This window comes from Canis lupus, chromosome 5 (assembly GCF_011100685.1).
Source record: "Canis lupus familiaris isolate Mischka breed German Shepherd chromosome 5, alternate assembly UU_Cfam_GSD_1.0, whole genome shotgun sequence".
Taxonomy (NCBI): Eukaryota; Metazoa; Chordata; class Mammalia; order Carnivora; family Canidae; genus Canis; species Canis lupus.
In genome coordinates, this window is record NC_049226.1 from 7,441,309 (window position 1) to 8,594,741 (window position 1,153,433).

Here is a 1,153,433-nt window from a genome sequence, read left to right on the forward strand (position 1 = left end):
AATCCAAATGCATCTGACTCAAAAGAGAAGGATTTTCATGCTTTTTTTCTAAGGTATATGTCATACCATAAATTAATCAGTGTCAAATATAGAAAATGAAAAAATAATCAACAGAAATAAGTTAACTCTTCATATCTTCTACTGTCTTCTCAAACTTCCAACAACTCCTTCCTTCCTTACTCTTAGCTAATGACTTTCCTTCTTTCTCTGAGAGCTAGTGAAGACCTTCCATAAAGCTGTATCTACTCACATCTGAGCCCTTATTCTGATTTCCCTTATGTTAATCATTGAGGAACAGAGTTTACTACTAGCTCAAACCAGCTCCTAACCCTGGGTACCAGATCTCCTCACCTCCCCGCACTCACGAATATCCCTACACAAATTTTCTTCTCTCTCATTCAACACCCCTGTTTCCTCTCAACTACTGAACTATTCCCATGAACATCCAAGCATACTATATTATTTTACATTAAAAAAAAGACTTTTTAAATTACACCTACATCTTCTTCAACTTACTGGTCTATCCCCCCTTTTTTTACTACTCCATTAAACAAAACTGCCTGCAAGTATTGTCTGTATTCACTGTCTTTGATTTATTTTTTTCTATGCCTTATTGAATATTTTCCAGTCTGGCTTTCACACCCTCTGCCTATTTTCAATAAAACTGCTCTTATCAAGGTCAACAGTGAGCAAAATAAAGTTACATCAACTTCAAATTTTCAGTCCTTATTTCATTTGATCTATTAGCAGCATTTGATAGGATTGATCACTTCCTCCTTGATATATTCTCTTCACTTGACTTCCAGGATTCAAACAAACATTTTGGATTTTCTTTTTACCTCACTGGTAGATCCTTCCTGTTCCCCTTCTCTGGTTCCTCCTCAGTTCCCTGATTTTTAAACATTTGAGTGTCCATTGGCTGGAGCCTTAGTCCTCTGCATTCTCTGTCTACATTCATTCCTTGGGTGATCCTATCTGCACAAGGACTTTAAATGTCATGTTCATGTAGATGACAACCAAGTTTATATACCCAAACATGACATCTACTTTTAACTCCAAATATTGGCTGTCTAATAGACATCTCAAACTTAGCATGTCCCAAACTGATATCCTTATGTTTGCCTTTCAAGCCACTCCTCCCTCAACTGTTCCCATGTCAGTTAAAGGCAACTCCTTTTTTGTTTGTTCAGGCCAAAACCATGTTTTCATCCATGATTTCTTTCCTTCTCTCATATCCCACAGCCAACTCATCAGAACTTTTGTTTTATTTTGTTGTGTTTTACCATCAAACCATTGAGAACATGACTTCTCATCAACCATCTGTTCCAACCTTGGTTCAAGCCACTACTATTTCTCACTTCCTAAGCAGCCTTTAGTTTCTGTTCCCATTCCCTACAGTCCATATAGCAGCAAAACACATTAAAATATATTAATAGATGTCACTTTTAAAATAAATTAAATCATGTGACTATTCTGCCCACCTTCTAATGGCTTCAAATCTTGCTTAATGGCTAAGTCAAGTTATCATTTTTAGTATTGCATTTATGCACTTATGAAATCATGACCAGAATGCTACCTACCTCAACAGGATAATTATGAAAAGTGAATACAATGATGTTTGTAGCTTGCTTAGGATAGTTCCTAGAATGTTCTAAAAGCCTCCAAATATACATTATCATCATCATCATCATTATCATCATCATATATGTATGCATATACACTGATAATAGAATCAATAGTATCATATGTCTACAAAATATAATAAGATTTAAAGATACGGGATGCCTGGGTGGCTCAGCAGTTGAGCATCTGCCTTTGGCTCAGGTCATGATCCTGGAGTCCTGGGATCGAGTCCCACATCAGGCTTCCCTGTGTGGAGCCTGTTTCTCCCTCTGCCTGTGTCTCTGCTTCTCTCTTTCTGTGTTTCTCATGAATAAATGAATAAAATCTTTAAAAAAAAAAGAGTTAAAGATAAAACTAAGAATTCTGTTCTACTTTCTGTTCAAGTATTCTAAAGAGCCAGACTTAACATCAAACACATCATAAGCCCTCTTAGGCATGGGGATAAATAAGATTGCTCAGCTGGCAATGAAAATTTCTAGTGGAGACAAAAAGGTGATGACACTAATAACAAAGCCAGTGAGGTAGAGAAAGTCAGTGACAACCCCCAAGAATTCGGACAGGAAATCTATCCTGGGCACATCCGTCCATGAGCATTCTGTCTCCCTGACTTTTCTTCTGCCAACTCTCAACTCTGCAGCCCTGCCTCTTGAACAGAAGGCAGTCAGACATTCATGACAATCTGCAACTGAACCTTTCAAGTCCCTCATGCTACCTTCCTGCTCCCTCTGGGTTCTGACATCCCCATTTCTGCTCCTTCCCCAAGTCCTCCCATTGGGCCCCTCTCTAGCATTTCTTGAAGAGAGCTGTGTCAGCTCTGTACCAGCTGGCAGAGAGACCCGCAGGAAAAGGTGAGTGCATCTTTGTGCTAGCGTCTGGTGATTTTTCCCTGTGTGTGTGGTTTCTTTTTTTCCTCTAAATTGACTATTACCATTTTCCTATTTTTTTTCTTTCCTATCTGAATGGTTCCACTAATGCAGTGAGAGAGAAAAAGAAAAAGAGCCAAAGCCCATTAAAATATAACAACAAAATAACCTAAGGCTCAGAATGCTGAGGTGGCTTCAAGGAGTCCTCCTTTCCTTTCTCATTATCTCTCTAATTCAGCCACCTTCCCCCCAAATCAAGGCCCTCCCTTCTCACTCTCCCCTAATGTTTTTATTTTCCACATTTGGCCTCCGAATCTCCCACATTCTCATTTCTTCCCTTCCATTGTCCCATCCTACTTTTCTCCTTCCCTCCTTCCCTGGAAGATTTCCCTTTACAGTCTCAGCCTCTTTTTTCAGCCATTCAGAAGCTATTGTTATAGGGTCCCTGTGTTATTCTCACAAGAGCAACATCCTGAGGACACAGTGAGGATGGGGGTGAAGGAAAACCAAAGGATGCAGAAGACTAGCTATTCCACCTCACAGCAACCCATTAGCAGCAGATGATGAAAGACAGGTAAAAAGCAGAACTGGGGACCCTGCTGGGGAGTGCAAAGATCACAGGGCTCTGAAGCAGCAAGTTGTATAGAATAAAATTTGGACCAGGAGAGAAGACAGGCTCTGCCATTGAGTTGCTTGGTTAACTATATACAGGTGATTAAACTCGTGAGCTTCACCTGTAAAATGGGCCTCATGAACTTAACCTACCTCTTAGCCTTTGTGAAGATCAAATGAATGGTATGTAGAAGAAATTAGTATAACTACAAACTGCTCTACAAAATGGGGTGGTTCTTATTATTACATGGGAATCTCTTCTGAGGACAAGATGTGTGTTTATTTATCCTTGTGGCCCCAGAATTAACAGACAACCTTGCCCATGGTAGACAGTGAATTGTGGAATACAATCAAATTGAATTCCCATTCTTCTCACATACTCTGGAAACTCCCTTAATGTTTATTTCAACAATAGCCATTTTTTTCTACTTCTAAAAATTACCAAGACTAAATAAAACACGTTATTGCGCTATCATTAAATAGCTTCTATGCAGCCATTAAAAATTACCTGTTTTAATGAGTTTGAATAGTCTCACAAAATGCTCCTATTATTTTGTTAAGTTTTAAAAACAAGATACAAAACTGTACATATGAAAACTGTACATCAATTATTTGTGTCACATATGCATATACTCCAAATATTACTATTAATATCCAAAATACTAATATGCTAAAATGGCATTACTCTAAAATATTGATAGCAGCTATTTCTGGATTGCCAGGTTATAGTTGTTTTGGGTAACTTTTCACCCTTTATCAGTTTTCAACAATGATTAAGTCATATTTTCATATTTAAAAAAACCCCATAAAATGCTATTTTCAACAAAGATTACAACGGCCAAGAACAACTGTATGTACCTTTGCCCACTCCCACCTTCTTCATAGTTCTAGGTTCTCCCAAGATGATGAAAGAATGTAGGGTCAGAAAATTCATAAGACCCTAATGAGCAGATGAGTTACTTAATTTTGGGGATATCATACTTAGAAATTTCATTGTCTCAGTACCAAGAACTTCATCTCTCTTTGTAGAAAGTTTGAACTGGAGTTTCATGTTGGTGAGTCCAAAGATGACTTACCATGAAGTAAAAGGCAAAGGAAGTAGGTGTCCATAGTCATAATGCCTGTGAACGTCTTGAGGTCTTCTCTCAATCATCTGAGGTCATTCATTTCTACTTATCCTTGGAGATGTGCTTCTGATCACTGAGGGAGGGTTAGCCAGTTGTTTTAACCAGTGCAGAATCAACGGGGCTAACATATCAAGGCTTTGTTGGTGGGGTGCCACCTAAGGTAACTTAGGTATAATAGGGCACTTGATAATGGACAAAGAGGAGGTAAGATTTATGAAAAGCACCACCTTTCTGTGAAAAATCTGTATCTTGATGTGCTCACTCCTCTTCTAAAAGATATAACATCTATCCAAATACCCATGTATCCAATACCAAGCTCCCAACCTTCCCAAAGGCAGTGTGGAGCGTTTCCTCACAATTGTTTTATATTTTTATATACTAAAGGCTTTACTCCTCTTAATCTAACCATCTTGGTCCTATTATTTGTTGGAGAGGGCTTGTATCTGCTTGTCTGGAACCTTTCCTGTGTTAAGTGAGGCATACCAAAAGTTTCTGCTTCAAGAAAACTAAACAAAGGTATCACCTTAAAGAGAAAAGTTAAACATTTCAACCTTCCAGATATTGTAGTATGAATCAGAAGGAATTACATAATGCAAAATCAAGGTCAAAAACTAGGTCTTCTATGAAGCTATGACTTGAAATTTAATACAACTACCTAATGGGAAACTAATGATTGGCAAAGTTAAGCAAGGACTCAGAAGATAAAGGGAAATTTCTTGGGCTCCAGGACTCAAACTGTTCCCCAGAGGTAGAATCTGTGCAGAGAAAGTTCCATTCCTGGAGCAGACTTTTTTGGAACTCTATCCCTGGAAGACAGTTTTTTAAAGCATCTAAACAAAAATGTGCTTATCAACTCTATTAGCCCTGGACTCATGTCTTCTAACAGGAAAAACACCTCCAAATGAAAGAATCTCAGGTAACATTCTCCCGTGTATGCAGACATTTCACAAATTTTAGTTTCCTAAAAGAATTTTATAAAGAGGATATAAATTTATAATATGGACCTAGAACTTATCCTAGGTCTTCTTTATATTTACAGAGCACATTTTCGTCTGATATGGCTGCATTTCACTGGACATTCCACCTCACCTGATCCTTTTCTTACACTGAAATGATGTATGGGAAATCAAATAAATATCTTATGCCAAAATCCCAGCCCCCATGACAATAAAAGATATGGTAATCCTTTTCCCTTAGGTTAATCTGATACCATATATCTACACACTACTCCTAGTATGTTATTTTTTACTTCAAACTTTTACCTGAGTTAACTCAGCTCTCACTAATACCGGAGTCATTTATCTTAGCATGGACTCTAAAAAAAATTTTTTTAAGCTTATAAAGCTTTCAGATTTTGGTTGAATACTGCTCCTTGGACACTTCTCAACCTTCGTAATAAATCTTTCTTTTTGATATTGGGTCACTGGGTGCTTCATACCTTCCTACAAAGCCATTTATCTTAACCAACGTATTTTCTCATTGGCTGTATAAATACATATATGTTTTCTTGTTTTATTCACCTTGCAGTAGAGGGGGAAAAAATGAACTCTGACAATATAATGTAGTTATTCCTCTTCTGCCACAGTCACAGGAAGAAAAAGTAACACAGAGAATGTCAAAACCTGGAGAATGCCTGAAGTGCAAAGCCTTTTATAACTAGATTTCACAATATAAACCACTTTGAGAAGCTTCCAGAATGGCAAGCACAATAGTAAATCGACAGTGCCATCTGCCAAATGGCCTGGAGATGCAGAGAACCACTGGACTCATTAATTATTGATGACAATCAGAGTCAATTTGACTTCATTATGGGCCAAGAAGAGGAAATCATTAGGAGCTTGTTCTTAATGGACCTAAGTATAATGCGGGGTATAATGGGGGTGGGAGTGTCCATCTCCCCACCTCTTCTAGTCCGTCTCCTTGAAAGTAACATTGTAACCAGAACTATGTGGAGTGTCTAAATAATTTAGGCAAAAGTCAAGTGGCAGGAGGCCCTAAATTTCCAAAACCTAACATCTACCTGCATGCATGGCTCACAGTTCATCAGATAATCATATTATTCTCTCTTGCAGGGAGGGGGACTGTTTAACCAAAATTGGGTTTCTTCCATAATTTTTACCTGTTTTTATTCCATCTCTTCAGAGGATGATGCAAACCACCTCCCTGAAGATAAGAATGAAGAAGTTAAGTCATGCCATTCAAGTATGGGGAAGCAGGGGTATACTGAGGCTCTTGGTCACACATACTCAGCTTCCTGGCCTTTTCACTCACTCTTTGCATGTAGCCTCTATTTATGATAGCACAGACTTTAGAAAAGAAATGAAGCTGAGTACCATATCTGATTGGAACTGCAGGGGGCTTTCGGTAGACAGGATGCAATTACCCAACTTGGATTTCAGCCAGAGCCAACACTCCTGTGATCATTCCGATTCCTTTGTATTTCTCTAGCACCTTCTCTAGCACAGCTCATTGCAGTTCTCCCATCTGAGCTTAAGAAGAACTTCAGTGCTTCCCCAGCAGCTTTTCTTTGAAACAATTCACTTCAGCTAAACAACACAGAGCCTGTGATATTCCCCATGCCGTTCAAGTCATTCTGGGAGTTACAAGCAAAGTGTAAGGCACAATATATGTGATCAAGAAGTTTAGTCTATTTGTGTGAACAAAATCCAAACCAAAAAAAAAAAAATCAGAGAGCAAAAGAAAACACAAGAAAGTACAAAAACAAGGGGCCCCAAGCTAATGTTATTGTTATTCCCAGGTGGAAAAGGAAACGTGCACTCTCTTCTTGGCTACAGGGAACACAAAAGCTGATTTTGAATCTAGTTAATTTGTTAATGGACATATCTAGACATTGGAAAATTAATTGGGATAGCAGAGATGTGGTTTGATCATCTATACTATCCCACTTCATTTCTCAGTGTGTAGACCTGGATTTTGCCTCCATTCTAAAACAGGGGGTTTTGGGGCATCTGGGTGGCTCAGACATTGAGTGTCTCCCTTTGGCTCAGGTCATGATCCTGGGGTCTTGGGATCAAGTCCCGCATTGGGATCTGTTCAGAGAATCTGCTTCTCCCTCTGCCTATGTCTCTGCCTCTCTCTCTCTCTCTCTCTCTCTCTCTCTCTCTCTCTGTGTGTGTGTGTGTGTGTCTCATGAATAACTAAGTAAAATCCTTTATAAAATAAAAGAAAAGAAAATAATAAAACAGGGTTTTTTTTAAACATATTTTTCTAGAATCTTTCTTTAGCAAATGGCTTGGTCACCATGATATTCCATACAGATCATCTTCACTCAAAAATAAATGTGTTTTGAGCTTCTAGCAACACAGATGCTCTTTGATCCTTAACATGGTGTCATTTTACTCTTATAATCTGATTATATATATATATATATATACTCATGTACCTTTCTCACTAAAAACTATAACAAATTAACTCATAAAAATCTCTTCTGCTCATTTTTGAACTGTCCTTTGCAGTTCACTTATATTCATTCTTTAAAATTACTACTTCAGAATTTTAAATGGACATGAGATTTATTGGACATTATTATTCAGTCTAATAGGAGGCAAATCAAATGCAATATTGAGAAATTTCCATGATCATTAGTGCCCAAAATGCAGCTAGTGTGGTCCTTCCCAAAATCTACATGAGAAAAAGCATGTTTAACTCTACATCTGGCACTAATGATGTTCTATATGTTGGCTAATTGAATTTAAGTTTTCAAAAAAAGAAAAAATAGGTTTATTTGAAGAGTATTTCAGGAAGACTGATATTTTTCAGTATAATAAAGTACCTTTATGACTATTCAAAGTACTTGCACACACATTCTCATTTTTGATTCTTACAGAGATACTCTGAGGTAGATAAAGCATGTTTTATTATTCTCATATTCCTGGCAAAGAAACTGAGGGTTAGTATGCTTATGTGACTTGTCTAAAGTCACATTGCTAGACAGTATCAAAACTAGCTATTCTGACTCCTGGTCCAATGCTCTCTTTGCTGCAATCTCTTGTGACATTCTTAGATTCCAGATGTCAAGAATGGAGAAATTAAATGAGACAGATTTTACACTATTTGTAAACTGACAGATTAGATTGCCACAGTTTCATGGATGGTGGCAGAAAATATGAAACTCCTGGTTCGGAAACAAAGGACTACTACTCACACCAATCATCACAGTGAGAATAACAGCATTTTATCCTCAGTTGCCATAACCCCGTTCCCTCCATGTACTGGGCCAGATGACTCCTGATCATGCAGAAAGCTCCATTATAGGAGAGTAACCCTAACTGTTGGGAACCCAAGGCTTTTATAACATGCATTAAGCATGTTTGACCTTTGCTCTAGAAGGAAACATTATCTCCATTATACTAGACAGTAAGAAACCTCCCCTTCCCTTCAGATGGATGTTTGTTATACATACATTCTTCTAAAAAGAGTCTAGAACAAAGGTATCCAGAACCTACCCTTGCAAGCTGTGCAGGAATATAAGAGACTGAAGAAAATTGTCTCACAATACTAAGTTGTGCAGGAATTATGGTTGGTTCCAGTTTAAGCAGCCTATTCCAAGTGGCAGAAACTGGTAAGTGGTTGAGTGGCATAGGATTTCAACCTATGTCTTTTCACTCTGAGTTCCATATTCTATTGTTCTCTGCTGCCTGTCCCAGGATAAGGCAATATTTGGGGACAATGATTATCTCTACATGCTTTAAATCATACCTTTTGGTCAACCAAAAGGTCTTCAGTCCTGGTGTAGTGGAAATACCAAACATCCCCTTCCCATACATATATTCTACACCCTATATGTAGCAGGAAAATATATTATAACTCCAAAGAAAATAAAGATAGAAACAGATGGACTTTTGATCCTTTGAGCTACTTGTCAAAAGTGTAAGTCTAAGATTTGGAGCCAGAGAGAAGGATATTACATTGAATTAAAGGGTAAACAGACATTGAAGTGGGAGGAGATGGTCTAACATGGGAGAGAGAATACCCACAGAGCCTGAGGGTTAAATGGAGCAAGGGCAGATAACTTAAGAAAACATATTTATCTAATAGGAAGTTCATGCTTACATTGCACCCTAATGCTGTTATAGGAGTAGCGTCTTTGGGATGCTCAGCACTTCTGAGTTTCATTTCTGGGTCTCCATGGTTTAGAGACAGTGTCAATGAAAGGGTTCTGAAGGGAAGGGAACCAAAAGATCTCACCACTCCAGAAATTTTCCAAAGTCTCAGGAAGGCTCACAATGTTTCCAAAGATGCTTTGTGCTACAAAAAGTCAGCCTGTATGGCCTACATCAATTGTCTCCCGTACCTTCCAGCTTCTAGTTGGGTTCAGCAAATGGGATGAAGCAACCAATGATCCAGAGTGCAAGAAGAGACTGTCATTAGAGTATTAATTTCTCCAGCTCCTTCCACAGTTGACTATCTCCCTCTACCTAAGTTCACAGTTCTCATCAGGCCATCCTCTCCAGACACCTACTCTCTCTAGCTTCGTATCTTGATCTCAAAGAAAGTCCAGGTGCCATCATGATAGAGTAAAGGGCCAGTTCTTGTGTTCTTAATTAAGCTTCAGTACTTGCTACCTGTGTAACTCTAGGCAAGTAATTTCTTTGTGCCTGACTTCTTTATGTGTGAAATTAGGCTAAAGATACTTCAGGGTGGGAGGTGCCTGGATGGCTCAGTTAGTTAAGTGTCTGCCTTTGGCTTAGGTCATGATCTCAGGGTCCTGAGATCAAGCCCAGCATCAGGCTCCCTGGTCAACAGGAAGTCTGTTTCTCCTTCTCCTTCTGCCCCTCCCCACTGCTTGTACTGTCTCTTGTGTGCTCTCTCTCTCTCTCTCTAATAAATAAATAAAATGTTTTTTAAAAAAATACCTTAGAAGGATGTATGAAAACTAAATAAGAGAGTCTTTACTGCAGTGCCTGGCATTTAGTAAATATTGGATAAGCATTAGGTCATTTTTAATCACTTTAATTATTGTTGCTGTTGTTATTGTTATTTTTCAACATCAACAGTGTGAAAAAGAAGAAGGAAGTTCTGCTCTCAAAGGCCCATTAACTTTTAAAACTGAAAGACCTAGCTAGGGACCCAGTAAATGTCAGTGAACATATGGCCCTCCTAAATAGAAAAATGTCTAGAACCTATCATATTCATAGCATATTCAGAGCATAGGTTGCAAATATTTCAATTGGTATGTCAAATATTAACAGCCCATGTTTGAATATGTTCATTCAGTTCTAGAAAGATGTCATCTCCATATCAAGGGATTAAAATCATTGTGTGAATGTTTCCTCTAAGCTGAGAATTCTTGCACATTATAGGATTCTCTATTATTAATCATTTTCTTTAATATCTTAATAATGTGATAGGAAAATCAAATTAGGCTGGTAGAAATTTCCCATCAAATCATATTAACTGTCTACTAAAGACTTCAGTTTTCTTCCTAATGAAAATGCTAACAGCCAGCTTAGTCTGCACATTGCATGGATTGGACAAGCTCCCAACCCCTCTTTTTTGGAGAATGTATCAGAGCCATCTTGGAATTTTTCTTCTTTGTTGCCATTTACAACTGGTCAGTTTCCAATGTTTGTCAATTCTGCCTTTATGCCAACTTCCTATTCTCTTTCTCTGGACAGCTGCATAGGCCCCCACTAAATCTTATCTAGGTGACTACCAGAGCCTCCAACAATGGTCCCTACCTGGTCTTTTAATGCTCAAATCAATCTTCCACAATGTTGCCATATTAATTATCTAGACATATCACTGATTATGTCATTTCCCTGTTCAAAAGTCTTCTGTGATACCCCATTACCTACCAATGTAAGCAGTAGGACACATTCTTAGCATTTCAAGCACTCCACGTTCTGGTCTTAAATTACTTTTCCAACCTCATATACTCTCTTCACTTTCTTTGATAGCCCAACTGGGTTTTTAAGCTATGCTGAACATTTTCACTTTGCATATTTGTTCAATATTTCCAAATTCACTCTCTACCTTCTCTGTGCACCAGGAAGCTAACCAATGGTGGCTTTCTTGCTCTTTCTAACTGGGTTTGGCATTAGAAGCACAAACAAGAGATCAGAGAGTTGGGGAAAAATTAGTATAAGGTCCCTCTAAAAGCCAGAGGTGCTGTCAGGAAGCTTTCCCCATATGGCTTTCTCTATTGGTATTCTAGTAACTTCCCTTTCCTTGCTCTCTAGGCAAGACTCCAGATAACTAGACTAGCCTTTGTTGGTCTCTCTAAAGCCTGTTCACACTTTTGTAGACAATCCCTTTATTAAACTCTCTTCAACTACACATTTCAGTATTTGCATCCATCTGTTTCCCGCTGGCACCCTGGGTGATACAGTAACAGGGACCAGGAATGACTCCAAGAAATCAACCCTCAAGTGTGATTCAGGAGATGGATTTGAGGGGCACATGGATAACCTGGAACCAGGAAAGGGGACACTGGTTATCTGGATATCAGTGGCATTAAAATTTCTCAAGTTAATAACCACGATAGCATAGGACAGGTAACAATCAGGATAGTATGGCAGACAATAGCAATTCTAAAGTTGTGAGATCAGATGACACCACTCCTGCCAGCCATAGAGAAAGTTCTCTGGGAAAAAAGACATACTGCAGTCTGATTTCCAGCTTAGTCCTTGAATAGAAAATTAGAAAGACTCCAGACAGCTTTGAAGGAGGCCCTTATCCCTTTAGTTGCGGGGCAGATATGGCTGAGCAGGGTCACAGTGACAATTAAATATCAAAATTTGCCAGGTATCTCCTGTTAAAAAAAAAAAAAGTTAAGGGCGCCAGTGGAGAAGGAGTTGAATCCTGTGAAATAAGGTGAGGACATTTAGGCAGATGAATCAGAAGAGCCTGAGAACTCTGAACCAGGTAAATCCCCCTGTACCTCCCTCATCATTAGAGGCTGCTACCCCTCATTCCCATCTTGTCTGATAGAATCCACCTTTCCCTGCATACAAAATTGTAATGACTTACATGAGGCCACTACTTCAGAAAACAATTCTCCCATCACCACCACCTGAATTGCCTCCAGGACCATACAGAGAATCAGAGATCAGAAGGAGAAGCACAAGGCCCAATTCAGGAAGGTATGGCCTGTGCAGAAAGAAGAGTTGAGGACTTTGCCTGCTTGTAGTGCACACGGTACAGAAATCTAAGACGGCAGGTTCTAAGGATATTAGGTCAAGGTTGCCATGGGTAACGCCATCCATCTACAGAAAGTTAGAACTCCTGTCAGAAGAACCTCTCCCCCCAGCTCCCTTCCCTGGGTTTCAGTATAACCACTTCCTCCTCTTCCCCTTCAGGCTCAGTGGATGTAATGGCTCCCCATTGTTGCCAGCCCCAAGGGCCTGCTTTACCACCTCTTTGACTTCACTTAGTTCGGCCCACGACACTGAACTTGCCTTAATTACCCTGGCCAAGTGGGCTGATTCCTGCCAGGACCCTGGCTGATCCACTTTCTGGTTTCATGCTTTCTTGCCACGGTACTTCTTATTCATGCCATCGCCTCTGCTCAGAATTTCTGCCTACTCATCCTCCAAAGCCCAACTTAAAAATCAGTTTTGAAATGATGCCTTCCTGAAAGTGCTACTGATTTATTCCTCCCTGGAACCGTATTTGTCTTCCTATATACCTCTTTGATGTTTCTTAGCAATTTCTTCATTGCACCGTTGCTATTTCTGAACATGACGTAGTTCCTTTCTCCATCAATAAGCTTCCTGCAGGCAGTATTCATGTTTAATTCTTGTTTTTATCCTTAATTGGCCTTGTCAAGCTGCTGATAAATAAAACAACCTTATCTAATTATTTCTGTGTTTCAGGCACTGTTCAATGCCCCTTGGATATATTAACTGATGTCATCCTCCAACAAACTCTAGAAGTGACTACTGTTATAATGTCCATTTTTTAGAGTAGGAACTGAGGCTTGAGCAACTTGCTCAAGGTCATATAGCCAGTCAATAGCAGGACAGGCTTCAAGCCTAGCATATACTTTTAACCACAGGAATACAGCCTTCATTCAAATGAGCAGAAACAAGAAGGAAAGAAATTCTGACACACATGACAACATGGATGAGCCTTGCAGACATTATGCTAGTGAGATAAAGGATTCACAAAATGGCAAATAGGATTTCAGTTATATGAGATCAAAATCACAGGGAAAGAAAATGGAATGGGTGGTGTCTAGGGGCTGTGAGGAGAGAGGAAAGGGGATTTATCACTTAGTGGGTATGGAGTTTGAGTTTGGAAAGGTGGAACATCCTAGAGACAGATAGTGGTGGTGGTGGTTGCACAATGAAGGAAATGTACTTAACGCCAAGGAACTGTGTTCTCAAAAATGGTTAAAATGGTGATTGTGATGCTATGTATAGTTTACCATGATTATTAATTAATTAATTAGTGAATTAATTTTAAAAAGTGAGTGGAAGGAATACATGAGTCAATTAACAGACCAAATAATTAATTAGTAATGAGGTAGCTTGTGGAGTAGACAGCAGCGAGCCTGAGAAGGTGAGTTAAGACCATCTCTCTGCATCCAGTCTCATCCCACAATCCAGGGTCAACATTGCTCTGGGTTAGGTTTCTATATAAGCACTAACGTTTATCATTTGGGGACCCTAAAAATAATCATATAATCACATAGCCTAAGGGAGAACCCCACCATTCACCCCTAACCAATTAAGAAAATGGTTAACTGTCCTAAACTGTGAAAGAACTAATTATATCAGATTTTTCTAGGAATATTGTCTTATGACTAGGATCATCATGAGTAGGTTCCCTTAGAAAAAGGGAAACCACCAACTCTACATAATGGAAGTCCAGGTCCCACCTTCCTTCTCCTTCTCTTGTTATTCACATTCTCTCCCAGAGTGTTAACTACCCTCTACCTGCCAGGGATTCTCAAATCTATATCTTCAACCTTGACTTCTCCCTAGTTCAGATTCAGATTTCAACTGCTTACTTGACACCTCCACATAGACATCTTAATACCTACCTGTTTTGGTCACAAAGTGACCAAACAGAATTCAGTTCTGCCCCTGTATCCTTCCCCTTGTGGCAGTCTGCTCCTCACCCCAATCCTCCCATTAACACAAATGCCGTCACTCCCTAAACAATTGCTCGACCTTTAAAACTAGAAGTTATTCTAAACTCTTTTATTCACTGAATCTACTTGCTCCTATATTGTATCCAAGTTCTCTCTACTTCCAAAATTATCCAAAACTCTACTATTATCGCCTTTATCCAATTCACCTCCTGTTTCTCCCCCACACTACTGCAGTAACTCCTAACTGGTCTCGCCTCCACTCTGGGCCCCTGCAGATCATTGCGTACACAAAGAAGCCAGAAATGTAATTTTAAACAACTTAAAGAATACCATGGCAGTCTCATGCCTAAAATCGTCCAACCATCTCCATTTGAATTTAGAATATAATCCAAATTCCTAATGCTGCTTTACAAAACCCCATGTAATTCGGCCCCCACCAACAGCTCATACTTCACTTCTTATCACTTTTCTACTTGCCAATTACACCGCAGCCTAGCTGGCCTTCTTATTATTCTTCAAATAAGATAAGCTTATTCTTGTTTTATAGCCAACTGTTCTCTCTACTCATACTAATCTTCCCTGTGATTATTCCATGCTGACTCCTTTAAGTGACTCAGACTCTGGCTCAAATATTACTTCCTCAAAGATGCCTTCCTTGACCACTCAATCTAAAGTAGCCACTGACTTACTCATTAGTCTTAATTAATTTCATTGTCTCCATAATATTTTTCCTCATCTCCTTCCTTCCCTTTCTTCACTCTCTTTCTTTCTTTTTCTCTTTTCTTATTATCTATCTTCCCAAGTAGAATGAAGCTCTGTAATGAATAAAGACCATTTCTATCTTAGGTGTATTCTCCACAATATTAAACAGTACTTAGCACATAGGAAGCACTCGATATATATGTGTTGAATGTTGATTGTATATGGCATTGTCATTTCTAGTAAACCAGTTGTCCAAATGGAGTAAGACATTCACTTACACTTAAAAGTTTATTTGAATTTCATTGGCCTTCTAACCTGGGAACAAAGCAATAAGGTTAAATTCCAGTGTAAGATGTTAATCATAAAAGTCAAACATGGAAGCAACCTATGAATCTACCAACTGGTAAATGGATAAACCAAATGTAACATATCCATGGAATGAAAAATTATTCTACAATAAAAAGGAATGAGATACTAAAACATGCTACAACATGGATGAAGCTCAAACATACATGCTAAGCTTCAAACATGAAGCTAAGTTTAAACATGAAACTAGTTACAAAGTGCCACATACTACATAATTCCATTTCTACCAAATGTACAGGCAAATCTATAGAGACAAAGAGTAGATTAGTGGTTGCCTGGCGCTGTAATAAAAATGGGAATTAACTATCAACGGGCATGAGCATTCTTATCAGGGTAATAAAACTGTTCTAAAACTGGGTTACATTGATGCTTCTACAACTTGGTAAACTTACAAAAGAAATCATTTAACTGTGCACCTAACATGAATGAATTTTGTTCCTCAGTAAAATTTTAAAAGAATAAAAAGAACTACTTGCCACTCAACCCTTCACTCTCTCCGGATCCCTCTTCCTCCCCCAGAAAAACCCCAGTGAAAGCATTTGAAAAACCATTCCCAAGTATTGCCTGTTTGGGGATATAGATTCTTTCCTATTTTTAACTAACTAAATTGATTTTTTTTCAGTCAGAAATCTACAGTTTTTCCCATTTACAGTGGCATCATGCTTAGCTCATCAACTTTTTTTCAGCTCTTTTCTTTCACTGACACTTGGCACCTCTATTGCTGTAACATAAACACGGAGTAATGAGTTGTAGTTGCAATTTATAAGGCCCACAGGAGGAGCAAGAGATTCCCAGAAACAGAGATTTTAAGCAATAACATGTAAAAATATCTCACTCATAAATGGCACTTTTCTAATCTTATACTTACCAAATTGGTAAAGAGCTATATTTTATTGCCTTTTTTTTTACCTTAAATAACAGAGATAAATTTTAGAGGGAGCACATCCTCTGTTAACACACAACTCTCCACCCCTCTCCACGATCAAACTCTAAATAACTAGACAAAAGTTTCCTAAATGCAGCTTCCCAGACTTAAGTAAGGAGAAGTGAGAGTGTCAGAAGCACGTGACATCAAGCTATCCTGGAAACATAGATAGCCTTATGCCCTGGGGATAATGTGATGGAAGAGCGAAAGGCTTTTAAGGTACATGGAACAAAAGAATCTGGAGGCTAGAGATTACTTTAAAAGTCAAGAAACAAGAGTTAGTCGTGAAAGAGAATCCAAGGTTATCGTTGGGTATTATGGTCCTTGTATATTACATTCTTGTTTTTTAAATCATAAGATAAATAGATCCTTACCAAAAGATTTCAACTCTGTCCATTGTTCATTCACATAACAAATATATACTGTGGCCCTACTACGTGTCGAACAATAGATTATGGAAAGCATAATGGTGCCCCATAGGGGAAACAAAGTGGCATGTTTGCTGGGTAGAAGTTTCAAGCAAGATTCCTCAAGGTCAGTTCTGGGCTATTCCTTTGATTAACTATAAGAACTGAGGTAATTTACTTAGCCTCTTTAAAAGCCTCATTTGTAAAGTGGTGATGATATATGACCTACCTCCTAGGAATATTTACGGAGTAAAACAAGAGAATATATATGAAAGTCTCAGCACAGTGTCTGGGAAATAAGCATTCAGTAAAAGTTACCTTTTATTTATTTTCTGAGTGTATGAAGAATGGTATTATTTTTTCTGTAAATGTTCAGAGAAAAAGCCAATCTGGGCCTGGAGTTTTCTTCATGGGATAATAAATTGAATTGCTTTAATAGGTACAGGGCTATTAAAATTTTCTATATCGTGTTGCATCAACTGGTAATTGTATTTTTAAAAATATTTTTTTCTTTGGGACACCTGGGTTGCTCAGTAAGTGAAGCATCTGAATCTTGATATTGGCTCAGGTCACGATCCCAAGGTCATGAGAGTAAGTCGGGCTCTGTGGTGATCATGGAGCCTGCTTAAGATTCTCTCTCCCTCTGCCCCTGTGCACTCGTTTGCACACTCTCTCTGTCTCTAACTCTTTAAAATAAAATAAAATCTTGGTTTCCTTCAACTAAGTTGTGAGTTTAATGCCTGGAGTTTAATGATAGGAATATTAAATATTATTAAGTAATAAACCAGTAGTTTTAATATTCCCTTATTATATATATTGTTTTTAATATTCCCTTATTTGTTTTTAATATTCCCTTATTACATATATATGACATGTTTTTAATATTCCCTTATTATATATATATGACATGTTTTACATATGATACATATGTAATATCTATTATACATTATATATTATTATATTTCATATATTATATGTTTGTGTGTATACATGTGTATATGCATATATATCCGTGTATTCCTGTTGTTTTTTCTTCTTGGTGAGTCCAGCTAGAAGTTTATTAGTTTTGTTGCTTTTCTTCATAGAATCAACTTTTGGCTTTGTTTTTCTCTATCTGTGATTTTCCTATTTCATTGATTTCTGCTCTTATCTATTATTTCTTTTCTTACACTTATTTTGGGTTTACTTTGATCTTTTTCTATTTTCTCAAGATTAATCTTAGACCATTGATATTATACCTCTTTATTTTTTTTTCTAGTGGAAGCATCTTAGTGTTATAAATTGACTTCTAGGCACTGTTTTATAAACAAATTCTAATATGTTGTATTTTCATGGTCATTTAGTTATATTTTCTAATGTTCTAGATGATTTCTTCCTTGACTCATTTATTATTTAGAAATTAGTTGTTTAACAAACATTCAAGTTTTCTAGCTACCTTATTACTGGTTTAGAATTCAATTCCATTGTAGAGAACATGTTCCGTATGATTCCTATCTTTAAATTATCGAGGCTTGATTTATGGCCCAAAATATAGTCTATCTTGGGGAATATATCATATGCATTTGAAACGAATGTTATCGGCAGTTATTGGGTATAGTAGTTTATGAATATTAATTAGATTAAGGTTGTTGATTGTGCTGTTCAGATATTCTATATCTTCAGTAATTGGGCAGTGGTGGGGGGCGGGTTTCAATAGTTTTGCCAATACTGAGGAAAGGATGTTAAAATCATCATCTGATATTCTGGATTTTTCTGTATCTCCTATCTCCTTCAAATTCTGTCAGTATTGTATTCATGCTTTTTAAAGCTGTATTGTTAGGTGCATAACCCTTTAAAATTGTTATATGTTGTGGTCCTTTATATGGACCATATGTGGTCCTATATGAATTGATTCGTTTATCGTTATGAAATGTGTTGTTTTATCTCTGGTAATACTCCTTGTTTTGAAATCTACTTTATTTGATATTAATATGGCCACTCCAACTGTCTTATGCCTCCTCTATGTTATATCTTTACCGATCCATTTTCTTCCAACCCATCTGTATCTCTACATTTAAAATGCATTACCTAGCAAATAGCGTATAACTGCACCCTGCTTTTTTTTTTTTTAATCCATTCTGCTACTCTCTGCCTTTAAACTGGAATGTTTATAGTCCACTTACACTTAATGTATATATTAAGTTGGTTTTAAATTCACAATATTATTTATATTTCTTTCTGTTGATACGTTTATTTCCTGTTTCTTACTTACTTCTCCCCAGACTTTTTATTATTTTTGTTTTAGACTTAATTTAATTGGTCTACTGGTTCTTTAAATTATGCCTCTTTTCATCTTATAAAAAATATTAATCTTGCAACTACATGGATGTACTTATAACCTGCGCTATAAATACAGGTTATAGCGCAGTCCTTTTTGCTGCCCTAAAGGACTGGTCCTTTTTGCTTTAATTGTCATATATATTATAACTACATATGTCATTAACCCTACAATGTAATTTTTGTTTAGTGACATGAACTTTTTATAACTATAGATCAAACTTTTATATTTATCATATATTTAGCATCTCTATACCCTTCACTTCTTCCCGAAAGTCAAGTTTTCCATAAGATGTAATTTTCTCTCAGCCTGAGTAACTTCATTTAGTATTTTTTTGTCATGCAAATCTACTGGTGATAAATTCTTAGTTTTTGTTCATCTGAAAATAATCTTTATTTTGTCTTCATTTTAGAAGGATGTTTATACTGAAGGTAGAATTCTGAGTTGGCAGGTTTTGCCTTTGGCACTTTAAGGATGTCATTTATCTGACCTCTGGCTTCCATTGTCGTCTTAATTGCTATTCTCTCTGAGTACTATGACCTCTTTCTCTGGTTGCTTTCAAGATTTTCTTTGAACTTTTGGTTTTTAATAGTTTGTCTTGTTATAGAGGTGTGATTTTCTTGATCTTTACCATCAGAGTTTTCAGAGTTTCTTGAATCTGTAATATATGTTTTTACCAAACTTGAATTTTTTTCAGTCTTTGTTTATGCAAATAGTTTTTCTTTTTTTCTTTTAAAAATATTTTGTACTTCAAATTAGATAATTTCTACCGACATATTTTGAAGTGTACTAACTCTTTATTCTGTTTTTCTTTTTTCACTGCCAGTATGCTCTTAGGCTCATTAAATGAATTTTTTACTGTAAAATTTTATCTTACTGTATTTTTTAATTCTAGAATTTTCATTTTCTTAATTTTATACTTATAGTCCCTCTCCTGAAACATCCTACTTATTCATTCATTATCATTTTTTTACACCCTGAACTCTGTATCTGCTAAATAAAATATCTGGATCTCTCTCTTTTAATTGCCTTATCTCTTTAATATAAGTTGCTACATTTTTATGTTTTGTCCTATGTCTAACAAATTTTATTTTTATTTTGTTCCAGGCTTACTGAGTTATGATTGGCATATAATATTATGTAAGTTTAAGGCATACACCATGGTGAGCTGATAAACTTACATATAAAATAATCACCACCATAGCTTTAGTTAACACCTTCATCATGTTACTTAATTGCCATTTCCTTTTTGTGTTGATTGCATTTAAGATTCTCTTTCAAATATATAATACAGTATTATTAACTATAATAACCATGTTGTACATTAGATACTCAGAAGTTATTCATCTTATAATAGGAAGTTTATATGCTTTCACCAACATCCTCCCATTTCCCCTACCCACCATCTCCTGGTTATAACTACCAATCTACTATTTCTGAATTCAGCTTTTGTAGATTTTGCATTTAAGTCATATCATACAATATTTGTTCTTTCTCTGTCTGACTTGTTTTACCTAACATAATGCCCTGGAGGTTTATCCATGTTGTTGCAAATAGCAGAATTTCCTTCTTTCTCAAGCTGAATAATATTCCGTTCTACATTTATACATCTACTTTATTCATTCATCTGTTGGTGAACACATGTTTTTTTTCCCCATATTTTAGCCACTGTGAATAATGCTGCAGTTATCATGAAGGTACAAATCCTCTTCTAGGGTCTTTTCGTTTCCTTTGGATATATACCCAGAAGGAGGATTGCTGGATCTTATGATAGTTCTATTTTCAATTTTTTGAGAAACCACCATACAGTTTTCCATAGTGTGTCTTGTCAAATACTTTTTCATCTGTTAAGATGATCATATGATTTTTATATTTTATTCTATTAATGTGGTATACTACATTTATTGATTTGCATATGATGAACTACCATTGCATTTCAAAGATAAGCTCCTCTTGACCATGGTGTATGTTTTTTTTTATATTAACTTAAATTTGGATTGTTAAATTTTGTTGAGAGTTTTTGCATTCACTTTATTTTTTTTAAGTTTTTATTTATTTATTCATGAGAGACACAGAGAGGTAGAGACATAGGCAGAGGGAGAGGCAGGATCTCCACAGACAGCCCAATGTGGGACTTGATTCCAGACCCGGGGATCACAACTCGAGCCAAAGGCAGATGCTCAACCTCCGAGCCACCCGGATGCCCCTACTGGGGAAATTTTCATCAGGGCTATGGATCTATAATTTTCCTCTCTGGTGTCTTTATCTGGCTTCGGTATGTGGGTAAAAGTGGCCCTTTAAAATAAGTTTGGAAATGTTCTCTTCTATTCAATCTTTTTGAAGTTTGAGGATTGGCATTAATTTTTTAAATGTTTGGTAGAAGTCACCACTGAAACCATCTGGTTGTGGGGTTTTCTGTGTTGGAGGTTTTTGTTTACAGTTTCAATCTTCTTACTAATTATTGATCTGTTCAGATTTTCTATTTTTCCATGATTCAATCTTGGTAGCTTGGATTTATCTATTCCTTCTAGATCATCCAATTTGTTGACAAATAATTATTCATAGCAGTCTCTAACAATCTTTTGTATTTCTATAGTATCACTTGTAATGCCTCTGGTGTCATTTCTGATTTTAATTATTTGAATCTTCTCTTTCTTAGTCTAGCAAAAGTTTTGCCAATGTTTTTTATCTTTTCAAAAAATAACTCTTATTTTTGTTATTTATTTCTACTGTATTTCTGGTCTGTATTTCACTTACCTCTGCTTTGATCTTTGTTATTTCCTTCCTTCTTTTGATTTTGGCCTTAGCTTGTTCCTCTTCTACTTCCTCAAGGTGTAAACTTGGGTTTTTATAATTTGCCATCTTTTTTGTAATGTAAGCATTTATCACTATAAACTTCCCTCTTAAAGCTGCTTTTTCAGCATCCCATAGGTTTTGATATGTTGTCTTTCCATTTTCATTTGTTTCAAGGTATTTTTTATTACCCTTTTGATTTCTTTTTTTGACTCACTCTTGTTATGATTTCCAGTTTCATACTAGTATGGTCAGAAAAGATACCTGGTATCATTTTAATCTTAAATTTGGCAAGAGTTGTTTTGTGGCTTATCTTATGGTCTATCTTGGAGAATGTCCCATGTTCACTTGAGAAGAATGTATTTTGCTGCTGTTGGATGAAATGTTCTGTGTATTCCTTTTAGGCTTATTTGGCCTAAGATATTGTTTAAGTTCAACATTTTCTCATTAATTGTCTGTCTGGATGATCTGTCATTGAAAGTCAAGTATTAAAGTTTTTACTATTATTGTACTATTGTCTGTTTCTTCTTCAGATCTTTTAGTATTTGCTTGATATATTTAAGTGCTCTGATGTTGGGTACATTTATAATTACAATTGTATCTTCTTGATGAACTGAATGCTTTATTACTATATACTGATTTCTTTGTCTCTTTTAAGCATTTTTGGCTTAAGATCTGTTTCATCTGATATAAATATAAATATAAATATAAATATAAATATAAATATAAATATAAATATAGCTACCCCTGCTCTCTTTTGGTCTCCACTCACATGGAGTATATTTTTCAATCTCTTCAATTTGATCCTATATGTGTCCTTAATGTTAAAGTGAGCTTCTTTTAGGCAGCAGTTAGTTATATCTTTTTTTTTTTTTTTTTTGGTGTTTTGGGGTTTTTTTTTTGTTTTGTTTCGCTTTGTTTTTTAGACATCTAGTCACCCTGTGTTTCGATTGGAGAATTCAATCCATCTACATTTGACATAATTATTGATAGGTGAGATGTTAATACACCATCTTACTAATTGTTTTGTGGCTGCTTTGTAATTTTTTTCTCCCTTTCTTTCTCTTTTACTGCCTTCCTTTGTGAATTGATGATTTTCCATAGTGCCATGCTTTGATGTTCTTCTCTTTGTCTTGAGAGTATTTACTATAGGTTTTTGCTTTGTGGCTTCTGTGAGGCTTGCACAAAACACCTGACCAACATAATAGTTTATTTTACACTGACATACTTGTGATCACATATAAAAGCTCTTCTCTCTCCTCTCTCTTTTATGTTGTTGATGTCACAATTTATGTCTTTTTGTATAATATGTCCATTAACAAATTATTATAGCTATGGCTATTTGTAATACTTTTGTCCTGTAACCTTTATACTAGATATAAGTGGTTAACACACTACCATGCTAGATTATTACAAATATTACATTATTTGAGAATTCTGAATCTGACTATATCCTTACCTTTACCTTCACATTGTATATTTTCATATGTTTTCATGTTACTAATTAGTGTCCTTTCATATCAGCTCAAAGAATTTCTTTCAACATTTCTTGTAAGGCAAGTCTAGTGGTGATTAATTGTCTTAGCTTTTGTTTGTTAGGGAAAGTCTTTATGTCTCCTTCATTTATGAAGTATAACTTTACTGGGTAAAGTATTCTTGTCTGGCAGTTACTTTCTTTTAGCACTTTGAATATGCCATCCCATTCTCTCCTGACCTTCAAGTCTCTGCTGAGAAATTTGCTAGTAGTCCTATGGGGATTCTCTTGCATGATATATTTTTGTTTACTTGTTGCTTTTAAAAGCCTTATTTTGTCTTGATTTTGGACAGTTTTGTTATAATGTATCTTAGAGAAGATTATTTGGGATTAAACTTTTGGGGAGAACTATTAATTTCATGAACTAAGATGTTCAAATCTATTCCTGGGTTTGGTAAGTTCTCAACCATTTTTTTTTTAAATAACCTTTCTAAAAAAATAATAAAATAATAAAATAAAATAAAATAAAATAAAATAAAATAAAATAAAATAAAATAAAATAATAAATAAATAAATAACCTTTCTACCCTTTTCTCCATTCTTTCCTGCTGGGATGCCCTTTGTTTCTTTTAGTAGTGTCTTTAAGTCCCATAAGCTTTCTTCATTCTTTTTCATTCTTTTTTTTTTCCTCCTCTGGAAAATTTCAATTGATGTGTCTGCTAGCTCATTGATTCTTTCTTCTGCTTGGTCAAGTCTGTTGTTGTAGCTCTCCATTGAATTCTTCAATGGAGGCATTGTATTTTTCAGCTCCAAAATTTGCTTGGTTCTTTTTACTTTGTTGAATGTCTCATTTTGTTCTTGAATTCTTTTCCTGATATAGATAAATTATTTATCTGTGTTCTCTTGTAGCTCTCTGAGCATCTTTAAAACAATTATTTTGAATTCTTTGTCAATTGATTTCTGGACCTCCATTTATTTGGAGCCAGTTACTTGAGGTCACTATATTCCTTTGACAGAGTCAAGTTTCCCTGATTCTTCATCACCTCTGTAGCCTTGTGTAGGGATATGCATATTTGAAGAAGTCACCTTTTCCAGACTTCATGGACTGATGTCAGTAAGGCAAGACCCTACAACCTGTGGGTTGTAGCATTGTGAAGCATGTTGTTGTCCTAAGTTTAGTAGTGCAGGGCACCAAGTTCAGAAATGAGTGCCAGCACTGGATCAGAGGGGCAGTGGGTATGATACTCTTTGGCTCAGGACATTGTGGTCCACAGCATCAACAACTGTGTAGTAATTAGCAAGCATTGCAGGGTTCTCCAGTACCTGCAATGAGTGTTGGGATCTTCAATGGCAACCCCAAGTCCTGGCACAGGTGCAAGGGAAGGCAATAGTGATGGTCAGAGTTACTGGTGCACATACATTCAGATGCAGGGTCCAGCTGCAGGTGGCTGTGTAGTTCCAAGGTTTAGTTGCAAATAACCATGTAATGGTAAGGGGCAAGGTGGGCAGCAAGAGCAGGTGGCTATCTACAGGCTCATTGGTAGCTGTGGGGGCCTCTGCTATCAGGGTGCATTATCATGGCTGCTAGGTCTCACTGTGAGCACATGGTAGTGGAGGTCTGTAACAGAGGCCAAGCCTGGAGTGTGCTGATGTATAGTTTTGCATGGGGTGCTAACTGCAGATGAACAAAATAGTGTAGGCCAATGACAGGAGACAGGGCTTGATCAGAGCCTACAAGCATCTCTGGAAGCCCTGGCTATTGATGTGCTCTCCCATGACTACATATTCTTCCCCTCCCCCTTCTCTTTTCCCCACCCCCATGCATACTACAGTGGAGGCTGATAACAGGTATCCAGGCCAGCAGTATACAAGAGAATTTAAGAGGCCAGCCCCAAGTGCACATCTGGCAGTGGGGATCTAGATTGATGTCTTACATTGGCACAGCTGCAGAGGTCTGAGCTGCCTGCTAAGGCAATTCTAGGGCTAAGGTAGCGGGGAGTAGGGACTCAGATGGATGGCATTAGCACATGCAAGTATCTATGGGGTAAAATCTGATGAAATCAACAGGGAGTGAACAGCAGCTTGGATGGCCACTGACTTCTTTGGTGGTGAAATATGCTGGGTTTGTCTCCAAAACAGGTCACTGGAAACTGCAATTGCTGCGATTATGGTTGTTACTGGTAGCCCTGCTCTCCTTCCTTGCTCCTAGTCATGTCTATACATCTCAGCTTTGATGGTCTGGGTAGGTGAAACCAAAGCGGGGCCTTTGTGCAGTGCCAAGAAAGGCTGAGGAAGCCAGTTGCTCACCCAACTCTAGCAAATGGAACCTTTTCTAGCTGGGAAGTTCCCTCTTGGCACTGAGCAATACTGGCTTGAGGGGTGAGATGATGCTGGCAAAGTGAAGTTATCTTCCTTCCCTCCTTGTGCAGTTATTATCAGTTTTGTTGTTTCCCTATGTCACTGAAGTTTCTTAAAGTATACTCCAGAGCTCTCCCAGAGCTTTTTTTTTTTCATGGATAACTCTCTAATTACTGATCTTCATAGGAGCACAGAAACAGGGGTCTCCTATACCACCATTTTGGTCTATGCCTAATAAATTTGAATTGTCTTCTAAACATTATATGTGACACAGTATAGAAACTGGACCCAGACACATCCCTCCAAAGTCTTTATAGTTTTTCTTTTATTGGCCAAATAGGTAGACATAAATTCAAAGTTCAATCTATCTTTTAGTGGGAAGGCCCTGAAATCTCTGTCCATTCTTCATTTCTTAACTGGGATGGTTGATGTCTGCCCTGTGCATGCAATTTTAAGAGGTTACTATAGATTTGGGCAAAGCTCGTTTACACATAGAATATGGGGGTCCCTCTCTCCTGTACTATCCTTCCAAGGATTCCTCTCTTTCTTTCTTTCTACCAGCTAAGAATGCCCTAAACCCCATCCTCTGATTCTTTAAGACAGCATGATTATAGTCTTCTCTCTAAGCTTCTCTCACTTTACCTAGTATGTACTTGGGTCTGTGCTTAGAAAAAGCAAACAAGTGTAAAAAAAAAAAGTCATTTGAGAATGGATTGCATAACATTGCAAAAATTAAATTGAAAAACCTATCATCTAATTAGCAATAAGGGAGTGTGGTAGAAATCAAAGATATGCACAATGCACACAGCTTCTCTTGCCTAGAAAGCCTCCCTGTCCTTCTGCACACATCAAAAGCCAATCCATCCTTCTAGGCACAGCTCAACCCGCCATGCCTCATCCACCATCACTTATTTCCACAAGACATCAAGGGGGCCTTAGATTGTGTAGAGCTGTGTGTGGTATATACCTCACACTATCCAAGGGGATTTCGAGCTCTTTGAAATTAAAAAAAAATGCTTTATTCATCATTGTATAGTCATAAGGCCTATCACAGAATAGGTTCTCCATAAATACCTTTTGATTAATTGATTCTCCCACTAATCTCACCTCACAGTGTCCCTGATAATATAGAAATAGCTTCTAAGCATCTTTAATCCTCATCATGACTTCTTAATACTTGCTAAACCTCCTCTCAGAAGGAATCGCTCGCTACTCTTGCTATCAGATTTGCTCATCACTTTATAGTATCATGCCCATTTTAAAGGGACAGAAGAAATACCGCACTGAGAAGAGGAAACTATTCTTTTTGAGTAGCTAAAGACCCGAGGAAATATACTAGGCTGGTAAATATGTCCCTGTAGAATGACTCTAGCAGTGCTATGATTGTCTTTGATCAGAAAGAAAAGGAACACAAGGAAAACATTGTCTATAGCCATAGGGCCCTCCTGTTGGCCTTTACCTGTTGATACCAGTGCAAAGAAATTCCAACTCTTAAAAATGTTGATGCATTACATTGTAGGCATAATAAATGTTAATATGCAGCTGCTCACCCAAAGGCGTCTCAGTATAAATAACAAATGCAAAATTAAAATAAATAGAGGCCCTGTACTTCTAGAAAGTTCCCAGAGGGTGGCAAACTGAAACAGCACAAACCCCAAAGCAATAGTAACAGAAAGGAGAGCCAAGGTGCCTTGGGTCACAAAGCCCTCAAGAGCCCTAGCAAGGCCAATGGAGAGAGCAGATGGAATCTCGTATGAGAGAAGCCCATGACTAGCTGACAATTTGATGGAGCCTGTTTTAAAACTACACACACACATGCACTCACGCACCACGCACGCACGCACGCACTTCACCCCTCCTGTAATGAATGGAAAGAGGCAAGTCCTGAGATACAGAAAAGTCTCCAAACCTTATTCACTTTATCTCTACAGTGCCAAGATTGGTCTGATTGAAGAGAATGAATTGTTTGGAAACTTCCATATTAGAAGGATGAGATTTAGGAGCCAAAGCAGAGATAAAGTAGGACCAGAGTAGAAGTAGAACAGACCAGAACAGAAGCTAGTTACTGCCCACTCCCCTGCCTTTATCACCACAGCTCTGCTTTCCACACCTCTCCTGGGTTTACAGGTGACAATGCAGCATAATGTGCCCTTCAGCCTCTCCTGGAATTTGACTCATGAGTCCTGTATCCATTCTTTATTAAATAGCCCTGCAGTAGCACAGGTGCTTCTGAATCCCCTGTATCTTAACATCCCCGAAGCCTCCATGACCCTGGCCTGGGCCAGGGATGTAATTTATTTCCTAGTCTCACTCTGTTACTGGATTATGAGCCCCGTGATGATAGAGATGACACCCAAGTCATTCTTGCAACCCTCATGTTTAGGAATACTGAGCTTGGCACATAGCACACAATACATGCCTCTTGCTAGCTTTGTGCCTTGTTTCCTCATCTTTAAATAGGGATAATTAAAATACTTAACCCACAGTATCTCATTGTTATGAGATATTAAATGAATTTAAACATTTAAAACATTAAACCAATGCTGGTCCATAGTAAATATCCAATAAGTGCTATTCATCATTATAATACTTGTTATCATAACATTAAATTGAATCATTGCAAGTGACCTAAAAAGACCTCTCATTTTAATATATTTTCCTTACTGAAATAAAAATTCCACATATAAAGATTCATATATAAAGATTCCATATATAAAGATTATATGTCTTTTATATGAAAAAAAGTTTCTCCTTTACTTACTGATCTTTTTGAACATAAAACCTCTGGAAGAACACCTTAAGCTCCAAGTTTGAGTTTTTAATATGGTTTTTCCCCAGGCAGAATGGAAGCGCTGAGAATCTTGGAAGGGGCCAGGGAGCAATGCAAAGATAGAAACCATGAGTGCAAAAGAAGAAGAAAGACAAACTTCTCTGGGGTTCAATTTTTTTTCATTTATAAAAGTGCCTGACCTACAAGATTTCTAATGTGCTTTAATTTCTAATAAGCCATAAGCTCATTTAATCAGCTAACCTGGTTGAACTTAAAATTTCTTCTACCCTCAGACTTGCCAGTTAGGATAAAATCCAGCTCTCCTGGCTTTCCTTCAGAAGCTAGCCTGAAGGGGCTTCCATTTTTTTTATCTTTAAAATGGGTTGAGCAGAAAAACAGGGAGCCTCTCTTACAGTATGGGTCACAATGAAGAAAGACAGAGCTGTTCCCAGTCTCAGCAAGAGCCCCACAATAGAAATTCAAAGCATAACTACTACTATTATAGTCAATTACCTGCAAACCTCTGCCCATCTGTTCTTTCTTAGATCTCTGTACCTTTGGAGTTCTCTGTAGGCAAGTTCTTCAATATAATATGACTTTGCTCCTGCACTGGTTATATACGTGTGCACATGCATACATGCATGAATGCAGACAGGCATGGCACATGCAGAACAATGCTACCTAAGAATGTATTTCCAGACATAGCTTTATGAAGACACAATGCGTTATGCCCATTTTACAGATAGAGAAAATTATCTACAGAGTCCTACCCAAACATTTCCCCAAGGGCCAATCCTGAAGATACTAGTTACATACCTGTGAATGGGTCCTTACATTCTTAGGAGTAGGCTTTCCACAAGAAGCACTCAGTAACATCTTGGGAATGAAATACATATTTTCTTTTTTCTTTTTAAAATTTTATTTGTTTGTTTGTTTATTTATTTATTTATTTGAAAGAGAGAACACACAAATGCAGGTCAGTGGGGAGGCAGAGGGAGAAGGAGTAGATTGCTTGTTGAGAAGGGAGCTTGTTGTGGGGCTCAATCCCAGGACCTTGAGATCATGACCTGAACCAAAGGCAGAGGCTCAACTGACTGAGCCACCCAGGTGCCCCTGAAGTACATATTTTTAAGGAGTAGAGATTACAGGGCCAACATAAAACTAATCAGAGCCTACATTCCCATCAATCCTAACTCCAGAGAAAACTTAAACTGAACTATAAAATATTGCACACTCCCCAAAGAGCAGTTCAACCATAAAGGCCAGAAATCCTCTGAATAGGAAAGATTAAAAAAAAAAAAATCCCTGGTGTTACATCTAAAGATGCAAATGAGACCTCGTATATAACATCGTGCCTGGCTTCACTGATGGTATCCAGACTTCTGCTTGCCCATTCCAGCTGGTGAGGACCAACAGCACTGCTCCAGGCTGAGCCCTCCTTCTTTGTTCTAACCGTTGGGAAGATGAAGGTGCCCGGTAGATATTTTCAATCATGCAGTTTCCATACCTCCAAACTTAAGGAAAGGAATTGGGGGTAGGGAGAAGGTCAAAGTGTCAACCTTTCCTCTCTTTTCATTTAGCTTTTCAAATGGAAAGAAAGGGTAAAGGGGAGATATTTTGGCTGATATCCAAGCCAGGAAAAGAAAGATCTGAGGCCCTGCTCAGGAGAGTAAAGAAAAAGGTGTCTTATGTCTAGAGGTGAATAATGAGGCATTTCTGCTTGCCAATAGACCCTAAGGAAAACCCTGGAAGATGCCCAGGCCTCTGGGCTTCTTGACTGGAAGAAACTAGCTCACTGACCTCCCATTGGCTGTTCTGGATAATTTAGAGAATTCAAACATGGAAGTGCTGTAAGTAGGAAACACCCCCTTGCTTGTGCCTTCCAGAAATGGCAACAAGAAATGGCTCCTGAGTGCTGGGGGCATGGAGCTTTGGGCCCCTATCATGGAGTATGTGAGGAGCACCCCCACAAGAAAAAAAAACGGGGAACTTGGGAGAGGAGAAAGTCTTGCTGAAATCCTTGGATGAATGGCAAAGCCCTGGCCATGACAGCAAAGGTGAGTCCACACTGAAGGGGATTCCAGACAGGCCATGTAGGTCCTGGGCTCCCAGAAAGTATTATAGGGCTAGAATAGAAAGTCTCAAATTAATCTGGAATGGGGATGGCAGCAGTAGTGGAAACTAAGCCATTGCCCTGGAAGATCAGGGAGAGAAGGGACTCCATTCAGATGATAGCTGGCAGCGGGGTTGCTGCGGTAAAGAGAGGAGCCACAGACTGGGTCTCCAGGATACAGCTCAGACCAGAAGCTCTTGGATAATTCTTGGCAACCAAACACCCATGTAGAGTGAGCTCAGTACCTTGCCTGGAACCTTCCTCCAGATCAAACTGGCAAGGGAAAGGAAGGGATTGGGGATGTAGAATGACTTTCCAGGGGAAAGATACTATAGGGAAGCTTTTTAAAGGCCATAAAATTTGACTCTGTTCAGTAGATTCTTTTCAACAATGTGGTGACAAGCCACACCTTATTGAATTCAGGGGAATTAAGAAGATTTCTAATGCTGGAAAGTAAACAAACATGAGTGTCTATTTAATAAGTCAATTTTTTTATAAATTTATTTTTTATTGGTGCTCAATTTGCCAACATATAATATAACACCCATTGCTAATCCCATCAACTGCCTCCCTCAGTGCCCGTCACCCAGTCACCCCCACCCCCCACCACCTTTGGGATGACACTGTTTCCTTATAGACCGAGCCCTTGGTGAATGGCCCAGACCTGAATGAACTTTTCCATCTGAGGCCTTCTGACCTTTCCTGTATTCATCCAGTTCCACCAGGTGGTAAGAAAGGTAATAGCGCCTTTTCTCTCTTCTGTTCTCCCAATTCATCACCGTATCCTCAGTTCAAGTCTATTACCTTTGAAAAGATCATGAAGAATTATTTTCCTTTTGTCAAATCAAATAATCTAATGCTCTTATTTAGGCTTTGCAACTTAACTGGCTTAATCTCTAGTATTACCTGCTAAATACCTATCATGGCAACTAAATTACTGTCAATTTGTCAAGAGTTCATTTTTTTGTTGCTGTTAATTAGACAGTTGTTACCTTGGCACCCTTTACCACCCAAAATTGAAGGTTACTTGGACCAAATGTTATAAAAATGGGGCTTCCTTAAAGGCCTTCAGACATGTGTCCATCAGTCCTAAGGGCCACACTCAATCATGGAAGCTTTCAGAGAATGGCAGGAAATTTGCCTGAATTTCTGATCTTCCAGATTCTTCTATGGGTGCCTCCATTATTTGATCAAACACAAACACTATTAAATGACATCTTTTTTACAAAAATGAATGTGTAATAGACTGAGTGAGTGAGTGAAGGAGCACATACACGAATACATAAACAAATGGAAATAGCAAACTAAAAGTGGATTAGACTAGAAGCATTTGAATTGTTCAAACTGTCAATTCTGGGGGCGTCTGGATGGTTCAGTCAGTTAAGTGTCTGACTCGGTTTTGGCTTAGGTCATGATCTCAGGGTCCTGGGATCCAGCCCCATGCCGAGCTCTGAGCTCAGCGGGGAGTCTGCTTGAGAGTCCCTCTCTTTCCCTCTGCCCCTCCCCCATTCATGCACACAGGCGCTCACCCTCTCTTTCTCTAAAATAAATAAATATTTTAAAAATTGTCAATTCTATACTCTTACAGTTTAGAGAAGAAAGGGGTTGAGTATTGCTTGGGATAGTCCAAGAACTTTATTTCAGGAAGAAAACTTAGGATTTAGGTCATTCTCTTCTCTGTAGCACCATGTCACTTGATGTTTTCTAGTGCTCTAAATTAAAGTCACCTAGACAAGACAGAAACCAAGGAAAGCACCCAGGTCCAATGCATTCACCACCACCACTCTCCCTAGTTAGAAAGGTGTCCGGGAATTTTTGAATATAGCAGTGTAAGGCGTTCCAGAAGCTACCTTTCAGCTCTTTTTTTTTTTTTTAAGTACTCATTTATTTTTGTTTCCTAATGTGGATGCCAATCCACGAGGCATAATGCACCTTTTAAACACAAATTTTGCCTGACACTATATTCTCGGAGAACAGTCAATAAATACACATTTCTCTAAAACACATATAAATGGCAAAGAAAAAAATGATTATCTATCAAACCGGGTTGACATCAAGAAGAAAGGTTTACATTAAGCCTAACGGTCAATAGCCTGAAGTCACTCAAAAATCTAAAACTTGGACCTAAACACTGTGTTCCTGGAGAAAAAAAAATACTGTTCAAACCAGAGGACTGATGGCAAGGTGCGAGAACAGCGATGTGATTTGAGCCACACGTGTTCCTGAGACTGAGGGATGGAGGAAAGCAGGGAAAGGTGATTGGCCACTTGACAGATCAGGAAGGAAAGTTAAAATTATTGAGGGCATCTGGTCCACTGATTGTTGTGGGCAAATCCTATTCGCCTCCCACCAACTCCAGAAAGGCCGCTGTGCACTCAGAGGCCTTCGATCAGCCTCGGCCAGCTCCACCACACCTTCACCAGAACTGACAGCTTGACAGACAGATGGCTCACATAGTGACAGCACAGACACCCGGCCCTGCCGCCTCACTGGTCAGCCGTCAGCACTTTAGAAAGGATGCAGAATGTCTCTTAAAGGAAACAAAGGAAAGAAAAGAGGGAAGAACACATCTCTTAAAAAAAAAAAAAAAAGCAGTCATAGAATTTGCTCTGGTTTGAGCCCTACCCTTCCCTTCCCTTTTAATGCCAGTTAGATTTGGGCCCTCCTGCTAGCATGACCTTGACCAAGGGCTGTTTTACAGTCTGCAGGCCAGCATGGGCCGCTTCCTCATCCAACCAGTCATCCTGTGGGTGGCTCGAGTCTTCACCGCTTCCTGCCTTCTCCCAGCTGACCCAGGCATGCCCCAAAGCACGATCTTCACCACGATCTTACGGTCCGGACTACTGAGCCGTGTTCCTTCAGCCTGTGGCTCATAATTCTGCTCCCTGAGCCAGGAACCCTCACGATCCCAAGAGGCAGTCTGTACTTGCCGTGTTCGGTTATAACTGTGGTTAAAAGACTGTAAACACAGGCCAGATACTCAAATATTTCTTGAATGAATGACGGAATGAGTAAAAATGTCTGTGACAGTCAACTGCAAGATGGTCCAGAAGTCTTGAATTTACTATCTCACAATTCAACTGGGTCTGGATGGAACATCACCCCTTTGAACCCTCACTTCGTCTATCCTTTATAGGGCAGCTGCCACTCTGATTTATTATGGCAAGTTATTTTTAACTTAGTAATGAGCTCTTTAGAGCAGAATCTGGGCTTGCTTCATCTTATATCATGCATTCGACACATGTTTGTTGAATACTAAGTATTCTAAGAGTTCTAGAGAATAAAGAGATGAAATAGGTCTGTATTGTTTTCTCCAGCATGGATGTTGGTTGGAGGTACTAGAGGGAAAGGAGGTATGCCTGAGTTGAAAGATACGGGGAGTGGGTAGAAATGGATGAAAAACCGATAATTATGTTTACTGATTCGCAAGTACCTTGCGAAATGCTTTACAAGAATTTCCTCAATCCTTTACAAGACCTTCATGACATAGGCATTATTATTATGCCCATTTTACAGATAAAAAAACTAACCCAGGGTCACCCAAAATGTTTAAGTAAAGGGCAAGGCAAAAGAGCCAGGAAGACCTTTCTGGTTGTAGAACCAATCTCTCTCTCTCTCTCTCTCTCTCTCTCTCTCTCTCTCTCTCTCTCTTTCCCTCTGTCTGTCTCTCTCAGACACACATACACCACATACACATTTGGGGGTGAATTTATATTTTAGTGACAATAACTTCTCTATTACTTGAAAACCAGTCTCACATGTGGAACTATTTTATTAAATGAACTGGACTTAATAAAGTACATCCAAAAGAGCAAATTTATTCTTTCTTCCATAGTCCCTACAAAATCACTCTGGATTAGTCTTCTCTATCCCTGGGATAAAATTTCAGGGAAGTCTTAAAGCTGCCCAAGCTCCTTTTAATCACAAAAGTAGTCTCAATCCAGTAATTGAGTCCCCAAACATCCAGTGCATTGTACTCATCAAAATGCCCAACTCCATTCAACTTTGGGATTCTCCTTAAGCCCCAGTCTGAGTCCTTTACGGCTGGCAGCCTGAAGCGAGGCAGTGGGTGTGCATATCTCTACACCCCATCCCCACTGCTGTCTCACTGCTGTCCTCCTCCTCTCCCAGCCCCAGATCCTGCAAGACAAGAAGGAATTAGCAGGAAATAATGCCAGTTTTTACAGAAGGGGAAGACACAGCTATAATCTGGAGAAAGGCACCCTCTGGGTATCAGAGGTACCATTGGTAGTCTTTTTTGCTGTATTTGTTTTCTTTTGTTTTTAAAAGCCTCCTACTGGGGCTTATCACTACATCTCCTTGATATGAGCAAAGTCTCTCCTCTGGGGACCATATAGGAAGTCCCTTCCAGAAATCCAGTTCACCAACTCTGTGTGTGGGAGGGGTGCCCCTTTTAAGCAAAATCCCATTGAAACATTCCCAGGGCAGCCCCCTATCCTCATCTCTGTGGAGTCCACATCCAGGCACTGGGACACATCTCTTTTTGTACTGGGAGAAGAGAAGTCACTCCCAAGAGCCTGTCTGTGCTGGCACCAGGCCATCAGCCAGATCGCTGGCCAAGGATAGTCTTCCCTGGCTAGAAACTGAAGACCAGTCCTTAGATTTTCCAAGCTCCAGAGGGCTCCTGACAGGCTTTCTGAGTAGCCCCTTTGAAGTTTTTCTCATTTGCCTTGAGATAAGAAGGAAGAATATTCTAAAACTCCCTCCCAGCCTCTCTAACCATTACTGCTCCTATGTGCTGGATGAGGTGGCCCCCTACTAATGAGGAAGCAGCTTTAGAAACTCCTAGCAAGGCCTACGTAGGTGATCTAGCACTCCCTTCTGGAAGCAGAACTGTTTGGCCCTTATGGTATGATTCTCAGACCATAGGGCATCAGGAAAAATTGAGCCAGAGTCACTTTACCATCTTGTCACTCATTTCCATGTAAGACTCCCACACACCCCCATACAAAGATTTAAGCACTGGTAGCAAAACTGTCTCACCTTTACAAATAGATGCCCTTGCACTACCATGGTCCAGATTCTTAATATTTATTCTCAAGCCAGTTTTCCACAGGTCACAAAGGTCATTCCAGCATGCTGAGTGTGGCGCCCGTGCCCTAATAATGTCATACTAAGACCCAACTCTGGAGGGCTCTCCAGATGAGGCTGATTGTCTTCACATGGGCACTGGCAGTCCATGCTTCTAACCCCCAACCAGGTGAGGTAGGGGTTACCAGTTTATAATTCTGGAATCTAGAAGGTGGACAGACATGAGAAAGGAAGAAAGCACAATGAACAAGTATCTCAGCTAAGAAGGCCAAAATAACTAGGGGAGGAAGTTCGATAGAGGAACCATAGAGCAAAATAACCATAATAACTGACTTTAATCAAATATTTGTTTGCCAGATATTGTTCTGGGCACTCTACGTGCTTTGATTTATCTCTTTGTCCACTCCTTAGAGGTCTCTACTACTAACTCCATTGTGCAGATGAGAACACTGAGGAAAAGAATCTACCTAACTTGCCCCAAGTCACACAGAGAATAAGTGGAGAACAGGCCAGGGCTGGCTCCAGAACCCATTTTTGGAAGAGGTTCACTCATTTTCCTCTCATAGATAAAGTAGTGGGAATTCAGAGGCAGACAAGGTGTGCGGAATGCCGCTTGTGTGTAAGATGTTTAGAGTCATCCTCTGTAGGTGTTGGCAGATGATGGACTATTTTTGTACAGGCCATGAACTGAAAACGGATCTTTATATTATTAAGGGATTGTGAAAAGCAACTCCAATAATAATAACAACAAGAATATGTGACAGAGTGACAGATAGTATGGTTATTGGCTGGCAAAGCCTAGAATACTGACTATCTGTCCCTTCAGGAAAGGTTCACTGAGCCCCGGCAAAACAATGGTTCTCACATGTATCGTGCTGAGTTTGGGGTTCTGCTAGGATCTCAGTGAGCACTACCAAGGCAGTAGATAGGGAAGGCTACCAAACAGGAAATACTCCAGATTTCTCCCTCAAAATCCCCTAAGTGGAACAGCTCTGTATTTTTAAAAATTCAAGTTCTGCACTCATATATTTCTTTTTGAGGATACTACCACAAAATGAAAACTGAAAACCAGTGCCCTGGCCTACAGGAAGCCATTGTTGGCCTGTACCTGGGGAAGGCAGCGACAAAGCAGAAAGAAGCAGAGGCTGGTGGTGGTGTTCAGGACCAACTAGAGCAGGAAAAACTCAAAACAGGAATTAGAAAAAAGTTAGGAACCTATTTTAATAATACTACCTGAGCCTCAGGACAGGACAAGAGTGGCGATGACAGACAGCAAGGGGAGGGCCTGGGAGACGCCATGCAGGAGGAAAGATAGGCTTGTTCCCGCATGGAAGAAGATGGAAGTCTCAAGGCTGATGCCAAGATTTCAAATGTGAGTCCTTGGAGGAAAATAATTCTGCTGATGGAAGTAGTATGACAAAAAAGTATGATGAGGAAGACCTGAGCTGGTTTGGGTGAAAACATGGAGCAAAATCCATGTGTGCGCTTCCTGACAGACCCTTGGAAACTTGGTGGTTATCCCTTCTGTTGCCCAACCCGAGGCTCACAGGACAAGAAAGAAGACCTCGTGGAAGCAAGCTAATTCTGCATTCAAAATCCGGTCAGCACAGGGAATTCACAGATATCCCAGCTCTAAGAGGGCTGGCCACAGCATTCCCTCTTAGTCAACCTTTTGTGGAGGAAGACCTGGGGTGGGCTTTGGTTGCTTTCCTTCATACCCTTTTTTCTCTTCCAAGATATGTTTCATCAACAGATAGTAATGCACAACAATGAGATCAGATGTTTTGTTTGCATATCTGAAGTGGCATTCAGTGTGATGTGACCTTAGCCCCCGCTCCCTCCAAACAATGAGCCTTAGAACTTTCTCTTCTTTCAGGGACACTCACAAGCTGCAATGGGTCCCTAGTCCTGGATTCGACTTCCGGTAAAGAATATAAACTTTGAGCCAGAAGACTTTAATTCTCTCCCATTCCTTCAGAGGAGTACTCTGTCAGCAGGGTACTATTACAAGAGACTTTATTACATTTTATCCAACTGTTGGCAAGTTCTGAATCTTAAAGAGAACGGTTTTGTAGTACAAAGATTAGAGTGCTCCATAGAATACTAAAAAGAAAAAGAGGGAAAAAAACTAAGTCATCAAGAAAGTTTCTAAAAACCTTCTCTGCATATGCTTATTTGAAGAGCCTGTATTATGCACTTGGAATTTACTTTAATTATTAACATTGGAGGAAAAAGTTCTTCTAAGCATAGAAACTTCAAAGGGTAAATAGTCATCAGGGTTCAGGTACCTTCTCCTTTAAGTGTCTCCATAATAGCTGTGGCAGCGAGGAAGCTATTTGGAACTTTGGTTATTGTTGTTGCTGGGTTTTGTTTTCTTTTGTTTTGTTTCACTCGGTGATTGCGAAGTGCTTTATAAGGAAAAAAAAAATCAATAGGGCTTCTACCCAGTTGGAGTAACTGAGATACAAGCTATGACTTGGCCCCAGGTCCTTCTGCCAGTCCTCAGAGAATGCCCTGTTGTCTACATTCATCACCAGCTGAGGAGCTAGCTTCCAAGGGGAGAGTAAAAGAAGGGATGTATGTGTGACAACCTGCATGTGAGTATCTGAGACATGCCAGGGATACCAATGCCAGGAGGGGAGGGATTGATCAGTGAGACTCAAAGTCAGAAGGATGAAAACTGCTGTTGGAAACTCACAGCATCCAGCTAGATATACACACATGACCTTGGATGTCCTGTAAATGACATGTGGTTCCCTAAAGCAATCTCCACCGTTGGTGTGGTTTAAACCTCAACTTGAGGACATGCTGGACCTCCTTCCCCAGGGACAAGAAAATGACCCACTAGCCTCTTTCAGTTTCACATCTAGGTACTATGAAGCAGAAGTCCGTCTCTGGTGTGAAACCATGGCTCAGAAGTCAGAGAAGAAGTCATCGAGGTAATAGTGATCTCTTGAAAAAGGCCATTATCTCATGACCATTTTTCTAGTTAGGGGGCAATTATTTTCCCATCTGGCTCATATTTTTGCCCAACTTTCCCTGTGCTCCTTAAACAACCATTTTCACCTAGACTGCCCTTCACCTTGTTATCCTGAGCTGAAAGAGTTCTTTTCAGCTGTAGTCTCTTGACCTTGTCTCAGCCAATTACATTCTATCTGTGTCTCCAAAAGTAACCTATATAGGAGAATGTAGCATTTATGCTCATATATCCCTGTAGGTTGCTAAGAGACCTGTTACTAGAAATCCACAGTCACCTATTTTTTATTTTGTGTTGGGAGACACACACACACACACACACACACACACACACAGTACAACTCAACATTAGTGTTTTTCCAATGGAGTTTTTCCATGTGGATGTTGATGGATTATTTTGAACATGGAAGAAGAATAAAGAAGAAATCAAGGCACAAGCAACACTGATTTGCTCACTAATTAATTCATTCAACAAAAATTTCTTGAGTTTGTAAACTTTAAATATTCATTTGTACACCCTTGTTCCTCAACGAACTTGCTTCTACACAGAGTTCAGCAGAACCAATTATCTAATGAAATCAAGCCTCACTGATTGACAGTGTCAGCTAAGCCAACTCTGTCCTCTCTTTTCTTGAACATTTTGTCTTCATTTTTAGAGAAATGTAGACTCCTAAGGCCAGCTCTACTTCCAATAATTATCACACATTCAGCCTAATTTCAGGTTTCTCATCCCTAATAATGCCCATTTAATTAGTGTCATCATTGCCACTGTCATTGTCATCAATAAATATTTATGGAGCAACCACTGGGTATCTTGTACTAAACCAAAACCCTTAAGGATTTTATAACCCAGAGGATGTGCAGTCCCTGCTGTCTAGAAGCTTAAAGCAGTAGATGTTAAACAGATTAGCTAATTAATGGCAGACAGTTGTTGAGAAGCTATGGAGCTAACCAAACTTGAAAAAAAAAAAAAAAAAAAAGCAAAACACATTCTCATGTATAATCAGTTATTTTGGATTTGTGGAAAATATTCTCTCTTCCCTTCTCATAACAAGCAGAGAAATAGCTAGTTTCTGTTTCGCCCATAGGGATCTTTGCATACAAATAATTCAAACAAAACTAAACTTTCAAACTTCATGCTTTCCCAAGGGAATCATCTTTTATTAGAAATAGTCACTTCAAAGGTTTGAGTAAATGTGGGTTTTTTTTTTTTAAGCACTGCAAGCAATTTACATTTTTGTGTGCACATTCACTAAATGATGCTGATCAGATTCAGGGAATTTATCCTGCCAGGAGTGCTGTGAAAGTGTGAAACTTCATAGCACAGCGATATCAACCAATTAGTGACAGAAATTGGCGGGGTGTTCAAATCCCCCAAATAAACTTTGGATCAGATGAATTTCTGACCCAAACTCAAGAAATGGTAGTAGGAGTTTGTATGTTTGTAAAACCTCATCTGCAGCCATATCAAGGTCTTTTAAAGACATGCTAGTTTCTGACAAATGTCATTTATAACAATAAGAACCTGACACTTTTTTAGCACCTTACCAAAGTTTACAAAATGTTTTTTTCACCCAGTATTTTATGCATACCCTCTTTAAACAATTCCATAAGTGTAATCTTATTATTCATCTCATTTTACGATCAGAAAACTAAAGATTGAGCTCGACAAGAATTGCACAGCTAAAACATAAAGGAACAAGATCTTGAAGCCAGATTTTATTTTAATATATTGGAATCTATCCTAAGCTGTTTGGGCCTGAAATTTTCAGATGGTTTTATATCAAACAGTATAGGGAGAGTAATGGTGATGGCAAAAGGAATCTAAATTACCCAGAATGACAGTATATGCATTACAAATATTCTAGATTAATGGTGACCTTTTTACATCCCTTGATGCTAAGCTGAACCACATCAATAAAGACTTAAATCAAATTGCTAACTAGTCCTGTCTCCCTAACCACTAAAACCATGCAATGTGGATAAACTAACAAAGACCTGAGACTCAATTAATATCCAGAGCTGATAATAATGGGTACATGTTGGTACAGCGAGGCTAGTTCTTAATGACTAGCATCCTTTCTGATTAATGAGTACATGCAATTAAATCCTAAGTGCTTTATATAAGCCTGACTCTAAGTTGTGTTTTGAAATTATGGCTCCTAGAACACTTACAACACCACTCTGTGATAAGCATCAGCCTAATGTTTTTGTTCCTCTTTTTTGGGGGGGTACATCTTAAATTGCAAAATTTGTGATGATAATGTTCTGTAACTCATGCAGTCTGTAGCTATAGGGACACACACTAAGAAAAGCAGAAGTCAGCTATATTTAGATGGAGGGGAGTGGCAGTAGGTATTTCATACTAGGGGCAATTATAACCTATTGTAGTCATAGTAGGAGAAATGTGTTTTTTTAATCTGCTTATCTTCCACTTAGGCTTTACTTGCCTTTGACAAGACCTCTCTCTTAGCATAGTCTTGCATAATATACAGCAGAATGCCAATGAAGCATGGATAGTTCTCAGTCCTAGAAATCCTTAGGAAATCATCAATTCCCCACAGAGACTGGAGTCATTGGTTCCCTCCTGGGAACTGCCTTTAGAAAGAATGATCTCAGAGGAACTTAGAAGAAGCATTAGCTCTGTCAGTGAGCCCAGAGGGGAAAAGTAGAGACAAATTCTACTTTCAATTCAATTCAATTCAGCAAGTATTTATTGAGCCTAACATAGTCTTCAGGATGTGAAAGTAGAAGGCAGTGCTTGACCTCGAGGAGTTTGCCATCTTAGGGGAGGGGGTCGGGAGGATGATCCCTACTCAACCTCCTTGAGCCTGTTTCCTACAGAGTGAACCTATGTTGCCCCCCAAACAAGTTTTCTGCTCCCAGTTGATCCACTGGATGAGCTCCTTACACACTTGCCCACCATGTTTTCCAAGCCTTTGCCCACATTGGCACATCCCTGTAAGCGTTTGGGGCATATCTCACCATGAGCCATTGATACTTTCCAGCTCTCTCTACCTACATCCTCCCTCTACTCTGTTCATGATAATTTGTCAGCTCCCTTTTGTATATTATGCACCCTTGTTTAGCATTGCAAGCCGATAACCATCTCACTGTGGTCCCTGAACACTGCTTTTCTCATTGGCTTCTCTCTTTTTTTTCTTGGAAAGGGCAGAAAGATCTAGAGTTGTTCTTTCCTTTGCACCTGTTTTAACTCTGGTTTGTGTTGTATCTACATATGAATCAAATTTCCTAAATAAATAAAGCTAATAAAGCTTCAGTAGAACAAAAAAGACCTGTCAGACTGGAAAAGTGCATTGGAGAAGAGGCTTATGGACCAATTAAGAGAATGATTTGGAAAGGGGAAAAAATGACAACTTACTTTCTACCAATGAGTGTAAAATGTATGTGCAGGTCAGAAAACACTAGTCAGGGGTGCCTGGGTGGTTCAGTCAGTTAAGCATCTGCCTTTGGCTCAGGTCATGATCTCAGGGTCCTGGGATCAAGCCCTGCATCAGGCTCCCTGCTCAGCGGGGAGTCTGCTCCTCCCTTTTCCTCTCCCTGCTAGTGCTCACTCTCTCCTCTTAAAATAAATAAATAAAATTTAAAATAAATAAAATCTAAAAAAAAACCCACTAGTCAGATAATTAGATCTATGTCAACTTCACATGCACACCCACATTCACATACACTTACACGTGCAAGATACAAATTTTATCAGCTGAAAGTAGTCCTGCCTCTCTGCATAGTGGGATTTATGTGAGAGGAGACCCAATACATGTCTAAATATTGAAAAGCTTTAAGCAAAATAATAATCTGGGTAAAATCTGTGCCATTTTCCTACTGTAATTCATAATGACCTGAAAGATCCGATTTGAATTTCAAATTGTGGCACTCCTCCGAGTCCTACGTGCAACCTGGCAGCAAGGAGAGACCCCATGCCTAGACTGTACCCCTTCTCTTCTCACCTCTGGCTCTGATCCACAACATGAAGGGCCTCACACATGAGTCTGTGGACCCCAGGCTATACACCCAAGCATCATCCCTACCCACTTCCAACAGCCTCCCTTGGTTCCCCTGATCCATGCCTAGTATGTGCACATCAGTGGCAGAGTCCACCCTCAGAAGGACAGAGTAGGAAAGAGGCTCCATTCAGATGCAGTAAGTGAACTAAGAGCCTTTTGGTGGAAGATCTGGGGATGCTGAGTAGCAACTAGATTGTATTTGGATATAAACCTGAATGCATTGTAATCTTAGCCATGTTTCCCTCCATTAAAAGCCAGATGGGGCAAAAAGGTTTGGAGGGGGAAAAGTAATAAAATAATTGATAAAACGGCAAGTGGTTCCCTAAAGCCTTATCGGTGTGGTATGATAAACCTCAACTTGAGGACACGCTGGACCTTCTTCCCAGGGACAAGAAAATGACCTGCTGGTCTCTTGCTGGTTTCACATCTTCCCATCTGCAGTACTAGATAGCAGAAATCTGACTCTGGTGTGAAACCTTGGCTCAGAAGTCAAAGAAGAAGTCATTTAGGTAACAGTGATCTCTTGAAAAAGGTCACGATCTCATGGGTAGCCAAACAATGATCTTCAAAGGGGACAAAGGCTTAGAATATGTACAACTCCTTTACCCCCCAGAGACCTTCCCCATGGGGAGAAACAGGACTTTCTACTACCTCAAAAATTGAACCAGAGATTAACATCATCCTCATCACCTGGGAGATTCACACTGCATTTTCATGAGACCATCAGATGAACCTAATGAACAGTGAGGCTTAAAAAGTGCTGCCTTAACTTGTAGAGCCCCAAAGCAGCCTATCTTGCCTTGGACCTCAGGTCAGCACTGACCATAAGCAGTGTCTGTCCCTCTCTTACTCTCCCACCCCAAAGATATACACAGAGTACAGAATCAATGGTCTGGGCTTCTACTTTCATTGCCTGACCACCTCCCCATACTGGATAATGGCTAATGGTAAATCTTGATCTCAGCTATGAAGCATTCAGCCACAAATGAGGCTGCCCACTTATTTCAAGTCCACTTTCCTGACCCTCAAATGCATGTGGGAGAGCCTCGGAGATTATCACCAGAAACACAACTTCGATATCAAAGAAAGTGGCTTCCTTTGTGACCCCAATGCAAAGTAGGTCAAGAAACTCAAAGATAATCAACACATTTTAAATTGGAAATCAGCTCCCAGATACCCCATAATGGTTTACAAATGCAGGCTTGTCTCTTTCCTGTTTAATTCCTTTTAGTGGGTGCAGGTAGCGAGAGTCTCCTTTATTCCAAAACATTCTTGAGCCAAAGCCCCTGGACTCCAGTTACCGCAAACATTACAACATTGATCAGAGCTATGATTCGGAGCTAAAGGGTATCTATTATTGGAGGGCCCTGCTGCTAGGCAACATTAAGAGTGCTAGAGGGACTTTAGAAGGACATTAAGAGGCCCTAAGACAGGAAACGGTTCCCCTGACTGTCATGCTTCCAAGAGATAGATCCCTGAGTGAGGAAAGGCAGAGAGAGAAACAAAAATGTAAGAAAATGAAGACACAGGGCACCTGGGTGGCTCAGCTGGTTAAGCATCTGCCTTCTGCTGGGGTCATGAGCTCAGGGTCCTAGGATGGAGCTCAGAGTCAGGATTCCTGTTCAGTGGAGAGTCTGCTTCTCCCCCTGCCCTTTCCCCTGTTCATGCTTTTGTGCTCTCTCTCTCTCTCTCTCATAAATAAATAAAATCTTTAAAAAGAAAAAGAAAATGAAGACACTAACCTGGGAGATCCCCTATTTCAGGTAGTTTCCTCCAACCTGTTGAATTCTCAATGTTCCGGTTTAAAGAAGGATCAAAAGGAATTGACCTCAGGTCTTAGGAAAATTTCTTTGTCTGCTGGGAATACCTCTTCTGATCTAGGTAAGGCAACAAGGCTGTTTTTGACACTTTTGCAGTTTTATCTTTATAAGGAATTTATATATGTTCCCCCAAATTCAGGATTTGTCATCTGCATTTTCCAACTTATAACCAAATAGAGACATTTGGAGGATGGGATTTTTGTTCTGATATTTAAAGTGGGAAGACATGTTCCAGAAAGTCCATTTTTAGGAAAATGACTAATTGATTAGAGTCATTACTAATAGAACAGGTTGACATAACTCAAAGTGGAAAGCAGGGAATTATCAAGATAATTTATAATTCAGCCCAAATGTGAGCTAGAATATCTGCCTTAAAATCCCAATCCACTACATCACTGGTTTTCAAAGTATGGACCCCAGACCAGTGGCACTGATACCACTTACTGAGAAATTGTCAGAAACACAAATTCTCAGACTCCACCTCAAACAGGATCAAAATCTCTGGCCACAGAGCCTGACAATTTGTGTTTTTACAAGGCGATTTTGATGAACAATAAATTTCACTGTACTGGATCACTGGCTGTCAATTGTGGATGCTTATTAGGATTACTTAGGAAGCACTTAAAAAGTACCAATGCAGGGCCCACCTTAGATCAATTAAGATACATGGGGTGAAGCCCAAGCTTTTTGGTAGCTTTTAAGCTCCCCAGATGGTTCTGGCACGCAGCCAATGGTTGAGAATCCCTGTGCTGGATAATTTTAGTTTGATAGACCTAACTAACATGTACTTCTAAGCAAACTTTCAACTAAGAATTGGCAGGCCATTTACAAACAGGGGCATATTATAAAAGACCTATGCCACCAAGGTATGATCACAAAGTCCACCTGGGCTTTAGATATACCTCGCTCAAAACTCCTCTATTCCAGGCTACCGAGCATCATTTGCACAGCTACAATTATTTCAACCGTGGTTAAAAATGAGAAGAGAATTAAATTAGCTTGCAATCTTTTTACATGTTTCTGGAGAACATGTCACCTGTCACTCGGAATGAGATGTGCTTCTCCCTCTCTCAGGATGTGGTATAATGAGGTCTCTCTCTGAGCTCTGAATGCAGAAATGTATTTATGGCACAAAGGGAGATTTATGTATTTTCTAAAAATCCTGGCAGCCAATAATAGCCTTGACTGACTCTCTAGGGCTCCAAATGCAACTAGATTGTATTTGGATATAAATCTAGATGCATTGTAATCTTAGCCCTGTTTCCCTCCATTAAAGGCCAGATGGGGCAAAGGGGTTTGGAGGGGGAAAGTAATAAAATTATTGATAAAATGCATAAGAATAAAATACTAAGCCAGAGAAGGCCATTTCGGTATAATCTGCAAAATTCTCAGAGATATCATGCGCAAGTACCATCTTAGTGACTATGCTAATGAAGTCTGGGATAACAAGGATTCTATACAATCACAGCTTGGTGGGTAACATTTTTTTTTTCCCTTAATGTCATCGAAAGTTGTAAGGAAAATGTATTCAGTAAAGAATTTGTCCCAGGGTAGGGAAGAGATTCCAAAACTGTTTAACATCTGCCATCTGATATTTCCTCTCTCCTCAATCATTTCATCATTCAAGAAAGTATTAATAAGAGAATGAAAAGTGAGGAATAACAAAACTTGGTGCCCAGTCTGCAATTGATGGGATGGCCCTCAGTCTCAAGAAGGCTGGGAGTGAGGCAGGTGGAAGACAGTTCGAGAATCACTGGCTCAGCGATGTGACATGGATTTCAGCAGCTAAATATTAGTGCTTAGAAAAAAAATAACAACAACTTAGAGTTGTCACAAGGCAATCTCTGAAAATGTGCTAAATAAGTAGCATAATCACTATAAAAATTCAGACAAGGACATCTCAAGCTGCGTCCTAAATGGTACCAGAATCTGCCAGTTCCATGAGACCTAGCCCCTTCATCAGGACAGAGCATTCTTGGAACTAATTTGTTTTTAGAACTAAGCATCTTTCTGCACTGTTGAATCCTGATGAATTGTATTCATGGCCCATGAGTTGGAATCAGCTATAGATTCATGACCACACACAAGGACACCAGCAGAGGCCCAAATCTGTGGAAGCTGGGTGACAGAAGCCCGAGGGCCATTGTAAGTGCCCCAACAGAGAGTAGCAGGTCAGCACTGCCATAAACTGTTACCCTGGATGGTGACCTATATTAATTTTGGCTACTGCCATTTGGGGACTTGATTAAAAAAAAAAAAAAAAAAGTATCTGTCCTATAGAGCAGAACCAAGAGTAGCACAAATGCCCTAAAGACATTTTTCCAGCTAAATTACATGCATTTATTTTTCACCATGGGGGTCAGAATCGAAAAAGCTAACAGGCTCCAGAGGGACAGTGCATGCTAATTCCACTCATGGTAAAGGTCCTTTAAAATGCCACTCATGCCCGAAGCACTGATGAGTTTGCTAGTTGCCAGGCTTGAGGTATGCTGCGCACGCTCCCATTGGAACCCATTAGATGGCCTACAGATAGATGAGCTCTGCACAACCGCGTGTGTATACCCACCATTCAAAAGTTTTTTTAAAAATTACTAAGCAATTACACAGATTTTCCAGCTCTAACAACAAGGCTAATGGCAGCCCATTTGCAATTGAGTACAGTAGATTAGTATGGCACTAAGAGAGCTAAACTGTTTAGCATTGAGCACAAAGCTCCCATGGACCATGTAAATTATATTCAATTGCAATTCATAGAAAATAACGGGAGGGATTGTGTTTGATGTCGAAAACTTTGGGTCCTACACTTACCCATGTGGAAGCAGACCATCAGCAACCCCAACTGGAGCACACCAGAAGCTACAGAGAGAGATGCTTTCCTAAACATCTTCTGGAACATATAGACTCATAAGCACGATCTTCAGGTACTCATAAAGTAGCATAGACATGCCAAGCTGACAGCAAATCTAGTTTCCCTACCCTTCATTTTACAAATAAGGAAGACAATGAGACTTCCAAATTTATACATTTGTATACATACATGTGTATATATATATACACATGCATATATATATAGACACATATACACACACACTCACACACACATGAGGGTGACTAATGGTCTCACTTGGTCCCAGGACTATCCAAGGTTCTGCATTCACAGTTCCATATGCCTCTCGGATCTGGGTAAACTGGGACACTTGTTTACTGCAACACACCTCTCTAATGAGCCCTGTCTAATGTAAAAAAAACTTAAAAATCTGAGTACTGTCAGAGACTCTCCCAAAGAGGTATCATGCCAACAAAATTCTCTTCATAGGAAACCTAACCCAATTCCCCAGGTTGGGTCCCTCTGGGAGCCAAAAGCACGAAATGCAGAGACACTATCCAGGTTTCTACCTATCGTCACATAACTCAGAGCACTTAGTACAATTGTAATTAATGATCTACTGCACAGCAGCTTGTTTAATATCTGCCACTTGCTGCTGTAAGTTCACGAGGACAAAGTGTTTGTCTACTATCTTACGCCCAATGCCTAGAACAGTCTCCGAGCCATGATAGGCATTCTATAAATATTTGTTGCACTAAAATGAACAAATTAAGAAAAATCAGTGGGGGTTGTGGTAGGGTCATGAGGGGTGCTTACACTGGGCAATCCCAACAATGTATTTCTTTTCTTTACAAACGAGAAACCCAAAGAATATGCAGTTGCTCTTTCACAGGCAAAAATGGCCTCATCTCATCCTGCAGCCCTGATCTTAATCTATGATTGCTATGAATAACACTATTACAGCTAATAGTACTAATAATAACATAGCAAGAAGGTTGAGTGTTTTCTACATATCAGTTAAGTATAAGGTACAAGTTTCATCCTATCTCAGGGCAGAACCACCATTCTCATGATGCAGGATATTTGAGGAAGGCTTTGTCACCCTCCACTGTGCCATTAGTCATTGGAAGGGACAGGCTGGACATATTTCAGGAAAGTTAAATCTATCACTGCCCACCTATCAAAGGGGTGGTGGGCAACGTCAGGCTGAGCTCTTCTCAGGGCATTTGAAGAGCACCAGCACTGGGTAGGAGTTCAAGAATGTTTGCTGGTGGAGAGTGGGAAGGGGGAAGGAAAAGTAATAATTAAAGGAAGAAAGCGAATGATGACAGGGACGACGTCTTGCTTACTTTGGGTCTCCATTTCTACCAGAGAACTGGAAAGTTCTCAATGATAGAAAGGGAGAGTAGGGGAGATTTCCATTTTAAGCTCAAGCACAGCTTCCTGAAATCTGAAGAGAAGAATCCAAAGTGATGAATGCTTTGTTTCTTCAAGGAAAATTACCTGGTCCATCAGCTCAGCAAAACGAGTGAAGTGTCCTGATGTAACATGCCTTGCCCATTGGACCCTGCCATTCCCTCCATCCTGTTACAAGAAAGCTCAGCATCCTGGGGCCGCCTGTCTGCTCTGTGTCTCCTCGTCTGTTTCATTTCCTCCTACAAGACCAGCTGCAGCTCAGTTGTGGACCATGTAATTCAATAGATTCACAGATACGTCTCGAGTCAATTTTAATTCTATTTAAAGGACAGTCGATAGAGTCATCTCTGGGGCTTCCTGAGATGAATTTCATATCCCATACGCTGAATGAAATGAAAGGGAAAAACACACTTCTCTTTAAAGATATAACGACTTAAGTTTCTAAGGTGTTCCATGTTGGTCCCACTTCTCCAATTCATCAAGACCCTGGTCAGACTTAGGAGGTTATGCAGGAAATCTGAATGGCAGAGGGCGCATGCATGATGTATCCATAGAAAGTTTCAGACTGGCCACTGTCCTTAGAGTTTGCCAAAAGGGAACTAGTAGTCACTGTTTTTCTCAGGGATTTCTCAGCCTTGTACCTTTCCCTGAATTGATGCTGTTCCTTCTGTCCAGGATGCCATTCCTTCCCTTTCTATATGTTCTCATCCTTCCATGCTTCATGATCCAGCTCAAATGCCACACCCACCTCGAACTTTCCCTTGTCCTCCTCCCTCGCTCTCATCCTCACTCCCATGCTGGAAGAAACCTCCCATGAGCATTGCCTCTTGGGCACTTACTCATGCTGTATCTCACACTTTCTCTATTAAATATATTTGTTTTATTTTCCGAGGTCAGCTGTAAGCTCCCTGAGGGCAGGGTTTATAGATTTGATTTACTTTTGTATCCTCCTGTATTAGGTTTCCAGGCTGTTAGTTTGCTGTTTTGATGATGTATAGCAAATATGCCCAAAGTTTCACTGGCTTACAGCAAACATTGATTTTCCTCACTTGTGAGTCCAACAATCAGCTGGGGCAACTTTTCTCGAAACCGAGTTGAGGTCTGCACCAAAGGTCTCTCAATCTGGGACCCAGGCAGGTGAAGCAGCAGGTACCTGGGGCAAGCTTTTCCTTTGGTGAATAGCAGGGGAGCAAAGGGTCAGGCGAAGCCACGCAAGTATATTTAAAGCCTCCACTCATGTCACATCGGCTCCCGCACCATTGGTCAAAGCACGTCATGTAGCCAAACCCAAAGGTAGCGGCAAGGGAATGTATACTCTGTGCTGCAAAGTCACACGGATGCATAAATCTACCCCATTTACCTCACTGCCACAGCCCGCCAGCTTCTCGTGATGCTTGTCTGAGTACCTGGGAAGCCCAGGGGATGTCCCACCTATTCCTAGGAAGCTTTTACCCACTGCCTGTACTTGGCTCTCCACAAACCTGCAAGTTGTTTGGGAGTTCAACACATAAGCATGCGAGTAGGACCTAGAAAGTGACTTGTATGTGACACAGACTAGCCCCCTTGGTGACCTCCTAGCCCAACGTGTATACACAAATAGGTAAAAGGGTGGCAGGAGAAAGCAAAAGAGCCATTCCTAAGTAATGGTGGAAAAGTTTTGGGAAAAAAGTAATCCATTGTAAGATACGAGTACCAGCAAAAATATTGCCACTGGCCCCTGTGGCCGGAATTCAGGAGATGAAAACAAGATCTTTGCTATTTAAGATTTTCATATGCTCCTGCTGCTTCTCCCCACCTGAAGTGTTAATCCTCTGCTGGCCTAGTCGTTACCATCTCTGTAGCAAGACTCGCTGCGGTGTCCAAATACTCGATTGTGGGTTCAGGTGGCGAATGACCAGCAGGGGTGTTTGAAACAGACAAACAACTATAATCCCAAAACCTCTAAGACTGTAAAAAATAATAATAATAATAAAATAAAAAGAGGGAAAGACTCTTCTCTAGGGAAGAGCCTCTTGCATATACTTGACTTAGCCAAGTTCAAAGTGTTCTCCCTACATTAATTCATGAATACTGAAGAGGAAGTAGAATGGAAAGAAAGTTCACACACATCTGCTCTTCCTCAAAGGATAAAAAATAAGGCCCCAGAAGAGGCCAAGTCACTTCTGGAGGTCAGGGGGATTCAGTGGCTGGGCAAAGGTCTAGCATGTCGAGATGGCGGATCCCAAAGGTGCTGTGCTTGTCGCCAGACCACACTCTGAAAACCCTTATTATTAAGGCACTTATTTTGCTATTGGGTGTCATTCCAGCCAGTGTTCAAGCAGGTTGTTGACTGTACGATAAAGTCCATTTGTTCAACCCGCCATCTCCGCTTTCTAAATTGTGTGTGCTCCTGTTCACTCTAATGCACGCCGCTCACCGCTCAGCAATTAGTCAAGGCGGTCCCAGCCCTTAGTGTAAATTAATGAGCAACTACCAGAATGGGCTTCTTGAGATTTTGATGAGACATGAGAATGGTTCTCCCTGCCCTCCTCCACTCCCATGATATATGATCAATTTATTTAACTCAAATTGCATTTTCAATAGCCCTCTCTTCCCAGAGTCAGCACGTCTGCTGTAACTTAGACTTGAGGAAGGGAGTGACAGGGTGGTGTGGCTGGAGAGAAGCCGAGTAGAAAATAGGAGTGTTTTCCCGTATGCTGCCTTGGAGAAGCACAGTGACACTTTGAGCACAAACAAGAATGTCAGTGGCAGCCACGGTCCTCCGCAGCCAGGAACAATTACCTGGGGAGCAAGGTGTTGCTTGGGCTTTCTGCGAGATCTCCCGATGTGATGTTATTGGAATAATTAATGGGGATCAAAGTGGAGCCCGGCCCAAGTGGATATTTAAACAGTACACCATGTTCCCTTGTCAGATGGTTTACTTTTAACGGCGTGGAAAGCCCAAGTGAACATTTACTTCCCTATTATGCCTTAGAAATGAACTTAAACGTCACTAATAATAGCATCACTTTAAAACATAAAGTCGAGAGAACATAGTCTCCAGTGTCACCACCACGGCATATTTGTCTTCTGCTTAATTTGCCCTCACTGTGTATTATTAGGAGTTAACACTGTAGTTTTGTTTAATAACTGGCTTCACTGCCCATGGCTGACTCCAAACTGATCACTCAGGCCTGCTGATGAAAGTCCTAATTCATCCTTGTTAGAGCAATTAGAGGGAAATTGGATAACCATGCCGCTTCTTGCAAAGGTCTACGTGCAGCTATAGCCTATCCCCCAAGAGGTTAAACAAACGCTCACTTTGGCTGCAAGTGGAATAGATACTTTCCTTGTAAGTGAGATAGTACCAAATTAATTTAGACTTCAAGAAGTTTTTAAGTGGGAGCTGGAGCTCGACTTCTATTCTCCTCCTTCCCCCGTTCCTCTCTCTGCACACAGCCAGGTTAAATGTTCTCTGCCATTAGAAATCAATTATGATTCCCTGCTATATTGCATATGCTGTTGTGGCATGAGCTACATCTCAGCATACTGCCTTCAGCTGCCTTTTCTTCTTGCCCTTGACATTCGAGGAGTAATTTGAAAGTGGAAAACTTCTCAGACCATTACGACACATCCTGTCTCAGACTGATTACATTTGCCCGATGGGAATGTAGCCATACACGGCTTTGTCTCTGACTGGGAAGGTGGTGTTTCTGCTGCAGATGGATAGAACCAGGTTGGAAAGGTTCAGGGGTTGGGGAGACGGTTATGAGAGGCTGGAGACTTGGAACCAGAGTGGAAAGGTTCAGGGGTTGGGGACAGGGTTATGACAGCGGAGACTAGGGATGGGAGAAGAAATGCAAAAGTCAGGTGCGGTGTGAGGAGACATGTCTGCTGGGTCGTCGCAGAGTTGGTGTGGACACAGGGCACAAAGGAAAAACAAGAAGCAAGTGCCACCAAAGTTTCATGTGATCTCGAATCCCTGGGCCAACCTTGCTGCTAATTTTGTTGTGAGCCTTGGGTATGTCATTTAACTTGTTGGACCCAAGAAGTTATCTGTTTTCTTATCTGTTAAATGAAACACTTATGATCTCGAAAGTTCCTACTGAATCTGCAACCATTAGGAATGCGTTTTGCCACAAGTTATAGAACAAATAGGTTGCTTTGTTTCACATCATAAGAAATCTAGAGATAAGTGGCTCTTGACATTAGTTCGGCAGTTTGTAGTTTACCAAGCTCAGCACCTCTGTGCTTTGGGGCTTTTTGTCATCTGGCCACCTGATGGTCACCCAGGTGGTTGCCGCCTTTCAGCTGTGACATCCAGGCTCCACACAAGAATAAGCGAACAAGCAAGGAACCTCCTCTTCCTGAGGCTCTGTGTTTTTTAGGAAACAGATGCTCTCCCAGCAGATTTCCACCTATATCTGGTTTCCCTAGAACATGCGCCTGGCCACCCCTAGGTACAAGAGAAGCTAGGAAATGTTCCATTTTCCAGTCTCTGCAGAAAAAGAGGCAAAGTAGAAGGGTGTTGAGATGGGTGCTACTCAACCTGCAGTATCTGCCATGGGCTTGGAAGGTGCCACCCCACCCCAGCCTGCCCATCACTTTGCCTGTCTCACACACATGGAGTAGGGAGTGAGTAAGCATTGTTACTGCTCAGAAACATTCCCGAGTCTTCTCCCTCTCGGGCCACATCAGAGACAGGTGCAGCCAGGTAACTTGCTCTGGCCAATAGCATGCGTGCAGACAGGACATTTGTCCATTCCGGACAGAAGTACTTGTGAGCCAGGGTGCCTTCTTAGTTGCCCCTCACCTCCCTACCCCTACATCTAAAGACGTTCCAGATGGCAGGGGCTCCCTCGGCCTGGGTCTGAGGCGACGATGAAATGGAGCAGAGCCTCTGAGGGCACACACGGGACGCGCAGTAGGAGTGCGACTCAAGGACCTGCTAGCACAGGTAGCACAACCTAGGTGTCCTGACTGCAACAGCTAGGCAAGGAAGACATGCTTATTCTCGAAAATTCCACAACCGCTGTCAGGCCCCCGTCTAAAGCCCAGCATCTGCATCTTGTCCTGATGTGGATCCTTTCCTTGGCTCCTTCCTTCACTTCTGCGCTGCAGCCTTCAGAGCTCCCCAGGTGACCGAGGGCCCCAGGAGCCACGGAGACACAGTGACTGGCATTCGGCCGAGATGCGTGCCTCTCAGAGCCCTGCAGCTTCGTGCTGTGGTGGCGCCACACAGAGGCCTTCCTCTCGGCAGCTTTTTTGTGAGATTCCTCGTGGGCTCCTCGAAGCAGGAGACACTGGGGCTGTTTCCCAGGCCAGAGCAATTGAAATCGTTTTTGCGCTACAGCAAATCAGATGATGATGATGGTAATGGTTTTGGAGCAAAGTTGCGTGCGATCCATTACCACCATCACCGCCGCCACCACCAGCACCATCATCATCATTATTGTCACCTCTAATGGCAGTTGACACTCAGGGAGCACACCCACTGGACTGGGGGACTGGAAACATACAATCTCTTCCCACCTCACGTGCATCTTTAAGAAGCCACCAGGCTAAGCAAGACATCCAAACCCCAAGGAAAATGGATATTCTTCACTTCTAAGTGCAAAGAGAGACAGTAGGGCTGTGGGGAAGGGGTGCAGCAGGCATTCAGGAAATCCATTCCTCACTCATTTGTAGACTAACCTCTGTTATCTAAACAAGGCTCTTCTCTTTTTAGAGTTCTATTTGTCTACTCTGCTATTAAAAATAAAGAACACGTCGATGCACACAAGGCGCTCCTGTATTTTAATGAACCCAGAGAGGTCAACTTTGGCCTAAGAAAAGTCCCCATTGTGGTCAACTTGCCAAGGCCAAGTGTACGGGTGCGGGGAGTGACATCACGGGCTCCGATCACCCTAGTTAGTGGAAGATGTGAGGCAGAGTATGCTCGCCCTGCCCTGTGGGAGCTGTTTGCTTACTTGGAAGGAGAGAAGTGAACGGGCAAGTAGGAAATGGCTAAATAGCATTTGGCTATTTATTTGCAAATATGAACAGTCCTGTGGTGTGTGTTATGCGGGAGCACGTTGGATGGGAAAGACACAGCAGGGCTGGCCGCAGTAGTTCACCAGCCTGGAACTCCTCATCTCGGGCTACAAACTCCCACGCATCAGAGGACACATTAACACTTCACGGCCTTCCCGAGGCAGCTTGCTAACTGAGCGTGCTTGGCCCAGGACTTACACCTGCTCAAGGCAGGCTCCGTGGCCTCAGAGCACTCTGATGAGCTGTGGGCTTCTCCCCCCTTCCCTGTGCCAGGGGCATATTTCATGGGCAAAGAGACCACAAGCGTGCTCAAGTCCCCTCAGGGCCTATCATTTGGAGGCCAGCCTCCCCTTGAAAGGAAGTATGGGCATCACGATGCCTTCCTGGGATGCTGCTTTTCTTAATCTGCTTTCCTTCACCCGTTTTTCCGTCCACATCATTTTTTCCATTCAAAGATACCTCACTGCATTTAGTTGTCGTGTCTCCTTTGTCTCCTCCAACCTGTGATAATTTCTTGGTCTTTCTTGATTTTCCACAACTGTGGCAGTTTTAAAGAGCACTAGCGGAGGGTTCTATGGAATGGCCCTCAGTTTGGATTTATCCGAAGTTTTCTCATGATTTGATTGGAATGATGGGTTTTCATGACGAATAGCACTATAGGTTAAGTGCCCTCCCATCACGTGTCAGGGGGATACATGGTATTAACATGACCTATCACTGATCACGTGAACATTGATCACGTGCTTTATATGGTAATGGTTATGTGGTCCAGTTTCTCTGCTCTAAAGTTATAATTGTTCCGTTTCTGCATAGTTGTCTGCTCTATTCTTTGGAGGTTCAGTCTGCACTCAAGAAGGGAATTAAGCTCCACCTCCACTTCCTAATTTACATATACTATTCAAAATTCTTTGGTAAGAAAGATCTGTCCCTTTGGCACCATTCATTTATTTATATTAGTATGAACTACATTTGTTTTAGCCTTTGGGTTATAATTCAATCCTTTGTTATTTATTTTCTTGCTCAGACTATTCCAGCTTTGGCCATTGGGAGTGCTTTTGGGATGACTCCTGTGTCCTTTTGATAATGCCTCCATTTTTCTTCCTTTCTTCCTGCCTTCCACTCCCCTTGATCCCTCCGTCCCTCCCTCTGTATCTCTCTCTCTCCATTGAATATTTTCAGCATTTCCTAGCTGGCACTAGAACATGCTCCAAGCTCACCTTGCACTATCAGCAAGTATTTGTCCAAGGAACCCTAGTTCCTCATACTGGAGAATGGTATATAGAAACCAAATCTTGTCCTGAGTGTGCTTCTTTTCACTGGGATGTCATTGCCTTTGGACCATCTCTGCAAACTGAGCCTGGAAATATACGTACGCACACTAATGCATGTATCCATGCACACATAGATCTGTCTGTATTTACACGTGTGTATGTAGGCAAACATGAGTTAATACTGATGCCTCTGGCATGAGCTCAGCACCACAGGATTTGTTCTAGCCTTCCACCCTGACTTACTGGAAACTTGTTTTTCCAACAGTTATTGCCATTATCTAAAATCCATTAACTTATTTGTCTAACTCTTAACCTCATTTTAAGTCTCTCTAATCCTTCCCCCTCAGTTGGGTTCCTACGTATAACCTCTCAGCATGCCATTCGTATCTTACTCATAATACCTGGCACAGAGTGACTCCTTGTTTGACATCTGCCTCCCTGCCATGTTGAGTTACCTCAATGGCAGGACCATGCTGACTTGCTCTGTGCAAGAGTTTACTAAATGAATGAAAGAGCAAGGTAAGAAGCCTGAGGCGATGGTTGTCTTTACACGGCCCTCCTGGGCTATAATCCCATTGTATAGATGGAAAGATTTGTGACCACACTTCACTGGATCACGTTACCCTGTTTTCCCATCTTCAGAGCAATTATCTCCATTACCTCGATTGTTTTCTGTCCCCCCCTACTAGACACTAAGCTCCACATAGGCAGAGACCTTGCCTGTCTTATTTACCTCTATATCCTAGAACAGTACATGATCCAAAGCAGATTCTTGATTTTTTAAAAATTGCTGAATTTGGGATACCTGGGTGGCTCAGTGGTTGAGCATCTGCCTTTGGCTCAGGTTGTGATCCTGGGGTCCTGGGATCGAGTCCTGCAACAGGCTCCCTGTGGAGGAAGGCCTGCTTCTCTCTCTCTCTGCTTATGTCTCTGCCTCTTTCTCTGTGTCTCTCATGGATAAATAAAATCTTTTAAAAAATAAAAATAAAATAATAAAATAAATGAACAATTGCTGAATAATGAAAAAAATTGCATTATTAGCAGTAAGTAGGAATGTTAGTAAGATTATTGGTTTTCTTAAATTATATCAATGCAGATATTCACCAGATGTGGTTAGTATTGTTATTTTTGAAAACTGTTTTGGTGACCTTATCATACAGCCATGTATCATACAAACAACAACAAAAAAAAGACCTAAACAAAGGAAGATAAAATAAAATAAAACAGAAGAAAAGAAAAATAAACAAAAGCCCTTAAGAGCCAATGTTAGCCTTCGATAAGAAAATAACTTTTTACAGATTGCAGGTTTTAGAGGTCAAAGTTCAAGTCGTTTACAGCCGGGTTGGGGTTTTCTGACATTTTTCTGTAATGCTCTTCATATTTATTTGTACAACATTGTGCAAACTGCTGGTTTATGCTCTTTCCCATTTCCCCTTCATCATCCATCTTTCCCTTTCACAAAACTTGTGAAACTTATGAAAAAATATAAATCATTCAAAACACAAACTAACTGGAGATGTGTTGGCTGAAATAAAACAAGAAAAGATTTGCCCAGGGTGGCAATGGTGGTCAGGCTTGCAGATGTCCCCTGCTGATGACTTCAATCCTGGGTTCTACTCCCAAGTCCTTGATCTGCAAATGAACTCACTTTTAGAATTGAAGCTTATTAAACTGGACATTTTTAAATCAACTTTAGGAAATTTTGGAAACATGCCAAGAAAACGTTTACCACTCTTTGGAAAAATTGTTTTCTGCTCATGCTTCAGGGTCACCTGAGATACTCACTAAAATACAGATTCCTGGATATCACCCCAGACCGAATGAGGCAGACTCTGCAGAGATTCAGCCTCAGAACAGAGGCTTTAAACCCACTCCCTTAGGTGATTCCTATGCCGGCAGCCCAGACGTAGGCTGGGCCAACTACAGATAATAATACTATAAATGAGTTTGTAATAATACTGCTTAAACTAAATAATACAGCCTGTTTTCAAGAAATGAAATTGTGTTTCTTCAAACCTCTAATTAATTAATTTTTGAATGTTGTTAAATAAGGAAGCCAAATTGATTTTTTACTACAACCTACAGGAAGAAATATATTTCACATTGTGTTCCACTATGCACACACATACACGCATGTGTAAGCATGTATATAGACCAATAGAAAATTCACAAAATAATATAGACCAAAAATGTGATTAATGCTAATTATGATTTTGATGTGATCAAATTTCAAGTGTCACATAAAATACAGAAATAATCCCAAATAAACAATATAAGAATATTCTAGTTAAAAAAAAACCATAAATACTGATTTTGTTACCCACTAAGGAGATTGATTCTGTGGTTTGAAAAACACTGAACAAGAGGTACCTGTGTGGCTCAGTCAGTTAAGCATCCCACTCTTGGTTTTTGGCTCAGGTCATGATACATCAGATTCCATGCCCAGCAGGAAGTTGGCTTGGGATTTTCTCCCTCTGTCCCTCACCCCACTTATGCTCTCTCTCACTCCCTTGCTCTGAAATAAATAAACAAAGGGCACCTGGGTGGGTCAGTCAGCTAAGCATCTGCCTTTAGCTCAGGTCATGATCTTGGGATCCTGAGATTAAGCTTCTTGTGATGTTGTATATTATTCCAGGCATTACAAAGTACTTACAGACATCAAAACTGCATGTAAATAAATTTAAAATTTGGAAAACAAGCTCAATCAAATTCTGAGGTGGTCTTGGATTTATGAAACTACTTCAAGCACTTTTGATAAAGAGAAACACACCTGTTATGATGTTTGTCCAAAATACTCTTACCTTTTTAACTCTAAAAACTCACTTAGAGTTCTCTCATTTCCCATCATGGTTTTTCTACTACTTGGACTCAGTTTGGACTCTCGGTTTTCAGGTATCATTTACTCCGTAGAGACCAGAGTAGAAGTGACTCCAGCCCTACGTCGTAGACACGCTGTCATAAACTGTTCTCTGCCGATGTCCATTGCACCTTGTGCTTTCTTGTTGGTGACTCATTTCTGTGAAACAGGCAGCAATATCCCTTTTGACGTCACCTGTCTGCTCCAGAACTCCGCTGAATTCCTACCTTCTCTGCACAGTCTTAATCAAACAAGCTCTGTCCAAAGCAACTACCCTGGCCACAAATCTCTTCATTTTCTGTTCGAACACTGTCTTGTGCTCCTGAATGCTGCTAACTGTGCTCATCTGCCTGCTGACCCTTGATTCTTCAACCTGCCCTTCACGCTGCAAAGTTCATGGCATCAGGGACAATCACTTCACCTTGCGGACTAATAATACCAGAGATGCTAATACTGATGATGATACAGTATATTTATTTCAATCCCTCCTCCAGCACCTTGGGACATCTCAAGCTTGCAAAAATACTATACACAGAGACTCGTTATTTTAGACTAGAGGAAATAGGGGGAAAAGGAAGCATTCTTTAAAAATCTGAATTTAAAAAAATTTTAAAAAATAAAATAAAAAAATAAAAATAAAAAAATAAAAAATAAAAATCTGAATTAAAGGGATGCCTGAGTGTCTCAGTGTTTGGTTGAGCATCTGCCTTTGGCTCAGATCATGATCCCAGGGTCCTGGGATTGAGTCCTGCCTGCATCAGGCTCCCCACAGGGAGCCTGCTTGTCCCTCAGCCTGTGTCTCTGCTTCTCTCTCTCTCTCTCTGTCTCTCATGGATAAATAAAATCTTTAAAATAAATTAATTAAATAAAATCTGAATTAAATACATACAACAAAGAAGTTCAGCTTAATTTTTAATACAATTAATAACAAAACCAGGTTGAAAATTATTGTTGAATATAAATCCTAAGCGACTCGCTTTAACATAAGTAAATGCTATATGCTTGGCATTTCACATTTGATCTTAAACCAATGTTAAGTGCCAGTTTTCATAAGTAGTAATGGAAATAGCTGTTAGCAGATGCTCATTGCGAATTGCTTTATTTAAGCCTGTCTACAGTGCACTACAATTTTATCCACTTACAGACTCAAGACTGAGATGTTAAGATGTAACCAGCCCAGGACACCTAGGTGGCACAGTTGGTTGAGTGTTGGACTCTTGGTTTCAGCTCAGGTCATGATCTCAGGGTCGTGGGATCAAGCCCCATGTTGGGCTGTGCACTAGGCACGGACTCTGCTTGGGATTCTCTCTCCTTTCTCCCTCTGCTCCTCTCTTGTTCTCTCTCTCTCTCAAAATAAATAAATACATCTTTTAAAAAAAATTTTAACTTGCCCAGCGGTGCACAGCTAAGACATCTGCTAAGACTTCCTGGGACATAAACCCTAATTTCAGAGCCCTTGCTCTTAATCTCACTTCCTAAAACTTTATTTATTCTATTAAATTTCTTTGAAACCTCTGTACAAATAGGCCAAGTTCCAAAGCTTTATCCAAATCATGAAGACTTTGGGAGGAGAGTGGTCACAGTTGGTGACAGGTTTCTGTAACTGCCTTAGGATCTAGGAAATGAGAGACTGAATTGCTAAAAACAACTCCATCCTTTCAGACTTTGAAAACAATTCCTCTGTGCACCTTTGTTTTGAACTCTTATAAATATTACCAGATCAATTCTGTGGGGATGCCGCTTGCTCCCGCCTCCCTTTGACTCAGAGGAGAGTCATTTTGGAAAGTTCCAGCCAAAGCGGTGGTGCCCTTTGTGAGTTATAGGCTTGAGAAAAATTAACGTGTTTGGGTTTGCTTGTTTTGTTTTGTTTTTAAAAAGTCAAGACCTTTTTTCCCCCAGCTCCCCATAAGTCACAAATAGCTTTTCTTTCAAAGTTCAACCTTGTCAGGCCGTTAATCCTCCATGAGGAAAAGTGCATGTGATAGGTTTGGAAAGGTTTAGCTTTCAAATAAGGAAGTTATTAACTTTTACATTCCTGTTTGGCGCCTTCTCAATGGTTCTAGAAATCTCTTGGGGACTAAATATCCCAGAAGCTCCTGAACTGAGGCAGCTGCAAAAAGCTTTTCCCTCTATGACCACCTGCTCTTCGCTCTCTACTTTCTCCATTAGGAGAGAAGGCGTTCTGGCAGGAGAAGTCACCGCAGGGCACAGAGCAGGCCAGGAAGAGGACAAGCTTCAGAAAGGACCTTCGGGGGCTGGCCAGCCTTCCCGGATGAGATGCATAGCAGGTGGGTCTCAGGAGACTTCTACTCATGGAGGCTGAGGAGCGTGATTAGGCCTTAAATATTTTCGGGCACATTCCCCTTCAGCTTCATCATCCAACTGTTTCTAAGGATATTACTAAACCAGACTTTCCAAGGCTACTCTGGAAGGCATGTGGAAAACAATAGGGACTTTCAATCAGAAGACCTGCCTTTGAAACCAAGCTCCAGTTTCAGGTAAATCAACACTCCTGAGCTGGTATTTCCTTACCTATAAAAAGGGTATAATAAGGTTTTTAAATTGGTAATAGTTGGTGTTTATCGAGTGCTTACTGTGTGCCGAGCACTGTGGGGGGTTTTTTGCTGTTTTTATTTAACCTTCCAACAATCCTAAGAGGCACACACTGTCATTATCCTCACTTTCCAGCTGAAGAAGCAGAAGTTCACAGAAAGAACTGTTTGCCCAAGAGAACAGAGAGCCTTTCCAGAATAGTGCAGTTGAGCCCATTCACTTCGCCATGAAACATACAGCCTCCTGAGGTAACGAATAGGAGAGTGTCTTGGACATTCTAGAAGGTTGCACAAAACCATTATTTTTCAATAGGTGGCATCCTGAGTAGAATTCCAGACTCTTGAAGTGACCTCAGATGAAACCCAGCAAGGCAGAAGGAGCCATGAAGCCCTGGCAAGTGATTTTGTGTAACGTGGTGCTTCTTAAACTTTAGCATACTTTCAAAGAATCACATGGAGGGGTTCCTAAAATATAAGTGATTGGGCCCCAAGCCCAAAGTCTCTGCTTCGGTAAGTCTGAAGTGGGGCCCAAGAATTTGCATTTCTCACAAATTCCCAGATGGAACTGATGTTGCCGACCAGGACTCCACTTTGGGCACCACTGGTGTAGTGGTTTAGAACATGGTTCTTGGGACCAGGAGTCCATTTTGCTCCTTGTTGACTGCAGTTCTCCGGGTCTCGATCTTCTCGTCTACAAAATGTGAAGAAAACTAATATTTACCTTAGTAGTGAGATAAGGGTGAGGGTAGAAAGCATATGACACCGTTAGACTCAGATCTAGAGTTTAGGAAGCATCATGGTGGCTGTTGTGCATGGGGGCCCAGCTTTGTATTCTTTACAGAATTTAACCATCAAATCCTGAAAGAGTTAATTAAATAGACCATTGTAGTTTTGCCTTTCAAGATCTGTAATTTCATTTTTCATTGAAAGGGGGACGAAGTAATATTACCATGTTGTATCAGTCAGGGTCTCAGCAGGAAACAGATGGTAGACTCAAAATAGGAAAGCTCCAGGAGGGTTTATTTACAAAGGGGCTGTTTCTAATGTGTGGGTGTTGGGAAACCACAAGGGATAGTACAGTAACCTGGAGCTTAATAGTAGGTAAGGTGATATCACTCCAAAGCCATAAGGAATAAGGAGGGAAGAAGCAGTTATTGGAGCCATGGTGTGAAAGAGCTCTTTAGAGTATGCTGCTTGAAAGCAGTGATCTTGGATCAAGGAATACAATCAGTAGACTGCCCAGCAGGAAGAGAGCCCAAAGAATTAATATTCACTCTCCTCCCTCCCTCCAACACCTGCCAGAACTCCCAACTAAGTGCAAAGGTGGACTCTGTTCAGTCCAACAGAAACCAAACTCAACTGCAAGCTGGAGACCATGGGAACTAAAGGAATCCAGCAAACATGTGTTGGCATGTATTATATCATTTAATCCTCCTGCCAACCCTATTTTCTGCCCGTTTGACAGATGAGGAAACAGAGTCAAACTAGTGTTAAGTAACTTGACCAGTGTCACACGATTTGGAAGTGGCTGGGTACTCAAAGCGAGACAATCTTCTTCTGGAGCCTGTCAGAAGAAACTGAAATGTTTATTCTTGGTCAGTACAAAATCAAATACTGTAAATGGTGGATATTATCTAATAGTGGAATCTAGGGCCTCAGTGACCTCATCTGTCTTGTTCAGCTTTAAAAAGAAAAAGAAACAACTTTTTCTGTACACCACTATTATAGGCTGGTAAAATATGCATATGGCAATTGATAGAGTTGGCAATAATAGGACATTAGGATGATGAATGATTTTCTTTTTATTTTCCCCATTTCCTGGAGTTCTGTAACACGGCCAGATTGAACTTCTATATTTTAGCCTAAAAGCAATCAAATAAAAATTTTAAAAATAAGGTAAAATGAAGGCTGAACCAGACAATTGCTAAGTTCCCTTGAATGTTTTATGAGCCTACAATCTTGATGTCAATCTTTCTATCTCTCCTCTTTTAATATTAAAGCCATCCTACAAACATGAATAAAACTCCACAGAATCCATGTCAAGCCTGTAGGTCTGATTGTTTAAAAAATAAGATAAAATAAAATAAAATAAAATAAAACAAAACAAGACAAAACAAAACTAGGGTGGTAGGGGTGAAATTAAAGAGGTAGGACAAAAATGCAATGAAGCCACCCAGAGTAAAAAAAAGTTGTTTTTGTCCTCTGGCTACCCCTGATCCATCTTCTGTAAAATTTCTGTGACTTTTAGAAAGGTCATAGAGATTTACAATAGGACTGGACAAAAGTAATCTGGGGAGATAGCGTGCTGTTGAGACATCCCCAGTAGAAGCTGCTGCTGGAAGCTTTAGTTCTCAAAATGGGAATTGGAGTGTCCTGAGATGGGCCTCTTGCTTGGCACATGGGCATCACTAACCATGGCAATAGGTTCTGGAAAGGCATCCAGGGGAGGTCTGGATTGAGATGGACCTGAAGGGATGGATCAAATGTTGTGTGACTGGTACACAAGTAAGAGAATTCCAAGTGGCAAGACTACTACAAATCAAGAAAGGACTGAAGCCAGAAGCTTGGGACAAAGATTAGCTGGACTGAAATAGCTCATAAAATGCTTGCAGGTCATGCAAGGGAAACAAAGTCAGAGAGATCGGGTGGCGCCGTGTTGTGGAGGAGCCCGAAAATCATAGCAAAGAATCATTGGAGGTGATTGAACAGAAGATCTGCACTCCAAGAAGAAAATTTGGACAAAATGTGAAGATCCGATCTATGTGGAGACAGTTAGGAGGCGGGGGGAAACCAGGCAAGGTTATCTCACTGATCTTAGCAGGAAGTGGTATGTCCTGAACCAAGCAGACAACAATTAGATAACAACTAGATGAAGAGATCAAACCTAGGAGCTTTGACAGCCTCTGTATGTTTCACCATATTGAGTGACATCTTCTGACAGTCGAGATGTGTACATGGCGCTTACCGGGTAGAACTCAGCCCACGTTATTCTCAGCGTGGTGCGAGGTAAGAGAACATGAGCGAGTTGCTAATGGAAAGGTATGTAAATTCTCCCCAAAGAAGTTTGCACCCACAGAACCAGTGACACAGTAGGTGACCACTTAATGACAGGCTTCTGATTCCCCAAAAGGTGATCCCTAGGTGAAACTGACCGGGAGGTAGAGCGGAAATCCCACGTATATTCCTCTTCCTTGACACTTATGGTTGCTGGTATCTGTGAGGCTCCATGAACCACCACTCACTTGGAATTCAACCATCTGCAAACCCGAAACCATATTTGAAATTGCTCCCACATAGTACACAAACAGGCCCTTAGAGCGATTAAAGTCCTGGGCCTCTGCTCTCTTGCAGACTAATTGGCCAACGTGCAGCATGCAGTGTTGTGAGTCTAATTGCTCCGGGGGCAGCAGGCTCTTTAGGCCTCCTGACCTAGATCCACCGCATGGAAATTGCTCACCCACCACCATCTCTGGTGAGCACGTCGCCCCGGAGAGGTCCCGTACTTCATCGGTCAGGTGGAGACCTTGCCGCCCCGTGCTGTGGCAGGCAGCTGTTTTCCTCTTTAATTGTTGAAGATTAAGGTTTGCAAACCAAAAAATAAAAACACCTCCCCCAGGCAATAATAGCCAATCAAATCACAGGCCTTGGGAAGATGATGCATATACATGTATACCCTCACATTTCCTTGCGAGGCAGTAGCCCTCCCCTGAGTTCACCTGCCTATCGTGCGTTTGCGCTTCCTTCAGCTCCTTGTTATCCCTTTATCTCTTCCAAAACAGCCAGGGAGGCTGGGGACTCTGTCCTCAGGGAATGTGTGTTTTTTCACTCCCTCATGTAGTCAAAAAACCTATATCATTCCAATGTCCCAGTGGTAAGCACCGTGTTAGACACAATGATGGATAAAAGTGGAGATTCAAGTGTTAGATCACTTCTAAATGAGAGGAATCAGGGAAGTCAACTTTGAGCTGCATTTCAAGACTAGGAAGGATTTTAACAGGCAAAGATGAAAAAGAGGACACTCTTTGGTGGAGAAATAGTCTCCTTAAAAAAAATCAGGCAAATAATTACAAGTCATATTTGGGGCCCAGTATGGTAAGCCAGATTGGGAGCATCACATGAGCAATTACATGCAGTTTATGCCTGAATTATGTGAATAGATGAATAGATAAATCTTGGATTGTTTGCATGACTGATAGAACAGCAATAACCCTTTTTATATTTTGTGGAAAATGTGCATGATCTAAAAACACTTCAAAGAGTTAACTTGGTTGCAGAACAATGTGCAAAATCAAATTAAAATTTAAAACACACACACATACACACAAATTCTAATTGTCCTATAAAAGGAAAGAATTGATTTATCAGCAATTGTTCCTAATTAGACAAGTCCACTCCACTGTCTGGCTACCCAGCTGGCAGACACAATAATCTTTATGCATCCACACTTGGCAAAAATGAGCTACAGTTCATTTTCAATTTCCAAGTTTGATTTGAAAATATATACACCCCTTTGGATCTAATGAGATACAATCTGAATGATAAATATCAGTTGATTAATGTATACAGGGCTTCGGTTTAATAACAGTTTAACAAAAAATTATTTGGTTATTGTTAAATCTTAATAAATGTTTTAAATAATAAATTGGCCCGTATTAACAGCTGGCTATTAGCTCTGTTATTTGTTATTATCTGGTCGCATAGCGCTTTAGATTTAATACGGCATTTATCACTGTTTACTTTCACAGTTATTGCTTACACCTAATACTGCATTTCTATCCTCCAGATTTTCAGAGTTCTCGTCTAATATTAACAATGACTTCTCTCTTTTCCTAAACCTCTGATGACCGCCACCCAAACACAGCTATACCACCGGGCTTGTTCAAGTACCTACCTACTCAAGTGAAGAATCTGCTTCCAGAATTCTATCAGACTCTTATCTTTCTAGGTCATGGTTTTGACTTGGTTTCCATTTCAATGATGCTTCAGGATTTACTGCAACCTGCGTCTCCTTCTGGAGATAGGCGCCTCTTGAAAGGACTTCCTGCATGATGCTCACCATGAATGCGAATTCCTCTTCTGTCCTCTTATTGTGATGAGGGGGTTGAAGGGCACATTTAATGAGAAAGAACCTGTGCTATCACAGCAGAGAAAAGGGCCCATCAAACACATGACGCTAGATCTGATGGGACTAGATCACAGCCCTCTACTGGAGCCTCTTTCTACTTGAACCCTTGGAACAGGTCTCTGTTCCTTTAAGAGCCTCCAGTGAGAATTCAATAATTGTCTCTGTGGAAAGTACGAGTTCCCCCTAGTGCAGCATGATAAATCTTGGATAATAATAGCTCTTTCCAAAATAATCCTTAGACAGAAGCAAAATCCAACTGAGAAGGTTGTTCAGAGTCAAAACGTGGGACCTGGATCTGTCTTTTATTTAGCTCTATAAATACATTGAGTGTTTCTTTTGTCACTGCTGTTGACATAATGTATTATTATTACTATTCCGCTATTATTCCCTTAAATGCCTATATTTGTGTGTGTGTGTGTGTGTGTGTGTGTGTGTGTGTGTGTTTCTGTTTTTCTATTTCAGGTCTTCGTTCAATAGGCCAACTGTCCACATTTACCCTTAGTCCTCTGCTGGCCAGATTGTAGTTCTAAGCCTCTCCACTTTTACTACCAAGAGTCAATACCAAATTTGGGGAGATTTCTAGAAACATTATCCAAAGGAGGGGTGGAGCAGACCCAGGTTTCAAAATTGCCCTGATTTTCACTCCATGATGGTGGGAATTATTAGGGACAGGTGTCTGATTATTTTCAGACATAATCTCCATATTTGTTATCTTTTCACAGTATAGAACAAATTGAACTTCTTGTGTCTATACACAGAAACCCTCAGAATGACCTCCAGCTCTGTTCTGACTATAACTCATTGTGATGGTTCATTTTATGTGTCAGTCTGACTGGGCTAAAGGATAGGTACCTGGTGAACGTTATTTCTGGGTATGTCTGTGAGGGTCTCTGGAAGAGATTACCATTTGAATCAGTAGACTTAGTAAAGATCTCCCTCACCAATGGAGGTGGGCATCATCTAATCCCTTGAGGGCTCAAACAGAACAAAAAAAGGCAGAGGAGGAGCACATTTTCCCTCCTCTTGGGCCAGGGTGACCATCTTCTCCTGCTCTCAGACATCAGAAGTTCTCAAGCCTTTGGACTTGGAGACTTGACACTGTGGCCTTTCAGCTCTCAGGCTGAAGCCTCAGACTGAATCATATGATCAACTCTCTTGGTCTACAGCTTGCAGAAGGCAGACTGTGGGACTTCTTGGCCTCAGTAACCACATGAGCCAATCTCTATAATAAATCTCCTCCAGTGTATATCTACATGCATACTATTGGTTTTATTTCTCTGAAGAATTATGACTAATATACTCATTATCTTGGATTGGCTGGGATTGGTGATAGTGTGATTTACTTGGCAAAGTTATGGAAGCTTTACCAATGGAGTGTGCAAACAGAGGGTGACTCACCATGCAGTTCACAATCACGATGCTCTGTGGATATGACAGCACCTTGAGGAAGACCAGGCACCCAATGCTGAAGACTTCATGTCCCTGACATTGCTATACCAAGATCCCCCTGCTGTCTCAGGGGGCACAGCTACCCATAACTTACTAGGTTAGGCCCCATCATCAGACACATTAAGCATAAAACCTAAGTTTCTAAGACCCTGGGTTATTACCTCATCTACAAGTTCATACTTTGCCTCTTTTTTATTTATGGGACAAACCAGAATCATAATTCTATTTTAAAATATCATAAGGCAGATTGTTTCATTTTCCTTCTTTAGAGTGTAATTATTCCTAATTCCACAGTTACTTTGCAAAGTGACAGTGTAGTGATTAAGAACACTCACTTTTAGAAAAATTTTTCCTATCACCAAACTCTATAAAAATTTAACTTCCTCCCAAAAATTATGACGTTGTTGGGTAGTTTTTATTAGACAATTTTGGGGACTTGAAAATTCTTTGTGACTAGTTCTCCCATACTCCAGCACATATATAATTATAATTAATTGCTTCTCTGCTCATTTCCTCTTTCTCTGGAAGGAAAGAAATAGTTTGGGGGAAAATAAGAACAGTAGGAAAAGCAGGGAGGGGCCCTTTTCTTTGTTAATTGTATGGGGCTGACTGCCTGTCTAGTGTACAATAAGCATTTCAACCAGTCCATCTTTTCAAATCCTGGCTCTACACAGCTGGACTGTGCTATGAGACACAAACTAGAAGAAAGGCCATGGTATTGCATGGCTTCAAAACTAGCAATCTGTGTCTCCCACTCTCTGTATCTCTCTCTCTCTCTCTCTCTCTCTCTCTCTCTCTCTCACATACACACACACAGAGTACACACACGGATTAGGAATTGAACTATCCCAGAATCTGTCATGATGCTGGATGATATGTGCTTTATAAGCATGTGCATTGGCAGGCCCATGCCCTTGGCCTTCTCTGAATCTCAAGTCAGACCTGAATCTGAAGCCAAGCAAAACCTTGGAAAACTAGAGGCTGATCACTACGTTGTGTGTCCCCTAGAAGCCCTGGGATTGTGCACACTCATGGTTTGGAAAATCAAGCTGCAGGTCTAGAGCTTCACCCCAGTATGAGCCTGTGAAAGAAGATGAGAGCTAAGATTCAGATGCCCAAGGAGCTCATGGCCTCAGATGAATAGACTTACCTGGTCATCAGCTTACTCCCATCACCACAACAGAATCAGCTCTGTTCAGGGGCAGTTGTCACAGGTTAAGAAGAGACCAATAGGCCTTATTTATCTAATGCAGTAAAAGGTCTATAGAAAAAATACATAGTCTGACATTAGATGGAGACCAGAGAGATGAATAAGTCCCCCTGTTTGGGATTCTTAATTATCTGAGGCTCAATCAGATCTGGTTAACCCTCCCTTCATTATTTCTGACCCCAGCTTGCTGACTTCGGACAATGGAATTGGAAGCTGAAAGCTGGATGAAAGGCAGGGGTACATATCCTCAGACTATTTCTAGGAGGAAGTGCCAGGGAGAGCTTGTGAAGCTTCCGTTTTAGCAAGCCCAAGAGGTAGGATAATAATAGCTCACGGCTCTGTGTGTGTGCGTGTGTGTGCCAAATGTGCTGAGTGCTTCTTAGACATTAGCTCATGCAGCCTCCTGGTTCCCCTAGTGCAGCAGGTGAAAAGTTCTGATGCCTCTTCCACATGCATTGAACATCAACAACCAAAGTGGAAAACCTCAGAGAAAGTCACCAGTGCCAAGCGAGCTGTTTCCCTCGGCAACACCAAGATCTAATTAACAAACACGGATTAAATCTCTGCTCTGTGCCTCAAATTGCTCTGAGCGAAATAGACACACTGGGAAAATGGGAGATACAGCCCTTCTTCTTGATAATCCAACTCTTTGAGGTCAGGAAAGAAAGCAGTATATATATGTCAAGCATCTAGGGAAGAAAAGAAGACAACATGGCCCCATGTAGGAGAGCCGGGGTATGGGCTATAATTGCCTCTGAAATCCTCATGCTTTGGGCTCCAAGGACGGCCTTGGTAGGAGACTGTTGTGTTTCTTGTTTGAATGCTACAAATAAGCCATGCGGGACCTGTGGGCTCCCGTGTAGAACTGCTATCATGACTTTGACTAGAGTAAGACTTGTGTGGTTTTGTTTTTGAGACTCCGAAACTGCTCTCAAGACTTGGTCTCCCTTGAAGTCCTCCAGCCCAGCTACCACAAGGACAAATGCACGTCCTGAAAACTGCTTATGGCCCCTCAGAGACGCAGTTGGAGCTCCAAATGTTCCGGGTGGGCAGCTGATGGCCTCCGGTTGGGAGGGCGCACGTCTTCCCGTGAACTTGCACGCCGCGGTTCTTCCATTAACGAGCCCATGGGTCAAACCGGGAGGCAAAGGTGGAGCACGACTCTGCACCGCCCTGGCCTCTCGCCTTAGGGGTGCGGAGGGGAGCCCCAAGGGCCCAGCTGGGCGGGGAGAGGTGTTCCCCCCCTGTCTCTCTGTCAAAAATAAAATAATAATAATAATAATAATGTTGATGATGAAAAGCCCATTATGGCTTGAGGGTGAAAATAACATTTTCATTCTAAAGTCTATATGAGGCATCAAGACATCTTCCCGCAGAAAATGATGAACTTGCACATCGGGAAGTGCAAAGAGTATTTAATCAAAGCCTTTAAGAAGATCAAACCTAATCATGAGATGTTAAAAAAATATACAAAAGCAGATAAGAAGAGGTTTTGGCTGCATGACCAGAATCTAAAAAACCAGAAAAGAGCCTTTTAGGTTCCTCCATGAAGAGGGAAATATGTCATTTTTTTTTTCTCACTCAGCAATCCAATTTACTCACTACAGTGGGGACGAGATAGGACTTAAATAGCATGGCCAGCCAGACAGCCTGGAAAACTGAGATGCTCTCACCAGGCTCTTGTTCTCCACATGGTTCATTATCAACTGTCCCCCTTTCCCTATTTTGATTCATTTTATACATAATTCTTTAAAAGAGGGAAAGATAATAGAGACATTCCACAAGCTACCAATGAGTAGGCTCCATGGAAAGCGTAAGCAAGGTCTCAGAAGGATGTGGGGGCCCATCCTGCTGGCCCCTAGAGAGGCCCCAGGGTTCAGGGCTTCACCTTTAGGACCAGACCAGGGTCAGCCTCACAGAAGACCCAGTCTGGACAGTGGGATACAGAAAAACAGAGAAAGCCTATGGAGCAACCAGGGGTGGAAACATCACCACGAGGACAAGATCAAGGATTTAGGGTAGGCCAAGATGTTAATACAGTGATGTGTGGATTTGTTACCATTATTAATATGTCAGCGTGATCGAAGACCATTAGTACAAAATGAAGTGTACCAGGGACGGTTGTACAAGAGGGAACTATACCAATAGCTACCATTGAGCATTTATGATGTGCCGAGCACGACCTCAGCACTTTTGTACATCACATCTGATTCTGCCAACAACCTCCCAAAGTAAATACCCTTTAACTCATTTTGCCCAGAATCAAAAAGTTTAAATCACTTGAATGATCTAAGTCATAGCTAGGAAAAGCAAGACCTGGAATCCACCGCAGATCTGCATCATTACAAAGGCTTTGCTCTTTTCCTTACTGAATAATGCCCACCTCTTTTAAAATGTAAACATCTCTTTCTCTAACCACCTCCAAAACCAATTCTAGAAATTTTACAGAAAAGTAGTTGCACTTTCAAGCATACATTCTGCAGGCAATACTTGGTATGCATTCACCTTCATGGCCCTTAGCAATCTCTCTGCAGCCCCAGAGGCTGTCATTCCTCATTGCAAAGGACTGCTATCAGAAAAAAAATCCTGAGGAAAGCAAACATGAGCAATGGGCAAGGCTTCACACACTCTCGCTCCCACGACACCGCTGAATAGAAGAGAGAAAGAGCGTCAACTAGCAAGTAGGCTACAAGATGTAGCAGCAACCTCCATCCCTCCTGGCATCCCCTCAAGCTCCTTACCCTTTTGTAATATCCTCTTCTTCCAACATGTGTTCCAGACAACTGCTTTCCTGCCATTTACTCACCAGCCTTCCTTGATTAAGACAGCTGCTGTAGTTTCTTCTGGTTTTATGATCAGAAAATCATGGGGCGATTTCTCAGGCTCCTCAATCTGCTAGGAATGGCTCTGCGTCCAGTCTGGTGGACAGGTAAACACGTAAAGTGCACACACGTAAAATCAGTGCATATAAGGAATTTATAAACATATAGATGTGTGAATAAATAGAAACATATAAACCATATATGATATAAGCACACGCATACATATGTATTAATAGTACTAATTACTATAGCATAAAAATGTACAGAATTACATGACTAAGAGTATGGGGCAAATAGAGGAATGGAAGCCACATGAAGTTACTCAAAGAGGTTTTACTTATGGAAGGAAATGAGTTACGAGCAGATTTTGAATGGAAGAGAGAAGATAAAATGAACACTCTCACAAGTAAAAGTAATCACGTAGCGATTCAGGGAGAATGTAGAACAAGAGTTTTGTTTTTTGTTTTTAAATTTATTTCTATATTTGAGAGAGAAAGAGAGAGAACACGAGTGATGAGAATGGGGAGAGGGATAGAGAAGCAGACCCCCCAGTGAGCAGAGAGCCGGACTCGGGGCTGGATCCCAGGACCCTGGGATCATGACCTGAGCCGTAGGCAAACACTTAACAGACTGAGACACCCAGGTGCCCCAGAACATGAGTTTTGATATGTTTATGTTTTAGCTGAGGACAAATAAATAATCCACATTAATAGAAGAAAAATTAAAGGAAATAACATAAGGAATCCTATAAAATGCCCCTAAGTTTTGTTCTCTCCATGACCTCTTTCTTTCTGACCACCTCCCAGGAGAAAGACTACTCGATGGGGGTTGGGGGGGGTGGGAAAGGTCCCAGAAGGAAGGCTGGGCTTTCGCCCTTTCTTAGCTTCCTGTTCCATCTTCTTCTGAGCCCAGGTCATCCCGAGGGAAGGCCAGCAGGGCACACGATTTTTGACCCAACATCACTTTGGAAGTCACAGATGTGCCCCTCCTACTTGGAAAAGGGTAAAGGTGAACACAAGAGGAGGCATAACGTCTGCATGTGCCTCCATCCCGCTCCTGCTCACCCTGACACCTCTGAAGGAAGTGAAAACAGGCAGCAAGCAGCCTTTTGGAAGGGAGTGGGTGCTGGTTTGGCTCTGCCTTCTGAGAGCAGCAGGGTGTGACCCTGGTGCCTGAGCTCCCTGGAAGGACACGAGTCCCTGCAACTTTGAGATAGCTTTTTTCACTCTCCTGAGAACAACATGATCTTACAATGAGCATGATTTTATGATCAGAAACTATACCCGAGGGCTAGCACGCTCTAAAACTTTCATCGAGAAGCCTCCTACCACTTTGGGGAAGTTGCCTTTAATCTTTTCATATCATATATACAGACAGAAGCACTTAGAGATTAGAGACCCAAATCCTGGGACACTGGTGACCAGATTGGGGAGTTCTGGATACCAGGATATTTAGAAAGTTGTTATCTCCACATTGCTTCTTGCTGCTTTCTCATTTCGGTAGCCAGATCTGGCTTGGGGGGAGAATGCTACCCAGGTTCACTGAGTGCCTCTCTCCATTAAACCCCTCCCACAGCCACAATCTGCCTTCAGGGGACACGGTACTACTGTCATTACTTTACCAAGGAGGAAATGAGGGTACCTAAAGTCAAAGCAGTCCACAGGAGTTTGATTCAAGGGTAGATGGCTCTGACCCACACCCCAGATTCCCCACCACAAGATGTTGCAAAGATGAGAACACAGCATAAAGAGGTGCCTCCTCTTTAGAAGGCTCATGGGATAAAGGGATGTCCAGAAAGCACAGGTTTGAGGAGTCAAGCATTTAGGATAGGTTGATCCACATTGTGGGAGCAGAACGGGCCGCTGAGTTGTTGGAGGGGACAGAGTGGTGAGGCTGGTGCCAGCGGCGTCCCAGGAACCATACTGTGCCCTGTTGGGCCCCATGGATGCCACCTGGCTAAAGACCCAGTCCCTTAGATCTTCTGCAAAATAGCAGAGCCAGAAACTGGCTTTTGGTGTGTCCTTCCATCCACTTCACTTTCCTCTCCACCTTCACTTCCTCCCCCAATATGGATTTCAAACTCTTCCCCTATCTTCTTTCTCTCCACATTGAATTTCTTAGATGTGCATGGCCTTTGTTTATGCTCTTCCCCTAACCTTGGGTCTTCTAACTATTGCTCCTTCTCCATTCGGTAATATTCCCTTACTTCTTGCTCTCATTTGCCATCCATTTTTCTCTCCTAAGATAGCAAAAGAACAAAAGAATGAGAATGGGAGCGAGCCTTTGCATCTCCCTGAATGATTCATTGTTTGAGGTTTTTTATTACATTCTTTGAATGAGCTTCATAAGATCTATGGTAACTAGATACCCCATTTGTGTCAAATGTTCTTTTGATATGTTAGCACTGTCTCAATGAGCATTTCAGAGCATCTTCATCCCCCTTTTCTCTCTGTCACAAGTCCGATGGTTAGGCTTCCAGCTAGAGAGAAGAGAAGAAAGGAAAGAGAGAAAAAGATTTACAGAAAGGCCAGCCCATTCAGAGAGCAGGCCCTTGTATTCCCCAGGCTATTCAGGCCTTTGTATTCCTTTGGGAGGGCAGGTGGGTAGGGAAGAAGGTCAAGACACGCCACCCCAAAATATGGCACTTTAGTATATTGATTACTTTGAGCTGAAGACACTTGAGAAACTGCAAGTACAGGAAGGGCTCTCTGCCCTCCCCTTTTCTACCCAAAAGCAGGTCATAAAATTTCCCATGAGACAGAAGCCCTCCCTGTTCCAAGAAAAGAAGAACATTCTTATCGCCAGAGACAGGGAGTCAGCAACAAACTGGATCTGCCCAAACAGACCTATCAGAATAACCCTGATCTCCCATTAGTTTCTCCCACATATTTCCTAGTCACTGTGCCACAATTTTCCACCCCTAAAAGCTTAAATCCCTTTTCCTTTGCCTTGCCACTTCTTCACAAATTTATCTTTTTTTGTTAAAAAGGTATATAAACACTCTCAGTCCTAATTGCTCTTACCAGTCTTCATTCTTCCCATGAAGGTTTCCCGGTGCATGTAAAAGTATTTAATAAAATGTGTGTGCTTTTCTGCTCTTAATGTGTCTGTTGTCAGTTCAATCCACAGGCCCCAGCCTCGGGATGAAGAGGGTCGAGGGAAATTCTCTTCCTCCCCTACAGCAGCTGTGCGTGTGTATGTGCACATGCACGCACACATACTCCACAGAGTCTGAACATGTTGGAGTTAGAAATGTACAGAATCACGTGGATCAGCCCTTTCATTTCAGAGCTGCAGAAACTGAGACCCAGAGAAGCAAAGTGACTTGAGGGAGATCACACAACCAGCTTATGTTCACACTGGGACTGGAATCCGAGCTCTCTGCCTCCCGTTGTTCAGTGTTCTTTCCACTGACTGACCCATCTAGAGATGGAGCTCGGAATCCTTCTGACTTTCCCTTCAGTAATCATTTTTGGCTCTATTATCCATGAACTTGTCTGAAGTCTTCTTGAAGCTATTTCTGTTTTCAGTGTCGTGCTCCCGAGCAAGAGCCTGAAGCCACTGGGACAGAGGAAGAAGGGAATATGAAGGGTTTTATTTTCATACTCTCTCAGATCCATGGCCTCTTTCCTTCTGAGAGAGTCAGAGGCCTTGCAACTTAGGAGACAGATCTAGAGGTGAAGCACTTTGTTTTGGGGGGGCCTCAGTGCAAGCTGTTAGAATTTCCCAGGAAATGAGTTACCATTCATCCTGCAGGTAGAGGTTGGCAGCAGATAGTGATACAAGGGGTAATCTGGTCTGACTCTGCTCTTGGCTCCCTGTCTGGTTCTTACATTATAACCATCAACAAGCTTAGGGTCACAGTGGCTGGTCAATGGTTGCCTCAGCTGGGGACCCAATTTACATCAAATCTTTATCAGGCCCTGACAGACAGACATGGGGCCAAACTACCCACACAACTAGCCTCTAAATACTATGAAAACTATCTGGTGGGAAACAGCTGGTTCCTTTTTTGGTACAAGATCCTGGGAGAGGCAGGAATACAACTCCAAGGTCCTGATTCCCAGGCAACCAGAGCAAGGAGGGCTTTGTTAGGGAGAGGTCTGCTTTGTCCTTGTCAGTGGAGAGATTTTTCAAATGTCTCTTAAAAATCAAAAGTTGGGAAAGGTCTCCTTTTTAATGATCTCAGCCCCTCTTGTTAATTTCCAGGCAATGTGGTCTTTCATCTTAACTCAGGTTCAATATAAAGGGGCTTTGGATGGATGGAGAAAGAGATAGGAAGAAGATAAACCACAGGACCAGGAGCTGGATTCTTTCCATTTAAACTACGAAGATCCTGGTGGCTTGGGAGACTTGTATAATTAAAGGGGCCTATGGATGCAAAAAACTGGGGTGACCAGGGTGACCAGGGATGAGGAAGTCTACCTAAGGGGTGGGGGTGGGCGGGTAAGAGACTGGGCAGTAAAGAGAGATGACAGGTCTTGCCACAGGTAAAAGAACCAAATTGTTCCCTTTCTTCTTAAGGAAATTATCATTTCAACTTTGCTCTGTCTTCTCTGTGACCATTTAGAGGGAGGAAGGCTCCCAATCTGCATTTAAATGGAATGATTTCAGGAAGCACAGAATAGAGTGTAGGCTTTTCACCCGCCCCTTCAGGAAAGGGCCTTAGTCGCATTAAAATTGACAGCTGCTCTTTGCAAACGGAGGGCAACACTCACCCATTTCCAGTGGCCCTGACCGACCATAGGCTGTTGTGATTTGGTTTTGGGGATGGAAAAGGTCCTTTTCTCAAAGGAAAAAAAAATCGAATGCTGTCTGGAATCCCACCATTTAATTTAATTGAACTTCCTCTTATGTTGCTTTGATCTGGTTTTAAACAGCAGATGTTCCAGAAGGGGTAAAACTCTAACCTGTTATCAGCCATTTACATCTAGGTATGATGGGGGGGGGGGGGGCGGCTTCCAGAAGAGGTTTTTGTTCCTTTCACAAATGTGTGAGAAGCAGCTCAGCCAGGCAGGCGTTGCGCTAGTTGCTGAGAATACCGAGGTGAGCAAGGCAGGCCCACAGCCAGGTGGTGGGCTTTGCTGCTCAGGGTAAGGTGAGAAAGGGAATCTCAGCTCCATGGCAGGAAACGGGGAGCAGGAAAGGGGATCTGGGGAGCAGTGAAGACACACGTTTATGAGATTTTTATGATTTTTCCATTTTTGGCATGGGCTAGTGTTGTCTCTGATAGATGATGGCTCCCCGCCCGACTTCTGGGGAAATAAGGCACCTGTCCTTACGCTGCTATCCCTGAAAGAAGAGCAAGGAAAGAGGGACAGGAGCTATTCCCATAAGCTAGGATTTTCTTTCAATGTCTCCTCCCTTCCCCCACCCTCAGGGCCAATTCGCTGCCCAAAGAGACTCCTGTCCTCTTATTAAAATCTCCCCTCCAGTTTGCTTGGTCAGCACGTGAAGGACCAAGGAATGTGCCTTTTCATTAAGATTATTTCTATTTCTGACAGGCCCCCGGGTGGGTCATGGGGACAGACGCCTCTGTCCAGCACTGACGGATGTCCTCCTGCCACCATCGCTCTCGGTAATTACTTTTGGAGCTGGCACTTCACACACCTGCAGTGCCTGTGGGCCCGGGAGGTCCCGCAAAGGCCTCGGAGCGGCTGCTGGTGACACAGGAGGCAGTGGTGGGTGGAGGGCTGTGTGGAGGGGCACGCACTGTGCGGTGCCAGCGTGAAGGCAGGGTGAGTAGGGGAGCCCAGGCAAGCACCGCATCCTTGGCTTCCAGAAGAGATGAGTCAGGGCTCCCTGAGGGGTGAGGGGGATGGTGGCACACGACTAACGGCCTGGAAAATTCAGCACAGAAACTACCTTTCAACAGGCCGGGCTTCTCATTTGCCCCCTAGAAAAGATCTTTATTCCATTCTTTCCTCCTGAGGAATGAATTCTGAGCTCTGGCTTTGCTACTCAGGCCTGGGGAACAGTTAGAGGTGTATTACAGAGTCATGCATGGGGAAAGGCGGCTGGCCAGGGGCTGCTGGAGTGTTGGGGACAGGAATCCATTCAGAACCTCCCAAGAGGGTCGCCATCCTTGCCCCTCGCCAGCTGGTAGGCCATTGCAAGAAGTTGGGATTGGCCAGATAGATGAGTAGAATTTCCAGGGTCCAGGTTGATGGTCATGTGGATCAACATCTAGGCCAAAGCACGCCTCACAGCCTGATGACATTGATCGGGCCTGCGTTCAAGCAGGAAAGAGCTTTATTATGATTATTTTTCTTTTATAGCTGAGTTACATAAGATCCCAAGCAACTACATGATTTTCCCAAGGCCTCTTCGGGTGGAAGAGGGGGCTAGAATCCAAGTCTTCCACCAAGCCCCAGGACTGGGATCCTATGAAGCCCTCGCCTGTTTAGGGCTTAGATGATAAAGAAGTTCAGGGCAGAGGAGCCAGGGCCGCTGAACAACCATGCTCAGTTTCTGGGGAGGAGGAAGCCCCCGGAGGTCCTGCTCTCTCGGACCTGCAGCGTCCTACTCACCCTCATTGGGCTGCAGTCTGTGGAGGCTCTGCAGGGAAGCAGGCGTCCTCAACTGAAGAGCCACGATGGAGCTTCTGCAACGCTCCTCTTGGGAACCAAAAAAGACATTTTTCACAGTTGTTTCTCCTCCTACAAATGATCTCTAGCTTAAGACAGGTGCCAGAAACTCACGGCCGCCAAGCCAACTGTGTTGGTTATCCATACGTTCATTTTTGAGCACTCTGGGGCAGAGGACAGCTGGGGGCCACCAAGGGGGCCTCGTGGGGGACCTAGAGATGAATGGGAGCGGACCCAGCCCACCAGGAACTTACCACCCAGCAGAGGTGATGGCATCACCTCCCTCTCTCTCCAGGAGCTAATCTTTTGGGAGCAAGCTCCCATCACAGAGCGTCGGTGTTTCACAGATGTCACGTCCTAACTCAGCGCAAGCCCACGAGGTCACACGATGTGCCCGAGCGGTGATGCAAAGCTGGTTCTCTGCTGGCAGAGCCTGTGCCTTTAGCCCTGCACTGCACACAGGCAACCAGGCAATGCAGTGGGGTGGGAGCGTCAAGAGAGCATCGTGGTGTTCAGGAACTATTTCTCACTCCCCAGTCTCCTGGGAGAGGAGGTTGTCCCTCCTCTCCTTCCAGGGAGGAGCATCCCAGGTTTTCTGCCTCCTAGAAGTAAGACAAATATTTAAACTGAGAATGGGCCTTAGAGGTGGACTAGTCAACGAGACCACTCCCGCCCCCAAGTTTACAAGGAAGGAAACTGAGGCTCAGCTCAACTTCTCACGGTCACGGTCAAAGGCAAAGCAGGAACCCCAGCCCAGCCCTCTGTGTTCCAGCTCCCTGCCATTTCCCCACTGGAGCTAAACCAGGGAAACACAAAGTCAGACTTCTTAAGGAGACTGGCTGGCTTTAGCAAGTGCCATCTAGTAGGTCAAACCGGGGATAAATAGAGAAGCAGTGATTTGGGAGTCTTAGCTTCTGTCAATCTCACCTTTTTCCCAGGCCTGACACTCGCCGAACATCAGATTCTGAAAACTCCCATTTAAAGGAAATCTCTCTCGGCTGATTAGCGCTGTGCTTTATCCTAACCAACAGCCTTTATTGAACACACCCTGCTAAGCTAAAGGTCTCTGGAGAATTGATTGTACAGTCCTTGCTCTCCCGTTCAAGGGAATGAGTCTTTGGCAACACCTGGACTGGAATTTCTCTCTATGGTCTGGTTTCCACACTCCCTCTTGTCAACCCCATCAATGAATGTGTAGGGATGAGCCATTTGGGGATGTTTTGAGACCGACCAAGTCTGGCAGTCTGGAGTGTGTGTGTGTGTGTGTGTGTGTGTGTAAAATTAACTCCTGCAGCCACAGGTTTTATGAATGGGGACCCAGGGTCATGCTGGATTTTGAGTTTGGAAAGGATGTATTATTACCTAGGGTCGTCCTCAGTAGGAGAGGTTGTGACAATAGCAGGGAATGTGGAAGGGACAGAGGTGGTGGAGATAACATCTCCACCCCAAAGAGCAAAGAGGATGATTTACAGGCCCGAGAGTCTAGTACCTGATTCAGCAGAAGCTCTTTGTTTGATTGCACCCAGTGAAATTCAATCATTCCCGGGACGGGCCTTTGCCCAGGAAAGGTTGGGGGTGGGGGTGGGGGGAACCAGGCTCTTGTTAAGTTAGGATGAAATTGCTGATTTCAGCAAATGAAAACTAAAGACCAATACTGGTCTCTCATTTGCGGGTGGGGAGCTGAGGTAATTCAGCCTCCCCAGTGAGGAGGGTTTGAGCGGGATGAGGGTCTGGCTGAGCTTCTGGGGGTGGTGATGCTTCAGGCAACTCAGCCTTACCTCTTGGACTCTGACATTTCAAAGGACAGGTTTCTTCCTGGGGCTTATTTTCTTTCTGAGTCGGCACAGAGGGGAGAGAGAGGGTAAAGATGTGAGCCCAGGTTTCTGGAACTGTTCCCCAAGGGGTGTCTTGTGCAGGTTTTGTCACAAGTGGCAAATCTGTTAACTCTGGCCATGTGCATTGGTGTCACCTCATCCAGCTTCGTTTTGGAAAGCCTGGATATATGTCTACTCCCTCCCAGCCCCCCAGCAGCAGATCCCCCCCACACCACCACCACAAGGGCAAGGGCATGTCCAGGATCTGGGGTCCCCCTCTCCCGGAAGAGCAGAAGACGGCTGCCCTAGTATAGGGGCAGTATCAATTTTCTGTCTTCAAGGATCTCCATCTCAAACCCAAATGTAGCTTAGGCCAATACCTCAGCAGGCAACACATTAGCTTGGCTAATAACAATCAAATGATATTAAAAATGAGGCTTAGCATCCGCAATAATGATATTATCCATCGAATAATTACCATGTGCCAGGCACTATGCTAAGCTTTCCACAACATCTTTCTTCCTTCTTCTCTTCCTTTTTTCCTTTCTTTCTTTTTTTTTTTTTTTTTTTTTTAACCCTCACCACAGCTCTGAGGCCGGTACTGCATTTTATACTGGGAAAGGTTCTGCAGGACATCTAGGCTCACACACCAAAAAAGTTGGAATCAGGATCGAGACTTAGGTAGTCTATCTTGCCCTTTGCCACAGGTGCTGAGGGTTGCAAAAAAAGTGGGGGGGGGACACCAGAAGTGGGGAAATTTTGCCGCAAGGAGACAAGGAAAGGAACAAAAGAGAGTGTGATGTGATGGAGCAGTTAATGCGCTCAGGGTGGCACAGACCCTGATTCGAATCTCAATTCTGATATCCTTGTTCCTGCTTTGTGTGATCTTAGGTGACTGGCTTGTCTCTATTGTCAGTTCCCTACCTGGTAGACAGGGATACTGATGCCGCCTTCCACCCACCTATTCTCAGGTCTCTGCTTAGGGGTTTCTTGCTCTTGGAAGCTTCCCTGACCTTTCACCCAACACCCATTTTACCCTCCTCTGAATATATGATCCATGCAGTAGACACATCATGCTTCCTCAAGCACAGTCTGTGAAGACAGGGAGCGGATCGTGTTCACTGTTCTACCCTCAGTACCTCCTAAAAATGAATGAATGAATGAATGAATGAATGAACTAACAAACAAGCAATGGGGATAAAATAACCTGAAACACAGAAGACATTCAGGAGATTAGCTCCACCTGCCCCTTGGCAATTTTGCCTTCAACTTCAATGTCAAGGCTGAGAAACACTGTTGCAAGAGGACAGCCATTAGGACAAAGAGACTTTCACTTTTGACGTTTCCCAGTGTTGGGAATTCTGGTTCTGGGACTGGGGCAGAAGTGTCAGGCACAGTGGTGATGTGGCACTCAGAGAGTGGAGTTTCTCGGCGCCACCAGTGTCTTCTTCAGTCTTGCCCTTGACCAATCATTCCATGAATGTTGAGTTGACTGAGGTGACATCTCTCCCTTGGTGTGTGTGGTTACCAGGATGCTAACCTCATCCTGAGGCCACAGAGAGGAAGGAGTCTACATGGTTCAGAGTTGACAGGCCACAGAATAAGCACAGCCTGGGGAACAAGGGGGTCTCTGTGGAAGTGGATACAGGTGAGTTGGTGGGAAGGGTCTGACACACACAGCCGACCAGGCCTTGACACTTTCTGAACCTGAAAAGGAAAAACCTACAGGTAGCACCCCAGGAAGGTGTGTGGGGCAGGTGGATAGGAGAGAGGGTCAGGGCCGAACAGGCCCATCCTGCAAGAGCCCATGCTGCCTCCACGCAGGCAGAGAAACCTCATAAGGACCAATCCCTCTTCTCCACCTTCCTTTCCTTCCCAAATTGCCCCTCCAACCCCCAACTAGTTCACCTCCACATCATATGCTACCCATCAGGCTCTTGCCTCCACAAAGTGCTATGTGGTAGCAAAAACAATAAAAGCTAACATAAAGAAGAGAACATAATGTGCCAGGTCCTGATCTGAGCTCCCACAATAACTCTCTGAGGTAGGTACTATTATTCTCCCCATTTTTACAGATGAACAGAAAACTGAGGCACTGAGAAGTTAATTAAGTAGCTTGCCTAAGGTCACACAGGTGGAGAAACCTGAAATCAAGCCCAAACAGTCTGGCTTGAGAGTCTATGCTCCCAGAAGATAGAGGAAGAGGGCACAGGAAAGGAGAGAGGAGATTATGTATAAACAAGTAAATGAAGACGTCCCTGGGCGGGCAGCGTGGGTCTTTAAAGGGATGTGCACCTGTGTCTCCCACTCACTACCAGGGTGTTACGGTGGTGAGGGAGCATGATGTCAGAAACGTGCTTTTCACCTGGAAGGCAGCCAGTGGTATACTCTGTCCTCCAGGTAAGTGTCGAACCTGTCCCCTCCCCTGGCAGGCCCAGGGTATAGAGACACCCCTCGGCCAGTTGGTCCAGGGTTCTTCAAAGATGATGTAAGTGAGCTGAGACACTGAGCCTCCCAACACCCACCCTTCTTCCTCCTACACACACACACATGCCCGTGCACACATGTGCATACACACACACACACGCACATGCACACATGCAAACACTTCTACCTTAAGCCTCACCACAGGTGTCAGCGGCTCACCTTCACAGGGAGTGGAGCTGTTGCTGTGTGCCACGGGGACAGCCTCCCTCCCATGCACCTTCCTCACCCGAGTTGGCTTTTTGACAATCAGGCAGATATTTTTCAAACCACTTTTGTTTTTTACTGAACAAAGAAAAAAAATGTTCCTGTCATTGTTCACTGTGCTGTTCCTTCCTCCTATTAGCTCTGCTGAGATGCACCCAAAGAAAAGAAAATACAATTGCATACAATTAGCAATGGAAATTATTAATAGGAGCAAGAGATTCAATCCATTCTACAAGTAATTCTGTAGTGATTTTAGTAATTGATAGTAATTAAACACTAATTAATTCATTTCCCAACTAATGTATTTACTTTATTTATGGGGTATTCACTTTAATTACATTTGTTTGCATTCCTTGGGTTAAGTAATACAAATTTGCTCTTTTCTGAAAATATTTATTTGGGCTTCTTTAAGTCATTCTTTGAGAACATGTGGGAGCAAAGACTAATTGCTTTGAATTGCAGCAAAGCACATTGATTTCTTCCTTTGGAATGTGGAGCTAATGGAAAGTGAGGCTTGTGGCCTCCCCCTACCAGATGAAGCCTCACCTCTGTTCTCCTAACTTGCGGTCCAGCTGTCCAGCCACATTCCCCGTGAGTTCTCCTCAGAAAAGACCAAAATGATGTGGAAATGTTCCCCCAGGGAACTGGAATGCCAGGGAATGAAAATCCCATCCCTGGGCCTCATGTTGACATGAGTAGGATGACCCTACGGAGCCAAGGCAGGCATGAGTCTGTTCTTTGGATTGAGTGGCTATTAGCTGTGTTGGCGAGTCTCCCAGGACCAGAAGTACAGCACAAGCACCTGCTCCCCATCCAGCCACTCGGCCGATGCTCACATGTCTCTATCAACTGGTCATATCGCCTGTGTGGACAGTTCTTCTGAGGGGGCACTCTCCCCACTCTTCTGTTTCTGGACAGCTCTAGCTATTAGAAATTCTTCCTCACACTGACCTCAAATCTGTTACTTGGAAAGTATCTTCTTCCCTGACTACCCCCTGACCCCCAACTATTCAACCCACAGGCCACAGAGAGTAAATTCAATCTGTTTCAGAGGTCAGCCCATCTGATGCTTGACAGTTAACATGACAGCACCAGATACTCCAATTCATTCAACCATTCTCATGTAGAATGTGTTTATAACCCTGCAGGATCCTGTGGACCAAAGGAGGTCTAGCCTCTTTTCATCTCCCCTAAAATATGCAAATGGCTATGGTCTGATGCTTACAATGGAAAATGGAAATGACCTCTCTCAGTCAAGATTCTGTACTTCTATTAATGAGGGACTTAGCTTGGGTTGGCCACATAAAATAATGACCCATTTGAGTTGTTGGCCCTGCTAAGAGCAAGAGTAGTGTGCTGAGTGTTTCTGAGGTCTGTTACGAATACTGGCAAGGTCAAAGCGTGAAAGAGGCTCCCAGTCACAGAAGAGGTTTGGAAAGCCGAGCCCTGGCATCAACCATAGAAAAGAAGTTTGTCTCATTGCACCTTTTCATACAAACCATGTTTTACGTCAGACTGGCCGAGAGCAAAGTAGGTGAGAGGTCACCAAGGGAGACAAAACATGTAGGATGAGGCAGGCAAGCAGGCCTACACTCACAGTGCATTATTTTGGCAGCAGATTTGTCCTTGGAATCCTCATCATCCTGCACCTCAACCTCCCCTCCCCTCTGTCCTGGAAGAGAAGGAGGATGAGGTAGGGGAGCAGCAGCTGAAGTAGGAAGGGATAGGATGGCTGGAGGAGGGGGATATGCCTTCTGGGAAACCTTGTGTTGAATGAAGGTCTGTGAGAAGTACATGACGCTGATAAGAGGTAAAGTCCCAAATACACTTCCATCCTACACTGAGGGGCGGCCCCGTAAGACCATGATGGGATGTGTCTTTTTTTTTTTTTTTTTTTCACTAATTGTTCTGGATGGGGACAAAATGAAAAGCTGAGGCTGCACAACTGGCTCATTGCTCATTCACTGGCCCGGGGACGCAATGGGCCCCTGCACCTCCCAGTGGAGCCTGGCCGCAGGAAGGGAGCTGAAGCCCAGGAAAGGCTAGGTCAGAGGGTTCGGCCCTGAGCTGTCCAAAAGAGAGTATGTTGCATCAGCCCTCACCACTGAGCAAAGAGGGTCTGCGGCAGCTGCTGTCAGGATCTGACTTCTGGCAATTCACCTTTTTGCAGAGGGCAAGATGTGGTGGAAATAACCACACAACCAAATTATGACAGAATTATGATTGGGGTTTGAATTGCTAAAAGAATTGTGTTGGGTAGGGAATCCCTGGGTGGCTCCACTAGTGGTTTGGTGTCTGCCTTTGGCCCAGGGCATGATCCTAGAGTCCCAGGATCAAGTCCCACGTCGGGCTCCCTGTGTGGAGCCTGCTTCTCCCTCTGCCTGTGTCTCTGCACCACCCCCCCATGTCTCTCATGAATAAATGAATAAAATCTTTAAAAAAAAAAGAATTGTGTTGGGGGGGGGCCTGGGTGGCTCAGTCAGTTGAGCATCAGACTCTTGGTCTCCACTCAGGTTATGGTCTCATGGGTCACATGGGATGGAGCCCGTGTCTGGCTCCATGCTCAGTGGGGAGTCTGCTGGAGATTCTCTCTTTCCCTCTGCCCCTTCCCCCTTCTGAAATAAATAAATAAATAAATAAATAACAAAAAGAAAAATTGTGTTGGATAAGGGGTTGAGGGAAAGTCCTCAAAGAAAGCCCCCGTCCTGGCCTGGAGAAACACATGCACATGCCCAATAAAGAGCCATCATTCCCCTCCATGCCTGATCCAATGTCTTTTCCAGTGGAAGAGAACCTTAGACTTCCAATTCTCCCTATTATTGCTCCATCTCTTAGAAACCCCTTTCATCCTTTTTTTTTTTTTTTGAAACTGCAAAGAGGATTTTCAACTATGTAGAAGTGAATATATCAGAAATGTGGATGTATGGGATCTTAATGAAAATTGGGTGTGTGTATGTGCGTGTGCATACCATCTAGAGATACACACTAAGTGGGTTAGTTTCACCCACATGCAGTGTAGGATTTGCATCTGCTAATCAGTTCAGGATCCAGAAAAGTAGCTTCCGATAGAAGAATTCCATTACTAGTCAGCCGGCTGTGAAATACTGTACCTGTTCCATACCTTATAAAGAAAGGCCTGTTTTCATCTCCTGCACACACACACACACACACACACACACACACACACACACACCACGTTATCCTGACATGCCACAAGGGAAATCAGCCAAGAATTCATGAAAAAGTCCATGAAAGGGGAAAAAAAAAATCAAGGTTCTTTGAATTTAGTTTTTCTATGAACTGGAATGAGATTTCAGGACCAGAATCTTTAACATGCTGTTTTATAATGAGGGAAGGAAGGGAGGGAGGGATCAAGGGAGGGAAGAAGGAAGGGCGGGAGGGAAGGAGAGAGAGAAGAGAGAAAGAAGAAGGGAGGAATGGCACTCTCACAGACACAGGAGTGAGAGCTCAATAAGAAACTGCTAAATTGAAACAATAATTATGGGAATAAAGTGCATCTGACCAATAGAGGTCAGATCCCCTCATCCTCTTTCCATCCCTCGTCAGCTTTGGAGAAGTGGCATTTAAGTATTGACTGGAGTTGCATCCCCTGGGCCATTGCTTACTGGGATTTGGCTCTGAGAGTGTAATGTTAACTAAACTTTAAGAAAATGAGAGTATTAAAGAGAAATCAGATGGAATATAATGGGAAAAAAAAAACAATAGGACATCACCGAGGATGAAGTCTATTATCCTATTTGCTGCTCCTAATAATCCTTTGCCTTAGCTGCCTCTTTCAAAAATAGACCCTCCCGCCCCGCCCCCCACATTCACTATGAGTTGTGCATTTGACTAAATTTAGGGAAGGAGATCCCCAGGCCCAAGAAAGTAGGTGGAGCACAGCCACCCCTCTTTAAAAGGAATAATTCAGGCAGCCCCAGTGGCTCAGCGGTTTAGTGCCGCCTTTAGCCCAGGGTGTGATCCTGGAGACCCAGGATTGAGTCTCACGTCAGGCTCCCTGCGTGGAGCCTGCTTCTCCTTCTGCCTGTGTCTCTGCCTCTCTCTCTATGTGTGTCTCTCATAAGTAAATAAATACAATCTCTTTAAAAAATTATTTAAAATGTTTTTAAAAAGGGAATAATTCAAATTGCCAGTAGAGCATCATCCCCACCGTTCAGCGTCTAGGCTGGAACTGGCGAAAGATTCTGACCAGCTTTCTATTTAAAGCGAATTGCATAATCAAGAGGCTAATTACTGAAAGGCTCTCGTTGACATGAGACGAGAACTGGGGCAAAGCAAGTGACCTGACAATTTTGTACCTAATAAAAGACGAGGAGCTGAAAATGAAACAAACCGAGCTGAGTCAAGCAGACAGAACCTAATCAAGGTTGGGAACCCAGTTGAGGGTTTGGGGAATCAACATAACAAGAAAACATTCAGTTGGATATACATTTGTTCTGATACGTGATGATTCCACTGAGTGCTCTCCACGCCCCCCATTACCAATCTCACCCCATTTCTTTCCTATTCCTTGCTTATATAATTGTCCCCCATCCAGATGCGTGGATGCACACCCACACCCGTGCATGTGGCTGCACCCCTCTGAGCACACCACCTCCACCTATGAAACCTGCTGTTTACTCATCCTCATGTGTTGCTTTCCTGCATTTCACACTGTTGATCATCCCTTTTCCCTTGATTACTGGCTCACTGCCTTTCCTGTTTTCTTTAAACTCCATGGAGTTGAATGTACCAGTGACCCAGGTGTGCGTGCATTTCAAACTCAACTCTGTACGTGTGTTCATGTGACCTAGGGATACGCCTCATCCTCTTTCTCTGCCTTTTGCTCAAATATAAATATTTACCTCTACAGGTGCTTGAATTCTCTCTTGTGTGTCCTCTCATAACAACTGCATTCATTTGTAAGGATTCAACTATCACCTCTAAAAATACGATTGTCAAACTTAACTTCCATCCTGAAATCATCCTGAGAACCGCTTCCAAATACTCAGTGGTTTGCAGGACTTTGCCATCGGCTGTCCCCACCAGGACTTCACACTCAATGCACCCCAACCTAAGTTCACTATTCCTCCTGTACCACCTTAAAAGGGAAAGCAGATTCTGAGTGTCTTGCCTGTGTCTGTTGTGACACCTCCACCATCTCAGGTCCCAGGCCCTCATCATCCTCCTTTCTTCTCCACTCTGCAGCAGGTCCAACTTTGAGCTTTGTTGGAGTTGGCTTCATGATATTTCTTTTATCTGCCTCTGCCACCACCCTATTCAGACACTCATAATCTGCCCTCAGGTTCCTACAATAGCCTCTTAACTGCTTTCGATGCCTCTAGTCTTCCAAATCTTTAATTCATTTTACAAATCCCTGCCAGAATGATGTTCCTAAAGCCCTACTCTGATCACCTCACTTACCTGCCTGAAAACGTTCCACATCTCCTGATTCTCGCTCAGTCCAGAAACAAACTCCCTAATCTGCATCCTCAGCCCTCCCCTCAGGTCCTCAAGATCTAGCACAAGCTGACCACATCTCCCAGGGATCCCTTCACCCACCCTGAGCATTTCAACCTGAAGGAACCACTTACTATTCATTATCCACTACCATTTCTAGGCCTGTGCCTGCCTTCCTGGGGCTCACTTGGCTGGGGAGCTGGTGCCCATTTCTACAGATATGAATCTCCTACTCAAGTGCCATCTCCTCCTAGATAGAAGTTGTTCTTGGTCTCTGGCTGAAAGCGTGTTCTATTCATCTGATCTCATCTACCTGTTTTGCCACGCCCCCCGTATAGACTTGGTATTAAAGTTGCAAAATTGTATCTCATCTCTCTTTTTTTTTAATCTCTTTTAGAAAACTGAATCTCTTGAAAATAGAGCGGACATGTTTACCCACACAGCAGTTGTTTATCGCTCAACACTTACCTGTGCCTTCTACACAATGAGTGCTTAATAGGCACTAAATTAATGCATACATGTACGAATAAATACAGATGTATAAATGCTCACTAAACATGCAGCCATCATGGCGACAAAAATATGAATCAATCACAGCACAAATCAATCGCTTAGCCACAAATTTACAACATTTCTGCCATGTGTATACAATTGCATGCCCCCACGCACTCATGCTTAAAAAGACAGAAAAACTAACTCTTCGAACAAATGGCCAATGACTCTTTCTCCGAGTACTGCAAGTCATCCTAGCATGAGCACCTGTGCAAAAGAAAAAGAAAACACTGGTGTTTCTCTGGAAATGCCAGACCAGGTGAGAGAGAGCCTGGGAAGGGAACAACTCCACACACACTGGATAGATCTGCAAGCCAGGACTGGGGCCAACCCAAGCTGCCGCTGATGGGGTAAAGAACCCCAGCACAGGAATGCGATTAGGGAAAGAAAGCTGAATTCTGCAGACAGTCCCCAGATGGCTCCATGTGACACACAGCCTCCCAGATACACAGCAGACCACATTGACATGGCTGACATGTAACTGCATGTGGGTGTGTGGATGGGGTGGGGAGGGATACGGGAATGAATGAATGAATGAATTCAGGGCACCCTGATAAAATCCCCCTGGGATAAAATCCAAATGTCTGCTTCTAAGAGATAAACAGAAAGCTCTGCTCCTCGGAGGCATGGCCAGTGGCTGAAACACCACGCTAATCTCCTCTGCACCAGGTCCCAGGCACCACGGCAAATGTGTGTCAAAAGAGAGAGAGAGAGAGAAAGTGAAAGAAAAAAAGAGAAAAAAATGGAGGCAAAAAAGAGAATCTCACTAAAGGCAATAATGTGAATTCAAATACTCTTTGCAGTCTGGATGAAGGCAACCAAAATTGATGTTGTTTCAAAGAGGGTATAGGAGCAAGAGCAGAGAAATAGATTAATTTGGCCACATAGATGAAGAGGACTCCCCAGCTAAGGGGTGGGGCCAGGCCAGCCGCCAATGAGCATAGAAACACCATACATTTCCCAAACACTTTGTACTTTTCAGAGCACTTTCCCATTTATTGTGTCATTTGATCTCCCAAGCACTGCAATGATGAGCAGCACGGGTGCTATTATCCAGCCTCCCACCCTATGGAAAAAGTTAACCGAGGCCCAGAAATCCCCCAGACTGGCATTTCCTTTGGGCCTAATCCAGGGCTTTGGCTGGTACTTCTAAGGCTTTAATGTAAACATCACCTGGAGAATGAATTGAAATTCAGAGTCTGAGGTGAGGCCTGAGACTCTGCACCTTATCACACTCCCGGGTGAGACCGAGGCTGCTCGTTCAGGATCACACTTCCAATAGCTTGGCTTTGGATGTCCTATCAGGGGGACTTGAAAGACTTGTCTCAGGAGAAGTCCAAGTATCGGCTCTTCATTTGGTAGGATATCATTTAATTCACACTACTGGATTCCTAGCACGGATGTCACAAATAACTCCGAGCGAGGACTGCGTGGCCTTCAGCTCTGACGTGCATCATCAGCTGGAGAAGATGCCCTCCCCTGCCAGATTGGAGAATCTACAAAGGTCATAGGCCCTCTCTAGGTGTCTGTTCTCCATGTGAACAAAACCAAAGCACATCCTCTCCTGTACCTCAGTGATCACTCGGTGGAAGAAGCCCAGAGAAGACTCCCTGTTCTGATTGAGTTGGCTCTTGAGAAGCCCTCAAGATGTCCCACCAACACTGTGACTCCAAAGGAAGCTCGGGGCACCATGACACAAAGCACATTTGATCCTGCTTCCTTTTTTTTTTTTTTTTTTTTAAGATTTTATTTATTTATTCATGAGAGACCCAGAGAGAGAGGCAGAGACACAGGCAGAAGGAGAAGCAGGCTTCCTGTGGGGAGCCCGATGTGGGACTCGATCCCAGGACCCCGGGATCAGGACCTGAGCAGTCGCTCAACTGCTGAGCCACCCAGGTGTCCCTGATCCTGTTTTCCTTCAAGAATCTCAACACTTCATCACCATCTTCATGCTCCTTGTAGGGTGAAAGCAGGCAGGTATCATTACTCCAGGCTTTCCTGAAGAAGAGCACAAGGAGGGAGTCCCCTGGAGCAGGGTCAGGCTAGAACTCTGATGCCCTGATTTCTAATCCTGTGCTTTTAGATCAGAGAACAGAGGAAAGGCCAGTTCCCTCACCTTTCCTTACTGACCAAGCACCATACCTGCATTCCATCATTTAAAACATATTCTTTTGGGATTGTAAGGGTTGGTTTTTTGTTTTTTTTTTTTGTGTGTGTGTGTGTGTGTGTGTGTGTGTTCTGAGCTTCAGAATATGGTATAGATATACAATAGAATTTTTTTTATTTTTTAAATTTAAACTCTATTTAGTTAATATATACTGTATTATTAGTTTTAGGGGTGGAATTTAGTGATTCATCAGTTGCATAGAACACCGGGTGCTCGTTACATCTCATGCCCTCCTTCATGCTCATCACCCAGTTACCCTGTCACCCCACCCACCTCCCTTCCAGCAGCCCTCAGTCTGTTTCCTACAGTTAAGAGTCTCTTATGGCTTGTCTCCCTCTCTGTCACCATCTTATTTTTCCTTCCCTTCCCCTATGTTCATCTGTTGTGTTTCTTAAATTCCACATATGAGTGAGATCCTATGGTATCTGTCTTTTTCTGACTGTCTAATGTCACTTAGTATAATGCCCTCTAGTTCCATCCACATCATTGTAAATGGCAAGATTTCATTCTTTTTGATATTCCATTGTGTGTATATATACATAGATGCCACATCTTCTTTATCCATTCATCTGTTGATAAACATCTGGGCTCTTTCCATAGTTTGGCTATTGTGGACATAGCTGCTCCAAACATTGGGGTGCAGGTGCCCGTACAAATCACTATGTTTATATCCTTTGGACAAATACCTACTAGTGCAATTCCTGGGTCGTACCTTCTATTTTTAATTTTTTGACGAACCTCCATACCATTTTCCAGGTGACTTCACCACTTTGCATTCCCACCAACAGTGCAAGAGGGTTCCCTTTTTCAGCAACACCACCAACATCTGCTGTTTCCTGTGTTGTAAATTTTAGCCATTCTGACCAATATGAAGTGGGGTCTCCTTATGACTTTGATTTGTATTTCCCTGATGCCAAATGATATTGATCATTTTTCACGGCCATTTGTGACATACAGTGGAATATTACTTAGCCTTAAAAAGGAAGGAAATTGTGTCACATGCTGCCGCATGGATGAACCTTCAGGACACTATGCTGAGTGAAATAAGCCAGACACACAAAAAAGACACATACCATACGATTCCACTTCCATGAGGTATGGAGAATCCTCAAATTTGTAGAGACAGCAAGCGGAATGGTGGTTGTCAGGGGCTGAGAGAGGGAGGGAAGGGGAGTTAGTGTTTAATGGATACAGTCTCAGTTTTACAAGATGAAAAGAGTTCTGTGGGCAGATGGTGGGGATGGTTGCACAACAGCGTGGATGTGCTTAATGCTCCTGAATTGTACACTTCAAAATGGTTAAGATAGTAAATTTTATGTAATGTGTATTTTATCACAGTAAAAAAAAGGGGAGGGGAGCATTTTTTCTGAAACATAAACATTTCTGGGAGGAATGTTTAACACCTCCAAACGCTAATCATTTGACAACTCTGGTAGGATTCATATGTTGGATTCCTTGCGACAAGCAGCAGGCACTAAGGTCCTACTAGAATGAGATGTGGGAGAGGCATCCCGGGGTAAGGGAGCAGCGCCACAAGCCGTGCTGAGAAGCCACCAAAGGCTACCATTGCCCGCCTCCCAGCCTTGCAGAAAGCTGGGCAAACAGGATCCAGCCTTGCCTGCCCCCAGGACCACGTGGGCCCGGCTCTGGGTGCCCGGACTGACCTTGGATGTCTCCCCAGCCGGATGTGGTCCTCACCCCCTACCCCCCCCCCCCACGGCACCCGTGCTGGGCCTGAGCTAGGATGCTTCGGGCTGTGGGGCCCTGGGGCCTCCACGCTGCGGGTTGGGGAGAGACTGTTGCTCCACGGCGGCGTTTCGGGTCGGGAAGACTGGGTTCACTGATTTTGCAGCAGCTCCAGCCAAGCAGGCCCTGGTGGCCCGGCGCACTCTCAGCAGGCTCGCTGAGAAGATGACAAAGAAGGAGAACTCCAATATCTTGATTCCCCACTCTCGGGCCTCCTGCCTTGGCCTCATCACCAGCCCCAAATGCCCTTCAGAGACAGCAAACCTCCAGGAAAAATTAAAACCTCACCAAACACCCTTTAATTTTATCCACTTGGCTTAATGAAGGTTCCGGTATTAATGACCTCGGAGGCTTTCTGTCTGACAGTTCTGCTGGTAACTAAACCCTGTGCTATTTTCCCCCCACCCTGCAGCCTGAAATCTCAAGCATCGCCTCTAATCTTATTTTCTATTTCTGGGCTATATTGCATTAGCACCTTTTTATTTCTCCTGGCATGTTTGACAGTGAGTTCAGGCTAGTGAGAATCATCTCTTTGTGCTGGCAAATGGGGATTGCATCAGTTGTTTTAGAATAATGACTTATAGTTAAAATTACCCCCAGGATATCATAATTACATGGTTGCAGCTTTCTTCTTTGACAAGGTGGAGGGAAGGAGCTCAGGTGGCCTAGGGGAGGTTGCTTGGGGTAGAAGAGAGAAGGAGGGGATAAACACCTGTGTTCGCCGAGGCCCCCAGGAGGCCCGAGGGCAGGGAACCCCCATGATGGGGAGAAAGCTGTTCGTGCTCCCCCACCATGTGCCTTCTGCCCATCCAGATGGAAATGGGAGACCCACAACCCCGGCCTCATGGAGGGCAGCACACTTTATAGGATCCCCCAAATCCCCCATAAGCACGGATATCATGCCCTATAGGATGCACCAGGCTATCTAAAATTTACAAATGAAATTTCCGTTTGGCCTAACTCCTTAAACAAAAGGCCTCTGCAAAGAGGGAAATGTTATTCAGGAGGGGCCCCATTATTAACATTAATAGTTCAGCCTAGATTAATTCATGGATACTCTACAGCAATTCTTTTGTTTTTTTTACACACGGCTTCCAGTTGTGAGATAAACATTATTTTACATGAACCGTAGAGTTGAAAGCGGTGGCTCTACGGTGCTGCGGAGGGATGTCTGTCCCCTCAGCCCTCCACCCCCAGGGGCCTCTCATCTATGAGGAAGGGTGATGGGTTCCCACCTTGACAGCCATCACCCTGCTAAAACTTCTAGCAGGGTCCTGAGGGGGTGATGATATCCAGAGACCGGGAAAGAGAAAGGTTGAAAAAGCCGATTCTGTCCAGGTAAGAGGTCCAAGAGGAGGTCAAAGGTCTTGGCCTTGGCCTTGGCCAGGGTGAGGAGGGTACGATACCCAGGGGAGAAATGGCATTGGGCCAGAAAAGGAGCAGAAATGGGACCAGGGATAAGGTAGGTGCATCCTGGGAAGGGACAAGTCGCACCAAGGGACCAATACAGCCTGTAGATCTGGACTTAGGAGGCGGAACTGGGATCTGGGATTTTGACCCGTGCTTCAGGGCAGATGACCTAACTTCCCTGAGACTGAGTTTCCTCGTTTGTAAAGTGGAAACCATAATGGAACCTAAGAAAATAGAACCAAATACGTAAGTACAAGGCAACGTGCTTCAAACAGCACGTGGCTCGTGGCTTGGCCTTGACCACCCAACGCGACCCCATCCGTGTGGTTACTTCCATGTGGCTACTGTTAGCACTGGACCCCTCACGTGCCCCCCCACAAATTGCCGTTATCTTGCTCTTCTCATTTACAAGTCCCCCAAATGCTGCTTTCAGCCCCTGGGAAAGGGGGTCAGGAAACTATCCCAGGGGAGAGGTGGAAGTTGAATTTGAGTCCAGACTCCTGCCAGAGTGAGGGCCGACCCCTCACCCGTACCCGGGGTGTATTTAGTTGCTCAGGAGGGTGACCAGGAGCCCAATGAGTTCCTAGCAAGTGAGGTGAGGCCCATGAGAAAGATGATTTTGTTTTAAACACGACTTCTAATCTGTGTAATTACTTCTAATCTGTGTAATTACTGCCACTGGGCCAAGGCACAAGAGAGGAGGAACCTTGTAGACCATCTTCTCTTTTTGTTTTCCTCTCCATCAGAGAGACCTTGAGACCTCCCCAAGGTTTTGAAACAAAATTACATTTTTCTCCTACCGCAGGGCAGACTCAGCCTGCAGGAAGGAGCGCGGCGGCCTCCTGGATTGCCAACTGGGGCTCCAGCAGAAGCAAGTGTGCAACGGGCCATTCTTCAAATGACACTAATTAATATGGGATTATTGGAAGAGCAAATCTACTTCTGCTCCTTGATTAAAACCCTCTGTGCTCTCCAGTGACCCCCGTCTGTCCGATGGGCTTTGGCAGCACTTGTGCTGAGGCCGCTGCCTGCGGAGGGAGGTGCGCTGTGTGATCCCGGGTCTCCTGCCCAGGTCTGCAGCTGAGGCTAGTCTGTCACCTGAGAGCCTGGCTCAGGTTTCATCTGGCCTCATGAGAAGGAGGGTGGAGGCATGGAGGATGGTGGCAAAGAGGCTGTGTGATCTCATGCAAGGACCCAGAAGACCCAAGTTTAAAGCCAGTTTGTGTTTCACTGGTCAGGCTCCCGAACCTTCGTGTCCTCCACGGTGGTGATGCTGCGCACTGTCCTCCCTTCTGCTGGGGGTGATGGGTCCTAACCAGCCTTCTAAACCCCAAAGCCTGGCACAGAGTGATGCTCAGGATGGTACTCAGAGACCCAGGAGGAGTGGAAAATCCATCCAGAGCCACCATCATGTGCAGTGTAAGTCTCAGCACAGCACACTTGGGGCCGGGGGGGTGTCCCTGGCTAGCGGGCCAGTCGGGTTCACCATGAATTTCTCTGGCAACAGCTGTACAGGCGTGGCATAAGAAAGATAAGAAAGGGCTCCAGGCCCCTCAGATCCCTTTTCTGACTGAGGATGCTGCCCCTGAGAGATCCCCCTAAGCCCTGTGCCTCTGAGATGCAGCCCCGAGGACCTCAGGGCACAGGGAGCTCCAGTGCTCCCAGAACTGACTCCCCACCAATGGACTGTCCCTTCACTTTCTTCATGTGGACGTCTTGCCTCTTCACCGCACAGAAAGGTCTTCGAGACTCTGTCTGCAGTACCCTTGGCAACTGCGTGCCCTCATGGCCCGGTGCCCTTGGCCTGGTGCATTTATCAGCTCAAAAGCAGATAATTGACCGATAGAGTTGAGTTCTTCCCCAGCGATCTCAATGCCTGGCTTTGTGAGGACTCCCCTTGACTTCTTTGTTTCAGGAGTCAGGCTCCTCTCTGGCTGCAGGAGCCTTGCTGAGGCCCAGAGCCCCTCCGCGGTGGAGATGCCTGTGCTCCATCACCGTAGGGCCAGGCTGGAAGGCCGAAGGGCCCCCCACACATCCTCTCCTCCTGAAGAGAAGTGGCACCTTTCCCCAACTGCCCATGCCCAGCAGGGAAAGAGCCAGGACAAGGCTTTGTGGTGCAGACATGAGAAGAAGCTGTCATAAAATGCGGCATCCTCAAGTCAGCAGAACTAAATTAGAATTCTCTTTATCATTAGCTACTATTCTTTTTATCTGTCCTGGCCTTGATTTCCGCATCTGTAAGGTAAAGGGCCTGGACCAGGTGGCCCTGCAGTCCTTCCCACCTCTAAGACACTAGGGCCCAGCTAGAGGACAGGAAGGCAGCCAGGATTTATATGAAAGAGGCTTAAGCCCAGAGTCTGTTCCCCCACACAGGGGCTTCAGTTCTGGAGAGTTCTCCATCCTACTCTCTTTCCTAACCACAGACAAGAAGAGGAAATAAGCAACTACTTGACAACGGCTGAGCATCTGGATCTAAGCTTAAAGGGTGAATGTGCTTTTATGTAGAAGGATCACATCAGCCCATGCCTTACACATTGACCTACACACACACGCCCTATATTGTGTCAATTGTACCTTAATAAAATTGGTAAAATTTGAAAAAAAAAAATTCTCGGCTTATCCGAGAACATCTACTTCTCTCTCACCACCTTTGCAATAACATTTTGCTGTTTCTCTACAGGAAAGAAAAAAGAGAGGATTGTGCAGGAGGCTTTGTCTGGGTCCTGTTTTCTTGCTGTGTTGTAGTTCTGGAATACAGTGCGTGTTATTCTAAGGGTGAAAAAAAAAAAGAACATTAAGCCCTTTGATTTTAGAGTTGGCACCTTGCATTCAAATCCTAACTTTGCCTCTTATGAGCTGTGTGATTTGGGTCCAGTGACACCTGCCCTGATCCTCAGTTTACTCATCTGTAGAATGGATGAGAGGTATGCTGTCAAATGTTCCTATGTTAATGAGGAAGTCATGCCCTTGGTGCCTGGCATATTGTTGGTACTCGAGCAGTAGTTCTGGGGCAAAGCCGGGGTCTGCATGGGAAAGTCACACCCTGCTTCCAAGTTCCAGCCTGTAACTGTGAAATTTTTTAGGTCATTTTTTTTAACTGGAAGAAATCTTCAAAATTACTCTTCAGGATCCAACATTATGAGACGTGACATATTGGGGTCCAGTGTTAGCGAGGCTGGCTTCTATCTGATATCCTAGGGCTTCTTCGCGATTTTTTTCCCCCTCACACAAGTTCTTACCCTATTTTTTTTCTACCGTGGCACCTTAAGCCCTGCCTCTTCCCAGTCTTCTGAGCCATCCTGCCTCAGAGGTACCAGCTCCCGGCGGCAACCCCCAATTCCAGGGGAGAATGCAAACAGTTTGATTTCTTGGCATCTTCAAGCTGTGTCATGCCCCTCTCCTGAGATGGCAATTTCTTTTCTGTTGTTCTGTTGAATACATTTTTTAAAAAAGATTCCCTTGGCCGCCGCCGCCTCGCTTTTCTTTGTGGTTAGGATGCAATGACTAGAATCTTGCACGTACTTACAAGTCAATTTTCCTTTAATGATGATTTTACCTGCTCTGAAGCTTATCAGAAGGAGGGTTCACGCACCCGGGGTCTCGGCTGGAAGCTTTCAGTGGGCCTCAGCAGCTGTTCTATAGGCAGTGCACCTGTTTTGAATGTCATCAATGAAATGCTAATATGCAAAACGATTTGTGGTGCAGGAAACCGGAACCAACAGCAAAAGACACTGTGTTTGGGATTATAAATCACTTCCCCATCAGCTGCTGAGCTTTCTTTTGGGATCCAGAGGAGGAGGTGCGGCGGACAATGGGACCCTGCGACATCCCCTCTCCTGACTTCTGTTCTCAGAGAGAAGGATCCAGAGGGACATTGTTACATCTGGCAAGAAGGGATTAGAAGAGGTTACAGTGGAGGAGAGGTCTTTAGCAGAAGGAGGGAGCAAGGAGGAAGGCGTTTATTAGGCAAAAGGAATCAGACTCGTGCTTAGCTCTGCTTCTAGAGCTGTGGTCAGCAGCTTTTTCAGAGGTTTCGCACAGAGCATTCTGAAAGGGCTGCTCTATATCCTACCAAGAAGAAATGGTGCCATTAGGGTTCATTAGAAACTAAAGTTTATAATCCCCACCCCAGACAACCTTCCACTTCAAAGAGTTGCTCTTGTGATTTTGAATTAACCTACTTCCATTAGCCAAACAGGAGAGTGACAGCTCAGGTCCAGCGGGTGATAGAGATAGCCTGGCTCGTTCCAAAGCTGAGCATCCCTGAAATGCCGTCAGGGCTTGGCTGCCCCAGTTGGTACATCTGTGAAATGGGTACAAAGCATCTATTGAGGTCCCAGGCTGAAGGGTCTCTCTCTGATGAGAGCCATGCAGATTAGGAGGGCCGAGCTCACCTCCTCTCTTGTGGAAATTATGTGGGTGGGTACAGTAGAAAACGGTACCTGACCATGGGCCATAACTCTAAAGACAACCGCTGCCTTTTCCTTGTCACTTAATGTGCAAGCTCATCATAATTGAAAACAAGTTTAGAACTAGGCTACAATTCTTTATACCAAGCCATAGAGTTCACACTGGGTTTGGCAATGCTCGCAACTGAGAATTTTGTAGAAAGTTTCAAAGGAGGTGTAAGTTTGGGGACCAGAGTATGGTAAGCTGGAGGTGGCAGCGGGTACGAGGGGCCACTTTATATCTAGGATGTTCCTATCTCTAGGATTAAATTGAAAGTTGCTGGAGGATGTCAGCTCTGTGGGATAAACAAGCCTGGGGCATCTGCTCCATGCAGGACGCCAGGCAACCATCCACCCTCAAAGAGTTTACATAGCCATAAAAAGCTAAATGAAAGCACAAGGTGGCATATCCCAAATGTAAGATCCTTAAATGCTGTAGGATTTCGAGGGAAGAAGAACTTATCACAGTGTGGGCAAAGAGATGAAGAAACTCAATCTGGAGCATACAGACCTGGCACGGAAGTAGTGGAGAACATTCTGGGCCAAACGAGTGGCAGGAGCAAAAGTGTGGTGATAACATGAGCATCAGGGGCAGGGCAACAGGGGTAGAAGGTGAGGCCTGAGGAAGCAGCAGAGGCGAGGCTGCAGAGCAAGGGGGGCTGGTGAAGACCCTGCGTGGGGGGAAGCAATCAGGGGCAGGTCAGCAGAAGTGGGGTGGGTCAGCGCAAGACACCGAATTCCGACTCCCCGAACTGCTGGCCTCACTCCTGTGCGTCCGAGACACTGAGGACAAGGGAGCAGGTGGGGAACCCACCAGAAGTCCCATCACCCCAGCAGGCAGGTTGTGTTTTCACAGCTGCAAATAGTCTGTTTTCATCAACACTAGAGGGGGTTAGCTGGCAGCGTGAGAACCCGCAGGTGTCCCTGAAGAGCCTCTCCAGCACTGCTCTCTCCAGGGCCCAGCTGGGTCTCGTCCACCTGAAAGCGAGGATGAGAACCACCCAGGACAGTCAGAGTATGCACGTCCCCTGCTCCCAGTCTCAGTATCAACGTTTTCAAAGCTGCAATAGGACTGTGGTCCCTCTAGATTTTCTGGGAGAAAATAGTTATTTACTTCTGGGTTTATTAAAAATGCACCCATTACCTGAATGCCTCCAGGCAATAGAACAAAAAAAAACTTTAAAAGGATGAGGATTCAATTAAGCAGGGATGCAAATGCATCCTCCAGCAAGAAGGCCAATGAGACTGTCCCCCACCTCAGATGGATGGCAGCCCAGAGGCGAGACATCCTCAGTATACTGAGGCTCCCCGAGCCACGAGGGGAACAGCCATGCAGGCCCCCCAGGTGGTTTATCACCTTCTGCTCTTCCCCATTCCAACCTGGGGCTTCTGCAGTGCTTCTCAGCCCAGATCTAGTGTCTTTAAGGCCGGGAAGGGATGGGAGGTCTCAGGGAGCTCAGATAGAAATGTCTAGGGATGGGATTTGGAAAATACTGTCTGTCCACTGCCTGTATATTATTTTAGCCTTCCTGCTCAGCCATAATCTGAACCAGGTTTGTGGAAAGGCTGTGGCCATTCCTGCAGAAATCTTGTGAGATAAGAAGTAATCTTTCTAAAACTCGAAGATGATAATGTCCCTAAGAATCTCCATAGGTCCCCAACACGTTAGGGTCCCTAACGTAGTATATGCAGTACTTTATGATCTGACTGCTGGCTGACGCCCCTCACGCCCCCACTCCCAGTCTCTCACAGCTCTTTATAGATCCTCAAACTATATTCAGCTTGTCTGCACCTCCAGGTTACTGAAACTCTCACATCTCTCTAATATCTGGGATGTGAATGTTATACTTCTGCAGCCGGGTGATTTCTCTCCGTCCTTCAAGTCAGTGGAGACACGTGCTCCGGGAAGCCCTCCCTGGTCTTCCCTTCTGGGATAGGAGCTCCTTCCCACACCCTGAAGAGCCTGCATCATACCGTATTGGGACTCTTTGCTTACCAGTCTCTTTCCCTCTGGCCTGAGTATGAATTACTCAAAGAGAAGATCCATCTCAAGATGTCATTCACCTTGTCTTCCATCTCAGGTGTCCCAATATTTGGCACCTCCAAGTTGAACATCCAAGTGAAAATCGAGGCCTGCCTCTGACCCTTGAAATCTCTAAACATGAGGCCCTCTTCTATGAAATGGAGGTGATAATAGTTTTTACCACATTTAAAAAAAATAAATTGTGAGGATGAAGTAAGACACTACATAGGACAACCCAGCTCCAAGTCTTGTACCATCACCATCCATGACCAGCGTTGACAGACAAAGGTAACAAAGCCATAGTTTATGTCCTTAACATTTTCAAAATAGGAGATGAAGGCTCAGAAAAGAGAACTTACTTGCCTAAAGTCACAAGGAAGGTAAGGAGGTGGCAAAACTGGAATACAAACCTAGGCTTAGCTAACTTCCAAGACCCTGCCCAAACTTTGCATCACCCTCCCATCCCACCCGACCCCCTTCTCTGTAGACCAGAGATACCACCCTGTGACCAGTCTCCACCCAGATGACAAACCCATCTCCCTGACAAGGGAAATGCAGACTTCTGGGTTCTTCAGGCTGAAGAATTCATGGAAACTTCTTCATCCTAATCATCTAGGGCAGTGATTCTGAGTTAAGTTGGCTGTAGACTTATTTGTGTATATCTGGAAAACATGATAGTTTAATGCAATGAGCAATGGACCCAGGTCAGCTGCTATCCATTGAACAGTGTTATCATATTTGTTCCTTTCTAGCCATTCTTTTCTTCATTGTGAAATAAGGATTTTGAGGGATGCCTGGGTGGCTCAATGGTTAAGCGTCTGCCTTCAGCTCAGGGCGTGATCCCGGGGTCTTGGGATTGAGCCCCACATCGGGCTCCCACAGGGAGCCTGCTTCTCCCTCTGCCTGTGTCCCTGCCTCTCACTGTGTCTCTCTCATGAATAAATAAACAAAATCTTTCTAAAAAGAAAATAAGGATTTTGGAATAAATTACCTCTATCGTCCCACCCAGCTCTAATTTTCTGTGCCATATAAGTGAAATAAAAGAGCTAATGGATCCCAAAGTCAAAATTGGCCTTGGGTTGCCCACTCTTGAATAATACACTGCTTCCGTCCTTGAGTTCGGATAATCAAAAGCTGGCAACGCATTTCTGCTGTCCACCAAGGTGAGGTCATGGCAGTGAGTGTGCCAACGGGAGAAAAACGTTCGTGTCAAACAAAGATGGTTCAAGCCTCCCTGAGTTCCATCAGTCTCTTGAGGAGAGGGAAGCAAGTGCCAGCTCCAGGGCCTGTACTGTCTCCCAGCACCCTGCTCAGAGGCCAGTCCATATCTGCCCCTCTGATCCAGGGAGGGGCTTATCCTGGAGAAGACACTTCAGAAAATTGACACTCTCCCATCAGCTGTATGCAAGAGATTGATGAGCTGCTGGCCGAGCAGTTGCTACTAAGAGACCGTTCTCCACTGAGGATCGCAGCTGTGTTTACATTAACTGTCTAGGGTGACCTGCCTTCCCCAGAGGCTCCCTCACACACTCAGCCCCAAGGCTCAGCTCAGAGAAGGCTTTGCTTTCAAGGAAAGGCGCATGTTTACCATCGATGTGATCACTCAACAGGGAGCCTGAGACCTGCCTGGCTCTTGCTGCAGCTGTGCAAATGGCTATCATAAAGTTTGCTCTGTCTGGCCCAGATCACCTAGAGCTATTAGATGACCCTCCCTACTTAGCAAATGGTTAGGGTCAGGGAGCAACCATAAAGATGTCATCTCCACCATAGGCTGCCCTTGATTGACCCAAAGAGAAAGCCCCAGAGTATGGGCCCTGCCCTTGGAGCTGCAGGCAGATGGTGCTCAGCTGGCTTCATCTACCATCATTTCATTGCCATTTTATCCCCAATAGAACCTACCTCATAAGTTTGTTGCAGAGGTAAAAGGAATTAACACAGAGGTGCCCAGGTGGCTCAGACAGTTAAACTTCCCACTCTTGATTTTGGCTCAGGTCCTGATCTCACAGTCATGGGAAGGAGCCTTTTGTCAGGCTCCATGCTCAGTGTGGAGTCTGCTAGAGTCTCTCTCTCCCTCTCCCTGGGCCCCTCCCCCTGCTCCCTCTCTCTCTAAATAAATAAATAAATAGAATATTTTTTAAAAAAGGAATTAACACATTCAAAGCTCTTAAAACGATGACCGGCACAGAGTATGTTCTATGAAAGTATTAATTCTTATTTTCATTCCTTCGCCCAGTGAATATTTAGAGAACACCTACTATGTGCCAGGTACCGACCGAGTCAGGTACTGGAGATAAAAAGTGGGAAATGAAGACCTATTTCCTTCCTGCCCTCGAGATGCTGAATCTCAATGGGCAGCATCCTCGAGAACCTCCTCCAGAGCACAGAAACCTGCCCTATGGAGAGCGAAAAATGGTCATTCAAACTCCTGCTTTCCAAGGTCATATGTGAGAAAAGTCACTCAAGCTGACATCTGCCTTTGCAGGCAGAGGAGATTCCCACCTTCTGAGCCTCCCCTCCCCGGGGCCCTCTAAGGCACCAATTGTCAAAGCTGGTCCCTTAGACCGAAATCCTATCCCATTTTGTCTCAACCCTGTATTTATCTACTGAAAAACTACTTTTCGTCAAGGCTTTCAGATTTCATTTCCTAGCAAATCCATTCTAGTTAGAATTAATCCCCAGCCCAACCCAGTCAGTTGTCCTTTGTCTATAAGAAACAGGCCCAAAAAAAAAAAAATTAACACTGAAGAATTCTCCCATAGGCTGCTTTAATCATCTAATTTTTGGTACAGCATAAAATCTTATTGTTAGGTGATGATGTGATGTTAAATGCCCAATCTCCCTACAGTAGCTAAAATATTTCGGCCTGGTCTCCTTCTCTGAAGACATGGAAAGTAGCCACCAGTGTCCTCATTGGATAACCCTGGGGGCGGTGGAGGTATCCAACTCTCTGAAATGCCAAGGACATATAGAGGAACATCTAAGATTCCTCTTAGGAATTAATTTTAATTGATCCATTATTCAACAAATATCGACCACATAGTATATACCAGATAGAGGTAAAAAGGTTAACAAGAAACTCTTCATTCAAGGAGTTCACAATCCTATAGGAGACACAAATATGGGAAAGCTACAATACAGATGGATGAGTCTGATGATAGAAATATGCGCATGGTGGCTACTTACTGCAGAGTAATTTGTTAAAAATGTTATTCTATTGCTAACAGGCTTTCCATCCCCAACAACTATTCTCATCTATCCTCTAGAAATGCCTTGGGTATGCCATGTTGATTAATTCCTTTACCTGCCATGCCCTTCCCTCCCACTCCTGGTTCATAGGACAAACTCCTATTCATCCTTTAAAACTTTCTTCATACTATCACATGCATTTTAATCATCCCCTTCCCAATACCACTTCTCTACATTTTTTCATATTTCTCTTTTTTGCACATATTATTTTAGATTCTGATTAATCATTTGCACATACTTATTCTTTACTGGAACATATGTTTCTTCAGGGCTTTAATACAGTACTAGATATTCTTAAATGTTCGTTGAGCTGAACTGTGTATAACAGTATAATGATATTAATACAATGACCAACATCCTAACTCCTATTTTGAGTATTTTTATGAATCAGACATTATGATAAGTCCTTTCCATACATTCCTCAATTTTCCTCAAAACAACTTTGATAGTAGGAAGTATCACAGATGGTTTCTCCAATAAGCCACACCTAACACCAAGAGTTCATTGTATGATTTGTTACTTTTCCTTCATTATTCCCCTCTCTCCCTCTCTGTCTCTCTCTTCCTCTCCCTCTCTCTCTCTCTGTCTCTCTCTCTCTCTCACACACACACACACACACACACACAATCTGATAATCTTATACTATTTTGGAGTTGATATGTGACTTGGAGATCTCATTTCTGTATTCCCATAGTGCCCTTCCTATGTCCATATAACACATATTAAGCTAGTACAACTATGGATTTGGTTGTTTGCAAGTCCTTCTTTAAATTATAAATTCTTTGAAGTCAGGCATGCCTCATTCTTTTTTTTTTTTAATCCCAAATAAACATCATGGTGACTAGAAAACAGTAAGTGTTCAGTGAGTATTTATGGTTAAAGAAAGTAATGAAGGAAGGGATGGAGAAAGGGATGAAAGATAGGAGGCAAGGAGGGAGGGAAGGAGAGAGGGAGGGAGGAAAATCAACATCTGACACAGAGCAGACGAGTTACTTAGGTAGAAAATACTATTTCTCATAAAACCCAAACACTCTTCATCTAGGCAAAGGAGAATCAAGATCAATGAGCACACTGGAGTCTGGAATTACTGAGTGGACCAACCACTTGATACAGGTCACTCATTATAGTGGCCTCATTTTATAAAGAGAATGCTGGTGAAGTAAAAGGCCTTCAAATCCTCAATGGACTTTGGAATCTTTAACTTCTAGCCTGTTGCTTTAACTATGGGACCCAACAGTTTTCAAAGACAGACCCATTGGCTTCTTGCATGTTCTAGCTCTGTAAGCAAAAGTGGGAAAGAATTGGAAATTGCACATCCAGGTCTTTTTTTTTTAATTTTTTTATTTATTTATGATAGGCACACAGTGAGAGAGAGAGAGGCAGAGACACAGGCAGAGGGAGAAGCAGGCTCCATGCACCGGGAGCCTGACGTGGGATTCGATCCCGGATCTCCAGGATCGCGCCCTGGGCCAAAGGCAGGCGCTAAACGGCTGCGCCACCCAGGGATCCCCATCCAGGTCTTTAATAACATTTTTGTCCACCCATTCTGTGCCCAGTTGTCTTCCAGGCACCAGGGACACAGAGCCTGTCCTCTGAGGGATCCTGTTTCTAGACCCGACAACTATACCACCATTTCATGCTTGCTACTTACTACCCAAATCATCCAGAGTTAGCACCCCTACATGTCAACATCTGTGTACTCAACTGGCCGATACAAAGTTTAGGCTTCCTTAATGGGTAAGAGACAGAAATAATAAATATCTGACACTGCGTTGGCCTCTGACTTTAGCCTAAGAATTGGAGTGACTTGGGGAGAAAAATTATGTATAGCAATGAAATGTAAAATGTGCCTACTTTATTCTTTTCCTGCATCATATCTAACAATTATTCAGATGGTTTAAAAAAATAAAATTAAAATAAATGAGTAATGGAAAAATAATTATCTGTGAAAAATACCTCTCTAGAAGAAATACCTCCAGATTCATTCGAAGCCACCTGTGGACTAAAGGCAGGCGACCTACCCTCCCTCCCCCTGTTCCCACACCCTCTATTCTGTTATCTGACTTGGTACAGCTCATGTCACATGCCAAAACATCCTTCTCCTGAGATGGGGGGAGGGTGTCTGTGTGAAGAATTCTCATGGATGGGGATGCTCAGAGTAGTCCACCATCCTCCTTGATCTCTTTTCCTATCTTCTTCACTTTTCCGACTTCCATGGGAGAGTCACTCAAGGTCAGTCTAGATTGTCACCCACTGCCTCTCAGGTGGTAATAGTTTGAAGGATGAGCCAGATTCCCACGTAAGCTGAGGAGGAGGAAATCCAGCTCCCTTGAGGTAGAAACAAGCACTGTCTCCCATGCCGAGACTGCGGCTCACTTTATCCTTCACCTTGCACCCTCCCAGCCACCTGTGGCTACAAAGCCCATGGCAAGTGTTAGGTTGTCACACCAAACCTTGATGCCCAAAGTGCTCCCCACCTACCAGGGCTGCTCAGGCAGCGGGAAGGCGATTAGAACCTGTAATTTCTCATCTCGGTTAGCAGGTGACAGGCTCCGATAACATGGCATCCATATGGTGTCACCCCTTCTGTTGAGCACAATTTTAGGGCAAGATTCATACCGCTTCTCTCTGTGCTCAAAATAGATGCCCAAAATTGGGATAGAATTTACATAAGTTGGCTGAAGAGACTGTGTTCAATTAAAAAGCTTTTGTCGCCAAGAAATTTTTTTAGTTGATACATATGCTCCTTTATTGCAGTCCTATGGGGGGAAAGATTTTGGTTCTCTCTCTTCCCTTTTCCTTCCTCCCCTTCTCCTTCCATCAATTAATAAATTAAGGAGGGCGGGGTTATCTGACCCCAAGGCTAAGTGAGCAGCAAATGAGGATGCAACCCATATGGAAATAACAGAAACCTGGCCCAGGAGTAAAAGAAGCAAGTGGTGCCCTCCTGCCTAGCCCGGGGCAGGGCAGGCTGCAAGGCTCTTCTCTGTGTGTCATCTGGGCTCTGTCCCAGAGAGAATGGGTTGTCCCACTTTGCAGTCACCATAAATTCAATGAAATGTGTTTTCAATTGCACTGACGCTGAGGCATGAATTTAAAAATATAAAACATGGGTATTTTTTCCCCATCCTGTAATAATAGCGTTCTTGGGCAAAAATTGGGAAATGGAAAAATATAAAGGAGAAGAAAACGCATTGGTGCTTTTACTTTTCAAAGATGAAACTCTGTTAACGTTGAAGTCTACCTCCTTCCAGCCTTTGTTACAACTGTGTTTAATCATACAAACTAGAGATTCCAATATACAAATCCTTTTGTATCTCTGCACTTTTGTGTTACGTTGTACATTTCTAGGACACAGCATCACTTTTAATGGACGTACCATCTCTCTTTTGGATATTGATATCATTTCCCATTTTGGAAATCATCCTTCTACAAATTTTGCTGCAATTAGCAACCTTGACTTTGTATGCACCTCCGACTACTTACCTAGGATAAATTTACATGGGTTGTGATTCCAGGTGTCTATTCCATAGTGAAGACAAGTTGTACTGAGCTTTTCACATGCTTTGGGACTGGTTCATCTTATGATTAATGCATGCATTTTTTTTTTACAATGCCTGTTTAGCATCAGAAATGAAATCAGTGTTTAAGAAAGTAATTTGTTTCGAGTGTTTTCCTATGGAAAGCTAAATAACTCTGGATGGGACATCTGTTGTTTTTGCCTGTTCAGCATCCACCCTCTCCCCTCCTTTTTCTACATAAGGAATGTATGTACAGTTGTCTCCAGTCTCCGTTCTTGTGGCTCCAGTGGAGCTAAGGACCAATCACCTTTGGATTCAGCAGTGGCCAATCAGACTTGCAATGAGGGGCAGGCCTTGGGCTTTCATCAAAAGTTCTCTCTTTCCTCTGAGTTTGATTAGTGGGTGGAATATATAATCCCAAAGATGCTAGGACTCATCTTTGCCCCACCATGGGAATGGTCCACCCAAGTATCAAGTTGGCGTAGGAAAAAAAAAAAAAAAACAGAGATGGAAAAAAAAAAAAAGATTCCTGACAACATTTACAAATTCTGATCTACCTGTGCCTAAAGCTGAGGAAATTAATGCCACAGATTTTTCAGTTCTGTGAGTCAAAAAGTCCCTTTGATATTTAAAATGATGTCAACTATGTTTCCATCAGGTACAACCTAAAATGTCCAGCTAGCAAAGGCCACCTTTGGGGAATCAAACTTAGAGCCTCGGGTTCATCATACTTATGTCCTCTGCCAATACCCTCACTAGCGAACTATACGATTATCTAACACCTGCTGTGGGTGGAGCTGTATGCTAATATTCACTGGCAAAACTCCAGTATGACCAGCTCCAGGCTTACAACAAACTACAGGGCAGGAGATAGAATCATGAGAGAGGAACCACTGGGGGGTTCAGAGGAGGTGTAGGTCATGCCTTACCAAAAGGAATAGAAATCATTTTGTTTTGATGGGATTTAACTTGAGCCTTGGGACATTGGTAGAATTTTCATGGGTGGAGCTTGAGAATGAAGAAATAACACGCCTAATTAAAACAGCATGGGCAGAAGGTCAGAAGCAGGAAAGCATTCATGGTAGGGTGATGGTGAGCTTGGAGATTTGTCCGTACTTCCTGAAGTTAATACACCATTAACTGAAGAGGGAGCTAACCATTACTTGTAGTGCTATAATTATGAATGATAATTACCCTGAATTACATCTTGCAATGATATATTCCAAATGTTTTTTCACCTACTGAAATGAAGGCTACTTGAGGCTGGGCACAGCCTTTCTTCTGTACACCAAGCTCTTAGCATATTGCCCCATTGTACTGCACTTATTCCCGAAAGACTCATTGACCAAAAAATAGCTTAAAGCTAATTGCAATGTTCGATTGAACATAATCTATTAGACATTGAGAGATAACATCCCCACCTGGTGTCAGTACCCTTCCTTGGAAGTAGGTCAGGCAAGTGAGTGCATTCATTGTTTTAAACCACTAAATGCTCTGCAACTCTGATAACTGGCTCTTTTGCTTTCCATGACATTCTCGACCTGACATGTGGGACCTAACAAGGCACCTTGCTCATAAATAAGAACTCAATAACTATTTGGAAAATTGAATTAATAAGTCCCAGACTTTGTTTGTTCATCTGGTCCCTCCAGCTAGCTACACTCTTCGCCTTCCCCCTCATGACCTTATCACATCTTCTGAAAACAGCTATTCTGATATTGGGGGCAGAGCTGACTAGTGAGGTTTCTTGGCAGAATTTTCTGGCCCAACATTTATTTCCCAAACTATTCTGATCACGAGAATCAGCTGGGGTGCTTGTTAAACGCACAAATTATTGGGTCTCTCCTCTGGGAATGCAGGTTCATAGGCCTGGATTGGGGTCCAGAAATCAGGGCTCTGGACAAGCACCTGAAAGATGCTTTTGGCAATTTTGGGGAACCCTGCAAATCAACAGAGCTCTCCTGGCTCTGTTAACTAACCATAATCACAGCAGCTAGTTAGCATGTAGGAAAGCAGTCCTGTGAAGTAGAGAGACCACTATCAAGGGAATCCAATATCTTGGACTCCAATCCCAACACTGAAACTTGCTAGTTGGGTGAACTTTGAACAAATTATGTAGCCTCTTTAAGTGTGTGCTTCTGCCTTTGTAAAATAAGGAAGGCGCTACTTGCCTCTTCCCTGCCAAGCAATCTAATTACATGATGCATGTAAAAGTGTATCATGTATAAGAAGAATTTTTAGTTTTATGTCTTGACTGGAGGCAAAACCCAAAGGATGATCTGTCTGATGGAGGAGATAACGCTTGCCCCATTCGCCAGTTATCTGTAAATATTAGCTCCACAAAAGCACTCATTGCATGCTTGTTTGGTGCCAACACACCAAAGCTGGAAGGTCATTTCAATAAATAACAATTAGCATTTATTGAGCACTTACTCCATGTCAGGCATAATCCTAGATGAATTATTCAGACCGATCAATTTAATCCTTACAACAACTCTGTGAAATAGGTGCTATTTTTATTGCCATTTTTTTTTTAGTTGAAGAAACAGAGATGTACTGAGGTATATTTAAATAATCTATCCAAGGTATAATTGGGGTATAGTTAAATAATGGGTGAGAGGTGATGCAGCTATTAAGAAGCAGAGCTGGGCTTTGAATGCAGACATTGTGACTCTATAGTCCCTGACCCACTAAACCACATGGCTTCTCAAGACCACGGGTGATCCCCATATTGATACCCAGAACATCCAAGGTCTCCACGAATTTATTTCATTATCCCTCCTTTAAAAGAAATGCAAAAGGGATCAAGGAAAGAGATAATTGGGCAGAACACAGAAGCTTTTGGGCGCAGTGACATACTCTCTAGGGCACGGTGGCGGTAGATACATGTCATTACTCATGTGTCCAAACACATAGAACGCACAACACTGAGAGTGAACGCCATTGGGAACTATAAACCGAAGATACTAATGATGTGCCAATGTTGGTTCATAGATTGTAACTAAGTCTCATTCGGTGGGAGATGCTGGTTGTGGAGGAAGTGATGCCTGCGTCAGGGCAGAGGACATAGGGCAACTCTCTGTCCCTTCCTCTTGATTTCGCTGTGAATGGCTCTGGAAAAAAAAAAAAAAAAAGTAAGTCTATTAAAATAAAATGCAAAAAAGTCGTAGTTTTCCTACAGATCACTCCACTCCATCGGCCAAGAGTCATTATGGAATATTAGCATCTGATGCATGTTGGCAAACATTGAATCTGGGGCGGAGGGCGGGGGGTCTCAGACTAGAGGCCCGCGTACCAGATGTGTCCCCACAACTCTGAAGTGCTCTCGAGTTCAGAAATGCCTTTCGGGATGGCGCGCACTATGCACTTGGGCATTGGCCACACGTGGCCATCCACACCTGCGTTACCCACCCGCCTAGCCCCTGAAAGCACTTGAGTTTGCTCCCTTAATCCAATCACATCCCTCTAAGGGGGAAACTAAGAGCCCAGACAAATGAAATGGATTGCCCAAGTTCAAAGCAAATTAACAGCAGCGTCTGGAATAGATCCCAGCTCTCCCAGTTCCAAACCACAGCAAAGGAGAGACCACAGCAACGTCCTGGCCATCAGAAAACACAACAAAATAAAGGAAGCATGAAGCACAGTGAGAAAGAGTGTGAGGATGGCTGGAGGGAACAGAAGCCATGTAATGGTTTCCAGGACTGCCTAGCTCCCCTCTGAGTGGACTTGTCCTGGCAGGGGCGGGGAGGGGTGAGGACAGGACAGGTGCCCAGAGAGGCCGCTCTGCCCTCACAGCACCAGTGGTGGCATGTCCCCTCCACATCACCACCCCATTGTTTATCACAGCCCCAGGAAGGTAGGAGCACTGGGGAGGGCCCCTCCATCCAGCGAGGCAGGAGAGGCCAGGGTACACTTTAATTGAAGCTGGCAAAGGAGGAGTCTGGGGCCTGGGCCTCCTCTCTTTGCCCAATGAAGAAAGGCGGTGGGGAGAGAGCAGCACAAAGCCGGGCTCCCTGGGCTGCCTTCGGATTGCCGCCTCAGAGCGGCTTGTAGCTCTGGAGAACTTTTAATAGAAATCTGCCGAGTGAAATGGGCTACAGCTGTTTGCCTTGATAAATATATTTTATGCTACATGCCTCAGCCGCCATCTGTTTGCTGATATGAGCACTTCTTCGTGGCAACTAAGGAGAAGTCATCAAAAGGAGTAGCAGGGGATGGGTTTCCGAGCAGGTAAAGAGGGTGAGGCTGGCAGGCCCAGGAGCTGGTTCCAGGCCGACAGGGACCAGCCCGAGGGTGAAGGAGGCAGCAGGGGGCAGGTGAGGAATTGGGGTGCACTGGGCAACTCAGAGAAGCCGCCCCCCATCCTCTCTCCCAAGATTTTCCAGCATGTTCTCCCAGAGTCCCCAGTCTCTCTTCCCTCCACCTTCCACCTGAGGTCTTGAAAACTCAAAGCAAGATGATGACAGGAATTGCAGGGTGTCCCCCAGGCCTGGCCAATGGGAAGCACGCCCAGTGGCACCGACGTGTGGACCGCTCACCCAAGTCACTCCTGGCCGGCAAGAGGCCTGGGGCCCCTGCACCAATCCCACTGCCAGTGAGCTCAACTCCTGAGCTGGGTTGGGGTGCAGGCCAGACCCGGAGAAGGTTCCAGGCTGGTGTCCCGAGAATTCTATCACCCATTCAGGGGCCACCCGAACCTGGGAGTAGTGGTGAAGGACCTTTGCCAAGCCCTGTGGACACACAGCCACCCAGCCCGGGAGCATCAGAGAAACCGATGCTCAGCAAACCATATTTGCTTAGAACAGATATGAGGGAGGAGGGATTTACCTGATCCGGGTCTCTCAAGTATTTTGGTGAAAGGCAACAGATTTGTTTGCTCTCAAACCATCAAAGCAAGAGAAGACAGGAATGTCCTTAAGAGAAACCAGCATCTACAGGGACAGGCTTCAAGAGTTCGAGATTTCCAATTTCTGAATACCTCTGTGAACTTGTCTGTCTTCCTTCCTTCCTTCCTTCCTTCCTTCCTTCCTTCCTTCCTTCCTTCCTCCCTCCCTCCCTCCCTCCCTCCTTTTCTCCCTCCCTCCCTTCCTTCTGTGCTCAGGGACATATGTGAGAAGCCCATACGACTCACCGCTGTCCTCAGTGGCTCCTATTTCTGGCATCTCGTGGCATCACCTCTGTCTCCCACCCACCAGCTCTCCCGTCGCTCCGCTAACAGAAAGGCAGCCTGGCTGGGAAACAGAGTGAGCACCACACGGGAGCAACCCCACCCCCGGGGGGCTGTCCGTGGCCCCCTCTCCTTCTTCCACCCCTACCTGAGTCATGGCAGGGAGGACACTGCTCTGACCTCTCCCACCAGCAATAAAGGGGCCAAAGTATCACCACCGGCTGCATCCTGGCACCTCCCTCCGTATCCTCATGGGGCCTCGGAAATCCAGAACGGCCAGGTGGGAGTCGGTTTGGATGCTGCGGGGGAAGAGCAAAGGAACCACCCGGAGACGGGCTGGAGTGAAAGGAAAACGGGATCTGTGATCGTGGAAAACAGGACACAAGCTTCCAAAGCATATTAGTCAAAAACAAACTGGACCGAGCACCTGCTGCTCAGTGCCACCTCCTCCCAAGGACGTGGGCAGGGTGACTGCTGGTGACATGCTTTGAGACACTCTGACAGAAGGCACTAAATCATTGTGTACTGAGGATTGTGATTTTCGGTCCAAGAAACCAAGTGCTTTGGACGCACTTGCAAACTGCTGGCTGTTAATCGGAGCCAGAGTGAGCCTCCGGCTCCATCGGAGCACCAGCCCCTGGTATTAATAAGTGTTTCCATGGCACTTGATATTTTACAATTATCTTTGCTGACACGTCTGCCTTAGCAGAAGTCGCCGGCCAAATGTAAATCCTTCTGCCCTCCCTGGCGCCTGCCAGCTTTGGGGGAAGTGGTCCCAGCTCGCTCATACACCTTGAGAGGAGATTCGTGGGTCCTGCCAAATCCCCCAGTTTGCAGCCCTTTCCGTCCACACCCGCTTGCTGGCTCCACACTCTCTTCTTCCACTCCTCCGTCCTCATTTCAAGTTCAACTCAAGGCCAACTCCATGGATCCATTCATTCATCCGCTTCCTCATTCTGCGAATATTTGCTGAGCACCTACTGTGCACCCGGCATTGTTTTAGGCCCTGAAGGTACAGCAGTGAATGAAAGGAAGACAAAATAAGCCTGTCCTTGTGTGACTTAACATCCAGACAGCAGGTAGATAGACAACAAGCAGGTAAGTATTTAGTGAGGAGTAGAGACTGATTGGGAAGGATATTGTCACAGATCTAGTGATCCGGTGGCCTGACATCTGAGCAGGAATCTGGATTAAATGAGGGAGTAAGTCAGGCATCCAGGGAACAGCATTATAGGCAGAGGAGCCAGCAGGTGCAAAGACTCTGAGGCGGGGACACAATGAGTGTTGAGAAACAGCAAGGAGGCCAATTAGGTTGGACTGGAGTCAGGGCGAGGCCTGGGTTGTCATGGTAATGTACGCAGTCGGGGACGGAGCCTGGCTCTGATCAGAAGCCCTGTCTTCTGCACTCAGTCCAGCCCCACTGGCTCACCGTTTTTGGGAATTCTATGTTGGCCTTGCCTGAAGTGGCTCCTTTGGACCTCATCAACACCTGTTTTATAGCATCACTGTCTTATGCACTTGTGTTTCCTGTACCCCCAAAGCACATGGAGGTTCTTCAGATTTCCTTCCAGACTCCTGTGTCTTCCCCGAGCACCACGGTCAGCCTAGCCATTCTTCCTTTCTAACATCCCGAGCATCTTCCCATCGCCCCCTTGAAACCAGATGTTGTGAAAGAACCTCATGTCATCAGTTGTATGTTTCCAGGAACCCATCCGAATACTCCATTAGCTTTTTTTTTTTTTAAATCTGTATGCTAGATACTGTGTTAGATGCTGGGGATGAAAAGATGAGGTTTGCTCAGTAAGCACCAAGTCTAGTGGACACATGAGTCATAAATTAAAGAAGTAAACACTAACAAAAAAAAAAAAAAAACACAAAATAAAGGGCCCGGAGAGCCCAGAGGAGAAAGAAACTAGTTTTTAATTCTTCGTGGAGAAGACAGGGAAGGCTTTACAGTGGGGAGACCGTATCGGCAGGCCCTGAAGGGTGAGGCAGTGTTTCAGAGAGAAAAAGGAAGAAAAGGTGTTAGAACAGGCGTTCTCGACCAGGGGTGATTTTATCTCCATGGGACATTTGGTGAGGTCTGGAGACATTTATGGTTGTCGTGGCTGGGCGGCGGGGCAATGCCTCTGGCTTCTATCGAGGTACAGAGCAGTCTCCCCAGCAAAAAAATACCCTTCCCCAAATGTCAGTAGCACCGAGGTTGAGAGATCCCCTAGTAGAAGCAAAGGGATCGCCATGAGAAATACAGAGCAAGTGAAGGCGGTGGCAGGACATGATGCCAGAAATGTAGGTTGAGCCAGAGGAAGGAAGGCCTCGTATGCCAAACTATGAAGTTTCACTCTGTAGACAATAAAGAGCCAACGAAAGAGAAGTCTGAAAGACATAAAAATCACAGCTGCTAGTTACTGAGCTTGTGCTCTGGGGCAGGTGCTTTACTGCATTACCTCTGATGAGAGAGAGAGAGAGAGAGAGAGAGACCCAGAGAACAGTCATTTATCTCTCTACTTTACTTTACAGGTGAGGAAACAGGGAAACCAAAGCTCATAAAGGGGAAACTGCTTGCTCAGAGATAGTGACAACAGATGATCCCGATTTGAGTGAGATCTGTCAGTTCCAGAGCCAGGGACACTGGGACAAACAGCCTCTTCCGAGCTGACCTAGGGCAGCGCCAGGAATCCACCCTGGCTACTCCATGGACAGCTGCTCCCACCCAAGGGCTGTGCCCATCGTGCTCTGAACACAGCGGGCGCTGCATAAAACCCTTCTGAAGGAAGGGGGGCACTGGGTAATATGTAAATCTCCTTGGGAAACATGTGGCATGCTTCCATTCTTTTTACTCATTGGCATATTTTGTGGGTCCCTGGAAAAGTGCTTTGATTATTTCTAGAGAACAATTGGGGATTTGCTGATCTTTTCCTCCCTCCCTCCCTTTCCTTCTCTGTGTTGAAAGGATGTGCTTGGCAAACTATGAATATTCACTAAAATTCATTTCTGTTTCCTCCTGAGCACACCACCAAATGACATTTCCCAGCTGCCTTTGAAGCCGTGCGATGGAATCCCAGCCAACGAGACCTATGTGGAAGTATCGTAGTACTACTGACACAGCCCAGAAAGATCACCCACATGCTATTCCTGCTCAATCTCCCCACCCGCTGCCTGCATAGAGAGGACACGGAGTATATATAGTTTGGCAGAGAAGGAAGTCTGGGGAGGCCTGCTTGCCAATCCCTAATTTGCTGCATTAGGCCTGGCGTGAATGACGCCTATATTGGGTGAAGCCAGTAAGATTTGGAAGTGTGCTTGTCATGTAGTTGGATTTACCTGCCCCACCTAATTCGGGGAGCATGGGCGGGAGGGGAGGTAAATAACCTAAGACTGAGTTTCCCACATACACAGAAAATTCAAACAAGTGGCTTCTTAGGCAGAAGTCCCAAAGGTAAGTACAGGCAGTTGTAACGGCCACCCGGAAATCAGTGTTCTCGGGCAGCCTGGGTGGCTCGGTGGTTTAGCGCCGCCTTCAGCCCAGGGCATGGTCCTGGGGACCCAGGATCGAGTCCCACATCGGGCTCCCTGCATGGAGCCTGCTTCTCCCTCTGCCTGTGTCTCTGCTTCTCTGTCTCTCTGTTTCTCATGAATAAATAAATAAAATATTAAAAAAAAAAAAAAAGGAAATCAGCGTTCTCCTAAACGTCTGCCTCACTATCTCCAGGGATGTTATTCTGTGTTCATACAGGCCTCCAGATCCAAACAGATGTCACATTTCAGGCAGAAAGAAGGAAGAAGAGCACACAGGTGTCACCCCCAGCTGAGTCAGAGCCCCGTCAAAGGGCTCGCCTCACAGCTCCACCTAAGGGCTTCTGCTCAGGCCCGACGAGCCAGGCCTCCTTGCAAAGGAGGCATCTTGTCACCTGGTATCGTGTCACCCAGGATGAAATCAGAGTTTTCGAAGGAAGAAAGGGAATGCTTACTGTGTGGGAAACTAAGAGGCTTTATTAAAAGAAGGCAGAGGGGCGTCCGGGGAGCAAAGGCAGGTAGGCCTCTGACTCTTGGTTTCAGCTCAGGTCACGATCTCAGCATCGTGGCATCAAGCCCCACATCCAGCTCTGAGCTCCACACAGGGTCTGCTTGAGGTTCTTCCCCTCCCCTCACCTCCCCACGCCTCCCTCTGGCTCCTGCTCTCTCTCTCAAATAAATAACTCTTTTATAAATGAATGAATGAATGAATGAATGAATGAATGAATGAATGAATAAATACATACATAAATACATAAATAAATACATAAATAAGAGAATAGTGGTTTTGAACCAGAAGTTTCTGCCGAGGCCGGCTACGTGACTGCTGGCCTCCCCCTCTGCACTGGGCCGTCTCTGGTGTCAGTGGCCCGTGGGGTAAACGTGTGGGTGTCTAAACTGGCTCTGCCCTGGAAAGGCCCACCCTCACCTCCCTTCCGTGACTGCCTCTGCGACAGGTTGCTTTCCCCGCTCAGCCCTTTGCACTCGGCCCACACCCCTGGGAGCCCGTCCTGCCTCTCGGCACCCCTGCCAGCAGATTCTCTCATAGCGCAGAGCACCGGGGCTCTTGGGAAGCAGCCGCGTTGGCGCTCCTGAGCACTGGCTGCTTTTCACCCCTTCACAGTTAACACCATAAAAACACACAATCTCCTGCCATCAGACAAAGCCAATTTCCAAGTCCTATGCGAAGTTAACGCTGCTCTCTGCCTCTCCCGCTCGGTGTTGCTAAATGCTGTTCCCTGTGGCACTCGGCACAGGCCTGCAGGGAGAAAATAACACAGAATTAGCCTTGAACATAGGTGTGGGGGAGAAAATACAGCTTTACCAAGAGGTGGATAATAAAGGGCCAGTAATCACCCCTTTAACGTTAGTGCTTTGGGGTGCCGCATGGAAAAAAATCATGCTGGATTTTCGAAATTTATAATAGGACTTACTGGGGTTGATTAGTCCCTCTTCTTCCCACCGGTGTGCCCGAGCAGCAAGAGCCAAGAGGCAAGCTGGAGAAATGGAAGTAACCTGCCCTGGTGTCTGTTGCCCAGGAAGCAGGCATAGGAGAGGAGCCACCTGACTCCCCGTGCAGCAGGTCATGGACCAAGGCCGACCCCCGTAGCCTGGGCTCTGGTACCAATGTGCTGGGATTTTAGAAACAGACTTTACATAGTTTGGTATAGTTCCATGATTTCCAAAAAAAAAAAAAAAAAAAATTAATGCCTCTTGTTTCCCCTACATCTATTTCGTTGATTCTAATTCCTTTCTCTCCCTCTTCTCTGAGGAATACCCCCATTCACCCATCAAGGAGACCTTGGTAATCCGGGATGGTGCTCCTCAAATGTGAATGTGCGTATACATCACATAGGAGATCTTGTTAAGATGTAGAGCTTGGGGTAGATCTGAGATTCTGAATTCTGACGGGCCCCCAGAATGCAATGCTGCAGGTCCAGGGACCATACTTTGCTTTGGCATCACTGACAAAGAAACTTTGACTGGGTTAAGCAACTGAGATATTAGAGGTATGTGTGTTAGAGCATGGTCTAGAGCACAATCAGAACCTTGGATAGAAGACTCTATGCTTTTAAGTTTTTATTTAAATTCCATTTAGTTAACATACAGTGTAATACTGTGTAATATTAGTGCCAGGTGTAAAATAAAATACAGTGATTCAACACGTCCATACATCAGCCTGTGCTCATCACAAGTGCCCTCCTTAATCTCCATCACTTATCTCCCCCATCTCCCCACTCACCTCCCTTCCGGTAACCATCAGTTTGTGAAGACCCTATGACTTTTAGAATTGCTGATCCCTACACCTCAAAAGGTCACGAGTCTAAGACTTTGAGGCATATTTGAAGTCAGAGCACTCTGACAAAGAACCGTTCACGATACCAAGGTACATAGCAGACAGATTCATTGTTTCCAAGAGGCACCAACTGACTTTACATAGACTATGAGCAGGTGAATCTTCGTTGTATGGTGGAGCACGCTGGAGAGTTTGGCTTATAAGTAGCCTCCCAAGCAGAGGGGCCAAAGAACCTTACGCTTCCTCCTCTACTTTGAGATCAACAAATGACTTGGTCAATAGCACCCCAAAGACTGATAATTTTGGGGAAACTAAGGCAGGACACAAGGTATTCATCTGGAGGTGATTTCCTTTTAAACTAGCCTCCTAGTGACCACCTGACAGTGTGAGGAATAATAGGGCCCAGCTCGGCACTACTTCCCAGAGAGTCCGTGACCGTCTTCCAAGCATACACCGGGCACCACATGGGAGGGTCTCTCAAGTCTAGAGAATCCACAATGATAAACTGAACCGCTTTGTCCACCTAGCTCTTTGCCCCTCACCTGACCTTCTTTCTCTTCTCCTGGCCACATAACTACCTCTGTCTCTCCTAGGTTCTTCCAACTGTGCTTTATGTTGTCCTTTGCTTTGCTCTTTGAATAGGATACAAGCTAATGCCTTTCCAATTACAACCGTGTAGCTTCCATTTCTCTTGTCTCCATTGCTGACTTTGGGGTGGGAAATATGTCCTTTGGCAGTGTCAGGTCGGACTCTTCCCCCTCCAGACTCTCTCCCAGGTGATCCCCTCCATCCATGGTTTCAGTTCCCGTCCATGTGCTGAGACACCCCAAATCTCCATCTCCAGACCAAAGCTTTTGTCAGCATCCCAGACACACATACCCACGGGCACATCAAGTTCAAAGTGTTCTGAACTGTGCTGATCTTTAGGTCTGAAAGAATAAAAGAAAGAAGCAGGGAAGGAACCTGCTCTTTTAATCTTCTGTCTCCTGAAGTGACACTGTCACCGTCCCACCTGCTCTGGACGCCTGGGAGGCCCCCCTCACCCCTCTTCTTTCTCAGCCTCCCACACAGCTCAATCAATGGTTAAGCTCTGGAACTTCTTTCCTCCACATTGCTGTAGAACCTGCCATGATTTTTTATAATTCTAGTGTCTTCACACAACCTTTTCTCTCTGTTCGGGTACTTTTCATCCTCATCTTAAATGGCTTATCGTTAGCCACCTGGAGGACTATAACCCCATCATCTTCGACTCACCTGGAGTGCTTTACTGTCTGTTACAGAAAGAATGGCATGAGAACACGAGGCATTGAGCGACTGAGCTAGGAAAGGCTCTTGGGATGTCGGGAGTTTTACCTGGAGCGATCTTGTCCTTGGCATTCGTGTCATCTCACCAGCACTGTCAAGGACACTGTATTTCCCGCAGGAGGATTATTCCCAATTATTCCAAGAGAGAAGAAATCACCCCCGTGACTCAGCATAGAACAGCAAACTCTTGTCCACTCGTGATGCTTTTTTTTTTTTTTTTGTCTCCAGAGAGCACATCCCAGCAGGTAAAAGTTTATTGCACAAATTCCCCTCTGACTTATTTCTTGTCCACAGAGAGATAGGGGAGATTAGAGGCTGTTTGGAAGAGGTTAATGAGTCCACGTGCTGGCTGTTCCAGGAGCATTGTCTTCCTCCCCTTCTTTTTGCCTCTTCTTCTGTCTAGAGCTTCTCACAAAAGGGTCCTCCTAGGCTCTCAGCTTTCTCCAATGCCTCCTTCACTCCATTCCCCAAATGCTTTACAAAAGCTGCTGAACGATGCAGACAAGTTACATAATTTCGTGCGAACTAGAATCTCAAAATGATTTCAAAGCTCCGGGTCTGCCACTTGCCTGTGACACACAGGAGGGCAGGGTCACCTAACATCTCCAGGCCTCAGTGTCTTCATTTATAAAACAGATCCCTGCCCACCTCAGTTACTATGCTAATTATCACAAGTATTATCAGCATTTCACAAATTCTAGCGCATGCTGCAAAAATAAATGTTACTACCACCGATGACAGTCATAAGTTATAAACAGGTTTTTATTTGTGGAGGTGGTTACAAACTGCTCAGAAAGCATTAAACATTTCGAAGAGAAGAAGATAAAGCAGAGGGAGGATGAAAATAAATCATAAACAGAGAGTTTGGTGATGGGAAGGGGCCAGCACTTAGATTCTGGAAATTGACGGTGGCAGGAGGTAGGTGTGGGGGTTCTTGCAGACCTGTGGAAGCCACGTTATGGAGTTGAGATGTTTTTCTGGAGAGTCAGGGAGTGATAAAAGTGTTTTAAGGAGCAGAGCATCACGAGGAAGTTTTTATTTAATAAAGTCTTTTGTGCTGCGCTGTGGATATTGGACGTGGGTGGGTCAACACTGAAAGTAGGAAAACCAACCTCAGGACTCGCAGTGACCCAAGTGAGAGGCGGCACTATCAGGGCTTGGAGAGTAGCAGTGGGGTTGGGGAGGGATGGATGGATTCGAGAACTGATGGGCAGTGGGACGCCTGGGGGGCTGAGCATCTGCCTTTGGCTCAGGGCATGGTCCCAGGTCCTGGGATTGAGTCCCACACTGAGCTCCCTGCATGGAGCCAACTTCTTCCTCTGCCTGTGTCTCTGCCTTTCTCTGTGTCTCTCATGATTTTTTTTTTTTAAACAACTATCTTAAAAAAAAAAAAAAAGAACTGATGGGCAGTATCATCCACATATCATGATCTCATCTGAAATTTCAGCTCAGCAGCTACAAAGGGGGCTGCCCCTAGGAAGGAAGACACTGGACTTCTAATCAAAAGATCTATGTTGGATCCCTAGACTTGCAGGTCATTAGTTAATTAATAATTAGCATCCGCTTCGGGGATTTGGGCAATCCAGTAACAAGCCTCAGTGTTCCCATCTATAAAATGGGGATAATCATGCAGGCCCTGCCTCGTTTGTTGCGTAGCTGTGACACACGACTCAAATGTGACACGTGAGAACTGCTTTGTAAGTTGCCAAGCACTGGGTAGTTGTAAAACAGCCACAGCATTCTCCAGAGACCCACACCAACCAAACACAAACAGGATAGACAGGAGAGGAAAAGAACATTCAGCTCCTCATCTGGGCCTCCTGCCTGATGCTTGCCTGGCCTACCTTGACTTGTATTAGGCCAGGTCTTACTTCCATCATTCTTTAAATTTTATAAAGCCTTTTGTAATGAGAAAACTTTGCGAGAATCTTATTAGACACAGCAAAGACCGAAATCAGCACAAAGCTCACATATACAAGCTTTAGGAAAAAATAAGGATTTCTCTAGAGGCTCTATATGTGCTTAAATGGCGCAGAGAGCTAAATTGCGAAATTACAAATGAGATGCGGGATGGCATATTTGATTATACGGAGTCATCTGCAATGCCTCATAACATGTAAGAAATTTGAGAGACTGTTTATGTGGCACTGAGCTCTGGGAGGAATCTGCAAGAGAACTGAATAAGCTCTAATAGGGCATTCAGAAGACAGAGGGTGTGCTTTGAGGAGGACCACATGGGTTCATCTTCCCAACCTGGGGCCCCAGATCCGTTCCCCCTGCCAAATTCCAAAGGCTCACATGGACTTTATTTGAAATGCCACATTTAAGAAGAAATGGAAAGATTATCCCCGTTTCACAGGTAATGAGCCTATGTCTTAAAACAATTATAAGGCATGGTCTCTACTCTCAACCAGTTGACAATCTAATAGGGTCCATACGATAGGGGTCTGATACAAATAACTACCCTCCACGGCCCAGTGCTAACAAGGTGTTGTACATGCGGTGGCAGACAGGAGAGCAGAGGCTCCAAGCCAGGCAAACCTGCAATTACATCCCGACTGCTGCTCGCTGGCCTTGAGGCCTTGGATGAGTTGCCTTAACCTCTCCAAACCTTGATATCGTCTGCTGTGAAGCACAGAGAGCAGGCCTTGTCCTGCAGTGTTGGTGGAATTAAATAACATGGTCGTGGAGGGTGCATACCCAGCGCCTCCCTCACTGGAAGGGCTCAATTAACATTCCGTGTGTGTCCTGGGTTGTTACTACTCTACTGATGTAGTGGAAAGCCAAGCAGGGAGCCAGAGACCGCACAGAAGGGAATACTGGGCCTTGTCTGATGCCTAGATCAGCACCATGCTCTTCATCAAGTCCCAAAGATCATTTAGGAACCTCGCTCGGGGCCTAGCCACGGTATCCCAAGATGCAGAGGTTACAGTAACAAGCAAAGGTTCTGTATTCCTCAAGCGCAAGGCAACAGGATCAGACAAAAGCAGGTGCCCCTGCTGACCCAGCTTCCGCTGGAGCACCCAGACCCGGTCTTGTCTCCCCACCCATCCAGGCCTCTGAGAGGCCCAAAGCTGTTTGGCCCAGCTGGCTTTGGAAGACCGGCTTCCAGGGCTGCTGACGCTGCAACCAGTGCCCAGCAGGCAGGTGCGCTGGTGGGAGGCGCTCGCAGGAGGGAACAGATTGAGAAGGGCTTCGGGAAGTCTCTGGCACAGATGCCAAGGCAGAAGGGAAACTTTCCTGTGCTCCATCAGCCTGCCCCTCCCAGCAATGCAGGCACAGGGGGCAAGGAATTTGAGATTGGAGCAGTACCTTTGGATTCAGCAATGTCTGGTGGCTTCTCTTCAAATCCCGGGCAGCGGAGGCTGTGACCCTGGAGGCCAGAGTCAAAGCACGTGTGTCAAAGCCCACACACCACAGAGGGTCCACACCACTCTCAACCACAAGGATTTATAATCTGACTACAGAAAGCACAGATGACAAACAGGTAATCTGTGTGTGAGTGAGTGTGTGAGTATGAGCATGTACTGGGATAGAGAGGATGAGAAGATAGGACACTTGCATATTTTAATTTGACTTAATTCTTAATCACCATTACGAGGATGAGGATGGGACTTGGAGAGAATAAGGAAATTGGACAAAGGCATAAAGAGAAGGATTTTTTCCTGTGGGACCCTCTCATTTTCCCTCAGGCCATAGCTACCTCTCAAGGGGAGTCTATCACAGCGTTTCCTAAAATTATTCCATGTTATAACTCACACGGACGTAGGAGCACACATACAAGATTTAAGGAACATTTCTCAGTTTGGGACACACTGTTTGTTTAACCTTTGGCCTTAGAGCTTGTCACAGAGGGGCACCTAGGTGGCTCAACCAGTTAAGCATCCTATGGCTCAGGTCATAGGATCCAGGGTCCTGGGATCTGCCCCGTATGGGGCTCTTTTCTCAGTGGGAACCTGTTTCTCCCTCTCCCTCTCCCTCTGACCCTCCTCCGCCTTCATACTTTCTCTCTCTCTCAAATAAATAAATTTTTTAAAAAATCTTAAAAAAAAAGAACTTGTCACAGAAGTATACTTTAAGAAACTTTGGCTGTAAGATCATCCTGGATAATCAGACCGCACCCCTTCCTAGACTCTGCTGTTCCCCCCCAACTCAATCAACAGAGAGACGTTGAATGCCCACCAAGTGTAGTGTCCTATACAAGAACTTCCATAAGATACAAGAAGGTCTGAGACTATTTTCTCTGCAGCTATGATCAATCACAAAGCTCTCCTGATCTGCTCTGCTAAATGTATCTCTGACCTGCCAATTCCTTCCTGTTCCCACCGCCCTCATCTTCCTCCCAGACCTCCAACTGCTCAGCTCAGTTGCCAGGTCCTCCAAGGAAACTTCCCCAACCCAACCCCTGGCTTTGTTCGATGCTCCTCGTGTGAGTCCTCAGAGACCTTGAGTTTACATTTTTGGTAGCACTTACCACATGATATTAAAATACAGTGCTTTTGGATCCGCCTCTGATACTAACCTGATCACAACCTCTGGAAGGGCTTTGTAACCCTTTAGGGTCTAACACAGCGTCTGCCACTCAACGGATGCTCCAGTATGCCTGCTTGCCTCTGTCATGGCATGCGTCACTGTGTCATAATTATGTAGCTGGCTGTCTCACCTAGCCCCCTGTGGGCCCTGTAAGGACAGTCAGGACAGATCCCTATTCATCGTGGAATCCCCAGCACCTAACACAAGGCTTTGTGCCTTATTACAAACAAATGGACAAATGAATGAATTACACATGAATGAACAAATCTCCAGATTATGATTTCTCCGTGGCTCTTCCTAATTCTAGAATAAGAGTTTATGTGTACCACATGAGTGCACAGACAAGAAGCACTATTACATTTCTCAGGAGGAGAAGATCACTTTCAGCTAGAATGATCGCAGAAGGTCTCAAAGAGAAAATGAGATTTCAGCTGGGGCTGGAGGTTGCATAAGATCTGGGTGTGTCGACAGGGTATGAGAGGAGGGAACCTTCCAGGAGGGAGGAAGAGCAGGAGCAAGGGTGCTGAGTGGAGAAAGAACAATCCCAGTAGCCACTGGGTTTGTTTTCTGTGTCCCACCTGTATGGAAACTGGAGAAACATTTCCGTTGTTGGCTATGCCTCTGTATGTGCTTCCGAGCTAGCATGTTACCCGATTTGCTCTTCACACTTGATCTTGCTTAACTGAAGTTCCTGGCGTGTGGGGTCGGGAGGGTCGTAGGGTGACCATCTGTCCTATTTGTCTGGGATTTGTGGCTTTCTAGGACTCAGGACCTCCAGTGCTGAAGCTGGAAAAATCTCAGGCAAAGAGGGATGAGGTGATCACCCCAGCCCTGGTGAAGATACAGAGGTAACTGGGAGCCACATGAAGCTCGTAGAACCTCTCTGCGCCTCTCCCCCTACTGTGGATCCTAGCTCCCGGTTCATTTTCTCCCCTAAAGACAAAGGGAAATGGTTTTACAATTGAAGGGAAATGTTTTACTCTCTCCAGGAAACTTTCACATCTTCCCCTCCTGAAGCATGGGCACCACCTCAACACTCCTATAGGAAAACGGCTATCATGCATTTACTGGCTACTATGTGGTGGTGATCTTCTGTCTACGTTTGCCCAAAACATCAGAAACTCCTTGCTGGCATGGAACGTGCCCATTGATTCTTGCAGCCTCAAAATACAGCGCCATACAGACCATCCAGTGCCTGTTTGTTGAGTGGATGAGTTTATTGGTTGGCTTATTGGAGGGCTAGATGATTGTGACTCATGATTTGAATACTCCACAGAAACCAGTGGATCCATCCTACCATGACTAGTGTAGATCTTCCTGGAAACAATCAACTCTACCTGCCATCGTCCATTTTAAAGGGAAGTCTGAGGCAGCTTTTGCTGTTGAGCAGAAATATGTGTTACACCAGCTCATAGTCTTAAGGACCAGCTCTCTGAGGCTGACGGGCTCAGCAAAACCTTGGGCCACCGAGGCCCTATAACTCCCCAGACACTGTGTTAGGTTCAGTGATGAGCCCAAACAGCCTTCATAATGGTCCCTGCTGGTGTGGCGGCACACGCCTGGGGTGGCAGCCGGTGGCCAGCCCTCTCTGTTGACTTGTTGGAAGCCTTGTCCCCAGTGGGCCATGAGGCTCCAAGCAACTCTTGCTACATCATACTAAGAATTGGGGGAAGGGATGAGCTGCAAGGGGAGGAATTTCAATTTGGATACAGGAAAAAGAGGATTTGTGGATGAACTAACTTCAGCTAAGCGTATCATCCCCAAGTTTTTATTTTTTAAAATTTTCAAACCTCTAGAAGGTTGAAAGTATAACAGAAATGAAAATGCATATACTTTCTTTCCACTCCATTCACTAATTGCCAACATTTTCCTGTATTTGCTCGAGATGGCTCTTAATGTTTTTGCTAAACCATTTGAAAATTAGTTAAATTAGATGTTTTGAGATTTGACCCCGGAAACACGTTAGCACGTACCTCCTAAAAACTAGCCATTATCTTACATAAACACAAAGTGTTTTGTTTTCACTCCCAAGACATTTACCTCTAAGACACTGATACAATAAAATCACCTAATAGATTGCCCATATAAAAAAGTTCCCACTCGCCTTAGTTAGTAACAGTCTTTACAACAGTTTTTTCTGATCCAGGATCCAATCCAGAGCCATCTGTTCCATGTCATTGTCATTCTCTTTAGTCTGGTTAGTCTTTTGATCTAGGACAGTCTCCCACTATTTTGTTGTTGTTGTTTTATGATGGGCAGTTTTGGCATCCAGGATAGTGTCTTGTAGAAGACCTTGTAGACTAGATCTGGGTGCCTCTTTCTTCACTATCAAATTTGAAGCAGATATCTGTGGTGTAAGTACTACATAGGTAATATTGTAGCCTTCTCGTCGTCTCTGTATCCGGAAGCTCATAATATCATTTTGCTTCAGTGTTGACAATGATCCCACAAGGCATGAAAGCCTCCAGAGCAAGAATGAGAGAGGCATCAGTCAAGCTATTCTTTTTCTGTCACTTGGTTAAGGTGAGGTCTGCCAGATTTTTCCACCACAAAAGATCCTCTATTCTTTGTAGATAATGAGTAATCTATAGGGTAAGACCATGTGAATAACATATTCTCTTAACAGCGTGCCCCCAATGGATTTATCATTCATTCATTAGTGGTCTTTGTTTGCACTAGTGATTCCAAGTGTTGAGTCTTCAAATCCTATCACTTCTTCTATTTAGACAGGCTAGCATTTTTCTGTAAAGAACACCATCCCACCGTCCACTCACAGACATGCTTATCTGCTAACTTTTGATCTCAAAATAATGACAAACCTACGATAAGTTACAAAAACATTACAGAGGCCTCATGTACCCAACACCTAGTGTCCCCCAATGATAACATCCCACATAGTATATTATCAAAACCAGGAAGTGGGGATGCCTGGGTGACTCAGTGGTTGAGCATCTGCCTTTGGCTCAGGTCATGATCCAGGGTCCTGGGATTGAGTCCTGCATTGGGCTCCCTGAAGGGAGCCCGCTTCTCCCTCTGCCTATGTTTCTACCTCTGTGTGTGTGTGTGTGTGTGTGTGTGTGTGTGTGTGTGTCATGAATAAATAAATAAAATCTTAAAAAAAAAAACAGGAAGTTGACGTTGGTGCCATGTGACTAGCATTACAGATGTCACATGGATCATGCTACTATATTTTAATTTTTTTAAATTTTATCTGAATTATGCACCATCACTTTGAACTCATTCTTTTCAAGGTATTATAATCTATTACCATTGTTATTCTTTTCGACATTCAGACTGTCTCAAGTTTGACCTGCAAGAACCCCTTGGAGCCAGTTCATGCATCTTATCGTGAGCCACCTCAGTCTTTGAACTATATTCTTTGGTTTCTGGTACAAGATGTCTCAAGCTCCCAAGACTTGTAATTAACCATTTCTCTAAGAAGCCTTGGTTTTTCCTTTCTTTTTTTTTTCTCTCAGAAACTTGGTCCTTATTCCAAGCCTGGGTTTCTTTCATGGGGAAATGATATTTAGGTAGTAAGATCTGGGTGCCAGGTGAGCTAATTGCTACTGGACTTTGGTCTTCGATGGGTAAACCCAAGTTCACACTGATTCCTCCTCTTTCTCTCTCCATGCCATATTTGTATACCCCCTTCGGCCTGGTTCCTATCACCATCAATATATTTAAATCATTCATTCAGTCCTACAATATACTCGAAATTACTGGACTTACTGTACTAATATATCACCGAAAGCAGACCTACTAAGTAAATTCGAGGTGTCCTTATGGATCTCTTTTTAAAAAACCTACTCAGAATATACAGTTAAAACACTGTGCTTGAGTGTTTTGAATTAATGATTTATTTTCTGTAAGTTTGTGCTATCAATTTGATATGTGGTTGGCTTCCTTCGTGTCATTACGTATTCTGTTTTAAGGCTTGCTTTGTATTTATCTCTACTGATTTGATTTTATTTTAAAATATAGGAAACATTTATGTGATTTATAAGTCAAAACTGTATGAAAAGATGTATTCCAGGAAGTCTCACTATTGCCCCTAATAATCCCTGCTCCCTTATTCCCACATACCTCACGTTTTCATTAGTTTCTGGCTCATGCTTCCTGCATGATATGAATATATATATATATTCATTTATTTTAGAGGGGCAGGAGGGGCAGAGGGGGAGTCTTAAGCAGACTCCCCATTGAGCACATACCTGACACGGGGCTCAATCTCATGATCCTGAGATCATGAACTGAGCTGAAACCAAGACTCTACTGCAGCACCCAGGCACCACTCCTGCATTACTTTCTGGAAAAAACAAGGAAATAACTACATGTTTTCTTGTTTCCCTCTTACATAAAAGGTAACATACTCTATTTACTCTTCCATGCCTAACCTTTTGCTCTTCACATATCCTGGAAATCATTCCCTATCATTTCATAGAGAGCTTTTTCATTCTCTTTTACATTGTGTGTATTCTCTAGTGTGGATATACCATAGATTATTCACCATATCTTCTAGAAAAGAGCATTTAAGCTGACTCCAATGTCTTCTTACAACAAACAGCATCACAATAAATAACCTTATCACAAGTGGTTCATATTTGTGGAAATGGATCTCAGGGTAAATCCCAACAAGAATAATTGCTAGCTCAAAAAGCAAATGCAGAGTTTTGTTCAGTATGCCAGATTTTCCTCCATGGAGATTGATCATTTTATTTTCCCATCTGCAATTTATGAGAGTGCCCGTTTCCCTGCAGCCTCGTCAAAGTGTGCATTGTCAACCTTTTGAATTCTGTCAATCTGACAGATAAAAAATGGCATCAAAGTGTACTTTTATTTTGCATTTCTCTTATTAACAGTAAGTTTGAGCAGTTTTTAAAAATATGTTTAAAGACCCTTTGTGTATATTGTCCTCTGAAGTATCTGCTTCTTTTGCTCATGTTTCTTTCTAGTTTTTGGACTTTCATTTCTTGATTTTCAAATATTCTTTAATATTACAGAGGTATTAGCTCTTTTACTATGATATATATTGCATATACTTTCTCCAAGCTTGTGGTTTGTTCTTTTGGCTTTGTTTGTGTGGTTTTGTTTTGGGTTTTTTTTTTCCCACTATGCAAAATCTGGGGTTTTTTAAATATTTAAATATTTTTAAAAATATGTGACTTAAATCAATCTTTTTTCATATGAAACATGGATTTTTATTCATGATTGGAAGTACTTGCTCCACACTCAGATTATAAAGAAATTCATTCACTTGTATGGTTTCTTTTCTTTTTTTCCCCCACATTTAAATCTCTGATCCATGTGGAGGATATTTTAGAAGATGGTGTGAGATACAGATCTATTTTTATGTTTTCCCAAATGGCTATCCAATTGTCCAATCCCTTATTAAGAAGTCCATCTATTTCCCAGAGTTTCTTGAATCTAGAGGCCTTCTGCATCCAAGTCCCACAGCCAATACTAGGCATATCAAAAACTAGGCATATCAAAACAGAAATTGAGGGACACCTGGGTGGCACAGTTGATTAAGCCTTGGACTTTCAGTTTCAGATCAGGTCGTGATCTCAGAGTTGTGATCTCAGGACCATGAACTCAGGGTGCTGAGATCAAGCCCCATGACAGACTCTATAGTCAGCGGGGAATCTGCTTAGGATTCTCTCTCTCCCTCTCCCTGTGCCCCTCCCATCGTGTGCACTCTCTATCTTTTCTCTCTTTCTCACTTTAAAATGAATAAATAAATCTTAAAAAAAAAAAAAGAATAGAAATCAACAGTTAGAGAATTTTCTTTCTGTGTCTATTCAGTGTGATACTGCCAAACCTTGAAAGGAAAGGAAGATGCTGGGGATGGGGAAAAAACTGAGGGTTAGGAACTCAAGAGTTTCTAAATTATATATTTTGCTTAATATTTTTGAGAGACATATGCTAATGACAAAAATTTCAAGTTGAACAAAAGTTGTACATGGAAAGTAAAATCACCCTCTTATATCAGATCTCTTTATAAATCATGAGGGCTGCCAATTTCCTCCATATCCATCCACATAGTATACGTCTATGCAGGCAAAGAAAATGAGAGTGAGAGAGAGAGACGCTTTTAATGAAAGAAGAGGAAGGTGAGCTTATATCTATTGAAAGACTCTTAAGTGTCAAGCATGGACAAGTTATAACTCTATCAACAATCCATACCTTCCAACGGTTGTGTATTTTCTTTTTGTTGTTGTCAGAGATTTTATTTATTTATTCATGAGAGACACAGAGAGAGGTAGAGATATAGGCAGAGGGAGAAGCAGGACCCCTTGGGGAGCCTGATGTGGGACTCAATCCCAGAACCCCGGGATCAAAGGTAGATGCTCAACCACTAAGCCAGCTAGGCATCCCAACAGTTGTATATTTTCATTCCACTTTGCAGAGGAGAAATTGAGGTTCAGAGTACCTGTCCAAAGAGCTAGTGGGGAGGAGCTGGGTTTGAACTTCCACTGTCCTCTCTGTACTGTGATGTGCATATGCAGGGAAGGGGTGGTCACCATAGGTAAATGTCTGCTTGGAACTCATAGTGGCACTCTCAGTAGCATTCACAGCCCTCAACAATGACTTGGCAGTAGGAGCAACGATTGTACCAAGAAATGAACATGTCATGTCATATTCACATGCTCCTTGACTGGGTGGGAGCTTCCCATTGACAGTAAGGGTGGTTCATGTATCATAGCAAAATATCTCATCCCCAAACACTGAAATTTTTCTGTAAGCTCTGCTATCAGGAAAGGAAAAAAAAGTCAAAATAAAACTGGATCGTGTCAAGAAACGTTAGCAGCTATGACTCAAAGATACATGGGGGGCAGATCTGTTGACTCAGAGGGTCCATTTCTTAGTCACTTAGCAGCTTTTACCACACTTTAATCTTTTAGAGAAAGAAAGTGATTTGCAAAGTGGGGGGAGGTAAAAATAAAGGACTGCAACAGAAGGATTTGCTTCTCAACAGCAGTTCCGTGGCAGCATGCAAGGAAAATATAGAGGAGAAAGCATTGTTATTCTATTCCAGAGAGAGTGCTTTTGAATACCGAAGTAGATGGGTGTCAATTTCTGTATATTAAAACATTCAAAACACAACTCCATTCTCACAAAAGTTCCCTCTATTGTAGCAGAAATGTATTTTTTTCTCATCTTTATGGATTACAACTCTGTAGACGTGAACACGCTAAAAGGGGCTGGGGGGATGGGGGAACAGCTCTCCTGGAAAGTGCACAAGCTGTTTTCCATTTCCCTGGGGATTTTACCACTTCTGGACTAAGACTCTTAAGCTGCTCCATTCCTTGAGATACTGCAGTATTGATTGAGATGGGGCTCTCTGATAGGCACTTCATTAGTACACGGTAGATTTCTAGTTCACCATCAGTCCCACCTCATCCCATCCCATCTCCTTTCCACTACCCCCAATTGTCCCCACCAAAAAAAAAAAATTGGAGGTACTAGGACTCTGGATTCTGTACTTGAGCTAGACATATGTATATTTTATCTACTTTTTGATCACTAACAGCCTACCTGCACTTCTCTTACAAGAACAATGTAGGCCTTGCTTGGATACCCATTCTTGCATGGATGCCCATTCTTGCATGAATGCTCATCTTTGGAGAAATGTTTATACAATTAGCTGTTTGCTTGAGGACAACTTTCGCTCTAGAATCTAACCTCTGATCTCCCAGCTTTGCATTAATTCTCCTCCTTTTCTCCATCCTTTACCTAATTCCCTTCAACTTGTACTCTACTTGACTCAGATTCTAGCCAAGAAAATGTGCTGTTCCCACTCATCTCTATAGTCAGGAATATTCCTCTGCTCTCCTAGCAGGTCTCCACATCCCTTCCCATTTAAAAATTCTACTTAAAATCCATGATTTATAACAAACCTCCTCTGAGTTTTTCAAAATGTTTCAAATAACTCCATTCTTACCCTTTAGCATCTGTCTATCCATCCATCACCTAGTGCATTTATTAGACATGTGCTATGCACTAGACATTGCTAATATGATGGAAAACTACATTTGTATAATGCTTTACAGTTTTCAAGGAAGTCTCACATCTGTTTTCCTATAGGATCTCCACAATAACCCCTAAAGTAGGAAGGACAGACTTAGTTACTGATCCCATACTGCAGATCAAAAAACTAAGGCCTAGAGAGGTCAGGTGGGCACTACAAAGTGACAAATCCAAAATTTCCAACACAGATTTTGTTCAAAAGCTTAGGTGCTTTGTATTAACCATAAAGATTATGTACGTGGCCATCCACACATCCCTTCCCAAAGCCCGCACACACAAACACACACAGAGTCTATCTTTGTAGCTCCAATTTGCTGTAAGCATGTTTTTCTGTTTTTCTTTTTCTAATGTGTTTATTCTGTCTTCCCTTTAATCAATAAGGTCCCCACAGACTGGAGCCCAGAGTGGCTCTCTGAGCCTGGTGCTGAAAGGGGTAGGAAAAGTCACATAAATCCCCAATACTTAAGAGCAAAGCTGGATAAAGGTTTCGACTTCACAGATGCTGTCCCATCTGAAATTGCAGCTAGAGGCACCGAAAGCCCATCCAGGTGGGCTCCCTGGTGTTTTACCCATTTAATAAGTATTAGCATTTTTTTTTTCAAAGCAATCTCCATTCTGTCAACACAGCTTAGGATGACTCAGCTCTAACATCCCAGGCATACTCCCTCCATAAACGCAAAAGCCAGTGCACAAGAAGAGCCCCCATGGTGGGCGTATATCTACCATCAAACTGCACACCCATTTCTCAAGGATCCTTTTGCATTGCTAGAGACCGGGATTAATCAGCACAGGCACAATGGTTTTTGCATCTCTTAATTTACTACCAAACACTCCTTCTCTCCTGAGAGGAGATGTTTTGTTACGTGTAATTAGACCATGTACGCAATCCTACGTGGGACCTGTTATTTTGGCACAGGAGGATTACAGAGCTGTCTCCAGGTGGGGAATGGTGACACGCTGTATGAACAAAGGTATGCTGCGTGTTCATTTGCAAACCTCCTCTGGCTTGGCGCAGGCTAGAGTGGGGAGATGTTAGGGCTGGAGGCACACGTGAGCTCAGCAACTCTGACTAATTATCTGGGGCCTGGAGGTTCAGAAGATAATGGCTGAAGCATATGGTTTCCACTGCTTCTAAGGTTTACTGCCTCCTGAGAGCCAGGCCGGCAATAGCCACCTCAAGGCTGAAAGGCCTGGCAGTGACTTCAGAGCCTCTCCTTTGTTGGACACAGGCTGGGGACAAGGAAATCTTTACGCAGAGCTCCATCGGCTTTTAGGGAACAAAGAGGTGGCTGGGCTTCAGAGAATGAGTGTCCTTCAGGGTCTGGAGCCCTGATCTTGGGGCTTTTCCTTGTGAAAGCCTGAAACTCATAATTCCTGGGATCACCTGAAATGAAACTCTCAAAGCTCTGCCTTATACCAGAAGCAAAATAAAAAGAAAGCAAGCACTGTTTCAAAAATTCTTCACTAACTTGCTTGGAACTTCCACTCATAAATTGTACTAGGAAAAGCTGTTCAGAATCCGAGTCAGTCGGGAAAAAAACATACCACATTTGCATTTGTCCTCAGCTATCTTTTTTTTTTTTTTTTTTTTTTTTCTGTTAATAATGGGGAAGCAAGACCTGTTGGAATGACTTAAGGCCAAGTATTTCACAGAAGCCAGAAGCATGCTGGTCAGATGGAAGGAGGGAGGTAGTTGCCACCAACCACCAGACTCATGGCTAGGAAGTCCTAGAGCATGGGGATGCTTTGAACCAGAGGTTCCTGGTTCCTGCTTCATCACGTACTAGCTGTGTGACCTTGGTCAAGTCATTGAGCATCTCTGAGCCTCCATCTTCTCAGATACCTGAGGGCGATGATAGCAATAACATCTGCCCTCCCTCCCAGGGCCTTGGTGAGAATGAAATGAGAAAAGTGGCCATGAAAGAGCTTGGTAAACCATATTGTGCTGCACAAAGGGAAGGCCTTGTTATTAATAACGGTGACTCTTCCCGCTGGTGATAGCTCTAACCTGGGAGCTGGGGAGGCAGTTGCTCCTCCAGTGCTGTCTGGCTCAATTGAGTCCCTTTGTGGAGGAACAGCACTGAGGAGCCATGCGTGTGCCCATCACTCACCAAGGGACTGCTGCTGGAGGAGAGGCACCGAGGCCTTGTGTTCCTCAGCTTTGACACGGCATAATTGTTTTGACATATGATGGAATTTGTCCTCGCATGGGTCAGAAAAAAGCCCAATACTGATGCTTTTCATCTAATTTCAATTACAGTCATTAAAACCCTTACTCCTGAGTCAAACCTTCCAAAAAGCCATCAATGACAGCCCATTACAGATGAGTTATTTATAGCAGCGCATGTTAATTTTACAGCACCACAGACCAATGATTCATGGCTTGGCATTCATGAGAGACATCATTCACTGGGCTGAGTGATCTCTGACATCACAAGCACTGCTCTGTGTCTCTGCAGGGACAATTCAAGGCCTCGGACTCAGAGGCCAGACCCTGCACAGAGCAGAATAACCGGAGCATCTTGGCCTTGACCCATTCTACCCATGGAGAACGTCTGCCTTAAGTGGGGAAGAATGATATAATCTGCTTTGGTATTGGAGTGTAACATCTATAGGATTCTGGCCAACATGATCCTTGGCCTGGGCCAGAGTTTCTCTTTTATTTCTCATAATCACAGCTATTAGTACAGGCATTCAGTAGACCTCATAGTATTTGCTGCTATTCAGTTACTCTTGGGGGATCTGATATTCACCTGGATTTGATGGAAAAAAAGTGGCTCTGGGGCCATCGAAAGCCCAGCATCCTTTTATCCAAACTACTTCAACCTCAAGTTCGTAAGTGCCACTTTGACCGATCAATATTGGGCCTCTTGATTCTTGGTCTATTTGTAGCTGAAATTCTCCCCCTTGATTAAAAATTCACCAAGAGGCAGCCTGATGTGACATTTATGAGTTCCTGGAAGTCCATAAATGTTGAATGTTAAAAATTAGCACCGAGTTGCTTAGATGATAAAAAGCAACAAGCAAGCAAGAGGGCTAATATTCAACACTCCTATATTTTTATTGTCTGTCTATGGAAATTCGTGGCAAAGTGGAACAACTAGAACTTCCTACAAAGCATTTCTGTATTTGATGAACCTTTGTACCAGTGCCTACCTCTAAATTAAGTCCCCTTCCAGTGAAACTGAGTTAGTCTCCATGAAACTGACTACCCTATTTCCTTCTGACTTCCTAACATTTTGGCAATGGGTAGCCTGCCCAAGTTCCCTGATCTGTTCTAATATGGGCCATGATAAGCACTGAAATGAATTACTTTTGCTCTTTCTTCGTATAATAGTAGCTCTGAAATCATTGGGAGGATAAGTTGGTAAAAATAAATTTGTGACCTCATTATTTGGGAGTTTTCAACCACAGAACTGTTCCACACTCCATCCATAATTATTTCTTTCAAATTATCTCCTACCCACATCCCAGCACATTTCTGAGACTCTGTTCCCTTCTTTTAAGCTACTTCTGCAGACATTTCTATAATGTCCTCCCTGTAGGCCCTTCTGGGCCATCAATCATGGTTCTTGGAGCTTTGCACACTTCCTAGGAGGCCTTGTCTAGTCGAGGCTGAAGTCAATGATGACACGGAGAAGGTTAAATGACTAAGACTCTAATCACTACCCTGAGTACCATTCTACTTTTACTGCACGGCCATCCAGAGAGTTTGTATCTGGAATTTCAATTCCGCCAGGTTGCTGGCACATTTTACAAAATATAATGAGACGCTCTTCTTGACTCCTGAATGGAGAAACCTAGAAATGTGCTATATTATGCATAGATGCAGGAAAGTGCAATGGGAAGAGGATAGAAGATAGAACCTAGAGCCAAGTTGTTTGACTTATCTCCAAGCTCTACCATTTCTGGGGTTTGTGACCTTGTTCTTTACCTTCTCTTTGCATCATTTTTTGTCTTCCGTAAAATGAAAGTAATAATGGTACTTGTCTCAGAGGGTTGTTATGAGAGAGTAAATGAGCTAATATTTGAAGGCATTACCTAGCACATAGTAAATGCAGGGTAAGTGTTGGCTAAATAAGAGACTTTTTAATTTAAGAAATACTTATGGAATACCCCTATATAATACAGAGTTAAGCAGTGAAGAAATGTAGAAAATGAACAAAGTATGTTAGCCTCTAAGGACAATTTGGGGAGGGGCATAGAAGTATACTCAAAAAACCAAGACAGTAGAGCTGAGACACTCTATTTGCACACAAAGGTGATGGGGGACATACAGTGGAGGGTAGGACCACTGTACCTGGGGGGGACCAAGAAGGTCACACAAGACGAGATGATATTCAAATCATTCTTGACGGAATGAGTAGTATTTTCAAGGGCACTTACTGTGGAGCAGTTGGCAGAAGGCTATCCCACACACCTGGCACCAGCACAAAGCCAAATTGCTACCCTCTGTGTTCACTGATCCACTATTTGTCTCTCCTGTGTGCTTTGTTTCCCCAGGTCTACCTTCCTTTCTTCCTCTTATTCAAGCCCTCTCTCCCCTTGCAAAATGTCTACCACTGACCTGTTTTTTTTTTTTTCTCCAAATGCTTTCTCCTTATTTTATCTCTCTTTTAACCTCAAAAGTAACACAAGCAATTTTCAAATATATCAAATAACATAAAGGCCATAAAATGAAAAGCAGAATCTTCCTCTACCCCCTACTCCCTAGAGGTAACAATGGTGTGATGGTTATGAAATGTGGCCAAGAATTCTTGATACTTCTCCCTCTGAAAGGGAGAGTTTGGTTCCCACCTCGGGAGCTGGCTTACAATAATTTCCACCTATAGAGAAGAACAGAAGTGACAGGGTGTGTCTCCCAAGGCTAAGGCATAAAAGCCATGGGGCATCCCCCTTGTTCATCCAACAGTCTCTTAGAGCCATGAGCTGCCCCCTAAGAATCTCAACTTCCCTGAAGTAGCCCTGATAGAGAGGCTACATTTGGACACTACGTTGGACACAAGCAATACTCTCGGCTGGGTTGGCCAATGTCTCAGCTTTCTCCAGTACTTACACAGCTATGTCTCTTAGTTAATGCACACCATTGCACAAGTAAACCACAATTTAATTTCACTTTTAAGGATAATGTTGTAGTAGCTTCTAGTTTCTTGGCATTACAAAAAAAAATCTGACAATGAACACTCTTATCCATATATCTTTGTGCATCATATGGGTGTGCCTGCAGGATAAACTCCGAGAAATAGAGTTGCAGAACCAAAGAGTATGTGATCTAAAAAAAAAAAAGTTTTGGTAGATACTACCAAATTGCTCTCCAAATAGACTGTGCCAATTTAGACTTCTTCTAAAAAAAAAAAAAATTTAGACTTCTGATGATGATGAATAAGAGTATCTGTTTCCCTGTAACCTCACCAACACTGAGTATTATCAAACTTCTTCATCTCTGCCATTCTAATATGTGTCTGCCTTTGTTAGAATGTGCCCTGGCCATGTACAGAATAAGCAAGCTATCCCAAAAACGTGTCTTGTCCAAACCTGCAAATTCGAGGGGCTGAGGTGCATGCAGAAATAGGGAGAGGGCATTCAGGATGGTAAAGGACAAAGATAACACAAAAGTGCAAGCTATTAATAACTTAAGGAGGGGAAGAACTAATTTAACATAAAGATGAGCCACAGAACATCACAGATTTGCAGAGCAAATGTATCAGAACATAATGAAATTCAGCTCAATGACATTCTGCTAATGGCAGGTGCTATCGGAGGTCCAGAATGACCCAGTTGGAAGAAGAAGGTTAGGGGCTTATGAAATGAGGGGAGAGGAAAAACGAAGTTCTCTCAGTTAATCAAAGTGCTCACTGGACAGCTGACTATAAATGGAACACTTTATAATAATTTATTTCAACTTGGACAATTCCACAGCGCAGTCAAGAATAGTGGTTCCCAATCCTAGCTGCCTAGCAATATTACCTAGAGTATCTTTTAGAAAAATACAGATATTTCATCTTTCTTACCATCAACCCCAAACACATACACAGTCCTCATGGATTCTGATTCAGTTGGCTTGCCCTTTTGACCTACCCATCAGGCAGAGCAAAGGTGAGGACAATTTTTCTGGAGCAGAGCTTCTTAAACTTAACTATAATCAGAATCACTCAGGGAGTGGTTATAAAAACCCAGATTGCTAGGCCCCACCACAATAGCTTCTGATTTGGTAAACCTGCACTGGGCCTGAGAATTTGCATTTCTGACAAGCTTCCAGGTGATGCTGGTCCAGAGCCACAGCTTGAGGACCACTGCCATGGCAGCAGCACCAGCACCAGCCACACTTGGGAGCTTGCTGGAAATGCAGAATCATAAGCCCCTCCTCAGAGCTAATGAATCCGAACCTACATCTAACAAGATCCCCCAGTGATCTGTGAGCTTATCAAAGTTTGGAAAGCGATTCCCTGTAAGTCTTACTTCTATTGCCTTGGATACTGTCCAAGAGAGAGGAGGTCTGAGGGAGTAGAAAGCTGCAGGACAGACCTAGGTTCTGGTTCCAAAACAAATCACTCTATCTCTAATGGTTTCTAATTCCTTATAAATAAAATGGACATACGGGGCTAAGTGATCTTTTAGATTCCTTCCTTCTTCCCCCATGATTCTAATTTAGTAATTTACCCATTGTTATGGATGAAATTGTCTACTCCCAAATACATAGGTCGAAGTGCTAACCCGCAGTACCTCAGATTATGACCATATTTGGACATAGGGTCTTTAAAGAGGTAATTAAGGTTAAATGGAAGTCCTTAGGCAAGGCTGCAATCTGATATGATGGGTCTCCTTACAAGAAGAGGCAATTAGGATGCAGATATGTACAGAGGGAACATCATGTGAGAACACAGTCAGAAGTTGGCCATATACAAGCCAAGGAGAGAAACCTCAGAGGAAACCAGCCCTGGCTGAGAACTTGATCTTAGACTTTTAGCCTCCAAAATGGTGAAGAGATAAATGTCTTTTGTTTAAGCCACCTGGTCTGTGGTCGTTTGTTATAGCAGCTCTGGCTGACTGATACACACATATTGAGCTTTGTAACTAAATCCAGATTAGATTCTAAATACTGAAGTCCAGCTTCTTATTGCAGCTCATTTTCCCATCAAACTGATGAGCTTCTGTAGGCAGGTTCTCTAAGAATGCCAGGGCTTTCCATATGCAATCCCTCAGGTTTTCAAAGCAACACCAACACTGGTGGAAATTCATTTCCTTGGATTCCATATCCAAGAATGATGGGACCCCATTAACACTGAACACTCATCCCACTTTCCCTGATCTACTTGTCACTACCACGGCCTGCCTACTTGTCACTACCACCAGCCCTTCCTACTTATCTACTTGTCACTACCACCAGCCCTTCCTACTCTGCCTGGAGTTACCTTTACATTTTGATCTCTGACCTCTGATCTCCTTAAACTCCTCTTTTCACAAATCAAGCAAATGACACTACTAAGCCCTAATCCTGGCTGTTCCATCACACTTTTACCCAAAAACAGATTGATATTTATTGCATTTTCATTCAGATCACTTGTTTCTCTGCTAAACCAAAGTATTCTTACAGTGTACATAGAAATGAGAAATATGATGAGGACATGAACCCTCCAGTGTCAGGCTCCACTTCATTTTAGTTCCTAGAATAATGCAGTTAGAAATAGGGATTCTAGAATTTTCTACTCAAATGCAAAGACCAGGCATCAAAACATTAACAGAAGAATTGCCATTGTTTTGAGAGCCCTAACCATAAGGCTATTTTTCATAAGCAAAATATGTAGGTACCTTGGACATCTTTCAGTAGACACAAAATAGTCCAAGTCACACAGAAACAAAAATGTTTAGTCCTTTTCTTAGCAGTGGGGAAAATGTCAAAACATTTTGTTTTTTGTTTTCCCATCAAGATAGTCTAGAGCTGTGCTTCTCAAATGTAAATGTGCATGGCCATCTGAGGGTCTTGTTCAGTAGATCTGGGGTCTGAAAGTCTAAATTTCCAAGAAGCTCCTTTTTTTTTTTTTTAATTTATGATAGTCACACACACACACAGGGAAAGAGAGAGAGAGAGAGAGAGGCAGAGACATAGGCAGAGGTAGAAGCAGGCTCCATGCACCGGGAGCCCGACGTGGGATTCGATTCCGGGTCTCCGGGATCGCGCCCTGGGCCAAAGGCAGGCGCCAAACCGCTGCGCCACCCAGGGATCCATCCAAGAAGCTCCTGATGGAAGCCCACACTGCTAGTCCATTGATTATACTTTGAATAGCAAAGACCTCATGGCAACAAGATTGGATCCATGGTTTTTGCAGATTCATTAACAGCTGAAGTTTGAATTCTAGGATTTTCTTTCAATGAGTATTGCCACCTTACCTTGATAGAGGTGGGTGTTTGAGAGATACAAAACCCTGACTCCATCATCTCAGGTTCTTGATATCACCTGAGCTTTTAAGAGGCCAGTGAGACTGAAAGAAGGCATCCAGTTTGGTGGCTATTATGATAAGTGGTCTGTCCCAGCTCATGCTTCTGCACTGACATGAATAAAAGGGAAACAGATGATAAAGGCAACCATAAATTTAAGTTTTAGAACCTAATAAACATCCTTCCCTACCTTTCCTTGTCCTTGGAGACACACCCGACGCCAGGTTATAAAAGCTCAGGAGATTTCTCACCTGATCCCAGAGGGTAAAGGGACTACACTGCCATAACTAGAGGTACCCACAAGAAAAGACAATCATAGATGCCCTTTGTAATTACCGGGTTTCTTAGTAAACCCATAGAGCAGTTTTCGAAAGTTGTCCATACATTGGGGTAACCTGGGGATATTCAAATATTGCTATTACCTGGTATAGCCCCAAAATATTGTGATTTAATTGGTCTGGAGTGTGTCCTAGGCCTTAGCACTTTTTTAAAGAAAAAAAAAAAGAATTTTTTAAAAGATCCCAGCCCCAACCCCAAGGTGATTCAAATGTGCAAACAAGTTTGAGAATCACTGCTATGAGTATATTGATTTGATATCCAATGATAATTATTTTTCTTTGATTGACTTATTTCACTCATATGTGGAATTTAAGAAACAAAACAGGATCATAGGAGAATGGAGGTAAAAAAAAAATAAGATGAAATCAGAGAAAGAGACAAACTATAAGAAATTCTCAACTACAGGGAACAAACTAAGGGTTGCTGTAGGATGGGGGGAGGGGTAACTGGGGGATGAGCATTAAGGGGGGCATGTGATGGAATGAGCACTGGGTGTTATATGCAACTGATGAATCACTGAACTCTACCTCTAAACTAGTAATACACTATGTTAATTAAATTTAAATACAATAAAATTCAAAAAAAATTAAATTTAAAAAGAAGAGTATACTGATTGAGTGCAAGGATTGAAGCGAGAGAGAAATTAGTTTTCTGAAAGATTCAAGACAGCTGCCACTGAATTGTTCATTCATTCATGCATTCATTCATACATGCATGCAGGCCTATATGCAAGAACTAATTAGTGAGAACAGACTGCATCAGTGCTATTCTGGGTCCTTAAGATTCAAAGAGAAAACACATAGCCCCTGCCCTTGAAGGGTTGAGAGTCAAGGTGGGAGAAGTAGATGAGTAAACAGACAACCAGATACAAAGTGAGATATCTACCCCAGGGCCGCGGAATATCTGAGAGATGGGCACCTATGACACAGAGCGATGTCTCTTGTGCAATTACCTCTCTCAGGTTCAGGCAACCAGGTAGCAGTTCTGATGGGAAGAGCATGCTACATTCATCCATGCAACCAATATTTAGTGAGCACCTATCATGTACCTTTCTTGGGAGTAGTTGCTCAGGAGATGATAAATGAAGTAATAGACTCAACAAGCACAGAATCTCATGCTCCTCTCAAAATTTCTGGATTTCATAGAAGGGCAGGTATCTCTTGCCTTTACCTGCTTGCCATCCATTCTCCTTTCCACTACCAGCACTCAGAACTTCCTCTGAGGAATGACTGCTCCACTATTCTCAGTCCACGTTATCTGGGAGAGATCCTCTCCTTTCTGTGGAGCATCAACTCTCCCTGGCTCTGATTTTCTCCTTGGACTTAAACCAGGTGTGTATATAGACATGAAGCTATTGGCCTCCATCTTGCAATGAAGGGATAGAAGCTGAGGATGAAGCCAACCTGGTGAAGAGAGCCAGGAAGTAGAGACTGCATCCGACTACACTGTTTGCCTGCATAGAGCCATGCCTTTATCCTTGCTACATATGCTCATAAATTCCCTCTGGAGCCTAATCCAGTTTGAGTTCGTTTTTCTGTTATTTGCCACCTAACGTGTCCTAGCTGCTACAGCTAAAATGGATTTTTTCAGAAACATTTCCATTTGTGATTAAAAAAAAATAAACAAACCCATTACTATCTGTTCATGAATTGCTCAGTTTCCTGTTTTGTGAAAATGTGTTTTTTAGAGATTCTATTCTAATATGTATTTAGGAGTATAAATGGAACTCTGTAAAGTAAGTCAGATCATGAGCTCAAGATGTTCTTCTGAAAGTATTTAAATGATGCTATACCTAGTCAGTGGCTGCCAACTCAAGACTCAAAAGAGCAGATGGAGAGAAAAACTTCAGGTTGTTTTATTCGTCTTCTAACAAGTACCTGAGAAACCTTGGTTGAAGGGGTTTTTACTGTCTGGATAGCATTGCTGTGAGATTGGAATCACAGAGGAAGAGGAGCTGGGGAGTACCAACGTCCTATGGCCAATCCAATCCACTTGGAATCCCAGCAGAGGGTGTGCTCAGCTCATAAAGGGTCAGGATGTCCCGAGCCCCAAAGTACACAGTGGTCCCCATGAAGGTTGCAAAGATTGTGAGATGAGCTGGAGGCTAGATTGCTGGACTAAGTTTATCTCTTCACCGAGTACTACTGGTCCTTCTAAATATCTCTAAAATTACAGTCTTGATTCCAAACATACTAACATTTTGTCCAAATTCTCATCATCATTAGCCTAGACAAATACAACCATCTCTTAATTGTTCTTCCTGTCTTCCATAGCACAGCCCACGTCCTTCACCCTGCTGCCAGAGCCATCCAATCACACTACCTAATTAGGAACCTCCATGCTTGTCCCATTACCTACAGAATAAGGTCCAAGATCCCTGCCAAGGTATATTTTGTCTCTACCTGCCTATCAAGCTTCTCCATCTAGTTCCCAGCATGTGCTGGGCTGTTTTAAGTATCTATACCTAAGTCCTTCGCATTCATCCTCTCTTCAAACCTACTTGGAAAACTCTTCTTCATCCTTCAAAACCAGTTCCTTCTTCAGGAAGCATTTCTTAGAATCCTCCAACCTTTAAAGCCAATTCTTCCATCCTCTATACTAATTTCTAATTACTTTTGTCCTCTAATGTTCTATTATACTTCTGTCTAAATTTGAGCCCCTTTAACATAGGACCAGTATTTTATTCATTTCCCTATCTCTACTATCCAGGACAATGCCTGCCAGATAGTAAGCACTCAATAAATGTTCAATGAATTAAACTGATTGCCTTTACCGTCAAGTCAGTGTTGAGGGTAATTTAGAAATAAGCATCCTGATAACCAAGGATAAGATCCAAATTAGGTTAAGATGTGATATGTAATAGCTAAGAATAATGTCAATATCTTTTCTTAAGCATTATCCAATTTAATATGTAAAACTTGCCATAGTTGTCTTTTGCATTCAAAGTAATATATTGTGACTAATATTGAAAGAACATATATTTATAAACTGTGTAGGTTTGAGTTGAAATCTCCATAGAAATCTCAAACACAAATACTTATACCCAAACACCTTCTACTTCACTCTGGGAGAAAATGGGATTCTAATTACCTACCCTGAATTAAGTAAAAATGTCTAGGAGAAGAAGGAATTCTTAAAAAAAAAAAAAAGACATTCCCTAATTCCTAATATGCAAAACTAAAATTAAATAGTTGAGCCAATCTGGGCTGAATCCCAGAGAGTCAGAGTCGGCAAAGAGAGAGGACAAATCCCCACCACCAGCCTGCCATCCCGACTCAGGCGACTGGGTCCCTGAGCAATGATTTCCAAACAACCTGGCCCAGAGCCAGGGGCATGAACCAGATGGCCCCTCAATTTGTTTTTCTGAGTCTGCATTCACCCTTCCTGGAGAAGCCTTGCTGGATGTGGGTTGTGTTTATTCCTAGTAACCATTAGAGTTACAACATCACTTCAAACTAGCTGCAGTAAAAGAAGAAGGGAAAAAAAGCAAGCAAGAGGGAGCCAGAGATTGCCTTGTAAAATTGGCGAAGACTTTCACTTGCTTTTTGCTGGAGCTTTTAAAGTCAAGGCTAGTTTTCATATTCTGTTTTGTTAAGGTCCTACACTCAGCTGAAAAGATAGGGAACTGGGGCTGGTGGGGAGGGGGGAGGACATCCACCCCCACTCTCACCCCCATTTTACCTCTTTGTTCACATCACAATTTCCTTGTTAACACACAATTAGTCTCTCCCCACAGTACACATGGCTTCCTCCATGCCAAGGACACAATCGAGTTCATAAATACATTAAATCCTTAAAAAAAAAAAAAAAATCAGCACTCAGGAGACAAATGTAACAATGTGGAATTTCTGGATTCTCTACCAATCTAATTACAATGGCCATGAAAGGACATGTGCCTAATTAAACTGCCAATCAAGCCAAAATTATACGTATCCTATTTATACAAATGTTTACTCGCGTGACTTGAACCAGTCCTTTTGATAGAAGAGGTGGCAACCAGTTAATGATTAAAAAGATAAGCAAGAGCAGGCATCTCCACCAAGGAAGAAAAGTAACTCAGCTTTCCTTAGAGGCTCAAATACATCAGATTCCTTTTTATTCCTCTAGAAAGATCTTTTTATTGAAAATGCGAACATCATGTGTGTAGTTTGCCCAATGTCCCCAAATCAAACACATACATTTCTTCACACCAGAGAACATGTCCAGCACCCCCAAAGTCCACCACTTTCCTCTTCCTGTAACTTCTCATCTTCTCATCAGAAGTAACCACTATCCTCACTCACAGAGCTTAGTTTTGCCTGTTTGTGTCCTCTGTGTAAATAGAATCATAGAGAATATACTCTTTAAGTGCCTGCCTTCGTCCCTTAGCAGGATGTTGTGAGAGCCACCCAACAGGCTGTGGTCACATTGTTCACTCCTATTGCTAGGTGGGGTGATTGTGGGACTGTACCACAATTCCCTGATCCAGTCTGCTCCCAGTATTTGAGTTGCTTCCTGTTTGGAGCTATTATACATACAAGCTGACCCTTGTACAACATGGATTTAAACTGTGCGGGTCCAAGTCCATGCAGATATTTTTCAATAAATACACTGGAAAATATTTTTGCAGTTTGAGACAATTTGAAAAAAAAAAAGAAACCTCCCAGGTGAACCACATAGCCTAGAAATACTGAAAAAATAAAGAAAAAGTTAGAGATGTCATGAGTGCATAAGCTATATACAGATATTGTCTATTTTATCATTTATTACCATAAGATATACACAAATGCATTATGAAAAGTTAACATTTATCAAGATTTACACACACAAACACTTACAGACCACACATCATCTTTTAATTTGTGATGTCTAGTGTTAGTAATGCATGTAACATCTTGCAGGGCTTTGTATCACATTAGTATTATTGTAGGTACTGACAGATGATTCATCTCGTAAACAAATGACGTAAACTTACAGTATTGATAAATACAGCACAGCACCACAAGTGTATTTTCTTTACCTTATGATTTTCTAAGTAATATTTTCTTTTCTCTACCTTACTTGATTGTAGGAAGACAGTATAAAATACATATAATATACAAAGCATGTGTTAATGGACAGTAAGGCTCTGGTCAGCAATGGGCTATTAGTAGTTAAGTCTTGGGGGAGTCAAAAATTAGATGCAGATTTTCAACTGCGGGGGAGGTTGACACCTCTAACTCCTTTGTTGTCCAAGGGTCAATCGTATTGCTGCCATTAACATTCCAGAATATGAGATGCCTGGGTGGCTCAGTGGTTGAGCATCTGCTTTTGGCTCAGGGCCTGATCCTTGGTGTGGGAATGGAGTCCCCCATTGGGCTCCCTGCATGGAGCCTGCTTCTCCCTCTACCTGTGTCTCTGCCATTCTCTGTGTGTCTCTCATGAATAAATAAATAAAATAAAAAAGAAAGAAAGAAAGAGAGAGAGAGAGAGAGAGAGAAAGAAAGAAAGAAAGAAAGAAAGAAAAAAACAGAAAACGACGAAGAGAAAAAATAAGAAGAAGAAAAGCAAGAAAGAAAGAAAAACAAGACCGCCAGACCTCACTCGCCTCCCACCAGAAGCAAGCCCTAACACCGAAGAAGCCAGACAGCAAGACAGCAAAATAACGCATCCCAGAAGAAAAAAGACAGCAATCACGGCTGTTTGAGTTAAGCCACTAAGATTAGGGAAGGTGGCAGAGGGAGTACTTGTCACCTAGCATAACCAAACCCATTCTAACTGATACAATGAGAACATTTAGTTTTGCAAATCTAGTCATAACATATCTTGACAGTTCCTAAATTTTACCTCTTACCTGATCCTAAGCCCCAACTCCAAGCCCATTTACCTTACTATCTAAATTCTAAATTTTTTTAGACTCCAAGCCCATTTACCTTACTATTTAAATTCTAAATTCTAAACTTTTCTAAATTCTCTCCCGGAACACTAATATATATCTCAAAATTAGATGTGTCCAAAGTGGAAAGCCTGATCTCCACTCTCCCCACAGCCTGAACCACACACAATCTTCCATATCACCATGAATAGCAGCTACAATATTTCCATGACTCAGGACAAAAACCTTGGGAATATTCTTGTCTCTTCTCTTATACCCCACATTGACTCCATCTACAAATCATGCATGCTAACTCCACTACCAAAATATATGCAGAATCTGACCCTCCCTTGGTTATATAATTTAGACACCGTGATCTTTCCAAAACTGCATTCTCCTGGATATTAGCATTTATACCCCCCTTCCTTTGAAACTTCTCATAACATGCCCTCTCACCCTGTCCCCAACCCATTTGCCATGACATCACACTCTCTAGGGCTCCTATACTTCTTTCCTTGTAGTTCTCTAGCCATGATCTGTCCCCTACTTGAGCTTCTTGATCTTTCTACTACTTTATTTCTATGAGAAAATCAGAGCTTCTTAAGGCTTTAATTTTATTTTTACCCATGTTTCACAAAGTGTACAAACCATGTGTAACAATGATGGCCCCGGGAATGATTTTAGGCGGTATATGGATGAATATTTCTATTTTAACAGTTAGTTTATTTTAATGTGTATTAGACAAAATATAATAAGCACATAAAGCCTGAGATTTCACAGATATTACTGCTCAGCTGAAGCCAAATAATTCAGCTCAAGTCAAATTAAAGTAAAATATTAAATAGACAATACTATAGGAGGTATGAAGTAGGGAGAGCTGTATGTATGCACATGAAGTTTAGAGAACACGGTATGGATCCTCAAGTAATAAATGCAGTCAGTTCTTTTCCATGGATGAACACTTCTCCGCCTGGAGAGCTCCATTTGTAGAAACCCACCATGCCTTCAAAATCACTAGATAAACCTCAACTGGATCTCTCCCTAAAACCAGTCCCCCTACTTCTTCAATGATACCCCCTCTTCCAGCGAGCCAAGCCCAATAACTGAACATTATTTTTCTATCATTTCTATCTTTATTCACTAGATTTTAAGATCCTCAAGTGACTGTCATGTTTATCCTTTCTCTTTTATTTTCATTAACATCATTCCAAGCCATGACCCAATTACCTCATAGCCAGATTACTGCAATGACCTCCAAACTTGTCTCCTGTCCATGTAAATTCAATTTTGTTCCGCCGCCAGTGCCCTAAAATCATCATTCCCTCATTCGCTACCTTTGGTAGCATCCCCCAAAGGCGATGTCCAAGATCCGTAACCCCGTGCTAATAACAACTAACATTTACTTAGTTTTCTGTGCTAAAAGCCTTATCGGAATGCTCTTTTTTAATCCTGACAACTCCATGAGGTTGGTCTTATGGACAAGGAAATGACTTACCAAGAGCTGGTAAGACTTCCATCCCCAGTAGCTTCCTGCGAGTAGCTTTAAACAACCACACTACATTGCCTGCTGGCAAATTTAAAATTATTTCATCATATACTAGCTTGGTGTCCTCTGTCCTCTTTCCTTTCCCCCTCATTCCTGCATAGATTGGGGCTTTATCAAGACCCACCTGGGCCTTGGTATTCTTTCTGCTGATCCCCCCACCAGTGCACACCACCTTCCAATACAACATTCAAATGTACCTCCATGTTATTTGGGTCCCAACTCAAACTCAACCCCATACATGTCACTAAAGCCAGAATTATCACTGAAAGAAATAGATGGCTGTCCTTCCTGGTCTAAAACTCCTTTGCCTGGGATCTGAATGTCCGGTTCCATTGCCCATGTTAACTGGCACTATGGGCAAATGGCCATAAGGAAAAAGCCAACACTCCCACCCCATCCCATGAACAGGAGGTCCCTTCATCTCTGACTTGAGAATATTTCAAAGTAATGCAAGCAGACACAGTTCGAGGCATTGTTTTTCTTTTCTTGCTTTTTGAAGATTTTATTTACTTATTCATGAGAGAGAGAGAGAGAGAGAGAGAGAGAGAGAGGCAGAGACATAGGCAGAGGGAGAAGCAGGCTCCCTGTGGGGAGCCCGATGTGGGACTTGATCCCCGGGCTCCAGGATCATGACCTGAGCCAAGGCAGAAGCTCAACCACTGAGCCACCTAGGCATCCCCAACGCATTGTTTTTCAGTGTTTTATGTGCACAGGACCTTTGTCGGCTCCCTATTCTTTGTATTTAATAAACACTCAGTAATTATAATAACAGGCTGATTTCCAAATGTGCCAGGGTTTCAGAGAACAAAGAGTCCAGATATGTGTCCCACCCAGAGAAATCATGGACTTATTGAGCATTTGGTCCATCAGGATATCCTCTGCTCACTGAGCTTTCTTCAGTTGGTCAGCTTGAGTTGCTGTGTTCTTCAGAGAGCAGGAAAAGAAACAAAGTTGATAAAGACAAGCTGTCTCTTCTGTTCTTTTTTGTATAATGAAAGGCCAGCAAAAAACAAAAAGCAAACAAACACACAAAAATTTCTTAGAATTGGAAAGGAATTTAGACATCATCTAGTCCCACACATTCATTTCGGAGATAACAAAACGAAGGCTCTGGCAAGAAAGTGATGCACACAGAGTCACACACACACATTCACACAGTGGCAGATCGGTTTTGGAACCTGGGACTTTGAGTTCCAGTGCAGATTTTATTTATTTATTTTTAAATATTTTATGTATTTATTCCTGAGAGACACCGAAAGAGAGGCAGAGACACAAGGCAGAGGGAGAAGCAGGCTCCCTGCAAGGAGCCTGATGCAGGACTTGATCTCAGGACCTTGGGATCATGACCTGAGCCAAAGGCAGACGCTCAACCATTGAGCTACCCAGTCATCCCCCAGTGTAGCTTTTAAATTCCAGTTCTACTTAATGGGATTATAGGCTTATAAACATAGTTTAGCCACGTACTATTTCTGGGATTCTGTGTTCTTAATTCCGCAATGCAGAAAACAGGAATGATTACATCTATTTTGAAGGATTGTTGTAAAACTCAAAGTCAAATGGGAATAAGTAGTAGGAAAGAATCTAACACATAACAATTGCTCAGTAGAAGTTCATTTATTTGTTCAAGTGATTAAGTCAGCTGATATGAAGGAAGAATCTAGAAAAGACATATTTTAAGAAATAACTGAAAGATTGGGTATCTAAGCACACAAAGTTTCTGAGAAGCTGAGAGAGCTTTGGGATCAGGGTGGGGAGAAGGGGAGGGAAGAGGGGTATGTTAAATGGTAAAGGTGTCTCAGCTGTTTGTTTTTTAAAGAAAAGGTGTGTGTCAGCTGGGTGACTCATGAAACACTAATTAAATTTTTGCTTCTTTTTATCCCGCAAAACAAAACAAACCACTTTTAGCAATGCCAAGCTTTCTGGAGACCCAAGAAAATAATTGCCTGAGTCTCACATTAATTGCTTTAAAAATTAGTTCTAAGTTTTAGTTTTGGCTTTGTTTTTCAAGATGTTAAATGAGTACTAGAACCAAGTTGTGGGTTAGGTGATGACACCTAATCCAGAAGGAGGAGAGGCAAAACTGTGGGGACTTCTTCCCAATCCTGTCACCTTGTCTGAATATAAGATCTTGTCTCCTTGCTGGGGGTCTGTGCAGCACTGGTGAGTGCCATGCCTGGTCCCGGGGCTGAGATGTCACACCCAGCTCTACCTTAGACCTGCTAGAGGCCCTTGGAAAGCAGTTTCCCTGTTTCTCTTTCTGCCCTTGTCTGCTTTTCTCTGGAGACTGTCAGGCTTAGACCGAAGTTTGTGAGTGCTGATGTTAAACGATCAGGATAATTCTGATCTTGCAAAATGTTCCGAGATTTTTAATTACGAAAAATGTATATATGCAGAAAAGTACAGAGACTCATTTAACAGATACTCATGTGTCACTCAGACCTGACATGGTAAGGGATTTTTTTATTCTATCTACTTTAGAAAAAAAATAATCGAAAGCAAAAATTTAGATAACGTTGAACCCCCCACGCACCCCATCTCCCTCCTTCCCCGAAGATAATCATCTTGCAGTTGAAATTCAGCTCTATATTGTTTATACTTTCACTGTTTATACTCACGAACAATATAAGTATTAATTTATTCTTAAATTTTCTATAAATGATATCATCTGCACATATATTTTTGTAACTTGCCCTTTTCACTCAGACTTGTGTGCTGGAGATTTATATGTGTTGACACATTTGAATCTAATTCGTTTTGTTTCAGCTACTAGAAAATATTTCTTTGTATGTACAGACTACACTTCACCCATCACATTATTGATGGACATTTAGCTTGTTTCCAATTTCTACAATGACTAATAAGGCTGAAATGAATATCCTTGATCATATCGGCTGGTGTACATGTGCAAGATTTTCCCTAGGATATACATCCAGAAGTCAATTCCTGGATCATAGGGCATTCATATTTAGCTTTACTAGATATTGACAAATTGTTGTCCAAAGAGGCTGCACTAATTTATGCTCCCATCTCCAGTTTATGACAGTTCCTCTTTTCTTTTTGGTACTTGATATTACAAGAACTTTAATTTTTTTCCTAACCAAATGGGCATAAAAATGACCTTTCTTTGTTTTAACAGGTATTTTCTTTTTTACTAACAAGTTTACACATCCAAAAATGTATATCAGCTATTTGAATTTCTTCCTCTGCAGATTTTTTGTTTGTATTTTCTTTCAATTTCTCTCTTTTTTAAAAATATGCTTGTAGAAAGATATTTTCAATATTCTGGGAAATAATCCCTTGTTGGTCATGCAATAATGATTTCCATGTTCCTGGACTCTCTGTTATTTCTGCTGGACCCAAAGACTCAAATGTGAGAGCAGCCATGGATTAGCCCTCATGTTCAGCTACCCAGGTACAGTCTGTATGGAATAATCACAAGAGATCTCTAAAGCAATATGGCAGAGTGCCTACGGCACTGGGTCTCCGAAGCCCTGGTTTTCTAGACTCAGTTTGACCCTTGATAATCTGAGAGTTTTCAAGCCACTTTTTTTTCATCTATAAAATCATAATATTAATGCCAGCCTCAAGGAGTTTTGTGAAAAAAATATAAAATATGCAAAATTGAAAATACAAATGTTAGCCATTATTAGTAGCAATCATTCAAATACAAGGTCATTGTATTAGTCTGTGCAGGCTGCCATAGCAGAATACTATAGGCTGAGTGACTTAAATAGTAGAAATTATTTCTCTAGAGCTTGAGAGGCAGGGGGTCTCAGATCAGGCTACCAGCATGATATAGTTCTAGTGAGAGCTCCCTTCCTGGCTTGCAGATGGCTGCCTTCTTGATGCATCATCACACAGGGAGGAGTGCAAGCTCTGATGTCTCATCTCCTTCTTACAAGGGCAGCAGTCCTATCGAATTAGGGCTCTACCATTATGACCTCATTTAACCTTTATCTCCTCTTCATAGGCCCTATTTCCTCCAAACACAGTCATCTTGGGGGTTAGAGCTTTAGCATAAGAATTTTAAGGACATAATTCAGTCTATAGCAGTCATGGTACACTGATACCCACTTACTTATTTCCAGATGGACCTAAGTTTCTTAATTTTTCATCAGGACTAGTTGGGAACACCATTAATTTTGTGAAGAAGTTTCCTTTGGCTCTCTCTATTAAAAAGCATTACTGTTATCAAAGCAAAGTTTTACCATTTCTGCGACTGTCATCCATAAGAGACAACCCATGCCTGTCAGCTTAAAGGTGGTTGGCTAAACAGCAGAGCAGCATTATTCACAATAGCCAAGATATGAAAGCAGTTCAAGTGCCTGTCAGTTGAGGAATGGATAAAGAAGAGGTGGGTGTGTGTGTGTGTGTGTGTGTGTGTGTATACACACACACACACGCATATAATGGAATATCATTTAGCCATAAAAAGTAATGAAATCTTGCCATTTGCAACAACACGGATGGAGCTAAAGCGTATTATGCTAAGCAAAGTAAGTCAGACAGAGAAACACAGATACCATATGATTTCACTCATAAGTAGAATTTAAGAAACAAAACAAATAAGCAAAGGGGGAAAGATGAGAGAGAATAAACGTAAGAAACAAACTCTTAAAGAACAAATTGATGGTTACCAGACGGGAGCGGGGAATGGGTTAAACAGGTGATGGGGAGTAAGGAGTGGAGTTCTTGTGATGAGCACCGGGTATTGTATGGAAGTGTTAATCATTATATGGTACACCTGAAACTAATATCACACTATATGTTAACTAATGGAATTAAAATAAGTAAAAACTTTAAAAAGTGATTGGGTAAAAAGACTAGATCAGTACTCTCCAAGAGAACTTTCTGTGATGTTAGAAAGGGCCTATAAAATCTATACTCACACAGTAGCCACTAGCCACACATGGATCCTGGGCATGTCATATGCGACTAGAATCACTGGAGAATTGTAATTTTGATTTTATTTAATTTTAGTTAAAAGTAGAATCAGACCAATAAATACAGAGAACAACCTGATGGTTGCCAGAGGGAAGAAGGATAAAGGGATGGGCAAAAAGGGTGATGGGGAATGGGAGGTGCCAGCTTCCAGTTATGGGATGAATAAGTCACAGGAATAAAAGGCACAGCACAGGGAATACAGTCAATTTTTCTCGTAATAGTGTTGTATGGCGACAGATGGTAGCTATACTTGTGCAGAGCACAGCATAACGCATAGAGGTGTTGAATCACTATGTACACCTGAAATTCATGTAACACTGCGTGTTGACTATACTCAAATAAAAACATTAAAAATAAGTGAATGAATGAATTCAATGTAAAGAGCCATTCAATGTAAAGTGCCTACTGCAGTAGGTAGTGTGGATCTACGTCATTTGTACTCCCATCGTGAAGTGACTACTGCAGCAGCTGACTTTTCCTCCCTTATTGCGTGCTCTCAGATCCTGGATCTGGTGCCAAATGGTGCCTGGTGTCTCCCTGTTATTTAACAGGAATATCTGATGGCCTAAAGGAGCAAGAACAGAAGTTTGGGGCTCACAGAATTCCAAACTAAGGTACAGATGTGCAAGGGCTGAGGCTTAGAAAGTCAGGAGCAGTCGGAAGGAAGGAAGGAAGAAATACTAAGGGGAACAGTCCCCCCCATAAAGTACAACACTGACGTGTGCCTTGAAGGTCAAGCATTTGCTAAAGATCAAATTTTTACCTTTCTCAACTTTTCTTCTACTTTCAGGGAATCTGTGAAATAATCCTTAACCATAGAGGGCTTCCAGATTCATAATGGACAGGCCCCCTTGCAGCCACTCAGGACTAAAAATCTGATGCGCCTGAAATGAGAATAGAAAAAAGAAAAAGAGTCACTCATTATTTCAAAAGTTTTCAGCTTTTAAAATGGCTTTCCCGGGGATCCCTGGGTGGCTCAGTGGTTTAGCGCCTGTGCCTTTGGCCCAGGGTGCGATCCTGGAGTCCCGGGATCGAGTCCCATGTGAGGCTCCCGGCATGAAGCCTGCTTCTCCCTCTGCCTGTGTCTCTGCCTCTCTTTCTCTCTCTCTCTGTCTATCATGAATAAATAAATAAAATCTTTTAATAAAATAAAATGGCTTTCCCTGGGTCCCAAACAGAAGAGGAACACAGAGCAGAGACAAGTCAGTCACCAGACCTGCCATCCCCAGTCCCTTCCACCTCGGGCTCTGTAATCTGCTCCCAGCTCTGGTTAGGATGCCGCATGGAAGGTTTACAAGTGCAAGTCTCCGGGTTATCTGAAACCAAGAGCAATCAGTTTAAATGAGCAAGGTCCCCTTGGCTCATTCGTAAGAGAGAACAATATCCTAGATATTTATGGAAGTTGTGATTCCAAATCGTTAGTCAAGATGGAAGATGGACTGGTTCAAATCTGGTCTTGGAGAGCAAAAGAGAATACCAGATTTTTGACACAGTGTTTAGAATCTTGAAACCTACCTCTCCAAACACTGAGGAACTTGAGCTCCACCCCCCCATCTCTTCTCTTTGGCTCACACACACACACACACACACACACACACACACCAACACACATGCCGACACACACTCCCAAATTGTATTTACTGGGTTCGTGATTTGGCAAATGCCTTTGTGTGCCTGACAACACAGGCGTTCAAATTATGAGAACTATCTATTGCGTTCAGATCAATAGGAAAAACCCACACTTATTTTTTTTTTTAGCTCAGAAAAAGCTTTCCATTTGCTCCCCTAATAGCCTTGAACATTTGTGCCAATAACCAGGAGGGCAGGATGAACTGTCCCACAGATTGAGCAGGGAGGTGGGACAGGAGCCGCGGGTACACCTTCGTACAAGCCACCAGAGACTTAAAGTTTCGGAGGTCCCAGAGGAAATTTCCCCTTCCAAAGTGTCCACTCCCTAACAAAGTCACCCACGCACTCCCTCCTGCATTCCAGGCACTTCTGAGGACCACCAGGTGGCCTTGCCCGAGTGCCCTCGCTCATGGCTCATGGCTGGGGCTCTCCAAGGAGGTGTCAGGATCCAGATTACTACAGTGACATGATCTGGGCCACTTTGGAGAGTAACAAAGCCTGGAGAAATCCCAGTGACTTTTCCAGAGTCTTATCCTCACCCTACTATTGACTTGGTGAGCCCCGATCGCTGTTGTTATGCCTCATGATATGTTCTGGCCCCCCCGCCCAAGAATAAGAATAACCAGCCACATCTGTAGAGCCATGTACAGTTAATAACACGCTTTCCTGAGAATGGAAAGTGCCCTCTCCCACCAGCCAGCCCCACTTGGGCCTTGGGAACATTCCTTAACCTACCTCAGCCTCCTATGGCAGGAGTCATAACAGTAACCCCTCTCATATGGCTATTGGGTTATGTGAAGGAGAGTTCTCCTTCCAGGGGCCTCCACAGGCACGCGCAGGCGCTGAATGTGATTCCCTGCCCATATTAAAACTTCCAGAAGGTGAGGTAGCACTGTTTCTCACCACCTCTTCTCTCACCTAGACTCAATAACAACAAATCATGATGGGTTTAACACTATCCATGGTGGTATTTGGCCATGTCTTGCACCTGTAAGTTTGAAGAAAAAAAAAATAGAAAAGAAAGAAAGGAAAGAAAAAGAAAGAAAGAAGAAATAAGAAAGAAAGAAAGAAAGAAAGAAAGAAAGAAAGAAAGAAAGAAAGAAAGAAAGAAAGAAAGAAAAAGAAAAGCAACGACCTCACTTGAGCCGAACCACGGAGTGAGCGGAGAAGAGCTCAGGGTGGCACTGTCAGCCGAGCCCAGTCTGGGTGCCTTCTGCAGCTCCCCATCACCTTATTAACTTGCTTTTTAAACTCACCTACACAACAGTGTGGGCCTCTGAGGGTCCAGCCTTGGGGGTCCCCAGGCCTCCTCGTGGCTGGCAATGACTCCTAAGCCTGGCCCTAAGACCCAAGGTGTCTCTATCTTACCCACACAACCACATTCCCACGAGCACTTCCAGGCTTTGTCCCCATGCCTGGCTGACCCCATAGCGACAGGCAGAGGCAGCTGGGAGCAACAAAACTGTTTTTTTTTTTTAATTTTTATTTATTTATGATAGTCACAGAGAGAGAGAGAGAGAGAGAGAGAGAGAGAGAGGCAGAACACAGGCAGAGGGAGAAGCAGGCTCCATGCACCGGGAGCCCGACGTGGGATTCAATCCCGGGGCTCCAGGATCGCGCCCTGGGCCAAAGGCAGGCGCCAAACCGCTGCGCCACCCAGGGATCCCAACAAAACTGTTTTTAATTCAGAAGACTTGGCAGGTGTCCTCCCGGCCTCCTATCATGGCCTTTGGGGGTCACCAATCAACGGCCCACTTGGTAATTCTTCCTGGAGGTTCCTAAGACTGCATAGGGCATCCTAGTGAATATGCTAGAAATCCTATCTGTGCTGAGCAGGGCCGCGTCCACCTACTGGTGAGAAGCAGGAAGAGACCCTCAAAGCAAGGCCAACTCCGTGCAGGAAACAGCCAAGAAAACCAGCCCCGGATCATCAGAAGAGAAAGAAAACCAGACAGAGAAAGGCACTTTTAAAAGGAGAGGGATCCCTGGGTGGCGCAGAGGTTTAGTGCCTGCCTTTGGCCTAGGGAGCGATCCTGGAGACCTGGGATCAAATCCCACGTCGGGCTCCCGGTGCATGGAGCCTGCTTCTCCCTCTGCCTCTCTCTCTCTCTCTCTCTCTTGTGTGACTATCATAAATAAATAAAAATTTAAAAAAATAAAATAAAAGGAGAGATGCAATGCTTAGGGGTAAAATTCGCTTCCAATTATCATTGCACATGGGAGGTGTAGAAGTAGAAGGAGTTTCTTTCCAGAGAGGCCTGAATTTAAGACATCAGATTCAAATGTTAGAAATAAGGGGAGGTGCGGGGCGGAGGGGACGTGGGAAAATCAAGCAGCACAAAATAATTATGGGTTGTAGACAAGCTGATCCTTACTGTCTCCTTAGGTTTCTTTTTTTTTTTTTTTTTTTTTTTTAATTGAAGAAAAATCGGGTCCAACTTTGTCTTTAGGGGAAAAGGAAAAGTCTGGCCAGCAGCAAGGATTTACAAGGCAGTCCAAGGGACCTGGTGCCCTGTGTGCTGTGTGTCGTAGCCCCAATCATGACACCCTACCTCGCAGGGGCCCAGCCCGCTCCCCACCGCAGATGTGCAAGCAGGAGAGCTATTTTTCCCAGTGCATATGTTGATATGCAGAAAGGAGGGCAGCGCCACTCCTGCAACTCCTGCAACTCCGTGCAAGCTGTCCTATTGAAGCTCCGTTTCCTGTCAATCTTCCTTTTTTTTTTTTCCCCCATGAAGCTTTAATTTTTTGCCACAGCACTTTCTGCGTTTTAGTTTCCTGCAAACCTCAGGAAATAGCCTGAAATTAATATCGTCAGATGCTTCTAAAAGTGCTGGCTTGGCGGCATCGCAGAACGCTTTTGGATGCCGGGTTGGTTTTTTTTTTTTTTTTTTTTTTTGGATTAAAATATACTAGTTATGCCCCCATTGTTTGTAAGAGAGGTCTGTGCGTAGCATTGTGTCTGGGATGGGACTGCACGGAAATGCCGGTTTAGACAAGTGGGAATGGAGACCCGGCTTCTCAGAATGGGCAAAGGCGACAGGTAAATAAACTGGAAGAGCCAGCCGAGGAAGACACACGCCTTCTGGGGAGTCAGAGGGCGTTCTCAGCACCCCAGCAGCGGGGAAACTGAGGCCAGGACACCTTACTCTCATGTTCATGTAGAATTTTTAAGCCTTGGGTACGACCCTGGTGCTCTTGTGCTGCAGATCTGGCTCCAGAGGGAAAAAAATGTGTCATGAGAAATAAAAAGAATAAAGAGATCATTTATCAGCCCATATATTCTGGAGCTAGTATGGAGCTGGAGATGGGTGCACACAAATCCTAGCTTTTCTCACTTCTCGCAGGCCCTGGGGGCCAGGTTAGCAGTTGTGAGAGCCAGCCCGGCCCCTGTCTCGCCAGCCGTGATACTTTAACCACATCCCTGCTCCCTCGGACTGTAGTTTCTCTGCCCGTCCACTGGGGCGAGGTGACATGGTCTTCCCACCTCATCGTGCAAGGACATCACAACCATGAACTTTTCACAGCCGTGCAAGCATGCTGTGGGTTCTTGAGGGGGAGCGTGTGGCATGAATCGAAGTTATTTTTATTATTGTTGGCTTCTGTGTCTATGACTTCCTAAGAGTGTTAGATGAGGTCACACTATTTCAACATCTCCAAAAAAATCTATTTTGAAACCTTTGTAATATTGAAGAATACTCAGTCTTTTTACATCCTTTGTGTTTTATTCACCTTTTGGATCAGCCAGCTACAGCTTCTCCCTCTCCAGCAATGCAGCCTCCATTCGATCAATCTGGGAGACCTATTGATTGCACAACCAACTCTTTGTTCTGTGTCTCTATGCCCCTGGTTCAAGTCCTCACTGCCTTCTTTCTCTCCAAGTGTAGAAACCACGTAATTGGCTTTCCTGCTCTGGGCTCTTACTTGTGTGGGCAGTGTCCACATTACCTCCTGCCATCTTCCTAATACATTGCTCTAGTAGGGAAACAGTGGGGCTCAATGGTCCTTCAGAGAGCTTCTAGGAAAACCCGTATATTTTTTAAAGTGAGGACACTGTTCCCAGAAAGGCTACATGAATCACCCTGAGTCATCTTGCTAACCAGGGGTCAGAGCTGGCTGTACTAAAAGCAAAGTCCCCCTAATACCAGGTCCAGACCACTTCTTATCAGCCCTCGGTGGTGCCACATACCTCAGAGGATAAACTCAAGCACTCAGGCACTGGACTAGTACATATGCATCTTCATGTAACAGAAATAGGGCTATTGAGGCTTAAAAATCAAGGTTCACTTTTTTCACATAAAAGGAAGTTTCAGGGAGCCTTGGATGGCTCAGTCGGCAAAGCGTCCGACTCTTGAATTCAGCTCAGGTCATGATCTCAGGGTCGTCAGATCAAGCCCCATGTTGGGCTCTGTGCTGGGTATGGAGCCTGCTTAGAGTTTCTCTCTCTCTCTCTCTCTCTCTCTCTCTCTCTCTCCCTCCCTCCCTCCCTCCCTCCCCAGTGTGTGTGTGTCCATGCGCACACGTGCTCTCTCCAAGCATGGGCTTTGCTTCATGGTGACAAGATGTCTGGTCCACCTTCAGGCCTCAAGTTCACAGTCTAGATGGGAAGAAGCAGAGGCAAGCAAAGGGCTAAAGGCATGAGCCAGATGAGTCCCATTTGATCAGCCCTACGCTGGCTCTCCCAGAAGCCCAGCTAGTGGGCTTCTACTGGCCCGTTGTAGGGCAGACTTAGGTCACGTGATGCTCCTCTAGCTGCAAGCGAACTGGGGAGTTTCATGGTTTTAAATGGAAACAAAACAAAATTGGGTTCTGTTAGGGTACAAGGATAATGACCGCTCAGCAGGTAACTGGCCATCCCAGCCCCAAGTACGTTACTGCTGTCGCTCAGATATTCTCCGGTTCCACCCCGACCGACTTCCTTGGTCCCACTTCTTCCCATCCCTCAGCACCCGCTCTGTATCCCAGCCACCCCAAGGCTTCCCCGCCCTTCCCCGGCAGGTGCCGTGCCTTTCCCACCTTTCAGTTTTCTCTCACTGTGTTGCCCACCACTTCTTTAAATTCACCTCTCCTTTGAAGCCCAGCCAAGACACCGCTCCGCTTATCCTAATGCTCGCAGGTGCAGTCAGATGTAACCTCCGACTTTTCTATTCTTTTGTAACATATTGTATTTATCTCTACGAAAGCACTAATCACATCCCACTTGGAACTATCCTTCGCCGTGCGCACATCTGCCTCATCCAGCAGAATGTAAGGCTCAGATGAACCAGGATCGTATCTTGTTTATCTTCCGCACAAAGTTTTAAGACACTGTGTCCCACAGTAAATGCCTCAGTGTTTATAATTGAAATAGTTTTTTTCCCCCATTTTGCTTGCTTAGCTAATGACAGGTGCAAATGAACAGCTCATAAAACTGTCTAAATAAAAAAAAAAACTGTCTAAATAGAAAGGCTGGGGCCTCTCGTCCCCCTGGGATAGCCTAGCACTGCCCCCTTAGAGGCAAAAGGGTGAATTCTGGAATTCTCGTCCAGCCTGTGGACTCTACGATCCTGTTGGCACCCAAAAGATCAGGACTCTACAATTCAGTGACTGGTGGCTTATTCTGCATTCTTCAGGCTCTAAGCTCATGATGGTGACATGGACCACTGTGGCTTTGCCCTTTTGATTTGATCTGAGCCCTTGAACCTCTGCCAGGTTTTTCTGCTGTGACCTGCTTTCATTTCCAGTCTGAATCGTTATTAAGCTAAGTGACGGCTCTTCCCTGCATCCCCTTCCCACCATCACACCGCCGGGACTCATTCTCTGACCTTCCTCACTTTGCTCTGTGCCCTGAGGTGCTGACTATGTGGCATTTATCTCCAGATTCCTTTTCCTCCTGATGTCCAGTTGGATTCAGCCATCAAGAGTCACCAGAAAGAGATGAGAGTACAGGAGGGGAGAGAGAAGGGACAGTATTTCTTCCTCTGCTTGCTTTCTTCTTCAGGGCTAGGTCCTGGTACTGGCGGCAGCCTGTCCCTCTAGGACTAGAGCTCCTGCCAAGTGGCACTACCCATGCTTCGGTTGTCAGAGGCTCCAGTGACACTGGTTCTTCCATTCACTACTTCAGGGCTAGAGCAGTAATGGCTTCACCACTATTCCTCACCCCTGAGACCCCTAATACCAGCTCTTACTGACTCCCTTCACCTTGCCCACACCTTTACACATAGTCTATGAAATTTCCTTCAGATTCCCAACTAAGCTATTTAACACCAGGTTGCAGGCTAGTATGACTACCTAGGCCTTTGCTCCAAGAGTTGCAATAAACTTCTTCAACATAACAATTAACCTGAATTTTTTTTTAAAGGTTTTAATTAGGGATCCCTGGGTGGTGCAGCAGTTTAGTGCCTGCCTTCAGCCCAGGGCGTGATCCTGGAGTCCCAGGATCGAGTCCCACATCAGGCTCCCTGCTGCATGGAGCCTGCTTCTCCCTCTGCCTGTGTCTCTGCCTCTCTCTCTCTCTCTCTCTCTCTCTGTCTCTCATGAATAAATAAATAAAATCTTTTTAAAAAATAATAAAATAAAGGTTTTAACTATTTATTCATGAGAGACACAGAGACCGAGGCAGAGACACAGGCAGAGGGAGAAGAAGCAGGCTCCCTGTGGGGATCCCAATGCGAGACTCCATCCCAGGACCCCAGGATCATGCCCTGAGCCAAAGGCAGACACTCAACCACCGAGCCACCCAGGTGCGCCTCAACTAATCTGAATTTTGAACTGGCTCCACAAACATGCTTTCAATGATAGTCTCCAGAGAAGCCCTGGGCAGTGTTTTCCTTGCATTCTCCAAGGATTGAGTGAAGCTTCACCAAAGACTCGGATCAGATGTTTGTTTCTACAACTGCACTATAACTTGCATATCCAAGGATTAACCTCCTTCTCTGATCCAAAAAAAAAAGGCACCTGTCCTAGGGTGGGGAGCAGAAGATATGTGCCCAATGGATATTAAACTCTCTGGTTAATTGGATCTAAAAGCCAATGAATTAAAGAATGTTTTCCCAAAGATTTCATCTTTCTCCAGAGTCGAAAGGTTTGAATGTGGAGAGCTGATCTAATAAGCATCAGATGGTCACTCTGAACTCAGGACAAATCCTTTTCTGCTTTGTTTGTGCACTCCTGGGTAGGCTGAGAGAATGGAAGCCCCCAGATTCTCCCCCCGAGGGGCACCTGAGAAACTCAACCTCAGGCACGTAGAGGGTAGAGACGGTCTTTTTTTCTTGCCTCTCTCTCCCTCCTTCTCTCTTTCTTTCTCTCGCTCTCCTCCCTCCCCCCACCACTCTTTCTTTTTGCAGAAAAGGGGCAGTGGTAGAAAGAATATGACTAAAGAACTTTGTAGAAAGAAAGAAAGAAAGAAAGAAAGAAAGAAAGAAAGAAAGAAAGAAAGAAAAGAAGAAAAGAAAAAAGAAAGAAAAGAAAAGAAAAGAAAGAAAAAAAGAAAAGAAAAGAAAAGAAAAGAAAAGAAAAGAAAAGAAAAGAAAAGAAAAGAAAAGAAGAAAAGAAAAAAAGAACTTTGTTCATTTTTGCGCATAGAAAGTGATGAATGATTCTGGGATTGATCGTGATGAGTTCGAGGTGAAGGCTGTCTCGCTCCCTGAGGCCTGCTGATCATTGTTTGCCTGTGTGTTTCAGGAGTTAATTTTCGGTCCCATTTTCATTTCCTATATTTTGGGCCAGATTTAAAAGCCTGGAGTCTCAGTCTGGCTCATATTTTCCCCTGTGCCTTCATCCTTTCCCTTATGCCCCCTCTCCCTGACCAGGACAACGATTGCCGCTTCACTGGGAGCCTGGATCAGATATGAATGAAAGAAGCAAGTCTTCCCTTGGAAAGCAGAGAACAAAAGGAAATGAACACTTCCATTTCTGTTTCCTTGAGGCATATTAAAGCAGACTACTATCTTTGGAATCTAAGAGATATATTGTTAAATTCAAAGAAGACATAATTGCAGAATAATGTATATCATGAGTGGTGTCATTTATGCATGTGTATATCTAGCGCTTGTTCTTAGATACATATATAAGCACAAAACAAAAGACTAGAAGAGTCTACACAAAACAGTGGTTATCTCTGGGAGTAAATTTGGGGTGAGGATTGGTGAAAGAAATTATTCACATTTTACTCTGTATGCTGTAATATTTGATTGCTTAAAATGAGATTGTCTTTCTTAGCTTTTGCTTACATAAGTAATATATGACTTCAATCACCAGTAGTGCATTCTTTAAAAAAAAAAAAAGTTAGGTCTTTTCTCTTTTATATTCTACAAGGAAGAACCAAATCAATTTTTTTAAGTTAAAAAAATTTGAGATTTCTTCACTTGAAATACATTCTCTATCTTGTTGGGGTGTCACCGTGCTTCCTGGTGATGATTTAAAATAGATAGTAATGAATCATCTTCCACAGCAAGTTTGACTCAGTCAAGTAAAAATGATTCAAAGGAAATCAAAATTAAGAATTAATCTCATTCTCTATTACAATTTTGCTTCACCTACCAAGTTTTCTGGCTTGTGTTCTGGGAGATGGAACATGAAGTGGGGAATAGGGGGCAGTGGGTATCAGTGTCTCTAACTTTAACTGGAATTCAGGTCACACTTGAACCCCGTCCCCTCCTGCTCCAGATGAGGCCTTTGCGACACCTGTCCACCCTGCCCACAACAGACACTCCCTTCTCAGAGCATCCGTGTCACTGGATGACTGTCAGCTTACCTCAAAAGCTCATGTTATTGGCCTCTATGTCTTACTAGACTGGAACAGACTCTCTGAGGACAGAATGCAAATCCTCATCCTCTCTATGCCGCCAGCACCTGCATCTAAGGCCTGACGCAAAGCAGGTGTTCAATAAATGTGCCACTTGAATATTTGAATAAGTAAATGGTTGGATGAATAAAACAATATGTCTGATGTGTGTCTCCACTTGTATTGGAAGGTACTTGTGGACAAGGACCAGTGTCTTCAATCTTCCAAGTCCTCTATAGTGTCCTAAAAAAGGTAAGCATTCAACAAATATCTGTTTATCAATCCCTCCTACTTTATTTTAAGATTTTATTTATTCAGAGAAAGAGAGAGAGAGAGAGAGAGAGAGAGCAGGTGGGGAAGCAGGGGGGTGGTAAAGGGAGAGAAAAGAATCTCAAACAGACTCTACGCTGAGTGCATACAGAACCTGACGTGGGGCTTTATCTCATGATTCAGGGATCATGACCTGAGCTGAAACCAAGAATCAGATGCTTAATTGACTGAGCCACCCAGGTGTCCCAATCTTTCCTGTTTTAAAGCACAATAAGAAACATTCACAGTGATTTATATTTCAATTTTTTTGGCCAACCTATTGACAAGCAAGAGAAAAAGAGATGTATTTTTTCCCTCATCGTAGATAATTCAAACAAGGTACCGAAGAGTAGGAAATGTTGACAAAAGAAGAGAATGGAAATTCACCTCCTGACCTTTTCAGGCTATTGTCTCAGGACTTGCCTGTTCCCCTGAAGAGCCTACTGTTTTCTTACTGTGTACTTTCTCCTCCCTTTCAGGAAGCATGCTAAAGCTCAGCAGAGAGCCTGTTGCTGAGTGATCTCTGAATTTCAGGTAGTTAAAGTAGAAAGTGGCACTTCATAATTATATAGTAATGGCATAATTATCTGAAGGTACCTTATAATTACATCCCTTGTCCCCAAGCTCCTTGAGCTACTTCAACTGGGATCCATGGTTCCTGTCCCCTTCCTGTCCTGTGTCAGTGCAATGCCACTGGGCCAACAGTAAGCGTTTAGCAGGGATGGTTGTATCTTAATAAAGGGGGAACCCTCCAGTGGATTCTCTCAACAACTCAGAACTCATGGGCTATCATGGCTCCTATGTGGAAAATTTCATTTCAAGTCATTCTGCACATGGCGCCAGATAAATGAGATGGGAGGTTGAGAGATCATTGCGAAGCCATTAAATCTAGATGCTTCTTCAGTATTATCTCAAAGGGACTCTGTGACCTCGGTACACCATCCTGAAGAGCACCCCCGGACTGCCACATGCAATTTGTCCTTATTTGTGATTTCTAATCCCTTGACAATCAGATTTCCTATCCGTTTAGCTTTGAAAGAAAAGAAAAAAAAAATCACCACCACTCTCCACCAAAGAAAAATATCTACATTTTTCCTTCTTCTTGAGGTTGGAATATAGCTCCAAACTGACAACCTCTGAGCAAGAAACACACCCAAATATAAGGCAGAGAATGAAAACAATCAGCTCAGGGGGGAATAGCAAGGGAAATTTCAGTCAATAGCATACATCACCCGCTTTGAAAAATGGCTGTCTGAATGAACACCCCGTCTCAAGAAAGGAAGGGCCAAGGGAGTCATTAATGAAAGCAAAAAACTCAGTTTTACATCTCATTCAAAAGATGGATTCACTGTACTCCTCTCGATCCAGGTGGGTGAGTTAGTTTAGTGTGGAATTTGTCTGCCCTCGCTGAAAACTCCGGTTAGGCAATGAATTATTCCAAGTAAATTAAGTGTATCGATCCCCTCCCCTTTCTGACACTTTGCAGATATTGCTATCAAATCATGCTCCATGCAAGTGTCAGTTTTTGCCACAGACATCTGAAAAGGGGAGCAAATATTCTCCTGAGTTTCTCAGAGCCTAATAAGTACTCGTGGGTCACAATAGAAGTGGAGGGAGGACCAGACAATGAGATTCCCCCTATGAGGAGACTGGCTGGTTAACCATGGAAGGGTAGAGCATTCAGTTGATAAGAACAAGGTCATGGGTATACTCCCATACTTCTCAGGTAGTACCAGGCCCCGGGCATGGGTTGCATCTGGACTCTGGCCCATTTTCATGCAAATGCAAGTGGAACCATAGGAGAAGATCAGCAAAAGAATATGGAGAGAAATTGAGACTCTATCACAATTCTAGGAGAACAATCAGACCCCATAGGCTATGAATAGGACATAGCCTGAAACTTTTACCAACTGTAGAAGTCAGCCTCTTTCAAGGTGAAGGCGTGAATCATTTCATTAGGGGCCTCAACTGGGGTTTGTTTCTTTGATGATAATTTTTCTTTCCCATCATAATGACCAGACTCATCCTTTTCTGAATGATAAATTCTTAACCCAAAAAGAAAAAAAAAAGATATTTCTCTGTCTTATCTAGTTGAGCTGTCTTTTTTGGCCAAGAGCTACCATACAAAGGCTGTGGAATGTATTTCAAGGATGAATTGTCTAAAGATGAATGGTCTGGCTCAGATATCTAACAAATGTATACTATAAAGTATTATTTTCATCCACATTAAAGTCCCTTATCGCGTTATGAAATACTTATGGATGAAAGGATGTGATGTCTGAATTTGCTTCAAAATAATCCAGTGAGATGGGAGGAAGCAACGAGGAGAGATGAAACAGAATTGGCCATGGCTTGATCATTGTTGGGGCTGGGTGATGGTCCATGGGAATTCTAATACCAGTGGTTCTCAAACATTAGCAGGCATCTGAATTATCAGAAGGCCTGTTAAAACACAGATAGCTGGGCCCCCACCCAGGCATTCTGATTCCAGAGGTTTGGGGTGGGGCCTAAGGATTCGCCTTTCTAGCAAGTTCTCAAGGGGCTGCCGATGCCGCTATAGCACCCAGGAAACTCACACTGAGAACCCCTGTATTATACTATACCTTCCATTTCTATACAATTAAAAAAAAGTTAAGGGGGACTGAACTGGGCTGGCACAACAAAAAAAGCCTGGGAAGGAGTTTCTACCTTTTCCTGCTCTCACTCTCAGACAGACGGCAGCCTAAAAGAGACAGAAAAGAGACACAGACAGCAGGAAACAAAAAAACACTGAACAATCAACTCAGTTCAAACAGGACTGAGTTTGGAGAAACCCATGTTGGCTTTCTTCATATGCTTTGAATCTGTGTCCATATAATTGTTATGGAATGTGCTAACCTCTCCACTGGTTTGGGACTGTGCAATAAAGCAGTCTGAATAACCAGGAATTCTAATTGTTCTTTTAGTACAGGAGCTAGAGTTGGACTGTGTTTTATACAGAAGGATGGCACCACTTCCCGTATTTGCCCGAGACTTGGGTTTAAAATGTATAGTCAGAGATCTTTCTCTCCGGTTTTTCAGATGTTGGTTATGTTCCAGATAGTTCTAGATGACGGATACGGAATCCAGCTCTCCCTGGGTCTAAAAGCATCAGAGGATTAAGAAAGAAAATCTCAAGCTTGAGATTGGACAGTCATAGGAAATACACTAGGACTTTTTCAGCCTACCTTTATTTATTTATTTATTTTTTTGAGATCTTATTTCTTTATTTTAGAGAGAAATAGAGAGTGCAAGTGGGGGGAGTAGTAGGGAAAGAGAGGGAAAATCTCAAGTAGACTTCGTACTGAGCATGGAGCCCGACATGGGGCTCAATCTCATGACCCTGAGAAGCATGACCTGAACTGAAACCGAGAGTCGGATGCACAACCTACTGAGCCACCCAGGCCTCCCATTGGCCTAACTTTATTTTGTTTAGAATCAGTTGCTGTGTGCCAGGCATGGAGCAATATACTCTGCAAAAATAAATCTCCCCAAGTGGTCCTTGACCTTGAGGATCTGACGTAGAGTGTCCAAGGTAGATATTTAAGTAAGTAACTCTGTTAATAGTTCTATAATAAGAGCTCATAAATGCTGTGGAAACTCAGATGAATCAGCTGCTCATTTTTGACTGAGGGGAGGAGGAGGGGAGCAAACTTCTCATGGGATGAGAGTCCAACTGATCCTCGAGCAATGGGCACCTATTATTAGGCAAAGGGGCCAGTGAAAGAGGAAAGGCATGCCAGGAGAAGAAATGGCATGAGAAAGGTAGAGAAAAGTTTAAAGTGGCTTCTGCCTCTAATTCATGAAGAATCGTCTGACTTAAGGGTGGGTGGTGAAGGAACGGGCTGGCAGTGAGACAGAAACGGTATGTTTGACAAACCCCACATCACGGGATGGAGACTTTATCTCCTTTCATAGGGAGCACGCACATTTTTAAGCACAGGGAAGATATTACAGAACTGAATTTCAAACAGACATATGTGGTAGAGCAGTGGGTGAGACTAGGCAACGAGCTGAGGGGGCTATGGATTCAGGCAGAGGTGATGAAAACTGGATCTCGGGCTCCAGATTTCAGAATATTTAGGGTAGGAGACCCATTGTGAGCATGTTAATAGGAAAGGTATGTGTGTGTGTGTGTGTGTGTGTGTGTGTGTGTGTGTAAAGGTTTAAACATCCATAAACGTATATAACTTCATAAAGATGGATGTGTGACTTTTATATCTATCTATAGATAGATTTTTTTTTTATGGACAGAAGGAAAGAAGAAAAGGCAGGGAGGAGGCAGAGAGAAACCCAGGAAGGAAGGGAAAATAGTGTACACAATAAGCAAACAAGAGAAAAGAAAGTTTGTCCCCAGGGAAAGAAGCTGGACGGGCCTTCCTAGTGAGGTGCATCTGTTCCCCCGGCTGCTGTAAAGGTTTACTAAATTCTAACATCAACCCAGGGGGTATGGGCATGTTTGTATGGGGAGGGGGTCATGAGATAGAATAATGGGGGAAAAGAATAAAAAGCAGCATAATTTCTGAGACGTTGAATACCACAAATGAGTCATCAAGTGGAATTTCACTTTGTCTTTCCATATTTCCACAATTAGCCTATTCATGTACACAAAAAGAGCACACGGCACATTCCAAAATGACACAAGACTTGTTTCAGACACTGAAGAGGGATGCTGAGACTCGCCTTCCCTGCCATCCCTGGAGCATGGACAGAGGTCCTGGCCTCTGCACTCAGCCGGCGACGAGACAAGGCATGGGGGCACCACCACCTCCTTTCAAAACGTTTCTCATATCTTTTCTTCCCTGTAAATTATACTCTCTAGGCGTTTGCTGGGAGAGATAATGCTGCTCCCATGTGAATTGAATACCCAGTGCCCTGCATGCATGAGTGTGTCAAGGCTAACCAGGTCTATTGTTCTTAAACAGTGCTGCCAGAGAATTGTCTCCTTGTTCAGAATGATGCTGAGGAGATAAAAATATCTTTCATTTCTATAGTGCTATGCATCTTAAAGTGTGTTCCACATTTTGCAAACTATATATAGGCTCAATTCATTACCCATCCCCATAAAATACAGCCAGAGCAGTGGCAGGCACATGCCAGATGTTTGACAATGGTTTAATAACGCAGCAAAGAATAAGTTAAATTGGATTCAGAAAACAGGAAATAGGATGTGGGGCACTAGGTAAAACTTTGCCATTCATTCACCATTATGTGTTGAGTGCCTACCACCTGCCAGGGCAAGAGCTGGTACACAGTTGTGAACCGGGGAGGCCCCGCCCCTGCCCTCTTGGACCTGCCAAGATATCCAGGAAGATCCACGAGCAGACACATTTTCTAGTTAAGTATGGTTTGTATTAAGACCGAGTTAAAAATTCAAGGTGTCATGGTCCTTACTACCTTTAAGGGGAGTCTTTACAACTAGCCACCCTGGCACCAGCTTTCCCTTCCTTTGATAAAAGGTTCACACCCAATGCAATTAGGGGACTTACGTTGAAGAAAAGCTGATTCTGGGACCCAGAATCCTGGCTGGACGTGGGGCACGGTTCTGGGAAAAATAAGAGGAGGAAGGAAAACACCAGTTGAGCAAGTTGCAGAAAGACCTGAGGACAGAGTAAGAGGAACATGGAAGAGTCTGGGGAAAAGCTGTACCCAACCCGAGCAGAGGGCTGTCCGTAGATTCCACGGTGGCCATTTGTTTGCTTTTGGGCGAGGATCAGTCACCCCCAATCACTTGCCCTGACACTGAGGGCACTGTGCAAGTGCCTCCAAATCTCTCCAGCCCGAGAGAGGTAACCTCTGGGGAGCAGGCAACAGAGTTTCAGGACCGGGAAGGATCCTAGAGAGTCACTGTCTCAAATCCGTCATTTTCATAGATGAAGAGAGACCTGCCAAGATTCCTTAAGTGGCTGCAACAGTTCCGTGTGTCCAGGCCAGACAGAGCCCGGTCAATAGGCCCGCCTCACTTAGGATCCCCTCACTTAGGCTTGGTCTTAGGTGAATCAAGGGAGACAGTTTCATCGTGTCCTTTGGGGGATGTTTTCAAAAGCTGCTGACCTGGTCCTCTGGGCCCTTCTGCATCCCTGTGAAGAGACTGACCACAGGAATCAGGGCTTACCCTCTTATAATCCACCTCCACAGATATTGTAAAGAAATCTGGCTCAGATAATGAAAAAGAAATGGGCTAGAAGATTGTGACTGTCCAGCTCAGGTAGGCTGCCACCCAGGAAGGACCCCTGAAGACCACTTGGTCTCTGGATGTATATGCGGCTTTGAGCTCTTATTAACTTACTCAGGACGGAGAGTCAGATTACCCTAAACTCCCAGAAGAGGCCTGCTCAAGATGAGTTTAAATCCCCGGACAAGAAGGTATTAGCCAGTACTGGCAGGATATATGAAAAACAAAGGGAAATGTGGTTTATAATGTATCTGCGCAACAAATATTGTGAAGAGGCATTAAGCAGGAAATTCTCCCCTCATGATGATTGCCTGTCTCGTACAACAGCCTCCCCCTCTTCACCTCTTTATTCAGGGTAAAGGCACCTCGAGAATACAAGGAGACAGACAGAGAGAGAGAGAGAGAGAGAGAGAGAGAGAGAGAGAGAGGGTGCCCTGCCATCAAGAGCAGTGGTGGGAGAGCGAGGAGGGCAGGGCAGTACAAATACAGGACCCAAGGTTGGGGGTGCTGTCTGCACCTCAGCCCCGCAGCTTCCTGTAGGACCTCAGGCAAGTGGGCCTGGGCAGACCGACCTAGAAAGGATCCCGCCTGACAGATGACCTCCAGGGCAATTTCGGTCTTATTAAAAAGCCAATGAGATGTTTCATAAATTTTACCCCAAAGTATCCACCTGTGTTTACTTCTTCCAGCTAGAAGACAAACTTCTTCCCAACTACAAGACATCTGTGTATTCATGTGTATTCATTCCACGCGTCTTTATTAAGTACCCACCCCCCCCACCCCTGCAGGCCTTTGCCCAAATGGAAGTAATAATAAATACTACAGACATCCAAGGGAAAGAGGTCCCTGGAAAGTAGTGACCAGCTAGGGTGTGCAGGGTCTGTAATAAACTCCGGCCTCCTGGGCACCGAGCTGCAGCACCTCCCACCCCCGCACCGCTGCATCTGGACCCCCTCCTGCCTCCCTCTCTTTGTCCCAGACCTCAGAAAACTCTGGGGGCACGCCGGCTGCCAGGAGAGCAGGGCTTGGAAGCAGTCCTGCGGAGACTTGGCCCTTCCGAAGCTTCTTGGCCGGCGAGCAGCAGAATCTGGAGCCAGCCCCCGTTCCCTACAGGCTGCGGCCTCCGCTAGCTCTCGGCGGCCAGAGCCCGGCGGCTCAAAGGACACAGGACTGGGCACCGAAGGCCGGGAGGGGGGTGGGTGGGGGCTGGGGCTGCTGAACTCGGCCTCCCGGGCTGCGGTCCAGGAGAGGAAACGCTGGAGAGGATGCCACCTGCTGGTGAGGGCCCTCGGCTCGCGCGGTGGGCGCCGCGGAGGCCCGGCGCCGGGATGTGCAGAGCCAGTATTTGGGCGGTTTTCCAAGAGCTTGGTTTTCTGCGGTCCCTTTAGGGCTGTCACCTCCACGGGCCCTGCCCCGAGCCCCGCTGCCTCGAGTCCCGCGTTCGGGACGGGCGGGGTCCCACAAGGGGGTGGGGGGGGGTAGGTCTTCCTCCTCCCTTCCCTCCCCTCCTTTCCCCTCCCTCCGCTCCCCACCCCTCCCCTCTCTCCCTTCCCTCCACTCCTTTCTCCTTCCTCCGCTCCCCTCTCTCCCCTCCCCTTCCCTCTCTCCCCTCTTCTCCGCTCCACTCCCCTTCCTCCGCTCCCCTCCTCTCCCCTCCCCTCCCCTCCCCTCTCTCCCCTCCCCTCCCTCCGCTCCCCTCCCCTCCCCTCTCCTTCCTCTGCTCCCCTTCCTCCGCTCCCCTCTCCTCCCCTTCCTCCCCTCTCTCCCCTCCCCTTCCTCCGCTCCCCTCCTCTCCCCTCCCTCCCCTCCCCTCCCCTCCCCTTCCTCCGCTCCCCTCCCCTCGGCTCCCCTCCCCTCGCCTCGCCTCGCCTCCCTCCCCTCGCCTCGCCGCGCGCCCGCAGGTCTAGGACTCTGCCCTCCTCTCCATCAGGTGGAGCCGTCCGCGCCGCCCGCCGCCCGCCCCGCCCCGCCCGCGAACCGCGCGCAGGCACCTTGCAGCGCCGGGAGGTTAACCGAGGCCCCGGAGGAGGTGAGGCCCCGGAGCGGCGGGGCGGAGGTGGCCGCGGCCGTCGGGGCCGGCGCCAGGGCCCGGCCGGCTGTGGGTCCCGCAGGTACCGCTGTCGTGCTCGCCGCCCCACGTGGTGGCTGCCGAAGATTGCCGTGGTTTTTCCGGCACTCGGGCTTGAAAGCCTCCCGGTCCTTTTAGAGGCAGGCGGCTCACCACTTAATACAAGATTTTTTTTTTTTTTCCCCTTCTGCCGGGGACCGGAGGCTGCGGGGAGGGGGCGGAAGGGGATTGGGTGGGGGGGCTGGGGAGGGGTGGAGGGAACAGGCCCAACTGGCTTGGTGGGGATTTGAGCCAGCTGCAGGGTCGTGAGGCCAGTCTCAGGGACCCGTGCGAGGCCCAAACAAGGTCCTGCCAACCCCGGGTTCCCACCATCCCTCTCCTGTCCGAGACTGAGTGTGTGTGTGATGCGCACACGCCCCTACCTGGGCCTGATTTCCGTGTGTTGCACAGTTCACTAGCTTCACGACCCTGGTTTTGTAATATTTCCCTGGGGCCTGAATTAAGCAAATCCGGGCCCCAGGCCACTTAGGAATTAACAGGCAAAATGAAACAGCAGCTTAAAAGATAAATGGTAGTTAAAACGTCCGGTGTTGCTTTGCGAGGCACAATCTACATTCTAATATTATGAGTCTCACTCACTGCAAGGCTTGCCTCAGGGCTGGTGCCCAGACCTTCCATTTCCCCCACCCCCCCACCCCCACCCCCACCCGGGAGACTTCATGGAGAGCTCCTACTAAAGTTACAGCGCTCCACATGCCATGTTCTCACTCTTAATATGTTGTCTGGCATAGGTTGTTAAGAATCATCCTCCGTCTTGTGCATGTGTTTCTGATCTGCCCCTTTTGTTTCACTCTATTCTCTGTCATCGAAGCAGCGGGGCTGAGGCTGTGCTGACACTTTGCTTCTGTACCTTGTTTGCTCATTTAGCGGATGGGGGCCTCTTTGGGGTCCTCTTTAGTTTCTGTTGCTCAGCATTTCTTTTCTCCCTCAAAGCTTGCGTACACATTTCCCTTTGATATGTTTAACAGCCTCGAAGGGATGCAGTTAAATAAACTATTAAGTTAAGAATAGAAAAGTCAACAAAGCAGACACCTACTAATTTGTAGATCTTTGATGTCAACTACCAGATGTAAGCTCCTACCAGCGCCCGCTTTCCTCACTTTTCCTCGTGGGGCCCTACTTCTCTTTTTCTTGTTCCTCACTACCAAGGGATACATTTTTAAAGTTAACATCCACATGGAAACTTGGAGTTGGAATATGCCTCTAAGTCAGTAAAATCCCCAAAGTATGTAATAGTGGATGGAAGGAAGGCTGAGAGTTTCCCAAAAGACCTCCCCAAGGTCCAGTGAGTGAAGAAAGCAATGACTGATTTTATGTTGAAAGGCACACATCAAGAGGGCATCTTTCATTTTTCCCCCCTACTCTTTAGTCCACCCCTTTCTTCTGTAAAATGCTGCATATTATATGCAGTTGTAACTATCCTTATAGTTTGTATCTTAGGTGTATTCTCTGCTTCCACACCAAACTGTGAGCCCCTGAAGACATGGTCTGTTCCCTGTGATTTTCATTACCCCCAGTGCCTGCTTAGCTCAAGTATCTCTACCTAAACATCCATCAAGAAAATAGATGTAGATAAATTCACTTTGTTACCCTTTAGGAAAAGAGTTGGATTTGAGTGTGGGCTTCATGACAGGGGACAGACCTGAAGCTTCTTCCCAGGCAGTTGCCTATGACCTTGGCCTCTCCTTCGCAACAGGATTCACAGCACCTCTTGGAGAAAAGACACTCTGAGAGTGATGGAGGGCTTATTAGAGGAGAGGCTGCAAACGCAAAGACAGACTGCTCCCCTCTCCTTGTTAGGAAATGCACAACCCAGGATGGTAATAATAATAAATGGGCATGTGTCACAAACCTGCTCGATTTCCCTCCTAGTTCCTTCATTTTGTTTGGGAGGAGTGGTGCAAGGCGAACCAAGGTCTAAACGTGCAGGCTTTATTCCCTTACCTCTCCCCCTTCTAGGAAAGTCTCCAAAAAAGGTAAAAAAAAAAAAAAAACGTGCTTATCTCTTCCACCAACTCCGAGACTCCCGCTGCACACATTGGCCAAGTCCTTCCTTGAGAGGGATGCATCCCACCCCCCACCCCACCCTACACACACACACACCCCACACTCGCCGCTCTGCTTTTCCCTTTCAACCGGTTTCCAATCCACCACCCTCACCCCCCCCCATCCCCGTGCAAAGGCAGGGCGTGCATATTTATAATATGCATCCTTAACTTCACTCCCGCTGCACAACAGTGTGTGCTGTGGACAAAAAGTCACAGTGGGCTCCCCGTTCCAGATGCCTGTGGGTCCATCATGGTGACAAAAGCTGAATTTCCCCCTCTTTGGGGGGGAAAGGGAGCAGGGAAGGGAGCGCGCAGCCTCCCCCCTCCCCTCCCCGCCCTCCGCGCTGCATAGATCTCCTTTTCTCCAAGTGTTTCCTCTTTAATTATGACCTGTTCCCCCCCCTCCCCCCCCCACCCCAGCGTCAGTGAAAGGAGCCCTTCTGTCACTCGTCACTGGCTCCCTCGCCCGCCCGCCCGCCCGCCGTGGGAGGAGCCCGCCGGAGGAAGCCGTGCGCCGGGGCTGCACAGAATGGATCTGCTCGGAGCGGGGACGTCGCTGAGCAGCCCGGCTTCCCGCGGCGGCTAGGAGCCGGCCACTGGCCTGGGCGGGCTGCGGGGACCGGGCCCCGGGAGCACCGAGGCGCGACCCCGGGAGCATCGCGGCGAGGCTGAGCGCGGCCAGCCCCCGGGAGGACAAACTCACGGCCACCCCAAGTTGCGCCGCCGGCCCCCCCTCGCTGCGCTGAGGAATGAGACCTCTCCAGCTCGATCTGCTCTTCGTGTGCTTCTTCCTTTTCAGTCAAGGTAGGACCCCCTCCATCACCCCCACCGCGCGGGCCGGAGTGGCCGGGACCGGTCCGCGGGGCGGCGGGGCGGCGGGCGCGGGCGGGGAGCGCAGCCGGGGGCGGGCAGGCTGGGGGAACCGCGACCCGTCCTTTGCGCCCGGGATGCGCCGGCCGCGCGCCTTCGCGAATGCAACAAAATGGTCCCGTGTCTTCTCCTCCGGGAGCTTGGGGTGCGGGAGGGGTGGCTTGCTCCTCTCACTTGTCAACATCCAGCTCAAACTCTCCGATGCAAATGAGTTCTTTATGCTCCCGGAGCGTGCGGATGCTCCCGGTGCGTGCGGGAGGCAAGCCTCCCGGCGGGGACGCCGCTCTCAACTTCTGGGCGCCTCCTCGCCTCCGGACTCGGGTGGCAGGAGGACAGACAGCTGGGTCTAGGCGGCTGCTCCAGCTCCACCGAGGTCCGCCTCGCACACACGGGTGTAGTCGGAGAGCCGGCGTGTGCGGCTGCACGGCTGCAGAAGGGGCCGCGACTCGCGGATGCACCGTGGGGGTCGTTTGCAGCGGTTGGGAAAAGCGTGTAAAGAGTTTCATTGAATTGAACCGGGGTTGTCTGAATAAGGCTGCATTCTGAATCCTACACAGCCCTGGATTGAGAGCCTAAAGTGAGCATTTGGCCGCTGGTGCTAATTGTTGACTTTGTGCAGCCTGGCAGGGGAGCAGAGCTGCTGGGGGGACTTGCCCTAAAGAACTTCGCTACCTCTGGGCTGGCTCCCTGCCCCCCTCCCGGGAGCCCTGGCGCTGGCAGTGCTGGAGGGATGGGGAGGGAAATCTGGGGAGGCACCGTGAGTGCCTCCTTAGCCAAAGGCATCGAAAGTCACCTGTGGAATTGAGTTCGAAAGGGGATGAGTAAATCGGCTCCTTCCCACTCCTTTGGAATGCCCGAGCTGCCTCTGCCATCTGAGACAGCACTTGTGCCAGCCAGCACAGCTCTGAGAGGGACAGGACTCTCAGAAAAATCCACAACAGAGCATGTCCATCTGTTGATTAAATGAAGGGTAAAAGTTTTCAAGGAAGCAGAGCACCGCCATGGGTGGCTGGCTCTGCAAGCAAACAGCACGTCTCCTTTTCTTTCCCTGTCAGGGAGAAGCCAAATGTAAGCAGAAACCCACGCCTCCTTCCTCTGCTCTGCCATTGGTACTTGTGGTCACTGCAGATTTTCCCCTTGTCAAACTTTGCTCAGGGCCACCCTGACGAAACCGGAGGGGCCTTTCCCCCATAGCAGTGTGTATACACCCACGTCGGTATGTAATTATAATGTGTGCACACACACACACACACTCATGTATTCATAGGGTAGTGTGCATCTCACCAGGGCTCCCTACAACAGCAGGAAGATAAATTGCCTTCCCTAGAGTTTTCAGGCTGAATGAATAAGAACTATCTGAGAACACTGGTACAGAAACAGTTTGGGTTATATTACCATTTTTGTGAGATCACTCTCCTTGGATGCCTGTATGCTTGCTTATGGGCGCGCACTCGCACGCGCGCGCGCGCGCACACACACACACACACACACACACACATGATCTCCTTTCCCTCTTTCCAATTTATTTGGGAAGTTGCCTGCAGAATCCTTAAAAGGAGGAGCCCGCCATCCCCCCCCCCACCAGCCGCCGCCCCACTCCACAAATGTTCATGGGACCCATGCACATTTTAATCAGCCCATGTGTGGTTGGAAAGCTTGAGCTGTGATTCTCCTCTAGATTGGCATAAGAAGCCTTTGGTGTCTTAAGTGCCTCTCTGGCTGTCTGAATCATCACAGTGTGCATCTTCTGCTTTTCTTATCCCTTTCTCAGTACCGAGCTGTTTCTTCACTGTCTCATAGGAGTCTTTAAATATTTACCTATGGAGGTTAAACGCTCCGTTTCATCTGCCCTTAGCCCTGAGAGCCCTAGGAAGAAACCACCGCGTCCTGCAGTGCCTACTTGCCTGTTACTCCTGAGTGTTCTGAGCTTGGGCAGCACTGCCCACCCTACCAAATGGCAGATGTCATGGCCCACGGGGCTCCAGAAAGGGTCTAAAGAAAGATGATGGGACAAAGCGGAGGCAGCCGGTCCAAATGCCCTACAACACCGGACGCTGCGGGTTTCGTGCATAGACAGCCCCCGATGACCGGAATTAAGGGCCAAGTGGGATGATGTTTCTGGACTTTTGTGATATGCTATCTTTTGACTTGATCCATAGACCCGTGTTTTACTGTGGGTGTTGTTTTGAGTATCGTGAATTCCCCGGATGATTCCGTTTGATGCTACACGTATGTGATCAGTTCGCGTGCTGTGCCCACCCCTGCCTAGCGCCATGCATTTCTCAAGTCATCAGTTAGGGCGCATCCACTTCCGAGAGGTCGTGAGAGGACCAGCCCGCAGGCTCTAGGTGACACCCACACACGTCCCCCTCACCGAAGTGGCACCCTGCCTGGGATGCCCCGTTGAGCCACCCGTTTGACCCTCATGTCCCACAATGCTTCCTCCTGGGATACTTTCCAAGGAAATGTGCAGAGACTCAGGGATGCCCCTCCTCTCAGAGAAAACAAATGTCCAGGGTTCTTTTTAAGCCTTTATCTGGCACTCCGGTGACACATCCATCTGCTGCCCAGCACCTCTCCCAGTGGGAGCCTATGTGTCATTTTAGAGTTTCTGGAAACACAATTCTCATGCTTCCTGCTCCCGTTGTCTTCGTTGCCTTCCAGAGAGTGAGCTCCAAACAGTGCTCTGAAGACTTGCGTGGCAAAACCTTTAAGGAAGAACTGTTAAAGTCCCTTTCAGTTGTCCTTTCTCTCCTGACGTGTCCAATGTTTATTTACATTCCCATTTCCCTGTAACCCTTTAGAGAGTGAAATGCACGTATAAGTACTGTCAGTGCTATGCTGTGTCCCCTCTCCCTTTCAAGTTTGGGCTTTGCGTGTAGACTGAGATGAAATATTTATTTATCTTTCCTAAGGTGGCAGTAGAAAGGCCAAATGGCATCCCTCCATTTCCGCCCCTGCCAGCGTCCCTGGGCCACAAAGAAATGGAGAGCTGCCAGTGTGTGCTGCTCGTGGGTTTCTCTCTTGCTGGGGATGCCTCTTCCATCAGCTGGCAGGACCGCGTGCTTTGTACAGAGAGGGATAATGTCACAGCACAATTTGCCTCCTGCAGAGAAGAGGCATGTTCTCTGCCCCTGGGTGAAAAGGAATCGATTCTCTTGTCATCCATAAACTTAGAACTTGCTATATTTTTTTCCCTTTATCATTTCCATTTGCCCACAACTTATTTCCCTCTGTGCCCTCCTTCATCTTCAAGAGCCATGCCAGCCAGCCTGCACATCCACATCTTAAGTAGCTATGAAGGACTAGTGTTCCCTGCTTCCCGGCAGATCTCAGTGTTGAGACAGTCTGGAGGGTGTGCGGTGATAACGGAGTTGGTGCCTTGAGCTCAGACACTCCTCAGAAGGGTGTTCCCCTCCTGGCTCACTAACATTTTCCTCTAGCACTCCCAGACCTGGCCTGTCTGGCCTCATAACCTTGTGGGGTCTGAAAGCTCTAATTCCGGTGAGCCCAGATCTCTTGTGGGATTTACACGTACTCCAGGCTGCTCTCGAACATGTTGGGGTGATAAACAAAAACTTACACTTACCTGTCAATGACATCTCTGAGTTGAGGATTAATCTGGGGTGTCACCTCCCCATTGGGAAGAATCTGAGTGACTTGCTCTCCTGACCTGCTGGCAGGAATCACCGAAAGGGCTGTCAGATGGCTCCCAGAGGGGCAGAGGTTCGTGCTGACATGACTCTCCAAGGGAATAGAAGAACCTGAGGCAGACACAGGGCAAATAACTTGTGAGTGGAGAGACCCAGCTAGGATGAGAGAAGCCACAGGGATGGCAGGAAGCTTGGAAAGGAAGGATCAACTGCAAGAACGCCTGAACTTGCAAGAAGCTCCTTTGGAGAGGGAAAGGAGGGAGAGGGAGAGGAAGCGGGGCACCAGAAGATACATGAACACGTAAGAGACAGCTAAAAGAATGGAGGGATCATAGGGGGTATAGGCTGGGAAGGCATGAGAACAAGGAATTGGGTGTGAACAGCAACTTAGCAAACAGTTAACCTTGCCCAGAACTGTCCTATAACAAAAGATGAGGCAAGTAATAAGGGTGTTGCTCCCCCCACTGGCACCCCAAGTGGTATGACGGCTTGTGGAGGAGAGGAAGAATGGTTTCTTTTGTCCTGGAAGGTCAGTGCACAACTGCCAAGGGTGTGGGACCACTTCTTTAGCAACATCCTCCGGGTGAGGGGAACTGGGATGTGTCTGTTGGGCATGGGGGTGGTCTCTGTGTCTGCTGCCCAGCGGGGAGCTCTCTGTTTGCCAGCCAGACCTATTGAGGAGGGAAAAGAAACTCCCCAGGGGGAGAGGGGTGCGGGGTGAGGTCAAAGCCCACACCCTACACTTAGAGGATGCAATGGGGGCCTCCCTCTTGGGTTACAAAGGAGGATCTCACTTGGAACATGGCAGCAGTGAGCTAGGCATGGTACCAAGGAGCAGCTCTCCCTGGTGTGCCTGTGTTGGTAGGAGCCAGGGCCAGCAGGAGACGGGGTGGAGCAGGGGATTAGGCCTGAAGATGCAATTTTTCTTTTTTTGTTCAGCCCAGTGGGGGTGACTTAGGCGGCATTATATTGCAGACCCAAAAAAGCACATGAATAATCCAGAGTGAATTCAAGAGATTTCAATAGCAAAATAATAACAATACTAATGATACCTTTGATTTGCAGAGTACTTTTCTTCCAAGGAGATAAAAAGATAAACTGTTTTGGAAACATGAACAAGGAAAAGAAAATTGCTTGTGATGGAGGAGTGGGAAGGAGGGCCAACAGCATTCATTTTAGGGTCTCATGTAAATCGGGGGTGGCCGGGATGGGCGGGGAGGGGGGATGTTATAGGGGCATAGGCATCGTTTTTTCAGCTACAGTCCTTATCCTTCTAAAATGGTGAAATAACTTTTAGGTGAGAAACCAGCGCAGGCATTTTTAATAGGGGCCCACCAGAAGGAGCCAGGCCCGGTACCCGCCCCCTCTCCGGACTGGGAACCGCTACCCTCTGATGCGCCCTCTGGTTGGGCAGGAAGATCACAGCAGGCCCGAACCTGCACTTGCACTTGGACTCTCACGAGGGCAGCAATCCTGATTTTAATGGTGGTGCTTGCAGCACAGCGATTGGGGCCCCCATCTTCCCGCAAGGTCAGTGGACACCCCGGTGTTCACGGAGCAGAGTCTGGTGGGGGCTGCTGCCCTGGGGGACGTCTGTTCCCTTGCGCGTCGCATCACTGCTGTCCGCAGGGACTGAGGAGCAAAACCAGGTGGGAATCCCCTGGCACCCCTAGTGTCAGGCCACACTAGCTTCGTCCTGCATTCCAAATCGAGGGGGGTTTATTTCCAGCGAGGGGACTGTTACGGGGACCCCCTCCATCTGTGGAGGCACAGATGCCATTGCGTCATGTTTCCTTTTCCCAGGGGGACACCCAGAATGGACAGTTCGGTGTGCACGTCCAATATGAATGTAGCTACCGCGGATGATTGTGATCCTTCTCTCACCTTCACTGCAAAGAATGCCGCGTCCCGCTTTCCGCCCGGGCTTGAGGGTGCCGGGGTTTGAGGATGCTCTCTCCGCATCCACACTGTTGCCATAGAGGGAGGATCTCCACCACCATACTTAACGTGAACTTTCATTAACTTTCTGCTTCTGAGCTGCTGAAGGAGCTAGGGATCAAACATTGTGCTTTTCCCGCCCCCCCGCCCTTCCTCTTCTGATTGTGAAAATGAGTACTCTGGCTGTATATTTCTAGAAGTCAGTAAATGTCAATATTGGATAAGTGTTTCCTTTATATCACTGCAATTTAGCATAAGCTGCTTGGAAACAAATGTCTTCCGTAAGCATACAATGTTTCCGTGAGTACACAGTCAACACCACTGCAAGGATTAAATAAATGTCAGCTTTCCTCGGGTACACTGGTAACAAGTCAAAGCCCTGGAAGTAGTGGCCAGCCTGGGTGAATCCTGCTCCCTGCAGAATTATTCTGTTGCAGCCCTGGCTGGGGCTTGGAGGGTGAGAGGTGCACGCTCCTCCATCCCATCCCATTCCTTGACAAGGAGGCAAGGAAGTGGCCAGACATAGATGCCTGCCACAGGCCATGGGAAGGTTCCCTGCCCGCCCCCACGTTATCATGCCCTCTCCAAATCTTTCCCGTCTGTGACCCCCCTTACTGCTGAAGCGCAGTCCTGTCCAGAACTTAGAACAAATCCACCATCTTCCTCAAACAGCAGGTGAGAGCTCACCTGGTGTGGGTATCCTCCTAGGCAGAAGGAGGTAGATTTACCTGAGGCCGTTTTTTGTTTGTTTGTTTGTTTTTTCTTTTTTTCTTTCTTTTTTTTTTTTTTTTTTTGAACGTTGAAACCAAAACTGCAATGGCACAGGTGGTCAGTATTAAAATGATGCATGACTATCAGGCTGAATGATCAAGACGGCCTACTTACTTGGCCTTGTGTTACCTGGACGGTTGTTGTAAGTTCAGTTTCTTTCTAACGTATGCCTAGAAGATGGGAATTTGAAATCTGACCCTGACTTGTGGCAGTGACAACCAAGGCTGGCATTCATCATTCCACACGTCCTCCTCAGGGGCTCCATCAGAGGGCCACATTCTCTTGTCCATCCTTTGTCATCAAATAGCACTTGAGGACACCAAAGCTCAGCCCTTGGCCTGTCGGCCTGTGCTCACTATAGGCCTACTGTGTGGTGGGCACCACACCAGGGGCTTCTGATGCCAAGACCCCTAAGACCGTATTTCTGCCCCTGGGTGGGGGGCTCTCCATCTGGTTAGAGGAGCAGACACATTGACTCATGGTTCCAACGTGATGCGCTCAGAGTTGTCAAGAGTATTCTGAGAGCAGCTGAAATGACCGAGGGTGTCAGGACACGCTGCATAGAGACAGTGATTTGATGTCACAGGATGTCTGGGAGCCCTCCTGGGGAAGCACAAGAGCAGTGTTCCCAGCTTGCCTTGGAGTGTATGCAAAGGAAAGAAGGCAGGACAGAAAGCCATATGTTCAGAAGCAATGGGTGGTGTGGGTGGCTGGAATATGAGTGCGTTGAGGATAGTGAGAAGCTTGGGAAGGGGATGGTCAGCTTGTCATAAATACCATGCCAAATGTTTTGATGATGGACTATCAGAGTTAAGTCTGTTCTTCAGAAACATTGCTAGTGGCTTATGGGCCTGTACTCCTCTCTCCGCCCTGGGTCTTCTGGATTAAAAGAGGGAAGAATCCATATGTTACTCATTTTTTTTAGTTTGCCTTGTTTTTTATATGGGGCTTTAAAAGTGTGGAAATGGATGGAACTATGCCCCTCCTTCCAGCCCATCTGCCTTCACAGTTGGTATGTAAAGGGGTAGGAAGGTGAGCAAGAGAGTAAGTGTGCAAAAACTGACCTTCACTGTTGGTCTGCACTCCAGAGGGAGGCAGACGAGGACAGCGATTAGACGTATCCTTAAGGACGATCCGCCGGATAAAGAATGTGGAGAGGAACCCAACACACAGGAACAAGGATGGCTGAGGCCACACTGGGTTGTTAGTTGGATGGTGTGTGCTGAGGAATGGGATTTACCCATTTCAGGGGTGCAGGGAGCCTGGCCTGACATTGAGGACGAATGGTAAACCTGGAAGGGAGACAAGAGCAAGGATGAGATATGTAAGAAATGCCTAGAGACATTTCGCTGATGATTCTTTGTTGTTCTGAAGAGGAAGCTAAGGTATGCTGGCTTTGGGGAAAACAACAAGGTTACAGCTACGTGACTCTACTCAGAGGACGTTAGACATGTTTATGAGTCTCTAGCATCAAGGGTAAAGAAAGTCATCTGATCTACTTAATGTGTTCCACGCTTGGGCCTGTTCTCCCCAGGAGTTAGTTGGTGAGGACCGGCAGGACAAGCTCAATAGTGAAGCAAAAACCTGCACTGCTCTGCAAGAAATAGGCAGCGACATGTCTAAGACCGTCGATATTTAATTCCAGCATCTGAGGCTAGCCCACTGAACAGTCTCCCATTGCTGAAAGTGCTCTAAGAGTAGAATTTGGGCCACCAAGATTGGAAGAGTCAATTCCCAAGCAGTGGATCAAAGAGTAGACAGTAGACTAGATGTCTACTCTTTGATCCAAATCCTCACCATGCCTACAATTTGCTGAATATTATCTATTAGCAACAACCTATTGATTTTAGATAATAAATCCCTAGGAGATTCACAGATGATGTGAAACAGATGTCTTTGTCCGGCACATACTCTTGTAAGTGCTGGGCAAATCCTTTCGGTGGTTGATTATGGTAGTGGTGGCAATAGTAATGTTTTTATCATGATGATGATGATGATGATGATGATGATGAGCACTGGGGTAAAGTTTCACAAGCTGTAGAATGCCCTGCACAAGCACTACTTCATTTCATCACTCTGATAGCAATATCATCACTGTCATGCCCTCCAGAAGGTCACGTCACTCAACCAAAGTCACTCTCATCTGGTTCACTTTTTCGTGTGCCTCGATGCTTCTCAAGATGCTGGTAGATGCAGCTGCTCCAAATCATCCGCACTGAAAAATACATGAGAGGGATCCTAAGCTGTGGCATAAGATGGAACGTGTTCTGATAGCTTGTGGGGATCCTCGATGTCTAGGCATAACAAGGGATTTTAAGGATTTCCCATGAAAACCAGGGAGCTGACCTTCAAACCACGACCTAGCCTTGCAGCTCTATCTTTTGATTCCAGACTCTTTCTGAGTTGGTTCCTTCATCTTTTGGCATTCAGCTCTACCTTGAGGGCACAAGGTTTCCAGGGGGAATGACAGGCCAGCCTCTTGGGCTGAATAGCAATCAAGAGGATGTTGCTTGGGTAGTTATTTTTGTGGCTGTGTTGACAAGAAAGAAAGAAAGAAAGAAAGAAAGAAAGAAAGAAAGAAAGAAAGAAAGAAAGAAAGAGAAAGAAAGAAAAAAAAAGAAAGAAAAGAAAAGAAAGGCAAGGGCAGGAACTTTTATTCTCTTAATTAGTTGATTAAACTATCCATTTCTTTTATCCACCACCCTGGTGCCAGGCATGCTACTCCGCACATAGAAGACTCTGAGTAAATGTTGAAATATTGAAATGAATGGTGAGAAACAATGAAAGGAAGAGAAAGCAGTGTTTCTGACATCACACGTGCGGGGGCTGACAGGCTCCCACAGGAGGGCAGAGGAAAGATCCCAACTATTCGGAGTGGGAAGTCGTTCTTGTCTGAGGGAGGCCTTGAATGACCAGTGGGTCACCAGGGACTCTGCCAAGAGAAACGTCCTCTGGTGAGCCACCCACTCCTCAGTTTCAGCAAAAAGGCAGCCCTGCCCTTCTGTTCTTTAATGCATGTCGGTGCCCATCTCTGTCAATCATCTGCAGGTGTCACAGGTGACTCGGTTCTGATGCAGTGTGACAGTCCACCTGTCACCCTTGGCGATGCTGGGAGCTATGACAGCTTCAGAGTAATGCTGGGACCCGGCTGGCTCATCATGCAGGCAACCAGAGGACAGAAACTTAGAGCTTTCTCCTGGACTCCCTTCCAGGGTACCATGGGAGAAGGGAGCGCCACCCTCCCTGCCTTCCTGACCTCATGACAAAGAGAGGGGAAATTGCCAATTAACCTCCCAGTGGCTTTACCCCCTATATTGTAGGACTGGCACTTTTCTGCGCCTCCCTGAGGGGTGCGAGGTCTACCCCCACGTTCATAGGGACTCCCATTTCATCAGAGAGCTGGGCCTTGGAAGCCTGTTTCTTACAGAGGACGCTACACCTGTGTGAGGGGCCGCGGGAGCCAGAGGGTCTGCTCTTCCCTTGGGTCCCCGTAAGGCAGGAGCAGGTGCAGTGTTTGGGGAAGCGAGACCCTGCGAGCGCTGCAGTTCCCGCAGCAGCCTGATGGTGGCAGCAGCAGCGCTTGCAAAGCCTGAGCGTGAGCTGAGCTAGGCAGCCTCCTCCTCCTCCTCCTCCTCCTCCTCCTCCTCGGAGGCTGGTGGGCCTGGGGTAGCTGAGCCTGGAGCAGGGAAAGGGCATGGAGGGAAAGAGCAAGCCTTCGGATGGCAGCAGCCACCCCCCCCCCCAACCTCCCCCCAGGAGGCTCAGGTGCTTTCTGCTTCTTTCTGATGGACGTGAGGGCAGAATGCTAGGGGGCATGTCCCAGAAGAGGTAGGTGGGTACAATTTAAAATGCCCAGGGGTGTGAAGAGCTGCAAAGAGAGGGAGCAGGGGAGACCCCAGCCAGCCGTCCATTACCGTGTGGCAGGTGCTTTCCCACGCTGGCCTCTCTCCCATGGGTGATGAACGCGTTCATCCCCCAGGGACGGCGGGCAGCCAGGACCCTGCTCCCTCTCCCCAGCCTCCAACCTGGGCCCACTACCCCCTCTCCCCCGGAGTCGCCTCTTTCATGATCCGGGAGCCAATATTTCAGCCTGTACCCCTCTCATGCTGCAAGAGCAAAACAAACAGATACTAAAATTAGTCCTCATTATTCCTGGTCTCCCGGGCAGGCTGAAGAGGTGCTACTCTGTTTTCATCTCTGGACAGAAACAGACACCATTACAACAAATCACCGTCAGCTGTGGTGGTTTGTTGCAGAGTGCAACACCAGGCAAGGTAACCAGATCCTAATGGCAGGCCCTGGAAGCCCATGCCTGCCCCACTGGGGTGGCAGCCTGCCTTCTTCACCCTTTGAAGGTTGCAAGTGAGATGTGGCTTAGGCCCTGGCGTCCATCTGTGTGCAGCATGGACCAAGATAGTGGGTCAGGGGGTAAGGGAAGGGTGAGGCCATCACCAAAGCTGCCCCTTTCTTTGTCTTCTCTGTGTGGCTCAAGTGGCCGGTAGACTGGCCGTTTATATTGCCCGACATCACCAGATGCTGCTTGATATCCTTTGGGTCTAGGTGGACTGTAGGACTTTGGATAAGGCTTGCTTAAACCCAAGCGGCCTCCCACACCTGACTCCCCACCAGAGCCCTTTGCTGCTGTGTCGCTAGCAAGGTGAGTTGCCACTGGCCTGTCTGTCCATCCTCACCCTGTCTGTCTTCCCCGGGGGATGGGGGAGTGGAGGAGGGGTGCGCAGGGGGGTTGGAGAGCAAGTAGGACTGCTCTGTCCCTTTTATTAATGGAGCGCCACTGGCACGCGGCAGGTGACTTCTTGAGCATCTCACGTCAGAGAAGAAAACTCTTTTGCCTCAACTGTGCAAAACCTTATTTCAGACTGTAGATTTGATGCTGCACAGGTCAGCCAGGCAGAATAGAACCACAGGATTTGAGAAGTTGCTAAAAGTAATGGAGATTAATCTCCTCCCCGTAGAAAAGGATGTGATGCCAGCGAGGTACGTGCTGTCATTTCGGCTGCTTTCCTGGCCCCTTGGCTTGGCCACCTGCGCCCCATTCCTCCTTCACAAGCGTGACCTGCGTTAGGGCTTTGGGAGTCCCCGGATGGACAGCTGAACAGGGGAGGAGGGGAAATGGTGAGACTAGAAGAGAATGGACCCCTGTGTTGGTCTCCAGGTGCCCACTTCCCAGTGGGTCTCTCACCACTACTGAAGCCTCACAGTCGCTGACGTCAAGCCAGCCACGGGGAGGTGTCATTGAGACTTAGAGCTTCAAGTGCATTCCCTAGGTCGTCTTCCAAGCAACCCAATAGAGCAGGATTGTCAACCCACCTGCCAGTGAAAACTACTGAGGCCGAGATTCCATAATTTGCCCACAGATTCCTAACGTTGCCTCTCCCATGGGGAGTGATGGGACCGCCGTTTGGACACCTGTATGTACATCCCTCCTCCCTTGCTGCTTCCCTCTTGGGGAGGAGTTCCCCTCACCCTGGTGGCTCCACAGCTCTGTAACAGGCAGTGGGCCGCAGACCCCTTGGCCTGGCCTATGATCCTCCTCTGTCATGACTTGTAGGACTTGGGAAGAAGAGCTGAGCAAAATGGGGGAAACAGTCTCCCCAAAGACAGAAGCTGAGTAGGGATTCATGAAGCCCTGCTCTGTGGCCGGCGGGTGCTCATTACTTTCCTAACCCAGCTCAGTTTAGCTGAATGTTTTGAAAGGCAAAGGCTGATTTCTTAACAGGAACCCATCGCCACCTAACTTTCCGGCGGGGGATTTAAAGAAGAAAAAGAAGGAGAAAGAGAAGGAGAAGGAGGAGGAGGAGGAGGAGGAGGAGGAGGAGGAGGAGGAGGAGAAGGAAGAGGAGGAGGAGGAGAAAGAAGGAAGAAGGAAGAAGAAGAAACCCCATCCTGCCCAGGGAGAGGTTAGCCTGGTGTTAGCTCTGCCGTGTAAGAATGGAGCTACTCTACATGAAAAGGCATTGCAGGACATCAATACCCTCCTTTTTGTCACATCTAGAATCGTCAAAATGTCAGGCGACCACAGGGTTCTGAAGTGATTAACAACGGTCCTTAGGGAGAGGTAGGAAGGACTCTCGGAATGTAGGAGAGTCTGAGTGCCGCTCAGGCTCGATTCTCCTCACTTACGCTCCAGCAGGTACATCTTACCTGGCGACAGGAATCATTTCTGAAGATGGCATGTATCTCCCTAGACCATGCTCAGGATCAGAGTATTAGTTTAAGATAGACAAGATAAACCAGCAAAACAGAAAAGTTCCTTGACGTTTTCAAAGGTCCTTTAGTTTGAGTCGGAGGAACACGGAGCAAGAATGCAAGGCAGATAGATCTCTGCATGGAAGACATAAAATTCCTTCTTTTTATGCCACAGTCTGAGCCTTTCAGCAGAACACACGGATCATGTCAGCAGGTGCATTGTCCGCTGTTGCCAGGGCTCCGAATCCGCGTGGATGCCCCTTGCTCTGGGCATGAACTTTGCTTTGGGTTTTCTCTTCATCAAACCAGGGCAGGGGGATTCACAGATAGAAATCCATATTTTTATAAGTGAAAACAACTGAACGCTGAGCTGATCAGACTCAGAGAAATGCCATCCAGAAAACCTTCTTCCTCCCCTCCCCTGGGCTCCTGCTAATAATAATAGGAAATCTGCATTTACCTCTCATTATCCGCAGATATTTATTAACAAAGATCCATACCACCGAATTCTTGCCAAGGAACATGAAGCTATATGCACCGCTGTATTTTTTCAGTTAAATACTTCTTGTGGTGCATGGTCTGCCTTAAGTATTTGCGCAGTCAGGGCGGGGATGCTTAGATTATTCCTAAGGGCTGTTGCAGCCATATGAACCGAAAGAAATCTTTCTTAGTCAAAATAGGAATACCCTTTGCAACAGGCCAGTTTGCCCCTTTTTACGGAATAGTGTTCGGAGTATTTGAATGCTCACCTGGCATGGATGCGTGGGGCTTGGAGGTCGCGACTTCCTTCGCAGTAAATGTTGAGATGCTTTAAAACAACTGCTTAGGAGAGACTTGTCCATCGAAAGGAAGAAAGAGTATCTGGAAGAGTATCTGGTGGGTGCATTTCTGACATAGGAATCACTGGCAGCCCCTCTACACCCCACTACCCCCCGCCCCGTCCCGCCCGGCCTACCCTGCCAGTGCATACTGCTTAATTTAACTTGGCTGCACAAGCACGCCTGAGAGCAGTTTTATTTTATTTTATTTTATTTTATTTTATTTTATTTTATTTTATTTTATTTTATTTTATTTTATTTATTTTATTTTATTTTATTTTAATTTTTTTATTTTTATTTTTTATTTTTATTTTTTATTTTTTATTTTTTATTTTTTTGAAAGCAGTTTTAACCAGAGGAGGTTAGGTGGCTCATGGGAGGTGCCTTGAAGAGTTTTCATGTCACATTACCTTAGGATGACTCAGGAATCACCGTGGGTCCTGAGCATAGGAAACCAAACAAATGATAAGGCCAGGAGCATACCGTTTGGAACGTGATGGCTTTGCCAGTCTCTCACTGACGTCACTGCTTTCCTCACTCACGACCGACAAGAGTGCGAGTCACTCCTCTCCGTGTGACTAGCAGCTTGTCCCACCTTAGGCCGGCCCGGGAAAGCAGTGTGACCGTCTGTGCTGACAGGAGAATGTGGCTAAGAGTGGCCATAGATTTTCTTGCATCTGTACTTCAGAAGGTTTATTTTACAGTCAACGCTGCACCCCAGAGATGCTCATGTCCATAAAGGATGGATTTTCTGCTTTGCACGGTGAAGAGATTCAGAATGTATATAATAATGCACTCCGAGAATTCTTGTTCTGTTTTTTTTTTTTTTTAAATCTTCAAGGTCAATACAACCACAGACATTGATGTTCACTTCGTTGTGAGCTGGGATCTACTAGCTGCATACTGTCATTTTATTTTTCAATTCATAAAAAAAAAAAAAAAGAGAGATGTTCTCATCACTAGGCCTCTGGGCCTCTTTATTCAGCCCAGATCACCGGTGGGAAACCAAATGCAGGAACTGACGAATCCAGCGAGGGAGAGGGGGGAGGCAGAGCCAGCACCAGATTTGAAGCCGCCCTTGACCCCCATCCTGGCTGCTGTGTACACATTGTGCATATTCCCGGATGGATGATGTAGTGAAGGAAGAGAAGAGGAGGAGCAGAGGTGCCTGTGGCTGTCAGGCTAACAAGGAGAGACAGATGGACAGACAGACAGATTGAGCGAGCTGAGATGTGTGTAGAGGACAGACATTTTGGTCTCCTGGAGACTGTAAGGCTGTCTTGGTCAGAGCTCCGACTCTCCCCCATCCAGATGGGGACCATGAAGGCACACTCTTGTACACAAGAAGGTTTTGAAGTTTCCATTCATCCGCTTAACCATGAAGATAGCCAGCATGCCAGATTTCAGGGACACAGAGGGCTCTGTCTTTGGATGGTTCCCTGTTCCTTTGACAGCGTCCCAGCACCTTCAGGAGAAAGCTCTCTCTTCTCCTCCTTTCTCACACACCCTTCGCTCCAGCCAAGCCGAGCTGCTGGCATCTTTGAGTGTGATCTGCTCCCCCACGCCTCCTGGCTTTCTCACCCGTCCTTCTTCCCTCTGGAAGGATCTCCACTCTCCGCCATGTCGGTCTGGCTGACTTCTACCCTGGGGATCAGCTCACTTTGCCTCCTGGAGAAGACTCCTCATGTATCTCCTCAGAAGCCAACTTAGGAGGCTTCCTTCCTTCCACAGCCCTCCAGAAACCCCCTTGTAGAGCCTGTAACAATAAATTAAAGTGGCTTTTTCCTATCTCCCTTCCCTTCTAGACTGTGAGCTTCTGGGAGGCAAGGGCTGGGTCCCGTCGAGCTCAGTGTGTGCAGGACCTGTGTGACGTGGGTGCCCAGCCAGCACGTGACCAGTGATCCTTGGTGGCTTCTACCTTCTGTGCCTGGTATTTCACTTGCCAAGCTGTGAAAGTGCTTTATCAGAGAATACATCCTACTTATCATTAATATTGCCTTCTGCAACTAGAGTACCTATGAGCACAAAGTAATCCTTGGGGAAAAGGTGATAATAATTTAATCCCTCCTTGCATTTATATAGCACTTTATCCCTTCCCAAGCCCTTTCACATTTATTATGGGCGACTCTCATCCCGATTTTGAAAAATAAGAAAAATGAGACCAAGTGATGTTAAGTGGCTTCTCTTAGGTCACAGAGGTGGTAAGTGTGAAAGTTTAGACAAAAACCCAGGATTTCACAATCCAGGCCCTGGATGGTTGTCCTAGCCCTTTCCCCCATGCCTCCTCCCCCTGGGTTCTTGCCTCTGAAGAGCACATGCCTAGAGGGCATGGAGTGGGCTCCCAGGGGTGTTTCCTGCATCACCCCATGGAGCGGGATGGGGTGAGTGACTCTATTGAGAGGCAGGATAGCAATTTATGAGAAGCTCAGGCAGGGATGCTGGTGAAGTAGTGAGGGCTAGTGGCACCTAAGGGACAAAGGTCTCTATGCAGAGTCTAGCAAAACCAACTGACCTTGATTGAGGTTCTCTCTTGTAAATGAGGAATAATAGAAAGAACAGTAGCTCCACTAGAGTAAGGGCTCTACCAGTGCCCGGTAGTAGCCTGGAAGCCTCTTCCAGGGCCACCTTTCATTGGGCACTTTGGCCCTGACCCTCCTGCCACGAAGTGCACCTGTCATGAAGTATCAGCCTGTCAGCTCTGCTGAGTCACCCTCCACAGCCCCTCATCCCAAGCCCATGACACAGGCCATGCACCGGAGGCCAGGAGGCCATGGCCTGTCACATACCTGTGGCATGGCCCTGGGCATGGTCTCCAGGGGCTGAAGGGACTCGGGCTTTGTCCACTACCTGCCTCACAAAGGAGTTAACTTACTGAGAGGTGCTTGGAAACATCATGGAGGAAACATTACAAAACACTCTGTGGGGTGAGGTGCTTCCAGATGTGGCGAGCTGGTGCCCAAGGACAGAAGAGAACCATTCATCGTCTAGAGTGTCTTTTCAAGGTGAGAGACTGTGTGGCTTTCCAGGGGAGCAGGTGAGGCCAGGCAGCCTTTCTCAGCATGGTTCAAAGGATGAAGCTCTAATGCCCTCAAGGCAGCCATCGTTTTAATGAAATAAACTGTTGGTTATGCATCTAAATTGGTGCCAGTTATGTGCTCTCCTTGAGAGAAGGAAAAAAAATACAGTTATTTGTATTATTTTCTGGGTTCTGTGGTTCAGAAGAGAAACTCCAGTTGAGTTTCTCTGCTGTGGCCACAAGAAAACCTGCAGTGGCCTATGATGACATTTGTGTCATCCGGGTGTCAGAAGTCTCCAATGGGTCTCACTGGGCGGAAGCCTAAATTGGTTCTTTCTGGCGGCTCCAGGGGAAAATTGATGTCCTTGCTTCCTCTGGCTTCCAGAGGCCACCTGCATTCCTTGGTTTGTGACTCCCTCCCTGCATCACTGCGACCTCTGGTTTATGCCACATCTCCTACTGGAGCTGGCCCTCCTGCCTCTCTTTTCCATGGATTTGTGATTATACTGGCCCACCTGTATAATCCCGGATAATCTCCCCATCTCGGGATCCTTTAACTTGACCACAGAGGCAGTCTATTTTGCCTTGTAAGGTCACATCTTCACGGATTAGGACATGGACATCTTGCTGGGCTCATTATTCTGTCCATCACAGGAAGGAACCAGCAACTCAGTGGAGCTGAGTGGCCCCTTCCTTTCAGGACAGTTGTAGCCATTCTTATCCTGTGTCTCCAGAAGAGAAATCTGTGCCTCCGTCTCTCTCTCTGTAGACAAGATGCTCTTTCTGCCCACTTATATTTATAAAGCACTTTGGGATTATCAAGTAAAAGGTGCATAGTATGAGATGGTTATTATGATATGATACTATGACTTGGTGTACATTATGGGTACATTAATCAGTGGAGCTACTACTAGATGCAACTATTGTTGGGTCCCGTGGGGGAGACATTAAGGGGAGCATCTATTAGATTCTGTAGTTAAACCTCACTAAATGATTCTTAATAGCAATTTACTTTGGCTTCATTAGCATGGAGTATGGGAACTCTCCTTTAAAATACCATATAGCTCAGCCTCCTCCTGTCTTTGGAGTAATTGAAATGAAACAGAGATAAACAACAACAACGATAGTGCAAGACAAAGAAATAGGCACTGTGTGTGTGGTTGAGTTTCTGGCTTTTGACTGAGGATCTGGCTAGGAAGGAGGCACAAGGGAGTGGATATAAACTGTGTGGCAGCGAATGTAGGGATGCAGGCTCAAGGATGAGTTTGCATGTCCTACCATGTGACAAAGCAAAGAGGAGCGTATCTTCTGATAGTATTGGATACTACTTTGGATCATTTAGGTCGTAAGATTCAGTTGACATGCTTTCAAGGCTTTATGAGGTCTCTCTCAGGTTACAGGTTGAAGAAATTTGGAAGCATAGCCCTTCTCTGCCCCCCACCACCAGATGCCTCGGGATCCTGTGGGAGGTTTGGGACAGTGAGACCCCCTCCCTTGGTGTAAGGGAAGGGCCAGACTGACTGACTCTGTTGGAAGCCAGCTCTTGGGCCTCCAGAAGTAGCAAAATGTGAGGCCCCCAGACAGGTGTCTGAGTCTGGCCCCACCCATCCCGTACTCACCCTGCCAGTTCCCCAAGAGTGTGCCTTGGAAGCCCGGGAAGAGACACAATCAGTGGATGATGATAGCATCTTTAAATAGATTTATAAAATGTTCAACCCTCGAAGAGCCTGTGTCCAGGAAAGGTTATGTTGCTGCTAAACAGTCCCAGGGAGAGCATCACAGCCAGCTCTGGTCCTCAGGGCTCTGGGGAATTAAAGGAGAGAGACAAGCCCTGAGAATGATTATAATCCCATTATGCAGAGCTCCCCCTATTTATTTCTTCATATGGATGAATTTGTATATATTTGCATTTTGTTCTATCTGATAATATGCATAGAATTCAAATTGAAATGACTTGAATAGATTTGAATATTAATGAGGCGTTTAAAGGCTGCCATCCCTGGCAAAGTCCCTGCAAGGGAGTGTGTGGCGCGCAGAAGCTCAGAAATCTCCTCAGGCACCAGCACCACCAGGCAGTGCCACCAGAGGCCCAGCTGGGCCCAGGGCGTTAGAGGCGGAACACCCTCTGGGGTGGAGTTAGAAGTCTCCCCTACAGCTCCCAGGCACCAACCCGGAGCCTACTCCACTAAAGGAATGTGTTGAAAACAGCCCCCCCCACCCCCAAGTGTACGTGGCTTGAGGTCTTTTCAGACATATGGTTTTAATAGTGCCATAAAATGTAAGATGTTTTCCCATATTAAGAAAAGCCTAATTGCCTTCCCCTCATAGCATTGGGTAGAAAAGGGCAGAGTCATGTTTCACCCAGAGGGGTACAGGTGTGGAAGGTGCTGGACTCTTTTCTGCCTGGAGTCCTATAGCTATAGTATGCCTAACACCTCCTGGTTGTTTTTCTGCAGGATCATGGCAATTGGTCAACCTACTCTCAGTGGGCGTGGAGGCCATCAGTCCTTGACGCCCTAGTAAGGAAATCACTTGATGTTGGTCACTGCAGCCCCTCAATATTAACATCTGTAGCATGCCTAGGCCCTGGGCTAAACTCTAAGAATAAATAAGATAGAATGGCTTGCAAACATGAGAAAGACCCACTGAGATTCAACTGGCCATCGTTTTCTTTTTATCAAGAGACTTCAGTAATAGCTCATCCTCTTAGGGCCTCTTAACTGGGCCTATGGTGAGACTTCAGATTACTTAGCCTGAAAATATGTAGGCCCATCATGTAAGAATACCGCTTCATAGCAATTTCAATTGGGTTACCAGTTGTTCAAAGTATAGAGCTCTAAACCTACCATCATTCACTGCTACAAAACTAGAGATTAGCATTTTTAAGTGACCCCAATTGTTTTATCTTGCCCTATCGAATCTTGGTAGTACCAAGTTTACACTCCTTGTACCCATTCTACTGGCCAATTAAGAGAGCAAGGAACAATGAAAATACACTTGTGAGTCATTTAGTTTCCTGCTCTATGAGAGTCTCGTGTCTACTCATTGTCACTTCTAATTCAACAATCTGAAAACTAAACTCCTCATTTTATCCCCCAATGTAGTCTTAATCTCAGTCAAGAGGAGCCCCATATTCCCAATAACTAGTTCTGAAACCTGAGGCATCACCAGTCCCTCCCCTCCCACATCCGACCAGTTCCTACACAACATATTTCATCTGCGTTTTTCTCTATTGCCCTACTCATCCTCATCATTTTCTTCCAAAATATTAGAGCCTCCTATCAAGTCCATCACTTTTTCCCAGAGTCATCCTTCACCGCTGTCACTCCTCACTACTTGCGTCTTCCTAGGTCACCTGTCAGATTCACTCTTCCACATCTCAGCCAGGTCCATGGGGCTGGCGTTGGCCTATAAACCAGGACCCAAATGCTTCCGTCTGGTATCTAGGGTCTAACTGTCACCCCACATTTAAAGTACTCTATAATCTGGCACCGACTGTCTTTCCAGCATCATCTCCTTTCTGTTCCTCCTCTTCTCCAAGCTTTAGAAAAAAAAAATAATAATAAAGAAAAGGAAAGGAAAAAGATATTCCCTGGATGTACTATTCGTGACTTTATTTATGCTGTTCCTTGGGCCTGGAATATTCTTTCCTCATCATTTATTGAAATACTCTTCATATTTCAAGGCTTGGCTCAAGCGTCACCTCTTCCAAGAAATTATTTCCTATTTCCAGCTCAGAGTCGCTCTTTTCTTTGTCTTCCTGTGACATGATACATGTATTCTGTTGTATCACGTGTTCAATCCTGTCCAGCTTGTTGTTTACTTGATAGCTCACCAACTCAATTGCGAGTACCATAAGGAGAGAAGAAGCTAATGTTTTAACGCCTTCCATACATCTATGATCATCTATCATGGTGCTCAACAAGTGTTTAATGAGTAAATAAAATGAACATGTGGGAAAGTTTCGGTATTGCTTAGGGCATGTCCAGGTCTCCACAACATCCTGTGAATTCAGCCCTTGCCCTTCTAGAGCCCAGCCATCTGGAAAAGACACTAACATTTATTTTTATTTTTTTAATATTTTATTTCTTTATTCATGAGAGACACAGACAGAGAGGGGCAGAGACATAGACAGAGGGAGAAGCAGGCTCCTTGCAGGGAGCCCAATACTGGACTCAGTCCCAGAATCCTGGGACCATGACCTGAGCCAAAGGCAGATGCTCAACCACTGAGCCACCCATGCATCCTGACACTGACATTTATTAAGCACCTGCTACATACACCAGGTGCTACCCTTATGATCATTTGATTCACCGCAAAAAAAAAAGAAAAAAAAAAAAAAGAACAAAACAAAACAAACAAATAACAAAAAAACACTGTGCAGAGACCCTTCTTTCCATTTTGCAGGTGAGGAAACGGAGTCTTACTGAGGTTAAGAAATTTGCTCCAGGTCACAGTGGGTACTAGAGCCAAAGGGAAAGAAAGCTCAGGCTTCCTGACTCCCCATCTCCAGGAAGTCTCCCCATCTTGCCGGCACCTGGAAGCTGCCTGGCATCAGCCAGAGAGCAGCCAGGCTCTCCGCTTCCCCAGACTCTGTGTCAGGCTTCAGTGCTCTGGGAGAATGAGTTTCCCTCAAATCAATCCTGGATGCAGTTATTATTTTATAGGGATGTTGTAAGTTGATAAGGTAGCTGTTATATGTTAATAGCTATTGTAATGTTGTTCTTAAGGCCTATTACTTGTGCTAGTTTGTATTTTAATGTGTGCAAAAGTGATTACAACTTTAATATGAATGTTAAACAGATTAGCTGATTTATATGTAAAATAAATAAATAAAGGAAACTCATACTCTCATTTCTATTCATTCCTCTGCCCTTCTCTATCCCCCCTCTGTCCAAAAGCAGATGTGGTCTGTGGAGCATTGACAATGGAACAAAAAGGGAGTGTTTTCTGGGTGATAAATAATGGTTATAGACGGGTCTTTTGTTCCAGGTGAATTTGGACTTTCTGTCCTTAATAGCTGCTTGTCTGAAGCATTGTGCTTTGGACAGTGTTTGGGAGTTCAGTGTTGTCTGAGAGGTGTGCATTTGCCATTCTTTCCCTTAAATCTTCTCTCCCACTTCTGCTAAGCTCCTGTTGTTTTCTCGTGCCCGCTGGAAAGTGTGCCAAACTTCCAGAAAGGCACGTGTGTGCTTGTGCATCCCAATGTATCTGAGGGTGTAGGGCACAGAAGGGAAGACAGATAAGAACACAAACAGAGTGCAAAAAGAAGGGGGGCAGGGGAAGGTCTGCACACAGTTGTTTCTGTGGGAGCAGGCAGGAGGGATGCTAACCTGCCTGGTGTGGGGAAAACGTCTTCCATGAAGCAAAGCCCCAAGTATGAGTTGAAGGTAGCTAAGAAAATGATCAGAGAGAGGGGTGGAGGTCAGGGAGGCAGAAACTGCTCAGGGGAAGGAAAGGGCATTCCAATCAGAGGGAATGGCATGTGCTAAATCAGGAAGCATGAGAATGCAGCCCATTCAGGGATGTGCACGGATCTCAGTGTGGCTCCAACCAGGGCCATTGGGGCCATTGGTTGCACCAGAGAGTTAATATACCATACACATAACCAGAAGTCAAGAAGCCTCCCAGCCTGGGGGAACTTGAAGGAAGATGAACACTAATCTTAGGAGTTATAATAAAAACAGATGCTGGGCATGATCAGCTACCTTTCCTAGGCTGCAGGTCTATTGCTGAAATCCATAGAAAGGAAAGATATTTAAAAAGATGGGTGATCAAAAGAAAAGGTGGCTACAGAAAGATGGGAGCTTCAAACAACAAAACTGACTTTGATAGTACAATGTACATTATCTGATGAAGGCAAGGAGGTAGCATCTGAGGAAGACAGCATGGCGGCACAGACAACTGTCCAAGGAGCTCAGATTGTAGAAAGACATGTACAAAGGATGGAAGATGGGGCATCAAGCACAGGGTGGGGATAAAAGAGGAGAAAGGGGTCTGTAACAAAGGTGCCAGGTGATATAAAGAGCCAAGGTTGCAAAAGAAAGAAAGAAAGATGACCATAAGAAACAACAAAATGGAGCTCTTTAGACTCTAAGAAAGAAGCATAATATGAATCAGTTGCAAGGAACTTCTCAACTTCTCCTGTGGTACTACACCTCTATGATGCTTTTCATGTTTGAGGGAGAATGACTTCGTGGAGAAAAGGAAAAACCTAGGATGGGCATGTGATAATAAGAGGCTCTTTAAGGCAATGGATGGGTCACCTGGATCAATGGTTAGGTGTCAGTAGTAACCCCTCCTGGCTCAGTGTAAACAGAGATAACAAGTATATGTAAGTCAAATGTTTGCTGAGTGGATTGAAAGATATGATGCAAGTAAGACACTCTATGTCTGACATATTAAAAAATTCAATGAATGGTAGCTATCATGTTGTTGACGATGATGATGGTGAGATGCTTAAAACAAATCTGATTACCAGGTCCAGTGTAATATACCTCCCAACATATTGAAATAATTTGAAGATAGGATCCAGGAACCATTCTGGGTGAGCAGAAGTAGTCAAGAAATACTGGAAAGTAGGAGAATCTGGAAAAAAAATACAAAAGTTTCCTTTAAAATAGTGGTATAGATGGGAGTAGGTTCTAGAAACAGTGGACAGGTGGACTTCATATAGACCTCCATAGGAAAAAAAATCTGCAAGAGACTAATTTCATGGTTCATAAAAACCCTGAATGTCACCCATGGTCATTGGAAACCACCTTGGGCTTACTCAGAGCAAATCATGCTAACATCTCATTTATGAAAAAAGAGTCGGCATTATAATTTCATAATCTGCCTCTCCTTTGTATGTTGTATTATTCACAGATTTGATAAACAAATCTTTCTCTGTCAGGTGTATTATGGAGTCTTAATTGAAGAAGGTTTATTTATTGAAATCTCAATATGAGTCAGCAGTGTGACATGGTTACAAATAATGGATGCTTTGGCTTTGTCAATAGAAAGGGCTGTGTTCATAGTGGGGACACTGGCAATCCTATGGTGCTGTCTGCTGATTTGACCACATCTGGGATATAAAGAAGGCATAGAGAGCCAAGATGGTGAAAAGCCTGGGAGTTATGTAATCTGAGGGAGGGTAGAGGAATTTAGCATTATTTGCAGAGAAGGCAAGACTTAGGGGTTCTCCAGTTTCATTGTGCATGAGAATCACCTGGGGTGTTTGTTTAAATTGCAGATTCCAGTGACTCCAATCCCTAGATTTGTAGAGATTCCGATTCATTAATCCCAGGAGGAGACCAGGAAATTACAATCGAATAAACATTCCAGGTGATTCTCATTCCAGTGATCTAAGGACCATATTTTAAGAAACATGACTTCGAAGAAATAAAATAACCATTCTCAGATAGAAAAGTTAGAGTCCCCGATGTATTTGGAGGACAGAAGCCTAACCAACAAGTAGTCGACTCTACTGTCAGCCATCAGAGGGTAGGAACATGGTGCTTTCATTTCAGTATCTCCAGTTTCCAGTGTGGTGTCAGGACTACAATAGGTGGTCAGCAAATCCTTGTTATTCGAAATTCTAAGAAGGTCAGAGAAGTAACCTTGCAAGAATGAAAGCTTATTGAAAATGAAGCAGGTGTCCTTGCTGGGCAGCCAGCCTGCCCTCAACAACCATCTTTATGGGGATACTGGATAATCATGGGCAAAAGACAGCATAAAAGAGCTGGCTTTATTGGAAGAGGGGTTCGCTAAGGTGACCACTGGCACTTGCCACACTCTTAAAACTCAGTTGAAGAAATAGAACAGATTGGAAAAACTCTTTGATGGCATGGTGGTACAGGGATAATGGAGTCAGAGAGGTATAGATAGGAAAGAAAACACGGTGACATGCATGATAGAAAAGAGTAAGAAGCAAACATTTGAAATACAAAGAGATGATGGCGTCTGAAGAAGCACTGATCGTTTCAGTTGTGGATGTGGCACCTGCAGTATTTTACATCATAGTTCAACTCCAGGCATTCAATAGGCACCTACGATGCACAGGTAGGAAGCAGAATGAGTTGGTCTCTACCCTCGAGGAACTCATAGGATAACTGAAGAGATCGTGAGCCCTGGTCTGCCTCCAGGATCATAGAACATGAACCTAGGTCTCCTAGTAGGGAAAGACAATGGGAGTACCACAAGGGAAGGTCATTATCTGTTCTATAAATAGCCACACTCCCAACACTTAGAATGTACCTGGCATATTGGGGGCATCAATAAATATTTGTTGACTGAATCAATGAGCCAGCGAATGAATCAGTGAGTGAATGACACTAGTGTTTATTGAATCCCGCCTTGTCAGACAGCGTGTTGCACACTGTGTATGCATCATTGCTCTTAAGCCTTCCAAATCTGCCAAAAGTATTACTATCCTTCTTTTACAGATGTCAAGAGGGAAGCACTGTTGGGTTATGTGCCCAAGGTCAGAGACTTCTAAATGACAGCTGAAGTTCTTGAACTTGAGCAGTCTACCTCCTAAACTTGTACCATTCTCCCACACAATCCCAGTCTAGACTCCTTCTAGACCAGAGAATTGAGGCTCAGAGAGATGAAATTACTTCCTTGGGGTTATCCTGATAGTGTGGAGTAGAAGCGGGTCTGGCCCGAAGCCCATTGGTTTTGGGAGCTGCAGGAGCTCATCACATGGCAGCAGCTGAGCCTGCTCTACCCACTGATGTTTTTCCACTGACCTTCCAGACCCTCGGCCTTCTCATAGAGGACTGTGTGCTTTAGCCAGCTCTCTCTTTCAGACTGCCTGGGTGCACCCGAGGCTGCCTCCGCATTGCTTGGGTCAGCTTGAACTTGGCAGGGGGAGGCTAGTAATATGGCAATGTAGAATTTCTAAGAAGACTCCCCCACCCTAAAAATGAGCAGATTTTTATGCTCGGGACGTTCAGCTTGTTACCCAGAAGACTGTGACTAACACGCTCATGCAGATTGGCCTTGGGACTCCATTTCTGCCTCCGTTTTTTAAAAATTTTGAGTTAGCAGTAGGATAAGTATGTATACTAAATTGTTCTCTAGTCTCTGTGGGTTCAGCTCCGCCCTTACTTATATAAACATATTTCCCATTGACTTTGGCCAGCGTCCTCCTTGAGTGAAAGGGAGGGCAGATTTAAGGCTATCAACTCAATCAGTAGCATATTGTTCCTTCTTCTCTGTCTCTTTATATGTAGATGATGGGGAGAAATGAAGAAAAGCCTTTTCCTCCTGCTGCTGTGCAGTTGTTTTCAGCTGGCTGTAGCATAAGGTTTTTTCAACTTAAGAATAGGCAAGGAAGAGAAGGTGCAGGTGGTGTGGAGTGTGTACCCATGCGCAGACATGCATGGATATGTTCACACTGTATCGGTCAGGGGCCTTAGTGGCAAGCCAAGGGAGCCATCTGGCTGGTAGAAACAAGCAAGAATATCAATCAGGTCATGTACTTGTCAGAACAGCTGATAAATCGGGCCCTGAGGTGGCCTAAGGAAGACCCTAAATCATCCTGCCAGCACACAGGGCTGACCCATGCATGGGTCTTGCCGCAGCAGCCAGCTCTGCTGGGAGGGATTCTCTGCCTGACCTTTTCTCAGCATCACTAAGTGTCCAGGGAGGCTGAGTTTCAGAAATGGGTCAAATTAACAGTGACTAGGTCCTGGGCCTGCCCTCTAGCTGCAAGGGAGGCGGGGAAAATCAGGACCTTCAATTTTGCACCTATTACCTGGAGCAGGAAGGAGCCTATTTCCCACTGAGACTCATCAAATCATGAATTGCTCCCCTAGTATAAGAAGGGCAGACGAAAAGAATAATATCCACCATAGACACACCTGATGGGGCTTTTACTCTTACCTTTGGGCGAAACACAGTGTGTGAAGGAATATGTTTGTGCAATCCTCTCTACTAGGCCTTTTCTACCCAATCCTAGGTTTAGGAGATGCATACAAATTAATTAAAACCCTGTGATATATTTCAGTGAGAAAGGAGAAGGGGTGTCATACACTCTAACTTATCTGGAGTTCCGAACTTTCCAAACAAAAGAAACCGGATTAGCTTCTGTGTCGCTTCCATGCCACGGGTTTATAATCATAAATTGGAGAAAGGGTTGTATGAATTCTCTACCAGGAATCTGTCTATCCTAGACTGATTGAATTTTCATAAGTCTCTTATTCGATGGGCTCCATTTCTGGCCATCCTGTCTGTACATGGTACAAAGCCCAGGTCATGCAGAACAGGCATGTTTGGAAGGATCGCTGCAAGTGTATCCTTAGAACGTTTTCAAATAAATCACAAGATTTCCCTACCTCTTACCTACAAGCCTTACAGAATGGAGGGTATGGAAAAACACAGAAGGACTTCCTTGGTGCCCTTTGCTCATTTGGGTTAGAGATGTTCATCTATTGTTAGGTGCCTTCTTTTATAACACCTTCAAGCTGAGGTCAAAGCAGAGAATCAGAATGATGTTTTCTCACTTCCATGGTTCTGTTGAAAGCTTTTACTACAGTAACGCCCCCTTGTAGGATTTCTGAGTTGAGGCAACGTGATCCTATTTTTATGGGTGCAAAAGAGAAAGAGTCTCAGTGATATGCCAAAGGTCAGATGACAGCTTGGGGAGACAACACCCAGAGCAGGACAGAAAAAGCCTGTCTGGCTCCCAGTGGCTTCTGACTTTCACTTTCCCATCTAGCTGCTATCTTGAGACTTTCCAAGCAATTTGTAATGATTACAATCTTTTAGATAAAGATCATTATTTCTGAGGTATAGCTGGGAAAAGTGGGATGCTGAATGGGTTGCCTCTGCAACCCCTTTCATTCAAGAATCAGAAACATACCTTGATGATTTTTCACTAATGGTTTAACCTCCCCCAAACAGTGTACTTTTCATGATGTTTATTCAGTTTTGTTTCTGGGATTTATGTCACCAGAAATGTAGATTATACATGCAGTTCATAAATAGTCAAATACCACGTAAATAAGAAACTGCTTCTTAGAGGGACATGACAAAGAAGAGATACAAAGGAAGGCAAAGGCTGTTGTGTTTGGGGGATAAACAATAAATTAAAGAAAAATTGAAAAGCATTATCTGTTTAATATTTCACATCCTAAAACTACCTGAGCCTTTCACAGCCACTGTTAAGTGAAGGAGGTAAGGGACCCTCGAAACCTAGGTAAAGGCCACAGCACCACCACAGTGTCTGTCTGCCCTTCCGTCACTGTGTAGACACCTAATAGATACTCCTCAGATTCTAATGCGGAAACATTTCTACTATTCCTTAAATATCACTCATTTGGAGCTCAGCAAACATTGTTTGCAGGGAAGCAGTGTTCTAAATTAAACTGGATTCGTTAGCCAGTCCACAGGTTCTTACCTAACTAGGAATGTGGTTGAAATTCTGTATGTTCGTAATTTTAAATAAAATAGAAAACACTCCTGTCACATTTTCAGTAAACTCATTCACAGTTCAGTAATTGAATAAACAAAAATGAACTCAAAAACAGTGTGTGATTTGGTATTTAATAAAAATAAGAATTTGTTATATGATAATATATTGGTGCAATATATTCATGACTTTTCTGGACCTTCTGAGAGGTTGACTGGACCACTTTTAACGGTTTTATTTTATTTTATTTTTTTTAATTTTATTTATTTATGATAGTCACATAGAGAGAGAGAGAGAGGCAGAGACATAGGCAGAGGGAGAAGCAGGCTCCATGCACCGGGAGCCTGACGTGGGATTCGATCCGGGGTCTCCAGGATCGCGCCCTGGGCCAAAGGCAGGCGCCAAACCGCTGCGCCACCCAGGGATCCCCTTTTAACGGTTTTAAAGATTGATGGTGATGGTTTCTTTCTGTCTGATTTTGCTCCAAACGGTTTTCTGCTTAATTGATAGAGCTCTATCCCTTAGCTTTGGACGTATCTGTCTGTAATTATTAGAATGCTGTTTAATAAAGACAATGGGAGAGAACAGAAGAAAGGGGAAGAAAAGAAGAAAAAAGGAGAGAACTTTCCAGGGAATCAAATGAAGAAAAACAAAAAGGGAGCTAAAGAGAAATGTGTATAACTACAGAAAACACAGTGACCGAGTAGAATTAATTGAGCTGTGAAGAGTGAAAACCAGGAAGAAGAGAGGACTTGTTAAGTGCACAGTATCCCTGAGGACACAGGGGTGATGGCAGAGAAGGTGTTTTTTGTGTCCCATCCCCAGTTGACAGTGTCAACCTAGGGCAGCTTGGCTTTCTGTGACTTGGGTAGAAGGAAGCTCTTTTCAGCCAACTTTTGTTTTGTATTGTGTTGTCTTAACTCAGGTAGAGTCTTACGTTCATCACGTTGACACAAAACTCTCTTTGTGTCCCCTCATCGGTTTTGTTGGAATTAAATGCCAACCCTCCAAAATTATTTTGTATATGTGTTGGGGCCCCAGCCTTTTGCAGTCCTTGGATGTCGATACTAGGGAAAAGGTAGAACAGGAGAAGACTTGGAAAGGCTTTCCTGCTGCCTCTTTTTTTCCACCCAACAAGAGAAATCCTGGAAAGAACTCATATCCAACTTGGAGTAGATCCGCCAAAGTGAGCCACAGTCAAGGATGTCATGTCTCTTCCTCAGTTAACTCAAATTAGCCTTGTACCATCAATAGTTGGGAAGAACATCAAGGCCACCCTGACACTTCACTGAAGATTCTTTCTCTACTTAAACATTTCTTCTCTTTATTCCCATGGGTGGGATTTGCCTAGGTGGACATCTCCATGTTCTACTATGGGTTTGGGTGCACTGCCATGTGCGCCATGCTGCATTGTCACCCTACTCACAACCCCCCAGTCCTGACAAGATGTTCTTACTCTCTCTGCCCTGATTCACCTCAGATCATTCTCCCAGACTCTGTACCTCCTCCGTAGATTTCTTCTACTTCTTCTGAGAGTCCCCAGAGCAGCCATGCTTACCTCCATCTTAGTGCTCACCACATCACACGGAAGTACTAATACGTTAGCCCGAGTGGACAGCCTCCTCTCCCTGGAAGACTAGTGTTTCTAAAGATAGACATCTTCTCTCTCCATTCCTGGTGCCTGTGGGAGGCACTCAGCAAGTGTTTACTGAATAAGTGAATGAAATGAATCTCCCTTGACCACAGCGATGTCTCCTGACCCTTTTGCTCCCAACCTGTTTTCCACCGTTTTGAGGTGGCTTACTTGGCCCCTGCAAGCCCTCCGCTGTCCAAGCAGAAGTTTGCTGTGCCGTGAGCCTGGCTCTCTGATGCATGGGTCACGGAGCACTGGTCCTCAGAAGCAGCCTGAAGCTGTTGCTTCCCTTCAGACATCCATTCAAGGATAAGGTAGTTTTTTGTTTTTTTTTTTTTGTATCTGATAAGACTGTCACAAAAACACATCTAATCATCACCTGTTAGAGCTGGAGGGACCACAGAGGTTGTCCAGTCACACCCTCTCCTTTTACAGAGGAGGGACCCAAGTCCCAGAGTCACACATCGAGCTTACCTGGCAGGCCTGTGACAGGAACTTTCGTTTTTCACCTTGTCTCATTTCTATTGCAAGGTCCTGGTGGGCCCAATTCCTGATTCGCGGGCTCCCAAGAGCCTTCCCTTAGGATAAAGTGAGCAAAGGAGTGCCGTCTTAGAAATGGACTAAATAATAAATACGGCAGCTTACCTATCTTCGAGCAGCTTTCTTCAGGAGGAGCTCAGCGCATTTAATAGGGTGCTTGTAAACAGGAGCAATTTGAATAGTTTCTCTGGCACACTGTTAACATTTATATGGGCCCCATTTCATCTGTAATCTGTTTTTATAAGGCGCTGGTGAGCCTTTGATGGCAGCACCGAATGACCCAGACGGCTTCATCCCAAATGTTCAAACCGAGCTAAAAATTTGGGAGAATCAAAGGTATTCATCTCCGTGTAAAAAAAAAAAAAAAAAAAAAAAAAATCCAAATACATCGACTGAAATTGCTCTTCTCCATCCAGATACATTAACTTTTTCTTCTTTTTCCCTTTCTTCCTTTTGCATTTTGCCATTACCATGTTCTGGTTATTGCCCACATCTGGAGCATGGCAGCTGTCCTGTAATGTGCAAGCTGCGGTATGTAATTTGGAGAACTTGAATACAAATATCTGTTAATTAAAAAAAAATACAGAACCATGTTTGTCAGCTTGTAATTATGTAAAGAAGAACACCAACTCCCAAACTAATTTGAAAAGCAAAATGAAAATAACTTTACCAGCGGCTTTATAAAATCCAGCAACTCTACGCTTCGAGATTAACTTTCTTCTGAGCATCCCAAAGTCCTTGGTCGACGTCTGTAAAGTTTCTTTGGGGAGGGCAGGTGAGCCCAACAGGGCAGCCAGGAGAACAGGACTGGGGCTGACAGGCCATTGGATTTTGCTATTTGCCCCTTTCTGACCTTCTGATTAGTCTGGGGTAGGGTTTCTCCACCTTGGCACTGCTTTTACTTTGGGCTGAGTAATTCTTGATTGTGATGGGCTGTCTTGTGTGGTGTAAGATGTTTTGCAGCGTCTTTGGCCTCTACTCACTAGATGCCAGTAGCCAATAGATGCCCTCCTCCCCAACTTCTGACAAACAAATATGTCTCCAGACATGAACCCATGTCTCTGGAGAAGGAGAGAGTTATCACCCCCAGTTGAGAAGTGCAGTAATTTGCATTTGCTGTATAATGAAGGAAGGAGTCCAGGCCTTGGCCTTGAAAGACTTAGATTGAAGTCACCATCTCCTGATTCTAAGGATGTGCCCCTGACCAGATCTGCTGGCACTTCTCTACACCTGCTTCCTCATCTCGGAGGTGGGTTGTGGGGATTAAATGAGATGTATATAAAAAGGTCATTTTCAATATAAAAAAGGTCATTATGAAAATAAGTTTTATCATCATTATTATTGCAAGTTGGCCCCTGAAGTGAAAGGTTGGAGGGAGATCCTAAGACAGGTTTGCCCCAAGGGAAGCCACATCCTTTTAGGACTTGGACCTCATCAGGACAGAGCCCTCTGCCTTCAAGGCTTGAGAGGCAGGTGGAATGTGGCAATGGTCTGTGCAGACATCTGTGGGCATGGTGAAGGATCCTGAGGGAAATAAAATTGCTGAGGGCCAGCTCATAGCAGTGGAATAACTTTATGTACACAGGAGGGATTAAATGAGATGCCCCAATCTCCTCTATACCTACTCTTCTCCCCAGAACAGGTCGGGGATGTTTGACTTATTCAGGCATCCATGGGGTTGTGTTAAACTCTAGGCTTCAAGTCAGAGAGAATGTCAGAATCTTTTCAGTGGTCTCTTAAAAGTAAATAGATTGTCAGCTGTCTGGGCTGATGGGAGGGCAGGTGGACGGATGAGGTTGCTTCTTGAGGGTCTTTCCAGCCCAGGAGCTCCAGGATTCTGGGTTTAGGGCTCGGTGTTCTAGAATCCAGGCCCTCCCTTAGTTAACCCACAGATTTCTGTAGAGAGCACTGATAGTAGCGGCTGCCACTCACGGAGTATCGCTCAGTGCCAGACAGCATGCTAGGTGTTTTCCGTTTATTGTCTCATTTAATCTTCCAGATGGTTCTATAAGGTGGGTATTGTCCCCACTTCACAGATGAGAAAGTTGGCATGTGAAGCAACTGGTCACAGAGTGTAAGTGCTGCGTGCAAGAGCATGTTGGTCAGTATCTCATCTGAACTCGTTACAAGAAGGGCCTGTGCCTTGCCTCTGGACTCCAGGCACACAGGCCCCTGGGGGAGGACCCCAGGAGGGTACCCGAGAGGAGGATCACCAAGCTGCCACTCGCAGACAAAACCAGCACGCCCAGGCATACCCAGGTCTGCTCCACTGACCACTCCCCTTGGTCCCACGGCCTCAGGTTTGAAGGCCAAGCGGTAATGTGAGGGTTTAGCAGGGTGCTGTGATGTTAAAAATAAAAAATAAAATAAAGACAGGAGGGAGAAGCTGACAGCTTGACTGGAGCACACACAATCAATACACCCAAGATAACAATTTCTGCAGAACAGTGCCTTGCTTATCCAGACCCCCAGGAGACACGTGCAGCTCTGACAATCGGCAGAAATTCCGACTTGCTACAGATCTTTTCATCTCCTGCCTGCTCTTGCCGACTTTTTCATTTTACATTATTAAATATTAAACCCTGTAAACACTTTCGTTTGTCTGTACCACACTGTCAGTCAAATTACCCTCTCGTAGCAGTATCAAATCGTATTGGTATCACTTACTTCCCCGAGTAATTCCAAAATCTTTTTGCAGGATGAAACAATGATGTGCCTTAACTGCTGGGGGTCAGGGATCCTAAGTTCTCTTTTCAGACCCTGGCATCAGCTAACCGTTTATAGCTCTTCAAGTCAAATTGTTTCCTTTCCAAGTGAATGGAAGGGACATGCTATTAAGACTCCGCTCTTTCCCTCCAACTGATTTGAAGGCGATTGAAATAACTTTGAAAATTCAACATTCTAGAAGTTGAGCCCCATCAACTCAAGTACCTATCTGTGGATTACACAGAGCACCTCATCAAGGCTACAGTCTTGATACCCAGAACATGTCACATGCTGTCGCTTCTCTGTCTTTCATTTCATTTCCCTTCCTGGGCTCTGGAATTGCTCCTTATTTCCCCGTGTTTAAATATCCAGAGAAAAACATAATGAGGCCAACTTGGGAAAATAATACATTCCAATGTCAAAAGGACATAAGATTGTTGAAGTGGCTGATGTTTCAGATTATCCATGTCTCTGTCCTCTCCAGTAGCAGAGATAATCAAAACTTTATAATATTTAAAATTCAGTTTTGAGAGAGTATGAAAGAAAGGATAATTGGATCTGTGTGTTCAAATGCCAGTTACTTGCATGTTATTATTTTATGATGTTTCTCAGTACCAGCATCCCAGGACCCTACTGTGAAAGCCAAGGAAGTCTGGAGAATTGGAATCTGATGATAACTGCTGTACAAATAGAAGAATAGTCCATGAATCCATTCCCTCCCAATGACTACCAATGTGCTTTTTCTTGAGAGTTGGGTACCAGTGTTCAAAAGGTAGAGCTTATGATATGTAAATACCTAAAATCATTCTTGTAAATAAGCAATAAAGTGGATCATCCTAAGTGGATTTGTCTACAGTGGGAAATAAGTTGCCCAAATTGAAGTAATGAAATCATGTGGATTTCTGATTTTACCAGGAACTTTAATGAAGCACTGCCCTGTAGATCTTTGCTAGTCCCCCCACAACTCCTAACCCCTCCCCAATTGATCTTCCCATTCTTGTGCTGTTTTTTTTTTTTTTCTGTAGTCTAAGTAAAATTATTTAACCTTTTCTTGGCTTTAATGATCCATCTGTTGAGTTGGGAGAACAAGATGCTTATACATCTGGCAGAGGATGGTGCACTTTAATGAATGTTTGGAAAGTACTTTGAACATGAGTGCTCAGTATTAATAATGCTTTCCAGTGCCCTAGACAGTCTAATGAAATGGTGTCTTAATCTATGCCACAGCTAATTCATTTTGGAACTGAGTCTACTGAATACAGATCTTAGTTTGGGGGTCACTGGGAAGATTTATCTTTCCTTGGGGCAAATATTGACCTCCTGAGCCTCCATTAATATTTACCTCCTGGGTCAATAAATCTCAGTGTTGACCTTGATAAAAGTCAACATCTCCCCAGAACCTCGGGGTCTTCTTGGTCTGTGATGCCTTAGCTCCAAGTCTGTCACTTGGCTCTGTTCCAATAAATCTTTATTTGCAGGACTTTATAACTCAAGCTGTTGGCATGCCCTCAGGGGTAAAGCTGTTGGGTATATCTCTGGGCACTAGTGTAGAAATGCTGAGGTGAAGCTATCAGAGTGCTTCTAAGAGAATTCCTGATTGTGAGCTCATCCTCTTCTTCTCACAGGGACGGATTTTCCAGGAGGGTGTACCTAACATGCAATAAAGTGCATACGTAGACAAGCTCACAGTAGAGTCTATGAGATTAGATAGTTCCATTCACTGAATATCTGAAGCCTGTCCCTGTATTGGGGAGTAGAGGGCGCTATGCAAATGCGACCTGGCCTTGGACGTTAATCTGGATACTCTGACTGTAATCAATAATGGCCTTCTTGACCAAAGAGTCCATGTAGCTCTCACTCCAAAACCAGAGTATGGCTGGAGTCATCTCTCGGCTGGACTAAGGTCTATTTTTTTTTTTTTACAGTGCAGATTTGTCATTCAGTAGTTGAATTTGTTGACTATTTTTCAAGAACTACTTTGCACAAAGAAAATCCTTGCCTCCTCTCAGCCTCCACACATACCCACTACCTACCAGGAGCTGAGAATACAAAAATGCATGACACGTGGCACTCACACTGAGGGAATTTTTCTCTAGGACATGGTCGGAGGTGAATGGCTTCCTCGTTTTTTCTATAGCTCACCTCATGCAAATTCTCGCCCCCGTGCCTCTCCCACTGTGAATGCAGACTGGGAAGCCGATGCACGTGTAACTCTTTAGCATTGGAGTCATGTGCTGACAGGACTGAGGAAGGCCATTCACTCCAGGGACTGCTCCAGGGACCGCTCCTCTAACCAGCTTCGGACATTTTGCCAGCATCACATCATCTTCAGTCTTCAGGGAATGGTTGGGGAATTTGCCTTAGCTGAAGCATGAGAAACACATTTTCTAAGAGTAGGAGGTGTCTGCCTTGTAAGGCCTGTGGAGGTGGGTGACCTGTGAAGGGGGTAAGGGCAGTGTGAAATGCCACGTCAGTAGTGTGGCTGCTGCGTTCATCACGTATTGTCTTTGGGATTTGAATTTCATTGCTTTCCGTGTAGATTTCAAGCAGAGAGGATGGTTCATCACAAAGTATTTTGTTCAGAAATGTTGCACAGATAAACAGATTTCCAAAATAAATGGATGTAAAAAAACCTCAAAATTCTGTCCAACGTGTCTTATGATAAATGAGACTTTTTAATGCATTTCCCATTGATTTATCTGCTTTTAATGGGCCCATTTGTAAACAGCTGTGCTTCCAAACTTTCAGGGATGAGGTGTGTGTGTGTTTGGTGAGAGATAGTAAGGGAGAGGCTAGCAGATCATTCCTATCAGAAAGCTAACGTTGGATCCCTTCTATAACTGTTCTCCATGATTCTGTTGATGCTCTCAGTAACTCGATCTATCAAAGTCAATTCTTGGATTTGCCTAGACATTTCTATAGTTGAGGAAAATCGACTGGTGAGGAGATGAAAGGGAAGGAGACTCTGGAGTTGTTCACAAGTAGGTTCTATGTAATCTGCCTTTTTACCTTTATTTGCAGCTTTCCATCCTATGCTTTACTGGTGTACTGGCTGCACCGTCTCTCCAGGAGCCAGCTCAGCAGTCTGGCCTCTGGACTGTTAACAGCTGCCTGGAACCACAACTCAAATCAAATCCATCTTGATGAGTTTGATTAATAGAACTTCAGGAGTTTTCTCTGTGCTGGTCCTTTGAAACTAAGTCTTAAGATCCCAGGCGGCGTCTGTGGGGAGAACTTTAAATATACCCTATGGTCTCTTTAGAGAGATTGGGTTTGCTTCGGTGTCCTAGGCTCCATTTCTGAAAATGGCAAGCAAAAAGAAAACCAAAAACAAACAAACATAACCTCTGAGAGCAGAGCTTGTCTTATCCCACAGGGGGTACGCAGGATGTTAGCTACCTTGCTCTTAAGATAACTACTTGTTTTTGTTTTCCTCATTTCACATTTAATCAAGGAGAATTTGCCTTTTATTTATTTTTGAAAGTTAAATGAACTTCTTTTTCCATTTCTTGTTTCCTGAGTCATGCCAAGCTCTTATCACATGCTCTACCTTCCTTCCTGCTTCCCATAGACTTCCAAGGGAGGTCTTTCATTCATTCAATCAATCATTCATCCTCAGACAATAGTCATTCCTTAAGTATCTGATAATTGTTGAGTACTTTGCTGGGAATTGAGGGGGGGAAAAATCAATCAGGATTTCTGCCCAGAAGGCAAACAGAATCTAGCATAGAAAGATAGGCCTATGCAAACATGTGCAGGACACAATAGAAGAAATGATAAGGAATGACTTGAACTGGGACTAATGGACATTGAAGGTAGAGTTGAGATGTGAGGGGACTCAAGAGGTTAAGGGTACTGTCCTTGACTAGCTGGATTTAGGGAGTGTCAGATGGATGGCCCCAGAGCGGGAGGCAGGGCCTCTCTGAAATAGGGACCAGTGCAGTGAAGGTTAAGTCTGTGTAGACAGTGCTGCCCTCTCCTTTGGCTGGGGTGGGGGAGTGTGTATAGAGACCTCTGAGGAAGGAGATTAGGGTGATGATTGAATATATGATATTAGAGCTGGAGCTTGGGAGGGATCTGGACTAAAGAGAAAGGTTTGCAATTTTTCAGCATATGGGTGGTGGGTGGTTGGAGACTTGGGAGTGGGTGAGACTATCTGAGTACAGCATGTGGAATGAGGAGAAAAAATGGTAAGACAAAGCCCCAGTAAAAACCAACATTTAGGGGCATAGTAGGGTTCTCCACAGAAACAGAACTCCACATATATAGAGAGAGAAGGGGAGAGAGAGAGATGGATTTATTACAAGGAATTGGCTCACTTGATGATGGAGGCTGAGAAGTCCTACAATCTGCCATCTGTAAGCTGGAGAACCAGCAGAGCCAGTGGTCTCAGTTCCTATTCAAAATCTAGTGGGAAGAAACCCAGGAAGAGCCAATGTTTCGGCTGCAGTCCAAAGGCGGGAGAAAGGTGATGTTCCATTCAAGCAGTCCGGCAGGCAGAGTTCCCTTGTACTCTTGAGAGGGTCAACCTTTTTGTTCTAGCCAAGCCTTCAAATGATTGGAAGAGGCCCACCCACAGGAGGTGGGGAGGGGCGTCTGTTTTACCCACCCTCCTGATTAAAATTGATCTTATTGATCAGTTCCCTCACAGACACATCCAGAATATTGGGTTTGACCAAATATTGGGGCACCATGTGAACTCGTAAAGTTGGCACATAAAATTAACCATCATGTTAACCATGCAGAGGAGAAGGGGCAGCAGAGACAAAGAAGGTAAGAGAAATAGAAGAAATACTCTCATTTTTATGAATAATCCCCCAAATACCTTAAACCACTTTCTGCTAGACAGATTTTGCATGACTATTTGCATTCATGTGCACACATTATCATGACTGAGCCAAACAAACAAACAAAAAAGTGTGAAAGGCACTGGTAGGCCATCTAGGTATTGTAGGAGAATTCATAGATCCAGAGGATTCCATGCCACCCAATTTAGTGATTGGGGTAGGAGTGTACCCATAGGTAGAATCGAAAAGCGAATGAACATGCCCATGGGGCAGGGATGGGATTGATTAAAGTGCTGAGTGAGGGGCACCTGGGTGGCTCAGTGGTTGAGCATCTATGCCTTTGGCTCAGGGCGTGATCCTGCATTGGGCTTCCCACAAGGAGCCTGCTTCTCCCTCTGCCTGTGTCTCTGTCTCTCTCTCTGTGTGTCTCTCATGAATAAATAAATAAATACAATCTTTAAAAAAATTGCTGAGTGATGCTGAATGTCAGGCTAGCAGGTGTCAGGCTCTTGATTGTGGGTCCCTCTTCGACCTCTCCATGTAGCAGTAGGGGAGTGGACCCCTGAGCCAGATGCCAAGAGCTAGGCTCGTGTGGAGGAGCTTCTCATAGACTCTTAACCAATGTGAAAAGGAGGATATTTCCATGGAACACCAGTCCATGTGAACTTCATTTAGGATCTGGCCTCCTCTGGAGACAATCCCAGTACTTTTAACATGCTGTCTTTGCGCTTGATGAATGGTTGTGATCACACCTTCATACTCACATTCCCAGAAGCTTTTTTATTTTATTTTTTAAAACTCAAAACCATAACTACTAGAAACTAAGGTAAGTTAACATTTGTTAGGTGCCGGGTGCTGTATCCCATGTACATGATCTCCTTTGTCTCTTGGAGCCATCCTTTGAAATAGTCCAGCAAACCTAAAACTCAATCCACTTGAGATCATGAGAAGCTTTAGGGCTTAAAGACAACAGAGACCTCTATTTGTTGTGTTTTGTAAACTGCAAAGCAGCACACAATTGAATAGTATTATTACCAAGGGTGACGCAGCAGCCTTTGACAGAGGTGGCACCCTGCCCATTTTATAGAGGAAGAAACAAAAGTTCCTTGAGACTGATCAGCTCTAGTGAGTGTTAAGCAGCTGGCACCAGACCCAGGTCTTTAGACATCTAGGGCTGTTGATATAGCCTGGCCCTTCGAGTGACCCTATGGTCCTTCAGGTTGCTCACATAGGAAGAGGCCAAGGCTTGGCCTCAAATCTCTTCTGTCCAAGCAGAAGTCAGCACTGACTCAGCAGGCAGCCTGAGACCTGCCACAGAGCCAACCTCTCCTCTTGCTTCTTAGAAACTTCTCCCATCCAAGGACTCACTAGACTGTCACAGTCCAGCCTTCCTCTGCAGCCCGTGCTGTCAGCCTCAGAAACTGCAGTGCTGGATGCTCTAGCCTTAGATATCCTGAACATCGAGGAAGGTAGGTCTGAGGTTCCACCTTCCCCTGGCAATCTTTAAAAAGCCTTTGCCATAACAAAATCACATATTAATACATGACGATTAATCTCTGACTTGAAAGAGCCATATATACCATATGTGTAACCTCTGGACATTTCAATTTCCAATCTGCACAGTGAGATAACATCCTGAAAATGAAATGTAATCATCAATTAGCAATGTTCCTGAGGACAGACGGATCTGCAGGAGTGAGCGGATTTCCTGATCTGAGCAATGGCCGATTGATTATAAGCAAGGAGCAGGACAGTGGCAGGAAGAAAGGAGAAACGAGTATTTGGGCCCTGTGATCAGTCCCGGAGGCTGGAAGGTAGAAAGCCAGCTGAACTCCTAACTGACTCTGTCCTCGTGGGCCTGAGTTCTGCAAATTCATGTGAGCCATTGGCTTGGTCACAGTGGGGTTACCAGAGAGGGATGTCAAAGAAGCAGAAAATGTGGCCCCTGCCATGAAGATGCTGAAACTGTGTTGCAAAATCAGATCATATACAAGATGGGTTAAAACCACTGCCCAAGTTAGCACACACATGAGTATGAATTGATACCTGGCCTGGTGGTCAAAGGCCTGTTTTCTTGCCTCTGTGTCACCAAGGATGACACCTGGAATCTGCCTGGCAGCCGTTGTAAAAAGTGCTTGTAGATCCTTGGTGAGAAGTCAGCAGCCTGGAACAGTGCATTGTGTTTTCTTATTATATTTAATGGAAAATTGAAGCACTCGGATATTTCCAAAGTGTAATTTGTTCTGATGGGTAGGCCGACAGTGAATTGGGCTGCTTCACTAGGGGAGAGGCAAAAAAATAAATTAAACAAATTAATGACTGTGACGCATTCCAGGGGAAAGAAAATGCTGTTGACAGTCCGCCCCCACTGCCACCCCTAACCAAAACCATCATTTTTATTGCAGTCACATCTCCTTGGGCCGCCGCTTCTTGTGGGTATTTTTTCAAGAAAACTTCCCCTCCAGTTCTTTCCTTTAGCCCAATAAGCACAGTTGCTAATTTTCTCTCATTTGGAGATTCCCCCCTGGAACCATATGCCATTAAAATGCTTAGACATGTGGAAATGGACTGATGAAGATATGAGGAGACAGGGAGTTTCAGACAAGGAGAGACTTTGTCAGATGAAATGACTCTGACAGCAGATGCGCTAAGCAAAGGAGAAAGATGCCGCCAAGGGAGGGCGAGGAGGAGAGCCATGCGTGTCTCTGGAAGGGTCCAGAAGGTGTTCTGTTCCCAGGGCGCAGCTCAGTACCCGGCCTCTGGCCAGTGCTCATGGGCTGAGTGAGTGAATGAATGAATGAATGAGTGAGTGAACGAGACAGATGAGCATCTGAAGCAGAGAGGCAGACGGGAGGGGTCTGGGAAGCTGGTCACAGTGGGAGCCCCAACCCACAAGCAGTGGGCATATGTGGCCTCAACAGCAATGGGCAACCCAGAGCACAGTGCAGAAGGTTTCCCATAGGCCTCCGGTGCCATGTGCACCTGCAGTTCCCTGTCCCCTTCTTCAAAAAAACGTTCAAAAAAGAGAACTTTTTTTTTTTAATTTTGCATTTAGTTGTGTAATGAATCAGTTCGAGTTTCCCGGGTAATATTCAGACTCAGGAAGGACCAGGGTAGTGATGGCATCAACCGACCAGAGTGGGTATCATCATCAGAAGGACATGGGCAGCCCAACACCTGGACAGATGGCCATCCCAGAGTAGAAGCCCTCGGGGTGTCTCTCTCGGAAAGCCTACGCTTTCCGAGAGGGGGTGTTGTGTTCACTTTTATATTTCATATGAAGCCTCGGTGCCTAGCTCCAGCCTTTGATAGGAATAGAGTCCTCGGTGTAGAAGCCGTGCCGGCTCTGTGTGTAGTAGCTTCTCAATAAATCCTGGTGGAAAGAGTGAATGTGTTACGTGAGGATAGAATGGACTGGGGCGGGGGGTGGTGAGGGATAGTGGAATGAGATGTAGCCTGGCCTACGGTCTCCCAGGCCTCCCCACACTGCACAGCCACCTGCCCTCCCTCGGGGGACCCCCTGGGACCACCCTAGGGCCTGGCACACACAGAGAAGGAGGGCAGAGGCAGATTCAAGTCTAGGGGCGGCGGCCAGGGCACTTCCCGCAAAGCACCTTCCTCGATGTGGGTAAGTAAGCCTGTTAATGCTCTCCTACTTCCTCCCCTTTGTTAGGGAGCCGGGTGTATTAATTAAAAACTGCAGGCAGCTGTAAGTCTCTCCAGAACAAGGATTAAGCCAGCTTTCTGTCAATTGCTTTCAAAGAGATTGCTATTTGCTAGAGAAATGCTTTCTTTAGGGGTTAAAGCAACTTGTTTTCTCTTTCCCATGTCCTCCATTACCTCGTTACCCTGCCAGCCCCTTTCCCTAATTCCTGCTGCAAACCACTGCAGCTGGGGGATCCCTGGGTGGCGCAGCGGTTTGGCGCCTGCCTTTGGCCCAGGGCGCGATCCTGGAGACCCGGGATCAAATCCCACGTCTGGCTCCCGGTGCATGGAGCCTGCTTCTCCCTCTGCCTGTGTCTCTGCCTCATTCTCTCTGTCTCTGTCTCTCTCTCTCTCTATCACAAAAAAAAAAAAAAAAAACCCACTGCAGCTGGAAGACCAGAGGGAAGTGGCACCTCTCTGTGGCAGTCCCTGCTCAGACACAAATAGCTGTCCCGGTGCCAATGTCATCAGAGAGAGGCCAGAGCAGTGAGCAGGTCAGTGCCCCTGCTCCTACCAACCCCTCAGCCCCGTCGGCCAGCTTAAGGCAGTTGGAACATTTCATTTCAACCGTGTTTAGGATGCCAGTAAGGGGGAAAGCCCGAGACAGGGTTGTCTCCTCCATAATGTGTCTCCATCAACCCTTCCTTTTTGCACCCACTCCATTAAAGTTACTTACTCTCTGGCAGTGAGCACATCAAGAGGGACATTTCTGCCTCGTACGAGGAAGAACTTCCTGATAGAGCCCTTTGATAGAGCCAGGCCGTCTACAGAGATGAAGGCTACCATGGTAAGGCCTCAGTAATGACTGTTAAAATGAACTGCCCATGAGATTCAACTAGATGACCTTTAATGGCCCTTCCTGGGTTGAAATATAATGTTGTGAATCAGGCTGTCCCAGGAGGTTTTCGTGGAGTTGGGAAGACTATCTCCCCTCCTCCCTAGACCACAGACAGGGTTTTGCACTTTCTGGGCCATCTGTTTTGTCTGGCCTGTATTAAGGGCTAGAGGGGGACAGGGCGATGTGGGGTGGGAGATAGACAGGAGAAAGCACAAGAAAGGGCAGAAGCAAGCATTTCTGAGCCCCTCAGACGATTTGTAATTGCAGGATTCATGTAATCAGCAATGAATATCAAGTAAATCAATAAATTCTCCATTGAAGTAATAAATAATCAGCTATAATAGCATGAAATATGTCTGAACTCAACTCTAATGTGACTATAAAATAAAATGTCAAATTTGAGGCACGCTTTTTTTTTTTTGAGAGACAGAGAGAGAGAGGGAGAAACCTGACATGAACTTCCCAAATTCCCCTCTAATCTTCACTTGGGTACAAGCAGTGACTGACTGTCCATCCTCTGGGCCCTATGGGGAGGACTTCAGTACCTCGATCCCCCTCATTTGGAAACCTTGAGAAATTATATACAATACAAGAGATGTTCACGACCCCTGGTGAGAATCCAGATTCTGTGTGCACACGCACACTTGCACACACGCACACGCACACACGTCTGGCAGACCTGCACCTCTTCTGTATGCCACTTAGCAGATTGTGCTGTGAAACCTAGCCTCAGCAAAGAAGGAAAGGGGAAAAGAAAAGATCTAAATCAGGATAACATAAATAAGCCTGTGGCAGGCAGAGAAAAACCCAAACAACTAATAACACCAGGGAGAAGTCACTGCAGAATTTATATTTTAAAAAAAGTGTATCAGAAAAGCTGTTTGAGAGACCTCTGAGAGGCAGAAATCATGAAAACTCTTTCCTGCCAGCCTGTGGCTTAAATGTGTAAGAATTACTCTTTTGTGAAAAATCGGTCACCGATTTGATTGTTTTCTGCCAACAATCAGCCTTTTTGTTTGTCATCGTACTTGGTGGATTGGCTCTCAAATGTGTGTATACGCGTGCGCACGTGTGTGGTGTGTGTGTGGAGGGGGCTGTTTTTAAGTTATATTTGCATCTTTGGTCTTCTCTTTGGTTCTACTCTTTGGATTGTCATCGTGTTTAAGTCTTGAACGAATAAATAACTATTCCTCTCTTGTCTTTTTTCCACCTTTTACAAGACAAATGTGTAGGATAAATACATAGATAGTTGTTCTAGAAAACTTTGTTCTTAAAGCATAATTTTGGTTCTTTATTCCCTTTTCCTTTGGTCGATTGCTTTTTTCCTCAAGAAGAGCTCATCGCTACAGACTTCAATAAAGCAGAAAGGCTGTCCAGGGAGCATTTGGCCAATTCCTCTGCTTTTCTGCAGGATTGATTGGACCAGTCGATCTGTGGTTCCTGCTTTTCCTTCCATCACTCTGAGGCTTAGTTTTCCTTCTGGTTGCTTTGTCTCCAGTGTCTCATATGCCAACATAATGATTGGCACAACTGTCTTGACACTTTGAGTACAATTTCATCCTTCCCATGAGGAGGAGAAGGTAGACATGTGTTCCTCCTGACATAATCCAGTCTTTTCATTCAAGATTGTCTACTAGTTTGAGACATTCCTAAGTAGGATGCACCCATCTACCAGTAGTAGATACCCCCGGTAGCTTCCTTGTTATGTCTAACACCCACATTGGTCAGTAAGGCATTGTTGAGCATCTGCTGTGTGTTCTACAGAGAGCCAGATGTTATGGGCAACAAACTAACAATTGTAAGACATGCTTTTTGCCCCTTTGATGCTCATGTTCCCCCCCCTTTTTTCTTTGATGCTTATGTTCTAATTAGAAAAAAATCCAAAAATGTGAAAGCCCATTATCAAATGCCTGAAGTGTTTCTATTTTTTAAAAGATTTTACTTATTTATTCATGAGAGACACAGAGAAAGAGGCAGAGACATAGGCAGAGGGAGAGGCAGGCTCACTGCAGGGATCCTGATGTGGGACTTGATCCCAGGACCCCGAGATCACACCTTGAACTGAAAGCAGATGTGCAACCACTGAGCCACCCAGGCATCCCACCCAAAGTGTTTCTGCTTTTAAACCTCAAGTTTCCAGATTATTAGGCCTTTTCTGTTTCTTTTTATTTTGTCCTGTGTAGCAAAAGGTATATGTGCTCCTCTATTCCAAGGTTATTCTTAGCACATGTGCTTTGTCTCTTGTAGTAGACAGATGATAACCCCAAACATGTCGACATCCTAGTCTCTCGAGCCTGTGAGTACATTACCCTATATGTCAAAAGTGACTTTGCAGGTGAGTTTTGGTTACGGATCTTAAAATGGAGAGATCATCCTAGATGATGTGGGTAGGATTAATGTAATCACAACAGTCATAATATAAAAGAGGGAAGGGCAAGTGGCAGCAGAAGCAGAGCTTGGAATGATCTGACGTCATGAGCCAAGGAATGCAGGCAGCCTCTAGAACTTGGGAAAATCAAGGAAATAGACTGTCCCCTTGAGCTTCCAAAAGACACCCAGCCCTTCCAACTCCTTTTAAAAAAATTTTTTTATGTAAATTCAATTTAGTTAACATATTATTAGTTTATGGATTTCAGGAGTAGAATTTAGTGATTTATCAGTTGCCTATAATGCCCAGTGCTCATCACATCAAGTGCCTGCCTTAAAGCTCATCACTCAGTTACCCCTTCCCCTCACCCACCTGCCAACCCACTTTTTTACTTCTGACCAACAGAAATGTAACATAAAAAATTGGTGTCTTTTTCACCTACTGAATTTGTGGCCATTTGTTGTAGCAGCCGTTGGAAACTCATAATACCGATTGAGTCGTCCCTGGTTACCTGACCCACATTTGCGTCTTTGGTCTTTCACCTTCTTTTCCGCAGGCAGTGGGTGGCCAACAAGTGTAGGTTATAAATAAACACAGTTCCATTTGTTTTTAAACTTTCATGGTTCCTCTTCCTTCTATCCTTTTTCAACCTTTTACAACCAAGCTACTTTAAAAACAGTCTGAGGCAATGATTGTCAACTCTATCACCAAAATCACCTGAAGAGTTTTTCAATAGTGCAACTGCCCAGGATCTTCCACAGACCTGCTGAACTGGAACTCTCTCACCCCATCCACTCACTGAACTGTGGCACCTACCACACCAGTGAAACAATTCATGAGAAAGGGAATGTTTCTCCTCCTGCCCTCCATCTTCATAATCACCAAATATTGGCACCAAATTCAGTCTGCAGACTTCAAAACTCAGCTTCATTTAACTGTACCAATATCTTCTTTCCGGAGATTCTTTCTTGGCTTCTAGGTCCAGAGGTCATATGTCCCTGTGAACCAGATTCAAAATGTACCCTCAACATTCACCAGAATTCTCAATTCTTCTTCTGACAAGTTTTCAAAATCTGTTTATATAGGGCACTTCTTTTGGAGGGCAAGGGGGCTCTGAGGGTCTAAGTCCATTACCATGCTTATGTTTCTTACTAAAGCAAAGAGTGAATATATTTAAGTGTGTACATCTCAAACATGAGCTGTCCACGAGAAGATATCAGCTTTTCTCGGGTGAAGTATTTATTTCTCTGTGTAAAAATTCCCTCAGTGCTCAAATGAAATGCTCATGAGGTCTCCTAGACCAAGTTCACACAGAAGAAATTGCCCTTTTTCTGCGCTGGGGAATTTCAGGACAGGGAGCATTTATGTCCACACCCATCCCAGCCCCAGGTATCTGGCAACATGATTCTAGGGCTTTGTCAAAGATGATTTGAGTGTTGACACACTATATAGAACTTGGGAATAGTTTGCTCTGGCATCCAGAAACTGGTTTTTCTGACCAGGACACATATCTCGGAGCTTTCTTATACCTCCCAGTAAGAAAGCCCTCTTGGGGCAGGAACCCTCTCTCTAGACTGGGCTAGGCTTGGGAACTCCCCTTTATTTGGGAGGATCAATCTTTCCTTCCCCAAGAAGCCTTTCAGCACAGGTCTGGTTCGTCATTTTTTCTACCAAGAAGTCTAGTGTCTATGCAAATAGAATGTCTTAGTATCCAGTCCTAGCACCCCAGAATTCCAAAGATAAATATGCAGATGGTGGCTTCCCCCACCCTTCAGTGTAAGGTGAGATGAGAAAAGAGAGAAGTCAGCCCAGATCAGCACCAGTTGGCACAGGCACCACCAGCAGGACCTCAGAAAAGGATAGACCTTTCCACATGGAGGAAGCAAGTGGAAGCTTCCTATGTAATGCATCAAGCAAGAGTAGAGAGCTGCAGAAATAAGAATGCAGGATGGGAGAAAAGGGGCCACAGTAAAGAGACCACCCTGGTTGAGCTGGAGCATTTAAAAGACATGAAATTAGTTGAGTACCCAGGCTCAGATTCCAAAGGATCTTAAACACCAGCCGGTAGAGATTAGCTTTGGTGTTAGGGACACTAGGGATCTTTGTCTCTTTTAAAGCTGGAAAATGATCTAATGCTTAGGTTTCCATAAATAACCAACCAAAAGGAAGAAGGAAAGAGTGGCCAAATGTCTTCAGTTCCTCTTGGGCCTATTGCCTGATTTATCTTGGACCCCAAACACACAGACATGTGCAGATTTTCTTGGATTATTTATTTTGGTTTTAATGTACACAGTGGAGAACTCGATGTGAGCTTGGCTGGATGCTTCAGAGAAAAGGGCTGTGTTGTGTATGCATCTGTTGATGCAACTGGTGCAGACCATCTGTGGGTGGTTCCTGCCATTCTTAGCAGCCCTCCTTCTCTCTTGGAGAATGAAGGCTCCTACGCTGAGTCATTTGGTGGCCACTGAATTTTATTTTAGGAACGTGTCCTCAATACTGCAGGCTTCCCACTCACTATGCAGAAGCGAATGCCTTTGAGAAGAGGATTCCTATTTGTCTAACAACAGCTTGCTGCTGGGGCGATTTCTCTCTTTTGTCAACAGCTGAATGGGTAAAATGCTTAGCCTTTGATCTACAAGGGTGAGAGCATCTGGAGAAGAAGCTTAGCAGCCCGGAATGGTTTGAGTCTGAAATACATCTTTATGTCGCTCCACGTGAAGACGCATGTGGATCACTATTGCAGTGTTCCAGAAGAATCAGAATCATAAAGCTTAAAAACTGGAAGGGACCCAAGAGTCCCAACTGCCTACAAATCACATGAAGTCCCTTTACAGCAGTCCTAGTAAGGGGCCACCCTGCTTCTTCTTGCTAGCTTCTTGCGACAGAAGACTCACTACCTTGAAAAGATTTCTAACCCATGGTACCCAGGAAGTTCATACACTGTTTCTGTAAGCACTTTTCGAGAGATTGAGTTATACGTGTTAAAAGCACACCAGAAATCATCCCTGCAGAGCCTGCAAATTCATACCTAGGAATGTATCTAAGGAAATAAATGAATGAATGAATCAACATATAATGTTCCTCTCTGTGTCCAGTAGTAAGGAGATTAAATGAATTAAAAACCATGTTGTAGAATAATAAGTATTAATATGCAAAAGTGGTAATAGCTATCATTTTAAGTACTCTTTCTGTGCCATTTCTGAGAGCTTTCCATGTATTATTTTACTTATTACTCATTTAGTCTTGGTGTTTTGTGGTGTGTGTGTGTGTGTGTGTGTGTGTGTGTGTGTGTGTGTGTTTGGAGGTTGGAAAGGTCAGGGATTCTGTGAACACTTTAGAGTTTATGAGGACGAGCTGGTGGTGTCTCCCCCAACACTTAGGCTAGCTTTTGAATTGCCAACCCTGCCCCAGCTGTGTGCCTCCCTAGAATTGAACAAGACATTTCCCCACTTTGCTTCTTATCCTCTGGTTGGTTGGCGTCAGTCACTTTTCTCCTCCCACCCAGACAAGACAGGTTCCCTGAAGAGTTAGGATTTTTTGGAAGACTTTGAAGAAAGCAGGGGAATATCATTGGGTAAAGCTCTGAGGAAGGGAAACTGAATGATGATGGGTCTTCTAAACGCATGCTAGTGCTTAATTGTTTCTGATGGTCTTTGGGCAGCCTGAGACTCTCCTAATTTTCTTGATCTCTCACCCCTGGGGAAGTGCTGCATTATCTGTCACAATGGACCATGAACCTGGCTTCCTCATGACAGTTCTAGAATGACTCTACTGTCTTTCTAGCTATGAGCTATGACTTTCCTGGACCTTAGCTAATATCACAATGGTTGGAAGAGGCTTTGGGTCTCCCTGAGCTCTCGTTTGCACAGAGAACCTTTGATAAAAGGGGCCAGATTGGTGCCAGAGAGTTTTTCTCATGTCTTGTTTGAAACTTGACCAGTTTTTTTTATGATAAAGTATAATTTTAATAATATAGAGTTGGTTTCTTATTAAATCAAAGGAGAAAGATATCAAGCGTGATAGGTATTGTACTTTAAGTTGATTACAAAAAAGCATTTATTGAGGGTTAACCACTAGACAATGGATAGAAAATCAATTACACGGTAGTTAAACATCCAATAATATGTGTTTTAATGAACAATTCATATTTAACACCTCTTATGAAATAATGAACTGTGTTGGAGTTTTGGGGTAGCCAAGCAGCAGCTGGGCTAGAGGAATTAACTCTTGAGAAGCCTGACACCATGTTTTGTCAAATAGCATCTCGTGGCATCATGGTATATGAGGGCTGTTTCACTTCCCACTCCAGCATCTTGCTTCCCAACAGCTTAAATGACCACATAGCTTGTTAAGAGTCACCCATCTAGACTGAGATCCAAGACTGCACTGACATCAGATTGGTATAAAAGAGCAGGTCATTATTTTGAGCTCACTAAGATGATGCCATGCATTATGAAATTAACATTTCTGTATTTCTTTAGATAATATTGAGTCGGAGGATCCTTTTTTCTTCCTGTCCCAGTCTATAGAGACCCATCTCTCTGTTGTCTGCCATATTGTCTGCCCCATGTAGGTGAGAACCTGACTCAGGACTCTATCTTTTTTTTTTTTTTTTTAAGATCTTATCTATTTAAGAGAGAGACAGAGAAAGAGAGAGAAAGCATAGGAGACAGGGAAAAGCAGAAGCCCTGATGGGCAGGGAGCCCGATGCAGGACTCAATCCCAGGACCCTGAGATCATGACCTGAGCCGAAGGCAGATGCTCAACTGACTGAGCCATCCAGGTGCCCCAGAACTCTGTATTTTTAAATGAGATTTGCGTGGACTGTGTTCATGACTAATTCAATTCAGTTGCTATTCATACTTTTCCTTCTTACTACGCTGCCCAATCAAGTATGATTTCAAGATAGGAAGGGGCCATCTAGTTTCAAAACCTGCCAAGCCACCCACACCTCTGGCTTCATTGAAAATTGTTCTGGAATTCCCTGTCTCTACTTCTGCTCTGGGTTCTATAATGCGCAGCTAGCATTTTCAAAGGAGTTCACAGTTTGTGCCTCTAGAATCAGGCACAAACTGGTAGTGTCCTTCGGTTTAGCCAATTCACAGATGTTTTGCAGAGTTACAGGAGAGGTGAAGGAGAGAGCAAAGAGTAGAAGACAAGAAGGAAATAGCAGTGTTGAGGTGGCAATTGAAAACCAGAACCAGTGAGGCAGGGAGAATACAAAATGGCTATTTCATGGGTAGAAGAACACTATGGGGATGGTTTGCTCATGAGTAGAAGCTGAGTGAGAAAAGGACAGTAGGAGTGTGTAAGCTATTGACTCAGAAAACACTGGCTTTGGCTGACATTATGAGACTCAGAAAACTCAGCTGAGGTAAGTAGAAGGTTAGCAGTTAGGAGCTTAGGCTCTAGAGCCCAGCAGACTAGATTTCTGGTTCTTTCTGACACTTGCTAGCTTACGTGGCTAGGAAGTCCTTTAACCCCTCTGGGTCTGGAGATGCAAAACCTGGACAGTCATACCACATACCTAGTACAATGTCTGCCACATTCTAGTCACTCAGTACATATTGAACAACGTGTGTACACTTTCTATGGTCATTTTATCCAAATAAATTGCAAAAACCCAGGTAGGACATTTAATGTAGGACATTTAAATAAGTTATTTACATTAAATTTACATAATAAATAACTTATCGTTATACTTATGTATAAGTATTGTTATACTTATGTATAAGCATACATGTATAAGCATACATAAGTATAACAATAATAACGAGAATTATAATTGTACCTATTTTTAAAAAATACAAACACTCGATTTTCTGTTGCCATCTGATCTTATTATGCAAATGATGTCTTCCTGTTATCAATATTGGGACCTATTTTGTGAGTTCTTATCATAGTGACTGACGTAAAACATGTTTTAAGATAGGTCAATTAAAGTAATCAATTGTAGAACTGTAGAGTGGGAGGTCACGTCCCTGAACATCGAGTCTAGCCTCTAGATTTTATAGGCACAGCCTGTAAATCCTTTTCTTGCCACATAGAAATCCCTATTAGCAGAATGGCATTTGGTTCATGAGGATCCTGAGGCCCACGGAGGCTAGGTGGTTTGGACTAGGTGACCTGGTTTGTGAGGATCAAACCAGAATTATATCCCTGATCATGCAGTTCCCAGTGTGGCAGCAACCAAGTCTTCCCTTCTAGGAGCAAAGGTGGCCACCAGTTGTAGAACCTGGAGGCCACTGTCTGAGATGTGACAGTGCCAGGGGCCTCACTCTCAATTCAGAGGAAGAACTATGACTTAGAGCCCCTGTGAGACCTGGTATCTAAGTTTGGGGTTCTTCTTCTCACAAGGGGGTTGAGCCCTGGTACTAGGGCACTGGGTTCCAGTGTCGAATTCTTGGCAGCTCTGGGTAGGATTCTGGACTCCCATCTGAATTTCTAAAATGCCAGCTCAGGCTCTGAGGTCTGAAGAGGCCCCAGTCTAGCAGCAGCTGCCATAGGTTGTGGGAAAGGCACGTGACATGTGCCAGGAGTGAGCCAAAAAAGGTGGCGAGTAACAAGGTCCTTGTAGCAGGATTAAGAATCAAATTGAGGGACACCTGGGTGGCTCAGTGGTTGAGCATCTGCCATTGGCTCAGGTCGTGGTCCTGGGTCCTGGGATCAAGTCCCACACTGGGGGCTCCCCAGGAAGAACCTGCTTCTCCTTCTGCCTGTGTCTCTGCTCTGTGTCCCTCATGAATAAATAAAATCCTCAAAAAAAAAAAAAGAATCAAATTTACATGAGACAGATTAACAGGAGAAAATCAGACAATAAGTCTATATATGGGGAATCCACATAGACATGGAAATTCCAAAGACCATCAGGCAAAATGAAGTATACATGTCATCCTGAACTAAGAAGGGGGTGGGAGGAAGGGTGTGGGACTTCAGAGAAAAGGAATGCACTTCATGGGACTCTAAGAAGAACAGATGTTTGGTAATTAGATGTTTGCCTGATGTATAGATGGGTCACTCAGCTAAAATACATCTGTTAATAGCTCTTATTCTGGGAGAGACCCCCAATTTAGATTCTTTTGTGTGGTTACAGGAGGGACCCAAGTTTCTCCGGAGCCTTCAGGGTCTAGTTGCTTTCTGCTTAAAATAATCTACTTGCCAAAGTGGCACACTCCGGGTGGGGGGCTGAACCCCATCAGAAGTCAGGGCATTTGGGGAAGGAAGTAGTAGTCATGTTCCTTAGACAGTGCATCCCTACTTTTTATGGCTGGTGTGCTGGCTTGATCAAAGGGAAATTTGCCTAGAAGCAGGAACTGGGAGAGATTTGGAGCACAGAGCACAAAGGGAGAAGGTTATGTGAGGACTTGCATCCAAGAAGCATTGGGTCCTGGTTTCCTGTAGCCGCTCCCCCCTCCGCCCCCATTCCTTCAGGACTTCAATCCCAGGACCTCTTAGCGAAAGTCCTGACACATGACCAGTACTCAATATGTGTCTGATGAATGAATGAATGAATCCATGCATGAAAAGGATTTTAGAGCTAGAAGGGACCTTAATGAACTTTGAGTGATGATTATAACCAATACCGTTGCAATTATTAATTCTGAAAAAACAACTCCTCAAGACCTAACAAAAGCTTGAAAATGAAGAGTTTATGATCATCAACATGCTTCTTGTTGTCACAGTCATGCTGGTGGCCTGCATGGGACTTTCCCTCCTCTTTTCCAGATGTTTCAAGTTGATGGGAAGGCTTCAGTGTAGGAGCCCAGTGCATGCGGGACATCTGTTGTGAGTCTCATGAGGCTCTTAGGCAGCAGTAGGGCAGCAGCTTCCGCTGACGGCACCAGGGGAAAACCTGAGCTCTGTTTCCCCACAGCCCAGGGGAGCATATCTAAAGGTCTGCTACATCTCGAATACAGATCTAAAGATCCTGAACAGCCCCAGGCCACATTCCCCCAGGGACCTTGTGGGGACATGCAGGGTTAGGGGGACAGTGACTTCTTTCCAAAGGACCAGAAGTGCCGGCTGGAAGGAGGGTGAAGGGAGCAGGAGCAGAGATGGGTCTGCAGTCCCTCCAGGAAGTGAGGGAGGGCCTCTCCCGCCCCGACGCAGCCCATCACATCGCACCTGGGCCTGAATGTCGCTGATAGTGGCCGAGGAGCTGCAGGCTGCAGACACCGGGATGCCCGAGAAGGGATTGTGGTGGCCTTGTCATTACAGAAATCACACCGGACAGCAGCAAGGTGGTGGGGGTGGGGTGCAGCAGAGAACAGGGCCCTGAGAATCTTCGAACATGTCAAAGCAGTTTTGTCATTGTGAGAGCAAACCCAAAGCGAAGCATAATGGAGAACTCGAGGCAGATAGAGTCTGTCAGTGAGATTTAATTTGTTTCAGAACTGAGAGAGTTGCGAGAGCCCCCATTCTTGATTGGAGTGGACAGCAGAGAGGTGGGAGCGTGCAGGGCTGGAGCTATTCATTCCAGATAGGACTCGGGTAAACCAATCGGATAAATCTCTTCATTAGGGTCTTGAGTAAAAGGCAAGTGGAAAGAGGGCAGAGCACAGCCTGTAGATTAAATTTGGTCAGAGCCAATATCTGACAATCCCCCATGCTGTTATCCAAATGAAAGCTAATGCAACTATGAATTAGCAGCCCCAGGAGCAATGGAGGAGGGGATTTGATTCTCTCCAGCTCTGCTCTAGTCTAGACTGAGAGGAACCACGGGAAGCTGGCGTCTCGCTCCTTCAAGACATGCAGGTATTGGCAGGGAGTGGCGGGGTGCAAGGTGCCCCACTTGGGCTTCCCCGCTCAAATCTCAAGAGTGTGGGCCTCCATCACGCCTTACGTGGGATCAGCCAGCTCCGAGAAGGCCCAAGGTGAGCCCTACCTCTTCTGGAAGGTTTCTGCTGCAAGGGAGCCCTTCCCCTCTGTGGGAATTTGGTCATTCATCCTCTCACCTTCCTCTTGCCAACCTTGAGCATGACTCTCCCGCCGGTGAGCCCTGGACAGAGCTCTCTGGCTGGCACTTGAGATCTAAATCAAGAAGTCCCCCTGACGGGAGCTACACTTGTGGCGAGCACCGTAGAAGGTACAGGATCGTCCGATCATTACTTAGCACGCCTGAAACTAATATAATGTTGTGTGTCAACTCTACTGCAATTAACAACAAACAAAATTAAGGAGTCCCCACCCTGCTTGAATCAGTGATAGTGTATCACCCTCCCCTGGTAACCTTGAGAGCAGCCATTCCTCCACTTTGTTTTCCACAGAACAGAATGTTAATGAAACTAAGAGGACATAGGGGACCACGGATGGCCTTCCCTCCATTTATGGAGATTGCTCCACAATGCTTCCCTTAGATGAGATGCCTGCCCTTGACCCCTCACATCTGTCATTCTGGTCCCATTGACCTTGCAGTCATGCCCTTTCCCCCGCCTTCCAACCCACATGACACTTACACTCAGAAATGTATTCGATATGAATGCATTATTATTCATTTATCTTTTAGTCTGTTGATTTAATCTTGTCCTGGGCTCGTCCTTCACCCGTGAGCCATGGTATTGTGTAAATAGGATCTTAGGTTCCTAATAGGCAAAGTCAGCCGTGTCTAGGCAATTCTGTTTGTACAATGCAATCTCTAAAGGCGCCTTCTTTTGATGATGTTGGTGATAATGATATCAGATTGTACCGAGAAGGGCAGAGAAAAGCCATGATTAGTTCCAAGAGTGAGGCGTTCAGTGGCAGAGATGGAATGTCCCTCCATCCCTCCCTGGGACAGGGCTTTCACTCTCAGGGAGTGGGTAAAAGAAGAGAAAGGATGAAGATGAATGCTTTACCATGACGGCTGCTCAAGGCCCAAAGCCATCTCAAAAGCCAATCCCCGAGAACCCCAAGGGAAAGGCCCAGTGGAGCAGCACCAGGGCTTATGGCATTGATGGGAACATTTATCAGAAATCTGTGCAAATGAGAGCACTGGAGCAGAGGCTCGTTCCAAGAGACTTTGTCTACAGTGGGTGGGGGTTGGGGGATATCTTAGAATAAAATCTTTTAATGTTCCTCTCCACAGCAATATAGGCTCCATAATATGACAAATCGGAGCTCCTGCCATACTTTACTGCCTGCATGTTAATGAGCCAATCCCATGTAACAGAGCCATTGGGTTGGGGGGGGGGGGCATTTACAAACAACTTGGCTTTGAGAGAGAGAGAGAGAGAGAGGAGATAAGATTGCATTGAGAGCAGCAGGCCTAGAAGAGGAGACTACCTCCTTGTGATGCCTGGGACTTACAGAGAGAGCCCCCTAGGAGAGTCTCTGCTCCTGGAGTGGCCACATGGTGATGGCCAGGAAGGGCTTCTGAGACTCTGAGACTGCATGCCACTGAAGGACCCCATTCATTAAAATAATATGCAAAACACCCTCCAGCACATGCCACCAGGCTCCCAGGATGAATGCAGGTCACTGTCACCAGCCAGCTGCCACTCTGCAGTGCTTGAGTGACCCTCTCCAGCTTGGGAGAGCCAGGGAGGGAATGGGACCTAGGCTTTTCACAGAGGGGGTCAGCCCCTGTTCAAAAGCAGGTTTAGGGTTATGTCCAGATCCCTTATTAGTAGGTTCTCTTGGGGTCACTTTGTTACCTCAATAGGGTGATACAGTGGCCAGTGGGATTGGGCCTTTTGGAACACTAGAGATCTTGTTATAAGGACAATGATGATGGTGATGATGATGATGGTGATAATACATACTCAGTGCTTGCCATGTGCTGGGCTTGGCACCGGGGGTTTTAGATGCATGGATCATTTAGTCCTTATTCTTAATACTTGTTAATACTGGGATGCCTGGGTGGCTCAGCAGTTAAGCATCTGCCTTAGGCTCAGAGTGTGATCCCGGAGTCTCAGGATCGAGTCCCACATCGGGCTCCCTGCAGGGAGCCTGCTTCTCCGTCTGCCTGTGTCTCTGCCTCTCTGTGTGTGTGTGTCTCTCATGAATAAATAAAATCTTTTTAAAAATACTTGTTAATACAGTTATTCCATTTTTATGATGAGTAAACTAAGGCTCGAAGACATTAATAATAGCTTGATCACAATTATAAAGCTCCTCCGTGATGTAGAATGCAAACGTATTCCTCATGGGAAGAGCCTGAACGGAGCTCCCTTGAAATATGTCACATCACAGAATACTTAAACTGGAAGGAATTTGGACATCATCTGGCCCAGCCTTTCTCATTACTCAGGTGAAAAAAACAGCAGCCTGGAAAACACAGGCGATCTCTGCTAGGCAAAGCCACCAGGAAGTGGCAAAGGCCACTCTTCTGAATTCTGGTGCTTTGTTCTGTTCACTTTCACACATTCATTCTCTTTCAGTTTGGCGTGTTGCGGGATTTTCGTTTTTAGGTAACGAGTTGATGGCTGGTGGTGAATTCAGTGCACGACAGAACTAAAACACCTAAAATTGGGAAATAACCAAGGGGACAGCTCGGGTCCATTGAGCAGCTATTGTTGGGGTGAGATAGAGACCTGGTATGCCTGCCGTCTCCCCAGGGACACATCACCTGAGATGGGAGCAGCCCCCTTGGGGCTGTGAGAGATGGAGATACTTGGGTCTGGTCCTGGGGTCCTTGTTCATCCAGGCTTGTACCTGAATACTCAAAGAAGACCAAGGCCACAGAACAAGGAGGTGCCCAGAGATGGGCCTCCTCTCTTGTCCACCTGAGTGCACACAGCCCAGGCTCTCGGCTGGAGCGATGTAAACACCAGTTTATGTAGCACGTGGGCCTGGCTGCCTAAGGATCACCCTGGAGAGTAATTTAAAGGCAGATTCCTAAGCCCTACTCCCAGACCATCGGATTCAGTAAGTCTAGGTTACTATTCATCTCTATTTTTTAAATTGCCTCCCAGGTGATTGTGATTATCAGCCAGAGTTTTAGCCACTACTGAAGGCTCTGATGCCATCGGGCAGGAACACAGCAGCAGGCAGAAAGATCAGCTAACAAGGATGGCCAGCTAAATGTAAAAAGGTGGCAGAGGGTTTTGGGGGAGTTTTCTTGGTTTTGTTTTTTGCTCTAACCTCTGAGCTCCTGCCAACAATGATGCTGAGCATGGTTCTGATGTTGAGGAACCAGAGAAAGTGGACTTATGAGTAAGGTCCATGATCTTAATGCAGATGAAATTTTCAATAATTACAACTTCTTGTCAAACATGAAGGCTCAATTGAAAGGAAATCATGGACAGTGTCTGAATCGTCTCGATCAATTCGCCTATGTGTGTATTATCCCCGGTCGTCAACAGATAAAGCACCCATCATGCGAGGTAATTATCTGGATAAGTGAGGCAGCTAATAATAGCATAATAGCAAAGACCAATTCGGCAGTAACCCAACCATGAGTGAATTCCATGGGACAACTCAGGCTGATGTAGCTGGAGGAGACGAGAGCAGAGCACAGTCCAAATAGCTCCATGACAATCATGGCCTCATTTGGTGCCATCGGCCATAATAAAGGGCTAAGTCACTGCCTATGGGAGCAAAGAGGTAAAGACAAGGGTGAGTTAGAAGAATTGTGAGACCTTCCCTCAGGTCTCCGGCTGACAATGTCCCTAAGGAAGGCATTACGAGCCACGTGACCAGAAGAATATGGCAAACTCGATATTAAGAACATGGCCTTAGCACGTAGAATGAATGTCTGGCTCCTCTTGGTGAAGCAGAGGAGCATGAACATGCACATGCACGCATGCACATGCACACGTGCGCACGTGCACACACACACTCTCTGTGGAAATGGGGAAAAGTTACTTCTCTCTGCTGTAAATTTAAATGAAGTCCGGAGTAGTGAAGGCCATTTGTAAGGTCTGCTGAGCTAATGGATTCATAATGACTTTTAAAGCTTCACTCGGGTAAGAAATACTGTTCATTTTTTAATTGCATATAATTATACTTTTTCATAATCTAGGGCAGCATAGAAAAAGTAAATCTACTGGCTTAATTATAAATCTTTTTATTATCTGGAACCCTGCTGAAATAAAAGGAAAGAAACAACTATTGTTTTATATATATCAAGTAAAAAGAATTTTTTAAAAAATACCCTTAATGTTAAATGAGTTACAATGCTTTTGACGGGAGAACACTGGTTTGTTTCAACATTTGATACTCCTTTGGGGGAAGGCTGTTTGTAGAAGTGCCAGGGCATTCTGACCTGCCTGTGGTCCAAACTGCTTCTTGTCCTAAGGGAGTGGGCATTTGCTGGTCTGTTCAATAAGCTAAGAGTCCCTTTTTATCTCTAGAGGCAGACTCTGGGAAAAGCTTCAAGCTTGAAGGGGCAGGAGGGGGGGCAGTGCAGTGCTCTGGGAAGAGGTGAAAAGTTTGAGTAGCTGAAGCTCCCAGGAGCACAATCAGTTTACTCTTTCCACTGGGTTTCCCCCTCATCATCTTCCGAGGCCCTCGTAGGAGCCTCGTAGGACCCTGTGGCTCGCTCACAGTGACCCTGGGGAAAAAGATGCACCTCTGAAGGACACAGGATGAGAACTTGGCCAGGAACATTCACTGTCCTCATGGAGTTAAGATGTGCTGCACTCTTCGTTTCTGGTGCAGTGGAAATGCGGAATCGATCCCATATAGGAAAAGAGCACCATCTGGGAAGAGAGAGCAAGTTTGGGCCTACTCACCTGTGTCTGAGGGAGGGAGAGGAGACTCACAAAAAACACAGGGCGGTTCCCCAAGTTCAGCTCTCTGCTATGTTCTCCCACAAACAGGTCAGAGGACCTGTGTCCAGGAGACAGCCATCCGGGTGGGCGCTCGAGCTCCCCGGCAGCACCACCTGAGCCCTTTGCTGAACAGTCCTGAGGACCTGGCTTCTCCTTGACCCAGAACTCCACGATCCCTTGAAAAGGCATCAATCCTTGGGTGCCTTGTTTAAGGGACTCGGTTATTCAGCCGTTGTTGGGGAGGCAGGGAACCCACAAAGAAAAACTAATGAAGCTCTTAAAGGCTGAGGAACCCATCTGGGCCATGATAGAGACGGATGGTGGGACAGCCCATCCTCAGAAGGGGGACCTGACTTTCTGAACAGAGCCAGCAGGCAGCAGTTAACATGTCTAAATCCCTCTGATCCCTCTGAACTACTTTAGACGAGCCTGCCCCGATTCCAGCCACACGCACAGACCCCCGTGGCCCCTTAAGAGCCCTGCAGGCTACCCTTCCTGGGCTCAGAATGACGAGCACCACTGGGGATGCGCGGCATGTGTCTGGTGCTGCACAAGAACTGCTTGTCTCTCGGAAGCCTGTGCCCCAGCAGCCCCCCCGGGCTGCTCTCAGCCCCCCAACACGTAGATTCCTTTCTCCTCCTGCTCACTCCAGGCTCCACACTGCTGTCCTCAGGCCTGAGCTGCCAAAAAAGGGGCGTTTTCACTTGAACCCCTCTCTGGAGAAAGAAGCAGAATGTCACCTCTCCTGGGGAGAACTCCCTTGATGCCCTCTGATGCCTGCAATTGCTGTGGGTTTCCTGGAATAGGTGAACTTTAGGGTACAGAAGTGGTCACGCACAGTGAAAGGACCATGGACAATCGTGTCCAGAAATTTATGTTATCGTGTAAAGTAGGACCTTGGCCACACCCGTGCAAGCACAATGAGTTTTGCTAGCCAACCTGAACCCCACTAGGAATCACCCGGTCCCATTTCCTGGCATATCAGGCTTTTAATCACTGCTCACTTAATCCTGGGGAGCGTGCTTTTATTCCTCTAGGCTCATACCCGACAAGACACATGCCAGTTGCGCTCACTTGGGCAATGTTCTGGACCTTCCCAACCTCGGTGTGCTCATCCATAAAATGGGTGTCATCATACCTAATTTGCAGAGTTATAGGAATTAGAGAAAAGTCAAGTACCTAATGAAGTCTGAGGCCTGGCACCTACTCAGCACTCCACAGGTGGTTCCTGTTGTCGTCCCCGGTGGTTACCACGTTACTAGATTCAGAAAGCCGGGTAGACACACTTCCTGGCAGTCTGACCTTGGATGAGTGGCATAGTTTTCCAGAGCCTCAGATGGAGCGTCTGCGAAGTGCACCTTATGATTTCTATCTTACCAGGTAGCGAGAGGTTTGGCAACAACAAACCAGACCCACGCGCAATGATTGAAACAAGCAGTGAGACTCATTCATCTCACTTAAGTCTTGCGGGGAGATGCTGCTACAGTGGGTTTGGCAGCTTTACCATGTCAGGACAAGCATCTTCGGGACTCCCTGGGGCTCTTAGGTCCTTTCGTATGGGCTCCTCCCTCCGTGGCCCCAATATGACTTGCTGTCCCGTAAAGGTCCCATCCCTGATCCAGGCACAGGGAAGGGAGGAAGAGGAAGGGACAGAGGACCTGCCTCTTGTGTCAGAAGAGCCAACGCTTTCCCCAGAGCCCACCCAGCAAATAGGTGCTCACATCTCATTGCCTGCAACAGGAGGCGGGTCGGGCCAGTCCACCAACAGCGTTTGCCGCACAGCCACTGATGGGGCTGCTGGGAGAACAGATGGGCTCGTGTATGTTCAAGCTTTTTGTAAGAGCTTTATACAACTAAGTTATTATCCTTACTCTGGCTCTTGTACAGAGGAGAGGCCAGTCAACTGGTAAGTGATAACTATATTGTTCAGGCCTTTTAACCCCCACTGAGATAAATGGAAGGCATTCGGAAGGCAATGGTTGTTTTAGTACTGGCCCATAGGTCATATCCTCTTTCTGACCAAGCTGGGGGTTATCCTGTCTCACTCTGCTGGTGAGATGATGTTTGAATTGGGCTTGGTGACTTCAATTGTCTCTGCTTGACATAAGTAGGAGGCTCTGTCCTAGATAAATAGAGCGACTTTCTGGTACCAGCAGGAGGTATTCCTGAAAGGCTCGTTCGCCAGTAATGGGGTGATGTTAAATTAATCATAGGTAGTCTCCTTAATGTGTGCCCTCCCATTCACGTACCCTCCTGACATCCTTAATAAGCATCTGCTATTTTTAACAGCTTTATTGAGGCATAATTTACATACCATAAAATTCACTATGTGTACAATTGAATGATTTTTAGTAAATTTACACAGTTGTGCAACCATTCCTACAATCCAGTTTTAGAATAATTTAGCCTCCCCTAAAAGGTGTCCCCTGCCCATTTCCGGACAATCCCCACGACCCCAGCCACTCCCACCCTGCTCCAGATTAACTACCAAGCTACTTTCCATCTCTGGATTTCCCTTCACTGGACATTTCACGTCAATGGATGGAGTACAACTATGTACTCTCCTGTGTCTGGCTTCTTTCACTCAGCATGTTGTTGAAGTTCATCCACGAAGTTGTAGCATGCGTCAGTAGTTAGTCCCCTTTTGTTGCCAAATAGCATTTCAGGGATAGCATTTGTAGGGATAAACAGTAATAAACATTTCAGTTCCTTCCATTTTTTTTCTAATTATGACTATGAGGCTGTGAACATTCACGTATATGACATTTTGTGGACACACATTTTCATTTCTCTTGAGTAGATATCTAGGAGATGAGTTGCTGCATCATATGATAACTTTATGTGTAACATTTTAAGAAACTATCAAGCTGTTTTCCACGTTTTACCAGATTGCTGCATTTGTTACCATCGATGAACCTTCCTGGACACACTATTACCTAACTTCCATAGTTTATGTTGTAGGGTTCACTCTTGGTGTTGTACACTCTATTTATGAGTTTTGAGAAACGTATAATGACATGGATCCACCATTAGGGAATTATACAGAATAGTTTTGCTGCTCCAAAAATCCTCTATGTTCTACCTATTTATCTTTCCTTCTTTTCAACCCCTGGCAACCACTAATCTTTTTACTGTCTCCACAGTTTTGCCTCTTCCAGAATGTCATGTGGTTATTCATAAAATATGGAGCGTTTTCAGATTGGCTTCTTTCACTTAGCAATGTGCACTTAAGTTTCCTCCATATCTTTCCATGGCTTTTTCAGCTCATATCTCTTGATCCCTGAATAATATTCCATTTTATGGATGTACATTTATTTATCCATTTATCCATTCCTACTGGAGGACATCTTGGTTGCTTCCAAGTATCGCCAGTGATGAAGACAGTTGCTACTATAAAATAATCTAGGTGCAGGTTTTTGTGTGGACATAAGTTTTCAATTCCTTTAGGTAAATATGAGTATGCTTATTGGATCATAAGTATATGGTTAGTTTTATAAGAAACTGCCAAACAATCTTCCAAAATGGTTGTGCCATCTTGTATTTCCACGAGCAATGAAAGAGAGTTCTTGTGTCTCCACATCCTCGCCAACACTTGCTATTGTTAGCGTTTTGGACTTTGACCATTTGAATAGCTGCATAGCGGCATCTCTTTGTTGTTTTAATTTATAATTCCTTAATGACATATGATATGGAACATCTGTTTAAAAGTGTATTCACCATGTGTGTATCTTCTCAGGTGACGTATCTCTTCAGGTGTTTTGCTCATGTGTTGACTTTCTTATTGCTGATTTTCAAAAGTTCTTACTGTATTTTGGATAATAGTCCTCTATCAAATATGTCTCTTGCTATATGTTCTTTCAGTCTGTGACTTGTCTTCTCGTTCTCTTTTTGCCCATTTTTAAATTAGGTTGTTTGCTTTCTTATTACTTTTTAAAAGAGTTATTTCTATGTTCTGGATACATATTATTTATCAAGTATATGATTTTCAAAATGTCTTCCCATTGTGTGGCTTATCTTTTCATTTTTGTAATGATATCTTTTGAAGTGTAGATGTTTTTAATTTTGATGGAATCCAGTTCTTTAATGTATTCCATTATGGATCATGATTTTGCTGTTTATCAAGAAAGTCTGCCTCACCCAAGGTCACAATCATTTTCTACCATGTTTTCTTTTAAAAGTTTTATAGTTTTAGCTATAACACTTAGGTCTGTATCAATTTTGGGTAAATTTGTGTGGTGTGAGGCAGAGGTCTAAACTCATACTTTTGCATGTGACTATCCAACTATTCTAACACCATTTGTTGAAAAAAAGAAAAACTATGCTCCCATTGAATTGCCTTGACATCTCTTTAAAATGTCAGTTGGCTGTAAATGTATAGGTTTACTTCTGGACTTTGAATTCTGTTCCATTGATTTAAATGTCTGTCCTTATGTAAGAACCACACTGCGTGGGCTACCATAATATATTTAAAAATCAGGAAATGTACATTCCATAGTACTCCAACTTTGTTCTTTTTCAAAATTGTTTTGACTCTTGTGGGTTTCTTGCATTTCTGTATAAATCTTGAGGTTGGGGGAACCCTGGGTGGCGCAGCGGGTTTAGTGCCTGCCTTTGGCCCAGGGCGTGATCCTGGAGATCCAGGATCGAATCCCACGTCGGGCTCCCGGTGCATGGAGCCTGCTTCTCCCTCTGCCTATGTCTCTGCCCCTCTCTCTCTCTCTCTCTCTCTCTGTGACTATCATAAATAATAAATAAAAAAAATAAAGTTTAAAAAAAAATCTTGAGGTTGGGAGGTCATATTTCTGAAAAACAAACAAACAACCCTGCTGAAATTTTAATAGGGATTGTGTTTCTAATTAGAGTGATTTGGGAACAATTGTCACTTAATATTTTTGAATCTTCCTATCCATGAACATGGAATGTCTCTCCACTTATCTAGAACTTCTTTAATTTCTCTCAATGATGTTTTCTGGTTGGCAGTGTATGAATTTTTCACTTCTTTTGTTAGATGTATTCCTAAGTGTTTTATTGTTTTTTATACTATTGAAAAGATTTTCTTAATTTTTGGATTTGGATTACTGCCAGTATGTAAAAAGAAAATTAATTCCTGTGTCTTGATCTTGCATCCTGTGAGCTCATCGAAATCATTTATCCTAGCAATTTTTTTGTAGACTCTTAGGATTTCTCACCGTAGAATGAGCTACAAGTAAAAAGTTTTCCTTCCTTCTTCCTTCCAGTCTGGTTGCCAAGTATCTGTTATTCAATTTGGAATTTCATAAAACATTCAAAGAAAGTGTAGAGGAGGTCTCCAGGGAAGACCAGGTGAGGACTAGGGTGGGCAACAGGGCCTGCAAATTGGAACTGAGTGGCAAAAGACACAGGGAGTTTCTCATTAGGCTGCAATGAGTTTAGAATTCCTACTCATTTCCCAAGGAGCTTAGCATGAAGGAACTGCCACACACAAGGCATGCCTGGGTTTGACGATAGGGACTTCGATGAAAAGACAGAAGACACGTTGTTGTCGAGGCCCTTTCAGCAAAATAAAACTACTCTAGGATTTTTTACTTTGTTCCACGAAGAAATGATTCATTCCTCTCCCCCATTAATCTGAATTTCCTTCTCTGCTAAGCAAGGGCTGGCTGGTACCCCATCTCTTCCAAATAGAGATGGAGAAATAGTGACACAAAGGTGGCCAAAGAATAGTCGAGAAGGCCTTGTGTATGTGAGTCTATCTGCCACCACAACAGTAATTCCAAACTCAGAACAGCCATGCTTCCTCCTCTCCAGTGGAGTGCCTTTTAAATAATCTCTCATTATTTAACATGCAATGGCTATTACTGCTATGTGAGCTGTTATCTATTTATGTTGACTATTAATAAATTATTAGACCATATTGTGTGGGTTTTAATAACTCCATAGGAAGAGAAGCGTGGCCAGGAGGTGAAATCTCAGGCAATTACAAATTCATAGGTTGAGTTAATTTTTTTCTAACACACAGAAGCTGTTCACTTACAAGTAAATTAAATACAGAAGCCTGTTGCCCTTACTTAGAATTCTGGTCATGCAAAGAGAAGAAACTCACAGCAGATGCACAGTTCCTGGTGGGGAGAACCTGCGGGGAGTAGGCCAGAGCAGGGACTGCCCAAGGCAAGCCCTGATGCTTGTTAGGTTGCATGCATTGAGCCTTGCCCTTCTGTGTGGGCCGAAAACCTCCATCAGGACATGAATGTTGATGGTCGTGGTCATATATGTGTGAGACCAGGCAGGGCTTTTAAAATGTATTCTTCTAAATCAGCCTTGAAATAGGACCCCCCAAATTGGCCCGCTTGACTGCTTCCTAGATGAGACCCAGGACCCCACTCACACACATGTCCGTGCTTATTCTAGACAAACCAGGGAGAGGCCATTTGAAAATCAGGATTAGAGTGTCAGCCAGGGAGATTCTTGATGAACTCTGCTCTGAGAGGTCAGACAGAGGCAGAGAAAGCACCATGCTTCAGCCGCAAAATGGAAATGGACTCAAATCATTTTCTTGTCAGCCAGGATTTTAAAATCAATACCCAGCCTCCTTGATATATTCTTATTCTCTTTCTTCTTTTCTTGCTGTCTGCTGAGGGTGATGATAGATTTCCTTTCCCAAGTAGCTGTGGAAATAAAATCCTTCTCCTCTCCTTGGGACAAGTGTGCTGTGTCCACACCCATGGAGGTGAGAGCAAACCTACTTTCACAGCTCTCCAGGTGGTGGCACGCCTTGGCTGGGCACACCACTTGTCATCATCTTTCCCTCTTGCTGGGAGGGGCTGACTCCACTTTGCCTCCCTCATTGCTTCCATCTGGAAACCAGTGACCATCTTTCCTAAGATATCATGAGGAAGAATGAATACAGGAACATGGCTGTTTCCATTCCACACTTGAGTTATTTTGACAAGTGGTTCTACTCAAAGATCTTCACTCTTATCCTTTTCTGCTAGAAAACAGATTTGGCAATAACATGGGTTCATTCTCTAGGATAGCCATCCTAGGGTGTCTATGCAGGGGTACATTTGAAAGAAACCTATTAGAAGGTTGTCCTCAGCCTGGATCCCACAGGGACATGGGCTCCTGGAGAATAGGGAGGTTCTTTTTTGTAACCCCTTTCCTGTTCAAAGAACAAAGTGAAAGTTGCAAAGTGATTGACAGGAAGGGAGGAAGGGAAGATGGGTAAGAGATTCTAGTCTGTCCATTCATTCACTCAGTCTTGATTGCAGGACACACCATGTGCCAGGCACTGATAGATAGGTGCTGCACAATACAGTAGCACCCAAGACATGGCCCCTTCTCTCAAGAAGCTTATTGAAGAGCTGGGGAGGCAGACAACAGAGGCAAGCAGACAAACATAGGTCGTACACCTCAGCTCTGTGCTGGGATAGCCATGGAGGGCTGCGGGTGCTCAAAGAGAGGGCGTTCAGCCCCTCAAAGGTTTCTGATAGGTGACATCTACACTCGTCATGTGTGAGGGTAGGAGATGAGTGTGTACAGAAGCCTGGAGAAAAATGATTGGCATACCCTGGCAATTTCGAGTTGTGCAGTGTGGCTGAGAAAGAGCATGGAGAAGAGAGTGACAGATCATGAGGCCAGTGTGATACGCAGTCTATAGATCATGAAGAGCCTGGTTAAGATGCCACGTGAAGGATTTGGAACACGGTCCTGAGAGTAAGGGCCATGGAGGCTCATAACAGGGGGAGTAGTGACATGGCCAGATAACTGTGCAGTAGGACCTCCAACTGCATTGGGTGTGGGTGCATGGGATGGAGAGAAGAGAGGTGGGAGGCTAGTGTGAAAGAGGAGAGTGGCCTGGACTGGGTGGTGGCCTGGGAATGAAGAGAATCCAGGAACCCAGCCCTCATCCTCAGCGAGATCCTGGGCATGGGGTCCAGACAGTCAAGGTGGGGAAGAACAAAAGACTTAAACCAAGCAACTAGATGTGTCTGACAGAGACAGCTTTTATACTTGGAGGAACTTTGAGGGAGGAAGGGGAGACCCCTGCCACGGGGCTCTGGGGAGCTCAGGAAAGTCAAGAGAGGCTTACCCCAAATGCTGGAGTAGAACAAGTAGGTCATGGGCACCCAGCATGGACTTGGAGACAGTTGGGAGTGGCCCAATTCCAAGGCACCGAGCACAGGGCTCAACAGGCAAGTGTAGGAAAAGAAAGCTTCGGAGAGCACAATGAGTTTCATTCATGAACTTACCAGGTTGCTCCTGTTACCACAGTAACATGTCAAGGGTTTTGCAGATCTAGGAGAATAAAAAAAAAAAAAAATCCCTGAGTTACAGTACTCAAAGCAAATTAGGTCACTGTTACGAGTTATTAATTTTAATGTATTAAGAAAAGGGTACAGGGGGGAGTGAAGTGTGTGTTTTTTTCAGACACAGCAAATGGGAAACAGCCAAAAGTACAACAATAATTATGCTGCAAGCAAGTGAAGTGTTCCATAAAATGTAAGGAATGAAGAAATTGTACACCCCTCCTCCCACCTCCCCCAAGCGTGGCTCAGAGTCGGTGCGGGAGGTGAGCCACTCTCCTACAGCCTTCCCCTCCCAATGCAGTGACAACGAGCACTCATTCCCAGGCGTTACTCAAGCCCAGAAGAAATGCAGGCTGGAAAGCAAGTGCACAGGGGCATTCTTCTTGGCTGAGTCATGTTGAGTGGGATGGCTCTCAGGCAAATGTGCTGTCTGATGAGGGAAACTGGAAGCCGTGCATAGACTCTCCAGGAACTTGGGTGCCCACGGCGATTTGGGGTGAGCTAGGGTTTTTGGCTGACTTGCTCCCCCGATGGAGTTCTGCTCTGGGCCTCCCAGCTGCAAAACTGGGTTGTGCACTGCACCAGCTTGAAGAGGCGGCATTGTGTGGTTTGGTCCTGTCTTACTGACTTCCTTTTGCTGCTGTTGTCTCAGTGGACTCTTTTCTACCCGATTGGTTTTGCTTTTCAGTTTTGGAGACAAGTCAGAAACTCCTCCTTCCAGATGGCGTCGTGTGTGGAATCAACATCTTTTATTCTAGACACGGAAGATCTTCCTCCCACCCCGGCCCTGCACCCTGCTTCCTGATCGTGTCCTCATCACCCATGTGCCCACATCTCTCCCCCATCGCTCCCCATCTGGGTGCCCTTCAGGTCCTTGGGTGCATGTTAGGCTTGGGAGGAGAATCTAGGCCTCTGCGCTGCATCATCACTCCTGACCTCGTGGGGACTGAACACTCTGTCCTACTTCAAAGACTCCTCTCCTCTGCCTGTAAGGAAATTTCCTCTCATGTGCCTTTTGTCATCTCCCTACTCTGTGCTTCCTCCCCACCCTTGGACTCCTGCTCCCTGTCCAAGCTCTTCAAAGCCCCAAAAGGGATCTGCAATCTGGACTCAATGCCTCCCAACCCCCAACCTCCCAACCCCCATCCCCTTCTCCGTTTGCTCCTGCTTCCTTCCTTCATGTATTCATTCACTCTCTTTACCAGACATTTTCTTGTGACTCCCAAGCCCCTGATTGGGCCTTAACCTTTGACCTAAACTCAGAAGAACCAATGAGGTGCCACCATCCACTATAAAACCACTTGTTCTGAGACTAAACTTAGCTTCCCCTCTCCTCAATGGCCTTTCCTCCTCGTTTTATCCTCCCCCAGCAAACAAATAAAACAAAGCAATATAAAAAAAAAAATGACTTCTCTTTTATTTCTTACCATCATTCAAAAACATCCTCTCCCACCCCATTGCTCAAGTGACGGGCCTTGAGTTTAGCTGCGATTTCACTGCTCTGTGGGCATATGGATAATGTTTCTGAAGTGGCCCACCACCCTCCCTGGGCCTCTCCTGCCACTGTCAGGTCTGGGTTCCTGTCCTCACCCTCTCTCAGCCCATTTATAGCCTCTCTCTCAGACAGAGTCAGTCTGCAGGGCCTCCCATCCCTGAGCCATTCTCAGCACTAATTTCAGAGTTTTTTCCAAAACCTGGACCTGACTGGGGCATTCCCTGCCTATGGGCCTGGAATAGCTTCCCGTTGTCTAAAGATGAGGTAGGAGGCATTGCCAGGCCCAGGGAAATCTGGCTTCCACCCGTCCACCTCCCCATTCTCATTTCTGGCCACTCGTCCCCACCGCACGATCTAGTCACACACCTGCTCTTCCCTAAATGCCCTGTGCATATGCATATGTCTGAGCCCTTGATCCCCATCCTCCCTCTGATGGAATCCATCCTGTCTCGAGGATGAGTATGTAGAGAACTAGCAAACTCTTACTCATCCTCAAGACTCCATGAAGCCCCCATGAAGACTGAGTCTCCCTTCTCCGGACTCTTGCAAAATAGCTGCACTATAGCACTTACCACAATACTTTGTGTGGGTGTACATTTCTGGCTCCCTCATTAGATGGTGAACCCCTTGAGAAGCACTGCCTTTGAACCCTCACCCCAAATGGGAACACTTAATTCTTAGTTATTCTTTATTCATGTCTTATTCTTTTCCTCAACTAAGATCTCCGCTTATAATGGAAAAGTTGTGATATTTTATCATAACCTACTTAAGACTGTTGATCCCAAAGGTGGCAAGACCAAAATGGAATGAGAGACAGAAGGATTGGAAGTATGGCTTGGGTGGTCTCCTTCTGGATGACAGTCTCTTTCTAAGGTCACATGTTCTAAGAATGGATACTCTGAGATTCTGAGAACATGTGAGAGCTCCAGATGGGTGACAAAGCCAGTTCCCGTGCTTGGCTCTTATGTGACTCTTGGTGGAGGTTCAGGGTCTGGCGGGTGAGGGAGCGAGGGGGAGAAAGCACTTGAAATCCTGGCTTCTCTCCTATTCTGTTCTTAAGTGGCTGTAGTGAAAGGCATGTCCACATTTTTCTGTAGAGTCACCCAAGGAGAGGGTGGTCAAAGGAGAACTTTCATTTTTCATTTATTAAAATAATGCATTGTTTTTATGACAAAGGCAGCAAGAAAAACGTAAGTCTGGTAGAAACTCACAGAAGTTGGACGGATCTCATGTCTGGCATTGCTGAGTGGGAACAAATAGAGAATGGTGTATGTAATTGGACAGTACATAGAAATATATCCGTGTGTACACACGCAATCAGAAATCCACCCGATATTTATTGAGTAACCACATGATGAACCAGGACTGCAGTGTGTGTGCACACGTGTGTACGTGTGTGCCCATGTGTGTGCGCACGCCCACATGTGCTCTTCCTTTCAGTGATTTGTACAACTCCATCTCATCTGTCTGCCACATTCTGGACACTGGGCACGGGGGAGCAGATTTTTATTTTTTCAGAAGCTGATTCACCTTCTGAGTGGAAAGCTCCATTTTAATTGATCCTATCTCTCAAGATCCAAGTAACCTATAATCTCAGCTCAGTTGTCAATATTTTGCCCGCATCATCCGTCGGCCTTTAACATGCAGATCGGGCAGGCAGAAAGTCGCTGTCACGGCTCCCAATGAAAAGCAGGAGCGGCTCAGGGTAATAATCTGCTTTTGATTTTTTTTTTCCCTTCCTTTTCCTACATCCTCTCTCAAATCCACTAAAACGGAGGAGGGGGGGGAATCCATAGCGATTAGAAAAACTTCTGACCGAGACATCGTTCTCCTTCCTCTTTCATTTTTTTCTTCCTGCCCTCGTTAGTATTCAGGAGCTTCCCAAACATCAGAGGTTTCCACGATGCTGGGCTGTGCTCGGCATCCCAACCAGAGCGGGAAAAGACATTCTCACTGGACATTTCGCAGTTCCTTCCAGGCCGGTGCCAGGTGCCTTCCAGCACACTCCTAGGTGAGGTTCTGGCAGCAGGTCACTGGGGTAGTGATGACAATGGTCTAGGGCCTTCTGTGGAGGCAAAGAGGGCATGTAGGGTTAGGAAGTCGGTGGGGGGGGAGGGGGGCAGTCCCTGACTGTACACGCTACTTGGAGAGAGTCTTTCAACAGCCCCTCAGAGCCATGGCTCAGTCTGGGCAGATCCTGGAAGGTGAGCCCTCAAGGTTTGGGGTGGCTTCACGGAGAACCACACAATCACCTATGACAGGGAAAAAAAAAACTTGGATTAACAGAGGAGGCTCTCTAACGATACCGGGTATGTGCTAAGAATGCTTAATGTTAACACGCATCCTCAAAAGCCACGAGCTAGACATTCTTCTCCCCATCTTCCAGAAGAGGAAACCGAATTGCTTGGCTGCAGTGGCACAGCTAGCACGTGGCTGATCCAGATTTCAAACCCAGCTGCACCAGGCACCTGGCCTTTGTTTCAGGCGGGGCAGCAGGAGCCTCCACTGTTCTACTAAGCAGTATCTCCTCCACTGCTGGGGCAGTGGGCTGGGGCCTGTAATGTGTGCCGGGGAGTTTCAGGTAGGAGAAGGGGAGGGTCGTGCAGGGCTGGATGCCAGGGAAGAGAGCCAGAGCATCTCAGCACCACGACTGCCCGGCACAGGACAGGTTACACTTCTGGAAGTGCATGTCCCAGCTCCAGGCGTGTCTGTTTCTGTCAGCCTCCGCCTGGCAGAGAGCCCTGTTCTCTGATTGCCGTGGATACAGCAAGGAGGGGAAGTGCTGGAAACACACAGCGGCGGAAGGGGGAGGAGAGGACAGAGTCTGCCCTCACGGGACCTTGGCCAGGCAGCAGTGGAAGACATGGGAGGGAGGAGGGGGAGCTGAGAGGACCGTAATGCTCTTACCTTAGCCAAGTCCCTGGTGGAGAAGACTCTGGGAGGTTGGCCATCCTGAGCACTGTGGAGAATGAAGCTGGGAGACTGGCGGTCATTGACGCAGGAGGACTTAATGCCAGGGAGGAGAAGGCAGACCGGGCAAGCTCCCAGCCACTGGCACCTGCTCTCCAGCTCAGCCCTTATGCTGAGCTCAGTCCAGCCGGATGGCCTCTTGCGTTTAATCCATAAGTCCCCCTGATGCCTCAGGTGGCCTCTGTGACTCCTTGCCTGCATCATGGGGCAGCCCCTGAGTTTTTCTGCTCCCCACTCCATCCCTTTTTCATTCCCAGGCTCCCATCACTGACTTGCATGCTGGAGAAAAGCAGATGCTTGCTGCTGCCCGGCTGACACATCATGAGCGTGTGGCCTCCACTCACCTCTCAGGACACGTGCACATGCGCCGCAGATCCCGCAGCATTGACAGCTTTGGGAAAGGGCAGGAGAACCTTCCAGTTATCAGTGGGTTGTAATGGCGTGCGGCAGGGGGAGAGATGGCAAAAGTACCTTTGCAAGGGCCCACGTGGGACAGTGCCTTTCAAGACTGTGTGTACCCCCTTTTGCTTCCCCCTAGAGCATAACTCCTAGGGATTTCCTGTTATTCCTTTGCGGTCTCCTATGCCACACCAAACACACACATGCACACAGAGCCATAGCCTCCATGAATGTCCTTGCTGTTGCGAAGTGAAACCTGCTAACAACACTTGCATTCTCAACATCCAGAGAAGCAGACCAGGAGGGGTGGAGAAATGAGGTGAGCGTGTCAGTGGTACAGGGATGAGCACACAGCCGGTATCTAGTCAGTCACCAGAGTCGAACAATGGCAGGCGTGAGGGGGAGCATAAGGGCAGTCACATTTGCTTGGGGATTTTAGTGAAGCATAGCTTCTGTTTTTTTCTTTAACCCTTCTTCAAATCCTCAGATGACCCTGCCTTTAAATAAATGCTGCTCTGGGCCAGTTTCTGCAAGAGAGTAAACTGAAGCTGAAGAGTAGTCTGTGGGTCAGGCGTGTGAAGCCAAATATGTTCCTTATGACAGAGGAGTAAATACAATAATGACATAACATTAATGGGCATTGGACTTCCTGTGTTTCTGGAAATCCTCTTATTTTAGATCCAGATCATTTTTTCACTGAACAAATATTTTTGGAGCACTTGATAAGCATCTGGCACTCTTTTGGGTGCTAGGGGAAAACTCTCTGAAGGATATAAGCTGGAGAGTTAGAAGACCTAATTTGTGTTTTGAAAGGTCATTCTCTCTATCCTGAGGAGAATGGATGAGCCAGAAGAGGAAACTAAGGCAGGAAATCATTTCGGTGGATTCATCCCAGTGAGAGATGATGGTGGTCTGAGCTAGGAAAGTGGGGAAAGAATAGAGGGGTAGAGTCAAGAAGTGTCTAATCCACCAGCCACCAAACTATTTGATGACTATCTGCTATCTATAAGGCACTGTGACAAATGCTCGGAATAGAGAGGGAGCAGTATTTATGAGTACAATAAGAAGAACGTAGCGATTGACTGGCCATAGGGAAAGGAAGGCATAGACACTGGGTGGACAGAAGAGCCACCCACGGTGATTGTGATCATGTGAGGAGAATGTTTGGAGGCAAAGCTCTGAGTTTCATTTTGGACACATTGAGCTGGATTTGCTTATGGGATCTCTACTAGAGGTGTCCAGGAAAAAAATTTGGCTTTGTGGGGCTAGAGCTCAAGAAAGAAACCTGCTCTGGGCTTATAGAAAGAAATTCAGCAGAATTCTCAGTGAATGCAAACATTTAAGAAAGGGGTTAAAAAAATAGGAGTCTGCAAGGCAGACTGAGAAGAAACATCCACAAAGTAAGAGGAAAGCCAGGAGAGCGTGCTGTCTCAGAAGCCAAGGCAAGAATGTTTCAATGAAAGAGAAATAACTCTAGTGACACTGAGACAACTGGTGGCCATTGGAATTCAGGGCAATGAGGTCGTTAAACCTCAGGAAAAGATGTATAGGAGGAAGGGTGGATATGGACACCAGAACATTGTGGGTTGAAGAAGGAGTGGTGGTAAGAAATGGGTATAATAAATACATGCAACTCTTTCAAGACATCCAGTAGTAAATAGAGATGAGAAAATAGGGAAGTGACTGCAGAGGAGTACAGTGTGAAGGGACAGTTGTCGCTGCCCTGTTCCTTGGATGGGAGAGATTTTTCACATATATTAATCCTATGGAGAAGAAGGAGAGAGAATAAAATTGACAGGACAAGTTCCCTAGAAGTTGGAGGAAAGAGAATCCACAGCCTGGATGGAAGGATCAGCTTTATATAGACAGTGGTACACTTTTTTCATATAATGGGAGGGAATGTGGGAAGGTTGAGTACGGGTAAAGTCAAGATGATGGGTTTGGATACAAGACGTTGAGAAAGTACTTATCTGTTGATGTCTGCTTCCCCTGAGAAGTGAGGAGAGGCCCAAAGTTTAAGAAGAGTGGAGAAGGTTTGATTGAGCCTTTGTGGGCAGCGACAGATCTGACCACAGAAGCACAGAGATGTTGGAGACAGTGTTGCAGGGGCCAGTGGAGGTTGAAGATCGTACATACAAAGGGGCCAATCTGAGTGTTGGGGTGATTATGTCCAGTTCCTCTCAGCTTTCCTGACTTAGGCACAGAGAAGGGAAATCATCAAGTGACCTGGAGTTGGGATTTTCCAGGAAGGTAAGATTAAGGACAAGCCACTAGTGCAGTGGGCAAAGTGATGGACCAAGGGATCTGAGCTGGATTGGGAAGAAAGTGAATGCACAGAGGCCTGCAGGGAAGGTAAAAAGTAAGGAGGCCACAGAAGGAAGTGGTGACAAGAACGTATCTGTCTTAAAACTTATTCTGAGGGGATCCCTGGGTGGCGCAGCGGTTTAGCGCCTGCCTTTGGCCCAGGGCGCGATCCTGGAGACCCGGGATCGAGTCCCACGTCGGGCTCCCGGTGCATGGAGCCTGCTTCTCCCTCTGCCTGTGTCTCTGCCTCTCTCTCTCTCACTGTGTGCCTATCATAAATAAATAAAAAATTAAAAAAAAAAAAAAACTTATTCTGAGAGGGGCACCTGGGTAGCTCAGTTGGTTAAGCGAGCTAAGCATCCAACTCTTGACTTCAACTCATGTCATGATCTTGGGGTCCTGGGATCAGGCCCCGCATTAGGCTCCCTGCACAGCGGGGTGTCTGCTTGTCTCCCTCTTCCTCTGACCTCCCCCTTCCCCTTCTCATTCTCTCTCTCTAAAAATAAATAAATAAATCTTAAAAAAACAAACAAACAAACAAAACACCTTATTCTGGAAAATAGCCAAGTGAGATCAAGAAAATAGGAAAGTGTGAACAGGAAATAAAATGTCTGCATTTATCCTTCCAGAAAAAAAGGCCAAGGCACTGCCCCACAAGAAAAAAAAAAAAAAATGAATCCCAATAGTATATCCTCACATGATGACTTCTCTAATGGGAATCCCAAATCCAGATAGCAAATGGATTAAATTCCACAGTGAAGTGAGGAGGATCTTTGCATTTAGAGAGATTTAATTGCATTTTTTTGTTTATCAGTGCAATGATTCCATAACATTATAATGCTGTGCTTTTATCTTTGTCCAATCAATAGGTTTCTTGGGATCTATAGAGACATGTTATAGTGATTTAAAAAAAAAAAAAGACATTTTATGGATAGAGCCAGCAGTGGGAGATCATATAAGATTGTGGAAAGCCAGTTAAGCATGGTAGTTATGAGCAGGAATTTGGGGGTCAAATTCCTAACCTGGCCACTTATTGTCACTTTGACTTCAGAGAAATGATTCAACCTTTTAGAGCTTCCCTCTATACAATAGGGAGAAAGAGTGCTTTATGGGATTGATACGAAGATTAAATGATATAATTATCATGAAAATAAATAAGAGAATTTTAAACACATTCAGCATCATGCCAGGTATGTAGTAATTGTTCAATAAATGACAGTCAGTGATAGCGGTAGTTTTGTCACTGCTTAAGGCAGAAGGAAGGGTAAGTTAGAGTCTCGCTGTCAATATCATGCCTGCGTTTACTGTTGCCAACTAAGCCAGGCCACATGTCCTCTACAATGCCACTCCTGCCTGCTCCAGCAGCTTCTGCCTGCCCTTTCTGGAACTCTTACATTCCCCAGCAACCAATCCGAAAGTCACGTATTCCTGTTTAGTCCATATCAGGCCAACTGTTTCTCTTCCAGACCACAGCCAACTGTGTGAGTTCAAAGAGCTTCTGCACAACTGGCTTCGCAAAACTGAAGCCTGTGCTCAGCACGACAGGTTGAACAACCAACTAGCCCCATCTCAGCTCTGTTATCTGCTCCAGCCAGAGAAGCAGGCCTCTGCTGTGTTGAGACCTTGGGTGATGGCTCTACATCAAGGATCTGGGTATCAATTTTTCTAATTGTTATTCCGCACCATGGCCAGAGCTGCCAAGGTTTAAAGTAGCTTCCATCCTCCAGATCCATAAACTTGCCCTTGGCTTATTGAGCCAACCATACTAGTTTAACAGAAGTGATTTTAATTAGTCAACTGGAACTACAGAAAGGAGGAAGTGAGGAGAATATGTGGCTGTGATCAGTGTTTAACCAAAGGGCCCAGAGTTTCCCATCTTGAGAGTGAAGGCATTAATGATGGCTACACTGCCCGCGGTGTTAGGTCCCACCCACCGTGTGTGAGCATCCTCACCGAGACATTGGGACTTATGGAAACTTCGCAAAGCTCTTGTATCTCGATTCTGTAAGTTACACCACGTTTACTTATTATTTGGAAGATGTGAAAACCTTAGTGCTTGCTATAAAACCATATTTCCTTTGGTCTGTAACAATATACCTCTTCCCCCCTGCTGGTGTCCATGTCTTCCAGTTCTAATTCCCACTCTCTCTATTGAAAATAGACCAGGAATGGCTGGCACATGCTTGCTACAAAGTAATCAGTAGTGCCCGCCTGGCGTTAATGTAGAAAAGGATGCTGATAAGGAACTCTATACTCGATTAGTAATGTCTGCCACAGGCACAGGAATGAGGAAGGAGCAATCTTTAGCTTAGGTTATAAACTCCTTGGTAGCAGGGGATGGATCATCTTAGTTCTCTGTGGAAATGTGCCTAACATATGTCATGAGTTACTGATGCTGCTGGTGAAGAAAATGTATGCAGAAATACAGTAATTTCACTAGTTAGCTAAAATCTGGTGATTGCCCTCCAAATCATGAGCTTGTTCAACATCTTATAAGAGAATAAGCAAGTCCATTTACAAAGATGTCACTCCTTACACTAAAACTACTTCAACAGCCTAAGCACTGTCATAAATATTAGACACCAAATTGTCAACATAAATGAAGGGGGAAGTTTTGTGGTGTGGCAAATTCTTCTCTTCTACTATTAAATCATGTTTTTTTGCTTACTTGCAATTCACTGGATGTCCCCAGCTTCCAGTGATGTTTTGGAGGCTCAGCTGGACACATGCAGGAGAGAGAACAGCATTATGAGCAAATGAATGACAAACATTCCTTTTGCTTCTGTACCATCCATCTCACTCAAGTTGTGTGTCCTTCAACAGCTGGGCCGTGGGTCTCTGTCTCTCCTCTGAGAGGCATGTATATCATTGTACACTAACCTAACCTCATATTTCTGAGAATGCACAAAATCAGTTTCCCAAGCTGCAGTAAACATGCCACAGATCTGTGTGGAGTCTTACGGAAGCCTGGCTTGAGGAGATGGGTCACACAATCTAAATTCTTCCCTGGCCCCATAAGCTGCATAATCCCACATCAAATGAGATAGAGGGTTCAGCCATTACCAGAGGCACAGACAAGCTGGAAGGAGGAATAGATATACCACTGCTTCTGTCATCCCATTCTCCAGAAACTTCACCCTGACTCTGAAGACCATGCCTAAGCTTAGGAAATTAGGAGAGGGCACAAAGTGAGTATCTGTTGCAACCAGAAATCATGGCAGCCACCAAAAATCTCATCGTGGGAGCTAGATTTTTCCAGATCATCATTTTTTTTATCACCACAAAACTTCCATCTGTGTGGTGATCCATCGTCCCTGTGAGAGCAGCTGCTAGAGCAGCCCCGTCTGCTGTCTTGCATCATGGCCTGTAGCAGAAGCATCAGATGTCAGGAGAACCTGGCACTTCCGGTCAGGCATAATCATTTGTCTAAACCTTCATCATCCTTTTTACAGGTGTAAAACTGGAAAGGTTGGATCAGGTGGCCACTAACATCCTTTCCAGTTCCAGAATGTCCATTCAAGACCTAAATATGTATTTGGAAAAGTCTTAGCTAAAATTCATTCTAAGTTGGAATCCCCCATTCTGTGATCTACGTTAGTAACTTTGTTTTACTTTTTAATGAAGAAGGAAAACGCCTCCTGCAATTAAATTTCACAACCCGTCTTTCCATACTGGTCAGTTGAGTGTGATAACTTAGTCATAGTCTCAGAGAAGGTTCAGAAATGTCTGTTTCTCTCACGGGCCTTTGTTTTGCTCTTGAGAGGATATGACCTTGATGAGTCATTTTTCTATAGGATGTTCCCAGGACCTGCAGGATCAACATCACCTGAGAACTTACTAGAAATTCAGATTCTGGTGCCTCCCCCAAAACCTGTGAATTGACATCCTGGGAGCACTCAGCAGCCCTTGTTTTCATAAATCTTCCAGGTGATTTTAAGGCATGCCAAACCTTCAGAAACAGTGACTTATTTGAAAAAAAAAATAGCATATGTTGAGAATCAGGTGACCTGTTTTCCCATTGACAGCCACAGGATCTTAAGTTACGATACCTGGCCCTCAATTGCTTTGTAAGTAAACTAAGGGTGACTTTGCCTTTGTTATCTACTCAGAGTATCAGCAGACTACAACTCATCGGTAGGTGTGGAAGTGCAGTGAAAGGTTGAATATATTTTACATATGATTAGACTTTCATTCATTCGTTCATTTAACAAAATATCATTCATCATCTATCTGTGCCGGACACTGTTCTAGGTGTGAAGGATGCTCCATGAAGAAGACGGATGAGCTCCTTGCTGTCATGGGGCCTACATTCTAGAATGGATCCTTTGTGAAACATTCTGATATCTGCAAACAGTTATATGATCCATTTTGAGATTAGGTTCAGAGCTCTCAAGGGAATGAGAAAACATGAAATGCACTCACCTAAGAAGAGTAAGATCAGATTATGTTAGGAATAACAAGGAACGAGTTGGCTACAATACAATAAGCAATATCATCCGGGATGGAACATGGGGAGTGATTTAACACTAGTCAAGCTGGGCCTTGCCTTGATGACGCAGGAGACTTGGATGGATGGTACTCTAGGTTCCATCTAGTTTGTGATACCGCCATTTTACCCTCTCCATGTGAGTCAACTATGCTGGCTTGTCTTGCACAAAACTGTATATTACAAAGTGTAGAACAAAGTGTATAGATAATTCCTGAGCTCTTTTCCAGAATCATAATTGGCCAGATCTCTACCATCTGAGCTATGGGCCCAATGAGAATAGACAAATGTTCATCCGATGGATGGACCCCAAAACAAACTTTTAGAATTGGGGTTTTAATCCTTGGCTACTATCATTGACAAGCAGCTTTTTTTCTTCTTCTTCTTAAATCCAGAGCTAAAATTCAATTTCCTAAATTTTCTGAAAAGAAATGAAAAATATGCTTGGGGGAAAAAAGTGGCTCAGGAGAGTTTTTGGACTTCAAAACCCTCAAAAATCTTTTAATGATTTAACTGTAAAGGAATCAGAAACATACTGATGAAACCTCCCTTGATATCCACATGGTGCTTACAGATTCTGGAGGGAAGATTCCAGCAATGAAATCTGCTGTTTTTTATCAAACCCAAACCATTTGAGATGCCTGGTGAACTCCAATATGATGTAATCTTATCTTTTTCATAACAATCACTTCTCCCCAAAGGCAGAAGGGGAAGGAAAGGCCTAATTAAGGAACGTTGGTTTTTAAGGTCAGAGTCTTCGGGGGTGTCAAGTTATCACATGCTGAGTTGCTTGTGATGTTTACACTGACCCGCAGATGTGCCGTGAATCTACAAAATTAAAATGTTAATTGTCTAATCTTGTGCTACTTTTCAACATACATTTGGCAAGACTTGTTGCATGTTAAGTTGGAAAACAGTAAATTTCCAAGCTGTCATAATATTGAGGTCTCATGTGTATTGCTTGCTCTGCATAATTAATTGTAAAGTGATAATTTGTACACTAAGATATTTCCATTCAAACACGAAAGTGAAAGTCTCAGCATCTTCGCCTCCAGCAGGCAGAAGAAAAAGTGGGGTGGCATGGGGTTCCCCCCGGCTTTTGCAACACCCTTCCTCTCACTGAGGGCGGCTGATGAGGTGAGCGGGGAATCTGCAGGTGCTCAGGCCTTGGCACCTGTTGTCAACCCCACCACTTTCTGAGGCTCATACATTTTTGAAGCTTGTCCAGCTAGTGTGCTCACCTCTGGTCTCCTCTCTGAGTTCTAGAGCCCCCGTGATCTGTGTGTGAGATGTCCCCAAATTCCGTACTCTATAATCCTTTCTGGTGCTTCTTGTGTTTGTAAACTCGGAGAGAACAGAAGCCGTGCTTCCTAATTCTGCATCTGCCGTATCACTTCATAGGGTCCTAAGAATATATCCTGCATTAGCTTGGCTGCCGTAACAACTCCAGAATCCCAGTGGCCTGCAGCAAGAAAGATCTCCTGCTGGGTCATGTCATAAGTGGGCTGTGGGGCAGCTGTGGCTCTCCACCACATGACTCTTCATTTTAGGGCCATGGTTGAAGGAGTAGCACCTTACCTGAGATGTTCTTTTCTTACGACGGAGGGCAGAAATTGGCCAAGCCAAACTGGACAACCTGTCTTCAGAGTGTCTGCTCATAGGTGGCATGTGGCAGGCATTATGTTCATCACATTCCATTAGCTGGAGCAAGCTGCAGAGAAAACACCAATGCAAACCTGACAAGCAGGCCAGGAAGAAAGCTTTGCCTAGAGGGAACACTACCAAGTCATATGGCAATGGCAATGGTTGGGAGGGAGGTCAAGTAGTTGGGAAGAGAATACAGTCTGCCCTAATCCTGCCGTATCAGTGTATTTGAGGTGGAGAGGGCTGACCTGTTCTTCATGAGCCTGGATTAACGTGCTGTTTAGTCATGAACTCCCTCTGATTCATGTCTAAAGGTATCAATCACAGAGAGAGACCCTTCCTCTTCTTCTCAGAAGTTCTCACAATCTGTGTGCACTCTGCTTTGCCAGACACTTCCAGTGCTCCTACATGAAGGTTTTTTTCCCAAGCCAAGTTGGGAGGAAGTCCTTTTTCTTGGGAAGAGGAAAGCATACTTTGGGCTTCAAATAATAAAATATTTAAATAACTCTTGTTGCCTATAGCCACAAGAAGCTTTGTTGGCTAACAAATCAGAAATCCAGATCTGGGTACTGTTGAATGAAGGCACTGGGCCCATTCTTCTGTCTTTATCTTAGCCCTTCTTCGTGGAGTGCCTTTCCCCCATGCTGGCCTCTTTCATGGTCACAAGACAGCTACTGAGAACAAGTTAGGTGGTATGCTGCTAGATTTACATCCATCACTCTGCAAACACCCTTCAGCAACCCTCTCTTGCATCTTATTGATCTAAATAGGGTCACTAGCCCAGTTTTGAACTGATTGCTGAGAAGGGGCATTAGAGACCCCTTCAACCAATCAGGCTCATTCAAGGAGCTGGCCATTTTTGTAAGCAATATTGCTGCTATTCAATGGAGGAGAAATGGAATGAATTTGGGGGAAGAAACTATATCCCTCAACCATTTGGAAAATCTCGTATCATCTGCAGTCACTGTTGGCCCCAGGCATCTCATGGAGAAGGGATATTATAGGAAGATGGGAACTATGAGCCCAGACTTCCCGGCTCCTGTGACAGGTGTTCAAGAACTGTACATTCTGATCTCACTGGCTAGGTAAGGCCAGAAGTGCATTTGAAATTTCACCTGCCTACCAGCCACTTCAATGAACCACATTCTCTTGGCTGAGAGCCTCTTCAGGAGAGCCAGTGATTCCCAAAGGCATTGCCTCTCCTGCCTGTGATGACTGGTACACCCCAGATGTCACCACTCAGCACCCTCTTGTGGATCATCCTGATAAATTGGCATCGGTAATTATAATAATGGATGAAGTTCATCACTAGTTTCCATTATCCCATCAAGTCCATCTTGGCTACGCTTCACCTGCCAAGCCAGTGAAATGAAGAGAGAGGCTGGTAATTAGGTTGATACAGCAGGATACTTTGTGGAGCCTCGGATTCAAAACAAAAACCCTGGAAACATAATGAATGGCAGTAGCAGGAGCCCCATAGCTACACAGCATGGCCTCATGGAGGAAGGCACTGTTCTTCTCCCTTCCTCTGCTTATCAGGATCTTATTCCAAACTAATGGACGAAATGAATTATTTCTATCTCACAGCTCATGGTGGGTTGCTTGGTGTGTGTGGGGGGAGGGGGGGCGGGTGAGTGAGATATCTTCTTGGTTGATGCCTAATGTGAGAGATGCCCAGGCCTGGAGCCACTGAAAATCTTAAAACAAGCTCACTGAAGCTGTGCGACATGCAAGGGCATGATTGATGTGGAGGGAAGTGAAGAGATACTTTGGAAGGCACCATAGATCCAGAAGACTGAAGACACAGAGGGTCTGAGGAGGGAACACTAGCTCAAGGCTAGTGTGTGAGCAGCACCTTTAGGTCCATAGAGCCACTCTGGGCCAGGTGAACTTGCTTGAGGGTACAGATTGTGAGCACATCTCCAGGGAGTGTGTCCATGCGTCTAAGACTAGAGCTTTTGCCCTATCTTGACTTTCTGAAAGGAGAGTTGGTCCCCAGACTCACCTTCCAGAAGTCTAGATTCACTCTGCTGGGCCTCCAGACTTAGCCTCACTCTTGCCAGTGGTCTGAATGATTATTTGGGCCTCTCCAGAAGCACCTGGGGCTGGAAGAAGGTCTGTGGGGTTCTTCTTCTATCTCTACTGAGTTGTCCCACATGTCATCCCTATTAAACATTCCACCATCCCCAGGGGGCTGGAAGAGGAAACTCCTTCATAATAGCCCCCTTGGCCCCCATCCCCACTTCCTACCCTTATCACTTCCTGGGGGTTTGTCCACATGTCAAATTATTTCCCTTGTGGGGAGAAATCTGGGCTGAGCCTTCCCTTTTCTGGCTGCCAGTGGCCAGCAAGGCCATGGAGGTAATTTAATGGCTGGGCAGCTTTAATACCAGAGTGCCCTTCTCTGTCTCTACAACAGCATACATATTGGATCGGGCCATATGGAGACTTTATCAGCAGATGCATTGGCCGCTTCCTCTGTCTGCAAAATCTCCATTAAGTTTTTTTAATTAGGCAAATGTCAGTTTTTTATTCGAGGTGAGAAATTGTTTTCTGAGTTTGACAACAATGCCATTTTCAAAGAACAATCTCAGCACCAATACCCTCTCTTTCTGTCATCTCTTGGAGTTTCATGCTTTGGGCTCCTTCCTCTCCTTCCCATCTTCTGAACAAAGTAACTTTCTCCCCCACCAAAGATAAAATACAGGGAGAATCACTGTGGCCCAGGGCAGTGGCAGAGAGGTATTAGAAAGCCTGCCCTTGGGCAGTCCCAGTAGCTCAGCGGTTTAGAGCTGCCTTTGGCCCAGGGCGTGATCCTGGAGACCCGGGATTGAGTCCCACATCAGGCTCCCTGCATGAAGCCTGCTTCTCCCTCTGCCCGTGTCTCTGCCTCTCTCTCTCCCTGTGTCTCTCATGAATAAATAAATAAAATTTTTTTAAAAAGAAAGAAAGCCTGCCCTTCTTTCCTCCTGGCAGTTGGAACATGTATCTTCCTGTCTTGCTCACTGTTAAGCCCAAGGGGCTTGTCTAGAGTCACTGTTGGGTCTGTTCTGCTATTGACATCATCTGATTGTGAGGATATCCAATGGTTTCCTCCATCAGGCATGTTGGCTTCTACCAAATGAATGTAACCTAAAGGGTTGACAATTTACTGTATTCTCTCAGAGTAATTATACCGTTTCTTGGGAAGAGAGGCATATTCTGGCTCATGCATTCATGTAGATTGATTTGTTGGGGTTTGAACCCTAACACAGCTGTTCTATTAGCCATCTGATTTTGGAGTCTTGGAGACACTGAGAAACATGTCCAAGTTTTCCCTCCAAAAATGGGAGAATCGATGTGATTTACCTCATGGGATTATGTAAGAATTGAATGGATTAGTTTATGGAAATATGTCAACATGGGATCTGGGCCTTAGTAAGTTCTTAGTAAATAGTAGGAAGATTTATTGTTAAAATTACCCACTGATGAGATACCACCTCACACCAAGCAAAATGGCTAAAATTAACAAGACAGGAAGCAATGAATGTTGACAAGGATGAGAAGAAAGGGGAGTCCTCTTACATTGTTGCTGAGAATGCAAGCTGGTACAGCCACTCTGGAAAACAGTATGGAGGTGCTTCAAGAAGTTAAAAATATGTCCCAGCAATTGCACTACAGGATATTTACCCAAAGATACAGATGTAGCGATCCGAAGGGGCACCTGAACTCGTGTCCACGGCCCTAATGTCCACAAGAGCCAAACTGTGAGAAGAGCCCAGATGTCTACATCTACACACAATGGAACATCACTCAGCCCTCAGAAAGGATGAATACTTACCATTTACATCAACATAGATGGAACTGGAGGGTATTATACTGAATAAAATAAGTCAATCAGAGAAAGACAGTTTTATGGTTTTACTCATGAGAAATATAAGAAACATTGCAGAGGATCGTAGGGGAAGGGAGGGGAAAACTGGGAAGTTATCAGAGAGGGAGAAAAACCATGAGAGACTCTTAACCATCCGGAAACAAGCTGAGGTCTGCTTGGAGAGGAGATGGGTGGGGGGATGGGGTAACTGGGTGATGGGCATTAAGGAGGGCATGTGATGTGAGGAGCACTGGCTGTTATACACAACTGATGAGTTATTGAACACTACATCTGAAACTAATGATGTACTATATGTTGGCTAATTGACTTTAAATTAAAAAATTTAATAAAAAAATAAATAAATAAATAAATCCATCCACTGTCTCAGGAATCTGACCATAGTTCTTCTCAAATCCTTGTTCTGCCCCTTGTCACTGCAAAGTCCCAATTAAGGATTTAAAGACCTTTTCTACTTGCTCATCACCAACCCCAAAAAGGCCTAAAGATTTCCCAGATGATCCATTCTCTCGAAACAGACAGAGTGGCTCCTTGGTTGACCCCTCCTCTTCTTTTAAATGAGAGTCTTTCTACCAGGGGCTGTGTATGCATCAAATAGCTGCCTCCTTCTCCTTCTGAAGCACACAAAGTTCACCTCCTCCAGGAAGGCACGAGATTGGTCTTTTCAAAGCCTGGATGCTCCTGGGAGTGGACGATTGAAATGTGTGCCAGGTGTAGGGGAGTCAAAACACTATAAAGAAAGTGATGCCTGGTGACAGACACAGGACTGAGTTAGGTTTGTTGCTTTGAGTTCAGATAGACAATTTAGGATGGTTTTAATGACTCTGAAATGTTTTATCTTTTACAACCTCTGGAACTGCTGCTCTGCAACCTTAACAAATTGCTGGCTTTCCGTTCCTCGCTCCCTGTCATCTTCAGTTAATACAGGCTCCATTAGGAGTTGAGAAACTTATTATTGCAATAAAAAAATATATCCCATCCATATCACAGACCATATATCTGAATCTTGCATAACACCCTCCCAGGGATTAATCCATATTTTAACCAAGTGTTTTATAATGGCGGTGCTTCGGCCCCATGCACGACTATTCCCGTGAATGCCGAGAGGATAATAGCCAAAGGTCATCTCTGAGGTCTGGATACTGCCTCTCCTAGGTTTATGGAGAACCAAGAACATTTCTCCTTCCTCTGGCAGGCTTCCTAGGAGTCTCTTCAGCTGCTGGAAGAGTGGAAGGCACTGCAGAGACGGGTACTATTATTGTGACCCCAGTCCCCACAGCCCATTTCCGGTTGTCCACTACCCCTGGATGCGGTATGAGGGGGGTGCTTACCTGAACTTAGAACACCCTCTCGTTGGCAGAGCCACACCCCGTGAGTTGGCACTTAGCAAGTGCTGAAGGAGCTGGTACTACCTTCACCCTGTGGGCATCTCTTGGGTGCACTTACCAGACATTTCTGTAATACAGTCTTCCATGAAAGAGTCCTTGCTCTCCTGCCTTGAAGAAATGTTAGGCTAGTGAAGAAGCCCACATTCAATCCCATGGCTATGGTCCTGGGATATAAAAAGCTCTAGACTGAGAGCCAAGTTTGGGTTCCATGACTTCCATTAACTCCTTCCTCTCCAACCCCACCCCTGCCCTGCCCAAACTTGGCTAATGTATGCTTGACCTTTATACATGCTCAGTCTCCATAGGCATGCTATTTCTCCAAGGATGCTTTCCCACTTCTCCTCAGCCTCTTGAGATTATGGATTAGGTTTCCTGTCCTTCAAGGTCATGGTGACCTTCATGGCTCTCATCTAGATTGTGATTATATATTTAACCTGACTCTTTGTTTCACATCCATTACCCTACTTGGATTACAGGTTCCCTAAAAGCAGGAACTATCCTATTGAATCTGTTGCAGAATCCCCAGTGTCTGGTATATAGGAGGCACTTAAAAATACTTACTTACCAAAAAAAAAAAAAAAAAAACACCAAAAACTTACTGAATGAATGAATGAATGAATGAGTGATTTTGAGCCGATTACTTTTCTCTTATGGCCTTTGATTTTCTTAATAATTCTCATAGTAGCCAGTTTCTATAAATGCTTATCCTACACCATGCTTCTTGTAAGTCTTCTATAATAATTATAATTATTAAGTTATTATAATTTATAATAAAATTGTTACAATAAAATTATCATAACTTAATCATTATAATTAATCTTCACAAGAATCCCATGGGAGGGTCTCTGTTATTTCCTCTATATTACATATGAGAAAACTGAGCAGAGAGGTTAAGTTATTTATTGAAGTTCACACCACAAGTAAAGCATTGTGCCCAGCTTTGAATCAAGGCAGTCTGGCTCCAGAGCCCCTGCTTTGGTTGCACGAAGATCTCCTTAGCTTTTGGTGTTTAGGAATTTAGAAGCAACCAATAGGAATGCCCACCTAGATTCATTTAGTTAGTAAATATTTCTTAAATGTCTATTCTGTGTCTGGGAACTGGAGGGAATGCTGTACAAACAAAGATTCCCTGCTGTCATGAGACCGACATGGTCGTGGGAGAGGGGGTGGTACGGGGAGATTGGGATAAAGTAAACAATAGATCTGGTAGGTTAGATCCTCTGTGCTTTGGAGGCTGGAAAGAGGCTTGGAGGGTCTTGCAGGTGGTTGTGTTATTTCATATGTGGTGGTTCAACAAAGACTGTTGAAAAAGTGCCGTCTAAGTCAAGGTCTGAAGACACAGAGTGAGCAGGCCCTGCGAACACTTGGGGGGAGAGCATCCCAGGCAGAGAGAGGAGCAGTGCAGACACCTTCAAGAGGGATGGGGCTGGGGGCTCCTGGGTGGCACAGTCATGAAGCATCCGACTCTTGGTTTCAGCTCAGGTCCTGATCTCAGGGTGGGGAGATCCAGCCCGGCTCTGTGCTCAGCAAGGAGTCTGCTTAAGACTTTCTCTCCCTCTCCCTTTACCCCTATCCACACGCCCCTAACATGCTCGAACTATCTCTCTCTGTCTCTCGAAAATAAATAAATAAATCTTGAGAAAATAAAAAAGTTTTGTTGACTGAAGGTCTCTTATGTTTTTCAACCTGTCCTTCTAGCGAAATACCTGGCCTGGCATCTGCAAGATGTCTTTTTCTTATATTTCAGTGTGTTATGTGCCATTGGAAATGACCTTCCATTTCAATTTCCTCTCTTTTGCAGCTGGCACAGAGTGCTAAAAGAATATCAGAAAACTCTGATATTCTTTGGTAAAAAGACTCATAACTATATTTGACACAGATGATGATTTGATAAAATGCAGACAGGCCCTCCTCCCCCACCCCAGGAGGTAGCACCGTGTTGAGGGCATCTTTGGCAGACGTGGGAGGCATGGGGAGCACGGGCTCCCTCTTTCCATGTCTAGGGAAAGAGTTTGAGGAACATTTCTTGCTGGAAGAGAGGTGGTTTCACATTTTGACCAGGTCGCAGTCAAGTGCCCTCAAAGCAGTAGCAATGGTCACACCATTTCCTGATGCATTCATTTGTTGGTTGCGTGCCAGGCACCACGTGGAGTGATACTCATGCGTGAGAAAGGTACCTGCATTTGTACAAGACAAGGGAACTCCAGATTCCTTCTTAGGTTTGCTTCCTCTTCCCTTTGGGTGTCCAAGTGATGAACCTTCCTTCGTGCTTTTCCTCTGTCGAACAGAATAACTCAGAAGCAGAAGATTGGGGCGGGGGGGTGGTTCAGTCAAACCACTCTGACTAGAAGGGCAGAGCAATCCACAGTGAGGCAGACCCACCAGAAGGAAGCCAAGAGCTGCCTCATCTTGGGGGGCTGCCCCCGAGAGCCTCAAGGTCCGAAGGGATTGTCAACTTCAGGATCTCATTTGTTTTGTAATGTGTGCGACGCACATCTTCTTTTTTTAATACTCTTCCTGATTATTAGTGAATATAACGCTCCCCAAAGTGCTCAAAACAGTGAAAGGAAATGGTATTTGAAGCAAATAAAACAAATAAACAAACAAACAAACAAACAAAAACCCCACCTGATTCCTGGGGCAGGAGAATCTGCATAAACTTATCTGCGGGAAGAAGATCCAAGTTACTGGTCAAGGGAGCAAAGAAATCATTATTCGGGTCCTTGCCATCTCGTAGGGTCTACAACTCATCTCTTTGGAAGTAATCTCCTTCTCTGGGCCTCAGTTTCCCTCTATTGATAAAATACTAAAGATCTGGGTTCTCTTTCTTTATTTTTTTAAATTTTTTTTAAGTATCTAGGTTCTTTTCCCACTCCTCCCTACCTTTTCACATGCTTCTCTTTAACAAAATTAACACCACCAAGGAAAAGCACCTCTACAGCCATGTGTGCGTGGCAGGATAACTGATTTCAGAGCCTGGGAGTCACGTCTTTGAACCTCCTGCCTCTCCAGTGGTCAGCAGCAGAAAGAGGGTCTGTCAAACAGTCTTTAAAGGAAACAGAGAGCATGGGGAGAAAGAGGGCCAGGGTCTGCAGTGAGAGGATCAGGGAGAAGCCCACAGCAGCATAAGTGGAGCCCAGGGCTCTGCGCACCTCCCAGCCTTGAAGTTGGCCTAGCATTTTGTTCTACAAAGTATCTGGTTTAGCAGATGAAATGATTTTTGACCCGCAGACCTGAACTGACAACTTTGTGTACAAGCCCTAAACAGAGTCGCTCTGCCTGTCAGCCTGTTTTGTCTCCCCACTTGCTCCGTTGTACCAGGAATTTTGCACCTGTTAGGTGTGGACAAGGGCCCCTCTAGAGCACGTTGGAGAGTCACACACCCCACTCCAGCCACTCACCAGTGCACTCCTTAGCCACCCAGCCTGGACTGACAGTCGGCAGGTAGGGCTCCCTGTCAGGCCAAGGAGGTGCGCGACAACTCCATTTCATGTACATTCTCTGGGGTTTGTTTTGTTATGGGTTCACATCCAACAGGTTAGACAATGGAGAGATGCCTTTCAGCACACTGAAGCACATGCCAATCCAGTGCATGAGATGAGGCTTTTAATACGCTTGCACGTCACACGTGGGATGGGTCTGATAAGGCCTCTAAAGAAAGACACTCTCCCTACCATCTGGCCCCTGAGCAATGAACAGTAAATGCCACACATTCTTTCCTAGGTGTTGGAATCTCCATGAAAAAGAGAATTATGGAAGCACCTACTTAGCATGTGATTCTCAACTGAGTTGATGAATTGCGGTTCTCTAGGGCCACTTACCCCATGGTGCTATTTTGAAAATGAGAAAACAGGGCAGTTGAAAGTTAGAGATTTTGCATTTGTCTATAGGAAGCCAGTATACCTGGTTTGGAGTCTCAGGTAAAAACATTGGCACCTCCCCGCCCTCCCCTCTCCACCTGCTCTTGGCAGTTTACTGGAAGCCAAGTCCTGCCTTCAAGGAGAAAGCACTCTGAGTCAAGCCTTCATCTTCTTCTGCAAGCTGAGCAGGGTGGCATCAGTAGCACCTTTGTGAATGATACAGGGTTGCTGCCTTCAGGACACTTCATAGCCATGAAGCCTAATACTGTCCTTTTTGCCAAACCAGGGAATGATGTAGACTCCCCCAGGTTATTTTCTTCCCTGAAGCATTGCCTCAAACACATCCAGCTGAAGATGGGTTTCTAGGTTACTTACTATTTCTTCATCATCATAGCATCATCACCATCATCTATAGCCAAATATTTATTATGTAATTCTAGCTATATTGGGAGCTGTCTTAGACACCTTCAAAGAACATTTCATAGTTTCTATTCTCTGGGGTCTTAATGTCTCAGAGGGATAGCACTGATGCTTACAGACGCAAAGAGAATGTTACAAATATTGAGTGAACATGGAATGAAAATAGATAAGGCAAGATTAAATATGTACATTATGCATGCCTCCTCTCTTTACCCCTTTTCCCCCAAGCTATAGATGTGCTAAGCAGTGGCAGGGGACAGATTTTCTGGGTCCAAGTAGGAATAGTCTTAAAACAGATTATTTCTTTGCCTGCTGTCAAAAACATATATTTAAAGTCATCAGTAGAAAGCTGTCAGCAGCTGAGCTAAGAAGTGTGGTTAGGAAATTCTAAGGACATGTTATTAGGAATGACCCTTTATTCATAAAAGGTTTCGTGACCAAAAGTCAGCTACATTGATGTTGCTCCAGACCTGGTCTCTTTTATCAGCTGTAATATCCCTACCAGTAACCAATCTGATTGGAGTTGGAACTGCAGTAAATATCAAGGCACAATTTAACCAGCAACAGCAAAATATCAAATAATCACAAGCATGGGGGCTTTTGGCCATTAAGATGCATACATTTACCTTGAATGTTGATTTAAACCACCTAGATTTTGTGCCAAATGAAGCTTGAAATGTATCATCCAAAGTACAATGTCCACTTGATAAAAAATAGTCCTAAAAGCTTTACCTTTGTATCAAAAAGAGGTTCCAAAAGGTATGGTCCTCTTAAAGCCAGGCAGTTTGCTCACTGCTGTCTTCATCAAATCATAGCAAAAGACTTTCAGGGTCTTATAATCCAGCCCTCTCACAATGTGAAAATCTCTGCTTGAACATTACCTCCACGCCAGGTTGGAAATATGCTGCCTACCCAGGCCAGGGTCATAGGGTCACCTTGGGGAGGATCCGTTTTGTTCCAGGGTGAACCAAGGGACTGCGCTCATGGTTGGGCACCGAAAGCCAATGCAAGCCCACCAAGCAAGATGCCCAAATAATCCAGTCTCTCTGGAGGAGATGGCAGTATGACTTGGGGTATATTGAATTTTCTTTCCTTTGGGACCATCTTCTTCTATCTTTAATCAGCAGCATCCATTGTAATGTCGACCTATTAAGTTGCCTCTGGGAAGCGTTGGTGGTCCAGCGTATCTCATTTTCATAATTGCCAGCCAGCCACCTGCAGTTGCAACCTTTTGAACATGTCATAAATCCAATAGACTGAATGACTTCAGGAGCTCAGCAAAGAGGCTACAGCTTTTTTGTTTCCACTGAGGCCAGGGTTATGAGTAGTAATAAACCCAGCAGTCGAGGTCAGAAACGTGATTATAGGGGGAAATGAGAAGAGAGACAACGAAAGAAAAGCAAGGCCAGAAAAATGCTCAGTTCTCCTTGCTTTGCTGAGTTTTCAAATTCATTAGCAACCTCAATTATTCAATTCCTCAATTTTAATCTGTAATTAAACATTGCCACAGACACTGTATCTACCGAGGGTGGAGTTTGAGTGGCCTCTTAACAATCGTGCAACTATGATCCTTGCATTGTTAACCCGGGGCGGGGGGGAAAAGAAAAACAAGTTTATTAAAAAAAAAAAAAAGAAGAAGAAGAAAGAAAGAAAAGAAAAACATGAGTGTATAAACCTCATACCAAAGGTAATTGTAGAGGGATGTTATTTTCCCTCTAAATATAGCAAAGATGACTACAAGGCTTCCAGCATTTTTCTATAATAATTTCTTAAATCAAAAGCATATTTGCCGATAAGAGGGTGCTTTACCATAGCTATTCTTTTTCGAATAATTAGACAAGCAAGAAGCCAACGAGCAGAAGTAAAATATGTTGCTGGGTGAATGTTGGTACTATTTTTTGCTTATTTCACAAGGTCAAAGAATCCTGGGCTTCTTTTTTAAAAGATTATTATTCGAATGAAGGAATGAAGTAAATATAGCAAAGACGTTGGATGGTAGCATTTCGGTAACCAGATTTCTGTTTATTTAATGCAAAGAGAGAAGGAAGTCACATCCACATATCCTCCAAAAGAAATGTGATTCAGACACAGGTTGGAGGAAAACATAACACTAAATTGCATCTCCTCCGTAATTAGAACTAGATTTTTCTGTGCAGAATATTGGAAGGAAACTGTGTGCTGCTCCTTGCCCAGCTTTCCATCCACTTCCTCCCACACTACACCATTTCCGTTTTCTCGCTCACCTGCCCCAATAGATTGTGGATTCGTAAGGAAAAGTATGCCTTTCCCTTCTGTATCCACAGGAATTAGCACTTTACCTGACAACTGAGCAAGCACCAAACAAATGTTTGTTTAAAGAATTTGCCCCCTTGGGGTGGTATAGTTATGAGCACATTCTTTTAAATTCCCTTTTATAAACCCATTGCATAAAAAATACATAGTTTAAAATTGTGAGCAAATCACATTATGTAAATACTATGTGTGTGTGTGTGTGTGTGTGTCTGTGTGAGCGTACGTATGTGTACTGGCACAAAAACAGACACATAGATCAGTGGAACAGAATAGAGAATCCAGAAGTGGACCCTGAACTTTATGGGCAACTAATATTCGATAAAGGAGGAAAGACTATCCATTGGAAGAAAGACAGTCTCTTCAATAAATGGTGCTGGGAAAATTGGACATCCACATGCAGAAGAATGAAACTAGACCACTCTCTTTCACCATACACAAAGATAAACTCAAAATGGATGAAAGATCTAAATGTGAGACAAGATTCCATCAAAATCCTAGAGAAGAACACAGGCAACACCCTTTTTGAACTTGGCCATAGTAACTTCTTGCAAGATACATCCACGAAGGCAAAAGAAACAAAAGCAAAAATGAACTATTGGGACTTCATCAAGATAAGAAGCTTTTGCACAGCAAAAGATACAGTCAACAAAACTCAAAGACAACCTACAGAATGGGAGAAGATATTTGCAAATGACATATCAAATAGAATAATTCTATCCAAAGAATCCAACGAAGAGTGAGCCAGAAAATTTTGAGCAATGGGAAGGAACCCCTTCTACTCTAGTAAAGACACAAAAATCTCTTTCATCTGCCCAGGAATTGAGTCTCTTCGTCCATTATCTAGACCCGTCTACACAGGGGTGTTCCCTAGCCAGTGTCAGCCACCTTACGTTTAGGTGGAATAGGTGGTTGGCCAAGAGGACCCAAAGCCCTCTGCATGTTCCACCATGGTCATGCCACCAGAACAAGGTTCTGTGGGTGTTCCTGACCAAAGGGTGATACCCAGAGTCCAGGATGTGCACTGTAGGCCAGACTGCTGGGCCACTGGAGGGTGTTATTCACTGTGCTGTGGAAGAAAAGAAGGCTGCAGAGGCTCTGCTACTCATGAGATATTTCACACTGCAGTAGGGGTCCCAGAAGCCAGCTGTCAACCAGTGGGGTTCACTTGAGCTATAAACTCTAGGATGGCACCAGGGCCAGGTAAACTCATTGGTTGTTTCTTTGATTCTTGGAGGACGGTGGGGTAGGGGGTCACTCGAGATTACAGTTCCGTAAGGGAGATGAATTGAAATTACAAATCCATGTTTGGGGCCAGTCATCCTCTTGTGAGCATCATAGACAGTGGCTTCAGACACTCAGGTTGTGACTTCACTAGGAAGGACTGTGGTTCTCATGATCAGGTGTGGTATCAAGGGCTTTTAGCCCCATGAAGAGGTTCCCTTGCAGAGTCATGACTATCCCCAGCCATCCCCCATTCTTCCTCTGGTCACTATCCTATTTCATTACTAATTGAATTGTCCCTGGGATCCTCCTGACTCTTCATGCTGCTTCCCAAGAGAACGGGGCTGCATTTGCTGAGACTGCACATTATCCAGACTAGCAACTGAACTGTCTCCTCTTCAAGAAGCCACTCCTCCCCAAGGGAAAGGGGACAGCTTCTCGCCGCAAGGGTGGCAATGAGCCCTTTGTCAGCTCTTCCCACAGAAGATAAAAATGATGAGAGCAGAACACTAAAAAGACTCTGTAACTAGAAGCAGGTCCCGTGTCCTGGTTTGAGCCAATATCCTGGATCCCGGTTCTTGGTTCCAGATTTTGGTCTCTGTCCCTGAGTTCCATATTGAGGCTCTTCCGGGTTCCTTTCTTGTCCTCTACCTCTCCCAACCCGCCCTCTTTCCCTTTTCCCAAGTAAAAGCAGTGGCTCCGCTTACCCTGTGACTATTTTGAAAGCGCCTTTAAATAAGTGCAGTGCATTCCCTCCAACAGAATACTCTGAAAGAGCTCAGACAGCCCTGAAGATATACAATCAATACTTCGCCTGAACCATTGATACCCTTGCCCATCACTTAAATATCATTACAGGAAAGATTTCAACAAGATCACGGCACATTATACTTTAAAGTTTGACTTTAAAGGATGCCTGGGCTTTGCTGAAAGGCATTAGTAATGGAATTCTTTATCTCTGAGCTTAATTTATTCTAAGGAGAATAGGGCCATTATCTTAAATCTATTTTTTTTTCCAACAGAGAAAACAGGCCTCAGAAGTCCAGCACTTATAAAGAAATCATTGTTTAATTACTTTTCTGTTTAACCCTTTGCAGAAGGGAGTGGGAGTGCATTATAGGAAGATGAATGTGCATTCCTGTCAGGTCGCCATCGACAGACTTGCAGTATGCTTTTTTTTTTTTTTTTTTTTTTTGTCATTTCTATTCCTCTGCTTCTGTACATTTTCCACATATAAGGACCCTGCAGTCAAGTTGTTTGCGTAGTTCTGGACCCCAGCTGAGTCCACTGTCCCCCAATCATCAGTGATGGAGGGCTCTTGGGTTTTAAGAATGCAAGGATGGGTAACCAAAGGAGTGGTGTTCTGGTATTTAGCTACTTGCTATACATCAGGCGCATGAGAACTCTGTGTTTGCACACATGGGAACAGATACGCTTGCATTTAGCCCCTTGACTCTGGCAGTGTGTCTCCACTGTGCAAAACAACTGGTTTGAAGAGTAGAGAAAATGATCTATCAAACGACTATTCCTTTTACAAAGCACCAGCCACCAAGCAATTAATATGACTCATTGTTGCTTCTCTCTACCAGTGAATCTGCAAAAACTGAAGAGTGGTTATAACTTTGTAGGAGGTTTGTGCTCTGGGAGTGTCTCTAAGAAGATGCTATATGTCTGTGACTACTTCTGGGGCCCCTACTTGCTCATTTTTTCTGTTCTAGTATGTAAAAAAAAACTCTGCCACCAGGTCTCCATGACACATTTGGGGCCAGGTTTGGGGATCACCTGTGAACTAAATGATGTATCCAAATGTTATAGATCAGGGACTGCTGTTTCATTAGCCTTAGGCTTAATCAACATCCCTGCTCAACCCTTTGCTTGGTAGCACCTTTCCCTACCGTTGCTTCTGGAACCTCAGCCCTAGGATTCTTCTGCTTGGATACACCAGTTGGTGAGAATGTCATGGTTTTCCAAAGGTTGAAGGTGATCCAGCTTTGAGGAAGTTTTGTCTTTCACTGCATTCTTGCAATTGGTTAGTGGGGGGAGAAAAGTAGGCACCATTATATTTCCAGGAACAGGAAGCGTTCACTGTTCCACATCTGACTTCTAACTCCTTCCTTTCCTTTGTCAGGATAAGTGACACTTTTCCCCCCTGTTATTATCAGAGATTTTGTGTTTAATGGTTACTGGGTCACATTTTCACAAGTGCAAATAACTGCTGACCTCCTTCTACTTGGCTGTCTTCATGTCTGCAAAGAGTGAAAGCCTATAAAGAATTCAGACAGGTTCCTGTTTTTTATCAGTATTTCCAGGTGATCATTACACCCAAGTCAAAAAGTCAGTGCACTTCCCAAATCAGAGCCATATATATATACAGGAAATCTCTGTTCTACAATAGTATAGTGCTTCTGTTGTTTTTTTTCCATCTTGGTGGGTCAGTTGGTTTTTAATTGTCTCTAAATGACCTTTTACCTACTGTTAGCCTTTATTACCTCACTCACAGGGAGCTCAGGAAAGGGAGAGGATGTCCACCTGCTTTTGAATCCCCTCATCTCCTAGCATCCCCACTGATGGACCAGATACATAGATTTAGAGGACAGTTGAAAAAAGTGATCCCGGATTGTAGCCATCAGAACCACCATTTATGTTGGTATTTACTCTGTGTTGTAAGGTATCTGCTATTTGGGGTGGGGGGGGGTATGTGCTATTTTTAAATTGAATGTAAGCTGCAAAGACTTGGGTTAATCGTATTTCTCAGCTTATGGCACATTATCACCCATCTAAAAACTCTCTACTCTAGATTTTTCTACCTTTGTCTCTGGTCTTCATACCTATGTCCCTTCTCCTTCCTGCAGGCAACTGTTCTATGCTTGACATAGTCTTTGAATACATGTAAATATATGAACAAATGCAAAATATGTAGCATTTTCTATGTGAATGACTAACTTCCCTAAATAACACTCCACTATATATATATATACAATATATATATATATATGTAGTGATATATATATTGTGTGTGTGTGTATATATATATATAATTGCTTCTTCTTCCACCCAGCTCTGCTTTTAAGAATTGTTCATATGTTTAGATTTTTACCCGGTTATTGTCTCTAATTGATGTATTAACAAAGTTTTATTTAGCCATTCCCTTTTGTTGGATCTCTAGGTGGCTTCTAGTCCATTTTCCACTCCCATGAAACTATTTGACAATTCTGGCATTCATACCACTGGATAAGATTTTTGCATCTTCAGATACCTGATTTCATTAGGTATTGCCAGGTATATTCTAAAATAATTGCTCAGTTTACATCCTTGCCATAAGTTCTCAAAGGTGCCAGGTTCCCCACGTGCTCACGGACCCTTGGCATCCATCCCCCACTTCTGTAATCCTTGCTAACCTAATTGGTACACAGCAGCCTTTCATCATTATTTTCATTTTCCTCATTACTACTCAAATAGCATCCAGGGATGCCCGAAATAAAATGCTTGGCTTCATAAGGCAACTCTTGGAGCTTCCCAACCTGTGTGAACTGCAGGGCCTCCTGAGGACAGCTCAGCTTCTGTAGGACATGGGGAACCCAGTAGTGTCTGAGAGGCTTGACAACCCGAGCATCTCCTCCCCCTGCCTGAGCAGAGGCAACGACACGGCCTGCCCATCCCAGCTGCATCTCGAGGTGTCATCCATCAGTGGATATGGGCACACTCACTTGGTTTAACGTTTCTGTCGAAGTGGCCCACAAGTGCCATCTTATCAGAGGATCAATTTTATATCAGAGGGTCATTAAATTCTTTTTCATGAGAATAAAATGGGCTTCTGCCGCTGCATGTTGTACCGCTGCTCGTCTGAAACTAGAGAGGAAATCACAGTGGAAGAGATTTAACCAAATTATCCATCTTCAGAAAATAAGCTCCACTGCAAATGTATTTTTGATGTGGCATTGTGCAGCATGGAGAGAGGAGAAATAAAAACACCCTAATGGGCCTGTTATACACAAACGGGAGGAGGCTGTGACTTTAACCCTCTGTCGCCGCACGGGGTTTCCCTCTCCTTCCCACTGGCAGCGGGGGGAGGTTCGGGTGGGGAGGACTTGGCTGCATGAAAGGCACGCTCTAAAGCTCCAGGTGGACTGAGGTCCAGTGGTTTGCACGGTCATTTGTTGTCTTTGTTCCAGAAGCTGAGAACACTTGGGGGAGGCTTTTAATCTCCTCCAAGGCTTTCTGGTCCTTCCTGAACTGTGTGATCTCCCCCCCATGGTCCACCCACGGTCCACCATGAGCCTTTTCACCAGGGATTCCATGGGACCCTGGGTGGGAGCACTGAGCAGCCTCCCTCCTGCACCCACTGGGCCTGTGCCCAAGCCCCTGTTCTTCCCAGCGGGGCCCTGCGCTCAGCAAACCCACTATGGCCAAGCAGAGGAGTAGGTTTGGCGGTGGTGGTGTTTGCAGTCCACATTCGGGAGATCGTTTTCTTTCTTCGTCAGTCACTTGGGGAGTTGCAAGAGCAGGGAAGAAAGATATTGAGACACAAAAGGTTGGGGCAGCCTGTTTGAGGGAGTTCAGCACAAGGCAGGCGCTTGGGGGGCACCTGGGAGGGCTCAGTCGGTGGAGCATCTGCCTTCAACTCAGGTCATGATCTCAGGGTCCTGGGATCAAACCCCAGGTTGGACTCTGTGCTCAGCAGGGAGCCTGCTTCTCCCTCTGCCTCTGCTGCTTCCCTTGCGCATTCTCTCTCTCTCTCTCTCTCTCTCTCTCTAGCAAATAAGTAAATAAAATTTTTACAAAACAAAAATCCAGGCAGACACTTTGGGCGCTGTATCTAGGGAAACAGGTGCTTCCCTGACCGCCTGCTCCCGGGTGCCCCATGACCACGCAGGCTTGGAGAGCTGACTAGCAGGGTCTGCAACGTCAGGCCAAAGCCAGGCAGCTCCTGTTCCAGTAGCTTCCGCTCGCGGGGTGCAGGTATGATTGGGTTAGCCAAGGGTGGGAGCCATGAGAAAGGACAACATGTATTTGGATAAGACCTAAGGCGGCAAACAGTTACACAGATGAGACCTTTGGTGTCAGAGGTGGCCAGGGTGAATGCGGGGTCACGCTGCCCCTCGCCCAGACTCCGAGAAGGCTCTGGAGCCTCCCTAGCTATGCGGTCTCCCTGCACTGGACGCGGGCACTGCAGCCCAGAGGGGCCAGGCCTTACATTCTCCGCTTCCCCAAGGCCTCGGAGCCAGGGTCCCATCCCCTGGGAGGGCCCTCAGCTCTGCCTTCTGGATGTTTGATGTTTTCTCCATTCCAGGTGAACAGCAGAAGTCTTTAAAAAGCTTGCCTGGCCTAAGTTCTGTGACAGACACGGGTACGTGGAGCGAAGGTGAAGGAGAGCCATGAAGCCTGCGTCAGGGCCCCCAACCTAACCTTGAGGGGACTGTGAGAAGCCTCCTGACCAGCTCAGCCTGGCTTGCACGTGCTGCTCCTGCCCGGGGATCAGCCTCCTCCTTGCAGACAAGCCAAGGGGCAGGTCTGCCTTGGATGGTGCCTTGTTGGTTTCTCAGATAGGCAACTACCTGGCAGTGGATTAGAGGGCCCGCAGTGTCCTGGAGAATGACTTCTCCGTGATTAATGGTCGCCTTGCCTTGAAAACAGCCCAGCTACATTTTCTATTTGCCATAAGCCGTGCATGTGCTCTTCAGAGAAAACAAGAATAGAAAAAAACTATTTGCAAGATAAGTAAAGAGAAATGTAATCCCTGAGTGGAATGAAGGGTGCTTTGAAATGAATGGGGGATAATCCTTTTGTTGTCTATTACAAATGCACTTTATTTTTACATTATCTGGCTATGAGAATGTGCCATTCGCTCTAGTGACAAAGCCACCGCAGTTTCTTCTCTTTATGTCATATTAAGTGTGTACTGCAAGGGGCGTTTAGTGCCTGGGGCCTGAGGCCGCCTGCCCAACGCGGGCAGCAGGGCCATGTGGCCACCGAGACTCCCGACAGAATGAGCTCTGTATCAGGCTCAGGATGGCAGTAAAAAGGAGGCTTAGGGCAGTGAAGGAACAAATGTCCACCCCCACCCCCAACTGCTCCAGAGGCTGGAGAACTGGAGAACCCAGCGCTCTACTCACATAGGTTTTCAGTAACTAGCAGAGTCATAACTCAGTCCCTTCCTCCGTCTGAGACCTGGGACTAATCTCTCCGTTTCATGATCTGGCATTAAGTACCCTTAAAGGGACACCAAGAAAATTCCAGGGCCTTGTGAGACAGCATTGCAAGGAGGATCCTTGCTTCCTCCCCCCTCTCCCAGCAGCCTGTCTGCGAGGAACAAGCTGCCACACGTGAGAATGTCTGTCGCCGGGAATGACTTTTCAGAAGCTTATTTTTGGGGATGCCTTGGGTGACTCAGTGGTTGAGCATCTGCCTTTGGCTCCGGTTGTGATCCCGGGGTCCTGGGGTCAAGTCCCGCATCGAGCTCCCCACAGGGAGCCTGCTTCTTCTCCCTCTGCCTGTGTGTCTGCCTCTCTGTGTCTCTCATGAATAAAGAAATAAAAATTTTTTTATAAAGAAAAAAAAAACCTCCTTTTCCCCCTGTGCTGATCTGTTGATTCTTACAGAGTGCCTTGGAGTCCTGCACCCTGCACATTCCCAGAAAATGGAGCATATTATGAATAATCTTAATATATCTCACACTTTTGGTGGGTAAAATGACTCCTATGTTAGTACCTAGAACACTCGAGAGCTCATGTGATCACTGGTCAGGAAAATATTATGGGGAGGGCATAAGTTATCATGTCACTGTCCTGTTGAAATCCTTCAGGGCCACCCATGGCCAAGGACACACATGGAGGTCTGTGGCATGGCCTGCAGAGCTCTGCATGGTCCAACCCCAGCCTGACCGGACGGGAGCTCCCAGAGCCACCGTCCTCTTGTTCTTTCAGCTCTTTGCTACTTTCTGTCCTGGGACCGTCACCCCTGCTACTCTCTCCCTACCAAGACTGCCCTTCCCTCCGTGTTCGTCTTGGAATCCTGACTCATCCCCCAGAGCTCAGCTGAAGCATCACTCCCTGCAGGAGTCCCCTGTACCCCACTGAGGTCAGGCTATAACCTAAATTTGACTTCACATGATTAAAAGTAAAGAATCGGGGGTGCCTGAGTGGCTCAGTCAATTAAGCATCTGCCTTCGGCTCAGGTTATGGTCCCCGGGTCCTGGGATCGAGCCCCACATCAGGCTCCCTGCTCAGTGGAGAACCTGCTTCTCCCTCTCTCCTGCTCGTGTGCTCCCTTGCTCTCTCTCTCTCTCTCAAATAAATAAATAAAATCTTCAGGAAAAAAAAGTAAAGAATCAGTTAGGGCATTGGCTGCTTGCTATGGTCTCCCCATCCTGGAAAGTAATCTCAGGAGATGGAGATCTTCCCACACCGGGATAGACACTCACCAAGTGACTAAAGAAATTAAGACAACTTAGCTTTCTCCAGGTTGTGCATATACCTCTCATTTCATCACTCCCTTCACTCCCATAGAATGAAGACAGGAAGGCTGATGCTCACCAGTGTCTCTCAAAACCACCTCGTCCTGAGGTCACCCCCAACATGATGGTTGGGGCATGAAATATGTTTTGTCATGTCTTTCGACTGAACCTGGGGAGATTTCTGCTCAGCAGGCTGCTTGTACCTCATCATTGACATCTCCACCATTCCTTTATCTACAGCAGTATCCAAAAGCCCACCCAGAACCACATGTGGCTGAGCCACATGTGGGCCGGGGGTAGCAGCTTACAGACACCAGCTAGTGGGCTCACATTCTGCCTCCCAAGAGCTTACAGTTTCGGAAGCAGAAACTCCATTTCAGCAAATACATCCCAAAATATGCTGACCGCATAATGGAAACATGAAACTATGGACGTGAAGGTACTTATAACATACCTAGTTTAATAATATGATCTTTTTCTAATCGAGAAGAAGCAAGTTTAAGTGCATTTGGAGGTGGGAGATGAAAGTCGGCCAGCCCAAAAAAAAAAAAAATTTAAAAAAAATTTAAAAAAAAGAAAGTTGGCCAGCCAAGGCAATTGGGTAAAAAGGATGGGAGGCTTCCAAGTCCAGGGAAAAACAAATGATTTTCTAGCAATAACCCAGAGAGCCTGGCCTTAGAGAGGGTCGATCTCACTCCTAGCCCTTCAGGTGGCTGGTTCACTGGTTCCATTTAAGGCATGAGCTCAGCAACAAATTAAGTAAAGTGTCCCCAATAAATGCTAATAAGCCCCAAGAGGAAACAGGGGCATTCCCATGCATACCAAATATACTCATTAGCATCCCTGCTATTATGAAGAATAGCAAAATGACCTTGCAATCATTAGAAGCTTAAAATGCTATGACTTAAGTTTAGAGGGACACATACTACATTGTAAAACCTAATTAGTGTTACCTTTGCTAATTGCCACCTAGCACTAAGCTAGATAAAATAAATGCATGATGGACGTTTGGGGACATCAGAGATAACCCCATCACCATTTTTAAAGGAAGTGAAATTATAGGAGAAGAGCCGTCTGAAAAGACGTTTATCTGAATTGTCGTGGGTGGTTTGAGGGAAGTGGGGGAAGCCTGTGCAGTCCGTATATTTATTTGTGTGAATCCTAAATGCTGAAATTTTCTCCCGAGAACACTGTTCTTCTCCTCCACTTCTCTAATGTGAATGCCGGGACGCCAAACAATAGGAGGAAATTACTCCAGCACCAGAATCCATCCCCGGCACGAAAACAGGTGCGCGGGGATACAGTGAGGTTCTATCTCACAGGCAATCAGAAGATTCAGCCCTTTCCAGCTTAGCCCTGCAGCCAGGAGGTCAGGCCGCACTGTGTCCAGGGGTGGATTTGTCTGCTAGACGAGCTCTATTTAAGTCTCCTGTTCAGCCCGGAGGCAGCTCAGGGAGCTCCATGCACTTGTAGAAACTCAGAGCACCTTCCCAGCTCAGGGTCCTTGTGGCCCTACAGCCAGGGGCACAAAACTCAGGTCAAGCCCTAGTGTCTCTTTACCCTGCTGCTGCAAACAAAACCAAAAATAGTCAGAAAGGTTGAACCTCTGGCCACACCCGCCCACCCACCAGAAGCGCGCGCGCAAGCGCGCACACACACACACACACACACACAGCTGTGCCTTCCAGCTGTGTTCAACATTCATAATAAGGTTGTGAGAGGGAAATTATTTTCCTAGGGTTGGCAGGGTTTCTTTCCTCCTTCGGAAGAAATGATAGCTGGTTTTTTTCCAGAAACAAGTCTGTCACTCGTGCTTCTCTCAGGGGCCCTCCTGAGTGTATCCTAAATGGTACAGATTAAAATCGAGTCGTAAAGTTTTACAGCCAGCCATAGTCATAAAGTGAGTTTAGAGCTTTGTTTTCATGCTAGGTTCTGAGGAGGGCTGTGGGTCCTCTGAGGTCCCTCTGCCTCTGCTGGGGCAGGAGGGAAGGAGGGAGAGAAAACCAGAGCAGGTCAGGCCTCCTTCCGCCCTGGTGTAGCCCCTCTTAGCCACTTTAAATATTGAGTTTTAGAGTCCAATTTCATTTGGAGAAGCAGAACTTCCACTGCTAAAAATAGCTAGAAAATCTCTGAGAGGCCGTGGAGCACCAGGGAGGCTATGTGACCTCCCTCGGGTGCACCCGGATGCTGGCAGGGCCAGAACCAGATTCAGGCCTCCTGGGTCCCCTGTTCTGTCTCAGAGGTCGGGGTTCGAGGAACGCGAGGAGCAGCAGCTGCTCCCAAAGTTGGTGGTGCCTTGGAATCCACAGTGATGGACTTCCTAAAGGACGTCACACTCCAGCCTCACTTTAACAGATAGTCTTGAGCATTCTTTTTTTTTTTTTTTTAAGATTTTATTTATTTATTCGAGAAAGAGAGAGAGAGAGAGAAACAGGCTCCATGCAAGGAGCCTGATGTGGGACTCAATCCTAGGACTCCAGGATCACCCCCTGGGCTGAAGGCAGGTGCTAAACCATTGAGCCAGCCAGGGAATCCCAGTCTTGGCCATTCTTAAATAAGATTTCCTTTCACGGGGATCAATGTGCCAAGGATGGCAGGGACCTCACTTGGTGAGGCAGGGAGTCCTATTTTGCGTCCTGTGGCCCCAACATCACTTCCAGCACTGCCCTAGCTCTGGGGATAGCAGATCCGGGTAGCCTTTCTTCTTTGATGCAGCTCCTCAGGGCTGGATTTTAGAAGCTCATCCGGCTCGGTGTGATTTCTGGAGTCGGTGCATTTACCTTGATTATTAGGCCACCTGGCTTCTCTAAGCTAGGCTCCTGTCAGGTGCTGCCTGACAGTGTTAGTACCAGCAGGACAGATGAGCAGCTTCCCCCTCAGCCCCGGAGGGCCTCTGTACACGGATGGCAGGACATCGTCCCCAGAAGCCCCGACACAAGACTTCCGTAGCATTGCCCCTTCACCTTCCTCTTCCTCCTCCTCTCTGTCTTTCCTCCCTCCCCCCATTCCTTTGTAATAGCTGAAGATTTTTTTTAATGGAGCTGCTGATAATTAAAATTATCTTTATTCCACCAATATATGAAACTCTGGGAAGTCATTATCAGAGTCAGACAGTGATATTTTGATATTCTAGAATCTTTTGATATAGGGAATAAAGTTCTAAGGCATGAGGAGATAGAGCGCCATGCTATTTCTTAATCGCCCTTTATAATTTGCAGTATCTTGGGATGCTTCTCAGATGTTTCCACTGTGGCTTCCATACACTTCAAACCCATGTGCCGTTAAATGCAGAAGCTAGGTACTGAATTAATGAAGGCAGCTTCAAAAGCCCACCTCTTTGGCAGGCTGAAGATCTAAGAGCAAACTCAAAGAGGGTGATGGGGCTTTGGAAAGTACTAAGCATAAACAATAAACCTCATTAAATAAAGTCAGCAGAGTGGGCTCAGAACTGTAATCAGGTAAGTGGGGGACAGAAGAGGTGACAGCCTGACGATTGACTGTGTCCAGGAGCTGCGGGCCGGGGGAGGGCTGGAAGGAGGGGTTGTGTTTGGGACACAAGTAGAAGCAGGGCTAAAGGAAGCGGTCAGGAGGGTGTTGGGAGACCACAGGACATAGGCAGGCCATCGTGGTGACCGGCTGAGGCTGGCCTCCTGGCGGGAGAGGGACCTGTGGGCCAACAAGCACCCCGAGTACAAAAGTGGGGTCATTGGTTACCCCTCCTTTACCCACCTCAGTTACTTTAGTAACATCTCAAGAAGGCAGAGCATTTGAGCAAGGCCTCCAGAGGAGGAGAGAAGCTGACAGAAACTGCTCGGCCATCAGAATGAATTCCCCGAGGCCCTGTGCCAGCACATGTGGTCACTCCGTCACACAGAAGTGGAGCAGGGGCTTCTACACCTCTTAGGGGACCTCTGCACACAGCCAGGGAGTAGGCACATTGGGGACTCAATCACTGCTAAATGGGAAAATTCTTCATGGGATTCCGTCGACAGCTATCAGCACGTTGGACAGTTACAGCACCAGACCAGTGTGTGGGTTTTCAGCAGTGGGTTGTGGGGCCGCTGGGTACATAAGGGGAGATTATATTAGGACACAGCAGAGGCAGGAAGAATTGCTGCTCAGGGTTTGGGCCCCATGCTTTTCCCTCTAGACTCCTCCTGCAGAGAAGCAGACGGCCCTGCCCCAGCCAGGGCTGGCCCACTGGGATGGCCACTGCAGACCCTTCCTGGCCATCGCTGTTCGCAGGGATGCCCATCCTAGGTACAAGGCGCTCTCTGAAGGCTTCTCCATGAGAAGCCTGGTTCTCTTTCGTGGACCTGCTGAGCACCACATCATTCACCTCCTGTTCCCACCCAGCTGCCTCTAATAACTATGTCTCCGTTTTAATTCAAGAATTTAACTATAGAGATTACACTGACCCTTCCCCACAGAATGAAAGGACGTGGGATCCTCCACCAGATAGTTATTTGTGACTGTGGCTGGGGGTTTATTTAAACTAATTTTATTATTCATGACACTGACAATTTATTGCAGTGAATGCAATTATAGGCTACGATTGGCTGCCGCAGCTAAGGGCTAAAAGGCCACTTCCTGGGATATGCAAAAAAGAAAGGCAAAGGATATTAGAAAAATAGTCACAGCAATATTTTTTTATAAAGTGTTCCCCCCCACCTTCATTTTAAAAAAAAAGTTAATTTCCCAAACACCCTGCAAAAGATATCTAATTATCCACTTCTAAATTGCTTTCATAATTTTTCCAAAGTTCTCTATTGTTTATGCCTTTGTGATTTCGCCTTGTCTACAAGCAGTGAAGCTACTGTCTCACTGCACGTGTCCCAACGCAACCTACTCGAGATGACTCCTGCCGATGCTGTGCTCAGAAGTCCTGATGCTGCTTCTAATTTGTTAGCTCATTGAATCAGGAAATATTTGCAACCTAAGACTTGAATTGTCATCATCTACAGTTGTAGGAGGCATGGAAGGAATTGACCATTTTAAAAAAAATTACTTTGTTCTAAGAGGAAAACTTTATTGGACCTCAAATCAGAAAAAGTTGTGGTACATCCACACAATGGCATGGTCCTGAGCAGCAGCAAGGAAGGAAGTCCTAACACAAACAATAATGCAGACGAATCTCAAAATAGTTATGCCAAGTGAAAGAAACCAGCCCCCAAAAGGGGTTTCTACTATATGATTCTGTTTACATAAAGTACTCGAAGAAGCAAACTTGTTCTTTAAAACAGAAGGCAGAGGGGTGGCGCAGGTTGCTCAGAGGTTTAGCGCTGCCTTCGGCCCAGGGCCTGATCCTGGAGACCTGGGATCGAGTCCCACGTGGGGCTCCCTGCATGGAGCCTGCTTCTCCCTCTGCCTCTCTCTCTCTCTCTCTCTCTCTCTCTCTGTCTGTCTTTCATTAATAAATAAATAAAATAATTTTAGAAAAAGAAGGCAGAAAGTTGCTTGCCTAGAGGAAGGCCTAAAAGGTAGAGATTACAAGAGTGCATAAGAAAACTTTGCAGGTGATGGATATGTTCGTTATCCTGGTGACTGTGATGGCTTCGTGGTGAACTCAAGTCACAACTTCTAAAATTGTGCACCTTAGACAACGTACAATTTACTGTAAGCTGATTATCCTTCAATAAACCTGTTAAAACAAACACACACCCTTCATTAAGTCCTGGTTCCACCATTTACTAAGTATGTGACTGTAACTTCTCTGGACAATAGTTTACTCACCAGTAAAATAGGAAGGATAAGGCCTGCCCCACAGGGGTGTTAGGACCATCAACATGAGAAAACAACAATCCAGGTATATATATATATATATATGTATATATACAGGTATGTGTGTATATATATGTATACACACATCCATGGATTGTTGTTTTATTTTAGTAGTGTTTTATACATTATATATTAGTATATATACGTAATTCATTATATATACACACATTAGTATATGTTATATATATTAGTATAGATTATTAGTATATATTGTTTTATTAGCATATGTTAGTATATATATTACGTATTAGCATAATATATTTAGTATATTATATAGCATATTATAGTGTGTGTGTGTATATATATACATATATACTAATAAATTCATGTATGGCCTTCATCAGCTTGAAACACAGTAGAAGTAAAAGGATTCAAAGCGATTACTCCAGGGCCTAGCCTATTACCTTGCCGAGAGCCAGTACTCCCATCTTTGTTTAACTGAACTGAAGGACATCTAACACATAATAAACCTCAACTGACACCACAGAGTCTAAATATTATCTAATCATTGAACATCTGATAGGAAATCATGGAATCCTGAAATGATACATCGCAGGATACGAGGGAGACAGGAGAGCCCCCGCCCCACATCTGGCTTCAGGTAGATGAGATGGAATAATGTCTAGCACCTGATTCAGGGGCCCTGGCCTTGCCTTTACAAAGGATGCTCAATGAAGGAGAGAGTGGTGAATAGGTGATGGAGTCGAAAGTTCTGGAACATCTGCTGTACTCTCCTTCACGCTTCTCTATTGTAGGAATTGATCTGTAGAGAGCCTGGTAAGAGCCCTTTAAATTCACAGCACAGCAAAGTGGAATTGAGGTGAGGGCTGAACTGAGCTCCCTTGCTTCAAAGACTCTTCCAGGCCCCAGTGAGCTCTGAATTGTAAATTGTCTGATGCCAGCTTTTGTGGCTGCTGTCTGGATTAGCAGCCCAAACTCTCAGAATTTTCTCCCCAGCTTCCCAGCAATCAATTCAGCCCACTTGATCACACACCTGCCTCACACCGGCCTGTACTCTGTTCGTTTAAGTTGCCTTTTGCAGATTCCAAAATACTTTCACAAAGTTATCACATTTAGTCCTCACCTTTGTTCAGTGGGGTAGCTAGAACAGGTCCTACAGGATTCCTGTTTACAGTCGGAAGCATCAATGCCAGTGTCAGTTACAAGATGTGCTCAGGATCCCTCAGTGAAGCCAGGAGAGAGAAGAGTCCCATCTCTACCATCTCCCGTCTGTTCCTGTGCTCTTTCTCCCGTCACCAGGGAGTTGAATGACATCACCCTTGGCTAACTGATTCTGAAGGTAACATTATGCCTGTTGCCATTTTTCAGATGTGGCAGAGAGAAGTCATGTGACTTACATAGGGTCAGGCAGTAACTGAGTCAAATTTAGATCCTGCCAAACGCAGCCTTTGGCCACGGTACCAATTTCATCTCCAACATTTGGTTCAATTCAACCATTATTTCCACCATGCGTGTCATTCTGTTGTCTCTACATTCTGGGCCACAGTTGGGGACACCTTGCGGTGTTCAGGGGTGATGGGGAGGAGAGGGTGAGAAACGCAAGCCTACTCCGTAGGCCAGCCCAGGTCTGTGCCTCTCCCATTTCTTCCCTACAAAGATGGATGAGCTGTAGAATAACATACCTCACAAGTTGATGAGGAATAAGCAGTGACCCTTTTGACTTCATGAATTTGGAAAAAGACCAGCATGGAAGCTAAATTTGGGCAGATAAGAGAATCCTCCTTGGAAGGCATGCTGACCGTGACCATCATCAGTAATGCTTCTTACTCCTTAGCCTCCAATCCCCAAAGCATCCCCCACCGTTCCACTGACAAGACATGCTTGTCTTCTAGTCTTAGGATGATGAATGCACGCTTGCTCTAATATTCATAGGCCACATTCAAAACTGAACCTGAGCGATTGTCAGGAGTTTTGGAAAGTCAGACTCAGATGTCGCGGATGACATGATACCTCAATTACTCCAAAGCAGCCATTTCCGAACCGCCTTCTCTAATTTTGTGCCCAGTTTACCTTGAGTGGATGCCTGCATGCTCCCCTCCACCACTGCCCCCTGCCTTTCCCAAATTCTTCTGGGAGGATAGTCAAGGTGAAGTGGTGTCGGGCAGGGAGACAGATCTCTGATTCCCATGCTAACCTCAGATTTTTACTTTCCTGAACCGACTCAGAACCATGACCCTCTATTCTGAATGTTGAAGCTTTCTTCCTGCCCCCCCCCACCCCCGCCAAGGAGACATTTATAAAACTGATCACCACTGGAATGTGAATTTTCCTGTCAAGGGTGGGATAGAATAAAGAATGTGACCATTATTCTCTGTTCATAAAAGAGGCCTCCCTCCAGCTGTTATTCAAAAGCCAATCTAAGCCCTCCTGGCACTGGGTCACCCTGCAGACTGGCATTCCCCAGGCAAGGACCGGGCCAACGCTTAGTGCACAGGACCAAGGTGTCCACCGAAGGCAGAGCTTGGCTCTCCAGCCCAACTGCTCAATAATGCTCTAATTAACTACTGCAAACTTCAGAGGACCCAGCTAACTATAATTGAGAGATCAGTTGAGGCTGCATGGAGTCAGACATGCATACTAATTACTGAATTATCCAACACCTGTTTGGGAATGTAGCATGGAAACATGGCTGTGTTTTCAGGCACGAGACCTTTAGTTTAAGTGAAAAGTTTGTCTTTGCTGAGAAAAGTGAAGCCCTCTACTGTCTGATGAACCAGACCCTATTATTGACACTTGTAGGTGATCAAGTGAGGACTAAGGGAGTCCACACAAAGGTATTAATGAAATATCCATACACTTAGACCTCAGGAGAGGGATTCTGAGGGGGAAGAAAGGGAATGCTTAAAATGGATGTAAATGACCACATTGATGGGCACCTGGGTGGTTCAGTGGTTGAGCATCTGCCTTTGGCTCAGAGTGTGATCCCAGGGTCCTGGGATTGAGTCCCACACTGGGCTCCCCACAGGGAGCCTGCTTCTCCCTCTGCCTATGTCTCTGCCTCGCTCTGTTTGTCTCATGAATAAATAAATAAATAAAATCTTTTTTAAAAAAATGACTACACTGATGTCATGAAGGAAGCAGAGCTCAGGGTTGGTGCATTTCTGGGCTCTTTGCATCTGGCTCCTCCCTCCCTCAGGACACAGGGTTTGCCTCACCATGGAAAGTACTAATAATGAAGGGTTCTTGATGGGCTAACACCACTTAGCATTTTCTTTAAGACCAGGTAGAGGGGAATGGGGGCAAGGATCTCAAACCACCCTGAGGAAAACAGAGTCTAAAAGAGTCAGGATCTGGAGGTGGAGAAGGGCAGAAGAGCAAGGGCCGAGGGAGAAGAGAGAGTGCAGAGTCAGGGTGAGAAATGAGTTGAGCAGGGGAAGGAAAGGAAGTCTCCCTTAGTCCCATTTCTCATTTTTACCGATTTGCTTCCATAACCCATCATCAGTGAACTCAGACGGTGGTAAAATCACGCTTACCCTGTGAGCCTCACAATTTTTTAGATGGAACATTTGTTGCCAAATAGAAAAATGAAACCTTTTTTCAAAGCCCCAGATACCCTGGAATTACACAAAACAATGGGACCATGCCCAGGGCTGAGAACCCAAGGTAGCCGGAGACCCAGCTGGCCGCCCTCTGCTCTGTGCCCTCGATCACGGAAGGTGTCCTGTTCAGAAAAGAAGGGACTCCCAGTTGCCATGAAAAAATGAACAAATAAATAATTTTTAAAGAGCAGACTCAATAGTGCTGGCTTGTTCTCAGTTGGAAGAAGAATGCGTTATGAGGATAATGATGATGACAGCAGTAATGGAGATGATTAATATGATCACGGGCATTCACCACCAACACAAACAAAACTTAAATAGATCTCAGGTCTGCTGGGATCCTAGGGTGGTCTGTACTTCAGCAGTCTTTCCTAAGAAATCCAATACATTGAATAAAAAATAGGGCTGAAAATTTCTCAGGAGCACAGTCTAGGTATCCATTTGCCATCATTTCTTGAGGAAGGCTGTACGAATAGTGAAAGCCATGTGAAAAGGTTCTCATGGAAAAAAGAAAAATTAACTTTATACTGGGTACTCCTTTAAGATGAAGCACCTCAGAGGGGTGGTGTGGGGGATGGGTGAACGAGGTGATAGGGAGTAAGGGGTACATTTACCATGATGAGCACGGAGTAATGGACAGAACTGTTGAGTCACTATAGCATACACCTGAAACTAATAGAACACTGCATGTTAACTACACTGGAATTAAGAATCTTTAAACTTAATAAAAATAATACCAAAGGCAGCGTGGACATAGCAAAAGATGTCAGCACCCTGAGATTCCTTATGTGTCCCACCATATTCCTACTGTGGACCCCAGTGCTCTTGAAGGTGAATCTTTCCAGACTTGATGCACTTCTGCATTTGAAGTCTTTCTCACCACTGAAATGTAAAAATGAAGAAGTGATTGTCATCCAAGGCTGAAGAATAGAGTTCCTCTGGACGTCCGATTCCTCTCTCAGATTCAAGGCCTTAGCAGTCTTTGAAATGACCTTCTATCCGACTACTGTCCAATCTCCATGTGGAGCTTCTGTACTAATTTTGAGTCTATGGAAGGGTTTATACATTTAAAAATAATACGGGGCTTCTGGGTGGCTCAGTCAGTTAAGCATCTGCCCTTGGCTCAGGTCATGGTCCCAAGGTCCTGGGATCGAGCCCCATGGTGGGCTCTCTGCTTAGTGGGGAGTCTGCTGCTCCCTCTTCCTCTGCCCCCACTCTTGTTCTCTCACTCTCTCTCTCAAATAAATAAATAAAATCTTTTAAAAATGGTAATAATATACAGTACTCTTAACTTATTGTCCTTTCACCCAAAATTTATTCACAAATAGGGTTGGTTGAATTATCAACTCCAAAAGACATTAAACTTTGCAGGTGTTGTCACGTATTGCTCATTTAATTTGAAGACATCCTATTCCTAAGCAGCCACTTTGCCTCTTGTTATTTCTCAGATACTTCCTGACCACCTCACCTCTGTGCCAGAGTACGGTTGCTGTGCTTTTCCTGTTGACCTTTTCCACTTCCTTAGCCTCTCCTGAGAGGTGACATCATGGCGTCTGAGCTCTCCACAAGCTCAGCAAATCTCTTTATCTCATTTCTCTGGGAATACACCTCAAAATCTGCCATCTAGTTGATCAGTTAATTAATTTTCTGGGTTGTGATCTTTGCTTGCTCGCTCATTTGTCATTTTACCCTGTGGACTTCTGTATCACTTTTGTGTGTGTGTCATTATCAACCCACCCAGGCTTTCTCAGAGCTCCGCAAGCATTTCTCTGAGATAGCCTTTCATCCCTGGTAATTTGGCTTTGTAGACCTACACTTCTCTCTGTACTTGAACCTTGAGCCCAAATTATAAATTTTTTTTACTCACCCATATATCAGGGGATACCTGCAGGTTGAGTTAAGTTCATGTCAACACAAAGAAAAATTGGTCTCATAAGAAGACTTAAGTCCATTGATTGGCACACTCTATCATTTCTCCAACGGTCGTCTTGGAACTGCTTTCAACAAAAATATCTAAAGTGATTGTTTAAAATGCAGACTTCCAGTGACCCCCTCCACATTCCTGAGCAGAACTGTTGTTCAGAATGGAGTCAGGATTTCTAACAAGCTTTGCAAGTGCATCTTATGCATCCTGAGAACCATGCTACTCCAGGACTTTTTTTCTAACTAGTAGAACCAAACAATTATGTACTCATTTATACAGGCCTAACACTTCATGTTATCTTAAAATCGAAAAGTATATAAGTATTATTGAGGTCATTTGCGCAATCTCCCGAGGAGGCCAGACACTCTCCACTTTAATACCTGCAAAGCTAGGGACCTCATGACATCATGAGCTGCTCTAATAACCAGAAGCTTCTTTGTACTGACTCAAAAACCTGTATGTCTGCCTCTCAGTTTTTGACTCCAAATAAATGCATAATGTGTCTCCTTTTATACAACATGCTTTCTAATATTGGATCATAAATTCAAATTATCAAGCATCTTTGAGCACTTTTGATGAATCTGTAAACCAACCTATGGTAGTCTTAGGAATTCCAAACCTAAGTTTTGGACCTAATACTTGTCCATGAGAGCCTCATAGTGTGATGCAGGGAGGAGAAAGCTATATGCCTAGGGAAGAAAATGCCAATGTAGAGGTGCTTTGGGAGTGCTAAGTGGAGAGCAATGAATAAATGCCACAGAATTTGTGACATTCTAGAATACTCACCACGGAATAAGTGCCCTTCCCAAAACTTGAAGAGCAGTGGATTTTTTTTGAGGTGGAGAGAATGAGTAAAGGACATTCTAAGCCGAGGTGGCAGCATGAGAAGAGTCATGGAAACTGTGATAGTGACCGTGTGCTTGGGACCAGTACAAAGCTCTGTGTGCACAGGATCAGGAAGATAGGGATGCAGGAGAGAGAGGTGAGATGCTCAGGAAAAGGCAAATTGCTTTAAATGTTATCCTGTTGGAAGATGCCTCTCCTGCCTCCTCTGGTCATCTGCTTGGCCTTTCCTGTTGGCACTTTCCTCTTAACTGTTGCTGGCTTCTCCAGGACTCTCTACAGCATGTGGTGACCTTCCTGTCTCCTGCTCAGCTGCCAAGAGTTAGGTCCCCGAGTCACTATCTGATTCAGTCCCTTTTTCAGAAGAGTAGAGTGAGGAACCTTCCAGTAACAAATCCTACTTGCTTTCACTTGAACCAAAGGACATTCATCCCCTTTAAGGGAAATGATACTTGCTGTCATGGGAGAATCATGCATATCCCCTGGAACCAGGCTCTTAGCAGATGGGCTCAGCAAGCAGACCTTTGAGGTCTACCCAAACTCTTACCTCTTGTCTCCACTGCGCGGTCACTGAGCATCTCAGCAGGTCGTATCAAGGCAGGTGAGGGTCTCTGAATCCACAACCCCAGAAACTCCAAAGGTTCCTTTGTTTGGGCGACTTTTAAAGTTTCTGTGGAATGGGAAAACTGCTGCTCAAAAAGCACCTATTGGTCTAAGCACATGATAGAAATGTTCCCAACAGTCACTGTAGTCACAAAAGAGGGGTGAAGTTGGCTCTTCGTTGCACTTCAGGCAGGTGGGAATGTCAAAGATGGCCTGTTGCCATTGCAACATTTGTCAGCATCACCAGAAAGCATGAAAAATCATGGAAGGAAAATTGCTAAGAGCAGAGGGTTTAGGGATATAGTTTGTCCTTTCATTCTGCTTTCTGCTGGGATATCTCTCTGGTTTCCTTTTGTACTGAGAAACCAGAGCATTTCCTCTGGCTACAGCCGTACACTCACATAAAGGGCAGAGTGGACAAGCCATCCCAGCATTTTATAACAGCAAAATGCAAATAAGGAGTGGTGATTTGCATTTCGAGTTCAGTTAGGTGGAGACGTAAATATCAAAAGTAGAAGGTTCGATTTATTCACACCAGACAGCCCTACTGTGCATGAGCAGGATGAAATTCTAAAATGTGTCCCATACTGCAGAGAAGGGCTAGAATTACTAATCTAAATGAGAAGGTGATGTGTGCACCTGCTCATACTTTAACAAGTGGTTGGCAATTTTTAGATACATTTGAAAGGATCCTTTAGTGAAAAGTGTTCTCAGAGAATGTCAAGAGGGCATGAGTCAGGGTGAACATGAGGTTTCCAGAACTAAAGTGCTCATTTCCCAGATGTTCCGCAGCACGAGAAAATGATATAGAAGATGACCTTATCAGGGGCCTATTTAGGACTTGACCCCAGGAAAGCTCCCGAGTGGGGGGCTTCTTATCTCCCAGGCACCGCTTAGCTCATCCTGATTCCTTCGCAATTTTGGCACTTGTTTTACAAAACAGGGCACCTTCCCCCGCCCCCCCCCCCCTTTAAGTTGCATTAGGAGCTTTGGGTAAAAGCAGCCAGTTGCTAAGCAGGTCCTAGCCTAGAACTTCTTGTCTCGGTGATCTCATGACCAAGGAAGGTACAGCAAGGCTTATTCTTAATGGATTGAACCAGGCCCCTTGGCTGGGAAGCCTGGACTGAATGGAGTTTGCATAATGCCAGCCCGTCTTTGGGCTCTGCAGCCTTTAACACAAGGGCACTGCTCTGGAGGAGACTAGAGAAAGAAAATGGGATCGGCTGGCACCTGAGAGAGGCCCCATTAGCCGAATACGGGGAGGGGGAGAGGGAGCCACACACAAGGTTCAGCCCATTTATGCCACTTGGTTCCATTCTGGCTAATAAAAGATATACTCCCCTATTAGGTACATTACACTGTCACTGTGATTGGTGGAGGGAGCAAAGTACTTATCAGCTGAGTGAGTATTGGCTGTCACTCCTGTTATCAAGCTGCCTGCTTATTTGCGATTTTATTTTCAGATGTGATTGACAGCTGGATGGCTCTGACATTCTCGGTGCAAACATACAGCCTGTTATTATGCTTGCATTAACATTTTGATAAACACATGGTGCAGCATTGGAAAAGTAATTACATGTCATCACTTCAGTGCTTCATCAAAGAAAAGTTTACTGTGTAATTGCTCTGTGATTTACCTAGGTAGAATGTGTTACATTCCACAAAGGCTCTCTCTATTTAATAGTTTACATTTACTCTTTAAAATACACAATATCCCTTCCCAGGGGCTTCCGTGGTCTAAAATAAACTTGGCAATATAATTTGGCTTTCCATAAATATACTTAGATATTACTGTGAAGTACTTTTGCATAATAGTTATTTAATGCTAAGTGTAAATATGCAGTGCATTATATTGGCTGAGCTATCAAAAAAAAAAAAGAAGAACTTTCTGACAAGGAAAAATAGAATATTGTTACCTTGGTTTTCACATTAGGAAAAGGGCCTTTTGCCCTTATATTTATATCCATGCTTTTCACAATGACATCTAATTTTACAATAAAGTGACTTGAGCCGAAGCGCCTAGCAGTAGAATCTAAAATATTGGTTCTTGTTAGTATTTAAAGAGCTCTTCTGATGTGGCACTGAAAGGTGTGCTGGAGGAAAGCACAAATTATTGCAGGGTGCTTGGGAAACCGAGACGAAGGGATGGTTTCAGTGATGTTCGCTAGTGAGATCTGTCTGAACAGTTGGATGTCTAGGGAGCAAAAGGTGGGCATGAGTAGATCGAAGCAAACAGTTGTTGGAAACCCCCAACAGAATCTCAAAATATAAATTGCTTTTATGGCTGATATTGGTAGGGCACTTTGAGTTGTCACGTGCTTTGTAATTATTGATGAGTAAATCCTTACAGCTGCAGCCAAGGTCAAATAAGCAAAACCTTTCTAGGATGTGTAATGATCACGTGCACATCTGGGTTAGTCTCTACCCAAGAAAGAACAGGCGTGGGGAAACGTTAGAGAGGAATGGGATGCACCAGATTACTCTCGCTGTAGCTCATACCTTTAGGTTTTGTACCCGCGAGTGTTCCTCTCTGGCGCAATGCTCCCCAGCAAATACCATGGCTTCCTTCTTGAATGACTGAGATGGAGAGTGAGGAGCAGTGGCCTGTTCTGCGATGGAAGCCCCAAGAGAGGGCCAACCACTCAGGAAGGGGCATGGTGTTGCAGGTCTCTGGAAATAGAATCTTCTGGGTCATGAGATCAGTTGAGCCCTTGAGATGGCCTTCACCATTAATCTAAGTGATCTCCCTGCCAAAGGACTAGTCTCTCCGAGGATCCACTCAAGGACCAAAGTGCCAAGATTAAATGACTGAATCACAAAAATCTGGGCAAAATCCAAAGCCTTTTGATTTTCTGGCTGTTTTCCATTCTTTCGGGAGAACTCACGGTGGCGTGGAAAGTGGTTTGGCAGTGAGAGAATTGGGAGAAATGGACGAGATCGTAGCCCGATCTTAGAAATGAAGGTGGGAAACTTCCCTTAAGACGAAGACAATGAGGAACGGTGAAGGGATCAGAAGGGGGTGAGGACCGTGGTCAGGACCAGAAGGGCCTGTGGTTGTCCCAACAGCATGACATCTGCTCAGCTGGGTCTAAAGAGCGATGGCAGTGTTCTCAGCTGCCTCTCCCGTGCAGCTGGCAGCCACAAAAAAGAAACAGTTAAAATACCCATTTCCAGATGTGTGTAACGGTTCAATAATTCCACGTTAGTGTATATTAATCCTCTCTGGAAATTGGCATTAACTCGGCTTTAGCACTAGTCTAAATAAACACATCAGCTCTTAGAGCAGGAGCTTCTTTGCATAACAGCTGCATATAGCATCTGCATCCTGGTTATAGGTTCCCTCTACATTACCTCTAAAATGAACTCCCCTTTCCCTCTTTACATTTAGCTGGACTCAGAATATTCCTTCCTTCTGCTGTCAGCGATGGGAAGAAAGATGCCATTGTAATTGCCAGTTGGCCTGTGGAGTAATGCCCTATAATTGACAAAGATTGCTTAGCTACAAGGAAGAAAGATACACTGATTAGGAGAGATCGTTTTTAATATTGCATTTAACCTACACTTTTTCCGCCCTTTGCTTCTCACCTGAGCCCTGTAAAGGATGTCTGGCATTCTTTGCTGTGTCACTTCTCTTTGACGGAGAAAAAAGAAGTGCGGTGAAGTCCACAGGAGAACACTCGGTACCTTGGGAGTCATTTCACTGAGACGGAGGGCTGAAAAGCTTTAATATGGATATATGCTGAACTACCCAAAACGTGAATCTGTTCCCCTTCACATGGAATGTAGCCCTTGACCTGCCAATCCCAGAGGTGGCTGAGGCCTTTTTGCCTTTTTTTCATTCGTACCTCAAATTACTGGGTCAGATCTTTAGATCTTCATTATTCTTGGGTGTTTGGGTTTTTGCCTTTGCTTCTAAATTCAGGGTTTTGTTGCATTTTTTTTTCCTTCACATTGACTCTTTTTTTTAGAGAGAACTTTAAAAAATTGCACGGTTAGAAAAAATATATATATGGGTTCAAATGCATTTTTCATGTCCTTTCATGCTCTATTGATTTTTTTCTCTCATTTTTCTTACAAAAGAAAGTTTTAATGCAGTTTTGGGAAAAGAAAAATAGTCAGCAGTTGCTGCCTCCCCCAGGACTAAAAATACTGGACACCTTGCTTAGAAATGCCTACAGTGTATATCTCTCTTAGCAGTCTGCGCCTCTGAGGGTGTGGGAGGGGGTGAAATCCCATCAGTCACCTGTACGTAACACTGTTCTTCTCACCACACACTATTTAAATAGCTACAGGGGACTTCTGACTTGCCACCGTATTTAACTCTGCAGTGAAGTTTAAATGTCCTACAGGGAGTTTTTGATGTAGCTATGGGACACTTGATCTGAAGACAGAATAATTGTGTCTAAAAATTACGCCACCTAGAGAACATGTATTTATCCATCATCTCCCATCCACATACCTACTTCTCTGTCTGTGACTGAAAGATTGTGTGTAGAGTAGAAAAGCACTGGGTTAAGAGTCCAGGGCATCTAGGTTTGAGTCTCAGCTCTAAGACCTTGAGCAAGTCACCTTCACTTCTTGAAGCCTAGGACCCATCATCTGTGAAATGAAAAGCTTGGGCTGTATCTATATCTATATTCCTAAGGAGGAATCCAGCCTTGACACTGCAACGGTTTAGCATCTAGCATGCTAATATTTTGTTTTCTCTTGCCAAAGAAAAAAATGTGATTGGTGAATTCAAGATCCCTCTGTTATTACATACTGTATGTTACTTCCTTTATGTATATTGTTTCCATCACCCCTGCATTTTTGTACAGCATTCTGCACCCGGGAGATATTTTGGCAATAATTCACCCAAGCTCTCTCCTATTCGAAGTTACACTTGCATATACACGGGTTATACCAGCCAAATCAAGTTGATAAATAGGGGTAATTTTCCAAATACCCAAGTCAAAAATGCTTTCATCTAAATCAATTGATGCTGAAATTATTTCCGCTCCCAGTATAATTTCCTTTATTTCTCTGGGCTAGACCTTGTGCGCATATAAGAGTGCCTGGGAAGTTGAAGAGGGAGGTGAGTGAAGGAGAGAGAGTCTTTCCATTGTAGGATTGAAGACTTGAAACAGACGGCTTGCGGTTCATAGATCAGATGATCTGCTTTCTCTGGCCCTTTACCAACCCAGCGCTGTCCGTTCAGACTTGCATTTGACCTGAAACCACAGGAAGATTTGGAAAATACATGATATATGCAATCCGAAGTTCAGATCCAAGCCCAGTTCCAGGTGTAATTTCAGCCCTCGGCTGGCTGTCCGTTCCGCGAAGAGAACTCTTCCCCCCAGTGCATCCAGCTAAGAAACATGACGGGGGCTCTCTCTCTCTTAACAGAGCTGGACATCTGCTTGGCTTCCCCCTTCCCGTTCGGAACAGCTGCCAAGCCTCCTATCTGCCCAGCAAGGGGTCAGCAGCCCTGCTTGGCCGAGTGCCACAACCAACTTTCACATTTATGCAAACTCCAACAGCCTTCCCGCCCATTTCTTATATGTTGCTCCTTTTTCTTTGTCCTCTCTAATCTTTTTTTTTTTAATCTTTGACATCATTTCTGTTAGTCCGCCTTAAAGGTTTCTGTCATTTACTGCATGAATTATCAGTTATGAAATATTCCGGCTTAATGACAAAGTCATTATTACTTTTCATTTGTCAAAAAATACTGACTGGGGATCCCTGGGTGGCGCAGCAGTTTAGCGCCTGCCTTTGGCCCAGGGCGCGATCCTGGAGACCCGGGATCGAGTCCCACGTCAGGCTCCCGGTGCATGGAGCCTGCTTCTCCCTCTGCCTGTGTCTCTGCCTCTCTCTCTCTCTCTGTGACTATCATAAATAAATAAAAAATAAAAATAAAAAAAATTTAAAAAAAAAATACTGACTGAGTGGGGGCACCTGAGTGGCTCAGCGGTGGAGCATCTGCCTTTGGCTTAGGGGGTGATCCCTGGGTCCTGGGTCTGAGTCCTGCATCGGGCTCCCCCAAGGAGCCTGCTTCTCCCTCTGCCTGTGTCTTTGCCTCTCTCTGTGTGTCTCTCATGAATAAATAAAATCTTTAAAAGAAAATTCCTTACTGAGTGGATACTGTGAATCAAACACTGTGAGAGATGCTGAACTCTAGCAAAGAACAGAGCAACATAGTCTGTGCAAACCAGCCAGCTCTGTGCCTGTTTTTCCCTGAATGTGGTGTGAGAGCAAACCATCCAGATGGCCGCCAAGCTTCTTTTTACTATATTGATGCCCCATTTCCACATTTTTCTTGTCTCTAGTCAATGCCTTCAGCCTGGGAAATGGATTCAGTGATCCTGCATCTGGCAGATACGTTCCTTCCTGGACGGTGCCTCTAGCAGGCCAGCTACATAAAGCCTGGTCCATGGAACTTGCCAATTCTTATTCTTGGGAGGGAAAAAAAAACAAAAAACAAAAAAACCTCAAGCCTTATCTCCATTGTCTGTTGAGCCAGTAGTATCTAGGCCAGAAAATTCTGAAGGTTAGAACAGGTAGGCTTAGAAGTGACTATTTGCCACAGGAGGTCCCGTAGCCCCACCCCCGTGTGTGCCCCTCCCATCATCAAAGTCAAGCAGAGGCCAGGCTGCCATGCTGTGCTCTCCACCTCTAGGGAATCGGAGATTTAATTTCCATTTCACCTCCAAGCTTTTGCCTGTTTCTAACATCTTATGGTATAGGGACAAGTTCTCCCATGAGATGTCATGTTTTCTCTCAAAGTTTTCATTTCATTAATGATCACACTGTGGTATTATGCTTTACCGGTACTATTCTATAGATCATTTTTATTATGTAGATACAAACTCTTTGATATTGTAATTGTGAAGTACATATTATGAAGACAAATGCATTGGGCATAATGAGAATGGATTGCCAATAAAAGTTGAAAAACAATGAGCCATTTTTAAAAGCTAACCCTTATCCGGAGCACTGTCACTTTGAATGCTCTGTAGAAAGGCCTTTGGATGGAAGTAGCTTATTTTAATCTAACGTTGATAAAGGTTTGACTTTGGTAGCATCTTAATTATCTGATAAAAGCCAGAACCCTCTGCCGGGCTCACCTCTAATGTCTAATGCCTTCTGCTGGCATTAAAATTATTGCCACGACTCCAGAGAGAGAAACGAGAGATAGCAACGTCGGATTTCGGAGATGTGAATTAGAGTTTAAAGAGTCACTTGGTTTTGTTTAAACAAATTACAAAAATAATGGGTTGCCCTTAAAAGGTCTGTTTCATGTATTGTTATCCTTCACGCGTGACTCCTCTGACAGCACCATTCCCCATATTATGTCACCCGCTAGTCGCCAGGGGAGAACAGTGATTTCTTGGGGTCTCATCTGTGCTTCTTCACTTTGCTTCTGATTCTGAAGAGCTGAGAGAGGATGAAGGCAAAGTGAGTTGATGGTCCTGTGCCCTGAATCGAGGGTCACACATGGAGCTGGGCTGAAGAATATATTGATTGATTGGTTGATGTGAATTCACGACATCTTGTAGCTTCAAATGGGACTGGGGGAATGTGAAAAGGAGCCAAAAGTTGAGATTGGGTTGCCTAGAGGACAATGGGTGCTCCTAAGACATGGAAAATAATAAAATAAATAAAATAAAATAAAAATAAAATAAAATAAAATAAAATAAAATAAAATAAAATAAAATAAAAAGCAGGCATAGACCTCCTCCAGGAGAGGCTGTAAGGTCACTGGAGGGCACGATGTAGACTGGGCTGTTAGCTGTGTGACTTTGCCCAGGTCACTTTCCCTCTCTGTTCCTCTGTATCTTAGCTACAGAACAGGGAGCCTGGATGGATGTTGTCCGAGATTGCTTTGCTTTTAACATTTCAAGAGCCTCTGAGGGCCGGGGGCTCTGCAGCCATGACTCCCAGCACAGCCAGCCCATTCCGAAAACCTCCCCTCTCAAAGAGTTTAAATATTTGAGGAAACATTTTGCCAGGTTGACCCAATCCCCACATTAAGAAAATAATGCCCAGGCCCATATGGCTAATTCCTTCCCAACTGTTTATTTGCCATCATGCAGACCTACCCTGAAAATAAAGCGTCTACTCAAGTTTCAGAATCCAAATGGAGTGGAATGCAAATGAGGAGGATAATGGTGAAAAGTACATTTACTTTGAAAATTCTTTCGGGTGCAGTCATGAGCCGCAGAGGCGCCACCAGTGTTGATTTTTAAACTACGCTGCTTCGCGATTCGAGCGTGTAATTTTTACCTTGGAGAAGAGGTGTCTTTTACCAAACGCCTCCTCCCACTCTTATTTTTTTGACTTGTTAAATTTTTATTATTTATTTTTCACTTTCAGGTTTTTTGCTTCAGCCAGCATTTACCCTTGCTCGTAAGCAGTCAGAGAGCTGAAGTACAGGCTTTTCTTTGCTCCAATTCTGAACTATGACCTGGGGCGCCTGGGTGGTTCAGTGGTTGAGCATCTGCCTTCAGCTCAGGTCATGATCCCGGGGTTCTGGGATCGAGTCCCACATCAGGCTCCCTGCGAGGAGCCTGCTTCTCCCTCTGCCTGTGTCTCTGCCTCTCTCTCTGTGTCTCCCATGAATAAATAAATAAAATTTTTTAAAAAGAATAATAAAAGAATAATAAAAACAATAAACTATGACCTGAGCCCTAGAAGGGTAGGAGAGCTCCTGAGAGCCATGTAGCTGCTTTATCTCAGTGTCCTCCCTCTCTGGTGCCTATCAGAATAAGAAAGTGGAGAGGGAATTAGGTTTGACAAATGTCACCAGGCCAGAGGGTTTCATTTAAGTAATAAATAGTTGGAGTGGGTGCCCTGGTGTCACGTCGGTCCATCAGGAACACAGTGCAGAGGGATGCAATGCTACAGACATTGTTGGGTTAACCTCTGTAACACAAACCACCAGGCTGGAGAGATGGGATTCCTTAGGAGTGATTTCTGGCCAGGGCAGAGTGAGAGCTGGGCTGTGTGTCCCCATCTGCGGCCTGGCTGATTGGATTAACCTTATAATTTCAGATCTTGGCATCTTTTTGTACTCAGTACACCGTGCTGCTTTGCCTGGAAACAATTTCTGTCTAGCACACAGGTAGCGGAGTGAGGCTGGGCAGGTGCCTGGAACCGCCCACCCCCCCTCTTTGGGGGCAGCAGGTCCTTGAGTGCACAGAGGTCTCCAAAAGGTGTGTTTGTTCTGGGTGTGAGTTACTCCTCTCCTTAGCTTTTAGTGCATTGGAAAATAATTTTCTATGGGCTGGTAATTATATAAAAATTGCTTTTGCTTTAAACAAGAATTATGCTTGAACCTTTTGAGCAAGAAGAAAAATGTGCAGAGGGAATCATTAATTTTGAATAAAAACACTTTACTGTAGCCAACAAGGGAGGGAAACGTGAAATTGGTGTTTTCTACAAACAGCCCAGCGCCGTTCCCGGATCTGTTTGCTTGATCTATTATGCAGTCACCTGCAAAGTTGAATGTCTTGTTTGGCCTGAATCTGACTTTTTATTCTTTTCCCTCTACCTATTTTTTAAGGGCTGTGCTCTATGCATACCTCAGCCTTCATTTGCATCACATTAGAGTAAAACATTTTAAATTTCTTCACAGCAGAAGTAAATCTGACAGACTTTATGAAGCTATTATACCTGCAGGTATTTTATACTTTTAAAATACATTCTTGTCAAGCTATCTTAATTATATTATTATATGTACTTTTGAACTTGTATCCGCTGTTCCGTGATATATTACACTTTTGACAGAACCGTCCTAAAAAGCTACAATTTATATCAAAGTGCCTTGGCGGAGCCAAGATGTATCTGTTATGGATTTGGGGAGAACTTGCTCATTTACATGCTGGCATGTGGCACCTGTGACAGAGCAGAGCAGCTTTAATGTCCCGTCCAGGTGCTTATGGAAGGGGGTGCGTCCCCCTCAGCCTTGGGGAGCGGTGGCCCGAGGAGGTCATGTCCAGCTGCCCGACGACTCCGCTCCAGCAGGTGAATGCTGGCATCCCCTGGATGCCCTCGGGGCCTGCTCCCGGAGCCAGGCATCCTGGCCACTCTTGTCGCAGTGGCATCATTCGGCACATCAAGGAAATACAGGGCTGACAGGTATCTGATTTGCTCTTTGCAGCACGGAGCAGGAAGGTGGCCACAGTCCCAGAGATGGAAACAAGGCTGAGGTGGGGTGCGGTGGGGTGGAGCCAGAGAAAGAAAGGCTACACGCTCCAGATAACTTCTCCAAAGGTACGAGGGACTGAGGTCCCTCCAAGCGGTGGCTTGGGTCCCTGTGTAGCTGTCCTCTCTGTACGCAGGGCAAAGAGCAGCCCGATCAGATTGGGGGGTGTCCTGAATTGCCCAGGTCATGCAGCCCATCAGATGTCCTGAATTGCCCAGGTCATGCAGCCCATCAGATTGGGGGATGTCCTGAATTGCCCAGGTCATGTCTCCTTCTTGCTCCCTGACGTTGAGGAGGCCAGGAGGGGGCAGGCCCGGGGGATGTAGCAGGCCCTTGCTGAGATGTGCTGAGTGAAGGCAGAGCTACTTTCAGTTCCAGATGCACAAGGCTTCCAGACCATTCTCGGCTCAGGTCCTGTCTCCTCTCAATGGCCTGCCTTCCCTCCCCTTACTGAGGACAGCACTCCCACTCCGATGGATCCCTCCCCCACACACTCTAGACAGACAAGCTCATTATCATGGATGTGCTCGTGGGGATGCCACAGAGGGGACTCCTCCTTCCTGGGAGAGGCTGGTGCAAATGACAAAAAGGCCCTTTTCCCCTCAGGTCATCTACATCCTTCCATAGCAGGTCTACAAGGTAGATCTGCAAGGGAGCTCAGCTCTTCTGATGAGAGGCCAGGAGAATGACTATTTTAAGCTTCATTCAGAACGCTTATCCCTTCACTTGGGTAAGGTTTTATTCCCTTCTTTTTCATGGTCTCCCAAACCCTGTGAGGCGTATCTGTATCTGAGATGATTGAAGGTTCAAAGAGAGTAGGAGACTGACCAGAGTCACACAGCATAATGTAGCATGACGTGACCTAAACAACCCAGCTTGCCTACCATTCATGCCATGGGCCTCCCCCTGGATTTCCTTTACTGTCAAAGGTGGCCCTACACATTCCCCTCTCACTCAGAAGTCTTTTATAAATGGTGGTGTTGTTGGGGGGGGGGGGCGGGGCGATCACCTGTTCTTGCTTATTCTTCACACACACAATCCAAACCTGGGCATCAGAACAGATCGTGGTATGCCCAGCGTACCCTGGCCGGCAGACCACAACAGTTTGAGGGCTGGAAATGGCTTCTAAAGAGTCTATTTGGACTGTTTTCAGCATCATCTTTACCAAAGAAGGCTCTTGATGTCTGCCCCTGGCTCTAGACCCCACGCCAGGCTGGCTTCCAGGTCAGAGGCAGAACTGCTAACCTAGAGAAACGTGCTCCATGCCTCTTGAGGGCAAGTGGAAGAATTTGGATCCAATGTCTCTCTGAGGCAGGGAGGAAAAAACATCCCATTGCCCTGTGTAGAGAGTACACATCGCAGTGTCCCAGTTGGCACTACGTGCACTACAGTCTCACATTTGATGAGCAGAGCTCCAAGGCCTGAACTGAGCATTGGCTGTGGTGAGGGCACCAGCTCCTACTGCTCTGCATGGTTCTCCCCCTCGGTGATAGCAGGAGGTGGCTACGCCGCGGGCCTCCTGGAGTTCATGCTCACATTATTGCTGCTGCCTTTGCAATGAGTGGAATTGGAAGTGAGGTTAAGGGAGCATCTGTCTGTCCAATTTGGGGCCTGCCAAGCCTGGCACGATGAGGGTGTGGTTGGAGCCAGGAGGGCTCACCGTGGGGTGGTGGCGTGGGCTGGGCCAGGAGAGGCCAGCTGGGCCTGGTGAGTTGTTTGCCTCACACAACACGGTGTCTGACTTTTCATGAAGGAGTCACTTTTCCAAGAGACTTAACATCTCTAAGGGTTGGGGTTGGAAGCCTTGGGGAGAGCTCTCCAGCTCCGATTTAGCCCTCTGGCTCTGACCCAGCCATGGCAAGCCATCTCTGAGAAGTGATCCACTTGACTAGATGGGGCCTCCAGCCACCCTCGGCACCGGAAGCCAGCCCGGCTCGGTTGCCACCTTTGATAATTATATGCTCAGCAATAGCCAGCCATCTAATGGATCAGCTGTCAAGTGTGTGGCACAGGCAACCCTGGCAACTCAGGGAGGGTGTGTGGTGTGAGCTGTGCTGCAGGGGAAGGAGAAGAATGCACTCTGCACCCTGGCAGGCTATGAGGCTAGAGCAGAGAGGACACAGCCTTGGCCTTGGACCATGGACAGGAGCCCTGCTGAGGACAGTTAGCACCAGGGCCACACACCCACCAGTACTCACTCCTGCTCGTTAATGATGGTACTCTTGGGCTCCAGTTTCAAAGGAGGTGCCAGTCTGCACACGGGCTGGATGATCTTTATCAAGATGGGCCATTTGAAACTGATTGAGGAAAGGGCGCTGGTGAGACCGTTTGAAAGGCCACTCAGGGTTGGTACAACAGGATAAATAAAATAATGAACTCATTATAAGGCACTTGTGAGCCACTGTGGCTTTGGTAACTGAACTTCTATCACTTTGGAAGCCAGAGAAAGGCATAGGGATTAACTTGCTTTTGGACAGAAGGGTATTTTTTTCTGCTTAACATGATCCAATTTAAAGACTATTCATGGAGCATCCATTCTGTGAGAGGGACTCACAGTAAAGACGTGATGTGGCTCAGCCCCTGCTTTCAAAGACTTGACAACTCTAGTTGGGAGTGAGAGGAGGTAGGGGGCTGATTAATCAGATACTCAGATGAGTGTACCAGAGAGGGGTACAGTCCGTGTCCTATGAGGATGCAAAACACTCAGGGCTAATAATCTAGATATTATGAATGAGTTGACCTGGTTTACTATACTTGGACAGTTGGGGGAATTTATCTGTTGGCAAATATATATATATATCTGCAAAAAAAAATAAAGACTATGGTGTCCTACTTTGGGTTCTCCCAGAAATAGACCCCAAGATTCAAGAGTAAGCAGTTCATTTGGGAGGTGGTCCCACTGTAGGAGGGCGGATAGGAAGAGGGGAAGGGAAGGCATCCAGGAGAATTCTTCATCCAGCAAGTCACCATGGGGGCAGCCAGAGCTCAAGTCTGCGAGAACAGACCTCCAAATCATCCCAGCCAAGGGGCCGAGAAGCAAAGTATTTATCCCCCTGCCCTCATCTGTCACCGGTTGATGACTGCTTCCTCCTTGTCCTGGTAGGATAAGATCCCTTAGGTCAAGGGTGCCACCATCCGCAGCCTTCCGCATGTAGAGTTGAATGCACCTAAGAGGACAGAGCAGGGCACTAGCAACCCGAAATATATACAGGAACTACACTTATCCCAGATGCTACTGTTTTTTTTATCATGCTTTACCCTTACGACCAACTGTAAGAAAGCCTGAGCAAGCACCATAGCTTGGTGACCATCATGAGTAGTGGCAAAGTGCAAACAACTCCTGATCCCACCATTATGTTTCACTAAAGAGTGAAGGTGATGAATCAGGGTCAGTCTCTCTCTGGTGACCACGTTCTTCTCTCTGTCTCCCCACCCAAGGCAATGTTGCCCATCCTCAAAGTCTCCACTGGCTCTACCTTCTCTTGAAGCTCTCTCCCACCACACCAATGACCTACATCGATCTGTGGGGTCTTTTCATTCCCTTTTCTCATGTTCTATGCCTTACAACCCAAAGCCCTCACCGAGGGCAGCCTTGCTTTGCTTTCTGGTTGCAACTGCCTCCAGGCTCAGCCTTGCCCCCTCCATGACAAGAAGGTTTTCCATTCTCTCCTGCCCTCCATATGTCTTCTGTGTCATAGTCCGTGCTTAATGGACATCTGCTTGACTAGTTTGAAGTGGTCCAGCGTTAGACTTCCCTGAAGAGAAACTGGTTCTGCCTTCCCACCTGGACCCACCAGTCTTCCTTGAGCTCTGCATTATTTAGGCCTTTCCATAATGAGGAGAGAGCAAAGTGCCCAAGTCTGGAAGCCATCTGGCCAATCGATGAGTGATCGAGTTTCTATTGAAAGTCTATTACGTGACTAGCTCTGAGGTTAGGTGCTGGAGGGATTCAGAGCTGTAAGGCACGTGTGGCCTCCTTAGGGAATTCAGTTTTATTGTGGATCTAAACTAAAACCTAAAAATCAGTTACCTCAGAAGTCGTATTGGACTGAGAGGCAGTAAAAGTAATGGTTAAAGACTCATTAAAAAAAAAAAAGGTAGATGGGCAACGCAGGTGGCTCAGCGGTGTAGTGCCGCCTGCAGCCCAGGGTGTGATCCTGGAGACCCGGGATCGAGTCCCATGTCGGGCTCCCTGCATGGAGCCTGCTTCTCCCTCTGCCTGTGTCTCTGCCTCTCTCTCTCTGTGTGTATTTCTCATGAATAAGTAAATAAAATCTTAAAAAAAAAAAAAAAAAAGGTAGAAAGTCTGAGTTCAGATTCTGGCCACCTTACTTACCTCCCAGCTAAATCGTAGCCTTAGATAATGACCTCACATAGGCCGAACCTCCTTTCTGTCACCCAGAAATATCCACGGCACATCCTGCCGTGGTTGTTGTGAGAACAGATAGAGGTGCTGCCTGGAAACCACCTGGCGGCCAGCGATTGCTCAACGACAGTTCTTTTTTATTATTATTATTATTAAAGATAGAATTTCTTTTTTTTTTTTTAAGATTTTTATTCACTTATTAGAGACACACGCCCCGGGCTGAAGGTGGTGCTAAACCGCTGAGCCACCGGGGCTGCCCAACAGTTCTTAGTTGTGTTACCTAATGTTCATATTATTTCTTATCTAATTCAAGTCACTGCTGACTCAGAGTCTTTGGAAGTTTGGGGAAGCAAATAAGCAGAAAGAGCGGCTCTGTCATGGGAAGAGTAGTGGACGAAGTGAGTGTGAGCTTGGCCCTTGAAAGAGTTTTAGAAGCAGGAGCGATTGCAGGCAGGGAGAAGCTACATGGCAACGGCAGGTAGTGTGCAGGCACCTTGAGGTGCATGGGGCTGCGGGGTGCATGGGAAGAGAGGCACAAGAGCCGGTCCTACAGGCCCCGCACACCTGACAAGATTCACCTGGAAAATGGTTTTAGGCCCTTTGACGGGTGAATAGCATGATAGGTGCCAGGTTTCGAGAAGGTAATTCTTACAGGGGTGTAGGATGGTTGTAAGTTCAGGAACCTAGGAACAGGGAAGAACACACAGGCTGTGACACCCTGCCAGGGTAGGTGGAAAGGGAAGCGGAATCTCCCTGAGAGACCCAAACCACTTTCCCTGCGTTCTTTCTCCTCCTCGCTGCTGGGAAATGTGGTTTCTCCCTATACTCAGATGAGAGAGAAACCCCCCGTGCCTCCATACCGCAGTCACTGCCCTCCGAGCCCAGTCCGGATAGACAGCAGAAGCATACATATTTCCCTTTCTTCTCTTTTTTTGTGTTCCAAAGACGGCCTGACATTGGTAAATCACTGCAGCAGGCTTTAAATGATGTATGAAATGAAAAATCCCTTCCCTGTGTATTGGGAGCCTCCTGCCTAGCAGTGGGTTGTCTCTGCTGGGCTGGCTACTGTATTATTCAGCTCAGAGGCAGCCGGAAACTCAGCGGAGGTGAGAAGCTTGGGATCACAAAGAAAAACAAAGTTTAAATGTAAAACAAAGAAAAAAAAGAAAAATATCTACTGAAACATATACAAGTTTCTTTCTCCTTGGCCTTCACCTTCTTAACTATTTCTGCTAAAGCTTTTTAGCCAGGGAAACTTTTTCTCTACTTCCTTGAACATGTTTCTCCTCCTTGTTGCCTCATCCCTTAGCTTTCGAGTTATTAACAGCTTCCGAGTCCTGTATTATTGATTATATATATATATATTTTTTTTAAGATTTATTTGTTTTAGAGAGAGAGTGCATGCAGGAGGGGAATGGGGCAGAGACAGAGGGAGAGAGTCCTAAGTAGACTGTCCTCTGAGCACCAAGCCCAGCCCCATGTGAGGCTAGATCCCATGACCCTGAGATCACGACCTTAGCTGAAATCAAGGGTCGGATGCTTAACCGGCTACATCACCCAGGCACCCCTACAATTGATAGTATTTCTGTTCATTTCTCAATGACCTTTCTCAACTCCCACCAGCAGCCCTGGATGGTCAAGGTGGGAGAGATATCCATAAAGGATTTGCTCAGATGGGCTCCCCTCCCCAAGGAATCGTGCCGTGTGGCCCTGCAGGGTGTGCAGGACGGTTGTTGGTACAGCAACCGAGTCTGTCTAGAAGAGCCGGGGGGGGGGGGGCATTGCCTGCCTGACCTCGACCTCGGGGTCTGCAGATCCCAGGCTAAACGCATCCGTGACCCACTCCCTGAACCCCGTCAGTGCAGAAAGCAGCAGACAGCCTCTTGCCTCTCAGACTGAGCCACAAATAGGCTGAGAGCCTCCTGAGTCTGCAGAGAGAGCAGGCTTGATCAATTTGCTTTTAGCCGATGAAATAATCATTGATGTTTAGACGGACTTCTAATCTTGGCGCAGAACAGTCAAGAGGCATTTTAGCTATGGATGGTAAAAGGGTTCATCCCGGGATATATTTAGCAGCGTGGCCTGGGGGCAGGAGAGAAACAGGCCTTGGGATCCAGGAAACCTGTGGGAGCTGAACCTGCTGTGTGCCCGGAGGCAAGTCCCCTAGTTGCCTCTGCTTTCTCTGAACGGGCCCTGGGCATGTGCGAGAAGGGCCGGGAGGAGCTCTGTGCTAGGGACAGGTGTGGGACTGAGACCACGGCATCTGTCCATGCCTATCGGCCGGGAGGGAAACCGGTGAGTAGATGATGGTGGGTGACCAGCGAACGGTGTGGGTGTGTGGTGACAGGGAGGAAGGGTCCAGAAGGCTCTGGGTGCGCACCCTGGAAGCACATTGCCTGGACTGGAATTCTGGATGCACCAGTTTTAGGGTCGGGTACCTGGGCAACCTTGCCCTTCCATCCTTCAGTTTCCTGATCCATAGGACGGGAATAAATCTGTATCAAAGTCATGGGTTTATTGTGAGGGACAAATATACGTAAAGCACGTCCTGCAGTGACACAGAGGTCGCTGCTTCTTATGGGGGGAAGAGCAAGCAGGGCTGATCCTAAGTGCAGTCTACACAAGACCAGTTCACACCGAGCTTGAATCTCATATTGTGTTTAACACGAACAGGGCTGCGTTCTTTCCGAGGTCAGGGATTGTTCGACTCCGCCACTGCTCTCACCGATACCGTGTGGCCGCACATGTCGAGGCAGCCGGACAGTTGTCATCAGAGCCATAAGTAGCCATGCGAGGGCCACTTCCACCTTTCTCTAGACTTCACAGGGGAGAAGAGAGGGCCGAGGCCCCAAGATCCTCTCACAGGGAACAGAGATCCTGGGATGGAGTGGGAGACTGGGTTTGAATTAGGTGCAACTGGTTCCTTCCTGGACTCAAAATGGGAATAACAACCCCATCTTCTTGACATCCCAAGGGAAATAGGTAGGGAGAAGGCTTTTACAAACTGAAGTGTGCTCTGTACTTTATAATATACTTTTTCTGGTCAGACTGCTCCCCTCGGCCAAGTGTTTGGCTTCAAGCGGGCTGCTCAGGGAAGGAGGAGGGAAAGGCAAGTCGGTGCCCCCTTTACAACCTATGTCATCCCAACCCAGCCTGCAGTCAGTGGGCTGACACGTGGGACAGCCAGGTAGCAGCAGTCCTCGTAGAACTTGCTCGTGGCCCAGGGGTTCCAGCTTTGGCGACCAGTCACACCTGCAGCCTCGCTTCGTTGTATGGTCTTTGGCAAAGGACGGATGCAGGATGGAGGAATGGCAGCTGTGTAGGGTTTTGGAAAAGCCACAAAATCTCCCCTGAAAATCCAGTTTTAAGTGACTTCTGAGCCTCGCAGGCTCTATGCGGTTCCCCCCACAATGCATGAGCGCACACACAGGCACACACACACATGCACATGCACGCCCACAGACACACCCCCACCTCCACTGACCCTCCTGGGACCCAGACTTTGGGCTGCTCTGTCTTCCTGGGCAGCTGGCCCCCAGCACAGAACAGTAGCTGAGCAATCCTGCCATCTTTTCCCCAGGTAGCACGTTCCTAACCAGCCGCCCAGGTGCTGCAGAAACACCTCTGTGCTTTCTTCCACACCTCTGTGCTGAGGAGGAAGGCGGTGAGGCCACAACCGCTAGGCATCAGCGGGAGTTGCTGACAGCCTTTCAGACTGAAGGGAGCGAAGAGGAAAGGGTGAGGGCAGTCCCTAACCATCACACTTCCTACGCCTTGAATTAACGCCTTGTCACTCACTGCTCCGTCTCCCAGTGCTGGCTGTCACGGCCACGGAGCAGGTGCGATGTCCAGGCTCTCTGTGGTCAGAGAGCCACAGCGAGAAACTGCCAGCAGAACTCCCACTCTGTCTGTTTCTTGAATGCCTGGCAGTGTAGACTCAGCCTCCAGGGTCTACACTGTCAAATGCGTCACTCTCTGGCAAACTGATTTCTCTGTGCCTTCTCTCTGTCTCAGGATCATAGACCGCAGAACTGGGAGGGCCCTGTGGTGTCACTGATGAAGTAATGAGGTCCAATGAGGTTCGAGTCGACGGTAGGGGTGGTTGATGGAAACTAGAGGCCAGAGGTCAGATATCTGCCTCCTGGTGCAATGCTCTTTCTGGGGCCTCGGCACGGAGAGCATTGAACCTGTTCATTCACCAGGGCTTCTCGCTACCATCAGGGGTGGGGGCCAGAGTCCCCTCTCCAAGCCTGCCGTGCGCGTGCCCATGCCTGTTAAACTGGCACACCTGGTATCTGCTCGGATGGGTTCAGATTTACCCAGTGGAAGAAAGCAGCAGCTCCCAGGAGGAACAGGGTTTTGTCAATACCCACAGCAGAGAGCAGGCTGGATTTCCAGTAAGAGTCAGTGAAGCTGGGAAAATGACTCATTACAATTTTATTGATATTCACTTCACTCCGCAAATGACGTGGGACGGTTCTGACAGGATGTCTCCATGGGACTGGCTGAGAATCCATTTGGGTGGATGTGGGTTAATGGGGCTGAAGAACCTAAAGGTTTCAACTGAATTGGCCCGATTACTTGGGCATCTCTTCTGTCATCAGGAGCAGACGACATGGGATGGAGCCCGCTACATGCCCGGAAAGTCGCCGGTACTTTCCTTTCTCTCTCTCTCTCTCTCTCCACATCACCTGGATAATGTTGAACCTCTTCACTTGGCTGAGGCTCTATTCATGGGGGCTGCCCGCCGCCGCAGAGGGACCCTCTCCAAGCCTGATGCCACCTGCCCGTGCAGGTTAAACTACTTCTACCACTAATGGTCTAGAAACTCATGACTAGATGAGGCACCCGCGTGGGTTGATCAGTTAAGCATCTGACTCTTGGTATTGGCTCAGGTCATGGTCTCGGGGTGGTGAGATCGAGTCCCACATCTGGCTCTATGCTCAGTGTAGAATCTGCTTGGGATTCTCTCCCCCTCCCTCATACTCTCTCTTGTCCATCATCTCCCAAATAAATAGATTTAAAAAAATTTCTTTAAAAAAGAGACACATCACTAGAGTCTCATCTTGTGCAGAAAGACTTGTCATCACCTGGGCGTGAGCAGAGGGCTCCCAGACATGAGTGGCCGCCTGCTGCATGGACCTGTCCCACGGACGAGCGCCGGGCAAACTCTGCGAGCCCTTCCGGACTCCAGATCTGGGCAGGGGGAGAATTAATGATGGAACAATTAAGTGTGGGATTTCTCTAACTGCCAGACAACGCTCCACCATACCAGCACACCCAAGTTCAGAGCTACATTTGGGAAGCTTGCTGTAATGCACGAAGGGCCTTGACATAGACCGTTGTTCCAGCTGGAGGATTTGTGTGAACCTGCTATACGGGTACCCCCTGCCCTTTGAAAGTTTGTGGGGTGCCACTTTACTTTTATGAAAGAGCTACATTAGTGCCTGTTTGCTAAGTGTCATGGAGGTGGCACACAGGTACCCCGAGCAGCACGAGTGGCCCCGTCAGGTCCTTCCCCAGGAACCACAGGCTCAGCATCTCGGCAGTCAGCCACCAAAGCTTAGAACTGTGTCTGTGATTCATCTCAGTTTATTTTGTGCATCCATTAGAAAGATGTGTCCTAAGGAATCAGAAAAGCCTAAGAGAAGATTGCAGGGGAGGGTGTATGAATGCTCCGAATTTTTTTCTGTACAAATTAATGGTAATCGCTGCTTTGCTTTATGTCATTTTGGCTTCTTAGGGTTTCCTAGAAATGCTCTGTTCCTCTTTCAGGCGACAAGGGGAACCTGCACTGGTCTTACAAACTGATGTTTGCAAGCTCAGCTGTATTCCCCACTCTTCGCCTGCAAACTGTACTTTCCAGACTTCCTTCCAATCGATTTCCATGCAGATTTAGGCAGTGCAGGCTCTAGCAGGGGTTTGAGCGTGGTGGGGAGGGGCAGTCAGGTTCTTTTCATCCTGCCTTATCAGCTTGTGGGGGTCCCTAAGATGGCAGGTGTGTCTCGTTGATGGTCTGGGTTCCCACCAGGTGGCCTTGTCTCTTGAGTTTGGGGACTATTTCTCTTGTGTCTCTAGTCCCGGCCCGGACGCCACCTTTCGGTGTCCTCACTCTCTCTTTTTGGACTAGCTGGCATGGGCACTGTTTCCCTGGCTGCAGCCTGAGTGATACGTCCCCAGAAATGATTACACCAAGCCCCTAAGGCAATCTAGGTATGAAGAGCCGTGGCCCTAGTGCCGAACAAGTTCTCATGCTTCCAGGCCCAACCCATGTGAGGGCAATCCAAGAAAAGGAGTACTTGAATTAACACAAATCTGTGGAACCCAGAGAAAAGCAGACACAGAACTGAGGAGCAGAGGGGATGGAGAATTTGTTTACGTCTGGGAGCATCGGTAAAGACTTAGTGAAAGAGGTGTCCGTCGAGCCTGGTAGGATGTGAGTATACTGAAATTGGTGTGAGGAAGGTACTATTTCCGAACTGCAGAGGAGGATCAAGTGTAGGCTCACTCTGCTTTCAAAGTGTCCCTGGCTGTTAACCTGCGTTCGTACTCCCAACATGGGCTCCCAAGATGCTCATCCTTTCTCACTTGGACCAAAGCTGCTGCGGTCTCCTCACTGGACTGCCTGTCTGTCCTCCACCCACTGTCAGGAGTCTGTCTAAAACACACATCCTGCCAAACCAGTCTCCAGTCAAGAAACCTTTGGCAACTCCCTGTTGCTTATAGGATTTGGCCCCAACTCTGGAGCCCTTAATCCAAGTCCCTTGACCATCTGGCTCTTCTGTCTCTACACAGCCTGCTGTCTGGCCACAGTGGGAGCAATGGCCAACTCTTGAGTAGGTCATGCATTTCCTTCCCTTTGCTCAAACTCTTCCCTCTGCCTGGACTGCCCTTCTTCATCCAACAAATTTCCTTCCCATCTTTTAATGTTTCTTAAATGATATCACTTCTATAACTCTCCCTGGAACTTCTGCTCAAAACACATAAAGCACACCTTTCTCTATGCTCCCAGAACCCACTGCTCACACTTTCGTTATTTTTTTTATCAAATTGTCATACCGTTGTGTATTTATGTGTCAGTCCCTGCACCATAGAGCTCACAGCCTGGTGAGGGAGAGCTTGTCTTCTGCATTCCCCAGCACTGAGCACCAAGCAACTGGCACATAATAAATGCTTGTCAAATGTTTGTTGCCTTGAAATTAATTCCAGTGTCATCCCTCCTCTTCCTTATCTCCCTACTCCTTTCCTGAACTCCTCCTACTTCAGCCACAGGTCAACAGTGTCTTCCTTCCAGACTGTGATGGGCTGTCAGGATCTGGGGGCTGTGGTCAGATGAGAATGCTGAGCGACCAGTGGCCCAGACACAACTTTTGGGGGTTGTGCTTTCCCACACAGTCACACGTTATCAGAGTTAAATACAGCTATATGGTTAAGCTGGGGAGAACAAAAATAAGAAGAAAATTCTAAAAAAAGAAGATATTTGTTTTCAACTGAGATAGGTACAGATTTAAAAAAAGGAGGGGAGTGAGACAGGAAAGCTGGCAAGAGGTGCTGTGATGTGTGAAACAGGAATAGCAAGACTCAGGGTGAGGTTGGTGCTGCAACAAGCATCTCATACCTCATGGCCTCTCAGGGCATCTGCCTTTCTCTCTTCCACCCTGGCTCATTTGGAAGTTGCTTCCTCTTCCAGAAAGCTTGGTGATGCCTTGGGAAGAAACTTCTTTCCACAACTGGGTTTCTTCTCAGGTTGGGTAATAGTTTTATCTCTAATGGCAACTAGACTTCTAAATGTTTTAGTCCGCGTTCTAAGTCTGTTCCCTGTGTATTTACGTGTGTGGTTTCCCCTGTTAGATTATTAGTGAACTACACCCCCTTTCCTTGTCCCTCCCTACATATGGCTCCCTCCCGACCCCTAGAGACTACTGTCCCCTGTCCAGTCCAATCGCCTCTGTGTCCAGAGAGGTTACATAGCACTGTGGCTAGAAACACAGACTTCTGAACCAGATTGCTTGTCTCCAGTCTGGGCAAAATGGAGCTCCAAGGCCTTGGGTGAATCTCCATGTCTCAGTTTCCTCCTGAGTAAAAATGGAGATAATGGTGGAAGCTCCTTCGTGGGTCCCTTGTGAGACTAGAATGAGCTAATATACGTAAAGTGCTGAGAACAGTACCTAATACAGGATGGTCATGTGTAAATATTTGCTCTTAGCATAATTTTTATTTTACACCTGCAGGCAGCCTGTCTTCCTCTGCCCTTCCCACTCGAGGAAAGGCCAGGAACAAGGGTTTTGATGCTATATGCAGTCTCCTTTACGAGGCTCTGCCTGTGGGGGTAACTCAGCACACATTAACTGTTGTCTTTGTCTAACTTCTTTTAATAAAAAATGTGGGCCCCAGCAGCTGATCAAATGAATTTGAGGGAAACCAGAATCTCTCAGTGGCTGAGATCTCTGTCCTAAGACACTAGCCCTTCAACCCAAACCAGGAGCCCCAGCTGGACCAGTGCAACAGCCTTGTTCAAAGGAGGCTTGCTTCCCACTGCAAGTCTTCTCCCCAGCAAAAACCGTAGCTCCTGCCAGCAGCCTGACATCCAGCTAAAGAATGGTCTGCTTTTCCAGGCATAAAAAGAACTGTGACCGACATGGCTTGGAAGACAATCTTTCTGCCAGCATCACTTTGCAGAAGACTCTGCATATTGGCTGCCTCTCTACAGGCCTTTTTGGCATGTCCTCCACCACCAGCAATCCTGCCCTTCCTCCTTCTCAGGACCCAATAGAAAACCACACACACACACACACACACACACACACACACACTGCTACTGACCTGACCTTATAGGAGATCAGCTCCAAAAATGTGTCTGCCTTGTGGATGGTGGGTGAAGATTCATGCTGGTGCTGAGCACCTGTGTGTGTGTGTGTGTCTGTGTGTGTGTGTGTGTGTGTGTGTCTGTATGTGAAAGAGAGGTCGGGGTGGTGGGGGGGTGAAAGGGGGAATCATGCTAACCTCTTAGGAAGCCAGAATTGGGACATTAATCTCTAGCTGATGACAAACAACACCGAGCAGCACCTTGCCACATCATGCCCTTCCTCGCATGCACCCTTCTCAGCACTTAGGACAGCTCTCTAGTGCATTGAGAGGGAAAGTGCATTTGGCAGTGCTAATGTGTGCTGTTCAAGTCCTGTGGCCTCATCGAATCCAGCCGGGCAGTCTCTCATGATGGCCGACTCTACAGCAGCCTTCAACAGGATGTGCATTGTCCTCCAAGGTTAATGAGAGAAAAGCTCCGTTGGATGAATCTGGTCTATATTTGTATATTTTGCTGCCATGACATGATAGCTGAAATGGACCAAATTGCTTCCCAGCATGAGCCCACAGTAATATTTCTTGGGCTTTGGTACATGAGCCTCCTGGCCTGTTTGGCGGGGGCGGTTTGGGCTATAAGTGGGGCCTTGGCTGGTTGCCTGTGTGATAGAGTAGCAAGCTATTGCTTCTATTGCTTATTTCATCTTCAACACGAGCTCTGTGCCCTTCTACTGTCTGGAGCAGGACTAGGGCACCCACTTAGATTAGAGGAGGTTCATTTTTTCGAGGTGGGGAGGGGAAGCAGAGAAGCAGGGCTTCCCTCGTCCACCTAAGGGCAGTGCATTGCCTCTAGGCACCTGCAATGCTTCCACCACATCCCAGGCCCAGCTAGAGGGCCCAGCCTTGCCCCTGCAGCCAATGACCAGGGCTGTTCAGAGGCTGTCCTCCATATCCATCTGCTGCCACCTTTGGAATCAGACAAGAGATGGTGATAGAAACAGTGTCCACTCTGGGGTCTGGAGGATCGCCATTCACATCCTAGATATCCTGCTTAAGAGATATAACCTTGGAGGAAGTACCTGTCTCAAATCAGAGGCTTAGTTAGATGCAGTCCCTGGACAAGGATTCCTGACTAAGTGCTCCCAGGAGAAGCCATATGGAGAAAGGGTAGCAGAATAGAGACAGGAAGAAGCCAAGCAAGAGTGGGATTTTAGGCAGAGCTGCAGAGTCCCGGTCTCAGCTGATCTTGCAGAGAGATGCTCTGGAATGTAAATGCACGTTAGAGTGTATCTAACTCTGAGCAAATACTCATCCTTCACACCAGTCGTTGGCTGAGGGCCCCCAGGGGCATCTCAGGCACTTCTCATTCTCTGCAAATTGGGGCAAACAGGCCAGGCAACTCGACTGACTCATGGACACGCATGCACATATAGAAACACACACACACACACACACACACGCTCTGTAGTGCATGGAGAGTTGCAGGTGTGGGCCAGGGAAGCAAAGCACGCGGGTGGGTAGAGATGGGCACAAGGGGCCAGCTGAAGGACACAGCGATCTGGGTGGAGCAGCAGCTGTGTCCCTTCCAGCCCCATGCTCACTAGCTTCATGGTCCTTGGTGTCACTGGAAAATACCAAGTGGTACACCATAGAGTTGATGTGAGACTAACAAGCAGTCGTTTACGTAAATGATCCCACACCTGTAGGTGAGCGTAAATGCCAGCTCCCGTCTTTTCCACACACCTTTCAGGTTTCCTACCTCTCGCCGACAGTTGCACGCAGTTAGGAAAGTGAATCCTCATGATACGATGTGCAGTGGGAAAAAATTTCAGAATGTAAAATTGTGTCCCTGACATGCTCACCATCTCATAAAACATAAAAAACATATATGTACCTAGAAAAAAGTATTAGAATAAATTCGGCATGCCCATAGCAATTATCTCTGGGTCCTGGAATTATGAGTTACTTATTTTATCTTTATACTTCTCCTGACTTTTCTATCACAAGCCAGTGTTATTTTTTTTAAAAAAGAGATACTTTAAAACACTGAGGCTTAGAAAGATCAAGTAGTTTAATTAAATACTGTGAGAAAAAAAATTTAAAGGCCATCTTGTCTCTGCTTGTTCCCAACTCCTACATTTAGATGCAGAGGCAAAGTTGTGAGGTAGATAGATTTTTATCTTTGATTTTTAACTCCTACCCTAGTTATGTATTTGCATTTTAATGGTGATCTTGGTGGATACTGTGGCTTAAATGAAGTTAAACAGGTTTCTTTACTGTTTCCCGAAACTTCACTGTATGAAAGTGCACTAAAATTCTTCTGGATGGATGGATAGATGGCCTTGGAGGTATTCCCTTGGGAGCAGTGGAGGCAGTTTTATTCTTGGGACCAACTTCGGAATACCAGGCTTGAGGCAAAGGAAAGGTGGAGCTGTCAAGTGTCCCTTCAGGAAATTTTGGGGGGCACGAGCAAAGGTGAAAGGAGGGAAGAAAACATGGGCCATCCTTCCAAGATGGGGCTCATTGTGTCCCGGGCTAGACCTCACCCATACGGGGCCACAGAACCATGAGGAAGGAGCCTGCAGGACCAGAAAGCCTGGGGACAGCACCAAGGAGAGAGACAGAACCCCGGCTCTCACTGAGACTGGCCGCAAACTATGAACATAATGCTGCTTCTTCACAAAGCGATCCTTAGTGGTAAAATAGCGAATTTGTAAAATCCGGTTGCAGAGAGGCTGGCCTAAGATCAGTTTGTCTGACAGCCAGTGTAACACAATGGTGATGTGCCCAAGCTCTAGAGCCAGACTGCCTCGAGATGAGTTCTGTCTACACCATGCTCCACACTCCCAGGCAGGGACTGATTCACCTCTCTGCCTTGGACTCCTTGTCTGTATCATGGCCATTAAGGACAAAGATGAGTCTACATCTGTGGAGGATTATTTTAATCAGGGCTAGTTATCTATGTGGAAAGGGAGGAGGGCTGCAATGACCATAAGAAACAACATGGAACCCTGGGGCATGGCCGGTAGGGACGTAAGTGGTGCAACCACTGTGGAAAAGAGTATGATGGTTCCTCTAAAAAAATGAACATGGAATTACCATATGATTAACAATGTCACATTTGGGTATTTACCCAAATGAATGGAAAGCAGGAACTCAAACAAATATTTGCACACCCATATTCATAGCATTCTTTACAACAGCCCAAAGTGGAAGCAGCCCAAGTGCCTGTCAACAGGTGAATGGATAAAGAAAATGTTCTATATGCCTACAATGGAATATTATCCAGCCTTAAAAAGAGGAAATTCTGACACCTGCTACCACATGAGTGAACCATGTCGTCCTTATGCTAAGTGAAATAAGCCAGACACCAAAGGACAGATGTTATATGGTTTCAGTTATGTGAGATCCCTGGAATAGACATATTTATAGAGACAGAAAGGACACTAGTGGTTGCCTAGTGCTGGGCCTGGGAGGGAATGGATAATAGGGAGTTGTTATTTAATTGGTACAGAGTTTCAGTTTTAGAAAACGAAAAGAAATGCATATGGATGGTAGTCATGTTTGCACAGCAATGTGAATGTACTTAATGCCATTGAACTGCACACTTAAAAATAGTTAAAATAGTAAATGTTGTGTTATGCACTTTTACCAAACTTAAAAAAGAAAGAGAAATAACATTAAGGAGAAAAATGCAATCTAAAAAAGTTTTTTAAAAAGCACCTGCATGAGGAGTTGAAGCCAAAGGTAGGGAGAAGTTTTGCCTCTTAGAAGAAGCTCCCCCCTCTGAGACTGGAAGGCCCTCTCTCCCTCCATGTTTTCAGAATAGGCTTGTGTGACACAATTCCTGTGCATTATTTGCTGATGCAGAGGACTGAACTAATTGACCTTGGAGATCAATCGCCATGCATTTATTTTCTGCCCCACTATCAATGTCATTAAGGAAAGACTGAGAAACATATTGCTAATGTCCGACATGCAAAGTCTCCGTCAAGTATATGGAATGAAACAGAGAATCATGGTTTCTGCAAAATTGGCCCAGAGATATTAAGAGATCCTAAAAAGTGGGTTTTTAAAAATCTTTGTAAAAATTATTTTGATAATTATTGCTCCAGTATTGTTACAACTCCCTAGGAAGCATATGCATGGTGACAAAAATTTGGTAAATATGAAGAGCTATCTTAGGCTGGCGGAACTGTGGGTGGATGTTTTCCATGTCTTAATTTCTTTTGTGGTATCAAATATTGTTGTAATGATGAATAAAATTGACAAAACAATAACATTTTGAGAAACTAAATGCATAAAGAGCATATTAAGACTGACATTGCTTGTCTTACCCCACTTAAAACCCCAGACATAGGAGTGGGGTAGGATGAAAGCAGAGGTACTGCTTATTACAAATGTAGACCTGTCTCCTTATATTAAAGATTCAAATTATGGCCACAAGATAACTTCATGAGGTGGCAGTTCACAGAATCAATAAAACTCCAGTTTGTTTGGAAAGCCAACTTGCCCATATGCCAAAATACATATTTTGCAAATTGCTTAATTTACATTTGAAAGGACCAAACCTTAATTCTTCAAGAAGCTTAGTGGAGGGATTGAAAGTGAAGGGAAAAAAAAAAAGAAAAACCACCATGCATTGCAATCTAAGCATCCTTTTATGGTTTTGCAATAGACGTAATTTGATTGAAGTTGATAGCGTTTAGGAAAAGGAAATATTTTTCCACGAGGAAGAAAAAAAAAAAAAAACAGCAACAACACGAAAGCCTTGCCAGAGTTACATAAAGTCTTTGTTGTCAGTGAGCTTTTTATGGACTCTAGAATGGAGACAACACATTTCCAGAAGGAATAACACCCCCACCCCCACCCCTGGCCCAGCAGAAATTACCTCTTCCATCCAACAGGTGCATTTGGCAAAGGACATGGAAAGGGCTGTTACTGCCTGGACCTTGTCTGAAGACATCTTTGTTCCAGTCCAGTCCAAGGACATGAGGCTTCTGCTCAGGGAGTCTTCTTCCTTTCCAGAACCAGGAAAGAAGCTAAGGGCATGGGGACCCAGGTTCAGAGCCTGCCGCTGCTTTGCTGTGGGATTTTTAGCACAGCACTTTGACCCCCATCATCAGTTTCTTCTTCAACAATTAATATAATAAAAGCACAACAGATATTTTGACCTCAGATGTAGTGTCTTAAATGTGTATAGGGATTTAGAATCCACCAGGTGCCTTCTCTGCTGTCACCATGTCATCGTATCATGGATGTCCCCAACTGGTCATATTAATAGTAGACAGAGCTCAGGCTGTGGAGCACAGAGCTGGGTGACTTCCTATCTCAAGAATGAGTTTCCTGGTTGCAATGAGAAGTGAGAAAATATCTATTATGACGTCTGGCCCATAGTGGGTACTCAGGAGTAGTCAGTGTGTTCCTTTCCAAATCATGCAAGTTGAATATCCTTTGATTTTACAGATGGGCTTAAGGGAGATTAGATGATTGGTCTCAGGCTGGATAGCTAATAAATAGCAGGGCTGAGACTAGAACCACGAGCTTCTGAATCCAGCCAAGCCCAGTGGTTGTTCCACGTCTTCTTTCCTGCCTTTTCCTCTTACAATCCTATAAAGTCATGCTTCCTGAAAGAAAGGCAAGTGGAAAGCCAGCGCGGGCAGGCAAGGAGGTGGCAGCCGCTGAGGACTCTGGCAGCCACCTTCTCGGTGGCGGAGAGGCCATGGCCTGTTTTATAGCTGCTCGCCAGGCTCCCAGCCTGTTTATTGCAGCCACCTGCCTATATGGGCTTGGAGGGCCCCTAGGGAGCTCTGAAGAACTGTCCAGCTTTATGCTGTCCCATCAAAAATGAGCAAATAAAGAGCTTGCCTCCCTGCCAGGATGTCTCACTCTCTCTCACTGGGGATCTGAGTCTACGACTTGTGTCCTGTGGGCCAGAACACAGAGAGAAACACTCTAGGAGATTGGTGGGGGGGTGGCCTGAATACAGGCACTTAGGGCTTGGCAGGGCTACATATGCAGTTCCCAGGCCAGAGGGAGGGGGTGTTGAGTCTGCTTTCTCTGACCGAGACAAGCTGTGGGATGAGAAGACTGGGGAAAGGGTAAATAGCACCCAGATGACTCCCATAGGGTGCTGCAGAGTAGTTTCAATAATTACTCCCTTTCTCCATTTTAGCCACGAGTATCTATATGCTATATTGTTGAGGAAGCTTCCATGAAACCACGTAGAGCAGTGCCTCCCCCAAGCGTAGGAGTCACATCCTGATCCCTGGTCCAGGACTTTAAGGGCAGCACAGCCCCATGACCCACACACTCGGGTATCTGAAACACGACGCTTTCATTCAGTACATCACGTAAAAACACTACACACACACACACACACACACACACACAGGCAATCTGGTCCTATGTGTAATTGCACTTGGGCAAATGGTCTGAGATCAAAGTTTCCTCTGTTCAGATTCCTTCTTCCCAACCCTTGGAACACCCACCAGGGCAGCCCAGGGCCCTGCCACCTTCAGAGAGGGGCACCAGGGACCTACATGGACCAGCCATATCAGTTATCTGAACTTCCAAGAGTGAATTCTGCTCTGCGTTTGACTCAGTCTGTATTAAGATACAGACTTCCCTTGCCTTCCATTCTCACTGCCTCTTTGGCCTGGCTGTGTATGTGGGGACCCCAGTGAGCCAGATGGAGGTCTCTCCTACAGGGCCCTAGTCTATCAGCCTTAGTCTCTCTAAACAGCTGGGGCCTCTCACAGGCCAGATTCCCAGGTCTGACATTTCCACCACTTGAGTCCTCCCTTGGTTTTTGGTGATGAACGTTGGCTGAAATACTGTCTTCTGGAGTTCCTGGCAGAAATAGTCTCTGTTGGCAGCAGTGATGCCAACCAGGGGCAGTCCACTCACTCCCACCGCTTCACCCTTAGTTGAGATGGTTTGCTTGTGGTCACAGTGGAAGGTGCAGAGAACATGGCCCCAGTGAGATGCAAGAAGAGGCAGTAGTTTTAGGGGAGGAGGGGACAGGCCTGGGTTAGCTTTGCTACCCCCAGCCAAGGGGAGCCTCCCTCTGGTGGTTGGGTCTGGTCAGCAGGGCAGGTGCTGAAGGCCCGGCTCCCCAGAGGCAGGGCACCACCCCGGGGAAGGGCTGCCACAGGTGCAAGACCCCTACCAGGTCCTCTGTCTGCCTCCACTTCCTCTTCTGAAAAGTGGAGAGAGTACAGGGGCCTGACAGGGTGGCCAGGCAGCTCACACAGGGTAGCATGGGTGAAATCTCTTCAGAAATCCTACGGGGTCCTGTCCTAACTCCGTCATTAGCTTATTACTTCTGACTCCTGCAACCCAGACTGGACCAGGTGGCAGGGTCCTCGCCTTCTGCTGGTGACTGAAGGAAGACCCACTCCCACTACCTGACAAAACCAGCTTGTTTGTGATTACTATTCACCTCTTACTTTAGAAAACGAAATGCGTAAAACGTATGCAGGTCATGGACACTAAAGAGCCTTTTCATATCAATTAGGGAGGAATTGTCAGTTTTGATTTATTAAGTAAAGTTCTGAGACAGGCTGCTGGCGTGTTGTCAGTCTCCTGATAATGGATGGGCCTCACAGCTGGCTGCCCTGTGACGAGGCTGCGGCCCAGCTTCTCTGTCTTCAAGAGAGGCCGCCATGGAAAAGGCAACACACACATGAAGGCAGCCTCGCTGGTGTGGTGGCTGCTGCCCACTCCCTTTTGCCCCTCTGCCTCTGGTATCTTCCCTTCTTTTCATTGTCCCGCACCCTCCCCCACATACCCCCTCTACCTTCAGCCAAGAGTTTGTGACTAGAGACATCTCTGGGAGTTCCAACCCTGTCTCTTCCTCATCTGTTGGTTACCTGTCAGGAGGGACAGGGTGACTAAGAAGACCCAACCTGAGCAGGTTCCCCTTCAACCTGAGACCCCATTTCTTGGCCATACTTTATGGCCTTACTCATAGTAGTTGGTACTCGGCTTATCAGTTTGGCTCATTAGGGGTTCATGGTACCACTGGTTGGGTTGTGAAGAGTCTCTGAGGGACAAGACTCGGCAAATCCAAACCAAATGCAGGAATAGGGAGCTAGAATTGGTCCCTGTTGTAATAAATAACAAAGTGGGTGAGCCACCTTCTCCAACACCTACCGTGAAGTCTCTCTCACTCTAAGGATCTCACCAAGACCTCTACACTTGGAGATCTTCCAAATTCCCTGTAGCTTCAAGGCAAGATCAAATCCTATCTCTAGACCTTCATGCTTGCCTTTCATGTGGTAGGGACACAGTTTATCTGTACCAGTGGATTTTCCATTAGTGTTTTTTTCTTGTTTTGGTCTCGCTCAGAGACTGTGTGTTCCTCCTGGAGAGCTGTTCTGTGTCATCTCTTCCTGGTCTGATCTTACAGGATATTGTCCTATAGGGCAGGAGAGAATGAGGAAGCTGCAGAAATCAGGACCGGCCTCTCAGTTTGGCTTTAGATTGTGCAGTTAGGCAGGGAGCCCATGGATCAGATGAACTCAGAGCTCTCAAGTTCTTCAGAGCACCAAGTAAAGGCTTTGCCTTTGCAGACAGAAAAAAAATATATTTATCTGTGATGCTTGGTCCCTCTGAACTTGACCCATATTCTCTCCCAACTGAGAGGCCAACTCTCAATCGGACTGAGAGGATGTCATACTGAGTCAAACTCATGGTCAGCCCAGTGTCTGTGGCAAGGGCTCAAAGGACATAGGCTCTGTGGTGGGTGGTAGTCTGCTTTCTGAGAACAAATCTATGTCCTCTTCACCAGTCACTTGCCCTTCACAGGCCCTTAGCTGTGGCTCTAGCATCTCTGTGACACCTTCTGTAGGAATGAGTTCTCTAACTTCATTGCATAAACCATCAGGTGGGGCCAGAGGCAGGTCTGACCATGAAGCTCCCCAGATTCTTCTGCCTGAGGAGGGACCACCAGTCCTGTTCTAGCACTGTTTCTAGAATTAGATCCCAAGGGAAGGTGGCCATGGTGGATATTAGGGGACTTAATCTGAAAAAGAAAAGAGTGAGCCCTAATATAATCACCGTCTTCCAGGGGATCAGTGCCTATTACAAGGAAGAAGTGCCCAGATGTTGGCTCTCTCCACTTGGAACAGAGGAGATAGAAAGGATTTGCATCACAGCATCCTAAGAGATGTAGACTGGATACAAGGGATAGTCTTCTCATCACTGACAGAGTTAGGTCCCAAACCAAGTTTATAGAAGTTCACACATAGACAGTTGAGCAGATGGATCCATGTAGCAAGGGTCATACTGGACTCAGTATCATCGGTTGGATGCACCGTCTAGGCCTCTAGTCCGTTGTACTTGATGCAGAGCCTGGATACAGTACCTTATGGACCTGAGCCTACCCTCAGCAGCTCTATCAGGGCAGGCTCAATGACTCCTCTCCCTTCCCCACAACCTTGTCCTGAAAGTGCGCTCCTCTCTCTTGTCCTGCCCAACCATTCCCTGCCCCCAAACCCCAGGGAGACCCAGAACTGGGGGAGGAAAGAGAGAGGGAGTGTTGGTCCCTAGGACTATACCTTATTCCTCCTTGTTTTAACCCAAAGGCCTTTGACCCTGGCCTTTGTCTTTTCCTGCAGAGCCTAAGTAGAAAAAAGACAATTGTTGGGTAGGTACACCTAAGAGTAAAACCTTTCTGGCCAGTGGAGAGAGAATCAGAAAGACTGTTGTCAATAGTAATTAAAAAGGGTACCTAGACACTAAGCATGCCTCTTAGGAACAGAGACGATACTATAGGATACAAAGGAGCTAGTCATTTTCAGATTTATTGTAATTAATTGAAATGTAATGGATATAACTTTCTTCCAAGAAATAAACATCTATCAAGTACTTATGGTGCTTGGTCCTAGGATCAGTAGAATAGGACTTGTGCCTTTGAGGGCCCAGCCGTCTAGCAAGCCAGACTCACATGGGAGCAAATAATGAAGTATAGTGACCTTACAAGTGCTATGAACAGATTTATGTAGTAAGCTGAGGACACCAGAGGCAGGATTCATACTGTAAGGCCTTCTCCATGACTGGCACTGTTTTGGATGATGGGGATGCGTGCTAAAGACGTAGATATAGGCCTTGCCTTCATGGGCGCTTATGGTCAGATGAATACGCCTCACTCTACCTGAGGAGCTCAGACAAAGCTCCACGAGAGAGGGCCTGAGTCTTGAAGAAGAGAGTTTTAGTTGTACCACAGACAGACAAGGGGGATGAAGGCTGCCTAGACAGAGGAATGGAAAGTACAAGAGCATATTGTACTCTTGTACAATATGCAAAGGCATGGCCTTCTCTATTATTTTGTAACCCCACCCACCCCACCCTCACCCCTTCCAACTTGACCCTCAGATTCTGAGTCATGGGAAATAGGACAGTGTGCGGAGATGCAGCCTGAAAATGTTCACTGACATCCTTAGGCTTCACCCTGGCACTGGAATGTTCTGGAAAAATTTTGACTAGCATGAGCCAATCCTCATGTCCATGAGATGCTTACAGAAATCCTATAGAAACAGAAGAAACCCATCTGGATTTTAGTAAGTTCCAGACTTGAGATTTGCACGAGTTGCCTCTTTCTGCTAATAAGAGGGATAAAATAATAACTTTCTCCTTACACTCAAAAAATGGCATGAAAAGGACTGATTAGTAGTGTCAGTAGACACCCAGATAATTTAATCCCCATAGTGGATCTTATTTTTTTGATGTGTCACTCTTCCAGGCCAGACTGCTCTATAGGCATGTCCCTGGGGAGAAGTTGATTTTGTTGCTCTAGCTGTGTGCACTTTCCTTCCTGAAATCAAGACGGTAGAAAGCATTCTGTAAGACACCCAACCGAAAGAGGATTCATCCTTGTCCACTTAAACATTCATGACAGCTTGCATTTTGGTTCAAAAAGACACTTGTTTATTTAGATAAGATTTAATTTATTCATAATTTACCTAAATTTGCAGGAGCGTGCATGTACATTTTAGCGTGTAAGTGGCATAATACATAAAACATTACCGAAGCATGCAAATAGTACAGTGACAGCAGCAGAACCTGCCTGGATGTTTTGGGGAGATAACACGTTTCCACCAGAGCAGAGACCTTAACACAATGGCCTGGGATTATTTTCTGGTAATATGCTGACTCATCACTATCCTTTCACACAAGGCAAACTTCCCATTAAAAACTAAAATGTTTATACTATGGTGTGTTGTTGAAGACCAGCTTTCAGGAACCAGTGTTGTACTGTTTTCTCCCTGGTCAAGAGTCACTTCCTTCAGGGTTATATAGCCAGCCCCTTCCCCTCCAACAACCCCCCTCCCAAAAAAATAAAACAACAAACTGGAATGCCCTCTACATTTCCAGTTAACTAATGACAACTTTATATTCACATTCGCTTGTCCATTCATTACTAATATGCATTGTTCACTTGTTGCATACCAAGACTATTCTAGACCACTTCACCAGCCACAAGACAATGATCTCTCCCAAGGCAAGTGCTGTGTCTCATTCACCCAGGTATGACAGCATGACAGCGGCTGACCCTGACCCTGGCATATTATAGGTGATCCATAAATGTGTTCAGTGATCTTGGTCATTATTTTCAGCAGCATATGGAAATTCCTAGAAACAGAGTGGGGGAATAAGGAACTTGCCACGGAAGTTTTCTCCATGAAAAACTTTCTCATGGCTAACCGTTGGCTATGAGCCTGATGTGCCCTTCATCCTGACCCTACAGAAGAAGAACAGCCCAGTCCTAACATACAGCCACCCAAGGGTGTGGTCTTTCCTTCTTGGTATGCAGGGTCTCTTCAGCTGGAGCACCATTTATAGGCTTTGAAGGAGAAATTGGAGAGACACATTCTGAAGAGAGTATAAGAAGATTTAAAGGAAGGGGATTTGATTGGAGTCTTTGCTACCTAAAGGCATTAAAACTTTATAATGCCAAACAAGTCCCGTTTTTCTTTATTTATGGATCATATATTTTCCCCCTTTATTACTGCCATACATTTTTTCCAGCCTGACAGCTGATAACACCAAAAATTCACTGCTAGCAAAAAATCCCATTTACCACTCTCCCCAAGATAATAATTTTTAAATTAAAGAAAAAAATACATATACATCTCTCTGCTAAAATCTCCATGTTTATATTTAGTCCCTGAACCCACAATCCACATGGGATATGGATTTGGGGTTGAGAATCACATGTTGATCAGAGTTCAGGGGGATTCTTTTAAAAACACAACGCTCAAACACAACACTGAAACATAACACTCTTTTACCTGTTAACTATTAACTTGGGGAAGAAATATCGGAACAGGCCATCTTGGTTTCCCAGAGTTGGTGCAATTTAATTTCAATTTGTCAAACATGGCACTATGGCAGAGATTTGTTTTTTCCCCTTGATTTATTAGAAATGTTCTAAGAGGGGCAGTCTGTCACTTAGGTTATTTCAGCCAGTCCCCTTGAAGTTTCTTTTCCTTTGGCTCTCAATCCAGATCCACAGGAAGGGGAGAAACAGCCTAAGAGATAAAAAACCACAAGGGGGAAAAAGAGAGAAATCAATGTGCTTTAAACATGATGACAGGATGGGTTGTTTAAATTGCTTCTGCACATTGATTTAAAGCATGCCCAGTAGAAACCTCTATTATATTAACAATCTTTTCCCTTCATTTCAATCATTGTAGTTCAATCTTATTACCTTCCAGACAGATGATGTCCAAATATAATGTTGAGTACTATTTTTTTATTATTATTATTTGTTAGAGGAATGATGGGCAATGACTTAGAGGTCTAGGGACAGGATTAGTACCATAAAGAATGTGAATTCCAAATAACCCAAGGTAATGATAAATCAACTGCGCATTTAACTATAGATTATATCCCAGATGTGTTTCTATAAATGGCAGTTCTTTCAGGCTTCAGAAGTGTAGAAAGATAGGATGAGATTCTGGCCATAGACTGTGAGTTGTTGGAAATGGATAGCAAGTTGCTGTCCTGTGTGAAATAGACAAAGCTTCCCGTGTGAGAGGTTGTGTTGTGCTTTGACAAAATCACCTTTAATCTCAATTCCAGACTGCTGACATCTTTTGTAAAATTACTTTGAGCTGGACTACCCGTACTTCAGTTCTGAGGACACCAAGCCATTATCCCCCAGGGGGCTTTGATATTTTCATACCAGAGTGATTCTGTGATGGTCATAGGATTGGAAAGGGTGGAGAGGGGGCTTTCAATTCTGGACCTATATCTTAGATGAGATCTGGATCCTTCGTAATTATTACTAACTAATCCAATGATAGAGAATCCAGCCCCACAATTCACTAGGTTTCTATTCTTACTCTGAGTCTCAGAGCATCCTTATAGATCAGGATCGCAGATTTTCCATTCCAGGTCTTGAAATGTTTTCTGAGCTAAACTTGGAAGTTTTCTTTTTTGCATACTGAGTAAGTGTTTTCACATATGTTGTCTCCCTCAGTCTCACAAGGCTGGGTAGGTTAAACCCATTAAAACTCAGCTGAAGAAACTGAGTTTTAGACAAGTGCCATTTACCCAAAGTCACACACTTGTAAAACAATGAGATTGGAATTAAACCAAGTGGTTTTATCTTACAAAACTTCTCTTCTTTCCTCTGTACTGCACTCGTCTGAAGCTGTTGTTTTGTTCATTATTTTTTTAAGACATGTTGTTTATTTATTCATGAGAGACACAGAGAGAAAGGCAAAGACATAGGCAGAGGGAGAAGCAGGCTCCTTGCAGGGAGCCCGATGTGGGACTCGATCCCAGGCCCCTGGGATCCCACCCTGAGCCAAAGGCAGACGCTCAATCACTGAGCCACCTAGGTGCCCTTGATTAATTTTTAAAAGTTTTTTTGTTTGTTTGTTTTATTTTGTTAGAGAGTGTGCACAAATGGGGGTAGAGAGGGGTAGAGGGAGAGGGAGAGAATATCAAGCAGGCTCCACACTCAGCATAGGGTTCAATCCCACAACCCTGAGATCATGACCTGAGCCAAAATCAAGAGTCAGATGCTTAACCAACTGAGCCACCCAAGTGTCCCTGTCCATTCATTCATTACTTTGACAACAACAACACCAATAATAACAACAAAATACTCAATACCTTCCATATGTCAGGCACATGGATAGTCATGGTGCCTAAGATCAAAGCAAGGGCCCACTGACCCTGCTATTAGGGATCACAGGTTTTGTCAGGGGGTAGTACACAGGTAAGTTTGGTGTGTCCTTAGCAGCTGAGGTCTTCATGATCACTAGGGTCGGGAAGAACTTCTGGAAGGAGGGACCCTATCTGAAATCTCATCATGAAACACTCACATGCTTCATCCCTCAGAACAATGTCCATCTTGTGCCCTTGGAGGTTATAGTTCATAACTAGGGGAACTATTGACTTGTTCTGCGATGAGGAGTCAGGTAAAAATCTCTGCATGTTTTCTCTTGTCTACACAAGTCGTATACACAAAGAGGAAGTTGGCTTTCCTGCTATCATGTCCTTTCATGAGGTAAAAAAGGAAAGAAAGGTAGGGAAGGAGAGAGGGAGGCACAAGGAGAGAGAGAGGAAGGAAGAAAGAAGTGGAGGGAGGGAAGAAGGGAAGGAGAAAAGGAAAGAAAAAAAAAACCCAGCTCCATCCTCTGGGAGTCTGAGTCAGGCATCTTTAACCGAATTGTCAATAGGGTAAAGACTTTTTGAACCGTTTGGTGTAACTTAAGTTCAGACAGTCTGTTCATCTTCCTTATATCTGCTTGGCTCAGATCCTTATCGTTTACCTTAGAATCCTGGTAAGGAGAACAAAGGCCATTTATCAAGGCTTTGTTGGAGTCAAGACTTCTGCCAGACGAGAACCCTAAACGGAGCAGGTGTAATGGTTACTCGGTGGCACCTTTATCCTCTACCTACCAAACTCGCACTCACCCTTGGGCTAGTTAGACCACCTGAACAGTTCAAGGAACCAGTTCCCCCGAGAGACTACTTCACTTCTGACATCAACTACAAGTTCAGGAGTGTCCCCAAAACTACCCTCAGGTTTGATCATTTCTTAAAGCAATGTACAGAACTCACTGGAAGCTATTACACTCATAATTAAGATTTTCTGCAGGGAATAGATTCAAGCCAACCAATGGAAGAAGAGCTCAAGGCAGAATCTGGGCAAGTGCTAAGTGCAGAGCCTTCAGTTGCCCTTTTCCTGTGGAGTCAGGGTGTATTACCTTCCAGGCCTAACAATACACGGGGAGTATTACCAGCCAAGGGAACTCACCAGAGCATCAGTGTCCAGGGTTTTTATCGGGGATCTGTTACATAGGCATGATTGATTGATTGATTGATTGATTGATCATTCACATGGTTAATCTCAGTCTCTGGGTTCCCTGATGCCATACAACCTACCTATAGGGTCAAACACAAACTGAGTGTTTAATACATTTTAGTTGAGTTGAATTTTTCTATTTTATGAGCAAACCCATCTTCGCATGGATTTGTAAGGAGTTTGGGTCCTACTGGCTGGTTTTTATTTTTTCTTTTTTAGCTCTCTGGCCGACATTTGACTTTTGTTAGATGTAATTCTTTCCTTACATCCAAGTGCAGGACATCACACATTTTTTTAATTTCTACCAGCCTGTAAAACCCGTGGCTGCCTCTTAGCATCCACTAACAGTCACAGAACTTTCTTAAGCCTGAGCAAGTGCCATAGAGTTTCCAGAGCATGTCAGTGAAGTCTACAGGAGAAAATTATTTCCAAACCCTGGGAGATACAGAGTCCAAAGCAGCTATTCCTCGCTTTGTGTTGCTTCTTCATGGGGTGACATTATTAAAGATAAGTCTGCAGGAGAACTCAGCCCACTGAGAATCAATCACAGGACCTTGGGTAGAATATTCCACGATGATAGAAACGGAATATTGCAAACAAAATGTAAAAAGTAGAGAAGTGGCAGGGAAGCCTCTGAGAAATGCACAACTAGATGCACCTGGTGTTTTTTTTTTTCCCCCTGATATCTGTTTGTTGTCCTATGTTTGTTGTCATGTGGGTGGAGTCGCTCTGTTCTGAGCATGATCAGTAGGAGGAACACTCACAAAAAAAAAGCAATGATTTACTTGCACTGAGCTTCTAATTATGTGCCAGCTGTGGAGTGTTCCTAACGTGTCTGGAAGGGAGCACGGATCAGGGGCCACCATGCCAGCTGTGCCTCCAAGAGCACTGCTGGCAGCGCAGGGCATGCAGCCTCTCACGGCATGTGTCAGAGAGCAAGGACTGCGAGTCAGTGGCTGCCGAGACTCCTGTCATGAGAATGCTTTTCTTTACAAATTGGGATAGGGCAAGACTCTCGGTGGCAGGATTTTAAACCAACAGCATCTCCAAATAATATTCAGTAATGGCATTCAGAGTGCCCCTGAGTAATCTCATTTCTAATCTTTTCTCAATAGTGAGCTGCTGAGATGATCTACGGTGTCATTGGTTTGTTCTCTCTCCTGCCAAGAGCCAGAGTCTGATAGAGGAGATTCTTGGGGCTTCTAAAAGGAAAGTAACTTCTACATCATGTCTGTGACTTGGGCTTTCCTCTTAGCCCCGAATTGGATAAGGTGTTAACTGCTGTACCAATGAGTAGTTTCACTGTGGTTTTGACCTATTCTGATGGTTACAGTCATCTGGAAGGTCAGCCCTTGAAAGTTATTATTCCCCACCCAAATTTGGTCATGTGAGCTGCGGCAGCCTCAGCACCCAGCCTGCAGTAGGAGGTGATATGATGGGATCCTAAGACCCTACAGAGTGGCTCCAGGAATTATAGGTGATACAACGCCAAACTACAACTTGAAAATCCATATATATGTGTATATATATGAGAGACTCAATCCCAGGATCCCAGGATCATAGATAGATAGATAGATAGATAGATAGATAGATAGATAGATAGATGCATTTGGGCTACCCCTGGTACAAAATTATAACCTAGAAAAAAAATCTTAAGTAGATGGAAGACGAACTTTCTCACAAACATACATTTGGGTAAACGCGTTCAGGGTTGCAGACGCTGAGATCATAGAACTAGAAAGAAAAGATGAGGTGGGCCTAGAGGATTGAAACAAAATGAGGATTTCCACCGGGATAACACCCCAGGAACCGACAGGGTATTTGTTCTTTCTCACAAGTCCGGAGTCGGATGGAGGCTGAACATCATTTTCAAAAGTGTAAGACTTAATTAGACCTGTAAAAAAAAATTAGGAACCAGAGAGAAATGTGGAACTCGGGAAGATGGCACAATCTGTGTAAGGATTTCAAGTCAGGTTTTGTGGAACAACGCTGAGAGCTCCACGTGTCAGCAGCTTGTTCGTCTACCTGAAGATAGGCCGTGCTTGGGGGGCTGAAGGTGTGAGGACGGACATTCTTCAGACACGGGAGTGTGTCACCACCTGTCTTCACGGAGGGATTCCAATTTGCATGTTTCGATGTAAAGAAACACTTCGCAACCCATTCCACGGGTCTCCTCGCGGAATGCTGCTGCTACGCGGAAGGTTGCTTAATAAGTGGGAGCCACCGACGAATGGTTAACAAGACAAAATTTAGCGATACAGCAAATGTGCGGGTAGCGTGATCAGATGTGTTTCTTGGTCAGGAGGGAGGTGGCCGTGTGGACCTGCGGTGCAGAAGTTGGCGTCTGGACCACCAGTGAATCCCAGGATTTTAGCTGGTATTCGTGTGTGCCTTTTTGTGACATGTAGGTCTGCCTGTTTCATGCTTTCAAGGGCTTGTTAGGTCTGTAAGTAAAATACTTAACAGAGAAAGGAAGATTGGGGCCCCACATTAACGCTAGTTTGCTTTATCCTTGTGCTGTTTTCAGGAAGAAGGGTGGAACTGTGTGACAAATCACTTCTGTTCGAAGTAGTCAGAGCCGAGCATCTAGGAGACTAGATAAGAGAACTTGAATGATCCTATTATAAGGATAACAGCAGTGAGAAGAGTCTACGGACAGCCATACATGGGCACATTTGGTTGATTTAAAGGTGGTATGGCAGCCCGAAACTTGGAAATGTCTGCTTTGGGTTGCTTCCATGCAGACCTTTAACATTATTTTAACATAGCTTGATCTGAGCACCACGGTGAAGTCTACTTGAGCAAATCCGTGTTCAAAGGAATGTGCCATATGTGCACCGAACAGTAGCACAAAATCAAGCACTGTTAGGTCCTCGAAGAGTGAGGGTGCAGGGAAGGAGTCCAGACTTAAAGGGAAGAGGTTTTCTGTTTTCCCAATTGCTAAGTTCTGGGCCACGCTGACCCTTTCACAGCCCACATCTGCTCATTAACACATTCCCAGCATGCAAGCCCAGCACTGGCCTGGAGAGCAGGGCCCTTCAAAATGAAAACCCTTTACGAGCATACATTTGCAAGGGTAAGACTGCAGTACCATGAGTTCATCTCTCCATCCGGTTCTACCCTAATGAGATACACAGCCTCAGCTCTGAGTAATTCTGAATGTGCAAGGGATCTGCTGTCTTGAAATATACTCCTGGCTCAAGCTTTCCTTAGGATAATTTCAGCTTCTGGGACGGGGAGGAGGGTTGCCTTTATTATGTACATGCTCTTCCAGAGGTCTCTTTATAGGAACAGGTTTATTTATTTATTTATTTATTTAGATGTTATTTATTTATTCATGAGAGACACACAGAGAGAGGCAGAGACACAGGCAGAGGGAGAAGCAGGCTCCCTGTGGGGAGCCCCATGTGGGATTTGATCCCAGGACCCCAGGATCACGACCTGAGCAAAAGGCAGATGCTCAACCACTGAGCCACTCAGGCGCCCCTGAACAGGTTTATTTTAAAGTGATTAGAAGTTTCACATGTTCATTTATTGATTTTCTCCATAACATTTATCTCTCTAGTGTGTAATCATTGTGTGAGCTTCACTTTGAAAACAAACATACACTGACCCCTAGGCCTTACATTAGTAGATGCTGCTCATTCTCATTTGATACAGCACTGAGCCAAGGGAGAAACATTTATTCACACAGGGCACATACCTACGTTCATTCTGAACATACCATCAATCACATAAATAATTTGACCCTATTGTTTCATTTGGACCCTCATTTACTGTAGAATCTGGGACACATGGCTCTTTTTCCTTAGGTTAAAAGAAAATGCAGGGACGCCTGGGTGGCTCAGTGGTTGAGCGTCTGCCTTCAGCTGAGGGTGTGATCCCGGGGTCCTAGGATCGAGTCCCACATCAGGCTCCCTGCATGGAGCCTGCTTCTCCCTCTGTCTGTGTCTCTGCCTCTCTCTGTATGTCTCTCATGAATAAATAAATAAATAAAATCTTAAAAAATAAAAAAGAAAATGCAGAAATATTGGATGGAGAAATAGCATTTAACCTTTCCCCAGATTTAAATAGTATAAAACCAATTAAACTTCAAGATGTAAGGAGTATATTATTTGTGCGGTTTCCATAGATAGATAGATGAATTAATATCTGCGTGTCTGCCAGTTTTACGCCATGGAGGCAATTTCTATATAATTTCTACAAATAATAAGACTTTCCAAATGCCTGGCTGGTAGTACACCATGAGTTCTTTGGTCACCTGCCGTGTCTACCCATCACCTTGAATAGTTTTCACAAACTTACACCCTGAGGTTGTTGATTTCATGGCAGGGTGTTAGGATCCCCTCAGGAAATATTCCAGTTCCAGCACACTTCAAAGACCAAAACCAAAACAAAACAGAAAATAGATATTTTCTGTCATGTGTAAACCCAACTTGTAAGTTTGGGGTGCAAATTATTCAGGAATTGCTGTGCCAATTAAGAAAGGTTGCTTTTGTTGCTTCCAGAAGTGCCTTGAGACCCTCAAAATTACAGAAACCAATTTGAAAAAAACAATGGTTCCAGAGAATGCTTTTAGGCTGTGTAGAGGTCACCCAATGGCCTAGATGGTTATCCAGAATAGAAGAGAATGGATGGACACATGGATGGTTGGATGGATGGATGGATGGATGGATGGATGGATGGAGAGAGAGATTTAACAAATAATGAGCATATCCCCTGAGAAAGCTGTGCCCTGACTTAATTGATTGAACCCAACATTTCTCCAGCCTCACTCCCCTTCTAGAACATTATCTTGGTGAAGGTGATCTTGCATCAGTAAATAGAGGGGATAGTGGCAATCTCAAAATTAAGCTTACCTGATAGCTATCAGATAGCACCTTACACCAGTTATCTGATACTTACCCAGCAGCCCTAAAGTAAACATCACTATCCATGCTTTACAGATACAGACAGTGACCCATACAGAATGAACAATTTGCTTATGACCAGAGAGGTAGTGAGTAGCAGTGTTCAACCCCAATTTTCCATGATCCACAATCCATGCTCTTTAAGATTTTATTCATTCATTCATTCATTCATTCATTCATTCATGAGAGACACAGAAAGAGGCAGAGACATAGGCAGAGGGAGAAGCAGGCTCCCTGCAGGGAGCCCAGTGTGGAACTCGATCCCAGGAACCCCCAGGATCACACCCTGAGCTAAACTCAACCACGAGCCACCTAAGCATCCCACAATCCATGCTCTTAATTCCTATTCCTAAAGCTCAGCATCTATACAGTCTGTGTGATTTTAATACCAGATTTTAATTAATATTTTCACACCTGGGCAGCCCGGGTGGCTCAACGGTTTAGCACCACCTTCGGCCCAGAACATGATCCTGGATCCTGGGTCTCCAGGATCAAGTCCCACGTTGGGCTCCCTGCAGGGAGCCTGCTTCTCCCTCTGCCTATGTCTCTGCCTCTCTCTCTCTCTCTCTGTGTGTCTCTCGTGAATAAATAAAGAAAATCTTTTAAAAAATAAGATTTTCACACCTATGGAAAGATGTGTGTGGATGTATTCTTTGGCCATAAAGCAGCATTCCACTAGTTATAATGTGATCTTCCTTCTGATTGTTCTAATGAAGGACCGTCCAATGACAAAATGGATGGGGGCTTCAGGATCCAGTCATGGGTGACATAAACAATAATACCACTTCTTGGCACAGGAGGTGTACTGTTTGGGAAGAAATCATTTCAAGAGCTCTCACACTTCAGCTGCTCTGCTAAGTTAGTTTTGCATCCAGGCAGTTAGACAATGAATGCATCTGGCACCAACACCTTCCTAAATGCCTGCCTGTCCAATCCCTGCCTCGCTGGCTCTTAACAGCCTCACTAAAATCGAAACACTAAGCGGTGACTGTCACCAAGCCACCTGTAGAATCCAGGGATGCAAAAGGATAAGCCCCTTATTTAATTGTAAATGCGAGCTCCTTGCAGTCCAATTCAGAAGGCCGTCACTTAGAAATGTTAATGCTATTTATTGTAGCATGCATGGGATAATGGCATTTCTCAACATCTGTTTTCATTTAAAATTTCCAAGTTGCCTTTGTGCTCCATTCTGCGGGAGCCACTTGGTAATGATGCCGTTCATACTTATGAAGCAGGAGGATGGAAGGTGGCAAGTGGGAACCCAAACAAAATATTATTAATGAATATTTGCAGCTGCTGGTGGGACTTGGTGAGTAGCTGCCAGCATCGATGACAGAAATGTACCTATGATAAATATCAACTAGGAGTGATTAGCAAAGGTTGTTCATTCATGAATGACTTGCAAGCAAACCAGCAATTTGATTGCCACCAGCAATGGGATGTATTTTTTTCTCCTTTGTGAGGCAAACCAGGGGCTTAAGATCGTAACATGGCCACCATTGCCACACTCTTGGCTTTCTTTTTCGTGCCTTGAGAGGTTGAGCCTAGAAGAAGAAAATAAGAGATGCAGAAGCATCTGCGTGTTTAGAAAATGACTGTGGCGAGACCGTGCACATATGTCAAGGCTCAAGTCAAAATTCGTTTCTTCCCAGCAGCCCTTTCGGCAACTTTAGCCTCATAGAACCCTCCATGCACGATCCCCCTGAACTCATCTGACTCTGTTGCATTCATTTAGCATGTAATCATATTTTGCCTTTTTATGGTAAAGTCTTTCACTCATGCAGTTCTTATCTTCCTATGTATACTGCAAGTTCTTAAAGTTCTCTTACCTTGAGAGGTTCTTTTACCTCTTCCCACCATCGTCTTGACCCACCGTAGGCCCCATGCTTGGCCCCTGGCACCTAGAAGTTCTCATTAACTATTTCTCTTTTTTTAATTGAAGTTTGATTTGCCAACATATAGTATAACACACAGTGCTCATCCCATCAGGTGCCCTCCTCAGTGCCCATCACCTAGTCACCCCATCCCCCACCCACCTCCCCTCATTAACTATTTCTTAAATGAATAGCTATGTGAATAAACACATGAATGGTCTTCCCAAGCCAAGCTGACCAACCAGCAAAGGTTTTTTAAAAGATTTTATTTTTATGTAAATTCTATACCCAACATGGAGCTGGAACTCACAAGATCAAGAGTTGCATGCTCTATTGACTGAGCCAGCCATGCACCCCTACAAGCCAAGGATTTTAAGTAACTTCAGGACAGGCAAGAAAGTGGTTCGACAGCTAAGGAATATAGTCAATAATGCTCTAATAATATTGATGGTGACAGGTGGTGACTACACCTATGGTGGTGAGTGTAATGTACAGGATTGTTGTTGAATCACTATGTTGTATACCTAAAACTAACATACCACTGTATATCAACTACACTTTCATAATAAATTTTTTAAGTAGTTTGAATTCCGAGGCCCTTGAAATCACACCTGAAAAGCAAATAGCTTACTTCTGACCTGTACTTTAATGCCTGTAGAATCTAAGGGGTGACTCTTCGTCAAAAAGATTGACCAAGATCTTTTTAATCACCCAGGAGTGATTAACAAAGGCTATTAATTCATGAATGACTTACACACAAATTGATTTCTTTTCACATCCATTTCTACATCTTGTGACTTTTAGTCTTTGTCCTTTCTGGGGTGGAGGAAAAGTGTCTTAGCTTGCCATTGGTGCCTGGTGACCCATCCCATAGTTCTAGCTCAGAGTTTTAGCCCAAACTGGTCTGAACAGTTTCATGGTTGCTCAAACTCCCCTCTTGCTTCCATCCTACCAGATGGCTATTTAGAATAGAGGAGACCTCAGAGCCTTTACCAATACCACAGGAGCCTCCTCAGCCTGCCTACAAGTAGGCCTGGAAGTGTCAGGAACTCACCACTCCCGGGGACACCCCCAACCAATGGGATATGGGCACAGGTGGGTAAACCATCCAGCCTCCTTGCCTTTGAGGACAAATCTGGGAGGCATTTCCTAGGAGGTCCCAGATCAACATTCATGGCAGCAATGTCAATAATGTGCTCCCCTACTGGCTTTCTTCTTTGCCATCCCATGTTCCCACTCCTTTATACCTGCTTTGGGGATCCCCTCTTAGTAAACTACTACACTCAAGCCCTTGTCACAGACCAACTTCCAGGGGAACCAAACTATTCAATATGACTCATCTCTGACCTAGGAAAGAAAAGAAATAAATTAATTAAGTCCCAGAACCTGGACATCCACAGGAGGATGCCCTTCAAATTCAGCACCTTTAAAGGCTGTTCATCCATTCCACAAGCTGCCATTAGCCTAAGCATTTCTGAGAGTACCTGCAGAGCCTCTTTACAGGGCTGGGCAAGGGTGCAGCAGTGAGGCACCTAAAATACCCGATGTAAGTGCAGATTGGCGCTCGAGAGTGGGAGGCTCTCCTTAGGTAATCCAGTCCTTTCCCTTGTCCTTGCCATTTACAAAGCACATTGAACAGCCATTCCTATTCTTAGGATCTCTTTTTATTTTAAACCGTTGCACTCTAAGAAATTCCAAGCCTTTATGCAAGGACTTCCAAGATGCCTTCTTAGCAGAGAGCAAGGGCACATGTGGGGACAGGAGTCCCAGAGGCCAGAGGCCAGGAGAGCTGCCTCCTGGTGTGCCCTCCAGTCACTAACTATGCAGCCTCCAACAATCATGCCACCTGGCTGTTCTCAATTCCAGATGGGAAAACTATGTCCATTCGATAGGGTGGGTATATGAATTACCTGGGAGCCTATAAGGTAAAGCATACAGAAACTCTAAGAGGTAAACAAAGATATAGGGTGAGGCATTGGATGAATGACTCATTTTTTAAAATGCTGTCATTTGATGAATGTTTACCAGGTATCGTGCACTTGACTAAATACTTTGCATACTTTATTCCACCTGGTGCCTATAATAATCCTCTAAGGTAATTAATAGTATCCTCATCGTACAGATGAGGACCTAAATCAGAGAATAAGTAACACTTCCCTGCCAAGGTGACATGTCAGCTGAGATTGGACCCGAATCAGTCTGATTCAAAAGCCCAATGCTCTTAATATAATGTAATTTGTTGGAATTTTATGCAGGGAAGACCACATGACAAGAGGGTGCCAGCTACTCTCTTGGCGTAGTTCAGGTACAGGCAGGAAGAAAAGTGCTCCCCTCTACCACCTGTAACTTGAGGCTTTCCTTCCACTCCTGGCACCCCTTTAACTTATGCAGGTGCAAATCAAAGAAGGTGACATGGACCAGAACTTATGCGTCCTCTCTAAAGCCATCACTTCCTATTTAACGGTGCAGCCTATACCCTTACACAGTTTCAGAAATCCTTTAGCATTATTTTAAAAACTGGTTCAAATGAATATCCTCTCAAGTACATTACTATTTATGTCAGCCCCAGAAGAGACAACGCTATCACCTTTAAAACAGTCCAGACTGTCCAAGGCAAGAAATTTAATGGAGCAACAGAATCTGGGAAGACTTTCAATGGACCGTTTCCTCAAGTCAGTTCTTAATATTCAGGAGCACAAAGAGGTGGATGACATTTGGTTCTTCTCTGTTATTTTTCTAAACACTGCACCAAGCAGTAAAACAGGAAAAATTCAAACTAAATCAAAGGCAGCTAGGACAGTGAGCACCCCAAAACTAATGCAGGAAAGCCCCCGTCCCTACCATAATCATAATAGAGGGTGTTCCCTGCTTTTGCTGCTTCGTTTCAACATAGCAGCAAAGAAGCTGTGACAGAAACGCTCCCTCCCTGGGTCAGAAATGACATGCTCTCTTGCAGACATTGTGTTTTGGCGGGGGGCAGCGCCTTAGGCATGATGATAGATACCTGTTTGTTGCCTTCCCATCTTAGAGCTACATTCCTAGAGCAGAGTAGAAATGGTAGCATCAGGTTGAAACCTCACAGGCTCCCGCCTTTCGGCAGAGCAGAACACATACGTTTGGAGGAGAGCCAGCATCCACGTTGAGTGATGTCTCCCGACACCTCAAACAGATATTTCCCAGAACATCCGAATCCTGGAAGTTCAAAGCAGAAATAGCGTTTGAAAAAATTGGAGGAGATTCAGAGGAGAGAAAGAATGATGATCCAAAGGCCTGAGAGACAAAAGGACCCATTTCATAAACAGCCATCAAAGAATCTTCTGATTGGTTACATGGCAATGTGGGGGCAGGGTCAAGTGAGTCCATAATCATAGCGAGGAAAGACTGATACCTCTAGGACAAGTGGTTCATTCATTCTCCATTTGTTCCTTCTGCACACAGTTCTGGGCACACAGGTTAGGGGTTGGGGATCTAAGGGTAATCAAACCCAGGTAGAGACCCCACTTCATGGCACTCACTATCTAGCAAGAGAAATCAATGTTAATGGAATGATCACAAAATTAGAAGTTCACAAATAGAGTAAGTACTAGGAGGAAGAGACATCCAGAGCTATGGACAAATGTAAGGGGCACATGTCTATTCAGGGAAGACTTCTCTGAAGAGGGGAGATCTGAAGGATGACTAGGAGTTAACCAGGCCTAGGGAGGGAAGAGCACTCAAAAAAATCTAAAGGAGGGGGAGTAACTAGGAAAGTAGATGAGGAACAGAAAAGACCTTGGGAGGAAGAAAGAATAGGAAGCAGATCCACCTCAAAGGGGGTAGGGCCATTGGGGTCCACCCCGCCATTCTCCTTGTGGTTTCTGACCCGGGTGAACTGGCCAGAGGAAGACTGGCAATGCTCCTGTGAGGCTGAACCCAATTAGGGAGAACCCAAAGGAAGATTGTTTTTCATATGCTATTTCCCAAGAGGGCTGCCGAGTCCGCCATTGGAGAGAGGAAGAGAGGAAGAGAGGAGATAACTCATGTCAACTCTGATCTTGGGCAAGATTTTAATCTCCCTCTGGCCCATTTTTTTTTTCTGTAAAATGGGGATGGTAGGAGTACCTACCTCACTAAATTATTGTGAGGATTAAATGTGTAAATACATGTGGTATGCTGAGCCAGGGGACTTCAAGGGAGCCAATGAATTTGAATGAGGGAAGAAGTCACATTCTGTTTTCACTAACTTCTAATAGAAGCTTATCACGGCTCTATAAAAACAAACAAAAAAGACAAAAGTCACAGTAGTAACAGCACTTACTGGTGACATCGTCACCAATTAAAATCTCAGATATTTTCATGACGCACTATTGTCTTCGCAAAATCTCAAAATACTGCTTATGCTCGTCACTATTTGAAATCATAGTAGATATTAGGCCTTTATTAGATCTTATTGTTTACTGTATTGACAAAGAAGCACTTTTCCATACCACACATTTGTTTTCTAGTATTTTTATGATCGTATTTCAGTGTAATTGCTTTCTTTGGTAATCCTATATATTTTGTTTTATATCTGAAAACATTATTCCGAGAAGAGGTCCACAGTGTCACCAGACTGCTAGTCATTTAAGAATTCCCACCCTGGGTCAAGTGTTCAGATCCTAAGCATAATGTTGAAGATATTTCATCCCCAAGAGCCCCATCTTTATTGTCCTACCTAGACCACAGTGAAGGTAGCCACTGGATGGTGGAAAGCAGACTAGACTCAGAGGCAGAAGGCCCAGATTTAGATCAGGGAAACTCCCTGTGGCTACATGTCTGACTTTGGGCAAGTTATTGACCCTCTCCAAATGTAAGTGTCCTCATAACAAATCTTAGGTAATATACTCTCTGCCTCACCCAGTTGTCATGAGTATGAAATGAGGGTATTTCTGTGAAAGCTCTTGGCAAAGCTAGGCCCTCTGTAAACACACTTTGAATCTGATTCAAGGCTGTGGGTTTCTGGGTCATTTGCATATGTAGACATCAGCTTGGTAAGTTGAGAATGCTTTTCTGTCTCCCTCCTGCTGGGACTGGGGGGCCCCTGGGATGCTTGGGGATGGCTCTGACAGCTAGGTGCCAAGAGGAAACCTGTGCTTCCATTTCCAGCCCTGTCCCCATGGGCGAACCACACTGAGCCAAGGAGTTCACAAAGATCGGCATGAAGAGGGAAAACAATTTGTTCAGGGACCCTAGAGTCAGGCACTCAGCATGCCAAGCTTGTGGGGTTTTTCAGCTTTCATCAGCATCAACTTGATCTCATTTTGAGGGAGGCTAACGAGTCCAGAATATCTACAGGTAGCTCTGGCCAGACACTCTAGCTCTCCACCTGGTCCCTTCCCATTCCTGCCTGCCCTCCTGAAGGCCACTTGGCACCGGGGTGCCTGGATTGCTCTTCTAGACTCAGTTGTCATCATCCTCCTCCATGGCTCAGTTGTCATCCTCCTCCACCTGGGGACAGCATGGCAGTAGAAATTCTGTTTTCTCTTTCAGGCTTGTCAGGTCGGTTGTTTTTTTGTTTTGTTTTGTTTTTTGTTTGTTTTTGTTTTTGTTCCCCCCCCCCCTTCTTTTGTTAAGTTCCATTTTTCTGAAAAATAGTTTATCGTGGCTGAAAAGACAGCAGACAGAGAACCCTGGAGACTGATTTCCCCCTATTTATCCAGCCTGGTGCTAGAGATGACAAAGCCTGTTCCCCATTGCTGGAACCCACCAACAAGACTAGCCGGGCTCTGGAGTTAAATAGGCTCTGTTCTCTGAGGAGCTCAAAGCACTTTAGAAACATGAGTTCATTTGGGGTCCATTCTAACCTGGATTCAAAGTGCTCCAGGATCCTCCCAGGATCCTCCCAGGATCCTCTAAGATCTCCTGCATTCCAGCCGAGGTCATTCTGTCGGGCCTAGAGTCAGAAAAATGGAGGCATAAAGCCCAGGGCTGATGAGCCTACAATGAAAAGCAAATGCCCTGGGGGTTAGATGAGCAACTTTCAATTGGCACCCCACGGCCTCGGCCTCGAGGCTCTGGTTTGTGCTTTAGCTGAAGCATAAAGCTTTCTTTTCAGAGAATCAAAATAAATCATGAATATTCAAGTGCCTAGCACAATGAGTTGCCAATAGTAAATACTCTATGTTAGTTGAATCCAGCTTGTTTAGGGTGGTACAATCCAATGAGTTCAGTTGTGTTGCTGAGAAGAGAGCTTAGTCCCATACAATCATCTCCCATTTCTCTTTCTCTGGGTTGTCTCTAGTGAACCCTGGAGACTTGTGGCCAGTTGGAGAGGGCCCCAAAGTGCTTGACATCCTTCCCATTGAGAGGTGCCATCATTGGATCCCATTGAATCTGGGTGGGACCTCTGACTGGTTTGACCAGTAAGAAATGGTGGATGTAATGCTCTGTATTTTCTGGCCCAACCATTTAGAGACTGCGTCTAGAAGCCCTATTCTGAAGAAGTCCAAGTTAGCCACCTGCAGAGGCCGTGGAGAAAGAACCACGCCGGCAGCCCCCAGCTCATTCAGCTAGCCCAGCACAGGCACCAGGCACATGAGTGAAGCTGACTGAGACCTTCCACTTGGACAAGCTGAATGACTCTTTGGAGCAAAAGAACCACTTGACCAAGCCCTCCCTCCCTGTCTGAATTCCTGACTCATGAGCCATAACAAAGTGGTAGTTATTTTAAGTGTGGTTTGTTGTACAACAGTAAAAACCTCAATGTTAACATGAGTCACAGAATTACCCAGGGTCAGACCACCTTCCTTAAGGAGACATATATTAAAATTAGATTAAGACAGGAACGGGATAACGTATGTAAGTGCAAGAGCCTCTGAAAGAGCCATCTGTGCCCAGCTTGTAACTGGGGCCCCCTGCACTTAGAGGAAGAAAGGATCCTAGAGCAGTAGCCTTGTTCCCTGCTCCCTCCTCGTCCCCATGAAACAAAAATAGTCATTGTTGTTATATTTGAGAACATGCTTACGTGCTTTATGTAATAGTAAAGCCATTAGCCAACACTTACGTGGCCCTCCCCATGTGTCAGGAAGTATTCTGATCCTTCGCACATATTAGCCACTGGTTCCTGGTAACAGTCTCACTAATTATTATCACCCCTATTTTACATTTGAGAAACTGGGGAACAGGGAAGTTAAGAGCCTTGTCCAAGGTTACAGATCCAGAGGTACATTATAATATTTAATTCCTCCATTAACTCGCCATATTACTCTGCTACGGTTGCTGTAACAAATTGCCAGTAGCTTATTGGCTTGAATCAAACAATCCAAATTTATTATCTTATAGTTCTGGAGGTCAGAAGCCTAAAATGTATCTCACTGGGCTAAATTCAAGGTGTCAGCAGGGCGGTGATCCTTCTGGAGGCCCTAGGAGAGAATTAGAGTTCTTAGCTCTTCCAGCTTCTAGGGGCTGTGCACATTGATGCCTGGTGTGTGACTCCCCAACTTCACCTGCAAAGCCAACAACGACCAGTCAAGGCTTCCTCATGCTTCACCATTCTTGAAAGAACTCTCCTGCCTTCCCCTTTCACTTATAAGGACCGTGGTGATTACACTGGGTTACCTGGATGATATAGGATAATCTCCCCATCCACCTGATCTAGCAACCTTAATTCCATCTGTAACCTTAGTCCCCTCCTTGCCATGTAACATAACATATTCACATGTTCTGGAAATTAAGATACAAACCTCTTTTGTGAGGGGGGCATTAGTCTGCCTACCATTCCCTATAAGAAGGGAATGATTTTATCTCTCCTGTTATAAATGAGGAGGCTGAGGATTGTGGTAGTTGAAGAATTTTTCAAAGGTCGCACACACAAGATGCCACTTCCCCCAAAAACTGTCAGGTCTCAAGCAAAAAAGTATTCTGGAAAATGGCCAGATAAGCCCTTCCCAGAGGCAGGCATGTTGTTTGGAAGTAAACTAAAAGATCCTTTCCACCAACTCATGGAAGTATAATTTTCTATCAGCTTTATAGAGGTGAGAAGCATGATTGGGGCTTTTCCCCCTACCAGCTCGTCCAGACCTAACAAAAGAGACAGAAGGCTTGTCTGGGAAAACCCCTCTGAGATTGCTTGCTTATCTGTCCCCGAGAATTGAAGAAATAACATTTCTCATATCCAGTAAAGCCTTCTGATAATGAACTCTCTGATAAGGAGCCTCCATTCATAGTGAAGCCACAAATCGTTGCAGTGCATCAACCCTTTCAGTCCCAAGAGATAAAGAGGCAATGTTTTGGAGTTCTTTTGAAACATTTTATGTGCCCATGTTATCACAGACATAAAAACTCAAAATGTGCCCCTCGCCATACTTGGCTAGCCCTGCCCCAGACACAAGGCCTCACTCCGGCCAAGCTGCTCTGCTCATCCTCCTGCGCATGCCATGAAATGGAGGCCACTCACTGACCACTAGCAGTGAGCCAGGCACTTGAGATGTGGGACCCTAAATCCTCACCAAAACCCCTCGACGTGGGTGTTAACCTGTCTCACCCTTAGTTTCCACATCTGAAAAATGGGGATAAGTAAGCTCAAGGCTTACTTATCAAGGCTGTTGGTCAACAGCCAACAAAGGGCAAAGGTAGGGTTTGAACCCAGGTGGGTGTTTGGCTGGGGCCACTTTCTATTCTGCTTCTAATTTTCCTTTCTGCCTCTAACTTTCCATTCTGCCTATAGCCTGGGCTCTGTGCCTACTCTTCCCTTGTCATTCCAGAAGGCTCTCCCCACTTATGTCATCTATCAGAACTCCTGGCCTGTCTACCCCTGCCCCACCCACCATGAAACCTGCCCGGGATGCTCCAAATTTGCTTCCTCCTTGCTTTAACCAAAATCCTGTGCCTCTTAACAATGTGAGTCTTTATTCTTCTGTATCCCTGGGTTTTATTCATTTCCCAGCACAGATTGGGAACTCCTCTGGGACACAATATATACCTTACACAGTATCTCGCTTGAGACTATCATGGAACCCACCATAGGATTTGCTGCAGTTGTTTGATAAGGATACCCTGACCTGCAGATTGACCGACTTTATCTTCAGCATATTTTTATTATTATTTTAAAGAGGTTTACTAAGAAGTGACATTCAAAAAAATTAAGAAGCACATCTTGCATCCATGCCCCGTTTATTGTTGGGTCAAACTTGGAACGTACGTGTTCCATATCCCAACTCCCTCTGCAACATTCTCTCTACCCCACAGGCTAGCTGTCATCTTTTTCTTTCTTCCTTTTTTTAAGAGATTTTATTTATTTATTCATGAGAGACACAGAGAGAGAGAGGCAGAGACACAGGCAGAGGGAGAAGCAGGCTCCCTGTGGGGACCCGATGTGGGACTCGATCCTGGGACCCCAGGATCATGCCCTGAGCCGAAGGCAGATGCTCAACCGCTGAGCCACCCAGGCGCCCTCATCTTTTTCTTAAGGATAATTACTACACAGATATAATGAGACAGGGATTGTTGTGTGTGTTGTTTGTTGGTTGTACCCAGAATAGTGCCTCCCCTATGGGAGGAGCTCTAAAAATATTGCATGAATGAATGAAAATTGTTGAAAATGTTTTGAATAACAAACTCCAGATGAGTCCTTTAATTAGCTATTAATTAGTCAATTAACATAATTATCCCTGATCAAATGCAATTCAGGTGTTCTGGACTTCACGCAAGTGTAGAATCCAATTCTGAGTGTTTGGCGTGGGGTCTCGAAAATGCTATTCTGAGTGCCCTTCCTGGATAATTCTGATATTCTCTGAAGTTTAAGAATTGCTGCTTTATTAGAGGATTGTTCGTTGTTGGTTCTGAACCTGGCAAAAGGCTGTAAGTCACACTGATAACTTGTCTGCAGGTAAAATCCTTTGGACGGGGTTGGCCAATCGGACTCTCTGACCCGTTTGCACCCTTATGCTCAGAGAGGGGGACTGCATCCTCTGGGCAGCCCACCGAAGTTGGACCCAAGGCCCACCCAAAAGACCTGGCGCAGTTGTAGCTGCAAGAGGAGCGCCCGTGAAGGGCTCCTAATTGGGGTGGCTGCACATGTCTAATTGGGAGGCAGCATGGAAGAACCATCTATCAATTCCACCAGTGATAAATGGCAGGAAGGAGCAGCCTCCCACACAATGGGCCTGCCCACTCTGGCGCGTCCACACCTCATTATGCCTGAGAAATTAACATTCGAGTTGCTTTGTCTTGACAAGCAGGGTGGGCCAGTGTCAGGTAGACGCTTCCTCTTTCTTTGTCCTCATTCTGCATGTTGCCTGGGTGTCACATGGGGCCGGACCTGTACTCAGAAAGCTGCTGGCATGCGGAGGATCCCCGATTTCCTTGCCACCCATCTGTTGATGTGATCTCCTGAAGCCTCCCTGCCTTCCTTCCTTCCTCTCCTCTCCCACTGGGCTGCCCATCCTTCCTCTCCTCTCCCACTGGGCTGTTGGGAGTCCAGACACCTCAAGATGCTCCCACCTCTTCACCAGGAACTGGGCCATCCTCCGGCTCATTTTCCCAGGCCTGCCAAGTAGATTCAGTTCAGTTGAAAAACATGTAATGAGGGTTCACCATGGACTGGACTCTGGGCCAGGGTAGGAATGTGGGGACACATCCCCTGCCATTGGGGGACTCACCCTCTCATAAATATCTCCTATCTAAGGAAGTTGAATGGCTGTGAAATCCCTGCAGAATTTGGAACCAGAGATGGAGGGAGGGATGGACTCCAGGTTGAGGCAGACCTAGAATCAAGAAATGCAGTAACTTTGTAAAATCTATACTAGGTTGAGGGTTGGGGCATGGGGGGATCCTGTCAGTCAACAGGGACTTGCTTCTCCGTAATAATTCTTAAGCCTCCAGGTAAGTCTGAAGAACGCCCTCCACACACACACACACACACACACACACATACACATACACTTCAATTTCTACTTTAAACAACACACGTGGTACAGTAGAGTGGTTAATCTTTTATTGATCCCTACAGCATTCTATGTGCTTTGTGTACGTGCTTTTATTTAATATGTGCAACCACTCTGTGAGACAGATGTCACCCTAATTGGGTGAGGAAACTGGGACTCGGAGAGGTTGGGGAACTGGCCCAAAGCCACACAGCTAGTAAATGGCAGAGGCAGGATTCAAGTGTCCTCTGCCTTCCTCCAGAGCTGGTTGAGGCCCTCGTGCTCTGCCACACTGCCTCCCGAAAACATTTTCTTCCCCATCCACTCTTCCTAAGATATCTTTTGCCTTTTTAATAAGTCAGAAGCAACTGCAAAGAGCTGGCCTGTAATCTGTGCCTTTCCTTCCTACTGGAGTCACCCCCTGCCCGACCTCCCCAACTAAGAACACACTCTGTCTGGCACCTAGCTGACTGCACACACACACACACACACACACACACACACACACACACACCTCCTGGCTGTGTGGTGCGTCTGGCCCTAGACATTGAGACTTACCTCTCGAGCTGATCTTAGGCAGATGCTCTTGCCCACCTGAGAGAGCCGCTGTGCCCATTGCCTGCTGAGTCTCCACATCCTATAAAGGTTCCTGATCGCCTCCTCAAGATTGATCCACACTTGTGTAAAGCACAGTGACCTAATCAGCTTGAGCTCTTCCGAGGTCCTCTTTCTGCTGAAGCCAGTGATTAGAAAGCTGACTGGCTCACCAGAGGCACTTGGGAGGAGAACTATCCCACAGCCAAGCAGAAGGGACACCGAGGTCAAGAGTCTGTGCCCTTGGGTTGTTGCTGGTGAACAAGTCAGAGCTTCTCCCCTATAGGTTATCAGTGGGTCAACATAATGACCCCTGCAACCCTCAGATCAGGGTGGATCTGGGGCAACCAGAGCCCCAGAGAGTTAAATCCAGGTATGAGTCCATCACCTGCTACTCCATGTGCCAGCATACTATTATTTTTTGTGGCTGTCAGGACATGAACAAGTTTGGGGGGCTCTGAGCACAAACTCTGTGCTCAGAGCTCCATGTAGCCTTCCGATCCCTTTGAGAGCTGACATTTGACATTGGATCTGTTTGTACTTCTGTGTGTCATTTCATGAGTGTCATTTTGCTGCCTCTTGGACTAGAAGGGATGAAAAGGCAAGGCATCTTCACCTGTTTTGGGGGATGGGTGGTAACTAATGCAAGGGTGCCACCAATGGGGCATCAGAGGCTTGGTGATGTGGATGCCTGATTGGTCAGAGGTGTGGGCAGAGTTGGCCCATCCCTCCTCCCGCTGGCCCTTCTGTTGAGAGAACCAGCAAGCAGCATCATTACCCCATCCTCTTCTACCTCTAGAGACCAGGAGGCAGAAGCCCCTGGGTACCTGCAATTCTTGGCCAACACACTGTCATCTAAGTCACCATCAGCTTTTGCTAACTGGCCACCACCCTCAGCGTGTCACATCCTCCCTCCTTGGAAACCCATGGTGACTCAGACAAATCCTCATTTCCTACTTTTTCAGTTGACAGATGCAAAAGTAAACATCTTAGACATAGCGTGAGTTGTTTATTTCTCCTACCTTGTCCGGTCTCAGATGGGCTGCTTTATATTCTTGGCTCTTTTGCTATGTATCTATGGTCCAGCCATTTATTTTTTTTCTCTTTCCTGTTAATTTGAATAGCGTTGGTTTTTTCTTGTTTGGTCTTTTTTTCCCCTGCACTCCCACAACTACATGCTCCTTACCTTAGACCTATTTTTAATGCAGCGGGTTCTACCTTTCATCAAGTAACATGTTCCCTGTAACTACTTTTGATTGTGCCCAGTATATCTGCATTTGTTTAACGAGGCTCTGCTCAGCTACTCCTCTTAGGTGCTAAGCCTATGATTAGAAGGAATGTCATGCTCATGCCATTTCCAGGTGCCTTTTCAATAAATCAGTTATTTCTCTTCTCTGAGTTTGTTTCCTGGATTATTGATTGTGGTGAGCTTCCCACAGCTCCTAGAGTGGCTTCAGTCTGTAGACCTCAGTCTGGAGAGCAAGACTGAACAGAGTCTTAGATTTTGCTTTCCTGGAGCCTCTGACCTCCCAGCTCGGAAGGTGGGGCTGAAAAGGAGAAGATTGATGAGCATCCCCGAAACTTTGTGTGGGAACACTTGGCAGATCCCTGGTTTCAAGATTTGTACCTATGTCTAACCTTAACATTCAGCCTTGGGATTATAAATAAAACTGTAGCCAGGATTGTTTTTTTCAAGAGTGGGTCTCTACCTCTACAATTCAAAGCAGTTCTAACACAGCTAATTCAGAACTGAGGCAAAGAACCCAGAGCAAGAGAGAGAAAACCTGCCATGAGCCCACTCCTGAAGAGAGCGGCCGTTATAATGCCATTGGCTTGTCAAACAATGGATTCCTCACTCAACCTCAGGAAACTGTAAACTCAGAAAGAAGTCTTCCTCAAGAGGAGAAAAACAATTTGCCTATTGTCTCTGCAATTTTAGTATAATCGAGCTGACATTCATTTGAATGATAATGAATAAATACTATTCTTATTTGTTATTTATCTACTTTCTCATTTTAACACATAGCACTAGTGATAATTACCAAAGTCTATATTTATAGAAAACTGACTCTTTCTTAAGAACCCAATGGGGCAATTATCTCCATACTGTATGTGCTGTTTTTCTGTAAATGTTGAAAATTCAATAATTACCACTAGAACTCACTGTGGCATTTTGAATACAGATACATAATAAGGAAGGAGGTCATTTATTCATTAATATTCAAAACACACACTAATTCTCCCTTTTCTGTGGTGGATGAGCTCAGCTTTGGGTTTTGTAAGAACTTTTACATAAGTCAGTTAAAAACTCTGCGATCGGGATCCCTGGGTGGCGCAGCGGTTTGGCGCCTGCCTTTGGCCCAGGGCGCGATCCTGGAGACCCAGGATCGAATCCCACATCGGGCTTCCGGTGCATGGAGCCTGCTTCTCCCTCTGCCTATGTCTCTGCCTCTCTCTTTCTCTCTCTGTGACTATCATAAATAAATAAAAATTTAAAAAAAAAAAAAACTCTGCGATCCTGTGGCTTTTGTTTATTGAGAGTTGATAAAAGCTGTACCAAAGGGAAAGTAGAACAAGAATATATCTTATAATAAAAATAATAGCTCACATTTATTGAATACTTAGTATGTGTCAGGTATTGTGTGATTTCAGAAATTGTTCTTTTCATTTCCTTGATATCTTTACAAAATAGGCACTATCCTTCCCCCATGTTACAGAGAAGTAGACTAGGGATTCAGAGAAGTTAGCGATGTGCCTGGGGTCACATGGTTATGGGGATGAAAGCCAACAACAAGGCAAGGTCTATGTGGTTCCCATAGCCTTGCCCCTTCTGTGGGAATCTAGAATACACCCAGTCATCTCAGTGGCTGAAGTGGAAGCTTGATGCACCCAGACTTGACTCAATCAGGAGATATATATAGCATGCTAAGGGTTCTTATGGAAATGAACTCCTAAGGAAGGGCCACTTGCTCCTTATGTTCTTAGAGAATGATGAAAGTGTCCAGAGACTTGTGTTGTCTGTTTCAAGTAAGCCAACACCATGAGAGTAGACGTCCTTTTTCATATGGTTTTAGAGCCAAAAGAATGAGTCAATGGGTTTAGATGCTTCTGTGTCACTGATTAGTCCTCTGGATTTAGGGTATAGTTGCAGGAAAGTGACCTAAGAGAATCCACTCTTTTGTTTTGTTTGGGCTTTGGTTTTCTTTTAACACTTCATAGATTGTGAATATTAAGCTCTGAGTTAATGACCCTGTTCACTTGCTCATGATTGAGACCTCTTTGCTTGAAGTTCATCATCTCTGTATACCTCAGTGTCAATTATCTGTACTTATGGTCCTAATGGCAAAAGGGTTAATGGTAGTCAAGACGGTTATAAAGATACTAAGCTCTAAATGAGCTAAGGAAATTCATTTTTCAGTCATTCTCTGGGCAGAATTCCCACACACTGCAGTGTGAGTCAGGTGGGCAAACTCTCAAGGTAATATTTTGGTCCAGAATATTTATAATTTTTTAACCAAAAATATCATCTTGGCAGCGTGGATGTAAGATCAGGGGATAAGTGAGGAGCAACCCGAGGAGCTGCAAGCAACAGGAATCAGAGGTCCCACCAATTTATTTGCTTCATATGCAGGTGGTGAGAGATGCTTTGGACTAATGAACATGGTTTTAATGATTTTGAAGTGAATCCCAATGCCTTGTTAATACTCCAGTCACAAAGGGAAATAAGGCTAAAAATGCCTTCATCTCCCTGAGTCCTGCGTCTCTGAAGGCACAGTCCTTGAATCAAGTTATTTTCAGCTCGAATGCATTGCTGAATCATTTCATCTAAATTTCCACCACCTCCCTAAAGTCTTGCAGTTATTACAAGGAGAGGCAAGTCCTATTTCAATGATGGAAGTCAGTTAATGCGTCTGAACTGGGGAAAACAGGCCCTGACACATAGTGAGCTGTGGCTAATGAAATGGAGAAGAGGCATTATTGCCTTGATCTGCTCATTATGTGCACAGTGTGATCCCACCTGGCCATGAGCTCCAGTGGGAGCCCAGCTTCCTGTCAGTGCAGAGGTGAGCAGGCTCCCCAGCCCAAGTTCTCAGGCAGGTGAATGGGGATTGTTCACATAGCACCAGAGCGACAGCGCTCTGCCCAGAACCTGGATTAAGGTAGAGGTTGACCAAAATGCATGGGCTGATTGATTGAGTCTAGGTCTCAGGGAAGCAGTGACATAGCTGTTCATCTCAACCCAAAAGACCTGAACACCCAGCACAGAGTGAGAGCGAACTAACACCTAATCACTAACCATGACCTCTCAACCTGAGACCTGCCAGGTTAGAATCTAGTCATTAAACAGTTGCTGGCATTTGTGCAATGTCTACCATGTGCTGGATGCTGAGAACTGGGGATGCAGAATGGACTTGTGTAGATGTGTTGTCCTACCTTCCTAGCAGGTAGGACACTTCCTACTAGCGATGTATCATTCATTCCCTTTCCTGGGCAGTATTCATCATGGAGTGCTGTGAGAATCCATTAGGAAATGTGAAGAAGTTCTGAAGGGAGTCCTGCAGACCACACCCAGAAATAGGTAGCCTGGGGGCACACCTCATCCCTCTACTTGTTGCCGCTATCAATATCAGCTGCATCTTCAAAGCATAATGTATTAATGAGAGCCTACTAGATACACAGCTTTATCATCATTGCCCCAAAGGTCCAAAGTTGGGACAGCCAAGGTCTTTGGTCTTCTATTATGATCATAATAGAAAAAATAAGTTAAGTGCTAGAAAATGACAAACTGTGTGCTTAATAGGCAGAATCTATTATATCTGGTCATCAGGATAAAAAATTCACATGTCAGTTGAGGTTGAAAATTCTCCAGTACTGCAAGTGCCTTACCCTCATCTCTACCAGTGGCCATAGAAGGTCTGTAGCATGTCAATATCAATGCTGGGATACTGGGAGGACTGGATTCAGAAATAGTCTCGACTTTTAATTAATGTCTTGACAGCTTAGTCTGATTTCTTTTAGGCCTAAAGGAGTTCATTGCTAATGCTGAATGGTTTTAAAAGAAGGCTTAGTTGTAGCTGGCCCCATTGCTGTCCAATGAGCATTGGTCCGCATTCACTTATTCATTCATTTTCCACCATGCCTTCAGTCAAAAACAACTATTTATTGAGAATTCTCTATGTACCAGGCACTTTGCAAGGTTCTAGGGGCATGGCAATAAGCAATCCAGACACAATCCCTTCACCCTTTTGGACGTTACAAGCCAGCAAACCCCCGAGGGAAGTCCAGACAAGGACTGCATGATTCCATAAGAAAGTCATTTGCTTTCTCGATCAGAGTTCTCCCTGGAGAAGAGGGATGATGGAAGAGAGGGGACGAGAGGAGTTAGGGAGCACCTCCTTGAGAAGAGCAGCTTTCTCAGAGCAGGACAAAAGAGGTGATCGTGCCAAAGGGTCCTGGTGGTATCCCAGGCATGGAATTCCTTGCTGGCTTCTCAGAGCCTGCCCACAGCAGGAGCCTAGAACATTCCCCCCCATTCAACCCTCACCAGGGACCGGTGCCTTGCCCAGGGGTGCAGCCAGAGCAGGGGGAGAGCCTAGGTGGCCAACAGAATGGAACAGATGGAGTTGGTCCAAAGGGCTGCATGGCTCATTAGTGCACCCCCCTTTCCTGCACAGGCTCCCGGGCACGTGCAGACACCTGCAGCTGTCAGGGCTGGAGCTCGGGGCTTGGGGGGCTTTAGACAACCTCCAGAACAGCGATTACGCTCTGGGGTTCCCAGCCAGGACGGCCACAAAAGGTGGAAACTGCTCTCTCTTACTCAGCCTCCCTGATTAATTTGGTGTTTCAGACCCAGTAGCCCATGCGGTCTTCATCTCTCTCAGTTACTCCTCCAAACAGATGTCCGTGTTATGAGCCAGTCCTGAGCCTTTCCTTGGGAGCCAATTCCCCTCCTCCGCATTAATGCCTCTCTGGCTTCCTCCAGCCTCGAAAATGCTAGAGATGATGTCCGGGTGCAGGGCTGAGCCCAGAGAAGATCCCAGGGCTTATCATTCTTCCTTGGGGTTCCCCACTCCCGCCTATGGGATGTTTGCGAGCCACTCAACCTAACGAGAGAAAGCCCGTTACAGCTCGACAATGTGTGGAAACCAGACTTTCTGGAGGGAGACCCTATGGGCCTCGGGGGTTTGCACGACATATTTTTTCAGTGCTGTCCAGAAAGAAGGCCCCCCACCCCCAGAAAGGCCTCGCGGGTGTGCAAAATGCTAACACATAGTAATCAGGGCAGTGCGGCGCGGCTGTGGGTTTCGACAACATTACAAGGAACTTATCGCTGTTTTCCGCTGTTGCTGCATATTCCTGGAATCTTTGCTCGATGGAGAGGCGTGAATAGAAGATTTATTTTGTATTGTTAGACTGTCAAGGCACTCCGGAGCAACAACTTTCAAATGATAACTTTCCAAGCTACAGAAGTTGTGAATTACATGCTTTTAGTCCGGTGTGAGCTAGGGACTGACAGCTCTCCCTCGCCCCATCATCCTTCACTTTGCCACTCAGTGCCTTATATGATCAGTGACTCAACACGCTGCCCTTCCCAGACCCCAATGGGGCCATTATTAAGAATGGCAGAAATCTATTTCTAGCCATGAAGCAAGCCGCGGAGACTGACATGTCATCACAGGAAGGGAACTTTTTGACCCTCGGCCCCCAGAGCCCCAGGAGAAACCTCTTTGCCAAAATTCAGACCATCTCAAGTTAAGTGGATGTGAGAAAGGATTCTGAGGTTGGGTGGGGAAGGGAAGTGGCGGGTAGGGGTGGGGGGAGATGTGATGAGATGAGAGGAAGTTTCAGGGATGTTTTTTCTCTATAATGCCTTGGCCGGTCACTTAGATCTTGGGGAGAAGACAGTGGATGTGAGCCTTGTATGGGCCAGGACCTGAGGTGCTTTGTCTCTGACCTCTGAGCAGCTGAGGTTCTGTGAAGCCTCTAGCTTCTCCAGCTATCAAAGTGCTATTGAGCTAATTAATTAAGTAGCAACGAATTTCTCCAATAGGGTTACCACTCAATCATCCTTCTAAAGACAAGGAATGAGAAAATGTAATTTTCTACTCCTGCCTCTCTTTTTCTCCTCCTCCTCCTCCTCCTCCTCCTCCTCCTCCTCCTCCTTCTCAACTGCATAGCACTTAGAATCTTTGTTATTCCAACCAGTGCATAGACATGTACTGACATGTCTATCTCTGCCATCTGACCCCCTGGATTATAAAATCCCCTGGGCGCTTGGTCAGGACCCTAACTTGTCCTCTGTGTCACCCAGCACATGGTGCACTGAGTGCACAACTAGATAAATGGCATCTGGTTGAATTAGGGTCTCCTCCGAGAACAGGGCTGATGGTTTTATGGTGCTCCTTCTTGAGCACTGAGAATATTGCCTTTTCCCCTCAGCTTCTTGCTTTAATTTCATTTGCTCTTAGGGCATGTGAGTCAGGGCTCGTGTTCAAGACTGGGTGATCCTCTTCTTCTCCGCTGCCCCTTAATGAAGGTTCTGCTGAAGCCAAGGGCTCCGTGTTGTGAAACTGTTATTGTAGTGTTACTCGGGACTGCTGAGCAGCTAGCCATGCATTTGGGTTTATTATTAGAGTCCTGTACACAAGGGCTGGCTCCTTGCCTGTTGTTGTGTTTTTTTTTTTTCTTTCCTAAGGCAGTTGAAAACAAAATAGTTGCATTTGTTTTGAGGGGAAAAGAGAACAAGAGACTTTGCAAACAGTTATGAAAAAAGCAGAATTGGTCCATTTTGGAACCTCCCGACCTTGACAGTGTCCCTCTAATGCTATATAAACATTTGTTTTCAGTATTTAATAAGCTGCCAGCTGACAAATTGCAGAACTTTGTGCAAGAGCCCCTTATCTTTCCTAGAACCACTGAGATGGCAAAATATATTCTCTGTCTCAACAATTCACTCTATATTTGCATGTGGAAATTGGAAAGCAAGTTGTTTTTCTTCGTTTGCATGACAAAACTCAAACCCCAAAATACAATTCAGCATTTAATTTGAGCTAGTTAGGGAGTGCAGGAAAGGCCCCCAGCCAGTTTGGCTCAGGTTTGCTGCCTGCATTTCTGTTGTTACAATTAAAATTGATTTATAACGCTAAGGACATGAAATACCTCCTTGAGTTGCACCGCGGTAAACCTGGGGAGTTGGCTGCCTCAGGAGGTCACTAGGAATAATAAAAAAAAAAAAAAGCCCATGAGAAACCACCTTTATTTTAAGGCCTTAATAACTCAAGTTACAGCCTGGCAAAGGCTCGCCCACAGCAGAGAGGGTGGCCAGTCAGCCGGGGGCAAGGATAAGCTGCCAGTGTAACCCCATGGAAGCTGCTCCTGATCACAACTTGCCAAAAGCAGATCAGGGAAAAGAATTTAGGATATTTAACTCTTTTTTTTTTTAAGATTTTATTTATTTATTCATGAGAGACACACAGAGAGAGGCAGAGACACAGGCAGAGGGAGAAGCAGCCTCCTTGCAGGGAGCCCGATGTGGGACTCGATCCCAGGACCCCAGGATCATGCCCTGAGCCAAAGGCAGATGCTCAATGCTGAGCCACCAGGCGCTCTCAGGACATTTGATTTTTAAATCAGTGCCTGGTCTCCTTTGCCAGTGTCTCCTCCTCTTTCCTCCTTTGCCCTCCCAGGTTCAGGAGGGAGCTCCTTCTCCAGACTGCACACTCTTGTCCCTCACCCCCAAGGCGGGACCTGCATCCCTGCTGCTTACAGGGGGTTGGAGGCACCCACCCTTTGCTGTGAGCCCTCCTTGCTCACCTTCCTCCCGACCCCAAGTCAGGACCTCCATTCACTGTGTCTGCTGGGTGCTGACTGGGGGCACCGTGTGGCCAGGTACAGAGGGACACACACACACACACCGTGCCCTCAAGCTCTACAGTGAGACACTGGCAAACACACAGACACTGGTAACACTAAGCTAAGAGTCTGGGAAGTGGATCCTTGGAATCAGAAATTGATTCAGATTCTGACTGACACACAGAGGGCAGGTTCCGTCCCTAACTTGAGCTTCCTTCCATCGTCTTCCTCTGAGAGCTGTGATGACCATCACTGGAGACAATAGACACGAACCAGATGACCCAGTATCTGACACCCGGCAAGCCCACAAAGAAGGGTACCGGTGTCTGTACCAATAAAGAATAGCAGGGCCTCGTCCTAGGGCCCCCCGCCCCGTCCCCACGTCTCCAAATAGGCATGTTGAACAATCCCCAACGCCTTCTGGAAATGGCTTGAAAGACCGTTTTGCAAAATCCAGGTGATGGGTGAGGGGAAAAGACAACTCAAGCAGGAGAAGTAACAAGTTTCAAGACACGAAGATGGGGAAACAGCACAGTATCCTGTGTCCCCAAAAGGCGTTTCATGGGATGACAAACAGGGGCGCCTTTATTTTCTAGTGTGGTGTGGACATATCACAAGGGGCAGGGGGCAGGGTGACCATTTCAATTTTTTAATCCAAACACATTTTTAAAAAAGATTTTATTGATTTGAGATGCAGAGAGAGCGCAAGTGCACCAGCACGTCAGAGGCAGAGAGGGAGAGGGAGGGCCAGGATGCCCCGCTGAGCAGGGAGCCCGATGTGGGGCTCGATCCCAGGACCCCAGGGTCATGCCCTGAGCTGAAGGCACACACTTTCCCGGCTGACCCACCCAGGCTCAGGGAAAGACTTTTTTTTTTTTTTTAAGATTTTATTTATTTATTCATGAGAGACACAGAGAGAGAGATGCAGAGACACAGGCAGAGGGAGAAGCAGGGGGAGAAGCAGGCTCCACACAGGAAGCCTGATGTGGGACTCGATCCCAGGACCCTGGCATCACACCCCAGGCTGAAGGCAGGTGCTAAACTGCCGAACCACCCAGGGATTAAATTTTTCATGGTTATATATGCATTTGAGTGGTTAGACCTGGTGCTAAGGAGAAGGTCTCTGACCCGGAGGCCAAGGGTCAGCGTGAGCGCTGCCTGCCGGCTGCATGGGGAGACAGGGCCCGGTGGCCTCATCCACCAGCACCATCCTTTCCCCCAGTGTCTCTCCCGCTGCGTGGAAGTGCAGCCAGCGTTCACCGGAGCCATCTGGCGGCTTCCGGCCCTGCCCTCTGCGATCTCAGCGTGGGAAGTTCCTTCATTAGATGAGGAGTGGAAGGTTTATCAGTGGGAGTCAGTGTGGTCAGAGGGAGGAAAGCTCCAGCAGGGCCTGGGGTGGGCTCTCCATCCTTTCACCCTCCCTGGATCCTACTCGCAGGCCTGCCATGGACGGGATGGACTCCTGTCTCCTGTCAGGGACATCCCCTTGGCAGTGATCCTTCCTTAATGATGCTGTTATTATTCTTAAAGGACAGATTTAGGAGCCCGAGGCATGAGGGAGCTCGAGTGACTTGCGGGAAGTTATACACAGCAGGGTACTCACACCATAGAACGGGGAGCTCAACCCCGAGAGCGACGCTCCACGGCCTGCGGAAAGTGTCTGTGCCCAGAGCTCCATCTCTGGCTGATAAAAGTCTTCTCTAATTACAAAAACTATCAGACCTCCCTGTCGTGGGATCACAGACACCGAGGTCTGTAAAGGACCATTCTCTCCCCAACCAACCCCCTTGTGTCTACACAGAGATCTGCAGGAACAAGTGACTGCTTGCCCAGGGCCCCGGGGCTACTCGGGGGCAGTGCCAGTCAAAGGATTGTATTTGGAGGCAATATATTCCTTTTTTTTTATTACCATCACTATTAGTACTCAGATTGTTGTTGTGAGTACATGAGGGAGAATATTATTCATGTTTTTATTACCTCCATGAGGCCTATCAAGGCTGAAGAATCAAGACAATAGCTTTCCCCGAAGATCTTAGCTCGGTTTTCCTCTTACTTATTTCCCAGCCTGTCTTTTTGTCTTGTGGAAGTCTGAAGTCAAATTGGGAGAGTCAAGGCCTGAATGTTTGCATAACTGCTAGGCGGGTGGCTGTTCAGGCGTTTAATTTGGCAGGTGATACGGTGGGTGTGGATTTCTTTTAATGTGTTGAAATGGTTGAAGGGGGAAGCTGGGACTCAGGCATGTGAAGGGGACAGGGAAGGGGCAGGTGATGCTAAGATCCCCAGGCCACTCAACTCACACTGCCCAGGGGGTGGGTTGGAGCCTCTGGTCTCCTTGATGTGGGGTAGGGGCATAGGGAAGAAGCTGAGCTGAGAAACTCAGGAATACCAATAAGTCCTCCTTCCCTCCCTCCATTCCTTCCATCTTTCTTTCATTAACATACTAAATAGATATTTAATGGCTATTGTAAACTTTGTAGTGTGGACATGAGCAATCACCCCAACAATAAACGTGCTCTAGATGCCAAGATGACAGAGCGAGGAACTACTGTTTCATTTATTCACTAATTAATGGATTAGAGATGACAGTATGCAATCCAGTCAAGGCTTCTTTTGATGGGAAACCACACCACACCAAACATGGGAGTTCAAAGGGAACCAAAATGGTGTGGGTGGTGGTAGTTGGTGTAGGAAGTTGTCCAAATCGTGCACCAGGACCTTTGAGGTACATGAGCAGAACATTTGAGTCATTAAAGCCACTCCATCCTGTATGGTTTCTGATGGGTTAATGTCTTCCCCCCACCAGGCCTGTTTATTAGGGAGAAGTAGCCCTTCCTCAGACCTGCAGTATGAGACCTAAATCTATAAAAAGGTCTTTTGATGGTTTTTAGAACACTTGTCATCACCACATTTTTTTACGTATTCATTCACAAAAGAATCTGAAAGCAATGATGCTGTTTTAGTACATTGATGTACACATACACAACTCTTTCATTTCAAGAATCATCTCCTAAAACTCATCAGACCTTGAGAACTGCACTCCTTGAAATAAGCTCACCTTTTAAAAATCTCAGTGCCTCGGGGCGCCTGGGTGGCTCAGTCAGTTAAGCATCTGCCTTCCGCTCAGGTCATGATCCCGGGGTTCTGGGATGGATCCCTGTGTCTGGCCCCCTGCTCAGGAGGGGAGTCTTTTTCTCTCTCTGGCCCTCTTCCCTACCCACCCCTACCACTTGCTTGTGCTCTCTCTCTCTCAAATAAATAACATCTTTAAAAAAAAAAAAATCTCAATCCCCTGTAACCCCACCCACAATCACACATCCATCCAAACACACTCACCCTCTGATCTCAACCCTTAGCCAAGAAATGTCCAGTCAGTCACTAGAATGTGATCGTAGACCTTTTATGTATTAGCAGTCTCTTTGAAAACCTAATTAAATCCTGGAGCTCACTCCCTAGAAAAATGCACCCAACATTTGCTGATGGCTCCAAGTAGTTCCTCCACTCTGAGAGATGGAACATTCCCAGGCGGGGAACCCCTGCTTGGAGAAGAGACTGTTGTACACCAATGACTTTCTCATTTCTGTTTGTAACTGTTGTAAATGTGGTCTGTCTAGTTTTGTTCAGCCTAAAATGCCCATGTATTTTTTTAAAAAAAAACAAAAAGAAGTGATTAAGCAGGGAGGTATATTACATAGTTTCTCTTTCACTAAAAACTTTTTTTGTCAAAAGATTATTTACCCGTATATCACCTCCTCCCATTCGTCCCCAACCAGAAACCAATGTCAGATCTATTTCTCAAGGTGAAGTTCATCAGAAGACTCAGCTTCACTGCCTCTGACATCTTCCCATAAGCCCCTAAATGAATGGCTATCTTCTGCTTTCCACAAACAAGGGAAGATTTGCCATAGGAGAGCACCTTTCAGTTTATAGACATTTCCTTTCCACCCTTATGTATTTAAGGAAGAAAATTGCCACTTATTTGTACAAAGTAAATTGGCTTATGCTCCATAATAGGCTTCTCCACTCTTTCCTCTGCCTGGAAAAGGTCATCCTCAGACTTTTGCACTCTGCAGAACTCAGAGATTCTTGACAGCGAGTAGAGAAATCACACACTCCTAAACTGTAATTTCCTTCATGGATTAAGACCTCAGTGGTCACAGGTTTTTGGTATCAGCAAGTTCATTTCTGAGCATATTGCTGGCTGTTGAGTGGGAGATAAATTGTACTGCGTGTGCTCTTAATGAAATACAGCCAGAGCATCTGAAAAGTACACACACACATACACACTCAAACATGTAAGTATGCTCCCAGGCAAACACACATGCATACTCAGAAACATAGACACATGCATGTGTGCACAGAAACACAGACATACATGCAAGTTCACGTGAAACTTGTGGTTCTTTTCAGTTTTGATAACTTTTTAAAGATTTTATTTATTTATTCATGAGAGACATGGAGAGAGAGAGGCAGAGACACAGGCAGAGGGAGAAGCAGGCTCCATGCAGGAAGCCCCATGTCAGACTCGATCCCAGGACCCCAGGATCACAACCTGAGCCAAAGGCAGATGCTCAACCACTGACCCACCCACGTGTCCCAATAACTTTTCAATGTACCCCTCAGCTGTGTCCTACTGCAAAGGGCCCCGTCCCAGCTTGTTATTAGCCATCACCTTAGCAGCAGATACAGATGTTGTATGTGGGGTGATATGATCCCAAGTTCTTATGTGCCTCTGACTCTTGAGAGTAACTAGTTGATAGCTGAGACAAAATGAACATAAAACAAACAGATTAGCAAAGAGGTAAAAGCCCCACAGCACAGTTGACAGCTAGTGATTCCTCAAAGAGCATATATAGAAAGCTAGCCCTGCTCATAGTGGGATGGAAGGTCCCCTTTGATTAAGAGACCATCTTATCCTGGGGACTTAGTGACTTATAGGAGAATCTCATAGTAGCCAAACATTATAATTTTTAAGCATCATAAATTTAACTAACAGTGAGTTTATAATATATGCTCTTCCAATCCCTTGGGAGGAGGAAAGGCTTCCTCACTGAATCCTGTGTTAACATTCATGGGACTAGATGCTGTTCCCAGAGAGAGATTCTGTGCCTTTGCATATGCTGTTCCCTCTGCTGGCAATGCTGTTCCTTCAAATCCGCCCTGGCTGGTCTCTGAATCTCATTTTCAGGGCCCAGCCCCATGGAGTTCATCTCTGTGAAGCCTTTCCACACCCCTCTAAACAGGATGGATGCATCACACTTTCTTTGCAGTCCCACTGTGCTAGAACATGCCGCCATGGGAACTTACGCTACATTTAATCAGCTAATCCCTGATTCCTCAGACTGGGTGTTTCGGAGGGCCAGGTGTGCTCCTCAGGCTCCTCTCTGCTCCCCTCCATAGGATAGCACCTGGCACCCTGTCTGGGCCAGCACTTTATTTTCACATGCTCAGTGTTTCGGAATTGATGAATGAAGGAATCAATGAGGTAACTCCATAATAGCCATTTAGGAAGCTCCCAGGGAGTACAGCTCCTTCTATATAGGAACTGTTTCTCTGTGCCGTGTGAACAATGAGCTCTAGTACTAATGCTCTCTCCCTTGGCTGATACTCCTTTGTTTCTGCTTCCACCTGCCTGCACCATGCCTACTCCGTGTGTAGGACATTCAACCTCTCACTGGTTAGCTCCTCCAGTTGAGGTAGGACTGAGAAAGAAAGCAAGAGAAACCACAAGCAGATGATTAAGGCAGGAGGTAGAGGGGAGTCTTAACTGTGACAGGGAAACAATTTCTGAATGTCTGCTGGCTTTGTGTACTTCTCCATCATGGCCACAAACTACTGGTTGGTGGTGTCATTTGCCTGCCGAATAGCAGTTCATCAGGTTGTGATCAACTGATGGGGACTTGGGGTGTTCTGGAGCCAATAGAGTGGAATCTTGTTTTATTTTTACTTCTTTGAGATTGAACTTTTTATTTTAAACTGATGCTGCCAGGCAGCCTGGGTAGCTCAGCGGTTTAGCACCACCTTCGGCCCAGGGCGTGATCCTGGAGACCCAGGATGGAGTCCCACGTCGGGCTCCCTGCATTGAGCCTGCTTCTCCCTCTGCCTGTGTCTCTGCCTCTCTCTCTCTCTCTCTCTGTGCCTCTCATGAATAAATAAATAAAATCTTTAAAAAAAAATAAACTGATGTTGCCTAAGAAAGTATCCCATGACAGGCACCATGCAGGCATATGTGTCTCTTCTTCCTGTCCCATGTTGTAGGGTCCGTGTTTTGATTCCATCTTGTTGGTGACAAACAGGTAATGGAGGTAAAGTGCCTGGCCAAGCTCCTGCAGCTCGGTGAGTGGCAGCGTGAGGATCTGAACCCCGGGCTTCTGACTCAGGGCCTTATGCTCTTTGGACTGCATTCCAGGGCTCACATGGGTCATATTGGAAGAGAATTGTTCTCTCATTTGATTTCCACATGTTAGAAATCTAGAGAGAGATACCCTACACAGAAAACTCCATGAGTCGTGGAGTCTCTCTGAGGCTGTGTGCTCAGGGGTTCTATCATCCACGTCCGTGCTGGTGTCTATGGCAGTGACGTCCCAGCACCTTGCATGGTGTCTGACTTAGAGTGGAAACTCAAGAAATCTTTGATGAGAAATGGTGTATTGTCCGAAGTCCCCAAAGACTCTGAAATCATTAACTCTCTGCTAATACTTAGGATAGGAAATAAAGCAAAGCAAGTATGTTTTGTTAAAAAGACATTTGTCTATAAACAATGGAAACTATGAAGGGGTGCAGTTTCTAGTTAATCCTTGGTTATGCCAAATAAACCTTGTTAACCAGAAATCCGTATCTTTTTCGAGCATGTGAGTGAATCAGAGTTTTATTAAAAATCAGAAAGCGTAGTAAGATGGAAGTTTGGCAAACGTCAGGTCCGTGGGCCTGCATGCACCAGAGATATGAGGTGTTAAAGCAATGTGCACGGTGTCCTCAGCCCTAAATGGGCCTGTCCCTCACCAACCCCTGGCAGCCAGCAGACATCCTATTAACTAGAGCTTCCTAAAGCCACAGCTCAGACCCCAGCCACTGCGCTCTGTCATCCCATTATCCCCGGTCTCAGCTGCATCTCCTCTATAATGATCCCTGGCTTCCTGTTCACTCCTTCGTCGTCCAGGGCTTGGAGAGGTCTGTTCGGTCAGAAAGCCTGGGGTTCACGCCTGGCCCTTAGAGTGTGGCCCGTTTATGTGTTGGGGCCTGAGTGTTGCATCTCAGTCACTAATGGAGCTGAAAAGGTGCCTGGGGCTCATTATTCTTGAGGTAACCCTGAAGGTCACATTCCCACAAATGCTGTCTGCAGGCAGAAAAGGCAGGAGAGAAGCGTATTTAAGATATTTGAGAATCCTAGCACTTTTTTTTTTTTTTTTTTTTTTTTTGCACATACAAGAGGTATAAGGTTTCTGATATTCTGCTGCAGCTGAATTTTAATCAAGGGAGAAATCCCTCCCTGGAGACCTCTGTACCTGCCTTGTGTGCCATTTACACGAATACCTAGTCAGGCTTGATTTCTATAGGGCCCCGAGCCCCTCCTGCCCAGGTTCCTGTCGTACAAGACCCTGCTTCATTGTGAAAACCTGGCTTTCCCCAAACGAGAAGGCGAAGCAGGAGCTCGGCAGTGGGGACACAGGGACGTGCCAAGTGAGATGGTAGACAGAGATAGAGGCTCTGGGTCCCACTGGGTCAAATTCCACATGGCCCGACCTAGTTTCCTGTTAGCCTAGGCCACTTCCCTGAAGTCTCCCGGGAAATTCTTGACGATGCCAAGCCCATGGGCACCATAGAATGTGGCCTGCCTGCAGCCCTTGGAAATCTGGTTACTGGTGACCTGGGGCCATGTAAAGAATGGGATTTAAGAAAGAAAACAGAGGAGCAAAGGGGAAGGGAGGGAAAAATAAAACAAGACGAAGTCAAAGAGGGAGACAAACCATAAGGGACTCTTAATCATGGGAAAGAAACTGAGGGTTGCTGGAGGGGACGTGGGTGGGGCACTGGGTCACTGAGTGATGGGCATTAAGGAGGGCAGCTGATGGAATGAGCACTCAGTGTTATATGCAACCGATGAATCACTGGACTCTGGCTCTGAAACTAATAATACAGGGTGTATTAATTAATTGAATTACATTTTTAAAAATAAAGCGGAAATGTTTGGGGGGAAAAAAAAAGAATGGTCCTGAGTTCCGGCTCCCAGAGCTTAGAGTCCCTCCCACAGAGACTCTGTCCAACTGGTCTGGACCTGGCCTGGGGATTACTTGTTTTAACTCCTCCTGTGATTCAAAGGACAGCACAGAGCGGGGACAGTCCTCCGAAGCCTTCCCCAAGGCCCAGTTCAGTCTCTCAGCTCGGCTTCAGTGCCCCTAGGCCACCCCCTTGCCCAGGGCAGACTCAGCTCCTTTAGGTGTTCCCATAAGAAATCTCTCACAGCAAGCCTTCTGGCATTCTCCTGGAAGTTCATCAAAATTAGGGGCAGAGGGCTTTCCAGGAGCAAGGGAGAATTTCTGCCCTCTTACCAGCTCTTCCCATTCCTCCTGTCTGACACCCATCCTTCCTCCTGGCTCCCCTCTTGGTTTAGAATAGCACCAGCTTCTCCCCTAGGTCTCTGCTGACTGGAAGGCTCACCTTCATGGAAGTCTCATGGTTCCCCTAGCTCTTGTCATCTGGTTTTCATGCACACCCAACAGAACTCTTAAGGGCACCTGTTAATATAATAACATTTCTTCTTACACACACACACACATGCACACACACACCCCTCTTTGCAGTTCCCAGGACACTGTCATGTAAGTCCTTATAGGGACCCTTCTGTGGCAGGCTCTACTGTAATCTTCATTTTACAGATAGAGAAACTGAGGCGCAGGATGATAAAACCACAGAGCCATTGAAGATTTGAACCCAGCTTTAGACCTCAAACCGAAGCTCCCTTCTCTTAGAGCATTTGCCTCCTCAATCAAAAAGCATTTCTTAAGCTAATGCTACTCCACATCATTTCTCTTTAGGAGATGCCCCGTGCTAACCCTGAAACACGTCTGCCCAGCCAGTTCGGACAACAGTAACCAAAAGGACCTATGGGATCCTGGAAGGGCAGGACCAGAGCCAGATATTTAGAGACTCTACATGTTGAGAGGGCTGTATGATGCCTTCCTGAGCCCCAGGCCAGTGCAGATGTTTAAATAACACTGATCCATAAAGAGCATAAAAAGGAAGACCTGCAACGCTGTTTTCCTTGATGGTGATCTCTTCAGTTCTTCTAATGAAATATCAAGTGGCAAATTCTTTCCCCCAAAAGATGTTTTCCTAATTCTTTAGTTACCTCTGCTTTCCTGGGACCCAGCGCATCTGTTTCTGTGGCTCACTGGACGCCCAGCCCCGGGCTGTCCTCACAGGAGGCTCCCTAGACACCAGTCAGCAGGTTGGGAATTCCAGTGGGCAATAAACTCAGGTTCTGGCAAAGGAGAAAGCTGAGACAGGGAAGGAAGGAATGATAGATTTTCAGAGAGAAAGGGGCTGCATGCCAGGAACCTTAGAATGGGACCTCTGGGCGTCTCTCCAGGCCCCCTCTTGGAGGGGCATGAATTAGGGAAGTGGAGAGGGGGCTGCACAGATGACTACCCAGGGCCCCCAGCACAGGGAGATTTTTCCTCTCCACCTGGCTGTGATGGGTGCAATGAGCCATGGCTTCCACAGTCATCATATTCGCACAGTGGGGAGTGGAAATCCACCTAGCTCCAAGATAGCTGCCTTCCTCCTCCTTTCCAGGCACACACGGGAGGTGGAACACACAAAATCCAGGCAGTGCATTACTTTGCAGTGTCCACATGCCCTCAGGATTTGCATGTACATGCAGACGAATTGTTTCAAGTGAGTCAGAATGCAATTATTTCATTTTCCTTCCCATTCCAAATTGTTGATGTTTAGAAATAAATTGCTCCCGGTGCTTCTGATTTACAAGGACAAAATGCGAATGCAGAAAACAGGTTCAGTGGAGTGATTTGAATTTCCATTACAATTACAGTTCTTTTCAACCATATGATTCTGTGCTTTCCTCATATACATCAGCCCAGAGCTGGCTGCGCTGGGTGGGGGCAGAGGCTGTCGCTGCCACGGGCCATTGGCAGCTGAGTCATACAGCCCCAGCTGTCGCAGGCCACCAGGTGGATTAGCACGGAGCTCCCCAGGCAGCGGGTAATAAAACAGGAGGGCCCAACAGGGCTCACCTTCGGGGCGGGGCCAGCAGCGGGAGGGGGCGTGGTCAGCAGGGAGGAGGGCGTGGTCATCTGGGAGGAGGCGGGGTCAGCCGGGAGAAGGGGCGTGGTCAGGGGAAGAGGGGCGTGGCTGAGTTCCTTGGGGGAACAGGTGAATGTGGCCCCTCTGTACCCAAAGGTTGGAGGGCCCTGGACCCTGACCAGCAGATTCTGGCTTCCATCCTGCAACAGCCATGCCATCAGAACTAGTAGATCGAGGCCTCCTCTGGGCCAAGTGTCGCGCTAAGAACTTGACATATTTTATGCTCACAAAGGCTCTCTAAAATAAGATTATTATTAATTGTTTTATGGATGAGAAACTGAGTCTCAGAGAGGTTGGATAGGTGGCAGAGGCAGGGGTTGAATGTGAATGGGTCAGATATTCAGAGCCCAGGCTGGTGATTTCTGCACAATGCCACATCCCCCAAATCTGGTGGCACAAGGTCCAGAAAGCTACAGTAACACCCCCAGAGTTCTAGGTTGCTGATTCCAGGTCGTCCTGAATGTGGGCTTCAGGGAGTCTGACTGGCTCTTTGCCCTTCCCTTTTCTCACAGGCACCAAGTCCTACCCCAGACAGGATGCAGAAAGGCTGCAGGGCATCAGCCTTTCTGACCCTGGCCCTGATAGGAAGCATCGAAGCATCATCTTTGGTATCTGTCCCCTCTCAGTTCTGCACTACTCACCCCCACTATCAGGCAGGCCTTTATCTGAGTCCCAGCGCTCCGTCAGACACCCGGGGGGGCTCTAAGCTACAGGTCTACTTGGGAGCGGCAACCTTTAAAAGGAGCAGGGGAGAGGTCAGTGCCTAACACGGAAGGAACCCGTGCAACTTCTCTAGTCGGCAGTGTCTTATCCACTGGGTACCCGCTCACGCTTCCCACAGGGAGAAGGAGAATTTAGTTTTCGGTGGCAGAGATGCCAGGGCTTTCTGATCACATCACTTATGCAACCTGCTGTATTCAAGGCGAGGGCCAGCCATGCTAGCATGGTTGTGGGATCCCTCCTTCAGCCATTCTGACCAGGCTGTCCCTGTGCTTCCTCCTTTCCTGGAGATGCAGCACTGCCCACACCCAGTGCAACAGAATGAAATCTCTCCGTCCAAGACAGTCTTCAGCCGGGGACCAGGAAGCCAGGGAGCTGAGGGATGGAGCTCCTCCTTGTTAGTCCTAATAACCAGGTCTTTGGGGTTTTGTTCACCATTTTAATATATAAACAGGAAGGTCTTATTTTGTGTCTTGCATTTGATCTTTTTCCTTCCCCCAGCTGCTCCCCTGGTCACCTATAGGGACAGAAGCATGTGTTCCAGATTTCAATTTTATTGCATTAGCAAAAATAAAATAAAGCCTATGTCCCCTCCTCCCGGAAACAAAGGTGTCCCAGTGAAAGGTTATTCTAAATAACAAATTAAGTGAAGACATGATAGCAGAGTGGCTTATTATTGGCTGTATGAATAGCAAAATAACCAGACAAGGTAATAGTTCAGCATGAAAAATGTGCTGTCATTTTTGATTCATGCTTTTCCCGATGCCTGTGTGAGTCTTTACCCAGGGTGGAGATGAGCCTGGCATCACAGAGGCTGGGCTGCAGTGGGACAGCTAGCATACTCCTTCCTAAGAGTTGTTTCTCTTGGGATACAGGGTAGAGAAGAAGAGTCAGTGGTTCAAGAAGCTCTGTAATTAATTTTTTTAATTAATAGGCTTTGTTCATTAGAGCAGTTTTAGGTTTACAGAAAAATTGAACAGAAAGTACAGATAGTCCCATCTACTCACCCCTGTAGCTTGTTTCCCCTGTTCTTAGCATCTTGCATTAGTAGGATATATTTGTTATTACTGATAATCCAATACTGATACCTTATTATTAATTAAAGCCCCGGATTTACATTAGGGTCTACTCTTTGCGTCATACAGTTCTGTGGGTTTTGCCAAATGTGTAATGTCATATATTCACCATTAGTGTATCATACAGAAGAGTTTCACTGCCCTAAAAAGATCCCCTGTGCCCTACCTGTTCATTCCTCCCTCCAACCCCCCAAGTACTAATCTTTGTACCATCTTCGTAGTTTTACCTTTTCCAGAACGTCGTGTAGTTAGGATCATACAATATATAACCTTTTCAGATTGGCTTCTTTCACTTAGCAATATACATTTAAGCTCCTCCGTGTCCTTTCATGACTTGAGAGCTCATTTCTTTTCAGTGCTGAATCGTATTCCATTGTCTAGATATACCACAGTCTGTTTCCCCATTCACCTACCAGAGGACATCTTAGTTGATTCCAGTGTTTGGCAATTATAGGGGGCAAAGCAGCTGTCAACATTTGTGTGCAGGTTTTTGTGTGGACCTGACTTTTCAGCTTCTTTCAGTAAATACGTCACGAGTTCAATTGTTGGATCATGGTTAAGAGTGTGTTTAGCTTTGTAAGAACCTGCCACAACTGTCTTCCAAAGTGGGTGCACCATTTTGCATCCCCACCAGCAACGAGTGGAAATTCCTGTTGCTCATCCTCACTAGCATTCGGTTGTAATTTATTTTCAGAAACATCCAGATGATAATACTTTTGTATTCAGACAGACCAACATACTGTGACGTTTTCATGCATTCCTCTTTTGATTTTGTTCCCACCTTGTGAGGAAGCTTCTGCTATCCCCATATTATAGATGAGAAAACTGAGACTCAGAAAGATTGTACAGAGAGCCCAAGGTCACACGACAAGTGACAAGGGCAGGGGCTGGGGTCTGGTCTTCTGGGCACAAAGTCCGTGTTCTCTTGCTCCTATCCCATCGAACCAGCCGAGGAGATGGTACCCAGGAGGGAACTATGGAACCGGGCCAACCTGCTGTACCAGAGGTAGATGACCCAGGACATAGACTGAACGTGTCCTACAGGCACCTAAAACATCTTTCGGATATAACTCTGGTCGTCATGACAAACCTCAGAATGTCATTGGACTTCCTCGCCACTGGTTTATGTCTTAAAACTATTTGCACTTTAAAATAACGTAGGCAGATACCCCTTAGCCTCCCCACCCAGCATCAGAAACTCAGTTATTAGAAATGCATTCATTTAGGCCTTTATGCAACTCTCCACATTTTTCAATAAGCACCTATTAAAATACAGGTACTGGTTGACAGTGAAGAGAAGCAACATGTGCATTTGGATTGCAAATTTATTCACAGTAGAGCTCAGATATGCAGAGGAACTGGAGTTATTCGTATCTGCCTCTTCCTTATCTGGACTTCTCCCGAGCAGGCGTCTGGTCCACTCCAGTACACTCAGTCCAATGTAATAATTTACACATTTCCCTTAGTTAATTCTCAGCCTCTTTGGGTGAAATTGTTTAGTCTTTCAAATTGCGCCCTCTTCTGCAGCTCCTATCACACCTTCTTGGGAAAGACTTGCGTGGATTCTTCCAGGGGGGTCACAGCAGGTCAGTGAAGACCTGCATTTGGTGCCCGTGAGCCTTCTGCTGAGCCCCCTAGTGACATCTGGGGCTGGTCTACCTCGCTGTCATCTGTGCCCCCTTCTCTCTTTCTCCCTCACCCTCTGGCTAACTCAGCAGACCCTTGACTCAGCGTCCCTGTCCAAGAGGATTCAGGGAGGCCTGAAAGCCAAAGTCAGTTCTTCCACAACCTGACCTGGGATCTGGCGGTGGCACTCAGGAGGGGCGGGGGACATTGCTGTCAGATCCTTCTGCCTACGAAAGGCTTGGTCCGGGTCTCCTGTCGCCACTCACTCATTTTTCCTAAGTGCCCTAAGAATTCATTCCTTTTGAGAGAAGACTACGAAAAGGAAATAGATTTGCATGATATATACAATTTTCTGCAAATCCTGTAAACGTCAGGAGTGGCTGGGCTTTCATTTCCCATGAGCTGAGGCCCAGATGAAACTCCTGTGAGCAGAAAAGCCTGGTGAGTTGGTTGCTAGCTGCATTCGACCCGGACCAGAGACGAGGAATTGCAATTTTTATTATAACAGTGTCTGCTCTCCCTTTAGGATTTAATACCTGAACTATTTTCCTGTCTCATCAGGTCAACAAATAACAAAATTGTCAGTATACCCCCCGCCCCCGCCCACCCCGCTGCACCAGCACCACCAAAGTGTGCTCTTCCTTCCGTAAGGGCTTTCCTAACCACAGACCTTTCTTCTGAAGCAGACAGACAGTGCTCAGGAGGCAATTTCTGATCTTTTGTTCACAGAGATGGCTTTCCCCTCACCCTCCTAGCAATAGACAGAGGCCATTCCAAGGACCTCTCTTTTTTTTTTTTTTTTTTTTTTTTTTGCCTCCCCAAACCTAACAAGTTAGCTCATTTTCATTTGCATTCTCATTTGTGAATCCTCCACACCACCCGATTTAGTCAGTGTGCTATTTTATTCACAATTTTTAAAAGAACACAGACTGTTTCTAAGCGGAGCACAATAGGCATTGTTCTTGTTTATGATGTTTCTATCCATCACTTGCCCCTCTGGGAGCTGGAACAGGAGCAAGAGACAGTGGCAAAGCCCAGCTGGTGGTAGAGACAGACAGGGACGGCAGATGAGCGCCCCCTACCTGCACCGAGCCCCCAGGGTTCCCACCGCCTCTGGGCTCAGGTCTGAAATCACTCTTTCCTCTCAAGCATTGGTGATGAGGAGTACTCTATATTTATTCACTTGTTTGTATGCTGTTTAGGTTTACCTTGGGCTGAGTGTAACACATGCCAAAACAACAGGAAAAAAACAATCAAATGGTTGGGTTGTTCGTAGTATAGGGTTTTTTTTTCTTTTTTTTTAAATTAAGCATGAATTGAGCACCATGTGCTCATGCTATTGGATCCTTATAATAATCCTATGAGTTAGATGTTACCAGACTCTTTCTATGGAGGAAGATACTGAGTCTGAGATTAAGATTAAGTCCTGTGATCAGGGGCACCAGATCAATCAGAGGAGAGCCTCTGGCCATGACTTTGAGGCTGCAACTTCTGATGGGGAATCTAAGACTCTGGGCCTTTCCTTCTATTATCCACCTGTTCTTTCATCCATTCATCACCCAACATACATTTACTGAGCACATGGACCAAGTCTGTTCCATTAAACAGCATCTACTTTGGACCAGGTACAATGCCTGACAATCTCAGATGGGGGGGAGAGAGACAAGCAGACAAGCGAGAGGATCAGTGAGAGGGGCCCCTCAGGGCAGGCGAGGAGGGGAATCAAAGACGGCACTCAGATTCCTGGCTTGAGCAGTTAGGTGGACACAGTTTTTAGTTACTAGGATTAAGAAGACTAGAACAGGATGTGGTCTGGGGAAAGCAATGAGAATAAAAAGGTTGGTTTGGAAGATGGTCAATGTGAGGTGCCTGGGAGACATTCAAAAGAGGGTGTCGAGTAGGCAGTTGGATATCATGGCATGGTTTGGGCTGAAGATATAAAGTTATGGGAATTATCAATCATGTCTGATGGAATTGATGAGATTCTTAAAGAAAGCACAGCATAGAAAGAGAAGGGTCAAAGCAAGGGTCCTGTATTTAGGGAGTGGGAAAAGGGAGACCCTACCAGGGAGACCGAGAAAAAGCCAAGAGACAGGTGTGAGTGGAAAGCAGGAGAGTGCACTTGTCCCTGAAGAAAAACGCATTCGGAGAAGTTGGGAGGAGGAACATTTCCTAGAGCCGCACAAGATGGAACAGAGGTAGACAGACCTCAAGATTTGGCAACTTGGTCTTGACAAGAACACCTTTTTGTAACCATACCGTATAAACCAGAAAAGATTGGTTCATGTGTGAATGGGAGGAGGCAAAGTGGAGCTATTGGGTATACACAGCTTCTTCCAGAAGTTTGCTTGAGAAAGATGCAGAGGAACGGGATAGTGGCCAGAATAAGGTGTGAGGTTTCAGGGAGATTTCAAGAGTGGAAGATCATTGAATATGGGTTGGCTTTCTTTTTGCCTAATGGGGATGACGCGGGGAAGAGAGAAGGAGTTTCGGGACGCAAGAGAGAGAGAGGAGATAATTTGAGGAATCCTTGAGAAGGCAGGAGAAGGAATGCAGAGCACGTGGTGAAGAGGTGGCTTTTGCCGTGAGACACTATATATAAGTGGACAGAAGAAAAGAAAAAGATGAATGCAGGTGTAGGTTTGTAGATCTTGTGGCAGAAATATCCAGTTTCTCCATAAAGCAGTAGAGTCATCAACATTTAACAAACTCATGTGAAAGGCGTACTGAGTCCTGGGGATGCAAAAGGAGACGAAGAGTAGTCTTTGCCCCGAAAGAGCTCTTGGTCACATGGGGGAGATCGACACCTATATTACAACCTCATTACATGATTAAGTTTGTCATCACAGGATGTGGAGTGCGGGGGAACCGCACAACCCAGGCCATCATCGGGTCAGAGGAAGCTTTTTGGTTTGTTTGGCAGGGTGCCCAGTCTCACATACTAATAGGTGCTTGATAGATGTCAGTCTTTGTTGATAACAATTATTTAGAATTCTGATTTTTTACGAACAGAGGTCACACTTTGGGAACTGAAATCTACAAAACAGCTCATTATTTCTCCCTCCTCATCCTATGACCCTGACAGTGTACTTCAGATGGAACTCTGACTATCTCCAGATCAAAACAATCAGTTCCTCTGATAGTGATTGTAAATCCTTTGGGGTCAAGAAGCTGCAGACCTGGTGATGGTGAGTCCAGTAAGGCTAAAGCGAGCTTTTAACCCAAACATCATAGAAGCTACAGTGTGATGTGGGCAGAACAGAAGTCCTCCCTCCATCCTTAAAGCAGGCCTCTCCAGGTGAGCTGAACTCCATGTCTCACTCCAATTCAGCATCCCCAAGAAGTGGCCATGCAGCCCCCTGGGATCTCCTCGATGAGTGGGCTGGCACTCTGCAGAGCTACTGCCAGGCATAGGTCAGGGGAGGCAAGACAGGGAACCCAGCCCCACCTCAGCCTCAAAGCCAAGGGCCACAGACCCTGAAGCAATGCGGACTGCAATTCGTACACTGTCTGTGAGTCAACGCAGTGAGCACAATCAATCATACGTCAGCCAGTGGGAATGGAAGCCCAATGAGACTGAAATGGATGCTAATGAGCTAGGATCTGCAAGGCAGCCCCGGGAGCTACAGTCCGTGAGAATGGAAAAGAAGGACACCTGAGTGGCTCAGTCAGGTAAGCATCTGCCTTCAGCTGAGGTCGTGAAATCGAAGTCCTGGGATCAAGACCCAGAGTTGGGCTCCCAGCTCAGTGGAGAGTCCGCTTCTCCCTCTCCCTCTGCTGCTCCCCGCTCTTGTGCTCTCTCTCACTCTCAAGTGAATAAATTAAATCTTTTTTTTTTAAGATTTTATTTATTTATTCACGAGAGACAGAAAGAAAGAGGCAGAGACACAGGCAGAGGGAGAAGCAGGCTCCCTGCAGGGAGCCCAATGCGGGACTCGATTCTAGGTCCCCAGGATGACAACCTGAACCAAAGGCAGACGCTTAACCACTGAGCCACCCAGGCATCCCATAAAATCTCTTTTTTTTTTTTAAGAAAAGAATGAAAAAGAAATTTCTCACCTTTCCCAGCCATCCCCCACTGCCCCGCACCCACAGTGCCTAGCCGATGTTAGGTGCTAGGAGGGGCAGGGTATGGTCGAGGCTGAGAGTGTGGGCTGTGGGGCCTGGCTGCCAAGTTTGTCACAGATCAGCTGTGGCCAGCTCTCGACCTCTTGTTTCTGTGTCCCATCTGTAAAATGGGGAGGAGGAGGATGATGGTGATGATGATAAGAGAAGCTACATCATAGGGCTGCTAAAAGGAAGAACTAGAATAGTTCCTGGCACTTAGTAGATACTTAATGAATAAAAACTGGATAAATGCAGAAGAGGAGGATTTGTCAGAGTCTACCTGCTGCCATTGTTAGGAGACGATCCAGGGAGGCCAATTCATCGGGAGTTCTCCCTCCCAAGGCAGGCTGTCTCCGCTGGCTGAGGGTAAGGCAGGCTCAGAAACAAAGGCCCAGGCGAGAGCATTTGTGCTTCACTGGGTGGTGAAATGGAAAAGAAATAACAAGAAGCAAGTTGATTGTATTTTTGAGACCGGCTGTCCAAGCTGTACGGGTTCCTTCCGCCAAAAGTAAGGAGCTAAAAGAACATTTACATTTATTAAAAATTTATCTTTCCAGGGGGATGAAAAGAACCAGTCTTCTTTTCCTCTCACGAAAAACATGAAAAGAAGATTCCAGGAGTTGGCACAAAAAGTTGGGTCTCCCTCCTTCAGCTTGGGAAGGAAAAACACGAGGGAAAGTTGTGTTGCGGGTTTGGGGTGTGATTATGTTTTTTGGGGTTGGTTTGGTGTGGGTTTATTGTTCTCAGCATTTGGCCAGGATTGAAATGATGTGAGTGGCAGACACCATAAGGCCACTGGCCCTTGCGATACTACTAATTGTGCCAACTCCCCACGCATTAAGCAAGCTGTTTGCTTGTGGTCCACACATTGCAAATCAAAGAGAATCCTGAGAACATGAACCACGGGGGGCAATAAAATGTGGGTTGGTTGGCTCCATTATTCTATCATTCTGTCATTCGTGACATCAGCCGTTCCCTCCTGTGAATGGCCCCCTGGCTCAGCTAAAATTGCATCTGGCCCATCCTCCTACTGATAGCATAACCCCCCTCCCTGCTCCACACACACCACCACCCCTAGCCCCTTGCTGGCCCTTTCCTTGCTTTTAATGTGGACAAAAGCCCAAAGCCCAACATGCTCCAGCAGCCAAGATTTCCTCTAACTGCAGATGAGGAGATACAGAAAGAGCCACTGCCTCCCCCTTCAGACCCCCACTTGCAAGAACACCTGCTATGCTGATTGCTCATTCAAAACCACCAACACCATTTCCTGCTCTCCTTTCCTACTAGCCTCCCGTGACTACTGGCCACCCGTCTGGGAGCTGCAGCCCAGCTAGGGAATCAAGCGAGGGCCTCATCCATGGCCCCCTGCAAGCTGGACCAGCCCAGCTAGTGCTCCATCGCTTCAGCCCCAGCAGCCCGGAGGCGGGTGCATGGGCACAGGGTGAGGCAGGGCATCTGCTCCTTGGCTGCCCGGCCGTGAGCAGCATGCAAGCCTGCAGTTGGCCAGCTTCCCCCAATCAAGCCCAGCTTGACCAAACTCCAATCACTTTAATAAGGAAAAACCACCCAAACCCGATCCTGGAGGAAGTCGGTACATCCGTGTTAAGAAAGCATTAAGCCATTCTTGCTCAGGCTGTGTTTCTTTGGATGTTATTAATTTTTATGAAGGTGCTTTTATTATCAATGGCCATTATTATGCTTTTCTACACTTACAATGGAACCCCTTTCTGCTCTTCATACGCATTGGGGGACGGGACTTGACATATTTTTAAAATAATTTCTTCCATTAGGATGTAATATTACCACATCACAGAAAATTTGGAAAGTAGAGAAAAGGAAAAAGAATCAGCTCAAATCCCACCAGTCTAATACAAACACTGTTAGCATTTTGGTGAATTTCCTTTGAGTCCTTTTCTTATGCATATTTTAACATAATGGTAATTATCTTTACTTATATTTTTTATCTTCCCTTTTTTTCACTTAGCATAGCTATCATATGCAATTTTCATATTACATAATTCTCATAAACAATCATTTTAAGGGTTCCATAATATTCCATCAAGTGCTATGAACCATAATTTGTTTAACCATTTCTCAACGGTTGAATATTTAGGCTGTTTCCGCTATTATGCTTATAGATGTTTTGGTGTGTAGAATAATTTTCTTAGAACAGATTGACAAGGGTGGGATTATTGGAGTCAGAGGGTCTGAACATGTTTTTGAGTGCTGATTCACATCCCCAAATTGCTTTTTTTGTCAGCGTTGTTGCTATTACATTTGGGGGGACATAGGACCGGTGCATTGCACTGATATGGTGACAGTTTGGTCTATCTTGCCCCTTACAGAAAAGGCCCCTGAAGAAGCCCCTTCTTACTCCCCTAGAATGGTTCACACCATCAGGCAGTGTATGGACAAGCAGAAGAGATGGGTTCCTTAGCCATGCTGGAGGTGAAGACAGCCTCGGAAAGAAACATATCAGTGCATTTCTTTGTTAGGGTGAAAAGCTGAAAATTAATTTTGGACTTGTCATGTGTAGCTTCAAAAGACTGTTTTTCCTATATTCAGAGATTTCCTTACAGAGAGACACCTGGCTAGCTGTCATGGGGCCACATGGAAATAATAAAGAACAACCATCTGAGGACAGAGCTCTGGAGGGATACTTCCCTCCACCTCTACCCACCCCCCCAACCCCACCTCCCACACTTCTTCTTTGTCCTTATGGAGGTTTAGTGGAGTTTGGTATAAGAGTCTCTCCCTACTTTATTTTGGTGGGTAAAATGTAAGTTAAGAATGCCTTTTCTAGGGATCCCTGGGTGGCGCAGCGGTTTGGCGCCTGCCTTTGGCCCAGGGCGCGATCCTGGAGACCCGGGATCGAATCCCACGTCGGGCTCCCGGTGCATGGAGCCTGCTTCTCCTTCTGCCTATGTCTCTGCCTCTCTCTCTCTCTCTCTCTCTCTCTGTGTGACTATCATAAATAAATAAAAATTAAAAAAAAAAAAAGAATGCCTTTTCTATAAGAACATCAACCTTTTTGATACTCCTGGTTCGTCTATTCCCGAACAGGCAGAAAACCAGAGCTATAATTCTCCAGGTTTGGGAAAGCAGTGCTTTCCTGAAGATGAATCCATTGACCATTGGTGGCTTGTGATATTTCTCCCGGAAATTCATAGGTGATCCCTCTAGTATACCCATTTATAATGGAACTGACTCTTCTTTTGTTTTTAGCACGAATTAGTAATATGTTCCAATGCAGGATAAGTTCAAGGCAGAACGATGATAGAGGGTAATTTTGACTTTAGGGCTGCCACATAAGGTTATGGAGGCTGTTCACTGCCAAGAGCAACTGGTTGGTGGGGGATGGGATGTAGAGTAAGTTGAGATTGATACTCCACCTACTAAAACAATTGATAATCACTATTCAGTTCATGTATCAGCATGAGGTGATAACCACGTATTACTACTATTCTAGAAGTATCATTTTTTACAATGAATTTTTTATTCGAGAATAGTTTTAAAATTACATAAAAGTTGCAGAATGGTTTGAGGAGTTCCCATATACCCCATATACCCCATACCCTGCTTCCTCTATTGGTAACATCTTACATTAGTATGATACACTTGTTACCATTAATGGATCAATGTTGATACATTATTATTCTTCACTAAAGTCCATACTTCCTTTAGATTTCCTAGTGTTTACCTAAAATCCTTTTTCTGTCCCCGGATTCATCTAGGATACCACGTTGTCTCCTTGGGCTCTCCTTGACCGTGATGGTTTCTCAGATTTTGTTTTTGATGACCTTAACCACTTTGAAGAGTACTGGTCAGGTATCTGATAGAATGTCCCTCGACTAGGGTCTGATGTTTTCTCATGACGTAGGCTACCAATGGGTTTTGGGGGAGACCACAGAGGTAAAGTGCCATTTTGATCACATCCTGTCCTGGGTATGTTCTATCACCGCAATTTGTCACTGTTAAGGCTAAAATCGATCACCTGGCTGAGGCCATGTTTGTTGGGTTTCTCCACCATGAAGGACTCTTCCCCCCCCTTTCCCTATTGTTTTAAAAGGGCATCACTCTGTGCAGCTCACATTTGAGGAGTAGGGCTTTCTGTTCCACCTCCTCAAAGACAGAGTATCTATAAAAATTATTTGGAATTTTCTGCACTAGAGAGATTTGTCTTTTCTCCTCTATTTGTGTACTTATTGGTGTATTTATCCAATCATTTATTTACAATATGAGTCCATACTGTAGTCCACAGGTCAGTATGGAGTTATGGATATTTATTTTATACTTTGGGTTATAATCCAACATGACTTAATTTATTTTGTTGCTCATTGTTGAATCTTTGGACATCAAGCGGTCTTCCACTTGGCCTCTGTCCCTTTGGTATATGCCCCATCATTGTAGGGTTTTGGGACTATATTGAATTGTGTCCCCCAAGCAAAATATGCTAAAGTCCTAACTCCCAATGCCTCAGAGTATAACCTTGGTTTGAAATAGGGTTGTTGTGCTCGCTTCGGCAGCACATATACTAAAATTGAAATAGGGTTGTTGTAGATGTAACCAGTTAAATTGAAGCTATATTGGGGTAGGGTAGCTAATTAATCCGACGTGACTGGTATAAACATAAGAAAAGGAGAGAGGGGCACCTGGGCAGCTCAGTCTGTTAAGCATCTGACTTTTGGTTTCAGCTCAGGTCATGATCTCGAGGTCCTGGGATGGAGCTCCGCATTGGGCTCTCTGCTGCACTTGGAGCCTGCTTGTCCCTTTCCCTCTGCTCCTCCTCACACACACATACTCTCTCTCTCTTTCTCTCTGTCTCAAATAAATAAATATTAAAAAAAAAAGAAAAGAAAAAGAAAGAGACACAGGGAAAAGATTCACATGTGGTGACAGAGACAGAGATTAGAGTGATGTGTCTACAAGCCAAGGAACACCAAAGATTGTCCATAAACACCAGCAACTAGGAAGAGGCAGGAAAGGATTCTCTCTTACAGGTTTCGGAGGAAGCAGGGCCTTGCTAACACCCTGATTTTGGACTTCTGCCCTCTAGAACTATAGAATGATCAACTCCTATTGTTTTAAGCCACCCGGTTATTATAGTAGCTCTAGGGACTAACACAGAGCACTCCCTTATTTTCCAGCACTACAAGATGCTCTAGGCTCATCTTGTATGTGATTTCCCCCAGTCCTAGAATCAGCCACTTCTTCCAAGGATCTCTGGCTCCTTCTATTAGTTAACAGTATTAGAAGCCAAAATCTGGATGCTAGCTGTGTTTTTTGCCACTGGAGTGTTGTTGCTTCTAGGCCTTCCCAAAAGACAGAGAGAGGAAATATGCATGTGAGCTAACCCTCGCGTATATATATATTATCTATAAATATTTAATATGTAACATCTCTATTTTTATGAAGCTCAACATACATTCATGCTGATGTCTCTAGCTCTAATCCATTACCACTTTCTAGCCACCTCCTTCTGCTTATCTGTAAGTTTTACTCCAAAAGTGAGAAACCTTGTTTCCAACTAATTGTTCGACTCCAGGGTACAAATAAAGCAGATCAGAATTGTTAACCTGGGGGTTCCTCTTTAAGTTCACGCAAAAGATGCTATATAGACTGGTAGCGTCTCTGCATCCCCTCCAAACTGCATTTGCTCCCTGCAAACTCTGTACTCCTCTCCCTCCACCCCACTCATCTTCTTTAATATCAGACCTAGTCTTTCAGGGCACCTGGGTGGCTCAGCGGTTGAGCGTCTGCCTTTGGCTTGGGGCGTGATCCCAGGGTCCTGAGATCGAGTCCTGCATCGAGCTCCCTGCAGGGAGCCTGCATCTCCCTCTGCCCCTCTCCTGACTTGTTTTGTCTCTCTCTTAAATAAATAAATAAATAAATAAATAAATAAATAAATATCCTTTTTAAAAAAATTAAAAAGCTCCATCACTTGTTCATGACTAATCAAAAGCAGTTCTACAATCTGCTTTTATTCTCCAGAGCTCAGGTGGCAAATGAAAAGTGGGTAGGCCAGGTGGGTCATGGAGCCATCTGATATCCTTGCATGAAGCGTGAGCCAAAGGGAATTGGGGGTGCCACTCAAGAGCACCTTCCTTCACATGATTTCTGGTGTGTCATGGGAGAATAAAGGTTTTTAACAGAAAGGAAGCAAGCCCCATTCTTCATAAAATTCTAGTCCCAGAAGGAATCCTTAAAAAAATTAGGTCTAAGTAATTTTTAAGGACATGGAAAGCTTATGGTCATTGAACTTAAGTGGAAGAAAAAGTATGAGACAAACCCCTACACATGGTAAGATTTCCCTCTGCAATATATTGCGTACAGAGAAAGCGGAATATACCAAAATATCAACGATGGTTTCGCTGGGTTGTGGGGTCATAGGTGTTTTTAACGATCTCATTTAGACTTTTACGTATTTTCCAAGCTTTCTGCACTGCGTATACATGACCCTTATAATGTGAAAAGGAACACTGAGAAAAAAATTTAAAAGATGCCCAGTCCAGCTCACTTCCCCATCATGGGTGTGGGAATGCACAGAGAGATTAATGCACAGAGAGATTAAACGATTTGTTCAACATCACACAGATACTAAATGAAAAGATCACGAAGCAAAGTGCTAGCATAGCTCTTTATTCTTCTCTAAAACTTCCGTTAGGGAGGACAGCAAATGTAGGCTCGGCCCCAGGGGACCTTCGCCCCCCCTCACACCCACGCCACATGCACATCCACACACACCCCTTCTCACTCCCATCCCAAACTTCCAGAGTTAAAAAACGTTTCTGAACCCTCCCTCTATTGTAGTCCAGAGGCCTGGGAGCTCTTGCAGTCTCTAATAAGGCGAAAGGAACTTTTAGCATCTGAGATAGGCAGACACTGCACTGGAAGTTTATAACTCGCTGAGACCCAATAACAAGAGCAGGGAAAGGAGGATAGGGAGAGGGTGACCAACGTTTGAATTTACAACAAACCAAGCCATACGGCTGCTTCATCTGCATTTTATAGATGAAGAAACCGAGGCACACTCAAGGCTATGAGTGGCAGAGCAAGGATGCAGACTCATCCCAGGCTTTCTGGCCCAAGGTCCTCGTGTGAACATCATTACCACTGAATTTCACTGCTGTACTATGTTTCGGGTGCATATTAAAAGCTCCATGTAAATTAGTGGGATGCATGTAAAGACCACAGATTGTATCTTATGCCTGGGATTTCAGTACACCTCGCCCTGGAAACACCTGTCAGCGTAGCACAGATGGCCTGGCCTGCGTCCCGAGGTGATAGACACGATGCCAGATGCGGACATCTGGCCACTTCTGGGTACCCGTTTACCTTTGCACAGGACATCCCCCAGGCTTGAGGCCCTGTCAGAAGGCTGCTCGGGGAAGATATATACTGATGAGAAATCTCAGCCCCCAAATTCATTTTTCAAAGAAGCCAAGCAAATCTAGTGATTTATTCTCTGTCATTTGGATCCCAGCATATGTTCCACATCAGGTAAGTGAGATAGAAGGGATGGTTCAGCAAACATTAAGTTAAAAGAAACCCTGTCAGGCTTCCCCCGAATAGCTGGGTTTTATTTAAAGCCACAAAGTAATTAATTACATTGAGTAAAAAGCTAAGGCACTCTCCTGCACGACACTTCTCCAGTGTTTTCAGCAGAAGATGCTGCGCTTACACAATCGTACACACGCCCACACTAACTTGAGTCCGTGTCTCCTCCTCTTTCTCTTCCTTCTTGTCTGCAGCCTGTCCCGGTTTTCCTATTTAAATCCGCATCCCTCGCTGCCTGTCTCCCTCTGTGCTTCCTGCCCGTCTTCCCTCTCCTAATCCCTTTCCCTCTCTGCCCTTCCCTGCCACTCCTGTGTCTGGGCCCCGAAGCACATTCCTCCCTTCCACCCAGAACAGGACGGCTCCTGTTGGTAGATGAAGCCGGGCCCAGGGCAGCCTCCCCCTCCAGCTCTGCTGCTGCTGCTACTGGCCAAGAACTTGTTCTCTCCAGCCCCGCCAGCCCTGGCTCCTCCTGAAGGTACATATGGTGGCAGATCCCTTGCTTCCATTGATTCTACTTAATCCTGGGAAGGGAGTGGCATGGCATGTGACTAGTTCCTGGAAGCTGGAAGACCGTCCAAGCTTGCTAGCCTAATGACTGTTGTGGAGGGAGCCCTATAGATGGACAGATGGAAGGAAGGGAAGAAGAAAGGATGGAAAGATATCGGTCCATTCATACAGTCATTTAAAAAGCATTTACTTTAGGGATGCCTGGGTGACTCAGTGGTTGAGCATCTGCGTTTGGCTCAGGGAGTGATCCCAGGGTCCTGGGATCGAGTCTTGCATTGGGCTCCCTGCAGGGAGCCTGCTTCTCCCTCTGCCTGTGTCTGCCTCTCCTTCTGTGTCTCTCATGAATAAATAAATAAAATCTTTGTAAGATAAATCTGATTTAAGAATAAATCTTACAAAGATTTTATTTATTTATTTATTTATTTATTTATTTATTTATTTATTTATTTATTTTATTTTATCTACTTATTCGAGAGAATGAACCCACCGTGGGAGAGAGGCAGAAAGAGAGGGAAAAACAGGTTCCCCGCTGAGCAGGGAGCCCAACATGGGGCTCCTTCCCAAGATCCCGGCATCATGACCAGAGCTGAAGGCAGATACTTAACCAACTGAGCCACCCAGGGTCCCCTCAAAGAGCACTTATTAAGCACCTACTGTACTGCTTAGCTTCATGTCAGGTGTTGAGAGTATGGACATAAAGTAAAACAAGATTCTGCTTCTCAACAGTCTAGTTGGGGAGATACACACGTAAACAATCATTACAACAAAAGGGGAGATTTGTTACAAACAGTGATGGTGCAAGATTCGGGGTCTACAGAAAGAGAAGATACTATTGCTCAGGCAGGGCAGGTAGAAAAGAGCACGAAAATAGGTTTCCCGGGAGACACTTCTGTGGACAAACAAGGTAGGAAAGGAAACAAGTGTGTTTCAGGAAGAGAGACTAGCCCTGTCCCAAGCCACAGAGGACTAAAGAGCTGAATTCTGTTCAGAGACTCGCTAGTAGGGAAGGGCTGGGGCACAGGTGTGTGGGTGATGAAGCCGCAGGTCTCAGGACCAGATCAGGGGACCTTAGAAGCCTTACCAAGGAGCCCAGACTTTACTGTATGGCCCGTGGGAAGCAGACAAAGACGGAAGCAAGGGAATGACATGGTCCATCTTCCATTTTTTGATAAATCACTCGGGCAGGTGTATATAGATTGGCTTGTCGGTGGCTGCAGACAACTGTCCAGGTGAGAATGATAAGGGCTCTACCCACACCAGCAGTGACGGGCACAGACGGCAGGGGCATCTGTGGAGTGCTGGGCACTGGGCTAGGTGCTTTTATACCCATTACCTCGTGTGTGTGTGTGTGTGTGTGTGTGTGTGTGTGTGTGTTCAGAAGCACGTAAACAACTGCACAGCTTATCGTAGCAACACTGGGAACACACATCTGGTAGACTATCGAATAATAAGAATGACAGTTCTTCTCCGCTGAAATGATATAGATGGGTCCTTTAATGGAATTGAAATAGCTTGTCTTGGTGTTTACACAGACTAAGTGATAGCTTTTGTTCAAAAAAGAGCTAACGTGGCACTCTTCATGGGCGGCTTGTGGGAAGCTATGTTGGCACAACCTTTCTGGAGAGCATGATGGCCATACTTTGCAAACGCTGTAAAATATGCAACTTTTGTTCCAGTGATTCCTATTCTAGAACTTCAAACTAACGGAAAATTAGGGAGGAGCGCAAAGATTTAGCTAAAAGGATATTTATGGCAGCGTTGTTGTCGTTGTTGTTGTCAATGTTGTCGTAGTAAAATACAAATTGCAACAGTCCGAGGCATGGTTTCCTACACTGTAGCCTAACTGCATAGTCCTCAGACACGAAATGCCATGGGGTGGAAGTATATTCATAGACATGGAAAGAACTTCACATCGACTTAGCCCCTCTTCAAAGATGCAGTCTAAATAAAAACGGGTGATCGCTATGCAAACACGGCTTCAAGACAAACTCTTTGCACTAGTTTCCAATGTATTTTTAAGTGAAGAAGCAATATACCGAACAACATATATAGTGTGATACCATTTTAATTAAAAAGAAAAATATGCGTATGTGAACCTCATGAATATACAGCCCCAGAAAGGGCGGCAGGATATCTACTGAAATGTTCTCTGTGTTTATCACTGTGCAAAATCATAGAGGTTGGGTGCTTTTAATTTAATCTTTTGGGTTGTCTGTAGGGTTTTTACAAAATCTTTTTATACCATGAGCATGCATTTCTTATATTTTTAAAAAAATGGAGAACGAATGGGGGAAGGAAGCCCTCGCAGTCTGTACAGCCGGGCAGCGTGTCAGTCTACCCTCCCCCGTTGCTTCGTGTATTCGGCCGTCCTTCTTGATGTGCCTGCTATTTCTAAGCACCCAGGGATGTGCCAGGGATACATGGATAATCAAGCATGGGTCTTGGCCTCAGGGAATTCATAATCTAATGAGGAAATTGATTGCTAGATGAATAGTTATGACGTTATAACTTGTTATGACGTTATACATGTTATAATGGCCTGGTAGGTAAAGCAGTGATAGAACCATTTGCATGGGGGCACCTGGGTGGCTCAGTCGGTTGAGCATCTGCCTTCGACTCAGGTCATGATCTCAGGCTCCTGGGATGGAGCCTTCGGCTCAGGTCATGATCTTAGGCTCCTGGGATGGAGCCCCGCATCGGGCTCCCTGCTCAGTGGGGAGTTTGCTTCTCCCTCTCCCTCTGTGCTCACGTACTCACTCTTTCGCTCTCTCTCTCACTCTCTCTCAAATAAATAAATAAATAAATAAATAAATAAATAAATAAAATCGTTTTTACATGGCTTTATGGACTCACAAATGAGTCTGATTTTTATCTTGTAGGTGGTAAGAAGTGACATGCATTGGGTTGCTAAAATTCTACTCTCCAAGCCTCTGCCCGGGTCTGATCCAAGAGTGGTGTTGAGGGTAGGGAGGTTTTGTGGGGCGAGCACTGTGCTGGGAGTCAGCTCTAGCCTGGCCCTTCCGCTCACCCAGAAAGTCTTTGTTGTCTGTGGAGCAAAACTTCGTCGTTGCTGTACGAGATCTTTTCCTGGCCCCACCTCCATTTCCAGCCTCGCCTGCACCGTTGCCTTTGTTGGCTCCATGTTCCCGCTCCACACCTGAACTGCCACTGTCCTGTAGACCTTCCAGACCCTTGAACGACTTGATGCCTTTGAATATATTGTCCTCTTCACCTCTACCCCAGGGGTTTTCCACCTCTCGACACCATGGGCATTTGGGGCCAGACAGTTCGTGACTCTGGGGGTCTGCACTGTTTGCAGCCTCCCTGGCCTGCACTCACTAGAAGCAGGAGCATCCCTCCAGTCATGATGATCAAAAATGACTCCAGACCACGTCAGATGTCCCCAGGGGAGCAAAATTGCCCCAGATTGAGAAGCACTGCGGTCACTAACCATGAGACCTTGAAAAGGTCAGTGACCATCTTTGGGCCTGAGCCCCCCTCCAGAAAGTCAGCCCTTAAAATTAGACGTCAGCTACGTGCATGCCTATGGCTCTGGGGGTCCGTGGTTCTTTCTGTGCTCACTGGGCTCCTCTCACCTGCTCAACATCATGCTGTGGATGAAGGGGGCACTGGAAGAAATCGGGATCCTACCAACAATTTGCAAGCAGCAGACTGCAGCGTGGGCGCGGAGTCCGGCTCAGAGGCCTCGAGTGTTCCAGCACTGCGGTCTGGCTGGTGATGCTGCTCCGGGGTCCTGCCGAGAGGAGATAGTGAATTTCTCTCTTGACATCTGAAGTGTGGTCACACCCAACAGATGGCAGTGCCGGCATCTCTCAAAAAGCCACACAGGGCACCTGTGGTTGCAAATCCAAATTTCTAAGACCTCCCCAAGGCCTCACATGGACATTGCTCTCCTGGGCTTCATCTGGGCTGCTCCCTAGCCAGGAAGGCTAGGGTGCTGCCAGCTAAGTGTGAGCCCCCAGCCCCAAAGGCCCACGAAAAAATTCTTCCCATGGGGAGAAACATTAGGCAGAAGACTTGGTGAAGCGAAAAAAGGGCATTCCACTAAGGAGCCTTGGTGTTCTTGTCAGATGACTACAAAATTTTAATTGTTTACTCCTGCAACTCCAAAATCCTCGGTTTGTCCCAGAGACTGGTTCAGCTTATGCGAGCTTTGGAAGGATGCCGTGCATTGGGTCAGATGAGGCCCTATGACTAGGAGAAGACTCAGTCTCTCTTAAGGGACCTTGATTTACCCTATTGTTTGCTCACCTGGTACTGAAACCCCAGGTAGACCCAGTCTTGCAGCCTATGTCCTGCAGGGTATATTGTTACGGTGCCTACACATCCTCTCATCTGATTCTCACCAACACCCTGAGAAAGTAGGTGGCAGTGTCTTCATTCAGCCGTTGGTTCTGTGAGGCTTCATCACCTGCTGAAGATGGAACAGATGCCAAGACCCCAAACACAGGTCTTCTGACTCTTCCCGTGCCCACTGCCCAGTATCTCAGGAAACTTCATCTGGAACTTGCAGTCCATTCCCCAGGCTCTTAACCCCTCCCTGTGTGAAGTATGAACAGAGCCTCGGAGAGACTGGAGCTCCTCTTGCAGTGGGCCTAGGGAGAGAAACCCCCTGTACGTAGGCTGGGTCAGCTTCTGGAGGCCAGGGTCCCAGCAGGGCTGGTGAGACACAGAAAGCCCCCAAAGTGAAGGGGGCTCCACAGGCCCCCAAGCCAGCTTGACTGCTCTCTAGGGCACTTCTCTAGAGACCCCCTGGGCCTCTCTGACCCATAGGAAGGGCTGGTGTTCTCCAAGCTACAGAAGTCAGGGTTCTTGAGGCAGCCTGTTTGTCCGAGTCCTGCAGGTAAAAAGAACAGGGACATTGCCAGTGTGGTGTGAGAGCCCCCAGACTTTGCTTGAGAGAAGACAATTCAAATCCCAGCTGGGCTCCCTCATCTAGAAGAAGCAAATTACAGCATTTGCCCCTCCAAGGTCCATATCAGGCTGAAAAATAAAAATTTAAAAATCCCATCCACAAAAGGCATTTTCTAGGACATGAAAAGCAATTTCTATTAGGAAACATTTCTTGACCACTTCCTATGCAGCAGAGTGACTGGGACAGGCTCAGGGCTCCCCCCGAGGCCTGGACACTGGACAAGGCCTGGCTGGGCTGCTCAGATGAGTCTTGAGGGATGGATAGGGGATGCTCAGAGGAGAGACATGGCCGTCCTGGGAAGAAAAGGGAAGTGACACTGTCCCAGGACTCCTTTTATCTCCTAGGGAGTTAAGATGGGCACCTCGATGAAGGAGTTACCGCTGCCTGTGTACCTTAGACAAAGTTAACTTAATAAGATGTGTCCATGCTGCTGGGAGAGATATGTGACTTGGTGCTTAGCTGAGTGGGACTGGGGAGATTCTATTTTGCCATCGGGCACCAACGTCCAATCTATCTGAATTTTTAAATCAATAGACTCCTTAAGTGAGTACATCTGGCAAACAGCTTCTTTTGCTCGCCTCCCACGGTTTTGCCTTTTTTTTTTTTTTTTTTTTTTTTTTTCAGAACCGCTGGAGGTGGAGGCAGTGATTTCTAAGAACGAGTAGCTGTTCGGGGACCTGGGAGTTGGGTATTTGTTGTTTGCCCCAGCTGCGTAGACATACTCAAGTGCACTGGACAGCTGGTTATCAATAGCATGTTGAGAAGCTCAGTCATTATTTTCTTAAGATGAACCACATGCCAGAGTTCTGGGGCCCAGCAAGGGGCTCATCCCAGGGTGCTGTGGGGGTCAGGAAGCTTACAGACCGTGTCCAGGCCTTGTTAATAGAGCAGCACCTTTAAAAATAGAAGCTTTGCAGAGTGTGAAGCTGTGTTGCAGCAGGAGCCGGCTGTCAGCTCGCCTCCCATTGAGGATGGCAGATCCCATTGGCTCAGAAGATAGGTCAGCGTCTCGGAGAGAGAGCCCTGCCCTGGAGAAATCCACCCAGCCCAAGGGCCCAGCTGTCCAAAGGAGAATCTTTCCAGATGGAGCTGAAAGAACTTGACGGGAGCCCCGGTCTGCCTCTGGGGGAGACGCAGGTCATGCAGATGCAATATTGGGGTACAGGAGGCTAAATCCACCCTCGGCCCTCCCCTGTTTGTACACTGCAAACATGCACGCTGCACTTGGTTTGGGTGAGGGCACGCATGGTGTCCTGGGTATGAGTATCCCAGAGCTCTGAAGACCAAAGCAAAATGCCATAATTCATAAGTCAATCCTAACCCCTCCTGAGGCCCCCTCCGCCTGTGTATCTGAGGGCAATGCCCATCCCAAAGGCCCCAGAGGCCCCACTCTGCTGCCCAGGGGACCCAGTGCATGGGCTTTGGGCACCACAGCTAGAGGCGACTAAGGTGACCTAGCATGGACCCCGAGCCCCTTCTCCCTCCTGGTATACATGAGGTATTCCTTCCGAGGGCTTTATTTCCTGCAGGGGTTTGGGTTAGGCTTTAAGGGCCCTTGCCCCTAACTCCCATCTCTGCTTCCTGCCCCTTCTTCATTTATTTTTGAGAAAGTATTAACGTCTACTTCATTATCTTGACATGTCAGACCCTGTACACACATACCTAGCAGAGCACCAGCCACAGAAAAGACATTTGGTAAAAGGAGCTTTTGTGTTCAGAGGCCCTACAACCCCTTTCCCCGGCCTCTTTCCTATCTGTCAAGATACCTGAGGGGTACAAGGGGCAGGGAGCAGAGGGAATGGACTAGAATGTGTCCTGCTGCCTGAAGCTTTGGAAAGTGCCCAGAGGTATCCAAATCATGTAGAGTCACAAAAGTTTTTGTTTTTCATCTGTCACTCACTAAATACTCTCTGCCAGGTTTCTTGTTAAGGACTAGGACTATAGACAAGCAAAGCATGCAAGTCCTGGGCTCCAAAGAGCTCACAGGGAAACACACACATGTGCATGTGTACACACACACACACACACACGCACAAGCCTGACACCCTTCCTGTGACAGAAGCTAGCGCTCTCCCTGTAAGAACTGTGAGTTGTTTCCAGCACTTTTGCATTTCTGCCCTGACCTAGGTTCTAAACCCAGTTTTAATTTGCATATCTCATTGGACCTTGAATGAGTCAGGGTTCTTCAGAGAAAGAATCGACAGGACATGTGTGTGTATATATATATAGAGAGAGAGAGATTTATTTTAAGGAATTGGCTTACATGATTGCAGAGCCTGAGAAGTCCAAAGTCTTCAGGGTGGTCCCAGAAGAGTTACAGCTCAAGTCCAAAAGTGGTCTGCTGTCAGGACTCCTTCTTGCTCAGGGTAGGGTCAGTTTTTGTTCAACCTGGGCCTTCAACAAATTGGACGAAGACCATCACAAGTAAAGCACATAGGAGGCCACTCTGCTTTATTCCAAGTCCACCTACTTAAATGCTAATCTCATCCCAAAACATCTTCACAGAAACATCAAAAATATGTATGACCAAAATTCTGGGCACCATGGCCTCACCAAGTTGACACATGAAATGAACCATCACAGCCCTATAACGTCAGGAACCTGAATGGCAGTGATTTCAAAGATTCCTTCATTTTCAGGACTTTAGGAGTCTAACAGCTCTGGTAAATGAGATGCGGAGAGTCCTTTCCCTGTTGGAACATTGCAGAGAACCAAACTATCCTTAGCAGTTTGCCCAAGATCACTGATGCCACCAAATAATTGCCTAGCTTACTCCACATGACGAAGCCGCAGGACGTAACTTAGCTCGGTGGCCCAGTTCTAATGTTTGTGAGAATCTCCTGGGGAGACTTCAACCAGGCAGACTCCCAGCCCTGATCTTGATTCATTAGCTGTGGAATGAGTATTGGGGCCTGGACCCTACAATCTGACCAACAAGGAAGTAGCCACTTGGAACCTGGGAAGAAACACACCCAGAGCAGGTGGCAGGAGGCACCATGACTGTACCCCAGGAAGCTGGGTTCCTTTAAGGGACCCCCAGGTGACTTCATCACAAGTGGTCTGTCGGGACACTTAGAAATGCTGGCCTGATGCTGTATGTTGGCAAATTGAACTCCAATAAAAAAAAAAAGAAAAAGAAAAAAGAAATGCCAGCCTGGACACTCCAAGGTATCCCCAGTGGAAGCATTGGGGGTGGGGGTGGGGTGAGTACAAAGAAGATAAGGCACCTTTTGAAAAATGATTAAAATCCGTTAGCAGCTTGCCCTTCCCCTTTGCTCTTTCCTACCTGCCTGACTGCTGACCCTTCCACCCTGTGACTGAAGCTTCCTCCTCCCAAACCTCTTCCGATTACAAGCCATCCCTGTGAGGCATGGCGCTTGATGCTTCACCTGCATACTTGTTCTCTATCTCAGAAACTGTCACAGCAGCCTCAAGTTTGACGGTCTGCTCTTGCAAAAAGAAAAAAAAAAAAAAAAAGACCAAGAACAATTGGTATTCTTCCTGAATCTCCCTACCCAAAATCTTATCGTTGTTTTTTGTTTTTAATATGCAGTACATCTTTCCTCCCAACTAACACTTGGAGATTTAGTCAAACCTGCCCCAGCAGTAGTCTAGGACAGATGAGAGCCTGCTCTGGTTCTCTCTGCCCAGGGAATCCTCTGGAGTCTCCCTGCCCTCCAAGCAGGTGAAGAGATTGTGGTTTCCAGAAAGTACCCCCTCCCACCACCTTAGACAGGAAGCAGGTGCAGAAGAGGGTTTTCAGGAGGCAGGACTGCATCTGAGGATATTATGATACAGCTGAGGCAAGAGGATGCTGTTTTCTCTTGATCAACACTAAGCCCATTAACTGAAGAATTGTGGAGATAGGTCTCAGGTCTTTGTTTCAGGGGTGGATTCCTGCAGGACAAAAGCCATGTCTAGCTAGATTAGTCTGGACCAAATCTGTTGCTGCACATGACAATGTCTTTGAATAAAGATGTTGATTGACCACCAGATGATCTTACGTTGGTCACTCCTAACATTCATGGCTGCAGAGGAAGCCAGTCATTCATTCAGCACAGGTACTTGCAGGCGTCAAGGCAGAAGCGGGCAATACAGCACTGACTATGAAAGACAGCGACACCCTACCCCGGTAAAGTCAACCACGGAGCTAGGAAAAGAGGCAAACAAGTACTAGATGAAGGGATAATGAATAACAGTTTTAAACACTGAGAGGGAGAAATGCAGGCAGCCCCGTAGAGTGCTGGGCTCTCTGGGCGCTTCAAAGTATAACCCTCACTTGGGCCTAATGGCCTCAAGCAAATCATATAACCTCTCTAAACCTCTGTTTCTGCCTCTGTTAAAAAAAATAATAATAAAGCGGGAGGATAAAACTTTGCTTGCCAGTTTGGTTAGGGATGACGGTGATCACAGGAGCGAAAGCCACTCACATGAGACTTAGCATATAACCCTTTGTGGAAAATGTCAGTTCCTGCCTCTGCTCCTTCCATCTTCGAAGGGTGCTGACCAGCCTTTCTCCTTCATGCCCAGGATGACAGGTGGAGCCAAGGCCCAGGCTTTGGGAAGAAGCCAAAGGGGGTCTTCCTCCAGCATCATCTTTGAGGAGGAGATCCCAGGATGATAGTTGAGGGACTCTTCTTGTTCGGCATGACTGGGTGGAAATATCAGGTCATTCAAAACCTGTACATAACAGCCGCCTCCGTAATTACTTGCAACAAGAGGCATGATGGGTTTCGCCTTCCATTTTATAACCATCAAGGCATTTTTAAAAAGATTCTGTTAATTGCCACTTGCAGACGATTATTATCTATTCAGAATCCCCTGGCGCAAATGAATCACACCATACATGTGTCTGAGCTCTTTCAACCCACTCACTGACCTCACGTGCCGCTGAGGCTGTAGTAAGGAGGAGAGGAAGTGACTGACGGGCGGGGACAGAGCAGAAGTCTTGGAAGCAACCAGAAGGCTCTTCCGGGTGTCTGTAGGTCAAGGGGAATATCAATTTATGATCTGTCTGCCGCACCCTGAAGGCAAGAGAAGAGAAGGGAAGTAAATGGGTGGATTCTGTTCATAACTGGAGAAAGAAGGAAGGAAGGGAGGAAGGAAGAAGCTGGACGCATGTGCAAGGAGTCTAACTAGGAGGGATTTTTTTTTAAGATTTTATTTATTTATTCATGAGAGATACAGAGAGAGAGAGAGAGGCAGAGGAAGAAGCAGGCTCCATGCAGGGAGCCCGATATGGAACTTGATCCCGGCACTCCAGGATCATGCCCTGGGCCTACGGCAGGTGCTAAACCGCTGAGCCACTCAGGGATCCCCTAACTAGGAGTTTTTTTTTTGTTTTTTTTTTTTTTTTAACTAGGAGTTTTTAATGGGATCTGCAAATCCTCCCATAGAGGGATCTAGGAAGAACAATATCAATCAACACAGTTACTCACAGAGCTCTAGCTGTGTGCCCAACACTCTGCTGAGTCAACCCTACTAAGTATGTATTACTACCCTCATTTTATAAATGAGGAATTCAAGGCTCAGAAAGTTGGAGTCAATTGTCCAAGGTCTTACCACTCATCAGAATCCATACTGAGACCCACCTCTTCTGATTCCAGAACCCGGGCTGGAACTGATTGTATTCTCTCTCTCTCTTCCCTAGGAGCCATAGCATATGAACTCACCAAGGACAAATTTCTACTTCCTCATCCTTCACAGGGCCTAGCATTGTGCAGGAGATTCAGGAGACACTTAATTAAAAGTTGCTAGATGAAGGAAGGAACTAGGGGACTGAGAAGTTTGTGCATTTCAGTGTTAAATGGAAATATGCAAAATGCATGAAGATCATATGCAAATCAGCATCTATCACGCTCATTAACTGCTGTGTTAGTGTTATAGTGGAGAGAGGGGAAGATTGCATGGTTTCACTGGGGTGGGCTCCCCTTCTTGATGACAGTATCTTCCCAATCATGTCTCATGTTGACTTGAGCAGATATTGCAAGATTTGTATGACGCTGACCTCTCTTTATCATCTATCAAAATTCTATCCATCCTTCAAGATTTACTTCCATGGAGTCTACCCTGACTGCTGGCCCTTATCAAATCTATTAAGCCCCTACCATGTTCCAGGCACTTTGCTAGAGGAGACACATGTAAGCTGGTAATGGCAGTGTATTAGACTTTGTGCAATATTAGAGATGTGTATGAAGCACAGGAGAAAGAAAGAGGAGGGATTGGCAGGAGTTAGAGCCTACAGGAAGGCCAGGGAAGGCTTCGCAGAGGAAGAGATGCCTGAGTTACATCTCAAAAGTCTGCATAGGAGACTGATAGGTAAACAAGATGCAGAAAGGAGATCCCAGGAGACAGCCAATGCAGAGGCATGGAAATGTGTATTTTGGAAACTATAAGTACTGCTTGTTTTAAAAGATTTTGAAACTCAAAACAGATCACGTTACTTTTCTGCTTAAAACACTTCACTGGCTCCCACCCACATAGAAAGCAGTGTCGACACCTTGCCATGGTTGGCATGGCCTGCCACATTCTAGCCACTGCCTTCTGCTCAGACATCATGCCATGCCGCCTTTGCCCCAGGCTTATCAAGCTCCAGCTGTGGCAGCCTCCCTGAAAGACTCCCAGCCCATTCCCACCTCCAGACCTTCATTCACGCTGGCTTTTCCACCCATCTGGAACTCTCTGTCCTCAGCTCTACTCTCTCCATTTTGGGGAGAGGACTCTCCCAATTCAGGTCTCAGCTCAAATGTCCTATCTCTACCCCATCCAAAGTAGACCTCCAACCTATTTCTAGTCACCAATTACCCTGTTTTACTTTGTCCTTTGCACTTTTTGTTGTTTTAATCTATCTTATTTATTTATGTCTGTCACTTCTCAACACATTAAACCAAGTTTATAAGACCTATAGCCTGCCTGAATAATCACATGCCTTCTCAGAGATGTGAGATATACAGTATCTGCACATAGTAAGCACTCAATATTTGTAGAAAAAGTGGGTGGATGGATGGATGGATGGATGGATGAGTGGATAGATAGATGGAAGGGGGGATGGGTGGAAGGATGGATGAGTAGTTGGATAAAATTTTTTTAAATGAGTGATAGTTACTGGACAAGGCTCATATAAGAAGCCATAAAGTTTTAAAGTTTGGGGGGGGGTTAAGTTTTAAAGTTTTACAGATGGAGAGATATTCAGGGAACTGTGGATCCCATGAAGATTATTTGGACTTCATCTTATTGCTTATGGGGACATTAGAAAATTATCACTAGATAATTTAACATTTGATTACCCCTTGCCTTGCACTGGCTTCTGAGCATTTCTTATGTCTGAACCTTACCTCACCAATTAAATTGCCAGCCACAGAGTATTGATCAATTTTTGCAGCAAATCCTACTTAATCTTTTACTTTCATGACTTTACTGGGTTCTTACTGGCAAGTTTCCTTTCTTACACCTCTCTAGCACTGGGTTGAACATTTAGGAGGTTCTTAACCTCCTAATAAACACCTGTGGATGGAATGTCTGAGGTGGTCTTTTAAAACAGTAAGAAGAAAGAAATCGAAGTTCAGTAACAAGTGTTGGTGAAGATGTGGAGAAATAGAACCCTTGTGCATTGTGGGTGGGAATTGGTGCAGCCACTTTGGGAGCAGTATGGACACTCCTCAAAAAAAATTTAAAAACCAACAACCATATGATCCAGCAAAACCTCTGAGTACTTACTCATCTGAGGAAATGGAAACTAACTTGCAGAATGCATGCACTCTCATGTTCATTACAACATTATTTACAATAGTCAAGATATGGAAGTATCCAAGTGTCCGTAGATGGATGACTAGATAAAGAGATGTGGTGTCTACATGCAATGGAATATTACTCAGCCACGAGCAAAGGAAATCTTGCCATTTGTGACAACATGAATGGACGTTGAGGGCGTTCTGCTAAGTGAGATAAGTCTGACAAAGAAACACTATGAGATCATAAACCGTATGATCTCACTTATATGTGGAATCTTAAAAAAAAATTAAAAAGCCAAATTCATAGATACAGAAAACAGATGGATGGTTGCTTGTCAGAGGTGGGTTGGGAGACACAAGATGGGTGAAGGACGTCAAAAGGTACAAAGTTCCAATTATAAAATGAATAAGTCCTGGGGATATAATGTGGGGATATAATTATATCCTGGGGATATAATGGTGGCTATAATTAATGATACTTATTGTATATTTGTATATGCTAAGAGTAGATCTTAAAAATTCTCATTACAAGAAAAAAACACACACTGTAACTAAATATGATGATGAAGGTTAAGACTTACTGTGGTGATCATTTCACTAGGTACATCAATATTGAATCATTATATTGTATACCTGAGACTAATATAAGGTCTTATGTCATATATATATATATATATATATATATATATATATATATATATATAATCATGTTTACATATATATATATAATTAGATTGGTGAAAGAAAAGAAGGAAGAAAGAAAGAAAGAAAGAAAGAAAGAAAGAAAGAAAGAAAGCAAACGAACATGTCCCCAGCACTATGATACTGCGATGTCTGGGCACTGGGCTGGGTGCTTCCAGAAGCATCGGTTCCCACAGCTGCCCTGAGCAGCATGAGTTACTCTCCGCATTCATGGGTAAAGCAGTGCTTCTAGAGGACAAGCTGCCTAGACAAGCAATGAGGCCACGATTCTGACCTGAGGCTCAGGACTCCCTCCGTCATTCCTTGCTGCCCTATACTCAGTTGTCGGCCCAGGTTTCTGGCTTCAGCAGGCCCTGGGAATGTCTGTCCCCAAAGCAGACTCAGGCCACAAAGAAACCAAGAGCTCAGAGGGGCTCCCTCAGGTCTCTGAAGCCTGATTACTAATGGCAGGAGCTGCCCCTTGCCCCAAGCATGGTGCCACCAGCCCCTTCTTATCAGATTTGGTAGAAAATGCCCTTGCCCTTTCCAAGAGGTCCTTTGACCCTTGGGCTGGGTGCCTAGTAGAAAAAAGCTCAGAAAGTGAGGCTGATTCCTAGGCTTGTTGTCTCTTCCTGTATCCTAGTGTGTGCCACTGGTCCCTTTGTCTCCCCATTTGAACCCGATGCCCCCTGGGAAGCCCAGCACTTCCACTGATAAGCTTCCAGCATCGTTCCTCAACATCCACATGCAGCAGGAGCTCCGGGGATCTCTGGACAGCACATCTCTTTGCTGCATTAAACCAGCCCCCTGTATCTCGTGCTGAATATGCACCTTACCCAGGAAGCAGCCCCTTCTGCACCCCCTCTTCCATGCAGAACCCTCAGTCTGTGCACCTGGACCAGTCTCTGTGGCCGGACAGGACCGATGCTTTGTCTTTGACCTCAGCCCTCTATGCCTCAGTTTGTCCACATGCCAGATGGAACAGTCCCTTTCTCCTACCTCCACAAGGGAGTCCTAGGGACTAATTACTGTAAGCAAATCACTTTAATTATCATAATTATCAACAGCACTTTATGATCCCCAGTCAGAAAGATGATCATTAAATTTTGCAGCACCCCCTCCCCCTGCCCAAGGCAGAAAGTTAATTCCATAAGTGCCTGTTGAGATCATGAAAGCCCCAGCAAAGCACGTCCGTGAGCCTGCCCCAGTTGGGGAAATGATAATGGAGCAGCATTGCTAGCTCCACCGTGAGGCACAATAATCTCTTGGACGGTTCCCCAAGACCCAAGTGAAGCCACCTCCTTCCCTGTAAACACATATGCTGGTTCGGGGATACACGGTTGCACGCTTGCTTATCTTCTTAATGGAACATGAGAAAATGAAAGAGGAATAATGCCATATCCCAAGAGGAGAAAATGAGGAAGAATGCAAAGTAGCACAAGATTCCAGCCCTGCCCCCTCTCTCCCCCATTTTTTCTTCTCTATGTAGGAGTGAGTGTTCTAATTCTGCAATGCTGTCATTACTGTAATGGGCTTGGCAGGCCCATATTATAGCACCGAGGCTGTCAGCAATGGATGACACGCTGTCTGTTATGGGTTCCTACTGTTCTCAGCCAACCGAGGGCCAGGAAGATACGGGAGGAAGGGGAAGGGGGGAGGTGTGGGGGAGAGAGGCTCCAGTTAGTTTAGGCATTCTAAGACGTGATCCTTTTAACTCACTCACAACATTAGAGATGAAATGATACTAGATGCCACCCCTGGTGGGCTGGGATGTGGGAACTGGAAGTAAACACTAAAGCAAAGGGGTGAATTTACTTGGCTGAGAGCATCCTTCTGGTGTGGCCAAGCTCAGATTGTTGGCAATGGATTCTGTAACATAAAGTTAAAAGGGAAATCACAGGCGCTTCTGGGTGGCACAGTCGGTTTTTGCATCTGACTCTTGACTTTGGCTCAGGTCATGATCTCAGGGTCGTGAGATGGAGCCCTGTGTTGGGCTCCATGCTCAGCGGGGTGTCTGCTTGAGGTCCTCTCTCCCTCTCCCTCTGCTCATGCACATACACGTGCATGCACACTCTCTCTTTCTCTCTCAAATAAATAAATAAATCTTAAAAAAGAAATCTATAACATGGGGACGCCTGGGTGGCTCAGTGGTTGAGTGATTGCCTTTGGCTCAGGTTGAGATCCTGAGGTGTTGGGATCGAATCCCACATGGGGCTTCCTGCAGGGAGCCTGCTTCTCCCTCTGCCTGTGTCTCTCACTCTCTCTGTGTGTCTCATGAATAAATAAATGAAATCTTTTTTTAAAAAAATCTATAAAATGAAAACTACAGAGCACTGGATTATGGGGTTTGGCAAGAGAAATGCTTCCCTATTCAGGGAGAAGAAAAAAAAAAAAACACTTAACTGGGAAAAGAAATGGTTAACTTAAACCTAGCTGGAGTACCCAGCTCTAATCACTTTCTCACATTTCAGCCAGGCTACAGGATCCAGAACTAATTCATCACCCCGAGGAGAGAGTTATGTTTAACTGTCCCAGCTGAGGTCAACTTTGTTGCTGTGTCACTCCTTCTAAAACTGCCTGACTCCCTTTGCCTGAACTTAGACCTCATTAGAGGGAGACAGTGAAGAAAATTATAGGAGTGCCCTCTTCCTGGAGCCCAAAGAATAAAAGGGCTTTCTTAAATAAAAATAACAGTAGAAGTAAACAGTGATGACCCGACAATTACCAGAACATTGTTTATTCCGTGGCTAAATGCGGAGCCACAACCCCACCGAGACACAGTGTCACAAACACCTATGATCAGAAAGCTCACAAGCCGTGTGCTCCGTGAAGGCTGGTTGAGCAGCTGCAGCCATGGGTTTGCTCATTTTGACGCCGTGCCTGGGCCTCAGGAGAACTCGAGCAGTGTTGGCACCAGCCTTTGCTCTGCGCTGCACAGCCTACCATTGGGAGCTTCCCCACAGAGGAGAAATGCCAGGAAGGGAGTGGGGAAGGGCAGGGGCAGGGGCTTCACTTTGTGAGATTGCAGCAAGGAGATAAATCTGTAGATAAACCTGAACCCAAAATTCTCCTTATGCCAGCCCTGCAGGGCTGTGCCGCATCAAGGTCTCCATTCTACGGATGGGGAAACACTCATCTGTAGTCACTAAAATGACTAGTCACTAAAATGAGTTTGTAAAACCACGGAATATAATTGGGCCAGGGGGTATGTGGGGATGGTCAAGGGGCTTCTCCATTACCAACCTGTGGCCACAAAAGGCTTGAGCATCCCAGATACTTTTATCATCCTCTGACCTTTAATGAATGGCTTCCTTCTTTTATGTCTAGACAGGCCATGATCATCCCCCTCAAGCTGAAACCTTTTACTTTCCTTTACTTTGTGTATTGTTTGTACCCTTGAGTTCTTCAAACTGTGGCAAGGAACTCTTGTGCTTGGCAAGAAAAGCTGAGCCATGGAGGAAAAGGACATTGGATGACTCGTTGGAGAGGACCCAGGCCTGGAGTATGGGGCTTTGGACCCAGGGTCCTGTCTAAAGGGGAGCTACCCCAGGGTGCCTGGAGTTATATTTATTGAGCGTTATATTTATTGAGCATCTGCCTTTGGCTCAGGGCATGATCCCAGGGTCCTGGGATCAAGTTCTGCATCGGGCTCCCCACCGGGAGCCTGCTTCTCCCTCTGCCTGTGTCTCTGCCTCTCTCTCTGTGTGTCTCTCATGAATAAATAAATAAAATATTTTTTTAAAAAATAAATAAAAGGGAGCTACCCCTTGGAAACTGATGCAGGCCAGGAGTAGCCATGTGTTTGGGTCCCAGCACAAGCCCTAAGCAGCTGAGTAGTAGTTTGCACTTGAGTGTGATGTAAGAAAACCAGCATTCAGAGTCTGCCTTCCCAGAGAGTAGAGGAGTAAGGAAGGATCACATAAACGGAGATGCCAAGGACGAGTGGGGAATTGTTGTAAGGACTGAGATCCTCTTGTCATCGGCTCCCTGAGCGGCTGAGGAACCTCATGAGGCAGTGGGGTGCCACAGAGGAGGAGGTGGGCATCAGAGCTGGATGGGAAAGAAGAAGGTCTTCAGTGCTTCTGGAAAAGATGTGTCTGCAGAGAGCAGCATAACCCTGCGTCCACACGCCACCGCCCTCCACCCCCCCAGGAAGGACAGAACTTTGTAGGTTTCGTTGAAGGCAGAGAGCGACGCTCAACACCGTCACTGTCTCTGATCTACATCCAGCTAAGAAAGAGATGGTGAGAGGCATGACACACGACAGAATCGATATTTGCCAGGGCTGGCGGCACTGCTGCTGGCGGCCCGTTGACCAGAATGACCTGCTGTCTGATGCCTTTCGTGGAGAAACTGAGTTATGTTTCATTTTGCCCCAGGGTGTGTGGGTGAGTGGGTTAGACAGGGGGAAAGTGAGCATTTTATTCATTCTGATCTGAATCCCTTTTAAAACTCAAATGGCATGCATAATCTTCCCCTTAATTAAAGCTTCTGAAATATCACTGGGCATCTGTAGAACCCCACCTCGCCTCGGCCTCTACAAGGCGGGATGATGGGAGAGCGGTACAGGAGCGGGGTGGGGGGAGCAGGGTAGCAGGGAGGAAGGTATGGGGAAAAGAGAGGAAAGGTCCCAGAGGCAGAAGGCAAGACGCTGGGAACGTCTGCTGGAAACGAAGTGGGAAATTTAATCAGGTAGAACAGGTGGGGGATGGGGGAGCATTAGGATCCACTCACACCTACTGTGTGCTGGGTGCGTAACCACGTCCCCTCCCCGTGTTTGTACATGGGAAGGGCTATTTCTAGTCTCCTGATTTTACAAGGGAAGAGACTGAGGCTCACAAGCTCAGAAACTCACTCAAGGTCAGATGGCAGGAACGAGGGAGAGTGGGTTTCATGACACACTTGCCTCCTGCCAAGCCCCACTTGTGCTTTGGTCTCTCCGTAGGGACACATTTCTTAGGTGACTTACTAGGCTGTTCTACAGGCATCATGGGGCTCTACAGAGACTAGACTCCTCAAGAGAAGCACCCCCTCGTCTGTTGCCTCCATAATGCCTCTCACTTCCTTCGCCCTCCCGCCCTCTCCGTCCCTGACACCAGTCTCTGTTCAATGCCGAGCAAAAGATGAGATGTGAGGGGAACTGCTGAGACCTTAGCACAGACATGGACATTCCTGGGGTCATTTGCTTCATGTATTGAAGATGATGCTGCAGCCACAAGCCTGGTCGTGGAATTGTCACTTTGCAGCAAGCTGAAGTTGGAAGGAATTCCAGTCGTCATCCAGCCTGACTGGTTCCCTTAGCACTAGGTGGAGGGGAGTTGTGCAAGATCACACAGTGGGTGCATGGCGGAGCCAGAATCAGCTCTTAATGGGGCCCCACCCCTCTTTCCTCTCTGCCACATGTTGAGAGGAGTGTGTGTAGACATTGGGGGTGATCCTCCTGGGCTCCTGCCTCTGTCACAACTTTCAAACTTGAATCCCCAGAGCCCTGGGGAGGAGTGGCCTCTGAGAGTCTGTCTCCAGAGCTGTCAGCCATGACCAAAGGAGACAGAGAAACAAAGCAGAAATCCAGGACCAGGCGTTAGAAGGGTCCATTGCAAGATGACCCCAAAATTCAATCACATTTTTGTCCCTGGTCCTCCTACTTGACTTTTGGCCAAGAAGAGTCTGCAAAGCAGGTTGATGAAGGAGAGCATGACAGGGTTCTCCACTCCCAGGCTCTCTGCTGACGACCTGGTCAGGGTCATGTGGCAAAGGCCCAACTTAATGTTACAAACCAAAGTAAGAGTTCATTCCTCTGTCACAGGCAGCCAGCCGGTGGGCCACCGAGCACAACTCCCAGCTCTAGTCCACAGAGATTGCTTCAGCTCCCACTGTCATGCCCAGATCTCAGTCCACGGAAGGAGGACACACTGAAGGAAAGCACCTATCTTTCTTTAATCCAGGGGCCCAGTCCAGAACTTGTGCCCATCCCTTCCACTCACACCCCATTTGCCAGGACTTGATCACATAGCTGCAAGGGAGGCTACCAAATGTGGAGCTTTTTCTGAGCAGCCATGTTTTCGCCTACACACAGTGTCCTTTGGTCGTAGCTGAAGAAGAGTCGGAGAATGGAAAATAAAAGACAGCTAGGAACTTTTGTTTCAATGGACCCGGTTTCTAATGAATGTTGCCTGTCTGCTTCAGCAACCAGCACGGCCCTGCTCCCCAGCCAAGGGGTCCTGTCCCAGGATGTAGCACTCACCAGGGTAGCCACAAAATGAAAGGTGAGCAAAGCCAAGATGAACCACCAGGAGACCCGGACGAAATTCAGTTATGGGAAATTCAGAACTATGTATCAGAAAATGAGATTGAAATCAGGGAGCTACCTCCTGGGGAGGCTCCCCAAGAGATTTTATAGTAATGAAGATAAAACCAAAAAGAAATAGTGCAGATGATAACTCTGCTCAAGCCCCCAGGGGCTGAGTGGGGGAGCCCACTGGTCTACCTTATAAGATCTAGTGATATACAGAAACTACACCATAATTACATTTCTACAGGATTAGTCCACATTAAGAGCAACTATGTCCCAAAGTAATAACAGTATAACCAAATAATCTGCTCTGTGAGTTAGGATTGCATTTACTTGCTAAATCTCTTCCTATTTACTAATCTTGACACCTCAGGGCATTTATACTGAACTATCAACTGCTAATGTCCCATTAAAGGGCAAAGAGCAGGGAATGGGATGGGGCTTGTGTTGGGCCCAGGAGGAGGCAGAGGAAATGGACTCTAGACCCTGCCCTCTGCTGGTGATCTGCAGGCAAGTCACCATACACCGCAGGCCTCAATGCGTAAAAAGAAGTCCTGAAGGATAATCTCCCACAGTCCCCTCAAGTGATCCTCCTGAAAGGTCTCTCAATAGTCTTTGCCTGGAAAGAGCACAAGGGCCTGACAGTCTGATTACCATCCTTCTTCCTTTGGGATGCATGGCTCCAAGCTCCTGTCAACCCCATTGCTATCCAGAGCTTCCATTCTTTTCCAATGTGTTAGGACAGGGATTCCAAACCCTAGCCAGCTCTCCAGAAGAATGGATGGGGTGAAGTGAGCCACTTCCAGGCCCATCCCTGTGTCTCCCATGGTCCAGCATCAAGGAATGTGCAGAGGGAGTGACCTTCAGCTTTGCACTTGCAATTATATTCAGCAGTATTGGTCCTAGATGAGTGGAACTGGACAACAGAGCAGAGCCTTCCTTACTCATCCTGAAGTGGACTAATCACCCTCCTTTAGCAGTAATTCCTGAAGTGTGTAGAGCACTTTCCAGCTTATAAGGCATTTCCACACACACTGTTTTACTGAATCCTCAAGAGGGTCCTGTCAATAGGTATTACCATTTTTACTCTATTGATGAAGACACTGAGACTCAGAAAAGTAGTTTGCGCAAGGCCATAGCACTAATAAATGATGGAGCCAAGACCAGAATCATGGCATCTGGCTTCAAGTCCTAGACTTTCTCTAGTATTTCACAATGGCCTCCCAACTCCTTAGCAGATCCTGAATAGCACTCTAGCCCTTGCCCATATCCTGCCATGTGATAGTGTTCCTATGTACCACACATTCTTCCAACCACCGGTATAAGCTCAATGAGATTAGGCAGCAACTCGGAGGTGCTTCTTTGGATTGTTCCAGCATCAAGCCCAAGATCGAACAAGAAGGAGGTCTTCAAAAATATATGAGATACTTGTTGATGGCCCATAGAATTGTAAACTATAAGAACCCACTAGAATATAACACTCTGAACGAGCCAGCTACCAGGGACAAGTGAGGACAATGCAGATAGGCTGGGCAGAGAAGGCTCCCTCTCTGAATGAGAGGTCTCACCTCTCCTCCTGCTGTTAGCTGTCTGTCTGAACCCGATTTGATGATCCAGACTTCTCGGTAGGGGAGCAGTGAACAATAAATAGCAGCCACGAGTTGGCAGCCTCCCAAAATTCCAGCATGGAGACCTACGGCTGACCCCCCCAGACAGAGAATAAGTGGGAAAAGAGAATCTCAGGATTGTCAGGACCATGTCTGGCACATCTTAAACACCCAGTAAACATTTGTGATTCAGTGAATGGGGAGCAAGAGCAAAAGGCTAATGGGGATAAGGAGAACTATACTAGATAAAAATCAGTTGCATGGGAAATCTCTGAGGTCTTTCTGTCTACATAAGGAGTGTCTGGGGGTGGGGGTGGGGTGCCTTTGGACATAGGCCAAAGTGTTTGGGCTTGCTTATCTGGTATTATTTCCCACTACATTCTCATCTTGACCATTCTCTGAAAACACCTCATCCTATCTTATTCTGGATGTATTGCCCTACCTCCAAAGGGAACTGAATCTATCATTCTTGACTTGAAGAGACTATATGGATAACTGTAGTTTTTCAGAAAAGCATATTTCTTTATTGTCTGAATAAAAAGATGTGTGAAATGTTAGATATAGTTTACATCCAATGCTTATAGTCTGGCTTCTTTATAGTATAGAAGTATCATCTCTGGCAGCATTTTTGTAGATACAGCTAATAAGCTTTTCCTTCTAGAAAACCCTCCGTAACAGTAGGTCATCCTCCTGGCCAGCATAATATGTGTTGTTTGCTAATGATCGCCAAAGATTTTTCTTTTATCATTCACCTCCATGAACAAAAAGTTTCAGTATTCACCCAGAATGTATGCTTTTTCGTTTAAATTATATCTGTGTATTCCAGTCCCAGTGTATTATATGCATAAAGTAAAAACACTTCTGCAACACAGGCAATAAAGAATTAAGAGAGAAAATACTTTCTTCCTGCACCCCAAAGGGTCAAATGACTTCCTGGGATGCCTGCAACCCACTTTGGAGGCCACTTGCTTACACAAATGGTCCCCAATGCGCCCAAAATAAATATAATCAAAGAAGCTCTCTTGTTTTCTTGGGTAGCTCCTGTTTTCCAAATCATTGCCCAAACATCCCACTCTGAGATGTTCCATTCCATCTTGTAAGGGTTAAAAAAAATAACAACATGCCACACTTCATATCAGTCAAAGCTTTTTTGCCACAGAAGCAGTTTTGAGGGAGAAATTGTCATCCAGCCCCACAGTTATGCAAATGTGATAGTTATTTTTGACACTGGTAAATAATAGTTCTGTATGCAGAGACACTGTTTTCTTACCTTATCATGCAAGGTCTCAAGTCATAATTTAGATGTTCGTAAGTGATTAGCATTTTGGGGCAATGGCAAGTAATTTGTGCAGTGTTTCCCATCTATCTTCTACCTCGAAAAGGTGATTAGCACTTGGGGGCGGGGGGGGGGGGGCATGTCTAACAAATTGCTTCTCTGATCAAGGCAAATCAAGCTCTCTGATGGGATGATTGGCTGACATATGTATACAAGCCATACCCTGGGCTATCCCATGTTCGCATTAGAATCAACAAAGGCCGCCTTTATCAGAAATTTATCCGATTTCTCTTGAGATGGTGTGAAGATTACTACCCCTCAAAATAGAATTACTACAAATTATTTGAAGCAGAACAAAAATAGAATGAAAAATATACATGTGACATTGGTAATACAACAAGCATAGTACTGTTATAAAAATCTTCAGAAGACTGCAAGACAGCATTTCCAGCCCACTCTAAAAATAGCTAATTGAGAAAGATTTCTTTATGCTAATGCTCTTAATTGCCTGGGCAGCTTTCTAGAGAAGTCAGTTAGTGGCTAGTACTTTGAGAGTCTTAATAGCCCAAACCAGGAGCCCAGTTAAATAATGTCACAGCGGGAACCCTGGTGGCTTCCTGCAAGGCTGTACTAGAAGTCTTTCTGGCTAATTAGTGAATCGCAGCCATCATGCAAATGAGCACGTCCTGATTGGCAACAGCTTATATCTTTCTCCACCACCCATGCAAATGAGGCCAACAGAACAGTTGTTTGTAGTCCAACGCAGAATAAGAGAAGGATAAAATTTTAGAGCAGTCTCCTTCAGAGATCACATGGTCGAACTTCCCGACGTATTAGATAAGGAAACCGAGACTTCAGAGATTAGGATCCTTGCCTAGAGTTCCTTACTTAGCTAGTGATAAAGCCAAACTTAATTCCAGGCTTTTTTTTTAATTTCCAGTAGACTCTTTTTCCCTCCTCCTTTAATTTTTATTTCATCTTGTAAACTTTGAGATTTGCACACAGAAACCCATGAGATTCTATTATAAGGATAGAGAGACTAAGGTTGATGTGTGTAATGAAGTGACACCAGGTCAAGGTTTGAGGGAACCCAGGGACCCCTGTACTCACTGCCCATCATGTGAATCTTAAGCCTTCTCCCACAGGAACACTCCTGTGTCTTTAACCCCATGGAAAAGGACATGAACGTGACTTTCAAGAGCCCTTGAAACACCTTCCCCACGTAACTTAAATTTGGGATCCCCAAGGATTTTGGATCCCCCAAAATCCCCAAGGTTTTTCTCTTTTTCCCCTAAAGGCCTGAGCTGAGGCCAATGGCCAATTGGCTTCATAGCAAATTTGTGCGTTGAAGTCTCTGAGCTTCTGAATTGTTGGAGCTGTCCTTTCCTTCCCTTTGTTTTCCTTTCCTTTCCTTTTTTTCCCCCCCTTTTTCCAATTCCTTTGTAATCATCTCAAAGCCAAGTGCTCATTTCCACCAGAACTTTAAACATTGTGCCTTTATGTAGCACAGCTTTTAATTTTCCTCCCTAACAGAAGTGATTGTTTATGTTGTAAATGCCACATTAGTCTCCATGAACTGGAGATAGAATTGATTTTCATTTCAGAGATTTCACAGCTTGCCCCAGAACTTTATGCTTGATTGCCAATGCTCAGAAATGCATGGGCTTCTGAGAGGTTCAGAAATGATGTGTGTAACACGGCATATAAAAATGTGAGAATTGGAGCTGCGTTCTTTGGGAGACAGCCCCCCTGTGCCTGCGTAGCGGCGTCTGGCCAGACGCTCAAAGTAACCAATGCCTCGAGTACAGGTGACACCTTCAAGAAGCAGACTTCCAGTCCCAAGTCAGCTCATCCGCGGTACCACCAACTTTCCCCGCCAGAAGGCTCTGGAACATGTACTCTTTGATCCCTTCTCTCAGCGAGTGTTTCCTGAGCACCTGCCCAGAACTGCTTAGGCATCGTAGGAGTAAATGGAGGGGTGGCACACACCTTGAGAAGCTTAGGGTCTAGCTGGGGAGAGAACACACAGGATGCCACCCGCGAATTTGGCAGGCACATGTGGATTCCAAAGTGAATTCCGAGTATACGCTGCTCAAAGCAACAGGAAAGCTACACGCACACATCGGGGATGGAGATGGAACGGAAGGCAGATGTCACACTGACCCGAAGAAAAGGTTTTATTTTTGTTTTGTCTCCCCTGCCACCTACAGAGCCGCAGCCCCCTCCTCCTTGGGAACACTGTTGCATAGAACTGCCGAAGCCAAGATGACAGATGGTTCCACTCTCTTCCAGGGATGTGAGATAATGCCAGTGGCATCCCACGGGCCTGCACCCATGATGCATCTGTCCTGGTCTTGGCCAGCTGTTGACCTGATCATCCGCAGGACACCCCCCTCCCTCCCGGGGGCTCTTCATCCTTTCCTAGGAAGCCCCTTTCCTCCTCACCAACTCCTCCCAAACTGGGGTTTTTAGAACTTGGTGGACCTTTAATACAAACGAGTTAAGACATCCACTATCGTTCCAGTGACCATTTACTGCATTTGACAGACCATTTCAAAGGGTGCACATTTAATTATGGGGTGGGCAGAGTAGCATCTCAGCAGCGCGTAATTCACGTGGCAGGGCTGGGGGTGGCGTAGGCTGCTGGAAAACATCAAGAGGATCTTATTTTGAATGATTACCATCATTGTTATTGTGAACATTTCTACTTAATTATGTCTAGCTCCATCGAGCTATAAATATGTATATATTAATGTTAACAATATGAGCTTTATTGGCGAAAGACATAATCGGTGATTAAAACAGAAATCTCCTGATATGTCTAAAACTGCTACCCTAAATTAATGATAGGGTATAAAAGAGCTCCAATTCCATTGCTACTCAATTAACGAATATATATATATATATATATATGTATCAAGATAACGGACGTGATTTAATATTCCTCGGTGAGCCTCCCAGATTGGATGGCTGGGTCACTAAGGCTGGTGGGTAGCTCTCTCGCACTCTCCCTGTCTGTCCATCTGTCTGTTTGTCTGTCTCTCTGCAAGTGGCAGATGGCAAGCACACATGGAGGGTAGGAGTGAAGGGAGTGGGAAAAAGTGCAGATAAGTGGCATGGAGAAGAGTTCCTTCAAGCTGTCAGGGAGAGACTTTTGAACCGGGAGAGCTGGGATGAGGGGCTGCCAGGGAGAAACTCTGGAGCCCTGGGATGGGATGGGGTTGTGAGCTGGAGGCAGGGCAGGGGGGAGGTGGGCTCAGTATGCAGACTTTTTTGATGCAGGCCATTTCGTTCTCCTTTTCTGTTTTTTGTCTTGTTTGGGTCTCTCTCTCTCTCTCTCCTTTTTTTAAACTTTCTGGCATGTTTCTCTTTTAAAGAGAGCTGGGATAGGAGGTGGCTTTATCAAGCCGAGTTCTCATTTTGCATCAGAGAGCAGTATTGATTTTTCCACCCATGACTGCTGAAAATTAGAATTTCTTCATGAAGCTGGGTTCTTTTCTTGTCGTGTTCCTTATCTTTTAAAAAATGATTACCTGCACTTTAGGGCTTCATGGCTAAAATCATAATGAATATGCCCACCCACCACAGCGGCAGGGACCCAAAGGGAACTGCCTGCAGGCCCCTGGTTGTGGCTATAGGAGGCCTGTGCTGCCAGAAAATTTTTTCCCTGCTGGTTACTTAAGGCCGTATCTTTGGGCCACAGGCTTATTGACTTACTACTAATTTTCTTGTCAGGATAATTCTTCCAATCAAGATTTAAAACAAACTAGGAGGGTACCAAAGTGCTGGAGATTAAAGCCTAATGCTTTTTTTTTTTTTAAATTTTATTTGATTAAGATACTCTTATCTGGGTTCTTTGGGCCCAATTTAAACTTGGCACAAACCTTCCTTAAAGGGCCAGGCTTGTTTGTTTCAAGCAAACACGTTTCCTTCACATCTGCCTCTCCTGCTGTGTATTTGCTCGCTAGGAAGAAGATATAGATTATTCCCACTGCATCAACTTTTAGGCAGCTGCTCAGTGCAATTTTCTTCAATGTCTTGCCATGGAAAAAGAGACCAGTCATTTCCTAAGTGGTGATTTGAGGTGACCTATATTTTAGGAAACTGTTGGATTCACACCATCAGCTCTACTCCTGCCAACCTGTAGGCCCAACGCCTTGCATAGAGAACCACGATGAGGGGAGAAATTATTGAAAAGGGGGCAAGAATTCAGGAAGAACACAGCAGAGTCACCCGACACCACTAGATGCCCGGACTCACTTTTAAGGTGATCATTTCATTTATTTCTGATTCCCATGCTCTGCTTCTTAAGGGATCTTGATCCCCTACATCGGGATCCGGTGAAGACGTTCCCTACCTGATATAGCCCGTAAACCGAGTAGACTTCCCCCTTCCCCTTCTGACATATTCCATGCATGTGAATCAGAAAGAAAGCTCTCCAAGTAAACATCCAACCCGACTGACTGCGTGGTCTGAGTTGAAGACCAGAGACAGACGGTTCGGAGAGCGTAAAGCTGTAGAGGTAGGTCTCGGGGATGTTGTTTTCAGCACTGAACATCTTTATTTCCCATCAAGTTTTCTTTTAATCTTGCTTTCTATTAAAAGTCTTCTCAAAGCTAATGCAATAAATTTAGATCTGTAGCCAGATGCAAAGCAAAACTTTTGGCAGGGAATACTCTATCAAAAGACATTGCAAATGAAATATGCTCTCCCTTGGGGATTATTCTACAGTTTAATTTAATTTGATATTTCAAATTAAATTAATTCAAATGGTTATGCAGTTTCCAGGGAAAACAGACTTCATTTATGATGCTCTGCCACCAAATTGTTTAGCAGCCATCATATATCTTACATTGTTAACTAAGAAAGATAAATAGTGACAAGGTAGGCTCTTACCCTCATTTCTCAGTCCCGGCCTTAAATAGCACACAAGCAAATCCTCCGTCACCATGTACTCCCTTACTGGGTAGCATACATATTTATTAAGATCATTATAGTTAAGACTAATACTATCTGTGGACTCTGCTATCTAATCATTTCCGTGCACGTAATGAAAATACAGGGAGCCTCCTGAGAGGAACAGATGTGATGATTCCCATTTTATAGACCAGGAGACAGGTGGTGGGGGGATTGGCCCAGCCTCATACGGGGAACCGGGATGAGAGGCAGGAGCTCAGATCCAGTGCCCAGGTTCTCAGCCTGCTCCTTTATCAGGCTTTGCTCTCAGTCTGTATCTCCGGAGTAGGTCTTCATATAATCTGAACTAGGTATGTGCCGTCCAAGAAATCAGAAGATCGGAATCATTCCTGAGTAAATGAATCAATACAGACATTCCATTTGGGCTGCTGGAGAGAAGACTCATGTCCCACAGCTGCCTTTTATCTACTTTTATCTTTAAAATGACCATACAGTAGAATTGCCTTTTTTTTTTTTCAGTTACCTTTCTCCCCACCCCACTCCCCCATAATCTAGGCTAGCAGCATTCTTTTGTAAGTGTGTGTACCCGGGAAGGAAGCCCTGTGTCCCCATGGTACAGGATGGAGGTTTTCACCCCCTGGGATAACTAGAGGGCCTTCCTGTCTGGTTCTGGAAAGTCTAGTTTGCTGAGAGCGGGAGAAGGCACAAACCCTCTGAAGCAGCAAGTGATGCTTTGGTCTCTGATGCTAGGTCACTTTAATTTGAGAGGCCTCCTCTGGTGTAGACAGTAGGCAAGTAAACATCTACCAACATGTGATGCCTTGGGGAACTGTTTTGCCTGTTTTCTTCTCTGTTTGTTGGATGTAAACTGTCCCTTGGTTCCACTGTCTTGTCCCTAAACCCTCATATCCATATTGACATGAAGGAAGAACCTTTGGTGGAGGACTTATCTCTGCCACAGCCTGCCATCCCCATTGGCCACATGGAAACGTCAAGGCTTTTCTGCTAACATAGAATTTAATATTCTCACAAGAGACTCTGGGAGAGAACAGAGAGCTAGATTTACTGCAGTCCATTGCTACTTTCTTCAACAAAATGTTCACATTTTAGAGAAAGAAGGTTTATCTCTACTGATATCTCCTCACCACCTCCAACACCACACATTCCAGCTCCATTTCCTAAGACCCACAAGGCAACATGTAGAACCAATTATTCTCTTTCATACTCTCCCCTTTGAAAGAGTTCTCCTTCAGGGGTAGAGTTAGGAGAATCCATTGCTTTAGATTTCTTTGTCAGAAGAAATGGAATTTGCATTCCTTTGACATGTGAACCTTTTTCGGGGGGGGGGCAGGGGGGTATATTAATCATTAGAACAATGATGATACTTTACACAATAGATGCTTATAATTTGTACCTAAACTTGAAAGGGTTCAGGATTCTATAGTTCTGTGTCCGTTTTCAGGTACAACACCCAGTGGGCTTATTCTTCTGTAAGGATAATGCTATTATGCTATCATTATTATTAGCACAGTAATGATCATGTTAATTCTACAGCTACATAATTAACTCACCAACCAGTTAGCACTTAGGATCTCTTGAACTCATAAATGCCTAACTAATCCTCACAGTTTTTAATCGTTTCAGTTCTTAGGAGAGGAATCTACAGAAACCCAAAGTGAGGAGGCTCTTAAAGACCTCCTATCTAACCAGTTACCCGGCTATGTCCCTAGTCAGCTACAAGGTCTGGAACCCCTACCATGAGCCTGGAGAATGTTTAAATACAATATCCATGCTCTTCTTCACAACCCAGTGATAGAGTTTGGTTTTCTTGATAGAGTTTGGTTTTCTTCTTTTTGTTTTTCTTTTTTCTTTTTCTTTTCTTTTGCAAAAGAAGAAACAGAACCAGAAGGAGATGCAAGTAACATGATCAAGGTCACATCACAGTCTAGGCAGAGCTGGGATCTAAAACTAATTCTTTCTTGCTCTCAGGCTCCCATTCTTACTGACCGTAGCACTCACCCACACTGCCTTACAGAGAAATGCTAATTGACAAGGGTCGCCTTTTGTCTCTCTTTCACTATTCATCCTTTTTCGCTTTACTGTTTCAAGTTATTTCCTCTCTGGCTTTCTTCTTATTATATTCAGACAAACACTGGGATTTAGCACTAAGTTCATGCTCTTTCTTTTCCCTTTTGCGCTCAATGGAAATGTTTCGTGAGAATCCACTTGCAGTGGGTATTGTAATAATTACTGTGCACAGCTTTTAACCAATGGTCACTCTTGCACCCTAAGATCTCACATTCCAAAATTATTGTAACTCTCTTATCAAAGGCCTGGTTGCATAGAAAATGGTCTCTCTCTGTGACAAATACTAAACGAATCAAGTTTATTTAGCCAGCGGAATAGAGACTCGAGGACTGTTTTTAAAACAGCTTTCAAGTTCATAACAGAGATATTGAAAACTTCCCAGCTGTTCTCCATTGCAAGCAAGAATAGAACAGAAGGAAAAGTGGTTCGCTCAGAGCAATAGACATTCCGATTATGTATAAGAACTTTCTGGCTGTGAAGAATTGTTAGACAAGGAGGTGGTTTACTGAGGAAGATTGTCCTTGAAGACCTTTAAGAATAAGATGGTTTGCTTCCTGGAGCATTCAGTTCTAGGGAGTGGGCTGAATGAGCGGAGTAGAAGGGTCATCCACTCTGAGTCCCGTGGTTCTACAGAATGCTTTCAGGCAGCTTGTCTACACTGTCAGCATGAAGTGGGAGTTCATCAATATTTTGGTTAGTCTCCAGCACCGACGTAAGATAAAATACACTTAGTCTAAATGATCCAGATTGATTTCCCTGTCCATATCACATGTATACACCTCCATGTGGAGAAACTAGACAAGATCATATTAAGATAACAAACTTAATTGGATTTATAAAAATCTTTAAATGTTTTTAGCTCCTTAGAGATAGGCACCATGTAAATGAAAGCCGTCTCTAGAGTGATAGCCACTGAGTATTTTATTAGCACACTCAGGAAAATGGAAAGAGATAAGCTTCATTCACTAAGGACCTGGGTTCTAATTCTTTTTTTGGGGGGGGGGGGTTCTAATTCTTATACTGCCATTTGCTTGTGTATACATTTCATATGATGTATCTGAGCCTCCTCTTCCTTATCTACAAGATGAAAAACATTACACCTACTTCCTGGTATGGGGAGAGGGAGGTTAAATTAAACAGTGTTTGTAAATCACCCCGAAGAGGGGCTCCTGGGGGGCTCAGTTGGTTAAGCGTTCAATTCTTGGTCCCAGGTCTCATGGATCGTGAGATCGAGCTCACATCATGCTCCGAGCTCAGGTGGCAGTCCACGTGGGATTCTTTCCCTCTGTCCCTCCCCTGACTCGTGCATGCTCATGCTCTCTTTCTCTGTCTCTCTAAAAATAAACAAACAAGTCATCAATCAATCACCCAGCAGAATGTTTGGCACTACAGGTGGTTCCTTCTCAACAAAATGTTCCATGGAACTTCTTCTATTCTGGTGACCCTGGTCCAGCCCAGTAGCCCTCTCAAAGGCCTAGCTGCTACAGTCACTGGCAAGTTCATACCACATTCCTAAAGCTCTTTCAGCCAAACCTCTCTAGTCTAAGCCCTTGTTTCCAAAGAGGCTGGGATAGGAGGACATCCCTCTAGCTAATCTCACTTGTAGCTCCAGGGTGGACTTGGAGCCCCTCTGCATTTGAGCATTAAGCACTTATACAGCCAGTGTGTCCTAATAGAGAACATTCTCATGGCACCTTCAAGGAGTAGATGTGTGTTCAGTGGGGCAGATATTGAGGAGATAGCGCCAAAGTAGAAGTGCTGAGCCAGATAATAAAACACCCCAGTTCCGGCCCCAGGGTGACCAAGGTGACTTTGAGCAGATCATTCCCCTGCTCTGTGCCTTAGTACCAATTAGCATGTATTCCATGCCTATGGTGTGCCAAGGACCGATTGATTACATTCATTATTTTCAATATCCACAGTAAGCCCCAAGATGGAGAGTTCGACCTTCATTTTACAAAAAAGAAACTGAGCAAAGTTGGGGAGTTTAATGAAGGACCTCTGAGAGCTCATCCATAGATGAGTAGACACTAGCACGCAAGACACATGACATCAAAATACACTCATACTCGGCTAAGCAGCCCTGACTCAGTTTCCTCATGTAGGAAATGAGGGTGGACTGAGATCTCTGAAGTCTCATATAGCCCAGATAGTTGATAAATATCGTTCTGGACTTCTTCCCGGCTTTGGCAGCCAGCCCAAGCACATTAAGGGTAGAGTTAGGGAAACGATCACAACAATTTCCATCTCTCACTCCTACCTTGTGATTTTCTCCTTTCCCCTCTAAAGACTATTTGAGAGTTCTCCTTTATTTCCTTCTTGGGGAAATAATTTGTTGACTTTTCTTTTTCTTTTCTTTTCTTTTTTTGACTTTTCTTTAAAAAAAAAAAAAGACTGTTCAGTAGAGAGGGGGCAAGAAGAATTGAAACAGTACATTGGTGAAGAAGTCACTTGAAAAATGATCCTATTGCCTTTGGAAATGCTCTTGTAATATAATTATGAGCCATCTGCTCATCTCCTCTCCCCTTGTACCATCATCCTGGTTTTCAGCCCCTGGTGTCCCTCAGAGAAAACGGGCAGGGCTGGGGGGCCTGGGGGTGCTGAGCCCTTCCTGTGACGCGTCGAAGAATCGGCTACTTGAGCAAGACTGCTCGGTGCCGTTTAGCAAAGGTGTAGAAAAATCTCAGCCAAGCATAAATACCAACAAATGTTCTAGGGATTAGCAGATAAGTCGTATCAGGAGAGAGCAAGAGAGCCAAATTTATATAGTTGAGAAAGGATCTGGCTCCGAGGGAACACAATCATGGTCTATAAATACCTCCATGAAAACAGTATAAATGAAGTAAGGGAATTAATCACCGTCTCCAAAGCCGGGAGGACGAGGTGCAATGGCCCTCAGCGTGGCACGGGAGATGGAAAGCACAATCGTAGAAAGTTCAGAGCTTAGAGAAGCAATTGGGCACAGGCCCCGGGCTCTCCAGGGGAGGTGGCCGCGCTCCAAGAGGCCTGGGGACTAGAGGCAGAGGAGATTAAATGCTAATCGGAACGCAAGTCCAAGGAGGCCCAGGGAGGCTAGATGGAGGTCAAATAAGATGACCTAAGTGGCTCTCCCACCTATGATTCAATGAACGGAGGAGTAATTACTTGCTCTTGCAAATTGCTTGGTAAATACGCTGAGTAAATCAAAGCAGCCCGTCTCAACAGCAGCGTCGCGGGGACTGAGCGGCGACTCTGCAGAGATCCCACGGAGAGCTGGGTCCGTCCCTGGGCCTTCTGAGCCTAACGGTGGATGGCACACCTGCCCCGGCTTAATCCAGGTTTATTAACCTGAGAAGTAGCTTCCCTTGTCAGATGGCAGGTGCCCCGCCAAGGGCCACACCGCCGCGGCCTGCCCACCCCGACCCCCTTCTGGAAGAATCTTCTCCTTCCCTCCCGCCCTTCCTGCCCAGCCCTGTCCCTTCAGCAATATTAATGGCTCCTGCCTAAGTCCTGGGGGCCTCTCCCCCCACCAAGCCTGGTTAGAGGAGGCCTGAAATGCCTGCTGGGAATAGTTCTGCCTGGAGGTGAGCTCAAGAATTATTGATGAAATAACCTTTTGGGGCGTGAGTCCGGGGTTTTGCAGATGCAATGGCAAGATTATTGTTTAAGTGGGGACTTGATCAGGCGGTGACCTAGAAAACATTTAGTTCTTTTATTGCTTCCATAGCTTCCCGGGCTAACGCTGCCTCTGCCTGGGACGCAGGGCAGCTTAGTGGAAGAGGAAGTGACGGGGGCAGGCGGTGAGACCCGGAGCTTGTGTGCAGGCCCAGAAGGACAGAAAGTACCGGGGCAGCACTTCGCCCTCGGAGGAGAGGGCTCTGGGATCCCCTGGAGTCACCAGACCTGGATTGGCAGAAAACGGTTCAGTGTTGCTGTTTTTGTCTTGAAAGCTCCACTTCACCAGATTCCAGGAATGGATTGATTGATTGATTGATTGATTGGGAGGCAATTATTAACAGAGCAGCCCCTCACAGGGGCCACGGTGCTAGGCATGGTTTGGTTGGAGACTAAGACATAGGAGAGAAGAAAGTGATCTGGGCAGGCCGCAACCACGGCCAGAGGGACAGGACAAGAGGACAGTGTCTTCTCTAGCATAGGCTTCGGGCTGACCACTGGCCACTCAGGGAACCTTCTGCAAAGAACAGCTCCGTAGCACGTGGAACAGGATGCAAGGGTCCTTTCTCTACTCTCTGCACATAGCTGTTCCCTCTCCCCACTCATTCATTCCATGCATTTTTAATGGGTGCCTCTCCCGTGCCAGATACTTCACCAGGTAGAGAGATTCCAGAATAAATAACACAGCCTCTAGTTTCAAGGAGCTTGAGGGAGATGCACTCTCAGTCTTACCTGGTACTGATATCACAATAGAGGATATCCGAAGCCTTCTTGGTGAAGACAGTGGCAACTGCAGAAAGCACTGCTTTTCAGAGAGGTAACATGTGAACGGGCCTTTGAAGTCTGAAGAGGAGTTTTCCTGTTAGAGAAGGGCAATCCACATTGTGGCGCTGAGGTTGCATGACTTAATCCAGGAAGAGTAAATGGGATTTACCGGGATGTAGAATGCCTAACGGAGAAAGGGTGTGAGATCACGAAGCTTTCAGGATCGAGGTCTTACTGCATGCTGGATACTGAGCCAAGAGCTCTGCTGCCATTATTCTAGTTAATCCTTGCAACACTCAAAAGTGGAGAATGATCGTATGACTTATTGAGAGTCACTGCTTGTCAGGATGGAGCAGGGAGGTGAGGTCCGCTGGCCCGGGATGAAGTCACACACCAAGCTGTACACTAGAAGTCTGGCAGGAGGGCTAGGAGGCCTGAGGTTTTAGAATCTGGTGCACGGAGCTGCAAAGCACTTGGAGGCCACCGAAGCTGAACCATTCATTGGGAGGGAAGGAAAGCTAGTTTCACTTCTGAAAGGATTCTGGTCATGTTATAAAAGGCAGTTAGTGCCACGGTAAGTAGTTCAGAATCACTGGAGGTTTTTAAATCGACACAGGACATGAGCGACACTGGGTTTCAGAATACACCCTGGCGGCAGTGTGGACTCATGAAAGCAGAACGGGGCTGAAGGCAGAGAGACACCACCACTCCAGGGTGTGGTGCAAACCACCCATCTAAGGCCCTTTCCCAGACCCAGCAATCCAGCCTCGCAGGTGAGGGGCTGGAGAATATGCTTGCAATGAGTTCCCCAGGTGGTTCATAAGCACAGAGGGGATTGAGGCCAATGCACTAGGAAGCAGTCAGGACACTCAAAATACTCCAGGTGAGAAATAGCAAGGGCCCGATCATGGCACTGTAGGAAGGAGGCAGATCAGAACTTACACAGAGATACAGTCATCAGGACGTGGTTGGGTGAGGGAGAAAGAGAGAGGTCCAAGATCACTCAGAGGCTCCCCCTTGGGTGGTTAGGTGGCCGGTAGAGGTGATGCTCGGAAGATGGAGTTCAGTTTTTAAAAAGTCAAGTCTGATGTAGCGGCCGGATACACCAGTGGAGAGATCTATTAGGTCGTTTGAAATTCAAGTGTGGAGCTCACCGACAGGAAGTAGGTCATGGCTGGAGAGCTGACTTTGAGAGTCTTGACATCTCACCACCTGCTGCGTAAAGTCGGTCCTGATGCACCAGGCAAATCACTTACTCCTCTTCCATAATGCCTCGTACAGCACGTATCACACCACGTTGTCTGTGTTTTATGAATCTGCTCCTCCACTAAACCACAGGCTGATTAAGGGCAAGGACCCATCATTCGTTTTCATATCCCCAAATACACGGCACCGCGCCTGGCACATGTAAGGCCCTGTGAAAATATTGCCGAGATCAGAGAATGTAGGCAAACTTGAGAACCGTTCTGAGGACCTAATCTCAGGGACCAGCAACGTTTCCAGGGTGGGAGAAGAAAATAAGACTGCAAAGAAGCCTGACAAAGAGTGGCTGGAGTGGGATGAGGAAAAGCAAAGGAGAATTAGGACAGGCCGCAAAGGAGTAAGGCTGGGGCTGGTACCAAGATAAACACCCAACTCCAGGCCTGGCCTCCAGAACTTCTGGATGGTTCTTTGCTTGCACACATCATGAGGGTGAGTGGTGAAGCCAGGAAAACTGCTTGGCATTTTTGACATTGCCCCTTGACATTGTGTCAAGCAATTAGGGGCCAGAAGAATCCAGAGGCCCACCACGGGCTCAGCTTTCACTCCAGCCTCCAATGGCAGCGAAGTCCAGTGCTTAGACCACCTGAGACTATCTGGATACTTTTCTCTGATCTGCTTATCTGCTTTTCTTTTCTTATCCAGTTTTGGCCTTGTAAGCTTGTTTTCATACAGGTCTTGGGGATTTGAGGGAAGAAACAAAGAACCACCAGGAATGGCCATAGCAACTATACCAAGTATTTACTGTAATACAACCAGTTCTCTGGGTGTTCTATTTTGTCTTGTTTTGTTTATTTTTCTTTTCTCTTTTCTCACGTTGGTCATGTTTCACTGGTCTCAGCTCATGTGACCACACTGTAAAATTCCACTCTGTCTTTTTTTTCAGATGTTGAAAAGTGAACCAAATGCTGTTTTTAATGAGCTAGGAAATTGTTCAGGCTTCTCTCTCTCTCTCTTTCTTTTCTTTTTTTCTTTTTTTTCTTTTGAATTGCTATAGGGTGTACCTCAAAGCTTCAGTTGGAAGCCTGCAATTTCAGAGTGCTTTTCTTTAGGCAAAAGAGGCCATCGTGTATCACAGAGATATCACCACAGCTCAAATTCAAAGAGTCTCTAGTGGATGAAGTAGGATACGGGGCTTGGAAAGTGGGAGGATGATGTTGGGGGAGGCTCCATGAGAGCCTCTCAGGGGGATGGCCAGCGGCAGGGTGAGTGGCCAGGGATGGCAGAGGTGCCCACTAGTTCCCAGGGGTTTCCCTCTAGTCCAAATATCCAACTGCCCAATGGACATTGCCACCAGGATGAATTCCATCACCTCGACCTAGTATGTCTCGAACAGACTCAATTACTTCCCTCAGGAAACCAGTTCACAGTTATTTTTTCAACCTTTTGTTTCATGTCCACTATGTAGCAGACATGATTTTAAGTGTTGGGGTCACAGTGGGCAACAGACGGACCTGGTACCTGCCTCCTGAAGCCTACACTCCGGCAGAAAAAGCAGATTTGAAATGTTGACATGGTCATCAGTGTCATAGATAATAGTAGTAAGAGGAAGGTTTATGGAGTCCTTACCGTCTACCAAACACAGTGGCCAGTACCATGGGACATAGGTCAAGGAGCCCTGGCATTGTCTGGAAGGTCAAAAAAGGCTCTGAGTCCATTTCTTCAGCTCTGTTTAGTGACCCCACTGGCCCAGATATTCTTCTAGATGCACACACTGGACACTGAGGTTTCTGCTTCTTCTCACACCCTCCCCTCTAATGCATCACCAAGGCTGCTTCTGTCACCTTCCCCCCCCACCCTAGTCCAGTAGCCTGTCACCCATCCCTGGAATATTACAACAGCCCTGGCCTCCCTGCCTCCAGCCTCCTTTCTATCCTCTCTGGTCTGCCTGTCTCCAGATGCACTTTCCAGAAAGGCTGCTCCCTGCTCAACATCTCCATCACTTACTCAACAAATATTTGTCAAAAGGGTTACCTCCACCCCCCCAAAAAAAATCAGATTATGTGTTTCAAAAGAGAAATGGATGCCAGGTATGTCCCTTAACTAAAGATAAGCCAGCCTCCTTAGCCTGGCACCCAAAGCCATCTCCCGCCAGGCCAGCTTCCAGGTGTGTCTTCACAAGGGGCCTGTTTGCCATTCCCCCCAGCACAACCTCTGCCTTCCTTGGCCCTCTGCCCCACTCCATGTCAAAATTCTACCTGTCATGAAGATCCCAATCAAATGCCACCTCCCCCACAGAGCCTGCATATGCATGCCTGTGTGTGTCGCACGCTCTCATGTATGTGCCGCACACGCTCCTGAGAGCTTGCAAATCCGTGTGTGTACCTGCCATTGGTGAGCCTTGGCGTTAAGCAACTCAGCCAGATTATCTCATTATATTATCTCATTAATCATTACAACCCTCTTATGCAGAGGGCCCCATAATAACACCCCCACATTATAGATGCGATCAGAGGTTCGAGGAATCACATAAATAAGGTCACACAACTTGGAAGTGACAAAGCAAAGGTTCAAACCTGATTTTGACTAAATCCCAGGCATGTGATACCACACTGCCATTCACCAGGAGAGAATTCTTCTTTAAAGGATTATGGACCCCGGTTGCCTTGTGTAGTGCTTTGCATGTAGTGTGCACTGACGATCCTGTCCCCGGGACCTGACGCGAGGTCCAGAGCATCTCCTGCATGTGCAGCACACCTGTGAGTGAGTGAACGGAACAGTTGCTGGGCGCCTCCACAAACCTACTGAATCAGAATGGCTGAAGTTGGGACCTGAGAGGCCCTAGAGTACCAAACAATCCGGGTGGTTCTTATGCAGCCGGCCAGTGCCTGTCTACAGAATGATATTCTAAAAATGAATCCAGCCATCCTGTTTCATGAAAAGGGAAACTGAGGCCCACAGTACTTAACTAACTTGTCCAAGATTAGCAGCCTGCCTCCCATCCCCAAGCCATCTCTCTGGCTGGACCTTTTATAGCCAGCTCCTCTCATTGTCATCTTAGCCCTAAGATAAGATACTAACATAAGGCAGAAAACAAGTGCATATCTCCATCTGCTCTGTCTGGTAAAGGGGATCTTAAATTGGTTTTCCTGCCTCTTCCCTCCGAGGAGGTCCATAGTGAGGACCTCATCTTCGATAAGCTGAGCAGGGGGACAGCCTCTGAGCAGCTGACCTAGAAACTCCAAACCACAGTAAATCAAATCTTTGACCTGAAAGTGCTTTGCTTTTGGGTTTTGCTTCATGCAGATCCATCATCGTCGGGATCCCCTTCTTGCCTCTTTGGAGAGGAGCCATGTTGCTCAGCAACCAGTGTGGCAGTGATGTGGCCAAGCTATTGATCGATAAACTTCTGGCCGTGTCACCTCTCTCTAAGCTGCATTTGGCCTAGCAGGTTCTAAAAACCGCTGTGTGATCATTTTGGAGCAGCTGAGTGTTGTCTCTGAAAGAAAGTTTGAAATTAGGCATACCTGGTGTTGATGTCCCAAATCAACCACACACTGGCTGTGTGACCTTTTAAAAAAAAAAAAAGATTTATTTATTTATTCATGAGAGACACAGAGAGAGAGAGAGAGAGAGAGAGAGGCAGAGACATAGGCAGAGGGAGAAGCAGGCTCTCTGCAGGGAGCCCGATGTGGGACTCGATCCTGGATCCCGGGATCACTACCTGAGCTGAAGACAGGTGCCCAACTGCTGAGCCACCCAGGCGTCCCTGGCTGTGTGATCTTGACAAATCACTTGCCCTCTCTGATCCTTGGCTTCGTTATCTCCGTTGTGAAGGGGAGTAATTGTGGAAAATCTCTGGCTCCTTCCAGTTCTGACATCTGTGTTCTGTGTTCCATCACCTGGGGTATGAGCTGCTCCCATGATCCAAGTTTAGCCTGATGAAGACATTCAGTTCTGTTTCATGTTGGCCATTCCGTGTTAACAGTCCAGCCCACTGAGGCATGAAAATAAATCAGAACTATCGAGAGGCTCGGATTTATTATCCTTCTGTGAATACCACCCTCCTCCCAACTCCCAGTATTGCCTTGATAATAAAACTCCTTTGCGTACAGACAGACAGCATGACTCCCTGGGAAATCCTCAAGAAATGTCGTCCATATGTTTTTAAGTCATTTACACTGAACCCATCATAATATTGTTCTTTGAAGATCCATTTACATTTGTTCTAAAGGCTTATTTTAAAGCTTATGCAAATGAACTAGATTAAGGTTGCATTCTGGAAGCTGAAGCTGGAGAATGGGAAGTTCATTTTAAGGCTTGGTGTAAATAGAGTTTCACATGTGTTCTAAATAATTCTCCCCTCTTAGCCCACGTGTGACCGGAGGTTCTCTGTGAGGGAAATGCTAATTGAGGGCAGTTAGGAGAAATGGAAAGAACAAGGGAATGGCAGTCTCATCGTCCCCCTTCACTAGCCTTATGGCTTTGCCTGAATCACCCAGATGTTCTCAGTTACCATTTCGTCATTTGGGACCCACACAAGAACTCCCTGGTTCCCTGGTAGCAGCAGCATTAGAATTCCCTGAGGACCAGATGCTGGACCTCTCACCCCGACCTACTGCTTTAGAGTCTCCAAGAGTGAAGAAAGACCCAAGAGTCTGGGTTTTTCACATGCTCCGCAAGTAATTCTGATGTGTGCCCGGTATGAGAACCACCAGACCGGGGAATCTGCATTTGATAATCTGATCTCTCCTCTCTACCTACAAGATTCCACAACTGGTTGCTGAAATACCCTTCCCATTCATCCCATTCATATGGCCCCTGTTTGGACTCTCAAGTGTTTGCTCTGAAGAATCTCGACGCACTTGCTGAATTTCAGTTAGATGTATGAAGCCATCACTTATCCCCCTCAGCACACCCTGATAGGGAACCGGAAGCTTCGAGCTCAGTATCTGGCCGCATTATAGGCCCTTGAAAGAATCATCGTACTTGTCCTGTGGAAACTTGCAGCAGACCCACGGGTGAACAAACAATACCGCGTCAGTGCAATCACATACGTATTAACATCCATATGCACATGTAGGCGTTGGCTGAGTAGCATTTGGGGGATCTGGATGAGAACTTGGATCTGTGCTCCAGAGGGTTGGCAAAAGTGGAGATGGGGGGAAAGCACAACTCAAGGTCAGAAACTAGGGAAGAAAAAGAAGCCTGTGCATAGCAAAGAACGCCTTGTCTTTGACCTAAATTGCTGCTTCCTACCGTTGAGAAGCAAGGTTGGCTTGTGTTACATAATGCTCGGGGGTGGTTTGCCATTGAGCGCCTGCAGAAATGAGCTCCTCGTGGTGAAACCTTCTCCCTGGCCTGCCACTTCCCCTCTTCTCATAGCCCCAAAGTGAGCACTGTCGGGTAATATTTCCAAGAGCTTTGTCACTTGTTATACCGTGGGGGACTCTCCTGGAACAATGTACATCTTCTGCTCAATGAGTCTGGCTTTTTCCAAGGAGCATGACCTCATTTTCATGTAAATCTAGCCAGAGCTACCTTCTCTGCTCCCAACAAGAAAAGGATATATCTGAGCCCAGTGAGGTGGAATTAGGGATGTGTCTCAAATGGTCATTCGTTTCTGTTCCCTACCCCGAACCCCTTCCTTGCCCCCCAGCTCCATCGAGGCACCAAGGGCCCCTCTACTGGTCCTCCATCTCAGGCGTCTCAGTCAAGCTTTAGAGTAGGGTCTCATTAGTCTTCTCTTCCAAATTAAAAGAGGATGTTGGCAGAGAGCAATGCTTTGTCCATAGGAATAAATTGCCAATATAAGCAAAGGGCTTCCCAGGTATGAGAGAGATTTATAAGCAAGGGGCTCTCATGTCTCACCCACAACAGAGTGCGGAGTCACCGCTGAAGGCTCGTCAGGGTTGTCCAGATGGGCTCTTCTCCAGACGATTTCCAGATGATTGCAGCACCCACAGTAGAACGACTACTATCTCCATTGAATCTAGAGATAGACCACTTGAGTCTCTTTCAGTCCTATTTATAAAACCGTATTTTACAACGTTGCTTCAATTCAATGCCATCTGCATTTTCTCCCATTAATCCCATAGAACTCCCCACCACAGCCTTCATTACCTGCTCAAAATGAATGTGGAGATAAAATATAATTAGATGCCACTTTTTAAAAAATAATACCTGGAAAACAGAGCGATGACTTAAATAAAATAGGAGGGAGGGAGGAAAACACACACTCACACAATTTGAACCAATGGGCAAAATTAAGTTGGATTTTAAATCGGTTTCTTCTTTCTCTCCTTCCTTCTCTGCCCCCACCCCTCCCGCGCATCATGACAAACGTAGAGCTTCGGCTGGATGGATGATTAGATTTCTCTGTCTGCACTGAAACAATGGAATATTTCTATGATATTAAACCCGTCAAGCTGATCAAAGGGCAGTGTCAGAATTCTAAGTGCTCCTTCTTGCCCAATCCCCTCAGCTCTGGCAAAATCCAGCACATTTTATTTGCTGGCCCTAAACTCCCTGGGGTTTTTCAAATCCGGCACACGGTGCCTGATTTGCAGGTTTTCTGCTATGTTTCTACTGTAGGCGTTCGCCAGCATAGGAACCGGTGGCAGGAATAGTTGTTGTGGGCTCCCCTCCTACCGACCACCACCCCACCACCACCCCACACCTCTTGCCTCTTGCTTCTCCTTCTCAGCCCCACTTGACACACAGACGTCACAAGGATGCTGTCATACAAAGCAGCTGAGCCAGGTGACAAATCCTGGGGAAGAGAGTGTTAGCGGGAGACCCGGAGGGTCCTGATGGTGCTGCTTGGCACCCTGACCGCCAGCCCGAATACTACTCTAGAGCTGCTCAGCTGCTTTGTCCATAAATTGAGAGTAACCCCGAGATGCCACTCCGCCTATCCCACAAGGCTGCAGAAACGGAGGAAAGTAGAGTGATTTAGGGACACACCTGGAACTGTGCCAGTAGAAGGTGGATTCCATATTATTGCATCATCTGATGCTCTCAAGTGGGCAAATCCCACGTTGGGCGATTCACCTGGGTGGGATCCACAGACAGACGGGGGGACATGAAACACTGGATAGAGCCCAGCTTCAGGAGCCCAGACAGGCTGGATTTGGGTTTCCGCTCTGCCGTTTGCTGGCTGTGTGGCCTTGAGTGAGTTACTTGGGAGCTACTTGGTCTTTCCGAGCCATGCTTCCTTTGTACAATGCAGATAATACACACCTGCCGTTCCAGGTCACCGGGGTGTCATGAGAGCCAAACGAAACCTATATTCAGGCGCTCGGAACACAGTAGGCACTCAATAAATGATAGTTTTATCACCGAGAGGATCCAGTCTACCAGACACTGTCTGGGAGAAAGAAGAAACAGGAGACGCTGCTTTCCCTTTTAGGGGCTTCTTGTCTGACCCCAGATCAGGCCTAGGGGAGGGCAGGAGAGGGGTAGGTAAAGGAGTTCATTTCTTTTCTTTTTTCATGAACTTTTTTCTCGGGCACCCACTTCACAAATGCAGCCATGAACCACTTTCTGGGGTGGTTGCTGCTTTTTTTGTGGTTTTTAGGTTGGGTTTTTTGTTGTTGTTGTTGTTGTTGTTGCTTGGTCTTGTTTGGGCCTTCTGTTCCTGAGACCTGTTAAGGCTGAAGTAGGAAAGGACATTTCTGGGAAGGAAAAAGGAGGGAAGGAGACAAAAAATGGGGTGAACACAGTGATTTCATTTCTTAACAAATGAGAAACAAGCTCGAGATGCACAGATTAAATGCTATTAATTACCACCCAGCAAATATTGAACCACAGTGTTGCATGCCTAGAAAAAAAAAAAAAAAAACAGGACACTCAGCCTGAATATTAACTACAGGGTTCCATTAGCACGCTGTGCAAATCCCGCATCTCGCTCACACAGCACAGAGGCCACCAGGGTAGGCCCAGCCACAGCAGGCTGGGTCTGGCCCAGCCCTTCTGGAAACCCACTTCCATCTGCTGCTTGTGTCTGGGACCCCGGGTTAGGAGCACAAGAGAGAGCCCCCTGCCCAGAGGATAGGCAAAGGACCTGGTGTGGTGGGGGAGTAGGATAGGCTCCTGGGGGCTGCTGACAGCTTCCCACCTGGGGATGAAAGACATTCCGAGTTTTGTTCCTGGGCTTACAGTTGGCCTTGCACACTTTCTAACTAGCACGCAGGACGCCGTCGGTCTGCTAGTTCATTTTAAATCTCCTGCCCTGACCGATGTTCTGCATCCCGAAGCCTCCTGCAGCTCTCCGTGTCCACAAACGCCCTCATATGCTGGAAGACTCGAGGTTGGGTTTGGGGTCAGGAGGGAGCACCAATGCGTTCCCTGTGGCCGTGCTAAGTGTTCAGGTCAGTGATCCCACTCCGCCCGCCACTGGTGTGATCACCGTGGTTATACCAGCAGAGACACTGAGTCTTTGAGATGCTGACAATTTGCCCAAGTCCTGCACCAGCATCCACGGGTGACCTAGAAGCTTCCTCTCCACATCCTGCTCCCCGCAGAGCCCCGGGACTGGGGGAGCTGCTTGGGTGGCTGTGCACAGGGGACAGGGTCATGAGAGCGCCGCAGAGCCACCCAGACCCCCTCCGCCTTCCCCTGGCCCACTGTGCACTCAGTGCCCTGCTGCTGAAAGCGGGCGGCGGGCACCCTGCCCTGAAGGTGTCCTGCTTCCCTCCCGCGTTCCCGGGCCCCAGCCCAGTGCGCTAACAGCCACCGCCGCCTCTAAAGCAGCCTCCAGGGAGGAGGACACCCTCATCCTCCCCTTGGCAAGCACCTGCACTAGACAATTGCTAAACGGAGCAAAGTAAGAATCTTACTACTTGAGAAAACTTTTTTCTGGTTGTTTTTTTTTTTCCTGAATTTTAAATAAGGGCACTGCTCCTGAGGATAATGCTTTCTGATGTAACAAATCGCTGGTTCCTTCGGTAACTAGATAATGCCTTTCCATGCCACGCTGCCTGACAGCCAGGGTAGGGCACACCCTCGGAGCCCTGCTCCCAGAGAGCACAAGGTGTGTGGGAAGGGCTGTGGGAGAAAGCCGGGGATGCCCATGGGCCTGTGTCCCAGTGAGGTCAGCGTGACCTCTGGCCCTACCCTCACCCCAACTCCCACCTCAATTTCCTTATCTGTCAGTCAGGAGATTGGTCTGGATCTGGGTTTCTGACATTTCCAGTAGGCTGCTCCATTGTTGGGGCGGGGGGCTCTGTAGGGTGTTTGGCAGCATTCTTGGCCTCTACTGACTAGATGCCAGTAGCACGCACCACCCGCCCACCCCTCCACCTCGTTGCGATGACCAAACATACCTTAAGACACCGTCAGATGGCCCCTGGGGAACAAAGTCATGTCTTACCTGAGAACACTACCCTAGATGATCTCCCAGGGTCCTTCCAAATCTCAAGTTCTCTCCTTAGAAGGCAACAAAAAGGGACACCTGGGTGGCTCAGCAGTTGAGCGTCTGCCTTCAGCTCAGGGCATGATCCTGGGGTCCCGGGATGGAGTCCCACATCGGGCTTCCCGCAGGGAGCCAGCTTCTCTCTCTGCCTGTCTCTGTGTCTTTCATGAATAAATAAATAAAATATTTTTTAAAAAAGGCGACATAAACACTCAAAAGAGCTTGGGCTGGGTTGGTTGACGAGACATGGACCTCCATTCAAATCCCAGCTCTAGCACTGACATGTGAACTTCTGACAACTGGTCAGATCACTTCTCTGAGCCTCAGTGTGCTTATCTGCAAAATGGAGATGATACAGTTCCTGTTTCGTAGGATTGATGAGATGATTAAATAAGAAAATGTATGTAAAACTTCTGGCACTTAGTATATTGCCCAATAAATGGTGCTATAAGATTGTTGGGATTATGATTGAAAGTAAAGCAGACCATCTGCTTTTTCTAGACAGCCCCTCCTAAATGACCAAATTCCCACGGATGCAGGGTAGCCAGCCAGCGGCGGTAACTATGCAATGGGAGAAACTAATATATGTATTGAACATCTACTACATGGTAGGCACCGTGCTAGGCAGTTTCCTACAAATTTCTCCAGCTAAATCAGGAATTGAGACAGCAGTGGGAGCTAATAAATGCAGGAGAGTACATCCAATAAATGGACGTACCCACCGCGCTATCAATTGCTGGTGCCCACCGTCAGGATCTGGAACTATTGGGCTGTTTATTTTGTACCTTCATCATCAGGAGTAATTCCTTTCACTCTCACCATTAAATTAAGATTATCTTACCCATCTGTTACCCACGATAAATGCCATGGATGAGAAGGGACAAAACGGAGAAGTCATTTCTAGCTGGATTTATTGACTCATAACAAGTTCGTGTCTTCTCTTTGGTTTGGTTCTGCCCAAAGGGCAATTTACTTCTGTTCATACAGAAAGAGATGAGGAAGTAATATCTGTCCTTAAATCTGAGTTACAGGTTTCGATTATCTTCTGCTCTCTTTTCCCATTTGCCGGGTCCTTACAGCTGTCTGTTGCCTCCAAAGCCACCTTCTCCAGCAAGCCCACGTTGCTGAGAGCACATCCCTGGGCTGGCCTGCCCCTCAGAGAGGTTTTTCTCTTCCACACAAGTGTTGCTCTGTCGCTGGGCGCCAACAAAGAGTGGGCGGAGGCAGCTGGAAATGGGACCCCGAGGAAGCTGTCTCTTTCTTTCCCCCTGGTTGGTCATCCGGCAGGTGCCCCTTGCTCCGGTGTCCCAGTGATGCTTACCTGGCCCGTTCTTTTCCTTGTCTTTGCTCTGATCCACTTTCCTGCCCTGCGCATCGACCTCACATTCAAGCTCAGGTGCAGTCAAGTTGCAACTCGCCTACTGAGTGCCAGCTGCTTTCACATCTTCGATCTCATCCAGCCTTCCCAGGAACCCATTTTACAGATTTTACAGACAGGTAGAGGGTACTCGCCAATAGGCCACCACTAGTTATTGGTAGAAAAGGGGTTGATTCGTTCCTCCCAACTCCCCAGTTCCAGCACCAATCCCTCTGTCCGGAAGCAGACAACCATAGTCCCAATGGGAAAACCCTTTTTTCCCAAGGATGGGGAAGCACCCCCTGAAGAGCCTCTATGCTACAGCTGCTCTGATTGCTCCAAGCATTGCCCTTGCTTGACTAGCACCAGAAGCAGGGCTGGACCATACGATAATGCCAAGCCAGCCATAAACTCCACCTGAACCTTGACACATCCATGTCATTTAGCCATTGCCCCTTGGCTTCAATTAGCGCTATCCTCCCCAACCACCCCTCTCTTCCACCTGGTGAACACCTATTCATCTTCAAGAATCGGTTCAAAAGTCACCTCTGAATTGACAACCTCCCTGTCATCTCCATTAGTCTCCACCTCAGGGTGGCCTTAGCGCCTGGCACACGTGGCTGTTACAAGAGGCGGCGCTCTGCGTCTTACCTGTCACCTTCTGTAACTCCTAGCAGGTGGCGGCACTCAATAAAGGTTTCCTAAATGAAGGAATGGATGGACAGGGAAATGGGGGCAGTCTTGAAGCAAATAAGGAACACGGTGATGGAAGCGTTCATTTAGAAATGGGCCTGAGAATCTGCCATAGGTCCTGGGGGCATAGATTTTATTCCCATAAAAGCCTGGGAATTTTGAGAGAGAGGAACCCAATCTCTTGCCACCCGCTGGCTGATTTCATGTAGTGCCATGCTTTGCCAACTGTACTGTGCACACCGATCCCCCAGGGATCTTGTTAAAATGCAGATTCTGAGGCAGTGGTTCTGGGGGCGCCGGGGCGGGGGGCGCTCCCAGGTGAGCCCGAGCTGCAAGACCACACTCCGAGAAGCAGACTCTGATTTCTTGTGGGCTGCGTCCTACCTCGTCTGAAGTTGCTGGCCGTCACTCTGAGCCCCCAGCAGGGCCAGGACACCCTGGCATCCCTGTGCCAGCTTGGGAAAGCAGCTGTCTGCTGGTTTATTTATTCCCTCCCATTATCACCAGGGGAAGAGAATCCGTAGACATGCCACATCTTGTTTACAGCGAGCCTCAGAAAAGTTAACAGTGCAAGTTAAAAAAAAAAAAATTGCATCAGCAGCCCCTTAGAATCACACATATTAGGGGAAAAACGGGCTAAAGGAAATTCATAAAATATTAAATGACACTGTGTCAAGACACAGATAGGGGCAGAACAGTAATTAAAGTAAACAGCACATCAAAACTCCGGCTAAAGCCGTTATTTAAATTGAAAGTAAATGTAGGAACTGATCATGTAGCCTTGTATAAATGTGTTTCCAAGAGCCTTTTAGGAATATTAATGATTATGGAAGAATAATGGCTGAATATCAATGATCATTTTTACAGCAAGTGACAGCTCAGAGGGAGAAGAAAAGAATCTGGATCCTTTAGAGGATACCCGCGGGTTTGATCTGCCCAGCACATCAAGTCCCTCCAGGGAACAGAGGGAGGAGGATTAAGGTGTCCTGAGCTCACGACGCCGCTTTCCAGCAGGTCTGAGGGATGGGAGGCTGCGTGGACGGGGTGCTTTGGCCATGACCCTGGTCCTCCTCCTTCTCGTCCACGATGCCTGCTGAGCTCCTGCTGTGTGCGTGGGCCCTGGGTCCTTACCATCCCTAAAAGTACTTTCCCCACCTCGCTTTAAAGTTTCTGAGAAGTTCAGCAGCCCAAAGCCAAAAGTGAGACTGTCGAGGACCAGAACTGGCTTTTCCACAGAGGTCCTGGAAAGTGCAGCTCTGACTGGTAAGGTTGTACTTCTACCTCCAAGGTCAAGTGTGTCTCCATGTGTCTCCAAAAGCCACCAGAGCCCAGGGTCCGATTCCCTCACTACTCAGGATGGGCTCCAGTCCTCCCCCTTTGACATTGGATTTCACCAAAATGGGAATATGGGGAATATGCCCCAAAATGTTTTGGGGGCCCGAACTGAAACACTCAAGCAGGGCTGTAGACCTTAGGTTCAGCCTCATGCTAACTTCCGGTGTGCTTGGTTTTCTGGTGACACGAGGAGCTCCCACTGCTGCCTCTTCTGGCCTAGAGCCCTGTGGGGTCAGATCCCAACGCTCTCCTGAGCATTCTCCGTAGGCAAAATCTGCTGCCGGGCAGCATCCCAGCATTCAAAGGTCACCTTCCTAAAAGTATCTCCCCTCTCCTTCCCTATGTTCTCCCAGATGGCAGCCAAACCAGAAGTGGTGTCCTGGTTCTAGGCCAAGCTTCCCAGGCCAACTCCAGCCCAGGACTCAGAGGGAAATGCTCACTATTCATTGTCTTTCTGTCTCTGGCTCCAGCCTTCCAGGGGCTGGTGGGGCATTGGATTGGCCATTGGCGTGAAGCTGCTTAGGCCTGACTTGCTTAGTAGAAAACACAGTCCCATCCGACTGACCAGAGAACCCCAGAGTTTTGAGGCCAAGCCCAGCTAACCCTAAAGCATTGCTTTGCTTTCCTTTGTGTGCTTATATTTTCTCAGTGTGATCTCATGGGAGGAGGAGCTACTTCAGCAGTTGGGCATTCGTGCGTCGCTGGGCTTAATAGGATAATGTCTTAAATTATCGCATTATTATAAACTATAAAATCATTTCATTGTTAATAAGAGTTTCATAGTAATTACTGTATGGTTCTAGCCATTGCCTGTAATCCTCCTTCCCAAATTTCCGCCTCTGATCGGCATTCCTGTAGCAATGAATCCTCAGTCTCCTAATGGAGCAGATTGCTGAGGCTTCAGGACAGGGTGGCAAGGAGGTGAGATTAATGAGATCCCCCCATTCCTGGTGCTCCTTGGAAAGCCGCCACCAAGCAGCTAGTGAGGCCCTCTCTCTTCATGATTTCATTCAGCCTTCTGGCAGCCACTTCTTTCTCTCCTCCCTGCTGGGGGCTCAGTCCTCAGTTGCTCCCTCAAAGACTTGCCTGCATCAAAGTAGCTACTGTTGCCAGCATCTTTCTTTCATAGGCCTTTTTGTTCTTTGCTTTTGATCTGGCATATGCTGGGGGGCCAGGCTTTTGTCTTTCGGCTTGTGAATAAATGGAAGCGCTTAGGGAGGCAGCAGCAGCCAGACATGATTCATTTCTTGTTCTTCTCTGCCTGGGAGCTGGGCAGCAGGGGAGGGTCAGGGAGCAAAGGACCTACCAGTGGCCTCTTTGGAGCCATCGAGTCTGACGAGCAAAGCATCACTTGGGAGTCCAAAGACCTGAGTGCCAGGCGTGGTCTTTCCAGCAACAAGGTATGTGAAGTTGAGCCAAGCCCACTTCCTGTACCCATTCACTCACCAGGCACGGTGCAGGGCACCGGCTCTGCAGTGCTGATGAAGTCACCTCAAGAAGACTGCAGAAAAGTGAGACGTAGACCTCAGAATTCATGCAAGATGTGGTGGAGATGACATCCAGCTGAGTCTTGAAGGATACATCAGCAAATACCAGCAGTGGGCAAGGTGGAGCGGACACTGGGACAGTGTCCTGTGGGACTTGAGCAAAGGCCTAGGGGCAAGAGAGAGCACGATTTACTCAGAGAACTGCACATTATCCAGTTTCGCCAGAGCAGGGTTGGGAGAGAAATGGAAGATGGGGCTCCAGAGGGGGTCAGCAGGACCCAGGCCCCAGAGAGATGGCACACCACGCTGAGAAGGTGGGAAATGGAGCCAGGCAGACAGATTTGTTGATCAATTAAGAATTCTCTTGGCAGGCAATGATGAGAGTGGCTTGAAGGGGGGATCAGATGGCAGAAAGACCAGGTAGAAAGTGGGGCATAGTCCCAGCCGGGGGTTCTTTAGCTCTGCACCATCGACATCTTGGACTGTGAGCTCTTGGTTTCAGGGACCATCCCGTGCACTGTAAAATGCTCAGCATCTCCGGCCTCCACCGGATGGATAGATGCGAGTAGAGCCACTCGGTCATGACAACTAAAAATGTCTCTCTTACTGTGTTTTGTACCAAGACTAGAAATCTGCATTTAAACAAACACCTCATCTAATGTTTGAAGGCCATTGGCTTGGAAGAGCTGAAATTGAGCAAAATCTGATGTGAACGTTAAAGCAGTAAAAACCCATTGGACTCAGATGCCCTCTCAAGACAAAATATAGGCCAATATATCAGTCGCAGGGTACTATGTATACAGATGCAGGTTTCAAGATAAATGGATATACCTTGTGATAAATAGATGAGGTAATTAAGTTAGAAACCAAATGTAGTTGTATCATGTCTACACAAAACAACCAATTTTGTCCTGGAAACGATAACACGTACTCTTTCATGTGGACGATAATTACACAAGCCTCTTTGGCTATTCAGTCTGTTCTTAATATGAATAAAAACTACGCTCCTTACCAATTAAAAAAATGTCAAGGCACCTGGGTGGCTCAGTCAGTTAGGCATCTGACTCTCGATTTCAACTCCTGTCATGTTCTCAGGGTCACAAGATCAAGCCCCAAGTCAGACTCCAAGCTGGGTGTGGTGCCTGCTTCAGATTCTCTCTCTCCATCTCCCCCTGCCTCTCTCCTCCCTCTATTAAAAAAAAAAAAAAAAAAAAACAAACCTGTTTCCAAATGTTGCTAAATATCCCCAAGAATGAGCAGTAAGATTCATTCACCGAAGCAAAGATGGCTTCGGTGGCTCCTGAGCTAGGGTATGAGCACAGGTGCATGGACAGGCACAGACTGAAGGCACATTTGGGAGTTCGGCTGGGAGGGTGACTGCCCAGATGTGCAGGGTGGAGGCAGGGCTGAGGCCAGGAGGACCCCCAGGTTTGGAGTGGACAACTAGGGCATGCTGACGATGCACTGGGACGGGGGGAAGCAGAGGTGGACCTCACCTGGTGGAGAAGGTGATTTGGTCGTTTTAGGCTCATCACTCTTGAAGGACTGTGAGTCCCCTGGGTGGAAAGATCCAGAGGCAGCTGGCTCCACGGGGCTGGGGTGCAGAGCCAGGGCGTGGGTGAGAGACAGATCTGAAAGTCTCGGTGCCTGCCGAGACTACCCCGGGAGGGGCATTTGAGGGGGAAGAGAGCCAGTGATGGCACCTGGGCACGTCAGCATTTCAGTGGCTGGACCAAGGAAGGACAGGCCACTGGGAAGAAATGGTCAGAGCAGCTGATGGAAAATCAGGAGGACAGTTCCCAGAAAGAAGACAACAGAAGTGTGTTTTCAGAGGAGAGCCGTCACAGAGCCAAATGTCACAGAAATGTCAAGGAAGGGAAGGGCAGAGAAATGTCTGTCGGATACCTCAAAGGATTGTTTTCGGAGCAGATGAGCTTTTGGATGTGAAAGACCTGGAAAAGGTTAAAAGCACTAGACAAACATGACATGCGATCAGTGATTATTAGGTTTCCGTTGCTAACCAGGAGCTCCCTGGGCTCCCGGCCGCAGGGATCTCCCATCAAATAGCAGGCGTGTCCCCTAGGGGCTGCGCTGCACACTCTGCTGGGCCTGGCGTCCACGGCGGCACCCAGGCCCACCACCACCTGTGTGCTCCCCGCCGTCCCTGCAGCCAAACCCAGGGAGCTGTTCCCTGTTTCCTGTAGTGGCTTACAGGGAAAATCCCCAGACAGATTCAGGTGAGTCACTCCCTGGTGCAGCAAGAAGCACCTGCCGACCCACTCATTCCTCCTGTGGCCGCGACCCGGGCTCAAATTCCAACCGTCTCTCCCACCGTATGTCTCTCAACTGACCTCAACAGTGGGCATCTTCTGTTCCACTGGCAGCTAGGGCAGGACCCAGGTGGGACACAGGGAGAGAGCCCCTCGGGTCTCCTAGCCTGAGACGTGTGGCCCCCGCCTTGGCCCGGGGCAAGCCTACCAGGGTGTACCAGGGTGTATGCTTGCTCCAAAGCTGCCCCATGAGCAGCCCAGGCCCCGCACCTCCCTTCCCACCTGTCCCGCTCTGAACCTGGGCTCTGCCCTGGAGATAGCACCCAGGGAACAGTGAGGTCCCTGTGAGACACGTGGAGCTCAGGGCAGCAGCCTCGGGAGAGGAGAGGGGCTGTGGAACTAGCACAGAGGGCTGGAGGGGCTGGGGCACAGAATCTGTTATCCCAGGGGACCAGGTGACTTACTAGACGGGTCTGCCCCCTAAACCCTTACAGACCCTCACTCCTTTGAGGGCCTCGGGGCTTCCTCTGCCTCTCTTCCCCCACCCTCCTATAAAGTCAGTGTGGTGCAGGGTTTCTTGGATCCTACACTGGCATCGCTCATCCTGGAAGCTAAGAACTGTGTCAGCAGGTGGCAAGCGATTTAACATAGATCATGTCAGCTCAGGTCAGAGAGCGCCCCTGTGCCCCGATGGGCCAGGCAGGGTGCTCAGCACTGGGAATAAAGCAGTAAGGGAGACACACCTGCCCCTCTGGGGGCCCATGTTCCCGTGGGGAAAACACCTCCATGGACACCTCATTTCAGCATGGGGGTCAGTGGGACCCGTGGAGTAGAGGCATGCACGGGTGCTGCAGGAGCGCATCGATCCATGTAACACCCCCACGCCTATTCTGTAGAGGGAAACTGAGGCTCGGAGGCTTCCAGTGACTCACTCAAGGTCACGTAGCTATTCAGAGGTCCTCTGCCCCTGCCCCTCTGTGTTTGTTTCACTGGGGCTGGCTTCCCTGCTGTGATGACCACAACCTATGGGTGCGGCCCCGGCCCGCAGCGTCACTGCCCCGCGGCATCGCTCCCCAGCCCCTCTCATTCTGCCCCCTTTGTGAGACTACTGTGCCCAGTGATGGACGGCCTCTGTAGGATGTGCCAGGAGGCTCCCAGCAGCTCTGTCCTGCTCCTTCCGGAGCTGCTGCATGTGGGGTCTGCGGGGTGGGGGGGATGCTCACACCTGGGGTCGCTGAGTTCCAAGTTAATCTTCTCTTCCCTCTGGGTCTCCTCATCCCTGGACTTGGGGGACCCGAGGCAGCAAACCAGCCTCGTGCCACCTGCAGATGCCTGTATGGGAATAATCCCTCTGACACCGCTGCGCCCCCCAATGTCCCCCCCCGCCATTGGAAGTCATAAGTTTGGCCCTTTGTCCTCACCCTTACTGTGTTTCAGTAGCAATTGTGGAAATGCATCGAGCTAAGTCAAATCTGATTTTCTTTGGGAGGAAAATCAAATTCTCCCCTTTGTGAGGCAGACAGAGAGAGATGGGAAGAGGGAGGACCAGAAAGACACAGCTCACCCAGGGTGGATGGCCAGGCACCCGGAGGGGCAGCGGGACGGGCAGTGCGGAGGGGAAACACCAACCAGGCAGCGTCAGGCACTCGCTGGGGAGCTCTCGGCCTTCGGGCCTCCAAGTCAACACAGAAGCCAGGTCTTCCAAATTGAGACTCAACACCAAGCCAAGGGACTACTTGTCCATTCACTTGTTTGACTTTAAGATCTGTCAACTCTGTGGCCTTTGTTCTCAGGCTGAGGCGACCAAAGAGGAGTAGAACACTTGCTTAGCAGGATGGGAGGTGAGGAGGAAGAGAGGGGGCATCTGAGCCAGGCCTTGAAGGATGAGTACAGTTCTCCAGGAAGAAAGTGGAAATGGGGTGTTCCTAGCACACGGGTAGCGTGAGCAAAGGTACAGAGGCACAGAATGCATGGCAAGTTCAGAAATGGTGGGCAGTCCCGTGCAAGTGTCCCTGGGAGAAGGGGGTATGGGAAGAGGCTGGAAAGGTGGACTGGGGACATTCATAAAGAGGCATCCTGAGAAGCTTGATCTCTGCCGTGAGGCCAGAATTGATCCCCAGAGACGTCATAAAGGAAACACAAGGAAATTTCTGAAGGAAAATTCTAGAAAACGTGTCAGAGGTCTTTCCTAGATTTGTGAGGGACTTTAGGCTTCATGGATCCCCTGGGATCACTGGATGTCAGAGCTTGAAGAAACCTAAGTTAATCGGCATCTGTGGCTGTCAAGTCGGGTTCAGGAAGCCTGAGGGTTCCAAGAAGGGCCTTAGGGACCCACCCCATGAGGCCAACACCACGAGACAGGCCTTTGATTCCTGAGTCAGCCACTGTCCACTTTGGAGGGCTTGCCCCCAAGCCCTCACCTCTCTGAAGCTCAGTGATTTCATCTGTTAAGACAAGAACGAAAATATCACCACTACCACCGAGCACACTGCCTGACGCAAACTATACGCATTGGAAAGCTTTATCAAATGAATGATTCATTGACTGGTTGATCTGTGATAAAGAAGAAAGCAGGATCATTGTTATTACGGTTATTCAGAGTCTAGTAAGAACTCTGGGTACGTAAGCAGGTGTTGGTCTTGCTTTTCAAGCCCAGCATTCAAAAGACGAGTCATTGGAATTCAAGAGGGGAAAAGCCTCCAGAAGGTAAAACCTACACCTGGATTCAATTTTGGCCTGACATGTCTACTGAGCCGCCGAAGAGACCTCGGCAGCCCTCAGGGAGAGAAAGGTTTTGCTCCAGCTGGAAATGCATAGAGCCCACCTCTCTCATCGGCAGCCCCTCCCAGATCGGGCCTGGATCTTTGGGAGAGGGCTGATCGGGAGTGACATGGCTCGGAACCTCCGGGGTGCCCATCTGCTAGCTCATTCACTCCACATCTTGTCCAGGAGAGGAATGAGCGATGACAGTACATCTGCCTGTACGTGTGCATGTATGACGAACCAGCGTCAAGGAGAGAGAAACAGGAAATCTTACACGGGAGCCAGTCTTCCCCCCTCCCCACCCCTGCCATGGCAGAATAGACACCAACCTCCAAGGGGTCACGTGGGGGTGACTTTCTTCCCCCTCACTCTCTCTCAGGTCTATCCCCGAGGCCAGTCAGGGTAGGTGCAATCTCTGTCTCTGTCTCTGTCTCTCTCTTTCCTCGGCAAAGGCCTTGGTTTTGACAAAGAACCAGGCAAGACACAAAAGGCTCAAAAGAGAGCTTCAGCATTTCTGTTTCCATCACGCGTGGCCACGGATCCGCCTCCACCTCCCATCATCATCATGGAGCTTTGTGAAAGCAATCAGATCAGCAGGCTAGGTTTTTGTTTTTTCTGTTTTTTTTTTTTTTTTCAGCCGTGTTCTAGAATAGAAGAAAACTCTCAGGGACCCTCGATGGGGAGACAACAGTGATGGTTTTTATCATCTTGTTTCCCAAGTTCCAGGTCCCAGCAAGCGTTCATGCTGGTCCCTTCCTCCCTGCTTCCCCTTCTCCCTCCCTGTCTCAGCTCGTGCCACGCTATCATGTAATCCGGCAGAAATTAATTGAGCATCTACTATGTAATCAGGCACTGATCTCAGAACTAAGACTATAAATAAATAAGATGCGCTCACGACTCTCAAAAATCTCAGAATAGATAATATTATATTTCTTTGGTTGCTCTCCGAGGGCCTTTATTTTAAGACCATGGAAAAGAAGCATCCAGGGAATGCTCAGTCGCGAGGCACAGAGATGGCTTGCCCCAACTGCCTCATGATCACAGAGCACGTGAGGCAGGAGGCCAGGGACAACTGGTTTTAGGACATTGTTACTTCTTCATCCTGGAGTGGGATAAAATAGAGTATGTCCCCTCCCTTCTCTGCTTAACCATCTCTGGCTCCCTCGCCGTAGCCCCCGCCAGAGCAGCAGCCTCTGGTTCAGCCCTGTTCCCTTTGCCTTCCGTTCATTCCATTCCACAGTCACGGCTGAGCCCTCTTGGGGCGCCTGGGGGCACAGTCAGTGAGACGTCTGACTCTTGGTTTCAGCTCAGGTCATGAGCTCAGGGTCGTGAGACGGAGCCTGACATCAGGCTCCGTGCTTAGTGCAGAGTCTGCTTGGGAGTCTCTCTCTCCCTCTCCCTCTGCCCCGCCTACTCATGCGCACTCGCTCTCTCTCAAATAAATAAATAAATCTTTATAAATAAGTGAATAAATAAATAGGAGGGCTACCGAGGTTTCCGTGAGCAAGTCCCGCTGTGTTCGCTGCGCACCACCACGGACCAGTGCCGCAGGCTCTGAGCCGGATGCCTGGGACAGGGATGACAAACCCACGGTCCCTGCCCATGAGGACATCAGTCAACTGAAGAAGTCTTCCATGTGCCAAATACTCAATACCATATTCCACGTGCAGCCATAGAAAGCTACTTGAGAGCATCCTGTCATCAGCCCTCCTTCCGTGCTCAGGCCTCCCGACCAGACCCTCTGGCTCATCCTGCCCACTTCTCCCAATGTAAATCTCAGTCTGCAATCCTATCACCATCTTCTTGAGGAGCAGGTTTCTTCTCTGTTGTCAGAGAAGCACTTGTCCTGTGCTGTGCATGCACCGTGCTGGATGCCTGGAAGGCATTATTTATTCCCCAGATCTCCTTAAGGATGGCGCTATCACCCCTCATTTTGCAGATGAGGGAACCGCGGCAGAGCAGAGTCAGTGACACCCCCACAGTCCAAGTTCCTGAGCGCCAGGATGTGAGACTAAGTCTGTCTGGACTCCGTGTTCTTTCCAAATCACCGTGCTGCTCCTCATTCAGTTGGCCCCAGAAAGCACTTGGGCTCCCTGCCAAAGCTGTTCTCGTTTCATGGCCCCGCCCCTGCCAGCTCGGCTAGTGTCTGATGAGCTTCTTAGGAATCCCATTTCTCTCTCATCTGTCAGGCCTGGGAAGTTGACCCTCTCCCAGAACTGCTTCCACCCTCTACCCTTCTGATGTGTCAGACCAGAGACGCCCCAGCACTTCTCTGCCCTCTCCCAGATTCTCCCCCTCTCTCCTGGTCCCCTCTCTGCTCCCCACCCCATTTTCCCGAGCATCTTCCCCAACCCCAGCCCTCCAGCATCATCTCCATACCTAGCAGGCCTGGCCACTAGCCAGCCCCTTCCTCCCCGATTCAGGTGATCATACGTGGTGTGCCCAGGACAGGCCTGGCTGATGCGTATTGTCTTGGGATACTTATTAATAACTCCCGTTCACTTCCCAAAGTGTCTCTGTCTATACAGTGAATGTCTCCACCTGGACTGGACAGGAGAGGGAACATGAATTTAAGCCCCTTGGATTTAAGCTGAAAATAATTTTCAGTTCGTCCCATGTTCTATCCATCTAATGCTCTTATTTCCTTACATGCATCCTGAAATCTAGCCGATTTCCTTGGGGTCTGATTTCCTTGGGGTTACTACTGTGGTGACGTCCTCCTTGGAAGGATTTGGGGCCTCATTGGCAGTATCTGCAGGGAGCCAGGCATCTTGCCCCATCTCGCTGGCACGCCCCCTTCTGCACGCAAACAGCACTGTGCAGGGTGGTGAAAGAGACAAGACTCCAGAGTCACCCTGAGTTTCTCCCTTCAGCAGATACTCACTGGGCACCTCCTATTCTGAGCCCTGGGGACACAGTCGTAGCCAAAACAGATAGAGCCCTGGCCTCAAAGAGCTGACATTGCAGCAGGAGGCGAGAGAAAATTCACGAATAAATATATGATGCCGGGTAATGGCAAGTTCAAGGGAGAAAAATAAGGCAACGTAAAAGAGATGGCAGGCAGGAAAAAAAGAGCGAAGATGGAGACCCTGACATGAGAGCCCACGTGGGGTGTTTGAGACAGATCGAGAAGGTTAGGGCAGCTGAAGCAGAGTATGTAAAGGGGAGACTCACGAGCTGAGACCAGAGAGGGAAGGGGGCCAAATACTGACCCTGAGCCATTGAAGGCTTTGAACAGAGGAGCAACAGACTTCTGTGTACGCCGCACAAGGATGGCTCTGGCCCCTGGGCCCAGGAGACAGTAAGGACAAGAATAGAAGCAGGTCACCTCATAGGAGCTAATGCTCTGTTCCAGGTGCAAGATGCTATTGTCTGGGACCAGGATAGCAGCAGCGGGGAGGGTGGGAAAGAGTCATTTTCTGGATAAAAGAGGGAACGGGAAGTGTTAGAGAAAGAAAGGCCGCGAGGATGACTTGTGAGGTTGCAGCTGAGCAACAGGAAGGACCAAGTTGCCATCAACTGCGAGAGGGATGGGGCAGGGGGCAGGGGGTAGAGGGGGCAGGCTGGGAAGCAGCAGGTGGTTTTGGATGGCTTACATTTTCCATGCCCATGAGACATCCAGATGGAAATGTCAAGCCAGGAGAGAGTCTTCAGCAGGCAGACGGTGCCGAAAGCCTTAGAATTGAATGAGATCATCGAGGGAGTGCACAGGGGCAACACAGAGAAGTTCAAAGTTCCTCTAGCACTTGGGAATAAGAGGGATGGGGAAGAACCAAGACTCCCACTGTGAGATAGCAATGAACCCAAAAGCAATCGCTCTCCCAAAAGAGACTGCTCTCCCAGAGGCTAAAAAAAAGAAAGCGTTCAAGTGGGAAGAGCTGATCAACCATGTCAACCAAGAGTTGACCATTGGATCTGCCAGTAACCTTGAAAAGAGCTGTCTCCATGGAGTGCTGGGAGCAAAATCTGAGTGGGTTCAAGAGAGAATGGATGAAGGGGAATTCGAGGCAGGGAGAGACAGCTCTTTTGAATTATATAAAAGAGAACACAGAGAACAAGCTGTCGCGGGAGGGAAACCAGGGTCAAGGGAGGTGTCTCCATTTTTAAAACTTAGAGATATTACAGCATTTTTGTAAGAAGATGGTTGAATAGAGAAGGGGGATATGACGGCGCCGGAGGGAAAGGCGACATATATTTGGATCACTGTCCTTGGGTGGGAGAGAAGGGCTGGGTTTCAGCACCAAAGAGGAGGGTGTGGCCTCGGGGACAGGACAACAGAGTGATGCCCCTCTAGGAGCTCACCCTGGGGCGGGTGGGGGGGGGTGCTGGCCAGGCCGGTGTTTCCAGAGCCCAGAAGCTCTGTGAGAGCCTCTGGTGACCTTGATGAATCACCTATTATCTAATTATCGCCTTCATTGTCTTAAATATCAGCTCACCAAGCCCACCTCCCATGATCATTGGGAAGGGTAAATAGAACAGTGCAGAACACAGGGCTTATCCCATTGTAGGGGTTCAGTAAAAGCTAGGTTCCTTCTACCCTCCCTCCCTTGATTTTCCCTCCAGCAAATCCTCCTCTGGAGACCTGAGTCATCCTGAGAACCTGGATGGCCCTTCCGCTTCCATTGCTGCTTAGAAGGCCAGTGGAGCTGAAAGCAGGAGCAGCCGTGAGCTGTAGCTCCTCCCCAAACAGCCCGTCCCTACATTTCTCAGTAGATTTGTACCTGCGAGTTTGAGGAGTTACTTTCCTATGGATATTTTTCATTTCTGGGCAGCTGGGCTCTGTAACCCGCACCTGCCTGCCATTGGGATCTTCAAAGAGCTACTGCCCCCTGAGTGGAGCCCAGCCAAGAGCCCCTGCCCTCCTGCCAGGGCCACAGTGCAGGAGAGGTGGATGTCCGGCTGCAGTTCCAGGCCGGCCTCGCCTGCCCGAGCCGGGGACAGAGGACAGAGGGCAGACACACAGATGCAGGTGGCGGAAGTCTCCCTCCTGACACAGACTCAGGCAGCCCCAATGCAAGGGAGGCCCAGACCCCAGGATGCTCCCCTTCTCTCTGCCTAAGCTGAGCAATGCTCCCCTGCCCGGGTGGGAGATCCATGAATCCACGACCCAGAGAGACAGGGCCCTTGTCACAAGGAAAGAGTCATTTTAACTTCCAACCACGAACTTCACAAGGGAAAAAAAATGTAAAGTTCTGTCAAAACAGGTTAGCATATTAGCAATCATGGCTCACTACCATCTGTATTTGTTCCATTTGAGGCGTTTATGACGGTTATCCACATTAATTATTTCGCTGCTAAAGTCCCTTCTAATTTCTGAACGCTGTTATTTCTAAGAAAGATGGATATTAAATATGCCACACATCAGCACAGGGTGGCATTACAGCATGCTATTAAGTTCAGATGCTGAAGCTCGGCAGAAAATAACTTTGCTATTTGTAATCACAATAAAGTGTTTTATATCGTGGCTCAAAATGAAGAGCAGCATTGATGGAAGCTGATTTCTCAGTTGCGCCATTAGCCTGAAGTCACCGAGAGCGGCAGGGGCCAGAGGTTGGGGTGGGTGGCCACCCCAAGGACCGAGATGGGTGGGGATGGAGGAGAGCTGTGCTGGAACAGTGAGTCCCAAGCCTGACGGCACCACAGACCACCCAGGGGAGGTTTTTAAAGGACCAAGGTTCTAGAGAGAACTCCCAGAGATCCTGGTTCGGTAGGTCTAGGGTGAGAGGTAGATAATGACCAGAACATTCTGTGGCCCCTGGTTCACACAGCTTCTTGAGCCCCAATGAGAGAATTTACAGAAGGGTCAAGAACAGCGGTGCTCCAGAGGACAGCCACCACGTTCACATTCACGATGCCTTAGTTTACAGACTGCGTCCACGCATCCACTGTTCTGCTGGACATCGTGACAGCCTTAGAAGGGAGCTTTTATTATTATCATTACCAGGACAAAACAAGACCTGGGGTCTTCCTCCTGACTCCCAGCCCCACCCGGGCCCCACCCCACAAAAGGACACCATTTAGTTAAACAACTAAAAACACCAAGAAGGCCGTCTTGAAGGCGATGTCCAACGTGAAGATCCCCAGTAAGCAAAGAAAGCTCTTTGCTAAAAGCAACATTTGAGGGGCACCTGGGAGGCTCAGCGGTTGAGCATCTGCCTTCAGTTCAGGGCGTGATCCCGGGGTCCTGGGATCGAGTCCCACATCGGGCTCCCTGCAAGGAGCCTGCTTCTCCCTCTGCCTGTGTCTCTGCCTCTCTCTGTGACTCTCATGAATAAATAAATAAAACTAAAAAGAAAAAAAAAGCAACATTTGAGACTCCCATCTGACTGGGGTTTGGTAGGATTAAATGCTTCTTGAAGATCCCTTCCTGCTCAAGCGTGCATCCATCCTCTCACTTGCTCGTTCATTGATTAAAAATGCACCTCACAGCTAGGATGCAGGCGCTGGGCCAACAGAACTGAACGAAACAGGCACACCCTCGCCTTCCCAGGGAGGCAGACAGAGCCCAGAGCCCACCAGCGAGCCCATGAGTGCAAGACTGAGCTGGGGATGCAAAACAGACACTGAATGAGAATTAACAGGTGAATCCCATTTAGACGGGGTCCAGGATAAAGTAAAAGCTGCTATGATTCAGCTCCCTCGACTGGCGCCTCCCCATCTCCTCCCCCACCAAGGCAAGCTAGCAAATAACTTCTTTGCCTGATTTGGCTATTTCTTAGAGCTGGTGGGTTCCTATTTCTGCTGGGAAGATAGTGCCCCCTGGTGGGTGGAGGCCTAAATTGTTACATGCACTGTAGGAACGAGGGTCCTGAGCTTTGGTCCAGAGCCCAGAGATGCAGAAAAGCAGGAGCGAGCCTCTTCCCCAGGGATGGGCCCAATCCTGGATCGTCTTAACCTTCCCTGGTTTGAATCCCAAGCTTCCTACTTGCTCCATGTAGTGACCTGGGGGCAAAGTGAGCTTAAGTTCCCGGAGCCCCCAATTCCTCACTTATCTAAAAAGGAGGGTGATAGCATCTCAGTAAGGTAAGGAAATGACACCTGGTTCCACGTGTGGCACCTGGCAGGGCCTCCGTAGATGTCAGTTGCTTCCTTCTTCTTAGCTCAAGATTTCCTAAGTCTGCCTTTCAGCTCTCCTGCCTCTCCTCTCTCCTTACCTCTTACTCCCAGGTTCTCACTCTGTCCTCTCTTTTTCTCTCCTTCCTGTCTCCCTCCCTCTCTCTATCTCCTTTGTTTTCTCGGCTTCTCTCCCGTCACCTCCCATCCCTGCCCCCCCCCCCCAACCTTCCCTTGCACGCTTCTCATGCCCGACCCCTGGCCCAGACACCTGAGAACTAACACCGGGCCTGCTGCCGGCCTGTCCAAAGGTGAATCGCATCCTGTGCTGAGTCAAGGAGGAGCGATTTTTCTGTTAGTCAAGAACACCGCAGGTTGCTCTTGGGGTCTTCAGAGGGGCACCAAGAGCTTTTTTGCACACTTCACACAGCACCACTAGCCCCTCGGCCTCTGGGCTCATCTTCAATGAGGCCTGCACACGCTCTGGCTTCCCTCTTGCTTTCCTCTCCCCGAAAGGCTCTCTGAAGGCTGCTGCTCAGGCTTCCTCCTCCGCTCCTCCTTGTGCCCACCTGCTCCATCCCTGTTTCTCACTTCATCTCGCTTCCCTCTTTTGCACCATTTCACCTGCTCCCTGTCCCTTTCCTCGTGTGTTTTTTTTTTTAATTTGCAAAATGGCCCATGTTCCCCTGGATCCCCAAACTACATTTTCTCAAGCTGCCTGCGATCTCTCTTCCCTGTCACTGTAAAAGCTTTTTCATCTCCATTTGGAGCCATTTGCCTTGATCATTTCTCTCTTTGAGATCACACTGATGAGCCCATGTGGTCTTTAGCTGTCAACAATCCCCAGGAAAGGAGAGCACTTACTTAAAACTCGTATTTTAATTTGGGGACCCATCAGGGGCTGGCCGGGGTAGGATGGAAGCCTAGTGGTTGCCCAGAATGGCCAAATGTGCACGGAGAACTTTGAGATGGAAACTGAAAAACACAGAAGAGTTGAGTTTCTTTCCAAGACAGATGGATGGAAGGAAGGAAGCCAAGATTGCTTTTCTCAAGTGATTCTTCCTCTGCACGGTTTTCTTTAAGGAGGAAGGAAACAGAATTATCAGATGATGAAACAGAAACTGTATCAGTTGTCTGGGCCTTTTTCCTGGGGTGGAAGGGAAGTAGGCTTGCACATGGAACCAACTGTTAGGAGTGTAGAGTCCGCAGCAATGCAGTCACACAGAAGGGTGGCATCTGAGTTTAGAATTCAAAACAAACCAAAAAAAAAAAAAAAAAAAAAAACTCAATAAAACACATTAAGCCCAGGTCTTCATTCTGTGGCTTAAGGCCTAAGGTAGGAAAAAAAAAAGATCCAAATAAAACTCTGCTAATTATACAGAAGGGCTCCTCTCTGTACAATGGGATTCAGTACATGTCCCTTCCCACATATCTTTGGGGCAACTGAGGGACATCCCACGATCTCGTTTGGGTCCCCCAAAAGCAGAATCTGGAACAAAGAATCAAATGCACATAGTTGGGGGCACCTGGGTGGCTCAGTCGGTCAAGTGTCTGCTTTCGGCTCAGGTCATGATCCCAGGGTCCTAGGATCGAGACCCACATTGGGGGGGGGGGGTCCCAGCTCAGCAGGGAGTCTGCTTGTGTCTCTCCCTCTACCCCTCCCCCTACTCATACATGCTCTCTCTCACTCACTCACTCCCTATCTCAAATAAATAAATAAAATCTTTTTTAAAAATCCCCATAGTTTGTTTGGGGAGTAATGCCAGGAAACCCTGATGGTGGGGGGTTGGGGGGTGAGCAAGAAAGGGAAGGAAAGGGGCCAAAGGAGGGTTCATTGTCAAGTTAGACCCTCTGCTCGTGGTTGTATTCAGTCCCACCATGCAGCTCTAGGGCATGGCCTTCTCCCCACTGAGAAACAAGGAAATTGGGCTATTTATCCCCACAAGCCCCTTATCCATCATTTGTTGAGGGCTGCTTCTAGGGCAGCAACTGCCCAGCACCTCCCACCTGCCCTGTACATGAACTGAGCATGTTCCTGCAGCTGAGGACTATGCCCCCCTCTGCTAGCCCCCTGCAGAGTCACACGTGTTCGCACAGGTGCCCTCTGCCTGTAGAGCTGAGTGCAAAGGGGAGGTGGGCTGCGCTCCAACAGCATCATAGTTTGGCTGGTACCACATGACCCCCCCCAAACCTGTGCTCTAGGCCAGAGGGGACAACAAGCTTTTTCTTATTATAAAGGACCAGAGGAGCATCTGGATGGCTCAGCCAGTTCGGCATCTGCCTTCAGCTCAGGTCAGAATCCCAGGATCCTGAGGTAGAGCCCCACGTCGGGGTCCCTGCTCAGTAGAGAACTTGCTTCTCCGTCTTCCTTCTGTTTGTCCTCTCTCTCACTGCCTGTTTCTCTCAAATAAATAAAATCTAAAATAAATAAATAAATAAATAAATAAATAAATAAATAAATAAATAGCTAGATAACAAATACTTTAGGCTTTCCCACCAGAAGCTCGTTGTTTCAATTTCAGTTGACCTTTGAACAACACAGATTTGAACCACACAGGTCCACACATACACAGGTGCTTTCTTTTTCTATAAAGGAGTACGATTTTGTAAATGTGTTATCTTTTCCTTATGATTTTCTTAATAACATTTTCTTTTCTCTAGCTGACTTTGTTGTAAGAATCTAGTATATAATAACACGTACAAAATATGTGTTAACCTAGTTTATGTTATCGGTAAGAGTAGGCTATTGGTAGTTAAGTTTGGGGAGAGTCAAAAGGTGTGCGTGAAGTTTTTCCTACATGGTGGAGGTCAGCACCTCTAAACCTAACATTGTTCAAGGGTGGACCATACTCAGTTCTGCGCCGGTAGGGAGGGAGTAACATAAGGCAAGTAAGGTGCCTCATGTACCGAGCAAGGGACATGCTGGTTGCCAAGATTGGGGCTGGGTGAGGGGAGGTCCTCCTTAAATCCTGCACCCCGGACACCTCCCTTCCCTTATACTAGTCCTGGCCTGACAGTGTGAAAAAGCCACATCCAAATGTGTGCATGGATGGGTATGGCTGTGTTCGGCTGAATGTCCGTTGACAAAAGAGGCAGACAGCTGAATGGGCTGACAGGCCGAGGTTGGCCCACCCCTGCTCTAGCCAGACTAGCCATTAAGGTCCTCTAAGCACCACGCTTCCTCCTGCCTGCCCTTTCCACATGCAGCTCTGTGTCCCACCAGCCACCTCACCTCAAGGAAGCCTCCCCTGCGCCCTTGGCCAGAGCCCATCCTCCACTAATGGCCCACACGCTCTTCTTCAGAACACTTCTCACAGTGGTAATTGCATTATTAATTGTGTAATTAGTTGTCTAATGTCTGTCTCCCTCTCCAGAATGTAAGCCCTGTCACTTCCCAAGGCCTGTTAAGTGTGTCCTCACCCATCTGGAGTCCTTCCCATCCTCACTGCCTCTGCCCGTGGTGCCCTGGGCCTGGCCTTCAGTACATCTTTCCAGGCCCCTGTGATGCTTCCTGACCAACTCCTGGATGTGTTGCTCCTCTGCTTGAACACACCCAGTGCTCCCTTGTGCCTTGTGAGAGTGTCCACACATCTAAGAACCCATCCAGCCCTCGTGTCTCTGCCAACCTCGGCCAACTCCCCTTGCTTCCACCATGCTGGTCTACCAGTTGACCCGGACTTCCTACATGAGAATGCCTCCCTTTCTGTGTTTCCTAACATCAGTACAGGCACTGGGCTTCCCTAACAGACCCTTTGTCCTCCCCCGCCACACCCCAGCCTCCGTTAGCTCCCAGCACCTCCACACCCCCAGTGCTTACTTGATCTCCCCTTTCTTACACTGCATTACAATGCACGATTTATCTGACTGTCATCCTTACTAGACTCTGAACTCCCTGAGGCCAGGAACCAAGAATCTAGCACCCAGCACCCATCACTCAGCACCTAGCACCCTGCCAGAGCTTAGGAGATAGTAAGTGTCTGGCGAATGACCAAAAACCCTTGGAACACCTAAATTATGGTTTCTCTACAGATGGATGACAGGGCATTTGAGTGGCCTCTGGACCACCTGTTAGTTTGTGGGAGGAATAAGGATTGGGAAAAAGGGAGCCTTGGCTGAAACGGAGCACTATCCCCTCCTGCTTCTTTTCTCTACTGTTTGGAGGGGGGCAGATTTGGGGTTGTCACAAACCTCAGAAAGACCCCTACTGCCTTCCTCTCCTTTCCACAAGCCCCAACAGTGACTGGACAGAAGCAGTGGCTTCTGATGCCCAGAGTACAGGGCATCGGGGCTGGGCCCTCACCTGTGTCCTGGCTCCTAAGGTGGAGGTGTCAGCACCAGGAGAATAAGAGTAGCAACCATGGGCCTCCATTTTACCTTCTCCTACATCCTTAGGAAATAGAGTTGGGACAGGCGGCAGGAGGGGCTCCTTGCCTTGAAGAGGTGCTGGCCTTCTGCTGCCCTAAGAGCAGACAGACAGAGCAGACTCTAAGGGACTCGTCCATCTCAGGCCTTTCCTTACTCAGAAAGCTCCCCTCAGGAATTGCTTTGGTGAGGACAGCCTGGCCCCACAGTGTGCACACACACACACTCACACACACTCCCCACCCCCTTATCTGCGCCATACATTTCCTCCTCCAGGCTCCCAGCAGCCAGCTGTACTGTCACTTTTATGATTGCAGATAATTCACATTCAAACAAACTCTGACTCACCAGAGACATAGAAAGGAAAATGCTCGTGAAATAGGAACATTGCAGCTCACTGTTTGCTTCCCCCTTCCCCCCGGCATCTTTCATATCCAAAGAGGACCATTGGGACAGGGGCCGGGCCAGCAATGGTGAAAGCCAGCGACCACTGCACTAAGGAGAAGTAGGTCAGTGCCACCAGGGAGCAGCCTTCCTGGACCCCAAGGGAGGCATTTCCAGTGGAACATTAGCTCTTTCATGTCCCTGGAATATCACCCTCTTTGAAATGTTATTGCTTTCTACGATGAAGCGCTTCATTGCTGGCCATGTGGCATGATCACCTGGAGAGGTGCACCTCTGGTGGGAGGTAGCTCTGTGGCTTAAAGAATTCCTGGACTTTGCCAACAAAGCATCATCAGGCAATGGGGCCCAGACTGAAATCCCCCCCTTACTAAATCGGACCTCTTAGCCCATCTCTTCTAGATCTGATTTTCTATGGGACAGGACTAAAGTTTTCCTTTTTCTCCCCCCCTACAGCAAACACGATACTAGTTTTGCCAACTAGGTGGGAACTGTTGGTTTAATAAACTAGTTCAAGAAGTCTTAAATTAGGGTGGTTACTTGCTCATGCATCAGGCAGGACGGAGATGATTTTGTAGAAACTCCCCATCTCTGCCACCCACTTGGTCCATGAAACGATGGAGCAGGGTCTTTTTCTCTAAGGATGTAAAAGCACTTCAGAGTCTCTTGGGGTTGGCGTTTGACACTTGAAGGTGAGAAACCTGTGTGTGTGACTATTAAATGGTTAACTTGTTTAGTGTAGACCACTGATTTCTCTTGAGGGAAAGTGGACTTGGTCAGTGTCGCGCCATCATCAGCCAAGCAGAGGCACTGTCCCAAGGAGGGGGCATCTGGAACCCAGGGCTCCCGTGCCCATTCTCCCCCATGAATCTCCCCCTCGCGCCCCGCTCATTGTGAAGAGATACAGCCGGGTGAGACTGTTGCCAGGCATTAATTAAGGCCTCGTTAATTATTAAAATGGTATTTATTGAGGTTTAGCAACTCTGAAATAAGATTTCACATTTGTGTCCTTTGTTGAACTTTGGTAATTCTGTTCTTAATAATCGATTGTGATCTGTTTGACTTGGAATCACTTTTCTTATTAAACCTCAACCAAACCTTTATTTGAGACACTTAATTATAAGTGAAACTAATGTGCTTCCCCTCAGGGCGCCAGGGACTCTTAAGTCCATACTGGCATAGGAGAATCCCACTCTGATGACAGAGAAGGGCGCCCTCCCTGGTAGATGGGAAGGGTGATGGTTATTCAAGGAGAGCGCCATTTAGAGAAATATCCCCCCAAGCTCCCATCTGCATACACGTTAGCTGTGTTCTCATCTCATTAGAATGTCAGCATGCCGTGGAGGGGTACTTGAGTGATACTGAGCTGTCTCAGGAAGCTAAGGTTGGCTCCCCATTTGGTATTTCTGGGACCAGGCTGAATGTAAATACGAAAGGGAGGTGGTTCCGTGTTTCGGTGAAACGAACCCTGAGTTGCTTGTCCTTTCCTCAACCCTGTGAAGTCCTGTGTTTCTGCCCCGTGAACTTGGTGGCACGCCCTCCTGGACAAGGCCCTGCTCCCAAAGCCTACCTGATGGTCAGAGCTCTGCTGCCTGCGGACGGGTCTGGGATCCACTGATGCCAGTCCACCTGCTGATTAACACAGCGTAGCACAGTAGAATGAGCACAGGCTTCATCGGGAGGGCACTGGGGTTCAAATCCTAGAGCCGATGCTCACTACCTGTGTCTCCTAGGGAGATTTATTCTCATTCTGAGCTTTGGATCCCGTAGCTCTGAAATGGCTTTTGACAGTAACTACTTTGCAGGGTTCTTGTGAGGATTAAAGGTAACAAATGTGAGATGCTCATAGAGTCATGTGGCACTTGGCATATAGAAGATGCTCAATAAAAGTACTTCTTATTATCATCACCTACCTTCATACCCCATTGCCCCCCTCCCTTTCTTTGGCCAGGACCTGCACGGGCTCCTGCATTAGTTTTCTGGGGCTGCCATAACAAAGCACCACAGACTGGGTGGCTTCAACAAAAGAAATTTATTCCCTCACAGCTCTGGGGGCTAGAAGTCTGAAGTTGGTTTCTTCTGAGGCCTCCTTCCTTGGCTTGAAGACATCCATCATTTCCCTGTGTCTTCACACGGTCTTTCCTCTTTATGTGTCTGTGTCTCTAGTGCCTCCCAATGTGACACTAGGCACTAGGGTTGGGACATCAACACATCAATTCTGGGGGACACAGATCAGCCCATAACAGCTCCTACCACCACCATAGCCACTCATTGTCTGGACTTTACCCAGTTAGGTATGAACTCTGCCTTTTTCTGCTCGATGTGCTTCTGCCATAGGCCCTGTACCTCCACCCCGCCCCCTACTTCCCCTAGAGAAGAGATAGGTCTGATTGGAACCAAGTTCCACTTGGGATAGAATATTGATAAGGCCAGATAGTCAAATCAGAGTCATACTATAGGGAGAGTTTCAGATGCCAGGAATGGACATAGAATTATTCCAATAACTTCTTAATCTTTTTGCTCAAAGATAATAAAACAAAAAACAAAAAAAAAACAAAAAAAACAAAAAAAAAAGATAATAAAACACATTTCATAAGGTTGCTGACAGTATTAAATAAGTGAATAGTATAACACAGTGTTCAATGCAATGTAGGCATCCAAACATTGCTGTCCTTCTCTCTTGGCAGGAGGGATATGCTGAATACAGTCTTAAAGAGAGGTCCATCTGACCATGATGACAAAAACTGTAATGGGGGTGGGGTTGGGGGGCAGAAACTATTGGATTAATAGGGATCAGGGCAATCACCGTGGGATAAAGAAGAAGAAACATTCAAGAGACACCTGAAGGAGAAACACTGACTATAGGGGCAATTTAGTTACAAAGGAGAGGAGAATGAAAAAGAGAGATCATAGTTGATCCCAGGGTCTTAGGCCTGGCTTAGTGGAGAATGGTGCATTAGCCAGCAAGCTGGAGAACCAAGAGAAATGGTGCTGATGAAAGCCACAGAGGTCATGCTGCATGTGAGGATAAGATGTAGGAGACACTGAAGAAACGGAGAAGGAGGTTTGCAGCCATCCGCTGAGATTGCTGCTCTTGGGGGCCTCTACTAGACCTTGAACCACATACCTTTCCCAACCAGAGGAGGCCCAACTGGGAGCTGCAACTTGTTAATTAAGCTGTTGTTACTGATGGTCATGACTGTGGTCTTGTGTGCCCTGGGCCAGGGTTTGAGACCTGAGATAAAGGACTCCATTTCCAGTCCTCCCCTCCAGTGATTCCCTGTAAAAGAAAATAGGGTATTCACAGCCGAATTACAAACCTGATTTCCCATTTTCCAAGAGGAAAACAAATAGAATTCCTAAGCAGGAGAGCCTTTCTAGCTAAATGCCCTTGGTGAGTAGGACATTGTTATTCCAATATTGTTTATTTCAGACTTTCCAGGCCTTCTCAGATGCTTGACTTCACATCTCATTTTGCCTGCATTAGTGGCAATTTAACATTGTAAACTGCCAGGAAGAAAAGGGAAGTAATAGGCAGATGAGTTTTCAAGAGACATGAATATTTTCTGACTCCGGCCAGGGATTTCTTTCCCATGTGAAAAGTAGGTGGAAGAACGAGACAGTTTATTTCTTGATCATCAAGGACTCACGGGTACTTTAGGACCTGTGGCAATCATCACCTTACTCAGGAACACCTACACGAGGTCCATCAATCTCCTGGTTTACTTTCCACTTACCCCGCCAAGCTACCCCATGTAATATTGCAGGTGAGTGAACAGGCAAGAAAATGAATGAGTATGGATGGCCCATGAAAAGAGAACTATTTTCCCAGAGGAGGGAAGGAGAGGGAGGTGTTGGCTCGGGGTGGAGGGGTTCCAGGAAAGCAAGAAAAGCTAATCACAGTGACCAAGAGGAAGAGCTTAAGAGCAACTATTGAAAGGCATTTCTCTACTCAGGGAGAAATGATTCCAGCGAAGGGAAACTTTCTAAAGAAGTGCTGTAAGGAGGCTATGGAGGAAAAGAATGGGTTAGAATAGAATGAAATGGAAGCATTATATTTGGAGCTGGCAACAAAGGCCGAGTACCCTAGATGCTAGCTCCAAGAGGAAACTGCAGTCCCAGAGGAAATGCAGGCTGGAAGAGCTGAGAAGCAGACATTAGGTACGGGCTGCCAGCAGAGAGATCAAAGGAACAAAACAGAGCACGGAAATAGACTCAAATGTCTATGTGGGCAGATAGCAGATGAGAAAGGGGTATTGCAAAGCAGTGGAGGATGGGGGGAAATCAATTAATAAGTGCTCTTGGGCAACTAGCTAGATAATTGGAAGAAAAAAGTTAAATAGAATCCCTTCCTCACTCCTTATAACAAAATAAATTCCACCTGGATGAAAGGTAGACAAATAAAACCATAAGAGAAAGAGAAAATGTATCGTGTGTGTGTGTGTGTGTGTGTGCATGCTTGTGTGTGTTTGTACACAAAGTCAGAGGGTAAAAAAAATCATCTGTGAAAAAAATATCTGTAACAGAAATGATGAAGGGCTAATTTCTTTCATTTTGTCATCTGAGAGTTCTTAAAATACAATAAAGGAGAAAGTTCTTATGAGCCAGTAGAAAAACTGGGCAAAGGACATTCACCAAAAAAGAAAAGGAAAAAAAAAAAAAAGCTAATAAACATATCAAAAGATGTATCACTTCAGTCATCATTGAAGAAAAGTAAACTAAAACACAACACGGTTGAATTTTTTTTAATCTGTCAGACAAGAAAAGATTAAAAGTTTGATTATATCCCCATACCCTTGTAGGCAAGGGTATAGAGAATCTGGCTCCTTCATACATTTCTGGTGGAAATACAAAATGTGGCAGGACCCCTTTGGAGGATGATTTGGCAATATCTACCCAAATTTTAAATTCACACATCATTTCATAAGAATTTTAATTTTAGGAATTTAACCTAGAGATATCTGTTTATCCATGTGCACAGATACACGCATATAGGATGTCTATCACTCTGTCCCTACAAGGATATAAACATAACATAAATGCCCCCTTTCTTATGACATGAGTTTTAGCTATTTGATGAATTAGTAGGTGATTATTAAAATGAATAAAATCAATTGACATTGTTTTAGTTTTCTATTTCTGTGCAACAAGCCACTCCCAAACATAGTCACTTAAGACCAAAGCTGCTATTTGCTATCTTTTGTGGTTCTGTGGCATGGCTGGGTTCAGTCGAGTGGTTTATCTGCTCTGTCTGGTATCTATAACCTGGGGTGCTGCCATCATCTGAAGGCTTGACTGGGCTGGAAAGCCCACTATGGCCTGGAGCTCAATTGCACTATCAGCCGACTGCCTCATTTCTCCTCCTTGAGTCTCTCTGTGTGATGTGGGCTTCTCACAGCATGCTGGCCAGATTCCAATAGGAAGCACTACGAGCACCTGAAAGCAGAAACAGCGGATCTCTTAAGTCTGTGTCTCAGATGTGACACAACATTGCTTTCTCCACCTTCTGTGGAGGAAGTAGCAAAATTTGGGGGGCCATCTATAATCCTCCATGGTGTGTTTTCCAGTTACACACATACACACATATCTATCTCTACCTATGTGTACCTGTAGATACATAGATATAAGTAAAATTTCCAGAACGATGCACAAGAAACTGGTTATAATTTTGGCATCCATGGAAAAGGACTGACCTCTTCATATTATTGTATTCTTCCTATAAACCTATATCTTTCTGGATTAAAAAATAATAATAATAACTTTTTTTGGAAACCAAATCCATTTATTGACCCAAAGCAAACTATGTTCAGTGGCAAAGCTATCAGTTTACTACCCCCTTATTGAATTTGGTCCTGGAGTTCCTCCCACTCTGATCGTGCAGCTTTATCTTCCAAGGAGTTGGGTGATTATTTACAGAGGCAGAATACTGGCCTGTCACAGAGGATAGAGACTTTGGCCCAGGGACATGGTTTGAGGAAGAGAACATTGTTTCCCTGTGGGTGATGGCCTACTGTGAACCCCCAATGCCTGCTTTTTGAGGGACCCCTGACTATTTTTGTCACCAATTTCAATGTGGTTTCTGTGGGAAGCTTCGGGACTGGCGTAGGTGATGAGGCCAAAAGCACCTTGCTGGTGAAGACATCCAAGCAGTCATGGAAGCCCGGGTGTCAGGAGGGACTCAGACTTCCCTTCTTAGCTCCAGCTTGTGGAAACCAAGACATCTTAAAACAAAGTGCTGTCAGTGTGTGGAAAGTAAGCCTGATACACGCGTCTGCACCTGCAGGCAGATGGGATGGCCTCCAGCGGTAGAACCGTGGTCCCAAAGCTGAGACTGTATTCTGCTGAGGTGTCTCAGCCAGACCCTCTAAGGAAGAAGACCATGAGCCCCCCATCTTCCGGGGCTGACCCTTGAGGTCCTTTCCAGGCCTCCGTCCTGATAGTGTTCATTCCTTCCTGCCCCCCATTTCCCCCTCTACTTCCCCCTTCACACGCACCTCTTCCTAGTGGTTGCTCTATGCCACTGTGCTCGTTTGGTTCTGCAGTTAAATGGACATACATGTTCAGTTTACTGGGCCTGTGGATCAAGGAGCAGATGCTAAGTGACACATGTAAAGTGTGCAAATATGTGACTAGAGAGTCTTATCTAATTGAGTGTATGAGAGAGAGAGAGAGACAGAGAGACAGAGAGAGAGACAGAGAGAGAGACAGAGAGAGAGAGAAAGAGAAGGAGGAATGAGTCTGGTGTCAATCTCTCTGGAATAACAGGCCTGGCAATTTTGGAGAATTGGTCCAAACAATCTGAAAGCTCCATCTCTCCTTCCTTTTTGAGAAAGGGGAATGAAGCAAAGAATACATACGCTCCCAGCACAGCCACTGCCAACACTGGTTCCTGAGTTAAGATTCATGACCTGTGTTATTGGAGGAACCCAAGACAAGGATGACGGGGCCCAGGGAGAAGGGCTCTCCTCCCTCCTTCCTTCCCTTGGAGAGATGGGGTTCTGATGTAAGGGCCCTGGACCAGGCAAAGGGCCCAGACTCTGGAGTCCTGGCTTCATGCTACCCCTCAGTCTCTTGCATAGTAGAGGAGGATCAGGAGCATAGACTTGGGAATCCGCTGGCCTTGAGTTCAGATCACAGCTCCATCACTCCTTGTCTGACTAGCCTGAGCAGGTTGCCTAATCTCTCTGGCCTCAGTGTTCTGGTCTATAACTTGGGAGTAAGGTAATAACAGTACCTACCCTATGGAGTCTGGGGGAAGGTAAAATGTAATGGAGAGCCTGACACAGAACAGGTAAAGGACACTCAGGTTGCTGCTGCTGCTCACAATGATTTTATGTGTTCCTCACCAGAGCCCTGTGAGCAAAGCTGTTGCATGGTACAGCCCTCTGATGCTCCATTCATCCGGTCTGTGCAACTGCCAACCTTTACACAGCCTGCACAACCATCCATGGTGGCCTGGCCTGTGAGATAGGCCAGACGAGATGAATAGGCAGGAAGTGGCACAGCTGGAGAGAATCCAGGCTTCGTAGCCCATTATAGTGGTTCCCCCTCTGCCCCAGCCGCCACTGGCCCCATCGGTATTCATAGTTTGGAGACTCTACCATCCATAACCCTCCTCCCTTCGGCCCGCACTCACCAGATACCACCCTTCGTGCCACTCTGAAAATCAAGAGGCTCATCTAGAGGAAAAGCAGAAATTGTCCACAGGAGCTCCAGCCAGAATGAGAGGTTGCATCTGGTGCGACCCTTCAATGAGCAAGGCGGACCTGGGCCTTGATTCCTCCTTCAGGCTGTCGCCTCCTAGGGGACAGATTGGACACGGGTGGCACCCCGATCCATCAGCCCCCGGCCGGGGACGACATGCTCCCTGTGCGATGGAGCCTTCTAGGGCAGGCATCCACGGCACACACAGAGACACATGGGGGCATCCCCAGGGGGCCTGGCAGGGAGGACCGTGGCTGTTCCCCGAGCAGGAGGACACAGGGAGCCTGCTAGCCTCCTAGAGCCCGAGCACCTTCCACCCGGCAGCCACGGGTATTTCGTTTTGCCCCTCTTTGTTCTGGAAAGTGTCCGCCGAGGGCAGCACTGAGAGACTCGGAGCCCGTGGCCGTGCTCCTGCTCCCCTCAGCTCCCTGGCGCCCGCCGATCAGAGGAGGCTCTGCTGAGCGGCTGCCCGGGCCCTGAGTCACGTGGGGATGCCCACTGCACCCGGACTTCACAGGGTGTGACATACACCATAATGATGACAATAATCATACTGTCATACGCCCGTGAGTTCCGGCGCCCTTTCCGAGGAGATCTCGCTTGCCTTCATTTGTTTTCAGTGCAAGTACAAGCTCGTGTAAATACCTGCAGCTACCGGCCCTCCGTGGGCTCCCTGTGCATGACGAGCCCCCTGCCAGGCGTCTTCCTCTGCATCTGTTAGCATTTCGTTCTCGCAGCAAATCTAGGAGGCATATATGGGTCCCCGCCCCCGCCGCCTTTTTACAGATGCGGATCTCGATGGGACACAGGGTCCTAAGGAGGCCTCCCCAAGGCCGTGTGGCTGATTAGCACAGAGCCCAGAGTCAAAGGCGGGTATCTGCGACCCCACGCCCACACTCGCAGTCGTCTCGCTTTATTTGTAAGTTCAGTAGGGACGTGTGTTATGATTTTGTTATGGAGGAAGGAATCGAGGCCTCACAAACATTGACGAACTGGCCCAGGACGACACAGCAAGCTGATGACGGCTCTAGAACCCAGGACCTGGCCAACACTGACCAGGCTAAGGGTCTTAACAAAATAAACTAAAAACAACAACAACAAAACACCCAAGGGGTCATTTATGGCACCTTCTAGGATGTTTGCCTTCCCTCCTTATAGGGCAGGACCAGAAGATTCTCCCAGATTCTCCCAGATTCTCCCAGTAAGGATGGCGCTTGGCTGCTCAGGGGCTGGGAGCAGACTCCTGGAGGCGAGGCTGGTGGGGTCCCCCCCAGATCCCCTCTGCCTTTCCTGTCTTCCCATCTCTCTTCCTCTCGCAAAGGGAGTTCTCTGGTCCCCTGCTCCCCTTTGCTCGCTAGCTCAACAGGAGAGAAGCTGCTTTTAAAGGTGCCCAACCTAATGACTTTCTGAGGAGTCTCTGTTTCAACATGACGGGCCGTAGGATGACAGGTTGCAAGCTCAAAGCCACCGAGGAGAAAAGGCCATTGATTCAGAGCGTCCTGCCTCCCTGCTGCTTCTCTTGGATGTCCTTCTGTAGCAGTAGGAACACAGTGCCCGCTGCCTCTCCCACCATGACACAGAGCCCAGGGGAGGGGGGGTTCCGTGTTTCGGCCTGTCATGTTATGTGGCGATGGGCGCATAGACCAATCATGGGTGACAGCAGCTCACCCAGGAATCCGTCATAGGAAGGGGGGTCCTCATGCGTGCAAACACATACACGCACACCGATCCCACCGTGCAGCTCATTTATTGTCAAAGGGGCTGTGTTACTGAGAAATGAACCTTGGTGTTGGGAAGTGATTGAAATACATTGAGATAATTTCTCTGTAGCTACTTTGTTCAAATGGCCCTTTTATGACAATACAGTGTGGTTTTTGCAAAGAGACACTGACACATGCCCAGGCTTTCAGAGGCTATTTTGGGATGAATGGACTGCTGGGCTGGCTTTTGTGGGTTCTCGTTAAATGAAATGAAGCTGGAGGCCTTAATTCTGGGCTTTGTCTACACGGCCGGACACACAAAGCAAGGAGTTGCTGGAAGGGCTGAGACCAGAGCTGGATTTAAAGGGATGGAGCTCATTAGCCCGGCACTGGCGAGGAGGTGTGCACATGAATCCCCTGCCTGTAAGGAAGGTCTCAGGGTGGTATTAGCCCACCACAGATTTAGGCCTATTGGTCATCACGGGGCAGGGAAGGGGGTTGCAGGAGAAGAGATCGAATGTGCTGAATGGTGGGATGAAGACAGACAGACGGACAATACCTGGCCCCACCACCCCCAGGGTCCCAGCTGCTTCTTGGGACCAAGAAGCCCTTTGAGAATGGTACCCACCACATTCCCTCTGGGACTGGATCCAGCCAGGGAGGGATTCATCCTGGCAAGAAGGCCAGCACAGCCCTGTATCATCCAGAGGCAGAAATTGGTAGAAGGACATCATGGTACATGTAGCACAATGCAGTGACGTCTACTAGCTTTCCAGGCCCGCTGCTCACAGGCCCTGTGCTGGGTGCTTAGGAAGGAAGGGGCCAAAAGGAAGGGAGAGCAAGCAAAGGAAGAGTGTAGGAGCTAAGGAGATTAGGCTGCTGTGGGAGGCGGCCTCACGGCAGCTCTACACAAATGGCAGGAGGGTGTTTTCCTCTTGGGAGTGTAAGCATCTCCAAGTTCCTGTGAGATGCACTGCTCATCCCTGGAGCTGGAAGCGGATGATTGGAAGGGATCATGGCTGTAACCCATATTCCTTAATCAGAACCACAAAAGGGTGGGTTTGGGACCTTCATGGGCACCTATGGGACCTCGGATTCAACAAGTCAACTCCGAGCCCCTGTCTCCAGGAGCAGTGCCTTTGGCATGTGGTTCTTTTTACAACGCTCATTCATTCTGCCGAAGTCTCCTGAGTAGCTCGTGCATGTCAGGCACTGCGCCAGGGCCTGCGTGATGCAGTGATAAGCAGTGATAAACAAGACATTTCCCCTGCCCTTGAGGAGTTCCCAGTCTGGGGACAGATATGGACACTTGAGTCATTAAAATTCCATAACCAATTGTAACAAATTATCATAAAAGGCAGAATGGGGTGCTGTGACACTCCATTAGGTGATACCCCATGGGGCAAGATCTAGGAAGCTTTAACAGAAGAAGAAATTTTGAGCTGGTGTTTGAGGATACACAGGAGCTAGTGAGGAAGAGGGGAAGGCGAGGTCATTCTGACAAAAGGGAGCACGTACGAAATATCGGAGGCAGGAAAGAGCGAGGCGCTAGCAAGATGCCAGAGGCGGCCTTCTTCCTGGCACTGTTCACCACCACGAAGGAAAGGCAGCAGCCAGCAAGCGGCCTTTGAGGGATGCTCCAGAGCCTTTCATATCCAAGATTTCATTTGGCTCTCCAAACAGCCCTGTGGGTATTAGCCCCATTCTACAGATGAGTAATGAGCTTGGGGTTGCACACAACTCATTAGCTGCAGTGCTAATGAGAAGGGCGGAGGGGAGGGAGCCGCGTACAATCCATCCAGTCTTCTCCCACCAGAGTTGCTGCAGAGGGAGTGGGAGGGCAGGGGGAAGCAGGGGAGGAGGAGGGATTTAGCCAACCTATTCTTTTCATCAATCCCAAAAGGAAACGAACTCCACCTTATCCAAGATCAGTGGCTCCAAATTACCAAACATAATCTATGCGTTCTCTAGACCCTAGAAGCCGTAAGGCAGACAGGGAATGTTAGGATGTCCCTGCACCTGCCCTTCTGCCTCAAACCACCTTGGACAGACCCTAGAGCCTCCCAGGAAGTGTTCGCTCTCAGCAGAGCAATCATCCCTGCTTCTAGACATGCTAGCACTGTCCTTCCTGTCATCCAAGCTCAAAACCCTGGGAATCAGGTGTGACCACTGCCTTCCTCCTGCATCCTCCAAGTCGCAACAATGAATGTTTAGTACCGCCTACCTCCATCCATGCCTTTCCAATTCCATGACCACCATGCTGCTTTAGACCTTTAATTCATCAACACTGTCCACTTCTCTGTGTCCACTTCTGTCCCCTTACCCTAGTGCAATCCACCCGGTGTGACCCCAGGAGATCACAAGATTGTGATCCAAGGCAAAGCTTTGGCCACCACGCTTCCCTCTTTAAAACCATCGTAGTGGGCAGCCGGGGTGGCTCAGCAGTTTAGCTCCACCTTCAGCCCAGGGCCTGACCCTGGGGACGGGGGATCGAGACCCACATCAGGCTTCCTGCATGGAGCCTGCTTCTCCCTCTGCCTGTGTCTCTGCCTCTCTCTGTGTGTCTCTCATGAATAAATAAATAAAATCTAAAAGAAAAAAACATCGTAGCACGTCGTAAGTGCTCTGTAAATGTTGCGTGAGTGAAATACACTTGAGCATGTCTACACTCCCCGAGCAGTAACATGCACATCCCTCCATCTGCATGCAGAGCGGCTTACAACCCAGTCTCAATTCACCTTTTCAGCCTTATCTAAAACTATTCAGTCACACTTGGCCCTCCCTACGGATAATTAGGCCATTGTCCTTCTCCATAAGGAGCTTGTGCTTTTCTTCTCTACTGTGATCGTGGCTGGTCCTCCAATAAGAAATCCCCTCCCCACTACCCTTGCCCATTTCTCTGTGGCCAAGCGTGTCCCATCTGTCAAGACCCCAGTGAGCTGCTCCTCTGCCAGCCATATAAGGTCAGTCCTAAAAGATGTGTTTAAGAAAGAGGGAAAGAAGCATGTTAAGTTATTTCCCAGGTCACAAAGTCACTTTAGTTCTCTCAATCTCATTTGTATTCATCTGTTTAAAATTTTTTAAAAATGATATTGACTGTCCTTATCTCAGAAAACTGCCAGGAAGATCAAGTGAGATCATGTATGTGAAACTATTTAGCAAATGATTATCTGGAGTTAAACAATAATCATTACTATGCACATATTATAATGATTAGTGTAAATACATTTTTCTCTCCCTGATAAGCTCAAGATTTGCATTAATACAGTAACCACCAGCCACATGTGGCCAGTGAGCACCTGAAATGTGGCTAGGCCAAAGTGAGATGTGCTGTAAATATAAATACACCTACAAGATTTTCAAGACTTACTACAGAAAAAAAAGTAAAATATTTGATATTTTTACTGATATTTTAACTGATAATCTTATCAATAGCTTTTATAATGATCACAAGTTGAATTAATATTTTGGATACATTAACTTAAGTGAAACCTATTATTGAAATAAAAGCCACAGTCTCTTTTTGCATTTAATGTTTCACATTCTATATGTAATTCTGGTTGGATTTCTCTCAGACATCACTGCCCTAGAGAACTGGAGGCATGCTGTATCATGTCCTCTAGCACCTGTGGGAACACCATCCCTATTTGTTGGATAGATTATGGTGTGAGTGCCCTCTTCCCTTCATCCACTTGGGAATGCTCTGGTAGAGGCTTGCAGATTAGATTGTGTGGGGACGAGCTGGGCGGAGGGGCCACCTCTTCCTCTGAAATGTCCAGTCTGTCTGTGGCGATAGGTCACACCCCACCGGTGCCTACCCCGCCGCCCCCGCCACCGCACCTCTCAGGCCTCAGAAAGCATAGGCACCTGACCTCACTTCTCCTTTTCCCTGGCCGCCCTCTCCATGGTGAGGACCCACTTACTGGAAGAGGAGGGGAGGTGAATGATGGTGGGACCTTTCACGTGCAGCTAGGATGGAAGCTCACCGATGAATCGCCTGCAGGCACCTCCCAAGGAGCAGCATCCTGAGATCACAGCACCCAGGCTTCGCTTTCTAGGCAATGGGGAATGGCAAGCACTTGCCCCCTGCGGGCAAAGAGGCAGTGACTTGGGCGGGAAACCTGGAGCCTCTCCTACTGGGGTACATGTTGAGGCCACCTGTCTTCTCTGGGACTCACTGCCAGAGCAGGGAGAGAAGCCAAAGGCAGTTGGAGTCACTCAGACGTTGGACGGGAACCTGGGCAGCACTCCCCAGCCCACATTACTGAGCCACCGACGGGGGCCACGGGCCCTCCCAGTCCCTCCCAGCCCTTCCCAGCCCCGTCCTACTCACTTCTCCCCTTCCTTTGGGTTCTTCTCGCTCCTCAGGCAGCAAAACCTTGGCTTTGACACGAGAGACACAGTAAAGGGACAGCCCTGAGCAGATGCTTTGGCAGCCGGCCACCTTCGGGATACATGGGCCAGTGTCTCCACCCAAGAGCATCACCACCAACCCCCTCCTAGCCGCAGCCAGTGATGACCTGTCATCTACTCAGGGCTGACCCACCAAGACAAGCCTGCAGACGACAACGCCCAACGTGGGGGCGCTGTGTGGCCCTGCCTCTTTCTGACTCCGTAATAGCATTTGAAGAGAGTATACGACTTTTTAAAATAGTCTTAGCAGGCCTGGGAGAGGGATTTGTCTCTCCTGAGTGTCTTTTCTTCAGGATATGTGTCAGAAGGATTCTTAAATCTTCAAAAAACCTTCATCTCTCCGTGAGATGAGAACGTGGTAGCAGTAAGGCACAGTAAAAAACCTGCTGATAGACAGATGGAATGGTGTAATTATACGCAGGAGGGAGAGAGGGAGCGTTTGCTGAAATTATTAGTGTGGGCAGACAATTAGAGGCTTTTCCAGAAGATTACACTTTTCCCTCCCATCTGCGCTCCATTTAGGAGTTTTTACATTCACAATGCTATTTCCTCCTCAGCTGTGCCATTTGCCATTTTGCCCAAATTATTATTGTGCTTGACTTTGCGTTTGTTCAGACTTCCCCAGTATCCCGTCTCCTCTTCTTGGCACACGCTGGCTCTCGGAGTCTGCTCCCGCTCTCCTTCTCGTCCTCCCGATGTCTCTTCCCCTCCCCCTTCCCCTCTTCCTACTTCTCTTGCCCCTCAACGGAGACTTGAAAATGTCTACCAAGAGTAAGGCTGCTTTTTGGAGGTTGGGCAGGATGTGATCTGCTGTAAAATAAGAGAAGATGATCAATGCAGTCTGTGGCACCGCCTTCAGCTCCTGGGGTCCCACCCCAGAGCCATAGGGGACGCTAAGCCTCCCAGGAAAGCAAGACCAGATCAACATTCAGAACCCCATGGTTTGAATGCAGAGGAAAGAACCAGTGTCCTCTTTCCATCTAGTTTTACTTGAGTTTGGGTCATTGGGATTGGATTGAATCTTCTGACCCTTCCATGGACACATGGCTCTCAATTCCAGCCCCGCAATTACAATCCCTGTTCATTCATTCATTCATTCATTCATTCATTCAAATACAAAGGCATTGAGCATCTATTGTGCCCCAGTCTCGAGACTTAATCCTGGGAGGGTCAGAAAGAACCAACGTGTATTCCATGGCTGCTCTGAGTCAGGGTGAGTAGGAATTATTGTCTTCACATTCCAGATGGGAAAAGAGGTTCTAAGAGGTTGAGTTACTTGCCCAGGTCAGAGACAGAGTGCCACAGCCTAGATCTCTGACTCCAAGACTGAGTGCTCTCTACCGTATTCGTGTGGTCCCAGATAAATAGGTGAAGTCCCTGACTTCTAGTACCGCTGTCATCGGCTGGATAAACAAGCACATAAACGATTGCAATAGTAAATAGGGAGGGCCATGACCCAGGGAAGCAACAGCCTGCAGAAGCCAGGAGGAAGAAGTGACTGAGCATTTACAAGGGAGTCAGAGGGGAACATGTTAGAGCAGCAGCCTGAAGGGTGAGGAAAATTTGGCGAGAGAGGGGAGCAAGGAAGGGGCATCGTGGGCCAAGTGGACAGCAGGTGTGTAAGGCAGATGACTGAAGAGAAGGACCCAACAACACTTTTCTTGAATGCATTTTTTAATCCAGCCTCTTCCCATTCATTATACCATTTTATCCTCAGGCAACTGTAGGATAGCCATCACTATCTCCGCTCATGTAGATAAAGAAACAGAGGTTCAGGACAGGTGAGTAAGTTGCTTAGAGAGGAAGTAGCACAACAGCCCCATAGTCTGAACCCTGGGCAGTCAGACTCTAGTCTAGCTCCTGACCTTTGTCTCCAGAGAGCTGAAGTGTGTTGGGATAATGGGAGTATATTTGGTGTAGCCAACACGTAGTACACATGGTGCATGCGGGAGGATGGCGTGCTTCTGAGGAAAGAAGGGAGCCACATGTCCACTCACCAACAGTCATATGGATGGTGCAACATGTGTGGCCCACCCTGCGGCGATGTGGCCCCATTATGGGGTGTGGTGTGTTGGTGGTGTGATACGTTGGTTGGCTGGCAGTTGATGGAGGATGGCCAGGAGGGAGAACCAGCCCTGAGGTGGGGAAATCAGTTGGAACGTGGTCCAGGGGTCAAGGTAAGAGGGGATGTGCCTGATGGAAGGCTGTGGAAGCAGAGGCAGGATTTGGAATCTGATTGGAGGTTGGGAGGGAGGGAGTAGCCAAGTCTGAGGACAACTAGAAGTAACAGCCTGAGAATCTGGGTGGGCAATGTTGTGGTTAACCAAGCAAGGGATTCAAGGAGGAAGGAGGAAGAGAAGGTTCGGGAAGAAAAGGGAGAAGAATGAATCAATCAAGAAGGAAGCTTTAAGCCATCAAGGCTTTCCTAGTCAAGGCATCCAAGGAGACAGCAGTGCCAGAAAATTGGGAACGTTCCCATGAATCGTAGATAATCTCACGCCATCCTACTAAAATTAAATTAAAAAACAAAGTTTTCCAGGTGACTCTACATCTGGCCACATGCTTGCATGTTTCCATGGGAGAAGGAGAACCCTCCTCCACTTTCTTCTCCTCTTGCACCTCTACCTCAGCTCCCCTTGGCAGTGTTGTGGAGCCTCAGAGACATAGAAGCCTCCAGATAGGCAGGCACGTATAGACAACATCAACCAGCAGGCTCCACACTGGGGAAAGGGCCTGGCCCTCTCAGAATTCTGGAGGATGAGTGGTGGCCAACCCTACTGTCTGGTGAAGAATTCAGGAACAAGGGGACCCTAATAGTTCTGGAAGGGTTTGCAGAGCCCGGAGAGATGGGGGTTGCACTGACAAGGGGTATGGAAGGTGAAGCCTTGGGAAAATGTGGGAGGGACGGATGCCAACTTTGCCAGCCAGTGGGATTCAGGCTGCCATGTGACTGAGAGACGTGGGCAGTGGATGGCCGCAAAGCTGATCCCTGTGGCTTTTAGTTCTCTGCAACAGTACGGAGACCACAGCAAGCACAGGGCCAGGACTCAGGAAAGCTGATGGCACTTCTAACTCAAAGACACTGGCTTGGTGATCTTGGACAGGTCACTTTTGCTCTCAGATCCCGCTGGCATTTTATAGATCTGTGATTCCTCTGATCACACAGATGAGAGCAACCCCAGAAATACCCACGAATAGTGAAAGGTTCAGCACACTTTCTCTATACAGGGCCAGATAGGAAGTATTTCTGGCTCTGTGGGCTATACACGTTGGTTCACAGCTAGTCCTCTCTGCCTTCCTAGTGCAAAAGCCGCCACAGACTGAACACAAACAAACAGGCTTGGCTGTGTTCCAATACAGCTTTATTTACAAAAACAGACAGTGGCCAGATTTGGCCATTGTTTGCTGACCCCCCTGACATAGAGCATTCAGGGTGCAGGGACCCTTGCCATCTTCCAATCAAAGCAAAGAAGTGAGGGAGACCTCATCCCTTGGAGAGCCTCTGGGCATGCTGCACAAGTCCAACAGATGAGGTTAGGTGGGGAGCTAACCTGTCCCTTCTAGCTGTCCTTAGATGGGGGCTTTACATTTAGTGAGCACCTACCTATCCAAGGTAAGTCCTTCCACATATACAAAAGTTTTCCATCCTCAGTATTAACAGCAGGCCTAGAGGCACCTGGGTGGCTCAGTTGGTTAAGCCTCCTGACTCTCAGTTTCAGCTCAGATCATGATCTCATGGGTGGTGAGATCTAAGGAGCCCTATGTCAGGCTCCGCACTCAGCACACAATCTGCTGATCCCTCCCTCTCCCTTCCGGTCTACTCCGCCCCCAACTCACTGGCTCTCTCTTTCTCTAAAATAAATAAATAAATAAAATCTTTTTTAAAAACCAGCCCTCTATTCATAACCTCTTTAACAGATTTTTTTTTTTAAGTGTGGCTCATAGAGATTAGGCAACTGTCCTAAGATCACATTGCTTAGGGTAGAACCCAGATAAAACTTCAGAGACTGGAAAGGCACACCACATTCGTTATCCAAAGAAGCAGACTCTTCTCTGTGTGAAGGCCTGGTCACGGCCCCCAAACCTGCCCTCAGAGCAGTTTTCTCCACACCCACCCAGAGCTGACTTGACCCAAGCAGTAGTTCTCCACACTTTCCTTGCTTCCTCTGCAGTATTTTCTGTCCCCGTTTTCTGAATGGCATGGAGTGTGATGCTGACACAATCACTCAGAATCCCCAGTTCAGACAGCCCCACAGCCAGGGGAGACACAACTCCGGCACACACGCGCTGGGATACACTGGGAAAGTGCAATTCACTCTAAATAGATTCCCATAAATAAGCAATAAAACAGGAACAGCCATTTGCAGTGAGCATTTCCAGGGTTTGATGAGCTAGGAGTTCGGACGAAGGGGAAAACAGAGTCTTTTTCATTATTTCCTCATCCCTGCAATTTCCCTTTACTGCCTGATGACTTTGAAAGGGGGGAAAGTGAATGTGGCCCCTTAGGGATGGAGCCAGAGTGCCCATCTCCTGCTCCAGCCTGTCAACTTCCCAACTGTCCGAGAGTTACTTTGTGAGCTACACCTCTGTCCTTCCACTTCTTTGACCTGTGGCTGCCTTAGCCTGCCTCCCTCCACCAACAAGGGTGGGGTCCTGAGGAGGGGCAAGAACTGGGGACTGAGACAGGAGAATCTGAGTCTTATAAGGGTGTATCTAGAAGGTAAAGGGGGACGGGTCCAGCCGAGGCCAGGGCACGGTCAGAAATGTCTTCATTTCATTTCTCTTTTTCTCTGATATCAGATGTGATTCCTTTGCTAGGAGTGAACTCTACCTCAGTTTATCCCCTGGCGGACAGTTTTACTTTTGTAAGCTCCCCTGACTTAAAATGCTACACTCTAGCTATGGGCATGTGTGTGTGTTGGCATATGCACCCGTGTGTGTGTGTGTGTGTGTGTGTGTCCATGGCTCAGCACACTGGCATGTTCAGTCTGTTTGGAACCATGTCCCTTACCATGAGCTACATGTTTCTACAACATTCCAGCACCGTCTCTCTTCCCTTGTGGACTTTTCAAGCATTCTTCCTCTCCCTATAGGAAGTTTCCATCTTATGACTTCCTGCCATCCATCCAGTCTTACCCTATATTTCAAGCATAGCCCGCTGACAACCTCCTTTGCCTTTACTCCTCACCTTGAGTCCCAGCCATGCTTAAAACCAAAGAATCAGCTCTAACCAAGATCTTAGTTTTCTACTGGTATCAAGCCATTCTTTCCATTCCTCTGAAGTGACTGCCCCTCGCAGAACTGTTTAGTGGGTGTGGAATCCCAGCAGAGTGGCTGCTCGGTCAAGCTCTCCTCAACAGCCATGCTGCAGATTGACACTCCACATGGGTCACACAACTTAACATTTGATTTTCTATTACCAGTTATTGTTCTCACGTTGTTGTATGTGTGTTAGTCTGCTAAGCTGTCTGAATACGAAAACTACACACCTTCCTACGCACATTTCTCAATCATCCTCTCAGTATCAGTTAGCTATTGCTGTGTAAGAAATAATGCCAAACATAAGGGCTGAAAAATAATAAGTATTTCTTATTGCTCATCTAGCTGTGTGTCAGCTGTGCAGTTTTGCTAACCTGGGCCAAGATCATCTAAACTTAACTGGACTCAGTCACCTGTCTGTTGTTACCTAGAGGGTCATCTTAGGTGTCTAGTGATAGTGTGGCTGTTGGCAGCAGTGATAGAGGTCGCTGGGCCATATATCTGGCATCATCCAGCAGGTTATCACAGGCCTGTGCACATAGTCCCAGCAGGGCTCCAAGGGAGTGTGGGGAAGCATGAGACCTCTGTTCAGAATGAGAACACCCTAACCTACCCCCCAGTTCCATCGGCCACAGCAAGTCATAGGACTAGTTGAGTCCAAGGAATGAGAAAATAGACTCAGCCCCTTGATGGGAAAAGCATCCAAATCACATTGCAAAAGGATACAGAAGAGGGGAGAATTTTCTGCCATGCCCACTACAGGTCAACTCCAAAAATTGGTTCTGATAGAACTATACCCATTTATGTGTTATCATCCTTGGTATCTAGCTCGGATCTCTTCCAAGTTTGGCCATGGTGTAATCATCCCAGGACCCAGCTCACAGGGGGTGGGGCGGGGGGAGGAGGTCTTTGTTACTGCCAAATAGGTAATCCAATTGAATAGGATCATCTATTGTTTGATAAGCCAACTTGTGAATACATAGGATGACAGTAAATAAAATATGAATCCAATAGGTTTCATTACTTCTTTTAATAAGCAATAAACAAGCATTCAAATCTTCTTCAGTCAAAGATACTAGCCTAATCTTTAAAAAAAAAAAAAAAACAAGATTTTATTTATTTATTTGACAGAGAAAGAGATTGCACACATACAAGCAGGGGTGAAGCAGAGGGAGAGGGAGAAGCAGGCTCCCCGCTGAGCAGGGAACCCAATGCAGGGTTCATGGGGATCATGACCTGAACTGAAAGCATACACTTAACCAACTGAGCCATCCAGGTCCCCCAGTTCTAGCCTAATCTTTCCCAGAGAACAAAGCAAGGATCAAAGAGAAAAGACACAGATGGGACTGTAGCTTATGGCCTCTGGCCAGTCTCCTGCATGCTCAGACTAAGTAATCATGTGCTCCAAGGTTTTCTTTCTTTTTTATATTTTAAAGATTTTATTTATTTATTCATGAGAGACACACACAGAGAGAGGCAGAGACACAGGCAGAGGGAGAAGCAGGCTCCCTGCGGGGAGCCCGATACAGAAATCCATTCCAGGATCCTGGGATCACGACCTGAGCCAAAGGTAGAACCTCGACCACTGAGCCACCCAGGTGTCCCTCCAAGGTTTTCCTCACTCCAGATCAGGGTCATCTGGGTGGTTTCCATTTGTGGCCTCCGTCTCTTTCATCAGTACCAGTGACTCACGTTGAGACACAAATGAACTAAATACAACCTCTCACATACTCTCATCTTTAGTCCATGAATGGCTCATTTTATTTTATTTCTTTCTTAATTTATGTGTTTCTTCTTATTTTTTTTAATTTATTTTTTATTGGTGTTCAATTTACTAACATACAGAATAACCCCCAGTGCCCGTCACCCATTCACTCCCACCCCCGCCCTCCTCCCCTTCTACCACCCCTAGTTCATTTCCCAGATTAGCAGTCTTTACGTTCTGTCTCCCTTTCTGATATTTCCCACATATTTCTTCTCCCTTCCCTTATATTCCCTTTCACTATTATTTATATTCCCCAAATGAATGAGAACATATAATGTTTGTCCTTCTCCGACTGACTTACTTCACTCAGCAGAGTAACCCTCCAGTTCCATCCACGTTGAAGCAAATGGTGGGTATTTGTCATTTCTAATAGCTGATGTGTTTGTTCTTATTTATGTGTTTGTTCACTTATGGATTTCTTTTGTTTTTGTTTTTATTTTGTTTTGGTGGGGGAATTTTGGTTTATTGGTATATTGGAATTTTGTGTAATAAATTTTTTTTAAATGTTGAACTGAGACAGAGATCCTTCTCTTGAACCTTTGGCAGTAATTTAGTGAGTTCTTATAGTATAGCTCTTGCCTTTTCTTTTGATTGTAGTAAAGAAGCATAACGTAAAACTTACCATCTTGGCCATTTTTAAGTGCACAGTTCAGTAGTGTTAAGTCTGTTCCCACTGCTGTGAAACAGAGCTTCGGAACTTTTTCATCTTTATACCCAATAAATAATAAACTCCTCATTTCTCCCAGCCCCACCCCTGCTAACCACCATTCTACTTTCTATTTCTATGAATCTGACTGCTTTTGATATTTCATATAAGTGGAATCATCCAGTGTTTGTCTTTTGGTGGTTGGCTTATTTTACTTAGCATAACATCCTGCAGGTTCATCATGGTGTAACTTATGTCAGAATTTCCTTCCTTTTAGAATAGTATCCCATTGTATGTATCTCCCACATTTGTCTATTCATTCATCTATAGGTGGACATTTGGGGTATCTCCACCTCTTGGCTGTTGTGAATACTGCTGCTATGAATGTGCTGTGCCCCTACTTTCAGATGTTTTGGATAAATACCCAGAAGTAGGATTGTTGAATCATATGGTAGTTCTATTTTTAATCTTTTATGGGAACTCCATATTGCTTTCCATAGCAGCTGCACCATTTTACATTCCCACTAACAGTGCCCAAGATTTCTGATTTCTCCACATCCTTGCCAACACTTGTATTTTCTGATTTTTTTTAATAGTAGCCATCCTAATGAGTGTGAGGTGATAACTCGTTATGTTTTGATTTGCATTTCTCTGATAATTGAGAAATGTTGAGCAGCTTTTCACATGCTGGTTAACTATTTGGATATTGGAGAAATATTTAAGTTGTTTGCGTATATTTTAAATTGATTCTTTTTTTGTTTTGTTTTTGTGGTTGCATTTATGTATTTTTTAAATACTTTCAGAAATGTCCTTTCAATCATCAACAAACAAGAAAACTAAAGTATTGATCTCACCCTGTATTGGATCTCCTATCTTCCTCTGCCCGAAGTAACTAAGTGCTATCTTGAATCTTATATTCGTTATTGCCTTGCTTTTCTTTTCTTTTTTTTTTCTTTTTTTTTTTTTTTTTTTTTTTTTTTTTTTTTTTTCTTTTTTTTTTCAAATGAAGTTTTATTATAGCTACATATTTTCTTTTAAAAAATAATATTTTGGTCTGGATTGATTTTAACTTTATATAAAGGGTAACGTGCAATATTTATTATCTTGGGGCTTGCTTTTTTTTTACTCAAATTCTATTACCAAGACTAATCCATATTGTTGCACGTAGCAATTGCTCATTCGTTCTGACTGAGGTTTATTATTGTATTATATTACCCACACCACAATACATTTATCCATTCTCCTGTCAGAATACATTTGTATGGTTTCTAGGGTTTTGCAGTTTATGAATAGTGCTGTTGTGCACATTTTCATCCATATCTTCTGATGGACATGTGCATAAGCTGCTCTTGCATATTTTTTCTAAGAGCAAGATCACTGGGTTGTAAGGTATTTGAATGTTCAACTTCACAAGATGATGCCAAACTGTTCCCAAAGTGACTGCACAATTTCACACTCCCACCAGCAATGTGCAAAAGGTTCTGTAGATCCACACTCTACCAACACTTGATATTGTCGAACTTCTTAATTTCTGACAGTCAAATGGGTGAGGATGGTATCTCATTTGCCCTTGATATGCATTTCCCTGATCATTAATGAGGCTGAACACCCCTTCATATGTTTATTGGCCATATGTGTTTCTTTAATCAAGTTGAGAACTTCTGTTCATCAAGACACTGCGAAGAAAGTGAAAAACAAGTTACAAAGCGAGGCGAGTTATTTGCCACACACATAGCTGACAAAGATTTAGTGTGAAGAATATAGACAAAAAGAGGACAACTCACTCAAAAGAAAATGGGCAAAAGAAATGACAGGCATTCACAGAAAATCCTCCTGGTTATTACTGTTAACTATAAAGATGTGTTTGGATCCATACCAGCAGCTAGTTATAGCGTGGAGTTTTCTCACATCAATGGAAACTTTCCTTAGTGTAGACACAACTTTCTAAGGCCTTGTCTTTAGCTAGTTCAGAGATGAGTCAGAAAAACCTGCTACTTTCTCCCTTGCCAGCTAGAGAATTCATCTGAGTCCAGAAGAAGTGTTCACAGGTACAAAAGCTCAAAGCCAAGATACTCTCACACATGGTTGCCTAGGGACACTCATGCCTTTGAAAAACCTATAAATTAAGGTCTGAAATTATCGTCCTTCCCAAAGAGAACTACTTAACACTTTCCCCATCGGCAACCTTCCAGAGTATCCCCAGGGAAGGTAGGGAATCTTTACCTCACTCTTCATGCACCAAGGAAAGAGAGACCATTTCTCTTGCTCTAAAACTGCTCTCAGACTAATGACAAAAAAAAGATAATAATAATGATCATCAAAAAATAATAATCATCATCATCATCACCATCCTCTCTATAGAACTAATTTCTGGGACATGTGGGTGGCTCAGTGGTTGAGCATCTGGCTTCAGCTCAGGTGGTGATCCCGAGATCCTGGGATCGAGTTCCACACTGGGCTTCCTGCAGGAACCCTGCTTCTCTCTCTCTGAGTCTCTCATGAATAAATAAATAATTTTTTTAAAAAAAAAGAACTAATTTCTTTCTAACATGCCATGGAGCCAAAGAAATGGTTAAATATTTAGGCTTTGAAGGACTTTCCCTGCCTGGATGTGTGTTTCTGGCGAAGAGTAAGGAGAAGGACCATCAGAGGTCAGCAAATAAATGAATTAAAGGCAACAAGCACTAGCTGCCAATAATCTTCAACATAGGCTGCAATGCCACGGAAGCCACGGGGCTCCACTCTGGGGTGCAGCCATGGCTTCCTTACCAGGCGTCCCCCCATGCCTCGGGAGGGACTTGGAGAAGTAGGGTCCAAGGTGCTCCAGGACAGCATGGAGGGACAGAGGTAAAGAGAGTGAAATGAGAGTCTGCTCTCCTGCCCCTGCTTCCATGTCACTAGCCAGCTTCCTAACACCTTGCTTGCCATTTGCGGTTAATAGCAAGTGTCTTCCCATATTTATTCACTTACCTGTCAGGGGTACCTATTCCCCGTGCAGCCGTGTGAAATCTGAATCGCAGATTATGCCTTCGGTGCTAACCTGTCAGTCCCAGGATATCCTCCGCTGAGACCCAGGCAGCCACAGGAAAGTGACAGGCAGACAGCTAGCTAGTTGCACTGACTGGAAGCAGAGCTGTAACTAAAAGCTGGACCCTTGCGATGGAAGCTACCAGAAGAACTGGCTAACAAGACATCCTTTCCAATCTCCCAGCTGGGTCGGGATGGGATAATTAGACATGTCTACCCTGGGGAGTGTCAAGGTAAGACGGAGCTGGGTGACAAGACAGGCAGCTAGAGAGTCTGAAGGCTTCTCCTTCAGAACAGAGGAGACATCCTCTTTGGAGCTTGGAGGAGCTGGCGTGGCCCAGCTCAGGCTCTCCAGCGCCCACACACTGCGGGGGCGGGGGGGGGGGGGTTGTTAAAGCACATGTCACCCGTGCGGGGCCCCTGGATTCCTGTGTGCAACGTGCAAGGCTGGCTGATGTGGGTCATCCTCCAGGTGACCCATTCCCCCCACATCTAGACCAAGCAAAACCTGCACCACATGTTCATCTCAGAGGCCGCCGGCAGAACAGTCTGGCTCATTTGAAAATCATCTTAACTATTCCAGGATGCTTTCCAGCCGCTAAAACAGCGAGTCACGGGTTGTTGACATTTCCAGCAAGATCCCCGATCAGTTTATTCACCTGGTGAAGCTAGGGCGCTTCATCCCCAATACATCATTACAACTCATTCTCTCTCTCTCACACACACACACACGCACGCACGCACACACCACTTCTACATAGCTTCTTTATAGCCAGCCAAACAAACACAAGACTGTAAACAGAAAAAAAAAAAAAAAAATTCCCCTGTCCAAACTTTTTTTTTTTTTTTTTTTTTTGGCTTTTATTTCCTTCTTAATCATCTTCCCACTCTTGTTTGGGGCCTAGAGAGTTCTGGGTAGTTAGCATTCGATGTTCTTAAGCAGAAATTTCTTGTGACAGCCACCATGTCATCTTGTGGTCTTTTGGCACTGGCGGAGACAAGAACAGAGCTTATAAAATACACACATTTCCTTCCTTATAGGAAACTGGGACAGCAAGAGAGCTTCATAAAATACACACCGTCCTCCTTACCGAAAACTGGCACTGTATTGAAAGCAAGTAACAACACTTCCTTCCTGTATTGTTTAATTATGAGCTGACGCAGCCAAGATAAAGGCCCAGCCAATCTAGGCCTCAAAATGCCAATCATCCTCTGAAGAAAGCTGAGGTTTACTCTCTCCTTTTATTATATTTGTTATGATTTTAGTTTGTTCAGCTGTAAATGCAATATTGACATTTAGAACCCCCAGAAAAAAAAAAAAAAGCAAAAGAAAGAAAGAAAAAGGCAACCAAAACATTGCTAGCTTCAAATATTTGAGCAGTTTCCAACCGGAGGCCATGGGTTTTTCTCACTGGGTTTTTAATTTTATTTCCCTTACCGCCTCCTTCCCCAACATTTCCACGGAGGCATATCTTCCAGTCAACAATGTATTTGCAATCAATATCTCTTCTGTACAGCATGCATGCAATCATGTTCTAAATGGAAAATGAAGGTTATTGAGTGCACTCGTTGAGATCATCTGACTGTGGCCAGAGCTTCGTGAGGAGCTAGTCAGACAGTGGAAACCGGACAGCAGGGAGAAGAATGGTCTCCCCGTTACTAATTTACGGTGCTGGCAATCCTGCTGAGCTCTCCAGCTACATCCATCTTTAAAGCCCAAATTATTTTAGGTTTCTTGGTATTGACATACTAGCAGAGGCAGGAGTTGTTCTCAAAAAACTAATGCATCTCCTTCCCCTTGACATTTTCATAAATATAATTATTTATCTCCCAAATCTAACTAGTGCCCAGGTTACCTTTTATAGGCATTGAGCCCTTTACTTTATTTTATTAGATTTTTTTTTTCTTTTTGGGTAAGTAGGAGGGATTCTCCTTTGCCATCGGTGGCATCTGTGGCTCAAGACTAGGTCTCCTTAAAGTCCTGCTCACCCAGTGATTACCCTGCTTCTCCCTCTGCCCCCATTATCCATGGACTTTTTCACTAGACTATGAGCCTCCTGGGAATAGAGAGGCCTTGTGGAATTCTTCTTCATATCTTCTTCATATCTCCAAAACAATGCCTCACATGTAGGAACAATGTGAATTTGTTGAATTAAGAAATGAAAAAAATGCAGAAAAGTGAACATGTAAGAGATGGTAGCAGGAGAATGTTCTGATAAATTGTAAAATCTGCTTGGAGCTAATAGACAAGTTTGTACCCTCCACCCACTCACCACCACCACCACCCCCAGTACCTCCACCACCATATTGTCTCCAGAACTGGCAATTCCAAAGGGTTGGAGGAATTCCTAGAGGCCTTGGTCTGTATTCTTGTGGTTTTCCCACACAAAAACTTTCACTGGGTGGGATCACCTTGTTTCTAAGGTGTAATAGTTCAAAAATTAAAATATTTTAAAAATAGCTCTGGGCCAGGTGAATTGGGGGCTGTTATGTTTGGGAGGCAGTGAGCCTTCTTTCCTCTCTCTGCCAGTCTGAATGGGATTTTTTATTATTATTAAATATGGCACCTAAATCAGGGAAACTGTCAATTAGCTTTGGCAAGAAAGCTAGGAGAGAGAATAATGGCTAGCTCATTGCCTAGCACGAAGCAAGGCCCAGCAAATGTTTGAGGTAATGCCATATAAATTAATCAGCTCCCTTTCTGTGGCATGCTCCTTGCACGTACCCATTCATGAACTTGAGCCCTCTTGGGCATGTCCTGAAGTCTGACATGCTCTCACTACATCTGCAGCTTCGTCCTTTGCCACTTGTGCCCTTGACTCCAATAGCCAGACACACTCGTGACTTACAACTCCAGGAATGCTAAGCCCTATTGGGCCTTCATGCTTTTGAATGCAGTGCTTCCTTTTGTCGATGTGACCATTCTGCTATTATCATCTCCATGATAGCTCGTACTTATCTCTCAAAATTTAGCTTAGGGTCACAAGCCCAGGAAACTGTCCCTCACCCACGCTCCTCTTTCTTCAATGACCCACCACCCCACTGTTGTCATAGCAACCAGCACGGTTTCCCACAAACTCTCAGCACACAGGACTCCCTTTGTCTGTACGCCTTCCATTCTGTTGGTTGGCAAGGTTCATGAGAGTAAGCTGATGTCTTGTCTCTGTAGCCCTGCTCCAAGCACAATGCCTAGAATGGTCCATAAGTGATTACTAATAAACAAATACATGGATGAATTAATGAAAGAATGCTAGACCCTGAAAGAAGTTCCGAGATGACCTTGGAGAAGCTACACAGTACGCAGAAAGCTGCCTCTAGGCATGAACATGAGTCAGAAAACAAGAGCAGATAGATGGGTTGTGAGGGAGAAGCTCAAAGTGAGGAGGAATGCAGAGGGAAAGGAGAAGTTCATGGAATCGGGGGTGCCTGAGGTGGGCTTTACTCCAACTGCTGGGATAGTGCCCACAGAGCCAGAGCAGAGAACCTTTCCCTGAGGTCTAGAAGGCTTGAGAATGAGCTATCACATAGAAGGGAGGTAGAGATGGAGTGGCACCAAATGACTGAGGCTTTCCTGTGGGAACTGGATTTAGCACTCATCGGGTACAAGCTGCTCTGTGAAGAGCCAGCATGAAGGAAGAGGCTCCAGTAGCCTCTGACTCCAGTGAGCTCGTCATCCCATCCTGAGGGGTGTAGAGTGGCTCTGGAAACTGAATGATGTGTGGGCAATGGCTCTGAACAGCCACGATGCTTCTAACAGTGGGGAAACATTCACCGTCATAAGCAAGAGATCAAAATGAGATGGAAATAACATGTCACAGCATTTTAATTCAGCCTTTGTATTTTGGAATGTTTTAATTAAGGTTTATCTGTTACCATTATGACTGTAATCCTGAGAAGCGCCAAGCCTGCCCTGGCAAGGAGAAGGGAGGAGGAAGACACGTCATCATTAAAATAATTATTAATCTAATCTCATTAAGTACAGATTATTAATTATTGTTGCTATTATTATGCAGCAGGGGCAGACCCCTTCGTGAACCTGTCTCATCTGTTTGTGCGGAGGTAGAGGTAGAGTGCAGCAGTGCCTGGGAGAGCCTTTCTTTGGCAAGGCAACTGCTACCCCATGTCCTTCCCATGGAGTTCCTCCCCCCAGATCTCCTTTGAGAAGTTCTGCACAAAATCCACACCGTGCTGGGCCTGAGAGAGGAGTTCTGTGTTTGGTTGTGTACCCACCACCCTGCTCTTCACTCCCCAGTGTGGAGCTGGACGCTCATTCTGCTCTCAGGGTCCCCTGCAGCCTCCTTACTGCACCAGGCTTGCTTCCAGGTCTTGCTCCCGCAGTGGGCTGGGAGCTCCTTGAAGAGATTTACTGTGCCCTTCCTCTTGGCATCTCTGCCAACATCTCTTACCATCTCAATATCTGCAGGGAAACTGTCTAATACTGCTTCAACATTAGAAGAAAGGAGGAGGAGGAAAGGAGAAGAAGAAATGGGGTGGGAGGATGGTTGTAAGATTAAAGGCAAAGAAACCTGCCCTGCTGAAGACCATTGGTGACCTGGACCAGCAGCCTCTCCATCTTCCCAAGGGTCTGTCCGCCCTGGGCCCAGTACCCACACCACGCACATACCCACGTGCTCCTGTACACACACACATAACCTGCTGTATCTTTCCATTCTTCATAGGTGTAAGTGACTAATGAATATCAAAGCAAAGTGATTAGGTGGCCTTTACAAGCTTCAGTTCCTACCAAGATAACTATAAGTCAATCTGGCATCATAAATGCCTGCTTGGGAAATGTAAACAAAAGAGGAGACCAACCCAAAGAAATGAATTTAATTCTAATTTTAGTATATTTGCTGCCGAAGCGAGCACATGAATTTAATTCTAAAATGTGTACTTTGAACTGGATCGTCTTGTGAGCCAAGTGAGACTTGCCTGGATTAAAGAGTTCTAGACCCAATTCCAATGTGTGGCAAGGAGGGGGTCTCCCACACCACCAACGATCTGTCCTATGCTCCAACTCAATTCTGACACTATCTACCTGGAGACAGCTTCAGATTCCGCAGGTTAAGGACTGGGTCCCATGAGACTGCCCCACTTCAGATGCCAATCACAAGTAGCAGGTCCCCAGGTTACCCACAACTCTCTCTCATGTGGTTATAAATCAGAGGTCCCCACGAACCCCTCCTTGCGTTCTATTAATTTGCTAGAATGGCTCACCAAACTCAGGGAAATGCTTTCTTAGGTTTACCTGTTTATTAATGGACATGATAAAGGGTATAGATGAAAGCTGGATGAGTGGAGCAAAGTCTAGGAGGGTCCCAAGCACAGAAGGTTCTGTGCCTATGGAGTTGGGGTGCATCACCTGCTGGGGTGGATGGAAAGATCAAGCTTCAGCCTTCCCAGGGACTAGCCATGGGCTTGACCATGGCTTGACCTTCCCAGGGACTAGCCCCCATCCAGGAGCCCACCCAGAGCCTCCTCATTAGAACAGAAGACACTCTTATCACTTAACGAAATTATGAGGGTTTTAAGAGCTCTGGGGAGTTGCTGTGCCAGGAACTGAGGGCATAGACCAATATGTTTTCTATTTCTATTATCTCACAGGAATATTCATCAAAATAATGAAAGGACACAACTAGTCAGATGAAGTCATACAATAATGGATACAATTTACACTGATGGTTTCTCCAATGTTCCTCAGAGCCCTGAGGTTTCATGGAAGTGCCTTAGAACCACAGCAGTGGGGGAGGGAGGCTGGCGGGGGAGGCTGGCTTAACCAGTCTTGCTTTCACTGTTTTATGTAACAGTTCTTTGTTTAGACCTAGTTTGTGAAGAGAGTTCTCAAAGCAGCCACTCTGAAGCCCCTAATCTAGTCCCTTTCCACCTTTTGAAGAAGGGAATTAGGTCCTCAGGCTCAGGGGCCCCATAGCTGGGCAGTGGCAGAGGTGGGCATAGTGGCCACATCAGTGGGCCCTGCAGCCCCTCCCTCCCCTCCAGCCTGCATGTGTGTCCTGTTCCCGGGCTCTCAGCAGCTCTCCCAAGAAGGCGGCCCACTGACCAGGCGTGAGGTTCAACTCAGCCCTGGGCTGTCAACAACCGAGCTGTTCCACAGGACCTGCCCTCAGAAGGGAGACCCAGAGGCCCAAAGACCCAGACCCACACCCCCAGGCCTCAGCCCTCCGCAGCTCCTGCAAGGGGCCAGGCAGCAATCACCTCCTGCTCCCAACAGACTGATGATTGACCCACTTGTCCGGGGCCTGGCCTGTGTTTCAAGAATACATCTTGTTTCTACTCTGTAAGCAAGTTTACCTCCTGAGAGAAAGGAGGCTGCCCGTCGCGCTGAATGGAGCCTAATTGGCTACTTTCACTGCTTGCAGACAGAATGGAAAAGGGGCTGATATCAGCATACTTATTTTCAGCTCCTGTGCTTCAGACCCACATTCCTGAGGTCTCTGTGGTCCTTGTGCTCTGCAGCTGAGACCCTAGCTAATCACTAACGTTCGAACACTGACTGCGTGTCAGGCAAGGTGCAAAGAGCATTACGTGTTGTCTTCCCGAGCCTCTTTAAGATGGGAACCACTGGTCTTACCATTTTTCAGAGAACGGACAGAGGCTTGAGAGGTCCAGTGACCTACCCAAAGTCAGAGATCCTGTAAGTAAAAAGCACTGGATTCTCCAAACCCATAGCTCCAAGTGAGACTCAGAAGTGTTTCCCCTTGTGGATCACAGCTATCTGGAGGAGACTCTCATGATGTCACATAGTCTGTTCCACTTATTTACAAACCATCACACTCTTCAAACATTCCCATGCTTCAGAATCCCATTTCCACCTCCCGGATCCAGTTTATGCCCTTGGAAGTAGCTCCTAAGAACTCTTGTCACACCATCTGTCCCAGTGTTGAGGTCAGGAAGTTTGCATCATAGTACCCATACAATATAGACCGAAGGGCTTGACATAGATTCTTATCTCTAAAAATATCTCATAGAAAAGTATCTGAAATTATATCATGAGTTCATCTTTTTTTATAATCTTAAACATTAATCCTTCCTGCAGTATTTTCTTGAAATACCAATACCACTAAAGGGTAACATAGTAGCTTCATAGCATCTTAGACTGAATCATTGACCGGATTTCCTATCCCCTCTGAGAAGGCTGACCAAGGAGCTCACTACTCAAAGATGATTGCTCATCTGTGGAAAAGGGGCCTCATGCCCATTTCTTTTCATCTTGGTGGCAGCCCTAGGAGGGAATATTATGATCCCATTTTACAGATGAAGACAGTGTAATTCAGAGAGGATGCAGTACCCTCTCATTGTCACCCATTCTGGGCTAGAAAGAAGAGAGAGTGACTGTGGGGCTGGTTAGGAGAGAAGATGTTCAAGGAAGGCTTCAGGAATAGACTACAAGATTTTGAGTCCTAAGGACCCACAGGCCTAATGCACATAATTCGGCACCCACTCCATACCTACTCTTCTTTCATACAGGTCCTACAGATTACTTTTCCTATGGTTATAGGAGGGAGGAATATTTTACTGCTTTGCATCAAATAATAGATAACACATAGCTTTAAATCCAGAAATGACTGTGAAGATTTAGTCCCATCTCGACATCTGATCTCCTGATTCCCAAACTAATATTTTCTTTCTTCCTACCAGGTTGTATGACGTTTGAAATCTAATGTATAAGAAAAAAACCTTCTGAAAAACCTTTCTGTTGCATGATTTCATTTTTTTAAGGTACATTTGATTTGCTTGCAACGTATTTCTTGTCTCTCAGGACCCAGGATTCTGAAAGGCAGATTCCTCAGGAATACTGATCCAATATTATTAGCTTTGCAGGGCCCTGAAACAGAAGAGAATGTAAGTGGGATTAACACTAAAAGAAACCCAATAAACAAATGTCGATTGAGCACCTACTGTGTGTGAGGCACCAAGAGAATTCTGGTGACAATAATTTGCAAAGCTCAAGCTTTGACCTCCAAGTTATATGGCTGATCAGGAGTGTGTGTATGTGTGTGCACGTGCACATACATTTCTGTGGGCACACACATAAGCAAGTTATTGCCCCCCTCAGTTCTCCACTTTTCCCATGGTGAACTGAAATGAAGAAATCCCCATAAACTGCCTCCCTCATGAGCTACCTTGAAAATAAGTCCTATTTACTAATATTTCATCAGCCCACCTACCTCAAGCCCTACGTTCCCCTGATGACTATAGAATAACATGAATAAAACTCAGAATGAGTTCCTTCTGCTAGGCATCAATCATAACTTTCCTGGGCAGATAAGAAAGGCCAAGGCTACTCTTGAAGGTGTTAGGAAATGTCTGCAAATTCTGAATGCAAAACCCCACGATTTTTGGGCCTGGACCCTAGAGAGTCAGTCTGGAGAAAGAGGAAGCCGTATCCAAGCTGGGGACAAGGGGGTACCTTTGGCAGGCTCCTGACATCATTTCTCACATTTTACCACCTAGGAGGGAGCTACAAGTCCCTTTAGTCATTGCTGCAGGGAAACGTTTTGACATGAACTCTCATACATCATGACGGAGGTTAGTTACCAAAATGCACACATTTGCCTTAGCCGATTTCATTTACTACCCTTTAAATTATTTCTCAGCCTTGCAAATCTTGCTGTGACAGACAGAGCGAGGGGGGAACCACTAAGTGTTCATTTTTCATATAATATATTCCAATCCTGTTAGGTCGTGCTGCTGAAGGTAATATTTCTGGCATTCATTTAATGAAATTGACATTGATGAATGGTTAATTATACAAATTACATTCTTATTAAATCCCCTAGAATCAGTGCCTTAAAATTTCCTAGCTATGGGCTTCTTATGGTTGATACCCTTTTTTTTTTTTTTTTTTTTTGCTCTGAGTATCTCCTCTGTTGGCTGCTATAAGACTCATTCTGCATATTTTTCCCTCCTCTAAGAAACTTTGAAAAGCATTAAAAATCCCCTAGTTAAGGCAATTACTGCAGATAAGTTAATCTGCACGGGATGTTTAAACCCCAGATCTTGCATATGTTTATTTGGATTTGTTTCCCCTCTCTAGACACTTTCTGCCCTAGAGGTGGTAGGAGGGAGGGGAAAACTTTACCTACTGCTGAATAATGGTCTGATGGCTGGGAGGGGGAGACAATTAGCTGTGTGGCCAACACCCTTCCATTGGCTGCTGGCTCTGTATATATAGATCTACTAGAAGAGCTGATGCATAGTAGGCTAACAGGAAAGGATCGATAAGTGGGCCCTAGCAGGCTAAGTATCATTGGTTGACACATGTTACCAAGAGAGCAGCCTGTGTTTTGCCTTTTCGTTGGGGAATAGAAGGATGAATCTTATTCATTAAGAGAACATTTTTTTTCTATCACCCTGAGTGGTCACAAAGGCAGCAGATTTTCACTGAGCATCTGCTACACAGCCGGCATTGGAGTCGTAGGCACCTCAGGGAATTGGGAACAGTCTCAAGGAATTCATGCATTTTTCAGGGAAATTCTTGTCAAAGAACAATTGCAAACTTGGATTGTTTCCTCCAAAGTAAGAGAGGCAATGGAATTGTGTCTGGGAGAACCAGACCCAGTTTGCAAAGCCATCTCAATCTTCCTCAGTGCTCATGCCATGGAAGGAGCTGCTTCTTGCTCTGTACTCGCAACCCGCTAGGTGGGCTCTGATGGGCTCCACAGGCTCCCTGGGCATCTCGAGGGCTGCTCTGGGCGTTTTTCTCCTTGCATCTGTGTTACTCTCCTACTGTCTCATTGGCTGGGGCAGGATATGTTCATTTCAGCCTGTAAATAAATGTGGCTTGCTTAGACTCTTTGTGGTAGGTTGGGACAGGTCACATCACCCGTTAGCCTGAAGTACACCTCATTTCAGTAGGTCAGGTGGACCAATTCTTTGATTTATGCTCAGTGCTATTACATCAGCCAGACTCTAAGCAATGCTCATTTCCATGCACACTGGTGCACTCAGGCGAACGATCTGTGAGGTTACACAGTACAGTTGACTATTAAACAACGATGGAGGGGTTAGGCACGCCAACCCCCCACCCCCGCAGTTGAAAATCTGTGTATTACTTTTGACTCCCCTAAAACTTAACTACTAGTAGCCTACTATCAGTCAGAAGCCTTACTGATAACCCAGTCAATTAACATGTATTTTGTATGGAATATGTATTATACACTGTATTCTTAGAGTAGAGTAATCTAGAAAAGGAAGATGTTATTAAGAAAATCATAAAAGAAAATACATTTATATTGCTGTACTGAAATAATCCATGTATAGGGAGAGATGCCTGGGTGGCTCAGTGGTCAAGTATCTGCCTTTGGCTCAGGTTATGATCCCAGAGTCTGGGGAATTGAGTCCCACTTCAGGATCCCTGGGAGGAGTCTGCTTCTCCCTCTGCCTGTGTCTCTGCCAATCTCTGTGTGTCTCTCACAAATAAATATTTTTTTAATCTTTAAAAAAAAAAAGAACAAACAATAAGAACAATCCATGTATAAGTGGACCCACGCAGTTCAAACCTGTGACGTTCAAGAGTCAACTGTCCAACAGTTAATAGCGCTAACTCGGGTATAAATCCAGCCTCTGCTATCTCCTGGCTGTGTGACCTTATTGCACATAAAGCCAAGTGTGCTCATTTACAAAATGGAGGTAATAATAACACCTGCTTTGAAGGGATGTTGTAAAGCTTCAAAATGAACATAAAGCACTTAGCAAAGACATCCACGTGGGTCTCAATAAGAGTCATTTATATTATTTAGGAATGTTTTTCAACTAAAAGGAACATAATGCCCTTCGGACTATGGCTTAAACCATAGGGACATATATTGTTTGCTTAACAAAAAGTCCAGAGGTAGATGGTCTCACAGTTGATCTACCAGCTGAGTAATGTAATCCAGAGCCCAGTCTCCTTCTATTTCATATTGTACCATCCATGGCCTGTCACTTCCTCTATTTTTTTCTAAAGACATTATATTTTTTTAATAAACCTTATTTTTAGAGCAGTTTTAGAATCACAAAAGGAAATTAAAGTGGAAGATACAGAGATTTCTCATATAACCCCCAAACTCCAAACATGCACTGCCTCTTCCATTAGCAACATCCACATGCTACCTTTTCATCCTCATACTTACAAGGTGGCTGCCAAAATTTCCAAGCATCACATCCACATTCAGTTCAGGAAGAAGGAGGAAGAAGCACCAGCAAACTCTCAGAGCAAGCCTTTCCATTTTTTAAGAAAGCAAAATATCTTTGCTAAAAATCCCTTAGCAGATTTCTCCTATCTCATTGCTCAGAACTTGGTAGGGAAAGACTCCTAACACGGGGAAACGAACTAGGGGTGGTGGAAGGGGAGAGGGCGGAGGGTGGGGGTGAATGGGTGATGGGCACTGAGGGGGGCACTTGACGGGATGAGCAATGGGTGTTATTCTGTATGTTGGTAAATTGAACACCAATAAAAAATTAATTTATTAAGAAAAAAGAACTTGGTAGGGAAGAGGAAGTTGGGAGTGGCTTTTGAGTAGCTCTATCATTCGTATCATCTAATTCAGCTGTCACACCTTGTCTCAGTAGGTGAGGTTAGGCCCAGACATCTTTCTGCTGATTCAAGGGTACATGGCCACCTCCTTAGATATGCACTCTCCGAGCAGGTTTTGCCACTCTCCTGCCAGGAGCACAGGGATGGGTAAGACCAGGGGAAGGGCACCAGGCTCCTTTTCTTTTACTTCCTTAGAAGTTCATTTACTTGAGTTCATTTACTTCCTTAGAAGCAGTTCTCATATAAGCTTCAAGGGATCTGACTCCACCACTCTGACCCAGGAAGAAAAGTCCTTCTCTACTTATTCTCTTAGCCTCAGAACCCATGTCCATCCGTGCTGGCGTCAGCCTGTGCAATCACACATTACTAGTTTTAATTGTCTAGCAAGGGGGAAGATGGGAGATATTAATCAGGTGCTGTAAGCTCAGAGAGTGAATGTAATAAATAGACTATTAAGTTAACCAAGTTTTCGGCTTCACTAGTGAAAGCTGCCATCTATCTTGTGTGGTTTTCTGCATGCTTCATTACCACATATAACCATACTGAAAAAATATGCCTTATCCCTTATAATGAGATGATAAGTTCCCTGCGGTGGGTGTAGCAGAGCTCTGATTCTGAAGCTCCACGAAGCTGGAGCGTGCAGATGGGGTGTCTAGCTGTGTCCCAGGGCCTGGCAACCGAGGCCGAAGAAAGGCAAGGGCTTGGTGGTGACAACAGCCTGAGTCATCTGGTCCGGAATATTCCCAGGGCACCAGGGTTCCTACCACTCCCTCCCTGTCAGGGAGAAGCAGTAAAAGAGGGGAGTTCACTCCAACCCCTGGGTAACCATCCAATTGTTGTTAGAATCCTCCTGCTGCTCTGATCCAGCAGCTTCCATGGGACCAGGCAGGGGAGAGCCCACTTGTGCAGGCTGCTGTGGGGTGCTTGTCTTCTGTCTCCCACTCTGTCCTCCTACAGCACTTCAGCAGATTGGCTGAGTGCCAATCTGACACTACTGCTCACTGTCTGGGGGCCTTTGGCCAAGCAGTTAATCTCGTTAACCTCGGTTCTCTCCTCTGTAAAATGGAGTTGATAAGTCTACCTTCCAGAGAGGTGGAAAGAACTAAGTGAGATCATAGAAAAGCTCTCAGCACTGTGCTTAATATCTATAACCTTCCTCCAGAGTGAAGATTAAGTTATCAGATGGGATGGTGAAATCTGTAAAAATTATAGTAAACCACATATTGTTTGGTTCCGTTCATATAAATGTCCAGAATGAGGAAGGCTACAGAATCAGAAAGTAGAATAGCGGCTGCCTGGGCTGTGGACACAGGGGTGGAGGCTAAGTCTAAAAGGATAGGAAAGGGGTTCCAGGGTGGCTCAGTTGGTGAAGCATCTGACTCTTGATCTTGGCTCAAGTCATGATCTGAGGCTCCTGGGATCAAGCTCCACAGTGGGCTCTATGCTCAGCGTGGAGTCTGCTTGAGATTTTCCGTCTCCCTCTGCCTCTCCCCCCACTCATGCTCTCTCTAAAACAAATAAATAAAATCTTTTTAATTAATTAATTAAAATAATAGAAAGATAATAGCTAAACAGAGTGGCATTTTTCAGGGAGATGGTGAAAATGTTCTAAAATTGACAGTGGTGGTGATTCTACAAATCTGTGAATACACAAAACCTGCAGAGTTGTACATTTTAAATGGATGAATTGTATGGTATGAGGACTATATCTCAATGCAGCTATTTTAAAAAATAATAAAGCCAGGGATGCCCAGGTGGCTCAGCGGTTAAGTGTCTGCCTTTGGCTCAGGTCATGATCCCAGGGTCCAGGGATCAAGTCCCACATTGGGATTCCCGCAGGGAGCTTGCTCCTCCCTCTGCCTGTGTCTCTACCTCTGTGTGTGCGTGTCTCATGAATAAATAAATAAGATCTTTTATATATATATATATATAAAACAAAGCCATCAGCTCTTACTAGAGAGCCATCTCAAACCCAGTGTGCCCCAAACCATACTCATCATGGTCTCCCTTTCTCCTACTTCCTTATCCTATGCATTCCTCACCCCATGTGTTAACCTCATGGTGCATTCAGTTTCTCAGACTAAAAGCACAGAGTCATCGCCAGCACCTCCGTCTCCTGTCTCTTGGTCAACAAGTGTGTTCTCTTCAGCCTGCTAACTCTCTTCCTCTTCTCTGCTTGGATTACTGCTGTGGCCTCCAGGCTGCAAAGCTCTCCTCACTAATCCATTACCCATACAGCTGCTGGAGGGATCATTTCCCCCACTTCAAATGGCTTCCCGTTGCCTACAGAATAAAGTTCAAACTCCTATGCATGGCTTACTAAACCTTTCATGAACTGACCCCGTGTGCTCATCTCTTTTTACTTCCTGCCTCCACCATGACCAGCTCCCAGTCAGCCAGCAAGCAGGCTCTTTGTTCCTGGGAGTGACAAAGGCAGACAGTAGGCATCGGGATGCCCCCCACCACATGCTGGTGAGTGACCTCTTTGTCCCCACCACCCCCAACAAGAGAAAAATTGTCAAGTACCGCTGCCTGCAGGCTTCAATCTTATGATAGCAAAACGTGTCTCCCCCCACAAACCCTACTCCATCCTTCGCCCCCATGTGAAAGCAGACGTAAGCCAATGCTAAATGTTTTTCACTGAAGCCTCAGTCCAAAATTGTGGGCTTTTAAAATATAGAATTGAGCCATAATTAGTGATATGCCAAGTGTATAATCACAGAGCAAAGCAAGGAAGGCCCAGCCCATTAGGTCAAACATGCTGAGTGCTGTGGACTAGCAGAAATCCATTTCTAAAGACATGAACAGTAGCTGGAAACATAAAAGGTCAGATCATTGGCTCAGTTGGACTTGATTATATGAGACTAGTGTGTAGATAAAGGCCCCAAAACTGGGATGGTGTGTTTAAGAGATAAATGAAATCAGCAGGAGAGGGGTGGTGCTGGTGTCATTCCCTCAGAGGATCTAAGGGGCCAGCTGGAGTGGGCAGACAGCAAGCCTGGAGGTGAGGGCCGTCCATAAACACTGAACTTGGAAATGACCCAATAAAGCCTCTTGACCCAAGGTAGACCCCTATGTGTGTTTTGTGGTTAACATACCATGTGCAGCACTTAAAACCATTCCCTACTTTTTTTTTTTTTTTTTTCAGATAGAAATAAAACTCACTCTGGCATCTCCACAAGCCACCCAATGGTATAAACAAGAATAACATGATTTCATGGCTGTGGAACTAGAGGGAAGGTTCAGAAAAAGCAAATCAGTTTCTTAGAATCTATGGACTGGGGGCAGCCTGGGTGGCTTAGCGGTTTGGCCCCGCCTTCAGCCCAGGGCGCGATCCTGGAGACCCGGGATCGAGTCCCACGTCGGGCTCCCTGCATGGGGCCTGCTTCTCCCTCTGCCTGTGTCTCTGCCTCTCTCTCTCTCTCTCTCTCATAAATAAATAAAATCTTTAAAAAAAAAAAAAGAATCTATGGACTGTGACGGTCGCTTAAACAGAAGTTCAAATTCTTCGCCCCCAAGCAAAGCCCCTGCCATCCTTCCCCGCTAGCCTCTTGGAATGCCCTTGCTGCAAAATTTGAAAGAAAAATAAAAAGAATATTTCCCTTTTGTGGGACCCCAAAAGTACAAGGGCTTGGGTAATGTCAGTATTTGGGGATGGTTTCTTGTCTGGGATGAGGAAAGAAGATAGATTCTAAGCCATAGCGTCCGGGTTCTGAGAGCAAAGGGGCAGACTGTTGGGAGCTCTACCTCACTGAATACACTGAGCACCCGCCCTCCTCTTTACTGTTGACAATCTGAACCTGTCCTTGGTGCCACTGCATTGTCCAGACACCTCATTATGGAATCAGGACTTTCTAGCACAGGGCCTGGCACGTAGTAGATGCTCAGTGAGTACTTGTAAAGGCTGTGAAATCCTGGGCAGAGACTACTTAGTCTGCCTGTGAAATCCCCCACCTCCACCCAAGATATAAACTGGGGATAAATCTCACATGAAGATAGAGTCTTTCAATTCCCAAAATATTGCTCAGAAATGGGAGACCTGGATGGCTCAGTCAACTAAGCATCTGCCTTCAGCTCAGGTCATGATCCTGGGGTCCTAGGATGGAGCCCCACATCAGGCTCCTCTGCTCAACGAGAACCTGCTTCTCCCTCTCCTGCTGCCTGCTGCTCGCCCTGCTTGTGCCTTCTCTCTTTTTATGTCAAACAAGTAAAATGAAATCTTTAAAAAAATATATTGCTCAGAAAATAGTTGCCCCCTTTTTTTTTCTGTAACATTCCACCAGAGCCAGACCATTTCCAGGGCAGACCCGGCAAGCACTGAAGATTGGGGCTTACACGTCCTGCCATGCACACCTCTCCATCAGTGGGTGAGGACATGGAGATCCAGAAAGAGCTAAGGGGTTCACCCAAGAACACACAATTAATGGCAGAATCATGACCAAAAGTTAGCTGCATTCTCAGAGAAGCCTTCAAATAGATGAGCCCTACTGGTATAAACTAAGCTCGGTATCCCTCAACCCTTCCCGTTGTTGACTAGTGAAAAAAATTAAATAGGGAAGGAGAAAAATCTGTCCTGGTGTTTAGAGCTTCTTTAAATGCTTCTATGAGCAGAGCAAGGTTTGATAAATTTCCCAGCAGAGGAAAAGCCTACAGACCCCAACCTAGAATTGTTCCTGGGTTAGGAGACTATTCCAAAAAGTCCTCGCTGTTCTGCTCCAGGAATCTCATATAAGGCACATGTGTGATGAGTGAGGCCCTGGGCTCCTCTTCGTTTTTCCTTCTCCAGTCCCTGTGCCAGCCCCGACTGTGGCAACGAGTGAAAACACAGATGAATTTTGGAAACATATTAAGAAGCAATTATGAATTCTTTGCCTTTAGATGCCTCCCTTTTCCCCTTGGGTCCCAAGAATTAACATAAATTCCTTGGTCAGGAGAAGCTATCAAAATACTATCCATCTGGATCTAATTTCCAGAGCTGCCGGGCTACAGAGTGACCAGAGTTAAAGGTCTATTCATAAATTTCCCTCCCGGTGCTGCCTGCCTGAGCCCAAACTCTGCCCGCAATCCGCCTGTCCGGACCAGATAACAGATGGGACTGGCTCAGATTCTGCACACGCAGCACAGCTCTCTCGCTGACCAACTTCTCTCTCTGCCCTTCTGAGCCAAATATGGCCTTGTTTCCTTGAACTTCATTTGTCTGGGTCATCTCCTTCCCTGCACATCTTTGCAGGTGTGCCCGTCCAGGTTAGCTGAACACAACCGAATACCCATTGTCCAGATCTTCTCCTTGGCTGTTCGAGCCCTCGGCTGCATTTCTCCTTCCCAGCTCCAGCTCTACACAGGGGGACCTTTTTTCTTTAATGCTGTTCCCAGAGAGTGACAAGACCCAGAAGAGGAGGATACCCAATCCTCTTTATTATATATTCTATGTTCTATAACTTGATGAAGGGAAGATTACTAAAAATCGACTAAAAATTTTTTTTCAGACTTAAGAAAAGGTTAACACAAGACAATTCAAACATAAGACAGGGAGTGAGTTAGTTGCTTAGCCCATTAGTCAAGCGGTTTATTAATTTGGTCAGGTGACAAGTAAGGGAGGAACTCATTGCTATAAATATAAGAAAAGAAATACTGTACCAGTTATCTAACTAAACAGCAAATTCCCTAGGTATTCTTGGGGATGTTTTTATTATCTTTGTGTCCTCCTAGCTTTGTGCCTGGAACCAAGGATAAAGATATATATATATTTATTTATTTATTTATTTATTTATTTATATTTATATATTTATAAATATTTATATATTTGTTATTATACCACACCGCCATTACAGTATCATACAGAATAGTTCCACTGCCTTGAAAAACAAATTCCCTGTCATTCATCTATTCAACTCTCTTCCCTACCCAAGCCCTTCGTACCACTTATCTATTTCCTTTCTCTATAGATTGGCCTTCTCCAGGGCCATATAAATGAAATCCTATTGTTTATAGATTTTTCAGACTGGCTTTTTCCACTTAGCAGTATGTATCTAAGACTCTTCCATATTGTGGCCTGGTAGCTCATTGTCTTGTATCACCAAATGGTATTCCATTAGATTGATTTACCCAAGTTTGTTCATCTATTCATTTATTGGAGGACATCTTGGTTGGTTCCAGTTTTTGATGGTTATGAATAAAGTTGCTATAGGCATTCACGTGTTTTTGTGTGCAGAGAAGTTTTCAAATCCGTTGGGTAAAGACCTAGAAGTGAAATTACTTGATCCTATGGTAAAAGTATATTTAGCTTTGTAAGAAACTTCTGGACCATCTTCCAAAGTGGCTGCGCCATTTTGCATGTCCACCAGCGAATGAGAGTTCCTGTTGCTCTACGTCTTTGCATGGTGTGGTCAGCTTTTTCAATTGTAACCATTCCAATGAGTGTGTAGAGTATCTCATTGTATTTTTAATTTGCATTTCCATAATGGCAGATGATACTGAGTATCTTTTCATATGCTTACTTGCCATCTGTATGTATTCTTTACTGAAGTCTGTTCAGATCTTTTGCCCATCTTTTTAATTGGGCTGTTTGTTTTCTTACCAATAAGCTTTAAGAGGTTTTTATATATTTTGGGTACACGTTCTTTATCCGATATGTGATTTCCCAATATGTTCTCCCAATCAGTGATATGTCTTTTCAATCTTTTTTTTTTTTTTAAAGATTTTTTTTATTTATTCATGAGAGGCAGAGAGAGAGAGAGAGAGAGGCAGAGACACAGGCAGAGGGAGAAGCAGGCTCCATGTACCGGGAGCCCGACGTGGGATTCAATCCCGGGTCTCCAGGATCGCGCCCTGGGCCAAAGGCAGGCGCCAAACCGTTGCGCCACCCAGGGATCCCTCTTTTCAATCTCTTAAGGATATCTTTAGCAAAGCAAAAATTTTTAACTTTAATAAAATCTAAATTACCCTTTTTGTTTGTTTGCTTAATAGATCTTGCTTTGGTGTTGTGTCTAAAAACTCATCACGAAACCCAAAGTCACATGGATTTCCCGCTATATTTTCTACTAAAAGCTTTACAGTTTCATATTTTACATTAGGTGTCTGTCCCATTTTGAGTTCATTTTTATGTAGGATGTAAGACCTGTGTCTAGGTTCTTTTTTTGTATAAAGATGGCCAGTTGTTCGAGCACTATTTGTTGACAAGACTGTCCTTTCTTTGTTGAATTGTCGTTATGCCTTTGTGAAAAAATCAGTTGAATATAATTGTGTGGGTCTATTTTGTCTATTCTTTCCACCCATCTATTTGTCTATTCTTTTACCAACACTATGCTGTCTTGATTACCTCAGCTTTATAGTAAGTCTAGAAAGAGAGTAATGTGAGTCTTCTAGCTTTGTTCGTCTTTCTTAGTGTTGTGGTGGCTGTTCTCAGTCCTTTGCCTTTTGATATACATTTTATGTTCAGTTCGCCTCTATCTACAAAATAGCTTACTGGGATTTTTATTAGAATGGTTTTGAATTTATAGATTAAGTTGGGAAGAATTGACATCTTAATAATACTGAATCTTCCAATCCACAAACATGGAATGCCTCTTTATTATTTAGATCTTCTTTTATTTCTTTCATCAGTTTTGTAGTTTTCCACATAAAGATCTTGTACCTATTTTGTTAGGTTTATCCCTAAACCTGTCTGTTTTTCTTTTTCTTTATTTTTTTTCCTTCTTTCTTTCTCTCTCATTCTTTGCTATTATGAGTTGCTGTTGTTTTCATTTCAAATTTGTAGAGTTTGTTGCCAGTATATAGTTAAGCGGCACTTTTTTTGTTTTCATTAAAGGTATAAATTTTATTTCCTGCCATTCAACTGTGGATTACATGCCATAAGAGTTAAACTGTAGTTTTCAGGAGTGAGCCAAAGTAGGCAGCATGCCATGATTCTGACTTCCCATTGAAAGCAATTAACTTTCGTATTTTCACCTTGTAGTCTGCAACTTGCTATGCTTCCTTATTAACTCCAGGATATTTTTTATAAATTCCTTGGGGTTTTAAACAAAGACAATTGTGTCCTCTGTAAATAAAGGCAATGTATCTCTTCCTTCTCAACTGTATACTTTTTTCTTTTACTTGTCTTATTGCACTAGCAAGGACTTTCAATGCAAAGTTGAATAGAAGTGGTGAATAGATAGAAGCATTCAGTCTTTCACTATCAAGTGTGATATGAGCTCCAGGTTTTTCTTATTTTCCTTTTGTTAAAATTATGATAGTCTCTTTTATCCCTAGGTTTTTATAGCTTTTATTGTGAATGGACATTGAATTTGGTCAAATACCATTTTGTTTTTAAAAGATCACTGTACCTGCTGTGCAAGACATGAAATTTCAGGGAGCAAGAAAAGGAACAGAAAGATCAGTTAGGAAAACCAGCACAAGGGCCCACACAAGAGTTGGTGGTTTGAAGTGGGATGTTGGCAGCAGAGAGAAGTGAACAGATTCTAGATGCATCCTGGATCAAGAGCCAATAGGACTTGCTGACATGTTGAATGTGGTGGGAGAAGGAAAGGGAGGAATCAAGACACACTTTTAAATATGAGACTTGAGCAGTTGAATGAATGGTACTGAAATATACCAACACGCCAAAGACTGGGGTGGAGGGTGGAGGTGAGAAGTCACTTTGGACATGTTACAGTTTTCAATACCTATTAAAGCTCTCCAAAAAGATTCAAAATGGCAGTTAAGTATACAAATTTGGAACTCAGAGGACAGGTGCATGCTGGATTTATAATTTTAAAAACCATTTATATATTAATGGTGTATAAAACCTGGGGATTTCATGCTGTTACCTTGGGAAGAAAAAAATTAAGTGGAGAAGAACGGAAAGCCCACAGCTGAGCCCTGGAGTCCTCCAAAGTTGACTTGCTGGCTGTGTAGTCTGAGTCACAGGAGGGGTTGAATGAGTCAACCACGGAGCTTGCAAGTATTCAGTGTATGCTGCTGAGACCTATAGTCATATGCTAGAAAAGATGGATTAATTCCAAACCAGGAGTTAAAAATCTCACCATCCACAGTTAAGAGAGGAGTCCTTAGATACACATAGCTAATACAAGAATTAACTAAAGATATGGAAAGATGAGAGAATATGGTAGTGGGTTAAAACCAGATGGGAGTCAGGGGCGCCTGGGTGGCTCAGTGGTTGAGCGTCTGCCTTCAGCTCAGGTCGTGATCCTGGGATCCTGGGATAGAGTCCCACATCAGGCTCCCTGCAGGGAGCCTGCTTCTCCCTATGCTTTTATCTCTGCCTCTCTCTCTCTCTCTCTCTGTCTCTCATGAATAAATAAATAAAATCTTTAAAATAAATAAATAAGATGGGGTTCAAGAGGGGAAGGTTTCAGAGGAGGTGGCCCAAGATCTAAAAGCTAAAGTAGAGGCAAGGCCCTGAGGAGGGGAAAGACCACATAAGTGTCTGAAATCACCTGGGGGAGAGCTTGCCTCAGGGTCAGGACACTAGATCTAGAAGCTCCTTTTACTTTCATCTGTATAATAGGTCTATCAACTTCCCCTAGTCATCAAAAAAGGAAAATTCTGCCAAAACAAACAAGAGAAAGATCCACGTGGCCATGTAGGAGAAGTAAAAGAACAAAGAGCCTACAAGTTGGGGTGATGAAAAATTCTCTACGTGGCTCGGTACCAGAAATCTTTTTGCCAGGAGGAGAGATGGAAAATCCTAACATGTGAATAAAACCTCAAGATATCCCTGGCAACTGCCCCACCCTCACCCCCACTTCATCCTAGGTGCTCTGGCTTTTGGTGTACATAACCTCAACCATGGGCAAGAAGGGAAGGGAAAACCTTTCTTTAACTCTACAATAACCTGATGTGCACAGGAATAGATTTTTAGCAGCACTCTCAGGGCTAGGGGGTTTAAAATGGAGCAGAAAGTTATTAAAAACCCAGGTGAGTCACCTGGGGGAATTAAATTTAAAAAAATGAATGGCCTGCCAAAGGCTCTTTATAGATTTGAGACTGCAAATGGCACATTGCTGGCTGATTCTTAGCCATAATGAAAACCCAAGAAGGGATCCTTCTGTCCTCCTGGGGAGTTGGGAGGAAACTAATGAGGAAGAGTAGGAGGAAAGGCTTCCACGCTACCAGTTGACAAGGCTCTTCTCCCCCTGGGGAAGCTCCCCAAGCGTGGGCAGCCGGTCAGACTATGGGGGAGGAAAAAGCAGTCTGGGCAGAGGAAAGCTCAACCCCTTTCCTTGGCTGTGGTGCTGAGGTTGCTCAGAGACAAGATTCCTGACATCCGTGATCCCTAAAGAGTGCGACCAAACAGTCCTGGAGAGCAGAAGCTACACGGTTTCTGTCCAAGATGCAGGGGTTCTAGGATGTTAACAGCTTTGTCCCGAGATCAGGAAACACCAACATCCCCAGATCAGACAGATCCAGGACTTCAGTGCGACATGTGGAGGGTTACTGCATCTGCTTCCAGTGAGGAGGCTTCCCTAAATATCCTCAACTTGATTTGTTCTCTGAGAAAATCACACACACACACACACACACACACACACACACACACACACTCATGCACACACACACTTGTCAGAAATGTTAGTTGTGAATATCTTCAATGAGGCCCCCAGGAGGGGGTCTCGGGATTTGGGTAGAATGACTAGCCATCCAGCTGAGCCAGCTTGAGCTGACATTCTGTTTGGGAGCAGGAGCATGGACCAAATTGTTTGCTGAGTCTGTCCTAGCAAAGAAGTCATTATAGCCATGACCCTCAAGGGAAAGCAGGTTCTGAAGAGGCCGCCCTCCTCTATTCTCACCTAAACTTCCCGCCACCTTGCTTCCGGAGTTGAAAATTCATCCTTAAAAACCTGCTGCTTTCCAGGCAATTCCCTTCTGCAAAACTCCGTTAAACACATAAGCTACAACTGTGTGCAAACAACCCAGTTCTCTCCACAGCCACATTATTACTTTTCCAGCAGCCACTTCTAAGGCAGGCAGTTTTGATCTGAAATGTTTGTCAAGCAACTTAATATCCAGCCTTGTGCATACAGTACTTCTGAAAGATATTTGCAACTGGAAATTGTTTGTCTAGAATTCAAGGGAATAGAAATGGACTTTTGCTGTGATTGAATTCATTAGAAGTACATTCTCTGATTTTTTTTTTTAATTTCCTATAACTCTCGACTTTCAAAAGTTATTTCCTTGAGCTGCTCCATCCTGGAGTGGCTGGAACTTTTTTTTTCTCATTGTTTTTTTTAACCAAAGTGATATCTTTCTGTGAAATAAATTGAGCAAAAAGATACAGAGCTATTGACAAATGAAAGTGCTTTGTTCAACAAGCTTCTTACTGACTGCAGTAGCGTTTCCTAGGATTGATGTCGGGGATCTGAATCTTGTAGGACTGGGGGGACCCTGGCCCTGAGGCTGTTGATCAGGACTTCTCCCTCCCCAGGAATCTTTCAGCAGATATTTTTGTGTTCCAGACCCAGAACTCACAGTCACCCCAGCACTGCCCATTGATCAACACATAAGCTCAGTGACTAGCTCAAGAACATGTTCTTATTTTTTTTAATCCTTCTGATGAAAGACTTCACAGTCAATACAAATAAAAATGGGAAAAGCAAAAACTCACCAGAGAGAAGAGAGCCACATTCAGCCCTAAGTGTTCATATCTCGCAGCAAGCAAATAAGCCAAGTTGGTAAAGAGACTGGATAACCAGGCAGCACAAATCACTGATATTGTCTTCCTTGTGCTATGAAAGTGAGAAAAATGTGTCTTCATTGTTTCTAAATGAAAGAAATGGGTTATTGTTCAATAAGCTTTGCTGTAACTTTCTTCTCATTAGATTTGTCCCATCTTGGTAAACCCTTGGAAGGCTCAGCAGCCCCCAGAGCTCTCACGGCCGCCAGCTCACTATTTCTCAGTAGCTAGTTAGGCGGCGGGTGGATTGCACACACACTTCCTTCCCTCGTCTCCTTCATCCCTGGAGCTCTTCCTTGCTCACTTTCAGCCCCTGCAAGAAGAGGAGCTGGTGCCCGGACAGGAAGTGAGACCCAAGACTGTTAGCGGTAGGAGGAGGAGGAAGATGGCAAGCCAAGCTGAATGAGTTTGCCAGTGAGAATTGGATCCCAGGAACCTGTGCTCTTCCTGGTTAACCAGGTCCCACTGCACTTCACGTTTTCTCCTTATCTATGAAACAGACAATCCAAGAGACAGTTGGTTCTGAACCAAGCATGCAAATAGGAATCTCCTGAGCAACTCTTCCAAACCAGAAACATCCAGATCATACCCTCAGGGATTCTGATTCAGTAATAACAACAGTAGAGACAATAGGGGTTTACACTTACATAGCAGTAAGTAGAGGCTATTCTAAATTCATGCAAATTACCTCATGTAATCTTCAATAACAACCCTAGGTAGTAGGCTCTGTTATAATCCCATTTTGCAGATGAAGGAGTGGATGCATGTAGAATTTAAGGAATCTTCCCAGGGTCACACAGCCGGTTAGTGTTGGAGGTGGGCCTCCAACCCATGTATGTTCCCAAACTCTACTGCTAGGGCTTGATCACTAAACTATCTCCTGAAATACACATCCTGCCTAAGAACCACCATCCTAAAATGTATTTTAAATAGTCCCATAGTAGAATTTTTCCATCGAAGCTGGCAGCCCCACATGGCAGGACACACGAGTGGCACAAGTAGAATGCATCCACTGCGTTGTCCCACAAACGCCGATTGCAGACTGGATTGGCTTTGTTCAGATTTTCTTGTCAATGCACAGCAATTGCTTTGTCAGAAACAGCGATGAGGTTCACTGCAGATAGGGGCAGGGGAGTTTACAACAATTCAACAAAATTTAAGCAGCTATCAGTTGTTTTATAAGCCTTGCCAGTTAACATGGAGGATACAGGCTGCATAAAATATGGTCTCCGCTCATAGTGAAGGGAACAGAGACACATGCTCAGATCTTCATGATATTACAAATGATATGTTGAAGGTTATGGAAACCTAGAGTAAGATCTTAGCTGAATCTGCCTGCAGGGCAGGGGATGGCAGCTTTCCAGCTGGCCACTGAGGGATGAGCTCCAGCACCTGTGGGTGAAGCCGGGAAGGCATTCCTTCCTAAGAGGAGAGTATTCATGTCTAGGAAGCAGTTTCGTGTGGCTGCAGCTAAGGGTAGAAAGGGATGCAGTTCCACAAGGTATCACGGAACCGACCTTTCAGGGACCTGAAACAGGTTTCCAAGACAGCCCACAACTCAGAGAACAACAGCAGGCATCTCCAAGAGGTAAGTGGTATTGGGGCTGTAGAAAGGGCACAGCAGAACTTCCAGAGGAGAATAGCACTGATACAGAAATGACCCCAAGAGGATGAGGCCTGAGTTCCCTCATGCCTTCCAGCATCCCAGTCCCAGCAGAACACCTGCTGATTTCCCTCCCTGAGATGGCTGCAGCCCAGTGATATTTAGAGTACCTGGTCGGGACAGAGAAGGGGGTGTGAGGAGCAGCTCATCTCAGTGCTGAAAAGCCAAGTCCACCCCATGAGATGTCTCCGTTCTTCACACTCCTACAGGCCTCCTCTTTTACTCATTTCCTGCCCGGCACCTCAAACAAGGGCAGGCTCTGTGTGATCCTCTCTGGACCTCACCCACTGTGTGTCATGGGTGCTGGGGACAATGATAATAATGTTGGTGAGATTAGAACTAGCCCCAGCAAAAGTACACGACCTCTCCGTGATCCTCAGATTGGTAACGGGGGCAGGGGGGGGGAAGGTACATTACAGATATTCCCACTCAACTTGCTCTAAACAGCTCTAGTATTAATGGAAATTTTAATGAAAAACTAAGCCTTGATTAGGTTGCCATGCAGAATTCCCACATAAGCAGAGTCTGGTTAATTTCCCTTGTGCCAGGGGCATGGGCTCAAATGCACACGCACACACACACACAAATCTCTCAGCAAATTCCCTCCAATCTCCAGGCCAATGACCCTCATGTTTTCTTCTGCTGGCCTACTCCTAGAGTTTTATACAGGGCCGTGGGGCCTCCCCCATGCTTTAATTGGAGCAGGCTCAGAGGCTAGGAATTGCCAGAGAGCTCCAAAGGGAGTGTCCAAGTTCTCTCGGCCTCCTCTAGCTGCTCAGATGGAATCCGCCAACTGGCTACAGGGAGCAGTGTGTTTCAGAAATGGAAATGCAAGAGGCTAGGTGCTGTGTCCCCTCCTAAGCTGGGCAGCCCGGTGCTCCCCACTCCCTTGGGACCCAGCTATTTGAGTAGCTTCAAAAAAAATAAAAAGAAAAGAAAGGAAAACCAACACACACACAAAGGCATGCACTCCCCTGAGATGTTTTAATTATGACAAGCAACTCTGTCTATCCCTTGTAGTAGAAACTGGCACCCCCCTAGGGAGAACCAAGAGTTGTAGGAGAAAAGCAGTCAATGGCTTCATCTTGTTAAAGCCAGAAGATATGGAAACCTCCCTCCTACCACCACACCCTCCCGTCTCTGGGTCCTCAATCATCTCGCAGGTGGACTCTCACTGGCACTCTTCCAGACGCTTCTTCCTGAGCCAAGCCTGAGCGGCGCCCTGACACCTGCACGTTGAAGCATCTCTGCTGAGAGGTCAGTGAAGGGAGAGCAGATCCCCGGCTCCTGCTCTGAGTAGAAATAAATGAGCAATTAGAGAGACGAAACAAAGAAAGAAGCAAGAAGGAACCAGAAAAAAGTCAACCGCTACACTCTAGACAGCTGAAGAACCCGAGTGAAGCGGAGGGTTTCCTCCTCCCTGGCCCTTATGGTGCCTCCTGTCAAGTCACACATAATTAATTAATTTCTAATGTCACCTTTCTCCAAGGGGCCTGCCCCATTTTCTGATTTCTTTGATGGTCAAGAAGTCACGGGCCCTGTCCCATTTTCTGGTTTCTTTGATGGTCAAGAAGTCACTCACAGCTGATACGATAATGGGCTCTTGGTCAGAGCCGTGCGTTTTTGGTCTGAGGAGTCCCCAGTGCTCCTGTCCACCAGCTGCCTGGCTCCTCTGTGACCGGCATGGAAACACTTCAGTCACTACGAGGCGGCAACTCTTTCCAGGGGGTGAGGTGAACACAGCTTTCACCTTGCAGACCCTGGTTGCAAAAATCTCTTCAGGGAAATCAACCTTCTTTCTCTCCTCTCAATAGGCTTTTGGCTCTCTCTCTGTTGCTCTCTTTCCCTCTTCCCTTCCCACCCGCACCTCTGTCCCCCCACTGCCATTTATTTCCTGGCATCCTGTAAAGATGAAGAGCGCTATTTCAAAGGCTGGGTTTGATCCTCAGCTTTGTGAAGTGAGCCGGGGCCTCCCAGTTCACTCCTGTCACAGTAGAGCCTCTTGCCTCAGACTTTCTCACCTGCTTGCACATAGAATCTTCTAGGTACTTTTTAAAATTACCTGCATTCGGGGCCCACCTCAGACCAATTAAATCAGAATCTTGGGAGGTAGAGCCTGGATATTTATATTTTTTATGCTCCTCTAGGTGATCCTGTGTAGCTAGTGGTGAAAACCACTATGTCTAGTCCCATACCCACAGCTATCGACAGACACCTGCCCCCAGAACCCTCCCTGGTAATCTTCCCAACTCACATCCTCTGGTTCCGATAGGGAGCGGGGCGAGGGGGTGACCTAGAAGAAATCAAGTCAGCAGAGCCCCAGGCTCCCAAGAGACCTACTGAAAAGACCCTATGGGACCAGAGTAACCCCAGACATAGGCTTTCTGACCCTCCTGAGTAATGTATCCCCTCTTTCAATTACCTGTCAGCCCAGGTGATTCATCTCTCATTATTTAGGACAGAACACAGAATTGTAAAAGTTGTAGGGGACTTCTCTCCTTCTTCTTGCAAAAAGCAGCTCATGAGCCTGTCTGACAATAGTATCTGTTCTCTTTGTGATAAACAGCATACAACCAAACAATACTTATCAGAAACCCACAGGAGGCATGACCTACTGCTAGTTGCTATTTATTCTAAGAGACAGCGTCTTTGCCATTTGGGAGTTTATGTCATAAGAAAAATGACACCATCCAAAACACAGTTACCCAGAAGGCAGTTACAACTTTGTGCTGTCTTTTCTCTTTTTTCTTTTTTTTCTTAGTATGTTTTGGTTTTGAGATCTGTTTGGGGTATTTCACCAAGATATTAAGTGACAGAAGAGTGTGTTTATGGCACATAAACATTGGTGGTTTCTTCAGAGTCTGGGTTTCTACAGAAGCTTAATCCTTCCAAGCCTTTTGTCGGGTCTTAGATGCTCTCCCCACTGGCCCCTATCTCATCCTTGCTATGCAAAAGTCAAAGCAAAAACAGAGTCGTTTGCCAAATTCCCATCCCCTGTAGCTTCCTGGATGGTGTTAATACACAGCCCGGGGAAAACCATATTGCATCTTCTATTGGTTCTTGGAATGGCTTCATCCTTTACTAACCAAGCCTCATCTTTCTCAGAGTCACTGCATGTTCTAGCTGTGGGACAGTTTTATGGTTTACTGCCTTGGCAATCAATGTAACATGCTGAACAAGATTGCTTTCCTCTGGCCTGGTAATGGTCAGCTCATCCTTAAAAGTTTGCTCCTCCTTCGATGAGCAACAACCTGACATATCCAAATGTTTACTTGGCACTCTCGAGGAACTCTTATCATCCAGGCAATGGGTTCCCTTCTTGGAAACAGTCCAAGACACACAGTCAGTTCTCAATTAGCCATGCTAATGAAGATGAGCAATGGTGCAGATAATCCAAAATAGCAGATTATCTGGAAATCACTTTTATTGGCTTTGGAATAAATGTAGTGATGCAGTGCATGTAAGTGTGTATGCATTAGTGTGTGTCCCAGCAGTGTCACATTTTCTGTGGACTGTCTGTTTTATGTGTATCGGAGTTTGCATTCTTGAGGTAGCATCATTGGAAAGTGTAGTAAACATCCCAGCTGCATCATGAATAACAGAGGGAAACTAACATGGAGTTAAAAATGGTATCTACAGAGGCAATGAAAATAGCCATGGGCCTCTGTTTCAGTAGTTTTGTGGTGGACACTGCAAGGCTTATCCCTTCCCATCAGGGGCCCCATTTTGCCCTGCATGCCCCCTGTGGGGTGACTAGTGCCCACTATGTGCCCCAGATCCTGGCAGGGCTATCTGGAGGAACTCCAAGCCATAATCTCTCTACAGGCTGCAGAGTTGCCCCTGCTTGTTGGCACACTAAATTTGTATTGCCCCCCTATAACACCAGAATGCCACCTGGTGCTCCTGCAGAGTAAATACCTGACAACTTCCAACCTTTCTTGGAAGTTTATTGCAAGCTCTTGATGGTGGACTTGAAAGGAGACGCTTGGTGGAAAATGGTTCTCAAACTTTATTGAACATATAAGGAGCTTGTTTTAGTTGCAAATACGTGGACCCTACTCACTGAAATTCTAGTTCAGATGTCTGGGGTAGACCCTCTAATTTGTACTGTTGTCAAGTGTGCCACCCTGTCAGAGATATTCTTTGAGAACTCTGTTTAAAGAACCATTCTGACTGCTGCTGATCTGATGTTGGGCAGTAGCTTGAGCGTAGATGAATTGGCCTTCTCAAGATCTTTTCCTCCACCAACTACTGTGCTTTGGTTAAAGTCTAATTTATGATGAACCTGTAGGGACTATAAATATGGGTGTGGGACAGTCCTCACCAGGTGGGCTGGGCAAAGTGTACAGACACTTGGGCCAGAATACAGTCTTCCCAGCCTGTGTCCAGAAAAGCATGGCCAACCCATAAGTCACAGAGCTTTCTTAGATGATATAATAATAATAATAATAATAATAATAATAATAGCTACTGTTTGTTGAACACTTACTAGGTGGCCAGCATTATTGTAAGCGTTCCACATGAATTTTCTGATTGAATTCTCTTAATCCTATGAGGTGTTGTTCTCATTTTGGGAGGCCCTGTGGAGAAGCTATCTCAGTCTTTGTAGAGCCAATTTTAAAATAAGAGAAAAAAAATAAACAAACCCAGCATGTTTGAAATTCTTGAAGAAAAGACAGCATGTAAATCAACTAATTATTATTAACATTCATGACTATATCCTTGCAGGCAAAAGGAAAAAAGTATGATTTTCTGTAGTGTTCAAAGAGGTGGTTCAGACCAGAGCAATTAGTTAGCTAATTGACCAGTTGGAAGGTTTTCAGTGATCCTCTTGATTTTTGCCCACTGGCCTATTCTCCTTGTGAGATATAAGGGTAGGTCAAATCCAGCAGCTGTGACCAACTGCCTAAAATGGGGTTGCTACTCCAGACAATTTCCCACACCCCAAAGATCAGAGTGGATAAAGTCATAGTAAGTCCAGTTGTTTATGTGATCATCAACTTTCAAAAATAAGCAGTAAGATCCATGGTCACATAAAGTAGGGTCACATCTACCGTACTCCTGGTAGATTAACCAAATATTATCAGGCTTCAGGCAGAATCAAGCAGAGTCTAAGTGAAGGAGAAGCAAGTGGAATAAAGCCTAGAGGCAACAAGAAGAGAAAGCTGTTGATAGTGAAGCCCTAAAGACAAAGAAAAGATCTTAACGAGATGCAAATCCCATTCAGGAAAGCTCTCCAACTCAGTAATTAAAGTACATCCAGGAATGTAGGTCTGGCGGGGTATAAGGGATCAATAGGTTAAATACTTTATGTTGTTTAATCAGATACTTAGCACAGATCAAATATTACCTTATTGAGGTTATTAGGCTAAATGAGGGCACTGTGATGGTGAGCATTCATTACAGAGATGCCAATGGATCATGAAAATAGCAAGGTACAATCCTGAGTCACCTCTAGCCCCAAGATGAGGAACAAGGAGGCCAGAAAGCCTGCACAGGACTAAAGTGGCATCTGTGCTCTTCCTGAGGAGTAACTTGGGAAGTTGGGGGTGATAAGTTTTCCCAGGGAACTAAGGTACCAAGTCTTGAAATGGATAAAAATAATGTTCTCCTTGAAGCTGGGTGTACCTAGTGTTGTGCAAAAGTGAAGCAGGTAGCCGCGTTATTCAGGACCATGGAAAGTACCCTTGTTCTTGTTCCTCCTTATTCTGTTTATTTGTATCATAACAGACATGACTGTGTTGGGGGATTGAAGCCTCAACTCTTAAACATACTTTCCTGAGAAGGGGCCCCATGGCAAAAGAAGCCCACTAGACTTCTCCTGAACTGGGAGAGCTGTGACTGAGCCACAGAGGGACCGGTAACCCTTCGGCTTTGGCAATGCCCATCTTCTTTGCTAAATGCGTGGATATGAAGGGGAGACCTTTGTGGATTGATCGTTAATTATGCTCTGCCGATGTTGTTGGCCTTGATCCAGTCAGACTATTTCCTTGTCTTTTCCAATAGGTAGATGTAAAGCCAGATTGGAACTTTGCTGAAAATCAAGAGGGAACAAAAAAGGAAAAAAGCAATAAATTTACAAAAGTATCACTAAAACAGGTGGCTGCATCAACAGAGAGTCGCACAAGCTCCACCTGACCCCAGGCGCACAAACCCCAGCTGACCCTCACTCCTCTCCAGAGCCCACTCAAGGTCCTCTCTGGGGTGGAAACAGATTGTCCCTGTATTATTGTCCCATTCTCTTATTCCATCTCATCCCCAGCCCATCTGCAGGCCCTGAGTTTCCACAATTCCTGGTCCCCACTCTGGTTGGGAAAGGGAAAAAGATTCTGCTCTTTCTCTTCCAAAATGTACATCCTTGGGCATCAGTTCCACCAGCAATTACCCGGCAAATCTGTCTCCTGCCCCACCTGGAGGTTGGTTTTTTGTTGTTGTTGTTGTTGTTGTTGTTGTTTTTAAGATTTTATTTATTTATTCATGAGAGACACAGAGAGAGAAGCAGAGACACAGGCAGAGGGAGAAAGAGACTCCCTGTGAGGAGCCTGACGTGGGACTCAATCCCAGATCCTGGGACCATGCCCTGAGCCAAAGACAGATGCTCAACCACTGAGCCACCCAGGCGTCCCTCCACCTGGAGGCTTCTGATCCATTTCTCTATGTGTTGCTGTGCTTGCTTTGCTAAAACATTCTAACTAGCTGGGTGTTAGGCAGAGCTCTACTTTTTTTTTTGGAAATAATCCACCAGTAAATTTAATAATATTCCAGTTTTCTGACTGGGCCCCTCAGAGCCTTAGGGTTCCCAAAAGGTCCAAACTGCCTCTACAGACAATCAGTGGGGAGGCTGAGTAGACAATGCCCAGGACCTAACCACTGCCTGCCACCCACTGGCTTAGACTTCACTTGTGCCAATGTGAAATGTTGAAATTCCATGTAAAATATCATCTGAAAAATAATGCACTACTTAAGATAAAAAGGTTTGAGGTCATTATTCAAGTTTTTCTAGAGGTTTCAATGATAGTATCTTTTATTCTATTTCCTTCCCCAAACATAATAAAACAGCAATGATACAATGATAATTGTTGAAGGCTTCTTGTATGCTAACAGTTTTCAATACATTGTCTTATTGAAATCTTTTTTTGCAAAGGAAAATACTTTATTCTACAAATGAAGATGCACAGAGACTGTGGTTAAGAAACTAGCCCAAGATCTCACAGGTCTGAATGACAGAAGCCACAGGCATCTTTCCGACCTCAGAGTCCAGACAGCATAGTCTTGCCTGACCCCACTCACATTCAGACACCGCTCCTATGAGAGTGGAACCTACTATGTTCCCACTCCAGAGACATCTCCAGTTCTTGACTTCTTGGCAGAGCATAGATAATGGACAGTTCCCCAGTCCAGGGAACCCACCTCCCCAGGTCAGATTCTCATTTCCACCCACTCTGGAGAGTTCTAATTAGCTTCTGACATTTCCTCTCACCCCTTCCTTGGCCCCCACCCCTCCTCAAGGGCCACCATGTTTTATTATGGAGATACTCTAGTCACCAACAGTATCAGGAACAAAAAGAATAAGAGAAAGTTAATTTTGTCCTCAAAATCCACACAAGGGCTAATGTTTGTTGCTGCTGCTGCTATTGTTCTGGGTGGGTGGGATTCCTACCATGTTATTGCCACACAGAGACCCGAGCCCAGACAAGCCTAAGAAGACCAGGCCACCGGGACTCTCCCCCTCATTCTGCAGCCCACTGACGCGTCTAGAACAGCCTTCATGGAACTCTCCAGGGTAGACCAGCACACCCTGCACCAGAGACCACAATAGTGCTGTGAAAATTGCAGAGCCACTCTCTTCTCAGAGTGGCTTCTAGTCCCCAGAGTGATAACACAGTAGCTTCTTTCCCTGGGTAGGAAATGAAACAACTTGATAGGAGGAGGGAAAGCGTTTGAGTTGACAAGTGAAGTGATTTTTTAACCTTCCAAATTCAGTTGTTTGTGGGGGGAGTGCAAGGGTGAAGGAGAAAAGAGGCAGGCGTGAAGGCTTCAGCAAGTCAGACTTTTCAGGGGAACAAAGAAGGCATTTGTCAGAGCAGAGAGCTGTGTAAACCCACCGAGAATTCAGACAGTTAGCACCTTGGCGGGCCCCTGCCTTTGCAAGCTGTGACCTAATTTTGAGAGATGCTGCTCTTATTGTTTTCCAGATAAAAGCAAGCAACAGCAAAAGCTCTCTCGGATGAGGCTTTGACATCAGGAAAAATTATCCTGACTCTAGTGACTAATCCCCCCTTAGCCCTCCTCCTGCACCCCAATCTGACACCCTTCTATCCCTCTTGCGTTTCCCAAATCTTTGGCAGAATTGTTGCCAGATCCCCAGCCATCAACACCAAGAGAAGGACAGATGTTCACCATCACCACCTGTCCACTGTGGGTGGGACCCATGTTTAGCGTAGTCTTTGCCAGTGGGTGAGCTGGGAATGTCTCGCAGGGCCTTCTCCCATCCCAATTAAAATCCAGCCATTTAGCTGCCATTTTCAAAAGGCCAGGAAAGAACAAAGGGTTACCTCTGGGGTAAACGAATAGCCTTCTGCAAACCCCTGTCCTTTTACATAATAGGTCAGCGATAATATGTAGGGAGAGGAGGCAAAAACTTCAGAAAAGCAAATCCTTAAGACACTCAACATGTGAAATAAAATCAGAAGCAGTGTGGAAGGCAGAGGGAGGAGAGATTCTACTGAAGTTCAAGAGTCAAGAGTCTGTGCTTCTAAGGGGCTCTGACCTCCCACGACATCAGGCTCTGTGGCTGTCCAGTTGGAGGGACATGGTCCAAGCGAAACAACCCCTCCAGACAGAAGTGGAAGGGGAAGTGGGGGCCATCAGGTGCTTAAGTGGGCCAAGAGAAGGGCATCCCTCCAAAACAGTGGAGCCTCCTAGATTATACAAGCTCCTCTTCATCTCCAAGTTACCATAGATTAGTCTCTTCTCAGTGGAAATTCCTTCCTCAGAGTTCTCCCCAGAAAGACTAATCTAATCCTCTGCCCATCTTTAACATTTTAGAGGCAGATGTGCAGAGGTTGGAAAAAAAGGACATGTCACTCCCTTAAAATTCCTTTCAGGTTACATATTCTGGATTCATCAACCTGAGATTGATTCTTCCTCCTAGCTCTGAGGTAGTAAAAAATCTTGGATGCTCAGGAGAAAATATCCTTTTGCAGCGTTTAGAGAAACAGTGTCCCTGGTAGAGAAGGTACCCCACCCCCGACCCCTGCCAGGTGACCTAACCACAAGCCTAATGAAACTGAATGCAGAGATGTGAAGACACACAAAGAGATTTTCGGAGGAGAAGTGAATGGTTCAGGCCCCCTGGGAACCAGAGGCCCACGGTAGGAAGACTCAAGGCCATTAAACACTAGAATGGAGGGTTGTGGCCTCACTGTGACGGAGGTTGAGATATGTGCTGGGCTTTGGGCCTGGTGGGACAGGTGATAAAGACACAGGGCCCTTACCCTGAAGGCAGTCCCCCTATGGGGAGACATTGTGGGATCTCCCCCTGGGTCCCCATAGGGGCATTTACAAGATATCTTTTCAACCCTCCTTTTCAGTATGACTGAATAAGGCTAGAGTGGAACAAAGGTGTCATTTCCATTTGATAGCACAGGAGATGACAGAAATGTCAAAGGCCTCCCTGCCTCTGACTACTTCCATCTCCAGGGCTCATCATGCACCCCCTCTTCGAGTCAGCGAACATGCAAGGTCGGGCCCTGGTCTCATCACGTCTCGCCCAACTTCTCCCACTCGTCAGATGGGCTCCGCTCATTGCCCTGGCCGGCAACGTGGTACCCTGCATGCTGCGGGGACAGAGCTGGGCCCCAGTTTCCAGTGATCTTGCAAAGAACTCCAGTGTGGCACCTGGAGATGCCTCTGTGTCAAATGCCTACCCCTGGGGTGGTTTTCTCCGAGATCCAGAGGCGGCAGCACATTTTGCATCCACCAGAACAGTTTCCTCTCCATTGCCCTGCTTGGATTTCATGGCCGCCCCTGTGAGGTGTCATTATCTCCATCTTCTAGGAAGAAAACAAGGCATCAGAGAGCAACTCCCCTCGCAGTCAAACACCTTCTCACTGATTGAGCCCAGGAGCCTCCCCTGGAGTACCCCTCCTGCCACCCTGTCCCTGCCCACCCTTCCCTGAGCACCTCACATCCCACTTCCTCTAGGCAGTCTTCCTGGACCAGGTCCCAGGACTGGCTCCTCCATTTGACCACAGAGAGCTCAGCGCATTATTATTATTCACTCAGCTGCCCGATTATTTACTCACTCTCTTGTTTACTTACCTTCTCAGGTGTGCACATATATTCTTTCCAAGAAAATTATAAACAAGGTGTCTGGCATGAGCTTTATTATACCTTTATCCCCTCCCCCAACAAAACCCAATTAAGAATGTAGGAGACATTTAACAAATGCCGCTGCTGGATGCATGAATGAATGACTTTTTTAATCAAATATAAATTAAACTGGCGCCTCATCCAAAGCGGAACTTCTTTTTGCGTTAACCCCTGTAGAGCTTTTGCTCATGGCAGGAGGACACCCGTGAGGTAGCTGGTCCTTACGTTGCTGTTGCAAAGAAGAACCCCTAGGGGAGGAAAATCTAGAGGCCTCTGACCTGGTGGGCTGCCCATGGAGTGAAAATCTAATATTTCGGTTTTTGAGAAATGTCACTTTTGAGAAAATTAAGATTTCAAAAAAGAGTAACTCTTCAAAGTTCCACATTTGGAGAAGTGATAACAGAGGCAGTCATATTGAGGTTATAGGAAGAACCTTAGTGTTTGGGACAAATAGAGGAGGCTGTATTGCCTAATACTATGTGCAGGGTTGCAGAGTCAGACATCCCCAGAGCTCCAGCCCCACTGTGTCCTGATCGAATGGATGGCTTTGAGCGAGTTACATGACCTCTTGTCCACACTCCCTTGACTTGTGAAGTAGAGGCAATGAGAGCATCCACATCATAGGGCCGGCGGGGGAATGAAAGGATACACTGCGTGTAAAGTGCCTAACACTGAGCCTGACTTTACATCGTGCCCAAGGTGTGATAGTGATTGTGACTACTGCCATAGACTCCCTGAGCAGTCGTGATCCAGGCCCCCTCTCCAGCCTTGGTTCCTCCTCATGCCCTAAGGAAAGGAGTTTACTTCCCATCAACCCCCAGAGACTCTAGCCCAGGCTCATTGACCAGAGGGTGTCAATTCCACATAAGGAACCAAAAGTCATCAAAAATACTGAGGCCCGATCTGAAGAAGTCCATCCTTCCATTCTGAGGAACTGAAATCCCAATTTGCCTGTGATCCCCAGGAGCTTAGGTTCTTTTATAGGAATTCTCCGGACAGATCAGATACCATGCATGCCTGTCTTCCTCCTGACCCAGAGCTAATATGGCCTTGCTCTTAGAACAAGGTCGACTTTCCCTTTCCGCTTCTTTCTTCCCATGGCACAATGACTTCCTCCACCTTCTTTGAAATATCTGAATTCAAAAATGTTAATTAGGGACTTCCCATGACTTTATGGAGGTGTCATGATTAGACCTATTATTACCACCCCAAATGGGGAAATTGAACATCTACTGCTTTATGAACCCTTTATCACAATTAATGCTGCCTCCAAAGCTTCCCATTTATTGGGTTCTCTGGTATAATCATTCCTTATATGTGTTTCAAGACCTTGTACAAGTACAAATAATTTAAACTAATTAGCTTATTATAAAAAAGGAATGAAAACAAATGGCACATGAATGAATTGTGAAGTTTCATATGGAATTAATATCTCCCTAATACCCACAAATTTGGTAAATTCATTATGCATCTATAATCAAACCTGATGAATCCCCTAGGTAATTCAGAAGTAATTATGCATGAACTGCTGCCACTTATTTTAAAGTGCTACCAAAATAAGAGATTTATCCTCAAGATCCAGTTAGGCTCCAGGATAACTAGCACTAACCGGACATGTCCTGTCAGAATCAGCTATTAGAAATTACACTGTCTTTGCATTCCCCTGAAATCTATAGAAAGCAGCACGAGCCTAAAAAACATTCCCTGCTTGAAACATGGAGTTGACTTTTCCCTAGGATTTGTTTGTGAGATTTGGGGGAAGGACAGAGAGGGATCCCCAGTTGGAATAGCTGGCAAGATCCAAGGAAACCTTGCCCATCGTACACGGTCACCAAGTTCTCAAGAGCCATCCTTGGTCTAGTTGAAGGGTCCTGTAGCCAGGGGGTATTTGCATGGATTCCAGCTCTTTTCCAATAGTAGTCAAATCAGGACCATGATTTTCACAAGCTCATTCAACCAGGCCAAGTGAAATTTTCTACCCTCTGAGCTACCATAGCTTTTTATTTCTAGCTCTCTTAAAATATAACTCACAATTTATTTTCAGATATAGCTCCTATTTGATCAGATGTTTCTCTTTTTTTAAAGGTTTTATTTATTTATTCATGGGATACACAGAGAGAGAGGCAGAGACACAGGCAGAGGGAGAAGCAGGCTCCATGCAGGGAGCCCAATGCAGAACTCGATCCCAGGACCCCAGAATCAGGTCCTGACCCAAAGACAGACGCCCAACCACTGAGCCACCCAGCTGCCCCAGATCAGATGTCTCTCGAAGACTATGACAGTGCTATTTATTATGTTTATTTATTATACATATGTATGTATCTGTATATAAGAAATATTTATTAAATACATCAGTAAATAAAGCAAACAGGTATCTAAGTCTTCATGGAGTTGACATTCTAGTTGGGGAGACTAAAAGATAGCAAATAGGTAGATAAATAATATATCAGATGGGAATAAGCACTGTCAGAGAAAAATAAAGCAGGTAAAGTGATATGGAAACAGGGATGCAGTGGAGGAGTGGGGTGTTATTTTTAAATAAGGTAGTCAGTTCCTGAGAAGCTGACAACTGAGCAATGTGCTGAGGAAGTGAGGAATTGAACCACATGGATAACTAAAGGCAGAACGAACGTCTCAGAACAAACGTCTCAGACAGAGGGAAGGGCAAGTGCAAAGGCCCTGAGGCAAGAGCATGCCTGGTATGTTTGAGGAACAACAAAGAGGTCAGAGTGATTGGAGCAGAGGCCACAAAAGGAATAGTAGGGGATGAAGTTAAGAAGGGAACAAGGAGGCAAGACCATGTAAGGTGCTATAAATCATGAAAAGGGTTTCGGCTTTTACCCTGAACTGAGAAACCTCTGGATGCTTTTGAACAGAGAAACAACACCATTGGACTTCAGTTTTGTTTTGTGGGGTTTTTTTTTAAATATTTCATTTATTTATTCATGAAAGAGACAGAGACACAGGCAGAGGGAGAAGCAGGCTACCCGTGGGGAGCCCGATACAAGACTCAATCCCAGTACCCCAGGATCATGCCCTGAGCTGACAGCAGACGCTCAACCACTGAGCCACCCAGGTGCCCCTGGACTTCAGTTTTAAAGCATCACTCAGACTACTTTTTTGGGAAGAGAGTATTGGGAGGCATGGGTAGAACCAGGAAGACCAGGTAGGTAGGAGGCTCTGGCAATAATTTAGATGCAGGATCGTCATAACTTGGCCTAGTACGTAGTAGCAATGGGGTGTTGGGGGTGGGGGGGTGAGAAGATCAGATTCTGAGTTTACTTTGAAGAAAGAGCCAACAGGATTTGCTGACAGATTACATATTTTCTGTAAACTTTTCAGCTCCCAGAAGAGCCCCTTAAGCCTAGAAGGTGCCTGATAAATGTTTGCTGAATGAATGGAGTAAACATGTGCATAAATGAAGTATTCATATACGTTGGGCCTCACTTAGAGGGGCTGGGGTTGAATTTGATTAGAGGAAAAAAGCATACCTCATACAACTGAGTCTTTCTCCTGGGGCTGAGTTTCCTTACCTAGTAGAAACTCATTAAATATTTGTTGAATAAGTGAATAAATGAGTTAATTAAAATAGGTGTGCAAGACCCGGGACTTTGTTCTGACTTGCAACTGAAACCCCAGCAGATAGGCCCTGGGTCTGGGGGATTTTCTTTTTCCATAGCCCTCGGCAGAGTTTCAGGGTAAGTCTGGGTTCCATAATTATGGCGAAATGGTGCCGAGGCTGAGATCCCCATTGGACTTGCGCAGAAAAGTGTCTAAAATGATCATCTGGCCTCCTGTTTGTCAGTGGTGGGAAGATGAGAAATACTTTCTAAGTGCTTAAATGTCATCATCATTACTAAATTGCTGTAGGAATAAAAATTCAGTTTATACTATTGAGGATCATTAAACCCTCTTCTGAATCTGATGCCAAAATTGAAATAATTGGCTCGTCGATGGTACAACATGGAATATAACTACATTGGCTGGTGGAAAAGTGTTTCAACATGAAGAATGGAACAGGAACTTGGGTAGGTAGATTGGTTTTGTTGGCAGTGTGTTGCTGTGTTGCAATCACAATTGACAGCACAGATCATGATTAAAAATACTTGGAGCACAAATTTAGAGTTACAGGAAAATAAATGGATTTTGCAATTAAGCAAGAGTTTTAAGTCCATTGGATTTTTCAAGGCATGGCTAAATTCTGTTTGGAGAGGTCAACTGCAGATCACACATCCTGATACTGGGCACAGGGAAGGTCCTAAACAAGAATAAAATAAATAAAGGAAATAATAGATGGACTACAGTCCAAGAACAAAGATGTGTTTTAAATGAAAATCATTACTCACAGATGCTGGAGCACAAACCCAGATGGATTCAGTGCTGACTCTAAGGTACGAGAGAGACCCACTGGGCGATCATATCGCTAACCTGCAGATGCTAATGCTGACCTGGGGAGGTGGGGGTGGGGGGGCAGGTTAATTAGCTGCCGGTTGTAAAGCATTATTGCTTTGCTGAGTATTATTATTTTAATAAAAGAGGCTCATGAAAATGTCTCTGGTGGTAACTCATGAGGAATCATTTTGAGGACAAGAGTACTCGTACATCATTCTGAGTGCCGCCTATGTATTTGAGTATCAACAAAAAATTTACTGTTTAAACATAAATCTCTGGAAGAAGTTGAAGTTAATTAAAAAGGTTTAACAGCATATGCATTAGTATTAGTCCTGGCCCTCTTTAGCATGGAAGGAAGGAAAGGAAATAAAACAAGGTATGTGAGGAAGCAGTCAATGTAGGCATTTAATTAAATGTGGTCCAAAGCATAGGCAAAGATACCACCTTATCTGCCATTCAGTCCAAGGAGAGAGAATGGGAGGCAGGGAATGTTCCCTGAAGAGCTATTCGTGTTTTTAATTAACAAAGGCTCTGAGAGTCCTTCCTATATTCTTTTCTTTAGAAACCCAGAATTTCACCTTGTGCCATGATGCTTTCTGTTCGGGTGTGAGAGGCCCTTGGCTGAGCACTGCAGCCCAGTTTAAGTGCATTGCCTCTGAGTCATGCCCAACAGTTACTCATTGATTGGCTCCTCCATGACACAAATATTGGTAGAGCTCTCACTCTGTAGGATGCGTGGAGCCCTGGAGACTGAAGGGGTTGCCCACCTGGTGGTCTCTGTCCTGCAATGACTGACAGTAGAGCAAGAAGGACCAGCTCACCAACTAGCCGCGCCAAGTGGCAAATACTTGGAGACAGATACGTATTCAGGATCTGGAGATCATAGATGAGGATGTTCAGGGTCCATGTTAAAACGAAATACTTCAGTCAGCCCAAGTGCATGACCACAGGAAGACCCACCTGGGGATAGTTTTTTCATTGTTGACTTCTTACAACATCAGCATGCCTGCCTCCATCTTCCAGTCCCACTGTCTTTACTCTTCCTTCCTCTGTAACTCCCAGCCTACACCTCTCCTATACCAGTTTCAGAATATGCCTTGTTCATTCCACTTCAGTTCATTGGTTCTGTCTCCTACTGTTAGGAGTGCTCCTCTCCCTTCACTTCCTATCCCTCCCCTAAGGTTCACCGGAAGTCAGCCTCTTCCATGAGGTGTAACTTGACTCTCCTGGGCTGGAACCTGCCTTGTGAGATTTGGAATGTTTGCTGTTTATCAAGTGGCTGGTCAAAGGCACCAGACTCGAGCTACGTGTGGCCAGTACTGCACATTGTAGCACTTAACATAGTTAATGTTTTTATAGCTTACTGATTATTACTTGTTGCATAGATATCCTTCAACTTCAGGCTTTAACTCTTCGAAGCATTTAGTAGGAAACCAAAAACTTCATCCTAGATATTGTTTTCCCCAGCATCAGTTCAGTTTAAGATTTATGCCTCAGTAATTCCATCCATTGTACCATCTCTCCATCCTTCTCACCTTAGCCCTCCCCTCACTTTTGCCTCATTACCTTCGCCTTCGGCAACTGCCAATCTTCCCAAACTCCTGACTCCTTCAATTTCAAGCCTTCTTCACTGCAGTGACCTCTGTCTCTACCCCTTCTGCATCCTGAAACACACAACTCAGAGCTACTAAACATTCAGATTTTTAATTGTCAAAATCACCCTCTATCCTCACCTATTTTCTCACTCCCTCTTGACCTGCTATCTGGTTTTTCCTTGGCCTTCGTACTTCCCTCCCTTGCTTTCTTCAGTCTAAGCCCTGTGACCACACATTTTACCTGGACTGTTGTGAACACTCTGGAATCCCTCATCTTTTTGTCCTACCTACTTGGCTTTCCAGTCTCCTATTCTCAGGATCCTCTGGATCCACTTCAAGTCCAGCATGTTAGTCCCATAAACTAAGCATTATTTTAGTGACTTCTCACCCATACCCTTCCCTCACATTGCCAGTCATCACCTCTGAAATGGCTCCACATTCTTATCTCCGTTTGTAGACTACGGCCCGGCCTTCAAGCACTTGAGAGAGAGAAAGAGAGAGAGAGAGAGAGAAAGAAATCCAGCTACATATTGAATATCTGTACATGGATTTCCTTTTTTTTCTTAAAGATTTTATTTATTTATTCATGAGAGACACACAGAGAGAGAGAGAGAGAGAGAGAGAGAGAGAGAGAGGCAGAGACACAGGCATAGGGAGAAGCAGGCTCCACACAGGGAGCCCGACATGGGACTTGATCCTGTGTCTCCAGGATCACGCCCTGGGCTGAAGGTGGAGCTAAACTGCTGAGCCACCCAGGCTGCCCTGTACATGGGTTTTCTACAAGATTCCTAACTCACCATCTAGAGCATAGCTTATCTTCATCCAAAAACTAGTTTTCTTGTTCTATGATCTATAGTTGGCCTCATGGTCTTCTAATTTATCTCTCCCTAAATGCTCAGGGTCAGTTTTGATTCTATCTCTCCTTCACTACATCCCATTGGTCACCTTCTATTGACTCCGTTTCCCTTCCCTTCATTTTTACTATCACCAGTTTTGTCAAGATCCTCATTTAAGCTCACTGAGATTGTTGTTACCTCCAAACTCATTTCCCTGTCTCCAATTAATCTCTATTACAATCCTACTCTTTAATTGCCACACTGAACTTCCTGAAAAATGGCCATTCCGTTCACTAATGATACACTGTTGCCTGAGGATCAAGCATATACTCTAGTATAGCAATCAAGGCTCGCCCCAGTATAGCCTCAACCCATATCTCAGTCTTATTTCCTACTACTTGCCTCTCCTGGAGGTGTGACCTACTCTTTCCTGCTTCAATGCTCATGCTGTTCCCTCTGTCTGAGATAGCTTTCTTCTACACTTATCCGGATTTTCTTCATCCTTCAAGGCTATCTCAAATTTTGTCCCTCTCAACTGTGGACCTCTCTGTTGTTTCCCTAACATTTCTGTATTTATAATTCATTTTTTCAATGAATATTTACTAAATATCTACTATGTATAAAGAAATTTAGTATCTATTTTTGTATTTAATCCTCACATTAGCCCTATAACATAGGTATCATGAATATTCTTGTTATATAAGTAAGAAAATTAAAGTTAAGTGAGTTTAAATTTCCTACCCAATATCATGGAGTTAGTAAGTGGCAGAGCCAGTTTGCAAGCCTAATTCCTGTGCTCTTGACATCAGCCCAGAGCTACCCCTCTTTTTGTACAATTTGCCTTGCCTTGGATGGAAAGAAAAGAGGGAAGGAGGGAAGGAAGGAAGGAGGAAGGGAGAGAGGGATACCCAAATGCCTTTTTTTTTTTACTCCTCTAGAGTATAGGGTCTTTGAACTCAGAATCATACTTAATTAGTTCACCTTTGAATTCTTCACTTAGAGCCTGACATAGAGGAGATGTTTGATACCTAATAAATGATGCATGTACTGTTCAGAATTTTTCACATACAAAATCATAAACCTGGAAGGAACATAAAGACACTCTGTCATTCATCCACTGCCTCAGAAACACTGTAACTATGCTGCTTTCTGATCCCATCTACTGCCTTCTGTGTCATTACTCCCTAAAACTCCAATATGTCCATAACCACTTTTCCTTTCAGGTGCTCTTGACTTTTCTGAGGTTTCTTGTTTGCTTCTGGCCTATTCCCAAGTCAGACCTCTTCTTTTTAGACTGAGAGTTTGCTTGGAAAAGACAGAGAAGAGGAAGAGAATAGAAAGAGGAGGACAAAGTTCACATTCTGTGAGTTTAGCTCAAGCTGGGCCACATGGTGGGTGATCTCCTCTCACAGAGAGACAATTTCATCCTCTCCCTGTTCCCTGTTGGAGTCCTAAAGCAAACTCAGTGTTGTCTCCCATGAATGCTTTGCCTGGATGGGCATAGCCACAGTATCTACAGGGAGGCTTGGCACAAATAGAGCTTCTTGCTGGTCTCAGAAGAGGGAACAGTGACAACTAATCACCAACCCCAGGGAGATCGGCACAGGGAGGATTTTGAAGTTGGTACTAGAAAGCAAGATAGTATATGTCAAAATCTGTTCCTTGACATGCTAACAAGATTGTTGGCACTGCCTCTGCTCCCATGGGCTATGGAGATCTTCCCTTTCCAGAAAGACCTTTGACTGTCCATGAACGGCCCAACAGTTGCCTGCTGAGACCAGGGCTCTATATGAAGCATCTAAGGACATCTGCATATTTCACAGGGAGACTCCTCCCCCCTGAATACCTGTCTTTTGTATAATGGAGAGAGGGCCCTTTCAGGGCTGCCACTTAGAATTGCAGAACTGACATGTTAGCCCTAAAAAAGAGTGGAAGCTGAGGATATGCACATCCAAGCAAGACAACTGGAGGGGAGAAGTTCAGTAGGCATTGTATGTTCTATATAGAATTGGACTAACTCAGAGTCCTAAAATATCCTGTAAATTAATATTTAAATGGCATCTACCATTTAAATATGGTGAACATTCTGGATATTGGAGGAGGGAGAGAAGGAAGGAGGGAAGAAAGAAGTCAAAAATGACAGAAAGAGACTTTTGTTATAAGTTAAGGAAATGAAGCTAGCTGCTAGGATGAGGTGATTCATCACATAGTCCCAATCTCCCCTTAAGAAGCCTTTGTTGAGTACAGTCTTGGTGAGATATATCCCACTGCCTGGGACTTTCTTTGCCTGCAATCTAGATGGGAATAGCAATTTCCTACTTTCCAACTGTTACTACTATCAAAAGTGTCCTTTTACCTCAGATTTTTGTGACCAAAACCTGTAAAACTCCACATGAGACCCTGAACTCTGATCTGATAAGAATGACAGAGAATAACTTTGTGACCACTAAGAGGCTCCTCTGAGGCAAGATCTGGAGTAAATATGTCCTGCTCAACCCAGAACCATGAAGAGACTACAGCAATCATCTGGACAAGAATGATGGTGGCTTGGACCAGGTGGTAGTAGAGGAAGTGGTGAGAGGTAGTTCGTCTATGTATGTATTTGACAGATTGGGAATGGGTATGAAAGAAAAGAGTTGAGGATCATCCCAAGTTTTCTGGCCTAAGTAACTAGAAGGATAAAACCACCATCTAAAAGGTGAGGAAAACTGTAAGAGGAGCAGGTCTGTGGGAAAAGGTCAGTTTTCTTTGGGACATGTCAAATTTGAGATGCCCACAGAGGTATCCAAGTGGAAGATGAGGAGTAGGCAATTGGAGATATGAGTCAAGTTAAGGGGAGCGGTCCAGGCTGTGGATGTAAATATGAGGGACATCAGAGCAGAGTTGATGTTTAAAGCCATAGGATTGAGTAAAGGCCAAGAGAAGAGATCTAAGGACAGAGCCCTGAGGACTGTGCTGTCAAGGGGAGGAGGAAAAGCTAGCAAGGAAAAGAGTTCTGTGACTTAGGAAAAATGACCAGAATAGGGAACTCAGAAGTATTTTTTCATACTTGCCTCTCTCAAGGGCTACTCCTCGTGTAGTGAGGCATAGTCCTAAATAAGAATGTCCCCGTGGTGCACACTGAGCTTCAGGAAGAGCCTATGTGAAATAGCACCATGAGAGGGTGTACCTTTAAGACCAAATTGCATGGTTCAGACCAAGGGCTATAGGTGTATTTATCTGACTGCTGGACCTTCTTAGCCATACTTTTCAGGTGCAGACAGCCCAGGAGGAAAAGCTGACTTAATTCAGAGGCCAAATTCTTCCCTCAGATCTATGCATGTAATGTATGCAGGGAGCAGATTGGAATGCTTTTGATGTTGCTAATCTGAACTGACAGCCTGTTTGCTAGTTCCAGATGAGGATGACTCTCAATGTGTGTGTGTGTGTGTGTGTGTGTGTGTGTGTGTGTTTGCAATGTTCAGTTAGTCTTGAAAGCCTTCTTTCCCACACCAAAGTGGGACCCTAGGGCCGCCACCTCTCCACTGTCCATGTCTATTCCTCAGGGTGGCCCAAGCCAATCTCCATTCTCCAAATGATAGGTCCCCTCACAGGGACCACTCCGCAGCTGAAGGGAAGTTATGGCCTCAGAAAAATCACAGAGCTTCTATGCCTTATTTTTTTAGTACAGTGCAGGGGAAAATAAAACAGTAATGGCTTGGGAAGGTGGGAGATTAATTGTCTTCTCTGGGCACGTTCATTTCATATTCATTGTCACAGTACTGATCGTAATGAACTTACTTAGTATTCATGCAGATGTCACATCAAGTTCCTCCATAGATGTTTTACTGTAATTTAGCATAAGTTAATGGATATCTATATTAAAGTGTTCCCAATTAAGCAAGCGGCCTTTCTATTCTACAGGCCAGATTGGATTGGATGGCCATGAAGTGTAAGCAAACTAAGCCTTCTCAGATCCCAGCCTCAGAGGTCAAACCTGAAATGAGTTTAGCTCCTTCTTGTGTCTATTTCACAAGAATCCTAGTGGCTCAAAAATAACTTTGTAATTGACTGATCCAGACAGATGAGTTGGAAAGTGGGTGATTGATGGGCCCAATATATTTGAACAAAATCAACACCACAGAGAATACTAATTGCACCAGGCAGGCCAGCTAGCACAGCGGACATGAGAATAGAGTCAGGATTAGCTGATCACATCTCCAGCTTGCAGAACCCTGAGACTTGCCAGCAAGTGTCCTGGGATGCAATTGGTGGTTGTTTAGCATCTGCCTTCTGAACTCTCCTGGATTAGAAGCTACAACGTTGGAAATGGTTTATTGAGCTCAGTGGAGGTTACTTTTCAAGGCTTAAGGGATTGGGCTCCATTTTTTAAAAAAATACAAACAACTTTTAAATTAGGTTTGGTCAAGCAAAGGAATTATTTTTTCCTTCATGCTTACCCAGAAGTGGAAAAAGAAAAGGACCAAAAAATTCAAACAGAAATACAAATAGCTATCTAGACTTTCATTGGAGATAGAACTGATTCAGTCAATACATAAGGTTTCTTTTTTTTAAATGTTATCAAAAGGTCAGAGCCAGTGGCCTTTGAAGGCAAATCTCATCTGACAGAGGTGGCCCTCCAGAGCTTTAGTCTCCAGATCCATTAGCACTGAAGTGTTGCATTTGACTGGGCTTTGGGATGATTGGGGGCTGGCCAAGTCATAAAGAAACTGCAGATTTGAACAACACAGCCTAGGACTGAGAGACACCAGCAGGACAAATGGAGATTCTTCTTATATTACTTTAGAGTCTTAATTCAACCAACAACAACAAAAAATCATTAAACTGCATTGTCCTGGGCCCTGGCGATACAGTAGTGAGCAAAACAGAGCTTATATATTCTAGGAAAGGAGATGGGTAACAAATCAATATCCAAACACTATGCCTTCTATCACTGGGGCAGTGGGAGACTAGATGATGCTTCAGGCACCACCCGGCTTGCTTTTGCACAGTGCCCCACACACACACACCTTTAGCCTTCTCCTCGAGGTTCCTACCCTGAGTGAATTTCAAGCCCTCAGCCTGGACTTCCACTCACCACGGCTGAAGGCAAAATGGCTTCGCCTCATTTGAGTGCCTCCACTTTTTGCTAACATTGCCCTATATCCATACAGCAATTATTTGTCTTGTGTAGACACTGTGAGCCCACTATAGAGTACAGAACAGCTCTCAGAGTCTTAAGCTTAGTTGAAAAGGAGGGTTGGTGAAACATGAAGCGTTTCTGGGTCTCCTGAGGAGATTGACTTTAGTTGCAGCCAGAGGACAGACAAGTTTTTCCAACAACAAGAGGTGATGGAATAAAAGAGGAAAGTGGTGAAACTTTGGATTCTTTGAGAGTAAGCAAGATGTTTCTATTCCAATGTCTCTGGCATGTTTTAGGAAAATCCTGTCAAGGGGAAGTGATATTACCTCAATGTTCTGGGTTCTGTGATTCTGAGGAGTCAATGTTGCATTCCAAAGTAAAGTCAGTAATAATTCCTGTTGTGATCTCCCCATTCCCACTACATTATAATTCTCCCCACATACTGGAGAAGGTATAGGCATTATCAAGATTCTGGACCTTACTGATCCTGGGACCACACACGTGCTAGTGAATGGGGACTCTGCCAAGCTAAATTTTCTTCATTCCTCAATTTTATTTCAAGTGTCCCCTTCCTGAGAGAAGCTATCCCTCTCTGCCCACTAACTCAGATGTCTCTCCTCATGCTCCCAGTGCACTCATAACATGTGTCGCACTGTGCAGTGATCATCGATTTACTTGTCAGTCTTCCCAGCTACCATCTGTGTGTCCCCAAAGCCCAGTGCTAAGCTTGGCACATTGTAGACACTCTGTAAATATTTATTGAATACATGGAAGGGTGGATGGGTGGATGGATGGATGGATGGATGGACAGATGTTGGAACTACTGATTATTAGCTTTTGCTAAGGAGAATCTTTCTCTGCATTTTTATCCTTTTTTTAGTGGCCAATATTCAGAGGCATCCAGCCTTAGGGAGAGAAATAGGTCCCCATTCTCCAAGGAGGGTTTTATTAACCTAGACACGAGTAAGCCATATTTTTTTTATCAGGATTTAGACATGATTCATTTTTTCCTTTCTTCTAGCACTAAGAATTGAAATAAATCCATAGGTGGAATTTGCAAGAGGACAAACTAACTAAGTGTTCCTGCTGGGTTCTGGGCAAACATGTAGGCAGAGGCTTGGGTAAGAGGTTAGAGAAGAGACGGGAGGAGGCTGACAGAAACTGACCCATTGTGCTAAGTAGGAAACATGGCATCTGCAGTGGGAACATGAGGCCAAAGGCCAGAGGAGGGTAAGACAGTCTTAGCAAAGGCATTTGGAGCATGCAAAAGAGAGGAGGAGAGGGTGGTTCAACATGATTCACTAATGTTGCTACTGCTAATTACTGAAATTTCCCAGTTACTCTGAAATCAGCCCATATGGAAATCAACACAGCACATCCATGAGGAAGCTCTGTTTTCCACTCCTAAAAATAGGTCCAGCTAAAAATCCTACTTTAGGCTGGATCTAGGTTTTCCAGAGTATAATGAGGAGATGAGAGTGATGCTGTAAAGGATGAAAAGTAGGTCATGAGTCATCTTAGAGGAAAGGCAAGCTCCCCACCTTGCCCTTTACCCCTCCCTTAAGCAGGCTTCTGGACAGGAGGAATAAGAAGAAAAGAGAGGTATTGAGGAGGGGAATAAGGAGGAGAAAGGTAGTATTTACCTACCTACCTTCCTAGATTCTTTCATGTTTCTCTTTTATCCTTCAGTAATGTAATGAGAAGAGTGTACATGTGGTGTACATTACTCTCAGTGTCCTGATGAGGATACAGACTCAATGACATTGAGCAACTTGCCTAAGGTCATCCAATAAATGGTTAAGCCATGATTTAAATCCAATCCCAGGTTATCTGGATTCCCACTATGGTATTATCCCCATACTCCCCCACTCTTGGGAGGCACAGAGAGACCAGCGATTAGGCCAAGACCATAACCAGCAGCAAAAAAGGGATCCTAGGCAGGTATTAAGACCAAGAGAACACTGATAAGAGAGTACTGGTAGGGGAGCACTGGTAAGGGGTATCGAAGCACAGTGGACAGAAATTCTGGGTCCAAGAGGACAACACAGAAGACAAGAAGCCAATATAAGAACCAGAAGGCAATGAGATCCAGGAGGCAGGATGAGGTGCAGACGCTCAGCATTCTGCAACGTGAGCCCAATATTAAGGCAGAGCTTTCACATATCCCATGACTTCATACAATTTCTTTATTAGGGCCAATTCCAAGGTCTGGGCAGCACTGAGCCCTCAAAAGAACAAGTGCAGTAAACAAGAAAGAAGAAGACAACCCATTTATAGGACACATAGGTGCTACTTATTCTCACTTTAATCTTCCAACTCTGAAATGGGTATTTTTTCCATATTAGGCAAAGATAATTAGCTCAAAAATAACAATAATGGTCCACATTTATTGAGTACTCAGTAATGCCATGCCCCATGTATACCTGTACATCCCTGTCATAACTCTATGAATATATAAAGATAGTGCTATTCCCATTTTTACAAATGAGAAAACTGGAATTTGGAGTTTTATGTGATTTTCCCAAGGTCATAAAAATAATAAGTAGCAGAGCTGCGATTCCCTGTCTGCCACATGACAGGAGCTGGCTTTTGAGAGCAGACTTTGACTCAGACATATTCAAGTGTTACAGGAGACCCATCACTTCCTACAGTGATTCCTCTCACTACCTGCAGGCTTGCTGGCCCCTCCTGTGAGTTAAAAATATACAAGTTATTCCCCAGAATTCTTTATTGTTTTCAAATTCTTTATTGTACTTATTGGAGATGAGAAACAAAGGAGGACATCTAAAAGGAGAAGTCAGGACCTTGCTTTCACACCTCATGCCTGGCCACACTGATCTTTACAGGGTATTTTGTGCACTCATTGGCTCTTCAGACTCTCACAACAACCTCCTGCAGTGGGTAGAGCAGGTATATCCATCCACATTTTACAGATGAGGAAGCTCAAGCCCCAAGAGATTTCACAGCCTGACCAAATATCCAGCTGGTGTCAAAGCCATGTCTTAAAACCTAGATCTATCTGACTCCTCACATAGAATCTCTGTTGTCTCTACCATCTGGCAGGGGTGTCCATCCCTGGGGATACACAATGGCCAGCTTGGAAGGTATTTCAGCCTCTAGCTTTCTCTACCCCTTCCTAGTCTCTTCTTCTCCAACCACCTCCTGCACCAGGCCTTTGGTTACTGTTCAGCCCTCCAGCCTTACTCTTCTGTGGCACTTGAAGCCACCCAACACCCCATTCCTTTTTTAAAAAATATTGTATTTATTTATTTGAGAGAGAGAGAGTGAGAGAGTGCAAGTGGTGAAGAGGGGTGGAGGAAGAGGGAGAAGCAGACACTCCGTTGAGCAGAGAATCTGACACAGCTCAATTCCAGGACCCTGAGATTATGACCTGAGCCAAAGGCAGACACTTAACCAACTGAGTCACCAAGGTACCCTCCAATCTGTTTTTTTTTATTTTATTTTAAAATTTGTATTTATTTATTCATGAAAGACAGAGAGAGAGGCAGAGACACAGGCAGAGGGAGAAGCAGGCTCCACACAGGAAGCCTGATATGGGACTCGATTCCTGGACCTCAGAATCATGCCCGAGCCAAGGGCAGACTCTCAACCACTGAGCCACCCAGGTGTCCCTCCTCAATCCCTTTTAATAAAGAAGATTCTCTGTTCCCTCTAACCCTAATGTAATCCTCAAATCCAACCTCTATAGGAGAAGGGAAGGAAAAAAACGGAGATAGTGATTTGCTCTGGACTAGAAGGGGATATGCCGCTTGTCTTTGAGATTTAGAACTTCTTTTAAGGTGAGGAAAAGTATTCTTTGTGCTCATTCTCAAACCTAGCATTATTTCTGATGTATTTCAGAACAAGTAGTCCAAAAGCTGGAACTGTCCCTACTTCCTAACTAAGTGTAGCAGCTATAGGGACTGCATGAAGGGCTGTGCTGGCTTTCTTCCCTGGATGCATAGACCCTCTCCTCTTTGCTCCTCAAAGAAAAATAAGCTCCTCTTGAAGACTAGAGAGGTAAGAGGCATAATAGGAAGAACACCATTCAAGGCCCACCATAACCAAGAGGGGCCAAACCTGTAGCCCAGTGCTGAGGGTAGTTTTTTTTTTTTTTTTTTTCTGAGAAATCTGTTTCCTGAACAAGGAGAAAGTGGTCACAGCTGGCTCAAAATATGATATGAGGAGGACTGAATGAGGGAGAACTTTGACCTGCCAACTTTGATTGGCAGGAGCTTTGATGCCTACCAGTTGTACCCAGGGCAAGGCTACCCAAAGATGCCTGTTTGGCATCTCTCCCCCGCCCCCCCCCCAAAAAAAAAAGAAAAAAGAAAGGCAAACCATAAACCCTTGGGATCCAAAGGTCAGGCCTCCTTTCCTACATGAAGCCACCCAGCCTTTGTCATTCAAGTGGTCCTTCCCCTCAACTCCACAGTTGTTGTACCCTACCCATTTTACTCACCCTCTGAGATGATCACCTGCTTCACCTTGGTTAAGGTCACTCGGACATATGAGTGAGGGCAGATATTCACCTTGAGAGGCCATCAACTATACTATCGTGAAGAGCACAGGCTTTGGAGTGGAGGCCCCTGGCTCTGTCCCTGGCCAGCTGTTAAAAAGGGAGAAAAAAATGCACCTTCCTCATTTAATTATTGTGAAGACTAAATGGAAAAATTCATGTCAAGTGCTTATCACAGAGTCTGGTACAAAGTTCATGCTCAAGTGTTAGCTCTCACCACTCAGTGAGGGGAAGTAAGTCAGGTCCAATTCTGCTCTATCAGTACAAGCAACACACACATACAATCTGCACGCAAATTGACCTTCTACACTGGATCACTCCAGAAAAAGAGACTGTTTCCCTTTGAACAGGAGCTTTGGAGGAAGCTCCAGTTCACTAAACCAGACCTCTGCAGAGCGGGAGAGAAAGGTTCTCCTGTGGTCAAGTTTCACTCACATGGAGTAGACTGTATTTCCTGACAAGGTGAGGATACAAGAAATGGTATCTTAACAAGGACCTTGCAGCATGAGCATGACTGAACCATGTGAAAGAAAATCTCTACGGGATACATGCATCCTTTCTGTCCTTTCTGCATCTACACTACAGATAAGTTGCCAGCACCCATCATCTGCCTAAATAAATATATTTGCTGGTACAAATATATGTACTGATTGATGATTTAAAAAGAAGACAAAGTAGTGTTTAAATTGAAATTTAACAGCTAAGGAGTGATTTTTCAAAACAAAACATTTAGATCCCAGTGGCGCAGAGAAAGAAGGACCAATGAGGAGTCCTAAGTGTACTCCTCGCACCTACAGCTGATGCAGTTGAGGAGGCTGGGAGCTGTCCGAGGTTCTGACAACATCCCTGTGTAGCCTGAGTGTCCAGAGCTCCTGGGAGCAGAAATGAGGAACTCAGATGAGTAACATGTTTTTTCCAGAACTGGCCAGTGAGAGACCGAAACTAGCTTCAAAAGTATTGAAAATGGATACAAAATAAGAAAACACTGATAATCCCACCTTTTGGCAGGTTGTATCGACCCTGTCACAACACCACACCCACTGCGTCTTTGCATTGGGTGTGTGTCCAGGTCAGCTCACACTTCTTGTGAACAGCTGAGCTGTAGTGCGCTGCCCCTGAGTGGACATACAGGGGACTTGGGAGAAATGAAAAGTGAGGAAGAAGTATGTCAGGAGGCCTCCCGCGATCTCCCATCAGTTTGACCAAGGGGCCTGGATGAGGTGCTCCACCGTGGCTCCCAGGACTCACTCACTACGTTACTTCCTCCACAGGCCCACTCTGTAGGCAGAACAGAAAAGAAGCAGCACAGGGAAAGGGGCTGGCAGCAGGGAGGGGGTGAGCAGGAAAGGATGCAGATAAGAAAGTAAACGCGCTGGGAGCCGGGAAATGGGAGGGTAGAGAAGGTAATCTGTGTTATTGCCAATGTGTCAGTCACAATTACTCACCAGCGAGAGAAGTAATAAAGTTACATTATTCACACATTATGTGCAACAAGCTATTCAATGCTGCCTTCCTCCCAGCCAAATATTGTGATAATTTTAGAGATCATAACTTAATTGAACAATGAATTAATAATCTCATGTGTGGACATTTTCCTTTAGTGTGTATGAATCAAAAAGCCTGAGGTTTTCTTCCCATTCTCTGGGCTACACAGCAGTCAGTCGCTGAAGCAAGACACACACAAATTTCTCACCTCCAGGGGAGACCCATAGGGGCAATTCTTTCTTTGTCAGGGATTTTCTTAGCCCACGATACAAGCCCAGGTGAGGGAAATCCAGGTAAAAATCTACAGGACATTTCTTGATATCAGTAGTTCTCTAAATATGTGGTTCACCAACCAACAGCAGCACGTGGATACTTTTATAAATGCAGATTCTCAAGGCCACCTGGGTATCTCAGTCCCTTAAGCATCCAACTCTTGGTTTTGGTTCAGGTCATGATCTCAAGGTTGTGAGATCAAGCCCCAAACCGGGCTCCACACTGGGCACGAAGCCTGCTTAAGATTCTCTCTCTCTCCTTCTCCTTCTGCTCCTCCATCCCTCTCTCTCTCCCCCCCCCTAAAAAGAAAGAAAGAATAAATGAAAGAAAAGAAATGCAGATTCTAGGGTTTCCAAGACCTCCTGAATCAAAAACTCTGGGGTGGGGCCCAGAAATCTGTGATAGCCTTCCAGGTAATTCTGATGCCTACTAGGATGTGAGAACCACTGCTTTATATAGTCTTGTTGGCCTGGAACCCAGGAAGAAAGGGTTTCTGGGAGTCTAGGAAGCCAATTCTTTCTCCAGATGGTTCAAAATCAGAATGTGATGAAGAAGAAATCAAGGCTCAGATCATAAAACTAGGAGTCAGTGATCCAGGTTTTCACCCAGGATCCTCCACTGGGGAAAAATTATATACCTCACTGAGCCTGTTCATCTGCAAATAAGGATAATAATTCTTGCCTCTTTGTAAGACTGTTGTGGGGATAAAATGAGCTAATGGGTTTGAAAGTGCTGTGAAAACTACAAAGTGCTACACAAAAGTAAGGGATTGTTATTATGTCAATACAGGAAAAGCCTGTGACAGCGTGACATGTACTCCCTTCAGCTATGGATGCAAATCATCTCAGGACAAAGTGGCTCCACCTGCACCTGCCCCCCCCCACCTCTCTCTCAAGGCTTCTCTCCTCATCTCTCTCATCTCTCTTTGTGCACACACTAGTTACACCTGCTCTGAACAGAGCCTATGGCAATGTGGCTTAGGGAAGAAGGAGAGAGGGAATCTGCCCAGGACCCGTTTTACTTCTACACAGGAGCAATATCAAGTTGTCTACAAATAGAAACATCATGCTAGGGTTTGAGAGGACAAGTTCCAGTGTTGGACTACTGGCTTCAAACCCTGCCATCCAATCCTTGACAGATTTGTGGCCCTCAGCAAGCCACTCCTGACTCCCATTTCCTCCTGTGTAAAATGGCAGTAAGAAAAGAACATACTTGATACACACATGTGAGGATGCCATGAGATAATGTTTGCAAATTCAGGCACCTAGAGGTTGCTCGATGGCAAAAGAATAAATTAATAAGCAGATGAGTGAATACTGACCGAATGTACAGCCTGCTGAATGTAGGGTAAAATGAAGTAGCTACTGTGGCGTGGTGGATAGGAAGAAAGGTTCATTCTGTATTTGGTGTGGCAAGTGCTGGGCAGCATAGAAGCTCACATTTTTGGCAGGACACATCCAGGAGGAAGTGCCTCCTTCTCCCAGTTGGTCAGGGAACCCCCAGTTGGGTGAAGTGGAGTGGAAAGAGGTATGTTGAGGGATAAGCAGACCTACAGTACAGCCTATCACAGAGTCAAGCTAGGGACAGGCTCACCTTGTTGGGCCACTGTGGATGGTACCAAAACTTGAGTCCAGGACCTGTAGGGTTGAGGACACTAACCCAAACCACTGGCCAAAAAAGGTCAGTCAGGAGTCAAAGGTGAGCCCTTGACTGGAGCAGGGCATGCTTCTAAAAGGTCAAGGCCCTGGAATGAAGCAATCAGTCAGCTACACCAAGATCAGAAACCCTACACAGGGGCTGGCCAGAGCAAGGTAGGGAGGTAAACCATCACTGGATGAGAAGAATCTGGAAGCCTGGCTGAGAGGCTCTATCTCAGTAGAGTCTTTCATACCCTGAGATCAATGCCCTTATTCACTTCCCCACAAAATCCTTGAAATCAGTCTTCATAGTCGACAGGGAGCAAACAAAAGAAAAATGGAATGGAAAGGGGAGAGATTCCCACCAACTGTCAGAATACTTGCTTTAGTTCTTTGCTATATATGAGTAAGCCAGACCTCAAATTCTTGTCAAGTCACTCAACGGCAGTGGCCTTATCTATAAATAAGAATAGAACCATAACCTGCATAAAACATTCTGGGGAAGAATGAACCCCATTCCCACCCACCTCACCCTACACACACACACACACACACACACACACACACACTCACACACATACACACAGGGCTTATGTCATACACTATAAAGACCTTTGGATAAGTTTGGGGACTATCACTGGGAAGCAAACTCACTAGCATTTTTCCAAACCCAATTCATCTATCTACTTGGAAATGGGTCCCTTTATCACCAAGACTTTGCATTCTGTTCCACATCAAAGCTGGCATCCCAGGAACAAGCTGAAGCCAACGGGATACCTCTAACCATGTGTCCAGTAAAAAAGAGGGGCCTGGAAGAGAAGAGATTTTTGTCAGGATCCTGGCAAAAAAACAGATGGCATATGTGAATTGGGTAATAAAGAGGGCGTTTAATAAAGGAAGTGTTTCCAAAGTTGTGCTTGGAGAGTACACAAGGAGTGACAGAGGACCCTGGGGCTAGGAAGAGAGGCAGCGCCTACCACCCCATGCCTATAAGGATGAGGGGGAGGGAGTGGTTAATAGAACCAGGGAAGGAGAGCATCTCTTAGGGTAACCACCTTAACAAGAAATTGTGAACGTCAGTCAAGAGACGGACAAGCCCCTGATCCCACAGAGAAAAATCCAGGGGAAGCAATAGTTCAGCCTCATTATCTTGCTTCCCTCCAATATCCTACCAAGGCCTCCATATTGGCCAGACCCAATCCAAAGACTCTGGCAAGGAATTGTACTGATGGAGTCCACATGGTTCGGATCCCCAGGGCACAGGGTAGAGTGAGTGAATCAGGAGAGCAAACAGAAGGTATTTGCAGCACAGCAGGCCCTCCACCCCAGAGAAAGCAATGCAATGCCTTTTTCTCACAGCTGCTTTTGCTCCCCACTCCATTTAGCCATTTGGAAAGAAAAGTGTCACGAGAGGCCCAAGAAACACCCCTTTGGCCCGGAAGTCCCTCAGCTGGTCCCCAGAGCTTCACCGCAGGAAACTCACGAGGCTGGCAGCTGCCACTTATTCATGAGCCGCTTGGATCCCCACTGTGCTTCCTGGGGTACAGACATCTGCTTGGCTGTGGGCAGCACAGTAAAATCCTGGTCTGCCCTCACACATGTGTGCATAGCCTCTGTCAAACCAAGCCTACACAATGGGCCCATGTTAAAGAAGAGCTCTAAATCCCCCAGAGAGCAACTTAGTCAAAGGAAATATGAGACACATTCCTTTTGCACAGGCCTGGTCCAGAAGCAAGAATTATGCACTATTAGGGTTTAGGGACAAAGGGAAGGAAAGGGGAAAACTAAAAGGACAGAAGAGTTTTAATTAAAATCTTTAGCTTGCATTTCATGGCCGGTCATTCCCAGCTCCATTCATTAGGATATGCCCTGTAAATGCTCATTATCAAAGATTTACGAATTGTATAGGTTGGGTGGCTCTGCTGGGTTGAGAAAATCTGCCTTCCTGCTATAACCAGACACTTTCACAACATCTTCAGTTGCTCAGACTTTACCCAAGATAGACCCTGTATAGGAGCAAAGAGTTGAGGCTGGCAGCAGGGAACTGGCACCAGATTATAAGCTAGACTCAGGGAATCTAAAGTCTAGGGTAAGATGGGATGCTCAGTATCACCCTTCCACTATACGGGAAGAGGATGGCAATCCAGTTTCTATCTTCTGGTAGAGACAGACAAAGAAGAAACAGATATACACTGCCCCAAGGGAGATATAGATTAGCCCTCAAAAGGAGTCCTATAGAAAGGTCAACAATAGATAAAATTGTTGAGAAAAATTGTGAGATCACCCACCATTGCTGTGAGAGCTGCAAGAATGAGATATACCTCTTTTCCTACTGCCTACTATATGCTGCCAGGGTACAGAGTCTAGACATGTGCTCAAAATCCAGCGTGGGGGGTTGCTAAGTATGTCCACAGTCATGGAAAGGTGGGCTATGTGCCCCCAAAGCCCAGGGTGGTGCTCCAGCAGCCAGAGGAAGGAGAGCATTTCCTTCTGAGATCTTCTCATGTTCCTTATCAGGGAGGCAGCGAGGGTGGATGAGGCCTGTGAGGAGGGAGAGAGTTTGGCAGGATTTAAGAGGGTTGTTACAATGAGTGATGAGATGATACAGGCAAGAGGCCCTGGAAAGACAGGCAAAGTATGTTCAGAGAAATGCCATAGAACTGATCTTGCCGGAGCAAAGAATGCTCCCCAATATCCCCAAATTAGAACCATGCTTTGGACTTGTAACTTCATAGTATTTAGGGGTTTTATCCTTCAGAATGTCTGTTTTCTCGTTAGAGCCACTCAGCAAGCCTGCAAGGTAAGTTGGGCTGCGATCATCCCCATTTTTCAAATGAAAAGACTGGGCTTTGTCTTGTCTATTCAGTCTGCTGTAACAGCTTACCATAGACCATGTGGCCGAAGCAACGGACATGGCTCTGGCAGCTGGAAGTCCAAGATTAGTGTACTAGCATGGTTGGATTCTCAGTGAGGACCCTCCCTTTTCCTGGTTATGGCTTCATGTGGTCTTTCCTTCATGCATGTAGAGAGAGATCTTGTTTCTTCCTCTTATAAGGGCTTTAATCCCAACATAGAGCTCCACCTCATGACCTTATCTAAACCTACTCACTTCCCAAACATCTACCTCTAATACCACCACATTGAGGGTTAGAGCTTCAACATATGGAAGTAGGGGGACACCTAGCCCTGCTAGCTGGTAAGAGAGATAGACTGAGGATCCAGACCTCCCAATTCCTGGCCTACTATTCTATCTACATTGCCTCCCTCCTATCCTGTCATACACCAAGGAAAATAGAAACCCACGGCACTCTGAGTTGTAACTTCCACTGCACCCTGAGTTCTCTCTGAGCATCTGACATCCCTCTAAGCCTGCCAACACCTGCCCCCCCCCCCACCAAAGAACATCCCTCACCCTCCACCCTGCTGCCCGTGCCATCTCCCTTCTCTCGAGCTAATGAGGCAGCAGGCCCCATGCAGGGTCCCAGTGACAGCTGCTAGGAGCATGTTTACTGAAACCAACCGCTGGACCTGACAAGACGTGTTAATTAGGAGATGATGTACCGTGGTAGGACACATCGGCCACATGGCAGCCGGATGGGCAGCGTCAGTCACCATGGAGCCAAGGAGGCTGCCATGACATTCCTAATTAAGGAGAAGCTTGTCTTCCTCACCAGGTGACAGCCTCAGCCTGGGTGAAGACAGTACCACTGGTTGTCCCAGCAAGGGACACCCCGAAGCCTGCCCAACAAGAAGATTTGGCTAGAGGGCTCCCTGTGGGAACAGAGATGAGCTAACCATGCTTCTACATGGCTTTCAAGGTCCTCTGCAACCTGGCCTCAACCTACTTCTCCCTCCCCACAGTCCCCAGTGATTCCAAGCATCATCCAACTGCCTTTCCCAAACAGGCCCATTCATACCTCAGTGAACCCACTCCGTTCCCTAGGCCTGAATTTTTTTTCTCTCCAACTCCTTCTCCTTATACTGAAATACATATATAAGTCTAAAGTTCAGTTCAAATGCTTCCTTTTTATAAAAGCTTTGTCTCATTCCTTTATACACACGTACACACACACACACACACTCACACAACTTCTTTTGAGGGTGGGTTCAATATTTTGCTGTTCTTTAATTGTATTTACAGGCTAGTATGCACCAGTATGGCAGTAACAGGGCCAGTTGTTACAATTCTGTGATATTTTTATACTGACTGGTAAAGAGTGACTATTCCAAGCCCCTTCACCCAACATGGTTCTACTGTTCCTAGACCTTCCTTGAAGACATCCCTTACTATCCAGGACCTAAAGAGCTATGCTTGCCAGAAGGACTTCTCTTTGGCCAATGCATATACCATGCCAGTGAATAAATATTTGAATATCAATTGTGCTCATCGGTCTGGTGTCTATCAAAGCAGGGTGTGCTGATTCCTCTGTTGGAATATCAGCCCCTGTTCCCCAAGGGGTCTTTGGTTGTACTTTAAGCTAAGGCCCATTGTTTACAAAGAACTTGGTGGTAAGAAGGCACACCCCTCAAACCCCCAAATGATGCTGAGTTGAGGCACTGCTTTTCTGCCTCTAGGTCTCAATCCTGTGTGGGTCCATCCTGGCCCCAGGACTATAGAAACGTGTGTTTCCCAGGGCCAACATATGCCCCCTAAACCGTACTGATAGTTATTGCCCCAACAGCTTTCTATTTGAATATACATTCTCCTATTCATTGAATAAGCACACAGAGTACACTAACTGTGTGCCAAGAAGTAGAACATAGAAATGAGAAAGCCTGGGTGGCTCAGTCAGTTAAGCAGCTGCCTTTGGCTCAGGTCATGACCCCAGGGTACTGAGATTGAGCCCCGCTGAGCAGGGAGCCTGCTTCTCCATTTCTCTCTGCCTATAGCTCCCTCTGCTTGTACCTACTCTCTATCTGTGTCAAATAAATAATTAAAATCTTTAAAAAAGAAAAGAAAACCAATACAGTACAGCAGGAAGGCTGTTATAATGAAGATATGATAAAGGATGTGCAAGGTTCTGTGGGATCTCAGAGGAGCAGCTGCTCCTCACTACACAGAAGAGGCAGGGTGGTTCGCAGGGGCAGTATGGAACTGGCTCTTCTTAAGGATGAGTAGGAGTTTCCTCGGTAGCAGATGGGGGAAAGCCACTGAGGACGGAATTTCATATATAAAATATGCAGTGGTTAAAAGGGCATAGAATGGCGGGCAGTCTCCAGAGTGACCTGGAACAGGAGGAACAGGACATCACACTGAAGACAGGGTGATGTTGTGAGGATCATGCCAAGGAGTTTACCCTGTCAGCAGAGCGGGGCTGACGGAGGTCTTTAGGCCAGAAGTGACAAGATCAGATTTGTCTTATAGCAAGATAATGTGAGTGGCAGTACGGAGACTGAATCGGAATGTTGGGAAAGATGGGGCAACCTGCAGAATTCAACTGAAGTGGGGTTTGACTGTAATTGATTTCTTACAATTATTAACCCTGAGGTTCTCACCGAGCTGTTTTAAAAGGAAATATTGCTTGTTTCAGGCCATATATTCAAATAGTTTTCGGAGATTCTATCTAAAGGTGACTGGGAGTAGACCTGGATGCTAGCCCAGTCCATGACTGCCTCACTGTGTGACCTTGAGCAAGAAAATTAACCTCTCTGAATGCAGTCACCGGAATCACACACTAAAGTAGTCATTTGCTCACATCAAGCAGGGCACTGGGTGGGAGCTGTGATCCGACGGCCCGCTCCTGCAAGAGCAGAGGAGTTGCGCTTCATTATTATTGGGGACACATAGTGTTCCCAGTTGAAGGAGGGAGAGGAGATTCACCCTATCTTCTGCAGCGAGGTAGGGTCTGACTTCCCAGGGCCTGGCAAGCTTTTGAGCTAAGAGTGTAGGTTGCCCATGCTTTCTAATAATCAGTGACCTTGGTGATGAGTCACTAGGAAATGCTGTCAACAGTCACCTCTGCTTTGACCGCCACCACCCTGCCCCACCCCGGTGCCCACCCTCCTTACCTGGTAAGGTCTCGAAAGAGTGCAAGCCACCTCCCGAAGCCTGGGGTCAGCAGCCAAGGGCCCCTTATGGCAGCCCCGCCCTCACAGTTGGCCTCAAGTCAAGCATCTTGAGGTCGCCCCACATTACATCATGACAGGTGTTATTGATGTTTGGGAATTACTCAGCCCTTTGAAAAATCACAGCCACAATATTTGTCTCCATTAACATCCATGGCAGCACTTCAGTGAATCAATAGGATACTTAATGCTGAATTACACCACATGCCCAGGCAGCCTGCCTCTACTGGAGCATAATCTGTCAGGTGAATAACATGAGAGAGTGTTCCAAGATCACTGTGAAGGCACCCGGACCGGGAAGGGGAGACCTGGATTTTTATACCAGCATAAGTATGCAACTGTTTACCTGCTATAAATGAACCACAAATTCTTGGGCTTTCCAATTATAATTGCCTTTTCAGCACCTGATGGTGCTTTCATCGTCGTTCTGGTGTGATTCATGCTTCGTGGTCTAAGACAGACCTGGGGTTTTGTTTTTCTCCTCGTGGAAATCAGACAAGAAGAAAAGAATAATCTGTTTAGTGAGAATAACAGATGATCCCAGCTGCACAAACTTATCACCATTCTCTGACCCTCCTATCTTTCATTCTGGCTTTTTCCCTTTGAGTGTCCTGGTCCTTCGTGCCTATTGATTTGACTCAAAATGCCATTTTCCTTGTTAGTAGCCTGACCTGTCCTCCAGGGATCTCAAAGCACTAAATCAACGTCCATCACCAGCAAGGATGGTCCTTCCTCCAACCAGGCCACAGGTGAAAAAGCAGCCATTGCAGATAAAGCAGAAACTAGCTCCTCCCTCCTCATGTGAGCTTCTGTCTCTTTGATTCTAACTAGTACAAACATTATTTACTGGATTCAAACAGCTTCTATTCAAGTTCTATTAACTTCTGCATGGGCTGAAATATCTACATGCCAGCTCTTCTGAATGGGGGTTGGGGGGGGTAGGGGGAGGCAAAATTGGTATTGCTGGATTCAACATAGGCCCAAATACATGGAGAAGGACTTTATTGGCTGGTTTGTTCATTTTCTTGAGGACCTAGGATTTCATCCTGTCTTTGCATTTAGTCAGTGACTTTCTCCTTACCTCCGTTGGCTGGTCTGTTGCTTTAAAACAGAAAGAGGGGATGCCTCACACACTGCCCTACCCTGACCCCAGGTACCCTCTCCTTCCTTGTTGGCCCATCTTCTGATGTGCTTTTTACCTTCCTTGTTGCTCTTGGCTCATTTCTCTTCCTTCTTCATCATTCAAGAATCACACAGATGCTTTTCTGATTATTCCAGTGGCTGCAAAAAATCTCATCAGCACATCAAGCAGTCAACATCAAAAAATACCAACATAGTCTCTTCCTTCAAAGACCTTGGAATTATAGTGAAGGAGCAACAAGCTGAGAAAAGCACATTGGAGGGGATGCCATGGAGATGCAGGAGAACTAAGAGCCCCCCTTCCCCTTGATCCATTTGTGCACAATCCAGACTGAGACCATTTGCTGCTCCCCAGGGGACTTGTCTCACACACCATTAAGGAGGGACGTGATTTCTAGTGAGGCAGACCACGCATGTGTAGAGGCCCTTGGCTTCTCTTTTAAATGACATGGTGGTGTGCCTTTCATGGGTATGTTTAGGAGAGGAAGAAAGCTGTCCTGCTAGTCAGTTTGGGTTGTGTCGCTGTAGACAAATGACTGCCAATTTCTGTTATCTTGCCTCTACAATGGAACCAAAGGTTGTTGGGAAAATCAATGATATAATTGGAGGGTAATACTTTGTAAACTATAAAAGTGATATAAATGTAAAATTAAGAACCTGGACCCTTGAAATCCGATTGCCTGGGTTTGAATTCTGGATCCACCACTCCCTTAGTTGTATGAACTTGTACAAAATACTTAGCTTAGATATTTGGTGCCTCTGTTTTCTCCTTATAAAATGAGACCCGAATATCCTCTGCCTTATGAGACCCAGTGTAAGGATGAAAAAAGAAAGAATATAGATAAAATACTTAGAAAAATGTCTGGCCTGTAATTAACACTATAAAGAGTGTGGCTGTTGTGATTATATCCTGCTTTCAGAATTTGAGGTCCTGGGAGTCAAGGACTAGTCTCCCCTCCAGTGTAATGATGGTGCCAACTTAATTGCATTGATACCTAATGAGAGCGTGTGACATCTTGCTGTGATCACAGGAGCCCCTGATTGCTGCCCTGCAGACAGTTTTTCAGTAGCTTCCCTGCCTCCAGGGAGATCAGTGGCTTCATCCCTCCAGAACCACCAGAACCAGCTACTCTCCTCTCACCTGCAGCAAGACCTTTATCCATAGAATGGGTACTCAAAGATCAGCGTGTGATAAAACTTACCACCATTTTTAACAGCATTTAGAAGGCAACTTTAAGAAGAGTAATTAAAATAGCACCCACAGGTGGTAACTTTCTTTAAGAACACCAAGTTCTCTGCTGGAGGGTTTAGCATGTGAACAACTGCTGTCTGCAAAGTACCTGGAAGATGCAAGTACTTCCCCCAAACCCCCAAGAGAGATTAGCAACTGTAGCAAAATTGTGACATAAATGCAATCCCAGGTGTAGTCTCTAATCTGCACCGGGGCCGATCCCCACACCCACCAGCACCCAGCCAGCACATGGACAGCACTCCGAGCTGTCCACTCCAGAAATAACACAACCCACAATTCCAGGGACTACAAACCACTTCCCTCGCCCCTCGGTCCTCAAGTCTGTCAGCAGCCAAAAATTTTCATTTTTCACCCATGTTGGACAAGATAATTATCTCCATAAGTTTTGAGAAACATGATGATGTATCTCATTTTATATAGCACATTAAGGTTAGAATTTAGTGCAAGGCAGTAAGACAAATCTAAAAATATAAGGTAATATAGTAAAATCAATAGGTATTATTAGGAGCAAAGTGTTATATCTGAAGCGATAAAGCCTTGGAAATGCAAGAAAACAATGCTCTAGTAAAACTATAACAAATGACTATGATTTAATCACTTGGCAAATAACTTGGTATTTCGATGGGTTTTATAGTTTCACGGTGTAAAAAAAAAAAAAATGTATGTTAGGGATTCATCCAGCATGGTTCTTACAAAGAGTGTATCCAAGAGTAGTCTCATTTTGACAATTTATGCTTTTAAATAATAGTATATTATTTTCTACGTAGATCTACTTTTTAAGCCTCTCCCATGCTTTTAAGATTTCACTTGCCATTAGGCTATCATTCTGCAGATTCAAGTCTTTGAGCACATGAAATTATATTATTCACTACCTTCTCCCACTTCATAGAACAGGCAGGCTTGGGAATTCCTAGAGGAACATGATCTTCCTCTTTTTCCTTTAGCTGGATACTAATTCCAAATGTTAGTTTAGAAACTACGAAGTCATTTTACTTGAAGTTCCCATCCCCTCTTTAAATAACCCAAATCAAAAGGGGCTCTCCCCCTCCCCCACTCAGAGCTATCCTGAATAGTCAAATGAAGATTAAACTCTTGATTTAAGTAGCTACATCTTGGCAGTAATTAACATGTACATCAAATACTTTTTTTCCCTTTGATATGATATGGTACTAGAATTTAAAACCTGATGAAGGTGCCAAAATTAACTGCAATGGGAAATGAATAATAATTCTTTCAAGATGACTTTGCCCTTTGCATGAGCTCACATTCAAGCCCTTTACCAGACTCTGTGCTCTGCTCTTAAGAAATCTGCAAGCCAGGCACACAGGTCAGCTCCAAAGATGTATGAGTCCAGAAAAAAAAAAAAAAAAGAAAGTAAGAAAGAAAGAAAAAAAGAACCCTCAACTCTACGCCCATTTCTCTATATGTTCTCAATCTGTTCCTTGGACACAGCTTTCGTCGCTAGTCTCTTCTCTAAGAAAAAAAGCAGAGCTTGTCTTCTCTGGGTTTGGATGATTTATAAGAAGCTAGAGAAGGAATTTAAAGTGGGGTATGAGGCAGGAAGAAGAGATCAAGAGAGTTGTAAAGGCATTTGAACAGGCGGGAAGGGAATGCGTGTGGGACTAAAGAAGAGGCTAATTGTAGCTTCTCCTTAGTGTAAAAAATCCCTTGATTTAACTTTCTAAAGCAGTGGTTCTCTATTTTTTAGGGTGATGACAATTTGAGACTTGAATGAAAGCTATGGCTTCCTTTTTGCCAGAAATGCATACATAGCACACATGCATCAGCATCGTGTACGGGGCATGTAGACCCCTCCACGAACCCAGAACCCCCATGTGAAGAAAGATTAAAGATTTGGCCTACTACTCTTCATCGGGGATGCCCTTGGAATTAACAGTCCCTCTGAATCCTGAGCTGGCCAAAAATGTGTTTGATTTTGGATACCACTTTTTTTTTTAAGATTTTATTTTTGTTTGAGAGAGAGAGAGCATGAGCAAGGAGGAGGGGCAGCGGGAAAGGGAGAGGAGCCTGACTTGGGGCTCAATCCCAGGACCGCATGATCATGACCAGAAACGAAGGCATATCCATGACACTTAACTGACTGAGCTCTCCAGGAGCCCTGGGTACCACATTCTTGAAAGGATGTGGACAAACAAGAGGCTGGTGAAGGAGGAATGATCACAACAGTGATGAGTGTAGAATCCAGGCACCAACTGAAATAATGGGGGAAGTATAGAACTGAGAGGAAATGTGATAGCTGATAAAAATTTAAAGAGCCCCGTTTGGGGTTTTGTTTTAGTTTAGTATAGTAGTCATTACTAGAGAAACCACATTTGATCAGTAGAAGGAATAATCTCCCCAACAATTAGAAGTGCCTCTTTGCAATCCAGAGCATCGTTCTAAATTATGAATCAGATCATGTCACTTTCCCATTTGCACCCATCCAGTGGCTTCCCACCACTTAGGATAAAAGCCCAAGTCCTCACTATGATGGGGGTGGGGGCAGGACCTAGACTGCCCGGCCTCAGCCTTCCTCTCCAAGCTCTGCTCCTCCCATCCTCCTCCTAGCTGACTGAACTCCAGGCCATTGGCCTTCTTTAATGTGATGAACTGAGGCTCACCTCAAAGCCTTGCCATCTCCTGTTTCCTTGGCTTCAGATCCTCTTCCCTAGGCATTTGGAGGATGGATCCTTCTCAGCTCAGGTGTCACCTCTTCAGCAAAGTCTTCCCCTAACAGTTCAATCTCAAGTGGTTGCCATGCCCGGGCTCCCTCTGCTGCTCTGTTCCATCACTTCCAATGCATTTATCATCACCTGAAACCCTTGTTTATTTACCTTTTAAATGTCTGATACTTGGGTGCCTGGATGGGTCAGTGGTTGAGCATCCGCCTTCGGCTCAGGTCATGATCCCGGGCTCCTGGGATCGAGTCCTGCATGAGGCTCCCTGCGAGGATCCTGCTTCTCCCTCTCCCTGTGTCTCTGCCTCTCTCTGTGTCACTCATGAATAAATAAATAAAATCTTTTTTAAAAAATGACTAATACTTGCTCCCCTGAGCAGAAATCAGGATCTGTGAGAGCTAGGCCCTTATCTGGCTTGCTAGCTTCCAGAATCATGTCTGACACATAGTAGGCATTTATTAAATATTCCTTGGGTGGTCAAATGAAGGATCAAAGGTAGAGTAGAACTTCTACCTCATGGAGATAACTAATGAGTCTTCCACTAGGAGAGGCAGACAGATCAAGACACAGCCCTTCTTGGGGATACTCTGGGAGGGTTCCTTGCACTGGATTGGTAAGTCGAGCTGAACTCTAGCTTTTAGTTCTAAGGTTTGCATATTTCATAGCCTCATGCCACAGACAACCCAGAGCATGAGTCTTTAAGTCAGATAGGCTTGGGTTTAAACCTCGGTTTTGTTGCTTATGGTGGGCTCTGGGCAGGTCAGTTCATCTCTCTGGATTTCAGAACTCTTCGCTAAAAACTGGGAATAAAAATACCTATCTTGCTGGGTTATGAGGCACATTTAAGAAAATACTATGTGTGGGGCATCTGGGAGGCTCAGTGGTTGAGCATCTGCCTTCTCCCTCTGCGTGGAGCCTGCTTCTCCCCCGCCTGTGTCTCTGCCCCTCTCTCTCTCTCTCTCTGTGTCTCTCATGAATAAATAAATAAAATCTTTAAAGAAACTATATGTAATGTACCTAATACAGTGCCACACATCTAGTAGGGACTTCACAATGGCAGGGCTAGTGGTGCATGACCATTTGCTCAACAATCCATAAACATTTGATAAGCAGGCCAATTTGTTGGCAATATTCAAGCTAGGAGACCTTTTAGAGTGCCTTAGTTTCCCTAGAAAATAATATGCCTCTGCAGATTCTTTTTGAAAGCAGGTAAGTGTAAATTCTGAAAAATAGAAATCAGAATGAGTGTCCAGCCTTGTATTTCTGTTCTAAACATCAGCTTACCCATGCCCTAGACAAAGCTCTGGACTTCTCTGCAGTAAATCTGGAGCTCCTCCCCCTACCTCATCCCCTCCCTCAGAGTTAAATGAGAAAAGGGGCTGTGTTCCTTCAATGACCCACCATCTAACTTCATGGCACGCCTCCCGACAAAAATCCACATCTGTTTGGTGATGAGGGCACCTTCCCATCCTGCAGGTGTCCCAGATTCTCCCATCCTGTGGGTTGAGAGTATGGCCTTAGCCTGGCTGGCCTGGGAGGACCTCCCCCTAGAGTCCATGTGGAAGATCCACTGGGCTATTGGCCTGTGAGAGCCTCTGCAGAAAGCATCCTCCCAAATCCCCAACAAGAGTCCAGACTGCCTGGAGTAGGTCTCGTCTGGAAGAGAGTATGATATAGTGAAATGAACACAGGGTTTAAGTCACATTAAGATGACACTCTCACTCTTGTTTCTAATCTAATCTTCAAACCACTCTGAGCCTCAGTTTTGTCATCCATAAAATGGCAGTCCTATCACCTGTCCCATCCATTTGTGATCAGCAATAAATGGGCTAGTGCATTTTAGATGCCCAATTCTCCCATGTTCACTGCTTTCCATGTCCTTACCACCTCATCAACACCCCTCCTGGCCCTATACAGAGAAGGGGTTTTCTGGGACACCTCTCTGCCTACCCAGTCTAAGAGGAGGGGCACCACTGTGTCTAACTAAATTCCCTCTTTCTACGTGAGGCTTGATGTTGGCCATGTGAGACAGCAACGCCACCACCTTTAAAGCAACACACATCATGTGAAGGAGTCCCCCTGTCCCACCAGCTCCTCCTCCCCTTTTCTCTCCCTCATCTCCCCTCGCCCCATGCTAGCCCCTCTCCCGCCTATCCACCCAAGCCTCCATCTCCCGTAGCTTCCCACTAATTGGCAGTGCCATCTCCGGGATATTATTTCTCTACCTCCAGCTACGCCATCACTTTGATGGAAGACTCCCTTGGAGCACTCCCTCCTTCATCAGCTGCTTCCACCCTCTGCCATGCACCCCAAGCCACACAGCGATGCAATCACTGTGCCTTTATGAAATGAACAGAGACGCTAACACAGAGTGTCATAGCCCAAGCGGTCCTGCGGCTTCCCCCACACACCCCGACTCCACTCTCCACTCTGCCCCAACACCAGTGGCATGCAAAGGAGTCTGCTCCCCTGGTTTGTGACCATGGGGCTTATTAATGAGTGCAGGCAGGTGGCTAGAGGGGGCCGTAATACCTGTTCCCCAAAGATGACCTCAGCTGCCAAGGGAGCAGTTCCTCACAGGGCCCATGGGGCCAAAGGTAGTGAGATACTGCCTCTGGACCAGGCCCACAGCATGCTTACTGTTGGAGCTGAGGTAGGGATTGATGGGAGAAGTTACCAGAAGACCCTGGTAACTCTAGAAATCTGCCCCACTCCTCGAGCTAACGTCATCTGGGCTCATTCTAACTCAGTCCACGCTCAGCCATGGCAGACGAGGTCATCCGAATAGTTGTCTGCCTTCAACCTGAATCCCTCCAGGGTTGGGGGAGCCCCCATCTCCACACACAGCCCACTTGGGGTCCCGGCAGGGAGGGTAGTGCAAGAGTTAGGAACGTGTGTTTTAAGTCAGACAGGCTTGAGTTCACATCCCACCTCTGCTACGTACTGGCTGCGATTTTGCACATCACTTAACCTCCCTGGTTAGGAACCTCTGGTTTCCTTAACTGTGGAGTGGAGGAGTAAATATACCCACCTCTTAAAGCATTGGAAGGGTCAAAGGAAATAAGCAAGAAAAGTGCTTTGCATAATGGGTATTAATGACAATTGTAGACATGACAATAAACATCTGTTGAGAACCAGGCCAGGAACTGGATTATGTACTGGGAACACAGAGATGAAAAAGATAGAGTCTCAAGGTGGAGAAGATGGCCATAAAAGCAGGTGATGGGGACTATGGGAACACAGCTCTATATTACAACAATTCTTCCTTATAATGCAACAGAATCTGTTTCTCAGCCCTCCACACACTGCCCCAAGTTCAGCCCCCTGGAGCATCGAAAATCACTCCAATCCTTCTTCCACATGACAGCCTTTTAGCTTCTTGAGGATGGCAAATCATGTCCTCAAAGTCCCCTCTTTTCCTGGCTAAACAGTCCCGGTTCCACTCTAAAAGTAATAAGCCTGCCTTATCTTCCTACATGCCTTTCTCCAAGGAACAAAAGGTGTTTTAGCAGCCCTGGCTCATCCATCTGCTCAGCACCACGGGCCCACAAAGAAAGGAAGATTTACCTGCCCCAACCCAGGCCTGATACTGAGAGAAATTCAATTCTGCTTGGGATCCCTCCAGGGGCCCCCAGCTCAGAACCTCAAGGGCATGACTGTGGTCCACCTGGCTGTGAGCACACCTCACCAACCATGACTGGTGAGGCATCACCACCCAGCTCATAGCACTGGGCAAACAGAAATCCAGGGGAAACCTTGAGATCATCTGAACCAAGGATTCTCAGCCCTGGCTTCCTGTTAGACTTACCTGAGAAGTGTTTAGTAGAGACAACAATGTCCAGACCCATTCACTCACCCACAAGAAATTCTGATTTAGGGATAACTCAGGGGCTCAGTGTTGAGCATCTACCTTCAACTCAACTTGAGTTTTAAATCCGGGGTCCAGGGATCCAGTCCTGCATCAGGCTTCTTGCAGGAAGCCTGCTTCTCCCTCTGCCTGTGTCTCTGGGTATCTCTCTGTGCGTGAATAAATAAATAAAATTTAAAAAAAGAAATTCTGATTTAATTGATCTAAGGGACTGAGCATCAAAATAGTCTTCAGAGCTCCCCAAGGTATTGTCATGCACAGCCAGGATTAAAAACCTATTCCTCTAGGGCAGCTTTTGCACTTGCAAAAATAATCCAATGAGCAGAAGTGATCTGCCCAAGGTCACAAAGCTAGTTAGAGGGGGAAGGGAGATTAGCAGTCCTAGCTCCTGCCTTACAACCTGGCATCTTTTTCACTAGAAGACCTAGAGGTTAACTTCCTGACCTCAAACTAGAATCCCAGGGATGTGCCACCAGATGCCATAGAGAAATAGATCATTCGAGCTAGCTCTTCCAGCCCCTAACCCCTCTGTGTTAGCCCCTCTCTCTAGGTCTGCTTTACTTCTCCCTCACCACTGAACCCCAGTCTTAAAACATGGTGTCAAGGGGTGCCTGGGTGGCTCAGTGGTTGAGCCTCTGCCTTTGGCTCAGGTCATGATCCTAGGGTCCTGGAATCAAGTCTCGTATCGGGCTTCCTGCATGGAGCCTGCTTCTCCCCTGCCTGTATCTCTGCCTCTCTCTGTGTGTCTTTCTTGAGTAAATAAGAGTAAATCTTAAAAACAAAAACAAAAACAAAAAACATCTCGTCAAAATGCCATCCTCGAAGGGAGAACTCGCTTCAGTTTTCAGCCAAAAGAACTACACAGGAAAGAACCTCATTGTGAATCAAGAACCAAAAGCAATTCTTAAAACCAAATTAAGATCCTGAGCATTCAGCAATGCCTCTTTGGAAATCAAGCCTTCAGGTTCACTCCCCAGCTAGATAAAAGCTATTGGGGGGGAGGGGGTGTTGCAGAGTGAGGGTGGGGAGTGAGGGGAGGAATGGTATTAAAATCCCAGAAATCTAATGTGAAATAAATAAGTGATATTTTCCGGCCAAGGTAATGCAAGGGTTTTAGTTCCCAATGTGATGGAGCTACTTTACATTTTAATAAATGCACATTGAGAAAATAATATTATTGCTCTGATATTGGGAGATTATTTGTGAACATAAAATATTAGAACTTGTCAGGAAGGCATTTATTTTCTTTTTCTTTCTTTCTCTACTGTAATATTCTTTCACCTAATAGAAGATGATTGCAAAAATAATTATATCAAACAGTGGCCAACACACACAAAATAAATGGGAAAAAATGAAGGTTATCTGGCATGAGATTGCAAACATGAGAAGGGGAAGCAAGTATCGGAGCAAGGGGAGATAATTGCACATCAATCAGATGATTAGAGAGTGGGTGGAAAAAATTAAGGGGACTGATTGGCTGCTGAATGTTCTGATCCCAGATGGAAATCAGAACATGGATCGGAACTCATTAGTCAAATTATCCATTTCCTATATTCATGTGGAAAAGCCAAAAATGCGGATAGAGTTCTGTCTGTGAAAATAACCTAACCTTAAAATGCTGCCGTGTGTGAGCCTGTAATCACAGAACATTGGGATCCATAGCCAATTTCTGATGTTTCTTAAACCTCCGGAATTACATCTTCACATATATACATGAAAAGGGATCCTATGGTTTTTAAAATATTTCTAAAAGAGCTGTTTATCAAAAATAAGTAAAAAAATAAAAAATTAAGAACCAGTAAACTGGTCCGTCCCCTTCATTCAATAAATTAAAATAAATAAAGAAAACTATTCCCAGAAAACACTTTGGCATTTCTGCCAGAAAATTAAACATAGAGGTACCAAGTGACCCAGCAATGCCACTCTTGAGTATATACCCAAGAGAAATGAAAACCTATGTTCATGGAAAAACCTTACACAAATATTCATAGCAACTTTATTCATAATAGCCAAAAAAGTAGGAACTCGAATGTCTATCTCATGATGAGCAGATAAGCAAGATGCAGTCTACACGTATAATGGAATATTGTTCAGCCATAAAAAGGAATGGGATGTTGATGCATACTCCAATATGAATGAGTCTTGAAACCATTACGTTAAGTATCAGAAGGCAGTCATAAAAGGGCCACATATTATATGATCCCATTTCTACAAAATGTCCAGAATAGTCAAGCCCATAAAGAGAGAAAGGAGATTAGTGATTACCTACCGAGGGGTAGGGACTGGGAGTGACTGCTAATGGGCACAGGGTTATTTTTAGGGTGAGGAAAATATTCTGGAATTAGCTAACGGTGATGGTTGCAAAATGTTGTAAGTATACTTAAAAACCATGGATCCATACATTTTTAAAGGGCGAATTTTATGTTATGCGAACTATATCTCATTTTTAAAATGAGCATCCTAAAAAGAAGAAGAACTATCTCCAGGGGGGTGGGAAAAAAAAAAAAAGAACTATCTCCAATGTTCTACTCCCACATTCAGGGAACAGTGGCAGAGCCAGGTAATAGGGGAGGAGAATGAGAACAAGTATACGATAGAGAAAATTAATCCAAATTAATGTCCTATGTATTTATTCACGCAAAGTTTGATGGAGCACTTATTATATGCCTGGCATGCCTGGGCCCCTGTGACACTGTCGTGAACACATAGCCATACCCTTGCTCTCTTAGACTGACATCCCGAGAGGGTGGGGGAGACAGTTCACCAAATACACAATTATTGTGTGGTTACAACAACAATGGGAGAGGCAAAGGCAAAGCACAGGTGAAATGAGAATGTATGACGGGGTCAGGGGCAGGGGAGCCTTCCTGGAGGAGGTGGCTCTGAGTAGGGTAGGACAGGCATGTTAAGGAACTGAAGAGCCTTGCAGCCACAGGCACCAGAGGAGGACAGAGGGGAGTAGTGAGTTCTAGAGAAGCAACAGGAGCCTGTAGCTGGGTTTAAGAACTCGGTCTTTAGCCCACACTGACTGTGATCTGTCCCCAAAGCATCTGACTGACTGATGTCTGGAGAACGGTGGGGGGGGGGGATGCAGCTCTGACATGTGCACACAGAGCATGGGAGGCTACCGTGGTCAGAAAAGTAGTCCAGGGACAAGGTGTACCCCACATGCAGACAGCCCAGCCCGGAGAGCAGCTAACTGTGGGATAATTAGGAGGAGGACCCAGGAAGGCAAATCTGTGCTGATTCTGTTACAACGTCTGGACTCGGCCACGTCATTCTGCCTGCCACAGCTTCAGGAGAGAGAGGGGAGCCAGAGCACTGTAAAGTGAGAATAAGGACAGCGAGGTGGGGCCTTGAAGACAGCCTGCCGTCCTCAGAGCCCGGTTAGAAGACCCAGCAATTCCACTCCTGAGTGCTGAGCAGCACCCAAGAGAAATGTTGGGTGCTCAGCAAGGAGATGCACAGAGCGAACATGGGCTATGGAATCCATCAAATAGAGAACTAGCCTTGAAGTTTGCAAGAAGCCAAAACCCACAAAAGCCCTTCTCCCTCCAAGTTGTTAGAAGCTGAACATGTAAACAGGTTATAGAAGGAAGATAATGGAGAAGGTTTCCTTGATGCTAATAACAAGAGCCAGGGTTCATTGAGCGTTGTGAGCGAAGACTTGGGCTAAGTATGCCACGCGGACCCCCCTCCCATTTAATTTTCCCCTGACCCTTGGAGGGAGGCCCTATTGTTATTGTCACCTCTCAGGCCAGGCCATTTGGACTTCGGTTAAGGCACTTTCCCAAGTTCACAAGGCTACGAAGAAGAGGATCCAGACCTCCCCATGGGCATCCCCTCCACCTACCCCCCTGCCCCTCCTGCACCTGCTCTCAGCCCCCAGGCAGCCAGCTTTTCCCTCTGAGTACCTCCATCGCAGGCTGCCAGACGTGTCTGGGCTCCTCCTGAATCTTAGAGCTCTGGGGCCAAAAGTCCCAACCTTCAAATCCCTTGCCAGAGTCAGGCCATGAAGTCCCAAAGCATCTTAGGCTCTGTGAGGGGCTGATACTCTCTGCAGTCTGAGGGTGAAGCTCCTGCCAGCGCCTGAAAGAGCCAGGGAGCCCGCAGGCAGCTTCAGATGGCCATGAAGGAAATGGTCACCGCCAGGTGACGGCATGGACAACTGCTTCCTCTTCCCCTTTGCCCCGTCTGCAGTCCAGTCACCTCCAGGCTCTTGTGAGCTACCTCATCCCCTGGTTGATGATAGCCCCAGGGCCTTATATTTGTCGGGTGCTTTAGAGCCCACAGAGCCACATGGCAAATATTCTGTCCTGGCGAGTGGAAGGTGGTCAAGAAGGGAAGGAAAAAGTTCCTCTCTACTCTCAAGGTTTCCCAGCTGGACTAAGAATCAAATCTGCGACAGATGAACAGGAAGAGAAAAAAACTGGTTTTATTATGTGGACAGGGAGACCAGTTATGAAATCGAGACAAAGAAATGACCAGGACAGGCAGTGTTTATACATTTTAGACAGAGAGGAAATAAATTCATGAGGAATTTACAGGATAAGGAAAACAGGTGTTTGGCCTGAGGTAGTAGATTAGTAAAAAGGAACCAGGCTGGGGCCCTTGGGTGGTTCAGTTGGTTAAGCATCTGACTCTTGATTTTGGCCCAGGTCGTGATCTCGGGGTCCTGGGATAGAGTCCCCGCATCGGGCTCCATGCTCAGCAGGGAGTCGTCTTCTCTCCCTCTCCCTCTCCCTCCGCCGCTCCCCACTCTCCAAAATAAATAAATAAATCTGTTTTTTAAAAGAGTAACAAGGGTCATTTCTGTATTTAAAGTATTTTGACTTTAAAGTCATTATCTCGTGATTTGGATATCTTTTTACTTCTTAATATAGGGAGGATATTTTCATAGGGGAGATTTGTGTCCTGCTTTCTGGGGGACAGAGGAGGGTCTGAGGGTCCTTGCACCAGTGTTCTCTTAAGTAACTTTCATTTAAAATAATCAATAAGCCAAAGTGGAACATTTTGGGAGCCTGCCCCTGACCCCCACGTCAGTAACCCCGTCTCGCTGGCTTACTCTGCGATCCAAAGCATGTCCCTTTTGTCCTGGAGCCCAAAGGTTCATTTGTTCATACGAGATGTCACCTAGGAAACTGCTTAACAAAATCCTCTTACAGACAGGACATCAAAATGCCCCTCAGCCTCTTGCCACCATTCGAATCCTCTTATGAAGTGGGATGTGGTGTCATAGAAAGGTTTAAGAATACAGGTTTTAGCACAGGTGGCTCAGTTGGTTAAGAGTCTGACTCTTGATTTCAGCTCAGGTCATGATCTCAGGGTATTGAGATCGAGCCCCACATCCAACAGGCTCCCTGTTCAGTGGGGTCTGCTTCTCCTCCCCACCACTTGTGCTCGCTCGCTCTCTCTCAAATAAATAAATAAAATATTTTAAACATTAAAAAAAAAAAAAGAGTATGGGTTTTAGAGTACAGCCTAGCTTTGCAACTGAATAAATGCATGACCTTGGGCCAGGTTACTTCCCCCCGCCAAGAGAGTGGGACTTCTTCATCTGTAAAACGGAAATGATAGCATTTTCCAACAACACTGGAATCTGAAGATTTGCCAAAACTACCTACATAAAAAATCTTCTCTCTATGCCTGTCACGTACTAATATTTAGTGAATATTAGCTGCTATTATTAGTAATGATTAACAGGGAAAAAAATGGTCACAATAATGAGTTGGAACAGTGGTTCTCAACCTTTGCTGAGTTTTAGAATCACCTGCGGAGCTTCTAAATTCTCATTGGGAGTTAACCCCATGCCAATTAAATCAGATCTCCGTGAGAGGAGCAGTTGCCAGTATGTGTCAAAGCTCTCAGATGATTCCAACAGGCAGCCAAAGTTGAGAACCACTGGAACAGACTAACCCAGATTCCAGGTCTTTCTCGGCTCTTCCCAGCTGAACGAAACAGCAGTAAGCCTACAGGGAGGTTCCCTCAGCTGAGCTGAACATGAGGCTGTGCCCTCAATCACAGGCACATTCAGACACCTTCACCCACCCCTCTCTGCAGCCTGCGCCCCAGCATCTGCCTTTCAGGGAAACACTCTTGGCCTCAGAGTCACTTCAAGTAGGGTGAGAAGAAAATCTTCGGTCACACATGTCCCCAGACAAGGCGGGAATCACTCTGGTCAGCTAGCCCTGATGTCAGGCTCAGGAAAGACAATAGGAAATCATTAGTAATTGATGCTACATAAATATGCAATGAACCCAGCCCCCAGTCCCAGGGGAAGACACGCATTAGCCCTCCTGACTGGAGGCTAAACGGAGACAAGAAGGAAGCCGCCCCCTTCCTCGCACTCACCCCCACCTTCACACCCCCCCAACCCCCGCCTGAGGTCCCAGGCTCAGCAGGAGTGATGTGCACCAAAGCATGTGGACCATCCTTAATTTAGCACAATTAAACGTGGAGTTTGAGTTGGCAGTAGCTCAGCCCTGCCTGTCTCCATGGGAGATTTTTCCAGTTTTCCTATAAGACTAATTGCACTTCTCGTCCTGTAACTGACCCGCTGGCCTGAGCGTTTCTGCTGCGAACCCCAGCAGTGATCACTTGTGTATCTGGGGCTCAGAGCATCCTTAGCCTGGCTCAGGAGCTGCTAGGCCAGCGCCCTCTCCCGCCCCAAGCGACGGCCTCTCCACTGCGCGTCCGCACTGCCCATGCCTGCACCAGAAGCACACCCCACGCACCACTGCCGTTAGGCCCCCAGGAACTGCAAATCACACGCCCCAGCTACCAGCTTGCAAGGGTGCCCAGCGCCTCCCTCCTGGTTGAGTTCCCTCCACCACCCAGGACCACCATCCCCGTAGGCAGTGGGGTGGAGGGAGCCGGTGAGGCTGTGTGGATGGATTGTTCGGGATGATTACTGGCTCAGAAAAAAAAAAAAAAAAATAGCTGTGATTAAGAAAGCCATTTTGGGGAGGAGAGAGGTGTGTTCCTAGAACACCTGCCTGGGAACGCACTCTAGTAAAGCCAGGCGCGCACCGCCCACAGACGGAGGAAGGGCACCGGGGGCTAAACACAGTCAAAAAGCAAGGTTAGTGAATTTAATGAGGTGATCTTAGGCAGCTTAATTCAGCTGGATAGCCTGAGCTAGAGGAGGAGCCCCGCACGGGAGTCAGAAGTTAAGGTTGTGCTAATGAGATTTCACAAATGCCTGTTACCCAGCCTGCCCAGTGGAGGGGAGGCTCCCGGTGGGGGCTCCAGAGACCCCCACCCCACTAGTTGTCTCCAGCCTTTCTCTCCCACCTGCCCGGATCTGCACGTTCCCACCCCGACCGGTTTTCCTGGAAGTGGCACCCAGCTCCGCCCCATGGGGTGGTCTGCAGGGTGTGGACGGAGCACAGCCACCCAGCCTTCTCCCCTGGTTGCTAAGTCGCTGGCCCGGCAGGCAAAGGGGGCAGCAAGAAAGGCTCAGGAGAGATCTCCGTGGCTCATCCTGGCCCCAGTTGCTGCACTGGGGCCGGGTTCCTTTCCCCAGCCATGACTTTGACGGTCCTGTCCGAGGGCCCTGTTGGTTGCAAGCCCTGGAGGACAGCCCCCCTCTCCCTTCCCCTGTGCGCCCAGCAGGCCTAGGACTCAAAGAGGAAAAGGTCCCAAAGGGGAAGGAAGAATGGCCCATCCGGATGGATTTGGTCTTTAACTAAGCAAGGAATGGAAGACTCAGTTTCTCCATCTGTAAAATGGCTCATTGCAGGAGGCCTGCAGGGAGGAACATAAGTTCAGACTCTTGCAGGAGTGAAGCCTTGATTTGACCTTGCTGCTTGAGGGTTACTCCTCTAAAAACGGGGGGAAGCCACTCGATGCCTACGTGATAATAACAGTGAGCAATTAATAAGGACAATAATAGTTATTTGAACACAGAGGGCTGCCTATCTGCTGGCTTAGAGCAGGAGCCGAGTTCCCGCTCCCCGGAGACAGCCCCACCTGTGGAGAGGCTGCTCCCTCCAGTGGAAGGCGAAGGTTATGGTCAGCAAACTCCAGCCTCCTGGCCTCCCCCTCCTCATCTGGCCTCTAGCGCCTTCTCTCCCAGGCAACAGTGTTCAGGGTCACATCAGAAAACCACTCGGACCATCGCAAGGTCACTGGGTCTGACACCAGCATGTGATAAAGCGACCTGAACCCTCCCCCTTGCCACCCAGCCTCGGTTTCCTTTCCTGCAAAAGGAGATGGGCCAGTCTCAGTCAGACTGCTCCATTGTTCCCCTGGGATATGGAGCCAGAGCCCCCACCTGTCCCCTTGGCCTGGACCCCCACCCATTCCGATGGACCCCTGGGAGGCACCAGCTATCCCTAAGGCCCAGCCCCACGGCTGGCTTCACGGCCGCCCAGGAGAGCCCTTTGGAAGCCCCTAACTGCTCACAGGGGTAAACCTGCTGCGGGCAATGACAGAGCCCTGAAATGACAGGTCGTGTGGCACGCAGGTGCTCAAACTGCTTACTTCTGCTTGAAATCACCCCGCTGCGTGGATCTGAGTCTTTCCTCCCACCGCACTCAGGGTCTCCCCACCCCCACCCCAAATCCCTCCCTTCTTTGCAAGGTCTAAGCATTTAGGAGGTGAGGGGGGAAGAGTGCGGAGGAAAGCAAGCCCGTTGGTGCGTGGCAGTTCAGGGAAGCTTTAAGGCCTCTGCAGAGCTAGAGGCAAATGTCCCCAGAATGCTAAACGTGCCCCCGGCCTCCCCTCCCCCACCCATCGCTGCCAACCTTGAATCTAGTCCCTGGGCTTGGGAACTCGGTCTGGAGGTCTCGCCCTGCTGTGCAGCAGCCTCACAGCAACGTCTAGGGTCTTGGCCTTGATCGGCTCTGCCAGGAGTAGGGCCTCCTAGGATGGGGCCAGGTGACCACCGCTAGGGTGGTGAAGCCAGGACTCTCCTTCCCGTGGCCCTCGAAACCAGCAATAACAATAGGAATCACTCCTCAAGTGTCAGGGCACCTGGGTGGCGCCGTTGGTGATGCATCCAACTCTTGATTTTGGCTCAGGTCATGATCTCGGGGTTGTGGGATTGAGCCCCGCATCGGGCTCTGTGCTGGACGTGGATCCTGCTTGAGATTCTCTCTCTCCTCCCTCTGCTCCTCCCCAAATTGCTCCCATGTGCTCTCTCTCAAGTAAATAAATAAAATCTTAAAAAAAAAAAAAAGAAAGAAAAATTATTCCTAAAGTTTCATTACAATGTCCAGGGCTGTTCTAGAGGATTTACTCATCTAACTTATTTGATCCCCACAATAAGCCTAGGAGATGGGTGTTGTTTCTTCCCTGCATTGTACAGACTAGGAAACGGGGACACAGAAGAGTAGTGTGACCTGCCTAATATCACACAGCTAGTAAGTGGTAAAGCCGAAATCTGAATCCCAGGGAGTGCAGCTCCAGAGCCCACGCTCTTTCTTCATAAAAATAACATTTTAAATATTTAATTATGTTAAATACCATGTTTAAAATATTTTAAAATTAATCTTGCTGGCTCTGCCTTGAGTGCTTCAGATGCAGGGCACTGTGGCCATGCCCGGGGATGCTCACGACGGTCCCGCGGGGCAAATGCTGGTGTTGCCTCTGGCCCACAGCTAAGGCAGCGGAGGCTCTGAGAGGAGGAACCGCTAGCCCAAAGTCACAGAGATGGTGAGTAGCCGACTGGGGTGCCTTCCCAAGTCACCCCAAGTCTAGAACCTGAGCCCACCTGGCCATTTGGGGTGCTCCCCTGGGAAGGACACCGTCTGAGTGCCTGCTTCCCCTGCGCCAAAGGATGAATGCAGGGTTCTCTGGGGCTCCCCGTGTGCCTCTGATTTGACCCTGGAGGTAAGGTGCAGGGAGAGGAAATACCCTGCTTCACGCCCAAGGAGCCTGTCCCGCTGGCCCAGACCTTCACTCTCTACTAAGGCACCCCATGTTTGCGACCCTCTCCCCCATTCTTCCCTCCAGCTCCCAACATGCCTGCTTAACCAGGCGGGGATGCACAACTCCGGCCCCAGCGTGACAGATATGTATGGCCAAGAATGGTGATGTATCTATTAAGTGAAAGCGACAACTTTCATTAACCCGAGGAGACATTATTAAAACGCGCTCGTTGTCTCTGGGAAACGAAGTGCCCGGCGCAGGCTGGAGCACAGCCCCTACTTGTTTGCTGCAAGCTGCCGGGTGCAGGCCGGGCCTCCCTCTGGCATCCTGCATCTCATCCATCATTTCCCAGGAAGCCGGCCCCCTCCGAAGCCCCCACGTTACTCCCCGGACGGCGCTCGACACATGTCTTCTTTCTTCTTTCCCTCTGACATCCCCGTGTGTCAGGAATCCCAGACCCAGGTGGCCGGAGGCCCGGAGCCCAGGGGCACCCCATTACTCCCACTGCCCACACCTGGAGATGGAGCTACCCACCACCCCACCACACCCCCAGCTCTCTGATTGACCCCATCAAATGCAGAACTCTAAACCTAAACAGAATCCCAGCTGTGGCTCAGGGGGCATCACTGGAGATGTGGCTTGGTGGGGTCCCAGCTTTCAGGGCCACTGGAGTCTGTTACAGGGTAGAGTTATCCACGGGGACCTCGATCGGGGCAGTTGGGAGACCAGAGATGCAGGGCGAGGCAAGAGGAGGGGAGGAACTGGCTTAGAAAGGGTGAGCCTGGGAAGGGTGGGAGTCAGGGCTGGCGGGGCAGGGCCACCCCTGCCTGGTGTCTGTGACTGCGGGTCTTTGCCAAGGTCGGACAAATGGCAATAGTAATCGCAGCCACCTCACAGACTGTCTGGTTCGGGCCTCCCAAGCCCTGCCGTGAGGGAGCTAGCACCGGCCTGCTTTCCCTTCTGTACCGGTGATGAGAGGCAGCGCGGAGGGGTTGAGTAACACAAGTGATTGTGCAAAGTTGTAAGCGGCAGCTCCCAGCCAAGTGCCTGGGCCTCTGACCCTGCGCCCAGCACTGTTGCCAGGCTTCACCTCATCTTGCGGGTCTTTTCTTCAGTTCCACACACTGCTGCCCGGCGAGGTTGAGATGCTCCCGTTTGGAGCACACCATTCTGTGCAACCTTGCACCCAGGCCCTGGTGCGCTACTGGTCCCAGCCATGTGCCGGGCACACCTGCCTACCTGCCCCTTAAGGCCGCGGGTCAGACACCCATAGCCACAGAACAAGCACAGAGGAGTGCGGGGGTCACGGCTGGCCCGTGGGGATGGTGCTACCACTGACCGATCACAGGACACCACCTCCTTATCTGTGCGGTGGGTTCTCTGCACCTGTTGGGGCGGCGGGGGGAACTACACGATGGTGCAGGCCTGGCACGTAGTAGGTGTCCAACAAAAAGTGCTCGTAATGTTCTTAAAGAACAGCAAAACCACTGGACAAGAGTGCAGTGTGGCCAGGATTTATTGAGTCCTCGGGTTTCATCCCGGGTGAGGACTAGCATGCCCCGTACTTTCACAGATGGCCTCCATACTTGCTCCCTCATGTGTGCTCACCCTTGTCACCTCTGTGTCCTCCTCTTGGTTCAGAAATACAGTCGTTATAATCCTGGACACCAGGAGGAGACAGAGCAAGGACAGGGGCTGTAGCTTCTTCACCTCTTATTTCCACTGCCTGACATCTTGTTGATGTGATGGATTATCAATAAATGTTAATAGATGGACAGGAGGAGGAAGAGAAAGGCCATAGAAACAAAAAGCAGAGGGGTGATAAAAATCATGACAGTCTTTGGGGCCACTTGGCCATCTCAACAGACTCAAGCTCCTTGGCAAGACAAGACCAAACAGCTGGTCTCTGGGCCAGCAGGAGGAGGGGTATCCACTGGGGGAGCATGAGCAGGAGCCCTATGTTGGGGGACGGCAGGGCCCATCCCTGCTCCCTGGCCTGTACCTCTTTTCTCTTGTCTTCTGCAGGCCTGGCCGATCCAGAGCTGCCAGGCCTCCAGAGCCAGGACAGGTGACAGCCCCAGATCACCCACCGGGTGGCTGCAGAACCCAGAGACCATGTGGCCTGTGCTGCCCCCAGCAGATGCTGTTGCCACGTTAGTGTGGCTCCAGCCCAGTGGCTCAGACAGCCAAGACCCCATGTTCTTCCCTCCCATCGTGTCTGTGGAGAGAAGGAAACAGAGGCAGGACTCGGATGGGGGCCATTTGCTGAGATTTCTGTGCTTTCCTCTCCCTTTCTACATCCCTCTCTGCTTTGTCGAGGCCTCCTGCCCTCGGTGCACTTCAACACTTGGCCCTAGTGCTACCCCTTCCCATTGATGTAGGAAAAGAGGTTAGGGTTTGAAGCCAACAGCCAAGAAAAAATTCTTGAGACATCTTTGGTGCAAAAAGGTGAATTTATTAAAGCACAGGGACAGGACCCGTGGGCAGAAGGAGCTGCACTGGGGTCATGAGGAGCAGCTCCGTATATACTTTCAAGTTGAGAGGGGGGTAGGGAGAGCTTAAGTCTCTAAGGAACTTTGGAAGCAAGGTGTCCAGGACCTTGAGGGGGCTAGCTGTTGTTGGGAAGGTCGTGTATTACCGTCCAATAAAACCTGAGTCCTGAGGCCCTTTGGGTGTCTATCGGTGGGCCACATGCTTGGGGGATGATGGCCAACATGTATCTTGGGGCGTAGAGATAAAGGAAGTTTCTAAAGGAATCTTTATATGTCAAAGTGAACTCACAGGATCCTGGGGGTCGGGTCCTTAGCAAAGTATTAACATGCGGGAACGTCACTCTGCCTGTTTCAAGGACTTGTCAATGGGTTGGCTGTAGGTAGTAAGGAAATTCAATCATCTTTCTTCTGCCTTTGTTTCCCACATCACCACGACCTCTCCTTCCCCAGGCTCCAGAGTGGCCATTGCTCCCTTATTTATGAGGAGCTAGGGCTCTCGCCACAGGCAAGGAAGATGTTTCTCCTCCAAACCAGCTGCTATGAGATGATGCCAGGAAGGAGCGGGAGCTGGCGTGAGCCCCACCTGCCTGCCCACTGGTCCCCAACGTGAAATTATTGTTTTAATCAAAGCACTGAGCTAAATAGGGAGCCCCGGTATCCTCACCCTGGCATGGGGGCTCAGCAGCTCTGGAAGGTTCTCAAAATGACAGCCTACCTAATGCAGAAAGGATTCCTCTCTGAGTGTAGCCAGACCTCCTCCCCTGCTGAGTGGCCAGGAGTAGGTGTGGAGAACCCCGGGGTAGGTTCCTTGGCATCAAAGCCAATAGGGACAGCATCTCATGCTGGGCCCTGCCCCTCACCCAGCCAGACCTTCAGGGATCCTTTATTGAGACCCCTGCACACGTGGCTGAGAGAGGCCAGCCCGGCGCTTGGCGGATCTTCCTCGGGTTGACCCTCACCATGGCCTTGAACATTCCCAGAGCGGTTCCTGAAAAGCTCAACGAACTGCCCCCAGACAGAACAGAAAGCTCAGGGTCAATGAGTTCATATCAAGCTATGGTTCCAAGGTCACCACTTGGAACCCAGCCCCAGTGATTCAGGCCCAAAACTGAGACACAGCTTGCACACTGACGATGCAGCCAGCACTCCCTCCTTCCTGCAAGGCAACTGTGATGGAGTGAAGAGATCAGAGGCACAGAAGCCAAAAGACTGACAGGCTGTGTGACCTCAGGCAAAGAGCTTGACCTCCCTGAGCCTATCCTTCATCTCTCTGACGGGGATGTGTTGGCGGGATGTGCTGCAGGATCCACGATGGCACTCGCACTCGACAGAGGCAAGTGTTGCTAGTACTGTGGCATCTGTGGCCCAGCCCGAAAGTACAGAGGGCCAGGGGCCGGGCCTGGGGAGAGGAGTTGAGAGGACCTGCTGCCGCCAGAATAACCCCATGCACCGCAAGCTCCATAACCCTAGAAAGCTCCGAGGGCTAAGGTCGCCCGGCTGGAGCCACCTCTGAGGGCGGCACACAATGAGCTCTTCTTCAGAGCAGCCGGGGGCCGCATTCATCAAAAGGCAAACAGAGATGCTGCTGGGCCTGACCTCTTCGCCACCGCTCCTGGGAAAGACTTTGTTTTGTGAAGAGGGAGGGGAGCCATTCCTCATCTCGGTAAACAAACTCAGCCATTCAATTAGCTCCTGCCTGGTGCTGAGGCTGCAACAGGAAAAGGCCGTGGCCCTGCGCTGCTCGCCTCCGGACTGCGCTGAAGAGCCAAAGAGGCAGCCTTGAGTGACCTTGTCTCATCTCAGCCGCTCCCAGGATCCCTTGTCTCCTAAAACTCCTGCTGACCCCCGTGCATGCTCTCCGGCCAAGGTGTCCACTTCTAAAATGCAGAGTTCTGAAGGGGGGGGGGGGCAGATGCCAAGGGGCCTGGGAGGGAAGGCCCTGGCTTTGATTGGGTACCTACTGTGTGCCAGTCCCAGGTGGGCCTGAGATAAAGAGAAAGGGAGCTGCCTGGCGCCGATGGGGAGGGTGTGGGCCACTGGCTGGGTATGCCTAGCCTTTCTGCCCCCTGGGATCCTGCATCCTCCCTCCTCCATCCCACAAGCAAGCCTGGGCCTCCTTTTGAGAAGATGGGCTGCATTTGGAGGGGAAGAGGGCATAAGGAAACCTAACTCCCCAAAGAGAGTGCAGCAGGGGAATCTGTGTGGGGATGAGCAGGAGGCAAATGAAACTGCAAACAGGTGGGAGGACTCATGGCATCGTGGGTGACAGAGAAGACTGGACAGGGCGCCGGCAGCCCAGACCAGGTGGGGAGGCAGGGAACATGCCAGGTTCTCTCAGGTGCCACAGGGAGAAGGACTAGAGACTGGCGAAGTGGAAGGCTTCTGTTTACAGCCATCTATCTCCCATAATTAGCCATTTAGGAAGAAAATAGCCTTCAAATTCAAAGGTAAATTGACTTACATTGGGATAATAATGTTTGATTGAGCACAGGAAGTTCATCTTTAGAGTATGAGAGCAAACAAATTGCTTTTCTTCCCTGGCGCTGGGGAAGAAAGTAGATGAGATTGCAGGTGTCCCCGGAGCTGTGTTCCCATCGCCTCGGGGCATTAGCAGGCCCAGGGCGCAGCCACCAAACCCAAGGTAGGCACAGCTCAGTCCCTGCCACTCGTTTCCTGATCCTTGTTTTAGAGAGTTTTTAAATTATACTGCATCGCATTGATGCAACAGCCAGTTATTATTGTCAACAAGAGCATGAAGAGACATAAATTTCCTCCCTTAGATAGAAACTGGCTCATAAATACATTTCTTTATTGCTTCCCAGATTGGAGAAATTGCTCTGCTTTGGCTTCCTCGAACATCGGGGTGGGGTTGGGGGGTGCAGAGGGGCTTAGATTTTGCTTCTGATTAAGGCTGTGAAATCCTGGATGATTTCCTCTAGAAGGCACTGCATCCTGAGCTTCCTGGACTGGGATGGGGGGTGGGTGGAGAGGAAGGAGAGTGAAGAGGGAGCACACAAATAATTAAACTATAACGTGATATGTGCAGGGCTAGAAATACGAACGGATGTGGGACTCAGAACTCGCTGGAGAAGTCAGGTAATTTTTTTTTCAGGGGAGGAAAGTTTGAGTCAAGCTTCGAAAGGCGAAGTGTGGGAGTGAATTATCAGAGAAACGCAGAGACCCCCACGGCCTCCTTGGTCAAGCCCCTTCTGGCATTTCGAGTTCTGATGGAAATTCAAATTTTACTTTGGTTACTAATAGAAACCAAGAATCACCTCAGTAGAGCTTTATCTCAGCTATGTCTTTCTTCCATTTATTCTGATAATGTATTTTTGGGATAGGGGTGAAGGGATTCAGGCAGTCCTAGATTTGAGAGTGTGTGTGTGTGTGTGTGTGTGCGCGCGCGCGCACGCGCACACAAATGTACCGCCTTGGTGGCTCAGAGACATGAAAGGTTTTATGTCCTTGAGTCTAAATATAAAGGAGCAAATCAAAGACGGACTTTTAAATTTTTTCTAATTTAAATTCAGTTTGCCAACATATAGTATCATACCCAGTGCTCATCCCATCACGTGCCCTACTCAGTGCCCATCACCCAGTTACCCCATCCCCCCTCCCCTTCCTCAAACCTTTCTTTGTTTCCCAGAGTTAGGAGTCTCTCATGGTTTGAAAGACAGACTTTTTTAAAGCTAAGGAGGACTTGTATTAGTTATCTACTGCTGTGTAACAAGTTACCCCCAAATTAGCAGCTTAAGACCATACGTGCATTTATGATCTCAGAGTCTCTGCAGGTCAGGAATCTGGGCATGGCTCAGTGGGGTCCTCAGCTCTGAAGGCTGCAGCCAAGGTGCTATAGTCCTCTCAAGGCTCACCCAGAGGAAGGATCTGCTCTGGAGCTCACACACATGACAGTTGGCTGGATTCGGTTCCTTGTAGGCTGTTGGATTGACGGTCTCGGCCCTCATTGAGTGTTGGCCAGAAGCCCCCCATGCCCCCACCGCGTTGTTGCCACATGGGTCTCTCCAACCTGGCAATTTTCTTCTTCAGAGTAAGCAGCCCAGGGAAATTCAATCATTCGTTTATGTTATTAATCTATTGTGTGCGCTGGAGATAAAGGAGGGAACGGAGTTCCTGATCTTAGGAACTTACCATTTAAGGAGGCGCAGCCTGGGACACCTGGGTGGCTCAGCGGTTGAGCATCTGCCTTCACCTCAGGTCGTGATCCCGGAGTCCTGGGATCCAGTCCCGTGTCAGGCTCCCTGCAGGGAGCCTGCTTCTCCCTCTGCCCGTGTCTCTGCCTCTCTCTCTTATGTCTCTCATGAAAAAATAAATACAATCTTTAAAAAAAAAAAATTATGTGAGCAACCAGGAGACAGGAGAGAGTGTGGGTGCCAACAAGACGGGATTCAGAAGTCACAGTCTTTTGTGACTTCATTCCCGTTGTAACCTCTCATCCCTGGGGTTGTAGTGTATTGGCTAGAAACAAGCCTTGAGGTCCAGGCCACACCAAAGGAAGAGAACACACACACACACACACACACACACACACACACACACACACACGGGTTTGAAAACCAGGAGAGAGCTCATTGGAAAGCTGCCTCCGCCTCCCGCCCGACCTTGGCCATCAGGACGAGTCCCCTGAGTGCAGACTAAGAAGGTGGAAACCCAGCGGAGAGTAGGAGCCAGGAGCAGAGCCCCCTTGGAGCCCAGAGAAGGTCGCATCTCAGGAGGGCGGCCCGTGGAGGCGCCAGAGCCGGGGGAGGTGTCCCGGAGGAGCAGACCCAGAGCTCACAGACCCAAAGGCGTCGACAGGTCCCTCCCAGAGGCTCCTGATGACCCCGGTCTCCTCACCGGCACGACGGGCCCCCAGAGGTTTTCATTTGAAGGAAAAGCCGAGGGGGCCCCAGTCCGCCTGCAGGCGTCCCCGTGCCTGACCCAGCTGCAGCCAGGTGCCGGGAGAGAGGGCAAACGGAGAGCCACCCAGGGGCCGGGGGACAAGCGGCCCAAGGAGAGCAGTCCCCTCGTCACTGCAAGGGGTAAAGGCAACAGAGAAGAGGAAGAGGGGGGGCATGAAATCGCAGGCGCGGCCTAGAGCATGCCTGCCTCAGAGACAGTCCATCCGAGGCCAAGCCAGGGCCGCGAACAATCCAGCTGAGGGGGCGGAAGCAGCCAGAAAGCCCCTGCAAAGAGGGTGCCCAGACTCCCGCTCTGGGGCATCTTTGCAAATTAATAAGTCTTTTGAGGATTTCCAGAAACGTGTCCATGAGTCAGAGCTGAAGAGGGGCCCAAGCAGGGCTCTTTGAAGCCTCCCTTTCAGCAGCTTGAAACAGCGGCCGTCTCTGTACCCGGCAAGGAGGGCCGAGGCCCGGAGGAGCCCCGGGAAGCTATTGTGTCTCTAGAAAATGGGAGCCCACAAGAGGACTGTCTAACAGGCCTGAGCCTGCCACCGAAGCTGGAAGGCAGGCACAGGCCTCAGTCCAGGAGCAGTGATCCTGCACAACCATGGCAGGGCGGCGGCCGGCTCGCATCCGAAAGCCAGGCTGCAGCTGAGGTGGGGGCCACACTCACAGGCCCTGGGAGGAGGCTCTCAAAGTCACAGATAATGTTTCCGAGGGCCAAACAAGAATTATGATTTCCATTGAAGAGGGAAGGAAACCGAAGCTCAAAGACATTTAATGACTGACCCAAAGTCTCTCACCAATAAACGGTGGTAGGAGTGGGTGGTCGTTAGGCAATGGTTGGGCATTCAGTTGTTAGCAGCAGGGATCCAGAGTGCCCACGGCGTAGACAAGCGAGGGGTTAACTCTATTTTCAAAGAACACAAAGTCTAGAAGCAGGCAGGCAGCCCAGCCTGGGTTCGGGTAGCTCCTCATGGTCATAAAATGGCTGCTGAAGCCCCAAAGCATCAGCTTCACATTTCAGGAGGGAAGAAGAAGAGGAAAGAGCAAACGCAGTGCACCCCCGGGGAGCTGGCCACCCAGTGGTTTCTGGTTGTAGCTCAGTAGCCACCTTTCACTTTTCAAGGGAGGCTAGGAATCCGTATTTTGGTAGCTTAGTGACATTCCCACTTCAACAATATAAGGATTCTGATGGCACATAAGTGGGAGAGTGTAAATTACATAGACAAACAGTCCTTCTTGCCACAAGACTCTAATTTCTTTTTTTTTTTAAGATTTTATTTATTCATGAGAGACACAGAGAGAGAGAGGCAGAGACATAGGCAGAAAGAGAAGCAGGCTCCATGCAGGGAGCCCCATGGGGGACTCGATTCCAGGACCCCAGGATCACGCCCTGGGCCAAAGGCAGACACTTAACCACTGAGCCACCCAGGTGCCCCAAGACTCAAATTTCTTGAATTGAAACCCAGAATCTTTCCACTGTCTAGACTGCCCATGGCAAGCATGAACCGAATGGCCCAGACCACTGGGCACTACCATGTGCCCTGGCCTTAGCACAGAGTCACTGTCTACACTGAATTATCCGCTGGATTATCCAGCATCCTACTGCCCAGCATCAGGGCTGAGTCCGGGGCCCCAAGTATGCATTTTCGTGCCTGCTCGATCTCGCCTCTCCACGCTGTCCTGCTTGAAGACACACGAGCCTCAGCTTCTCTTAGGGCTTTGTCAAACCAGCCCTAGGTCTTTGCTTTTACTGCAGGATCATTACGGGCTGTCGAAGGGGAATCCAGTGCCTGTCGTGCTCCGTTCTTAGACACAACAGTGTTCCCCAGTCATACAGTGTTTGGTCAAGTTATATTAAAAGAAAAAAAAAGTGCATGCAGGAGTGAGAGCAACAGGAAGTCAGTTACACATTTATTAATTTTTTTTAATTCCCCAGAGATCAGAAACAAGTGGCCCCATTCTACCCCACTGATACCAACTTTTATTCCATGTCAGGGAACACAAGGGCCCCGTTTTTCTCTGGTGCAGCAAACAACCCCAAGACCATCGTGGGGGGAGGCGCTGGAGAGAGCAGAGTGGGGCACTTGCCCTCTGAGACCAAAATAGTTCAGGGCTTCGAATGGAAAGTGTGAAGCTGATGGCGGAACGGTGTGACAGGGCCCTCCTTCCCACTGCCTTCCTGTTGCCCCGTTTCCAAATTTCTCCCTCTGACATTTCAAGTTACAAGGCTCCCATCTCAGAACTTTGACTTTGAATGTCTTTTCATATTGGCCTTAAAGAAGATGGTGTCATCAGTGACCTTTTTAAAAGACCACGGGGGCTTAATTAAAAACTAAACTTGGCCACTTAATTCAGACGATCCTGTCGAGTCCTCGGCACTGAAGTGAACTCAGCCTTGTCAGCGGCTGCAAGCAGGCTGCTGGCACTGCCCTGTGGTGTCCCGGCCCTGCCGAGCCGCAGAGTGACAGGTGGGCGCTGGCCCCAGGCCCGGGACCACCGACCGGGCTCTCAGTGAGATGGGGGCCCGGCCACTGAAAGCCCCGGGGGCTCTGTGGAGAGTGTAGGAGCCCAGCAGGGAGACTGAGGCATCTGTGCAGGGAAGGCCCTCCACGGAAGAGAATGGGGACCACATGGTTTTCTGGTGACGGCGGTCTAGAGCAAGGGAATTTCTCCTATGACCTCTCCTCCCTCTGAGTGACTCAGTAGAGGGACCAGGGCCCACATAATGACTCCATCCTGCTCCCTCCTCCTGCTTTAAGGATCCTTTTCTGGCTCTGCCTCTCTCCCCCAGCCCCCATCACCAGAGGTCATCAAGCTCATCCTCAACACTAAACTGGAGGGTTGTTTCTGTTCTTCGTTAGTAGTGGCTTTTAGTGCCCCTTCTCCAAAGAGGAAAGCAGGAGGGGCTTCTGGGGGGCTCAGTGGCTGAGCATCTGCCTTTGGCTCAGGGCGTGATACCGGGGTCCCAGGATCAAGTCCCACATTGGGATCCCTGCAAGGAACCTGCTTCTCCCTCTGCCTGTGTCTCTGCCTCTCTCTGTGTCTCTCATGGATAAATAAGTAAAAACCTTTTTAAAAATGTGAGAGGAAGCAGGGCCCAAGGTGCGTAGGTTAGCTGGGAAGAGTATCATGCTCCCTGCCTCGGGTCTCTGGAGCCAGTCTGGAGAGGTAGCTGACACCAGCAACTTTGCCCGAAGTAGGCGTTCACCCCTTTCCGGACCCTCCTCTCTGCTAAGTGGGTTAAGAGCCTCTGAAAGAGAAGAGGAGGTTGATGAAGTAGATCTTGAGTGCTCTCCAGCCGGCTGTCAGCCCAGGGACCTTGTCACGGCCCCCCCAACCCCCACCACTGGCTAGGAGGACACGATGCCACCAGTAGCTGAGGGCAACTTTGCGCCCGTCATCAGTGCCTACTTGGGAAGGGTCCCTCATTCACAACAACCAGGAAGACCTGAGGTCCCGGGCACCTGCAAAGCGGCTGTTGCCAGGAAGTGCCAGTGGTACAGAGGATGAGGACCGCATGACCGGAGGCTTGCAGCAAACACCCAGCCACTCCTAAGCACAAGTTCCTTCTCTGAGCCCCCCGGAATTTTTGTAGCTCTGTGGGACGATGGCCTCTTCTCTGTTCTTGAAGAGAACCCGCGGCTGGAGGGGGAAGGGAGTTGGCCAGGAGTGTGCACTAGAAATCAGAGAATTTTAGAGTTGGCAAAGGTCTTCAAGAGTTTCTGCTGCTGTGTCTTTGGACCCTTGAGGGTCCCACTCATCAGGCCTCTGAGGCCCGGAGGGTTAAACGACTGGCCTGGCAGTTCCAGCAGTCATTTGCCGCCCTGCTTGGGAAGAAAGCAAGTGCCTGTGCGCCCCCCCACACACACCAAGGGCTGCCCTTCACCTCCCTCCTCGGTTTCTAGCAGGTGCTCCATCCTTGGCAGTCCACTCCTCTGCCTTCCTCCTCCTCCAGGTGAATGAGCCCTGCGTCCTCCTGCAGGTTGGCATCACACAGACCCCATGACCAGTGTAGGGGATGAGGTCTTGAAGTGGAAGGGAGGTACCAACAGAAGGGGGTCAGCCAGCAGAAAGGAGAGGAGGCAAGGGGCTCTGCAAATGCAAAGTAACCTCCACCTCTTCTTGCAGTTTGTCAGTCGGCAAACATCCACCCATCCCGGAGCATGGCTGAGGAAAGCACAGGCCTGGCCTTGCCACCTGGGGGGACAGTCAGATGGCATTGCCTGACGCCCTGACCATGGAGGTAACAGCAACAATCGGTGGGCTAACCTGCAGACTTCTGGCCTCGGGGGCAAGGGGAGGGCAGTGACAATTCCTCTTGAGAATCTGCTCAAAGCTACGACGGGCTCTGAACATTCTCCTTCCTCAAAGTTAGCATGCACACTCACTCTACATTAGGGCATTGCACGCCTGCTGCCAGCCACCCTACTATGTGCAGATCTCCCCCACCTCCGAGTTGAGGACACTGTTCTAGATTGTCTCACCCATACAGGGCGAGATGGCCCTGAGCAAACCAGCGGCAGGCCGGCCAGTCGGCCGATGGGTCAGCAGGCAGTGGGGCCAGGAGGGCCTTCCATCACCCCCCCTGAACCCAGAGGGGAGGCGGCCCACTGGCAAGGCCTGGCCTGCCCGCTGTGCCCACTTAGCACCCCGCCCTGTGCCCGCGTCGAGCTAGGGACCCTGTGACAGGCCTGCTTGCTGCCGTCAGCCAGAGAGCTAGTGGCTTGGAAATGCGGCGCCCCTGCAGCCTCCCGATAGCCCTGAGCAATAAAGGTGATTTTCAAGTTACTGGTTAACAATAGCTGAGCGCGCAGGCGGTGACCGAAGGGTCCGTCCATACCGGGCGAGCTTCGGGGACCTGCTCAAGGAGCCACCCGGCCCGCGGTCCGCGTGCACACAGGGATGACCTCGGAAGCCCAAAACATTTGCTTCTCCAGCGCCGTGGCATTTTTTTCCTATTGAAGAACCATCGGGATAAGCCACACATCTGCAGAAAGGCTGGGCCCCGAGCGCTCTGGCTGCGAAGCTGCTCGTCCAGCCTCCTACGTGGCTCCAGCCGGTGCCTCCTCCCCGTTAGCCGCCCCCAGCCCCAGCCTGCCCCTGGCCTCTGTGCCCTCTGCTTCCCTGAAACAGGCCTCCCCACACTCAGCCGGGATTCGCTCTCTCTCTCTTCTCTTTCTCTCTCTCTCGGGGCCCCCTCCCCCTGTACCGCAGCTTCCCCTTCCCAGAGCACACGCAGCCTAACCCGGGACTGCTTCCAGACTCACTGCCTCCCCAAGGCCTCCGCAGTGGCCCTGCTGAGCCCATTCCCCTGGCTTTCTCGACCCTGGCCGCCCCCCTCAGCCAAAGGGCTACTCCCAGCCTCGGGCACGCTTGTGCGGGACGCTTACAGGAGGTACTGAGTTTTCTTTGCCATGATCCTTTTTATCCTGATGGGGTCTGTGTCCTCCCCCTGGACCAGACTCCTCAAGGACACTGCCTCCTCTAGAATGCCCTCTTCCTTGGGAGGCTACACGGTGTAGGAGAAGGAACTAGAGCTTTGGAATTAATTGGCATTGTCAAATCTTCACACACATACACACACACCCTGCCTACTTCCTAACTGTGTGACTCTGGACTTTGCTCAGCCTTGGTTTTTCTCATCCATATAAAGGAAATGAGGTTTACAATAACCATTTGAAAAATACCTACAACAGAGCCTGAGACATCATAGGCGCCCAATGCATTTAAGTCCCCATTTGGGGCCCAGTGGAAGGTTCTGGAATTTTATTTCATGGTTCACATCGGGGGCTGTGAACAAGCCCTTAGCTCTATCTCAGGGACTCATCTCTGAAGGATCCAGGGACAAAGAGCCCCCAGCCTAGCACTGCAGGCCCCTAGAAGGTCCATGCCCTGAGGGGCCCAGCAAGAGGCCCCGGGGCTGCTTGGCCTTCAGAAATGATGAACTGTGTGACCTTGGGCAAGACACGAAACCTCTCTGAGCTTCCATCTCTGCATCGTAAGGGACATCTCAGGCGTTACTGTGAGGAGCAATGGGAGCATCTTCAAGAGTCAAGAGCTGGTTCCATGAGAAGCAATGCCCTGGACGGCAGAAGCACTTAGGGTTTGCACTGCCAGGAACTCATGCAATTTCACCCTGGGATTTATGCCTTTAGGTTAAAGGCTTCTTTTGTTTAAGTGTTTATACCCTTGGGTTATGGCTGGTTCCAAGCATTAAGCCAATTGTTTGACTTTAACACCTTAATACCACATTAGTGCATTAGATCACTTTCTAATAAGGCAAGTTCTCAGGGGAATGGGGTGAAATGAGACCCGCAGGATAGATCAATCGTGGTGAGGGAGGGAGGGAGACAATAGGGAAGGAAGGCCTGGGTGGGGTGCCCAGCAAGGCTGGGTCCTGGCTCTGAGGCCCTGGACACCAAGGTGGGGTGAGGGAAGAGGCAGAGCAAGCCGGGAAAAGGAGAGGGTAACACAGACAGCTTTGCTCCCCCTCCAGCTTTTCTGGGGCGATTTCCTACCTCACTTCATCTCTCTTCCTATTGCCCATCCCCACTGCCAACCCTCACACTGCAGAGAATGGTCAGGGCCTCACAGTTACCCGGTCAGAGAGCCTCCTATGATGCTCCCCCTCGCGCTGGACAGACTGGCGCACTCCTCCCTCCACCCAGGAGGACAGAGACTACTGTCTGTGTCCCCAGCCTCCTTGAGCAGGGGACGGCAGCCCTACAGGCACCTCTCGGGCCCTAATTACACCCTCCATCACTTCCCCACTGAGGCTGAAATGGGGACAGATCGCTCACCGAGCAGTGGCAGTGACCTTCACAGACCATTTCACCTCCATCCAGCCCCCTCCTTTCCGGGACCACGTTCTCTTTCATCTGGAGCCTTCACCGAATGCCTCCGCAGGGCCAAGTGCAGCCATCGGAGACGCAACCCGCAGGGTGTGAGAGGGGGCCCTTGGCCACACAGGACAGCAACAAAAACACATCTGCCCATGGCGGCTAATTTCTGGAAGACTTGGAGCCTTAGGACTGGCTGAAAAGCCTAACAATGGCCAATCCTGGAACATGCAGACCGAAAAAAAAAATAGTCAGTGCAATCTTCGGTTGCATTATTTGCAAAATGATGCTCAAAATGGGGAGGTGACATGCCCCTGAGCTCAGCTGAGTCAGGCCGCATCTGGAGTTTGGCATGTAGTTCTAGAAGCCTGTTTGAAAAGGGATATTGACAAAACAGACAACCCCACGGTGGTTTAGGAAAGAACTATGCCACGTGAGGAAGAGGTGGGCCGTACAATGCTTGAGAACACGGATCCCAAGAATCAGCTTCTTGGGTTAGCATTTGAGACTCAAATAAGCTGGTATTTGCATTCGTATTCGTTTTTGCATTAATATGGGTACCCAGAGGGCATGCTCTGCTGCAGCTGGGCCCTGGCTGGTATTCAGAGGGTGAGCTCCCATTCCTGAGGATGAGACACCCTAGAAAGAGGGGAGCCCAGCTGCTAACTGAAACAGGCCCTCAGCGAACAGCAGGTGCACCGGGACGGGACTGGCCCAGACCACCCTGGCTCGGGCAAGGATGCTTGCACGGTTAGGCCGGGGGCAGGACCCCAGAGGCTGAGGCACAGGGCTCTTCTCCCAAGTATCAGTAGCTAGTACAGCAGTGGAACCTGGGGCCACACTCATCCCCAACTGGGGCTGCTAGCACCATGCGGGCCCCTGGGTGCCTGGGACGTGCTTTGAGTTCAGAAACACGGGAGTTCCTGCCCCCACACAGCCAATTAAGGAGCCTCGTGACCCAGCGCACATTACTCCACTTCCCTGAATTGGCTTCATTTGGAAACAGCAGTGGGTACTTCGCAGGGCAGGAAGAAGGGGAGAGCACTTACTTAACAAGACCAGCACCCCCAGACCCTGAAGGAATGCCAGCTGCCACTCCGTGCCGCTTAGCAGTTTCCCAAGGACCCCGAGCCATCAGCGGTACAGCTGGCGCCAGCCCGGCCTGCAGGTGGGTTGGCGGATGGCTGGTTGCCATGGCCCTGCTTCCTTGGCTCAGAGTGACAATGGTCACGGACAAAGCGGCCACAGCCCAAGTCCTAGAACATTCAGAGGGAGTCCCTTTTATTCCCCTCCATGCAGGCGCGGAGGTAGCCCGGACTCCTCCAGCTCTGGAGGGCTTGGAGGGCCCTTCATCTGCCGTCCTGTTATTTGTTGTCCCTGTTGTCATGAGGAACAGGAGAGAAATAGCGTCTCCAGCCAGAGCCGCAGGAGGCAGACACCTCGAGAGGCAGCGGCTCAGGGCTGCAGTAATTGCTCTGATAGGAAGGCATTTTGTCAGGTTGCTGGGAGGGACCGGGGATGCGCAGCAAGTGGCAGGTGCCCAGGGATTCAGGGAAGATGCTGGGGGCTTACAGCTCCCTTGAAGAATGGGTGCCGAGTGCCAGGCACCAAATTGCTCTTATTTCTTTCTCCCTGCAGCAAGCGCCCTGCTGGAGTGACTGAGGCTCTCCCATTTTCCCTGGTTCTCCCACCGTCTCCCCAACCTCACCTCAGCTGTTCTCAGGAGACAGAATTCTAGCCTCGCTCATAAATCCATTCATTGGACATATTTCCTGAGTTCCTACTAACTGCCAAGCTGTGTTCTGGGTGCTTGGGAATCTATCAGGGAATAATAGGGGTGGGACGGACCCTGGGTGGCTCAGATGGTTAGGCAGCCGACTTTGGCTCATGATCTCAGGGTCCTGGGATCCAGCCCAGTGTCAGGCTACTTGCTTCTCCCTCTCCTGCTCCCCTGCTTGTTCTCTCTCTCTCTCTCTAATTAATTAATTAATCAATCAATTAATTATTTTTAAAGGTTAGTTTTGTAGAATGCTACAGTGTGCCTCATGGAGGAGGAGAGGCTTTGGACTCCAAGGGAAACCTCCCCGGAGGGCTTCTCCTACCCACCCCTCCCTGCAAAGGGCCCCCCAGAAAGGCTCCACCAAACCACTCCAGGTTGTTATTTCAGCGAAGGAAACCCCAGCCTTCCCCAGACTCCTATTTCCACCCCTACCAGCCATGGCAGCCCTTCCAGGTGCCCAATATTTTACAAGTCACTTTTTTTTTTCTTTTCCTTTCAAAGATCCATTCACTTAGTTTAGAGAGAGAGAGCACCTGAGCAGGGGGGAGGAGCAGAGGAAGAGGGAAAGCAGACTCCCTGCTGAGCGGGGAGCCCAGTGAGGGGCTCTATCCCAGGACCCTGAGATCATGACCCTAGCTGAAACCAAGATCTGGGGACATCCAACCTACGGAGCTACTCAGGTGCTCCTGCAAGTCACCTTTAACATGGAAAATCCCATTTCATCCTATGCCCAAGGTTACGCATGGCCAAGTACACTTATTTCCATGAAACTGGGACTCTAGGAGGCTGAGTAATGAAGGCCAAGGTCACACAGTTCTAGTAAGTGAGGTAAGAGTCCAGTCTAGTGACTGGTTGAGCTGGAACTTGACCAGGATTTTTGGTTCCCCATCTGCACTCTGGGCGATGACGCGATGTTGCTCTCCCATTCCTGATCACATTCCATCAAAACCATCCCATGAGCCAGGAATGATAAAGCCCATTTTGCTCTTGTAAAAACTAAGACACAGAGGTGTTTTTTTTTTTTAAGTGTTTATTTATTCATGAGAGACACAGAGAGGGAGGCAGAGGGAGAAGCAGGCTCCCTGCAGGAAGCCCGATGGGGGAACTCAATCCCAGGACCCCAGAATCAGGACCTGAGCCAAAGGCAGATGCTCAACCACTGAGCGAGCCACCCAGGCATCCCACTCAGAGAGTTTAAGTAACTTGCCTGAAATCACAGAGCTAGCAAATGGCAGAGCCTGGACCTCTCTCAGCTGTGCCTCCTGGGCCAGTGGCCTCTCCCTGCGCCCCAGATCCCACATCTTCTCAGGTCAGCTTCTCCTCCCTTCTCAAAGCTCTCCAAAGCCAGACCTCAGCCCGTCTCCACACCCAGACCCTGGCTCTCCTTCCTTCCTTCATTCCTTGCAGTCAATCACCCCCATGAACACGAAAAGGAAAAGATAGACGGCAATGAGGATTGTGTTCAACTATTTTACTTAAGTCATAATCATTCCTAATCTAAATTTGCAGGAATGTATTACACAGTCTAATCATTCACATATATTGTACTGCGGTTCCAATTTAGGGAAAAGTAAAAGCCATTCAGAAGGCAGAAGTATGTTAAATGAACAACTCCCAGATTACCGTCCTTCAGTTAGATAAAGCACAGCTCGGGGAAGGGGGGGGGGGGTGAGGTTTGGGGTTTTTTTTCCCCCTGGGTTTTGGTTTTTTTTTTTTTTTTTTTGTGTGTGTGTGTGGTTTTTTTTTTATTTTTGCTCTTGGTTTTTGGTTTTTGTTTTTTTGGTTTTTGATTCAGGGATTGGTGCTGCCTACTCTGGATTTGGTGCATTTCTGGCTCCTCCTCCATGTACAATTAAAGGCCAAGGAGTCCAAAGCAAAATGAAGACCCCCCCAGGCTGTGGGTCGATGTGATGAAGTGGCAGTGGTTTGGGAGACATGGTGGCAGTGGTTTGGGAGACATGGTGCCTCATACACCTGATGGAGAAGACACATAGTTGGGGTCTGCTAGCTGCTCTGGGCTGACCTCTCGGCCTGCCACCCCACCACTCCCCCTCCAACTCCTCTCCAGCCCAGATGGAGCATGCCATCACTGGCAGTCACGTGCTATTTCTGACTTCTGCATTTGCACGTACTGTCTCCCCGGCCTGGGACCTTCTGCAGCCCCATCTTCATTAGCTGGTTTCCTATTCGTCCTTCAGGTTTCAGCTTGGATGTCATGTCCCCTGTGAATATTCCCCGAGAAGTGCCACGTCTGGTTAGCCCTCTCCCTGCACATCATCAAGACACCCTAGACTCATTAGGGCATTCATCACACTGTATTGTAATTGTCTGCTGCCCTGTTTCTCTCACTAAACTACCTGTTTCTTGAGGGCAAGGACTCTGTCTTGCTTACAGGTGTGTCCCTCAACCTAGCCATAGCAGGTGCTCAATAAACGTTTATTGGATGGATCAGCAGCCCCGAGCATTCACACACTGATTTGGCCTTCTCCCAACACTCTCAGAGCCTTTGCCGCAAACCCGCTTCCAGACCACACTGTGAGCTCGTCAAGGTCTCCCCTTGTCTAACCAAGTGACCTCAGTGAGCCTCCAGCAGATCAGTGGCCCAGCTTTGACATCCCTTGTCGTGTGATGCACCAAAGTGCTCACGGCCCAGAAAAAGGTGATGAGGCTTGATGTGCCATCATCAAAACTGGATCTGAAGCCAAAGAACCAAGTTCAGTCTCAAGTCCACTGCATATGCTGTGTGACTCTGAACAGGTTGTCTAATTAATCTCTTAGTTATAGGTTAGTTATAGGTTTATAAAATGAAGGCTATCTCAGAGTGTTGTTATAAAGACCGAATGATAAGCAAAGCATGAGTGTAGTTATACATTCTCATACCCAAGTGAGCAGAGAAGCTACAAAACACACACACACACACACACACACACACACATCCTGCCTGCCACCTCCTCAGACGCATGCTCAACAAGAGTGGTCCTCAACTTTGTACCTAACTCGACTACTTTGTACTTGACACCCAGCGTCCAGCTCCGGTGGGATTACCTGGCTACCTAATTACTCCGTGATGATTTACACCTGGAACATGGCGGCACTAAGCAATGTGATTCTTATTGATTTTGGCTCTGTGTCCCTCATGAACAAGGACACGTGAAGAGAGGCCTCTATAATTCAGGATCCTCAGGTGCCTTTGGGGGGCCAAGCGTCTGGCTGTGTTTTCCCAAACGTGTACTGTAACCTGAGTTCATCCTTCACATCCCGTCTTGGAAATGCAGCCACGTCAGGGGAGGGATCCTGCGGCTGAGTAATGCTCTCCAATAGAGAGTTTGTTTTTAAAGAGAGGAAGTAAAGAATAATGTTCCTGTTCCAAGCTGCTGAGGGAATTAGGTAGGCAGACGGCCATTACTCAGGTTGGAATCCTGCCAGGGTTTATGATATCATATTTATTTGCCAAGAAAAACACCTCCTTCATATCTCTCAGGCAGTGAAGGGAAGCCAAAGCCCAACCCCAAGCACATTTTTCGCCGAAGGTTTAAAACCCACAGACGGGACTTAATGATAACGGCGGCCATTTACATTTATGTAGCCCCTCTTAGCTAGATGGACCCCCAGAGTTTGACAGGCATCATGGACAGATGAACAGACAGGCGTGAAGGGCTACACAGATCCCTCAGTTCCCACATTTCTTACAGGCAGCCTCCCTGGAGCCCCCTTTGCCATTTGGCATGAAGGTGGAAAATCCTATCTAGGCCTCTGCTTCCAAACACCATTAAGAAAACAGGAGATAAAAGTACCTCCTGTCGATAACATTCCACACACTGTCTTGGTAAAGGTTAATTCCTTTACAGTGCCTTCCAGAGAGCTACACAAAGGAATGCAAAGTTGTCTGGTAGCTGATGTTGTTGAGCTAAGTGGCGGTGATTGGGGTTCTGGCCCGTTGCTTGTGGGACACGCGTGGTGGTGGCATCTGACCTGCAACTCTAATGGTGTCAGGGTGAGGACGCTCTTCCCAGGCCTGAATGAACCCGCCCGCACCCCCCTCATCCAGTTCCAGTCCAGGGAGACAGGAGCAGAGGAGCCGGTAGGGCCGACAGCTATTTTTCTGAGCTCCCTGGTACCAGGGGACAGTTGAGCGCACATGGAAAATGTGGAAAAGCCACCTTTGCTCTACTCAGCTCGCCTGAGCAGCAAGGCTGGGCCAAGCTCGCGGGACTGTGGCTGAGCCAGAGAAATGTGTGGAATATGAATTTTCGGACCACTGCGAGCTATAGGATGGGAAGGAAGAAAGGGATCATCTAAGAATCCAGAAGCATGAGGAACAGCTGTCGGAGGGTGAGCTTTGACAAATGCCAGGGACGGGCAGTGATGGAGAACATGAATAGGAGCAGGCCAGACCATGTAGGGGTATTATACAGAACGTACATCTGGACACTCAAGGGATGGGAACCCCAGCACCCCACTTCTGGGCCACCAGGAGCTGGACCGGGCTCCCGGGGCCAGGCGGGTTGTTTTACTTTCCTCACCTGAGCCCCCAGCCCACGCCCCAAATCACGCACCGGGGGCCCTGATGGCCGCTGACTTGAATTTCGCAAATTTCGTGCGTGAGGACAGGCTTTGTGGTGGAGACATCATCTCATTTTCCTGGAGGTCCTGAGGGGCAGCCACCAGACTGCACACGCTGAATGTCAGCTACATTAAGCTAACACATTCGCATCATTGAAAAACCCTATTTACACATAATAAACATGGGGATAGATGCCACGGAGGAAATAACACAGTATTGATTAAAACAATGGCCGGTAATGCCTTCTCAGAGGCTGTAGTCACCGGCAGCTTCCTCCGAGGCCCAGCTCACTGGCTACGCGTCCCTACCCGGCAGCCTGGGCTGTCATCCTCCAGACTGAGAAGACAGGCCTTTCCTCCTTGCACGGAGGCCTCCTCCGTGTGCCACGCACTGTGCTAAATGCTTCATCTCAGAGCAGCTCTTTGGGGTGGGTGGTGTCAATAGTTCCATTTTACACAGAAGGAGCAGGCCCAGAGAGGAGTTCAACGTCTTGCATAGGTTTGCACAGCTGACGAGGGTAGAGCTGGGACATGAGGCTAGGTCCGTCGAACGCCGTAGCACCTGCTACATTCATTACGCTCGACTCCCTTGTGCATTTGTTGTACTACTATGTATGTAGATACACAGACGGGGAGTGAGAGCGCGGCTCCTAGCAGGCCGGGCATGAGGAGCTGGGGCTCCGGACAGGACGTGGTCACCAAGTGGTGGGGGGTGGCCAGCAAGCAGCTCAACACTGGCCGTGATCCCCGCTGTCCTGGGCCGTGCTAGGAGGAAGGCCTGCAGTGTCGCAGCTCTGGGGGTTTCAGAGACTCAGAAATGGAAAACCTCATTTTGGAAAGATAACTCCTTGCCCTAGAGCTACTGGCTAGTCTAGAACAGGACCTTGGTTTCCCCGAGGAGGCTCACAACCCCCTCGGTTCTGAAGGAGTCCACCACCAGCCGAGGACAGCAGGAGGGTCTGTGACCACAGATCCGTGTGCCCGATGGAGGAGGCTCTGATCGCACACGGGACGTGCCGGGCAGGGGAGGCCAGGCTAGATGTGTCAGGGTAATTTTCCCTGATGGTGAGGAGCTGGTGTCGGGCAGGGGAGAGATACAAGAGTCTGACTCCCAAGACCAGAGAGCTGTATCCCTGGTCAGCAAGGAGCAGCCCTCCTCTGCTCTGTCATTTACTGGTTTTGTGACTTTGAGGAAGCCCCGTGAGCCATCTGAGCCTCACACCAACACTAAGGATAATCCTGCTTCTGTGTCAGTGTTGTGAGGACTTAATAGGAAAATGAGTGGCTGCAGGGAGCACCGGCCTGTTGTGTGGCCAGCACTCAGTAGCGTCCCCATGTGAGTGCAGAGTCCCTCTCTGTCCTCACGGGACTGTAGGCCCGGAGACCTCTGCATTCAGCCCTCACCCCTTGGGGAGACCTGGAGCGGAGGGGGCCCCACTGCCTCTTAGCCGTTCCCGCTGAGCCTAGAATAGGAACATAAATGGGCAGATGTTGCATCTGCCAAAATCCTTGCTTTGCCAGTTCACTTTCCTCGGCTGTAGCGCGGTAGCGGGGGATTTCTCCTAAAGCCTCCAACCGTGTCTGGATTATTGCTTCCGGCAGCATCAAGGGAGCGCGTCCTGATACCAAATCTCATAAAACACTGAAGGCAGAAGCACAGACCAGGGCTTAGAAGGCTGGGAAGAGCGGTCACAGGCGCTGCTGGAGAAACCCAGGCCGCCTGGCAAACAGCCCGTCCTCGGAGGGGCAGTCGCGGGAGAGGGCCCCCAGTCTGCTCTGAGCAAGGAGGCCAATGGAGAGAAGAGAAACTTGAAGTCCAGAGAGGGTCGATGATTTGCTCAAGATCCCCCGGTTAAGGCCAAGAGGAACCACACGGGCCGACCTGGCCAAATAAAGGGGAGGAGTCTGGCTCTGGAATCAGGCAGAGAGGGGTCCAAGCCCCCTGCCACGTAGCTGTATGACTTTGGGCAGGTGCTTGATTCCCAAGAGTCTCCGTTTCCCCCTACCCCGTACAGCCAGGGAGCCGTGAGGCCGGGTCTGGTTGTTACAGGTGCCCAGTGAGCTCTCAGTCCCCTTCCCAGCACCATCCCCCATCTCCCTCTGGATGAATCTTTCCCTTCCTTAGCAGAACTCCAGAGGCTGTCCATGCGCAGGTGTCTTACTCTGGTTCTGAGACCTAATCCTGGCTCAAGAGGAGACTCCTGCCTTAGGCCCTGGCCAGGGCAGACAGAGGGTCCCTGAAACCTGAAGAGTCCATGGCTGTTTCTTCCTTGCTGGACTCAGAGAGGAAGACAGAGCAGAGCAGTCCCAGGTCTCACGTGACCCTACTTGTCCACGGTGCACGGACACCATGCCAATCACCTTGCCCACAGGAGACTCCCGGGGGGGGGGGCAGTGCATGATCACCTGGAACCATGCAGGGTGTGGTCTGGGCAAGCTGGAGACTCTCCATCATAAGAGGAAGGGAAATTCCGGCTCCACCCTCCGCATTCTCAGCCCTCCACAGTATGCCTCAACCTCCCTTTCCAGATGTCCCTGCACAGAGCCTGCCTTGCTCCCCCTTGCCCATTCCCACCCTGAACCTTTACCCAAGCCGTTCCTCCTGCCTTGAACGCACTCCCTCCTCTCCTAGCATCCTATGTGACCCAGCTCTAGCTCCACCTCCTCCATGAAGCCCTCTCTGGCCAGCTCAGCCCAGTGACTGCTGGTTGCCCTTTGGGTGTGCATCCTATGTCCCAGCTGTGGGGACCCCTGGAGGGATGAAATGAATCCAGTGCATCTGTATACTTTATACTTTCATTCAATGTCCTGGCCCATCAGTATGTACCGTTTTTATTTAATTTATTTATTTATTGGAGAGAGAGACTGAGAGAGCAGGGGCAGGGGGGAGGAGTAGAGGGAGAAGCAACCTGGGGAGAGTCAACCCCGATGTGGGACTCAATCCCAGGACCCTGAGACCATGACCTGAGTCGAAGCCAGATGCTTAACCAACTGAGCCACCCAGGCACCCAGCACCTACTGTTTTTGAAGACTTCAGGATCCAAGGCAGACGAGTTGGACAGATAACCTTAACACAGAGGGAGAAAGTAGGAGGGGCCATGGGAGCAGAGAGGGTGTTTGGGGGACCCAGGGTACCAGCGGTGGGAACCTGCGAGGATCCTCCAGATCCAGGTGCAAATCCAGGTGTTGAGAAAGACACAAATGCCATCCCGCTCAGGGAGTCGTCCCCACCGGGCCACCTTGTTGTCTCTGCTCCCTCTCTCCACTTCCCTCCTGCCTGCTTCCTGCTTCATCCTGCACCCTATATGGTTCATGAGAGAAGCTACTGGTTCACTGAGAGCTGGGTCCTGGGGACCTGGGCGCTCTGCTGAGCAAGGACCCCACAAAAATCTAGTAAGTCGATCAGAGGGATAAAAGCTCAGACAACAAGCAGGAGGGTTTAAGGAAATGAGGATCTTCGGTCCCGGGTACCTGAGGAGGTTATAATTGACAGAGCAGCCTGAGCTCCCCTGGCCCCATGTGGAATTTAAGAAATTGGATTTTATACTCTCCGGTGTTTGGGAACTAACTACCCTCCCAAGTGATAAATCCCAAGGGCTCTTGGTGGAAATCTCTAGAAGCCACACTGCCATCGTCTGTTTAGTCTCTACCCGTTGTCTGCGGGAGCCACGGAGGGCTGGCAGGGAGGGAGGCCTCTCAGAGACACTGGCGAGCTCTGGCATAGACCTTCCCTGGCTACGGCTTCACAAGGCAGCAAGTGTCAGAGGACAGGGCCCAGGCTTCAGGCTTGACCCAGATCCAGTTCTCCCGTTCTCTGGCCGTGTGGCCTGAGTCAGTCATGCCACTTTGCTGCTCTCGCTGAAGGCAGGGATGGAGTCTAGACAGAGGAGGGGTGGCCAGTCTCCAGGATGCTGGTCTCCAAGTTGGACACCCCCTCCAGGGTAGTGGATGCACAGTGGTCCAACGGACGCCCCGATCTTCTCCTCCCAGAGCCTGTGTTCCCTGGATCCTGCCCCTGCCCTCTGCCATCGACCCGACTGAGTGCAGAAGTCCAGAGACTGAATCCTCTCAGGTGACATTTTGATGAATTTAGACCCAGGCTCACTCGGCTTATTGATCCTAGAGAAAATGTTCATCCTTTAAAGACCACCCAACTGCATACTTAATCCATGTGCCACGCACCGGGTCGATATGAAACGCCGCCAAGACAAACATGATGCTGAGGCCTTTATTGAAAGAAGACTTGGTGACACTCTAGTCCTCTCTTCCTTCCCACTCCAGCAGAGCCTCCCCGCCACATGGGCAAGTGGCCCGCGGAGGTTGAGTGGCGGTCGGCCGAAAGCCGTGGGTTCCCAGCCCGTTAGCCTCTCTGCACCTCAGTCTTCTCATCTGAGAAACAGGAGACCGGCAGCTCCCTCACCAGTGGAGTGAACGGCATCCCTGTGTGGAACAGGGCCCGGCGCAGGCTAGATGCCCAGCAAACACTACCCACCCTGCTCCCCGTGCTTCGGTTTACTTCCCAACACTGAGAACTTAATCTGTGGCTCTGAAGTCTTCTCCGGCTCAGCTGATAAAAAAGAGCCCTCTCGATGTGCCTCCAGGAGCAAAGCACTGGGGAAGAGAGGGAGCAAATTAAGGAGCCCCCACGAGCGTGCGCACCCACACTCAGAGCAGCCACACGCGGGGCCAGGCTGCGGCTCCTGACTCGCGTTGCCAGCTCCGGCTGGGCTCTAGCGACAGCATGTTGCAGACGGAGATGCTGAGGCCCGGTGACTTGTCCAAGTGATGTGACACTTTCCCCCGCTAAGTGATGTGTAAGGGAAAGAAACTAAATAGATGCTGTCTAAAACAGAAGCTCGGGAAAGCAAAAATCGTCCGTCTTGTTCACACGGTAGCCATAGCAACCAGAACCCACGCCTCGTGAGCGCTCAACAACTACGGGATGAGTGACTGAGTGAGTGAGTGATGAATAGAAGAAAAAAAATCAAAGATGTAAACCTGAATGACTCGAAGCTTAACCGCATAAGGCTGACCCACATCCGAGGCTGACGTACGACGCGTTTCTGGAAAACGGAAAAGGCATATGAAAGCAGAAGCTGTGCAGAGTCTGGTTCTCAAACCACCAGATAGATATACGCTCTGACCTGAGCCCCCACCTCGGCCCCCAGGGCTCGGAAGGGAACTAAGGTGCCAGATCAGTTGGCGATCCTTCAGACCGAAGGCTAGGTCGCCCCAGTCTGTTCGGTCACTCATCCAGGATAAGCATTTATTGAGTGCCTGCTGTGCGCCAGGCTGTGTGCCAGGTAGTAGAGAAGCGAGGATCAGTTGAGCTTGTCCCCGTCTCACAGGCACAAGGTGGAGCAGGGGATGATGAGCCATCGTGTCGTTCATAGGGAGTCTCCTAGCAAAGGGATGTGTGAGGCGTGGAGGTCCGGAGGAGGGGGTGCCCACCTGCAGGGAGGGGGGGAGACGGTCACAGGGAGTAGGAGCTTCCCAAGGGGTCTTCTTGAACTTGGGGTGGGATGAGGTGTCTGAGGGCAGTGCAAGGACCCCCTGGGAGAAGGACAACGAGGTCACAAGCACAGACCTGGGATCAGCAGTGCCTGTTCTCAGACCTACTCACCAGGACCAGCCCGGTGGGCAGGAGAGAGGGCCCGTCGGGAAGCAAGACTGGGGAGGAAAGAGGGCGCCCCCAGCACAGGAAGGGGAAGGGTGAAGCTCTTCGGCAGGTGGAACAAGTGGCTCTGGGGAAATGACTTCACCGCTCTGAGTGGTAGTTTCCTCCTCTGTACCAGGTTGAATGAGGTGCCAAGTTCCTTTCCGGTTCTAATACTCTATGACATTTCTGACTGACGCACGAGATCAAATATGTACACAAGACCAGAGGCATAAGAAAATACACAAAGAAACGTGGGTTAATGTAGGGCAAACAGGAGAAGAACTGAATAGGCTGGCTACACAGGCAGCGCTTGAAATACCTATGGACTCGTCCCTCCAGGCTGCACGTCCCGGCTTCCGGTGCCAGGGTTGGTCCCCAGCCGTGGAGGAGCTGGAACGTTCCCAGCCGGGCCCCAGGGAAGTCTGGCCCTGCATGACCTGAGCGCTCCCCAGCTGGCAGTACAGAAGGAAGCACAGGAGAGCCGCCTGGCCTTTGTGTGGTGCCAGAGGCCGGAACTGGGGTCACACCTCACCCCACAGAGCTCCCGACACACAGAAAAGAAAAAGGTTTTGGCAAAAAGTAGTCGGAGTCCCTCTGTGGCCCTCCGTCCCCTACAGGCAGCTTCACTTCTGAGCTGTGGTCATCGAGCAAGGGGGCATCTCAGACCCAGCAAGTCCTAAAGGTAGCGAGATCTTACCGATCCTTTTGGTGGGAGGTTTGGGGCTGGGGGGCATCGGCCCCTTCAAGAATACACAAAAGCCGCGGTTCTCTCCTAGAAGAATGCATACCTGCTCAGTTCTGCACGCATATTCAGAAGAATTTAATAACCCCTGATCAACCCCTGATCGAGGTCCCATAGAGGCCCCCCCCCCACACCGCGTTGAGTCTCCTGCCCTAGTTCAAGCTCTCTATTTTGCAAATGAGGAAATTGAGTCCCAGAAAGAGCAGGTGACTCACCCAAGATCACCCAGTTAATTAGAGCAGAGGCAAGTTCCCAGGAAAACCAGGCCAGCGACTGCCACAAGCGGGGAGGCCCCCGGCAGGGCACAGGATCCCTAGTGTCTGACGCGGAGCTTGGTCCCTGCAGATGCCATGGCTCAGCTCTGGCGGGGGACCCCAGAGAAGGAGAGGGGCAACCAGGCTCTGGCGGCTGGTCCCCTGCCTCCCCTTCCACAGCAGCCAGCCTTCCCTGTGGAGGAGGGGTCGGATTACCATAGTGCCTCTCCGCAGGGCTGGGCTAAGAATGCAATGGGGGAATTTCTGTGAAGTGCCAATGAGACCTGTTAGCTGCCCTGTCCCACTGCCTGGGGGCTGGGGTGGGGGGTGGGGAGTCACCAGGGTGGTAAAGCCTTATCTTCAGGATCTCACTCCCAGCTACTGACTGATACCCTGGTCCCAATAGATAGAAAGAAGTCCCTCTTCCCACTCTTCCCAGTATTTGCTTGAGAGCGCAGCAGAAGGCCTCCACGGAAGCATCTAGAAGAACTTGCTGCCATTAGAAGCATCTAGAAGAACTTGCTGCCATTAGCAGATGCTGCCCATGCAGAGGTTGTGAGTTTGCTCTCTCTGTCCTTTCTGGAATGGTGGAGTGGCAGTCCTGCTAGGAGCCGAGGGAGTGAACCGCAGGACCTCTCCATCCACCGGGCATGCTTCTCTGGCCAGACTTCAGGAGCTTCAGCTCAGCCAGTGGTCAGCAAAAGCAAGATGAGACACGCAGGGATGATGACCCATCAGATGTGAAGCGGAAACCACAGGTGGAGGCCCTCAGTCCATGTGTGAAAGACCTAGAAGCCAGAACCAGGCTAAACCGGCCTCTCCTCAAATCTCAAAGCTCAGCCAGCGGTGTGCTGGTCAACCAGCCCTCGGGGAAGGAGAGCGTGTTGGGTGGGGTGTGGGGAGGAAGAGCCTTGATGGCCGCATTGTCACTTTCCTTGCTGTAAATCCTCCCACCGTGGCCAACGTGAGGCTGCCGATGAGACAGCACTGGATGCGGAGCTGGGAAGAAATGCACAGTCAGCTCGTCCAAACTGGAACTAGAGCAGATCTCCACGGCTGCAGCCTCGGCGCCAAGACAGGACAAAGGCCTACGGTCCCTTGGGCTCCAAGTCTGGCCCAAGTCCTTGCGAAGGGACTAGTACCTGGCATTAAGGACAATTTCTTCCTTCTACTGAAATGAAACCCACCTCCTTATAATCCCCACCACCTGATCCAGACTCATTCCCCTGTCCAGGGTCAGTCTTTTCTCTTTCCTACCTGGACAACCCAGCTCTTCCCCCTGTGCCTCTCATGGCAAGGCTTATAGACACCGCTGGCCTGGCACCCTCCTCCAGTTGCTGCCGGGTTTGTCCGGTGCCCCTTAAAGAATGGCTGGGCTCCTGGGTGGCTCAGTGAGTTGAGCATCCGACTCTTGGTTTCGGCTCAGGTTGTGATCTCAGGCTCATGAGATGGAGCCCCGGTCAGACTCTGAGCTGGGCAAAGAGTCTGCTTGAGAGTCTCTTTTTCCCTCTCCCTTTGCCTCTCCCCTTCCCTCTCTTAAAAAAAAAAAAAAAAAAAAAAAGAATGGTTTACAGAGTTGGCCACCACCTTCCATGTGGATCTGAGCAAGGCCAGGTAGGCCCTTTCATCACCGTTTGAACTGAACGAGAAGATCTCTGTGTGGGTCTTTCTCCGGATCTAATTCCTTGGTTGGTTTCTAAGACTCCAGAGGTGAACCTTAACCTTAACCTTCTTTCTGTCCCAATACCCAATAATGCCCTGTGCTCACTCCATAGCCACCGGCCACGTTAACCGTGACCATTTTCAGGCCTCTCAGCAACTCTGATTCTACAAAACGCCAGCCCAAGACCGACACTACCGTGCAAGCCAGGGCTGGGAGGCCCCCATCGGGCCACCACGAGCCAGCCCCTTTCTCAAGAGCGGGGTGTCACCGTCCACTGAGCGGCTCTGGATTTGTCATTACAGCAGTATAGGTGCCTCTGCTCAAACCAGAACCAGAGCCCTCAGGCTAACCTGCAAGCCTGGAGTATTTTATGCTTGGTCTGACTTTCAGCACACTCGTGCTCATTATAATAATATATTAGGTTGTTATTTTCCTGACTCCTGTTTGTGGGGCACTTAAAAACATGTCCAGCCTTGGTCCCATATGTGTGGATGCATCATAGGGACACACCTGTCCTCACCTTCACCTCCAGCTTTCTGCACAAATCATCCCCAGTCCTCACCGCAGCTCAGGAGTCTCCATTTCAGAGACTGAGCAAATGAAGGAACACCTCAGATCAGAAGGCCACATTACCAGGAGTGCCTGGGTGGCTTAGTCAGTTAAATGCCCAGCTCTTGGTTTCAGCTCAGGTCATGATCTCAGAGTCAGGCTCCATGCTCACCTGAGTCTGCTTGAAATTCTCTCCTCTCTCTCTCCCTCTGCTGCAGCCCCTGCTCTCTCTCTCTCTCTCTCTCTCTCTCTCTCTCTAAAACAAATAAATAATCGTAAAAACATAAAAAAGGCCACCCTACTGAGTGAGAAGTCCCAAGGGCTGTGGGGCCTATGGTCTAAGCTTTCTCCGCTGGCTTCTCTCAACCTCAGGAGCTGGGGAGGACCTGGCTGTCCCATCCAAACCCTGTCAGCCAGGAGAGCTGCGGGCATCCTACCCTCCAGACCCCTTGCCTTAGACCCCTTGTTTCATGGTGTCCTCCAACCAGAGAACCTTCTCCAGAACAACAAGAGATATAAATCCTTCTGTAGCTTAGGCCTGGGCCACCAGCCTCCTTCACATGGCTGTGACATCCTCAGTGATCAGGACAGAGCCTGAGTCAAGGTCCCTCATGGTTTCTTATGGGAACCCGGGTCACAGACACACATGGTCCACCAATGCCTCTATGCACTAAAATCTGTGAGTTCCCTTGCTCCAGAACAGACCATGGAGTGGTCAGTGTGGACGCAGGCCTTCTGGAGGCACCGCCCAGCAGGTTGGTGGGGGCAGGTTTGCAAGGTGAAAGGGGTGAATGGTGGTGAATCCCATTTTCTCTTCAGGGGAGATTTGTCTAAGCTGTCGGCTGGAGTCTGGAATTCCTTCGCATTCTCTCACTGTACTACAGGAGCGTGTGCGTTGTCTCTGTCTCTCCCACTATCAAAGCCATCCTCATCCTCTCTCTCTAGTGGGGCTGCCAGGTTGCATGGCCTGGGATGGGGGTACCCTCTCTGGAACTCAGCTATTGATGTGCGGGGGGTTTGTGCTGTCCAGCGTGCCTGACAGCAATCAGCCTCCCACTGGGATGGCCTTGTGGTGAGTAAACTTTCACATTCTTATTAAGTGATGGCTCGTGGTTCAGAATCACTCCCCTGGATCTGTTTGGGGTTGATTCCTAATCAGAGCTCTCGGGCTCTCATTTGCTCCCTCACTGCCGAAAGATTAGCATTAAAGAGAGGAAAGGGGCTCTGATTTCTGTTGCTGGGCTGCCAGCTTGGATCAGGGGGCTCTGGGGAAGATGGGGGGCTCGGTTTACCCCCAGCCTCGTGTTCAAATCCTAACTCTGCCATGACCGCCGGGGTGACTTCGAGCAGGTCTCAGAACCTCTCTGATCCTTGGCGTCCACTCCCAGGAATGTCTGGTGTCCTGTGAGGGTTCAAGGAGAACTTGTACCTGGCCTGGAAGGACGTCAGAGTCCTATGGCCGTTGTCAGCTGCTGATACGACCAGGTCCTCCCAACCGTGTTCCAGTCCCTCGGGGGCAAGGGCCTGCCATGGAGCTTTCTGGAATTCTCGGACCTTCCGTAAGGCGACTTGAGCAAGAACAAAGAGACATCCCCCAGCAGCAGCCCACCCCACCGGCCGGGGCCCTTTTAGCCCCACACGCCAAGTGGGAGAAGACTGCATCTGCACACCCTTATTTTCGAGGGCAAAAGAAACGTGGTACGAGGGCCGCCGTATAGCTACATGGATAGCTAGATAAATAATTACTAAATAAATAAATAAATAAAAATAAACAAAGAAAGCCTCCAATGAGCTTGAATTGCTGCCGTGCTGAGAGGTAACTGGCAGATTCAATTTAATTATAAGATACAGAGTTGTAATGGGGTGTGTGAGGCTCAAGGAGGATTTCAGTAATAGGAGGACAGCAGGGGCTCCCTGCCTTCTCCGCTGGCCTCCTCCCAACCGCACCGCCTCCTTTGCTTCCTTGCCGTGTGGGCTGGGGCAGTGGCGGGAAGCTCTGCACTGTCCCGGAGGACCAGGCCTGGCCCACCCCTGGGCCTCGGCTCCTCTCTACCCTCAGCTCCCAGGCCCCGGGCTGGGCCTCGCTCAGGATGCCCCACGAGGAGGGGCAGAGCAGGGAAGGGCTCCTCACTCGCAGCCCCTGGCTTCTTCTGCCCCAGTGAAGGAGTGAGGTTTCTGGGGGTCACGGCCTCAGCTGCAAGGCAAGGCATCTCTACCGACCTGTGAATAGGCCGCTCCAGTTTATTTGCCTGGAAGCAAAAGCATGCCATCACCTGGCCTCCCTCCGGTCCAGCTTTCTACCCAGAAAGTGGAGGTGGCACTTCCCAGCCCACGGAAACTTAGCCAGTCTCCTTCCAGCCCCAGGACCCTGTAGTCGGTGAGCATGTGCTCCCTTTCTCTCTCTCTCTCTCTCTCAATGTCTCTCCCCCTCACATCACCCAGCCTCCCTCATCCTCTGCTCTGGTGGGGCTGCCAGGTTGGATGGCCCTACACTCTGTACACTCCCCCCAACTCCAGGACATTGTGTCCCTCTCCTGCCCTCTTCCCTTGTGCCAGATGAGAGCAGGGGTCTGCCTCCACCCCCGCTCTTTTCAGCGGGACATGGGCTTGAGGGCAGAGGCTGGCCACTCCTATCTAACTCCACTGATAAATTCCTTAAGGCCAGCTTGTGGCCCTATTGGTCTCCCGTGGTTAATCCTCAGCATTTATGATTTTATTGAGACCATAAATGGGTGACGAAGAGGTTTGTGAGCACATAAGTAAACAGCAACTGCTCTCGTGCTGCCCTGCCCTGCCCTCACCTCCCTGTCTCCCCGGGAGGCAACCCATCCTTCTCCAGGCATGGACTCTCCAAGGCCCTGGCTCTCACAAGGACTTCTCAGTGCCCCCTGACCACCTGGCAGGAAAGCCCGTGACTCCACTGGCCAGCACCCTCTGAATGCACAGGGTCCCCTTCTTCCCACTGGGGTCTCTGCTGGTCATCTAGGCTGTGTGCTCAGCATCCAGACTACATCCCAGCAAAATGGCACGTGCTGGGCTCTGGGGTCAAATGGGCCTAGGTTTTGGTCCTGGCTCCTACACTTCCCACCTGTGTCACTTCGGCTAAATTACTCAACTTCCCTGAGCCTCACCTATATGATGGGGTTATTAACCATATCATCAGGAACCCATGTGAAGATTAAATCCCTGTATGAATTTTATGTTCAGAGCATTTTTTTGGGCCTCTACCTTCCCAAAGATCTGGACCTCAAGAGGAGTACAGGGGATGGAGTGGTGGTGCCCAGAGATAGGGGGGACTTTGAAGGCTTCCTTAGGGCCCTCAATCTTAGTCCTTTGGGGACTCTGTTGGTCCTAAGAGGAAAAAGAGAAAAGAGATGCCCTCTTTCTGCCTGGCCTCCGAGCTGTGATTGACCAGGCTGAGCTTCCCCAAGGACAGGGCACACAGCTGTCAAGCATCTGGTCCCATTCAAACATTACTCACCAATTCCAACTTTCTCTTAGGAAAAATCTAAAAGCCTTGCAGGCATATGGCCTTCAGCAATCCCTGTTCCTCACAGGATAAGTAGGGTGATGACAGGCCAGGGGGAAGAATGGCCTTCATGATCCTGTTTCTCTGTCGTATTCCCTCACAGAGCAATTAACCCCCTGGGATCAGATATCTTAAACAGAGATGGCTGAGGTAATCTTGTACATGTGATAAAACTGTTTCCATAAAATTCTTCAACCAGCATTATTAAACTCTCCCGATCCGTGCACCTCTCACAAAGATATTATACCAATCATCCAAAGAACCTCACTTATAATCACATTTGCTGGCTTCAACACTTACTAGCTGTATGACCCTGAGTGAGTTATTGAATCTTTTGGATTATCAGTTTCCCGTTTTATCAGATAGAAATAATAATAACTCTGGTAGAATTTTTATGATTGAAGAAGATAATGCATACAAAGTACCTAACCCAGAGACTAATCAATCATAAGCAATCAGTAAATGGCAATTTTAATTACAGTAGTGAATTAAGTGAGCTTGGCCCCAGACGATACCAGCCAGTAGAGAGGGGCAAGGCTATGCTGCATCCAGCCCCCAGAGGGGTGGGGTAGCCTATGTCCCAATTCCAGGGTGCACAGGAGTGTGGGAGACTCTGCTAACTGTGAGGCCTGCACTGATGCCCTAGAGGCCCAGAGGAAGGCCACATTCTAAGTCATTTGGTGGCCACATTGGAATTCCAAGTGATGAATTTGTTGGGAGAAAGACCCCAGGCAGTGTCTGAGGGTAGAAGACGAGCCCAACCTTCCGTGAAAAGAAATATGACAGGAGCCGGGCAATGTCTCAGAGAACCAGCCCCTGGTGGGCTGAGACTCAACCTGTGAGGAGCACCTGAGACCAGAGCATGGCAAGGTGCACCAGGCATGCAGTCAGGCAGACAGGTGGACTCCAGCTTCACCACTCAATAGCTTAGGGACCCTCGGTATACTCCTTACCCCCTCTAAAATGTCCACTTCTTTATAAATAAAGGGAAGAATAATGGCACGTGTCTTTCCAAGGTCCGTGTGAAGGGGAAACAAGATGAGAAAAGTAAAATGCCCACTGCTGCTCAGTAAATGTCTGATTTGTCTTGACCACAGTGTATAGAGTCAGGCCAATGGAGAGGGAATTTGGGGAAGCCAGAGGGAGCAATGACCACATGGGCACCACACTTCCTGCAGGCACTTGGGATCTGGGGCCAGCAGTAACACAGAGGACCATGGGCCCCACAGCTGACAGTGAGGAGTTGCTGATAGACTGCCTGCCTTGGCCGCCCTGTGGAGAGGGCCATGCCAGCCAGTAAATGGAGGGCAGGGCCGGGCGAAGGGCTTCCCCCATGTTAGTGCTTGCTATGGGTGCCAGAAGCAGCACGCTCCTTGCCATCAGGTGTCTGGGGGAGCCCCACTCCCCGCGGGAGCTAGCGAGAATGGGCTGGTGGTCACAAAGACTCTTTGGAGCTATCACAATGATTGTCAAGCCTTCCTAAAAGAGGGTAAGTCCACTTGAGCTTTTGATGTAATTCATTGTCTTAAAAACTTAAGACGATAGCTGTTTCAGGTTTCTCCTACAAGAATTTAATTGGGACCTAACAGCATAGTTAATTAAATATAAATCAATAGTTTAAAACAACTAATTGATACTTAGTATGAATGGGGGGAAACTTAGTTCTAATATAATTAACTCATATTAAGTAGGTAATGAAATAGCCATTATGTCTTTACAACAATGAAAAGTTTATCGTTCTTTAATAAACTTAGAGTTAGCAAGCAATGAGAGTCAAAAATTATGAAACAGGTATTATTGGGCTATTAAACATTTATTACTTGTCCTCGAGGGCCAGAGGCAGACACTACTCAGGATTAATAAACCTTTGCTATTCCTCTCTTCAGACCTTTTAAGTGGAGAGGTGGATCAGAAATCTGTGGTCTCTGCATGACTTATGGGCATCAGTATTGCCTGGGATGGGGATCCCTGGGTGGCGCAGCGGTTTAGCGCCTGCCTTTGGCCCAGGGCGCGATCTTGGAGACCCAGGATCGAATCCCACGTCGGGCTCCCGGTGCATGGAGCCTGCCTCTCCTTCTGCCTATGCCTCTGCCTCTCTCTCTCTCTCTCTCTCTCTCTCTCTCTGTGACTATCACAAATAAATAAAAATAAAAAAAAAAAGTATTGCCTGGGATGTGAGCAATAATGCTGAAAACAGAGTGAGGCAGAACTGAAGCAGAAAGCAAGAGTCTAGCAGAATCAAGGTGAGAACTTTCCAGACATGAGACTCCTGCATCCTGTGATCAGCCAGGCATCCCGGCAAAGTGGCTTTTGACGGGGCATCTCCTGTGAGTCAGGCCATCAATGCAGAACCCAACAAAGCCAGACCTCCAGATAAATCTCCAGCCTTCAAGGTCCTGAGGGAGGGCCACCCCATGACCTGAAGCTCCTTTTCTTCCTCGGGGCTCCTGCAACAACGATTGCCATGCGTGTGGAAAAAACTCGCATGCTGCTTGTGACACTTTGTTTTCCTGAACTATTTTTTTTTACATTTGTTTTTATTTAAGTTCAATTTGCCAATACGATATGTTTTCCTGAACTATTACATTTGATTTTTGTTCACCTCTTCGCGAGTATATCCCTGGCCTAGTCAACTGGACTTTAATCTCATTGTGAAGGGAAGCTGGCCTTAAGTGTTTTTGTCTTGCACAGGATGCACTTAGTGGCTTCTTTTTTTCTTTTGATATTTTATGTATTCATTTGGGAGAGAGACAGAGCATGAGTGAGGGGAGAGGCAGAGGGAGAGGGAGAAGCCGACTCTCCACTGAGCAGGGAGCCCAATCCCAGGACCCAGAGATCATGAGCCAAAGGCAGACACTTAACCATCTTACCCACTCAGGTGCCCACATTCAGTAGCTTCTTGATGAGCATCTGTGGATCTGATATCATACCTGTCACATCTTATTAATACGTGCTGGTCGCGGAAGGCTGGTACTAACGCAGTGGTGTCATCTACTCATACCATCCCACTGCTTTTTATGTCCATTCGTTATGTAACAAATTGGTCTACAGACCAAGATATCTGGTCTCCGAGGTCAATAAAGCTGATTACAAATGTATTTCTTCAGATCTAAACTCCTGCTTGTGTAACCATCTAGGACCCTGTCACTTGGGAACCCCCTCACCTGAAACACAAGGAGTCCAAAAATGCACCATCATCACCCCGTGAGCAGACTGGCTTCCTTCGTCAATTACTTCTGTCCCAGAAGCCACCCTCCCCCCTTCTGTCCAACCAAACCCACCATGGTCACCTGCCCCCTTCCTCTGTTTGAGCCATTCACTCAGCCCATTGTCTCTTCCCTGAATGTCTTTCAGATTCACCACTTTCTCTCCAGCCCTGACCTCTGGGCCCTTGGCCTTGCTGCCACACCCTACGTGGTTGGCCTTCCTGACCGGCTTCCCCTTCTAGTGCCTCTGCTGGTGGCCACCACAGTAGCTCCAGAGAATGCCACCCGGGAGTTCATTGTATCGCCTTGGATGAGTCTTCCCTTTCACACTTGTAAAGAAGGGGGAGGATGAATTTGATGGTCTCTAACCCCCAATCTGATATTTCATTTCTATTCACTGAGCTCGCCTTCTCAGCTGCTTGATCCAAGCCCCCTTCACCATGTGCCTCTGATTTCCGTACTAACCACTAGTGGAGGGTCTTACTGTCAATATCCACATTTTATAAATGAGAACATTAAAGTACAGAGAAGCCCTGAGCTTTGCTCAATCTGACTCACTGGAGCAGGGCTCCAGCCAGGACTGATGGTTTCGAAGCACACATGGCCTCCCCGTGACTCCAGCCAGGTCCAGCTGACGCCTTCTCCATATGGTCTCAAGAACCATCTGGTGAGCTCTGTGCAGCCCCTCCACTGCTCTCCTGTGTCAAGGTGGCAGGGATACAGAGCCTCTGAACATCCCCCTGAGAAAGCTCAAGCTCCTTTCACTTGCTTTCTGATCTTAGGCTGTCTTCAGAGAACAGGGACAGGGAGCAGATGTCAGCCCATCATCACTCACTAGGAGCATGGCAATAGCCGAACAACTGTGCTCTCTTGTCTGGACCTACCCCCTCCCATCCGTCGTCTGCACCGGTGCTAAAACGATCTTTATAAGATGCAAGTCTGGCCCGTTGGTTCCTTCTGAGGCCTGGGAGAGAAGAATCTGTTCCAGGCCTCTCTCTTGGCTTGTAGATGGCTGTCTTCGTGTTCATCTGGCATCTTCCCTGCATGTATGTCTGCCTCCAAATTTCTCCTTTTTATGAGGACACCAGTCAGTTTGGCTTCGGGCCCCCTAATGGCCATTTTAACTTGATTATCTCTGTCAAGTCCTTATCTTCAAACAAAGTCGCATTCTGTGGTGTAGATTAGTGGTGCAGGGGGCAGGGGAGGGACGTAGTGGGACCCGGAACACGGTCCCAGCCAGAAGCACCGACCTGTGTTCCCTGTTGTCTTGAGTCACAGCATTGGCAGCCCCGGGATCCCAGGCCCTACCCCAAGAGCTAAGCTGGAAATCAGACCTGGATTCTAGCCTGAGCACAGTGGTCAGCTAGCCTGAGTGCTTTGGCCTTGAACTGTCCTCTTCCTTTTCTTACTTTTCTGAGCCTCTGATTCCAAAATGGCAGAAATAGGCCATTCTTCCTCTCCTACTTCACGGAGCCGCTGTGAGCCTCCAATAAAGGTGGTGAATATGACAGCAGCGTGAAAAACCAAGAGCCCCGCAAATATGAAGTAATAGCACTGTATCATTGTTATTATTACTAAGAATAAAGAAATCCTAGGACTAGAACAAGTCCCATCTTCACCCTGTGAAACTGAAGGAAAACGGTTTCATTTATAAAGTCGTCCCTTTTTATTCCTCCCAGAGGAAATCTCCTGTTTCCCAGACTTCTCTTCCAATGAATTACAGCCCTCATTCACTCGGCAACCACCCTCACCAAACATGGTCCTCCGTGGGATGTCTCAGCTCACCTGATTTGATTCTCCCCTGGCAGGGAGATGGGGTCACTACCCAGGAGGCTGTGGTTGGCCCTTTCATTGAATCAGAAGACTGTTCCTGAGCTCCTGCCAGGTGCTGGGCACTGGGCTCAGTACCAGAGGCTCAGGGCTCAAAATGGCACCATCTTAACCTTTCTGTTGCTCACGGTCTAGAGGCCAGGAGTTCCCAGGGTGCATACCCTTCGCCCCAAGAAACATGCCCTTGCCCCATAACTGTTTCCTTGCACGGTTGTATTTCTTAGGCCATCGCAGTCCTCATCTGCAGGTGACCCTGGGCTTCTTTGCTGAGAACTTTCCTGTCAAGCTAGGATGACTCGACTCATGTTAATCAATTTCTTTCTTTTTTTTTTATTATTTTATTTATTTATTTATTTTTACATACAGCACAAGCAAAGGGAGCAGCAGGTAGAGGGAGAGGGAGAAGCAGGCTCCCCCACAGAGCAGGGAACCAGACATGGGGCTCGATTCCAGGACCCTGAGATCATGGCCTGAGCTGAAGGCAGATGCTTAACCGGCTGAGCCACCCAGGGGGCTCCATCACTTTAATCATTTTCCAGTGACACCTTTGGTGCATCTCAGGGTTCTGCTACTGATAAGTGCTCAGCCAAAAGCTGCACCCCCCCCCAAAAAAAAAAAAAAAAAAAAAAAGCTGCACCCCCAAGGTCTATGTGGAGAAGACCCTGATATCTTACTGTTAAAATGGGCATCTGTGATGTGACTCCACCGTCCGACCCAGTGCCCCGTGACAAGGACGGGGACGGTCTGGGGGCTGGCCTAGCTCTCAAAGTGAAGGATTCCTATTCTTTGGTCATATTCTATCATCTTCCCCCTAAGAGCCTGGTTAGTCTAGAGTTGCCCCGAGACCAAGTGCTTACTTCTTGCTTCCCCCCAGCCCTCCCCCTGCTCAGCACCTCTGACAACCTCCCCACCTGGGCTTCCACATTCTCCCCACCTCTCCCACTTCATCCCTGCCGGCCTGCTTCCTCATGCGGACCCAGTGACCTCTAATTTAGCTCTGCAAATCTCTCCGAAGAACGTCCCCAATTTTCATATGTGGATAACTATCTAATTCTCACTTCACTGATTCTCCAACCTGCTCATTCTTGCAAAGATCCCAGTGGCTTCTCCCCACTTCTCAGTGAGGACTCAGCCAGAGAGCATTCTCACTCAATACATTTCTGCAGTGTGCTTATTAGCGCCTTGTAATATAGCTGCCTCAATAATTAAGACTAACCCACACGTGTCAAATTAAATGAGCCAAATACATTGAGAAATTGCCTCGTCCTCCATTCCTTTTATTAATCAGGTTTTTAAAAAGTTCTTTTCCTACTCATTTGCAAAAATCAAACATGGTCAGTGAGACTCTTACTTATAATGATGATGCATTTGGCCTCTTTCCTCCGGGCAGTCGCCTCGGGGGCAACCCATTATGTGACATAGGATGGGTTGAGTTGGGGTGGCAGAGACGCAGATGAGCTGCTGGCAACAGGTTGACAACGCTCTCTAAACCCGTAGGAGGATCATGCCCCCTCCGCCTCCCTGAGGGCTTAGGGGAGGGTCCAGCAAAACCAACGGGAGCGTCTGGCCCGAGTCCATCCAGCATCTTCTCCCCCCCCTACTCCTCTGTGCTTCCCTGGGCTCAGTGCAGGAACCCTGGCTCCTCTTCTCAGGAGTCGCTGCCCACGTGCTGGGCATAAGGAGTCAACAGAAAATAAAATAAGACCCGTCAGCAGTTGTATGGTTCTGGCGATGCACAATGCTCGTGCAATTATAAAGGACTGGTGGGCTCTGCCGGGTGTCAGCGTGTGGAGGCTTCTGGACAGTCTCAGAGTCTCAGGCAAGAGGCTATTGTTCCGGGGAGCTCTGGGCCTCCTCACCACCTGCGCCTCCGCCGGGCCCCTCCAGCAGGCTGCATTCCTGCCTCTTGAAGGTGGTTGTTAGAAAGAATCCACAAATACAGTAAGTAAACATCAAAGGGGCTTTGATCCGCCGGGCCCTCGACAGAGCAGGAGCCCTTGAAGAAAGGGCCAAGGCCTCGGATGAGGGAACTTAACATCGTCAATTTGGGCGCCGGAGATGTAAAGCTGTTTGAAGTGAGGTTGGCTTGGCCGCGCCTTCAGACGAGCGCACAGAGGACGGGAGAGAAGTGAGCGCCTTTGGAAAAGGCACGCTCAGATCTGCTTCTCTGCTCTTTACTGATAGTTAATAAACCCCTTTAAAGAATCGGGAGATCAAAGCTTAGCAACCTCCCAGGGCCGTGGCATTCTGCTACCGGCCGCCACGCTTTGTTTTTCTCTAGGGCAAGAGCCCCTAAGCTTGACTTATCTGCCTCTCATGGGCCCTTTCATCCTGCAATCCATGAAGGGTGGACCCGGGTGACAAGAGGTGAATGGAGACGAGGGGAGGAGAAATGAGCCCGCTGGGCTACCTCAGCTCCGACAGCCTAGATGCTCACCGGCCAGGGCTCAGAGAAAAACACCCAGTGTCTCTGGAGGAGTTGCTGGGATGCACCACCCAGGGTGGTTCTCCCCTGAGGACCCCGGGGAGGGAGCCCCTGGGTGCCCAGATAGCCTGGCGAGCCCTGGGAGGGGATGCAATCACATGTCCTCTTCCAGAAATCCTAACCCCTTGTCTATTCACCAAGGTGAAAGCAGCTGTCAGGTTTGTATGAGTCCTAAGCAACGAAGTAGGGGCGGGGAGTCTATAATAATTCCCCAGAAGTCATTTAGTGTCTTTGAATTTGGGATTTCTCATCTGCATAGTATGAATAGCAGTGACCTGTCTGCAGGCCTCAGGGGCTGCCGTGGGGGTCAGCAGAAGGATTTGGTATAGAATGGCTTCAAAACCTGTAAGGTGCTTACAACAAATGAGGATTAGAAGATACCTCACGCAGGTGAGGACACCTTGCCTTGTCGTGAGGCAGATGTAACTCCAGTCCGACACCCACACACAGGGGGCACTCATTTACTAAATACCGTGCAACGAGTCTCTTGCATATGCTACCTAGAATTGTTCCGCCTTGCTTTTCCAGTCGCGTCAAAGTCTTGCGGGACCAGAATCTACACCTTGTGTCTCTTACCCATCCCAACCCCTGCTTCACCCTTGAGTCCACACCTGAGTGCTTGAGGGTGGGGCTACATTGGGCCTGAATATGAAAGCTCACAGGAATCCCCAGACCCAGAAACTCACTGTCTCCCAAAAGGTAGACGCCTCTGCATCTACCTCTACCTCCACCCCTGTGTCTTCCCCCAAATTCACCCAATCACTTCCTCATTCCTCAGGATCACCCACTGTGTCTGGTTGCCCCGCTCCATCCTGGACGCCACGAGCCGGACTCTGCCTCTGCTTTGGCATACCTGACCACGGTCACCCCAAGCCTGGGGTATATAGAGCCTCATCAACCTATAGCGTCATGGGCTCTGGAACCATACTGCCTATGTTCAAACTTCCGGTTTGCCCCCTGCTAGCTCTTCCATCTAAGGCCGCCTGCTTAATACCTCTGTAAATGGGGATGATATAAAATGGAGATAATACTGGTATGCACCTCATAGGGTTATTGTGGGAATCAAATGAGATATTATCAGCTTAATATGATGCCCGGACCATAGCAAGTGCTATGTCAATGTTGAAGAAGTAGCCCTGTGTAGAAGAGCAGCAGCTTCACATCCCCTGCAAAGGGACCTTCACTGATACCTGATCCATTCCCAGCTCACCCACCTGTGCTTCTCTTCCAGAGCTGGGCCTCCAGAAGAGAGGATGCTGTCTGGTGCTGGGCTACATGGCCAAGGACAAGTTTCGGAGAATGAATGAAGGTCAGTGAGAACCTGCCCACCCTCTTGGGGAGGCGAGGGAGGGGCGGGTGATGTGGAGGGTGGAAGCTATGCCCTGCAACTATGGTACCAAGAGAAAAACCCTGGGCCAGTGGACAGAGAAGTTTGATTTCCAGAAGCTATTTATATAGAAATGTGGGGCCTCTAGAGTAACTAATGCCTGAAACACGGTATGCCGATTGGTAAGCACGTCTCCTCACACTATCTTCCCTGCTCCCTTCGTGGCCTCTACTTCTCTTCCTCTCTCTTCCCTACCTTTGTTCCCCAACCACTCACCCAGCACAATTAAATCTGCTTCTATTATCTTTTTTTAATCCAGACCTCTTTACCTTTCTCTTCAATCCTTCACAGTTTTTGAATGCCTATTGAATAAACAGCCCCTTACAGGGCACGTGGGGAAATACTAAAGAATAAGGCAGAGTTTTTATTTTCAAAGAACTTATAGAGGGAAACCTGCCCTCTCTGCTGAGTCCACCGACCCTATCTCTCCCTCTCACTCCTGGGCCATTATACCTTCTTCTTACTCTGGGTCTTTCCTCTGAGGCTTGACTGTGCCACAGAAGGCTACAGGAAGGTGTTGACATTGATGTGGAGGCAGAGAAGTAAAAGGAGCACTGTCACTTGTGGGCCTGCTGTAATAAAGAGCCAATCCCCTCATCCCTAACCATCTGTCTCCGTGCAGCTAATAACCCTCTCCATCAGATGCCACAGACTGTTTGTCAAGATTCAAGAGTAGATAAACAATAGCTGGGGATGCCATTTATTCATTAAATGAAGCCCTGGCTCCCCACCAGCCTGGCTTGCCATGAACTGGGCCCCTTGCTTCCCAAGGCCCGGAGCCCCTGTACCCTCACTTCCGTCCAGGCATGGAGAAGGCAGCTCACCTGTACCACCAATATCCCCAAAGTTCTACTAAAGTTCTGATGCCCTCTTCTCATCACTCTTCAGCTGGCTCTTCTCCCAACCCACAGTCCATGACACTGATACCCCTTGGGCTCCCCACACCTAACACCTTGCCAGCTATAGGTTTGTTGCCAGCACTGATCGTGGTGACAATTTGACAAGAGTTAGATCAGCACAACGAACTACAAGGAGTGTGTCCTCCTGCATTTTGCAACCCGTCTGCATGAGGAGGCAGGAGCATCAAAAGGCATTGGTCATTTGTAGGGATCCCATGGCTGAGCACAGCCAGGGTTAGGGGCTTCACTGCATCCTGCCAGTCGGCCTTCCTCCCTGACTTGTCTCTGCTCAGCCTACCTCCTCCCTTCCCCAACACCACCGTTGTGAGAGCGCTAGGCAGTAACTTCTAATTTGTAGGAACTGACAGGTCTCTCTGTCCGTAGTGCTGAATAGACACATTCTCTCGCTGGGCATTGCTCATTAGAGAAGCTGAAAATGAGGTTCATGGGGATTGGGAAGGCCAGAAAGTTGGGAGCCGGCCTGGATTTGCAACCTCAAGCTCCAAGGGTCTGACCCCAGTAGAAGGATACTGCCTCTGGATCCTGGTGCCTGGAAAGAATCATATCACAAGGCTGATGAACATGATTTGACACCACCCCCACCCCCACCAACCTTTCACAGATGGCTAAGGGAGGGGTATCCTAGTCAACTCAGGCTGCCGTAACAAAATACCTCAGACTGGATGGCTTACACAACAGGAATTTATTTCCTCACAGCTCTAGAGACTGGAAGTCCAAGGTCAGGGCACCAGCATGGTGATGTCCTGGTGAGAACTCTCTTTCTGCCTTGCAGATGGCCACCTTCTCACTGTGTCCTCACCTGGAGGAGAAAGAAAATAAGCAAGCTCTCTAGTGTTTCTTCTTATAAGGATGATCCTCCTATCAGATCAGGGCTCCACCCTTTTATGACCTCCTTTAACCTTAATTCCTTTTGTAAAGGCCTTATCTCAAAATATAGTCACATTGGGTGTTAGGGGGTTTAATATAGAAATGAGGTCTGAATGCATTTGCCATAACAGAAAGTTGTGATGGTGATATTCTGAACCAGGGATTAAGAACACAGGAGGAAAAAGAGGAGAGGAGATATTGTTTAACTAAAGAGGGAAGGAAGGGGAGTCAGGGGAAACTACAGGAGGACTTGGAACCAAGACCAGGGTCTGGTTACTTCTAAAGATTTTATTTATTAATTCATGAGAGACACAGAGAGAGAGAGAGGCAAAGACACAGGCAGAGGGAGAAGCAGGCTCCATGCAGGGAGCCCGATGTGGGACTCGATTCTGGGACCCCAGGATCACACCTGGGCTGAAAGCAGATGCTCAACCACTGAGCCCCCCAGGCGTCCCAAGCTAAAACAGCATTCTAAAGAGGTTTTCCTTCCTAAAATGGAAAGATACCAAAACAATGCCTGTTCTCTCTGAGCCCCTTCTCCAAACACATACAACCCACACAAATGTGTTATTCCTTCCAACTGATTATGGTCGACGTGGTTAAGAATGAGTGATCCCAGGTGCCTTACCCCTTCTAGAATCCTCCCCCCTAGTGTAGACTAACTGGGAATAGAGCAAGGTATTCAGAAAGAAGTAGGGAACGGAGGCATTGGCAATAAGCCATGAGGTAACAGAGCAGCGAACTCCCTACCCCTCCCCTCCCCCTTTTGCATGTGGCTCTCACCCCTCCCAATCACCCCAATGCAGAGACTCTGACGCATACACACACACAGGAGCTGCTGCTGGGTAAACGAGGAGACGAGGAGACACGGGCGGCAAGCAAGCTAACCCACCACATAGGATGAGTTACGAAGCTCAACTAGCAAACAGGAGACCAGAGGGGAGGAGAGCGAGACAGTGGGGCCGAAGGAGAGATGCGTGTGGTGGGTTGGCTTTAGCTCTGGAGGGTGGAAAGCACAGGAAGCAAAGGGAAAGGACCCCCAGGGAGGGCTCCCCGGCTCCCACTCCAGCCACTCGTGCAGCCCCAAATGCCACATTATACATGTGCTGCTCTCTCTCAAACGCACAAGCCCAAACTCCGGCGCGTCTGAAGCTGAGAAAAGGCATCAGCACGGGGAGCTGTTTTATGGTTTATAATTATCTTGTACCCATATTCAAAATAATTATAACTTCCACATATTAATAATTGAACTGGAGTAGCAGCCATGGCATAGATCAAGAAACCGAAGTCTCTGTCCACACCGCGCTATACACCTAGGCATACATCGAACAATTGGTAAAATGGAAAAAAATAATTTTCTCCCAGATGCTGGAATTAGTGAGATATTGGAACAATTAGCTGCTTCTTCCATTAAAGATAAGGCAGTGATCATTATGTCTCCAATTTAGAATAAATATAAAAGACCTACTTGTTCCATTTTAAAGCGTATTTGTTCTGTTTAAGAGTATCTTATAGGGTGTCTGTCACCCGAGGAGAAGCGGTCCCCTATTTCATCCGCTTCTTTGTTAATTTGGGATATTTTTATTTCTTCCGTCCTCCTCCCTCCCCCTACTCCTTGTTACATTCCAACAAAATAACAGCTCGAGAAGGAGCAGGAGAAAAATAATGAATGAACAGGAGTTTTATAGATCTGGGGTTTATCATAAGCTAGAGTAATCGCAATTGGAGCTGTTAAACTTCACAAAGCAATAAAAAGAAAACACTATTCAAAAGGTCGTTTAAGGAGGCACGTGATAGTCAATGAGAGGTTTGCTCTATTCAGGAGGGCTTAATAGCTTCTCGGATAAAATCTGCAGCATTGGCAGGAATGGAGGTGGTGGGTAATGGGGGTGGGGGGTGGGGGGGGGGGTGTTCTCCTGTTCGGACTCCACACATCCGAGGCATCACATAGAGCCATGACCAACAATCAATGAAGGGCAGACAAGAGAGGAAGAAATAAAGACAGACCAGGCAGAAGAATACCAGGCGTGTTTGACATAATTGTCTTCATGTGATTAAGTCCACGGTGCTTTAAATAGGAACTGCTGGAAGGAGATTATTTATTTATTCATCAAAAGTTCATTGAACACCTACCGTAAAAATAATACCAGTTTCCATAGTGAATGCCAGACAGGGTTCTAAGCGCCGGAGCTTTCAGGGTAAATAAGACATAATCCCTACCCTCGAGGAGCCCACAGTTAGAACACCCGGGTACGGCTCCGTGCTACTGTCACCTCCGGGGAGAAATCCTGCCCGCCCGCCCTACCTCGTTAGATGCCCCCCCTCCCGCACCAGGATGCGCCAGCGTGGCACCCAGCCCACTCGTTTCGGGGCGCTTCCTCTAACTGGTGATTACAGACTAGACTGCCTGCCCCATCTGAGAGGGAGCCTCCGGACGGCGGAGATGATGCTCCCTCCTTTCCTCGCCTCTCCCTGGGCCTTCGCCTGGTGTCTCATACATAAGGAGTAGTCAATCAATTTTAATTGAAGTAATTAATTAGTGCCCTGAGTGACAACAGAATGCACGAAGTCATCCACAGGTGCAAGGTGGGTCTTGAGAAAGAACCGTCAGGCAGGCGCACGCGGATGAGGAGCGTCCCACAAACAAGTGTTCCCATCGCCAGCAATATTGCTCCGTCTTAACCTCAGCGTCTCCTCCCCTGGAGGCCAGGGCCCAGGCCGGTCAGCAGAGGTGGGGGCCCCATAGGTGGGTCTCCCTCCTTCCACAGCAGTGCTCCCCCCCTCACCCCATTTCCTGCTGGGCCACGTTCCCCGAGCATCTCCAGACAGACCTGTCCCACTAGATGTACAAGGGGAACTGTTCCCCCTGTTTCCTCATCCCCCTCCCATCCTCACCCCAGCCACACACACACACACACACACACACACGCCCCTCTATTCCCTTCCCTCTTCCTGACTCTCCTCAATTACCCAGTTTTCCTGGAGATCCGAGAACCACTCACCTTCTCCATGCACATCGCCTGCTGATACTCTCTACAGGTGGAATGGAAAGCTCTCACGTGGTGTCTGGGGAGGGGCTCCCCCAGCCTTGAAAAGCTCCGGGTTCCTCTAGGTTAGAACTTAAACAACCCTCGAAGTTATAGCACACACACACCCCAACTCAGGGAGGCCCGGGATCCATGAATGACTTGCCCAGGGTCAGTAGGAAGGTGCTGGAAGGAAGGTGCAGGACCACCTGCCAGGTCTCCTGAGCACCCAGTCCGCTGCTCCATGAAATCCGAAAGACGAGGCTCAGACCAGGAACCGAAGGGAAGCCTGTAACACTTCAGCTTGGTTCGCTTGGCAGGGCTAATACAGAAGTGGAAGGGGCTGGGGGACGAGGGGACAGAAACGCAGGAGTCTCCCGGTGCTTGGGAGAAAATCCGGAAAGGCCTGAAGTCAGACACAGGGGCCAGGGAAGATCATTTCTGAGCAACCAGAAAATTCTCTCAGCCCCTAGGACTTGAGAAGGGGAAATGAGGAAGAGGGTGTTGAAGGGAGCCAAAGGAGGTCCTGCAACCCCGCCTCCCTTCCTGCCAGCTCCCTGCTGCCAGGGTGCACCTGCAGGGAGGCTCCCCCCACCCCCCAGGGCTCACTCTCAGGCCACACATCTGGAGGGTGGCAGCTTTCCCAGACCCTCTGCATCGCAGCTCAGAGAAGGGAAGGCAAAAATGCCTCCAGCGCTGTGGTTTTCAAGTCTTCCAGGGAAGAAACAAAATGCAAGTGATTAGTCGAGGCAGCTTCTGTTCACTGGACGCCTCCGGGCCTCCTGGGGGGGGCTTGGGTGCCCAGGAAGGGGAAAGTGGGATCCACACTGGCAGGCCCTGTACAGTGTCCTGCACCGCCCACCTAGTCCAGACTCTGTGCAAACACACCTCCGCCAGGATGCGGGACCCAGGCACCCGCAGCGGCTCTGACCTCCTGGTGATGGCATGGAGCCTGGCCCTTCTTTCTGCGCCCCTGCTCCCCAATCCACAGAAATGAGCTCCAGCGCTCCCTGTTTCTTGCCTCTCCCCTAAAAGAGTCGATAAGGAAAAAAGGTTCTGGGACACCTGGGTGGCTCAATGGTTGGCTGAGCGTCTGCCTTAGGCTCAGGGTGTGATCCCGGGGTCCTGGGATCAAGTCCTACATCGGGCTCCCTGCAAGGAGCCTGCTCCTCCCTCTGCCTGTGTCTCTGCCTCTCTCTGTGTGTCTCTCATGGATAAATAGACAAAAGCTAAAAAAAAAAGAAAGAAAGAGAAAGAAAAGAAGAAAGAAAGAAAGAAAGAAAGAAGAAAGAAAGAAGAAAGAAAGAAAGAAAGAAAGAAAGAGAAGAAAGAAAGAAAGGAAGAAGAAAGAAAGAAAGAAAGAAAGAAAGAAAGAAAGAAAGAAAGAAAGAAAGAAAGAAAGAAAGAAAAAGAAAGAAAGAAAAGAGAGGTGCCCCATCGGTATAGCAGGAGCACCTAAAAGTAAGGAACCAGCTGTATGACCTTGGGCCAGTCAGTGAACACCAGATGTCAACCTTCTCATGTACGACCTTGAATAATATTGGATATGATCATCTGTGATGACTCAAAAATCTGTCTTGGCTCGGGATGCCTGGGTGGTGCAGTCGGTCGGACATCTGGCTCTTGATTTCGGCTCAGGTCATGATCTCAGGGTCCTGGGTCGAGCCCTGGTTGGGCTCTGTGCTCAGTGGGGAGCCTGCTTGAAGATTTCTCTTCCTCTCCCTCTGTCTCCACCCTCCCCCTCCACCCGGGCTCATGCACATGTGTGCTCTCTAAAATAAATGGATGGGTAAATCTTTAAGAAAAAAAAATCTATCTTGGCTTTCAACACCCTGCCCACACCCTATTCTCACCACTCATCCCATAATTTTAAATGCTTTGGTCACCAAAGGAACCAGTACCAGGAAATTGACTGACTGGCTTTGCTCAGCAGCCTCAGAAGGCAGATCTGTGTTTCTTTTCCTCGTCTGTCCCCTGGGAGTGAATTCAGGCCCATGCCAGCTGTCCCCCGGTGGCCGTGAGGGGGTGGAGCAGGCCTACGGGACATGCTGCACTTTTTTCAGAGCAGAGGGGCAGCCGACCCTGGCCTGGGGACCTGATGCAGCAGAGATTGGGCCTGATGACCCGTGAGCCCCTGCCCCCTGACTGCTGCAGCCGTGCAGGCCGGCTTACGCTAAGGGCTTAGGATTTCCAGAGACCATTCTTTCACTGCCTGCAAGAGCCCCCAGGATGTTAGCTAATACTGTCATTTTGTTAGTTGGGGCTTTTGGGTGCATTTTTTTTCTTATTTCATTTTTCTTACTGATGTGTTTTCTTCCACTGGGGCTACAAAGCTAGTTATTTGTATAACGTCCCTGTTTATTATTTATGGCAAGACGCAGATTTCCAGGGCACTTTATGATTGTTATTTAATTCACTTGGCGTCTTGGAACAAGGGACCCGCCATTTCCATTCTCCTTCCTGGATCTGATAGAGAATTCCGGAGTCTTTCCCGGGCCCATTCCTCCAGCCAGCATTCCTACTGGGGAACCTGCTTATCTCAGGCAAGCTGGGGGCCCTGAGACCACAGACCCTGCCAAGCTCCTTTTTAAACCTCCTTTCTTCCCATACCCATATGCAGTCCTCAGCAAGACCTAGAAATGTCACCTCCCAAATATCTCTTGAATCCATCCACCTCGTCCACCTCACGGCCACTGCCCTGTCCCCACCACCGCTCTTGCTCACTGGATTATAGAAGTGCCTTCCTAACTGGTTCCTTGCGCCCATCACGCCCCTGCCTCCCTACCCAGTTCTTTTTCCACACTTCAGCCAGAGCAGTATTTCAAAATGCAAATCTGATAATGTCACAGTCTTCTTGAGAATATTTCAATGGCTTTATGTTGCTTTTAGGAAAAATACCCAGATCCCTGGCATGTTTTATGAGGCTTTACATGATCGATTGGTTCCTGCCTACCTCTTTGGCCTCGTCTTGCCCCCTTAACACTGTGACCCAGACACATCAGCCTTCTTTTGCTCCTCAAACAGGAATGCTCCCATCTGCCACAGGGCCTTTGTCTATACTGGTCCCTCTTAGCTCCATCTATACATATAATTTTCTTATTACCATTTTTTAACTACTTGGCTTCCCTACCAATCTGTGAGCTCTGTTGAGTCTCCAGTATATCCCAGCACCCTAGTGTAATGTTTGCACAGAGTAGACCCTGAAAGAAGAGCAAGGAAAGTGACCTTGTCTGCCTCGGGTCTATGGCTCCAAGATCTGAGAACCATGGACTCCTAGAGCCAAGACTCGAACCTGGACTTCTGATCCAAGTGCAGGTATCTTTCCTCTTCACTATGCTAAGTCCTTGAAGTCTGGGACAGACAGGGTTGAGTGGATCAGTCAGGGAAGTCTGCCCACTAAAAATGTGTTGAGTCTATGTTTTGAAACAGACAAAAGCAGGTAGAAAAGGAAGGGGAGTAGGTTCTTTGATATGGACGTGCCACATAAGGAGTAAAGCCATCACCCTTTGTGAGCCCAGCGCTGGTGCCGGGCACAGGAGCCTCAGGGAGGCTGGACACAGTTCTGTCCTCAGGAACTTTTCCCTCTCCTTGGAAGAGACTGGATATATTTCATACCAGGTTGGTTTTGTGGTTGTTTTGGTTTTGTTTTTCCTTTTAGTACTATGGTTAGCATGCTTAATGGTCAAGCACTGTTGCTGGGGAGTCAGAGAAACCTAGATTCAAATCCCAGGCATAGTCAGAGCGGGTTTAGAACCATAGCATCAAAGGTTCTCAAGGCCAGAAGGGACCAAAAGTCATTGAGGTCACACCCTCTCCTGATGGCTCAGTCTCCCCACCGAGTACCAATGCACACAAACACTTTTGAATACCAGCCAATGGTCCAGTACCTACGCTGAGCCTCACGGTGTGCTAGGACACCTTGACCTGCAGGGACACAGTCCCTGCCCCCAGGGATATCACAGCAACCCAATACAATGTCATAATTGCTGTAACCAGCTATGCACAAGAGCTACGGGAGCAGATAAGGGGAATCCAATCAAACTGTAGACCAAGGGAGTAGTGCCCAGGAGTGTCCTCATAATTGTTTATATGAGGTCATTGCAACCTGTGCTTGCATCCCACCAAAGACAGAAGACTTGCTGCCTAGGAAGGCTGTGGGCCACTCCTCAGGCAGGCTCTCAAAAAAGGTTTTCAGTATAACACCCCTTCAACCTCGCGTGTCTACAGCTTTATCTCCTAACTGCACTGATGACCACGGGACCATAAGACTTAGGTGGCAGCCACCAGCAGGATCCTGGGGTCACACCCTACGCAGTAGCCTACTGCGTCCTGAGGAGGCTTCCTTTCTTCTCTCTGCCTCCCTCCCCTCCAGTGAGCCCGAGCTTCACCACTGAATGCTGAGACCCTCCCTCCTCGCCCCTCCCCAGGGTGAAAGAGTCTGAATAAATGAGCGTGCTTAATGGCCTGTGGTGCCATAAAGTTTTTAGAGCCGTGTGCTGGAATGAGCAGGTTCAGGCTGAGATGAATTATCCACGGCTTTTATCAAAGGAGAGTCAATAAAAACCTGAAGGAGCTTGCCCCATCTCCGTAGAGTGGCCATGTCACATCACTGGGTCCTGCGTTCTGGAAATAATAATCGGACGGAAGCGTTTCCCTCCACCCCCCTCCTGCCCGTTCCATCTGCTTCCTTCCCTATGCCTTCCCTTCTCAAATGTATTAGTTTCTATGGAAACTGTGTTGTTACTGGTATGGGAGGAGTTTAATGACATTCAGAAGTACCAAATCAAGTCCATTTATATAATGGTTTGAAATACACATAATGGCCTATGGAATATAGGACACGGTGACAGTTTCAGTAACTGCGTACAGAGTGTGGGATAAATAGAGCAATGTAATACTCCCCACCTCTAAGTCAAATGTGCCAGGAATAACTACTATTCTTCATACTAAAGAACAGCACTTCTCAACCATTATTCACGAAAGGATCTCAAACACTACGCCAAGCTGTTCTCCGACCACTGAAGAAGGACACTGGCTGACCACGGGTCCTCTGTGCCCAGGGCTTGGGCCAGAGTCAGCTGGAGCAGGTACAGAGGAAGGGAATAGCCATCCCACCCTGGGCCCCTCAGGCCCTGCCCCCTGCCCCACCTGCCGGCCTGTTTCCTCCTCATTTATTCATGTGGGCCGGTCCCTGTCCGATTCAGAGATTTATCGGGCATCTACTGTGTGCTGGTACTATGAGAGACGTGGACATGAACGACACATGGCGGATGCCCTTACCTTTGCTCAAGTGCCACCAACAGCCAACCCTCAGCAAGGTCTTACACGTAACAGTCCATCTGGGAGGTCCAGAGAACGCCAGGAGGGTGGCAGGGACTTGACACAGGAAAGGGAGGGCATCTAGCACAGGGTGTATTATCAAGGCTGCTACCTGGAGCCCAATCCCAGCGGGAAACTCTGAGAAGTGGGGTGGAATTCACACCTCAAATTCAGACCACCCAAGGAGAGGGTACATACGGACCTGCCAGCTTCTGTCAGGAATTCGTTATGGCCTCTTTGGGTGCCGTATCAAGTCCCTGGCACTCCTGGCCCACTCTTTGTGAGGCCGAGTGACCCTTGCCTCAAGAGAAATACCTCAGGTTGCAGATACTGGGGGGGGTCAGGATTTGGCCTCTGGGCGCTGAAGTGGTCAGGCCCCAGGGATTCAGGGAGGGAGGGGGCCCCTGACAGACTTGGCTAAGCTCTCAGAGAATTTTGAGTCCAATAGGAAGATAGGCGAATAATAAAATAGCAGAAGGCGGGGTGATGGGAGAGCTACAGAAGCGTGTAGGTGATGTGTTCTCGGAGCACAGAGGTGGGGCAAGCCATTTGTTCTGACCAGAGTGATACTGGGAGGCTCTAAGGAATTGGGAGAAGGGTGGGGAGCAAATCAGCAAGGACACAAGGCGCTTTCACACACTTACATCATATAATCCTCATCACATCACAAGGTAGGTATGTTATCCCCATTTTGAGGTTGAAGAGCCTCAGAAGGATTAAGTCCTCTACCTAAAGGCATCCAGCAATTACCTGGTAAAGCTCAGGCTCAAACCCTGGTCTTTTTATCTCTGCTCTGCCTGTGTTTGGGAGATGAGGGTCGGGTGATGCCCTCCATCACCATCAAGGGGAGACATGGCCGAACTTCTGTTGTGTGTCCTTGTAGACTCCTCCCCCATGGTCACCATCCGCCGTCTCCCATATCTCCCCAACATCACGTTGCCCACAGATTCCCCTCAGACACCCTGTCAGCCAGCAAGGCGCCCCTCTGATCCTGCCCCACATGTAGACTGGGCTGACTGTACCTAATACTGAGTGAATTATCTGGAATTCACTGCCCTGGAGGTATAGGACGTAGGGGAGGAAGCCTGGGGAGGGTGTGCCTCAGTTCTGGTGGCCCCACCAGTATGCTTTCTTCCCTGTCTTCAGCCTCCCCTCTCCCAGCCCTGCTCCAAAGCCCATTGCTTCAGAAAGAGGGAGAGGGACCAGGCATTCACATTTCCCTCGAGCAGCAATTTCTATAGCATAATAATAGGTTTTCCATGAAATACAGGTTCCATGGTTAAATACGGTGGGGAGACACTGGGTTAGCCCTCACCAAACAGGTCTGTCCTACAGAATGTCTCAGAGATTTCAGTACACCAGAGGCCATGGTGAACCGCCAAGAGGGTCTGTGGTTCGCAAAGTTTCCCAAACTTACTTGACTACGGAACAGCTTTCCTTAGAGCACATTTTAGGACTAATGTTCCTTGGAATCCATTTTGAGAAATGATGGTTTAAGGCCCAGATCTGCCACCAATTTGCATGAGTTTTGTCAAATAAGAATAACCAAAGGACCAGCAAGATAGCATGGGGGCAAACACCTTATAAACTACAAATTACAATACAAATAAGATGGTGCGGTTATTAATTTACATGAGACAAACACACTGTTTCCCAGACTTCCATTAGAAGTCAAACAAAAATACATAAATAAATGCCTTTAAAAATAAGTTCAGGGACGCCTGGGTGGCTCAGTGGCTGAGCGTCTGCCTTTGGCTCAGGTCGTGATCCCAGGGTCCCAGGAGTGAGTCCTGCATTGGGCTCCCTGCAGGGAGCTTGCTTCTCCCTCTGCCCATGTCTCTGCCTCTCTCTCTATGTCTCTCATGAGTGAATAAATCAAATCTTAAAAAATGATAATAAGTTCAGTTCCTGACCTTGATCTGTCTCTTGACTTATGTTTTCTCATCTGCAAAATGGGGAGACTTGTGACACCAGCACTCGGTCTTCTATGCATATACTGCAAAGATAAAATATGCACGATGGTTGTGCTGGCACTTGGAGAAAGCATAAAGTACCATAAAATGCAAGGCATTATTATTGGTGTTCCAGGCTACAACCTTCAATTCCATCCCATTTTGCTGAGATCAAAACAGGAGGTGTACGAGGAGAAGGGACTGGCTACTGGAAGAAATAACAATGACTAATAATTTTCATCCATATGTATGATGTTAGGAGCCTTGTATGAGCATGTCGCTGAGAGGAGAAAATGAATATTTCATGAGTAAACACTAAAATGTAGTATTAAGATGAAATGGACAGAAAGGCCCCATCTTACCTCTGCCACCAGGTTCAACTAGGAAGGTCAGCCCGGGCTCTGTGATCGGGCTCCAGGGAGCAGGGCAGCTCAGCCTCCCAGCAGAGATGGAGAGCTGTCTGTCCCCCGTGACTGGTGGAGACGATCCTGCCCTGGGAGGCCGAAGAGCCAAAGCCCACACATAGACCAGCTGAGGAGCCTTGGACAAGTTACCATAACCATGTCCACATTCTGAAATGGGGATGATCTGATCGGCCTTACACGGCTGTGAGGTCTCAATCCAAGCTCAGCTGTTTGGAAGAGGGCTTTGTAATGCACACAGGTGGGAAGTGTTATTACTCATTAATTCACTCCGCAGACATTTATTGAACATCTACGAAGTGCCAGTCACTGCCACAGCCACTTATTTATTATTTACTGGGCGCCAAACACCATGTTCGTCGTTATATGCACATCACCTCCTGTAATCATCACTACCACCCTGAGAGGCATCTGTTATTACTCCTGTTTTCCGCATAAGGAAAGGAAACTCAGGAAAGATGAATAACTTGCCCAAAGCCAGATAGCTAGTAAATGGCAGAGTCCAGAGCTGTATGAAGCCAAAACCCTTAATTCTACATTAAATGGCCCCTCCTTGTCCGTGGCACTTCTGCAGAGTCAGTGGGGCACCCTGCCTCCAGCTCTTGCCAGCTCTTCCCCGTTCTGTTCATGCTCTGGGCTTCCTACCACCAGTGCTTGCTTCCTCACCCAAAGGAGAAAATCTTGCTCTTCCTTCTTTGGGCTCTCCGGGTTTCCCTCCCTTTGTTTCCTAACCCCACGTTCCCCTCCCAACCTCTTTATGATCCCCTACCCTCCATAATACAATCACCCTGGGGTTTTCAAGTCCATCCCCAACGAACAGGGCTTTGGCCTCCGAGACCCTGGTCACCCTATATCTCTTATCTGAGCCACCCACCGGGGGGTGTGAAGATCGAACGCCTCCCACCCCTGCAACACCCTTAGAAGATGGAGCAAAGACATCAGATGGGGCAGTGCCAGGGTTAAACCCAGCCAGACCTTCCCTGGCCCTCTCCACCCACCCCGCAGCATGAGGACACCACCATCTCCACAAATCTCTTCCCTTCAGGGCAGTTTCCTGTTATCTTGGCTCATTCCTTCTCCAGAGATGAAGAGATTGTTTTAAACCTGCCGCCCCACCAGCTCTGCTCCTGGCTTCCAATGCCATTAAGTTTCATTATAACAAATAAACACCACAATGACATTTATAAGTTACCACTGAGCACAGAAGCACAAATATGAGGCAGATAAACTGCATTTGATCCAAATAATTACTGCAGGCAATATTGGGCTTAGTCTGAGCTGGCAGCCGGGTACCGAGTAATTTATTAGATTGCGTAGGGCAATGTTGCACGTTGAGTTTTTTATTATTGTGTCTCTTCCCCTCTCCTTGGTCTAAATAGGTTAGAGGAGTTTAGACAGTGCGTGGCCAAACAAAGACAGACTTTGCTCAAGCCGATTAAGGCTGGGAATTAGAGCCAAGTGTCCAGGAATGGCTGCTTCCCAACCAACATGGCACTTGAGAGAGAAGAGAGGGTGTAGGATTATCTTGATGCTGCCAGCCAAGGACAGTTCCCTGCACGTACTCCCCACCCACTGGCCCAGATGCAGAAAGAGGCCCACCAAGGAGTAAATGGAAGGATGGATGGAGCCCCCAGGACACCAAGCCTGAGTTCCTGCTGGGTGCCTTTGTGCTCAGCCAAAGACCCTCTCCACCTCTATCTACCAAAAGGCCCTCCGTAGCTCCGGGCAGCCTCAGACCCCAGTCCCCAGACCTCGCCTGCAATAAATAAAAGGAAGGAAGCTAGTGTGCCAGCCAACTCCGCAAAACAAAGCAATGAGAGCTGGGCTACGGGCAGCCACCTCCCTGCCAAACCCAAACTCATAAAGTTTGATTCAAGGGGTTACAATGCCTCCTATTCAGAGTCCCTCCTGCCCCATTCCCCCAGCCTTAGTAAATTACCCAATAAGCAGCAAGGACCTGTAGTTATTGTGCAGTTAAATGGTATTTGCCCAGTAAATCCTGAGCAGAGTGCTAACGGTGATATACAGTAACTAATTACGGACATGAATTCTCTCCCCAAGACGCCAAGTGTTACCAAATATTGTTGCGTTTAGGGGAGGAGGCTTGAAAGCTGCTCTGTTCCCTCCAGTGAAGCCGGGAGTAACTCTTCTATTAGAGGAGCTATGGGCACACCCAGTGGCATCTTGGAAAATAGAGATATCTTGGGGCAGGGCCGGAATGGGGCCAGAAAAAGCACCCATTCGCTGCCCCCAAGACCCCATCCCCTGCCCCTGCAGAGGTCCCTCTCCGGGCACCAGCTGGTCCTCGTTGGGCCATCTCACACAGATAAGAGGCTGTCGCAAAGGCCCAAGACCCCAGCAGTGCGGGGAATGGAAGTCATTACTCACGCAGCCCAGGACTGAGCAAGAAGGCTATTGCAGGGGACGGGTCTTTGCAAAAAAGCTTCTGAACGGGGCTGCAGCAGAGTTGGATACAAAATGCTCGTGCCTCTGCCCAATTGTGGACAACTCTTGCCCTAAAGTATTGTTCGTGGACTTGATCTCAGCCCCGGGGGGGCCTGGGAGCATCCAAGGTTTCTCTGGCTGATTGTGGTCTGCAGGTGGAGCAGAGCCTGTGCCCAAGGCAAGAAGCAGATGTCCTGTCACGGTCATATCTGTGTTTGAAGCACAGCTGGGGGACACAGTAGTCAGTCTCGGCTTTCTGAAGAGGAAATCACACACAGTTCGAACCTTCTCTGTGCTTGCTGGGCACTGTCTCGTAAACAAAGGCTGCCAACTCCAGCACACGCTGACCTTGGACAGGTTACCTAACCTCTCTGAGCTTCTGTCTCCTAATCCATAAAATAGGAGAGATGCTCTCTATCTCTCGGACTGTTGATGTGAAAGTGGCCAGCCTGGAGTTGCCCCTGCTTCCACGGAGCTCCTCCGAGGAGCCGGTTCTCCCCCTCCCGCCATAGGCTCATCTTCTGAGATGGGCTCAGTGACCCAGCAGAGGCCTCCTAGAAGCTAATAAAACCCCTCGGCCCCTCCTAGGTGCCCCCAGCAGCATGCACGGCCCCTCTCCTTCCTCTCAAGGTGATCATAGCACAAAATCTCTCCTCTACCAGCATTTCCACTTCAGACAGTCAAAGGCTGGTGCGGTTACTGCAAGTTTGTTTTGTTTGGTTTTGTCTTTTTTGTTTTTTGTTTGCTGCCGCATTTTCAGGGTTGAAGCAAATGATCTGAGCCCTTGCCAGGGCCACAGTTAGGTGGTGACAGAAGAGGCCGGGTGAGCTGACAGCGGGCTGGGTTAGGAGGTGTCCCCTTGCTGTGGGACACTGAGCCAACTGGGGCTGTGAGTCTTGGCATTCAAGTCTCGACATCAGGACGCATGTTGTAACCTTCTCCACGGGGGGGTGTCGGGAGGGTAGATTAAGTAAAATAGCACAGGCAAAGTTCTTTGTGGAGGATAAAGTGTACACAAGAGTTAGCTGTGGTTAATATCCTGAACCAACCAGAAGAACTAGACCCAGAATCCCAGGGCAGTGAGAAGAATCCCTTTTTTAATTAGGACACATATATAGTCAGCTCTCAATTATCTGCTGGCAAATTGTCCCCATTCCTGGCAAATTCTATCACCAAGATTGCTTAATGAAGTCCTCTGTTAACATTTCACAGCTTCTTATTTTGCTCTTATTTGCATGAGACCCAAAGGGAATAAAAGTCCCTTAAAGGCAAAATCAGCTAATATTCCTGTCCCCTCCTAGGGAAGGTGTTGAGCCATAAAAACAGTGAGCTGGGGCAGGTGGCGTATGGCCCAACTCTAGCCATGAGTCAGTACCAGAGGTGGTACTGGCTGAGTGGATGACAGGAGGGAGCTCTGTCATTGGGTTTTGTTTTGTTTTCTTGAGTATTAAAAATTCCCAGAATATCAAACACATCCATATTCAAACGTGCAATACCAAAATGCATTCCAAAGTTGAACATGAATGTTACTTAGTATTATTCATTATTTCAGAATGTCCATCAGTTTGGATTATTCACACCCTTGCTCTTCTCCATTAACAAAGATAATTAAGAGTTGATTGTATTTGGACTCCAAGAAGGGAGAAATTCAGGACATTGTGATCTACTCCCTGTCGGGAACAAGTCCAGAAGCCATGAGATTTCTCTATAAATCCCAAGGCTAAGTCGAGGTCCCCCATGCAGGGCTAGTGGGTGGCACAGAAGTAGCTCCTGCTTCGAGAGCAGACTGCACTATCCACACCGGGCACCCTGGCTCCCAGGCCGGCTTCTGTACCCGTCGGTGGGAAGCAGCCACGTTGCTCTTCATGCAACACCTGGAAACCATCAACGACTGTGCAGGATGTTCTGATTCCTGGGGCATTTCACAGAGGGACCTTGGGGTCCACTGCATGGGGGCTCAGGGGCTGGACTTACTCCCTCAGGCCTCACCTAGCCTGCCTCCACCCACTTCACACTCTGGCATTTCATATGAGATTCCACTGGCAAAGGGTTGCGTGCAAAGGGGTGGGAGAAGGGGGGAGTAAATACCACTGACTTCGTCCAATGCCCTCATTGAGCAGCGGAGGAAACCGTGGTGCGCCCGGAGAGAAACAGCAGCCGGACCAAGGCCACACAGTGATAGCCAAAACCAGAAAGGACTCCGTTTCCCCGAACCCGCGCTGTTTGCATTCAACAGTGCCTCCCAAACATGTTCCAACACCCACCGGCGGTAGGATTGCCGGCGCAGCTGTGGAAATGCAGACCCCTTGGCCTGCCTCTGACCCACTAACTCAGAATTTCTGGCTTGGAGCCCAGGAAACTGTATTTCTGGCAAGGTCCCCAGGTGATTCTTAAACCTCTGAGAGTTGTAGAACCATCTCCTGATGGCAAGGTCTATACCAGGATAAGATGATTGTTTTAAGATGTTCTAGAAGAAGAAGAAGGAGAAGGAGAAGGAGAAGGAGAAGAAGAAGAAGAAGAAGAAAGAAGAAGAAGAAAGAGGAAGCCAGCAATGAAGAAGAAGAAGAAGAAGAAGAAGAAGAAGAAGAAGAAGAAGAAGAAGAAGAAGAAGAAGAAGAATGAGGGTTAGGACCTGGATCTTCCCCCAAACAGATCAAACGTCCTTGAGAGATTTGCTTTTACTTCCTTGTACCTTGGCTTTGTTCTTTACAGCCTTGGGTCCTCCCCACCCAAAAATAAGACTTCTGATAGACCAGAATAAAGAACCTAGGGCTGAAACTGAGGGACCTAGTAGATTTTGTCTAGACCCTGCATTTTACACACGGGGAGTCTTGGAGAAGGGACGCGTCAGGCCCGAGGGCAGCCTGCTAGGAGGTGGAAAAGACAGCATCAAATTGGTAGCTTCTGGGCCTGGGTGCTCGGGGAGAGGACGCTGCTTCCTGTGGCCTTGTAGTATCCCTCATAAAAGGGAACAGAGATGCTGGACACCATGGAGTCAGTCCTCCCGGGGGCTCCCACTCTGATGCACTCCAAGACGGCAACTGTATAAGCTGGGTCTGCCCGCAGCCATTGCCTTCACGTGCTTCCAGGCTAGTGACTTAGCTCTATCCTGCTCTTCGGTGTCACCTTCTTCCCCGCATACCTCTCCACACTGTGCCCCAACAGCAGTTCAGGGAACACACAAGACCCCAAGGCTCAGAGAAAGAAAGGGGCTTAGCCTGGACCCCCGTGGCCAGCCTGCAGCAAGCCCGAGACGGCGGCCAGGCTCCGAGCCTGCGTGGGCTGGCTGCCCCAGGGTCTCCCCTCTATACTCTACACCCTCCCCCACCATCACCTCCAAAGCCCACACCGCTCTGCCCTTCCCATCTCCGTCAGACCCTGGGATGACCACAGGCAGGGATGGATGGGCTCCTTCACAGGTTCAGATGCACCACTATTTCCAGAAGCTCTTATCAGTATCCTGTTGGCATCCAGAACTTGGCTGAATGGATGGAGGATTACCTCCCCTTCCACTAATGAGGATAGCGCAGGCTCTGGCCGGGGCCACAGGCCGATCATCAGTAGGCGAAGGATTTATAGTGACTTTGGAGTCACCCTGCCTCAGCCAGCCCCATTGCTCTTCATTACAGACCCACGCTGTCCGGGACAACCTTGGCGGATCGTGCATCCCTGGGGAGAGGTGAGCGAGGCCAGGAGAAGCACAGGCTACCTAGGGCGGCCCCAGCTCAGACAGGGAGCAAGGGCAGGAAAACGTGCCCTCGAATTCCTTGCCGCACTTCCAGCCCCGGGAAGAGCAGTCGGGCTCTCCTGTGTAAGCCCAAACAAAAATCCAGTGCAACTTCTGGAATGTTCGTGATGTTGGCAAGCTTCTCCTCACCTGTGTAGCAGAATCAAGTTGCTAGTGGCTGCAGATGGTAATGTTGAGGGTGAAAATGCTTTCAAGCCTCTCTTGTGGCAGAGAGGTCTGGAAGAAATGGGGAGACGGCCCCTCTTCCATCCCCGTCTTGTCCTTCTGGCTTCTCTGTTGGTATTTCCAGTCCCAAAGCAAAGGATGGGGATAGATGACCTCGGGCCGTCCCGACAGGGCTCTAAGCCTGTGCAGAGCTTGACAGGGGTTAACTGTGGCACCCAAGACAGCTGCTCCCGACCCACCCAGCAGGAGTCACCATGTCCCTCTTAGCCACATCGACATCAGTAACTTCCCATATTTGGAGATGAATTCCCAAGTCAACCCCAGAGGACGTACCGTAGAACCACTTCTCCTGCTACCTGAGCCACGTGAATGCTCCACAAGCATGAGTTTTCCACACCAGCTCCCTCCAGACCCACGGACCCCAACTGCACCCAGGACACCTTCTCCTGACGATTTGGGGCCCCTCTCCATCAAAGTATTTACAACTGAAGTCACTGCCCCCCCAGACATGCATCCCCCCTGACGCCGAAATGCTCCGGCAAGCCACCCCCTCGCCCCTTCCTGCAGGCCAGAGGGAGGCCACCTTTATGCCCCCATCTTTCTCATCCCTGTCAAGAGCTACCAGTTCTACTTCCAAGTGGCTCCTAAATTCCACTTTCTCCTTTCCACGGATACGACGTTAGCCTGAGGCCTTATGACAGCAAAACCTTCCCGATGGGTCTTCCCATCTTCAGATTATCCTCCTTCACCCCCCCTCCTCACTGTCACCGCTGTGATCTTCCTAAAACTCAGACCCGAGCGTGTGGGTCAAACCTGTTGATGATTCTGCATTAAGTGCGGACTTTGTAGCCTGCCTTCGAGGGCCCACACAAGGAGACCCACCATGATTCTCTAGAAATGCGCCCTACTGCGCACATCCACACGCACGCGTGCCATGCGCCAATCACACCAGGCTCCCAGGGACAGTAGCCGCTCCCGTGTGGCGGGCGGGCAGGGCTCTGCACATTTGCACTAAATGCCCTGATTAATTCTCACAAACAACCTGATAAGCACCGACTACCATCCCAGGGGGGAAAGCCAGGTTCGGGGGCCCGAGGAACGTGCCCGGGGACACACGGCTATAATGACAGAGCCAGAGATCAAGCCGAGATCGTGCGGCCTCAGCTCTTAATCCCTGAGCTCCTTCTGACCTCCTTGTTCTACTTACGACATTTCCCATCCCGGGGAATGTCCCCTCCCTGCCCTCGTGTCCCTTACCCTGGAGGTCACTTCTGACGACTCCTTCCCTCGTTCCTCCAGAAGGAAAAAAAATCTGTGTTCCCTGGGACCTTTGTTATACTTCACTCTTGGGCCTGATTGTGTAAGGCCAGAGACCCCAGTTCTTTGTGTACATAGTTGTCTCCTCCTTGTCATAGGAAATATTTCAGTTCCTCGTCTGCATCCCCACACCCAGCCAGAGGCCCTGGAGATGCTGGGGTAAGCCCTGCCCCTGCCCGTGGCTAGAGTCCTTACTGGCACCATTTCACCCTCCGTAAGCCTCAGTTTTGCTAGTCAGTGGGCTGGGGCTTAACCCCATCACCTCCAGTCCCACTCCCCTGGGCAGGTCATGACAAGGCATTCTGGAAACTTCCCAAAACTCATTCTTCTGCCTTAGGAGCTGGTCCTGTGCTGAGTCACAGGAAAGCAGCAGGAGTCAAGACCTGGGCTCCCGGGTACGACCTGCATCATCCTGCCCTGGTCCCTTGCCACCCGTCTGTGTTGTTCTGGTGTCCCCTAAGGGCTTCTGAGCTGGCTCCTTCCTCCCCGCCCCCGGCTCCCATCTGCTCCCTTCTCGGGAGCAGGGCAGCTTCCCTTAATCTCACAAGAGGCAGTGTGTGTCCTCCAGGCTGGGAGAAAGCTGGCAATAAATATCTCCCGGACAAGTATTCTTGAAGCCTCGCCAATCGGTCCCTAATAGCAGAGCAGACGCCGACAGGCGAGCCTTTCCTGCGTGGCTGACCAGGCCGCTTCCGGAGGCGGACGTTCGCTGGAACCATGGCACTGGCACAGCTACAGGGACCCCCACATGCTCCCTCTCACCTGCATGACTCAGGGGTGGGGCAGGTTCTTATTGGTGCAACTTCAGATGTGCAAAGCATCCTAGGATCCCTCATTCCAGGTACTGGGTGGCCCCACTTTTTTTTAGATTTATTTATTTGAGAGAGAGAGAGCAAGAGTGGGCGAGTGAGCACAGGGCAAGGGGCAGGGGGAGAGAGAATCTCGAGCAGACTCCACCCCCGCATGGAGCCAGACGCGTGGCTCGATCTCATGACCCTGAGATCGTGACCTGAGCCGAAACCAAGAGTCAGACGCTTCACTGACGGCGCCACTCAGACGCCCCGTTGTGTGGCCACTTTTAGCTGTCCTGGGCTCAGGAAAGACTTCGGAGATGGTGATGACAACCCTTTATGAAGCACCCTGTGGGCCAGGATCGTTGACACACGAGTCCTCTACCCTACAGTGAGGTAGGTGTGTCACTCCGATTTTACAGATGAGGGTGAGGAATGTGCCCCAGATCCTGCTGCTGGTGACAGGGCCAGAGCTCCTTCCCAGGCCTGCCTGACCCTGTGTCCCTTCCGCTCTCCAAGCCCCAGGCCCTGGCAGGTACTCAAAGCAGGGACCTGAGGTCACCCATCTCCATGCCTTTGCTTGCATGTTTTTCCTAACCCAGAATGACATCTCTCTGCCACCACGTTCCCCACATCATGATTCCTCCTCCAGGAAGCCTCTGGGTTTCCTCCCTTCAGCCCTCCTGCTTACAAAAGGCCTTTATCGAGCCCAGAAAGAACTTTATGTGACCTCTTGATGAGACCGAGTACTTTCTCTCTTATAATCTAGTGACTCGTGGTCACGTCCTGAGAGTGGAGGCAGGGAGCATTTCAGCATTTCGGCAGGGCCGCCCCACGCTCAGGCACAGGGGTGGTGGTGGCTACTTCCCCAGGGCACCAGAGTTCTTCCTGCACCTGCTCTTGGACTGCTGGGCATCCGCGGGGCATCCTTCCACCTCTCAGGGCCCTGCTCCCGTACCAGCCCACTCCGCCTCCAAAGGACGAGGACAACAGAGGTGGCTGTGTGCACGTGTTGGCAGAGCACTGGACTCCTGGAAGCCAGGGCAGGCGTTCCAAGCAGCCTAGTTCCTGTCCAGGTGTGGCCAGGATTAACCCTAAGGGCAGTGGTCACCTCTCCTTGACACGGGACAGCTTGGTTCTTGTCTCACGGAGTCGAAGAATGAATCTCGTGGACAACGGAGAGCGAGGAAAACCATAGACGTTTACTAAGCAGAGATACAGAGAAAGCTCTCAGCAGCGAGGGGGTCCCGGCAGCGTGGCCCCTGAGGGCTTCCAGGGGTGATCTTTTATTGCGAACCTAGGCAGGGAGCCCACGGCCTTGGGATTCTTGTGCAGCCTTGGTTTGACCAGGGACTATTGATAACACCTCGATGACGTGTTTCTTTTGGTCTCCTGAGTTTCTGGGATCACTTAGTAGCCATCGAAGGGAGATACTCCCTAACATTTTGGAACTAGGGAGCCAGGTTGTTGTTGTTTTTTTGTTTTTTGTTTTTTGTTTTTTTTCTGTTTTTACTGTCTTATCTCTGTTTCTTGGGATGGGTAAGAGCCTGACTCTGGGGCCTCTTGGTGTCCTTGGGGTTTATGGGAGCCCACAGATTCCTGAGAGCCTGACTCTGGGCCTTTCCCTTATCTCTCCCTGCCTAACCCCGTCTGCCCCTAACTCGTTCCTACATCACCCTTAACCTGCTGCTGGAGCAAAGGCTTGGCCAAAGTGCCCAGTCTGAGGGAGAGGGGTGGGAGAGAGGGAGCACACCCCCATGCCATCCCCGGACTGCCTCCGATCTGACCTCTGAGCACAGATCCTGAGAAAGGGATCAGCAACCCTGCCCCCAGCATCAGGCTACAGTGTAGTTTGCACTGAGAATTTCTCTCTTCGCTACAGTAACTAACCCCAAACCTCATGCCATTTGCACCAGTCCATGCTGACCCTGTGCATATTCCCTCTTGCCACCGCCATGGAACCACCCAAGCACTAGATCGGGGACTGGGAGAGAGGCACAAACATATATGCTCTTAGAGGTGGCAACAGGCTTGGGGCACTAAAGCATAGAATGTATGTCATTCTATGACATTCTACATTTAGTGCCCAAGATATCTGAGGCTGACAATTATGGGTGGCAGGGGTGGGTGATCTGAGCCTGCCATTGAGGACCTGACCACCATGCATATGGGGCCACTGGGCCCTCTTCCTGCTTGTTTTACACACACACACTCACAGTGTCAGGGTCAGGCCACAACACCATGGGCTCCTGGGGCCTTAAAGATCATCCAGGGTCTCCAGGGTGGCCCTGACAGCAGCGGGGCCTTGGCCTTCTCTGAACATATTTTAGGCCCAGAAAAAAAATGACATTCCAAAAATTCTAAACCAGGCAGGGACTTTCAAACATTTTGCAAGAATAATTAGAGTCCATTCAAGCAAAATCTCAAGTGGCTGACGAGGAATACAAGCAGAAGAGGTCTGGCTGGAGAAGATGGTGAGGCCTGGAAGCCAGTTCACTCACACATGTGCACACGTGCACACACATGCACATGCACACACGCATGTCCGCATACACCACAGCGGCCAGGTCCCGGGAGCACTGCCCTAAAACCATCCCTCTCGGTGGTTTGGCCCTAATAACTTCAGTCTTCCATACAAAACCTCTTCTCTCTCCAAGAAATAATCAGGAGTTGCAGGGGTGACCTCAGATCAGGGGCAAGAGGTGTGTGAGCTCATAGAGAATCATGGGTTCTTCGGCATTTTAAATATTTTACTGGAAGACAGTGGGGACCTCCCAGAGACAGATGGTGATGGTTCACTCCATGCTAATGTGTCCTGCAAGTCCCCAAAAAGAGTCTAAGGTGAGGGGCCATGCGGTCAGGGCTGGGAGGGAGGGGGCCCTTCAGGAAGCCTGCCTGCTGGGCTGATGGAGAGGCAGGAGGGAGGACGAGGGAGATGAGCACTCCCATCTGGAGGCAGGGGGTGGATCCCCAGAAAGCAGTCTGGAGAAGTCAACAGGAGAGAGGAAGCTGAGCTGCACAGCTCCTGAGCAGAGAGCAGAGGGAAACAGCTGGCAGGAGGTCAGGGCAGACAGGGTGGCAGGAGGGGAGGACTCCCAGCTGCAGTGGCGCAGGGGGGCGGAGGGAAGCTGTGCCCCAGGACCAGAGCCCAGGGGCCGCCCACTGCTGCCTTCCCCACCCCTCTCTCTAGGCCAGGCTGCATCTGCACCTGTCCTCTTCAGCACTGAAGAGCTGAAAGCCCTCCTGCCACCTGCCGATGCCGCCCCCACACCTCCCCCCACCTGCCAATCACCAGCCTTCTTGACTCAGAGCCCACCACGTGGGGTGTGCCCTGACTCATCAGGATGGGTCGCCTCAGAGCCCAGCCTCCTCTGTATCCTTCCCAGCCAGATAGGGCTGCTGCTTCCTGCAGTTTGAAGAGGACGCCCCAAAAGGCCCCACCGGCTGAGCACGTCTGCCCCCAGGCTCCTGCTCTCTACCTGCTAAGCCTTCAGAGCCAGACTCTAAATCCAACTGAGCCCTGTAGAGCCTCGAGGCTGGCACCTCTCTTCTCTGAGCTCAGTGGGGAGAAATACCTCCCTCCCCAACGTCAGAGTCCTAAAGGTCTATTTGGGGAGTTGGGAAGGCACCCTCTTGGCCTGCGAAGTCCACAGAAGCCTGAGCATGCGGGGAGCATGCAGGCCATAGATGGTCACCTCTGGGGCTCCACAGTGACCCCTGGGTACCCCCTCCCCGACTCTGCAGGGCCCCTCCCTTCCTGAGACAGCCAACAGGAAAGGATGCCTGCAGCCACCAATGGGAACATCCCCCTCCATCTAACCCACCAAGTGTTTCCATCCAGGCCCTCCCGAGAGTCTCCCTAGGTTTTGCAGTGCTGGCCAAGGGGAGAGTGGGGTGTCGGGTGGGTTCTGTGAGCCCCCAGGGGCCGGGCACCCTGCAGCCAAGGACCTTAGGATGCAGCCCGGGAACAAGACTGGTAGGCCCGATGTCCATCCTCCACCGCTCAGTGCCCGGGGCCCCTGGATGGCCTCACCTTCACGGGGGCCTGATAGAGCACCTGCCACACAGGACAGGCTGTGAGGAGCTTTCAGTGAAATGACCCACATAAAGCTCTTAATCCATGCACTACATGCAACGAAAGTTAGCTATTATTAATTCCATAACAATAAAAGGCTTATGACATATACCTAGTTCTATATATTTATATAATAGCACAATTATATAGATAACAACTATTTATATAATGCAAAGTACCAAAAATTATCACAGCTCCTTTCTGTCATACCTCCCCGCCCCGTGGTGGCCAGTCCTGCACCCTGAACCCTAACTCAGCATTGCTGACCAGCAGCTGGCAGGCGGCCAGGTAAACCTAGGGAAGAACCAAGAAATTGCTTTTCACTCCAGAGATCCTTTACCTCTCTTTAGATGGTCTGAGGGCAGTGGTTGGTGGGGTTGGACGGCGGGGACGGGAGGGGGGCGGAGTACTGGTTCGTGGATAAACATCCGAGTCTAGACCCTCAATTCAACAACCAACGTGGGAGAGTGGCAAGAAAGCAGGGTTTGCAACCAGAGATATTTGGCTCTTTCCAGGACCCGGGCCCACTGTGTGACCTTGAGTCCCCCCCACCCCCACCCCTGGCCAGCTGGGTGAACTTGGGCGTGTCACTTTATTTCTGGGAGCCCCAGTTCATGCGTGAAAAGTGGGTAGTAACACCTGGCCAGCCTTGTCTCATATTCGAAGACTTGGTTAAAGCAGGTGTTCCATGAATAACTCGGTTATTTTTGTCCTGTGAAGCCTGACTCCTTGAGACTCTGGCCCTTCCCTTAATGTCTCACCTCATTCTTTCCGTGTGGTGTGCTCAGCACAATATAAAAAGTTTTCCTCCATGACCACAGATCTCAGGGGACAAACTGGAGCAAGTAGGCCTCGAGGTCTAAGTCCAGTTCATCCAGGGCTTATACGCTAGACCAGGCGCAGAGAACACAAGGTGAACACAACGGCCGTGGCCCCTGCCCTCAGTTTACCCTCCATTCCTCGTTTACCTTTGTTCCTTTGGTGTCTGATGTATTGTAAATGCTCAATGAAGGTTTGAAGACATTAAGGGGGAATGAGAAGGAAGAAAAGTGGGGAGGAGGGGAGGAGCGAGAAGATTCCCCCTCCTGGCAGGATGCGCCTAGAGGAACAGACAAAGCTCGTGTGGAGGAGAACTTGGCGTTTTCTCTTTGAGGGCAGGGCTGGTTAGGGGGGCCCGGAGAGAAGGGGGATTCCAGAACGGTGGGACATCCGTGACATGGGGCAGGTGACGTGAGTGGACAGCCGGTACGGGTTGCTACTGAGCACCCAGGAGAAGGAGGCCAGCTTTTGGAGAAGCTGGTCAGGTGCTGTCCTGCAGGCAGCGGAGGCCATTAGACCTTCCAGCCCCTGGAGAGGGAGACAGCACGAGGAAAGCGATGGGTTGAGGGGAAGACTCGGGGTTGGACCAAACAGCGTCCACAGGCTGTCGGGAGAACCCAGGAGGAGGGGGTGAGGCCCGGACTTTGGGTTGCAGTGGCGGGGACAGAGAGGAGCTGTGGGCGAGGGGCTGGACCTCACTTGGTGATGGTGACAGACTGCAAATAATGCAAGAAAGGGAGGTCGTGGGGATCCCTGGGGGGCTCAGCGGTTGAGCACCTGCCTTCGGCTCAGGGCATGATCCTGGAGTGCCGGGATCGAGTCCTGCATCGGGATCCTTGCTTCTCCCTCTGCCTGTGTCTCTCCCTCTCTCTCTCTGTGTGTGTCTCTCATGAATAAATAAATGAAATCAAAAGAAGAAAGAAAGAAAGAAAGAAAGAAAGAAAGAAAGAAAGAAAGAAAGAAGAAAGAAAGAAAGAAAGAAAGAAAGAAAGAAAGAAAGAAAGAAAGAAAGAAAGAAAGAAAGAAAGAAAGAAAGAAAGAAAGAAAGAAAGAAAGAAAGAAAGAAAGAAAGAAAAGAAAGAAAAAAGAAAAAGAAAAAGAAAAAGAAAAAGAAAAAAGAAAGAAAGTGAGGTCTCACTAAGGGCCACGCTTCCCAGCAGGAAACATCTGTGAGCACAATGGGAAACTGAGGCAGAAAACTCGGGTGGGTGGTGCAAGCACACACTGTGTGGCCAGAGCAGCGCTGTCCCGGTGCGGCGGGCGCACACACGTGTTAGTTCCTGGAGGAAAGGGCCACGGCGGATCCATCGGTTTCTCACAAGATAGTGCGATGCCGGCCTCACAGCAGGTCTTGATGAGCGTGTGTTGAGCAGACAAATGTTCGCAAGGAGCTTCCTGTCTGCTTACCATAATGCCCAGAAGGTTCTAGAAGAGATCCCAGGCTCACTCACAGTTCCCTGCCTGGGAGCAGGGAAGACAGGGAAGAGAGACCAGCGGGTGAGGGAAGGGGGGATGAACGTTTTGGGGCCAGGAAACTGCACCCATGGCTTGTGCACCGTGTCCCTGGGAGTCCCCAAGCCCGGAAGAGAAGCCTCAAGGTGTCCTGTGGGTGAGAAGCCCCCGCGCCCCGTCCCCCCACCCCCTCCCCCCACAGCACCGTGACTTTTATCTACGCTACATAGTGACACTCAGCTTATGATTCTGTTTGAAAAAGCATCTCATTGATTTGAAAGAGAAAGTCTTTCCAGTGGCTGCTACTTAATACACAGAAATGAAAAAAAAATTTTTTTAAATACACAGAAATGAAAATGGGATTGGAAACGAAAATCGCCGGCGCCCCAGTCATTCCCTCCCAAAGCATAATGGGACATTAGTCAACGTCCTGCGGGGGTTTTCGTGGAGACCGTCTGGGTATCTCTCTCCCCCGCCCGCACCCCCACCCCAAGAGAAAAGCCTAAGGGATCCAAACCCAGGCCCAGTGGGGGAGCCCAAGCTCTCTGAAGCCTGCGGGGCTGGATCAGACTGTCCCTCGCCCCGGCCTCCCCTGCTCCCCCCAGCACCTCGGGGTGCTCCGGCTTGTTGGGGGGAGCTTGTGGCTGTCCCAGCCCCTGGCTCAGACCCCGTCCACAGTGAGCTGGTGACCACCCAGCATCCTCCTCCACGGCTGGTCTGTCTCTGGTGGCAGCCCCCCTTCTCCGTCAGGGCACAGGCCCACCCACCCTGGGCTCCCCTGCACCCAGCAGGGCTCACCCCTGCCCGCCTGTCCGCCCCCCCCCCCCGCCGGGGACCCCCCTGTACCTCAGCTCTGTGTCACCCTGACCCTCCCCGCCGGAGCTGGACAGGGGTGGGAGGAGGGGACGCTTCTCGCCCAGGGTCACACCACTACTTTAGGGCCTCATTACAGGCCCGCCACCCCCAGCTGACAACCCGCTAATTCCCTCTGATAACGCCATCCCTGGCAGCGTCCCCGCTGTCTTGACACTGTCCTTCTTGCAAGAAAGATTTTGAGATAAAAGGAGCCGTGAAATCATCATTGGGCCGGGAGGAAAGAGCCTCCGAAAGGAGGGCCCCGCCACAGCCCTCCTCCTCCCTCTTTCCCCTCCTCCCTCTCTCACTCCTGCCCCTCTCCTCCCCTCCCCTCTTTTCCCCTTCTCCCTCTCCCTCTTCCCCTCCTCCCCTTCCCCTCCTCCCTTCCCCTCTCTTCCCCTCCTCCTTCCCTTCCTCCCTCTCCCCCTCCTTCTCCCCCTCCCCACCTCCCCTCGTTGCTCCTTCCCTCCTCCCCTTCCTCCCCTCCTCCTCTCCCTTCCTGCCCACACCCCCGTCTGTCTTTCTGCTCTTCCCCTTCCTCTCCTCCCTCTCCCCCTCCTCTCTCTATCCTTCCTCCCTCTCCCCCTCCCCCCTCCTCCCTTCCTCCCTTCAACCCCTCCTCCTCCTCCCCTCTTCCCCCTCCCCCTCCCTCCCTGCCCTCCTCCCCTTCCTGTCCCCTTCCTCCAGCCTTTCCAGCTCCGTCCCAGCTCCCTCCCCCTCCTCACATCACCCCATCTTCTAGCTCTTTCTCCAGCCGCCCCCCCCCCAACACACACACACTTCTCCTTTCTCTCCTCTCTTCTCTTCCTCCTTCTTTCTCCCTCTTGTTTTGGTGCCAGAAACAGTCTAATTACAACAGAGAACTTGAAGAGACTGAGAGGAAAAAAAATAAATAAACCCACCACACATAGCTGATTAAAATGTCCTATGAAATCTAATTTGTAAAGCTCAAATCAGAATAAAAAGTGTTACTCCCACAATTCGGGGCCAATTTGATTTTTAATGAGACTCCTCAGAGACCCAGCCAAGATCTCATCAGGTTGCAGGCACGGCCACCTTCCCACCTGCCACAGGCTCTCTGACACGGCTGCGTCTGCTCTTGGGGAGCCCCACCACCTCGACCACCGCCATGGCCACCACCTCGGCCTCCACCTCAGCCACCACCTCGGCCACCACCACGGCCACCACCTGGGCCTCCACCTCAGCACCCCCTTCTCGGGGCACCTGCCGCTGACAGCCGGGCCTTACTGGTGGTGCGGCCTGCAGCCCTGTGCCCCAGGGTGTGCAGCAGCCGGTGTCCCCCCCGCTGTGTGGCCCTGACTGTCCTGCGTAGGGGAGAAGCGGAGGCGGCAGCTTGCCTGCCAGGCCACCCTTCCCGATCCGTGTTCTGTATCTGCCGGGCAGGGAGTGGGAAAGAACGTGGCCTTGGAGGTCACAGGGAGCCCGGTCAGGCCCCGACTCCACCACTCATCAGCCGTGGGATCTTGAGCAGATGGCTTTGCCTCTGATCCTGCCTTCTTTGCTGTAACGTCGGGATATTTCTGCCCTGGCCCGTAATTGCACGGGTGACGGGAGGGAGGGTGTATGAGGCACCGCTTGCACCGGGGGCCGGGGGCTCAATGTCCCGTTGTCCGTGCAGCGGAGGCCTCCCGGGAACACGGGTCACATGCCCCGCTTCGTCAGCATCCCCACCAGGACCGGCTCAGGGACCTGGGTCCAGCACAAGTCAGGAGGTGAAAGTCTTGGTTGCAGCCCTTGTCCTGCCACCAGACACTTCCCGGGGGTGGGGGCAGGGGCGGGTAGTTAACCTCCGGGGCCCTGCAGACTGGTTGGCAAGCTCCAAGTGCTACGGCTCCTGTCGAGCCAGAGGCAATGCATCCCCGGTACTCACACAGTCATCTGTCACTCCCTTGGGCCTCATTTCCTCACCCAGAAAACGGGGAGCAAAATCGTACCTACCTCGTAGGTTGCTATGAAGATGAAAATACTCATGAGCTGATATTTTAAAATCTTAGAAGAGCGCCCGGCGCTGGTGGGTGTGTTCGGGTAATGAGAGGTGAAGTGGCGGCTTAGATGCAGAGCTTGGGCTCACGCTGGTGACGTTCTCCTAGGTGAGAGGGAAGCCAGAGTTGGGTCGGGTGCCCGGGAAGAGAGGGACAAAGCAGGTGAGCTCAGAGGCCTCCCTGCTCCTGCCAGCTCACTGTGCCACTCTGTGCCACCCCGCATCCTGTGGAATCTGGCCCTAGGCCCATCCTGGGAACCGCTGAAATAACCATATTTTCCCTGGATTCTCGGGTTTTTGACCAAACTGCCCTACTCTCAGTCCCCTCACCTTCTCGAGGGGTACACCCTCACAGGGTGCTTGCAGCTGGAGGGCTGTCTCCAGCCTCTGCCCCGTTGGGGGAGTAGGTGCAAGCAGGTGGCAGTGAGTTGGAGTTTGCAGAAAGGAAAGTGTCAGAGCTCATCCCAAGCACAGCGGACGAGGCCCCTTCGGGGGCAGGAGGAGGCCGGAGGGCAGCGTGCCTGCGTGGGGAGGCCTGAGGAGCAGGGCAGCTGAGCTGCGAGCCAGCTGCTAAAAGCAGGAATGAAGTGGGGGGCAGGTAGGAAGCCGCTGCTGAGCCCCAGGCAGGAGGTAAGGCCCGGGGGTGGGGGGTATCCCCTGGGGCAGCCTCTGCCCTGCTTCCTAACTGGAGGAGTCCTCTAGGCCTTGCTGCCTGCCAGAAGCTGACCGCTGTGCTTGTCTCCTTCCCAGGCCAAGTATACTCCTTCAGCCAGCAACCCCAGGACCAGGCCGTGGTGTCGGGCCAGCCGGTGACTCTGCTGTGCGCCATCCCTGAATACGATGGCTTCGTTCTGTGGATCAAAGACGGCTTGGCTCTGGGTGTGGGCCGGGACCTCTCAAGTGAGTACCCCCAGACCTCCTTGGGAAGGCCCGGGACCAGTTCCCGCCTGACCCACCTGCTTCCTAGGGAACTCCATCTTCATAGGCATTCGGAGATTCAATCCCCAGCTTTCATTGTATATTCCCCCTGGGGCAGAGGCCGCTTGGGCAGGCTCTGGGTCTAGGACCCATAGGACCTTGAGAGCCCTTCTGACTACTGGTAATGAATTATAAGTAAACCGTCAATTCCAGTAACCCTAAACGATGTTGCCCTGGAGGGTCTGTTCTCAAGTCAAACACAATTCATGTAAAGTCAGATCCCTAGAAGTAAAGTGTTCCTGTTTCTTGGTCCAAAATGTATGCCCAAAAAAAAAAAAAAAAAAAAAAAGTATGCCCCGCTTAAGTCACAGCCCAGCTTTTCTCGGCTCCCATCCTTTAAAGGGAGCCAAATAAATTGAACGCTCACAAAGGAACCCACCCAGTTGGTTTTAGGGGTTATCGTGTGATGGGAAGAAAAGGAGCGCTTAAAGTCCAAACCTCTCTGAGCCCACCCAGGCTGGTATTGAGCAAAGATGTCCTGGTACGCTCCTGGAGCTGGCATCTGAGGTCCCCGTCATCTGCTAACCATTGTGAATGTCAACCTTTAAGCTCATACAGATGTCTTCCCAACCCATCCTGGTCACTCACCCACCAGCAATTATTATTTTCCCCTGGGGAGGGTAGGCAGGTGACTGCTTGCTAGGCTTAGCATAACCTGGAAAATCCAGAACAAGGGATCCGGGTGTCCCCGCCCTTGGGGGGAATGGCTGAGGGTAGAGGAGGAAAAAAAATATATATGTATTCAACTGAGAGGTAGCTTTGCTTCTCTCATGGTGTACAGCTGTAGGAAAATAAAAATCGAAGTGCACTCAGGAACACGATGGTTGGGAAATTAATATTTTAAAATGTGAGTTATGTCTTGCCAAAAATGTATATTGAAACATTATAGCCATGGTCAATAGCATCACCGGGTTTGAGTGCTGCAGCCCAACTGAGCATGGATAAAATACACAATAATATCTCCAAAATATACTGTGCTGCCATAAAATTTAAGTATTATGGGAACCAGCCAATTTCAGGGGCTCTGAACTTCCTTACCCTAGAGAAACTGGGGGAATGATATCACCTTCCCAAACTAGAATCACTCATGCTCCGCGTGGCTCTGAGCTTGGACCAGCATCCTTGCTGGCGAAGGAGGGACTCCGGGCTCCTGGTCAATGGTTTGCAGCCTTTGGTCAAGGACTGGGGTCTTTTTGGGTTGATGGCCAAGAGGAAGCCCCAGGTCACCACGGCCATTCAACACCGCATGGAGAAGTGACCCTCTGGCATCCAATTCCTTGCATGGCTCTCTGGGATCAGGATTGGGTCCCGCTAAGTGAGGGACGATGGGGTTCTGATGAGCTGGGGTCTACTTCCTCTCTGACCTGACTCCACTCATACAAAGAAGGTTGCCTGTCTCCTTGCAAAGCCAATAAATTCAAATTCCTGGTAAAATCTCTTCTATGTTTGATCACCTATCCCCAAAAAAAGCATCATGGCGACAATGACAGAAACTCACACGCTCAGTAAATACTGTTTCCTAGCCTGACAAGGAAAGGACAGGAATGGATCTCGATTCAATTCAGCACATATTCACAGGGCACTTGGTCACAGGTTTTCCGGTGGGGGAACCAAGGTCCAGAATCGTGCCACAGTTCTGTCACCCTCCCCTGATTTAACTTCATCCTTTTCTGTGTGGCCGTGCCCAGTCGACCAGGAATCACGCCCTAACGGAAGACCTAACCGTCTTTCTGGTCACCAAAGCTGGAACACGCATTCAAAGGACATGATTTATAAACGCATGGCCTCCTATAGATAGAACACTCTTCTTCGAAGAAGCGCAAATGAGTCTCAGACATTATGTCCTAAATCTATATAATGATCCACAGGGAGAAAAAGAAGGATTCCCTCCCACCCCCCCCCACACACCCCCACTATATTTGACAGGCAAATAAAGTCACCATCAAGAAAAAAATTGATCTAAACCCAATGTGTGGCTCCTAACACCCAAAAACCCTGGCACCCTGCATGTTCTTGCTTCTAAAGACGGGGACCTTTAGGGGCTCCTGGGTGGCTCCATCGGTTGGGCGTCTGCCTTCGGCTCAGATCATGGTCCCAGAGTCCCAGGATCGAGCCCCGCAGCTGGCTCCCTAACCAGCGGGGAATCTGCTTCTCTCCCTCGGTCCCTCACCCTGCCTGTGCTCTCGAGAGAGCACTGCTCTCACTCACTCTCTCTCTTTGTCTCTCAGATAAATAAATAAAATCTTAAAAAAAAAAAAAAGGCCAGGACCTTTCTGGCTGTCCCATCTCCCTGTCATTTTTCTTCGAACCATCATTTAGAGACTGCGTGCCACACACTTAATATGGATGATCCCGCTTCTCTTCACCTTGACTCGTGGTGGTACCGATATCATCCCCATTTTGCTGAGGTGGGGACCGAAGCTCGGAGAAGTTAAAGTACCTCCCCCAAGACAGCAGAGCTAGGGCACGATAGACCTGGCCCTCGAATCCACGCACTCTGACGGTAGAACCCGCACTCGCAATAGTGTTGCCTCCCCTGGGCGTAGTGAGAGAGAGTAATGATACCATGGAAGGAGCTAGAACTTGCTCAGAATCGATGCTTCTGGGCTTGTGTTTTTTCCAAAGATCCTGCCAGTCCTTGGGATAGCATTGCAGCTCGTTGCCTAATTAGGCAAATACAAACAAACCCATCACTGATGTTTTCAGCAGCTCATGAGAGCGAAATCCTGCTGCTGATAGCTTGCAAGACAACAAAAACACAAGCTCCAGCCAAGATGCCTGCAGGAGACCAGGGACTAATCAAGGACAGCGGGATCCAGAGGCTGGGCCGGAAGGGTTGGGGGCGGTGAGCCAGCTACATTGAGGGCAGCAGCGGGGAGAGGGCTGGACTGGAACCCGTTTCCAGCCCCTTGTCCTGGCCCTGGGGAGAGCCCGCTTAACTTACCTGGGCTTCTTCCCAAAGCCCAGCAGAGGGCAGGAAGGGCGGGCAGGAGGGGAGGTGGCGCTCTGGGGGGGGACAGCTGACGGCCTTGTGAGCATCTCTGGTGGGGTCGGAACAGCTGCGCAGGGCGGGGCCCTTTGATTGCACGACAGGGACGACGCCAGCCACGAGGACACCCGCCCGAAGGCTCAGCACACAGGAAGCCCCAAAACACATCCTGGGAAGGATCACGGCTCCCTCCCTGCCAAGGAACGGGTGCCAGTGGCCCCTGCACAGCTCACTCCAGGGGAGCCTTGCCCCACCTCTGCAAGACCTTTAGCTTAGGATAGGAGGGACCTTAGAGCTCCAAGATCCCTTCTAGGGTAGAAACCTCCTCCGCGGTGTCCCTGACAGGTGCTCACCAACCTCTGCTTGAATACAGCTCCCCATGGGGACCTCACTACCACCTCTGGCAGCCCAGATGCTTGTTGAATATTTCATTTTTTTTAAGATTTTGTTTATTTATTCCTGAGAGATGGACTCGATCCCAGGACCCCGGGATCACGACCTGAGCCAAAGGCAGACGCTCAACCACTGAAGCCCCCCAGGCGCCCCTTGTTGAACATTTCAAATGAAGAATATTCTAAAGTATTTCCCCATATTAGTTCTATCCAGTGGTGCTAGCCTGTCCTTGGAGCTACTTGAACACATCCAACCCACACCTAGAGACTGAAATATTTGGAGAGCTAGTGCATGTGCCTCTGTCTCTCTGTTTCTCTCTCTCTCTCTCTCTCTCTCTTGCTTAAGCTCTAGTCTTCTCCTTAAAAGGCCACATAGGCCAACCCTCTTCTGCGGCACATTTCTGAGAACTCACACTGTCCTGGTGAAGTTCTTCTAGAAAGAGCAGTTTCGAGCTGCCAGAGGGTGGGAGGGCCTCTGAGGAGAGAAGGGAAGAGAACAAGGAGGACGTTCCCTGTAAGAAGCTGAGGGAGGGGTGGACAGAGCTCAGGTAAGGGGACGATGGAAAAAAGATCCTTCGAGAGACTAAGGGGGTCTAGGGCCCGAGGCCCAGGACAGAGGATCTGCCCAACCTGGCCAGCCGCGAATTATGCTGGCATTCACATTCCGCAGCAGCAGGAAAGCTGATTAATGATTTATCATTCTCAAATTTTTATTTATCCATTATTCATCACCAGTAGTATAAGGGACCCCATATTCCTAAGTGTCCTGCAAGCCTCGTAAGTGCTTAATCAGGCCCTGGGGTCTGAGGGGGGAGAGTAGCAGTGACCAGGAAAGGGCCCTGTTTATGGTTCCAAGTGGCCACACGTTCCCGGGCACTGATAGGGTGGCCTAGATTCCTTCTTCCTGTCCATCCCAAACAAAACTCTCCCCCCCCCAAGAGTCATTCTTGATTCTTTTCCAGAGATTTCTGTTTTCTGCCCTCTGTCTCTCACTCTGTCTACTGTGAATCAAAGCCTGGGTCTCTGTCTCTCTGTGTGTCTCCTTATCAAAATGCATGTCTGCTTGGTAAACCACGGCGCTGAGCACACCGCCTGCCAGAGTACTGGCCCTGCTGTGTCTGCCCACACTTAGCATTTCCATCTCTGCGCTCTCTTTTTCTCTCTGCTAGTAACTACTCCAACATTCCTAAACCTCAATGCACACACACGCATGCACACATGCACACATGCACACACACACACACACACTGCCCAATACCCAGGGAAAGGTCTCATTTTTTGTGCTCCTTACATGAAGGTCAGGGTCCTGAGCAGCTGCCCGCCACACCAGCCCCAGCCCAGGGTCCCCCCACGGTGCCTGTGGGGCTCGCGTGCCTCCGCCGCGGCCCCAGCCCTCCCTGACCTGCCTCCTGTCTCCGCAGGTTACCCCCAGTACCTGGTGGTAGGGAACCACCTGTCAGGGGAACATCACCTGAAGATCCTGCGGGCAGAGCTGCAGGATGATGCCGTGTACGAGTGCCAGGCCATCCAGGCCGCCATCCGGTCTCGCCCCGCGCGCCTCACCGTCCTGGGTAAGAAGCGTTGAAACGCGGGGGTGAGGATGCTGTGGGAAGCACCAGGGGCTCAGTCTCAGAAGGGTTCCCCGCGGGGCAGAGTCCACGTCTGGTCTGATGGTCGGTGTCACCTTCCCCACCAAGAGGGGGAAAGAGGGAAAGGGAAAGTTCCCGCCCTGGAAATTGGAAGTTCGCCGCTAACCGACCTATGGGCCTGTCCCACCCCGATGTGTTTGACTCCAGCGTAAGTGGCTAAACGGGGCTCCAAATGCTTATTTATTCAATCGGGAAGCATGTTCTGTGCACGCGATGGTTGTCAGGCCCTGTGCTAGGTGATGGGGATACAGAGAAGACCACGACACATCCTGGAGTCACTCTTTCTCCCATGAGGTGCCAGGAAGGCCTGACTTCAGCATCCCTAGGGCCCTAGGGACCACCTGGGACCACCCAGGACCATCCCTGCACCTGTTCCTTCCCCTGCTCCCTGGGAACCCTGGCTCTCAGGCGGAGGACTGACTGCCTCATTCATTTCGGACCCTCACGCTAAATCAGACTTTTGCCCCCTCGGCCTTTCTTCATCCTCTTGGCTTCCCAGGAGCCCAGCGCCCCTGGGACACCCGGCCTGAGAGGTCCCTGCTCCTTCACTCGGGCAGACCTGCCTGAAGCCAGGGAGTGAGCCGGGCCACCTCCCAGACTGCCTCCTTCTGACTTCATCCAGATGCTGCCAAGGACCCAGGCCCTGGGCGGCAAGCCGCGCCCATGGGGCAGCACAGCAGACACGGGCATACGCTCACGGCACCTCTCCACGCACTTCCACTTAGGTTGGCTCAGCTGTGCTGATGCAAGACAGTGGGACAGGGGTTGTTGCCCCAGATGAGAAACTGAGGCTTAGAGATGCCAAGGGCCCGGGCCTGGGGGGAGGGGTCTCCCCAGTCGGGCTCCTACATCGCCCTGCCCTGCCCCATGGGTGAGGCTCCTCCAGCCCATGTGGGACGGGGGCCCAGGCGGTGGGAGAGGGGAGCCCGGGCTTCACCCTGCCCTCCTCTCAGCAGCTGCCATGAAGCTCTTAGCACAGGTCAACAGTTGGGGTGCTGTGTCCTAACCTGGCTGCTCCCCAATGAAACACTGAAGAGCATGTCAGGTTGTCTTCACATCTACACGGCCACGCGTGGGCAGATTGCCCCCCGCATGGCAGCAAGGACCAGGACACTTCCCAAGCCTGGAGCTTGGCTTCTTGAGACAGCAGGCAGGGCTCGGGGCCGTCCCCAGAAGCCCCCCTCAACCTCTGATTCCCATCTAGCCTGCGATGAAGGAAAGAGAAAGTAACCCGGGTTGGGCAGGGTCAATGAGCTGGGACGGCTCTGTCCAGAAGGGCCTGCAGGAAAGTAATCAGGGATGTGAAAGGGGGCAGACATCCTCAACCCTCCCGCGACGATGGCTAAAGTGGGAATGGGCGTAGAGTTTGGTGTGGAGATGGAGGGAGAAGGGTCTCATACGGTTTCTGATTCTTGAGTGTGGGGCCATGCGGGACAGATTTGTGCACCTCCGGAGATTATTCAGTTCCCCGTCCTCAAAATAATCTGCCTTCCGCTGCCCCCCACCCTGTTCCCCTTCTAGAGGGTACGAAGAATGCTAAATTCAGAAGGGCCTAAGCCCTCCCCACTCCTGACTTCACGCAAGACCTAAACAACGTGGGAACGCATCTCATCCTCCAATTCTTGTCCTGGTGTCAGAGCTTCGCCCCGGGGGGCACCCGACCATGCACAGCCCCCTCCTCTCTCCTATCTCGGGGAGATAACCGAGTCCAAATGTTTTATGGGTGAGGAACTTGAGACTCAGAGTGCAAAACCACTCAGGGTTTCATTACCACTCAAAATAGACTCCAGCTTTTCCAGCCCCAAACCAGTGCCGCCTGCGTTCCTAAATGCCAGCAGCATCTCCTTTGTCTGGTGACTTAAGGACCAGGCTTCTGAGAGCGGGGCCTCAGCATCTGATCTGAACAGACTCAATTTGGTCTTAGGTCACGTCTCGAAGGCATTCACTCCCCCGTCTCCCTCTCCTGGGGCCGCACCTGGCACTGCCTCCTGGGCACAGCGCTGGTTTGCATGGGGAACGTGTTTTACAAGTCTGGAAGGCAGTTGAGGAGCAGGAAGGGGGTGTTTCCAGGTGACCCCAGCAGAATAGCCTGCTGGATTCCTGAGAGCTGGAAAGGGAGCCTGAGCAGACATTTGTCCAGCAGCCTTCCCTGAAGACTTCACTGCCTCCACTCCTAACAAACTAACCCCGGCAAGAAAGAACTGCCCCGGGGTCTGCCTCCCACTGGTTCTGATCACCCTACATCCACCCCTGAGCTGGTCCAGCAGGTCCCCACCCCTGAGCTGGCCCTGTAGGGAACCCTCCTGCCTCTGGGCTGGTCCAGCAGGTCCCACCCCTGAGCTGGCCCTGTAGGTAACCCCCCTGCCCCTTGGCTGGTCCAGCAGGTCCTCACTCCTGAGCTGGCCCTGTAGGTAACCCCCCTGCCCCTTGGCTGGTCCAGCAGGGCATGCCTCTCTGCCTGAGCACCCAGCCTGCCTGAGTTTCTTTGCGGTGTACAGCCCCACCTACTGCCTTTGGAGAGAGGCCCTACATGCTAAAGCTGACCCAGCCTTCTGGAAAGGGAGCTCTGGTCTGCTCACGGTGCTGAATAGACACAGCGGCTGTTCCGGCGGAGGGAAGGGGGGGTGTTTCTACCCTGGCCAGCCAGCTTCCCGACCAAGACCCCATCTGCTTTGCTGTGGCATCTCAGCCCAGGAATATGTCCCAGCCAGCTCCCCAAGGAGGGGGGCCGCCTTCCCTGTGTTCCAGGAATGAGAGAGCTTCCTAATTTAGTCTGTATTTGCCTGAGATAGATTTTTAATTAAATAAAGTAAGAGCCTGATTAGAACCTGCAGAAGATATGAGAGCAGAATCAGATGGTATTCCAGCAAAATTGCAAAGCAAACACTTTGCCTGGAACAGAGGGAGACCCCTGGGGGTCTTCCATCAAAGCACCAAGTGAGGAGGGCAAATATGAGAGATTACAGAGCCAACAGATGTGCATTGTTAAAATATGCATCCGCCAGCAGCCTGCTTGGAGAAGACAGAGGGCCAGCTCACAGGGCCCCTGGTGCTCCAGGGAGGACATGGGGACCCAGCCCCAGCGGCCAAGCCTAGAGTCACAGACACATTAATTAGCCTTGTATTTCCAGCTCTCGGATGCAATCAGGCAAGGAGCAACTTGGAGCTGAGCATTTGCTATCCTGGGAGGCAGCGGGAGGGAGCTAGGGGACCAGGAGAGGAAGAGGGGGAAGGGGCAGAGCCAGGCAAAGACACCGCAGCCCCGGCCCAGGTTAACGGCCAGGCTGCATTCCCTCTGCGGCACGGAGGCCCACGCCTTAACTCCGGCCAGGTCGAGACAGGCATCTTTCCACCTGCAGAACTTCTCAAGAACGGCAGGCTTGGAGGCCACTGTCATGGTCCTGCCATTAACCAGCTGTGTGATCTTGGCCCAGTTGCTCAACCTCTCAGGGCCTCAGTTCCTCATCTGTAGCATGAACGTGGTGATGAGTAAGATGGTCCCTAAGAACCGCCGGGCTCCCAGGAAGCCACGACTTCTACAATAAGGACCCCAGCTTGCGGCACCAACTAGTTTAGGAAAATGCCCTCCCCCCGCACCACCACTGGAACCAGAACTCATGGGGGTGACTGAGGCCCAGAAGGGAAGGGAGTGTTTTGTGCAGCATCGCACTCTAAGGACCTCTCAAAGTCCTGCCCAGCCCTGGGACTCTGGACTTGACTGTATGTCTTAACCCCAGAGCCCGCCCTCTGTATGCAGCTTCCAGGCAGGGACTCAGCTTAGCTGGACGTCATAGGACCCCCACGGACATGTGCAGAGCTGCGCTGTAGGCAGAAGAGCACGGGCTAGAAGCAGGACACCTACATGCAGCTTACTCGCTGTGTGACCTTGGGCCACGTCCTTAGCGCTCCCACGGGGCCTCTGGTCCAACTCTCTATAACCAGCACTTACGATAGGGTAGGTCCTTAATAATAGTTGGAGGGTTTTTTTTTTTTCAATAAATGAATGAATGAGTGAGTGAATGAAGTTTCTCATCCCTCATCTATAAAATGAGGACAATAAAAATACAAATCTCCCAGAATTGCTGTGAGCCCCAAACTAACACACACACACACACCAACGCTAAAGTGCCACACACTCTAAAGCTACGTGCACGCACACCCATGCACCTGCAGACAACTCCTTCTCCCACCTGCAGGAACCCCAGGGTTGACAATACCGTAAGGATGAGTCCGCATTTGATCTTTCTAGCTGCCTGAAAATTTGAGAAGCAAGGAGTCAGAGGACCCAGGACAGGAAGGCAATGGGAGGCAAGATTTTGATCCACAAATATTTCCTGGGCACTGATTAGGTGCCAAGCACTGACCCAGTCATATGGGATTTATTGGTCAGCAAGAGAAAAGCAGCCCTGCCCTGGTGGAGTTTGTGTTGTAGCAGAGAGAGGCGGGGGGGGGGGGGGGGTAGAGAGAGAGAATGAGAGCCAATAAGTAATCCACAGATTAAACAGGTGCATTGTGTGGGTCCGTGGGACATCGGGTGGTAATGATCGCTGTGAAACAGAAAGCAGAGCGGAGTGAGGGGGCTCGAAGGAGGCAGGGAGGATGGTGGATGGCGGCTTAATTATTAAAAAGGGTGTTCTCCTAGTCTTCCTCCCATCTCCCTGGTCTTCCCGGCCTGTTCTAATATTAACTCTGCTGTCTGGTGGCTCCCATTAGAAACAAAGCTTTCTAAATCAACATGAATTATTTAATGATGGAGACGAAGTCAATTCAAATAAAAAGAGCATCTTTAAAATGATGTCAAGCTCCAGACACTGAGGGGGCAAACAGAGAGGGTCCAGATGGGTCCTTGAGTCTTCAGAGCCCCCACCCCACGTCTCTTCTCTGGGGCAGCTGAGCGGCACAGGCCCCCCGAACCCCCCGCACTGGAAGCAACCCCATCCCCTCACCCAGAAGGAAAGAGACAATGGATAACCTGGGTCATCCAGCCGACACGCAGCCTGAGAGCTTCTAAAAGCACCCCCCCAAAAAAAATAAATAAAAATAAAAATAATAAAATAAAATAAAATTTAAAAAATAAAAAATAAAAAATAAAAGGGCCCCCCCAGAAACAGGCGGCAAGAAACCCAGTGGCAGTCACCCCGTTGGGAAGGGACAGACCATGCTGCTCTTCAGGGGCCTGGAAGGCACGTCCACGAAGCAAACCCCGGGCCAGGGCGGGGGTACTTGGGAGCCTCTGAGGCTCTGTCACTCCGTCAGCCCCTGCTCCAGCCCCCTCCCCCCCCCCCCCCAGGAGCACCGGCTGCTGCGGCTCCCTCCACCGCCCACACTCTATGCCTTCCCTCCTGCACGCTGCTGCCACTGGCTCCCCTGTCGAGGTTCATCTTGGACATCACCGCCTCCAGGAAGCCCTCCCTGAACCCCACACAGCCTGGCTGTCCCACTCTGCTCCCTTAGCCTTCCGTCCACACCACAGTCACAACACAACACTTTATACTGAAAGTAACCATTTGCATGTCTGTCTCCCCCACGGGGTCTCCGGGCACCCAGCCTAGAACAGCCTGTGGGCACATGCTCGGTGCTCGGTAGAGCTCGTCATGTAACTGTAGCAGCAGGGCTGCAGCAGAACCCCGAGGACAGGCGACAGCTGGGTCATATTGTGCCATATTATGTTGTGACTAGAGGGGCAACACGGCATCAGGGTAAGAGCCCAGGCTCCAAAAGCCAGACTGCCTCCCCTGGACACCTGGCTGTGTCACTTTACAAGCACATGACCCTGGACAAACGAGTCACCTAACCGCTCTGCCTCAGTTTCCTCATATGTAAAATGGGGGAGCAGTCCTACCTGCCCTCTTAGGCTTATAGGGAGGATTTAGCAGGACAGCTGATGTAGGACATTTCTCAAAACAGCGCCCGGTAAGCAGCAAGGCACAGAAGCTCCGGCTGTTACTAGGTTCCTCCTGTGATGGTGATTACTGTTATTTTTGCCGCGCTAGGCAGCACCAACAAGCAACTGTTCCTTCCTGGGGGCTCAGGCCCGTGTCCTGGGGAAGCCTTGCCCTCCAGCTCGCGAGGCCGAAAGACGCGATCCCTGCAGGCCCCTCCGCCTCGCACGCCTGGGAAGACGAGTAGAATTGATTTCCTTATCTCCTTATTAAGCGTGTTTTGCCTGGGCCCCGGCCTGGTCGTAGGTGCCGTATCTCATTTGTGCTGTGTGCCTGCTTCCTGCCACATTCATTACCCTGCAATCACCCCCAAATAGGGGCAGCAAACAAACCAGAGATGGGAGAGAGGAGCAAAGCAAGCATCTTTATCTCCTGCGGTTCCAGATGGGCTCCGGCGTCTGAGCTATTGTGCGCCTCGGGCCCACCCCCTGCCCCCACCCCTGCAGCCAGCTCCTTCCTGCCCCCCCCACCCCACCATTCCGCCCTTCTGGGGGGGACCCAGGCCAGCATTTCCCTGGGGGCTGGAAGCAGAGTCCCCTCCTCCGTGTCTCTTGGACCACTGCACTCCCCTCCTGATCTAACTGGGTGCTTACCTGCTTGGGCAGGTGACAAGGCGAGCCGCAGGGCATCGAGTTACCATAAGGTGACTAATAGTCTCTGCCTTATAGATTATATTATAATATAATATAATTATACTAGATTGTATTGAGGGTCGTTAGCCATATGCCCCCCTGAGTAGCTGCCCATGGCTGTTGTCGGCGACAAGTGGAGGCTGGCGGGGGGGGCAGGGATGGAGGGTCTCCCTGGAGGTCCCTGTGGCCACCGGGTCAAGTACCCTGACTTCAGAGCTAGGCCCTCCCCCCTGCCATCCCCCCAACCCTAGCATTCTCCCTGGTTCTCTAATCTGCCACGGAAAGGAACGTCCCCACCCCCACCTGCCATCTCCCTGTTCTTCTTTTCAACCTCAGTGTCAGAACAACTTGCAAGGCTCCAGAGCGTTTGCGGGTCCGTCAGGGATGGAGGCAAACTCAGTGCTCCCCTCTTGGCCTGTAGGCAGGAAGTGGGGAGACCTGCTGCAAGGGACACTCAGCTCTGCCTTACCCTACCCAGACTCAGCCAATGAGAAGGGAGCTAACTGGCCTAATCAAGCGTCCTTGGTGGGGTGGCCCTGATGCCCAACGCTGCCCTGGGCTGGACACAGCATCCTAAATGGCCAACCCAGGGCCAGCAGCCCCCCGCCAGCTGCCAGCATCTCTTGCTTTCAACACCAGCACAAGCGAAGGCAGGGAGATTCTGCAGGATCCCACTGGGTCTGCTGTTCCCGGCCCCCACCACCCCATGTGTGGTTCTGCTGACCCCTCAGGCACCCCATCACTACATGACTGGGGCTCCCCCAGGCAGCCCCGCACCCCTGAATGGTGCCACCATCACACTCAGGGCACTGGCACTTCTCCGGGTCTAAGCAGGACAGGGCCATCACCTGAGGTGGAAAGACGTGCATCATTGTCCCAGTTCTCCCCCAGGGCAGGCCGGGATCCTGGCCATGAGACCCGGGATGATGGTGTGTAACCATCTCTGGACCCTGACCTCTCCAGGAAGGACGTGCAGATCCACACCACGGTTTGACTGTGATCCCCCTTCATCTGATGGTGGTTTGGGGGTCGCATCGGAGGGACACTTGCCCCATTGTTCCCTGGCCCCCCCGGAGCAAAGAGAATCTGTTCTTCCACCGATTTAACCCTGGAAGATGCTGAGCAGCCTCCACTGGCCAGCAAACTGGAGCAGGAGCCCAGCCCATGGAGATGTGCACAAGCCAGGCCCTTGATCCTCTGGCATCCCCCGTGGGCCATTCGGTGTGGAACCAGCAGCTTTGGGGCTGCCTGGGACGCTAGAGCCACTTTCCTGTAGCTTTCAGGGTTGGCTGCCTTGAGGGGGCCCTCGGCTCCTGGGCCGTCACAGGGCCACGTCCTCTGGCTTGGGCACGGCTTCCAACAGCCCTGCATGCCTGGAAAAGCTCGGGCAAGAGCCCACTTCTGTCCAGGTGCCGGAGTCCTCCGCCAGGGAGCCCGGCCGGCCAAGTACAAGGCTCCCTCCCTGTTCATGCATCAATCTTATCCACACACAGACACCTTACCTCAAGGACAAATGCACCGGTGCGCACGCACACACACGCACACACACTATTCAGAGCACGCCCGAATCATGATGGAAAGGCACGAGGGCACTCAGTCAAGAGAATCTGTCACTGTTGGGAAGTGGACAAATCTTGGTAACTCAAAAGTATTGACCCTCCCTGCGTGTCAGGCCCAGGAATGAATGTAGTAGGTGGAGCATGATAGCCACAGCGTGAGGCCCCGCTTCGCTATTGATTCCTCCTAATGAAAAACGAAATGCAATGGGGAAGAGAGTCACAGTGAAGGAGAGGGGGGGCCGGGACCAGGGGGTCCCACCGGGAAGGACTCGCCTCCCTCCTGACTCCTGGCTCCGGGGCACTGTGGGGGTCACACCCGGACTGTGGCCCAAGCCGGCCCTGGGAAAGCCCGGCCCAGCTGAGCTGGCCAGGGAGACCTCCGAGGGTAAAAATAGCTCACCACGTCTCCGCTCCGACCTCAGCCGGGCCTGAGACGAGGGTTTCATGGCAAATTATGGATTTAAAACTAGCAATGAATCTCCATTACAGCATGAAATGAGAAAGGAAAACACCACTAAATGAAAGCCTTCCCGGGCAGCCAACGGGCCAAGGGAGGGGTGGAGTGTGAGCAGGGTGTTTAGAGCCCCAGTTGCAGGCCCAAAGCAGACTCACAGGAGCAGGCCCAGAAAGGAGGTCCCGGGGGACACGGGCAGAGGCTGGAGCCCAAGGGAGACCCCTGCTATCCCAGGGCAGCATAGGACACCGCGGGGACAGAGGCCCGGCTGCCAGCACTTCTCTGCAGAGCAAAGAAGCACAGCTGCCTCAGGAGGGGGGGACAGCCAGAACTTTGTGATTTGGGGGCCATGCTGGGATGAGACCCAGCCGGTAGGTCCAGCCGGCAAGGGGCATTTCGGGAGCCCTGACCCACTGCCTGGGTAGCCCACCCACAGGCCTGTAGGCACCTGCTCACCGTCTCTCACCATCCCTGCCAGGCAGGCCCCGCATCTCCTTTCCTCGATAAGAAAGCTCGTGCACAAAGAGACCCATTAACTTGCCCAAGGTCATGCAACAAGAAAGAAAAAGGGCTAGAATCTGGACGCCCGTCTCTCCAGCTCCAAAATTCTTGCCCTTTCTGCTAAGCCATGCCCTTCCCCTCTTCCAAGTCCGGCTCCAACTTCCTGCCGCCTGACTCCTCTCCTTAAGATCGTGGACCTCTGGGACACAGGTCTCTTTCCAGCCCCATGGAACTCCAGGAGCCCTGTCTGAGCCATCAGACCGTCGTAGGGCCCTCTGACTCAGCAAGGAGGTGAAGACTTACTGGCACCCGCCACCCTGACCTCCACAGATGCACCTTGGAAGCCGGGACCCCTAGACCCCCAACATCCATTTTCCATCCCATTAAGTCTCATTATCAGAGGACTGCCCAGTGCTTCTTGGCCCACTGCTCTGAGCCTCGACATTACTGTCTGCGCAGAGGAGGTTTTTCTAGGTGGGAGCATCATAGGTGCCCAGAAGCCCACACATGTGCTCCCATTTCACAAAAGTAAGTAGCTGAGCCCCACAACCCAAGAAGGCTGGCTTCCAAAAGAGTGTCACATTTTCACAAGTTGATCAAGGTGTTTGTAAATGTTTATAGAAAGGGGGAACTTTCCATATGTAAATATGTCAGGAACTGTGTTAGCAGCTGAAAAATCACCCGGTGCCTGCTGGGAGTATCACTGCAGCCGCAGTGATACAAGGCAAGAAACAGAGGAGCAGGCCAATGGCCACACAGCCATCTCGCCAGAAGAGCTGGTAGGGTGGCCCCACCCAAATGCATCACTTTCTCCCCACTCTGCTCGCTTCCTCTCCGTCGACACACATTCCCTAGGATGATGGACCTCATTTTGCAGATGGCTCAACCGCCATCAAAAAAGAAAAGGAAAAGAAACATGTTACAGGCTACACAACGCATGGAAAGAAAGATGAGTCTTCTCCGCGTCTATAAGACAGAAAGTGGGGCTCTAATGTAGGGTCACCTGGGACAACCCTGGCCCTCCTCCAGCCCCAGCCTCCAAATACCAAGTTGGTCTGGGCAACGGATCTGCGGAGGATGGAAACCTAACCTTGATTTAGAGAACCAAAGCTGGAAGGAATCCACCAAGGGTCCTTCCTTGGTTCCATTTTGCAGCGCAGATCTGTGCACCTTCTGTGTGCCAAGTGCTGTCGAATATCCATCAGCGTGTGGCCCGATAGACTAACAGAATAAAACCTCCTGCCTTCATGGGACACGTGTTCCAGCAGAGGGAATTAGACAATAAACAATAAACATTTCAACGATGCGATCGTCTCTTAGAAGGTGGTAGAGCAGAGAGTATGGAGTGGAGTTTCTTAAGGAGAGGACAAGTTGAGCCATCAGGGTAGACCTCCCAGAAGAAGTGAACTTTTTTTCATCTTTCCCTTTGTTTTTTAACTGCTTTCTTGAGGTGTAACTTACATATCATTAAGCTCCAACCATTTTGGGTGTACGGCTCAATGATGGTTAGTAAATTTATGGAGTTGTGTGACCACCACAATCTTTGGCCATTTCCATCAGCCGATAAAGATCCCTTGTCAATCCTTGTTCCACCCTCAGTCCTTAGGAACCCCTGATCCTCCTTCTGTCTCTATGGATTTGCCTTTTCTGGACATTTCATATGAACAGAATCATACAATATGTGGTCTTTCCGTCTGGCTCCTTTCACTCAGCATAGTACTTTTGAGATTTGCCTATGCGGTAGCAGGTATCAGTAGTTCATCTCCTTTTCTTGCTTTTTATTGATAAACATTCTGTTTACCCATATTCATCACTTGATGGACCTTTGGATGGTTCCAGTCGTCAGGCTGTCTTGAATAATGCTGCTATGAACATTCATATACAAGTCTATATGTGGGTATATGTTTTCATTTTTTTCTTTTTTTGAAAGAGAGGGGTTGGGGAAACAGGCAGAGGGAGAGAAACTTCACGCAGATTTCCTGCTGAGCGTGGAGCCCAATAGGGGGGCTGTCTCATGACCCTGAGATCATAATCTGAGCCAAAATCAAGAGTCGGCCACTTAACTGACTGAGCCATGCAGGTGCCATTTTTTATGGGTAGATTCCTAGGAGTGGAACAACTGGCTCATGTAGAAAGGTTATGCTTAACTTTTTAAGAAAGTGCCAAACTCTTTTCCAAAGTGGCTGTGTCATCTTATTCCATTCTCACCAACAATTTATGAGAGTTCCAGTCTCTCTATATCCTCACCAACACCTGTTACTGTTTGGCTTTTCTATTATGGTAATCCTAGTGAGTTTCAAGTGGTATCCCATTGTGGTTTTGATTGCCTTCTCCTAGTGACTAATTATGTTGAGCATCCTTTGATGTGATAATTATCAATTTCTTTATGAGTTATTTATTTGTTTGTTTGTTTGAGAGAGAGAGAGAGCACATGCACAAGCAGGGGAAGGGCAGTGGGAGAAGGAGAGAGAAAATCTCAAGCAGGCTCCACACCCAGTATGGAGCCTAATATGGGGCTCAGTCCCAGGATCCTGACATCACCACCTGAGCCAAAACCAAGAGACGGACACTTAACTGACTGAGCCATCCAGGCACCCAATAATTATCAATTTTTATCTTCTTCAGTGAAATGTCTATCCAGACCTTTTGCCCATTCTTAAATTGGATCATTTGTCTTATTGTGTTAGAAGAGTCCTTTATATCTTCTGGGTACAAGTCTTTTATCAGATATGTAATTTGCACATATTTTCTTCCGGTTTGTGGCTTCTTTCTTCATTTTCTTAAGGGTGCCTTTTGAAGCACAAAAACCTTTAATCGTAATCAAGTCTAATTTCATAAGGTTTTTGTTCTATTTGAATTGTGCTTTTGACATTATATCTCAGGGCACCTGGGTGGCACAGTCGATTAAGCGGCCATTCTTAGTTTTGGCTCAGCTTGTGATCTCAGGGTCATGAGATTGATCCCTGTGTGTCAGGCTCCTTGCTCAGCAGGGAGTCTGCTTCTTATGACTCTCTCTCCTTCTGCCCCTCAATTTCTGCTCTCTATCTCTCTCTTAAATAAATAAATAAGTCTTTAAGATATCTAAGAACTTTGTCTAATCAAGGGCACAAAGATTTATTCTTTCATTTTCTTCTATAAGTTCTACAGTTTTAACTCTAACATTTAGTCTGTGATTCATTTTAAATTAATTTCTGTGTAATTTGTGACATAAGGACCTGAATTCATCATTTTCTCATACAGCTATCCGGTTGTATCTCAGAATCATTTGATGAAAAAATTTTCCTTTCCTCCACTGAATTGCCTTAACATCTTCATCAAATATCAACTGACCAAAACTGTAAGGGCTTATTTCTGAACTCTCAATTCTGATACATTGACCTATAAGTCTCTTCTTCATTCCAGTACTACACTGACTTAATTACTATAGCTTTATAGCAAGTTTTGAAATCAGGAAAAGTAACTGCTCCAATCTTACTATTTTTCAAAATGATTGTAGCTAATTTGACTCCCTTGCATTTCCATTTAAATCCTAGGATCAATTTATCAAAATGGTTGCTGAAATTTTGATACAAATTGGGTTGAAGCTATAGACCAATTTGAGGAGAACTGCCACGTTAATAATATTGAATCCCCTAATCTATGAACATGGGATGCCTCTCCATTTATTTAGGTCATTAATTTTTCCCAATAATTTTTGTAGTTTTCAGTGCATGCTCTGTACTTTTTTAAAATTGATTCCTAAGTATTTTACTCTTTGTGATGCTACTATGAATGAAATGGTTTCCTTAATTTCTTTTTCAGACAATCCATTGCTAATATATAGAAACACAACTGATATTTATATATGGAGCTTGGATCCTGTAACTTTCCTATAGCCACAGTTTTAGATTTTAATAGTTTTTGTGAATTCCTTAAGATTTTCTGCATATAGGATTATCTTGTCTGAGAGTAAAGATAGTTTTACTTTTTTCCAATCTGACCCCTTTTTCCCCTTGTTGGTATGACTAGAACTTCCAGTACAAAGTTGAATAGAAGTGGTGAGAGTAGACATCCTGGCTTTACTTCCAGTCTCTTTCACCATAAGGTATCCTATTTGCAAATTTTACATAGATGCCCTATATCAAGTTGAGGAAGTTTCCATCTCTTCCTACTTTGTTGAGAGCTTTTACCATGAATGATACTATGTTTTATAAAATGCTCTTACTGAATCTATTGTGATGATCGTGCGGTTTTTGCTCTTTATTCTATCGATGTAGTATATTACATTAATTGATTTTCAGTTATCAAACCAAGCTTGCATTTCCAAGATAAATTTCAGTCATGTTGTATAATCTTTTTCATATATTGCTGGCTTCAGTTTGCTAATTTTTGGTTGAGGGCTTTTCATCTGTATTCATAATGAACAATGGTCTGCAGTTTTCTTTTCTTGTGATGTCTTTGTCTGGCTTTAGTGCCAGGGCAATACTGGTCTTATAGAATGAATTGGGAAGTGTTCCTTCCTTCTCTATATTCTGGAACGTTTTCTGAAGGATTGATATTATATCTTTTTTAAACATTTGATAGTATTTATCATTTCTTTACTTGATTTGCTACTTAGGTTTTCCATGTAGAAGGTGGCTTCTTTTTAAAGATTTGATTTGTTCATTTGAAAAAGACTGTATGTGTGCACATGATCGGGGATGGGGAAGGATAGAGGGAGAGGGAGAAGGAGAAGCAGACTCCCTGCTGAGCGGGAAGCCCAATGCAGGGCTCAATTCCAGGATCCTGAGATCATGACCTGAGCTGAAGTCAGAAGCTTAATTGATTAGCTCACCCAGGTGCCTCTAAAAGGTAACTTTTTGAACAAAGATTTGAAGAGGTGAAGGAGTTAGCTATGACTCTTATAAAAAAATCCTCATATTAAGTGCAAAAGCAGTCACTGAAGGTTGGGTTAAATAGAGGAGTGGATGATCCAAGCTCTATTTTTAATGACTGCTGGATTGAGTACAAACTACAAGAGGACTGGGGCGGTGATAGGGGAACCTGTTAAGAAGCTCTTGCAGTAATACAGGTGAAAGTTGAGGGGACTCAGACCAGAATGGTGGTAGTGGAGGTAGTGGGCAGCAGGTAAGAGAAAAAGAGAGATGTCTAGCAGTGCCAAGGTTTCTGGTGTGGTGTCCTTCAGCCCCATAAACTTGGATGCAAACATCTGAATGTAGATGTGCATTTCTGTGTGATGTTTCACATTCTCACAGGAGTCAGTCAGTACTCTCCCCAAAGCTTAATAACTAATATAGACCAACTTATTTATTTTTAGGAAACTATGGCCCAGAAGGGCTGTGTTACTTCCCCAAGGCCACTCAGCTAACTAGCAGCAAAACTAGGTGCTTTTTTCACTGCCTTGCATAGGAGAATGTGTGATCAGATCCCCCCACCCAGTCTAATGGGACCCCCTCTCCCCTGCCTACGAGCACCTGGGGTGAGAGGACAGGTGTGCTCCAATGGCCTCTCCTCTATTTCTAGCTTCTAGTGCCCACCTGCCTCCCAGACCTGGGTGGTCCTCCTCGTGCCCACGCCTGCCTTCACACTCACCTCCCCACCTTTCCCATTGCCCTTCGTCCATCTGGGGTCCATGGGCTCTGAAACCTCCCCAGACAGATGTGGGAGGAAGCCTTGCTGCCATCTGCAGCTCCCTTTGTCACACAGAATGGTAGAAAAGCAGCAGCTTATCTGTGGAGGAGAATGAGGGCCCTTGGCTTTTATCTGTGAGGAATCTTATCTAAACAGGCTCAGGTAGCAAGAGCGAGAGAGAAAAATAATTAAGGGAAAGGCAGGTGAAACGCTGACATTATTATTACTTAAGTGCTGCAAAGCTTTTAGTTCTTGTTTTTATACCAGTGACACCCAGTGAGGGGAAATCAGCTCGGCCCATTATCTGAGCCACACACCCGCTCACCCCACCTCCCTGCCACCTATAAATCTTATTCAACGGCTTCCATTGGCAAGACAGAAAAATAATTAAGGCGAAGGTGGGTGAAATGTTGATGTTATTACTGTAAAGCAACAGCCTGTTTAGTTTCTACACCAATGAAATGCAACCGAGGGAAATCACTTTTCAAGATTACCTTCCTGAGATGCAAATCCGAGAGCCTGAATCTGGGCTCAGAGGAGGCAGGCGCCAAACCAGGCAACATTTTCAAGTCTGTGGCAGTCTCTCCGGGGCTCTTAAGCTCACAATTTACCTTTTGACTGCATCCTATTTTCTCTCAAATCCTTTATTTCTCACTTATTTATTGACTAGAGACACAGTACCAAAAGGAAAAAAGAGAGAGAGACAGAGTGATTCTCCAACTGCTGGTCTTAAAAATCCATCGCAGGAGATGGCTCTCTGGAGAGAGGATTTCAGCACTCTCTGTGAACCCGTGCTTAATTGAATCGCTTTACTCCAAGGTGTGTCCACCGGCTTCTTCTGATTGCCACTGGACAGGGGAGTTGGCCCATCTTATCTGCCCAGACAGGTGGGCTAGGGGAGCTATGGGCAGCACTCCCGGGACAGGCGTCTAGGCCTCACACACAAGACCAGCTTGGGACTCTGTCTTCCCTATAATCGTGTTGCTCCCACAATGTGTGTCGAGTGCATTCCCTATGCTAGGGGCACCCTAGGGTCTACCAAAGAACGAGGGACGGATAGAGTGGACGGGGGTGGCATGAATCCCTCAACCCAGCTTCTCAAGAGGCAGCTGTCAATAGGCAGGCCAGGTCACACACACAGACGTGTCTGCTTAGCTCCCAGAGTATCTGTAGAGTTTTTGAAATTCGTTGCCAACATTTTAAGATTCTGAAGGGTTTTGTATTAAAAATTCAGATTTCTGGCTTCTCTTGCAAAGACCTGGCAATATCAGGCCCATTTGCCTGGTGTGGCAATAATGGATTGGAAGCTCCCATCAGTGTGATGTGGCTCACTGATCCTCACTCAGACACTCGGTGCATTCGCATTACATTGAAATCTGCTGTCCCCATTGAAATCTGCTGTGGACCTGCCTTGAGGGAACTCCCAGTGTGCACCTGGCCCAAAAGCAGAAATGGAAGCAGGAAAAGGACAGGAAGGGAGGCTGAAGGCCAGCAGCACCCAATCTGCCAACAAAGTCAGAAATTGAACTGGAAGGAGGGTTTTAGGTGAAGTTTGAAGCATGAATGGAATTTGGACAAATTCACCGAATTGTCATAGATGAGTGGACACATGTTCCTTCCCTGCTAATGGCTGCTCTATTGTAAGGAGCCCAGTACTTATGCCTGAGCTCTCTCCTGCCACTCACCGCCTGGTGTAAAAACACTCTGTATGGAGCGTGGCACATAAATGGGACCTGTGACCGGCTGGAGCTGGAGAATTTGCTCAGCAGGCAGTGAATTAAGTAAAATTACACTCACATTTCCTGACATGGTTGGGGAGTGGCGTTTCCCTCATTAATCTTGTACTTTGGTTAATAGAGTTATCAGATCAACATCATACCCATGTCAGCACTGAAAAATATAAGAATGCATTAAAAACATATCCCATTTTCCAACTGAAGCTAATATGAGTCTCTGGAATACCTTGTAGCCAGCCTCATTTGACCCAAAATAGTCTTTGGTTCTAGGTTTTTCATGCTGCCCTGTATAATAGGATCTCTGAGGACTCCCAGCGGAGCCTCTAGAGCTACACTGTCTGATACAGCAGCCGCCAGCCACAATGGCTATTTGATTTTAATTTCAAGTTAATTAAGTTCAAATAAAACTAAAAATATAGCTCCTCAGTCACACTAGCCTCACTTCAAGTGCTCAATAGCCATATGTGGCCTTGGGAAAGCTGGTTTAAGTGGGACTCAACCATTCCTGGATCCCCTCACCAAATCCCATCTTTTCATACTCCGACAACCCAACAGCATCCAAGGTTAAAGGACCTTGGACCTGGAAATATAGAGGTTGGTTTCCCAGAAGAACTAGCATTAATATCATAATGCAGTCACTGAGTGGAAGCTTCTCAGTAATTCATTGGCTCCTTTATTTAGCAAATCTGTATCCAATTCCTACTCGGTGTAGAAGTGTCAGGTACAAAGGGGAGATGCAGAAATAGTAAAGCATCATCTGTACCCTCTAGGGGTTTGTGGCCACAGGAAGGAGAAAACATATAAACCACTTAACTCTCATATGAGGCAGAATGAAAGAAATATTTGAATACATAAGCAAAATACAGAGAAAGTGTTCATTTCAACCGAGAAAATCTGGGAAGACTTCACAAGGGAAGTGGTTCCTGAACTCTTCCTTGAAACAATCAGTAAGATTTTAATAGGAGGACGAAAAAATAGTCATCATGGCACAAGCAAAAGCACAGAGACATCAAAGAACAGCACACTCTGAATGAAGAGCCAGGGTTCAGGGATGATGGGAGTGGGTGAGGAAGGAATGGATAAATGGAGGTGATGGAATAGATGGGGAAGTGATGGAGTGGGTGAGGAAGTGATGGAGTGGATGAATGGAAGCGATAGAGTAGATGAGCAGAAATGATGGAGTGGATAAGGAAGTGATGGAGTACGTGAGGAAGTGATAGAGTGCGTGAATGGAAGTGAGGGAGTGCATGAGTGGAAATGATGGAGAAGATGATTAGAAGTGATGGAGTGGATAAGGAAGTGATGGGGTGGGTGAGGAAGTGATGGAGTGGATGGATAAGGAAGTAATGAAGTGGATGAGGAAGTGACGGAGTGGGTGAGGAAGTGATGGAGTACATGAATGGAAATAATGGAGAAGACAAGTAGAAGTGATGGAGTGGCTGAGGAAGTGATGGAGTGGGTGAGTGGAAGTGATGGAGTGGCTGAGGAAGTGTAATGGGAGGCGGAGCTCCCCGTCAAAGGGCTTGAACTTTGGTTAGGAGCAGTGGAAACCATTGTAGGTGTTTGACTAAGTTGGTCTCCTGACCGGATGGCCCTGGAAGAGGTGCGTGGGGTGTGGGTCTGAAGGAGGAAAGTGCCGGTTAGGTTAGTGGGACAACCCCAGTTTGATGAAGCCCTTGCTGGAGACAGGAACGGGGAAGAGCTGGGGCGGAGAGGCATCCCCAGGGGTGCTCAGCCACGGGACTCGCACCCCATTCAGTTCAACAATGATTCTAGCAGCAAAGATCCCGTGATGCGTGATGCCTAAGAATGCACAGGTTCTTTAGTAATCCAGAAGTTTCCATCCCTCAAGGTCCCAAACCTTTCTGATAATTGGTGTTTGCTGAAGGCCCACCGGGGGCGGCCGTGCGAGGCAGGGACCTCCACCTGGGACCCAGGTGGGAGAGTGCAGGCCGCAGGAGCCCAGTGACCTGAGCGCCGGCTCTGCCCCCACAGAGCCACCCACCTCCGGCCCCTGAGCCATGCGTTTTCTCGAAGTCTCCGAAATCACGAACTCACGAGAGAGTCAGAGGGATGAAAATCATGGGTGCGAGGTCACCTGCGCCGGGCCAGCCCCTTCCCCCTGTGTCGGTGGCACTCAGCGTGCCCCGGAGACTATTAGCACCTCTCTGGGAATATTTAACTGAAAACAATTTCTAGTTGGGATCTGTTATAATTACTAATTAGATCTGATTATAATTATCTCTCGCTGCCATCCCTTACCTGACACACAGGATAGCACAAGGCCTGGCGACAATTAGCAGTGAGCCTTTCCGGATACACTGGCTGATTAGGAACACAATTGCAGGGTCGGGGGGAAGAGCCTGGCTTATTAAGGGAGGCTGCTGTTTACCAAGGAATGTTGTGATCAAATTAGATTAAAATTAATGAGGGGGAAACTCAGAGTGTGGAAATGTGCATTTTTTCCCTCAACTCTCTCCTTTTTTGTCTCAGCTGGTGACATCATTTGGGGGAAGAAGCTGAACTCCCCTTTGTGGTCCCTATCTTCCCCCCACCTCGGGCTTTTGGGGGCCAGATGGCCACCCAGCCTCCTGCCCCCTTCCGCTCACCAGCCTGGTCCAGCCCATGTCTGATTAAGAGATTTGGGGCAAGTTGCCCGAACTCTCTGAGCCTCAGCTTCCTCGTCTGTAAAATGGGGAAAATATTTGCCTGTGAGCCAGATACCCGCCCCAGGTACCAGCAGGCCTCTGGGGGTTGGGGTGGGCTGCGTGCACAACAGGGGTCTACGTGCTCTGGGAGCCAGAGACCTTGGGCTTAGTCATCTGGAACCTTCTGGGCTCAGCCCCAGGCTTGGCTCACAGAAAGTGCTGGTAACTACAGGAGGAGCTTCACTAGACCCCCATCCAGCACCAGTGCAGGAGCCCCACCCCCACCCCCAAGCACAGCAGGCCCCTCATGGAGAAGAGATGGCAGCCCAGGTGCAGCTGCCCTGTCCCTGGGCACTCGCACAGGTGCCCTCGGGTAACGTCCCCATCAGAGGGGTCCACCCGAAGAAAGGTAACGTGGGTGCCAGCATGAGATCGGTCTGGTGGCTGCGGGCTCGGGCTCTAAGGAGACCCAAATGATTTGTTTCAACCCCCCTGCACCCCTTTGACGTGCTACATGCTCTGGGGGAGCCAGCAGAGATGCCGGGCAACAGAAGTGGTGAGGAGGGGACCCGCACACTCACATGCACACACACATGCCCCCCAAACAAGTCCTTAAGCCCAGGCACATGCAAAGTACGTTCCCCTATATGAAGTATGCTAATTTATGCAGCTGCTCTGGCTGAGTATTTGACCTGCTGTCTGAAAGGATTCTCAGAGGGATCCAGGAGCACATTTTCCTCTGCCATTGCCCCCACTTGAGTACCCCCAGCTCCCCCTACCACTTGGTTCCCTCCCCAGCAGGTCCCGCCCACCCTCCTGGGCCTCCAAGAAGCCCTTCAAGATGATCATAGCACTGAGACTGGGGCAGCTGGTGGGGGGGGGGGGCTGGCCCCAGCTTCTGGGGGGCCAGAGATAAGTTTCTGGGACTTAGGATCTGTGTCTGTCCCAGTCAGTCGAGCCCTGCTTCACAAGCCCCAACTCCCAGCCTAGCACACCTGGCATGGAGTCTTCCTGTTCTTCATGAGTCTTCATGTCACCCCAGCTTTTCTGGGGGCTTCTGTTCAGGGTTCTGACCTGGTGAAAGAGAAAGCCAGGACTAATGATGTACTCTATGTTGGCTAATTGAATTTAAATCAAAAAAAAGAAAGAAAGCCCGGGGCCAGCCTCAATGCTTTGCAACCTACCCTGGATTTAACCTCCTTGTCCAGGAATCGTCACTCTACCCGACCTCCTTAGAGGTCCTCCCTCCTGTTGCCTCCATCAAACCCACCCCTCCCTCTGAACTTGGCCAAAGACTTGGATTCCCACGTACATGAGAAGTGAGCCGGCCAGGAGCCACGGTGGCAGAGAAGACACTGGACTCCTAGTCAGATTCCTAGGCCATACCCAGTGTGCCTCTCTGACCCTCAGTGTCTTCTTCTCTAAGAATTCAGAATACCTGCCCTGCCAGGCTTCACGGCTATCGTCACGAGGAGGAGGAAGGTGTACAGGAAAGCCTGTTGCGAACAGCACGGTGCCTCACCATGGTCGGCGCACAGGCCCCTTGGAGAAGTGGCTGGCCATTTCTGCAAAATCTGTTCCCGTCATCTATTGCTGGGTAACAAATCACCCCGCACGCAAGGGCTTTCGATATCGGGTATCATTTATTAGCTCTCACAGTGTCTGCAGGTCAAGGAGCTAAAGCAAGCTCAGCAGGATGGTGGCTGCAGGACGGTGCACGTCTTGCACAAATGCTTGGGATTCCAAAGTGCATGTCCAGCTCCCTCTGGCCAACGCACTGGAAGTGTACTGCTGCCCCCCAGGGCGCCCAGAGCAGCGTGAGGCCTCGGCCCATCTGCCCCTTTGTTAGCCATCTGCGTGTGGGAGCCCCTACCCTTCCTCCCCCCCACACACACACAGCCTGCATGCCGGCTCCCCACCCTCCCACCCCAGCGCTGGTGTCTCATGGCCAGAATCCACATGTGGCATCCTCTGAGCCCACTCCACCCCTGCCCCGTGGGGAGTTGCTCCCTGTCTGGGGGCCGGAGGGCAGGGCAAGGGCAGAAGACATCTTTCCTGCCCCTGCTGAGCTCTGGGGAGCCAGGGATTTAAGACCAGCAAACAGGAGGTCAGTTTGCCAAGATCCGGAATCCAAATGTGGCTTTGACTGACTCCGGCCGGGCTGGCATCTGCCTCTTGGCACTCGGGATTCTCAGATTCTGGCACACTCACGGGGACTAAGCACACTCCGAACATTGGGCCACGGGGCATCAGAGCTGGAAAGGCCTTGGGGACCCACTGATGCAGAACCAGAGGCCCTGGGCGGGAAGTGTGTGACTTAGCGCACTCTGGCCTCCAGCCTCAGTGACCCCCACCCCCGCATGCCCTCCCTGGCCTCAGTGACCCCCCGCATGTCCTCCGCTCACTCCTCTTCTCCCAATGCTGGGCACACATGACCATCTCTCACCTTCTGCTGCAGCAGATTCCTGTCCCTCAATGCCTGCCGCGCATGCTGCCGAGACCCGTGAGCGCTCCCCGGGCCTCAGCCTTGCTGGGGCTCCCCAGGTCCCTCCCGGGTTCCCAGGCACCCTGCATCTCCCCATGGCAGCACCTGCGTTGTGTGGGGCCCTCCCCCACCTGGACTCTATGTCCCCTGCGGTCAGGGTCCGGGTGCCCTTGCTGTCTGCACCCAGCACCTAGCATGGGCCCAACAGAGAGCAGCGCTCAGTAAAGCTGGTGCAACAGATGAATGAGCACCGCGGTCGCCGCAGGCTCAGGCAGCTTTACCTTCAGCGGCCACCGTCCAGTGTGCTCAGGGGTCCAAGGACAGAGGAGCCACTGGAGGACCTGCCAGGCAGGGTTTCCATCCAGCGCTCCTTCCCTGGCCCCGCGCGTTCCCAGCAAGGGAGCAGAGCCTTCCCCTCCCACCGCCAACAAGTCAGTTCATGGTTTCTCATCTGATGATTGGACATAGTAACTGCCTAAGTAAACGGGCTGTTATGAAAATCCGGGAGGTGGGGGTGGGGGTGCGGGTCAACGTGTTTCCCAGGCGGTGAACTTCTGGAGGGAAGTCAGAAGCCGCCTCCCTGAGCCAGTGGTGGGCTAGAGGTGGCCTGCACCGCCCATGAGAGCTGAAGGTGCGTTCCCGTCCCGACTCTGCCATCGGCGGCACGTTGGTAGCTTGAAATCTGCCGTCATGGGAGGGTTCACACCGTAGAAATTGCTGAACACTCCAATCAGGGTTTTGTTTGGTGGTGTGTTGGCTTTGGAGAGCTGGTTTGCTGGCACGCTGTTGCCCTAGACCCTCCCCTGATTTAAGCTGAGTCCTTCGGCAAGGCAAGTCGTTGTACCCGTCTGCGTCCCCGTTTCCAGCTAGAAAATAGGAACACGTATCCCTGGCTGTTGTCCCCACTATTCAGAAAGGCTGTTGGAAGTGAATGGAAGCACCCTGAGCTCTTTAGCAGAACCAGGCTGGAGAACTCCCGAGTGTGAGCCATCATTCCCGGTGATTAATGGCCTTTATTATCATCACCCTTCATTGTAAAATAAGCCAGAGTAGTGACTAAGCAGTGACTCACAACTGGAACTGTGCCCAGACTGGAGAGACGAGGGTTGTGCCCAGCAGCCTCCCAGGGAGCTGGCCAGGGCATGGCTTCCACCAGGGCACCCATGAATCAGGCCACAGGGCCACCCTGGAGAACTGGACCAACAGGGCGGGGCCCCCGGGAGGCCTGACCTCTGACCCAGGCTCTCCCCGTAACTCACAGGTCAACTCAGGCTTCTCCCTGGGAGCCCCCAGGGATTGCCAAGCAGCTGGAATAAGACCCTGTATGCAAAAGCTATTGGGAGTGTGAAGTGCTCACCTAATGCCAAGTAGGGACCATGGGGCGCAGAGGGGGCCTCTAACCAGAGCCTGAGAGCTGCATGTGTCCTGCTGGGATGGAGGCCCCTCTGCAGATGGGAGAACTCTGTCCCCCACCACGCAGTGGGGAGCATTCATATTAAGCACCTACCATGCGCCCTCGCTGTCCTAGGCATTAAGGATACAACAGTGAATAAAACAGGAAAAGTCACTGTTCTCACAGAGCCTCTACCAGGGGAAGGAGACAGACAACAAACAAATAATTCTATAATGTCGTGGGTGCCATAAAGCAACACATAGCAAGGTGAGGAGGTGGAGAGGGGTGCTGCGGAGGTGCAGTTTTATCTGCATACCTGGGGAGGGCCTCTTTGAGTAAGTACCATATAGCCAAAGATCCGAAGAGACAGAGAGAGAGTGAACCAAGCAAACATTGAGAGAAGGAACATTCCAGATGTGGAGCATAGGACATGCAAAGGCCCTGGGGCAGGAGTGTTCGTGTAGTTCTCCAGACACAGCAAAGAGGTCTGTGTGGCTGGTGCAGAGTAAATAGAGGAGAGACTGATGAAAATTAGGTCAGAGGGAACAAGGGGCCAGACCTTACCGGATCTTGCAGACCACAGTAAGGGCTTCAGATTTTGCCTGATTCAGATAGGAAACCACCAGAAGCTTTGAGCAGAGGAGAAGGCTATGAAAAGGACTTCCCAGGGGAAGGGGTGGGGCAAGGATGATTACAGGAAACAGGTTCAGAAGCTGCTGACAAGTCCAGGTTTTTGGTCGTGGTGACCTGACGGGTAGCAGCAGCACAGATGTGAGGAGCGATGAGATCTGTGCGTGTTTACGCAGGGGGAGCCACGGCAAATGGGGTGTGAGAGGCAGAACTAGTCAAGGGCACACCTGCATGTCCGGCCTGAGCTGATGAGAGGTCAGGACTAGCAGAACCCCAGTATCCTGAGCAGAGGGCACCCACACGGGCTCTGGGGGGGGCGGGTGTGCTCTCCGAGCTCCCCTCCTGCCCCGTGGTCCTGACTGCCTCCCGTCCACCCCTCAACTTTGGGAACCACAGGTCTGAGGGCACGCACAGGGTCACCTCATTGCTGAGGCACTGCTGCCAGGCTCCGAGGAGGAAAGGCCAGACAGAAGCAGTGGTGCAGGCCCTCGGAGAACCGAGTCTGCTCGGGGAGGCAACCTACAAACACACGAGATGATCCCATAAGGAGACTTGGCCAGCAAGAGTAAGTGGGATGGGGAGAGCCGTGGTCAGTCAGGGGAGGCTTTGGGGATGAAGCAGAACTTGGGTCTGGAGGATGAACCATTCTGGGGTCACCCAGGGAAGGCAGAGGGGCCCTGGAGGCAGGAGGAGGGGTTCATAGGGAGGACCTCTGGTGGGTCAGAGGGCAAGAGAAGCTGCGCCAGGTGACAGAGAGCCTTGAAGTCGGGCTCCATTCTGCAGACGGGGGAAGCCGCTGTGAGGGCAGAGAAGAGCCCGCGTGCAGGCCCACCCTTGAGCTATCCCCCTCCACCTGCTTCATTCCCCTCTGCCTTCCTGCAGCCCCTCCCAGCCCCCAGCCCCCAGCCCAGCCCAGGGTCTGAGCAGCAGAGCTGGGTCCTGCCTGGAGGACAGAAGCTAAGGGGGACCAACCAAGGGTACAGCACTCCCGCACCCCCGAATTGGTCAGTGCACAGCCTGGCCACCCTGGCTGAGCCTTGCCCCTTCTAGGCACTAGCTCAGAGCCTGCAGGAGCCTCTGCTCACCTGGCTTCTCCCTACCCCGTCATCCCAGGGGCCCCCTGGCCTGATTAACGTGTGTCATCGCACCAAGAACTTGATGAATGGCCTCGGGAATGGCTGCCCATCTCTATCCGTAGGGCCTCTGAAGCCCATTTATCTTCCCTTGGCAGCCTGCTCCCACTCCAGTGCTCACGTCCCCTAGGACATTTCTAGGCCTGAATGTGCCCCAGGTGGGTGCCAAGAGCCTGAGGGGCCAGCCTACATTTTGTCCCTACCAGGGACAGGAAAGCGGGGCAGCTTCCTTCTCTGGAGAAGCAGTTGAAGCAGGACCGAGGTTGGGGGGAGGCACAAAATTTAAGGGGACATCAAAAACCTCAGGGATCTAGATAATATTTTAATGTAAAAATGTCCAAAATCAGCATCAATGCAAAAGAAATCCTTAATTTCTGAATAAAATATCAAATTACCACATAGAGGCGGGACCAGTAACAGCAGCAGCGGAGCCAGCCTGCAGCCTGAGGCCAGAGGAGAAATGCAGGCCCCAATATACGTGATCTTACGTCATTTTTTTAATCGTTAATTTTCTCATTAGAACATTCAAGCGCTTGAAAAAAATACTGAAACATTGAAAAGTCGGCTTCTTAAAACACGCAATATTATTTTCAGCCTCAATACTTCATTTACAGCAGAGCTGGTCATTCTCCTTTCCCGGCTTCGATGGGAGCAAAGGCATCGATAATATCGTCTTGCCCTCTCTGCTTATTTCATTTTCACTTGAGCAAATTGCCGTGTTTGATCACCTCCCTCCACCAGGTGATCACCTTAAATCATTTTAAATGGATCTCAGCTTCAAAATCCTGTCTTTACTTAAAATCGTGATAGTTGGCTCACCATGGATCTTTCTGCATTCATTCGGATATTTTTTAGAAATTTTTATTCAACTATTATCTATCTCCATGATGCAGGTTTGAGTGGGGGGCCGGCGGCAGGAGGCACGCCCTTACGTTTTGTAGCCAGTCGGGATTTGAAGGAGAGGTGTGGGAACCCCACAAGGTCCCAGGACCCAGGGCTGGAGGGCGGAGCCATAGGAGCAAGCCAGCTCTGGGTCGGGAGTAACACCCGGCGCTTGTCTCCGCGGGGCCAGCTGGGGCTGGGTGAGTGCACGGTGTGCATGGCTGCACCAGGGTGCTGGGGGGAAACTATCGAGCTCAGCCTCATCACACAAACTCCCGATGGGTGACGTTGGGCAGCTCTGATCGCTGAGGGGCTCTTCCCTTCGGAGTCCAGGAGGGCTCCCGGGGTCCCCGCAGCCTTGCCCACCTCGCCGAGTCATGGCGAGGTGCAGGGTACCTAACCCATGGGGAGATGCTGTGCAGCAGTGGGTGCGAACGGCCACCCCTGCCAGCCACCCAGAGTACCCCACAGGCCACCGCCCTTCGGGTCACTTGGTGAAGCATCAGAAAGCGCCGCTTCGGGTGGAGCTTGGTTCCCGCACCGCCTCTCCCTGGTCCTTCCCTCCTGGAAGATCAGCCGCTTCTCCTGCCCGCAGGCCTCTCCCTTAGTGCTAGGCCGCTGGCTCCCCGCCAAGGCTCTGGGGCCACATCTTGACATCTCCCCCCTACCCCGCCCCGAGCGTCACAAAGGTAGAGAGGAGCTGGGGGTTCAGAGCAGGTGAGAAGACCAAATCTGGCCCTGTTCACGGCACCCACCTGGCACGAGGCGCCCACCTCCGAGCCCCCTGCAGCATCTGGATGTTCCACCATTAACGGCTGTCGGAGGCACAAACCATTTGTAAAGAAAAGGCCCTTTCAGAGCCAATTGATCAAAGTTTGATGGGAAGCTGTAGAAATTGCCTGGTGGTTGCTTCCCCTCCAACAGCAAGAGCCCTGGCTAGGAGCAGAGGCGGGTTGCCTGATGGGAAATGCGTAGGCTCGCCCTCCCCTGCCTCCTGCCCCTGTACTCCCCTTCCCCCCCCCCTCCAAGTAGAAACACCTCTTGGAGAACTGGATGGACAGAGGCTAATTGGGAGCAGGGAAGAAACTGCAGGGAAACTAATAAGCAAGTGTGTAAGCGGACGTGAGCTGAGATGGGCTTTGAGAAGCCATCAGGCCTGTCTCCCTGCCTCAGGGTCATGTCTCCACGTCACACTCTACTCATCCCTGACCTGGGGAGGTGGGGTGCGGGGGGCACTTTGGATGAAGAGACCAGATCTCTCCCCTGGCTGTGTCTCTAATGCCAGTTTTCCCTGACATCTAACTTCAGTCCCTCCTGCTGCAGCGTGAGCCCATCCTCCCCTTCCAATGACCTCTCTCCATGTATCATGGCCTCTGCTACGGGATATCCATCTGTAAGCTGTTCTTGTACTTGGTAAGTCCTGTGGAAACAGGCAACCAAGTAGGGAGGGCCATTTGGCTCATTGAAGACAAGAAATTAAAAGTCTGGATTCTGAATCATCCTTTCTGAAAAAAAAAAAAAAAAATCTGTGCCGCCGCACACCCAGAGGCAAACTTGCTGTTTTGCCCGGAGCGCATCACTCACCTTCTCTGGGCTGGCTCGTTTATCAGTCAAGTAAGGGAGGTGGGTGGGATCCAACAGCTCTGAGGGCCTCGCACCCTGACAGCCTCCTCCCGGCCCACCTGAGACACCTGGGCCTTGGCTCCCGGGGGCATGGATGTGAGCAGGTGCTCCTGATACGGCCTCCGTACCTGCCGCAGACCTTGACTGGAGAGCCAAACAACACAGGAGCCCAACAGCTGAGCTGAGCAGGAAACCACGTGGCAGCCTTTAGCCAGAGTCCTATGGCCTCGAATTAGTCCTCAGCGGCCTTGCAGGAAGAGAGGCCTTTATTTTCTCCCGTAGAGAAATGAGAGAAGTGTCAAAGTGCCCTCATTCACCCACACTTAGCCCCATCCCCTGGGGCGCCTGGGTGGCTCAGGGGTTGAGCATCTGCCTTCAGCTCAGGGAGTGATCCCAAGGACCTGGGATAGAGTCCCTCATGGGGCTCCCTGCAGGAGCCTGCTTCTCCCTCTGCCTGTGTCTCTGCCTCTGTGTGTGTGTGTCTCTCATGAATAAATAAATAAAATCTAAAAAAAGAATTTTTTTTAAAGAGCCTCATCCCCATTCTGTGACAGACCACACCCTCCTCCTATGTTTTTTTTTAATATTTTATTTATTTATTTGACAGAGAGAGAGACCACAAGGAGACAGAGCAGCAGGCAGAGGGGGAGGGAGAAGCAGGCTCCCCTCGGAGCAGAGAGCACAATGCCGGGCTCGATCCCACCACCCCTGGGATCATGACCTGGACCTAAGGCAGACACCCAACCAGCTGAGCCACCCAGGCATCCCCTACGCCCTCTTCCTCCCTAAATCCCCTCCCTGGGAAGGTGGGCTGTGAATTATTCAGCCTTCTGTACCCCCTGCTTCCTAAAAAGCAAGTGACCATCCCTGCCCCACCTCTGACTCCAGAGGTCTTCCCGTCTGACCACAAGGACTATTCCTGACTTTGCCCAGCCTCTTGGAAACCCGCAACCTGGGCAGCCCGGGTGGCTCAGCAGTTTAACGCCGCCTTTGGCCCAGGGCATGATCCTGGGGAACCAAGATCAAGTTCCACGTCGGGCTCCCTGCATGGAGCCTGCTTCTCCCTCTGCCTGTGTCTCTGCCTCTCTCTGTCTCTCTGTCTCTGTGTGTGTGTGTGTCTCTCATGAATAAATAAATAAAGTCTTAAAAAAATAAAAATAAAACCCGCAAACTGCCACCTGGCGGGGGATGGAGAGGGCAGAGCCACTCTCTGGGGGATGAGGTCAGGGGAGAGAGAAGAAAGGGCGCATAGAATTCCGTGTCACAGAATCAGCCCACCGGCCATTCAGAGGAAGTGGTACGACATCTCTGCTTCGTGATAAAGACACGGGGTCAGAGAACTAATTCGATGACCCCAGGCCACACAGAGAGCAGCCCTGGGTCTGACTGCAAACACAGCCCAGCATCCCTGGCCCGATGGCATGCCCACCGAGGCCGCCCGTCAGTCCTCCGGGGCCCAGCAGCCTGCCTCTCCAACGAGCGCAGGCTGAGGAACATTCCATGCGGAGTAAGGCCTGCCAACCTCTCCCAGGGATCACGTCCAGTAAATGCAAATGAGCCCTAACGGGGTCTAAAATAAACATGCTCGAAAAGTACAGCTGCCCCTCCCCTTGTCCCCCAGCGCACACTGGCCCACGATGCACTCCAAAGTCAAACGCAAAAGGTATTTTCAATCACATACGGGGTTTGGATGATCCACGCCTCTGGCCACGAACAGTAACGCCCATCGCGGGCGCCGACTGGCTCATCCAACACATTTCACCCCCGACGAGCAGTGAGGACCTTACCCCCTCCAGCCTCGGAGCAGCCGATGGGCTGTTCCTGAGCGGCCTGCTTGCACCCGGACCATCCATGCAGCCCTTGCCCCTCCAGACTACTGCACGTGGCGGTGAGGCGGACCGAGCTGAAACCCAGGTATTCTGACTCGGGCTGCTCCAGGACACTCGCCGCACTTGCAACCCCATCTCTTTTTACAAGCACTTTGCCCCGCGAGTCGGTTGCTCATCACAGGAGAGGGGGAGCCTGGGAAGAGTGACAGCAAAAAGAAGGGAGGTGAGTAAGGATCCAAGCGTCGCCAGCCTAGAGAAAAAGGAGTGATGGGAGGTGGACAGTGGGGAACACACAGGGTAAGAGACTTGTCCAAGGTCTCGGCAAAGCCCTGGGACCCCGGCTGTCATGGGTCCCAAATTCAGTGATTCAAATGCCTCTAACATCTCCAAACAAGCCAAGTTCTTACAAGCCCCAAATCACAGTATCTCCCCAAACTGGCCCATGAGATCAATGTGAAGGGCCGGTAGGACCCTCGGGACCTTCTGGAACATAATAGATACTCGATACACCATGGTGTTTAGTAGTGTTTTCTAGATCTCTCCCCCCTCAAAGCATCCCCATAGTTTTTCCTGCCTGTAACCCCCCTCACGTAGGCATCTCTCTTACTCTCCTCTCATTTATTCAGCGCTCATCTGTTGAGCAGCAGCTCTGCGCAAGCTCTCAGGAGAGAGAAGGGAATTAGGACAGGGCTGCGCCCCTCAGGAAGTCACCCCCAGCGCGGCTCCTCCACCCAGCCACCCCCAAATCCCATGCAGCAGGACTGGAGGGGAGGCTCCGCCTCACAGCCCTGGCTGGGGCATCGTGCAGGACAGCAGGACACGCAGACGCAAGACTGGTCCCTGTCCCGCAGACGTTCAGCCACAGTCCAGTGGAGTCCAGAGGAGGCACTTCTGCAAAACCTGAAGGTCTCACAGGTGTCCACGAGTCAGAAGGGGAGGGACAGGCACCCCAGGAAGGGAGAGCAGCCCCCACCACCACCACCACCACCTTCTAGGGATGTGAGTGTAACCACACAGCGAGTTAACTCTGGGGACAGAACCCGGCCCGGTGGCCGGCATCCCGGAGGTTTGTAACCACTTCTGCTCTTAAGTGGGATGTTAGTAAGAACATCAGGAAAGTCTGAGGAGCATCCTTCTCCATTCCAGTCCCCCCACCCCCCGAGTTTTGCACCCTGTCACAACTTGCATGCCCCGCATGGCCTTCGGCAGATCTCATAAGGCCACTCAAGGCCGCTGCCAGCAGGAGACACCGGGGCTCTCTCTGTGTTGTTTCTTCTGGATCGCACATTAGCCTCTGACTTGAGCTTTCCCTCCCCAGCTTTATTGAGCTGTAATTGACAGAACGTTGTGTGTGTTTAACGTGTACAATGTATTGATTTGGTGCATTTAGTATATTAGGAAATGATTATTACCACTGCATTAGCTGACACCTCCAACTGATCCCGTAATGACCGTTTTCCTTTCTGTGGCGAGAATACATAAGATCTTCTCCTTTAGCGCCATTCAAATATATAATACGGGATTATTGGTTATAATCTCCACCCTGTCTGTGAGATCCTCAACCTGTTGATAACTGGAAGTGTGTCCCTTTGATGCATATCTCCCCATTTCCCCCACCTCCAGTCCCTGATGACAATCACTCTACTGTCTCTGAGTTTGGCTTATTTATTTATTTATTTATTTATTTATGATTTTATTTACTTATTAGAGAGAGTGAGAGAGAGAGCATGAGGGGCAGAGGGAGAGGGAGAAGCAGACTCCCCGCTGAGCAGGGAGCCCAGTGTGGGACCTGATATCAGGACCCCGGGATCAAGACCTGAGTTGAAGGTAGACGTTTAACTGACTGAGCTACCCAGGCGCCCCTGAGTTTGGCTTTTTTTAGATTCTACATATAAGTGATATCATGGGATTTGTCTTTCTCTGACTTATTTCACTCTGGCATAATACCCTCTCATTTCACCCAAGTTTCATCCTGTCAAAAATGCCAGGATTTCTTCTTTCTCATAGCAGAATAATACAGCTCCACCTTACAAATGAGGAAACCGGAGCTCACGCAGGCTTGGAAACTTGTTCAAGGTCACCCCGTAACCCAGTTCCCAGCTCTGTCTGAGAGCAAAGACTGTGCTCTTTCTTTATCCCACTCACACTGCTCCCCTGGGGCTGGAGATGCAGGGCTTGGGTGGCCCTGACCACTAGCAAACACTGGCCGTGGGGATGACCAGTCAGATGGGAAGTCCCCCCCTGCCCTGGTGAACCAGAGCATGTAGTAGAGGTCCTCATGTCCTCCTTGCCAGCTACCAAAGCTCTTCTCCTGAGGGGCTGCTTTCTGATACAGACCACCTGGATGCCCAAACCACCCCTACCCCCATCTCAACATTGATGGGAAAAAGGTGACACTTGCAGAAGGGTCCATGCCCCCCGCCTCCTGTGAGTACCATCCTTGCAGCAGATGCCATGATGTACCCCTCCCCCCCAGATTCCTCTTCCCCCTTCAGAACAGGAGGACCCATTCCCTAGTTGTCAGAGTGTCAGAGACGGCCGGCTCTGCTGAGTCCCTCTCTAGGGATTACCTGGGGCGACAGGGAGGAAGCCCCCTTCCAGTGACTGGCCTCCACAGAGTATAAGGTCAGCCCCATGTCCTAGAATAGCATGACCCTAAGGGCCGTCCAGAGCCACAGCCCTATAGGATCTGCTGAGACCACGGTGCCACCATCGCCGTTCGGATGGCCCCTCTGGCCAAACTTGCCTCTTCACCCCCATCAGACGGTGGTATAGAGAGGCACTAAGCTCCCTCAGATCTCTATCTCGGTGGGCTTGCAAGACCCCAACCTGCAGCGACCCCACCCGAGCCCTCCACAGGCTGCACATACCTGCATTTCTCCCAGCGATGCCCTGGATTTGCAGGGGCAACACTTTTTACGTGTTCCACGGCAGCATCCTGAAAGATTGTGAACACTCACCCATAAAATGGACCCTCTCTACAGAAAATGAAATGCGATGTTCACCAACTTCTGAGGAGAAATGTGGTCTCGGCGGAAAAAAAAAATGAGAAAGATAGGAGATTTCAAAAATATCTATGAGGCTAAACTATAGATGAGCATTAAAACGCTCTTTTATAATGAATTCTAAAAGCGTTGCCCTTTCTCAGATTTAGAGGCTGGTGCCTTTTCAAAAACAAGCTCAGATCAGAAAAAGACTTTGACTTTTCCCTCTTAGGATTCTGGCAAAGAGTGGATTTGGTAAATTTGCATAAAGTTGAAAGGTACATTTAGTGGTTTTCTGGGATTCCCTGAAATGAATTTTTGTGGCAAGAGGCCTAGAGAAAGCACTTCGCTTTTCTCCTTACTTGGCACGCTGCCCCTGGCTTCACGGCTCTCTGTAGCAAGGCCCGCGTATTTTCTCCCCTCGCATTTATCTCTTCCCTAAGCAGGTGGCTTGCACATCTCGGCCCTGTCTCTTTCGCTTTTTGCCTGTCTTTCCCTATTTGCATCCCCCCCACCACCACCACCGGACTTCTCGGTCCCTGTCACTTCTCGTCTCCTCCCCCGGCCTTCCTCTAGCTGCTCCTACCAAGGGCGAACAAGGAAACACATGCACGCTGTCATAATGCAAAAGTGGTGCTCCGAATCTCTCATTTTAAAAGCCAATTATTGGAATTTCTTTTTTTGTTTAAGATTTTATTTATTCATGAGAGACACAGAGAGAGGCAGAGACACAGGCAGAGGGAGAAGCAGGCTCCCCATGGGGGACCCTGATGCAGGACTCGATCCCAGGACCCCGGGGTCACGCCCTGAGTCGAAGGCAGATGCTGAACCACTGAGCCACCCAGGCGTCCCAATTATTGGAATTTCTTATGTTGAGTTTGTAAGTCCCTTAATGAGGTGACCCTGTCTCCCGCGTCCCTCTGTTCTGAGGCTCCAGGTGCTGGGAGGGAAGGCTTCCTCCTGTCTTCCTTTCTGTCCTTAGCGAAAGGCATACAGCTCCTTGAGGGGGTCGATTTGCCAGATGGGAGCCATAGCAAGACCAACCGTATCAGGGCTGCTTTCTATTTATGGGACCAACTTGGACACTCCTGAGGCCCACCAGCCTTCTGCTGGGTCAGGATGGCTGCCTTGAGGCTGCAAAAGCAACGAAAAGCACACAGAAGGTTCTCGTTCATCAGCAGCCACACAGCACTGAGGTTAGGAGTGGGCCGCTGGACTCGCAGGGGCCTCCGCGGGATTCCTAGTTTCCCCACTGGTCAGTTGTGTAACTGGTCCCAAGTGGGTTGGCCACTGGGCCCCAGTTTCCCCATCAAATATGTAAATGGCACAGCCCATGTCACCATGATAGGTTTGTCCCCCTGACCCAGCCATGGTGAACAGATGAACCCCAAAATCAAGTCAAGGTCAGAACTAGCCGGAGAGCTTTGCCAGACACCGCGAGGCAGCCACGTGCCCATGTTTCCCGCAGACACACCGAGAAGGGCTCTCATGTTGCCCCGGGGCCACCCATCCACACAGGAGCGGAGCTGGGGAAAGAGCAGGTCCCTTCCTTGGGGGACAGCCCGCATGCCAGGTGGCCCACGGAGGATACCCGCGCCCGAGGCTGGCCTTCCCCTCCCGCCCTGCCTGTGCCCAGCGGTCCCACGCGCTGCACACGGTTCCTTTTGCTGCTGCTCTCACGGGACACCCTTTCCCTGGTGGCTTCTCCCTCTGGCCACCAGAAGGGCTACCCCAAGCCTGCCTCACTGGTTGTCCACTCGCCGGTCACCCATCATCCACCATCACCCAGTGCCAGGCACTCCTGTGGACAGACACGCGCATGCACACACGCACGCACACGTCTCTGTTTGCAGGGAGCCTGCCGCCTGCTGTCCTCTCCCTGCCCCCCAGTCTACCCTCCCTCCACTCTGCATACATCCTGGGACTTATTTTTCTGCTCAGTATTAATGAAACATCCGTCTCCTCACTGATGAGATGGCTCAGACCTTCTTACCGGGTTTAATTGGAAATAAACAGAAGGCTCACCCTTCCTAATTTGAAGGGGGAAACACGTGACGTGGTTTGACTTGGCCCCTGCCGGCACCTGTCTTCACTGCCCTCACCCCACTCCAGTAGCCCCCTCCTCCCTACAGGATCCCCTGCCCAGCCCATCTGTCTCCAACATCCTCCTCATGGCTGTGGTTTCGTGGGGAGGCAAGGTGCTGACTGTGACATCTAGGGAGGCTGAGGCCGGGGCACAGAACGAGTATAGAACAAGGGGTTCAAACAAGCTGTTTCCCGTGCAGTAGGCTGCTCTCTGTCTCCACGCAGTTACTTAGTGAACAGACAATGGTATCGAGAGCTAGCACCTCCTGTGTTCTTACCACAGCACCACGCTTTGAAACAAAGTGCTTGGGATCCCTGGGTGGCTCAGCAGTTGAACCTCTGCCTTCAGCTCAGGGCGTGATCCCGGGGTCCTGGGATCGAGTCCCACATCGGGTTCCCTGCATGGAGCCTGCTTCTCCCTCTCCCTGTGTCTCTGCCTCTTTCTCTGTGTTTCTCACAAATACACAAATAAAATATTTTTTTTAAAAAAGAACTTCTTTAAAAAAAAATAACGAAACAAAGTGCTTGTATTAACTCACTGAATCAATCAAAAAAGAAAAATAAATAAATAAAAAAAATAAAAATAAAAATAAAAAAATAAAAAATAACTCACTGAATCAGCACAATGGCCCAGTGAAGTAGATACTATAATATCTATGACAGAGATAGTATCTTGCAAAGAGAATTAAGCAATTTGCCCCCAATGATGCAGCCAAGAACTGGGAGCCAGGAGCCAAGCCCAGCACCCTGCCTCCCTTCTTACCCCTGTGGGTCAGGAGCTCCAAAGGAGAGGCTCCCCAGTGTCCTGAGCCTTTACAGGTCACTGGAGTCAGGAGACTTCAGAGATGAGCTGGTGCCTCAGTTTCCACTTTTCTAAAATATGCATATTGACTGTATCTACCTTATGCAAGGTTGTTGTGAGGCTGTACCAGAAGGACTCTAGAAGTATTGTAAGTTCTGGAAGGACTGTAAGCCCTCTGTCAACCAGCATTAGCTATTACTCGTTATTTTTTATTGTCTTCTTATTGTCCAAGGTAACGTGCTAGGTGGTGGGGAAAATGCACAAGGCATCAGGAGTCCTGCTCTGGAGGGGTAGAGAACCTGAAACAGGTCCACAGATAGATGTAATGCAGACTAGTGAAGAGGGGGAAATTTGCTTCTAACTCAGCCAGGTCAGGCAAGGCACCAGTCAACAAATAGTGACCGAGCTCTAACTATGGGCTGGACACTAAACACAAGGATGGAAAAAAAGAACCTAACCAGGACTGGCCTCAAGGACCTCACAGCTATTGGGGCAGCCAACAGCCATGGCTCATGGAGGTGGCATATGGCCTTAGGGCAGTGTGAGATGGGGGGGGGGGTGCTAAGCCAGAGGGGGCTTCCTAGAGGAGGTGGCAAGAACCTGAGGCTTAAAGAATGACCAAGTGTTAACAAGCCAAAGGTAGCCTTTGAACTGATTGGAAAGAGGTTGGGATTCCAGCCAGTTAAGATTCAGAATAAGGACATTTCTAGCAGAGGGAACTTCACAAGCAAAAGCATGTAGTTCTAACAGGGCAGGCTGTCCTTGCAGAGAGGTGAATGGACCAGTCCAACTAGAGCATGAGAGAAGGAGCTGGAGAGACGAGGTCTGATTTGGACAATCTTGCAGGAACAAGTCAAACAGTAGGTAACTACTGGGTATATCAGTTACTTCCGCTGTGTAACAAAGCACCCCAAATTTCCGGATTTAGTGAGTCAGCAGCTGGCCAAGCTGAGCTGAGATGGCTCATCTCTGCCCCACCTGGGGTCGGCTGGGCTCATACATGCCTTTGTAGCCAACTCGCAGTAGTGGCACAGAATGTGGGGGGACAGGAGGGAGGAGAAGCCAAGCCAGGAAGAGCAGCGTGGGATTACCCTGGGCAGGGGCAGGGGGCAGCAGCGTCTTCACCCCATGCCTGACACCAGACTTCTAAGCCCCAGGCACTTTGCCCATGATCTTTCCAAGGGAATGAGCCCTGTCTGCTTGGAGAACCAATAACGTACCACATCCATACAACGTTGGGCCATTTACACAGTGCTCTCCTGCACTGCATCTCACTTGGTCCTGGCAACTACACAGCGAATCTGGTTTTATTAAATTCCCTATGTTACAGATGAGGAAACTGAGGCCCAGAGAGGCTAAACAACTCTCCCAGGACCACAAGCCCAGGATTTGAACCCAAGCTGCTCGCCCTTCAAGTTAACCAAACAAAGGGAGAGGGACAATTGGGGAAGAGCGGCTTATTCCCAGAATTGCGGGTCATTCTTATCCACTAGAGGAATTTGAGCTAAAAAGGAGTGAAAAATGAGCCTGGAGAGGTTGGCAGGAGCCAAGAAGTTCAGACGTTGTCCAGATGGCAGTTGGGGGGGGGGGGGGGGATCTTCGAATTATTTTAAACAAAGGAACACTATTCAGCAAATGGCAAGTAATGGATAGGCAAATGGATGGGTGACCAGACGTTTGTAAAGGTCACTCCGGGACCATGTGGCTGGAGCATGGGGGAGAAGGGCTGAAAGTTCTAATCCAAGCAAGAAATGCTGAGGGCCTGAGCCAGGAAGAAGGCCAGGAATGGAAAGGGAGAAACGGGTGTGAAAGCTGTCTCAGAGAATTCACTAGGACGGTTAGCAATGCACGATGATGGACAGTAGAATCCAGAAAGACCTGCAGATTTCTGGCTTCTCTAATTAAGTGGTGGTGCCCTTCCCCAAAATGGGGACCAAGCATTTGAGGATTTATCCACACACAGAGGTCAGTTGCATCCTCAGGAAAGCGATCTGCTTCTCCATAAACAGTTTAGAAAGGCATGGGCAGGGCAAGAGCAAACCCTTGTTGGCAAGACCAACAGTTAGGGCTGGAAAAAAGACAAAGTAACATCCAGGAAGGACAGGAGAAAGCAGAAGAGATTTCTGGAGGCCGACTGAGGATCTCGCTAGTCCCCACCCGCTCTGTTTCTCTGCTTAGTACTTGCCAGCATCATATTCCATCAACCCAACATTATATCACGTATTCATTCGTGTGTGGTCTTCTCTCCACCAGGGAGGAGCTCTGTATCCCAGGGCCTCACACTGCGCGGCACCTAGTGGGCGCTCAATGCAGATTTTCTGAATGAAAGTTGAACCAGCTCTGAGAAGCAGTTCCTGCAAAAACCCCGTGCCCGCCCCCCCCCGCCCCCCGCAGTCCTGTGTGGACATTCTGCGGTTCTTCTGAGCTTTGGCCATGAGGTGGCACGTCCACGTGGGTGAGGACAGGGGAGGCTGAGGCTGCCCGGGGCCCAGAACCTGACAACAGGGCACAATGACAGAAGTAAGCAGTGAGCAAACAGCAGAAATCATTCATCCACCCCTATAAGGGACCTCTCTCGAGCACCGACTGCAAGCCGGGCCCGTGCTTCTGGGGCCCTTTGAAACTGGGTTGGGAAGGGGAGCCCACAGGCAGAGACAGAGCCCATCCGGCATCAACATGGGGCTACAGGACCATAATGAGGGCAGGAGGGTTGGTGGAAAGGGCTCTGAAGGGTTACTGCAGCTTCACGGGCAGGTCTGTGGGCTGCTCTGACTCCAGTGGATACTGTTATGGGGTCAAACAAACCAGGATCTAAATTCCAACAGTACCACTGCAGAATTTACCTGCTGTGTTACCTCAGCCAAGTGGTTTGCCCTCTCTGAGCCTGTTCCCTGCTCTACAATATGAAGATCCCAATAGTAGCTGTCTTCAAGGATAGTGAGGATAAAACAAGAGGGCCCTTGGCACAGTGTCTTTCACAGAACTCCCCAACTAAATATTATTCTTAAAACTTGGACACAATAACCAACATTTGCATAAGCCTTTACAAAACTCTGTCTCTCTGCATTCTTCATATCATTAAGTAATCCTCGTGATCATCCTGCAGGTATCTTTATTACCCCACTAACCCAAGAGGACGAGGGTTGTCAGATTAGGTACCTTGCCCGCCATCACACAGCTTGAGGGTAGTGGACTCAAGCCAGGTGCAGCTCGGCAAACATATCTGGGGGATCCCGTGTGAGGCAGGTGCTGTGCCAGGTGATGGGGTCCAGGATGGATGGGGCTGCTGTCTAGGGGAGGACAAGTGATCTGCAGATCCCTTCCATAGACTAGGTTAGCTACTCAGACAAAAGGCTGCCCAGGATGCTTCAGCCTCGTAGACGAAAGTCACAAGGCTCAAGCAGAAGATTCCTCAGGGACCAGGTGACCCCTCAGTGGCGTCTTGAAGGCTGGGTCAGAGGGGACCGAGAACTGCAGCATCCCAAGTTCAAGAAATGCTCTGGGCAAAGGAAACTGCTGTGGAACATGCTGACTGGGCTCTGAGGTCAAGCCCAGTTTCCAGGGAGCAGTGTCCACCCTCCCACTTCAGTCCCAGGCAGTCATGGAGGGAGTGGGGGTGGGGGGACAAAGTCCCCCTATGCGCTCTCATTGTCCAGTGAGCTTTTCCTTCAAAGCACTCATCAGTTTGTGATTCTCCTAGGAGCCCCCTAGAGCAGGGCTCCTCAGACCCTGATGTACCTAAATTTTTTCTATGCCGATTCTGATTCAGGTGGTCCCAAGTGTCTGCATTCCCAAACAAGCTCCCAGGGGATGTGGATGCTGCAGATCCACCCTGGGCACGTGCCCTAAGTGACAAAGACCTCCCCGTCGGCCCCAAGAGGGCAGGTCACGTTTGCTATCACTCAACCGCAGTATGCTGGGGTTGTGACTCGGAAGAGGCCGAGTGAAAGGAAGGGAAGGATGAAGGCCTGCAGGAAGAAGGGAGGGAAGGAGGGAATGCTGGATGCTGGCTGGCCTGCAGGCCTGAAGCTAGAGACAGGGATGTGCTGGCTAAGACCAGCCTAGAGGCCCCAGGGGTCCTCCCTCTATGGGGTCAGTGTTGATGTTCCTGGTATGAGCTAAGCCCACTCTGCACCCCATCCAGGTCCCCAGGGCCTGGGGCTGAACACCGATGCCTAAAAACAAAGAAGAGCAGTTCCAGCAGCAGCACCCCTCCTCCTGCTGTCAGCCGAGTATCTCTGACCTGTCACCATGCGTAGCCTGCAGCCTTCTCCCCAGCCTATGATCCAGACAAACTGGGCCGGGCTCCTTCCTCCACCAGAAGGAACGGTGCTACCTCAAAAACTGGCTGAGAGCTGCCCCTGCTCCCACCCCCACGCCCTCCCAGCCCAGGCTCCCCTCTCCAGAAATGGCAGGCAGCAGCCAGCCCCCTGGAGCCACACCACAGTTTCTGTACCGCTGTCCCAGGGAGGGCTAGCAGGATCCTCCTCTTGGCCACCCCCCAACACCCCCACCACACACACACACACACACACACACACACACACACACAGTGCTGACCCCCAGACAGACCTCCCACCCCACAATCTCCCATTTATTTACTCAACAAATTCTTGAGCTCCTACTCTACACCAGGCACTGATCCAGACACGGAAATACTGCAGTGACCAAGACAGACAAGGTCTTTCTTTGTTGTCAGGAAGCCTCCTTTGTAATAAGGGGAGACAAACAACAAGTGAACTGGGAGATAAAGAAAATAAAGTGTGGGGAGCTAGCAGGGAGTCACTGAGGGGGGCTGTTCCACAGGGTGGCCAGGCCGGGCTGCACCCTCGATGACAGGAAGAAGCCAGAGGGACAAGGAAATGGACTAGAGAGTCCAGACAGAGAAGAAGCAGGGCAAGGCCTGGGTTGGGGCTGAGCGTGGCTTGTGAGGTGGGTAGGGTTCGGTGTGTGAGGGGGTGGGTGAGGCCAGGGCTGGAGGTACAGGGGCTTGTAGGCAGCAGAGAGGGCTCCCAACTATGTTCTAGGAAGAGGGCGAGCCCCTGGCAGGTTTGAAACCCAGTGGGCACACAACTGGATTCATGTTTTTTGTTTTTTGTTTTTTTTTTAAGATTTTATTTATTTATTCATGAGAGATACACAGAGAGAGAGGCAGAGACACAGGCAGGCTCCATGCAGGGAGCCCGATGTGGGACTCAATCTGGGGACCCCGGGATCACGCCCTAGGCCGAAGGCAGGGTGCTAAACCGCTGGGCCACCCAGGGATCCCCTGGATTCATGTTTTTAATAGAGCGCTTGTGGAGGATGCGCTGTGTGAGGTGATGAGGCCCAGAAGTCCCCTCCGAAGGCCTTAGTGTCTGTGGGGGGCGTTCTCCATGCCGTTGGGGGCAGGAAGGTGGCCTGGCTGGCCTCCCGCTCTCCCCCAGGGGCCACCAGGTGGCCTGACCCTCCGTGTCCCCACTGCAGGCCTTTGTGGGCTGATGCACCCCATCGGCCATCCGTGGAAACCAGCCGTCTGGGCTAACAGAGCCCCCGAGGAGGCCTGGAAGCCCGGCAGGGGGCCCACTCAGGGGACCAGATGGATTTTGGAGGACGCTCTCGAGGTGCCGCCCTCGGCCTGGCACCCGGGAACTTTTCCCAGCCTGCTCTGGCAAGGTTGGCCAACCGGGCAGGACCAAGACCAATGAGTCAAACCAGTGTGACACCGTAAAGCCACTGGGCAGAGGCAGTGAGCAATTCCAGAAAAGGGCAGAAACCCTCTGAACCCGCTCCACTTTGCCCTGCGTCCGGCCACGGTCCAGCCAGCCGGTCACCCCAGAAGCTCAAGGCCTCCTCATCACGGGACCCCTTCTCACAGACATCTGGGGCCGGGTGGCGCCTCAGCAGCTTTTCGCCACAGAATCTCCTATTTCCTAAGAGAGTTCGAAGAATCTTAGTACGTGGAACGTGAGTCCCGAGCCCATCCCCATCCTTCGTTGCCCTCCCTCCCCCATAACGTTGGGCAGCACTTGCGCTCTCTGGCCTCAGTTTCCTTCTCTGTTGATGCGGAACTTGACAGTGTCTCCCTAGCACACCTCGCCACTCAAGTCGCCCCCGGGAGCAGAGCTCAGAGAAAAGTCCTCAAGGGCCCCCTCCAAGGCAGGGAGAGGCAGGTGCCCCCCGTGGCACCCCCGTGTGTGTGGCCCAGTCTGCAAGAGGGGAGCCCCCCAGCTGCCTGCCGGAACCCTGGATGACAGGCGAGCAAACTGCGAGGACCAAGCACCCCTACAGGTGTGGGGCTGGAATTGGCAGTGCCCTGGAGCCAGCCCCCCTCTAAGGCCCCCCCCGGGCCGGATATCCAGCTCTAGGGCGCGGCTCTCCCGGGGGCTTCGCAGGCCTCAGCCACCCAACGGTTAATGCGTTTCTTCTTGACTGACAACCAGCACAAACACCAAAACAGTCAACTATTTTTATCTCCGGATTAATCACAAAAGGCTAACGCTTCCACCTTCCCTGTGATTAAAAATTAGGAGACCAAACTCTATAGTGGTTCAGGATAATAACCAATCCTGGGAGGGCGATGTATGAATAATGCATCTCCAGGCTCGGGCTGCTCGCGCCTTCCCCCACCCCACACCCAGCAGCCCCAGCCCTGGGCCCGGTCTGAATGGAGAGGTAATGAGTCGCCCCCTTCCATCCGCGCTACAGCTGCCAAGAGCTACTGTGATTTCTATTCAGCCTCATGGCCCCCAAACATCCCCCCTCCTCACCCGCTCCCACCCCGCACACCCCGGCCCCATCCGCACCCCCTCCTACCCCATCTGGTGTGCAGCGAGGCGAAGGCCAATCAATAATGCATAGCTACATGAATAACCGCATGATAACCACTTATTTAGGAAGATATAATCAGGACCCATTCTGAGGATGGATGTTTGTGTGTGTGAGCGTGTGTGCGTGCCCGGTACTCGTGAAGCAGCGTCCCACTCCCCTCTCCCCTCCTCTGCGCTCCCTCTAATCCAATATTCCAAAACACAGGACTAGAACAGCAAGAAGGAAGCCTGGCCCCTCACCGTATTTGGTTTTTAGAAAGACCTCCTCAGGCTCTGCACCGTGATCACAGGGGGCTACGCGCCTGAGCAAAGGCCCAGGGATAGCTGGTTCTCAAACCCGGTCACGCGCTGGAATCCTCCTGAGGCTTGGGGTCCACCTCCAGAGACTGGAATTGAGTGGGTCAGGGTGTGGCCTGCCAACAGGATTTCTAAAATCCCCCCCAGAGTATTGTACAATGCAGGCAGGTTGAGAACCACTGCCTCAGACCCAAGAAATAATCGGTGCCAGAAGGAACTTTCCAGATCTCCTGTTGTCCTTTCATAGTTTGCGTCTGGTGCAACAAAACCAGGAGGTGGGATGACCTTCCCCGATTCACCTTCTGACTTAGGGCACCTGCCACATCCCCTGGCCCCTCGCTGGGGAGTCCCAGAGACAAGGATGGCCAAGTGTTTCTTCTGCTCCTGGAGCGCCAAATGGTTCTATCCAACTTCTCTGGCTCTCTCAAGCCCAGCCGGAGTGCCTCCATCCTGGACACCTCTGGGAGAGAGAGCTGCCAGCCCAGAAGAAAGGGGGCAGGAGCCCCAGCCCCGGCCCTCCCTGCTGGAAGGGGCCCAGCATTGCAGAGAGAGAAAATTCCCCTCATCAGCAACTGTCACACACACACCCCCCCACCCCGCGTGTGGAAAGCCCTCATTAGCCTCCCTCGTGCTCTCTGGCCACAGCAGCACCAAGGAGGCCTCTGGCACTAATGAGGGAGTTGGGGGTGGGCGGGGGCTGGGGGGGTTGTCCCCCACCGTCCAGCCCACAACCAACATCTGCCTGAGCCCAGAGCCCCCCGGGGAGACAGGGCAGGGTCGGATGAGGCCAACTGCCCTCTCCGGGCCAGGACCCCCGGGGGCCTTCTGGGGCTGCTGATGGCATCTCGGAAGCGCTGAGGGTTTGTTTTTCCTCAGAAAAGAGAAACTTGGGGCTTGGCACTCACTGGGCTGTAGTTCTAAACCGGGCCCCCTCTGGGCCAGGAAGGAAGGAATGGGCACCTGGAAGGGTGCTGCTCAGGTGTTTACCTGGCCCCAGGGCCTCCTGGAGTTTCCCGGGCACACTAGGAGATTGGCAGAGGAGGGGAGGCCCTGAGAAGAGGGGGTGCCAGGCAGGTTGTGGGCAGAGGCGGGAAGGCATGGCCTGCTGGGACAGGCCTGGCCTGGCACTGCGGTCTGCAGCTGCTACACCTGTCTTCCCGGATCCCACAGGGCAGATTCTTGCACAGGGCCCGGACGGGAGCATGCGCTTTCTCTGGCAACTGGGCAAAGAAGGCCTTTTGTGCTAGGACCCCAACCCACCGTCACCCAATTTCCGCTTCATCTATCTGCTGAGCAAACATGCAGCTCAGCCCTCCCAGAGCCCCCAGAACTGACTGAGCCAGCCCCTCCCTCGGAGTGGAGTGGAATGGGAGAAGACCAGGAACTTCTCAGGTGGCCTCCAGGGAGCCTGTCCCCTTCTGCGGTTTGTCCAGGGAGCCGCAGAGACCTGAGGCCCTCCAAGTGACCCTAAGCACCAACATCAGAAGAGGCTCGGTGAGCTTAGGCCAGTCATTAAACTTCTCTGGTCCCTCCTTCAAGTAATGGTCCTCTATCATCGTAAGTGCTCACTATATCCCGGGGTCGTCAAGGGGATCAAAGGGATGACTCCAATGGACTTGGCAGATTTTTATGGAGTGTCCGCCAGGGACTGGGGCAGCACCCCCCACCTCCGGCCACCCTGCTATGAAACGCAGTGGGACAAGTGGACAGCAGAGATGCATCCCAACTCTGGGATGAGTCAGTTGGAGTCCCTCTGGAAGAATCAAGTGCTAAGGAGGTGCCAGGGGTGGCAGGGCCCTCTGAAACACTGCCTCAGCCTTGCCGGGTCACCTGTCCCGTCACCTGCCGTGCAGGGGCAGGGGCTGGCCGGGAGCTGCAGGTGTCAGAGGCCTTGGCTCTGGCGCCCATTCCCAGCGACCTTGAGCAAGTCATTTAATCCTGCTGAGCCTCAATTTCCGGATCTGTGTTATTGGGATAATAACAACGTTTACCTTGCAAGACTGTTGTAAGGATTAAATCAGACCACAGATGTGACTGTGCTTTGTTAAAAAAGAGAGAGAAGTTAAAAGGAAAGAAAGTAGAGATATTATCTGGCAGCGGAGCTCTGCTTCCCGATCAGTGAATCAGAGCTAATGATGCCTGCCCTGTCCCCACTCAGGCTCGGCGCGAGCGTCAGATGAGATGATGGCATGAACATCGGCTGCAAATAAACATGCAGTGCATATGTCAGGGATTATTGCTGCTGTTGCTATTATTGTTATAATACAAGGGGATTATACATTTTATTAAAGTACGATAATTATTGTTTGTCATCAGCTCCATAAAATCCACCCAGCCCAGCCTGCCAGCCCTGCCGGAGGGAAGCAGCGCCCTGAGTCTGACCTCTCTACTCGTCTCCCCCCTGCAGTGCCACCTGATGACCCGGTCATCCTGGGGGGGCCTGTGATCAGCCTGCGTGCGGGGGACCCCCTCAACCTCACCTGCCACGCAGACAACGCCAAGCCCGCGGCCTCCATCATCTGGTTGCGGAAGGGAGAGGTCATCAATGGGGCCACCTACTCCAAGGTGAGGCCTGGGGCAGGGGTGGGGGGGGCCGCGCGGGGAGGGGCGGGGCCTGCGGGGAGAGGGGAGGGCGTGGCCTGCGGGGAGGGGCGGGGCCTGCGGGGAGGGGCGGGGCCTGCGGGGGGAGGTGCCCGCGGGGGGAGAGGGGCGGGGCCTTAGGCGGAGGGGCGGGGCCCGCGCGGAGGGGGGCGGGGGCTCAGGCGGAGGGGCGGGGCGGGGGGCGGGGCCGGGGCGGGCCAGCTTTCCCCTCCTCTGCCCCTCCTGCTCTCAGTGTGCTTCTCTCTCTCTCCGTTACCTCCCTGTGTCTCTTTTCCTCGCTCGCTCCATGCCACTTTTTCCCTCTCGACCTATGTTTCTATTTACCTGACCTTTTCTGTCTTGCGGACTGTGTAAACTGTCTTCCTCTCTTCCTGGGGTAATTGCTGGGCTTGGTCAAGACCCTGCGGATAGGGGCGCCTGGGTGGCTCAGTCGTTATGCGTCTGGCTTCAGCTCAGGCCAAGATCCCGGGGTCCTGGGACTGAGTCCCCCATCAGCGGGGAGGCCTGCTTGTCTCTCTCCCTCTGCAGCTCCCCCTGTTGTGCGCTTTTGCTCTCTGACAAATAAATAATTAAATCTTAAAAAAAAAAAAAATAAAAAAGACCCTAAGAATAGAGAGATAGGTGGGAGGAGGAGACTCAGGGACAGAAGTGGCCGGGGCCTAGGGTTGCCTGATAAAAATACAGGACAACCAGTTAAATTTGAATTTCAGTACATCTCAAATATTGCATGGGGCATAATTATGTGTCATACTTACACTAGAAAATTATTCACTGTATATCTGAAATTCAAATTTAACTGAATGTCCTGTATTTTTATTTGCTAAATCTTGGCCAACTTTTGAGGGCTACCAGGTAAGGCAGTTTAGTTCTTCCCAGTCCAAGATGCCTGACTCAGGGAATATCCCATAATCCCTTACCATGCTGGCACCCTGCTGTACCCGCCTGCAAGGGTGCCTTTCTGTAATTCACACAAGGTACCATGAGCCAGAAATGCCCTGAACTGACCCCTGTATTAGTTAGGTTTTTATTTTTCTATATTTTATGATGCTTTGACATCTCAAAGCCTTGCCTGTGAGGGACTGCCACTCCCAGGCTTAGCTAATTTCTAGAGACAGCAAACAGCGTGCTGTGAACATGCCTTTGATATGCAAACAATCCTGCATCCAGACCCTCACCGCCTCCTTTTATCAAGCTAGCAGTCCCAGGTGCTATCCTCTTACCGTAAATGCTCAGGGCCAGATACTGGATAACTGGAGATCAGCCCTACAGCCTAGAGCTTGTGGAAATTATTCAAACTACCCAATCCTAAAACCTTTAGCTGCTCACCCTGCTTTGTCCATTCTTTCCCCCAAACCACAATAAAGGCTTGCTCCATGTTTTCCCCTTGCTCTTTCTGCCTCCTGACAGCTCTGAAGCATACCTCTGGGGCCCTATGTGGACCAGAGAGCCCCCTCCTCTTGGGAACTGTAACAAACAACCTTCTTCATGGAAGTCATCTCATCACCTGCTGGCCTCACCCTATCTGAATAAAAATAAAATCCCAGGTGTATTTTAAAGCAGCCCCCACCAAACTTCATTCAAGGAAATTGTAAATAGAGTCCCAGACAGCGTTTATATACCACAGAGCCTTTAAAGATGAGCAGGACGGTGGAGGACAGCCGGTCCAATTCCCTTCATCTACAGATAGAAAACCGAGGCCTGAAAGAGAAGTGACTGCCCTTCTCAGTTGGTGAGTGGCCCGAATGACAGCCCCGCAGTGCCCAGGGCTGTGCTCCTTCCTCTGTTCCTCTCAGCACAGCTTCAGACAGATGGGCAGCTGCTGAGAGGTTGTGTGCGGCCCCAGGGCCAACTAGCACACCCAGGCTCTGAAACTGGAGGTCCAGACCTCCAGGACCCCAGCTCTCCTCTCCCTGTGGCTCTCCGTGACTTCAGAAAGTGGAGAGATGCATGACCTGCTCCCACCCCACTACCAGCTCCTCTTCCTGGGTCTTTTTTTTTTTTTTTTAGATTTATTTATTTATTTATTCATGAGAGACACAGAGAGAGAGAGAGAGAAGCAGAGACACAGGCAGAGGGAGAAGCAGCAGGCTCCCCATAGGGAGCCCAATGTGAACTCGATGAGGAACTTGATCCCGGATCCCAGGATCACGCCCTGAGCCAAAGGCAGACGCTTAACTGCTCCAATGAGCCACCCAGGCGTCCTGTCTTCCTGGGTCTTGAAAAGACAAGCAAGGCTTTCATCACCAGTGGAGGATATGAGGCAGGACTGATGCTTCTCTGAGGGAGTGTCCTTCCTGTCCAAAGCTGACAGCCCCACCAAGGAGTCAGCCCCAGGGCTGCTGATCAAGGCCCCACCCGCCTCTCGACCCCCACCCAGAGCCTGATGCCAGAACCCAGGACGAAGCTTGATGCCTTCCCTCCGGCACAAGTCCACCAAGGGGAAAGCTGCCCATTGAGAAATAAATAACCTCACTCACATCCTGGGCTGGAGCCACCCTGTTGTATTATGAAGTACAAAAATATGGCACAGGGAGTATCATTCAGACAAGGATGAAAAGGAAGGCAAAGGGTGTTCCTTCCTAACTGGGCGTCTATCCAGTCCCTCCCAGAAGTTGGGCCAGCCGGGCCCCTGCCAAAGTTTGTGTCCTGCTGAGGAACACTCCCCAATCTAGTGAAGACAAAGGTCAGAGTCCCCCTGCTGAGCCTGCCCAGAGGTCACTTTGTCCAGCACGTTGCCTTCATCCATGTGGAGAAGGCCCCTCCGAGAGCCTGGAATGGTGCTGCAGCCAACAGACCAGAGCAGGGCAGCCATGCTCATCCTCTGCCCCACCCAGCCAGGCTCACCCTCCTGCAGGCCTATGACCAGTGTGACAACCCTGGGCAGCGACAGGCCGAGGTTCCAGAGCCTGCCCTCTGAACCTCAGGAGAGTCATTCTTTGAGCCTCCGTTTCCTCTTCTGTAAAACAGAGGGGTTGAGACATTCTGTATTAGTAAGCTTGCGCTGCCATAAGCAAATACTACAGACCAGTGGCTTAAACCACAGACATCTATTTCCCCCAGTTCTGGAAGCTGAAATCCAAGATCAGAGTGCCCACAGGGCCGGTTCCTGGTGAAACCTCTCCTGGCAGATGGCACCTTCTCTCTGTGTCCACACATGGCCTTTCCTCTGTGTGTGCAAAGAGAGACAGATCTCTGACATCCTTGCCTCTACTTAGAAGGACATCAGTCCTATTGGATTAGGGCCCCACCCTCATGACCCATTTAACCTTACCTATCTCCTTAATAGGCCCTTAATAGGGCCTATATCCATATATAGTCACACTGGGAGTCGAGGCTTCATCATATGAATTCTGGGGGACCCAGTTCTGTTCATAACAGGCACCTGCCAGCTCTGACCAGCTATAAAATTAGGACGTGGAGCACACAGGGAAGGGTGCATGATCCAGCAGTGCTCGGTGAAACCCCCTCTAGGGGCCGTCAGAGCTCAGCCTCGCCACTCCTAATCGGGGACTGCAAGGACCATTATTAATGAACACAGGCTTTTCCGACGTCCCGACGTCCCGATGTCCCGAAGGCAGAGCAGCCCCAGACCAGCTTTGCAGGAGGAGGGGCCGGGGACCGTGAGCCTCTGACACACGGAGACAGAAAGAGAGACAAGTTGACAGAGCACACAAGTGCACACAGTCAAGCAGCACCCAGTGTCCGTAGGAAAGATGGGCCAGGGCAGCCCTGAGGGGCACGGAGGTCCGAAGCACTCAGTATTTGTCACACGGTGCCGGTTAAGTCCCCGGCCCCAGGGAGCTGGGCAGCCTCACTTCGAATCCAGGCTCCACCCCCTCCCAGCTCTGTGATGGTGAGCAAGCAAGCTGCCTAGCCTTGTGGTGCCTCAGCGTCCCCATCTGTACAGTGGGAGCAAGAATAGCACCTGCCTCGAAGGATGGCTGTAAGGCTTGAACGAGAAGAGTGCCTGGCTGGCAGGATCTCTGCCCAGCCCTCATTTGATCCTCACGGGCCCCCCAGGGGCACCTTGCTCTCCCCTTCCCTAGATGGGAATGTCAGCGTCACTGTAGGGCTCCGTCACGTATTGAGGCAACTAAATCTCTCTGCCTCAGTTTCCCCAGCTGCGAAGCAAGGGGCTGTTAGGCACCGACACCCGTCTGGGTCACATGAGAGTGAAAAGAAGCCATGCACCGAAAGCACCTGGCAGAAAGTCCGAGCACCAGTCGGGAACATTAGTCCCTCCTCTGGGAGCCCTGCCTCACCCATCCCAGGGCCCCTCGCCAGAGGTCATCCAGCAGCCCAGGCTTCCAGCATGTGGCCAGCAGGGGATGGGGGAGCCGGCAGGATGGAGGATGACCAGGCCCCTTGCCCTGGGAGGAAAATCAGAAAAAAGAAGCCCCTCTGCCTGCCCCCCAGCAGGCTGTGGCACCTCTCCTTAAACACGCTGCCACCGGAGCCTTCGGGGCAGGGGGTGATGGGCGAGTGCCTGGGACCCCGGCGGGTGTCTGGCTGTGGGAGTACAGGAAGCTGGCAGCAAGGCCTCTCTCCAAGTCCTCTCTTCCTGAACGCCCAGCCTCAGGCCACCTTCCCTGGGCCCCCCCGCACCTGCCTGGAGATCACATGACATTCACCTGGAAAGCCAGCAGATACACAAAGCGGGGGAGGCAGGCAGGTGAGGGAAGAGCGGGGAGGGATGGGCCCCACCCAGAGAGAAATCTCGGGGGAGCCAGCATCACGCCACCTGCTACTTCCCCGACAGCTGCCTGGTGGCAGGATGAGGCCTTGACCCAGATGAGGGCGGGGCCGGGTAGGAAGGTTGCTGAGTCTCAGGACTGCCCCCCCACCCCGCCCAGTCCTGTGTGTATCTACCCCCAAGCCCCTGACTCTCCACCCTATCTCTCTGCTCCTTCCAGCTTCAGGAAGCTGCTAGTCCAGGGGCCACCCGCCCACACCCCACCGGGACCAGGAGTCCTCATTAGGGCCCATATGCTAGGGGGAACTCTGGAGCAACACCCTCTAGAGGCCCTCCCTGGAGTCCAGCTCCCTCCACGAGGCCCTTCCACTGGGTCTTCTCTCCCCATGAGTCACGCCAGCACCCACCCCATCTCATCTGTTTATCTTAGGGCCTAGGTCTCTACCCAGCATGGCAGCCCCTACCCATCCTGGCTTTCTTTATGAAGGGCACCCATCCTCACCCAGAGCACAATTCTGGGGTCCCGAGGATGTGGAGGCAAATGGCATTGGGCTTCTCCACTTTCCCTTACAGCCCCCATTCAAGCCACGTGACAGCAGGTCCTAACAGATACCCCAGGCAGCTATAAAAAGGGGAAGCAGAGAGAAGATTAAAAAAAAAAAAAAAAAAAGGACACAGCAGGTGGGGGAGGTGAGGAAGGGAGGGAGAAGAGGGAGGCCTTGTTGCCAGGCAATCAGGCCTCACTTGAGGGCTTGCCTGGCTATTTGCATATCAATGAGCTTCTCAGATTTAACACTGGGGTGGGGGCACCCCCCACTGCACCCCCTCCAACCTCCACACAACACGCCCTGCTCCACCCCTTCACCTGTGGGTCCCACGCAGGCATCACCGGGCCTCCTGCCTCTTGGGGTGAAGCCTGCCTCTCCACTGCCCAGCCGAGGCCCTGCGGGCTCTGGGAAGAGCCGAGCGGCCACTCCTGCCCGCACTGGACAACCACTTTCCGGGGACACTCTGTCCCCCCAGCCCTGCCTCCAGGCCACTGCCAACTGAATGCCCAGTGCCCGCCCTCAGGGATGGCTCAGTGGGCCGGGGACACAGGAAGCTGCCTGGTGGCAGGGGTTTGGAGACGCCTCACACAGCCGCTGGGATCTTCTGGAAAGCTCCTTAGGGCTGCTAGTGGATGGAGGCCCTGGGACACACACATGCACACACACACACACACTCACAGGCAGAGGGTGGAAGCCCACCCACGAAGCCTCTGCTCTGACACTCACTCCCGTGCACCTGCCCGCTGCTCCGTTTCCGTGCGCACAGCTGGGCTGGGCCCCGGGAGGGCCGCAGGAGCTGCCCTGGGGTCACGTGAGCCGGGCTGGGCGACTCGGACCGGGATCCCGGGATCGGCAGCGCACGGGCGGCCCCAAGTGCTGGAGGTGGTGGCCCCACAGATGGAGTGGCTGCCGGGAACACCGCAGTACCCTCCCCGAGCTGATTTGCATGCTAATGAAGGTTTCCGGAGCAGGAGCAGGGAGGCCGGGGCCCAAGGCGGGTCCCCAGAGCCAAGTTCAGGGGAGGGAAGCCCGGAGAAGGAGCTGGGAGAGGAGGGGAGGCGGGCTGTGACGAGAACCAGCGAATGATGGAATGTTCCACCTGGCCTGTCCCTTCAAGGCCACAGTGTCCAAAGGAGAGGCGGGGACACTGGGAGATTGTGAGACGGGAGTGAAGGAAAGACCAGGGAGAAGAGGAGAGAGGATGAGGAGGGATGGAGGAAAGAAGAAAACCGAGGCTGAGAAGAAGACGGAGGCCAAGCCGGCCGCTGCGCAGAGAGGCCACAGGCCGCCCGGGGCCCAGCAGTGCACCTGCCTGTGGGCCCGCCTCCCGGTCCCTGGTCCCTCCCAGGAACATCCCACATCCTAGGCGGCATCCCTGCCCACGGGCCTCTCCTTGGGGACGCGCCTGGGGTCTGATCCCTGGGAGCTGGGGCCCCGGGTGACACGCTCAGCCTCCCCCGGGGGCAGCCAGCTGCTGCGGCCGCCGCTAATGAACACATCTCCCTTTTCTCTAATTAGGTGGAACAAACAACTTGAACCAGAATTTTTATTTCCCAGAAAAAGCACATGCCTGGACACAGTAAATATGTCATTAATCATCATTCGGAGACGCAGGAGCACCCTGGGCGCGGGGAGGAAGGGAAGCCGTCAGAGGGCCTAATTAGGGGCTCGGGCCTCCCCCTCCGCTCCCGCCAGCACCCGGCAGCCCTGCTCCCTCCACCAGGCAGAGAGCAGATCAATTGGAGAGGTTCCTGGCAGAGTCAAACTTAATGTAAATGTTCTTGTTAGCACAATGTAAAAGTAAAGAAAAGGGGGTGAGGAAGAAGGATACCGACCTCCCTCCCCACCTCCCCCTCCCTCCACCCTACCCCAGGTCTTATTTCCATCCAGGAAATTGTTCTTATTAGTGCTTGGTTATTTATAGACGCATGAAGTCTGCTGAAGACTCTGGAACCATTTCCGTGCTAGGCTGTCGGTCCCTCCGCTCAAGCTAGGCTTGGGGCTAAACCACACTCACCCCACCCACCCACCCACCACCTCTGTGTGGCTGGCCCTCACTTGAGCTCCTGGCCCTGAGGCTGATCTGAAGACCTTCATCCCACTGATGACCCAGCCCCGACGCTTGGCTTGGTGGGATTGACATCACTACCCCCCACCCAGCCCCACTCCAGGACCCTTCTGCCATGGCTGAGGCCACCACCCCACATCCCAGGAAAGAATGTGCTGTGGGAGCCTGCCCAGGCCCAGGTGGTTCTAGAACGTGCGGCAGAAATAGTCCAGACGACTGCCCTGCCCTGTGGCTCTCCCTGGCATCTCTGATTCTAGCTTTGTCTGCAGCAGGGAGCGCTTGTTCTAGACGGAGGCACAGGTCACGTTCTCCTGGTGCCGGAGGCCACAAGCTTTGGCCCAGGATGACGAGGACCACACAGAACTGAGGACCCGGAGAGAAGGTTCCAGCAGCTGACATGTTGCTGCTGTTCAGCAACAAAAATTCCACTAAGTAAATTTGAAGATCTAATTGTCTTTATCAAACGATTCATGAATCAGGTGACATCTCATCTAGTAGGTAGAAAGGAGCTCCAAGGAGGTGTACGAAGTGGAAGGTTTTTAAAGGCAGAGACGGGGGATTGGGGGCGAGGGACACCTGGGTGGCTCAGCGGTTGAGCATCTGACTTTGGCCCAGGTCGTGACACCGGGGTCCTGGTATCGAGTCCCAGATCGGGCTCCCCATGCGGAGCCTGCTTCTCCCTCTGCCTGTGTCTCTGAACTCTCTGTGTGTCTCATGAATAAATAAATAAAATCTTTAAAAATAAAATAAAATAAAAGGCAGAGATGGGGAGTGAAAAGGAAATGATTGGCAAAGAACCTTGCCTTGTTTCAGGCAAGGTCATGCTTAGGGGGAACAGAAGGATGACCTCCTCGTGTGGACCAGGAGCTTCCAGGTGGGCCCCTTAAATGCCCCATTAAGGGGGGGCTGGGGTTTGCAACTGCATGAGGCGAGGTATCAGGTCTTGGTTTGCTGAGGTGGGGCCCTTAACATAAGTGACTCCATTTTGGGGCCTGCTGTCTCGTTTTTTGCACTGCTAAGTAGCTCAGTGAACTTAAAAGTCTGCTTAATCCCTCAAACTATTCCCGCCTTTAAGTGAAGATCATACTAACCACCGTCTAGCTCTCAGGGAGCAGTGGTGGGAGGGTCACGGCCTCTGGGGTCACCATTCTCAAGTGCAAATCCCAGCCCTGCCTGGCAAGTTCCTGACTCACTTTGAACTAAGTTTTCTTTTCTGCTAAATAGAGCTAATGCTCCCCTCCTGTCAGGGTCTGCTGCGAACAGTACCAGTACTATCTTAAGGGAGGTTTTGAGGAGTGAAGTCTATTCATCTGGCTCTGAGCAAGCGTCCAGCACCCTTCTCTGGAGGGTGTTACCTAGCTTCCCAGGATCAAAAGCCTCTGAGTATTGAGCAAGTCCAGTCCCATCTTGGAAGTGGCCCCCCCTACCCGACACCCCTCCCCAGCACCTACCTTACTGGTGAGCTCAGGATCCTGGGCGCCAAAACGACTGGGAGGTAGCTGCAAGGGGCACAGCAGTGATGGGGACCTGGCTGCAGCGTGGCCTCATGGGCCCCACTGGAAATGGAAGGAATGGAAGGCAGGAAACCCAAGGCTTTCAGACTTGCCTTTGCTCCCTAGGGCAGCCCTAAGGAAGTCGTGCAACCAGTCCCTAAAACAACCAAAATGTATCGTCCTCCTTTGTGGAGGCCAAAAAGTCTGAAGTCCACGTGTCGTTGGGCTATGCTCCCTCCAGGAAGAGTCCTTCCTTGTGGCCTCCACCTCCCGGTGGCTCCCAGAGTCCCTTGGCTTGTGGCCACATCGCTCCCGGCTCTGCTTGTCTTCACATGACCCTCTCTTCCTTGTTCCTTTGTGTGTCCTCCCCTCTTCCTCTAGGGACACCAGTCTTCGGACCTGCCCTCCCCCCTAATCCAGGATGGTCTTGTCTGGCCAACCTTAACTCCTTCCTAATTACTTAGCCGACCTCTGAAGACCCTGTTTCCAAATCAGGTGACACTGTGAGACTCCAAGAGGACATGAAGTTTGGGGGGTCGCTCTTCAGTCCACTGTAGGACCCTCTAACTTAACCCACCTCCAACCTGAAGCGTAGCTTTGGTAGAGCTCGTAGCCTCTCCTGGTCTTGCCCGTTTTCTCATCTGTCACATGGAAGATAATGGCATCTTCTGCCTACGATTGGTCAAGGCTCTAATGGGGTCAGGAAGTGAAATGACTTGAAAAGTTGGAAGGGTTTCCATAGATAAAGCAATACAGGGTCAGAGAGCGTTGACTCTGCCTGCATCCCCAGCCCTTCGCTGCCTTGGGGGCCCCAGCACCCCGGGGCTGCACGCATCTCAGTGCTGCCTGCAGACCCAGAGGCTCCCCCAGACACCAGAGGAGACCTGCAGCCGGATTCCCTCTGGGGCATACAAGTCCAGGCTGGTTTTCCCACATGATGGAAGACCTTCTAGTTCCTTTTTCCTGCTGCAGCCCAGGGCTCAGCCAGGTGAGGGAACCACGAGAGACTCCCCCCCCCCCCGCCCCCCGCAGAGACTTGCATCCCTGGGTGTCCTGAGCTGAGGGCTTCTTCTTGGGAGGCTGGGGCATGTCTTCCCCAAACCCCGTCTTGTCCCAGCCAAGTGACATGGGGCCTTCTCTCCCTGCTCCCCCAGACCCTGCTTCGAGATGGCAAGCGTGAGAGCATCGTGAGCACCCTCTTCATCTCCCCTGGCGATGTGGAAAATGGCCAGAGTATCGTGTGCCGAGCCACCAACAAAGCCATCCCCGGAGGGAAGGAGACGTCGGTCACCATCGACATCCAGCGTGAGTACTAACTCGCCCGCCCAGCCTGGCCAGCCCAGGGCAAGAGGAACCCCCTGGCCCTCCCTGCTGGAGCCCGGCTTGGGCGGAAAAAGCCAGTCCCGGACCACCAGCTCGGTAGAGCCACACCACAGCTTCCTCATGCTCCCTCCCTGCGAGGTGTCTGAAGACAGGAAATGGGTCCGACAGCTCCCTGGACCGGCCAGGTTGGGTTTATGGGCACCCAAAGGTCTGGTCCTTCTTACTGCCACAAGAAGCAACAACATGAGGATCTTTGGACGATGACACGTTCAAGCCACATTTCCAAACTTGTATCCCGTACATCTTCCACCTCGATAAATAGAGTCAGTCCCTGGCCAGTGTGGTCCCACGGCACACCCCCACCCCGGAGAGAAAGCCAGAGCAGAGATACTGGGGGCAGCAGGGTGCTCAGGGCTCCGGAGGTTTGGGGGGCGCATGCCCTACAGAGGGTAGATACCTGGGGAGGGGGGCACCTCTCGTGGGAGGGTTCATGGAGAGAAGAAGGGGAAGGAGTGTAGTCACACAGTCAGCCCATACCTGCCACGGATTATTTCAGCTTCACCACAACCATTTGCGTAGGTATACAGGCACTCCCTATGTGGGGAAACTGAGGCACGCAAAGGCCAGCCAGCTTGCCCAAGTCCACATAACTGTCCAATATAAGACAGCGGAGCTTTCCAGAGTCCACACTGGTAAGCCCTCTCCTACCCCCGTGCACAGCGGGCCCTCAGCAGGTGTCAGTTCCCACAGTCAATGTCAACAGCCACGACACATTAAAGCTCCACCAGCATCATATTCCAGAAGTCACCTAAAAAGATTCCTAACAGCCTCCTAAAATCTCCTTGAAGTGCTTGTCAGCCCCAAAGAACGAAAAAAAAGTGCTCCAAAAGGTGGTCTAGTGTGGCCTTGCTCCCAGTACTGGACTAGCTCAGGTCTGAAGTATCAGCACCCAAAAGTGGACTGTCCTCTTAAATCCCGTTCCTGCCGGGGAGCATGATGCCACCACGGGCTGGGGGCTGCTGGGGTGGCAGGCTAGAGCTGAAGGCTGGCATTCATTTCCTTCTTCTTATTCTATTCATTTTTAAATCAAATTTATTTGCAAACGCTACCCACCAGCCTGGCTCACGCAAGGCTTCCGGGCTCTGCGTTCCTTCCACGAGGTTCTGCAGGGAGCTGGAGTCCGAGGGGCTGTCCTGGCGTTTCCAGGGCCCATCTCGGGAGCCTAGCGAGCAGAAGTCCCTACTCTAACTACAATCCTGGCAGCTACCACTTCAATTCCAGAAGGCAGAAGGCACCGCTGTAACCCTGAGATGGGCTCTAGACACCCCGACACAGCAGCCGAGTTCTTGGGAGAAGGCTGCATCTTTACCATCGTCACCGGCTAGTAACTCCTACTCCCTCATCGCCACCAACTGGAGGCTTCTTCTTCTGTTCCTCATTTAAGGAGACTGAGAACAGCAGGTTCTTGCAGACTGAGGACCAGGGTGATGGGAGGGAGGCGCTCACCTGAGGGCCCTGTGAATACAGGGCGGCCCTGAGGGGGACCCCTCTGCCTGGCTGTCCACACCCGCTCACTTCTTCGGAGCAGCATCTGCAGGCCCAGCTCCGGAGAGGAAGCAAGATGCTCTGGGGATCAAGCGGTCCAGCACCCAAAAAGGCTCCACCACCCATGGGCTGTGCAAGCCCAGGCTTGTCACTTTACTCCAGGGATGCCAGTTCCTGGTCCTTTGACCAAATGATGTCTGGAGTTTCTTCTTGCCCTTCGACTGACCGTGAGCAGAGTTGTCTCCAAACACAAGCCAAATCGGGGAGGAATGACTGGGGGGGTGGGTACATAAGACATCCAAGCCTCCCACTGCCAGCGCCCCCGCCGATCCCCAATCTGGGCAGGAGGCCGACACCAGACACCAGCTAGGAATCCCCTGCACAAAAGAAGCGCCGCAGCAGCAGCAGCAGCAGCAGCCTGGGCCCCGGCAGGGGAGACCCCGCAGCAGCCACGCTCCCCTCCAGGCCGTTATCCATCACACCGGGAGAAGCTCTCCTGTCAACGAGAAAGTCCTCATCCTAACAACGGCCCACCGACTATTAAAAGGCGCTCCTCTAATGCACTCTAATGAGATGATCAATTCACCAGGGCACACAGATGAGAGTGCACCTCAGAGGAGGACTCCAGCCTTGCCAGGTCCCTGCGCCCCGGCTGGCTCTCCTCCCAAGGACACGAGGAGGGAGGCATCAGGAAGGAGACCACAGAGAGGCTCAGTCCCCGGGGGCCTGTCACCCCGGCCTGCCCCATCTGAGACAGGACAGGGAGGTGGTTAAGGCCACTGCATTCCTCCTGGTTGGAATTCCGGCTCGGAATTAACCTCTGTGCCTCGGTTCCCCCATCTGTGGAAATGACAGTGCTTCCTTCATATGCTGGCTGCGAGAATTACATTAAACCGTCAGGGCAGGGGGCGAGGGCCGGGGGCCGCGTTTCTAGCACAGGACCTGGCACAAGGTGAGCGCTCTCAGCCCTGACAGGGGAGCCCTCTCCCGCCCTTGTCTCCTCTCCGGAAGGTGTTTGCATGTGCCTGCCAAGTCAAAGCATACACTCTGCCCCCCACTGCCCCCCGACTCCTTCCTCCTCCATTTATCCATTCGTTCATTCAATAAGCGTCCAACTGTTTACTGTGGACACCACGGGCCGGATCGGAGCTGCCTTTGCAAACCTGCTCATTTTCTCAGTCAACCAAGAAGCATCCAAACTCAGCAAAAGCGCATTTGTTGTTTGTTTCCCTTGGTCTTTATATGTTACCCAACGGAAGACAAAGCCCCCAGATTGAGTAATGGGAGAGAAAGCTTAACACCCCCAAAGTCTTGCTACATCTGGACGCTGCATCCAGCTGCCAAGTTTCAAATGAATGTGCTATAAAATCACTGAGTCATGGAGTTTCTCTCTCTTCCACCCCTCCTCGATGTAATACCTCCCCCCGAACACACACGCACGCACACACACACACGCAGGTTGCTGATGGAAACACTAACAGACTCTCAGCTGTAACATCTGTTCAATATGATCTCAGTTCCACCAGCTACATCAAAGCTGCCCTCCTGCAAGCTATGCAGCCGACATCACAAGTGGGATTAAAATCATGTCTAATAGTTGGATGTGACATAAACTATTTATACCCCAGGAGCTTGGTAGACTCCTGAAAATTCATATCCTGCTCATGCAGAGGAGGGGGGTGGACAGAGGGACACGGGCACCTCGGGGTCCGGGGTGGAGGTACAGATGAGACCGGCAGGTGTATAAGCCTCCCAGGGACCCATTCTCTTGGGGCCCTTCAAGAAAGGTGGGGTACCAAGGATTTTGCGAGGTAAGGAAGCTGTAGGAGAGGGGCACGCACAGGATGAACTCAGAATGGCGGGCAGACCATGGAGAAGGGGAGCGGGCAGCAGGAAGGGTCCCCCAACAGGTATATGCTCCATCACCCTGCTCCCCAAGACTCATTATTCAATGAAGGACACCCAGGTGGGGTGAGGCCTCCTGGGGCTACACCCCCACGCTCTGGGGCAGGTGGAGTCTAGATTCTCTCCAACTGGCACCATCACCACCTTGAACAAGAGTTGGATTGAGGGACTCCAGTCCGCCTCTCAGTACTGAATTTCATGATGGGAGGACATGAGCCAGCCATGCGTTTGGCTCCAGATGGCACTCACCAAATCCCTATGCCTCGGGACATGCTTCTCCAACGCAGCAAGATGCAAGCTCCTCCCTGGGTCTCCACATCTCTAGGGGTGGTGCCGTCAGAGCCCTAGGGTCCCTCAGATGCCCAGGTTAGCCAGCTGGCCCTGCAGAGAAAAGAGGGCTGGGACTCCTGACAGTACTGGCCCTGGAAGCTGGTGACCCTCAGCGGGGGGGAGGGGCAGCCGGGGTAGGGGCAGCTGATGGGCAGGAGCTGGGGAGAAGCTACAGGGTTCTGGGCGTCTTAGGTTTCCTGGGAGGTGGCAGGAGAGCTCTCGTGGCCGCTCCTTGCCATGCTCATCACTGCTTGAATCACGCTTTAAAAACAAAGGCTGAGATCATTGCAATACCTGTCACTTCCCTTATAATTCTCCATGAAAATTCTCCACTGCTGCCGTAGCAGATGCTCTCAGGATCGTGGTCGGCATCTGGCACTGGGGGCGCATGTGGGGAGATCAGGGTCCTCAGAACAGTCAGCTACCTGCTACCCGGGAACCAGAATTCTCTCCCCCATGTCTTTCAAGCTGTGTGCAGATAGGGGCGCAGCCCCATGGGCCCCCTCCCTGACCCCATCCCTGGGCCCTGGCACTGTGCGGGGGGGCATGACCCAGCTTGAGCACCAGCGGGGCAGAGAGGAGCCGAGTGGGCCAAGGATCCCAACTCCTGGTGGGCTGGACTGAGTTCACCGCGGGGACGCTGTGCATGTGACTCTCTGAGGGTCTCAGAGACTCTGGCCGGGCAGGAGGGGTCCTGCTCCCCGGTGGTGCCCTTCGCATGCTCCCCGGAGAGGTCAGCATTTGTCTCCATGGTCTCCGAGAAACTGGCTTCCTCTTTTGCTGAAAATGGTTTGGACGGACCCCCTAGAAAGTCCTGCAGTTTGCTGTGATCCCGGGTGAGGACCGGCCCAGAGAGCAGCCCAGGACCCTGGCTGGGGGTGGGGACCAGCTGCCTCGTGGCTCAGCCTCGGGTCAGACCGTCAGCCCCGCACACCCTGACGGGGGTAGAGGGGCGCTGGCCTCCCACCCACCCTCCTAGCTCTCCACGTCTCTCCCCCCGTGTCTCTTCTCTCGTCCTCCCTCCCGCCTGGCCTCTGTCCCCGACGCCCTGTCACGTTCTGTCTGTGTGTTTCTGCGTCTATGTCCATCTCCCTGTGTCCCTCTCCAGCTCTCTGCTCCTGCTTCTCTCCGCTTCTTTCTCTTCCTCTGCATTTCTCAGTCTCTCTGTGTCTCTCATCCTCCGCCCCTCTTCCACGTAGGTGTCCTCCGCCTGCTCCCATCCTTCTGTCTCTGTCTCCGGTCCCCCTCTCTTCCCTCCTCCCCTTCTCTGTCTCCCTCCCTCCCTCTCCTCCCCCTCCCCCTTCTCTCCCCCTCCCTCTCTCTTTCCCTCCCCTTTCCCTCTCCTCCCCCTCCTCATTCTCTCCCCCCTCCCCCTCTTCCCCCCCCTCCTGTCTCCTCCACCTCCTACCTACCGTTTAGCACCTCAGAGCCAGGCTTCTCATCCTATTGAGGGGGGGAAGACGCCCCCAGCCTGGGGGGCCGAGGGCTGGGTGACACCAGTCAGGGCGCAGCAGAGACAATCAGACTGATGAAGGGGTGTAAACGCCACGTTCAAGTTAACAGATGCACCAGAACCGTTACACAAGCAGATATGAAACAGATATTTCAGACAAAAAAATGTGTGTTTAAAGGGGGTTCAGTGTCCCCGCTGCCCCACGCACCCTGCACCCCTCTGCCCAGCCCTCTTGTCTGAAGCGTCCTATGCTCTCTACAGGCTGGCAGGTGGGCAGCGGGGGGCCCGGGAAGTCCTGCCTCCTGGTCTTGGACCCACAGGGGTGAGCCCTGACCCCACCACCAGGGCAGCAAAGCAGGCACCTCCAGGGAGCAAGGGCGCCCGCTGCTGAGGCCCCAACTTTCTGGGGGCCTCCGGGTGGTGCTGCTCTCAGCAGCCCTGGTGATAGAATCTCTGCCTTCACCTCCCCCATGTCACCCAGGGGACCTTCCTGCCCCATTTCTTTCCCAAAACCATGGACACGGCTCCCCAGTCTGCAAAGGAATCTCTTCTCTCTGCAGACCCCCCACTTGTCAATCTGTCGGTGGAACCGCAGCCGGTGCTGGAGGACAACGTGGTCACGTTCCACTGCTCTGCGAAGGCCAACCCAGCTGTCACCCAGTACAGGTGAGCGACCCGCTGGCGAGGCACAGCCTGGCTGCTGGACACCCCCCCCCCGCCACTCCCGCCTATCACACGGGGTGTCAGCTGTGGTCCTGGGCACGCAGCGCACGGACTGGTCCACGGCGGGTGCCCAGGATCCTCCTGCCCCCACACACCCATCCGTCCTTGGCCAGGCCAACTTGTCCCTTTCCTTCACGCCTGTGGTGCCCCCTTCCCGTGGAAGCAGTAGGTATAGCCTCTGTTCGGAGACACCGTTTATCCCTTCTTGCTGAAAAGAGGCAGAGAGGCTCAGGGGGACAAAAGAGAGAGAAAAAGCAGGAGAAGCAGGAAGATCAGAACGTAGGTTCTAGCCGTGAGCCAGGTGCTCACCAAACCGTTCACCTGTGTAGGGGGGGATTTCTGGGACAGATGGCCCTGGCCAGCAGGTGCCTAGGATCATCCCTACCCACGGCCCCGGCGCATCTCTTGCTCACAACACTGATAAAAGCACCACTTTTACACGCTTGTCTTTCCGTGTTGATGGAGCTTCTCGAAGGCAAGGGGCTTTTCTTGTGTAGCCACGTCCGGGCTCAGCGTGGAGCTCAGCGCGGGGCCGCTCCTAACGTGGCCTGGCTCCTCCGGCACCTTTGGCCGCACAAGATCTCAAGAGATGGTGTCCTGGGCGGTGCTCACGGGCAGACCCGCCTCCTAGGCCTCGTGCAAGTCCCGGGGCCCTGACACGCCGGTCCTTCCGCACCAGCCAGACTTGATGGTTGGAGCCCAGGGCGTCGCCTCTGCCATCGAGATGGGTTATTAGGCCGCAGCATCACCGGTGCCAGGGAGGCTAATGGTCCCAGACCAGACCATCAGCCGGCCAGTGGGGGTGGAGGACGGGACGGCAAGAGGCAGCGCAGCCCAGAGGGCGCACTGAGAGGAAATGGGCCAAAGAAAGAGGCAGCCAGAGATGCAGGTTGGACGGCAGGAGGAGCTCCCTGCGGTGCAGATGATTGAACCACACCGGCACGCTGGAAGCAACACCCAGGAAAGGCGCGGGGTCTTTATCCTCGAGGCTGTTTGAAAAGAGGATGGAAACCCATCTGTCCTGTCCAGTGTGACCGTTCCCCGGGCTGGAGGCAGGAGAAAGATTGCTGCAGGGGCACGGCGCTGTGGCCCTTGGGTCCCGGGGGCAGCTTTGATTTGGCTGGGATCTGGTGTCCGTCTGGAAGTGACTAAAGATGCAAAACAACCACCCAGAGAGAATCGCTTTCTCTGGGCTTCTGCCCTGCACCTGCGATGCCTGCGCTCCTCTCCAGAGATCTGCTTACGGTCCCTAAACACTGGGCCTCACATGCCCAGAGATACCTCGAATGCCCGTTTCCCTGGGAGCCCTGGACGCCCACAGGCCCCCAAGCAGACGCACCCCACAGTCACCCTCACAGTCGCCCTAGGAATGCCTCCTGGACCCGAGACCAGAGGGTACAACTTTGATTTCTCTTCACTGCCAGGCTTCAGGTCATCTGAGGGCCTGGTTATGGGAGGGCTGGGCAGAGGGCAGGGCCATGCTCTGGGACCCAGCAATGTCCCCCACCCCACCCTTGCCTTCTGACCAGGACGGTGAGCTAATGGCCCAAGCAGCCAGGCTGCTGGTCCTGCCATTTATTTATTTATTTATTTATTTATTTATTTATTTATTTATTTTTTATTTGCCCATGAGAGACACAGAGAGAGAGGCAGAGACACAGGCAGAGGGAGAAGCAGGGTCCCTCTGGGGAGCCCGATGCCGGACTCGATCCCAGGACCCCCATCACATGCTGAGCAGAAGGCAGACGCTCAACCGCTGAGCCACCCAGGTGCCCCTGGGCCTGCCTTCTAGAGGCACCACCCTCTAATAGCAAAACACCAGTGATGATGGTGATGATGAGGTTCAAATCTCCTTATGGAGAGGTCATCATAAGGAAATGTGACAATAGGGGGGCCTGGGTGGCTCAGTCGGGGAGTCTGCTTCTCCCTCTCTGCCCCTCCCCACTGCTCAATCTCTCTCTCTTTCTCAAATAAATAAATAAAATCTTAAAAAAAAGAAATGTGACAGTATATTAAGAACTAATGAATCTAGGTAAAGGGAGTATGGCATTAGTTAATTGGCCTATTCTTGCAATTTTTCTATAATTTCAGAGGCTTTTTTTTAACTAAAAGTTAATAAATAAACACACAAGCACAGAGCATGCAAGTTTCCCTCCCCCTCCACCCTGCCCCTGCATCTCCCCGGGGGTCCCAGGTCAGCCCCTGGTTACAGAGGGACAGCGTTGGGGTGCAGGGGAGGGGCACGCCCCCCTGCAGGTGTTCACTCTTGTTGCTCACCCCTCCCCTCTCGGCCCTCTGATTAGCTGAAGGCCCTGAAGCACTTCAGCATGGAGCACACTCCCTTCGGGACTCCAGAGACTTTGTGGGGAGGGGGTGGGGGGGCCCTTATGGCCACGAGGAAAATCTGGGAGAGAAAGGAGGGGAGGGGTACTGGAGAGAAGAGGTGGCTGGCCCCTGCGACCACCCTCGCCACCCTGCCTCTGAGGGAGGGCTCAGTGAGCCAGCAGCCACCCCCCCCCCCCCCCGTGGTTCTAGATGTGGTGTTGGGCTCTGAGAGCAAAAGCTTTAAACAAATCTCCTCACATAAGTACATTGATTTTTCCCAACTGACTTTGACAGGATTGCAGGGACCTGTGTTTCTTTACTTTCATATTCGTCTTGATTGCTTCCTCCTGTGCCACCACCAGGCTGTGATCTCAGAAATTAGAGACCTGCTTCCTCCACCCCAGCACCCAGAAAGAGGCCCTGGGTGGGCGCAGGAGCAGGTGCGGGCGACCCACCTGTCCCTTCAGCTGCCCCCACCCCCGACCCCAGGCCCAGGAGCCCGAGGCGGGCAGACCCGGTCCCGGGGGACTGGGAAGCGGGTCTCTCCCCATCTGCTTCTCCCCACTGTCCTCAGAGCCTCCCCTGCACCCCCAGCCCCCCCCCCATCCAAAAGTCCCGGGTGGGACCAGCGTCCAGTGTGAAACTGGGCTGTTTAAGGACAGCCTGTCAGCTGTGACAGCCAGGCCTCTTGATTCTGTGATATAAATAATTAATCCTCTTACATTTGCTCCCGCCAAATTAGACATTGATTAGGAAAAGCTTAATCTGACTCCTTTTCAGATGGGGCTGGGGGAGGCGAGGTGCGGAGGGAGGCAGAGCTGGGGGGAGGGCGCCTCGCAGGGTCCAGCTAGAAGCAGGAGGAGGCAAAAGCCAGGCCGGAGAAGGGAGAGGAGAGGGAAGGGCTGACACTTTGGCCTTGCTCCAGGTCACCCTTGACCCCGTGGCCCACGGCTTGGAGGAGCCGTCTGAGCTTCTGGAAGGGGTCCCTGCAGAGGGTTTTATTGGTGTGGGAGCAGAATATAAAGAAAGGGACGAAAAAGGCTGAGCAAGATAAGAGCCGGGACCTTTGGGATGTCCCAAAAAGGCCTGGCCCCATGAGGTACCAGAGGGCCCAGCCCCCACAGCCAGCTCCTGCCCACCCGGAGGAGAGGAATTCCTCTTGCGCCCCATTCCACCTCTAAGGACGGGCCTGGGGGGCCAGGGGCAACCACTGCCAATGGGCCAGGCTCAGACAGTGCCTCCCTGCCGGGGACCAAAGCCATCCGTGGGCTCCACAGCCACTGTCCTGAAGTCCTCAGCGGGGAGCCAACGGAGCTCCATCCTCAGTGGCCTACACCAGGAAGGGCCCAGAGAAGAGGAGGAGGCCCCACCTTCTCCGGGAGCTCAGAACAAAAGAGGACGCCCCATGAGACCCAGCTCGCCCCGTCTCCCTAGCCTCCCTACCCCGAGCCAGGAGCAGGCCTGGGAGCAAGAAGGGGCTCAGCCCACCCTCCTCGAGGTCCTGCCCCCTGCAGCCCACACCCCAGCCTCCCACCACCTGACCCCAGGGCGGAAGGAGCAGAGGCTGGACGCAGATCCCCAACCGTGTGTCTGGGACTGAATTCATCTGCCTCAGGCAGGGGCTACGCCTGACAGTTAAGTCTGGTCATTAAATTAAAGTTAGAAATTGAAATGATTCATGAATAACTCATAATGGTTTGTTGGGAAGCTCCTTAAGCTCTCAGGGAGCTATGGTTTGCTCTGTTGTTAAACTATAATTGTTATTATTAATCATGTTATTAATAATTATGTGATATTAACTCACGATAATAACTGCATGGTGCCAGCCCGGGCTCTCCATGTGATGCCAAGACTCGGCCGTCTCTCAGGGCTGGACGGTCCGGCCTGAGCGTGAAGCCCGGGGAGGGAAGGCAGGAGATGGTCCTCTGCGGTACCAGCGAAGGCTCCAGGAAGGAGAGGCAGGGGAGGCGAAGGCAGCGGCAGCAGGGAAGCTGCGGTTCCCCGGGTGTCATGGTCAAGGGGTGACACTAAGCACAAATGCCCCAAAATAGGCTTGGAATAGGAGGAGTCTGGTTGGAAGTTTCATAATTTAAAAAGCAAGTGTTGTCCACAATGGGGTTAAACAGGGGGAAGTTGTTAACTCTCTCCCTGGGGACCTGTAAGGAAAGGCCCCACCCCTGCACACATACGGGCGCACACGCACACACACGCACGCACACGCGTGTCCCTGGGGGCTCCAGCACTGCCTCATAGATAGCAGTGACCCAGTCACTGGTCCAGTGCAGTGACCCAAGGACCAAGACCCGGGCAAGCCCAGGGCCCTTCAGTCTCTCCCCTCTCGGGGTACCCATTGGTGGATGAGAGATGTCCGCACGGCCGTCTTCTGGCCTCTCTGACCAAACCGGGACTGATGAAGCTGAAGCCTCTGAGAAGTGAAGCCTGGATGGGCAGGAAAAAAGAGCAAAAAGAGCAAATGCCATCCCTGGGAGGCGAGAGAGGGCACCATGAAGGGACCCACCCTGGGGGCAGAAGTCAGGACAGGCCCAGTGAGAGGAAGGGCCATCGGGACCCCCTGGCTGAGACCCTCCCACAACTTCCCACCTTGTCTGAAGTTAGGTTTCTGTATACATGTGCGCGCCTATACGTGTGTGTGTGCGTGCACGTGGATATGCACGCATATGTGGGTGCATGCCGTTAGGCCTCGGTCGGCCTCCTTCTCTTCCAGCGTGGATCCCGATAGACAGGGCCCTCAGCAGAGCCCAGGGCAGGATGGCCAAGTGTCCAGGGACGACGATGCGTTAGTCATTTCCCAGCCAGTCAGATGGGCGGACCTTCCGAGTAGCCCACCCTCTCTCTCCAGGATCACCTGCTTGTCCAGTGCCACGAACTGCCTTGCCTGGTGGCCCACGGACCAAAGCTCACTGCCTCCAGCACTGACTGTTCCCCTAGTCCTGGAAGTTACCCTCTGTGGTGATGCACCCCCCCCCCGGCACTGAGGGACCCCTGGGGGGGCTGCCCTGTGCCACCCATGCCACAATGCCTCGCTTTCCTGTGGGATGGGGGTACCCAGCTCCCAGGCAGAAGCACCCTCTGGTCCACAGCCTCACGTGCGCGCGGGGGGTCTGTGTTACAGGTGGGCCAAGCGGGGCCAGATCATCAAGGAAGCATCTGGAGAGGTCTATCGCACCGCCGTGGACTACACGTACTTCTCGGAGCCTGTCTCCTGCGAGGTGACCAACGCCCTGGGCAGCACCAATATCAGCCGCACGGTGGATGTCTACTGTGAGTGCAGCCGTCGGGGCGCATCGCCCTGGGGTGTCTGTGCCATGCTCGGGGCACAAGACACCTGCTGGGCTATTGCACACAACAGGGCAATGCCTCACAAGCTCACAGTGCTGCCCGCTTCAAGACCAGCTCCTTCGTGGGGGGTCTCCGGCTTACCCCGACCCTGGTGTAACCCAGGGAGGCAGGAATTGTTATACCCATCCCTCAAATGAGGGGATGGAGGCCCAAGGTCACTCACTGAGTAAGTGGCAGAAAGAAAACGGAGGCCAGGTTCAAGTGATTCCAGAGCCCAGAATGCCCCGCAGCCTCCCAGTAGGGACCCGAGGACACCTCCCTCTGGCGGCCGGCAGGGACCACACCCCCTCCCCGGTGAACCAACCCATCACTGACCAGCCAGTTGGATACGTTCAAGCAATGAGCATCAGCTCATCTGCTGCGGGTTACATTTTTAGAAGCACTTTCTGCCTGAGCCCTCCCCACGCCCCCAGCGGCCTCAATAGAAAGTGCTGTGACTCCCCTTTTTGGGGGACTAATCTGGGCCTCCTGACCCTGGTTTTCACTTTCTTCTGCTCCTGGAGAGCAGCTAAGCAGCTGTCTGCACGCCCTCCTGTCACTCTGCCTGAAATTCCACCTTGGCACCCACTCTGGGGACCGAGCCTTGGTTGGCAGGTGCTCTGGTTACAGGCGCGGGGAGGGCGGAGAGGATGCTCACAGACACTTAGCAGATAACCCAGGGGCGTGGAGGCGAGGGGAGAGCATGGGGAGAGGCAGGGCTTCCTCCAGGCCTTATCTCAGAGCCCCCTGGAGGACTGGGGTGGGGGGGCTCGGGGAAGCCAGGGGCACAGGGTAACTCGACCCCAGGTCACAAAGCTGAAGCCTGGAGGAGGTGGGCCATTGACCTGAAGGCAGACACACTAAGATCCCAACACCCAGGATTTGAGGGGCAGGAGGGAGTCCTCTCTGCTGGGCTGGGGCAGGGGCTTCCTGGAACCAGGACATAGGTGTGGAAATGGGAGAGCCCTGGGGGCGGTCCCAGCAAAACTGGGGTCGGAGCCCTTTTGGCTAGGGCTACTGCTGCCCGTGGGCGGGCCGAGGGAGGCCAGGCTGGGGGCAGGGGTCTTTCCTTCTCCCCAACCCCTCTCCAAGAGCTCCCAGCCCACCAAGAGCCCTGTCTCCCCTTCCTGCTCTCACAGTTGGGCCCAGGATGACCACAGAGCCCCAATCCCTGCTCGTGGATCTGGGCTCCGATGCTGTCTTCAGCTGTGCCTGGACAGGCAACCCATCCCTGACCATCGTCTGGATGAAGCGGGGCTCGGGCGTGGTAAGTGCTCAACGCAGACCCCACAGGGGCTTCAGACCATGGGAGCGGCCTGCTGGGGCCCCCCTCACTCTTCAACTGGGGGCATTGGCCTCCAGGATAAGCTGAAGGGGGAAGGACCCCAGAAAGAGGAGAGGGAACCCCAGATACCCCCTCAGTCCTAAACACATTCAAGCATTGCAGTTTTGCCCTATCACAAACCGTATAAGAAGAACAGGTGGTCGGGGTGCCTGGGTGGCTCAGGGGGTGAGCCTCTGCCTTTGGCTCAGGGCGTGACCCCAGGGTCCCGGGATCAAGTCCCACATCAGGCCCCCCACAAGGAGCCTGCTTCTCCCTCTGCCTGGGTCTCTGCCTCTCTCTCTGAGTCTCTCATGAATAAATAAATAAAATCTTAAAAAAAAAAAAAGAAGAAGAAGAACAGGTGGTCACCTATATGCAGGGAGTAAAAAGTCTCTAGAAAGGCATTTCTACTTTCCCCAAATAGTCAAGTTATCCTTCCAATTTCGAGTTAAGCTCCGTGGCCTTCCTGTGTTCCTCTTTTAAAATATATGTGTTTTTTAGTGTGTGTAAGTTTAGCAGACATCCTTCCCCTCAGGAGGATGAGCAAGACCCTCGAGGAGGGAGGTCAAGGCAGGACAGACCTCTGTGTGGCCTACTATGTGCCAGACATGACACCACCCTATGAGCGGGACCGCCCCATCGTAGAAATAAGGCAAGAGCATCAGAGCAGATCAGTATCGGCCCAGGGCCACACAGGTAGTCACCGCCAAAGTCGGGTTTCGAACTCAGGGCTAGCTAATGCCAAAGTCTTTGGATCACCCCAAACTCTGTCCCAAAAAGATCCTGAAAATGACTCAGAAAAGACAGATGCAGGCGGTCTCCAACAAGTTCAGTGGGGCCAGCCTGGTTCAGGCTGGTGGGCAGCCCTGCCTGCGTGAGACAGGCTCCGGGCCCCAGCCAGGGGGAACCCGCCTCCTTCCACACACCCCTCTCCCCCGGGGCCCGGGCCCTTAGGGCTGCCAGCTGGTGTGTAGCTGCAGACCCCCCCCAACAGCTCACTGGGCACACGGCCTCCGACCCCAGCCCTGGTCCTTACTGACGTGCTGAAGCCCGCGTCACTTAGCGCAGGCCTGCCTCTCAGCCCTCCCGGTTCTGGGAGACAGAGCCCAGCTCTGCTCTCCGTGTCTGATCCTCTGCAATTCTCGCAGGTGCTGAGCAACGAAAAGACCCTGACCCTCAAAACCGTCCGCCAGGAAGATGCTGGGAAGTACGTGTGCCGAGCCGTGGTGCCCCGGGTGGGAGCCGGGGAGCGAGAGGTGACCCTGACAGTCAATGGTAAGCCCCCTACTCATGCGGAGAGGCTGGGAGGGAGCAGAGTGGGCCCGAGGCACCTCGGTCCTGGGTCTGGCCTCAAAGGGACTGTCCATGGTCCTGGGCCTTGCTTCCACCTCCCACCTGGGTCCATCCAGTAGTTCTGTCCACCTCTTGGAGTCTGTGTCAAAGCCCAGCTCTGAGGTGAGGAAGGACCTCGCTACTTGGGTCACCCTCCTCCTTCTCTGCTAAAGGGCTCCAGTTTTGAGAGTTCCCAAGAGGAAAGGGTCAGAGGATCCCTAGGCAGCCAACTATCCCTTATCTACCCTCTGACCTTGACTGTAGGCCTGGAGGGAATTTAAGGGAGTATCTCTGGGACTCCTGGTTGGCCCCGTCCCATTGTGTGACAGCTGCTCAGTCAGAGAGACCTGTCACAATTTCCACAAGACCAAGCATTCAGGGGGGGTCCTTTTGAGGGCAGAGAACGTGTCTTATCACCTACCATAAAACCATTACAGCAGGAATGATCTCTCCAAGAGCACAGATGACGGTCAGATGAGTCCTTTAGGGGACAGAGTGTCAGATGGGCCCGGATGATGGCATGTAGACGGTCTCGGAGAAGCTGGGTCAGACCCCAAGAAGGCTGGGGCACCAGGATGGAAATCTGATGTCCCTGCCATGCTACGACGCACTCGGGCCGTGCTGGGCAAACAGAGCTGCTGGTTGGAAAGAGCGAGAAAAGCTCAGGCCAAGTCCCTCTGGTCTTTCCAAACATCCTCACTCCCCTGGATTTTGGGGTTCCCTCTTCTGGGGCCCTGGTCCCACCGAGTCGGCCTCTGGTCAAAACCCCCAGGCTCTGAGCCCCAGCAGGACCCGAGCCCCAGACTCACATTTGTAAGGCCCTGGGTGCTGGCCCCAGATCAGGGCCCTGAGGGAGGTTGCTGAGCTGTGTTCTAGAAATCTGCCCTCCTGGCTTCATCTGGACCCGGGAAGCTGCCCACAGGCAGCCTCGTCTCTTCTCCCCCTTTGCTAGGGAACTAAAGCCAGCTTGGTGCCTCCTTGGCAGCCCCCCTCTGGCTTCCCCATCAGCCAGCCCCCCTCCACCTATTTCTTTTCCTCTCCTCCCCCAGAGTCTGGCAGCCCCAGAGGGAGGGTGAGTGTACTCGGACTCCGGGGGCACCTGCAGGCCACCTGTCCTGGGCAGACTCCCCTCCTGAGTCAGGAGTCTTGTGCTTTCCCCCTTGTGTCCCCAGGACGCCACCAATAAATTGGCACTGCAAGGCTAAAAATAACATCATCTGATCGTGCCTCCGTATATCCATGGCAACGCAGGCTGCAGCCTTTTCCTGCTGCTCTGGTGTCTGACACTGGGCCCAGGCGCCAGGCCCTGGTGAGAGCGGTGGCCTCCCCGCTGTCTGCTCTGGGGGCGGGGCTGGGGACCCCCAGACTCACGCGTGGTCTCCAGGGGCCCCCAAGCCTGAAGCTTTTAAAGGAACATCCTCATTTTAGGGGAAAACAAGGCAGACAAAGGAGGTACTGACATTCCATTGTCACTTTAGACGTTCAGGCATTTCCCAGCAGGGATTTAACGTGGTCTCTCCAGGAGGGAATGCAGACCTCAGAAGGACAGTTCTCCTGGAAGGGACACCCCAGCCTGGGCCCTGGCGGCCACGCAGGGTTGGATCTGCACCCCCTTCCTCAAGGATGGTGTTTAAATCCCCCTCCTCTGCCTCTAATCCTCCGGGCACAGGCTCCCCTAGGGCACAAGGAAGAGAAACGCCCGAAGCGTTTCTCTTGGAGTGAAGCAAGGAGCCGGTGTGTGTGTTTCTGCTGAACTGGGGTCATCTCGCCCTGATGCAGGGGGATGGATTAATGCCGAGGAGCAAGAGCTAGCAAGAAGAGGAATTTTCTAGAGAACACGTGGAGGGAAGATCTATGGGAAGGGGCCTGGACTGGGCTGACAGGACCGGACATTATGAAAGGATCCACAATGAGATGGGCCTCTCCCCACAACACACCCCAGCTGGTGGGCGACAGCGGCCCCTTGCCTTTTGGGGAGTAAACTGGCACAGGTCCTCATCGCTGGTTTGGCTCCGACCCGTGGTCTGCAGGAAGGGGGAGATGAACCATACTACCCTGTGCTTTGGCCAGCTCCACCTTTATTCTGATTTGGCTTTTCTTCTAAGATGCCCTTAAATGCTTATGCATTTGTCCAATCACCCGAGAAGCCCCCCAGAGAATCCCTAGCTCCTGGGAAGTGAGGGGGGAAAGGGAAGGGTGTGCCGGTATCATCCCTTTCAGCTGGCAGCAAAACAAAGTGCCCTCCGAGTGCCTAAAACATCAAGCCCTCCTGCCTTTGGGCCAAACGCTTCTTGGACCAAGAATATGTGAGAGAGAGACTCGCTGGGCCCACGCTGGGCGCCGCCTCGGGTGGAAGCCCTTACCTGAAGGGTCCCCCCATCAGCCGCACCAGCTCCGAGCTGTCAGCCGTCCTAAATGCAACTGACAGTCACCTGAAAGTCTCCCAGTACGCCCCACCCACCCTTGGCAGAGAGCTACTCATAGAAATGCAAATCTGTTTTAATTAAGGTGGCTAATAAACAGCAATTATGTTTGCAGCAATTTTTGTTTTGTTCCCCCGCATAATTTTGCCTCTCCTCCCCATCCCTTGCTCCAGCTTTTTCTCCTGTGTTTTCCCTCCTCCCGCCCAAGACCCTCAGGGATTGGGAGGGGCCTCGAAGGTCTCCATCTCCACACCCCTTGCTTCAGGCACCCAGTCCAGCCAGGAAGTTGGCTGAGCCAACAGCTGAGTCCACCTCTCCTCCCTCCTCCTCTCTGTGCCAGGTGGGCATTGCGTGGGAAGGACCTAGGTTAGATGAAAGGGAGAACCGGACGGGAAGCACTCTTCTGGACTTTGGGGGGCTTCTGGATGTCAGGCTCCCTGTAGCTCTCTAGGCTGTGGGACAAGGTGGATGAGACAGGTGCTCCTGGAGAACATCCATAACCATGTTTTTCTCTCGCTTCCCCATCTCTCTCTCTCTCTCTCTCTCACACACACACACACACACACACACACACCCTGGATGGGATCATGGTCAGGTGCAGGACAGCTTTGCAGCTATGGTCACGACACCTGGACCGTCTGGGTACAATGTGGAGGCAGGCAAGTCCGTGACCTGCGGGATCTCCTAAGACATGTGCGATGAAGGCTGTGTCCATGCCCAGTGCACCCCCCTACCCTGGGTGACCCCCTCCCTGGGTGGAGAAGCAGCAGCGTTAGGGCCCCTCCTCCCCGGTTCGTTAGGCAAGCGCGCCCTCTCCTGGACACGGGGGAGACTGGCTCGAATGGGACTCCGCCGGAGGCCGAGGGGATACTAGTTAGAGAGGTAACATTGCTTAGGTCCCTCCGTCTCCCACACTTCCCTTACTCCCTTTTTAGGTTTCCCACCTGCTTCATAAAGCTTTCCCCCATCCACCCGGCTGAATTATTCTCTCTCCTCCGAAGTCCGTTAGCACTTCCTCTGTCCTGCTCCCCGGTCCCGACACTCACATTTTATGATGGTTATTTATGTCCCCTGGGCTTTCTGACTCGCCATCCCTTGAGAGGTTTATGACTGAACATTTAATTTATCTCTGAGTCCCCTGCCTTGCACGTTACCTTGCACATACCGGCCTCCAGTAAATGTTTGCGGAACCACTGCCTTGATGGAGAGGTTCCAGCCCGGGGCCCGCCTTTCCTGAATCCCTGATGTGATGCTATCTCCCCAACAGGACCCCCCATTATCTCCAGCACCCAGACCCAGCACGCCCTCCACGGGGAGAAGGGCCAGATCAAGTGCTTCATCCGGAGCACGCCGCCCCCCGACCGAATCGTGAGTGCTTTGGGGCCGGGAGGGGAGGCCGGGGGCACCGCCAGCACAGCCCGCAGCTTGGGACCAAGCCCAAGCTCACTTCTGAGCTTCCTGTCCTCCGGGGGCAAAGCTGTAGGAAAGGCATCGTGAAGACGATGTGCTCCCGGGGTTGGTCTGTAAATGTCTTAACTCTGCTCTGCTGTCCAGCTGTGCCCCCAACATAATGCTTCCGGCCAGATTCTGCGGCCTAGGAGCAGAGGGCCACACAGGCGAGGGGAGCAGAAAGGAATGACAAGTGATTGCTTCCCTTTCCCGGGGTCAAGGCCAGTGTTTGGCAAAATCTTAAACAGAGTGTGTGGTGTGTGGTCGGCAATCCCCTCTGTTTGCCCCCCAGAGTCATCGTCCTCTATTGGCCCTCACAGCCCTAATGCCCATGGAGAGCCCTGCCCCACTTACCAAGGTTCTCCCCTCACCCCCACCCCACCAAAAGTATTCTGTTTGCCCTCCCTTCTGCAAAAGTCATCCCCGAGGTGCCCTAAGGCAACCTGAAGAGTTCTGGCCCAGCCAGGAATTTGCATTTGTAAAAGCCAGAGTCTGCACCCAAGTCCATCTGAAACCAGGGGAAACCCAGGCACAGAAACAGAGAAGGGTGAGCACTTCTAGCATTAGCAGGAGTCAGATGCTAGTTTTAGTAGTTCCTGATGCCTAGAAGGGTTCTGATAGAAGACTTCCCCGGGGTCAACTCCGCAGAGCCTTTGCGGTGGTGCCAGGGAGGGCGTAGGGAGCGCACACTGAGCAACAGGGGCCTGTGCATGCCGGGGCCTGGGCCGCTGAAGCTGTAAATGCTATGGCTATTGTCCTGTAAACTCCGATACTGTTAGGGCATTACTCGTGTTACACACTTTCTCAGGCATTCGGCTCACTCACAGTCTGAAAAAAATCCAAATACCAACTGCAAGAAGTCATATAGAGAACTAATACCTATGCCTCCTCTCCCGTTCCCTTTGCCCTTTAATTTTTTTTTAAGTTATACCTGTAACCCATGCCCATCGCAGAAGAATCCACTGCCTCTTGAGCATATGCACACCATCCTTCTCTTCATAGAGATCCATGCTTGGCCAGCGGTTCTCAACCCAGAAGACTTTCGCCCCCAGGGGACACTTGGCATTGTCTGGAGATGGTTTAGGTTATCACAACTGGAGGGCTGCCACCAGCATTGAGGGGTGGGGCCAGGGATGCTGCTAAACGTCCTACGATGCACGGGACAGCCCCCCTCCCCCGCCGCAGTCCCCCCACCAGGAATGATCCAGTCTAGAATGTCCCCAGTGCCAAGTCTGAGAAAGCACCGGCGCCTCACCCGTGACCTCCAAGCATTTACCTGCGCTGATTGCCGCATTCTCACAAACACTGCGAGCCAGGGCGTATGTGCCAGGGGCTTACACACTGAGAATTGTGAAACGGCTCCGAGAAAAATTAAGCTGCCAGCTAAGACAGGTTAAGATGGTCACAGATACAAGTCTTGGAACATATCTTTGTCCAAATGAGCAGCGTAACAAAACTAGGCTCAGTGACTCCACCTGCCAGGGCAGCAAAAGGCCAGCCAAGGGAAGGGCTCCGATCGCTGGCACGGAGTTCCCTGTTCGCCCGGAAAATGTCCCAGGGCAGAGCCACATGAGGCCTCCCGTCGATGGAAATGCCCTCTGGGGTGGCCCCACCTCCTTCGTGTGTGCGTACATGGGTATGAGTGTGTGCGTGTGTGTGTTGGTGCGGTGTGTGTACGCGTGTAGTGACGTGTGTTTGTGTGTACTGTGTTCACACACATGTGCAGTGTGGTATGTTATGTGTGCATGTGCCGTGTGCACACATGCCCGGGTGTGAGCCCGGCGGCACCGGCCCTGGAACGGCAGCCCTGGTGGGAGGGTCTGCTCCTAACTCTGCACATCTCGGACAGGCCTGGTCCTGGAAGGAGAATGTGCTGGAGTCGGGGACGTCGGGGCGCTACACGGTGGAGACGGTCAGCACCGAAGAGGGGGTCATCTCCACCCTGAGCATCAGCAACATCGTGCGGGCCGACTTCCAGACCATCTACAACTGCACCGCTTGGAACAGTTTTGGCTCCGACACGGAGATCATCCGGCTCAAGGAGCAAGGTGGGGGCCGCCAGGGCCACCAGGGGATGAGGGGACCAGCAGGGCCCCTCCCCACCCAGGGCAGGGCCCCAGGCAAGGTCTTCCAGGCTCCTGAGCCTACAGAGCCCAGCTGAGGTTAAAGGCAGTGTGAGCCTGGGGACAAGTCACGGCGCTCTTCCTGACGTGCTATGCAGCCTTGGTCGGGTCACCGAAAGTGGCCCTCTTGGGTCCAGGTCCCCCGAGGTGAAGGCCTTAGCCCACACCAGGAAAGGAGAGAGAGAGAAACATGCTAGGGTAGTGGTTCTCCAGGGCAGCGTTTCAGGAAAAGGTGACCACAGAACAAGGCAAGCTGAGTGCCATGATGAACCTTCCAGAAGCTTCTAAGGGCCCTGGATTCTGGGCACTGGGCATTTCCCTAGTGTCCTTAAGGATGTGTGCACAGCCCATTGAGGGGTGTCCCTGCAGGGATACACCAGGACAGATATGTTGGGGAACGTGGCCCAGCCCATTAAGACCACAGGCCAATCAGGTTACCTGAAAGTCCCCCAGCCGGTGCTCATGCCAAGCTAAGGGGTAACGCTTGAGCTGCCCCCAACCCTGGCGCATGGGGAGGTCAGGTTCAGATCACGGGCAGTTCCTCCGGGAGCACAGAGGACATATGGAGCATTGTGCTCTGCAGGGGGGCTCCAGCCAGAGGGCAGCGCTGGGCAGGAGGGCTCAGAGCTGCTGGGCGGGTGAGAGGGAGGAGGAGGAGGGAGGAAGGCCCATCCCCGCCGAGACCCCAGGTACAGAAGGCCCAGCTCCTGCTCAGAGAGTTGCTGAGGTCTGAAGGTCTCATGTGGACCACGCGATGGGGCCCTCCGAGGGGCCCACAGCAGGGTGGTTTCAAGAAGCTTGGCAGACAGCCAGCAGCACAGTGGTCCTGAAATGGGCTCCAGATCTTGCCCCTTTACCAGGGGGTTCAGTCTACGGCAGACAGGACGGCCCTGGCAGTGTCCTTCCCCTCTAAGATGAAGGCTCACCCACCGACTGTCAGGGCCTGGCAAGAGATTCTGGGCCAAGCAGGTGGTCTCGGCTGGACCCCTGGGTCCTCAGTGCTACCCTGTGGATCCATGTCTCCCTACACGTCTTCACTAATAGGTGCTGCTTTGCATAATGCTTTGCACATAATTTGCATACTATCATCCACACATCATCCTAAACCCTCCCAGCACCCCCTCCCCGTTGCTGTCCTCCATGTCTTCCCCCCTCAAGTACCCCACCCCCATGCCCTCCCTTTAGTGTTCTCACCCCAACCTCCCCAGACAACCCGCACCCCGTCCCAAGCCCTCACTTCTCTCTCTGGTCCCCGCCCCTCTGGGGTCTCTTCTAAGTCAGCCCGAAAGAACGCCAAGTTCAGATCAGCTAGCCTGGGTCCGTTGGGCGGTCCCGGAAACATGAGAGAGGAGGGAGCCCCTCGTCCCGATCCCCACCAGGTGGCCGGCCCCAGGCCCACCCCACCCTGGCCGGCCAGGCCCTGGCTGTGGACGCTTGCTTTATTTCCAAACAGGTTCGGAAATGAAGTCGGGAGCCGGGCTGGAAGCAGGTACGGAAGGAGACATGAGAACTCCCCCGGGCTGGGAGGAAGGGACCTCTGGGCTAGTGGGGGAGGGACCCTGAAAGGGGTAGGGAGGCCGCTGGAGGCCACTAACTTCTCTGTCCTCCCCCCACCTCCAGGCTTTAGTGCAGCCAGAGCAGAGAGAGGGCTTCCTGGCCAGCGGGGGGCTAGAGACCCCAGAGACCTGTCTCCTCTGCAGCCCCTGAGCTCCTTGCTCCTCCCCCTCTGCTCCTCCCTCATCCCTTCTCTTCGAATCCCCGGGCTCCTCCCCTCTGGGGTCAGCTTGCCCCTAGCCTGGCCTCCCTCTGGTTCCAGGCTCTCCCAGACTCTCCCTCCCGCTTCTCAACATCATCACCAGCTTGGCCATGCTTCCCAGGACGCCAGGGCGCCCAGCCCCTGGGCCTGCATCATCCATGCCAATCCATGCTTTCCACTCTCCTGCCTCCTCCCCCGCCTCCTGCTGCTCCCCACTGAGTCGTCATCCAGCCCCCCCGTCCCCCCCATGGGGCTGAGGCTACTGGGCAGGGCCTCCCTCCCCAGGCACCCGGCAGCTAGGTGGTCTCCAGGCTCCTAGGGTTGACTTGACCCCACAGGAGACAATCGCCTCCACTCTCTAAGCAGAAACCCAGAAGGAGAATCAGGACATTGCAAGCCAGACTCCATGGGGCCGACAAGAGCCATGAAGAAGATTGGGGTTGGTGGGGAGGGGTTCCTCTACCACAGTGACCCTGCAGGAGCTAGGGCCCGCCAGTTCCTCCATCAAGCCCCTTGTGGGGTCCACAGCCCCGTTCCTGGGCAGACATGCACCTTGAGAGCAGCAGTCCGCCCCGAGAGCTCGTAGAGGCTGTGCACGGCGTTATCAGCTCCTGCTCTATCCTCCCTCAGAGCCCCTCCTGGCGCCGGAGGTGGTGTCGCCCTCCTATCTCCATGTCACCTGTCTTCACACTCATCCTCAGCTCCCTGACACCTTCCTTCGTGGCTGATACTCCTTGTGCCCAGGTCCCCTCCTTGGAAGGAGGGGAGGCCGGGCAGGTGGCAGCCCCTTCCTCCAGCCCCTCTCCAGGCAACCGCCAAGAGGGTCAGGCCGAACGGCGGCCTCGGCCAGGCCTCAGGTAGCCAGGCAAGGAGGAAAGACACACAGGCGGGCTGCAGAGGGACCGCCACCCCAGGGGTCCCCCTGCCCCCAGCAGACCCTCTCTCTCTGCGCCTGGCCCGCCCCCTCAGAGACAGTTCCCCAGAGAGGACGGTGCCCTGCCGGCAGTTAACTGAAGGAAATGTGGCCTCCCGAGAAGCCAGGGTCAGAAGTCACCTTAGGTACTGCTGCCTGGCCCTCTAGTTTGGCGGGAGGGACATCGAGGCCTGGAGCGCTTATGGAACCTTCCATGGTCATCCTTTGGCTTTGAGCTCAGCTGAGACGAGACTCGGGTTTTTCCAAGGAGACTTAGGAAGAATCAAGGAGGAACTGAATCGAACCCAAATGAATAAAGTTCAAAAGTACGGAACCAATGAGTTTCCAAAGCTGTTGAAACCTAAAGACAGAAATCACCTATTTACCAAAGCAAGCTCACAGGTCTGACTGAGGTCTACTGAGGTCAGGTCCCCTTTCTCACTCCTGACTGTGGAGACCAACCCGGACACACCCATGTTGAATCCTGGAGTGTTGTCGCACCCGCCTTCTCCTGTCCCCTCCCCTGCCATTCTTACCGCGGTCTCGGTTTCGGCCACAACAGCAGCAGGTGATGAATGCACTGCTGTGCACATCCTGGGGTGGAAAGAAAGTAATGGCACAAAAAAACAAAGTAGTGGCACAACCACCAACACTGCAGGCCCCAGGCACCTGCTCCTCCCGGAAGGGGAAAACCATGCCACCTCCCAGCTACATCTCCAGGGGCCAGGGCTTGAGGGTTTCTTCCTCTCTTCCTCCTTTTAAAGCAAACAACAGCAATGAGAGACTAACCCTGAGCCCAAGGCAAATCCCCCAACGCCCTGCAGTCGTCCACACTGACAATACAGGGCAGGTTAGGGGGCAGGGAGCTCTAGAATGAATTTTCTTCTTCCTGAAGGTTCTGACCTGCCCGCTACACTTCTACCCAGACAGAACCAGGAGCAAATCCTTGACTAGGGCTGGTGCCAGGCTCAGTTCCAAGGCTTTCTCGTGCATTCACTCATCTGAACCCTGTCCCAACCCCCTGAGGTGGGCACTATAATTATCCCGCTTTAGAGATAAGAGACGTGAAGTAAGTTGCTCAGAAAACGTGCTGGAGTCCGTGCTGTCCGGAGCATGTGAACTTCGGAGGATGCTGTGTGATGCAGCAGACGGAGCTGGGAAGCAAACGGAGGCCTGGATTGGCCCTGGCCTTCTGCAGCTGCGTGTCCTTGACCTAGTCATGCGACCTCTCTGGACCTCACTGTTTCCATCTATAAACAGGAGACTCTGACTCAGCAGACCATAAGGTGTCCCTACCCCTAAATTTTCTTTCTTTCTTTTTTTAAGATCTTATTTATTTATTCATGAGATAAACAGAGTGAGAGAGGCAGAGACACAGGCAGAGGGAGAAGCAGGTTCCCTGTGGGAAGCCCTGATGTGGGACCTCAGGATCACACCCATGCAGGGAGCGAGGACTTGCCTAGCTAGAGTTCTGGGCCTCTCTCAGGGAGGGCTACCAGGATCCCCTGAGGTCTTGCTCCGGAGGGGAAGGAGCAAGACTAGGGGGTGAAGGGCCCAAGGAAGGGAGCATTTCTCCCTAGAGAGCTGGAGGGAGCTGTGATCCCGACCACCCGCCCCGCACCAGCCCACCTGCGCATCTAAGACTTGGGCCACTGGCAGCAACGACCCTGATGCCCAGCAGGCCGGTGAGGAGAAGCTGCCTCGGCCTGAGAACTCTCTAGAAGCTGGTTGTCCATGTCCATCCTCTGTACCTGGGAACAGGGAGAGGAGGAGAGCTCAAGCCAGGCAAAGGAGGGAAGTGACTGTAGTAAAATCCAGGGCTTTCTACAGTCCAGCCACCGCATGATGCAAATTCCTGGTTTAGTACAGAAGGGAGTCACGCGGCACCCCCGCGCTGCTTCTCATCTCCGGTGGCCCTCCCTGGCCCTCCCCACCCCGTGTGCGCTTGCCTCCGTCTCCACCCACCACTGCTCCCTCTTCCCCACTTCCTCCCACCCCCTCCTCCATCCTGAGCCCCGCTGGAGCTGACCCCTGTTGGACTCCACCTGGGGGAGTCCCACCCCGAGGCACCCCCCAGGAGGGCCTGAGTGCAGTGCTCTGGCCCCAGCCTGGCAGGGGCCGCACCCAGGGAACCTGGGTAAAGGCCCTGATGGGGAGAGTCGGGGTCCCCGGTTTCTCATGGGCGGTGCCTGCTTCTCTCCCGCAGAGTCTGTGCCGATGGCCGTCATCATCGGGGTGGCCGTAGGAGCCGGCGTGGCCTTCCTCGTCCTTATGGCAACCATTGTGGCCTTCTGCTGTGCCCGCTCCCAGAGAAGTACGGGAGGGAGACCCGGGATCTCAGGGAGGGGGACAGAGAAAAAAACCAGGCTTAGACTGCCCCGGAGAGCAAGTAAGCAGGGGGCAATGAGCAGGGGCCCTAACAGTGCCGTGAGCTGCTGGGGTAGGGATGGGGACTTGGCATCGCCTACGGGCAGAGCTCTGCGTGGTGTCTGGCCCCTAGCGGGCACTCAGCCCACGTGGAACTGGACTAAACTGAGCTCCATCTGACGAGGCCCCAGCCAGCACTTTGGATGGAACTCCTCGGGCTGGATGGAACCGGAGAGAAATCTGAGAGGGGGTTGGGGGGAGAGGGGGTTTGGTCCCTGCCCTCCAGTTTCTACCAGTCTAACCAGAAGAGTAGGTCACCCACACACAGCGGGGACAAAACATTCAAGGAATCCCTTTCTGAAGACTTGAAGAAGTCTTGAGTCACTAGCATTGAAGTTCTGGCGCTGTGCACTCCTGAAGGGTCGCGTGTGCCCGGGTTCCATCCTGGGCACAGCTCTGACGTTACGTGTGAAAGACAGACGCGCGGGGTGCCTGAGCGGAGGCAAACACCGGGCACCGCCTTCTGGCCGGACCTTTCCTTACCGTGTGAGCCTGGCAGGCCACAGCTACTCCCGGCCTCAGTTTCCCTGTGTGTGATAGTAAGGGATTGCATGATGGGACTTTTAGGACTCCGCTGGTTCTAACGTTCCATGATCTTTTTTTTTTCTTTTTTAAAGATTTTATTTATTCATGAGAGACACACAGAGAGAGAGAGAGAGAGAGAGGCAGAGACACAGGCAGAGGGAGAAGCAGGCTCCCTGTGGGGAGTCTGATGTGGGACTCGATCCCGGGACTCCAGGATCACGCCCTGGGCCGAAGGCAGAGGCTCAGGCAGAGGCTCAACCGCCAAGCCACCCAGACGACCCACATTCAATGATCCTAAGGCACAAAATGAATAGTCAGAGGAGGCCTACTCCCTCCACCACTTCGATGTATCAGAAGAAATCTGGGTGTCCCCACTAGGTTTTCCCCTTTCCAGCCTCAGCTCTCCCCAGTGACGTGGCCTTGGAAGCTCCCCCACCACCCTCTCAATGGAAATTATAAGGGAGCATGTTTTAGCGAGAATTGTTCTTTTTTTACCATTTTGTGGCAGAGAGATAGAGCCAGAGAGCACAAGTGAAGGGAATGACAGAGGGAGAGGGAGAAGCAGACTCCCCACTGAGCAGGGAGCCTGACCCCAGGACCCTGGGATCATGAACCGAGCCAAAGGCAGATGCTTAACCGACTGAGCCACCCAAGTGCCCCACAAGCAAGAGTTTTCTAACAGAGTTTCCTAACTCTAAATTGGCTGCCTCCCCCAGAAGTCATAAAGTCACCACCACGGAAGCATTGACACAGGAGCTAGACCACCATGTGTCAGGGCTGCGAGGGTTGACCATGGGACCTTGGGCAGGGGCGGGTTGACCATGGGACCTTGAGGCCCTTTCTAACAGTAAGATTTGTGATTCTCTGAATGGAGAGACAAGAGCAGGCCTGGTAGAGCAGGCCAAGGAAGACTTCTAGAAGGAGGATAAAAAGGACGTAGCTCTGTAAGGGAGATGGATGGATGAGGATGGCCCCTCAAGCCAGGGCGGCAGCAGTGAAAGGCTGAGGTAGATGTAACCCGGCCAGTAGAGAAAGTGAGATGAAGCCCCAGCAGCCCACAGCACATCCAGACAGGTGTTCTACTGGTGGGATGGGGGTGGGGGGTGGGGGCAGAAGCTACTGAGTTCAGGGGCTGGAGGGTAAACCCGGGGGGCGGCCAGGGCGGTGGGGGCTTCACATCTCAGGCCCTGACACCCAAGAATGAGGACTGAACCTGTCATCTACACTTTTCCTATTTTATGTCCAGATCTCAAAGGGGTTGTGTCAGCCAAGAATGACATCCGAGTGGAGATCGTCCACAAGGAGCCAGCCTCTGGTCGAGAGGCTGAGGAACACCCCACCATCAAGCAGCTGATGGTGAGAGTGCCACGTCTTCTCCCCACCCCTCCCCGACCTGTGTGCCCCGAAAGTCCTGGTTCTGGAGGCCTCTGGGTGGCCCGGATGCTCCCAAGAAGCAGGGCCTTGGTCAGAATGTGCTCTCCCCCATAATCGGTCAGGCGCCCACTCTGAGCCCACAAAGAGTCACTGTCTGTGTCTCACATCACACGTGGTGTTCGGGGGGACTCAGCCCGTCTAAGATGTGGCCCCAGCTTTCAAAGAACCCGACTGTTCAGAAGAGAGACAAGCCAGATGCATAAGGTGCCGTAATACGTTGTTACTTAATACAGAGCTCTGTGCACACGTATTACAGCTAGTCGGTGCGCCCTGCCCCTCCCCCAAGCCCACCCCACCCCTAAAAGTCTGCAAGACACATTGGTTCCTCTTCAGGACCCGGAGTGCTTACCAGAAGCAAGCTCATAACTTCTGCAGCAAACCCAAGCCTGCCCCTCCTTTTCCTGATTACTGTTACTAGCCCGTAATCCACCCAGCGTACAAGCGGGAGCCTGGAAAGCCGCGCTAGAAAACTCTAGTGTGTGCTGTGTCCTGGCGAAAATACCCTGGAGTCCCGGCAGCAAGCACGGGGGTGAAGAGCATGTGCCTCAGTCTCCTCACCCGCGAAGTGGGGCTGAAAGCCATAGCACACGGGGCCCTGGCCACGGCTCAGTGAGCAAACCCATAAGGGCTGCAGCCCGCGGGACACAGTAAGTGCTCAAGAAATGTCAGCCGCTGTATTGCTCTGAAATCACCTCCTTATTATTATTATTTTTTTAACCACCCTCCAGAGACCCACAAGAAGGGTCCTTCTAGAACACAGATTGGATCCTGTGACTGTCCTCCTTAAAATCCCTCAGCGGCTCCCCGTGTCTACTAAAGTCCAACCACCAGGCATGTCATCAGGCCTGGCTTGATGCCGCTGGCTTCTCCAGCTCGGTCTTCCTACCGAATGCACCCGGCCCTCCAGACACCCCCCCAAAAAAATCTCTGATACCTCTGAGGCTTCACACAGGCCGTTACCTCTGCCTGTTGATTTTGCCCGTTAAATTTCACATTCTCCTCTGAGACTCAGCTCAAATGACACTTTCTCACTGTCCGTGCTTGTCCCCACTGCTGCTGGCAGAGCTACGCGCTTCCTGCTCGCCTCACACACTTTGCATGCGCCTCTTTTTTAGTGCATTGCTTGGATTACATGTCCGCTCCCCAGTTATCTCAGAGTTCCACCAGGGCACGTTCCCAAATCTGTGCGTGTCTGTTCCCCCAAGGCCAAACGCAGTGCCTGACACGGTCGAGCAATTAATCTTACAAGGGTGGAAGCCAGAACCTAGATCCAAGAAGAAATGGATGTCTCTGTAGATAAACTTCATCGAGGCCGGTGTGGAAGTATCCTGGCCTGTCCTTCCTCCCAAAGAGGACCTTGAATCCCCTCCCATTGGGACATTCTGACTGCCCCCAGACTGTCTCCACACCCTCCAGTCCAAACCCTGGAGAATGAGTGGGAGTCACTCAGTAGTCAGTGAAGAGGGGTGTATGGTTGGGTGGAGGGAGGGTGACCCTTGTAGAGGGACCTGCTGAGAGCTCCCACCACTAAGTCTCCCTCCCCCCACCCCACACCCCCCACCCCGGCCCCTGTACGGCCCAACATTGATGAGAAGCAGGCTTAGAAGTTCAATCTGCTAGGAAAGCACTCCAATCCAGGCAGAACCAGAGCATTTACCAGAAAATGAAAAAAAAAAAAAAAGCAGCATTGGTGAGGGTGAAACAGAATGGAAGCCCTCTGGCTGATTCCATGAGGCTCCAGAGACAGACCAAGAAAGTGAGTCACAAGGGAGAAGAAACATCCCGGCTCAGAGAGCGGATGGGAGCCCGTCCCAGCCATGTCAGGTGCAGAAGTGACACCCGGGAAGCATCTGCGTGCGGCTATTCAGATTCATGTGCCCACTGTGTGCCAAGCATGCTTTATTTTCCACCTTCCAACTAACTGTCTTAATTTTCAGTGATTTAGAGCTATGCCGCTTCATTCATCCAGCCAACATAACATTTGTGACGGCTCTGCCGTCTCTCAGGCACTGTGCTAGGCATGACAAATCAAAACAGGTACATGTAAAAAAAACAAAAACAACAACAACAAAAAAAAACAGGTACATGTGATTCTACCCCAAAAGCATTTTGGTCAATGACCACGATATACAAGGGGCTGTGCCAGGTGTGCTGGGGACCCAGAGAGAAGCTAGAAGTGATCCTGGCCCTGAGGCCCTTTGGCCTCTGGTAAGAAGGTAACTTTTAGTACACCTAAGTCAAGGCTGTAAGTAACAGCGTGGCCCACGTTGCCAGCATCTCACAGGCTGTCATGCACTGTGATTCTCTCCTGAGACCTTCATTGAGCCTGGCACTGGGTGATGAGCTGCCTGCTAGGAACCCGGCCTATGCCCAGTGGTTCTGTAATTATTTATCTACAGATCTAGCTCCCTGTGGTGTACACTATATCTTAGTGCACTTCAATGTGCGTACGCCTGACCTGAAATTCAGTAAATGCTCAATGAATTTGAATTGAATCATCCAAGTGAGATCTCTGGAGGTGATGCACGAGCCCAGGGGAAGAAAGTGTGGTCTTAGCAAACTTCCCCTTCTCCACCCACCCCCTCCGCTCCTCCTGTCTCTCCCAGTCTCTCAGGACGGGGGTCCAGGAACAGCGATGAAGACATGGGGAATCTCCTCCTGCCTCCTTTACCTGCCTTCCATGGGCCGGGCAGTGAGAGGAGGCGGCGAAGGGGAGGCACAGATGGGAGCCTTCTTTTGAGTTCATTCCTCGATCTTTCCCGTGGGGGAAGTGGATGCTTAGCCCACCTCCGGTCCACTGAGCAGCCGTTTTTGGGGGGTTGTAGATGGACCGGGGTGAATTCCAGCAAGATTCAGTACTGAAGCAGCTAGAGGTTCTCAAAGAAGAGGAGAAGGAGTTCCAGAACCTGAAGGTAAGAGCAGCCCCAGGTTCTAAATCACAGCTGGGAAATCCTGCCCCACCCCTAGACCCAAGCAAACAATAACGCAAACAGGGAGGCCAGAGGTCACCTTGGGGACAGGTGTCTGTTCTCTCGCCAAGGTGGGCTGCCCGCCTGCCCGATGAGGCCAGAGAGTTAAGGCTGAGGTCCCCCGCTTCTCCTCTCCCACAGTTTCCCCACAAACAAGAGTTGTTGGGGTTATTTTTTTTTAAGATTTTATTTATTCATTCGTGAGAGACACAGAGAGAAAGGCAGAGACACAGGCAGAGGGAGGAGCAGGCTTCCTGCAGGGAGCCTGATGCGGGAGTCGATCCCAGGACCTGGGGATCACGACCCAAAGGCAGATGCTCAACCACTGAGCCACCCAGGCGTCCCCCAAATAAGAGTTTTTAAATTAAGTATCCATGTCCGGGACCGAAAGAGAGAACACTTGGAGGGTGGTTCTCAGCTGGCTCTGCAGCGCCCCGACCCCAGGACATGGGACATGCAGCACCCCCACCGACCCCATGCTCCCCATCCCCACCCCTGCATCCCTGGTCGCCCGCGGCCAGTGACCAGTGACTCTGCCCTCGCCTCGGCCCCCCCAGGACCCCACCAACGGCTACTACAGCGTCAACACCTTCAAGGAGCACCACTCGACGCCCACCATCTCGCTGAGCAGCTGCCAGCCGGACCTGCGGCCCGCGGGGGGCAAGCAGCGGGTGCCCACGGGCATGTCCTTCACCAACATCTACAGCACCCTGAGCGGCCAGGGCCGCCTCTACGACTACGGGCAGAGGTTCGTGCTGGGCATGGGCAGCTCGTCCATCGAGCTGTGCGAGCGCGAGTTCCAGAGGGGCTCCCTCAGCGACAGCAGCTCCTTCCTGGACACGCAGTGCGACAGCAGCGTGAGCAGCAGCGGCAAGCAGGACGGCTACGTGCAGTTCGACAAGGCCAGCAAGGCCTCGGCCTCCTCGTCCCACCACTCCCAGTCCTCTTCCCAGAACTCCGACCCCAGCCGGCCCCTGCAGCGGCGGATGCAGACTCACGTCTGAGGACTCCCACGCCGGGGCTGGGGCGGGGAAGGGGTGCAGGGGCTGCAGGGGTGCAGGGGATGCAGGGGGTGCAGGGGATGCAGGGGTGCAGGGGGTGCAGGGATGCAGGGGTGCAGGGGTGCAGGGGGTGCAGGGGGTCCGGGCCACCTTCCGGCTCTGCAGAGACCGTGGACACCTTGTGGACGACCCCCTGACCCCCGAAGTGGCCTCAGCAGCCGCGCTGCTCCGAAGCCCCATCAAGCACAAACCCGGGCCCGGCCGCAGGGAGCCGGAGGCGGCGGGTGGGGACGCCGTGGGAGGCTGCAGCTCGGAGCCCTGTGCCCTGCGCTCCTGCCGACCTGCTGGGCCCAGCCCTTTCCCGGAGGCCCCTCCCGCCGGCGCTCGAGGCAGCTATCACTCTGCTTTAATCCAACTGCCAACCACTCTCCGGCCTCCCCATGAGCCCCACCCCTTGCTGCCCCACTGCCCTACCCTTGTGCCTGTGCTCCTCCACCACCCTGGGGAGAAGGGGGGTGAAGCACTTCCTGGCACTGAGCTGCCCCCCACCTTGCACACCCCCACCCCAGGGTCCTGGCGCCCCCTGCTGCGCAGAGCCCAAACCCTGGATGCTGAGAAGCCAGCAATGGCCCTGGAGCATCTCTCCCACCACACTGGCCATGAGCCCACCCCCAATTTGTTCGGTGTTTTGTGTCCATACTCTTGCGGTTCTGTCCTTGGACTTGAGGCCTTTGAGCTCTGAGGTGGGACTGGCCCAGTCCAAGACTGGTGTCCTGGGAGGGCGAGGGAGGGGCAGGAGGGAACATGGGAACCCTTGGGGAACCTCACCCAACATTCCTCCCCTTGCCAGGCTGTGTGATTCAGAGTCTCCCCACCCTCCCCTGCTTCGTGTACTGCCCTCCTCTCCTACAGCACAATCGGAATTAATATAAGAAGTGTGAGAGCTTCTCTGGCCAGGGTTCTTCAAATAGTCATTGCAGAGAGTGTTTCCTGGGTCATGTAGGGTTTGACTAGATGTCAGGTCTTAAAGTGATGAGACTTGCCTCCTCAGCTGATGAATCTCCAGGGGCCTAGATCCACGCAAGGAACAATGGGCCTGCCTTCAGTAAGACTTGACCGGCAAGAGAGAAAGTGTATCTACACATCACCCCGCCTACTCACCACCTGAAAATAAATGTTAGGGCCGTTACTCCAACATATCCGTTCTGTTCTTTTGTTCCTGCAGAGCCACAGGAAGGAGCCAAGAATTCAGACTATGCTCTGGAAACATGAGGTTCTTTGCTGTTCTCTGATTGAATTTTCCTAGATTAAGGACAGCAGGTGATGGCTCTGGCTGTGGTGGCAAGAGCACCTGCAGGCAGGCTCCTCTCCCTGCGCGGACGGGCTCAACCCAGAGGGTGGGCAAAAGCAGGACCCATGCCAAATACAGCTCAGAGGCAATGTGGTCATGCTGGGCTTTGGAGGGATCATCCCAGGCCTTTCTCTCAGCAATGTTCTGCAAGGGAAGCTCCCCCTGTTACGGGTTCAGGGCAGGAGGCTGTCTTCAAAGAGCCTATGCCACTGAATACCCTAACACTCTGAGCCTCAAATAATGTAAGAATGACCTTGTTTGAATGGAAGACTCTAGGTAGTGATGGAAGACCAGAGAGGATAGATAGGGGCCAGTTAGAGTGCTGGCTGAGGAGTGGGATCCAAATGAAACTTTGGAAAGCCCGAAGTGTCCCTAAGGTTGGAAGTTCCTCTTAGGTTAGAGTCCTTCTTGTCCAACCTTCCCCAGTAATCCTTAGCCATCATATGAACCCGTACCTCAAAAGTCTGTGCTTCTTTTCATATACTGATTCGAGAGAGATAAAGAGAGAGAGGCAGAGACACAGGCAGAAGGCAGGCCCCATGTAAGGAGCCCGACATGGGATTTGATCCCGGGACTCCAGGATCACGCCCTGGGCCGAAGGCAGGCACCAAACCACTGAGCCACCCAGGGATCCCCCAACCACAGATTCTGTACGTAACCTTCACGACGCCTCCACCCAGAGGAATGTCCTGCTTCTACCATATTTCCTAGTACTTCAAAATTCCCCGGTTACCTCAATAATTTTCTTTACAGCCCCCATGCACAAAAGAGTAGAAACTGTTAAGAAATTTAAGTGTACATCCCAGTCCACTTCCTGCTCCTAGTACCATTCAGGCTGCACGTGGATGCCAGGATATTGGCTCCTGCGCACACTAGTTTAATCTTGATAAGGCTGCTTCGTTCCAGTACATGTTTTGCCTTTGCCAACAAGGAACAAGGATCTAAGACCAGATGCAAGGTACTATAGTGTATAGGAAGAGGATGACTCAAGATTAGTCTCTTGATTCCTCCCAGCCTTCCCTACCTTGGAGGTGGGTGGCACAGCTACCTCCTAACCTTCGCCACACCTCCATTGCCCCCTGGCCCAGCCCCACACACGTACACAGTTCTCATTATAGGATGAAGGTGCCCATTCTTTTCTGGAATCTCGGATTATGACGCCATCACCAGAAGAACAAGTGAGAAATCTGTTCTTCCATGGAACAGAAGGAGCTCTATCTCCCTGTCAGGTGGAGATAATCTGGGTAAGAATACGGACAGGTGTGGCAGCAAGCAGAGATTTGACCCAACCCCTGGAGCTCTGTCCACTGCCCGAATACAGGAAAGAATCCCTGAAGAGCTAGGAGGTCACAGTTAAGGCCTTGGCGGAAGAGAAGATGGCTGGGAAGGGGGACTTGTTAACACCTGGAGGGGCCTTGAGAAGGAGGCTAGGCCGCACTCTGTGCCCCCCTCGGTTGTCCCCAACCCTATTTCCTTCTCTCGGAAGGGTGGGAGGCACGAAAAAGCTGGTAAAGGGAGGGGTTAGGAAAAGTTTTGAGGCAGAGGGAAGCCCTGACGTCTCCTGTAGGCTCTTTCATATTAGCTGAAACGAGCGCCTTACGTGTATAGTCTTATTTAACCTTCACAAAGGATCACCACCTTACAGACCAGGGAATGCAGCTTCAAGAAGCCAAAAGACTTGCCCAAGGTCACGGGGCTGACAAGTGGCGAACGTGACATTGATACACACACAGTTTCCCCTATAAAATGTTTCCGTCCAAAGCACAAGCTCAAGGCCACTGCCATCCTAGAACATGATGAAAACGGCCGGAGGTGAAGGCCACCTGCTACTCCCTACTCGGGGACAGGCTAAGCAAGGAGGGAGCAGAGCTCCGTGAGGAAGGCGGAAGGCGGGTGGGACTGGCATCCTCCACCTCGAGTCCCCAGGCGACCTGGAAAGACTGCACTCCTGGGAAACAAAGCCATTCTGTGCAGCCAGCCCCCCACCGCCTCCCCCACCAAGACCAGTATCCAGTTTTTTGATAGCTTTCAAATTCGTTATTGGCTCCAAGTCCCTGGACGGGAGCCTGGTTTCTGATTCTCAGGCTCACTATCAGTCTGGAAAGCCGGGGTCATTTCCAGGACCCCCTCAGCTTTCACGGAACAGGAAGCGCTCTCACTTCATGAGCAAGAATGCCACAGCGAATCCGGTTCTGGGGAAGCTGATTGACGCAAGTGCTCCAGAGGAACAGGCCTCCAACTCCAAGCAGGCCTTTGAGCTTCCAGAGTGGAGAGGAGGGCGGGGAGGGGGGTGGATAGAAAACAAACAGGAGGCCGTAGTCCCTGGGGGGCTTCTCAGAAGGGGAGCAAAGGAGCCACCGGGAATTCTGCTTCTCACCACCTGCGGGACAGACAGGTGGGCCTTGGCGCCAGGCATGTGCCACTACAGAATCTAAACCAAAACCCCAGCCGGCACAGCCTGAGTTGCATCAGCTCCCTGCCCAGGTAGCCTGGGTGCGCTTTATGAGGGCACCAGAAGGAAAAGACCAAGGGGCGTCCTGCCATTAGTGTATGCTCTACTCTAGGAAAGTTTCCCTACAAAATCAACTCTTTATTAAAATTAAAAGTACGAGTAACTTAAATAAAAAACGATCTTAATTTGCATAGAGATTTTTCTAATCTAAAATACCACTTGCTGTGCCTATTTGGAAGAACCGTGTAGACCTAGACTAATGACATCTCAGCTAAATCCTACATTTTACTTCCCTTTTACAAGTCTTTTAGACACCTCTTATCTAAAGTTGTTTTGGGGAGGTGTAACCGTATACCAGCCATTTATTTGCAGCTTAAGCTCAAAATTACCAGCAGTCTTTGAGAATCACTGATAAAGAGCTCTCACTCTCACTGGTTGAGATGAGGTGGTTACTTCTCCTTCGCAGTAAGGATCCAATCATCTTTTCCCCAACCCGTTATGTTCCAGTCTTTCTAACTAGGTCATAAACTGGGGAAAATGAGACAATTTCAAGCCAGTCATCTTTCTAAAAATAAAGGTTTGTTTCCCCGGATGAATACATTTTTGGTGTAAGGAGAGGAGGACCATCCGTTCCATCTCTCTCTAACTGCTCTTCCTCCTGGGTCCCTCTCCCCCTCCTCTCTGACGGCTCGGTCTTGGATATACACTAAAAGCTTTCATTATTATGGGCCCTGTAGGGTTTTTCACTCCTACACAGCCGTCATCTTTGAAAGGCCTTCTGTGAACACACGCCATTCACAAGCTACATCGTTGAACTGTGGTCTACGTCCCCAGTACCACTCTATGTTCCCAGCGTTCCTCTCTGGGACGGTCCACTCAGCCCACCCCCAGGGCTAGGACATCCTCACCCCCCTGGCTTGCTAATCAGGGAGCCCAAGCTATGCAAAGACATCTTTTTCCATTACTTCTTAACCTATGGCCCTTGGAAATATTTTGGAGTGCTGGGAGACCATTCAAATAATGCTCCCTTTTAACTGTCCTCTGTGCCATGCATCTAAAATATTAATGTTCAAAGCCAAGATAAACGAAGTCTCAGGAAACAGGTCTCCTTTGGGAGAATTCGGGTCTTCGTTCATTGGGGGCTTCTGTGAAATCTGTTACCAATAATGCAAAGGGAAAAGTGCTCTTTGGGATAGGAGCTGAATATGGGGATTCATGCCCTTGAAGGTCACCCTCAATTAGACAAAGACATTGTCAGGGGGATTACATTAAAAGATACCACTTCCACCCCCTTCGTAAAGAATTTCAAGGGCCAGAGCCCTGCTGCCTGACCAGTAGGCAGTGTATTCGTGACACTGATGGACAGTGCACTTGGGAGAAATACTGAATGAAGAAGGAATTTTCAGAGAAGAACCTCCTCTCTGGCTTTTTTTCTTTTTTTCTAAGGAGATTTTATTTGTCTATTCGAGAGAGAGGCAGAGACACAGGCAGAGGGAGAAGCAGGCTCCCTGTGAGGACTCGATCCCAGGACCCCAGCATCACGACCTGAGCCAAAGACAGACGCTCAACCGCTGAGCCGCCCAGGGCCCCTCCTCTCTGACTTAATTTAAAAGTTTCTCTAGCTCTCCTGCCATGAGAGGCTACAGCAGTGGAACATAAATCCTCAAGAGAAAAAGAACAGAACTGGAGTGAAATCTCAGACTCTAATTTCTACTTTTGCGAATTTTTTTCCTCAGGAGAGAAACAAGCAAGAGATGATACTCCTTAAGTGTTAACGTTGGTGATGTATGTAAATAGTGTTTTAGGAAGCCTCAGAATAATAGATGGTTCTGGAATAGCTTAGTTCTGTAATTCCAACTTCTATTCCCTTAGGGTGATTTCCACATCTGAGCCTTCTCTCATTCCCTCCGCCCAGCTCCACCCTCCCAGTCTTGCAATATTCTTAAGAGAAACTGTGCCTCTGTTGAGGGGTGGGTGGGCTTTAAACTGTTGGTTCCCCCCAGGAACCTGAAATCAACCCCCAAAAGTTCATTCTTCCCTAAAAACTTTTGTCAAATCCTATGTATTACCCCCTCCCCCCTCCCCCAGACAGAACTGTGGTCTCTCCCACTTGCTCCCAGCTCTCTGTAATCCCTTTTCATGAAGTGGAGCCTTCTGATACAGTCGGGGTCCCCTCACTCTTGCCCAAATCTGACACCTAATGAGATTCAAGTTTCATTTCTCAGGCACGGGATCCCCCAAATCTCTCACGAGCGGTAAACTCACAGCGAAAGGCCTGGCCAGGAAAACAGGCTCTCACTACAGACGCACATATATCCATCCTTAAACTTTTAAGTTGGAAACATTTCCTGGAACCATGTCTGGGTGCAAAACCATGGGAATGCTCAACACTAACACATAGTTTTCCGAACCTATAATTAAGGCATCGAAAGGTCAGAGGGTCTAGAGGAGAGCATCCCGACGCTGAGATTGTCCTTGTCAACCTTAGTTTTAGGAACCTCCTCCTGCATGCCCTCAGAATGGATCATGTTGCCCAAGAAACCACTTTTCTCCAAAAACCCCTCAAGGCATCTGACTTCGATTTAGAAAACCACTGCCAGAGAGCAGTTTGAACTCATCGTTCATTGTTTGATTATGTCAAAGCCTGCGTGTGAGTCATTCCGCCAATGTCTTACCTTCTCGGACTTTGTTTGTGGGTGATTTGAAGACAAAGACTTTTCTGGAACCAGCCATGTTCCCCCCACCCCACCCCATACCTGGGCAAATATTTGGCCCTCCAGATGTGTACCTCCCCTGCTTCCCATGCTTTCCCGTGTTTTCTATTATGCAAGGCAGCTTTCCAATCTAATATTTATATCATCCTTTACAGTCTACACAGTGTTTTCACAACCGTATTCCCATTAGATCTTTAGAACCTCATTGTGAGAGAGGCGTGCACAGTGGCTCTTCTGCGGATGCAGGAGCCGGGGCGAGCCTGGAGCAGGGACGTCCGCGAGCCCAGCGGCCCTGCCAGTGCCCCACGCCTTGGGGCCTCCAAGACAGAGCTGTTTCCAAGCTCAGACTTCTCACAAGCTAGACAGCCTCTGGGGTAAAGCAACTGGATGTACTTCTGTCCTCAGAAAAGTGTAAATAAAAACCCGAAGTGTCCGAAATCAAGGCAACACCATGTGATGTGAATATAGGATATTTATTTAAACGTGCTCCTGAGCTAGGTAAAGGGTCTCGCCCAGCCAGGCGGTCCAGCCGGGCGTCCCTCCCCTCCCCGGGCCGGGCCTCAGTGTCCCCCTCTGTGGAGCAGGGCTGGACCCCCAGAGTCCACACTGGAGGGAGCTCGCCGCCCCCCCCCCCCCCCGCCCCCGCAGCCCGAGTCACTTTTGCACGGGGCTCGGGAAGGCACCGCAGGGGGCGGGGAGGAGGCCCAGCGGGGGCGCTGAGCGACCCCGGGAGGAAGGGCGCGGCCCCTCCGCTCCCCGCCCAGCCCGCCGCGGCCTCCCCCTGCAGCGGTCGCCGCGCCCTGAGCCCTCGGCCGGGAGGCGCTGCGGGCGGCGGGCGGGAGGTCGCGGCCGCCCCCGACCCCGTTCCCAGACGGCCCGCGCCCAGGACGCATGCGCGCCGCAGGCCCCGCCCCCGGCACTGGCCCCGCCCCCGGCCGGTGGGGGCGGGGCGAGCAGGGCGAGCTGGGCGGGGCTGGGGGAGGACCGCGCGTGCGCTCCGGGGAGCGGGCCGGGCTCGGGGAGCGGGCCGGGCTGTGCGCGCGAACTCCGGGGCAGGCGGCGGCCGGGAGCCCGTCGTGGCGTCCAGGCTGCTGGAGCCGCGGTTCCCGGCCCCCCCCCCTCCCGGCGCCCTGGATGAGACCCAGGAACCCATTTGTAAGGCACCCCCTGATTGCTCTGGTGCAAGTGGCCCCTTGGGCGCCCTCGTCTCCGTGAACCGAGGAGGTGGAGCGCAGACCCGCAGAAATGACTGGCGCACGGCCGTGCGGAGTGCAGGGGCCGCGCCCTGCGCAGAGCCCAGATGCGTAGACCGCGCCCTTCCCTGCTTCCCCTCCTGCCTCACTAATCAGCACCAGGCCACTGGGAGGCAGTTCGTTCCTCATGAGCGAGGGTCCCTTCCTCAGGACACCAGAGGGCTCCATCCAGTGGCTCCACATCAAAGCTCCACTCCCGGCTCTGACCTTGTGCCAGCACTGACTCAGTCTGCAACCTGCGTTGGGGTTGCAGCACCCTGGCAAGAGCCGAGCTCACCCAAGGGAACAGCGGCCAGGTTAGGTGCATATGCCCTCCCCTCGTGCGCACTTATCAGTATGCAGTCGGGAGACCTCCTGCCTATGGCATCAGGGGCATAGCCCAGCAAGAATGTGGACTGCTCTCGTGTCTATACCCGTGTGTGCGGAGTTTAGGGAGAGGGTCTGACCCATCCCTGTGTGCTGGATTCTGGCTCAAGCTGAGGCGTGTTCAGTAACAGGCGGTGGCCCCAGTCCAGGACAGCTGGATCATATGTGCTGACAGCCACTTTCAATGGCCTGGATGGGGAAATGGACACTCCCTTGCATACCCTCACGAGAAGCTGCTGGGGAAGCATCACGGATAAGCAGAGCTAAGATCCCTGCACACATTCACACCCTTTGGAGTCAGCAAGTCTCCCCGCAAAGGCTGGGAGACAAGGCTTGCCTCTGTAGAGGAGAGAGGGCTAGGGGCTGCAGGTGCTGGGGCCCTATTGCGGAATCCCCCCTCTCCCCTGAGGGGAGGGCAGCTAGCAAAGTAATGTCACCAGGCTTCTGGGAGAGCAGCAACGCTATTCCCAGGGATGGTCCTCAGGACCGTTCCGTGGCATGAGGTCGGGTGTTCTCAAGGCTGCTCCAACACCCGGTCCAGAAGTGTGTCATCTTCCTCTGCTTCTCCCGCATCTCTGCTCCTCTTTATCTGTCCTGTCCCAGTCTAACTGTCTCAAAACCTCAAGGCTGCAACTCTTTCCGAGAAAGCCAGGAACACAGCTGTGAGTCCCATTCTCTAGGGGGGAGTTCCAGCTCTCGCTCCTGGCTCCAGATGTAAGGGAACAGCTGTGGGGGTGGCAAGATGCCCAGTTGGCAGCTAAACACGGCCTGGGAAGATGGAGAACAAAGCGGGGAGATACAGGCAAATGGCAGGGCGCTCACAACTCTAGAGACCCGGGGAAAATGGCATTTTGTCCCCTGGCCCAGCAACTGGCTGGATAGGCCTTGCCAGATCCCTCAGATGTTGCCCAAGCCCTGCCCATCCCAATCCTGGCAGCCTGGGCCACTGGCAGGACCTTCTGTAAACTCCATTTTATGATTCCCACTTAATCTGAGAAAGGAAACTTGGCTTCCATTGTCTGACTCCACCCCTGTCCTCAAACACACACCTCCCAGCAGGAGGTTTTAGAAAAGAGAGACTGGAGAGGGAAGGAGGAGGAACAGGGAGAGGGGAAGAGAGTGCTGCCATTTCCATCTGACATGCTCCTGCCTCTTTCTACCTCTGCGAGTCAAACAGGATGGAGAGTGCCAGGCTGGGTGTCCAGCAGTCAGCCCGCTCTGACACCACCTGCCTGCCACACGGGGTGACAATGAATGACTTGGCACCAAGCGCTGTACCCAGTCATCATTTCCTGAATGACCATGGCCTCTTCTGGGTCCCACTGGGTCCCAGAGACACTGCCGGTCTTTAACAGGCCTGCCTAGTGCTGGGACAGGGGACCCCCTCGCCCCCTCCATGTCCTCCCCAACCTGAAGGACACAGGGTATCACAACCGCTTCCGTTTTAGGAAAAAATAGTTTAATGTTAGGTTTCAAACCTCTTTTCTACATGAGGTCCCATTCTCCGTGGGACCTCATCCCAATGCTCTTCCCATGCCCGCTGGGAGGTAGCAGCCCCTCTCTGGAGGGCACCCACCCGCTCCAGACGCCCCTGCCCTCCTGGGAGGCCTGCTCTGGCTCTAGGCTCTAGTGGGCCAAGCACTTGTGTGTTTTTATCCACAGTGGGCAGACCACTGTGCTATGCCCCCGTTTCCGGATGCCATGGGACCAGCCCGAGGCACATTCCTACCCTTTTAATTAAATAGCCCATTAAATAAGCTCCCGGGGCTGGTGAGAAGGGGTGCCTCAGCCACACACCCCGCGCCTCGGAAGGCCTCCCGCCACCCGGGGCCTCCACCCTGACTGGATCCGGCCGCCCCAAGAGCAGCCAGGGGCGCGGCCCCATCTCAGGCCCCGCCTGTACCAGGCCCCCTCTCCACACGGGGAGGGGGAATCCAAGCAGGTCACGCCGGCGCCCCCACAGCCGTGGTTGGTCGCTCAGGCGGCAGGGCGGGCAGACTGACGGCTAGAGCTCCTGTCCCCGTCAGAAGAACGTGAGGTTCTTGACTGCTCCGATCTCCAGCATCCGCTTGATGGCCAGGGCCTCCTGGGAGACGTTGTGGCCTGACCCCTGCGGAGACAGCCAAGGAAGCAAAGTGAGGGCCTCTCAGGGACCTCCCCGGCCCTAGAAGGCCTCCCTGCGCCCCCCACAGCCCCCATGTCCCTGTGCTGGCCCTCGGGAGGAAGCCAGGACCTGTGTGGCCAGATCCAGGGGGACTCAGGCCCACGAGTCCAGGGGGCTGGGTTCTGGTTCTGGCCCTCTGAGTGACCCCCTCACGAGCCGCCTCGGGGCCCCACTTTCACTCACCCAGGGTCCCCCACCTCCGTCCCACCCAGCTCGGAAGCGGGGGCCGCTTACCGTCATGGACTTGAGCGTGATCTGTTCATAGTAGTGAATGGTCTGCTTCCTGTTGTGGGCGTCCGGGTAGCCGAAGCCGGCGATGTGCACCAGGTCGCAGAGGTGGAGAGCCAGCGTGATGGCCAGCAGGCCCGTGGTGGGCTTCTGGGGGACAAGGGGTGCGGGAGGTATGAGAGGGAGCCCTGCTCCCTTCACCGCCTTCTAGGCTTGCTCTGCCATAGACTTTCTTTTTCACGGAAACGTTCTTCATCCGTGCTGCCTTGCACAGCGGTCATGAAGCACATGTGGCTACTGGGCTTGCGAGTGGGGCTGGCATGGCTGCACTAGAACTGAATCTTTTCCTTAAAAAAAATGATTTTATTTATTTATTTGAGAGAGAGCGAGAGTGAGCATGAGCTGGGGGAGAGGTGGAGGGAGAGAGAGAAGCAGAGTCCCCACTGAGCAGGGATGCAGGGATGCTCCAATGGATGCTGGAGATTGGAGCAGTCAAGAACCTCACGTTCTAAAAACTAAAAAAAAAAAAAGGAAAGAAAATAAAAGAACTTCACGTTCTTCTGATGGGGGCAGGGGCTCTAGCCATCAGTCTGCCCCACCCCCATGTGGGGCTCGACCCCAGGACCCCAGGATCATGACCTGAGCCGAAGGCAGACGCTTAACGACTGAGCCACCCAGGCGCCCCTGAATCTTTTACTTGATTTAATTTTATACTTAATTAATTTATTATTTTTTAAAAGATTTTATTTATTTATTCATGAGAGTCACAGAGAGAGAGAGAGAGAGAGAGAGAGAAGCAGAGACACAGGCAGAGGGAGAAGCAGGCTCCATGCAGGGAGCCCGACGTGGGACTTGATCCCAGGACTCCAGATCACGACTGAGCCAAAGGCTCAACCACTGAGCCACCCAGGCGACCCTAATTTAATTAATTTAAATTTAAATAGCCACAGGTAGTTCACGGCTATCAGGCTGGATAGGATAGCCCAACACACCTCAAGGAGGGTTTGGGTCTCTAGGCGTGATGATGGCAATCAGTATGACCATGACCGTGGGAATACTCATCATCAGCTATTAGCTTTGAGCACTTCCTATGTGCCTGACACTGTGTTAAACACTTTACTCCCTATAATACATGAGTGCATCCAGTCTTCACAAAAACACTTTGAGGCAGACACTATCATAGGCCCCATTTTACAGATGGGGAAACTGAGGCTTAGGACTCTTTGCTCAGGGAGTGGAAAGGTCCTGCTCTCTGCTTTGGAAAACCTTACCTCTTTCAGAAGAAAACCTGGGGCTCTCGCACGGACTGTGTGCCTCTTTAATGAGGGCGGGCTCTCCCCTTCTGTAAAGTGGGGACAGCAATACTTTTCCCACCCACCTTATGGACTGCTATGGAGGGAGGAGGAGGGGGACTCCTTTCTCCATCCCTACTTTATCCACGGGGACAGGCAACCTGGTACTCTAACCTCACAAATCTTGCCTTTGTCAGCTCCCACAACTGCCTTCCCGATCACTTCAGCTGCCCACTCCCTGGCTCTTGTCAGGTCCCCTCTGAGCTCTCCTGTCATTTCATCTGTCCCTTCCTGCCTGGGCCTTCTCTTTCACCTGCTGCTTTATTATTATTATTATTATTTTGTTCTTTAGATTTTATTTATTTATTCATGAGAGACACACAGAGAGAAGCAGAGACACAGGCAGAGGAAGAAGCAGGCTCCCTGTGGGGAGCTGGATGCGGAACTTGATCTCAGGACCCTGGGGTTACGACCTGAGCCAAAGGCAGATGCTCAACCACTGAGCCACCCAGGCGCCCCTCACCTGTTGCTTTGATCACCACTACGTTACCTTATCTAGTTCACATTTGCCAAACCACATTTCCATGGCCACTGGCCAACTGTGCCTGGTCACAGGCTCCTGAAACATACCAGACTCTCCTCTCCCCCTGTATCCCCTGTGTTCCTTAAGCACATTACCATCCAGCCAGCTGTCTAAGCCGGAAACCTAGAATTGCTATAAATCTCTCCACTTCACCTGTAAAATAAATGATGTAGCAGGAGATCCCGAAGATAACCCCCATGACCCTTGAGTGCACATGGAACCCACAAATCTGAGACGTATTACATTACATTCTATCACTCTACAGGTGCCACTGGCCATAAAATAGATAATCCGGGTGGGCTTGACCTAATTACCTGAGCTTTTGCATCTGGGGCTAGAGATCGGTAATGGAGGAAGTCAGGGGTGTGAAGTGCAAGCAAGATTTATCATGCCTCTGCTGGCTTGAACCACAAGGAACTGAATGCCTTTGACAAGAAAGATCCTGGAAGCACGTCCCCCCTCGCCCCCAATACCCCCAGCCCCCAGCCTCCAGATTAAGAACGCAGCCAAGCCATGCGGGACTTCCGACCTCCAGAACTATGAGTCCATCAATGGGTATTCCTTTAAACCACTCAAGTCTGGTGATCTGTTAAGCAGCAATGGGAAACTACTACGTCAAGTGCATCCCTTCCTCTTCCCCTCCCACCGCCAAAAGCTGGGTTCTGGTTCCTTCTCTTGTCTCCCCACTCCAGCACTTTCCCCTCTGCCTCACATCCCATCAGGGCCATAAAACACCTCCTGGCTGCCCCCTCAACATCACTTGCGCTAGAACTCAGTGCTGGAGAAGCTGGCTGGTCTTGCCAAAGGAAATACCTCTTCCCCAAGTCTCTGCCTGATGGGCCCCATGACCCCTCAAAGACCCAACTCCACGACCACCTCCTCTGGGCCGGGGCGTCCGAGCCAGCCCCACACAGAGGTCGGCCCCTCCTCCCAGATCCTATAGCATCTGGAACAACTCTCCACTAAGGCATTGTACCACTCCGTGTTGCAACGTGTATGTTTATTTTGCTAGATTGAGTGTCCTTAGGGCAAGGTGCCTGTCTTACTCCCCAAGCGTGCAAATCTGTGGCCCTGGACTGAGCAGCCACAAAAGGAGGCATTCAACCTATGAAGCTGAATCACAGTGCATCCTCGGTGAGGAATAAAATTATTGATGCAAAATTTGGCAAACACAATGAGTATCCACTATGTACCAATCTCCACGATAGGCATGTTATATAACTATGTTTTTAAATTCTACAATGGCCTTAAACGTTCAGTACTGACCCTATCCCCACCACATAGATAAGAAAGGCGAGGCTCCAAGTGGCCGATTTGCTCAAGGCCCCAGAGTTAAGCAGGACAGCCGAGACCTATCTATGTTTACTGGTCACCTCTGACAACTATCCCATACGGCCTCTCTGGGGGCCCCTGAGACATGTGTGGCTGTCCTTGGGAAGGTGCAAAAACCAGAACTTGCAAAACTGTACCACAACTCCCCAAAACGGACACATCGCACCAAACCAGGACACACAAGACACACTGAGCTCAACTCATCCTGACCAATCTGTTCCAAGATAAGATCACAGACACAGTGACCTAAGAGCAACTGCACAGACTCCAGTAGCTCTAAAGTCAAGGCCATAGACTGTCCCAGCAACTCCCTGGTTTATAAATCCTGACCAGACCTGCCAAAGCCTCTAACCCTAAGCCTTATAAAGACATCCCTACCACCTCCCTGCTGGGCAGAGGCCCAGTGGGTCTCAAAAGCGCGCACCCCCTCTTCCTGCAGCCAGGGAAACTGAACACAGGGAAGGTGAGGCCAGGAAGCAGTCCCAGGTGCTGTTCAAATGCAAACGGATGTCTTTTTCATTACTTCCCTCTCCTGGGGTCCTCCAGGGCTTCCCAAGCCTCTAGAAACTTCCCACCCAGCCCTCAGGCTTCCCTGCCCATCACCTGCACCTGCTTAATCTTGCGTGGCTGTTTCATTGGCAGGTTCAGCAGTTTGTCAGCTGCAATCTCCATAAAGAAAGGGTTGAGAATCCGAACCTGCCTGGGGTTGACGTCCCAGATGAGGGGAGGCTGCTTCCAGAAGCCCTTTCGTACCTGTGGGGCACAGGATTTGGAAGGGAGACATGAGGGTGTGCGCAGGCCTGTTTCTCAAGTCCAGCCTGGTGGGGTCCCCGCATCAGCAGAGGCCCTCAGGAATGTGGGGGTGAGAGGGGAGGGAGGTGGGGGCCAGCCACGCAGAGGGGAAAGGCCACCAGAGGAGAGGAGCAGGGAGAGAGAGGTTTGAGGGCCCTGCTCAGGGGGAGGCCAGGTGACACGGCATGTGGTCCCTTCCCAAAGATATCGGGACAGGTGGAAGGGGCGTGCTTACGTTTGGCAAAATGCTAGATGGGACCAGTCAGGATTTGACTGGTTGAAAAACAAGAGTGGATACCACCTAGAAGGACAGACTCCTACCCCACGCCCGCCTGCAGAGGACTCCTGACCAGCGCTCTGCTCAGGGGTTTCTCCCCGGCAAACCTGTATCCTGGCAGTTTCCCTGTCCCAGCAGCCTCACGCTTGGGGTGCCACCTGCCTCCTGGAGCCTCTGAGGCCCTGGCTGCTGCGGTGGCTTCTCAGAAGCCCCGCAGGACACGGAGTTGACACCTTCCCCACGTGGGCTCTTTGGAATCATGGGGCGGACGTTGTGGAGCATGAGGCCCTGAGACAGGCGGTGGCCCACCGCTGAGCCTTGACCCCTCGCCAACCTCTTGGCACTCAGGATGCCACTTACCCTCTTCTTATCACTCAGGATGGTCTCAATCCAGTGGAAGTCCATTGCCTTGAAGGCCACCAGGACGAGAAGTGTGTCTGGGTTGTTCTCCACTTTGGGGTTGAAGTGGGCTGACTCCGGGTAGAAGAGACGCATGGTGGTCTTCGAGCCCACGTCACCCTCGTAGCCAGCCACGGGGGCGTTGTTCAGTCTGGGAGGCGGGGAGGGGATGCCCGTCACCCAGAGACCCACGGGCCCGTCGACAGTCACCCCCCAACGGAAGGGACGAGGGCCAGGCCTACAGACCTGATGACCACGTCGTACTTGTTGATGGCATCTCCCAGCGAGCTGTTGCGCAGCCGATGCCCATTGCCCACCACCACGCAGCGGCGACACTTGAGACTGCCGTGGGAAGAGGGTGATCAGCCCCAGGCGTGAGCCCTGCTCCAGCTGCACTGAACTCCCGCCCTGGGTCTGCCTGGGGCCCGGCTCAGGACTCCTTCCCTGGCCGCCTCGCCCCTGATCCCCATGGACCAGCATCTCCAGGCAGTCCTGCTTACGGTCCTGCTGACTCCGCAGCCCTGGGCTTTGATGGGAGAGAAGACTGAGCAGAGCACGGCAGACAGAGGAGGGGAGGAGGGAGATCCCCATTTCCCAGCACCCCCCAACCCAGCCTGCTGCCAGGCCTGCCTGTTGCCACGGCGAGACCCCGCCTGCTACGGCACCCGGATGTCCGGGCTCAGTTGCCGGGGACACTGGTGTCCCTGCCTCTCTGGAGACAGGCAGGCTAGGAAGATGGGTCAAATTGGCCACAGGGGACCAGAGGCAGGAGGGCCCGCTGGGAGGCGCTAGCCCATGACTGTCGCACGGGGGCAGGAAAGAGGAGGTGCTCAGACTCTGTGCAGGGAGTGTGTCCTCACCTCTGGATGCTCTCTGGAATGGAGTAGCTGGTGATGGCTAGAACCCGGAGGAGCAGGTCTTCTGCAAAAAGACACACAGGGGAGGGGCCCATGACAACCAGCGAGCTTGCCAAAGGCTGCCAACTCTCCCTCCACTGCTCCTCCGGGCCCCTGCTGCCCCCTCGCCCCGCCACCCCTCGCCCCACCCCAGCATCAGCCCAGCTCTGAACGTGGGCCCGGGGACTGCAGGCAGCAAAGAACAAGCAGCAGCGTGGCCGAGGGGAGCCCACCGCCCCCACGAACCCGCACGGCTTACCGCTCCCCTTGGTCCCATAGGGCAGCTCGTAGGCAGACGGTGTCTTGACCCAGAAATAATCCTTCATCTGCAGGAAGATGGGCTGATCTCGGGAGTAGCTGCACAGAGGTGAAAGTAGGGTGGGGATGAGAAAGGGATTAATCTTTTGTTTTTTTAAAAAGATTTTATTTATTCATGAGAGACAGAGAGAGAGAGGCAGAGACACAGGCGGAGGGAGAGGCAGGCTCCCTGCAGCGAGTCCGACGCGGGACTTGATCTCAGGACCCTGGGGTTATGACCTGAGCCAAAGACAGGTGCTCAACCACTGAGCCACCCGGGTGCCCCGAAAGGAACTGATCTTGAGGAAGCCAGAATCAGGGGCAGGTCAGGCCTCTGACTAAGGTTATATATATTATACATAACACACATAATATAATGTATTACATGTTATATATACAATGTGTAAATAATGTATAAGATATAATATTTGGGGGATCCCTGGGTGGCGCAGCGGTTTGGCGCCTGCCTTTGGCCCAGGGCGTGATCCTGGAGACCCGGGATCGAATCCCACGTCAGGCTCCCGGTGCATGGAGCCTGCTTCTCCCTCTGCCTATGTCTCTGCCTCTCTCTCTCTCTCTCTCTCTCTATGTGACTATCATAAATAAATAAAATTAAAAAAAAAATTTAAAAAAAAAGATATAATATTTGGGGCCCCTGCAACCTCCAACTCCATATATAATTTATATTTACACATTATATAATATTGTATATAATGGTTATATTATAATACAGATATAGAGATTCAGAGGCCTCTCCTCCCCTCACGGGCTCACCTCCCCATGCCCACTGGCACGTTCCCCTCCATCTAGCCAGCACCGGGGCCCCCACCCTGGGGCACCATCCACCTCACCCCGTGCCCCGCCCCACCTCACCCTCAAGTACTCACTTGCCAAAGAGCTTAGAGGCCTTTCTCTCTGCCTCACCCTGGAAGCACGGTTCCTTCTTCTCTGGGATGGGAAAATAAAAACTAGAGACAGAAAAGGAGAGGAGAGAGGAGCTTCGGTCAGACCTCTCAGGCCCAGGGGCCAGCGGCCCAGGCCACCTCCACCTACCCCACGTCAGTGGTCCCACGGTCCCAGGGAGTGATGTGCTGGATAGAATCATCTCAACCCAAGTTCTCTCTGACACCAACTCTTTTCTCCTGAGCTCCCTGGGTGAGGGCCCTGGGGACTCATCCCAGACCCTGGCCCCCAACCCACTATCTACCCTCCTGGAAGGATTTCATGCTAGCAGCTGAAGGGAGGGGTCATGCCCTGGCCCTCTGAACCCTCCGGGCCCCACTAGGTCCGCCACCCCATGACACTCCGTGCCTGAGCCCATTCCTGAGAAGAACCAGTGGAAGGACATGGAAGCTGGACTCACAGCTCAATGTACCTGTCTTCTCGGGAGATGGAATACCACACCATGACGACCAGGACCAGAGCCAACATGGCCAGGAGCTTCCAGCCTGCAGGGCGCATGCACAGAGGAGCTAGAGGCAGAGACAGGCAGGTACAGCCCCAGTCCACCTACCCTGTTTTGGGGCCCTGCAACCTCCAACTCAAGCAGCCCCGGTCCCCGGCCCTCACCTGGCCATAGTTTTCCAGCACGGGGCTTGGGCCTGGGTTTCTACTGTCCTTCAAGATGAAGAGGGGGCCCCATGGCTATCTGTCTGTCCCTCTACAACCCGCAGGGGGTCCCAGGATGGTGCTGAAGACTGCTCCTGGGGGCCCAGCCTTCAGGGTGGGGGAGCCCTTGGACGACACTCACGGGACTTGCTGATCATGTTTCTCAGAGGGTAGCAGGGTTCCTGGGGAGAGCTGTCATCCCGGCTGCCTCGGGCCACCTAGGAGGGAGGAATGGTAGGTGTGTGGGCAGCTCTGCAAACCTCCTACCTGGAAACTAGAGCAGGACACCCGCACAGCCGGCCTTCCCTTCTCCAGAAAGCACAGAGCTGCTTCCTGAGTGGCCATCCGGACAGCGGACATCCCGCTAACCCTTCAAAGGCAGCATCAAGTGTCCAGGAGGGGCCTAAGCCACAGAACGGGACCCCAGGTCCCACTCCTCAAAGATGAGGCCCCAAGGCCGGCCAGGCTACCCCAGCTTCCCTGGTGTGCTTTCTCTGTCCCCTTCCTCACCTGGACCTGGGAAGGGCCAGCTCCAGGAGGCGGATGGGAACCTGACCCACCTTTTACATGGAAGTGACCTGTACAAGGGTTGTGATCTGTATCTTATGCAGCTGAGGTTTACCCATTCTCTGGCATCCAAACCATTCCCTTGGTTCTGGCTCCCACTCACCCCTCCATCCTCAGTCTCTCACTACTCCAGCCAAACAGATCCACTCAGCTCAGGCACTGGGGTGAGGGTGGGCCGTGGGACGGTCCTCTGGCCCTTGCACACCCTGACTAAATGCAGCGTCCAAGCCCTCATCATCCCAGTGCTGGGGGGTGGGGGGTGGGGGGTGGGGGGAGCTCCGAGAAGCCAAGAGTGTGAATGGGAGTGCGGGGAGGGGGATGTCTGGTTGGTCACAGGAGATGGAGCCGCTCTGGGGCAGGGCCAAAGCCGGCAGGGCAAGGACGGGGCTTTGCAAGGGGGGCAGCTGCTCCATGCACAGGAGCAAAGAGGCCCCTACGCACAGACTCAGCCAGGGCCACGCTGCAGTCACCGGGAAGCAATGTCGGCAGCTGGCAGGGCCACGTGAGGAGTGCCATTTGGTCCTCGCCCAGTATCCCCCAGTCCCCTGGATCTGAGGAACTAGCCCGGGCCGCCTACTGAAACCAGCGACTGCAGGGCCCTTCCCAGGACGGCTAAATCGGCCAGGGCGGGACAGGGACAGGCACTGTCACCAGCCGCCCGGCGATTCCTGCGATTCACTTGGAGAGGTGGGGAAGCTCTAGTGCTCCTGCTCTCCAGGGCGACCTGGAAAACCTCAAATTATTTCTGCAGGCCAGGAGACAGCATCAGGATGAGGGCTGGTTTTTGTTACAAGCCATAAATCAATTATCCTGACCGTTGTCCTATTAGGGAGTCCATGTCCTGCCCTCAGGCTCTGCTCTGAGTCCCCAAACACCAAAGAATGAGTCTTGGAGGGGGCGGGACGAGGAGTGGGGGCCAGAGCCAGCCGCCCTCAGGAGGGTCAGGAGCACCCATCCCCAAGCCCCAGGAGGGATGGAGGGTGACCCTGTCCAGTAGAGTTCTGGATTTGTACTTAGAAGACGCCAACGCAAGTCAGGGTTCTAGTAACTTCCCTGACCGCTCTTCCCCAAGTGGCTCGCCTGCCTTCTTCGGTACCTACCTTACCTACAGCCACTGCCAAGTGGTTCCTTACCCTGGCACGGGCCAAAGCACTTCCCATCTGCAATGAGCTTACTCACTGGCTTGCTTTCTCTCCGCCTTCCCCACTGGAATTGGAGCCCTGTGAGGGTGGCGGTGAAGTGGGTCTTGCTCTGGTAGCCAGCACCCTGCTAGCCAGCACCCTGCCCGGCCTTAGCCCTTGCTCAGGAAGTACTGACTGCACGTTGGGTTGCCTCGGGGGAGTCACTTCTCCCTCTCTGACCCTCAATTTATCTGGTTGTAAAACTGGGAAGTTAGCCTAAGAGGCATCTGCAGCCCCAAGTATATTTATCAGATCAGCACCAAGGGCATCACTAGCCACCTTATTAGAAACGCATAATCTCGGGGTGCCTGGGGGGCTCAGGGGTTGAGCATCTGCCTTCAGCTCAAGGTGTGATCCCGGGGTCCTGGGATCGAGTCCCACATCGGGCTCCCCTCACAGGGAGCCTGCTTCTCCCTCTGCCTCTCTCTGTATCTCTCATGAATAAATAAATAAAAATCTTAAAAAAAAAAAAAAAAGGAAATGCATAATCTCAGGGCGCCTGAATGGCTTTGTCAGTTGAGTGTCTGACTCCAGATTTCTGCTCAGGTCATGATCTCAGGGTCATGAGATGTTGGCTCCGCAGTCAGCGGGGAGTCTGCTGGAGAGCGTCTCCCTCTGCCCCTCCCCTCGCTTGTGCACGCTCACTCTCTCTCAAATAAATAAATAAAATCTTAAAAGAAAAAAAAAGATTTATTTATCCATTTGAGAGAGAGAGAGAGCATGCACAAGCAAGGGAAGGGGCAGAGGGAGAAGGGGTTCGATCCCAGGACTCTGGGATCACAATCAGGATCGTGAACCAACTGAGCCACCCAGGCACCCCTCAAATGGATAAATAAATCTTAAAATTAAGAGAGAGAGAGGGTGGCCAGGATGGCTCAGCGGTTTAGCGCCGCCTTCAGCCCAGGGTGTGATCCTGGAGACCTGGGATCGAGTCCCACATCAGGCTCCCTACATGGTGCCTGCTTCTCCTTCTGCCTGTGTCTCTGCCTCCTCTGTGTGTGTGTGTGTGTGTGTGTGTGTGTGTGTGTGTGTATCTCATTAATAAATAAATAAAATATTAAAAAAAAGACACACACGTGCGCGCATTATTTCAGGTCCCTCCAGACCTACAAAATTGGGATCTACATTTGAATAGGATCGCCTGATGAATGAAACACTGGTTCAAGTGGATGTTTTTGACCTTGACAGAACAGGAGACTCACCTGGGGTGCTAAAACATTTAAAAAATAACAAATAATCAAGAGCATCTGAGTCGCACACCTAGGAATTCTGACCTGAAGTGATCGGCCCAGCCCTGGAGTTTGTTCGAGCACCTCAGGTGATTCTAACCTGCAGCCTGGGTTCAGAATCTCTGAGGAGGATGACAATGCAGATGTCTGGATGATGGCCAGAGCAGGGTGCTCACACTCTGATGTGTGCATTCTGACTCAGTGGGTGTGGGTGGATGTGAATTCTTACCAACTCCCAGGTGGTGCCCCTGCTGCTAGGCTTGGACCGCATTATTGTGTTGCAAAGCTCCACACCAGGATCCTTCCAGCCCTAACATCTGCTGACTTTATGAGCCACACCCTCTCCTACCCTCCACTCTTTCTCAGTCTTCGGGACCAGGATTTCCTTCATTTCGTGGCAGTTCCCTTAGTACCAGCAGGGTCACAACACTGGTGCCTTTCAAAATACATAGATGCCTAGGGTCCCTTCTCCAAGATTTTTACTTAATTGGTTCAAGGCAGGACCCAGGCATTCCTAAGTGAAAACCAAACCCGAAACCACCACCCCTACCTCCCTTCCACAAGGCCAGGGTGGAAAACGCCACGTAGAGCCAGCTCCAGGGTAACTGAAAGACACACGCTCGGCCACCCTCCAGGCCTCACCTGGGCGCAGGAGACCCTTGGCGGTGGGAGGTGAACACAGCTCACCAGTCCAGATCCCGAGCAACAAGGCAAGGAGCCCTCTCTGCCCTCTTCCCCAGAAAGCCTGCACTGGCGGGTCTCTGTTCCCAAACTGTGCTGGTTTGTGGGAAGCAGACTGCCTGGGCTTAGCGCCTGCTCCGAGACACCCGGGCGGGGATTACATCAGCCTGCCCCCCTCCCCTGGCTGGGCCCGGCCAAGACCATAGCTCAGCAGCTGCTGACATTCTCGGGGCACGGGCTTCTTGGGTGGCTGCTCCCTGGGGCCCACCGACAGCCTTCTCCCAGCAGCTGGCCGTCCCACATCACTGACCGGGCCTCCGGGTGCAAAAGGGCGCGAGAAAAGTCACCGGACAGTACCTGGCTAGACAGCAGGGATCGGATCCACTCACGTCCTGCAAGCAGCAGCCCCAGCCTGCCACCAGCCGCCGGGGAGACCAGCTCCCCCAACACACCAGGCAAGGCTGACCCCAGGGCAGGAAGCCTGCCAAACACCAGTGTCCCTTGCTGAAGTGAGCCTGCGAGCACCACCCCAGACCTCGCCGAAGGGCAGCCCGGGGGCACGGAGTGAAGAACCAGGGCCCACCGTGCCTCATGCTGCGTGGACACTCATCCATGCTTCACGCTGCATAGACACAGCAGGTACCTGCTGAAGCACAAGGAACAGAATGCCTGTCCCCCGGAGGCCACGGCGTGATGCCAGGTTCTCTGCGCCCTGGGGCCCATCACAGGGTTATGGTTGAACGTCTCTGAGAAGGGGTCTGGGAAGACCAATGAGGGGGGAGCATAGGCCCCGTTCTGATTGGTTCAGAGACCCCGAACAAGTCGTGTCATCGAGGTCACCGTCCCTCAGTTCTGTAGGGAGACACTGGAGATGCCTGCCTGCCGCCTCGGGCTCGGCTGCCCCTCTTGCTCCCCGCAACCCCTCTGCCCGGGCACCGAGGTCTGCTGCTCAGATCAGTGATCCCCCTTTGCCCGGTTTCTTCCCACTCTCTCTCCTTCACTCCTCTCCAACAAAGGTACTTAAATCTCCGGCCTCCTCAAAGGAAACAAGGCCCCTCTCGGCCTCTACGGCCTCCCCCAGCCACCCCTGCATCTCCACCCTTCCCGCCAGTGGTCAGACTTCTGCATCCGGGCGATGCCCACTTGCTCCTCCCCGCCGCCCCCGCCACCCCGGTTCTCAACCTCAGTTTTAGGCAGAAATGCCTCCTCCTGCGGAAGACATCAGGGGCCTCCTCACCTTCAAACCTGCAGAAGGTCTCTTTTCACTCTTCCAACTCTGAAGCCTGATACTGTCGGCGGATGCCCACTTCTTGGCTTCTGGGTCAGGACTCTGCCCTGCTTCCCTCCTACCTCTCGACAATCCCTCCTCACTTGCTCTAAGTGCTGTCAGTCACCGGAGATCTGTCCTTGAACCCCTGCTCTCCCTGGCCAGGGTTCATTCATTTTCAGAGGTCTGTCCATCACTCCCACCCTGATGATTCATACCTTTGGATTCCTCCCCAGAGTCCATCCTAGTTATTTCCTGTTACCTGCTGCAGTCCCTACCTGGATGATCATTAACTTCAAATTTAACAAGTCCCCATTTCCCCTCTCCTGGGCCCCACATTATCAGAAACTCAGTCTTCCAACATCTGTCTTCCCTCATGCCCTCCCTACTAAACAGTTACTAAATATGACCTATTCTATCCTATTTCCTCATTCCAACCAGTGCTCACTGAGCTCCTATTGAATGCTCGGCATTGTGGGAGGCACTGGGGATGTAAGGCTTTAGAAAATTCAGCTGACGGGTGCCTGGCGTGCTCATTTGGAGGAGCAAATAACTCTTGATCTCAAGGTTGTTAGTCTGAGCCCCATGCTAGGTGTAGCTGTTTTTTAAAAAATAATAAAATAAAATAAAATAAAATAAAATAAAATAAAACCCAGACATAGCACGAAGACCACATGGTCAAGAGCCTCAGAAACACTTTAGAATATAGTCCTCCATCTCCTCTTCTTGAGACACCCCAAGTCTAGATCCCATCCCAATTTACCTGCTTCTTAATTGGTCTCTTTGTCAAAAGTCTTTACTCATTTAACCCCCTTCTTTGGAACTGCCAACATGGAAGTCTTCTAAAAAATAATTTGGATCAAACCACCCTCCTGCCTCAATTGCTCTCCATCCCTTAAACGACAAGCCAAAGCTCCTTAGCAGCAATCGAGACCCTTCACCCTTGGGCCACATGCACTGGAGATGCACCTCCTACCCTCTTCCCAAGCACGGCACGAGAGCTGCCTTTCCCCCTCCTCTCTTCCCACCTCTGCAGCAAGATTTATGTCCTAAGCCCCCGCAACCCATTCACAAGAACCACCTCAATCCAGCATCAGCTCAAAGGGCTCCTCCTCTATGAAGTCTTTTCAGACATTTCTAAGCAACCGAATGTTTGTCTTCCCACAAAATATCATTTATAACTTGCTTCTGGCACTTAACAGGTAATATCATTTCAGATGATGTAATTACTACTTTTCATGTCTTGCCCACTATCTTCTAACCTCTGAAATTGGAGGCTTGTTTATACCAAGAGTCTATCAGAGTACCTGGATTACACAAGATGCTTTATCACATAATATAATTTTATATTATATTATTATGTGTTTTGTATCTTGTCCCTGAGACTATGACCTCTGTGGTCTGGGAGACGTCTTTATATTTTCAGACTCTATTATAGAGTTCGGAAGGTAGCCGATGTTTTGTAAACATCCAACACACAAGCAGTAAAACGAGATTAAACACATATTACATCCCTTATTAATTACTAAAATGTACAGTGCACTGACCATGTGGGATACCAGGAGGGTCCCCACCCCATGGCCACTGCTTTAGGGACCAGATAAGTCACTGTGGTGAGGGGTTGTCCATGCACCACGGGATGTTAGCAGCATCTTTGACCTCTACCACTAGATGCCAGTAGGAATCCCAGTCCCCAGTTGTGACAACCAAATTGTCTCTAGACATTACCAAATGCCCGAGAACTGCTCTGCTAGACACTTTTAAGGACTGTCCAAGTATGATCTCAACCCTACGAGTTAAACACAATCACGACCTCCGACGTACAGGCGGGGACCCAGTGTGCGAGAAGGGTCAGCAATTTGCCCAGGGGTGTAGAGCTAGTGAGGACGAGGACTGGGACCCGGGCTGCTTAGCTCCAGAGCCCCTGGAGCCCTCTGGCTGACCCCCACCCCCTACTGCCTCAACAGCCTCCTGTGAAGGACTGGCTCCCTAGACTCCAAGATCGCTGGAACTGTCCACCTGCTGCCCTTAGTCGGAGCAAGCGAAGGAAGTCAGCCCTTTATCAGATCAAAGTCCCTCGAATGCTTACAACAGCTACAAGCAGCCTCCGTGCTCCTTCTCAGGCAGCTTCCTCATGAGACACAGTCTCTATCCGCAGCTACAGCCTGGGGCTCCTCTGGAAGCTCTCCAGCATGCTTCCAATGCATGCAACTGTATCCACAGGATTAGTACTGCCCTCCATCTGGACACCAGACCTCCATGAATGCTGGCTAAGGCTGTGCTCACTTTCCTGCCATCGCATCACACCCCTGGCACGGAACTAAAATCCTTCAGCTAGTAAGTCCAGGCCTCCCGGGCCCTGAACTCGTGTGACTACCCTTTTGAACCTAAAAGCAGGACTGTACTACACCTGCTTACACACATTTCCCCTTAGGAATCTAGGGTCAAGGTGGGTGAATCTCCGTGGTGGCAGCTAGTCCACAGCGTTTCCTCCCAGCTCAGAGTCCTCTGCGCATTTTCCAGAGGGGTTTCGAGCTGGACTGTGAAGTTAATGTGACTAATACAATCACTAGGTAAGGCAAGATGATGACACAGGCCACTGGGGGTATGTAGGGCTATAACCTACTTCAATCAATCGCTCTTGGGTGCAGATGGCCAACTAATTGCAATTCTCCAGAGCAGGTCAGTCACCTACATCATCAAAAACCCTCCCTGGGCTCCTTGGACAGGACAGAGACAGGGCCTTGGCATCTCTTCATTGATCTCTTTATTCACCTTCACTACCTGCCATCAAAAATTCCCTACACACCCAACATTTCTGATCGCCCTCCCCTTTTTGTTCCCTGCTCTATCACCAATGTCTAGAATAGTTCCTGGCACACAGTAGGCTCTCAATACAAATCCACCAAGTTAATAAAATGGATCTATTCAACAGGGACGTCACTGGAGCAAGAGAGGAAGAGGCAGCAACAATGAGTCCTCTACTCGCTCCATCCCCTTTGGCCCGACCCCTGGCTAGACACACAGCCGACCCCTGGCTAGACAAAGCCGGCAGACTTTGCCTTCTCCCTATCAGTGCACGGCACACCCAGTGGGGAGTGAGGTCTGCCTTGGGCTCAGCTCACGTGAGACAGCAGAGGGCTGAGTAATTGGCCAACTGCCTCCAGGCCCATGAGTGGGCAGATGGGACCATGTGTCTGGCCATCCAGGCTTGGAGGAAGAGGGGCTTGATAGGCTTCCCACTGAAGCACAGAACGTTCTCTGTTCCCTACCCTTGGGGTCCACAAGCTGCCCCCGCACCCAGCAGACACCCCGATCGGCCCAGCACTGCAGCCTCCTGTACAGAAACACTGTATCATCCACTTTATCAGCTGCCAGTCACAAGACACCAGAGCAAACCACTTGAAAATCATATTTCTGGTGTCTGCCCGGGTAGGGTAGACGCTTGGAATTCCATTCTCTGGGGAAGAAGGCTGAAGCTGTGTGACAGAGTCGAGAATCAACAGTACAGACTAATAGCTGGGATAGGAAAAGGAAAAATCTGCTGTGGCTGTGGATCTGCTCCAGGTTCCCAGGCAGGGGGCTCTGGGGCAGGTTTCCTTCCTCAGACATCCCACCCAGGAGTCGACGAATTTGGCCCCAAGAGGCCAAAGCTAAAGGCACTATTGGAGTTGGGGCTTGAACTCAGGTCACCACCAATACGGCCTCCAGATGCCTCTTCTGAAAATAGTGGGCACCACCAGCCCTGCCCCGTCGCCCTGGCGGTGCCAGCCACACGTGGCTATGGAGTACTTGCCGTGCGTGTGGCTGGTCCACACTGAGGTTTCTTGTAGGTGGAAAATGTACACCGGATTTTCTTTCTATTTTTTTTTTATACACCAGATTTTCAAAGACTTGGTACCAAAAAAAAAGTGAACCATTACATCTAGAATTATTTATATAGGGCAGCCCAGGTGGCTCACAGTTTAGCGCCACCTTCAGCCAGGGGTGTGATCCTAGAGATCCGGGATCGAGTCCCACATCGGGCTCCCTGCGTGGAGCCTGCTTCTCCCTCTGCCTGTGTTTCTGCCTCTCTCTCTCTGTCTCTCATGAATAAATAAATAAATAATCTTAAAAAAAAAAGAAGTATTTATATGAATCACGCACTGAAATAATATTTTGGCCATACAGGCTTAAAATAAATATGTATTAAAATAAATAAAATTAGGGGATCCCTGGGTGGCTCAGCAGTTTCGCGCCTGCCTTTGGCCCAGGGCGTGATCCTAGAGTCCCGGGATCGAGTCCCACATCAGGCTCCCGGCATGGAGCCTGTTTCTCCCTCTGCCTGTGTCTCTGTGCCTCTCTCTCTCTCTCTCTTTATGTCTATAATAAATAAATAAATAAATAAATAAATAAATAAATAAATAAATATCTAAAAAAAATAAAAGTAAATAATTAAAATAATTAAAATGTATTTCATCTCTTTTTTTATCTTTTTTTTTTTTACTTTTTACTTTTTAAAAAATGTGGTTAATTTAACATCTTTTAAAATGTTATTTAAGGGCAGCCTGGGTGGCTCAGCAGTTTCGCACCATCTTCAGCCCAGGGAGTGATCCTGGAGACCCGGGTTCGAGTCCCACATTGGGCTCCCTGCAAGTAATTTCGTGTGCCCAATGTGGGGCTTTAACTCATAACCCCGAGATCAAAACTGGCATGTTCCTCCAACTAAGCCAGCCAGGTGGCCCAACTGAACATTTTTTTAAAGATTTTTTAAAAATATATTTATTTATTCACGAGAGACACAGAAAAGAGAAGGAGAGACACAGGCAGAGGGAGAAGCAGGCTCCCTGCAGGGAGCCTGATGCAGGACTCGATCCCAGACCAGGGGTCACGCCCCGGGCTGAAGGCAGATGCTCAACCACTGAGCCCCCCAGGCGTCCCCCATTTTTTAAGATTCTAAAATTACACAAGGGGCTTGCCCATGCGGCTCCCATGGCACTGCAGTGGGACAGTGCTGCGCCAGGCAGCCTCTGCCATCAGACTGGAAGCAGGAGACACTAGGCTGTGCTTCCCGCTCCATCCCGGGGGGCTCAGCCAGGGGGTGGCTGCGGGCGGGCCACAGCTGACCAGACTCCACTCTGGCCCCGTCTGTCCCCCGCGTCCTGGCTGTGTCAGGGCTCCGAGTGTGCAGCACAACTCAGGGTGACACTGGCCCAGGCCCCCAGGCTCTGCGTCTGCCCCCCACCGCGCCCGAGGAGGGCCCGCTGCCCGGCCAGGCCCCGGCCCACACCTCACCGGCCGCCCTGCCTCGGCCTCGGCCACTTAGCGCCACTAAGGCCAGGTCACCCGCTGCAGGGTGGAGGCAGAGCCCGCCGCCGGTCTGTCCTTGGCCTGGTTAGCAGACATCTGGAAGGAGCCTGGCAAGGCCAGGACGTACCTGGCCCCCTCCTTCCTGCGCCGAAGCAGAACCCCAAGGTTGCGACTGTCCGGAAGGTGGGGTGGACCAAAACATCATTTACGAAATAGTATTTTGGGGGGCGCCTGGGGGGCTCCGTCAGTTGGGCGACTGCCTTTGGCTCAGCCGTGATTTCAGGGTCCTGGGGTCGAGCCCAGAGTTGGGCTCCCTGCTCAGCGGGGAGTCTGCTTCTCCCTCTCCTCCAGCCCCCCACTCGTGCTCACTCATTCTCTCTCTCAAACAAATAAATAGAAATAGTATATATATATATTTTAGTCGGTTCTGAGACCAAAAGAAATAAACACCGAGCCTTACATGATGCACGAATGCCTATCCGCTGAACTGACAAAGTCCCGGAGGGCCCGGGGCCTCCCCAGTGCTTCCCAAACACACACTCCTCCCCCCAGAGGTAAGCATTCTAGCTTGCACGCCCCCCCACACACCCCGACCCCCATCAGAGAATGAGGCAGGACCCCACGGGGTCGGGGGGCGGGCAGTCAGTGCCAACAGTTTCACATCGGAGCCCTTGTCTGGGGAGGGGGTGACTCCAGTGTAAATGGTGTGGGATCTGGAGTCACAAGCCCGGACCCCCCTCCCTGGCTTGCCCTTGTCCTGGCCACTCTCCCATCCATGCTCCCCCCAACCCAGGGTCCCGACTACCCAGTCCAGGAGTGTCCCCTCTCCCCCCACACCCCCCTTACCCCATCTTCTTTCCTTTGTAGCAGTGACACCACGCTATCTCCTGTACTCATGAATCTGTACACCCTAAGAAAGGACTTTGTAGGGTGCCCAGTATCTCCAAATGTAATACCTGTGGCATGGTAGGTAATTGACAGGTACTGAAATGGACAGATGTCTTTTTTCTTTTTTTTAAAGACATTTTACTTTTTGATTCATGAGAGACACACAGAGAGAGACAGAGACATAGGCAGAGGGAGCCCGATGTGGGACTTGATCCCAGGACCCCGGGACCACGCCCTGAGCCAAAGGCAGACGCTCAGCCACCGAGCCACCCGGGTGCCCCAAAATGAACAGATGTCTAAATGAATGAGCCAATGAGCAGAACAAGTGGGGGCCGGAACAAGTGTGGGACCGAAAGTTTCATCAAGTTAAAGCATCTCAGACCCTTATTTTGCAAAGACCTGAGCCCCCAAGGCACCAGGGAGCATGCCGACCCACCAAGTGCCATGCTTCTTGCCAAACACACGTGCTGCGCTCACAAGCATACCCTTATCACCAACCACCACAAAGGCAGAGGCGGCTGTTACCACCTTTGACCCACCTTAATCACTATTGGCTTCGGGGCTACTGGACCACGCAACGTGAGCTGCTATCGTAAGCCAGCAAAGCTGGTGTGGTCTCCAGAGGGCTCCAGGCTGGAAGATGCCCTATTACCCAGGAAACCTCATGTCCTCCTTATTCATTTCCCCAGAGGGCTGGTCTGAGCCAAAACCCCAGCCACCCCTCCCCAGACCTCCAAGCACCTTTAGCATCTGCAGGCGGAGGAAAAGGAGCTGGACACAAACCTGACGTCCAAGCCTGCCTCTGCAGTCACAGGCCGGGCATCCCCGGGCAAGGTCCTACATCTGTCAGTGCCTCAGATTCCTCATCCGTGACACGCAGGTCACAAGGGCAAGTTCTGGGAAGTGCATGAGCCTCGAAAGCCATCCTGAGATTGAGAGCCTGAAGCCCTAGGACAGGACAGGCTGACACCAGGCACCTGGCAATGGGAGCTGAAGGGACTCTGGCTGGGCCTGCCCCAGGGCGTGGGAGCTCGGCTCCACTCAAGGTCTGTCCCATCCCAGCGGAGGGAAGGGCTCACAGCTGCAGCTCCCACCTGCTGCTACAACCACAACCGTGCTCACCTCTCCTCCTGGCTGCCGGTCCGTGGCACAAGCCACACAGGACACATGTAGCTGTCTGGGGGCGGGGGGGGGGGGGGGAGGGCAGACACTGCCATCCCGACTCCACCCCGCAGTAAACTCAGGCCCACGTGCTAGCCAGACTCTAGGTGCACTGCTGGGAGACGGGGAGCATTGGGTGGGAGACGGGGAGCAGGCCTCACTGGAGGAGCCGCCCTCTCTCTCTCTCTGAGTACATCATGTCCTTGAGAAGGTGCCCGGGGCCCTGCTGGACTCCCCCGGGGTAGCCATCCCAAAGGCATCGACGTGGGCCCCGGCCCCCAGGCAGCACCCCCTGTCCATAGCAGCTCCAGAAGCAGTAGCCCTCCTCACTCATCTCCTGATGTTCCCTCTGCAGGCCGTCACCTCCTCTCCAGGGCAGGTCCTCCTAAAGTCCCCAAGCAGGGACAGTACGGGGCAATGTTCAGTCCTGGGACCTCCAGGGAGGTGAATAAATTCCCCGCTCTGGCCCCAGAACAGTGGCTCTCACATGGCTGGGGACAGCAGGGGACCCTCTCTCCCCTGGCTGCACGAGCTGCCACGGTGGTTTGGGAACGTGGAGGTTTCAGGGTGTCAACAGGGGAGGACCCACCCCCGAATTCCTAGTAGGAGCGCAGGGGAGTTAGAGGCGCTGAAGGTGGGGTTGTGGGGAAAAGAGGGAGGGCTGCATGTGCGAAGACGGGCAGGCCAGCACCCGGTGGGACTCTAGAAGACCAAGGAAACCACGAAGGAAGAAAAGCGAGCCTCCATTTCCTGTGGTAGCCTGTCCCCTGGGAAGGGTGAAGCCAGCAGGCTGGGCCCTTTTAAGACTGTTTCACATCAGTAAGACTCTTGGGGAACCGACCCTTCCAGCAAAGGTTAATAACTGGGGTAAAAGGAGGGCTGGCGAGCGTGCTAGGTGCTGCTGGGGAAGGTGGAGACCCCCACCCCCGGGTGAGCACGGGTCCCTGGGGCGGGCCCAGAGCCCAGCAGGCGGGAATGCCGGCTGCCCAGGTCATCAGAATGAGCCAGGGCCACCTGCGCCCCCAGGGCTCCCCCACAGGGGAAAGGTGGGGCCAAGCAGCCTCCCCAACCCAGCGCCGGGAGGCACCAGAAAGACTGGGAACCCCTTCCCAAGCCCACCCTGCTCCAGTCTGCTCAGACCCTCCTTGCTTCAGAAACCTACAACGCATCCCTACAGAAGCGCACCCACCTCCGCTGGAACACAGGCACCCCCAGCCCCGGCACTAACCGCAGTGACCCCTGCACACGCGTGGCCACAGCGGCACGCACCCCTCATTCCTTCTCCTTTCCTGCCCAGCCCATCCCAGCCCAGCCCAGCCCGCTACCCCCCACCAACATACGGCTTCTGGGGCCTGCTGGGCCCCCTCCGCCAGGGCGCTCTCGTCCCCCATCCTGCGGCTGCGGGCTCTGCCCCTGGGGCTTCAGCTCCTGCCTGCTCCAGCCCAGTTTGTTTGTCAGGCTGCAGGTCCCTGGAGCTCTCAGCCAGGGAGCACGAGCTTCCAGAGGAGCGAGGAGTGGCTGAGCCAGCCCTCTGGGGACCTCCTTACCTCTGAAAGTTGGGTGAAGAGCAACCCTGGACTCCTGGCCCTGGGACCGGGGCCAAGCCCAGCTCCTGGCAAGGGAGCCCCACTCCTGTCATGCCCAGAGGTATTTGGGGAGGTGGGCACTCGGGCCAGGGATGCAGGAAAGGAAACAGGAGGGAGACATGTGGCCCCATAAGGATGTCCCCAGCAGGGCTGGAGGGCGCCCCGGGGCAGCCTGGGGCCTAGCAGCTGCCCCAGTGGAGGGCATCTTCCCCGCCCGGCACCCTCACAGCCTCACTCACCATCCTTCCGGCCTGGGCTCTGCAGGGTCACCTAACCCTGACCCTGAATGGTGGGAGAGGGACCGTCCTCCTGGCCCACCCACACACAGACCAGAAATCCTGGGCCCTCCCCGAGCCATCCCCAGGCCCCATGCAGGCCTCCTTGTCCCTGGCCCTGAGGCATTAGTGATTTCAGGATCATCCCAGCGCCCAGACCTGGGGGAGGAGGTGGGAGGAAGAGGCACAGACTGGTCGGGGCCTGGGGACTGAGGATTCCAGAGTGCAGGGCTTGTTCAGCAGGTTTGGGCTTCGCCCACGCCAGGCCGCAGAGCTAGGGCTCAGGTCCTCCAGGATACCTCTGGGGCAGGCCCTTAGGTCTAACCGAGGGCGGTGCCAGCGGTCAAGCCAAATGCCAGAATGAGGAAAATCTGGGGCCTCTCCAGCTGCTCCTCCCCCGGCCCTCCGAGGAGTCCTCCTGGGCTTCAGGTTAGAAGAATGCAGCCCTGATGATCCAGGGGACAAGCACTACCCCTAGGGCCAGATGGAGAATCCAGAAGCTTTTCTCAAGGAAGCCTGGGCGCCAGGAAAGGAACTTGGGGAAACTGAGACCCGGGGAAGACACAGACCCTGAGAAAACCCAGGGGACCACTCGGTCACGGAGGCCCCGGTCCTGCCCTCCGCCAAGTGTCCATCTTCTCCTGCCGGGGAGCTGGCAGGATCAGGGCAACCGGGACCGGGCACCTCCCGCCCCCAAGCCTGGCCAGCTCACCTGGCCTCCCAGCCTGTCAGTCCAGCTGTTCCGGTAAGAGAACATTTTCTTCTCACTCTATTTGGACAGCTGCAGGGATAGTGATGGTGAGAAGAGAACTGAGGGGGTGGGGGCAGTGCGAGGCCACTGGGCCCTGCTGGGGTGGGCAGAGGGTCTGGAGCTGGGCAGGCCAGGGAGGCTGGGCGGGCCTCGAGCAGCCTGACAGGGGACAGGGGACAGGGGACAGGGTGGCTGCCTCCACCAACAGGGCAAATCAGAGGGGCCCTGGGGCAGTGAATGGAAGCCCAAGAGCAAAGGAAGAGAATGACTCCCTTCATTATGCAAAGTGCTCAGTCACAGGGTGGGGCCAGGGTGGCCTCTCGGGTCCAGCCCCAAACCCTTGCGCCCCACAGAGCCCCAGCCCCTCCTCAGTGGTCCGGCTGGTGGGTGGGGCTCCAGGAGAGGAAGACAAGGCACCAACTGGGCGAGAGTCCCAAGACCTAGAGATCGGCTCCTTCCTGTACACTGTAGGGTCCTCCTCTCTCTCCTTCCCAACCGTCTCGCTCTCTCCCTCTCCCTCCCCAGTCCCAGGTCGGTCCCGGTCCCCTTCGCGGCCATCCTGTCCTGGTGTCTCCCTGTCCCCATCTCCACCTCCTCCTGCCTGCCTCCCCCCACTCCCCACCCTCGGGTTATGTAAGGGGCCTGAGAACAACACAGAGGGAGCTTTGTTGTCAAACCAAATCCATACGGAGCCGGAATCGGCCAACGCAGCTGTTCCCCATTCCCTCCGCCTTGGCAGAGTGGAGAGGCTGGGCAGGAAGCCCCCCCACGCCTCCATTTGGGGAGGTGGGGGGCAAACGCTGGCCCTGGGGCCCTGGGCGGCTAAATGGGTGGCCAGAGATCAGTCATCATGGCGTGGGACCACAGCAGGGGACCAGCTGGCCCCCAAGACGGAACAGAGCCCCGTGCAAAGCAGAGGCACAAAGACCGCAGACAGCAGAGCTCCAGGCTAGCAGCCGGCCCGCGCGGTGACAGGCCCGGGAGGGGGGACACACACCCACACGGGCCCACCGTGCTCTGGCCCACACAGGGATGCATGCCCATGCACACCCGTGTGCACACTCGTCCACACACAGCCTGCACGCCCACACGCACACACACCGGCCCAAGCATGACATGCCGTGGAGGTTTCTGGACGGAGGCTCTTCCCGCTCAGGCCAGCCTCCTGCATCCCAGCAGGTACCTCTGGGGAAAGAGCCGGGGCTCCGGGGAGAGGCGGGGAGGGCGGAGGGCGGACAAGCTCCACCAGCCAGGCCTTCTTCGGAGACCCTCTGGCTCCGGGACAGTTCCCACCTTCCGGGCCAGGACGAGGTCCAGGGAGGTGGGTGAGGGCCCAGGCGGCAGAGTTTACGTTTCCTCTGAGCTTACTCTGGGCTGGCACCGTCCCTCACCAAGCCCGACTGTTGAAGAACCTGTCCCCCCCCCATCCCCCCACCCCCCCGCAATGCTGGCACCGCCAGCAACAGCAGGCGCTCCTGAGCAGGCCTCGTCCTGGACGTTGAGGCAAGGGGAGTGGGGGATCCCTGATGACACCAGAGGAAAAAAGAGGTGTCAGATGCGAAGGGAGAGGGAGGTAGAGGAAAGAAATGGAGGCAGAAAACGATCAGAACAAGGAAAAGGAAGAAAAGGAGCAAGGAGCCGCCGAGTGGAGAAGTGGGACAGTGGTGTGGGGAGCAGGGCCCACACAGCCGGGGAGGACACACTCTCCCCCGCCAGGCCCCAGCGAATCCCCTCGGAGGACAGGGCCAGTCCAGGAGAAGCAGGATGGCAGGGGACGTTTCCAGAGCGCGTCCTAGGCCACCCGGTCCTCCACCTGCCATGACCCCGGGGCTCCAGCCTCGCCCATCCCCGTCCCCGTCCTCGGGGCCTGGAGTACATCCGGCCTAGATGATGTCAGGACCCCAGAGGAAGGAATGAGATGGGGGCAGGGGCTGGACAGAGGGGCAGAGAGACCCAGGGTCACTCCTGAGACCATCACCTGCCTGTGCGGAGAGACGCTTGGGGACCTTGGGCAGCAGGTTACCTGTTGAGTCTCAGCAACCTCATCTGCCAAAACAATAGTTGCTGAGCGGCTATTGTGTGCCAGCGCGGTGCCAGGTGCCAGGGTAGTGCCAGGTGCCCGGAACACCCACAATCTTGGGTCCTGCCCTAGGGTGACATTTGAGGCTTCTCCCAACCTGCAAATGTTTACCTCACTTGTGCCTCCCAAACCTGTAAAGATGCCACAGCCCAATTCACAGGCGTGCTGATGGAGAACTGTTAACAACCTGACACCTGCCCGAGGTCACAGGCCCCACATGCTTGGGAGCAGACGGAGAGGAGACAGGGCGCCATCAGCGCTGGCTCCGGCCGGGCAGCCTGCCCCTGGCTGCTGGGCCAGCCGTCTGACACTCCTCAGTGTCTGGGCCCCACCTCGCAGAAGACAAGCGGCCGGCGTGCAGAGTACTGGACTGCACGCACTGGGGTGTCCCTGGAAATGCCCTCCTGTCTAGAAGCCTGAGCTCCTCGGGGGAGGAAACTGGGGGCCCAAGGCCAGGCAGCTGAGAAAGGAGACGAACGTGGCACCTCTCCCCCCACACCCCTCCCGGCAGGTGGCAGGAGTGGGGACCCGAGGGCAGTGGGGCGTGTGGGAGGACGTGGCCGTGCACCGGGTGGCCCAGCGGGCTTCCCAGAGCAGAGCCTCAGCTTGGAGGTGGGAGGACACTCACAACTTAGGCAGGTGGTGACCAATGGCACCCAAGCCATAGTGGGGGGACAGACGGAGCAGACAGGAGGAGGTGAGAACCCATGGGGCATGCTACTGGGAAAATAAAAGTCTTAATGGGGCTGAATGGGGGTTTTCAAATAAAACTCTTGAAGGCCGGGAAACCCTCTGTCCTACTTTGAAATGAAATTTTATGTGGAAACCCAATATGGAAAAGCAAAGTGCAATAGTTCGGTTGAAACAAGAACAAGGGCGAACCCCTCCTCCTGAGAGAACACTGGGGGGGTCCAGCTCTGCGGACACCTCTCTTGGGCCCGAGTGGAGGAGAGGACAGATGTCAGGACTGGAGGGGAGATTAGGACCAGGCTGCGCAAAGACTGGGCTGAGGAGGGGAGAGGGGAGCAAGCAAGGGTCCGGGGTGGGTAGGACAATGGGTATGCCCTCCTGGGGGGGCAGACAGCGCCCCGAGAGGCCCTGGGGTGGGGTGGGGGAAGCGAGACAGTTGGCTGCCAAGCCAGGCCCTCCTCTGACAAACAGCTCACCTGTCAGAAGGTCAGCTTTCTTCCGTGGCCCCAAGAAAAGGAGGAAGAAGAGCAGGGAACACAGTGAACACACACACACACACACAAAGAACCCAAGCTACATCTTCCATTCATTTATCAAATATTTACCAGGCACTTATTATTTGCTATAAATCATTCTAGGCATGAAGAGTATAGCAGCGAACAAGACAGGCAGGTTCCTGGAGGTCACACTAAAATCCTAAGATCTCAGTGAAGAAAATACCTTAAAAGTTTTCAAACCCGCTCCACACCACGAACGTGCCCCTCGGACCGTCCCCGTGAAGGTCACCCGGTCTACGCGGAAGCATCTTCCAGGATAGGGAATGTGCCCCCTCCAAGGGCAGAAGCAGGTTCCCGGGACTCTCCAGCCGGCACCCTCCCTCCCGGCCTCGGCACCCTCCCCTCCCGGCCTCCAGAGAGCCCCAGGCAAGGCAGTCAACGGAGCATCCAGTGCACTGCGAGAACGTGCGGGGTTTATTTTCTATCGACACAAAATAGAAGGATGCTTCGCTGGCTCCGCCGCCGAGTCAATGCCCCGGACCGAGGCAACAGGCAGGCCCCATTCTCACCTGTCCAGGGCTCCCGGGCCCTCGCTCGCTCCTGTCCCCAGAGCGTGCCCTTGCCGGACCCCACATCCCTCCCGCTGTCCCTCCCTACCAGGCCTCCCTCACCCAGACCTGAGTCACCTGCAAGAGGCCAAGGATACTGGGTGGGAGGGGTGCCCGTGGGCGAGGCGGAGGGAGGCTCCCCGCTAGCAGGCGAGAGTTCCCCGGGAGCCAGGCCAGGCCGGTGTGTCCAGGAGGACCCGGGAGCGGGAACCCGGGGAGGCCCGACCCCGGCAGCTCGGGCCTGTAGGGCCCTCCCCTTCCCCACGGGTCGCCACAGTCGGTGGACGAGGCCTCCTGTGGGCGGCTGCCGGGGAGCCGCATTTCCAAAGGACTAGGAGCCCGCAGCTAGGCGGGCCAGATGGAAGCAATTACAGGGGGGAAAGCCGGAGAGGTGGGGGCCGGAGGGGCTGGGAGGGCCAGGGCGGGGAGGGAGGGGGCCCGCCCGGCCAGCCCTGCCCTGCCCTGCAGGACCACAGAGGGCTCCCCAGCAAAGTGCTGACCCGCACCCTGAGGGGAAGGGAGCCCCGACGGGCAGGGCGACGTGTGGGGCTCGGGCCAGCGCCAAGGGCTCTGGGCTGGGAACCAGGAGGCTGAGGTTGTGGTTGGCCTTGTCACCAGCACACTGTGGCCTTGAGAAGCCCTTCACACCTCTGAGCCTCTTCAGGGGCCCAAGGCCCAGGAGGGGTGCGGAGAGCCTAGGGGAGCAGTGAAGAGTGCAGCCGGGAAGGGCAGGTTTCCAAACCGTCCCTGTTGATGATCTACGACCTTGGCCAAAGTTCCAACGTGCAGAGCCTCCACGTACTCATTTATAAGTGGGCTGAACGGGGGCGCCTGGGGGGCTCAGTGGTTGAACATCTGCCTTGATCCCAAGGTCCTGGGATCGAGTGGCGCAGCAGGCTCCCTGCAGGGAGCCTGCTCCTCCCTCTGCCTGTGTCTCTGTCTCTCTCTGTGCCTCCCATGAATAAATAAATAAAATCTTTTAAAAAAATAATAAAATAAAATAAAATAAAATAAATAGGCTGAATGAATGGGTGTGGGAGGCTTATGTGAAGCCATACAAACGTGTAGGGCACACCTTTTCTTTTTTTTTCTCGTTATGCTTATGGGCCCAGGCTTTTAGTATGTGCTTAACCGACAAAGGGTAGGTGCTTGCTTGAGTTATTTGCTAAGTCTTTTTTTTTAAATTATAAGCACAGGTGTTAGGTAGCCACGGGTGGCTCAGCGGTTTAGCGCCGCCTTCAGCCCAGGGTGTGACCCTGGGGTCCTGGGATCGAGTTCCACATCGGGCTCCCTGCATGGAGCCTGCTTCTCCCTCTGCCTGTGTCTCTGCCTCTCTCTGGGTCTCTCATGAATAAATAAATAAAATCTTAAAAAAAGAAAATGACAGGTGTTTACGGAGGCCACACAGGCAGAGGACACAGGGCAGAGGGCACAGAGGACACGAGGAGCACTGCGGCAGCCCCTGGAACCCACACCCTGGAGGAGGGTTGGATCCAAGGCAGAAACAAGAGTGTGTGGGCCCAGCGCGCTGCAAACGGGTCCTGTCCTCTCCACTGGACCCGGGAAAGCCAGACCCCGGAGTGCCTGGCCCACTCAGCTGGGCTGCAGCGGGAAACTCCAGGCAGGAGGAAGACACCCTCCTACCACACAGGGACACCTGCTTCTGGGCTTCTGCAGCTGGGCCTTGCCACACTCAAGGCCTAGGTGGATGCTGGCGGCTCTGGGTGGCCCACACCTCCCCTCAGCTCTAGCAGCAGTACCTCTGCCCCGCTGGGCAGGAGCGACGGCCTCAGATTCTAGAGTCGTCACATTATCTTCCTGCACACAGGGCAGCAGCGGTGGGGTGGGCAGAAACAGTGTCAGGAGCTGCCTGTATGTCTCCGGGTCCCAGGCAAGGGGCCAAAACTAGAAGAAGACCTGCAGTTCTGGATGCTGCTGGCCCCTCTCATCCTGAAAAGCAATCGACCCCATGCAACCCGGTGGCAGAGCTCAGCCCCTGCTGGGCTCAGGGGCACCAATCGGAAGCCCTGTGGCACCTGGCTGGGTCCCAGGCATCAACACATCGCTGCTCCCACTTGCAGCGACATTCAACCACTTCCTGCATCTGTTAGCATAAATAATGTCACACAAACACACACACACGGTGGGAATGTAGCAGAGGTCGGGGGTGAATCTGAGGCCAGGGATGGCCAGCAGCCCACCCAGGGGCCCTCAGAACACTCATGCCGAAGGGCTGAGCACCTCTGGGAAGGGAGCAAAGGACAGATGTCAGCAAATGACCACAGCCTCCAAAAAGCCTACCCTCGTCATTTTCTCAAGGAAACCAGAAGTTTCAGGTCAAGGTCCCAGACCCTGAGAAGGAAGGGGGGGGCCCAGGGGTGAGGGAAGCACCAGCTGGCTGCTGCAGAGGGAGATGTCTAACCACAGGGCAGCTGAGGAGTGGGCATGCAGGGCCAAGTCCTGGATGTCCCCCGCTGGCTACCCGACCACCCTGCTGTCCAGGGCCCAGGCTCCATCTCCCGGGGCTCGGGAGCTCAGCCGGGTTCTGGTGCCTGCCTTGCTCTCCAGCTGCAGAGCTGGCCCTCAGCCCCTGGAATGCTCTGTGACAGGGCTCCGGAGGGTCCCTTTCAGGAGGCTGGAGCTCTCCCTCCCCTGTGGGCTGGAACCATTTTGTATTATTCCAAGGTAGAGTGACTCCTTCCCGGAGACAGAAGGTGTGAGCCTTTGAGCCATTCTGAGAGGAGGAATTCATGGGTCCATGGGGTAGCCGCTCCGAGGTGAGACCCAGAGAATGTGCCCAGGCAGGGTCCGAGAGGGCGCCCCAAAATGGAAGGCAGATGCCAGGCCAGGGTGAGATAACCACAGAATGGCCACAGGTTAAGCTGGAACAGAGAGAGGGGGTCCCACTTCTCTGCTCCTGCTGGCGAAGGGTTCCAGGATTTGTTACAGTTCCAGAAAGGATCGGATTCTTGGTTCTACCCAGAAAACTGGATCCTAAGAGGGCTGGAAGGGTGGAGGGGCCAAACAAGTCTGTTTCTGAGGAGTGGGGCGCGAGTCACTGCTCTGGATGGAGAAGGTGGTGAGGGAGAGAAGGGAAGACAGCCCAGAAGGCATAGTGGGCTTCCATGGCCTGGGCCTCGGCCCGCAGGAAAGGGGGTCCCTGTTGTCCTGAGCAGTAACCCACGCCTGAGTGACACAGGCCCTCTGAGCCCGCGTTCAGACAGGCGATTCTCGTACTTTGCCTTCCCAAACTCTTCCAGCTATGCTCCCCTCCTACCCCCCTCAGCGTGGCCTGGGGAGACGCGGGGGCAGCTGGCCCCGACTCTCCTGCAACTGCGAGATGAAACCCAGGGCCCACCGGGCAGCGGAGCTCCCCCACGCAGGGCAATGATGCTGAGCGAGGGGTCCCAGGGAGCGCTCCAGCAGAGCAAGGTCAGCGCGCCCACGGCTCCGGCTCCGGCAAAGAGGAGAAGCAAAACAAAACCCCACAAGGTGATGTTCTAGGCTCCCGAGTAGCTGGCGCCTCCCGGGCACCCTGTCTGGGCCTACGGGGCAGCTCTGGAGGGTCAGAGTGTGGGAGGGACATTACCAGCAGCACTTACACGCTTCCTCCTCCGGGCAGGCACCTTTCAAAGCACTTAATGCAGATGAACGTTATTTGAAATCACCCCAGAAGGCGGGGGGAGCAGGCCGGGGACAGCGGCCTGAGCAGAGCAGGCCGGCTCCCAGGGCTCCCGGGGCTCCGCGGGGACTAACTCAGCCTCAACTTGGCTTCCACGCGCGCCGGCCTCCAGCCGTGGGAAGCACAGGCTTCCCCGGGGCGCCCGAGGGGTGCCGGCCTGGGGGTGGCCGTGAGGTCGGGCCAGCGCGGCTGAGCCCCTGCACGCGGCCTAGAAGCGCCCCCAGCCCTGCGGCGGGAGCCCCCTAAGCCGGGCCCCGGGGGACCCGGTGGGCGCCACAGAGAGGCCTCGGATCGCCGGGACCCAGCTTCCCCGAGACTGCGAGCCGAGTGGGCAGTCCTGGCAGACATGTCGGCGACTCCGGGCGGGCAGGAGGTGGCTGCGGGCAAGGGCACCGGGGCACAGCCGCCCCCCGCCCCCCGCCCCCAGGCGGCTCGGAGGCACGGCCTGGGCCCGGAGACCCCACTACGCGGGGCGCTGTCCTGCACCCCGGGCCTGCCCCGCGACCTTGCGACTCCCGCACACGGGTGCCCGGCGCAGCCTGTCATCTCCTCCAGCCCCCGCGGACCCCCGCGGACCCCCGCACTCCACGGGGCGGCTGTGCCCGGCGCCGGCGCTCGGAGGATGCTGAGGGCGGGGACGCGTCCGCGCGCGGGGCGCGGGGTGGGGGCGGCAAACTTTCCGGGGAGAAGGACCATCCCGGGGCGCTCGCTGCGCGGCAGGGCAGAGCACCGGCTTCCCGCGAAAACCCTCCCGAGAAAGGGGTCCGGGGCTGCGGCCGCCCCGGCCCGGCCCGGCCCGCCCCGCGCTGCGCCCACGTGCCGGCCGCCCAGTGCCCGTCGCCGCGGCGGGGAGGGCGCGGGGCGGGGGGCGCGGGGGGCGCAGGGCGGGGGGCGCGGCGGGGAGGGCGCGGGGCGGGGGGCGCGGGGGGCGCAGGGCGGGGGGCGGGGGGCGCGGCGAGGAGGGCGCGGGGGTGGGGGCGCGGGGCGGGGGGCGCGGCGGGGAGGGCGCGGGGGGCGCGGGGGGCGCGCGGCGGGGAGGGCGCGGGCGGGGGGCGCGGGGCGCGGCGGGGAGGGCGCGGGGCCCAGGGACCGGTCGGCGCGGCGCCCCCCCTCCCCTCCCCTCCCCTCCTCCCCCCTCCCCCGGGCCCGTGGGCCGCCGCGTACTCACCCCCGCGGGTGGAGCGGGGCGGGGCGGGGCGCGGCGCGGGGCTGGATCCGCTAGGCGCGCGGGCTGGCGGCGGCGGCGGCGGCGGCGGCGACGGCGCGGCTCGGCCGGTCCCTGTCCCTGTCCCGGGCGCGGGCCGGCCTGGCAGCGGGCGAGGCCGCCTGCGGGGAGGCGGGGGCCCGGCCCGGGCGGGGGCGGGGAAGGGGCCGGACACGCTTGCGCACACGGCCGGGGCGCCGACTCCGGGGAGCGGGCGGAGGAAGGGCGGGGAGGCGGCGGCGGCGGCGGCGGAGGAGGAAGAGCTGGGGCGCTGGGGCGCGGGGCGGGGCGGGGCGGGGCGGGGCGGGGGCGACGCCCGCGGGCCTGGGCCGGGTGGGGGCCGCGGGGGCCGCGGGGGCGGGGGGGCGCGGGAGCCACGGCGGAGGGGCCGGCGCAGCCCCGCACACTCTCCTGGGAACAATGAGCCCCGACAAAGGGTTCTCCGCTCTCCCACGTGGTGAGCGCGTCCCTCCATCACTCGGCCAAGCGAGGCACGCAAGAGGGGCGCCGGTTCCGGGAGCCCCGCCCTCCCCGGGCCCCTCCTGGGCCTTTGCACCTGCAGCTCCCAGGCTGCACCCTCGGCACCCCTCTTCTGCACACCTTTGGCCTGGAGAAAGCTGCTCGGTTTCTGTTCCTTAGAGAAGGCGCCAGGCATCCTGTCGCCAGGGGCGACCCAGCCGGGCTCCAGACCCTACTTGCTTGGGCTCGGGCACCCCCGAGCAAGCCTGGGAAGTGCGCAGGCCCAGAAACAGTAGTGGAGAAGTCCACGGCCCTCCGGCCCTCCGGGCCCTCTCCTTAGTAGGTGAGCGGCTCCTCCCTCCGGCGGGCGACTCGTGGCTCCAGCCGCTCGAGCAAAGGCTGAGACCCAGTGCCTGTCTCCAGGAAGCTTACCGTGCAGCCTCGGAGGGGATGCTCACAGTGGACTTCTGCTCAAGGGTAAGGCAAGACAGGATGTGACTAAGCGTGAGGCGTGAGTAACAGCAAGTGCACAGGGGCTTCAGAGGAGCGCCAGCTCCAGGTTCACTTCAGATGAAACTGGGGGGCTGATTTGCTGAGAACAGATACCTCCGGAGGCTCTGTGGGAGGGCTTGGGTGAACAGAGTCGGCCTCTGGGTTCTTCCACAGGTGACTGTTCCATTCTCGATCACACCTCGCACAGAGGTTCTTCGTGCATTCCACCGATGCCTGACTCAGTTATGTTTGAGTGGTGCCTTTGACTTGGTCTGTCAAGCATTCAGTCAACAAATACTTACCTCGTGCCAGCTCCAGGCCTGAACTAAGCTAAGTGGAAAGAATCCAGTAACCAAAGTCCTTGCCCTGAGCAAGTCAAGGGAAAATGGGGATATCCTCTGTGTGTAACAGCCAGGAAAACTGGCCCAAAGAGAGTCAAAGCACGTAGGTGAGTCTGGCCGAGCTAAACTGAGAATCCTCAACTTTGCTAACTCTTTGAGATCTAACACAGATCTAAACACAGTTTGCATTTCTTGCTGTGACCCACGTAAACTTCACTCGGCCAGCGAGTAGAACTGAAGGACTAACTCACTCCTGGAGACCCGACTCCCGAATCTACCTCTGTCCCTAAATTGCTTTAGTTTTCTTACTAAATAAAGAAAAGTGGAAATGACTTATGTTTAGTCAAAGGGTATTGTTGGTATTAAATTAGGTAGTGGACAGGAACTTGCTCTGAGAGTACAGCGTGCTGTGTAAGCGTGTGTTACGTTATGCAAGTGGCATCCCTTCTCTAGCCTATAGGAGTATTCAGCCCCCCCCCCCCTTCCCCAACCCTCCCCTAGCTTATCCCAGGCCTGGTCACTGGGTGCCCAGAAGCTGTTATTCTGACTCCTCCCCTTAGGCCACAATGTGCTTACTCATAATCTTTCCCCTTCGGTTTCTTAATGACACAACCAGATGCTTAGCTAGCTGCCTAGAAGCCGTATCATCAGTGGAGCAGGAGGGACGCAGTTCTGGTGCCTTTTGATCCCAGGTGGGGGCTCTGGAAACTTCTGAGCACCACCCAGCATCTTGCACCCTCACAAGACACTGCAAGTCGCTAAGCAAGAAGAGGCAATGCGACAGAGCAAGCTGGGATTTGGCTCCTTGGGACTGTCCTTCCTGCGCCAAGGACAGGGCAAGACGAACTGACAAGCAGTGGTCTGCATTTATGGCCCCTTTTGAGCCATGCTGTTTCCATTCCTTAGTCCTCTGCCTCCTTCTACCTCTCTGGCTCCGTCTCCACTGTGGAGGAAGTGGGGCAACCAGAGGGGCCTCAGGAGCAGAGGGGAGAGGCAGCGGAGCGAGGGGCACGGCAGGGGCAGGTGCATGTCGGGCTGGGGAAGCCCTGGCCCCCGGAGGCTCCTCCTTGGCAGGCAGTGGGTGTGGGTAGGAGGCACGGAGCCGCTCGACAAATGTGCCTCACAGGCTTCTGGCTCCTGTCCCTCACATGTGCCACGTTAGCATCCTGCCCACCAGGAGGAGGGAACAGCAAGATGCCGTGTGAGGAGGAAATAAACCCAATCCAGCATCTCAGACGCTTTTAAAAATAGCAACTCTGGGAGGGTATTTCAGCTCCTATTTTTATCAGATTTATATGGCCGGACCACAGAGCTGAGCTGTTCCCAGGGTTCTCAATAGCAGAGGACATCACTGTTGTAGTCTTAGAAACCTGCCGGTAGGCCAAGGCATTCCAGGAACCTTTACGCTGGAAGAGATCCCAAGAAGTCATTGTGCGTAGCCCTTGCCTCTGCGTAGGGCCACAATCAATTAACCACAGATAGTTTATGGTTTGCTTTTTGCCCAAAAGTCACTGGGTTGTTGTGCCTCCACCGCATAATCTAGGATTTCAGGGCCCTTCTAAGGAGGAAGTTCTTTTTAATATCTAGCCCAAATATCTCTGGTTACATCCTCTGTGGTCCTTCTCACAGTAGAAAAATAGCTACCATTTACCCAGTCTCTACTCTGTCCACAAAATGTTCTTTAATCCCCACAAACCCCTCATGGTGGACACTCTTTTCATACCTAATTTGGTAGCCAGTTATGCAACGTGCCCACACTCCTCCCTGGGGGATGGTGCAGAGTCTATGGCAGAGCCATCTGACCACACTGCCTCTCGGATGCTTGCCCTTAGCTTTGACCTTCATTTCTTCATCGTGGTCCTAAAGGACAAACTGGTCAGTTTTCTTCTTCTTTTTTTTTGTTTGTTTTAAGATTTTATTTATTTTTTTGACAGCACACACGGGGGAGCAGCAGGCAGAGAGGGAGCAGCAGTCTCTCTGACAAGCAGAGAGCCAGACATGGGGGCTCCATCCCAGGACCCCAGGATCAGGACCTGAGCCAAAAGGCAGACACTCAACTGACCGAGCCAGCCAGGCGCCCCCTGACCAGGGCACGTGTGCTCACGCTAGAAGCTTGGCTCGAGGTCCCAGCGTGCCGGGCCATGGTCTCCCTAACTGCCGGGCCTCTGCCTGTGTAGGCCGTTCAGCTATCAAGTTTAGCCTAGAAATCTGGCTTCGCTTTGCCTAAGGTCTCACAGCCCCCTCTGCTTTTCTGAAAGCATTCACCGCTCTTGTAATGACTGCGTAATTAATGCCTGTGGTCCTCACTAAATCATAAGCTCCAGATTCTCCCTTATTAAAAAAAGTAGGGTAGATGTGCAAACCCTGTGTACTGAATTCAGAAACACTTTAAACCGATTCAGTTGGGACCCCTGGGTGGCTCAGTGGTTGAGCCTCTGCCTTCTGCTCAGGATGTGATCCTGGGGTCCCGGGATCCAGTCCCGCATTGGGATCCCCACAGGGAGCCTGCTTCTCCTTCTGCCTGTGTCTCTGCCTCTCTGTCTGTCTCTCATGAGTAAATAAATAAGAATAAAGAAAAAAAAAAACCTGATTCAGTCCCTGCTTATTCTTTAAATGGTTAAAACATGGTAACTTCAAGTTTGAAGTTAGATTAGATTTCAGAAGCTAATACTGTCTCACTAGTAATAGCACTTGAACAAACACAGGGTTGCCAACATTTATTTTGCTGAGTGAGGATATTTTAAAAACAATCACGATCCATTACTACCATCTTCTTTAAAAAGGGACATTATTTAACATGTTTGGAATGAAGATTTTTGCCCTTTCTGAGAAGGAAGAATTGGCAGGCCTACACCAGTGTATTCAGGAAGAGACAGGCTAAAATGTTTTGGAGGTGGAAGTATTACAGGAGAAACAGTTTCAAATATTACTTTGTACATAAATGTTTCTTGATTTATTTCTCAGTACCGGGATCTGTGTTCAACAGAGACACTGCAGAGCGGAGCTTACATGTCCAACTTGTTCCGGAATGTTTTCTCGGCTTCAGGAAGGAATGTTGACAAATCCACGACACTCGGCAGTTTTGCTCTATGAGGAAACTTTTGGGCAAAATGAGAGGAGCCAAGGAACAATAGCAGTCATGCCTCCAAAATGCTTCCTTCCTTCTCAGGCCACGCAGAGGAGATAGTAGGCCAAGTACTGGGGGCTGACAGCCAGTTGTGGCCGCGTCCAGGATTTTTCTGGGAAGGGTGACCTGTACCACTGCTCCAGCAGGGCAGGGACACATCACACACGCAGGGGGGCGGGGGGTGGGAACGACACAGAGGCATTCTTTGCACATGCAGGACAGATGGATCATGCTGCCAGAGGCGCTGGCCTTTGCTTGCTGGTTAAGGTGGGGTCAAGGGACACTGGATCTTGCTCAGGAAGTTTTCTCGGGGGAGACAGGATATGGGGTTCTGCAAAGTGGCATCAAGAGAAAAGTTAGGGGGCAGCCCTGGTGGCTCAGCAGTTTATTTTTTATTTTATTTTTTTTTATTTATGATAAGTCACACAGAGACAGAGAGAGAGAGAGAGAGAGAGAGAGGCAGAGACACAGGCAGAGGGAGAAGCAGGCTCCAGGCACCGGAAGCCCGACGTGGGATTCGATCCCGGGTCTCCAGGATCGCGCCCTGGGCCAAAGGCAGGCGCTAAACCGCTGCACCACCCAGGGATCCCGGCTCAGCAGTTTAGCGCTGCCTTCGGCCCAGGGTGCAATCCTGGAGACCTGGGATTGAGTCCCACACCAGGCTCCCTGCATGGAGCCTGCTTCTCCCTCTGCCTGTGTCTCTGTCTCTCTTTCTCTCTCTGTGTCTCTCTTGAGTAAATAAATAAAAATCTTAAAAAAAAAAAGAAGAGGAAAGCTAGGGCAGGGGCTCCTGGGTGGCACAGTCAGCTAAGCGTCCAACTTGGTTTGGGTTCAGGTCGTGGGATCGAGTCCCGCCACATTGGGCTCTGAGCTCAGCTCTGAGTCATCTTGGGATTCTCACTCCCTCTCCCTCTGCTCCACTTATGCCCTCGTTCTCATCTCTCTAAAATAAATACAAGTCTTTTATTTTTTTAAAGATTTTACTTATTTATTCATGAGATACACAGAGAGAAGAGGGAGAGGTAGAGGCAGGCAGAGGGAGAAGCAGGGAGCCCGATGTGGGACTCGATCCTGGGACTCCAGGACCACGCCCTGGGCCAAAGACAGGTGCTCAACTGCTGAGCCACCCAGGGATCCCCTAAAATAAATAAAAATCTTAAACAAAAAGAAAAGAAGGGATGCCTGGGTGGCTCAGCGGTTGAGCATCGGACTTCAGCTCAGGGCGTGATCCAGGGATCCCACATTGGGCTCTCTGCAGGGAGCCTGCTTCTCCTCTGCCTGTGTCTGTCATGTATAAATAAAAACTTTAAAAAAAAAGAAAAGAAAAGAAGAAAGCTCGGGCAGAGAGGGGTAGCTCTCACTCTGCATCCCCTGGACCGCGAACCAGGAGACCTGGACTGAGTGGGGTCCCTTTACTTGAGGGGAGAGCCCTGGTTGGGGGGCAGTTGCTGCCCCCTGCTGCAGGCCCACGAGGTCTGAGGTGGAGGGAGCTGCACGTGGCCCCTGGGAACAGAGACTCCGCAGAACTGACAGGAAGTGCCAGGTGTGGTCAGAAAGCTTGGGTCTTAGAGAGGCCCTTGAGTTGCAATGAGCTGCCTTCAGCTTCTCCCCACAGCTTCCCCCATCTGCTTCTCCCGCTCGGGGGGCAGGCAGGCGGCTCTCCGGGAGCCGGCCTTCTCCCAGGACAGGAGCTGGGCGGCTGTGGCCCTACAGGCCCGTTCCTCTGTCCTCCTACCAGCCTCAGAGGCTCCTCGTACCAGCCTCTCCCACATACCTATTCCCAAGGTAGCTCCCAGCTCCTGGTGTGGCCCTCTTACTCCTACGTTCGCCTGGCTGGCTGCCCCAGTAGCCCGGAGGGTAGGAGCTTTGTTTTCCCAACATTTAAAGCACCGTCTAGCTTAAGAGTCGCTCAGTAAGTCCAAGTTTACCGTAAAGCAACACTATCACGTGTTCCCTTTACGCAGCAGGACGCTTCATGGATGATCCCCGAGCCCTTTTACAAACGGCTCAGGGACTCCCAGGGTCTGGTCCAAGGTTACGGAGGAGGGATTGTTCACCAGCGGCCTCTAGGGCAGCCCTTGGCCCACAATATGCTGCTTAATAAACCTTTGACTCTGAACTGTCCCCTGGTCCCCTCTCCATCCCCGGGATTGCAGAGGAAGAGCCACCCCGGCCTTCAGCGTCTTCCCTCTCATCACTTAGCAGAACCCAACATCCTGTCCACCCCCCCCCTCCGCTCCAGGAAGCATGATCCAGCGGGGCCAAGGGACAAACCAGCAAAGCCAGCCTCCCTCCAGCCGTGGGACAGATCTGTCCTCTGTGCTGAAACAGGGGCCTCATGTGCTCAAGTGCGTGCCCTCGTGTGTGCACCTGTGTCCCTGTGCGGGTGAAGCAGGGGTAGGTGTCACCACCATAAGCCACCAGCCTCAGATGCTTGGGAGCCCCTTCCTGGCCTCCAGAGTCTGTGAACAGGGCCCCGAGTCGCTGGTCACACCTCGAATCCGAGCCCCCTGGAGCTCTGGTCCCCACGACCCTATCGGTTTGCCCTCGTTGACAGGCTGTTTTGTATTTGGTCTTTCTGGCTGCTGTGTGAGTCTGTGTTGTCTTCCTGCCCAGATAACAAACTCAAGGCCAGGGGCTTGCTGACCAAATACCAGAGGCAAAGGCAAGCTTTTGGGGGCTTGCATCATCTGATTCCTACTAAAAGCCTCCCACTTCCAGGCAGCAATCCTTCATTCTTGTCAACAAGAAGTTAAGGGGCAGCGCTGACTCACGCACGGGAGGTGCGACCGCAATTCTGGGGATGGGAAGAGGAAGCGCTGTCAAAAACTATACATTCCTTCCAGAAAGTTTTTGTCTTTGGTTTTTTGGGGGAACTCCTGGACACGTGGGCCTTGAAAACCATTAGGAAGATACGGAAAAGGGGAAGGAGGAAGGAGGACGTGAGAGCAGAGTAGGAAGGGCGGGAGGCAGAGAGAGATCCTGAGGGACCCAGGACACAGAAACCACCAGGGATGGTGCTTACTGGGATCTGTGGAAAGCCCGTGGCCGCTCCCAGGTCAGCGGGGGCCACCGCCCCAGATGCGGCTCCTTTCTCAGGATCTTCTGACCCCGTTCTGCTCACTCCACCTGCCTCCCCCAGCCAGGGCCATCAGTCCACACGGAAGGAGACCAGGACTTTATTCACATACTAGGAAGGAGCCAGTACAAAATACGTTTTTTAAAAAACTCACTTGGTGTTAAAAACCCCCGAGGTCCCTCCTCCGATGCCACACCTGGGCGTTCTTCTCCTGACAGCCCCTGGGTGGACTCAGCTCTTCTGGGCCTCCTGCAGGAGCCTGAGCAGGGGGTCATCAGCCCTGAGGGCAAAGGTGAGGGTGCGCCGCTGGTAGTGCTCCGGGTCACACTCCAGGTTCTCGATCACATCTGCTAACAGATGGGCCCGCTCCACCCCTGAGCCTGGGGCGTCGAAGCCCAGAGCTGTGAAGTGCACGTGCAGGTGGTAGTAGGAGGGCAGGTAGTGCAGGTACACACGGAGGCGGTCTCCCCTCACCTGGTAGCGCTGCAGGATGGCTTCCTGATGAGGAAGGGGAGTGGCAGGAGGGGAGGAGGGGTCACTGAGCTGCCCACAGGCCCGCAGCCCCAGGCCCCTGCTCTGGCCCTGATCCCTGATTGGCCTCTGGACACCTGATAAAAACCCTCTGGACAGCTCCTTCCCCACTGTTTGCTACAGGTCCCTGCCTTCTGTTCTGGGGCATCAACAAAAGCAGGTGAGAACGGCTAAGCAGAGTCTTTTCTCGCAAATGAAGGGAACGGTGGCTTCCGTTAAGGCTCAAACCTGGATAAAACACTGAAGCTCCTCCCACAATCACTGCTGGGAGTCTAGAAGTCCCAGTGCCTAAGGACAGGCCCCAGGTGTCCAAGACCATAGTGACTATCCTCCCCCTGGCTGGCGGGATGCAGACTGCAGTCAGTAAGCAGGTGGGAGGGAGGCTTATACCCCCTCTTGGCAAAGAAAAGAGAGGAGCTGGGGAGCAAGGGTGACAGGGATGGGGCTGAGCCGAGGCTTGGTGGGAAAGAGAAGGTGGGCAGGGCACACGGGAAGGGCCACCCCTTCAAGACCCAGGGAAGGTCTCACGGACTCCTGGGGGAAGAGAAAAAAGCATTGACTCTGACCCCGGCTCCCTCCACCCACCCCCCACCCTGCTCAGGGCTACGGCTTTTCAACCAAATTCCCCTTTAGGAGCCTCCGAGGCTTGGCTTTAACATGAGACTCCAGTGAATCCCTGAGGTGGTCAGAGGCTAAGAGAAAAAGACGAGGGCCCCACTGGGCTCAAGATACACCTCACAATTACATCCTGCACTTGGAACTCTGCCTGGGGGATGTGAGGCCAGGGCCAGGGCACCGAAAGGCCTTCCGGGGATAAGTGCTGCTGGCCTGTCTGGGCGAGGCTGCCCCAGCTGCCAGGGCAGGTGAAGTGGAGGCCCAGCATCTCCCTGAGAGAAAGACGCCACTCCGCCATCCAGAAGCTGTTTCAGGAGAGAAATGAATGACTCCAAAAAGAGACAGGTGGCCGGAGAGGCAGCGATGTGGGCAGACAGGAGGGAGAAGGCCGGGGAGGGCGCAGTGGTGCGGCAGCTGGGGTCCAGAGGTCAGCAAAGAGCAGGTCCAGGAAAGCCCTTCCCCCAGGCCCACTGCAGAGCCACAAGCTTTGCTCCTGGCTGGGCACCCTGGTGACTGCTGGGCCCAGCAGCAACGCTGAATGTCTGAGCAGAGAAGAGGCTGAGAACCGCCCCCCAGAATGGGATTTGGCAGCGTCTCATCCACATCCCGAGCCTAGGGAGGTGAGATGATGAGTCCTGCCCAGAGTCACTCAGGTGGTGAGGGTCAGACAGTCAGAACCAAGACCACAACCCAAGATTCCAGACTCTCTTTCCCCACCTCCTTCGTGTGATTCAACAAATATTCCCATACAAGGTGCCCCAGAAGGCCAAGGGGCTACAGAACTCAGGCCCTGGCCTCGGGGCAGATGAGGAGGTACGTGTGTACACACATCGGAGCCGGGGACCCAAGACCCAAATGCCCGAGAAACACGTCTGGTGTGATGTGGCTGACATGAGCAGACACGGGACCCTGGGAGGGGAGGGGGCCCCTAAAGAAACCTACAGGAGGAAGGCAGGGAGGCAAAGCAGGAACCCAGGCAGAGGAAAGGTGGCTGAAAGTTAGAGCTGGAGGGAAGGGCAGGACCAGGAGACAAAGGCCTTGTGAGTCCATCTAAGGACCTCCACAGGGTCCTGGGACGGGCATCCAGAGAGAAGCCCTTTCACAGAGGACTTCTGTGAAGGGTGAAGAAAGTGGCCAGAGAACACACTGGAATGGGACTAGAATTCCTGGGCTTGGGGCACCTGCATGGCTCTGTGGTTGAGCATCTGCCTTTGGCTGAGGTCATGATCCCAGGTCCCAGGATCGAGTCCCACATCGGGCTCCCTGCATGGAGCCTGCTTCTCCCTCTGCCTGTGTCTCTCCTTCTCTCTCTGTCTCATGAATAAATAAGTAAAATCTTTTAAAAAAGAAATCCTCTGGGCTTCCGTGTGGATTTGGCGAGGGCAACTCACCTGGCCCTCCCGGAGGATGTTCCTGAGCAGCGGCAGGTGCTCTGGAGTAAGGTCCCGAAGCGATCTGATGCCCCGGCGATGGCAGATGGCAATCAGGTACAGGTCATCGAGCTGTGCAGAGATCGGCAGGGGTAAACTATGCTCAGCGACGGACAGAGCCAGAGGAGGCAGCCGATCCTGGAGTCAATCCCTCATGGAAGCCAAGAAGCGCCTGCCCCCAGGCCTGCCACGGTGCCAGCCACAGGCAATCCTGGGAAGCCCGCGGCAGGCCCGACCCCCAGGCCATGGGGGCCTCCACAAGCCTGGGGAGAGTGGGACAGTCTAAGGACAGAACTTTTATTTATTCTCCCTACTAAAGAATATCATATGGGAGTATTTATATACTCACAGAGCTGATGTGGTGGTGGGAGGAGAGGGTTCAAGTAAGGGCCAAGGACAACTCTTCCCCCCCACAAGAGTCAATGGGCTAAAAGCATGTATGTAAGTAGCTACTATAAGACATAAAGTGATGTACAGAAAAAAAGAAGGAAAGACTAGCGAGGGTGATCCAGACAGGCTTCCTGGAAGAGGAGGCAGGGGATCCAAGTCTTAAAGGAGAGGCAGTATTTAGAGAAAGGGCATTCAGGGAGGAGGAACAGTGAAAGCAAAGGCTCAGAGGCAAGAAAGTATAGAGCATGTGAAGGAGAGAGCAAGTAACTTGATTTGTCGGGCGTCCAGAGCAGGGGAAGGGGTGTAGAATGACCTGAAGGGTGAAGAGGGACTGAGCAGAGCACAGTGCTAAATCTTTTTCTCTCTTCCCGTAGCACAGGACCCACAGAGCACCCTTCCTGCCGTCCTTCCTGAAAACAGCGCCTGGCTGAAAATCTGGAGGTTACAACAGTGCGAAGAACCAAAGTCAACAAGATCTTGTGCCAGAAGGCAAACGAACTCTTCCTCTGCCCAGAAAACCTTCCCACCCCTCCCTGCTCACTCAAACCCTTGGCCTGGCTGATGATCACACATCCATGAGCAAGGCCGGCCCCAGACACCAGGGCTCCATGGAGCAAGGCTTGGAGGGGACCCCGCAGCACTCGGCTGGGCAGCCTGAGCTGCTACGTTTCTCCCGGGGATAATCTGGGGACCATGAGTTGCCTAACCAAATCCCCAAGGGGCTCAGTTTGAAAACCAAGAAGGAGGTTTCCCATATGGTGCCTGTTGTCCAACTGTGCCTCTTCATGCCAACATAGTCTCTTCATCCCATAGACATGCTTCTCTGCTGGAGTTCCAACGGTCTGGGCTCTCTGCCTCAGACCTGCTACAGATGAGCCCCGTGGGAACCTCCCAGCAAACAGCTAAGCTGTGCCTAACTAAGGCTCAGTTTTGCTCAGAAGGCCCTTCTATACTCTCCCTTCTCAGGGCCTGTGCCTGGGACATTCTCTCTCTCTCTCTCTCTCTGTCTCTCTCTCTCCCGGAGCCAGAGGAGAAGCAGGAAATACAACTGCTTGAACTTGGGATGTCTTTGTGCCTGTTGGTATCTTCAGCTGTTCTTATGTGTCACTGTCACAGGCTCTCAGGTAATAGTAGCATTTGTTTTAAATGATGCCTGCTGACAAATCACAAACATGACATTAAATCACACTTCTCTGCTCCACAGGCCTCGAATGAGGCATGAAGCCTGGTGCTGGGTGAGAGACGGAAAGGAAACCCATTCTTTGATAGCAAACATCAATCCAGATTTTCTGTAGGCAGTTCTAGGACCCCCGGCTCAGAGAAATGGTCTGAGGAAAGCTAGACAAGAAGCTGGCAAGGGTCTCAGACTGGTATCCGAGAAGGTGGCCCATTGCTCACTCTGGGCAGGCTAGGTAGGCACTCCCAATCTCTTTTTAAAAGACAGGCTAGGGCAGCCCGGGTGGCAGCCCGGGTGGCTCAGCGGTTTAGTGCCGCCTTCAGCCCAGGGCCTGATCCTGGAGACCTGGGATCGAGTCCCACATCCTGCATGGAGCCTGCTTCTCCCTCTGCCTGTGTCTCTACCTCTGTGTGTGTGTGTGTCTCTCATGAATAAATAAATAAAATCTTAAAAAAAAAAATACAACACAAACAGGCCCACAGAATCAAAGTTAACAGATTCCTGGCCGGGGTGTGGGGGGGGTGGGGGGTGCGGGGGGGTAAGATGGGTAATGGCTGGAGCCCTGGCCATCTCTCCACCTCTGGAGTGACCCAAAGGAAGAGTTTCTTGGTCTGGGCACTTCAGATCAAAGAACATACCTTAGGTGAACTGAAAGGCGCATCGTGTCCATAGACACATGTACATATGTACCTACGTACACAATGTGCAAGGACTATACCTGGAAGGAGAGACGGAGGAATGTGGCATGAGGGAAGTCCTCTCACTGCGCTATTCGTACTTCCTGCACTTTTACCACGTGCCTGGGATGAGGGAGCAGAAGGCAAGCTGAGGACAGAGCACCCCCACGACTCCCCCACCCTCAGGTGGAACATGGGTGACATTCCTCAGCCTCTCCGGGCTGCCCTAAAGCCCTAAAGCTGAGGGAAGGAAAAACAAATGGTTAAGTACAGAGAGCAAGTCCTGAAAAACAGCATTCTCCCTCAGTTTATAAATGTCTTCGTGAATTACAAGAAAAAAGCATTCTTATCAATAACCTAACTTCCGGGTGGAAGTTCCCAACTGTCTTAATGTTAATGCCTTGCTAGAGGGAAAAGGAACGTTAGACAAGGGTAAGGCCTCCAGTCTTGTAGGTCCCCTTTAGCATATGAAAGTCCTTTTGAAAACCTTCCTTTTTCCTTGCCTCCAACTCCCAAGTATATAATCAGCCGCTCCTCATAACCCGGGGGCAGCAGCTCTTTCTGCCCACGGGTCCTACCCCCCTGCTTTAATAAAACCACCTTTTTTGCCATCAAAGATGTCTCAAGAATTCTTTCTTAGTGTAGGTTCGGACCTCACCTACATTCTCAAACTACATCACATGTATTAACTGGACTTTTAAATTAAAAAAAAAAAAGTTAAAAAAGCAAATAAAAGAGAACATACAGGCCATTTTTTAAAACAACTGGGGAGGGATCCCTGGGTGGCGCAGCGGTTTGGCGCCTGCCTTTGGCCCAGGGCGCGATCCTGGAGACCCGGGATCGAATCCCACATCAGGCTCCCGGTGCATGGAGCCTGCTTCTCCCTCTGCTATGTCTCTGCCTCTCTCTCTCTCTGTGACTATCATAAAAAAAAAAAAAAAAAAAAAAAAAATTAAAACAACTGGGGAAAGGATATTATAAACTCTAGGGAGGCAAGATTCTCTAGTAGACATTAGGCATTTGATAAATATATGTGGAACGGATAGATGGGTAGACAGCTGGACATATGGACAGACAGTCTCTTTAATCCTGGGCCAGCAGGTGGGAGGCAATACGGTTAGACCTTTGGGGAAAAGGGCAGCAGGAAGAGACTCCCACATGGCAAAGAAGGCTCCTTAAATAAAGCAAACACCGGAGCACTTCTTCCTTCAGTCCTCTCCTGGTATAAGGAAAAAGAAGAGAAGTCCAGGCTCGCTCTGTCTCGCCTGCTGTCTGCGCTGCCAAATTCTAAGGGAGCTGTCGATTTCAGTGTTCTGTCACAAGCCAAGGATTTGAGACAATGAAATATGGCACCACCAAGAGACACGCGCTAATTAAGCAAAGGTTAAGAACAATTGCACCTGTATGGCCATCAAAAGAAGGCTGACATTTAAGCTGCCTATTCACAAGCCCCGAGGGCCAGCCGCCCCAGCCCTGTGGCTGGGAGCCCAGTGCATTTCCTGAAGACTTTTCTGTCTTAAAGGGGACAGACAAGGCAGTTCCACTGGTAGGCCAAGCAGGATGCCTGCCAGCACAAGGTCAAAAGGACGATGCATTTTCGTTCTCAGTGCCATGGGCTCAAGTGTGTAGCAGGTCAATCTTTTTCATCCCTGCGTGGCCCTTAGACCACTGCCCCTGCAAGTCACGAGCTCTTTGTCTTTGTCTAGAAGTTGTTCCTACCTCATATACCATCTCTCATGACCCGAGGGGACAGACAGGGGGTTTGCAGAGCTGCACAAAGGCATCGCCCAGACCTGTCACCAGCACACCTATTCTGTGGTCTTGTCCCAGCTCCCTGACAACTCCAGAGCCAGGCCTGGCTTCCTCCATCCGGGCCTGTGGTGGGGATAAGCTGCAGGGCTGGGGGTGGTGGGAGTGGACACCAGGTACTCTGGCAGCCTCCCTCCACTACACCACCGTACCAGTGGCCAGTCACCTCCTTTGCTCTTCTCTGGCTCGAACGAATCATCACACAGTGCTACAACTTCTGAAAAACTCCCTTCGGATTCGCTACCATCCCTCAAGGCAACTTCAGTAACTCCCAGGAGCCTCTCTTAAGAGGCAGCTGGCACTCACTTGCCTGTGTGCCTCTGAGCTGAAATCCTGTCCCTTTACCCCAAACCATAGGCCCTCATAGGCCCTCCCCCATTCATGAAGGAGTGGTATGGTAGGTCTAGAAATCACCAAATCAAAACCAAGTCAACTGCTGATAAGCCCAGTGCAGGCCATGACTGAAAAAGCAGGAGGGAAGGTGTGTCATGGAGTGGCGACAAGCCGGGCTCTAGAACAATGCCTCTGTGTGAGGAGCTCAGGAACCAGAAGGATCCACCCCAGGGCAGCACCGCAAACTCAAGCTCGGATGACTCAAAGATCTGAATTGGGAGACAGAGTTTCCCTACTCTTCACTCCCTACCCAGCAATCCCTCACGGTGGCCCCTGGCCCGCCACAGGCTGAGTTTGTGGGTGGTGGGTGGTGGTGGTGGTGGTGTGTGTGGTGAACAGCACTTCCCGCAACACAGTGCTCTGCCTGTTGCTGATACTGTTGGTACGAAAGTCCACCCAAAGAGGTGGTGGTCCACGAAGGCTTTGGTGGTGGGCTACTATGATGGGGGGGGGGGGGGGAGGGGGCGGGGGGTGAGGCCGCTGCAGAGAACCAGAGAGAAGGTGAGTGAGGTCAGCTCTGCTGGAAACCTGCTCCTTAGGAGGGTGGAAGGTGAGGAGTATGGAGACCAGAAAACAGAGCTGAGAGGCTAAGGTGGAAGCCTGGGCCACTGGGACACTGCTCTTAGCCCCGGGCAGTGGAGGGGGACCCTTTGGGTTGGCTGCCATGACTCCTATTGGTGCTTCAGACCATGGGCCTGCCCAGATCTGCTGTTCTCCAGGGGCATGGGAGGAATGTAAACTGTCCTCAGAGCTCCAGGGGCTCCTCAAAGGGGGGATGGAGGCCAAGCCACTTGGATGCAAACATTACCCCATGCTTTACCCCTGGGTGGAAGGAGTGCCAGGAAGAACTCTAAGCGGGCCCATTATGGTGTAAATGTTTGTGCACAGCTCAGGCCTCCACTGTTGGTTCATTAAAACCTGCTTGGAGAGACCAGCGTGAGAAAGAAGGGCAGGGTAGCCTGCAGCGAGTACAGGGCGACAGAGAGCCCCAGCACGGAAGCTCTTACCTGCTGTTGGTTCCACTTGAGATCGGGGATGAGGACAAAGCCATCGGAGGGATCTGGGTTCTCAAAAACAATCCGGTCGGTTTCTGCCTTCTTATCGAGAATGTTGTACACCCACTGGAAGGAGGGGGGAGAGACAGTGTTCACATAGCTGCTCATGACCTCCAGGGAAACACCACCAACCGGGCTAGGAAAGCTCTCTTGGGCCAAGCCACAAAGGGCCACTCAGCTCGGGGCAGAGAGGGGGGGTTCTACACTCGGGCCGCCTTGTCCCCACTGCTCTGCTCTTGGGCATCCAGAAGAGACTTCCCCTCTCCCACCATAGCCATCCCTTCAGGGCCCCCTGAGCTGGGTCAGGGCGGCTCTTCAGGTCCTTCCTGTGGACACACACTGCTCTGGCCTCACAGAGCCGGTCTATACCCGTCCCTTCCACTGTCCCCAGGACTCAGCAGTAGCATCTCCAGAAGCCCCTTCCCACTTTATTCTGGACCACAGGCTAAGATGGGCAGGGTGGGGGTTCCTTCTATCCAGCAAGGCAGGGAAGGCCCAGACATTACTGTGTGGCTTCCCATCCGTGTGGGTGGGACTCCTGCTCGTGCTGGGATCAGTACCTCTGATGCTGACACGGCCCCCGTGTGACCAGGAGATGGCAATTACACACACCTCTCCTGCCAACCCAGGGCCTCCAGCTGAGCCCCCCACCCCCTGAGACCTTTTTATCAGCTGCTGACAGTCTTCAGAGAACCCCTCCTTGAGTTCTGTGCAGATCCCAAGGATGTCCTTTTACAATTAGGGTGCTGCTGGCCTCTCTGAAGAAGCCACGGGGAGGTTAAGATAAGAAAGGCCCTCTTCTCACAGGGCTCAAACCCACAGACCTCCTCTCTTCACTTCCCCAGAACTCTGAGTCAACTCTCAGCTTGAAACCCGAGAGAAGAGCCTGCTGGAGAGCCAGAGACGGGGCAGTGGCTGGGCTCGCGCTCAGGAAGGGCCTCCCGGGTCACCGAGGAGGTGGATCAGGAGGCCAGGGCATGGACAACCGACACAACCAGGCCAGTGGAGGGTCCTTTGGCCGATCCCAGAAGTTCTGGCATGAGGGGTATCTGTGAAGGCCAGGGGCAGGAGGGGCTGCTCTGCAGTCTGCACACCTCATCCCAAATCCACATCCTTGGCTCTCAGCCAGCGTGGCTAAGGTCAAATGTGCTTTTGTGAGAGAGAGGAGGGAGCAGAGGGTACCTGCCAGGGACTACCTAGGGCTCCCAGACCCCCTGGTAAGGCCCACAGGTCAGTCACAACGTGGCCCACCCACTACAAGAGAGGAGCCTTCCCAAGAAGGCTGGCTGTGCCACTGGGAGTGGATTGGAAGATAGCCAACAGCGGCTTCCTTGAGCAGCACAAGGACCATAGCAATGCCCAGCCCAGCGAGTGGAGACTCTCCCACAGAGGCATTTCCTTTTCCACTGGAAAGCTCACTGGGAATGTGCTGCAGGAAAAAAAAAAGTCAGCAGGAACCTGACCCAAAGTACTTCAAAAGTAAAAAGGAGGGACGCCTGGGTGGCTCAGTGGTTGAGCATCTGCCTTCTGCTCAGGTCATGATTCAGGGGTCCAGGGATGGGTCCTGCACTGGACTCCCAGTGGGGAACCTGTTTCTTCCTCTGCCTGTCTCCACCTCTCTGTGTTTCTCATGAATTAAAAAAAAAAAAAAAAAAAAAAAAAAAAAGTAAAGGGGAAGGGTGAGGGGATTGATGATACTTGTTGGAGAACCCTGGAGCGGCCTCCCTGGGGCCCCGGCTATCTCCTGCCCACCGATAGGCAGCCCCCACTTGGACTGGAAAGCTGTGTGGTAGTAGATAAGAGAACAAACCTGTTCTGGGGCCCCCAAAGCTTGGTTTCTCTCACACCTCCTCACTAACCAGTTGACACCCTGGGAAGTGGTACACTCTATCTGAGCCTCAGGATCCCCCTCTGAGAGGGGCTGACAATACCTCTATGTTAGGGTGGAGTGGGGTATAAATGACTGTCAGCACCCAGCGCCGTGTAGGCCCCGAAAAGCAGAGGAAGGTGCTTGGAAAGTCCCCATGTGAGGTGGTGTCAGGCTGTGACCCCATGATGACCACAAGCGCTCTGCTGGAGGCTGCAGCATTGAGAGAGGAGGGGGGGCAAAGGTGTGGTGGTGGCCAGCAGCCCTACCACAGGCCAGGCCCGGTCCTCAGGGCCTCAGAGGGACTACCACTCACATGCACTGGTGTCCCCACGTAAGGAAAAAGCAAGCACGAGAGTCCACCCAATTCCAACCCAGAGTCTGGCCCCAGAGCCCACACTCTGAGCCACATGGGGAAGGCCTCTGGGAGAGCGGGAGGGATGTAAATCTATGTGAAGCTCCAGGCCAGCAGCCCAGATAAGAAAGGGAGGGGACCAGGGAACAGAATTCACATGAATCACAGGGTGGGGGCGCATGTTACAGGCAGAGAGCCATCAGAAAGCCAGCCCGGGAGCGGGAGACTCAGCCAGTCCTGGCTTCTGGAATGCATCTGGTATGGCTTCCCTGCAGTAGGTGATACTGGCAACTCTCCTCCCCTGGGATATCTCACTCCCTGTCCACTCTCCTTTTGCTTTTCTGCTCACCCACCTGCTAGCTGCTCTCCTCCTGGCCACCCTTCACCTGCCCACACCTACAGCTGTCTCAGCTCAGCACTCCCCCTACCCTGTCCCTGGAATGAGACCTACGGGTGCCCAATTGCAGCTACCATTCTGGTGCCCCCTGTGTGCTGGTACATGATCTGTGGCACCAATCTCAATCCCCACGGGGTCTCTAATCACACCTTCCAGACAAGGGGCTGGGGTCAGAAGTGCAGGGCACTCATATTGCTCTGAGAGTAAGAATCCAAATCCTGGGATGACACTAAACTTCAACCTGATGATTCACAGACCAACAGTTTGAGCTTGAGGGTCTTTAATGCTCGGGACCCAGAGGTCTGATGACATTATTTACTGAGGAGTTATAAGCACCTCAAATTTGAGGAACCAGAAAGGTCAGCTGACAGCACAGGTGCCAGAGTGACACTGCTGGCTGTGAATTCCATCTCCAAAAAGCTGCAGAGATGATTCAAGAAGGTGATGCACAGAGAATGCTGGAACAGTCCCTGGCACCTGGTGAGCACTCATAAGTCCCAAACTGAACGGATGGTTTCCCACATTAACCCTGTGCATTGTCCACGCCCCCATCCTGGTTAAAGATCCCACCACCTATGCACACACGGCCCACGCTGGACCTGGAGCCACCTGGCTTGCCTCTCCAAATCCGCCACCTCCTGGTGAACCAGAAGCCCTGGTTCTCCAATCATTGCCGGAGCCCTCTACACTGCCTCAGCCTTGGTCCAGACCCCACACCAGCCTTTAGAGCCTTCCTGCTCCCATACTCACGCTCACCAGACTCCAGCGATTCTTTTAAATCTCATGGAAACCATATGCTTAAAATCGTTTAGGGGATGCTCATTGCCTATGGCAACTGTTCCGAAATCTGATGATCACTAGAAACAGAATTTTTTTTTTAAAAAATACAGATTTTCCAGCTCCACTCTCTGAACATTCTGATCCAATAGATCTGGAATAGGACCCTGTGCTTTGTATTTTTAATGATCTTCCCAAGCAATCCTGATGATCAGCAAGGCTTGGGAGCTCCTGGTCTCCTGAAGGCACACACACCTGCTCCTGGCCTCTGCCCACCCGCTCCTCTTGTCTCCTGCCAATCCTCCAGCCCACTGAGCCTCTCTACTTGCTCTTCCCTTTGCCTGGAACGCCGTTCTCTGCCTTGTCCCCCTTGCAAACTTCTATTTGTCCTTTAAAACCCAATGGGAGGGGATCCCTGGGTGGCGCAGCGGTTTGGCGCCTGCCTTTGGCCCAGGGCGCGATCCTGGAGACCCGGGATCGAATCCCACATCGGGCTCCCAGTGCATGGAGCCTGCTTCTCCCTCTGCCTGTGTCTCTGCCTCTCTCTCTCTCTGTGTGACTATCATAAATAAATTAAAAAAAAAAAAAAATTTAAAACCCAATGGGAGGATCCCTTCCTCTGTGACGTCCCCACTGTCTGAGCTGATCACTTCCCTTCAGGTCACCACAGGAACCTCGGATACAAACCACCATGGGATAATACTTATCCCGTTAAATTTTACTGGTCAGACGCCATGTCTGTTTTCCCTACAAGACTGCGGGGGCATTACAAGTGTTTACCTTGGTGACCCTTCAGAGCCTAGCACACAGCCTGGTACAGAGTAGATGCTCAATAAAAATAATGACTGTTGTCAGTTGAGCTAAGTGCTTGTAAACTTCCTAGATACAGTCAAGGAAAAAAATACCGCAGCCTCCAGCAGAGCACCTGTTGTCATCAACGGGGCCATGGCCCGATGCCACCCAGTGCTTGAGTCAAACAGAACTTGGTAGAGTAGTGGAATTCTATTGTATTATTTTCCAAGAGGAACTAGGCGGTGGTGTATAAAAGGAGGGACACATATAACTCACACCAACTTTAAGAGCTTCCTTGTTTGGATCCCACATGTATGCAATTGGTGCCACAGAACATTTATTCCAGGAGATTCCTCTAAGACCCCGGAGGGCAGCAGCTATCTAGGAAGATGGAGACACATCTCCTTTCCACTTAGAGGACAGAGCAAGTGCAGGGCCTTAAATAAATAAATAAATAATAAATAAATAAATAAATAAATAAATAAATAAATAAATAAATAAATAAATAAAATAAAATAAATAAAATAAAATAAAATAAAATAAAATAAAATAAAATAAAATAAAATAAAATAAAAATATATATCTCATGCCAGCGTAAGCCAGAGGAGTTGGTGCCAACACAGCACAGCAGGGCCGGAGCTAACAGCCCGGGGTCCACCGTGGGAAAACGAGCTGTTGGCACACAGGGCCTCCCACATGACTGCCTACCACCCTGCCCCTGCTTCTCGAAGGTACAACTGACCTGGCAGGGACCCCACACCTGGGACCCCTCCCTTCTTCTGGCCAGGGAGAAATGGCCACGAGTGCCCTGCATGTGAGTGCCCGCCACCGCCACGACCGGCATCTTGGGGAAAGCGGGTGAGACATGCTCAAAGAGAACAGGGAGTGACGGAGAGACAGAGATGGTGAGAGCCAGTGAGTGAGTGAGGAAATGCCTCATCCATCATATTTAATGCTGAGCATTCACTCGGGGCCAATTCCAGGCATAGGCTCAGGCTGGCACTGGGCCTCGGCCCAGGGAGAAGTCGTGATCTCTGAGCTAAATGGCCTTGTGTCTGGTCTAGTGGCTGAAGATGCTGCCAAACCTCACATCAGCTCCTGGCAGAAGAGGTCTTGCACTGAGTTGCCGAGGCCATCAGGACCCTGCCCTCTGGGGAGTGAACGGCAAGAGGAACAAGTGGATGAAGTTTTTACTCTGGGCCTACATTCCCAGAGGTGGAACCAGGAACAAAAGTCTGGAGCAGGGTAGGGGGGCGACTCTGGCTTCAGTCCTGATCCATTCACAGACCCAGCTGAGGGCACGGCCCTCCGGAGACGGTCTCAGTGCAACTGGAGACACAGGTTCTTCAAAAGCCCAGAGGCTGCACTGAGAGTCCCACAGAGCCTCAGTGGCACGCCCAAGACCAGGAGGAATTCCCATCTCACGGAAGCCTTCTCTGACCACCCTGGATAAAAGAGTGACCACCTCAGCCCAGAGCGTCCTGTGCCGCTCATCCTCTCCTATCTCATGCAGCTCCTTCCACATTTGTGTGCTGACCCCCATGCTAGGAGGTACGAAATCCCCCGGAGGATAGGGCTTTCCACTGGGCTCTCTGCCTGACCCCAAACCTATGGGAAGGCAATGGCCCCTGACAGGGCCTCAAGAGAGAGAGACACTGCCCACAGGGAGGTACTCTGTGACTGCGCCCCTGGGCCAGTCACCTGGATGCTGAGGCTCTGGGATTCCAGGTAGGGTAAGGTGATGTTCTTGTAATCGCTTCCCGTCTCTTGGACCAGGCGGAGGTCCTGGCGCAGGTACTTCTGTAGATGCTTCTCTGTGGCCGGGTAAACCACGGTTGCCTTTACATCTGCAGATGACAAACACAGCACAGGACTGCAAGGTTAGGTGTGCTCTCTGCACAGGCCTGTCACATGCTGGTCCCCAGCACAGAGCAGGGACTGAGACCCCGTCTTTGATTCCCCAAGGAGCCAAAGGCTAAGAGGTTATAGTCACCCCATGAGGAGCCTCATGCCGATCAGCTCATGAGGTGAATCACACTCAGCATCTGGAAATCACAGGGTTTTCGCTGATGGGTCATTGGGCCCCTCCTCATCCTTCCCCCTCTATATTCTTGGCACAGAAACAAAAGGTTTCTGACTCTTGTCACACAGCAAATTTGTTGGTATGTGGCTTTCGGGACCCAAAGCTGAAAATGAAAGGTAAGCAGCCTCCCCTCCTACAAAGTACGGCATAGGACCATGGTTCAAGGCACAGACTCGGGAGCGGGACAGTCTGGGTTCAAGTCCTGGCTCTGCCCATCCCTTCCTCGGGACCATGACCCCGGCCCCGACTTTAACCTTTACAAGCCCCGACTTCTCCATCTGTCCACTGAGGATAATAATAGCTCCTATGTCCCAGAGTTGGGAGGATTAAACAAGTTAATACCTGTGAAGCACTTAGAACAATGTCTGACACAGAGTAAATACTATGTCAGTGCTGGCTATTTTTAATCAGCCTGTCTCAGCCTGGCACCATCGACATTTTGGCTCAGATACTTCTTTGTTGGAGGGGCCGTCCTGCGCATTGCAGGATGTTTAGCAGAACTGCAGGCTTCTACTGGGACGTTAGTAAAACCCTCTTTCCAGCTGTGACAACCTAAAATGTCTCCAGACGTTGCAAAGTGTCTCTTGGGGGACAAAATCACCCCCAGGTGAGAACCGCTGTTTTCATCAGCAGGAAATCTTGAAGTTTTCCCAAACAGACTCTAGGCTAGGGTCCTGGTCCAACACCACCTGGTTTCAGTTAAATGCTTTTCCCAATTTTTAATAACATCTGCTACAACTGTTATCATTCATATGCAGTGCTTCAATGTAGACGTTAAGGGCAGGAAAGGAAAACGGTATTCTGAAATCAGTTGAGACGTTTCTCAAAGACCCACGTCCTCCCTGATTCCTCTACCCTCCATGCAGAGCACTCTCCCAGGGAAACCTGAGGAAGGCCCAGCAGGCATATTTTAACAGCCCAGGAAATTCCCACACCCACCACATACCTGCAGGCCCAGCTAAGAACCACCAGCCTATACTTTCCTACTTGGTCTAAGAATGTAGGTGGCTAGGATCCTCATTTCACAGGGGAGTGAGAAGGTTCACAGGAGTCAGGACTCACTTGGTATCACGCCATGAGGTGTGGCAGAGGCAACACTGGACCTGGGGTCTCCTTACCCTGAAGCTGGTGCTCTTCTAACACCTGCGTACCGGCCCCATATTACTCCAGCGGCCAGGTAGATAAGGCCAGAGGTGCTACACCCAGCCCACGACTTCTGGTGAGGATCAGAGGCCCTGGCCCATCAGCCCTGGGAGGCGAAGCTGCATGGCACAAAGAAGGCTCTTGGATCCGAACTGACACAACGCTCTCCCCCTCCTGTGTGACCTTGGGTGCGTTACTGAACTTCTTAAAGTCCTAGTTTCCTCATCTGTTAAAGAGTGGTCATAAAATCTGCCCCATGGAATTGTACTCAACATTAAACAAAACATGTCATCTGGACCACTGGAGGCACCGTGTCACCCCACTTCCTGGGAATCTCTGGATCTGACCCAGAAAGGGAGGCACAAAGGCCTCCTCGCAACCCTCTGGGCAGCAGCAAACAGATCCCCACTCCTCACTCTCAACACTAAGAGCCCTGGGTGACAGGCTAGTGGTCGAGTACACCAAGATCCCAGGAGGCAAGAAAATGCCACAAACAGAGTGAATGGCATCACCCTGACTCTTGCAGTGGGCTCTAGATAAATCCTGTATCTGAGTGTAGCTCGGCAGAGAAGAACAGAGATTCTGGCGCCAGTCAGCCTGAGTTCAGATCTGCACTTAGCAGCTGTGTGACCAGGACCTTGTTAAAGGAAGTCAGTGAGCAGTAGGTGGGAAGCCTTCAGAGAGTGCCCCCCACCCCCCATCCCACACAGAAAAGTGCCCTTCAGGTGCTAGCTCTTACTTTTGTTGTGTTTGCTGTTACTTTGGTAGCCTGGGGCTGGTAAAGCTCTAAATGATGGCCCCCTCAGTATGGGGGAGATGGCCTGGGACAAAGGCAGTACTCACGTTGGAGAACAGCCTGACCTGCTGGCAAAGAACACACAGCCCTGGGCTCACAGCCTGGGGCTCCCGGGCTGTTCCAGATCAGAAAGTGCTGGGCCTGCGAGCACGCCCCTGTCTGCCAAGGCTTGTCAAAGACTGCCTAGCCACCCAGGGTGCTGGGAAGCAGGGGCCTCCCCAGGCCAGCCCCTTCCTGCCCTCCCTCTCAGCGGCGGGGAAAACACAAAAACATAGTTTCCAAATGCTCACTTCCTGCCGCCTTTCTTCCTTTTCTGAGAAACTCCTGCCTGGACGCAGAAGCCCCACTGGTGGACTCTAGGCCCCCTCAAAGCTAGCTAGTATCACCTCGGGGTCTGGTCTCTGTTAGACCAGCACCAGAAGCCCAGGGCAGGGGCAGGGCGGCCTTACATGCAGGCATCAGGGGCGAGGGCTGGTTTCCATTCCTCCTGAGGGGCTGCCCCCTCAAACCTGGACCACTCCCTGGCTTCCCATTACGATCCTGCCCCAGCCCTCTCTCCAATCTTGATATCTCTGCCTGAGCCCCCAAGGACCTCCTCACACTCCCACTAATTCATATCCCACCTCAAGACCTAAGATCAGCTGCTCCCACTGCTAGGCAGTGTCTGACCTCAACCAACCTCCTGACCTCCAACAGCCCAGCTGAGAAGCTCCCCTTACTGCTTCACTGTCTGTCTTGCCAACTCACTTTCCTCATTCCTCACTACCTGACAATATAATATGGATTTAACGTCTGATTTCCCCATTAGAATGTACCTTCCGGGAAGAGAGGGGTTTCTCCTAAAAGTTTTTTAGGGGCACCTGGGTGGCTCAGCTCAGGTCATGATCTCAGGGTCCTGCGATTGAGCCTTGCATTGCTGAGCAGGGAGCCTGCTTCTCCCTCTCCCTCTGCCCTCACTGCCCTACTCGTGCTCGCTCTCTCTCTCAAATAAGTAAAAATCTTAAAAAAAAAAAAAAAAGTTTTAAAATGATTTTATCCCCAGCACCTGCAATAGCACTTGGCTTAGCACTTGTTCAGTAGGCACCCAACAAATACTTACTGAACAAGTGGATAAATGAATCTGACTTTAAGCCTAGGAAGGGTAATTCTGAGCCAATTTTGAAAAAAAAAATCTCTGATAAAAATCAATATGTTTCCCAATGCTAAGTTTCTCATTGGCAGGCAAAAGCAAACTTTGGTGTCTATCTAAATGCCAAATCAAGATGTTGACTTGCAAGTGAACCTCACGAGAATTTTGGTCAAGTGTCAGTGCCCAATAAATGCTCAATTCACCAGGTGAAAATATGTTGGGGAACAGGATATCCACACACAATCTCAAAAATCTCTCGCCAGAGATTACTTATTAATGACGAAGGGACCAGGTGACCTGAGTTAACCTCATTCCTAATGGGACACACGGCCATCAAGACTCCGGAGGGATGTGCCGTGGTATTCTGGCCAAAAATGCATGGTCTGAATCTGATCATGAGGAAGTACCAGCCAAGCCCAATCTAGGGACATCCTATAAAACAAGTGGCTTTATAACCCTGCAAAAAGGTAGAAGTGAGAGAAAACAAAAACAGAAGGACTGCTCTGGATTACAGAACGCTATGGACTGGACTGGATCCTGGACACGAGAGGGGAGTCCTGCTGGAAAGATGGTATTGGAACAATTGATAAAATTCCATAACTGTCTCTGTATTACAAACAAACTTCGTGTAAATGTGAAATTTCCTAAAACTGATCACTTTACTCTGGTTCCTAGGAAACAGAAACTAAAGTGCTTAGCAAGGAAGGGTTATGATGTCTGCAACTTACTTTTCAGTAGTAACATTAGCAACAAAATATGATACATGTGTGTGGAGAGAGAAAAGGCAAATGTGGCAAAATGTTAACAATAGGGCTTTTATGAGGGAGTTCTTTGTACCATTCTTACAACTTTTTAGTAGGGTTGAAAAAATTTTTTTTCAAAAGTGAAAAACAAAATAAAACAAAAACAAATGTTTCTGTTCTTTGGACCCTCAGAGCTAACTGCTAACAGACAAACCAGGTACTGTTCCATGCCCGGGCTATACATGAATTCATTCACTCCTCACAACCAAGGTGAGGTGGGTATCATCATGATCCCCGTTTCACACAGAAACTGTGACGCCCTTGCTCCCACAGCTCAGTCTGGCTCAGGACTGGGCTTCAGCGATGGTACCATGGTGCCAACCTCGTACGTCAGCACATGAGGCTTGATGACCTTCCTGGTGCCCTCTGCCAGCCTCCACTTGGCAAACTGACTTAAGGGGGCCACCTGTCCAGAGTGAGCAGTCCCTGGCACCTCCCCACCCAGTTTTTCCCTGTAGTAGAGAAACAACAAGGAATGCCCCAATCCTGCCCTCCTATTAGCATTCTTTTAAAAGAAAAGTGTGAGTGTGGGGGGCACCATTGGCTAGGGTCATGATCTGTGTAGGTTGTGGGATGCAGCCCTGCATTGAGCTCCCTGCTCAGTGGGGAACCTGCTCCTCCCTCTCCTTCTTGCTCTCTGCTCATTCTCTCACTCTTTTTTTTTTTTTCTTTCTCTCTTAAATAAATAAAATCTCAAAAAAAAAAAAAAAAAAAAAAAAAGCCCAGCACGGAACAATTTCAAACCCCTCAAAAACCTCTCTTGATAATATTTACAATACAGCTGATCCTACAACAACATGGATTTGAACTGCATGGGTTCACTTACATGCGATTTTTTTCAATAAACACAATAGGTGACTGTAAATGTATATTACCTTAGAATTTCTAAGATTTTATTTGAGAGCGAGAGAGAGAGAGAGAGAGAGCAAGTATGGGCAGAGAGAAGGGCAGAGGGAGAAGCAGGCTCCCCAATGAGCAGTGAGCTCGATGTTGGATGTTGGGCTTAATCCTGGGGCTCTGGGATCATGACCTGAGCCAAAGGCAGACACTCAACCAAATGAGCCACCCAGGCGCCCCCTTATGATTTTCTTGATAACATTTTCTTTTAAGCTTATTTCAAAAAAAAAATTTTTTTTAAGTTTTTTTTTTAATTTATTCATGACACACACAGAGAGAGGCAGAGACACAGGTAGAGGGAGAAGCAGGCTCCTTGCAGGGAGCCTGATGCAGGACTCAATCCCTGGACCCTGGGATCACGCCCTGAGCCAAAGGCAGAGCTCAACCACTGAGCCACCCAGGGATCCCTTATTTCAATACTGCAAGAACACAGCATAGAATATGTACAACATACAAAATATGTGTTAATCAACTGGTTGTATCAGCAAGGCTTCCAGTCAACAGTAGGCTATCAAGTTTTAGGGGAGTTGGAAGTTATATGTGGATTTTCAACTGCATGAGGGGTTAAGTTTGGGGAGAGTAGTAAAGTTCTGCGGGAGTTTTAGTGGGGAGTTAGTTTGAGGGGGGAGTGGATTTTCAACTGCATGGGGGATCGGCACCCCCAACCCCTACTACTGCTCAAGGGACAATTATCCATTAAAACGACTTCCCTGATACTCCTTATAAAACTTCCCCACCTACCATGCTTTTTCAAACTTTGCTTTTATTTGTAATTGAAGGTGTGCTGGTACATAGGTTAGAGTCATATGAAGTTTGGTTTTTAAGTTTCCTGCTCTTCCCCATAGACCACTTTCAATTCTTCTTGCCATTTCTTTGGTTGTGTACTTTCACAGTTCTAAATTACAAATATTTTTCTATCTTGTTCCCCCTTGACTTTTCACTTTTACTTATGGACTTCCCATTATGGAAGATAGGATTTAGCTTTTTTACCAGTGTGCATACACATGCACACACATACAACCCTCCGTCCCCTGTCCTCACAATACAACTATATTACAATTGTGGATAAGTCAGTATTCAATGTCAACACTACCATGAAATGACATAAATGCTGTGCAGTGCTGAATACTATTTTTCCTTTTTAGTACAATTTTTGGTATATGGAGTTAGTAATTATTCTTTTATTTGCTCACTTTTCTATAAACTTGTCACTAATTCACCCCCACATCCATGTCTGTTTATAGAAAAATTTTTTTAATTGTTTAAGATTTCATTTGTTTATTTGAGAAAGAGAGAGAGCACAAGAGCAGGGAGTGCCAGAGGAAGCAGACTCCCTGCTGAGCAGCTAGCCTGATGCAGGACTCGTTCCTGGTCCTGGTTCCTGGTCCTGGTCCTGGTACGAGGATCAACACCTGAACCACAGGCAGATTATTAACCGACTGAGCCACTCAGGCACCCTTTTAAAAACTTCCTTTTAATGTTAAAACTGACTTGCTCCAGCAGGTAGAGCTGTGCTCTGGAGCTCTGTGTACCACCATCCTTCCTGGCACTGCCTCTCCCTCTCTCTGACTGCTGGGTACTTTGCTTCCTGGGACCACTAGCTTCCTCTTTCCTGTTTGCATTTATATTTTACTAAAGCAGTGGTTCTCAAACTTCACGGTGCATCAGAACCATCTGACGAAGGACATGTGGGGTCAGGCCCACCAGTATGCCTTTTTAAGAAGTTCCCAAATCGGGCAGCCCAGGTGGCTCAGCGGTTTAGCGCCGCCTTCAGCCCAGGGCCTGATCTTGGAGACCCAGGATCGACTTCTGATCCTGGAGACCCGGGATGGAGTCCCATGTCGGGCTCCTTGCATGGAGCCTGCTTCTCCCTTTGCCTGTGTCTCTGCCTCTCTCTCTCTCACGAATAAATAAAATCTTAAAAAAAAAAAAAAAAGTTCCCATACGTAGCTGTTGTCGCTGATCCGGCAACACATCAAAGACCGCAACACTGAAGCACAAAGTCAAGCTGCTTCCAGAACTATGGTACAAGGCAGATACATTTAGAGACCTAGATCATCTGAAAATGCCTGTATTCCACTGTCACACATAATTAAGAGTTAGGCAAAAGAATTCTACAATGGAAAGCAATGACCCTCAGAACCTGAGAGCTCCACAATCTTCTAGATTGCGATGCTACTGTTGAGAAGTCTGAGGTCATTCTGATCTGCAGTCCTTCGTATTGACCTGTTTTCTTATTGTCCTCAATATCCCAGTCACGTTGATGGGTCTTGGAGTGGTTTCTACTCATCCCCCAAACTGGGTAATGGACCTTTTCTTTTCTTTTAAAGATTTTATTCATGATAGTCACACACACAGAGACAGAGAGGCAGAGACACAGGCAGAGGGAGAAGCAGGCTCCATGCCCGGAGCCCGACGTGGGATTCGATCCCAGGTCTCCAGGATCGCACCCCGGGCCAAAGGCAGGTGCCAAACCGCTGCGCCACCCAAGGATCCCTTTTCTTTTCTTTTTAATGATTTTAGTTAGCCACCCAGGGATCCCCGGTAATGGACCTTTTCAATCTCAAACATCACGTTCTTCAATCCTGGGAAACAATTTTATTTCTTTGGTCATTTTCTTCCCTGCTTCCCCTGCCCTGTCTTTCTGGAACAACTGTGGGGATATTCATCTTCCACTTTTCTCTCCTCCTTTTCTGTCTCTGTTATCTCATGTCTTGCCACTCTGCCTCTGAGGAAGTTTTCTTCAACTTTTTCTTCTCTTCTGTTGAAGTTTTCACTTCTGCTACATATTCAATTCCTAAGAGCTTTAAAAAAATTCCTCAATGACGTCATCTTGTTCTTATGCATTTGATAGATCATTTGTCTCAGATGTTAATGACCATTTTTGCAAATTTCTTCTCCCTGCATAGTTTGTTTCTTCCAGGTTCTTTTCTTTTCCTTCCTTTGATCAATGGGTGCTTTACTCAAGTCTGTTCACCCTTGCCTGTCCACTCACTCACATTTGAGGGCAAAGCACTAAAAAGCCAATAGGAAGCTCTGTGGACATAGGTGTGTTCACCTGGATCTTCATTTTAGGATGATCAGGCTACATATGCCCTTCAGGACAGAATCCCCAAGAGTTCGCCTTCTCTCCTGGGCTGGTCAGATTCTCCATGCATGACTTCCAATTTCACACATGGAGGCGTAAGCCTGGTTGACAGCATCCTGAGAGATGAGGAGAAGGAGCTGGCAGGGTGGCAGGAGAGAGCATGGGGTGATCTTAACACTGAATATGAAAATTTCTCCTTAACCCTCTATATTTCGGTACCCTGAGCCCCGCTCACCGTACCTAACCTCTCTAGATCCTGTCTGAACCTCTCCAGAGACTGGATCTCTGGGAGGAGCAGCTCCTAGTTATATGAAGTGGGACAGGATTTATGGGACCTACTGGCTCAGGCTTCCTTCCTACATATTCGCTGGGTCAGTCACTCCATCCCTCCCACACCACCCCCATCATTTCCTAGGCTTGTCTCTTCTTCCTTCTCTAGTCTCCATGGCATCATTTTTTGTACGGTAATTTCTTTAATGTCATTTTTAGTGAAGGTTTCAGAGGAAGCGGATGGGCAAAATGTTCCCTTTTTTACTGGAAGCCCATGTCCCTGTCCTTCTGTCTCCCTTATAATGATTAAAAAAGAAAAAAAAAATAAGTATTACTGAGGGGTGCCTGGGTGACTCAGTCAGTTAAGCATCTGACTTCAGCTCAGGTCATGATCCCAGGGTCCTGGGGCTGAGCTGCATGTCAGGCTCCTCATGCAGTGGGGAGTCAGTTTCTCCCTCTCCCTCTGCCCCTTCTCTCTGCTTGTGCTCTCTTTTCCTCTCTCAAGTAGATAAACTCTTAAAAAAAAAAAAGAAAAAGAAAAAGAAAAAATGTATCACTGAAGTATAGTTGACAATGTATTAGTTTCAGTGTACAACGTATCAATTTGACAATTCTATACATTACTCAGTGCTCCCTAAGATAAGTATAGTCACCATCTATCACCATAGCATGTGACCCAGTAATTCCAATACTGGGTTTTAAAAAATTTTATTTAAATTCAATTTACTAACATTGTATAACACCCAGTGCTCATCTTATGATGTGCCCTCCCTAATGGCCATCACTCAGTTAGCCTATCCCCCTACTGACCTCCCTACTACTGGGTATTTACTCAAAGAAAATGAAAACATTAATTCAAAAAGACATATGCACCCCTCCGTTTAGAGCAGCATCATTTACAATAACCAAGAGATGAAAGCAGTCCAAGTGTCCATCGACAGATGAAGGATACAGAAGACGTGTATGTGGATGCATGCGTGTGCATATGATGGAATATTACTCGGCCTTCAAAAAGAATGAAATCTTGTCACTTACGACAACACCGATGGACCTGGAGGTTACTGTGCTAAGTGAAACAAGATAGTCACATAAAGACAAATACTATATGATTTCATTTATATGTGCAATCTAAAAAACAAAAGGAACTAACAAGAAAAAGAAAAGTTTGTTTCAGTTATAAAATGAAGTCATGAAGAGGAAAGGTAGAGCATAGGCAATACAGTCAGGAAGGCTGTAACAACATTGTATAATGCTTTCTTTTTCTTCTTACCCGTTTATTGCCACCTGACCTTTTTTTTTTTTCTTTCAAGATTTTATTTGACAGAGAGAGAGAGAGAGAGAGAACAAGCAGGGGGAGCAGCAGGCAGAAGAAGAGGGAGAAGCAGGCTCCCAGCTGAGCAGAGAGCCCAATGTACAACTCGATTCCAGGACCCTGACATTGGTCCTGAGTCAAAGGCAGACGTTTAACCAACTGAGCCACCCAGGCGCCCGCCACCTGACCTATTTGTTTATTTATGGTTCATCTCCTCCAACTGGATGTAAGCTCCTTGAGAGCGGAGACTTTGCTTTACATACTGTGTGTGCAATGCCTAAGACAGCACCTGACACATATCAGGCCCTAACAATAGAGTTACAGAACAGTAGATTATGCCACTTTAGTTTTCAAAGAGCATATGCACGCACAACTGCATACACATAAGCGCAGAGAAAAGTCTAAAAAATTCAGAACATAGCCCAAGATGTTGAAAGGCTATCTCTGGGTGGTGGAGTTATAAACTGTAACCTTTTGAGTTACTTTTTGGGGGACATTTATTATATTTTCCAATAAAAATATGGATCACTTATGTAGCAAATACATTAAAAACTGAAAAATACGCTGTTCCTTAAGCCCCAGAGGGACACCTGGGTTGCTCAGTGATTAAATGTTTGCCTTTGGTTCAGGGTGTGATCCCGGGGTCCTGGGATCAAGTCCTCCATCGGGCTCCCCACAGGGAGCCTGCTTCTCCCTCTGCCTGTGTCTCTGCCTATGTCTCAAATAAATCAATTAATTAAATTAAAATAAATAAATGGGCCAGAGAGAGGTTTGCCTTGGGCAAATTACTAGTAAGGGGTGGAACTGAGATTTGAACGTGAGCAGTCTGACTCCTCTACGCAATATTGCTTTCCCAATGCCACAGGGCCATTCTTTCAGACGTTTCCCTGAGAAATCTGTACTACGGCCAGGCTCTCCAAAAAGCAACCTTATCAGATAGGAGAAACATGATTAGTTCCAAGCTCTCCCAAGACATGTAAACAGCTGTCAGCAAAACCAACGGGCATAATAAGGTGCCAGAGAGACTGGGGCTGCACCCTGGGAGGTCTGCACCAGGACCTGCACAGATCAGCAGCACCACACTCTGCCATGCTTCCCCTGGAGGGAGGGGGGCAGAGGCATGTGTTCCGCAGCTCTGGGGGTCCACGGCAGCCAGATGCTGGGCTGCAGCAGGCTCTGATGGGGCATGCGGGGACCGAAGATGATCCCGCTTACAATAGGGGACAATGGCCGTTTCGATTTATGAACGTTGTATCGCCTCCCACTGCTCCTCACCAAAGATGCCAGCGCTGCCTCTCTGGAAGGGATGCCCGTGGTGGGGCCCAGGGAGAGGGGCCTTGCAGTGGTCTTGAGCCCTGGTGGGGCTTGGGGCAGCAGGGATGTTCTGGCAGCAGGAGCGGTCATACCGATGCATCCCAGATGAACACTGGTCCCATCCACACACACACTCCTTCTCTTTGCAGCTCAGGCGGGCAGGCCTGCGTGCCTCTGGCTGGGACAGCTCTGTTCTGCCTCCTAAGACCCTTAAGAGTCTCCGGAAAGGCTCTCTCCAGTAAATAGACCCACCCCCTGTTCTCCACCCAGACACGAAAGCCCAACTGCTTTCAGAGGTGGAGGCTGGGCTGTGTGGAGGGAAAGAGCAGCTGCCTTTCTTGCTCTCTGCCAAGGCTAGCTTAGCCAAATCCCCAGGAAAACGCTGTTGCACATGAAACATGAAAATGCAAACCACAGACAGTCTGCTCTCCTTCTCATACACATGTTCAAACAAGACTGCTTTCCAGCCGTTACTGATGACTTCTACATGATGAGGTAATTTCTATGGCTCAGTCTGTGGCTTTTGCTCTCCTTTCATTATGATGAGCCAGTTTCAACTTATTTGACCCAGATGTGTAGGATCAGGGCAGCCGGGGAGAAACAAGAGCAAAGCATGATCTGTGGGTGAAGCCCTCCCCACCTTCCACAAGGGCCAAGCAGAGGCCAGTCAGGTGATGGAGCAGGTGACCCAGACTGGAAGGGCACTCCGTCAAAGGGCCCTGACAGAAGGGCTGGCAAGGGAGGGAGGCTGCAGGGTCTCCTGAGGACTTGTATTATCTTCCCTCCTCCTGGGGATCTCCCCTGATGAGGGGACCCTGTCCTCAGCCCAGCATCATGGTGGCCAGAGAGCAGGCGGTCACGTCCTGCACCGCAGGGATGCTGAAAGTACTCAAGGGGAGGCCTGAAGAGACCTCAAGATCACAAATAAACAGGGATGAAGGGTGTGGTCAGGATCCTATTGGAAGCTTTGGCCACTCCACAGCAAACCTTCACACCACTAATTACCTGTCTCAATGACAGCACAGAGATGCTATTCGAGGCAGAGGAGAGGCAGATGCTGATTTTAGCCAGGCCCTGATCTGACAGGCTCCTTCCCTCCTTCTCCGAGGCCTGGGAGGGAGAGGACGGGGCATATGACCCGATGACCCAGGAGCAAATTCGGTGACTCTGAATGCTGCTCCAGGGCTGTTGGGATGGCCTTTGGTCACATGGTAGCAGAGGGGGTCCTTTAGGAATGGGAAATGGTGCTATACAATGGCTGTGGGGCTTTCAGCACTTCCCAGAGTTCCATTCAAACAGAAGGACTGAGAACTGGTACTAAATGAGACAAGGGAGCCACTGACACACAGTCCTGCCCTTAGAGCTGAGAGACCCCCATGTCCCCACACACAGGAATAAGCTATTCTGAAGTTAAGCAGACCAGTCTACAAAAGCTATTGGACCGAATACTCAGGAATTCTAAAACATGGCCCTGCTCTCAACTTCCTGTCTAAAGGTATTTCCTTATTCACTCAGAGAGGAGCACTGACATAGTGTCAGTGCGACATCCAAGGACACGGCCATACTGTGTGTGCTGGTCAGATAGGAGAGATCAAAGGTACAGGACACATCCCCCACTGAGAGGGGCCCAGGACTACCAGGATTCTAGGCTATCACTCACTAAGAAGTCTGGATCAGAAGGGGACAACAGAACCAGGCTGCCACAGGCTGGCAGGCACAGCCGGAGCCAAGCAGTGAAGTGGAACCAGCTATCCTGTGGGTAATCTGCCTTCGCCCACTGGTCATGAGTAAGCTGACTTTTCTGCTGACTTGAGCCTCAAGACTGCCACAGAGCCTTGGGACCTTGCCCCATCTGGGAAGGAGGGAAGGAGAGAAGGAGGGAGGGAGGGAGGGAAGGGGGGGAGAGAGAGAGAGAGAAGGAACAAGAACACCAGTCTTGGGGTGGTGATTACATCTCAGTAGCTATTCACTTCTCGCTTCTGAATGCAATGGCTTCTCTGAGCTCCGTGGAAGCCATGAGTCTAAATGGAGAACTGAACAGAGGGCCTCTGCTCTCAGCTGAAGGGAGGAGATGGGGACACAGAGAAGGCAGGGTGCAAGGGTTCCCTGAGCTAAGGTGGCAGGGAAGGAGTGCACCAGCCAATTAGACCACCAAGAGAAAGACAGAACCCAGATTCTGGACCGAGAATTTTACCCAGGTATTAGGACCCTTTCCATCTTGAAATGTCTGCTTGTTGTTATTCTACTGTCCCTCCAAACCCCAGAAGGGGCTTGGCTCACTGGCGTCTGAAGCAACCAGAGAGAAAAGTCGACAGAAATCTGCCATTTTAGGTGGCCGCAAGTGATGACGCCAAAGGAGTAGATTCCTGTGGGCTCACTCACCTTTTCCCCTGTCCCATCTCAAAGCCCAGCTAATGCTAGGAGCCCACCCTATAGCTCTGTCCACAGTGTTGCCCTCACCCAGAAACCCCTTCTACTTCCCACCCCGCCATCATCAAGTCCAGCCATCCCAGGAGCCACCTCTGCACACCCTAACCCACCAGCTCCCAGGGTGTGCTCCTCTGCAGCTGTGAGCTCTTTATTAGCATCTTTCAGGTGTGTCTCCATAGAGAGATGTAATTCACCTGAGTTGAGGTACAGTACTTGGGGGTGTGATGCAGTACTTGTTGATGAAGTGGCAGGTCCCACACAATGAGGATCATTTGGGCTGTGAAGGAAGGAGGCAGAGACTCCGATCCAGGCTAATCTTATCATCTGCTCCTTTGCTTTATTTGGGGATGAGGTTAACATCCTAAGAAATATCTATCCAAGCATCACGTGAATAAATTCTCAAATAATTCGTAAGTCATTGAAATAAACACTAATTAACAAAGTTGGTTATTTACTATCCTGGTCTTTAAAGAGTTTACATATATATGAACATATCTACACAAAGGTCTTTTTTTAAAGACTTTATTTGAGGGAGAGAAGGGCAGGAGAGAGAGGGAGAGAGAACACGAGTGAGTGCACACTCGCACACAAAGGTGAGAGGAAGGGCAGAGGGAGAGGGAGAAGTAGGCTCCCTACTGAGCAGGGAGCCCAACACCGCAGGCTTGATCCCAGACCCCGGCGAGCTCGATCCCAGAACCCGAGATGAAGCTTGGAGACTTAATCAAATGAATCACCCAGACAGCCCAGGGTCTTTTTCCTCTTCTTTTTTTTAAACACAAATGAGATGATCCTTTATGTGACCTCTAGCCTGACAGTACATACCTCGATGGCTCTGAGCAACTAGCTACAGAGGACCAGAAGGGAAATGAAACTGGAAGTTGGGACCAATCAAAGGGCTATCTAGAGAACTGTTGTACCAACTGGTTCCACCCAATGCCACACCCTCATCCCAGGGGCAGGCTCATAATGATGGAGGAAAACAAGATGGCTATCCATCCTCCCAAGACAGAAAACCATGGGCTAGAGCAGTGGCAGGCAAGCTTTTCTGGAAAATGTGACAGTAAATATGTTAGGTGTTGTAGGCCATGCTGTCTCTTTTTCACATTCATCTTAATTTTTTCTATTTTTTAAAACAACTCATTAAAAATGTAAAAACCAGGGGCGCCTGGGTGGTTCCACTGGTTAAGTGTCTGCCTTTGGCTCAGATCATGATCCAGGGTCCTGGGATTAAGTCCCAAATCAAGCTCCCCGCACAGTGGAGAGCCTGCTTCTCCCTCTCCCTCTCCCTCTTCCCCTGGCTCACGCTCTCTCTCACTCACTCTCTCTCAAATAAATAAAATCTTTAAAAAAAATGTAAAAACCATTTTTAGCTCACCAATCATAAAAAAGCAGCAGCCCACAAACTATAGTGGATGAGAGAGCGTGAGTGCTCCAGAGTGGGTGCTGGTGTCTCCAGTGTGCCAGTCAAGCTGCACCCTTAGGCAGGGCCAGCCAGCCAGCCAACAAGGCCCGCTCCCAATCCACACAGGATTGAGCCAGCTACTCATCCAGGAAACCCGTTGTGGAAACAGACCTACAAATAGATAGTGGACAAAGTCTACCAAAGTATAGTAGATTATCAGCCTGCTTCTTCATTTTTAAACACAAATGAGCTAACATTCACCAGATGTTAAAAGAAAACCAGCAGCCTGAAAAAGAATGACCAAAATAAACAACCAGAACCAGATCTCAGAGGAAATGAGATCATGGAAGGGTCAGGAGATAATTTTTAAAATAATTCTAATTAGTGTGTCAGAGAAAATGAAATAGTCAGAAAATCAGAGGGAAGAAAATTAAAAATATGATTGCCAAGTTAAAACCTTCACTGGAAAGGTCTGGAAGATAAAGTTAAGACAATCTACTAGACTATAAAAAGAAAAGACATAAATGGGTAAAGCAGGAGAACAGAAGCAATACACAGGAGCACTTTAGGAGACAAACACCTAATAGCATTTCCAGTAAGAGGAAATAAAGAAAAAAAGAGGAAAGGAAATTATCAAAGAAGTGACAGAAAAAAATGTATAGAGTGAATAAATGACATAAGACTATAAATCAAAAGGATCTAAAAGTACCAGGTACAATGAATGAAAAAAAAAAAAAATCCAACCTCAACACAGCCTTACAGTATTTCAGTTCACCTGAGATAAAGAGCATACCAAGATAAGCTTCCAGAGAAGGAAACTAACAAAGGGGGGGGGGGGGGGGGGAGAGAATGAAGATGAAAAACCAAGTTAACTGTAAGAAAATGAAAATCAAACTGGCATCAGAAGTCTTGTTAACAACAATGGATGCTTGAAGTCAAGAGATCAGTGCCTTAAATGTTTTGAGGGGAAAGAAATTTAAATTCTGTATTCAGTCAAACCATCAATCAAAAGCAAGGGCACAATAAAGGATTCAAGGTTTACCTTTCATGTGTTCTTTCTGAGGAAGTACTTAAGACTATATTTCAGCTAAATAAGAGACTAAGACAAGAGAAAAAAAAAGACATCAAATCCAGAAAAGAGTGCATCTAACCTAGAAACACTGTGACAGGAAGTCTTAAGAGCCATGCAGCATGCCTAAAGAATCAGCTGTCTAGATTGGAGCAGCAGGAAAGAGTGTTCTGGAAACAATATTTCCAGGAAGGAAGGACTTATCATGTAATGAATTATCAAACTAAGTGGCTGGATAATTTCAAAAACAGAGTAAAGGCTCACCGGATTCTTTTAACTACAGTTAATAAAAAAAAAAAAAAAAAAAAAAGAGGCAACTAGAAACTTTACGAAAAAGGAAAAACATAAAATAATGATTCAAATAGGAAATAAATTAAAAAAGCAGCATGACTTGGAGGAACTGCTGGGCTGTGAGAACAGAGAATCCATTTGACTTAGACATCAGATGCATCCTTCTTACAGGGACACAGGGGTGTCATGCACTGGGCAGGTGGGGGAGGAACTAGAATTCCAGCAGTGTGCTTGAGTGTGTAGTGCACATTACTGTGGCCACCATAATGTAAACACTGTTTACTGGCAAGCAGCTCAGACAAAGCACACAAGGCTTGATTACAATCATGCAGCAGAACATACCGTGACAATGTAAAATATAAGCATGGCTGACAGAGAAGTCAGGAGACAGTAAAGCAAGAGAAGGCTAGAGGCACGGATGGATGTTCTTAACCGAGAGAGTGACAACACTTCAAGGAGAGGGATCAAGGCCTAAAGGTAAGTATATTTAGGATTCCAAAAGCAATGGTTAAAAACCCTAAAAATAATAATATAAACATAAAAAATTGGAAGGAAGGGGAGGGAGGATGAGAAATATATAAAGGAGCTAAATCTTTCCATTTCCACTGTGGGGGACTGAGAAGGTCAAAATGTGACAAATCAAGAACAAGCTGCATTATCTTCTTTATCAGTTAAGGGTCTGGAGGCAACTACCAGAAGCACTAACCCCAGAAATTTTCTTCATGGTAGTTGTTTCTGGAAAGCAGGACCAGGGTGGGGCAGAGTGATACAAAAGCCTATTCCTGGCTATGTATGTAAGCCCTTCAGTGCTATTTGATGACTTGACCATGTGACTGTATGACTTTGATAAATGGCCTACCCCTATCACAGAGACCTATTCAGGAGGTCCAGATTCTGTATTCGAGAGAGCTTTGTATGCATTCATGATGAATAGTTCTAGTTAAGAATCACATTACTAAATAAACCTCTAGAGTTCCATTCAAACCTGAGATACTGTGGTTCTATCCTCTAATATGACACCGAAGCCCAGTGAGGTGGGCTAGCCAGATATCTGATTCCTTGTTTTTCATCCAGAGAAACTGAGTCTCAGAGCAATTCCACGACTTGCCCAGGTGTCACCCACTGGCAAGCAAGCCTAGGGTATTTCTCATGTGAGATGATGGAGCTCTTCAACATCCTGCTCAGGAGATAATCTGTCTGGCAAGACTTTTCCTATGGGTCAATGTTCAGAGAACTCTTGCCCTTCAGCTCAGCTGCCATGGGAGGCCTGCCGAGGACACCCGCAGGGAATAGGGTGATGGGCTCGTGCCAGTATGTGCTGGAGTGGAGCCCACAGAGCCTGGTACCGAGCCCTTGTCTCCAGTTGCTGGAGGGCCTCCCCACACTGCTCTATTCGGCCAGGGCTGGCACCATGCTGGAGAGTGCTCCAGGACAGCACAGGCTCCCTTGTCCACTGGACAGAAAAGAGTCAGGCCCCGCCACTTCTCTGCACCAGAGAAAAGGTGGTATGCAGAAACAGAAGTCGGCTAATGCCTAAAACCCAAAGGAAGGAGGCCTTAATCAAACACTTTCAGTCAGAGTGACTGGAAACCAAATTTGAGAATGAAGGCAGGACCCTAGAATTTAGTGGGAGAATATTCTTAGCTCTTCTAAGGACCTGCTGGTTTTTCTTAACTTTTAATTGGGAAATACATTGTACAACGTAAAACTTGTGTGTATATACACATGTATACATACTTTTATACACATACACACACGTATATGAAATAGGCACCATTTAAGGACCAAAAATAAAACAAAAGAACACCCATGCAAAGAGCATGCAGCCCACGGAACAGAGCATTACCAGAATTTTGACATCCTCTCTGCCCCTGCCAGGGATAATCACTGTGCTGAATCAGGCATTAATCATTTCTTTTTTCGTCTTATTTTATTATTTATGCATGCATCACTAAGCAGTGTATTGTTTAGTTCTGCTTGTTTTTCAACTTTATCTAATTGGAACCACACTCTGTATTTTGTGTCTTGCTTTTCCTGCTCAATATGGTGAGATTCTTGACATGTGTAGCTGTGGCTCATTCATTTTCACTGCCTGAAAGAAGTAGTCTGGTGCAGAAAAACACTTTGATTTACTTATCTATTCTATTGTTAGTTGATATCTAGTTTCTAGATTGTTTCTAGTTCTTTCTATCGTGAACAATGCTACCAGAGGAAACTCCTATGGGAATGGCTAGCTTTTAAAATGCTCCTTCCAAGCAAGCCCTCACTCAAGATTGCAGAGGTCCCAGATTTGCTTCTGCAAGGAACACGGAGGAAAACCACACCTGTAGCTAAAGCACCTGGAGTTCTCTGCGACCAAAAGAAGATGTGATTCCCAGCTTCCCTCTACTCCCTGCCCTGGCCTCACTCACACACAGACGCCTTCTCCTCCTCTGAACCTGAGATTCCACACCCCTGCTCTACATTGGGGAAAACAATTGGCCTTTTTAGGCATGGTCTGGATTTCTGAGTCACACCCCTCTCTCTACTATCCCTCCCGGCTCCTCCCCCAGGTAAGAGAGAACAGAGATCTTAATGAAAGGGCTCCATTGATGGGCCACGGGCGTGAGAGCGTGAGAGCTGAAGAAGCAGATGATCCAGGCTCTGCCCTGCATGGATGGCCGGGGCAGCAGTGAGATGCCAGCCATCTGGCCCACTCAGCCCTCACTTTTGCCACATGCCACAGGGGGAAGAAAGGAAACCTGCCCATGGTCAGTGCTAGGCATTTTCCCATGTTATCTATACTGTTCCACTTAAGGTTCATGCAATCTTAATGGGAAAAACACAATAATAAAAAATAACTAACACTTACCAGATACACATCATATGCCAGTCACCGTGCTAAGTGTTTTATATACCTTATTTCCATGGGTCATAACCCATGACAGTCATGATGAAATTAATTTAGGAAGTTAAGACCAGCATTTAAAAGGAAACAGACAAGGAATGCCTGGGTGGCTCAGTGGTTGAGCATACACACTCTTCAGCTCAGGGTGTCAGCCCAGGGTCCCACATCGGACTCCCTGCAGGGAGCCTGCTTCTCCCTCTGCCTGTGTCTCTGCCTCTCTCTCTGTGTCTCTCATGAATAAATAAATAAAATCTTTAAATAATAAATAAATAAAAGGAAACAGACAAGACTGGAATTAAGTTGAAAATATTAACCAGTGTCTGATAAAGTAAAGGTGTTATTTTGTAAACCTTTTGTTTCCTTTTTTCCCATGTATGTTTATTCACATGTACTGGGTCACAATGTAAGATGTATTTCTCACTGTGCGCAGAGGCTAAAACTTCTTTTTTTTTGCGGGGTAGCGGGGAGGGAATGGAAAGAGAGAATCTTAAGCAGGCTCCATGCCCAGCATGGAGCCGGACATGGGGTTCCATCCCATGACCCTGAGATCATTACCCGAGCTCAAATCAAGAGACGGATGCTTAACCGACTGAGCCACTCAGGCACCCTTTAAACATTTCCTTATGCCATTTGTTTCGCAACTGTCCCAGAATATGTTCACTTACTAACCTAATTTAACTACATAACCGAAGCAACTTCCCCAACATGTGTGTCACACACCACAGCCATCAACTGCCCCCTCAAGCTCCCAACAAAAGGGCCTCTTTTCTGTTCCTCTTTCCTCCTCCAAGACACGTGCTATTCCCTCAGCCACAAACATTCTTTTACCGCCCCTCACCAGCTCTTTGCACAGCTGGTTCCTTTTCATCGTGCTGGTCTCGGCTGGAGTGTCACCTCCACAGAGCGCCCTACTGGACCCCCGGCCCAAGCACCCCTCTCCTGCTCATCTGTTTCCTTGTCTGGTGTCTGCCATTGTCCCGCAACTACAACTCCAAGACACGGCGAATACCTAATACACTCACCGATACCTACCTCGCACAGCACCGAATATGTAGGAGGCACTTTGTCTCTGTTAAAAGAATACAAAAACTTACCAAGTCTTTACAGCTGGTGCAATGGCAAAGCCAGGAGTCCAGCACAGATGACGGCTTGCTTTTCACCTCTACACTAAACTGAAACTCAGAAACAGCTTGACACTGCCAATAAGTATTAGCACCAGGACAAGACCTAAGCCTGTATGACTCCAACTCCCTGCTGTCTCTATTGTGTCAACAGGGTGGGGGGCCATGAGTGGCTTCAAAGGGCAGCCTCTTGTGGTCAGCTGAGAATTTAGGAGGGATAAAGGAGGAGAATGCAAAACCTTCAGGCTGGAAGAGAAGAAATCTGCCAGTGAGTAGAGATAACCGGAAGAAATCGGGAGAGCAGTTGGCTCAGAAACAGGGGGCAGGGGGCCTTCTGTCAGCAAGCAGTATTACGGGAAGGACGTCTGGAGGAACAGTCAGAGACAGCAGGAAAACTCAAAAACTGTACAGGGTGCTGGGGGTGGGGGGCTGAGGCTGCAGGAACCATGCCTTAAGGCCTCTCCAGGCAGCGTTAAGAGCCCGTGATGTACTCTTAAGACTGGAGAGGTGGGGCCCAGGCGGCTCTGGCACAGAGGCCAAAGGAGCTGGCCACAGGAATACTTGGGCAACGCCGCCACCTTGTGGCTGAGGAACACTTGGCCCACAGGAAAAACCCGAGTCAGTTTGTGGATTCATTTTCCAGCAGCATTTAGTGAGCACCTACCATAGGTCGGGTTGCTGGGGAACGGAAACAGGTCAGACATGGCTCCCAATTTCCAGGATCCCTGTTCCACACATCCAGGCAGCGACCAAACCTACTGAGTTTACTTCTCTCTTTCATAGTAACTTGTGGGGTATCCCTCCCCAAACAAGACTGCAGGCAGAGTGGGTGTCTTATTCATCTCAAGCTGCAGGACCCAGCATAGGGCTCAGCACATGAGAATAATTATAGCTGCTACTATTCAAGATGTGCTAAGTATTTTTTTTTAAAGATTTTATTTATTCATGAGAGTCACAGAGAGAAGCAGAGACACAGGCAGAGGGAGAAGCAGGCTCCATGCAGGGAGCCCGATGCGGGACCTGACCCTGGGACTCCAGGATCACACCCTGGGCCAAAGGCAGGCGCCAAACCGCTGAGCCACCCAGGCATCCCAAGATGTGCTAAGTATTTTTAAAGACACTACGGTGTCTGAGCCTCACATTTTACCTAGGAGGTACCTAGGACCTCCAAAGAGACAGGTCAGGTAGGTGCTTATTCCAATGAGCCTGGAGTTCTTGGAGACGTCAGGGGATGCAGAAATAAACATGGGCATCCCTGCATACAGGTGGTATTTAAAGACCAGCACCTCTCAAAGTCTGATGTGTATGTGACTCGCCTAGGGGTTGTGCTAAAATGTAGACACTAATTCTGACTTCTGGAGTGGGGTCTGAAGATCCATGTGTCTAACAAGCTCCTGGGTGACAGCAATTCAGCTGGTCCACAGGCCACACTTTGGGAGAGAATCTGAAACAGGGGTTAATGAACAATGGCCATAAGATGAGCTCCATGGCCTGTTTTTCTGCATCCAGCAAACTAAGAGTGGCATTTTCTTTCTTTCTTTTTTTTTTTTTTTAGACTGGCATTTTCATTTCTAAAGCAGTTAAAAAAAAAAAAAAGGGAAAAAAGATCATGTGAAACAGACCATTGATGTGGTTCATAAAGCTTCAAATATTTCCTTTCTGGCCCTTTACAATAAAATTTTGCCAACCCCTGATCTAGACTATCATCCAGGGACAGGGTGTATAGCCCATACGAGAGAGAAAGAGAGAGAGAGAAAGAGACAGAGAGGAGGGCTAAGCCCTGAAACAAATTTTTAGGACTTCCAATCACTGTGCCTAGTTTGGCGAGGGAAAATAAAAGTATAATGTGCTGCAGGTATACTAATGCTTCTGCAAAGACAGGGAACCCCAGAAAGGATAAGTTCACATCTGAGGCTCCCTGGGGGTGGGGTGGGGGGCAGTACTGGGGAAAAGGTAGAAAACAGGGACACCTGGGTGGCTCAGTGGTTGAGTGTCTGCCGTCAGCTTACTTGGGTCCGTCGGATCCCTGGGTCTGGGGATCAAGACCCACATCGAGCTCCCCACAAGGAGCCTGCTTCTCCCTCTGTGTCTCTGCCTCTGTGTCTCTCATGAATAAATAAATAAAATCTTAAAAAAAAAAAAAAAAGCAGAAAACATTTTGGGTTCTGAGTGGGAAGGAAGAACTGGAATGAATGGATAACCTGACCGCTTCTTTCAGCGCTTAGCTTAGAAAAAAAAAAAAGACAAAAATAGAAAGCCAGGGCAAGTGGCCACCACCACTTGTGTGCAATATCACAGAAGTAGTGGGAAAATAAAATGAAAAGGAAAGGCTGTGAATTCCACAGGGTTTGTGTAGCAGAACCCTCTGTATTTTGGCTGAGGGTGAGGAGCGTGGATAGAGGCGTTGGGAAAGGCGAGAGGAAGAGGTGGCAGCAGAATAATGACCCCGGAGCCTATGGTTGGGGGGCTGCCCCGAATGGTGTTTGGCTACAGAGCCTTCTGTCATGCCTTCTGCTGCCCCGGGTTGAGGGCTACGTTTGCTTAAATGTCAGCGCCTGAGAAAGTAAATACAGCTGTCCATTTCCATCAACTCGAACCAATCAATCTGGCTCGCTTTCAGCGGAGGACCCGGCTATTTTGCCTTCAGTTGTGAAAGGTTGGTTTGTTCCACATCAAGTGTTCACACATACTTCCAAAGGACAACAAATACCGGCACCCTTTCTTGAGGGTGCAGAAAAGATTAAACCTATCAAAAAGACTGTGGCGGGGTATCCGTAAAGCCAAATTATTCTTAAATGCCGGAGGACAAAAAGATAGAAGGGTATTACAAAACTGCCACGTGCTACAAAGTCGATCCCCAAATTTCCTACTTGGATGGAACCTTCAAGGTCAATCGGTCTCCTTCATGCTTCCAACAAAGCTGCCTTTTAAACCTAACCGCCTAAAGGGAAAAAGCCCATATCACGCCTAGCTTTTGACATGGAAGCTAAAACAAAATAAAGGAAATAATAAATTCTTCCCCTTCTTTTTAAAATTTTATTTACCTCCTTGAGAGAGAGCTAGAGTGAGAGTGAGAGAGAACATGGAGGAAGGGGGGAGAAGCCGACTCCCTCCTGAGCAGAGAGCCTGAACTGAGGCTGGATCCCAGAACCCCAAGACCATGACCTGAGCCAAAAGCAGACATTTAACCGAGCCACTCAGGTGCCCCAAATTCGTTCTCTTCTTAATAAATAAAAAAAATCCTGGCAATCCAAAACAAATCTCTGCCTTATAGCCCATGAATTCCTGCCTTTCCCAAGTCTATTCCCTGGATCCCACTCACTGTCTCCCAGACTAAAAGTGAGTTCCTTCAAGGGGAGTAATTGATCTTTGCAGCACCCCACACACCGCTCATCCCACAGCAGCATAGTGAGTCCTCTGTCTACTGAAAGATCTTAGTTTTTCTGCCACCTACTGGCTGTGTGATCTTGGAGAAGTTACTTAACCTTTGAAAATCTCAGTTCCCTGACCTATAAAGTGCTGTCACTATCAGGCTACTCTGAGTATTATATACGATAATACATGTAAGATATTTAGAATGGTAACTAGCACAATATTAAGAGTTTAGTAAGTGTTGACAACGATTATTATTATTATTCGGTTAGTAGATGAAACTGTTCTTTTTTTTTTTTAAGATTTTATTTACTTATTCATGAGAGACACGGAGAGAGAGAGAGGAGAGAGAAGCAGGCTCCACGCAGGGAGCCCGATGTGGGACTCGATCCCAGGACTGCTGGATCACGCCCTGAGCCAAAGGCAGACGCCCAACCGCTGAGCCACCCAGACGTCCCGATGAAACTGTTCTATACCATAAATCACACTCCCTTCCCAATATTCAGGAGCATCCCTGGCCTCTACCTTCTAGGTACCAGCAGCACCCCCATCTCCTCAGTTCTGACAACCAAAACTGTCTTCAGAGATTGCCAAATGTCTCCTGGGGAGGCAAGGTGCAAAATCCCCTCCTGCTTCCACTGAGAAGTACTGCACTAGAATGTACAAATCAGCTTTGCAGAGGAACCATCACACCTCCTCATTTCCCCCCCCCTCCCCACAGGAAGCCACCCCAGCCACCACTCGCTCACCACTCAGCTGCCGTGGAGGAAACAGGTGATAGGTGCTGTAGATATCATTGGAGAACTGCAACTGGAGCTCAGGGCGACCCATCAGGAGCTGGGCTACCTGCTCCACCTGAAACGGTGTCTTCTCCAGGATCACAATGGCATCCTCTCCACCGCCATCTCCAGAGGCTTCATTCACCTGCATGCAGAGGCACCACCGGTGAGCCCAGGAGCAGAGGCAGAAGCTATGGGGCCTGTTGTTTCTTCTCCCAGAGCAGCCGTTTCATTAACCCAAATCCTCAGGGCAGCATTCAGATGTAAGCTTCTCCACTTACTTCTATGTTGGGCCTGCAGGGCCTCTGCCAAATTCTCCCCACTGTACAGATGAAGAAACATGTCTAGAAAAATTAAGTCACTTGCCCGAGGTCACATGAACAGTCAGTGTTGAAAAAGAAAAAAAAAAGAGAGAGAGAGAGAGAGAGAGAAAGAAAACTAGTATCTGTGGGCAGCCCAGGTGGCTCAGCGGTTTAGCGCCACCTTCAGCCCAGGATGTGATCCTGGAGATCCGGGATCCAGTCCCACATCGGGCTCCCTGCCCCTCTGCCTGTGTCTCTGCCTCTCTCTGTCTCTCATGAATAAATAAATAAAATCTTTAAAATAAAATAAAACTAGAATCTGGGTATCCCCAGTAACTCCTAACTCACAAGTTCTCATAGCTAAAATCTTCAACAGGTGTTATAGATAGAAGACAGGTGGGGGGTCTAAGAACTAGAGGGAACCTTCCAAACAGAACAAGGGACACTGAGGCTCGGCTCGCCTAGGCCCAGGTTCCCGGGATCCTCCCAAAATGAGAGCTCCTGCTAGTTCTCAGGAACCCTAATACCTCCCTGTGGCTGGGCCTCCTCACTAGTTCCCAGGACGGGCTCCAGTCTCTCCCCGGCCCCTTCTATAGAGCCGAGCACAGGGTATTAGAGCCAGCTGTACACATCTGTCTGCCAGAAGGTACTCTGGCGTTCCTGAAAATCAAGGACGGTAGCTTTCATGTCTACATCCCGAGCACCTAGCTCAGTGCATGATGCGCGCCACTGAATTTGCGATTTAAATAAACCATCTCGGGGTAGCCCGGGGGCTCGGCGGTTTGCACCTGCCTTCAGCCCAGGGCGTGACCCCGAGGTCCCGGGATCGAGTCCCACGTCGGGCTCCCTGCCTGGAGCCTGCTTCTCCCTCTGCCTGTGTCTGCCTCTCTCTCCTTCTGTGTGTCTCTCATGAATAAATAAATAAAATCTTAAAAAAAAAAAAAAAGATAAAAATAAACGGTCTCCCCTGTTAGGGCTGGAACCCTGCACAACCGGCACCGGGGCCTCCAGTCCCTACGTCGTTCCGTAGAGGATCCAGCAATATTTACTGGGTGCCTAGCACCTTCGTGCTAAACGAAGCCATCACGAGTGGCTGGGAGAATTCGACACGTGATCTTCAATCTGCAACACTCGGTGCAAATGCGAGTTACCTGTAGCCAAGGAGGGCTTGGGGAGGTTGACCTGCCCCCCGGCTGCTCCCGCCCTGAGGCTGCGGGTAAACTTGTCTCCCGTGGGCCCCGTCCTCGGCCCAGCGGTACTACCCCCCCCCCCCCCCCGTGGTGTGATTGGTAGATCCCTGTGGAGCTCCTGTTAAAAAAAAAAAAAAATCAAAACAAAAAACCCCGCCGCCCGCGCGGCGATTGGCTCACCGCGGCCTCCATACCCGCCCCGGGCTGCCCGAGGCTACCTTCCCGTGGAGGAAAAGGATTTTGTCCCTCGCGGACTCCCTCAGCACTTTTTCCACTCTGAAGCCGGAGAACGGTAACTGCACCGGGGCGGAGGTACCATTCCCGACGCCCGCTTGCTCTTGGTCCGTGGCCGCCTCCTCGGCGTCCTGTTCGCGCTTTCGCTTGCCGGGTTGAGGGGCTAGGTCCGCCATGCTGCCCGGCCGGAGCAGTGCGCCTGCGCCAACCCCAGCCGCGGCCCCGCCCGGCCAGGGCGCGGGGACTACAACTCCCGACATGCGCCAACACCAGCCGCGGCCCCGCCCCGCTCGGTCCGGGCGCGGGGACTACAACTCCCGACATGCTCCGGGGGAGATGCTCCGAGCGCTGGGTCCCCGTGGCCTGTCTGCACGGAGCGTTCTTTTTTCCTTTTTTTCTTTAAAGATTTTATTTATTAGAGACACATACAGAGAGAGAGAAGCAGAGGGAGAAGCAGGCTCCATGCAAGCAGTCCGACGTGGGACTCGATCCCAGGTCTCCAGGATCACGCCCTGAGCTGAAGGCAGCACTAAGCCACCCGGGCTGCCCTGCGAGGAGCGTTTCTTAATTCAAGCTGCTGCCCCTTATCCCCTTGCGCTGCCGGGTCTGAGTTGAGGCTGGTGCTGAGGGAAGAGAAAAGAAGACAGCGAGACCCTAACCAGGCCGGATAACGATGCTGCAGTGCAGGGGGGGGGGGCACCACCCTCCCCCCACCCGCCTCCCCGGGGAGCCGGGGCTGGGAAACACCCTTGGACTACGCGGATGCCTTGACCCCTGACACCCTGGGTTGAATACTGACATTTTATTTATTTATTTATATTTATTTATTTATTTATTTATTTATTTATTTATTTATTTATTTAAAAGATTTTACCCATTTATTCATGAGAGACAGAGACACAGAGGAGAAGCAGGCCCCATGCAGGGAGCCCGACACGGGACTCGATCCCGGGACCCCAAGATCACGCCCTGGGCTGAAGGTTGCACCAAACCACCGGGCTACCCAGGGATCCCCAAATATTGACATTTTAATGAGAAATATACCCACATTGCTTAGGTAGCATGGAAGGAGTGTTTCTGAAACAATCTATTGAGCCAGTCTTATTTCTTGGTCGATTTTTTATGAGGGTCATTAAACCATTTCCATTTTTCACCCATTTTCACAGAAATCTTCATAGTGTTCAGTGCTGAAAAGAAAGGTAAGCGTACAGGCCCGGAATACATTTCCATCACCTCCTCTTCTTCCAGGCTGAAGGCTTCTGTCTCCTCTGCTAACCTAGTTTGCTCTTGTGTCTGCTGTGCTGCACAGAAATGTGATTTGCAGCTTGAATAGGAATCATCTGTCAGAGTTTCTGTGCTTTATTTATTTATTTATTTATTTTTTGCCACATAAGATTTTTACTTATAATTTCTTTTGTGGCTATTTCTAACTAGTCCCGGGTGTTTTTGGACAGATACCAATTTTTCCAAATTTAGTCAAAAATTGTGCTGTTTTTTTGCCCATGTTAGCTTTGAGTTTGGGTAGACAAAACTATCGAAGGAGGCAATTTTTGCGATTTTCAGTCCATCAATAACAAAGTGTGCTGTATGTCAGTGACCATTTGTTTTTGGGTTCTTTCTACCGGAAATATTATGAATTGGATAAAAGGGCAGTGGTTTTGTGAAGTAGAGAGGATTAGTAGGGAGACTTAGGATCTGGAATGATTATCTTCAGCCAAAAACATATGCTGCTTGTCCACAAGTGTCCTGGATAACATCCCCCACCTTCTGAGAGTATACTGTAGGAGGTCATAAACTATGTGCAATACTAGAACAAATGTCTTTTGTGGTTGAATGGCTATAGCAAAATTCAAGGCATAGATCTTATGGAAATTTCTAAGTATGCATTCTCTTTCCCTTTTTTCCTCTCCCCTTCCCCACGCCTTGAGCAGCTTCCTGCTCCCCTCCCCACGCCCCCACACCCTTCTTGGCCTTTCTCTTTCTCCTCTTCTCTCTCTGAAAGAGAATTTGAGAAGAGTATCATTTTTTTTAAAGATTTTTATTTATTCATAAAAGACACAGAGAGGCAGAGACATAGGTAGATGGAGAAGCAGGTTCCCTCAGAGGGAGCCTGATGCGGGACTCGATCCAAGGACCCTGGGATCACGACTTGAGCCGAAGGAAAATGCTCAACCACTGAGCCACCCAGGTGTACTTCAAGCAGCGTATCTGTGTTTTAACAAAAAGAGCCCAGGATTAGGAGCCATGAAGTCTGGCCCCAACACTGACCAGCTGTGCAGCTTTGGGGAAGTCACTCTAGTCTCTAGGCTTCCATTTTCTTTGTGTCAAACACTGTCCATCCTGAACAAGCCAAGGGGGAATCTCTACTTTTATAGAATTCATATTCAAATGGAGATGAGGTAAACAAATAGGATAATTTTATTTTATTTTTTTAAAGATTTATTTATTTATTCATGAGAGACCGAGAGAGAGAGAGGCAGAGATGCAGGCAGAGGGAGAAGCAGGCTCCATGCAGGGAGCCTGATGTGGGGACTCGATCCTGGGTCTCCAGGATCACGCCCTGGGCCCAAGGCAGGCACTAAACCGCTGAGCCATCCAGGGATCCCTAATAGGATAATTTTAGATAATGAATGAGTGATAAAGTAAAACAGGACAATGTGATAGAGCCTGGGGGTAGGGAGGAGATAAGGTGGTCATGGGAGGCTTCTCATGGAGGTGACAGTGAACTGAGATTTGAACAATGAGAAGGAACCAGCCTGTGAAGAGACCAGGGAACATGTATTTGAGACAGAGATGTCAGAATGTTGACGACTCTAATGCAGTAATGAACTAAACACATTTTGGAAACAAAAATGGCCCTTGTGCCTGGAATGTAGTGAGCGAAGAAGAAATAGAAAATGAAATTAAGAGATTTAATTCATTAGTGGCAAATTCACCAACACAGGTATAATTGTGATTATTTTTTTTAAAGATTTTATTTACTCATGAGACACACAGAGCGAGAGAGGTAGAGACACAGGCAGAGGGAGAAGTAGGCTCCATGCAGGGAGCAGGACGCGGGACTCCTGGATCACACCCTGGGCCGAAGGCGGCACTAAACTGCTGAGCCACCCAGGCTGCCCCGGTATAATTGTGATTAAAATATTTAGGACCATATAATGTTTGTCCTTCTCCGATTGACTTATTTCACTCAGGATAATACCCTCCAGTTCCATCCATGTCGAAGCAAATGGTGGGTATTTGTCGTTTCTAATGGCTGAGTAATATTCCATTGTATACATAGACCACATCTTCTTTATCCATTCAGCTTTCTTTATGTTTTTTTTTTAATTTTTATTTATTCATGATAGTCACAGAGAGAGAGAGAGAGAGAGAGAGAGAGGCAGAGACACAGGCAGAGGGAGAAGCAGGCTCCATGCACCGGGAGCCCGATGTGGGATTCGATCCCAGGTCTCCAGGATCGCGCCCTGGGCCAAAGGCAGGCGCTAAACCGCTGCGCCACCCAGGGATCCCTCCATTCATCTTTCGATGGACACCAAGACTCCTTCCACAGTTTGGCTATTGTGGACATTGCTGCTATAAACATCGGGGTGCAGGTGTCCCGGTGTTTCACTGCATCTGTATCTTTGGGGTAAATCCCCAGCAGTGAAATTGCTGGGTCGTAGGGTAGCTCTATTTTTAACTCTTTGAGGAACCTCCACACAGTTTCCCAGAGTGGCTGCACCAGTTCACATTCCCACCAACAGTGCAGGAGGGTTCCCCTTTCTCCACATCCTCTCCAACATTTGTGGTTTCCTGCTTTGTTAATTTTCCCCATTCTCACTGGTGTGAGGTGGTCTCATTGTGGTTCTGATTTGTATTTCCCTGATGGCAAGTGATGCAGAGCATTTTCTCATGTGCGTGTTGGCCATGTCTGTGTCTTCCTCTGTGAGATTTCTGTTCATGTCTTTTGCCCATTTCATGATTGGATTGTTTGTTTCTTTGCTGTTGAGTTTAATAAGTTCTTTATAGATTTTGGAAACTAGCCCTTTATCTGATACGTCATTTGCAAATATATTCTCCCATTCTGTAGGTTGTCTTTTAGTTTTGTTGACGGTATCTTTTGCTTTGCAAAAGCTTTTTATCTTGATGAAGTCCCAATAGTTCATTTTTGCTTTTGTTTCTCTTGCCTTCATGAATGAATCTTGCAAGTTACCGTGGCCAAGTTCAAAAAGGATGTTGCCTGTGTTCTCCTCTAGGATTTTGATGGAATCTTGTCTCACGTTAAGATCTTTCATCCATTTTGAGTTTATGTTTGTGTATGGTGCAAGAGAGTGGTCTAGTTTCATTCTTCTGCATGTGGATGTCCAATTTTCCCAGCACCATTTATTGAAGAGACTGTCTTTTTTCCAGTGGATAGTCTTTCCTCCTTTGTTGAATATTAGTTGACCATAAAATAGTGAAAGGGAATAAAGGGGAAAGGAGAAAAAATGAGTGGGAAATATCAGAAAGGGAGACAGAACATGAAAGACTCCTAACCCTGGGAAACGAACTAGGGGTGGTGGAAGGGGAGGTGGGCGGGGGGGTGGGGTTGGGGTGACTGGGTGATGGGCACTGAGGGGGGCACTTGACGGGATGAGCACTGGGTGTTATTCTATATGTTGGCAAATTGAACACCAATAAAAATAATTTATAAAATTCAAAAAATAAAAAAAATTTAAAAATTAAATATTTAGGTCAGCAGCTGAGCGCCTAACTTCGGCCCAGGGAGTGTTTCTGAGGTCCCAGGATCAAGTCCCACGTCGGGCTCCCTGCATGGAGCCTGCTTCTCCCTCTGCCTGTGTCTCTGCCTCTCGCTGTGTCTCTCATGAATAAATAAAATATTTAAAAAAATATATTTGTAAGGTCAGAAATGCAGTTGTTAAGAAGTCCTGGCTCAAGGAAAGGACGAACTCCTAGGAAGCCTCAGCCTCCAAGAGGACCTATTAGAATATCAGACAGCAGAGTGCAGCGGACCTTTACAGCAACACCACAGGGCTTCACTCGGCTCATAGGCATTTATCTGTTGATCATTTTTTAGTTCCTTTTGTTTGGAAACATTAGAAGGCCCTGCACTGTCCCATCTAATAGCCACTAGCTATATGGAGATATTTACATTTGAATTACTTAGAATTAGATAAAATAAAAATTCAGTTCCTCGGTCATGTGGCCAGGTTTCAAATGCTTGATAGCCTCATATGGCTAGTGGCTATCACACTGGACAGCACAGACATGTGGATCATTACTACGATCACAGAAAGTTTAACTATGTTAGATAACTAGGTTATTACTGGCAAGACTTCATCTGTCAATAAGGATTAATCCTCCAGTCTTCTTGAGGAATCTCAAAACTTCTCCCAAATTTCAGGCCTTATGATAGATGAGATATTCTAAAAACAGGTCAGCTAAGAACACCTGACATTCTGGCTGCAAAATTAAAAACATCCATTTGGTTATACTGCTGCTCTCTGAATAAAATTTTCAGAAATGCAAAATGTGGGAGCATGAGTCTATAGAATGGTTAAGTGGACACTGAAGCTTAAGTTCTAAGAGTGATTGCTTGTTTCTAGAGCCTTGGACTTTCAATGTGATGTTTAAGGCACAGGAGACAAGCCCTTGGGGCTTGTGCAAGGTGAAGGATTAGAAGAGAGGATTTCCCTTAGGGCCAAGATCTCTAAGGTCCACAACCTCAACAAAAGGGCCAACTATTAAAAACAAAACAAAAGCTCTCCCACTATAGGAGACTAAGATATTTAGGAAGGTTATTTGCTGGGGCACCTGGGTAGCTCAGTGGTTGAGCACCTGCCTTTGGCTCAGGTCGTGATCCTGGGGTCCTGGGATTGAGTCCCGCATTGGGCTCCTCGCAGGGAGCCTGCTTCTCCCTCTGCCGATGTCTCTGCCTCTCTCTCTCTGTGTCTCTCATGAATAAATAAAATACTTTAAAAAAATTAGGAAGTCTAATATTGGGACGCCTGGATGGCTCAATAGTTTAAGCATGTGCCTTCAGCTCGGGTCATGATCTTGGGGTCCTGAGACAGAGCCCCTTGGTGGAGGGAGGTCCCTGCTCAGCGGGGAGCCTGCTTTTTCCTCTCCCTTTGTGTGCTTGCACCTCCCCCCAAATAAATAATCTTTTTTTTAAAAAAAGAATGTTATTCATTATATTAACTGATTTAAAAGGGGGGAAAAACAAATCATCTCAGTAGATGGGGACATTGTAGACTAAATTTAAAACACATGCATGATAAGTAAAACTCTTAACGAGGAACAGAAAACTTACAACTTGTTAAAGAAAATTTGTACCATACCAAAGATTGATAACAAATATCACATTTAATGGAGAAAAGTTGGAAGCATTCCTTTTAAAAGCATAAATGAAACAAAGATAGTTGCTATTGTCACCTTCAACATACTGGCTGGTGGTCCTAGGCAGCACAGAAAGACAAGGAACTAAAGTTTTTTGTTTTGCAAATTATATGATTGTCTTTACAGAAACCCAACAAAGTCTGTGGTTTTTTAAGTAATTCAGCAGGTTGCTAAATATTAGATCAATATGTAAAGTAATTATGATCCTTTCTACCAGTAATAGATAAAAAATATAAAAGTACCTTTTACAGTGGCAACAGAAAATATCAAGTACTAAGGAATAAATCTAATACAAGTTACTAATTATAAAACTTTACATTTAAAGATATCAATAGGGTAGCCCCGGTGGCCCAGCGGTTTAGCGCCGCCTTCAGCCCGGGGTGTGATCCTGGAGACCTGGGATCAAGTCCCACATCAGGCTCCCTGCAGAGCCTGCTTCTCCCTCTGCCTGTGTCTCTGCCTCTCTCTCTCTCTCTCTCTCTGTCATGAATAAATAAATAAAATCTAAAAAAAATAAAAAAATAAAGATATCAATAATGAAGACCTAGCATTTTTATGGAGAAAGATTCATTATAAAAGACCAATTCTTCCCAAATTAATCTCTCATCTAACACCGATGAAAATACTAATAGGTATCAGAAATAGGGATCAAAACTTCTTAAAAACCATAGTTAAGTGAGCCAGTGTGTCACTGATGCAAGGATACACAAACAGAAGAGACCCCCCCACGTGTGACAATATAATGGCAGCAGTGACATCACAACTGGTGGGAGGAAAGGATGGATGACTAGTAGTTAGTAAAGAATGGCAATTCAAATGGGAAAACAAATTGGACCTTTGACTTAGAAACCAAGAACAACAACATAATCAAACCCAAGCAAAACATCCTGCTGGGTTAAAGACCTAAATGGGAAATAACTCCAGAAGAAATTACAGGAATGGGGAAGGATTTCCCAAATAAGACAAAAGCACAGATTATAGTAAGAGGTAAAAGCTTTTATATTAAAAAAATAAAGCTGTTTTTTAAAAAATTTGTATATATATATATTTTAAGACTCCTAAAAACATACTCAGCTTTATTTTTTAAAGATTTTATTTATTCATGAGAGACAGAGAGAGGCAGAGACACAGGCAGAGGGAGAAGCAGGCTCCATGCAGGGAGCCCGATGCGGGGACTCTAGGATCACGCCCTGGGCCGAAGGCAGGCACTAAACTGCTGAACCACCCAGGGATCCCCCATACATAGCTTGAATATGCAGGAATAATGCCTGGGATTTGCTTCAAAGGGATCTGGTGGGGAGGGAACTGGAGTTATTGCTGATAGAAGCTTAGCTGAGTTGGTAACTATTGAAGCTGGGTGATGGGTATACGAGGAATTCATCAGATTTTTCTCTTCCCCTTTGGTATATGATATACATAGAATTTTTCATAAAAAAAGGCTAAAAAGAGAAAAAGAATATGGCAATAGATACAATTTTCACCCACCAGATCAGCAAACATTTTACAATCTGATGATTAAGTGTTAGAACATGAAAAAGTGGGAAATCCTATACACAAATGGTAGGAATATAAATTGACAAAACCAGTTTGGAAGCAAAGTTGGTATTTTCTACCCAAACTGAAGATGTGTATTTACTACCCAGCTGTTCCTCATCTAGGCTAAATCCTAGAAAATCTCGCTCATGGAAACATGTACAAAAATATTCATGGAAACATGTAGAAATTATTCATAAGCTCATTCACTTTGATAGCAACAAATGGGAAACAACTAAATGTCCATTTGCAAAAGAATGTGGCTAAGGGGACGCCTGGGTCGTCAGTAATTTAGTGCCTGCCTTTGGCCGGGGGGCGTGATCCTGGAGTCCCGGGATCCAGTCCCAGGTCGGGCTCCCTGCATGGAGCCCGCTTCTCTCTCTCTCTCTCTCTCTCATAAATAATCTTAAAAAAAAAAAAAAAAAAAAGAATGTGGCTAAATAGTGGTCTGTTTACATACCGGAACAAAAGTGAATTTCCTGGCGTTATATATGTCCACATCGATAAATCTTGTTATGTCGTAAATGAAACAAATTTGTAGAATACAATTATAATGCCATTTACATACAGCACAAAACCATGTAAAGATAAACATGTTGTCAGGGATGTATAAATGAAAAGCTATCAGTGATAAAATTAAAAATTCAGAATGCTGATTAAATCTCAGGAGAGAAGGGAGAGAAGGGGATTAAAGGCACACAAAGGCAGCACCATCAGGATTGCAAGGTTTTGCTTGCTTCTTAAGCTGCGTGGAAGATACATGAGTGAACATTATAATTTTTTTGTATGTAATGAAATAATCCATAATTGAAACATTTTTTTTCATAATATATACAAATGTCGACTCATGTTTTACACCTGAAACTAATGTTAATATGTTAATTATATCTCAAATAGATCTCTCTGTGAAAGGAGGGAACATGGCAGGGGGAAGTGAGAGAAGAGGCATACAACTACAGATTGGGGAAAAAGTTCATCTTGGTTCAACAACAGACTTATTGAGAGCAGACGAATGAAACTTTGTCCTACAAGGTACACAATCATTGGCCAGAAGAAAGCTGCTGAGCTCTCTTAGTACAGAGGTAAAGAAGCTTGTAGAAGCCTGACTTCTAGTCAGACATTTGATGGGGCCCCCGTGAGTCAAAGCATCGGTGGGTCGGCTCCTAACCCAGGGCTAGGGGCTGAGCTTTTCCTTTTCTTCACCCCACCTGCTCCCTGCCCACATCCTAATTCAGGATGCTTTCTAGGTCTGTGATACACACGGAATAGAAATAAATACAGTACGGTGCTGAGTGCATCTTTCATGTAGCCTTGTGAAGTGAACAATGTCACCAGGAAAGAGAAGGGCAGTAGTGTGTGAAGGACTTGGTACCTGTTACATTATCCTAATGCCAAGCAACTGGTGAAACCATCCCTGCTGAAGCATGCAGTGTAGGCTTCTAAGTCATGAAAGAACCAGGTGAGTCACCTCTTCAGGGGGGGATGTATCTTTATAGCAGCCAATTCTAGGGGAAGAAGATGTAGGTACGTGCCAGGCGTCATGTGTCCAGTTAGACAAGAGGCAAAAGACTGGTGATCATCTTGGTATCTGGACCTCCTGCCACCTACTATTTTTGGCTTCCCCATGGCCTTCCTGGGGAGTCCCCAGTTTCCTCACGCCTTCCTGGGGGAGTCCCCTGCTTCCCCATGACCTTCCTGGGGGAGTCCCCAGCTTCCCCATGACCTTCCTGGGGAGCCCACAGTAAGGGGTGTCTGATGGGCAATCTGACCCCAGGATCACATATAAAGTGCTACAAACTCTGTTTCCTTACACCTCGTCACATCTGCTGGAATCCAAGACCCTGTGGGGCCCTGAGCTCTCTAACTCGATTTCCAGCTTCACTCCAACTTTCTGGGTTCCGTGGTGATGTAAGAAATGTCAGCTGATGGTCTGCAGGTCTGAAAGAGCAAACAGAATCACAGGGCTTGTCACCCTTCCCAAATCCCAGCATCTATTTCCCCCAGTAGGCCTTGCCTCTTCTACCTTTTCATCTATTTTACTTCCAAACCGATTGTAATGTAATGCCCACCCCCACCCCCAGATACACAGTTCTTTTCTATTATTTTGCACCATTTTGCCTTACTAAGAGCCAGTGTCCCTCCTGGCATTTTCCTGGCTCTGGGTGGACATCAACCTGACTTCCGTGAGAGAAACCTAATAGTAATACTTATAATGATAACAGCTGATATTAATTGAGAACTTGGTATGTGGAAGGCTTTGCCTGTTATGAGTACTTTACAGGTGCAGGGCCTGATCTGATCACTTGTATAGAGAATATACTTATTTAGGTACCATTTTACCAATGGGGAAATCCACATACAAAGGGGTCAAATGACTTCCACAAGTAACAGCCTTTTCCAGAGCCTGCATTCTGAGCTACTGGACTACAGTGGCTGTGTCCCTAAAGCCAAAGTAGATCAGCTGCTGTGGCCGAGCCACTTTTCCTTTCTCCTTCCTCCCCAATAGCTTACAGCGCATGACAGCTTCCTTGACTTGGTGAAAGCCACCATCGGGTCCCCGGCCGTCCACGAAGTACATGAACCGGAGCTCAGCAGGGTAGGCAGCTCTGGTGAGGCCTGACATCAGGGGGATGGTGCGGCCCTCTGCCCCAGGGGCCTCACTCAGGGCCTGTAGCATCTGGTACTTGCACCATGGGTCCTGCAGGAAGCCCGGGGTGATGAGCAGTACGCGGCAGTGACTGCTGCTCAGTGCGTGGCACAGCTCTGACACGATGGCGCCGCCTGGGGTCGAATCCCGAAGCTGTAGGAAGCAGCGCAGGCTGGCCGCGCTGCCCTCCAGGTAGGAGACCAGCTCCTGGGCGGCCACCAGGTCCTCCTCACTGTGGCACACACACACATCATAGTCCTTGCTCCAGCGGCCACTACTGCCACTGCTGCTGCTGGCACCCACGTATGTTGATGGGGAGTTGGGAGACACAGCTGAGCTGAGGCCCAGGGGTGGGGGGTTGTCCTTGGACCTGGGCTGTGAAACATCACTGGAGGTACTTTCTGTAGAGTCGGACAGCTTCTTGGAGGTCTTCGACAGGACCTGCCTGAACCAGTCTGTGGAGACAGAAACACTGCTTGGGCCGGGTATTCTTACCAGATTGCGTCCTCATGGCCTTGCACAGAGGACCCCACCCAGGCAGGCCCACCCATCTCCCCACACTGGCAAACCATGCCACCTTACTCTCTCAGAGACCTACTGCTCTGCTATTTTGTACATGCTTCAGGACTTGCCTTAAAGGCTCCATTATCTTTAAAGGTTTGCAGAAGTCATAAAAACTCTGGCTGTTTTATGAGTCATGAGAATGCAATATATAAGCATACTGGCTATAGTTAATAATACTGTATTCCATATTACAAAGCTGTCAAGAGAGGAAACCTTAAAAGTTCTCACTACAAGAAAAAAAAAGTTCTTTATAGTAATGGACGTTAACTAAATCTTGTGGTGATCATTTCACAGTATGTACAAATACTGAATGAATCATTATATTGTACCCCTGAAACTAATATAATGTTGTTTGTGAATTATACTTCAATAACTAAATAAACAAAACACCTTTGGTATAACAACAATATTCGGCGGGGGGTGGGGGGGGGCGGAGAGGAAAGGAAATAAGTCTGACTTTCACCAGCCTGATTAGGAAAGATGTCTTTGCCCTATTCCAGAGGCTTATTCTGCCCAGAACTTCCAGCTAGTGCTGACTAACCAGCCATCTGCTAGTCGGTAAGTAGAGCCGTGTTAAGCTGGTAAGGATCAATCAGTTCCCAAACCCACTTTCTGCAGTGAGGGGAGGTGGATTTAGATTAAGGTGGGCTACCCGTTATGGGAGGGAAAGAGGAGAGGGACTGGCATCCATTTGGCCCTGAGAAATCCCAGATTGTTTCTGAATGATAAAACAAAAGCATGGAAGAGGGTTACTGCTCAGAGCTCCCGAAGAGCAGAGAGCCTAGTGATTCAGCCTGTACTTTAGAGCCAGGCATAGATCTCATTATGAACCTGCAGCCTGCAGCTCTATGTCTTCCATTTCCTCATCTGTAACAGGTTCATTTTAATTGTTGAGGGGGCAGCTGGGTAGCTCAGCGGTTGAGCATCTGCCTTCGGCTCAGCTTGTGATCCCGAGGTCCTGGGATCGAGTCCTGCATCGCGCTCCCTGCATGGAGCCTGCTTCTCCCTCTGGCTGTCTCTGCCTCTCTCTGTGTGTCTGTCATGAACAAATGAATAAAATCTTAAAAAACAAAAATGTTGTTGAAGGATAACTGAAACAATGCAGTGTCTGGTATACAGTGAGTATCCCTCAGCTTCCCCAGCTTTTGGTAAGGTCACAGAGTTCAGTGTTCTGGAGGTTGATTTTTCTCACTCTGCTTCGCTCCCTCCTCTGAACGGTTCTGAAGGACTTAGATGACAAGAAACATAATGCCACGTGCTCAGCACCCAGGTTTCCATGTTGGGAAAATTAGCGGAGCGCACACGGAAGAGCTGTGGGCCCAAAGGACTGAAGGTTCTGGTGCGTGCCTCTCCCCTCGCTCACCACGAACACCTGGGCTCTGAGGTCAAGGCCAGCGCCCACCATCGTCGGCCTCCCTGCACCTCCTGCCGCGTTAGGGCCGGGCAGCCCTGCCTCGTCGCCCACAGGAACACGGAGGAGTTCGCCCATCGCCCATCGCCACGAACAAGAGCGGAGGGAGGAGGAGTCTGCTTCCACTCACCAGCCACCTTGCCCACAGGCTTCCTGGACCGGGAGCGAGGAGCTGGGAAGGAGGTTGACGATGCCATAGTGCTGGGCTCAAAACTGGCCCCATGAGACCAGGCATTGGTAAAGCGAGAGAAGGGAGGGGACTCAGGTCTTGACCTTAGGGAACAGCCATCCTGGAAGAGACGGAGAGAGGGGATCACAAAAGGTGTCCTTACCTTACTCTGTCCCAGCGCGTGGGCCCGAGATGTTCTCGCCCGGGGCCCGACAGAGGCTCGGCCTCCCTCCCTACCCGTCCCACCTCTGCACGGCGGCAGGTCTGGGAGCTCAGCGAGGGAGGGCAGCTGCGCGAGGGACGCTGCGCTAGGGACGCGCCGCCGCCGCCGCACCTGGCCGGCGCACCTGGGGCTCGGGGGCGGGGCAGCCGGCCGGAAGCTCTGGACGCGCACTTCCGGGGCGGGAGGACGGGGAAGAGGGCGGCCGGCGCCGCCGCACGGCGAGGGGGCTCTGGAGCCGCCCCGAGGACCCCCCGGGAATCGCCCGGAGGACACACCCCGCACCTGCAGGCGGAGAAGCGGCCACACCGAAGTCGGCGCGCGGAGAACCGGCCCCAGAGCGCCGGGCTGCGGAGGTGAGGCGGGCGGGGGTCTGCGAGGTGTTGCGGCCCGCCCGGAGGCCTGAAGGCCGGAGCACTCGGCTGCGGTAGAGCCCCGCGGGCGCGGCGCTGCTCCCGGAGGGAGGGCAGAGGAGGGACGCGGGCGTGCGAGGGGCGCCTGGGCATGGCCGCGTTCGCCGAGCGGAGACTCCCGTCCGGGAACAGAGGCCGGCCGCGGCAGGGCAGCAGCCCCGGGCAGCTCCGCGGGGCCAGGCTGCGCAGCCCGCTTACCGCCCCCCCCCCCCACACACACGGCGGCCCCTCGGCCAGAACCCCTCCCTACACGAACCCCTGCCCTCGCCGCGCCTACTGACGTGGTGGTGCCCCGCGGCCTTCAGCGCTCGTGGAAGGAGCATCAGGTCTCTAACAGGCGCACCAGAGCACACCTGCTTAAAACTCACCAGAGCCTCTGCAGACGCCTGGTGTGAAGGGAGCGGCAGCCGAAACGCAGCCGCGCGGTGCACCCCGCACACACCAGACACACTAACCAGAAGCCAGGCCGCGCGCGGGCCCTACACGACCTCTCCTTCACGAGGCCGTCGCTTTCAGGAGCAGGAAACAACTGGCTTTTTCTAACAACGGAGAAGAAGGCGGAGACTCAGACAAAAATGCAAACACAGAGGAATTTATACCAAGAGAAAGGACAAAATAAGGCCATGGCCAAAATAAGAAAAACAGAAGTAAGGATGTCTGATAGAATCTAAATGAGAATTTAGAGGAGCACTCGTAAGGATGCTGTGTGGACTTGAGATGGCAGTCGAAGGCTTCACGGAGACCAATGTGGCACAGATAAGACAGGATTGTTGAGAGATAAAAGAGTTGCCAATAAATGAGGTTGGAAACAGGAGGGATGCAATGAACAACAGGATGAAAGAAGCAAAGGAACAAATTATTGACACAGAAGATAAAGTAACAGAAGGTAAGCAAACTGAACAAAAAAAAAAAAAAGGGATTACGCAAAACAAGGGTAGACTTAGGGAACTCAGTGACTCCATCAAATAACACACGAGAACATTCGTATTCTAGGGATCCCAGAGGGAGAAGAGAGAGAAAAGGTGGCAGAAAATTTGAAGAAATAATAGCTGAAAACTTCCCTAATCTGAGGAAGGAAACAGATATCCAGATCCAAGACTCGGAGAACCCCAACAAAGTCAACAAAGGCAGATCCACACCACAACATATTATCATTAAACTGGCAAAATATGGTAATAAGGGGGAAAAAAAATCTTAAAAGCAGCAAGACAAAAGGAGATGGTTACTTACAAGGGAAAACCCGTAAGTCTAGTCGCAGATTTTTAGCATAAACTCTCCAAACCAGAAGGCATGATATATTCAAAGAGCTGGGTGGAAAAATTCTCCAGTCACAAATACTCTATCCAGGATAGCAAAACTATCCTTCAAAGTAGAAGGAGAAATAGTTTCCCAAACAAACAAGGACTTCCTGTGTCAATGCTGAAATTGGAGGACAAATAATTATGTACTCAGATAGACAGATGCTGGGTAATAGAGAGCACATGCAAGAAACCTTGGGAGACTTTTCTTCTAGTCTACCTTCCCCTCAATAGTTCCTCCATCCACCTATCCATCGGCCCATTGAAACACCCCTCTCTCCCTCCTTTCCCTTTTCCCTTAGCCATCAGCTCAGGGAGGTAGTGTCACATAATGAAGTCTACAGACTACAAGCAGAATGCCTGGCTTCTCACCTCTTAACTGTGTTCTTTGGTAAGCTACTTAATCTTGCTAAGCTTTGGCTTCTCTGTCCTTGAAATGGAAATAAAACTAGATTCTCAGGACACCTGGATGGCTCAGCGGTTGAAGGCCTGCCTTCGGCTCAGGGCATGATCCTGGTATTCCAGGATCGAGATCCACATTGGGCTCCCTGCATGGAGCCTGCTGCTCTCTCTGCCTGTGTCTCTCATGAATAAAATAAAAAATAAAATAAAACTAGGACTTCACAGCTTTATTGTGAACATAATTTATGTAAAATGCTAATGATTCATGGCATATAATGTTCAGAAAATAGTATGGGTTAGTATGTATTTTAAATAATCGAGAGATTGGAGGGATATATTATGTTCATGGTTTAGAAGACTCGTAATTTTGCCCAAACTAATCTTAAGATCAGTGTTGTCCAAATTATGGAATTTTTTTTTGTAGGGGGGGTGGGGATCGTCAAACTGCTTCTGAATTTATATGGAAATGAGAGGACCAAGCATCTCTTCAATGGGCAAATTATGTTTCCTTCCCACCACAATGACCAAGATGTCCCTGTTGGTGGAGTCTCTTTCAGCTTAGGTTTCTGAGAGGACACTATGTGGAGCAGAGCCCTCCCTCCTCTGAGATTGGAGTCTCAGTGTTTCAGTAACATTCCTGACATGAAAAGCTGGTCAAGACTTGGCTCCAGAGCTGGAGCAGTGGGCAGAGAGTTGCTTTCTCACTCTGACCTATCCACAGAGGTCAAAACAGACCGCAGGGAACTCACAGGAAAACAACTTATTTTGTGAAAAACATAAATTCTCAAATTGAAAGAATGTTATTTAATGTTGAGGATGATTCTCTATTCACTGCTAAATGCTATACACCTTTATGCCAAGCCAGTGACAATCAGATGTGTTACTGATGATTCATGAAACTGTATCAAAGTTCAAAAAAAAAGGAGAACTTAAACCACTGCAGCAAGGGGACAGAAAGAAGAAGTGCAGTGGGCACAGGATCCAGAGACAACTTGAAAGAGAAGAGCAGTTGGCTGCTAGGCCAGCCAAGGGGACCTGAAACATGGAACATTGGCATGTATGTGTTTCTTTTCCCACCTCCTATTCTTTGGGTTTCAGACAGCCTGAGTGGTACGCTGAAGTTAAGGCAGTGCCCGATAACCATCGATTTTGAAATCCTTTTCCAGGTCTAGGGTGGCTGTCCCTCAGCATCTTCATTTCAGCCATTCCAGATGTCCTTTCTTATCCCCCAGCAATAGACATAATGTTTCTGGGTTTTTATATTTTTTAAATATTTTGTCAATTTTGCTTTAATTTTCAAAATTCATTATTTGGCTTTGATAGACTTACAAACTGGAGAATCGTTTGATACTCTTAATGTAGTTTAAAGATTAGAAGTTAACATCATACTCTTAACAGATGTAGGTTAAAAGTTTCAGTTTCTCATTTTATGGTGTGACTTGCCCATTTGGCCATACATAGATGCTGGTTTTTGGTAATTGCCTTTTTCATCACTTGGTTAAGAAGCAATCCAGTTGCCCGAAGGCATATCCCACTGTAAGTGGGTTGGTATAAGCCCTTGTGACTAATGGTATGGAAAAGTTTAAATACAGGAAAAAACAGCATCTTTGACATAGGATAATTGAGCAAGATGGCAGATAAATTCCATTAACCCTCTACACTGTCTACTTGAAGCTATGAGTTATCACACCAAATATGCTTTAACCTTTACAAGATTTAGTACTAGTCATATACTGGGATGGAGGACATGTCATTGTCAAACAGAAGACTGATCCTGAATCTCCAAATGGAAGGTCTAATCACTAGTTCTGTTTAGCCTTGGATTCGTTGTGTGGCCTTAGGTCTAGTCCCTTTTCCTTATGTTTTTAAAAACTTCATAAAGGGATCCCTGGGTGGCTCAGCAGTGGAGCATCTGCCTTTTGGCCGAGGGCGGGGGCAGGGTGGGGGGTGAACCCGGGATCCAGGATCAAGTCCCACATTGGGCTCCCTGCAAGGAGCCTGCTTCTCCTTCTGCCTGGGTCTCTGCCTCTCTCTCTCTGTGTGTCTCTCATGAATAAATAAAATCTTAAAAAAAAAAACTTCATAAAGTAAAATGACATATACCTAAACACCTACTTATTATTTTTTTTTTTTTTTAGATTTATTTATGAGAGAGAGAGAGAGGCAGAGACACAGGAGGAGGGAGAAGCAGGCTCCATGTCGGGAGCCCGATGTGGGACTCGATCCCGGGACTCCAGGACCGACGCCCTGGGCCAAAGGCAGGCGCCAAACCGCTGAGCCACCCAGGGATCCCCCATAAACACCTACTTTGTAGATAATTACAAAGGCTTGATAGAAAACTAGTAAAAGGGAAGCCCTGATGGCTCAGTGGTTTGGCGCCACCTTCAGCCCGGGGTGTGGTCCTGGAGACCTGGGATCAAGTCCCACGTCGGGCTCCCTCCATCAAGCCTGCTTCTCCCTCTGCCTGTGTCTCTGCCTTTCTCTCCTGTGTCTCTCATGAATAAATAAATAAATAATCTTTAAAAATAATAATAAAAAAAAGAAAACTAGTAAAAGCATCTTTAAAAAAAAGCAACAGCATGATACCTTTAATGTTTTTTAGAATGCTTTTGCAGTATTATATGTAGGAATATATTATGTGAGGGAAATATTACAAAGTTTCACTGTACAAAACACAAAGTGTATTAAGTATTATCCAATACCTAACAGGGGTCCAATATCTATTCTACAGGGAAAGTACTGAAACCTATGAAGACATACAATTTTAGAATAAGTATCTTATATAATTCATATTACATTTCTGTTAAGCTGGAATCACTGTCTGGTGGACAAGATAACAGTCCCATAAAGATGTCCACATCCTAATCCTTAGAACCAGTGTATATGCTACCTTCCATGGCAAAAATAGATTTTGCAGATGAGATTAAGGATCTCTCTCTCTTTTTTTCCCCCAAAGATTGTATTTACTTATTCATGAGAGACACAGAGAGAGAGGCAGAGACACAGGCAGAGGGAGAAGAAAGTTCCATGCAGGGAGCCTGATGTGGGACTCCAGAATCATGCCCTGAACCAACAGCAGGCGCTAAACCACTGAGCCACCCAGGGATCCCCAGGATTAAGGATCTTGAGATGTGAAGAATATCCTGGATTATCAGAGAGGGCTCAATGTAATCCTCCTTTTAAGAGGAAGGCAGGAGGGTCAGGGTGAGAGAAGTGACAACAGAGGTTGTGGGGCCATGAGCAGGGAATGCAGACAGCCTCTAGAAGCTGGAAAAGGCAAGTACATTGATTCTTCTCTAGAGCATTCAGAAGGAACATAGCCCTACTGATCCATTTTAGACTTCTGACTGCCACAACTGTAAACTAATAAATGTCATATTAAGCCACTATGTCTTTGGTGATTTGTTACAGAAGCAGTATTAAACTATTAAACTATCTTTGTAGGTCATGCTAGTGAACTGAAGAAGCATTGAATCTGAGTGCTAAAGGCTGGTCTCTTTAAAGATTTAAAAATTGTTTGAAATAGTTTTTCAGGGAACCCTGGGTGGCGCAGCGGTTTAGCGCCTGCCTTTGGCCCAGGACGCGATCCTGGAGACCCGGGATCGAATCCCACGTCGGGCTCCCGGTGCATGGAGCCTGCTTCTCCCTCTGCCTATGTCTCTCTGCCTCTCTCTCTCTCTGTGTGACTATCATAAATAAATAAAAAATTTAAAAAAATTACGACAAAATTAAAAAAAAATAGTTTTTCACTTCTTTGGTCAATAAATTATCCTTACACTTGATTTTGACTTTAAGAAGGTTAAGTTTGGGGCAGCCCCGGTGGTGCAGTGGTTTGGTGCAGCCTGCAGCCCGGGGCGTGATCCTGGAGACTCAGGATTGAGTCCCGCATCGGGCTCCCTGCATGGAACCTGCTTCTCCTCTGCCTGTGTCTCTGCCTCTCTCTCTCTCGCTCTGTGTCTCTCATGAATGAATAAAATAAAAAATCTTAAAAAAAAAAAATGGGGATCCCTGGGTGGTGCAGCGGTTTGGCGCCTGCCTTTGGCCCAGGGCGCGATCCTGGAGACCCAGGATCGAATCCCACGTCGGGCTCCCAGTGCATGGAGCCTGCTTCTCCCTCTGCCTGTGTCTCTGCCTCTCTCTCTCTCTCTGTATGACTATCATAAATAAATTAAAAAAAAAAAAAGAATATTTAAAAAAAAAAAAGAAGAAGAAGGTTAAGTTTGGGGCAGCCCCGGTGGCACAGCGGTTTAGCGCCGCCTGCAGCCTGGGGTGTGACCCTGGAGACCCGGGATCGAGTCCCACATCGGGCTTCCTGCATGGAGCCTGCTTCTCCCTCTGCCTGTGTCTCTGCCCCCCCCCCTCTCTCTCTCTCTGAATAAAATAAATAAATAAATCTAAAAAAAAAAGGTTAAGTTTGCTTCTCAAACATTTGCTAAAATACTTGTTGGGCAGGATTGTTAGGACTTGCCGAGCAGTGTCACTTACAATGCTCAGTTTATTTGTTAATAACTTGATAGATACAATACTGTGTTTTAAGAGTGGTCTGCAGACTAGTAGACAAGCCCTAGGGTGGCCCCCCATGTTCGCACCTGCAAGTGTGGGCCAGACTCATAACTTGTAACCAATTGAATATGGCAAAGATTATGGAATGTCTCTCACCTGGTTACATTACTGTATACAGGAGGTGTATGTGTGTATATGCATTTATATGTATATATACATACACTGCATGTATTTATTTACTACATAAGATGTGAACATGTGGAGTGCCTGGCTGGCTCAGTCGGTTGAACGTATGATTCTTGAACTTGGAGTCCTGAATTTGAGCCACACATTGGGTGTAGAGATTACTTAAAATAAAAATGTATTAAAAAAAATGTGTACATGTGAATATAGCATATATATGAATATTGTGTCATACTGACGTATGAACGTGGGTGTGTGTTTAAATTCATCTTAGCAGACTGGAAAGAGATTCATTTACTGACTTTGAACAGATTGCCAGTTGTGTTGTGAGAGGGTCAGTGTCAAGAAATTGCGCAGCTTCTAGAAGCTGCATGATCTCTAGAAGTAACCTCTAGAGGAGAAGTGATCTCCGGCTGACAGCCAGCAAGAAAACACGGAGATTAATTCTGCCAACAGAGAACAACCTATGGAAGCTTGGTAGTAGATTCTTCCCCATTTGGATCCCCAGTGGCACTGTAGCCACAGCTAATACCTGGATTGAGGCCAGGTCAGACCCCAGCAGACGACTCAGCTAAGCTTTGCCTGGGCCCTTGACCCACAGAAACTATGAGATAATAAATAGGTGTTGGTGTATACTGCTGCATTTGTGGTAATTTGTTTTGCAGCCCAGAAAACAAATACAGGGACTAACTGCAGTTATGGTTTAAAATGCCAGTTCCCGTGCCCCGTTCCCAAATCTACTGAAGTAAATCTCTGGGTAAAGCTTGGGAAATTGATTTTTAAACACGCACCCCAGGATTCTGATGTACCTAAAAGATTGGTCTAATGGGTTATGTATGTGGTTCTCAAACCAAGCTGCATATCATTATCACCTAGAGAGCTTTTAAAAAAATACAGATACTCAAAAGATTAGATAGATAGATAGATAGATAGATAGATAGATAGATAGATAGATAGATAGATAGAGATACTCCTGAAAAACCTTATTCAGTATTTCAGAAATGGGGCCTGAGAATCTGTTTTTGAAGAGCTGTCTAGGAAAGTTTGATACAAGGAGCCACTAGTCTCAATTTATATTGTTACTTAACATTTATAAGCAGTGAAATGATTGAAAGCAGCCCAGTAAATCTTGGGATTGAATTTATGAGATAAATTCCAAATGACTGACTCTGCTTATAAAGTGAAATTTAAGATGGGACTCTAGCAGGCAGAAAACAGTCACCGAATTCTGGTTGATTAACTAAAGTCTTATGACCTGTATTAAAATAAATCATGTTCGCTGGCACACATGCTTTCAACACTATATTTTGTAAATCTTGAAGACTTTAAAAATGTCAGAAAGTATATACATCTGCATGTGTGTGTATAACAGCACCTATTTAAAAAAATTTAATTATAGGGACGCCTGGATGGCTCAGTGGTTGGTTGAGCATCTGCCTTTGGATCAGGTCGTGATCCCAGGGGCCTGGGATGGAGCCTCGAATTGGAGCTTCAAATCCCAGGGGCCTGGGATGCTGAGCAGGGAGTCTGCTTCTCCTTCTCCCTCTGCCGTTCCTCCTACTTGTGCTCTCTCCCTCACTCGCTCTGTCAAATAAATAAATCTTAAAAAAAAATTCTCTTTGTTCTGAAACAGAATCATACAAGTACTAAAGCTCATTTTAACTAAAAGGATGCAAATTTGTATTTACTTTGCAGTAGATCTGATGTAGATACACAGCACTGGATGTACTGGAGATTGCGTCAGCAGTAACTTTATGGATGGATATGGTTTACAAATTCTGCATAACCTTTACATTAGTGCCCTGTTGAGCTTACAAAATGACTACTTTTTATACATTTTTTTCTTTTTATACATATTTCTAAAGGGCTTTGGGAGGCATAGTTAGATTTTAAAAAAACCTTAAGATTTTAAAGAAAAACAATGCTGAGAGCTTCCACCACCAGAATAATCAAGACCTATCACATATTGGTGCACAAGTACACAGGGTGGACAGAAGGACAGGGTATCCAAAACAGACTCCCATCCATAGTCTCCTGATTTATGACAAGGCTGACCCTGCCATGCATTGGGGAAAATGGTGCTGCATCAATTTTGATAGGCTTGTGGAAAAAAATAAATCTTAGCCCATATCTCACACCATACAAAAAACTTAATTTCAAATGGATGGTAGATACAAGTGAGAATCACAATAAAGCTTTTGAGGAAAATACAGGAGATTATCTTCCTGACTTTACCTTCTGATTATTTAAAATTGAGAAGTAATTGACATATAACAGTTTCAGGTGCACAATACAATCATCTGATAAATGTATATATATGCTGAGATGATCACCACAGTAAGTCTAGCTAACATCCATCACTACACAGTTACACATTTTTTTCTTGTGATGAGAATAAATCCACTCTGTTAGCAACCTTCAAATATGCAATACAGTTTTGCACTCTAGTCACCATGCTGTAGAATTACATCTCCAGGATTTCTTTATTTTATTTATTTATTTATTTATTTATTTATTTATTTATTTATTTATTTATTTATTTTTGATTTCTTTATTTTATAATGGGAGTTTGTACCTTCTGATCTGACCACCTTCACTCATGCCCACCCACTACCCCGTGGGGTAAGCAAAGGTTTTTTTTTCAACTGATCATAAAAAACACAACCATACAAGGAGGAGGGGGGAAAAGATACATTGGGCAAGATGAAAATGAAGAACTTTTGTACTTTTGTTCATCAAAAGACATCTTCAAAAGAGTGAAAAGGCAATCTCCTGAGAAGAGATTTCAAAAATGCATATCCAATGTTTCATAACCAGAATATTTAAGAACTATTGCAAACCAGTAAGAAAGAGACAATCTACAGAAAAAAATGGGCAGAAGAACACTTGGCAAAAATGATATCCAAATGTCCAATAGACACGAAAAGATGCGGATTCATTAGTCATAAGAGAAATGCAAATTAAAACCTCAGTGCAACAGCACTGCCTACACTAAGCAGAATGGCTACAATGAAAAAAAGAGACAATATCAAGTATTGTTAAGGGTGTTGAGGAATAGGAACTCACTGCTGGTGGGAGTGTAAACTCGTACAACCACTTTGGAAAGCCGTTTGGCACTAAAGTATGCTAAAGCTGAACAGAAACACACCCAGCAATTCCACTGTTAGGAATATACCCAATAGAGCTGCTACATATGTCCACCAAGAGACAGCCACAAGAATCCTCCCAGTACTGTTTAAAAAAAAAAAAAAAAAAACCCAAACTGGAAACAACCCACGTCCATCAACCCAAGTGTCCAGCAGAAAGTAGAAATAAATTGCACAGTGCAAAACTACAAGTCAGTTGAGATAAATGAGCCACTGCTAAGTGCAGTATGGCTGCATCTCACAGGCTGAGACTGAAGTACCCGACACCAAAAGCAGGTACACGAGCCCATATTATCAAAAGTCCGAAACCAAGTACACTTTGATGTGAGAAGCCAGGATAACAGTTCCCCTTAGACGAACGTCATCACTGGAAGTGGACACAGGGCTGCTGGCGAGCCCGTGCTCTTATTGACCCTGGACGCAGGTTGCACAGAAAACGTTCACTGTGTGAAAGCCGGGTAAGCTGCACACTCACGATTGTGCAATTCTCTGAGCGCAGATCGTATTTCAAGATTTTTTTTACAAGGTAAAAGAAATAACTAGACGGGACCTTCTCTGACAGCCACATGCATGGCTCTAGGTGCCCTCTGGCCCGGTAGTTCTCGGGGCTGCCTCCCCGCGTCTTACCAGGGCTGTTGGGATTCCTGATTCACCCGTCCTGGGGGGGGGGGGGGGGGGGGGGACGGTGCTGTCACCCCGGCACCGCTCGGCGCCAGCCCAGACACCCCTCCGTGGGTCGGGAGCCCGACCACAGCCCTGCCCTCGCTGGGCAGGAAGCGCAAGGGATGTGAGGAGGCTGCGGCAGAAACCCCGCCGGGGAACATGGGCCGGGGGCTCCCTGCACGCGCTCCTCGGCGGCCCACAGGCTGGCAGCCGGCTAGGAGAGCCAGGTCGCCCAGGTTCCCTGTTCCGGGGGCAGCGGCAGCAGGTACGGGGGCCACAGAGAGGAGGCGGTCCTCCCCAGGCCCGGGGCAGGCGTGCCGCGGCCGTGCGGCCAGTCCCGCAGGCACCGCCCGGGCGCAGGGTGCCGCGGTCCCTGGGGTCCGCCCCCGCCCCGCAGACACCCCGCCCTTGCCCCCCACCGCGGGCACCCGGCCCCCCGCCCCGCAGACACCCCGCCGCTGCCCCCGCCCTCCCCACCGCGGGCACCCCCTTGCCCCCCGCCCCCGCCCGGGCTCACCTGCGCGTGGGCGGCGGCGACCCCTCCGCGGGGCGGGCGGGCGGGCGGGCGGGGGCTCGGGCTCGGGCTCGGGCTCCCGCGCTGCGGCCGCCGGGGCGAGGGGAAGTCGGCGCGCAGGCCCGGCTGGCGGCCGCCCGGCTCCGCGGCTCCTCCGGAAGCGGCGAGGCGGCCCGGCCCCCGGCCCCTCCTCCCGGGCCCGCACCCTGACCCCGGAGCCGCCCGACGCCGTCCCGGGCCGGGGAGGGAAGCAGTCCCGGGCCGCAGCCCTTGCCTCCTCCTGCCGCCCTGCGAGGCCCGCCGGGCCGCCCGTCTCCGTCCCCGGTGAAGGCGGACCCGGGGCCTGAGCGCCCCGCCGCGGCCCTGCGCTCACCCTGGCTCCACGCGCGCGCGCTCGCTCGCTCTCCAAGAAAGAAGAAAAGAGAGAAAAGAAAAAACTAGAGCTTGAACTCGGCCAAAGGCCACGCGGTGGGTGGTAGCGGCCTCAGGTGCGGGAAGGGAAGCCGCGACTCCCGCGGGGTAGCAGAGCCGCTGGCCAGTCCAGGGGCTCAAGCGCAGGATTTTTTTTCTCCAAAGATGTTACTCATTTACTTGAGAGAGTGAGCGTGCCCGGGGGGAGGGGCAGAGGCCGAGGGCGCAACAGCCGGGCGGGCGCAGGGCTCCATCCCAGCCCGGAGGCAGCCCCTTGACCTGCGGGCTCGCTGCTGCGGGCGTTGTGAAACCCCGGCGGGGCGGGGGCTGGAGGGAATACACGGGGCATTTCCCAAACTTGTTTCACCACAGTAGAAATGGCAGTGGCCCTGAGCAGTGCTCCACCGCCCAGCGGTGTGGAAACCCGGCCGATGTGCCCCAGGATCCTGGGGCGGGGGAGTTATAGGCCCGAGGGAGGGCTCACGCTCTCCCTTGCAATCTGAGTTCCTACTTTTCTCAGCAGCGGGCAGAGCTAAGGAGGGACTAATCCCGGGAGGCAGCGTGGTCGGAGACGGTGCTCGAAGGCTCTGGAGGGAGGCCGCTGGGGTCCACGCGCAGAGCTCATCACTTACTAGCCCTCCGGCCTCGGGGAAGCGTGGAGCCTGCCTACGTCCGCTTTATTCAACGTCAAGTTACGGTGTCTGGTTCCCAGTGTTGCTGTGAGGCGTAGAGGAGATAAATTAGCAAGTCCGAGGGTTCTCTTACCCCTCATCAAACCCACCCCTGCTTTCCCTGCTGGGGCCCGACCTCTGCCGTTCCCCCGCCCACCGTGGGCACCTGGGCTCCTCAAGGCCCCTCTTTTGGAAAGGCTCACTTCTGCAGCTTATGAAGCATTTCTTAAGCCCTTCCCAGCTTTGCTCACCATTCCGGTAGCACCTTGTGTTGCTGGGACTTGAGCCTAGGAGGGTTGGCCCTCCCACTGCCCCCAGAAGTCACCGAAGCCAGGGGTCCGCCTCGGGCCCCAGGGACTCAGGTAGACACTGGCTGGCGCGGTAAGGGACACACAGGCCACAGCCTGCAGCTGGGGCAGAGGTGGAGGAGGCCGGACTCCAACGCTCAGTCTCCTGCGGGAGGCAGACGGCGTGACAGCGCTCTCCCTCAAGCTTGAGGAAAGCCCCGTGCAGGTGCAGAGGCTTCCCGAACGCATTCCTCCTCAGTCCTCTGTGTCGTCTTGAGGTAGATCCAGGGTGAGCGGCCAGGTGAAGGCCCCTCTCCTCCTGCCCCACAGAGGGGGGTGAACACAGGGCAGCCCACGAGGCTAGCTCACAGCCTTCGCCGCAGTTGTCCCTACCCAGGCCCCTGGCAAGTTCCTTCCTGTCTTTCAGCACCGGAGGCTCTTCCTCTTGCTCACCTTGTGGTTCCTGGCTCTTGGCCGCACCCACCCACGGGCTTCTCCAGTTCCCTCACCTCGCAGCGCCCCGCCCGTCCTCCTCCCTCACGCCCGGCATCAGTCAGGCCGGCCTTCTTTTTCATTCTTCTCCCCCAAGACCCCTTTTGAGGGGGAATGAGCATTTTACTAGCTGTCTCTACTCCCACTCACTTCTTCCCAACAACTGTCACCTCAAACCCCACGGGGGGTTTCTTCCAGAAGTGCTGTCCCTGGGGTCCCCACTGACACACTTGGTACTGGCCCAGCCTGTGCGCATGTGTGGCTACTGCTGACCCCTCCTTCTGGGTTCTTGTGACTCCTCACGCTTCTGGCTTTTCTCCTGCCTCTCTAGCCACCTCTTAGGCTTCCTCTCCTTTGGTTCAACCCCTAAATGTGAGAGGGGTCCTGCAGCTTTCCCCCTTGGTCCCCAGCCCCCTACTCTTCTCCCGCTGTGGGGCGATGCCACTCTCTTCCACAGTGTCCATCTCTCGACAGCTCAGATCCTCCTGAGGGGCCACACAATAAGTTCTACTCCCGGTTAGACATCTCCTCCAGGTGTCCTGTGGGCACCCTTGACTCCGCGTGTCCCAGACACCTTATCCCTCGCGCTGCTCCTCCCTGGTGTTCCTTACTCTGTGAAAGGCAAGACGTATAGCTAGTGTCTGAGCCAAAAACCCGAGTCTTACTTGGCCGTCTTTCATCACTGCTGTCACTTCTTAGACGCACATGCTTCTTGCCAGGACGGTGCAGGCCCCCTTGTCCCTGCCATGTGGACTGAAGCGACGGCTCGCATCTGCCCTCCTGCCCTGACATCATAATCTAGTCTCCACAAGGCAGTTGGGGTGATTTTTCTAAAAGGAAAATTGGAGTGTGTCGCTTCCCTGTTGAAAGTGCACAGAATACGCCCCAAGCTCCGCAGATGGCTCTTCAGCCCCCGGCCCTGCCCTGCTTCTTAGTACTCCTCTTCCTTCACCCCGCGACCTTGCTCGGACGAATCACTTACTGTCCCTTGAACCTCACTGACTCTTGGTCCTGGGCGTTTGTACTGGGTTTCCCCACAGCCTGGAATCACTTATTCCCGGCCCTCCGGGGCCTGCACTCCATCTGACCTGGGCAGAGGGGCAGGGCGGAGATAAGAACACTCGAGTGAGGACCTACAGGATGCCTTGCCTGGTTCCCCTAACATGTAGCCCTGGGCCTGGCCAAGGGTTGGAGCTGAAAAAATAGTCCATACACGAATGAACCCTTCCCTTCCCTCCATGGCCAAACCCCTGCAGGAACTCAGGAAGAGGAGGCATTAGTCTGCAAACAAGATGCCTCCACCCAGGACTTAAGAATGGTCCCGCGAGGCGGCCGTGCTCCTCCCAGCCTGGTGTCAAGGGCCAGTGGGTGCTTCAGAAGCAGGTGCCGTGACGTGAGGCAGAAGGGATGGAGGACTGGATGGCAAGAGTAATCACATTTATTGCTTGATGACTAGGGTAGACAGTCACTACATCCGGGCCAGGCTGCCCGAATGCTCCCTGCCTGGGTACCAGGAAGGAGCCGGTCTCGGTCACATGGTCAGGTATACTAGTAGTCCAGCTGTACTACTTCGGTGGGTCGTGCAGTCTCACCCATCACTCTGTTGGCCTGGGCCTCAGGTGCAGTGCCTCAAAGCCCGTCGGTCTGCCTGCCTGCCCCGCCGCCGGATGAGCAGGGTGTGGGGACAGGAGAGCCTGGGTTAGTGCTGGGGAAAGCCATGGTGAGGAAAATGTGCATGTGGGCCAAGGCTGACGGATGGGGCAGCGGGGCCCATCTGAGAGCTTACGGCTCAGACGATATTGTGCTCCTGGACCTTCTCTCCCAAGTAAAAGCGGCTGAAGAGAAAGGGGCTCAGGTCGATAGTCTGGAAGTGGCCTTGCAGCACCATCTCCGCCACGGCTCGGCCCACGGCAGGGGCCTGCTGGAGTCCATGGCCACTGAAGCCCGTGGCAAAGTACATGTTGATGACTAGTGGGTGGGGACCCACCACACCATTCTGGTCAAAGGTGTTGTAGTCGTAATAGCCAGCCCAAGAGCTCCGAGCCTGCGGGTGGACAAGATGCTGGGGTGCCCGGGAAGGTGCCGGCACACGCCGCCCTCGCTCCTGCCCAAGAGTCAGACACGGTCTGACCTCCCAGCTGCTGAGGGGTCGATGAGATGGGTCCTTAGCAGCTGTGAGGTGGAGGGCACGTGACAGCGGACAGGCTCTCCAAGGGGACCGAGGTGCTCAGGCTCACCGGCCTCCCACTTACCTTCAGAGTCTCAAAAGCTGGTACCCTCTGGGCCAAAGAGGGCCACACCTTGTCCTGGAAGAAATCATGGTCCACTTCCAGGTTCCCTGGGTCCGGTTCCTCCTCCTGCGGTGAGAGTTGGGGACATGGCTTATGCTGCCTGGGACACGAGGGCGGGCCCCACTGACCCTGTTACTCCCCTCAGTAGGGCTAGCACATCAGCAGGAGTGCTGGCCCCCCCAAATAGCCTGGCTCTTTTTTTTTTTTTTTTAAGTTTTTTTTTTTTTTAAGATTTTATTTATTTATTCGTGAGAGACACACACAGAGAGAGAGAGAGAGAGAGAGATAGGCAGAGGGAGAAGCAGGCTCCATGCAAGGAGCCCGATGTGGGACTTGATCCTGGATCTCCAGGATCACACTCGAGGCTGCAGGCGGCGCTAAACCGCTGCGCCACCAGGGCTGCCCGGCCTGGCTCTTTAGTGATGGCTGGCCTGTGTCTGCTGCCCAGCACCCCAACCCCACCTAGCTTACCTCGGTGGGGCTACAGCCGCCCAGATAGTTGTTGCCCAGTCCTTCCCGGCGGAAATAGACCCCACTAGGATCTATGACGAACGGGGTCTCCAGGCCCGGTCCCTGGGGGCAGTGCCACACGTACACGTACCTACCATGACCAGCAGGTTAGAAGAGCCCTCCCTTCCCACCACGAGTAACAACCCCTTACACTGCCTCTTCCCCTCTCCCACCAACCTCCTCAGCTGCCCTGAGGGGACTCACCTTTTCCTCGGCTCCACAGGTAGCTTGGTGCCCTGCAGGGTGCCCGGTGGCCCCTTCCCGATACCAGCCAGCTGTGCGATCTGGCCAGACCAGGCCCCCGCTGCGTTGATCACGATGGCACATTCCACGGGCTGGTACTCCAGGCTGTGGTCTACCTTCACCTGCAGGCACCAGAGGGGGAGGGGAGGCAGGGCCCGGGCCATACGCCGGGCGCCATGACAGGTGCATTTCTTCCTGAGCCTTAGTTTACCCAGACTGGAAGTAGGTAGAAAAAGATCAAAGTGACAGCTGTTGCCTTTTGTGCCCCTCCACTTGGTAAGGAGGACGCAGAGGCTGGGAACTTACATGGACTTCATGGATCCTTTTCAAAGTCACCTCTTCCCCGCTCCTGGTCTCCATGTGGTTGGACGAAGAGATAAAACCTGCAGAAAAAAGAGAGGAACTCCTGAGGCCCGAAGAGGACAAGATTGGGATAGCAGGGGTTTCATGAGGGGAGCAGGCTGGAAGGCTGGGGCTTTCCCACAGAGATGGGGGGACCAGGATGAACCTGGCCACTTGGAGGACAGGAGGGTGCTGAAACCTTCCAGCATGAGTAAGTCATGCAGAAGGCTAGTTAGGAGCCGGAGTCGGGATGCCCAGCCCCCGGGGAGAACTCCCTCGCCCCCCAACTCTTGCTTAGCTCGTGAGTGAAGCTAAGACCCCATCTACGCCGGCACCCCGGGAAGCAGAGCAAAGAAGGGACCTCAGACTCACGTGTCACCTCTCCATGGCAGAAGAGCACCCCCATGGACTGGACCTTCCGCCGAAGTCCCTGAAGCAGACACCAGGGGTCAAACCAACCTTCGTGCTCCATCCCTGTGAGGAGCAAGAGGACTCATGAGGCGGGGTCAGGACCCTCCCCTCCTACTGGATTTCCTGTGCCCCTGACCCCTCTTTAGGGCTTGTAAGCCAGGGGAAGTCCTGCTGCCCGATGCACCAGAGTCAAATCCTGTGGAAGGACACAGAGCTAGCACGGCCCGGGGGGCAGGGGGGCAGCACTGCTTCTTGGTGTGGCTACAGGGTGCTGAGACTCCCAACCCAAGGCGCCCCATGAACCCTGAGCCCCTCTGCAAGCAGGCCTCACCGTAAGACGCCAAAGCCACGCCCTCTGTGTTTATCCAGGGAAATTTGTTCCGAAGCTGCTCAGGAGACATCAGGCAAACTTTGGCTCCTTCCTGCCTGAGAGAAACGTGTGTGCACGTGTGTCAGAGGGGGAGTGAGCAGAGACGGAGAAGTACAGACCCCACTCCACAAGTGGGGGTTCGCCTCATTTGTGTCACTTCTCTGCCCCAAACTCCCCAAGTTTTCCTCCTTGCTGAGTGGGTGGAGACCAAGCCTCCCAGCCACGGCTCTTCACCTGACCCCTCTTTCCTTGCCTACACCCTCATATCACTTTGGCTAGGCTGAACCCCGTCATCCCCTGATTATTCCATGTCCTTTCACGACAGCGCAGGTCACTTTCTCCACTTGTGCCTGGAAGGGCCTTCCTGCCCACTTTCTAGTACAGTCCCATCCACCAGCACAACGACCCCCCAAAGACAGCAACACAGATCCTAAGAGGACACACTCGCAAGCAGACTGCCTGTGTTGAATCCCAGCGCCACCATTAAGTGCCCGTGCCTCAGTTTACCCACATATAAAATGGTGGCTATTTGGTGGCTAAATGAATAAACGCTGCATCTGAGACATCACCTGATGTCCCCAGTAAGACTTGCAAGTCTATCTGCTGAACACGTGCACTCCTGACCAATCGTGAGACTCACTCAGGAGAGGGGCTGCCCAAACCGGCCTGCTGCCTGCATTTTTATATGTGAGTGACACTCGGTCGTTTATATTTTCGCCCATGTTTCGTCTATGTCTGCGTTTCTTTCAACTGCAGAGCCGGGTGACTGCAACAGAGACCCTATGCCCCCAAAAGCCTAAAATACCGACTACCTGGCCCTCACAGGAAAAATGTGCAGATTCCCGGGTCCTTCCCTAGAGGTTGTGGCTTATTAGGTGTGAGATTTTCCAGGTGGTTCCTATGATCTGGCAAATCTGGGAACCACCACAGCAGCGTGTTGGTCCACATGTGTTATAGCACCTGGCACAGGGTCCTGGGGGTCTGCATGTGTCTGTGGTTCCCGACAGGCTGCGCTTCCACACAGTAGGGACCTGTCTTAGCAACTCGCCCATTCCAATTCCTCACTTGGAATCGGAGCTTGCCGAGTGTACGCAGCTGAGTGAGGAGCAGCCTGCTGGTGTGCCAGGTACCCACCTCTGCACCTTCACGTTGCTCTCCATGAGTGCGGCACCCTTTTCTGAAGCCAGCAAGAGATAACCTGAGGGGTTGAACTGGATGTCCAGGGGAGGGTCATCGACTACAGCCAGGTACTCCTGTGTGCAAACAAAGAAAAAAAAAAAAAAAGGCTCTGTAGAGAAGTTGATTTAAAGAATGGAGGGAGAGCTCTCCTGGCTTCTTCACCAATACCTCCCAAGACTTAGAGGAGTCCCCCTCTGGGTTCCACCACCGGGGTGTGGGGGGAAACTAGAGGTTCCCACTCCTAGGTGCCCGAACTGCTTCTGCTCCCTGATCCCCTGGCCAGGGGGCTACTCCTCTCTCTGGGCTAAAGGCATGGTCCCCACCCCCACGCCCAAGTCTCTTTGCACGTACATTGATGTTGCGTAGAAACTCAATGGAAAAGAGGGAGAGCTGGATGTTCTCGGGCACGGAGAACTGCTGGCGAATGCCGCCCACAGAAAGCACGGTGGACGCCCGGGAGTACTGTGGGAAGACAAGAGAGGCTGAGGGTGGCCAGCACCCCGTCCGTGTGAGCACCCTCCTGTAGCAGAAGCACCTACAAGTAGAGCACAGTACTACCTGCGGGCTTAAAATCTAAGAGGAGCAGAGGCAGATAAACCCACATGCAGGCCAACCAGCACCCAAAGAGGACAGTAACCACTAAATCCTTCTTAGCAGATGGGCCGAGCAGAGAGTCAGGCATCTAAAGGGCTGGGCACGTGGCACACATGGAATGGTCTGGAAGCTCAAGGGCAGGAGATTAACATTTCATCTACTAACTGGAAGATGGAAGGATGTGACCAAACTAGCAAGATTCGTAGTTAACTGGCAGTGGCTTGACTAGGAACAACGGGGGCGCCTGCGTGGCTCAGTTGGTTAAGTGTCTGCCTTCGGCTCAGGTCATGATCTTAGGGTCCTGGGATGGAGCCCCACATCAGGCTCCCTGCTCAGTGGGGAGTTTGCTTCTCCCTCTCCCCCCTATTATGCTGTCTCTCTCTTTCTCAATCAGATAGATAAATAAAATCTTTGAAAAAAAAAAAAAGAATAGGAACAATTGAAGTGCAAAACCTGAGAAGTCATAGAACCAAAAGGGGGATGGGAGAGCTGTCTGTTCATGACAGCTGGAATACAGGCTCTCTTTGCGCCCAGAAGATCCAACATGGTGAAGTTTGCTTTTAAGAGCAAAAACCATACAGCCAAAGTCTCTAATTCATGGGAGGGAAAGCCTGGGACTATTCCTCAACAAGACCCAAAGTACAGTTTCTGCCCTTTGGACCCCCAAAAACTGACGTCTTTCCTCCCTCCACTCCACTTGCCCCTGAGTAAGATCGGAGTCAGTGCCCCACTCACAACGCCACCCTCCCCCAGACCTCTCACCGTGTGGTCCCGTTCCACCACCAGCACCCGAATGGCACCTCGTGGCTTCTCCAACCTCTTCAGCCAATAGGCCACAGACAGGCCAATCACCCCACCCCCCACAATCACCACATCCGAGTGTTCAGGAGGCAGGTAGCTGGTGTCGTACAGTGGATTCCAGGCTCCTCCGGGAAGGACTGACTGGATCTTCTTCTTAATCTCAGACACCTTTCCGTTCTGGTCTGTGGGATGCAGTTATGGTCAGAAGGCCATACGTTTTCTTTCCAGGTGGTAAGGGGTTAGAGGATGGGCTAAGTGGACCCTGAGCAGGCTGTGCCCACAGCTGGCCTGTCTCATAAGGTCAGCTTCACTATGTGATCTGCGTGCCATTAGGCTCTCTGCCTTCTCATGTGGTGTGCCCAGCAATGCAAGAGTCAGCTTCTTAAAATGAACACTCTATCCTCTCTCCCTAGGTGAGGGGACTTAGGCAGGTTTACCTCCTGTGCAGGCTGCTCTCTCCTCTGGGCCCTAGGCTCACAGATTCAACTGCATGGTCCTCTTGTCTTGGATGTCCCAGGCTCCTGGGCCAATGGGTCCTGGCACACCCCAAGCTGCAGTGCCCTCTGAAGCATGATACTCCGAGGGGCATCTTATCCTGGATATCCATCGCCACCAGCAAAGCTACATTCATGTCCTATTTATCATCAAGTCCTGATGTCTTTGCCTCCTAAATATCTCCCCAATCTGTCCTCCCATTCCCCCCATCTCTGCTACCACCACCCTAAGCTCTCCCCTAGACTAATGCAAAAGCTTCCTAATTGTTCCCAGTAATTCCCCTCTTGCCCACCCAACTCTCTTCTGCGTGTTGGCTAAAATATTTTCTAAGCACTAATTTAATCACATGCTCGGTTGCTTAAAACCTTCCAGTGACCATTACTCCAAGGATAAAAGTCCAAAGTCTTTAACATGGCCTGTGAGACACTGCACAGCCCGGCTCCTGTTTACCTTGTTCTCTCCCTCCTCCCCCACTCCAGCCCTGACACCTTAATGGCACTTTATTTCTTTCTTCCCACCACAGGGGATCGACATGGGGGTTCTCTCTGCTTTGAAACTGTGTCCAGTGGCCCAGTGGTTTAGCGCTGCCTTCAGCCCAGGGCGTGATCCTGGAGACCCGGGATCGAGTCCTGCGTCAGGCTCCCTGCATGGAGCCTGCTTCTCCCTCTGCCTGTGTCTCTGCCTCTCTCTCTCTCATGAATAAATAAATTTTTAAAAATCTTAAAAAAAAAAATGAAACTGTGTGCACTTCTTTGCTGTTAAGGCCCTGCTTCCCTTCCCCTTCAGCTCAGTTATCATTTTCTCAGGAAAGGCTTTCCTGACCCCCTACACTGTCCAAATCTCCTGTCGCGCCATCTCATTGCCTCCCGCAGCGCATCTGCAACTCTGAATTTATCTGTGATTGCGTCACGCTGTGCTGTGCCTGCTTTCTTGGCCTCTCGATCTCCGACCCGGCACAGAACCTGGCGCACCGTTAAGCGCCCTGAATCAACGAATCCTTTGGTCTTTCACACCTAACTCAGGCATCTCCAAGTCTTTCCACGGACTCGCATGTTTCTCCGACCTGGGCTTACCTCCCCCGTCCACGCTGCCTTCCCCATGTCTACACCAACTACACGGCTTCTGCTAGCGCCTTGCACAAAACCAATGCTTCTCTTGAGCTTTTGCTCGGGTTCCTCAGGACGTGGGACCCATCTGCCCCCTGCGCTCCTGCAATCACGCTGGCTGCGGGGCCCAGCGGGAGTCCACAGCTCCCTGGGCACCTGCACCGACGTGCACGCTCTGCTCCCCCCGCCCCCCGCAGCCGCACACCCGGCACCGCACCCTGCCCGCGAGCGGGGCCTCCTGCACGTCTACCGCTGCGACCCCCCCGCCTGGCTCTGCTCTTCGGTGGTTGAGTCGAGGCTTGCAGCGATGTGGCACCTGTCGCCTGAGAAGGCACCCTCGGCGTCCGTGCAGCGCTCGGGCCTCACCAGCTCGGCCCGGCAAGCGCAGCCCCTTCTCCCGGCCGACCCGCTGTCCTTGCACTGGGGGCCGCGTCCTGAGTCCCGAAGGCCGCACAGGCGGCGACCGGGCCCACCCGACAACCGCGATACCCTCCGCTGCCCTCAACTTTACCGGGAGCGGAGCCTCCGCGGCGTGAGCCCAGCCCCCGGGCCAGCAGGGTCCGGCCCCAGCGCGGCCACGACGCCGTCCGCAGCATGGCCTCTGCGCGCCCCGCCGCTCCACGCCGGACCCTGCCCCTTCCCCGCGCCCCGCCCCCTCCGCCGTCACTGCTCCGCGCCCCGGGCCGTTCCGACGAGCGCGCCCATTGGCCAGCGGCGCCCCGGGCCCCGCCCCCGCGCTAGAGGCGGCGGCTCGCGGCGCCCCGCGCAGGCCCGCCCCCACCCGCCCCCACCCGCCCCCACCCGCCATTGGCGAGCCTGGAGACTGCGTCAGCACTGCGCGCCCTCGGGTGGGGGCGGGGGCGGGGGCGGGGGGGACCCGGCCGCGCGGAGCGGAAGTGCGGCTGAGCCGGTTTCCGGGGCCGCTGGTGTGACGTGTCCCGCGCCTGGCGCAGCAGGAAGCGGCGGCGATCGCGGCCTGAGCTCCCGGCGCCGGCCCCGGCTTCTTTCCCGCTGCCGCCATGCTCGACTTCTTCACCATTTTCTCCAAGGGCGGGCTTGTGCTCTGGTGCTTCCAGGGCGTGAGCGACTCCTGCACCGGGCCCGTTAATGCGTTGATTCGATCTGTGCTGCTGCAGGTATCGCTCCCCGCGGGGTCCCCCGCCCCCGCCCCCCCAGCGGGCGCCCGGCTCGCCCCGGGACTCGGCTGCCCCCCCCCCGCCCTCGGGCCGAGTCCCCGCGGCGCTCCCTCGGGTTTCCCACGGTTCCCCCAGCGGCCCCCGCCCCCCCCCGCCCCCAGCGGCCGGCCCTGCTGTTTCGGAGGCTGGGTGGGATAGTGGAAAAACGCCTTTAAAAACCGTAGATAAGTGAACAGCGGCTGGTCAGTCTGACGCTATGACTACGTCCCCCCGGCTTGCACGTGTCTAGCCTTCCCCCGACCTGTTTCTCTCCCCCCGACTTGGTGCCTCCGCCTCTCCCTGATGGGATGGATGCTGGAGAGCGAGGACCCAGCATCCTCCGGGCCGGGCGGGGCCGGGGCCGGGGCCGGGGCCGGGGCCGGGGGGCGGGGGCGGGGGCGCCTGGTTCTTCCCACGGGTAGTCCCGGGTAGTCCCCGAAGGGCGCAAGCCTGGGGTTTCTGGGTGGTCTGGACGTGTCTGAGACCTCCTCTTCCTTCCAGGAAAGGGGAGGTAACAACTCCTTCACCCATGAGGCGCTCACACTCAAGTATAAACTGGACAACCAGTTCGAGCTGGTGTTCGTGGTAAGTGGAGGTACTCCCGAGACGTCGCGGTCACACTTTGAACGCAATTCTGATTACTAAGAGAATCCTAATTAATGGCACCCAGTGTATATGATGAAGTAACTGAGAAGCCGGGGAGGGAGGACCGGGAGAGGGAAGGCGCTGCCGCCAGCTTGGCTGCCCCTCAGGTCAGGGAAACCTGCCAGGCCACGGAGCCGGCCTCCGGAGGCCTGGGTTGAGTTGGCTTGTAAGCAGATCTGTTGGCTCCGTTTCTCCCTGAACAGGTCGGTTTTCAGAAGATCCTAACGCTGACGTACGTAGACAAGTTGATAGATGATGTGCATCGGCTGTTTCGAGACAAGTACCGCACAGAGATCCAACAGCAAAGTGCCTTAAGTCTATTGAACGGCACTTTTGATTTCCAGAATGACTTCCTGCGGCTCCTTCGGTGAGAGGCCTCCCCTCTGCAGAGTCAATGTCTGCGCCCTGATGAGCTAGCTCCCTTCTTTCCCGAGGGCGGTTCAGGGTAGCACGTTGTACTGAAACACACCTCTACATCTGATTGACCTCTTGGTGTGAGGGTTCTTTCTCTCTCTTCTAGCGAAGCAGAGGAGAGCAGTAAGATCCGTGCTCCCACTACCATGAAGAAATTCGAAGATTCTGAAAAGGCCAAGAAACCTGTGAGGTCCATGATTGAGACACGGGGTGAAAAGCCCAAGGAAAAAGCAAAGAACAGCAAAAAAAAGGGGGCCAAGAAGGAGAGTGAGTTTGAACTCCTTGGACATAAGAGGGGCATGAAAAGTTAATGGCAGTAAGGACTGAAGTTGTTCCCTGTCTTTCTGTCATTGCTTGTCTCCCCTGCTCAGTGCCCATCACCCTATCACCCCTGGTCCTCGTGATACCCTGCATGTTTGTTCCTAGCTTCCTCTCAAGGACTTGGAGGACTCTTGCCCATTGTTCCAATTTGGTCATCTTTCACCAGAGAGTTTTCTCCTAACAGGCTCTGATGGCCCTTTGGCTACGGGCAAAGCAGTTCCTGCCGAAAAGTCAGGTCTCCCAGCGGGGCCAGAGAACGGGGTAGAACTTTCCAAAGAGGAGCTAATACGCAGGAAGCGGGAGGAGTTCATTCAGAAGCATGGGAGAGGTCTGGAGAAGTCCAGGTGAGCATTCTTTCACCATGAATCCTGGGATCTCGCCACACTGGGAGCAAAGGGGCTCCTGGGTGGATGTTTCTTCTTCACTTGTAAACTTTGGTGCTGTAACCCTTTACAGCAAGTCCACGAAATCAGATGCTCCGAAGGAGAAGGGCAAGAAAGCACCCCGGGTGTGGGCACTGGGTGGCTGTGCTAACAAGGAAGTCTTGGATTATAGCGCTCCCACCACCAATGGAGCCCCTGACGCTGCCCCGCCTGAGGACATCAACTTGGTAAGAGAAAACGGGCCAGTAAGGATTACCTTTATTAAGAAACGGGAGGAGGTAGAGACCAGGAGGGCAGGCCCTTTAGTGTCTATGAACAAAGGGGGTGGGTTATGTTTGGAGTTTTCTGAATAACAGAGTAGTGAGGACATGGCAAATCCTGGGCTGCTCTGCCCTCAGTGTTCCCGATCCCATCTTGTTCCTTTCCCTGTACCCTCCAGATTCGAGGGACTGGGCCTGGGGGGCAGCTTCAGGATCTGGACTGCAGCAGCTCAGATGATGAAGAGACCGCACAAAATGCCAGCAAACCCAGGTAGGGGAATTTCAGGTGGCGGGTGGTATGTGTGGCTCCAGGAGGGATGAGCCTGGACTCCTGCCCTTTTCTATGGATTTGTGATCTCCTGTGCCTGCAGTGCTACCAAGGGAACTCTGGGTGGCATGTTTGGGATGCTGAAGGGCCTTGTGGGGTCCAAGAGCTTGAGTCGTGAAGACATGGAATCGGTGCTGGATAAGATGCGTGATCATCTCATTGGTAAGTTCTGAAGAATAGGTGGACTTAAGGTTTATGGGCAAGGGGTGGTGGAGAGTAGAACCACGCAGAGTTCTCATCTGTATCATAGGGTTGTTTACTGTTGACGTGGCTAGCCCTCACACCTGTCCCTGTCTTTCCAGCTAAGAATGTGGCAGCAGACATTGCAGTCCAGCTCTGTGAATCTGTGGCCAACAAGCTGGAGGGGAAGGTGATGGGGACATTCAGCAGTAAGTATCCCCCCTAAACCCAGAAAATGCTCAAGGCATAATGTGTACCAGGAGGTTAAGCACATTGATGTCCGTTTTTAGTAGGTGTGTGGCTTTTGGCAAGTTCCTTCACCTCTAAACATCTACTGTGTAATTTAGACTTGAAGTTATCAAGTTAACACTTGTAAAGTGCTTGGAACAGTGTCACATGTGGTGTGGATTCCCGGGACAAGATCCTTGTATCCTCCAGATCCCAGTTCCTTTAGGTGTTGGGTCTTCTTGGGGTACATTCCTTGCATTTCACAGATCCACTGCCCCCTTTTAGCGGTGACTTCCACAGTAAAGCAAGCCCTGCAAGAGTCCCTGGTGCAGATTCTGCAGCCACAGCGTCGTGTAGACATGCTCCGAGATATTATGGACGCCCAGCGTCATCAGCGCCCTTATGTTGTCACTTTCTGTGGTGTTAACGGAGTGGGGAAGTCTACTAATCTTGCCAAGGTCGGTACAGCTGCCCACCACCTCTGACGTCCTTTTTTTCATGCTCTAAGTCTTAGCCATTCTCATTCTAGGGACTGATTTCTTTGCTCTTTTGCACAGATTTCCTTCTGGCTGCTAGAGAATGGCTTCAGTGTCCTCATTGCTGCCTGTGACACATTTCGTGCTGGGGCCGTGGAGCAGCTGCGCACACACACCCGGCGCCTGAGTGCCCTACACCCCCCAGAGAAGCACGCTGGCCGCACTATGGTGCAGTTGTTTGAAAAGGGCTACGGCAAGGACGCTGCAGGCATTGCCATGGAAGCGATTGCCTTTGGTACGGTGCACAGGACAGGGGCAGGGTTGGGGGGCTGCTGTGGACCCCTTTCCTCCTTGGGATTCGTCGAGGATCAGGGTTCCCCTCCTACCAACTTACTGCTCAGTAGCAAGTCAGGCTGGAGAACTTGCCATCAGGAGTGGCTAACTGCAGGCAAAACTAATATATTCCAATCAAGAAAGCCTGTTACACATCTCTTTTATCCTGTGGGCAGGACGGTCTTGACCACAAAGCACAGAACAGGTTTTTGCTCACACTACCTTATAACCAGATCCGGAGCCCGAGAAAGTAAACACACAGGCTTTTAATATATAGTCAGGTTACCACTTCTTGAGAGAAAGCTGGGATGAGCAAGACAGTCTAGAAGTTTTGAGTTGACCACTTTTTTTCTCTCTAGCACGTAACCAAGGCTTTGATGTGGTGCTGGTGGACACAGCTGGCCGCATGCAAGACAATGCCCCTCTGATGACTGCCCTGGCTAAGCTCATTACTGTCAACACACCCGACTTGGTGCTGTTTGTGGGGGAGGCCTTAGTAGGCAATGAGGCCGTGGACCAGCTGGTGAGGGCTAGGGCCTAGTTCTTTTCCCAGCCTCAGCTTTGGGCAGCTGGGTACTTCTTGTACTTACACCATGTTTCTCCCTTACAGGTCAAGTTCAACAGAGCCTTGGCTGACCATTCTATGGCTCAAACACCTCGGCTCATTGATGGCATTGTCCTTACCAAATTTGATACCATTGATGACAAGGTAAATATGGATGGTACAGGACAGCATGAGATGGGGAGGGGCATCCTGCTCAGCGGGGGGCGGGCTCCAAGGCTGCCTGTTACTGAGGGGATGGAAAGAAGTGGCTCTGAGTTGATTGGGTATCCCCTTTCTCCACTTCAGGTGGGAGCTGCTATTTCTATGACCTACATCACGAGCAAACCCATCGTCTTTGTGGGCACTGGCCAGACCTACTGTGACCTACGCAGCCTCAATGCCAAGGCTGTGGTGGCTGCCCTCATGAAGGCTTAACATGGCTCTTGCCCAAAACCAAATCACTGCTTCCCCCAAAGCCCCTCTTCCTGTATCAAGAATGTGCTTTAGAATACGTGAGTGACTTCTCTTCAGTGTAGTACAGAGGCAGAGTGAGGGGAGTTCTAGGGGCCTGCAGTTCCCCCTGCCCCACTCCTTGGCAGCCCAGCCTCCACCTGCGAGGGCCTAATCATGTTACAGTCCACTGCCCATCACCCCCGTCCCTGACAGTCATCCTTCCTACTCAGGCATTCCCTTCTCTCTGCCTACACACTCAGTCTCATTACAGCTTTGACCAACGGTTGGAAGATCCAACACCAGAGCTTTGCTAATTCGCACGGTCACAGGGATGTCTGAGCACAATGAGCAGTCGAGACTTCCAGAGCCAGCTCTGGGTTATCCCTTGGATCCACAGCTTTCAGGCCCCTGGGGCCAGGATGATACCCACCACACTATGGCAGTGTATGGCCTGTTCCAATTGCTGCTAATTCTTATGATGACCCCATCCCCACTGTTTCCTCAAAGCATTAGCTAGGCCAGAATGATTTGTTAGAAATGAACAAAAGGAGTTCCTGCTTCCCTCAAAAATAAAGGGAGCTGAGCTGCAGTGTTGCATTGGGCTTCTCAGCCTTCCAACTCTTCCCTGCTCCCAGAATCCAGATGTAAGCTTTGCATGTTCCCTTTCCTGGGAGAGAACCAACTGTCAAAAGGGTATACAAGTTGCCCCTCTCCCCCACCCCACTCTTCACCTGAGTGGATCCTGGCTTTTCCTCCTCCTCCTCTCTACAGTGCCTGGTAGACAAGTGCTACGTTGAAGAATACAAACCTCTTGTTAAGACTTGTCCTGTAGCTTGGTATTACAGATGTGCTATTAGTGCAATAAGGTGAAGGCTGTCTGCCCAGAGAAATACATAATTTATATAAGAAAATAAATTTCATAAGTAAATTGCCTTTTACGTCTCGGAGTTATTTTATATACAATTCAAAAAGTAAGATTCCCCCATCACACTAACTATGCTTCTAGGCCTTATGGTAAGAAGGGAAGTAAAACAGGAATTGATAATGTTTGTCTAGAGAGTAAGATCACCCACTTCAGTGTGAAAGAGAACTTTTAAATTGAGTTACAAAAATTAGGCTCATTTTGTGCCTTTGCAAGTTTTCTAAAGGGACTCTAAAAGTAGAGCCAGGGCCCTGGGAAGTAAATGAACAAGCTTTTAATACAGCTCAGTTATGTAAAATACTGTACACTGTAAAAGGTCTAGAAAACTAGAGCTTCAAGTCATGTTTTAAAAAAGCCATTAAGCTTAATTGAAAAACCAAGTATAGAGTACAAAACAGCAACAAGGGCCATGGTGATCCCGCGGCATCTAGCTCCCAAGTCCTTCATGCAGGGCTGTAGCCATAGTCAGTGGAGGTGTCACACTGATGTGTTGTGTGGACACAGGCATGTCCAACCCAGGGATGGGGGGGCTGCATTGGGTCCCGTTGTCACTGGGGGATCCTTGAACTGGAATAGGCCGCAGAAGATCAAGAACCAGTGGGCATGAAGGATTGAGCTGGAACACCCCCCGACCCCCAACTCTACTGCCAACCTTCAGCCTCTGGGTTTTGGTACTTCCATGGAGCTGTGTTGGGCTCTTGTAAGTTTACTTGCTAAATATTCTCCACAGTCGGGCCTGACAGCTTGGTCTAATGGTGATGATTTCTCTAGTCCTCTCATGTTCTACAGTCTGTGGAGAGAAAAGAGAGTAAGATGAAGGCTCACGAAACACACATCTGAAGCTACAAATATTTAAGTCAATCTTAACTCTTCAGAAGACAAGATATCACAGATACTAGGAATCTTGTGATAGACTCAATAGGAAAACACAGAAACTTAACAGGCAGGAGGTAAGTCACTTCTCCAAGGTCCTAACCAAATCCCTGGAAAACATTTTCTGCCAATGAAACTGACACAGACAGTAGAACAGGAAATAGTATACCTCTTATCTCACTGTGTGCCGCTGATGAGCCATTTAGCTGACCTTCTCTCACCATCCCTGCTGAACAGAATGCACAGTCAGCATCGGATATTAGACCAGAAAGACAAAACAATAGAAAACCAACCAACTAAAGGGTAATGAAATGACATGGTCTAGAAAGGATGGCATTATTTAGTAATGAAGACATCACAGAAAAGATAAGGAGGTGAGCACAAAGAACTGGGTTAGTCTTCAGATTATATTAAGTAACAAGGAAGCAGTGTGGTCCCTGAGCACACCAACACTGTAAATAAAACATTACATGGGCAAGTGTGCCTGCTGTCCCTAACTTACCTTAAAGGCTACATTTAGGTAAAAATCCAGGGATGGAGACAGGGAGCAGCATGCAAGTGGGCAAATTCAACCAAGGAGAAGAGTGAAAAGTAGCAGATGCTCTCACAACACAAAATGAGTTAAATCTGAGCTACCCAATATGGTGTCATTAGCCACATGTGGCTAAATAGTTTTATGTTAAAAATTCTGTTCCTCAGTCACACTAACCACATTTCTTTCTTTTTTTTTTTTTTAAGATTTATTTATTTTTATTTATTTGTGATAGAAAGAGAGAGAGAGACAGACAGACAGACACAGGAGGAGGGAGAAGCAGGCTCCATGACGGAAGCCCGACGTGGGACTCGATCCCGGGACTCCAGGATCGCGCCCTGGGCCAAAGGCAGGCGCCAAACCGCTGCGCCACCCAGGGATCCCTACTAACCACATTTCAAATGTCCAACTGCCACATGTGGCATTCGGTTGTGGTACTGGACAGGGAAGATAACAGAATATTTCTATCACTGCAGAAAATTCTATTGGACAGCCCTGGGATAGGTAATAGCATAGGAAAAAAAAAAAACTTTAAAACTGAACACATGGAAAACAGGAATCAGAAATATGACCAATTAGAGTATAAATAAATAAAAGGCCACGTTCGTACATACAGATTGGTATTGGTATTCCACCCCCTCGTCTTGGAAAGAACTTTAGCAATTGTTATCAACCACTAAAATATTCATGCCCTTTGACCGAATTACACTGAGAACCCATGCAAAGGAAATTACTGGCAAAAGGAAAAACTGTAGGGATGATGATATAATTCATTACAACAGTACTTACAATAGAAAAACAAAACAAAAATTAGGACTTGCCTAATGGGAAATACTGGGTAAACTAACATCCACATTGGATTGTAACAGTCATTAAAAATAGTGGTTATGAAGGCTAGCCATGTGGGAAAATGCGTATGTACCACTGAATAAAGTAACAGTTCTTAAAATTTGTTTACATCTATGAAAAAATGCATAGGGAAAATTAACTGGAAATACACCAACATAACTGCTTATATTATGATAATGAATTATAAAAATTATTTTTCCTTTCCCCATTATTTGATTTCTCTGAAATAAATGTACTAGAACCTACAGAATCTTTTGAATCCAAGTAACTTTCACTATTTAACAGCGAGTACACTGTACAATGCCAGGAGCATAGCAAGTGTTCAGTGTTTAAGAGGAAAAGACTTCTTACCTCTTACTGGTATGTATCTACAGAGACTCAAATCATAACCAAGGACAGAGAATAAGCTTGACTTGTCTCAAAATGGTTTTTAACCTAAAACTGCTCTGCTAGATTTCAAATCACAAACTCTGCTGACCATTTTAATAAAGCTCCTTGGCCATACTGAAAAATCTTTCATTTTTAAAAATTCAGAATACCCAACTGAGATAGAGATAACTCTGGGGAAAACTGTTTTGGGAGGAAGCCCGTGAAACTAATAAAAGAATGTGTGCCACTCTACAATACTTCTGATGCTTTTTGTCAAGAAAAGAATTCATTTAACAGCAACAGCTGTCCGAGGGGATTTTATTATTTTTAATTTTAGCAACTTTCTTGGGTAGAAGATCTCAGAACACAGATCAAAAGAAATATGCAGAGCTTGGGTAGGTACCTCTTATTTAATGAAAACAGAGTATGTATAATGGAAAAACCTACTGCAAGTCCTAAGCATGGGCTGACAGAAGAATCTGAGATACTGTAGGACAGCAAAAAATGTATCTCCAAGAAAGAATAGCAAATTGTTTTCACAAAAGAGATAAACCCAAAGGTTTTTTTTTGAAAGGGTTTTGTAAAAACCATAAAGATCTTAGAAAAGAACCCAGGCAGTAACCTCTCTGACATTGTCTGTAGCAACTTTTTTCTAGACGTGTTTCCTGAGACAAAGGAAAACAAAAGCAAAATCAATATATAATTGGGTCTACCTCAAAATAAAAGGCTTCTGCACAGTGAAGAGAACAATCAGCAAAACTGAAAGACAACCTACTGAATGGGAGAAGATACTTGCAAATGCATATCTGATGAAGGATTAGTATCCAAAATATATAAAGAACTAATAAAACCCAAGACCCAAAAAACAATCCCGTTAAAAAATGGGCAAAAGACATGAACAGGTATTTCCCCAAAGAAGACATTCAGATGGCCATTCAGATAAATGAAAACATGTTCATAACTTACTCTAAGGCAAATGCAAATCAAAACTATAATGAGGTTATTACCTCACACCTATCAGAATGGCTAAAATCAACTACAAAAGAAGTAACAAGTGTTGGCGAGGATATGGAGAAAAAGGAATCCTCATGCACTGTTGGTGGGAATGCAAACTGCTGCAGCCACTGTGGAGAACAGGTATGGAGGTTCCTTAAAAAGTTTTAAAAGTCTTTTAAAAAGTTTTTTAAAAAGTTAATAACAGAACTACCTTATGGTCCAGCAATTGGACTGCTGGGTATTTACCCAAGGAATAGAAAACACTACTTCAAAGGGATGCCCTTATGTTTATAGGAGCATTATTTAAATAGCCAAGATATGGAAGCAGCCTACATGTCTATCAATAGATGATGAATGGATAAAGAAGAGGTGGTATATATATATATATACACAATGGAATATTACTCAGCTATAAAAAAGAATGAAATCTGGCCATTTGCAATGATATAGATAGAGCCAGAGAGTATAAATGCTAAGTGAAGTAAGTCAGAGAAGGACAAATATCATATGATCTCACTCATATGTATAATTTAAGAAACAAAATAAATGAACAAAGGTGAAGGGGGGAGAAACAAATGAAGAAACAGATTCTTTAAGATTTTATCTATTCATAAGAGACACACAGAGAGGGGCAGAGACACAGGCAGAGGGAGAAGCAGGCTTCCTGCAGGGAGCCTGATCTGGGACTTGATCCCAGGACCCCGGCATCATGACCTTAGTTGAAGGCAGACGCCCGATCACTGAGCCACCCAGCCATCCCAGGAAACAGATGCTTAACTACAGAGAACCAAGCAGGTTACCAGAAGGGAGGTAGGTGAGGGGATGGGGATTAAGAAGTGCACTTGTTGTGATAAGCACCTGATATTGTATGGAAGTTGTGAATCATACTGTATACCTGAAACTAATACTACACTGTAAGTTAACTAACTAGAATTAAACACATTTTTAAAAAGGGCATTTCTGGGATCCCTGGGTGGCGCAGCGGTTTGGCGCCTGCCTTTGGCCCAGGGCGTGATCCTGGAGACCCGGATCGAATCCCACATCGGGCTCCCAGCATGGAGCCTGCTTCTCCCTCTGCCTGTGTCTCTGCCTCTCTCTCTCTCTCTGTGTGACTATCATAAATAAATAAAAATTTATAAAATAAAATAAATAAATAAATAAATAAAAAGGGCATTTCTAAAGTTTTCTGGAGAAAGGGCTGATATAGTTTTTAGTGTTCAGTTATGGTGATGTCTTTTACACATCTTGTTCCATCAAAGCACAGCCATTGATAGAGTTTGTGGAATTTCTCATTACAGGAGAATTCCTCTTGAAGCAACCTGACTCAGAAAAGAAATCAGGGAATAATATTAGGTTTAGGAAAAGTTCTCTCTGTATTAAATTACTGTACTTTATTAGCCCCCTACAATGCATTCGGATTGACAATAAAAATACATATTAACACACAACTTTTAAGAATATATACTACACAACAGCAAAGTTTTAAAAAGCATTCTTCAATTTAAGCTGATACCAAGTTTTACATTTTGTAGGGTTATTGGGAACTTGCCTGGAACAATTAATAAACTGAACTTTGGCTTTGTTAGAACCTGGAGCTAAAATGATACGGACTGTTACCCCTAACATCTATCTTTAACAGTTTCTTTTCTTTTTTTTAAATTATTTTACATATTTATTCATGAGAGACACAGAGAGAGAGGCAGAGACACAGGCAGAGGGAGAAACAGGTTCCCTGCAGGGAACCCGATACAGGATTTGATCCCAGGACACTGGGGTCACGCCCAGAGCCAAAGGCAGACACACTCAACTTCTGAGACACCCAGGCGTCCCTATCCTTAACAGTTTCCAAATAGTATTTAATTTTTTTCCTAGTCATAAAGATAATACATAATTACTGTCAAGAATGCTAGCACAGGGCAGCCCCGGTGGCGCAGCGGTTTAGTGCCTCCTGCAGCCTGGGGTGTGATCCTGGAGACCCGGGATCAAGTCCCACATCAGGCCTCCTGCATGGAGCCTGCTTCTCCCTCTGCCTGTGTCTCTGCCTCTCTCTCTCTCTCTGAATGAATAAATAAATCTTAAAAAAAAATTATTAAAAGAAAAATGCTAGCACAGAAACAAATTACTTAAAAAAAAAAAAAAAAAAAATGCCTTAAATCCTTTCACAGAAAGATAATCATAGTTAACTTGTCATTCTAGATATTTTTGAGAAATGTCTATCTGTGCACACACAAACAAAAACAGAATACATCTAAAATTTTGTACAAGTAGGATGGATTATGTGGCATTTTACAACCTCATGTTCTTTACTCACAATATTATGTCTCTGATGTCTTTTTGGGCAGCTTAAGGCTTTATTGGGTTTCATCAATTAAATAAATGCTGATATACTTACAGAATCCCCATTAACGTGAATACTTTAGGTTGCTTCCATATTTTTTGCCATTATATTCTCACACCTGTATCTCTATGCAATTGTGTAGTATAATTGTGCAACTTGTCTATCTCCTTAGGAGAAATTTCTAAGATAAATTGTAGCAAGTGGGATTTCTGGGTCAAAAGTTTTCTTTGAAAAGAAAATTTTCAAATTTTGAACATATTTCAAACTTCTGCTTCAGAAAAGCTGTACTAACTTTACCTTCCCATCAACACTACATGAATATATTTATTTCCTCACAGCTATAGCCACAACTGGGTAATCCTTCTTTATGATTTTGAAATCTAAGTTTTTATTGCATTTCACTGATTATTGAGACCGAATATTTTTTCCTTCTTCCTATTTCTATATTGAACTGCTGGAATATGCTTCTGTCCTCTTTCCTATTATTCAAATGGCATTTTAGTCTAACCGGAAGCCTGACCATGACCTCCCTTCATAATATGGTTGGGATTATATTCCACATCACAAATACATAAAGGGCTGAAGAGCTACTGCACTCAGTCTCAAGATGCATCTTACCTGATCTCCCCCGCGTGGAGATCTCACATGTCAGGCGCTTGAAATATTCTGGGAGATCAGCATATTCATTTCCATAGGAGATAACTTTAATTCCTTTGTCCAGCATGTTCTCTCGGAGCTTCTTGAACTCATCCACGTCTCCTCTCCGAACCAACATGAAATGTTCTAAGTCAGATTTATGCTTCACAGCCTCCAGAAAAAGGGCTTGGAAAGTGGTGTCATCCACAGTCCAGCCGCAGCCCAGGAAAAGAAACGACTTGTTTTCGTAGAGTTTCTGAATCTCTCTCTTGCAAGAAAAGAAATAACATGTTAATGACTCCATGAAGACACACATAAGGCATGTCCGAAACAGAAAAGTCAGCAGGGTCTTAACTACAACATTTAACAGACTGTGATGACCAATTAACCACCATTTAAGAGGGTATATTCATCCCACGAAGGAGTCTGATCCTATTTTTTTATTCCTAGAACTTGATGACTGGTCTAAAATTTTATCTTTACCTGCATTCTACCAGTCTCTCTTCAGGCTATCACTGGGCAGGCCTGGTTACAGTTTGTCAGATCCAGAGACCAGAAGGCATTGAGAAGTTTTCAATATATTCTACTCTTTCCATTTTCTGGATCATATTTTTCCTTTTTGATTTACACACTGAACCACAGATCACCAAAGAAGACAATTCCATCACCAGATTTGCCCGCCCCCCCCCCCAAAAAAGTCTACACACTTACAACATCAATATGTATGTGTGTATCTGTACCTATATATGCGTATACGTATACATAAAAACATTAGAAATGATTCTGCTTGGGATGCCTGGGTGGCTCAGTGGTTGAGTGAGTTGGCTCAGGGCCTGATCAGGCTCCCTGTGAGAAGCCTGCCTCTCCGTTTCTCTCATGAATAAATAAAATCTTAAAAAAAAAAAGGCAGGGGGACGCCTGGGTGGCTCAGCAGTTGAATGCCTGCCTTCGGCCCAGGGCGTGATCCCGGGGTCCTGGGATCGAGTCCCATATTGGGCTCCCTGCATGGAGCCTGCTCCTTCCTCTGCCTATGTCTCTGCCTCTCTCTCTCTCTCTCTCTGTGTCTCTAATAAATAAATAAATAAAACCTTAAAAAAAATTATTCTGCTTAAGGGATCAATCACTTAATGTCAAGGATAGATGCAATTAAAACACATGTCAGGGAAAGTATAGGTGAAAAAATGTTCTGTATGCTTTAGAGAGTATCACATTTTCCCGTCTTTCTTTTGCTGCACTATGAAAAGATACTATCATTCTAAGTGACCCCATCCTGAAAACAGCCAGTATACACTGTTCTCAGAGTTGGGGGCCAGTGAATTTTCCCCACATACTGGGGAACGCTAGAGTGTGCTTCTGGTGCTAGAGAGCACTCTACACACACGTATGAACAAGCCTAAAACTTGCATCCACAAAAAGCAACAAACTTTTCACAAAGGTTTTTTAATCCTGCCTAAAATTAAAAAAATATTTTTGCACTGAGCCACAAGTGTGATAATTCAATATAAGCCCATTACCATTCATATACAGGGTCTTTAGAATGTATGTTCTACGAGTGACTGGTCAGTAGAAAGGTGCATATGTTGTTACTGGCAGAGGGGTTTAATACTATCATAAACCAAACAATGAAGGATAATAATGCAAGGATGATACCAAGGACAGAGGGTCAACCAAGAACAAAGTAAAACCCTCCAGCTTGACTCCTGAAGAAATGTTCTACATTTCCTAAGCTAGCATGCAGGACCACAAGCTAAGCAGCACAGAAACAATGTTTCAACGTCCAATTTTAACTCATGGGGAAAATGTTATCCTGTGAAGACCAACTATATATTCAGAGGTTTCCTGGGAAGGCTTTCTGGAGACCAGCAGCACTCACCATCACTTCAGTGTTCCTGAGCACATTCTGATACCCTGCTGGATGGAGGACAATGCCACTAGGATTGGTGTAGACCCCATGGATGTGTAAGACACTCAGCTTCCGCTTCTCCTGAGCCCACTCTAGAACCTGTATAAGACAAATACAGCTCAACCAAGTTGGCAGGGCTGAGGTTGCTTAAAGCTCCCCACGAGCGTGAGGCTGCTTGACAGACTAGGCCGCTGGTATAACTCTTTATGATTCTGTAAGGTAAGAATGCAAAACCCAGTGTGGACTCAGTTTCCATTCCAGGCACAGATGCTGGGACTGATGGCAGCATGTCTGGTGATTTCTCTTTGAAAGTAACCATCAAAAACCTAGAAATTACTTGTCATTATTTGTGGAAATGCCAGGGCTCTTACCATGGGTGACAAACATGACAGCTACACATGACTACGACTGTTTCAGTAACGATCCCCAAGGAATCAAGCCTCCCTATATCCAGGCCCTGGGTAGTCCCTTTCCACACTTACTCCAGGCTTGGCCATTGGCTTGCTTCAGCCAATGGGGCATTAGCAAACAGGATGCAATCAACAGCCTAAAAAAAATGCTGCCATGACCCTCATTTCTCTTTTGTTGCTTTTGGAATCTGGCACCACGTAAGTAGCCTTGGCTAGCTTGCTAGAGGTGCGTGGCCTAGACAACTGCCTGCACCAACAGACATGGAAGCAGGGTCATCTGATACCACCGAGCCTTGGTCTAGACGCCAGATGACGACAGCCATGTGGGTGGGTAAAGAACAAAACCAGCAGAACCCCCAACCTCACTTCTAAGCTTAGCTCAAATTGCTCATTCACATTATCACGTGCAAATAAAATGTTTGAAGCCCCAAAGTTTTGGGGCGGTTGTTTATGCAGCTGGTAAGCAACAGAAGAATCACTTCAGTTCCCTGAGTTACCTAAAAGGCTACCAACGAAGAACAATCATTTAGATGACAATGAGGGAAATACGGCCACCTGGATGCCACCATTCCATTTTCTCAAGGAATTGAGAAACCATAATTTCATTCTCATGACATTCTAAGGAAATGAGGTATGGGTTAGGAAAAATAGTGAGGAGGCACAGAGATGCTGAATGTTACTAGGCCCCATTCTAACCATCTGTCAATGGCTCTATCTACGAGATCTCAATACCGCCCTCTTGTGGACTAAAACTACAAAGCAAATCTTGGGGTTCCAGGATGAAAATGCTAAAGAGGGACCCTGGTTGGCTCAGTGGATTAAGCATCTGTCTTTGGCTCAGGTCATGATCCCAGGGTCCTGGAATGGAGCCCTGCATGGGGCTCCTTGTTCAGCAGGGAGCCTGCTTCTCCCTCCTGCTCCCCCTGCTTGTGCGCTTTTAAAGAAGTAAATAAAATCTTAAAAAAAAAAAAAAAATGCAAAAGAAAGGAGCGAGTCTGAGAAATACCCTTAACTTTGAAAAGGTCTTTATGCTTCTATTGCTGCTCATAATCTTAGGAGATTATATCAGAAACATCACAGAAGTTGTATCTTGCCATTAATTTCTGAATTTCATTCAATCATCTATGGATTCAGAAAAGTATTTACTGAACACCTGCTACATGGCAAGTACTATATTAGATGTTAGGGTAAGAAGGGCTGACATGGTATCTGTGAAAATTGAGTAGCTATTTCCATGAAATAAACAGCGAGAAAACAAACCAAGATAAAAACTGAAAGTTACAGTAAGTGCCATGAAACAAATGGGCAAAAAAAATAAGGACAGGTCCCTTCAAAAAATATAAGGGCAGGTCAGAGAGGCCCTCTTAGAAGTGATACTTGAGACTTACATGTGAAGAAGGAACTTACCATACAAAGCATGGGCTTATTAGTAAGTAGAAAACATGCCAACCAGAGATAACAGGTCTTCACGGCACCATTTCTTTAAATTTGATTTCTTTTTAAAATTTGATTTCAAGGTCAGCAAAATCACAAGAACAGTATTGTAGCTACTACTCTGGCAGAGGCAGCACTGTGACAATAAATGCCAGTGGGTAAATCAGTTTTCTATCCAAACTCTATTTATCTGGGCTCTAAGTTGAACACAAAGGCAGGCTTCTTGGAAAACAAAGTGGAGAAGGAAAATTGCAAATGCAAAGCAGGACAAACAAGACTTAGGCATTTTACAACCTGTTTTTTTCTTCTTCAAACATTGTCTCTGACATCTTTTTATGGCAATGAAAATATTTTCCCTTTCATGGCTTTCACTGTATTTCATCAATTAAATACAAGTTAGTATATCTATAAGAATCCCCTATTGGTGCTAAAGTTCAAATTACAAACTCAAATGACCATTTTAATAAAAAAGCCTTATGTTGTTAGTTGACAAAGATCAACAGCTATAATTCAATATTATGGTAAATGGCTTACGTATAGCATAGGCTATATTAAAAATCACAAAACTCTCTTGAGGTTTCTACTGAACATTAATTAACTTCAACCCAGCTATCACTTGGCTTGAAAGTTGCTCTTCAGAGATAATAGTTTTCATACATTTCCAATAGAGGCCATGAAGAATATATCGTAAGAAAGAACCCTAAATCAGTATTATACTTATCTGATATTAGCAAATCTTAAGGAGATCTTATGGCTCAAATGACTTCCTGTAACCTTGCTCTGAAATTGCATGAAATTGTCAAAACCCACAGAACACTTTTAAGAGCTGTGAATTTGACTGTATTTTATCTCAAAAACCAAAACTAAAAATCCAACTAGGGACAAGAATCTTCCTTCCTACCTCAACATACAAACCAGCAGTGCACAATATACCAACTAGAAAACAGTTTTTCTGATGAAGATACAACTCACTAGAGATTATTCCTTTACTTTTTACCTTTTTCTCATCAGTAAGGTCAAGGGATTCAAGTTGCTTTCCCTGATCTGCTGCGTACAGTTCCAGGAGATTATCAAAATTTGTAGTTAATACCAGGGCTCCATTTTCCATCAGGTGGAGAACTGACTGAAGGAGCTGTTTTCCAGAATCTTCCATCTTTGACTCCAAGTCATCAAATACTTCATATAAACAGTCCTTGAAAAATGTGGATCGAACATTACTAGTTCGCTGGGGAGGGATTAGAGAGAGAAAAATTAATTCCATGTGTTTTGGTAGGCCTTTTGTTTTAATTACAATAATATAGCAAAATTTTGAAGAATACTTGTACTTAAAATAAGGATAAAATATTGTCTACTTCAGAGAGTTACAGTAAGAAAAATAGGATGAAACATGGCCAAGTGCTTATTAGCACAATGCCTAGCACATAGTAAGTGATCAGTACTATTACATCATATGCAAATAAGCATAAGATCTCCAAATAAGCAAGTTTATCGATTGAAGAAAATGGCCTTGATCAGGAGATGTGAGTTACTACCAGGACTAAAGAACTGGGGTGGAAAGCACAGCACCTATTACCCTCTAATTAGGCCTCAGATAAAAAGACAATATTTTCTGCTAAATTTTCCTCATCCAGGGAATAACCAATAAAAGACAGCTAGCTCTAAAATGTGCTTAATGTCTCTTTTTCTAATTCTGGGTATATTTTATAGTTGTTGATAGATTTAGGAAAAACAGCTTACCTTCTCCCTGTTTTTTCCCCCTAGCATAAATCAGGAGTTTGTTCAGAGGTATGCTAGGAAAAATACTTGCATATAACAAAGGTTATCCAAAATCTGCATTTTGTATCTGTTTTTAAAAATACCAAACACTAATCAGCTCTAAACAGACTTCCTCCTTCTTTACATATAGTTTATGAGTAAGTGCTTTCCCAGTTTCATTCTGAGTGTACATAAATATCACGAGGACTAATGAGGAAACAGAATACAAACCTCAGGTAGGAAGACGGTTTTATAACTTAGAAGACAAAGTGGCCCCAGGGACACAGGATTTTCAAGTGGGAACCTAACTGTGTAATGTGCTGTAAAAAATTTCTGATCCCTATCTTGTTCCTGCAAATACCACCCCATTAAGTAGTATCAGAGCAAGAATCAGTTCATAAAGCTCCCAATACTTCCCAAACTCCAAGTAACCACCACACTTAGTTGCTAGACATGTGGATACTGAGCTCCTCCTGTTTTTCCTCAAAGATGTCCCCCTATCTTAATGGCACAATGCTCAGAGAACGTCCTGTTTCCATGGAACTGCATAAGCAGATTCATAAGATATACTTCCATTTGCCAAATTCCTTTCCTAATTTTTCAAGTATTTTCTAAAACTACCCAGTCTTTAAATTATACCTATAAAAAAAAAAAAGGTAAATATTTAAACACTGGAAAACTAGAACACAGAGGTGAAACAGTACCTCTGTTTGGTGGTGACATAGCTTGGAGTTTATCTGGTCTGTCAATCACTATTCCATGCAACATCTACAACTAGACAGGCTTCTCATTATACCTTGTTGTCAATGGGCTCAAAGATTCTCTTCTAGTGCTAAATTAGGTGGCATAGCTCATATTTATGTGGCTAAGAATGTGCATCATGTTTAACTTGTCCATTTTCATTATATAATGGCATTAAGTAATTACATGACATATTAGCAGCCCATAGGCAACCAAATGTTCATTCAATCGAAATGAATGATCAGAAATAGTGAAAAATTTACAACTATACTTACTGAATTTTACCACATACATGAATCATCAAAAATATGATGCCCCTTTAATGTCTACCAAAATAACTCATCTACCCTACAGTCTTGCAATCCCATTTCTGGGACTATATTGCACAGACAACACTACAAACAAATGAAATGACATATACAAGGTTATCACTGCTCTGTTATCTGTAGTAGTAAAAGACTGGAAACAAGCCATGTATCTGTATGTGGAGACTGAGATGGCCAAGAACCAACATAAAGGAGGCTGGTATGGAAAGATCTCTAGGATATACTCTTAAGTAAAAGAAACAAGGTGCCGAACAATATGTTTAGAATGCTACCTCTTGACATGGGGGATGGAAGAGGTATTGAGATAGAATAAATCTAGTCCTATTTGCTTGTTTTGCAAAAAAGGAACACTGAAAGGATACTCAGAAAGCTAGTATGATCAATAAAAATACAAAGAAATGGTTAAAAAAAAAAGAAAGCTAGTACGAGTGGTGATCTATGGGAGAAGGGTGAGTATGGCAGAGGAAGTAGACAAAGATATGGCGGGAGTGAGAGGTTGCAATGTATGTAAACCTTTTTTCATCATCTTCATTTCTGTAATGTGCATAAATAATAACTATTCAAAAAAAGCAAAACTAAGCTTAAAGTTAAACAATAACTATGGTGATTTTTAAGAACTTCCCTGTTGTGTTTTATGTCTTCCTTTTGTACTCTGATTCATACACAGAGTTATACAACACCATATCCCAGCACCAGTTTAATCATTACACACACAGATAAAAATACCTGAGTATACAATCAGGTAATCATGGGTGTGGAATATTTTCTTGCTTTTAAGGGAAGAAATACAAAAGGTTAAAAAGCCTGGGAATAAATGTTTTAAGTCACTTATTCTAGTTATTCTATTTCTTCGAGTTATTACATCTTGCATATTAACACAGAGAGTTGTAACTGTGCAGATTTCCTCAGGCTTAAAACGAACATCTCTCTCCTGAAATATGTGACGCTAGAACTAAATTTCCCACCAGTAGCCTAAGCAAAGACAAAGGAATGAAAACAAACAAGGAGGTTCCATAGTCAAAAGGAAATGCCAAACTCCCACACAATTTTACGGACATTTTCTTATTCGTTTAAAACAGTGAACTGAATCCAATGCTACTTTCATTTCCTTCTACTCTTAACTCTCTTCTTTCTGACCCCAGATTCAGTAAAAACAAAATCCTGACTCTTTCCCACCATTGTTATTCACATTTATAGTGCACTATGTGCCAAATACTTTATACACATTAGCTCACTTTTTCTTCACCTGAGTTAAGTGGTGTTAGACCAATTTTACAGGTGCAAAAAGATTCTGAGAACTTAAGTGATTTTCCCAAGGTTGTAGTGCATTTAAATGGCAGAGTCTGATTCTGGACCCCAAGTTCTCTGGACTGAATGCACAATGTCATCCCCCTACTAGAAGAAACTGGCTCAGTAGATAGGCCTATTAACCCTGCCATATTACTGCTGTTTTATTCTTTAAATGACAATAAAAGGACAGTTTTAAACATATGTAAAAGTAAAAAGACTATAAAACCGTGTATATACCCATCATCCATTTTCAGTCATTATCACACAGGGCCAATCTTATTTAACCTAAATTTCCCTCCAACACACCCCTGCCACCCTCTCCCCTTGAACGGGTTTTCTCTGAAGCAATTCCCGTGCATCATACTTCTTGCACCTACTTCAATAGAATTTATAAAATAAAACGTTAACTGCGATACTACCTATTACACCTAAAAGAAAAAAGCAGTAATACTAATTCCTATTTGTTTATTTTTTAAAGATTTTACCTATTCATTCACGAGAGACAGAGAGAGGAGGGAGAGGCAGAGACACAGGCAGAGAGAGAAGCAGGCTCCATGCAGGGAGCCTGATGTGGGACTCCATCCCTGGGACTCCAGGATCACACCCTGGGGCGAAGGCAGGCGCCAAACCGCTGAGCCACCCAGGCGTTCCTTTTATTTTTATTTCAAAAAGCTTTTCTTTATTTACTTGACAGAGAGAGCGTGCACAAGCAGGGGGACCAGCCAAGGAAGAAGGGGGAAGCAGGCTCTGGGATTATATAATGAGCAGAAGGCAGATGCTTAACCGACTGAGCCATCCAGGTATCCCATATTAATTCCTTAATATCAAATACTCAGTGTTCAAATTTTCCCAAACGTGTGTGTATTTCAAAGCCTTGGTTTGCCTGTAATTTTTTTTTTCTTACATATCCTCTATTAAAGTCGTTTACAAAATGTGGCCTGTGGACCTTGTGGATCTCTAAGATTCTTTAAGGAATCTGCAAAGTAAAATTGTTTTCATAATAATGTTAAGGTAATTTTTGTTTTATAAACTGTGCTGATATGTGCACTGATGGTACAAAAGCAATGGCGGGTAAAAACTGCTGGTGACCTGGTGTGAATCAAGACAATGAAACCAAGCTGTGCCCAAAATCACTGCATTCTTCACCACCAAAGACATACAGAAAGAAAAAAAAAGTCCAGTTTCACTTAAGAATGTCCTTAATGAAGTAGTAAAAATTATATGTTAAATCTTGACCCTTGGGTGCCTGGGTGGCTCAGTGGTTAGGCATCTAACTTCAGCTTAGGTCGTGATGCTGGGGTCCTGGGATCAAGTCCCTCATCAGGCACCCTGCAGGGAGCCTGGTTCTCCCTCTGCCTATGTCTCTGCCTCTCTCTGTGTCTCCCATGAATAAATAAATAAACTCTTTAAAAATAAAAAAATAAAATTTTGAAATAAAAAATCTTTAAAAATCTTTAAGTAAATCTTGACCCTTGAGCATATGTCCTTTTAAAATATGCACAAAGCACTTCTGCCACAGACTGAAATATGATGGTTGTCTCCAGGCAAAATACTTGTGTGACTGAATTGTAAGCTCAACAATGCACCTTTTTTCATCAAACACTATTTTTATTTGAACAAATGATAGACAAACTATAGTTATTCAGATTTGGGCATTCTCAGGCATTTTTGCAAAAATAAATGAAGTGGAGCCTGCCATTTTGAGGAAAACAAGTGAGGACTGCTGCCATGGTTGCCAATGACAAAAGTTGAGCTTTCATGCAAAATCAGAAGTAAAAAATTTACTTAAATTCAATTTACTTAACATATAGTGTTTTATTAGTTTCAAGGATAGAACTTAGTGATTCATCAGTTACATGTAACACCCAGTGCTCATTACATCATATGCCCTCCTTAATGCTCATCACCCAGTTACCTCATCCCTTCACCCACCTCCCTTCCAGCAACCCTCAATTTGTTTCCTCTAGTTAAGAGTCTCTTAGGGTTTACCTCCCTCTCTGTTTTTATCTTATTTTACTCCTCCTTCACTTCTCCTATGATTGTTTTGTTTCTTAAATTCTACCTATGAGTGAGATCATATGGTATTTGTCTCTCTCTGACTTACTTCACTTAGCATAATACCCTCTAAGTTCCGGGGCACCTGGATGGCTCAGTTAGTTACATAGCTCCCTTTGGCTCAGGTCATAATCCTGGGGTCCTGGGATCAAGCCCTGCATCGGGCTTCTCTGCTCACTAGGGAGTCTGCTCCTTCCTCTCCCTTGGACCCTCCCCCCTGGCTTGTGCTCTCTCGCATGCATGCACACTTTCTCTTTCAAATGAATAAAAAGCATAATACCTTCTAGTTCTATTCACATCGTTGCAAAAGGCAAGATTTCATTTGTTTTGATGGCTAATATTCCATATGTAATGGAATGGATATATATATATACATATATAATGGAATGGATAAAGAAGACATATTTATATATCTATTTATCTGTCGATGGACATCTGGGCTCTTTCTGTAGTTTGGCTATTTTGGACATTACTGCTATAAACACTGGGGTGCATGTGCCCCTCTGAATCACTATTTTTGTATCCTTTAGATAATACCTAGTATTGCAATTGCTGGGTTTTAGCATAGTTCTATTTTTAACTTTCTGAGGAAATTATTACATAATATATATTATTATATTTCTGAGGATATATTATGTGACAACAATTTTGTGTTTTTTTAAGACATATAAGGTTTTCTTTCCTCTTTGTTCTCAAGTGCATCATTTATTCATATAGCCACTTTCACTTTCTGATTAGGGTTTAGATTAAAATGTTTTTCATCCTTTTATTTTAAATAGCTCTACTGAGATATAATTCTCATAACATACAATTCACCTATTTGAAGTGTAAATTCAATGATTATTTATAGATTCAGATACTGCAACTGTCACCACAGTCAATTTTAGAACATTTCATCATATCAAAAAGAAGCCACCTACTCTTTAAATATCACCCTGCCCTCCATCCGTGCTCCAGTCCTCGGCAACTACTAATGTACTTTGTCTCTAACAGATTTCCCTCTTCTGGACATTGTGTATGAATGGAATCATCTAGTATGTGGTCTTTTGTGACTGGCTTCCATTATACTAAGGGTCTTTCATATCACAGCACGTTATCAGCATTGAATTCCCTTTTACTGGCAAGTAGTATTCCATTGTATGAATATGCCATGTTTTGTTTATCCACTTGATAGTTGATGGACATCTGGTTTATTTCCACCTTATGCCTATTATGAATACTGCTATCAATATTTGTTTGTAAGTTTCTGTGTGGACATATGTTTTCATTTCTCTAGGGCACATCTAGAAATGGAACTCCTGGGTAAGATGGTAACTCTATATTTAATTGAGGAACTGCCAGCCTGCTCTGCATTGTCTGCACCATTTCACAATCCTAGGAGTGTATGAGGGTTTTAATTTCTCCACATCCTTGTCAACACTGAACTATCTGACTTTCTTGACTCGAGCCATTTAAGTGCATGTGAAGTTGGTGGTTTTGATTTACATTTTTCTAGTGACTACTGAAGTGAAGCATCTTTTCATGTGTTCATTAGCCACTTTACTTGGAACAATGTCTATTCAAATCCTTTGCTATTTAAAAACTGAACTGTCTTTTTATTATTAATTTATAATAGTTCTTTATGGTTTCTGGATACTACACCCTTAGAAGGTATATGAATTGCTAGTATTTTCTCCTGTTTGGGGGGAACTGTCTTTTCACTTTCCTTATAGTGTACTTTGAACCTAACAGCTTTTACGTTTGGTAAAGTGAAGTAGATCTATTGTTTCTTTTGCTAGTTGTGCTTTTGGTGTCATATTTTTAAAAACTGCTGCCAGATCCAAAGTCATGAAGACTGAAATCTATTTTCTTCCACAAGTTTTATAGTTTCAGCTCTTATATTTAGGTCTTTAAACCATTTTGAGTTAATTTTTGTATACGGTATGAGACAGAGGTCCCATGACCTCTTTAAAGTCTACTAATTAGGGACACCTTGGTGGCTCAGTGGTTGAGCATCTGCCTTTGGCTCAGGGCATGATCCTGGGGTCCCAGTATTGATTCTTGCATCGGGCTCGCTGTGCGGAGTCTGCCTCTCCCTCTGCCTGTGTCTCTGCCACTCTCTTTGTCTCTCTCAGGAATAAATAAAATCTTAAAAAAAAGAAAACCCTACTAATTATTTACAATATTCTACATTAGTAACAATTTATCACAACTAAGGACAAAGAAATGAAAAGAGGAAGTAAAAGGTACTAAGTTTCTGAAATGAATCATGAACCAAGAGGAAATTACTTTTAAGTGGCTCTCTTTTAGGCTAATTCTTAATGACACTTTTTCCCTATAGGTCCTAGGGCCTAGAAGGAGGGAGTGGGAACCAACTGTAATTACTTTATAATAAGTTATATTTTTTCCAAAAAATATACAATTTATTAAGATTTAGAATATGCTCTGGCTACTGTATTATTTTTAAATATATCTTAAATGAACTCTGATTTTTTTTTTTTTAAAGATTTTATTTATTCATGATAGACATAGAGAGAGAGAGAGACACAGGCAGAGGGAGAAGCAGGCTCCAGGCTGGGAGCCCGATGCGGGGCTCAATCTCGGAACTCCAGGATCACGCCCTGGGCCAAAGGCAGGCGCTAAACCGCTGAGCCACCCAGGGATCCCCTGAACTCTGATTTTTGAAGGCAATCTGAAGACAATGCAAGAAGGCCCTTATCATTCATGAATTGGTATCCAACTAAGTTTGATAAACAAGACAAAATTCCTTATAAATATTTTGAGTGATCATCTTTAAAAGGAACATTAAAAAACCAGTGTTGGGACACCCGGGTGGCTCAGCGGTTTAGCACCGCCTTCAGCTCAGGGCGTGATCCTGGAGTCCTGGGATTGAGTCCCATGTCCGGCTCCCTGCATGGAGCCTGCTTCTCCCTCTGCCTATGTCTCTGCCTCTCTCCCTCTCTCTGTGTCTCTCATGAATAAATAAATAAAATCTTTAGAAACAAAAAATAAAGTGTTGCTTCATTTAAAAAATGATAAGATTTACCTCCAATCTTTTTGGGGTTCCCTAAAAAGACATGAATGCCAAGGAACAATACTTTTATAGTAATGAGTATAGAAAAAGTAAATTCAAAAACACAAATAATGGGACAGTGGTCTCATTTTGGTATATATAAGGCCACAACACCATTAACACCATCATCTCACACAGAAAGACAGACACATATACACAAATGGATCAAGATAATTACCCTGAACAGGGTCCATAAGCAGACCTTTTGCAGAAGAACCAAATGTTATGCATGCAAATCAGTAAACCACAGGGGTACCTGGGTGGCTCAACTAGTTAAGCCAACTCTTGATTTCGGTTTGGGTCAGGATCTCGGGGTCGTGAGATCAAGCCCCATGTGTGTGGAGCCTGTTTAAGATTCTCCCAGCAACCCCGCCAAAATCTATAAGCTCAAAATGAACAACCTTACTACATTCAGCATGTGTGTCATGGTTTCCCCGAAAATATCAAATGCCAGGATACACAGGAGGATACTCACAGGTGAGAGTTTCTGGATAAGGTCATGGGCAACATGGACAAGGTTCTTGTCTTCATGGAGACATTTCTGAAACTTTCTGCTCTCCTCATCTTCTAGAAGATCAAAATCAATGGCAGCATCCAGTAAGGCCTGAATTAAGCCCTTCCAGGATTTCAGGGCTGGAACCTGAGGTGCAACCGCAGCACTAATGCCTGTTCCGATCACCAGAACAAGTTCTCGGGGCTTCTTAGTTTTTAAGCTTGGAAGCAGCTTCCTGATAAAGTCAACCAAATGAAGAGGATTAGGAACATCCAACAGATAAGAGGGACATGGAAAGGCTGTCGAAAATCATGGATTTCAGCTACCATTTTCGTCATTGCAAAGAGGACAAGTACCAGTTTCTGAGACCTCTCCTGAGTATCTTAAGCAAGATGACCAGAATATTGGAATGGTTGGGTGGCTCAGTGGTTGAGCATCTGCCTTTGGCTCAGGGTATGAGCCTGGGGTCCTGGGATTAAGTCCCACATCGGGCTCCCCACAGGGGGCCTGCTTCTCCCTCTGCCTATGTCTCTGCCTCTCTGTCTCCCATGGATAAATAAATAAAAATCTTAGAAAAAAATAAAAAAGAAGACCAGAATATTGTGCCAGAGCTTGCAGAAAAACCTGTATCAGGAATCCTTAAAGGCAATCTTAAAGTCAATTTTCTCCCTCAAAGTTCTCTCAACCTAAGAAAACCCACTAATAGTAGGAAAAGATCCAATTAAATTGCAGCCCAGCTGAGTTCTACTAACTAAATTATATTTTAAACCAATGTTAAATTTCAAAAAACATGGATTCCAGAGAGAAAAGAAATACATACAAATTAAGTTCCTATTTTGAGGGCAGCCTGGGTGGCTCAGTGGTTTAGCGCCACCTTCAGCCCAGGCTGTGATCCTGGAGACCCAGGATCAAGTCCCACATCAGGCTCCCTGCATGGAGCCTGCTTCTCCCTCTGTCTGTGTCTCTGCCCCCCACCCCCACCCCCGTGTCTCTCCTGAATAAATAAATAAAATCTTTAAAAAAGTTCCTATTTTGAGAGATATAAAACAAGAGATGAAAGAAAGCCAAAGCTAAGCCCAAATTTTGCAAACACTAATAAGATAAAATTGAACATGACTAAAACTGAGAATGAGACAATCAAATATAGGAACATATTTCACTTTTTGTTCTAGATACCTTTAAGGCAAAAAAAAAAAAAAAAAGAAGAAGAAGAAAAAGGAGAAAAACAGAATTCTGAAAACATAGTGTTTCACATTACCTAAATAAACAAAGAAATAACTATTCAACAGCTATGACCAGAAGCAGAACATAGTCCTTTCTTCCCATGACAAGCACAGAGCTCTGTCTTGGAGAACTTGGCACAAGTTCTGTGTTTCAGTTCTTCATCCTCCCCCCGCCCCCCACCTCAATCTGGAAACATGTTAAAATCTGCTTGACATATGTTTACTCACTTTAATTTTTGCTAATAGCAGGTGTTTTCTCAGATACTGCCTTTCTCATTTTTTTGTCAAAATCAGAGAAAAAGGATTTGGATTTTGGCATAACATAAGAAGCCATACTTTAAGCCTTGGAAAACCTGTTTTGGGGAAACAAACTTTAGAACTGCCTTCCCTATTTCCAACTCCTGCCTTCAGTCATTTGACAAATATGAAAAACTTATAAAAGTACCAGACACTGTGGTAGGCACTAAGGATGTTTCTATGAATAAAATGAAGTTCCTATCTCAAAAGTTTAGTCTACTGGAAAAGACTAATAATAGATATTAGAAGCAAATGATGAAAAAGAGTTTCAGTTCAAGGCAATCAAGATATTGAAACACACACAGAAATATATACTCACAGAAAATTTCTAAAAGGATTCAAAAGAACTGTAAATAGTGGCTAACTCTGGGGATTGAAGAGAATAATGGTTTTTTTTTTTTTTTATAAATAAAATCTTTTTTTTTTTTAATTTTTATTTATTTATGATAGTCACAGAGAGAGAAAGAGAGAGAGACAGAGGGAGAAGCAGGCTCCATGCACCGGAAGCCCGATGTGGGATTCGATCCCGGGTCTCCAGGATTGCGCCCTGGGCCAAAGGCAGGCGCCAAACCACTGCGCCACCCAGGGATCCCCGAGAATAATGGTTTTTACTTTTCACTTGACTGTGCTGTATTATTTGACATTTTTGCCTCATCCTTTATAGGCTTAAGGTGTAATGTAATGTGCCTAATTTAAAATTTCCAGTTAAAAAGGAAAAAAATAACAGTTGTGTTTCACTTCTGATTCTTCCTAAAACCACTAAGTAATTTTTTAGAAGGCATAAATTCATAAAAATCAGAACAGGAAAGGATGACAGCAGACAGCACAGGTCAACAGAATTTTAGGAGTTGTAGAGTAAGAGCTGATTCCCTTTATAGAACTTTGGGAATGTTCTAATATATCTGAAGGTGGAAGGGCAGGTGGGGCCAAAACACAAAATTGTTGCATGGCCGTATAAGAAGCAGTTAGAACTCTAGACTGGAGGCTTGCTTTCCAGAGAGGTTGAACCACAGGGTTCTGTATTTGAGAACACTGTGCACAGCTTGGGAAACGCAGGTAAATGAAAGCCAGTATGTGAAAATATATTTTTTTTAATTTTTTTTTTAATTTTTATTTATTTATGATAGGCACACAGTGAGAGAGAGAGAGAGGCAGAGACACAGGTAGAGGGAGAAGCAGGCTCCATGCACCGGGAGCCTGATGTGGGATTTGATCCTGGGTCTCTAGGATCGCACCCTGGGCCAAAGGCAGGCACTAAACCACTGCGCCACCCAGGGATCCCAAGTATGTGAAAATATTAAGACTCTCCCCTGCCTCCTTTTCCCAGAGGAAGACTCTCAGATCTTGGCAGTCAACCTTATACCTGTAGCTTACTCCTCATCATCTTCTTTTGGGGAAAATGGCCAGCATGAGAGAAAAGACCCACAAATTCTGATAGGTGGGGATTCCTCAGCTACAGAATCTGGCCCATACTTGACACCCACGGTGAAGCCCATCAGTGACCAAGTCCTTGATGCATATACAGATTTTCCAACTTGTCTCTTTAGTCTCTTAAATATGAGCAAAGAAAGGTCACCTTACATTTGAACAAAGCCTCCAATGTGAGAGATACACTTAAACAAACTAGCAGATAGAAAGGAACCTGCAGGAAACAAGCGACAATACGGAAAAGCAAAACGGAAAAGAAAACGGTCTCTCGTACAGATTTTTAAAAAAGAGGCACCTGTGAAACATGAACAGAATGCTATAAAAAAAACGGATGGGCAAACAGAAAGATTTCTTGGAAATTAAGAACATAATAAAAAATGTTAGATTGGAAGAAAACAAAAAGTCTTTGACAAAGTAGAAGGATAAAAACAAAAGCAATAGAAAAATATAAGAAAACTGGAGTCTTGGGGCACCTGGGTGGCTCAGTTAAGCACTGGACTTTTGATTTCGGATCAGGTCATGATCTCAAGGTCATCAGATCAAGCCCCGCACTGGGCTATGTGCTGGGTATAGAGCCTGCTTAACACTCTCTCTCCCTCTCTCTCTCTCACCCCCCAACCCCTTGTGCTCTCATACACACTCTGTCTCTCAAAAAAAAAAAAAAACTAGAGTCTTACTGCAGAAGGTCCAACATCTGAATACCAAGAGTTCTACAAAGGCACAATATAGAAAAAGTATAAAGGAAATTATCAAATAAGAAAAAAATTTTCCAAAGTGAATTATCAGTAGCCAGCCTGGAAGGGTGGCTGATATCTAGACTGATAATCTAGACTCATACGAAGGTATACCAACTGTGAGATTTTTAGGTTGCTAAGAATAAAATAACTATTCTTATGAGCTTCCAATGAGAAAAGCAAAGGTCATATAACACAAAAGATTTGGAATCAGAAGAGTCACTATTCTGGCAGCAACACTTAGCTGCTAGCAGAGAATGAGCAATAATTTCCTAACTCTAAGGACAATGATTTCCTATCCCAATTCTACACTCAGCCAAATCATCAAATAAATGGACAGATATAAGGACATTTTCAAATGTCTCCAAAAACACTTCTCTGGTGAATCCTTACTAAGGAAGCATACTGAGAGTGTTTTTCAGCAAAACGAAGGACCACACCAAAAAAGGACAAGACAGCATCCAGGAAAGAGAGGATCCAACACAGGAGACATGTACAAGGAATGTTTGGGGTCATGGGAAAGGAAAGCGGCAACTCTCAGCAATGTAGCAGGCCTGGAGAACAGGAGTCCAGGGGAGGACACTCCGGAAGGAAAAGTCCATCAAAGAAGTCAACTAGTAAATTACTGATGGGTGTTAGATATCTAAGAGAGGTACTCTTCTGTTCCAGAGTGTGAAGAAACTGACAGGTACACACAAAACAAAGCAAACAAAAAACAAAAAAACAACAAAAAAGGAAAGAGATAATCTTTAATAACTTGGAGGGAAAAATGGACAAAAAAGTATAATCAAGACACTGTTAGGCTCTGCTATAAATACAATTCATACAGTCATATATGTAACTACTAAATAACTGACAACCAAAAATTGGGATATAAAACACATGGGGGAAGAGTATTTGCTGTGTACGTGGTGGCGGCAGTATGTAGGGAGAGGTTTCAGGAGAGCAAGCCTAATCCTAATCTTCCTTAACTGGAAAATAGATAAAACCAAAAAACTAAAGAATAGCAGTATATGCACAGCATTTAAAATATGAATGCAGGTATTAGAAGAAACAGATAAAAAAGTTGAAAGTGATTATCTCCAGAGAGAGACAAGGCATTATAAGCTTTGAAGTACTGACTTTTAAATTATGTACATTTATGATCCTGATAAAAATAAAAATTAAATCCAAAATAAAAACAATTTTTATATGAAGGTCAATATTAATTTGTAAAAACAACTGGGATGTAGGGCAAGTTTGTTATTTTTTGTCATCTACCATTAATGGTAATTTACTAAATGTTCTCGGATTCCCTTCCCTTGTTTACCTGGGCTTTTTGGTGGGGGGTGCGCCATCACTGAAGAATCCAAGAATCTTGTCTATATCAGAGGCCTGGCTCCCTGTAGAAGCCATCCAGTTTCTAAAATAGATTAAACACCACAGACCACAATTAGATCTGTAATATATACCATTCAAAATAGCACACACATTAAACAGTTTTCACGAGGTGTATACCCTAAAGGTGTTCTAGAGGTATTCCCTGCTCAACAGAGATTCATTAATTAATGAGCATGCCGAACTTAAAGAATTAAATTCATCTCAAAGACATTAACCTTGAAATTATGACTTTGGTGCTCCATACTGTCATCCGGTTTCTGTTCCTGAAGGCTCTTCCTACCCCCTAACACCTCTCCTCAAAACAAAACAAAAATCAAGGTCAATTCATGTCAATTACTGGCTATCACTTTGTGAGGCCTAAGAGACACCTGCTATTCTCCCTTGATACAGGCTTGGGAAGACCTAGAGGATAAAAACAATCCGTGGATAAGTGTGCTAATAGCCCCCAATTACCATTTACTATCAGCTAAAGAAATCACTTAGTCAAGAACAGAACAATCAATACTAATTTGCTGATTGTTAGATACTCCTTGTTGCTGAACAACTGTGTCCTCACAGGCAGTGAGTCATGTGTCCCTAGCTGAACAGAGTAGACTCTGAGACACTGTGATAAATGGGAAAGGTATTATCAAGCAAAGATCCATGAAAAATGGCCAGTTATGTTCAGGTGATGGGATAACTAGCAAAAGTAAGAGAATTACATGGATTAGAATGAAAATCCCAATGAGAAGTTTTAATTGCTCAAAATTTTAGCGAACTTGCTAACTCTAAGGATCATTAATTCAAAAATAGCAATATTTTGAATAGTGTGTATACACACATACACACATATACAACAAAAGACAATACATAGTACCAGAGTCGTGGTGTTTTATTATCCTTTCATCATCAATGTTTAAAAATAACTGGGGTTGCCTAGGTGGCTCAGTTGGTTAAGCATCTGACTCTTGTTTTCAGCTCAGGTTGTGATCTCAGAGTCTTGATCTCATGGGTCATGGGACTGAGTCCTGAGTCCAGCTCTATGCTCAGCAGGGAGTCTGCTTGAGGTTCTCTCCCTCTGCCCCTTGCCTCACACATCCCCTCTCTCTAAATAAATAAATCTTTAGAAATAACTGAATCACTACTGATTATTCAGGTTTACAATTTTATTAGACATTTTTTTTCTTTATGTAAACATCTTCTAAAGTTTGCTGAAAATAATTTTTCTGGTAAATAGAAAGGTTCAGTTCCTTACCTCAATTACTGCTCCACACATAATGGAATTCTTTGATATCATTATCATTAGGAAAACAGGAATCTCAAAAAATCATAAAGTTAGGAAGTAGGCCATCTACCTGGTCAAATCTTTGATTCCGTTGGTGAGAAAGCTGGGGCTCAGAGAAGGCACATGAATTACTTAACTCAGTAAGTTGTGCCTTAATAACCAATGGAGATTTCAGTTACACATACATGTTCTTAAAGATAGGTCTATTAATTAGCTTAAAAGACAGTATATACTCTTGGGCTCTAAACCCAAATTACTGAGCCAGAATCTCAAGAACCTTCAGGAAATTCTTATGATGAGGCAAAAAAGAAACACCCAAATGAAATACAATTTTTCTGCAACCCAGTTATTCTGTTAAATGTAGGATATTTAACATAGGCATACCATCTGCCATCCTCCTTTCATTTAAGTCTATACATTATTTATTACAGTCAACACCATTCCAGTTTGCTAAGAGTTAATCCATTAAAATATTAAAATATTTCCATTAAGTTTTAATCTATGTGAAGTCATTTCCTAAAGTCTAGTTTATGCTCTAGATTGGCGTGGTAGAAGAGTGGTGACTTCTACCATATATGGGACAAGCCCTGAGCTTGGGAATAGTTTTTAAAAATATGCAATAAAAATCATGCATGCTTCTGTTCTTTCCTTAAATATGGTTCTATAAAGCCATCATCTGAACAAATTACACCCACCCATGAAAAAAATACTCCGTATTAAGAAAGATTAATCTTTAAGTATAAAGGAAAGTAATTTAATGTTCACCAAGTTTTGAAGATGGACATCTTCAGAATTCAATGCTCGGTTCAGCTACTAAACCAGAATTTTAACAAACTCTTAGTGTTTACCACATGCCAAACCCGATTTACAATACTATCTCATGTAATCCCTATAACCTTGTGAAATACCATTACACCCTACGTTAGGGATGAGAAAACTGAAGGACCAAAAGGCTGGGTGCCATAATTCAAACCAAGGCAGTCTGCCTCCCAAGACCATAGTCTGAACCATTCTATTTATTACAACCTAAAAATGTTCTCCAAGTATTGGCATCTCACCTTTCTGTTTGTTTTAATCTGTAGGCCAAAACTATCAAAAAAAGATCCCACATTCCAGACAGATGCACTCGAAATAATTCTGTGCAATGCTTAACAGCTGCTATATGACCAGGCACTCTGCTGATGTAATCATGGCACTCACCTTAAATTCAGAAACTGAATAAAACAGCTTTTTCTGGCGACAAGTGCTATTTGCTCTATACCCCCTACCAACCACTAATCTACCTAGACCGATCCTATCACTCCTGGAAAATATGCCAGACCACTTTTGCTGGATTCTAACAGATGGTAAATTCTTAATGTCTACACCTGAATACTAACTAATAAGCTTCTTCTTCTTCTTTTTTTTTTTTTTTTTTTTACAGAGTCAACTATTCTGAAGGTCTGTTCATTCTACATAACTTGAGAGAATTAAATATGGCCAACAACTCTCAACAAGTTGTTACGGCAATGTTTTGAGTCCTCTTATTTAGGGACTGAATAAGAAATTCAGTATCACCACATTATATTTGATTATATACACATCCTGTTTTGTAACAGGATAACATCTTTCCTTCAGGCTAATGGATGCCTCATATGCTACAATCTTATATATACACCCCGGTGGCATCAAAGCATAAACCGTATCTTATTTCTTCTAGAGTACTGTTTCAGAAAAAAAAAATCCACTTTAGTGTTTACCCTAAACAACATGCAGTTACTTATAAAAAATTTCCACACCGATTGTGAAAATCTTACAAAGAATTCCCAACAAGCATCAACTAGTTCACACGTTAATTTCTTCATGTGATCACTATTCAAGGTTTTCATTTCCGTGGGACTTGCTCTGTGGGAATAGCAGAGGTAGGAAAAACTTTTCTGCCACAAGAAGACAAAGACAATTATGTGGCAGTATCTTTGTTACTACAATTACTGCTAAAGTAACCAAAAAAAAAAAAAAAAAAATCCCTCAAGACCAAGAGAATTCAGCACAATAAAAGTCAGATATTTGGTAAGTTCTGAGAAAAGTAAGAGCAGCCTCATTAAATTTTGTAAGGCCCAAGTCTGCATATAAGATAGGACACTTATACTTTGAAACTTGTCAGCCTGGCAGGAAATAGAATGCTTCCATCTGGTGAATGAAAGGGAAAAAAATCAAGGCAAGCATTCTGGGAAAAATCCATTAAGAAACACGAAAAAAGGACAAGCGGGAAGGGGGTGGTTATAGGACTGAAATTAAATCCACATAAACCAGAGAACTTATGCCTCTGAAAACATTAACAAATCGCTGTAGCTCTTGCTTTCCTGGCATCTTGGTGCTGCAATGATAGCAAAATCGAATTCCTTTTCCCACTCAAGTATCAAGAGTGAGGTCACCCTGTGCTTCCAGTATGTGGTGTTCAGCTCAAACAACTGCAGGCCACAAGGAACTCAGGATAATACGTTTTGGATATGGGTAGATGGAATAAATCAAAAGGAGAAAAGTTCTGATGATGGCATTTTTGCTTGGAAATAAAAAATCTACAAATGACTAGCTTGAGGAGGCCTTTCTTGACTTAAAAGATCAGTTGTATTTACAGCAAGCTTTCCTCTATTCTATTAAAAATAAATAAATAATGGGGTGGCTCAGTCAGTTAAGCATCTGCCTGTGGCTCAGGTCATGATCTCAAGGTCCTGGGATCAAGCCCAGGATTGTGCTCCCTCCTCAGCGGGGAGTCTGCATCTGTCTCCCTCTGCACCCCCCCTTGCTTGTGCTCTCTTTCACTCTTGCTCTCTCTCCCCCAAATAAATAATTAAATAAATAAATAAACAAATAAATAAATAAATAAAATAAAATCTTAAAAAAAAAATCCAAAATGGTATCATAATGTACCCAACATGGGGTCGGGGGGGAGACTGTGACTAGAATAAAGACTGGCGTATTTCTCTGGCATAAACACATCAAAGGGTTAACTTCATTTTTTAAAGAAAAAAAAGAGAGTCATCCTCTGACTTGGAAGAAACCAAAAATCCCTCTAGTTGTGGCTTTTGGACTAATTCCAACACATCTGGTTTCCAGCAGCTATGGGGGAGAGAGAAAGGAAGAGATATCCAGCATAAATACTACTAAAGCAAACTCGACAAACTTGTTGACAATTAACAAACCAAATGTTTTACTCAGATAGTTGATGAATTCAGTTCTATAATGTAGACTGCATCCTTTCTGATCAGTGTATAAATCAAATTTTCCATTTTCTTCCTACACACACACACACACACACACACACACACACAAATGAAACCGATATACAGGAATTACATCTACATGTTGCTAGGGCTGGATTCCTCTGTGTACCCAAGACTTGACGCATTTCCTCTACCTTTGGTTAACTCAGGTTGCTCTTCTACATCTTAATTTTATGCGCCTGACATCCTCTATCTTCTGTCAGGTAACATCAGCATCACACTTACTTCCTGAAAATCAGCTGTAACGTAGTCACTGGTAAAATGCCACATTGATACTACTCTTGATATTTTATTAGCAAACACTGATGCATATACAAGAAGTATACGAATGACCTCATCAGAGGTAGGTTTCTGAAAGACTTTAAAGAATGAGAAGTTTACCCCAGATTCTAGAAAGTATTTTAATTCAAGTCCTAAGATCAACCACATCAGTATTTTGGGCTAAAGAGCTCAGATGTTGTTTATAGCAGTTATTTCCAATTATAAAACCAAAGTAACACATAATGTGTAGGAACAAAACTGATTTAAGAAGGAAAAGCAGAAAAAAAAAAAAAAAAAAAAAAAAAAAAAGAAGGAAAAGCAGGATGCCTGGGTGGTTGAGTGTCTGCCTTCGGCTCAGAGTGTGATCCCAGAGTCCTGGGATTGAGTCCCATATCATGCTCCAAAGGAAGGCTGCTTCTCTGTCTATGGCTCTGTCTCAGTCTATCAAATAAATAAAATCTTAAAAAAAAAAAAAAAAGAAGGAATAGCAATACATCCACATTATGATTTCATTTGAATTAGAAGTTGGTGACTAAAGATGATGTTACCATGCAAAGAATGATAACTTCCTTTCTTTGTCCCTGCTTTCCCTCCTGTGAAGCTTCTGAGAAAGGTATACCCTGAAAACAAGGACACATGCTGCTAAGGAGGGACACTTTTTTTTCTTTTTTTTTTTCTTTTTTGGAGGGACACTTTTAATATCTTCCATGTATCAAGTAGTATAATCATACAATTTCATCCCAAATGACACAGGGTATTCATTGAAAATGAGATTAAATACATCTTCAAGGACATGATTTTATGATCTAGGGAGTCCTTGAAAACTAAATCCCTCCTCGGAAGACAGTGTGGGTTATGTATGGCAATACTGTCAAGGGCTTACTTTTCATGCCAAAGGAGTACACACAATACTGCTACATACAAATGCAGATTCATCCAAGTTTGGGCAATCCCAAAAGATCTCATCACTATGGAGAATCTATAAATTAAAATTTGACAAGGCTTAAAGAAGGGCAGACTTTTCTGCCATAACAAAAATAAAAATGTTATTAAGAATATCCTAGTTTCCACCCCTTTTCACTTTCTTGACGATTTCTGACTCAAACAGTACTGAGTTTGACAATTTTGAAAAAGTTGTATTTTGACAGCATAAAGCTTGGCAAATGTTATGATTAAAGACCCTAAGTGTACCTGAATGTTAACAGTGATTAAGTGAATTCACCGTCAATCTGAGGTGAAACACCTCAGAGGTCCAGACACTGTGGTCATGGAATCCAACATTAAACAGCAAAACCAGGACAGAATATAAATTACAAAGTAAATTTGTTTTACAACTATTCTTAGAGTTAACTAAAAGGAAAAAAAAAATGTTCTTCAACATTAAGATAAAAAGAAATCACTCAAGTCCAATTTATCCATTACTTTCAAGTTCATGTTCAGGTACATAGTTATCTTAAACAGATATAACAGATAAAAAAATAAGGCAATAGACACCATCTTAGGTTCTTCATTATGCTTAAAACTCAGTTATCAGGGACACCTGGGTGGCATCTATCTTTGGCTCAGGTCAGAGTCCTGCATCAGGCTCCCTATAGGGAGCCTGCTTCTCCCTCTGCCTATGTCTCTGCCTCTCTCTGTCTTTCATTAATAAATAAATAAAATCTTAAGAAAAAAACACAAAAAACTCAGTTATCAGAATACCCAATGAGTGACATAACAAACTTGCTTTGAGTGTATTCAATTTCTTTTAATCTTGTCCTATAACAGCTATAATGTCTACTAAACGTAAGGTTCTTAAACTTCCCACTTAGAGAATGGCAATGGAGGGGTGCCTGCATGGCTCAGTCAGTTAAATGTCTGACTCCTGATTTCAGCTCAAGTAGTGTTCTTGGGGTCATGGGATTGAGCCTTGCACTGGGCTCTGCACTCCACGGAGAGTCCTCCTGGGATTCTCTCTCTACCTCTGCACCTCCCAACCACTCTCTTGCTTGAGCTCTTTCTCTAATAAATAAATCTTAAAAAGAAAAAAAAAAAAAAAAAAGAATGGAACTAGAGGCTTAAAGGTGTGACAGTATTTCCTTTAAAAGAAGGTAAAAAAAAAAAAAAAAGAAGGTAAACTACTAAATTTTGGGGTGATTCACATGTAGTCCTATCTGGAAGAAGAGGAAAAGCCCTGCAATTTTTTCAGAGAAGAAAGTACAGTTGACCCTTGAACAACATGGGAGTTAGGGGCACCAACCCCCTCCATGAGGTCAAAAATTCACATATAACTTTTGACTCCCCCCCAAATTACTATTGACCATAAGCCTTACTAGTAACACAGTTAACACATATCTTCTATGTTATATATATTATGTACTATATTCTTTTAATAAAAGCGAAAGAAAATAAAATGTTAAGAAAATCACAAGAGAAACTACATTTATTTTTTTTTAATTTTATTTATTTATTCAGAGAGAGGCAGAGACATAGGCAGAGGGAGCCTGATGTGGGACTCGATCCCAGGATCACAATCTGAGTCAAAGGCAGGCAGGTGCTCAACCACTGAGCCACCCAGGTGTCCCTGTATGTGGAATTTAAAAAACAAAACAGGGGGATCCCTGGGTGGCGCAGCGGTTTAGCGCCTGCCTTTGGCCCAGGGCGCGATCCTGGAGACCCGGGATCGAATCCCACGTCGGGCTCCCGGTGCATGGAGCCTGCTTCTCCCTCTGCCTATGTCTCTGCCCCTCTCTCTCTCTCACTGTGTGCCTATCATAAATAAATTTAAAAAAATAAAAATAAAAAAATAAAAAACAAAACAAAACAAAGAAGCAAGGGGGGGGGGGGAGACAAACCAAGAGGCAAACTTTTTTTTTTTTTTTTTTTTTTAAGTAAGCTTCATGCCCAATGTGGAGTCCAGCTGGGGGCTTGAACTTACAACCCTGAGATTAAGACCTGAGCTGAGATCAAAAGCCAGATGCTTAACCAACTGAGCCAACCAGGCAGGCACCCCACAAGATTCTTACATATTTTTTTTAAAGATTTTATTTATTTGACAGAGAGAGAAAGAGCACAAGCAGGGGTGGTGGCAGCCAGAGGGGAAGGGAGAAGCAGACTCCCTGCTGAGCAAGGAGCCCAATGTGGGGCTAGATCTCAGGACGCTGGCAGACACTTAACTGAATGAGTCACCCAGGTGCCCCACCCCAACAGACTCTTAACTATAGAGAACTAACTGATGGCATGCAGAGGGGAGCTGGTGGGAGGAGGTAAAATAGGGGATGAGGATTAAAGAGTATACTTACATGCTGAAAAAAAAACTGCATATAAGTCAACCCATGCAGTTCAAAACTGTATTATTCAAAGTTCAACTGCAGAATGTCCTGCTTCAGAAACTCAAAGACCCATGCTTCTAAGCATTTTCTTTAGTGGTCTTACTTAAGGAACTTCAATCTCGTGGAAAACTAGGCTAGAAACAATGAACAGCAATTCACAGATAGGACTCAAATGTAAAAAACAACCACGACAAACTGGGAAAGAAATCAATGAGAAAGAAGTTTAAGAAACTATAAAAAGATACTCTATGAAAAATAAAATTCAGAAACATAGGAAAAGATTATGGCAAGTATGGCTGGAATAACTCCAGGGATCACACTGGATAAATCGGTTCTTTATAAAGTACTCTGTGCATCTGAAACAAAGGACACTGAATCATACACCAATGTAATACATCTGATATGCAACACTCTCCTAGACTGTCATTGATTAGGACTTTATGAATATAGTGTGGTGTTTAGACTGGAAACTTAAGAAACACAAGGAAAACTTCACAGAGCCAAACAAAAACCAAAAACAAACCACAAAAAACAAAAACCCTAGAAAATCAGACTACCTAATTAAAAATGTTGAAGACTTCGAACTACTGAGCTTGAAAGAAATAAGGAAGGGAAGTAAACCAAACCTGCTCGTAAAGGGCAGTTTCCCCCTGACCAAGTCCAATCCTCAACACTATCACTGCTCCTCTTAGAGACCAGTACATTTGGCACCCTTGCCATCTTTTCCTATAAAACAAAGGTTTTTTGGCTTTCAACCTGGAGATCTGTAAACTGGAATGGTAAAATTTCAGTTTTACTAAATGCTAGGTCTCAAGAGCACGTGCTCCAACATAATTTCTTATTCATAGAAAAAAGATTTTTGAATGTTTAGCTGCTCTATGAAATAAACTTAAATTTTGTGTTACTTTGGAATTACCTAATTCAAGACATGAGTCTAGGTGTTCATCGATTACCATCTACAGAACATTCACAGGATGGAAATTCTTGCCCTATTTTTCATGTATTTTGGCTTATGAACTTTTTTGAAATTGAGAAACTCGTACCTAGAAAGCCAAGAAACTCTGTCCCTCCCTCTGGACACACTAGCCTCCTTCCTGGTACTCAAATAGGCCTGGTATACTCTGGCCTAGGAGCTTTTCTTTGTGTTGCTTGGTTCTTCTATCTGCTATTCTCTTCCCAAGGTTCAAGTTTTTGCTCAAATCATATTTTCTCAATCATGCTACCCCAACCACCCTACTAAAATCTGCAACCTCTCCACTTAATGCATTAACTGCTCTACTTTTTAAAGACAGATACATCATTCATTCATTCAATCATTCATTCATAGCAAGTGCACAAGCAGGGGGAGAGGCAGAGGAGAATGAAAGAATCGCAAGCAGACTCTGCACTGAGCACAGAGCCTGATGCAGGGCTCAATCCCATAACCCTGCGATCACAACCTGAGCCAAAACCAAGAACCGTCTGCTCAACCGACTGAGCCACCAGGCTCCCCTAACTGCTTTACTTTTTATTTCAAAGCCCACACCTCTAACATACTAATTATATTTATCATTAGTATAAATACAGTATTTATATTTATTATTTGTCATCTCTCTCCTCCCACCGGGAATAAGCTCTTCACAGACAGGAATCTTTGTTTAGTTCACAATATATCCCAAGATCCTAGAACTGTACCTGGCACATGGTAGACATTCAGATATTGACTGAATGAACTCACTCAAATGCAAAATGCTGCTCCTGATTAGAATTACAAGAAAGAATTTCCTGTATTACAGACAAAGCATTTTAAAAGAAATACCCCATTAGATGCTTTTAACGTAGCAAAACCCACAAAAAACCATTTCTTTTTTAAATGGAACATATGGGAAAAGCCACATTCCTGTGAACATTGTGTGCACAGTAAATCAACATTCGGACTATTATTTTTCAGATCATAACAGTGAGTGATGGTAATCTGATTCTAGCAGGCAAAAGAAAGATTTAAGACTTAATGCTTTAATAAGACTATCCTCTGACATTAATTGAACATTCATATATATAAATTTTATTTTTGTAACTCGGATTTCTGACATCTAAGATGTAAATTGATTCTTAGAGTGGATTCTAAAGGCAAGAACTCTTTCTGGCAAATGACTCAAACACATCAGTATTTCAGGCTAAGAAATCTGTTTCTGTATTTTATATATTAAATCTATTTTCTTTACACATGACTAGAGAAGAAGAAAAGCTTATGTAGTGGCAAAAGTGATTTCAAAACACAAATTGGATTAAGTCACAGTTTAAAACCACTCAATGGCTTCTCACTGTGGTTAATAAAATTAAAATCCTCACATCACGGCTGCAAGACTCAGCTTGATCTGACACCTGCAGTCCTCTTTATAACATCCTATCCACCCCAGCCCTCATTCACCAGGCTCTAGAGCCACACAGGACACACACACTTTAATGGCTCACACACAGAACATGGCTTAGGGTGGTATATTCTTCAAGTATTTCTGCCTCCCTGCCATCCTTGAAGCCTCAGCTTACACGTTTACCTTATGGACTCTGGTTATCCATCCGCCTCAACCCCATTTATACTTCAGCTCCTTATCTGCATCTCTTACACTTGCAATGAATGGCCTCTCCCATAAGAATAAAAGCTCTTTTAGGACAAGTACAGTCTTATTTAGCATCCTATCCCCAGCCCCTAGCACAATCTCTGTTATATAGTTAAGCATCTATACAGTGCAGTAGATGCTCAAATACTTGCTGACTCCACGAGTATGTACCCACTATGAGTTAATTTGAGGTCTAAGAGGGACACCTAGGTGGCTCAGTGGTTAAGCGTCTGACTTGGGCTCTGGGTGTGATCCTGGAGTTCCAGGATCCAGTCCCCCATGGGGATCCCCGCAGGGAGCCTGCTTCTCCCTCTGCCTATGTCTCTGCCTCTCTACCTCTCTGTGTCTCTCATGAATAAATAAATAAAATCTTAAAAAAAAAAATCTGAGGTCTAAAAGATCAACTGATACCTTTTTATAAGCTGTAAAAACAAGATGAATGGGCAAATCTTGTATCTTTCATGCCAAGCAAATGCATTCTGGGACTCATCCTCACTACCCACTTGCTTATACTATTCAGCACTACACATAAAAATTCTCACCTGCTTTGGAAATCTTCATCTTTTGGTTTTCTCCTTCACCACACCACATGAAAAGAAACTAAGATTACATAGTGCTTTTGTGAAAAGTCTATAGATTTGTTTTATAAAACAAAGCTATATACACTTAATTCTGTCCACTTCTATTCCATAGTTTTCCTAAGGCCTGATCATGACTACATTCTGTACATGCTTACAGAGTTTAAAATGATAGGGATTGGGGATGCCTGGGTGGCTCAGTGGTTGAGCACCTGCCTTTGGCTCAGGTTGTGATCCGGGTTCATGGGATCAAGTCCCACATTGGGCTCCCCGCATGGAGCCTGCTTCTCCCTCTGCCTGTGTCTCTGCCTCTGTGTGTGTGTGTGTGTCTCTCATGAATAAATAAATAAATAAATCTTTAATAAAATAAAACAAAATGGTTGAGATTGTATTAGTCCCAAATTGTTGAATTTTCACATTCAAATGACCATTAAGAAAAAAAAAAATGACCATTAAGGGCCAGGTACTACACCAACAATATTCCTATTACCACACCACTTCATGTCCAACAAACACTAGATCGTATCTATGATGCAGGCACCGTCGTCTACACTTTACAAGTGTTTACTCTTCTATGAAGTAGCCACTATTATCATCACACACCACATATATCATAGATAATGGAATTGAGGCACAGAGATGTTAAATAATTTGCTACAGGTCACACAGCTATTAACACACTAGCTATTAACACATTTGGAGGGTGACTCTGGAGTACATGTTGTGAAGACACAATGCAATAGTGTCTCACCAAAGATGACTAAGATCATACCCTGAAGGGCCATACCCTTGAAGGGTCTCCACCTTTTAGGGGAAATAAGGTGAAACAGAACTGTAAACAAATATTTATAACACATTTATGCTAAGTTTAACATACAAAGTACAGGAAAGATGAATTATTATGCTCAAGGAAGATCAAGAAAAGCTTTATGGGAGATAGATACCACCATGGCAAAATTAAGTAAAATAATTAGTATTTACCGTCCTTTAGGTCTTGGAAGCATCTGACACTGAACTCTGTTCTCTTCCGGATATCGTATTTTTCTGATTTTCCTCCCGTCCCTCTAGGGGAAGCTCTTTTTCCTTTGTCCAGTCCCCCAAAACTGAGAGTACTAAACAAACAGCTTTAGGCTCTCCGTCCAATCACTTTACATATTTCCTCTCCTCCCCCTCCAGCTACTCCAATGATTTAAAATACCAACTAAATGCTAACGACTCCCATATCTCAATTTTTAGCTCCAGGCTCTCCTGTGTTTCAGACCCAGGAGATACCTAGATTATACAGCCCTTCACAACCCAAAGGTACTTTCAGACATACTTCAAACTTAAAGGTCAAAAACCAGTTCGACAATCTGTTCCTTATCATCTGTTGTGAGGTTTTTGACTGGCAGAAATAATCTCTGGGTCACAGGGTTATAGATGATTATTTCCCTTTCTCGGTTTCAAGCACCAACACAAGTATTTACTGATTTTGAAAGAAGGGTCATATACTTTAGGAATGTACTTGTAAGTCAATTTCAATAATCCTTAAGAGCAAGGGAATGATGGATGAAAGGCAACTCAGGAAAGTGGTTTAAGCTTTGTAACCTTAATCTAGCTTGATGTTCTTTACAGGATATTTGTTTTTTTTTTTTTCTAATAAAAATTAACTGAAAAATATTCTCTTTGATCTGGAAATGAACTGAGATGAAAGCATTATTTTGACCTGAACCAAGAATCTGAGAGCTAAACAAACAAAAAGAGGCAGGATCTGCCACAGAGGCCACCCCACCAACTAGAAAATCAGGCTAAGTTAGAAGAAACCGGTTTAAAGGCACTGCTTTTGCTGAACGGGTAGCATCAGTTTTAAAAAGTGGTCAGTAAAAATAACTGAGGAAAGAAATAGGTGAGAGAAAAGCAGGTTAGGAAGACCTAAAAACATACTTTGTTAAAAAGCGAAGGAGGTCAGTGCAAGACGGAGGGAGGAACTGGAGGGAGCAGAACAGAGGGCTGAGCAGCTGGAGCTCAGGGGACGTGGACACTTGATCAGAGGAAAGCAAGCACCTCTCCTCCTTGACTAGCGAAGGAAAGGTCCCCAGGAGGCGCTGCAGAAATATGTCAAGTACACAAAAGTACAAAGAGCAAATGAAAACCACCCTGTAATCCCACCTGGTGATAACGACCGTTGATACTTTGGTTTCCGTGGAGAAAAGCAGTTTTCAAGAAACTCTTGAAAGAAGTGCAAGCATGCTGGCTTCTGCGCATCAATTCAGAAAATCGTATTTGTTAGTTTGCCAGTCTTTACCCTGTAAAATTTCCATATTACGAATAAGCTCCTCTTTTCGTTTTCCTTTCAACTTTTCTTCCTTCATTTCTCTTAATAAAATTAACTTTCAACAGTACTCAGATAGCTCACAGATTCATCAAAAGAGCAGCAGTAGATGTGTCCATAGTAAAATAAAGTAGTAGTACATTTACTTCTAGTGCCTGAGGGGAGTGAGGAAATACAGGGAGAATGGGAACAACGAGGGCCTGAGCGGAAGGCTAGACCCTCCCAGTCCCGGTGGACATGGCTTAATGGGATCTATCAAACTGTAGGGGGAAGCACTAAGTTCTCATTACATGCAGGGGCTTGCCATTATTTGGGGGTTGATATTCATTCCAGCAATAGATTGTAAAGTTGCTCTGATGCAGAGAGTAAGAACTAAAAAACTTCAATGGGTCCTCTTTGAAGCTATCATATCCATATAACAAGTATGGATATTATGAAATAGGATCAGAGAGAAAGAAAAGAGGGGAGGGAGGTAGAAACCAGAGAACTAGAAGAAAATGTCCCAGAGTGGAAGGACGTTAGTTAGAATGAAAGGGTCCACTGAGGGCAGCCTGGGGGACTCAGCGGTTTAGTGCCTGCCTTCGGCTCGGGGCGTGATCCTGGAGACCCAGGATCGAGGTCCGCATCAGGCTCCCTGCATGGAGCCTGCTTCTCCCTCTGCCTATGTCTCTGCCTCTCTCTCTGTGTGTCTCTCATGTCTCAGGAATAAGTAAATAAATAAATCTTTTTTTTTTTTAATTTTTATTTATTTATGATAGTCACACAGAGAGAGAGAGAGAGAGAGAGAGAGAGGCAGAGACACAGGCAGAGGGAGAAGCAGGCTCCATGCACCGGGAGCCAGATGTGGGATTCGATCTCGGGTCTCCGGGATCGCGCCCTGGGCCAAAGGCAGGCGCCAAACCGCTGCGCCACCCAGGGATCCCTAAATAAATCTTTAAAAAAAAAAAAAAAAAAAAGAGTCCACTGAGAACCCATATACTATAGTACATCATTAAGAAAGTCCAAAACGCCAGGGTCAGAATATTCTAAAAGCTCCCAGTAAGAGAGGAAAGAGAAAAATAAAACTAACGAAACAAGGTCTCATAAAAAAGGATGTGATTGCTAGGTCTCCAGAGCAATTACACATACCAGTAACCTGGTACAACCATGCCTTCAAAATTCTGAGGGAAAATTATTTCCAACCTAGAATTCTGTAACAATTCCAAACGGTCAGACAAGTTTGTGGGCATTCAGATACTTCTCAGGAAATAGAGATGTAAGCCAAGAAATGGGACATGGATGACAACCCAGGAGGAGAGTGAAGGGCAGTTCCTGAATGATACCTGGGTGGTAGTTCTCAATTGGAAACATCAAGTGACACATGTGAGCTTATGGGAAATGTTACTCGTAAGAATGTGGCAATTATGTTGGAGCATCTGAGAAAAAATTAACGGTATGTAGGTATGTGGGAAAAAAAACAGGCAAAGGTCAAGCTAAACACAAGAGTGGAGCGGAGACAGATCAACTAGCTCAATAGGCCAAACACTGGGGGGAGAAAAAAACAAGAAATAACATATCAAATGATTTAGAAATATGAAGATAATGCCTGAGGAAAGAGCAAAATAACAGAGGCTGCCTCTAAAGAATGAGATTATGAGATGGGGAGAATGGAGGGACTGGCTCCTCCCCCCCCAACACTTCTTTTAGCACTGTTTTACAACATACATGTGAATTACTTTAATTAAAAAAAAAGGGGAAAAAAACAATATTTAAAATCTGCCATTTTTCTCTATATTTTTTTAATACAATTTTTTAAAAAGATTTTATTTATTCATGAGAGACAGAGAGAGGAGCAGGCTCCATGCAGGGAGCCTGACGTGGGATTCGATCCCGGCTCTTGAGGATCACGCCCGGGGCCAAAGGCGGCACTAAACTGCTGAGCCACCTGTGCTGCCCTTCTCTCTATATTCTTTAGTAACCTTACCCTTCTTCTAGTTTATTCATAAACAGAAGAACTTTTAGCTCAAGGTCTTATGGAGCAGGGAGGAGGGAGGGCAGGAGATTCCTGAGCTTTAATTCAGCATTTTCCTGAATCAAAATTTCTAGAGAAGGGATCTGTAGATTTAAAAGTACGATGGAGGTGGCTCAGCAGTTGAGCATCTGCCTCTGGGGGCGTGATCAGGGCGTGATCCTGGGGTTCTGGGATCGAGTCCCACATAGGGCTGTCTGCATGGAGCCTGCTCCACCCTCTGTCTACGTCTCTGCCTCTGTGCCTCTCATGAATAAAAAAAAAAAAAAAAAAGTACGAAGGCAATTCTTATAGTCAGGCAAGTTGGGGAAATGCTGCCTAGAACATGGGGATCAGTAAACTCAAGCGTGGATTTGGTTTTCCAACTCAGCTATCAGTGCAGCTCTCCTAATAGCTAGTGGAGGTTATTTTCATTCACCTAACAATCTCATTAGAGTAAAATGCTTACAGCGTATTCCAATCACCACCAAATGAAACACACACAACAATCCACATCTTTCACTTACTGTTGTTCAAATTTTCAAATAAATGCAGAAAACAGGTTTATTCAACTTAAGCAACTATCTGTTGCAAATACCTTGTTGCATTTCTCTAGGGATCCTGATATCCTCTGGCTTTTATCCAACCACATGGTTGAATAGTTCTTCAATTTTCCAATGTTCATGTTCTAGAAACATGGTTTTTCATGTTCACCCTTCCAATGAATATTCCTTTTCCCTGAAGATACTTTGCTCATCTTCATTTACATAAATGCCCTCAAAATATATAGTTCTTCAGTCTTGAAAATGCTGTAATGCAATGATCTTATTTTAACTTATAATCACAAAATGCTGACTAATAAGTTGAGTACCTTCTACATGATAGGCATCATACACATTGATCTTGTCTCTCACCGCAACAACCTTATTAGGTATTATTAATTCTGTGATACATATGAAAAAACAGAGGCTGAGAACAAATGCTTATAAATGGCAAAGCCTGATGCAAATCTCAGTGTTTTCAAAGCTCATGCTCTAAAAATACCATGCTGCCTTATTTCTAGCAAGCACTGGAATTTCAGAAATCATCTAATTGTTCACCACACCTGCTTTTTGGGGTGAGAAATTTAAGGTCCAAAACACTGAAGTTAATCACCTAAGTAGCAGAATCAGACTAAATTCCCTACCTCTTGATTCTTACTCTGTTTAAGATTTACTTAACAAATCTATGAACCTCGTGCTATACTAGTATGCAAGACATAACCTGATATTTTTTGAGACTTAACTATGTGCTAAGTTCTACACGAGTGCTTTAACCTGCATTAACTCACTCAATCCTTACAGTAGTCCTAAGGCAGATATGATCCACATTTCACAGGACAAAGAAGCTAAAGTGAGAGAGGTTAAGCAACTTGCACAAGGTTACACAGCTAGCAAATTGCAGAGCCAGGATTCTGAAACCACCTTTCTGTCTCCAAAGTGCAAGCTCTAATCCCGTGTGCTCTAAGCATCCTCAGGTACAGGCTGCACATCTCTTCTGAATGCCCACAGTTTTATTCTTCTAATTAAAAGAGCATTCATGATGTGTGGATTTTTCTTGAGTCTCGATTCAAACAAATCAACTACTTAAAAAGAGAGACCAACTGGAAAATTTGTCGACTGTTTGCTCAGCGATACTAAGAAAGTGGTGTGATAATGGCATTGTAGATTTTGTTAAAAATCAGCCCTTATCTTTTACAGACACTTACTAAAGTGTTTACAGATGGTTCAACACCGTCTGGGCGGTCAAGGTGCAGTGTAGAACAAGAGTGGCCCCGAGTTGGTTGGTAGAAGCTGGCTGATGGAAATCTAGGGTTCATTATCTTCTCTACTTCTATAAATGTTTGAAATTTACAATTAAGAAAAAAAATGCATGATAAAAGAATTGAGAAAAAACATGGTATCAACAGTATTTGGGGAATAGTTATGAATGACTTTTTTCCCTACTCTATCTTACATGTTTTCTGTATTACTTTTTTAACGGAAAACAAACTATTTAAAGAAATTTTCTATCTTCTCTAAATAGGCAGAGCAAGATTGCCCATAATCTAATGAGGTCAAAGCACTGTGACAAAAACATTTCCCATCTCTTCATTAGTTAAGGACTTTTCACAAACTTTTAGAAAGATCACTTTGTAAGGATAGGTATGCTCTTCAAACACAAACTAGCCAAAACCATAAAGGCACATAAAAAAGAAATAAATTAGAGGCAGATTTAACAAACACAGTTAGCAATACAATTCCTTGTTAGATACAATACAATTCAATAGTTAGAGCCTGGGTAAAGACCTTCATTGTGTAATACTGACTCTCTTAAATGGTCAAACAAGCAACGGGCTAGGGAGCTCCTTAGACTATTGAAGGGTCAGGTGGGGACCGGGCTCAGCTCAGCGACCAGGCCAGCTGTCTTCTGTGGGCAGACTCCAGTTTTCCTCCACGAAATAATTCTTTCCACATGTACCATGACATTAAAAAGTTGAGAAGTACTGGTTTAAGTCAGACCTGTCTTGAGCATCACTCAAAAGCCAAATAAAAATATAAGGAGGGAAATTAGTATAATGGAATCTCTTTAAAATGCGGACATGGGGGGGATCCCTGGGTGGCTCAGCGGTTTAGCGCCTGCCTTTGGCCCAGGGTGTGATCCTGGAGACCCGGGATCAAGTCCCACATCAGGCTCCCAGCATGGAGCCTGCTTCTCCCTCCTCCTGTGTCTCTGCCTCTCTCTCTCTCTCTCTCTCTCTGTCATAAATAAATAAATCTTAAAAAAAAGTAGAATGCTGACATGGAAAAAAGAACTAACACCCATATTATGGGTATATAACACTGTTTTAGAAAACCACTGTTTTCTAGTATTTTTTCTTTTATCTGCACTCCCTCTCATGGAAATCTTAAGGTACATTCCAACACTACTCAATAAGGTGACCTCCAAATAATAAATGTTAGCTCAGTGGCATAAGGTTAAATTCTGGGGACAAGAGCAGAATCCTGATTCTCTGTGGTTATGCTAAATGTATGCAAGATAAATCTGAAATAAATTCCACTTAAGAAAGTTCTTAAGTGTCACTAGAAAATCTTCAAAGAATAGAAGCTTGGAGCTATAAGGATCTTCTTTTAATTAATTAATTAATTAATTTTTTTTTTTTTTTAAGGATCTTCTTTTAAAAGACAGAAAACTGAGTCCAAATTACTTGCTCAGGTTCACAAGCAGCTGAGCTGGGACTAGTCCCCAAGATCGCAGCTGCCAGTAACTGCACTTTCCAGGACACCTCCAAGGGGCTCCTGCTAATTGCTTCTTTGAATCTAAAACCGTAAAAGGATATCCAAGTACTTCCTGCTCTTAACTGAATTGTTGGTTAATCTGCAACCTGCAAATCAATGTTTGAGAAGCCAGAAACCAACCTCATGCTGCTAATTAATCTTAACTCTGTGATATTTAAACACAAGTTCTTTTATTAGTCACTCAATGTTTTTGAAATAAAAAGGCGACTGTGTTCTTGCACAGATCAGGAAATAGCCTCAAAAACAAATCTTCAGATACTTCTTTAAATAGTTATGTTGGGGGAACACATTATGACTTGTCAAAATCTATGTAAATAAGTCATGCTTGTACTCTCTAAGAAAGAGGATACCACTAGACATCACTATAGAATTTTCTTCCTTGTACTAAGACAACAGTACAGACAAGAACAGTCCCCAACCAAAAAGAGACTGTGACATTGGTGCTGAAGTAGAAAAATGAACTGCCTAAAATAAAATCAATTGAACGAGAAGAGGAAGGAGGTAACCTAACATTAAAACAAGACAGCATATTTGCATAACTTCTTGTATATACAGAAAGCAACACTACTTTAAATAACCATATGCTAAAAACATTAAGATGTAACTTCTGTACCCATTTTGACTAAAGCTGTACTGATAACAAGCAAACAAAACCTTTGAATCCTTCAAATATTTTACAGTTTCAAAAAGAAAAACCTGAAAAACTTTTTTCTCCAGAAAAAAAGTGACCAGTGTTTTTATTCTTAGGCACTATAATGTGTACCTTGGTTACCCTGAAACCCAGGAACACAAGCTCTGTGTCACCAGCATTGACATCTGAGTTGTTCTTCATTTGTTCCCTGACAGAGAACGCCAATTCTGCAAGAACAGGTGTCATTTCTTGAATGCACAAGGTAAGGGGGGAAAAAGCCCTTACACAAAAAACACAAAAGTCCTATACCTAAAACAAGTTTGTAATTAACAATATAATTTTAGACCCTCACATTCACATTTCAGAGCCTTGGAAAAGGAGGCTTCCCGGACCTAAGCGAAATTAGTAAAATCAGTACCTGGGTCTGCAGCATATCATTAAGAGGTAACAATTCTCAAGTATTATAGATCTGTATTTTATCTGTGAATTTGCAGAAGAAAAAAAAAAAAAGAGATAGTTTCCCAACCTCCCTCAGGATTCTTCGAATTTATATCCTGATCACCTGTCTTATTACAGAAACATACACAAGCCTTCCTCCCTGCGGATTACAAACACTTTTCCTCCAATCTTCAGATCAAAAATTGACAGAAAGAAGACAATTCAAATGTTCAGACCCATCTAACATATCTCTGTGATGCACTGCGGCCATCTAAGGAATGAGTATTTGTGAGTTTACTCTGTGGCCTGATGTGGGTGGGGATTACAAAGAAACCAGGAGCGAATCCTCAAGGGACTGAGGACTGAGACTTCAACAGCAGCTTCAACGATACAACCTGACCTGTGCTCAAAATCAATTCAGACTCAGGGACGCCCAGGTGGCTCAGCCTTTGGCGCCTGCCTTTGGCCCAGGGTGTGATCCTGGAGTCCCGGGATGGAGTCCCAAATGGGGCTCCCTGCATGGAGACTGCTTCTCTCTGTATCTCTCATGAATAAATAAATAAAATCTTAAAAAAATATATCAATTCAGACTCCAAGAACGGTACAGTGTTGGGGGGGAAGACCACTGGATGAAGCATCACCTCCTTCCCGATCCCTAGACTGCAGCATCCCCGCTCATCCACCGGCTCTCAAAGCCCTCTTCAATCTGTCCTGCGTTCAGTAACTGCCAGATTCATTTCTAGAATTCAAGGAGCCTCTCTGCTGCTCAAGAAGCTTCAGACACTCCCCATGACTTCCAACATCTAGCTCAAACCCTTCTCCAACTTACGAAGTCTCCTACCGGTCAGATCCACTTCACCTGTTCAACTTTATTTGCTGCCCAACATGGTTCCCTTCTGCCAATCCCTTTCGGAGGGGTGACACGCAAACCTAGTCCCACCACCTGCTAGAACTCAAGGAGCCTCCATCCTCCGCGGTCTTAAAAAAAAAAAAAAAATTGTGTCCTCTAGTGTCGGTACAGGTCCATTAGTTTTCTGAACACCCCCTCCGAGCTCGCCGTTAGGTTCCTTAACAAATGGCAGGTAGGTCCCAAGATGTTTTTCACATTATCACCCCAAACAGAGGTTCATCCTTCCAGGCGCCCCTCGGTGAAATCACAGGGCAACTGCTTGCACTGGGGCGTGCGAGTTCCAACACTGCACCTCGTAAGAGAGGGAGAGAGGGGGGTTTGAGGGCGGTTGCAAAGTAGGGAGGGGGAAAGTGAAGGGGGGAGGGGAGGGGAGAGGAGGTCCGCGCTCCGTATTGTCAGTGTTTTCTTTGGAAGGAGCAAGGAGAACGTAGGGGGAGAGGAGACTCCAGAAAATGCATGCTTGAGGCAGAAGAGAAGAAACTCAAGGTACGCCGCAGGTCGGAATACGGGCTGGGGGGGGGGGGGCCTGGCTTAACGGAAGGGTTCCCCATCACCCCGGGAGAGCACAGGTTGCAACCTGAAACAAAGAGGAGGTGAGGGGTGGAGAGCCTACAGAGATCCGGGCATCTCCGAAGGTCGAACGGCGAGGAAATGAGAGGCGACACGACGCGTCCCCCGGGGGCCTGGCCGGGCACCAGGGATGTGGTTGCCAAGAGGGACGAGGCAGGCGCCCGGGAAGGCTCCGGGACGAGCGTTTATGGGGCATCGCTTCCACGGGGCGCGGGGGCGGGGAAGTGGTCTTGAGCGCGATCTCCTCCCAGAGGGACAAACGGCTCCCAGTGCAATGCTCTCCGAGAACGGAATCCCCGGAGACGCGAAAACGTTAAAGCGTTGGGAGAACCGGCATTTCCCAGCCCCAGCCCGGCTTCCCAACACACTCACCGAGTCTCCTCCAAACGCCACCGCTCCAGCTGCAGCTACCGGCCGGCGCAGCCGCACTCAGCGCGCACCGCCCCACGTGACTGCCCCAGGCCCCGCCCCCGCCCGCCCCCACGTGACCCTCCGGCCCCGCCCACTCCATCCTCCCTTCAGCTCCCCCCTCTAAGGCACGTGGTCTCGGCTCGCCCCGCCCCTTTCGGAGAAGATGGCGGCGCCCGTGTGTAATGCGCCGGGCCTCTGGCTGCGATGCTCCGGGCGGCGGCGTGTCGGCGGTCTCTTTACTCTCGTCTCAAAGCCATTTTGTTCGGCCGCTGCTGCGCCTGGGACCCTGAGTGCCCAGCGATTAGCGGAGAAGCTTCGAGCCCAGAAACAGGAACAGAAGACGAAGAAGCAGCTGGTGAGTCCGAAAGGACCACAACTCCCAAGAGGCATTGCGTTCACTGGTTCCCAGCCTGGGGTGCGGGGGGAGGTAGGGGGGCCCCTCGGGCAGGTGTTAGGTGGATGTGGAAGACCTGTGGGAGAGCGGCGGGAGGGATGAGGACGGCGCCGCGTCTTTCCGCGGGTGGGGGCTTCGGCTTCTGCCACGGCCCTGCCCTCTGCGTGGAGGCAGGTGAGACGGGCACCGCTGCTCCCGAAGCATTCGGGGAAGGCGCCGGCCCCGCGCAGAGGCAGTCATCCCCAACCCCAACCCCAGTTGTCACCCGGACTTCTCGAAGGTCTTCAGCAGCCTTTCCCTGTGGCTCCTTCTCTCTCCCTAGGCGCCCACTAGCCCTGTTCAGCGGAGAGTGCACGAACTGGTGCGGTTCACACAGCAGCTGCAGCGAGTCCACCCCAACGTGCTTGCCAAGGCGCTGAGCCGCGGCGTTCTGCACCAAGACAAGGATCTCGTGGTCATCAACAAACCCTACGGTCTCCCGGTGCATGGTAAGGACCTCGCGGGAAAAGGAGTTTGGTGCGGGGGTGGGGTGGGGGAGCTGCTTCTGTTTTCAGTACAACTAGGGGCAACTCTGACACCTCACTTGTGGGGCTCCTCGGAGCCTTGCGCTCAAAAGAATTAAGCTTTTGTGGAGCTGTATATAAGGCACTACTGAAGACGCAGAGATAGGAAAGACGGTCTCTGCATTCCCAAACATTTGACAGTCAGCAGTGATTTATGGAATGCCCTGCGTCCAGACCCCTACAGAGATTTTTACAGAGAAATACTAAATGTGTGGTTCTTGTCTTCATATTATTTTCCATCAAGACTGGGAAAGAATGGGGCTCCTGGGTGGCTTAATGGTTGAGCATCTGCCTTTGGCTCAGGTCATGATCTCAGGGTCCTGGGATCGAGTCCCTCATCGGGCTCCCCCGCAGGGAGCCTGCTTCTCCCTCTGCCTGTGTCTCCGCCTCTCTCTGTGTCTCTCTCATGAATAAATAAATAAAATCTTAAAAAAAAAAAAGACTGGGAAAGAAGAAATGATTGTAAGAAAAAAATATATGGTACTTAATATATTAAGCTTCCTGTTATTTCCCTTTCCAGCAATGACACCACTATATTTTAGCCTTTATTTGCAATTTTCCCACTTTCACTAAATTGCATCAATACGCTGTTCTGTTTTCAGCCTATCAATCTTCTGTGGCTAATGTGTTCTGATAGTTAATTAACTTCTATAAATAATAGTATTTTCATGTAATGGCTCCGAATTTGCTTCATCAAGTGTCTTTTTTTAACATGGTGATTTATTGCACAATTTTCTTCACATGATCCAGACTCTAATTTCATCAGTTAAGTCCAGACCAACGAAAATAGTCTGTCTTCATTGTACAAAGATCAGAAAATCTCAACCCACAAGCCCAAAACTGCAGTATAAATCGGTCAGCCACCTCAAGCCATGAGTGGGGACGGAATAACTTGAGAGAAATCATATCTTATCCTGTACATGAGCAGGGATCAAAGGATCAGATAAGGACCACCTAAGCATGCAGAAACTCCAATTACAGAGACCAACATGAAAACTCTTATAAAAGTGGAATTTCAGTTAAAGCAAAAATTAAACTGCCCTGTAAAGAGGTGTCCAGTACTGAAAACATATGCAGGATCCATGTACACAGAAACATATAAACTTTATAGAAGATAACTTCCTTTAAAGAGTTCATAGAAATTGCAAACTACAGAAGATATTCATGTTGTAAAATCTAAGGGCCAAAAAAATATGTAACAAATTATGTATTCGTGATATGATACTAAAAAAGGATATGTGTGAGTGTGCACATAGGACACCCACAATGCCCAGAGCTTAATGGACGCTGAAGTGTTTCTGAATAAATGTTGAATGTAGTTGTCTAAAACAGCTAAATGAGACAGGAAAGATTGACAGAAAAAAATGCATTTGGGAAAGAGATTTGCTGGGGGAAAAGACATAGCTGAGCTAAAAGAATGCTTTTTGGGGAGGTATGGAGAAAAGCATAAAGACGAGTTAAGCCAGACATTGCCAAGTGTTCTGTGTGTTTTCTTCTTCTCTCTTAATCCTTCTCTTTCCATTCCCCATGAGACAATTATCTAGATATGTACAGTTTATGGATGAAAAAACAAGTTGGAAAGATTAAATAATCTATTCAGGGTCAATAGCTAGTAGGCATAGAAAAGAACTGGAACATCTCACCTAAAGTCCATCTTCTTAGCTCTTCTGTAATGCCTCAGGAGAACCTCACAGTTTTGTATTTATCATTCATGTTTACTTGGTAAATTTTCTTTTCCTTTTTTCTTTTTTTTTTAATAAATTTTTTTTAATAAGTTTTTTTTAAATAAATTTTTTAAATAAATTTTTTAATAAATTTATTTATTCATGAAAGTCTCAGAGAGAGAGGCAGAGACATAGACAGAGGGAGAAGCAGGCTCCATGCAGGGAGCCTGATGCGGGACTCAATCCCAGGACCCCAAGAGCAAGGCCTGAGCCACGCAGGTGCCCCCTTGGTAAATTTTCAAGCCTTCGTTTATATAGTAAAATATCAGATCTCCTTATTTTGATTGCTGATTTTATTATGAGTATTCAAGTAGATAAATAAGAAGGTGTATGTCTGAGGAAAAAGCCACATGCTGGGACTGTGCTTCTCAAACTTTAATCGGCATGTGAGTTCCTTGAGTATCTTGTTAAAATAACGGAGTTTGATTTAGTAGTATGGATTGGGGGCCTGAGATTCTTTTCCAGCAAGCTCCCTGGGCATACTGATGTTGCCAGTTCCTGGACCACATTTCAGAAATAAGGCTCTTGAAAATAATTGACTTTTTTTTCCCAGGTAGAATTCTTTGGTGGGATCTTTTACTAGCCACTAAAACCTCTGGCTCTTCCCTTTTTAGGTGGCCCTGGGGTCCAGCTCTGCATCAGTGATGTATTGCCTATCCTGGCAAAGATGCTTCATGGCCACAAGGCAGAGCCCTTGCATCTGTGCCACCGGCTGGACAAGGAGACTACAGGTGTAATGGTGTTGGCCTGGGAGAAGGAAGTGGCACATCAAGTCCAAGAGTTTTTTAGAACCCGTCAGGTGGCAAAGAAGTACTGGTATGAAGCCCATCGCTAGTAGTACAGTTGATGTAAATGAAGGCATCCTTTTATCTATTTGTCCATTCATATGGAAGGACCTCCTATTAAAGAGAAGGTACCATGATAAGACATGTGGGCCTATGAAAAGTATAGGAAACAGACTGAGTGCTTAAAATATTGGAGCACCTAGGTGACTCAGTTAAGTGTCAGCCTTCGGCTCTAGTCATGATCCTAGAGTCCTGGGATCGAGCCCCACATCGTGCTCCCTGCTCAGTGGTGAGTCTGCTTCTCCCTCTCCTGCCCCACGCCCTGCTTGTGCTCTCTTGCTCTCACTCTCAAATAAATACATAAAATCTTTAAAAAAAAAAAAAGAACATTGGAATCTGATAAAATAGTGGTTCCTAATTATGGTTGTACATAAAAATTAATGAAAATTAATTATACAAATAGTACACATTTCATTCCTGTGGTAAAATAGTCAAACAACAAAAATAAAGCCAAAAACTTGGAGAATCTACCCACTCTTCCATTGGGATGGTTTGGGTTTTATTCCTCTGGTCCTTACCCAATGTATTTATGTACAGGTCTCATGTATAGAGTGTGTGTGTGTGTGTGTGTGTGTGTGTATTACATTGTACTTCTTCCCCCCATTAACTGTGTCTTGGAGATTTTTCCATATTAGTGCATATAGGTGTATCTCCTTTTTTTTTTTAAATAGAAGAAAGATGAACAAAAGTGAAACCTTACTCCTGTCCCCTGTCTAGTCAATTTTCTTCCCCAGAGGTAATCACTATTCTACTTTCTTATGTAAACTTTAAGAGTCATATAGGCATGTGTAGGTGAATTATTATATGGCAAGATATTTTGCATTGCTTTCCATCTTGCTGCTTTTTACTTGGACAATATATCTTGAAGAGCCCCTTGTATGTACATTTAGAGCTCTATAGTATTCTGCTGTATGGCTATCTCATAATTTTCTTATTGTTGGTTATTTATTTAACTTCCCATTTTTCAGAGTCTATTGCAAAGAATATGTGATCATATCTTTTAAGACAGATTCCTAAAGATGGAATTGCTAGGTTAAAGAGTACACACATTTAATATTTGGTTTTTTTGTTGGTGGTGGTGATGGTTTCCCCCTTTTTTTTTTTTTTTAAGATTTTATTTATTCATGAGAGGCACAGAGAGAGGCAGAGACACAGGCAGAGGGAGAAGCAGGCTCCTGTGGGGAGCCTGATGTGGGACTCAATCTCAGGACCCCAACGTCAGGACCTGAGCTGAACACTTAACCGACTGACCCACCCAGGCTCCCCTCACACATTTAATATTTGAAGTAATTACTATTAGGTAGGCTAAGTTTTCCTCCCAATAGAGTAGTTGACCCCATGGGTTTTTTTTGAAGGTTTGCCACTATGATGAGTAAAAAAAACTGTTTTCTATTTCCCTGTGTACTAGTGATGTTATTTGTTTGCATGCTTATTTGGCTCGTGTGTTTTGAGTTTCCCTTTTTGTGAACAAACTTTATTTCTTTTGCCCAGTTATTTTTTATTTTCTATTTGATTTGTAAGTATTCTTTTTTATCTTTTGGATGTCAGTACTTTTTGTATTATAGATTTTGTAGCTACTTTGTGATCTTGGGAGCCTTCAAAACAATCTCTATGCTGAGACCCACCTACAGAGGTCCTGATTCTTAAGTCTGATGGGTGTGGGCATCTCTATTTTTTAAAAGCTTCACAAATGACTCTGCTGTGGAATCAAATGGGTAAGGAGCACCGTAATAAGAGATTATAGATAGTGGAAGAGATTTAGCATAGTATCTAAGAGTTCAATAAGATCTTGTAGAACTGAGGATCCCTGGGTGGCGCAGCGGTTTAGCGCCTGCCTTTGGCCCAGGGCACAATCCTGGAGTCCCGGGATCGAGTCCCATGTCGGGCTCCCGGCATGGAGCCTGCTTCTCCCTCCTCTGTTTCTGCCCGCCCCCCTACAATCAATCAATCAATCAATCAATAAAATAAAATAAAATCTTAAAAAAAAAAGATCTTGTAGAACTGTCAGCCGTGCCATTTACAGCATGGGTCCTAAGGCAAGTTATTAATTAAACTTCTCTAAGCTTTGTCTTCATATGAAAAATGAGAATAATGTAGTTTATTTAGGAGAGAGTTAAATGAGACAATGCATGTGAAGTGTTTAACACAGTGCATAGCTCCTAGTAAAAGCTGAAAGACAGAAAATTGAGACTATGTTATGTATGCAAGTAACCCAAATGTAAGGCTGTCAGAAGTGTTGGGGAGCCTGGGTGGCTCAGTCAGTTATGTCTGACTAATTTTTTTTTTTTAAGATTTTATTTATTTATTCATGAGAGACATAGAGAGGCAGAGGGAGAAGCAGGCTCCGTGCAAGGAGCCTGATATGGGGCTCAATCCCGGAACTCCGGCATCACTCCCTGATCCAAAGGCAGATGCTCAACCGCTGAGCCACCCAGGCGTTCCAAGTGTCTGACTCTTGATTTGGGCTCAGGGTCCTGGGATCAAGCCCCTTATTGGGCTCCGTGCTCAGCAGGGAGTCTGCTTCGGGATTCTGTTTCTCTCTTCCTCTGCCCCTCTCCCCACATGCATGCTCTCTCTAAAATAAATCTTTTTAAAAAGCATTATATTATTTGTGAGAATTGTTTATGAAAGTTTAGAATCGATAACCATTCTCATCATGCTTCTTGGAGAAATTGAAATCCATTAATTGTGTCTTGATGAATGAATAGGATTTGATAGATGAGCTGGAGAACTGTTATAAATTGTGAGAATGGCGTACACAAAAGAATAAGGCATGCGGTCTAGTTTGGAGTGGGGAATGGTGACAGATAATGCTGGAAAGGTATATCGTAGCCTAGTTAATGATGGCCTTAAATACCAGGTGCAGGAGGTAGAAGTCAGAAGTAGACCATAGTTGGCAACTGATTAGCATTTACTGACACTATGATAATGACTTGTTACAGTTATTTGTTTGAATCTTTTTTTTTAATATTTTATTTATTTAATCAGGAGAGACACACAGAGAGAGGCAGAGGCACAGGCAGAGGGAGAAGCAGGCTTCATGCAGAAAGCCCGACGTGGGACTCAATCCTGGGTCTCCAGGATCAGGCCCTGGGCTGAAGGCAGCGCTAAACCGCTGAGCCACCTGCCCAGTTTGATTCTTACTAGACTATCCTTGAATTCCTTGAGAGTGGGGATGTTTGTCCTCTTCATCTATATAGAACTAGTACCCACTTAAATCAATGCCTCCTTATATGTGTGGAGAATGTAGTGGGTAAACGTTTTGGGGCAGTAGTGTAATGTCAATTAGGAAGAATGAGCTAGCAATTAAAACTCAATTTAAGTATGAGAAAATATATCAAATAGTAGCCCAAACTGCTACCAACCTGAAGTGAGGTGTCTAGGGTGGGAAATGTACGAGTGTGCTTTTGACGCCTTGGTCAGTGATTCTCTGATAGTCTACCAGGTACTCAGGAGGACTCCTTTGTGATTGACCTAGAAGAGGCATAAACGTTAAGGATAGACTAAAGGGTCTTCTCTACCCATCTCTGACATGACAAAAGGTGACTTCCAACAAAAGTGATTTAGAATGGTTATTGAGTTATGGTGGTCGTTTCTGTGACTTTGAGCAGTTTCCCTCTATTTGTCTACCTGGCAAATTGGGCAGGAGTGGTCCTGTGAATTTTTCATCCTGTTCATTCGTTTCCTTGTTCATTTGTTTCATGTGCAGTCAGAAATTGACCATCTTTTAAAAAACAGGATATAAAAAATAAAAAGAAACAGGATACATGGGGATCCCTGGGTGGCTCAGCGGTTGAGCGTCTACCTTCAGTCCTGGGGTCCTGGGATCGAGTCCCGCATTGGGCTCCCTGCATGGAGCCTGCTTCTCCCTCTGCCTGTGTCTCTGACTCTGACTCTCTCTCTCTCTCTCTCTCTCTCTGTGTGTCTCTCATGAATAAATAAAATCTTTAATTAAAAAAAAAAAAAAACAGGATACAAAACCATATTACCCTAATTTCGTTTTAGACTATACATACTCATTTTGGGATTGCCTGGGTGGTACAGTTGGGTAAAGCACCTGACTCTTGGTTTCAGCTCAGGTTGTGATCTCAGGGCTGTGAGATCAAGCCCCACACTCAGCTCAGAATCTTCTTGGGGTTTTTTCTCTCTTCCTTTGCTCCTCTCCTCCCAAATAAATAAATCTTTTTTAAAAATTTTTAAAAAAAACTATATATATTCGTTTTTTAAAGGCTGAAATGAAAGACCATGTTATTAACATAATTATTTTAATTTTTCTGGTTTTTTTCCCCCCAAATATCCTATAATTAGCATACGTTACCTTAGTAGTAAAAAAGATAAGCTTATAAGATGAACACCCAGCTCTCAGTGACAGATCACTTGGGATGCTCCAGTCTTAAGAACTGCGCACAGTAGTGCAGAAGGTCCAGTATTAAAGCCTCTAAGTAGCCGAATCTGAGGTGATCCCCCCTCACCTGTGGTTTAGACAAGGGTCTGTGTGTCGTCCCCAGGGCCATCACTGTGCGCGTCCCGGTGCCCTCAGCAGGAGTCGTGGATATCCCCATCACCGAGAAGGCGGTGCAGGGTCAGCAGCAGCACTACAAGGTGAGTGAGCCATCACCCAGAGGCTTGGGTTTTCTGCGCTTCCTTTTCAACCATATCTTGATTTCTTTGGCTTCAGATGACGCTGTCTCCAGACTACCGCATGGACAATGGGAAGATGGTGAGAGTACGCAGCAACTGGAACGCACATATTGCCGTGACTCAGTATCATGTGCTGAGCAGCACTCTGTCCTCCGCCCTCGTGGAGCTCCAGCCTATTACCGGTGAGGGGCCACCTTTCCGCAGTGGGACGGCGGACTCCCAGGGCCACTGAGCTTCATCCAGGGCCTTGTACTGGGTTCTGCCCTTCTTCTGAGCAGCTGGTGTTGTGAGAGGGCTGGAATTGCAGCTGACATGTTGCAGAGTGTGCTTCTGGTGCCAGTCTGAGGCTGGGAACTCCAAGAGGGATGACTGTTGAAAAATAGGGGGTAGCAGAAAGATCTAAATAATCTGCTTACATTTATTTAAAAATTTGCAAAGCGATTCCTCAAAAAGTTAAACATAACATTACCATATAATTCAGCAATCCTCAAGAGTATCTACCCAAGAGAATTGAAAGCAGGGATCAGAAAGATAACGTGTACACCAGTGTTCATGGCAGCGTCACTCTCAGTAGCCAAAAGGTGAACCCAACCCAAATGTCCATCACCAGATGAATGGATAAACAAAATGTGGCCTACACATATTATTCAGTCTTGAAAAGGAAGGAAATTCTGACACCTTCCACAACATGGATGGACTTTATGCCAAGTGAAAGAAGCCAACACAGAAGGACGAATATCTCATGATTCCATTTATGAAATACCTAGAGTACTCAAATTCAAAGACAAAGTAGAAGGGGGAAGGAATGGGGAGTGATTGTTTAATTAGGTCAGGGTTTCAGTTTGGGAGGATGAAAAAGTTCTGGAGATGGGTGGCGGCAATGGTTGCACAACAATGTAAAGGTACCTAATGCCACAGAACTGCACAGTTAAAAATGGTTAAGATGAGAAATTTTATGTCACGAATGTTTTCCTACAATGAAAAAATGTGCAAAGCGCTACTATTTAGCATAATTTAATAGTGTTATTCAAGGAACAAAATAAAACAAGGGGCACCTGGATGACCCAGTTGGTTAAGCATCCAACTCTTGATTTTGACTCAGGTCACAATCTCAGGGTTGTGAGATTGAGCCTCCCCAGGCTCTGCACTGAGCGTGGAGCCTGCGTGGGATTCTCTCTCTCCTTCTCCCTCTGCCCTCCCCCCACCCCTGCTCTCTTGCACACGTGGTTGCTCTCTCTCTAAAAAAAAAAAACAAGAACAAAGCAGAGAGAGATACCAAGTTGATGATACTGGTTATCTGTGGTGCAAAGGGGACTGTGAGGGGGAGGAGAACTTACAGGCTCAACAGCATGTAGAATGTTTATTTCCTCATAGCTTACAGTTTGTTCTGTTATTCTTTATACTTTATGGCAGGGTGGGGCTTTGCCAGTTTTACCATGCTTCAATTTAATATGGTGAGAAACAGATGTGACCCACAGTATGGTTACTGTAGCTACTGAAGTTTTCTCTCTCTTTTTTTTTTTTTGTAAAGGAATAAAACATCAGCTTCGAGTTCATCTGTCTTTTGGATTGAATTGCCCAATCCTTGGTGATCACAAGTACTCAGACTGGAATAAGCTGGCCCCCCAGGTGATATTGGTTTGACCCAATGTGCAGCAGATAAGGGGGGTGACTTATGTTTTCCCCTCGTGGAACCCTGAAGTGAGTCACCACAAGGCTGTACTGATTGTCTTTAGACCTGGTACTCTACTAGTTACCTCTACTAGTTACCTAGATTAGAGAGAAACAGCTACTATTCTCATGGAGCTGCAGGATCTATTAGCAGAACCCTTACGTGTCAGTCCTTAGCCTCAGATTTTGTTAGGAGGCTGTGGGTGGGTTGGTAGAGGGGACTTTCTGCAGTCTTCAAGCAGCCTTTCATGCTATTGCAGAAGATCCATGGTGGGAACTTTTTTATCTCATGATGTTACAGCCCATTCTCTAGGACGGCCAAAGAACTGGCTGATAAGAGCTTCCCAGGTGTGGTGGTTTTTGTTTTCCCTGGGTTCTGAACTCTTCCTGGAAATGTCCCTGCAGCAGGCTGTCCACCTCTGTTCTTCCAGGGGAGTTAGCGCTGATTCCTTTAAGTGAAAGACCTCTGACCCTGTGTGCTGCTCCAGGCTGAACTGTTGGCTTGTCTTGTCTTTGTACAGAAGCTGTCTCTTGGTACCCTCAAGAAGCTAGGGCTGCAACAGACGAAGGCCCGCCACCTCCCCCTTCACCTGCACGCCCGCCAGCTGATCCTGCCAGCCCTGGGGTCCAGGAAGGAGGAACTCAGCTTGGTTTGCAAGCTTCCTCGCTTCTTTGTACTCTCCCTGAGACGCCTGGACTTACAGATGCCAAGTCAGGATCAAAATGGGGACGATGAAGGTGGACATCTGAGAGCACAGTGAAGACCTATGGGCAGTTTGGCCGTGAATCCTTCCCTTTGTTTAATGAACTTTGCTCACTTCTGACTTGGGACAGACTCCAGAAGACCCAGGTGTGGCAAGTGGAAGAAACCCAGCTGCTTCTGGACACTAATTTCCATTTGCTGAGACTTTGGCCACACTCTGGAAGAGCCTGCGGGAAGTATCCCTGCCTCAGAGTCTCCTCGCCCAGATGGAAGGGAGCCGAGGACCAGGCAGATGGGGTCAGTGATTGGAAAAGGAGAAGCTACAGCACAGATCTGTGCTCAGAACTGTTTATATCCAACAATAAAGCTCTTGATCTTTCAGGAAGGTTCCTATGGTTGGAGAGGCACGATGGTTATCTAACTGCTAGAGAGATTCAGAAGCAGTACGTCACTGTCCTTATGGACACTCAGGACCTATTAGCCAACCTCTCTGCTCCTGTTCAGTCTCGGATTTTGTGGACCTCTATCTAGAAGGCAGGATTCTCTCCAGCTGCAGCACGGGCGCCTGCCAAGAGGTGTTCGATAAGCAAGCAAAGGAGATGTAAATGGCAGGCCGGTATGAGGCCCTGGTGGGGAGCACTGTCCACAGAGGCCAGTTGTTAGCTCTAGCTGGGTGTGGCTCTGCGGAAGCAGCTTTTCTCTTTTTTCAGTCAGGAAACCCAGATAGAGTTGAGCCCTGAACAGCATTGAGGGGGTTGGGCGCACCGACCCCCCTGCATAGTCACAAGTCCATGTATAACTTTTGACTCTCCCAGAACTTAACTACCAAGAGCCTACTGTCGACCGAAAGCCTTGCCAATGACATGAACAGTTGATTAGCATGTATTTTGTATGTTATATATATTATGTGCTGTATTCTCACAGTAAAGTCAGCTAGAGAAAAGAAAATGTTATTAAAATCATAAGGGGCCCCCTGGGTGGCTCAGTTGTTTGGCACAGGTCGTGATCCGGGGTCCTGGATTCAAGTCCTGCATCGGGCTCTCTGCTCAGCAGGGAGTCTGCTTCTCCCTCTCCTTGTACCCCTTCACCCCACTTGTGCTCTCTCTGGGTATCTTTCTCTCTCAAATAAAATCTTTAAAAAAGAGAATCGTAAGGAAGAGAGAACACATTTACTTTACTATATTTATTGAAGAAAATTCATGTATAAATGACTTGCACAGTTCAAACCCACGTTGTAGGTGGATCAGCTAGCTGTACTTACATGAAAACTCCAAGTACATTGCTCACTGAAATGTGTAACAAATAGCTGTCCCCAAACCCAGGAGGTTACCAAGTCTGCCCCGTTTCCCTCTAGAACCCCTCTGAGGACATGCTTTCCTCTTTAACCTCACTACCTCTTCCTGAGAATCAGCTTCACTCCCTCCCTTCAACTAGGATAGGATAGTTCCCCCCAGAGACCAAACACAGAGGGGAGTGTTGAGACCTTCCCCAGGTCCCTAAGGTCAGAGCAGGGCAGGCTGGTTCTTAACTAGGACAGGGACACTGCAAAACACACCCTGAAGTTTCCTCAGTCCGCTGCCTAGGCTCTCCGGCTTCGGGGCTGCTTTTAGCTAGAGTGCCTTGTAGGATATACAAAGACAAACCTTATATCTGTTCTTGCAGAGCGTGCCACGGGGATGCGTACTCTATCCCAGTGGGGTGGAAAGTGCTGCTTGGTGCAGTGTAATTCCAACAATGCTCCACAAGACTCCTCTCCAGACACCAGCTGCAAGCTCAGGTGTTCCAGACGACCCCCCACCCTTCTGACCAGTCTAAGGGAGGAATGTTTTCCTCAATCTGTAACGGGTTCAAGGGATACAAGACCACTTGGCTCCAGGTTCAGCCCAAAGGCAGAGAGCGGTGGGGAGACAAGACAGGAATTCACCTGGGAAGACAGGGCTGACGTCACAAAGCCTGTCTCTCTGAAGTGCCGAAAATACTTTCAGGTTTATATAAGGAAAATATGGGACAGAGGTCAGTGGGTACGTGCAGGTGGGCAGTGAAGGGTCAGGTCGATCATTTGGGGTCAATCACGTGGGGTCTTGCTGGTGTCAGGGCATTTGTCACTGCTTGGGCGTGGGAGTAGTCTTGGTTCCCATCAGGGGATGCTTTGCCCACAGGGTCCTTTGTCTGAGTTCAGAGATAAGCTGGAAAGAATCAAGAAGTACCAGTTGAGGTCGACATAGAGGTAGCAGCCCTCTTTCAAACCCCAGTCCCCGACTGGGTCTAAAAATTAAACTGATAAAATAATAAACATACAAATTTGTGTGATGTAAGTTTTATGTGGCACGGGAGAGGTCTTCGTAATGAAATGAAGACGTGTATTCTTTTTTTTTTTTTTTCAGCAGGCTGCACACCCAGCAGGGAGTCCAACACGGGGCTTGGACTCCTGACCCTGAGATCAAAGATCTGAGCTGAGATCAAGAGTTGGATGCTGGGCCCCTGGGTGGCTCAGTGGTTGAGCCTCTGCCTTCCGCTCAGGTCATGATCCCGGATCCTGGGATCAAGTTCCACATTGGGCTCCCCGCAGGGAGCCTACTTCTCCCTCTGCTTGTGTCTCTGCCTCTCTTTGTGTCTCTCATGAATAAATAAATAAAATCTTAAAAAAGAAAAAAAAGGTTGGATGCTTAACTGACCAAGCCACCCAGGTGCCCCAGCCTTGGGTATTTTTCTGCTGGGTGTGATGAGGAGTGGACAGTCACAGAATATGGTAGGTTAAGGAGTGTGAGGTAACTGTACCCTGAGGGAAACTTAGCAAAGCTTGTTCGTTGGGATTCTTCTTGGCGTCTCATTGTCTTTGGACAAAGGGGATTCTCCTTTCCTTTGGTGTAGAGAGAGCACCTCTCAGCGGAGGGTATGACCTGTTCCAGGGAAGAAGAATGAGGGGGTGAAGGGATCAAAGTGACCTTCCTGTTTCTGACATTTTCTCAAACTTCTTCAACTTAAAATATTCAGTGTGCCAAGGTGCCATATTTTGGGGTAGCGTTTCCTGAACCCCATTGCCGAGTAGCTACGATTCAGGGTTGCCCGGTCTCCTCCTCAGGCTCAGTTAATCACTGGATTGACCCCCAGAGCTCAGGAAAGTGCTACTCTGGCTGTTTTATTAATAGCAATAAAAGGATGTGATTTGGGACCAGCCAAGAAGAAAGGGTGAGGTCTGGAAAGTCCCCAAACTTAAAGCTACTGTCCCCTCCCTGAGGAGTCAGGACACAGCACACTGTTCACACATGGACGTGTATTACCAACCAGGAAGGTCACTTAAGCTTCCACGTGGAGTTTTTGTTGGGGCTCATCCCTTCGGCATGATCGATCGCTGGCCAGATGATTGAACTCAATCTAGTTCCCCTCTCGGTCTCAAAGCCTCACCCTCCAATCACATGGTTGATCGTTTGGCAAAGGCCAGCTCCCTTCCTGAAACAACCAGGGAGGTCACGGAGTCACTAGTTACTACCAACCACCATGGTCCCCCATGATGGGGGACCCATCATGAATAACAAAGCTTCCTCCCAGAGACCAGAGACAAAGGCCAACAAATTCCTTGCAACATTCAGTTTCCTCTTTCCACCCCCAGCTCCCTTCCCATCCCTTCACCTTCCTGCCTTCCTGCCCGCCAGTGAGTGACAGCCTTGCCTTGGTGGCTGTCTATACAGATGTCCCCATCCGCTGGGGCCTCAGGGTCCTTCAGGCAAGCGACCTTGAGATATTTCTGTTCACTTCCTCCCTCGCATCCCACTCAGCACAGTCTTATCTGCTACAGTCCACAGCGGTGAGGGCTGATCTTAATCAGGAGTGAGCACACAGTAAGGGGAAGCTCTTCTTCCATGGGCTTTTGCGCTCGCTGTGTAGACGCAGTCAGTGACTCGCACCCAGACACATCCTAAAAGCACCTGTAAGCCATGCCTTCTACCCCCCATCAGCATGTCCATACGCACAAACAACCCCCCTAGATGTGTCTACAGTCAGAAGCCCCATGTTATTCACACCACCTATTTAACAACCCTCTGGGCCCCCCAGACTAAGTCCCACTCTCACCCCTAGGGCGTTATTTGCCTGTACCCAGCTCACTGTCTGGGACTCCTCAATGGGCATGTGCAGAATGTTTTGTGCAGACACAGACATAGAGAAGGGAGACTGGTGAGGGGCCCATGCAATAGTCCAGATGAGCTGGGACAGGTTGAAAATGCAGCTCAGAAGTCCAGTGGTTAGGAGATGCCTGGGTGGCTCAGTGGTTGAGTGTGTCTGCTCAGAGCATGATCCCGGGGTCCTGGGATCGACTCCCGCATCGGGCCTCTCTGTAGGGAACCTGCTTCTCCCTCTGCCTGTGTCTCTGCCTGCCTCTGTGTGTCTCTCTTGAATAAATAAATGAAAATTTTTAAAAAGTCCAGTGGGTAGAACTTATCAAATATGGGGTAGAGGTTGAATCTAGGATGACCCAGGGAGTCTCTTTGACCAATTAGATGAGGTGAGTGGGCAAGAGAGGGAAGGAACAGGTTTTGGGGTGCCCCTCCCAATCCCATGTAAGTGCTTTATACTTTCACTCATCCACAGAGGGAGGAGTAGAGGATGGTCATTACCCTCGTGTTCCCAAAGCACCAATTGAGCCTCTGCCTGTCTTCATCATTGAGCACTTACTACAGAGCATCTTAATCGTTTCTTCTAATTGTATCTGCCTCTTTCCATCTGTGACCTTCTTGTGGGCAGGCACCAAGTCCTTCAAATTAGTGTCTCTAGCCCCCAAGCCCGGCACCTGTAAACCCTCCAGAAGTACCACCAACCAGAGGCAGCCATAGGAGTGGTTGGGGGTGTAGTTCTCAGGCTCTAGAGCCAGATGGGCTTTGGGTTCAAATTCTGACTCTGCTATTCATTTGCTATGACAGTGAGTAATTTATTTAACTTACCTGAGCCTCAGTTCACTCACCTGCAAAATGGGTATAATAATAGTACTTGAATTAGTTATTTTAAGGATTAAATGAATTTGTATTAAATTCCTGATGTATTGTAAGAGCCCAATTAATGTAATATATTAGGTTGAGACAGATTAAATTTGCCATTTGAAAAACATCTCTTTTGAGATAAAAGTTCACATACTATACACTTCATCCATTTAAAGTGTATAATTCAATGGTTTTATAGTTACAGAATTGGACAACCATCTAACCTAATTTTAGAATATTTTTTTTCATTTGTTTTTATTGAAGTTCAATTTGCCAACATATAGTATGACACGCAATGCTCATCCCATCAAGTGCCCCCCTCAGTGTCTGTCACCCAGTCACCCCATCCCCCCACCTACCCCTCCTTCCGCAACCCTTTGTTTGTTTCCCAGTTAGGATTCTCTCATGGTTTGTCTCCCTAATTTTTCCCACTCAGTTCCCTTCCTTTTCCTTATAATCCCTTTCACTATTTCTTATATTCCACGTATGAGTGAGACCATATGACGATTGTCCTTCTCAATTGACTTACTTCGCTCAGCATAATACCCTCCAGTTCCACCCACGTCGAAGCAAATGGCTTCTAATGGCTGAGTAATATTCCATTGTATCTATAGACCACGTCTTCTTTACCCATTCATCTGTTGAAGGACATCGTGGCTTCTTCCAGAGTTTGGCTGTTGTGGACATTGCTGCTATGAACACTGGGGTGCAGGTGTCCTGCTGTTTCACTACATCAGTATCTTTGGGTAAATACCCAGTAGTGCAATTGCGGGGTCATAGGGTAGTTCTATTTTTATTTTAGTTCTATTTTTAACTCTTTGAGGAACCTCCACACAGTTTCCCAGAGAGGCTGCACCAGTTCACATTCCCACCAACAGTTAAGAGGGTTCCCCTTTCTCCACATCCTCTCCAACATTTGTGGTTTCCTGTCTTGTCAATTTTCCCCATTCTCACTGGTGTGAGGTGGTATCTCATTGTGGTCTTGATTTGTATTTCCCTGATGGCAAGTGTTGTGGAGCATTTTCTCATGTGCTTGTTGGCCATGTCTATGTCTTCTTTGGAGAAATATCTTTTCATGTCTTCTGCCCATTTCATGATTGGATTTTTTGTTTCTTGGGTGTTGAGTTTAATAGAGCTCTTTATAGAGCTTGGACACTAGCCCTTTATCTGATAAGTCATCTGCAAATGTCTCCTCCCATTCTGTAGGTTGTCTTTTAGTTTGGCTGACTATTTCTTTTGCTGTGCAGAAGCTTCTTATCTTGATTAAGTCCCAATAGTATATTCATTCTACAAAAAGAAACCTTATACCCATTTAGCAGTCACTCCTCATTTCCACTCATTCCCAGCCATACCAACTGCTAGTTTATTTTCTGTCTCTATAGCTTTGCCTATTTTGGATACTTCCTATAAGTAAAATCAGGTGATTTGTAATCTTTTGTGTCTTTCCACTCAACAATGTTTTCAAGGCTCATCCATGTTATAACATACATCAGTACATCATTTCTTTTTATTGATGAATAATATTCCATGGTTTAGGGACATCTGGGTGGGTCACGGGTTGAGCATCTGCCTTCAGCTCAGGTCATGATCCCGGGGTCCTGGGATCGAGCCCCGTGTGAGGCTCCTTGCTCAGTGTGGAGCCTGCTACTCCCTCTCTCTCTGCCTGCTTGTACTCTCTGTCTCTCAAATAAATAAAATCTTTTAAAAAATTAAATAAAATCTACTCTCTTAGCAACTTTTAAATATGCAACATGGTTAAAAAAATAAATAAATAAATAAATATGCAACATGGTTTCATTCACTACAGTCACCATGCTGTACATGACATCCCTAGGCCTTACTTATTTTATCACTGAAACTTTGGTATCTTTAGGCCCCCTTCACCTATTTCGCCCACCCCCAACCCTGGCCTCTGGCAACCACCAGTCTGTTCTCTGTATCTATGAGCTCTTTTGCTTTGTTTTAGAGTCCACATATAAGTGAGATCATACAGTGTTTGCCTTTTTCTGTCTGACTCGTTTCCTTAGCATAATACCCTGAACATCCAACCATGTTGTTGCAAATGGCAAGATTTTCTCTCTCTTTTTTTTTTAATGGCTGGGTAATATCCCACTGCCTATATGCACTACATTTTCTGTATCTATTCATCTATCGATAGACACTTAGGTTGTTTTCATATGTTGGCTTTATCATTGTGGTTTTGATTTGCGTTTTGATGATGGCTAATGGTACTGAGCATTTTCTCGTGTGCTTATCAGCCATTTATATATTTTGTTTGAAGAAATATCTATTCCAACATGTTGCCCATTCAAAAATCAGGTTGTCCTTTTTTATTAAGTTGTAAGAGTTCTTTGTATATTCTGGATATCAATCTCTGATCAGATACATTACTGTAAGTATCTACTTGCCTTCTGTTGTCTTTTCACTTTCTTGAATACATCATCTGCAGCACAGAAGGTTTTTTTTTAAATGTAGTCCAATTCATTTTTCCTTTTGTTGGGTGTGCTTTTGGTTTTATATTTAAGAAAACATTGTCTAGTCCAAAGTCATGGAAACTTCCTCCTATATTTTCTTCTAATAATTTTCTTTCTTTTTTAAATTTTTTACTTTTTTTCTTTCTTTTTTAAATTTAAATTCAATTTTCTTCTAATAGTTTTCTAGTTTAACTCTTGCATTTAGGTCTGTGATCCATTTTAAGTTAATTTTTGTATATGATATAAGGAGGGTGTCCAATTTTGCATGGGGGCAGCAGCCCATTGCCCCAGCACCATTTATTGGAAAGATTATTCTTGCCCCCCATGGAACCGTTGAGGTCAATTTCCATTTTTGAAAGTCGTGCTGGGTCAAATATTGATGATTTCACAGGTTACAATTTAGTTTTATTACAGTATTAATGTGAGCAAAGAAATAACTGCAGTTTCTGACTTGGCCACCAGATGGGAACAGTCTCCCAGACTTTCTTCCTCACCAGCGGCGCTAACTCTGAAAGTAGGAACAGGTTTTAATCAAGAATCAAGCATCCTCCAGAAGACTTTTGCTGTCTTTAACCTTCTGAGAACACTGGCTTTGGTTACCCCAATCTTGTAAATCTCGGTCCCCTGCTTTTTTTTAAAGTAGAAAATCTGGAGTTTTCTGTTCTCCGGTGGAGAGAAATAGTAGAGGGAGACCATGAGTTTAGGCTCCCCTGGTGAATTTGAAATAGACTTAGATTCATAAACACCCAGTTGTAAGAGCACTACAGGATGGTTACAGAAATGTAGAACAACGTATCATCAAGCTGTCCTCAGCCACCAAAATGCCTAATGGTAACACGCATTCACCCACGTTGTGGTCACACAGCCTCGCTGACACGTCAAGAGTTCTGGGGCCTTGGCTGATTTTATTCTGGCTCAAAGCAGTAAACAGTCTCAATCTCTTTGATCACAAGCATCGACTGATAGTTAAGTATGATTCTGACTAATAAAAACAGGCTGATGAAATATCATTTAATAAATAAGGGAGGAGGGAAAAGGGAGGTAATGAGTTTGGCAACTTGTGCTACCATAATGTGCTTTAAGGCTCATCATCGATCATGCGAGCTCCTCCCTCCTCTGTTCCTCCTGGGTGATAAGCTCCTCCAGAAGGGGCCTCACCCCTTCTTCCTCCACTGCCTCTCTGACCCTGATTCGGGGTCCCCAAGCCCCTCGCCCTGCCCTGTGCCTTCTGTCGGCACCTGTGGGCCTGTGAACTGTAGCATCAGAGCCGACGGGGCACCCCCTTTGCCCAGCCCAGCCTGCCCAGGGAGAGCTGCAGGGCGGTGGGGAGTGGGCGGTGGGCCACCGGGTTAGGGGGCAGCCTCCCCGCACAGAAAGCCAGCAAAGACCAGCTCTGACCATGGGGGTGTGCGCCCCAAGCCTTCCTTCAGCACTCTGGGAGCGATTAGGGCCTATCTGTCAGCAGCACACAGGGCCCCAGCAGGGCGGCCTGGACCCCTTCAGGGAGGAGGGCGAGGGGAAGAGGCCCCCGCTTTGATGTGAGCCCTGAGGTCAGGCTGGGAGCAGGAGGTGAGGGCGGGGGTTTGGCCTGCTGGAGACAATCTCCTCTCCCATCTCAGGCTTCCACGGGAAGACAGGAAGACACCAGCTTGTCTTGTCGCCCCTTTCATCTGTCCCTTGTCTCTGGGGCCACCAGGTCTGTGCCCGGGCCCCTGGGCTGCTCCGTGCCCCTTGTCCTGCACCTGCGGCCTGCATGTGGCCCTGTGGCCTGCCTTCCACGCTGTGACCTGGGCCTGCTCGCATGCCCTCTCTGGGGGGACAAGAGGCACCGCGGGGACACCTAGGATGGGGGCTCAACCCACCCGCTTGGGCTGTGGTTGATTCTACGGAGCCTGTGGCGATGACCCCAGGCAGCAAAGTCCGAGAAGGGCATTTGCCTGAGTCCTGGGAGTCCGGGTGCCGGAGGGGCCTCCGGGGTCACAGTGTGATGGGCTTGCACTGCAGGTAGCTCAGCGACTCCTGAGGGTTCCCGCCCCCCTAGGGGGAAGGGAGAGGAGAGGAACAGGCAGGGAGGAAGGAGGAGGACAGGCAGGAGAAGAGAACCACTGGCCCCCTTTGAGCTCTTTGAGCAACTCCGAGTCACATGCATGCGTACACACACACACACACACACACACACACGCCAGGGCCTCCTCCAGGCAGGCCTGAAAGGCTGCCAGCCCATCCTGGCCCAGCCCTGGAGTCTGGCCTTTTTCCTGTCTAAAGTTACAGAATTTTCCAGAAGTTTCCCTGTGTGTGTGTGTGTGTATGTGTGTGTGTTTCTGGAGTTAAACACCAGACTTCCCCTATCCCCTGACTTCTCTGGCCTAGGGAAGAAAAGCCAAAGAGGGAAAGAAAGCAAGGGAGAGGGCTGATGATTGGACCGAAGGCTTCTCCTTCTTTCTTTTCTTCTTTTGGGAGTTCCAGAAACCTACTTGTTTTTTGTTTTTAGATTTTTATGTATTTATTAATGAGACACACACAGAGAGAGGCAGAGACACAGGCAGAGGGAGAAGCTGGCTCCCCACAGGGAGCCTGATGTGGGACTTGATCCCAGGAACCCGGGATCATGACCTCAGCCGAAGGCAGACACTCAACCACTGAGCCACCCAGGTGCCTCAGTAACTCAGTATTTGGATCCAACTGAGGAGTCTTGCCTGTCATTGGAGATAGAACCTTCTGGAAGGATGGTGGCATCCGCCACTCTCCTGGGTGGTGAGTGATCACTCCAGCCATTCCAGGTAGAGCCACGGCCACTGGCTTATCCTGAGCACTTAGAGGCCCCAGCCAACCGTGCCATGTATTCTATGTGATCTTACCAAATCCTCAGAATGGTTCCCTGAAGTAGGTACTTCAGAGACCAGGAATTCAAGGGAAGCAACTTGCCTGTGGCCCAGAAGTGAGGGGCTGAGACCTGGGCCCACCTTCTTACCGCACATCGCTGCCCGACTTCAGATGCAGCCTTAGATTTCCAGTGGTGGTTCTGGAGAGGAGGCAGGTCTCATGGTGGGCTCTTTGGGCCATTTGTATGTTTTCTTAGAGTCCCCGGGGTGTGTGTGACAACAGCCCCAACTGTGCCATCCTTTTTTTTTTTTTAAGATTTTATTTATTTATTCACAAGAGACACACAGAGAGGCAGAGACACAGGCAGAGGGAGAAGCAGGTTCCCTGTGGTGAGCCGGATGTGGGACTCGATCCCAAGACCAGGATCATGTCTTGAGCCTAAGGCAGATGCACAACCATGGAGCCACCCAGGTGTCCCAACTGTGCCATCCTTACTACAGTTTAGAGACAGGTAGGAAGGGAGCAGGAGGTAGGTCCTCCCTTCTTCCCTCCATGGACAGACGTTGGAAGTCCAGGCTGGACGTGGGGAGGCCTTGACTTAGGAGCCACCAGGCAACGCCTGAGTGGTCAGAGTCCCAGGAACCAATGTGAGGAGCCTCCAGAGCAGCTCAGGAGCTGCTCCTGAGGTCAGGGAAGAATGCAGGTGTCCCCTGATGGGGTTGTCCACCGAAGATGCTGAACGCAGGGAGAGAACATGGCAGACGACCCGCCAGTGCCCAGGCCGCAGGTATGCAGGTGTGTGCCCAGGAGAGCACGGGCCTGGGTTTCCTGAGGAGCGTGGGGTGGCCTAAAGGTGCTCACGGGAAGCCGGAGCTCGTTGGCTCCTGACCCGAGGGCGAGAAGCCCAGCACACCAGGGCTAAGGGACCCCCCCACACCCTTTCTCTGTCCCAACCTCGGCGGGGGGGGGAGGGTCGAGGTTGCTGTGTTGAGCTTGCTTTCTGCACCCCACCCCCAATCCCCCTGAGCCCAGCACCCAACATCACTCATCCCTGGGCAATTTAGCTGCTACCAGTGCCTGCTATTTGGTGCAGGGAGAGGGTAAGGGGAGGCAGAGGAGGAGGGAGAGGAGAGGGGGGAGCCCTGGGGCATGAGGGACATCAGAGGCTTTGTCCCTGTGCCCACCGTTCAGGGAGGGAAGGGCAGGGGTCAGCGGTGGCCCCACACCTATTGGCAAGCAGCCCTGTGTCTGGGTCAGGGAATTAAGCTGTCCTCACCTCTGCAGCATGAATAAGAGCTGTCAGTGCTGGTATCCTGTCCTAACAATTGCTGACAAGGCCAGGCAGCTCAGGACACCTGGGAAAGACGGGCCTGGCAGGGTAGGGTCCAGGGCCTGCTGGGGGGAGGGGGCAGCTGGGGACACAGCAGCTTTTGTGTGCACCTGACCAGCTAGCTGGTCACGGGCTGCTTCCTGTCAGGGGGCTCTGTCCCTGTCCTGCCTCCTCACACCCGGACTCAGCGCACTGTCTCTCCCTGACCTTGCATGGCACCTGCTCAGGGCCAGGTACTAGGCTGCTCTGGAGAGCTTGTCCTGGGGGGGATAAGGACAGGGACGGGCTTCAAGGTGAACCTGATGACAGTGACTATCTTGACGTTGGTCCAGTGTCTGCCCTCCCCTGTCCTGCCCTCTCGGTTTTCTGCTGGGCAGATGCTGACCAGCCTGCCCGGTGCTGGAGGCCAGTTAGGAAGTGTGCAAACCGATGGGAGGTGTTCTTGTGGGTGGGCACCTGGGTGACCCCCAGGACCCCACATAGGCCTGTCCCAGGAGCATCTGAGCCTCTGTGGGAGCTGAGCCCCACCAGAGAGGGGCAGAAAAGCCTCGGGCCAGAACTGCCCAGGCCCCGAGTCCTCCTGGGCCTTCTGGCCTGACTCCCCAATCACTGAACTCAAGCTTCTGGGGACCGAGGTGCTGGGCCCAGGGTGTCGGCCCAGCTCTTTCCAAAGGCACCCTGGGCAGCAGCTGCACACAGCCTCTCTCCGGACCTGCTGGCATGTGGGGGGAATGCGGGCACTGGCTCAGCAGGAAATGTGCATCTGAACTGTTCTCTGTGTCCGTGAACTGCCTCAGAGTTTTCCATGGACCAGCGCCCCCGTCACCAGCTCTCCAATTCCACCCTCTCCTCTGGTCTGTCCCGAGATCAACATGGAGGGGCTGGGGTTTGGGGTCCTGGGAAGGCGGGGAGCATCTCTGACCTTGCTGTTCCTGGAAAGGAGTGAAGCCCCAGGCGGAACCTGGAACCTCGCTGGCACCTGTGAGCTCTGGGTGAATGCCCTGAATTCAGGCGGGTCCCTGGGGCTACTCCTCTTCCAGTCCACAGGCGTCTGAAGCCAGACAGAGGCGTGAGGAGGGTGAGATACAGGTCTGCGCCCAAGGGCTTCCATCCAGCTGGAAAGCCAAAGGTGAAGTGGCAACCAGTTCCCAGGGTGACTGGTGAGCTGTGGCTTATAACCAGTCATCCCCCCACATCCATCCACCCGACACCCGCTGCACCCGGGCTCCGCTGGGCACTGTTGGATGCACACACCATGCTGCAGCCTCGTGCCAGTCCACATTCCTGACTGTGTGGGCGATGCATACAGGGGGTTAGGAGCCCACGAGCAGGTGCAGGTGCAGGCTGGGCAGCGGGGTCGCCAGGTGGAGGGTGGGAAAGGGCATCTGGAGGACAGAGGGCAGGTTTAGAGCTGGGTCTGCGGGCAGTTTGGTGCAGCCTGAGAGCGGAACCTGGGGCAGGAAGGGGCAGGCCTGGGGAGGAAGCTTGGGCCTGGCAGGCGGGGTCCCCGAGCTGGGTCTCCAAGCTGTAGATGGGGGAGCCAAGGGGACAGATCCAGGGAAGCCTCGGTGGTGGGTAGGGCAGGGGCTGCCGTGGGTCAACACTGTGGGAGCCCGGGGTGGGGTGCTGAGGCCCCTCGATGATGACCTTCTTGGATCCGAGGTCCCCGGTCAGCCCCGCTGTGTCCCAGGTGCACCCGGAAGGAGCCTGGGAGGGTCTGTGTGACAGGCAGGGGTCAGGGTCCCGGTACTTCCAGGAGCTCTCGCCCTGATCCCCAGAACGCCCCCCTCTCCCCGAGGCCGCCTTTGGGTGGGTGAAGCCGGGGGCCCAGCCGGCCTTTCCCAGGGGTCTCCTCCGTCTGCACCTGGAGCCTCACAGAGCGGATGGGGCGGCTGGAAGCTGCTCAAGGCTTCCCGTGGGAAACACGGAGGGGAGGCGTCTCCGGAGGGGCGCACGGTCTGCCCGGAGCACCCCCCTGGGGCCCAGTCGGCAAGTCTCAGGGCAGAGCCAGGCTTGGGGCTCCAGGGCTGCCCTCCCCGTTGCTCTGCCCCTGCCCTACTTCTGCGGGGTCTCTCTCCCCCTCTCTTCCTCGGTCTGTCCCTCTCTCAGCAAAGGTGTGTGTCCATCCTCCCCTATTTTGTCTCTGTAGTACCTTCTCCTTTCTCTTTACACCTGGGGCCTCCCCCCTGCGGCTCACTCTCTGCCTCTTGCTGCCCCATTTCCCTCTCCTGGGTCTCTATCCTTTGTGTTACTGCCCTTCCGTCCTCTGGGTGGCAGCTTGGTCCACGTCCTGTCTTCCAGGTCCCCCGGAGCAGGGTGCTTGCCTCCTCTGGCCATCCTCGCCCGGGGACGCCTTCTCAGGGACCCCAGCACGAGTGGTGCTCTTCTCCCCGGCACCCCAAAGCTGGGGGCTCTTAATGTCCACCTGTTCCACCCCCGGATAAACAACCTGAGTATAGACGCGCTGCACTGCCAACGTTTCCAGACCAGTCCCCCCCGCCTCCCTTCCAGGAGGGCTGCCTCCCCTGAGCCCTCCGTGCAGAAAGGCTGCACCCCCACCACCTAAAGCCTGTCATCAACCCTGTCGTGAGTCCTGAGGTCCCACAGAGCATCCGGCCCTCTGCTGTGGAGGGGTGGGGGTGCGGGGACATGGAAGAGGGGGCTCTGTAGGCCAGGATCTCGGCCTATCCTGAGGTCTGACTTCAAAGCTGGGTTCCCTCCATGGCTCACACACCGGCTGGAAGACTGGAAAGAAGGATGGGGCACGTGTAGCCTCCTCAGAAGCTTCCACTCTTCCTCAGATAGTCTGGAATATTCCGTGTCCTGGAGGGGACCTGCCTGCACCCTGCTCACCTCTCTGCTCACCTCACCTTGTTCCCTTCACTCATGGGCACCCCAGTCTCGTTCCCCCAGGTCCTCAGGTGGGCCTGACCCCTCCCCGACTCAGGGCCTCACACATGCCTCTCCTCCTTTGGCTTCTCTCTGCAACCCCAATGCCCCTTGGCCTGTCTGAAGCTCCTCTTCAGGCCTCAATTTAACCATCCATGAGTCCGGGAAGACCCACCGGCCCTCTGTGTGGCTCCCGGCCCTTCCCTGTGGTCTGACAGCCTGTGCCAACTGTCACACCGTTGACACCACTGAAGCTAACTCTGTGCCTCCGTGGCTTCAGGGAGAGAATGTTCTGGGCACCTGCAGCGTGCCAGTGGCTCAGCTGGGATCTTGCGTGCGGCCTACCTCGTTGAATCATTGCAGGGACCCTCCTTCTGAGGGAGGATCAGAGGATCCTCTGATCCTCTGAGGAGCTGAGGATCAGAGAGTGGGGGAGGCCAGCCCGGGGCTCACAGCAGAGCGCTGGCGTTGAGGGCGCTGGCTGTGGACGTGCGAGCCTCCTTCACACCCACCTCCTCCTCAGGATTCCGTCCGAGGCATCAGCGCCAACCGCCAAGCACAGGTGCGCCGCGGCTGCTAAGATCCCAGTTGCGTGCACTTGTTAATACTCGAGTTTAACAGACATTTGCGACTACGATCTCTACACCAGGAGTTGGGCTAGTTTGGAGGCCCGGCCTTGCCAAAGTGGACGTGAGTGGGCATCTCCAGGAAGTCACCTGTCTGCCTCTGGACCACTTGCCCTCCAGCCAAATGTCTATGTGGATGCCTGGCCAGGGCCAAAGGGAGGAGGGGCAGGCGTGGGCATGTATGGGGTGGGCTGCAGGGTGGGGGGGGTAGGGGTGGAGGGGGGGACCGGGTTTAATGAGGTGACTGCCACTTGTAAATGAAACGGAAGGCGGAGGAGCTTGTGTGAACTTTGACCTCTCCTGTCTGTCTTGCCTTTCAACGGGAGCTTTACGAGCAGCCGCCTCACTCAGAAGGGACCCACCGCATGCAGCCCCGGGAAGGCAAGGTTGGATGGGGGGACGCTGGGTCCCAGGGTGGAGACAAGGAGGGCTGGAGTCAGGGGTGCAGGCTAGGGTCACTGGAGCCGTGCACCTCCGCTCTCTCTATCACGAGCTTCGGGCAGCAGAAGCAGGAGGCTGGATCCGAGCGGCATCCGTGGCAAACATGGAAACTTCTAAAAATGCACATTTCCAGGCCCCATCCCTGCAGTATCTGGTTTGGTAGGTTTGGGTTGGGGCCTGGAAAGCCGTATTTCTAAAAGGCTCCCTCAGTGATTCTTAGACTCATCCGAGCTTAGCAAACACTGTCTTGGAACACACGGTAACGTCAACGGGCAACAGACTCTCCAGCTCACCTGTGGTGGGAAACTCTTGTTCGCAGAGACTATCATTGGCTCCATTTGCTGAGCGTCCACTCGACACCCCAGACACTGTGCTGAGTGTTTTACAGCCACTCACCCACTGGGCCCTCCCCACAATCCTGCAAGGGAGAGGGCATTACCTACGTTTCACATGACGAAGTGTGAATTACAGGATGAAGATGCAAGAGCTTGCCCAAGGGGACACAATGGATATTTGAAAATGGGTCTGACTCCAGAAGTTCTGCGTTTAAGCAGATACTACCCTGACTGCCCTTATGGGACCTATGTAAAGGTCGCCATTAACATCGAGGTATCCAGTAAATAGGAACCAAGAAATCATTGTCTCATTGCATTCCAAATAGAGTCTTGGGGCTGGCTTGGGACTTCATGGTTAAAGGTCACCCCACTAGGCAGAGACACTTGCCTCTCTTATTCATGAAGGCGTTCATCCCCAGTGCTTAGTACAGGTCAGGGTTGTAGAAAATGCTTAATAAGTTCTTGTCAATTGGGTACTAAATACTATCTAAAAAAAGAAAAGCATTCTCAGTACAAAGTACAAAACATCCTCTTCTTCACTGGATGCCCTTTCAGACAACAAAAGAGTTTTTTTCCTTTCTCTTTGGAGCAGCTGGGTTTAGGTTTAAAAAAGAAAGAAGAGTAAGGATCTGGGGAAGGGTCCTGGGTGTGCAATTGGAGAGAGAGACAGCTATAGGAATAGAAGGAAGTGCCTCCTTCCCTCTACCCTGCTGACCTCCTGCCTGCATCCACCAGGAGGGGTTTCAGTGGGATCCACCATCCCCACCCCCAGTGCTCTTCTGGAAAGGGTCTTATCAAGAGCTGCCCACTCCCAAGGCCAGGCTCTGCAGGGTCCCAGTGCAATGCGTCGGGCAATGGCTTTAACTTAGTTTTGCTGGTGTTTCATTCACTTAAAAAACAACTTACCAAAAATAATTATGTTTTTTAAAGATTTTATTTATTTATTTATTTATTTATTTATTTATTTATTTATTTATTTATTTATTTGACAGAGCATAAGCAGGGGGAGAGGCAGAGGGAGAAGGATGAGCAGACTCCCCACTGACCAGGGGGCCTGATGCGGGCTTGACCCCAGGACCCCAGGATCATGACCTGAGCCAAAGGCAGACGCTTAACTGACTGAGCCACCCAGGCGCCCCTTGTTTTGTTTCTTAAATAACATTGTTATATAACGCTAAACAGTTGTGCTTTGCACATTTTTTTCACTGTAGCAAACTATTCGTAACATACAATTTATCATCTTTAACTGGAAGTCAGAATTCCTGGCTTAAGTAGACTGGATGGGAAAGGAATGAGGGGAGGGCTTTCCCTCCCTGTGATTCCCACTCCAGGTCAGCCTGAGAGCAGGGCTGCATTTCACCACTCAGACCCTCTGCAGAATCTGATGAAAGCCACTGGTCCTCTCAGAAAATGCACCAATACCATCCCACATCCTCTTTTGCAATTCCAGGGGATTCGTGGACTCCACCTTATCTCAGGAAACGCAGTTCTCCCCTTCTCTCTCCCATCCTCCCTCCTTTTCCTTTCCCCCCCTCTTCCTTTCTTAAACACACACTCGTGGAGCTTTATGAGAATTCACAATACCATAAAATGCACCGAATTAAAGTGTGTAATTCGGTGGTTTTTTTGTGTATTCACAGAATTGTGCAACCGTCACAATTAATTTTAGAACATTTTCAACACTCCGAAAAGAATGCCCTCAACCCTAAGTCGTCACCCTCAAAGCCCCGTTTCAACCTAGCCCAACCGCTAATCTAATCTACGTTCTGTCTCTAAGAATGGACCAGTGAATTCCACTCATACAAATGGAATCATACAGTATGTGGTCTTTTTTTTTTTTTTTTAACAGGCTTCCATCACTTAGCGTAATATTTTCAAGGCTCATCCTGCTGTAGCATGTAAGACTCCTTGATTTCCTTTTATTGCTGAATAATATTCCATTATATGGATATACCAAATTTTGTTTATTTATTCATCAGTTGATGGACATTTGGGTTGTCTACACTTTTTTGACTTTTATGAAGAATTCTGCTTTGGACAACTGTATCTAAATTTTTGGGTGGATATATGTCTCCATTTCTCCTGGGTACATATGTAGAAGTGGAATTGCTGATCACATGATACCTCTATGTGGTGCCTTTGAGGACCACTGCCAGACTCTTTCCCAAAGAGTTGCACCATTTTATAATACTGCCAGAGGTGTAGGAGGGTTCCAGTTTCTCCACATCCTTGGCAACACTTGTAATTATTGGTTTTTTTTTTATTCTAGATATCTTAGTGAATGTGAAATCGTATCTCGTTGTGGTTTTGATTTAAATTTTTACGACTGCTGCTGATAAGAATCTTATCATGTGCTTGTTAGCCGCTGTATATCCTCTTTGGAAAAATATCTATCCAAATCCTTTGCTCATTTTTAAAGTGGATTGTCTTTTTATTACTGAATAAGAAGGGTTTTTTTTAATGTAAAAGTCTTTTATCAGATATGTGGTTTGCAAAAATTTTACCCCATTCTATGGGTTGTCTTTCACTTTCTTGATAGTATCCCCTGAAACACAAAAGTTTTTGATTTTGGTGACACCCATTTGCCTATTTTCCTTTTTGTTGCTTGTGCTTTTGGTGTCATATCTAAAAAAACATTGTCTAACCCAAGATCACAAACATTTATGCCCACGTTTTCGTCTATGAGTTTTCTATTTTTACCTCTTACATTTAGGTTTTTTATTCATTTTGAGCTGACTTTGTATGTGGTGTGAGGTAGAAATCCAACTTCATTTTTTTTTTTAATGTGTGGACATCCAGCTGTCCCAGCTTTACTTGTTGAAAAGCTCCCTTCCTCTCTACGTCTCCCTTCTCCTCTCTTCTGCCCAGGTCCCCCCACTCCTGAGCAAGGAATGTGGGGTCATTGATTAGCCATGTGACTTTGTCCAGAGCACCCATGTCTTAGAGACTTAGTTTTCTCCTTTCTAAAATTTGTGAGATGAACATCTCTACAACTCTTGTCTCAAAGAATATGCTGTGAGGGGTAAACCAGATGATAGAGTAAGTTGTAGAACAGATTTTGTGAGCACTTATTATCAGGTGCAGAATCCTGTGTTTGATGAAATGGAAAGATCTCTACTTTCTCTGTCACATCTGCTCCTTGTGATTTTATGGTCATGTCCTTGGAAAACTTGGTCCATTCCACTTTTAACTCTTTGTACCTCCCCGCCCCCAGCAATAGAACATCCTTCTATGCTCTGTCTTGAGTCAGTCAAAAGTGAGGTCAGGCAGTCTTTTGCCTTTTTTTTTTTTTTTAAACATCTCCAATGTGTTGGGATTGTTCTAGACTCCGGGACCATCAGGGTGCTGAAATAGCTCTTTTATGAATAAGAGGGGTTGCACTTTATTCAGAGAGGAAGGGGAGGTAAACAGTTCAGGCACATTAGTAGTTGCCCTACTCAGAGGACAAAGGGAAGCCAGCTTTCACACATCTTGGGTATTTGTGAGCTCCTGAACCTGTGGGTTTCAACCATAGCTTCATGCTGTAGGAGCCACTCATGAGAGGGAGAGAGAGAGTGTGTTGCAGCTTTGTGATCACTGGTGTTTCTTGAGAGGAGGAGCTTGAAAGCAAGAAATGAAGGGGTTTCTGAAGGACACGCTAAGTTCTGGGAGAAAAGCCAATTATGCCTAGAGCCCCCCAACTGTACCCCACAGGATAGTTTCTGATCTCATCACTGTAGTGGCTGTAAGTAGGACTGATTCCTGGTTAGTGATGGCAAGAGGGCTCGTCTGAAAAAAAAGCAATGAATGAGCTGGTGGGAGGGGGAGGGGGGCTGCAACATTCTTTCCTGAGTTTTTATGTGATCGCTTCCTCTATTTGCTTGGAATGGTGACTAAATCCTGCCCTTTCTTTCGGGAAAGAAAGAAAGAAAGCAAGCACACAGTTGCCCACTGCACACTGGCCTCTGGTCATGCATCTTCCGACACTAGCTCTGCCCACCATCTGTGTGTGCAGAGTGGTGCAACTTCATCCTGAGATGCCACCACTCTAGCCCTCACCTCTGGCATATACACCTTTTGGAGTCAGCTGGTACCCCTCAGACACTTGTTCTCACATTGCCTGCCAGGGCTGATTCTGCAGAAGTCTCAGTGGGTGGTGTTCTCTTTCTGTCTCTTCTTTTGTGATGGGTAGACATGAAGATGACTCCCAGTGATCTCTGTCTTTTGGTATCCACACCCCTGTGTAGTCCCCTCCCCTTGAGTGTGGGCAGAGACTATGACCTAACTTCCAGCAAAAAGAATATAGCAAACATGATAGAAAGTCACTTCCCTGCTCATGTTACATAAGATGTAACTTCCCTCTTGCTACCTTCCCTCCATTGCCTTCTTGACTTACATAGATGCAAGTGGCCATGTTGAGGAGACCCACATGACAAGAAACTGAGGGCTGCCTCAGACCAACAGCCTGCAAGGAATTGAACCTGCCAACAATTGTTTTTGGAAGTGAATCCTTCCCAGCTGAGCTTCAGATGAGATCCTAATCCAGGCTAACCACTTGATTGCAGCTTCGTGAGAAACCCTGAACCAGAGGACCCAGCTAAGCTCTGCCTAAATCTCTGCCCCACAGAAACCATGAGATAATAAATGTTTGTTGCCTTAAGCCACTGAGGTTGTAGTCATTTGTTATACAGCAGTAGATAACTAATACATCTCTCATGTTAGTCCTTCCTGGTGCTATGTCACTTTGTCAAGAAGGATGTTCTGGGGATCCCTGGGTGGCTCAGCAGTTTAGTGCCTGCCTTCGGCCCAGGACGTGGTCCTGAGGACCCGGGATCAAGTCCCACATCAGGCTCCCTGCATGGAACCTGCTTCTCCCTCTGCCTGTGTCTCTGCCTCTCTCTCTCTCTCTCTCCCTCTCTGTGTGTCTCTCATAAATAAATAAATAAATAAATAAATAAATAAATAAATAAATAAATAAATCAAATCTTAAAAAAAAAAAAAAAAAAAAAAAGGATGTTCTTCCCAGACAGTGGAGTATATTCTCAGACTCTGAAAGCCGTAATGGCTGCCTGTTATCATCTGCAGAAGTATACATCTTAGCCTGGGAGCACCTGTCCGAGGGAGGCTTGTGCTAGCTGGACACCCCTAGCATAGGGGATAACACCTAGGAATTGACAATTGGCAGTGGAGAGACACTAAAAGACAAGAGAACACACATCTCCCAATTGTCCATGCTCCTACTAACAATAGGGACTGCTCATATCCTTTGTTAGCCCCCTGGTCTCTAGCATGTAGATTTACAGTTAGTAGTTAGTGTTTGCTGACTTATTTGATCCAATTCCTGATGAAGAAGTGCCAGACACCATCAAGGACATCTATTATATAAATTCTAGGATCTGACACAAAGGGCAGGAGCAATGTTGGACCTTTGAAGAGGTCCCATGGTGTTGAGAATGTAGAGGGAGGAGTCTGGGCAAGAGAATCCAGATGGGAGGCTACCCGAGCAGGCCTCCCAATCAGCAAGGAAAAATCTTCCTCGTCTATCCAAAGATTTCATGAGTCTTCATCTTAACCCAAAGGCCCAAGGGAAACACCAGAATGGTTTTGAAGAGACATTTCACTGTTTCCCGGGGTCCTCCCTTCTCCTTGGAAGAAGAGAAGTATAAATCAGACTAGGAGATTGGAAATCTCAGCTGTTGGGCTGTAAGGTTGTGTTCATGTTGGTAAACTTTTCCATTTCCTTCCTCAAAAATTAGAATTGGATGGAAGAAATCTTAGAAATCCAGAATCCCAGCAATCTTATTAGATAGGAGAGGTGAACTGGCTCATCCAAGGTCATACAGCCAGGTGGTTGCAAGACTGGTCTAGAACCCAGTGCCCTCTCCTTATCACTCCCTTGTTGCTTTGCCTTGTGAATGGGGCAATTTATAACCATGGGAGCCAGAACATTATAGCAACCACAGCCAGGGACTTCCCACACTCAGGGTGAAGCCCAGCTGAGAACAAATATGGGAGTGCCTGGGACAGTGGCCCATCTCCCTGCCTTCCCTGGAGCTGTTAAGAGTTGGGAGTTCATCGGCGGCATGAAGCATCTTGTTCATATTTTCTCGGCTGGGCGGTCCTGGCAACATCTCTTCATTTCCTGTAAGGGAATGAGTTTTTAATCTCTGAGCTCAGCCTCACTTAGGATGGGGTGGGGGTTGGGGACAGTAAAACAGAATCCTCAAAAAGTAAGCCTTCTCCCTGTCCTGGGGCACTTGGATGAGCTGGTGGTGCTGGCAGTTGCAAACAAGGGGCCCTGTCCACACTGGGTCCAGGCGGAGACCCGGGAGGCCTGGAGGACAACAGCCAGAGTGGGGCCACTCCCCTGGGAACTTCTACCCAGCCCTGGGCTCACAATAAAGAGCCCGGGTCTTTCCCCTTCCATTTAGGACTAGCTGGAAGTTCAAAATCATTTTCCCCACCCTGGCCATGCTCCATGTTGGATCTCATTTCAGAGTATCTCTCCTGGGAAGCCTCCTTGAGCCCCAAATCTAGACTGGGGGCGCCTCCTAGGTGCTTCCATAGCACACTGCATGGTGCCTATTCCTAGCTCCATCAACTATTACAGTTGCCTGCTTGCTTGTCTGCATTCACCCACAGGCCAGACTCGAATGAAGAAAAGTCCCTGTAAGAAATGAGGATAGTGGGCAAGAAGCTGATCCCATTATCACCTCATCTGGTCTCATAAGGCTCTCTGGAACTGGGATGGCCCTTCAGAGTTGTACCTGATGTGGTAAGGTGGCCAGGCTGTCCTTTACCCACATTAGGCCACCCCGCCCCCCCACCGAGGAGGAAGCACAACCATGAGCGGGCAGTTCTCAGGGAGGGTGCGAGCCACCAGTGCCCCACGTTCTCAGTATCCGGGGGTGGGTCTGGCAGTCGTGAAGAGGGGACTTGGGCTGAGCACCAGAGTACCACCTTGAAGATGGAGACTCTTTGATTGCCATGGTAACAGAGACACTACCTGACACCAAGGGGCCTTCTATAAATTTTTGAACGTTAAATGAAAGATAGCATTTGGGGGGCCTTTTCTTCTCTGGGCTAAAAATGCTGGAACCTTCAAACATTCATCCTGTAACATGGTTTCCACTGCTTGCATCATCCTTGTGTCTACTTGGAGTATATCCTTTTTCATGTAACACCCAGAAATTACAGCAAGACTCCAGTGGAGCTTGGCCTGAGGAGCAGAGCTTCATTATCACATTCCTTAATCTAGATACTGCTTTTCTTTTCTTATAAAGATTTTATTTATTCATTTTTTAAAGATTTTATTATATTCATGAGAGACACACAGAGAGAGGCAGAGACACAGGCAGAGAGAGAAGCAGATTCCCTGCAAGGAGCCCAATGTGGGACTCGATCCCAGGACCCCAGGATCACGCCCTGAGCCAAAGGTAGATGCTCAACCACTGAGCCACCCAGGAGTCCCTAGATACTACTTTTCTACATATAATGCAACCTGAGATTTTTAGGAGCAGCCTCCTATTTTTCCTACAGCCTACTAAAAATCCAGTTCTTCTTCCCAAGTATGTTCTGCTGGCTTCCTTGTCTCACCCTTCTAAAGTTCTATGGAGTGTGTGTTTGTGTGATACGTATGTGTGGTGTGGTGTATGTGGTATATATGTGGCGTGTGGGGTGTATGTGTATGAGAGAGAGATCTAATGCAGGATCTTGTATTTATTCCTATTAAATTTTATCTTGCCTGATTCGCCCTCTAGGTCCAACCTACTAAGATCTGGATTTTCTTGATGAAGGAGTTTTTGGTTGTTCTCAGCCTCATCTAAGAGCTTCTAACTCTGTCCAAAATAGCCAGCACACACCGTGGACTCAGCATGTGTCAGCACTAATCTGATCACCTTGCACGGAAATTTCCCCTCAATCTTCACAACAACCTATAGGGTAGGCACTCTTATACGTCCCATTTTACAGATAGTGCAATGGAGGATTAGAGACCAACTCGTTTTCCCAAGGTTACAAGATTTCATATATTGTGCAAAAGGGATCTGAACTCATCTATCTGATTCCAGCACATGCTTCTGTGACAGTATAAAATCCCTATGTTTTCATCCAAATCATTCACTTAATTACAGAAGGAAAGATGTAGGGACGATACTGTTGAGGAGATGAACATGAAGAAGTATATGTAAGTGGGGATCTCCCTGTCAGAGTGAAAATTCTAGTATGTGAAGTGAGGTGCCATCGTCTATCCCAACTCTATCTTGCCACATAGACCAGCCTGCAAGGGACCCAGGAACCCCATGGAGAAGAACTCAGATATTTGCATACACATCTATATCCATCTGCAAACCTGAAAATGCAGGGAGGCAAAAGGGAGCCAAAAAAATAAAAAATGAAAAAAATCTTTCAAAGTCAGTGTATTGACCAGGGCCTTTGTCCCCGCATTTCCCTTTATAGCTCTTAACACTCCCGGCCTTCTCCTCCACACTCCCCCTTCCATAGCCCTTTGCCTAGCAAACTCTTCTTGATCCTTCAGTCTCAGCTTCAATATCACCACCTCTAGAAAGCCTTCCCTGATTACCTAGACCCCAGTTAGCATGTGTTCCTGGAATACCCTCCCCACCATCTTACCATAGCACCCCTGAAATGACTCATTTTCTTGTCAGACTTCTGCTAGACCAGAAGTTTCATGAAGGCAGGGGCCTTATCTGTCATGCTCTCCACTCTGACCCTGCTCTTACCCTAGCCCAGAGCAGGCTGGTAAATAATTGACCAAAAGATGTTGAAACTGGTGGCTGAAGGCAGAAGGAAGAGGCAGCTCTCAAGTCTTTCCTAAGCCACCCTACCCCTAGCTGTTCATCATCTTATGCCCTCAATCCCTGCCCTCATCCCACCTCACCCCCATGGCCTTGCTTGGCTTTGCTTGATATTCGTTTGAACTGGTTTTTGCCACCACCAAATGTTAGTGGGCAGGAAGGGCCCACAGAGCTCGGGTCAGCACCCACTGGGCCCTGGGCCTTTCTTCCGCCGTGGAGTATCTGGAGCCCGGCGCCTGAAGCCACACCAGCTTTGTCCAGCTGTGTCTTGTCCACCAGAGCAAGTCAGCACTGGAAGAGCTTTAAAGATGATGGTCAAGTCACAGCCCTGGACCAATGACTCTGACGGTGAGCCTAGACCTTGGGAATGAAGGAGGTCACTGCACTGGGCAGTCACCCCCAGAGCTCTGCATCTCCACGACGGTCGTTCTGTGATCACAGCACCAAGACAAAGGCCAAGTGTCCTGGGTTCTCCTGCCATCCACGGACGCTGTCTTAATTCCTCCCACTGGAAGAGAACAAAAAGAGCCAGCTAATGACTTATACCCCCATAGAATGTTAAGACTTCCGGTGTCCTCACCTTCATATGCATTTCAGAGTCAGGTTGTGTTGACTATTTGTTGTGTGATGGACTCTATATTGTGTGTCACCTCATTTATCCTTACAGTGTGATCATAGCCAGAGTGGGATCCTATCTCCATCTTGTGAGTGAGAAAAATGAAAACTCAAGAGACCTCATAAGGCCTCTCCAGTGGCCGATCTGGCCTAGCATAGCATCTAGGCCTCCTGATCTTCTTGACGTCCTGTGCTTATCCCACTAGACTGCTGCCAGCTCCAAGAAGGCATTCGCTCCTGCCCTGGGCCTTTGGGGCCACTGGGTGTGGAATTTCTTTCAGGCTGGGAGGAGATGTAGAAGCAAGCAAGAGCACCACTAGGCACATAAGTGGGTCGGGGAGGTGGCAGTTTCCTTCCTCGGCCACGTGAAAATTTTCCAAATATGGGGAGCCATCTGTTGATGATGTGAGGATTGGGCAGCTTCTCCTCTCATCATTAGCTTGGCAGCAGTGGAAAGTGAGTCCAGAAAGCGCCCTTGTGTATCATAAAGGAAATTTAAGCCGTATGTTTCTCATTCATTTACTCTTAAGTCATCAAAATGTTGGTTTTAAAGGGGCTTTTGATGTCCAACTTGCTCTCTGCTTTTTTATGGAGGCGGGGGGACAGAGGAAGTCATGATCCTCTAGCTGTAAATCGCCAGTTTGGGGAAAGCTGGAGATGATCCAGTACCCCAAATACTGGGAGGATAGAAGCTCCAGGCAGGGGTCTGCTTTGGGAACCCAGACAGAGATATTCATTTTCATCTAAAAGAAGCCCAAAAAAGCATATATTGAATGCTGTGATAAAGAAACTGTGGCTTTGACAGCATGTGACATGCTCAAGGTGGTGAATACAGTCCTGGAGCTGGGATTTAGATCTAAGTGCTCTTGCTCTAGAGCTCTGAACCTCTACTGCCTCTTGGAGAAGAAGGGGAGGTGTTCCTCAGGCAGGGAGAGAGGGAAAGAACTCTCCAGGTGGAGGATGAGCCTTGGAGAAGGCCCCAAGGAGGGAAGGGCTGGGCACATGTAAGGGACAGAAGGGGCAGTGTGTGGAGCACAGGAGAGGGGCCCAAAAGGAGGCTGGGGTGGCTGGGGAGGGTCTTGGGGTCAAGACAAGGGTGTGCTCTCTAACCTAAGAACAGACAGAAATTGCTGGAAGGTGGAAAAGCTCTCCAGGTGATACTCAACATATGTTCAGGGCTGAGAACCACTGGTCATTGAAGCAAAGAAAAGTGGACAGACTTGCAAGTACCTTGGGCTCTGATTTATAGAATTTGGAGTATCGCATGGTGGGGAGGGAAATGGGAGATTTTATTGAGAATGGAGAAGGAACAGCAAGTTATGTTGTTTGGGAATCCTCAGGGAAGGGTCCAGGGACTTGGGTTTCAGTGTCAATGTTGATACTTTTATTAACCCTGGAGCTCCTGAGTACGTGTGAGCTCTGCTATGCTCTGAGGTTGCTCAGGCTCCGAAGTCAAGATCGCTTTTGTCCTTGCAATCCAAACAGCCTAATCAATATGCTTGCAGTATAACATGGTAGGTGTCACAGCAGAGATAGAAGTCAAATGCTGGTGTTGCTAAGAAGGCCAAGTGGCTGGCTCCACAGGGGCAAGTCAGGGAACACTTTCCTGAGGAGGTGACATTTGAGTTGTTCTTAAAGGACTGATCGGTGCTGTCAGGTGAAGAAGAAAGAGGATGTCCCAGGCATGTAAGAGGGTACAGGGTTGTGCAGGACGCATTACATCTGGGGAACAGTGGGCATGCCAGGGAGAATAACCAGGAAGAGACTGGAGGGATGGGTTGGCACCAGCCAAGAAGAGCTGTGGAAGCCAAGCAAAGGACTTGGATTTTATTTTTCCCACATGTAAATTCTCCTTCTCACAGGACATGTCTTTGGCTTTTTGTTGGGGGCCTCTGAACACAACGGGATCCTTGGGCCCAATCCTTGGAAGTTCATCTAATCCACTGTCATGTCCTTAGGGGTGCCATCTCTACACTGCCACGGACACACGAGCAGCTTTCCTGCATTTGCAACATCTCAAAGAAGGAGCTCCCACAACCTCGCTGGGTCATCCACTGGTTGGCGCAGGAGCCCTCATCCTAAGTCCTTCCCCCACAGTTTCAACTTATTATTGTAGAGTCTCAAAGGACTCCAAACTGTCACCATTCGCTCTAATGCAACTTGCCCACATTCTTAGGCAATCGCCAATGAAAAACATTTCTTGGACTCTCAACTGTGTGAAAGGTTCTGTGACGATGGGAATATAAAGATGCAGAAGATATTCTTTGGCTGCAAGTTGCTCATATCTGGAGAGCAAGGAAAGGAAAAAAGCAAACTAGTAACACAAGGCACTGTGTGCTAAGTGCCAAATAAAATCTTCTGATTCCCCCCTAGGCAGACCTGGATTGTTCTCTGCTTGTGCTCCCATTGCTCCCCGGATCTGTGTTACTTCCACACAGGATCATCCCATGCAGCTGTTCGTTTCCATCCTGCCTCCCCAGCAGACTGAGCCGCTTCAGACTGAACTGTGTCTCTTTTCTCTCTGAGTGAAGCCCTCGTCCCTACCTCAGTGTCCAGCTTATAACGTGTGCTCAATAAATGTTTGATGGAGTAACCAACCAATGGTAGACAAGAAGTTTCTCTTAGGGATTCAGAGGATAAAAAAAAAAAGAAAAGCTTGCCAAAGGCAGTGAAGCACCTACCATATGCCCAACGTTTACTGGTGGCCAAGGAGAAGCAAAATGATGAAGTAGAAAGTGGTTGGAAGAAGGTCTCCCATAATCAAACTCCAGCTAATATCTTCCAGGTTGTAGCCATGGCCTCTAACTCGAAACACAATGGATTCTGGGAAAACTGACGAGTGAATTGTTCTAATCTGTGGAAAGTGCTGAGTCATGGAGATCTCGAGTCCATCCTGGGCATTCTCCTGGGTGCGGGAGCACCAGATGTTGCTCTGGTTTTTTGGAGTTTCTTGGGATCCCGCTTTCTCCACTAGAGACTGTGCCCCCTTCTGAGATCGTCCCTTTCCCTCTTGCTCAAATTAAAACAGCTAATTTTAGATGTTTCCTGATTACTCCTAGCTGGCTCTCATTAGCAGAATTAAAACAGTTGGAACCTCAGCTGGAGAAGGAGCAGCTTTCATTGGTCCTCGTCTGTTTTTCATCTCCACATTGCTGTTGATGTTGGCTGCCTTGGAGAAAAGCAAAATGAACTCTCTCCTAAGAGAGTGGACCACAGGCTGTTGGCTGGGTGCCTAAACCAGTGGGTGAGGGGTGAAGGAACACATGTCCAAGGGAATGTGACCACCTCTGGTGGCAGGCACATGTTTTGCTCGCAACACATCTCGAAAGTGCATAGGCATTCGTTTTTTCATTTATACATTCATTCAACATTTAAATGATCACTTAGCATGTGCCAGGCTCTCAGCTATCCCTTAATCCCAGGTTCTTAGGATACGAAAGCATTTAATGGATGGTTCCTGTTGGCCGAGAACTCGCTGTCAGGTGGGTACAATAGACAAGCATATGACTACCAACCCATCAATCCGTGGAGAGTACTGTTGTAGAATAATAATAATAACCAGTCATCTCTGAGTGTTGGGTTCCGGGTTCTGTCCAAGGATTTTACATAAAGCAATTCACTGAATCCTCACAATAAACCTATGAGTGGAGAGAAGGCCCCTGATCTCAGTGGAGACAAAGAACAGGCACGTAAAGGAGGGGAGGGCATTGCGGGCAGATGGCCACCGCACACAGAGGGACCTTGGGGATCTCCATACTTCTTCCTGCAAACATCCTCCCACAAACATCTTACAGTCGGTCATACTTGTTGACTGAGCTGGATTTCAAACATCTCCAGGGCGTTTTTATTCCACTGAAGGCGATTTTGTGCAATAGCTCTGGTCTCCTGCTGGCTTTGCACTTTATCTAATAGGACCGTGGCTGGGAGCCTCTTAATCTGCCCACCTCAGTGTCATTACTCTCCTCTCTCTGGCACCATAAGATCCCAGAAGTGTTTTTCTCACTCTTAGCTTAGAGCCTCTTAAGGGGGCTCTTTTGCCTCCTCTAACACAGTTCATTTCCTGATGTCACTGGTCACTGGGGCCTCTCTCATCTCTTCTCTGAGAGTCCCAGTCGTTCTGAGACTGTCCCTAAGCAGAATCAAGAGCAAGAAGACTTCAACTAGTACAAGGTGCGCCAGCAGTGGCGGCCAGAGCCTGTGTCTGCCCATGCACAGCTCGTGCTGGCCGCCCTAGAGTTCAGCGTCTGCATGCCGGACCATCTGATGCCCAAATGGGGACTTATGTGCAAGCTGAACCAAAAGATTGATGGGAAACCCAAATCCTAGTGAGGACAGCAAAAAGAAGTTGGAGAGAGAGGGGGAAATGACAACGCCATTTGGGTCACAGAGGAGGCGGTTCTGGTACAACTGAGAAAAGTGGTCCTGGAGAGACGGCAAGGTGACAAATAGTGACTTTTTCCATCCCGAGTCGGATGGCCTGAGAATCTCAGCACCTCTGACCCTCACTGCCACTTTTCAAGAACTTGAGGCTCCTTCTTGGGCTCCAGGACCTTTCCCTCTCTTCTGTGTGTCCTTTGTCCCAAGTTAGAGAAAGAGAAGTTCCAAGCCTGGGACAAGGGGTCACGGAGCCCTGAGTCTGGCCTCAGAGGGGACAGGACAGAGCCTCTCAAGAAAGCCAGCTTTCTTTCCGCTTTGTGTCTTGGCTCTGGATAATGATCCTTTCCAGAGCACTTGAGGCCTAGAGTCTTTTTTAATGGAAACAAGAGACTCGTAAATCCCCAAGCCAGACTCCCTTGGAAGCTCCTGGCTCAGCCCCAGCGTCCCAGGCTCCTTGCCATGGGGAGCGTCTCCCAATCTGCTCTCCCTCTCCCCAAACAGACTTCACACATTGACTTCTGGCTCTGGCGGGGCAGCCTCTACCCATCTGGCTGGAGGCCTTGGGCCTGCTCTGGCCACGATGGTTGAGCAACTTTGGGATGCACTGTAGCCCTCAAACCCTTCTGAAATTTGGAGTTGCTGGATCCAGAGATGCCGACCCAGCATCCTGGGAAGAGTCTTATAGATTAGGCTTTGGAGAAGTCCCACATAGCCATCAAACCCAGAAAAGTTTAGGTGGAATCTGCCCACAGTTACTCTAAGTGGAGGCCCCAGCGCCCGGGTCCCTCCACTCCTTCTGTGGTCCCATCCCAGGATGCTGGTCCAGCCAGCTGTCCAGGAGCCTGTCTTTCTTCCACACTGATAAGGAGACTCCTGGTCCCTCCCCTCCCCTCTTCCTTTTCCAGTCAACCTTGTCCTTCGTCTAGAGGTCATGAGCAGAGACCTCCAGGTGCAGCCAGCGCTGGGATGAGAGGAGTCGATCCCACACTGTCAGGCAGATCTGTCAAGAGGGCTTTAGGGTCTGTAATTAGGAGGGCCAGCTGGGCTCCTTCTTTAGTCTCCCCCTCCCCCCACCCCAGCCTGGCTGCTGGTAACTTGACTTCTTAAGATTAAACCAAAAATAAAATAAAAAAGAAAGAAAGAAAGAAAGAAAGAAAGAAAGAAAGAAAGAAAGAAAGAAAGAAAGAAAGAAAGAAAGAAAGAAAGAAAAGAGGAAATAAAAATATAAAAATCACTAACACTCACTTCCTTGCTATGTTCCAAAAATCGCCTTGTCCTGGGTCTCTCTTCCTGAATCCTGGGGTCTTAGCTCTTTACCTTCAGGACTTGCAGGAAAAGGTTTCTGAGGGAGGAAACCATTCCTGGAAGTTGTCAGAGGAGGGAAATTTCTTTCCTGTGTTACAGTAGGTTGGCCGTGGGGCGGGCGCTGGAGTCCAAGCATCCCCACCCTCTGTCCTTGACTGGAGCCCAAGGGGTGGAAATCACCTGGAGGGCACTGGGACCCCTGGTGGCTGGCCAGGTTCCAGGCCTAACTTGCAGGTTGACCTTGGATCCTCTTTGGGTCTCAGTTTTGTCACAGGTATAGGGGAATTCCCTCTGCTTTCGAGGCACTCCAGAAAAGCAACTGCAGGAAAAGAAGAAATTATTACTAGCAGCAATTTGTGTCAGAGGCAGAGGGGTCCTCCAAGGATTTAGAGGGGGAGCTGGCCTGTAGTGTTGTGATTTTAACCTGGAGAGGACGTTGGTCTTGGGGAACGAGAGTGTTGCTATGGCACTGGCGTGCAGAAAGTCACAGTCTCCCAGCAGATCTGGGCAGGTCCGTGCTCTGTTCCTGAAGATTCATTTCCTTTCTCAGGCCAGTTCAGAGGAAACTAGAATGTGTGGGCATGGAGTTCTACAAAAGTGTTTCTTGACTCTTAGGGCAAATCTGATGCCCCCCGCCCCCAGGAGGAGTGGGGGTGGTGGTGATGGAGGGGCTTTCCTCACCCTCTCTCCCTCTCCCCTGTGGCCCTCTGTCTGCACCCCCTGGGCCTCACTGTCTCCAGGTTTCACTCTCTCTGTGGGAACCTCCCCCTTTGGGACTCAATTACTGGAAACTCCAGGAAAGTTTAATTGAATATTTGTATGGAAAACAGGAGCCAGGGCCCATGTCCCTGATTAGAAGATGCTGGAGACAAGAGGAGAGCTGTGTTGACTTTTCATTCCGGATTAGAGACCTGTAACTGTTCTGAGAGCAGAGAGTGGGGCTGAGGGCTAATGGGTCTGAAGTTTGTTTTGTCCCGGAGCCGCCCCTCCTTCTTCCACTCCAGCTGCAGAGCAGGGGTTAGGACAGTCCGCTGGGCGCTCTGGGCTCTGGGGCCCAGCCAGCTCTCGGGAACTGGGGTGACCTGCAGCTCTGCCCAGTAGGGGGGCAAGTGTGCGGGTTCATGTCAGGCAAGCACAGTGATGAGCACCTCTGCGAAGGCCCCTGGCCAAGCGTGTGCGCCTCTGGGCGTGTGAGACAGATGCATCACGAGCGACTGCAGAACCCTCCTGCCAGGTGGCGAAGCTGGCCACGTGACGGTGCGATTCTATCGAGGCCTAAGAAATGCCATCCATCTCTCTCTCCCTGGAAGGTGCGAGATGCCATTCTGGTGAGACATCTTTCATCTCCATCCTCCTCGCACCTGGGACCTGTGCCATTTCTCGGCCTGGCTCACCCCCCTGGGGCCTTGGAGGAGTTGGAGTCGGGGATGGATGGGGCTCAAGAGCTAGCATGGATCCAAATCCTGGTGTCCTCTGGTCCTGCCCCTCACCCTGAGGCCTCTGTGATCATTATTCTTCATTATCTGAGCAGATTCAAGAGAGGCCTCCCTCTTTGAGAGGCTGGGTGACCTGCCCTGAGGGGTCTGCTGCCCCTCAGGGACACTCACATGTAGGGTCTTACCTGGTAAGACAGATCCTGCTGGCCAAGGACTGTTAGGTCACATAAGGCACTTTCTTCAGGCCACACAGCCAGCTCCAGCTAGGATTTCAGCCCATGTTCCAAAACCCACATTCCCCTCTACTCCATTCAGAGAAGCAGAATCAAGGGGTGAGGAGCAGAGGCTTTGGGGTCAGGCTAGAGACCGGGAAATGCGGAAATGCGGTTCTTCTACTTTTTCTGAAGATCGTGAAGTGAGGCGTGAAATTCCTGGAGGTGACTCTCACTCAAACCTCCCTTTCCACTCCTCCCCATCCATCCTCGGAGGCCTGGCCAGAGTTGAGGTAGCCGCAGCCCACGTCACCGAGTGCCTACTAGGTGTCAGGACCACTGTCTGTGCTTCATATGGGTGACACGTTTCGTCCTTGTCACAGCCATAGGAAGGGGGTTCTTCACCCGGTTTCAGAGGGAAGCAGAGATGCGGGGACATTGAGTGGCCTGTTCACTCACTCAGGGAGCCTGGGGTCTGCCTCCAGGGACCTGGCAGTGACCACCGAGCAGCCCAAGGGGACTGCTTCCAGCCACCTGCATGGCCACCTCAATGCCTCCCTACAGGGCCTATGCTGCGGTCCGAGGGGGGAGGGGGGGGTCATCATTCTCTGGTCCCCAGGGGTAGTGTCTCTTCTCAGCTCCTGGCAGCCCAGAAGTCGCAAGAGGCGAGGTTAGACCTGCTTTGGAAGAGAGGCACCTCGCTCCCCATGTGGCCTTCGGGGCCTGGTAGCAGCAGGGGGACAAGGGGACTGTCTGGCCAGGATTCCGGGGCAGGGAGCTTCCTTGGCGCATCCCAGCGGGGCCCTAGTCGGGCCGTCTTGACGCAGGCCTAGGGCCTTGGCAGTGGCCTTGGTGGTAGGGACGCGTGGAGAGGTCAGGCTGCTGCCGCTCTCGTGGGTTACTGGACCTGGAAGGGAGGGGACAACGCACGGAGCCACATCCTAGGCGGGTCCTCGGCCCAGCCAATGCCCTCATTGAATCTGAAACGGCCCGTCTCCATTCTCTAGGCCTCTGCCTGTGTTTCTGAGCGGGATGGGGCGCCCAGGAGAGAACCTGGGACTCGGGGCGATGGGAACACAGGAGGAGCCGAGTGACGGACCCAGGATTCGGGGCCCCGCCTGAGGTGCTCCCCACGCATGGGCTCTGCAGCAGCAGCGTGAGCTCGAGCCCAGTCCCGAGGCCAGGTGGGGCTGCAGGGTCCGGGGCTCGCCCTTCGCCGTAAGCAGCCGTGGGAAGCTGCAGCAGTTGGGGCAGAAACTAAAGCTTGCGATGGTCCTGGAAGCTTCGGACCCAGGGCCCACAGGCTGGGAGTGGAGAAGGTCGTGGGGAATAAAATCATGCGTGAGCCGTGACTACGGGGCCCCAACCATTCTGCTGCCCCCTCGCCCCCCTCCACCCTCTGGACCTGCCTCGCTGCCCTCCCTCACCCCTGCCAGAGTCCAAGCCCAGCCCCGCTGCAGGAACACCGGCCCCTGGAGGTCTGCGGTGAGGCTCTGTGCAAGCTGGGATTTGACTCTTCTCCTGGTGCTGTGAGCCCCCCACCCCCACCCCAGGAGGGGCACCTTCCAGACCCTTGCCATCCAGAGGGCTACTCGGAGAAGTTCCCTACCCTGAGGGTGGGGGGGGGGACAGGAGAAACCAGATCTGGACCGCAGAAGCTGGAGTTTAGCTACAGGGTCAAGCCCACTGTGCAGGGGGGAAGAAGAGGCTGGGGATGAGCGCCTGTGGACCCTCTGGGCCTTAACCGGTTATGTAAATAACATGCAAATTGGTCCTCGATTGTGTTTTAGTCAATAGCCAGGCATTTTTTATCTTTGACTGGAAGCTTTGGTCTCTGTAGGTCCCAGCAGGTCACCAGGTGGGAGGGCGCCGTGGGCCTCAGCCCAAGGAGGATGGGAAGGGAGGAGTCATCACTTGTGTCTGCCCGGGAGCTGTCACTCAGAAGGGGCTGCCGGGGGCCAGTGGCGGCAGAGAGACCCTGGGAGCCCCTCCTGGGGGGCCCTCCTTGGAAGGCAGCGCCGGCATTTACAGGCCTGGTATGGGAGGATGGGGGGGGAGGGCGGGTTGTGCAGGCCTGATGGATGGGCCCTGGCAGCAGCTCTGGCCCCCCTGTTGGGGGTCTGGGGCCCGGTCTCTGCAGAGCAAGGTCAGGCTGAGGGCAGGGGGAGCTCCTGGTAGCCGAAATGTCCATGGTGGGGGGCGTTAGTAAGGCCTGGTGATGGGAGGTGGGTGTCTGGGTGTTTCCCAGCGGAGAGGCTGGGGGGTGGAGGGAAGAACGGGTCCCTTGTTGGGGGAGGATAAGCTATACTCTGGGGGACATGGCTAGAGAGGACCATGTTGGGCTGTGTTTTTAGCTTCCCTGGAGGACTGATGTTCTCGTTATTTTGTGCAGATATCAGGGTGCCTGTGTCGGGGAGGGATAGGGTCTAAATGCAAAATACAGGCAAAGCAGATAATGCTTTTGTCAGGATCTTCTGCCCTACCCCAAACACACACACACACACACACACACACACACACACCTTCCTTTCATTAGAAAAGGAATCTGGTTTCCATGGAAACCTGGCCACATAACTAAAATGTCTGAATTTACATGCTTGAATGTAAAATAAGGTCTCTCCTCCCACCTGTGTGTCCCAGTGTTCCAGAATGCAACACTTGGATTCTCTCCTGCTCAGTCCCAGAAAGTCCACCCTCTCCTTTCAAGCAAGCGCATCCCCCACCTTATATCTGAGAATTGCTGGGTGGGAAGTGGGGGGCGGTCTGCCCATCCCTGCCTCCTGGTTGCAAAACTGCGACCCACCTGCCTGTCCTCAGAAGCAGGTGACGGCCACAAGCATTACCAGAGGCGGTCCCAAATCTCAGGATGTCCTGCGCTGGGCCAGATCCGTGAGTCTGAGCTGAAAAGAGCTAGGTAGTGTGTGGTGGATGGTTCTGGACTTTGGTAGGAACGCAGGGAATAGTGGTCACTGCCTTCTCCCTTTCCAGCCCATCCTACGACCTGTGTCTCCCAGGGGCCCCTCGGGTGGACTGGAGTCCTGGGGATCTGCCCTGTGTGCTGCTGGCATGAGCCCTGCTTCATCAAGGTGAAGGTTCTCTGGGACGGTTCAGGGGTTGAGGCAACGTGTTGGGGCAGGGGCCAGGAGACAGCTGTCAAACGGGCCACCTCCTCACTTCATAAATTCCCCTGCCACTTCCCCGGGATACCTTGAGTTTGACCTCGGGGTGGGGAGCAAAATCCTTTCTTTGTCTCCTAATAAACAGCCTCAGCCACTGCTGGTCTCCAGCTGTTCAGCAGCCCCTCGGGCCCCACCCCCACTCACCCTAGAGGCTCTTTCTCCCCGTGAAGTCTCATTAACGGGAGGCTTGGGGCCAAGGCAGGGTTCCTGCAGACCACCTTTCTCCTTATTAGCGCAATCATTTCTGTTTGGCCTGATGGCCCGAGCTTCTGGAAGCCTGTCTGCTCGGAGGCCCCTCTGAGGCCACTAGAAAACACTGCCTTGTGTCCTCAGTGACCAGGGCATTTCTCCCCTGCTGGGGCTGCAGGGGGATTTGCTGGACCTTCTCAGGGCCCACGGAGGGCAGCTACTGTTGGATCAGATCCGAGGTCGGTGGGTCTCTCAACACCTCCTCCCTAAAAGCTGGCTCTGGCCCTCTTTGCAAGGAGATTCCCTTCCTCGCGGCCTTTGCCCGTGGGAGATCTGTAAACTCAGTTTACCCAGCGGGTATTTCTCTGTGTGCCCAGGTTCTGTTCCTTGCCACAGCTCTTCGCCTTCCCTAAAATTCAGGGCAAAACCTGAACTGGGTGAGAAAAATCTCACGAGGAGACTTGGAATGTTCTTTGCAGGTGGTGTTAAAAAAAGAAAACCACGGGCCTGAGATGGTGTCACTTAGGCCGTCACCACACTGGGGCTTGTAACCTAGACTAATTGCAGTTTCAACCTTCCCTAGAACCCTAAGTCCTAACCGGTTAGCTAGGAATTTTCTGACCAGCACCAGTGAGGTAATCTGGCACGTGGGCCTCTGGGTCCCTCAAAGGGAGATGAGGAAAGTTGCCTAGAAGACCTCCCTGCCCTTCCCCCCAAAGGAAGGTGACCCGACCTGGAACAATCCTTCCTTTTCTTTTGCTGATAACTTTCTTGCCCCAGAATCCTCTCTATAAAAAATCTTCTATTTTGGACAACTCCTCAGGGCTCCCCTCTACTTGCTAGATCGGGGTGTTGCCCGATTTGTGCATCACTTAACAAAGCCAATCAGATCTTCAGAGTCACTCAGTTAAACTTTTGTTCTTTAACAGAACAAATTTAAATTTCTTGGGCACCTGGGTGGCTCAGTCGGTTAAGGTCATGACATCGGGGTCCTGGGATCGAGCCCCATATCAGGCTCCTCACCCTATGGGGAGCCTGCTTCTCCCTCTATCTCGGCCTCCCTCTCTGTCTCTCATGAATAAATAAATAAAATCTTTTAAAAACAAACAAACAAAAATAACCGTGCATTTCTCCCAGGACATCTGAGTGGAGACTGGATTTTAGGCTCTTCTCTGTGTGACTTCCTCCCCTCCCCTCCCCCTCAGAATCCAGTCTCCAAAATCCTACCTCCTTTTCCTAGAAATAGATGTGTAGCACTAAGAGTCAAAGACATGCTGTTGGACAGGCCTGGGTTCAAAACCTGATGCTGCCACTTACTGTCTGGGTGGCTGGGGGACATTTCTGAACCCCTCTGAGCTTCGGTTTCTGCACCCAGAATTGGAGACAATGAACGTTACACTGAGCATTAGGTTCCTGTGAGCATTACACGAGAGAAGGCGCGTAACGCACACAAGGTTTCTCCTATTATCCCAAGGACACACCTCATGCTTGTGTCTGGAGAGTCCCAGGGAGGATTTTTGCTGCTATTTAGGCTGGGAATTAATGTATTTTTCCCTCTTGCCCCCATGCAGGGAAGTCCCAAAAGAGCCCAGAAAGTTTGTTTCAGTAGAAAAGTATTTGTCAGGGCACCTGGATGGCTCAGTCAGTTCGGCATCTGCGTTTGGTTCAGGTCACGATCCCGGGGTTCTGGGATTGAGTCCTGTGTCCAGCTCCCTGCTCAGTGAGGAGTCTGCTTCTACCTCTCCGTCTGGCCCTTGCTCATGTTCTCTCTCTCTCTCTCACTCTTTCTATCTCAAATAAATGAATAAAATCTTAAAAAAAAGAAAAAGGTATTTGTCTTCTAAAGAAGACATGCAAGGAGGCAGTCTCCGAAAGGCTCTCCAGGCCCTGGGAATATTGGTTATACTGGGAACAGGAAGGAGAACTCAGGGTGAGACGCAGGGAAGGAGGGATACTTTTCATCCTATGTCCTTTGACTCTACTGTTCTATGTCTACCTCATATAAAACCTATTTTAAAGAATTAAGAAAATTAAAAATTTAAATGTTAGAAAAATTAAAAAGGAGACATAGTGGAAGAGAAATTTTCCAAACTTTCTTAATTCCTGAGCCTCAAGGGGCTTGGGTGGCAGAGTTAGACAAAGGGCTCATTGTGAGGGGTTCTTAGGAGGAAAGTGGTGGGGATATGGGATACAGGGTCCAGGGCCCTTGGAAGGTCTTGGGGATCCGTGTGGAGTAGTTTCCTCAGTGGGTTATTGTTTGCCCAAGTGCCTTGTCCTGGCAGCTCCTGCAGGAGCTGGACACAGGCCCTTAGCATCGGTGGGCTGTGAGTGATGCGCTGTGCCAGGGCAGGTGGCAGGGACATGCATATGAGGGGAGGTGGGTGGGCATGGGATGAACATCCATTGCTCTCACCCACCACTGGTCTCTGGTCTTGCTCCTGGTAGGACCTCACAGGTTACGCTGAGTGAGAAGAGGCTCCTTCTAATCCCATCGATCATTCCATCCTGGTCCTCCTTGGTCTGTCACTAAGAGGCCCGCTGGAGTAAGGGTCTGGCCGAGGTTCTTCTGTGAGTAGAACATTTCTGTGTAATGGGTAACAGGGCCTTAAATTTCATGTCTACGGAACCCATTAATGCTCCATGAAGTGAGATCCTCAGTCCTTTTCTCAGAAAGAGGGCATCTTCTTAGATCTTCATAGATCATAAGAGTCCAGTCTCGGGGTTGGGGACATGCAATGCAGTGTCACCAAAAATGGGATTAGACCCATCACAGGGCTTCTTCTTTCCTTTCCTCAATCACAGAACAAACCCTCCGGTCTCCCCAGGGCAGAAGCAGCAGCTGCTGATGACGGTGCCACACCTGGCGTCCACCACCTGCCCTGGGCAGCTTCCTTCCTTTGGCCTCTTCTGTATCTGGTCTGCAATCCTCGGCCGTAGTGGAAGTGCCTTCAGATTTATATGGTGCTATTTACTGGCCCTCTGCCAATTAGTGACACTTTGAAATTCCCTTATATGACGCACTGCTGCTCTGACAATAAACAAGTCATTAGCTGGGTCGGAGGGCAGCTTCCAGCTGGATTTGATTCATTGTTTCTGAACCAGCTCAAGAGGCTCATTAAGATGCAGGGTCCCCGGTCCAAGGCTCAGGAAACCCCTAAAGCAGGGGGCAGATGGGGCTACTGCGCATCCAAGCGCTGGGTTACTATGTCATCTGCTTTCCCCTCTGATCCCCCCCACACAGCCAAGGAGCATCACCCCACTACTGGGGGAGGGGATAGTAATCACCACCACAGCCTCCACACTCCTTCCCTAAGACACAGACACAGGCCTCAGCAGGGAGTGTCCTGGAGGAGCAGCAGGGGGCCGGGTGACAGGAGGCTGGGTGGGAAGGAGAGAGAGAAACCCCAGTGGGTGATCTGGGGTGGGGAAAATCTGGGAGACACCTGAGCATTTTACCCACTTTGTGTTCTCACCTTGCAGCTTCACAGGCTGTTGGATCTGGAGGGGTCTTGGAGGTCACCCAGGCTACCCCCTTGCTTCCAGTTTATAGACGCAGAATCTGATGCTCCAGAAAATTGGAGTGATTTTCCAAAGTTCACCTGGCTCATAAGTGCCTGAGCTGAGACTAGAACCAGCCTTAACTCTTGGTTTAAATCTCAATCTATGACCTACACTGCCTCCTAGGGAAAAAAGGTAATTGAACAAAAACAGGCAAGTGTCCTACTCAGGCCAGTGTTTACTTCTTCCTTCCCCCTCCTCTCACCTCCTCTCATACACCTCTCCCTTCAATGTGGCTCCTGGGATTCTGCATAAATGAAAGGGTCTTGTGTTGGTGTCCAAGGGTCTTCTATGTTTGAGTGGATAAAGGAAGCAGCCTTGCAACAGAGCGCCTGGCTAGGTGCTGCAGGAGAAAGAAGATGAATTCGACAGGTTTGGTCTGTTTGCAAAACCTCATGAACTAGAATGCAGAACACAATGAAGAATTACCAGGAGGTAAAGACAGACCTTAAAGTCCAAGTGGGAAGTTCTACAAGCCAAAGTCATGATGATTGTGCCATGGGGGATATCAGGTTGGATATAACCCTAGGTGGGAGGGACTAGGGTCTTGATGGTGAAATGGAGGCAGGTGACCTGGTTTCTAGCTCATAGATCATAAGAGGCAGGCAGCTAAAATTAAGACCTCGGCAAAAGCTGGGACCTTGGAAGGGATGCATCCTCAGAGAAATCAGGATTAGAAAAACATCACTCATGGGTTCAGAACAGGACAAGGGCTCTGCATAGACAAAAGTTCTCCAGTGAGAAATAGGAACTCTAGGCCCACCCAAACCAAATGTAACTACAGTGTCATAGTTTTCACTATTGGAATTTCCAAGCTGAGAAATCGAAGTAAAAATAGGTTCCAGGCCAGTAAAAGTCATAGGGTATTGGGAGAAGGAAGCGAGACTATTCTGGAAGAATGTGTTCCAGAGTGACAGCACTCTCACAGCAAATTATACCCCCCTTTGAAGTTGTACTGACAATAAAACAAATTGCAAACCACATGAGGAAGTGATATGCCATTAAGAAGAGTCAGCAAACCTATCAAGTTAGTTTAGCATTCTAAAACATAAAATGGTACAGCAATCTGAAAGAAATTTTAAGAGATCTATGTTTCAGATGGCTAAAAAGTTGAAAAAGGAATACAAACAGTAAAGGATAGGATATTTTGAAAGACAGCAGGCCAACTGGTGAAATAAACAAACAAATATATAATACTTTCCAGAAATGAAAAAGATAGTCATGGAAATAAAAGTCCACTGGATGTGCCAAACAGCAGATTAGACAAAGCCGAACAGAGAATCAGTGAACTGAAAGGCAGATCAGAGGAAATGACCCCAAATGCTGCACAGGAAAATGAAGAGAGAAAATATGAAAGAAGCTAAGGGCACAGAGGGCAGAACAAGGGAGTCCAAATCCAAACAAGGGGTTGCACAAGGAGAATTGAGAGAATGCAGGAATTGGCAATGCTCAACTTTACAGACTTGATGGAAGACATTCATTTTCAGATTGAAAAACTGTCGGGAGTTCTCAGGAAGACCCATAAGAATAAATTCACACTCAGATATGTCATCTGAGTGCAACTAGACTCAAGGGAGCACAACCAGTGTGTTGAGGGAGAGAGACAAAGGAGGGTTTAATTTTGTGCAGGAATGTCTGGGGAAGTTCATGGATCACAGAGGCTCCAAGGCCGAGTAGAACTTTAGGAGGCAGAGAATATGGTGAGGCTGGCAAGGAGACCTGGAAAATAGGAAAATATGAAGTTCCAGCTGGTCTGACTAGCTTCTGAGCAGGCTTTAACCCATTTAAAAATATATATATTTTATTATTTATTCATGAGAGACACAGAGACATAGGCAGAGGGGGAAGCAGGCTCCCTGTGGGGAGCCCAATGCGGGATTTGATCCCAGGACCCCAGGATCATGACCTGAGCCAAAGGGAGATGCTCAACCGCTCAACCACTCAACCAGGTGCCCTAACCCATGTTGTTTTGAGTAAGGTTACCCACCCGGATTCTGGATACCTGCTAAATAAAGGTTTCGCGGGGCCCTCCCTGCTCTATGCCTTTGCTCAGACCTCTTTATTCATCCTGTTTGGGTCCCCTCCTCTGTTCCTGAGGTCATCATGACTCCACATCCTGGGGAAGGTAGAGGCCTCCCCACCCCTCATCTTCCTGAGACCACTCATAACCACCTTGCCCTCTGAGGCCTCCCCCTCCTTTGGGGGCTGACATGAAATTGGACCCTGCAACCTTCCTTCTGTCTACTTGGGGTCCTTCAGGGCAAAAAAAAAAAGGCTCCTGCTCTGAAGTGGACAGCAGGGGCTTGCCCTGCTGCATCTGTGTCTTGTTAGCAGCACCAGTGGCTTCAGAGGAACAGAAAAACCTGGCCATGGTAATTGGCTCATGAAAGCTGCATGTTGCTGCAGGGGGAGGGAGGGTCTGCAGAGGAAGGGGAGAGGGCTTAATGGGAAGCAAATGCCATGGAAGAGCCTAGTGAGGACCCTCCCCCAATTCATGGCCATTAGCATTCCTCAGACACCTGCAGGCACTTGGCCCTGGCTGGGGATGGGATGTGCTGACTCCTCCCTGCTGGAGCACAGAACAGAATGCTGAAGTTTGGTTCCAATTAGGGGGGCAGAGAGCAGGGGTGGATGGGAGGCAGGAGACCCCTTCCTTGTATCTTTTGAGAGCATGCGGTTTTATTTGTCAGTTGTCGGATTCTGTTGCACCTATGGTTGTTTATGGTGTCGGCCAAAGAGCAGCGGCCTTTGGGACCGATGAACCCGGGTCTGTATCCCAGATGATCCCTTTCCTGGCTTTGTGACCGGAGACAAGCACAGAGTCGCTGGGGTCCTCAGTCTCCTTCTCTGTGATAATGAGGGAATAATATCTACCAAACCGGGTTACTGGGAAGAATAAATAAGACCATTTGAAGGCACCTAGCAGAAGGCCTATTATGGAATGGATGCTCGAAAAATATTCATTTCTTTATCCTTGGCTTGAAAGTAGATTTGGGGGGAAGAATGGTGTCTTACTCCATCTGTAATCTCTGAGGTGCTTGATGCAGTGCGGGGCACACAAAATCCACCAGAAGGGAGCGAATACCCTCCCCTCGGAGCTCCCCTCCCCTCACACTAACATAGGTCAAAGGTCAGCTCAGAAGCCCGAGATGCCAGGGGAGGCGGTCTGAGTCCCTGAAGAGTCTTTGAAATGACCACGGTGGCAAGCTGTTGACCAACCAGGAAAAAGGCATTTCTCCTAGAGGCCTCTTGAAGAGCTTACTCCATCCAGAGACTGGGAGACTCCAGATGCCTCTTGCAGGGAGCGGGGGACTGTGTCCAGGGAGGAGGAGGCCGCCCTGGCACAGGGACCCAGCCCGGCCCAGGGATAGGCACCATCTTGCTGTTGCATCTCCTACCCAGTGCTTGCAGGTGCCGGGCCGGGATCAGGCGAGGGGCAGGCTTGCCTGCGGCCGGAGGAGGGCGAGAAGGTCCCTGGGGTTGGCTCCCCTGCAGCCGCGAGGGCCCCTCTGGCTGGGGCTCCTGTCCACCTGCTCTCCAGCTGCTGGCGGAGCTCTGGTCTACTGCAGCATCTCCCATGCATCTTGAATCTGTCGCCCTTCGGTGCCAAACATCTGCGGAGTGGATCTACTGGCCGTTTATTTTCTGTTTGTCTTGGGTGTGACACAATCTCCATTCTTCACTTTAATGACTCCTTTCTTTATTATTATTGTCTCAACCACTCTGTTTATTTGCTTTCCCCTAGCCCCAGCCACTTTCCCTTTCTGCTCCCAGATTGGCCCGGACCCATACCAGCCCTCCCTGCCTCCCTTCCTCCCTGGCTCCGGCCGGCCACCTCCTCTGGCATCCCAGGGCCCTGCTCTCCCTGCTGGGAGTCTCACTCAAACCAGATGTGGCTTCCTCCTCCTCTTCCTCCTCCTTCCCCTGATTTTCCGAGGGCTGCAGGGGGCCGCGGGGGAGGAGAGGCTCTCCCCCGCAACATCCTGCTTCCCTGCCCAGCTCTGCGGCCCATGCCAGGGAAGGGTGGGAGAGCAGTGCACGACAGGACATCTGCTTAATGCCAAAAGTGACGGGTGGTGGGTGCTGCTGGGCAGGAATGCTATCCCTGGGAGCTAAGTCAACAGGGTGTCTTGGTCCCCTCTGCAGCACAGCTGCACTGGAGCAGTTGGGACACTGTCCATGACATTAAATGTCCCAAACTCTTTGTGCATTGTATCAAGTCTCCTCTGCTTAAACATTGCCCGATTAGCAACATCTTACAACTGGTTAGTATTTACGGGCAGGAAAGGCCTTTATATCCACTGCCTCAGCCACCCTCTCCACAGCCCTGGGACAGAGGAGTCTCCAGCACCACTTAGCTGATAAAGGCCAAGGAAAGATTGGAGCCCAAGTCTGGTCTGATGTGAAGAATACCTGATTGACTCCCAAACTGGGCCTGCCTTCTCCACCTGGCCCCGTCTGACCCTGTTCCAACACCTGAGAATGAAACTTGTTTGAGTTTAGAGGCCTCAGCCAGCCTGGGAAACACCTCTCTGTTTCTGGAATCATTTCTACCTCTGGCCACAAAGCGTCTTTGGAATTTGACCTCTGGTATTACCGTAGTGATTGTCAGAGGTGAAGTTATAGCTCCCACTGCGTGAGGAATATCGGAGAAAGCAAGAGAAGCTGGGGATGGGTCGGTCATGGGGAGGGAGGGGTGACTAAGACTTCACCCTATAAATAGTCACCTACGAGGAGCCCGACCAGGGGCCAGGCCACATTTTGGGGGGCCTGAGCTTTTATTATGTGGTGGTATAGGGGAGGCTCTCTTTAAGAATTCATAGGTATGAGCACAAAGTTACCAGGACCCCTTACAAGGTCTTGCAAGGAGCCTGCGCAAAGATTATTCACTTCTTGGAAAATCCACCTGCAAACAGAGCCTGAGCAAGTTCAGACTGAGCACAGAGGTGGAGTCTCAGGGATCATTGTCATTTGGAACCGACCAGAGCAGTGCTTGTAAAGCCTTAGTGAGCCTAATGCACACCCGGGGCATGGTTAGAACGCAGGCTGTGCCTGGTGCCTAGAAATTCTGCTTTAGTGGACCTGGGGTGGAGACTGTGAGCCTGCATTTAGCAAACCCTTCAGAGGGTTTTGGTCCTGGACACCCGGGGATTACACTGTAAGAAACACTGGTCCAGTCCAACCCTGTCACAAGGAAGTGATGGTGGAGGATGGGAGGACCAGCCGTAGAGCACATTGGTGGCTGAGGCCGTGCTGGAATCCAGGTCCTGGGTTCCTGGTTCTCTGTTCCTTCAGCTTGCCACACTATTCCTGGCCAAGCTCATTTCCAGAAGAAGGTGGGTTATTAACACAGGGGTAGGGGTAAGTGGTGCGAAGCAGGGAGAGCTCTGTGAAGGGAGGTCGCTTTGTGAGACACGCGTACCGTCAGGCCGCTTGGGGCTCTTGAAAGGTGACAGACCCAGGGCCTAAAGGCAGCGCCCAGGTCACCGGGGAGGGGACCTTTAATTGCTGGCAGGTGCGTTAGGAGCCGGGCAGAGCATCTCTGAGGATGGAATGTCAATGGAATGGTGGCTCAGAGCCTTCCAGAGCTCCCTAGGTCAAAGGTCACCATCAAAGGATCCAAGCCTCAACTGTGAGTCAACGTGACCCCTCTCATTAAGCCAAAATACAGATTCTTCTCGATATGAACTTTGTTTGTTTATTTGTTCCAGCTGGAGGTTGGGCCTAAGTATGTAAATGACTCTAATCTGCTGATGGATGAATCGAGAGTCTCTTCACCAGGAGGAGGACGTGTCTCCCTGGGGAGGGGACCAGAGGCAGGGGCAGGCCAGAGGTGGGCTCCTCGCTGCCCGGAATGACAGAGGGGACGACCGGAATGCAGACCACAGAGAGTGCCCTCGACTCACTGCAAACATCGCCCCTCCTGTGTCCGGGCAGGTATCACCCCGGCACAGGGACCTCACGCCTTATTTGCCCCCCTCCCTGCCTTGTCCGTGAGGACCCTTGCATGTGGCGTCCCTGTGACACGGGGTTCTTGGTTCTTGTCTCACGGAGTCGAAGAATGAATCTCGCGGACAGCAGAGAGTGGGCAAAGCCACAGAAGTTTTTCAAGCAGAGATACGGAGAAAGCTCTCAGCAGCGAGGGGGTCCCGGCAGGGTGGCCCCTGAAGGGCTTTTATGGTCTTTTATAGGAAGCTGACCAGGGAACTTGGCAAATTTCTTGCCAATTATCAGGGTGGACATTTAGAACAAACAGAGTGGACTTGTAACCATCAGAATAACAAACAAGATGTTTCTTAATAAATATCCCCGAACAAGGGGTTCCCTTCTCTCTGGTTAATGTCTCCTCCATATTATTTCTCTACATCTGTGATTTCTGGGATTACTTAGCCATCAAAGGGAGATACTCCCTAACATTTTGGAGCTAGGGATCCAAGTTGTTTTTGTTTGTTTGTTTGTTTTTGTTTTTACTGTCTTATCTCTGTTTCTTGGGATGGGTAGGAGCCTGACTCTGGGGCCTCTCGGTGTCCTTGGGGTTTATGGGAGCCCACAGATTCCTGGGGCTTTCCGTTATCTCTCCCTGCCTAACCCCGTCTGCCCCTACCTCGTTCCTGCATCACCTCTCCTTGAGGTTCTCCACCAACCCTGCCAGGCCTGGGCCTGTGTGGCAGGCTGACAGCCCCCCAAAGTGGACGAAGCCCTCGAGGACTCCTCTCAGATTAGGATAGCAATGACATTGCTCAAGGTTTCGAGAGGGAGCCTAACGGGCCTGAGAGTCAGGGCGAGATGCTCTTGACCACGGCCTTTTCAGGGCCCAGCCCCGGGGGTGCCAGCCACAAAGCCTCCTAGAGCCGTGCGACCAGGTGGCCTGGCTCCTTCCCACTGGTCGCCTGTCGCCTGCTCGCGGGGAGGAAGGGCGAGGGCAGGGGAGAGCCCTGGCAGGAAGGGGCGAGGTGGCGGCAGGCCCTGGGCCGGGACGTCCAGGTGGGCAGGCCCAGGGAGGCCAGAGGGGAGGAGGGGGGCCAGGGCAGGGCGGGGGCGACGCCAGAGGAGGGCCAACCCCCTTGAAAGCTGCTATTGTTCGAGATCTCTGCTCAGAGAAGCCCCCAGTAAAAAGAGCTTGTTAGAGAGGGCCAGGCTGGAGACAAGCCGCTCTCAGAGAGCCAGTGAACCGTGCGAAATGACTTAAACTAACATCCCTGACTGCACTGGGCTGGGACCCAGGAGTCAGTGCCGTGTGCTCATCAGAAATTCATAGAAGGTGCCCCGCAGCTCGGCTTTCTCTGGCCGCCTTGTTCATTGAGCGTTTTTTTCTTTCCAGTCCTGCGGCTCTGAAAGGGAGACAGGGGCTGCCTGATGGGGAAGATCAAGTGGCCTTTGAAAACCTCTCTCGGAGTTTATTAAACCCTGGGGCCGGGGCAAGCCGACCTGGAGGCCCAGCCAGGCCCGGCTCCGCCCTCCCCGGGCTCCCCACCGGGAACCTGGCCGGTTCTCATGTCCCGCACTTGGCAGGCCTGGGCTGGGGACCCGCGAACAGGAGGCAGGGTGCGAGGGAGACAGGGTCCTGGAGGAGCTATAGCCAATACACTCATCTTTTCCCAGAAAACGTGGGAGAGAGAGTGTGTGTTTGGGGAGGGGGGGCAGTGGGCCGGGGTGGAGGCCCTTCACCCCCACAAATGACACAGGCCTTCCCTCTCTGACCCCCCCCTTCCCAGACACCCTCCTGCTCGGACTCTTCACGCCAAGATTTCTCGAGTGTTTGTGCCGAAGGACACACGGCGGGCGGGGGGGGAGAGGGAGGAGACAGGAGTTGGAGGGTCTCTAGGCTGGATCACAGCTCAGTGACCAAGTAAGGGCAGGAATGAGACTTCGCAGAGGCAGGCTCAAGTTTCCAGGATCTGGAGCCCCTCAGCCATGGAGGGGCAGGAGATCGCACCTGCTGAGGCTTGGTTTGCACCCCCCACTCCCAGCTCCCCAGGGACTGGCCTGGGCAGAGTCAACTCGCCTGAGCCCCGGGGCTAAAGGTAGAGGCCCCACGAAGGTGCTTTGTGAACCGGGAAGCTCTGAGTCAGCGTAAGGACAGTTACTCCGGGTGCCTCATTCTGCAAAGACCGAGGGCCTCGCACGTGCCAGACACTATTCTAGATAGTGGGGAGCAGAGGACGTCCTGCACGGACGTGGGGAGCAGAGCATGGTCTGTGCTGTTGGGGACAGGGTGGGAACTGTAGGAGCATCAGCTCTGTAAGACACACGTGTGGTTTCTAAATCTGGCTGAGCGGCTTCCTGGCCTGGGGTCACCAGGCCAGGACTGCACTCCTCTCTTCCAGGGAAAGGGGTGAGCCAGGACATTCAGGCGGAGCCGCTCCCTTTACCAGTTCCTTCCTTCCTTAAAAAAAAAAAAAAAAAAAAAAAAAAAAAAATATATATATATATATATATATATATATATATATATATATATATATTTATGCTCAATGATCGATGCTCAATCACCGAGCCACCCAGGTGCCCCCCTTTACCAGTTTCTTTCCTGGGGGTCCGAGTTTGATTTCTTTTGAAAAGACAGTTCTGCTTATTGTAAACGTTGAACACCATCCTTGGACACCCCTTCCCCCCATTTTAATATTTTGGGTCTTGTTCCATGCACTGTGCTCCCTTTCCAGGTCTTTCCAAGGTGACTGACTAGCTTCCTACCACCTTGCTGGATGCCTCCCGCGGAAGGAGACTGATCTTCTTCCGAGCCAGCTTTGGATGTGGACTCCAGCTCTGTCTCTGCCCCCTTTTACATTTCCCCTTTAAACAAGTTCAAAGTCCTTTAAGGTTTTTCCTAAGGGTCTTTTTCTCAGTTACTGTAGAGAATAAACAGGTGGGAAGGGTCTGCAGACATAAAGCTGTCCCCGGACCTCGGGAAGGCTGCAGGGTGCGCGAGTGGAGTGGTGTATTCCTCACGTTTGCAGCTTCCTTCTCCAGGGTCTCTGAACCTGTTCATCACCTGTGCCCACACTCGTTTTCAGGACGTACCACCTATCTGGTTCTCTTACCCCAACTTACCCCATGCAGCCAACAGGCATGTTTGAAGGTCTTACCTCCCAAGTCAAGGCCAACTCTGGTCTCCTGCTGGAAATACGGGCCCGCACCTTGTCCTGCAGATCCAGGACCCAGGAGGAGATTGGGGTGGGTTGTAGTGCTGAGTCAGACCACCAACCCAGTCTGGGCCGGCACAGAGGTTTCAGCTCTTGTACCACCTCTTCCCAATCTGGGGGTAGCTGCCCGGAACACTCCCTTTAGGCAGATCCTGAGACACTGTTGCTGTTTCATTATTATTGTTGTTATTATTATTATTCATTATCATTCCCAGAGTGTTACTATTGACTCGAGATGCCTGCCTGCGGGGGGCACAGCTGGAGGAATGATACAACGGGAGCTGTTTCTCCCTAAACCAAATGAACAGGGCGGAGAATTACCAACACCCCCACTGATCATATTTTTTCTGACCCAAAACGTAAGAACAAGGGATCTGACACCAGGCCGGAATACTTGAACTTGGGAACTGTGCCCAAAAGCTGGTACCTGTGTTCACGGCATGTCCCTTCACAGAACTGTAGTTCTTAAAAAGCTGGTGGGGCTTCTCCTAGAAAGTACACCTTAGTGGTTTCCAAACTATTCTTTTACAGGTTTGTTATGATGGTCAGCCTTGCTTCCGAGGAGCTCTTACGCAGAAACATAAACAAATACAGCAGATGACCCTGAGTGGCTCTGGTCAAAATGGGGAGTGGGGCTCAGGGCCCTGCCTGCTGCGAGCCTCCTTCCACCCACCTGCCCAGCCAGTCCTCTCCTTGCTCTCTGTTGGCTTCCCAGGAGCAACCTGTGCTCCTGGGAGCCCGTGGGAAGCTACCAACGTACTCCTTTCTGCTTTTAGGATAGTTTAAAATACTTCTGGGGACGCCTGGGTGGCTCAGTGTTTGAGCATCTGCCTTTGGCTCGGGGCGTGATCCTGGGATCAAGTCCCACATCAGGTTCCCCGCAGGGAGCCTGCTTCTCCCTCTGCTTGTGTCTCTGCTTCTTTCTCTGTCTCTCTCATGAGTGAATAAATAAAATCTTGAAAGAAAGAAAGAAAGAAAGAAAGAAAGAAAGAAAGAAAGAAAGAAAGAAAGAAAGAAAGAAAGAAAGAAAGAAAGAAAATCTTAAAAAATAATAAAAACCTTCTGGAGAGGTAAAGGAATCGAGACCCAGGGGTCTGAGTTACTTGCTCAGTTACACGTTCACACACCGGCATAGACTGACCTGCACCCTCAAACTCTCTAGGCCCCTCGCCCCCAAGCAGTGAAGACCTGCTTTTTTTTTTTTTTCTTTCTTTCTTTCCCTCCCCGCTCTCTCATCCTGGCTGTGCTGGCACCTGGCTGTGCACACCCTGATGACACGGCCACGCTCCCCCTTCCTCTCCATGCCCACAGCTCCTTGGGGATCCCAAGTCTTGGTCCTCGGCCTGGGCTGCTTCTTGGCGTCCATGGCCCCTTCCTCTTTCTATCACGTGTCCACCTCCCCTCGCTCTGTAGGGTCAGAGTGACCTCCAATTCTCTGCCTGCGGGATGGGGCTGGGGGCACAGCAGCCCAGGACTCGAGCCCTCTGCTATAGTTCTGGGACAGGCTGTGTGCCCAAAGCCCACTCTGCTTTCCTCACCTCCTCCGTCTCTGAACCTGTTCATCACCTGTGCCCACACTCGTTTTCAGGACGTACCACCTATCTGGTTCTCTTACCCCAACTCTGTCCTCTGTGCTCCCCAAAATGCCCTTCTGTCCAAACTTCTCTCCTCTGTTTCATTTTAAGAGCCTTTCAGAAACCATTCTCTTCCCAGGAGCCTCCCCAGATCGAAGGGAACTAAAGCTATTTTTCCTTGAAATTTCCTTTTTTAAAGATTTTATTCATTTATTCATGAGAGACACACAGAGAGAGGCAGAGACACAGGCAGAGGGAGAAGCAGGCTCCCCGCGGGGAGCCCAATGCGGGACTCGATCCCAGGTCCCTAAGCTCCCGGGATCACCACCCGAGCCAAGGGCAGACGCTCAACCACTGAGCCACCCGGGCATCCCTTCCCTGATATTTCAACCCATTCATCCTAACTTAGCCCAAAGCCTACCGGCGCATGGTGCTGGGCATCCGGCCAGGGTTAGTTTATTTTGTTCTTGGGTGCTGAGCTCTGGTGTCTTCCTGATTTATTTTGTGGTCTGTGCGTCCTCTGCATCTGTCCACATACGCACGGCTGCTTGAGAGCCCGGCCCCGCAGGCGGGCATTAATAGAGTACAATGAGAAAAGTAAACAGGGCAGCCGCACTCGCGTGGGCCGGGACCCCTGGGTGGGGGTGGCTGATGGGGGGCTCGCCTGGAGCTGCTCCTCGACGGGGAGCTTCGGGCCCAGGCCAGCCAGACTCGCCCGTCCCCATCCAGGTCTCTTGGGCCGGGGTCGGGGTCAGGGACTCCTGGCGTTGCTGACAACAGCCCTCTCCTCACCTCCCCACCCCTCACCTCCCCAAAGACAGCAGGGCCTGGCTGCAGTTCAGTGCCTGTCAACTAGTGCAGTGGGAGGGAAACATTAAACACTGCGAACAGCGCTTCTCGGGGCTGGGTAAACTCAGCACACCACAGTTTACTTTGCTGTCAGAAATCCCTTAGCTTACCACAGAGCAGAACCCCGGGGACCAGGACCCCCGCCGTTGCCTCCCTCCCCCTGGGGAGACCCACCTCTCTCTCCTTCCAGCCCGGGACCCTTCTGAGGTCCCAGTCCTGCCCTGCGGCCCCCACCCTACCTCTGCCTGTTGCTCCCCACCCTCCTCCTCCTGGCACTTTCCACCTGACTCTTTTCTTCCCCAATCCTCCTCTGCACCTGGTGTCTTTCTGCAGCTGAGGCCAGAGGAGCTGGCCTCCTGGGCAGAGACAGGGGCAAGGGGAGACAAGGCCCAGGCAGGCACCTCTGAAGAGGGGAGAGAGAGACCAGGGCTCACCCTCCTTTCCCTCCCTCCTCACTCTGGGTTATGAACCACGGAGGGGGTGGGGGTGCAACAGATGAGGCAAAGGTGGGGAACTGGCATCAGGGGCTTGGAGGACGTGCAGGGGGCAGGAGGGACCTTCAGATGAGAGCTGGGGGCAGCAGCTCCTCTCGGTTTCCCCGGGGAGGGGCCTTGAGGTGTTTTGAGTTAGTAATGAGGGCGGCACAGATTCGAGACCTAGCTGTGCATTAACTCAAATGTTCCTCAACACGACAGCTCCAGCCTCCCTGGCGGCCTCCCCCAGCCCCCAGCTCTCCTAAGAAATTTGCAGCCTGAGCCAGGTTTTCTCTTTGGCTCCACTTGGAAGCGCAAACCTTCTGGGCTTGAGATGAAACACATGGTGCTCTGGAATGTGGCCACTAGCCAAGGGAATGCTCGGAGGCCCCCACAGAATTTGCAGCCATCTGCCTGGGGTTGAGCTGGGGGTGCGTAACAGACCATTTGGGGCCGGGAAGGAGCGGGGGAAGCGCAGGGCACCTTTCTCTCTACCCCACTTAGAACCAGTGCCTCTTTCAACACTCGAGTAGATCCCAATGTGCTGTGTTTCCGCCCCGGGGGAGACCCAAAGCCAGGCTCAGCCTCGGATGCCACGGGCCCAAGCCACTGGCTCCAGAGAGAACAGGTGCTGATTAGTACGGTATTTTGCATATTCTTTGAATGTCATTCATTTCCTGCCAAAAGACACAAATGATTTCTCCTGCCATCTTCCCCCTGGAACCCACAATTTCTGTTCTTCCTCCCGGACACCATGTGACTTGTCATCCTGGCCCTTCTTAGGCCTGTCGCTGACCCCGCTCCTATGGATTCCCCTGTCCTCACAGGCCCTGATGGCCCGGCAGAGAACTCTCCAGCTGGAAACTCCATGCCCAGCCTGGCCTCCCTGATGTTGCCGAAGTGAGCCCTCGGGCCCCTCCTCAGCCTTTGGGAAGCCCAGAAAGAAATTTGCTTCTGGAAATCAGGATTCCCGATCCGTATCTGCTAGGAAGGCCCTGCCTTGACTTTCCTGGATGGCTGCAGAGCCAGGCTGGACAACCTTTGGTGGGAACTGATTACCCGGGATAGGTGGTTTGTCATGGAAGAGAGGCAGCTGATAGAGACCCCACCAAAATCATGGGTCAAAGGGCTCCATTCTTTGCGTTTCTGGAAAGTTTGGGGATGATGAGCAAAGAGATAGGCTTAGGGATTCTTAGGGGGTAGAAAAGGGTCTTTAGATGATTTAATTCAACACTATTTATTATTATTATTTTTTAACTATGGAGAATCTAAGACCCAGAGGGTGAAAGCAATTTCCTGAGGCCTTTCTGAGGGTTAGCGGACAGAAGCCAGGACACTTGACTCCCAGTCTGGTGCTATTTTCACAGGACATTCTCTCTGTAGGCACTCTTTTGAGAAATTTCACCATGTCCCAAGAATGCCATGAAGGTGGCAATTGCTTCAGTGGAGCATATGCCTCCCTAGCTTTGGCAGCTCCATCGACCCCCAGCCAGTACTGATGGGTAGATTCATAGAGGATGAATGTTACCTCGGAGCCACAGTGGGTATCAGACACGGCCTGGGAGGGATGCTCAGAGAGTTGTTTCACCTCTTCCAGTCTTGGGTACCTTAAGCACATTTTGTAACACATGTTCCACTATTCGGCCATAGTTAATTCGACCAAGAATGAGGTGGCCAAGGCCAGCCAATGAATTGGCTGGACAAGAGCCATTTGATTTTTCTCCTATAAGAGTTTGAAATTAAAAAGCACAGACTCTGTAGCCATTTAGTTGTTGGGAGCTAAACTAAACCTTCTTGTTCAATGAGGACTTGGGTTAGGGCCATAAAATAAAACCAAAGGCAAACCAAAGTTATGCAGAGAGAAAAGTGGAGATAGTAGCCCAAGAGGAGAGAGAACTTTGGGGTCTGGTCCTTCATTTATTTGCGATCTCTTTGTCCCTACATTGCTGTCTCTCTCCGTATCAACTTTTTATATGTGAATGGGTTTCTGTCCTTTGTGAGCAAAAGCGTTTTGACCAGAAGCGATGAGGTCAGGAACATTTTAGCTTAAAAGTCCCCAAACAAGCCCGACTCAAATGAGGTCGGAAAACAGTTGCTAACAGGCAAGGCATATTCTCTCAAACAGAGTTGGGACTTCCAGGGGTGGTGAATTAGGGACTGCTTCTATCCGATGTGAGGCCGTGAGGGGAGAAGAATCTAGTCACCATATGTCTCTCCCTCCACCTTTCAGGGAAAATGCTCAGATGCAATGGGGTACCTTGGCTCGACAAGCCCTCTGTATCCTGTTTCACCTCCTTGAGAATGTTGTAACTTTCCACCTGATGGAGAAACATCCAGTGTACCCACTGCTGGTGCCCAATATTTCCTCCTGTCCCTAGAAGTACCTGTGTGTGTATGTGTGTGTGTGTGTGTGTGTGTGTCTGTGTGCATGTTTGAAGGGATGATGGGGTTGATGAAGGCAATGGAAAGATGCTCCACCTATTTCTAGAATGTGGGCTTAAGGGGACAAGGACACATTCAGCTCTACCTAAGTTGGCTCAAGGACTCAAGGGTTGGAAAGAGGTGACACACTCATGAGTATGCCCCCAGACTGGCTCTGAGCAGAGAGGAACCAGTCCCGCCTCCAGATTCGCAGGCACCCTCCCATCTGGAAGACAGAGCTGCGTCTTGCTGCAAAGCTCCATCTGTCAGCCAGATGAGCGGTACCTGTAAAAACTTCCCACATCAAGCCTTGTGGGGCTAATGCCTCTTCCAGAGCCTGCTGACAACAGGAAAACGATCCCAGAACTACGTTTCCCAAGAGACTCGGCGGAGATTCCTGCCCTTGAGGAAGGAGCGGGGAGTTTGATGTTGTCCACAGACATCCCAGCAGTGGGAGAGGGCCGGGACCAATGAGGCGAGAGATTAGGAAACAAGAGCAGGTTCCCCAGAACAGGTCCTAACTCTTTACCTCTTTGGGAACGTCAATGCCTCTCATTTGCAGAGAGCCTCCAGCATGCGGTGCCTCCCATGACAGGACTGCACTGAATTCTCAACCCCTGCAGAGCACGCGTGACTTGCCTCATTTTATAGAGGAAGAAGCCGTGGCTCTGAGGGGTAGGTAGGTTTTCCAAGATCACAGGATTGCCACCAGGCCTGTTGCTTCATACCTGAGTGAGACAGAGCCATCTTCCGGATACCAGGAGACCGAGGTGGGGAAACAGTGATCAAACTTGAGCACAAAGAGGGAAAGTCAACCCCAAACCTTGGTCTTGGCATCTTGGGTACTGATCCTCTAAAGACACCAGAAAGGCTCATGGCACAGGTCCTGGAAATAACATGAGTGTTGGGTTTGTTTTGTTTTGTTTTGTTTTGTTTTTTTACCAAACACACCAAAACTTGACTATCCAAACACACATGCCATTCCTTTGCCAGCAGGCCTCTTGGAAAGCTGTGTTCTAGCTAGCAGAGCTGCTGTTGCTCAAGACGGTTTCCGAGCTCCTCTTTAGCAATGGCCTTTGGGGCCGGCAGCACATTCCTCTGAAAGCCCCCCGTTGTGGCAAATCTCTTTCTTCAATCTTCTGGGGCAATTTTTATTTTGGGGGGAGCGAGAGCCAGAAGTCATTTCAGATATGGGGGAGAGTAATCAAACTGGGTAGTATTATTACTCGTGTGATTTGGGATCCAAACGAGGGCAACTCCAATGCGGGAAAAATCCTGAAAATGGTGGAGCCTTTGGGGTTCTCTTGAGAGATGAGCCCAAGAGTCCTCCAGCGACTGAACTGCCAGAAGCTCTGCAGGGGGCTCGGGGGTGGGACTTGGGCAAGATCTGAAGGTTCTTCAGAGGGAGAGGCACGATCAGACCCAATCAGGGCCTAAGTAGAAACACACACGGTTCCATAAAGTGGCCTGGGAAAGATGCCACGTTAATAAAAGGGAAAAATGCAGAGGAATGTGTGAGGAGGGAGCCGTTAAGAAAATGCAAGAGCCTATAAACTGTGCTCTGCGAGTGCCCCCCACCCCCACCCGTCATGGATCCAACTTGTTTCTCATTAGAACTCAAGAAAAGCCTTGAAGAAACCAGCCTCTTTGTGGAGCAGCGGAGGGTGGAGCTGGACACCTGGCTCATGTCTCGCCTTTGCTGATCTGCTGCATGTCCCCTGCCCAGCCACCTCTCTTCTACATGTCTCTGGGTCCGACTGCCCTCGAGTAATGAAGTTCCTCCTGGGGCTGTCTTATTAGTTCTGCAGCCTCGGCAGGCCAGGGTGCTTGGTGTAAGGAAGAGGGTAAGAAGGAGTTAGGAGCAGCAGGGACCATTGTTTCCACTCTGGTGCATTCTGAAATACTATTTATGTGATGGGGGTCATTTTCCCCTTCATCTCCCCAAATTGGCCTTGGGGACCAGCCGGCCCGTTGGCAATTAGCCAAAGCCTTATCACGTTTCCAGGCCCCAAGCAAACAGGAAATGGGCTCCAACCGTAGTCAGAGGGTTAGCTCTCAGGTGGAACTTCCTGATAGTCAGCAATCAGCAGTGTAGGCACCAGGAACAGTTAAGAAGAGGGGGAGGAGCCCTGGACTAAAGGCTGGAGAAGCCCCTGGCATACGCGGCAGGTGGGAGAGACACTGCATGATCAGGAAAACAAAACTGAGAGAGAAAACCTGCACAGGTAAGTAAGTGCGTTGGCAAAAATGCTCAAGCACTCGGTATCTAGGAAGCTGGAAGGAAAGAAACGGGAATGACCAGACTAGCTAGGGTCTCATGGTTTCAGTTACCACAGTTTGGGGGTTGGGTGGGGGTGGTGATAAATCTTGCAGCAGAGATCCAAAGCCAACAGAAGGCTTCGGGTGGCTGTGGCAACGGTGTGGGGGTGGGTGGGTGGGGGGAGTGGTATTTGAGCTTGGGTGACAGCATTCACCACGGGTGGAAACAAAGGGGGACAGCTGGACTTAGGAGGCAGGCAGTAGGGGATGTCTTATCGCAGTGGAAAGTTCAAACTAGTGCAAGTAGTACAAATAGTCTGTGCAAATGATTTGGCTACAGGAAGGATGGTTGTTAGGGGATCCCTGTTGGAGTGGTTAACGCTGGAAGAGGTGACCTAGGAGGCCACCAAATCACCCAGAGTTTTGTGAAAACTGAGTGTGCTCAGTGCCTGGAAGCAGAGACCCAGGTGCCTTTGGTCCATGGGGTTCCTTCCAGCCTAGGGAGCGTGACTGCTTGCTCTGAGATAGCTGGTGGCGAAACCCTTCATGCCCCACTCCCAAATTCTGGGGGTTGAGGTGGGATGCAGAGCAGGACTGATTGTGCTTAGGAATCTACGCTGGGAGCCAAGGAGCAGGAAGCAGCTGAGATGCCTCTCCAATTAATCCTGCAACTCGAACACCCCCTCAAAGAAGGCTCGGCCGGGAGACCTAATAGAATCTGCATTGTTCGTCTGGACAGCTGGCAGCAGCTGCAGGGCCCCTGGGTCTCCCTGAGCGCGGGGATGGCGAGGAACCTTCAGCCCAGGCTCGCAGACATCCTGTGAGCTCAGTGAATTGCCAGTCTGTCTGGTACGGTTACTGGGGTTGGGCGGCAATCATCGGTCGGAGACAGTTCTCAAGAGGAAGAATCAGAGGCCTTCAGGAGCTCACGTTCTCACCTGAAAGAGGTCACAGTGACATGTTGTGGGAGGCTGGAGAAAGGAGCCAGGAAGGAAGGGACCTGTTGGGTGGCATTGGGCGACAGCGTCCTTCTATTGTCTCTGGGGCAGCCAGCTGGCCACGTGCTCCCCGCTCCCGGCCCAAGCTCCGGGCGGCATTCACGGTGCACCAGGCCAACTTTCAAAATCACTCGAAGAATTGTTCCTCCCCAACAGGGAACCCAAGCAGGAACTGGATCAAAGAACCACATAGCGTTGGAGCTAGAGGTGACCTCAACGGTCATCTAATGCATCTGTATCACATTGGGGTGTCTAGAAAAGTGAGGGGAGCCAAGCGGAGTCACGCCTTCAGTAGTGTCCGAGTCAGAGCCAAACACTCGGGTCGCCTGACCTGAAGGCCAGCGGTCAGTCCATCACTGATCTGGGTAAAGCCAATCACCCCAGCTCTGCAGAGGCTGGCGAGGGCCAAGACTAAGGTAAAAGGGGCAGGAGTTGGGCAATACAGCATATTCAACAGGATAGGATTTCAGCGGAAGGCGATCAACGTACAAATGAAATGCCACATGAGCGTTACAGACCGAGCCCAGTGAGCACAGTGGACAGAGCACGGGGGCGTGGGTCAGCAGACCTTGGTTTAGGTTCTTATTCTCCCACTTGTTCACCCCGTAACCTGGAAAACGTCCCTTAATCTCTCGGAGCCACGGTTTGGTCACCTGTTAAGTGGGGCTAAAGAGACCGTGGGATCCTTGGGAGAAAGAGCAAAGAGTACTTTGCACCCAGAACGGCCGGGCGGACACTCGCTGTTATTCCGATCATTGGGCTTATCGGCTGCTGCTCCGGAGGCTGCAACAGCTACAGTTGGGATTCTCCGAGGTCTTCTCGGTGGAAGAAGGAAATCCAGTCATTGACGAGAGTTTCTGCTTCCTCTCAGACATGTTCAGATTCCGCGGTAGGAGCTGAGTTGGGTAGGGCGCAATCCGAGGCCCGGTGGAGCTTCTGCTACAGTGAGGAGCCCTCGAGGTGAGGGTGGCAAGCTCTGGTTTCTGCCTCAAGCATCCAAGCCTTTCCCGGGATGGCAACTTTTGCAGAGTGTGAAGTGCGAGGCCTTTCAACCTGAAAAGGATCCCTTTCAGCTGTCTCAGGGGAGAGGTGAAGTCGGAAAAGAGGAGAAAAACAAAAAAAAAGGAGACTGTCAGCCACCAGGCCACGTGCTTTGGCCAAAGCAACTTGGAGGCACTTGGGCAAAGGCACCCACAGCGTCCTCTCCAGCAGGCGGGATGGCATCGCCCTCCTGACTTTTGGTACCAGCCTTGGGTGGGAAGTTATGGCTCAAGCATTACTACACTGGGGGTGCCGCCTGGGGTCCTAGAAGGGGAAGGGCTGGGCGAAGGGAGGGTCCTGTTGTGATCCAGCCCAGAGCAGCAGCTTTTCATAGGTAAAAGCCCTGCTGTGCAGGCTGAGGTCATTCCTGGCACGAAGTCCCCACTCCTTGCAGACGCCTGCAGGTCTGTTTTAATATCTGCAGCAACCGCATTCCTAAGTAGGGTGGGTAACAGGCTTTCTGGACAAGACTGCTTTCCATCAAAAATTCTTCCAATTCACCAGGGTCAGATATTTCAGAGAGAGAGAGCTGCGGTTTTTTTTTTTTTTTTTTTTTTTTTTTTTTAAGGAAGAAAATAAGAATTTGTAGGCAATGACTAAAAGCAGGAACCAAAGCTGAGCAAGGTCCTGAGAGCTGGAGCAGGGAGGAGGGACCTGGGGTCATAAGTGAGCCCAAGAAAGGGACAAAAGGTTTAGGCAGTGGGAGCTGGGAAAGAGCCCTGTTGGGGTCCAGCCCGGCCAGGTCTGTCTCAGATCCTGATGAGTTTACCTGTTACCATGATTCCTTCATCCCTCCACTCAACCCACACTTGACTTCTGCTCTATGCCAAGTGCTGTGTTAGGAATACAAAGAAGTTGTATGAGTTATCTGTTTCTGTGTTGACAAATTCCCATAAAATTCATTGCTTAAAACAACACATGTTTATTATCCTCATAGTTTCCGTGGGCCAGGTGTCTGGGCCTGGCCTTGCTAGGCTCTCTGCGTCAGGATCTCTTACAAAGCTGTAATCAAGGTTTTGACCCAGGCTGGAGGCTGGTCTGAAGGTTCAACTGGGGAAGATTCTGCTCTCAGGCTCACGTGGTAGTTGGCAAAATTCAGTCCCTTGAAGGCTGTCACACTGAGAGCCTTGGTCCCTATCTTGCTGTCATCCAGATACTGTCGTCAGCTCCTTGTCTGGGCTTCTCCTTGCCTGGCAGCTGGCTTCATCAAATTGAGCAGACTGAGAGGAAACAGGGTCTGCTAGCAAGGCGGGAGGCACAATTTTATGTAACCTGATAATACAAGTGACATCTTATCCTCTTGGCCATATTCTATCGAGTAGAGGCAGGTCACAGCTCCCACCCTTGCCTCACAGGACTGTGAAAACCAGGACCCAGGATTGTCAGGGACTGCCCAAGCATCCACCTGACACAAAAGTCAGACTCTTTCCTGTCTTCAGGTAATTCAGTAAACAGAAGTGGTTCTAACAGTACAGGGGAATGCGATGTACTGAACGCTCACAGTGTGCCGGGAGCTGTGCTAGGTGCTTTTACATGCATCTGCTTGAGCTCCCTGGAGTAGATATAATTAGTGTCCTTTTTTTGAGGTAAGGGAACCGAGTCTTAGTGAGATCACAGTAGCAAGAGATGAAGACTTTTTTTTTTTTTTAAGATTTTTTTTTTTTTTATTCATGAGAGAGGCAGAGACACAGGCAGAGAAAAAAGCAGGCTCCCTGCAGGGAGCCCGATGTGGGACTCAATCCCGGGATCCTGGGATCACGCCCTGAGCTAAAGGTAGATGTTCAACCACTGAGCCACCCAGGCGTCCCTAGATGAGGACGATTTGAACTTAAATTTGTCAGACTTCAAAGGCTTTGTTCTTACCCCTTCATTATAGGCTTCCCAGATGAGTGGTATAACAGGGAGAGTGTTCCAACGGTCCCTCTGTTTGGGGGCACAGGGCCGGCTTTCAGAGGTGGTGACGTGGAAGGGACACTGGACATAACAGCCTCAGGACCCTGGAAGGGGTCCAGGGAATGGAGTCTGCATCTGAAAGAGGACCTTCCTGTCTTTAGACATCCTCCCAGCCTTATCTCCATCTTTCCCTCTTTCATCATCAACCAGGGCATAAATAATTTACTTTGTCCCCAGATTTGGAGTACAGTGGGAGAAAGTCATAGAGTCGTCCCTGATCTAAAGATGCCTACCAAAACAAAACAAAACAAAACAAAACAAAACAAAACCCCAAAACAAAAGCAAACTACAATCTGATTCAGGGAGTCAGGGAACCTGGCGTCACTACTGCAGAAGCCCACGATAGAGTCAACATGCGTTCACGCTCTTAAGGAACCCTTGAGGCTCAAGTGGGGACCAGACCCAGGAAGAAGTCTCCGGGCACTTGCTGGGAAGGAACAGCAGCAAGTGCAAACCCAACAGCTGTTTGAAAGCGCTCTGAAGAGATATGGAAGCCAGTGGCTGTTTAGATTAGCTTTCTAATTGGCTGAGTGTTAGCAAAGCCTCTTGTGTATACAATGGGAATAGTTAATCTTGTCTATTTGTGTATCCACTCATGCTCTGTCACTCCCTGAGCTTCTTAGCTGTCTGCCTCTTGCTGTCAGTTTTAGGCCAAGAGAGGGTTTACATCGAAGGGACTCTTTCTACGCCACCCCCAGCACAGCTGGGCAGCAGGAGGGAAGCAAAAGAAGAGGACGATGATGCCAATAAGGGCCTCCGACGGCCCCCCTCCCTCATCACAGCCCGCCTGGCCTTGCCACACACATCCCAGGCCAGAGCCCCTTCCTGCGGTGCCCACCTCCCCTCCCACCCCATCCCGGTCATCGAACCCATCGTGTGCATGAAGTGGCCTCACGTATGTCATGCTTCATGACACACCTGGAAGTTAGGCTTCATCGTCCCAAATGAGAGATCCAACAGAGAGGTTAGGTGACTTGCCTGGTGTCACCCTCCAGCTAGCAAGTGGCTGAGCCAAGACTGAATTTAGTTCTCTTGGGCTCCCTTATATTGTCTCTGTTGGCCGGATCTGCCCCCACATCATGTTCTTCATATAACGTCCTTGCTCAGGAAGCCAGAAGGGCTCCCTTTCGCCCACTGTATCAGTTGTCCACTTGCCTTTGTGAACGTCTCAGGGTCCTTCGGTCCTCTTGCCCTCCCTCCCCCCATGAACCCATGTCAACTCTGCTGTGGGCTTCCACAGTAGGAGGCCATTCCCTGACTTCCCGAATCAGAGTGTGGGCACCTTTAGATCAGCAACCAAGATATGAACTTCTCTCATCAGATCCAGGTCAGGTACAAGGTAAATATTTATGCCTTGACTGATAGTGAAAGAGGGAAAGATGGAGATAAGGTTGGGAGGACGTTGAGGGTATGAAGGTCCTCCTTCAGATGCAGAAATGACCCCTTAGCCTGAAGGGCCTCCTGCCTCTGTCATTATTCACTCACCTCTGTGTATCTCTGGGCCACTTCCTTCCCTACGTTTGGCTTCTAGGTAGCTGTTAAAGATTTTTCTTTTCTTTGTGAGCTAAGCATGGTCAAAATTCCTCCTCAAGGGGCTCCCAGGTGGCTCGGTCAGTGAAGCATCTGCCTTCAGCTCAGGTCATCATCCCAGGGTCCTGGGATCGAGCCCCACATCGGGCTCCCTGCTCAGCAGAGGAGTCTGCTTCTCCCTTCTGCTCTTCCTCTCTCTCTCTAATAAGTAAACCATAAAAAAAAAATTCCTGGGATCCCTGGGTGGCGCAGCGGTTTGGCGCCTGCCTTTGGCCCAGGGCGCGATCCTGGAGACCCGGGATCGAATCCCACGTCGGGCTCCCGGTGCATGGAGCCTGCTTCTCCCTCTGCCTGTGTCTCTGCGCCTCTCTCTCTCTCTCTCTGTGACTATCATAAATAAATAAATAAAAAAAAATTAAAAAAAAAATTCCTTATGAGTGCTCTAGGCTCAGCTAGTCAGAGGTGCTTAAACACATGCATTTGGAGGGAGAGTGGAGGAGGAGGAGTAATTCTTTACATAAGGTGATCCTCGTGGTAAAGATTTGGCACTGTGTGGCCAGGACATGTCCAGTCTTCCAGGACGCCCGACAAATGGGACCACGTCATATTAGGGGAACTTGATTCAGAGAATTCTAAGGTGATGGCCGTGCACATGGAAAAAACAGGAAGTCGGAGAGGTGTTAGTTTCCCCTAATCTCTACCAATCTCAGATATGACACAGCTACTACTGATTAAGCATTTCCTACGTGCCAGACGCTTTACTAAACACTCTATGAAGAAGATAACATTTAGTCTTCAAAACGGTTCTATAGAGTAGCATTGGGATTATCCCTGCTGGAAACTGAGGCTCACAGAGATTACGTCACTTGTTCAAGATTACACAGGAAGTATAAGAGCCAGGATTTGAACCCAGGGTGCTGAACCTTGGCCCTTAATTTCTGATGCCAGTGGGTGATCTCTTAGGGGTGTGTGTGTGTGTGTGTGTGTGTGTGTGTGTGTGTGCAGAAGGATTCAATAAAAACTCCCTTCTCTCAGGCTGGGACTTGCGGTAAAAGAGACAGAAGGCCGAGGTTGAACCGAGGTTCCTCCTACTTTTCTAGGAAGGGGCCTGGGGTGTGGGTTCCTTCCCCACCTAGCACAGCCCTTGGCTTTGCAACTTTGCAGAAGTGGGCAGCTGGCAGGAGAGTTGCATTTTTTAGGCCCCAGGCGGCCTTCTTATCTCAGGGAGTCTTGATTTACGTTCCTCTATCTTATCTTTGCACAGGGCCCTGGTGATGGATTTCACCTTCGGCATCTGGAGGCTTGCTCCTTGCCAAGAGCACTGCTCCCGCCCCCCCCCCCCCCCCCCGCTCCCCCCCATCCAGAGACATCCACGAGACAGCCCTGAGCTCGCTCTTCCATCCGCCCTTCACTTTCAGCTTCCCCCGTTCAGGTGGAGAGAGGAGGAGGACGCTCTCTCTGATTGGAGGAGGCCAGGGGGGACCTGCAGCTGAGCGAGGGTAACACTGCCACTCCCGAGATCGGCCCAGGCCTGTCCTTACTTGAGATGTGTTCGGGGAGCGGGAGAGGAACCAGGGAGCCACCTAGGACTTTCTTCTTTGTTATGACTGTTCACATGTCTTTTCACATTTAATCTTCACACCTAGATGAAACAGCTTTTGCATTCCCTTTTTGCAGATAAGGAAACTGAGGCTCAGCAAGGCTAAGGTCACATAGATAATAAACGGAAGAGTTGAGTGCCCAACATGTATCTCCTGACTAAATCCATTGCATCTTTCATGAAACATCAAGGAGGCGAGAGTTTTATCTTCTTGGAGATATGTCTCCCCCACACCTTCCCTTTTTTTACTTCTTCAAAACAGACTCATAGGTTAGATCAGGGCAGCGTATACTTTGGCAGTGGTGGACTCCAAGGGAGGGAGCACGGGGAGCAGGAAGGGGAGCGGAAAGGCGTGTGGTGTTGAGTCAAGGCCTGAGGGTCTGGATAAGATACACTTGAGGTGGAAGCTGTGCTCAGGAGGAGATGGTGGGAAGTCAACCCCTCCTTGTGCCTGAAAGGGAATCAACAGCGCAGCAGTTTCTAAACCAACAAGCACTGAGACCCTTTAGTAGGCATCAGCAGGGTGACCCGCAGTCATATGAGACCAAGACTCAAGAGAAAGGAAGGCAAGTAACATTTACTGAGGTTCCCAGCGTGCCAGACATAGAGCTAGGGAATTTACTTATTTGATCTGATTTGCCTAATAGTCTTATAAAGTGGGTTCTGCGATCCTCAGTTCGGAAAATGCTGTAGCTCAGAAAGATTAGATAATGTGCTTATGGGCTTAGAGCTGCTAAGTTGTAGAACCATGATTCAAATCCAGGTTATCTGGCCCTAACTCTGTTAGTAAGCTAGAAACCTCTCTTTTGGGATCCCTGGGTGGCTCAGCCATTCAGTGCCTGCCTTGGGCCCAGGGCGTGATCCTGGAGTCTCAGGATCGAGTCCCACGTCGGGCTCCCTGCATGGAGCCTGCTTCTCCCTCTGCCTGTGTCTCTGCCTCTCTCTCTCTCTCTCTCTCTCTCTCTATGTCTATCATGAATAAATAAATAAAATAAAATAAATAAATAAAATAAAATAAATAAATAAAATAAAATAAAAAAGAAACCTCTCTTTTGCGGTCTTTCTCCTGCAGATCCAGAACTGCACCTTACAGATGGCAGCCTAACTCAGTGATCTCTACTTCCTAACCTACCCTGCATACGTCCTGAAAACCTCAGAGGGATAGAGGTAGTTAGCAGGAGACACTCAGGTTACCTGCAGAAAGAACTCCAGGCGCTCCCTTGCTGACTGTGGGCAAACCTTTAAGGACTCCGACTGTGCCTTGTTCATTTTTGTGTTGCTGGTGCCTAATGCTGCTCCTGGTCAATAGTGGGGGCTCAGTAAATGTAGGCAGCTGGCTTGAACGGAGGAAACTAAGTTTGGGGGTTCAAAACCATGGAAGCAGGGCACCTGGGTAAGGGTCCAACTCTTGGTTTTGGCTCAGGTCTTGATCTCAGAGTTGTGAGATTGAGCCCCATGCTGGGCTCTGTGCTAGGCGTGGAGCTTGCTTGAGATTATCTCCCTCTCCCTCTGGCTCTCACCCCCACCTCTTAACCCCCACTCGTGCATGCGTGCACTCTCTCTCTTAAAAAAACCAACCACAGGGATGCCTGGGTGATTCAACCGGTTGGGTGTCTGCCTTCAGGTTGGGTCATGATCCCAGAGTCCTGGGATCGGGCCCAGCATCGGGCTCCTTATTCAGTGGGGAGTCTGCTTCTCCCTCTGCCCCTCACCCTGCTTGTGCTCTCTCTTGCTCTCTCAAATAAATAAATAAAATCTTAAAAAAAAAAAAAAGACATAGAGACTATATTTGCAAACTGGCCAAATATACAGAGATTCATTGAGTAGAACTGTGGGAAAATGAATGAAGGGACAAGCAGTTGGAGGAAGGAGGAAAGGAGCAGGTCGATGGAGGACTGGGAGATGCTATTATAGAAGGTTTAGCTTCGCTGGGGTGGAGGACACGTGGTGTCTAGTCCCCGCTCCCTCATTTACCAGCTGAAGGACCTCGGCCGGGTTGCTTCCTGTCCATGAGGCTCACTTTCCTCATTTGCAAAGTGAAAGATGGGACCAGTGTTCTAATAACCCTTTCAGTTCTTACCATGTTATGAATTTTGACTCTTTAGCGAGAGAGTTTCGCCTCCGACCAGGATGAGTTAGGGGCTGTTGGACCCAAAGGCAAGAATGGACGAGATGGCATTAGCAAGGTCTTGCCAAGCCTGGGGGGCTGGCTGACTTTACAGTGGATGTGGCCTCCCGTTTCTAAACGTCAGCTCCATAGACCATTTGACTCAGCCTTCAGCGCCATCCAAGAAGCCGCAGTGTGCAAAGTGGCTCATCCAGGGTGGGGATCAAGAGCCGGGAAACCACCACTCTTGTGGGGAATTCTCAGCTCCCCAGTGTGCTGGCCATCTCCCACCCAGGACTAATTTGCACTGCTAATCTGTTATGTCTTTCCTGGTAATTTAGCACTTTCAGACAGTTATGGTTAGATTCTGTTTATTTTTCTAAACCTCACAAAAGCCCCATAATACAGCAAGGGAGTTAAGCGGAGAGAAAGAGGGGGAGGGGGAAGTTTTTCTAGAAATATAAACTCAAGGTTCAAATGCTCTTCCCCATCTGCAGGACAGCTGTTGTGGCACCCCGTCCATCCCGAAAGCTCCAGCATTCCATTTCAAGGCTCTCCTGCTGGCCCCCCTCCCACCATCATTCCTCTGAGAGAATGTGGCCTTGAGATCAAGGGATGGAGAGGGGCCAGCTACAGCCACCTGACACCAAGCCTCATCAACCTCGCCTATCTCTTTCCCCTCTCTGTCCTCACTGTGGGGTCAAGAGGTGGGTCACTCCTTCCCTTTGTCCGAGGTAAGAAGAGCAGGGAAATGAGGGCCCAAAAAAGAGGCTGCTTCTCCCAGCCGTGGCTGAGTACGAAGTGTGGGGACCAACTGGGCCACCTAACATAACCCTCATCTGCGGCCCCACAGGGACTTCTTGTTTTCGTCCCCAGGAGGTGGCCATGTGTCTGATTTCCCAGCTCTAGCTGGAGGGGTGGGGGAAATTGGTGTCAGGGCATTTCTGCTGGCTGGCTCGCTGGCTGGATGACAGCTTAGAGAACTGACTGAAGTTTGAGCAAGAAACCGGAAGACAAGGCCATGGCCATTTAGATCACCAGACACCCTGATGGCCCTTGGGAAGCAGAAAGGTGACATGGAAGAGGCAGACAAGGATAAGTTTTAACAGAGGCATAAAGGACTCAGAACTAGAGAAGTAGGATCTCAAAGACCCTGAGTCATCATTTAATCCAAAGTTTAGGGGATTTTTTAGGGGATGGTACCCAAACTCCAGGGGAGAGTGACTTTAGTGATCTCCTAGAATGAAAGTGAGGACATAGGTCTCTTGATTATTTGGTCTCTGACTGAATGTTGGTTGCCTCTTCCCCATGTCACCTCCAACTCATTCATTCCAGAAAAGCCCCTGACTAAGCCTAGGGATCCTCTTTTGGGGGCTTCTTAAGACTAACATGATCTGAACTTCTCTGAAGCTTGAGGTCCTGGAGGCTGGCATTTGCCTTATGGTCTCAAGGCTGCCCCTCGCTTAAACAGAAAGGGTGGGTGAGGATAACAGAAGCCAGCCCTACAGGGCCAGGTTTCCCCACCCGCTTGGCCCCATCAGGTTTGGCTTGTGTTGTTCCAAGGTGCCAAGCCTTGCTTCCTAGAAGTTTGTCCCGGTGGTCCGCAGTCATGGGAATTTATGCAGCCTGGAGCAGAGGTGTCTAGACCACGCCCAGTGACCAGGAACTTGGATGGGAACACATATTTCCCTCTTGGTAATGACTTGGGTGTCCCAAACAGGATCCATCACTCCCAAACCCCAGTCTAGGATGTTCTAACCAAGTATATAGTTAGAGGAAAATGTAATCCACATGTATCTGACTCACTGGTCTCTAATTTATACTGGAGTTTGATTCTGGGAATGGTTTGATATGTATTCTGCTTCTTTTTTTTTTTTTTTCCAACTTTTGGATTGGTGAGTTGGCCAAGACAGCTACCCTGAGAGAAAGAAGGAAGCTTCAAATACAGACATGGGGGCTCCTCCCCTAGGCCCACCTTGGGACAGGAGGCACAATAGGGCAGACCACACCAAAACCCCAGAAAGAGCCTTGAATTCATCTCACTCCCAGCTCCCCTTCCACTTGTCCTTCTCATATGCTGAGCCCTACTGAGGACAATCGCCTGGCCCGGAAGATGGCGTCACCGCAGATTTATGGCACCCCCAGAAATGCACAGAGGTGAGTCCCCCAGGCCAGTCCAGATCTTCGCTCCTCTTCTCAAGACCCCAGACCCCCTTTCTCAATGATTTTCTGTCTTGCAGTGAGTCCATCAAGAAGGAATTTCTTCCAATGTCCAACACCCTTTACAAAGCTCTGCGCCTCAACAGTGCTCCTCCTCATTTAGGGCCATTTCTGAAGGGACCCCCAGCTTCAGAGCGCTCTGCTCTTCCAACTGTGTTGCTCTTCAGGTTTTCTCTCTGCTGGTTCTGCTTCTTTTGCCGGCTCACTCAGCAAGTGTCGTGCCCCAGTAATTCTCCTGCGTGAAAATCTCAGAGTATGTTTCTGGTAGAACCTGACCTGACCTGAGACAGTGAGTTTCGGGTCAAGGGGTCCTGTCCTCTGGGACCTTGTTCCCTTATCCCCGCTTTTTCCCTGAATCTTCAAACTCCATCTCTCCTTAGCATATGCACCTATGTAACAAAAAACAAAATTAGACCTTCCTTCGACCTGAAGTCCCTGTCCAGCTATTACCCTGTACACCTTCCCTTTTGGTCATGCTTCTCCAAAGCACACATCATGACCGGCCCCCCTACCCCGTCCCATCTCACATTCTCTCCTCAACCCTCTGAGTCCAGCTGACACTGGAAGGCCACCCTTTCCAACTCACCACTGTAGGCACTTTTCAGTGCCTTGACTCATCGGTGGCATTTGACACCATTGACTTTTCTCTTAATCTTGACTTGCTTTGCTCCATTGGTTTGTGTGCTACTGCTCTTTCCTGGGTCTCTCTGCTACTTTGGAGGATTCTTTTTTGTCATTTTTATGCCCCATGCCCCACCCAATCTGTAAATGGTGGATGGGATCACCCATGGCTCCATGGCTATCTGTGGGTTCTCCTCTCACTCTACATACTCTCCACCTGCAGCTAAGCTGCACCCTCATGCCCATGACCCCACACCTGCACTTCCAAGGTCTCTCTTCTCCACTCCACCTTAAATTCTCAGAGATGAAGCAGGACTCAGTAGCAGGTCTCTCTGCTACCCTTGAATCTGCTCACCATCTTGGAGATGGGTGTCAATATTTCCCCAGGGCCTCCGCCTTATCCCCAACATCCACTAAGTCACCAGGTTCTGCCAATTTGACCCCTGAAGTGCCCATGCCCTCTGCTCTGGCCCCATTTCTACTGCCTCACTTCCTGATGGCTGTGGCTGTGGTCTCCTCCCAGGTTCCCTCCGGCCAGTCTTAACGATGCTCAGTGATACCCCACACAGGAGCGAGAGTGATATTTTCATGAAACAAATCTTGTCCACCAGTCCTTTCCTGAATGTTCTTGGTGGCTTCTCATCACTCTCCGGATAGAGTCTGTATCCTAAAGCAGGGCATAGAAAAGATCCTGTGTGATCTGGTTTGTGTCCATCAGCTGAGCCAGCACTCATTTCTCCTTCCCACTCCTCCTCGTCATGCTAAGGCAACACTGAAATTCATTGTTCTCTCCCAGAGCACAGCAGGTTTTCTCATGGCTCTGCATCTTTGTACTTGCTCCTTCCTCTGCCCCCGTTCCCATTTCTTGGCTTGTCTGCCAGGAAGACGCCTGTGCATACCTCAGGGTACAGCTCATGCACTGTCTCCCCCTGGGAGCTCTCCTGGATTTCTCCAGGCCTGGTTAGAGCGCCCTTTCCCTGGCTTCCGCCTACTGCACTTTGCACCTGCCTCCAGGGGGACAATCATCTTACTATACTATAATCGCTAATTTGAAGCAGGAGCCTCTGCTCACCTCTCTACGTCTACATGTCTTGAGAGCAGTGTCCCTATTTCCCATCTCTCTGCCTCCTGTACAAAGCACGGGGCCTGGCGTGTAGCGGGCACTCGATAAAAGTTTAATGAGCAATAATGCTTAGCTTTTATTGAGCACTTTCAGTGAGGCTGGACAAAATGCTCAGCACTTCAATATCCATTACGCCACGTAGTTCACACAGTTACAATCACCTTCCGAGGTAGGAGTCACTACCCCCATCTTAAAGTTGAGAAGACTGAGATTCAGAGGACCGGGCCGCTGTCCCAGGCTGGAAGGTGTGCAGAGCAGGGGGTGCTGTTTGCGTCGTCCGTGCTGCTGAACGTTCCGTGGAGGCACCCCGCCTCTCACGCTGTCCCCCAGGCCCCGGTCCAGCCGTGCTCACACGGGCTCCTGCCCATTAACTCGGGCCCTGAGGCCTGCACTTGGCCAATAAGGGTCTGGCGTTCCCAGTTCAGCAGTCTCTTGTCCCGTGTCCAAATCCTCTCTCGCTGCTGGAGTCCCACTGCCCTGCGCCGACTCTTCCAGATCTGGTGCCCGGTTTCCTGGTCTCCGGGCCGAGTTCAGCTTCCCAGCCAGTGCACACTTGGAGCCAGCAACGCCCAACAGTGCTTGGTTTCTCAGACTTGGCCGGCTTGCTAGGTCTGACCTGGGCCTTCAGTGCCAGCGCGCACCCCAATCCGTACCCTTAGCTCTGATCTGAATGCTCCCTGTGGGGACCCAGCCCTCTCGTATGCCAGGCCCTAACCCGGCACCCTTCTTGCCGTGCATGGAGTCTCCTGGTCCTGAGTCGAGAACTCGCTCTCCGCTCACGCTGACAGCAGCTCAGGAGGCAGACAGAGAAGGCAGAGGAGTGGGGGAATGCATAGAAAGTTCCAGGAGTGCTGAGGAGGGATGTCCTGAGGCAGATGGGCAGGTGGGGCTACCCCGGAGGTCCTCGTCCTCCACACCCGGGGTTGAAGGAAGAGCTCACACCCGAACGCTGGAGCCACATGCCCACTTTCCAGGCTTTGCTCAGTCCCTGTTTGTTTCTCATTATGGCAAAGCTACGATGAAAGTACGTGTGCAGACAACAGAGCTAATATTTTGTGCTCCGTTTCTATTGCTCTGTTGATGATCTTTTGTACCTGCCTGTAATTAATTGTAATTATAATTAGCAGTATGGAATCATTGAGGAGTAAGACCTGGAAGTTAGAAATCTACTGGGTCCAGACTGACCTGAAGCTATTTTAAATGATAGTGCCTCAGTGTTGTAGGACATTTTTAACAGAATGCACGTTCACACATGTTACCTTGTCCCGGCTTGGTTAATGTTTTTTTTTTTTTTTCTTTCATACAATAAAGGAGAGCAGAGCAGGGATGTAAGATCATGCCACGTTCCTCCACCGCTGGGGAAGGCAGCAGTGCTAGTGCTGGAGACGGAGAATACAGCGTTTGATCGCTCTCTACAGCAAACACAAAAGACGGGACTTGTAGAGACAGAAGAAGTCAGGTAAATCTCCTGCTGTCCCACAGCTAATGACAGAAAAGTGGGGACTCGAAACCAGATACGCCTGATGCCGACGCCTACGTGGGTCTGCTGTGCCGCGCTGCCCGACGCGAGGCCTGGTCTCTGTCTGCGGCTGTCACCACTCGTCTCTCACTGTGATCGGGGCTTCAGCGCAGCATTAAACACCACCACCTCCTCACTCCTCGGTTGTCCTGGTCTTATGTATCCCACGCAGCTTCCCGCTGGTAACCGCCAGTTCCTTGGGCCTAAGATGATTTTGCTTTAATTGTTCCTGGATGGAACACAGACTCTGACGTCCCCATCTGACTTCCTGATGAGGGGGTACCTGACACTTGGCTGTGAGCCGGATGCCACAGGAAGTCACCCTTCTCAAGAGAAGACAGGTATCTCCAAGGTTGTGGCAAGGGCCGTGGTGACAAAACGGTGAGAGGGCTCCTCGATGGTGTTGCCCAGGCCTTGGTGAGAACGTCATTCCAGGGGCCCCTGGGTGGCTCGGTCGGTTGGGCGTCTGCCTGTGGCTCAGGTCGTGATCCAGGGGTCCTGGGATCGAGCCCCATGGTAGGCTCGTGGGGCGCCTGCTTCTCCTTCTTCCTCTGCCCCTCTCCCTGCTTGTGCATGCACCCTCTCTTTTCCCCCTCAAATAAATAAATAAATAAAGTCTTTTAAAAAAATCTTCAAAAAAATAAACATTGTCCTAGAACTAGGCAGAGGTTTTACTGTCTAAGTGTCATGCCTTGATCCTGCTACCCGGATGGTGCTTGTCCCCTTTAAACTGACGACAAAGGGTGGGCAGGGGAATGGCCCTTTGTGGGGGGACATGGAACGAGTTCTGGCCAGGAGCTGCGACTCTGCCTCTGAAAGGGCAGGGATCTCCAGCAGGCGTCCCTGTCCCCCAGGGCTTCCCTTCTGGAACTAGTTACCGTGTCGCCCCAAGGGTCCGCTTGTCCTACTGCCGGGGCTGCCCTCCTTGCTTCCTCCACCCGAGCCTCGTGCGCCGGCTGCCGGCTAGCAGAGCAAGCCCCGAGCCTGGGTCCGGGTGTCCTTGCAGCCGAGGCCCCAGGTGGCCCCGGCACCTGGCGGCAGGTGGCAGTGTCTGCAGTGAACGTGGCCCGAGGGCGCGAGCGGACATGGATGAGTGTGTGCAAGCGTGCAGGGCGGGGTGTTTATTTATTGTAGGAGCCGTTGCTAAGTCGGGGCGTCCACCAGCAGAGCTGCCTGAGTGCCCTGTTTGTGCACTTAGCGGAGCGCAGGGGAGGCCGAGCGCAGAGACAGTGAGAGCCGGGCGGGGACCACTTTGAAGGTCCCAGGCTGCGGGCGCCCCTGGCTCTAGGGAGCCCCCACCCGCCCCACCCGGGGTCGCGGGCTCCGGGGTGCCCCCCTCCGCAGCCGCTCCTCGCCGGACGCTGCTCCACTGCTTGTTCCCCAGCAGGGCAGCTGGCCCGTCTTCCCTTCATGCTGGGGGTCTCCGGGTCACGGGCCCCCGAGAGAAGGTGGAGGATAAAAAGGCGCAATAACTGGTTCTCACACTGCCCAATCATCGCGGGGCCTTTGGCAGGAAAAGTAACCACCCTGGGCCTCCCGTTCCTCATCCACAGTGACTTCAGGGTCCCCTTGCAGCCACGCACTCAGTCGTCTCTTTCTAGAAGACTTGCAGGTACAGACTGGTTTCTTCTCATCCCACTGGGCCCATAGGTGGCACATCCTGCTCCTGGAAGGTCAGTCCCCCTCCCATCCCTGCCCGACGGCATTGCCACCCCTTAACTTGGACTTGGTTTTCCGACTGGTGCTACATCTGTGCAAGACGGGAGTTCACAGCCTCCTGGGCCCCTGAGCTCGAGCTTCCAGGTTAAGGATTGGTCCTATATTCCCCGTCTTCGGGTGGGGGGGGTGGGTGGAGAGAGAGAGAGGGAGAAAGAGAAGACACACCAACAAGAGACCCTCCCGACTCCCTGTCCACCCCAGCCCGGGGCCAGGAAGGCCTATCTCCCCCGTAGCTGAGCTGGCAGGACTTCACGGTCAGCACGTCCCCGCTGGGTGGCCCGAAGGACTCCCCAGAAGCCTCTACCTCCCTCTTCCTGTCCTCAGGCCCCAGCAGTGAGTCTGCGAGTCTCCGAGAGAGCACTGGCTCCCCAGACACAGGCTGGCTGGCAGCCAGGGGTGGTGTTCTGGCTCCTGCATCAGCCGGGGGTGGGGTGGGGTGGTGGCAGGAAGGCCCTATTAATCCCCTGGAGAAGGCTTCTTGGCCAACAGAGAGGAGTGGCTGCCTGCATGCTGCCCCTACCCCAGGGCCAGGCAACACCATACCCGAAAGTCTTTCAGGCAGGCTTTGTGCTTTGGTGCTCAGCCCACACCCCCGGGGTGCTCTGGCGGGGATTCCAGCTGGGTCTATGGGGGACGGAAGGAAGACTGGCTTCTTCTTTCTCAGGTTCAGGCTCCTTTGGGATCTATAGCTTATCCCTGTTCCTCTGAAAACCCCTGAGGAATTACCAGGAAAGAGGGTAGGCGGCCGCTTCGTCCTCCCCACCAGGCTCCAGCCCTCCCTGGCTCCCGTTTAGCCCTTGGACTTCCCCGGCGACATTTGGAGATGCGACCAGGACTGCCAGGCTCACGGCTACTCATTCCTTCTGTTCCTCCTTATGCCATCACCCCGCCACCCACCTCTGCCCCCAACACACTCAGGCACACACAGAATCAGCCTTCTGTCCCTGAGCCTGCCTGTTCCACTGGTGCCACAGAGAAACAGATGAAGAGCTGGAAAAAATTGCCCCAGGGCCAAAGAGAATCAATATGGAAAAAGCAGAGAGAGAGTGAAACCAGATACAGAAAAGGCAGCCAGCTGGGGAGGTGGTGGCCCGCCCAGCAGACCTCCTGCTGTCCTCCGAGGGAACCAGGGCCTGGGCGGGGGGCCTTGGTCTGCCTTTCTCCCCCTCGCTCAGCTGGCATGCCACCTGCGAGGCGCTGCCAGGTCCCTGCTCCTTCAGGGCTTCCTGCCCTAGTCCTGGATCCACGACATAGAATGCTCCTCCCTGGGCCGACCCCTCCCCGGGCGGGGCTGTTACTGGGTGAGCCAGACACCAGGGATCTAGGTGGTCTTGCGTCCCCTTCCTGTCCCTCCGTCCGCGTCCCTCCCAGCAGGGGACCAAAGTAAGGCTTTGCATTTGGGATGTGAGTGGGTGGATTTCATTCTTCTCAACAGCAAAGAGGAAGCAATTCTGGCCTCAGTTTGAGAGATCTCTACATTCCCAAGGAAGCTGGTACCATCCGCCTCGTTTTTCTTCTTTAAGATTTTATTTATTTATTCATGAGAGACACACGGAAAGAAGCAGGCTCCATGCAGGGAACCTGATGCAGGACTCGATCTCAGGACCCCGGGATCATGATCTGAGCCAAAGGCAGACGCTCAACCACTGAGCCCCCCAGGCGCCCCAACCCCAGAGGGTCATTTAAGGGCTGCTTCTGGGCCTGGCTCAGCGCTCTCGATGCAGGAGGGATCGATGCTACGGTGCTGAAGAGGGTCAGGAGCAGGGGTCAGCAGATAGAAGTGCCCCCTGAGTCCCCCCAGGCCACAGTTAGGTGGTGGCATTCCCAAGGGGAATGCTCCAAGCCAAGCAAGGTCCACTGCGTCCAGGTGGATCCTTCCCAAACCGTTTCTATCACGGATCATTTCCCAGAAAGTTTCCAAGATGGGAAATCACAACTGAAGCTGGTTGTTTAGATCGGAAAATCTGGGTGTAATGTCATTAGGGAAACCAGAAAGTCGCCTCACATGAACCCCGGTGCAACCTCTCCCGGGCCTGTCCCCTCCTCTCCGCCTGTGTCACGGCAGCCACCAGCCACTCGAAGGCAGAGCTTTACCAGGTGCCACGTGCTCCCTTGTGCGCCACGACCTTGGCTCCTCGTAAGGCCCTTGGAGATAAGCTAGTGTCCGCTCCGTCCCACGGGAGCGAGAACTCGGGCCCAGGGAAGTCATGCGGCCTGCCCGGGATTGTGCAAGCCGTGGGCCGCGGCCCCTGACAGGGAATCTGGGGTTCTCACCACGGGATCCTTCCTGTCAGCAACCCAGAGACATGGGGTGGGGGGGGGGGCGGTGGCGGGAAGGGATGGACTCACTTGGCCTCCAGCTGGGCCTCTTGTGGTGGCCTCAGGAGCAGAGGGGGCCGGCGAGCGCTTTCGGGGAGGCGCCCCTCTCCTCCGTGGCTCCCCTCACCTGCTTCCACCCCCGGGTCTGCCTCCAAGCCAAAGCAGCTCCTTTTCTTCTTTCTCCGACTTTCCTGCCCTGAAGAGCCCCTGTTCCTCCCCTGCTTCTCCACGTCCTCCCCCCAGAGACCCTTGCCCTTGCTTTGGGAGAGAGGGCAGGGGGTCACCTGCAGAAGTGCCAGCTTTCTCGGGGCGCCTGGCTCCTGCGCTGCGCCCGCGCACCCCCTTTTAGCTTTGCCCTCACCCCACAACCTGAACCCTGTCGCGAGGCTTCTCGGGCTTGCAAGGCAAGTACCCAGGCCTCGGCCCTCAGACTTACACCTGACCTCACACAGGAATTCACTCTTCCGGGCCTTTGTGTTCCGGAGCAGAAGGCTGCGGGAACCCAAACCTGGACTTGAAGGCGAGAGGCATGAACTGTACCCCGTTTTCCCCAAGCAGAAACCTCTCCAGGCCCGTCGGTTCCCCAGGGCAGCGGTTCCTTTCACCCGATGACCTCGGCACCCCCTCCGCCAGGCCTCTCAGGGAAGGTGATTGCAAAAGCCAAGTTTATCCCGAGTAATGTAACGAGTGCATTGGGGGGTGGGGGGGGGAGCGGAGGTTTTATACAAAACACATGTTATTGCCACTATTCTAGTTATCTTGGATATTTCCTGCATGTTTGTCACCATGGTAACTGACTCAGCACGAAACCTTGTTTGCTGGGCCCTGGGGTCCAGCGTAACGGCCATGTGGTGTCAATTTGGACCTCTTGGTGCTTTTCTGTCTCTCTGTCGGTCTCCCCCAGCTCCTGTCTGTCTTTTCATCTTTGCCTCTGTCCTCAGCCTGTCTCGGGGCCTCTCCGTGCTCTCCTTCCCAGAAAGAGCTGCTCCCCCGTCCCCGCTCTGCCCTCCCGGGGCCTTCCCCTGGCCTCTCCTGGGAGCCCTCCACCAAGGATGTCCCAGAATGGACGGGGGCCGCATCCCATGCGACAGGCAGGGGGCCGGCCTTGGGCCGACAAACGGCTCAGCCCAGCGCTGGGCTGTTGGTTTGAAATAAATCGAGGCTACGTATGGGCTGGAGGCCCCGCAGGAAGGGTGGGCTCGGGCCTGGGGAGCCTCAGGCAGGGGGAGGTGGGCTTCTGCCCCCGACTTACCTGTGTGTGTGACCGGGGCGCGGGGTCCCCACTTCTCCAGCCCTCGTTGCCTAAGACTTTTGGGCAAGAGATCGGTGTAGAATGGCAGGAGAGCTAACACCATGTGAGAGAAGCAAGAAAAAGGCGAGGGTCCCCCAAGAAGGGCGAGGCTTGGCAGCCAAAGGGCTGTGAGGCCTCTGGGCTCTCTGGTCCCCCGGGGGCTGTCACCATTCCTGGGCTGCGGCAGAGCCACGTGGACAGCCGTGTCCCTCCGTGGGGGCATCAGGCGACGGGGAGGGTGTGGACAACAGCACAGTGTGAGGAAGCCGGGCCAGCAGTCTGGAAAAAGCCATGGAAGCAGACGGAATGTAAACAGGCTGCTTCACAGGAGGTGAAGGCGTCTCCTGGCCCCCTGTCCACTCCAGCTCTCGCTCCCCTCACGCCCAGGGGAGGTCGGGCCTGGTCTCGCCAGCGTCTCTCTACCGAGCTTCCTGCGTCCACACCCTCACGGAGGCTTTTCCAGACCAGCTTCCCAATCTCCCATTTGTCCTGGGTTCTTATCAGGTCGGATCCCCACTCCCCGAGCAAGGTGGGCGCGAGGTTGTAAGGGACCCAGGTCTCTGGGCGGGGCTGGCACCTCCACCCCGGAGGAGAGGGGAGGAGGAGAGAAGGGAGAGGCAGGGCTAGGCAGCCGTGAGGCCCCCCCACCCCACCCCAGAACAGTCTCCCATTGTCCCCAGGCCGTGTCCACAAGGTTGCAGCAAGTCAGCCTTGTTTGGGGCCAGTGTCATTCAAGGAGGTTCAGTCCTATGGATGGGTCAGCGCAGCAGGAAAACAGGGAGAAAGGGCAACAGCGACATGGTTTGAGGGGTCAGTCAGTTGGGTGCAGGGGCCCTGAGGGCTTTGGGGGTGGACCCAAGGCCCAGGGGCCCATCCCAGGAGAAGGGCTTGCCAAGAATTAGGAGGTGTGTTGGGGCTCTAGTCATACGGAAAGGGATTCAGGGTGACCTCTAGTCCCAGTGGGGAATTGGAGAGCCAAATGGGAGGCTGAGGCAGGACCAAGTAGGTGGAAACTTAGGGGAGGCAGTGGGGTTGGCAGGCCTGAGAGCGCCTAGGGTCGGGGAAAAGCATGAATTATGGACCCAGACAGACATGGCTTAATGTCCAGCTCTGCTCCTCAGCCTTGGGCATGTTAGAAAACTCTCTGCAGCTCAGTGTTCTCACCTGTAAAATGGAGAAAATACCAATTTTGTAGGTTCTTGTGAGGAGTAATCAAGAGGTTCTCCGGAAAGTTCCCTGAACAGTGTCTAAGATGGTGTGGAGGGTGCTTGACAGCGTTCCCCTTCCCCTGGAGAGAGAGGATAATCCCCTCCCCTCCCGCTAAGGCTACTACACTTCTTGTTTTTGCCAGGACTGGTTCTAACCCTCTGGCTCTACGGTGGGAGAGACAGGTGCCATTGGCGAAGGGGTGACTCCAGGACTGTGAGCCTCGGGAGCAGCGGCAGGGGGTGGGCTGGCTGGCTCCTCCTGGGAGGACAAGAGGGCATCTGGGAGAGTAGTTCGGGGGGTCCCTGCCGGTTTACTGGAAACCAAGGCACAGAGCCCAAATTCACCCACTTCCTTTTGGGGGCCACACAAGCCTGGCTGAAGAGGACTCCATGGATGGCAAGTGAAGGGGAGTCCCCTCTCCCAAAGCTGTAGACCCTAAAACCCAGCCAACAGACAACCCAAGGCCCAAGGTTAGAGAGTCCCAGGAGACCAGGGGACCGGTGAGGGGGAGGGGAGGTAGACACATGATGCAGACAGCAGGAGCCAGCGTGTGAAGCCAAGGGTGGAGACAGTGACACATGCCTGGGACCGGTAGCCGACTCTGGCAGAAAGTTCTGGGCAGGCATTGGGCAGGCCTTGCTGTGGGAATTGGCATCGTGTCACTTGTGCCTCTGGCACTGGGTGTGGGACATCCGGTGTGCCAGGCTGGGCAGACCCACGCAGGGCCATTCCGGCCTCAGGGACACCCCTCTTTCCAGGGCTCAGGGTCCAGCCAGCACCTCCAATTCTGCCCAGAGCCCAAGGCAATAGGCTTCACTCGTCACGCTGCCCTGCTACCTGGCGTGAGTCAGCAGCCCTCTGCAGGCTAGTTTTCCTGTTGGACCAATGACTCCGGGTGAGAGAGAAGTGAGTTGTGAAAAAGAGGGTTCTGGTGCTTCCAGAGAAGGGGGTGGGCCTGGGACACAGAGCACAGGAGACCAAAGAAGGGTGGTGAGGTGTGAGGCGCAGCAGGGCTCCACTCACCCCACCGTGCTGCTGAAGGGATGCAGGCCTGAAGGAGGGCCTTTCCACTCCTCTCTGTCCTCAGTCCTCCCCACGGAGACCACATCTCAAGACTCAACTGTCCCCTCCCAGTGACTCAGGCTTTGGCTGCCCTCCTGCCCACACCCAAGGCTGGGTCCAGTGCCCCATAACAGGAAGGGCTGTGGTGAGGGTGCAGGGGTCGGGGACTGTGCCAAGAACCCCCAAGGGCCTTGGTATGCAAAGAAAGGCCTAGGCAGAGAGGGCCTTTGCACCTTCCTGCCGTGTCACCCCGTGCCACCTTAGGGATGTGAGTGTGGGTGGCAGCGGGGATCTGTCCTCCTCTCCCTGCACTGAGCACAACAGGCCGCTTGTTTCTCATTAACACAGTGTAGGACGTCACCACCACAGAGGGGAGGTGCATTTTTGTTCCATTTGCTGGAGCGATGGGTAGATAGTGGGAGGGATGTGCGTGCTGAGCCAGGGACGGGGCCTGTGGGATGAGGGCAGGGGCTGTGGCTATGTGGGGCAAAGCCATTTGGAGGCTACAGGAAACCACTGTCCCTGCTGGAGCCCGAGGACAATGAAGCAAAAATAGGGGGGCGGGGGCAGGGAAAGGAGGAACCAACGACACATGATGGTAGCTATCGTAACGCATTCTATTATGCTCACTGAGGGACTGTGACGATAGTTATTGGTCATAATTGTTGCTAATAGCCAAGACTGCTATTTATTTACTGAGGACCAGCCTGTGCTAGGTGGTTCACATGTATTACTTCTTTCATTCTCTCAGAAACTCTATTCTAAAGAGGAGGAAACGGAGCCTCAGAAAGGTTCAGTGATTGATCTCGTTTGCACAGCAGTGAGGCACTAAAGCTGGCGTCGGAACCCAAGGTAACTGATACCCTGACGTCGTGTCCATTGTGGCCTATTGCTCCTACCAGGCGCTAGCCTTTTCATCCAAGAACACAGTCTGGTAGATCCTAGGGGTGCTTTCTTTTTTATTTTATTTTATTTTATTTTATTTTATTTTATTTTATTTTATTATTTTGTTTTGTTTTGTTTTTTTCTAGGGGTGCTTTCAATAAGGTTGTTGTTGTTTTTGTTTTAAATACAGTAGGGGCGTCTGGGTGGCTCGTTGGTTGAGCATCCAGCTCTTGGTTTCAGCTCAGGTCGTGATCTTGGGGTCATGGGTTCGAGAGCCCTGCATTGGGCTCCACGCTCAGTGTGGAGTCTGCTTGAGATTCTCCTCCTCTCCCACTACCCCTCTCCCAGCTCGTGCGGGCTCCCTCCCTCTCTCTCTCTCTTAAATGGATAAATAAATATACTTTAGATTTACAAAGGAAACCAATTATAATAAAATATAGTTGTTGAAACATTAGAAACACATATAGGGCAATACATGTGCTTCTTTATTAGCATATTAAATAATAATATTTAAGAACTACCATAATTTCAAAATAGTGACGAATATAAAAAATATTTTGTGCTATCACCAGAAGCTGCTATGTGATTTCTATTGGTAACAAAGTCACAGGTACTGATAATGCCTATACTCTTTTTTTCTTTTTTTTTGCAGATTTTATTTATTTATTTGAGAGAGCAAGAGAGCACGAGCAGGGGGGAGCAGCAGGGTGAGGGAGAGGGAGAAGCAGACCCCCTCTGAGCAGGGGGCCCGATGCAGGGCTCAGTCCCAGGACCTGGAGATCATGGCCTGAGCTGAAGGCAGATGTTTAACTGACTGAGCCCCCCAGGCGCCCCTGATAATACCTATTTCTTAATTGAAGGAATATTAAGTATCAGAGGACAGTGAAAATAAGGGTCTGGTTTTTCTTCCCATCAAAGTTCCCAGACCCCTAGAATTTTATCTGTGGATGCCCCAGGGGTCTAGACTCAAGGTTAAGAACCTTTGCTTTGGAGGGAAATTGTTACAACCTGTGTGCAAGGTGTTGGCCAGGTCCCCTGGAAACCTTCTCTCTTGCTTTGGTGGTAGCGGGTGTGCAGACCCTTTCCGGCCCACAGAACTCGGTGCCAGCCGGGGAAATCTCAGTTGGCTTCATGGCCCAGCTCTGAACCAGTCTATCCTGGTGACCTACCTGGGATTTAGGGTTGTTGGATTTAGCAAATAAAAATACAAATGGCCCACCTAAATTTGATTTACAGAAAAACAATGATTTTTTATTTTATTTTATTTTTAAGTAGGTTCCACACTCAGCATGGAGCCCAATGCAGGGCTTGAACTCATCACCCAAGATCGAGACCTCAGCTGAGATCAAGAATTGGACCCTTAACTGATGAGCCACCCGGGTGCCCCTTAAGTTTTGGGGTTTTTTTTTGTGTGTGTGTGTAAGTATACCCCATGCAATATTTGGGATATACTTATATTATTTTTCTATTGTTATACAACAAATTGCCATAAAGGTAGTAACTTAACACAAACACGTTAGCTCATAGTCCTGGGGCTCAGAAGCTGGCACAGCATGGCTCATCCGGGTCCTCTGCCCAAAATCAAACAGGCTGAAATCAAGGTGCTCTTTCCTGGAGGCTGTGGGATGACTCTGCCTCCCAGTTCAGGTGGGTTGTTGACTGGATTCAGTTCCTCCTGGGGATGGCCTGAAGTCCCTGTTGCCCTGCCGGCTGTCAGCCAGGGGGTGCCCTCAGCTCCTAGAGAACGTCCACGCTCCTTGTCATGTGTCCCCTGCCATCTGCAGGCCAGCACACCATCATGAGATCCTTCTCCCGCTTCAGATCTCTGACTTCCCCTGTGCCCCCGGCGGGGGGTCACACTTTACTTCCGAGGGCCTCACTGTGCTTATATTCTGCTCATCTCGATCATCTCTTCTCCTGCACCACGTAACACAGTCCTGGGGGCAACACCAAGAGGTGAAAGTCCTGGGGGCATCCCACGCGCTGCCTTCCACACTGACACTGAAAATGTATCTGTGGTTTCTCGGTGGTTCCAGGGGTCTTCGAGTCCTGGGTGCTACGGGCGGCCTGGCGGGTTGGACCTGTTGCAGACTTAGCCTCAGGACCAGGGTCAACACTGCTCTCTCCTTGAACTCGGGTTCCTCCCCGGGGGTAACGCTCTGGAACCCACCTGTATGACTGGGCACCAGCCGCCACGCGCAGCCTTGCCAGGCCGCAGGTGCCCCCGTGCCCTGCCAGGTCGCAGGTGGAAAGGCAGAGACCACCACACGCAGAGGTCAGGGTTGGTGAGTGAGAGCTGGGGCATGAGGGGTGGTGGGGGGCGGCCAGGGAGGAGGGGAGAAGGAGACACAGTAGGGGGGGGAGGCGGGGGTCAGACGGGAAGGTTGCAAACTCCATTAGCAGGTGTGGGCAAGGCTCCTCAAGCCCCAGAGTGCCCAGCGGGGAACACAGCTGCCCCCTTGGCTCTGGCATTGAGGAGGGTTGTGACAGGGCAGTGGGGAGCCGCCCCCCCTTTAGTGGACAGACAGAGAGCAGGGAGTCCTGGGAGCTGGCATTCCCAGTTATTCATAGACAGACGCTGGGCCACATTTGGAACATTAAGGAATGGGAAGGAGCTGGTGTGATGTGAGCAGAGTGGGTACGGGGTGGGGTGTGTGTGTGTGTGTGTGTGTGTGTGTGTGTGTGTGTGTAGGAGGACACAGGGCCTTGTAGGCCATCAGAGATGTTGGCTTGTATCCTGAATGAGAAGGGAAGACAACAGGAGGTCCCGAGCAGATCCCCGACACGGTCTGGCTGAAGGATTAAGTGGTGACCATAGCTGCTCTGGGGGGCACAGTTTGTGCCTTGTGCTGCCAGGCAGGATGTGGCCTAGAGGAGCACCACGTCATAAGGCCTCTAGCCTCGGAGAATGTACACTCTCCTAGACACAACAAGGAGCAGGGGTAGGAAGCAGGGCTTTAAGACAGAAGAGCCTGGGTTCGAGTCTGCTCACCACCACTTCCCAGCCTAGAAAGTTCCTGAGGTCTCAGTTACCTCAACAGTAACACGATAATGACTATACCTGCCTGCTGGGGTTTTGGTGAAGACCGGCTCACCCTCAAGTGCCTGACACAGGGAAAGACAGCGGCTGGCGTGATTATCCAAATAATGGTACCAGGTGGCCTTCAGCTCCCCATCAAGGAGCGCAGATGATGGTGGCCAATGGTATCGGAGGCTGTGACCTCCTCACGGTAGGACAGATAGGCTAGTCTCAAAGGTGCAAGGAATCAGGTGCAGGGTGACCGGACCCAGCCAAAGCCCAGAGGCAGGAAGAAGCCCAGTGTGGTCTCCACCAAGACTTACAAGGTGGAGCTCAGAGCGGCTGGGGAGCAGGGGAGCCATGGTTAGCTGCCAGATTAGGCTGGCGGGAAGGCCAGATTCAGAAAAGCTTGGACATGAATTGTCTAATCGGGGGGAGGCTGGGAGTGGGAGAGAGACCAGCCTCAGGCAGGTGGAAGGGAGGAGCTGGACAGACCCACAGCTTGGCTCAGGCCTTCCCCATGGTGGCCAGAGGGGCTTGGGATGGGGGTGGGCCCTTGGCAGGTGTCCCCATGCACAGGATTGCCACGTAGGAGGAGACGGGCCAGTTTTTCCTGAAACCTGATCTTTCAGGCAACTGTCCCCTCAGCCTGAGGGACCATGGGAGGGGACGGGGATGGAGAAGCCATTCCTTCCCAGCGTGTTGTTTCTACCAGCTTCTCACCAAGACTGGCTCTCTTGGCGAGACAACGAGAGCTGGCTTAGGGACAGGGAGTGGGGGAATGGCGGGGGCCCCCTCATATCCCAGGAGAACCCTCAAGGGACACTGAGAGGGTTCCACCCCCAGTGGGTACAGCCCTCAATGTTCTCTCTTCCAACCGTAAAGCGGGACAGAAGAAAGCCTCAGATCCTGCATTTGGGTCTGGGTGCCTCTAAAGAGCTCAGGGCTGGTGATTCCCACCCTGGACACACCAAGGACCCAAGTGTATCTGGAGTTAGTAAAGAGGTTGAGGAACTATTCTAGTATTTATTTTAAAAACTCATAAAAATCATACATTTTCTGCAATAAGGCCAACTCCTACCCATCCTTCAGATGTCAACCTAAACATCACCCCTCTGGGAAGTTTCCTTGACTTTTTTCCCCCAGATTTTATTTTTTTAAAATTTAATTTAATTTAATTTTTAAATTTATGATAGTCACAGAGAGAGAGAGAGAGAGGCAGAGACACAGGCAGACGGAGAAGCAGGCTCCATGCACCTGGAGCCCGATGTGGGATACGATGATCTCGGGTCTCCAGGATCGCACCCTGGGCCAAAGGCAGGCGCTAAACTGCTGCACCACCCAGGGATCCCACCCAGATTTTATTTTTAAGTAGTCTCTACACACCCAGTGTGGGGCTCAAGCACAACCCCCAGATCCAGAACCACATGCTCCACTGGCTGAGCCAGCCAGGCACCCCCTATATCCATTGTATAAGTCAGGCTCCCAGCAGGAAAAATGGCTCATTCAAACCCAGGAGTTGAAGAGTCTAAGAAGGATATTTGACAAGCCATTGGCAGGGTTAAGGGACACTAACTAGGGGTGATAAGACAGGTAGTGATAGGATCCCAAGCTTCACTCTCCATAGGCCTGATGGGAAAAAGGAAGGGGCAGTTACTGGAAGCCTGGGAGCCCTGTAGCCATAAGAAGGGGCTGCCTGACAGGCACTGTGACCCTCAGTAGAGGACCACAGCCTCAGCCCACCATGCTGGCCGACCCGGAAGCGAGCTGACTCACCCTCCCAGGGCCAGGGCCTCATGTTGGTAAAACCCAAGACCCCTGCTCCCCAGGTCAGGGGAGCGTCCATGGATGCAGTCCCCCCACCCCACCCCCACCCCCACCCCACCCCCAGTTAGGCCGTAGGGCACAAAGCAGGATGATACAGCTGTAGAAGAGATCTGGAGGGACAAAAGGGGAATATCTGGCACACCTCCCGTGTTAGTCTGTTCTAGGGTCTGTAACAAAATACCGTGGACTGGGTGATTCAAACAATAGAAATTTATTTCCCACAGTTCTAGAGGCTGGAAGTCCAAGATCAAGGTGTTGGCCCATTTAGTTCCTGGTGGGGACTCTCCTGGCTTGGGGGTTGACACCTTCTCAGTGCGCCCTCACATGGCCTTTCCTCAGTGGTGGAGAAGGTGAGTGGCTCTAGTGTCTCCTCTTCCAAAGGCACTAATCCCACTGTGCAGGCCCCACCCCCATGACCTCATCTGACCCCATTACCTCCCAAAGGCCTGCTCTAATACCAGCACATGGGGGGGGGGGGGGCGGATAGGCCTTCAACATACACACTTGGGGGATGCAACATTTGGTCCATAGCACCTCCCAAGGCTGCAGGTCATGCGTCCTGAACCTCCCGGCCCCCTTGTGCTTACCCAGAGCGTGGTTCTTGTCTGCACCTCCTCCAAGACTTCAACCTTCTCCAGGGCAGGGTCTGTCATTTATCCATATGTATTCAACAAGATTCATTGGGAAGACGAATAAAAAGGGGGCTCAGACTAATGAAAACATCACACTTCCTCGCTTCGGCTGGGATTAAATTATCTCAGTGTGGCAACAGCAATTATCTCCTGTAATCAGAAGCTTGGCTGACCAGCTCTGTAGGCCTCGATTGGTAAAACATGGGGCAAAAGTTAATTAGTAATTTAATGAGTTCAGTTTGTTTTGCGGATGAAAATCCTTTAAAAACAACCCGTGGGGTTGACAGTGAGAAGAGAAGGAGGCCTTGGTGCTGAAAATCTCCGAAAATACCCCATTTGTCATGATGGGTGGGCCGCTCTAAGGGTGTTCACGTTTGTTGTATAACTCAGACCAGGCCGACGGGTGGTCCTCCAGGCCAACGAGGCCCCGTTACAAGTGGTGTTTGTGGGGCACTCCCTCTGGGCCTGTCCGGCTCCCTCTGTCTCCACCATCGCTCTGAAGCCCAAGCCACTTCAAGTAGGAGTGACGTCTTACCACCCCGTGGCTTCCCCAGGCTCCTCCTTATAAGAACATGGGCTTGGAGATCTCACCTACCTGGTTTGAATCCTGGCTCTGCCACTTACCTGCTGACAGGTAAGTGGCTTTGGATGACTTCTAGAATTTCTCTGGGACTTGATTTCTCCATTTGTAAAACTAGGATAACCGTGCAGATGAAACCAAAAAAGGTATTATACCTCCAGCCCGGACATCTGCTCCAGCAGCCTGAGAGACCTCACCATCCATCCCTGGTCACCCCACCTCTTTTCTTTTCTCTGCCCACTCAGCCCGGGGTTTACCGTTCCCCCTGCTCGAAACCTCACACTCACCTTATTTCACTTGGAATATGATCCAGGTTCCTTATGCTCACGGCTCTCACACCTGCCCTTTGGGGCCGGGACCCAGTTTCCTCCCACTCAGAGGCCATTTACTCAGCCCTCCCAGAGCCCCAATGTCTCCCGTTATGTTCTCATGAGGGCCTAGACTTTTCTATCACAACATGCATCGTGAGTGGGGAAAACTCACTGCAGCTCCACGCAGGATGGATCAGGGCCTGTCTGTCCACCCCACAGGGGGCTTGGCGAGAGCAGGACCTGGACTGTTTCCTCCCCTGCCGGATCCCCAGTGCCCTGTGCAGCACTCTGCTAACCATATTTGTTGAACAGATAACAAAGTGAAAGGCTCTCCTGGAAAGCCAACAAGTGTGTTGGCAAGATGAAGACTGACATAGAGAAATACTCAGAGCAACACAGGATCATTTGTGTAGAGCTGCCTCCAGATCTGAGCTTCACGCTCACTCTTGGGGCTTGAGGAATTCAGAGTAAGGACGAAAGGGTGTTGACTATCTCATGAAAACTGGGGGGCACCTTGGGTGGCTCAGTGGTTGAGCATCTGCCTTTGGCTCGGGTCATGGTCCCAGGGTCCTGGGATCGAGCCTCACATGGGGCTCCCTGCTCAGCGAGGAGCCTGCTTCTCCCTCTCCCTCTGCTGTTCCCCTTGCTTGTGTTCTCTGGCTCACTCGCTTTTTTTCTCTCTCTCTCTCTGTCAAATAAATAATCTTAAATAAGAAAAAGAAAAAGAAACCTGGACTTAAGGCCGCTCAGTCAAGGGGGAAGCACATCCAGCAGGCATCTACAACATGCCAGAAACCTCTCATACAAAGCCATCTTTCATGGTTATCCTCGTTTTACAAATGAAGAAACTGAGGCCCTGATGAGTAAAGTCGGTCATCCAAAGTTGCACAACAAATAAGTGGCACAGTCAGGATTCCAGCCAGGCAGGTGAGGTGTCATGGGCCAAGTGTCCTTGAAGGAGGCCTAGGAAGGTGGGGCTGAGGGGGGAGTAGGATGGCACCACCAGGCAAAGGGGGCAATGCTTTAAATGGGGCTTAGGACAGAACAGCATCTTCTCTATGAAAATTGGGTTTTTCTGATGCTGAGCCCAGGTCTCCAATGCCACTTTGTTTCTGGTTGTGCAGGTTCTGAGGGGTCCTCAGCATGCAGGGCAGTTGGGCCACCTCCGAGCAGCTGCAGGCCCGTGGAGATGGCCTGAATTCGGACAGGCCCTGGAAGGAGGGTCTGGGCACCGCTTCCAAGCATCTGACCTAGAAGGAGCAGCACAGCCGTGGTCTGGGAGTTTCTGTCCCCAGCCAAGACCCACAGCAGCATGCTACAAGGGTACAGGTAAGGAGCGGGGGGCTGTGTGGTGCATGGTGGGGGCTGCGGAACAGGGGGGAGCCCATTCCTGCCAGGCTGACCTCAGCTGGGTAATGTGATCAGCCTGTCATGGTTCTGAGCCCTGATTTGGGAAGAACAAAGGGGCCAGGCCCCTCTGCCTCCTCTAGCCCAGGAATGCAGCTGGGGCCAGGCCATGACCAATCGGGAATGCAGGTTGGGAGCGCGGCGAATGCAGTTTGTACAGCGAGGCTTTCATGCACTGATGGGAGCGGGGCTCACAAAGCCAGGCTGACATGCCCCTGCGCTCCCACTTTGACATCTCAGCCCGCCTTGGGGGAGCCTCGCATCCCCAAGCTGTCTGGCCCTGACCGCCCTGCTGTGGCCCTTGAGGAGGTGGTGGGGTGGGGGGTGCAGGGTCCACACCCCCCACCCCAGCCCCAGCAGTGTTCCCAGGTGCCGGCATCCCCTTGGCCATCTCTCTCCAACTCGGAAGTCTGAGAGATGGGCAGCGGGGGGAGAAGGGAGCTCCCTGAGCCTCTTGCCTGCCCCTCAGAGCTGGAGAGACATGAATGCATAGACAGAGGTCCCAGGGGAGAGGTTGCCCGCCTCGGGCAGACACTGCCGGAACAGGTCATGGAAATCTCTCGAGGCCACCCCCTCCAGGGAGATGAACAATGTTGGGGTTGGGGGGTCTGACTCCTGGGTTGGAGGCTGAATGCCTTCTGCATTCCAAAGTTCGTCACCTCCCCTCCCCAGCCCCTTCATCTATTCCCACTGGTCAGTCCTATCAGTGTGGGGTCCTCTGGGCCAGCCCTTCTCTGCAACCCAATTATCCACAGTGCCCTCCCTCCGGCCTCCTCTATGCTTCCTCGACTCTTCTCGTCCTGTGGGTTAGTAGCAGCCGTGCTTTGCTATTTACAGAGCACGGTCATTCCCACTAAATGGTTTGATCCTTAGAAGAACCCTAGGGGTACCTAGAAGTAGCTACTCTTATCCTCATTTTATGCAGGAAGAGAAGAAGGAAGGGAGGAGGTGGAGGCTTTTGGAGGGAAGAAGTTTAAGGATGTTGGATGGCATGTTCCCGTGGATATTACAGTTGCCGTGGATGATGGCAGGAGTAGAGACGGAGAGGATGTCAGGGAGCCAGGTCCCCATGACGTCAGGACCAGGAACGTGGGAACTTTCTATCCCTATGCCTGGAGCATGGCAGATATTCAATAAATGTTTGTCAACTAATTGACCATATCCAGGGTTTTCCTGCTTTTATCTCTCCTGCCTATGTTGGCCTTCGTGGAAAGACCTGGAAAAGCCACGCGGAACTATAAATCACCGATGATAGCTATTGAATGGCACTTCTCAGAGAAGTGAGGCTCATGTTATAGACGTGGTCTCGGGGAGACTTCAGACTCTCCACAGCAAGTAGAGCCAGTAAGAGGACAGGACAGAGCAGGGGGATCCCTGGGTGGCTCAGTTGCGGGGGGGGGGGTGGTGGATCCCTGGATGGCTCAGTGGTTTAGCGCCTGCCTTCGGCCCAGGGCATGGTCCTGGAGTCCCAGGATCGAGTCCCACATCAGGATCCCTGCATGGAGCCTGCTTCTCCCTCTGCCTGTGTCTCTCATGAATAAATAAATAAAATCTTAAAAAAAAAAAAAAGAGGACAGAGCAGAGGATTTCCCAGGGAGAGTCCTCATCTTCCAAGGGTTCAGAAGCCCCCAGCCAGGGTTCACAGGAAGGAGATTCTGATGAAACAGAAATCCAGCTTGACAAGCCCTGGCGTCCCCTCCATAATCACTCTCCCAGAGTCTCCCAGACACACAGAGGGGCCTTAGAAATGATGGAGACACCTGAGTAGAGAAAAAGAAAGTCTCCCTCATCGCTGCTGTTCTGTGGGTTGACGCAGGCTCTCTGGCAGCTCCTGGGGTCTTGCCTTCCCCGTGGCCCAAGCAGAGAGAAAATAGGGCTCCTCTGTCCCGCATCCCGTGTGAGGATTCTGGGCAGAGATCCTGCGCTGGTTCAGCCCTAGGGGTGCTCACCACCCTTGGACCAGTCACGGTGGCCCCAGAAACAGGATGACCCAGCGCTTAATCAGACTACAGGTTAAAGCGTGTGGAAGGAGGGAACGGTTTCCCAAGACAGACAAGCATCACAGACGTGGCCACTGTGTGAGTCACCAGCTGGACAAGCACACAAACTGAGTCTAATGCAAAGCAGTTCATTGTAGCATTATTTATAAATAATGAAATCTTAGAAAAAACCCATGTGTTTATTAATAGGGAAACAGGTGGATAAATTTTAATACCTCTTATGAAATCCTATGAAGCTGTTAAAAGATTGAAGTAGAATTATACACCTCTGGATAGAAAATATTTATAATCTATTAAGTTTAAAAATGTATGTTCCAGAACAGTCTGTATAATATTATCTCATTGATGTAAAACAAAGCTCTATGTATTTCTATATTTAAAACTCACTTTTTTAAAGTTTCAAAGACCGTACACCAATCTGTTATTAGGTTGACCTCTACATTCTGATGCATTGAAAAAAAAAAGTTTATCAAAGGCATATACTGCTTTTGTGTGTGTGTGTGTGTTTTTTTTTTTTTTTTAAAGAATATAAATGGAAAGGAAAAGAGTCGAGAATACACAACACAGAGAAACTTAATGACCGGTATGAGATCATTACCCAGGAAAATAAGTGATATTTAGAATCCTAATCTTTATTTTTTTTTTAAATATTTTGTTTATTTATTCATGAGAGACACAGAGGGAGAGGCAGCGACATAGGAAGAGGGAGAAGTGGGCTAGATGTGGGACTCGATCCCAGGACCCCGGGATCATGACCTGAGCCAAAGGCAGAGGCTCAACCCCTGAGCCACCCAGGTGCCCTAGAATCCTAATCTTTAAATTGCCCAGGGCACTGGGGGCACTTGGGTGACTCAGGTGGTTAAGTGTCTGCCTTCAGCTCAGGTCACAACCTCAGGGTCCTGGGGTCGAGTCCTACATGGGGCTCCTTCTTTGCTCAGCCTGCTTCTCCCTCTGCCCGCTGCTCCCCCTGCTTGTGCTCTTTCCTCTAACTAAAAATAAAATCTTAAAACATAAAATAAAATAAATGAATTGCCCAGGAGATGGACTTTAACTATCTGTCAGCCTAGCTACAAGGACAGGAAAGTATGGGGAGACAAGGGGAATCCAGGCCAGATGGCGTTGGCAAGGGAGCAGGGAAGCCTGAAGCAGAGGAATGGAGGGGTGTTCACTCTGCATCTTGCTGATGCTGCGAACTCCTCCCTACCACCCCCCACTCCACGAGCCTGAGCTGGCAAGTGACACGTACACCCGAGGGCCACGAATGGGTTAAGCCTGAGCCTTGCTGGAGACAGGGATTGGCTCTCCTGGGACGTGGAAGGGACTCTGTGACTCCTGGTGGTGATGAGAAATAAAGAGGCCCGGGTCCGACTCAGAGTCTCCATCTGAAATGTAAACCAGGTTCCCGACTGCATGTCCCCTTTCCCTCGTCCTGGTCCTGGAGTCCCAGAGGATGCAGCGAGAACAATTCAGCCCAGCTGTTTGCCCTGCTGGCGCTCAGCCCTTGGTAGCCAGGTTGTGCCCGGGCACACTCCCGCCAGCTGCAGAGCCTCTGCCCAGCATCTTCGGGTTGGGCCGAGATTTGGGGGCTCTGATAGGCATCAGATGCACGGGTCATTGTGGGAGTAGAAGCCCCCAGTACTAATCCCAGATGCATGAGATTCCTGCCACCCCCCCCCCCCACCTGCTGCCATGTTTTTACAATTCAGGGTGCTCGGATTACAACATCTATCCAGCCTAATGTGGTTTTGTTTCTATTACTTCTGCACTATTCCACTTTTTGGGGGTACTTCTGAGTCTCCTCATCATAAGCTTCCCCCTAATCACCCCCAGGATCCTATCTCTTTATCCACTATCACTTGCTCTGAAATCAGATGTGAGGGCAATTCCAGTTCCAGTGTTTTCCGGCTGGGTGACCTCACCGCCTCACCGCCTGATGACAAGTTTCTTCTTCTTCGGAGGGGGGAGGGAGGGGGGGAGGGGGGATGGAGCGGAGGGAGGGAGGGAGGAGGGGGGAGGAGGCGGAGAGGGGAGGAGGGAGGGAGGGAGGGAGGGGGGGAGGGAGGGAGGAGGGATGAGGGGTGGATGGGGGGCGGGATGGCGGAGGGAGGGGTCGGGAGGTAGGGGCTCTGGGCGGATGAGGTCTGTATTTGTCTCTTCTTTCGCTTTTTTTCGTTCTGTTCTTTCTCTTTCTTTCTTTCTTTCTTTCTTTCTTTCTTTCTTTCTAGATTTTATTTATTTATTCATGATAGACACAGAGAAAGAGAGGCAGAGACACAGGCAGAGGGAGAAGTAGGCTCCATGCACCGGGAGCCCGATGTGGGATTTGATCTCAGGTCTCCAGGATCGCGCCCTGGGCCAAAGGCAGGTGCTAAACCACTGCGCCACCCAGGGATCCCCGACAAGTTTCTTAATAAACCTTTATGGGCTTTGGTTTCTCACAATATAGAGATTAGAACAAGGAAGAAATGAAGTAATGTATGTGAAGCCCAGTGGATGGTCGAGATGAGCATCATACCCCAGCCCCTGCTCCTCTGCATCTCATTCCTACAATCATCAAAGGGAAATCATGGGACCTGCTAAAGGGCAGGGAAATAGCTGGAGAGAGAAGACCATCACGGAGCTTAAATAGGGGAAGACATTTACTGATAGAAAAGGCAAAAATTGGGATGCCTGGGTGGCTCAGTAGTTGAGCGACTGCCTTCAGCTCAGGTCGTAATCCCAGGGTCCTGGGATCAAGTCTTGCATCAGGCTCTCCACAGGGAGCCTGCTTCTCCCTCTATCTGTGTCTCTGCCTCTCTTTCTGTCTCTCATGAATAAATAAATAAAATCTTAAAAAAAAGAAAAAAGAAAGAAAGAAAGAAAGAAAGAAAGAAAGAAAGAAAGAAAGAAAGAAAGAAAGAAAGAAAGAAAGAAAGGGCAGGAATTCTGGTTTACAATGATCCCATAGGCTAGTTATCCCAAGAGAGGAGACATGTGAATGGTCTGCACCAGAGCTCTTCCCACCTATGTGACCAATTTTCTCAGTTGCCAGGAGGTGGGATACGACATCGCAAGGAGAACACGCGCTGGTTATACAACATGTACGAGTTACCTGAATTAAGAAGACAAGCATACACTGAAGCTGCTTGTAGCTGACATGGCAAAGTCATGAGCTCTGCAGTTAGTCCACTGGCAGACAAATGGGAAGATTTTGAGATCCCAGCTTATGGTGGAAACAGGATGGGGAAACAGTAGGAGAGCAGGGCTTCTCCATGTACCTACTGCGTGACCTGAGCCAAGTAGCCTCTTGATGTCTCCTCTGTGAGGCCGAGTGAGGCAGGTGCTCCAGGATAGCAGCTTTCAAACTGTACCCGAGGAGGAATTCCTACAGCCCTATGGGACTCTACTTCTATACATTGAGCTTCTCGAAGCCCAACTTGTTGGAAAACCCCATTGGGAGCAAGATAAAAGACAAAGTGATGAACGGGGAGGTTCGTGCCCAAGACGGGTTCATGGAGGAGAAAAAAAAAATCTAATGAGAATGAAAACAAAATAGTAGGGTTGGTGGTGGAAAAGAGAATGATCTAAGAAAAGACAGGGGCACTTGGGTGGCTCAGCCGGTTGAGTATCTGAATCTTGGTTTCAGCTCCAGTCATGATCCCGGGATCATGGAATCGAGCCTCACGTGGGCCTCCATGCTAAGCAGGAAGTCTGCTTGGGGTTCTCTTTCTCCCTCTCCCTCTGCCCCTAGTCATGCTCTCTCTCTCTCTCTCTCTCTCAAATAAATAAATAAATAAATAAATAAATAAATAAATAAATAAATCTTTTTAAAAAAGCAAAACCCAAAAGCAAAAGCAGACAAGTGAGCCACTTGAAGACATGGCCAGGGTGGATGAAGAATCAGATCTACTGCTCTGGTCCTGCTTGCAACTCTGTGATTTGGGGCATGGCTCCCCTCTGTGCCTCAGTTTCCTAGTTTGCAAAGGGAGATAAAAATGCTTTCTTTATAGGGCATCCATGCTGGTTAAACTAGCAAATACGTCTAGAGACAGAAAGATAATCGCACAGGGCTTGGGACACCGAGGGAAGAAGTACAGTTAAGAAAAAAGGAGAGACAGAGAGAGACACAGGTGAATGTCAGATCACAGGGGCAGGGGGACACAGGTGCAGATTTGGGCATCTCAGGGTAGGCCCTGGGGTCTCAGGACATCAGCTTCCTCCTCTGCCCCAGGTCTGTCTCCAGGACAGCGTTGCTGAAATCACACTCACTCCTGATACACTCTCCGTCTCTTACACACACATGTGATTTCTTGTGGGGGAGGGTCCTTCTGTTCTCTCCATCCTAGTGCATTTTTTTTCTGGATATTTGCTATTTGCTGGACACTGGGCTGAGAGCTTTACATGTGCACGATAACCCTGCAAGGCAGTAAGCACTATTTAGTCGCTGCATTCTACTAGATGTGAACACTGAGGCAGAGAGAAGTTAGTTATATAGCTACTAGTGATGAAGCCAAAAATTGGGAGGCCACCAAGCTTTCACAGTGACCCCAGCTAGTAAATGGTTAACATCCACATACTTAAAATAGTATCTGACAGATCATAAAAGCTTAACAATTGTTATTATTAATTGATTCGGGGGGGGCTGTTTCTTGGTGGGTGAACAGTAAGAGTTCACATTCAAGCACTGGCTTGAACTTCCAGTTAAAAATAACAGATTAAACATACTCTTTAACCTCATTCCTCTTGAAACGACATTAAGACAAAAACTAAAGGAAACTAAAAAAGAAAAATGCATAAACTCACAAAAACATGAAAAAGGAGACAACAGCAACAAAGTTCCAGAGGCCAGAAAGCGTACTTGGTACACATGATACTTGTAAGTGGAAACAATCGAAGGCTGGGAAGGTTAAGTCCCAGCTCAGATACAAACACCCCTCTGAACCCCCAGAGACTCAGGAATTGATGATATAAAATGCTTCTAGAAGGGGAAGGATGAAGTAAGCAGTGACCAGAAGATTGGTTAAGGGGCACCTGGCTGGCTCAGTTGGTAGAGCATGCGACTCTTGATCTCAGAGTTCTAAGTTCAGACCCATGTTGGGTGTAGAAATTACTTAAAAATAAGAATAAAAGAAATCTTAAGAAAAAAAGAAGATTGGTTGAAAGTTTGCTTGAAAGCAGGTAAGCCCCAGATCCTTCCCCCTACTCCTTGTTCCCATCCCTAGCAAAGACTAGACCTCTCTGGAGGAAAGGTCTCCTTCCGTAGAGGAGATAGAGCAGATAGTTTCTAGGTTGAGGTATATAAGGCACAGAGGTATGTGCAAATAGGGGAATTAAGTGCAAATTTACGCACTGGATTTTAAGACCACCAGCCTTCTTCCCCTGAATGGTGAAAGCCAGGCTTATGCTCTCCAGGCAGGAGACCAGATAAAGTTTCTCTGGGGTGCCTGGGTGGTTCAGTCAGTTGGGCGTCTGCCTTCTGTTCAGGTCATGATCTCAGGGTCCTAGAATCAAGTCCCGAGTTGGGTTCACTGCTCAGAGGGGAGTCTGTTTCTCCCTCTCCCCCTCCCCCTGCTCACACTCTCTCTCTCAAGTAAATGAATTTCAAAAAAAGTTTCTCAAATGGACATCAAGAGTCTCCCGAGGGAATGGCCCAGCCAGCTCACCTACAGTGGAATCTGCAATGACAAGCCTACCTATGCACTGATAAGCACCATTATACAGCTCGTTGGTGCTCTGTCATACGCAGCCAGCCGAGAAGCACTAGATATCTGAAGAGAGCTTCTAACATGAAAAGCAAAGGCTCAAACAAACCAATAAAAGACAAAAAGATCTTAGAAAAAACAGAGACTATGCCCAGGAAAGGAGAAACTCATGTACTTAGAAAGAGGTGATATTGCACCTAAAAGACAAGAATATGATACTATTTTTTTTAAAAAAAGAGTTCTAAAAAAAAAAAGAGAGAGAGAAAGAGAGAGTTCTCAGGAAACAAAAAAAGCGCTCCTAGAAATTAAAGATGACAGGAGAAATATTTTTCAGTCAATAGATGATTGAAGTTAGTCAAGGAAATTACTCCCAGAGTAGTTAAGAGAGAAGAAAGGAAGAAAATTGGAAGACACATTCAAGATAACTAATAACTGAATCATAGGAATTCCAAAAACGGGGAAGACAGAAGATGGAGGTTAAACATAATCAAAGGAGGATTCACAAAAACATCCCCAGTCTTAAAGATAGGTTTCCAGACTGAAAGAGCCCACTGACTGTCCAGAGCCACCAATGGGGAAAACATGGAGAGGTACGTCATCATGAGATCTCCTCATAGGTGAGACAAGGAGCACCGTCCAGGTTCCAGAGAGATCAAAGAGGTTTTACACGAGGGAACCAGGACAGCAGTAGACTTCCTGACAACACCAGCACTGGAAGCTACAAGACAGAAGAGAAGACCACTACTTCCAACCTAGAATCTTCTGCTCACCTTAACTCTCAAGCAAGTGTGAGCATAGGGAGACATTTTCAGATATGTCTCCAAACTTTGCCTGCCATGTACTCTGTCTCGGGACGCTACCATGAGGTATATGCTCCACTGGACACTGAGGAGTGAACCGAGGAAGAAGACACTGCACCCAGGAAAAAGGGGACCCTGTAAGGAAGGAAGGCAAGCCCTGCTTGCTGGTGGAGAGACGTCCCAAGGCAACAGCTTTGCCCACAGGCCTGGGGAGCACCCCGTCTGGCCTGGCTGAGCCAGCAGCCCCAGGAACGGTGTTTGCAAGAAAATGAGATGGATAAGACATCTAAAGAGTTTCAATATTTGAGATGATTGAAAGGCGATCACTTAATTTGGGGAGAGTTTGGCAAAATTAGTGACAAATATATAGAACACCGAACCAGTAAACGGAACCAAAATGGTTTTTAACTTGGAGGAAATTTCACAGAAGGAGGAAAATAATCATCATATACTTAAGACTTGGTGGGAAGAATCCTTCTATAGTCATGATAAGATAAGTGTTGAATGGTGATCTAACCAAAATCATGCTCTAATCTAATTACAATGGGGAAATGGGAGGCTGAGTGGGGAAGGGACCGTGTGTGCGTAGTGGGTACGTGTCGGGGGCAGTGAGACTTGGTGAAAGTGAGAGAAATCCTCCTCTCCCACAATAAGGAATCAAACGATGTCTAAATTAAGGAAATTTAAGACACACCTAAACGTTGAAAAATGTAGAAGTCGTATATATGCTTGCTCTTTAGCATTGTGAAGCTAAAGAATCCGTTGCAAAGAGTTGAAGAGGCTAGTTCCGAGAAGCAGGAGTTGGCAGGGGCAGGGGCCCTGCTGCACCTCTTACCAAGGCTTGCAGAACTCTCCGTATCTTTAAGCCACGTGCGAGAAAAAATTCGATTAGACAAAAAACATGATGAAAGATAGGAGAAACGGGAGGTCGAGGAAAAGAAGAGAGCTCAGAAGAGTCCGGTGAAGACTGGGCTCTGGTGTATTTTGGGCAAATTACTTCCATTATTTAATTTCTCTGATTTCCTCCTCAAAGGAGGATAATACTACTTAACTCATAGTGCTCTGTCTTTACGATATAGAGTAACCGTCATTATTGGAACCACCAACGGGTTAACTCTAGTTTTCGGATCCGGATCCTGGAGGTAATCACCTGCCTCATTAAATGGTTGAGAGATTAAGTGAAGTAACAAAGTTAAACCTCAAAGTCATTCGGAACCAGGCAAAAATACAACTTCAGTAACGCATCCGACATAGTGCCCAGGGATGTGTATAGAGTTTTCTCGACGCAGTTCTCCATGTGAGATGTTCTGCGTGCATCTCAACTGGTAGAATGGTCTTCAATGACCAGAACAGCTGTATGTCCCCGGGGAAACAAATAAGCAACAGCCATCAGGGCGCAGGCGAGCAATCACATCTGGAAGTGCGGAAGGCCAGAGAGACCCAAGGAAACATTCTCCCCAATTCTGCACACAGCGTTGGTTCATACCTTGTCCACTTCCAAAAAGATCGGTGAAGGGGATCCCTGGTTGGCTCAGCGGTTTAGTGCCTGCCTTCAGCCCAGGGTGTGATCCTGGAGAACTGGGATCGAGTCCCAGGTTGGGCTCCCTGCATGGAGCCTGCTTCTCCCTCTGCCTGTGTCTCTGCCTCTCTCTCTCTCTCTCTCTCCCTCTCTCTGTGTCATGAATAAATAAATAAAATCTTAAAAACAAACAAACAAAAAGATCGGTGAAGATTCAAGGACAAAAAATCTGGCTTCAGATAGCTGCTTCACTTACTGGCAAGTCGTTTTGTGAGACGCAATTTCCTCACTAGTAAGTTGAGGCTGATGATAAGACTATTGACCTTATTATATGATTATCATGAAACATTCAAACATGTATATATAGGTATAATGTATACACGTATGGATTACAATGTGTGTGTGTGTATACTCTTTCTATGGTAAATTACTATTTTCAAGTAAAAAAGAAATCCAGACAGTAAGGTGAGACGTTTACTCTGAAAAAACTATCACAAGTCTGGGGCAGAAGATGGAATCTTGCAACAGGGAGAAAACTGTGGACTGTAAGGTCTGGGAGCACCTCAAGAGTTCAGCGAAAAGGGATTTTCTTCTATAGAGAGCAGTAAACAAGGCCAGAGAGAAGGAGTAAGAATGTGGGATGGACAAAGGTGGCATAAGGGATAGTAGATCAGAGAATGCACCCCGCCCCCCGCAAGCCTATTCTCTTTTTTTGTTTGTTTTTATTGGAGTTTGATTTGCCAACATGTAGTATCACAGCCAGTGCTCATCCTGTCTAGTGCCCCCCTCAGTGCCCATCACCCAGTCACCCCATCCTCCCGTCCACCTCCTGTTCCACAACCCTTTGTTCATTTCCCAGAGTCAGGAGTCTCTCATGGTTTGTTTCCCTCTCTAACTTTTCCCACTCAATTCCCCTCCTTTCCCTTATAATCCCTTTCACTATTTCTTATATTCCCCGAATGAATAAAACCATATAATGTTTGTCCTTCTCCGATTGACTTACTTCACTCAGCATAATACCCTCCAGTTCCATCCACATTGAAGCAAATGGTATTTGTCGTTTCTTTTTTTTTCTTTTGTATTTTTTGTGTATTTGTTGTTTCTAATGGCTGAGTAATATTCCACTGTATACATAGACCACGTCTCCTTTATCCATTCATCTGTCAGTGGACATCATGGCTCCTTCCCTAGTTTGGCTACTGTGGACATTGCTGCTATAAACATTGGGGTGGGGGATCCCTGGGTGGCTCAGCGGTTTGGCGCCTGCCTTTGGCCCAGGGCGCGATCCTGGAGTCCCCGGATCGAGTCCCGCGTCGGGCTCTTGGCATGGAGCCTGCTTCTCCCTCTGCCTGTGTCTCTGCCTCTCTCTCTCTGTGTCTATCATAAAATAAATGAATCTTTAAAAAAAAATAAAAAATAAAAAATAAACATTGGGGTGCAGGTGTCCTGGTGTTTCACTGCAGCTGTATCTTTGGGGTAAATACTCAGTAGTGCAATTGCAGGCCAGCCTATTCTCGGGACACTTGTAGGCTAGTGGCAGGTAGGCTAAAGTTCAGAGACCTGGAGGACGGTGAGCAACCCACATCCGAAGTAACAAGCATTTCTTGGAGACAGGCAGTTCAGATCATTACTTATAAGGCAAAGAAAGAGAATTTTGAGGGTCTACATCCAGCCTTGCTGTAGGTAAACAGGGGGGACATTGTCCAGTAGATGGGGAAGGATGGTTCTTTGCCTTAAGCCATTTCCTTGAGCAGGAAAGTTGGGCGGATTTCTCAACATTCACCGTTTTCCAGGATTACAGGGTTGAGGTAGAACTTGACATTGTCACTATCTAAATGCTATGTACAACCATTATTACTAATACTAGTAATAAAAGTATTAGCAGTATAAAATAAGACTTAAAATCAAAGTAAAAAACCCAAAACCATACAGGAAGAGGAAAAGCAAAGGCTCATATTTAGTTCTGGGCTTCCTGGGAACTAAACAGAAATGAAAACACGAATCCTCATTGATAAAAAAAAAAAAAAAAAAAAAAAAAAACAAAGAAAAATAAAAAAACTTATTCTGGCATGAAATTCAAAGCAATTTGTCGGATCCAAGCAAAGCGTCACAAGGATTCTGAATGGACAACATGGTGAACTGTGCCTTCAGCTAGAGTTTTGCAAAAGATGCAGAATTCTTATGATAACTTCCTGCGATAATCCTCGACAAACCTTGATATCAAAACACTAAAATGCGGGATCCCTGGGTGGCGCAGCGGTTTGGAGCCTGCCTTCGGCCCAGGGCGCAATCCTGGAGACCTGGGATCGAATCCCACGTCGGGCTCCCGGTGCATGGAGCCTGCTTCTCCCTCTGCCTATGTCTCTGCCTCTCTCTCTCTCTCTGTGTGACTATCATAAATAAATAAAAACTAAAAAAACAAAACAAAACAAAAAAACCACTAAAATGCTACCTACTGAAGGCATTTCTCTGGGAATTAGAGTGTCTTGAAATGAAGCCTCGAAATATCATCTGCCGGTGATGAAAACCATGGTTTCTTTTAGCACGCTTTTATCAGAAACAGGGCCAACATCCTAATGCATTATCTCTAGTCCTCCTGACTGTCTGCACTTTGGGTGTTACTATTGTTCCTTTACAAGTGAGAAAACAGGGAGGGTAAACGATTTTGCCAGCCGGAAGGTTGGGGAATCCACATAAGGCTCATTCTCATTCTGTGAAATCAGACCACGTTACGTGATGCCTGGATTAGATTTAGGGTCTGAGTGACAAGCCCATCGTCTTCAAATGTCAATGGTCTCAGGCAGGCTGAAGTGGATGGCCGTTCAACGTTCAACTCTCACCTGAGTGTCCAGGGCTCAGGTTCTCTCTTCTAATTGGAGGGAGACCCTACAGATTCTTCTTTGCTTTCATCTTAGTCAACTTTTTTGGGGTGGGTGTTGGATGGAGAGGCAGCGTTTGATGAATTGGAATATCCTTCCTGTTACGGACACACAGTAAGACAAATTGTATTTACTAAAATTATGCACACTGTCTTCTTAGCAAATTGTACGTTTGTGTTTCCCAGGCCAATATTTTATGTGGGGGAGCAATTGGGGTTCTCAAGCACAGCCATTCCCTGTTGATGACAGATTTTCTCTCTATGGTTGTGAAGGAATCACAAAGCCATTTGGGGTTTGAGGTTTTTACTAGCCTTTCATTGCCTAGACTCAGTGGACAGGAGACGGACCACATAAGAACAATACGGATCCCTCGTTGTTGGGGATATGAAACCTGCATTTTGATGCCACCGTGAGAATCCAAGTCCACAGGAATCATTTCCTGGCAGAGCAAATAACAGTCTAGAACATTCTAAACTGGAACACCGTTCTGATGCCTTTTTCCCCCCTTTTTACTCTCCTTTGTCCTGCTCCTTGTTTTAAATTTTAAAAATATATACCCTGATGCATTTGGATTAGGGTGATCTATAGATGGATATTCCTGCTTCAGAAAGAGGAAGGTAAGACTTCTACAAGGAAATACGATACACCTTCTGTTTGACACAATCTGGGACCATGCCAGGAGGTCATCCTGGCATGTCACCATGCTCAGAAAGAGCAACTTAATGATGTTCTAAAGCATAATTGTTATTTTTGGCAGATAAAGTCCTCTGAAGTTGAATTGGCTCACATAGCGTAATCCCACAGATCAGGTTAATCAATCCAGCAGTTTAAGAGTACATTTACGATTAATTTTTCTCATAGAATGATCAAACCACTGCTCTAAGCTAGATACTCTAAGGGGGCATTTTTGGGATTTTTCTGTTCCTAGGTATGGTGGTTGACTGGCAACATTCCCTCTGGGTATTGTCAAGGCCCAAGCAGTTTCACTCATTCTTTATGGCCAGGCTTTTCAAATGGAGTTCATTTATCCTGAGGGAAATACGCAACATGTCGCAGGGGTCGATAAAGCCGCAGGATAAATATGGTTCATTTTTCTAAGAATATCCTTTTTATTGAAGACTTTCAGTGAAAAGAGTAATTTAACAGCTAAGTAATTTATCAGAAATATGTTGTAGAGTATATACATATTTGCATGAAACTTTAGGAGAAAATGTGAAACTTTTAGGAATTTGATGCTAAGGAAGAGCTGCTTCAGATACCTCTCTCAGACTCCTCAGGCTGCACAGAAGGTTCTCTGTATTAGAGGGCAGAGGATCCTGGAAAACGGTCATTTAAAGTGAATCCATTCAAGGGCTCCTGGATGGTTTGGTTGGTTAAGCATCTGACTCTCAATCTTAGCTTGGGCCTTGATCTCAGGGTCATGAGTTCAAGCCCCACATTGGTCTCCACACTGGGCACGGTGTCTACTTAAAAATAAGTAAATAAATAAAGTGAATCCACTTAAAAGGAAGACCAAGCATTTCATAGTAAATAGTAGGGAGAGAAAGTGTAGATTAGAATTTTATGTTGAAATTAAACTAAAAATACAAAAAATCGCTTCATTTTACCCCATGTCTAATAGAACTGAAGTTATCATTGCAATCATGCAGTATTTCTTTAAAAAACAAAGGATGAAAAAAAAAAACAAAGGATGATTTATGTTTTGGGAAGATTTTTGGCATGCCACGGTATGCAAACCTGCAGCATGATACATCATCTTTTTTTCCCTTTTGACTTTTACAGCATGACCATAAAGTAGATTAGGTTCACAAGAATGTTCCAAAGGTCCATCAGTGTTCTCAAGGGAGTTAAATCCTTGTTATTCAAAAATTCTCTTGCAGAGCACTTACCCAGTCAAGAATTTTATCGATTTTCTCTTCAACTATTAGCGATCTGTCGTTTTAAAGGGGCTTTGTGCGTGTTTCAGTCGTTTACCCAACATTACTTCTTTGACTTCGTGAAATCCTGCATTGCACCCAAATTTTGTCATTGTCTTTGCATTGTTTTGTCAGGTATTCACCTGATAGGGGAAGATGCACAAGATATACAAGGTGGGGAGGGTGCCGTATAGAAATGAATTCTAGAGTTAAGCAGGAAATCAATTTTATAAGTAGTTCTAGTGAATATTTTACATCTCGATGACATTTTTCTTCCCTACATAGCCTTAGAAACTACAGAGACTCAGACACACTTAAACAATGGAGACTCCAGCACACATGCCTTTGTAATGAAAGATACTTTGGGGAAGGTGGAAAAGCACTTGATAGTGTAGAACTTTGGGAAATTAACTGACCACTTGTTCATGGACTATAACAAAATGAGATTGGTTTCTTAGAAGAACTCTGTCTTTACTGGCAGGTACCCCTCCAGCCTTCCTCTGCACAGAGCTGGAATGGCCCCCCACACAGGTAGGAGTCCTGGTTAGACACTTTCAAAACAAGATCAAAAGTATTCCCTGCTCAGCTGGTTTCCATGCATATGGAGCTATTCTCATTCACCAACAAACCTGCATTAGGGTCTCTTCATGGAATATAATGTTGATCGATCTGCCATTTGGCTGTCACCAAAGGTGACATTCATGACAGTTTCTCTGAAGAACGTAGACTTCACCCATTTCTTCAAATTTCAAAACTTCTATCTTTTTGAAGCAAGGGTTCCAGGTCTGGTCGAAACTGTATGTACCAAGGCAATCTGAGACATGTCTAAGCAAATTTGGCAAACTGGTAGGCTAAGTCCTTGAGAAGTCTATTTGCATGAAGGACCAAGGAGCCTTGCAGGAAATAATCCCAAGGGAAAAGAGAGGGTGACAGGTTTGGCCCAGTAACAAATCTTGGTGTTGAAGGGCGCGGGACATAAGACTACCTAGCTTTAGTGGACCTTGAATAGAAAATCCTGTTAAGTGGAGAGAAAGGCATTTTCTGGTTTCCAGTTGGGAACACAGTGTGGTGTTCCGAGGGCCTCTGAGAGCTCCAGCTCACTCTGGAGGGAAAGGGTCTCATTGTCCACCAAGGCCGTGGTACTGAACAGGCCTGGTGCTACCTGTGATGCTCTCAGGGCCCAGCAGAAAAGGTGGCTGAGGAGACCCGTGGGTGGCTCAGCAGTTGAGTGTCTGCATTTGGCTCAGGGTGTGATCCCTGGGGTCCAGGATCCAGTCCCACATCGGGCTCCCTGCATGGAGCCTGCTTCTCCCTCTGCCTGTGTCTCTGCCTCTCTCTGTGTCTCTCATGAATAAATAAATAAAATCTTTAAAAAAAAAGAAAAGAAAAGAAAAGAAAAGAAAAGAAAAGAAAAGAAAAGAAAAGAAAAGAAAAGAAAAGAAAAGAAAAGAAAAAGTGGCTGACCTGAGACTTACTGCAAGTGGTTCCCAGTAGAGGTAGCAGTGCCTAGTAGATGCCTAGCTGACGGGGCTGGTTTATGAGCACCTGAGAGCCACTCCCTGAATTCTCCTAGGAATAATTATGGGAAGACTTTGTAGAGAACTGGAAGTCCTGCATTAGCAGATCTGAGCAAGAGCCAGTGGAATAGACTGGTGTTAGGGTGTCACCATGTGTCCCCCAGTCTGATGTGCCCAAAGCAGGATAGTGTAGTAGATGCTGTCAGCACTCTGCCTGTGGGCACACTGGCCCATCTTCCCCAGCTGGCACCTGCATCTCTTTCCTGCAGGCTTCCTCGGGAAAGGCCAGCTGGAAGTGCCAGGTATTAATGCTCCCCAGGAGCAGCCTTCAGGCAATGCCTGATGGGAGTATAAATGCCTCAGCTCCCACCCCTCAGAATAACTCAGGCTGTTTAATACTCCTAGCACCCCCTCTCCAGGGGATAAACTCTAATTTCTCTTACTACTAACTAGCCTGATAGCACCCTTTTGGGGGCCTTCTTATCCTTCCTCTGTCTCTCACCCACTCCCCTACCAGTGTTTACTGGGATTCTATCTCAAACAAATGACTTGCATTTGAATCCTTTTCTTAAGGTCTGTTTCTAGGGGAACCCATGCTAAAACGAATGGGCTATGCTAGGAGCAAACCAAGCAGTACCAGTCCACTCTTTGGGGCTGTTTTATCTTGTGTCTTCACCAACCTGTTTTTTACATTTGCATTTTGGTGTTAATGCCTTTGGTTTTTACTGACCATGCCCAGCATCAGCCACAGGAGTCTATTTCCATAGGAAGCAGCTAAAGACCTAATTCTGTGACTCAGCCCTTCCTATATGAAATTCATTATGAGGAATTTCTTCTAAAATTTTTTCTAAGAGAATTTTGGTTAGCCTGAGAAGCTGGTGTATTTTCTTTACTGTGGTAAAGAGAATTAGGTACCAGGTTCTCTCACCTCTCTGTCTCTGTCTCTGTCTCTCCCTCTCTCCTTGTCCCCACTTCCCTGCCTTACAGGAAGCTCAGAAGCCAATTTGGAGTCCAATAACAGTAAATACATAGAACTTTATCACCTGCATATGTGTGCTTCTCTTCTCTAGGTTTTTTTTTAATTTTTTTAAATTTTTATTTATTTATGATAGTCACAGAGAGAGAGAGAGAGAGAGAGAGAGAGAGAGAGAGGCAGAGACATAGGCAGAGGGAGAAGCAGGCTTCATGCACCAGGAGCCCGATGTGGGATTCGATCCCGGGTCTCCAGGATCGCACCCTGGGCCAAAGGCAGACGCCAAACCGCTGCGCCACCCAGGGATCCCTCTCTTCTCTAGTCTTGATTTCACTTCATGTATTTTCTCTAGTCCTGGTAATTTATTCCCAATTATACTTACCTTTGTTTTTATTTTATTTTAATATTTTATTTATGTATTTGAGAGAGAGAGAACATAAGCAGGGGGAGCGGCAGGCAGAGGGAGAGGGAGAAGCAGGCTCTCTGCTGAGCAGAGAGCCCGACGGGGGGCTTGATCCCACAACCCTGAGATCATGACCTGAGCTGAAATCAAGAGTCAGATGCTTAACCGACTGAGCCACCCAGGTGCCCCTATACACACCTCTTTGTAAGCAGCTTCAAATCTTCTGTGGATCTAGTGGACTTATAAATAAGGTGTCACGTGAGCATTCATTTAATGAATTACAGTTGGATGCCCACTACGCAGAAATGCTCTTATAAAAATAGGGATGCATGAATCTCCCCTCTACAATGTCTTCTTATTCCTTAAGGCAGAGCTTTTCAAACTCTCTAGGCTCTGTGATTGCTTCTTCAAATGAAATCTTATGTGAGATGAATACCATGTAAATTTTCAAAAAGCTGCTCTGGTTGAGAAGTGTGGGTGGGAGGACGAAGGACACCCCTCCCGCAGCTTGGGCCGTCCCCTTCTCCATCTCCCCTTGGCCCTTGGACACCACCTCCTAAGCCCAAGGTCTCTGCAGATCCCAGGTTGACTAATAGCTCTAGTGAACACGCAGCAGGATGTAGGGCCCCAGAGCCCCGGGCCAAGGAGACATTGTGCCACCACTCAAGAGAGAGAAAGCTCCATCTGGCCACTGGCTGAGGGGCTGAGGGTCCCCCTGTCTCAGTTTATCTTAAACCAGGGGCTGACCCACAGATCAAGGAGTAGCCTCAGGGCAAGCCTCTGCCCCAGCCACCTGTTTGCCACTTCCTCTCTGTCTGGGCCCTCTTTCTGGACCACTTGACACCTCTTCACGGTCCCCTTCAAGGTGCAGTGAGATGGCAGGAGCAGGGCTGGGCAGGCAGGAGGGGCCCAGGGGCTCAGGGGTAGGGGCTGGGTGTGGAAGGACACAACCCAGCATGCTTCTGGCTCTGGCTCTTCTCTGGATGATAGTGGTTTCACGCTGAGACTCAAATGCCCCCCCTCTCCCCCACACACTCCCGTTCGTCTAATAAGGAAACCTTTTTGACCTAGCCAGTTAAAAGTCCTGGCTCTTCATCTCATTACTGCCAAGCCTCGAACTAAAGAGGTGAAAGCTGGCAGCCTTGGGCTGCCTTCAACTTGGCAACTGCCCCTCGGAGTCTGTGTCTCAAAGTCCCAGCCTCTCAATAGGGCTGTGTTTTCAATCCTGCTTAAACAAAGCGGAGGTCTCCCCCCTGGGCCTGAGCTCTCCATTCCCATCTTTCTGTGGGGGATTAAGAGCTGCTCTCTTGTTTGGGTGTCACTCTCCCTTTGAACTGCTGTGGCTTCATCGAGTTTCAGGCTCAGCTTCCTGCCAGGAAGTGGATTTACCTCTGATTTGTTGTTACTCTCTCCACAGGAGGATGCGGAGGGTGAGGGCCAGCGGGTCCCCTTCTCCCCAGGCCCCCTGCCCATCCCCCACCTCTCTCCAAGCCACCTTTTCCTCCACTGGGCATAGTCGGTGGGGGGACTCTGCGGGGAGGGGAGCCCTGGGCTGCTCACTCTGGGGGCACAAAGGAAAGTGTGTTAGAGGAGGCACAGTGGCTGGGTGTGCGCACGCCAGGCTGTGGGGGGTGGGGGGAGGAGGGGGACAGTCCTGAACTGACAGGAGGCTGGCTTTGGCTTCCCTCTGCGGCCTTAGCCCTAGAACTCTTCTTTCTCTGGTCTCGAGAGGCCCAGAAAGTGGGTGAAAGAGACGTTTCTGCCCTGGAGCTAAGCTTACACAAGAAGACAGATCTCTTGAGTGCAAATCTAGGACGATTTCTACTCCAACACTCCGGAAATATGCATTTTTACCTTTATTGGCAATCAACAGAATATTATAGATACAGGCCTTGGAGTGGGGGTGGCGAGAGAGAGAGAATGTGTGTGATGTAGGAAGGAGGATAAAGGTCATTTGATTTTTGGTACCCTGACAATCCAGACAAAGAGAGATTTTTTTTATTTTTATTTTTATTTTTCCTGGAGGGGATGCCACTGTCCTTCTCCTGGAAAAGATTTCCTAGAAAAGATCAAGAGAAATATCAAAGTATAGTTAGGCTGACATTACTTAGAGTATATAAAAAGTGATTGTCCAGTGTCTACAAAATAACTTTTGTTAATAATCAGGAAAAGGGGAGCTGTGGCAATAAGAACCCACATTGGTCCATATTTCTGGAAATCTTACTCAAGGGCACAGAGTAGTCCCTGGAGAGCTTTCTAGAGCTCAGGGAAGAGAAGCTAAGGAAAGATAGTGATCTGGCCCAGGGAAAGAGACCAGCTCTGGGTTAGGACAGGTGTTTTTTGTTTTTTGATTTTAGGATTTTATTTATTTATTTAAGAAAGAGCACGAGCAGGGAGAGGGGCAGAGGGAGAGGGAGAAGCAGGCTCCACGTTCAACCACCTGAGCCATCCAGACCCCAGGACAGGTGTTTAATCTTGTTTGTTTGTTTTCTTCATGTGCTAGCCCCCTACAGTACCAGTCAAAAGAGAAAATTGCCCTCCAAAACTGGGTGTGAAGGATGTGGGGTGCACTGAGATTAAGACAGGTGTGGGGTGTGAATGAGTCATATTCGTTCATATGTATGTGAGACATGAGACATTCATTCACATGTATGTGAGACATTCATTCACATGTACGTGAGACAGACAGAGATGGGTCAAGGTGATAGAAACAACCTCGTTCACAGGAGGAGAAGGATGGGCAAAGCAGCTAAAAGTGAAGGGCAAAGCAGCTGAAAAGAGAAGCGTAGCTGGAGGATAAACAAAGGTAAAGAGAGCCTGCAGACGCCACCGTCCAGGGCCTGGCCCTCCCCTGGGTCACCGGCCTGAGGGGTGCTGGCCGGGGCCCTGTCTGCCGTTCTCCTCACAAAGCCTGGGTTGTGCTGTTGGTAGGGCTGGGCCTCCCGGTCTCCGAGGTCCTGGCTGGGGCCGCCTGCCCTGGGAGCCTCCCTTGTGCCGCCAGAAGCCCCAGATTTGTCCAAGTGCCAATACCTAATGAGCAGCTCATTTGAATCCATGAAAGTACCAGGGAGCAAGGAGACATGCTAATTAAAGTGATTGCTGTTCTTTAATTAAGCAATAATTCCCCCAAAGAGGGCATTATCATGCAAATAGAGCCCTCTTGGGTGAGGTAAGGGCTTTGGACAACAGCTGAGGTCTGTTAATAAGGCCCCTGAGCATTGGAGGGCAGGGATGCAGAATGCCCCGTTGAGCTGGGTGATAGAGCAAGGGAAATAATCACGGCCCCGCAGCCCCGCGCTGTCTTTGTCTCTCCGGGCTTTGGCTGCAGAGCGGTGGGAGGCAGGGACCCACCTCCCCTCCCTGGGATTCTCCCCAAGAGAGGCTTTCAGGGCTGTGTGGGGTGGAGAGGTTTGTAGGACAGTGTCTAGTTTGGCCCTTTGCACAATCAGCGTCCCAATTATCAGAGCTTCAGCGCAGAAGGGGGGCGGGGGTGGGAGCGGGGCTCCTCCACGCTCAGACACTTGGAAGAAGCCACAGAAGGTCAAGCCTCACTCAGCTGCTGGAACACAACGGAAAGTGCATGAAATCACTCCTGCATCTGGGTGACCAGGGCTGAGCTGCTTCCCGCTCCGAGACCCAGTTTCCTGGGCCGCTGGTAGCTGCCCCCACCCGGTGGATGAGAGTGAAGGCACCGGGCACGGGGCCTGCCCTCGGACCCCGTGGTTCTCTCCCTGGGGTCATCTGCCCCGGAGTAAGGCTGCAAGCTTTATATTTTTTATTTGCTAAATCGGAAAACCTTATCCCCGGGGGACATTGCCAATAGCTAGAGAGTTTTGCATTGTCACCACTGAAGGACTAAGTGCTACTGGCATCTGGCGGGGAGAGGCCAGGGTGGCTGCTATACATCCTACAAGGCACAGGCCACCCTTCCCACCCCCCCAGCAAAGAATTATCTAGTCCAAAACACCACATCGTGCTCAGGTTGAGAAATTCTGCTGTAAAGAACACTTGATAAATCAGAGTTAAAGGAAAAACTGCAAAAAGGAGGGGGTACATTTTCTGGAGCAAGACTGTAGCGGTGTGGTCATAAATCACCTCCGGGACGAATGGACCCTTTGGGGGATATTTCTCGTTTCTCAAGGCAGCCTTTGGCCCATGATCATGTTTCTAGAAACTGAACAGATGAGACTGAGAGGTACAGGCTGGTGCTGGGAGCCCCGTGCAAGGAGCAGGACCAAGGACACCAATGATGAAAGTTGGGGGGCTTCAGAGACAACACAAAGCCAGCTCGGAGGGAAGAGCAAGGTGCTCCCTCCTGTGACCAGAGCCCAGGGAGAGGCACTAGGGAGGGCCCAGGCTGGGGCAGAGTGAAGCAGCCTTAGACTGTGACCGTGACCTTGACTCCTCCCTCACTCCCGAGGCTAAGGGTGACAGAGGAGCTCACGCTCACACTGTGCTTCCCCTTCTCATCAGCCCAGAGGGTAGGAACGATCCATCGATCCATCGTCATCCTCAGGTTGCAGCCACAGACGTTAAAGGACTTGCCTGGGGCCCCAAGCCTAGTGAGATCCAGGGTTTCATTTGAGGCTGCGTCGGAGGCTGGGACAGCCCGGGAATGAAGTCTCAGCTGGCACAGATCTCCAGCTCTCCTCGTCCCGCTGCACCGAAATGAGGCCCCTCCGCCAGGTGCCCCGTGGGACCGTGGGACCGCCGAGCTATGCCTGGATTCAGGTCTCTGGGTCCCCGCCACACCCCCGGAGGGCAAAGGCCAGAAGGGGGGGTTCACCTGGTTTTGCCCATCACGGCTGCACCTTTGCTCATCCTCTTGTCCACTTGGATAGTTTTCCTAACTTCTGGGGCCCGAGGTGGGGGGCTGCTTCTAGAACCGTCTTCCTCATGGCCTGTGTGTCAGGTGGAACTTGTGCCCTGCCCTGGGGGACAGGGGAAAGTCAACAAACCAGGCGGTCCAGCTAAGGGAAGATCAAGCCTCTTGCTCCCAGAAATCTTGGAGCCCTTTCAGTTTTGTGTTCACTCCCTGCAAAATAAATGTTTTGTGTTACAAGGAGACAGAGATAGTATCTCATCGGCCCTACTAGTTTAGTGAGGCCTCTGCCAACCTCTCACTCGACATTTGGCAGGGGGGGAAGGAGCGTGGAGAAAAACAGGCCCAGGTTCTGTTTGCAAAACATTTTCATCAGTCAAAAAGCTGCCAGGGTTGCAAATATTAAATAAACCCTGACTCATGGAGACACATACCTTGCTTTGCTTTGCTGATCGGCTGGGTAACAGACAGAAATTACGTTACTTTGGAAGTGACAGCTCTAACATTCTGCAGACTTCTCAAGACGGCTCTGGCTTTTTCTGAACAAAGAACAATCCACAAAAACGCCCATGGTTTGCAATGCATAGGAGTCTGTTTACAGGATCACAGACTCGGGCCCTTCTCCTTGGTCAAAGGGGACGTGGTGAGATCACCCATTTAATCGCCTTCCACCTCCAGGTGGGGCTGGCTGGCCCGAAGGTCTTCTGCTAGTGGATTTAGTGAGAGTGTGGCCCAAGCCTCAGGCCCTTACAGTGAATTCCCTAAGGGCCGGCCCCAGCCCCGTTTTTTCCATTGCAGAATTTATAAGTGGGTTTGAAATGAGAGCATGGTGGTGCTTTGCCAGGAACAAAGGTTTTCAGTGTATTCCAGTCACTAACCTAAGACACCATAATATAAGCCAGGCTCCCCTTCCCCGACTCTAGCCAGTCCCCAAGTGAAAGTTCATCCAAGAACAATAATAGTAATAGTATAGCCAACACTTCAGACTGAGCTTGGTATGTTCAAGGCATTGTTTTAATCCTCACAAAACCAGGAGGGAGGTGCTATTATTGCCATCATTTTGGCACTTTGCTGAGGATCTTTGCTAGCTCCCTTGTTCTAACATCAGACAAGGCTCCAGCCAGATCTCTGACTTTCTCTCTGGGCCCCAGGGTGTCCCCCTTATCCCGTCTGAGAGCAACGTCTTCCATCAGCTCTGAATCAGTTCAACCTGTCCCTTTCTGTGGTTCTTTTCCAAGAACCATTTGTCTCTTGCCTTTTAAACCTATAACCTCAAGTCTACACCATAATGAACCAGTGTTTGTTCATAGGCTGCTTTGCATGGCTTCCTCATTGTCATAGAGACACATTTGAAAGGCTGCATAAGAGTTGTGGGGGGGGGGCGGGCACCTGGATGGCTCAGTGGCTGAGCGTCTGCCTTTGGCTCAGGTCATGATCCTGGGGTCCTGGGATCCAGTCCTGCATCAGGCTGCCCCACAGGGAGCCTCCTTCTCCCTCTGCCTGTGTCTCTGTCTCTCTCTGTCTCTCATGAATGAATAAATAAAATCTTTTTTAAAAATTCTTCAAAAGAGAGAATTATGGGGATCCCTGGGTGGCTCAGTGGTTTAGCACCTGCCTTTGGCCCAGGGTGTGATCCTGGAGACCTGGGATCGCGTCCCGCATCGGGCTCCCTGCATGGAGCCTGCTTCTCCCTCTGCCTCTCTTTTTCTCTGTCTCTCATGAATAAATAAATAAAATCTTAAAAAAAAAAAAAAGGAAAAGCTTTCTGCAAGAGGTATTACTTAATTAAAAAAAAAGAGAGAGAGAATTATGCGTGTGGATTGTGAAGCTCACCTGTTGGAATTCGAATCCAGCTCTTTTCTCTCTAGTTGTGCCACCGTGGGCCAGCTACTCAATCTTTCTGAACTTTGGTCTGTGCACCTATACAGTAGGAAGAAGAATGCCTATGTCACAGGAATGGTAAATGAGTGCTTAGGGACAATGCTTAGAGCTCTGTGCCTGGCACTTAATAGAGACTACATAAGTACACATTTTATCTCATCAAAAAAGACTAAGTGCCTCAAGAGCTGAGATGCTGTTACGTCCTTCTACTGGCAAGCTAGTGATGAACAAAGAGAAAAAACTTGATTAGCATTTGTTGACTTGCTTGGGTCTTTGGCGGCTCAAAAAAAAAAAAAAAAAAAGGTAAGAAGGTATATACTGACCTTGCCCAGGAAAGCAGCAAAATAGGAGGCAGACACAAAGAAGGGGGAAAACATTGTTTGGCCTGATACTATCTTGTAGGTGCTTAGTAAACGTCATTGAATAAATTTATTATACTTAAAAAATCAGCAAACATTAACTTTGAGAACAATGGCAACGTTAGCATTCTAAAGGTCGAGGGAGAAATAGAGGAAGAGAGAGAAGCAGGATGGTGATGTATCCATCCCCCCTCCTTCCTGCCTTTGGTTCACTTTCCCAAGTGCTGAAGTCTTCTAGGGTGCCCTTAGGGTGGAAGTATGCACAGACCCAGGCACTAGAGGAAAAGAAAGGGCTAAATCTCCCAATTGTGGCTGCGGATGGGGACAGAGGGGAAGCCAGGGAACAACCATCTCAATGGTGACTTTCCTCGGCAGACTGGTCATGCGGCTCGCAGACGGGAATCCACGTGGGCTGACCATCTCAAAGAGGCCCAGAAATCTTTGCCATGTTAGAGGACGATCCAGCCAGCCTTCTTGCTCTGGAAGCGGCCTCCAGGTTACAAGCCTCCTAGTCAGGAGGGTAAGAGGCTGACTCGAGTGGGGTGTGCGTGTGTGTGTGTGTGTGTGTGTGTGTGTGTGTAAATTTGGACTTTGCCGAGAGGAACAAGGCGTCTCTGAGCCACCCTCGTGCGTGGAGGCAAGAGATGGGGCCTGGTGAGCTTAAGAGGGCACATGTAGGTCCCAAAGTCATGGCTCCAGAGGGTAGGTAAAAAAAGAAAATGATCTCACTCTGGAAAAAAAGCTTGAGTCCCCACACTTTGTGTGGTTTGGGATTTTTTTGAGTTTAAGTCCCCCAGGCTCCCACCTCGATTCCTCCCATCTACAGAAAGGCCTCTGCCCTCCCCCTCGGGCACTTGTGAAGAATGTTAAGCACGGGTATCTCCTCTGGCACGGTCCTTTCATCAAGGTGGAAGCCCTTTGTGAAGGGGCCCAAGAGAAGCTTGGGGGGCAGGGGAGGCTAATTGGCTCAGCGTTGAGCTTCTGACAAATCCTGAAATGAATACAACAGAGGAGCCGGGAGGGAGGTGTTCCTGAATGCAGGTGGGGGTCTGAGTGAATGGGAGGGGGCCTGTGACTGGGCTCTTCTACAGGTTTTCCCAAGCCCCCTCCCAGCCTGGGACCAGGTGGGGGGATGGTTGCTAATCTCGGGCCCCTGCTGGTCACCAGGGAGCGCTGCCATCTGGAGGGTGGAGACAGAAGGCCCCCCAAATCCAAACTATCTCCCTAGGGATCTACTACAGGTTCCAAAGGCCTACACCTGGAGAGCTATCCCTTTAGGTCCTGGGAGAACTAATTGTAAAGCTGCTATCAGCTCCTGACACCTTAGACTGAGTGTGTTCACGGGAGCCCTGCAGCCCGGAAACGTGCCCCTAAACCCATAGCCAGTTTGCATCTCCAGCCTGGAGAAGTCCCAGTCCCACTGGGAGCAGATCAGGGGCAGTGAGGAATAACTTTCTAACAGCATAATGGCTCATCAGAGAGAGAGTGAGGAGTGGATTTGGAAGGGGAAGGGGAATGGCCCCTAATTTCAATTGTTCTCAATCCCTGCTGCGCCCCCCTAAACCTTCCACATGCAGGTATCTAGCTCACAGGCGCTCTCTCCCTTTTCTGGCATAAACGGAAAGACTGCATCTGAAGCTCAATTTATTGAGGAGACTCACCCAAGGCAGGAGCCACAAGCTTCTTCAGTCCGTTAGGTCTGCTCCCACGGGCCAGCGTTCCAGATCCCCTCCCATGGTATCCTCTCCCTGCGGAGCCCTGGTCCAGGGTCTCTCTACCCCCCAGCCCCCCCCCCCCCGACACCTGATAAGCCTGGGGTGGCATCGCAGAGGACCCCATTCAGAACCATTGTCTTAAGAGGTATCAGGATTAATGCACTTTATAAGTTTCTTTTTTTTTTTTTTTAATTTTGTTAACAAACAGTGCAATATTGGTTTCTGGAGTAGAATTCAGTGATTCATCATACAACACCCGGTGCTCATCACAAGTGCCCTCCTTAATACCCATCACCCAGCTCGCCCATCCTCCACCCACCTCCCTCCATCAACCCTCAGTTTGTTAAGAGTCGTTTATGGCTTGTCCTTATCTCCTTTTTTACTTTTCCCTCTTCTCCTATGTTCGTCTGCCTTTTTTTTTTTTTAATTCCACATATGAGTGAGATCATATGGTATTTGTCTTTTGCTGACTGACTTGTTTCACTTAGCATAATACCCTCTAGGTCCATCCGTGTCATTGCAAATGGCAAGACTTCATTCTTTTTTTGACGGCTCAGTAAAATTCCATTGTGTGTGATTATCTATCTATCTATCTATCTATCTATCTATCTACCTACCTATATCATGTCTTCTTTATTCATTCATCAGTTGATGGACATTTGAGTTCTTTCCATAATTTAGCTATTGTGGAAATTGCTACTATAAATATCAGGGTGCATATACCCTTTTGAATCTGTCTTTTTGTATCCTTTGGGCAAATATTGAGTAGTGCAATTGCTAGATCGTAGGGTAGTTCTATTTTTGACTTTTTGAGGAAAGTCTGAACTGTTCTCCAGAGTGGCTGCACCAGCTTGCATTCCTGCCAACAGTGCAAGAGGGTTCCCGATAAGTACTTTTAACTAACCAGAAGAAAACAGTTGGTTGCATAACGCAAAAGCAAGACTAAGACTAATGATTAATGAGATTTCCTTTTTAAATATATGTATGTGTTTATTTTGTTAACAAGCACAAAGAAATGCTTACCAGGTGCCTAGCTTGTCTGGTTACCAGTCTCCTAAATTTATGTCACTTATGGATAAATACCTACATGCTATATACAGCAAGCATTGTCCTTCCTTACTACTAATCTGTAAAAGACTATATAACACAAACCAGTAATTCATGTGTGCTCCATCTTTCATTGCCTGTGTAACCTGATAGGTGCTCACAGCTAAAGCAATTAGAGACAGCTTTGGTCTGTAGGAGAGGAATTCACAATGATTCTTACCACAATGATGATGATAAAAATAAGACTAGTTCATCTTTTTTCTTGATTATGTCCTTGTTTCTGGGCCAAGTTCTTTACATGCATTACTTCACTCAACCCTCACAAAGTCTTAGCAAATGGTACTATTCCTGTTTCTCATTTTGACGAGAAAACAGATGTACAAAGCGGGTTAGGTGCAAGTCAGTTTTCAAAACGTTCTCTGCAGCTGCTCTAAGGGATATCCACAACTGTTAAGGACTGGTGGTTGTCTAAACCAAGCTGATGAAAAGTAAGAGCGGTCATTGTATGGTGTTGCCTGCTGTGTGTCAACCACTAGACAACCGGTATCGTATACTTTAAATCCTTGGAACAACCTGGCTACCTGTTGCATTGATACCTGTTTTGCTGATGAAGAGACTCACCCAAGTATAGCTTCTGGACAATAGGACCAAACAGAAGCCCTTCAGCACCTCCAGGGACGAGCCCAGTTAGAACTGCCCTAGGTGTTAGGTGTGCACAGGGGACTTAAAACCCAATCCTCCAAGCAGCAGCTAAGAAGACATTAAGTCAAAATCTTTGTGTTCCAACCCATGCTAGAGCCTCGAAGTTGCCAGAATTTGCTCTAACAATGCCAGCCTCTTAGAGACCTTGGCATACTGTACTTCAAGAGGAAGGAGGGAATTTCTACCATAGAGACAAAGTTATTGGCTCAAGTTCACACAGCGGACAGGAGGATTAGGAGGGATCTGAGAATAAATTATATCGAACAGGTTTCCTGGGCCTTAGTAGAGTGCTTTTTCGATGAGACCGTTGAGCTTCAAATAACTCATTCGTTAACTGCTGCCCTCTGCAAATCTCCCCAACTGGTCGTTCTCTTTCATGTCTCAGACAGGGGCTCCTTTGCCGCATGTAACCGAATGACACGGAAGGTTGGTGTCCGTATCTGCTCAGCGCCGGCCTGTCTTTCTCTTTCCTGTAAAATGATCTCCACATTCTTTGCTAGTGCAAAGAAGATGTGTAAAGTCATTTTCTTCTGTCCTGGTGTGTGGGTAAATTAATCTAGCATCACAGACCCAGTCACAGAGTTAGGTGATCTGTGTGTAATGGGTTTAGGCAGTGAGTCTCCGGGGCTTAGCCTGTTCAGCATAAAAAAGGCCATAGAAATCTCCCTCTCCATGAAATCCTCTTGCACGTAATTCAGGAAGTGTATAAGACAGTGAGAATACAGTCAAGCTATTGGAATTTCTTCTTGGAGGAAAAAAATGTCTTACAGGGGCAAACTGTTGATCACCAGCCTTCTGGTCATGGTAGGAGAGCTACCTTGCAGGCATCAGATGTAAAACTCTGAAGGCTTGGGGGAGGGTTGGGTCATTCAATTACATGTCAATATTAAATTACATCATAAATAATCAGAACTTCCTGCATATTTAATGGGAACTTTGTTGTATAAATTTGGAAATTATCCAAATAGAACAAGTGACTTCTGTTATTATTGAACCCCCTGGGTCCAACATATTGTGGGGGGTTAGTTGTTGTTTTGAACTTTGGAACCCTTAGCAGAGAGGAAAATGAAAGGCCCTAAACCAATTGACTTTTCGATGGTCATTTTCCCTTCTCTTTGTCAGTTTTAAACGGATTAATGGTTTTCTTATGCAAACAAGATCAAATAAAATCCAAAGCCATGACCCAAAGCAAAACATGTGAAATCACTGTTTAGTTGGAAATCCTTCAACGAACTGAGCCAGCTTGATGATCGTCCACTTTGACCAACCTTGCTGTTGCCAAAAAGGACACTTCTTGACATTTGCCACGTCTATTAGATCATTTCTAACCCAAAGGATATTTTACAGGCTTATAATATTAAGGAGAGTTGGTATCAAATCCAGACAGTAAGATTTGAGTTTCTAACGTAAGATACAATAAGATTAGTTATTATGATGACCCAAAGAATAAAGTCTCAAGGTCTTATTTACAGTTCAAACCCTCTCTATGTGGCTCCCATTGTCTCATTAACTCCACCTCCCACTGCTCCTCTGCTCTAACCCCTGGGCCATCCCTGTCTAGTCTTCTACCTGCAATCTTACTTTCATAGGAAGGAGGGGATGGACCCTCGTTGGGGATAGACTCTACTTTCTGAGTTTCCCCCAGCATCTGAGCTGAGGTTAAGTTCTCTTTTTTTCCTTTTTTTTTTTTTTTTTAAGATTTCATTTATTTATTTGAGAGGGAGAGAGCATGAGTGTGCACGAGTAGGGGGAGGGGCAGCGGGAGAGGGAGAGGCAGACTCCCCGCTGAGGAGAGACCTCTCCCCCCACAACATGGGGCTCAATCCCAGGACACTGAGATCATGACCTGAGCTGAAGCCAGATGCTTAACTGATGGAGCCACCAGGAGCCCCAATCTCTTTCCTTCTTGAAGTCTTTCTTCCACCATTTCAGTTGAAAGTTGTTTTTATTGTTTTTTTTTTTGTTTTGTTTTCGTTTTTGTAGGGACCATTTACTGAGCTCCTACTGTCCTTCAGGTACCATGCTACGAATTGGACACTTTATCTCACTCCTTGAAAGGCGGCTACTATTTTCATATTAAATTTTTGTTTTGTTTTCTTTTTTACATGTAACCCACTTACAAAGTATTATAAAAAGCTAGAAGTTAAAAAGCCTCAGGTTTATCTCCATTCCTGTCAATACTATTTACACACTTTGCATCAAAGGTAATCATTTTTAAGCTATTCTTTGGATTCTTCCAATGGTTCTTTATGCAAAAGATCAACAAATAGATGTTCTTAGCCTCTCCCTCCTAACTCTCTATAATAGGGCATGACACCATATGCACCACTCTGCATTCACATCTGGCTCCCTGCCTTTCATTTCAGGACCTGTCCTAGAGTACTTTCTTTTAGCCCCCTCACACCGCCCCCCCCCCCAGTTTTACTGTGATACAATTGACATGTGACACTGTATAAGTTGAAGGTGCTCAACATCACCATTTGATAGATGGATATATTGTGAAAAGGTCCCCACAATAAGTTAACATGTGTCACCTCACAAAGTTACCATTTTTCTTCTTACGATGAGAACCTTTAAGATCTATTCTCTTAGCAACTTTCAAATACACAATTTAGTGTTGCTCCTTATGGTCTCAGGGCTGTAGATTACTTCCCCAGGACTTATTTATTTTACGACTAAAAGTTTGTGCCTTTTGACCACCTTCACCCAATTCCCCCTCCGTCTCTGGTAACCACCAATCTGTTCTGTTAGTTCTATTACCTAGATTCCACACACAAGTGAGGTCGTCCAGCAGTTGTCTCTCCGTGTCTGCTTTATTTCACTTGGCATGAAGGTCCATCCATGTTGCTGCAAATGGTAGAATCTGGAGTACTTTCCATAGCAGCTCTTTAGACTCTCTTTTGTTTTCTTTTCTCAGCTGTATACTATTCCACTGTGCAGCTATCGTTCCTCATGATGGATGATCCATCGGGTTGTTTTTGATCTGTCATAATGTTGCAGTGAATGGGCCTTTGCATGCAGCATTTTATTAGAGTACAAGAGTACCTGTAGGATATATTTTAAGATTGGAAATACTGGATCAAATGGTAAAAGCACGTGAAATTTTGGTAAATGTCATCAAATTTTCTTCCCTGGAGGCTGTAACATTTTTATTCTCACCATCAGTGTATGAATATATGGCATAGGTATTGCTATCCTCGTTTTATTTTTTTATTTTTTATATTTTTAAAAATTCTTTTAAAAATTTTTATTTATTTATTCATGAGACACACAGAGAGAGAGAGAGAAAAGCAGAGACACAAGCAGAGGGAGAAGTAGGCTCCATGCAGGGAGCTGGATGTGGGACTTGATCCCAGGAACATGGATCACACCCTGAGCCAAAGGCAGATACTCAACCGCTGAGACACCCAAGCATCCCACTATCCTTGTTTTATGTATGAGGAAACCGAAGTCCGGAAAAATACAAGATCCTGCAGTTAATATTCAGGTGGGGACTCAGTATTAATCACATAGTTGTCTGTATTGTTACTTATTTTATGTAGAGATGGACCCAGTCCTTCTAAAGCTTTATGAACATAAGTCTTGATGTTCAAAGTCTCTCTAGGAAACAGAAATTGGGGGCAATTAAGTCAGTGCCAGGTGAGAGTGAGGGAAAAGGGAAATACGGTAGGAAAAGTCAGGAAACAAATGCAAGGTCACAGCTGGTCATTCAACAGGCACTCCGACTCAGCCACCAGGGATGTCTCTAGACGAGATTTACTGAAATATCATGCCGCTGGGTGGAGGAAGGGAGACGGAATCTGTTGTCCTCCTTTGTGTCCCTCTTAGGTTCATGGGGGGAGACACAGCCACACTTTTGGTTGGGTTACCTGGCCTTCTCAGCAGATGCTGGGGGAGTGAGTGAGATCCCAAGCTTTGCAGGGTCCAGGAACAGTGGGAGGAGCACCAAATGGGTCACCGTGGTAGCCAGGGGTCCTAGAGACAGGTGAGGCCAAGGGATCCTTGTGGAGGTCCATAGATGTATTTAAATCTAGGCATTTTCTTTCTCTCTCTCTTTCTTTGATTTTATTTATTTGAAAGAGAGAGAGAGAGAGAGAGAGAGAGAGAGAGAGAAAGCATGAACAGGGGGAGGGGCAGAGGGAGAAGCAGGCTCCTTGCTGAGCAGGGAGCCTGACATGGGACTCCATCCTAGGACCATCAGATCATGACCTGAGCCGAAGGCAGATGCTCAACCAACTGAGCCACCCAGGAGCCCCTAGGCATTTTCTTAGACCTCTTTAATTTAGTGCTTTATGCCTAAGAGGTGCTCAATGAAAAATTTTTAATTGACACATTCATTTGAAGTGATTTTTTTTTTAAGACTTTATTTATTTGACAGAGAGTGAGAGTGTGAGCGCACAAGCAGGGGGAACAGCAGGCAGAGGAAGAGGGAGAAGCAGGCTCCCCACTCAGCAGGGACCCCACCCCAAAATGGGCTCTATCCCGGAGCCCTGGAATTATGACCTGAGCCAAAGGCAGAGGCTTAACCGACTGAACCACCTAGGCACCCCTCATTTGAAGTTATTAATAAAGATAAATATTCTTATCGTGGGGAGACATTAATATACAGTAATCAAGAGTCCAGCCTCTTAAGCCAGAGTCCCTGGGTCTGAACACAAGCTCTGACACTGACTAGGTGTGTGATGCTGGTCAGGACACCTCATGTTGCTTGGCCTCAAGTTTTCTCATTTGTAATACAGGACTAATGCTTAAAATAATACTTGGTGTAACAAGTGCTATGTAAGCATTAACTATTATTTTTATTATAATATCTAACTTTTATTCAGTGTTTGCTATTGCCAAGTACTAAGTACTTCACGTTTCACCTCAATTAATCTCCCCAGCAACTCTACAAAAGGAAGTCATATTATCAACCTTCTATGGGATGTTAATATCATCTCTATTTCAGAAATGACGAAAAAAAGACTCTAAGAGTTTAAATAATTTGACCAAGTCAAATGAGGTAGAGTCAGAATTTGATGTAGGTCTGCTGGACTCTAGTCAGTCTATCATGTTATTCTTGGAGAACCAGTTTTAACATTTACTATTATAAAAGCACCCAATTCAGGCCTAAAATGCATTGTAAAAACATCCGTGTCGCTTAAGCATCTATCAACCTTTTAGTCATTGTGGACTTGGGCACTTGGCTCATGGTATTTCTCTTAACCTTTCTGTCTCTCCAATGTTTGCTCATCTCTTCAGCCCTGATCCCATAAACAGGATGACCTGAAATCTTCCTCCACCAGCATCTAGTAGTACGTTAGACCTAATCATTACCTGGAACTGTTCCACTTTGGATATGGTGATCATAACCAAAGACCTGGTGGCTTTTTCACTCCTCAATCCTGCAACAACCACTCTTTAATCTCACAGAAATCTCCTTTTCTTCTATTTAACATTGTCTTCTAGTTTATCATTCCTTTCCAGCTCACTCCATGGATCCTATGATTGATGATTTAAGTTACTTTCTTACCAATACCATGTATTATTCTCCTCCTTGCACATCACCCAGCAAAGCTCCACATTTGGATCAGTGTTAGCTCTTCCCCTTACCCTCGAATGGTTATACTTTGATACAGACAATCAAACAGTCATGCAGTTTCCTCCACTACAAATTCATGATCCTCAACCTCAGTCACGCTCTCAGCATCACTTATTACTCCCATGATTGATTTTTAATTTTCAGTTTTCAGCTTTCATTTTCCCTAATGGCCATTCCAAATCCTCACCACCTTCCTCAAGCATCTTTTTCACGTTCCACTCCTTGAATTCAGTAGACAACATTCCCTCTAAATTCATCAGGATAATCGAGGGCTTTAGTTATTGGAGTTTTAGAAATCCACCCTTGGTCACAAGTTTATAGGGTTCCATATTCTTCCTGAGGGATCACTTCTACTTTTATGGCATAAATATACCCATGTTGATGACTTTCAAATCTATATCTCTAGCTTGTACTTCTCAATCTTGAAGACCCGTGTCCATGGAGGTTCCACAGAGATTTCAAACTCAAAAGGTTCAAAACTGAACACATCGTTTCCCTAAGACCTATATCTCCTGCAGGACATTCTTCTCTTCCCAGGCACCATGGGGGTAGGAGGCATGACCACCATCTACTCAGGCTAAGAGGTTGATGTCATCCTTGAGTTCTCTTTCTTCTTTACTTTCCACATGGATTCAGTTTCCAAGTGATGCCAAACTTCCTTCTTGTTTCTAGAATCTCCCTTCTCTTCCCTGTCCTAGTGCAGTCTCTTGACCCAACTGGACTGTCCTGATAGTAGTTTCTGAAGCTTCCAAACTTTTTGATCTCAGACTTGGCACCCTCAGTCTATCCTCATCACTGCTGCTAGCCAGGTGATGTTTCTAAACACAAATCTGACCATATCACACTCCCACTTAAGATCCTGCATTGACTCTCCATTGCCTACAGGATAAAGTCCCAGTTTCTTGGCAAGACATGCATGGCCATCTGTGATTTGGCATTAGCTTCATTCTGCAGTGCTTTCATTTACCAATCCCTATGGAGCTCCTTATGCTCCAACCAGAAAGAAGAGCTTGCAGTTCCTGTGGGCTGCTTTGTTTCTCACTCTATGCCTTTATTCATAATGTCCCCTCTACCAAACTGCGCTTCCACTCCTCTGCCTTTATCTGGCCAACTCCTTCTATCCTTTAAGACTTAGTTCATGGGTCACTTCTCTTGGGAAGCCTTTCTTGACAAGCCATCTTCCCCTTCTCCTGAACTCCAGGCAGCATTAGCAACACTGCCCTTGTGCTTCCACAGCTCCCTGTTCATTGCATTGAAAACATCCCAGTGTATTTACCCATTTATGTGTCTGGATCACAATTAGATTGCTAGCTCTTTGAAGCTTAGGACTGTGTCATATTTCTCCTTGTACCTCTTTGCCTAGCAGTGGCATAGAGGAGGTGCTCGATAATGTTTAATGTTGAACAAGTAAACGAGTGATCCATTAATGAAATACTATTTCATTTATTTATTTATGTTTATTTTTTTTGACAGGGAGAGAGAGTGCACAAATAGGCAGAGCGGCACACAGAGGGAGAGGGAAAAGAAGGCCCCCCTCCAAGCAGAGAGCTCAATGTGTGGCTTGATCCCAGGACCCTGGGATCATGACCTCAGCTGAAGGCAGATGTTTAACCGATTGAGCCAACCAGGTGCCCTAAAATACTATTTTATATTTAAAATGATTTCTCCACTTTATGAACAAGCCAGAGAGTAATCCATATCAACGAACATCGTGATTATTTCTCAATCTGATTATGAGTAACAATAGGCAGAACGATAGTCAAGTGGTACCACAACACTGGGGGTGCCCAGAGTCGATGCAGCCCCGCAAGAGAGGAATCTCGAAGTGTCTGTAGTTGTAAGTGCTGTGGTGGCGGACAGCTAGGATTCCTACAGAGTGCCAGAAACCTGCCAGACTTCCATTCTATTCATACAAAATGCTCCCAGTTTAACCTTCAGTGTTTATAAGTTTTATTTGCCGAATGAAAACTCATTTGCTATGCCTTAAGTTAATAACATATAGATTTATGATTTAAAGTAAAAAATAGGACAATGGGAAACAAACTAGAGTCACAGCTCATTTGTCCCCCCTAAAATGACTTTCTTAGGATCTAATGCTTTTACAAAGAGCCTAGACAGAGCAAGAGCTGAAAACACCATCGCTTTCAAAGCATTTCTTTGTGGAATTTAAGGAAGAAGGTTGGGGGGATCCCTGGGTGGCGCAGCGGTTTGGCGCCTGCCTTTGGCCCAGGGCGCGATCCTGGAGACCCGGGATCGAATCCCACGTCGGGCTCCCGGTGCATGGAGCCTGCTTCTCCCTCTGCCTGTGTCTCTGCCTCTCTCTCTCTCTCTCTCTCTCTCTCTCTGTGACTATCATAAATAAATAAAAATTAAAAAAAAAAAAAAAGGAAGAAGGTTGGGGAGATTGGCATATTTTCCTGAAGTTCAGCACTGAGGGTTTTTTTTTTTTTTTTAAGTAGGCTCCACCTCCAACATTGACCCTAACTAGGGCCTTGAACCTGCACTCTGAGATGAGGACCTGAGCTGAGATCATGAGTCCGCAGCTTAGTAGACTCAGCCACCCGGGCACCCCGGTACTGTTTTTGAATTTCAAGTATCACTAGGTCTCCTTTTATAATTAAAGTCATAATAAGTAATTATAGTGATTTAAAAAAAGGAATTGCTAGTAGTAATAATAATAATAATAATAATTTTATAGAAGTCACATGTGCTCCAATGCCCAGTGAGTGGCAGGTGTTTTTCACCAAGTATCCTACTTATGCTTCCCAACGACCTTTAAACAGAAATTATTTTCCCCTTTTTCTGTTTGAACTGAGGTTCAGTGAAATCAAATAACTTGAGGCAGGTCCAAAGGACGAGCTGGGAAGACTCCGGGGGCCAAAGGCCACGTGAGCTTCGGCAGGTGACACTGAGCCTCTCCTGGACTCTGGGTTTTGTTACCTGCTCGCGTGCATGGGGATGCAGGGCGGTGCGAGGCCGCCCACGAGGGTAAGCACAGAACGTGCTGGAAAGGTGCAGGAGCCACAGGCGCGCGGGCGGCTGCGAGCCGGAGGCAGGGGCCAGGCGGCCGCCAAGAGCGGGCTGGACGGGCGCGCCCCACCGAGCCCTTAGGTAGCGCGCGAGGGGCGGGGCCTGGGAGCGCGGAGACACCCGCGGGCCGGCCGAAGTGCCGCCTCTGCCGGGGGGGGGGCGCGAGGGGAAGCAGGGCGAGCGCGCGGGCATCCCGGAGCCTCCGTGGCGGCCCAGGCGGCTCCCCCTCACTACCCGAAACCGAGGCCGAGACCGCGCTCGACCTTCCTCGGGGCGGCCTCCCCGGGAGCGCGCGGGAAGGGGACGGTCCTGCGTAGAGCCCCCCCCCGCAGGTTGGTACGGCCCCCCCCCCCCCCCCCCGCCGCTGATCTGGCAGGCTGCGCGCGCACCCCCCGGCCCGGTTCCCTCCTCCCGCTCCTCGCGTGCAGCTCGCTGGCCCCGCGCCCGCCGGGGACGCGCCGCGCGCCTGGGCGGAGAGGAGCGCGGCCGCGGGGGCGCGCCCCGCTGGCCTCCGCCCCCCCCCCCGCTCCCCTCCCCCGAGTCCCGGGTGCCCGGCTCGCGCGGCTCGGTGCGCGGAGAGCGGGGACCCGGCGCCAGCCCGCCCGCCCGCCCGGCCCTGCGTCCCCGCCCCGGCGTGCGAGGCGCCGCGCGCTCCTGCCGCCCCGCTCGGTGCATGGAGGGCCCCGCTCGGATCGCAGCCGCCGCCGCCGCAGCCGCCGCCCGCGCGCGGGGCATGACCTGGGGGTGGCTCTGGGAGCCGGCCGCCGCGCAGGAGGTGCGGGGACGGGGTCCGCGCGGCCGAGAGGGGCGGGGGGGCGCGCCGCAGCCCGGGAGGGCGGGGGCCGGGGAGCCCGGGGGCGCGGGGCGCGCGGCTGGGGCGCGGGCGGCCGTGGGGGTCCCGGGCTCCGCGCGCTCCGGGGAGGGCGGCGGCGGGCGGCGTCCCGGGGCCCGGAGCCGCCGGGAGGGAGGGCGGGCCGAGGTGTCAGCGGCACGCTCCCGCCCCCTGACCGAGGCCCGCGGGGCAGGTGAGGGCCGGCGGCGCCGCGAGGGGGGGCGCCAGCACGTTTCCCCGAGGGAGCGGGGTCCCTCGCCTCTCTCGCCTCCATCCCGCAGAGCGCCCGCGAGAGACAGTGATTTATGTGCGGGGAGAAGCGAGAGAAATGTCCTGCACAATGTATCTTTCTCTGCCTTCACAGACCCAGCGACTTCCCAGCCCCAGGGAGTGCATTTTTCCTTCCCCTCCGTAAAGCTTTCTGTGGATTGCATTATCATTTGCTAAATGCATTACAGCTCGCTATTTATTTCGGTCTGCAGCTTCCAGACCTTTGTTGCTTTCTCTCCGCATCTAGGGATTTGAGCAATAAATCACTTGAGGAGGATAGATGACTCTCTCGCCCTCGCCTTCATTGTTCTCCCTCACCCCACCAAGTCAGGTGGAAGGCTCTGCAAAAGGAGCTCTTCTCCAGAAGTGCCTGCCTTTCCTCGGTCAGGACGACCAGAGGGTGGCAGGTGCTTCAGGGCAAGGCAGCTTTCCGATGGAGATGTAGAGTTTAGGGGAACCTCGTCAACGGAAGGTCAGCCTCTGTGTGTCCTAAAGCAGACACTTTGAGAAACAGAAAGTTGAACCCGAAGCTAACAGGAGATTCATTCTCAGCGGGCAGTGGCCAAAAGTGAGAGAAGCCAGTTCTGTTTCCGTGCCTCGCTGTGCCTCGCTGATACCGTGGCCCTCCGCCTCCCCAGCTGACACTTGGCATATACCTAAAGGGCTGTGTCAAGGAGGAAAAGGTGGGAAGCAGGAGCCGGAAAATAAATGGGATTATTCTCAGTGTAGTTCTAAGCATTCTAGGACATTTTGTAGCTCATTTTTGAAAAGTAGTCTATTTTAGCTGAAATTGGGGGTGGGGTGGGGTCGTGGTTCAGCTTTTAGGACAAGATGAAAGAAAAATTTTCTGGAAATTTTAAATTAGTGCTTAACTAGAAAGCATTCTTAGGAACCCAGAGAGGCACCAAATACTGTAGTTTCTGTTATGCACATGTTGAAATAAACTGCCTCATACTTGAAGTTATATGAGAAGGATGGAGAAAACCTGTTTCATTTTGTAAAGACGTGCCCTGGGTGTGTGCTTGGCAGTGGGTAGAGCAGAAACATTTATATTTCTATAAAAACACACACACACACACACACACACAAGTGTATATTGTTTAACTTTCATGCAAAAACTCGGATATAGTATTTGGAAATCTGTCTTTGTTTGAATAGTTTAGTCAACCAGGAAAATCAGTTACTAGAGGTACTGTGCTATTGTTTGTGTAGTAACTCACTTGGGATGCTTTGATTGATTGCTGTGGTTCTCATCAACCTCCTCTTCTGTGGAAAGTACTTAAACAGCTCTGACTCTCAAGCCGGGAAGTACAAAGAACCCTTAGGACTTGGAGCACACTGATCTAGCTTGTGTAGGTTGGCTTCTAAATCAGTCTTACCCTTTGCCTTCTTTGCAAGAAAGGAATTAAGTTCACTTTAAGATAGGGCCCCTCTACCCCCACCCCACACCCCCCATCAGCAAGGTATGTATATATCTGCCTATATATATATTTATATATCTATATATGTAGATGGAGGCTTCATGTGGGAATAGGAACCTCTGTTATGGGGTTTTGCTCTAAAGAGGTCAGGTAAAATTTGTTGACTAGTTCTCCCGCTTTTCTGTTTTCCACTTTGCCCTTATGCCCTCATAGCTTTCTAGATGATTTCATTTATGAGTTTGTCAAAATATAAGTTGAAGTAAAAATGTTCTTCTCTAGAGATGTTTCTTTTGCCACAGTTGGGACTAAAAATTGGTGACTGTGTCTAAGCATATCTTGGGGAAATGATTTTAGGAATTCAACCTGATCTTAGTGATATTAGGCTGGGGTAGGAAATTAAAAACAACTAATTGAAAAATTGGCTATTTATAACATGTAATTACATTGGCTATGGCCTTGTAATTAGCATTTGTACTATGTAGAAGGATAGATAAGACAATACATCAGGAGAGCAGATGAGTTGTGTACCACGTAGTCTTTCTTTAGATATATGATCTTACTACTTAATAGGAACTAATTAGATTAGAAAGAGAATTTGGAGTCTGGTTGCTAAATAGATTGCTTTGAAGAACTCGATTTTATGGTGATTTTTGATTAGTGCTTCCTCTTCTCCCCCCCCCCCCCCAACAACTTTTGTTGCCTTGGATTGAATTAGAGAATGTTTTATTGTTTTTATTCAAGGTTTTATATTGTATGTAAACATTGCATTTATTTATAAACATTCCATTTACAAATTTTTGTTGTGTATATGGCACTAATTGACTTTTAAGAGGCTGAGGAGGAGGGAGGGCTTTGAGTCTTCTCAGTGAAAATTAAAAGATGGTGTATGGAATATCCTTCATGTCATTTAAAAAAATATTGGATTACAATTAAGTGAAAAACTGGTTTGTTGGTTTTTTTTTTTTTTTAATCCTTCAAGGATTTTCGTCATTGTTTGTGCTCTTTCCCCCCATTGTCAGGCTTAAAACATACAGTATCATTGTCATCTGTCCCCTGAATAATGGTCCTGAGGTGATATTATTAATGTGGCTTTTTAAAATCAAACTAATTATACTTGCCTAAAAGAGCCACATGTGTGTGATTCTAGCTGCCTGGTGCCTTTTGAGAGCCCGGGAGACAAGCTAGTGAATAGAGCTGAAAATTCATTCTGTATTTGATTAAATGGAACAGACTCGCTGCTCCTTACCCCAGCAGGGGCTATGAGATCTCTTGATCCCCGAAGCGGCTCCAGGACCCTGGGAATTCCATTAGCGAGCACCTGAGGAATTTCTGCCCTGCAGTGCCTTTTTTGTATGTGTGTATGTGTGTGTGTGGAGAGGGAGGGGGAGCCGAGTGGTGATGGGGCGGTGGAGGGAGGGGGGCGGAGAGAGGCTGCATTAGAAGACTCCATATGTTAGCAGATCTAAAATCAAGGCATGACTTAACAGCTTATCTTGTAAGAGAAAAGCCCAACCCGAAGGCAGATTGCTAGTCAGAACTTTCTTGCAAGCAGGACTGTGTGGGGATGTGTTCTTAGCACTGAACCCAACGCCACTGTAAGTACAGAAAGTCACTTCTCTGCTTTCCCTCCGAAGCGCAAGCATACACACGTCGCGGACTCGGTAAGTTTTCTCTGAATGATCTTTTGATAAAGATGTGAAATTGTGTTACAGTTTGGTCTTGCCTGCAAGGGCCCATGTATTCTAATAACTCCTTCAGCTGAGAGCAAAATCAGATTTTTAGGTGAAGCAGATTGCTTCAGGAGCAGACATGAAGTGCTCCTTCGAGTTGTGTGCTCTTTAGTTTTTTATGTGATTTTATTGCCTTCTTGTTGCATTCTTAGAGAATTTAAATTCATGTAGGGTACATACGTCTCTTTCCTGCTGTCCTTTTTTTGAGAGTTCTGGCTGTCAGGGTCTTTGAAGGCATTGCTCTGCAGACTTGCCAACAGCCGCAAGTAAATGAAAATAGGTCTATCAGGAATATCCTGTGAAAATCTTTGGAGCAAAGTGTTTGAGAAGCATTCCTGCCCTGGCCCCTCCCTCCCACCCCCAGCTGCCCCAAATAATCTTTGGATGCAAGCATTTCTCAGGATATTAGTCCAGTGTGTTTCTTGTGTACTTTTCCAGGAGGAGCAGCTCTGGGTCTTGGAGGGTAGAGTTAATTGATTTCCGTATTCCGAGAAGAGTTAAACGTGAACGTGGATTCCAGTGCTAGTTTTCAACGGACGCGTAATGCAGTGGCTTATCCGATGGTTAATTTCATGTATTTTTGTCCCTGATTAAAATCACGTCGCGTCACAGTCCTTTCCGTCCGGCCACCATGTAGTGCTCTACCAAATTCTCCTCACAATACAGAGTGTTGAGAAAATAAAGAAGCCTTTTAGAGACTACATTTAAGCCTTTCCCACCTTAATCCTGGGTATACCTTCTCCAGGACAGCCACCTAGGAAGGACTCTTGAATGAATTGGAGTAAACACTGAAGTCAGCACTGTGCCTGTCTTGGTTCAGGTTATATGACTGAACTGAGATACATTCCCCTTACCGTTTTGTTGCTTAGAACTGCATGGCCGGGGGTTATTCTGTATGTTAGTAAATTGAACACCAATAAAAAATAAATTAAAAAAAAAAAAAAAAGAACTGCATGGCCCGTTTTATTTTTAGATGATCGCACCACAGACAGAATTAAAAACTTGACACAGAAAGCTTGCTTTTCAGCTACATATTCCTGTTGGAGACTGGCTCACCTCTTTTTCTTTATGTGAGCCGGGCCACTGAGCCTGACCAATGTCTTGGTTTCCTCATCTGGAAAATGGAGATAACAACAGCATCTCCTACCACTGTCGTGGGGATTACATGGGATATTGAAAGTAAATCTTTCGCTTGGATGTACTAAAACATCTCTGAGTTAGCTGCTGTACTTTTAGTAATTCCTCCTGGACACATTAGTTTATTCCTTTGATCCAGAGTAATTTCCTTGAAATACTGGCTAGAAAGGAATTCTCAGAAGCCAGTAACAGTGTGGGGACACCCAGCTGTTGTGGTGTGCTACGGTTTTCTTAATTTTGCAGTTGAACTGCAGAGGCGTTTGGAAACAATGTTGCGTTTTTCTAATTGATCATATAATGTAAGAATGTACACTTAATGGACACTTAAGTGAACAGCCAGATTCAGTTTTTGCATATGCACATGTGCGTGGTAACTATTCCCCAGATCAGGCTCCTTGGTGCCCCTTCCCAGACAACCCTGCCACCCCCAGCCGGCAGACACTGTTCTAACTAGTCTCACTGTACATTAGTTTTGCCTGTTCTTAAACTATATTTATACAAACAGATTCATATGGTATGTGCTCTTTTATATCTGTTTTTTTTGTACTGTTCATTATGTCTGTGAGATTCATCTACGTTACTGTTTACGGTCTTAAAATTATTATAGCATCTTTTGTAGTAGTTCATTTTATTGGCACATTGAGTATGTAGCCATTGGGGAGAAAAACCAGCACTTCTTCCTAAATTTTTTGACAATCAGATCCTAGGGGTTAGCTTAGAAAAGTTATCAGGACCTTATTTTTGTACATAAAACTGGGTGAAGGTAATATAATTACTCTTAATCACACTTACATAAGGCAAATCCACTGATAACTGTTCTTTTGTGTGTGCATGTGTTTTATTTTTGATTTTTTATGAGAGACACAGAGAGAGGCAGAGACAAAGGCCGAGGGAGAAGCAGGTTCCCTGCAGGAAGCCTGATGCAGGACTTGATCCCAGGACTCCAGGATTACAACCTGAGCCAAAGGCAGATGCTCAACCGCTGAGCCACCCAGGCGTCCCCGTTTTTAATTTTTTTTAAAAAATATTTTATTTATTTATTCATGATAGACACACAGAGGGGGGCGGGCAGAGACACAGGCAGAGGGAGAAGCAGGCTCCACGCAGGGAGCCCAGGGCGGGACTCGATCCCAGGACTCCAGGATTGCGCCCTGGGCCAAAGGCAGGCGCTAAACCGTCGAGCCACCCAGGGATCCTCTGTTTTTTAATTTTTAAATTTAAATTAAAAAAATTTTTTTTTTTGAGAGAGAGAGATAATGTACTAGCTGGCTGCGTGGGGAGGTGAGCAGAGGGGAGGGAGAGAGAGAATCTTAAGTAGGTTTCACACCCAGGGCCTGACATGGGGCTCGATGTTATGACCCTGAAAATCACGACCTGAGCTGAAATCAAGAGTTGGATGCTTAACTGGCTGAGCCACCCAGGAAGGGAAGGAAGAGAACCTCAAAGCAGAGAAAGCCATCTCAGGTAGCTTATATCTTTTGTGCTTAGCATTTAATCCATAATCAATATTTACAAATGTACAGAAGAAACCACTAGCCTGGCATTCGCGTGATACTCTTTTAGAAGAAAAGAGAACAACACGATGTTCTTTTGAAACAACAACAACAACAAACAAACAAACAAAAAACCCCAAAGTGGAAGAAAGGGGAGGTAGGATGTTGTTACGCTACAGAAAGTTTTTGAGAAACAGGACCATACCCTTTACGGAGAAGAGTTTTGGCTTCTTACTTGCAGTCAGACAATGCCTATATGTTTAAAATTCCTGTCTGTGTTGTTGGAATTCCCTAATGTGCTAAATAAAGTTTATTTCACCAAATAGTGAAACAAGAGTACGAGATGATGTCAGTGAATTAGAAGGCTGCTTATTTGTTTTTTTTTTTTAATTTTGGAGGGGGTTGCAGCTGGGGTAAATAGCTTCTATTTCTGTGTTTGGAAATGTTAAGGAAGGATTTTCTGGATGTTCTGCTTGAACACAAGCCGCTTCTCTGTCAGGAGACATTGTACTTTTCAGCTTTTATAATTTCATTAGATCTTATTATGTTGTACTCCTGGACGCAAGGTCATTCTTCACATATAGCCATGTGCAGGGATGGCTTCCCCCGGACCCCAGAGAGTTAGGTTGTCCCCTTTTCTTCTTAAATCAGACCACTGGTGTCCCAGATTTCGGGGAGGGTGGGGAGAGTTGAAATAGTGATATATGATTCATCTTTTGTCCTGTAGGGGGACTCAAAAGATGCAGATTTTGGTTCAAAAGGAGGAAGAACTGTGACCAATAGGGCTGCCTTGTGATAGAAAATGCTCTTTTGAGGGGACATGAGCTCCTGTTACTAGACATTTGCTGAAGACACTGTGGAAGGGAGATTGAACCACATGACCTCTAAGGGCCCTTGCAGGACTAAGACTCCATGAAATGGGCTTTTATGAAAGAGTGATTCTACATAACCAATCCACGTGTAATTTTGGAGAGAGAAAAATGTGTTAAAAATTTCCAAACGGCGGGATCCCTGGGTGGCGCAGCGGTTTGGCGCCTGCCTTTGGCCCAGGGCGCGATCCTGGAGACCCAGGATCGAATCCCATGTCGGGCTCCCGGTGCGTGGAGCCTGTTTCTCCCTCTGCCTATGTCTCTGCCTCTCTCTCTCTCTCTCTCTGTGTGTGACTATCATGAATAAATAAAAATTAAAAAAAAAAAAATTTCCAAACGGGGGTGCCTGGGTGGCTCAAATGTCAGGTTGTGATCCCGGGGTCCTGGGATTGAGTCCCTCATTGGGCTCCCTGCATGGAGCCTGCTTCTCCCTCTGCCTGTGTCTCTGCCTCTCTCTCTGTCTCTCATGAATACATAAAATTTTTTTTTAAAAATTCCAGACAGCCATTGAATAAATACATTTTCTCAAACTAATCCTAGTTTAAAGTTGAGGACCACCTCTACTTGTCAGCTCTTTCCTTTAAATGTAATTCTTTACTTATCACTAATAAGTTAAATGCCAAATATTCTTCCCATCTTTCATACTTAAAGAGAAAATTGGGACTTTTGCAATATTCTAAATGTGTACGTGTCAGAGATGATAATGCTTTACAAGTAAAGTATTTGCTACTTTTTTATGTAGGTGCACATCTGAGAATTTCCTTGAGGCCCATCCACTGGCTCATTTATTTATTCACTCCTACAACAAATGTACCGTCAAAATGAATAAATATACATCTTTGCTCTGTGCCTTCACTCCCCCACCATACTTTCCTATACTTGACTTTCGAGAGAGATAACTTGGGGGGAAAAGGCTGATACTAGTGACTTATTCTATCAACAAAACTATACTTGGGACATTTTCTGAGGCCCATAGTTTTTTTTTGTTTGTTTGTTTGTTTTGTTTTTTTTTTTTTGAGGCCCATAGTTATTGAATCCAACATACACATCCTATATCTGTAAATGTGTGTTAATAATTGACATTTAGAATGATTGAAGGGAGGATAGAATCCTGAATCACTGAAACAGTATCTTCCCTATTTTATAAAACAGAGAAGTATAGTAGATTGAATTTTTTTTTACCGTTTTGTGTTTATGTACACACATAAACTGTCCATGCCTTCCTTTGCTATAAGCAGGTTTCTCTCATCTCTTTGTTCCTTTTACTTTTTTACCCTCCATCATTCTTTTCAAAATTTGGGAGGGGGATGAGAGGAAATTTGAATATGAGACTAAAAAAAAAAAAAAAACAAACTTTTTTTTTTTCTGCTTAAACTGTTAGTAGTACATCGTCTCCCTATCTTCAGTCTTGGTTTGGCCTACACTCCAAATGATCCATTGTTCTCCATTTTGCTGGAGTAAAGATTGTCCTAAAACCTCAATCTGATCATATGAATGCTGTCCTTAAACAGTTTCTCTAAGGCCCCTGCCAGAATCACTCACTCACTTATTAGGGCCCAGGTCTTCAGTGGGGTGTATGGGGTTCTTTCCCTGTTGGATATTTCTGTGGCTACTTGGAATCACTGGAATGAACCTTGCTTTCTTTCCTGCAGGCTGGGAACAGAACTGTGTCTGTCTCTTGTGGCACTGGTATGGTGTCATCGTTATTTACATGACTGCTTAGCCTTATCTTCCTCCTTAAGGTCAGACGATGTGATTTCCCTGATAGGTGATTATCCCTCTCACCCTCTTACTTGTGCTGTGCTGTGCCTAACAAGTAGTAAATACCCAAACAGCTGAATGAATCAGTGCCATAGCAGTGCTTCTCAGGTGTCCCTGTGATTTGGATTTCTTGGGGGATGTTAAAAATGCAGATTCTGATTTAGTAAGTCTGGGGTGAATCCCAAGATTGTCCCTTTCTAGCAAGCTCTCAAATAATGTTGATGATGTTGAGTGGAGCCCACTGAGTGGCAAGATGCTAAACTGTCCTCTCAAGATCCGTTGCGATTTCAACATCCAGTCTGCTCTGATTTACTTATTTATTTATTCATGAGAGAGGCAGAGACACAGGAAAAGGGAGAAGCAGGCTGCCTGTGGGGAGCTGGATGTGGGACTCGAACCCGGGATCCCAGGATCATGTCCTGAGCTGAAGGCAGACGCTCAATCGCTGAGCCATCTAGACATCCCTACAGTCTGCTCTTAAAAACCCAGTTAAAGTGATTCTGCATGTTGAGCACAACTTCAAACCATGAAGATAAAGAATGCTTTATTTATTTATTTTATTTTATTTATTTATTTTTATTTATTTATGATAGTCACAGAGAGAGAGAGAGAGGCAGAGACACAGGCAGAGGGAGAAGCAGGCTCCATGCACCGGGAGCCCGACGTGGGATTCGATCCCGGGTCTCCAGGATCGTGCCCCTGGCCAAAGGCAGGCGCCAAACCGCTGCGCCACCCAGGGATCCCAAGAATGCTTTAGATAAAGAAAAACATACTTAAATGTCACATAATTACTAGAATTCATGTGTGATGTTTTAACAATTTTATTTTAAAAATGGTTTTCTTTTTAACATTTTAAATGGATGAGTTGTTGAAGAATATATTTAAAAATGTGTATTTTTCTTCTGTGCAACATTTGGTGTCTAGAGAGAAAGCTTGATGTCAAGTGTTGTCTGTTTTTTAAATACTCAGCATTGCAGGTGTTCTCTTGGATATATAGGTACTAAAAAGTGCATTCTGGCTTCTGTCTCTTGCCAGGGAAATGCCTAAGAGTTATTGGCTTTTTATGGTATCACGGTAAAAGTAATTAGTATTCTCTATTTTACTATAATTTGATGTCTGTTCAACGAGTAATTGTACACATTGCCTGGTTGGAGGTAAATTTGGCAAGGGGGATGAATGTTTAATGGATAAAATACTACTTTCATCAGGCCATGAAATTACTCTAGTGACATCAGAACTTGGCAGCCTCTTTTATTCCAATAAAAACAAAAATAGCATCATAAGCTAGGAGTAAGACATTTTTCTTGTCCATTTGTTTTGGCTAATTTTCATGGTTTTGGCCTCAGCATGTGTATATAACAAAATAACAACACAGTGAGTAACAGGCAGTGAGAATTGGGGAGTGAACATAGTTTTAGCTAAACTGCTGCGCCATCGGGACTGCCCTAAACTGTTCCTTTCAGTTTGGTGACTAGGAGAGTGTGAGCGTGAGTATGAGGGATCCTTATCCATAAAGTGGAGTTAAACTTTATGATTTGGCCTGATATGACCTAGCTTGCAATATGTTGAAAAAGTTTGATGATTGGCTTATAAAATGGTCACATGACGGTGGGTGTCTGGGTGTGATTACAAATGTGACAGTACACTTATGTAGAAAAGGAGCTATTTAATCCTTTTTTATAATCATGCATAAAATAACATCGTGTTACCAGTTAATTCAGTTTGATTGAATGTAGCGTGTCTTTATGCCTGTCTTGCCCTGTTCACTCTTGTTGTGAAATTAGATTTTTAGATGTTACCGTGATTTTTTAAAAGACTTATTTATTTATTAGGGGGACGCAGAGAGGGAGGGAGAAGGACAAGCAGGCTTGTGCTAAGTTTCTTTCTGGACCATACCACCCAGACGCCCCAGATGTTACCATGATTTAATGACAGCTCATATACCAGTTTGGTGTCCAGGCATCTGAGCAGTAGGTCCAGTAGACCCAAGGACTACTAAATACTGAGAAGATACTTTTATCATTCTTGATAGATCATTAAACTCTTGAGTAGAGCCATACTACAGCCTGTTAGGTTCTGTCCATGATTTACCTCATGGGTTCATCTTGCTGTGATCACCTTTTTTATTTTTATTTTTTTTTTTATTTTTTTGGATCACCTTTTTTAAACAAGCTCATTTTATTTCTTCCATTAAATTTTGAATATTCACCTGAAATGGAATTACAGGTTTAGTGTCACAGTAAGGAGGACTATAGTTCTGATGGGTGAAAGTATATTTCAAACCTAATTCTAAGTAGATACTTCTACTTCAAATGTTTTCAAGTCATATTATAGTTTGATTAGAATGGTTCAGATCTCTTTATCTGAACTTTTGATTCACATTTATGATGGTGAGGCATAGTTTCTATTTTTTATGATCAAACCCTTTTCTGAGATTAAAATAAAGACAATGCAATTCTACCCTGAATTTCTAATTCCAAGCTCTAGTCATCATGATTTAGATTGCTTTGTGTTTTAGTTGGATTTCTTATTTATTTGTTTGTTTATTTATTTATTGGATTTCTCTTTTAAAAGAAATTGCAATACTCATGTTCTGACTGTAGACCTGTATAGGTCTTTCACATAATTTTCATCATACATTGTGTGTGTGTGTGTGTGTGTTTTTTTAATCCCATGGCTAACTAAAGCCAATTTTGAGTCATTATGAGTTACTAACTGTGGTCTCCTATTAGGCTAGCAAACATAGTTGTCATTATTTGTTATTCCTTTTTGTGTTTGAGGATGCATTTTAAAAGAATCTATTGTCATAGTGGTTAGGTCTTAAAATAATTTCACATTTGTTACTATGACAGCAGCCACAATGGGGTTTTTAATCATACAATACAGCTTGTGCAGAGATTGATAGCAACGTTTTGTGGCATCAAATAAATTTTAGCTCTGGGATTTGACTACATATATCTTATTATTGTCAGTAGGGGTTCTTGTAGCCAACTCCCAGAGTGCATTTCTAAATGTGACCCTTCCAAGTCTGGGCTGTATCCCACCGCACATGAAAATAACATAAATTGTTTTAAAGAGAGATTGTCAAAACTTTCCTTCTTTTGGGATCTCTCTCTGAGATAGGAGATGATCAGGGAAAAGATAAGGAAATGGTTAACCCTGTAGGACAAAGATCAGATTTGTGTTTTCTTAGCTAGTCATACATACATACAAAATACTTAATTAGTTGTGATCATAGATGTCAGCTGGTCGCGGAATCAGATCAACAAGGCACCGCCTCTCAAACTCCTGAGGCCCACAACACACCAGAGAGAGAAACTGAGTTCTGAGTTTTTCACTCATTTCTGCAATTGAAGCTTTTTTCCCCCCTCCATACTGAAATGTGAGTTTTCTGGCAAAAAAAATCCTTCCACTTGACATTTAGTAGGCAAACGAAGTCCCCATTTCCTTGTAAAAGTTCTTCTAAAAAAAATAAAATAAAAATAAAAGTTCTTCTAATTCGGTGAGAAATACTAACGGCTTTTGTGTCTGATTCACCTGGAGTGGACGTAGCGCCGGTATTACTGGGGCGAGTTAACAGTAAGTGATGTGGTGACAAAGGGCTGGCGTTACTGCTTTTGCAGAGTGGGACTCTGCAGACTTGCAAGGATGGTGCCTCCAGAGGACTGGGGAAGCAAAGTGCTGGCTCGCCTGGTGTTGCATGGGTGAACCACGACCCCCCACCCCCCCACCCCACCCTGTGCTCCCTTAGCTCCTCGCTGAGGAGGGGCCCCGGTCCAACAATTACTCCTCCTCCTGTCTCATGGCTCTTTGTATTCCATACACAGAATAATTTCCTCCTGTTTCTGATGGTGATCTTTTCTTACATAACTTTTATGCAGCCCTTTGTACTTTGCAGTGTTTTACAGTTTTGGTGTGTGTTTGCTTTTCTGCTTAAGCATATGAAGTAGTGAAATTTTCCTGGGAATGGAAGCCATGAAGACAGTACGTGATTGAGCATTAGTATCAGACACGAGAGTTTTAAGGTAGCTCAAAGTTGGATGAACTTGAAAAGTCTCTCTAATGTTGAGAAAGGAGGTTCTTTGAAACTGTAGTCTTTCTAAGCGTAAATTAGGTTGTAATTGCACATTTAGGAATAGAATAAAATACTTCTAAATTGGTTTTTTTTTTCTCTTTGATATTTCTAAACCACAGACTCTGCATTATACATTCTGTTGACCTAAGGGAAGTTATGGAAGTGAATTTTGCCTAAGGTAAAATTCATTCCCTGGTGTCTTGGATCTTTAAACTCTTTCCTTTACAGAGGTCACTTTATTTTTATTTCTAGCCACAGGGTTCCTTGCTTTTTTCTAGCACATTTCTTCAGAGCAGGTACTTGGGTGCTTAGAAATTCTTTAATAGAATGTCCCAGCTGAAAATGAAGTTTGGAAGCCCTTTCCAATTCTATGTAAAGTAAGGAAAATAGCAAAGGGAGCTTTTTTAGAAATAAATCTCATTTTTATATTAGTGTCTTTGATTATGGAATGAATGTAAAATCTAAATTGATACGCTCTTTCTCTTAACAGTTGTCCTGTAGCCAAAACATGACAGATGGTATCGAGACATAATTTGGTTTTTCATTTCTTGGATTTGTTAGAAAATGAATTCAAGCTTTGCAGTTAATTTTAAGTGATCCTTTTAATGTTGCTTTGGTCACTTTTTATTTCTTTTTCGTTTTGTATCACTGTATAATGTTGGCTAAAACAGATGTTAATGCTAAAGCATTTAATGACAGCTAATTTGTATCCTTTCGGTGAAAATCAAACCAGTTGTTAACTGTCTAATGAAATAGTTTAAAAATGGTTTTGATGAGCAGATTGAGAAGGAAAGAAAGAAACGTAGGTATTCTTAAAGGCCACTCTTGCCCCTCCTCCTTCATTGGGGTGAAGAGTGAGTTGTAATAGCAACAGAGACCAGCTCCCAGTAAGAGGTGTGAGGCTGTTTATTTTCACTCTGGAGATGTATATACTACAGAAGGAAAACTCTGGCCTTGCTTAACCTAAGCAAGTCATTACTTATCTACGATCTGGCAAGCAATTTGATTAAAGTTGACAGAGCTCATATAATATCAGAACCAGGCCCTCTTAATGATTGATGAAGCTTGTCTGTAAGGTCTTTTTTTTTTTTTTTTTTTTAAAGGAGAAAAACTGAACAAGAATGAATACTTGTTCAGATCTCTAATTACCAAGTATAAGCCAAGTCTATAATGTAGTTTGGTCTATCGCGATTGATATGTATTAGTTTGCATGTTGCTTTTTAGGTAACGATTGAATGGCTTCAAAATAATAGTTTTATGTCAGCAGGTTAATTTGGCTTTTATGTGATTATACTCTTGAAATTCTAGAGTTCTTGCCTCCTATTTTTAACATCTTTTAAACGTGGTTTTCTTTGATGTTTCTTTGATATTCTTTAGTGGAAAATTTAACCAATAAGAGTTTTCCTCCTTGTTCCCTTATGAAATTGAGTTATTTGAAAAGTCTTTGGCTTTTAAAAATTTTTTTCAACCCCTTGCTCTCTAACTGTGTGAAAATGACTTGGACAATTGTCATAGCATATTGAAAAATTTTTTTCAACCCCTTGCTCTCTAACTGTGTGAAAATGACTTGAACAATTGTCATAGCATAGCCATACACGTTCAGGAGTGTATGGCTCAGTTCTTTGCTGCATTATTTGTTTCTTTTTCTCATTCCCAACAGATTGATACTAAGTGTGACTTGAAGGTACCCAGTGCTCTTGCTACAATGCTCTTGCTACACTTTAAACAAGGTCAATTGATGAAGACCATTGATTTTTATCATTCATATGGTGCTTAGTAGATGGTCAGTATAGGACTGGTAGGCACCTTCCCTGCCCCTACACCTTGTTTTAAAGTAAACTTAGCATGTGCAATTTCTAGATTAATGAAACAGTTAAATTGAGAGTGTATTAGTTTTCTGTAAATGGGATTTTTCTTAACCTGGGAATTTTCAGACTTGTATCGTAAGGGTTTGGATGAGGGTAAGCTCAAGAGTCTGAGTACCTGGTGTCAAAGCCAGATTCCACTACAGCGTGTGACACAGCCTCCCTGTGGTCAGAGTGTGGGAGGTGCTCCTGGAGGGTGAGAGTTGCTGCTCTGTTACAATTGCTGTCTCTGCGATGGGGAGTTTGTATTCACAAAATATGATGTTCTTGTGACATAGATGAATTAGACTGTCAAATTGAAATAAAATGAGTGGGGATTAAACTCTGGGGAGCTACAGATGTGAGAATAAGCTAGAATTGATGATATGTTTTTGTTTTTGGATTAGTTAGCATTCTGATGCATACCGAAGAGAGCTGTTAGGTAGGTGAGTGCTATCAGTGTTAATGAGCAACTTTTGGGTAAATCTGTGAATCTCCATATAACTGAACACCACTTGACTTTCTTGCTTCACCCACTCAGTGGTGTAACTTTGTGATTCCCCCTTCCTCCGTCCTATCTCCCCAAACTTAATATAAACATATCAGTTTGATACCAGAAAAATCAAATTTATTTTGTGAGAGATATACTTCCTATCTACCCTTATGGACACGTTCTTAGAAGCAAGAGCCCCCTGTTCTCGGAACCCCTTGCTGACTTTTCCCTTGATAATTTCCCCAACAAGTGGTGTCATCTATGGGAAATCCCAGTGCTTTCTAGAATTCTTATATGTATACTTAAATAATGAGCTTCAATCTTAGGTCCTTTTAAATTTCTTTTGGGCTTACGCAAGGTCAGGACACATAAACACTTAACTGGGGCTGGTAGCATTAGAGATCACCAGTAAAATGCCATTCCCAAGTTGTTTCCAAAAAAGAAATAGAATAGACATGGAATCATCAGATGCAAATATTGACTTGGAGATGGGCCAATTATGCACACTGTGAGCCCCACCCGGGCAACTCCCCCTATTTTGCTTCTAGTTGGCCAACACAAGTATGTTGCCCTCAAGTGACTTGAAGATTAAGATTTAACAGTAGAGGGGGATCCAAAGAACTAGAGATAGGAGTTGTGGAATCAGTTAAGTGTTGAGAATTCCATCTTTTTCTTCCATCCCATAGGGTGGCCCCATTATTGGATTTTTATCACTGGAATCCAGGTTTTCAGGGAAGCACAGGTAATTTTTGTAGTGATACTGAATGTGTTTGCAGGAGAAAAAGTGCCACAACTCTGCAAATGCACAGACTTTAAGATAATCCTTCTGGGGCCTATAAAGTAGAGGATAAAGCTTGATTGTATTGCATTTATAGAGTTTTCTTAGGGTAGTGGTCTTGGTGGCTATTGGAGATAGGTAATGTTTATAGGATGCTTTTAACTGTTTTGATTTGGGGGACTGTGGATCTTGTGTTTGAAACTATTATTCTTGTCCTTTCCTTTGCCCTCACTCTCAGCTCAGATTTATAGGGATGTGTGTGATCAAAGAAATAACTGTGTGTTTGATTAGTTAACATAGTGTCTTAACTGAGATGATAATGGCTAGTATTTTGCTAAAAAGGGGTTAGCAGTCAAACTTGGGTAATATATGACTTTTTCAAAAGGAAAAATTCTTGTAAACTAATGTGGATGAAATCATTTTTATTACTAATCTGTTCATTATATACAAAGTAAACTAGATGTGGACTTCTTCTAAAACTAAAATTTACAAAATAAATACATAACCACAAAACAAGTATAAGTCAAAAATTTTAAATCTTCAAAAATGTTTAGGTTGTCTGTATTGTTTAATAGTAGAAAGATACTTTTGCTTATTTTATATTTCACTTGCCTATTTGATTTGGTTCTTTTGATTCTAAGCATGATTAATATTCTTCTTCTTTTTAAATAATGAGCTTGCTTTTAACTACCAGCCCAGTATGTTGCAGACAGTCACTTCGGAAGTGCACTTGTATGTATAGTACTGGGAACTTTATTTTTATTTTTTGTTTCTTTTAGTACTGGGAACTTTAAAACCCATTGAATGAACTGTTTGAGTGTATTAATACTTACTGTTGCTGAACCAGAGTAATATGGGATCTTTGTAATACGTGTGTTTGCAAAGTTGTATAAGGCTCTTTGCTATGTCACATGCTTTTCAAATTTGTCACACTTATGCTTCCATGGGCTAGGAGATAATTCACATCTGCTTTTCTTCTTACCGATTCCAAAACTTTCTTTGTACTCTGTATTCTCTAACATCACTTGACCTTCCCATGTCGTAGACATGATCCAAAAACACAAATGCCAGTTGGGCATTGATACCTTGTGTCCTGTCTTCATTGTCTGGCAGATGATCCCCTGGTAAGCTTACAGTAATGAAGATGCAGGAGCTCAGAAATTTATTAAAAAAAAAAGAAAAGAAAAGAAAATAATTTTCAGGCCTCCAACAACCCATCTGCAGATTAAAATGGAAAAAGAGCTAAAACCTGGTAGGTTTGAGAATCCCTCCAGAATGAGAAGTGGCTATGGATTCACACTGAAGTCAGTGGACATAAAAACAGATTTATACTCAAAGGTCTCTATTTAGGAAAATAAAAGGGATAGGCTTGGGCCTGGGATTGCCGTGGGTTCAAATGCTATCCCTGCCATTTATTAGCTGTAGAATCATGGGCAGGCTATCAGAGCTTTTTTCTTTACTATTCCTTCCATCGTAAACGGTAAAATGGAAACAGCACCTATCTTTAGGATTGTTGTGAGGATCAGTAAAATACATGTAAAATCTTTCACCTATAAACTTAACAAATGGTGGTTGTTTTTACTCTTTGGAATAATTTGTCTCGTAAGACAGGTGTTTGATAAGATGTACAAATAGATATATTTCCACACAAATTCTTCCCTGCCTAGTGGAGGCAAGAGGCAAGGGTGGGGTGGAGTATCAGACTTGGCAAGATTTTTCATGCTGCTGCATGTAGAGTCCCTCCCCCTTAAATCATTTCCAAGAGACCCACCATTACTCCAGGAATGGATCATTGCTCTCTGGTGCTAGGGCATTAAGGTGACAGAGCTACTGACTGAAACATTTGAATCTTTCCCTGGTAACTCTGATTTAAATACTTGTATAATCTTTTAAAAACCTAATTTTAGGGGCGCCTGGGTGGCTCCGTTGGTTAAGCGTCTGCCTTTGGCTCAGGTTATGATACTGGGATGTTGGGATCAAGCCCAATGTCCGGCTCCCTGCTCACAGGAAGCCTGCTTCTCCCTCTCCTCCTTGGTCATGCTCCCTCTTGTGCTCACACACTCTCTCAAATAAATAAATAGAATCTTAAAAAAACAAACAAACAATAAAATCCTAATTTTATAAATACTTAAAAGGTGGACTTATTTGTACAAATAAATTAGCAAATTGATTTTGTCTGATACCGACAGGGAGTGACTAATCCACCTCATGTGTATGTATAAATTAGTATTGTGGCATTTGGCTTAAAAAATGTGCTTGTTTTCCCTAGAGATTTATTTACCACATTCAGGACATTAAAAACAGTGTTACCAATAGATGGGATAGATTGACTCGATAGTTTTAAAGACATTTATAAAACTACTTGTGGTTTGACCCAGTTAACTTGGCCAATACTCTGAGTATATTTGAAATTCCTCCTTGAGAGTTATCTTCCTAAATTTAATAGAGGCTTTATGTGGTAGGATTTTGTTTACATGATATTGGCCTTACAAAAATCCATATCACATTGCAGGAAAGATGACTATGTACAATAAAAACCCTGATATTTTAGTCTGTAATGCCAATCTCTGTCATAAATGTATGAAGAGTCAGTCTGTTGTTTTAGCTACAAAATTTTTATAACAATCCTAAAAGCAGAGACTTCCATTTACCCACTGGTGGTCCTATGCCTTTAGAACTTTCAAGATCATGACAAATGCTTTGCAGACTCTACTGGGTCATTTGTGTTTGTGAGCAAATTAATGCTTTGGTGTTCTATGTAGTATCCCTTTTCTGTTCAGATAGATTTATTTATTATTTATTTATTTATTTGTTTGTTTATTTATTTATAGATTTTATTTATTTATTCATGAGAGACACACAGAGGCAGAGACACAGGCAGAGGGAGAAGCAGGCTCCATGCAGGGAGGCCTATGCGGGACTCGATCCCAGGACCCCGGGATCACACCCCGAGCGGAAGGCAGATGCTCAACCACTGAGCCATCCAGGTGCCCCTCCCTTCACATTTAAAGGACTTTTTGATAACATCTGTTTTTTTTTTTTTTAAACATCTGTTATTTAAACTCTTCTTTTTTGCCTGTGGCTCTTCTGTAATGCTGCATCATGCACTTTGTTAGTCATTTGGCTTAAGGACGTCTTAAATTATACAGCACATAACTATTAGTCATTGATTTAAAAAATTGACATAATAAGACATCACTAAATTTGGGTGTTCGCTTCCATCCCAGACCAGATAGTAAACAGGTCAGAGAGCGCTAGTTGCCGATTCTCTGAAACTGCTGCTTGGTAACGTGAGACCATTCTCAGATGATCGCTTTTGGTTTACTACAGTGTTTTTAAGCGTAGTACATTAGTCGTTTGCGAAATAACTTTGTAATTCCCAGGAGGATTGCTGGGTTTCTCTCAGTGTGCGTCTATTCCTTTATCAACACTTATTAAGCGCTCATTTTGTGCAGGAAACTTCCAGGTGTTGGGTCTACAGTGGTGAACAAAATAGACATGGTTCGTTCCCTCCGCGGAACTGACAAACACTGAGTTGGTTGGTTAATCCAGGCCTGGTGGGAATTTTTTACATTTCTGTGACCGGTGAATATCCAGGCTCGTTCTTTTTCCCACAGTATGGAGAGTCAGGTGAAATCAGATTCTGCACTTTCTAAGGGCTCCTCCTTGGCTATAATTTTTGCCCAGGGGAGATCAGGCTAAAATGAAAATCCACTCCATCCCCAAGGAAGGAAAGGAGGTTTTTTTTTTTTTTGTTTTTTTTTTTTTTTTTTTTTTTTTTTGGAAAGGAGGTTTTTTAAAGCATGAGGTTTTCAGAGTGGTGAGTGCAGAGAGAGGCATGGGAACTTTTTTTAGTTGAGTGTAGGGCTGGCTGTGTCCATTTTCCTGCCTCTGAAATACCAGTTTTCCAGCAAAGTCGAAAAGTTTGGCATAAGTTGGAGGGGAATGTTACTAAGGAGGAGTAGGGATGGCACTCGGGGACCAGTTGGGTATCATGGTTCAGTGGCAGAAACCCGTCAATACCAAGAATATTAAAAATGCTGCTTTAGAGACATTTATTGGTCACATTCAGGATAAAAAGCTAAGGGATGTCTGTATTTAATGGTCCTTTAGGGGGCGCATGTTTTAGCCTACTTTGAAACCAAATGTTGGTATTGAGCTTTTATAATACGTATGTGTAATATATAACATATATTAATATGTAATTATAATGCCTAATTATATAATCGTGTGTAATATGATACACAAGAACATGTAATATATGCATGTATAATATATATGTATCCAAATGTATAATGTGTAATATATATAATAATAATAGATATACTGATTTAAGACAATGAAAACTTAGGTCTATTGATTAGTTGTTTCTCAACATTGATCTTCAAGGCCGCATATTATATTTGAAGATTTTATATTTGGAGTAAAATGAACAACCAGCCAAAAGACATGCAGTCATTGCTTCCAAAAGCCAAATTTATTCTGAAATGGTGCTTTGCCTACTTTTCCATTCTATTCTAATGAGACAGTGATAGTAGATGGCAGTTTCCATTTTTTTTTTAAGATTTTATTTATTTATTTGTGAGAGACACAGAGAGAGGCAGAGACACAGGCAGAGGGAGAAGCAGGCTCCCTGCGGGGAGCCCGATGTGGGACTTGATCCCAGGATCCCGGGATCACAACCTGAGCTGAAGGCAGACGCTCAACCACTGAACTACCCAGTCATCCCAGTTTTCAGTTTTTTTAAAAAAGTATTCTTACTTGGCAAATTGTTGGCAAGCTTACATGGGACATACAGGTGTTTTGTTTTATTTTTCAGTATTCCTGGTTATTGACATGCAGATGTTTGGGAACCGCTGCTGTAGATTAAATCTAGCAAACTGTCTGTATGCAGTTGTTCACACTGGGATATGGCTCCTCTGCAGTTTGTCCTGCTAGCTGTGTGTCCATATGTGAGATTTATGCCCCCATGTTGATGATGCATCATTATCAAGAAGGGTTCTCTTCCTTGCCACAGCCTGTGTTGGCTTTTTCTCCTCCTCCGCCAACAGAAATGGAAATGCCTCACTTAGTGTTAAGTGCACCTTCATTGTTCCATGTACTGAGGTCAGGAGGCAAGAACCTCAAGTCTCTCTATATAAAGGCTGCTTTTTAGATGTTTTATTAGTACTGCTGTTGGTTATTTTAATTAGTAGTATGTTTTATGTGCGCCCTGAGGCTGTTCAAGCAAAGAATGTAATTCAAATAAACAAAATAATATCTGATATTTTGGAACACCCACACCTGCCATCTGGGCCTTTCCTCTTAAGGCACACTCATGTTGGCCAGGAAGCTAGGAAGAGAAAAAACGGAGATGATTATGTAGAGTTATGAAATGTCTTAAACGTAAATTCTTGGAAAGCTTGATAACCAAGTTTTTTAGATTGGTAATGCCATTTTCTTCATAAGCAGCGGTTCTTTTCTTGAAGATAAATACAGAATTTTCATGAGAAGACCCATCTTTTCCATTGTTCTGCATGTTCCTAATGTCTTTTACATGTGTTTCTAACAGTGTTTTGGGGGTTCTGTGAGTACCTGATACATAATTTGGCTGTAAAATGGTAGATGATGCTTTCTCAATGCAAGAAAGTTTGCTAGGTAATTTCTCCAGTGTTTTTTTTTTTTTTTTTTTTTTTTTAACTTGGATATAAAGCAGAGGGGCCACCTCTCCCAAATTTTTACAATGAAATCATAAACTAGTTTCTGACTTATTTTTTCTTTTCAACTTGGCTTTTTTTTTTTTTTTTTGAGTTAACACAAATACTCTCTTTCTGTTTGCAAACTGAAGTGAACTGCATGCTTTTGACTTAATTTTTAGAACTGAAATTGTGTTGATTTTGGATACATTTGCTGGATTTTCCTGCCATTCCCTCTTTCAATTAAGTACAGTCCTTTTTGGAGTTTGCCAAAGATGAGGCAAAACTTGTGTAAGAGGTGCACCTGAGCTTTTAAGTCTTGGTTTTTTTTTTTTTTCACTTAAACACAGCAGTTGTAAAATATTTGTCATAAAGCTGGAAAAAATTATGGAGTTTTTTGCCTCCCTTAGAGACAGAGCCTAAGCTACACTAAATGAATAAATGTTCTATCTGACTGACATTCTCTAGGAAAAATAAATATATCCATTTAGACTACTAACTTATTTTTTAAAAATATATTTAGCATATATTTGATTATTAAAATAGATTTAAACATTTATAATATCTTAAGAAATATTTTTAAAATGAGGGCTCCTGTCACCTTTTGAAACCTTATTATGCCTCAAAAATAGTTTTAAGTGCTATTGTTTATATATAATCCAAGAGTTAAAGATGTCAGAGACTTAGGAAATGAGATCGTGGTGTCTCTATTGTCTTATTCTACTTTATCACCACCACCACCACCCCGTTCTTTCTTTCCCCTAGCTACCTTGAATATAAGTACATAATATATTTGCTTTGTGTAAATGAATGAGAAACTGCTTTTTTGTATTTTTATGCTGCAAATTCCAACTGTACTCACAATCTGGCTTAGAAAATGGGTCTAATGAAGAGATTTTAGAATATTAAGCTAAGGATAAAACCCAGAGCACTCTTCAAATTCCAGGACCCACATTAATTATGTCATTATGTAAAGAATGAAGCTGTAATGTTCCCGTAAATCTCACCAAACAAAACACAACAAAACAAAACAAGACAAAAACATCCTCATGTTCATAGAAGCCAATGACGACAAGTCTTTACAAGAAGAGTCCGGCTACCAGGGTATGTAGATGTTTTAACATACAGAGTGTATTCTGTAGATGTAAGGTGTGACTAGTGTTGTATATGTAGGAAACATGGAGTATCGTGTAATATAAAAAATTTTAAATGTGCCAGAACTTACATATCTAAGTCAGAATCTGTAAGCTGTGTATGCAATCTCACACTGCTGTTACTGTGCCAAGAAATGTGGAGTCCTTTTGGAATTATCCTTACTGGTTATAGCACTGTAAGAAAATTCTTGGTGTTCTTAATTTGTTGGGAAATAGCCATTAATGAATACATTGGTTGATAACGTTGGAGTTAGGATACTGTAGTGTTTGGGGGGTGCCTGGGAGGCTCAGTCAGTTAAGTGTCTGCCTGTGGCTCAGGTCATGATCCCAGGGTCCTGTGATCAAGTCCTGTGTTGGGCTTCCTTCTCAATGGGGAGTCTGCTTCCACCCTCCCTCCGCCCACTGGTGTGCACACACACACACTCTCTCCCAAATAAATAAATAAATAAATAAATAAATAAATAAATAAATACAATCTTTTTAAAAAAAGACACTGGTGTTAAAAATCAGTTGTAATCCTAACATAATAAAAATGATTTTTTATGCCTGGTTTATCCATGACACTGAACATAATTAACAAAGGATTTTCAGAGAAGTTTTGCACAGGGGAATTATCAATGGAGTAAGTTTCTGTGTCTTCCAAGCTTGGCCAGTCTGCTACTGTGGTTTCTTGTGTGTGTGTGTCTCTTATGTGTCAGTGTGTCCTTGAATGGTCTTTTGACCATCCTTTTATTGTTGCCTAAGGTAATGCCAAAATGCAGCCACTGTTGTTTGCTACATACACACGCAGCGTAGCAGAGTTGTTCCAGCAAGCTTTGCTTTATTTCTTTCTGGTAGACAGGCTGGACCTCATGCCAAAGCTGCTACTTTGACTCTCCCAATGAATTAAAGATGACCTGCTATATTGTGCTGTGTTTGCAAAGATATTGGGATTTTAATTGATTTTCCTATTTTCTAGTTCATCAGGGCATTGATCTTGATTATTTCTTTAACTGCGGAGCAAAGTTTTCTGGGGTGCAAGTTTTCTTCATACAGGCCAGTGTGTATTTTTGCAAATCTATAGACTTAACAGTCCATTTGAGGTGATTAGGTACTGACTACATAGTAATCTGTGATTGACTTGTATGCCAATTTATGAATGTGCTTGAAGAGTCCCATTATCAATGCACAGCCACTCTTCCATGGCACTATGACAGCTTTGATGAAGCTGTGCCTGACCTAATTCCCATAACCAGCTGAACAAAGCAGGGCGCCTAAGAAATCTAGACTCCTTTTATTATTTTATGCAGCCATGGTTAAAGGTGGATGAAGTCCTTGGAAACCAATGTTACTATGTTCCAGGAAACTTCTAGCTCAGCAGGTAACATAATATAAAAGTCATCATAAAGGAGGTCCAGTGCTTAGCTAACATTGATGCAAGTTTATTTGCAGCACAGATATTTTTCTTAGGTTTCTAATTTTTTCTTATTTTGCGTTTTTCCTAAATGTTTGGCTGTATACATTAGAATACATTTCATGGAAATGAGTTTCTCCTTGAGGTTTTATTTCCTTGTTATTAAAATGAAATCTAAACCAAACCCCAGGAGGGGGAGTCTTTTGGAACAGCCAGGGAAAATTTTGTTTCATTTGGTAAGGTCTCAGCAATGAGCTGGACATAATAACAACTATATTAAATTTATTACCTAACACTTATCTATAGCCCCTTTTCAAATGTTGTTCATATTCCTCCTCAACCTTCATCAAAAAAAAGTTGGCCAAATGTCTGTCTGGATCTTTAGAAGATCACTGTATTCAAGTTTAACTAGTTCTTAGCAAACTTAAAAATTTTTGCTCTTAGCTAGCTTTTGTTTTTTCAGTTACCATAACTCTGTTATTTTTTTCCCCCTGTGAAGCCAATCCCAGTGGCAACCTTGAAAATCTCCAGAGTGTTGATTTGTGGCAAATGTTGACTCTTTGGTGCCTGCAGAGTAGTCCTCTTGAAACTTGCTGTATTTTGTCTTTTTAATAATCTCTCCCGAGTCACTTTGTAGAATTTTGCTCTTTGTCCGCAGCTATGTTTTAAAATATCCCTAATGCGCCTGTACGCCTCACGGTGGATGCCAGAATCATCTTATCTCCGCGATTTTTGGTTTCCTGTGTTCTAGAAGCAGGATGAAATAGTGGCTTTGAAAGCCAGCGGAACAGGAACACTTGACTTTTTTTTTTTTTCTTAAACACGCAAATATCGTGAATAGAAACAAACTCGGCACTTAGACCCCTTCGCATTTGGTGTGTAATTAGGACCACACTGACTCCTATTGCAGCTGGCAGCTCTTCACTGTGGCCTTTTTCTGCTGGTGACCTTTGATCCCAGTGACCTTTCCTGGGGTTAGTCCTAGGCCCTTTTCATTGTGTTGGAGCCGAAGTGGCTCATGTGGAGTTGATTATTTCTTTGCTCATTTGGCCTTTTTGGTGCCATAACTCCACGTCACTTCCATTTTATTCCTCTACTTTTGACGGTCCACAGTGAAAGGAAATGCTTTTGCAGGCAGCAGGATCAGTCTGTATGCTTGGCTGACTCGATTGAGCCTGGGGCGGGGGGGTGGTAACCGGGGGGAGGGTTGTGAGGTCTGTAGGTGTCAACAGTTTTTAAGGAGTCGATCTGAATGATTGTGCAATCATTATGTGCTCATCAAATGGACACTCCGTAAGGAGAGAGCTACCACGAGTTGCTGATGTGGATCTGGCTGCTTAATGTCCTACAGCTCTACATTTAGAAGATTTATATGTTCCTCCTACAGCCTCCGAGCTACTTGGCAGGTCAGAGCATGCATCACTGTCAACTGCACATGCCTGCTTTAAGGGATTCTTTCATTTCTCAAAGAAGGAGAATAACCCCCGCAGATTAACGTGCTATTAGATGGTATATTTGTTGCAACTGGACTCATGATAGCACTTTGCTGCTTTTCCTCACCCTCTTGCCCCTACCCACTCCTCTGGTAGAGTCCCTGAAAGACGTGTGGCAGCTGTTACTCTCATTTTTGAGGCCCATGTGTACAGCGTGAGGACTGTTGTGGATCAAAGCCTTGAGTGATCACGAAGGAGTCAACAGTTAAGGAATGTGTCCGATTACCCTAAACTGGGTGTTAGGTACGCAGCTGCTGAATTCCTGAACTCTCCATCTGGAACCCATGATGCACTATGTATTGGCTGGTTGAATTTATATATATTTTTAAAAAAGGTAGATGGGTATGAAATTCAGTGACATTTTGAAACTCATTTTTAAGAAAGCTGAGTGTTCGTCCCTAGTTCATCCCCTTTTCCTTCTTTGTTTTGAAGTTTTAAATAATGGTATTGATAGTGTGGATTATTTTAAGTGAGGAATTGCAATTGCTAGGCCTTCCTACGTGGCGGATTTCTTTAGGCTTCTCCCCTCTTCAAAAGAGAGCAACACTTTCATCTGTCATTGTCCCCTCAAGATCTCTTCCCCTCAAATCTCTGAAGCACTACAGGTTTCTTTCTATTTGCCTCCTCGATCTCTTTCTTAAAGTTCCACTTATGGCCAACTCAACTCATTTTCTCTACACCTTAAGGGGCCACACTCTCCATCCCCTGCCACCATCAAGACAATGACAAGAAGCCATGGAAAACCCTGCTGCTCCTTGTGTGTTCCCTGTATCTAGCGAGCCCACGTCATACACTCACTTGTCCAAGGAGACATCTGGACAGCAGCCTTGTTCCTCTATTGAAGGTGAAAGCAGTGGGGGAACGGAAGTGGACGGTGATATATTCCAAAGGTGTCTTAAGGGATCATTTCTTTCCTGGTCCAGATCATTCAGTATCCAAGTCCTATCCATGCCACCTTATAATACCATCTGGCAATATGTCCATGTCTTTTTTTTTTTTAATCTTTTAAATCTATCCCCTGCTAGTTCTCTGCTATAGGCTCCGATCTTCATTCTCCAGGGCCTTCTAACCTCTATTCCTCCTCTCAGCCATGCTCCACATGGCAGCGTCAGTGATTTTTCAAAGGCACAAGTCAGATCTTGTCCTTTGCCTGCTTAAAAGCCATTAATATTCCCCTTTCAGGATAAAAGCCAAATACCCGGACCTGGTTCATATTATCCTGTACGCTGTGGCTTCTGCTCACCTATGCTACCTTCCTCCCCAACCCCTTATTTCCTCCTCATACTCTGCTCTGCAGCCGTACATCCTTGCTGTTTTTAATTCTCCACACATACAGCTCCTCTATTTGGAGCATCACTTCCCCTTGCTTTTTCTACCTCCCTTCCTCCCTCCTGTCCCCCAGACTCATCCATTCAGATTCACCTGATCATTGTTTCCATGAGAAGTCTTCTTAAAACTTCTAAGTCCAGGTAGAGTGACCCTTCTGTGGTACACCTGGGTGGCTCAGCGGTTGAGCATCTGCCTTTGGCTCAGGTCGTGATCCCGGGGTCCTGGGATCGAGTTCTGCATCAGGCTCCCCACAGGGAGCCTGCCTCTCCCTCTGCCTATGTCTCTGCTTCTCTCTGTGTCTCTCATGAATAAATAAATAAAATCTTAAAAAAAAAAAGTGACCCTTCTGTGTTTCCTATAGCACTTTGCTTTATTTTGTGGCTCACCTATCCCCTCTCCCTTAACCACTTGAATTCCCGAGAACCTTTATTTCCTAAAAGCATTGCCTCTTAGTGAAAACTGTTTCTGTCAATTCTGATGGGAAAAAGTCATGATGTATTCCATCCTCATCCAAGATAGCCACAGTTTTCATAGAGAAACGAGTCAACTGAGCAATAAAAACAAATTTGTAAACAATTTGTATAGGTGATAAACAGTATTTTGAAGGAAAATACAGTATGGTGAAGTTGTGCTCATCCAAGAAGAGAAGACTTGAGGCTGGTGGCTGATGGAGGAGGGCCTAGAGGAAGTCTAGGTGAAGACTTGAGGGACAAGTCCTCCCTCCCAAGATGGTGAAGAGGCAGGAGATTGGCCTGCAGACAGCAGGTCTTTTTAAGGAGTGATCTGCATTCACATTTAACTTAAAAACAGACTGACCACACAGAAAAACACCTGATGGCAAAACAAAGGCTGAACACAGGAGTGCTCCCCAACTGGTAGAAAAGGTGCCCACAGTGCAGAGAGATTAGCGGAATGTGCTCCCTGTCCTCCCACTCACTTGGCACCTGTACACAGAGCACCGGGTTTGGGCTTCATCCAAATTCAGCGGGCCATTCCAGTTCTCCTAGATGAGGCTTTTTGGATAAAAACCATGGGGTCATGGAAACTGGTGGGTTTATCTTTGCCCAAAGCTGTAATATCAAAGTACGGCTTTTTCATTTCTGATTGAAAAAGTCATGATGCCAAATAAGAAGCCATCCAAAAAGTGGAATGACTGCAGGGACCCTTGTGGCGAGACGGTTAGTCATTCTGACAGGTGAGTCCATGTTTGGGTGGCTTCTCTGTCACTTCCCTCATCTGACCTCGAGCCCTAGGGAGGCAAATGTCCTGTCGGAGGCTGAGTTCCTAGCAGAGCCCAGCACATGTAAGATGGATTCCTGTTTTGAACTCTGAATATATTTCACAAATATATTGACCAAAGTCAAACTTTTATAGAAGATTTACAATTCGATGTGATTTAAGGTCAAGGTAGCTCAATGAGTTAAAAAAAAAAAAGTGTATATTTGACTTCCCTAATAGAAATTGTGCTCAGTTAATCTTGATAGCACTTATTCAAAAATTTTTAAGTAGACATGTTTTATTTTTTCTTTTGTTTAGCTACTGCAGAAGACTCATTTTTTAAGGCAACAGGAGAAAAAGCAGGTTATGGAATAGATCATTTGAAAATAAAGGCCAATCTTTTGTTTCTAGAGAAAAATTACTGTATCATGCAGAATAAGATGGTGGTTTTTTTTCTTTTTCTTTCAAGATTATTTATTTATTTATTTATTTATTTATTTATTTATTTATTTATTTATTTATTTAAGAAAGAGCATGAGCAGGGGGAGAGGGAGAAGCAGACTCCCCACTGAGCAGAGCCTGATGTGGGGCCCGATCCCAGGGCCCCAAGATCATGACCCGAGCTGAAGGCAGACACTTAGCCGACTGAGCCATCTAGCTGCCCCGAATAAGATGGTTTTAGAAAAGGAAATTAAAGAATTTTCTCTTTTGAAAGCCTTGCATGGATCCCAAGTAGAGTTTTTATTCACAGATTAATCACAGTTATTCCCTAAAACTGAAAAGAAACTAGAAGAAAGTTTGATATAGGAGTCTAGGGAGGGGGATAATTCAGAGAGACGGCTTTAATCATCCTTAGGGAAGCAGAGGCATTGCTTCAAAAACAAAGGAATCAAATCTAGAAATTCAGGAAAGACTTTTCCCAAAGGATTATTCTGGCAGCATGTTGAAAAGAGGTTATAAAAGCATTAAGTTCATAACCTGAACAATAAGTTAAGTAAATGTTAGGGAAGTATTTCCTTTCTTATTCTAGAACCAGGCATACCTTTAGCTTGCTTTTGCCAACAGAAATGCTGCTAAGCCTGGGCTGGCATAAAAGTACAGTTTGTTATACAAGACAAATTGCCTTCTACATAGATGTGAAGGAGAGCTTAAAGGACGCCCTATGACTACACCAGTCACCTTCAGGAACAGCAGGCTAGGACTCCGGGAGCAGCACTCATCCCATGCAAAAGTGGGGAGCCCTCCAATGATTTTTTTGGAGGAAAGAGTCCCTCAATTTATAGGTTTAGTGGGGTACTACGTGTAGCTGTTCTGGTTTGGGTTTGGGTTTTTTGTACCCTCTAGAGTCTTTGTTTCCAGAGAGATTGTACTACCAGGTGTTTTCTTGGGAGCATCTTCTCACTTAAATCAGCCACTCAGAACTGCAGTGAAAAGAATAGAATTATGTTGTCCATTAACTTCCTCTGAAGATACGAAGGGGATAGAAGAACTTCCTCATGCTCATGTTAATTTCTTCTGAGACCAGTTGGGTTGGATAAGTCTCAGGAGTTCTGATTTTCACATAGGGAATTGATCACGTCTTTGCTAACATCCAATAGGAAGACAAGAACAACCCAATTTAAGATCCAGTGCCTGGAGTTATTACCTGTGGTAGTTTAGGGAAGTAGAGGTGTTTAAATGCTTTATGGGCAAGAAAAGCAGTAAGGGAAGGGAGAATAAAGTTTTGAAATGAATGATAATTTACTATTTTGAATGCTAGCAAATATTGGCAAAAAAGCGTTGTCAGCAGTTTTTGTATACAAATTCATTTTTGGAGAAATGCATGTTCTAAATTAAAATCACCCAGTATAACAACAGTGACCCTGCATCCTACTTTACAATAAATTTTGGATAAAAAGCAGAGATTTTTGTGTCTGTGTGTTTTTTGTAATTGGAAGTTTAGATTAACAAGTGTTGATAAATGTCTGCATTGTCCATTCCTTTTACTTTTTTTTGCAGTTCTCTCTTTCTCTCTCTCTCCCTTTTTTTTTTTTTTTTAAGATTTATTTATTAGAGAGAGGGAGTATGCATGTTGGGGTTGGGGAAGGGACAGAGGGACATGGAGAGAGAATCTTAAGCAGACTCTGTGCTGAGCATGGAGCCTGACACAGGGCTCAATCTCAGGACCCCGAGACCATAACCTGAGCCCAAACCAAGAGTCAGACTCAACTGACAGCCACCCAGGTGCACCTTGTTGTAGTTAATTTTATGTAAATTTATTTATTTTTAAATATTTTATCTATTCATGAGAGACAGAGAGGCAGAGACACAGGCAGAGGGAGAAGCCAATTCCTTGGAAGGAGCCCGATGTGGACTCGATCCCTGGACCCCAGGATCACGCCCTGAGCCAAAGGCATATGCTCAACCACCGAGCCACCCAGGCATCCCCATTTTTTATGTAAATTTAAATTATTGTTTTATAAAGTCCCTAATATATTAGACAGGAAATATTACTCTGTGTCTTATCAAATATTTTAATTAATTGCTCAAACACGTTTTACATCTGTGTTTTGCTCACCACAATAAAAGGATGTAGACCATTCTCTGGTGACTGGGAGTCTACCCCCCCACTATGCTGATGGAAGCAATTGGGGATAAGGTTGTACATTATTGCCTTTTATGGGGAAAGCTACTTGACAGTATGTATGTTAAGAGTATTAAAAATGTTTGTACTGGGCGCCTGGGTGGCTCAGTTGGTTAAGCATCTGACTCTTGATTTTGGCTCAGGTCGTGATCTCAGGGTCATGAGATCAGACCCCGTGTTGGCCTCTGCTCAGCAGGGAGTCTGCTTCTCTCTCTCTCCCTCTGTCCTTGTCCCCCAACCTGTGCACGTGCTTTCTCTCTCTCTGTCTCTCCCTCTAAAACAAACAAAATATTAAAAAAAAAAATTATACTCCTTGACTCAGTAATTCCACTTTAAAAAATCTATCCTGGGGCAGCCCGGGTGGCTCAGCAGTTTAGCACACCTTTAGCCCAAGGCCTGATCCTGGAGACCCGGGATCGAGTCCCACGTCAGGCTCCCTGCATGGAGCCTGCTTCTTCCTCTGCCTGTGTATCTGCCTCTCTCTCTCTCTCTCTCTCTGTGTCTCTCATGAATAAATAAATTAAAAAAAAGATAGTCATAACAGCATTATCTGTAATAGCAAGACAAATACACATGTATACACACACATAAAGAAATGTAGCTTAATTATCCAAAAGGAGGTGGCTAAGTAAAGTATATCTATTCAGTAAAGTATCTGTATCATTATATAACAGCTGTTATAAATTGTGTTTATGAATTATTTAATGAGTAAATGATTATTAGATAAAAAATGAATAAAGCAGGATTTAAAACTATATTAGCATGTATGTTATAATATCAGTTCTGTATATATACATATACGAAAAGGATTAGGAGGAAATGCATCAAAACCTTGATGTGCTATGTTTAGATGGTAAAATTGTGTTTACTTGCTTTTGTTCTGTGCTGAAATCTGTAGAGTTTATCAATGAATATTTGTAGAAACTTTCTGTTAGCAATTTCTACTTGTAAAGGTAACATATTCATTGTAGAATGTGTGAAGAAAACTTTGAATATTTTGTTTAAATTATCATCTGGCATGTTAACCACAATTGGGTGCTTTAAAAATTTTTTTAAATGAGAAAAACACTGAAGTTTAAAATGTGACATTGTAATTTAAATCAGAATTCTATTCCATCTGATATAATTTAAATCAGAATTCTGTTTTTAATTTTTCCATGAGAATATTTGAATGTTGCATATGCTAGAACAGAGGTCAGATAGCCTTTGGCAAGTGATATGCCAAAAACGATGTGTGGTGGAGTGGGCTGTTGTGATCCTACCATGCTGCCCACTGTTTCCAGATCAGAAGAGAGGGTAAGAGGATGATGGAATAACAATAATAACAATTTCTGTGCAGACGAAACTAAGGCTGTTGTCTCCCTTGCCAAGGTAAATTTCTATAGGTAAGAAAAGTAAGAAAAGAAACATACATGTTAAGGCCACTGGCCTGTTGGTACAAAGATGGTAGGAGCCTTGTTCAGGTGTGGCCAAGCAAACAAAATTGTTCATTTGCTATAGCAATGCAGGGGAAATACTCAAATATTTACATTATATGTAAATGTAAATATATATAGTTGTTTTCCAATGACTTCTTAGTTCAATAACAATAACACTAGTATTAAGTCTCCTTTTTTTTTTTGGACAAAGATAGTACTTTTGGAAATGACAGCATTAAACAATTTTCCATCAGTGCTAATGGATATGTCCTTCTTTATACATCATCTCACCTGCCTTGTGGTCAGCAATGTTTATTTGCGAGATTGGACCTAGGTTACTGTTTGTGGCTGTTGAATGTAATTTCAAGCTCCCTGGCTCCTCTTGCAGTAGCATCCAGGTCCTTGTTCTTGTTATCACAGTTCTTTAACAAACCCAGCAGGCTCTCCTTGGGTAAATATAAACCAAGTCAACAAGTATTTATGTTATGGTCGTAAGTTCTTTCCAACCTCCAGAATCAACTGACAGCATGTTGCAAGTAACCTCATAGAAAGATAGAATTCATAAAGGATGGTCCTGTGGGATCATTTAGGTAGCAATAATGAGCTGTGAAGTTTTAAAGGACAGCTGTAAAGTTACTCAGCAGATCATGTGCTAGGGTTAAAGTTGACTCTGGTATTTGTTTCACTGCTTTTTGATAAATAAATAGTCGAGGAAAGATTTGGCAAAAGGAAGAGCGCTCCTCCTTGTCCTCATTCTCTGAGGACAGCGGCTCCTGTTAACAAATTATTTCAATGTTTACTTTGCCTTGACTGCTTACCAGTGGTGTGTCAGTCCTTGCCCTTGAACCAAAGGGGAATTCAAATAAACCAAAAAAGATTTTCACACAGCTGGCCTCTTCCGCCAGTGAGTGGTACCAAAATATCCTCTCCCACTTTTTAAAAGAGGTCAGCAAGAAAAAAAACTTAAAAGGCAGCCTGTGATTTGATGATCTGTGATCTAGATAAACTTGAGTTTGCAACTCAGATTTTGGAGTGCATGGCATAGAGAAGGGAGCAGATCCCGGGAGACGTTATTTGATTTAATAGAAGCCATACTTAAGGTGCCTTGCTTTGTATTTCTACCCAATTTTATCAATGGTTAGAATTAACCTTTGCGTAAGTGAATATGAACATAAAATTCCCATTTCTAAAATGTCATTAATGTTGCTCTTTCGGTACATTTTGTTGTATTCCGTAGTCAGGGATTCTGTGGCCAGCCCTGGCCAAGTAGGAATGTGGGGCAGAATTTGCAGACGTAGTAACCAATCTTTGGGTCTCTAGCCTAGCAGGGTGCCTGGCATATGATAGGCACTTATTATATTTTTGCTGATTTTAAAAAGCATGAAATATATATATATATATATGAAACAAATGAATAAAAAATATAGCTAGAATACACTGAAATCACACGAGATGACAGTTCTCATTAAATACTACCCTTTAAGGTACTTCTGGGAATTGCATTATATTAAGGTATTCCTTTCATTAAAAAAAAAAAAAAAAACACCAAAAAACATTTATTTAGTGCCTGTTTTCGGTTAGGTATTAGCACTTACAATGTTAAATATGAGCTTGTTTTGCCTTTAAGGAGGACATAGTTATGTAATCAGATAAATTGTAGAACAGAGTGATGAGTGCAGTGGTAGATATGTGTCCAAGGCGTAGAGGCAGCATAGAGGAGAAATGGACTGTATCTGGAGGGTGGCATGGACATTGTTAATTTTAGTAATTTTATTTATTGTGTTTATTGTCCATCATTCCCACTAGAATGTAAGGGGTACATTTTTGCCTGTTACTTATTCATATGTGTATATATATATATATATATTATATATATATAATATATATTATATATATATATAATTTAAAAAGTAATTACTTATTTAAAAAATAATTATTTATTATTTACTTATTTAAAAAAACAACTTGTCAAAGAGAGAGCAAGTGAGCAAGTGTGCACAAGCAGGGGGAGGGGGAGAGGGAAAGGGAGAAACGTTCTCCGCGGAGCAGGGAGCCCAACATGGGGCTCGACCCTAGGACCCTGGAATCGTGACCTGAGCTGAAGGCAGATGTTTACCCAACTGAGCCACCCAGGCATCCCCTATTTATATATTTTTAAATTGTTCTCTCCTTAGCTTCTAGAATAGTACCTGGCATGTAATAATCATTCCATAAGTATTTGTTGCGCGGATAAATGATTTTTGATAGCTATTGCTAAATTCCCTCCAAAAAGAATTTACCGATTGTATTTCCACCAACAGTGGGTGATAGCCATTTTTACCCACAGCCTTACCAGTGCTGGGTTTTGTGAAACTTTTTTTTTAGCTTTCCCTAAATGTGCCCTACTGTCTTCACATTAAAAAAACACACACACAAAAAGAAACCTTCTTGACTGCTGTGTGTCTCCAGCAATTTTCCCTATTTTTCTGTTGCCCTTTGATAGCAGGGTCCTAGAAGGAATTTTCTGTGCTTTCTTCATTTCCCTCCTTCCATTCTGTCCTGAACCCACCATCCGATACTCCACCATCAAAACCACTCCTGTCGGTATCACCTGCGCCCCATATGCCTTCCTGATGGTGTCTCACCGTACTCTACTTGTCAGCAGTGTTTGCAATAGTTGTTCCTTTTCTCCTTCTAGAAATAATTTTCCATTTTTCTCCTCGGACACAGCGTTCTCCTGGAGTTCTTATTTCATTGGCTCCTTTTTCTTAGTCTCCATTAGTCTCCATTGACTTCTCTATTTGGTCTCTAAAGGTTGCGGTATCTCAAGGCTCCTCTCCTCTGTCATCCTTTCTTGAGAGCTCACCCCGTGCCAGGGCTTTCATAGGTCTGATGTCTGTATTTCTGACATCTGTATTTCCAGCTCTGACTTCTCCACACCCCTGTATGCGGCTGTTGACTTGACCATCGTACTCGGGTGCCTCATGGTAGCTCAGACCTACCTTTCCAGACTGGCTGACTAGCCTCTTCAATCTGTCTCCCTCCTTCCAGTCTCCCCCCATTTTAGTAAACAGAGCTATCATGGATTCTGTTTCACCAGAAACTAAGTATTATCCTTGACACATCTTTCCATCATACTCTAGAGCCAAGTCTTCAGGAATTCTGTTGGTTGCACCTTGGGATACATTCTGAGTCCAGCTACTCCTCACCACCTCCACAGTTGACTCACTGGTCTGACCCACCATGTGCTCATCTCTCTCCTGAGTGATTACATTACCTCCTGCTTGGTCTCCCTCTTCCCTTCCTACCACAGTTTCGTCTGGTCTCACCACAGTGGTCTTTGGGTCTACAAAAAGCACTGACATGGTGTCTGGCACCTGCTAAGCACCATGTAAATGTTTGTTGTTTTTGTTACCATTTCTATTTTGGGACCATAAAGGGTGTGTGTGTGCATTTTGAGGATGGTGAGTTTCAGATGCTTGTAAAATGTACAAACAAATGCACTAATGGCCGCTGAATGTGTTCACTTGAAATGATTGATCCTGTATAATTGGAGGTGTCTTAGTGCCTTGGAAAGATGAACAAAACTTCCAATGTTAACTTAGGGTCTAGAGATCAGTTTGTGAATTGGGGAGATACAGATCATCTGGTGCCTTGTATTTGCCACACTCTGTCTAGAGCTTCCAAAATCGATGGCAGCCATCATGCTCACAACTGTGATTATTCAGATACAAGGTTTTTAGCTCTTTTGTGGGATAAAGATCTTTAGATGATCTTTTCTTTCTTTTCCTGGATGTCTTTTAGTGAGCCAAAGCCCGGAAGTCTGTCCTGCCTGCTTCTGCAATCTGGCGCTATGCATCCAGATCCTCGGCCCTTACAGACACTGCTGTATGTTGTTACACTTACGGTTCTATGCCCTTCTGTGAATTCAGGTAAGAGCTGAAGAACGGTCGTGTTTGTTTGTTTGTTTGTTTTTTTAGGTTTTAAATTTTAATTCCAGTGTAGTTAACATACAGTGTTGTATGAATTTCAGGAGTATAATACAGCCATTCAGCAGTTCTATACACGACTCAGTGCTCAGCATCATTAAGTGTGCCCTTTAATCCCCAAGAATGGTCAGGTCTAAACTCAGTGAGGCTTTTCGTCTCCTTAATCCTATAAAAAACAAACTTGACCTTCAAATCTTCGCTGATAACAATGGTTTCCAAAGACATCTCTAAGATTTGTTTGACCCAGGCGCATGATTTAAAAACTGATTAATTCAGCAATTTCAGGATCTCTTGGTAGTGTTTCTGGGCACTGGCAGGCCTTCCCATCATTGTCCTTATAATTTATTCCTCTTGTTGCCTTAAAAACAAACATTGTCCTATCGTGCTCTTTCAACAAGAGGATATGTTCCAAATGTCTGGATTAGAAAATCATACCAGGAATAAAATGCTGACTACATACCACTGAAGAAATTTTAGAATCAGCATGTATTAGTATGCGGCATGGAGAGCACTTGGTTCAAATCCCAGATCTGCCACTTTCTCACATGACTTGTCTGAGTTTTTCTTCTCCTCTCTTACTGAAAAGCTTAAAAGTGTTTATTGTTCAATGTGTGTATAAGCCCAAGCCCAGTGTATGGCCTGCGTGCATTTCTTTTAATTTTAGATTCATGTACAGATTTCTATGTAAGTATATAGAAATACGAGTGATATTTACTCATTAAGTTATGTTTATTATGTCTGTTAAGAATACTATATGACTGTATTGGATTTGTAAGCAAAAAAGCTGATTTGCTGGTTTTATTTCTGTTTTTGTTTTGCTGAACAACCACCTCAGGGGGTTAGTCAAGAGAGACACTTTCCTCAGACTTCTTTTTTTTTTTTTTTTTAAGATTTTATTTATTTATTTATTCATGAGAGACACAGAGAGAGAGGCAGAGACACAGGCAGAGGGAGAAGCAGGCTCCCTGTGAGGAGCCTGGTGCAGAACTCAATCTCAGGTCCCTGGGATCACATCACAACCTGAGCTGAAAGCAGATGCTCAACCACTGAGCCATTCAAGTGCCTCTCAGTCTTCATTTCTGGTGAAATATCCTGGGAAAGTACAGTCAACGATTTATTGGCGAGTTTTTCCTTTGAAGTACTTTATTCCCCCAGATTAACAGTATCCTTGCCCGCCCCTCCGCCCCAACTCTTTGGATGTTGGGGGAGGGATCTGTTTTGATCCGTTAGTGTGAGAACCCACCCTCTCCTCCAAGTTGCTGAGGAAATGACATCACAAATGAAACTATTCTCAACACCAAATAAAACTATTAAAGTGGACACTCTACTTAGTCTTATATCCAAAAAAGGATAGACTCTGTATTTCAGCATGGCTTCCTAACGTTCGACTTCTTTCCCAAAAGTTGAATGTTATTTTATAGTAAAGGTAAGTAATAATGACCATAGCCATTACTCATAGAATAACTCACTCTTAAAATCAAATCCTTGGTGATGTAGGAGAGAAATCTTTTTATTTTGCAAGTTATCTTCACTTTTTCAGATTCTTAACTTGCATTTCTTAGAAGCTGTTTCATAAAAAGAGCTGTTTGCCATTTCTCACTTGGAGAATTGGTGTGTTGTCTGATTTCTACCTTAAGGTTTCTTTTTTTTTTTTAAGGTCTCTTTTTTTTAAAGTTTTTTTTTTTTTTATTTACTTGAGAGAAAGTGAGCAAATGAGAGCATGAGCAGGGAGGAGGGGCAGAGGGAGAGGGAGAAGCAGACTCCCCGCTGAGCAGAGAGCCAGACATGAGGCTCCATCCCAGGACCTGGAGATCATGACCTGAGCCAAAGGCCCATGAGCCACCCAGGTGCCCGATTGTAAAGTTTCTCTTCTACCCTAATTGTTAAGTCCTAGGATAATGTGTTGCCCTTCTTTCTTTCCAAAACTGGGCATATAAAATATTCCTAGAACTTTTACAAGCATTAGGAATTGTAAGGTATGTTGAAATAAGAGCTTGCCTTTAGTTATATAGTTTCAGATGAAATGTATTCAACATACTCTTCTCTCTCTCTCCCTCATCTCCTTTCTTCCCTCCCCTCCGACCCCTTTGCACATGTGGAACGTTTCCTTGTAGACTTGGCACCTTATTTTATTTCTGAGCCACTATCCGCTGTCCAGAAACTTGGTGGACCTGTAGTACTACATTGTTCTGCTAAACCTGTGAGCGCTCACATCTCATGGTTGCATAATGGAAAAAGATTGGATAGAAACATGGAACAGATTAAGATTCATCAGGGGACTTTGACTATTCTGTCTCTTAATCCCTCCCTTTCGGGTTCCTACCAGTGCGTTGCCAACAATAGCATCGGTGCAATTGTGAGCAGCCCTGCAACAGTATCCACTGCTGGTGAGTTTAATTTTGTCCCTAATATCTATGCTTTTTTCCTAGAATTACTGTTAGTACTTGCATTTTTGAATAGAAGGAAGAATGTGGGCTCTGGAGTAAACACATACTCATTCCAGCCTTGACTCTTATATGTGTTTAACTTGGGGGAGATGTACTTGAACCTCTGTGAGCCTAGTCTCATGTTTTCACCTGTAAGAGAGGCGTGGAAATAACTTTTACATGGTTAGGACTGTTTTCTAATGCAAATTCTGAATTCCTTTTTGAGTATATAGAAGACCTTAACATCACCAGCAGCAAAAAAGCTGTTGCCTGCTTTGACATTCAGTAGTTTCGTGCAGTCCTTTATCTTTCATATCTAATTGTTTTATTTGTCTTGATTACTGAGTGATTTTAATTTATGTAATTGAAACCAGGCTAAGGAAGCAGGAAAAAAATAATTGACTGTAGAGAAAGGAATGTTGAGGATTGAACTTATGGAAAATCTGGAATGTGGTGGTTTTCTTAGTAGGTTTGAGCCATCTGCCTTTCAAATGGTGATGGCTTCCAGTAATGGAAAATGTCTTTGTAAGGGCACCCCTATTTACAGAACAAATCTGGATTCCCCAGGAGTCGTGAGTTTGTCATAACTGAGAAGAGTAAATGTTTTTGTAGAGCTGTGACCCATGGACAGCTCCAAGACACACACTGGAAGGCCAAATTCCTAGTGGCAGGCGGTTAAATGCTTTCAGCATTGGAGATAATAAAGAGCACTTCCATGCAGGCTCCATCTGTAGTTAACTTTTAAGTAGTGAGAGGAACTTTTTTTAATAAAGATTTTATTTATTTATTCATGAGAGACACACAGAGAGGCAGAGACACAGGCAGAGGGGGAGAAGCAGGCTCCCTAAGGGGAACCTGATGTGGGACTTGATCCCAGGACCCTGGGATCATGACTTGAGCCAAAGGCAGATGCTCAACCACTGAGCCACCCAGGTGCCCCAATAATGAGAGGAGTTGAGAGAGAAATGATATATTGCTTGGTTTCTTGATGTCCTAGGTTTCATGCCTATAAGCCACTTTATTGCAGTGGGAATAGCTACATGCAGAATGAAGATGCATAGGGAAAGTGCGTTTTGATGAGGGACTGGATTTGAAAAGGATTTATCCTGACAGAATGGGAAGGATGATGTTTTACAGTTCTCTCTGATGTTTTAAGAACAGCCTGCCTTTTTAAAAACTTAATTTATTTTTGTATATTTTTTTTATTGGAGTTCAATTTGCCAACATATAGTTTAACATCCAGTGCTCATCCCGTCAAGTGCCCCCCTCAGTACCCTTCACCAAGTCACCCCATCCCCCCACCCACCTCCCCTTCCACTACCCCTTGTTCATTTCCCAGAGTTAGGAATTTCTCATGTTCTGTCTCCCTCTCTGATATTTCCCACTCATTTTCTCTCCTTTCCCCTATAATCTCTTTCACTATTTTTTATATTCCCCGTATGAATGAAACCATATATAATGCTTGTCCTTCTCCGATTGACTTACTTCACTCAGCATAATACCCTTCAGTTCCATCCACCTTGAAGCAAATGATGGGTATTTGTTGTTTCTGATCAGCCTGCTTTTTTTTGCACTCTTCTGGAAGCATTGACTTCAGTGAAAAAGGGTGCCATGATGTAGCTCTAGCCCTCAACCAGGCACCCCTACTCCAACTACTTTTCTGAGATTGAAAAAGAATAATCACGCTACTCTGTGAACTGGATTAGCTGCCACAAACCGCCATGTTGCAGATGTGGCTTCTAGATTTTATATTTCCTTTGGGGGAAGAGAGTTCAAGTTTGCCTTTATTTATTTATCTACTTATCTACTTATTTATTTATTTTAGTTCTTGGTGATTTCGGTTCAGCAGCAAAGCATGTTGTTACAGCAGAAGAAAAAAGTACTGGTTTCATTGGCTGCAAGGTTCCAGATAGTAACCCCAAGGCCGAGGTGCGCTATAAAATCCGGGGAAAGTGGCTCAAACAGTCCACAGGTGAGACTTTTTACAGGAAGCCAAATGTCATTAACCTAGTATGGAGCTCTGTGTGCTAGGGACCGTGAATACCAAAAAAAAAAAAAAAAAAAAAATGCCTAAGATATATTGTCTCTACTCTCAGAAGTCAAGTGGAGACAAGCACAGATGGCTACACTGTAGATGTGATTACAGTCCCACATTTCCTCCGCTCAGGTCTCCACTCAGATAGACCTCCCTCATGGCCCCATCTAAAATGAAAGGCCCTGTTGCTCTCCATCCCCTTTACTTAACTTCCTTTTCAATTTTCATAGCATTGTGTTATGCACATTCTTGTTTGCTTGTCTCTTATTTACCCCTTTCTCTGCCACCCCCATTTCCCCCACTGGAACGTGGGCTGCGTGAGTGCAGGGCTTTAGTCGGCTCTCTTTATTGTTCTATCACCTGTGTTTGGGCCCTCGATGGCAGTATTTGTTGAGAAAAAAATAAGTGGAAAGACAATAATGGACACTGGATGATCTGTCTTGTAGCTAGAGGTTTGCTCCAGGTGGTTGCTACAGTCATTGTCTCTGTGTCTAAATACGCTTGTGTGTTCAATGTTCTCAACAAATGATCTGTTATCAAATGTTTCTGATGGGTTTAATTTTGTTCCTCTAGTACTGCTGACTTGTTTTTTCCTTCCTTGACTTGCCTTTTCTTTTATTTAATACATCCTCCCTGATTGCTTATTGGCTGCTAGTCTTATGTCTAAATTTAAAGCACAACCATCACCTTTCATTTGTTTTAATTGGTGTCCTTCTAGTAGAGGCCTAACTGCATTCCCTTCTTTCCCCAGAGAATTACTTAATCCTTCCATCAGGGAATCTTCAGATTTTGAATGTATCTTTAGAGGACAAGGGATCATATAAATGTGCAGCTTTTAATCCTGTCACACATGAATTAAAAGTTGAACCCACTGGCCGAAAGCTTCTTGTGAATCGTAAGTATTTGGGAGAATAATGATCACTAGGAAGAGTCCTCAGGAACATTCCTTATAAAACCTTGGGAAATCAGAGTTCATTTTTCTTTCTGATCCTGTTTGCTTATCATAAGAAAGTCTTATGAAAAAATTAAATGCATAAATGCTTTATAGAATAGTACTGTACATGTTTTTAAAAGACGATGAATTTTTAGAAGAGAATTTTGGTCAAGGTTGACAGAGTGAAAAGCATATGGAAAACATGAGCCTTTGCTCAAATAAAAAGAAATTGTAGAGGAAATAGAGCTTTATATCAGTGTTAAATTGATGGCTAACTGCGAATTATGAAAAAATACTATCTTTTTCTCTTATCAGATTATGATAGCTGAACTGGGATAGAACCAATAGTCAAAGCACAACAAAGTAGTAGTTTCTGGACTTGCCAGAAATTCTACATTTCTAAACTGCTAATTTAGAAATAGTCCTAAAGGATCACAAAGTGTCTTGATTTTAATTCTCAGCTAAAAATGGTTTAGCTACCAAGTAGGACCTTGTAGTGTAAAGAATAATAAATGAGAAGATGGGAAGGCTCACAGATTGGCTAAGGAAGCGATTGGAAGTGAATATATAATAATAACAATTTTTCTTCTCTTCTTTTCCCAGGCCCTTCTTCAGATGATTTCCATATTCTTCACCCCACCCATTCCCAGGCATTGGCTGTCCTTTCTCATAGCCCTGTCACTCTGGAGTGTGTGGTGAGTGGGGTCCCAGCCTCTCAAGTGTACTGGCTGAAGGACGATCAGGACGCTCTCCTGGGAAGCAATTGGAGAAGGTTGTATTCTCATCTTGCCATAGATAGTATTGACCCAAAGGACTCTGGAAACTACTCTTGTGTAGTGGGAAACAAGTCTGGAGACATCAAACGTGTGACTTACATGGTTAATGTACTTGGTAAGATGTTATATATTAAATTGTTTTTCAAGTCAGGCTAATTTTCTGGTCTAAGTGATGTATGGAATGGGAGATCTCTTTGGGAACTATAAGTAAAATAGGGACAAGCTAGAAACACCTATGCCAGTAGTCAGAAAGGCCTGCTGAATTTGACAGTATTTCTTGGTGGCACAGAACATCTCACCTGGGATGTTCTTGGGTACCATACCTCCACTCTGGTTATATAATACAGAGCTTGTTTTTCCTTCCTAATGACATGGAGGGAAGAGATGGGAGTTCAATAGGATGGAAGATTCTGGGCTCTCTCAGTGTGTATTACCCAGTAATAGTAGCTAAGAGTGCTAACTAAAAAATGTCCTCTCAAAAAGAAATCTATTTCATATCATTTTCCCTTTTGGAATGCTTTCCTTGGATCTGGCTCATCAACCTTGCATTATTTCCACCTACATTTCTATATATACACTCTTTATCTCACAGCTTTTCCTTTCTTTTCTTCCAGCTACCTATCTCACTGTCACGTCTAGCAGCAAAAAATGTTTTCCTTTATCAAAACAGATTTTCATGAAAGCCAGAAAAGTAGGTAGTAAGTGGTTTCATAGTAAAAATAATTTTCATAAACTTCTGCATGTATTTATTTGCAATGATGGCCTGATGTAGGTAACATTGAAAATTAGGGAATGACAAGTGAGCTTTAAAGTGCAGTGATAGTCAGGTCTAGATTAATATGCAGAATCCTATAATTTGGCATATGTGATAAATGTTGGTAGATCATCTGCTTTGTCTAGGTTAAAGTGACTTGATGGACACTAAAGTTTTCTGCCCACTATACACCTAACCTTAAAGCAGAACTGATCATGGAAGGAATTTAACTTGAAAATAACAAATAAACATTCTTCTGTTTTGGCTCTTGTTCAGTGGGAAGTCCAGGGAAACTACTAATTTATACAAATCACCTGAAATAAATGCTCAGAGAAGCCAAGGGAGTGTGTGTGTGTGTGTGTGTGTGTGTGTGTGTGTGTGTGAATGTTGGCAGGAGTTAAGTGGGTGGAGAGATTTAGAAAAAGAGACATGACATATTAGTAACATACGGTTTATCCTATTAGTAGAAAGTTCAAAATATTTCTGATGTTTTTCTTGATGACCACAGCAGGTGAGAGAATGTGAGTAAACAATAAAATTTGGTTTCAACTAGTTATTGATAGAGGGAAGATTTTATGTGTATCATGTGATCATTTAAAGAAGTACCCCTTGAGGGCTGGAGTTTAATTTATATGTTCTATTTTCAGAAAATGCTTCAATTTCTAAAGGACTACAGGATCAGACAGTCTCTCTGGGTGCCACAGTACAATTCACTTGTGAGGTTCATGGGAACCCAACTCCAAACCGTACCTGGTTTCATAATGCACAGCCTGTTCATCCTTCCCCACGACACCTACCCACAGGAAACGGACTGAAAATCAGTGGTGTTACCCTGGAAGATTCTGGGCTGTATCAGTGTGTAGCAGATAATAGGATTGGATTTGCACAGTCTACTGGGAGACTTGAAATTATAAAAGGTAGGCATTTGGGTCCCCCAATCCTAGGAAGTTTCACTTTACAGATATGCTTTTCTTTTGGTTAAAAATTAAATCATTCTCACTACAAAAACATAATCCTATTACCATAACAGAACTATGCCCATTTTCCATGTTCCTTTCTAGCTGCAGGTAGGCATTTCCATGAAGAAGCAAATATGTGATCAACTTCATTTGAAAATTTTTTTGTATATATATTTTTAAACATTACTACATAGTTTAAAAGTCATGTGATAAAAGTTTCTCATTCCTATTCCCTGGCCAACCATATTGCTTTTAGAACTAACTAGTTTCATCAGTTTCTTGAATATCCTTGAATGTACGTTTACGATCACTTACACATAATGTGTCTGTGTGCATTTAATAACATCTGGGAGTTTCCCCCCCCTACATGGTGGTAGTATTCTTTACCTTGAATTTTTCACTTAACAAATCTTGGACGTCTTCCCGTATTAAGGAGTGTTTCATTCCTTTTTTAGATTGCTACTTATTAGTATTCCATGATATGGTTATAATGATTTGACTAGTACTTTATTGGTGGCTATTTCTAATCTTTTGCTCTTTTAAGGAGCTCTATAATGAATGTCCTTCTGCATATATTATTTTACACGGGTGTGAATATCCATAAAATAAATACCTAGAAATGAACTTGCTGAATAAAAGCATTGGTAATTTGGATAAATATCACTGAGTTGCTCTGCAAAATTGTTACTGTTCTTCATACTCTTACCGACCAGCAACGTGTAACTGCCTGTTCTCCTCCTGTCTTCACCAAGGCAGGGTGTTGTCAATTGCTTTTTAAATCTTTGCCAATCTGATAGGCTAAAGAAACTACCTTTTGATCTATATTTCTTCTATTTTGAGTGAATCTGGCTTCTTTTCATATGTGTATGAGCCATTTGAATTTGCTTTCCCGTGTATTGACTATTTATTGTCTTTTGTCCATTTTAAGAATTAGACTGTTGGTCTTCTTTCTTGTGGATTGGTAGGAGTTCTTTATATATTAGGGAAATCAATCTTTTGTTTATGAATTATCAGTATTTCACAGATCAAAGAATCAGTGTCATGCAGACCCATTCTCTGACCTTGGTGCAATTATTTCAAAAGTTAAAATGCCACAGATCAAATTGTGCAGCGTATAGCAAAAATGGAACTTAGAAGGCAAGGTATAGCCTTAAATGCTTATAAAAGAAAATTGGTAAGACTGAAGATTCATGGTCTAAGTAAAATAACAGAAGAGATCTAGAGAAAGCATAAGAAAAGAAATAAAAATAAGAGCAGAAATCAATTGAATAGAAAAGGAAGATAACGTAGAGAGGATTAGTAAAGAAAAAGTTGGTTCTTTGTAAACTAATAAAATGGACAAATCTTTGGCAAAATACAAATAAACAATAGGAATAAAAAGTAAAAGTCTTATAGAGATTAAAAATAATAAGACAGGGATGAACTTTATGCCAACAATTTACACATCTAGACAGAAATGGACAAATTCTTAGGAAAGATACAACTTAGTAAGGCTGTGACCTAAAAGAAATTAAAAAGCCTGAATAGTCCTATACTATCAGAAGGAAAAGTCCTCCCACAGAGAAAATACCAGGCCAGCTGTTTTTTGTTTTTTTTTGTTTTTTTTTTAGATTTTATTTATTTATTCATGGTAGACATGGGGGGGGGGGATGGGCAGAGACACAGGCAGAGGGAGAAGCAGGCTCCATGGTGGGAGCCTGACGTGGGACTCGATCGTGGGACTCCAGGATCACGAGCTGAACCAAAGGCAGGTGCTGAACTGCTGAGCCACCCAGGGATCCCTGCCAGCTGGTTTTATGGAGAGTTCTAATACACTTTCAAGTAATAGACCATTTCAAATATTACACAGACTCTTCCAGTGAAAAGTAAAAAATGGGAACTCTCCTGTTAGTATAATTTTCGTTCTAAAATCACAAAAGAATGAAATAAGAAAGGAAAATTAAAGTTCAGTCTCATTTATGAACAAAGAGATGCAAAAATCCTATATAAAATAGGACAAGCCATCAGTATATACGAAAGGAAATGACTAAGGAGTCATCCCAGGAATCAGTCAGAAAATTTAAAGTGTCATTCATCCTTTTGATTGAATAAAGAAGAAAAACACTATGATTATATCAATAGAGGCAGAACAATTTGATACATTTCAGTGTCCATGTTAGATACTCTTTCTTTTTTAAAGATTATATTTATTTATTCATGAGAGACACAGACAGAGGGCTAGAGACACAGGTAGAGGGAGAAGCAGGCTCCCTGCAGGGAGCCTGATGTGGGACTCGATCCCAGGGCCCTGGGATCATGCCCTGAGCCAAAGGCAGATGCTCAACCACTGAGCCACCCAGGTGCCCCCATGTGAGGTACTCTTAGAAAAACAGAAATAGAAGAGAATGTTCTTAATTTGATAAAGAGTATCTAACAAAAACTTACAGGAAATGTCACTTTTAATGGTGAAATGTTGGAAACATTCTCTTTAGAATCTCTTATTTGTCATCATACTGAGATTCTAACCAGCACAGAATGACAAGAAAAATAAAATCTGTAAGGGCAAGAGAGAAAGAAACCAAATCATTATTAATGATTAATGTATAACTGTGATTATCAACACAGAGAATTCTCAAGTTGCTGGAAAATTACTAGAAATAATAAAAGCAATTAGCAAGATGGCTGGATGAAGACCAATAAACAAGAATCAATGTCTTTCTATATACCACTGTATATATTAGATTTCTCCAGAGAAACAAAATCAATAGGACATACAAGATAAAAATAAGAGGTGATTTATTATAGGCATTGGCTCACATGGTTATGGAAGCTGAGGAGTCTCATAGTCTGCTGTCTACAAACTGGAGAAGGAGGAAAGCCAGTAGTGTAATTATTTGTGGGGAGAAGGAGGGGCTGATGGTTTAAATCTTGACCAAAGTCCGAAGGCTGGAGAACCAGAAGTGCTGACGTCCAGTGTCCAAGAGCAGAAGAAGAGGGATCAGCTTAAGGAGAGAAAGAATTCACCTTTCCTCTGATTTTTCATTATGCGGAGCACTCAGCAGACTGGGTGGTGCTCATCCTTGTTGGGCAGTGCCATCTGCTAACCTCTTCTGGAAGCACTGTTGCAGACACATCCAGTTGTCTGGACCTCCCTTAGCCCAATTAAATTGACACATAAAATTAACTATTATAACCAGCAACAACAGAAAATATAATTTCAAAGTCACCTTTTAATATTAGCAACATTCAGAGGACCTAGCTAACCTAGAAAGGTACACCAGTTGGTAGATACCAGAATTCAGTATTATATAGCTGTCAGATCTTTTCAAAAACTGTTCTGTAGATTCATGCAAGTCTAATTAAAATCCTATCAAAATATTTTGAGGATCTTGACAAATGATTCTGAAATTTATATGGAAGATCAAAGGCCCCAGAATAGCTAAGACATACTAAAAGAAGAAGAAAAAGAACATGGGGGACTCGTTTTTTTACAGAGATTAGTGTACAAAGATCTGTGGTAATTAAAATATATTGGTGTAGGAATACATAGACTCTTAGAACAAGACAGAGACTTCAAAAAGACACTTGCAGCTAAGGACTTGACATGGGTGGCATTGCAGATTAGCAAGAGGAGGATATTCATTTCAAGTTTTGATGTGGGACCATTGGCTATCAAAATGGAGAGAAAGAAATTAAATCTCTGACTTATAATGTATACAATTTTTTTTTAATTTTTTAATTTATTTATGATAGTCACAGAGAGAGACAGAGAGAGAGAGAGGCAGAGACATAGGCAGAGGGAGAAGCAGGCTCCATGCACCGGGAGCCCGATGTGGGATTCGATCCCGGGTCTCCAGGATCGCGCCCTGGGCCAAAGGCAGGCGCCAAACCGCTGCGCCATCCAGGGATCCCTACAAAGACAATTTCATAGTGGATTAGAGACCTATCCATGAAAGCCAAAATGGCAGATTAAAAAAAAAAAAAAGATATTTATTTATTTATTTATTGAGCATGAGCAGGGGGAGGGACAGAGGGAGAGGAGAGAGAACCCCTAAGCAGACTCTGCTGAGCACAGAGCCTGTTGTGGGATTTGATCTCATGACTCTGAGATCATGACCTGAGCCAAAATCAAGAGTTGACTACTTAACCAACTGAGCTAATTTGACATCCGAAGATGGCAGCATTTTTATAGAAAATGTAGGAGAGTATCTATCTGATTGGGTTTCAAAACTGAAGACATTTGGGGCTCATTTAAAAAAAATTGTTACAACTACACTGAAATCAGAACATCCTTGTTATTTAAAGGATACCTTTACAAATGAAAAGCAATATACCATGAGAAGATACTAGTAACATATAGAACTAATAAAAGAATGGTATCTGGAATATGCAAAGAACTCTGAACCATTACAAAATAGATAAATGACCCCATGGAAAATGACCCCATGTACCAAAGGCGTTTCACAGAAGAGGAAAAATATCAGTGACCCAGGTGAAAAGATGTTCAACTTTGTTAGGACTCAGGGAAGTGCAGGTTATGACCAGTGAGACAGCATCTTACATTTGTTAAACTGGCAAAAATTTAGAAATCTAATCATACCAAATGTTATTTTTATCAAATGTAGGAAGTAGGACAAGAGGAAGAAAAGGGTGGAGTAAATGCCATTTGTAATCAATATTCCTTTGTAGGTGCACTTAAAAATAGTTCCAGGGGCACCTGGCAGTTAAGTGCCCAACTCTTGGTTCAGCTCAGGTCGTGATCTCATGAGTCATGAGATTGAGTCCCGTGTCCAGCTCTGCACTCAGTGTGGAATCTGCTTGAGTTTCTCGCTCCTTCTCCCTCTGCTCCTCCCCGTTGTGTGTGTGTGCGCGCTCTCTCTCTCTGAAATAAATTGATAAATCTTAAAAAAATAACTCAAGGCAATGAATATTTGGGGGCCAAAAGGAAAGAGAATTGATGTCACTGTAGTTTGGAGACAAAGTATTGTTCGTGTATATGGTAAGAGATACATTCTTCGGGCACCAGGGTGGCTCTGTGGTTGAGCATCTGCCTTTGGCTTAGGTTGTGATCCCGGGGTCTTGGGATCGAGTTCCACATCAGGTTCCCCGCAAGGGAGCCTGCTCATCCATCTGCTTTTGTCCTTTGCCTCTCTCTCCTTGAATCTCTCATGGATAAATAAATAAAATTTAACAAAAGAAAAAAGAAATACGTTCATCAGCTTTTACTCAGAACGGGGTTCTCTAGGATTTTTGTAATCAGATGTTTTCCCTGGAATTATTTTTTGTGAAGGAGTATTATTTTGTTTTATGCTACTTCACATTGTTTCCATGTTTAAAGTCTGGGGTTTTGTTCTATACTTGTAGTGGTCAGATGTGTATAGAATACATATTGGAAAGCTCTCAACACATTCCTTTGTATGCATTCCTTTTTTTCTTGAAGGACGAGAAGTCTAAGTAGGAAATGTCTAGGAGTCTACAATGATGAATTCTACTTTCTTTTCTTTTTCTTTAAATATTTCATTTATTCATGAGAGACACAGAGAGAGACAGAGAGACAGAGAGAGGTAGAGACACAGGCAGAGGGAGAACCAGGCTCCATGCAGGAAGCCCAACGTGGAACTTGATCCCAGATCTCCAGGATCATGCCCTGGGCTGAAGGCGGTGCTAAGCCACTGAGCCACCCGGGCTGCCCTGAATTCTACTTTCTGTGGACAGTTTTACTTGCTAAAAGTTGAGAAGGGAGCTAACGAGGAGAGAGTTATTTCTTTTTTAAATTACTATTATCATTATTGTCTCCCTGTTTGCATGTGACTATGCAAACACTGTTCTTTCAATGAATGAACGTGTTCTTTGTACTGTTGTGCATGTGAAACATTGTTTAGATCGTAACTAGATTTATGGTGGGGCTCATTTCACCAAGTGTGTGTGTGTGTGTGTGTGTGTATTGAATCATGATGTGTACCTGCAGCTAAGGTTTTATGTCGATTATACTTCAATTAAAAAAAAAACACTGTTAAGGAACACATGGATAAAAGATGCCTGTAAGACTGCTACTTGGACATGACATTGAGAACAGTTATGTAATAAAATGAGTTTATATACTTTTGCACTATGGATACAACAATGTTCTTATTTTTTTGTGTTTGTGAATTACTTTTTTAATAGACAGTGGACTCAAGCCAGTTATAATTACAGCACCAGCAAGTGCAAAGGTGGTAGATGGAGACTTTGTTACTTTGTCCTGCAATGCCACCGGAGTGCCAGTCCCCGTCATGCGTTGGTATGACCGGCATGGGTTGATAACCAGCCATCCATTGCAAGTGCTTAGATCTAAATCCCGGAAATCACACTTACGGCCTGGGGGCTTTGACCTGGAGCCTGTCTACTTCATCATGTCCCGAGCTGGCTCAAGCTCTCTGTATATTCAGGCTGTCACTCAGGAGCATGCTGGGAAATACACCTGTGAAGCCACAAATGAACATGGCACCACACAGTCAGAGGCAGTCCTCACAGTTGGTGAGTTGCCATTAGTTCTTTTTCTCAGGTGATTAGCTTCCTCTGATAGTAGGGGAGGAAGTGCTTTGAAGTATGTTATTTTCATGAGTCCAGCAATCTCTAAATATATATATGGTTTCCTGACGATAGTGAAATATAGAACTCTAGTGTTTGGTATTTGGCCTTAACAAGACCCAGATGAACCTTAATGTCCATTTCTGATCTTTTTGTTAGGGTTGTAGTTGTCCTGTGGACAGCTCTCATGTGGGAGCAAGCCCAAGTTATGACCTCTTTTCATGATTAATGCTTTTGGTTTTCTAAGCTATTGAAAGTGGTCGTTGCAGACATTTTTCGGGTGAGCCCTTGATAGATACAGAATCCAAAGTCTAAAGAGTTGGTTTTCATTGAGAAAGAATCACGGTGCTAACAGTACCTCTCACCAAAGTTATTTTTCTAATGGGATGTGTAACATTAATTCTTGATATTCTCCTGATTCTTGGTGAGGATGTCTTAAAAGTTTTATGCAGTTTTTGAAGTACTAATATATAGAGTATCAATATTATTAAATGAATTCAAATTCAAATTCAGACCTTATGTCAGTGAGTATTTAGAGCAGCATTCCCCAGCAGGTAGTTGAGTAGAGACTGTCACCTTATTTGTCATGCAAGAGGTGGAGAATCATAGAGCAGAATTGTCCTTAGTTTTGGCAACTGAGGTCCCCGCCTTGGGCTGCTGCCTTAGAAGGCTTCGTGCGGCTTTCTTCTGCCTGGGTCCTCAGATCCCACAGGTCACATAGTCCATGGGGTTAAGGGGTTGTGCTTACCCAGAGCCTGGAACCCACGTTCCTCTTTCTATATAGCAGGACTGAGTTTTTGGAATCCCTTGCTTTAATTAGTTCACAGTCTAGTTCCACACAGCTCTTTCTCCCTGGCCTATCCTCCAGAGTGTAGGCCACACCCCTGGTATGCCGGTACTCTTAAGCCAGAAGAGTAGCCAAGGGGTGGTCTTTTGCACAGGAGTGAAGGTGAAGTGGACAGAGGTTGGATGTGTACACATGTTTCTATTCATATGTGCACAAGGACCCTCTAGCTCTAGATGAAGCTGAAGGTTGGAAGAGAAGTGGGGAAGGCCAAGGACTTCCATTTATATTCTTGTGCTACTCTGAATGCTAGAGGTGGGAATGATGTGGCGGTTAAGCAGGTAGGCGGGGTTAGACTCCTGGCTCTGCCACTTAGGAGCTTTGAGAGACCTGGGGCAAACCATGGAACTCGTCTGTGCTTGTTCCTCCATCTGCGTAACAGGGATAGTGAAGGCCTTACTCACCAGATAGATGTGAGAATTTAAGAAATTAATATGTGTGAAGTGTTTAGATTGGTGTCTGGCAATAGAAATCCTTCAGTAAATTCTAAGTATTAGGTTATAATTATTACTATCTAATTATTATCTAATGATGATTTATCCCATGTAGTGGTTAGGGAAGGAAGAAATACTGATTTTGGTCATCTGAAGAATCCTCAAACAGGGGCGCCTGGGTGGTTGAGCATCTGACTTTGCCTCAGGTCGTGATCTTGGGATCGAGCCCCATATTGGGATCTCCACTCGGTGGGGAGCCTGCTTCTTCCTCTCCTTTTGCCCCTTCTGCTGTGTGCACGCTTGCACGTGCTCTCTCTCTCAAAAGAATGAATAAATAAATAAATCTTTAATAAGTAAATACTCACTGACATAAGGTTTGAATTTGAATTAAGTAAAATTTGAATTACTTTTAATAATATTGATACTCTACATACTGGTACTTTAAAACTCTCTCAAACAAGTGAGTAAAATCTTTAAAAAAAATGAATCATCAAATAAAGAAGGTGGGTGAGTGTTGTATAAATTTATACATATGTGTAAATGTGTGTGTATGTACACCTGTGTGTGTTTATTTTATGATTTATGTATTTAAGATTTTACTTATTAGAATGAGAATGAGTGATGGGGAAGGGGGTGGAGAGAGAGAGAGAGAGTGAAGAGCAGACTTTCTGCTAAGCAGGGAGCCTGATGTGGGGGGCTCCATCCCAGGACCTGGAGATCATGACCTGAGCTGAAGGCAGATGTTTAACTGAGCCACCCAGGCGGCCCCATGAGTGTGTTTATATATCCACTCTGCCAAGCAAAAATAAGAGTGGCTCTACTCAAAATTGTTAACTGTAAGACAGGTGTAACCCAGGCAGTGCTTGGTTAGTTTTTGGCTGAAGTGATTGCTTCCTGTACATATAGCATAGCAGGAGGGATAGATGTGATAGTCATAGCTGATGGAACTAGGTATTTTGTCTAACTTCAGATCTATGAAAGATCTGAATCTTTTAGAAGATACGTAAGCTAACTTGTTTAGGTTAGAACTTTTTAGATCTTTAAGATCTGCCCCCCCTGCAGAATTTTATAAATCTTTATAAATTCTATAAATCTGGGATCCCTGGGTGGCGCAGCGGTTTGGCGCCTGCCTTTGGCCCAGGGCGCGATCCTGGAGACCCGGGATCGAATCCCACGTCAGGCTCCCGGTGCATGGAGCCTGCTTCTCCCTCTGCCTGTGTCTCTGCCTCTCTCTCTCTCTCTGTGACTATCATAAATAAATTTTAAAAAAAAATTCTATAAATCTTGATTAATACCACTTTCGTGTATAGTAAGTAACCCCATTACCTACATCCTATCTCAGTGGTCCTGCATTTCCTCTTTTGCATGGTCTATAATTATTAAGGTGCAGGCAAGTTTATTGAAGCTCACAATACGTAACAACCCACTTCTTTTTACAGGAGTCTGAGCCCTATTAAATTTCTAGCATACTGAGAGCTATTTACCTTGTTTTTTTTTGTGAGGAGGGGAGTAAGCAAGGTCAAAGAGAGAGATGACTACTCCCCTCCCCTCCTTTTTTCTTTCCAGAGACCTTGGGTTTTGAGGTCTTGGATGTACAAATATTTGTAGAGTGGGTTGTAACTCTTCAGCACTATAATGGGAGTTGGCCTGGGATAGTCCGGGAGGGATGACTGCTATGAGTGGTCACAGTGGGAATGGCTTTGACAAGTTTGGTTATATTCCTTGTTTAATTAGTTTCGACTCAGAGTCATTAAGCTCATTGCCATAGAGCACTTAGAAAAGCAGAGTTTTATCAATCTCTTTTTCATCTCAAAAAGCATTCTACCTTTAAAAATGCTCACTCACAGAGTTGTTTTGAAGATGAGTTGAAATAATGTATATTAAACAAACTTTTGAAAGAAGCACCTAGGTCTCATACATTGTGTCTCGTATCTTGTGAGCACTCAAGATATAGCATTGAAAATAGAGGGAAAGGAATTGAATCTTCTTCTTCTTCTTCTTCTTCTTCTTCTTCTTCTTCTTCTTCTTCTTTTTCTTCTTCTTCTTCTTCTAAGATTTTACATATTCATGAGAAACACAGAGAGAGGCAGAGACATAGGCAGAGGGAGAAGCAGACGTCTCACAGGGAGCCTGATGTGGGACTCGATCCCAGGACCCCGGGATCATGCCCTTGGCTGAAGGCAGACACTCAACCACTGAGCCACCCAGGCATCCCTTGAATCCCCTTCTTAATAAAAGTTACAGAGAAGTCTCATTGCATCCTGAATAGCAGAAGTAGGATTTTGACCCTGGTACGGTTAGACCCCGGCTGTAGCATGAATTTGTCTCATGCCTCTGTATAAATTGAGGCATCTGGTCTTTAAACTCTTGTGCAGCCACATACCACTTCCCAGTGGTAACCAGCCCAGAGGATCCATGAAACTGCTAATGATAAAAAGGTCATTCTCCACTACCCTGAGCCACAGCTAATTACCAGCACTTCCTCGAGTCCATCTGTCCGTGGCAGCAGGCACCAGCTCACACCCTTCACAGCCAGCCCACGTTCTGACTCACTAGGTAAACACGGCTGCTCCAGGAGCAATATTTTGCAGTTGGTCTCAGTGAACTTAATTAGTTTTCTCCTATACTATTTTCTCATGCCTTTTTGTTTTCTTTAATGGGAAGGATGCATCTGGGACACCTTTTCTTTTTTAAACAGAGAACTGACCTTACACTGTTGGCTGTGCCTTTTGTTGCTTCTCCCCTAAACTGCAGTGATTGTCCTAAAAACACACCCACCTTTTTTTTTTTTTGAATTTATTTTTAACCAGGAATCTGACCTCATTGTGCAGAAGAAACGCTTTCGCATTGTTTCCTCTGCTCCCCCCCCCCCCCCCAACAACCCTTCCACAGACGTGGTCAAAAATAGGAGACCTTTTTGTTGCCAGTGTGAATAGCACTTTAGAGAAACCAAGCTGTCAGTGCTTAGGTTTCATGGTGCTGGCGGCATACTTGTTTTCATAGACCGCTCTCTCATTTTTGACAGCAGCACCACTCACGTTCTTCTGCTAGCTATTGTCACCATCTCCCAGAACCCTGATTTCTTCATCTGCAAAAGTGGGAATATTACTATCTACCTAAGAAAGTTGTTTTGAGAATTTAATGCGATCATATTCGTTAAGTCTAGCACAATGCTTGGCACGTAATATGTGCTCAGTACATTTACTGAGGATTTACGCAAGCTATTTATTTTTTCAGTGCAAAAAAAAGTATTTTTCCCTTCTCTTGTGTTCTGAATGCTTTTAGTATTAAGACTGTCAGCTTGTTTTATTTTTCTTTAGATTGACAATTTCTTTCTTTTTTCCCTCTTATTTGTTTCTTTTTTTAAAAAAAAATACTAGGTTGGCAGTTTCTTAAGCCAACCTTCAGTTCTATCCAGAAAGAGGGCTTACTTTGGAAATAAGTAAACTCTTCTTCTATCTTTGCTAGTCTTGTTTCATTTCTTTCCTCTTGTTGAATATAAATTGTCTTGCTTGTGGGATAAGTATTTTAGTTATCCAACAGCCCCCTTTTGTTTATTTTTTTGAAAGATTTGTTTATTTGAGAGAGAGCAAGAGCAAGAGAGAGCACAGGCAGGAGGAGGGGCAGAGAGAGAGAGGCAGACTTCCCGCTGAGTGTGGAGCCCAATGGAGGGCTTGATCTCAGGACCTGAGATTGTGTCCCTGAGATCATGACCTGAGCTGAAAGCAAGAGTTGGATGCTAAACTGACTGAGCCACCCAGGCTCCCCTCCAGCAACCCCTCTATTAACTCTTGCAGTTCTGTGGGCTAACTGGATGCAGCTAGGCAATTCTGCTGGCCTTGCTTTGAGTCTCTTATGCTGTTGCGATCAGTTGGCACCTGGGGCTAGAACAGCCAAAGTGGCTTTACTCCCATGTGTGGCGCTTTTGTGAAGGCTGGAATCACCACCTGCCTGCCCTTCTTCCCTTCATCCCCCCCACACCCATGTAGTCTCTCTACATGGCTAGCTGGGATGTCTGTATGCGGCAACACTGAAGTAGAAGTACTAGGCCTTCTTAAGATTCAAGGCTGGAAGAACACAGTCTTACTTCTGCCTTCCCAAGGAAATGTATCGCTTCATCACCAACTGGAGTTAAGGCTCTGTGTTCTCCAACTTAAAATCTAAGTTCCAAGTTTAACTTGGAAGTTAAACTAGCAAATTATTGTAAAAGGGAAGACTAGTGTAGAGTGAGGAAAAATAACATCCTTCAGATCGCTAAGCTACTGCATCATATAATTGATTTTTCCTTTTATTTAAATTCAGTGTGCCAAAATTTAGTGTCACACCCAGTGCTCATCCCATCAAGTGCCCTCCTCAGTGCCCATCACCCAGTTACCCCATCCCCCCACCCACTTCCCCATCTGCAACTCTTTGCTCATTTCCCAGAGTTAGGAGTCTCTCATGGTTTGTCTCCCTCTCTAACTTTTCCCACTCAGTTCTCCTCCTTTCCCTTATGGTCCCATTCACTATTCCTTATATTCCACGTATGAGTGAGACCATATGATGATTGTCCTTCTCCAATTGACTTATTTCTCTCAGCGTAATACTCTCCAGTTCCATCCATGTTGATATAAATGGTAGGTATTCATCCTTTCTGATGGCTCAGTAATATTCCATTGTATATAGATACCACATCTTCTTTTTCAATAAGAGGTTGCTCCTGGAGGTTAAATTAGATGTTTCCATGAATTACAAATTGAAGTGTTACCTGTTTTCAGTCCCAGGGCTCAGATTCTCCGTATCCACATGGGCAGTTCGATCGCTGTGTAGAAGGCACTGAGATGATGAATTTCCTCAAGCTCTCTCTTCTCTCTTTCTCTTTCTCCCCTCTTCTGCAGTTCCTTTTGAAACAAACACAAAAGCAGAAACAGTTACACCTTCCGATCCTCCTCAGAATGATAAAGGAGATAATACAGAAGCTGGACTATTGAGCTCGTTTCCAGTGAAGGAACGCTCCAGTGCGGTGGACTCAGCACCAGAGAAAAATGCGAGTGGTGCCTCCGTCCCTGATGCCCCCATCATTCTGAGCCCTCCCCAGACCTACACATCCGATACCTACAACCTGGTCTGGAGGGCGGGGAAGGATGGTGGGCTGCCCATCAATGCCTATTTCGTGAAGTATCGAAAGGTAATGTCCTCTCATTTATCAGCTTTCTCTTCACACACCTTGACATTGTGTGTATAACATGTGCTTATTATCTTTGACATTTATGGAGCAGCAGGAAATAGAATAGCAGTGTTCCAGGGCTGTGACTTTGGGGGAGCCATCCTAGCAATCATGCTGGAGTTACCAGTCTTAAAAATATAAGCAGTAAGAATGTAGTATATATAATTTCTCCCAAAATAGAAATTCCAAGAACCTAGTGACTTCTTGACATTTCTTTTCTTTTCTCTTTCTTCTTTCTTTCTTTCTTTCTTTCTTTCTTTCTTTCTTTCTTTCTTTCTTTCTTTCTTTCTTTCTTTCTTCTTTCTTTTTAAGATTTTATTTGTTTATTTGAGAGACAGAGAGAGAGAAAGAGCAGCAGACTCCCTGCTGGGCTTGATCCCAGGACCCAGAGATCATGACTTGAGCCGAAGGCAGATGCCCAACCGACTGAGCCACCCAGGCGCCCCTTGACATTTCTTATCAAACATTTTAACCCGTTGGGTGTAAAGCTCCAGAGCCTACTTTTTAAAAAGTCCTCCCTTCCCTTTCTGAGAGAGTAAAATACAGTTCATCTAGCAAATAAAGCAGTTTCTTATTAGAAACACTGAACAAAGTCCTCAGGCATAATCTCTGACAATTATTTTGATTTCAATTTGTCTTCTTCATTGTACTTGGATCTTACATTGTTTGGTGATTTATTGGTTTAATCTTAATCCTCTCGGTTGATTTTTCAGTGTTTCCCTCCAGAGGCTTATATTAAAGCAAAATGAGAAAATCTCCTCTGTTTAATGAGACTAGTAAATGAACAAAAGATGCTCTCATATTTAAAATACTTTTTCTTTGTCCAAGACATTTTGGTACCCATCATTTAATAGTAATATTTTTAATATCTGGAAAAACTAACATGGTGATATTTGAAAGTTTATTCACTGTTTCTAACCTGATGATTCTGGATGAAGAAATTTTCACTGGGATTCTTACCAACACAAAAACTTCTATGCGATGTCGTTCTCTGGTTTCCATTAACTAAGACATAGCATATTGGATCTTTTTAAAATTTATTTCCTCTAGTGCATGTGCAAAGTGTCGAGACATGAAGAATGCTGGAAATATATAATGCATAATTATGTAATTCAAATATGCATACATATTCTAATTTATTATATATTATCATTAATACAGATTATTATATACTTGTTTTATGCTCTTATTAGCCCAGTAAGAAAGGAGTATTGTTTCCTTTACTAGTAAAGGAAGCAAACTCTGGGAGATGAGATAACTCACTTTAGGCTATAAATTAGTGGTAAAAATAGCAGAGATAGGAGTCTTTTTATTCCTGAAAATTCCTAAGTTCTTGCTACACATCTCCTTAGATTAAATGTTATTCCTTTTTTACTTCCAGAGCTTTATTCCATACCAAAATTTATCTAGAATTGAAGATTTTCTTAGATTTGAATGGAAGGTTCCTCTGCTCTTAACCTATTCTGTTTTAATGGCTTTTCTCTGGAGTAGCTAGATGATGGAGTTGGCCTGGTGGGGAGCTGGCACACGGTTCGAGTTCCAGGAAGTGAAAATGAGCTCCATTTAACAGAACTGGAGCCATCTAGTCTCTATGAAGTTTTGATGGTAGCAAGAAGTGCAGCAGGTGAAGGGCAACCTGCCATGCTTACCTTCCGAACGAGCAAAGGTGAGTATAATCTTCCTTAAGAGGAGTGAGCTCGCTGGCTTGATGTCCCTTTATTAGTAAATGTCCTTTTGGGTCATGGAGATTCTTATATATAATTTCATTAAAAATTTTTATTGTAGTGCTTTTTTTGGCCATGCATGTTGTATTATTCCATCCCATCAATGTTCAATAAATATTTTGGGGAATTCATGGTATGTAAGGCATTAGAGTAGGTAATGCAGGGAAAACAAAGATGATCAAGACAGGATCCATCCTAATGGTGCTTTTGCTTTGCCAAGAAGGGTAAGACACATAAATAAATACCAACCATAAGGCAAGACTTCAGTTCCTCTAATATTTACAGGATGCCTTCTGTGTGCTAGGCAATAAACAAAATAGACAAAACTCCTTGCCCTTGCAAAATAGATATAACTCATGGAGCTTATATTCTAGTTGGGAGAGACTTACCCCTAAGTTAGAAGTACAGTAAAAAGTTATGAGCACTGATAAGAGAAATAAGTTAGGGAGTGGATATAAGAAGTATTTGGGAGTAGCAGTTGTCACAATTTAAGCCAGGTGGCCAGAGAAGTCCTCAGCAGTCAACAGTGGAACAGAATGTCAAGGATGAAGTGAAAAGCCATGTGGCTATCTGGGGAAAGAACATCCCTGCTGAGAGAGTAGCAGGTGCAGAGACCCCAGGGTGGAGTGTGCTTGGTGTACCCTAGGAACACTGAAGGTGCCATTATGAAAGAAGCAAAGAGAGGAGGCTGTAGGAAGAAAGCTCAGGGAGATGACAGAGTGGCCAGACCACATAGTGCCTTGCCTACCCTGCAAGGACATTGACTGAGAGTAAAATACAGTTAATCTAGCAAATAAAGCAGTTTCTGAGCTGAAAGCATTGGAAAGTTTGAGCTGAGTTGTGACACTATCTACTGTATGCTTCAACGGGAGACTGGCTGTAGGGTAAAGATAGACTGGAATAGGGCAAAGGTGTCAGCAAAGAAGCCAAAATATACAAGTAAAAGACTTAGAAAATGTCAGAGAAGTACAAAAAAGGGATGTTCTTTCTGTGGGGTAACTTGTTGAGGGTAGGCTTGATTGAAAAGATGCCATTATAGCTTGGCCAGAAATGGACAAAAAGATCAGTGAGCAGAGAGGGGACTTGGGTGGAAGACTATTTTAGTATGGCATGAAAATAAAAAGGTATGATCAAGAAGAAATTTATTTATTGGCTTTTGGAAAAGACCCTTTCATGCTAATTACTGAGTGTAGCTAGAAAAATAATGAGTATTTCTTATTTGAACTGTATTTTGGGTTAATTTGCATGATCATTCCGCAGTTGTTTGTAGAATCTGACCTATAAATACTGACTAATAGGCAAGTATTTCAGTTTTATGATAATACCCATTTTCACTTTTTGCCTCTTGGGATTTTAAAACTCAACATAATAATTTCCCCAAAAAGAAACAGAAGCTCTTTAAGCATGAGTTTTATTTTTTAGAATTAAGAAATAGGTACAGTAAGAAGAAAAATGGGTGAATAGTTTGCAAGCCTTTACTCTCGTCGTTTGGCTTTTTTTACATGTGGTGTTTATTCTGTGTGTAAATTAAAATTACCTTGATGAAGAAAGACCCATTTTCATTTTTCCTTAAAGCTACTGAAAAAGACAAAGTGATTTTTAAGGTCAGTTCCTCAAACTAAGTATTTACAACGTAGGTGTTAAATTTAGCTAGTCTCTGTAATAGAGAAGTTCTTATACCTATATACCAGTTGAGTTTTGTAGTTTTTCTTACTCTGCATATTCACAGAAGTTTATGTTGCAGTATATGAGTATATGTCTTCTAACTTTTCTAGAAAAAACAACCTCATCAAAAAACACCCAGGCATCCTCTCCACCCATGGGCATCCCTAGGCGCCCTGTTGTTTCAGAGACTGTGGACAACTTTGGAGTGGTGCTTACAGATTCATCCAGGCATAGTGGAGGTAGAGTGGAGAATCTTCATTTTATTGATTTTGTTTGTTTACAAATGTAACTGACGTGTTTCAAATTATTGGGGGGATGGAGTGGAAGAGGGTGTTTGTCATTCAGATTATAGCCTATCATATAGATCTTCCAGGTCCAATTTCAACCATTTTTTTAATGCCCTATATTCAAATCTCGGTAACTCAGTGTCATGATTGGTGTTTATGGTAATAAACTCAGGTTCAAAATGTTCTGGTACTTAGGTTTTATCACTCATAAAAAAGATTTTTCTGTTTCCTCTCTGGCGAGGAAACCAAATTTATATTTTGAAAGTCTGACTTTTTTTTTTTTTTTGGTGACTTACCAAAATGTATGGTGGTATGTATAGTAAGGTTTAGTTTTTTTTTTTTTGGGGGGGGGTTAGTTTTTTAAACAAACAATTACATATCATACTCTGTTTTATGGCTGTATCTTGTCAATATCATACTCCATTTTATTGCTGTACTTTGCCAATTGTATGGTTTTCATTTTTAATTTTTTTAATTTTTATTTTTTAAAGATGTATTTATTTTAGAGAAGGTGAAGGGCAGAGTAGGAGAGAGCAGGACAAGCAGACTCTCCGTTGAGTGTGGAGCCCCACAAAAGGCTCAGTCTCATAACCCTCAGATCATACATAACCTGAGCTTAAACCAAGAATTGGATGCTTGACCAACTGAGTCACCAGGGGGCCCTCAACTGTATGGTGTTTCGATGTCATAGCAATACAGGTTTCAAAAGACTTCTCTTTAGTATTTAAATTTCATACTTAACAATTCTGCAATTACAACATAATGTACTTCCTGTGACTGTGTTAATATGTGTTAGCAAGACATCTAGGGAGGGCTTAAAATTTCATTGCTGAGCTCTTAGAATGTTCAAGCTTCTTCTCTTCCCTATTTTTATAGTCATTCATGAAGTGGTTTCTGACAAAAGCAAGTCATGACATTTGAACACCCTCTAGAATCCCTCTGCTTCTTCAATAGCACGAGCCTCTTCTGCTTGAATACTTTCACTTCTGAGGAATAGTTCACCTACCTTAAGCAGATTATTTACATTAAGTTATCAGCTTTTTAAAAAAAATTTTTTTTAAAAGATTTCATTTGTTTATTTGACAGAGTAAGAGAGGGAGAGAGCAAAAGAAGGGGGAGGATCAGAGAGAGAAGCAGACTCCCTGCTGAGCAGGGAGCCTGATGTGAAACTCGATCCCAGGACCCAGGGATCATGACCTGAGCCAAAGGCAGACCCTTAACCGATTGAGCCACCCAGGTGCTCAAGTATCAGCTTTGTATGAATAAAGCTGCCATCTGAAAAGAAAACCTTATGATTTGTTTAACATACTCTGGTAGGTACGGACTAAATGCTGTTGCAGCAGAGGTAAAAAAATCTTGCCTTCAGGAGGTTTACAGCATAGTGGATGATCTAGGCAGTGAGTCAATGACAGCATGGGGGTAATATAGGCAAATTAACCCGTAACAATGATTTTGATTCATTATGCCTGAGATTCACAAGAGGAATATGTGGGGAAGGCAGGTGGTGGTAAGAGAGGCTCCCTTAGCTAAGCTATGAAGACAAGAATGGATGAAGGAACAGGAAAAGAAGTTCTAGGGAGAGACAGCTCCTGTGCAAAGAGATGAATGATCGATATGTTGTATTTCATTTAGAGATGTGGAGGTTAGAGAATTGATGGTTTGACTGGTAGCTGTGGGGAGTGGGAGCAGGGCAGGTGGGTACCTTGTATGATATACTTAAAATTTCAGTCTTTCCCTGAAAGATATGAAGAACCCTAAAGAGCTTTAAGGAGGGGGAAAGGGTGAATGGCCAAAGATGAGGCTAGAGAAATAATGTGAGGAGTGCCCATGTGGATGGAGGAGGACATAGGTGACAGATAAAGGGAACTGAATGCACACTGAAGGAGAGGGAGAAAGGTGGAGACTCGGGCTCCGGCAACCAGGGACCATGTACCAAGATGGATGATCAAGATTTTTAGGTGCAGGTTATGGATTCCATTCTAGAAGCCAGGAGTTTGGAGTTACCAGGCAGAGATAGCCATGAGAAGTGATTTCTTGAATATCCGAGACAACCCTCTGAGGAAGATAGCTATCAATTTTCCAAATTAGGCAATTGAGACTCGAGAAGGTTGTACAACTTAGCCTGAGGTCATCCAGCAGATGTGCAACTGCTATTCACATTTCGATTTTTAAACTCCAGCCAGTCTTTCTTTTATTCCTTAACTGTCCCGTGCTCTTTCTTTTAGATCTTGAAGATTCTTCTCTACAGAGATTCTTTTCCCTAATAACCTTTTTCTGTTTGATCTCTGGTGGTCTTCGATGAGTTTTTAACCTTCTGTGAATCAATAGGAGGAAGTTTTGGTGGTCTAGTACCAAAAAAAGAGATTCACTAACAGTTCTGTTCATTCTGTTTTCATTGCTTTCTAACTCGAAAGGAATACAGTAAGTATCACTCAAAAGTTGCCTGCTTTGACTACTTTCCTCTTTTTATCCATTATGCAATTTGTTTTTAAAATGCTACCGTTTTCTCCATTTTCTCCATTTCTACCATCTGCAACATTATTACGTTCTTTCCTATGTATTTCTGTTCAGGTTAAAGAGATGTTGAGACAGAGTGGTCTTGCTTAAGGAGGGTGGCACAGGCTGAACACACAGGGCTCCCTTAGCAACTTCAGCCAAGTAGTGTAACCATGGCCCGGAGCTGGTCCTCTTCCTTAAGCTCTGGACACTGGATTGTTAGCCAGCCAAAAGATAGTCTCTTGACCCAGCTCACTTCTACAAAATTCATAGAGGATTAATGTAAACCAGCATGATGAGTTGCTCATTTGTACTGTAACTGTCACACAGACCAGATTGTTTCTCTCAGCATTCTTTCCTTATAGGAACCAAGTGGAAAGCCACCTATAACCACAAGATGGCTTGGTCAGCAAGAAGAGTTAGGTACATGGTTTAAATGGCAGATGGACTTACTCCTGATGTTTCTACCTGCCACCGAAGTCTAGTGTGGGCCAGGACGTCCCCTGCCCTTGGTAGTGCGAACTGAAAGTGCTAGACATTGATTCTCTCACCCCCTTTTTGTAAAGTTTGTGTGGATGATCAAGTGGATCATCTAATTGCTGATAGCACTTTTCTTTAACTACATAGCTCATGTTCCTGCATTCATCCCGCACAGCATCCTTTCTTCCCATTAATATCCCTATTGATTTATTCCTCAAATTTTATCTCTATTGCATGCAGTTTTTTTTTTTTTTTGAGTAGCATTCAAAAATGCTACTTCAAAAACACACCTGTAGCCTTGAGGTGTGTTAAGATACAATATGATAATAATAGCTAATAATCTGTAGACTGCTTGCTGAATGTGCTTTGTGTAGCTTGGACAGATAAAGAGAACATTTAAATAAAATAATACCTAATTGTGAAAATTTACTGTAAATTATAACCACAATCAGACTTGAAGCACCAAGTAATAATTACTTATACACTGTTGGGCTATGAATCCAAAGTAGCATGGTCACTATTCCTGTTATTGTTTAACTTTCAGTTTTTAGAGCTAATTATCAAGTTTATAGACGACTTTGCTTTTCCTTCCTTTTATTTCCCGTTTTTGGCCATTTCATTGCCCATTAGCTTTGAACACAGGGCAAGAAGATAGTCATAATATTATTAACCCTGGCAATAAGTTTGGTGATAAACCTTTAATAAAATGGTACTTGGGATTTATCCCTTTGAGTTTATTTGAGTTATTATTTCTGACACCATGGGTTATTGGAGTGGATATTTCCGTGCTTAGTTCCAGAGGCACCTGATCGGCCGACCATCTCCACGGCATCGGAGACCTCCGTCTACGTCACTTGGATTCCTCGGGCCAACGGGGGTTCTCCAATCACTGCCTTCAAGGTTGAATACAAACGGATGAGGACTAGTGATTGGCTGGTGGCAGCTGAAGATATCCCTCCTTCCAAACTTTCTGTGGAAGTTCGTAGCTTAGAGCCAGGTAGTAATATTCACACATTTCCTTTTTTTCCATCTATGCCATCTATATGACTTTAGGTGTATATTTGTTAATGATGTTTTATTCTTCCAATTGTTAGAGTAATGCAAGCCTATTGTGTGTAAATTTGAAAGCAGAGAAACTAGAAAGAAGAGAAGTCACCCTAAACCCACCCATCCATCCAGAATTAAGTATTGTTTACCCTTTGGTATATTTTTTGTGGCCTTTATAGATTTTTTTTCAAGATTTTATTTATTTATTCATGAGAGACACAGAGAGAGAGAGACAGAGACACAGGCAGAGGGAGAAGCAGGCTCCATGCAGGGAGCCCAATGTGGGACTCGATCCTGGGACTCTAGGATCATGCCCTGGGCCTAAAGGAGGTGCTAAACTGCTGAGCCACCCAAGCGTCCCCCTTTATTGATTTTTTAATACAAACCAGGATCATACCAAAATGTCTCTTGACCTCATTTTCCCTATATCATATGTACACTCCAATGATGTTAGAAATTCTTCAGAAATTCAGTTTTTCATAACTATATATCTATATAGTATACTTTACTTAACCCATCCTATGTTCCTGGGTTTTGGATTCTTTTTAACTGCCAATAAGTAGAAATGGCATTGTAGTGACATCTTCGTGTGTATGCATGTGTAGGTATTTTGCTATGATTCAGTGTTTTAAGAGGAAAACTGCTTGTTATTTGACTAAAACTGTTTGATCTAATGATGAATCCTACTTAGGTCTATGGAAATGAGAGAACACTTAATGCTTCTTTGCTTTGTAAGTTTTGTTTTAGCAGAAGGAGCCCCCCATCCCTGCCACCACCCCAATATCTTGAGGCTGTATGCCAGAAGTTAAACCATAACAAGAGAAAAGCAGTAACCATAAATCTACTCTCATTGATTTTATTTGTTTAGGTTTCATGACCATTTTGCTTATGGGCTTTTATATGTATTTAGTGATAAATGCCTGTGTTTGTCTAAACAGGTAACATGAGCCTAGGAGCCTGTAGGTATAGTTGGAAGAAGGTGACAAGTTTTAAATATGGGTGAAGCTAAATAGCATTTCATAGACAGAAAACGTGGTCTTCAGAAGCCCAGTGCTTATTTCTGAGCCATCAGGAGACATGCTGTAGGAGTCTAATTTATTCTTTAGATTCAGAACTTCAGAAACTCACAATCCTTAGTTTTTTTTAAAAAAGTTCTTAATATGTAATACAAATAAATACCTTCTGTTGTAGTTTAAATCTGCTCCCTCTTGTCCTATTCTTGTGAAATTGGAGTGACATCTACTGTCATCCACAGTGTCCCTTCATAAGTGTATTCGCCGTATTAAACTTCGCTTCAGTTGTTTCTTTCAAAGGCAAAGAACCTAGTCTCGAGCACAGATACTTTAACTAATACTGTATTTGATGGTTATGACTTTAGAAGATGATAGTGAAAAAAGCACACATGCTCTTTCCTGTTCTCTACCCACCCCTTCCATGACAGACGCCATTAACCCTTCATGGCATTGTCTCCCAGTAGGCTATGCATAAGCTCTTGGGATCTGGATCGGGGCATATTGGACAGGCACTGCCAGTTGGCAGAAGCTGGCACGTGGGTTGGAATCTGATTACCATGTAGACTTCAGAGCACATGTTTGTTAGTGTAGATACTTGAGCACAGTTGTCATATTTTGAATATTGGACCTTCAGTCGCTGTATAGCAGTTTTTTAAAAACTGTTCTTTTTTCCTCCCTCAAAAGGGTCAACGTACAAATTTAGGGTCATCGCTATCAACCATTATGGTGAGAGTTTCCGCAGTTCAGCGTCTCGTCCTTATCAAGTGGCTGGGTTCCCCAATCGTTTTTCTAACCGTCCCGTAACTGGACCTCACATCGCATACACCGAAGCTGTCAGTGATACTCAGATCATGCTCAAGTGGACGGTAAGTGGGACATCTTCTCTAAAGGAGACAATTTTCTAGTTTGGTCATGTTGATGATCGATTTACTATTCTCATGAGATGGTATTATGATTAGCAAGAGTCAAAAGTTTTTGACTTTTAAGTATTTGGCCATGTTAAGGATTGATTTACTATTCTGATGACATGATATTATGAAGAACAATTTTTTTTTAAAGATTTTATTTATTTGAGAGAGAGAGCACAAGCAGGGGAGCAGCAAGGAGTGGGAGAACAGGCTCCCCGCTGAGTAGGGAGCCCCATGTGGGGCTTGATTCCAGGACCCCAGGATCATGACCTGAGGCAAAGGCAGACGCTTAACCAACTGAGCCACCCAGGTGCCCCTGAATAGCAAATGTTTTTAACTTTTTTTAATTTAGTTCGCCAACATTTAGTACATTCTTAGTTTCAGATGTAGTGTTCAGTAATTCATCAGTTGCGTATAACACCCAGTGCTCATCACATCATGTTTTTAACTTTTAAGTGAAGGAAAATTGAAGGGCACAGATATTTGTCTAAAAGCACATGTGGTAAGGGGGGTAGGATTAAAAATAAACTTGTCTCCTCCTCTCTCATCTAGGTGTTAACTTAATTGCCCTTTCAAGATTTAATTTATTTTACACCAAATATCCTTTTATGCCTTTGAACCTTATGAAATATACTCTATTTTTGCTCAGCCCTGACAGTAAACTAAATGCTCTTGATACCTTTGACCACCTTCCAATTAAATTGAAAATGGCCATCAAAGATGTTTGCAAAATGAAGCCACACAGATAAATGAATCTTCATTGCTGTGAAAGTTACATTTATTTTTGTCTTTGACAAGTCTGCACTTCTCTTTTTTAGTACATTCCATCAAGTAACAATAACACTCCCATTCAAGGATTTTATATCTACTACCGGCCAACAGATAGTGATAATGACAGTGATTACAAGAGGGATGTGGTAGAAGGTAAGTCCCCCTGACAAGCTGGAGTCCCCCGTAAAGAGCTTTGGATGGAGAGGGTTTATAAATATTATGGAAAACATCATCCCATGTTAAGATAGAGAGAGCATGAGATGTTATGTACAGTATTACTTTGACTTTTTCCCAAAGAAAGTCTTTTCCAATATATGAAGCATCTGACATTTTGGTTAGAGAAACGGTTACATGAGTCTAAGGGGTATAAGATTTGTCAGTAGTTTATCTGAAAAAAAATTTTTTTGTTTTCTGTTTTTTTTTTTTTTAAATGATTTAAGTATCCTGAGGATCAAAGCCACTTGCAACTTTTAGCTAGATTTTTAAAAAACAATGTCTCAGTCCCAGTTCCATTGAAGTCTATACTAGAATGATTGCATCTTGGGCGGGTTATCCGCTTTTAGAGATGCCGTATATGTAGAGTAAAAGCCAGCCAAGATAGTAAACTTTCCCCTGCAGTTAAATTCTAATCCACAACTTTGCATGTGGTCTGAAGGCTCCAGATGGTCAGGCTGGCCCCTGCCTACACCTGCTGCCGGTCTAATGCACCTGTCCCCTCTCTCTGTGTCTTCCGTGACCCACTGGCTCTGAGTTTCCTTGTGTGTACCAAGATCTCTCCTGCCTTGGGACTATGACACATGGCAATTCCAGCTGCCTCCTCTGCTCCTCTCCCAGTGTTTGATTCAGGGACTCCACTTTTCTTTTTTTTTTTGGGGGGGGACTCCACTTTTCTGTTCTGTGCTTAAATGTTATTTCCTCGGAGAACCTCCACCGCTGTATGTGAGATACCCTTGGTGTAATTCCTAACTGTGACCTTTATGGTTCTCCCGTGGAGTTCATGAATGGTTGATATGTAAGGAGTGTATGTTTATGTGTATGTGTGTGGATACATGAAATTATTTTCTTAGTTGGTCTCCCCCAGTAAACGTTAGCCTCTTTGTAGGCCAGGAGCCTTTGCTCCCAGTGCCATATCCCCAAGCCCCCACAGTGGTGCAGTGTTAAGTATTTATTGAAGGAAGGAATGCTTGGAGTCCAGAAAGAACCATGGAATGTCTGGGGATAATCAGACTGGAAAAAAGATGATGAGCCAGCAATGTGACAGCTGTCTTCGAATATATAACGACTGTTACGTGGAGGAGGAACTCAGCCAGTTGGAGAGGGACAGCCAAAAGGAAGTGGTGTAAGGAAGATCCCTCCAACAGCATTTTTAGCAAAGGCTCTCCAACAAAATTAAAAATTCCCTAATTTTGGAGGAAAAGCTGGATGCTTATTGCTCAGTGATAGCTTGAAAGGGATTCTTGCTTTGGGAGGAAGGCTCCTTCCAAGGCCTTTTTGCACTCCAAGGTTCTGATTCTTTGAACTGTTAACATCCTAAATGGATCATGTCGGAGAATGGCCCTAGGCCAAGGTTATTTTCCTACAATTTCTTGACATCAAATACTGCATATTGTTTTTGTTATATGTAGTCCTATAATAAATTCATTTAAATCTGCGATATCAGGTTTCCTTAAATATTGTGGCATTCCTTTTAATGTTTATCCAGTGGAATTACTTTTGTAAAGTAGTAAAAGGTTATCATCTGAGTTTTAATACATGGCACATTAGGTAGGTGCTCAGTAAATATTTTCTGAATAAAAGAATGATTATTTTTCTTAATCTGGAAAAGTAGGAAACAGATTAGTTTCTAAAATCTGCTTTAAACATGAAGAATTGAGGAAATGAGGTTAGAGACTTGTTAGTAGCCAGACTATTCTCTGAAGTTAAGATAGTAACTATCTTGAGGGAGAAGTGACCGGAAGAAGCATGGGGAGGACTTTTTGGGTGCCAGTTAATATTTCCTTTCTTGAAATATGTTCAGTTCGTGAACTTCCATGAACTGTTTGGTTATGGGTACTTTTCCATATGCATATTTCACTTTCTAGAAAGGCTATTCAAAAGAAGAAATGGTAAGAATTGTTAGTAACTGTTCACTATATTGGAGTCCTACCTGGGTCTTTTTTCAAGTTTAGCTGGGTTAGGAGAGTGGGTCTATTAGACTTTTATTTTTTTAATCTTTTTTTTTTTAAGATTTTATTTATTAATGAGAGACACAGAGAGAGAGGCAGAGACATAGGCAGAGGGAGAAGCAGGCTCCATGCAGGGAGCCCGATGCAGGACTCGATCCCGGGACTCCAGGATCATGCTTCGGGCCGAAGGCAGACACTCAACGCCTGAGCCACCCAGGCGTCCCTTTTTTAAGTCTTTTGACAGAGTTTAAACATTTGCTGTAAAATAGTGCTAAACAGGTAAATGTTAGTAAAGTGAAGACCTTTCTCTGTTTCTCTCTACGTGTAACTCTTTTCCCTACCTCTCCTGGCTCTACTCTCTAGAAAGAGCCACCAGTGACCAGTTTTTAAAGGATATTCTCTAGTTAAATCTTTGAACTTTTGCAAGCTTGTGTGATGTGAATATCGTGTGTGGAGCTGGGAAATTACTTTACAGGAGCTTTTGTATCTAGTAGTAGTGTCTGCAAATGTGAGTTTTGCCTTCTGGTTCACAGAGACCTTGTTTATAAACTCAGTAGACGGAGCAGTTAGATGTTTAAGTGGGCTTCACTGTGCTGTGTAATTTGCTTATTCCTTATTTTCAAGTTTATGCATTTGAAATTCTTTTTGTGGCTGTCTTAAACTATTGGCCTGTTCTCCCAAACCAAGGAACAAAAGCATTTACCCTTAGCACGTAACGTTTTCTTCAAAGTGAAGTTTTAGGTTACTTATGTGTATTGACTCAGAATTGTTTAAGCTTTTGGAAAAAAAAAATCTGAAACTTGATTACAGTGTTAAAGAATATGCTAAGAGCGATTATATTAAGTTCCACATTGGGACAAACCGTAAATGTCTCCAGCATACCAGTGCCTGTGTGATGAATATTTTTATCTTATAAAGTTAAGTTGAGTCTCAAATAAATCAGAGTATCAGGAATCCTAATCTTTAAGCCTGTGTTTTGTTTCTTGCCTTTTCTAAAATATCCTTTGAGAAAAAAAATTACCATTTAAGCAAACAAAGGATATGCTGGTTGGTTGACTTTCAACCTGATAATACACTTAGTTGTCTTACTCATCAATGATCAGTAAAGACTTTTTTTCCTCTGTTCCTACTTCCTGTCACTTAGCCCTCCGAAGAATTACCCTAACAGTGGAATATTAATTTAACCAGATTTGTGTCCTTTTAACAATTTTCTTTTATTTGTAACATATCAGAAGCGTGGTGCAATTCCGTTTTGACTAGGGCTTTGAAAGGAAAACTTCAACTGCAGTGTGGTAATTATTTGGGTGAATGTTTATAGGTAGGTGAGCGTAGGGCTGGGTGAGGAAAGACCCAAGGACAGCGGAGAAAATGGAAGTCTTTGAGAAAGTTTGTGGAATTTAGAAATCTATTTCAGTCTTTGAATCAAGGTTTGAGTCAACTTTATTGTAGGGCCCTCTTTACACTCATAAAGGGGGCATAGATTTCTTCCCTTCTTGAGCCTTTCAGAGTCCCTTGATCCTAGAACAAGCAGATTCTCTTCCATGTAAACTGTGGGTCTTTATGAATGAGGGGTTTTGTGGTGCTGACCTGCCAAAGGGGTTGTGTGTCCAGTTTGGAGTATTTTTGTCCGTGTTGAATTAGAAGGGAACCTAGTACTCTTAGTCCTGTCCTCTGAGTAGACCTGACTTGGATGCTTGGTTTGGTTTTGTTTTTCCTCCCCTTTCAATTAATTCTTAAATCAGTAGGTGGTATAGTTGAGCTTCTAAGGAACTGTGGAAACAGTTTGAAGAGGTGTTTTCTGAGAGGGATTAGAGGTGCTTGTAGAGCTAATTGAATCTGGCAGAAGTGTCCTGTTTATTAAAGGCGTCACATGCTCATGGAGGTAAAAATGGGGGGCAGTTTATAAGGGAATGTGCGCTTGAAGAGCGTTTCTAAATGAAACCATTGGCTATGGGCCATGGACAACAGAATCATTCTGTTAGAGATACTTGTGTGGCTTGGGGACCACGACTCAAAGGAAAAGAAGTAGTGGGAGCAGGAACCCAGAGCTTCCCCTAGTAGATTTGCTTTTTGATTATTCTCAACCATTTATTCAGGCATGTGCTTATCTGTCCATTCATACCATGTCCAGTCCAGTGGGATTTAGAGTTTTCTTTTCTTTTTTTTAAGATTTTATTTATTTATTCATGAGAGACACACAGAGAGAGGCAGAGACACAGGCAGAGGGAGAAGCAGGCTCCCTGGGGGAGCCCCATGTGGGACTCCACCCCAGGATGCTGGGATCACGACCTGAGCCAAAGGCAGATGCTCATCCACTGAGCCACCCAGGCACCCAGGTGCCCCAGGATTGAGAGTTTCTGTAAGACCTGTCTTGTAACTACATGGTCACTTGTCCTGGGTAAGGCACCATTTGCTGATCTCACTTATAGTATTCCTTTCTGGTGGGTGGACAGACTGGATTGACTCGCTAGACTAAAATGGAACATCAGAGGATTTGAGGGTTTTTTAAATTTATTTCACCTATGCATAAAATTAACATGTTTTATAAAAGACTCACTACTAATTATTCATATTATTTATTTATAACGGAACAGTATTACTACCAATGCACAGGTTCAGCTTTCAATCATTGTACCTCATGTCCTTTGTTTCCTGGCATGTAACCAAAATTCTATTTATCTGTGGTGCATTACTAAAATACTTCTATTAAGGATGTTTCCATTGCACAGACCGACTCTACAGTGATATGTGCTGTTCCAGCCTCGTTTTGAGACGACCCTTCAGGTCGTACGCTATGTAAAGCTCCCCTTTTATTTTTCCTTTCTAGGTTCAAAGCAGTGGCACATGATTGGTCATCTGCAGCCAGAAACCTCCTACGATATTAAAATGCAGTGCTTCAATGAAGGGGGAGAAAGCGAGTTTAGTAATGTGATGATCTGTGAAACTAAAGGTAGGAGACAAATGGGAGCTCTTCCTTTTTCCCCAGCCGGTACTGGAATTTCAAACTCTGCATTATTCCTTCTGACTCTTGATATGTTTCCCTAAGGAAGCATCTGCTCTGGACCATTTCCTAGGTGCAGGCATTAAGACTGTCCCAACAGAAAATATAATAAGTTGGCTAGAGCACTTGTCTTAAACATACTTTATGTAGGCATGGATCGTAGTCATGAATTCCCATGTGACACCAAGTAAGTCACTTACCTTCTTTTTTCTCTTTACGAAGAGAGTAGAAGTATTTGCTGAATAATTTCTGAGATTGCTGAGGGAATTAGAATACTGGAAAACAAAAATATAATTTTAAGGAAAAGTGCTTCATAGGCTTAAAGTGGAAACTTTCTGGAGTGACAGTTATGCATAGCACTGTCTACTGCTTAAGTGTGGTGGTTAAGTTCAGAATCCGCAGTGCGCTAATGCTAAATTGGAATTCTCAACTCTGCCTACGTGCATAGATGGGCTGTAAAGTATCTTCTGTTTTTAAAGGTGGCGATAGTACCTGTGAATAATAGAAACAGCTGATGTGGCTATTTACAAACTCATGTCCCGTCTCAGTTAAATTTGACAGAAAAAGTGACTGTTTTTGACTTCTGTTTTTTTAAATTAATTAATTAATTAATTAATTAATTAATGATAGGCAGAGACACAGGAGGAGGGAGAAGCAGGCTCCGGGCCTGGAGCCTGACGTGGGACTCGATCCCAGGACTCCAGGATCGCACCCTGGGCCAAAGGCAGACGCTAAACCGCTGAGCCACCCAGGGATCCCCGACTTCTGTCTGTTTTTAAGAACCTGAGAAAATTTCCCAGAGTCCTCACTGGTCCCCCACCCCCATTAGTCTCAGTGGTCAGCACTCAGTCCAGACCATTCCCTAGAATGGAATGATTGGTCAGGAGCTGCTCGAGTTGTGTGGGGTTCGAGTGGACAGCTGAATGAATTTGGGCCTCTGAGGAGCGTGGGAGGAAGAGCCTGCTGAGTGGGCCAGGCTCCAGGTGATTTTATGTGCCGATTTAAAAATGAAGAAACTAGGGCTCAGAAAAATTGAATTATAAAGACAAGACATAGTTTCATCTTTAACACTAAGTCATGTGTCTTTCTGCTGCAAAACCCGCCTATTAAATCCACATTTAAGCATACATATGCACGGACCTTTAGATTTACTTTGGTTAGTATATATTTGAGGGGCTTTTTGTAGTAGTCACTGCTTTGCTAATGGGCGTTTCTTACTTGCCTCTAGAGTATTGTGATACTTGGGGCAAAATTAAATAAAAATGAAATTTATCGTCTCTGTCCCCAAGACCTTTAAGAATCTAGCCAGGCAAAACACAAAACACAGACAGCAGTGTAGTAACTGTATTGTTTAAGTAGCGTTAGAGGCTAGCCGTGTCTGTGATAGTAGGCCTCATTAATTGACTGAGAAATAAAAGGTTCTACCTACAGACTTCCAGGTCACTGACAGATGAAAATACCTAACCATTCATATTGAATGACTTTCTAAAAGATATTACACAATTTCCAGCCTGTGGAAAGAGATTGTAGGATACACCATCTCTGTTTTTAAAGAAATGAGTCAAGGTTCTTGTTAGCAACAATGATTGTCTTATCTTTAGTAATTCAATAAGGTTTTCCGGGAATGACAGAGGCGTTGAGGCCAGCCATTTCCCCGTGCCCTACCAGATCATAGCCTGTCATAGTTTTTCTTTAGTTCTTTGGCTTCTCTTTGTATCTCCTTGCACCAGTCTTGTTTCATGTTCTTAAGTCTCTTCTTCTTCCTCCTCTTCCTTCTGTTTTTCCTCTTTCTCCTCCTCTCCTTCTCCCTAGAGTTAGCTTTCTCTCCCTGTTGATGTTGATGCATCTGCCTCACTCACCATCCACCACAGAAATTTTTAGCTTTAGCAGAGGCTAGCAAAATCAGCAAGCTTGGTAGAATTATGAATAAATAAAGAGTAAATGAAGAGCGAATAAACCTGATGGACTTCCCCACGGGTCATCGTGATCTTTAATGTATGATCTGCAGCATCCACGTTGCCTCAGAAAGTCATTTGTTTTCTTTAGAATTGGCAGGGACCTTGGAATTATCTAATCCAAAATACCACCTGAAGTAGGAATTTCCTTGAGTCTCTGCCAAGTATTTATCCACTTTGCAGTGTTGAAGACCTCTTCCCTTTGAAAAGTGGGCTCTTATTTGTGGATTCCTAACTCTATTCTGCATAAAGGTGCTAGAAAGTTGAACCCCAACATAATGTTTATTGAAGTAGAATTTTTTAAGGATCACTCTGCTCCAGTGGGTTGTTAAGAGCCATAACAGGAAATATGATATAATACCTAACAGTAACAAAATTGGTTGAGCACTGCCATGTGCCAAGCTCTGTTCTAAGTGCTTTACATGATTAACTCATTTATTCTTCATTACAGCCTTACGATAGAACTTTTTAGTCTTATCTCTAGTTCCCACATGCAGACCCTGGTTCCTGGAGGTTTAAGTCATACAGCTAATTATAAGTGGTGGAACTGAATATATACCTGGGCAGTCTGCTTCCAGAGACGGGGCTATCCGCCGCTATGCTCTGCTGCTTTGGCATTTAAAGCATGAAGAACATGTTATTCGAGGACAAAGAAAATGGGGCTTGAGTCTCATCTGTTATTAGCTTTTGTGGTCACTATTTTCCAGAATATCAGTGAATTAGGTAGAAGAACTGCGTTTACATGGACTCCAAAGGTTTTTGGTTTTGGACTACTTAATATTAAGTGTGAGGTTTTTGGAATCGTATATAATTATTTGAATGGCCCAAAGTCATACCTTTAATATCAATCACATAAAAGAGGCATAACATTTCTAATTTTGAATCTTACTCAGCTCAGAGTATGTCACACAGAAAGGACTTTTTGTCTCATCCGTAAGTTGAAATATTGGGAGTCTTCTACAGGGACAACTGAGCAGATTATCATATAGCAGTTTGGGTTAGACCAAGGGTATTTGTTTCTCTGATTTTATGATTTCTCTAGAATTTGTGGACTAAGACTTTGGCACATCAGATTTTTAAACTTTTGAGTCCTCTTTGTGACTCATTGGTGGTCAGATCATCTCAGTAACAAGTGTAAACAGACTGGCTTGTATTCCTAACCAGACCTCCTTCAGAGAGTAAACCATTTCATAGAGTCTGTATTCACTCTGACATCATGTTTTCTTTTATATGTCAACTAGTGAAACGTGTTCCTGGAGCTTCTGAGTATCCTGTCAAAGACTTGAGTACCCCTCCAAATTCTTCAGGAAGTGGACGAAATGTTGGGCCTGCCACCAGCCCCGCCAGGAGCAGCGATATGTTGTATCTGATAGTTGGCTGTGTGTTAGGTGTGATGGTCCTCATTCTCATGGTTTTCATTGCAATGTGCCTGTGGAAGAACCGCCAGCAAAACACCATACAGAGTAAGCCATTCGTAAATATTTCCTTGTCTTTTTGTGAAGATGAGTAGGAAAATATTGTTAGAATATTGATCTCTAAGACTTCTGTGTGTTAGTGTCATGGTATAAAACACATTAGAAACTCTTCATTCAGGGGAGGTGACTTTAAAACTGTTCTAGCTGTCAACCAGAATAAGTGGAGCATCACATTAAATCGCCCAGTAGAAATAAACAACAAAGCCAAAACCAGGCAGGTCTCTTAAGTAAATAGCTGGCTTAGTGCTGGGAAACTCTGGCTTTGTCAGACCACCAAAGAGCATGAGTTCTTGAAGCATGAGCTTTGGAATTGTTGCAAGAACACCTTCATACTGGTATGAGTCTTGTCAACAGGAATAGAAAAGGCTAGAAATGAGGGGGAAAGGAATACTTGTCTAAGTTACTGTGACTGAATGACACACATTAAGGTACCATGGTCCTGCTTTAGTACCCGAAGTCAGTACGGCTCCAGACTGGCACCTTTCCCCACTAAGTGTCTCTAGTAATGGAATGCTGGTGCTGTCAGTGATGGTGCTGCATGAAAACAGATGATGAACCCCTCTTCCCTCTTTTTCTTTGACCATCCCTCCCTACCTTTCTTGTTCTCCCAGCTATTATAAGATAGGGGAATCATTAGTCTTTAGTGGGAGAAGGTTTTTTGGTTTCCCCTTTGACCCCAGAATAAGAGAATCCAAGCTAACAGCCCGGGGGGAAAAAAGGTGATTTATTTTTACTGAATTGGTGCTTTCTAGGAGATATGGAGAGAGATGGTGGTGGTGGTGGTGCCAGGCTGAAAGGCTTGGAGATCATTTGATTTGGGTCTTTTCCTAAATGGTTTCAATGTCATTGACTTTAATTGTGTGAGTGTGTGATGAATCATTAAAAGAAAAGTGTTGCTTTCCTTTTCTGAGCAAGATTTATCTGGCAAAGGTCATTTTCCTTTGTGACTTGGTCATGTGTTCAAAGATGGAAATCTAGGGTAGAATATTCATTCAGTCATTTATTCAGAAGCTACTCATGGACTATCTTTGATGTGCCTGGCACTATGTTAGACAGTGGGGATGCAATGGTAAAAATGTAAACCTGGTCCCTGCTCTGTCAGCTTATAGTTTAATGGAAAAGATAAGCAGGTATGCTGACAATAACTCACCTGTGCAAGAAGTTCAGAAATAGGAAGAAAGACACCTAATCTAGTCTTGACATGCTCTAATACCTTTGAAGAATTTAACAAAACTCTGCCAACAAGTCCTGTACAACTTAGGTGCTATATTTTCTCAGGGCTATTACACTTTTTTTCTAAATATATCTAGCAAGTGTGCCTCTGGAAATTGGAACATTGAGGCAACTATTTAAGTGCTTTTAATATACGGAAATGGAGTAATTAGCCTTTGGCCTTTAGTACCCCACACCTTTCACATGGGCTGTATTAACCAAGGAGCTGATAGTCAGTGAATGTATACACAACTGCATCCTTTCATTTGAAAGTGTTGTGTAAAAAAAAAAAAAAAAAGTGCTATTTATTACTATTTAAAATATCCTACCTAAAGTTTGCCTTTTGTTGTTGTTGTTCTCTCGGCACTTTGAAGTGTGTGGGAGTTTAAATACTTTTTCTTAGTGCTGCCAGTACTTAGATAGTTTCAACTTGCATGATTTTTTTAATTCTCTTGAGTAATTTCTCTCTGGTTAATTTCTCTTCCCATTAACAAAGCCTTAATTAACTCAGAGTTCCTAGCTATCTTCACACAAGGAAAGAGCAATAACTTTCTTAAAGCATTATCTCATAATTAGACTTTAAGTGAACATATTTAAGGCATTTCATTTTAGTGTATTTGTAGTTTCTTAGGAGTTTATTAATAAAACTGCCTATGTAAGAAGATTGTCTTTTTCATTATCTTACCTTTTCTTTTTTTTTTTTTTTTTTTTTTCTCTCTTAACAGAGTATGACCCTCCAGGATATCTCTACCAGGGGTCAGATATTAATGGGCAGATGGTGGAATACACTACTCTGCCTGGCACAAACCGGATAAATGGGAATGTTCATGGAAGCCTCATAAGCAATGGAGGTCTCAGCAATGGCTGCTCCCATCTTCACCATAAGATCCCTAATGGAGTCAATGGAATCATGAATGGAAGCTTAAATGGAGGGCTTTACTCAGGGCACACAGGCTCACTAACCAGGATGCATATGGATTTTGAACATCCTCGTCACCTAGTAAATGTAAGAGACCTAATGATAGATAAGGCCTCCCTGTGCCCGTGGTGCCAGAGAGCAAGAACAGGGCTGGCCTACTTGCTTGGCCTTTGTCAACATAGAAACCTCACGGGTTTGTTGAACTGGAAATAGTATGTATTACTGGCAACCCCTTCATGTAGAGTAATCTTGGTGAGCTTTCTATTGTCAGGTGATAGTACGTTCATCAATTTGGTTTATATTTTAAAATTATTTCACAGTGAAAGTGGAATACTGGTAACAAACTGGCTGGAAGTTATTCTTGAGAATTGGAAATACCATTGGGTGTAGAGTGAACCCAATACTTTAAATTTGCTTTATTTAGAGCAAAGTCTGAAAACTCATATGCCTAGAGGAGTCAGGCAGATCGTGAAACTGAGCAAAGCAAGTTGAGAATGAGACAGAAGCAGTGGAGGCAATAGCAATCTGGAGAGCTGCAACTCACACCAGTTGTTGGCACGCAGAATGGAGGGCCTGGGGTTACCAGGTTTTCTGATTTTTCAAAACATCTTGTAAATCTAGGAAAAATTGCCAGATTATATACACATTGGCAATGAATTCCAATTTTTGAAAGCATTGTGTAGGCCACATGGAACAAGTCCACAGGCCACCAGATGGTGACTTCCGCACCATAGTGAGTTTCTTTTGTTTGTTGTATCCAATGTGTGGTACGGTTGTGGCCTGTAAGATTTTTGTCTTTTATGATACTAGTATTTCTTAACTACAGGATAGGCCTTGAAAAATACTTTGTTTCAGAGATAACTCGGTGATATAGTTTAATTTTTGAAATGGGAATAAAATGACTAGCATATTTTACATTTCTGCTGGTTAAAGAGGTTCTGTGCATTAGGACGTTTGATTTATGATGCTGTTTGGATATGCATCCACATTATTTCTCAATCAAATAGGTGATATGTTTAGTTGATCATATTAAGCGCTCGTTGAGGTTTTCATCATTGTTCTAAATACAGATAAATTTGCCGTAACCCACAAGGTGCTAAAATTAGAAGAAGTTTAGAGTTTTTTCATCCTCAACTTCAACAAAGATTTATTAAAAAATATTACATTTGGAGAACAAAACTATAATATATATTTGTATCTTAAAGCTGGACATCTGATGGGATTTCATATGATCTAGTCTTAGTGTTTTATAGAAAAATACCTAATTTGCTTGAGTGTGTCTCATTACCAAAAGAGAATAATGATTTCATTATTTTATGTGGAAGGACATGGCTTATATTCAGACTTTCTAAACTGTTTTTGTCACCATTCCTAGTCCAAACTACTGACATTGTCCAAGAAACTAAAGGAGAGAGCATTAAGGTTTGAGTAGCACTTGCTGTTTCCATAAGAAGAAAAAAATAAATCTGACATTTGATCAAGGATTTGGACACAGCAGTTTGGGGTTTTTTGAACAAAGAATTGCTATTTAAATAATAGTTGCCCTTTTTAGGTGTACAATTTTAGAGGTTATCATCTGTGGTTTATACTCACTAGTTTTCTTACTTGTCTTTTCCGGGTGGGAGGAAATGGAGAAATTTTAAAAATACTGGCGATCTTAAAAGAATCATTGAAAACACTTTGATGTGTTTAGTGATTCGAGTAAGCATATTACCCCGTAGGTTAACTTCATTTTGTGAAGCTTTGGAGCTTATGCTCACAGACTGAACGTCACAGAGGATCTTCTTTCTCTCAATGTTTTCTTAAAAATTCCTGTTGCTAGTTGGATCAGGAATGTTGAGAGACATTTTCAGTGCTTTTGGTTTGCTTAGATTCTGGCTGTTGTTATGAGATGAATGGAAATGGAAAGTATTCTGGGAAAAACAATTGCCTGAACTTTCCTTAACCTTGAAGAGCTGCTCTGGGCTTGGGTGCAGTGTGACAACCTCTCCCCCCCTTATCAAATTCGATTCTGCTGTTTTTCCTCTGAAAGCAGAATTTTTCCTCTGACCAAAAGGCTGGTTCAATTCTGAACATGAGTTTTGAAGAACTCTTGCCATTGTATATGTCAAGCAAGCATTTTACAGTGAGGTATGTGTTAATCCGGGCATTTTTCTTAATTGCTGGGCAGTTTCCGCCAAAAGCAACATCAAAATATTAATCCTCCCCTCCAAGTCATTGCTGGCTGAGAATCTACTCCATCTGGAAAAATATAACATGTTTTAAAACTTAGTGTAGTCAAGTGAACAGACCTAATAGAAATAATTACAGGAAAATGAAGATGGGTTTATCTTGTGACATCATTCAAACAGATTTCCACCCCATTTCTCCAACTGGCATCATGTAAAATTCTTCCATGACTGCTAGAAAAGTAAAAATGGACAGGAGGTTCTAATGTACAGTGTGTATTTGGGGCCCAGGAGATTTGAACGCCTGAAAGGGAAGTGAGTAAATTTCTCCATTTCTGTGGCTCCTTCCAGGAAGAAAATATGTGGAGCGAAAGCATGGCAGTTAGTGTATAGAGTATGGTTTTAACATTGTGCAGAACTCAATTGTGAATATTGGTAAATAGCGACCAGCACAGCATTGTTCAGGGGTTGGTTAAAATAGGCCGTGTAGCCCATTTCTCCCTGGCCTGGCTCTTCCACTGGGGGCTGTTGGGTGACTGGTGTGTGATATCTTCACGACGTGTATTTTTCTTTTTCCTTCTGCTCCCTTCCTGACCAGGGTGGTGGAATGTACACAGCAGTGCCTCAGACAGACCCGTTGGAGTGCGTTAACTGTCGAAACTGTAGAAACAACAACAGGTACGGGACCCTGTATTTGCTCAGGTTGTTGGGAACACAGCCTGGTAGGACTCTTACTACCCCCCCCCACCCCCACCCCACCTTCACCAAAGGACGTTCTTGAAATTTTAAGTAAGACATAAATCTCAGAATATGGAGACTGAAGTGTAAGGCCATTACTAATTTTTTGGCCCTGCTTTACAATTTTTTTTTAAGATTTTATTTTTTTGAGTGAGAGAGAGAGCATGAGCAGGGAGGAGAGGAAGAAGCAGGCTCCCCACGAGCAGGGAGCCTGACATGGGACTCTATCCCAGGACCCCAGAATCAGGACCCTTGCTGAAGGCAGATGCTTAACCAATTGAGCCACCCAGGCGCCCCCTGCCTTACAATTTTTAGCTTTCTGAGCCTTGGTGTCTTTAGGTGGATGGACAATATTAAAGATGTCGTTTCTCACTGAGATGGTATTAAAAGGTTTGATGCTTGTGAAGTACTTAAAAGAGAGCCATTCTCGGTATACAGATTTTATCTTTTCTCACCTGTTCTTTTCTGTTCTGTGTTATGAATAAAAGCACTTTGAATGTTAGGGGGCAAGTCCTGTGGATAAAGGAATGTATATATAGTAATATTACTGAAATTTTCTTACTGGATTATAGTACTTTTTTTTTATTATTCTTAAATCCTTGTGATAATTAAGTAGCAGAATCTCACTTTTTCCCCCCACTTTTTTCTAATTTGAGGAGTTTTTAAAATACCGTAAGAGCCATATGTACTCACAGTATTTCAAACAAGATAGAAATATGTGGAGTATCATGTTCCACTTAAATTTTGACAATATCCAGGAAGCTTTCAGGCTGCCTCTATATATATAGTAACTCCAAAAGATTTTCAGATATTCTGTTGTATTAAAGTTGTATCCATCAGAAACTTTAGTTCTTTTTTTCCTGTAACAATGGTATCGGGTTACATGGTCTCAGAAGCCCTCCCCAGCTCTAAAACTCTACAATTTAAAAATTGTGTTAGAGTTAGTGCATAAAATAATGAGTATGGACTGGGGTTTGGCTATTTCATTATTGAAATGGGGTGGGACCTATATTTTTTTTAATTAATGACAAGGCTAAGTGTTGTGTCTGGAGGTTATCAAAACCAGAACTTGGAAATAGCCAGGTTAACTATAGAATCAACAGTACATTTTTCAACATGTGTTTTGAGAGTTGCAGAGCAAAAGCAATAAAACTTCCTGGAGATTTGTCTTTATCGTTTATTTAGCCCCTCTTAGGGGGGGTCTGTGTTAGCAAGAGCCATCCACCTATTTTGTGTACTAAGATTGTTTGTTACATTTCTAAAAATTCTTTCTGACCCTAGCTAAATTTAAGATATCTATAACATGGAAGTCGTATTTTTGTCCTGAGCTGGTTGTAGACTTTATCACAGTTTGTTAGGAACATGCTAAAGATGCTTCATACAACTGGTAAGTAATCAAATAGACTTAATTAAGACAAATGGTATCACCTAAAAATATCATGTATTTTCCTTTGTGGTTCTTGTGACCATGAGCTGATCTCCATCAACGCTGGTGTTAGAGAGATGTTGTAAGGGACCCTCTGGCCTAAGAATAAGTAGAAAGAGGCTTTGCCATTGCTTGAATCTGTGATCTTGAGAAAGTTATATAATCTCTCTGTGGCTATATCCTTATCTGAAAAATGGAAAATTGCCCTAGGAAATGTAAAAATCATCCCGACATACTCTGATGATAGATTTTGATAATTTGCTGCTAATCATGTCTTTATGAGGAAGTTATCATTGTGGTACCAAAAATACATCCCGTTTCCTTAAAAGAACTTATATAACCAGTATCTATCATCTTGCATATACGATCATGGCCATTTGTGTGTATGTGTGTTTGTGTGTGTGTGTGTATATGTATGAGTGTGTGTGAGTGAATATATGTGTATAGTATTGGGGGCTTTTGTTACACAGGGGTTTTTTTCCTTTAAGAAAATGGAAAGTTATATTTCTGTTAATTTTTCAAGTCGATGACTTCTTGCATTTTATGTTTGGGGCTTTTACTTTTATTTGGGAACATAGGTGCATTCTCATTAGCTTGAGAAACCCAGCTTCTGTTTCTCCCTGGCTTAAACTGACTTTTTCCTGCATGAGAGTCTACCTGTTTAGGGCAAGTCTTGGCTTGTCTGCATTGCCTCCAAGGTTAGCCAGACATCACACCTGGCTCCCAGGAGCCATTATGTGATTTTGATACTTAATGATTGGCCCGATAAGTATCAGTAAGTACCTGCCTTCATCTCTGGAAAATTGGCATCATTAAATGTAAGTGTCTAACTCTTTTCACTTTGAAATTGAAAACAGGTGTCTTTCCTCAAGACCCCCAAATGGCAAAATCTGTAATAAGCTTTGAATGCTGAGGTAGATGACACATGATTTACTCCCAGCATATGCACAATTTTAGTCCATTTACACTTTTAGAATACTGACATTACTAAGAATAAATTTGCATTTCCTAATGCCAAACTAATGAGTACACAAAAAGAGGCATAATCTCAATTAAGTTACATGAGGGTTTACCTACGGGTGAAGACAGGCATACCTCGTTTTGTTGTGCTCTGCTTTAATTGCACTTTGCAGGTATCGTGTTTTTTCAAATATCAAAGGATTGTGGCAGCCCTGCACCAAGCATGTCTATCAGCGCCCATTCTCCAACAGCATTTGCTCACTTTCTGTCTCTGTCCCATTTTGGTAATTCTTGCAATATTCCAAACTTTTTCATTATTATATCTGTTTATAGGGATCTGATCAGTGATTATGACTCACTATCAGCTCGGATGATGGTTAGCATTTTTTAGCAATAATGTATTTTTTAATCAAGGTATGTACATGTTTCTTTAGACATAATGCTATTACACACTTCATAGACTATAGTATAATGTTAACATAAGTTTTCTTTTTTTTTTTTTACGTAAGTTTTCATATGCACTGGGAAACCAACGAGTTCATTTGACTTCCTCTATTGTGATATTTGCTTTATTGCAGTGATCTGGAAGTGAACCTCATTATCCCCAAGGTATGCTGATAGTGTGGTTCAATGGTTATCACACTTCAACATACATTAGAATCAATTAGGTGATTGTGAAAACACAGATTACAGGGCTCTACCCTTAGAGTTTCTGATTCAGTAGGTACAGGGTGGTGCCTGAGAGTTTGCATTTCCAATGAATTCCCACTCATGCTGCAGCTGCTGGTCATGGGACCATGTTTTAAGAACCACTGGAATAATTGGGCTAGTGAAGTTCAAGAATAGGGTAGCAGGATATAAATTGGAAAGCTGGACAGAGTTTATGTCATGGATGACCCTGAATGTCATGGTTTAGTAGTTTATTTAATAAACATTTGTTGGGCACCTGCCATATACAGGGTACTGACCCAGGTCCCCCCTGCAGAGAGCCCATAGTTTAATCGTAGTGATTCACAACAGAGCTCCAAGTACAGTGAGTAGGGCTTAAGGAAGCACATTGAATCTTGTAGTTTTACATTTAAGTAATGGAAAAGATCCTTATTGTTTCAATAGTAAAGGTGCAGGGAGGGATATGAGATTTTTTTTTTTAAGTTAATCAAAAGTAGGGGATATTGGTTAAATGTTGAAAAACAATGGACTAATAATTGCATCATATTTCTCTGGAAGATTTTTGAGAAGGGGAGCCGTGTTTCCAAGAGATGTGTTTAGACTTGATTAGTGGTAGCTGTACACAGGTGGGGTTGCAGGTAGGAAACCAGTTTGATGGTTTCTATAATGAAGACCTTAGCTTCTGTGCAAGGAATGGATGTAGAAAGGAAGGGACCAGGGAGGCTCCAGTGTGAGAATCTTTTTTTTTTTTTTTTTTTTTTTTTTTAAGATTTGTGTATTTATTAGAGAGGGGTGGGGAAGGAGCAGAGGGAGAGACACAATCTCAAGCAAACTTCCTGCTGAACATGGAGCCTGACATGGGGCTCAATCCCGTAACCCTGAGATCATGACCTGAGCTGAATTCAGGAGTTGGATTCTTAACCAACTAAGCCACTCGGGTGCCCCTAGAGTGGGAGTATTTAGGAACCTTGCAAGCAGAGGGGTCAGAGGTGAAATATGATTGAAAGCGGGTCATACAGAGCCATGGTGAATCAGCAAGAGATTTTTAAGTAGCACAGCATTGTGCTAGAACATTCTGGATGGAGGTTGGAGAATAAATTAGCACAGGAGACCAGTGAAATGGCTAATTGCAGTAGTCCAGAGGAGAAACCGTGTTCTAGGATGATTGCAGGAGAGGTAGAGAGAAGTAGATGGGTTTGAGAGATTTAGGAAGTGCCAATTAAAAAAAAAAGACAAAAAAAAGACAGAAGTGATTGGTCTTGGGGATTTGGCCATTGACTGGGGAATCTAGAAAAAAAGGAAGGTTCAAAATGAATAGAATGTTTCAAGCATGGACGGCAAGGTAATTGCCATGGTCATAGTCATAGAGACAAGGAACTTAAGGGCACCTGGGTGGCTCAGTCAGTAAGCATCTGCCTTCAGTTCAGGTCAGGATCCTGGGATCCAGTCCCACATTGCGCTCCCTGCTCAGTGGGGTATCTCCTTATCCCTCTCACTCTGCGCCCACCTCCCCACTGCCTGTCACCTTGTGCTCACTCTCTCCCTCTTTCAAATAAATACTTATTTATCTCTCTCTCTCTCTCTCTCTCTCTCTATATATATATATATATATATATTTACTTATTTATAAAAATATTTTATTTATTCATGAGAGACACACAGAGAGAGACAGAGACATAGGCAGAGGGAGAAGCAGGCTCCATGCAGGGATCCCAGTGTGGGTCTCGATCCCGGGACCCTAGGATCACTCCCTGATCCAAAGGCAGACGCTCAATCACTGAGCCACCCAAGTGCCCCAGGAGTCATCCTGTTAGTCACCTTATTAAACTTACCTTTACCCTGGGTGGCTGTCATCTTCCACAGGTGCCTGAGAACTGAGGAACTGAGGCAGTCTTGCTTGGGGCCTGTGCCCCACACAGTCTTACCAGCACAGTGTCCTGCCCTGCCTTCTTGGGTTTAAACTTAAATGTGTTTTGGGGAGTGGGCTCTTAAGGAACAAGTCAGTGCCAGCCTTAGACCCCTTTTATCATCCCTCTGTTGTGATAATAACTATCTGGAGAGAAAACATCTTTATCATCTAAATTGGAGTACTGGTGTGAAAATTTGACAACAAGGAAGAGAGGGGAATGTGCACTCCAGCAATCTATGGAGTTCTGTTTGATTCTAGCACTTTTGTGGCATGTTGTAAATGACTGCCCGCTTCAACCGTATTCAGTTAATTTGAACCCTTTTCACGTTTTGTTTTGTTTTCCTTTTCACGTTTTAAGAGTGTTATGTAATAGCTCACCATGACAGCTAGAAGGAGGCATATATAATGCAGCTTTGTGGGGAGCCCTACACTAAAGACTTAATTGAGAAATACTTATGCATCTCAAGAATGTAACAGATTTTAATGAAATAAATCAAAAGCTTTCCATCCTCCTCCTCTCCTCAATTTAAGAGGCAGTGGCGCAGTTCTGGATATGTAATCAGCTGGAGATTGTCAGTTACTTGGCTAGTTTAATGGGAAAGGATTGACGTTAAATCCCGCCTGTTTACCATCAGTCTTGATAATTTGTAAAAGAGTAGAGGACACTGATGGAATAAACAGACCCACGGACCGAGAGGTCCCATCAGGAAGGAACAAGAAATGAAGGGTCCTAGAGAGATTGGAAGTGGGCAGGAAGTAGCTAAGTAAAAATCAACTTGGAAAAATGCATATATAATCCATCTGGGAAAAATAGTGCAAGCTATACCTCACTGATGGTCAAAAGGAGGAATAAAATTACTTAGTGCCTAGGAAGCACAGATACTATGAATGATCTCCAAAGTTTTGCCTGATGAGGACCTGGAAAGCCTGTGTGTTACTGCGCTTGGGGACACTCTTTCACCAACTTGGAACCTTCCACGTCAGTCGGATCTATGTAGATAAAAATAGTGTGTAGAGATGAGCATGCAAACATTTCATTATAGTACTTGCTCTTTCTGGCCTGCGAGTTGAGCTACCCAGCTGGTTTGTTAAGTATGAAAATGACTACTTATTGAGTACGTCTAAATTCTTTCCCCTAGCAAGTGAATTTGTTATGACTTCATCCATCTCCTGTTGCTGATCACGTAGCTACTTGAGAACTAGCCATAAAAACGAAAGGCAGAAAATACACAAAACCTAAGACTTGGTTTCTTTTCCAGCTCTGGTAATCTTGCCTAATTCCCTAAGGAAAAAATTTCAAAACACTATGTCTAATTTTTAAAATTGATCAGTACCTTCCTTTTGGGGAAGTTCTGTTTTTTGTACTTCTAAGATGGAGAAAAGAGGGCCCGTTGTCAGGGAATCCAGTGGTTAGGGTAGTGTTTTTTAGTCTTTTATCTGTAAGAGAGCGTGCATGTGCGCTTGTCACGTTCAGTAATGCACTCATTTATTGTCACCTATTATGTGACAATTACCAGTAAACTAATTCCCAGAGGGCAGCTCCCACTCTGAGACTGGGGTCATTGCATCCGATGAAGAATATACCATGAGAATGGAGGACAGTGTCCCTCATGGCCCTGGAGGAGTGTCCTCAGGTTCTGTTGCGTAGTAACTGATGAGCCTCCAGAAATAAGGGCTGGGTCAGCAAAATGACAGAGACACTGAGGCAAGAGGAAACAGAAATGAGCTGAACATTAAACCACCACCAAGATGTGACTGTTTCAGAAGTCTCAAGAACAGCCTCATGAGCATAAGTATCACACACCCAGGAGAGTGATGGATAGTGAGTCTTTGCCCTCTGGGGACAATCAAAAGAAGAAAACTAATGCACGATTTACACAAGTATCTAATCGGAGCAATTCTGTATGTAGCTGAACAAATACCCAACTGTGTAAACGGAAATGGAACACTTGGCTAGGAGATACTTCAGAGGTCCTAGATAGTTTTACTGGGAAGTCCAAAATACATTTAGTCGAATACTAAAGCAACATATTCATCCAAGCATGGTCCTATGCCACTACTCCAATCTCTGATTTCCCAGTGTGTGCTATTCAGATGGTTGGTTAAAGAATATTATTCTTACGACACTAGAATAGTCATTTTTCTCTCTTACAGGTTTGTCAGGTCTGTCCTGTTGACTGAATGATATCTTAGTAAACTAACAGGTCCCAGACCACCTGAATTCGTTTTAGCACACATTTTTGTACATGGCAAGATGCCCAGAGTTCTATTTACTCAATGTTTTTAAACTTAAAATTAAGAAAAGTAGTTTCATTGAGCCAGAGACAACTCAGTGAAAACTTTCACTCTACCTTAAGCCAATAATAACTGTAATTGAAGGGTTATTTGAGAAGCCCGAGGCAGTGAAATTACAAACTCTTTGTGGCTGCATGAACTGTAAAATGTGCGCTGTGAGAGCATCTTGATGAATGTCATGTATTTGCAGATATACTCATCTGACCTCTTCCGTCTCTCACTGTCTGTAGATTTGGGTCATTGAAGTTTACATGTATACAGATATTTTTTGTGTGATTCCCTGACAGCTTTAGAAATTTTAGTTCAAGTGTTAATCAGTAAAATTGTTTTCACATGCTATATTCCTAATTCTCAGGACAGGTATTCTATTTCTCTACATTTTATTTTTTTATAAACATTTGTATTTATGTATTTGAGAGAATGAGTGAAGGAGAGAGAGAGAGAGAACATGAGCAGGGGTGAGGGGCAAGAGGGAGAAGCATGCTCCCCACTGAGCAGGGACCCCGACATGGGGCTCGATCCCAGGATTCTAGGATCGTGACCTGAGACACTTAACCCACTGAACCACTCAGGTGCCCCTATTTCTTTTTTCTTTCTTTCTTTTTTTTATATATATACTTTGTCCTCTATGCTTGTATCTTAGCATGTAATCTGCAAGCTGAAGCCATTTTTATGCCACAACACATGTAGGTACCTGGCATAGAACAAAATTATTTGCATGTGGTTATCTAAATTCCTGATGATTAGGAGTTAGGATTTGATATACTAGAAAATTTTAAATCAGTTTGGTTTATCCTGTTGAAAAGCGGGTAATCTAACTCAAAGTGTGATCTTACGGTCAACACCATTCTGTTAATGGAGAGAATCACGATTCAGAACAGCAGTAAACAGTTGCTGTCATCTGTTTCAAGTTATCTAAAAAATAGATATCAAAGAAATGGGAATAGTACACTTGTACCTTTTTTTCCTTATTAAATACGTGTCATTTCTTTTAAAACATCTGTGTATTTCATCTGTGTGTTGACTCCAGTGCGGAGAGCCAGGTTATCATCCATCACGGTTGGCCATGCTCCTCGGTCTTGGCCGCCTCTTCCTTCCTGCCCCACACATGTAAGTCACCACTGCTGCCTTGCAGGGGTGCCTTACACTCAAACTGTTAGGCTGCCCTCACACCTCATTTTAAAATCTCATCCTTGGCTTTGAATGAAAGAAATGAGCAGAAAAAAAGAAACTAAAAGGAAGGAAGCAGAAGACTTGAAGGCTTCTTACTATCATTCGGTGAGTCTTCGTTATTTTATGTTAACATTATGAAATTTCATTCATCTTCTATCGCCCTAAACAAATCATTAATTTATGATATTTTGTTTTTAGGGAACTTCCTTGTTTTCCTAATTCTGGCAAGTATTATTATTTTTTTTTTCCTATAGTTGAACTTTGCTTCTTTTAAATGAAAACTTTCTTCTTTCTGACCTGACAACACTTTTTGGTCTTTTGGGTTTCTAGGACCTCTGTGTTACTTCCAGATTCTTCAGAGAAATGTGGCAGCAAGCCAGAAGCTCAGTTAGTTTGTTTTACACCATCACCATTGGGAATTTTTTTTTTGAGGACCTGACTGTGTGAGCTGTGTGTCTCACTATTTTAAGAGCTTTGACACTGACGACAGTCATTGACTGTCCTCAAGGGATTGAAGTTTAAATCAGACAAGTTTGAAACCAACAGATAAAGGAAAACCCGGACAACAGAGCCAGTGTTGAACAAGGACAGAAATAACAACGATGGTGATACAGGAATCTTCAGGGGTAAGTGTATCTCTTCATTCTCACTTTAATGGACATGTCTTATCTTTGTACTGGGTATTAACAAGGTATTACGAGGTATTTTCCAGTTAGTTTAGTCATTGCTCCCTTACCCCCACTATAATGAATTTACTTGCTTATTTAAAAAACTAATGTTTTAACATTCATTAGTTCAGCATTTTCGAGGTCCTGCTGTGTGCCATGAACTGTGTGCTTGGTGCTGGAGATTATGACTTTAATCAGAATCCCGTATACATTACTACTTTACCACTTCTAGACCATCTTAACTCCATTCCTTCTCTAGGGTTTTGTGTTATTTTTGTCAGGGGTTTTCATTCTACAAATATTTAAAATCCCCTAAGACATTACAGTTACTGCTTTTTGAAGTCAATATTTATTCAGAATTCCCAACACCACCTTTTTTCGTTGTTTTCCTTTCTGTATTTCCTTTCTTGCGTGTACTGGCAATCATTTCCTTCAACTTGAAAAACTGTCTCTGATGTTTCATATAGTACAGGTCTAAGGGTGACAGATTTTCCCAGTGTTTTGGTCTAAAATGTCTTCAGTTCATCTTCCTTTTTGAAGGATCCTTTTTACTGTTTATTGAATTCTAGGCTGGCAGTTACTTTCTTTGGTACTTTAATGACACTGCACTGTTGCTTCTGTCATTTCTGGTGAAGAATCATCTGTACAGCTAGCATTGTTCCCTTTCAGAATAATAATATCTGTTTCTTCTGGCTGCTTTCATGATTTTCACATTGTATTTTGCTTTCAACAGTTTAATTAATCACATTCAAAAGTGTAATAGTATTTGTATTTATTCTGCTTGGGGTTCATCGGACTTCTTGAATCTGTGCCGGCACTTTCATCAGTTTTAGCAAATTCTTAGCCCTTATGTCTCCAAATATGGCTTCTGTCCCATTTCATTTTCTCTCCTTCACAGAGACTCCCAACTATATATATTTCTGAGCTTTTCGTGATGCCTCATATGTCTTTTAAGCTTCTATCTATGTTTCCCATCCTTTTTGTCTCTGTACTGCAGTCTAAATGTTGTGCATTTCCTGCTTCATGTGCAGCAGACCACTGTTCAACTGTGCCCAGTTAGCTCTTTACCCCATGTATGCAGTTCTCAATTTCAGTTATTCTACTTTTTAGTGTAGAAATCCCAGATATTAATTATTACTAGAGTCTAGGTCTCTACTAAAATTCTTTGTCTTACCATCTGTTTTCTTGAATATATGCATCCAGCTCTTTCAAAGTTTTTGTCTTCTAACTCAGTATATGCGTCACTTATTTTTCTCTTGTTCCTTTCTCTTGATATGCCTGGCAATTTTTTATGAATTCTGGAAATTGCATATAAAAACTATAAGAGGCTCTGGAGGAGGTTTTCTTCCTCCAGAAAGGGTTGCTTTTAGCAGGGAATTTGGCAAGGGGCAGATCACTTTCACCCAATCAGGGACAGAGCCGTTTTACTGCTGAGTTTCAGCATTTGTAAAAGCGTTGTCTTATTTCTGCTTCACCATTATTTTTATAGTTTAAGCCTTCAAAGGTCCCACCGAAAGTCTTTTCTCCTTAGGAAGCTCTGAATGCCAATTTCTATCTTCCAAGCACCATGAAAGTACCGAGAGTCCTACTCAGCTCCTTAGCTTTGCAGCTACCACCTTCTGCTTGACGTCTCAGCCTTTTCTTTTTGCACTGAAATGGGCAAATGCCGCAAGAGAAAAAGTGATGTTGAAACTTAGGTTTGCATTTACCTTCTCTCTGGAATCTCAGCTATTCAACTGCTTGCTTTGATAGTTGCCCTCGGATGACTTCAACAGATGTAAAATAAAAATGTCTCCATCCTTTTTAGTTGTCCTTGGCAGGAGAGCTGTCTTGATATAAACTGATCAGTCATAGCCAGAAACCAGCAATTTAATTTTTAATTTAATTTAATTTAAAAGTTATTTCTAACAAATCATGGTAGCCGTATAGATTCTCCTGACCAGAGATATTTCTGGTTTTGGGAAATCAGAATCCTTTTTATTCTCTAACTCTATAATTGCTACCTAATGTAATTTCCTTGGCTATAAGTCAGTTGAGTCTGAACTAGTAGGAAAGAATAGACACTGGCCTCTAGCTGGTCACATGAGAAGTGCTCTTTCTCATTAGCCACACATGTACTACCCATCTCCCAGGTGAGTGCTGACAGCGCCCTTTATATCTTCTTATATAACACTGCATCACACTGTAACCATTTGTTTACTTGTCTGTCTCCTCCACTTGACTGGAAGCTAGAAATCTGCTGTATTTACCTTTATATTTTTAGTGTCTGCCACAGTGTCTGACATTTAGAAATTGTTCAGCAAATGCTTTTAGAATAAAAGGTTCTTCTAGGTAAGGTTATTTAAATAAATGGATAATATCTATTAAAGTTTCATTAGTAGTACCTGAATTCAGAAAAGTGGGGTTTTTAGTGGGTTTTTTGGTTTGGTTTGGTTTGGTTTGGTTTGTTTTGTTTTTGCCTCTGACCATGCCCAACATTTTGGGTAAATACCTTACTTAGAGTTTGTATTTGATTCCCATGAATTGAATGCATTCATGGGGAATCTCAGGTTCCCTGGGCATAGGGACAATAGAAGAGACCTGACAAAATCCAAGAAGGAAAGAACCCAGTAACACAGACATTATTAAATGGCTGTCAGGAGATTAGTGCTCCCCTTTGCCAGAATTAGGGTGCTGGCAAAGGAGAGCATTAACATTAAAAAAGCATTAATATTAAAACATTTTTTAAAATTCAGAGTTGAATAAAATGGAGAATGGGACAAATAAGGAATGCCGTACTCTCCTGTAATCATGATCTATCCTGCCCAGTGCTCTGCCTCTGCCTTCAGCAAACTTCCTTCTATAATAGTGCTTCCTTCCTTTTTTATTGACTGAAGACATGCATAGGAATGGTTAGGTTTTATTTTAATCAGGTATATACTTCTTCTGTATTATTGAAACTTAAAATATAGTCCTATTAATTCTGTACTCCAACTATTCTATACAAATTCTTCACCTCCTTTGTTTTCATTTCAGGTGACAAGTATCTGAATTCCACTAAATGTATAGTAAGTATATTTCTCTATTTTAAACTAATATTGGACTTACTTAAATTAAGGATCTGGTTTACTAACAGATTATCTTTTTCTCTTTCAGGTTCAGATCTTTCTTCTTGCCTAGCATTCAGTATTTCTAATAACTTGAACCAACAGAGATGCTAGTAACAGTTGCATGGACTTCCTTTTACTGGCACTGATTTTCATCTGCCTCAGAAATGAGGCACCATTCATTCCGTGTTAAAAATGTGGAAATCCAAAGAAATTCTTATCTTTATTCCCTGATATTGTGTAGCTCCATCATACTAGGAGTCAGTGCTATATCTTTTCTACCTAGCATGCCCAAATTAAAACCAAATAAAATATCTTCCTGAGACTCTTCTTGTAATTATATAAATAAAAAAATACATTTTTGTAATTCCTGTTTCTGTTAATGATAGAATAGCTCAATCATCCACAGGTAATAATGATGAAATCTGGACCATTTGAAAGTTTGGAGAATAACCAAAAGCAGGCAGAAACTGAATAAAGCTAACCTTAAAAGACAATGTCTGGCATTCATTCATGGATTTTTGCTGTAGGGCATTCTTCAATCTCGGATCAAGGACCCAAACAGAAGGTGTCAGAAGATGGAGTTCATGAACAACCAGAAAATTAGAGGGAAAACCAATAAAAACAAAAACAAAAGCCTATACAAGTGAAGAAATAGGAAAATGTGATACATGTGAAAAAAAAAGTCAATAGAAACAGACCCTGAGGTGACACAGATACCACAATTAGCAGGCAGTAACCTAAGGCAGTTATTATAAATATGTTCAGATACCTAAAGGAAGATCAACACAATTCCCATGTAAGGAATTGCAGCCAAGAAATAGAAACTATAAAAAAAGTCCAAATGGAAATTCCAAAGCTGAAAAGTACAATTAACTGGAATGGCAAATTTACTGAATGAGCTTAAGAGCAGGTCAGAGACAACAGAAGAAAGAATCGGTGAACTAGAAGATCAATAGAAATGATCCAGTATGAAGAACAGAAAGAAAAAAAAGAAAACACATATCTTAGATAAGGGCAGGAAGTAAAAGTAGGGCAGGATTGAAATGCTCGGTGCTAATAAATTCTAGCAACTAATTCTGCAAAGAAAAAAATTTTAAATAAACGAACCCTGGATTTTGAATGTCTGATCCATGTAGTGTTTTTCTCAAGGGTGAGAGGGAGCATATTATCTGATTTCAAAGTGGTGTGTGTTTGTTGGCTTTCATAAGATTAGTCCTCTTATGTGACCATATGTTTCTTAGCTTTCTGTTCTCTTCTTCCTCTTTTTCTCCCCCCTTCCTTCCAGTTGTCAATGGCCTTTTTCTTCTGTGGGCTATATTCAGAAACCAGTTAATTATGAAATGGAAGACAACTTAAGACAGTGGACCAAGGCAAAGGAAGCCTGTGAGATAGGTCCTCACATATCGTTTTCTTTTATTTTTTTTTTAAGATTTATTTGTTTATCAGAGGGAGCTGAGGAGCAGAGGGGGAAGGAGAAAGAGTCCTAAGCAGACTCTACACCCAGCATGGAGCTGGACGCAAGGCTCAATCTCACAACCCTGAGATCATGACCTGAGCTGAAACCAAGAGTCTGACACTTAACCAGTTGTGCCACCCAGGCACCCTACGTACGGTTTTATTCTTAAGTGGTGCACTCTCCTGCTATAGTCCATTTTAACTGTAATTTTGAGTTCTTGATATTTCAAATCATAGTCATTTCCTTACTTTTAAGCACTAATCTTTCTTAAGAACCTATGATTACAAAATACTAAATGGTATTTCAAAATAGGCATGTTTTAATTATTGACCCCTTCAGACACAGTTGTTTCTTTTGGTTGTATTTTGTAGGTGTTTCACCAAAACTAACAGCACTTTCAGCAGCAGCCCCCTTCCTGCGGTCCCAGCGGTAGTACCTTATCCCCAGGATGGTTTGGAAATGAAGCCCCTCAGTCACATGAAGATGCTTGCATGTCTGGCTTCCACAGTCCCCGGCTGTGGCCAGTCACCTGAGGAGAGCTTCAAAGACGACATGGCACCAAGACCAGCTGAGCATACTTGCTGTCAGGACAGTAGACATGAGATCAACTCTGAGTGCACAGAAGATACAGTAGAGTTCAATAGAGGTACTGGGAGACCATATATATATTGTGTATATATGTGTGTATATATTTTTAAAGATTTTATTTAGTTGAGAGAGAGCTTGTGTGCATTCGAGAGCATGAGCAGGGGGGAGGGGCAGAGGGAGAAGAAGTAGGCTCCCGCTGAGCAGGGAGTCCGATGCAGGTCTTGATCCCAGGACCCTGGGGTCATGACCTGAGCCAAAAGCAGATGCTTAACTGGCTGAGCCCCCCAGGTGCCCCCCAGGATACCTTAATAAATCTTAAGTTTCTAGCTAGTGTTCAGTTAGCTGAGACCTGTGTGAGGGAAGTTGCTTTTAGAACATTCTGTGATCAACTCACGTATTTCTTAAATACTGGGTGGGGGTATTGGGTACTTCAAAAAAGTTGACTATATTAAGGAATTCTGTGAAATTCTGTTACATCCTTCATCTCAGGCTGTTAATCCCATTACATTTTGGAGAATAAATCCAAATAGGCTTTGATTTGGTTTGTGCTTGAACAGTAGAATTGCTGGAAGAATGTATTTTGTGATCGTAGGCCTCTTATTATTTGAGGTGCTTCTGGGGTTGTAGCCTTTCCTTAAAGTGGTTATTTGTGAGATTTTAAGGGGTTTGCTTAAACCCCTCAGATGAATTGTACAACTATTCATGAGAGCTCAACCTTATTTTGAATCTTTGAAACCTACTTTCTCTCTCAAAGTCAAACTCAGTGTTATCTATAGGGCTCTGTCTTTGCCCATTATTCTTTCTTTATTGCTCAAAGTAATGTTGTGAGACTGTTTTGTAAAAATCCGTCTTTCTGATTTCATAATGCTCCCAAATCTCTGTGTTTTTCAGGAGACAGCTGCATCCATTCAGAAACAGAGAACAAAATTTTGAGTTGGAATCCTCTTATTTTGCCACACGTGTCCAAGGACTGTACTGACAAGGCCACTTGGTCCCCTCCTGGCATTCCTTTAGACAGCCCTGCAGGGGTCCTTCAGTGACACTAAGAAACCCAAGAGTATGCAAATGACCAGTCATGTTCCCACTTCAAGCCAGTAACTGCACAAAACAGGCCCGGGGATGGACTGTGTGAAGGACAGGAGTTCCAATCAGAGAAAATCATTATTTATTTTTTGTAGTAGTGATGTCCTATGAATGTATCTTAAAATGTGTGCCCTTTTATATTATTTATGCCTTAAAATTTCCCTCTTCTCAACCCCTCCCTGAGTAGGAACCAACCTAGTTTTGCGTAGTTTTCAATCATCTGAGAGCGGTGGGATCGTTCCATGTTTCTGAGAACCTCCGTGACCGTAAGAGCTCCTTCTGCAAGGATCCAGCCTATTGGCCAATTTGGCTAAGAGGAAACTGAAGTTTTCAGATGGAAAGCTATCTTTTGATGATGTATTGTGTGATCAGACTTTCTGAGAACATTGGAAGTCACGTTCAGTTGTTAACCTAGTGTCTGTAATAGCAGGTGTCTTATGAATTTTATGAGTGTCTTCCACAAAAGTGACAGGTGATCTGTTGACTCTCTGTCTGCACATGGGCACAAATGATGTTCAGTTGTCTAGGCACAAGTAACATCACAGACGGTGTTATGAACATGGTTGAAGTTAAGATCTGTGGGGTTATTGCCATGTACAGACAGGGAACGAGGCCGGAGAGAAAAAGATAGCCCTCTAGTCCCACTGCGTTAAAATTAGATTGGTTTATTATATTGTCACTATAGGGCTCTTTTTGACTATTTCTAAGAGTAGGAACAAAATGAATTTAAGGTGGTGACTTGGAAAGAGAGACTCACATCATGCTCCCAGTATCCCGCCACCCGATAGTTATTTTTCAAGCTTCCAACGTGGGCAATACTTGGAAGATGTGAGTGTCAGAAAAGATTTAGTTTGGTGGGAAAGGGGTATGGTTTGAAACTTCCTGACTTGTTTCAGAATGTCATCATTGTAAACACGCACCTGAAGCTTTGGCGAGCAGAGCCCATAAATCACAGTTATGGCTCCCTCTGAGTGACAAGGACATTTGCAGCTGCCTTTGGAAGGCTTTTCTTCTCCACTTCTTAAAAAAAAAAAAAAAAAAAAAAACCCACAAAAAAAAAAAACACTACTCCTATTTAATAGCTATTTTAATAGCTTCAGTCAAGCTTCAGTGGATCATTGCTCGTGATTCTCTTCATGAAGAGTCAAGCAGCTTCAGCATAAATGAAAAAAGTTCAGTTTCCCAGAAATTGCAGTGAAATAGACTAGAATACTATGTTAATCAACCGTCTGTAAACGCATCCGTATCCCCTTATATATGTCTACGTATCTTATAAATAGAGCTGTTAGTGAAATATGCTGTTTGAGCTGGGTCACTATGCAAGAATGCCTTCGAGTAGGATGTAGTGAATATAATTTCTGGGTCAGGTATTAGGAATGCTGTAGTAGAATCAAGTTCTCATTTCAGATGTCCATACTTCGAGTATACTGGATTTATCCTTCATGTGGTGTAGATGCAATTTAGCTTTTGGAGGGAATAGCTGCATCCCTATACTTTGGTGACTAGCAAAGGACAGAGTCCTAGGGCACAGACTCTGAAAACATATCCTGTGTTTTGCCAACCAAGATACAGCCATGCTGTCACAAAGGGAGGTTTAGAAAACTAGGGGGTAGATGTTTGTGGGCAGTCATTCTGATTCAGGAAACAGAGGTGTATTAGCATGAGCCTTAGGTCATAAACTGCTTTTAAAGATCGAGTTTGAATATGGGATTTGTCCACTAGGAAGAGAAGACGCCTTTCCTTTAGGGCAATCTCGTTGTGGACTGCTTTATTTATATGATTAGTAACGCTGTTTTAAGTGTTATCCCTTTTATTGTATTTTATTTATAAAAAATGCCTTTATATATTGAGACCTATAAATATAAATATAAATATATAAATATATATATATAATTGCCTGACCGTTTAGGAGTTATACATTCTCCCTAACCTGGAGTTGCTCTGAACGTGTATGACCTACAAAGCCACCCGCCCACAGTCCTGCCCGATGTTGCTTCCCCGGGAGGTCAGAGGACACGGGACAGGGTGGGCGAGGGCACCAGCATTTGTGGAGTGACTGCTGTGGCCCAGGCACCACGCTCGGCGCGGTCTCCGCTGCTCGTTAACCCTCCCGACAAGTCTGCGAAGCAGCCGCCACCGCAGAGCCTGCATTTCCACCCGATTTACCTGGAGCCGGAATCGAGCCTCCTTCCCCTTCTCCGCACCGCTTTCGAAGGCGCGCGGTTCGCTCCTGCAAGGGAAGCCGTCCAGGCTGCACCCCGGCCCCCAGCGCGGGGGCCTCTGTCCTAGGCGCCTGGCCAGGTCCCCGTGTCTCCCTGTGCCAGCCCTCGCCCCCACCCCGCCTGGGGACGCCATCCTCCCTGGGCTGCGTGGGCACCCCCCTGGCCAGGCCCCGTCATGCCTCCATCTGAGGATTCTCTGTGGTTCTGGGTTTTAGCATCTCGCTGTCCCCACCCCTTGCCCCGTGGCAGCCTCTGCTGCGTCCTTCGTCCCGCTGCGCACACGTAGTCTGGTGACAGGGGCCGTAAGGATGTCCGCTAACTCGCCGTGTCTCCTCCCTCCTGGAGTGTGGGCTTTTGCAAAAGCATTTCCTTCTGGGTTTGGCTTCCCTGGAGCGAGTCTGCGAAGACCAGTGCGTCCGTGTGGGGCCGACCACGTCCCAGAGGCCTCCCTCCGGATGCCCTAGTGCCAGGGCCTTGACTTCATGGTTTTGGGTTTCACCTGTGTTGCTCTGTTTTTTGTTGCGTTTTGTTTTTAAAGTAATGGCTTTGAGATGCATGTTTTTGTATCCTATTGAAAAGTATGTTTTATTTTCCTTTAAGTTGTAACATGTTTGGAACTGTACATATTCTAAATGATGTAGCGTTGACGGGTTTTATCTGGTTGATGTGACTTTATATTAAAAGAGCTCGCTGCTTTCCTGGAGAGTAGCACGTGAAGATGGGGAACCTCGGATAACTCCCTGTTTGTATAAAGCTGCTGATAGCTTGTGGTCGGGGTGGGTGCTCGTCTTACTCTGAAACTCTTTGGAATCTCCATCCTCATCCTCCCCTGGACATCCCCAGTGCACGTCCCAGAGCCAAGTGAGTTAATCCCTTCTGTTCGGACCGCAGAGATCCAGGCCCTGAAGGAACCGGCCAGGCCGTAGGGCAGCAAGTGTCTCGTGGGGAGGCTGTGTCCAAGCAGGCCGAGCCCCTCGGGAAGGAAGGGGGGAGGGCTGGAGAGCAGCCTGCGGAGCGTGGGGAGGGGGGCTTCGCCCGCTGTCTGGGTTTACCATTAGCTTGGCGCTGCATCTGTGGGAACTCCTGGGCAGGCGTTTAGCCTCCTCAAGAAGCAGCCCTAAAAAAAAACCTAATCAAACCGATCAAGGCTGCTTTGACCAGAAAGCCAACAGGGTCTTTGGCATGGGGTGGGGTGGGGCCTCGTTATATTTTATTTCCCGTGTTGAAATAAGCCTCCCTTAAACCTTAGCTCCAGTCCTGAGAGCCTTGAGAGAACTTGAAATCCCTTCTCTAATAAAGTCTAAATCTGTGAGAACCTAAGAAGCAACTTCAGTTTCTGTCCGATTCCCGTCTCCTTTCAGGCGCCACTTAGTCCTGGCAAGCTCGTCCCCTGGCTGTCTTGCTCTTGCTTCTCATCCGAGTCCCCCGCCGAGGCAGCTCTGAGTCCTGACTCTTCTAGTCAGTTGAACAAGCATTCATTTGTGTGTCACCCAGATTTCAGACACACGCACACACACACACTCACACTCACACTCTGGAGTCAGTGAGTCATGCTGGCAGCTGACAGTACGACTCTGGAACAGCCCCGGTCCCCTGTCAGCCAGCTCCCCAGCCTGGTGGCAAGAAGCTGCATCTGGAACACCTCTGCTCTGTCGTGTTGGCACAGACTCCTGGAGTCTAGTAACTGTGTGTCCCTCTGACCACTGCAGACGCAGTGACACTCCTACACCAGAGGTAAAAGACAAAGGCCCAGGGATGAGCACCTGGCTCCCCTGCCCCTCTGATTAGGCTGGTCCCATAATTGAAGCTTGTGCTCTTCAGAAAGGAATTTGAGATTTGGGAAATAACTCCTAGAAGAGCACGTTTCTTGCTACAGTGGAACGAAGGGAGCACATACCTCCACGTCCTCCTTCCCACCTCCTAGCTTCCTGCGGTAGGAGAACCTGCGATCCAGCCCACCCTGGGGTCAGCCTCTCCCTGTGGGAGTTGCAATTTGAAATAACCCTTTACTAGTGACGGCATCGAGTAGGATTTATTTAGCAACTGCTCAGTTCACGGGCTTTGTGTGGAAGCGGCCACCTCACTCACTGCACCAGGCACCGTTTCCAGAACCGTCCTCCCTTGGCCTTGGACATCCACTAGTCTTTTCTCCAGTTGTGTGTCTTCCTCATCCTTCCACCTCTCTCTTCCCCAAGCTGGGCCAGGACTTCTCCTGTAACCAGGCCATTTACCTTGTCCTCGTGGGGAAGGCTGGGTGTTAAGGGGTGGGGAGGGAGGGCCGGTGTCTTGGCCATCTTGGTCTTAAGGCCAAGTGTGACAGAAGGATCTTTCCATCTCCCGCCTGTCCCCTCTATGCATGCTTGCACATTCCTGTTGGGGCCTCATGAGGTCATGGTCACAGTGATGGTGACGTTAACTAGGGCATCTGTGGGTTCTTGTGCAGGATCTGAGCCTGGGGTGGTGGGTGGTGGTTCAAGGTCTATAAAGAACAGACACAAGCAAAGGAGACAGACGCCTCGGGCGCGTCCTGGGTTGTTCACAGGACAAGACACTGAGTATAGTGCCTGGAACTCAGGACTGCTCCCCTTAACATATGGGTGATTTTGGGGATAAAACTGTGCTGACCTGCTGGTGCCTCCAGGCCTTCCCTTGAATCCCTGTATTGGTGACTTTGCTCCCTGAGGGTGAAATGGGAGAGAAGTCAATGACAGCCACACTTCCCCAGCCCGCCTTTCCAGTTACTGGAGAATCCCGACGCCCAGAATGACTGGGGTTCTCCACTCTCATGGGAACAAGCAACTGACCAAGGCCTGGAGGAAGAAAAGAAGGCACATTACTTGAGCCACCCAGCATAGATCTGGCAACAATAACCCTCCCTTCCCCCATAGGCTCCCCACTGGAGACCCCAGCACCCAGAGGGGATGGCCCCAGATGCCTGCAGTTGGGAGTTGGAGCCCGGATGGACAGCTAGCACTGGGGAGAGGTCACAGGGAAGAGCCCAGATGCCTTGCCCGGGAGAGTCTGCATCTCTCCTTGGATAGGTGTAGACCTGGCCCCCTTTGGAGTCCAACCCAGCCCTTCGGCTACTACTCACAGGGCAAAGTCTCGGGGTGCCGGGCAGCATGCTGGAACACCAGGAGGGAGGCCACCGTTGCCACCACCACTCCTGTGCCCGCTGCACCCAGCACTGCCGGATAGGCGCTGAAGGGGGGCTCCGCTAAGGGGACAGTGCTGGTTACATGGCTTTGGAGCCACTACTGAACTTGAAACAAGGGCTCAGCGGGCAGCGAGCAGGCAAGGCCCTGCAGTGGGAGTCACGAGCAAGACGGCCCCACGGCGACCAAGGTCAAGTCTTTCCCAAGGAAAGAGGTGCTCGGCATGCCTCTGCTCTCGAGCTCTCGAGGCTCCAGCCAAGCCCCCCATTTCTGGCTCAGAAGGCGGCAGGCCAGTTATCTCGGCAGCTTGGGGCTGAAGGGAAGAACACCCTGAGACAAGGAGTTGCCGGGATGGAGGGAGAGCAGCGGGGAGCAGACAGCCCACCTGCGCCCCCGGGGGGGGGGGGGGGTGACACTGAGGCACAGAGCTGGGCCCCTGCTCTTCCTTGATCACCAGCACCCCGTGCCACCCCCTGTGGCCCCGACCCTAGGCCTGGGGCCTCCAGAGCCTCCCAGAGAGGGATGGGCAAGACAGAGGAGAGAGACGGGAGGATGTGGTGGGTGAGGGGGAGGCAAAGGGGGGGATAAGGGACTCCCCGGGAGGAGGAAAGGAAGGGACTCGTGGGTGGCTCAGGCTCAGAGCCTCTGCCTTTGGGTCAGGGTGTGATCCTGGGGTCCCGGGATCGAGTCCCCTGTCCGGCCCCCGCAGGGAATCTGCTTCTCCCTCTGCGTGTGTCTCTGCCTCTCTGTGTGTCTCTCGTGAATACATAAATAAAATATTTTTTAAAATGATAAAAGAGGACGAGGAACCGGGTGGGTCGGTTTTGCAGAGAAAGGCTGAGTCCGCGCGGCCTGCACCTGGGGTCCCCCTCCGAGGGGTGTCAGGCCAGGACGCGGAAGGCGCAGCGGGCGCCGGGGTCCAAGCTCCCCAGCATTGGGGGGCCCTGCCGTGCGGCGCGAGGTCCCCGGCCGCCGCCTCCCAGCCCCGGCTCCCGGGCTCGCCCGGGGCACCTGCACCGCACCTGCCGCAGGGGCGCCCGCAGGTGGGCGGCGGATGGGGACGCTGGGGGAGGACGGGCGCCCGGCACCTGCACCCCACCCCGCCGGCGCTACCCGGTCGTCCCTGCGCGAGGCGGAGAGCCTGCCCTGCCCACGGCACGGGGCCCTTAGGCTGCACCCAGGAGTGCCCCGACTCCCGTGCCCGCCAGCCCGCTGCCTTCGCGTCTACACTCGCTCTGTCGGCGCCCCGGGAGCCCCGCGCCCGCGCCCCGGACCCACGCGGCACCTCCCGCAGGGCGCTCGGGCACTCGCCGTGGGTGGGCGCCCCCGGGGCGCGCGGGGTCAGGGCTCAGTGCCGAGGTGGAGCCGCCGCCGGGGTCCCTGCCAGAGGAGCGGGGCGGGCGGCGTGTCCCCCAGGAGGGCGCACCCCAGCCTGGCCTCTCCGCCTCCCGGCACCGGCCCCTGGGCTGGGCCACCGCCAGCTGCGGAGCTTCTGCGGGGACGCAGAGGGCAAGGCTGGGGGGTCCCCGCGCCCCGGCTGCTGGGGAGGCTGGGGGGAGGGGGGGTCCCCGAGGCGGCCGGGATGAGGAGGGAGAGAGGAGGTGAGGGCGGATGCCCACCCAGTCCGCTCCAGATCTCCCGAGGGTGCCGGTGCGCCTGCCTGCCCCCTGCTCCCCGCCCACGGGTGCGCCCCTGCCCTACTCACCTCTGTGTCAAGCGCCTCCCTGCCCGCACCTGCCGAGGGGCCCCCTCCTCCCTAATGGCCCACCAGTTCCTTGCCCCCCGGGGACCCAGGCTGGCCCCAGAGCAGGTGCTCTCTTTATGGACTGAGTCCCAAAGACCCAGAGTTTCAGGTGTCAGTGACTCTCCTAGGATGGAATTTCCAGCGCCGAGACTGGAGGGAGGGAGGGAAGTATTCCCAGTGGAGGGCCTGGGCCGTGCAGGCTGCCACCCAGCCCCCGAGACCCAGGGGAAATCATTTCGTGGGAACCGTTATAGGGGCGGCTCCTCTGTGCGCTTTTCTCCTATCTTTCACTTCAATATTTACCTTTCTTCTTGAGTTGGCGATAAATAGGACTGGCAGGGCCGGATGGAGAGAGTAAGAAACCGGACCCAAACCCTATAGGCAGTGAGAGAGGCAGAGGCCTCTGACACCTGAACCGTGGATGCAGGTCAGGAATAATAATCAGGCATCTCTCATGCAAATTGATGCAAATGAAGGAGACGGAATCCCTGGCCAGCTGGACGGGAGCTGTCCCACAGCGGTTGCCCCGGCCACATGTGACCCTAGAAGGCTTGCAGTGTGGCCAGCTCACGTCGACATGTGCTGTAACTACAGCAGATTTTGAGGACAATAGAATAGGATACCTCATTCATAATGTTTTATTATTATACATCAAGGTAATAATGTATTGGATATATTGAATTCAATCAAACCTTTCTCTTGTTTCTTTTTATTTTTTCACATGTGGCTACTAGAAAATTTTAAATGATATAAATGGCTCACATTATATTTTTATTGGGCAACACAGACCCAGACCAAATCCCCTGATTTCATGGGTCAAAAAAACCTTGGATCCTTAGGAGATGAGATGACTCCGTCTCCTGACTCACTTTGCATTCCAGCACAGACAGCCGCCAGAGCCCCTCATCCGGGTTCCAAAGGGCTGCTGTCCCACCTCAGCCCTCAGAACTAAGCCAGCAGCCCCCACTCACCCAGCTGGAGCTGGCAGTGGGGGTCAGGGACCCTGAGGGGGCGAGTACCCCGGCAGGTGAACTCTCAGCCAGCCAGGTCTTCCTGGGCCTGCAGCAGATGGACAGACGGCCAGCGAGGGGCTGCTGCTGTCCATCCCGCCAGCTCGGCATGGCAGGGGGCTCGCCTCCAGGCCACTCACAGCTCAGCATGAGCTGAACTGGTCTCCCACGGTGGCTGTGGTCCAGCAGGTAGGGCTCCGGGGCGGGGGGTCCCCTAGAAGGGAATAATGGCTTAGCATGGCCCTATAGGAGGACCGAGGGCTTGGTAGGCCTACTCCTTCCTTCCTTCCTTCCTTCCTTCCTTCCTTCCTTCCTTCCTTCCTTCCTTCCTTCCTTCTTTCCTTCCTTCCTTCCTTCCTTCCTTCCTTCCTTCCTTCCTTCCTTCCTTCCTTCCCTTATTGTTTTTAAAAGATTTTATTTATTTACTTATTTTAGAGAAAGAGAGAGAGAGAGCACAAGTGGGAGGGGCGGAGGGAGAGGGAGAGAATCTCAAGCAGACTCCTGCCATGGGGCTCAGGTCATGACCCTGAGATCATAACCTGAGTTGAAACCAAGAGACTGAGCCACCCAGGCACCCCTCCTTCCTTCATCTATTGCTTCACTCACTCATTCCCTCATTGCCTCAGTGACTCATTCATTCATTCATTCACCATTCACGGAGGGCTAGCCACATGCCAGAGAAATTGTGGGAACAGATGCCAAGCAAACTATTACAATATAATTTGATAAATGACAGAGTATAGGTAGAAAGACAAACTCTGGGAGGAGGACTTTGAAGATAGGATGACATTCGAACTTGGTCTTGGGGTGTGGATAGGAGTTTACAAAGCACAGAGAAGGCTAATAGCAAGAGGGCAGTGGTAGTGTAAGGTCGATGACAGCCTGCTGACCCTAGGGGCTGGGAGACAGGAGGTTGGCACAAGGCTCCAAGCCCGACCTGCAGGGGCCAGAGCGGTGTGGCTGGAGACCCGGCTGGAGCGAGGAGGCGTTGGGAGGGAGGGTCTGAGCTGAGTGCGGCCCACCTCCTTGTTCCACAGCCAGTTTTGGAGTTTGTGATCCGGACCCCCACCCCAGGTCCCAGGGCCCCCACCCACACCTCGGCCTGGACCATCAGAGCCCGGCTGTGTCCTGAGTCCTCTCACACAGCGTGATCCTGCAGAGGGTGGGCAGCGCCAGGGCCGGGTGCTGGCCGGTGCAGGCGCGAACACACTGCCGCTGGGGAGCCGGGCGGCTGGTGACTCCAGGTGACGTTGCTGAGAGCAGTAGGGCCAGTTCCCTGGGGCCCTCCCCCAGGCAGCTGGGCAGTTGGAAGCCCCCTGGGCCAGGTGCAGACCAAAGTCACAGCCCCGAGGGTGGGGGGCACAGTTCAAGAGGGCTGGCCCTCAGGGGGATCTGGGTGGAGAAATGGGTGAGGATGGGGTTGGGGGGAGACTTCACGGCCAGCGCACTGCAGCGCCCCCGGGCCAGCTGGGGGCCGGAGGCCACAGGGTGAGGGGTAGGAGAAGTGGGTGGGCGGGGAAGGATGGATTCCTCTGGGGGGCTGGTGAGCAAAGAGCTGAGCTGTCGGGTCAGGAGGCGGAGGCGGAGGGGGTGAGCCGGGGTTCGGCATCCCCGAGGAGTCCCAGGGGCCCATGGAAGCCCCTGCCCGGGGAGGATCCCCATCACCCGATCTCTTTGCCACTGGGCCCTTTGCTTCTCGGTCACTCCCCAGCCTACTCTGTGCCTTAGTTCAGTCCCCAAGGCCACAGGAAGGATCCCTTGGGGATGCGGCCCAGGGGCCGTGGCCCTCCCCACGCACTCCCGCCGGACGCTGAGCCTGGTGGCGGTCTGGGCGCGGGTGTCCAGGCGGCTGCTGCGGGGCGGCAGGTGTACAGGCCCGCGTGGGCGCGGCTGGCGCAGGCGATGACGGAGGCCCGCTGTGGACCGGACTGTGGTCACGAGCCGCACCTAGTGACTCGGGGGGCTGGATGCGGCCTGGCAGCTCAGGGTCACCTCTCCCCTCCCCCTGCTCCGCGGTGGTCACGGGACTGGACCATCTGCAGGCGAGGAAGACTCGCCCCTGTCCCGTCCTCACCCCTCCGCTCGCTCATAGAATCTTCGCTGGACTTGCCCACCGGCCGCCAGGCGTGTCTCACGTACCGACTGTGTCAAGCACTGGGCGAGGCCCCCAAGGAACTCAGGCCCGGGGCCAGGTGGGTGTTCAGGGGCCGTGGGGGCAACCACCCTAGGCCGTGGGAGGCTCCCCGGGGCCCTGAGTCGGGGGGACGGCAGCAGAGAGGTAGGGCGCCGACCTTCCGGGTTTGCCCAGGATCGAGGGGCTTCTTGGGCCTGGCACAGTTGGCCCTTGAGACGGGGGAGGGCGGAAACAGGGCGTGAAGGCGCCCCGGAGCGGGATCCCAGAGCCAGCCCCTCTCACTTCTTGGGGTCACACTGTCTTCCCTTCTCTCCTGCGTCCCCTCTTTCTGATTCCCAGAAAGGACTGAATTCTCTGCCTGCTTGCATTCTGCTCCTGCTCCTCTGTTTTTCCCAAGAGCTGCTCATCTGTCTCCTCCATGGTCCTGAGTTTGCAAATCCCCGACCAACCCCCACCACCAGGACAGACATCACTAGTCCTGGCTTTTTAAATCCTCTGGACCTGCCTCCTCCAAGAGATATACGTGAGCCACAGATCTTTTAGAATTGGCCCGCAGCCAAATCTTTTTTTTCAAAGGTATTTATTTATTTATTTATTTATTTATTTATTTATTTATTATAGACATAGAGAGAGGCAGAGACACAGGCAGAGGGAGAAGCAGGCTCCATGCCGGGAGCCCTACGTGGGACTCGATCCCGGGTCTCCAGGATCACGCCCTGGGCCAAAGGCAGGCGCCAAACCGCTGAGGCACCCAGGGATCCCCCTGCAGCCAGATCTTAAAAAGGAAAAATAACTAAACCCACCCAACCGAAAAGCACAAATGGGTTTTAATAATCGTAATAATATTTTGTATTTAACCAAATACATCCAGAATATTATTTCTGTGTATAATCAAAAAATTATTGATGAGTTATTATAAATATATATATTTTTAGACAAAGTCTTCAAAATCCAGTGTGCATTTGGTAGGTTGAGCACACCTGCTCGGTTCTGGCAAATCTCCAGGGCTCAGAGCCACGCAGATGGCAGCCACGTTGGACAGGGCAGCTCTAGACCATCCTAGTCTTGTTCCTTTGGACAAACTTCTTTTTTTTTTTTCTTAGCACAAACTTCTAGTTTCATCTTTAATTTTTTTTTTAATTTGCAGAAGTTCATTAGCTTTATTTGTTCTCTTTACTATTCTGGTCTTTTGTCCGCTTTTGTATCAGTTGCTACTTCCTCCTCGTTGCTAGTTTTGGAGTTCCTTGCAAGTTCTGAGAAGTGATCCGTGTTTGGTCTCTGTGCTTTAAAGACAAACTTCTGATTTTCAACTCCAAACTCTCAGCCTCCGACATGGGGCCAACTTGCTGCCCTCTCTCCCTACTGTGTCCGTCCTCCCGGTTTCCTCAGGGTCCCTCAGGGTTCCGCTCATCCCTGAGAGGCCTTCCGGCTTAGTCCAAAGGCAGGCTCCGCAGGTCACCCCTTTTACTGTCATTAGGGGCTAAGTTGTGACTTTGAATGCATGCTCATTTTTCTGGGAAAAGGGGCTCGTACCTGGAGAAGGTTACAACCCCTGTACTAGGCCTGTATCTGGTACCGGGGGTACGGTGCCCTGCTGTCCTGGCCTCCTGGCACCACTCAGCGGGCTGGGGCAGTCCTGGGGGCCCTGGGGGTGTCAGGAGGCCATGTACAGATGGGTAGGGAGGTGCCAGCCCCCCAATCTGACTCACAGATGACATCAAGGAAGGTCCCATCACTGCTCGGCCGGTTGACCGTGTTGTGGGCACTGCATACGTATCAGCCCAGGTGTGTCCTGTTGACTGGGTCCAGCTGAAGCCATTGGTCTGACACATCCACCCGAGGTACCCGATGTCACCAGGCGAACGTCATGGGCTCTGTGCCCTCCTGTACTGCACATGTGGCAGCCACGGAGGTCCCCTCCACTGGGGATGGGTCACTCAGCCTCACCTGGGGCTTCGATACGGGCACTGGCCAGGAGAAGGAGCCGCCCTGCAGCTGTCACACCTGAGCCGTGCCCTTGCTGGCTGCGGGTTGGCCTGCCCACCGCCCCCACCATCCCCTCCTTGTGATTCCAGGTCTTCCCACTCCCTGGTCGTGGACCCAGCCTGCTGCAATGGGAGACACGTGCAAATAGAGGCAAACAGCAGGCAGAACCACTCAGGGGGGCCGGTCCCTGGCAGGCCCCTCGCCCAGCGCGGCCTGGGGGGTGGGAGCAGGCATGGTCAGGCGGCCTCCCGCAGCCTCCGCAGCACCAGGCTGCTGTTCCGCAGACTCACGGCTCCCAGAGCCCAGGCCCCGGCCTCCACCGTGGACTCTGCTCCATGGGTGATGGCCACAGGCCGGGCCTCAGTGAGCCCAGGGGGTGAAGCTCCAGGAGACCCGTAGAGGCCGGGGCCAGAGCCCCAGGCCAGCTCCACAGAGACCACCACCCCCCCCCCCCCCCCGTGCTCCCTGAACCGCGTGGCCTCTGTCAGGGGCTCCCTGGGGCCACTGGGCCGCCCTGGGGACAGAGCGGTGATGCAGGACATCTGGGCGGTGCTGGGCTCTCCTCCCGCCCCTCCTTGGGCCCCCGCTCCTTTTCCCCGGAGATGGTGGGGACAGGACAGTTGGTGGGGTTTTCTTTTTAGGATGTTCTTATTTATTCATGAGAGACACAGAGAGAGAGAGAGGCAGAGACACAGGCAGAGGGAGAGGCAGGCTCCATGCACGGAGCCTGATGCGGAACTCGATCCCGGTACCCCAGGGTCATGCCCCGGGCGGAAGGCAGATGCTCAACCGCTGGGTCCCCCAGGGGCCCCGGCAGGCCAGTTTCTGAGCGAGCTTTGGGGTTTCCTGTCTGGCTGTGCCCTCGCAGCAGACAGCCCAGGGGGATCCTTGACTGCGATCTGGGAACCGCCCGGAGCTGAGGTTTCCACCCCCTGAGCCATCAGACCGCCCTGGAGGCTCGATACAAATATGCATCCCTGGGCCTCATCCCAGACCGGAGTCGGAGTCCCCAGGGCGTCGGCCCGGGCATCTGTGCTGTCAACGGGCGTCCGGAGGCCAATCTGCTGATCAGCCCGAGACTGGGACATCCACACGGCCACCGGCAGCTCCGGCTCTGCGGGTGTCTGAGGCTTCCAGGGGATTCCAGACCCACTGCCCGAAGGGACGGTGACCGCGGCCTGCCACCCGCCCATCCAGCCTTCAGTCGTCGGCCGGTCATTAGGCGCTGCCTGCTGCGTCCCGGGCACAGGGTGGCGATGACACGGGAGGAGGCCCATCCCTGCTCTCAGGGGGGCGCTCGGTCTCCCCGGGGGTCTGACATGAGTTCTTCCTCTGTGCGAGGCCCTGCCCGTGGGGTACGGGTCCACCCGCACCCTGACAGTAATAGCGCCCCCCTGAGACTGAGCGGGAAGTCACTCCTTCTAGAACCACAGGGTAGATGGTGGAGCTGGGGGGGCCTCGCTCCGAATAGCAGACTCTTCCCGCTGCTGCCAGCTTCTCCAGGGACAGAAGGGGACCCAGGCATGGAGCTGGAGGGGAGGGACCAAGGGCCAAATTCTGTCGTTTCATTGATCCAGAAGCAAAACCCTTCGCCCCCAAGCCTGTGGACCCTGCTCTGGCCCAAGCTACCAGCCTCTCCCACCGAGACTACTGGTCTCCCACTGCTCTCAGCCACCTGCAGACCATCCACCCTCGAGGGAAGCCCAGAGCCGACCGTGTCACTCCATGCTTACCACAGTGGCCTGGTCAGGATAACCCCAGACTTCTGATGGTAACACAGAATGTTCTCTGTCTTCCGGCCCTGCCTCCCCCGCCTGGCACAGAGGGGTGGCTCAGGGCGGGCTGGCCAAGGTCTAGCGGAGAAGCAGAGTTGGTGGACTTCATCGAATGGCCACACAAGTGTTAAAGGGGGATCCCGAGGAAGAAAAAGGGAGAAACAACGGGGTATGGGGACGTGGTCTGGGCATCACTCACCTGCGGCCCCTCCGTGCAGAAGGCAGAGGGGCGTCAGCACAGGACGCCGAGCCGTCTGCGCGGAGCCCTCTGACCCACCATGGCCTCATCTCCCCGGGTGGCTGCCCATCGGGGCTCCTGCCTGACGCTTGGGCACTTTCTCTCCAGAGCAAAGCCCAGCCCAGGAAGGATTGGGGGTCTGGCTCGGGTTGCCAGCCTTGGCCTTCTGCCCCCTGCCCCCCTCAACCCCCGCTCTCCTGTTACCCTCACTGGCCCGACGACAAGTGAATTATTTACCTGGTGATTCACTCCATCCATAATGCAGAGCTGGGGAGGGCAAGATGTGGCCGGGGCAGATCTAGGGGACCCCCCAAGCTCCCTGCATTTTTATTTTAATTATAGTATAAAACTAGAGATAGTATAAAACTGATCATAGAGTCGAAAACAGCCCCAAACTCATCGAATTGAACCACCTGCCCAGCGTGCACGGTCCCCCAGGCCTCAGGGACAAGGAGATTCAAACACGCCTTCGAATGCCCTCCGCCCCTCTTGTGTTTTGCTCGTGTTTTGTTGGGAGAAGCTGGTAGAAGGTGGAAGGAGCTGGGAGTCAGACACAGCGCCAGAGTTCGGGTTTGACTGACGGGCTGTGAAACTTCAGGAAGTTTCTGAACCTCTCTGAGCTTTCGTTCCTCCACAGATAAATGGGGGTAGTAACACCTTCTTTCTTGTAAAAATTGTTGTGGGTATTAAGTGAAAACTTTATATTAGCATATGGGGGGCTTCTCGGGTGCTAGTAATGTCCTGTTTCTTGACCTGGGTAGGGGTTGCAGCTCACCAAGCTGTACATTTGTGTTTTATATACTTCTCCGCACGCTTGATAAAATTCTCTCTCTCACAGACACACACACACATGCACACACTCAGTGAACAAGGCCCCGCGTGGAGTTGGTGCCCCATCCTTCACACTCCCAGGCAGATCTGAGCTACGATGCACGGACCTGGTGCTGGAACGGAGACCAGCTCTCCTGCTGCCCCCTGACAGACAGCCTGACGTCAGTTTTCCATCCTCTGCTGCTGGGGTTGGGTGTAGGGTGAGATTTCCAGACCCCAGTGAGCTGGGGGATCTGATGTCTGGTGTCGGGTTCATCAGGGCTCAGCCGGGACAGGAGTTGTCAGAGCTGAGTGTCCACAGGCTCCTCCTGGCCCAGAGGTGCTCACCGTGGCCCTCTTGGTTTCTTACTTGGCCTACAGGATGGTGGACGGGCCCCTGTCTCACTCTCATTCAACCGTGGCCAAGACCCTTCCATGCCCTTCACGGGGTCACGACCTTATTCCTATCCTAACTTGGCTTCTCGAGCAGAATGGCAGATGGTCCTTGGGATCCAGGCTCCCACGTGGTGGGAATGGCATGTTTTCTTGACCCTACTGACCTGTCATTTTGATCTCCCCTTCCCAAACTGGGAATGTCTTAATGTTTCTTTGGGAGCCAAGGATGGGCATCTGGCACTGCCTTCCACCTCAGGGTGGGCGGCCCATCTTTGGAGACAACATGAGCATTCGGGCAGGGTGAATCAGGGAACTTTAAGGATACTCGGTCTTGCAGGGAGATTTTATGCTGGCCTTGACGTTAACCTCTTGGGCTTGTGGAACTGGGCCCTGCAGTCAGCCTTTTCTCCCCCAGGCCCATGAGGATCACAGGAGATATGGGTAGTGCTCCTCCACCCACTCTGTCTCTTTAGTAAGGGAGACTCTAGAAGGGAGAATCAGGGAAGAAGGTGTATTAGGATTCTCCAGAGAAATAGAACTGGATGGATGTGTGTGCATATAGAGAAAGAGGTTTATTTTAAGAAATGGGCTCCTGGGGGCTAGCAAGACCCCAGATCTGCAGTCAGCAAGCTGGAGACCCAGCAGGGGCTGTGATGTAAGTTCCAGTTTGAAGATTGGCAAGCTTGAGAGCCCAGAGGAGCTGATGCTTCAGTCCAAGTCCAAAGGCAGAAGAAGACTGATGTCTCAGCTCAAAGCAGTCAGGCAGGAGGGGATTTCTCCTATTTAGGGGGAAGGGTCAACCTTTTTGTTCTATCAGAGCCTTCAACTGATTGGATGAGGCCCACCCACATGATGGAGTGGGGAGCAATCTGCTTTGCTCAGTTCCACCCATTCACATGCTAATCTCATCTAGAAACACCTTCACAGACACACTCAGAATAATGTTTGACCAAATATCTGGCCGCCGCATGGCCCAGTGAAGTTGACACATAAAATTAACCCGTGCTCCCCACCACCAGGGCAGGGCTGCGGTCCTGCCTAGAAGGGAAGAGGAGCCATGACCAGAATGGGAGAGCAGATCCAGGCCTCCTGTCTCTGATGCTGTGGGAGCTCAGGGGCCAGGAGAGGCCAGGTCTTCCACTTTTGTAAGACAGGAAAGTACAGAGGTCAGAGCACAGCTTTGCCTCTTCATTATCCTGTGATCTTAGCATGTAACTTAGTACACACTCAATGTGTGTTCCTTCTTGCCCTCTTTCTGTTTAGGGTGAACTAGAATCTGCTTCCCTGACGCTTCTGTTGTCAGGGTTGAGTTCTTGCACCAAAACTTTGCAAAATTATTCACCACCTCCTTCCAAATGAAAGTCATTTGGAATTTGGAGCAGCACGTCCAGTCCTTTTATTCTCTACAGAAATAATAATACGAGTTTCCATTTATGGCCCGGCATGTGCTGTGTGTGCTCGGTGTTCTCCACGCCCCGCGAGGCAGTACTGCCGTCCGCATTTTACCAGCTGGCTCAGGTTCTCTCCACGATTTCCCCCACGCTCCTGTAGGTGCACCCCTTTGGGGCATTCTCCGGCTGGTGCTCACCTAGACTGTCCCGTCAGGGCTGGCCAGGGGCCTGTGGAAGATTCTCCAACAGGGAGACTCAGTCTCTCTCAGTTACGTACCGCGCTGGAGTTTTGTGTATCCGTCCAGTTGACGTTTATTTCTGCGTTCCCGGGTCCTCTCCGGGCCCAGGAAGGCGGCTGGACAGAACTCGGTATTCTGAGAGGACCTGGTGGCTCCATGGGGCTCCTGGGGCCTCTCAAGGGGACAGTGGCCGGCGACCACGAGCACTCAGGCTTCCGGGCCGCTGCCTCGCTTTCTGAGAAACTTCTACGTCACTAGGAGCAGCGGCGCCTGGCGAGTCCTCCGGCCTGTTGAGACCACGTTGAGTCCTGGCTCTGAAGGCCCAGGCTCGGGGGGAGCGGAACGGGGCAGGATGGGAACAGCCGGGCTGGAGCAGGGGAAGCAGATGCTTCTGGAAACAAATGGCTTTTCCATGTGCGTCCATGTGTGCCTTGTCCGAGGCCAGCCACAGGCCCTCGGGGACCTCGGTAGGACATGAGCCGAGGGCTGGAGAGGAAACGGCCAGAGGCTCCGCGGCCTACACGGCTCCGGCTGTGTTCCTGGCCGCGAGGAGGAGGGGGGCCCCAGGGACAGGGGCTCCGGCGGGGGTCACCGCTTAGTCACTTTGGTAACTGCTCTTTGGAGAGGAAATGAATGAGGGCCTAGATGGGGGGATGAAGAAAGGGAGACCATCAGATGAGGGGAGGCGGGGAGGCAGGGGAGGCAGGGGGCACGTGGCCGGGGTGTGGCGGTGGGGGCCTGGGAGGGGGCCTGGTGTCCGTGCCAGCTCCGTCTGCTGCACCCACTCCCGGGCACCTTCACTGCCAGCCCCTTGTGCCACCGGGAGCAGGCCACCCTGTTTCTCCGGCCTCAGCCTCGCCAGCTGCTGGACACGGGGTGGTCACACCGGCCCTGTGGCTCCTCAGAGATGTTTAAGAGCTGGAGGAGGGGGTCCGGAGGGGACAGTGAACAGCAGAAACCACTGTGCAAACATGGGGTGTGGGGGGGAAGAGCAGGGCCGTGACCGGGTCAGCATTCAAGATCCCAGCTCCGCGGCCCACTGGCCAAGGGACGCCAAGCGCGCTCCTTCCCTGCTCCAGGTCTCAGGTCTTCCCTGCAAATGAGGCTGATTCTTTATGAGACAAACACTAGACAAAGGTTATCAATTCTGGTTTTGCAAGATAGTGGTTTTGTGCTTATGGAAGATAACGTTTCTACTTTTTTCTACTTTTCTTAAAACATTTCGAGGATGAGATATAAGGGTGTCTTCAATTTGCCAGACTTCTGCAAAAATAAAACAGATGAAGCTTTAGCCAGGTCGTCAGTTCTGTGTTGCCTGGAGGATGTTTGCAGGGCAGACGCAAAAGCTGCTTGGCACCAAAGTGAATGTTTTTAATTTTTTTTCGAGGCACGGACTCACCAAAAATCTGTGTTAGGTGTTCTCCGTGGAAGCGGTAGTGGTAAGAAGGCGAAGGAGCGTGCCTTGGGTGGCAGTGGAAGAGACTTCCCTGAGTGTGGGGACAGGTCAGAGGTCACTGGGTCCCTGGAAGAGGATGACCCTCGAGAGGCCAGGCCGGTGCCCTCCAAGGACAGAGAAATGGAAAGTCCCTGGAGTTCGGCCAGTGAAAGGTCAGCAGCAACCACGACAGGCCCGGAGTTAGGAGCATCTCTCTATTTTTCGTACCGTGTAAGCCTCGAAGACTCTGGTGGGGCTCTGGGGTGGAGACAGGGTCCCAGTAAGGAGTCAGCTTTATTTGAATTTAATAGAGTGAGATTCACACTCGCCTCCCTGCTATCATTATTATTATGTTGCTGCTGTTATTATTATGAAATAGACTGGAGCATCGCAGGCGGGGTGAGGGGCTTTGCTGGTGACACTAGGTGACACTCAGTGTGTGCTGCTCTCTGCTTCAGAGACAGGCAGGCAGGAATGGCTGAGGCTCCTCCTTAGAAAAGGTTCCAGGCTCTTCCCTGCTGCAGCCAGCAACAGGGCTCCCCCCATGCCTGGAGTCACAGCATGAGGATGGGTTTCTGTGGCTGCAGGCCTGGTAGGAGAAGGCAGCCTTGTCTGGACCCCGGGGGCATCTGTCTGGACAGGGCTGGGGGAGCTGGCCAGGCACTTGAGGCCTATGGAGGAAGCCAAGGCCCATCGAGACCACTTGCCTCTCTCTCCATCTGCAGGCCTGCAGGTCAGCTCCCCTCGCCCCCTCCCATGCCTTGGCCCCCTGAGCCTGGCTAGATTCTCCAAGTTCCCTGGCTGGAGAGCAGGAAGGAGTAGGGAGTTTCCAGAATGTCTCCGTAGAGCTCCAGGGGGAGGCTTGCAAACTGGAAATTGTCAGCCGTCTCCTTGACAACCAGCAGCCAAATAATTCTGGGAATGGAGGAGGGAGGGGAGTTCTCTGCAGGGCGGCCAAGAGAAGCAGCCCTCCGCCCCCAGAAAACTTCCATTCTCCATTACCTGTGTCAGTCGGGGTCCAGGCAGGAGACAGAAATCACGCCAGCTGAGAAAAGGATGAGGAATTGATAACTAGGTATAAGGTTGCCCATGAGGTAACAAGAGGACGCTCGGGTGTCATGGAGGTGGCAACTGCAGAAACTCTGGGGGAACCAGACGGGGAGGTTGCAGTTACGAACCCTTAGATGCTTGGAGGAGGGACCCAGAGCCCTGGGGAAGAGGCTCTGAGTGGGAAGGACCGACCCTTGGGCTGGTGCCCAGACCTCTGAGGAGCAGTCACCTGCTGGCAGGTGCCGGGGCCTCTGGCGCAGGAGTGTGGGGTGTGTGATGGATGGAGAAGCTCGAAGTTTGGAGAAGGAGCAGCCCAAGAACCTTCAAGTATTATTAGTCACTGCAGCGTGGGAAAACCTGGTCTTCCAGCCCCAGCTTTACCTAGAAGAGCAGTGCCGAGCACATAGTAGATGCTCATCGAACATCGTCCGGCCTCTGCCGTGGTTGATTCCAGAAAGCACACATGGGCAGGCTTTCCGGGGCTTGCAGGCCGCAACAGCTGAAAAGGACTGATATAATGGTAATGATGAAAACAATGAAATATTTAGGTAAGAACACTGATTCTAAATCACTGTGATCAAATCACACATTAAGGGTAAAGGACAAGATGAATAGATCCGGGGGACAGATACTGAACCAAGTCCAGAACTCTACCCGAGTCCGTATGGATAATATACAATAAAAGTGGTACTTCAAACCAGTGGGGAGAAGGATGGTTTATTTAATAAATTACGTAGGCACCACTGGCTCTCTGGAAAAACAGCACAAGGTTCATCTCTGTACCTCACAAGTTATTAAAACCAAATTTCAAATAGATGGAAGATTTAAATGTATTTAAATTTGAACATTTAAAACAATTTATGCATCGTTCTTCATACTTAAACAATTTCATGAGGAAATATTTAAAACAATTTTAAACACTGTTTAAAACAATTTAACGGGGAAAACGTTAGAAGAATATTTATACAATCTCTGGTTTGAGGAGCTTTTTCTAAACAAAACAGAAAATCCAGAGGCCAGAGAGGATAAGACAGACGTAATTTTTTTAAATTTTCAAAGGATAAAAGATCGTGTAGAGTCAAAAGACAAAATATAGACCAGGGATGATATTTCTGCATCTACCATAGATAGAGTTGACACCTGTGACGCCCAGTGAGCTCCTGCACACCATGGAAAAGAGAAATAAAGCCAGCAGAAAAACGGACAGAAAATAGGAATACCTGTGTCTGTGTTTCTATTGTAAATGGCCAATGCATTTAGGGAAAGGTGCACAGCCTCCCCAATAGTTAAGAGAAGTGCACACTTTAAAGGCATGACGCCACTTTTCCTTCCTCAGAATAGCAAAAACTTAGAAAAAGTGAGGAGAGCCAGGGCTGGAGGAGATGTGGGGGAAGCAAAAGTCACAGCTGTGAATATGGGAATTACCCAGACTTTCGAGAAAGGGATCTGGATGAAACCTAAAAATACACCTCTGTGACCCAGCTAGGTCATTTCTGGTAACTTATCCTGCAGGGGAAAAAAAAAAAAAAAAGGCAGCAAACTCCAGTGTGCAAGGATACGCATACAAATTTTTGATAGCATTATTATTATTATCATTATTATTTTTTTTTTTTTGCTGGGGCAAAGTACTAGTGGTGGTTGAGCGATATACAGATGTCCATATAACGCAATATCATGCAGCTGTTAAAAGAGAGTAAATTATGAAAAGACAAATGCTGTACGATTCTACTTGAGGTACCTCTTGAGTCGCCAAACTCGTAGAGACAGAAAGAAAAGTGGTTGCCAGGGGCTGGGGTGAGGGGGGGGGAACGGGGAGCTGTTGTTGAACGGGTCCAGAGTTTGTTTTGCAAGGTGAGAAAGTTCTGGAGGTCGGTTGCATGACAACGTGAACGTCCCTTAACATTAGGGAACTGCAGCTTAAAAACCATGAAGAGGGTACATTTTGTACATGTGCTACCGCAGTTTAAGAGGAAGAATAACCGTTAGAGGGGTTTTCACGATGTTAGAGGAGATAAGCAGCTTGCGGAGACATCTAGGTAGAATTGGGGAAATAAATGACATATTTACATGAATGGGAACAGACGCCTGGTGGGTAATGGGGACCTGCCTGGCTGTGAGCGGAGTCCTCCGCTTCCACAGTGCTCTCCGGCCTCTGCGGCCTCTGCGGCCTCTCCGGCCTCCACGAAGTCGGGGATTTCAGCAGGAGCTGGGGTGGAGCGAGGCCCACTAGCTTCCTCAGCTTTCGGGGGGCACAGCACCCTTCAGATTCCTGCCCTGCTGCTTCCCGATTTCCACCCTCCTCCCCCAAACACCAGGCCCCCACGGGCTCTGGCACCGCCGGCCAAGGCCCACAGCTGTTTCCAATATTCTGCACAAACTTTATTGAAATGAGAAGCCCCGTTTATCATCCCTCAGGCCCCGGCTCCTCCTGATTAGGTACATATGACCTGACCTGTCAGCAGGGCCTGAGCCAGCAATCAAAGAGGAGATTGTTCTGAGCCAGGAGGGGGCAGGAGCCTGGGGAGCTGAGAAGGCCCAAAGAGGTCTCTGACCAGCCAGGGGCGGATGGGGAATACTCCCAAGCTGGGGAGGGAGAGGGGGGTTGCAGGGGGAGGGGAGGGCTGGGTAAATTCTTTAAGCCTGCTCGTCTTCTCTGGCCATATCTTCTCTCTCTAGACTCCAAGCTTCTTCCAAGAGACCTATCTTGTAGCAAAAATATCTCCCCATCCCCAGGCTCTGGACACAGCCCCAATTTCTCTTTCCTCTGAGCTGTACCGGGAAACCCCTCCAGGCATAATAAAAAATTCCACTCCTCCTAAGGACTGCAGGATCATCAACACTCAAATATGGAAAATAGGGACTGCCTTAAGGCTCAGCTCCCTCTCAATGTAGAAAATCCCTCTCCCTGGCCATGCTTGTTGATGCTTGAAACTTCTGAGCTATGTGGTCCAATGTGATAGTCTCTGGCCGCATATGGCTATTGAAACTTAAATCTCACATCTGGGTAGATATCCGAAGAAAGGGGAATTAGTATCTTGAAGAGATACTTGCACCCCCATGTTTATCGCAGCAATATTGACAATAGCCGAGATATGGAAAGAACCTAAGGATCTCCTAAGGGAAGCAGCAGTGTAAACATACAATGGAATATTTCTTGGCCTTAAAAAGTCTGGCCATTTATGACAACATGGATGAATCTGGAGGGCATCATGCTAGATGAAATAAGCCAGAGAAAGGCAAATACTGTACGACATATATGGGATCTTATACGTGGAATCTAACAAAAGAGGGAAAAAAAGTCAAACTCACAGAAGCAGAGTTAGAATGGTGGTTGCCTGGGGCTGGAAGGTGAGGGAAATGGGGAGACAGTGATCAAAGTGCTCAAACTCAGTTATAAGATGAATATGTTCTGAGGATCTCACGTACACCGTGGTGACTACAGCTGACAATACTGTATTATATCCTTGAAATTTGCTGAGAGTAGGGATCCCTGGGTGGCGCAGCGGTTTGGTGCCTGCCTTTGGCCCAGGGCGCGATCCTGGAGACCCGGGATCGAATCCCACATCGGGCTCCCGGTGCATGGAGCCTGCTTCTCCCTCTGCCTGTGTCTCTGCCTTTCTCTCTCTCTGTGACTATCATAAATAAATAAAAATTAAAAAAAAAAAAAAAAAGAAATTTGCTCAGAGTAGTTCCTAAGAGTCCCCATCCACTGCCCCCCCCTCCATGGTAACTGAGATGAATATGTTAATTAGCTTGATTGTAGTGATCATTTCACAATGCACACTTGTATCAGATCATCACATCGTACACTTTAAATATATGCAATTTTGTTTTTCCTTTAAGATTTTATTTATTTATTCATGACAGAGAGAGAGAGAGAGAGAGAGAGAGAGAGAGGCAGAGACACAGGCAGAGGGAGAAGCAGGCTCCATGCAGGGAGCCTGACGTGGGACTTGATCCCAGCTCCCCAGGATCACGCCTTGAGCTGAAGGCGGTGCTAAACTGCCGAGCCCCCTGGGCTGCCCAATATACGCAATTTTATTTGTCGATTACCCCTCAACAAAACGAGGGGGAAAATGAGCTCAAACTAAAAATTCAGTTTCTTAGTCCCACTGGCCACATTTCAAGGCTCAGTAACCATACATGTTGGACAGTGTGTTGAGGAAGGCGAAGAATCTCGTACCTTCCTCTAGTTGCAAGCTAACAGGTTAACCTGCCAGTTTTCACGAATGCTGCACAAGACAAAGGGCTTTATTGTTTATAGCAACAGCAGTACCCAGAGTATCCGCATTTTCTTGCTCCAGTTTCCTGAGCTCCCGTTCTCACAAGGCAACACGAGGAGGGCCAGATGATACCTGTACACGCAGTGGGGAGCAGTTCAAGAGAGGAAACCCCTGTTGAGGGAACCCGAGTCTTTTATAATGGGCAGGAAGCTGGCTGGTTTTTTGCTCTGGAGGAAGACATTATCTCTGCCTTCCGAGAGTGTTGGCTATCCAAATGTCCTTGAGAATTGTCCAGAAAAAGGCAGTCAGTGCTTCTGCTTGAAAAATGTGTGGAAATACAAAAGACCCATGGAGAATTGCCTCCCAGCACAGGGTCGATATTGAACATCTCATCACTGCAGAGTTCTGTTGCACAGACGTGCTCTAAACAGGGGAGCACTGGCTGCTTTACTAGGTCCTGCTTATCGGTTCTGAGTTCTGACAAGAGAGAAAGGAGCCAGCGCTGGTGCTCTGCACCCTTATGCAACCCTTAAGTTGTAGGTTCTTCTCCTTGATGCAGGTGTTCATCCAGTTCACACTGCTGGTCTTTCTTAACTAAGCTGTGAAAGGCTGGGTCTGAGTTAACATTTATGTGGCGCTTCACCCGGGGCTTCCACGTGCTCTGTGTTCACGAGGACACTGTGAGAGCAAAGGAGACACACCCGGGACACTCCGGAGGGGTCCAGTGCTCCAGAGTAGTGGTTCCCAAACATCAGCGCGTGTGGGAATCACCTGGAAGGTTTTGAGAGAAGAGCTCACTGGGCCCCATTGCCAGAGCTTCTGATTCAGGAGGCCTGTGCTGAGGCCTGAGAACTTGCTTTTCTGAAATGTTCTCAGGTGATGCCCATCTGGCCCCACAGTGTGAGAGCCACCGCCCTTGTGTGATGAGAGCACTCTGGGCAGCATCCAAGGTGACACACGGATGATAATTTGCCTTATGTGTATTTGTGGTTTAACCCATGTTGGAAAAATATAAGCAGCGCACATCAAACTAGTTACATTTTTAAGTAAAAACGAATTGCTTTAAGGATATATTTATATATATAAATCACAACCTCTCAGCTTCCACATTTATAAAATGTCATTATGGAGTTCCTATGGGAGTTTCCCAGGACTTGTGAGAATCTACTTCCTTCCTCCCTCCCTCTGCTCCCTTCCCCACGCCTGTATCCTCTGTATAGTCTAGGGGACACACTCTGTCACTTTTAAATGCTAGGAAACTGTTAGGGGCTAATGCAGTCCCCAGGTTCCCCACCCTAAGACAGAAACCACTCCTCCTTCTGGCTGAAGCCCGAAGACTCTAGAAGGAAGAACGAATCCTAACACGGGGAGAGGAGAGGGTCATGCAGTCGCTTCCCAGATGGGTGATCCTGGGTTCTCCAGCGAGCCAGCTTCCCTCTGCCCGGGACTAAGCTGGGACAGCTGCCTTGAGTTCGTGACCAAGCAGCCCGAGCACCAACCCATGTAAAGGGATGGGTCTGAGCCTGGCCTGGACAATCCACCCAGGACGGAATCCATGCTCCTTTTCTACAATAAGACCTTGGCTCAAAGGGCCCTTTCTTAATGGTAGTAGGGCCAGACGAATGACAAAAGAGGACTTAAGGGAAACTCCTGTGACCATGAGCATGAAGAAACCCTCTCTGGAGGAGCCCCTCAAGGACCTCAGGTCCAACCAAGCCCCTTCGAGGAGCTCAGGGTCTTGCTCCTGTCCCAAGGGCTGCCAACTGGTCGAGACAAAGCTAGCTGAGAGGGAGCCTTTTAAGTGAACCCCTAAATTCAGGCTTTTGGCTGAGGCCTGTAGGCTTCGAGTGGTGTTTCCATCACACCATTCATTCCACAGGTCTTTCTGCTCCCTGCCCTCCTCGTTTTAATGATCTCAGACAGACATAAAAACGGCTGAGCTCAGCACAAGTGACTGAGCCGGGAACATTGCCTCAGGGTCCCCGTGGACCCCAGCTGGTACCATGCCGCCCTCGGTTCCATTCTGACAGGATAAAGTGAACTCATTTATTCAGTTGTTTTAAGTGAGCTCACACTAGGCAGTGCCAGAGAGCGGAGACATAAATCTTTCCCAGCACATGGAGTCATGGCCAAACACCTTGGATAAAACTTTCTGCTTGTTCAGGATGGTTTTTTCCTCCCCTCTAAAACTGAGGAGGGGAAAGCACTAAAAATTGGGAGGGAACGGAGAGAGGGTGTTAGCAGATTCTGGGAATGACAAACTTGTCAACGCTCGGGCCTAATAAAAATTCTTCCAGTAAGAAAGGCAGACTTTTAACTCTGAGATTTTCCCTTACGCTTTTGGAGGCTGTGGAGGGCGTCACTGGTCACTTGGCCTGGCTGCGGGTCAGCCCTCCACGAGGGACCAGGGACCTTCCTACCACTCCAGCGGCGGGCCTGCTTGTCACACTTCGCCCGGTGGGCAGTGGGGACAGCCCCAAGTGCTTCTAGAAGACAGCAAACCCACGCAGGCTGTTTGAAAACCCGCCCCCGCCAGAGTGAAAGTGTCCCTCGGGAGTACAGGGACCAGAGAAGGGACAGCGAGTGGTGTGGCCTAGCTGATCCTTCGTGGCTGCAGGAGGAAACGCTTTTGTTTTTCCCATTCGCTAAAATATATTTTTTAAGATTTTATTTATTTATTCACGAGAGACAGAATGAGAGAGAGAGGCAGAGACTCAGGCAGGGGGAGAAGCAGGCTCCATGCAGGGAGCCCGACGTGGGACTCGATCCCAGGACTCCGGGGCCTGGGCTCAGCCGCTGAGCCCCCCAGGGGTCCCTCACTAAAATATTTCTTCACGGTTTTCATTCTTTGCAGACATGTTAAAGCAACAAGCACGTAGAAGAAAGTCTCCCATAACCTCACTAACCCAATGATGTAGCAAATGGCTTGGGGTTCTTGTATATAACCAGACTTTTAAAGCATAGTGGAGGGGCGCCTGGGTGGTTCAGTGGGTTAAGCATCTGCCTCCGGCTCAGGTCATTATCCTGGAGTCCCGGGATCGAGTCCTGATCGGGCTCCCCACAGGGAGCCTGCTTCTCCCTCTGCCTGTGTCTCTGCCTCTCTCTCTGTGTCTCTCATGAATAAATAAACTCTTAAAAATAAATAAAACTTTGCTACTCAAGGTGTGGTCTGCAGACAGCACTGGCACCATCCAGACCTACTCGCAGAGAGCTGCAGAATCACACGTTCTCTGGGTGATTTCGGTTTACACTGCAGCCTGAGACTGGGTGCACGAAAACGCATCAGCTAGCACAAACTCTAGGCTGGGGCTGCACGATTTCTGCCCCTGCCCCTTCTTCCGGGAGGTGTGGATCACCTGTGAGGACTGGCCACCCGGTTGGGTGCTAGGATCTATAGGATCCGTGAGAAGGGTCCCGGCCTTTCTGCCTCGTGGTCTAGCAGAGGTGAAGCAGGAACGGCATTGCGGCTCTGCGGCCACGCGGCGCACAGGTGAAGAGGGTCTCACGCCGGGAGGATCCTTGGGGGCCGAGGCCGTGGCCGGTGAAGTGGCTTGGCCCCCGCCCAGAATGGGCTAACCATATTCCAGGGGCTGGAGCATCCGGTCTCCCTCACCTGGACCCCCTCTCCGGCCGAGTCAGCACGTGGGCACTGCACGGCCCAGCCCAGGGGCGGCCGGCGGGGTCCTCCCCACACCTGCGCGCCCGGCATCCCCGCCCCGCTCCCCCCTCTGCGTCTGGGCTCCCAGCGCGCCTCTGGACATTGAGACAGAAAAGACCTACCATGTAATTAAATACTGCAAAGGAGTCGATTCTCCACAAATTAATGCACAGACTGAATAATTATTACTGCCAAATGGATGTAGTCAAACAAAAATCCAGAGGGTTGTTTGGAAGTTGATAAAATGGATCTAAAATTAATCTCGGAGAATAAAGTTGGTAATTGTATTTTTTAAAAATGAGGAAGGGGGTGCCTGGGTGCTCAGTTGGTTAAGTGGCCGACTCTTGATTTCGGCTCAGGTCGTGATACCAGGGTCATGAGTTTGAGCCCCGCGTTAGTGAGTCAGCTTGGAATTCTCTCTCCCTCTGCTTCTCCCCCTGCTCATGTGTGCACACTTGCTCTTTCTCTAAATAGATAAATAATCTTTAAAAAAAAGAGAGGAAAAAAAAAAAAAGAGAGGGAACTGCCATAACCAAGAGGAGGAACACGTCCTTAAAACACATTATGTAACAATACTTAAAACTGTGGTACTGACACAAGAATAAACTATATTTAAGTAGGTGGTCCGAATCCTATTATATGTGCATTGATGTGTAGAAATTTGATATGGTGAGGGAGATTATCAGAAAAAAATGGAAAAAGGAAAGGATCTCTCAATAAATGGTATTGGAATTAACATTTTTTTAAAAGAGGAAAATTGATCAATTTGATACGCCTCACAGCAGAATCAATTTCAGGTGGATTAAAGTCAAATATTTTTTAAAGATAAAAAAACACAATAACTAAAAATAAAACCACCTATTTTCTACAGCAGTGACAACATTCTAGAACCAAAAGTCAAAACTCACAAAATTATGGATATATTTTACTATAAAAATTAGACAATTTTGTGTCAGCCATCATATAAATAAGAGAGGCAGGTGGGGAAGATGTGGTTAGGAAAAAAATGGTTAATATCTTTATTTTATTTGGAAAAAATCAATTCACACACGTATTTCACACAACTTGATAGGGACATTGAGATCTCACGAGATAAGTGGGCAAAGGACACCACACATGTTTTTCGAACCATATAAAAAAATCCAATATTGTTTGTATTAAAAGAAATGTAAACCAGAAAAAGTTACCAAGCAATTTGAAAATGAAAATATCCCTTGCTGGTGAGGCGAGGTGAAATCAGAGGGATGGTATTAACTGGTGTGGTTATGGCCCTCTGGAAGCAATTTGCCATTATCTATCAAAAGCCATAAAAACACTTCTGTTTTTTACCTAATACTCAAACTGAACGTCTCCAATCCCCAAAAATAATTCAAAATAACAGGCAAGAAGATTTGCTGCATTATTTGTAATTAAATAAGGACATCACATAAATGTTCAACAAAGCTAGGGATATGCACTATGCAAAGCTAGGGATATATATGTGTTATATTCACCTGACAGCATAGTCTGGTCAATTATTATTTTTAATAATTCCAAAGACTAGGAAGTAATAGGAAAAAACACTTGGATGTTTCAAATAAAGACATGTAACGTATATGTACTATGATTAACTACAGCCATATTAAGATGGAAAGGACTCCTTAAGATAATTATTATGACGAAGTAATGATATTTTCCCCCCACTTTTGCTATTTTATCACTTTTATAATATAAATATAAGTGAAAAATCATCCACATCCTGCATAAGTTGATGAAGATAGGCATAAAGAGATAGTTACATGGGGAAGAAGCCAAGTGAATCTGAAGTTTTCAGACTTTCACAAGTCTTCATTTTCTTTTCCTTCGTGGAAAACAATCTTCCTCTGTACAAGGCTTCTATGGCTCGTGCTCTACCGTGTGTGAGCTCTGCTGTGTGCAGTCATGGAAACATGGTATTTTAGAATGGGCAGAGTCTCTGAGGTCATTCTATTCCAAAATCCCAAC

The 1,153,433-nt window shown here is 47.5% G+C and overlaps 10 protein-coding genes and 10 long non-coding RNA genes across 57 annotated transcripts; 11 read left to right on the forward strand and 9 right to left on the reverse strand.

Moving 5' to 3' along the window:
- The first annotated feature begins 61,644 nt into the window (after positions 1–61,644).
- On the forward strand, positions 61,645–66,795 carry LOC111095790. Its single transcript, XR_005359072.1, has 2 exons — positions 61,645–61,828; positions 66,180–66,795. It is a non-coding gene; the product is annotated as an uncharacterized LOC111095790 (long non-coding RNA).
- Positions 66,796–175,105: 108,310 nt separating this feature from the next.
- Positions 175,106–715,006, forward strand: KIRREL3 (kirre like nephrin family adhesion molecule 3). Of its 4 annotated transcripts, none has more exons than XM_038535673.1 (17): positions 175,106–175,407; positions 592,551–592,628; positions 623,632–623,781; positions 628,662–628,811; positions 673,331–673,488; positions 683,481–683,631; positions 689,443–689,548; positions 695,064–695,212; positions 696,409–696,536; positions 697,742–697,868; positions 701,616–701,716; positions 703,647–703,845; positions 705,374–705,409; positions 708,796–708,978; positions 710,788–710,897; positions 713,801–713,887; positions 714,502–715,006. In XM_038535673.1, exons 1-17 carry the CDS (start codon positions 175,353–175,355, stop codon positions 714,946–714,948), a joined length of 2,415 nt encoding a protein of 804 aa, XP_038391601.1. In that variant the 5' UTR covers positions 175,106–175,352; the 3' UTR covers positions 714,949–715,006. The 4 variants fall into 4 exon arrangements, with proteins under 4 accessions (XP_038391601.1, XP_038391602.1, XP_038391603.1 ...); XM_038535675.1 differs by having other exon boundaries at positions 175,107–175,407; positions 708,796–708,903; positions 714,502–715,005; XM_038535674.1 differs by lacking the exon at positions 705,374–705,409.
- Positions 368,872–373,729, forward strand: LOC119871993. The gene is made up of 3 exons (XR_005359078.1): positions 368,872–368,996; positions 370,959–371,171; positions 373,268–373,729. It is a non-coding gene; the product is annotated as an uncharacterized LOC119871993 (long non-coding RNA).
- LOC111095791 lies at positions 468,941–495,962 on the reverse strand. 2 transcript variants are annotated; one of them, XR_005359075.1, is made up of 3 exons: positions 495,825–495,962; positions 493,983–494,103; positions 468,941–469,490 (listed from the first exon to the last, which is right to left on the reverse strand). It is a non-coding gene; the product is annotated as an uncharacterized LOC111095791 (long non-coding RNA). The 2 variants fall into 2 exon arrangements; XR_005359076.1 differs by lacking the exon at positions 468,941–469,490 and adding an exon at positions 479,690–480,626.
- On the reverse strand, positions 594,290–673,494 carry LOC119875013. 2 transcript variants are annotated; one of them, XR_005359074.1, is made up of 4 exons: positions 673,404–673,494; positions 648,967–649,045; positions 622,839–622,986; positions 594,290–594,425 (listed from the first exon to the last, which is right to left on the reverse strand). It is a non-coding gene; the product is annotated as an uncharacterized LOC119875013 (long non-coding RNA). The 2 variants fall into 2 exon arrangements; XR_005359073.1 differs by lacking the exon at positions 673,404–673,494 and adding an exon at positions 656,079–656,402.
- LOC119875015 lies at positions 694,225–707,485 on the reverse strand. The gene is made up of 3 exons (XR_005359077.1): positions 707,126–707,485; positions 698,347–698,560; positions 694,225–694,369 (listed from the first exon to the last, which is right to left on the reverse strand). It is a non-coding gene; the product is annotated as an uncharacterized LOC119875015 (long non-coding RNA).
- Positions 715,007–724,518: 9,512 nt separating the features above from the next.
- ST3GAL4 (ST3 beta-galactoside alpha-2,3-sialyltransferase 4) lies at positions 724,519–756,605 on the reverse strand. Of its 10 annotated transcripts, none has more exons than XM_038535683.1 (11): positions 756,550–756,605; positions 733,092–733,167; positions 732,705–732,789; positions 732,229–732,309; positions 731,304–731,401; positions 731,009–731,069; positions 730,395–730,490; positions 730,110–730,299; positions 729,290–729,433; positions 725,480–725,623; positions 724,519–725,191 (listed from the first exon to the last, which is right to left on the reverse strand). In XM_038535683.1, exons 2-11 carry the CDS (start codon positions 733,105–733,107, stop codon positions 725,105–725,107), a joined length of 1,002 nt encoding a protein of 333 aa, XP_038391611.1. In that variant the 5' UTR covers positions 733,108–733,167; positions 756,550–756,605; the 3' UTR covers positions 724,519–725,104. The 10 variants fall into 10 exon arrangements, with proteins under 10 accessions (XP_038391611.1, XP_038391607.1, XP_038391609.1 ...); XM_038535679.1 differs by having other exon boundaries at positions 732,705–732,813; positions 756,550–756,583; XM_038535681.1 differs by lacking the exon at positions 756,550–756,605 and adding an exon at positions 746,760–746,983 and having other exon boundaries at positions 732,705–732,813.
- A 3,972-nt stretch (positions 756,606–760,577) lies between these two features.
- DCPS (decapping enzyme, scavenger) lies at positions 760,578–804,485 on the reverse strand. Of its 2 annotated transcripts, none has more exons than XM_038535688.1 (6): positions 804,245–804,485; positions 802,505–802,679; positions 778,050–778,195; positions 772,113–772,226; positions 766,621–766,731; positions 760,578–761,335 (listed from the first exon to the last, which is right to left on the reverse strand). In XM_038535688.1, exons 1-6 carry the CDS (start codon positions 804,434–804,436, stop codon positions 761,267–761,269), a joined length of 807 nt encoding a protein of 268 aa, XP_038391616.1. In that variant the 5' UTR covers positions 804,437–804,485; the 3' UTR covers positions 760,578–761,266. The 2 variants fall into 2 exon arrangements, with proteins under 2 accessions (XP_038391616.1, XP_038391615.1); XM_038535687.1 differs by lacking the exon at positions 760,578–761,335 and adding an exon at positions 764,167–764,581 and having other exon boundaries at positions 804,245–804,484.
- Positions 804,486–806,420: 1,935 nt separating this feature from the next.
- Positions 806,421–831,434, reverse strand: TIRAP (TIR domain containing adaptor protein). Of its 9 annotated transcripts, none has more exons than XR_005359080.1 (6): positions 829,641–831,434; positions 829,351–829,435; positions 816,927–817,086; positions 814,686–815,276; positions 813,986–814,112; positions 806,421–806,468 (listed from the first exon to the last, which is right to left on the reverse strand). XR_005359080.1 is itself a non-coding variant. In XM_038535690.1 (5 exons), the coding sequence occupies exons 3-5, from the start codon at positions 816,991–816,993 to the stop codon at positions 814,093–814,095; spliced, it is 678 nt and encodes a 225-aa protein (XP_038391618.1). In that variant the 5' UTR covers positions 816,994–817,086; positions 829,351–829,435; positions 829,641–831,434; the 3' UTR covers positions 813,646–814,092. The 9 variants fall into 9 exon arrangements, 6 of the variants coding, with proteins under 6 accessions (XP_038391618.1, XP_038391622.1, XP_038391621.1 ...); XR_005359081.1 differs by lacking the exon at positions 806,421–806,468 and adding an exon at positions 808,621–808,668; XR_005359079.1 differs by lacking the exon at positions 806,421–806,468 and adding an exon at positions 811,756–813,679.
- On the forward strand, positions 811,399–816,408 carry LOC102153861. Of its 4 annotated transcripts, XR_005359083.1 has the most exons (7): positions 811,401–811,628; positions 813,072–813,256; positions 813,410–813,633; positions 814,681–814,770; positions 814,879–815,013; positions 815,886–815,943; positions 816,262–816,408. It is a non-coding gene; the product is annotated as an uncharacterized LOC102153861 (long non-coding RNA). The 4 variants fall into 4 exon arrangements; XR_005359082.1 differs by having other exon boundaries at positions 811,399–811,628; positions 814,681–815,013; XR_005359085.1 differs by lacking the exon at positions 814,879–815,013 and having other exon boundaries at positions 811,402–811,628; positions 815,861–815,943.
- On the forward strand, positions 817,374–818,513 carry LOC119871784. The gene is made up of 2 exons (XR_005359086.1): positions 817,374–817,541; positions 818,115–818,513. It is a non-coding gene; the product is annotated as an uncharacterized LOC119871784 (long non-coding RNA).
- Positions 831,435–831,590: 156 nt separating the features above from the next.
- FOXRED1 (FAD dependent oxidoreductase domain containing 1) lies at positions 831,591–839,147 on the reverse strand. The gene is made up of 11 exons (XM_038535689.1): positions 839,022–839,147; positions 836,871–837,091; positions 835,866–835,976; positions 835,470–835,588; positions 834,297–834,391; positions 833,927–834,028; positions 833,519–833,595; positions 833,174–833,334; positions 832,931–833,060; positions 832,421–832,525; positions 831,591–832,212 (listed from the first exon to the last, which is right to left on the reverse strand). The coding sequence occupies exons 1-11, from the start codon at positions 839,104–839,106 to the stop codon at positions 831,958–831,960; spliced, it is 1,461 nt and encodes a 486-aa protein (XP_038391617.1). The 5' UTR covers positions 839,107–839,147; the 3' UTR covers positions 831,591–831,957.
- Positions 839,148–839,417: 270 nt separating this feature from the next.
- On the forward strand, positions 839,418–845,183 carry SRPRA (SRP receptor subunit alpha). Its single transcript, XM_038535696.1, has 14 exons — positions 839,418–839,646; positions 840,187–840,270; positions 840,534–840,697; positions 840,851–841,011; positions 841,250–841,409; positions 841,522–841,675; positions 841,888–841,979; positions 842,080–842,198; positions 842,339–842,425; positions 842,730–842,902; positions 843,002–843,215; positions 843,613–843,776; positions 843,864–843,962; positions 844,104–845,183. Exons 1-14 carry the CDS (start codon positions 839,530–839,532, stop codon positions 844,230–844,232), a joined length of 1,917 nt encoding a protein of 638 aa, XP_038391624.1. The 5' UTR covers positions 839,418–839,529; the 3' UTR covers positions 844,233–845,183.
- Positions 845,130–892,202, reverse strand: FAM118B (family with sequence similarity 118 member B). 4 transcript variants are annotated; one of them, XM_038535699.1, is made up of 8 exons: positions 892,100–892,202; positions 870,216–870,308; positions 865,207–865,459; positions 856,510–856,737; positions 853,639–853,767; positions 851,748–852,033; positions 846,215–846,274; positions 845,130–845,962 (listed from the first exon to the last, which is right to left on the reverse strand). In XM_038535699.1, exons 2-8 carry the CDS (start codon positions 870,299–870,301, stop codon positions 845,949–845,951), a joined length of 1,056 nt encoding a protein of 351 aa, XP_038391627.1. In that variant the 5' UTR covers positions 870,302–870,308; positions 892,100–892,202; the 3' UTR covers positions 845,130–845,948. The 4 variants fall into 4 exon arrangements, with proteins under 4 accessions (XP_038391627.1, XP_038391628.1, XP_038391625.1 ...); XM_038535700.1 differs by lacking the exon at positions 892,100–892,202 and adding an exon at positions 881,528–881,552; XM_038535697.1 differs by lacking the exon at positions 892,100–892,202 and adding an exon at positions 870,502–870,554.
- Positions 892,203–892,268: 66 nt separating this feature from the next.
- RPUSD4 (RNA pseudouridine synthase D4) lies at positions 892,269–903,060 on the forward strand. The gene is made up of 7 exons (XM_038535702.1): positions 892,269–892,493; positions 892,855–893,020; positions 895,434–895,635; positions 900,173–900,266; positions 900,343–900,487; positions 901,837–901,934; positions 902,498–903,060. Exons 1-7 carry the CDS (start codon positions 892,302–892,304, stop codon positions 902,735–902,737), a joined length of 1,137 nt encoding a protein of 378 aa, XP_038391630.1. The 5' UTR covers positions 892,269–892,301; the 3' UTR covers positions 902,738–903,060.
- Positions 903,061–968,684: 65,624 nt separating this feature from the next.
- On the forward strand, positions 968,685–974,164 carry LOC111095792. Its single transcript, XR_005358832.1, has 3 exons — positions 968,685–968,918; positions 970,085–970,341; positions 973,460–974,164. It is a non-coding gene; the product is annotated as an uncharacterized LOC111095792 (long non-coding RNA).
- Positions 974,165–980,833: 6,669 nt separating this feature from the next.
- On the forward strand, positions 980,834–983,487 carry LOC119871994. The gene is made up of 3 exons (XR_005358833.1): positions 980,834–981,111; positions 982,019–982,119; positions 983,428–983,487. It is a non-coding gene; the product is annotated as an uncharacterized LOC119871994 (long non-coding RNA).
- A 3,087-nt stretch (positions 983,488–986,574) lies between these two features.
- On the forward strand, positions 986,575–991,281 carry LOC111096093. 2 transcript variants are annotated; one of them, XR_005358834.1, is made up of 4 exons: positions 986,575–986,973; positions 987,223–987,348; positions 989,646–989,850; positions 990,854–991,281. It is a non-coding gene; the product is annotated as an uncharacterized LOC111096093 (long non-coding RNA). The 2 variants fall into 2 exon arrangements; XR_005358835.1 differs by lacking the exons at positions 986,575–986,973; positions 987,223–987,348 and adding exons at positions 987,583–988,264; positions 989,236–989,448.
- A 36,128-nt stretch (positions 991,282–1,027,409) lies between these two features.
- CDON (cell adhesion associated, oncogene regulated) lies at positions 1,027,410–1,126,923 on the forward strand. 8 transcript variants are annotated; one of them, XR_005359087.1, is made up of 22 exons: positions 1,027,410–1,027,528; positions 1,063,543–1,063,670; positions 1,065,842–1,066,114; positions 1,067,979–1,068,125; positions 1,068,940–1,069,083; positions 1,069,726–1,070,013; positions 1,071,300–1,071,569; positions 1,077,756–1,078,106; positions 1,084,316–1,084,605; positions 1,086,136–1,086,310; positions 1,088,144–1,088,272; positions 1,092,090–1,092,293; positions 1,094,041–1,094,222; positions 1,095,083–1,095,188; positions 1,100,028–1,100,150; positions 1,103,398–1,103,619; positions 1,105,569–1,105,849; positions 1,108,529–1,108,608; positions 1,116,958–1,117,205; positions 1,117,451–1,117,726; positions 1,120,784–1,120,815; positions 1,120,904–1,121,221. XR_005359087.1 is itself a non-coding variant. In XM_038535703.1 (20 exons), the coding sequence occupies exons 2-20, from the start codon at positions 1,063,592–1,063,594 to the stop codon at positions 1,123,939–1,123,941; spliced, it is 3,768 nt and encodes a 1,255-aa protein (XP_038391631.1). In that variant the 5' UTR covers positions 1,027,410–1,027,528; positions 1,063,543–1,063,591; the 3' UTR covers positions 1,123,942–1,126,923. The 8 variants fall into 8 exon arrangements, 5 of the variants coding, with proteins under 5 accessions (XP_038391631.1, XP_038391635.1, XP_038391632.1 ...); XR_005359088.1 differs by lacking the exons at positions 1,120,784–1,120,815; positions 1,120,904–1,121,221 and adding an exon at positions 1,122,685–1,122,784; XR_005359089.1 differs by lacking the exon at positions 1,116,958–1,117,205.
- Positions 1,126,924–1,128,587: 1,664 nt separating this feature from the next.
- On the reverse strand, positions 1,128,588–1,137,512 carry VSIG10L2 (V-set and immunoglobulin domain containing 10 like 2). Its single transcript, XM_038535563.1, is given in 21 exon segments — positions 1,128,588–1,128,685; positions 1,128,832–1,128,880; positions 1,128,988–1,129,016; positions 1,129,301–1,129,423; positions 1,130,717–1,130,821; positions 1,130,824–1,130,853; positions 1,132,077–1,132,184; positions 1,132,187–1,132,268; positions 1,132,271–1,132,329; positions 1,133,258–1,133,315; positions 1,133,318–1,133,349; positions 1,133,352–1,133,507; positions 1,133,912–1,133,977; positions 1,133,980–1,134,024; positions 1,134,027–1,134,059; positions 1,134,062–1,134,120; positions 1,135,783–1,135,894; positions 1,135,959–1,136,238; positions 1,136,481–1,136,607; positions 1,136,609–1,136,660; positions 1,137,026–1,137,512. Coding segments are annotated over 21 exon segments (2,190 nt in total).
- Positions 1,137,513–1,153,433: the final 15,921 nt, after the last annotated feature.

Coding starts and splice junctions, on each gene's coding strand:
- KIRREL3 (XM_038535673.1), top strand. CDS start 175,353: ATGAGACCTCTCCAGCTCGATCTGCTCTTCGTGTGCTTCTTCCTTTTC. Junction 695,213..696,408: donor CCGCACGGTGGATGTCTACT/GTGAGTGCAGCC, acceptor CTGCTCTCACAG/TTGGGCCCAGGATGACCACA. Junction 703,846..705,373: donor CATCCGGCTCAAGGAGCAAG/GTGGGGGCCGCC, acceptor ATTTCCAAACAG/GTTCGGAAATGAAGTCGGGA.
- ST3GAL4 (XM_038535679.1), bottom strand. Junction 732,310..732,704: donor GAAGACAGGTACATTGAGCT/GTGAGTCCAGCT, acceptor TTCTGTCTCTAG/TTTTTATTTTCCCATCCCAG. Junction 730,491..731,008: donor ATTCCAGAGAGCATCCAGAG/GTGAGGACACAC, acceptor TTCCCACGGCAG/TCTCAAGTGTCGCCGCTGCG.
- DCPS (XM_038535687.1), bottom strand. CDS start 804,436: ATGGCGGACCTAGCCCCTCAACCCGGCAAGCGAAAGCGCGAACAGGAC. Junction 772,227..778,049: donor CCCAGAGCCTCAGCATCCAG/GTGACTGGCCCA, acceptor CCCTCCTTCCAG/TGGGTGTACAACATTCTCGA. Junction 766,732..772,112: donor TCAAGTGGAACCAACAGCAG/GTAAGAGCTTCC, acceptor ATCTCTGCACAG/CTCGATGACCTGTACCTGAT.
- TIRAP (XM_038535690.1), bottom strand. CDS start 816,993: ATGGCATCGTCAACCTCCTTCCCAGCTCCTCGCTCCCGGTCCAGGAAG. Junction 815,277..816,926: donor GCCTGTGGGCAAGGTGGCTG/GTGAGTGGAAGC, acceptor CTGTCTCCACAG/ACTGGTTCAGGCAGGTCCTG. Junction 814,113..814,685: donor CAAGGAAGCTGTCATGCGCT/GTAAGCTATTGG, acceptor TTGCTCTTTCAG/ACCTGCAGACCATCAGCTGA.
- FOXRED1 (XM_038535689.1), bottom strand. CDS start 839,106: ATGCTGCGGACGGCGTCGTGGCCGCGCTGGGGCCGGACCCTGCTGGCC. Junction 833,596..833,926: donor CTGCCATGGAGAGGTGACAC/GTGAGTCTGAGG, acceptor TTTTTTCTGCAG/GTTTTATCTCTTCGTCCAAC. Junction 833,061..833,173: donor CCTGTGGAGCCGAGGAAAAG/GTGAGTCCCCTC, acceptor TGGTCATGGTAG/GTACGTGTACGTGTGGCACT.
- SRPRA (XM_038535696.1), top strand. CDS start 839,530: ATGCTCGACTTCTTCACCATTTTCTCCAAGGGCGGGCTTGTGCTCTGG. Junction 840,698..840,850: donor GACTTCCTGCGGCTCCTTCG/GTGAGAGGCCTC, acceptor TCTCTCTTCTAG/CGAAGCAGAGGAGAGCAGTA. Junction 843,963..844,103: donor TTGATACCATTGATGACAAG/GTAAATATGGAT, acceptor TCTCCACTTCAG/GTGGGAGCTGCTATTTCTAT.
- FAM118B (XM_038535697.1), bottom strand. CDS start 870,536: ATGACAGTATGGAGCACCAAAGTCATAATTTCAAG. Junction 853,768..856,509: donor ACCTTACTGATGAGAAAAAG/GTAAAAAGTAAA, acceptor TGTCTTATACAG/GTTCTAGAGTGGGCTCAGGA. Junction 846,275..851,747: donor CTCCACGCGGGGGAGATCAG/GTAAGATGCATC, acceptor CATTCTGTTCAG/CAGGGATGGTGAGAGAAGGT.
- RPUSD4 (XM_038535702.1), top strand. CDS start 892,302: ATGGCGGCGCCCGTGTGTAATGCGCCGGGCCTCTGGCTGCGATGCTCC. Junction 893,021..895,433: donor CTACGGTCTCCCGGTGCATG/GTAAGGACCTCG, acceptor TTCCCTTTTTAG/GTGGCCCTGGGGTCCAGCTC. Junction 895,636..900,172: donor CAGGTGGCAAAGAAGTACTG/GTATGAAGCCCA, acceptor TGTCGTCCCCAG/GGCCATCACTGTGCGCGTCC.
- CDON (XM_038535703.1), top strand. CDS start 1,063,592: ATGCATCCAGATCCTCGGCCCTTACAGACACTGCTGTATGTTGTTACA. Junction 1,063,671..1,065,841: donor ATGCCCTTCTGTGAATTCAG/GTAAGAGCTGAA, acceptor GTTTCCTTGTAG/ACTTGGCACCTTATTTTATT. Junction 1,108,609..1,122,684: donor AACTGTAGAAACAACAACAG/GTACGGGACCCT, acceptor TGTATTTTGTAG/GTGTTTCACCAAAACTAACA.